The following is a 1,153,433-nucleotide window of genomic DNA, read 5'->3' on the forward strand; positions in this document are numbered from 1 at the left end:
TGTTACCGTAGCTATCCATTGTAATAGTATATTTATACATCGGGTCGATAAAAAACCCTTTATATAGTTGTATATTGATTACAAGTACTTTATGTAAAAAAATACTCATCAAAAGGAACATTGAGACCTTCAAAATAAAAATATCATAGTAATATTGACAAAAGAATAGGACAAATTTTAAATAAGAATACAGATATGACATAATAAAAAAAGGCGCAAACAGTCAAGAAACATTACTTTTCTTACATCTTTTGAAGGTGCTTAAAGAGGAAGCAAAATAAGTTTATGTCCCTTGAGATTTCACCTTGTGAGTGACTCAACTACTTCCCATTAGTACAAATAAAATTCATGGATATAAAGTAAAATTATAAAAATGTGCACAGTAAACTATGAAGGTGCGAGTAGACACTACATGACACTTTGTCACCTTGGCTGAAAACGTCAAATTGACCTCGTACAATTGAAACGTGTGCATAACAATTAAAGTTTTTCTTACCTTAATGTATCGATGTAATTGATCCATCGTACATATAAATACACGGAAATAGTAACTGCACAGTAAAAACTTCCGGAGGAAATGAAAAAATTACACTTTACGAAGATGATTCATATCGGCAGCCCATTTGAATTTGATTTTACCGCTTCTCTAAGACACGAGTTTTTTTCAACACTCACAGCTGAGGGATTTGATTCAGTACGGAAAGATAAATTCAATAATGCATGTAATTGCCATAAAAATCAAAATAAAAAATCACTGTGATAGCTAATTGGCTAAAGTTATTTAGTAAAGTTCCCAAACTTTACACGCACACTCGCTCTTGGAGTAAACATGGCGGATGAAGGGTTTCCTTATTTGACCTTCATATTTTTTCTCGCTGCCGCGCTGCTGCCACCTGTGTGGGAAGTTGACACTACTCAGTGCGTTTCGTGCAATTCGTGACACGTTTGTTTACACCAGCAGTTGGATTTGGAGCACAATAAAGGAAGGGTGTCGCTGGTGCGTGTAAGCTTTTGTTTTCATTTGTGAGTGCGAGCTTTTGGAATTTATTTGGATAGTTGGACTAAATGAGCGTTACCTGGATATCGTGTTTTGTTCGGTAATCCTAATAATTTAAAGTGTGGCTCACGACTGCTTGCGTTTGGGAGAAAATCCACTCTTGTCCTCATTGTGATAAAACTCCCGGTGACTTGTGGACCTGTCTGACCTGAAGTTGCCTGGTGGTGCGGATAGCGGTGAGTGTGCATCATCAGCGAAGAAATAAATTTACTTGTGTTGGATATCTTTAAGGTTTTAGCAGACCCTGCTGCCTGAAATTCGGGAGGTGATCGGTAGCTTGGTAAACTCACGCATGAGACTCGCCTGAAATGTTTTTTTTTAATATTTTGCATCGCTGTTGTTGGAATGCTTTTGTACTTCTCGTCCCAGCCTTGCCATGGTAATTTTTTTTATTACTTCAAATCAAATTCAACCCAGGGAGGGTGGGCAGATGAGGACTAAGCATCCTTGACAATTCGGTTGATAGTCACCTTGATGAAATGGTAGCTATGTATTTTATTAGGCATTTGTTAATCTCTCGGATTATGTGTTATATTTGCTGTATTTTCACTGTTTGTTAGCTCGTTGAATTGGAACCATTGGTCGAAAATTGGCGTGGTCGAAGGTTATCGGTAATTGGATTACTTTAGATAATATGCTTCTAGTTTTTCGCTCTTTTCAAAAATGCAAGTGAGTTGAATGGTGGAGGCTCATAATTTTTGGAAGTCCATTGCAGGATTTGAAGTAAAGATACCTTGAAATTTTCCACTTAAATATTTATGTAAAAATGATTCTATGTTTCACTGCACTGCATCAGTCTTGATCATACTGTAGTGCGGAGAAACATATTGATTCAATTTCAAATAAATACTTATTTATGTGAAAAAGTGCAAGGTATCTTTACTTCCTATTCAAAGATGCAAGTATTTGCATGATAATGCTGCACTCACCCGAGACATGGGTGATATTGTGATCTGCATGTAGCCGCGTTGGAGAGACAAAAGTTTACTGATGTCTGGTTGAGATTTTTTGTTCTGTTTCCTATGGTTTCCGTCCGTGACTCTGAGGAGTGAAAACTCGTTCCACGAATTCCCTCCCCCTGAGCCATGACATTTCAAACGCCACAATTATGCTCTTTAACGGAATCGCTTTCCGCAGTTTTTAAAGTTCCGTTTTCCTAGCGACCACCTGGTTTAGCGAGATTGCACGTAAGTGAGTTGACCGTGTTGTCGACCCACTCGTGCGTTCAAGGAAATTTTTGGATCATTGCCGCGCGATTGTCGAACAAAAACTCCGAATCCGAGAATAACTTTACGAACCTGTTATGTATTTTGCCCCCTCCTCGTGGAGATCGCCTCTTTGCCTCTCCTAGTTCACTTTCTTTCGTATTCATACGCAATCAGCTGGGTGGGCTGCGATTGCCGTTTCGAGGATGCTATGTTTAAACCTCGAAGTCATTGATATATTTCAGGGGTACCTACTTTTTCTCCTAACGGGGAAAATTAGCTGTTACATCCATTTATTTGAAATTTGGTTCCCTTTTTTCAAGCTAATGTCAATAGAATTTTTGAAGTAGTAATTACCCTATCCATTCGTAAGATGAGATGATCCTTTCACTCGTAATGTGTATCGCCTTCAGTGTATGAAGCATATCTGGAAAAATTCCGCCTTATTCTTTATGAGGACCGTTTTCTATCGTTAGTAATATTACTTGCTTTGCTGCTGCACAATACTATTTAGTATTGTGCAGCAGCCCTGGGGAGCCGTTATTGCTTCTATGTATACGACGAGAGTGATACTCATCCGATGTATAAGATTGTCGATTTGCACATATATAAACTTGCATTCTAATTATCGGTTTCATTAAATTTCACTCTTCGGCGACCCCGTCTTTTTCGGTTTGTTTACATTACTGTATCAATATAGTTTTTCCTGTGGATCCTTAACGAAAGAATATATATATATGAAGTAATGTAAATAAAATAATACAAATTAATGTTCTCCAATGTCTCCTTTAATTCGTAATGGAGAAGTTTTCCTTGCCCTGAGTCGTTCATGGTCAATTCATCGAATGGGTTCATTATTGTACTTATGTTAACACATTGACACTCATTTTGTTCTAGTTAAAACGCTATAATTTTTCGATTTTCGCTTATGACAACTCCATTATTATAGGTTTTGAAAGGAAAAAAAATATTTGGCGTTATCTTATCGGTGTTGTCAGTCACTATACCCCGTCATATGTACTGAAAACCGTGGAGGTAACTGGCTGTTAACTACTCTAACTTTAGATAGTCAACAGTCGCAAATACGATTTGCTTACCTAGATACAGTCTGTTTAATTAGCTGGTTTTATATTTCTAATTGCTAACTAGGGTGAGCTCAAAAATCCCTCGTTAAAATAAGCTTTTACTGCTGGCGAGTGACTTGGTAAGTTATTATTCTTGTTCCGCCGTTTTAATAATGTAGGAAACTAACATTTCTATAGGTGTAGTCTTATACACTCAACCTCCAACTCTCTACAGAAAAGACAATTTATATTTTTCTTTATAAGAAATATTTTGAACTACGCAAATCACGCTTTCTTTTATGTGTCCGGTGAAAATCTTTGAATTATACATTTCGCTCAAAGCATCAGGGGTCCTAAATCGGCGCCCGAATGTTATTTATGCATGTTTTCTCAAATTTTCAGCGTTTGGCATTTACTACCAAAGTGCCCATTTCTGTATCACACATCACTCGTTAAGTTCTCTGCTCATCTTGTTTTGAAGGCGTTCACTCCTCCAGACCCCAGATTTTCAGTGCCTTCAGGCTAATCAGTTTGAAGATTCAATTACATTAATCATTACTGGCAACAGAAATGAAATAGCTAAACGTTTCAACACACTTAGCACTTATATCATGCCCAGTTCCGTCTAAATTCTCAGAGGCAGTCGCCGCAGGGGAGAAATTTCGTGGGAGGAGGAGCTGGACTGGGTCATGTGTTGTGCTGAGGTTGAATATTTAGATTTTTATTGCACGTACAGTTGAATGATTGGCGTCCTACACATCCCCCGCACGCCTGTTTTAACGGATTACTGAGTAGCATATTGGTGTTGAAGAGCATTGACTTATTTATGTTTGAAGTCACTTGTTGCATGCATCAATCCGTTGTTTAGTTCTTTCCCACCATTAATGTTCGAGGTTGTCACGAGAAATGATGGAGTCGCTTCGATTGCGATGATTGATCCTCCTCACCTCCCCAACACGTTCGCTCGCCGGTGTGTTTACTGTCCGTGCGATGAAGAAACAAGTGAGTCATGTGCTTCTGCTAAGTAACCGGACCCATCTCGTCACGTGAAAATCATGCATCCGCGGAGGCTCAGAGAATGGCTGGGGAAGACCCAAACTTGGACGATTCACTCGGCAGCCTGTCTCGGCGATGTGATGTACATTCTACTGTAGACATAGAAATTTTCACGTATTGTTTCCGTAATTTATGGTGGTACCTGAATTGTCGGGTGCCTAGCTTTAATTGGATTAATTTTTTTACAAAATTTCATATCCTACCTTATGTATTTCACAAAAAAGACCTAAGTCCAATAGAAACGGTATATTTTTCTTGTTTTTTTTAAAAGGTGTATCCGTCCCAGTACCATGTAGCATCTGGTTCTAAATAGTATATTATGTTAGTATTACTCTTTTGTCATTGCCACAATTATAGCACATTTTTTCAGGTATAGTATTTTTTATGACCGTTCCGATATGAAAGGTTTTTTTATTTCAAAATGTTCCATTATCGTATGATTGAGCGAATATTACGAAGACTGCGACCAAATGTCCTTCGCATGAGGCCCTCGTGTAAAATAATGAGTATGCGAATTGTTAATAAAGGCCTGTTTGCACGATACATTAACACGTACGAGTTAATGTCTGTTTGCGTGAATGATTTTTGTGGACCGGAACGAAACATGTGCGAATGCATGAACCAAATTAGAACAGGTTCTATTTTCTGTTCATGCATTCACACAAGTTTGGTGATTACACGGTGCATTTTCGTGTTCATTCACGCGTTCATTCATTTAGACCAGTGGTTCCCAACCGGCGTGCCGCGGCACTAACATAAGAGGTGCCGTGAGATCTTTTGAGGGTGCCGCCAAAATTTCACATTACATATTTGTATCGTAATACTATTTTTTTATTTAGGCAGAATCAGTGTAAACAGTATTCTTATATCATCTAGGACTAGGTATAAGGTGTTGTTGCATGCAAACTCTCGAAATGAAACAAATAAATAAATAATAATAAAAAAGCTACGGAGATTTTAAATATCTATTTCCTTATAAGGGTGCCGGGAACTTTTGAAAGGCTTTCCAAGGGTGCCTCAAACAAGAAAAGGTTGGGAACCACTGATTTAGACTTTAAATCGTAAGGGTTAATTTACCGTTTAAATAGGCCTTAACAAGCGCCTGATAACAGAGGTACCCTAAAATCCCCCCATAAATGGTGGCGCCTTTTTGCCCACCAAAAATAAACTATCCCGTTGCTACCCCCGTTCTCTCCTTAAGCCTTAATCACACGGTCATTTCTTCCGTTCATTTAGATGGACATCTCCAGCGATGGCGGAAAGGATGACTGTCTCTTTCGAACGCTTTCCGCGATGTCTCCAGGGATAGAAATCTTATCCCTTTTTCCATCACTTGGCACGTCCCTTTTTACGTCGCTGGCATCATCCCTCAGCTAATCACTCCGCTAACAGCGATTGGAACACAACGCTCAGCTTTTCATTGAATTGCCTTTGTAAATAAGGAAAAGGACGGAAAAGGCGTTGGAAATGACCGTGAAAATTATGGGTGGAGCGATGACTATTTTGAAAGCTTAGCGCTGGAGTTATCATTCTGAGCACGAATATTTCAAAAGAGGATCCTCAATACGGCCTCGAAATGTGTTGTCGCCCACCGCACATTCAAATGAGTTTACAGAAGTCGCCACTCGCGTCGTTGACGGACAAATTGATCCGAGTTTCACAGGGAAATAAGGTATAGTTAGGGACATCAACCGAAAGTTATAAACATGATGATGTGATCTGTCAAATTCATTACTTTTCAATGCTATTCCTCGCAATAACAAACATTATCCTGCAAAACATTGGAAAAAAGTGGATCGCATTGCACTCATCCCAGCCCCGCGGACATTTTTGAAACCCGATTTAAATGCGACCGTAGATGTAACAGAAATCAGCCTTCCATGGGATGGAATGGGGCCTCCTCTATACAGTCCCCCAGGAGCGGATCCAGGATTTCTTTCTGGGGAGGGCCACAAGCAAGGCCGTATCCAGGATTTTGTTCTGGGGGGATACCTCCTAATACAAAACGAACGCAATGATATTGGGACCGTATGAAAAATATTGCATACCCAGACCCTTCAAGATATTGCATATTTTTAAGAGTCTGGGCATGCCCCCGTGCCCCCCTCCTAGATCCGCCTATGCAGTCCCCTTGATTCTGAGGTACGGAAAAAATGATGGCGTTTTTCAGGGTTTAGGCTCAGAACAGTATCATAACGCCATTGATAAAAGTTTGACGGCTTGACCAACTGAGAGCCGGTTTTCGTAAGTACGTTAATCGAATAATCATTGCCACGACACGCTACGTCTATAAATAACTGTAAACAGAAGTTTGAATTTTGTGTTTTTGTTGTTTCTATTTAGTTAATATTCGTTAAGTTTTTTCAAATCCCCCAGATTTTTTTCTCCTCCCCCTCCCCCCCCCCCCAAAGTATTCTCAATTTCGCTAATCGTGCCATACATTTCCCCTTTGTGCGCCCCTGTCAGAAACGACTTCGGTGTGTGCCTCTGGTTTTCGATCATGGGAGTTGGTCATAAACGGAAGTATCGTGGAAGGGTTTCGTGGGATACTTTCCCCGTCGTTTTCTCAGCCTTTCGTTTTCTTTCCCGAGGACAAATCTCAAATTTCTCTCGCCTTCGGAATTTTCTTACGGCTCATAATCTCTAATTTTTCTCCCACGGTTCCCTTATTTCTTCTGCGATCCCGTATACCTAATACCCGTTCACCTTGCGGCGTCTTTACCTCCACGGTAATAAGCATTTGAAATTTCCGTAGGAATGAAGTCGGGTGTAACCAATCGAATGACATGATTGTGTAGCAATAATTTTTTTTTTAATTTATGCACAAAGATTGATATAATCCTTTGCTATTTAGCATTTTTATCGTGATATCATCCTATTGTTGGTATATTAACGTAGCATGCTAACATCCTCCTTGCTGACTTCTCGAAATCATGGATGATCAGAAATTTTGAGGAAATGGGATCGAAGCCCAAATAAAGCCGATGGGGGTTGACTTTGGTGAATGTATAAGTTTTCTTGGATATTGCATTTATATTTTAACATTATATTTTTTTATTTGTATTTTTTGATACATTATTTTTTACTAAATGTTTTGTTGACTGAAATGTAGGTGAAAAGCATAGTTTGTCCCGCAAGATTTCTTTACCGGAATGATTTTCATTTGCACTAATTTTAGGTCAGAGCGTAAGGAAGAATAAACCGCCCTTATATTCCTATTTTTCACGAAGGACGGCGAAATGAAATTGCTTGAATTTCAAATCTGAGGTGTCATCAAAGCAGCTCTCATTTATGTAAAATCATAGATACAGTCTCTAGGTGAGGGATTTGTGAGGGATGAATAGAAGACTTCTTTCACTTGCGCGTGAGTTTGCCTAAATGTTCGATTATGTAATTAGTAGTTGATTTGCTATGGAAGGAAATTGGTCCTAATATCCGAACTTTTTCATGAGGCGAGTATCCGGGATTACTAGATCTCTCTAAAGATGTAGTGATCTTCTTACAGCGTGATACGCGAATTCCGTGTAACGTCACGGTCGTGAGGATAAAATCTGCTACGTTTAATCGAGGTAAACATCACCTGCAGTGCAGAAATATGTTTAAAGGCACATTATTAATTTCTTTTCACCGGTGGCGAACGCTGGTGTGCACATTTGCCCACTGGTGTGCACTTTGCGGTGGTAATTTACCGTGAAGTAACATCTGGGGAATAGAGAATCATAAATCCCGGAGAAAGAGATGCGATGATAATACTTATAACTTCTGCCAGGTTCTGCTTTGACGATAATTATCTAAGCGGTGATTACCCCTGTTACCTATAGTTGCGAACTCTCTCCATTTTAAAAAAAAACGCTTTAGGAATAAAAATCAAATTCCAAAGATATGGTATTGTGATATTCATTATTCATGTGAAAACCCCCTCGCACGGTCTTCGTACATTATTTTATGAAACGCTTTGCTTAAGTTAGGGAAAGATAGCGTATGTTATGGTAGAGATTTGTGCATACATCAATGACGTGAGTAAAAAATCCATCTTTACACCGTTGCTGTCGTTACGGAAGTAGGTAGTGTGCTCTGGGAGCTAGCGCGTACGAGCGTGTCCCTAACAATAAGTCATCGCCCTTGTCCGAAGCTAGATTCGTCCGTATTTTATTATCTCGCCAATGAATTTACTGCCTGTATTCCGTGTCCTTCTAGTTCATTTAGGGTGTTAAGAGAGTGGGTCTATAGATTGACGGACGATGTACCATGATAACTTAAATTTTCATATTCAGAAAGTGTATCTTTTTGGATAAAAATGAAAATTAACCTTGGGAGACACAAACCTTACAGGTAGAAAACTTTTCAATGCCCTACTGATAATTAAAAATCCCTAAAATACAATATTTGGGAAAGACATTTATGTTTTTATTAGCGGTGTTATTGGTAAATGACTTAGTTTTTTTGAAGAAAAATATACCGTCATAAAAATCCACCGATACGCTTTTGCTGACAACAGTATGGACGGAGAAGTGCGTTGAGGAATGAGGCTTGTAGCAGCAGCCGAATCGGCGTGGGGTGCCTTTTTGATCCGGGTGGGAGATGTATTCATTCGCATTCTCTCGCGGAAGCAGTCGTTTCTCTCGCTCGCAGACTCTCACCCCACACGCAAGTAAAATCCGCCGCTTCGCCTGTTTCCTCCCTCCCAGAATTCCCTCCGTCCTTCCCATAGTCCCACCCTTCAATTTCCTCCCCGCCGGAATCTCGTGTGTTGTAGGTACGGGAGAAGTCCGTCCCCCTCGGCTTGCCGCTGCTGGTCCAGCGAGGGAGGATGGAATGAATGCGAAGGGGGAAGAGCGCTTGTTGGATTCTGTGTGCACGTATGAAACCTTCCTCGTAACAACTTAACCCATTATAACCCTATGTTGCATCTAAAGTATCATCAAAAATGTGTACATTTTCAGATCTATTCAGGAGAGATTTTAACTACGTGTTCTTTTGTGCTGTGTGTCTTGAAATGTAATTTCTTTCAGAAGCAGCTCTGGGTTAGCTTGGGGTTAAAATGGTGTAGAAAATTCAAAACGATCACCCGTCAGTTGGTACACAACAACATAAAATAACGTTACTCCGACAAGGATAGTCATCAGTTGAGAAGAGCTCATCTATATCTTGAAATTAACGAGTAGGTTGAGGTAGTTTTGTCTATTGATTGACATCAAGTCTATCGTTAGACCTGAAAAATCGATTTCAACTTTTATTGCGCGGGTTGTCCTGTCGTTTCATAATACGATTACATGCTGCTCCTGAAGGATTCTCTTTTCTTTGCGAATAACCTATAATAATGTATCTCTGGCACCTCTTTTCCTGATGGAATGCGTAGTTCATAATTCATGGCGTCTTTAAATGGCTTTTATGCGTCTCTGAAGGTGGTAAAGGTCGTTGGGTTCTTTCATTCTCCGTAGGATAACTTTTTGAAATGTGTTATATTCATTTAATCGTGTCGAATTTTGTTCTTGAACGTTCGTTGTAGGGCATTACCAACCTTTAAGGAAATGATTGAATCCATGAATGATCACTGTCGACGCATTAATTTGTTTTAACACAATTGGTAGATAATAGGAGATTTTTTTGTATTTTTTAATACCGAGTACGTGGAAATAAAATATGTATCAACTTTTCCAACTCTTGCCCTACGTTAGTTTATCTTGGAGTATCGTTTGTGCAAATAGCCAATCCTATGCTTGATTAGAATGAAAAAAGCACGTTCCGATTGTTTTCATTGGAGTCACAGTGGAATACATCATCAGCTTAATTTATGATTTAGCGATCTCTTTTCTTATCATCTGCTTAGGAAATTGTTATCTGCTGCTTGTTTTCCTCTTTCCAATTGAAACATACCTCAATATTGGTGTTAAATCAATAAATTAATGCAGAGTTTATCATTGCGTCCCTTTTCGTTATTTTCATCTTAAGGAATTCAATTATTTTCGCCGCAGAGTTTAGCGAACTTAGGCCTGTAGGTTGCGTATTTTAAATACGTTTTCAGTTAATTTAACTTCTCGGCTACGGGTATCCAAGGTGTCGAGTAATAGGATTATTTTATTCGAAATATTAATTTTTTCCTCTGTATTTCTATGGTGTATGTCGATTGAGTGATTTTTTCGTTTTCCTATGGTTAATTTTTAATAATAATATTATGAATACAGGAAACTGTTCATTGATGTGAATCGAATGGCATGAATCGGATCATAACATGACTGAATGGAAAAGCAGCACATTAGCTCTAAAACTGCGGAGGTACGTACCGATATAGGTATTTTGATATCTTGGGATGGGGTCATTTGATCGAGGCAAACGGAATCACTAAGAAGCTAATACTTTTATCATTCATACATAATGAATTAAACTTAGCCCCTGCGCTGTAATGACGATTCTAGCTCGTCATGAACTTTCGACGACAAACCGCGCAATGACGAGTGTATCTCGTCATCGCATTTGCATAATTTTGGCACTATTTAGAGACACATTTTTATTATTTTGAAAGCTTGAAAATGTTAAAAGATACATTGTATACAATAATAATTCATATTTCATGAAACATGATGCATTAGATGGATTAAAATGATTTTATTCGAGTAGCGAAAGCTGTATTCTCCATGTTTAATGATCACATTTTATTTCACGGTTCTGCGTTTATTACAAATTACAAAATATCATTTTATTACCTACCATTTAAAAGGGAACCACAAAAAAATAAATAAAGAATAGGAGCACGATATTCGGAAAATTAATCGAATTGGTAGGGGTTAATGAGTGTTGGATTTACCATGAATAATTTTATCAGTTTTACTATTTTTTATAATTTTTCTCAGTTTTATAGTGAATTAAAACTGATAAAATATATACAACTGATATCATATGACCCTCTCCATCTATCTAACTGAGGATAACTGAAAACTTCCCGGAATGAATTTATTTTCCCGTCTCATTTTTTTGCACATTTTCCCTCTCTCTTGCATTATTTATCCGTACCGTCAAGAGACGTTATTACTTTCCCCACCCTCGCATTTTTTCCTCTCATTTGTCTGAAGGGGATGGGTAGCCGCGGTCTCCTTTTCCGCATGAATACAGCCGTTTGTCTCGGCCGGAGACCATTAGCCCCGGATCGCTTCTGCCTTCTATCCTTCCCTCCGATGGTTTAATTATTTCTCTTCGCGACGGGAAGTAGTTTGTGTACGCTGTGATCTTGTGCGTACGAGCGTGTCCCTAACAATAAGTCATCGCCCTTGTCGGAAGCTAGATTCGTCCGCATTTTATTACCTCGCTGATGTATTTAATGCCTGCAGTTCGTGTCCATTCTAGGTCAGTGAGGGAGGAAACCGATTTTTTTGGTCCCACGCTTTAGACCAATGATCGATGAGTCGCATGTTAGTGTAAGACGGCCCTCCTCAAATATGTTAAGAATACGAAGACCACGAAAATTACGAACAGCCACCCCTGGATAGGGGTAACCTACCCAGCGGGACTCGAACCCGCGACCTCTTGTGTGGCAGGCAAGGACGTTACCCACCAAGACTATCAATGTCACCACTCCGTGGTGGATTAAAACATGTATGTGCTTTCATTTTGAGACTCTCATAATCAGTATTTTGGAAAGGCCTTGTTTTTGTTGTTGATACTGGTGTTATCGGAAAGACGACTATCTAAGATTTTTGAAAAATGTAGGTACTGTCTTAAATAGATACCGCTTTGTTCCATTAAGCTTTGAGCTCGTTTTAGAATATACGCATGTGGACTTGAAATCCTGTTTTCTTTGCTGTAAACTTCGATGAATGAGCGTCATGATAATAATGGTTTCTGATGAATTTGTGCCGATTGTGCCGTGCTGGATGACATCGAAGTTTGAATAATACATTTGTCGTAATGGAAAAAATCTTTGGTGCTTTACGCTCTCTTACGAGTATTTATTTTAAATGTCCGCCTTCAATTGTTAGGTCATCATCTGAAAATCCTTTGATGGCATGACTGCGGAAACCGATCGATTGGAAGAAATAGAATAGTGCAAAGTATTAAAGCTTTTTACCGGTATGAATTTTTATTCCTTCCGTTAGGTAAAGGCTTCAAGTGTTGATTTTATGTTTTATGTGAAACAATTCAGTGGGGCAGTGGGTAGAGGCAATGATACCAGTAACACAGGGCTCAATATCTTGAATAAGTAAATCTTGGGTTTTGAAATTTTTGTTTTTTCCATTACTTACTTGGGACCAGACCTGCTTGCTGAAGTAGCACCTCTTGCAGCTCCTAAGGATTTTGACAACCCTTTCAATAGTGTCATTTCATTCCTCTCTTCAAAGTGATTCCAGGAGTGTGAATGGAAATAAATCGCGCATGAGATGGGTAGTTTTTGTTCATGCTAAGATACCTATTCAGTTCGTGTGATAACATTTATGCTCGTCTTTTAAGTAAATATTTCGATATATTGTTATGTGAATATTAAGACGTGTGTGCTTCATTTTAAGCTATTTTATCCTTTAGGAGGTAGAATTGCGACTACAAGGTACAAAAGTAATGCTTTTCGCTGTTCGGCCTTGATGACGATAGAAAAGGATTCTATCGAAACGTCGGCAGCGATGGAGATGGAGCTCACCCGGATGGAAACCCGAGAAGAATTCACCGCCATTATACGCCGGGAAAAAGTGAAATCTTACACTTTTCGCTGTGATATTAAAAACTATTTTGCTATCATTGATGACATCCATTCAGGCGATTAGGAAAATAAGGATACATTGAATGCGAACTATTCAAATCTAATATATTTAGTCAAATCTTTTTCCCAGCTATCTGAGACAACGATTGTGTCATTTCTATGTTACTGCCCTGATTTGACTTCATATACAGCGTTCATTTTTTTATAGTTAAAAAACGTTATTCAATGATGCATTCAATTTAAACCCTAACTTTGATAGTGTATGAACTTAAAACAAGATTGTTTGTCAAAATGGGCCATATATTCAAACGGTAATAAAAATTTTCACCAATGCATGTGCCAGTTCTTTCAAATTTACCAGTAATTTTTGCCTGGAAAGAATTTTTTTGCGGCAATCAGTCGGAGTACAACTAGAGATGTAGGTTTATCTCTCGTGCCGACATTACTATTACAATTTGAGCTATTTGAATCCAGGGGCGCGTGATTGTGTGTTACTGCCTATTTGAAGTTCATTCTTGCATCCCTCTGTCGATTAAGAGAGTTAGGGACAGCGCTAGAAAATGCTCCTTTAGGACATATAATTGTCAGTCTGTCATTCTTGAAGGTATCATGGTCCTGTTTTCACTATTCGAAGCTTGAAACTTGAAGCGTTAGTGCTAGTGTTTTTAAAATCATGATATTTAAGCTATTTTGTAGAAATCACTCAAAAATATCTATCACTATGTGGCATTTTCATCCTCCGTGTTCCGATTCCTCGATTTGTTTATCTTTTCGCACTTCCTCGTCGATTTTCTTTCATCCGTTACTGTCATCTTCTTCGTTGTTCGAGGCATCAGTGGCACTAATTACCACCATATCCGCACCTAGGTAGACAAAACCGACTTCCTTCTTCAGCCTTGCTTGAAAGTATTTTTTTGCCCATCTGGCCTAAAATGCATGAAGTTTTCGCTTCGGTCCCTAACCCATGTGCTTTTTTTTATTCGGCTGTCTTTTCTGATGCCGTGTTCGGGCGACCGTAAAATGTTTCGTAATCCTCAACGCCGTCTTCTTTTCTCGGAACAATCTAATTTTTTTGTCATCCCGACAACTCCTTCCCTTCATCTTCCCTTCTGCAAGCATCCATCCTCCACCCGTCTCGTTCACATCTCGAATGACTCTTTTCGGTTCGTTATTCGCCATTCGCTCATGAGGTTGACTGGAAGAGCTTAGTCCCACCCATATACACATTGGGATGATGAACTTATGGATATTTTTTCGATTTCTGCTGTAATAACTCTTCAATACTCTAAATACTTTAGTGTTATTTTCTCAAACCTTTTCTTGACAAATTGCTGAGATCCGAAGCAAGGAGGCTGATAAAAATCCGTTGCGAATCGATTCAGAATCAGGCGAATGAAAATTTAATTTTTTTGTTGTCAAGTTGAGTTTTCTGATGAAGATCATCATCGATGGTAGACTTTGCCTGTCCATTGTATAGAATAGCATACATCTATGTTATATCCCGGCCGCAAACGTTGTTGAAAAGAGTTGCCGTAAAATTAAAGCACTTATATCACGTCATTATCCTCGAATTGCTTTTGGTGGAACGGAACGTCTTGACGGTGAAAACAATTGCACGATAAACTACCTGCAATGATACCGGCATTACGCCAGCGGGGGCGTAACACCGAATCAGTGTCGTACAGCGAAGACTGTTTATCCCCTGCATCATGTTTGCGTGCAACATTCCTACTTCCCCGCCTTTATCTATGCACTAGACTCAATCTATTTTCCTTCCACTTGCATTAGCCCATGTCAAACTAGATCCTTCGCTCCCTATCGTGCGTCCAGCCCCCCTTTCCTATTATCTAACAAAACATCTTCCCCCGCCTCATCATTTTGGGAAAGGATAGCTATTCGAAGCTTCTGGGAATGCAGGGCGGGCGGGGGGCTCCGTGGACGGAGGGTAGATGACTCATTGCCAGTGGACCAGAAGAAGATAACCATCTCCAGCCCTCGCGTCCGTGCTCGAGATTTTTAATTGCAAGTGGTGGTTTGTGTGCTATATTTTCGGCATTTTGTACCATCCCCAGTCCAAAAAAACTCAACTCGCAATAAAATATCGTAGCAACGTTAATGAACTCGATCAAATGAGAGGGTCGTTATACATTAAGTGGCGGTTTTACGATTCTTGGGGTGGTGCTATCTATCTCAAAACTGAGCCGAAGGCGTGTGAGGAAAATAAGGAAATGTAAACTTTTTCGGAGTCGTACAGGTGTCGTTGCTTGCAGTTCAACGTGTCGATTTTTCACAGGAAACCAAGTTATTAGTTTATATAGGATTTGAAGAACTATTTATTTTACGGGAAGCGATAATTCACGTCGTTATAATGTTATAGGAAATGAGACAGAAGTGAAGTGTTAGAAAGAATTTTTTGCAAAGAATAAATTCAAAGGAATAAACGGGACGCGGTAGATGCTCATTTTGCGTAAGTACGCGTGAAAGTATTGGGCGCCCAAGATAATTCCGTATTAATTTGGTCGGTCAAGAATAAGAAGGTTTTCCGCTGTCGAATTAGGCCATCGATATCCTTCTTCCTATGAACCCTATCTGAAACGTTGAGTCACATGGTGTCATAAATATCAAGCCAACGAGTGAAGTATGGAGAAAAAACTTGATCTCTAGCAATTAAATAATATATTGGCGTTGATAAGGGTGTTTTTATTTGCAAGCGCGGAGAAGTTCGAGACGTACTTGTCATGACCATTGCCACTGTCGCAATTTTCGTATCGAGAATGTCTTTGGCTGGAGGAATAAACTTGCTTTTAATAAATTATCAACCTGATTGAAAATACTTAATTACGGTTTGTCGGAGTTATACATTATACTTTAATCCCAAATATGTGTTAAAAGGCCTTTACCGAAATAATGGCTGTTTTTGTTGTGCGACTTTATGTTGGTTTCTTTCGGACGAATAGCTGTTGGTCTCACGATGAGTCACCAAGCTAAAAAATATTTTGGGCCTATCTCGGGTTCACTTTTTGTTAATAGCCCTCTTTCATTTTTATGAGCTTTAAATGTCATGGGCTCGCATATTGATGCGAGGGATGAATTAAAATGTAGCTCATTCTATACACTAAAGGGCATTCTTCATGGAATCGGTGTCATATCGATTGCATTGTTTTGTTTTGACGGTGAAATTGTTTGAGTTGAAGCTCTTTAACCACCTCCCATTTTATTAGTCGTGTCAGCTCTTTTTCACCTTTGTGAAGGCTTTGTGATTAATAATTTCCGATTTTTGTCTATGACTTGACCCTAATGAGGTGAAAATATCGTAAAAACTAAATCTTATTCTTATTTTTAAGATTTTACTATTGGTCACGTACATTTTTTGTCGTAATGTTGAAGCGTTGAATAAAGAAGTGCCTTAATTTCAATACAGTCATTTCAAGATCGCGTTTTAGATCCGAGCGTTGTAGCATCCTCATCGTAGAAAGATTTTGAAGTGTGTTTTTATTCTCCATCAGGAAGTACAATTCTTTTTTCTGTTAATTATTTTTTCTCTTGGCAGTCCAGGTAAGTTATTTTGATTATCTTTTGTCGTACTTGCCTCTCCACCCATCCAAATGGTTGACTTTTAAATTACGACGTGATATCAAATCGCGTTTTTGGCCGGAGTACGTCTTATCCTTAATTTTCTTTCGAAATACTGAAACTCTTTTTTGTTAATTGTTGGCCTTTCCTTGGCTCTATGGTGTATCTGTACCTAAGGATTTGTTCGCATCATTTGACCATAAACTGGAAATATTTGTTAGATTTTGAAAGATGGATGAATGCATGTAGGAATCCAACTCAATGCACGCCTTGGAACATGGCCACACTCTTTTGGTTGGGTAATCAGAAACATATGTCCTTCTCCTGTGTGTTCTTCGCCGCTGCGTTGAAGTGGTTACTCATGTCCATGAGGAGTCACTAGGTAAACAAACTGGACTAAATATAATATTTGTCTCACTCTTTTTCTCCCTGGTGGTCACTTATTTACTTCCCATATTGCTGAACATTCTTCATGGTCAGGTGATACTTTGAACCGATATAGATATTAAACAATCGCAGAATTACATAAACAGTTTAAATTTAAAATTGAATATTCGGGTCTTATTGCATCTTTTTTTAAGTAACTCTCATCTTATGTCAACTCTCATCTCAATCTCTTCATTCTAATGAAATAATTAAGTTATTACACTCTTGTTATATTTCATCGTATGTAGAATTATCTATTACTCTCACTCTGTGATTTAATTTTCGGATTTTAATGATCGGATTTTATGGATATGCTTATTTTTAATGTAAAGTAATATCTGCCCCTTAATTTTTCCGAAAAAAATATTTCTCTTTTTAAGGAACAGCGGATTTTAGCATTAGTTAAGCTACCTATATGAAATTGCTTGTTACACCGGCAGAACTTAAAATTTATTTATTTTACGTCTTTCTGTGTTAAGAATCATCGTAATCGTTGACCATCTCTTCAACTACCGGTTTGATATTCTGAGGGATACGTGTGTTTAAAAGAAGTGCTTTAATTTTTATGTCCAGTAAGTTTTATTGCGTATTCCGTGAGTTCTTATTTATTAATTGTTTTCTATTTGAATGTATGAAGATTTTTGATCCCTAATGATAACTTTATGGAGTGTGCCCCACCACAATTACTCTGTAGCGAAAAGAAATCTCTCGTAAGCTGTTCCGGTATGCGTCTCAGCAGAAAGCATTGACAACATTTTCCTGTTTGAAGGTGGCTTCGATGACGGAGGGTGGAGCTAACCTTTTGTCGAGCTCAGCGACGTGTGAAGTTCACACATGCTCTGCTGGTGAGGGAAGGCCAATTCCTTTTCCTGGTGCGTGGTGCCTCGTTACGAGCTAGCATCTCTCGTCTGACAGACCTCGAGACGTGGACACCTATTTCAAAGAAAGAAGTGCCTTTGATTTTTACCAGAAAAGGTAGTCCCTGTAGTTGATTCTCATAGAAATTTTTTCTTACGATAAGCATTACTAGAGGCTCGAAACTATGAGTATAGGCTCCATTATTCAATCTTGACGTTACCGTAATTCCTTGTTTTAATTAATTGTTTCAGGGGAAAAGACGGAGAGCTCTTCTATCATTTATAATTAATTTTTATGTATTTTTATTGTTGATGTAGATGCGTTCCCTCGAATTGCTTTCAGATTAGTTATCTTTTTGAAAAGGAGGCGTGTGCAGTTCCTATCCGATGCATATGGTTGTGGAGTTAAAAAGGTAGGCCATCACAGTTGTACGAATGGTCTCCGTGTCATAAATTTGGCTTGGCCCTAGGTTAGGTTTTAAAGAAAAATTAAGTAAACTTTGCGTAGCACAGCATTGCAGAGTTTTCGTCTCAATGCAACTTTGACTTGGGATCAGCCAGGGCTTACATTAGTCCAACCAGTGGAAGTGTTGAAAGAAATTTACTTTTACTCATTGGCTGGCGAGCGGATGATGATAAGCAGCAGTAAAGGAAATACATGTACCATAATAATACAATACCCATTTCTAAGTTAGAATTTAACCCTTTCCCTCAATTGCGCTACCTTGGCTTCGCCCATGAATTGAGATTCTGCCCTATTTAATATCCATTTTTCGTACATTGACTTCATACGTCGCTTGGCCAATCGCTGTCTTCGGTTTACGAACCGCATCCTTACTTTCCTATAAAACTTTGTCACTTGTACGTGAATCGCCAGGGATATCATGAAATACCCTTTCCTTCGTTATCTCTTAAAAGGGTGCATTGAACCCCGTTTTTGCTAAGCCTTCTATTCATATTTGGCCGTATATGTTTACAGTTTTGATCTGACAACCTTGCCCAAACCCCTCCGAGAATCTTTTATCTGAAATGAGACTACCCTTGCTGACTCGACTGTTGTTAAGGCCTAATCACCCCTGGCGTAAATCAGGTTTCGTGCGAATGTGGACAAATGTAAATGGGGGACACAATAGGCACCAAACTTGAAGAGCATTGGAGGCATTTTAAAATTAAAGCAGAAATTATCAGCAGAAAAGCCTAGGCGAAGAGAGCATTCCACCAAAAGAAAGATCCACTTACGGCGGAAACTTAAAACATAGAAGCAAGGGAAAAGTTTATCAGAACTTACATTTGCAGTATCTTCTGTACGGAAGTGAGACATGGACAATGACAGCTGCTGAAAAATCTAGGGTAGAGGCCCCCGAAATGTGGTGCTACGGAAAAATGTTGAGAATCAAATGGATCTATCGAGTAAGTAATGAGGAAGTTATGAGAAGAGTAGGAGAGAAGAGAAGCCTCATGAAAACCTTAATAAGAAGACGGAACAACGTTATAAGCCACATCTTGAGACATGATGGTCTGATGAAGACCTCGATTGAAATTTACGGAGCAGGTAAAAAAGGATGCGAAAGAGAAGAAATACGGAGCTGTGAAAAGATCAGCTGATAGGAACATTGAGTGGAGAGCTACGTCAAACCAATCCTAGGATTGTTGATTTAGGGAAACTCTTCTCGGGATTCCCACCGGGTTAAATTATTCAAGTTAGACAACAATTCAAGCTCCGTCTCGGGGCTCATCGTACGGGATGTCGTTTTGTTTGTTTAAGAACAAAACAACAACCAAAACAAAACGACAGTCAGCAGCCCTGAGGGTGAGCTCCGAGTCGGAGCTTGAAACGTTGGCTAATATGGATAATTTAACCCGGTGGTAATCCCGATAAGAGTTTACCCATATCATTTGCTGGGAAAGAATCAAATCATACTTCACAAATATTAGGATTGTTGCAGGAATAAAAGGATCAACAACTTTGCTATTTCCATATAGTAATTTATTGACACCGACCATGGTTTCGTTACAGAGTAACATTATCAAGGTATCAATGTTACAGAGTAACATTATCACCTTGATAATGTTACTCTGTAACGAAACCATGGTCGGTGTCAATAAATTACTATGTGGAAACAGCAAAGTTGTTGATCCTTCTATTCCTGCGATTATGGATTTCCATCAAGTTACGCCTACTAGGATTAATAAGAATTTTTTACCAGTGTTGATGATGAGGAAATAATCAACTTTAAAAAGATCAAACTTATTGTAAGTATCGGCATTAGTAACGACGGGATATGTGCCTAAGACATTCATTCACTCGTTGCGTCAGTATTCGCGTCGGTATGCTGTTTGCGTTCGGGACATTCTTTTCCACTCGCCTCCTCGCCAATGCAACCACGGCTTCACTTTGGAACTCTCTTTCAATCTCTTCCCACTCCGACGAACGCACTTTTTTTATTCGTGCCCTCCGGGGGTTCCTCCTCTTCCTCTCGCTTGAGTTTGGGCCATCGACCTGACCCCTTCCTCGTCTCCCCCCTCTCCTCTTCTTTAACTCTTTCTCTTCCTTCGCCGCTCCTTGATACATTTCTGTTATTTTTTTAAGACGGTCGAAATTGGTGGTTTCGCCATTTTTTCACTTTATTCGAACGTTTATCCTCTCCCTCCTGTTTTCGATGCTTTAGTCTCGTATGTATCACTTCAATACTTTTAACCCATGAATGTATGTGCATTAAATGACTGGTACAATTTGCTTTGTAGTTGAACAACGGGATTTATAGTGTAAAAAAACCTTCGACGTATTCGTGATTTAAAAGTAGAGAAGTCACTCAGTTATGTATTGTGCTCGACGTACGGAGATTTTCCTTACCCGTGTGAATTACCAAAAAATCGTTAATGTAATTAATAGTAGCGGGCGTAACTTGGTGGAAATCCATAATCGCAGGAGTAGAAGGATCAACAACTTTGCTCAACATTACTAGTAACATTACTATGTGGAAATAGCAAAGTTTTTGATCCTTCTATTCCTGCGATTGTTAATGTAGCTTTGCTCAGCGGTTTGGTAGGGATGAGGAATTTTATTGTGCCTATAATTTTTACTTCTGTTCACTTTTTATCGTGGTTATATTCATTCTGTTCGTGCTTTATAGATACATGGTCTATAATTGGAATAAACCATTTTGGACCTGGCTTAATTAGGTTTAGCTTTATGGAATACTGATCTCGCTCAGGAAGCAGGGTGTAAAATTAGGTCACTGCGACCCGAAATTTCATTAAAAGAACTCCTTAGATGGAAGCGTAAGATAAGTTACGACGACAAATACAGTCTTCCCCATTTCTAGTAAGAGTCGGTTGAGAGGTGGAGCAGACAAGATGGATTGTTTTAAATACATAGATAAGGCATCAGAATTACAAAGATGTGTACATCGATGGGATATCGAAGTAGTTGTTGAGTGTTTTTCCTTTATTAAAAATCTCATGTCTTTCTCACTGCAGCAAAATCGACGAAATCAAATGAAAAATACATTTCCTATTTCTTCATTCATAAAAATCGTTACCTTATTTCTAGTAACTTATTTTGTTTCATTTGTGTCTATTATATGGAAACTTCTCTCCGTTATGCTCCGACCCACGCAGTAGCATAGCAACTTCTTTGAAACCGAAAACAAGGTGTGGGAAGGAATTCTTCCATTTTTTCGTCCATCATCCCGTCCCTTCAACAGGCACCCGTAATGACCATCACGGTAATTGTTGGTTCGGGGTAGGGAGAGTAGGATACCCGCACGAAGTGGGCGAAGGACTTCCATCATTTTATAAACATCCTGAACAAAAAAAAACGATCTCTTTCGTCCTCTTTTGGGTTTTCCTGCCTCACCCTCTCCAACACTCACATTCGAGGCTATGATGGGTGGCATTTCGGTCATAGTGTGGCCACCGAATATAGAACGCCCGTTTTTCTCTTACGCCTAATACCGTAACTAAAGATAATGCTGTGGAATATGTTACTAAGACTGCTTATTTGTGGTATTGACGAAGTTTTCACCACGTTCTCCAAGAAAATATATCTTCCGTAACTGGTGATGGAAAAATGCCGGTCATAATCGATTTTAATCATAATTATTATCTCAACTTTTCAATGAAAATCGAAATTTAAATCGACGGATCGATTAATTGAAAAATTCGATAGTTATTTTTTCGCAAAACTGTTTGTACAGACACGTGTTAATTATAAATTTGAAAAATACACATTTGAGATGCAGAAAAAGATCCCAAAAGATCTACTTGGAATACATGTGTGGATGTCATAGAAGTTTACAAATGCACGCATATTTACGTTCAGTTAATCAAATCGAAAGATCAATTAATCGAAAAAGTCGATAGTTGTTTCTTCGCAAATATGGTTAGTACAAAAACGTGTTTATTATACATTCGAAAAATGTTCAAAATACACATTTGAGATGCAGAAAAAAATTCCAAAAGATCTACTTAAAATACATGCGTTGTTGTCATAAAAATTTACAAATGCACGCACATTTACGTTTTGGGATCGCAGCTTAGAACCGTTCACTAAATTTTTTGGAAGGATCAACTGATTGCGATGCTTTATTGTTGACCGAGAGCGTGCTTTCCAATTTTACCGGCTTCTTTCATGAAACGACGCCGAATTACTCCAACTCTCTTGTATGTTTCACTTTTATCTTTAAGACAAACTGAACTTACTACTTTGAGGAAAATGTTGAAAGCGTTATCAACTGAGCAGTCATCGATATTTAATAATTTATAAGTATATATTGTTGATTTCCTGGATAAAGCATTTGTCGGGGGATCGGGTTGGTGTGGTGGCCAGAATGCTCGCTTCTCTCTCCGTGGACCCGGGTTCAATCCTTTGACTGAGATTGTTCAGAGACCACCCCATCCCTTTGAGTTTTTTTCCGTTGTGACTTTATGACTGATGTTTCCGAAAACTTTTAAATGTATTTCAGCTATTGCTATCATCGTAATTAAAACATGTTTCCATACCATGCGTTATATCCTTACTTAGGCCCTGACCGCTATAACTACTTATTAGCAATTCGTAAATATTTGAATTTGGCTCTGACAAGCTTATTGAGCTCTTTAATAGATTTTGTTCATTAATGCACACCTCCGTCGCAATCGTTTTTTTTTCTCTCTCAGTTCTTTTCGCCTCACTGCTTCCTTTATTAGTATCTGAACTCAATACCTTGAAGATGTCCTTTTTAAATGCTTCTGGTAACTTAGCCGCACTTCCGTAAGAATGCCTGCTGCCCCGGTCATAAGGTTTCATTCATACACTAACGGTTAATGATTTCCTTCCCTCATGCTTTATGTCTTTCACTTTTTTATTGACCTTCGTGCTAATTGATGGATCTATAATTTATACGTGCGCGGAACTGTATTTTCCCTTCGTCACGATTCAGTTTGGGTAAAACCGGCCACCTTCGCCTGCATATGTCATTTAAGCCCAAAGGATGAACGTGCGTGAATGGTTAGAAAGTAAAACAGATGTCTGCCGGCTTAGTTCTTTTACGACCTATATCTGCTGGTGAACCTAGCCTTGAGTTGAAGTATCAATGGAAAAATTTATCAGTGACAATTTTAAAACTTTATGCATCCTTGCGCGGTATTTTTGTCTCTTGTGGCCTCTTTTGCGGAAGACTTTGTCCTTAACTCATTCTGGTGATATTGACGGTAATACTGAACTTAATATGGGTGATGCTCGAAGGTGAAAATTGTAATCCTCCCCTTGGTGAGGTTTTTTTTAGTTATTTGCCAATTTTTTGTCCCCAAATTAGTGAACTCCCCGTGACGATCCGCATAACGACTGCCTATACTTTTGTTTGAGCGATTGAGTATTTAGTTATACGTACTTTCACCAACATTAGCGTTAAAATTGTATGGCCATAATGCAGGCGAAAGCGAATATTTTTCTTCGCTGTTATTGGGAATTAAATTGCTTTTAAATATGGCCCTTGTACGAAGCATGAAAACGCGCAATGTCGCATTACACACTATAAATATGCAAATGGGGTTCTTTTTTGCTGTCATAAGATTAAAACGAGTCCGCTATATCATTTTTATCGCCAAGGACATTTAAGGTAATGTCGTTCATTTTTCGTAGTTGAAAATTTCCATCTGGCACCTGACGCAGCATGTTCATCCTCTTGAAGAATGATTCAAAAATTGCGGGAATACTTTCACAAGGCCCGTTTACACGGTACATTAACCCGTACGAGTCAATGTCTGAATGTATGAACGCGAGAATGAACATGAAAATGCACCGTGTAGTCACCCAACTTATGCGAATGCATGTACAAAAAATAGAAGCTGTTCTAATTAGGTTCATGCATTCGTACATGTTCCGCTCCGGTCCACAAAAATCATTCACGCAAACAGGCATTAACTCGTACGTGCTAATGTATCGTGTAAACGCATAGGGTCGCCCCTGATATCGTTGCAATCACGAATTCTTTTTTTCGAGTAATCGTGTTGATATGGTGCGTGCTGGCTAAAAATATTAGTCTTTCTATGTATTTTTTCTGTAAAACAAGTTTGTCTTATACATTATTTTTTATCTTTTAGAGTACGCGCGCATATTAGCCTGCTACGATGTTAATCAATATAAGAGTTACCGTGGCTGCTGAAATAGGACATTCATTTTCCATTGGGGATTGTTAGGGGCTTAGTGTATGACAATATTGAATCCATCTCTTGAGTTTTTCGTCCAGCCAACGCTCGGAGTTAACGTGTCGATGTACAACGAAACCGTGGACTGGAATTATAAAATCCGTAGTAGACCTTACTACATCTACGGTGTTTCAGTGTGTACAATTTTACATCGTTCTCAGTCAATGATATACTCAAATTGAAACCTTAGAAGATTGTAAGTGTTTATGTAAGAATGAATAACTTCCACGCATCGGTGTGTTTTGAAACTATTAGTGGTTCTGTAAATTGTTTAAGGATAGGTAAATCCGGTGAAAGAAGTAAGAAAAATTATCGGAGGCATTTAATTTGAAAATATATGACTTCTCTAATGAAAAGAGTATTTCAAGTGAACCGGTAACAGAAGGGAATTGGATGACTATCTTTCACGCATAGTGGTCATAAGTATTTTTTGTCATTTTATGGTATATTCAATTAAAATAAAGATTGACGCTCGACCTCAGGAAATGGGATGAAGAAGCCCAAGATAAGAAGGAGGAACTCCTACATTACATTTGAAGGCGGAAGACATCTGGCGGTCGTTGATATTTCCACGCTTGGTAGCCATGGGGTTGCGATTAATATGTTCCGTCTTCGTGCTATTAAGTGCCCATTGAAGCATCTTTCAGTTCTGCAGTCTCATAAATTTCTGTTACCTCTCTAGCTCCGGTTATTCTTTTATGCATTTCCTGTAGTTTGGCATTTTACGATCTTTTTATTCTCTACGTCATTACAATGCCCAACGCATTTTCCTCGTGTTTTAAATTAAAGGTTTATTCTATTTGGCTCAAACGGTTGTTTTTTTGTTTTCACCCCACGTCTGAGCTCCAAGTTCTTCGTAACCGAGTTATTTTGTGATAGGGAAGCGATAATAGTCTTGAGGTCGTATACTGGTTTTCTCAAAACGAGTCATTCTGGTTCTCCTGTATTTGTGACTTATGCTTTCCTTTTTGAAAATATCCTTATCTTTTTATAAAATATCTGTGTTCAGATCCTTTTTTCAACGAAATTCAATCGTATGAAGATTTAAATTTGGCATTAATCCGTACCCCCAATCCCATCTGCATTAGAAGAGGTTAGTTCAGTCATCGCTTGCGTGATTGCATACCGTTGATGGAGTTACGAGTCGCTTATGCCGTGAAATCTGTTTTGCTGAAGTCAACTGTCGGACACAACTCCTTTTGATACCCAGTTATCTACACTTAGTAACAAAGTGTGCCTTATACGCAAATAAAGTACCTTTTATTTTTGACAAGTCTATTATATGAGTGTCCTCTTAAAGTCCTGTATCAAGTTATCTATGTAAAAATCGACCAATCATACTATATAGTGCCAGTCTTCACAATTTTCACCCCATGTTGTTCACTCTCAGGGAGATTGTTTTGCGCATCCCTTTATGAACACGCCAAACAGAATTAAAAGAGAGTCGTACACTCTGAATTCTAGCTTTCCCTAGTTTGGCGCTGTTCAATATATTGTTGGAAATTTTTCCCTGCGTTTGACTTTTCGTTTTTTTTTATCGGTAATGTTTCAAAAATCCTCGGTGGATAGTGGTTTTGTTTTTGCATTTCAATGAAAAAGGAAATCATCGGCCGCAGTGATAAGTAATCTGTGGTGTGTACTTGCTGATGGAAAATGTTTGATTTCATATTTACTCACGTATCCGTTATATCACTACCGAAGTGGGCATTGTTGTCGACGCATGTCGACGATGGCGCATTTTCTGATGAACTAAATGTTAGGCGTAACTTCGTTAGAGCATTTTATTTTTAATTGTATTATTGTAAGTATGTAATAAATATTTTTTATTGTAAATGGCTGATATCCTCACACCCCACACGCCTATTGAAGCGGCTTGCGGTTTGGTATGTAAGTGTAGATGAGAAGTAGCAGAAACGGATAATGAATGCATTTGATTTTATGTACATACTTTACTACTGCCAATAAAAAATACCCTCAACTTAAAATTTCGATTCTTTGACTACAAGCACTTTGCACATAGTGACCCATTCGCTATGTTAAAATTATGACATTTAACGGCCATGACCCGTGAGAAAGTCCCAGCTGTTGCTCTTTAATTAGTAGACCTACTTCAAATTTCCTCTGTAATCCACTTTTTCCCCCATTATGTGTTGCATGAATCCCATAATATCGCTCAGATAATTAAAATTTAAAAAATAGAGGAGTTTCTTTTGAAATTGTGATTATATTCTTTATTTTGATCGAGGAAATCAATCAAGAGGTACAGAGATATTTTTCCACAGCATGTCGCTGCGATTACATTTTATTTTTCCACACTGTGGTCCGTCCGAAACTTTTGAGTGCGGTATATGTCAGATGTCTCGAGAAAGCTTTTTTAAAATGACTGCACAGAGCTTTCGTAACCGGTCGGGCTAATCACGAAAGCGCAAAAGACGTCCCCTTTCTTGAAGATACATTATCGCTCAACCGTGCACAGATACAATAATCATCCCATTCGCCAGCTGTCATCCGAGGCAATTATTGTATGCGGCGGTGGCTAAAGGACAGAGTTGTCAAACCTTTACTTACGCGGGATAAGAAAAATGCCAGAGTCACCTTTAGTTCCTGCCAAATATATGATAATAATTTATTTACTCCCAAAATTTTGATTGTATAAACTGGCAATAGCAAAGAAGAGGGAGCTTTGGGTGGTCTCCAAGGTCATAAAACCAAAATTGAGCCTCCAACAAAAACAAAAATGTATGCAACAAAATAAATGCATTAACTATTACATAAGTATTGTTCCAATGAAATAACATCAAAATAAATTTTCTATATTTCCTTGAAAAAAGCAAGTATTTAACAAGTTTTAACTTTTTATTTTAGAATGTAATTTTATTTTCAGCGGGCTGTAGATAAATTGCCTTTGGCCCCATGTATAGAGAAATCAACATTGATATAAAGTTAAACTTGGCCTGTTTGTTACAATGAATGACTCACTACTTAAATTATGTGTACATTTATCGGATACACTCGGCTTATTGTCACTTCTGGCATAAAACAAGTTTTAGACTTCAAATAAATATAAATTCCTTAGTGGCAACAATTCGAGGTTGACGAACAACGGAAATGTGTTTGTTTATAAGAAGTTTTGGACGAAAGTATACGAATTATTTTTTTGCAAAACGAGCGCGCACTTAAATATGTGGCAGTAAGGCCTTAGCGAGGTCTTATGGCGGGGTCTAGGGTACAAACTCCACTCCCTGAAATGTTTGCGAGGATTGGTATTAGTTCGATTTGATCAACCATCTCCCACCGTTTTGAAATCCCCCCCCCCCTTTCTCCGAAACGCTTTTTCTCGCTTTGGCTCTAGTACTCCACTTCAACTTAGCATTACGAATACGAACTGGGAATACGAATTTCATGGGGATCGGGTTGGTTTGGTGGCTTCCCAACTAGTGAGCTCGGGTTCAAATCCCGGCGTTGGCAGAGAATTTTCAGAGACTGCCCGATCTCTGCTTGAATGCTGCATGGAGGGCATATCAAGCGCTACACTACATCCGTCGGATGGGACGTTAAGCCGTGGTCCCCTTGGCACCTTTCGCTAAGAGCAGGATAATACCGACACCGGGTTTCTCTCCACCCTTCCTTATCTACCCTTCCTTCATGGCGCAAATAATCTCAGCTGTCGTTCGCCTACTCCAAATACCATGCGAATTTCATTTACCCTCTGAATGTTAAAATATTCGCTATTTTTCCCTCTGTTACATATTTTGTTAAGTCAGTCTATATTTCCCTATGTGAGTAGCTATTATTGCCCTCCTATCTGCTGTTTCTCCTTTCCTTAGTATATGTTACGTCAAAACCTACGTTGCTGGGCAGTGGCATCGAGACAGCAACAACTGATCCGGGCATGTATCCGATTGCGTAAAAAATTACCGCAGCACAACTATCCTGTTTCACTGTATGTTCAAAACTAAATGCAAACATGCATCTCTGTCAGGATGCGGAATTTCTGAAAATAGCTAACATGAACCGCACACAAGAAACGCGGGGTTATAAAAAGACTGCCGCAGGGATTTGGGGGTGGGGGCAAATACTCACCAGCTGAGGGTCGGCCGGCTGGTTGTAAATGCGACTCTATCTCTGAGGTTTAGAACAGCCGGAAATAGCAGTTAGCAGTTTTATCCATCCATAGGGTAAAATGTACGGGAAACATACATAATTGTCAGTGTTTCATTCCAACCTAGTTTGCATTCTAGAATTGCTGGATGAATAGTGAAGACTTCATAACAATGGATTGAAATACACCTTTATTTATACACTTTGTAGTGACGTGAAACCTACGAGAAATGAAAAATTTGATTAAGACTGGGTAATAATCAATCAGTGTAGCAAAAACTATACTAATATCTTTGCTCGTACAGCACTTTGTATTGTACGCCGCGTCTCGGCATTCCATGTGTTCATTTTATTTCTGATGTTGGTGAACGGTCGCAGATAATTTCTTTCCTCCAAATGCTTCGCTTTAATTGTGTAAATACCTGAGAGTAAGTCGGTGTCTTCCTTCTTGTATTACTACGTACGGGCATACTCTAATTACTATATTAGTATATGACCATATTAATATTAAAAATAACGGGCATACACTAATATATTTTAATATATTATTATATGCCCGTTATTTTTAATCTGATATAATGTTACTGCAATTAACGCCTCCATTTTGTTATGAATCGACGATAAATATCACAAGACAGTAAATAAATCAGGTATTATAAATGGAAACTAATATTTAACTTCATCATTAATATATTATTTAATTTCCTATATTACAAAAGATTCACTTTCCAAATCCGTAAAGTATTGTATTACCTTTAGCCGGCAGCCAGCTCCCGACTGTGCCGCTCGATCGAAAATTCGATCTTAATTTCGGCGTCGTAGGCGGTCGCTGATCATCTCTTCGGACTTGCTAGTAATTAGGATAATGCTAATTTCCCTTGCGTATCTTATCTCTGAAGTTGTGATTCTAAATGTCTTAGCCTACGATCTCAGAACCAATATTTTGCTGTTCCTTGTGCATTAGTAGATTCGTAGATCCAATGGTAGATTAAGTTTGCCTCTATGCGTTGTTAAGGGTATACTTATGGGCGGTGGTAAATTCGGACGATTTTGCCAGAGAGTCCTCGCGTTTAGACTAAATGCGTGAGAGCTGTTGGATGATAAACTTCGTTGTTAGGTACTATTCTATTTGGAGGGCAGTTCCCGACGCCGCTCGAGCCCCAAAACAATGCTTTTAGGGGGAAGGACCCTCTACAGCATCCCTTTAATGGATTCCGCCCTATACAATCTACCGAAATGGACCATGTGACTCACCCGCCGAGCGTTGCAAATTATGGGCAGCATTTCCTCTCTCCCCCCGTCCACTCACCAAACCCCAGACCCTCTCTCGTATGTCTTTGTGACTTTCCCGGAAAACTCCGCTTCCCTTCCTTTACCCCCCTCTTCACCTCGCGTTTTGGAGAAGGGGACCGCGAAACTCGTAAACCCTTCAGTCTTACCCTAATGCAGAATGGGGGGAGACTCCAACCACAACCAGGGTCATCGCCTCACCTCTTCCACCCCTTTCACCATTTGGCGCTAACTATTCGACGCTTTGTAGCCAGCTTTAAGTAGTGCAAGAGTTTCTCTCTTTCAAAATTTTTCGGAAGCTGCCCCAAAACTTCGAATATGTAAGATTGATCCCATCTGTCGCATCTGGAAAGCATTTCGATAGATTCTTTAGCTACAAAATCTCTTTATTTGAGTGAAAAAAAAACAAGTGATGTATTATTTATTTTTTATATCGGCGAATTACGTTGTAAGATATATGAACAATTACGACTCTGTCCGTAAGTTGGTCAGGGTTGTGTTATATGGGGCATATTGTGAGAACAGCTAACCTTCTTCCCTAATAATCTTAATTGAACTACTTTTGCCCCTCGTATCGGGATTTCTTAATCTTTCCATTTCTTATCATTCAATCGAAGAGCATATGGGCATAGATGGGAGGCTTAAGGTTGTCTGAATCCTCTCTTCCCAGATAAACAACAATTTACCAGATATAGGTAACTACGCAATTAATTCACCAGTATTTAAAATGGGTAAACCCTTAATTATCTCACATTCTCATCCATCGCATCTTCCATGATTGTTTATGAGTTATGAAAATTATTAATTATGAAAATGAAATTAAATCTAAACTTGGAGCTTGTACGTGGTGGAAGGGCTCCATATTAGCAATGAAAACCCATCGTGACTTTAACATTTTATTTGAAAATTACTTCCGGTTTGAGCTGTCACGCCATTATCAAGTACATAAATAATGGTATTTATGTTCTTGATAATGGCGTAACATCCGAAACCAGTGGTAATTTTTGAAATATATTATGTGTAAATAAATTTAAATAAATTCACGATGTGTTTTCATTCCTAATATTTAAAATGTGATATTATTAATTCCCCTATGGAAGATAATTGCGAGAAAGAATGTTGAACTTCACTGAGTTCTTAAAACCTCTCTTTCCCTCCCCTCCCAAAAATTCTCTGCGCTCTAACAAGGGCGTTGGACTGCCCACAGGACTACACACATGTATACCCCCAGGGATCCACTGAAAAATTCCTTGTTATTCGAGAACGGGACTCGTTGGGGGTACCAGTTCGTAATCCATCCCTCCAACACGATTCTTGGACGGTGAGTGTTTCTTCGTTATTGAGTTTAATTTGTCGACGCGGGCAGGTTCATGATCAGACTACTGTGCGACGTAAAGGCTATAGCGGGATAAGATGGTAAAATCTGCACTAGGCTGGATTCTTATTTGGGATTATGCACTCGAAAGTAATTATTTAGAAACCCCTTCAGCGAAATTTTTAGATGCCTAGGTGGTCCCACGGTCCTTTTATCGTAAAAAACGTGTTTTTTCGAAAATCATTTTTCCTGAGCGATCCTTTGCTTTAAAAAATCTGAAAAAAATCATGAAAGTATATTTTAATGTCCACATACAGCCTGATTTTTTTCATACTTTTTGGGTCAAAATTGAGTTTATGAAAAATATTTTAATTTTTTCATGAATTTTTAGGTTATGTTAGTAATATTTGGCAAACTTTTAAAAAATCATTTTTTGTGTATTTTTTATTGTTCTTTTGAATGGCCGTGTTAGATTTGCCATTTTGACTCCGGAAAATCCTCAAAATTTGAAAAAACCCAATTTTTGGTGTTTTTCCCCATACTTTTTAGCAGATAAACTCTACCGCATGTCAATTAATAACGATTTTTTAATTATATTTTCGTTTTTTTACATGATTGGATCAGGTTTTCCGTTTGAGCTTCAAAGAAAATATAGCCCTGCGTCTTAGTGAGCTCCCTGAATACATGCTGCACGGTATACAACTGCTATGTAAAATCTCTAAAATGATAAAAGGGAAAATATTAAAAATTAAATATTAACTATGCTTAATTAGCATCATTTTATTGGATTTTGAAATTTTATCGAATTCGTATTACAATTGTGGTAGATGCCGCATACTTTAACAGCTGATCAATGCGTATTTCCGCGTTTTAAAGGGGGACTTGGAGTCTTTGTAAAGATTATTTTGTTAAGATTATTTGAATGTGTTTGGGAGGATAATACAGAACTATTGGGGAATTGATGAGATATATTGTTGTAATGGCACGCTGGGGATATTGTTTAATTACGTACGCTGGATTGTTGCGAGGAGTGTGAAGTTTCGCTGAGGGAAATGTATTGTTGACAGTCGTCACTCGAGAAATGAACTTATCGGTGTTATTATCGGTGTGCGCGAGTGTACTGAATACGGCGAGTTATAACTGTGAGTGTGCGGAAATCTTAGTGAACTGAATTTTTAAATTTTACCATTCATGGATAAAATTTATAAAATAATTATTTAGTAAATACTAATTTTTATAGTGGACCTCTTTTCAATTTTTATTAACAGTAATGACATTTTATTGTATTACAATATTACAAAATACTTAAATATGTTCAAAACCACATAAAAATAATAGCTTTAGTCTTCGTCACTGTCTTCGTTAATGACGGGGTCAGTATCTAACTTGATAAATAATTCTGAAAGAATTTTTGCTGGTCTAATAATTTTTGACTTATACCTTGCATTACTAAGGTAATAAATAACTGCGGCTATGTGAGAACATGACCCTACAGTTCTTAATCCATTGGCACAGTCACAAGCATGGCGCAAAATTCCATTATACCCCATTGAATTAGGCTTGTATTCGACATAACATTTGTAGGTCTTACTATTAATGTGTCTTGACCTAACGAAAACTTTAATGATGCTAGGTTTCATCCTAATATACTCCAAATTAATGCTATCATTTTCATCCATTAACTCAGCTAAGTAGCAAATGGCTTGACCTAACTGATAGGTCCCTGAAAAAAATATTTTGAGGTCCCTCTCAGTCATCTCTGGAAAATCTTCCACTTCTTCAGAAGTTAGTTTTACCGCAGAAGTGGGCCGCCTTGACCATCTAGCTGTATCAGCTTCTACTGCTAAAGTATTTTCGTTAGATTTAGAATCAAGCATTCTTCGAATTATTAAATCCTGCAATCCATCATCATCTTTATCACAATTTAAGCGTTTGCCAAAAGTATTATTAAGGAAACATGCAATTTTAGCGTAAGAACCCACTTTTGGTAAGAGCTTATTGTCCAATTGCTGGTGAAGGAGCTTATATTTTTTGCTAAGAATGCCGTGAATCGCCTCAACGACCCATCTAAGTTTTGTGACGAAGCGAGATTCATTGGATTCAATCGCACTTAAATTAGATCTTTTTCCTGTTAAGGCAGGCATTAGAACCTTGAATCCGAGAATTTCTAGGAAGGGTACCACATCCCTAAAACTAAAAACGTCTGTGAGGCTGAAGTTGACAATTTGTTTAAAAATAAACATATCTCATCTGCAGTTAAAAGGCTTGTGTTACTATATACCTGAACTAACTTAAGATCTTCGTGAAAAAACCGGTGTTTTATTAAATGGTCAGAGCATACTCGATTTCCACGTGGAATGAATATTTTCATGTGTCTAAAACATTGCAACCTTGCATTCAATGGGACAACAGTCAAGTTACTTTTATTTCTGCACACGCAACACACTGCATGAGAAATAAATGTTCTTTGGAGCGGCAATTCGGTAGTAGGTTGTATTTCTTCTGGTTTCTTTAATTCCACTTCAAAAACGCTCTCAGAACTCTGCGAGCTAGATATCTCCGAACTTGACTGAGAATCCATTGGCTGATTTTCTTCACTGCGTGAATGTTCTGGTTCCACAATTGTTTTACGCGTACCAAAAAATACAATTCGTCTGCATTTATCGCGAAGCTTAAACCCGATTTCAACATAGCCGAGATTCAACTGTTCTCGAACGGCTTCAACATCACCTGACGAATTAATTATCTTGATCGGAGCTGCTATTTTACTTAGATGTCTTTTGAGACAGTTGCAACATTGGTCGGTTGCATCGAAATTATCCATCTTCTTTAAATACTCTGGAAAAGTAAATATTTAAGATATACCAAAAATCATGAATATAATTACAAATCATTTCTAAAAATTGTTCATTAATAATTAATAAATATATGTATATATAAATAATTAAATCCATGATTCAGTATATATTAATTTCAAAATAATTAAATCTGATTTCATTCGCAATAGTTAAAACAAACATTTTTATTCCGAAACCCCCAAGGCATAGCAGATATACAGACAAACAACTACCGTACCGGATTTAATAATTCGAAGAATGCTTGATTCTAAATCTAACGAAAATACTTTAGCAGTAGAAGCTGAGACAGCTAGATGGTCAAGGCGGCCCACTTCTGCGGTAAAACTAACTTCTGAAGAAGTGGAAGATTTTCCAGAGATGACTGAGAGGGACCTCAAAATATTTTTTTCAGGGACCTATCAGTTAGGTCAAGCCATTTGCTACTTAGCTGAGTTAATGGATGAAAATGATAGCATTAATTTGGAGTATATTAGGATGAAACCTAGCATCATTAAAGTTTTCGTTAGGTCAAGACACATTAATAGTAAGACCTACAAATGTTATGTCGAATACAAGCCTAATTCAATGGGGTATAATGGAATTTTGCGCCATGCTTGTGACTGTGCCAATGGATTAAGAACTGTAGGGTCATGTTCTCACATAGCCGCAGTTATTTATTACCTTAGTAATGCAAGGTATAAGTCAAAAATTATTAGACCAGCAAAAATTCTTTCAGAATTATTTATCAAGTTAGATACTGACCCCGTCATTAACGAAGACAGTGACGAAGACTAAAGCTATTATTTTTATGTGGTTTTGAACATATTTAAGTATTTTGTAATATTGTAATACAATAAAATGTCATTACTGTTAATAAAAATTGAAAAGAGGTCCACTATAAAAATTAGTATTTACTAAATAATTATTTTATAAATTTTATCCATGAATGGTAAAATTTAAAAATTCAGTTCACTAAGATTTCCGCACACTCACAGTTATAACTCGCCGTATTCAGTACACTCGCGCACACCGATAATAACACCGATAAGTTCATTTCTCGAGTGACGACTGTCAACAATACATTTCCCTCAGCGAAACTTCACACTCCTCGCAACAATCCAGCGTACGTAATTAAACAATATCCCCAGCGTGCCATTACAACAATATATCTCATCAATTCCCCAATAGTTCTGTATTATCCTCCCAAACACATTCAAATAATCTTAACAAAATAATCTTTACAAAGACTCCAAGTCCCCCTTTAAAACGCGGAAATACGCATTGATCAGCTGTTAAAGTATGCGGCATCTACCACAATTGTAATACGAATTCGATAAAATTTCAAAATCCAATAAAATGATGCTAATTAAGCATAGTTAATATTTAATTTTTAATATTTTCCCTTTTATCATTTTAGAGATTTTACATAGCAGTTGTATACCGTGCAGCATGTATTCAGGGAGCTCACTAAGACGCAGGGCTATATTTTCTTTGAAGCTCAAACGGAAAACCTGATCCAATCATGTAAAAAAACGAAAATATAATTAAAAAATCGTTATTAATTGACATGCGGTAGAGTTTATCTGCTAAAAAGTATGGGGAAAAACACCAAAAATTGGGTTTTTTCAAATTTTGAGGATTTTCCGGAGTCAAAATGGCAAATCTAACACGGCCATTCAAAAGAACAATAAAAAATACACAAAAAATGATTTTTTAAAAGTTTGCCAAATATTACTAACATAACCTAAAAATTCATGAAAAAATTAAAATATTTTTCATAAACTCAATTTTGACCCAAAAAGTATGAAAAAAATCAGGCTGTATGTGGACATTAAAATATACTTTCATGATTTTTTTCAGATTTTTTAAAGCAAAGGATCGCTCAGGAAAAATGATTTTCGAAAAAACACGTTTTTTACGATAAAAGGACCGTGGGACCACCTAGGCATCTAAAAATTTCGCTGAAGGGGTTTCTAAATAATTACTTTCGAGTGCATTATCCCAAATAAGAATCCAGCCTAGTGCAGATTTTACCATCTTATCCTGCTATAGCCTTTATTCTCCTTGTTGGCCTCCCGTTCTAGATTACTGTTATCCTATTCCGACCGCTTCCCCACCTTCTTCGTCTTCAAATGCCAAGGTGTCGAGCTAATGCCTTCCTCCCCATAATTTCTCTCCGTCTCTTTCATCTCGGAAACACCCACCTATTTTCCCCTGGATAGCATTCTAATTTTCCTCCCGATATCAACACAAATTCTGACTTCACGTCATCGCCGCATACCCGGTGATATTTGATACCACGGTGACTGATTTTTACTTCTCGTGGAAACCATTGTGTGGAATTATTCGATTAAATGTTCCATGGTATCGAAGCCTTCCTTGTTTCCGAGTAAGTAAAGGCCGCTATACATGGTGAATGATCATGCGAATGATCATGCTGAATGATCACGTGATCGTTCACCGGATCATGCGAGCAAAATAGAACTGAATTCATTGAAAATATTCACTGAATGATCATGCGCACGATGGTTCATTCACGAATTTTTCCGTTATACACTGCGAATGATTTCATTCGCATGATAATTCCGTGCCCCGTGTTTAGCGGCCTAAAAGGCCGTTTTACTCGGGGTACGGAATTGCGCAGATTAGAGCTGCATTAATTTCTAAAATGGCGTGGAATTGCGCGAATGCATGAATGAAATTAGAACAGGGGCTATTTTGCCGTCTCGCATCCACGCATTCTCGCACGTGTTCTAGCAATTTACCGCTTTACACGACGCAATTTTGATTGCGCCTTCGCACGTACGTCAGATTGCGCAACTCCGTGTACCGTGTAAAACGGCCTAAAGACTCGATTGCATTAAGGCTTGTCCGCAGGGCTGTCTGATATGGTGTTCTCTGGTAGTTCGATTTATGGAGTTACAGAGCTTTATAAAGAATTTTCTTCTCTTGTTTGCAGCGTCAGAAACAGGGTTTTACCGTATTGTCATTATTCGTCTGCCTTGTTTCAGTGGTATCAGCATTTAAAATGATATTTATTGTAGATTGTGCGTAGATAATTTCGGTTTTCTTGATTTTCTCTCAGGTCAGTCATTGAATTATTTTAACTTTTCATAGTCTTATGATAGTAATTAATTATTCATTGGAGTGTGGGTACACCTACCTACCACTCCCAAGTTCCTGAAGAATAAGTACTCTACGTATCCTATGTATCCTCAGGCACTGAAGGAGGGTAGGTAGTGTACCTACACTCCAAGAAAAAATTAATTATAATATTAATTTTGGTCATGACGAAGAAATCGATTTAGTCTTATGATAGAGTTTTTTTTGTGCACAAAACTAATGTTTGGAACAACTAACGTCTTAAACCTTCGATTTTTCTTGGCGTCTGTTCGATCCACTGTGTTATATTATTTCCATATTTTCGTCCTGGGATCATCAAAGAAATTCCAATCCGGAGTAGTAATCAGTCCGCCTCGACAAGAGCGCTAAGCCTGCCTCGTCTTAGATGGGCCCATATATTTTTTCTGTCGCAGGAATCTGCAGTCCAGCTGTCGAAGCGCCCGGAAGCTTAAGTGGGTCAGTCTAAAATATAAATTCCGACTGACGCTTAGATTATGGGTTACAAAATAGTCCAAAGGCAACAATGACTGTGTGTTGTTTTCAGTTTTATTTTAAACTTTTCGGACGCTTTCGTTGCCAATATTTTACGATCTCCAAGTCGTTAAATTTCGAGAAATGTTTGAGGCTTTTCTCTAAATAGATTCCTGTCTTTAAACTCTTGATATTCTCTAATCCGTTCGATGATGTAGCTGCGAAATTAGCTGATCGGAAGAAACTTCTTATGTAGGGCATCAGTAGGGTTTCTTAGTGTGTGCTAACCGTACAGTGCCTCAATTGTTTTGTACGGTAATTCTACTCGTCTGAATCCAATTTACTTCGAAGCTGTGTGTTGAATTTCGTCTGTTTTTTGTTTTGGCCTAAACATGCTTATGCGTCATTTTGCATTTTTGGTACTGTTTAGATTAACTCATGTGCTTTTTTATTTTTTTAAGTAATGGCTATTTCGTGATTATTGAACCGTCTAGTAAGCTCCAAACAATTGTCTTGGCACGCCTTACGAAGGTTCTTCCCGTTATAGTTATTGGAAGAGAGACTTCGCATTGTATTTGCGTTCCTTATTTGGTGTCAGGATATAATTGCCACTATCTAGGACCTACGTAATCGTATTCATATGTTGAAACCATATTCTTATGTGATTTGTGTGTGAAATTTTCGCTACGAGAGGCTTATTAAAGCCTCTAATATGAAAACTTAGATGTTTCCATTATATTATTTTCCCGGTTGAAGTATTTTGCATGTTGTTGGAGCATCTTATTAATCTCAAGTAATTTGCACCGTCCTTGAACTTTATTTTTAATTCTTTTTTCTTCAAAGAGCTAATTTTTTTCTCGGGAGTTTTTGTCGTTTGATCACTCTGCGGAAGGTTCTTTAAATGGGCGCTTCATTTTATATATTTATGGACTTTTTTTGTTTACTATCACCTTTTTCGTCCCTTAAAACTATCCACAACTATATAAAACAATTCCTATGAACGCAGTAGCCAATCGATGGGTGAAACGTATTAATTTTTACTGTTGCAAATCCGCTGTCGTTCAAGGTAGGGCTAGATGGAAGTCGACAAACTAAAATAAGTGATCACATCCGTAGGTTGATCATTTTTCGTTTTGAAGGTCATTCCTACGTTTTACGTGCACCATTCCTATAATACTTCCCCCTCAGTACACGGTTTATCCACAACTCTTCTTCCTCTTTATCTCATCTAGGAGTATCATGTCCTTCTTTTTCTAATCATTCATTGTAAAAGCCTGTTTATCTTTTGTTTGAGAATATATGTTTAGCGAGAAACACCATACTTTCAAGTGTGTGAGAGATAGTAATAATTTTCAGCTGTTTGTCACAAAAAATTCATACAGAAATCGAGGAATTTTGGACAAAGGTTGTAAACTTAAAGATTAGAAACTGATTTTCCACTTATTCAAAACCATTCGTTCTACTGGCATTGATGATTAAGTTTTGTTTGATGTATTGGTCCAATCATCTTTGAAAATTGGTACTAATTAAAAGTCTATTGTAATGTAGTTAGAATTTTTGCGCTCTCCACTGAAAATGTTATGGTATCGAAATGATTACCTTATGGCGGGAACTTAATCAAAAGAAAGCGAAAGAATAAGGAGCACAGGAAAGAGCAGAATTGGCGTTTGAATACTGCTCTGCGTAGTCATCCTCTGGTCTCACCTCATCTGTTACCGATCGTGTCAATGCACTTCCGTCTAGAATGCATCCCCGTTGTGTTTGAAATAAATATGAATAAAAAAGTAATAAACTGGATAAGAAGAGACTCCCGGGGGCGTAGTGTTGGCGAAGTGGGAGAGAAACGTCCATCAATTACCTTAGGCCTTAATCTTGTCATTGAGAGGGGATACGAGACTCCTGGCTAATTCACCACACTCGGGGGTTGGGGAGGAGTTGGTGGGTTGGTTGATGGATGATCTCCTTAATGAGTAGACGAGGTGATGGGGAGTGGGGGGGAAGAAATTGGAAGAAGCCGCGGACTCCGATGCATTTCTTTCAGGATAAACTATCCGAGTCACCCGGGTGACCGGGAATTCCTTCACTGCCCTCGCCCTACGATGCGACTCGTCGGTATTCCATTGATGGAGGTGGCGCAAGGTGGTGACAGACAACAATGCTAGCTCTCATGTTCCTTGCCATACTACCCCGCAAGCCGCCTAAAAAGACGGGCACCAGGCGTGTGTCAGCACACCACATTTACACATGAAAAGCAAATCCTCAAAACAAATTACGACTAGTATTTATTAAAGTCCTTTATTGTTCGGGAAAAAAACTAATTCCCATATCTATCGGTTCGGAGAAATATATCTCTCAATTTATCGCTTCTCTCGGACCTGGAAATATAGTGGGGCTCTACCGCATTATTGAAGAAGTAAATAGTCAGGATTCCTCTGGACTGCGGCATATTCGCACTAATTAAACTCGAACCTATCGTGGGGAAGACATATAAGGAATATTTTTGACAGAGCCCTGAAGAAGTTAGAATTCATCAAGTGTATTGTGGGGAGATTTTCGGATGAGAAAGTAAAATAGAGGTGGTATTTCGCTCTCTTCCGACCACACCTTGTATTTGCAGCGGGCGTATGGGATCCGGTGCAGAAATAATCAATCCGTGAACTTAATAAAATACTAAGTAAAGCTGCGCGATTTGTTGAAACCTGCTACGGGCGCACAGAAAGCGTGTTTAACGCATTAGGTTGGGAGCCGCTAGAGACTCGAAGATAGCGCGCTTAGCTTAGATTGCTTGAACAATTGAGAATGGATATCTTTAAGAGTGACACAGAACATCATATTGGAGCCCCACTATATTTCCAGGTCTGATAGAAGCGATACATTAAGATATATATATTTTTAGAACGGATAGTCAGGGTTTCTTGATGGTCTACTGAAAGAGGCCTTCAGCATATTTCAATGTAATCTCTAGTAGTAAGAAGTAGTTATTGACTCGTAACATTTCAAAGATATCGTTTCAATTGTATCTTCTACACCGATGTCCTTCATTTTTTCTCGTACTTGGTCGATTTCTTAATCACTAAAAATAGTTACTCTTCATCAGTCATGACATTATCTCTTGCCGTCATTTGAGTAATGAAATCGGAGCTTGCTCAACAATATGAAGAACACTATTTACTATGATCGCGATTTTTTTTTAATCTTCCAGTTCTCATAAGCTCAATTTCACATGTGCTAAATGTTTTATTAATGTGTAGCCGGTTACTTCGTAGACTTAGTTGATTAATTAACTCTTACTTTTCGAAATTAAATTCTCTGCCTTATCTAGTTCTTTCGCATTCAATTTTCTCTCAAACGAACTGGAGCTAGTACGATATTGATTATCGCTCGTATTTTGATGACGCCAGCCAGATTTCCGTGTCGTAGAGTACGTATTCAAAATAGTTATGCTTCTTGTTTGGAAGGTACTTTGCGCTTGAGGCGGATGAAACCTCTATTTGATAAGCAGTAGGTACTATGAAATTAAAGCGCTCTTTTACGATACTGTATTGCTTTTCATTTCTTTGTGAGTGAAAGTGACGAGACGTGACAGTGTGCAATGAGCGGTGAAAGGAAATTCTAAGCTATCGGGGAAAAAAACGTTAGACTGTTTAATCGATGTTTGCCAGAGAGGTTCAGAAATCCACCGGACTTGCGCTGTGCGCTTGCAAAATTGATTCCCAGAGCAAATTCCTACGCCACTCATGGCTGCGTTCGATGAATAAATTAGAGTAAACAGCGATTCGTGTGAAATAGACCGCGCAAGTTTTCGTTCCAGTTTTCATGTATGAAAGTCATCGTGTGGTAGGTCGATCAGGAAATTGTTCTTTTATTCGGCTAGTTTGAACGTCAAGATTTTCTTGCCATGCAGCATTTCATGAATAAAGAGGAAGGTGGTGTATGAATGTGTTTAGATATATTTGCCAAATATTATTTAGCAATAAATTCTGCGTTAATTTTACGGGCCTAATTACGTGTTCGTCAGTAGAATGATAAAATATAGGTCATAATTTATTTAAACGAAATGTTTGCGTAAAGCTTTTGAATTAAATTTTTTATAAATTTTCATTGACATGACGGTAGTGAGTAGGTGTGGTATAGCTCGCTTTTGATCTCCCTGCAGTCCCTGGCTCTTCGATGCGTTGATTTGCAGTTTTTGATTAATTAACAATAGTGAGTAACTGTTTCAGGCTACCATCCTATTGGCTACGTATCTACGTGCTTGCGTTTTTGGTATTTTTTGTAGAATACTGGAAAGGGAAACATTGAAAACACTGTGCTTCAGCTAGCTCAAAATTTACTCGTTTAAAAGGATTCGCGGCATTTTTTTCGCGAGGAAGTAGTTGGTTAAAGCTTATGCCATCATGTTGAAATGTTTTGGATGTATAGAGGAGACTCCCGTTTTCATTTTCCTTTATCTCATGTTTGAAACTTTGACGTCATTATTTTTTCCAATCCATTTCTTTATCTCGGATCCAGGAAAACATTGACTAAGATCTGCTTTTTACGCCGTGAAATTTTTATGATGATTAATCGTGCTTGAGATGTGCAATTTGTCGCGAAAAAATACATTAGGACCGATTGAACGGTTGCTATGCGTCCTTTACATCTTCGTTGCTAGGCTTAAGGCCGCTCTACACGGTGAATGATCATGCTGAATGATCACGTGATCTTTCACGGGATCATGCGAGCAAAATGAAACATCTTCTAATTTTCACTGAATGATCATGCGCATGATCATTCGCAGGATTGCGCGGATTTTTCCGGCATACGCGCCGAATGATTTCATTCACATGACCATTCATCATGATCATTCGCATGATCATTCACAGTGTATAGCGGCCTTTAGATTTGGGATTCGGCCTTTAGATTTGTATCTGAGGATAATTTAATTGCCCTTTGAATGACAAAATTCGCTGCTTTTCGTGATTCGTGTCCGTCTCTATATTTCACTTTCTCCAGGATATGAAATCGTCGCGAATTCAAATGATCGTCCGTTTCCCTGAGTCCATCGTAATATATATCCTCTCCACCTTCCTCCTCATCCACCTATGCATCGATTTCCTTTGACGCGCGTTGAAGTGGTGGGGAACATCTCTTCAATCGATTCGACGCACTCCTGAAGACGGGGAATGCATACTTATTCCCCACTCGTCGTTCGCAGCGTCAGCGATGTCCTTGGATAATGTCAGACTGCGGTGGTTGCCCCCGCAAACACTGACAGCAGGGACAAGTTATAAGCACGCGTCATTCCGCCCACCGGAAATGGTGTCTGCCACTGTTTTTAGGGACGCTGGAATAAATTACGTGACGGATGATCGGGGTCATGATTACATATTCCTATCCTGCATGCTACCTTGCGACAGCCTAACCTGGGGTGGGTATTTAGCAGGGATGGCAAGTGAAACGAAACGAAAATATTTGTTTCGACCCGGATGGAAACGAAAATACGAGGCCTAAGATTTGATTCGTTCTCGCACGAAATGAAAATCATCAAGGATTTTAGTTTCGACCCGAGACGAAACTTTACTCCCAGGAAAGAAACTAAATTAATCGCTCCGCTGCTCATACCTAAGTTTCAATCCCAGAAGTAGAGATGTAGGGGGGATAGGAGGGAATAGTTTCGACCCATTTCATCACAGAATATAGAGAGGTTAAAATATTGAGCTTAAAAATTGAATGGCTAGTTTTCGTTCACCTTTCTCCTGTCTGTAGTAAAAATATAAGTGCCCCATGCAACTAATGGTGGTAGTCCGAACCTCTACTTCATTCAACCACACTTCGTACTCGGTTTGTGGGTCGAAACTAAACTGTTCGAATGTGAAGCACGTGGTCCCTCCGGTGCGCAACGTAATCTGTGTTTTGTTTCGTCCCAGGGTATTAGTTTAGTTTCTACACGAAGTAATTTTGACTCCGATTTTGTTTCGACCCTGATTTTAACTTCCTGGGTTTAAATCCATTTCGTTTCGTTTCTACATTTCGCTCCCGGGTGCGAAACCACGGCAATTTTACTGGTTTCGTCTTCCTTTTAGTTTCAATTGCCAACCTCTGGTATTTAGCTACTCTTCTACTGACGAGTTTGATTTATGTGAGCTACTCCTTGAATAATCGTATTTTTCCCATTAGTTAAGTTTGCGAGGGCCGGTTTTCAACTTTAAATTGCCAGTCAACGTGGTAATGATGGTCAATTTAATTTTTAAATCGCTACGAGCCAGGTGCTTAAAGTTCTCGTGCAAATAATGCTACCTCTTGTTGATGGAGAAAGGATCATCGCTAGAGAAAAACATTACTTTCCACGACTCATACGAGAGGCAATAGAAATCGCGAAAACTTCCACTTTCAACAGGGAGGACAGCTATTCGCTCTCAAACACATGGAAGAGATGCGAAAAATCCACAGAGAAGAAATCATTCGCCTTGACCGGGATTCGAACCCGGATCCCTCGATTTCCGGCTTTACTCTCCGGCTGTGGCGCCGTGCGCACGATTTGGACTGCTCGTCGCATAATATGCTCAGCAGTCCATACCACCTTGTCCGGTATAGTCCACAAATTTCCACAGGGATGAATGACGCCTCGGTAGCTTAACTGGCTAAAGCACTCGGCCGGAAATCGAGGGATCCGGGTTCGAATCCCGGTCAAGGCGAATGATTTTTTCTCTGTGGATTTTTCGCACAATTGTGCATTGCGGGTGACTCCCGTAAAAGTTATCACCGTGGCTAGTCCCGGTATACTTAAAAATACATGGAAGAGACTCTTACCCACGGACCAATCAGAACGCACCTAGCCCAAACCAAGGCCTATATAAGACGGGCAAAAAACCTGCATCCGATACTTCGTACCTGAAGACGCTAGCTGCAACGCCGGCGAAACTGTCGTCTTGAAGATGAATCGACGCGGAGGTCAACCCGGAAACCTTGCTACGCATACGAATGCTACCTCTTGTTATAATCAGTTTGATTATTGTATCATTAGACTCAGCAGTGGACAATTTATCGAAGACGGTTCAAGAATCAATTTCGACCACCACAGTTTAAGGTTGGAATGTGTGAACACACCGCTTAGAAGATGTGCTATAAGTATTAAAATTTCACTAAATGTCAGTGTAACTGTGCAAAACATAAGGGACAGACTAGACTACAGAGCCGATTACCGCCGGTGCACCGGTGAAAAATCAATGTAATTTCCGGCGTCGCAAACTTATTTCAAAGATAACTGCATAAAAACCTCAAGAAATTTTCAAAGAATGCTCTCACGCTAAGTTACTCCGCGTGACTTTGCCGAAAACCCATTTGAAACTCTACCTAAATGTAAAACTTTGTCGAAAAACAGTATCCGCCATTTTGTAACTGCACGTTAAGAATTTATCGATGATATTCTTTATGATCACGGAAAATTAAAGAAAAAACCCTGTGCCAACAGATTATGTGGTTTTTTATTCTGCAAGAATCCACCCATAACTTCCCCATCTACTTACTTTGGAAGATTTTCAGAGAAAATTGAAGACGTTTTTATGGAAATTTGTTCACGTTTGAGCCTCTTTATCTCAGTAACGGGTGGGGTCTATGTCAACTGAAGTACATATCCATATATTTCAATCATTTTTTAGTATACCTGCGAAGTTTCAAGTTTATAACTCAAAAAAAGCCATTTTGTAATTTTGTCCGGCTTTTTCCGAGTTCCGCCCACTGTGCGGTGTGTTGAAGTGGTCCGTCGCGGTACGTTGTGGCTCTTGGTCGTCATCGTCATAATTGGCAGTCCGCTGTTAATCCTCATTAGCCTCTCCCAGTGGTCGATCTAGGGGTCCTGTACGTCATCTTCAGCGAGACTGGCTGCACCTTATTGTTAGACCTAATTGTTTGACCAATGGTCTAAGGGTTGCACGCTCCACATCAGCGCTCGCAGTGACATTCAGCGGATTTTTCTAAAACTCTAAACAATGCCGATCACATCTGGCGCTGTTTCGCTTGCCTAGTGACATTTGTTTCAATATTATTACAAGTTAAAATCGGGTCATTCTTTTTGGGACACGCTGTATAATTGTTGCTGTGGTTACGTTTTTGTTGATAGCTACATCTGTCATAAAAACGACCTGTTGAAAAAATTATTTATAAGGCGGGAATGAGGAGCCCATCTCCTCATCTAAGGGGTCCATTGCCCCCCCCCCCCTTGGACGTCCAATTTACTCTAGATAGAAAGGTAATTAGGTAATTTTTGTTCGGACCCGCATTACTTCTGGGAGTTTACCCCATACTTAGCCCCCCTTAGTCCCTATCCTGGATCCGCCACTGGCCTCTTCTCCAGATAACTCTGTGTTGTACCTTCTTCATCCCCTTGTAGCCTGTCTTTTCTAAATCGTCTGTAATTTTCTTTCTTCTACGTCATTTACTCTTTTCTTCCACCATTCCTTCCAATATCTCCTTCATAAAAATAATCTCTTCTCAATATACGCATCTGTCATTTTGGCTTCCTCGTTTTGACCTTATACATCAGTCCTCTATCATTCCCCATTCTGGTTCAGTACTGCCTTTCTCACTCTCTCTACCCAACTGTTGTTCAGCAAACTTCTCCAAAACCTCATCTCAAATTCCTCATTCCGTTTTTTTTTCATGCCGCCCTTGTATCACTAACTCTTCATAATGAATGTTGGGCGAATATATTTTGCCACCCAACCCGTACCTTCATCTTGCACGCGTTATTTTTACATACATTCGAGAGGTCAACTCATCCACATTCTGCTGCTCAATATGCCCATTCGTGGCTCTGTCGGAGATTGAATGATGTAGCAGTTGTCATATGGGGTCAGTTTGTTTTCTGCCACACTTGTAATTTGGTAATTCTCCCCTTGTTGAAACATCATAAATTGCTTCTGAAATAAATAATACTTCATTTTTCATTCGTCTGGTCTCTGACTTGAATGATTTGGTTCAAAACTCAATAATAAAAGAATCTTACTATAGAATCGATGGTCTATGTATTTAATAATTATATCTAATTTCCGCCATATCTTCCAACCTAATGAATAGGGCTCTGTATCACCGCTCATGTGTATTATACTGTTTTTTTTTTAATTAATAGACCGCATTCGGAGAGCTGTTGGATCTTAAAATGAATCGTTCAGTGAGTCATTCATTCCTTGAGGAAACAACGTAGCGATGAAACAATGGAAATTAACCGTTCAGGTGAAAGTGAACCCTAGATGTAAGCTGTTACTTGCGCGCCGCCGGCGGTCACTTTTTGAGCCTCCAAACAATACTTGTATTTGGCTAAATCTGTGATGTCATCCGAAATGAAGCACAAATTCGAAAATAGAGAATAACCTAGTGACGTGGTTATGGTTAAATAGCTCTAGGTGGCTGTGGAATAACCCCTAGGACGTGGATGTTCTGAAACTGATTAGATCTGTAGAGACACCGGTACATGAGCTGTCGGGTTTTGTTAGTTCCAGGGAGTAAATGTACCTTCAAGATAGGAGAAATACAGTGTGTCCCAAAAAGAATGACCCGATTTTAAATCATCATCATTAGTCAACAATCCTAAGATTGGTTTGACGCAGCTCTCCATTTCTCTCTCCTATCCGCTAATCTCTTCATAGCTACATATTTATTCTCTTTTACATCCTTTATAACCTGACCTATATAACTCATTCGGGGCCGTCCCTTGCCCTTTTTCCCTTCCACTTGTCCTTCAACGATTGTCTTCATCCGACCATCGTGCCTCAAAATGTGGCCAACTAAGTTGTCCCTTCCTCTGCTTAATGTTTTTAGGATTATTTATTCGGAAGAAGGGCTTAACATCAACATATTGTATGCTAAATTACTCACAAAAGACAAAAGTTTATAAAAAATCCATCACAAATGTTCAATGTGTCCTCCATTGGCTGCGCGGACGACATCTAGCCGATAGCTGAATTCATCCCAAACTGAGGGTAAGGTGTTGTCTGTCACTGAAGCTACAGCAGCTGATGTTCATATTTTTTGTTCGTCAATGTCATGAGGTAAGGGAGGAACGTAAACACGCTGTTTAACATTTCCCAAAAGGAAAAAAATCGCATGGTGTTATGTCAGGGGACCTAGGAGGCCAAGAGTGTAAAGCCTGTTCTCTCGGTCCTGTACGTCATCTTCAGAGAGACTGGCTGCACCTTATTGTTAGACCTAATTGTTTGACCAATGGTCTAAGGGTTGCACGCTCCATATCAGCGCTCTTAGTGACATTCAGCGGATTTTTCTAAAACTCTAAACAATGCCGATCACATCTGGCGCTGTTTCGCTTGCCTAGTGACATTCGTTTCAATATTATTACAAGTTAAAATCGGGTCATTCTTTTTGGTACACGCTGTATAATTGTTGCTATAGTTACGTTTTTGTTGATAGCTACATCAGTCATAAAAACGACCTGTTGAAAAAATTACTTATGAGGCGGGAATGAGGAGCCTATCTCCAGTTTCTCCGGGGATATGCGTCTAGGTTTTTCATTTGATCATTCGTTTGTGAATGAGTGTTGGTGGGACGGTGACTTAACAAGAGTAGTTTAAAGTATATGTATGCTCATACTCCTCGAATATCACGATTCGAAATTGATACCAATGCGCAAATAAATGAAGACGTAATTAAATCATATCTATCCAATGTTTACATTTTTATCTCGTAAACTAAACTGTGCAAGTGACCTTAGGTGTATTTTATTTAGGTTCATCTTGTAAAGCGGCTTCAATAGTTAGCTTGAGTGATAAAGTGAGTACGTGCCAATGCGAGCAATGGCGAAAACCTCTTTGCTCCGCCTAAGTATCGCCGTATCAGTTTCATCGTATTAACTTCATACCTTTTTATACCCATTTGAGTTGAGACGAAACACATCCTTTGCCTCGACAAGCTAGTGGTGCAACCCGTTAGCAAACTCTTGTGGATGTAATGCCTTCTGCGAGATCTCTCAGGAAGCATTATTAATAGCTGTTTTTTCCCTCTTCTGCCTCCGCTCAAGAGCAATGCTTTCGAAAGCTCTCACTAGATCTCGTTAAAAGCGAAATACGACTCTCTTTCTTTCCCACCCTCCTTTGTTCTCTCCCCTGGGATGTCCTTTACGGAAAAGGCGGCGAAGTCTTCCCATCGCTCTCTCATACTACTCGCTTTTTCCGGTGTTGATGCACTTCCTTGTCTTCTTGCCGTTGCGAAGTTGGCCAATCGATTAACTCATTCATTCATCCTTAACATCCAATAGTCCATCCATTCACTCGTCGGAGCCCTGTCTTCGCCATTCCGCAGTTCGTCGATCTTCTAGTTTGCGAGCAGATCCGTTAATTGGTTAATTACTGGGATCCGATACCTATTCCGAGATCTTTCACAGTCATCGGGGATGACCGCAGATAAGCAGCGGGAAAAACCATCCATCACCGCGAGGTCGGCCATTGTCTACTTCTATGACGATCGTGATGAAAAGGTGTTCGTATTAATTATTGATAATTTTATTAACAGTGTGGTCGTGTGAATTACAACCCTTCTAAGAACGGAACTGTAATAATCCCGAATTAAAATAAGCTCTTTTTCTGTACGAGTGGTTGAAACTTACAGCTATAAGAATGACGTTATTTAACGGCTAGGTTTTTTTTAAAGCTAAACAATAATAAAAAATGTTTACGAAATATAAATTAGCAACTAATACGACTACAACGCACCTAAGCCGTTGCCAGAATTTTTTCTTGTGGTTGATCTGTGGGGGGCGGGAATTTTTTGGACGGTTTCAGCTGGTGGGTGCATACTTTAAAGTGTCCATATCAAGCATTTAAGATGGATTTGAACCCCTTTCATCCCCCAGGCTGCTATTTCCGTGCAATTAAGTAAGGACAATGATGGCGTAAATAGTATTTCTCCATTTAATATTTGTAACCTATATCGGGTACTCATAGCCCTGAGGACGATGGCCGAGTCGGGCATCGAAATGTCGGCAGTTATGAAGTTCCTGACCCGGTGACGATCGGGAGAACTTTTCGCGGATAATATTCGAGGGAGGTTTGTTTTCAACTTCCGATAGCTAAGTAAAAACACCATACAAGCGACGGGCGGGTACTGCGCAGGTAGGGCAATTGCGCGTCCTCCGTACCACACGCTCAAGTCATTTCTGACCGTAAGTTGTTAGTTCAAGGTTAGTGGCTATCTCATTAACTACACTGCCTCAAGTGATTCTCCCGCCAAGTGTGCTCTGCGGAGAGACAGCCAGTAAACTCGCCGAATAGCTTCAACATAGACCTGTCTTGATCTTTACGCCGAAAAAAGAGAATTTTTCTTTAATGCAGTGTGGCTAGAGTGTGAAACATTACGTCCATTCCCATTCATAACAAAAAAAGAGACTTGCTGACTTCTGGAAATGTTCCGATCCATAACAACGCCCGTCATCTCAGCACTCATAGAGTTTACATTACTAGTATTTATGTCAGCACTGATGCAGCCCAACTGCACCTTGAGCAATTTCAATGGAATATTTTCGATCCCCCGCCGTGCAATGCCGACCTAGTGCCAAAGGGAACTTTCATCTTTATGCTGAAATAAAGATGTGACTGTGAGGGGAGCGTTTTCAAACGGGAGATGAGCTTCAGGACAAAAGCATAATTCATTGGAAGTCACAACATTCCATGGAAAAGGTATAGTAAAGCTTGTCCACAGACACGACCAATTCCTCAATCGCCGAGGCGACTATGTCGAAAGGACACCACAAGTGTGCTTAACATTTAGCAATGAAATAATTTTTAATCAATCACTTCGTCTTCTCATCATGACCCATCGGAGGTTGAAAATAAAATGGCCCTCGTAATATGTCTAAAAAATGTAAATTTACGATTAATACGAGTACAACTCACAAAGGCCGTCGCCAGATTTGTTTTCTTTGGGTTCATATGTAGCAGGATGGTTTTACAAAGTCTGGTTACGACCAGAAGTAACGAGTACTGCCATTTAGAATTGATTAGTTTCTTTAACAGTTAAACGTCATCATGGACTACTTTAAATTACTGTAACTTCCAAATATTCTCAAGGCTATGGCTGTAGAATTTTCCTGTTAACGCTAAACAGACATTATAAAACCGGTCCTTAGTCATGGGGGATAATCGGATATTAGCAGCGGAAAAATCATCGCTTGCACATGGGCCCAAAAATCGCTGAAGCAAGTACATTTTTTGTTGGCGGACATTACGATTGACGGAGTCATGCACTTCATTGTGTTCGAAGTGGTCGTTTTTCTTACCATTCGTCATGATTTCCGTAGTATCGCCTCTACTTTTATCTCTTTTAGTAGGGAGGGACGGATAAGATGGAACTAGTTCGCTGGATACAATTTTTCCTTGGATTTTGCTATTATTGTAAGAGCTTCTTTAGTTGAAAAAACTGTATTGACCATATTGGAGCACTATTCATCCTACAATGGAATACTATTTTATGGGAAACGTCATAAATATTTTGTGATCAATGTGGTAAATGTATAAATGGATTGTAAAGTATATGTTAAATATGTAATGGAAGTGTACCCCCAGTCAAGGAAAATATTTACCCTCGGATTATCTTCATATGCCTTCTATCACTTAATTTTTCCCCTCCGATTTTATTTTTCGTCTTCTTATGTCTTATGAGTAAAAGAATAAATATAATTAATAAATATGAACCCGTAATACAAATCCGCATGTACCAACGAATTAGCTTCCTGTGTCCTCCTTAACTTAGGTCCCGTCTGCAGTTTGATGCTCAGCATGGTGGAATGCTTTTAACATGCATTTATTTATCAGAAGAAATTCTCGTCATTGAGAATCAAAACCGCACACTTTTAGATTTCTGAACGTACGCGTTGGCCACTTGAGTTTCCGTATTTCTTAGTTGTCATAGTGATCATTCGGGTAGTCTTGCTAATTTATTATTTTTCAGCGTATCTTAGTGAGTTGTGTTATTCCTCTTATTTGTAGTTTTCACCTGAATTGAAAATCCGTCACTCTTAAATGCTGGCTTCAAGTATTTTTCGAAAGCTTTATTTATGCATCGTGTTTTTTCTTTTCATCAGCTCTCATCGTAAATCGTTGCTTTGATTTTCTAATTGATACGTCGATGAAATCACGGAAGTGTATCGTCTCGTGGAAATTACGATGGGAGTTCCGTCGGCATTCTATAATCCTACAGTCTTGAATACTTCCTCGATGATTAGAGGCGAAAAATGAACATGTTATCTTATCTCAGCGGTCAATCATCTTTTTTATGCTGCAAAACAAACACAATCTTCGTTAAAATTTTCGCGGGTACTCGTCATGTTGAATAAAAACTTGGGCTATGTCGCCGCGTCAATTTTTGGGTGGCCACAACGTTTTCCGACCGATGCTGGTCGCTTTCTCAAGGGATTTTGAAGAGGTGGGAATTTAAATTCATGTACATATAAAGGTAATGGGTTAGCCAAAGTAAAAGGTTAAAAACAGAGACTCGTCAGAGAAGCCATAGAAATATTTAAAGAGGAGAATAACAATTTCAACAGGGACACCGGCCTTACAATTAGCCGTACTTAGTAACCCGTAATCAGCAAAAACAACAACCTACTCCTCAAACCTCCCGCTCCCCTTCCCCCACCACCTGACACGGATACATACCTTTATGAATTTAAATTTTCACCTCTTCAGAATCCCTTGAGAAAGCGACCAGCATCGGTCGGGAAACGTTGGGGCCACCCAAAAATTGACGCGGTGACATAGCCCAAAAGTTTTTATTCGACAAACACAACCTGTTCTCTTACCAACAAGAAACGTGTGACACTCGCGGGTGACTTCAAGCTGTACTTTCAGAAATTTTATCTGCTTGCTTCGTAAAACATACTTGATAAATAAGTTTCTGATCATGGTAGACTACGTGGAAAATTTCGTGGTAGATAAGCTTCAACACAACTTGGAGTAACTTGGCTTAATATCACCGAGACTTACAAGGGGAATATACCACCAATCACATCTCAGGCCGAATCACTTTACTTTAAAACCCGCTTACAATCTCTTACTGACTGATTCATACAAACCTTTGGGGTGACGAAATGTGATTCGACAAAAAGTCGTAGAATCGATCTCCTTTGAAATCGTCTGAAACCCTAGCAAAAATTATCGAAACACTTAAAGTTTCTATCAATTACAGTTTTGCCAACTGCGTTTATGCCTCTACTTTTTGGAGGCATCTGGTAGTCGAAAAATCGATGGCAATGAGGATTTTGAACTACGCGGAGGAGCTTGTTAATGGCACCAAAGACATTGTGGTAGCCATCAGTAACAATCAGAAAGTGTGGAAGCCAAGGACTGTTCCTATGATTCAATTTAAGTTGGCTAGATATCGCCGAAAAAACGATCCGAAAAAAACGGCTGACAAAAATTGTAAGAACTAGTAGAGCGAAAGCGAGTATCATTAATGAAATCGAGATAAGAGAAATTTCGATAGTTCCTATGACTGTGGATGATAAAACTCTCTGCCTTCGTAGTGGGTACATCTGCGAGTTATCAATGAAAACGCCGCTTTAACTTTTTATTCACCAGGAGAAAGCTCTTCGTAAGCTTTCATATATTTTTGATAACTAGGCTTTGGTATCCTTTGGCCAGCTCTTTCGTTGTACCCAGTCGTCTTCCCGCTGAGGCTCTCATTAACCAGGAAAACAGCAATGTAAATACAAAATAAAGATTATTCCCGAGTGATCAGATGATTCTCAGCGTTCCTTATAAGGCAGAAAGTCGACATGGACCCTACAATAAAATGTCATTTCGGCTCGCCAATCGAAATTCCTCGGCAATCATTCCATTTTCGTTGGTTGAGGAAACATTTCGATGCTTCAAAGTCCTTACAGTAGTCCTAATGTTTTGCACTTTTCACCCGATCACTATATAGTTAGTGCTTAACGGCATTTCCCTTGAAATCACCTTCTCTGAAACTGACTACAATAGAATAGGGTGGTTTCCTATTATTTTTTATTGCCTAAATCGAAAGATTATTACTCCTGGAGTACGTATTTCACGCTTTTAGATTTTTATATGACGTTATCTATTTTTCGCGATTGAATGAAAAGTGAAAATTTTCAAGCGCGCGAAAACGCGACGGGTAAGTATGAATGCCGGGAAAAAACTCCGCGTGACGTCGTTCTGCTTCCCGCTGCTGCAAGTGAGGTGACCTTGGGGCGAGGCTCTGCGCTGATACGACGCAGGATGCTAGCAGGTAGCTGAGTACCATGCTAGCTGGTAGCGCTTGGCTTAAATGAGGATTATTAATACCTTATCAAACGAAGAAAACTTTCCGACCTTAGCCAGTTTTAATAGGTGATTATTAAGACATGTTTTCCTGAGCTCTGTGCCTCATGCATGCATTGGTAACCTCAGACGATGTAAAACTCCTATCCTCTCGTGTAGAAACTAGGTCCCTGTGACGTCACGAGGAGTGGAATCGCGTGGGCGCCAATCTGGCCTTTTTCAAATGAGGTTAAAATTAACCCTTGCCATTCGTCTAAACTGGTATTTCTAAAACCAAATAATTTGTATATTATGAATACACTAATGGTGGGTAACGAATCGCAATGAATGCCTTTCGTTTTCTTTGATGAAGGAAACTACCGTATTATCATAATAGTATAGTTGAAGATGAAATATAGCAAACTTAGGTGGTATGCCTGGAAATGACTGAAAGGTCTTTCAGACCTTAAAGTCTTCTCAGAAAAACTCTGGCCGTGGACAAAGATGCTGACGACGAATTTTCGTCTGTGTTCCCTTTGTCACCATGGATTTATGAGATTCCAGTGAAGTAGGAAGCCGATTTTTTCCGGAAAGATTAGACGTTCCGAAGATTTGACGATTAGTAAGAAATCCTTTGTCGGTTGTCGTAAATTCATTTTATTGTGACCTGTAAGGATAGGATAGCGTGTGAAGTTCTTTTTACATTTATCTCCAAATTCATCTCGCGTCTCCTGTCGTTTCCTATATGAAACTAAAAAACTTAAATTTTTATGGCTTCTTGTCACTCGAGGTTTATGTCGAACATGAGAGGGAAACTTGTGTAATCACGGTTGAATGGAGAGGTTTGTAAATTTTTCCACCGACACAGTGGTCAGTAGCCCGCGCAGTAGATGCAATTTCGTGGTGATAATAGGAGGAAATACTCTTTTGGGCTCTTGGTAATAAAGGCGAAATTTGATTTTTTTTAATGTGACATAACTGTGGCACGTTGATCACGTTTATAAGATTCTGCATTTACGTTGCAGATATTGAAAATCACTTTCGAGGCGTTGCGAAGTTCCATGTCATCATATGGAAAATTAATACTTGGTGTTCTGTACGTTCGATAATTATTGATTCTTAAAATCATTTTCCAATTCCATGTGTAATTTCGTAGCGATTCGTTAAGAAAATCAGGTGATCAACTTTCTTTTTTTTAAGCCTTCTGGCGCTAATCCACCGTACGAGTCGCTTTTAGTGTAATTAATCCTGTTACTGGACGAGCTTTCGTCGTGTGCGATCTATCGTCAATGTTGCCGAGGGTCAAAGCGGCGCTTTAACCTGTAATTCAGCGGGTAATGACGTCCGGCATATGTTTCCGGGTCAATAAGCCGCTTGTAGGGCACGGTAATGGGATGCGAAGCGATCCTGGCTGTAGATCCCGGATGTGCTCATGTTAGTAATGCGGTGGTTTGTTCAGGTTTATGCATGTGTCGTGAATCGAGGGCTAAGGTGATATCCGGATCATATGTTACGTGACGAGTTTACGATTTTAAAGTTATTCACCGCTACTATGCTGTCTTACATATCTTGTAGGAGTTGAAGGAATAAAAACTTAGCTTTTTCCTCGTGGTGGTTTTCTTTTGTCCGACCATAGTTCTCATTCACAGCGTAGCATTTTCAAGGTGCTGAAAATGTTACGCTATAAGGAAATAGTGGTCGGACAAAATAAATCACAGCGTGGAAAAACAAAATTTTTTATTCCTTCAACTCTTTCGATAAAGGATTTCCCCCAAGTCTTTCCCGCTACTACTACTTATATTTCTTACATATTTTGAGTGATTATGAGTTTTTTCACGTGGATGATCAGGATCATAAAATCGTGTCCCAAGAGTTTTTAGCTTGTGAAATGTGCTGCTGAAAGCTTGACCCTTGGACAAATCGATATGACTCTGGGTGGAATATATTCATCGACTTTTAGATGAAGTAGAGAATTCATAATCTTTCGGGGAAGAGATTTGTTTTGACGTCACAACAGCGCTGATAATGTTGCATATTATTTTTTCGAGGTTCTTTTAAATTCTCTTGAGTTCAAACCATTCGCATGGGAGTGTTGCTTAACTTATGGCTTACCTGCTATATGCCGAAATTTGTGCAATTTTAGAACCATAATAGGGTGGTTTCCTATTATTATTTTATTGCCTAAATCGAAAGATTATTACTCCTGGAGTACGTATTTCACTCTTTTAGACTTTTAAATGACTATATCTATTTTTCGCGATTAAACGAAAAGTGAAAATTTTCAAGCACGCGAAAACGCGACGGGTAAGTATGAATGCCGGGAAAACTGCGTGTGACGTCGTTCTGGTTTTAAGCTGCCGCAAGTGAGGTGACCTTGGGGCGAGGCTCTGAGCGCTGATACGACGCAGGATGCTGGCAGGTAGCAGAGTACCATGCTACCTGGTAGCGCTTGGCTTAAATAAGGTTTTCCCTATGACGTCACGTGGAGTGGCATCGCATGAGCGCCAATCTGGCCTTTTTCAAATGAGGATAAAATTGACCCTTGCCATTCGTCTAAACCGGTATTTCTAAAACCAAATAATTTGTATATTATGAATACATTAATGGTGGGTAAGGAATCGCAATCAATGCATTTTCTTTGATGAAGGAAACTACCCTATTGTCTTTTCCTAATCTCAACTTCTACACCATTACATTATTTTAAGATTGTTGGCCCGGTAGACGCACTGTTTTCCATTTTCACGAAAATTTGAAATTGAGCTCTTATAATTGTATATACATCATTGTATAATAATATAATTGTATGTACTTCATCTTATGAATCTAATTCATTTCATGTTTTGAGCTTGCACGTGCGGAACATGACACAATAGACTTTTGACGCAGTCGTTCCAGTTACAAGCTCTTCGTGACTCCTCATGAAAAATATTTGATGCTTTGACTGACATTCCCGCCAACGCAGCTGATGTTTAATTAATCGATAATCATTTCAGTCCTAATTGATAATTTTGAATTTAAATATGAATTTAATGGAAAACATTTAAAATAATCCAAAAAGGTGCGTTCTGAAATTGCCGAGAAAGCTTAGAAACTACGCCACGCTGTAATTTACAAAATATCTGGTAATCTTTGTACGTGATCTCGTACGAATTTCGCGTATCGATGTGAGCTTTTTAAGCACCTCGATTCTTGTGGGCAGCGCTCTCGCTTAACTTATTTATTTACTCCATGTCATCGTAATCGGCTCGCTTGGATTGACGTGTCGTTGGACAATAAAATCCTACCGTTCCTCCTCGGCTCGGCGCGCTATCTTCGGAAAGTGCTCAACGCACGTTACTCACAGGGATGACGTGTTTGAGGGGGACTCTCGGATATGGCACGCTCCCCTCCTCCAGAGCGCCCTTATCTTTCCCGTTTAGTCACGGATCACGAGAGAGTTAGGAATCACCGATTTTTGATTGGACGTCTTCCATGTTAGCCCAGCTATTTTTCGCGTTTTGGTTATATTTTTAAATAATCGATCGTCATAGTCTACATCTTCATCTCCATAATACCATGCAAGCCACCTCTAGGGTGTTTGGCAGCAGGTAATCAGTCACCAACATGCAGCAATAGGAACGCAACATCCACACCGCACGGTCATAGAAATATTACGCATCATATAGGTGCATATTCATGCTCAGACAAAACTTCAAAACTTGTAAAGAGTTAATAATTCTTATAGAAAATGCAAGGTTAGAACAATGGAAGAAAAATAACAAAAATCAGTCGTCCTAGCGAGCAACTCCATTAATTTTATTAATTGAGACACCGTTGGTACCCTTAATATCCGTAAAAATTTCCAAAAAAAATGTTAAATGAAGTTCATATTTTGAGTATTAACTGTGCATTATCGTAGGACCGTGTTGACAGATTTTATACTTGTATCTTATCTGTTATAGAGTAATAAAACATTAGTAGTATCACACACAATTTTGAAACCGTGGTATGAAATTGTGTGGAATATTAATAAGGTTTTATTACTCCCATCAAGGCTAAATTCCACGACTATAGCTATAGTCTATTGAATTTCTGCGTGGTTGAAAATGTTCATCAATTCATTTCGACCTTTTCCAACTATAAGCATATTTCTGAGCATAAGGTAATAATTTTAGGTTTGTTGTGAGCTTAAACACACTTGATATTAGAAAATAATGTTAACATTTTTACCAATTTTCCATTCATGCAATAAATTTTTAGTCTTATACTTTTTTGCAGATAATTGTTTGCCAATATATCGTGGGTGTAGGAAAAACTATTAAGTCTCTAGCTTTTCACATCTAGATTTTCGTTCAATATCGAAAATATATATCGACTATCGTACAATATGTAAAGCGAATTTAATAAGTAATGATACCGTTAAAAGGTTTCATCGGGTTATTCATTCGGGTTTAATTTTTCCAGAAATATCTGCTGAAGAATGTTTTTCCATTGAATTGATGCGGACAATCTCGCCTGAGTATGTAATATAATTCCTCATTCAATGATCCTCCGTTCGGTTTCTATTTCTACCACTTTTATTAATATCCTCTTATTTCATTGAACGCTCAAAGTGTTTTGGACTTCTTTTAAATTTTGTAATGTGGCTAACATAATCTAGGTATTTCGACAGTGATTCCCGTGCTGATTTTAAATATCCATACTTTTTCAAGCCATGTGGTACTGATTTCTTGTGTGAGTCATTTTATTTTCTTTTTGGACGGTTTCATTCTTGTGTGTACTAAAATATGTCATGATTTCTTGAGTTTGCCTTTGATAATGGACACGCACTGAGAGTGGTAACGGTTTCATATCGGTTTATTGATTGTAAAATCGATCACCCAATTATAATCGACTTCGCCTTCAGATGTTTTCATCTCACATCCTTCTTCCTTCTTGACTTGTCCCAAGTGCGCACGTCATCCACGTGAGTTCCTAATCATCCATCGCCCTTTGGTCGACGGCCCTCTTATCTCTATATGTACCCTCTCCTCGTCCCCCCTACCATTTCATCCTTCCAGACCTGAACCCCTTCGTTTCCCCTCGGCCACGAGTGACTAACGACACCCTTCGCCAAGGGAAAGGAGAAATCGAGGGCCGAAGGGGTAGAACAGGGAATGAATTTGGAGAATGAATTAGAGATGGCGTCACACGAGAAGAGATTCTCTCCCGTGCGTTGTGTCAAGTGTTCTACATTGGAACATGTCGCGACACGACATGTCCTTTCGACAACCATGGTGAATGAATAATTATTTTTGTTGCTAAAACCGTTGTTACCTACGCAACCGGGGCTGAAAGTTCCTTCCTCTCGAGTAAGAGCGAATTTGGCTCAGTCTGGTGGAAATTTGTTTCATCCAGGACAACAAAAAAAATGTAAAACAAGGCTTTGAATATGACCTTACGTGCTGAAATCGTGGTCGGTTGGGTTATTGAATATTTTTTGTGGTAAGTTACCTGTGATTTTATTTTTTTACTATAGCACTAAAAATATCTCTGATCAGTACTATAGTGCTAACGCTATTGTAATAACCTTAGAAGGAGCAGTCAAAATTGAGTTTTGCAAAGCGGTGAATTACCAGAACGCATGCGAGAATGCTTGGACGTGAGATGGAAAAATAGCCCTTGCCCTAATTTCGTTCGTGAATTCGTGCCATTGTACCCTATAATGAGAAATTAATGCAGTTCTAACCTGCGTAATTACGTGCCGCATGTAAAATTGGCATAATGAACTTTTGGCCACGGGATATAACTCACTAACTCGGTGAATTAATATCTTTGACGGTTTTTCGAATAATGCGTCTATTCTCGCAGAAAAAAGGGAGAAGCTTCTTATACATCTGCTAATGTTGTGCATGGGTGCCAAAGGGTCCAAGAGGCCTCGCTCGTGTTATTCCCTGTTGTTTGCCAGGGCACGCGTGCGGTGTGAGATATTAACGAAACAGTTTATGAGCTCTCTTTTTAAACAACCTACTTAGTGGTATGACGCAATTCAAAGCTCCAAAAAGGATTTCATTTGTTTCTCAAGATAATTTAATGAAAGCGCATTTGATAATTAGTTTGAAATCTAGTATCGTGATAATGATAATGAAATAATGAAACCTTCTCGCACGCTCTTAACATAGTAATGAATTTATTTCCATAAAGTCGTATTTTGCGCCCCAGCCATGTTCTAGTTGAGTTCGTACCGAGAGGAAAGTTTATTTTAAGGTTTATTTAAAAACGTCGACTCATCTCTGCCTTTCACGCTGCAAAAATTCGTCTGTTTTTTCTTCGGCGGAAGGGTTCTTATTTGAACCCCTTGCGCAAAGAGTTCCTAGTGTACGTAATTAGCATGGGACTTCGTGTTTCCCTTTCTTTTTACTCCCACTGATGCAATATTGTTTTTGGTTACCACGCACAAGGAACTTTCTCGTTTCATGTGTGATGACGGGAAATGTACTTTAAAGGCAATTACTTACGTCGGTCTTAGTATACATGCGATGCACCGATAATTTCTTGCTGAATTCCAATTGATATTTTATTCCGATGTTGACTTTTCGGATTTAAGCTAAGGAGCGATTTTCGCCCATATGTGTAGTAGTTAGGAATACGGTGTGTTTTCGGTAAAACATACCGTATTCCTAAATGCCGTTCAAAATTTTGGTAATATTAAAATCGACTTTGAACCATGCTTGTTATCATGTTCATGAACGTAAGCATAGTTTTCCGTGAACGAAATACAAATGAATAAATATAAATAAAAGTCGCGTTATGGGAGAATGTTGGTCAAGAGTGGAAGGGGAAGGAATAGAATATGACTTTTGGATAGAATGAAAGGGAATGGCCCTAACTGAGAAATGTTGGAAGTTCCATTGGGGGACTGAGATAGACTGGGTTTAGTTTACATGCTCCAAGTAGATCTACCACACCCGGTAGAATACCTTTAATTTATTTTTACTCGTATTTTGTAATATTTCCAGCCTGCAGTGTGGACGACGGTGACATTTACATGAGTTGACGTAAGAAAAAATTCTCCTTGGCCGGGAATCGATGCACGGACCTTTGGCACTACGGGCCACTGCGCAGCACTACATTTGCCATGGGAAATCAGGAACCAGGATAGCGTAGTGTTCTGTGCAGTTCTCCGGAATGGTCCGTGGTTCGATTCCCGGTCGAAGGGAATTCTTTCTAATGGCAATTCATGTTGCCTTGTAATTTCCTAATTTACCGGCGATAAACTTTGAAGGGCAAGTGCGAAGGTTGCTGAGTCACACCTAAGGGGAAAAATCACAATTTTGCATGATCGCTCTTTGTTTTCTCGGAGTCGCAGAATGAGGCCAGATGTGTTTGTAGAAAATTTACGTCATGGAACATCTCCGTGGAAGGTTAAGGGGCACTTCACCTCTGACTTGAGCCGCATCTTTTACGAGGAGGATTATTTCTTACTCTATTCCTCGTGCTTCCGAGTAAGAAGTGTTTGCTCTCGATCGACGCGTTGACGTATCAATTACCCGTAAGGTCACGAAACGAAGACGTACGTATGTAGTCAAACGCGTGATATGCTAGTTGAGTGGTCTGCGCATTTCTGGACAGTACGAGGAAGTCCGAATTGACTCAAACAGAGGTGACCTCGTTCTATACCAGGTGACGAAGACACGGTCTTTCCGTTAAGCACAAGGCCGCGGGTTCGTAAATTGAAGTGCCTATTTAATGTCTCAACGATGTTGAATATTTGGAGTATCCTGAGCCCAATGGAGCAGGCACGAAATTTTCTGTCGAAGTCTTCTCAATTCTTCCCTTTAACTCATCCTTTGGCTCATAAATAATCGTATTGCCATGGCAAATGCAATCGACGTAATTGACCTTACTGCATTGAAGGTCAGTCTCGGCAGGAATACTACGAAATTAAATTATGACGAAAAATAAGTTAAAATACCGATGGTAAATTGTACATATCGTTATATTTCGCACGGTTGATGCAATTACGGCGCACTTTCGCGGAAATATAGTCGAAGTTCATTTTCAATAAATTATTCGGCAAAAAAAACCTTGTATTGAAGGTGAAATGGTTGTACATGGCAAAAAATTATTGATTTTTCAACGAAAAGCATTTCTTTATGGAGATGATATGGATTAATTAGCGGCTCTCATCTTTTGTATTTTTGCATTGCTTTATGAATTAATGAATTCAGCAGAAAAATCTTGACATTTTTTGAAGTTATTAAGAGGAATTCGAAATAATATTTTTTGTGTAGTCCTCTCTGCACAACTTATTGCAGACTATAAAGCTTTCTCTTTGAGTTGGGTCGTGAGCTCATATTTAAGCAAGATGTCAACGTCGAAGTAGTTGAAATTAGATTTTGTAATTAAGTAGACATTTAATATAGGTTTTAAAATTCAGGAAATGAATTGTAATGCAATATCTCTCTTCTTCCGAATACTCGAGGGTAAAGAAAAAACTGGCGTAAGGGGTGACCAGGCCAATATATCGCGACGTCATCATGCTCTAATAAAAAAAATCTTCGTTTTTTCATAGCTAGATTCAAGGAATTTTGAAAATCAATGATAAGTAGTTCACAAATTTTGTATTAATTTTTCTCGTTTTGCTAGCACTAGATATTAATGGTGTGCCTATTTTTCTTCTGATTTAGATAAAATTGTGTACGTATCCAGCCTCAACAGTCAATCCATCCGTCTTATTAATTGATTATTATTACATTTTTATTTTGGACTCTTTAATTTGCATCCAGTATTTATTATAAAATAAATCTGTTCACTTGGATTTCTAAGACAGCGGTGGGGAAACGCTCACTTGAACCGGTAAAATACCCAACACTTCCGTAGAAATACATTGATATTCGCAATAAATCGATATGGTGATGGTACGCTTGAGAAGAGCGTACCAAGACGATGCCACATTAGAGCTACAGTTTCTTCCTTCCTTGTTCAGTACTTTCAGGGAAAAGTAGGATCGCTTACCATTTGCATAATTTAACACAGATATGTCAAGGAAACTGCACTGCATCATCGCAAAGTAAAGCGTGTTTACTAATTTATGTGCTATTGATTGAAGACTAAAATTAAGCCCCGCCTGGGCTCATTACGTACTTGTCGTGAAGTATGAAAAGGCTCCTTGACTGGCATTGAGGCGTGATACTTGAAAGATACCGTGATCGCGAAGCGCATGGGTTGGTGTCGATGGTGGCGCATTGTCATATAAGTGGATGGGGGCGGGGAATACCCCAAAGTAAGCGACAAAGGACGAACAAAAGGCGTGACTCAATGTTAGCCACTCGGCTTCAATGGGGGAGCTGCATGCATAACGAGTTCGCGTGTCGTGGGGGCGTGTGAAGTCGCGCTCGGGTGCGTTTTCATGTAAATAAAGCGTTGTTCTGTTGAGTCAACAGCCACTGGCTAGACGACGACTACTTCGCGTTTTTCGCGTGCTACGTGACTGAAATAGTTTTGAAGATACTCGCAAATCGAATTGGCTTACTTGATCCGCTTCAGATGTCACCTTATCTTGGCAATGTATTTATAAACTGCGAATCGCCAAGCATTTTGAAAAAAATGATCCAATGAATGTAAGGCTTATTTTAATTTGACGTACCAATGAATTTTTATTATTGTCAATTAGGCCCTTGTGCAACCAACAATTCAATGACAGTCCTGCGATACGATGGGAATAATTATCTTCTCTTAAATAGCGAGACTGTATAAACTGAGAGTAATATTATGAAGTGATAGATTAAAAAGTTAACTTTGTTGTATCTACCATCATGCCACTATTCCACAAAGCATTCGCATTCGCAAACCATTGGTTTCATAATATTATATAGATTTATAGTCCCACTAAGAACTCCTTTCCTCATTCTATCAAAGGAAATGCGAACTATACTTTGGTTGCTATCATTTTCCATGTCTTTTTTATTTTTTATGGTCCGTCTTCCCGGAAATTCAGGAATACCCGAAGCTCCTGTATTTACCTTTTCCTGTATCGTATACTGCAACAAAACAATGTCAGTGATGCAATTCTAGAACGGGTGTTATGCAAATCTATGTTGTTTTCATTGTGAACGTTTTGTTTATTCTTTAGCTTCGCTTAAAGTTGCGCCTCATCGGTCGACATCGCTGGAAAGAGCGACATTATTCTCTATGTTATCCCTGGTTTTTCTAGGAATTAGTTCCACTTACAGCTGATTCCCTATACGTGAAGAGTTTCATAATAATAAAACACTTGAAGACTATAGGAGTTAATGATGCAATGGGTCTGCAGGCGGTTGTCTCGCCTTTATGTTGGATCTCAAAATATACGAAATTGCTCCCAAGCGGAAAGCTCTTTTCAAGCCGCTATTTAGTGCTGACTTAGTGTTAAATCCGTTGTGTCTTCACCTCTTATGAGGTATTCTATGTTTTTATGAGATATTCTATGTTTTTTATGTATATTAAAATATTAATTGTCGTTGTATAACTGGATAGTTGAGCTGGATAGCAGTTGAAGCGATACCTGGTGTGAAGTGTGTGGTGGTCGATTTCGTTACGAGAATCAAAAGCTTTTTGGAAAGTCGCATACTACAAATAAGCACATGCGGTGACCTTTACTGTAGTCACCATCAAGCGTACAGAAGTTCCAAAATTTCGTAGAGGATTACGTCCAAGCAGTCAACGCGGATACGGGAGATTTTTTTGTTTGATTTCCGGCTGTGGAAAGATTTTCTTTTCGGATAATTTTTTCAAAAGTCGCAGCTTTCCTGGTTCCCGTTTTATTTCAGTTGGAATATTTAAACCGTAAATCAACACAATGGCTTATGTTCTTACGGTTATCCTGATGTGAATTTTTAGTTTCAATTAGTGCCTTGTCTCACGTTTAAGGATTTCCCTGCTTATTTAATTCCACACGTAAATTAACACAATAGCGTTTGTCGCTACCAGTTATCCTGGTGGGAATTTCTAGTTTCAATTTGTGCCTTGTCTTACATGTAATGATTTCCCCGTAAAGTCAATTCCACACGCTAGGTTACCATTACGTGTTTTTACAGTTGCGTGTTTTTTATTGCGTGTACTTTTTGTTTTTGATTTCCAGCTCGGTATTTCCACAATGTATACTCTGTGGTATTTCAATCCGTTCCGATTTTTTCTATTTTGTAGCAATATTTCTCAGGTTAGGCGAAGATTTAGACAGCAATTTTATTAGTAACGGAATTCAGGGGCGCAGCTAGGAATTAAGGCGGGGGGGGGGTTTAGGCACAACTAATACTGAGGTGTCTGGGGGTGTGGAATACCCGCCAGGGTAAGCGGGAGGTATTTAGAAAATTTTCAAGATAAAGGGTTCAAAATGGTGAGCTTTACGGCTTTCTGAGGGATGTTTTATTAATATTTACACTATTCTGTAAGTAATATTAATCGAATTAAGTAAATGGATTAAACTTCAAAAAATGTCTGAGCTCTGGGGGTGGTTTATCCCCCAAAACCCACCCCTCGCTGCGCCACTGACGGAATTTGGATTTTAACATGAACTTTTTTCTATTAAAAAATGAGGATCATACGGATCGACCGAATTGGGAATGAGGAAGTCCTAAAAAGAGTAGGAGAGAAGGCCTCATGAAAATCGAAGCCGAAAGAAGAAGACGAAAACAACCTGATAGGTCATATCTTGAGACCTGATGAAGACAATGGTCGACAGACAAGTAGATGGCAAGAACGGAGAAGGAAGACCTCCAATAAAATATATGGATCAGGCAAAGAAGGATGTGGAAGTGAAGATATACGTAGGTGTGAAAAGATTAGCTGATAGAAGAATTGAGTGGAGAGATGCGTCATATCAATCGTGAGGTCTGTTGACCAATGATAATGAATTTTCTTTAAATCAGGAAAACAGAGTGACTTACAACATAAAATAAATGCTCGTGTAAATCATTTCATAGTAAATCTAAATAAAATTACTCTACTCGAGAGATATTCGTCTCAGTCCTGTCTTAAAGTAACGCGAATGCTCCACACTGAGTATGTGCATTCTCCTTGAAGAGCCAGAATCCTCAACAACGCCCTTCCTTCATTCCTGGAGCATCGCCTGGCATGTAATGACCTCCCACGCAACGATAAAAAAAAGTGGCAGCAGTCCATGGAAGTGGCGCGCAGTGAACACTTTTCCCATTTTGGCATATGGAATCTCGTACATCGAATTGATTAAAATCGACTATACCTCTTTCTGATGGACCTTTAATGGACAGAAGCTAACCGTTTTGCGACCTATATCGCCTTAGATTAACGACATCTATACCTTCCTGAACCATGTAAAACTCACCATTTGCAACAAAAATATTGAAGGGGATGTCTCATAAAAGTATTTTCAAACCGTATTCCTTTATTTAATTTTGGTAATTTCATTTAAATTCTATTGTTTTTTCTTTAGGGAATTTTTATTGTGCATTGCTTATGTGTCAAAAGTTCTTATCTTGTTATGCAAAAATATGCACAGTATTATGATTGTATTTCTGATGATGGTGATCCCTCCAACAGGCAATAGCCTCTGAGGTCACCGAAAGCTCCAAAGTTGGTTATTACCCATAATATTTAAATGTTAACATTGTTTAAGAAGCAATAAATATGTTATATTATATATTGCTAGAAGAATTTAGTTTAAATTTAGGGTTCTCGGAAGGAAAACCATAGATTTTGCATATGCCGTCGCTTCCGCTGTGGTTTTTGCTATCTCGACTGAAATTCGTCTGGTTGGTTAGTATCGCTAATATCACCAAGGCTGATAATTCTGCGGAAGTTGAAGTTAATGGTCACTTTTTTTATTTTAAGCTTCTTCTTTCGTCGATGACACACTTTCACTTTAAAATTTAGAAATTTATGGTCTTGTACCCAGATGATGGTTGTGTGAGACGAAACCCGTCGTACGCGTTAAATAATTTTGGAAGAGTGTTACTACCTTTCATTCCAATAAAACGAACTTCCATTATATCACGCCTTACGCGGTTGAACTTAAATTTCGATTCGGATAAAAAAACGATTCGGAATGTTAAAACTTTGAATCTCTGCCATGATCAGTGGCTTTAAAAATGTTTGATAATCGATTTTCGTATTAAAACATCCGGTATCTGCATTTTTTCTTGTGATTTAGATGATGTATTTGGACTCCAAAATTTCAATCTGAGCCAGAAAAAAAACTAATGTTTTAATACGAGGGTACAACGTGTCACTTTCCTTGGGGTAGCGTGAATACACTCGCCCTTTAGATAAACGCACTGCCTGTGCTGGTTAGTAGTACGCATTGCTGGGTGTAAAAGTTTTTGAAAACGGTTAGACCCGCGTCGTATGGCTTAAATCCTTTCGTTTTGTGGAAGTAACTCGTTCAGATGCTGAGGCATATTCCTTGTTCCTCCAACGCCTGAATTGATTTCTTTGTTGCATGTATCTCAAGCAATAATTGATTTTCGTTGAACGAATCTAGTGGGGCACCAAATCTTTCATTCGAAAATCACACATGTACAGGAAAAATTGTCACAAAAAGTCAAGGTAAAAGTTAACCGAGTGATCTCTCTTAATTTACACGTTTATCCATTTTGATTAGCATTCTATGGGGTGAGAACGATGAAATGGACGTCATTGAATACGAAGTTATCAGTATTCTTGGAATGTTTCTTTTTAATTTTGCATTAATTTTGTTGCCGCACGCCTTTATAAACGGTAATGCTTTTATTAAAGGGCACATTTTATTTTGCATCCAGCTGACAGTGAAGTCGAATCACGACCCTTTTTTTAGGGTCATTTCTTGTAGGCTGTTTCAGAAATGCTTCGTGCATCCCATCGGTGGTATTTGCTATTCATTAATACCCCCAATGCCTTTCGATTTTTTTCTCACTTTCGGTTAAAAAGGAGATTTACTGGAAATTTAATCAAAATACTATTGCCTGCTTAGCGTAATTTATTCGATCATTAGCTAATTATGTTCTGTTATAGTTTTTGTAATAGTATTCGTCAGTCAGTGACAATACTTTCCTTCCTGTGTCATTTATTTGGTTGAAGTATTTACCGATTTTGGTAGTTTTGCATGGAGCATTCTCGAAGTTCTGTGACGGTATTCCCTCCCCTTCTTCAATTCCAGGGATGCCGACTTACAAAAAAATATTGGGGGGGGGGGCCTAACCGGGGATCTTTCCCCGGGTAATTTTATTAGTAGTGAGTTTTAAGTTTTTTGAGCATTTTAGAAGAGTCTTGTGATCAACATTAGAACCCTGATAACTCGAATCTCGATATCAGGACACTGCGGGGAAAATCGACGAGCGTGACACTTTTCCTCACACCCATAACGAATTTTTGAGGGGGCTCAGTCCCCATGGAGTCGCCGCCACTGTTCAATTCATAATTAGGCCTTTACTTCTACTGTCGTTATTAGCACTGTGATATTTATGTACGAAATGCTTATTAAAGTTCGTTCTTTCGTTGGTCTCTTATATAATATTGATGCATGTGTATAATTTTCTGTAATTTTGTTATGAAATCATTCCACGAGCGTTGAAAATCAATGTTCATCTACATCTACGTACTGCTCCACAAGCCGACTCAGTGGGTGTTAGGACACCAACTCTTAAAAGGAAATGCTGTAACGAAATTACGCCTAGTTTTAATCAAAGTCCTTTATTGTTCGGAGGAAAAACGAATACACAAACCTATCCTTTCGACAAAAATCTCTCTCTTAGTTTATCGTTCCTGTCGGACCTGGATGTTAATGTGTGTGTCTTAACTCGGCGGCTTGATGTGATTTTCTTCTATCTTCCTTCACCGAAACATGCTGTTCTAGTGAGTCGCGTGTTAGAGTAGCTCAGCGTTCTCTAGCCGCTTCAAAAATAAACTCCAAGGTTACTCACCCTCTCTCCCCAATTCCCCTCGGCGAAAGGAAAGGGCTGCCTCCCCTCCACTATATACACACTTCGCACCTCGTCGTCTTTTTTTTCATTCCCCCTCCTCCTCACTGCGTCCTCTTCAGAACCCCTTTGCCAACCCTTGCATCAAGCATCTGATGAGAGGAGTATCCTCCAAGCATTTGCCACTCTTGTCCCGTGGTCGACGCACTTTCCTTTTCGTTTGGCACACTCTCGATTTAGAAGTTAATACTTTTTGGGCGCGTTTGGTAGCTATATTTGAGTTTTAAAATAAATAGTTTGATCCGTCATATTGTCATGCATCCCCTATCGTCACGCTCATACTGTATATAGATATTGGAGGGAGGATATACCATGGATAAGGAAAGGTAGCGTGCATCTATATTCTTCTCTATGTAATAAAAAATGAATTGTTATCCGTTAAAGCATTTTTTACACGGTGAATGATCATTCGAATTAAAGTCATGAACCATTCATTCATCAAATTGATGAACTGTATTGTATTTTATGTAAATGAGTATATTATAGTCCTTTGAATTGTAATGAAGTTTTCTTTAAAAACCGCATTTAACAGTGATAGGCCACAAACGGTAATGACGGAAAAATTGTTGGTAGGTACTTATTTGTTGATATAAGTATCTGTGACACATTGATTAGATAATCCATGGCGTGGTTGAACGACGGGACGAGCATCAAATGTTTGGACCTCCACAGATATTTTATAACCAAAATTAGCCAAATAGGTTTAGCCGTTTTCGAGTTTTAGCGAGAGGAACTAACTGTAATTGGTTTATATTTACATAGATACATACTAAGGTGATACGAAGTTCACCGGGTCATCTAGTAGTACAATAAATAGGTATTGATTAAATATGTCCTTCAAATAGTTATAAAAGAAAGAGTAAAAAATACTTATTTAGATTCCAGTTGATCGACTAGAATTAGCTCTCGATGGCATTTAAATCTATGTATCGGCTGTATAAATTCCGGTGCCTCATTACTAGTTTTGGTGGTACATGTGCTGAAATTAGAACGTTACAGATTCTTGAAGACTAATTTTAAAAATCAGGCCATCTATAACCATAATTACTTCGTACGATGGAATTAAATCAGAGCATCCGCACAAGGCGGCAGATAAATTAATAGCGGAGTTCATAATATTTATTTAACTCCGTATAACTAATTAAAATCATCCATAAGGAGTTTGTATTTTTATTAAAACTTAAGTGTTTCTAATGTTAAAGTTTAGGACGTTTTATAAATTTCAATTTAATCGTATAAATATTTTTGAAAACGGCATTTCATTACAATTCATGAAATGAGGAAAAAATTCATACCCGAAATAAGTCACCCACAATTTACACCAAAGAAGTATCAACTCCCATCGGTTAGTCCCGAAGGACTGCCATACTTTTTTTTCTACGTCATTCCTATCTAGCGCTCTAATCTCCGCGTGAATCACTTCTGTCCACTCATATCTCCGCTTTCTTGGCGATAAACCCATCGTGAGGCAGATAAGTCATGTTGTTGGCATGTTTATAAACGCGCGTGTCTTAAAGTCGATGTCGTAAATGAGTCGGAAATATTTGATCGATACTATTGTTGTCGCTTCTATGTTGTTCGAGAGAAAATATAGCTCCCTTAGGTATTGAGGTCTCTACCCCATGAGGGTACTCATGATTTTCGACCCTTCATCGAATTTGGTGCGTCACCTCGTTTGAGCAACTCATGATTTTGGATACTCCATCGGAAATAAGACTTCATAGTCTTGTATCTCGGAGTCGAAGTTTTAATTGAGTCGGAATCATTCTATCAACGTGATTGTTGCCGCTTCGAAGTCATTGAAAAAAAGCTCTGTTATGAATCAAAGTTATCGCCCTGTGCGAATTATCTGCGACAGCAGAACGATTCGACAAACCTCCTCGGAAAATGGGACATACTCTGTGCGGATGTTAATAATATTAATTTAAATCCATATGCCTCATTTAAATAATTAGTTTTACTTTAATCACTCGCATGACCTTTTTCTGTGATGTTTTTTTTTATAGTTTAGTCCCAAGTTCTCTTCAAGTGCCTATTTGTTTTCCACTTTTTCGCTCGTAAACCCGATGCTGCTTGATCGAATGAATAATTATTTTAATTGTAGAAGATTTTATAGTTCATATATTCGCTACGAATTTTACCTACGCCTGTGGACCATGCCGAAAGGGAATTTTTATTTACCGAAATTGGCATACTGGCTCTGTGAGTGGAGCGCGTTGGAGCACCCCAGTTTTGATATTAGGTTCATTTCAGATCCTGATGGAAATCATGCCTATTGAGCGTAATGGCCTTAATTTTTTTTGTTTCGCATGCGGCCAAGGATCGGGCCTACCCGAACAATCGGCTAAGAAAAAATAAATCTGAACGCATCTATGAAGTCCTCGAAAGGGAATGCGTCACGGATGCTTTTACCTCGAGGACACGATGGAAATACGTGTTGGAATTCCGAGGTTCCCACCCAGAGCGTGAATAAACTTGGTATAGTCCTCGGTAGGGATTCCAGCGAGCTGCTCTTGTGGCTGCGTTTTCACTTTGAGCAGCTCTAAATTTATCGTAATACTAAACACATTTGATACAGAACTGACTGACTCGGCTTCTGATCCAAGTAGTAGTTGTATTTTTGTGTGAAAAATCCACAGAGGAAAAAAATCATTCGTCTTGACCGGGATTCGAACCCGGATCCCTCGATTTCCGGGCGAGTGCTTTTGCCAGTTAAGCTTCCGAGGAGTCATTCTCCCACAAATTTCCACATGGGAGAAGAGGTCTCGGTAGCTTAATTGGCAAAAGTACTCGGCCAGAAATCGAGGGATCCGAATTCGAATCCCGGTCAAGGCGAATGATTTTCTTCTCTGTGGATTTTTCGCACAATTTTTGCATTGCGGGTGACTCCGTAAAGTTATTGCCGTGGCTGTTCCTGGTATACTTAAAGTAGAATTTTTGTTTTAAGGGTGCGTCAACATCTGAGGTCATTTTTCACAGCGCCGTACCTTATGTTAAAATTTTGTTTACGTCACATCATGAACTCGAGGAATTTCGATATTCTTGATTTTCTCAAAATAAAAGAGATAAATTCAAGCACAAAGAAAGATATATAGCGAATTGTATTCTTATGTTTTGTTTAGAATGCAAGTTATTTTCAAAAGTGTTATTATGCGGCTAAGTCGCTCAGCGTCGTCACGGAACATGCCGCTTAATCCTCCTACAAGTTCCATTCTTTCTTATTGAATCGAGTTCCTTACGGCTTTTAGTAGAGGTGAGGGGACTCCATAGATTAGGGTTGATTTTTGTTCCCCGTTCAATCCCATGGAGGGTTGGTGTTTGTTCCCACTTAGGTCCATTTATAATCTGTTTTCAATAATGTCTGTAGCGCGGCGATATATGCAGAGCTATCCACTTTTTAAAAATGTTTTGCACTATAGCATATGTATTTGCGTTTGTTAGAATGGAAAATTTATGAACTGATAGATAACATCATCACACGTATGAATTTTGGTTAATTTAGCGAGCACCTTTTTTGTAACCAACCCGATACTTCTAGATTTAGTGAATATTTAATTTCATCATAAATGATGAACTGCTGTAGAATACGTAATGCGAAATTTGCCTAACTGCCGAAAGGGGATTTTTATGTATCGAAATTGGCATGGCATATTGGCTCATTGGAGCGCGTTGAAGCACTCCAGTTTTGATGTCAGTTTCTAAAGTCTTCATTGTCAAAGTTATTTAATTTAATTTTATAATCAAGCTAAATGGGTTTGTTAAGGCATCAAAATGACAATAGCTTATTTCTCCATGAACTTTGGTTCGCTTTGCTCGTCAGCGACGCGAGTGACGACTTTTGTAAACCCATTTAAATGCGCAGTCGGTGACAACACATTTAAAGACCGACTACATGATCGTCTTTTGTAATATTCGTGAGTAAAGCTTTAGGTTTTCCTATATCCGGGGCTACGAATTCCTTGGATGAGTCAGTAAAATAATCTGAGGATGTGCCCTAGGTTCATTTCCGGGATAAAGATACACTTCCAATGACTGAGTGGTTGAAATGAAAATTTAGGATATAAGCGGCAATTTAACCGTACCTTATGCTTCACCAGTCCCCAATTTAATAACGAAAACTTTATTTCCTGTGTAATCAAGTGGAAATCCATTAGCCGCATTTAAGTACACTGGTTATTTCTGTGTTGCTTGTGCATAATGTGTTAAGTCACTCAATCATAGTTTTGAGATAATCTACATAGCACACACTGCACTAGCATCACATTAGAATCCTCTACTTATCACAAACTGCACAAATGAAAACACATGTTGTTATTAGGTTTGGACATATCACACTATGCACAAACGATTCTATATGATTCATTTGATGGTTAGGTGAGATAGTCCCATTTTTGGGGTTTTTGGACTTAACGCATTATGCACAAGCAACGCAGATTTAACTGTACGAATACTTTCAATTCTGAGGCACATCACACGTCTTTCCCCCCACCCTTTTATCTATGTTGTGGTGAGTCTGAGTCGAATCATATTTTCCGTATGTCCTTATGTCATCGTCAGGGTTTTCTCATTAGTCCGCTATTGATCTTGAAAGAATTCAGGCTTCAAGCGGTATAAAACGGAGTATATAAAAAAATTAATTACGATCATAATTTGCATTGATTTCGATGATCATTTGATATATTTCAGTGGAGCTATTAACCACGTGCGAGAAGCTGGGTCGCTCAATTTCGCTGGTTTGCTAAACTAAAAGCCTTCATTGTGAACGTGATTAAAGTTACTTTGAAAATCAGGCCAAATGGATTAGTTAATGTGTCGGTTTTTCTTGCGATTCTTTGCCTAAGTGTATTTGGTTTACTATTCTTATAAATTTTTATTTCTCCTCTATTTCGGTAGAAAAACTTGAAATCGATATTTTAGTGATTTTTACAAATCAAATATTTATAATCTAAAATATTAAAACTATCATAATTGCATTTATTTCGTTGAAAATTTAGTATATTTCAGATGAGCTATTCACAAAACACATGAAGCTAAGTCGCTAAATTTTGCGAAAGTTTGCTAAATTAAAAAAATTCATTATGAACGTGATTTTGGTTAATTTTTACTATTCTCGTTGATTTTTATTTTCCCTTTTTTTTGGTAGAAAACATTAATTCGATATTTAAGTGCCTTTTCCAAATCTCATACGGATCGGGCAAGGTCTATTGAAAACCCCGATGACGTTTTGTTTGGATCAGACGTGGTTTTGCGACAACGAATGAAATCGATCGCAATTTTCCCGAATGGATTTCCACTTTGGTCTTTTCCGAAAAGAGGCGGGCGCTTTTTGATTTCCCCTTCCCACTTTCGCGTCGACAACTCTCCCCCATCTGTTCTTCTTTTCAAGCGGTGCGCGACACAGCAAGGGCTTCATTCGTCTGTTCGGGGGAAGCCAGATAGCAACCCTTCCTTGACTAACCCGGCGCTGATGAGTGCTGCGTTAAATTATTTTTTTTCAATCACTTTTTCCCTTCTAAAAAGCGGCCGCTCGTTTGCCAAGGTCTCGTGGAAAGTAACGCATCAAACCGTACAAAATCAAAATTCTCAGTCGCTGTAGCTTCGTGTATTTCCATTTCATAAATCCGATCATGCAGGACTAGATGCGATGCAAGATATTGGTATCGAAATTCTGAGAAAAAAACTGAGAAAAAATTCATTTAAAGCTTCAAGCTATAAGAGAACTTGGAACTGACCATGGTTGTCACAATTTTTACATTTGCGAATGTTTAATTTTTCATATCTATAAAATAAAATATGGAATACTATGGAAATAGAATTAAGAAGGGGCGATGAATTTTTATACACAAATTTCCGAATTGAAACAAGAAGTAGTTTTTTGATAAGGCGAATTTTATTTGTTTGAGTGGTCAAGGTCATAGCTGATGTCTGAAACAACGTATAGCTGTAAACATGTGTATTTACTCACATGACAGAAGGTTTGATTAACCAATTTGATTCGGGTCAGGCTAGTACGGTGACCACTCTATTGGTCTCTCGGTCAGTGTCGGAGGAGCCCTGTTTGTACACTCCCTAATCTCGTTCGCCTATAGCCTATTCTCATCTTATTGTATCCAAGGGCTCGCTATTCTACTCCAAATTATACACCAGGCCATTAAAGAGCATTTTTCTTCTTGCCTCCAGCGTGCAGACGGTGAAGGTACCGTTTGTCCCCATGTTGGGTAGCCTATTCCGTCCAAAGAACTTTTATTGTTTTTCTTTATGTTGTAATTATTCCTGATCCTTTCTTCCTCATGACCCATCAAGCACCTCTTCAGTATCTTATTATTAGTTAATATAAACGTTATATCGTCGGTGTAAAGTATTAACTTTACGTAAGTATTAACTTTGTCGGCCTCGGTGGCGGCGGGGTAACGTCCTCGCCTGAAGAACAAGAGGTCGCGGGTTCGAGTCCCGCCTGGGTAGGTTTCCCCGCTGTTTAATTGTTACATTTGTTTAGTTCCCCGGTATAAAATGGCCAATAAGAGCTGTATCCGGTGATTTGAGAATTTAAAAAAAATAAAAATAAAATAAGAGGTTATTACCACAAAAAGGCAAGTTTTGGAGACTTTGCATGGCATTTCCTTTAAAATGTGATGATTTGGTTCTTTAGAAGTTTAGGAGGGGGCTTGATTTGGAGGGCGTGCACTATCAAGCTCTTAAGGAGATGGGCACGCCTGCATTAATAATATTCTTTATGCTTCATTCTACTCCTTCTTTGTTGGTTATTTTTTTCAACCAAGGATTAAATGCTTCACTCTAAGTTCCGTCAAAAATCTCTTTTTTTTTGAGTAAATATGTCAGTACACACTTACCAATGTGGAAGGAACATCTTCGAGGTGATAATCGTTGAAATGCAATCTCTGAAAATACATCTCTTCTGCCATTTCAGGTGCTGCATCCATACGTGTTGACCTTTCCAGCCGCCATTTCGACCACAGGAGTCAGGACACGGAATACTGCCTGAAAATTGGTGAGATTTTTAACATGGATTAGCAATTCGTGTCAGAAGATAAATTTATGCGCAATAGCTAGGGTATAGACAATAGTTCAGATTTTAAAAAAGTGATGAAACAGGAAAGAAACGGGGGTTTGAAATGAACGAAAGTGTGTAGTTAAATTAATAACCTCAATATTTAAATATGAGAGTTGATTTTCAGGAAATCTTTGTATCGTATTCGTTATCGATTGACTCTTACATGTGGCAAAGCTTATGGCAAAAAATAAATAAATATTTAATATAATTAGTCTCTCTTGGGAGTAAATAATAATTTTTTCTTTAAGGTGTACGATTTTTTAGGAAAATATTCGATTTTTTTTTTTAATCCTGCACTCTTCTTTAGTTTTCAGTGTCTGCGCTAAGATGAAAGGCGTTTTTGTTTGACTATTTAGAATAATTGAATGCATTTCGTATAAAACACATATGAATATGCATTCATACGTATGCATAGGAGTAGGTTGATAGACAAATGTGCGAGGGCGAAAGTGGTGTCATGTCGTTGAGGAAAAGGAATCTTAAGCCTCAAGATTGAAACATAAAAACTTACTTAAATCGAAACTTGAAGCTTTTACGTGGTGGAAGGGCTCCATATTAATAATGAAAAATACTTTGTTACTTCCACAAAATTTCTATTGGAATTGTATGAAATTGAAAATGAAGAAAGGCCATTATACATTTTGTGGAAGTAACAAAGTGTTTTTCATTATTAATATAAAAACTTACTGTTGTCTTTGAAAATTAGCGTTGAATATCGAGTTCCTGTATTATCATCTGCAAAACCTAGCTAAATTTTTATAGCGAAACTAAAACAAAACTACCTCTAAAACCAACTAAGGTTGCTTGTTACATTAGCTCATCTCTTAGAACTAGGACTGGTGCTTTCACCAAAGTTTCTTGAATTAGTATAATGAATATTCATATCATTAACTTTAAAAATTATTTTGTAATACCTACCCTAGCATTAGTAAATATTTACCACCTTATAACTCCGTTGGTTGCTAAAATGTTTGTTTAATGTAATTTATCACTTATTTATGTCATAATAATTTTACTTGTATCTCATGCGTGCGCCAAATTCTATCGTTGAACAGTTTTATTTACCCCACATTCCCTTGCCCTCACGGTTTTAGATTTTAAGCCAACTCTGATTTTTGAAGGGCATGGGCCCTCTCATCTGACGACTGTAAAACAATTCGAATGGGCACGATTCAGTTATTTTCTTTGTAACTTTCAATTTCCCAACTTTCTAAGGTATTAATTTTCAATGCGCATTCACTTCCACATTTTATTAAGTGGTCTGCTACTCCCGTCAACTTTCTGAAGTGCTGAAGCATTCGTGCAGAAAGGCATATTTAAGCTATTCATGAAAAGTAGACCAAGGATCAAGCGTTGAGATATCCCGGCTGCTTGAGCCATGAAATATGTATAACTGTACTGGCTATACACCCTTTATGATTTATTCACTCTATGTTTGCTGGTGAGCTTTCGTGAGAGCCCGGTCACTCCCGGAAGGTTTCGCTAATGGGGTAGATTTAGTACCGAGAGAGAGAGAGGAGGAGCGAACTTAGCGTTGCCAAATCTACATAGCCGCCCTAGTTTGTCACTGAAAACGTAGGCGCCGAGACAATGTACCTTACTCATTTGGAAGGTGTTGAGGATAATCCTTTCACAGGAACCCATGACAAATGTCTGTTACCACGCAGAATGAGGCATCGTTGGTGAAAGCCATACTTAAACACATACAAGTAGGACGCGTGAAGTTTGGCAACACTGCACCACGAGAAGATTCACGATGTTAACTCGACGGAGGTCTGAGAGCGACTGACTGAGGCCACGCCTACTGTCTGCTGACTGGCCAAGGGAAAGTCACGTGTCGATAAACTTTCCCTCTCCTCACCTCCACCTGATTTAGCCACACCAGCTCACCCTCAAAGATAAAATGAAGAGAGTATATTCTAAATGTCTATAATTGTGAGGTTTGAAATATTTACAGCTGCGATACTTACCATCCGTATCAATATTATGTTCCTCGTGATTGTAGACTACCATTTCAAAGTTCGCTCATTCGATTCAGTGATAAAACGCATCAAATTGAAATTATATTAATCCTTCGTTTACTTATTTCACGAAAAAATATCCTGCCATTGTTTAACTTTGCTCTGGATCCTTTGATTTTTTTTTCAATTTACTAACAATAGCTTTTTTTTCTCGTGAAAACTCCATTTTAACGTACATTACCAGCAGTCTTCTTTGGTAACGGCTTGAAGGAATCTAATACCTCTAATTTAATTTAACCGCCTCGGGAGATGTGTCAATTAACGCATCATCTATTCGACCAGATTTTTATCTTTGTTTGAGGTCATAACCTTGAAAAACTTTCTTTGTCATTATTAGCAGTATTTGTGGAAGTACTGAGAAAAAGTAATTGTGCCCAATTACAGTTACTTCGTAAAAATAAATACTCAATTACGAGTACAATTTACTGATTTTAAAAAGTAATCAGTGAAACTAAAATTAATTCTAGTAAAATTGTCCATTCTAGAGGCCTCGTGGTAACTGTCGAGGAGTGCACTAAAAATTTGGAATTGTTGAGTCATAGAAATTGCTTAAGTTGTAGTTTCACTTGCGATACATTTATACAATTATTACTGCTTTAAAAAACATGTAACTGCTTTAAAACACTATCATATTTTGTACCCATCATAAGAATGCTAAAGCATAAGGGTGGCTGAACCTCAACAAGAAAATTAAGGTACTGTAGTACTCGAAGTTATTTTTAGGCCTTGGTAAATCAGTAAAGTAATCGTCGATTACGAGCAAGTAACGATTACAACGAAAGTGACGATTATTCTTTCACTATAGGGAGTAAATTATAAGTAAAAATTACATTTGTTAAAAAGCAATCGTTACAAGTGCAAATAACAGCAAAATTGATCGTTACAAGTAATCCGATTCCTTTTGCTCGATTACTTACCAGCACGTATAATCAGTCGGAAGATATTAAAGGTCTTAAAACAATTTCATTGTATGCATGAAACAGTTGCAGCAAAACAGAACACATACGCGGCCGCGGCCCATGAAAAGCCAGCGATGCAAGTGCAAGTTGCTCAAGTTCAAGAAAACGCATTCAATGAGAATTCCTTAGGTAAATAAGAGCCGCGTTCATCCGCATATTTTAACCTTTGCAAGTATTACTTTATTTCCCGTTCTCCGTATCTTTTTTGTTTTTTAATGGCGAGCAAAGCTTACGAATTCAAGTCCTCTCCGGAATTTCCCGAGCAGCCTCTAGACGCTGTTCTCTCGTGTAAGTGGACGGGTAGGTACAGTGTGTTGACCGCCCCCATCCTCTCAGGCCCTCCCTCCCACCCACCCTTCCATTGTTTCGTCCCGTGCGCTAAATTATAGCCCTTACAAGACTTTCAGTGCAGTCTCCTGAGTGCCCGTTCTGGGGCGGGAGGCGTGAGCTCATCGCTGAATCCCAGGAAGAGGTTGAGCGTACCTAGCCTTTCTTTTATATTTCCCTGCCCGAGGTAAACTATATGGGCCACCTATCCCAAGTTTTCTCATCGTTATAGGTAGAGCGATTAAAAAAATAAGTTCTCAGCCTCCATAACGTTATCACGGAGTTGAAATTTTGTCCTTAATCTATAATCATGTGATTTTCCTTTAAAAAGGGTGTATTCACAATGTAGTAATGGGGGTTTACTTTCCTTCACGGTGTAGTTACGGGGGTTTACTTTCCTTCAACGGAAAGTGCAACGCTCCAAAAGTTATCTTAGTGTCAGGGCCTTCATCTTTGACTGGGACTCTAAACACATTTGTATCACTGCTACTTCTGGAATCCTTCAACACTACAGCAATCGTTGCACAAATTTACAATGTATGGCATACTATTGACATTTCCACCCTCCAAAAGTTATCGTAGTGACTGGCATTTCATTTTTGACGGGAACACTACAAAACTACGGTATCAGTATTACTGTTGGAATACTACAACACTACTGCATACGGTGAGTAAATATACAATAAATGGCATACGATCGAAATTTCAACGCTGTAGTAACATCTAGAAAAAATACTGGAAATGTTCGTTGGTATATTCCTTTACGTAGCTTTACATTTATTTTAAATAAGTAATAACTGTTTCCATGCGGAGATAAACGAATAATATTCGTTGCTATTACGTCATATATTTGTTTTTTTGGGTACTGCTGACGGAAATTTCCTGAGAAAATGATTGTTCCCATCAGTGAAATGTAAGGGAATTTATTTTTCATAATCTTGCAACAGCATTAATTTAAATTATTCATCATCAACATCCCAAGTGTAAGCGATGGTTTTTCCGCATCTAATCTCCGGTTAACCCCGATGACTAAGGACTGGTTTTATTATGTCTATTTACCGTTAACTGGGACATTGTACAGCCATAACCTTCATCATTATTACTGGTCAGCAATGCTAATATTGGTTTGACGGAGCTCTCCACTCAATTCTCCTATCAGCTAATTTTTTCACACATACGTATTTCTTCTCTCTCATACTTCTTTACCTGTTCCATACATTTCATTCGAGGTCATCCCATTCGTTCTTGTCATCTACTTGTCCCTCAACGATTGTCTTCATCAGGCCATCATGTCTCAAGATATGGCTTTTAAGGTTGTTCCGTCTTCTTATCAAGGTTTTCATGAGGCTTCCCTTCTCTCCTACTCTAATATTTTCTGACTCGACGAAATGGCACTGAGGGATGTTCTTGTTCGTAACATAATCTCAGCTGTCTCCATAGCTGTGTAACCTAGGTCAAATTTCGTTCTTTTTCTCGATAGAACGTGTACAAAACTTCAATTCAAGTCTGGAAAGACTAGCGACGCATACCACGCTGGCTGCAGATCGAGAATAGACCCCGTGATGCGACAATTCAGAGATATAGTGCTCGGATTTGTGGTGGAGCGTTTATTATTTCTTTCCAATTGTGGAGCGGTGGAATTTGTCCTCCGGTCTCGCCCGCGTCGACGGAACGAAGCGACAAACACGTGCCTCCCTCCGACCCTCGCGCGGATAAATATATCGACACGACAATTGGCGACACAAGTGAATAATGACCGGCGCAATTTCAAAAGGGGATCGTCCCGCAGCGGTATTGGATCTCGATCGCGGCGGGGAATCGTGAACGCCCGCTAGCCCCCACCCCCCTCTTATAAGGGTGACTGACACTGGAGGATAAGCGTGGTGAGTGGCAGGTGGTGCCCGGATTAGCAGATCGCCGATGCGGGCTGACTCCAAGTGGCGAGATATTTGCGACGGAGAGAAAGAGAGATAGGGCGAGTGTATGTGACCGTCAACTTGCCGTAATGGGGTCGTTCACTCACAGCCGAAATCGCAATTCACTGCAAGAGGTTGGTAGGTGAAAGGGTTTGTTAAGTTATGAGGAAAAAATCCTCCTTCGGCCATTCTCTCGTCGTCAAATTAAAGCAAAGTAACGCAAAATTTGCCGCCCTATTTTCTTGAGTTGGTGACGTCATTATAGTTCCGGTTCATGAACTTGGTGGGGAGTACCGTTCATTAAGGGAAAGGAATAGCTCAAAGGATTGTAAATGAGCGTAGAGAAGCGGGACGAATTCTGTAATTTGTAATTTTTGTCGTAATCATAAGTCTCTGATGCTATTTTACCACCGATATCTCTTAGAATCATACCCTTAAGTATGATTTGACTTTGTATTGAAAATAAAGAATTTCGTAATTGAAATTGCAAACGAAAGCAATTATTTTTATAATACTTTTTTAATCTTCTTGATTTGTTCGCTGATAATGGACCGTAAAAATATTTTAAGACAGAATGAAATTTTTGTAGTAAAATTTCAAAACATGAAAGTTTCATTCCCATACATTTTTAATAATGCTTTATGCAGGTAAAATTCTCGATTTTATGATAAGCGTTATAGTTTGTAACCCATGAGATCGAGGATCGTCTTTTGCTGTTTTAATCTCTCTGATATTATCTTCATACCCCAGTGGGTAACGAGGGAGGCTGGGCGGTCCGACCCACCCGAAATATAAAAGCACACTTACTTTGCATCACAAAAGAAAACTAAATATTGAAAAATCATGAATTTACAAAAGATTTCTTTGAAAAATGAAGTTTTTTCGATTATAAAAAGTGTTAAAATTAGTTTAAAGTGTTAAAACCATCTTCTTTCAATTAGTACTCTGTTTTCAAAAATTTTCTACCCTGGTTTTTGCCCCCCCCCCCCCCCCATCTACCCCCCCCCCCCGAACAAAATTCCTGGCAACGCCGCTGTCATACTCTGCGTCAAGTCCCAAATTGACTTTTAAAATTGTCTTGACAAAATTATTTTATTATTTCAATTTTTTAAACTTTATTTCGGAATTTCGCCCTTATTTTTCAATTTTTTACTCATCTTGATAATTTGCTGCACGAATTTCAAAATCGGTCCAGTGATGATGGCGTTTTTTTTAGCAGGAACCATGCCGACGTTTACAGCATTGTCTGTGTTCACCCCTGGTTTAAATGGGGATAAGATTAAGTAGTTTTGGGCTGTGCCCAATACACGAGAGTGGTAGTTATAAACGACCTTTGCTGCTAAATCAATTTTTTTTAACATTCGGTCGAGTTTCGTTGAATGTTATGGGATTTTGAGCAACGTTCGCGTCGAGTGTTATCGGGGAGTCACCTCGCGTAATTGATTGCTTAGGTAACTCACGTTCTGGGAGCGCCTATCACTGCTAGCCAACAGTGTGGCAAGGCATAATCAATGCACAGGCTATCGTAATAGTCTGCATACACTCCGCCGTGAATGGTTTTCCTTAATGATCTTTTGTCCGCCAGGTTCGCACAAGCCGCGAACGTTATTGGTCGACCGATAATCCACGATTATAGCAAACACGCCGCGTGTAGTAATTACACGCGTGTGGATTGGTGTCGCTTGGGTCGCAGCCGCCTTGCGCGTGCGATGGAATGCGAGTCACGCGGTGGACGCGTCAATTGGGATCACCGACGGCCGGGAGGCGAGATCCCCGTGGGAGTGTCGCTGTTTTCATAGCCCATGCTCACGTCATCTTGCGTAAGGAATTCCGTCGTTCTTGGTTTTTTTCCGAAATTGTAGATACACCATTCTTTACTTTAGCCTGAATCATACGATCATTTGTTTCGTCCCTCTTTAGTGATCACTCGATCGATCGCTTTTCGGGACCGGAAAAATGATCGCTCGAGTGATCATTTTTCTGAAACATGGTCCCTCCCGCCGTCGCTTCTCGCATCATTTCCGATAAAACAGCTTTATGTCGTTCTTACGATTGTCAAACGTTGCGCTGCAGTCGCTCCATACGGGCATGCGTTCTGATTGGCTAATAAGGGGTGTCATTGACGGAAAAGCGATCAGACGAGTGATGAAAAAAGTTATGTGCAGCCTCTTCATTTGGAGTGATTGCAAAAACAATTGTTCGCGACTATAATTTTCGAGTGATCGCGAATTACGCGCCACGATCATTTACGAGTGATCACTCGAAAATGAGGAAAAAAACGATCGTGTGATTTAGGCTTTAAAGAGTTGAAAATAATAAAGTGTATTTCCATCCTGTTGCTAGTTATTATTTTGATCGCCTTTACTGATAAAATGAAAATAAAAATTATACTCATTCGGGTACATATTGTGTTGGAATTTCAACCGGGTTTGAATCATCAGGTAAAGCGTATTCACGTATTATTTTAACAAACTATTTTGTAACTCTAACGGAGCGTGATTGTAGTTGTATTACCTTAATTTTCTTATTTCGTTGCCACAAATATAATTCGCATGATATATATTGTTGCAAGCAGCTGTTAAATATTTATCACCTTTCAGTTCCCTAAATGATGCACTTATTGAAGTATATTTCAGTGTATATTTTTTCCTTGGGAGTGAAAAATTTACATATTTTTCTTAATAATTAATCAAATGCAAGTTTCATTTTTTTACTGTTATCAAATGCAAGTTTAATTTTATGAAGTTAACGGCTGGAATGAAGTGGATACCTCGCTTATAGCTCCTAATTTAATTAATCTCTTAAGATGAAATTTGTCCATTATGTGAGGAAGGTCACGGGAAACAATTCTCAGTGTATTAATTTCAATAGTTCATTAGGTCTGCAGCGTCTCTAAAGTGGGATAGTCCGAAATCTGACTCCTATAGCTCTGTTTTATAGGCTGCGGATACGTATCACTCAGTGGTTTTTCATGTGTCAAGGTGACTAGAATGGAACTATGCGACCCGGGTGAGATAGGGGGACAAGCAACCTGTGTCTCAGACAATGCCATTGAAATGGATATGAAAACTGGAGTATCAATTTACGGTGTATATTTGTAAGGAAAGAACTAATCTATTTATTAGGGAGCGAATGAGTGCTTCAGATAATCGTAGATAGTAGTTTTGAATTAATTCCTTTACAAATAGGCACTTCTAAAATACAATTACCAGAGTATATTTGTCTGAATTGGGCGAAAGAAATACATTATTAGGAATATGGCGAAATCCGAGGTCGTTCCCAGAGAATATTTCTTCGGTTTGTCGTCCTGGAGGGGGATGAATATCCCTCCATAGGGGTGTAATTTACATCAATACTGTATTCACACCAGCAATCAGGAATGAATATATTTCGAACTCTCGAAGTTATTGCTTCGATTTTCGTCAAATTTGATTGCTCCCAATATTTGGTATGGATGGAAACCCTAGGAAATAAATTTGCATGAATAATATTCGGTGATGCAAGCACTTTGACACTTAATATTATTGTAAATATTATTATTAAGACTTAAATGACAAATGTGTGGAACAATTTGACGCGATCTCTCCTTTTTTCATCCGTAATTGGAGTAGTGACACAGTGACCAGCCATTTTGGCCGTACGTCCATTAGATAGAAAAAAAAGCGAGAGTAATCAGCTCTACTTAAGTCACTCGTCCAGTCTCTCCTAACGGTGACTTGTCGCGAGATTTTCCTCAGCTCCTTTTAGACGCCTTCCATAAATTACGTCAGCAGTTTAGGGATCGCGCACGAATGGAGGCGGGGGAGGAAAAATCCGAAGATTCAAGACACACGCGAGCTGTCTGCCCCCTTGCGGTGGTAGCTTTGGCCAATCGTGTGGGGTCTCTGCCAGCAGGCTTACATAATGAAGTGGCCGACAGTAGTGACACAGGACACCGCGACCGCAAGGCCTGGAAGTAGTGCAGTAGGTCCCCTCACTTTGCGCCGTGAACGCTTGTTGTGGTCGAACTATGTTGTGCGAGTCTAACAGTAATCATTATGATGGTTGGTGCATTTGATGAAATCGATGGGAATCCTAACTCTAGCTAATATTTCTCTTCTCGAAACGGAAAGAAACATTAATGCATTCCCAGGAAAAAAATTAAGTGAAGAATGATTTTTTTTTTTTAATTCTTTTTCCTGTAATACACGTAATATTAATATCTAAACCAAATCAGCACGCACGCTTTTTTCTCTGAGTATGTAGTCAAAAGCTTCGTTTACTTTTTAGTGCATTTTATTCTGTTTTTTGGAAAAAGGCGTGTTTTTCATATTTTTATTTCATTTTTATTTTCTACTTTTTAGTTGTGAATCGTGTAATCCATTAAACCAGAGCTATTAAAGAAATTTATAACTTACGCCATTTACTGAGGAAATTTAGAACTAGTTTTCCTTATGGAAATTGTAAATAAATTAGAGTACCAAATTTCAAATATATCATCGATGAATATTGTATTATTATTGGAAGTAAGAATGTGTGCCAAATTTCAGGTCGTTAAGACAATGGAAAGTGGGTAAAAAAAATCAATTACAAGATTCCAACGATGAAACAAAGAGACGTAAGTAAAGAAAAAACGTGTAAAAACAGCAAGCGTTTTCCTACCTCAGTGTATTTCTTTACCTTGGTTTTTCCGTGAATAAAAACACTAATTAATTAGGAAAATTAATCCGTATAAACGTTCAGCGCTCAACTCAATTCGAATTTATATGCTGTGCTATTTTAACGTACCCATCAATTACTTACCTTGTTCGCAATTACTTCTCAACTAAACACTCAGTGGTTGGTTTTAAGATTTTTGAACCTTATTACTCAACTCAAAACTCTTACTTAGGTTAAAATATTATGCATTAGCAACAATGTTTGCTGTTTAAATCCTTAAATTGAGAATCTTTCTTCAGACATTGTCACATCAGCCAACTTTGCAGCACAGCTTAATTCGCCTAATGGCTCTGGACTGAAGTATTTTTCTTGCAACAATTTTCCTTAAAGTTATGCAGATCAGGTAGCCTAAAATAAATTTAAAAACTTTATCAAGCCAAAGATTATGATGCGAGCTTGGAATTACTGTTTAGCATCGCGTATGACAGTTTTCCCTTTTCTAAAATATTCCTTGAAAGAATTCTCGTCTTTTTTTAAAGCTCTGCCTTGAATTTTGTTTAACTCAAGAATTCACCAAATGATTTCCAACATGCTTCTCACGGAGTTCCGTTGGGTCACGTAGATATCCGGTAGAAAAATCGATGTAAGCGGAATTCTTCTGAGAGAGAACCCATTCTACTTTCGATAAACACCGTGATAGTTAGGAACTTTTTATCTTATAAGATATAGGCAATTTGTGGGAAAAATAATTCTTCGGAGTCACGAATATATTCGGTGGACTGCTGATATCCGGCATATAAGATCCAACTGCGATTAGTCTGGATTTCGATTAGAGACCAAATATTTTCGATCGAAATAGACTGTTCAAGCGTTGAAAACTCGGAATTATACTACCTTTTTTTAGCGGTAATATAACTTATCAATATTTTTCGAAGGTTTTTAAGTATTGCTGTATCCAGCTGTAAAATAATTATCAGCTGTTTTCGTCGCATTGATTCATTTAAATTCTGTCAGCTATATAAGTTTGTACATGGTAGTCATTTTCGAAATAAGGGTAGCTGTGGGCTGTATTATTAGTATATATCAATGTCTTCTGGTGAGAGATTGTTTTTCTACTCTAATCTTCAGGATTTCAAAGAATTTTAATTGCTAACTCTGTTCGAGAGTGTATCGTTCCATAATATATTTCTGAGGTTAAGCAACATGCATTCTTGTCCTAACATATCAGTTTGGCATAATTCTTCTTTCAGGTGCTGTGGACGCTGATATTGATGCTTGTTTTCCGTTTTCTTTTAATACTTGTAATTTTGAATTATGAATAAAATAATATGATACGTAGAATCTGACTTAAATAACTCTACCGTAAAATCACTATTAGTTCTTTTTTTCCACTTCTGAATTTTTTTTCTTTTTGTCGAATAAATTAATTTACCTCATTAATTATCTAACCCAAAGAAGAAGTATGAAATATTTATAAGCTATGGCTATATCCCCCCTGGGAACCCTTGAAATAATAGTCATTCTTGTACTTTTTACTCTTGCCTTGTATTTTTCTGCCCTATTCCTTTATTCATGAAGTGAAGTTATGAGGTAAATTCTTACACTTCAAAAACGCCACGGTTAAGGGCAGGGGCGGTCTGGCCAGTTCGACTGGTCGGCGATCGCCGAGGGCCCCGAGCTTAGGAGGAAGGGGCACAACGCTCGCGTCTATTGTAAACATAAAATAAATGTGTCAGAAGAATACAGAGAGCTTGATACATTTTCTGAAAAGATAATTGGATTAGGTTATTTTAGAGGCTATTTTAGATTTCAGTGCAGTTTCAAGGAACAAATTCACTAAATAATAGAGCCATAATACATTATTAAATTTTGTAAGCTGTGCAATTCTCACATTTCATAGTATTTTTCTTACGAAATTTTTCTATTTTTACTAACTTTTGTCTTATTTTTAAGAGCCAGAATAGCGTCGGAATCCATTTCCGGGCATGCAATTTCTTAAAATTTTGCGTGGGAGGACTCCCGAAACTCCAGGTTAGGAGGGCCCCATCATGAGCCCCAGCCGAGGGCTCTCGATCACCCCACACCGCCCGTGGATAAGGGAATGCATCACTCCTCCTCGAGCGGTTTTTTTCGAGACGAATTGCTAACTTAGTACGTGTGCTATCAGCTTAAAGTTTTCAGAGCATGTAGAGTATTTAAAAAATCTCCTACTTCAAAAAAATAATACCGTAGTATTTTCCCAAATGATATGTTTTTGTATTCGAAGTTCAGGAAAGTGTTAGCTAGCGTTTTCTCTATCCACCCTGAAAATTTCGATGTGATGGGATGATTTTTACAAACGAGCAATTCGTTGCAAAAAAGTCTAAGACCGAACGGTGAAGCGGGAGTAAAAAAGGATTAGGTTTGTTGAAAGGGAAGAGTAATATGCAAATGATATAAAACTAGAGAATTGCAAGACTGAAAATGGAGAAAATGTATTTAAACAAATTACCCTGCCCAAATAATAAAGTATGAAGTTTATATCAATAACGGCAAACCCAAACATGTATTCATGTGCCTTGAACGCATATATGGAGTGATTTTTACGATCACCTGAGCATTTTCTCAGTCAGGTACAGGAATGGCGCTGCGTCCTCGTGATGAGTGAAAGTAATGCGCTTGGGTGAAGGTCATCGCCGCGGATTCCATGCCTCGGCTCCGTTCTGTCTGCTAGTTGTGGAGGACCGCTGGGATCGACTCTCTGCTTGCGGTTTGAACTATTTTTTCCTAGCGTCGTCGTCGTGAGAAGATAAGTGGCCGTCGCTGCAATAGTGGGTCAACTAGTTCCGAAGGCTACCTCAAGTTTCCCTATTTTCTCCGATGAAGAGTGAAATGTCGAACGTCGTTTCGTCGTGCGTGAGCGAGAGTGACAATTCAATCGCATGCGTATAAAAAAAACATTCGTATTCATTATTTTTTACTTCAGAGCCTTCTAATTGTCGCATTAATTACAGCAGAAGCTTTAGTGAAGTCTCTTCGTGCGTTAGCGGGAATGACAATTCAACCGTATGCATCTTTTTAAAAAAACTTTCGTATTCATTAGCTTTTACTTCAGATCCAACTAATTTTTGCATTGATTCCAACTGATGCTTCAAATTGAAGTTAAAAAGTAGTCATTCCCAAGATCAATTTGTCTGTTTAAGTGACTTTTATTCGCAGATATATATATTCTCATTCAATTCTCGATCAATGTATGTCTGTTCAAGTGACTTTTATTCGCAGATATATATATTCTCATTCTAAAGACAAAAACATTAAAAAACTTGTTCACGTTTTTCTTTGGTTTGCTGCCTTCAGCCGGCACAAATAAGTATGTCTCATTGTAATTATCTTTATCGGTGTGAACTACATTTATAACTATTCCTGGTCTGAGTGACCCAAATAGAACTTCGGATTAAAGGTTTTTCAACCTCTTCTCGTTAACTTGGGTGAATAACGCTGTGTTCTAGCTAAAACAAATCAACCGTTGTTACTCTCTTTCCTTTCCATCTACCTAAGTCCGAAATCCATGCTTTTATTACTGCTTGAGTACAAAGATACTGTTTCAACTTGAGGAGTGATAGGCTAGATCTGCACAACTCTACAACTAGATCTACCGATGGATAATAGGATTATACCAATGGATCGTGGTGATTACTAGAGTTTATATTACTACAGAAGACCCCACCATCTCCACTCCCGCGACTCCTTTGATTCCCGCGGGTCCACGTAAATAGTGGCGCTCCAAGCGCTAAAACACTTATTAATATGCGTATTAGCCCGCAAGAGATACGCCAAGCGGCGGATGTAATCTTTTATTGCTAAAAAAATTAAGCTCGTCGATAGTTGTCATGAGCTTAATTTTTAGCAATGACATGACAACTATCGACGAGCTTAATTTGTAGCAATAAACGATTAAATTCGCCAAGTTACATATCTCTTGCGGATTAGCAAGGAAAGTCCTTCAAGTATCACCACCAGATCTTAAAATTTTGCTAGGTGGTAGAAAATGGATACCCGAGGTACAGTTTTGATTTCAGCCGCCAACGCTCTATACTTTTTGAGATATTAGCTACGGAAAGTACGAGGAAAACGCCTTTTATGCAATCCGCAGCACAACAATACACAGACAGTGCTCTTCGTCCTAGCAACTGAGTATAAAGGCCGTTTTACACGGTACACGGAATTGCGCAATCTGACGTACGTGCGAAGGCGCAATCAAAATTGCGTCGTGTAAAGGCCGTTTTACACGGTACACGGAATTGCGCAGGTTAGAGCTGCATTAATTTCTAAAATGGCGTGGAATTGCGCGAATGCATGAACGAAATTAGAACAGGGGCTATTTTGCCGTCTCGCGTCCACGCATTCTCGCATGTGTTCTTGCAATTCGCCGCTTTACACGATGCAATTTTGATTGCGCCTTCGCACGTACGTCAGATTGCGCAATTCCGTGTTCCGTGTAAAACGGCCTTAAAGCGGTGAATTGCTAGAACACATGCGAGAATGCGTGGACGCGAGACGGTAAAATAGCCCATGTTCTACTTTCGTTCATGCATTCGCGCAATTCCACGCCATTTTAGAAATTAATGCAGCTCTAACCCTCGCAATTCCGTGTACCGTGTAAAACGGCCTTAAGGGGCTATTGTTGCGCTGAGAGTTGCATAAAGTTAGGAGTTGTCCTGTTAATTTCCGTCGCTAATATCTATAAGATCATAGTATTAAGCGTTGGCGGTTGCAACAAAAATTACACCCCACCATTTCCAATCACATAGAAAAATTTGAACGAGATCTGGTCGTGACACTTCACTTGCAAGACGAATATTGATAAGTATCCTAGCCACTGGATCGCCACTATTTACGTCGACCGGCGGGAATAGATGGAGTCGCGGAAGTGGAGAATCCTGTTTACAATATTGATGATCGTGGTTTTCAATCATTTAAACTTGTGTTACAAGGAGGCTCTATTAAAAGAGGCCCAAGAACGTGGCGGTTAAGGTAGTTTGAGCGAAAAATCAATCATTATAGAATTCTGAGATTTCTATCTCAATGCAAAGAAAAAGTCTTGCTCTTTCCAATGATATCATAATATACACCCCTTACCGGGCTAAATTCAGAGATATTTGTGAGTAAAGAGAAGCTGATTTACATGGCATAGATGGGAGGCATGCGCTTCGACGACAGAATTTATTTAAATAGAATTATTTCTCGTACATAGAAATCGACAAAAAACTAACTGAGTGTAGTTAACTTCATTTATGAATTTTTGGTCACATTAAATTCATAGGTCACCGGTAGTATAATTAAAATATTTGAAAAAAACTTTTCGTCGAACAGGCATTTCCTGCAGACGACCGGATGCCGAAAGATTCGGTTTGGCAACGCCGCATAAGAATTAAATGTAAGCAAATATGATCGCAGACGACAGCATACCAGAAATAAACATAAATGGAGATAATTGATTGCGTACGAGTTTAGTTTACTGATTTTCCATATTGTCGCAGTAAATTCCATGTACAAAAACTACTTCGTGGTGGACATTTGGAAGTGAATCATGAGATTCGCGATTCCTGATACTATTTGGGTTGCTGTAAACTTCGAGTGAAGAGATTTCTTATGTGTATATAAATATGATTTGGTGGAAGGATGTAACCGATTTGACGCACACTTCAGTTTTCTGCGTATTTAATTGTCAAAGTAAGATTCTCCATCCGCATTAATGAACTTGCCATCTGTGACGAAAGCGAGTGGTTCAAACCATCTTACAGGTATGAGCCGTGCGGGAAACCTATTGAACACCGTGAGCAGGTTGTTATCTTCAGGTAATTTTCATATATTTAAGCCAACGCAGTCCGAACCTTACATGAAAATGAACGGACATAATTATTAGCGAGATACGAATGTAGTCATGCGTTTACACGCAAGTTAAACAACAGCACATTACGTATACGGAAAAATGTTTTTGAATCATCTCCCCCAGGGAAATCAGAATTCATCTTACAATGCATAAAACCTACTAAACTTGTTGCCTTAACCGAAATTGAGGAACCTTTCTAAAAAATTAATGTATAACCAGCCCTCCGAAATATTAGCATTGCTTGGCATCGACTTTAAATAACTTTCCTTCCACGTAGTGCAAAATTACAAGACTTGCCCCGATGGGAAGTTCTTGCTCCAATAACTGTAGACTTTCACGTCATGAATGCTGAATTCACTACCAACAATTCAATGAATCCAATCTTTAGATAACGCATAACCGACGTATAAATTAATCTACCATTAATAGTATTATGGGGTCTCAAAGGATGTTCATCTTGCAATTTCCTTACAACAATCCCTTAGGAACAAGAACTTCACACCAAATATACTTTTGCTTACATCATTACAAAAATACTAAGTCAAAGGTAAAATATCCACCATGATCATAAAACTATTCTAAATTAAGCTTGCCATTCATCTCTATGCCTATTGTAGTGCCCCCTTACCTTTAGTTAAACTGGATACGATTTCAACGTTCTGCTTTTCATCTCAAGGCCCTATTTTGGAAATGTATGCACTTAGTTACCAATTTTGGGTGCGTAGGAAGGAAGTAGACAGAAAGTGAAATATGACTACACTCTTGGTATACATATTCATTATTATTACGTAACAAAAATTACAAAATATTTTTTAGAAAACCACTCTACATACAATGTCACATAAATTTAGCAATATACATTTCATTTTCACAAAGTGTTGGCCAAGAACATAAGATAGGATAGCCAGGGCTCACAAGATACATTAAATTGGCTACTACATACTTTGCTTCTCTCCATGAGATATTTTTCAACAATTTTATTATTCAAGCTAGCATGTGATTAATAATGAAATATGATTTTTCCTGGAGTATAGGTCATTTATACAAAAGTTAGCAGCCAACAACGTTTCGATTTATTTTCTTAAATCATCTTCAGGGCTATGTTAGAAAAATTGTGAAACAGTATAAAATACAGAGAATAAGTCTTATTAGTCTTATTCTCTGTATTTTATACTGTTTCACAATTTTTCTAACATAGCCCTGAAGATGATTTAAGAAAATAAATCGAAACGTTGGCTGCTAACTTTTGTATATATGACCTATACTCCAGGAAAAACCATATTATATATTAAATAAGGTCAAGAAACAGAAAAAAATAATATTTAATAATGAAAGATACTTTGTTTCTTCAACAGGCTAATAAAAATCTTTTTTCTATTTTATTACCGGTTTCAGCTACTACACCATTAGTATTTGATAATGATATTATAGATGAAACTGGTAATAAAATAGAAAAAAATTTAACCTGTGGAAGAAACTAAGTGTCTTTCATTATTAATATGGAGTCCTCCCACCACGTATGTGCTCCAAGTTTCAATCTAGTTTGTGATGACTGTTTCCTCAGAATTCCAGCCTAGTGGGATTTTGTCCATTAATTCAGTTACAAAAATTCTGTTCAGGGTGACACAGTACATTCTGCAGAAATGGGCAGAGGTTAATAAGACAAAGAATAATTTCTTTGCTAGTATTCAGCCCTACCTATGCCATGTGTAGACAGAAGCAAAAAAGGGCCATCCTGGCTGTCAAAAACATTGGAGTGGCAGCTCAAAAGCTATGGAGCCACATACTGCAGCAAAATTAATATCCTGCGATGAAGATTTTTTGAGTGACAGCTCTCACAGGAGGGGACCTCATCGCAGGTACAAACAAAATACTGTGTTGGTATGCTGGAATGGGAAGATTCTCAGCAGTGACCAAACCCCAGCCTCTCCACCGGAAACCCTTCACAATCACTCGCTCAACTCTGAAGGAACCTTTGTAAGGGTTTGGGGGCCTAACTAAGGCTGCTTCCGTTGAGTAAACAAACACACAACCACTCATTGTAATAACAACACACAATCACTCATAGTAATAACAACACACATCACTCACCCACACAATCACTCAAACACACAATCACTCACAAAACTTACTCCGTGGGCTAAACTCCGGGAGAAATGCTCAAAATTGAGCAATGGTAATGTCAGGGTACCATGAATTACCAATGAAATCCTTGCTACCCTTGTAACAATGGAATAGCATAATTTTCTTGCCCATCAAAGTGTGCAAAGACATTGATCAGACCTATGGACAAAATCCCACTAACAATTCAGGAGGAAATATCTAGAGTCAATCTTACCCAAAGGCGTTGATGCATTAACCAGAATAAAAGAGAATCACCCAAAAGAAATACATGGATAGATTGCCCAATGTTATATCAGGCAAACCTTAATACCCATACAGTAAACCTGAAGATACTGGTTTAAACACTGGGGAGACATCTGTCATCACAAACCAGACGATGTGGGGGGAATCTGAAAAAAGTTTTTAAAAATCTCTATTAGACTTTATGTTACAACCATTTCTACCATATACATTTAAATTATGCTACACATTAAGCATAAGATAATGCCAGTCTTACCCTTTTTATTCAAGCTTTCTCAACTCCTCTAGGTGTTCACTAATAGCCTGAATTATTCTCCTTCTGGTCGTAACTCGTGGCTTCCCATTGATACTCTCACCTAAGAGTAATCTAATTCCCTCAGTACCAGATATATTGAATATTTCCACCAGCTTCTCCAAATCAATACCAGCTGTGGCCATTTTGGAAATCATTGAGCTTGAAATAACTCTCCCTAGGGTTTGTAATGTTGCCACCTTCTGCGCCTTCCTTACAGCTTGCAATTTCCTGTTATTCAGTTCCTGTAAAGATAAAGAATTAGTAAGGAGTACTTCATTACTTATCTCAAAATGTCTTATGAGTCCATCTAGTAATTGGCAATCAATCATTGCATTATGGGTTCCACTCTTTATTCGTTGCCATTCCTCCCCTTGCAGGTATACTGATGCAAGCTCTTCAAGTTTTCTGCAACTACCCTGACTAATGAGCTTCAATGAGTCAGTAACCCCATACACACTTTTCAAAAGATCGTCGCTCAGGTCCAACTTCTGCAGCCATGATAAAATGCGAGGAGCATCAAATCGGACAATGTTGTGCCCAACTAACACCACCCTTGACTCAAAACTGGATAAGAAACTGATGAATTTCTCACCAACAACCCTTGGAGGGGTTGTTTCAACTCTCTGGTTGTATAGGAAAAGTTCTCCATTAACAACCCTTAACCCTGTCTTCTCTGCTGCAATTGGATGAAATGTTTTGCTGGGCATCATGTAATAATTAAATTCACATTGCCCACTTTTACATGCAAGCTGCACAATATCTGCAGTGGAGGCAAATCCAGTGGTCTCAATGTCCACAATTACAAATGTCACCTCATTTAGAGGTGGTGGCAATTCTCTTGTCGTCTCCTCTAATAAAGCACAGCCTAGATCAGCTTCCATAGCAGATTGGTAACATATTCCCTCTCTACTTTCATGTGATGATATCTTTTGCTTCTGCAATGATTTCAGAAACAACCTACGTCGCTTCACAGGGACTGTTACTTGCCTCCTTACTTTGGCCTTTATTTTCTCTTCCATTCTGCTGGAATAGGACTTAGTGAGACTACCAGGGGAGAGGTCCAGCTTCCTGTTTATGCCAATAACATGTTTGGGGCCTAAATTCTTCTGGCAGGCAGCAGCAGCCACTCTTATATTCAAGGCAGCAGATGAACCATAGTGGCGGTTCTTAGGAGCCCTTATTGCTACCATTTGGTTGAAAGACTCATTTGCCTGTGAAGAACCACCAGGAGCAATTTTACTAGATTCTGCTGCAAAGCTTTCCAATATCTTTTCTAGGGCTGATTTAAGGGCACGCCCTTCAAGTGGTTTCCCACGGGGCAAACTTTTGTGAGAGTAATTGTCAGTGTCCCCTTTACACCACTCTCCACACCCTTGGTGATCCCCAAAAGCATGATTGGCAATATTAATGATTGCCCTTCTTGTTCCCTCTTCATCTCCCCTGTTTTGGTCCACAGCATATGAGAAACATCTCTTCAAATATGGTATAACATTTCTGCCCAAGAGCTGCCGATGACTTGCAGAAGCTCGATATAGCCAAGAAGAGAAACGCTTCTTAGTATGGTTGATATCAGCCCATTTCTGTACAGAGTGCTGCGACTCCCTTTGTACAGCTGCCAGCGTTGAGGAGTCACCATCTCCTATGAGAGTTGTCACTCGAACACCAGCAGTCAAAAAATCTTCATTGCAGGATATTAATTTTGCTGCAGTATATGGCTCCATAGCTTTGGAGCTGCCACTCCAATTTTTTCGGCAGTCGTGATCGTTCTTGTCATGCCCCTGACTACACATTGCACAGGTAGTGGTACACACGTCAAATGCAAGAACTTTTTTGGAGCGGTATCCAATGACAGATCCATGCCCTGCAAATGCAAAAAGAAATTTTAATCGTTAATATAGAGGGACAAATAATACATAATTTATTTCTCAGAAAATATAATGAAACCAACCAGATTTACTGTCATATGACCGCCCATTGCCTCTCTTCTGCCACCCATAGTCATAAGAGGCAATGATATCTACCTCAGCCCCATCACTGCCATGCATAGGAGACTCTTCACTCAGAGTCGTGGCACTGAAATAAATTATGTAGACTGAATGAGATGCCACATATTAGCCAAAGAACTACATTCAGAATTCTGTGACTGGGTAGAATTGTTACTAAGGAATGGAAATAGTATAATGACAATGAAGGTAATCTACCACTTCACTTATGATGTTACTGATTCAACATTAGAAAGGAATATTGGTTATGTGTAAGACTTTTATACTCTATCATCCTATCTATATACAGCCCTTGTGGTGACTGACTGACTGATGGATACAAATTCCCGACCACTTCTAGAAGTACTGGAGAGCTGAAATTTGGCAGGCGTGCGGGGATTCCGAAATGATCCGGAGGAAAAATCCGAAAACCGGAAGTTTCCGCCACGTGTCGTCGCTAGGACGACAAAATGGCCGAAATCGGGCTTTTTCCGGTGACCATCTTTCGGTTTTTATTTTACTGCGCGCGAACCGTGCGTGCCACACGAGTCGTTAATGCATTTTTTGAAAGCTGATAAACGTAGGCACGTAATTAAGTAAATTTATTAGTTTCCAATTGAGAAAGTTACAGCTAAAATGGCGTCCAAAAATTGATTTTTCGAAAAAAATATCAAACTTTCCCCTCCCCTCGACTTAATTTAAGGTGTTGGATAACGAAAATGATTATTATATATGCTCATAACTTCGTCTACGAAATAGAGTTAACAATTTTCTTTCATTGTGCTTGGTTACTCAGAAAAAAATTAAAGTATTCCGAAAATCACCGAAAATTACGATTCCCAAAAGATTAACACAAGGTTTTGTCAATTTTTACCCGACTGATTTCTTTCAAACTTTGTAGTTACATACAACTATGAATTGTCTTTCAGAAATCATAAACATCTTGTAAATGATTTAATGGATTTAAACGCGAAAAAATAAAAATGGCGGGCACTACTCACTTTTTTCGGGGACTGGTTTCCTTATTTTTGTATTACTCCTGAAATATGGAGTTCATAGGGCACACTACTGTTAGATATGACAGCAAATGAATGTGACCATATGGTATCGTCATATTTAAACCCCCCGAAACCCTCTAAAAATTAAAATTTGCATATAAGTAGCCTTTTCGGGTATTTTTCGTCACGATTCCGCCACTATCCCAAGCCTTGCCACTCATCACTACGGTATTGATGTCGACGACTGATGACCCCTGGTAGGACAAACCTATAAACCCCCGGTTAACCCACATACACCCCCCTAAAAATAAAATTTTGCATATTACTCTACTTTTTGGGTACTTTTCGTGAGTATACCACCGCCCCCAACGATTCATCCCCACGGAAATTATTTGAACGGATGGTGACCACCTGGAATACACACGTAAACCCCCGGAATCCCCCTGAAATACCCCCCAAATGTAAAATGTGCCATTAAGTCTCCCATTTGGGAACTTCTCTCAAACATTACGCCGCACTTCCCGTCCCCTCTGAGCTCTAGATCCGGAATATTTGGTGAGGGCGACCCATCGTAAACCATACGGGAAAAATACCAGAAAACCCCCGATCACCTCCTGGAACATCACCAAAAAAATCCTCAATCCCAAGGCGGCGAAGCCGCCCCAGAACGAGGAACGGCGAAGCCGTTCCGAGGAGTAACTGGCGTAGGCGAGGAGGAGCTTCAGTAACCCTCGGGCGGCGAAGCCGCCCCGATGTTCAAGCGGCGCAGAAGCTGTGGACTCCCCTCAAACGAAAAACGGTGAAACAGCTCCGAAATGCCTTCGCCCTCTGGGCGGCTATGGCGACCTTAGACGAGGATCGGCGAAGCCGTTCCGAATATTAAGCGGGGAAGCCCCGGGGGGGCACACTGAACCCCTGGGCGGCGAAGCCGCCCTTCAGTGAGGAACGGCGAAGCCGTTCCGAGGAATGAGTGGGGCGCCTCCCTACCCCCTGGCCGGCGAAGCCGGCCCCAAGCTGAGGTGAGATTATTCGAACTTAAAAAGTCTTCGAGCGAACACAAATATAGACGGCGAAGCCGGAACCGGGGTTTTTAAGGGGCGGAGCCCCTTAACGAGCGCGCGGAGCGTGCGAGTTGGTTAATATAACACCAAAATACATTCTGCTACTTTGGAACTCGTTAGTCTAACAAAAGCATTAATCACCATAGTGAAACAGGTTGTAATTATAATAAATTCAAGAAAGCAATCACAATCAGGACTGCAGCATCAAGAACAACAGGGAGATGATGCCGACAAATAGGAACATTTTCTTGCAATAATGTTTAATAAGGAATTTGAAATGAAGAAGGGTTTGTGCTTGGGATATCCAGCCTTGACTTTTAAAAAATTGACAATAGGAAAAACATTCCTTTTCTGCTGTTTTCCATCCCAGCTGTTGGAGGAGTCAGTTAATGCCTTTAAGTAATCAAGAAAGTTTTTGATCCGCTAAAAGCATTGAAAGTCTTGAATGAATAAGTATTACATAGAACAATAGTTGAGACACTGAGCATGAGCATTAGAGGAAACTAACCTAGGTTTCCAGTTGAAAGTACCCAATGTTCCATACCAGTAAATTGGCTGTGCTGATTACTTTGACCTCTTTAACGAACAATGACTAAGGAATAATAAGCAGGAAGAAATTAGTTTGTCTTTAATTGCTGAAATGCTTAAGACATGGATACTATAATTGAAAATGTATGTTATATAGACTTCTAACCAAATCACCTGATAGCATATCACCATGATCAATCAAGCAGTGGCACTTGTAAGTTATGCCAGAATGTGCATGAATGCATTTTATTTAAAATTAAAGATTTACCACGATTTCATTAACCATGGTTCCTTTGTATTCAGCAGGTATGTATTTCTTTATTTATTACCCTGAGGCCTGACCCTGCATTGTTCAAAGGTTAATAACTTTATAATGGTTCAGTTCAGATCTTAGAAAGTGATCATTTTTCATCATAAGGATACTGCTTTCACACACATAACTTTTAGGAAAATCAGTGATGGTCACCTAACATGATTTTTGCACTATCTGCCTGATTTGAGATGAAAAGCCCCTCCAGTCAACAGCCACTTATTCAACTATGGCCTCATCCTTAGTAATCAATAACAAGTAATACCGAAGGACAGTGATAATAATAATGTGAAGCAAAGGTAAAATTACACTTGAACATAGTAATCATAAAAGAAGCCACTGAAGTTCCTCAATTGTAGTTCATATATTGGACGTGACCACTACTGGTAATGTTCTTGGAAGGTAATGTACATTGAAATAAAAATCACACCGCCGAAATATTCCCAAGTACTATGACAGAACCAAATGCGACCACAAGAGGCACATTTTTGAAAAATGAACATTCTATTTTGGTTTCGCTGGACTAAAAACACTAATATGAACAGCATAATCATAAATAAACTGATACGATGAAACTTACGGTGTTGAGGTCAAAGTGAGAAGCTTCTCCTCCTCCACAGCCTTCTGGCACGACTCTCGCGCCGTCTCTTCAACCGCAGGCCCCACAGATCGCTCGTACCTTTTCCAAGTGGAATTGGCGACAGGCGGAATATTTAGGGTTGCCAAAACCCTATTCATTTGCTCGTGCCCAACACCTGACACGACGCAAGCTGAAAATGGAACAAAAATATATTTTCAGCTAATCAACTTCTTCTATTCCCAAATATGAATTAAGGTATTTATTCGAGCACTTACCTATGGCGGCCTTACAATTCACTGCGTACTGAGCGTACGAGGACTTTGCACAATGCACTGCCGTAGATGTAGCAACTTTTTTCAATTGCTCACAAAAAGAGCAGCGCACCGTCCAAATGGAAGCTAATCCACGCCGCAACTCGCCTTCAATATTTGCAAAGGAAAGAGGTTTTAGGCAGGAATCGCAGTTCATCTGCTTAGCCAACAGATTTACGTCCACGATTCGCCGACCCTCCAACGTGAAACGTGGATTCGCTTCAATTTTGGGCGACGATTCCCTCTTCACCTTCGCCCGGGAAGAAGCTTTCTGCCTCTTCTCAAACTCCTTCTTCCGCACAAACCTTCCGTCTTTACTCCTGGATGGCTTCATCGTAAAAGCAGAGAAGGCTGAAATACTTGCGTATCTCACTAAAAAATTAGAGAAATACTCGACTCTCAAAAATATTTCAACACCGAAATCTCTGCACCCTTCCTACGATTCAAGCTACTTCCAACTAGTCACGTGTTTTTCTGAATTCCCGGGTTCCCAGGCTAGTTGAAAGTGTCACTGGTGTCACCAACCTAAGAAATTTCACGTTGTTGCCAAGTCGAGCGTCTCTTGGGCATATGTAATTTCTTTCGATAAAATGCTTCGAAATTGTTTTCTAATATGAGTAATCATTACATCTTTATGTTTTAACATTTACAAATTCCAGTAATCCGTACCCCAAGTCGGAGTTAAGGCAAAACTATACTAGGAAAACTTAGTAAGATATTACTAAATTTACCGTTGGTACCTTTGAAAATAAGTCAAGATTAAGTTTAAATTACGTAAAGTTCGTTCATAACTGAGAAAAATAAGTAACGCAAACGAAGATTTTCCGTATAAAATATTGTGAAATTGTGTCAAACGCCTTAATAACTGTTTATAATTGTAAATTTTATTAAAATTTAATCGCTTTTTTGACTTCGGAACTATCTCGCTCAAACTACCTTAAGCGTAATAACTGTTGGCGTTTCGCGCGCATTATATTCGGCGGCGCCTCTTAGCAGCGGTATCGCGTTCAGTGTGACTTTCGCCATTAACCGTAGTGGAAGTGGTCTTTTTTAGTTGACAATCGTCTCGCATGCGTTAATTCTGTGTTTTATATGATTTATTGGCTCAGTTATGTATTTCTGCCGTGTATTTCCTCGTGAAAAGTGGGTATCGATGACTGGTTGGGCGACTAGTGGCGATTTTAAAATCTGATTTTAATGCGCGCGGAGCGACAACAATTCTAGCGGCGGACTTTAGAATCCTCTAATTCGTGGTTTGTTAAGCCTGAATCACACTATCATTTTTTTCGTCGCGAAAAAGGATCGCTCTAGTGATCATTTTTCTGAATCACACGGTCACTGCCGCCGTCGCTTTTCGCATCATTTCCGATGTCACAGCTCGTTGTCATAGGACCGACATCACGAAAATATATAGCGGGTTTGTTTATCTATGTCGTTCCCACAATTGTCAAACGCTGCGCTGCAATCGCTCCATACGGGCATGCGTTCCGATTGGCTGATATGGGGTTTTAGTGATGGTTTTAGCGATGGAAAAAGCGACTGGACTAGTGATGAAAAATAGCGATGGGAATCCTCATCGCGATCGCGAAAAACAATTGCCGGCGACGATCAATTCGCCTAGTGATCGCGATAGTGATCACTTTCGCGACGAAAAAAATGATCGTGTGATTCAGGCTTTAAATCGATTCGCGGCACTCCTGTCTCGGTCATTGTTGCGTCACTGTCCCGCTGAGGCTTTCGCGACAGGCGATGGTTGCGCCAACCCAGGCCGTCGTCGCATCCGCGATCATCCTCCAGCAGACACATCTCGTCGCGTCTCCACTACAGTCCTGTTGTTTTTTGCCGCGTTGTCGATCCTCCGGAGCCGTCTGTTCGTGTTGCAAAGGATGCGAGATGCCGGAGGAGAAAGAAGAGATGGGGGGGATAGGCGCAGGAAAACCCCTACTGCCCTCCGCCATTCCACCCCTGTTAAACGCTGCTACCATTTCCTCCTCATAATCGTCGCACAAACTGAATTAATCGCACGTGTGCGGATGTGAAGAGGGAGCAGCGGTCTGTGGTGAGTTGAGAAAAAACAAACCATGGGTGAAGGGTTGGTAGGGAGAAAAGACAGTTATAACGTCTCGAGGAAGTATCCTTATTTGGACGCATATCGAGTGTGAGAGGATTTGCGGTAGACAGAGGTCTCCTCTTGGGAGATGTGCGGAACACTTCTTTCCGAATAGAATCGGATCTGGTCCTCACCTCACCCGCTCAAACTCTAAAATAGTATGAAACCCTAGGAAAAATTGTCGAAACATTATTTTCGATCTATAATAGTGTTGCCAACCGCCTCAATGCCTCTACTTTTTGGGGAAATTTCGGGGTAAAAAAATCGAATTTTCAATTCAGACCGATTGGAGCACTTATAATTTTGGTCAAATCAGGCAATTTCACTATTTCGTGAATTATTATCGAAACAACAGTGGGGGAGATACGGTGTAGCATCATAGTGATAAACAAAAATTGTAAGTACTGTCAGAGTGACCAGAAAGGGCTGCATGCCTTTTCCGTGTCCATTTTTTACGTTTCTCTTAACAAGGGAATAATTGATAAAAAAACATAAAAATTCCCCTTTTGTACTTCGCTTTACGTATCGCCATCTTTCAGATCCTATTTTTACCTTTTCCCCCGCGGTCTTTATTGCCCTACGCCATGTGCAACCCTTCGTCTCGTTCGACCACATATTCATTTTACCCTTCCCCAATATCCCCTCGAAAGGTAGAGGTTGTATGTGTATACTGTATGCATGTGAGTACGTGAAGGTGTATGTGAAGGCGGAATAGCTGCATTACCACTGCAACCCCTATTTTCGCCCTTCTTTCTACTCGCCGCAAACTCATTACATGACTACCTCGCTCGCCACGCGAGTCCCAGCCAAACATTCTCTCACTCTCGTCCTCTCCATGTGCTGTTCCGCCACGGATTTTTCGATCTTATCCACAATTGAGGAAATCAGTCCTATTAGTGGCTTTGGACGCTATAAATTAGGAGCAGTAGTTTCAGACTAGAGCATTTCATGAACAAGGAATTATCAATGCGCAAATAGTATAAGAATAAATGATCGGAACAGTTTTTTGACTAATGAATGCGCTTACAATTAGTTTGTTTCTTATGATATATGGTGGTGATTTTGAAAGTATATTATATTCTCTTCTCATCTTCGGATCTATTTTCATCGCCATGTCAACCTATTTTTATTGCATGAAACGAAGAGCAATTCCATGGGTAAATTAGGCCACAAGCATAAACAAATGTTTATGGAACCTTTTACGTATCGCTAGCTTTCAGGTACTATTTCTACTTTTTCCCCCTCGGCCTTTATTGTCCTAAGCTATCTGCAACCCCTTGTCTCCTTCAACCGCATACCTGTGGCAAGTCACATCTTTAGAGTTAAAACTCTTTGGAATAGATATTTATGGTAAAGTAGCGAGTGGTTCTTTTCCGTTTCTGGTCCTCAATGACTATCAGGGTTCACTTGCCTAACTAAGAGCAGTCAATGATCCTACATTTTTTCATATTATAAAAATTCTTAATTTCTTATATTTCATTTTTTTTCTTTTGGCGTAAAAAATCATAATTGAGGTGGGATAATCTCTATTGGTTAAAAAGTTCAATAAAGCAATGCGATTTTTGACAATGCAATTTTTGACGAGTGTGTCGATGTATATAATTTATATTGTCTGGCTCGATATAATATTTTCTTAAGCCTCCAGGGGCCACAAGAAATTAGCCGGCGAGCCACGGGTTGAAGAGCCTCTTAATATGTATTATGCGATCCCCACACTTAAAAAATTATTTATTTATTTATTTATTGATTTTGATAGTTTTCCCAACAACATAATATTACAGGGAAAACATAATGCTGCTAGGTAGCTATAGTAATCGTCAAACAATGTGAGTTCTTGCGTCGACTCGGCCTGACCGGGAGCATCTGGCAGGAGCGGTCGGGTTACGGTATTTCGGCCATGGTGAATTTTACACGGTGTTTCTTGCCAGAATTCAGAAGGGAGCGGTGAAGGTTCGAAACTTCATTTGTGCCGCGAGGAGAACGGGTGAGCGGAAGAAAGTGTAAACAAAGGGCAGTTAAATCTTTCTGCACGCAGCACTGTCGAAAATCGCATTCCTCAGACGTTATTCGCTTCTGTTTGTTTTTGTTTAGCTCAAAAATTATGAGCCTGTTAAACGTCGACTCACAGCAGGAACGCCACACAAGAATATGTCCTTATTCTTTCGCGGAAACGAATAGCAGTCCGTCCGTTTCGTTTTCCACGAATGAATTTTTAATTGTTGGGCAGAGAACCAAAATGGTGGAACTCGTCCATCAACCTTAATTACCACCTCCGAGGAAAGAAAAAATAGTGTGGATAAATTTGAGGGGATGATGGATTGAAGCCTCACGGGTCAATGAGGTGCTGCTTCCTTTATTTTCTAACGCCTAGCAAAGTTGATCCAGCAAAAATTGGAAGCGTCCCGTGTTCACTATAGGCACCAACAAACAGGTGCCAATTACGTATTTTTCTAATATTTTCCGTCTTCGACTTCTCCACATCACACCCTTTGAAGAAAGCGTGCATATTCTCTAAAAAGTTTTAAATAATCAGAAGCATAATCACCATGACGCTAATATTGTATGTTCCACAATTATTTAATGGTTCGACCCTGGTTTCGACGCTGTGCACTATGTCCACTGTACGCTATGACTATGACATTCTCAGGGGTAAGAAGTGTATAGTGTCGAAATCTGAGTCAGACTATTTGAAAATTTGTGCAACATATAATATTAGTGTATCTGAGACTATGTTTCCTGTTATACAGTTTCACCAAATATCGCCATCCACCCTTGAGTTGGTAAACATTCATGATATCGAGGAAATAAATCGTCGCATGGAAAAACTTACGTGGATAAATGTTTTCTTTGTAGGATTTGAAAATTAATATTTTTCAACCCAATAATGGACAGTTCGCGAAATAGGACAAAAGGGCAGGCAGCCGTTGTCAAATTTCCATATTTTTGTCATCTTTGTCTAGTGACACTTTTAAAGGCCGTTTTTTAAATATGCATGCAATAATGTGCGTAGCGGCAGAATCAGCATCTTCTCATTAACGGCGAATGCGCAAATCGATGCCTCCACTGCACAAACGCTCAACAATCGCCCACCGAATCAAATGCGTTCATCTAGAACTAATAGGTAGATGAGCGGATTTGATTCGGTCGGCGATTGTTGAGCGTCTGTGCAGTGGAAGTATCGAAATGCCTCCTAAAAGCGGGGACGAGGATCGAATTTTTGGCCATTGCCCGAGGCCTGCGGCAGCCTTCTTTTCTTCGACGGTACCGACGACGTATGTTACGGCAGAGGAGGAGGAGGTAAGCGTCGTCTCGAGGAAGTCAGAACCAAACGAACCGAGGGTTGAGGGTGGGCAACCTGCACCTCTTATAGAAAGGGGCAGACGGGATCGATGATGCAGCCCCGGAAGATGGAAAAAGGCGAGCAACCGAGGCTTTGAGATTACGGCGGGGGAGATATAAATCGGTAGGAGGGGACAAGCAGAAGCAACGACCGACTCCTTGAATGAGGGGGGTAGTCGTAAGATGGTCTGGGGGAGGAACGGATGGGGGTGTAAGGAAAATGGCAAGATTTTGGGGAGGAGGGCTGATGGAAGTAGGGGGAAGAAGAGGGAGTTGGTAACTCAGGGGTAGTATCCGAGGCGGTTAGGCAATACCGATGCAGCGATTACGTAGTGCCTCAACTGGGAGGCTGGTTTGGGATAGGTTAAGCCTGAATAACACGATCGTTTTTCCATTCCTTTCGAGGGACAGCTCCCTCGCATAACTCATCATGCAATTATTGCTTTTTGAGTAATCGGAAAACCTGTGTGGAGTGATGTTTAATCAAGCAGCATATACAACCTACTCATGTAGTTAATCGATGCTTTTTACGTGCATGTATGTTTTTACTAGCTAAAGATTAAATAGGCGGATGCTATTACACTAATTCTGAATCACACGATCATTTTTCCATCCATTTCGAGGGAAAGCTCCAGCGATCGCTTTAATGATGGCGGAAAAATACAGTTTTAACGATCGTTTTCCGCGATGGCCCGGGGATAGGATTCCCATCCCTTTTTCCATCACTTGTCACGTCCCTTTTTCCGTCGCTGAAACCATCGATGGCGCCTTCCTTCAGCCAATTAGAACGCACGGCCGCTAACAACGATTGTTACCTACGCCACGCTTGGCTTTTAAATGAATGATAGTTGTAAATGCGGAAAGTGACGGAATAAGCGATAGAAAAATGAACGTTGGGACTTGAGAATGTCCGTGTGATTCAGAAAATGATGGATCGGACGATCACTATTTTGATACCTGAAAACCTATCCCTAGAGCTATCATTCTGAGGGACGAAAAAAATCATCGTGTGATTCAGACTTTAGAGATCGCCCAAAATAAGCTTCTTGTGTTCGACTTTGACTCGTTCATGATAGGTGGACCAATTCCTTAGCCTTAATTGGACTCATCTCTCCCTTTAAACCGGTTGTATTTTGAAATTTTTATGACGTATTGCTCATTTAAAACTTACATTATCATCTTGACACTTTCGAGGTTGATAAACTAGACCTGTGCAGAAATTTGCCTGAATTTCAAACCGAAACAGTTTTTATATGAGGAAACAACGAGACAAAACTTTCAATTTTGAGATACAGGAAAATTTGACTAGCTTCTATTTTATCTACCCAGAAAATCTCATGATTATTGCATGAGTTTTGCTAATTAATATGGTAGAAACGATCGCAAGGATAAGATTAGGGAAATAGATTGCAGAACCGATAGATTTAAGATGTCATTTTTTTCTCTTACAATGAGGGACCATAATACCTGCGATAGTTTAGCACTACGATAGTTTGACTGGGACTAGGTAAAATAGGCTCTTCATTTATAGTTAATAATTTATTATATTTGTAAATACTAATTATCTGCATGCATTCTTGGAATGTTATATCCCATGCATGAATCATTTACTACTCTATATTTCGTTATTCTATTTATAACTTGTAGTTTTATTTTCACGGTAGCATGTTCATGTCCTTAGCACTCTCCTAGTTTCTGGTCTGACAGCGTGTCGTTTCCCTGTGTGCTTGGTCTGTGACCAGCAAGCGAGCGCGCTTCTAATTTAGGCTAGGATGAGTGCTACATGCTTGGTGTGGAATCACCCCTTGCCACACACCGTGGTGGTACCTCATTGGTGTAGATTATCCGCCCACCCCTTAAATATTAAATCTAGAATATACCTACCCGCTGATTGGGGGAGAAAACAAACGTACGGAAAGAGAGTTACCTCGACAGTAATTGAAATTTTTCATAACATAGGTCGGTTCCAATAAATGTGGAATATCACCCGGTGGGTTTTCTTTGCTCTCATGATTATCTTTGGTCGGAAAATTCTCCGGAGGTTTATGGAAAACAAAATGCGAAAACATACCGAGGATCAAACATTCTTGAAGTAACCAACGTAGCGCTACCTTCATTGTGTAGCAGGTTGCCCTACACTCGTAAATCTCCTTTTAAAGATAAGTGGGTAAAAAATTATGAATTTTTTATCAACTTTACGTGACTGAATATCGTGTCATTGTGGAGACGTCGGAGAAATGGTTGAGCTAAAGAATCGAGTTCAATGGACCGATGAAGAGAGTCCTCAAGAACTACTTGACGTGGTGTGAAAGAAAGGCTGGGGTATTATCAGCAGGTCAAGTTGTGTGGGTGACTCTACCGTATTGATCACAAATTTTCGAGTATCAAAAATAAAAAAAGCGATCAAATTTCCTGAATTGGCGTACTATGGGTAAAAGGCATGGCGGAGACTGAGGGACTTGAATAACACTTTGGTAAATGTTAGTGAGGAACATACGTTGACAACAGCGCAGAAATCAAATGATATTTGACGCTTTCCCGGCGAATTATGTGGGTACACCTCTCTCGGAATTCTCAGGTTCTCTGGCAGAAATTGAGTTTTCATCCCGAAAGGAGATGTACCGACCTAAAGTATGAAATAGTTTTTTTTTTAAGTAAATGAAAGGTCGTAGCACTTTTCCACAAGAATTCTTGTGGAAAAGTGCTACGACCTTTCATTTACTTAAATATGTCTAACTTCCACCAATTGAAGCCTGAATCTGTTGAACTTATGAAATAGTTGCCTAACAATCCAGGGGTCTTTGATCTAGAAATGGAGGGTAGTAAAAGTGATCCCATTTCACTTTAATGGTAACGATAGATTTGATGACTATACTTTTCATTATTGATCTCCCTGATTTTTTTTACTTTTTGAAATCGATGCGTGTCGACGCATAGTAGTTTGTAAATCGGAGGTTTTATGGTGTACACACGGCCTAAAAATTTTCTATCCGTGAACACAGGGTGATTTTAGCATCAGGACATATTTCAAACATTTTCAGGTGTGATGTCTCCAAGTTGAGATTCGTCGAATTCGTGGTATCGCACTCGTGAAGTTTTCGTGGCAAGTCCTTTCTAGATAACGCTCCAAGCCTTTGCATAAAGGTCCTTCGCAGATGAATTCTCTGCAACTTCAAACCACAGGGCCTTCAGGATGGCAGACTTGTCCCTGGCGCATTTTGCTTCGGTCATGGACCTCATTGTTGAAAAGGCATTAAAAAAAGAAACACTCGCCATGCAAGTATTAATGGGGTTTAATGTTGACCACACCCTTTTTAAGTTCTCCTTGTTTCGTGCGCTCCACTCCCATCTCTCTCGGTACGTTCATGCATGTTTGTCCTTTCAAGATATCATCTCATAGATGCGCATGTTGGATGTCTTTTCTCTCCGATGTTGCGCTCACTAAAAATAGGCGCATATTTCATGACTCGAGAATTCGTGCTTTTTTTTTTACCTCTCTCCCTCGAAGGGGTCTGCATGTGTGTGTGAGAAGGGATCTTTGAAAAGGCGGACCCGCGAGGCTTTTTTTTTCATCGTCCTCGGACGTTTGGTGCTCTTGTTTTTTGTTCTTTCCGTTGGTTGGCTGAGAGAAAACGCGTAGCCGGCAGCCGCGACGAGTCCGGCCTCTGCTTTTCATCATTTTTTTTCACGAGTCTCGGATCGAAGCGTTAAACAAATATGATTTTGCCTCTCGTTCAAACTGTTAATTTGACATGACGATCCAGAAATGTCGGTCATGTCGGGTCATTTTTGTTGCATGACCCCTCTTGTTTAGCATTACATACGGATGCGAACATTGGCCTAGCCAGGGGGTAACGAGGCGCCCGTATCCAGTTAAGGGTAGCAGAAAAATATTAACCTTTAAAACAAATTTATTCTACACCACCAATATGTTTTAGCAAAACAGCTCCCCAACGACCGAAAAATTGTGTAATTTTACGTGCCTAAATAGAATAAAATGTTATTTCAAGAGATAGAAATTTTCACATTTACTCCAGAGGGGGGTTCCAACCCCCTGATCCCACGGGTCGTTCCCCCCTGGATGCGAGATTTGGGCACGCAGGATGAGTGAAGTGTCAAAACTTGAAACTTGATAAATGTGGTTTTCAGATGTGTTTACGAAAACTGGATGAACCGATTGTAAATCGACTGAGTCCACTGTGTATTTTAGTTGAATGACCCTCCGATACAGTCGATGGTGCTGTTTTCGGTGGCGTAGGAATAAATAAATATTAAAAATAAAATATCGAAGGTATCAAGTGCAATTTTAAAAGTATGACTGATGACTTCAGGCTTAACAAAGTTAATTCCATAATTCATTTTCCTTAATTTTCAAAATAATTAGTATGCTTGTGCTCGCACAAATAAGTGAAAACCCTCGTATTTCAATGTACTGTCTCTCGCTTTTATTTATATATGAAGGATATATGATCTTTGTACAAATAGTGATTGGAAATTATATCACAATTCAACAAATGAGGCATTATCCACGAAGAGAAAGCAGCGGTTTGGTTAAATTTTGATGTAAGAAGTACTAAGAATTTTGAAGTACCATTTAAATATTGATTGGTGCGAGTGGACTCAATAACTTAAAGACACATGAATGAGGGCGGGGGGGATGTGTAAATAATTAAGCCTGAATCACACTATTATTTTTTATATCCCTCAGAATGATAGCTCAAGTGATAGGTTTTCAGCGACCAAAAGAGTGACCGCTCGTCCTATTATTTTCTCAATCTCACAATCATTCTCACCGTCCCTTTTTCCATCGCTTAATCCGTCATTTTCCATATTTACGACTGTCATTCAATTAAATGCAAAATGTGGCGTTGCAATCGCTGTTAGCGGCCTTCCGTTCTGATTGGCTGAAGGGCGGTACCAGCGATGGTTAAAGGGATGTGCCGAGTAATGGAAAAAGGGATGGGATTTCCATCCCTGAATCCATCGTGGAAAATGATGGTGTGAAAAGGTCATTTTTACGCCATCATTGGAGCGATCGCTGAAGCTGTCCCTCAGAAGGGATGGGAAAATTTATTAGGCTCTAATGAACATAATATTAAGACGTGCCGTCACCAGCTCCGTATGCAATCCAGCCATATGTTTTCACACGATGTGTGCGGCATCGCATCGATATTCGCGCTGGAACCGCCAAGTGCAGCCGGCGATGAACTCAGCGAGTGGGATGCTGTTGCTGGCACTTCCAATATCTTTACATTCACTTTCGCCTTTGGCATTGCACGTCTGGTCGTGAAAATGGTCTTACTGACAATGAGTGCGTTGTCCAAGAAAGAAATTATCGCGTAATTCTAGCTTGCGCCTGGATCACACAATCCTTTTTTTCCGTCTCTTCTTAGCGATGGCGGAAAAATGACAGTTTCACGCGATCAAATCCCATCCGTTTTCTATCACTCGGCACGTCCCTTTTTCCGTCGCTGAAACCAGAAACCAATCACAACCCGCGGTCTGTAATTAGCTATAGCTTTTATTATACAGGCTATTAGGGTAGTTTCCTTCATCAGAGAAAACGAAAGGCATTGATTACGATTCGTTGCCCACCATTAGTGTGTTCATGATATAAAAATTATATGGTTTTAAAAATCCCAGTTTACACGAATGTTAATGGTCAATTTTAACCTCGTTTGAAAAAGGCCAGATCGGCGCCCATGCGATGACACTCCAAGTGACGTCACAGGGACCTAGATGCTACACGAGTAGTCAGGAGTTTTACATCGTCTGAGAGTACCAAGGCATGCATGTGGCACAGAGCTCAGGGAAACATCTCTTAATAATCACTTATTGAAATTGCCTATGGTTAGAAAGTTTCCTTCATTTGATAGGATATTAATAATCCTTATTTAAGCCAAGCGCTACCTGCTAGCGGGGTACTCTGCTACCTGCTAGTCAGGGGCGGATCCAGGATTTCTTTTTGGGGGGGCACAAGGATACCTCGTAATACAAAAGAAACGCAATGATAATGGGGGTGTATTAAAAATCTTGCATAATTTTTAAGGGTCTGGGGGGGGGGGGCACGTGCCCCCCCTAGATCCGCCTATGCTGCTAGCAGCCTGCATTGTAGCGGCGCTCATAGCCTTGCACCAAGGTGGCCTCACACGGCGGCAGCCGGAACCAGAATGGACTTTTCCCATTCATACTTAGCCGTCGCGTTTTCGCGCGCTTGAAAATTGTCACTTCGCGAAAAATATGTCGTCATTTAATAATCTAAAAGCGTGAAATACCAGGAGTTATAATCTTTCGATTTAGACAGTAAAAAAAATAGGAAACCACCCTATTGTGCGTGAAGTTCAAATTTTTTCAAATTTTTATATAGTCCCTGGAAGTGCGCAAGAATTATTCATGAATTAATGCTCCAACCGGGAATTTCAAAATCTTTTAAATCAAATTCATTTCAATAATGAACATTTTGCCTGTTCAACGCCCATTTTCAGGCCAAAAATGATTTTTTCGTAATTTTAAATGCAGTGCCTTATTGGAATTTTTACAGCCGCATTGAAACGTGGAATATCAGACAAGAAAACAGAATCGAAATTTCTAGCACTCTTCAATCAAGTAAGATTCAAAATCACGAAGAATAGAATGCCAGGTGACGTCAGCATCTACTAATGAGGTCGAAGCAGCGTCTTGCCTTGTATTGAACAAATTTAAATTTTAAATACAATGTGTGCTAACTTACCTAATCCTCGTCCTTGTTAATATAATATTACTTTTAAGTATTGAAGTAATTTTGGGTGTTTAAAAATTCTTTTCGAACGCAGTAATCACGTAAGATTAACCTTGAATTTTGTAAAATTTGTATGGAAAACGTGGAATTAACCATGATTAAGCATCAGAGTCTTACTATTATGATAGCCTTCATTACATTTTGGGACTGAGATTAATCTAAAAATAAACTAACAGATTACATGCTCACAAAACTTAAATGATACCAGCCCAAGTTTCAATTTTCATACCCATTTCCAAAGTCATAGACTTTGCAAAAACTGAGGATATTTTGCTGCAAGTGTAATAAGGATTCAACTACAACCCCATTAGTATAAAAAAAGAAATGAGTTAGGCCTAGCTCTTGCTGTAGCTATAAGTATTACAAATTGAAGTCATTTTGGGTTTATTTTCAATATTTCCATTGTTTGCCACAAAAATGTGGTGGATATCACTTTTACGTGTAGATCGTATTTCGGATAGGAGTTTTATCTCATAAATTCATCTTTGCCTCTAAAATTTTAGTAAGAGCTTTATTGATTAGTAAGGCCTTTACTATTTAATCTGTATGTAAATGACTTGCCAGATAATCTTCCTGATGTAAAAACTATTTTGTATGCTTATGACACCAGTTTATTAATACAGGCCCAAAACTACCTTTCTTTACAAGAAAAAATAACTAGAACAACTGATAGTCTTCAAGAATGGCTTCAAGAGAATATGTTCTCTGTTAACCTAAAGAAGTCAGTTTGTATTAATTTTAATTGTCATTTTCAACCAAATGTAAAAATAATGAACTCAGATCTTTCTTTTGTAAATAATGTAAGTTTTCTTGGTGTAGTTGTTGACAAATCCATGAAATGGAGTCCACATATTGAAGGGCTAAAATCAAAGTTATCCCGTGTTGTATTCCAAATTAGATACCTGAGGGCCAGTACCTCTCTAAATATTCTAAAATGCTTGTATTTTGCTAATTTCCAGTCTCTTATTTCTTGGGGAATAGTAACCACAGCTCTGAGATCTTTACGATTCAGAAAAAATTTTTGCGAACCATGTTATGATTACCTTACAGAGAATCATGCAGAATTCACTTTAAAAATCAAAAAATATTGACTTTATCCTGTTTATACATCCTTAACATACTGGTATTTATAAAAAGAAACATAAATTTTTTGTTAAAAACAACGAGTACCATAGCTATAAAACTAGATCTAGTGATAAACTACATGTCTTAACTAGAAATACAAAACTATGCAGTGATGGTCCGTACCATAATGGAAAAAAATTGTACAACATTCTACCCCAGAGTATCAGGAATATCACATCCCTTGGGCAATTTAAAAGGAAAGTAAAAACCTTATTACTCAGTGAAGTTTTTTATAATGTTGATGAATTCTCTTTTTTTCTAAAAACCCAAAAGGAATTGTAATTTGTGAAATGTTGGAAAATTGTAAATTATTAAAAACTTGCAAATATTATCATTCATAAAACCTATTTATAAATTGTATACTATTGTATCTTATGTTTCAATTTTGCATGTTTGTATTTGCCAACGTGAAAATTTCAAATCCTGCGGAATGTGAACGTTGAATCTCTGTATTTTAAGGAGTAGATATAATATGACAAAGCCTATGTCTACATCATGTAAGACCAAGCAGGTGAATAAAATTTCTATTTCTATAAGAGGCAGTTTGCAGCTATTTGTTCTAATTACTTCATGCCGTCATTTTTTTCCTTTCTCAAAGATACCCCTCGAAAGAAGATTCGGTCTAACAAGAGGACTGGGTGGCAGATTTGAAGGGAGGAGGGTGGCTGGAAGCAGGAGCCCCTCCCGAATGGCCACTTACGGAGGTGGCAGGAGTGGAGCCACAGCTGGTCTGGGTGCCGTCGGAGAGATGTGGTTGCAGTGGTTTTCTTGCTGTGTCGACCAGTCAGCCTCACAGCAGGCATGTTGCACTTATTCAATCTAGTTAATGTATTTCACTGATAACCAGTGATTGAGTAAAATGATATATTAGATACTTATTGTTGGGTCAACGTGATGAAAATTATAAAATGACGCTGGGCAAGGTTTGCAATGGTATCTTCTGCATATCTGACAAAGGACGGTACTGTATATTCAAAGCCAGTCGCTTTGTTAAAAAATTATAAAACATAGAAAATTGCATTTTGTTTGCCAATAGCTGATAAGTAAAAGTAATCAAATTACTTGTAGAAATTACTTTGTTGGATATTTTTGTTTTATATCAGTGATCATACCTATTTTCAATCTACTCCCTGATGGCTTTTAGTGGCCCTTTTATTTAGGTAACAGTTAGTATTTTATGAAATGAACTTTTTGCCCTGTAATATTTGCATTATCTACACTATCAAAAATGAATTTCAGATCTGAAATGAGATTCCACGGACATTGGTTTCCATGAAAACGACAGTTATCCCGTAGAGAATTTATATGGAGCTTGTGAAAATTAAGTAAACCTGGAATAATGTGTACCAGGTTTCTTGTGCTCACCAATTACAGATCAGCTACTTCAGCTCCTTGCCTGTACCAGATCTGATCTGATGAGTTTAAAATATGCTTTTAATTGGGTACTGTTGTCAAATTTTTTATTAGGATAGATAAATTTAATTATGTCCAGTGTGTTCAGATATATCAAGGAAATTCTCATAAATATGGCATACATATCAAACATAGTATACATCAGTGGCGCAGCGATGGGGGATTTTGGGGGATAAAACCCCCCCCAGAGCTCACAGAATTTTTTAAGTTAAATTTATTTTACTTAATTGGATTAATATTGCTTATACAATAGTGTGAGGATTAATGAAATATCCCTCAGAAGACCGTAAAAATCACCATTTTGAACTATTTCGGAAGGCCTCCGCACCTACCACTTGCCCTGGCGGGTATGCAATACCCCCAAACCCCCCAGTATTAGTTGCACCTGAAACCCCCCCTAGCCTTAATTCCTAGCTGCGCCCCTGGTATACATTATACTGCATAAAACCATGATTTACATGACAAATTCATTTCAACACTAGGGGCATTTAATTTTTCTTCAAATTATTTTGTATTTCAATAAATGTCATGTAGGGAAAGTAGGTGCAGATGGTCATTGTCTAGTGTTGTCTCAATATGTTAGCTTTATTTTAAGTTACTTCAATAGATGAAGAAGTTCCTTCAATTGTGGTACATCATCTATTCATTGTCAAATTGTGGGTCAATCAAGTCAGTATCACATATTGTGAAAGCTCTTAATAAAAGTAAATTTATTCCTCATATTAAGGAGTTCAAATTGTCACAAAAATAGAGATCAGCCAACCTAAGTATAGAATTTTAGTTGCAACATAAATGCAACTCCCTGAGGGGATGAATCAGATATATTTGAGTTCAGTGTGTTTGTTTTTCTTATTTTCTGTGATGGTGCTGAAGTACGCTGCCAATTCTTCATGCAATTGATGAATATATATTATATTGGTTTTAGTCTCCCAAAACCCAGCTCCAACATAAAAATTTGCCTATTTAAACTAAACATAAAAGTGTATTTTACAACTTAGTCAGATAAGTTGTTCTAATTTTCTCCCAAAATCCTAACTTTAACATTTTTTTGAAAATGATTACTTGTAAGTGGCCCATCACCTTCCCTTAGGAACAATTCCGTAAAATGCATACTCTGCCTCCCCAATTAAGATCCACAGCAAACAAGAATGTGTGTGTTAAAATCACTGCTATGAGATACATAGTTGTTTTCTTATTAAAATATAGCATCACTGGAGAAGTAATGGAAATACTGGTGGTGCCAGAGGACGGCATGGGAGAATGGTTGGCAATGGTGTATCCAGATTGGACAGGTCTATGATCGGTTCTCCTACAAATTTCCAGCATACTGGGCATATAGGTGGGTATATCTAAACACTCATAAGCTCTGTAGCTTTCTCTTTGCTTTTGATTATAAGTTTAAGAATTTTACTATACATAATTATAAATGCATTTATATGAGGAAAACGTTATGTAGGCCTCTGTGACAATATTGGAGGACCTAAATGACGGTCTGAATCTGTATCCATTTATAAAATGCCACAAGCATAAACATAAAATATAAGTTAAGATATATGCATGATATTGAATTGTAAATCCTGAATATTTTAGTTAGAAAGAAATCAATAGCTTTTTGTGTTGTTAATTCATCAGTAGATACTTGTATCAGTTTCTTTTTTTTTTACTTGTTGAAAAAATTAAAGTGGAGGAAATATTATTTTTATTGGTGAAATCTGTGTCTTCCAATTAAATGTTAAAATGTTTTGCTGGCGAATCAGATAGTTTAATTCTTCTTGGTTGGTCTAAGAGAGTGATACTCAAGTTTCATCGTCAGCTAATAAAATCTTTCCATTGTACTTTTGTTTTAAGGATCTGGTGATGTACAGCTGGGAGCCTCACACTTACGGGCCATTCAAACACAAATGCAGTCTAAAGGAGGTTATGAAACAGCATACTGTACTCCAATGGGTGGCATGAGAACCATTTCTCCCTCAGCTACTGCAATTCCTATAGCTGTTGCTGCTGCAAATCATGGTGTTCAACATGTTCAGGTATGAAAAAAATCTGAAAAAGAAATAAACAGTGTGATACTTCTACACAAAGCACACCATATTGAAGCTATTGATTGGAATAAAAAAAACCACATCTTTGGATTTTATACCACATAAAATACCTAAGTGAAAAGAATAAAGTTTTAAATACATATTAGTGTTTAAATTAGTCACTTAGAAAAATAATTTTCATATAAAATATATGCCCATGATAAGTTTTAATTAGTTGTCATTATGAAGAAGGATTTGGTTCTTTCCCGGCGAATGCTGTTGATGAAATCTTCTCGGGTCATCACCCGGCTGATTTCCCGAGAAGATTTCATCAATAGTTGTCATTATCTTGATAGAAGGGACCATGAAATGATGATAGCCATATAATAGATGCAAAGCTAAATATTTATCCTAATTTCTTTTGAACGTCTTGTGAAAACCTCCTGGATATGTTTTACGTATCCCTGAATGGTGGCAGTCAGAGTAAATTGGTGAGGGGGATTAGGTTGGTTTTCAAATTATAAATTTGATCAAGGGATATTAGCTGGGATGACATAGAAAGCAGAATACTAATGTTAAATGAATAGTATTAGGCCTAACCATTGATTATTGGTGTGTTTTTTTGTTAACATAACACTCATATTCATTGAAGATCTGGTGCTTGCTTTGTGAATCTGTTCGATTAATGCTACCTGGGCTTTAAGCTGGGTTAGATGGTTCCTTGTTTGAATTTTTGAGTCCTGATACTGCCCCCGTCATCAGAAATGCAGACTTAGGATACAGGATGACAGGAGCTGTCTTTTCAGCCGTCTACTATCTGCCTTGAGAAGCCTAATGACCAGTTTACATTTGGTGGCTAATTGAACTTGAACTTCAATCTTGAGTTGAATACATGGGTTCCTATGGGTGGGTTTAATACCGTTAAATGGTTACCTGCCAGCTTAATCCATCAACTTCAAAGTTCAGCTAAATTTAATGGTTGTTGGTTTCATACTAGCACACGCACAGTGCGCAATAGGGATGTCAGATTTCATATGTCACCTCTGTTGAAAAATGAAGTACAAGAAATTGTTGAGTTTGCTGAGGGCCTCCTGATTTTGATAGATTGGCCAAATCATGAACCTTCTATCCAACTTTTCATGTGACAAATTATTCACAGCAAGGGTTATTGCAAATAATAAAACTGTTATAACCCTGATCCATATTTCGCTTCTCCTTGGGTGATCAACAATCAAAAAAGCAGGCTCAACAACTCAATTGCCTACAAGATGGCCTCCAATCTCTAAGTAAACATCAGGAAGAAGGCACAGGGAAGGTAACCAGCAACTGGCAGAAACATTCCCGTTGACAGCAATCATAAACCGCTTGGCGGAACTTGTATTTGATGTTATGATGATTGATTGTTAAAATTAATCGTTTCTTATCAAAGAATTCAATTCAAAATTCCTTATACATGCTATTTTATTTTTATATTAAGTACTATAATTAAGATTTATAACATAGGCACTTAGTGATAATTTCCATCAAATTTGCTTAATAGGAATATGGATTTATGAATTGCAATTATATTCCTTAATGATTTTTTTTAATTTCATTCCCACCTAGCACATTTTAAATAATTGAAGCAAGCTGGAAGTTACTTTGGCAAAAAATAAAATAAATAAATGTCAGGTCTTGTGGACCTCGTGTGAAGTAAATTTATTTCATACACACAATATTTAAGTTTTGGTTTTATGAATACAACCAAAATGGTTACCTACTCCTCCTTGGCTTGTCTGCACAATGGTGTAATGGATAGTGTGATCAGAAAAATAGAAAATTTTGCATACCATACTTTGTATCCTCACCAGTAATTCACTTTCATTTTTCACATTTTTTTAGTTTACAAGAAAACTCTTTATCAGCTGTCTACCTATTTTTGAGGCTTCTACCATCTTTGCCAAACATACAATATCAGCTGCTTGTGTTAAAATGAGGATATTTTATGACATTCCTATCCTGGTGTTACATGATTAACTTACTTTGTAAATGGCTGCTTACCCATTTTTTTCATAAGATACCCATATGAAAGGTATATAGGTTAAGCATCTTATTTTTTGCTGGCTGGGAACTGATTAAGACTCAAAGCTATTTTTATGTTATGGATGATGTTCTAAAGGGCATTCTGTCCCAGAGCAATACATTTACACTTAATTCTATATGTTCTATTTTATTCTTTTCAGGCGTGCTAAGTGAAATCAAAGGAAACATGTGAGTTTAGTTTGTGAGAGAAAGAGGAAGTAGCAAGACTTTTTGACTATTTTGTTGGATTATTAGTTCACCACCAAGTCCTCTTCAGAACTCTCATGGTTTGATGTTGCCTCAAGCAATACCATGCATTTTGTTTTGGTTAAGTGATATAGTTTCATCGGTGAAATGTGCTTAACCGTGAAGAAGAGCAGAGGAATTGTGATTTTTTTCTATTTATAGCCGTAATCACTTTCCAGAAAAAGTGAATTTTTTGTTCATTTTATGAAAATGTTCATGTTTGATTTTTTTAAACTGCTGTTGAGCACATGAAATACCGCATAATCTGATGTATGTATATTAAAGGTAACATTTGTTAAAGGTAATAGTGGCAGGTATTTAAACATGGTTGCTATATCAAATATCCTTCCATTGTAACCATGAAGTTTTTTGAAAGCATCGTACTGAATAGTATTTTGTGGAATTAAGGAGTGCTGTGACATACTGAAGCAATATACTTCCTTGGAATTTGCATTTAATGATGCAAAAAAAATTAATTAGAGACTGTACATGTGTAAACAATGGCCTTTGTCTCTATCCTAATTGCCTTGCTTAGCTCAAAAATCATTCTCTCTTTGGGAGCTGCTCAAATGATACTGCCTCTAACTTTAAACTTGAAAAGCATTTTGAATCAAATACACGAATGAAAACTTGAAATTGAAGTTGTAGGCAGCTCTTATGGCCTTGGATTAGCTGGGCTGCAGCCTTATTAACATTATAAATAAATGCTTAATAGTTTCATCACTCAAAGAAATTAGCACATACAATACTATGCCATAATCTTTCTATAGAACATTTTTACACATAGATAAAATTTTGAGCTTCAAATGTGTACCTCCAAAAAGACTGAACATATGTTTATACCAATTACAAATAATGAGCACATATTTCTTTAAAGAGTGCAAACATTATTTTTAGAGTATTTGGAAATGCATTTTATCGCTACTTAATAAACAGCATGACCTATTTAATGTAGCCGAAAGTTCATATTAGATTTTTGAAAGAGACAATTTTAAAGTATTTATTAAAGTGAAGCAAATCTCAAGTAATTTATAGAATTTTTGCTGCTCTGTGTACAACTTGGAATTGCATTTATTATTATGTATTCAGAGAGCCGAGTAAAAGTAAGGGAAGGATCACTAAATGTGTAGGTATTCATTAGTTGAGCATATTCGTCGAAGTTGAAGGAAGGAATGATGTGATTTTTTTATTCCGCATGATGAAATTACATTTGCTAATAGTACTGCACATATGTTCAGGTAGTCCTCAGATATAAAGGAAGAGGTTTGGAATATTCGCTTGATGCCATGCAAAACAATCAGTCTTGTTAGCTAATAATGTACTTTTGTAAGTGTTTATTGCAGGACTTGTGTAAAATATTGATAATTATGTACAAGCAAATTAGGTCTATTTATGTAATGAATGTATTGAAGTGTTGTGGGTTGTTGTGAAAGTAATACTTGTATGAGTGTGTTTGTCTCATTTGAAGAATACTTGAATAAACAGTTAATAGCAATTGAATTTATTGCAAAGTAGTTTATCAAATTCTAAATCACCAACAGTTCAATCACTTTCATCCATAAAAATTAATATTTGGTGACATTTAAGGCTTCGGATATTTTTTGGTCACGGTGGTGCAAAAAATTATTCAGACTCGTGATATCATGTTTGCAGGTGAGGAGTTAGGCTTTGCCTGCCTTTGTTATGGAGTTGCACCAAGTTAATAGTTTATTTCCAGAATCTTTAAGGATTAGAAATGTAAACATTCACATGCTATCATTGAACCATAGGCCCTCATTAGACGAGGTAGCCAGGCGACGTCGCCAGTGACAAAACTGGCTTCTCAGATTGCCATGGGTCATTGATTCTTATGGACATAATTACACGAGGGTAGCCAGCGACATAGCCACACTTTGGTGACTGACTAGCTACCGAGCCTTGTCGCCACTGGCTACCCATACTGGCAATGCTGCGTTGTAGCATACGGAGCTTATTACACCTGGTCGCCAGGCCACTCAGTCGGTACACCTCACTTGGTACTGCTCACTGTTGTGTTGTATTCTGTGCGTGTGGGTGAGCTGTTTAGTATGTCCACGCCAGTTGAGGAAATGTCTACATCTTCTGATTCAGTCGAAGGGATACGCGGGGAGAAGAAAAAAAAAAGAAGAGCCACAGAAAGACGATCAAAAGAAAAAGCATGAAGAGCTCATGAAAAAGTGCCAGAAGTTGGCCAACACAAAATTAAACACTGAAGAATTTATTAGTGAAATCGAAAAACCCCCTTGTATTGAACTGTGCTGAAGAGGAGTACCGTAACAAGCACGTTAAATTGAGTGAATGGAATGACATTTTGTGAACCGTCATATATGACTTTGAAGAACGGGAGCTGACCAAAAAGAATACCCTCAGTAAGTATTGTGAGGTTACCACTTGTAGGCCTAACTTATAACAATAGCCGATCATTGTTTATGTCTACTGAAAGCAATTTGATTGTAAATGAAAATATGGCATTTTAGGTAATATTAAATAGCTCAGTTTCAAGTAGGGTGAATTTAAGACACAGTTCCTAAACAGTATAAATAAGGAGCACCACAGTATATTGATGGAAAAAATATATTTCCATGTTGTAGGCACACATTAAAATTTGTACAACAGCTGAAAATGTGGATAAATATTTTTGAAAGTAGTATTTTCTGGGTAATACACTTATTTAACAAAACAACAATTGAAAAGTAAGGAAAAAATTGGTTTGGTTATTGCCTAAATAATTTACAGTTATAAACGTACAACTTTGAAATGAATTAATTTTAATTTTTTATGCTTGATATCATACTAAGTAAAATATTTCTCCGGTGATACTAATCATGACAACTTTAAAAATTTCCCCAAATGTTCATGTGACAAAATATCATTGCAAACACTCAGTTATAAGGTTCAATAACTGAAATTTTTAGAAGTACTACATGTATATTCAAATGAAAAAAATTATAAAATCAAGAAATTCAAATCTTTTCTCAACATCCACGTACTGTTATTGTTTACCAACTGTTACGCACTAGTGCCTTTGTTTAAATTTTCTCCATTTGCCATGATACAGCTCCTGCTTCACTGACGAAGTAATCACAGAATATGTGCCTGAGCTGTATAGCTGTTTTTGTTGGTGTTGTAGCTGTTTCTGAAAAATTCTGGCTACTAGGTTTGGTAGCCAGCGCATCGCCAGCTACTGTTGCTGGCGACGTCGCCTGGTTACCTCGTCTAATAAGGGCCATAGATGTATCAAGAAACACTTTGAACATCAATAATCTCCCAAGGTGTCATATAATTTCTTGTTAAACTGCATGTTAGTGACATTATCTTTTGATGATGATATTAAATTGGATTTTCCCGAAATCTGAAGTCTTTCTGAATTATCAGAAGAAGGCTAATTTAAAAAGAATGAAATTCTTCAATAGCTTGTCATTCAATGTAAGGTTAAAATATCAGATGCACTAGATTAATGAAGGATATAATCAACCATTAAAAAGAAGACAAAGCTCATATTAGAAAGATGGAAGAAGCAAAACCTGGGACAATCTCGCATTGTTTGAGTCCTCTTATTTCATTGGTAAATGGAACAGAGGACATTGGCTCATTATAAAAAATTCTCCTGGACCGTGAATCGAACCATGGACCTCTGGCTTTCTGAGCCACTGTGCAGACCAGTACGCTAACTAGGTTCTTTGATTCCTGTTACATTCCCAGTCCAAGGGAATTTTTCCTCAAAGCAGTGTGTCGGGCCTTTCTGTGTTGGAAACCTTTGGTTGTGGGTAAGTTCAGTGATCTGGGATCCCTTAACACGTTGCGTACGGATGGCGAGAATTCTCGTCATTTAGGCGTGTCAACCTAAACAATTTTAAAGCGTACAATAGGTATTCGTTAGTACGTTTTAAGTTGTTGTTCGTTATTCATAATGAATTAATGTATCATAACATTTGATTGGGTAAAGTTATATTCTAAGCATTAGCTTTTTAACCATGTTTAAACCAAAGGCATTACGCCCTAATAGGCACATATATCCAAATCGGCGTTCCTAGGAATTTAAATACCCTGGTATGCAACGTGTTATGGTCTCTACATCTCTTGGTCTCAATGGAAACAGTCACTTCTAGGATGTGAGGAGCAGTGGACTACTATGCTAGCACCACCAAATGCCCTTTCTCATTCCATAAAAAAAGCTAGACTACGAAACCAATTGCATTAAAATATTGTTTGAAGTAATACCCATTCCATAAATTTTTCCAATGAAGCTTAACATCAGAAGAAGATTGTTGATGGCGGCACACCACAATTAGAAATTCCAAGACCAGTATGCAGTTACAAAGAATCTGATTCATACTTAATTTCTGCATCACTCATAATGGAAAAACTCCTTGGCTTGCTGGAAGGTTTTCACTCAAAAAATTGCTTTGTTGGCTGAGACTCCTCTTCTCTACTGATGTAAGCATGTGAAGCGAAGATCATTTAATAATCTTACTTCACACTTAATAATCTTTCTAATGCCTAAGTCAAGCATGGAATACGTGCATTCATTCTTTTGCACAACTGCCTCATTTTTACTGTATGCTCATTGAATCAAGCCTGAATTCCCAGTTCCATGCAGAAGTGGAGTGGCGTAATAAAACTGTGGCCAAGAACAGAGAAGCAATTATGTAATTGTGCACAAATTTGAATAATACGTCAATCCCAGAACTTATATTTTCTTTAGTTTGATCAAGAGTTATAAAAAGTCCACTGATAACTACCTACGCTAGAGCTTCCCCGAGGGTGAACATTATCCCACGCTTCTGACATTACTGATTAAAACTCTTAATATAATAATAGCAGAAAACAAGGATGAAATGAATGTTTGAGATAGTTTATAGAGATAGGATAGTTTCCACGTAATGCTCCCAAATTGATAGAGCATATTTAATGAAACTAATAGACAGACATTTGCATATTTGATTGTATCTGAGGAGTAATATAGGAAAAAAATTAATCCCCAATTCACGATGGAGCAAAATTGGTGAAATGACTAATGAAACTGAAATGTAAGAGAGTGAAACATACGTTGGGGTCAAGCCAATCCATCAGTATAGTCTCCACTTCTCATGGTTGAAGATGTTCAGTCCACAAGTTGATAGATCTTAGCTGTGAACTGGTTGAAAGAACCACAAGCTGATGAATGAAATTTTACAAATAAATTATCAGTGAACTTGTCCCGGAAAATATGGAAAAGCATAGTAATTGATATCTAGATAACTAGGAAAATGATCATGAAAAGAGCTTAAAAGACCATCTGTTTATAGCCTTACCCTTCCATTACTTGGGATAGTCATCACTCCTCTATACTCTGCTAGTATGATTTTGCTTTCTCCAGGTTAATTCTTCATCCAAAAGCACCTCTTAATTCACTCCTGATCTCATTTTCGATTGAGATATAGCAGACTCCCGATTATCCGGCTGCAGTTTATCCGGGTTACGGATTATCCGTGCATGATTTTCACACTTGCTCAATTTTTTCCGTCATCTTTATTCTAAAAATCGGACGCAAAATCGTGGGAATTACTGCATTAATGCTAGGATACTTCGGGCTTATTATTTCCGTTAAAATCCCCTTCATGAAACGGAAGTGATCTCGCGGAAGCTGCATTCACGGGTGTACCGTGTTTCTGTTTTCCAAGCTTCGCAATGCGCGACCGCGCGACGTGATCACGGATACACGTCCCGCGGCGGTTGCAACCCGGGCAACTTGTTCGAGACGCGACACCGTGTCGTGGTGCCTGATAGTCTATTTTCCGACGTCAAGCAGTGGTTTTAAAGCATTCGTGCAAACCACTTTTCCGTATCCGTGATCACGCAGCCATGGATGTGTGGTTTTCGAAATCAGACCTTAGATGGAGCATTAATAATACGATTACAGCCATGTTTTCGCCGCTCAAAAGATCGTGGACTGGCGAAGAAAGCTCTCACTGAGTCCGCTAAGCACTCTAAAAAGCACAATAATTGCATAAATAATAATATATTGTTTGTTTTAGGTAAATTATGAACGTTGCAAGACATTTGAGTGAGCTTGGATTATCCGTGTCTTCCGATTATTCGTGCCATCTCTCCCCATCCTTAGCCCGGATTTTCAGGAGTGTATGTACATTCACTCAATACGGAGGTCCATGCATCTTTGGGTACGATTGTTTTACCAGACATTAAGAATACAGTAACACAACCACAGCAGCTCATAGCATTAGATCTGCAATACTTATCATTCTGCAAACATTGAAAACCAGATCAATTGTGCCATTAAGGATACATGCATGGGAGTAACCAGCGGGGCAGGTGACCGCCCCCCCCCCAAGAAGCAAAGTTAACTTTAGTTCAAAACGAAATTTTTTTATTGATTTTCTTTAAATCCAAGAAAAGAGATATTAGTATAAAACATGTAATTATAATTAAAAAATTCTTTTGGATCAAATAATTTAAAAAATTAATAAAGCGCTGTTAAAATTTTCTTGAAATTTTGGTTTCATTACTTTTACTGTGTTGCAACTTAAACGAACACCGCTTGCCCCCTCTAGTTTTGATCCTGGGTATGCATAGGCGGATCCAGGGGGGGGCACGTGCCCCCCCCAGACCCTCAAAAATATGCAAGATTTTTAATACGGTCCCATTATCATTGCATTCGTTTTGTATTGCGAGGTATCCTTGTGCCCCACCCAGAACAAAATCCTGGATACGGCCTTACTTGTGCCCCTCCCAGAAAAAAATCCTGGATCCGCCCCTGTGGGTATGCCCTTGGATACATGAGAAGTGATCATTGTCTATTAAGTAATGGAATCAACATACCTGGCATGATTGCTGTGAAATAATACTAATGAGATGATTGCATATTCCATATATTATTTCAACCTGACCTATGTATGGAGAATCAAGATGTATTTTTGTAGGATCTTAATGTCACATAAAAACTTTATCACACAAAAATTCCTAGGTAAGACTGCATATATATGAAGCATGCAATGAAGATGCATGCCAAGTCAAATATTTTTTATTAACTCTAGAACCAACTGAAATAAAAAGGTGGTACTTCCACCATTTAGCACATAAGATACTAACCTAATTATGGCACACTTAGCAAAGCTCGATCATTATCAATATTAATAAATGTAGCCTGTAGCACTTTTACGACCTTTCCAAGGATTCACTGTTTCCAAAAAGAAGCCATCAATTTCATACAAAGTTCTTCCACCCTGCTGCAATTTGCTCACAGAAATAACAGGATACATATTTCCATACCAGCAGTAAATGCAAGCTTCTACACAAGTCTGTCATGAAATTTAATATATATTTTAATGGAATTATGTTCAGATTGAAAGAAAATTAAAGTCAACAATAAGGGAGTATGTTATAACTAGAAAGGATGGAAATAAAAGTTAAATGGAAATAATTTTGGGCAGAGATAAGGAACGTCAGCAGACTGATTAAATTGTTGCCTAAATACCTAAATACTTTATAGCATCTTAAATACTATAATCAGCGACTGTCACATAGGTAATTATCTACACAACCATCACAACTGACCTAGGATTGTAGTGAATTACGAGGGGGGTGACCAAACCCCCTGAATTTTTCATAAAAATTGATAAGATGGTTAACCTTCATAAAGTGGCTGTCTATAGGTATGTTTTTTTCTTCATCAGCTACACAAACTATGGTTAAAATCTTTTGATGAATGCATACCTCCAAGGTGCCGTGGAAAGTAGGCAATGAAGCACCTTGTCTAACAAGGATTAGAATTGCATAGCTGATTACTACATGTAATTTGGCTGAAATATTGATAGACTAGCAAACATAAAATTCTCTTGAGCTTACCATACATGTTCCTTTTCTTTAGCAGCAAGATTTTAGGGAATGACATACATAATTATTTATAGCTACAGAATTATCATGAGTTTTGATGAATAAGATGTTCGAAACTCATTTACAGCCATCCATAATGGCTCCTACCCCAGAAATTTAGAGGAGTCTATATGGTGGAAAGGAATATAATATTTTGGTAAATATTCATTGAAAACATAAGAATATGTAATTTGAACTTAAAATATATGTACCAAAAGAAGAACTTCAATTGATGAAAATGCACCGATAATGAAAAATCTAAGGAAATTTGCTTTAATTGATGATGGCTCAATGTGTCATAGTATCAATCAGTTATAAGGAGAACCAGGTTTGATTCCCAGTCAAGTTATTTTGATTCTTTTGAGAAAATGTATTCCTTCAGTGTTTTTATCTTAATACGTGTGAACATGGCTGCATACTAAATCACATATGAAGTGATATCAACTTCAAATCTAGAGTCCTCTTTGCACATATTTTTCAATTTCCAAACACTTTATGTAACAGAAGTACCCAGCTCAGCATTTGGCACCTGCTGTCATTGTACAAACAAGTGCCAGAGCAGGTGAGCTCCCGGCACAATTTGTACGTTTAAACAAATTTTATAGAAGACATAACTTAGAATAACACTCACTCAAATTTTACTCTGGTATTATGAAGTGTGCTGATATGAATGTGATATTTCAGGCAACAAAGTGCATATTTGTTACCAAATAAGCCAAATAAAAACCATATTCGTTTCTAAATAAGCAAGAGTGAACTTGTTTCATCTCAGTGGTCAACGTTTTTCCTGAAAGTCATTAGGGAATCATACCCAATTCCTAACTGCCGCAGATAGGTAAATCAAATGTAGAACATGACCAGAAGATTTCTTACCCTACACATGCTTTAACTAACTCCAGGGATGTTACTGGTTCTATTCCTGGGAAATCCCTAATTTCACCTTGATTCTTTCCCTCACACGAGGGGCGGTTCTGGTAACTAAAGCAAGCCAGTGGTGGATTTTGGGTCAGACTTAGACACTCCCACTCCAAATTTTATCAAAAATTTTCATTCATTTAATAGTTTTTGCAACCTTGTAAAGGAATAAAGAGAAAGTTTATGTAAATGCATGCTACAAGTCCAAAACATGACCGAAGTTTGAGTAGTATTTATGTATTGTAGAGCGTAGCACTCCCTATGTAAAAATGCCTCTCTCTCAGGAGGTATACCATACTGCCCACCCTTGGGTCATGAATCCCCCCCCCAAATTTGATACTGAATTAACCCCTGAAGCAAGCTATGCAACAAATTTAAAAAATTCATAGTGGAGAAATCATTTTACTTGACAGCAATTCAAGCTCAGATTTCCTGTTATCAGGGAAGGGACACCATTATCCTCAGCAAGATGAAAGTCACATTGCGTTTTGACCATGGACATGGACTGGGAGCTAGGACAACTACAATTGCTCCAGATGGGCAATTGTAAAGTGTTTTTCCTTGCATAAGACAACAACATTATCTCAGTATAGAAATGATACATGTATTTAAAACTAAATGAACTAATGCCTAAGTTACCCATTATTAACTCAATGACCTCTTTTCTCATTTAATGCTTTCGTAAAAGATATAAATTCTGATCACAGCACCAACAGTAGAAAACTTCAGTCCATGGCTTTGCCAAAAACTGGTGAAGCGAGGAGCTAGGGAGATTTCAGGACTGTAGCTTAAAGCCAGAAATCTATATGAAGATAAATGAATATGCATCTAATACGACCATTTATCATCAAATGGAGATTTTAATACAAAATTATTCAAAACAACGATTTAAAGATATGATTGCTGCACTATTAAACGATGATAATATTCAACAAGAAGCACAGTAAATTCTTTCAAAAGTTAACTCAAGATCTAGCGGGAGATTTTCATCCTCAACATCCTTCCCTGATGGCAACCCTGACCCAAGCGATTATAATTTTTTTTTAAAGTAAACTTAGCTTTATTTCTTAAAAAATTATTAAAATATCATTAATTAATTAATATATTATTATAAAATTAATTATATCAAAAATTTCCAAATAAATTGCAATTTTCAGAACAAATTCTTTAAGTACTATTCCACTTTCAGGAAGTACAGTATGAGACCCTCTTGGAGCTTCATCACCCCCACTGAGTGATTATAGTTTCACACACTACAGTTTCAAGAGAAAAATATTATTTATAGGTAGTGCATTACATTTAATATGGCATGAGTTTGATTGAATTGATAAATGTAACTGAATTCTTCAGAAGGCATACTAAACTGTAGAACAAACCTCATCTGCTCCAACTATGGCACACTATGTCCAATACTACAATGTTCACCTATACTACTCTGTACTACAATGATCAACCATAAATATGATACTGTATGACAGTTCTGAAATGATATAATTCACACCAGTAATAACAAACATTCCTAAGCATTAGATAACATACATAGCTTTCCATGAAGCCCATTCTTAACATACACCTATTGCAACACCCCTACTACTCTTTAGAAGAATATTTATTGTAAGTAAACTATCTCCTTAATCCATTTTGTACAAAACCCGTGTTATTTCTTTTTTTTCTGTAAATTTATACATGATTATGTACCCAATTTACCTTTGAAGTATGTATCTTAATTTATAATTTGACCTGCCTTATGTTTGTAATCCATACCAACGGGGCCAAAAAAAAAAAAAATGTTATAAGTCACATGAAAATTTATTTCCGAGACAAAAATGCCCAATTCATTAAGGAAATTAGAATTTCAAACAGGAAAATTCATTTTCACATTAGGACAAGCGTATTCCTTAAGAGAAAAAAATGGAGTAAAAAGCTACACCCAAGGTTGAAATTAACCTAGCATGATCGACTGTGAATTTAATTTGGATCTAAAAATGTTTGTAGCGGAGTACCTCCTGCGAATTCAGAAAATTGTTCTTTCTTGGACATAGTAATACATGTATGCTCATTATTTTTTCATTTCACCATGCTAGTAACAAATATCACAAATACCTCTGATAGTGATAGAATATAATTTTCAACTGTGGTGTGTGTTTTTCATTTAATTTAATCTAAATTTGTATCGAGCACATACCTAAACATTCAAAGTATTCAATGAATTAAAGCACAAAAATTTCCCATAGTGAATTTCATATTGCCAACGTCAACTTAGGTTAGGCCATATATAACCTATCTGGATTCAACAGAGCATTATTGAAGTTTCTCCTGCCTATAATTTCGGAGGAAACCAAAGTATATTTAGGCCAAACCATAACAATAATTTCACTTGAAAATACTTCATATACCACAATAATGCATCCAGAGCAAAATGAAAATTTCATATTATATAGCTGCTTTGAAATGCTCCACTGTATGAAAGAAATGAAACATTAATTATGACCCCCCTCTTTAAATGCTAATAAATACCTACCTATAATATGCTCACGATAGTCTATGTTGATAAACTTTAGGCATGCTACTTTATTCCATTATTGCTATGAAGAGAAAATAGGTAATCACTCGATTAGAGGCTGCCTCATTGTCAAATGGCTTATGAATATTTTCCATGATTGCTGTACTGATTGGCAGATGGAAGCTTTGGCTGATGGAATTAAATTATTATAGGAATTTACCATACAAGTAATTTTATACTTCAAACATACTATGCAGAAATTTGCAAATTGATTCTTATTATTTCATTATCAATTCCTCCAAATTCTACTGCAGACTTGAACGCAAGAATATAGTCTTCATACCACACTAAAAATCCTGACAGAAGTACTAGCATGGATAGTTAATAAAAATGTAATGAATAATTTAATTACAAACTGGAACAAAATTTAATATGCATATCATAAACTATGTACACACACACAATATATGACCATATTATACAAAACTCTCAGATCATCCTTAGTAACAATATTTCTTAAATTCTTCTTCATCCCTCCCATACATACTACACAACACCTCTGTACAATATCACTGCTGAGGGCTGTTCTGGTCTTTCCTCATCCTATCTTAATCCCTCAATGCCAGACCCTTAGGCCACAATTTACTCCACAAACTGGACACAGCAGTGGCCAAGGAAAAGTACATCGAACAGTTAATGAATAATATGAATATATGCACATCTCCCTGCACTTCCATCATGGATGACTGATTTGAATATCATAATAGCCGATGAGCTCTTCCAGAATTATGATATCCACCTTATTTTACATTAGGATGCCCTTATGACGTAAAATTAACATCAATCCGATTTCCTCCATTAAAATTGCATGAAATGATCTCTAATTTATAGCAGTTACTTCATTTAACACATCTTGATTACTACAACTATTGGGAGTGAATAGATGGTCATGTTAGCACCAGGCCAATCATAAATTACACATCACAGACACGCCAACCGCCGTGAATTTGATGATAACCAAAACCGTGTCTAAATCTCATTTGGGAAATTCATCCTTTTAACGGAAATCTCAATAAATTTTCATGCAAAAAGGACGAGAAAAATGAAGCGCAGGGATCAGAAGAACAATAATTACATCAACGAGGATTGAAATTCCATGCAAATTCACAATTTAATGAAAATATCAATAAAATACATAATGCCAAAAGCAATCATAAGTAATTTCGATTCCAACTCAGATTCACAGCCCCAGCAAATGATAAACATTTAAATGGAAAACAGAACATATGTTTATTATTATAATGGAGAGCTTAAACTTAAGATAAAGCTCCATCAAAATATATTTTCAGGATAAAAGGAACCGTCAATGTTTACAGCATGTCAAATAGCTCATTAAATTAAAAAATATGTACGACAAGATATTATAAATAAAATGCAGAAAAATAAAGAAGACCACAAGGTGGAACTAATGATAACAGCTAAAATTTTCTCTCTAAAGCCACAAGCCACAAATGGATCAAATCGTTGTCAGGAAACAATAGGTTAACTTCTAATCCATTCAACAGAAATCACTTCACATACAGCATCTACTTCACCCATGAAACACACCTCATGCATACATCTAAACACCCTCAACTCTTGAAATGCTAAAACTACTGATAACCCTCTTTATTCCCACATATTCAGGCATACTCAAAAATTATTTCAGTAGGATGCAATCAAAAGCCCTATGCCAAATGTAAATGTTTTCTGAGATGAATACTACAACACTAGGCCCTAAGATCATGAAACATTTATCATTTTAAATGAACACTGTATATCTGAAGACTCAGCAAGAGCCAAATGTACCATCCCAAAGACTTTGTTCCACAAAAATGCATAAATTTTTACAATTATGATCTGTCAGTCACTTCAAAAGCTATGCCTTCAAATTGGCAATGGATATTGTGCATCCCCAGTGACAGCAGAACATCAGCAAAATATATCACCAACAATCAAAATCTGCTTATTAAAATCTTATCAGATTGTTTGTCCATATAAACACTGTATCACAAAATGCATAAATATTGCATCCATAGCACACTTTACAATGGATCGGATAAGATGCCTATGTTGCACAAAAAGCAGTCCTGAAGCTAATGCACTATTGAGCTACAATGTTTAACTTTGGAACAATGCAAAATATTAAGCAGAGAGCTTAGTAAACAAATGTGGCAACAAAAATACCTTGCAAGGATAGCCATTGCTAAGAGATAATTTAAATAATGTCATGAAATTTCTGATAACACATAAAATAATTCTTTAGTGCCAACAATTTATACAAAAATATTATACAACTGCTACAACCTGAACTATAATTTTCCTTCTACTAGTGATCACGGTACATTAATTACTGAAATAATACTACAAATGAGCAATAAATACTATGGGTAATTGATAAACAGGAAATAGGAAATTCTGAAAGCACATAGACAGTATATCTTAGCAACCCAGGTGAAAACGTAAGATGGCAATTCAAAGTATCTGTAGCAAATTAATAAAGAAAAAATCTATCACTTTTCTAACTAATTGTTTATCCATGCACATTGGTTTCTAAGTTTACGGTCGTATACAATGCAATCAAAAAGCTCAAGGTATGCTAGATATTCACTTACAACTTCATAAACATAATGAAATTCTTCGACCCAGCTTCTAAAGGGTTGATAGCCTTATATGACAACATTAAAACATGCAAAAAAATGAGTCAAGGGCTGAAAGAATAATAATGGCATGGAGGCAAAATTAGACTTTACCAGTAACTGCTGAAACATGACATCCACACAGATAGTGAGTAAAATAACGTGAATACATTTAATTTTTGGGTTGAAAACAATCCTTAGAAACAAACATTTCCAAAAATATAACTTTGCACACAATACAATTCCATCAGCAATACAAAATCAATGTCAACATGACAGGCAAAGAGAACTCGTTTTAAACATGTGAAACATCTTAAGCGTACATTTCAAATCTATGAGTCTTGTGTGACCTGGTGGGGGTTATTAGTAGACTAGTCTGGATAGGTTAGACAGGAAATCATAACTGACAATAATTTTACACTGCAGACTAAAAGAATCAATTGAAAGCATTTCTTGCAAGTAAAAATGACAACCAAATAGCATCACCATGTGATCATATACTTCCAAGCAAAAAAAAGGGGGGAGAGAAACAGCCCATTAGAATATCTACTGGATCCTCTGGCTCAAAAGATGAGTACATTATCAAAAGAATATCCACAGAATTCACCCTGCATCTTATACAGCCAGTGTACAGAATGGGTCTGGCCTTAAGATATAGGCAACAAACAATTATGCCTCTAATTCAGCAAACTGAATTTAAAAAAGAAATTTAAAAAAATCTTCACCAGATGTACTTTTTCTTTGAACGAAATTAGGAGATGGCAATGATACGTGAGCATCATACCAAAATAGCTCACTAAGGCCTCTAACAAATTGTTTTTATCTTCACTAAAAATTTGAAAAAAATTGAGGGTATTGTAGAGAGAACACATGTAACCCCAATATTCCATTTTCTGCAAAACTAAAAAAATATGGTATTAAGACACTGGAAACGTAAGGCTTCGACCCCTAACTATCCATAGGAATACTTAATCCAATTTTCCCATGAAAAAAATATTTGTAGAGTATAGCAAATGTATCAATATAATATTCTTCAAACATTACTTAATTGAATATTGTTATTTTGATATTTTTTCTTCCCTATGTATAGAAGAGTGGCATATGAGAATTTGATGATTAAATTTGTGCTTCATTATATGTAGGTACAGGTCATTATACACAGTAACTTTGAGAATTACTTGGACAATATTTTCTTTCTATAAGTTTTAATGAACCCTTTCCTCATTTGAACCTGAAAATGAATTTGAAGAACTCAAAATGTGAATGAATTTGAGTTCTTTCACCCTCTCGATTTCAGAAATAAAAACAGGAAGAGGCTCTTCTCGAGTAATTAAACTAAAACATGTACAAAAGATACAGAATATAAGGTCTTAAAAGCCTTAAAATACTGAAATCCCAGAAAAAAACTCCAAGGTGGGAGGAGTGAGAACCAACCGACCACCAATTGTAGAGTACATACTTGTACTTTCAATGCCGGAAAAGATATAAATATAATCCAAATGACATGGAAACATGGGAGTAATTCAGAAATAAAGAGTTTGCAACCATATTGACGAGCAAAGCCCAAGCAAAATGTGAGGGCCATATGTACACAAAATAGACATGGCTTCAATATAAATTGGTCACACTGCAATTGTCTCCAGGAATATATTTAAAAATCGATCAATCCAAGCTCTGCCTCACACCAAGAATTTAAAAATACACTGTTTATTTGAATTAACATGGACAATCTGACACTGAATGACTTTGAGATATGATTTTTGTTGACTATGATCAATACTTACTTACCACAAGATATGTGAAAAATGTACATCAAAACAAACCACTTCTACAATTCCCAGAACAGTACCATTTTTTGTGGTGGCACCTTCCTGAGATCAGATGCTTGTTCAATTTGATCCTTGCTATAAATGAGGTGCACTTACTGTGAAGAGATGTAGCTCATGAAATAATATCATAGATAATTCAATATGTCCAGTTACAAAGAGTACTCTTTCAAATGACATAGGGTAGTCAGTATAACCGGCTACAATTATTATGCTTTTCAAATTTAGTTGGGACATGGCTTCCTGGAAAGTTTACTTACTGACTCACATGTAATTCCTTTGAAGAGTTTAAAAAAACCTTAGACTCAATTCCTAATCAAAATGAAATTCTGAATTTTCAACATCTGAGGAGGAACGGATCACATCCAATGCAGCATACTTATGAAACCTCACAAGTTTGTGTCTAAGATCATGCTTTTTTTATGTGTCAGCCACTTTTTAATGAACACAGTTTTCAAGAGAAATATTTTTGGTAAAGAAAAAAAAAACTGCCACTCAGTCACCCACAACATACATAATCACAGCTGTAAATTCCCTCAAAGGAGTACTGCTTGCAGTTTCTGGCCATAAGGTCATGGCACAGCAAGGGGAGAAAGCCATTGGTTGCAAAGAGTGAGCAGTTGAAATAATCCAGTAAGAGATTTTCCATCTTCATTGAGGCCAAATCCAAATCCCGACTGGAAACTGAGAAAGCAGACAAAGACTCTTCGAACCAAGTGCTGCTCGAGTTTGGTGACCAGAGCTCTTGAGAGGCAGTGCTAATGATGGGCATGAGAGACAAGCCGGAACCCATGCCATTCTTGATCAGAGATATGCTTTGACCACCGGCAAACAACTCGGAGCATCCAGCAGTTTGATGATCAGCTGACTCGCAGGCCCAACCCTGCTCCCTCCTTGGAAATGGTGCCTCCTCACCCTCAACCCCTGCACTTGCAAGCATTTCTGACCCTATCTGCTGCGACTCAACGACTACTGCACACAAAACCCACCACCAAATCGCACAGAACAGAGTGCCTACATCGGTCCCTTCCCAGCAAGCCTCATCACCACCTCCTCCTCCAACAGTGCTGCTCCCTTCAATGCAGATGGCAGCCGAGATGCACTGCTTTAGATGAAAGAACGCACTCACAGGGGTCATGAGGGTACCCTGATCGATAAACTCCCTTCGCTGTTGTCAGAGGAGGGAACATCTTGATAACCAACTTGTAGGTTTACGCTGAGGCTCCATTGGTTTTAACTGGTAGCCTCCTTTCGTTCCTGGATTGCTGGCCTCCTGTAAAATTATCATCAGAGTAGAGCATTATAAAACCACAGGGTAGGCAAAATGCATGCACTAGGAAGATATATTTGGAAAAGTACACAAATGTTCAAAAGCAAATGGATAAGTAGAATTTTACTGAATTAATGCCAAATTAAATAAAACTGGCAAAAAATGAAGTGTTCAAAAAGAGGCAATCACGATAAAAACCTTACAGCATTAAATATGAAAACTCCACACGTAAAAAGTAACCAAGTGATCACCAAGAAATGAAAGCGTACATTTCACATGAAAAAGTATCATACTGGACTTTCAGATGGTTTGAGTGAGAGCTTTCTGGACCCAAAATTTATGAAGTCAAAAAACCAACTTGGGTTTCTAGAGTAATGGAGTACTATTAACTCAACTATCACACACTATTGTATGGTTGAGTCACATTTAATTTAGTGCATGTAGAACGTCAAATTTATGTTAGCATGCAGAATTAGCAAAAACTCCACATAGTGCATACAAATTTATTAATGTTAAAGTGAATACTATAATATCTTTTGTTGATCTTTCCACCTTTTTGTTTTTTTTTCTGCTGAGTTGTTCGTCATCAGCCACTGAACAAGGGAGTCAATCAAAATCACAAAAACACTAAAAAATTTTAACAGGGAAGACGGATACTATTTTACTAATGCTTGAAAGAGTGTTTCAGAAACCGACCATTCATGGTACACCAGCGAGAGAACCTGGTCAAGCAAAACACAACAGGAAGGAACAAGGGTGATATATACATGTGCGGCAAAAATTCCGATATCTGCACTTTGACCTGAAGACGCCTGGTGGAATACCAGTAAAACTATTGCCACCCTATGGCAAAAAATGCAGTGAAAACCCAACAGCTGGAGAGATCAACAAATCAAGAATACCATGGAAGACTACAAGGCAACTGTATCATCTTGAATAACTTTGCATTTTCCACATAAAATTTATTACTCTACGGCCATGGTTTTGATGCCAGTGCGTCATCCTTAGGTATGTACATAATACAGGTAAATGTTCACTTGTTTACAAAAAAAATGCAGTGGGGCAGGATAGGATCTATACAAGAGCAGGATTAAGTAACATTCCCCATAATATTTTTGTAAATAAATTAACACTTTTCTGTAGTATGCACCTGGAGGATGACAACATGACGTAGAAACCAGTCTTATTCAAGTACCTAATTTTCATGTGGAAAATAAAAAGCTTAAGTTCTTGAAGATGAGTTTTTAGTTCCACAAAGTGATGCTTAAAACTACGAATTATGTCAATGCAATAGGAAATAATTCAGGTATGATGTTACCAACGGGAAAATTGCACGTAACAAAAGTAGCATGTTGGTTCATCATACCAGCCAATTAGTAAAATATTTCCAATTGTTAGAGTTACTAGGTATATTCTGTGAGCTTAAAATCCTTCTCGATTACAAAATCTAACAAGGAGAAAAAGAGCATGCAGAAAAAGAAACCAGCCGGTAAAAATTAACACAGAACACACATGAAATGCATAGTTAATTAAGATCAAAACCAATTTGAACATTTATCATTACAATATCAAAACAATGGCACTTTTTTCCATTTAAACACAGTAAAATTTTCTCTGATGGCTTCTTTGGTTAGCAAAATTTCAGGAGTAATGAAGGGCAATATATAAACTGCAGACAATCATGCCAGCTCACCAAAGGATAAATCAAGCGTCATGGTCATTTGAACTTAAGCAAAGTATGTTTTAAGCCTTTCTTAGATACAGTGCAACCTTGGAAAAACGAGACCCCACGGTTCTCAAATAAACTCTTGCGATAGCAAATTGTCACTTTACTGGAGGTGGAGCAAATAAACCCATTGTCAACACTTATATAGGAACGGGGTTGGTGCGGCAACAGAGACAGTTCTATCTGATAACGTAAGCATAAATCCAGACAAAAGGCAATGTTTTTGTTGCATCACTAAATTCCCTTAACTTAATAACAAACAAGCCATTCAATTAATAAGTGACTAAATAAAAATAATGCAAAGCATTGCTTTGTCAACATTATCCCAATGCACAACCGACGAAGCCATTTTTCTATTACGTTGTGCATTTACGTGATCAATCAATTATTTTGGTATTATCTGCTGAAATTTTAAACTATTGCAGATAAAACTGTATCGCAGTTATTTAATGACTCAAATGCTCACATTGGTGTATGTTCATTGTTCCCGTACATTTCGCGGAAGTTATGTGAAATAACATATCGCATTTGTTTCTGCAGACAAAAACATTGGCAAGTGGTAAAACGATCCTGTCTTGGAAGACATTTTCTATCATCCAATGTACTGCCTTCATTATCTACACTAAAAAGCCTGCTCAGCATTCTAAATGATGTGATTAAAAATGTCAATGCTTCAAAAAAGTTCCATTTTGAGTGTTATCCCCGCAACCTCATTGAAATAATACTAAAATTGGTAATACAAAAAAAGATATTAACTTGATATTATTTCACAAAAAATATAACAAAGATATTATGCCGATGTCACTTAAGTAAAACAAAAGCAAACTGCAAGAAACTGCTACTGATACAACACGCATGGGTAAAATATGCAACAAAGAATTGAAGAAATGAATGAAGTATAAGCATCAGATTTACGTATTGTTGAAATGACACATTGCAATATTTCCACTTATAGATTTATTTTACACTACGCGTTTCGTCGTTACAGCGACATTTTCAAGTGTCGCTGTAACGACGAAACGCGTAGTGTAAAATAAATCTATAAGTGGAAATATTGCAATGTGTCATTTCAACAATATTACGAACTTCCACCACATCGTGCCTAACATCATACAAGATATCAGATTTACGGTTTACTTCATGAATTTGAGACTGAGCACTCTATGTTAACTTCATTTCTAACCGATCGCCAGCAACTACAGAGATTAGGGACTCTTGGTAAAGGTTTTCCGACAATGGAAACTCTTGCTATAATGAATCCAAATATGTACCAAAAAGAAAAAAAAAAGGACCTCGTAAAAATGATTTTTTTACATACTAATCATAGGGTCAATTGACTGGGCTTCGGCTGTCTCTCGTAATGGCGGGGGGCTCGTAATAGCCCATAGATGTTCAAACGTGGTTCCACTGTAGTTAATCGAAAAAATTTAAGAACTAATAGCTGTAAGATGAAAATAACAAAACATCTGCAAATGCAATAAATAAAAACTCAATAATTTTTTCAGTTACATTTAAGAAAGTAATTTAAGATAAAAAAAAACTGTAAAGAACAATGAAATAGAAAGGCTAAGCATAGATTAAGGATGAACAAATGGATTACAAAAGCTAAAATAAGCATTTAGTAACACAAAAGGATAATTAACCACACTAAGCCCCGACACAACAAAAAATTGTATACATAGATAGATAGCTTTAAGGAGGAAAGATTTTTTTTACCTTCTGCCATCACCAGGACCATGGATGCATAGAGAGAAGGAAATGAAAGATAGAGGTAAGGGAATAAGGAAAAATATGAAATCATTAGTGCCATTTACTTATGACATGAAATACTCATTGTTAACCACTAGGTTACTTTACCACTTCCAGTTTTTGAAAAGATAAATCATAAAGTTTTTGAAAAGATAAATCATAAAGTTTTTGAAAAGATAAAAGTTCTTATTATGAAACTTCAATTGTTAACTTTTGAAGGGACCACCTAAGAAGTACACACCTACATGAGGAACATTACTAATATGAGTTTAATTCAAGAACCTAAAAAAAACTTTGGTATAATCGGAGAAAATTTAGCAAATCAGAGGAACTGAGGTTCCACTGCATTCACTTTTTGGAAGAGCAAGGAGTTTACAAATGGATTCTACCACTTTTATTACAGAAAAAACACTAACCACATTTCCTTTCATGGCCCATCAGTTAACACAAATGCCACACAATTTTTAATGGAATGGACTCGCAGGAGTCCAAGAACAGCCCTGGTCAAAAATAAACCATCTTTCCAAAAAACCAAACTCAACCCAAAAGTGTGCCTCAGGAGAAGATAACTGAGCACCCACTCCACTGACACCTTGGTGCATTCAGCTACAGCAATAAACAAACCTTTTCAAGACAATTAGGGGCTAGTTACAGGTATAAGACCAAAAAAATATGCTTCTTCGTCTTCCTTTCATGTTTCATATGCCATGGTTTTGTATGGCTCTCAAAGTGTGTGAAGTCGCATGATAATTGGAGGAAGCAACTGAAAGCTAAGATCATTTGTGGCAGGATGGAATGGTAGAGAAGGAAGGGAGAGAGAAACTCTGAGTCAGCATTTGCCTGCTCTAAACGAAAGGTGCCAAGGGGACCAAGGCTTAATGCTCCATCTAACATATTAAGGGAGTTGAGCCTAAAACCTTTTACTTCCTGGGTGAATGATCTACCAGTTGCACTACCAGGACACTTTAATCACAGTTTAACCATGATTTCTGTGGGATTTATAGAACAGAAAACACTGTCGCCTCGGTTCACCAGAGTGGCCATTAGAAGGCACTGAGGCAGCTCACCATTTGCCAGTGGGAGGAGGAGAAGAATAAGACAAGGACACAAGAAGGAAAGCAAAGAATTACACATACACACGATAGTCAAAAAGAGACCCTTGCAGGCCACATTTTTAGCCTCTGAATTCTGGCTTTTTCCATCCACCAAGCACCATTGTCTTAGCCTATTCTGTGTTGTGTGCTCCTATCTCTTACTTCACCACCTACGAATTTATACTGTACGTTCACACTGATGATGTTGTGTAAATGGATGAAGTAGTTTAAGGGTCATATTAGCTTGTTTCACTTGGGCTCAGCATGCCCCAAAATGCGTGTTTCTGTCTCGTTTCAAGTATCATGTGCATGTGAAATTATCCAAATACAAGATAAAACACATGAATACAATAACCGAAGCAAGGAAAAAGTGGTGCCACCCACTTTATTGCAATACTTAGGATTAAAATGCACTTTCTCACAAGACAATATCATGACTAGGTCAATATAATTCTATCACCCTCCTTCAGAATAACTTAAGTCTGGTACATAAAGGAATAGTTTTATGTCCAAGAATGACAATGTAAACAGAAGAAAACAGTTGACATGCCATCAGTCATTTTTTAGCATAACATAACTAAATAACTCTCTTAACTTTAAATGCTACAATGCACCCAAAAGTAACTCACCAATTTCTTTTCCATTTTAGTTTTGATGTCACGAGCAAGAGTGAAAAATGCTTCCTCAACGTTGATTGATGCCTTGGCAGAAGTTTCCATAAATTTAATTCCATATTCTATTGCTAATTGTTCTCCTCTCTCCTTGAACACCTGTAAACAGATGCCAAAAGTTAATATGTATTACAGTATGCTAATCCTAACTATGAATATTCTCCCCTATTTTAATATGGCAGGTAACATGAATCTATGTGTCTTAATTGGTGCCCCACAAGCCACCGGTGATATTCTGAGAAAACACTGTTTTAGAAGGAAAACAATGAGAAGACATCAAGAAATGTAGTTAAATTTTTGAAACTGAAAAAGTATGAATAAATATTATTTAAAATGTAATTGTTACCGATAACTTAGTAACTGTTATAAAGTTACTCTGTATCTCTGGCTGAAAACTAGCGGCAAAGGCAAAGAAACTCTTCCAAGTCTAAACCCACACATTGCTTTGGTAAAGGATTGAATAGAATGATATTCCCTTCTATTCTGCTAACAGTTGACATTTTCAGCTGTTTTACCTTCCACTACGTTGAATCACAGAAGTCTATAGTAGCATATAAGCTACCGTATACGTCTGAATATAGTCCCCCCTATTTTTCCAAAAATGTCCGTGGTAAAAGTAAAGGGGGGACTATATTCAAAAGCATTTGTTAGATTATTTCCTCAAAATGAAGTCTCAAAATTAGGGGGGAGACTATATTCAGAGAGGGACTACATTCAGAGAAATACATTGTCAGTCTGTCTTCACCTCTGAAGGGAGAAAAACAAAAAAAAACTTCCCTTCCCACATGTAAATTACAATATGAATGTTTTTGTGATACATTTCTTTTGATAACAAATTAGGTAAGTACAAGGATTCAACAAATTACAAGAGAGAGTAAACAAGGGACTAGCTGAAAGAATAAACCCAAATCTACAATTACCAATGAGAATTCCTTAGGTACGTTTTCTCAGATCATGAGAGGGAATATCATTGACTTTCAAACTTCTTTAACCGAGTAATACTTAAATATTCCCACTTAAGTGACAACATTTTTCAATATTTTATCATTGGCAATGAATACTGTAATTAAATAAAGTCATTTCATAAAATATCACCATGTTTCAACTGAGATATTGAACAAGGACACAAAATTAAAACATGAGGACACTTTTTACAATTGATAATTATGCACTAAGATAAAGTTATGGGTAAAACAACAAAGGCTATATATATATATATACCATCAAAACTCACTTTGAACAGGTACCCCAATAGATACCATAAAATGATTTCATATGGACTAGTTATGACTTAATGAAACTGACCTGTCTCTTTTCATGTAGTTCGCATTTGTTCCCCAACAACATCTTCTCAACATCAGATGCAGCATTCTCTTCGATGTTTCTTATCCAATTCTTGATATTCTCAAATGACTTTTCATTTGTTACATCATAAACCAGCATTATGCCCATGGCACCCCTATAATATGCTGTGGTGATTGTTCTAAATCTCTCTTGACCAGCCGTGTCCCTAAACACATGAAATGATCCATTAAACATACTTGAAAAAAGTAAATATAAGCTCAGTCATGAATATTTTATCCTCAAATTTAATTTACAAAAATACACAGGACACTAAAGAAAAGCATAATGGGTGAAATTCACAACCTAAGTATGGTATGGTATTTGGAGGAGGCGACCGACAGCTGAGGTCATTTGCGCCATGAGGGAAGGGTATGGAAGGAAGGGTGGAGAGAAACCCGGCATCGGCATTAGCCTGCTCTTAACGAAAGGCGCCAAGGGGACCATGGCTTAACGTCCCATCCGACGGACGGAGTGTTGAGCTTGAAATGTCCTCCACACAACACTTAAGCAGGGATCGGCAGTCTCTGAAAATTCTCTGCCACTGCCGGGATTTGAACCCCAGCCCGCCGGGTGGGAAGCCAACACTCTAGCCACCACACCAACCCAATCCCCTTCACAACCTAACAAGGACAATAACTGTGATGTTGCAGTTGCGAGGACATACTGAACGAGACTACATTTCTTGGGTATATTCAGAGGCTGGTGTATGCTGAGGATCTGAGGGGGAACCTCTCATTGTAACTTGCACCTCATTAAACATCTACTCCTCATTTGGCTATTTCCTGCAGATACCCTGACCCACCCTAAATAAGACCTCATTGGATACATTCCAGGCCATTTCAAATACATTTAAGATCGCAGTTATGATTGAAGTAGGAGAATTGAAGGGATTATAGATTTTGCATGGAAGTAAAGGAATATTTAAAGCGCACAACAGGAAAATCAGTCTGAAGTTAGCAATTTTGACGGTAGTAAAATTAATTTTGACATACCATCATTAGCATTACAGCAACAAGCAGAATTACTTTGAAACCATCATTCTTTTAATAACAATAAGATGAGATTGAGATGTTTACATTTCATTTTTAAAAAACTATACTTCTCTTTGATGTCAATAAAACCACCAAGGGAAATTTCACTATTCAACATTGAAGAGGCCGCGAAGCACTTAGATAAACAGAAAAGGGCATAACGGGAAATTAATAGACATCAAATGATTCGACTTTCTGAAGCTTATTAACAATCAACATGTAGTGCAAATCGATGAGGATATAAGTAGAGAAGCCCTAACTACGCCTTGATTTCCAACATGTTGAACAGGAGAAAGGTAAACTCACACCATCAGAACAATCGATTCGTTAGGCTCATTGCTGGGCAAGTACGAAATACCTCAAGCCAGCCTTCGATTCGCTCTACACTTTCACTAAGGTGAACAAAACTGAAAGAAGCCGTATCCTGGCGTAAATATTTATAGATGCCACCAACTCCAAACATCATCAAAATAAGAGAGATCCATTAAAATAGCTTATTTACAGAATAGGAAGGAGTCTGCTGATTTCCATCTCATTTGATAACAATGACTTTTACCCTACCTGCTTTAAGTGATAAAGATTATAAATTAAGGGGTAATAAGACAACAGGATGGTAACTAGGAATTTCGATTAGACAAAAGTTATTGTTACATAGCGTTCAAGATATGCAATATACATTACAACAAGAATATTGACAGTCGCATTGATACACTTACCATATTTGAAGTTTAATTTTCTTCCCATCGAGGTCAATCGTCCTAATTTTAAAGTCTATCCCTGCAAAGTTTAAGAGGTCGATAAATAAATATTAACATGCAGAACAGCGAATGCACTCTACTTGACCTTTGGTTCTCTATGGCAATACTATCGCATTGCTAAAAACACTAAAGTGGCAAAATCATACTTAAGTACACAATTATTTATACAGAATACTTATGTCGTGATATCATCGCCAAATGCGTATGTAACACACATAGTCGTAAGTCACTTCTAAAGAGCCCCATGAACTCCTTAAGAACAAACTGTACTACCATGTCTCAAATTTCAGTGAAACGACTTACCAATAGTAGAAATAAATGTTGTGTTGAATGCATCTTCAGAAAATCGAAATAATACACACGTCTTACCAACACCTGAGTCACCAATTAATAATAATTTAAATAAGTAGTCATACGTCTTTGCCATCTTGGACGTTCTCCGACTTCGACAGCAAACCGGAAGTGATTCATAACGGACGTTTGATAACCTAAAACAAATGCCTAACGATAAGCGCTACCACAGACCCTGGACCCCATGATATCTGATTCACAGGGCCACGCAAAAGGCTTTCAGATAAGACCTTTCACCTTTAACTCGCACCGTCACTGCATTATCCCATTCTAATATTAATTAATGACTTGTAACTCCAGTCGCAAATTTACAATAACACAATTGGGTGAAAAATCTCAACAAATTCCTTTTTCAAGCCATTTTATTCAATATAATATACCAAGACAAATCAATTGATATCATACAGTGATTCACTTCTTGGCTGGTGATGGTGCAGCAGCTTTCTTGGTAGCCTTTTCTTTCATCGCAGCTGCAGCTTCCTTTCCTTTAATCATCTTCTCCTTCTTTGCAGCGGGGTCCTTCTTCACCTTGGGCTTCTTTCCCTTAGACAAACGGGCTGCTTTCTTCAGCTTAGCACGGGCCTCAAGCATCTTAGCTTCACGCTGAAGTTTCTCAGGGACAGGCAACTATGAAAAAGATAAAGATAATTAGCCATTGAAGTGCAAATTCACATCTTGAGAAATCAAATACCTTAATTGGCTCTTTAAAAGCGATAAGTAACACCTTTCCCGTGAAATATCTACTGGCCAGAATCAACCCAGTAACAGATACAAAAAACTCAGGGGGGGGGGGAGGGGGCACTTAAGATATTTAGAGCTATCGATTGTATCGCAATGAGAAATAATCAAGTCACATGCAAAATTTAAGAAAGTTTTATTTAAACTGATTATACGCATATTCAAGACAATGCTATCTTATGATATGAAAAAGTTACAATTGTGGTTCTGCTAATGTTCGGCAATGCGGACACCCACAATGGGAGGGGGTAGGTGCACGCGCCCTGCATGTATCTGCCACAGTTTAAGACTTGGTAGGTTGAAATTCTTTGAAGGATGGTCATAACCACAACAATGTTATTATTTCCAAGTGAAATGAGGACTAAGAAGTTCTACTTTTCATTTATCCATATGCACAATCAATCCCTAGACTAAAAAAAAACCAACCCAGATGGATACTGAAACAATTACTACCCATAACCTATTTGTCCCGCAAGCATGTCACTGCATTGACTGTTACAATGCATATAAATTATCGTTTGAACATTAGTTTGCAGTTAGAATTTTGTACCTAAGCAATGCTGGTGACTGGGAGAGCACAACAATAATTTTGAGTATCATCAACAATGATTATGATATCCTTTCAGCCTCTGTTACATACCACTGTATATATAATTAAATAATCAGAAATACAGTCCCACATGATAAGTTTCAAAGTTCTATCAGTAAAAAACCCTCTCCTGGGTACTGATGACAGAAACACCTTGTGGAGCACCATTTCACTTTAAATGTAAGTTATGAGGTGGAATTGAATCAAGTTTTGGAAAAGTTCTTGATATTAATTCCTAACAGCTGGACATCCATAACCTTCTTGATTAACTTTTTCAATTCATCCTAAGCTTTTGTGTGTGAAACTTGATTTCAATACAATTCTAGACAGATATTCTTTGGTCACTCAGTTGAATTGAAAAAAATCTTAAAACATAATACTTTTCCACTTGAAGACCGGTTGTGAAGAAAATACACCCAATGTCCTTAAAAGTGAATACTATTTTGAGGCAGAGGATTACAGGCTGAGGATTGTAAAAACAATAAACAATATCATTCTGCATTGTAACTGCATCACATAATCTTAAAATGAAACGTCAAGACCCAGTGGACATGTTTAATGCAGTGACCATCTCTGATTAGTGATCTCTGTTTTACAAAGATTTCAGATTTATAAAGCAAGTAGAAGGATGAAAATACCTACATCACGTTTATAATTCCTCATAAACATGTAATATTAAGGGAGATGATATTCAACAAAGTGTTAAATCTAATTCAAAACAATGCAAAATATTTCTTTGACTTCCCTTAATTGCACTAAACAATTTTCTTGACATCCTTCTCAGGACAAAACATGATGGGATCTATGTTGCAAATAAAGATTCAAAATTATGCATCACTAATGGTCTCATGTAATTACACCACTGCCTTAATTTCATTCATTAACAGGGGAAATATCAGAGTTAGTAAAGAACTATAACCTAACCATAATTTCAAACAATTTCAAGCTGAAGACAATCAGAGTTATAAACACACACAGGTACAAAGGTATAAGATGACAGTAAAAAAATAGTTAAGTAATAAATTAAGGAAAATTTAAGAGACCCAAAAGTAACTCATCAGGTAACAATTTCAGATCACGGAAGTTCATAACCCAATGCTCTGAATAAAAGGTGTTATCATCATCTGAGTTTATTCTCTCTGCCTGGCAACAGCAAATGATAACCAAGCAATAAAAATACACAGCTTACCCCTCTCCTCTTAGCAAGTTCAATCTCTCGCTTATGATCCCTCCTCCTAGCAGTCAGAATAGCTTGGCGTTTTAAAACAGCAGCATAAGGATTGAGGCGCAGCATTGCACGGGTATTACGCAGAGGATTAAGCTTGCGAACTCTTCTTTCAATCTTCATCCTGTAAGATCAAGGTCATGAGGAGTTAAAAATAATGATATTAATTCGAATAAAAATAGCATTTCACAGCACTAAAAGAAAAAAATGTCAAAAACAGTAACAACAAAGTTTAGATGTTACCTAATCTTTAAACAACAGGAATTAAAAAATAAGAATGACATTCCTGCAAAGTAACAGAATATAGATACTTACTTTGGTGCCCTCATGACCTTCCTGATTTCTTCTGCCTTGAGGAGGCGAGAAAGGTCAGTATTTGCCATCTTGGGCATGGGCAGATTGTATCCCTTCTTCATGGAGGAACCTTCACGCCAAGTTCCATAAATTTTATCAAGTTTGGCAAAAGCACTCTGAGTCCAAATGACAAAACGACCAACATGCCCGCCAGGTGCCAGCTTGAGAAGGTTCAACTTGTGAACTGGAACCATGTCAATACCAGGGATGTTACGGAATGCTCTCACTAAACCCTTTAAGAAATAAAAAATCAAAGACAATGATTAGCAAACATGTATGCTAAAACAACTTAAATGTTTATTGATCCTAAATAATTATAGTAAAATAATTTAAAAACTTGATGGTGCTTACCTGATTCTTATGGTAAACAATTAGGGGGCCCTTCCTTTGGATACGCCTGCGGTTCCTCATTTTTCCTTTACCAGCACGGAAGCGACGGGACTTGTACACCTAAAACGGGCATTAAAATAAGCTTAGCTAAAGATTTGCAAATTCATTAAATCAACATACTATATTTAACTACAGGAAAAACCATTATTATTTGTATTACATAAAATCAGAAAACATTCAAAGAGACCTTTGCCCGGATTTCTTAATACTAAATTGGGGCAGACCCTGCACTTGATTGTCAACATTTAACCTTGTCATTGTTAATTGTCTGGCACAACATTGGAATTGCTGAGTTCAGGCACTATGTGCCCGACAGACACAGATGTGAAAAAACATTAACTCTCAGCATGGCTTAGCTGTACACCTTTAAATTTAAAAGCACCATTATTAGTGTAGCCTGACACTTGATGTCTTACATGCTGTGCGTAGACCCCTTTACAGATAGTCATACAGCCCCGGGCCAATCGGGCAAGTTAATGTTTTAATTTTGCCATCTTTATCTAATAACGCTTTTATCTAATCCGCCACTGATCAGTCAGCATAAATGTGAAAAGTGAAAGGCTGCATAGTATGCATCAAAACAGAAAGCTACTGTAAGCATCAAGGGTCTATGCTGCCTAATGCCATGGAAAAATGAAAAATACTCGCACTCTGCCTGTCAGTTCCATTGCACCCCACGGAAGGTTAATTACATTGGAGAACCAAATAGTTCATAAACCTTCAAAAATCATGAAACCCATGTCATACACTTGGCATCTGGAAAATATTAACTAACACCTGCACCAGAAAATAGTTTCTCAAATACATTCCATTCATACCATTTAACTTCTACCGAGTACAACGACATTATAGAGGTAAAAACACTGCATTAGTCTCTGCACATTAGGTTATCACCAAAGGAATTCCTCAATATATTAGACAACAAATAACCTTAAATGAGTGATGCAGTGACACTAGAAATGAGTTCAAGACTTCATCAATGCCAATAAGGCCCTTAATATTTTGACCCAGAAGTAGACAACATGAAAAAATTGCTTTATTCATTTTTCAAATTGTCAATAATGTGTTAAACAAGGTAAATGAATCCATAGTCACTTCTGCACCATATTGTATTCTAGTTTGTATCCACCAAAGTCAGTACATTGTTTGGGAAAACGAAAGTAATACAGTAAACTCGTTAATACGAAGTTCGTGGGACCGAAAAACCGGAGGTTCATAATAACGAAGTTCATATGAACCCGGGTTCCCACTCAACCGTGAATAAGCCGCGAATTTTGTCTACCGTGAAAATCCTGGATATAGCCGCAAATTTCGCCATAAAACCTTAAAAATCTCTCAATCCTGATTGTAGAACTTCGATAGACTGATCAAGTTCGATACGTTAATCATGTTTCACGGTCAGGCACGTGCACACTTATAGTCTACGTATTTATCAGCACCCGAATATTCAAAGTGAAGTAATTGGTCAATACCACGGTCCATAGTATATGACCACACATTGACTGTTAATTTCCATTTTAATGGCAGAAGTCTGTTTTATCTCTGAGCATTTCAATTTCAATGATAGCTTAGGATGGACTTATATTGGAAAAAGGACAAATGAAATAACTTGCATTTCTAATAGACCCATAATGAACCATTTACGAAAACTATACGATTTTTAACCAAGTTCGGTCCCACACAAAATGAGGGCACATGCCATATGCTTCGAAATATGAGATTGCCATTATAATTTTACTTAAGGAAACATTTCTACGGCAAATAGGCTTTCAATTAAAGGCAATAGCTCTTAATAGATTGCGCTCACCTTGAGTTTGAGTTTATGTGAATAATAACGTGAAAGTGAAAATAATGCGTTTCAGCAGGTATTTATTTTGTCTTTAGATATTTCAAACCAAGTGCATTATAATTATATGAAATTGATTTTTTGAGTTATTATATTCTATAAACAATTTTAATATTTTCCGCGATCTCAGGAAGATTCGGTAAGGAAAATTTGGTTACTGCGCGGTAATAACAACGTGCGCAAAAAACAATCTCTCAGCGAGAATTAAAGAAGAACTTCCGGTGTCCAGGTGGAAGAAGGTCCTAAGGGCATTCGCATATTAAAGGAGGCCATGGTATTCGGCGTCGGGGCAAGAGCGCGGTTGGGCTGGGCCTTTGGTCGGCCCTGAATTTTGTAAATGATAGGTGACGTCATCACTTTTCATTGCTGCGTTTACATACACGTCACCTGTCACATACGTTAATTTTTAGTTAATATACAGCTGGTGATTTTTTTATTGTTGGCTTATTGACGGACCGTGAATTTGACAACATAGAGACCGTGAAAACCTGAAAAAACCGGGATTTTCATTATTTAGGTAGAGTGGGAACCCTACGAACGTTTCTTTTGGGAATCATCGTAAAAAGTATATTATTAAAGCGATTAAATTGCGTGTAAATATATATAAACAGGAAAATTCTTTTCAGTTTCTCGACAGAAGAATGCGGATTGACACAATCCAGGGTCGATCACTTCCCGAAAACAGTAAGTCCAAAATATGAACTAGATGCAATCCAAGACCTTGTTCCTAAGTTGATAAACCTACAGTCTGGCCGCTGAGAGTTGTTCGATGACAGGCAGAATGACTTGCTGGCCAATTTTGGACCCCATAAAAATTAACATGACAGGGTTAAATGGATGTGGTGTTGAAATGATTTCATTAAAAAAATGATCCAATGACATACTGAATGGTAGTTTCAAATAATACTGAATAGATTAAATATTTATCAGGTACCATATACATATCATTCCTACCATCAGGATATAGGCTACTATCATAAAACCCTCTTACAAACTTTTCCACAGACATGTTAGACCACTGAATAACCAATAAATAAAAATTATGATGGCTTAGATGGAAAAATTTCAATTATTCAAGAAAAATATGACCATATTTGATAAGAAATTAAGAGAGCTTCAGTAAATCATCAGGTAACCATTTCAGATCACAGAAGTTCATAACCCAATGCTCTGAATAAAAGGTGTTATCATCATCTGATTTTATGCTAAATCTAAGATTTAATGCTCTCCATCTAAAGCAAATGCAACTTTTTGTATGCCATAATAATAACTATTAAGGTGCAGAAGGTTCACGGTTCAGTAACATCATTTTCAACACAAGCAAAGGAGTAAAAAGAGAATATAAGATAAGTGATAATGATGAAAAATAATACACATGATGAATATAAACACATGAATGATCAAAAGCAATCAGCATAATATAGGTTGATTTTCAAATTAATAACAGAGAGAGACTATTTCACCACTGGGAGGAAGTCTAGTCCTCAATCTTTTAAGACTTATTTGCATATCTACCAACCTTCTCAATGTCATTCCAAGCTCTAATTCGACGCAGGAAGATGGAAGCCTGCTTCGTCTTAGTATACTCCTGAATCTTATCAGAAACAACAAGTGGAAATTCGGGTACATCCTGGATCATGTGACCTTAAAAGAAGAGAATTTACTATACCAATAGGAATGTAACTCATACAATTGAGATCAATACTATTAGCAGATGCTTCATTTATAACTTCTTATCATATATTAGTCAAAAACACAGACCAAATGAGAATAATCATGAGCATCCATCTCCATAAAAAACATTTATGGCACATGTAATGGGCTTCAGCTATTGTACTTAAAAGAGATCAAGAATTATGTATTATTTCCAAAGATTAGAGTAATGTTACAGGGCAACATGGTCTCACAAAGCAGGGTTGTCAGTTTCTCCTTTGCTATCTTCTCATTCTAAATGGGAAAACATCTGCCTTACTCTGACATTTACAATTCTATTTCCTCAAAAAAATTACACTTTTAGAGAAAAATAACAAGTAACTACATCTATACAATAAGATATGCCATCGATTGCGAAATTCAAACAAGAATTAAGTGGCACTGAAGATTTATACTAGTCCTAGCCTCCACGTGAGGTTCAGATTCCATGACCTTGAGTGACCGTCTACGATTGACAGATTAACGGACAAGATGTAAACATTTTACAAAGTCATTGACCATTGCAAGTGAATGTTCACTAATGTTCTACTTACATTAAAACTTACACAGCACACTGGTTTTTACCAACCAGTGCGGAGCAAGTACTCTGGTCTTACTGCCTCAGGCAACGCACTACACTTAATTGAAAAGAGATTAACACACATGATACCACAAGTATCACCATGGATGGAGGAATTTATTTACTTGACCCTACTATAAGTCATTATATGAATTCACATACTAACCAGCTAATAAAATATACATATAAACTAGGACTAAAAAGTACAAACTTTGGAATAAAACGCCATAATAATGATTCTCTGGCTCAAAGACAACTGTAACCTACAAAAAGGTTGATGACTTGTGTACAACCTGGCATACTACATCACTGAAGACTGATATTAACATGACGAAATGCACAAATTGCAGTACACGACAGAATATTATTAAAAATCCGCTACATGATTAAGTAATTTAACGCATACCTTTGGACATAACAAGGGCTGGGACACCAGATGCGGCAATGGCAGACACCATGGCATACCGTCTCTGGTTGATGTTAATTTTTCTATGCCATCGACGCCAAGTCTTAGTAGGAGCGAACATGCGACCTCCACGGCACATGTTTCCGAAGGCTCCCTGACCGGAACGATGAGTACCACCGCCCCTTACCCTGGGGATACGAGCGACGGCACGACCAGTACCCCACGATTCGGCACTAGTCTGATGACCTATAAAAAATACAAGTAACGTCAGCTCAAATGTGTGAAAACTATTGCTTATCGTCCCTTTCGTAGGGTGTCACACAAACATGGAAAAATTCTTCTGTAGTGTGGTGCAAACCATGCTTGCTACTACAGTAATAACAAACAAAGGGTCTCACCGCACAGTAATCTAGCACTCCACAGGATCACAATAACTATATAAGTTAATGTGAGGACAATGGTGCACTTCTTTTCGTAATTCAAACGTACTACAAGGCGTGAAAGAATAGGTTTACATACCGGCATCCTTGTTCACAGCGTAAGGTTGTCTATGGTTCTTGGCCATATTCATGTGGACGAAATTGACAACATCGGGCCTGATTGGTGCCTTGAACACCATCGGCAAGGGAATTGTAGCATCAGTAACAGCATTCTTTTCGCTGTAGACTGTTATCAGCGGTCGTGCTGCGGACAAAGACTGAGAAAAATAATAATTCGGTGAGACAATCGAGGAAACTTCCGTGAGCAAGAAAGAAAATTACTAAAATTAAGACGTATACACATTTCTAATAACACAACAGATTGCTTTGAAATATCAAAACATAATGTAAAGCATTGACAGAAGAAAATGTTGCTCGTGCGAACAAACCGTGCACGTGGTGTACGGACCATATAAGTACACACACAATTCACAATATCACCGTATTATTGATAAAATTCATATTAGAATGAAAAATAGACTATTTTACACCACCCAAAGAAACTCTAACATAGAACAACCTACCATTTTCACCTATTTTCTAAATCCTCATTAGCGGTTTCATAAGACAAACGGCGACCGCCAGCCTCAAAAGAACGTGGCAGAGGAACTGAAATCCCAGAATGCAGCACGAGGTAGCCAACATATAAAATTATATGCATTCATTATTTTTTTTAAATTTACCGTAGTACGATATGATTACTTCCAATCAAACAAAAATAATTTACAATTAAAAAAATAATTATAATTTATTAAATGCCGCAAAAGGATGGCAAATAACTAATATTATTTCGTGCAAATCTGTTAAGTTGGTTACAAAGCTGTGGATTGTGGGGTTCACAAGGGTTGCAACAGGGAATCTCGATGCTCAACTATTGAGCACATATGCTGCTGCAGCTTCTGCACAGCGTTTAAGCGAAATAAGCTCGTTTTGAAAACATTTGAAATTGCCACCCGGGATCATGGCAGGCGAAGTGTTAGTAGATGCTTTACCGTATATTGATCAAGGATATGATGAGCCAGGCGTCAGGGAGGCGGTATGTTTTATAATAATTTCAATTTTTATGTCTTACAGTATTATGTGGTACATTGTCATGGTTTTTCTCTAATCTGATGCTATCCTCAGGCCCTTGCCATGGTGGAAGAAGAAACTAGAAGGTATCGACCAACGAAGAATTATTTGGAGCACATACCCACCCTAAATCTTAGTGCTTTTGAAGTAAGTTATGTATGAAGAATTAATTAACCGCTGTTGAATAGTGTTTACGTTTGCTTACTTAATGTGATAGTTTATTATAGCGTGCCTTGATTGTGTTGTCATTGGTGTTTTTATGTAGAAGATATATTTTTTTAATGCATACTCACATGAATCAGTGTTGAAATCCGTCGCAAAGCATCTCTCTCATTAAGTTAATTGTAATTGCAGACCGAAATAATGCGAAGTGAATTCGAACGGATGCAGCAACGACAGCCTATGGACGTCTTGAGTATGAAGAGGTACGAATTGCCTCCACCGCCTGCAGGAAAATTGACTGATATTGCTGCATGGACGGAATGCGTGGATAATTCTATGGCCCAACTGGAACATCAAGCCACTAGGTATGTCGTAGGTGACTGATGTTATTATGGTTTTTGTTACTCAAAGAAAATGTAGACGACGTTACTTAAGTGTATAAAAGGAAAGTCGTTTGTGACTTTACGACTCTAACGCCCAGTTTATACCGTTCTTGGTGCCCCTTTTATGTTATCATTATTAAAAAAGCAGCTTCTTATAGAGGGTCTAAATAGTCCTAAGTAGCTGTTTTTCCCTTCAACAAAATATTGTAGATCAGGAATGGGACAGTATGGAGAACCCTTTTTACCGAAATGGTCGGAGTGTAGTTGAGAATTTTATTGCACATTATTCTCAGTTTGTTCTTGTCTCCACACATTCCACATCAGGCACTTCAGTTCCAGGTGTGGCCTTACGAATTTTGAATCTGATTTTGATTGGGCGATTGTTGGAAATGCGTCTCGCACAAACTTACTTTACAATTAGGGTAACTCCTGGGAAGATATGGGTGATTGGTTTGAAAGGGCTTCTTGATTACCTGTCCACTGAGTTATCTTCTAAGCAGCTCATCTGAGCAGTCAATGTGATTAGCAGTTGCAAGCAGGGTCAAAAATAGAAGCAAATTAACGAAAGGTTAAGTTGGTGTCATAACAATTGCCTTAAAGGCGGATAGCTGAAAGCAGGGAGGGTGCAGTATTCGTATTCTGAAAATACAAGTGATGTGGTGAGAAAACAATGCTGTAGAATGGCTGTGAAGATTTTTGTGGTCTCACACCGGGTAAGGTCCTTCATATCTATTTCCAACATTTCGATGAGCAACTTGCCCATCCTCCTCAGGGCCTCTTCGGATTCGATGGCATTGAATTTGAGGAATCCTTCTAATTCAATGCCATTCCATCTGTGCCTCTAGGTATGTATACAAGTTGCCGTGGTTTAGAGCGGTTGCCCTCTTAAGTGTCTCCTGATTGGCTGCCAGTTCCCATAGATTTTCAGGGTGTGGTCCTGTACATAGCTTATGTTGTAGCCACAGTCTCTGTTTATAGTATTGATGTGCTGTTGAATCTGAATGGGTTCTTTGACTATGCAATCCCAATATCCATGGAATTAACACAGGCACGTACGGAATGTCATTGTATTCCTGAATCCCTGAGGACGATGGCGAGTTGTTGCTCATCGAAATGTCTAAAGGCGATATGTAGGTCCTTACCCTGGATGAGACGCAAGAAATCTTCACGGCTATCGTTCACAAGTAAAATATCTAGACATTACATAATCCTGTTGAATAGTAAATATGCAACATTACTGTGACTTAAATCATTAATTATCCTAGTTTAATTACTAAACTTCACATTTTCATCATTGATTTTCGGTAACTCATGCATCTTACAGTGGCAAGACATTGTGTATTAATATTTTGGTATAGTGAATGAAATAGTGGATGTGCGACATGTTGAAGTAAAAGGTAGTTGCACTCTTCCACAACAATTATGGAAGATTTTATTGAAAATTATAAAATTATGCCCTGATATTGAAGTTGGTGCAAATTGTATAAGGCTCAAAGGTCCCTCACTTTTTCTTCTAGCTTTTCATCCGGTCTATGAAAAATTCAGTTGTTATTTTTTTAACTGCATGCCATGATTTAACCCATAGTGCGCGGGAACGTTTTTTTACGTTCTACATGCTCGGTGCGGCATTTACTCAAATTTTTTATTGCTACTAGGATATGTTGCTCTGGGGCACTTTCCCTCACCATAAGGATCACTAAGAGGCTTAACTCGACTAGAACAGCCCTCATGGCAGGGGGTGTCTTCTGCACTGGCTGGCAGCTAAAATCGTGAACTCCTGCATCCCAAAGGTTAACTTATTCTCTGGTGATTTGTGATCAGCCATGCTGATTCATATGGGCAGGGTCCTTAAGTCACTTTGCAAATGATGCCAGCAACTGCGGTTACCATTATGTGTTGGAAAATGTTACATTCTAATATGGGCAGCATATGTAGGCTTAATAATGGTCACTCCATGGTGATTGCCACTATCATTACTCAGAAAGTGTACCTTGGATCAAATCATTCTTATAGTTCTGTCACATATTTTTTTCTTACAAATTTCCCTGATGGTGATGCCTAACTTCCTCGGGAACTGCATAATTTTGTGTAGAAGCACGTAAGGATTTACTGGGTCGCTGAAGGATGGCTGTAATTCTAGCAGTGTTATCACTCATAATTGCTTGATTGCAGGATATGTAATTTAGAGCTGATGCTGGAGTATGGATGTGAAGCATGGAAGTCGTACCTGACCGTTTTAGTGAAGCTGTCTACCCAAGCTCAGAAACAACTGCAAGCAGTCAGGTAATTATAGTGAACTCCGGGTTATATGAGATAAATATGGAGAGAAAAAGGTCTAATGATCAGCAAAACTGATTTTTCACTTTCATCCTGGAGTGTTCCTTATTTTCACAAATCAGGCTATATGATATTATTTTTCACTCCGTTAGTTATTTAGATTGCTTTAAGGACTCATTGAGGTTGCATAATGAGCAGTGTCTCTATCCAATTTATGTTCCAAGCCCAGTTCTCTTTGTCAAGTGCTTTTTTTTCAGTAGTATTCAGAGTGAACATTTTCAATACCTTCATGATTTTCACTTATTCTCCCAAGTCAAAGTGACTTATGTTTCTGAAAATCTTCCATGTTCACCTTTTAGGTCAAACAAATGTTTTAACATGAGACAAACCAGCATGTGTCCTGTCCTCAGCAATACTTATAACACTAGTTCATATTGTAAGTACTGCTGAGGACCAGGATTATGATACTCCTATATAAATTCCATCCAATCTTGTTTTCGTCTTCGAAGTACTTAGTATTGTATTGGCTGAGGTAGGTTTACTTGGAGCATTTTGCCAATCTCTGCAGCATGTGTACAAATTAGAATAAAATTTCTGCAAATATTTGTGAAGCTTGAAGAAAGTCAATGGTTTTGTCTTGCATTTGTGAATGGCTGTACAGTTTGCAATGGTGGAAAATATGTGACTTTGGTGTTGGAAAATGCCATACACTCAAAGGTTTCATAAATTTTTGTTCACTCATTGTCAAGAGCAGACTGGGAAGTATTTCATAAGTACTTACATTTCGGGTTTACTCATATTTAGGCTTCAGGTAGCATTAATAAAATATCTTTGGCCAATTCCAATCAGGGTAGTTAATTTGTATTGAATTTTGGCTCAAATTTGGATTATGTCCCATATTTACCCAAATGCGGTCGTTGTTTGGAAGCTTAGTAAGTGACTTAGCTGACAGAGTATTGGCTTCCTTAAATGCCTCAATTCTCGGGAACAGTTCATTTCTATTTTTTCGTCATCGCTGCATTATGCAAATAATGGCTCATTGCCTCTTGTCCCCTACCATGCCTTAAAATTTATAGTTTCATATTCTTAGGAATATATGTACGAGGGAGGACCCAAAAATAACAGGAATTTCCAATAACTTTTTTATAAATCAATATTTTTCCACCAAATTTTCACCACCTTCAATCCTCCTTGACTACGACACAGTTATCTAATATTTTTTTCGACTGTTCAAAACAATTTATTAATTCACTTAGATCAATGTTGTTTAGGCATTTTAGCGATTTTTGTTTAACCTCATTTACAGTCCCAAAAGGTTTCCCTTTCATATCCCTTTTCAGTCTAGGAAATAAAAAGAGTCACAGGTGGCAATTTCTGGTGAGGGGGGGTTGAACAGTTGGCACCATGCCGTTTTTTGTCAAAAACCGCTTCATGCACGGCACGGTGTGGGCTGGTGCGTTGTCGTCGTGGAAGAGCCAATCACCTGTGCGCCAAAGATCCTCCCTTTTCTTCCGATATTTTCCCTTTACCTCTGCAAATTATGTACAAAGTTCGTCAATAGTTCGGCAATGATCTTCTTTAATGAGGGAGTGGATTTTCACAACATTGCCGTCCGTTCTTGATGTTGACGGGTTCCCTGAACGAGGATGGTCATCAGGTCAATTCTTGCCTTCCTCCTCGCCATCAACATTTAAACTCCTTAACCACTGTACTAATGGTAAGATTTTTCATTATACTTTCATAGAAGATCCCTTTCATCAGCTCCATCCTATTTAGAAATGTCTCCTTCATTAACACAATTCTCATTTTGCTATCCTAGCCCTGAGGTGTCTGTTTTCCTCTAAAGTGCTGTCTAAGTAAAGAACTAAGTATAAAAAGCGATACAATGATTACTTTGCTGTAAAAAAATTAGAAGATTACCTTTTTATTATTACTAATAATTTTTTTGTTGTCTAAATTAAAGTCTCTCCTAACTTTGTGAGCAGCAGACAAAATCTTTTTGCTACGTTGAGTGCTGGCATTTTCTTTTTGGCCATCAAAATTTTTTTTCAAGGAAAATTTTCATTGTTATAGGTATATTTCTCAATAGAACAAATAAGGATCAGTAATGAAGATGAAAGCAAAAGAGGCTATCCTTATGACCTTTAGCTAGCTTACGAATTACTCAATGTCAATCAAATGAAGATGATGAAGTCTAAAGAACCCTCTTTTTTTATTTTTGTCCGTATTAAATTGATACGTATATGTATTGACTTATACCTAGATTGACTAATGTTGATGAAAATGAGAATCACCCCTTCAAGTCATGTTAAACTTAACTTCGGTGGTGTAATGAGAACCTTGTTGGAGTTATGCATTGATTCAGTATATTCATACTAGCGATGAGCGGAACTGTGATATTCCAATCACTTACAGTTAGAGTTTCTTAACTGTGATTGCGATCACCGACAAGAATCACTCATGAAAGTCAGCCGTGATTTGTGGCACTGCTATTCCTGCTATTTTGTCCAATTCCAATGAATGAGGTCGCCGCAAAGGGAAGGAATAAACTTATTGAAAATAGGAAAATTAGGCAAAATGTTTTTTTGTAGGAATAGTTCTGATTCTGAGTTTATATTAAGATAATTAAGTAAATTTGATATGGTGAAGGAATTGATTAAGAGGCAATCATTAAAATCCCATTGACATTTTTTATTCAAATCATATATTATATTCAAATCATAAAAGATGAGTAAGACATCTTTTTTTATACAGAACATTGCCGCAGTTGGTAGCAGCCGAAGCTATCTTTACCGTATTCACAGTCACAGTGATTTCGAGTATTTAGAGATTGAGTCACTGGCAGTGATGGCTTCTTCTCTTCAATCACAGGTAGCGATATATCGCTCATCACTTGCTAGCCGCCTGTTCACCAAATCCACAATCACAGTGATTAGAGTCACCAGCAGGACTGCTACTTTTCAGTAACTGTGATTCAATCACAGTTAGCAATATATCGCTCATCACTAATTCATAGGCAATGAATTAAATTAAAATTTAAATCATTTATTAGATAACCCTAATAGATTATAGAAGTGAATTAGGAAAGATCTTTTTTGTTTAAATTTAAAAAGATACACTTGACAAAAATTGATATCTTTTCATATCATGGCAGGAAAAATTGGGCGCAGTTGTTCATAATATTATGAAGCATGATTACTTGTCAAACTGTCGCTTATTATTCTTGAAAGATAAGCTGTTCATTTATTTACTCTCACATTCTACTCTTCTAGGAAGCAAATTCAGGAGACCAACTGGGAACGGAAGAACATGCAGACGACGGGTGGGGAACGTTTGCGAGCCCTTGAAGCCAGCTGGGTAAGCTTGGTCTCCAAGAACTATGAGATAGAGCAGGCTTGTGCACAGATGGAAAAGGAGCTGAGCAATGCGCAGAGGAAGAAGCAAATGCAGGAGGAAGCGCTGGAGGGTGAGGGGAAGTCAGAAGAGGGTCCCACCACAATGGAGGAGGTGTGGGAGGCCGCCGAAAGGGAGGAGAGGATGAACGCAATGGATGCGGATGAAGCGGAGGAAGACGAGGATGAAGATGATGAGAGGGACGAATCTCCTGAGAGGAGGGATTCTTCACCAGATCGATCAGAGACACCTTCACCGAGGAGGGATGATGAGGATGATGACGAAGAAATAGAAGATAGAAATAGGATGGAGGAAGATGATGATTCACGCTGATTCCATTAGGTCCTTTGCATAATGAAAACCATATTAATTGCGTGTAAGTGTGAGAGAATTCCAGGGACTGAATTCAAACCTTTATTATGGCTTCAGAAGTGTTCTATCTACCTTATGTAAGGTATAGGAATCCATCTTCTCCTGGACTAAAGACTTTGTACATAGAGTGCTTTCTACGATTTTTATTGTGTCTGTATGTATGTGGATTGATGTGTGATGTGTTTCTTTCCATGCTGAATCTGATCTAAATTTGGTAAAACCAGTTTGTTTATGTTATTATGTGATGTAAAATTTTATATTATCCTTGTGAAAGAGAGTGGAGTACATAATACAGATTCAAGTTTCAGAGTAGTCATTGGTTTTTCTTTTCAGTTTGGCATGAGATGATTGCGTGGGTACAGCAGTTATACTTAAAAGCTTGGTTCTTAAAAGTGATTAATGATTTTCATTGTCAATCAGCTCTTTTGTTTCATAACTAATGAAATTAGTGTTCAAATTAGGCTATATAATGTTGCTGATTTATGCATTGAATTTCAGGATTTTTTTTCTTTACTGCTTCAATTGAGAAAATTCTTTGCTACATTTTTACCACTATCTTATGATCAGTCAAGGAATACTAGGTAATTGTCAACACAAATAATGTAGTTAGTTAGAGAGTAACCCAGCCCAAAGAGTTTTTATCATGATGATTATTTGTATCGTATTGCGGATGCAAAGTTAGTATTGACTTGAAAATACTTGTGCCATGTGTACTGCTGGAGTGTACGCAATACCATGTGAATGCTGCAGTGGCGCCGACTCCATGGGGCTTGAGGGGGCCCGAACCCCCTCAAAAATTCCTTATGGGTGTGAGGAAAAAATGTGTCAGGCTTGTAGATTTTCCTCGGAGTGTCCAGATATCGAGATTCGAGTTATCAGGGTTCCACTGTTGATCATACGACTTCTAAAATGCTTAAAAAACTTAAAACTCACTAATTATAAATTTTCCGGGGCAAGATCCCCGGTTTGGGTCATCCAATATTTTATATAAGTCTGCATCCGTGGAATGCGGAAACCCTACATTGGAGAGAAGGGCCACACTATAGAGGCCAGATGAAAAGAACACCGCAGACACTTATGATTAGGACAACCAGAAAAATCTGCCATAGCTAAGCTAGCTAGCTAGCTTGGAGTTTCACAATGACCTAATATCTGTCTAGAATTTACAAAAATACCATGTAGCCTTGATCATAGGTGGATCTAGGGGGGGCATGTTTCCCCCCCCTTAGACCCTGTCCCAAATTTTTGAAAATTCCTCAAAATTAAATGAGAAGGTTTCTGAATGAGACTGTAAGAATTGGTTCTATTGAAGAATAGGCTATTGGCTTCTAGTTTGAAATTCTATTTGCGATATACTTTGGATATTATTGTTTCCACATTGATAAGAAATGAAATGCTGTTTACGAAGCGAGAATTTGATATTTTATAACAAATCAATGGGAAGATCAATTATGACGTAACTTTCGGTTTATCCTTTATTTGTATCTATCCTATGAAGTTAGTGCAAAAAACTTTGCACTTGTGCATTAGTTTTGACAAAATTAAAGTTTTAATGCCATGGGACAAATATGTCCCTATGCACCATAAGGGAGCCAGAATTGGTATTCTTTCAAGTAAATTGACCTGCAATTGAATTAAAAAGGGTTTCTTTATTATTTTCAAAACATAAAGCGTTCCTGACAATCTCAAAACTCCTTCGAGACATTATATTGTTAATTATTGGCAATATGTGGCACTTGCATGTCAGGATCAGAGGACTAATAGTCTCTCTAACCCGGAACGACATGATAACTCATCATTAAATTCATCCCTAAATACACGCTTATCTCGTCAGCAGTAGTTTGGAAAGATGCCCACTCTTGTTTCATGAAAGTTCACTTTGTTGAACGACTAGAGTGACCAGTTCATCAAAACCACAAGCTTTTCTAACACATCCCTAGCTAAATTTTCTAATTTGAAGGGGATAGAGACCCTCAAGGTTGTGGCTGTGGTCTCCATCAAGAAGCCAGGCAATGAATGACATGCTTCTTCCTCACCTTTGAAGTGAGGTGACGTAATTCGGCAAATGTACGCATGACCAAACAATGTAATAGGTTTGGTATGAGGAGCGAGAAAAAGGGGGGCAAGATCGGTACGAAGTGAAAAGGGGCTTGAGGTTCCACTGAAGAAAAGGCACAACATATCCCTTTGGCACTGCTGACCACCCCTTCCTTCCGTTGTAAGAAATTTCCTTCCACTTCTGTGGGGTGTTCAAGGTCCTCGACTCTTATTCATCCCTTTGTTGTACATATTTTGATTCACTTCTGTGCAGACCTGGATGGGACGCAATTGCCTCTGCTGGTTGATTCTCGTCTTTTAACTGTGGTTTGGTACTAAGAGCAGCAATATGAGTGAATTCCCATTATTTCAAATGTAGTTCATACATTTCAGAATGAGTTTTGGTACTAGCACGCTTCTCAACTGCTTCGTTTCAATAATTTGCCAACTGAAACAAATGCTGATAATAGAATGCTTTTTTGCATGTATGTATTTGGGGGAGAATTTTGAGTTATCAACTCATTTGGTTTCTAGTTTTAGGGACTATTGGTCTTTTGATTCTGACATGCAAGCAGGGGTGCCGACTTACAAAAAATATTGGGGGGGGCCCAAACCGGGGACCTTGCCCCGGTAAATTTTATAAGTAGTGAATTTTAGAAGATTCATATGATCAACATTAGAACCCTGATCACTCAAATCTCGATATCTGGACACTCCGGGGAAAATCTACAAGCCTGATACATTTTTTTACTCACATCTGTAACGATTTTTGGGGGGTCTCGGGCCCCATCAGGCCCCATGGAGTCAGCGCCGCTGCATGCAACCCTATGCAAAAAAACTGTTGAATCCAACAGTAACTGCTGAATTCATCTATAACTGTTGGATTAATTAGTTACTGTTAGAGTTAACAGTTATTGTTAGTTTTAACTGTTACTGTTAGTTTTAATAGTTACTTTTATTTTTAACAGTTACTGTTAGTTTTAACAGTGGTCCCAGTTAGCTGTTGAAATTTCAACAGCTTTTTCGCTAAGGGAAGTGTCGTATATTGCCAATAATTGACAATATGATAACTAGAAGGCATTTTGAAGTCATTAGGATGGCTTTGCAATTTGAAAACAATAAAAAAAATGCTTCCCAGAAGTCTGTTACATTATGATCAAGCTTTCAAAGTTAATGTTACCTACCTATGCAGTATTTCACGAAAGCAACCACCTACATTGATGAGAGAAGCTGTGAAAATCTTCATACAAAAAAAATTACATGTTGTATCTTGCATTTTTTGACATAGTTGTTTATTGTTAGTTTTTTATGGTTAAAGTATATTTCTAAATAATAGTAGTTGAAACAATATACAAAGAAATCTTATTTTGATCGATGTTGATGGGTGCTTTGAAAAATTGAACAATTTTTTGCTATATTTGTTTAATTATTATTTTTATTAATTTGTGGACATGCCATACATTACCATATGCAAGGAGTTTTAAGATTTTAAATAATATTTAAAAAATAACTTTAGACAATATTTAGTGGCCAAATAGATATAGTAACACATCATAATCAGCACATATGTGATTTTCTTATTCGGAATTAATTTTACCCTTACCGTCCATAGGGACATATTTGTCCCAGACTATATTTCAGAAACTATTAGAGATATCACTTTCACTTAAATGTTTGTGGATTCTACGCATCAATATATTAGCCTAAAAACGTATTTTGTTATGGAATTTAATGGCTGCAATCATTATGGACCTCAAAGGGTTATAAAAATATACAAGATTTTTAATATGGTACCATTATAATTGCGTTTTTTTTGTATTACGAGATACAGTGGCACAGTGAGGGGGGTTTTGGGGGATAAACCCCCCCCCCCCCAGGGCTCAGAGAATTTTTTAAGTTTAATCCATTTTACTTGATTGGACTAATATTACTTATAGAGTACTGTAAGGATAATAAAAATATCCCTCAGAAGGCCGTAAAGCTTACCATTTTGAACCATTTATCTTAAAATTTTCTGGGGAGGGCCCCCCCCCCCCCCCCGCAACTCCCGCTTCCCCTGGTGGGTATTCCACACCCCTAACTCCCCAGTATTAGTTGTGCCTAAAACCCCCCTAGCCTCAATTCCTAGCTGCGCCCTTGACGAGATATCCTTGTGCCCCCCCCCCCCAGAAAAAAATCTTGGATATGGCCATGCTTGTGCCCACCCCCCAGAAAGAAATCCTGGATCCGACCCTGGCCTTGATTATGCCTGGTTCTAACAACAGGAAGCAAAAATCAGGAATGGTAATTCACCTTCAACTATTACTTTCTATTTTATGTAGAGGAAGCAAAAAGTATTGAAATCCATGGGAGCAAATATTAATAGAGTTGCGAATTTCCGATGATATAAGCGTCATATTAGGTGGATGTGAAAAAAAACTGGCGATAATGGACAGGAAAATATGTCTATACACGTAGTATTCATTGGCCGAAAATCAAATTTAAATTATCTAAAATATTAGTCTGCATTGGAGTGGAGAGACTTAGATTAATATAAAACCTATAATCCATTATAACTGGTGGAGATTAAGGGATTTTGTGACATGGATAGCGGAATAATCAGCTATTCATTGTTATTCAACCTATGGTTTTCCCGCCTTACGCTTTAATGGTTCAATTTTCCTCCTATAGATGTCACAGGCAACGACGGCGGGAGAAGACATCCCCTACCGAAGGCGACTCATTAATAAAAGTGCGTGTATTTTAAAATCGTGGTTGAGGAGTAGTTCGAAGGAAGGAGGCGCCGACAAAGACAATTCATCCGCGGGTCTCCTCTCAGTGGGAGGTTTAACATAAGTGTTTCGTTGTTATGTGATATCTTCTAGTCATGGAGAGCAGGGAACAAGCTTTGTGCAACTGGCCGCAGCAGCAATTAGGATACTTCGTTCCTTACCATATCATGCATGGAGTGTACTACTTCACGGGGTGAGTGATGCTATAATTTATTTAGTTCGTCCAAGTTCATAGGCGAAATTTTGATTTGGTGATGTCGAGAATCTCTGTCTTCTTTCTGTTAACTCCCTACATGTCGGATGGCGGCTGCTATTTGAATATGTTTGCATTTAGGAAATGCACATTTAAGTTGTGCTGTTGACGACGGATCCATGAAGGCCCGAAAGCATTCAAATCATGCAGCTCAAGGCAGTCTGTTTCTTTTCAGGTGGTTATTTAGGTATACTCATCATTATAGTGAACATCAACGGTGTTATCAGTTGTTGGCAGTGTACGTTGGCAATCACGATCAAGAGCATTAATGCTCTTGATCGTGATTGTCAGCGTTCGCAAAATTCATAATAACTGCTGGATTTCTGTAGTGGTCACAAACCTGCTTAATGATGTGTTGTGGTGTTGAAGACTAGATTCACGATTCACAATTTGGCGGTATCCATAGATACACCACCGCAGTGATTGTTGGGTTTGACTTTTTTTTAATGGGATATATAATCAAGTGAGAGTTGTTGGAGCTGTCGTAAGGACTTCGGGGATCTCTTCTCATGCATTATTCACGGAATATACTTGATTCAATCGTTACATTTATCGAATACTCAAGTTAGGCTACACCGAAGACATAGCGGTAAAATCTGTTTTGATCTACGTGTTTCAATATTATTGTGTGACGGTGAAAATCTATCGGTATTGTTAGTAGAGGAGGCTCTCTTTCGACACACTAGAAATAGCATTGAGTTTTTGCGGATATTCGTGTTATTTAGCTGCTAAAAAAATTTAATATTGCCGATGCGATTGTTGGAATAACGCAGCTTCATTTATTAATAGGCAACAAAGGCATAAACATTTGTGTCTGCCTTTGTTGTCTTTAATTTTTGCTATGATAACATGGCAACCTTTTTCGACCCAAGTAATGATGCTCTAAGCCGATTATCATCAGTTTTATAACGGATCCAGAAAACTTGTTGCAATTCTCGTACGCGATGCTCGTTGTCTACGGTTCTTACTATATTCCATACTTGCATACGCACCTTTGTAATTGTTGCTTTTTTCTTCTCTGATATAATGTGATATATGACTGCTCCATTGTATACGAGAAGTTGATTAAATTGGGGATAACAGATACAATTAGGTAAATAAAATATTTTTATTTTTGTTGTTGGAGTGCCCCTGTCCAGGGGCGGAATCAAATTTGGGTCCGGGGAGTATGGAAATCCCCCGGTGAAGGGGGCGTTTTTACAGTTGGGAGTACGACGCCCTACGATGAATACAGCTCAAACTTCTCTCACGTTTGGTATTTCTAGCCATGCATTTGCAAATACTTTACTCCTTTACTTCTTTACAAGAATACAAAAACTATTAAACTTAAAAAAATAAAAAATTGTTCATAAATTTTGGGGGTCATGACCCCCCCTATATCTGCCCCTGCTACCGGTCATCCACAATTTGATCAGTTTTTTAATAGTGAGGTTGCAATTCGCTAAGAAATATTTTAAGAGGAGGATATCATCACATTTTCTCATAATTGGGGTCAGAATATTATTTCTTTCTTGCGGTCTGGCATGTTGTAGCATTGAGTTTAAGATTTCGTCCTTTTCGCAGTTGATATATCAATATATGAACGCTTTGTATCTTTCCTGATTTTTTGGTGGGTAGGTGAGGGAGGAACTCCCCCCCAATTATGGAGGTGTGTTATCTCAAAATGTCCCAAGTTTGTTAGGGATTCGAGTGCTTTTCTTTTGGAACTCTGCGATCAGTGGGGGATCGAGAGGGCTATAGCTTGATATTATTCTCCCCCAATTTACATGAGATAAGATGGCAATTTTTTTCGGTTGTCGAATGCATACAGGAGAGCAGAGCCTCGAGACAACCTTAAAGATCAGGGGCGTAGTCAGGACGATGTGTTGGTGGGGCACGACCCGGGCAGTGAGGGAGGTGGAACCTTCCTCTGGGGAAAATTTGAACATTTTTCATCTCTATTAATCACATTTCATGCCATTTTTGCACTTATAAATACACAATTGATGGTTCGTCAGGAAGTTGTTTTGCTAAAACGTATTGGTGGAGTAAAATAAATTTGTTTTACAGGTTTATATTTTTCTACTAAAATTTATTCGTTTGGGGGAGGGGGCGGAGCCCTTCTGGCTGTGCCACTGCTTAAAAGTGTTGTTTTAAGCCTCTATATTCTCAAAATTTTCATAATTCCTGGACCCCTATTACTGCTGGGAGGTTATTAACCCCCCCCCCCCCCTTGTCGCTATCCTGGATCTGCCATCGCCCGCGGTATTTTGCGAATATGAAGCCCCGAAAATGCTACCGTGAGGATTTTGACATGGGCTGTGTAATGCTTCACCCCGATATCCTCCTGTTCAAAGCTTACGCACTAAGCCACCACGGACCTCTTTTGTACCTACTGTAGCCAAGTATTGATCAAATTTGGAATTCGCATATTTCGCTATATTTTATCGAAGAAAGAAATGATGGTTATCCGGTGTATAAAATTTCACGAAAGCCTTAAAATTATCATGCAGACAATCACAGGAGATTCTATTGCATTAAAATCTTGTTATTATAGAAAATTGTATGCAGAAAAATATATTGTTGCGTGTATTTTTTTACCGGCTCATGCATGTTCCACAAGCACTTCAGTGACTTCGTATGCTGTCATGTGCACGGATGCACAATTTTAAAACGTAGATTATTTAAACCAAGGGTGGCTACTGTGGAAAACCGTGGCATGTATGAAGAATCTCCAATCAAGTCGTTGAGAATATCTCTTATTGATAATGTGTTACTAGAGATGTAAGCGGACAAAGAAAATTCTATGGTGACTTTGGACCGCAATAGCTACATCAGTAAGTGTATGAATTTCATCAAGGCCAATGAGTAATTTTAATTTTAGTATACCGGGACTAACCACGGTGGATTTATAGGTCATCATGATGATTATCATCATCATCACGCATCATTCCTCCCAATGGAAAGTAACGGCTAAAGCACTCGGCAAGAAATCGAAAATTCCGGTTCGAATCCTGGTCAAGGTGAATGATTTTTTTCCCTGTGGATTTTTCGCTCAACGCCAATGACATTGTTTTATTGAAGGATGACCCAACTCAGAAATTTCAAAGTGAGCATAAAAATGCCCCGTCGAACGTCCTAGCGTTGTTGTCACAAGAGGAAAAACGGAGACTGATGGGAGACTGAATCACTAAATCCCAAAACGACGTCCCGCAAGTGTACAAACCTGACATTCCTATCCGCCCCGCGATTTCTGAAATTTCTTCTCCTGCGCACTCTTCAACCCGAGTACTAAAGTGTAAATTTGTAGAATATTCCTGTGAGTGATTTTTTCATGGTGCATTTCACCCTCGGTGTCCGTAGCGCGACTTTATCAATTATACAGTGGAATCGTAGAAATTTATAACTTCGATATTCCGATACAAAAAGAGGCGCTACCTTTTCTTTTGGGAGTTTTTCAGGGACTTCTTGCTACTGTGTAAGCTTTTTATTATACTCATATGGGAGGGTACCTAATTTGTGACTTATGTTCACGTTTAGTACCTACCTTGCATAAAAAGTATAAAAATGAATTGAAGTATCTTTGGGGTACCATCTGCACAAATCAAGTTGATCATGTTTCAAAATCCCTTTAACCTGAGATACCAATTTTTAAAATCCATTAGGAATGGCATCGAATCGACATCATGGATGTCTAATGTCTTAAGCATCTATGGAGGTTTGAAATAAGCTTATGCTCATGGCTCTACGACAATTTAGAGCACAGTGAAAGAAGTAATATGATTCAGGCCACAATTTCTTTTTTTTTTCAAAATAATAATAATAATAATTTTAATTTCTCATTACACCAATAATACGTTAAATATGTATAAACAAAGATTTGGAATTCGACACCCTTTGAGACTTTTACGTCGCTTTAGGGTTTCAAACGCACTCATGTACCAATAAATAATGCCTGATTACAAATTTTAATTTGTTCCGTGCTGAATACATTTATTTCTCTTTTTTAAACTTTCACCCTACTGCTGGAGTGAAAAAACAAATTATACAAAGCAAGCACGCAGAGAAAACATAGTGTCCAAAAATGTAAATTAAGAATACAAAGACGGGGACAAAAAAATATTATTATATAAAAACAAAATTCATATAATCGCACTTATTTTTTTCGCATGAATGTCACGGGATATTAAATTTTAGGTGAATGGACACCCATACAGTGAAGCTTCAACCATGGATGGAGTTTAGCCCTTCTCTCACCATGTTGTTGAGGGTCTCTTGGAGAGAAACAATACGCGTAGAAGTGTTTATCTTTTCTTTCCTGTTCCTTCCTTCCTCAGTCCTTTGACTTGTGGCTTTCGCCATTCACACTGTGAGAATGTGTTTATTTGAGAGTTCCCCCTAAGAAAGACAGGAAAATGTCCCCCGCCCCGGCTTCAATTTTGTAAGGATTCAATTTATTCAACTATTCTGAATATTTGGCCTTTTTTGTTAATCAAATGGGACCAGAAAATGATGCCCCATCTCTATTTTTTTTAATCCCGGACCATATGAAGAGTGATCCCTGAAAAGTTCGTCACACGTTAGTATGCTATTGTTTCTTCAATCAATTACATCCTTCCCCTCAATGGGTGATGATGTTGAATAGTTTAGAGTCGTGATTGGGTACATTGGACCCTCGCCTGATGAGCAAATATGCATCATAATTAGCATCTCTCTGCAGGTTGAAATTTCATACTGGGAGTGCTACAAGAGTTGCATATACCATTATTTTCCCGTTACAGTTTTATTAAAACTTTTAGTTTTTAAATAGTTCAAAATTTCTCTCCATAAAAACTTGAATTAATTAGTTTCATTAATTAAAATGTTTATAGAGAGAAAAGTTGTCGCTTATATGTAGACCACTATTTTCATTTAAAAAAATTAACGCTTAGAAATACTTGTACTTCTTCCCATGTAACCATTTCAATTTATTCATGAGCCAGGCAGGTATGGAAAGGTTGCTGGTTGATGAACGGAAACTGAGAAATGTTACATCATGCCTCTCGAAAATGGTTTGTCGCGATTCACTTGATTCTCTCATTCTAATTTTGTAAATATTATGTGTATCAGCTGATTATAATTAAAATACACCAGAACATGCATCTCTGTATGCAGCTTTAAATTTTTTTCCTAGCAACCTCTTTGTGAGTGATCCCTCAAAGGTTTGTCGATGGCTAATCCGTCGCTGTTTCTGTAATCGGAAATCATCCGGGAAGCAAAATCCCCCAAATATGAATATTGTCAAAATTTTTGTAAATTATTTCATCGCTTAGGCGGTCCTTCGAAATGGCACATTTCCAAAGGAAGTCTAATGATTAAAGCCTGCCGTATAGACCTTTAGTTCGGTATGGGAGAGGCCCGAAAAAACAGCTTGCTCTGATAGGTTATTGAAAAATCATTTTCAACATTGCTTTATTGACAGACTTAGACCATCTGCACCGTGAACACAGACTTAGACCATTGCAACGAGAGAAGTGACGTCATAGGAAGAGAAGGCTTTAAGGCCTGGAGACGAATATTTTGTTATTAAAAGTTTAATTATGAACTAAATTAATCTATCACTTAAAATTAACTGTGTAACATCCATATTGGTTACTTCATTTCATTATTTATTAAATTAAGTGGAGCAATTTTAATGGAAACCCCACGTTTCAATGATGAACAGCCTGGTGCGGTAGACACGATGACCAGAATTCCGGAAACCGGGAAGACCGGAAAATCTGAAGGGATATTATTTTCGTGAAAAGTATAAAAATATCAGGGAAATATCGGATTGACTCGGAAATTTTCTGCCGTGTCGATGCATGTAACAGAAACCGAGGCTAAATGTATTTTCCAGAAAGTAAATATTTCAAATTTACCTTGTGATGTCGAATTTTGTAATCCGGTTATCACTAAAAGTAGGTACAAGATTTTCTATATAAGTACCTAATAATTTTTCTTATCAGTCAAGTCTGCAAATCGTCAGCGTTAAGAGTTTGTCTTTATCGGCAAATTGCAAACTCAAATTAATCTAGGAATGTCGCATTTTTAAGCGTTCTTTCTGTTTCCGGTATATTTTTGCAATTCATAGAAACTGGAATATTTTTTCTTTTATCTTTATCCAGCCCTGACGTTTACCCTGGAAGAAAGTAAACTCCCTCAGTCTAAGCTTAAGTTGTTATCTTCCAATATCATCCCTATTAGGGGATCAAGTTGGTGTGGTACCTAGAGTATTGGATTCCCACCCTTGTTGTGGGTCTGGTTTCAATTCCTGGCGGTGAGAGAGATTTTTCAGAACCCCCGATCCCTGCTTGAGCGAGGCACTGCGAGTACAGTACTCCGTCCGACGGATGGGACGTTTAACCGTGGTCCCCTTGTCTCCTTTCGTGACCAATGCCGACGCCGAAGAGCAGATAAATGCCGACGCCGGGTTTCTCTTCAATCTTCCCTCATGGCGCCAATGGCCTTTGATGTCACCGTGTCCTCCAAATACTATGCTGATCAGTGCTATTAATAGCAAAGTCTCTCTGTAAAATGACCTACGGCCAATGCGCCAATATAGCATCATTTAAATCTAAGAAAGATTGGTGACACTCTTGCCTCTCTGACTATTTCCAAGTTTTGATTTAAGCTATAGTTTATTAATTTTCTTATAAGTATGAAAGTTTTAAAATAATTCATGAATTAAATGTTAAAAAAAAGCCTACCTAACCGCTTTTAGTAATTAACGATAAAAATGCGTTGCCTCCTCCGGAAATTAAAAAAAAATTATACCTGTAACACCCATGAATCTCAGAGAATTTTCAAATACCCAGTTACCGGTCACCTTGCTAGATGATTACTGCCACAAATTCCACTCTAATTCTTTCGTTTTTCTTTTCCCGTGCTGTCAGAGTGTTAGTTTAGGGCGTCATAGCATTGTTTTTCCAGAGGAAATATATGTTTTTTGTCGTTCACTATAAGAAAATTTTGGTGGGTTTGCTGGACGATTAAAATTCAGGATTGCTTTTTTAACTTACATATTTGGACGGAAATATACAAATATGGCACTTATTTATCCATATTCCTTTCTTTTTTTGTCCGTGCCGTTAGAGTGTTGTTTTTCCAGAGGAAACATGTTTTTTTCGTTCAATATAAGAGAATTTTGGTAGGTTTGTTGGAGGATTAAAATTAAGGATTGCCTTTTTAACTTACATAATTGGACGGATATATACAAATATGGCTCTTATTTCTCCATAATCCTTTCGTTTTTTTCTTCGTCCGTGCCTCCCGGGAGTTTCTATCGAGAAATGTGTTCGTCTCACCCCCTAGACGTGGAAGTGGTGGTGTGGGAAGGAAGAGAGTCAGGGACACACACACTTCGTTCAAGACGCCGGCGGCATCTAGACAAGGCAGCCCGCCAAGACGGACGACTTTAAATTTAGATCTCCCATCCTCCCCCACCCTCCTCCTCGTATGACCACAAATACACCCACCCCATTCCCCCAAACGTCTCCGCTTTTCTGCCCCACCGAACACTTCTCTACTCGACCCTCAACCCATTCGGTAAACACGCTAGGAAAATCCCCCACTGAGAATTCGAATTTTTTTCCGTTTTGCTTTTCTTTACGTTTCACACTTCCTACTCTGCGCTTATTCACAACCACTCCCCAGCCACTTTTCTACATTTCCCACGTTGTCATAGTGTATTTGGATTATCAAATTGAACTCCGGTGCTCAGGGACGGATCCAAGATTTCTTTCTGTGGGGGTGGGGTGGCACAAGCCAGGCCGTATCCAGGATTTTGTCTCGGGGGGGCACAAGGATACCTCGTAATACAAAACGGATGCAATAATAATGGGATCTAGGGGGGGCACGTGCCCCCGTCCCCCCCCCCCCCACCCACCCCTCCCTATATCCGCCTATGCCGGTACGCAGTCTTCTTTTCTCTTTTTGTACCTCACTATACCATCACCACTCATCCTGTAGAATTCAAATTTTTTCCGCTTTGCTTTTCTTTACGTTTCCCACTTCCGAATCTGCGTTTATTCATAACCACTCCCTCCCGCATTTCTTCACTTCCCATGATGTCATTATGTATTTGGAATATCAAACAAAACCCCGGCACTCACTCCTCTTTTTTCCTATCTTTTTCATGACTAGAATTTATTTGTTTGACCGTAGTGCTCATTTTAGCTAGGTAAATGCCTCGATAGAATATTTGATCAAGCATTGAAAAGTTTAATCGTTCAACAAAGCTACTAAAATTTGCTTATAATGAATGAGAGACAAAAATTATATTTTTCCTCTGGAAAAACTAAAATTATGCCTGGCAACATAGAAATCTCATGAAATTATCAAGTACTTAACTACTGGTCACCTTTCTAGATGAATACTAGCACTTATTCCAATCCTATTTCCCAAACAAATTTCCCAAATCCAATTCCCTAATCCCTCCTTCCCTCCCAAATATGCCAATTACTTAAAATAAGAAATATATTTAAGTATTTGGAATATCAACCGAAGCCCCAGAAATCTGTCCTCTTTTTTTCCTTATTATTTTTCCTCTCTGGAGATGAATTGTTTGACCGCAGTGATAATTTTTGCTAGGTTGATATCTCGATAGTAATTATAAATTATTAACATGTTCGTAGTTATCCTGCAAAACTACGAAAAATTTCTTATAATGAACGATTAAAAAAACATATTTACTCTGGAAAAAAACAAAAATTATGCCTAAACACCCTAGAAATTTGGGCAAATTTTCTAAAACCCAGCTACTGGTCACTTTGCTAGATGAATTGTTTGACCAGACTTCTCATTTTAGGGCAGGTAAACACCTGGGTAGTATATATTATAAGTATTTACCCTTTTAAGTAGGTTAGCATGAGGCATCATCGAATTTTGGCAAATCATTCCGCTTGTCTCCCAACCATACCTTAAACTTCCTTTTGCAATTCCCAGTGATTCGCAAAATGTTCCATATAAACCTACCTTAACCGGTAAAATACCTTTAACTATAAGTGTTGCGATGGAAGAGCGATGGATAACGAAGAGCTTACTAGGCCTTACTTGGAAACGAAGAGGGAAGTTCAACGTAGGGAACTTCAATGTCAACAAACGGGGCGATTCACAAAATGGTCCATGGAGACGAGCATGAACCGGTAGAAATTACTGCGCTAAATTATGAAATTTTTGGCTTGAAAAAAAAAATGATATACTTAAGCTTAATACTATAGCAATCCAGAATTTCTCAGTTGGAACGAAAGGAAGCGAAATAAATTGAGCAGAAAGACCTATTTCTCCTTTCCATTCTATCTTTTTGGCTGTGATGAGTTGGTAATGTGACAGTATATTCTTATGCAGGGGTGCCGACTTACAAAAAATATTGGGGGCCCAAACCGGGGATCTTGCCCCGGGAAATTTTATAAGTAGTGAGTTTTAAGTTTTTTTAAAGCATATTAGAAGAGTAATATGATCAACATTAGAACCCTGTTAACTCGAATCTCGATATCTTGACACTCCGGGGAAAATAGGCAAGTCTGACACATTTTTTCCTCACACCCATAACGAATTTTGGGGGGGGGGTGGCTGGGGCCCCCTCACGCCCCATGGAGTCGCCGCCACAGTTCTTATGCATAATAAGTAAGGCACTGTGGAAAAATATTTCCAGCAACGAGATTTTTTTACTTCGTATTTCATACACCAGAGGAATTTTTAGGGATTTCCTTGAGTAAATAAAATAGGTTTCAAATTTATTTTCCGGTAAGTTATCGCGCGTTTCAGAATTTTCATGGGTCTCTGTAAATTACGAAAACTGATGTTGTAATTTATTTGTAATTTTCGTTCAAACCTCGTTTCTTATTTTTCAAAGTAGCCCATCCTCCCGCGAAGCTGCTTGGGAGAGGGAGTGAATACGATCCGCTCCCTCTCCTCCAGAGTTGTTTTGAGAATGAAAGGGCGAGGGAGTAGAATGGGCTCAAGAGCATCTTGGATGAATCGAGCGGATGTGGTGGGTAAAAGGTTGTTGCTCTCTCGTTCCGAAAGAACCGGGTTTGAATAAAAATAATTCGTACTCACTTGGTCGTGGTCCATCTTTTGTCGAGGTTTATCAATCAGCTTTCAGTCGCGTCGACATCTGACGTTTGGAGGTGTTTAATTTCATTTTATGTCTTATTTTTCGAGAAGTGTAGCGAATAATAATGTTGCACACTTCATTCTAATCAGAAAATACAACATAGGCGTACCCAGGTTCAAAACTAGGGGCCATGGTTGTTCAAGTTTTAGGTAAGATTTAAGCATGTAAAATCAACATTTTAAGGAAACTGTAACAGCTCTTTATTAGTTTTTCATAGTATTTGCTAGAAAAAATATTATAATATTGTTTTCCTTTGACATTTGCGATTTTTGCTGCTTGGATGGGGGGGGGTGGAGGGGGGGGGGGCGCTGCCCCATCCTGCCCCTCACTGGGTAAGCCCATGAAAGACAATTTATTTAATTTTTGACTTTCCTCGAGGCATTTTTTTCAGTGTCAAATTTCGGTGATATACTTTGTCGTTATATAAAGAATATGTTTTCAGAGCAGATGCATAGCTATATGGAAGAATTCAAATTTATTGACAAACTCTGAAACCAGTTAAAATTTATTTCTATTTAATAAGATGGGATCTTTGATTCTAATTACGACTTCATTTCCGTTGAATGTCAGTTTTGCTATGTAAATATGTTTGGAATAAAACGGAAACAGTTATAGTGAACGTTTTCCTGATGGGGAAACTATGAGAGGTCCTATATCATCTCTAATGATACAAATCAGATTACGCAGATTCGCGTACGAACTGCTCGTGTGCGTACAATTTATAATTCGCGCTCAAACAAGCATGTTAAATGCCACCCATTGATAATTCGCAATTCAAAGGGTTATTTTCACGGTTTTTATCAAATTTTTTCGAAGCTCCATAATTTTCTTCTTATCATTTACTAGCTGACCCGGCGAACTTCGTACCGCCTAACATTCAATGAACTTATAGTTTAGTTGCACCATTAATAAATAAAGAGCGGCTGTATCGTTTTAATCATATTTGATTTATTATAAATTAAATGAGAAAATATTGATGGAATAAAAATTATAATCATTCAGTTGTTGGCTATTTGTGTTATTAACCGTAAAAAAATGTTTTTAGGTCTAAGTCCGTAGCGTAAACTTGGCTCGTTCACGGGGCAGGTTAACGCAACGCAAGACCGACGCTTGACTGATGCTCAAAATAGTGTAAGAAAAGCCCCTATGAAGCAGCATTCGTATCAAATGACTTTAGGCGCGCCAGTTATAGTATCTCTGTTTGGAAAAAATGCACTGCGTAAACGTGCTGCATGCGTAAACGCACCACGGTGTGCCCTACACATTCGGGTTTAATGTCTTGCATCAAGCGCAAGTTTATAATTTAGATACAAAAATAAAGGGTTGTAACAATGTTTTTAATAATAATATTCTCGAAAATTATGTTATTAACCATCGTTCATACTATTTTAAATAATCGTTTTTAACCCTTGCTTTTGTTTATGCTCGAAAATTATGTACTCATTTTCATTTCAAACCCTGATGATGCTTTATAAATAATCCGAAACGTCAGCAGAAGTGCATTTTAATGTGAAGAACTGATCTCCAAAATTCAAATTCAGTAGTAAAAATAGAGGATTGGAAAAGAAAAAATTATCGTTCATTTATGGATATTTTATTCTGTTATACAGATTGTATTGACATATTTAAAATGATAATTATGTGCGTGGTATCATTGGCCAATTCAAGCTCTTTATGTGCAATGTCGAGTTGTACCTATGGGTGTTGGCTGCTAAACCCTGCATTGTGAGAATGCCTGTTTACCGCAACTTCCTGGGATACCGCAGGCTGAGTTGTGAAGGTAATTGACCTCACCCTATTGGGTTATATAGGCGCTGTGATACTCAGGCAGAGGATACTCATAAGACTTCGGAATGATGAATATGGTCATGGTTAATGACGCATCGCCATTTGCCAAATGATAATCAATGAAGAGTTAACGTGCATAAAAATAACGCTTGCTTTTTTATAATTGTTATGACCAACGTTGCGTTTAATTTATAATGTACTTTATCCGTTTTTATGATAGTTGTCCTAATTTTTAAGATTATTTTTTGTTTTTGCCGTCTGAATTGTTTGGATAAATGAAATAATAATCATGGAATTTGATATTCATGATAAACCTCATTTAGGTAGCTTCATAGTTTGAACTAGAACAATATACGTTCTAACTCCCTTTAAACCTTCCATTTCCTACCCTGTCCACGCTTACCCAACAAGCTTATATATCAGTAATGTATTTCTTGCAGTAGCTGCTGCCAAATTCTCTAAATGGTGATATCCCTGTACTACTGAATCCGTATATCTAGCTCCTTTTCTCATGCAAAGTATCGAAATTAACAACTGTTCGTTTTACGTATTTTGGCGTACAGAGCTTCGTTATACGTAGTACCTTTTTAAATTCTGTACTATCTTTTCTTTGGGACATAATAATAGGCACATTTAGGGGGAGGCGCGGGGGCACGTGCCCCTTCCCCCAGACGCTTAAAGAATAGACAAAATTTTTAATACGGATATCATCACGTTCGTTTTGTTTTGTGCATTACGGAGCCTCAATCATTTAATTTCATATTAATAACTTTCACATTAAAATAAAGAGAATAATAATGAGAATATTTCGTACAGTAATTGCTATTTGTTGTTTTTAATCTCAAATATGAGAAGACCGTTTGTCTGTCAGACCTTGCCTGTCAGACCCTCCAGAAAAAATTCCTAGATACGGCCTTGGAAATAATTGTTGATCCGTCCCCATTATCTACATGCTAGAAACCACTCGTTATTAGTTTATTTGCTGTTTATTATGGTGCTATACTTGATACTGCTCTCAATGCTGGGCGGTATCTTAGGTTGTGCATCAGCCAGTGCTTGCACGGATACTTCAAAATTATCAGAGGCAGAACCAATGTATGGCATTGATTTGACCGCAACTTGGGCCTAAAACTAGGAGCTATTGCCAATGTTTGGTGGTGAATTGAAACAAATATTTATGATATAGCAAAAATATTCGGGAGCATAACAAACTTGAGATCAATCAGAGAAATTGTTTACTCGTGTTATGGAGAAAAACTGCATGCCCGTTGAATATTTGCTACGAAGATGTTACTCATTGGATGACAGGTTTTCTTTCAAAATGATATTTCAAGTTAATGATTTTGAAATTATCTACTTTACCTATTCTTCACTTGCACGTCAAACGGTGGTCCTCTTGGCGCCTTTTGTGAAGATCAAGGCCAATGCCAACGCCGGATTTCTCTCCATCCCTACTCATGGCGAAAATGATCTCAGATGTTTTTCCCCTCCTCCAAGTACCATTCTATACCAAACTCTTACTTCAATGCTTTTAATAGTAAAGTGTGCCTTTCATATTAAATTGTTCCGGAGCGTCATTATAGTATTATTTAAATCTAAAAAAGGTTGGGAATTTTATTATCTCTCTAACTATTTCCAAGTTTTTAATTAAGCTAGACTTAGTTAATTTTCTTCCAAATATTCAGGTCCAAAAATAATCAATGAGCTTAATAGTACAGGAAACCTAACAAACAATTTTATATAATGAACAATAAATCAATCAATATATATTATCAATAATTTTCAACTCTATATCGTTTTTAAATAGTTACACAATAGGATGCTGGAATTTATTTCGCTCTGAATGGAGGATTCTCCCTTGAATATAACTTCTACGATGAGTCCGAATCCTCTTAAGAAAGATATTGCTTTGACGAACGACGCCATTAAGGTTCGTATCCAAATTTAGAGCCCTCCAGTTAACAGCTGATTGTGCTATCCTCTGTATGGCCGTGCTAATAGACGTTGGTCGTTCATTTCCCTTTCATCCAAGCGCTTTATCTTTCCTCAGTCCGTTTTTTGCCCTTTAGGGTGGAGTGGTATTCTATCGATAAAATGACTTCTAAGTGCTCTCGGTAAAGATTAGACGTTCTTTGAGTAAGTATTTTTATATTTTTTCAGTGTACTTTCATTTGATTAAATTTAAATAGACGCAGCAATCCTATGTGAATATTTTATAACTAATGAATGACGAGGCGGAAGGTGATAGAAGGGACCTTCAAGTCTCAATCTCGCCCAAATACGGATGTATTGTGTACCTGTAATTGAGAAAGACCTAACGGTCGAAACGCGTCGCATAATTAAATAATCTTGTGAAAAATTGCCGTATCTCTTTTTCATTAAATACATTTTATTGTTTTATCGCCATCTGGAAAATTAATATAAAATATAGGGTGCTTATAATATTAGCAAATAGGTATTTCAGAGTATGGAATTACTAACGGCGAAAGGTATAATTTAAAGATGATGAGAGGTGTTCGAGTGTCCTTCATAATTTACTGTCTTGGTCCTTGTATGAATAACAATATATTCGGATATGATGTAGTAATTTCACTGACATACTATTGTAGCGATGGGAGGTAGAGAATATTTCCTATTATTCTATTTATTTCTATGAATAAATAATATAAAAATTAGTAGATTTACTAAATATTTCAAGCTTCCCATTGTTCCATTAATTATGCTCAAAGTTGAAATAATATATCTTGAGGGAAATGAAATTAGAGGATACGAAGAAACAACTGAACTCGTTTGGGTCACATTTTTTTAAATAGCTAAATTTGTTATTTATTTTATTTACTTGAAACTTTTAAGCATCTTTGTATCAATTTTTATGCATGTGTTTAAATCAATAATTTGTATTAATCATGTGTAAATCAAATATTGGTTTTCATAATTAAAATTCTGGACTCAAATTCTTTCATAATTCAAACCTTTTTGTTTTTCAGTCTGAAAATTTTCTAAAATTCTTTAAAATCTAGGTCATATTTTTTTGTGATAACCTCGGGACGAGATGCGATGTTTGTTTAGAAGTCATCTCTAATTTTTTAATATGTCCTTTTGAATAGAATTTCTCCGCGTTATTTCCTTGGTAAGGAAAGGATGATTATTTTCTCAGTATCTACATTAAGAGAAGGACTTTTTCTCACGCACTCTTTGCCTATTGTAAATAGCGTCTCTATTTCATTTTTTTCTTACCGCAAATGTTTTTTTTTCATATCGTAGCCGCTCAGTGTGTCTAGTTGTATTCGGTTTCAGAGCAGAAGGATGGTCAATGATGGGATACAAACCACTGGGTTGCGTGTTAGCGGTTTTGCATCAGTAAAATACTGGTGAAGGGGGCAGATTAACACCTTGAGTGCGGCATGACGTGATATCACGTCATGGTGCGCTATCCCCTGGTGCTGATGACGTGATATCACGTCATGTGTACCCCGAGGGTTCCGGCCCTCCGTAAGAGCTCGGTTCAGTTCTTTTATGACATTTCACCCCCCTAACAAGTTGTAAGTTGCTCAGCAGGGATCTAGGAGCGCATTTGTGGACGCCGTTTCAAGCAACCTTTCCTGGGAGGATCGGGAGAAATTTTTCCTTTTATCTTAAGGTAAGCCAATTTTCATTCATTTTCTCCCCTGTATTTTATGCTATTATTTTTATTTATTTCTATTAATGCATGAGTTTGACAAATTTTATTTGAGTTTTATTTTACAAATCAAAAGTATTTACTAACTGGAACTTACTTATGTGTGTTTATTAATTTTTTATTGTTTTAATAACGTTTAGCGAGAATATAGATTTTTTCCATCCTTCCTTTTTCTTCTTGCGAGCCTTTCATTTTTCGAACCTTTATTGTCTGATGTTAATAAGTTTTATTCAATTAATACATGCAGTACTGTGATTAGTTAAACTTTAACTTAAATTTGAAAATGCCATTACATTTTTTTATGCAACGTAACATATCTCTAACTTTTGCACCCTTCCTTTGTTTGTCAGTGCAACTCCTAAGCAGTGAGGGGATCGACAAGCGGCAATATTACGAGAGCGAAGGAAGTTATTTACGGAAAAAGTGTAAGTTATTTATAATATTTATTGTTGATATATGTATATTATGCACTTATAAACATTCTTATTATAATTGCAAATAACTGTTTGCACATTATCCCATGGATTGGCGAAAAAGTGCTTAGGAGTTACTTTATAAAAATGCTTTTATTTTCTCGATAACCGTGAAATCAATGGCTTATGGGTGCTTTCAATTCTTTGTCTCGCCATTGTGAATATTTAGTTCTTAAACATAGTTTTACATTAGTAAAGCTGTTTGTAGCATTTCAGCTTTGGCCTATTTCACCGAGAGTGTTTACTTTGATCCTGTTATTTATCGGAATTAAAAAAAAATACAATGTATTTATTGCAGATGGTACGGAAGCGAGAAGTAAAACGGAAAATGTTTCATGTTGGCAGGTAGTCAATGCCGCCTGAAAGAGGTGAAATTCTCTATTCATCAGCTTTTGTAGATGATCGGAAGTCTTCGACCTTCCATCAGGACCTGCAGCCATCGACGTCGAGGGAGGAAACCTCCGCAAGGGCACAAACATTTCCTTCTTAGCTCTCTGCCTTCTCTAGAAGAATGTACACGAAGAAGGGGGAGCTCCTGGAAGAGAGCGGGATCAGGCATTCTCTGAAGACTCCGAGCTAGAAATTAGAGAGGAGGAGGGTGGGGAGGAGGTTGAACCCTCACAGTCAGGTACTGCGTTGCCTCCTTCTACGCCAAATCCCTTTATGTCAATCACTGGCCCATCCCCTTTGTCGTATTCTTTCCTGAACCCTCTAACAATACCGTCCGTCCTTTGCGGTGGACCCTTAGTTCAGTGACCCCTCAAAATATCACTTTCATAGAAAACCCAGCTCTCACCATTCCACCCCCTTCCAAGGACCCAAGTGTTTTTGCGTCTCCTTTTCCCAGACACCCTCTTTCGTATACAGACATACTTTCTCATAATCTTCGAAAGAATAGGTTAGGAATTGGAAACAATTGACCTATGAAGAGTTTTACCTTCATAGGCCTAATATTTCACAAGGTAAGTATTCCTATTACCAATATATCCGACTTATGGAGCATTGCTATCTTGTTTGACCTGCTTTGCTTTCGGATATACATGAGTCGTGATGGATTCTTTAGCATTCTTCAAGCCCTACATTTTTCAGCGAATACCGGCCCAAACGATTCAGAGCCTGAGTATTTCCTCTAAAAAAATCCGTTCCTTTTAGATTCATTTCACTCCTCCATTGATTCCCTAATAATTCCTTCCCGAAAGCTATGCACGCTTTTTCATTTATCGTGAACCCGCCGGAAAGATTTCCCTTATAAATTCCGTCTTTCTGTCATTAGGTCCTTTATTCTTCCATCCCACATTCCTTATCCCAAGCCACTTTTACCATCAATATATCAATCTCACTTCCCTGAACTCATCCAAGAGGAAGGTGGCAGAAAGAAAAATCGATGGTGCAAGTATTGCACTATTGCGGTGCAAGCACTCTTGGGCGTAGGAAAGAGACTGCAGATATCTACATTGGCTGCTAGGTCTCCTCTACTCTGTCCCGAGCTTTTTTCTTTCTTTCATAAGAAGGCATAAATAGTATTATATATTTTTGTATCATATATTGCAATAGTATTATAGGTTGCCTTGTTTAGTTGCTTTGTTATATTGCAATAGTATTGTAGGTTGTTATATTGTTATAAAATTTGTGAGAGAGGTATTTCCTACACAGGTAAAACATACATGACTGTACGTAGTGGTATATAATATATAATTTAAAAATGGTCATCATTTCGATTGTATTGAATTTGTTTTGGGTAAATAAAATATATTTTTTTCATGTTATGTGCTCCTTTTTTCAATAGTCTAGGGATCTTACATAAATAAGAAGTAACTAGAGATTTCCTAGCGCGATGGAATTACTCTTTCCCTCGTGTAATTAGAAAGAAAACGTATCGTTGCTTTCGGTAATCGGGTAAGTAATAAGGGGCATAGATGCTTCAAATCTATTCCTAGCAATACGTATTATTGAATGGTTTACTCGAATTGATATTATTATGCACCAAATGAAAAAATATTATTGCGGTAAAAATTTACATCATTTTCAGATTTTCGCAGAATATTCGTAGTAAGAACCGCGATACGTGGCCTAAATGAAGATTACTTGTAAGATGTTTGCTTGCAAATACTATTAGTTCCAGTTTTTATGCATTAATTTCTAACTCGGTAACATCATATTGAAAAATATGTTATTGGCTTGAGTTCAGAAGATAGTAATGAGGAAGTTATAGGTTGATTATTTCTGTTTCCACATCCATTTTTATTTCGGCAACGGAGCCTATACTCCAATAACCCTAAAAGGACACGCATCAGCAAAATATTTCCCCACACCTTCCCCATCTTTTTGATGTGCCGATAGCACTTCCAAAAAGGTTATTCCTAGTTCTCACAAGTGGACCGACTAAATCTTACTATCACCCCTCGCTTCATCTCCGTACCCCCTCCAACCTTAGAACAGCCGGCAGGAGTGGTGCACGTCAAGAAACACCCTAATACACCGTCGGAAAATAATCTCGAAAGCAGAGTGCCACCCATCTCAAGCACGTGCAGTGAAGGGAATTCATAATGGTATGTGAAAACCATTTTTGTTAAATATCTGATGCTTACGGGTGGTCGTATGGGAAGAAAGGAATTGGAGCTGAAAACATGAAACGAGTGAAGGAATTTGTGACGAGAATAGTGGCTTCAGAAGAAAATGTAGAAATTATTCAATATTATCGAACCCTACCCCGATACTTAGGATTACTAGTACAAGGAATACGCCGAAATATCTTGTGCAGAATTACCATCACAATCAAACAGCTGTTCACGGCGATTCCTTGTACTTATAACTTGCATTACATCCGTCTAAGCCAAAAATTTCCCTATGGCAGTGGCAAAATACCAATGGCGATACCAGTAGAGCATAACAAATTCATTTTCCTCGTATTTTTTTGGATACATAGCGCAGAAAAAAAATTGAAAGAAAACGGTGGTGCGGGGAAAAATCCGACAGTATGCAACCCGCATTGCGTTAATATCCCGCTGTGCGGGTGACGTGATATCACGTCATAAATAAAAAAATTCATAGCTAACAAATTAGGGCCAAGAAAATTTTTTCATTATTTTTCCCAGCTCTTTTGGCACCCATGCATGCGTTTTGCATTAAAAAACGACAGCCGCACCGGGGGTCGATTTTGAGTTTTACATGGTCAGCATTGAAAGTGTTAAATAGGATTGCGTATGCTAAACAGGAAATTAACTACGCGACTGGAAGCAAGTCATACTCTAAGACGCTTAGCTTTAGGGTATCACTGTGTTAAACTAATAATGGTTCTACGGACTGAAATCATATGCGTATGTTGGCATAAAAATAGAGAAATTTGCTCGGAGTTGCTGTATAGCTAAATTATTTGTTTGTAACCTTAGCTTGTAATTCGAAAAAAAATTAATTGATTAAACTTTCCGTATACGTTACTAAATTTAACATGGTGCGAACATGAAGTGGTAATTAAGTGAAGTAATAATTACCATTAGCAGAATCGTGTTTTAGAAGTTGCTATGCTCAAAAGAGGCAAAATAAAAAATGTGATTGGGTGTACAAATTAACGCTTATTCATCATGCGCATGTCGTTAGACACCAATATATGTACTCCATGCCGACACTTATGATTTAAAGCTATTCCTAAATAGAGAGTGGATTGATTTTAGCAATGAGTTATTAGATATAGTAATAGTCAGCCTGTCAATTTTGTATGAGAACTGAGTTCTCCTCTAATTGGTGCTTACTTGAACGATAGATCATCGTATCCAATTTTGGTTTTTTTAGATAGATTTTTACCATTTTAGATAGATTGTGGATAGTTTTTTTACCATTCTTGGAGCTATAATTTTTATTGAAATAAACATCTCAGCTAGTCAAACACAACGCAACTACCTCAGGTGATAAAGTTAAATTCAATGAAAAAATCAAAACAGATAAATATTCATTTTGAATTCTCTACAGGAAATACAAAAAGATTAATATATTTGTTATTCTTCCATGAGAACATCGAAAAAAGTAAAAAAAACAATTACAACAAAAAATGGGAGTGTTTGAATAGTGAATAGTTCGCAACCGACCATGGTTTGGCTAAATTCGAAACGGAACACAAAAATGTGGGTCAAATAAAAACGAAAGGCATTGCTGAAATAGCAAGGTGAAAGGTGAAGCATTTTTTAAAACATTAAAAATTGATTTCACGCACAAGTCACAAAAATATAATTGCAGGCTTGTTAATTTTATCTGTTTTATATTAATGATATTGACTTGGCCCTTGCTTAAGCTTCTTAAATTTGTCGTATCTGTCCTCCTATTGCATACTTGTTTTTCCCATGGGATTATTTGTAATCTTTTTACTTCACAGTTCACAAGTACGCCAAGGAGATACCGGAGGCTGCTTCCATCGCCACTCTTACTCTCCGACGACGGCGGCAACCAACAGCTTGGACAAGGCGCTGACATACGCGTGAGTTTCGAATCTCTACGTCAATTGATCCCGCAAGCAAATAAAGCACTGGCTGCGTGAGCCTGTACTATCTCTCATTTACCACGGCGTGTCCTTGCTGGAGAAAAAGAGCAAAATAAAAGATTCGTCGCGGTTAGAACCTTTTTCTCGGTTGTTGTGATTGCATCGCATTCCCCTGCGCGCCGCTGAACGGGTAACAAAGCTGTAGGAAGCTGAAATTTCAGGGTGGCAACTCCTCTTAATGAAGGCTGTACGTAAAATTTTCGCTGGCTCTGTCGACTTACAAACCTGGATTTTTTATAAGTTGGTCCGGATGCTCAACTTGTTTATTCTTTTCTTTTAATGTATTAATTAAAATTTTCGTCTGAGCTTTAGGATACCGCTCATTTAACTGTTTTCAAAGCTTAATTACCACTGTATATTTGTTTTCCACTCTTTTTCAACAAAAAAGGCGTCAAGTGCATACATCATACTTGAAGTTGGGCATCCGGAGCGTGACTTAAGGTTTAAAGCTATTGTTTTACTATACCTAAGTGATCACATTTTTATCATCTGTAAAGTTGAATATTCTGTGAGAATTTTTATGGAACAGGATGGAAATTCGCGGAAGTTGTCTGCTCGACATTTGAGTGGATCGCTTGAATTTGGTAATGACTCAAAGAGAACTGTGGCGAGGTGCCTAGATTTCATTTTTATCACAAATCTAGCGCTATGATGCACCTTTAATAAGTTTTTATTGACATGGCTTACGTATTCTTGATCCGGGTTTTTTCTTCGCACAGGTAGGTATCTTGTAGGTTAACATGGAAAATGTTCTATTTTATTGGTTAATATGGGAAATGCTCTATTTTTACCCGTAATTGGGAAATATGAATGAAATACCCAAGAAAAACTGTTTTTATGGTATCTGCAAAGTGTACACAAAAAAAAGTTTTCGTTGCCATAGCTCAGTCAACTAATGAGTCGCGACTTCATGTTTATGGAAACAAAATGCTTAAAACTGTCTCCCCTACTATCTCCTGAAGCATGGGCGAAATCAGCGGGGGCCAGGAGGGGGCAGCTGCCCCCTGGAAGTGAGAACAACTTTAGTTCAAAACGGAAGTGTTGAACAAAATTTCTTTTGAAGTAAAATGACACTAGTAGAAGACATGAATAGACTTGAATAAAAATCATTATTTTTTCAAGCAAATAATTTAAAAAACTAATGAAGCGCTGTCATAAATTTCTTAAAATCTTGGTTTCATTAACCATTTCGTTGCTAAAATGTTACCACTGGAACGACCACGGCTTGCCTCCCCCGCTAGTTTTGATCGTGGGTATGCCCTTGTCCTGAAGTATTGCAGATTCCTTCATCCACCCTGTATATACGTAAAAAAAAACAAATATTCTTCCAACGAGATAACGCCCAGTAGGCGCAAATTGCAAGGCGAATCCGTCGTGAAACATAAATCGACACGTAGTGAATCCCGGAAAATGAACTGCGATTCCTAAAGCGCTCCATGGATAACTTCATCCATTCGTTCAACGATGGATGGCAGAGGAAGCAAATAGACCCACGATCCATTTTTTAAATTTTATTCCTACTTTTGATGCATACATTTTCGACGAAAATTCATTAGAATATAGAAATGAAATGAGGGGATAGATTACAGAACTTGAAAATAATCTCCTCAGTTTTTGTTCCCCGGCTCTTGAGATTAAAAATCTGAAATTATGCCCAGTGATTTCACAGATTACACGCATTTGTAAGAAACCCATGAAAAATAAAATTGAGATAAAAGATTGAATAGTAGACAACAATGGAATTTCTCTTGCGAAGGCAACTACGCGTTGAGAAAGATCAGAAATCGCGTCTCAGCCTGACAACGAGTCGTCTTATTTTAAGTTTAGCACCGCTAATAATAGTGCACTAATTATTTTAAGGTAGCTAATGATAAACGGTGGCTATCTTTATCACGCCTGTGGCAACAAGCGAAAATTTTCGGGGGTGCACTGTGGCTTGGGATGACGGAGGTGATCGAACACGTGGAGCCTTGCGATTCACACTCATTAATACGTTCGTCGTTGTCGATAACAAAACGTCACGATGCGATAAAAAGGTTTGGTTTTTCGCAGCGACGTTCCAAACATATGTCCCAATCAAACCACATCATCTACGACCACTGGCGCAAACAGTCTTAACCAGAGGTTGGTGAAGTACCACAAAAATATGGCTGGACAGAATTACCACCAATATTTGAAATTTGGTGAAAACTGAAAACAATTTTGGGTCACGTGATTTCCTCTATTTTTGTTAACATTTATTAGCATTTGTGATTGATGGAGACAGCTTTGGCTCACATATTCGGATTCGTGAGAAAAATCTCAACATTATGAGCTCCAGTATCGGGAGAAACATGCATATTTCCCATTGCATAGTCCTCCTGAAACCCCCTCTATCTTATGGCGTCATTGATCGCATGGATTCTAATGTCGCTCGACTTAGAAGTAAAGCATAACTACCCTACGATGCAGTTGTCTCTTTAACTTTTTTCTTTCACCTCAGTAATTTCCTTCCCTCACCAGTCCCCTTCGCGGTGCAAATGACCGCAGCTGCAGTCCGCCTCCACAAATAACTAACCAGGTAATGTTTTGCCGACATGTTAGCGAGCGTCTCGAGTTCCATGCATGACGAAGTGTCGTCGTTCAGATGGCTGTCGGTTTTCACAACTGTAACGAGCAGGGACTTGGCGCCGTCTTAGTGTATGCATTATGAAATATTTAAAATATCGTCTTTGTGAAAATTCACTTAGTATTGTAGTATCATGTAGTAGTGTAGTATCTCATAGTATAATTGATTTATAGATTTTCGATGAAAATTCGTAAGAATATAAAACTAAAATAAGGGCCAGATAACAGGATAATATTCTCTTCAGCTATCATTCCGCGGGGCCTGAGAATAAAAATCTGAATGTATGACTTAAGATTTTACAGAATTCACGCGTTCGTAAGAAAGCCAATACACTTTATGAATATCATGCCTTGGGATCGTGATCGTGGATTTATTTATTTATTTATCCAAAAACAGCACGAGGCCAATAACAGAAGATAGAGAACAACAAGAGAATAATTTGCTAATATTAAGCAAAACGTAACCAACAACGAGCTAAATAATATTCAACAGTATTTACAAATGAATGACAAAGAATGGTAAACTTCAGGGGGTGGTGCGAGTAATAGGGGGAAATTACGATAGAGATGGTGCAAAATGGGTGAGGGATGAAAAAAAGGATCAAAATCTGGTACGCATTTGGAAAATGAGTTCATGGAAGAACTGGATGACTGGATATATTATCTTTAAGCCAGTCCTGATGTGCTAATTCCGAAATTTTATAATTTGAATTAAAGGATTATTAGATCGGTATCTTATCCCTCGTATGAGGTAAATGTAAAATGCGAGTTTTTTTTAAGCTCGAATTTTGGTTTGCATTTGAAAATAGCGCTTTACCTCATAAATTACATAAATATGGTTTATTGAAGTTTATAGTTTTGTTTCTCTTGATAAAGATAATCTAATAAATTTCTTAATTTGGCGAAAACGTATTTCAGAGAGGAGCTTCCTCAGTATGAGAAGCCGATCACTTATTTCACGCCCGGGATAGAAATATCCGCTGCTCCATATAGCCAATGATCTCAAAAATAAGTTGCGCAATAGCTTCTTTCCGTATTTTTAAATAGGCACTGTAGTCATGTTTTTGGGATAAATCCCCATGCATCAGGTATAAGATTATGGAAGGGAAGGGACACAGGGAAGATCATAGGAAATACACGAGAAGACAAGCGGGAGTAAGGAATGTGCGATTCAAAAATCTATTATAAATTACGATCGAATGCGTTGGATTAATTTCTACCAAAATACTCATTTCGATTATATAAAGCTTATATGGGTACATAACGTGCAGCTTAGTAAATTAATCCATAAAATCATCAGTTTTAATTACAAGCGTTAAGGCTAGCCCCTGCAGCTTTTCAATTTAATTAACACATTCTGACTTCAAACATAGTTTTCTTTCTATTCGAAAAATTTGTATCGGTGTAAGTATGCCAATAGTTTTTGGCGTAACTTTTAATTATTGCCGCACCTGATTATTTTTCGTTAAAAATAGAATTAAATTCAAATAATTACATTTTTATTCATCAGTGAAATGAGCCATTCGTAATTTGCAGATTTTCAAATTCATTTTCCTTGCGTTAGCGCGCGAAGTTTTAATTTTTTTCAGAGCAGTCGGTTGAGTAGGTACAATTAGGCACTTAAATTTTTGCATATGTGTTTTAACTTCTGAAAAATATGGTGTAGGTTCGGCGTAAATCATGTTTTTTTTCGTGGTAGCTCTTTAAGTTTTCTACAAGCGTCCAAGTTGGCAACGGAATACCTCTATTACATTTCTGTGCTCTTTCATAACTTGAACCGTGGTCCCTCTAGCGGCGCGGATGGGTAATCCTGTAAGTGTACAGCGCAAATCCCTTAACTGTAGTTGTAGCTGGCTGTTCAGCTGCTTGACTATGATTCTTTGATATGTAGCTGCCTCTCTTCGCAACTTCCCATCTGGCGTCATGGCAACGCCTTGCTGATCCTTTTGCTCCGGAGAAAGAGTACACTAGAGGAGGGTGACTGTGATGCACACAACATTTTTATAGAACTGGGATTTATTTTATTTAACCGCGTCTTAGACTTAGTGTGCTAAAGAGGAATTCAAATACGATTTTGACAACTTCCCGAGCATTATTATTCGCTTCACGAAAGTCTCCAATTGGAGCCACATTTCACCAAAATATGTAGATAAAATTATTTTTATATGGTGTGATGGATTCTTATTTTTCACACTTGCAACAGCTCATACTAATTTGGAGAAGCTGACGTGAAATCAATGGAGAAATCGATTTTAATAGTGGATATTTCTTTTGCAAAAAGTGCTTAACTTACAATTAGTCGTAGTGAGTGATAATTTACAAAAAGAGCATCGTGGGAACTCTACAACAGAGTTAAATCATTGACTTCTTCACATCCGAACTTACGTATGGGGAATCATCGTAGGTACCTTGAGTTCACCTCTGCTTTAAAAGTCTCCGTTGGTATATGCTGACTGACGCGACTTCACAATTCAGGATGGGATAGAACCCCATGAGCCACTTTGGTTCCCAAATGACGAACATCCTTTTACCCGCGGCTGCATTTGATAACCACTTTTTATCCATTTCATTTTTATTTATTAATTCATCCATTCGTTTCGAAGGTCCCAGAGGCGCGGGTCGTCCCCGTGCGTCCGCAACTCCCCTTCGTCTGTCACCTCGTCCTCCGCCGTCAATTCCACCGCCTCCTCCTCGTCATCTACGAAGTCGACCTCAGCGCCACCAGCGTCGAGTCAGCAAAGCGGCAGATGCAGCAGCGCCGCCACCGCGCCCTCCGACGATGTCGTCGTCGTGGAAGACGATCCCGTCACCGAGGAGGAGGTGAGTCAAACCGTAGCCGCTAGATGGCTCTCGCGAGTGCTGCGGGAACAGAATCTGGGAGCTTGTGCCCCGCAGGCGGGAAAAAATATCGTTTCGAATGTACAACTTGTTGATACGATGCCTGATTTTTGCTTGTTTACCACGGAGTCAGTGGCGAATTGAAGTGTTCAGAATTTTCCTCCACTTGCTATATTAAGAAAAATATTTGTCTTTTTGGACCTGAAAGTTTTCATTAAGTTCTCAAGTCTGCGTATGCACTGTATATTGCGTTTACTTCGGGAAAGTCCTTTCCTTCAAAATTTGTGTCAGAATAAGCGTTTTCTCGGGGTAGGTGTAGATTGACGAGTTTAGTAAAATATTACGGTAATTTTCTGCTCGAAAAGATTTTTTCCGTGGAAAAGAAAAATTACCTCTGGGTAGGTACTTTGGACATCTGAACATTTGGATAAATATATCTTTGGTAAATTCATGATTTTTCAATATTTTTTTCTTTAATAAAGGAAAGGAATTGTGTTTTTATATTTCGGGGGGGTCCGGACTTCCCCCCTCGTTACGCCACTGCATTTGGCCCAGTCGTGTGAATTAAATGTTGGCGTCTTACATCATAATAATCGTTTCACATCTCTTATGGACAGAATTGGTTAGAGGCGTATTTTGGCGTCTCTGTGACAGAATATACTGCACCAGCATGGATTCCTGAGATGAGTTGCCGTGGAAGGGATGTGACGCGATTGCTAATCTCATCTCGGAAGGAAAGATTGCGATGAAATTTAAGTGAATAAAATCAATATAGATATATATATGCTTTCATATTTTATCTTTAATTCGCTGAAAATTAAATTTGCGCAATGCGTGGGCTGAACAATTCCAACAGCATTTGAGACTCCTTCGCTGATTTGCCGGGCCAGTGGGGCGATAAACCGTCATACCGGCGAGCCCATTGTCTCAGCCAAATCACCCAGTTTACAGAAGCTAATTGATATCGTGCTCATGCGTTTGCGTTGACTGTGATCAGGATACATAAAAATATTATCATGACTAAGAATAACATTTGTCTAAAAAAGTAAAAATTTACAATTCCATTTACCGGATGAAATTCCTTACATTTGATGCAGATTTGTTTATTTTTTAATTTTTTATAAAAACATTTTACTCCCTTTTTTTATTGGTAATTGCCATAAATGTGTCAAAATTTCGTTTTTTTAACAAATATTTTACAGCAGATATTTCCTTTTTTCCCTCCAATCAAGAAGAAAATTCATGAATCTATTGATGATCAGCATTTACACCTGGAATTGCCCACCAATTAGCGAGTTCAGCAATATTTATTGGGCTCGCATCGTTTAGTGACCGGGTTGAAGGCGTTGGCAATGGGACAGGGGTGCGTAGTGGCGTCCCCGTGCCAGCATCTGCAGAACCAGCACGGGTTCCCGAGAAGGGGGATGTCCCCGTCCGTAGTGCAGGCGTAGGAGTAAGCTGCGCAGGGATTCGAGTTAGACTCGACGTCGGACAGCGACGCGAAGAGAACGATCAGGCAAGCCAGCGAAATAGGATAGATTCCTGCAATTGAATAGGTTGCGATAAAATCAATATTAGTTTTGTTAAATACAGGTATGCAGCAAAAGAAAGGCTAAGACAAACATTAAAACAGGAAAAAAAGTTTGAAGAGGTGAAAGATTTTCGTTACCTAGGAAACCGAATTATCAACCACAGACGAAGCAAGAAGTAGCAGTATAGCACAGGTGATGAGGGCTTTCTACAGAAAGAAGAATCGTCTTACAGCTGAGAGAATAAGCATAGAAGTAAGAAAACAATTCATTAGATACTACATATGGAGCTTGTGTCTTAATAGTTCCGAGGTATGGACGTTGAAAGTAGGAGAGAAGTCAAGAGTTGAAGGATTCGTAGTGTGGTGCTACCGAAGAATGATGAAGATCAAAAGGCTCGAGTATGTAAGTAATTAGGAAGTTCTGAGAAGAGCGGGAGAAAATAGAACTCTTCTAAAAACCATTAGTTGGCCCCATTATGAGGCATTATTTTCTGATGAAAACAATTGTAGAAGGACAGGTGGTAGGGAAAAAAAGGCAAGGGATGGCCCCAAATGAGTAACATAGGACATGTTATAAGGGAAGTAAAAAGAGAAGAAATACGCCACTATGAAAAGGCTAGCGGATAGGAGAGAGGATCGGAGAGCTGCGTCAAACCAATATTAGGATTTTTGTCTGATGATAATGATGAGGTTATTTCTTAGTCCGTGGAGGAGAGGAGATGCAGTGTATGGAGAGTTTTCACTGTCTAAGCTTCATCTAGATGTCTTTTCCGTCCCGCAAAGAGCTGCGGAAACCTGGTATATATCATGAAGTCAAAATAATGAAAACATACCATATACCTCAGAGAACATCTTCTTGGGGAGGCTGATGAAAGCTGGTATGAAAAGTCCGGCGACGTTCGAGATGTGACTATGGAGAAGAATGGAGAAAGTTATATGGAAGGAGAGAAAGAGGGACGACGAAGTGGTAGAGATAGTGGGCGAAGGGTGGCAACTTCTGGAGGAGAAAAAGAGGGGAGAAAGGTGTGGAAAGTTACCCGGGATTTCCACCGGGTCAGGGTCTCCAACTACATTTCGGCCGACGTTTCGATGAACGAGTTGTCCTTCTTCATCAGGGCATGATGAAATCCCGAGTAATCTCCCACAATTCTATACGCCGGGAAAGCCTACGATTACGAAAGCCTAGAATAGAATGACAGGGAATAAGTTTTTCCTAGAATTGAAAAGGGAAGTTCAATTTAGGGAAGGGGGCGTGGTGATTCTCAAAACTCGGCAACAAGGGTGGATGGCGATATTTGGTGTAACTGTGTAGTAGCCGGCCTCGCTGGCGGCGGAGTTAAGTGATTTAATTATCTATGTATCAATGGAGAGATTTGTGACTTCCAAAGTTTATTTAGCACAAAACGACCTCTTTCGGCTAAGAAGCCATCTTCAGGTAAATTATCTAAGATAAAAATCATTTCAAAAACATGGATAATAGAGGTTTGGGAAGTTGCTATAGGATAGGGAGGGGTTTTAGGGTAAGATTTTTTATCTGAGATAATGTACCTGAAGACGGCTTGACACCCGAAACCGGTGGTTCTATGCTAAATAAACTGTGGAAGTCGCAAAGTCACTTCATTGCTATGCTGGAGTCTTTCCGACTCGTCATAGCTGCCAATTTCGATTTAAATCTATTATCTTGTGGACCAATATTTTTATGCCCCCGGGCCGCACTTTAAAATTGGCGTCTATCATGGATTTTTCGAATCGGCTAGGCTACCTATATATTTTAATTTAAAATTACAGTTAGTGTTCTTCTTTTAAGTAGTACACCTTGTCAACACATAATTTCATATTAAATAATGACATAATTTCAATTTTTAGCGCAAAATAATTGGTTACTATTAGCGATGTGGGCTGCATGAAGTTGAATCTTGAGGCAGTGTACTGGCAGCGGAATGCCCACCACTGATAAACCACTGTAGCCGAAGATATCGAAAAGCGGTGAAAGAAATAGTAAAGGCTAATAAATATTATGGAAACGTATTTAAGTTGTACTTTAATTGTCAATATAATAATTTATTACTATTTTTCCTCTATATTTGAAATATAAATTTTTATGGCAGCGAATTTCGTCTTGGAAATTTTTCTCCTAAAAAACAGCGCGTAGGATTTGGAGATAATCTTTTTCTTTATCTAATCGTGGACATTTTTCTGAAGTGTTCTTGCGGTGCTCCAGTGAACATCATTCTGTGAATGCTAGTTATGGATTCTCGCTAGGTATAGTGAGAAATTGGTGGCGGAAATGCTATATTTATTTTTTAATTGAAATGCGTTAATTTTTTTTCCTAGAATCTAGTTGACTAGATACAATGTAAACTGTATAAGTGCGAAACACAGCCGTTTACGGTGTATGGGTTATAGTAATCGAATAGTTTCCACTTCTTGTCATATGAAATCAGAAGATAATCATGAGACTGTGGAAGTGCCTTACGTATGCCAATGTCCTCTGCTACGTTCGTAAAAATATATCTTTTATGTCAGCAATCAGCACCATTATTAGAATAAAAATTCAGTGAGTTGAAGGCACCCTATAGCAATTTTTAGTCATTATGAGATGGCTTCAATGTATATCTGATATCAGAAATTCTCTGTTGAAGAATTCCTTATGGAAGAAACTGCTGTGCCTCGAATTATTTTTGGAAAAATAAATGGCGATCTCCTTGCCAACCGACTGACGTGACCTCAGACTATACCAGTCCATTTTAATAGAGTGAGCAGTTTTCGCACTCCTATTCAAACCACGAATACCTCAATCATTCCTCTAAAAGTCGGCAATAACGTGTGATATTTTACTTCATGGTTGATAGTAGAACTTTCTTTTTGTTATTGCTCTCTATGACGATTATTACAATGCGCAAATGAGTGTCTAGCATCCTCGTTTCAACCATTCTCTCTAGTGAAATTTTTCATGTTTTTTTTAAAGTAAGAAAGGAAGTTTGATAATATTTTATTAGACTAGAAAGAAACAATATTTTTCAGTGAATTATGAAATGTACGCGGCAAGAAAATTTCACCTCGGTTTGCAGTAAAATCTATTCGATATTTGTCAGTAACTCACCTCTCATCTTGACTGCGGCCTGCGTATGGATGTCTTCTGAGAAACTTTATCTTCCTATTTCCCCTTGATCCGGAATGAGTGCGATATTTTCAATCTCCTTTCCACTGATCCCTCAGTTAATAAGTTCTCTTTAATACTGAGGCTCCAACCACCTCGCTCCACGTTTTTATACGAGCGGGTAACTAGGTCCGTTGTATCTATAAGTCGGAAATGATGAAATCACTCTGAAGTGGAGAAGAAGCAGGAAATGCAGCCGTGAATTTCCGATTGAGTTGTCCCCATAAGTCACATGAATTCCTCTTCCTCTTCTTCGTCCGATAACCTTGAGAATATACGCAGTCTTATCTGGTGTTTTACGCGCGTGAGGATTCTAAACAGATGCGAAGACATCGGGAAAATAGAGCATTATTACGACATGGAAAGACTGTGGAGATAAGAGGAAAACACCTGTTTCTTACCATTTCGCATGGAGTTTACAAATAGTAAACGATATCTGCGATAGATCCCCATTGAGTGAATCAAAAGCAATACGTGTCATTCATTATAGTGTCATTATAGTGTGTTATCGTGTTATCATTATAGTGTGTAGTGATGGAAAAATCGATTTCGATTAAAATCGGATTTTAATAATAAAAAATCGAGGTAATAATTATCGATCCATGATCTTCCAGTTTCAATCCAAACTCGATTTTTCAACTTCGATCTTCACCAAATCGTTTCATCTTAGCAGCGTCACTAACGGCCTACGATAATGTCAACCGTCCCATGTGAAAGACTTCTCTTTCAGGCCGATACTATTGAAAAGGCACGCCCTCGATCATCAAGAAATCATCTCAATCAGTTGATCTTTCTTAAAATTTTAATGTAGCCGAATCGTTACAGCGGTAATACCAAGGCTTTAATGTGCGTGCATTTATAAATTTTTACCGAATCATTCAGTCATACCGACTCAGCATTTCGTATCAAATTTCTTTTTTACAACTCAAACGTGCATTTTTAGTAATTTTCGAATGAGTAATAAGCATGTTTTCTACGAACTGTATTTTTTCAAAAGAGAATCGTAGATTTTTTCGATTGATCGATCTTTCGATTCACATTTCGATTATTGTTCAAAAGTCGAGCTTTTCATTTCGATTAAAAATCGATTGCTCGAAAACTCGATTTTGACCAACATTATTCCACCTCTGAAAGTGTTTGTTCATCGCCTGCCCCTATTTGTGGTAATTTTCCTGTGTAGTCATATCGAAGAATTTGGAGGTCTCAGTCCATTTCGCATCGCATGATATAGGTTCGGGTGTGCTTCTTCTTTTAGTTTCGAGTGATATCTTCGTATTAATGAGAAAATGAAACTTTTGCAAGGAAGCAGATAAGGGAACCCCTTCTTAGATTTCTCTATAATCTGTTATTTTCTTCATCCTTTCTTGCTTGAAAAACAATTTCAAGAATATCTTAATCCTTCGTAATAAGCGAAATATTAATTGGTTATCAGCTTCAGATGAAATTCGTTCGCGATAAGAAGCGAATCTATGTTGTACTCGGAACCTTCAGTATTTCAGTCTTATCTCCATCGGAAGGCACAACCGGTTGAGAGCCGCAAACCTGCGAACGAATACCTGGATGACGTAGTGGTCTGGAAAATCTAAGATCCGCGGTTCGATTCCCGGTCTAGGGGAATATTTCCTCACAGCAATTCATGTCTCTTTCAGGTCCTGACCACTACGCTATCTAAGTAATTATGCGCAGCAGAGGGGTAATTAGGAATATGCGTTGTGGGGGGTGGATGGTATGGCCTAGGGTGGCATCCCCCCTCCCAGGTAACAGGGGTTCGGTAAAATTTTTGAAAAATGACATGCCTGGAAATACATTTTACATCATTTTTACACAAAAAATAGCTATAAGTAAATGCAGTTATCAAATATCAAAACTTGATAATAGTTTTAAATATTTTTGAAATTTCTCCGAAGCTTAGGGGGGGGGGGGATTTATGCCCTCATACCCCCCATCGTTACGTCACTGGTGCTCCCCCGCGTTCCCATCCTTGATGAACCGCGAGTGCCCAACGTCTATAATACCATGTACATGTTATAGTACTATGAGCCTCGGTACAATTTCCATGGGAATGAAACAATCTGGGTACCGTAATGGTCTGCGCAGTGGCCAGGAAAGTCGAAGATCCGTGGTTCGATTCTCGGTCCAGTTGAATTTTTTCTCAAGGCAATTCACGTGAATTTCACCGCCATTCAGGCGAACTGCCACTGAAAGATGTCGAAGACAATGGATCAAGAAGAACGTTCGAAACATTTTCCCTTGCTGTCAATTGTGAAAGTGGCTGAAAAATAAAAAGACCCTTAATTATGATGATCAAATAGAGCGGCCAAGTTAGTTATGAGGAAGTACTAAGAAGAGTAGGAGAGAAGAGAAGCCTCATGAAAACCTTGAAAAGAAGACGGAGTGATCTTATAGGCCATGTGTTTAGGCATGATTTCTTGATGAAGACAATCGTCGTAGGACAAGTAGGTGGCAAAGGTGTGAAAGAGAAGAAATACTGAAGTGTGAAAAGAGGTTAGCGGTAAGGAGAATTGATAGGAGAGCTGCGTCAAACCAATCTTAGGATTGTTGCCCTGTGACGATGATCATTTCGTATCACGATACGTCGTCTACCTTCCGAGCAATATGAGGAGAAAATCGACGGTCTTAACCCTTTCGTTAACGATCTGATGACGTCACGCTCACTTGCCACTGCTTCTGGGTGCGGATCACTGCTTCTCAGCCACTCTTTGATTTCACGTGGTTTATTTATTGTTTGCACGGTTCTGATAGATTCCTACCGAAAAAAAAACTTGAAAAGGAACGACCTTAGAACGTTCATTAATTACGTGAGGTAATTTTGCGATTTTTGGACGTTAGTGAGGTATCGTGAGATTTGACTCTTGACCTTGACCTCACCCTCTGATCTCACGTGAGATTGTTCAAAATGTGGTTTTTCAGTGTAAATACGTCCATATATTCTCCATTGCGTTGGATTTATATAAAAAAAAAAATTTGTTTAATTATTTTTAGTCAAGATTAGTTAATAATAGTATTTATGCTTACCAAGATTGTATTCTAGAATCACATTTTACACTGTTTCCTGCGGAAAAAATTGCGTATACTTGCTTGGACCCCCGTCTCCCTCCACATGAGATGAGGTGAGATTCGGCTTGACCCCCTAAACGCCTTACTTAATTAATGGATGCCCTATAAGGGAATTTTTTCTAATGACAATTCATGTATCTTTCAGTACTTTTTGCCCTGAGTGTAGAGTTAATGCGTTTGGATTCCTCTATATTTTCGTTTGCACTGTAAAAGATATTTTAAAAAAGCCGGCCGCCGTTGTGCCTGGCGTGTCTGTGGCAGGCTCCCGATGATCTTCTTGCAGCAATCCACCGCGGGTTCGGTGGGCGTCTGCTCAGTCCTCAGATTTCATGGGTGTCTGGCGATGTCACCCGCTATCACAACCGACACCGCCCATCCTTACCATCATCATCGCGGCCTCTATCTCGTTTTTTTTGCCCTTCTAACACTGGCCTGCTCACACTTCGCTCGAAGGACAGGCCCTGTTTTCCGTTCCCCTATCCACCCCCCAAACTCGCGTAATCACGGCTGTTTTATCGCTCCTTGCATTTAGTTTCGCCGTCTCCATCCTTTGTGTGAAAGGAGTCAAGAGTGCGTTTCTGCTGAAGACTCTGGAAGCTCCTGTTATCGATTCAAATGTCTGAGAGTGACTGATTCTTGTGGCAATGGCAAAATATGGTCGATTGTCTATAGGTTGACTGCAAATTTATTATTGATATTCGTTGTGATGCTTTACTATCGATAGTTCCCTACGACTCGTTTGCAGATCGTGGGATGAGATGGCACCTTGGTCTAGTTTGAATTCAGACCTGTGATAATATGTGAAAAATCGTATTAGCGAAACAAAATTTTGTTCATTGTATCTTACCACATAAAATTTTGCTTTTTTGTATCAACGAAAGAATTCTACCAGTTAAGGTAGGGTAAGTGTACTATAATGCGAATTGCCTAATCCGGTGCCCCCTCCCAAACTAACAATAAGCTTACCTTTTCCATTCACCAAAAGGTGTACACCTAATTAGTCCACCCTATTAAGTCTATGATTTTCGTCTCTCTACTCCGTTCACCTAACATTCTTCCCTCCTTTTAGCTTAGAAACTGCCAGTTACAATGCATATCAATCTTTTTCTGCTGCTTGTTGGTGTAATTGGTAGTATACCTGACCGGCAATCAGGAAATTCGGGTTCGAATCGCGGCTAAACCAACCTATTTTTTCGTGTATATATTCTTTGAACCCGAGCGCGTGATTGGGTACAAAGTTTCATGTTCAATGCAGTGCTTTGGAAAACGTCCGTCGCGGAAAAGCGACTATGAGGGTTTTTTTTCTCCGACTGTGGCTTAGTAAGGTCGACCTGCATCTCCTGTGCCACAGTGTGCACTCAGTGAGACGTCAAAACCTTGTTCAGTTAATCCAGTATGAGATTTATAAGCTGCGTTGGAGAGTCTGTTCACTTTATGTCTGCGGGTGAGCTTTCGTGAGAGCCCGGACACTCTCGGATGGCTTCGCTGATAGGGGAGGGGTAGTGCAGAGAGAGAGAGAGGAGGAGCGAACATAACGTTTCCAAATGTACATAGCCGCCCTACTTTGTCACTGAAAACGTGTGACTCACAGGTGGCCACAGGTATTTTGTCCCCGGCGCCGAGACAATATACCTACTCATTTGGAAGGCATTGGGGATTATCCTTTCACAGAAGCCCATGACGTTGTCAGCTACCGCACTGAATGAGGCACCGTTAGTGGAAGGCATACTTAAATACATAAAAGGAGAACGCGTGAGGTATGGCAACACTGCTCCACGAGCAGTTTCATGATGTTCACTCGGCGGAGGTCTGATTGTGAGAGCGACTCACTGAGGCCACGCCTACTGTTCGCTGATTGGCAAAGGCAAAGTCACATGTCGAGAAACTTTCCCTCCCCTCATCTCCACTTGCTTTGGCCACACCAGCTCACCCGCAGAGATAAAATGAACAGAGTTATAGTTGAAGCAGTGGCGTAACTAGGAATATTTGGGTGGGATGAGATGGCCTGGGGTGTCACTCCCCCAGTTGTAACCGACAGGGTCTGGGAAATTTTTTGAAAAATGATATGTCTGAATATACATTTTACATCATTTTGGCACTAAAATTTTACCTTTAAGCAGATGCAGTTATTGTATGTGAAAATTAGAAAAAGTTTTAAATAATGTTTTTTATTTCCTTGAGGCTTTGGGGAGGGGGAGGGGGATATATCCCCCACATAGTTACACCACTGACATGAGTTGAAGAGTAATATCCTCTCCCCACTTTAGTCACTACCCGCTTCATTCAAACCTTAAATACTCATGTATATCTCATCTATAAGTTTCTTTCTTTCGCCCGCAATCCACTTCGTCGTTTTTATTCTTTCCGTCCACATCATTTTCTCCATTCTCCTATCCACGCACCTCTCGAACGCCTCCAATCTTATCCCTTCTTCCTTCATTAGCGTCCAAGTTTCCGCACCGTTAAGCGCTGCACTATTGGAAAAACTCTTCACTGGTATTTTCTTTAAACTATAAAGTAAAGGTCCTCTTAGCTCTTAATGCAACGCACCTGATGTACTTTTTCTTTTTAAATGCTCCCCAATTAGTCGAAGTGCTCATCTTGCGCTATGTTGTGATCACTTGATTTTATCCTGAACCTCTCATTCCTTCCTTGTGATGTTTTACAAACAGCATGGTGTTTAATAAAAAAATTTCATTTTAATAATAACAATTCCTGACGTCTGCGAAAATCATTGTAAAAAAAGTCTCTTTTCGAACCGACTCGAAATGTCGTAACCAGTCAGGTTAATGTTTTACAGATTGACTGTCATGTGAAAAATAAATTTGAAGATAAATATTGCCACCAGCGCCGATTATTTTAAATTTGCGCTTCAAACTCTCTCTGCGTGACGAGTCGATGCTCGAGTCTTGCGAATTGCGATTTTGTGGAACGGGCCGACTCCTGCGGCCGTCACGAAACTTGTCTTGGGGAACATTTCACCGAGGCTAAGCCACTGGGACGCAGTGTAATCGCATTTCGAGTGAAGGGAGGCCCAAAAATGCACTCTTCGACCTCCCGTCCCCTTCTTCGAGCACTCACCAAGAACGAAGGCTTAACGTAAACTTTTCGCTGGCCCTGCCGACATATGCATAACCTTGGGTATTTATGCGCATCCTAAACCATTCACGTATTTTTTCTTTTAACTTCGGTTGTTATTGGATTTTTCATCTGAGCTTTAGGATACCCACTATTTTAAATGCCTTGGAATCGTCATCACTAATAATTTTCTGATGATCACTCGAAATTAAAAAGCGGCCTCGGTGGCGGCAGGGTAAAGTTCTCGCCTGTCATGCAAGACGTTGCGACGTCTTGCATGCTGATGTTGCGACTTCTTGTACGGCAGGCGACGCGTCGTGGGTCCGCCTGGGTAGGTTGCCCCTATCAGGGCATGAATTTTCGTATTCTCATATTTAATTCGTGTAGGTATATTAAATTCGTTTTGGTATACTTACTTGTTAACTTGTTTAAAAAATCGCTTTGTAAATGGCCAATGTAAACTGTTTTTGGTGAAATAGGAATATAAAAAGGTACACGCATGTGCTCTGCAGACAAACCCCAGTGCCCTCTGCCTCAAATATTGTCGTTGCTCTATAAAACTCTTAGGTAAATTATGTTACAAATTTTAATGTCTAATAAGCCAGCCCTGGGACTGAGTCATGCGAGGCCTAATTTCTGCCTTTCTGTAAGCTATATTCTATATTATTTCTACTGTATAGATACCTTTTTCTCAACTTATACGCAACCAAACTCTACAAATGAGGTGCCAAAATGCACAGAATTTATCAGAGAACATGCGACGGGATATCTTACTTCCTAAATATTGCTATTTTTTCCTAAAATTGGTTTTTAAATAACTAAAAAAAACAATAAAACAAAAACCGGTAAATATTCCTGACGGTAACGGCGCACAAACTGATACATTTGTTCATTTGCAACAATATCTCGCATTCTTAAAATAACTTTTATCAAAATGCGGCTGATTCCACATTCAAGTCTCCTGTTGATACGTAAGTATGAGTCATCATGTGCGTTTAACAGAGGATAGTGTAATTACTTCCAATGTTGTGTTTAAAGAGGTCCTCTGACCTCAATTTGTACATAATACCCTGCCTTTTTCCTACATTTTAAAATTAGAAACGCGCCTACCCCTCTGTGGACCTGCATTGAAAAGAGCGGGGGAAGCCCGCTGGGAGCGGGCGCAGCACGCTCGTTCATAATAATTTTAAATGATTCAAAATACATACTGCCTCGGCGATAAAAACAGTGGTGGACGCAAGGGTGTTTTGGGAAGTGTAACAGCCAGGGATCCGACCTCCTGGAACACGAGGAAATTCTCTGTAGCGGTAGTGAATTCGCTGCATGTGATGGAGCTTTATTCAAATTCATTTTGTTTTTTTTTTCTTCAAAATGTCCGGAGGCTAGAAAATACAAACGCCTGAAAGTATAAATATTTCGTAAAATGTATGCTATTAAAAAGTCTGTAAAATAAGGAAAAGTCAGGGAAAGTTAAAAAAAAAATTCAGCTCGATGTTGGATAGGCTACCCCGAACAACATGATTAAAATTGGGTGTGGTCTCCGACGACCCCCTTTGTGGACATCCTGGGGTTTAAAGTAGTTCTTTACGGAGATTCCGGGTGCCAATTTATGGGAATTTATTATCCCATTATGTTCCCTCGCACCCTGGGCCCTCTCTCCTTGGACTTTTAGAGCGTGAAATCTCCCCGAGGGGAGGAAATGCATGCTTTTCACCCCCCTTTCTCCTCCGCCCACCCCCCTCTGTGCTCTCGCGAGACTGCACCGAGTGGGAATGCATGTTGTATTTATGTGTGTGGGTAAATGAGGGTTGAAGCGGGGGTGCTAGAAGTGCTCCACAACGCAAAACCTTTGAGGAATGCGAGCGCGAGGAAATTCTTTTCTCGAGGACGGCGTGAGAGTCAATCCTTATTAGCAAGATAGCCCCTTCCTTCTCCTACCCACCGCTGAACTTCTGGAAGACCAAATGAACGATGTGGTTTACAATGTAGGACAGTTTGATATCTGAAGAATGATCGTAGGCTTTCCCGGCGTATAGAATTGTGGAAGGTTACACGGGATTTCCACCGGGTCAGGTTCTCCAACACCATCTCGGCCGACGTTTCGATGGGCGAGTTACGTTACTTCGATGGGCGAGATATGTATTACAGATATCAAACTGTGGAAGGTTACACGGGATCTCCACCGGGTTAGGTTCTCCAACTCCATCTCGGCCGACGCTTCGATGGGCGAGTTGTCCATCGTCTTCAGCGATGCCCTGAAGACGATGGACAACTCGCCCATCGAAGCGTCGGCCAGGATGGAGTTGGAGAACCTGACCCTGTGGAAATCCCGTGTAACCTTCCACAGTTTGATATCTGTAATACATATCCGCCCAAAAAACTTTCTGCTTGCGACTATAATTATGCGAATATATTTTGGTACCTTTCTCCTTTGGTCCTTAGTAATCCAGTGAAATTTTTTGGTGATATATGAAATTGTTTCTTCAGAATGACTGGTAGCCTTTCAGCGTGGAGAAAAATTGTCACGATATTTTCAGCATGGATAGCTGATGCCTGTAGGAGCCATAATTACCAAACAAGTTTAGAACTAAACCGCACCATTCCTAAATTATAGAAACTTTGAGCAAAGCCGCGAGTTTGCCCTGTTGCCGAATGCTTTGGACAACTCATCATAGGCGTAGGGGAAAGTGGGGCAAAACCGACCGGTTAACCATTTTTCATTTAAAACTTGATCATTCTGTTGCTAATATTCTTTTAAATGTGGTTAATAGTAACATTTATACATATAGGGTGTAGAATATTAATGTAAATGCATTTTATTATAGTGATTACATATATTTATGTTTTTTTTCAAGCATTGACAAAATGACGATTTTGCCCCATACGTGGGGCAAAACAGACACCCATTGAATTTGCATTTACAAAACCTTTACTGTACAATTTTGAAAGATTTATTTTACAAACACTCTTTTAACACGTGTGTGATATTTCTGAACATGAAATAGTAAATTAACAATATGTGAGGTTGGATATGAACTTACGTACATAAATCACAATTGACATTGTCATGTTCTTCTTCACAATTTGAACACTCCTCGTGATCCCACCCTTTGCAGTTCAAACATTGTATTCAACCCTCTTTATTCTTGGAACCGGAATACAATTCATTGCAAAATTAGCAAGCCTCCTCTTCTCATTCGTCACAATCATCCCTATCTTTAAGAGAATCCAACCTCTGTCGGACCTGTCCCACTCTCCGGTGACGGTTTTGCCCCTCGACACACAACATCAGAAATATGTCAATACAGGCGTATCCACAATCAACTGCTCGGCTACACGGGCTTAAAACACAACTAAAAACACTAAATTATCATATTAACTTACCGTAAGTCAATCAGATCGGCATTATAGCTGCCAGATCCAAAACAAACGTAATAAAAATCATTTAGAAAATTGTATTAAATTTGAAAAATTCACAGAGACTAAACGGCGGCCACTACGCAAACGAAAACAAGCTCGATCTGCTGGTAATGGCAGCCACTTCAACTAGCATAAAATGTTGCTGCTTGAAAGCAACAACTACCGGGTGATTTTAAAGGGGTCGGTTTGACCCGCCCAGTCGGTTTTGCCCCACTCTCCCCTACCCAGGAGAGGGCAGGAGGGGGCAGCTGCCCCCACGCAGAATCAAAAGTAAATTTATGTCAAAACGAAATTTGTTAACAAATTTTCTTTAAATCCAAAAAAAAGTGATATTGGTATAAAACATGTTATTAAAAAATATTTTTTCCTATTTCAAATAATTATAAAAACCAATATAGCGCTGTTATAATTTTCTTGAAATTTTGGTGTCACAACCTTCTCTGTGTTAAATCTTGAACGACCACGGCTTGCGTCCCCTAGTTTTGGTCCTGGGTACGCCCTTGCAACTCAGGACTTCGAATGCTTTGACTGCCGGGATCACGTTACCGTGGCATTCCACAGAAGATTTATTTACACTTTATCGAATTTTTTAAAGTCTTGAGCAAGACGAGGTCCCAGTTCTTCCTATTTAAGCTTAATTTATGTTGCCAATTTGGGCGAAATTTTATCTGTTTTCAAATGTGTCCGCAACGCGACAATGGGTGCAGAGTGATCATTTACTCTCAACATAAGCAATATGGTATTGTAATAGCGATAAATAGCTATCAAATTCCTAGCATTCAAATGCTAGGAATTTGATGGATCACACCATCAAGATTATTAAATTCAGTTAACAAAACCCTAATTATAAATTATTTCTCCGTTAAATTCGGATTGCTCTACCCGTCAGCGACGCGAGTGATGACTTTTGTGAACCCACTTAAATGCGCGGGGGGTTACAAAACTTTTAAGGCCGGTTTGGATTTATCATCGTAATCAGTTACGATTTGGCAACTGGCCAGGTGGTAACATGTGTACATCCGAAAAAGAAAACACAAAATATCCACAAAGTCACGTATGAACTAGACAGTGTACAAATTTTAAAAATTCAATTAAAATTTCTAAAAAAATAAGTCACTTTTTCAGCTTTTTCTTAAATGTTTTTACAATACCAGGAAAGGGCTCAAATAACTTTGTAGGCAATCTGTTCCAATCTACAATTGTTTTATTGAGGTAGGAATTTTTTAAAACATAGTTCCTCTGCGCCCGGCATTTAATTTTGAACCGATGGTCCTTCCTATCAATGAAATTAGGTTTTCCCACTTTATTGCTTACAATTAGTTAGCTCCATGCTTTATCCCCTTTGTATATTTTATGCATACCACAGAGTCGGTTTCTTTTTCTCCTACTTTCCAAAGATTCTATTCCAAGGTTTTATAATGTCTGGTTAAAATTTTGCGGAGTATGAAAACTGGACTTAACTAATACTTATGTTTGACATCTTGACTTTAACCAAACTACTTTTACCTACTGTAACTAACTAACATTCTCAGCATAGATTTTGGCCGTACCATGTTCCGTTTAACGCATAACCATGAGACATTTTGAAACCAGCCCTTAGTGACCAAAATGTAGTGTCCTCAGTTGTAATATTCATGGTCTTGAGAATTAATGCAGGTCGTTGTAGAGCAGGTGACGCAAAATGGAGAAATAAGAATTTCACGCATTTGCTTAGTTTTTTTAGCACGAGCGCATAAATCGGGGCTTTGGAAAGCTCATCTTTTCAAACGGTGCGAGGTACATTCGACAACTAAGGTCAATGACCATGGAGGCATTGAGCAAATCTTTTGAGAGGTTTCAATTATGTGAGAGGCACGATAGGCTGAAGCCCATTGCCATGAACAAGATTTAGGAGGTACACTGCCTCGTGTGTTCGCTTTTTTCTCGTTGCGAATGGGCTGGTTCTTGTGTATTTTATTGGTGATTAAGTGTCGGAGTATAGGTCTAGAAAAATTTTAAAAGAAAATTTTGGCAAACTTTTCATATTTATACACCTTAATCAGGGCATCCCCCAGGGGATTTATAAACAGTTTATCGCATTTATTTAAGTAAATTAATGGATACGAGTACATAATTTTGGAACATATAAGGCATGAAAAGTTATAACATTTTTTTACAATGATAAATTTAATAAATAACGAGAATTCAGCTGAAAAGCGATAAAAAAGAAGTGATTATAATTTTATATATTCATAATTTAAGAAACGAAATATGGAGTTATCAACGAATCAAGAACGCCACGGAAGACTATGAGACGGCCTTAACCCTTTTTCAGATGAGTTGATGACGTCACGTACTCTCATGTAAAAATTATTGCGCTATTAGTTTCTCTGTATTCTTTTTCGTCATTTAGTTATTCGAATCCGAGGCTAAAATTTTCGTTTTGAACCGACAGCAATGCCCTTTGTGTTCCGTATGGGGAATGGGAAACGCTGAAGCCGCCGCACATGATTCGTCACGAGCCATAAGGATGGCTGCAAAATAATGCTGAGCAGATGTCAACTTACTCTCGATATCAACAGTCCTCGGTCACCAACAGTACGTTCTGTTTATTGTCTTTCCCCTCCTTTCCCACTTGGCTCGCTTATGTAGTAAAGGCTTGCTTCCCTTGAGACATCTTTTTCTTTACAAGGTTTTACGTCGATTTTTCATGAGAAGTGGAAATACGGGGTTATTATTATACAACCGTCCTTCCTTCACCCTACGAAGATCACGTATTACTTTACCAAGGCCTAACATTACGCTGTATAAACGTTGTTTCTTGTTTATAGGCCCAAAAGTGTACAACTTATTACCTGATTCATGTCTGAAAGCAAAAAATAATAACGTAGTTAAGAATAATATACAATCTTGGTTGTTTAGAATGCAAAGTATAGAGGATTTTTTTCTATGATATTATACCATGTAATACATGTACGTACTTACTTCAATTCAAATGCTGCGTCTAAAATGTTTATATGTGAGCATGACCCTATGTAAATGATGGTAGCAAAATAACAGGTCGTCCTTAATGGCTACCTAAAGTTACCCCATTTTATGTAATTAATTCTATTCTGTACTTTTTATTTTTTGGAGTAATAAACAATTTATTATTATTATTCCTTTATTAATCTTCCTCCAATTTTAATTTAATCCCATCTCCTCTCTCAAACCCACATACCCGTGAAACTTCGACCAATTGGTATTTGAATTTTAGGCTGGGTCGAAAAATGATTTTTTTAAGGAATCAAATTCGCCGAAGGCGGAAAAATTGTGATTATTTCAGGGCCTCCAATCCGAACTTATTACAAAATACTTAACTTCGTAACTAGGGAGCTAAAGTTTAAAAATCATGCGATTTTCGGAAACATGCGCCTACGATGATAAAGCTGTTATAATTACGAACATTTAAGTAGCAATCAACGACGGCTATATTATTTTCATAATTATACCATTGAATCCTAGCATTTATGCAATGAAATTATGGTTGCATCATGCGTACAAATTGTCAGCAAATTTCAAGTTTAGGCAGCACTATTATCACCCAAACTTTCTTATTATAATTACGGCCATTTATTTAGTAGTCAACGATGGCCATAACTTTCATCATTATACCAATGAATCCTAACGTTTGTTTAATGAAATATAAGGTTGCATGATGCGTGCAAATCGTCTTCAAATTTCAAGTTTAGTCAACCCTAATGCAACACAAAATTTCTTGTCACTTGTGGCCTCTGACCTCACTAATAGCCATTACCATTTCCTTGAGGAAGTGACCAGCAGTCGGTCACGAAACGTAGAGGCAAAATCCGATATACCACGCGGCATACACCCGTATGTCACATTTTTTACCATCATGAGCTGCGAAATCTTTTATCTAGAAAGCCTTTTGGATTCCAAAATTTGCGTTATCAACTGTCCCCAGTCACCAACCTCGCATTCTACTTCTTGTCTCACACCTCCTGTTCCACTTTACTCGCTTTTCCATTCAGCAACCTGTCCCTTAGTTCTTCTCCTCCCTCTCAAATCCTCCCGCACAATATCCTTCCACCCTTTCGGGCATTTGCCCATCTCAGCAGCTGACAACTCCTCCCCCAACACCACCCCGCTCTTTTAACACCCCTTCCATTCTGCTGCTAACTCCCTCTCCACACCACCCATACCACACTGTTTCGGAAAGCGCGCAGGGCGTTCTAGGGGCTTCACCATCCTCTCTTCCCCTGCCCCTCACAGTTTTCTCACTCCAAAATAATAAAAAAATAAAAAAATAACTCTGCCTGGCTTCCTCCCTATCTCCGTTTTGCGTCGACTTTCAGTTAGTCCGAGTTAGTGGGCGCGGCGCGTTATATCCCTAGTGTCTGCGGTGCAGGGTGCGAAGGTGCATGAGAAATGGACTTGACGTTTCTCAATGGGTGGATGACAGTGTCTTGGCTGAACTGAACCTCGAATTCCCTGTGTTTACACCTCCCTTTAGATGACGAAAGTGGAGTGAGCTCGCCGAATTTGATTTGGCCGGAACGCGAGTGTTTTATAGATCGTTGGTGCCTTTTAGCAAGTGTGTGTTCAGTTGCAGTGTGGAGTAAAGCGGACAAGGGACTATCAAAAATCATCGTGCAAAGGGACGTGAGTCCCCGATGAAACTTTTGGTCCAGTCCCCAGTCCTATCAGGAGTTTAATATCACCACATTTCATTCCCCTTTATGTCAGGCGTAAGGATTGTTTGTCAAGGATTTGCAAGTCTGTGGAGGCCGAAATGGGTGATACCTGCCAAAACTTCATTACTTCGGGGCTTTTCAGACGGCATCCCTTCCGGAGCATTGATTGGTTTATCATCATTTCATCTCTTTCGGTCCGATAGAAAACACTAGTATGTAAATTGGTGCAGTCGTTTAAAGACGATTTGATACCTGAGCGAAATCCCTATTTCGTAAACCGCTGTCCCCAATGGCTCGCAGGTAGAATTGGAATAACTGGGGTATTCCGAGGGATTTCTTGGTGTTGATGTACCTTGAATTCTTGTGTGAGTGATTGGTGAAATTGTGAGTTATTATCATCTTTAGATTTTTCAAACCTACTTCGGTCTTCTTACTTGGATTGGTCTCGGTATGTTGCCCTTGGTAGCATTAACTGTGAAGTTGGTATACTAGAGGCTTCAATACAAGAACTAACACCGTCATTGTTACCGAGGATTTGCGGTATTGAACTCAAATCTGAACGTACTTACGTAATAACCGTTTTTTTCTTGTGTGGAAGTGAATATTGATCATTTGAAGACAATAGTTTTCTCGGAATATTACTTCGTTCGGAATAACCTCCTTGGGTCTTTTTGTTTCATCTCCTAGTTATTTGTTGTGTAACAAAGTGAATTCATCGGAGGCCATGGCGAACTCTCACCTGTCAGTGCATTCAAAATTATCAAATATATGTGTGCTCGGTTAATGAGACGAATCTTAGAATTTAGTTCCTTTTTTCCTTGGCGTGTTGGACGGTGTAAAAGGATTTTAAACATTCGAGTGTCTCGTCGTTGAGTGAGGAAGAAAGGCTGGTGTTGATTTTTTGAGAAAAAGAAGCTGGGAAGGACCAAAATCGGAAAAAAGGCTGACACTTCCCACGAGAATCTTTCTCCCTTGCCATAGGTTAGGTCTCTTCAGAAACGATTACCTCTGTGGTCGCTCCGTGGTACCTTCGCCGTCATGTGACAACTCGTGCAAGACACTTCCTGTTCCACCCTTTGAGCGATGTAAACGCTTTTAGACCTTTACTTGTTTCCTCGCATGCAGGCGCATATATATATGGATGTGGGCGTGTGAGTGTACGGACGTGATCTCCATGCAATTCTTCCGTATCGTCGCCTCGTTTCTACTCGCCCGAGTGACTGCCGTGTGAGAAAACCCTTCAGAACTGTTAGTCGATCTGGTAAAAAAAGGGTTCTCCTCTAACCCGAATATTTCGAACGCTTATGTACGGTGCGGGTGAAAGACCTTTTTTTCTCTGAAGGCACGTCAATGTGTTCATTGATACGTTCTTTTCCCGTCCCCGGAGCGAGGATTACTTGAGTCCTGCGGCAGTTTTTCGGTACTTCTCCAGGTTATTGTGGGAAGATCGTTCCTCTCATGTTTTTGAAAGAGAGGTGTGACTGAGGAAATTGAGGGGGGGGGGGGGTTCGTCTCGTCTTTTAAAAGAGGGCCTGAGGTGTGAGGGGTGCCTAAGGAAATTGGGTGTCAGAATATTCCCAAATATTTGCGAGTTTTTTTTTCTGATTTGTTCACGCTTGAACACTCTCTCGGGTCATCGAGATGAGGAAGTGGCTCAAGTGGGCGGGGGGTGGGTCGAAGGGTAGGAGGACAAGGAGGAAGCGGTTCAGGGGCGGCAGGGTTGGCAGCAACAAGAGCGGAGGGGAGAGTCAACAGGGGGAGGAGTCCAAGGAGAGGAGGCGGAGGAGAAGGGTAAGTGATCTCCGTTGATTCCTCCTCCGTTTTCAATCTATTAATTAACACGTTGCCTACAGATCACCTGAATGTTCGTTTTTTCAGAGCCGTGCGTTAAGATAATTCACTTTTTTACGATTGACTCTTTAATTTCAACTATTAAGGTATCAACTACAATTAAAAATCAACTATGAGCTAAAGGGATGCAGATTTTTCACTGTTCAAATGTGCGCCCTTGCGTACTTTCTAGTTCCAGCTCTTTCCGCTAGGGAAATGCTACTGCGCAACTTGTTCGCGCAGGGCCGGTAGCTTCTCTGAGCGCTTGTTCGCTATAAGCTCTCTCTCTTGCTCGTGCACGCCTCATCTACATGCACACGTGCTGTGCACATACGACTGTCCACATGTTACTTTTTGCTTCGTCCGGCAAACTCTTTCTGTTTAACCTTTCAAGTGAGAATTAATCAATTTTCCAGTGTACTACTTCCTTTAATTTCGCTGAAACAGGCAATTTTGCATAAGTTGTACACTTTTAGAGTGTCCGAGTGTATTTTTTGTTGAAATTTATTCATTTTTTCGAAGTTGTCACTTTCTTGCATTCGTAAAATACCAAAAATGATTACTAACACCAAGCCTGAATAAGTACCAAAAATATTTAAAAATCCGAAACAATAGCATTTTAAAGAGAAGATTGCATATGAAATTATTCAGGTTTATATACCTGACGGAGCAAAGGGGAATGCGGGATTTGAGCACTGCCGTACACAACGGGTTAAGAAAGGTGTACATAGCATGAATCGGAAACTATCTTAGGCATCATTCCATCTCGAGTGGTCGTATTTTATTTATTCTTATACCACCGACTACAGCACTTAATGCCATTTAACGTCGGGGAGTTCAACGTATTTTACATTCACACGTGTACGAACAACCAAGCCCTGTACGAGGGCAACGTACCCAAGTGGGACTCGAACAGGCGACCTCTTGCTTGGAAGGTGAGAACTTCACCCCGCCCGCCACAGAGGCCGACTCGTGTCTTTGTTGTGGAATTTTATTCAATAAATCTTCATTTATCAAATGGAAATTTTTAGGTTAAGTAGAATAGACCTTTTTCTACATTTTCCGGTGTGCACAATAAAAATATACCTCGGGAGAAATTGCGAGTCTACTGAAAATTTCAACTTTGATGTGTAGGCAAATGTTTATCATAGTCTGCTTAGTAAATCTTGCAAATTTCATGATGAAAAAGTACGTTTTTACGTGCAGTATGCTACTAAAAAGACCAGATGAGCGAGATTGATGCGCCCCATTAACTTTCTCGTCCCTAGAGAAAAAAAACTAGTTATAAACGAGTGAACACCTAAGTTGTTAAGGTAATAATACAACCGCTCATGTTATTTCTTTTTTTGACGCGATTGGGGAGTGTTTACCTCTAAAAAGCACTCACGCGGTTTTGCTAATGAATAGAGATCTTCCTATTTATCTGTAAGCATACCTACATTTTTCAAAGGTAAAGGTTTTCATTTTACAAACTAAAGGCAAAGAATTGAAAAGGTATTGATGAAAGCAGTTTTATCTTAAAAAAATAACGATTGCCACAATAATCCGCTTTGATACATCCGCAATAATCGAATACAATACATTCGCCAGTATTCGTGCAGATTTATATACAAATGTATGCGTGCACTATAACTGATTATTATATTTCGGAATACAGATTTTTCAAACACTTGATACGACCCTCAAGAAATCCCAGTACCTAATTTGTATCTCATAATATTTTTCTTAAGCTGTGATAAGTGCCCCAATTCTTCCTCGCCTTCATAGTTTTTCTCTCGACGATTGAGGAATCCCTGTAGTTGTATCTGAAATATCTAGTTCGTGGCTTGACTATGATTCTTCTGAAGAAGGTTCTTTCAAAGAACAAAGTGAATGTCATTTTATGGAGGAGTTCAGTTAATGCCCATTTTCTGTTCTGCCATCTGTGATTGAAACAATTTGGAATTTCTATTTTATGTTCTATGGGAATAGCCTTTATAAATCCGCAAGTTTACAACACTGCTTGCTTACGCGGAAAAGAAATGTAGGCATTATTTATAATTTAGAGGTCAATTTATTGTGCCGTATTCAAAAAGTCTACATCGCGACAGGAACCGAGATAAAAGAAGAAGGCCGAACTAATTTTTGGAAAATAACATACCCATTCTACGATGAAAGGTATGTATGTAAGGTAATTAAAAATTGAGTTAGATTAACCATCTTCAATCTAACAACGCATCAATCCATAAGCTAATTCGATTAAATACTTTCAGAGTTTGATTTTTGGATTTAGAGACTCCACCTAAGAAAGGAGTATTTTTAATACCTTTAGGTATGGATGGAGGGAGTGCTCAGCGGGGAGGGGATGTTGAAAAAGGTGTTAGAGGGTAGAATGTTAGGGAAACGAGGGAGGGGAAGGAAAAGAGTAGGATTTTTGGATAGGTTGAAGGGGAGTAGGCCTTATAGTGAATTGAAGAAGGCGGTAATGGAAGGAAAGGAAGGCTCCCAGATCACTTCTTTAGTACTCCATGCAAACCTACCTTAATCGGTAGAATACTCTAATAATAATAATTATTGGCAGTTTGGTTTAATTATTTTTGTTAATCGTGAACGCGCGGTGGAAACTTAACCTGCGCTTCATGTTATCTCAATTTTCTCCATCAAGTAAATGTTGGTTGAGGTGAAGTGGGACGAAGTCGCTCAATCGATCCTTTGCGAAATTTTATGAAGCGGGTTGCTTGTTCCCATTCTTTTCTACAATTTGTGAAGCTTCTTTCCCATCCCTTCTTCAACGCCGAACGTAAGATTACTCTGTGACGCTAGAAATAGTTGCCCTTGTACTAGTTTCAGTCAGTTACTCCAATTATTTTGTAGCACCTCCTTCGTGTTATGTAAACAGAGAATTTACTTGATTCTATGGCTTTTGGAACAATTGACTGTGAACGGATGAGGGAACACTTTTCGAAAAAAGATTTTTTTAATGTTCATGTATTATTTCAAATTATTAGAATATTTGACTCTTGAAAGTGAGCTTACAATCTTTTATTATATTTTAGTGCCTAAAAAATAAATTACATAATAAAAAGAGCGGATATATAGATTGGGTAAGGTAAATGACAGCTTAATTAAGCTACGATCATATTCTTGATTTGAATTGATCAATACTCAGAGCCTTAGTTTGTGGCATTCGGTGATTGAAAAAAATAATAATTAAAGAGCAAATTGTTGGGAACTATTCCTGGATGAAATGTATTAATTTTTTATATTTTTTCTCGGCTATCGCAATGTATCATATCGCAGATTCGATGAAGAGCCGATAAATGGTAAGATAAATTTGTACTTCTTAAAGACATCTTTATCGTTCATCCAAGCATTTCGTCGCAGCATTGAATTCCTTGTTTGCATAAGGAACAGTATAATTTTCTTAAGTAGTCGTGAACATTATTTGAATGCCTTCCTTTACGAAAAATTCACCTAACATTTTACGAAGGAGAATAACTGGCTAAGATGGTGATGCTGATAATGAAGCGTCCCTTCCAAGGACTATGGGTTCGATGCCTACCTCAGGACCAGTCTGCTTCAAATGAATGAATTCATGCGAAGTAAAAGTTACGAAAAAAGGCTCTTTGAGATCGAACTGCGAATTCATAGCAGGTTATCTACAATTGTGTGATGCCGATGTTTTTAGAAAGAGTCCATTTTCATGCTTAAATTGGGAAATTATAATGCTACGAGGAAATGGATTTGCGGGGTTTGCGCGGGTTATGTTATAGATTGATTTTAGGGAAAGAAAGTAATAAATTCCTAAATATATTCTTGGAAAAACTTAAATATTATAAGTACTTATTACCATGGCATTTTTAGAGTGGAAAAGTCCTCTTTGTGACTGTCTATTCACTCCCCTATAGGTCTCTCGCTTACCCATTCGGATTCCTTTTTTAATTCATAAATCCGATACATGAATTGGAAAATAGATTTTCGAGGAAAGGAAATCTCAGTGGGCGCTTCTCTCCCACTCTATCGGTCTCATCTTTTTGGTGGCTAATTGCTCGTTATGCATGCTTCCACCTTGAAATATTCAGAATACATGGAGCCCTTTCTGATCAATGCCCATTTCCCTAGTATAAAGTTTTCTCCTCAATACGCGCGTAAGTTACCCGAAAATCAGAAGATTTAATGTTTTTTCTTTACGAAAACCAAGCACTATATTCATAAGAGTCCTTAAGTTTCCATCCGTGTGATGGGGTCCATGGCTGCCGTCGTTTCGGCTGAGGATTTATCCATCGTCATTAGGGATTCTCATCAAACGCGGTATTGAAGCTGAAATCCTTCATTTGGTCCTAATTCTTCTCTATCTAGAGAAAACTCTCTGGATTATTCTAATCATAGAATTATTCTCCAATTCTTTAGGTGCATCAAATTTTAACGGTTTCCCTATTGGTATCCCACGTCTCCTTAATGGAATAGGAGAAGTGGTTGTTGAGTGAAAAAATGAAAGCATTAAATTAATTTTTAATTTACAAATTTCAATAAATAAATGGAAATTTATAAGTGGCGAGATGGCTGATTGTGTCCCCTTCTTCTTTGCAACTTATCGTTAGCCTCATCCTTGCAGTTTCGCCTCTCTCCTTAATACACCCTTCTCGCCCCCTCATTGGCTGAGGGTCTCCCTCCCCCCACCACCACCACCTCGGCACCCACCCCTACAATCCGCGTGCCTCCTCGCTCAATCCTATTTGCCGCGTTCCATCCGCCATTCCGCCGGCCCTTGTTGGGATTCAGGTCGTCACTCTTTGCAGTAGAGAGACGAAGAGGGTGGTGAGTTAGCAGAGGTACGGGACGCAGGAGAAACGGCAAAAAAAAAACCTTTCGATTCACGTCGTGTGGTGACGAATGCTTCTTCGCGTTCATTCTTTTTCTGCGCTGAAATTTTCGCGCCAAAATATTTATCCTGACCGGGCGAAGCGATTCTCTCACTCTCGTACATGTTGTGTGTGTGCTGTATTGATTTTGTATGGCGAAATTGTGCTTCTATTCAATCAATTGTTTATAATGAAGTAAAATTAAGGAGACGTCCGTTGATTAGGTGAGGTGATTTTTTTTACGATTTTGGACCCCCACCCCTCCTCACCTCCCTCTAATCTCACGTGTTATTGTTCAAATTACACATTTTCTGGGTCAATACTCAGGGGCGCCGACTTATAAAAAATATTGGGGGGGCCCATATCGGAGGTCTTACCCCGGGAAGAGGTTAAATTCAAAGTGGGTCGAAGCACCGATACTATCATGATTCACACTACTTGATTCAGTTAACCTGCTAAACCTTATAATTATTTGTTTTAACACATTGTTGAATTTATTTTAAAAGGTAACTACCGTCAAACATGGGAAATAAAAATTAACAATATATTTTTGTGATCACAGAAAGCATAATATAAATTAATTATTTCTTGATTTATTGAGGGGGCTCCGCCCCCCCAAACGAATCTTTGAGGGGGCTCGGGCCCCCTCAGGCCCCATGGAGTCGGCTCCACTGTCAATACTTGTGTCTATGCTTCATTGAGTTGGATTAAGTAAAAAGCCATTTTTTGATTTAATTTTATTTAAGATTGGTCAAGTCTAGCATTTAATATTGTCGTAACATTTTAACATTTAATATTATATAAAATCGTAATTTTACTCTGTTTCTTGCGGAAAAAATTACGTGATACTTGCTAGGACTTCCGCTCTCCTCCATGTGAGATGGGATGGGAATCCCTGTTGACCCTCTACCCCCCGTAAACGCCTCACGTAATTAATGAATGCCCCTAAAGGAATTAATTTTATGGAAATCATAGTAGTAGTAGTAGGTTTCACCTCCACTTTAAATATGCACGTACTCGTCTGTTGCAAAGGCAGGGGTGAGCTCTATCCTTACCTATTCAAAATAATTTTCGGGTTTAATAACTGGAATAAAAACGCCTTCCGATTCACATCGCGTCGTGACGAATGCTCCTTTGAGCTCAATCTTTTTCTCCGCTGTAAGTGTCGCGCCAAAATATTTATCCTGACCGACCGAAACGATTCTCTCTCTTTCATACTGTGCGCTGTAATGATTTTTATGGCGAAACTGTGCTACTGTTTTATCAAATGTTTATAATGAATTAAAATAGAAATGCAATAATTGTATAGAAATCGTAGTAACTCTTAGGTTTCCCCTCTGCCCTAAATGTGCGTGTACTCGTCTGTAGCTAAGCCTGGTGTGAGCTGTATCCTAAACTATTCAAACTATTTTTCGGGTTCAATAACTGAAGTAAGGAATGTGATGTATTGAATGGAATACGATTAGGCCTAATATTTTCCTATTGGATTACATTTTTGCTATATTGATTCAGTTTCATCTTTTAATTAAGTATTCCTTTCAATTCCTAAGGAACACATTTGTTAAGGCATAATGAATATTTTTCTTATTTATTCCTCCCCTAAGACTTCTTTCTGACACAACGATCTCGGACGGCCGGTAAAAAATCGGCAGATATTAATGTGTTAGTCCAATGCGTTAAGTGTGCCAATTTTAGTTGTATTTTAAGGTGTAACTGTTGCTGTGAATCAATAAATTAAGATTCTCAGGCATAGGAGATCCATAAAATTTGATTAGATTAGATTGAGAAGATATATGATTGGAAATTAGGATTTCTCAGGCCTGAGAATCCTAATTTATGGATTATCCTATATCTCATCAATCTATCAAAAGGAAGATTTGTAGGTACCCTAATTTTTCACTTTGGTAATTTGGTTTTTTTGATGCTCAAGTGTAATGGAAGCACCATGACATTCGTGAGGAAAATGAAAATATTTTTTTTAACCATTTATCGTATTGATTTTCTTTTAGTTATGCTTTAATCCTAAGAGCATTCACTTATGATGCACTAACGATGTATTTTGACGTTGTTTTAATTTTTGTCGTGGAAAATTGTTATAATTTGAATAGAGGTTTCTGAAACAAAAATTAAATTTCACGCAATGTATCTCTGTAACATCGATTTACAAAATATTTTGTATTTAATCTTTTGCCCATCGTCGTTTGAACACCAGTGGCGCAGCGAGGGGGAGGGCTTGGGGGAAAAAACCCTCCCCCTAGAGCTTAGAGAATATTTTTTACATAAATATTTTCGTATAAGTTTAATGAAAAGTTTTGTAACTAATACTAGGGAGTCGGATAACTCACAAAGGAAACATGAAACTATTCACGCACCCGTAAAACTCACCATTTTGAGTCATTAATCTAAAAAAAGTTGTTGAGAGGGACCCCGCACCTCCCGCTTACCCTGGCGGGTGTTCCATACCCCCAGTATTAGTTGCACCTAAAACCTCCGCTAGCCTGAATTCCTAGCTGCGCCCCTGTTGAAGACTTCTTCCGATTTTTGTCGGGTTAGTGGATTTATGATACAGTTTTAGTGCTATTTTTATACGGTTTAAGATAGCTTTCACTGCGTTGGATGGTTTTTAAAATTATTTACCAATATCTTTCCGCCGAAAACTCAATTATTCTCATTGACCTGTCGCTGTCAGTCGTTTTTGACAATCTGGCCTTATTGATGCTTCAAAGAGAATTGTAGCTGAACTAGGTAGGTAAGCAGGGAAGTCGCGGAAATCATAAATTTGGCTCACAGAGATCCAGAACTCGCTCTCGTTTCTAAATCCAGTATAAGCGGCTTCGTACATATTTCGTCACGCGAGACTAATTACTGGACTTGGTTCCCGTACATGAAACAATGAAGTAGAGCTAATCACGCAAGACATTCCTTCACGTCCCCAATAAGACCTTTAGACTTTTTCAAAATCTGAAAACTGGCATATTCGTGGAGAAAGCATGATTTAATTTTTTTGATGTTTAATACCATTAATTAGTTTCTTTTAGAGTTTAGTTCTATTTCTTCTTTTAGATTTATTAGTTCTTTTAAGAGTTTTATTAGTTTCTTTATTACTTTATTAGGTAAACATAATTGTTTCTAGTTTTTACCACAGCATAAATTGGTTTTCTCAAAAATTTCGCACTAGAGGTTATTCAGTGTTCCTCAGAGCCATTCACGGAACATTATTCTTTCAACAATTTTCATTTCTTGTAAATATTTTATGATTATAGTGACATTTATAAATTTTTATGGCCATTGGTTTTAGGGGTTACAAATAAAGTGAGTCATTGAATCAAACTTGAGTAATTTTATTGTCGAATAGAGTATGTGCACATTTTTGGGAAGTGATCTTAAAAAAGAATTTACACCTCAATTAGGCTAAATTCCGAGTCTGAGAATAGAGAGGTACTTTTTAAGCGAGATATTAATTATTAAAATTTGCAAAATTAATGATGCGCTGAAACACCAGTCGGCCATATTCTCAAGGCTGTGACGTCATTTTGTTCGACGTGTTCTCAGGCATTCCTTGTTCTTTAGGGTGAGCCCCTCTACAGCGTATACTGAGTTTGGAAAGAAGCCATGGAATGCCTTATGAACTAGATTTAAAGTGTGTACATGCCATCATCTACATCTTTTAATTCATTTGTTTCTCGGTTACGCTGACGACAAGACTCTCAACTTTTCTACCTCGAACTACCTAATCGTATTTCTTACTCCTCGGTTCTCGCATTTGCGTTCGTTTGCAGATTTATAGTGACATTAAAATTAAGAGACACTTATACAGTGATGATCCTTGAAAATAGTACGACTTAATTCGTGAAAACTAAGTCACTAATTAGTAACTAACTTAGTAACTGTACCCGTACTACTAACTAAAAAACGGAAAATTAATTTTCGATAAAAAGTGATAGTTTGGGTATTCAAAATGTTTGTAATTTAATTCCAAACACAGTGATGCTAATATTTTCCAAATCGGATGTGAAATAAGCTCATTATTACGTATCACAAGTCGGGACTACTTTTTGGAAATGCACCGCGCGCAGGGATTCCTCGCAGGGATAGTCATAACAAGACACTTGTACCTTGAAAACCAATAAACTTATGCTGTGAAGAAATATAAAATGAACCAATTATTAAATTGTGCTAACAAATGCTTCGAGAAGCATATTGAAACCGAATGAATGAAAAGTAATCGTCTGATCTAACTATCAAACATTTGATTTCCAGCCCGAGAGATTTCCGTCATTCATCCGGACCAAGTTTTCAATAACCAATTTTTAGATATACCTCACAAATGCTATTCATAAACCTCAACCAAGCAAATGTACATCTGACTGACATATCTATGTTAGCGAACTGAAAATAACTTGTAGAAACATTGAGATAATCAGAACTCTGCTTTTGAATACATTAATTCTACGAAAGAACAAATACATCGACTAAAAGTGCGTTTTTTTAAAGAAATTAAGATCAGATTACTGCTTAAACTGGACCAAAATGTAACTTCAGTTATTTGTGCTTACGTTTAAAACCTTAAATAGCCCAGAAGAAGAAGAACCCAGCTCAGTAACGGCAATGTAATAATTAACTATGGATATTCATCCAGTCACCACGGGCCTTAACTGAATATGAAAAATTATTTTTCGCGGGTCAGTAGGTTAAGTAATAATAGAATAGAAAATAGTTAAATAGATAAATTAAATTATGATCGGTATTTGAAATGACAATAATACAAATATCGATAGTTATCTACCTACCGGCACTTTTAGTTCCGTAAACCTTCGAATCGTGCTAACAAACTTTTGGCCAATTACCTACTGTAAACAATCTTACTTAATTCACTTAGGTTAGACCTAATTTCCGATGAGGTTTCCCGTCCATTTCTCTTTATTATGAATGAGACAAGACAACAAAAAAGCTCCAGTTCAACATTAAAACTTCGTGCCGAGGCATGTAGGTATAGTCCAACATAATCAGCACGGTCAATCATTGAAGCATCCACCTTCGGGATATTATTTGAAGAAACCCTCACGAAACCTGATTCCATGATAAGCACTTAAACGTATTTCCCTTTACACATATCAGATCCACCAACTTTTTCCAATGCACACGTAGTTTATTGAATCATAAACACGATCATAACACGATAAACACCTTGCACGCTGATGAGATAGACCAGAATGACGTCACATACTGAGGAGCCAATAGATGAGCGTTTTCGTCTGCCTAATATCGTTGCGAAAACAATGCATATTAAATAGTAAATATTAAACAAACTAAGCAACAATTAATGCTGTTAATCGAAAGTAATGATATTTACGATACGCTTTATCGAATAAATTGCATTTCATTCGTATTCCTCCCGAGTGCACATACTCTATTACGACCTATTGCCAATCAAAATATCGCTAATATAAATCATTGGAGTAATTTAATGTATAGAGGCGTGGAAATGCAAATGAGGGACCTCTATACAAACGGCGACGAAATTGGCTTAAAAGCTTTTAAAAAATCTTGCTTTAAACATGCCTCCGGTACTGCCAGTAAAAATCAGCAGGGATCTAGTTTATACGTTAAAATTAATTTTTTACCCCTATATCAATCGTAGCTTCGAATTAGGCTGTTTTAATGCTAAGTTTCAAAAAAGTTGATAAACATGAGAATGTTTTGTGTCACTCTGTACTCCAGTACCTGATGGTAGATACTAACAGGAAGCATCCAATTAGAGCAAATAGACATTTTAACCATCATTTTATTTACTTCATAAATGAATTAGGTTTTATATCATTTTTTACTCATTTATATTTAAGAATTAAATCAGTCCAGCTTTCGAGGCATACGTAGGAATTTTCTTCTTTATTTTTTTGTTATCTATGTTTGTTTCCTTTTCAAACCACTTTTGGAAGAATTTTTTTTCTGCAGCACTGCGAGAAGTACGTATGGGCAAATAATTCTAATCGTATGAATGAGAGCAATGTGGCGTCTACTATCCTAATTCTTTTTTTTTCCACTTTCTCATTCCATTTGGCTATTGAGAATCAATGTATTCATGCGAATTTTCATTGTGAATCCTCAAATTAAGATAGCGTAGGGGACAATAGATAAACGATTCATCAAAAATAGCAAGCTCTCATCACTAAAATTTCCTCTCTTTGTCAGCTGCAAATCGTGCATTTGTAAACCTAGTCACATCCGATTATCCTTGTTTTGGGTTTATCCATACCTAAGCATTGACGGGACTCTCATTCATTCCTAAATGGCAACATATTTACCAAGCCATTTGTTTTCAAATATATCACCCGCTAGAGCAGAGTGAAAAATTGTCAATTACTTCTGCAAAATTAATACCAACATTCATAGAAATGACTCAATGTTAAATTACAAATTGACCAACTTTTCTCTTCAACGAGGATGAAATGGTTGCGCATTTTTCTCCTGCATGATATCACGATGCTTTTATTAACAGAAACCAGAAAAATAAAAGTATTATACATTTTATTTTACGAGAATTAAGTTTCTGGAGTTGCTGGAGCTTGAGTTTTTCCCCAAACCCCCTGTAATTCTCCAGTTAACAAACTATTAGGCCTCTTGAGAAAGTTAACATCGCGAATCTTCGAAATAGAATTGGGCTGGCATCATACCTTAGCTAATAACTAGAATAATAATTTCCCTTTCAAAGTGTTTTATCAAATTACACGTTGCCGTAAGTTTTAGAGTATTAACGGAATGCTACCAAATGGCTAAGATTTCTAATGCAGTTGACTGTAGTAGCTCAAGATCGTTACTGGAAACCTTGGTGACATGTATCGAGTTTGAGATTGAATTAGAATTAACGAGTGATTTTTTTTAGATTTCATGAGCAGGAATTTGGTTTTTACACAAGTACAAGCATCACTATTAGTGCCAATTGACCGCCTCAAATTACTGAAATCATCTCTTCAAACACCGTGATTTGCGGTTTAAAAATACTGAAATTGACTCATATTTTTAATATATACTCTACATCTTGAAACGCCTGAGAAAAGACTGAAGTTCAGTTTGCTCGAGTTACTTAAACTCGAATGTAGTCTTCCCTGCTATTTATCTCCTGGAGATTTTGAACATCGTTGCTAGCCAAAAAATAATTTCATGCGTAGCTATATCCAGCCGCACATATTCCCCATCTTAATTCAATTCAATTATACGCAGTATTTTATCTAGCCACCATCTTTACTGACTCCTAATAAGTTTTGAGTAAACGGCCTAATCAAGTTCTCCTGCCTCTCGTCCGCACTCATGTTTTGAGTTGCTTGCTCAGCCCCTAGCTATGACCAATAGGGTCATTAAATATCCAAAAATTTACTCTTTTTTTAGACATACATTGTACATTTACAGATTGTATATGCATTTTTTATTATAATGTAATTAGTCTAGTTGAACGTTTGGAGAGTACACCAAACGTTGAGCACACACAGATTTTCATCTCCGCTGATTAATCTCTCTCTATAGAAAGAAGCTTTATCAGGATTGTTTCCCAATTGTAGTACTGAATATTGGCAATTAAGTCTTGATTTCGCGATAAATACACGAGACACTTTCTTGCACATAGCTCTCCGCATTCACAACCGCAACAGCTAGGGATTTGTCACTTGGAACGTTAAACATCATTTAATTTCTATCATTTCACTTAGCCTTCAGCTGCCAATATTGCTGGCTCTCTTTGCGAAAAAGTGTTCAGAACACAGTATTTGGCGGTACATTCATAAGTTGAGGGACACTAAGGCTGCCCTTGAAAGAGGCAGTTTTAAAGTGCTCGTTATTTATCCGTTGCTCACGACACTAGTCATCACTGTGGAGGTCGTCGCTGAGCTTTGTTAAGTGCGGTATTATCCACTTAATTATTTTATTTACACCTTAAAACTTATGAATTTTCATCCTCCAAAAATCGTTTTACCCTTCGGCATATCTTTTCGTTCGGTTATTCTTCTCGCTGAAGATATGCAATGAGGGATATTTCCGCGAAGTTTCTCGTGACGATGTTATTGGTCCAACGCTGCGTGTTCCCTTTCATGTAACCAACGTCAATCTCCGCATAGTCACTTGATTTGATGACTTAAGTGGTGATTGAAGACAGTACTGAACGCTCATCATCGTCCGTGAAGCATTCTTAGCGCAATTCTTCTCGGAGGTCACTGGGGACAGGAACGGTAAGGTTCATGGGGACACAGGTTCCAACAGGAGTTCTGTGAAATAAAGCACATCAAATAACTATGTTGTAGTTATTGTGGAGCATTAGTTCGAGCCTAATTTTTCCTCAATGTCTGTCACTACCTTAAAGAGAACCTTCTTCACCTCCACTTGGTATTTCAGAGGGAACTCTTTGGTTGTCTGGCACATGGATTGAAAGAACTTGTCCAAGGCCGTTCCTGTCTCTGCCCTCCCTCTCAGAAGGCTCTCGATAAGCTTCCGTTTCTCCCTGACTCTCAAATCCTTCGTCTTCAACTTCGTGATACCCTGTAAATCCAGACCTTCCCGCTTCTTCGGCCTTCTTTCCTCGCTGTAGTCCTCTTTTGCTGGGGAAGACCCTTCAAGATCCGGCGAGGGCTCTTCCATTTCCGCAACTGCCTGTGCCTCGTCCCCAAATACGGCGGAGGAGGAATCCTCAACTAATTCGAAGGAGTCTGCGTAATCCTGGCTTAATGGTTGTTTTCCCTGCTTGTCCGGCATCAGGTTCTCCAGGTAGTTCTCAGGAACTCTGTTGGACATGTAAGGGATGAGGAACTCCATTTCGGTCTGGTACAGCCAGTTTCTCGTCTGCTTCGTTACCTTCAGTCCCCGATGGCCTCTGGGAAGTCTAGGGAAGCTCTGGCGACGAAGAGCATCTCGGTAGTTGTCCCTCAACTTCTTCCATACCATCTTGGAGGCGTTACCTTAATTAAAGGCGAATTGGAAAATAGTGGATTATTGAGAGCTTGAAGGACAAATAAATTTTGAGCAAACTCATTTAGGCATATTATATTCCGCAATGATTAACTTCAATACATCTCATTACTTCGCTCAGTGATTCAACCCGAAAATTAGTTTGGATAGGTAAGGATAAAGCTCACCCCAGGCTTAGCAAGAGACGAGTTCATGCACATTTTGGGTATAGGGGAAACCTACAAGGCTACTACGATTCTTATATAATTAATACATTTATTGTTATATTTTCTTCATTGCAACTTGATTCTAAGTACCATGCAATAGTCTCAGTCAGGAAAGGCGATAGCTTGAATTTTTTTTGTGGGGGGTCTGAAGGGAGAAATTTGTTTCAGGGGGTCACCAACATTTCGGGCCACTCCCGCTCGCTACGGTCTAAGTGCCAGGACTGTAAATTATAATTTACTGATTAAAATAATTATTAATGTGCAAAGCCTAAGAAGAAATAATATATTGCAAAAATATTAGAGACGAGATGTTTATTCCTTACATACATAGAAATAATTACCGTACATTGTATTTAGAGCTTAAAAGGCAAAGTATTCTGGCACTACTGCGTTAGGTATGTGACTAGCAACGCCATGACTTATAGAACTACCTAGGTACTATCAGAGAGGAGACTCGGTACTATGCAACGGTCTCATATCTGCACATTATGAATTTGCAAGCGTAAATGAGCATTAAAATAAGGAAAATTATTAAAGGTGATTTATCCTTATTCCGTACGCCCTAAAAAAATTTTGTTGGCATTTTTAAGAGCTTAAAAAAGCCAACTCCTGGCACTACTCCCTTGATCAGTTATCTTCAGAATCTATTACACTTACTAGGTACACATTGGGAAATTGTATCCTGTGTTCTAGGTATTAATTTACAAATGAGAAATTAAATGAGGAATATGAAAGTACAAATTAAAAAGTAACCTGTTATATCAATGTCCTTCGCTGAGAAATATTTTTCTAACGTTGAATGACCGTAGGCAAAATAATAACTCTTAATAATTTGCGCGGAGATGTATGCATATATTAAATATGTATTTGTTTAAGAATAAAAGTAATGTAGGGAGGTTTTTTTCTATTGGTCCGTATATGCAGCAAATATGTCGTACGATAATTATGTCATTGCTTCCGGCAGTAAATATTTTTGCACGAATAGCTGCTAATTTTCGCTAAACTTTTCAATATAAACGCGAATAACCGTTAGCGTAGAATTTCGCGAAATCATCGATGAATTGCGTGATTTTAGATAACTTGTTGTCATTATGTGTTCGCGTGTTTATCTTCCTTCCGTATTTTTCCTAACATTTACAGCAGTAATTCTCATTTTTTCGTTTTTTTTCATGTTTCCATTAATGTGTGCTTCATCTCCCGCATTTACCATGTAGATTACTCTACTCTACTGTCAAATTGCGATAGATCTTTACTCTAATGTCTTCGAGCGTTCGCCTCTCAACCTAGCCGAGATTCGAAACCGGATTTTCCGACTGCCGGTCAGGCGTGCTAAACAATTACACCACCAAGCCATCTTCTCAGAGCGAACTACATCGGGAGATACTGGGTTCGAATCCCGGTTAACAGTAAGTCAAATATTTATTCATGGCGGACTTGATCCTTGGTGTGTATAAATGGACTTAATTAGTTTAATCATTTCGTATGAATTTTAATACTCACCGTCGTAATATCCAAAGGTCTCTGCGATGCTGTCCCAAATTTCGTTCTTCTTCGCGACATTCCTGTAATCCTCCAGATCCGTGTTCCATAGGCAAGCATTCTTCCTCACCACCTCTATGAACCGCACCGTTCTCGCGTCTCTGGTTGCTGCAATACGATACGGAAATGAGGTAAGCGTACTTCCATTTTTGAAAAGGAAAAACAAGATTCTGAAAGTATATAAATATTTTTCGTCGCTCACCCTAGTAAATCTGTCTAAATTAAATCAGTGATTTGCTCATCAAAGAATTTATTATTTCTAAAATGGTCCATATTTTGATGCTCCTATTGGGTTACATTGCAAAATTCATTCGAAGATCAGAGTAGATAAAAATTTTCAGAGAAGTTAAAAGGAAGAGTAGTTGGAGTAGTTTAGCCATACTCGAGTATTTTAGAGGAGTGAGATTAAAATGTGGTATTAAAATGGACAGTGTGTAATGGGAAATTATCGAAAACATGTAATCGGGCTCAATTACAGCGTAAAAATTTGTAATCAATTACAATTAAAAATTACTATTTGAAAAATTAATCAGTAGCATTACAATTACGATTACAATTAGAATTGAAATTAATTTTAATTTTGTTCCGGTAGATAAAGCAATCGCTCTAAATACATTCTCTAACAGGGGGTGCCAATATGCGGAATAGCATTTAAATTATTACTAAATATCATTTTTCATGGTGAAACAAAACACAGTACTATTCCACAAACTTTTATTTTAACAGTCTACTAGTTTCGACACGTCTACACCGTCATTATCAAGACTAATTTATCCAACAATAGTGTGAGGGAAGGAGGAGGGGGGAACTAAATGAGGAGGAGCATTGTTGGTTGGATTGGAGGGTCATAACACAAAGTATAAATGCTGGGGGGGGGGGAGGCAGATAGAAAGTCAGGTGGTAGTTAATGGGAAGGGGAGGAGGAAGGATTGTTAAGGAAGAAGTCAGATTTTAAAACAGTAGATAAAAAATTAGAACATTTGAATACAGTCATATCATTAAAAATTTCGTTGTTACGTGCGAGAGAGTTAATATCATTGCATGAATTAAAATAAATAAATAAATTGCATTGATTAAAATGTTTGCATTAGGCACTTAAGGCATAAAAAATAAGTTCTAACGAACTTTCACATGTGGGTGATGTGATGTCAATGAAAATGGATATCCCTTTCGATCGGCACGCGTGGAATTAAAATTTTCACATTTACTGAAATGTAACGACTGCTCGCACGAGCTCTGAAATAGGTTACAATTAAAAATTGTTTTCTTTCCATCGTTTACAAATGAAAATCACCGAAGGAGTAGTAATCGGTAGCAGTAATCCAATTACTTTTACTTCGTCACTTCGCATCACTGGAAATCGGATTTCCTTAAAATCGTAAATAAAGATAGTGAAAGAGTTCATTTTATCAGGCGAGATACCTGTCAACGTCATATTATCAATATTTTCTCTCTATCGCATTGCTCAATTCGAAAAAAATATCTTCATTGTTAAGAAACATGAATCGTAGAGCAGTGTTCTTAGTGACATTTCAAACGATGAGAGCAAGAGGAAAAGGACAGTCGCGAAACTATTGGGGGGATGAGGGAATAGAACCAACCCCCCCGCCCCCCAAAGCCTCAGAGGAATTAAAAAAAAATATTTAAAGTTATCGTCTAGATTTGGTATGTAATAATTTCATCTGCTTAAAGTTAAATTTTAAGTGCCGAAATGATGTAAAATGCATATCCTGGCGTATCATTTTTCAAATATTTTTCCACATTTCCCGTTGCCTGAGAGGGAGGGTTGGCGCCACCAGGCCTCTCCATCCCCCCTCCCCCCCAAAGCATATTCCGAGTTACGACACTGCAAAAGGAAATATAACAGAAATAGAGTTCTTCAGTTTACTGGTAGGAAACATTTATACTCGGTAAGAGAAAATTAATCATTAGGTTCACTGATAAATAATATTTGGGATACTCAGAATAAGGAAGCGGGGGAAATTTAGCGCGAAAGTGGCATATTTATTTAAAGATCTTACTCGATTAATTTAAATTTCACATTCACTGAAAAGAAATTAAAATATTTTAATTAATATAAATTGTATCACGAATGATTTAGTGCCACGAGTGGTTAACTTCCATATTAAAAGAAACACCGCAGACAGGCCAGCGATTAGCCAAAACGGAGTCATACGCAGGTGAACTGGAGGTGCCCAAATTCCATCAAAGGAATATTTTTTGCCTTTATCTCAAGTCGTTTAACCAGGATACGCAGGCTCATCTAAATTAAGTATCACTTCGTGGAAGCATGTCATTTTCATCACGATATACTATACTTGTCTGCATCATTAAGTATTCAACTGAATACAGAATTTAAAATAAATTGTGGAAAAGTTAATGATATTATCATGAATATTAAATCAATCAAGACATTGTGCATCGGATCGAACTAGTACCAGGAACCTTCTAGTTTTCTCTATTTGCCAAGAAATAGGGGTACACGATACGATATCTTATCGATCGACTGTGCATTGCCGAGTGATGGAAGGACGAGGAAGTTAAGAATAAAAAATGGCGGTAATAATATATTTAGGGGAGAACCCGGGATTTGGAGGTCCAAGGAAGAATTTTCGTTGTACTATGTGTTTTGCTTGATAAAACGCCCCTCGTTGTGCAAGGTGACAGAAATCAAGGTTGGAAATTTTCGAAATTTAAAGAAGAATGATGAAGATCGAATCGGCAAGTCTTTAGCGTAACGTAGAAGTTCTAAGAAGAATACGAGAGAAGTCTCTCGAAAACCTAGGTAAGAAGACGGAACAACTTAATGAAACGTGGTGGCGTGATGGAAACAATAGTTGAAGGACAAGTGATGGCCGAAAAGGAACTGGCAGCCTAACCTGAATGTGTGTATGCTATTTACCCGCCTGTAGCAGAGCCCGGGTTGAGCTCTACCTTCACCTATCCAGACCAACATTCAGGTTGACCCACTGAGATTGTTTGGGCGTGTGTATGAGGAAGAGAGAGAGAGTAGTTACTCCGGAAAAGTAATAAAATCCTAAGATTTAAGCGTGATGGAGTCTAATTTTTCCATATTGAAATAAATTCTTGCGGTTTTCCACGATTATAAAATTTATTATGACCAAGGTTTCAATGTGAGCGTTTCTACGCGTCACTGACTGACCGTTACACCCAGTTTTTGTTCATATATTTCCCCTTTGACTCAATACAAATCAATGAAGGAACTTTCTGGAGGATTGCTCCAAAAATAAGTTAGTGAAAGCATACACTGGCTTTGGTACAACCCTGTGACCCCTGTAGAACCGGAGATTTTAAACTTCAAAGTCGTCGTCACTGACTGACAAAAATGAAACTCCGTTTTTTGACATCGTCACGTTTCTTATGATTGCTCTGAAATTATTCATGATAAAGAAAATCCACGAAATACGTAAATTAGTTCTAGGTGTTGTCCAAACGTATGCAAACTCGTGACTTTGTGTAAGTAATGGTTTCCTCTCTTTGGTCATAAAAATGGAGAGTCACTGACTGACGGGAATTGTCACTGACTGACACATGTGATTTGACGCTTGTTAACTTTGCTTTTTCATGGAATGAGCATTGCAAAATATATAATTTGAACCCTGAAATACATATAAAAGAAACATAAGAGTGGTATAGCCAGGAGGTATGCCCAGGGGGTACGTCCAGGGGGGTCCGGACCCCCCCCCCCCCGAAATATAAAAAACACAATTATTTTCCTTGAGACAAAGTGTTAACATTAGTTTAAAAACCCCTACCTTGTACCCTGTTTTTAAAAAATTTTCCCCCTGTATCGGACCCCCCCCCCGAACGAAATTCTTGGCTACCTCATTGAAACGTAAGCACATAGTATGTATTATATCCAGTACTTTTGCTTCCAATTCTTTAGTCTCGCTTAAAATAGTGAGTACGCCTAGCACTGTGATCTATTATCTAAGGAGACATCTTAATTATATTTATAGCGACTAACTCCACATGGTGAACAAAGAGTGTATGTTGCATGGGTTAAATGCCGTGCCACTGTTATTCCAGCATTTCATTGGAGGGAGAAATGCCGTGTACAGGGATCTCTGCAAATTTTATATTCTTGCTGTTTTAATTGCACACTTGCACTGCATTTATCACAGGAGAACCCGACTTAAAAGCTTCCCAGGTCATGTTTCTGCCTTTGCCCTCAACTACATCAACACCACCCTTGCCATGATCTGTTACGATTTCATTGCCGCTCTCTATTCTTCCTTTTTAATTCCTCGCATTCCCCGCTATGCTTTTTCCTCTCACGATGCTCGCGGTGTCTTTCAGCTCCCGTCTTTGCCATCTGAATCAATCCTGACAGATGGTACAATTAAGGATTTCAGATCTTAACAATCATTCCACTCCTATGTCCCGCTTTCACAACAAACGTACCGAAGCGACGCGACGACAATGAAGGTGACGGTGACAAGCGGCATGCCGAAGGCAACAATTGGCAAAAAAAATTAAATACTCCGCTGTGTAAACAAATAATTTACTGAGAACAATAAAACTTATATGGCATTATTACTCGAGGAACATATTATGCCACAAATTTAGTGTACCAGTCGGGGCCAATGAAGCGCACACACCAAAATTTGAAACCTGAGCACTACCAAAGCTTAAAATGTCAGTCAGTGACGGCGCTCAAGAGCAAAAACGGTGAATACTAGAGAATTTTTTAATTCTGATCTTTCATCCTTGTGATGGACTTGATTAGGATACGAAACGATTTATTTCCCGCATTCTTCGTTTTCGGTCAGCGGAAAAAAATGGATGTCAATCGTCACTGACTGACACCAAAACGACGCACTGTTGCATTACATTCCTCTGCAGGAACATGTGACTTTCAAGTATTGATGAAATGGATTGGTAAGTAATAGCATAGAGTAAGTATAAACTTACTCTATGGTGATAGTCATGATTGGGGAGGATGGTTAACTGAAAATTTTCATGGAAAAATTGTATCTTCGTTGCGAAATCTTCAGTAAAAGAATGGCTCTGTAAACGGAATCATTTGCTCATATGAAACAAGAGCTCAATTCCGCGGCGCTTTCGTAAAAAATATTTGGAGTATGGGGATAAACAAGTACGGATTATTAAAATTTGAAATATTTACACCATTTCAGGACTTTGAACGGTCCATTTATCTCAAATTGAATTTTTGAACCCTGGTATGACAGTTACGTAGAAACGCTCATGTTACTACATCATCCTCAAGGTAATCATCATCATCATGGTAATCCTTGCATCAAGGTTATAAAATTCATCAATAATAAAGTCGTGACCCGTCGCTCGCACTATGCTGAATTTATTGGGATATAAATTACAATAATAAAGTTTTGATCAAGGAAAGTAATCAGTTCTATTGAAGATCTTTCCTTTTTAAAAAAACTTTCTATCTTCATAAGGGGCGAGATTAAAACTGTGTTTGACAATCAGTACACGACAACTCATAGTAAGTTATAAGAAACCGAATTTATGATCCCGACCGATACTTTCTAGGAAAAAAGCTCTTCGTCCTCAGAGAAATATTTAATATAATTTCTTAGAAACTTAGGATATCGATTTTCCACTTGTTGATTTTGTATTAGACCGAGTTCTCCTATTGATTACAACTTTATTTCAGATAATTGACTCGAATACTGAAAAATACACTTTTTCTTGTTCACACTTTTCCTTTCTTTTCCAAAACTTCAAGAATAAATCAAGTTTGGATTACAATAGAGCTATTTTATCACCACAGTGTCTCGATATCACTTACAATTAGTGATCTCGTCAAAGGTAAATGTTAAATTGAATAGTGAATAATTTTGACACGAATTTCACCATCCAAAGGGTTAATTTTTTTTATTAAAATTGGCAGCAATACGAGTAAAGCACAATTTATATAACTCTAAAAAGACGACGATCGGATATTTGCTATCTTGATCTTGATACGAATTTCTCCCATTTACTCCCATTATCGATTAAACGTATCATTGGCAATTGTGCTCGCATCGTTAACAAGATTAAAACATAGTGAAATGATTAATAATTACCTGTTCCCATGCTGCTCTCTCCTCCGAATGGTCACAGCGTGGCTAGTTACTCGTTATCCTCGTGTGTTGGTTGTACTCTCACTGCAATTCAGGCCATTCAGGTGGAATGAACGCTCTTGAGTTCTCGTTCAGTTAGCGGACCACTCCGTGTAGTATGTTCCCAGCATCCCTGATCAGAAATTGTAGATCGTGCGCTTAGTCGGAGATTTAGAATCATTTAGCAACACACCATTGACAATCTATCACAGCTATGTGGATTCCCCACAGTCAGCAACGAGTGTTAAGGCATTTAGCGGCCAAAAAGACCGCCCCGAATAGTGACTTGTTGTGAACACTCACCCTGAGCTACGACCAGAGAGGAGTACGCTACGAAGTAGTGATCGCACGTAGGGAGAAATATCACAGCTGCTGTGGTAGCGCTCACTCCCCCTGAATGCACCCTATGTTGCGACCAATTGCAGGAACTAACCGAAAATAGGTTGTGCCTGTAAAATAGAACAGAATCAATCCCATTATTGATCCAATATATTGTTTACGCAGATCCAATATGTTGTTTATTCTATCACTTGATCATGCTCAACACGTAGTGGAGTGATCGATAATTACCTGGTCCTCTCTTGTCCTGAGCTGTTTCTTCTTGAGGTGCACTGGTACCTATTGATGCAAACGGGGTCGAGATTGTCGCCAGGTGAGATGATATCCCGAATGCGGCTGCCGCTGCGACTGTTTGCGTGAGACTCGTTTGCCCCCTAATCGAACGGAGCTGACTCGCTCCTCCCCCTTTCTGTCTCCCGCCCTGCCTCAGCCCCCTCAGCCCGCGCGCGCCCGCCGACAATCAGCTCAGCCCAACGCTTGGCGAGCGAGCCTAGGAAACGGGAGCAGCCGGCGGCGCGCATCGTCTGCGAGAGGGCGAGGGGAGTAGGGGGAAAAGCGGAGAGGAGTGGTCGGTCCCTTCCCCCCTAACTCCACGCTCGATTCCTCCCTCGAAGCCAGCCAGCTCAGCGGAGACCGGTCGGAGCAGTTCGCATCCAGCACTGGGTGGGGTGGGGCAGGTGCTGTGTTATTGAGTTTCGAATGGCTGCGATGCCGATTGTCGCATTGATATCTTAATTGTCATAACATGTGCAGGTTTTAGTGTGTGCGCATTAAGAATACAATGCCACACCAAAAAATCTCACAGACATTTTATTTACCACCGCTTATGATAGTCTGGAAAATAAGAAATCTGTAAAGAGACCTTCACTTTTCCGTTCTTAGATCCATGCCGCTGGAACAATCGTGTCATGATTTTTCTCATCTTCTTACGTAAAGGCAAATCTTCGATGATTGAGCATCATAAGGAACGATATCTAATCTTAGATGTATCTGAAAGTTTTCTTAAGATGACCATTCATGGTGGTTCATAATTGTGTAAATCCATTTTTGTACCATGGAATTTATTATTTTTTATGTTATTACATATTTTACTGCACTGAATCAATTTCTTTAAATCTCTTCTGGAGGAAAATGCTTCGTACAATAAGTTACAATGAAAGCGTGTGGATATTCCACTTTACGTCCTATTCGCGACGAAAAATATGCGACCCCTTCGCGAATAAGTTGATGACGTCAGGAACATCTGCCGAGCAGGTCTTCGCTTCTCCGTTACTCCTTGCTCTTGGACATGGGCATCGCTTTGGTTTTTTGATAAAATGTTTATGAGCGGTTCTTTCCTTCAATAAAAAGCTATACCTTAACGAGTGAATGAACAGATCTCTAATGACGCCACTAATTCATGGTAAGTGGGAGGCTACCATAGCGAATTTTTTCCTAAATTTATTGGAGGGAATGGCTGAATGAGTAAGATTTTTTTCGTCGCAACTTACCTTTTTTACCTCCTTCCTAATTATTTTAATGGATTTCGATTCCGTGTCTAATTGGAAGACTCAAGTACTGAAAATTAATAAATTTATTATGATTCACGAATGTCTCTCGCTATGCATGCATCTCCTGACTATTTCTATTAATTTAAATATGTAAAAGGCGGCCAATCTTATGGAAAACCCAGAGAGTCTGGGAAATACAGTGAATTTTATTATTCCTAGAAAGCCATGGGTTGTCTGGGGAAATTACCAACAAAATCTGTAAGAATCATATTATGATTTTTCCTCGCTTTCTTTTGCTAAAGCAACACTTCAATATCTGATCATTGATACATCTAAACGTACCTATTCCTAGAATAGTCATTCAAGTGGTGGTCCATAATTGTAGGAATCCATCATTGTATAATGAATTTTAGTAATTTGCTTTTTTTGTTATTACACATTTTACTTCACTTGTTAAGTTTTTATGTCTTCTAAAGTTGAATAGTTCGTACAATACGTTACAAAAAAATCGTGTGGAAATTTCTATAATAGCCTGGAAATAAAGGGAATTTCAGGTTGATATTTGAGTGGCCACCTTGAAGTAAGATTTCGCAATTTTTTTACCTCCTTTTGCTTTCGAAGTAAATTAGTTTTATATTTACGAGCATCTTGACTCGAACGGTATTCTTTCTAATCTGGCCGTAAAGCATCCACCAGAGTGAGTATATCGTTAAGCCGAAGATTCCACCGGGGAATTAACATATATCCTATCTCCTCATTGAGCGTCAAAAGGTGATAATTTCTTACAATCAATTGCAAGAAATTGTTTCGAACCGAGTACCGTGACTTTGTGTGGTATCTAATGCATAGCTGGTATTGTTTCCCTGACATTAAAAGAATACATTTTTTCAATTATTCATCTTTATGAGGAAGAATTTGAAACTTGAATTTTAGGATACATTAGGAAAATCGGGAAATTACTAATCCCTGGGTTTAAGTTGGTATTATAATTTGTTAAACTTTGATTTTCACTTGAAGATTAAACACATCTACGGAATTTATTGCGGTTTAAAACTAAGGTCTTTCTTTCGGCAGTCTCAGCGTTTAATTTATTTCTTATTCGAGCAAGTAGTCCGTTCTGGCAAATTGTTTGTTACCTCGTTCCACGATTTGGTGAGAAGGTGAATCATAATACGAAAAAGTATTAAGGCCTGTTTACAAGTTAAATTTACAACTACGAATTAATGGCTGTTTGCGTGAATGATTTTGGAGGAACGGAACATGTACGAATGCATGAATCAAATTAGAACAGGTTCTATTTCCTGTTCATGCTTTTGCACAAGTTGGATAGTTACACGGATCATTTTGGCGTTCATTATCGCGTTCATGCCATCAGACATTAACTCGCACGTGATAATTCATCGTGTAAACAGGCCTTTAGAGTTGATATTTCTAACAGTGATGGTTCTTGAAGAAAATTTTTTAACCTTCATACGCGTTCATATCTATGTTTTGATGGATAAAATCCGTCGTATTGCTAAACAAATGAACGCATTTAACGCAGATCATGCTGCAGTATCAGAGCAGTGCCCTCAATAGGGTGGTTTCCTATTATTTTTTTATTGCTTTAATCGAAAGATTATTACTCCTGGAGTACGTATTTCACGCTTTTAGATTTTTAAATGACAACATCTATTTTTCGCGATTAAATGAAAAGTGAAAATTTTCAAGCGCGCGAAAACGAGACGCTTAAGTATGAATGTCGGGAAATATCGCCGTACGTCGTATTTCTGGTTCCCCCTCCCGCCCGGTGAGGTGACCTTGAGGCGAGGCTTAGCGCTGATACGTCGCAGGATGCTAGCGGATAGCTGAGTACCTTGCTGCATGGTAGCGCTTGGCTTAAAAAAGGTTTATTAATACCTTATCAAACGAAGAAAACTTTCCGAACTTAGCCAGTTTTAATAAGTGATTATTAAGACATGTTTCCCTGAGCTCTGCGCCTCATGCATGCATTGGTAACCTCAGACGATGTATAACTCCTATCCTCTCGTGTAGAAACTGGGTCCCTGTGACGTCATGCGGAGTGGAATCGCATGGGCGCCAATCTGGCCTTTTTCAAATGAGGATAAAATTTGACCCTTGCCATTCGTCTAAACCGGTATTTCAAAAACCAAATAATTTGTAAATTATGAATACACTCATGGTGGGTAACGAATCGCAATCAATGCCTTTCGTTTTCTTTGATGAAGGAAACTACCCTATTCCATTGTTGCATCTTTCGTCGGGGTTTTAATATTATTCAATATTTTTTCCTCGAGAATGATGGTTAGATGTCTTCACGAGTGGCTGACTGTGGGTTAAATGCTACTAAGGGAGATATGATTGATCAGGAGATACTTTTCCAATAATTTTTCATTCCTATTAGACGCTATGAAATTTTTTGAGGGATTTTAAGGGTTCAAACCAGTCTCTAATTGGGAATAGAAGGTAACATGTAAGTATTTATCTTACACTTTTATATACACTTCTAAGTATTTATCTTCCCCGCAAGACCTTGATAATGATATAACTTATCCAAACTATGATGAATGAAGATGAAGAGTGAAATTTTTTACGAACAGATTTAAATTACCCTCTCGATAACATTACTTTCAGGAATTCAGAAACAAAACAATGGAGAATACCCTTGGCCATGAAATATCTTTTGGGAAAATTTGAACTTCGATTTATCTCAAATTTAGGTCTTACAATTAGTACCAAACTAAGAGGATATGCTACCCGCAAGTCACCCTCGCCTTTTCCGATATTTCCGCTTAATAATAATTTCTTCCGATAATTATTTGCTTTAAGTCGGCGCTCGGCCGTTAAATAGTCAGGCAATCAATTAAACACCTTTGATGCCGTTGGACGAGGTGGGGTGAGGTGTTTACGTTGCGAAGCAAATTTTGCAGCTATGGTGATAGTGTCAACGTTACATAGATTCCTGCCTATCTTGAGAAAACTATAATATTTCATCAGAACGAAGCAGTTTTATCTTTAAATCTGAATTTGTAAGCAACTTTGCATGCTTACCACACTATATGACCGCTTAAACGCTGTGATGTTATTAAACGTCGGTACTGTAGACGACTGTATTTCAACTCGCTTTCCTATTAATTTTGCACATACTTTCCTAATTTCACTCTCTGATTTCATATCAATTGTTAATTATTTACCCTATAAGTTTCGTGTACTGCATTTGCGCCAGTTTTTCACCTCTTAATTGCCATGACGATGGTGCAGAAGCTTCTGTTAGCATTGATTGATTATGTAATAAAGTGTCGCGATCACACCGAAGTAAATCGCAGTTAAATAAAAGGAATTCTTAACAATAGAAGAATATTTGTTGAATTTTCAATTTTAGTTTCATCTCCTTTCATACTTCGGGAATAACAATACCTTATGCAAAATAATCGCTCAAAGAAGAGGTTCCAAGTTTCGACACTAGCGTATTTCACTGATTTTTTGGGCCATATTTTGAGTTAGTTGATAACCTTTTGAATGAGGAAGATAGAAATAAGCCTTCTGCCGTTATTGTTCCCATAAAATTGTTCCTAGAAGCAGCTCGGCGTCGCGAAACCACGATGCGTCTAGGTTCCATACCGTCCCCAGCCAAACGCTCTAATTAAAAGCCGGAACTAGTAAATTTGTCAGGGGGGGCAAATATCAGTTCGTCGTCCACCCTCCCCAATATCAACCTTTGCTTCTTCCTCCCCCTCCCCCACCATTAAAATATAATATCTCTGAAAGCTATTTTTTGAGATGCGGTAGTTGAAATTACCCACCGTTTGTATTTTATTTATAAGTTATGAAAAATACTTGATTTACGTTCATTCTTGTGGCTTTTCTTATAATGAGGAAAATAATTTGGTATTCGTGTCAGTGTAATTAAGTTGATAAAATCTGTAAAAAAAATCAAATAAAATCAAACAATAATGAATGTGGCATGTGGAAAGTTTTGAAAATATTAAGTTACTTTAAAAAAAATGAAGTTTTCATATTTTCCGCTATCTGAAATTTGACCCCAGGGGCACGTGTCCCCTCTGCCGCGCCCTAGTTCTCGGCCTGATTAAAAGAGTCAATTTGTACCGAAACTTCGCAACTACGATACAATGGACCAAAATTTCGTTCGAAATGGTCGAATCTCATCAAAATCTGTTGAGCATGGATATAAATTTTCCTTTCTTAGATTTTGAAACCCCATCCCTATAAAAGATCATAGAGAAAGGATCATGGATCGACCTACAGGACTCAAAATTATTTTGAGTTAGTTTCACGCCTTTTTTGAATGAAGAAGTTTACCCCGAAAAAGGTCGAGTTTTTCGATCCGTCCTAGCAGTGGTGCAGCGAGGGGGGGGATAAAACCCTCCCCCAGAGCTCAGAGCAATTTTTAAGTTTAATCCATTTTACTTAATTGGATTGATATTACTAATACGATAGTGTAAGGATGAATAAAATATCCCTCAGAAAGCCGTAAAACTCACCGTTTTGAACTATTTGTCTTTAAAATTCCGCAATTTATTAATCTCGTACCAATCGCTTATCCTGGTGGGTATACCGTACCCCCATACACCCGGTATTAGTTGCACCTAACCCCCCCCCCCCCCCCCCCAGCCTTAATTCCTAGCTGCACCCCTGCGTCCTAGTGCCCACTTCTTGTAATCAATCACTCAGTGATGCAATCTGGTTGTCTGTGATATCTGAGGGTAGAGCTGTACCATATCTAAACTCCAGGTGCGCAATACTTAAGGGTAGTTCAAAGAGAACACCTCATTGAAGGTTGACTTCAGTTGCCCTTCCGGTCGCTTTTAACGGGTTTTTAAAAATGTCTGCTTCGTGGCGATGAGTGCAGTGCGATTCCCTTTTTTGTTTTAGTAATTCGAAGTAAAGTATTTGAAATTTTGAGGTATAGCATTAAAAAGCTATGAATGAAATAAATCGCATCATAATGAATATACATATTGATGAATATAACAGCACTGATTATAATAATTTATTATAACATTGTTTTCCGTAATCCAACAGAAAAATACCAACATACTTCTACAACTTCTACTAGCGGTGTAGTATTTCATTCTACGAAGTACCAATTTAGTTAATTTTATGCTAGTTGATCAGTTATTTATCGCCTACCCTAAAATAGATGGCAAAAAACACTATTTCTGGCGTAAAGATAAAGCAAAAATCTCCGACTTACATTCCCATATCGTTACAAATAGTTATACAGATATTATAATACATATTGATCAAAAATGTACTCGGTAAAAATGTCAGCTAAGTTTGCGTAAAATTCTTGGAGGAGAAGTTTCAGCTAATAAAATATTTTTATGAATGCCTCATATTATTTGCGATCGAAATGCAAGAATTCCAACGCAGATTTTAGAGCATCCACACCTAGTTGTTCAGCACAAATTGCGAGGTTAATGCCTTAGGCAGTGTTGATGGGAAATGCAAGCATAACGGCTGGTGCTGACGGGAGATAACCGCATATATCAACAGTCGTTCAGGAAAATGAGAATGTAATTGGGTTACACCGTCCAGGAAAGGGTGGCGGACGAGTTGGGCACGCAAATTCACTATTCACTCTTTCGAGGAAGCAACGGTGTCATATTTTTCCTCAGGATGGCTCTCTGGCGTTCGCATTTCCGCTAATTCAGGAGCAGGGACGTTAATTGTCACGCGTGTCGAAGAAAACAGGCTCCTGGAGAGTACCGCTCGTCACGCCAAGGGAATAACAGCACGATAACAGCAAGCTTTCATTTTCCCGTGAATGAAAACCTATGCGTGTTCCGATAAATTAATAGTGCTCGGTTGAACCACGGGAATTTACCAAGAAGCAGGGAAGAGCGTGAGTGAGTGTCACGTGAGCGTTAATGCCTGAAGTGCCTGCAATGTCAGCAACCCGTTATACTAATCCATTCGCAACAGAGAATGACACAAAATAAAAATAAATTTTTATAAATAACAACGTTTTTATCGCGAACTGAAAAGAATATTTTCAATACTAACAACAAAACGCAACACTATCAGAAAACACATGGAAACTATATCAAAAATATAGAAAATATATTCTCCTCATCACATCAGAGGCTCCGTCATCCACGTTTTATTGAGGTGGGTTTTGAAAATCCAAAAATACATAATTTTATCTCCATGTCCATAGATTTTGCAAATTTACGAAACTATCCGAAGAAAAATTTTTCCACTGTTTCGTATATACGACCGTTTGGCCACAAATTGACTTTATAGAGCGCGTGGGTGGGGGACCGTAGGCAACCTAGATGGAGCGGGGAGTTACGGCGCGGGGGTATGAGCTCAGTGATGGATTCGATTTCGAATCGAAATCGGTGGAAAAATCGATGGAGAAATCGAAATCGAAATTTACATCACAAAAGATTGAGGAAATCGAGATCGAACCTTGATCTTCGAGTTTCGGTCAAAGCTCTGGGCCGATCGCCCTGCTCCCCTGATCCTCAATTTCCTGCTCACTGCGGACGGGAAAAAATTTATGCCCAATGCGTCTTTCGTCGAGAACCTAACTTATACGCAATATATGAACAATATCTGGGAAGCAATAACGGTGGTTGAATTATTTGAAATTAATACAACACATGTTTTCTTATTTTATCCTCCGCGGCTGCTTCAAACCGTTTCTACGGTTTCTACACTTTGAACTCAGTGGAAATTCCATGCATTTCTGAGAGGTGAATTACCAGGGCATTTTATCCCTAATTATCTCCCTTGAAAACTTTAAAACTTAATGTTATCATTCTAACGGAAGAGAGAGAAATAAATCTTTATATGTTTACGATACTAAGAGACCTAAAATTGTGTGTAGAGAACCGATGGTTTATTAAGGTGCTACTACACTCGGGGAAAAAAGGTTTTAAACTTCACAGACACATCTTTATTTCTTCCAGTCTCCTCATATTTATAGTTAAATTAATTTTACAATATCTCATGTTTACTACGAACATTTATAATTGTTTAACTCTCATATTATTGGTGATATTTGAGCCAGTCAAATATCATTAAAAATTCCAAGCATTAAACTTAAATTGGCTGGCACTAAAGAACAGTATCCTGTGAAATTTAATTTGGTGCATATGAAAGTTATGCTAGGAAGTTTAAGCTCAATAACCTCAAAGAAGGTGATTCATTATCACTGGCTCATTAGGGTAGACCGACTTTTAAGGTTCCTTATATCTGCAGGATACTCCACATCTAATCTACATAATGGGTACAGGGGCGCAGCCAGGAATTAAGGCTTGGGGGGGGGGTTTAGGTGCACTAATACCGAGGTGTGTGTTGGTATAAAATACCCACCAGGATAAGCGATAGGTGCGAGGTTATTAAATTGCGGAATTTTAAGATAAACGGTTCAAAATTGTGAGTTTTACGGCTTTCTGAGGGATATTTTATCAGTATTTACACTATTCTATTCTATTAGGAATATCAATCCAATTAAGTAAAATGGATTAAACTTTAAAATTTCTCTGAGCTCTGGGGGGGGGGGGGGGTTAAACCCCCAAAACCTCCCCCTCGCTGCGCCACTGAATGGGTATGCCTTAGTTCAGACTAAGTCGCGACTATCTAATTTTCCATTAAAGAAAAACATTGCTAACATAATGGAACTATGAATGAATGATAACCTTAATGGCGAAAATATCTCTCAAAGGAGGTAAAAATGTTCTTCAGCCACACTTTTGGAGAAACACGTTTTCAAACATCCAACATTGTTCAATGGTTATTGACGGAAGACCAAAGCGAACCGTTGATAAAATATTTCAATATCGACTGATTACTTATTAAAGTATTAGAACATTTGGAAGACAATTATTTTAATTCGTCAAAGAAGGCTCTACACACCTGACCTAATGGACGTATGGAGATGTGAAAATACTGGAGAATTATGTAAGACTATGAAGTGTATGAAGACTATCACTTATACTTGTTAATGTGGCCCAGTGGTTACGGTGCTGGAATACTATTTAGAAGTTTCATGTTCGATTCCCATCCGCGGTAATTTTTTGCTGTCCTCGGTGGCGGTGGGGTGGAGTCCTCGCCTGCTAAACCGTAGGGCGCGGGTTCGAATCCCGTCTGGGTAGGTGGTCCCTATCCAGGGCATGGATGTTTGTGTCATGCTTTTTTAATCCCTCGTAATAGACTTTATGTACTGTTTACGGGGAAGTTGGAAAAAAATAAAGTAATTAACAATATTTGGATTTGTAATTCCTCTTTCCGGAAGTAGAAACGTTTGCAAAAAACATCACCCACAGCAAGAGATGTAGAAAGACCATTGAAAGTTGAAAACACTGAAAAGCAAAACCGATACGTCGTCCAAAGAAACTTTATCTAAGCGTAAACTAATTTTAAAGGAGGAAGATTGTACTAATTAGTCTTTCGAAAAAAAGCGACACGTTGTGCATTTCAGTACAGGCGAAAATAATTCATTTAAACGAATGCTCCGTAAGGCTTCGTCCTTTTCTTTCTTCCAAAAATAGTGCTTTTGGAACCACACTTTTATAAGTTGTTAACATAATTAAGTGATGTTATTCTCAATTTTAATTATGAGCAGGAGGGTGATAGAAGCGCTTCGTAGCTCACGCAACTCCATGTGATGAGTTTGACAACTATTTCCAGATTCTTATCCACTTTAAGAAATTCTTTCCGTCATGAATTTTCTATCCCGCTCGATTCGATATTAAGTTAAATTACTTTATTTCCAACAATTTTTGACCATAAATGCTTACTAGAAATTGTTTAGCTATCACGTGTTAGTTACATCCTTCGATCATCGATCGAAAAGTTGATCTTCCTTTAATATATCAGCCGAGAATATTGCAAAAGAGGATCCTCAAGTAGGCCTCTAAATGTGTTGACACCCACAGCGCATTTAAATGGGTTTACAAAAGTCACCACTCGTGTCGATGACGGACAAATTGATCCGAGTTTCCCTGGGAAATAAGGTATAATTGGGGGTAATAACCGAAAGTTACACACATGATGGTATGATCTATATAATTGCTTACTTTTCAATGCTATTCCTCGCAACGACAAACATTGCACTGCGAAATATTGGATAAAAGTGGATCGCATTGCACTCATCACTGCGCCGCGGATATTTTCGGAAACTGATTAAATGCGTCCGAAGTGGAACCAGAAATCAGCCTTATTTGTGATGGATTGGGCCTCCTCTATACACCCCCCTAGAGCAGGGCCGGCCTTAGGGCGGGGATATAGCCCGGGGCCCCGCGTTCGTGAAAAAAAATTAAAATATACGATAGTTTTGAAAACGCAATTTTAACTATTACTGTATTGTTAAGTCCGTGCTAGACAAAAAATAATATTATGAAAAAGGAATAATAATGCAGTATTTTTTATTGTGCAATTGCGTTTGTCAGTACAGTACTGTGTCGTGTGAGTGATAACAACGAGTGAGAGAACTTGACATGAGTGAGAGTGGGCGCGGCTAGGTAGTATTTACATTATATTTACATTGCATATAGGATTTTACTGACTATACCAGTGACTGTGGCATCAGCTGGAAGAAGTTTTTCACGCTTGAAGCTCATCAAGACTTATTTGAGAAGTAGCATCTCACAGGAACGTCTAAGTTCCCTTGCTATGTTGTCAATTGAACATGATGTTGCAGCAAAACTTAAATTGGATGAAATTATCAATGATTTTTCCCAGAAGAAAGCGAGGAAGCAAAACTTTCTGTAATGCTGCTAAGAAACACAAACATAAACTTTTTTTTAACAATATTGATGTATACATATATTTTTTTTTAAATATGCTGCTGAACTTTTCATACAAAAGACAGGGTCAGAGACAGTGAAATGAATTTCAATCTGTGCTAAGATTATTACATTATTTCATGTTTTTATTATAACCCACTACATAAGAGTGATTAAACTTCGATGCAATGGTAAGTTTATTTTTATTAATTTATTACCATTTTGCCCTGCATATGAAATTAAAACTCTTTAATTTCATTTGCAGGTCAAAATGAAATTAAATTGCATAACTAAAACTGCATATGAAATTAAATCTTTTTTCATTTTACAGTAATTGCAAAAGGCTTACAACTAATTAACTTTCATAATATAACTTATAAAAATACGTACCTATTGAAAAAGCGCGCGTTTTATGTTTATTTTACGTTATAATTTCATGAATAAATATAATTATAAATTTTATTTGTATTATACTATTTTGAACTCAACTGCGTGATGGTATCATAACGGCGTGATTACGAAGTCTGAATTTGGGAGGGGAACACATACTTAGCCAGAGAGTGGTAAGGATTCAAAATGCTCGAGTTTGTAGATGGGGTATAGAGTTTAATATTTTAAGTGAAGGGCCCCGCACTGAAGGTTCGCCCCTAGCCCCGCACCTGCTAGGGCCGGCCCTGCCCTTGAGATCCGCCTTCGAATACCCTCGATGAGCGGAGTGGCACAGGGAAGGGAAATGTCCCTTCCCTATCCTGAACAATTGTAACAAAAGAGTGTGGTACATCCACAAATATAACAAAAGAGGAACCTCCAGGCCGCCTCCGTTTTTTGTGGGAGTGTTGTCTCTCACCGCGCATTTTAATGGGCTAACAAACATGGCCACTCACGTCAATGACGAGCAAAGAAATTCGAATTTCACGGAAAATTTTATTTATATTTTAGATTTCACAAGCGTTGGTTTCCGAGTATGGGTGCTTTTTTATTCTTAAATTAATCTTCATGTGAGAAGTATGTGGGTATTTTTCTGTTGGATTACGGGAAACAATCCTATAAGAAATTATTATAATTTGTTTCCATCGTTAGCACTTTGAAGTGGAACAGTTCACAATATTTTTATGGTAAACGATAGCAATATTGATCAAAAAACCGCTATTTGAAATTCACATGATTTGAAAATTATATTTCTGGCTAATTTGTGTTTCACTGTCGTAACCGTCGTAAACGTCACCTCTTTGTGGACCTTTTGGAATTTTATTTACGAGCAAATCCCTTTTGCATGTTAAGGTGCAAGAACCACAATAAACTGTCATATATAAATACAGAAAAAAATAAACACAATAGATATGGTTACAAATTCATTATAACAGAAATTTCAGGTAATCATAGCACACCAAGAATTGAGACAAGAATCAAAAACATTAGTCTAGCACATTCCTCTTATTTCACGTGAATGCGCAGTTTCCCCATTGAGTAATCTTAGGTAACGCCTCCATCCGAATCCGTTCAAGACGAATTCAAATATCTCGGCATCATTTCACGTCTTCGGACGCTCTGGGAAAAAAGTAATGATCTATGTTTTTTCGTCAAGCGGACGAGCGTAAATAAACCACCTTGCTCGTGACGAACCAATCAGAGGGAAGGAAAGAGGAGGGATGGCGAGACGAGACGCTGGGTACACGCGAGAGAAGCGAAGAAAAGGGGAAGTTCAAAGAAAACGAAATATAAACCAAGGACAGGTTCCCCGATTCCCCGCTGAGGTCGCCTCCGCGTAGTTGCCGAGGTTGCCGTCTAAGTCTGTGGATGTCGTGGCGGTCGCGCGAAGGCGTTCTTGTTTGGCCGCGCTGGAGGAAGGTTGCTTCGAAGAGCAATCGGCTCCTGCTGAATGCTCTTGTCCTTCCAGCAAGTCTCCCACGGAGGTTCGACGGGGAATATTCGTGACACGGATTATCAGAGAAAGAAGAGGAACGTTTGGTTTCATCAAGGTTTTATGGAACCCCTAATGACGTCGTCGTGAAGTTTCAAACGTCTTAGGTTGCCTCCTGTTGGAGTAAAGGCTCCTCTGTGTGGAAGGATAGATACCGAAGAGGTCCATGGACCAACCTACATAATTCTTACCTCGCGGTGGCTGCTTTTGTTCTCGCTAAGGAGGGGGCGTTTTTTTACTGTGTGTTTCAGTGTGTGTGTCGACTTATTACCTGAGTGCACAATATCTTCCTTCTCGAGGATTATAATAATCGAGTGGTGGCCTGCAGAATCCCTCGTGGGGGGGAGGCGTTACATACCGGAATAATTAATCTAATCGGGAGGAGTTTTGTCGCATCCACCATGTGTTATCGTGAATGAGTGGGCCATGTAGGTGGGCTGTAAGTCGTCTCCCTGTCGTCTCTTCGGCGATGTTTGGCCCGGGAAGGCCCTGTGTCGAAACCAGAGAGCGTGGACTCGCAAGCCGCTCTCCCTACGAGAGTCCTTCTAGGAAGGGCATAAACACGAGGATTAACCCCGCTTGCACAGGTCCGACGGCATGGAGCGGGATGTCGCCATGGTAAACAACGAACAGGTGAGCTAAAGTGTTCTTGATTGTCGGGTACGGCGGGATGGAGGGGTGGAAGGAGAAGAAGTGAGAGTAGACATGGTGTGGATGTCTTGGGGAGTTGAGTTCATGGAGTGATGACGGTAGTGTTACACGATGCCCGACTTTCTGAGTCAGTGTGGTACCTAACGAACTTCGCTCCTCGAATCTGCTGAGTATTCAAACTTAGCCACGCGACGGCTGACTCAGAGGAAAAACTCCTATTTAGTCTACTTCGTAGAATTACTTTCAGTTGCGGTTTTGGTGTCTCAGCACCAATAATGATTCCATAGGAAGTGGTGATGTAAATTGATTTTGCTGTAAACATAGATTACATGTAATGCCGTCTCAAGTTTTTGGGGACTTAAAACAGTAATCATAGTTTGTTTATGAATGGATTGGTAGCCTGCGTAGATGCGATGCTCTAGTTGTCAAACTAATTTTTAATGCAGAAATATCTCGCTTATATGTACTTGAATGAACCGAAAATGATTTTTCTAAAATTGTACTCATCTCCATTGTAACTTTGGAATGCGCGGCACTTTGTAGTTGTGCTCAGCATCTTTGGCGTGCATTCAGCTCTGTTTAGCGATAAGACTTTCACGCGTGTGGCAACGAATACCCTCGATTAGGTATTGCTTTAATTACGAGAGACGCGGGAAAAGTTTTCCTATCGATTTATGTTAGGAAAGGGGAAACATTTATTTCAGTTTGCGAATCAAAGGCTATTTTAGCGTTGTTGTGTTCCAGCAATATGGGAATGGGTATCAAATAATATTGTCTCCTTGATCTTTAGTCTTGGGCTATTGGGTATCCTGCAGCGCATGGATGCTTCTCTTTCGACCGCAGGCGTGTGCTAGAACCGCATTCCAGGTCTTCGTTTCTTCGGTTGACCCTAGTTTCTTTGTAAAGAAAAATAGTTAAATATTATATTTCGGTATCAAGATGCGATGCTCTCAGCTGGGGTTCGTCCTCTGGTGTCTTTGAATCTGATAGTCATGCTTCAATTAATAAATAATTATAAATGTGTAGCCCGTGTATTCGTGGAATTATGGCCGATGATATTGTAAACATTCATATCCAATGCTTGTGTCCACATGTTAAAGCGAACTCGGTGACGTTCACCATATTCAAGTGTAGCAGGCGTGCTCTATAGGATGACTCAGGAAAGCGTGTACGATGCTCGCTAAGGCATTGAGTCATTAATGGCGAATGGTAATAAGCCTTTATTGGGGCGTTAAGTGAGGTCCTCTAACTATATTATTAAAGAATGAGACGCGCGTGTAATATATATCTAAATCGAATGTTCATTCAATCGTCGAAATTATGAAAGACATTGAAATTTTTGTTTTCAGCCGTTACTAGGCGTGGCTTTTGTGCGTTGACATACCAATTGACTATTTACACTTTGTTTAATGAACGATAACAAACGGCCATTTGCACTCATGCGCCAAAAAGGGCAATTAGCGTGTATTATAGTTAAAGTAATACTCTGTGAAAGGAACGAAATGTAGCCATTCATTGTTCATCTCCTGAATAAATTTTGAATGGGAAAGTATACAATATCTATTCACGTTCGCTTTGTTATACATATATGGGCGCCGTATGAAAATGATATTCTTGTGAAAATCTTGATTTAAATGGTGTTACTCATTCATTGTTCGTGATAGAAGTTAGTGTTCCCGGGATTATAATTCATGTTTTCAACAATCCACGCTTACTAAACTCGGCTATTGACAAAAAGGCTATTGATCCGTAACACATCTAATGAAGGGGGGTTTAACTGTGTATCAAAAACAGTCAAGGAATTAGCGAAGTAACTTATACATAACGAAGACTTTATACTTTCCATTGTTGCAGGCAATAATTTACAGCGAGAAAGGATCTTTCTTTTGTGAAGTAATTGTATCCCTTATTTCCTTAATTGGAAGCCCGATGGCCACAGAAATAGCACCATGTCATTGATGAGTATAGATATTTTTCTCTTATGTTCAAAATCAGCGTTGTTTCTTCTGAACAGCAAGCGACCGAGATTATGGCAAGACGAGGCACTATGAGAAATCGCGTGGAGTGCATCCTCGTGTTGAGTATCGCTTTCTGTGCCTGCTGCAGTGGTTGATTCATTCATGTCGAGAAAAAGACCTCTCACACTCCCGAGCGTAATTATCGGATTAAAAGAAGTCAGGTTTGGTGATTGCGGGGTTGCTTCGGCCGCGGTTGAAGCCGTTTTTTCTCTCTCTCTCTCTCTCTCCTCACTACAGCTTTTCCTCTGCTTACCCTCTCCGCTACCTGCCTGCCTGAGATTGTGCACTCTGACTCCATGCCTTTCTACACTTGGGGTAATAATCGTTGCTTTCCCCCCGACTTCCTTTCAATTCCCTTCTTTGCACCCCCACCCCTAGCGACCCGCCCTGACTTTCTTAACCCCTCCCTCCCACCGCACACCTCTAAGTTGAAACAGGTTGTAGCTTGTTGGTGTGTGACTGTCGCTTCGGCTGTGGGCTACTTCTTTTATTATAACTCCCTTCCCTCTCCTTTCGGTCAGGTGGAGGTGGAGGCTAGAAAAAAAAGGTGCCTTTCTTCGACTTCCCCTCCATTCTCTGCCTCATGCCCCTCATCTCCTTTCATTCCTCCATCTCACTCCCCTCATACCTTTTCCCCTCGTGACTGTCCCTGTGCCCCGTTTACAATACCGGCGGGCATAACGCTGCGTCTGCACGGGCTTGCGGTGGAAGGTTCTTGAGGGAGAGAATGCCTTTCGTCGGTGGGTTATATCGGGTGGCGTAAGGCGACTGAGGTCATTCAAGGCGGTCGGATCGAACGTAGTGTCCTGCCAGCAAACTATTATTATTTATTATCTTTAAAGTAGCCTACCTATCAGTGGCATAACAATGAATATGCTGTGGGGGTTTTGGGGGGGATAGTGGGGGCTACCCCCCTAGGAACAAGGATTTCAGGAAAAGTTTTGAAAAATAAAATGCCTGAAAATGCATTTTACATAATTTTGGCACTTAAAATTTAACTTTTAGCAGATTCAGTTATTATATATTAAATCTAGACAAGATTTTCATATATTTTTTTGATTTCTCAGAGGATTTGGGGGGGGGGGTATATCCACTCATCCCCCCATAGTTACGCCACCGGGCTAATACGGGCTATTAAGGTAGGTTTCCATGGAGTACACCCCATTCAAACCCAATGTTGCTTCTAATTGACATCAAAACTTTGTACATTTTCAGCTCTAGTCAGGGATGATTTTAACTACGTGTTCTTTTGTGCTGTAAGGTTTAATGGTGAAATATGCAGTTGCCACAATGATTATGATTGAGTAGGAAATGTTTACTCTTTTAAAATGAGAGGTCTTGAAATTTAATTTCTCCCAGAAGCAGCTCTGGGTTAAGGCTGTTTTACACGGTACACGGAATTGCGCAATCTGACGTACGTGCGGAGGCGCAATCAAAATTGCGTCGTGTAAAGCGGTGAATTGCAAGAACGCATGCGAGAATGCGTGGATGCGAGACGTCGAAATAGCCCCTGTTCTAATTTCGTACATGCATTCGCGCAATTCCGCGCCATTTGAGAAATTAATGCAGCTCAAACCTGCGCAATTCCATGCCCCGTGTAAAACGGCCTTTAGATAGGGTTAAGGAGAATTCTGGCAGCCTCCCCTCTCTTCTTTGCTTCCCTCTACAATTCACAATAAGGCCTACTCTCTCTCATTCTATCTAAAAAATACTATAGCCTTCATTCCTCCTTCTCGTTTACCTAAAATTCTACCCTTTAACACCGTTTTCAACATCCTCTCCCCGCGTGCTTGCTCAATCCGACTTGTGTACGAAGGCTTAGTCAAAATTGCATCGTCTATAGCGGTGAAATGCTTAAACGCAAGCAAGAATGCATGGACGTGAGATGGAAAAATAGTCCTTGTTCTAATTTCGTTCGTGCATTCGCGCAGTTGCGCGCCATAATGAGAAATTAATGCAGTTCTGACCTGCGCAATTACGTGCCCCGTGTAAAACGGCCTTAAAAAGTGATCTGCGTACATAGCAGGCAAGTCTCTACTTCAAAAAAAGACGCGTGCTCCGTGTAAAACGGCCATAAGATATGCGACTCGTAATGAGAATTATTCAGCATACTCAGAACCTGACTCTACGAGCAGGCACGTAGTTTCTTAGGGGCTGGAGGATTTAATTAGAAATGGCAACAACTCAGCCTTACTCAGTGAGTGTTGATGATGATCCGAATGGTCCCATGCACATAAAATATCGCAATCTACCCACCTTTCCCCTGGGAGTCCTATCCCTCTACCCCTTTAATTTTTACATATGTTAGTGTAGCCTACTAACATATGTAAAAATTAATGCATGTTTCTTAATTCAATTATTATTTCTAACAGCATATAGTAGTATAGTTTGTTAGTATACGGGACGTTTTTTTAGACGGTGTGGTGTGCATGTGGGAGTCAAAATGCATGCTGGTGATTGATCAACCCCTGCCAAACACCCTAGAGGTGGCTCGCGGGGTATTATGTAGATGTAGATGTATAGTACCTGCGTGGCGGGCACAACGCCGTGTCTGCACAAGCGAGTAGTGGTTGAGAATGTATTTCGCCTGTGGGTTATTTCGGGTGACGCAAGGCGACTGAGGTCATTCACGTTGATACATATTCGAACGTAATTTTCTGCTGACCAGCTATGAAGCGTACTACTGGAGTTTAGACTCATTCAACACGTAGTGCACCTCAAGCTACGAACAGGCATGTAGGGTTTAATCCTACCGAAAGTGGTGGAAACTCAGCCATGGCGAGGGCTGTTAACGAAGTACATTTCCTTAGCCACCTTCTGGATTTTTGGGAGGGGGCGATTGAGCTATCATTTCTATGTTGTAAGGGTATCACACGCTGCTAGCATATTTCCAGTGCGGTCTCACTTGAGTCGTGTGCATCTCTTGTATTTACCTATCACATTTCTCGAGAATTCTTTTCACAAATACCAGTGACTCTGCATTTGTACATCTTCGCCACATATCCCAGGAGTCCGTTTTGGGAACCTTTTCTGAAATCTTATCATTTTTATGAATTTTTCAAAAATATATCTTCCGTGTATGCTGCGGGTCTGAAAAACGTGAATTGAAATGGACTAATTAAAGGCGTCAGATTCTTTGGATCAGTCATACTCTTTAATTACAATTATAACTAGTGCTGGTAAAATGTATCTTAGTCTTCTAAAAAAAGAAAACAATACTCTTCGCTTTGTCAGTGGTGCTGTACAATTCATACCAAAAATCAGTGTCTCACATCCTTAATATGTAATTATTTGTGGCCATTATCTTATCCAGTTTTTTTTATCGCCATGTAGTATTCTTGATACCGTTCTTGGTATACTGTTTAATTATTATATTTGCTGTCGATGGGCCTGACACAAAGAGGGCGTTGAATACCATAAACATCTTCTAATTCGGAATCGAATGAATCTCGTGATCACTCCTCTCCAGTTGGGCGCAGATGTCTGTTCTGAAAAGGATATAAATGGGAAATGACGGAATGAAATTTTTCTCGGAGGATATAAAATCACTTGTTTATTTATGAGCGCTTTGATCTCAAATATCGTGTTTATACTTGATTCAAGATTGGTAATTTCAAGGATGGTTTTAAAAATTAGTACTTATCTCAAATTTAAGCCACCGTATTTTGAATGATAATGCTTTTTAAAATGTTTCCAATGTATAAATAATTTCGCTTACTATAAATAATAAAATAAAATTGGTCATTGACATTAGTATTTAAATTTTCTCCCGGTTGAGGTAATTTAAATGAAGCATTTTGCGAATTACAACTTTGTGTCTCCCCACCCAAATTGGGATTCTCTCTTGAATTCGCAATATGGCCTATTCCCTTTCATTTTATCTATAAATCGAGTTATAATAATAATAATAGATGCCTTAATTCGGGCGTGGTTGATACTAATAAGACCCCTCTTCCACCTAAACCCTCTATCCCTGTTAAACCCTGTTATCTTCCTCCTCCTACCCTGGCGTCCCAATATTCTTCCATCTAATAAGGATTTCAACATAACCGCCTCGATAAATCCTCGCAAAATCAAAATCCGCTGTCTCCTTCGTATCTATTCCATAAGTTTCCTCTCCTCGCCCTATATTTGTAACACTTCGTCGTTCCTCAATGACAGTAAGACAAATAATTTGTTAGTATTTTATTTCCATTAAAAGTATCTAGCGTAGGTTTTCACTTTGGGAGATTAAAAAACCATTCTAGATTTTATGGATCCATCTTCAGGGATACTTAGAAAAAAATCCTTTAGATGTACAACACCTACATCACATAGCTTATTAAAAAAATACTTATGCGATATTAAGAGGCATAAATACCTAAGAAATTGTTGTATGGAGTAATAAGGTGGATATAAGTGTAGGAGGATTCATCCAAGCATGAAGTAGCAATAATTACGTACTCACATAACAAATTCTAAGGTAATTACCCCTCATAAAATTGTATCGATTTTGAAAAAATATAGATATGGGATTAAGATTTTGTAACCTCATATGTATCTCTCTATGTATCCCTGAATATGAAATTTTTTAACTTCCTAAACGTGCGTAAAGAATGATTTTTTAATCACCCAAAACTGACGACCTACACGCGGTATTTTGACAGATATATAATTCAAGAGGTCGGGAAGAAAGTTACTATTTTAGTGAGTACATTAGTACTATTTATTTAAGTGAGTATTATAGTCCTGAAGGAAGATAATTTCTTCCGCTCTCAAACGTTTGGCTAAGCGTAACTACAATGGATAGCTTTTATCTTAAAATTACACGAAAACACCAGTTTATTCCAATTACGGTGGTGATACACGCGAGCCTCGCATAATATAGGCAGTAGGCAGTCAATGTAGATGATCCCGCCCAACGCAGCTTTTTCTCCACGATCCCTGAATGATCCAATTCGGCTTGAGTACCCTCCCTCTTGTTCAGCTCACCGACGCTTGGCTGGGCCATCTCCATATGTTGTTAAGTCCTATATACCGGCTTTTTCCCATAAATGTCAAGTCATAAACTCCAGATTTTCACGTTTCCCAATGGGTTCCGTTTATGGAGAGCCGATATTGGAATCATTAAAATAGTTCAGACGTTTTAATTTTTATAGCAAAAAAATAAATCTTCCTCATTCAGCCATTCTCTCATACATGAAATAAAATCGGGAAAGTTACCGCCCACTTTTCAATAGTCAGTGACGTCATGAGAGGTCGAATTTATTAACTCCTTCAGGGAGAACCGCGGGGTGAGAGAAGAAATCGCTCTCAAAAGTTAAAAGAACGAATAAAGCGAGCCCGAGGTGAGGAGTATCGAATTAGCGGTGACCCACTCGGCACGAGTGCCTGACGTCATCAGCAGATCGATCGATTTTTCTCCTCGAATAGCACGAGGAGTGAGCATTGGCTCGAGAAACTGAAATATGAGTCCATTTAGTTTTCAAACTCATTGTTAGTCACAATCGGCAAGTCGATCACTTCGTTGCTCCTCAGGGAAATAAATGCAAAAAGTTGAAGTCTTCAAGGCCATTTTATGTATAGTAAGTCCCCAACATCGTTTGACTTGTATCTTGAAACCTCACGAAAACGTCAAATCATCGAATTTCCCATTTACGGCAGTGATGCACATATAGCTCGCATTATACGATCTAGAGCGGGGAAATTCGCTCAATTGCAGCCTCTCTTTTCCTCCTCCCTGGAAGAACCCATTCGGCTTCGTACCCTCCCTCGGCTCTCTCTCTCTCTGACCACTCCTTCCTGGCCCCTCACAACTCCCTCAACCGCCCCTCCAAGCACTCCTCTTCTTCTACCCTCGGGATGTCCACCATTGCCGCCTCCTCGCAGTCCGCCGGCAGCTTTGCTTGTAACTGCCTTGAGGTTGTGTGTGCTGGCAACCTGGCGCCGAAGAAGTCAGAGGGGGTGGAGGGAGGGGGGCGGTTTGGCGGGGCCTGCCGGGCTGCTAGGGAGGGGAATAAGCCTTGTGGTCATCAACCGATCTTCCGAGGCGTCGTCGTTTTCGTCAATTTTTCCTCCGGGTACCTCCCAGCCTTCTACCTAATTCCCGACGTAGGTGGTGTCTCGGAGGGCCCCCTACCTTTTTGCTAATACGTGTCGATGAATGGGCTATTCTGGGGTATTCTATCGGGTGAGTGCTCCATTTATTTAGACGTTTCTATCACCGACTCGTTGTTCATCATCAGGATTTCTGTATGCCATACGCTGGGCCGGTCCGCGTTATATTGTGGATTCGTCAAGCGTATTGTGGGAAGATTTACGGATGAAAAAGTAAAAGAAAGGTGCTATTTCGCGCTCGTTCGACCGCACCTTGAATATGCAGCGAGTGTATGGGATCCGGTGCTGAAAGACTTAATCCGCGAACTTAATAAAATACAAACGAAGGCTGCGCGGTTCGTCAAAAACTGCTACGGGCGTACAAAAAGCTTTACCCTGATATTAAGTGAATGAGGCTGGGAGCCGCTGGAGACTCGGAGGCTGCGAGCTAGGCTTAGGCTTGTTAGATTGTTTGAGCAATTGAGAATGGATATCTTTAAGAGCGACACGGAGAACATCACATTAGAGCCCCACTATATTTCCAGGTCCGACAGAAGCGATAAATTAAGAGAAATATTTTGTCGAACGGATATTCCCACGAACTGCAAAGGACTTTAATAAATGCCGGTCGTAAGTTCGTAGGAGCATTTCCTTTTTATTTATTTGCTAATGGCTGGTTTCCTAACACCCCCTGCCACACGCCTTTCAGGCGGCTTACGGGATAGTATGTAGATGTAGATATATCTTTCGTCTTCATTTAGGTGACTCCTGATGTCAGACAATACCTCTCCTGGTGAAATCTACTCGGGTTTTCCACGGTTTTTTTTGTGGGTGAGTTGCTTGTTGGCTCGATGGCTGCCTCCATCGTCCACAGGGTATGGTGAAGATGCAACCACCGAAACGTCGGCCTACAAGCTAACACACCCGGTGGAAAATCTGAGAAGATTTCTCCAGTATCATGTGCCGGGAAAGAAAAAAATCATATTTAATACCTCTCCTGTTTTCCCCAATCTTGGATTGGAAGCCTATATCCCTATTCACTTCACGTTTCCCTTTCGTAATCTGATTTCCGACATAGATGGTGTCTCGGAGGGCCCCCTACCTTACACGGATATGTGTCGATGAATGAACTGTTCTCTGGTCTTCCATTGGATGAGTTTTTCTATTTATGTTTACGTTTCTATCACCGACTCGTTGTTCATCATAAGGTTTCTGAATGCGCTGATCAGGTCGACTTAATATACGGTCATCTCGGTTTAGTGTCAGAAAATACAACTATTGTTATCCCCAATCCTCAGTTGGAAGCCTGTATCCCGGTTCAGGTCTCTTTTCGTAATCTGATTCCAGAGGCATCTTTGGTTAACCGGTTCCGATGGCGAAACGTCGATAGGAAAGCGTCGACTCACTCGGCGAAAGACCCAAGAGCAGTTCATTCAACTGTTACGCCAGGAAAGTACCGAACCATTATATGTGTCTCTCTCCTGAAGCACGAAGTTTAAATGTGTAATGCCCACCTGCGAATTCAATTGTTGGTGGTGAATGGACCATTTCCTTCGTTTTGATTTCGCAAAGGTGATCGTAAGTTATCGGGCACAGGGGACTTGTATTTCTACGTCTAATTTAAACTATTGACTAATTTGGCATACTATTTTGCTATTAGCTAATAATTTTTATTTATTCTAATCGTCAATCCCAACTATGATCATGATATGGCATATTATCCACATCCGCGTAAATATTCATCTAGCCTAATGAATATCCATGATTGGCCGAAAGAGGTGGAGTGTTGTGGAGGGTTACGTCAGCCCCACTAATTTTATCTCATAAATTATGTTCTCATAAGGGTTCTCTGCTTATACCTTGAATACTGATCCCCCTCTTGCTTGATTTTGTTATTTTTTGAGATAACTTGGTTCTTATCCACTTAATAACCTAGTTTCATCTACTATGGTATACGTTATGCTAGGCGGACGAACATTGAGTTCTGTCAGCCTTAAATATTTTATCGGCTCACCTTCGCGTATATCATGACGGAGGCTCCCATATCACATATATTTGTCGTTTTTATGCATAAACCGCGTTCCTAGTTAATGGATCAACACTAAGAATCTTATTTTTTTCACCCTGTAACTTTTGTTTTGAAATAGAGGAATACTTAATCCAATTTCGGCATCTTAATTCTCTATGTTTGAGTGAAAAATCAACTATCTTCATTTTCCCGGTGGTTTGAAGGTCCTCATTTCTTATCTAGTTGCACTATAGTAGGTATTAAAAGTGAAAAATGGATTGTCTTGAGCTTATATTCCCTTATCACTTACCTCTTTAATATGTTCCTTAGCTTATCACATAACCTTTTTCGGAACAGGCTTGCAGTTTCATAAGTGTCTTGTTAGAATATTGGATCTCTTAATTTTTATTTAACGATCTAATTAATTTGTTTTCTGAGTTATCATATTTCGTGCAGTATTTAAATTGCCCCGGAAGTTACTTATATGGGACCTGAGAGTGGAAGTTGTTAATTTTTACCCATAAATTATGATTTCATTCCTTTTGTTTTGGCGCTATATTTGGATAAAGTACTTCTTTGAAACTTTACATAATATATAGACCAGGCTATTTATGTAACTTTAAGGCAAGATACGCTTTTTTTAACCCAATACTCATTTGGCCTCGATACCCATTTCTTCTTACATTTTTTCGTGTACACTTTAACTACAATCGACTTGTCAAGTAATTTTTTTTTAAGCCGGCCGTAATAAATCTGTTTTTGACGACATTTTCACCCCCTCTTGAAGCGACGTTGGACTCGCGAACGGCAATTCTCCACTCGATCATTCCAACCTCGTATGATGCCCTTATTCACTGCTCGCGATAGTTGTTTCACGCCGATGCTGTATCTATTTCAAGTGCGAGAACTAGTGCAGTAGTCGTCATCCTTGAAAGATCTTCGTTCTTCCTTTTAACTCTGGGACGCAGTGAGACATTTTCAAAGGTCTTAGATCATCGGTTGACTGACGCTTGTGGGGTTATACCTTATGCAGCTAACTCGGTGAGGAAAAGACGCTTGCGAAGAAAGGGTATGGTTTGTATCGGGTTGTCATTGACGGTTAGTCATTCGTGAGGCGGTATTGGCGAACCTATTGATTCAGTTTCACAAAGCTTTCAAATAAGCTCCTCTCCCTTCTCATCGTCCCAATATTCCCCATCATAAAGAAACATGGGAAATCTTACTACTTATTATCGCTGAGGACTCACCGGGTCTTCATTCATAGGGACAAGATGAATTTATTCCCTCGTTTTTTGGAACTCGATATATTTGCTGTTTTTCATCAAATTTTCGCCCTATTTTACTTGTACTCTCGCAAAAACTTATATTACTACTGACCACAATCACGTAAATCTCAGCGTGTTTTGCACCTTTTCGGGTTAGTCTTCGGCATTATCAGTTGAATGGGATGCTATAGTTGTTGTATTAGGTATACATATATATATATATATTATATATATATATATTAATCCTCATTTGCTTTTCGGGTAGTATTCACGAGTCCCTATAAGATTGAAATCCGAGGACGCAAATTTATTTTTACCTGCATCATGCATTGACCTTTTAACTCTGGGACGCAGTGAGACATTTTCAAAGGTCTTAGATCATAGGGTGGTTTCCTATTATTTCCTATTATTATTTTTATTGCCTAAATCGAAAGATTGTTACTCCTGGAGTACGAATTTCACACTTTTAGATTTTTAAAGGACGATATCTATTTTTCGCGATTAAATGAAAAGTGAAAAATTTCAAGCGCGCGAAAACGCGACGCATAAGTATGAATGCCGGGAAATCTCTCCAAGTGACGTATTTCTAGTTCCCCCTACCGCCTTGTGAGGTGACCTTGGGGCGAGGCTTGAGCGCTGATACGACGCAGGCTGCTAACAGGTAGCTGAGTACCCTGCTGGCAGGTAGCGCTTGGCTTAAATAAGGACTATTATTCCCCTATCAAAGGAAGGAAAGTTTCCGAACTTAGGTATTTTTAATGTTTGGTTATTAAGAGATGTTTCCCTGAGCCCTGTGCGTCATGCATGCATTAGTAATCTCAGACGATGTAAAACTCCTACTCGTATAGAAACTAGGTCCCTGTGACGTCACGTGGAGAGGAATCGCATTGGCGCCAATCTGGCCTTTTTCAAATGAGTTTTAAATGGACCGTTGCCATTCGTTTAAACTGGGATTTCTAAAACCAAATAATTTGTATATTATGAATACACTAATGGTGGGTTAGGAATCGCAATCATTGCATTTCATGTTCTTTGATGAAGGAAATTACCTTATTTATGGTACACTCTGAGAGAAGTTTATCTGTGATGTAGTGTGCTGCTTTTGGATGTATGTAATGGATATTTCATCTGATTCAGTGGCGGTTAGCCAGAAGTAAAAGTGATCCTTTTTGCGTAATTGACGCATATCGTCATATTTACGTAAAACATAACTCAACTCAAGAGAAATTTTCCTTTTCTATACAAACCATTCGCAGAAAATATCCAAAGAGATACGAGTATTTGGACAAATTTTTTTGGCTCGTATGTATGTAAGTTTGTTGAAAGTCTTCTCAAGCAATAGTCTCAATGACAGTGAATGTATCAGTTATATCCTTTAACTTAGGCAACACCATTGTAGGTTTTCATCTTTGAAAAACGCTCAAAATAACCAGTACAAATACTAAATGTGTAAGCATCGATATGTTTATGGTTGTATGAATTTCTGCAGTTTTCTTATATCTTATGAATTATGTGTAATAATTCAAATTTACTTGGATTCCTCATATTACAGAGGCTTGCTGCTCGATCCTTTCTTACGTATTCCCCATTTTCTGAGACTGAACTCTAAAGGAAGCTTTTATTGTGCAAATTTCAATTTCTGTAGATCCCGTAGATTTCAGGTTTTCCCGTTCAAATGTGCGGTATAATTTTGTAATTCTACTAGTAAATAGTTTTCTTTTGCTCGTAGTTTGACGGGCTGATGACATGTTTGTTAATACATTAATTTTACTGGTTTGTTATCACTGTTTAAAAGGCCAAATATGTTGTGATAATAGATTTTTTGACTCCAGGCTTCCCACACAGTATGCTTCCGGCTATACCGTGATAACTTTTCCATAATAGCAACAACACCGTTTCTGCCACCGTTTTCTGCAAGGTGCCGCTTAATAAATTATATGTCGCTATGTACATTTGAATTTTTCAATTCTTCGTGATTTGTGGTAAATGTTTATCGACTTAATTTCTCTGATGTTCGCCTCCTCCAGTCGGGGGGAATATATTAAGTTTGAGTTTTCCTCCCACTTCGAATCTTTTGTTATTTCAACTTGTACGTTAGTTTCTTTTGCAGGTTTTTTGACTTACTGATGGCGTGTTCGTCAATAAATTAGTTCAGCGCGGAAGGTTATTCGGGATTTCCACCGGGTCAAGTTCTCCATCACGGCCGAAGTTTCGTTGAATAAGTCGTCCATCATCGTCGAGGCATGACGGTGGAAATTCCGAATAACCTTCCACGATACAATATTGGGAAAGCCTGCGATCATTCTTCATTAATTCACCGGGCTGTTATCGCTGTTTAAAACGGCTAGCGTCACCTCTATCTTGTATTTATTTATGTTTTGTCCCGCTATCCTTTATCGTTATCAATATCTCTGGATTACGTCGTATCGCGGAGCGGTTTCTAGATGTCTGTAGTACCGGTGCGTATAAACTCCACGCATCAGTTCTCCTTGTCAATGGTGAACGAAGAGATCTTGGAGGGAAACGGACTTGTCTCCCAGCATTAACTGACAAAACGGCGTAAAAAAAATAGACGCGCACATACGCCAGACGTCCCAGGGACGCATGGAGTGTTGTTTATGTTTATCCGCGCGGGGTGAGATGGTAACCAAGGAGGACCTCGCAGCCAAGAGCGCCACCTCTTGCGGCCGGATGGGTGGAGCGACGTTGCCGGTTGTCGTACGGGAGCTCAATGCCTTCGAAATGCCGCTCTCCTATCGTCTTATTCTTACCTCGTGCCCAGCTTGCGGAGACCGAAGGAGAAAGAAACCCTATGCCCACGGAACACCGGCGTACCCGCAGGTATTTGCACGTGAATATAAATGGACGTATGTTTTCCTTGGACGCGTGGCAGCTTTTCTTCGTAATCGATCGAAGGGGAGATTGCATTATTCCATCGTGTCGTTCAGTGGAGGATCCAGGATAGGGACAAGGGGGGGGCTAAGATTACTATTTTATCTAGTGTAAATTGAATACCCAAGTGGGGGGGATATAGCCCCTCCAAGCCTCTCTCTGGATCTACCCCTGGATTGTAATATACCAGAAGTATGTTAAATAGTCCCCAAGTTTAGAGCTTATTTGCATTTCAATTCGTTAAAGAAGGTAAATATGTAGGAAAATAAAATGAAACACTTTTGTACAAATAGGGCTATACCTATGGGGACCCCTTAGCCCCCCGTAGATCCGCCACTGGTGTCGTTCATGGGTTCTTAGCATCATCATCGGCGCTACAGTTCATGCAGGCCCCTGGCCTACTCTACTACTTCTTTTCATTTTGGGTATTGTGACCTATGATAATATTCTATCTTCCTCGTACAGGTTAATTGGTTGTGGAGACTTCTTTCACTACTTTGCCCATATTCTCATGTTCAAATCCTGGGTGAAGTATTTTCACGCTTAAAACCCATCCAAAACATAGCTACTACTCGCAGGAAGAGATGGTCCACGGATAGGAACTGGAACCTGAATTGGTGAAAAGCAAACCCTTGTGGCTTAGGCTGGGGTGAGCTTTATACTAGTTTTTGTGGTAATAATTATACCTGTTCTAATTTTTAATATTTTAGTTATATAATTGTTAGTAATGAGACATCTGCGTCTCCAAAATAAGATTATTTAGGGGAGGAATAAAAGAAGGAAACCCGGTGCTATCAATAGTCAGCCTTTAATGACTACTATGGCTTTTCGTTTTACTTTACCAAAGTGCAACTATTTCTGCAGACCTTATCGAAGTGGTTTCTAATTGAGGCGAAGTGTTTCATTATACCTTCTCTTGTTGTATCACCTTGAGGCCCGAATCAACACGAAGAATTCCTCCTTTATAGATTCATTTTTTGTTCCTCATAACAGAAGCCTGTGATTAATATCCAAATCCTAACCCCAATGCAAATTGGGAAATGTCAGTCGAGGAAATGTTTTCCTTAAATTTGATCATATTTCCGTTTGACTTCCATGTTATGACTGCATTTGTTTCTATTATATGACCACTAATCATCCGCAAGCGTCCATGGCATTATTGTGATGCCATCAGTATTATCCGTGGTATTCTTCTGTGTATTTTGGTTAGGTTGCCACTTACGTGCCAAGCGTCTTCAGATTGATTGCTTCGTGAGGCTCTTTCCTGGCTCTGGTCTGGCCGGTCTTGGCCATGATCTTGCCTCATACGTGATTCGAATGACTTGAATACCAGATTTCGTGTTCTGGTTATCAGTCTTCGCCCTTAGGGTTCGCCTGAGGTATTTTTAGTAGTCTCCTCTGCCATTCTAAACAATACCAGCGCTGTCTGGCGTCAATTCTTGTCAAATCATATTTATTGTTCGGGTGCTTGTTGGGGGAATACGGGATGTCAAAAAGCGACGATATGAAACTGTCTGACTGAGCGTACTCATTTTTATGTTTACGAAGACTGGAAGTATTGAACATGATCGCCTTTCTAATAAAGACGTGTTACCACAATTTTTCGCGTAGAATTAGTCGCATTCCAACATTAGTTACCATCAGTGTTATGCTAGGTAAAAATGTATTTGTTCAATGAAACATTTCGGTGAGTGCTGTGGGTATATTGCATAGAGAGCCCCAGGTAACCAACTAAAAGATTAATTGGATTTTCAGAAGTACATTTCAAATATAGCTTCGCATGAAGCAACGAGGAAAAATAGAATGTATTTCTGGAATATAACTACGTGGACGTGAAATCTTATTTTCCCATGTTGTACTTCATAGAGCAAGCGTAGAAATTTGGACAGTCATACTTTCGTAGCACAACTTAAAAGCCAGTTTGAAGGATTCTATATCCTGCAAAAGAAGTGGTTAATCGAATGGTGAACCACCGTGAATCTAGGTACATTCACGGCAGCATAAATGTTATCCTTTGACACGGAAAGGATATTAAGACGGTAGGGTCCGCTGTTTGCTTGCAGAGTTTAAACTTGAAGATTTTTTAAGTCTGGGGACTCAAGTAACTACTTTGAAGTTGAAAAAGATGTTGTGGCAATAAAATATTGAATTTATGTCTTCCCACACGCTTTGCTTTTAGCAATACCGCCTTAACTAATCAATATAAGTAATACCGCCGTTACTGCGAGTATTCGCTACAATATGCCGCTATCGACATACATTTGTATTTCTCAATTCCTCGTGATTTTTGATTTATCCTCTTCAGTCCTTGTGTATCGTATATGATACATGTGATTTTTTAAAGAATTTCCTGATCTAATAGTGTCTCCAAGTGCTGAGCGCCGCTTGTAACGTATTCTGTACATTCTGCGCCTGAACATCTCAGCTGTTTTGCATCCCTCTCTTGAATCTCAGGCGTGGTTGATGACGAAAGATTTCAGTTTTGGTGTTGTTCTACAATGAGTGACATTAAGTAAGGGCAGTACTATTTATTAAACTATTTTAAGACTTTTCACTGATGTTATTTCCATAACATGACCTTATATAGCATCTTTACTTTTTTCATTACTCGGCATGCATGCAATTTTTCATTTGTGCATAAAACCCTTTTCTTGTAATTGTTGCATTATTTTTTACGCATCATTCGTAATACAAGGGGTTACTATCACTACGAGTGCAATTTTTAGCATATTAATATTCTTCACTTTTATTTCAGCAGAAAAATCACTTACGAAGAAAAAAGAAAATTTTCTTCGGAAAATACACTTTCAGGGCTGAAGAGGTTACAAACAGGCTTAATTTCTTTTATTGTTCGCCTCCTCCCCTGAGTAGGGCACGTATCACACTGGGGTTTTCGCCACTTTTTAAACCTCAAAACCGCTGTTAACGAGATTACGAGGTCGCAGAACACTTTATTTCGGAGATTCGATGCGCAATTGCTTAATTTTTGACTATATATTTTCGTAATCGGGTCTTTCATTTACACCTCAAATCGAAGTGATTGAATGAAGTCGATAGAAAGTTTCAACGAAGAAGAATCTTCACAATTTAGCCATTACGTCAAAAATAAATTGAAAAAAAAACCTCGAAACTTGCTGCCCATTTTTCATGAGCTGGTGGCGTCATTGGATTTTCGGTTGTATAATCGTTCATAGAGAAAAGACAATTAATGGGTGGAATTAATCACGAGGGTAAACAACGAACCACGTGAGGGGGATAGGAATACCTGTTTGTGAGAGGTGGCGACCCGCTCGGCAGGAGTGCGTGACGTCATCAATTTTTTTTTCTAAAGGTATTAGGGCGTCGATTTTTGCCGCGAAAAGCTCGAGGAGTGGGCGAATGTTCGAAAAACGGAAAAATACGGGTCTCTTAAATTTCATACATTTATTTTGAATGCTCCTAATTTCTATTGAATCTTGAATGCTGTTGAAACGTTTCGACAAATCATTGAAGAGCTTCTTGCCTTCCGAGCGCTATCTTGGATTTGGGATTGCTATTGGCATTGGGAGGGAATCGTGTTGGAAGCCCTCATTAAATTTTATATGAAGTGAACAACCGCATGAATAAGAAGAGAAGTTCGACACCGCAAGAAGTTGATACAAATTTGTTGACTGTTGAAATCAACAATCACAAATTTGAAAAAAATGGCGATCAACCCCATTATTCAATATTTAAACCATTTCAAGTGGCCGAAGGGGAACTACCCTCAAGGCCTGGAGCATTGCTGAGTTCATTATCTCATCCTTTTCCTTTCAGCGCGTTCCCCCTCCCCTCGATGAATGACGGACCTCAGTCAGGGGGACTGGGAGGAGTTGAGTGGGTGGTTGGTCGGCGGAGGTGATCTCGGGTTTCACGAGGGGCAATGGAATGGCACATCTTGAGTGTTGGCTGCCTCGTCTGGCGGTTCACGAAATCTCCCGTCTGCGCCACCGCGTTTCAGGGAGCAGGTGCCCGTCTTCCAATTTGCGTGACGCATTCACTGATCGTTTCCGTGCGGTCGCCGATTTTCATTTGTCTGGCGACGTTTCGGATGAACTGGTTTATCTCGAGATGGTAGAGCGACGGAAGCATTGTTATCTCTAACCGTTGTGATAGTTCGTATCCATGTCGCTGTTGGCTATGTTGAGATTTGAGGGGGTAGATTATTTTATTAGGTAGAAGACAATCTACCGGTGTAGTTATTTATGTAAAAAGCTATGTATGCGTTGAAAATTTGACTCCTGTATTTGGCTAAATATTATATTTGGTTATATTCCTGGAAAAGTTGGCTCCTGTAAGGTAGGTATTATTAATACCTACCTGAACAATTACTATCGAGCAGGTTAGGAATTTAAAAAATCGATCGATACAAACTTCATCATAGCCGATATTATACCAGTGGGTTAGGTTTTAAATGGGTTGTAAAAGTCATTACCGCCTTGTCCAAAGAAATATTATATTTCTAAAGTGGGTGCCCAGCTAACTCAATGCCTTTGATGATAGAGCAAGAGGGTACTTAGACTTTTTTCAATGCTGGGCGCCAGCTGATTTTAATTAACAACGCGTAACAAAATATAACTAAATGAGCTACATTTATCCAAAAAATAATAATGATCAAACATGTTCTACGATCAATTCCTTCACATTCTTTACATCTAAACTTGTCGGAACATCTTCAACAATCCACTCTTAAACCTCCTTATTTGTCAACACGTAATCAGGGGATAAATCCTGGCCAATGCTTATATTTTTTTTGTTTTTAAAGTACTCTTTGTAAATGCTAAATTAATCGTTACAACCATCTTACGAATCGCCAAGGCTTGTCACCCTGGGGCCTGATGTCTAATAACAGACGAGATATAGCGGGGAATCCCCGTGGCTTGTTAGAAAATTTTCTTTCGTCTATTTGGTTTATCTAATTTCGCTAAATATCTCGTTTGAATCATAAAATATTCCGGAGATATTGCAGACTAAAGTTTAGTGAGGGGAGAATCTCCATAAACCCTTCTCTATGAATTTAAGCTAATTTTGCATTGTCATTTTTCTCATCGCTTTAGCAAGGACGATTGGAGAATAACCATGTGGTATTAGCCACAGTAACGGTTAAGAGGGTTAAAGTATTGAGAGATAAAAAAACGCTTTCCTTAGGTCTTAGAATTTGTATTTTCGAAATATAATTATCATCTAAATTAGCTCTATAGCCACGCAACACCAATATGGAATATTTATCTATTTTGTATTTATGAAATATAATGTGCAGAGTTTTTTAATATTACTTTTTTATTCATTTGTGCACTCATGAGATATCACTACAGTCACATGAGTTTTCTTTCGAGCTTCGTGAAAAAGCATGGGAAAATTCTATAACACCAAAAATTGTCACCATAAGTATCCTGCGGGTGTATTCAATTTAAATAGAACATTTAATAGGCTCTACTACAGGAAAGAAGTGTTTTTAAACGCGCAAAACATTTTTGGATCCGTTTTTTAACGCATTGCTTCACAGGACCTGGTTTACTTGTTTCTTAGAACTGTTTCGGAAATTCGGGCACGCAACGGAAAATATAATTGGATGAATGAAATGGGATATAGTCATAATTTACAGTTTCTTTTGATTTGATTAAAATTCAACGAACGTATCAACGACCAGGTATCGTCGTGTTATGTTTCTGAAGAGGGTTCCTGGTAGCTACGGCACGCATTTTGAATCATAATTAGGGTTGCGGGCAACGTTATCTCCCCTTAAGAATTCATTAGCTCGCGGGTCGGGTATTAGTTTTTAGTCCGTCTTAAAAATCACCCCGAATCCTGTTGTTATATTGTTCGCCTTTCTTTAGTAAACCTTGCACCCACTGGTCCTGGTATTATATTTTTGTATCACCACCCCAGTGTCATCTTTTTTTTTATTTTTTACCGATGAAACTTACCGCGATAAGCTCTTATTTAGGCTGACTGATAATGTTGATTAGGGAAGCATGCTTGGAAAAACTAGGAGTCGGTAGATGCTTATTTACGGATATTTTGCGATAGTTTGGTGAGTTTTATTATCAAGAGAGTAATCTTAATTAAATATCTTCATTTGGCTGAGGTTGACGTTGTACCTTAGTTTTTTTACGGCTTAATGTATTGTTGTGTTGATATCATTCTTTACATTTCTTTAAGCATTGAAATAGAATTTTAAAAATTGCCGTTGTCTTATGTTTGGAAATTTTTTCACCAAAAAATCTCGTAATCATGAGTTTTTGTATGTGAGTTAATTTTACTAAGTCACGTTATAAACCACAGTAGCATAGCTGTACATTTTTCATCCCTGTGAAATACTCTGGGAGGTGCAAACGCTCAGTGATTATTTCTTGAAGATTGATTTGCTTTAAAACGTTTTGCTAAAAATGACGAGGAATCGTTTGACTCCGGTTTGCTAAAGTTTTAACCCCTTCCACTTCGATAATTTTTCTGAATTCATGTGTGCTCCTATTCTCCATATATTCCTCTGTGGTTCTCCTTAAAATGATAGGTGATGAAATGATATTTTGTAATTTGTAATCAACGTAGAACCGTGAAATAAAATGTGACTATTAAACATGGAGAACACAGCTATCGCTACTCGAATTACACCATTTTAATCCTTTCAATGCATCATGTTTCATGAAATATGAATTATTTAAGTTTACTATGAATGTTTCAACATTGCTAAGCTTTCAAAATAATTAGATTGTTCCTCTAAACAGTGCTAAAATTATAAAAATCCGATGACGAGATACACTCGTCATTGCTCCGTTTGGCATCGAAAGTTCATGACGAGATAGACTCGTCATTACAGCGCAAGGGGTTAATAGAACTCAATTCTTGAGTGATCGAGAAATTCCATGTCAGCGAATGAGGCGGAAAAGTTAGCTCCGAATTTCCATTACCAGCGACCTTTACTCGACGATTGCCTAATAAATTTGGTGACAATACCATGATTTTATCTTGTACCGTTAGGAGATAATGTTATTTAATCAACCCTCAGGCCCTTTGTGTCCCCCAATCTAATCACTCCTTTCAAATAATCGTGTCTATGATTGTTTTTCAATCATATTTACTCATCCGCTCCGACTCACAATCAGACGTGCCGCATAGTTACTCCCGATGGTTCTAGGTATCAGCTGGTCGTGCTCAGGATCGCTTAATTTTAAAATTCCTGTTTCCGCACTGTAGTTTGATGAGTTGTCCATAGGAATGAGCTTTCATATCTTTTTTTACATTTTCTGAATCCTTTCTCCTTACTTTTACTCCCATTATCAGTTTATCAAAGTATTATTTTGTTAAATTTAGCCCTGTGTATTGTATCTTCCGTCCCATTCGGAAGTTTTAAGCCCACGTTCACTCTATTTCTCTCGTTTTTGTGTCAATATTCAATTCCATATTAACTTTTAAACCAATTTTTCGATCGTAGCTTTCTTTCTTGTAACTTATGAATCAGTTAAAAAATACGAAATATAGCCATAAACCAATGAAGATAAACGACCTTTGTAAATTTTTACAGAATTTTTTATTTGGTACGACGTGTTTGGACGCTAAGGCTTCATTCTTTGGTTAAATATGCCAAAAAACCAATTATGTGAAAATTTACAAGGGTTTGTTTATCTTCATTCAGCATGGATTTTCACCAAGTGAAAGCCGAATCTATCGATTTCATTGCCATAAACATTTATCTGCGTCTTTGCACGGCGATTCTACTGACGATTAACTATTGGGTTCTCCGTGTTGGATCAAAATTTATGCATGGATTTATATTTATCACAAATACATGCCCACAATTGCAGTTTTGCGTAATGTTTTTGCTATTTTTATTTTTCATAATTTTATCATCTCTGTGCTGGTGTTCGTTTTTTCATCGTTCATTTATTGCATTGATTTTCTCATCATTATTTTTTGACTAATATGAAAACAGTATAATCACTCTATGCTTCCCGCAATCTAATCAATGTCATTTTCTACGTTAAGCTGCTAGCACTCCCAGCTGCTCCCACCGGTGTAGCCGTAGGTTCTTGCGACCGGAGTCAAAGGCGTGAAAACTCATTTTTATGTGATCGCAGATAAGGGAAAATCGTATGATGTAGATGTGATGATGAATCGTTAATGACATGGTAATGTAGATTATGATATTGTAATAATAATAATGTAGATATGACGATGTATTACCTGATGATGCTGTATCAACTGCAATCGGTCGTAGAATATTGAAATAAAACACAATGCTGTGTTCATGGGCGAATATTCCTCAGAGAAAAAAGTAATTCGCCTTGACCGGGATTCGAACCCGGATAACCCGTTTTCCGGCAGTAAAACTACCGAAGTGTTATTCTCGTCTGTGGAAAAATTGTGGACTATACCGGACAAGACCGGAAATTGGGGGATCCGGGTTTGGATCCCTTTCAAGGCAAATGATTTTTTTCTCTGTGGAATTTTCGCTCATTTTTGCATAACGGGTGACTCCACAAAGTTAACACCATTGCTTGTCACACGGTATTCATAAAGTAGTTGTGTTCATATTTTAATGTGGATAAGAGAGTAGATGAGGAAGGTTGGCTTGAAGAAGGAGCGAAAAAAATTGCACGGGGCCCCTCTATCGTGGGATGTTGAAGGCAGCGACGCGAGCGCACCAACCCTGAGAAGGCCTCCTATATCGCCCAAGGAAGATGGACCGCAGCGCGTATTTCAGAACCCATCCAATTTTCGCTCCCTGCACTCCGCCGCCGCCGCTGGGATGCTGAGTAAATATTTAGTCATCGAAACTTTTAGAGAGGACTGCGGACTGGCAAAATACGGGGTTTCGTTCTCGCGGAGGTCTGTAAATGCCTCGCTGCTCACCATAAAGAAAACGAGATAAATCATAAACGATTTTAATTTCTCCTGGTGAATACTTCTGACGAATATTTCTCGGGTTCTCAGCCAGGTTAATGATTTTATATACGCCGACGTTTCGGGAGACGATTTGTCTCCCATCATCAAGGCTGTGTTACTTTATGGAAGTTCAATTTCACACTAGTCCAAGAAGATTTATGGAAGTCCAATTTCAATTGAGTGTGAAATTGGACTTCCATAAAGTAACACAGCCTTGAAGATGGGAGACAAGTCGTCTCCCGAAACGTTGGCTTGCATAAAAGCATTAACCTGGCTGAAAACCCGAGAAATATTCGTCAGAGATAAATCATATTTATCGCACTCGCTGTAGGAAAACCGATGTTGTTTTACTGCGAATCTCCATGCTCTCGTAACCAAACCTTACAGCGCTCAATTGCCTTACTCCGTCTATCTTACTTCATATGTATTTTTAAGGCTGGTCTTAACGTCTTCCGAACATATTACTCTTTAACTTATTGGGGCCTTTGACCAGGCAAGTAAGGATCGCACTTTGGGTTGGCTAATTTGTACTCATTTTAAAAAGCAGTTTGGTACCACTTTTTGCCGTCTCTGGCTCCTGGTCTGAAATTGATCTCTGTGCCTTTAAGATTTTCTATAAACCTTAGCCTTTATTTCTTACAATGCCATTCTTTATCTGAATAGGTTCTCTCTCTTTTTACAAGTTTTTTACTGTTTGATCGTGGGAACGTCTCTTCTTGTTCAAATCTTTCTTAGCTAGCGCGGAAATACTCATCATGACGTGAATTATTCGTATCCATCATTCATTATTGCTTATACGTATATTGACAAGTATCGTTGCGACTGTAGCGCCACTATTTACGGCGGGAATCGATGGAGTCGCGGGAGTGGAGAATCCTGCTTACAATATTTATGCCCGAGCTTTTTTTGCTTTATTTTTTTAATATCATGTGTGGGTCATTGCCGTCAATGGCATCGGCAGCCAAGGACAAGGGATTCGGGTTGGCCACTTTTCCCGCTTTCTCTCCCTGTTCAACTGTCCCTCTACCCTCATTTACAAGCGCATAAAAGATTCTTTTGCCCACTTCCTCGCCATCATTCCAAAACACCTCGTACTCCATTATCATTCTCCTTTTGGTTTTCTCCAGCGAAAACTTTCTCCTGTTATTCCCCGTTAGCTCTGTTTTTACCAATATGTATAGGCATATCAGCGGCCGCCTTTATGTGATGCCGTCAAGCAATGAAGATGATTTTTTGAGAATGCAACCGACTAGTATGGCCATTTGAGCGTGTACGGAGTGTGTTAAAGGAGGTCATTTTAAATTTAATGGGATAGTAGAAATTCAGCAATCATGACGACTTAATTAATATATTTTATGTATGTTTTATGCCCATATTTATGTTTGATGCCTTTTTAGTTGCCATTCATGGCTGCAATTCACCTTTTACTGTGACGGTAACTTGTAGGTTGCAGTGGCGCAGCGAGGGGGGGTTTTCGGGGATAAAACCCCCCTCCCAGAACTCAGAGAAATTTTAAAATTTAATCCATTCTACGTAATGGGATAAATAATACTTATAGAATTGTGTAAGGATTAATAAAATATCGCTCAGAAAGCCGTAAAACTCACCATTTTGAACCATTTATCTTACACATTTTCTGGGGAGGGCACCGTATTCCAAATCCCCCAATATTAGTTGCTCCTAAACCCACCCCCCTATCCTTAATTCCTTACTGCGCACTTGGTAGGCAAGGCTGGATTTAAGATGTGGGTGACCCGGGGCCTATTTTGGTGGGAGGCCTACTGTTTCAAGATTAGTAATGCAATAACAGGAAATGCAAGAAACATTATTTTCAGCCATCCGCATTTATTAACGCCAATGTTGACGACTGCATGTTAACCAAAAACAACCCAGCTTCACTTCGAATCCAAATATACATAATGGTTTTTTCTGTTTTTTTCTGATTTACCTCGTATTTGTGGAAGGATCATGCGAGGTGGATGGTCCGCTTTGATCCGGCCCTGCTTGTAGGTTAAAGACTTAAGGTAACCAACGTATTACAATTTTTCTTTTCTAACCTGCTAGGAATAGCGTTTTTTATCGGAGTCACGCATTTATGGTCATTAAATGATCGCCGTGAAATAGTTGCGGATATGTCAGATATAATTTATTACTTCCTGAATCTTTACTGCTATTTTTAGTCGCTTCAAGGAATCGAAATACCTATATTTAATACTTTAATAATGTATTTTTCACAGTGGCTCGATAACTCCTCGTAATACACCAATTCTATCATCACAACCAAGGACAACAACACTATCCTCGATGTTTCGGCCATATTGGCAAATTACATCAGCGCCGCCGTCGGTAATTTGAGGCTCAAATAATAGGCAATTTAGTTGTTTATTGTCAACGTATTCAACATTTACAAAACAGCAAACTAATGTCGAATAAATTGCAAAAATAAAAAATAAATCTATTTACTTTAGGAAAAACACAAAAAATAAAAAGCTGAACTCAAAAAGAATAAAAAGTTATCAATGGGAACAATTATTTTTGACATTACTAAGATGGTTGAAATATACATGATGGTTTATTGTACCGCCTCTGGTCGGTCAACCCGCTCGATGTCTTCTATTTTCCACTGAAATTCTTTCCCCATGGACGTGCGACTGACGTCATGTCTTTTCTCCAGCCCGTGTTCCTTTTTTTTCTCTCTCCAAGCACCCCGTTCTCTGCGAATTTTCTCGTCACTTTCCGTCGTGGCGAGACGCGACTGGCGGCGGCCAGCTGCCGTGGTTCGGTGACATAAAAAGGAGGAGTTTTTACGCGCACGAGGGTGAGATGAGTGGGAGTACGTGAGGTTCAAGGGGGCTTTGCAAAGCGGGCTCGTTTCTGTGAAGTGCCCCCCTCGCTGCCGAAAGAGTTAATTGTTCCCCTGAGAAGTCTGGGCTCTTGACGCTCCAGCAGTCACGTCGTCACAACCAGTGATCCATGTTTCTTCTTTGAATGAACTCATTAAATACTCAAACAAAGGGCGTAGACGTGTTGAAATACGGTTAAACTCGTTTGATCTGAGGTTTCCGCGGCGTTTCTTCATATGAGCCTTGGCTTCCGGGCGTTCCTCCGCGTTTAGATGTCCATAAGTGACGACAGTTTCTCCAGCCATCCTGCTGGCGTCTTCAGGGGCCGTATTCTGTAACTCCAAACCGATCGGTGCGGCACCGATTCGTCGGGTGCGACGTCACACCGACTCCCGGTAAGAAGTCGTGCGATTCTGTACGAACCCGATCGGTGCGGCACCGACGAAAGGACGGGAGATCGTCGGTAGCCGTACCGACAGCAAAAAGGTGTCGATACGGCCACCGACTTGTGGGTTTCATGAACTCCCCGATGCGCATTGTACGTTTTATTTTGTTTTTACCTCATCACCGAGTAAATAATGAGGTTTTCTGCAATGTTATCTTTTTCTGCCCCTTCGAATACGCCTCTATAATTCACTGTGTCATCATGTACATTAATTACCTTGACAGAAATATTAGATAATGGTTAATAAACATGAGGTTTGCTAACATATAATGACTTTCTCTCATTTATGTTACCACTTAAGTGAACTTTCACCCGCTTGTAATAGGCTTTATATCTCTCTATCATCATTTATTTGCTCCTTTGACATAAAAAAGGTATTTTTGATTAAATATGAGTTTTGCCGCAATGCTATCACTTTATATCACTCTGAATAGGCGACTGTTATTTCATTCAATCATCAATTTGGCGTTTCTCTCGGCATTGAAATAAGATCTTTTTATTTAAGTATGAAGTTTGCCACAACGGTATCAGTTTCTTTTATTTGTAACAGGCAACTATATTTCATTTCATCGTCAGCCATCGATTCCCTTGACGATAAAAGAAGATATTTGTTAATAAGTATGAGGTTTACCGCAATATTATCATTTTCTCTCACTTGGAATGCGCAACTTATACATATGTATTTCACCCAATCACAATTTATTTACTTCCTCGTCATTACACTTCTTTTAATTACACCCAGCTCCATATTTTTATAACAATTTCCTAACTTGTTCCTCTAATATGGCATTTACATTTGCAATTGAATCCTACGTTCACGTTCCATGGTATGTTATTTTCGTCTGCTACACGGTGCCAATGGCATAACCTTCCGTTGATAACATTTAGACGGAACTTACTTAATGACAACTATATTACCAAATCATGAATAAATAGCATTATACGGAACCAATATTTAAAAAAAGAAACTACGATCTCAAGGATAGTTTCAATAATTCATTCCAGCAACAACAATCTTCATCACATACAAACTTTATTGTGATGTTGTAATATTGTTTCCTTCGATTCTGTAAGTACAGCATTACTACCTCACATTATATAAGATTTGTTAACAACTTATCCAATATCGATTATCTTAATCTAGCAATAAGTCGTAATTTCCGCAAATAAAAAGATTGAGAATGACGACAACAAACTGTGCCCACTGTGCCAATGAGTCTTCACTTGTTTTTACCCTTCTCATTGGTGGAGACACGTTAGATGACTTCTAACTTCGGATATATTCGGATTTTCCCTGTTTGGGAAGGAGAGGGAACCGTACCGACTGGTTTGATACCGACGGCCATACTGAATCGCTGAATTTGCCGTCGTCGGTATGGAAACCGTCGTCGGTACGGAAACCGTCGTCGGTACGGAATGATGTGCTGTCGGTGGGCTGGGAAGGGAAACCGACCGGTGCAGTACCGACGAAATACAGAATACGGCCCCAGGTCAGAAGTGGGGTGTACGTCTTGTAGTGGGGTAAGTCTTGTGTAATGAAAGCCGTTACTATCCTAGGCTAATCCGAGAAGCTATATAGATAGCTAAGCACCCTGAGAACTGCAACAGAGAAGACGGCTACACATTAGCCAACACATGGAAAAGGGTCTTCCAATGACCAATCAGAGTATTTTTCTTTATATGAGTCTTGGCTTCCGGGCGTTCCTCCGCGTTTAGATGTCCATAAGTGACGACAATTTTTCTAGCCATCCTGCTGGCGTCTTCAGGTCAGAAGCCACTTCTGACCTGAAGACGCCAGCAGGATGGCTGGAGAAACTGTCGTCACTTATGAACATCTAAACGCGGAGGAACGCCCGGAAGCCAAGACTCATACGGTTAAACTCGCTTATAACGATAACGCATATGACGAAATTCCGCCTATGAGGTGAGTTCCCGGTGCCTTGGGCTTTCTTATGATCGTCGGCGTTAATTTAACATTCATTATCCACAAATTAACAATATCATAAGTTTACACTTCATCAAAAAATATGACTTACATAACTAACCATTTCTCGAAATTTTTTACTTGGGACCATCATACACCTTTATCAGGATTCGAACCACAAGCTCTCGGTTTCTTTTGCTACTTACTTTTGAGCATATAGGTCCAAATTAGGGAATGGAAAATATATCGGTGGAGTTTTGACTCAACGAAATGACACAAAATTAATGCAAGCGTATGAAATTGTTCGATATTTACTAGTAATCCTGTATTCTATATTGTGTTTCTATGTTTCTGCAGGAGTGACATTTGTAGGGTTTTTTAAATTGGAATAAATGTGGAGTGAGATAGGAATGCGAAACCTATCGGTTTGAACAATAGATTAATGCGTGAGATCATTACCATTTTTCTGTCGAAATTAGTGCGGATTAAAAATATTTTAATGCTAAGTTAGCGCTGAATTCAGTCATGAGCGCGAAAATGATTACTTAGCACTATCGTTAAAAACTGTAATTCGCATCCTACGCCAATGTAACAACTGACATTGCTGTTCACGTTCTTACAAAATCATGAAATCTTCTGAAAAACTTAGAAAGTCATAGTATTTCATTGTGTGTGGAAAATTGTGGAATGCAGTGGAGAATAACGGAAAATCTTGGAATACCATATTTGATTATAATTTAAAATGGTGATTTTTTCCTCATACACTTAGTCGTACGAATTTCTCCGATATTTAGCATCTCATACCGAACATGTCATTCCAGTGATGGTCCGTAAGTGTTGAATTTTTTTTAAATTCGTGATTTGACTAAATATTTTATATGACCTCATTTTATTCTCGTCGAAACGATTAATTGAATGTCAGTTGTAAACACGGAAAGTGACGTTATTAGCGATGGAAAAAGGGACGGTGAAAATGACCGTGTTATTCAGAAACGAGCGATCACTAATTTGGTCCCTGAAAAGCTATCGCTTGAGCTATCATTCTGAAGGACGGAAAATGTGATCGTGGGAAAAGGCGGATTTAGAGGGGATCGCAGGGTTCATGAATCCCTCAAATTTTAACAAAATTTCTTAATTTTTATTATTTTAATATGTTGTGTGCTTGTAAAGGAGTAAACGGAGTATGTATGCAAATGTAAGGCCACAAATCCCAATCGTTAAGGCCGTTTCACACGTGGCTCGGAATTGCGCTGGATAGAACGGCATATTTATTTCTTTTTACGGTGTGGAATTGCGCGAATGAATGAACCAAATTAGTTGCTATTTTGCTATCTCTCGTCCACGAACTCTCGCATGCGTTCTAGCAATTCGCCGCTTTACACGACGCAATTTTGACTGCGCCTTCATACACACGTCAGATTTTGTAAGTACGTGCCCCGTATAAAACAACCTTCCAGAGAAGTTCGAGTTGTATTTATCGTCGAGCGTTGCACTCACTACCGTAATTACGTTTTAATAATGGTAGTATAATTTTTTAGTGCGCGTAACGTTTTTTGGACCGTGTGGTGTGCATGTGGGATTCCAATTGCATGGTGCTTGCTGGTGATTGATCACCCCCTGCCAAACACCCTTGAAGTGGCTCGCAGGGTATTATGTAGATGTAGATGTAACTATCCTCTTTCCTGGGGGTATTCCACGCTCCCGGGTCCCAAGCCGTGACACCCCCCTCCAAAATTAAAGCTGAATCCGCCCCTGCTCGTGTGGTTCACGCTTTACATCAGTAGTCGAGTTCTCTATCCATTAGGCTACCACACCCCTCTCCTTCTTGAATGAATTTTATAGGAAACACATTGTTATCCCGATCTTGTTCGAGCGGCTGAGACGAGGAATCAGTTATGCTTAGTAGTGCCGTCGCGTGGTAGCCTGTTGAATGAATCTGAACCGGAGGAAGGAAAAAACAATTCGCCCTTCCCGGGTCGGCGTCGTCCCTGCACCGCCCTGGGCGGAGTCGGTCTCCGGTCGTTCCTCAAAGGGGATGGGGGAGAGAAAGGTGGGGCCGAGCAGCCTGCCCTCTCATATATATCTGTTTTTTTTTCTTTTCTATTTAATTTATAAGAGGCCGCTTTTTCCTGCCGTGGGGAGAGGTGATGGCTTCGTTGTCCCCGTGGCCTCTTATTCTTCATCTCAATCCACGGAGACGCCTCCTTCCCGCCGCCGCCTCTCCACGTGTCGTCATCCCATACATTCCCATTTAATACCTCCCAGTCCTCAACGACTCATACCCACTCCCTGACTGTCGAGGTGAATTTTCTGTTGAGATCAGCGGCGTAGCCAAGGTGGTGTTACGGGGGGTCCGGACCCCCCCCCCCCCCGAAATATAAAAACACAATTATTTTCCTTCATAAAAGAAAACAAAATATTAAAAAGTCATGAATTTACAATACATTTCTTTAACAAATCAAGTTTTTTTCAATTATGAAAAGTTTTAAAATTAGTTCTAAACTCATTACTTATTACCCAGTTTTTCAGAAATTCCCCCATCCCCTGTTTTTGGACCTCCCCCCCGAACGAAATTCCTGGCTACGCCACCGGTTGAGACTACAGTGATACAGCGAAATGGATATTGGAAATTGTTTTTGTACATGCAAAAATTACATTTTCTGATATTTGTTTATTCAGTGTGCTAAATAAATCGCTTAGTAATGTTCCACAAAAACTTTCTTTGTTCCGACCCAGGGTTTCGACTTGTATATAGTTATTTCAAGGTGTCGACTTGATTGTGACTTTTATTGTTCCGACCCAATACTTTGTCGGCTTCGTTCGGATTGTCGGAGCAATAAGTTTTTGTGGAACATTACTTAGTAATTTATTTAGCACATTAGATATGTGGTTCCACCAAGTGAAGCCTTAGCACGTGATGTATATTTGTTTATTGATTGATATTATTAGATACACGGAGACTGCGCGCTAGGATTAGATTGCTTGAGCAATTGATAATAGATGTCTTTAAGAGCGACACGTAGAATATATTCGTGTCCTATACACTATATTTCCAGGTCCGGCAGAAACGATAAATTGAGAGAAATATTTTGCCGAACGAATAGATACGGTAAATCGGGCCCCCACCCCCGAACCATAGAGGGCTTCAATAAATACTAGTCGTAATTTCGTCTGAGCATTTGCTTTTTACGTGTAAACATCTGGTTTCCTAGCACCCCCTGCCACACTCATTTTTAGGTGACATGCGGTGTAGTATGTAGATAGAGATCGGTATCTATATGCTCTAGAACCCACTTTAGACCACTCGCTAACTCACTCATGCCAATGTTTTAGGTGAACTAGACGAGATACGATAAAAAGTCATCGAATAGAACTCCTCTAAAATCGTCAAGGGAACCCTTGGAAAAAATGTCAATGCACTAAGTTTTCTATTTTTATCAAAATATTCGTTTAAAATTAGCGCATGTTCTGCTATAGCACTTAATTTTGTACGTAAATTATCAATTAAACTGTAATTAACTGATGTTCATCGTATTTCGTAGTTTCATTATGTTATGATTCTAAGTATAAATTGAGTGTTCTAGTGTAACTTGCGACCAACATTTTTCGTTGTATATGTAAAAAATAATATAAAGACTGTCATGCTCGTAGAAATTTTATTTTATTTTTTTATTTGGTAAACTTTTTTATAAGACATATTTTTTCTCCTGCTATTTTTAGAACTTTCGTGTTGCCTAGTCGGTCGATCCATTTCATCTTCGTCAATCCTCCCTTGTACTATGTTTCGAATGCTTCTTCTCTTGACTTCTGCTGTCAATGCTCTTGGCTTGCTGTTATGAAGGAACATGCTCCTATTTTCCTATTCAATTCAATAAATTAGGAAGCGATAAAAACATAATTTGTTGTAGAACTGTACGTGGAGTACCACCGAAAGACAAATTTTATCTCCCGTGTAATGAAATTTTTGAAGTCCCGGCTTGACACTTCGGCGTCAATGCCGCCGAACTTCACACTGAAAGCTGAAAAAACTCGGATAATAAGCTTACAGCGAAGGCCTTGCAAGGGCGAAGAGGCTGGCAGACATGCAGATTTATGTTAGGAGTGCCGTCGGGCGAGGCGGCCTCCGCAAAGCAGTTATAAGCAAAAGTCATTCATGTGCAAGCAGTGGCGGATTGAGGATAGGGACAAGGAGGGTCCGGGTGGGGGGCCTGGAGGATAACCTCCCAGAAGTAGAAGGGGTCAGGAGGGTTACGAAAAATTTTGAGAATTTCGAGGCTTGTAACCACACTTTAAGGTTGTCTCATTACTAATTTTCCAAAAAATTGAGATTTTAAAACAAACATTTATGTATATTTTTAGTAATTTGGATTATCGGGCTCTCCTCTCCTGTATGTATTCGATGGCTGAACAAAATTACCATTTTATCCTGTGTAAATTGTATAACCCAGGTGGGTCTATAGCCACCCCTAGTCTTTGAATCTGCCACTCTGTATCTGCCACTGTGTTCAAGAGACGGAAGGTATCGGGAAGGGAAAAGGAAGGGGATGTTTTATTTCCGAAGGAGTGGGAAGCGGCTTACCCTCTACCAGTTGGCTGTCTCAATGCTTGCTACTTCCTAATTTCCGTCAACGAAAGTTAAGCCCGCAAGGCTGCGAATGCTTTCGAGATATTTCATGCGTAATTGCAGTTGAAGATTTGTAAGCACCCCAAGTAGTCGCTTCAGAGGACTGAATAACGTTTAACTATCGATATGGGGGAAGAAAATTGATTGTGACATTCATGGGATAGATTCAGTGGTTTGCTCCTTATCTTTTGGCTACGTTAGGCTATATGTGTTAAGTATGGTGGGCTAACGTGACGCAACTGCTCGTCTCAGATGTGCTCACCAAATATTGATTATGTCATTAAATGGGACTCTCATCCCAAAATGTTGCGTTCTAATCATATGTAATCGCAAATTATACAAAATATCTGTGCAATCTTGTATAAAAAAGATGTTTACATCAGTTAAAATTCCCATGTGGTTGTACCGAATGACCCTCCCCAGAGAGTTACTATGTGTGAATATGTGTTCTTTCAAAGCACATGTTAAATATATGTGCCATCATTGGCATCAATGTGCTTTCAAAATTTTATTATGCTATCTCAAAATTCGGAGTTGGCGTCATTTCACAATATTGACGTCGTGCGCTCGTTTCATGCGACCATTCAAGGTATCTTACAAGCAAAGTTAGAGCATGCTCTAAATTCATTCTAATGATCATTCGATAATAATCAATCATCGTATTATAATTCATCATGTAAAACGATCTCGTAATTATATCGTTCTCTGTTTGGCCCAATTCGTCCCCCCTGTCATACATTTGGGCATCCCCTGGACCATAGACGTGCTCCCCCCCCCCCAGACACTTAAACAATAGACAGGATTTGTAATATGGTTATCATTGCGTTCGTTTTTTGTAAATTACGGAGCCTCAATCGTTTAAACCTTAGGCAAAAGTCAAGAAGACAGGTTTTACGCTCATTGCTTATTCGCTAGTCAGCGCTCCAAACAAAGCATCGCCCAAATGAGAAAGGGGACAAAAAAACTGTCATTATTGTTAAACATGTAATTTATAAATTTTTTCATATTGATAACTTTCACATTAAAATGAAGAATATTTCGTACAGTAATTTTTTAATGTTGTTTTTAACCTCAAATATGAGATGACCATTTGCTGACCATTGCCTGTCACACTATTTTGCCCTCTCCAGAAAAATATCCTAGATCAGCCCTTGCCCCGGCCTTTCACAAGTGTGCGATGTATCTGCACCTTCAGCGCCTTTTTTCCATCGATCAGAAATGGAAGGAATGGAGTTGGGAAAGATTTTGTGATATAAGAATGTAACATAATTCTTTGGTTATGGTGGCGGATATAAATGAACAAAAAACTAATTTCCATAGATTTTTTCTGATTCAGTCGAGAAGGGCGTGGATTTTTGAAGCTTTTATGGCATGAAAGTGAATTGTGGAATAGGAAGTTGAATACCAAGGGAGGCATGAAGGAATGTGAGGATAAGGTGGGATACGATGGGGTCATGAGAACAATGGAGCACTTCCAAAACTATGCGTGAATGCGACAACAGGTATGCTGGGTATAAGTATGGTGTTGTAGAAGAATTTGTTGAAACACAGCCAGTCCCCTAGTCTTGGCTGCTGTCTTGATGTTTTTTTGTTCTTAATAATCTCCTTATCCATCACAGATATGCCTTCTCTTTGGGTTTTCCCTTTAGTATAAAATTCGAGGAATCAAGCGAGATGGAGTGGAATTGATTCATAATGAAACAATGGCTTGCAATTTTCCACAAAAATAAATTTAATTCGACTCGAGTTTCGATGTTACTACATCATTTTCAAGGTACAACCGAGAGAGGAGATTAAGGACTTTCCATCCCATTTCTCCTGTCTCAGTTGTACCTTGAAAATGATGTAGTAACAGCGAAACTCGAGTCGAATTAAATTTATTTTTGTGGAAAATTGCAAGTCATTGTTTCATTATTTCCATTTGGTGTCGTGTTGAAATTTGAGCGCTTTTTCCGAAGCCGAAAATTAGTACAGGGTTCAAGTCCCTCCGCGCCGCACTATGTCCAGAATAAAGACACATTTTTCTCAACCATTCTGGAAAGAGAACGTCGAGAATTTATATATCGAATTATATCGATGCTATTTTTGAAGCTCTATCTTTTTTTATGAAAACTGATTCCCGTCTAACAATTTTACCTCACGAGAGCGAAGTTGAGAGCCGCTTCAAAACAATCTTCAGATTGTTGACTGATGACTACTTAAGTCGGAAGTCGTTGGGAAAGGTAAAATTGAAATTGTATAGGTACTTAGACGGTCGAAGAATTATATTTGAGCTCATTTATGTTCTGTGTAATACATTCCTTATTCGTTCCGAAAAGGCAGTATATACCTACTCCTGGTAGGTCCGTAGAACCTGTGGTTGAACATGAGGCTTGATGTCATTTACTTTTCTTTGGTTTTTAGTCGTTTCACAAACGGCTATTTTAAAAATGACGATTGTATTTTCTTCTTGAAGAAGCACTCCGATTGCATCATAATCCTGTCCGGAGTATTAATAGTTAGTTCGGAGTTCTTTAATTTCAAATTTATTACTTAGTATAAGGCATTCCCTTACACAGGCTACTAATGCTTCATTCGTAAATACCTGCATCTCACTGATTGCAGTTACATCGCCGGCGATGAAGACCAATGAGCGATTCTTTCTCTATGCTTTCTAAGTGGTTTTAAAGATTTATTGCATGGATGCAGTCAACCATGGACGGCCTAGCTTTTCACTGGTGCGTAAAATAATGCTTTCCTCATAGACGGGACTCCCTCGACCTGCCATTATATATAATTACATTTTTTATGTAGTAGAAAATTGAATCCATCGGCCAGTATTTAGTAAAATGGCTTGATTCATAGTCATCATAATCATCTCGTTGAAGAGATGTGGGCGATCGATTGGTATTCACTGAAGATAAATAATATTCCTGGACCATGAGGACAGTCCTCCATTGTTCAGATTACATATCTTATTCCTATTAAAACTAGATAAATACGTTTGTCAGTTAGTTGATTAAAACATGATGAAAATAAATGTAAATGTGTTGTCCAATCACTTGTAGTTGGGGGTAACTTGTGATCATTACAGACATTATTATAATTATCAACAAAACTGTCTATGAGGCGTTTTTCTACTTGTATAAGAATAAATAACCAGTCGAAATGAGAAATTCAAACAAAATGATTAAGAAAAGATTTATTTATGCTATCCATTCGCGGGGGACTGGTTTGGTGGTCTGCGTGTTGTCTTGGCAACTTTTAGGCTCGGGTTCGAGTTTCTTTTTGAGTTCTCCTGTTTCCTTTTCCCATTCTGCTTTGGGGGCTACCTAAAAAATTACCGTTTGTGCTTCACTTTTATAGCACGACCAATGCTTTTTGTTAAAATGGCAATGAACCGGATTTGCGTACATATTCGTGTGCACATTTGCTAGGACTCCGTTTGTGTGCGCGCAAGAAGTTAGGAAACCATCCGTTAACAAAAAAGAGAACGCTAATGCGCGTACTGAGTTCCAACTTGCATTTATTAAAGTTCTTTATTGTTGGAGGGAAAAACGGATTCCTATACCTATCCTTTCGGCAAAATATCTCTTTTAATTTGTCGTTTCTGTCCGACCTAGGAATATATTGAGGTTCTAATATATGATGTTCTCCGTGTCGATCTGAAAGATATCTATTCTAAGTTGCTCAAGCCATCTAAGCTTAGGCCCCTATTAGCCGAGGCAACCAGACGCGCAACCGGTGGCGCGTCCGGTGGAAATGGTCAGTCGCGGGGCATAGAATCAAATGAGTCCTATTAGCCGAGGCAACCAGACGCGCCACCAGACTTTCCACCGAAACCAGTCGCCTGAGCCCCGCAACCGCGCCTTCCACTTTGGGTTGCTCAGAATCGTCCCGGGGCATTGGAGTATATGTAGCCTATTAGCCGAGGCAACCAGACGCGCAACCGGTGACTGAATATTGCATGCGCGCGCATCATACTGCCCTGACCACGACGCTCCAGGCAGATTATCGACACGGTAAAATGAATTATAAAAATGATATAGTGTGTTTTCCATGTATCCAAAAGGGTCATATCAAAGATAGATGTCCAGAAAGGGGGTGTTCAATATGTAAACGAACTAATCGTTCTGAAAAGGACTGCTTTTCACGAGAAAAATGTAAAATGTGAAAGAAAACGAATCATGATGAAAAACATTGTTCTTTTTTTTAGAAATAAGGGATCGTCAAATGAAAAAAGGGTATAATATCTATATAAGGACAGAAAGCCGAGAGAAAGTTAAGTAGCATTTTTAGCTTAATCTGCGTCTTATCTTAGTAGCAAGAATACATTTGAATTTGTAATGGATAGCGGAGCGACAAAACATATGGTTAATTCCACCGAAATAGTAGAAAATTTGCGTCCAAGTAATGATAAGGTTAGGGTTGCTAAGAAAGATGCGAGTATGTTAGTCAATGGAGTAGGAAGTCTAGAAATGAATAAATGTAAACTAAAATAGGAGTATGTGTACCTGAATTATTTAAAATTTTAATGTCAGTTTCTGAAATCACAGAAAATAATGGAAATGTATTATTTACAAAGGATAGCATTAAAATATTAGTAGTTGAAATACAAATACCAAAACAAAATATTGTAATAGAAGGGAAGAAAGGTTCAAATGGATAGTTTATAGTTGATGTAAACGAAACCGAAGCCATGTTAACTCAGGTAGTTAATTTGGATGTGGAATGGCTCAGGAAAATGGGACATTTAAATTTTAAGAGCATTGAAACATTTTCATCACTATGTCATGGTTTACCTTAAGAAATTGCACGGACAAATGGCAATAAGTTTTGTTCTGCTTGCGTGAATGCTCAACGACCATATTCCAATTTAAAACTGAAAGAATGAGAGCAAATAGAATTTTGCAAATAATTCACACTGATGTTTGGGATCCATTTGAGACAGAGACTCGCGATAGTAAAAGGCACTTCGTATCATTTATAGATGATACGATACATTATCTAAAAGTAGACCAGACCGTGAATTTTCGGTTAATTTTGAGGGCAGATTCATGGAAAACCCTGTCAGAGAAAATATAGAGAATTTGAAGAGGACAGTGAGATATCTACAAGGAACACAAGGGTTGGGAATACATTTCCGCACAACAGAAATGGAAGAGCAAATAAAGCTGCAAGCATGTGCATAGTGACTCAGACTTTGCAGGAGATCTGTCTGAAAGAAAAAGTACAACAGGATATGTAATTTTGTTCGGTGGTGTGCCAATCCTGTGGTGCTCACACAAACTAAGCGTTGTGCCACTATCCTCCACTGAAGCAGAATTTATTGCAACATCTGAATGCTGTCAAGAAATAAAAAATTGCTAAGGATTTAATTGGAGAGTTGACAGGCAAACCAGTATTTGTAAATTTAAACATAGACAATCAAAGTACAATAAAAATGATGTAATCTGGTCAGATGAGTAGGAGAACAAAAACATTGAGGTGAGGTATAGATTTATAAGTTGGGAGTATTCGGAAGGATTATTTGATTTACAGTTTTGTCTCCCAGAAAATCAAGTAGCCGACATTCTTACGAAACCGTTGTTAGTTTAAAGTTTGAAACAATTTGGTGAGCTCGTCAAATGAAGATTTTGACATACGGAAGTAGTTAAAAAACTTACTTCCACTAGCACAAAGATCATCGTATAGTGTGTAATAAAGCCCTTTGGTAAGTCTAGACATCAGCATAGGATGCTTCCGAAACCTCCAGGTCCTTCGCCTTCTCTTCTTTATGAGAAGAGCTAGCAATAGTACGTCCTCACAGCACAACACCATTGCAACTACTGCTGTAGGCAGGGTAAAATTTAAAACCTTTATTGGTGGCGCCACCGGTGTCCTGGGCGGAATAAACCCGAGCAACCAGACGCGCCACCGGACGCGCCACCGGTTGCGCGTCTGGTTGCCTCGGCTAATAGGGGCCTTAGTACTTCCGGGTCCCTAGAGTCCCCCAGCCTAATACTGTTAAAAGCGGTGTAACCTTTTCTGTTCGCTCTTAGAAGTTTTTGACGAATCGCGCAGCTTTCATTTATATTTTGTTAAGATCACGGATGAAGTGACTCTACGCTGGATCCCATATGCTCTTTGTGTATTCAAGGTGTGGTCTGATGAGTGCTAAATAGCACATCTCATACACTTTTTCATCCGTAAACCATCCCAGTGGTAACCCCACCTATGGTCACAAATGAAGTATTTTAAAGAATTCATGTTTGAGTATCATAAAACCAACGATTAAGTTAACTAGTAAACTGCAATCACAACGTTTTATTTAATAATTTATAGTTTTAACCGTTAATTGTAATTTGGAGCTACATCCAGATTTAAAGCTGTTTGGTCGCATGTGTCGAACCGATCGGAAGTGGGAGTAATGTTTTGGTTGAGAGTATAACAACCCTCTAGATAGTCCCTCACTAGATACGCCCTTGCGTTGACATAACTAGTAATTAAGTTAATTGATTGTCGGTTGAAGACGTAGTGCTTCCTTCCTTAGACTCTCGAATCGAATATAGCATTTCATCATCTCTAGATTATGGTCTTAATCCGCCTCCGCAACGAGGAAGCTATGAATATAATCCATTCGATTCCTACGATTGTCTCTCGGCCTCTTCTATGTGTACCCACGCCCGTTTTGGGATTTATTATTTTAAATTATCCCCATTGTGTGGAGCTGCCACTTCTATCATCTCGCGGCCCGGTGTCCGCGTTTTCCGGTCCATATCAATTACTTTATCTCGCCGTCAATTACCTCTCTCTTATATTCTCGTACCATTATCCAGTTCTCTAACGTTCACATATTTTTGTTGCGGAGAATTTCCCTGTTGATTATTACTTTAACCTGATTTAATAATTCATCTATGTATTTAACATTCCTATACTTCAGTTGTAATTGATTATTAATGTTGAAAGAAATGAATTACCCGAGAATATACTCCTTATTTATCTAACAACACGCTTTGTATGTGACTTTTGAGTAGGGAATTCGTTTCTTTCATCTGTTTAACGACCGTAAAACGTTCGTTTTCTTAGATAATTAATGTATTTCATGTAATGGAGTAAATGTCACAAGTAGTAATCACGACCGAAGGCGCGAATATCGAGCTGTACCGGTGAGCCTTGGCTCACCCCAATCAGCCAATTTACGACAAACAATTTAACGATTTGTGCATGTGTATCGTTGTTGATGTAAAGTGTTGCTTGTCAGAAGTGGAAACTTAAAACTAGATTTTTTCGACGTTATACAATAAAGATTCAGAACAGTAGACGATACAGTTTATTTTCAGGTATTATATACACATTTATTACTAAAATATAGTGCGTTGTGAAGGAATGTGACTAAATTTAAAAGCAAAATATTTATAAGAAAAGGTTGCAGCAGTATGAGCCTGTCAAAATCGAATTTCTCATTTGTAACGCTTTCGCTCATCGCTTCGTACCTGGTTTAAATTATCCAAATTTGTGAAATTTCCGTGGGCTCAGAATGTAGCAATGTGCTAATTTATTGTCAATTTTTTGCTTTTCGGTAGTTGTTCTAAATTTTCCCGGGACATTTTGTTCTGTTTTTTAAATACCAGAGTGATCATTATCCATATGCGTGAGGGTTAAAACGATTTCAACTACACTCGTTCGCCGAAGACATTTTGAAATCGTTTGCTATCGTCGTGGCGGGGTACATGATTTCTCGCGACCAGCTCCAAGCAGACGGAGTAGCAGTGCCTCGTGTGAAACGGCTTTTTATAACGCGCTCCATGCGAGTTTTAGGAAAACATCGCTCCTCTCATCTTTTCCAGTCTTGTATTTTTTTTATATTCTCCATCTTCCCTGCTCTCTCGTCATTTCGACCCAGATATAGGGGCGGCGATCCCGTTTCCGAGACCCGACGACCGAGGTGTGGAGCAGACCTTCTCTCATACCACGACGATCTTCTCAATTTTCTCAGTCGCGCTCAACGGTAGTGGAAAATGCGATGGTTTTTAAGGAATTTTCAGGAAATTGGTTTTCCTCTATTTTTCTCCATCCACTCTGTCCCGGAAGCATTCCTTGTGGTTTTGGAGTTAGAGACGTTTCCCGTTTGGAATTTGGAGAACTATTCAATCTAAGGTCGTATATATTAGTGATTTGCATATTTTTCTTTCACTGTGGTATGAAATTTTCTTGGTTTTTATTCGCATATTTCATTCTTTTTCTCGATAAAAATTCGTACATTTCTCAACTATATGTTACCGGTAACTTAAACAGCAATATTCTATTCTTACCTCTTTCCCATTCATTTTTCTACAAGAATTACTAATTATTCTAACTAAAAGTCGTACTCAGTGTAATACGAGAAAATTCGGAGTCCTTCCTGCCTCATAATCATGGAATTTTCCAATTTGTTTTGTAAAATTAATATAATTTTCTCCCAACGAGCGTAGACACGTTTTAATAGAATATTGGTGTACTAGTACTGTTTATGTTGTTTTTTATGTTTCTTATGCATCCTACTCGGTTTTACGTTATGTATTTAACACCATTGTCGGAATAAATATCTTTTGTAGCCACAGAATATTGTGAAATTGGAAGTAGAAAATGTCAGTCTCCTAGACTGGAATCCACATCGTTAATATTTCATACGCCCTCGCCTTCTTTTCAATAGTGAATGAGTGACTGCTTACCAAATTGTGGCCGGTTATTGATGCCTTCATAGTACGTTATATATTTTTCAAGTTAATTACACTGTTATTGTCTGTTATTGAACAAAAATAATGCATTCATCGAATTTAAGAATAGGAGTTCGTATAATTTACCATTAATGGTTGATACTTTACGATACAGTTGATACGACATTAATATAGCGAGTGTATTCTCTAGGTTTCAATGAGTGAATTCTGTTGAAAGATATAATGTACTTATAAAAATTTTCTTCAAGATTGGAATAATAATCCATATTTCGGTTTTGAATGATGAGGCCGCTTGTATTCTCAAATCTATGTTCCGATAATTATGATAGGTCATTTCGGTATTTCAACCTACGACCCAATGGGAATCGCTGGTCCATGAACATCTGCAGTCGAGACTTTGTCACTCAAGAGTGGTGCCACCTGCGTGATTTTTTTTAATTTAACATAATTACTTTAAAATTGGAAATCACATCTTAGATTTTCATCTATCTTTGTCGTTGTTTTCCGTGAAAAGTTGCAAGTTAGTTAAACAATAACATGTTCTTACGTTTTGTATTTTAGCTCCATAACCCAAGTAGTATGCCCTAGTAAACTGTACCCAAGTAAAATGTTGCAGTTAAGTATTTTATTAAAAAGAAAAGACGAAATATGAACGATCATGCAGCAGTAGATGTACTTAGTAGTTGTTTGTTTCTTAATTTTTACATTTCGGGCTAATATATAGTTGTTATTTGACTGATAAGGGTGTTCCGAATTTGTGTTTCTCCTTATCTCATTACATCACTTTTGGTCATTATCTTTAAATTATGAATTTGGAAGCACCTCTTCATGAATCAATATTGCCTTGTGGGTAAACTGTTCTCGGGATTCCCACCGGGTCAATTCTTTCATAACGGCCAACGTTTCAAGCTCCGTCTCGGCGCTCATCATCAGGTCTGAATGTTGATGTATTTAATTTTTTGGTTGCTAAGTCTCATTGTTGCAGTTGACCAAGTTATCTCATAATTAAAGTTAGAGAATATTATTTATAAAAAAGGTCACACAAGGAAATAGACTGTATCATATAGGTGTAATAAATGAACTGGCACCATTCTTTTTATTTTATTATGTTTTTAATATTTTTAATTAGCTAAATTAATTGCAACAATGAGACTAAGCAACCAAAAATTTAATAAATTAACATTCAGCCGTGATGATGAGCGCCAATGGTGCGATAAAAGAACTGGTACCATTCTTTTTATTTTATTATATTTTTTAAAAATATTTTTAATTAACTAAAATTATTGCAACAATGAGATTTAGCACCAAAAATTAAATAAATCAACATTTAGCCCTGATGATTAGCGCCGAGACGGAGCTTGAGACGTTGGTCGTTATGAAAGAATTAACCCGGTGGGAATCCCGAGAACAGTTTACCCACATAATTTGCCGGGAAATCATCAAATCATATTTCACTAATATCGCTATTTATCTTTTCAATTTCTATTGTGGTCATCATTTATATCATTATTTTGTGATGTCTTTCGTGTATGAAGGTTGGAAAAGATTGTCAATCGTTGCCATCATAAATCACTGCCCGAAGGGTATCTATTGCGAGCGTCTCTTCGTGGGAGATAATTGACATGTCTATTGGGACTGTCAATCAAACCGCTTGACCATTTGCTAGAGGTCGGCAACCTGTCGATCGCGCTACTCTCTCGCATAATTCCTTTCCTCATTCATTGACCGGAGAGCACACGATGTCGACGCTTTTTGATCGTGAATGGCGGATATTACGCGTATTGATTTCATTGAAAGAGTAGGTTCCTAAACGTATCATGTCCAATTCCGGCTTTGTAATCATATGAAATAACTTGAATATGTACATGTTTTCGTGATTACAAAGAATTAGTAATTTTCAGCTATCCGGTTAGGATATTAAAATTCACTTGAAATTAACATTCCACGACAATATTTTCTTCCCGTTCTTGTTTATCATCAATTATATGTCGTTACCAAGGCGATTACTTAATTGCATACAACAAGGATGGAATTCGCTATGAAGAAAAATATTATTTGGTTTAGCCGGGATTGGAACCCGGATCTCTCGGTTGCCGGTCAGGTATGCAACTCTCTAGCTAGCACTAGTTACTAGCACAATTATTAAAAAACAGGATCTTCAAGTCTGCCTCTAAAATGGATTTGCAAAAGTCGCCACTTGCGTCGCTGACGGACAAATTGAACCGAGTTTCAAGGGGAAGTATGGTATAATTAGGGGTATTAACCAGGCAGGGATGGCAATAAAAACTAAACGAAAGCCAAAACCAATAAAATTTCAATAGTTTCGTTCCCGAGAGCGAAATGTAGAAACGAAATGGATTTAAACCCAAGGAGCTAAACTTTGGATCGAAACGAAATCGGAATCATAACTACTTCGGCTCGAAACTTGAGTAAAACTCTGGGACGAAACGAAACACAGATAATGTTTCGCACCTCAGGGACCACGTGCTTCACCTTCAAACAGCTTACTTCCGACCCACACACCGATTACGAAGTGTGGTTGAGTGAAGTAGAGGTTCGGCCTACCGCTATTAGATGCCAGGGGTTATAATTTTTTCCGCTACCAAGAGAACTGTGAATGCGAACTGGCCATTCGATTTTTAAGCTCAATGATTTAACCTCTCCACACGTATGCCAAACGTAATGGGTCGAAATTATTCACTCTTATCCTTCTCCACTCAACTTTTGGGATCTAAACTATCTATGAGCAGCCGGATTTCGATTAATTTAGTTTCGTTCCCGGGAGTAAAGTTTCGTCCCGATTCGAAATTAAACTCCTTGGTGATTTTAATTTCGTGCGGGAATGAAACTAAACCTTTTTCCTCGTATTTTCGCTTCCCTCCGGGTCGAAACGAAACATTTTCGTTTCGTTTCACTTGCCATCCCTGGTATTAACCGAGATTTGTACATATTTTGACGTGTTCTATCGTCATTACTTTAAAATGTTATTCCTCGCTATGAAAAACGTTATACTTCAAAATATTGGATAAAAAGGATCGCATTGCACTCGTCACCGCGTCGCGGACATTTTAGAAAACCTATTAAAATGCGACCGAAGTGGCATCAAAAATCAGCCTTCTATTGGATCGAATCGGGCCTCCTCTATGCAGTCCCCTTGGCTACTAGTTACACTATGCCATAACCGGCGTCATACTTGGCCGCCAATCGGGAGATTCGGGTTCGGATCTCGGCCAAGCCAAGTGATTTTTTAATGGCAAATTACATCTGTGGTAATTTTGCACTCGTGCGTGTGACTGAGTACAAAGTAACTTGTTGTATGCGGTCTTTGTGATTACTTTATTATTAAATTAAAAAGAAGAACTTTGTGCTTTCACATTAATATTTATTCACGACCATGGTTTCAACGTTAGACGTCATCATCAGGTGAACTCTGCAGAGGTAAAGGATGTGATGGACCTCTGTAGAGTAGAGAGTATGGTTTCAACGTTAGACGTCATCATCAGGTGAACTCTACAGAGGTCCATCACATCCTTTACCTCTGTAGAGTTCACCTGATGATGACGTCTAACGTTGAAACCATGGTCGTGAATAAATATTAATGTGAAATCACAAAGTTCTTCTTTTTAATTTAATTATGAATCGCTTTCACCAAGTTACGCCTCAAACAATCAATTACTTTATTAGTTAATTTAGTAGTCAAAATATTTATTTCACATTCTCTACGTCGCCTATTTTAAGTTCTCCGTATTGACAGCGTTTTCAAGCGGATGCCAGTAAACGTCTTTCGTTTTTGCAAGCTCGTCAGCATCTGCTCAAATCCCCGTGGCTTCGCCAGAAGAATTTTTTTATATCTAAGTCCTTTGAATGTAGGCTTATTCCCAGATCTGATGCTAATACGCACATGCGCTGGCGTTGCATAAGCTGTGCTGAGAGACAAGAAAAACGTATTTCGTAGGGTTATGATGTCACGGTCTGAAACGGGGTCTTGGAAAACGGAAGACCTTTAAATATGACTACACAAAGAAGTTCATACCGCCCACATCTGAAAAAAGTATGTCGCGCTAGTTTGGCGTAAGGATGTAATCATGGCGGTGATATGAAGCTCGTCTGAACAGAATAATGAGCATGCTAGTAGGATATAACAGCAACATGTCCAAAAAATTTAAATTGGAGATGTGTATAGCTTCGCGATACTCGGTACAACCTCTCCATGTTTACGAAAACAGCGTGAATAATAAAGAAATATTTTTATACTGTTTCACCATTAGAAATTCCATCTGAATTACCATTAACTTATTCGCGTAAATGAATACGTTGCGGTCCAAATGCCTTTTTGAACCTTGCTTCGATATGTTTTCTTAGAATGAAATTTGCAACGTGTGTCCTCCTGCTGGTACGCTATTTACGATCATGTATTTACTTTTTGATAGATTTTTAATGGAATTCGCTCTACTGAAATGATGGCACTTGCTCGTTTTCATTTATTTTTAATTTTTTTTAAAGGATTTGTTTAGAATGGCGTAGTCTCATCGACTTTCGAAACAATCAAACACCCATCTTTGCCTTCTTTACCTGAATTCAGCTGCTCATCTCACGAGGGCGGAATAAAAAAGGCTGGCGGTGGTGATTTTGTCCTTTAGTCAAAAATGGAACCGGCTGATTTATAATTCACTTAAGTGCCGTCATGTATGGGGAATGTCGTTTAGTGAGTCGCTAAGCCCTCAAAGATAAAGAGCGGCGTGCGATTTGCAACTCAAATGACAAGCGCTGTCCCGCGGGCTAAGGTGCCCCGCGAAATCACGTCATCGTCATTTGTGTGTGTCTTCCTGCATGTTGATGACGGTGTCGGTCACCAATTTTCGAGTCCCCCTCCATGTTCGGGACGCTTTCGGATTAATAATGAATGCATGCGACTGAGAAATGGTGCAGGTGGGCGAACGTGCGCGATATGGTGTTACCTTGCGCCGCCGTCCTGGCCGTGTATTTCTGGTACTCTGTCGCTAAGAGTTGGCTTCGGCTAACATTAGTCATCCTTAAGAAGATCGAATTATAATCGCTACGATTGTTGTACCAACTTGTAGCTAAGAGTCGCTACGATTTTTGTATCAGCTTTTGCTTTAACTAACCCCTTGCGACGAATAAACCGGGATAATCGCTCAGGTCTTCGATTGTTTGTGAAGCTTTTTTTTTGTCTTGTACGTAATTACTCGATCTCATTTGTGACAGACTGGTGTCGCTCGTTTTTCTCATCCTTCTCTTTTCCTATCACGACGCGTGTCGTTATGCTCGTGAAGCAGTGTCATTACGATCCAATCATTCGACTTTCTCCAATCCTACAGGTTTCGTCTCTTTGAATATTTTACCCTTGTCTTATGCAATCAGTTATTATCGTTAAAATAACAACAGTCTTGCAATATCGCCGCTAGTTTCCTTTGGTATTATGATTTATCCCTGCATTTTTAATTTTCTCCCTTGTTTTAAGAAATGTTTAATGATAAAAGTGTTTGGAATGTATTTTTGGATCAAGAACATTAAACGTATGATAAATTAAATGAGGCCCTAGCATCAGAGGTGGGCATTTCCATGATTTGAGTCATGTGCTTTGGTTAGTGCCAATGAATCGTTTTTTCAAATCGTTCACAATTAACCAAATGAACACTAATCTATTGGGATCAAATAAACACAATAAACCATGAGAAACAAATGAATAATGGCAATAATAATGATTACGCGCAAACCAAACGATAACATGATCTAAAATAATATCACGAGAAACTAATAGGTAGACGATTGCCCTTCATAGTGCTGTAGGCTATTTCGATAGTGAATGGAGGGGACGCCAAAAAACTCTTTGATATTGCACTTTGCAAGTGTCAACTAAAACTGTCTCATTCTATTTGTTAACCGAACGTCTATTAACTAAAGGTCTATCATTTAACCGAAAGATATCGGTCCTTAGAGGGAGTAGAAGAGAATCGAAATTTATAACACAACGCTTTTCATTACTTTAGTACCTGTTCTCGTGGAAGCTGAAAACGACTATCATTACGGAAACTGTAAACTTTCGTCGTCCATTGATTAGAGTTCGCAGGTTCGGGCGTAAGCCATCGTGCGTTGCGGGTTTCATAGTTTAATAAACCATTGCCTCGTGACCGCCTTAGAATATTATTATGTTTCAAAAACTAATATATCTGTTTGTTTGGCACTACGGGCTACATTTTGTGATACATCCTACTTACAATTTCGAAAAAAGTTATTTTATGACCGACCATGAGGGTGGTGAAACCGTGTAGCGACTTGCTATACCCTTTCAAAAGCTGTGAGCCTATGTTTTCCCTCCCTGTGGATAAAGTATGTATGACGATGTCTTACTAATTGACTGATACGGTATTTAAGGCGACTGGCACTCTTGGGCCTCAATCCCAGTTTTGTGGGTTTTGGCAAGTTGATTGCTGGTTGGTAGTTTGTTTTATTGATTATACTCGCCCATCTGCAATTGTATGAATGCTGCAAAAATTGAATTATTATGTAAGTTACTGTAATATGTTTATTTTTAGACAGTTAGGTGTTAGTTATATTATATTATTAACACCACAGTATCATATTATGCAATTATATTAATAAATAAAGAACTTGGTTCCAACTTGTAAGTAAAGCCTCCAATATCGTTGGAAATGATTAATGTAGCTGTATTAAAAATCCTCGTAGTGCGACTTACTGATCATCTGATCTGTAGGTAATCGTAAGGGCCCTGGGGAAAAAATTTGCCCCAATGCCTTAAATTTGTTAATTTATGACCCTGTCGACTTCTGCAGTGACAGCCCCACCTTCACCAATTATATCAGCCTTTGGTTTCAAAACGCTGTGTTAGATTATTTGCTGTGATAATGGTTAACCGGGTCTCTGCTTTTTTCGCCTGAGGTCAGTTTACTTATTCGCTTTCCAAAAAAACGAGGTTGGAAATTAACCGTAAGACAACATGGGAAACTTGATTTGTTCCGCCTTCTATCCTGGTGGTAGTGGTATTAGATTTGGTAAATCATTTTAGGTAGGTAGGAAAACTTCCTTTGTAGATGAATATGCTTAAAACCTGAAAAAAAGTTTCGCGAACCGTTTATCAAATACCGTTACATATATGGATCGGAACTGAACGAACAAAGTACTTGTTATTTCACGAAAATCGCAAGGAAAACAAATAGATAGGTGTATAATGACTGATAATGAAGTAATGCATTAGGCCACTAGCCGTAATTGCAGTTGAAAACGGTGATCACTAATTGATCATGGATGATATGTAAATATGCATTTTTGAACTTAAAGGAAAAAATGTTCGTGTAACAAATAGGTCACCTTCTCATGCGTATTGTAACTTAAATTCAGATTATCGTTTTACATTTTATAATTTTTATTATTGGTGGAAGGATTTGTGGCAATAAGTTGAAAATATTATCTGTGTATTTAATGTATGGTTATGTCATATATAGTTATGACACTGGTAGTTTATGGCCTAAATAGAAAAAAGTCTAAGCTGCCGGCCAAGATTTCATTACAACATATTTCGGCTTGCTGGTATCCTCTTCCCATAAGATTTTGTTCTGTGTTTTCAATAAATGTATGCGGCGAACTTTCATTCCAATGATGGACAATCGTGAACCAAAAGCCTTACAGACCACTCACAGCTGCTAACATTATGATGGAAGGAATATAATGACTACAGATCACAATATATCATCGATTACTTTGCATGATTCATGGACCGAGCACGTGTTTTTGGACAAGGGCTCCAATTGAGCACTCCACAATAACGGTCTGCCCGTACGGACGGATTTAAAGGCCAGCCAATGAATGCGCAATCGGCCGCAACAATGAAATCGAGAGAACACGCGGGCTCTCCGCGAGTTAAAAGTTCCATTTGGAAACGATTTCGCGGCGGAAGTGACGTGCCCATAAGCGTTCAGGCCCCACCCTTATTCTGTAATGGGAGCGGTGGAAGAGAAAGGCCCGCCTGATCGGCCTTGGATCGGGACGAGAGAGCTTGAGCACGCGCTTTGAGCGATTTTCTTAATTTTGCGCCTTAGCATTCTTGCTCCCTGATTCGAGCCAATATGGTACTCAATCCTACTCTGCTATTTTTTGGAACCCACTCATCAGTCATTATAAATATCAATGTATGTGTAGGAGGTAGGTCTGCGAGTGCACGATTCAATACGAATTGTTTTCATTCGTGTTATCGAGTTTGTCCGTCATAGTCGACATCGATTGTTGTTGAAAAGCGATATCGGATAACAGTGATTGCGGATATTTCTATCCTCATATTTTTAACCATTTTAAGTGCTGTTAGCCGATAAACCGGCTTCTGCTTCTCATCCGATAAGTGCCACGAGCCGAAATATCGGCCTTGAGGTTGTTAATTCTTCAAATTAATAATTGTGGAGCCACTAAAATCTTGAATAAAAATCAGGATTAATGATCCAGTTAAAAATTAACATATTGAGAGTGAGTAAAAAAACAGCACGTTTATGTTCCCAAAAAATTGACAACAGAAATTTTTTCTTGAAGATGTTACATTTAATTTACCTTTACAATACAAAAAATACCTTTGGGATTTCTCGCCGGTTCCTCTTCAAGTAGGTGGCACTAAGACGGTTAATTTATCCCTTTTGCTTGAAACTAGTGCTGACCGTAGTGCCTTTCTTATGCAACCAACATCCTTTTCTGCATGCTACCCTGCGAGCCGCCTAAATAGGCGTGTTGCAGGGGACACGATGCTACGACTTCAATTACAGCATACATGTGCTTATACATTACTCAAAAATGAGTACGTCTCTAACCTTATTTATATTTTAGTGCTAGGAATTGATACGCATTCCATTAGTTTTTTGTCAAAATGAAGTGCATTTTCTGGCATTCAAGAACAGATTTTGTAATTTCAGGTAAATATCCCCGTAAAGACCTTTGTAAAAACTGTTGATTTTATAATGGCATTTCAATTAAATAGAGCTAAGAAAGCATACCTTTGCGGTCATCAGTCGATTCATCACATTAAGACGAGCGTATTTTGAAATTTCAGGTGAAATGAAACATATTGCGTGTCTTGGTATAACTTCCTTATACGCAGTATTAGGAACTTCCTTTTCTCGTGTGGGCGTTGTAGGCCGTTACATATTAATGTGTGTGAATCACTTCAATACCGGAAGCAAAACTCGACGACGTCACAGCCTTGATGTTCCCCAAATATTACGGAACTGTTGCCAGTTCTTTTTCTATAAAAGATCTTAAACTCACGACATTCACAGCAAATATAAGTTTCTAGTTTTTCCTCATTGGCAAATTGTTTACAGTTGAATAACTTGTGTCCGAGGTATGAATTTTCAAATAACGACCCGAACGACCTTAGGTAGGTTTTTTTCTTTTCATTATGTTCTAAAAATAATCGATACCCACTGTATTTGTCTCGGCATATAATTGCGTGATTTGAGCCTTCCATCCCATCAGACACAGGAACACCACTGAGGTTTTTATGCTGATTCACCCGAGGAATAACTTCTTCTGTGGCTTTCGCGATGGTTTGATCACTGCATGACATGATGAGTCTCAGAAATTCAAGTCACCAGATTCCAGGGAGTCCTCTTGTTTGGTTGGAGGATTTTGCCGCAAGACACTCTCAACCCGATCTCCTATCCGCTTCGAGTCATCGGGCGAGGAACCCGAATTTGGCACTCAGTTCGTGGAAGTGTGGGCGAAAAGACAAAGGGGTTCATTTTCGTATGCCACCCAGGCAAACCCACTCCCCCCCCCCCCCTTCCTACACCCCACGTATTTCCGTCCAGTTAGAGAGACAATGTTTTCGTTGGAATAAAAAAAAAATTCCGAATTTTTTTTAGAGGAAGGAAATCAAAAATTCTGGGCACGTGACGACGCACGAAGAAGCGCTAAACGAAAAGGAAGTTTGAAGTTTCATATTTGATTAATTTACATATTTTTCTTTGTATAAAGAAGGGATAACGGGGGAAAAACTTCACTATCTCACAATCGGCGATTCAACACGAAGGTTAGGTTGGAGAAAACTTATTGCAAAGCAAATCTTGCACGTAAACGTGTGAACTTATGTATCACAGTAACAGTGGCGTAGCCAGGGGGGTCCGGGGGGTCCGGACCCCCCCCCCCCGCGAAATATAAAAACACAATAATTTTTCTCCATAAAAGATAACAAATATTGAAAAATCATGAATTTACAATTTTTTTTAACAAATGAAATTTTTTAGATTATATTATGAAAAGCATTAAAATTAGTTTAATACGAGTTGTTTTCATTCGAGTTATCTAGTTTCACCGTCATAGTCGACATCCATAGTTGTTGAAAAGCGATATCGGAAAGCAGTGAATGCGGACACTAAAATCTTGAATAAAATCAGGATTAATGATCCTGTTAAAAAATAATATATTGAGAGTGAATTTAAAAAAAACAGCACGATTATGTTCCTTACTTATTACCCTGTTATTAATACTTAGTACCTACCTTGTTTTTTTTAATTTTACCCCCTGATATTGGACCCCCGAACAAAATTCCTGGCTACGCCACTGCACAGCAATATCTTTTCACGGGTATACTCTTCGTTCCGACGTCCTAGCACAGTTTTACCGATGTTATCACGTTGAACGGTTCAATTCAAACCTCTAATAGATAATAGCTCACTTAGCTGGAACGCATTTCAATCGACTGCAATTGCTGATTTTTTTACAAATCGATGAATTAAAATGAAATTCTTACTCTCCTTTACTCCTAATAAGCTACGGTGGAATTTTCCATCTACGCACACTCTTTTCCGCCAGGGAATATGAATTCTTATTTTATTTGAATTTTCTTTGAAAATTCAATTCATCCTCGCTTTGAGATTTCATTACTTGCACTAACATTTATTCCTGTTCCACTCCATTTCACAACCTCAGAAAGCAGACCTTAAAGCTCTGCAGTAGGTACGTAATCTGCTCAGAATATTGCGACACGGGAAATGAAAGGAAAACTCCGATAGACACGAATTGGTAGCTATAGCAATGGAATAAAAGCTTTCGAAGTATTGGCAATGTTTATTTTCTTTCTGTTGATTTTTTTTCTCCTCCGGATCAAGCGACTGTAAAATACCTGTCGCGGAAATCGCTCGCTTGCACGTGCCACTAACTACACCTGTCTCTTATGTAGCAGATAAGAGCTTGCGAGAACGAGATGAACAGTATAAAGGATAACATTATTGACGCTCTTGAGGGAAGGTCGTTCTGTAATTCGATTTGGCTTCACTGTTTCTTTAGTAGGGTCTGAGATCCAATCGACTGCCTGAGTCGCGCCTAAGCATATAATCAATCGTTTTGGTCGTTGAAATTCGTGTAATCAGAGAGTATCCTCGGTATAATCTATCGAATCAATGGTTCGCGAGTTCACATCGTGGAATGGTGCCATGATGGAATCAAAATTATGTACAGAATATGTATAAACAGGATTATTTATAAACGGTATTTAATATAGTTTCTTTTTAACCTATCATATATATTTACTAACCGCGCACGATCCTCGCCCGCTCATCTTTTCTCACGCGCATTGCTTTGTGCCATTCCGCTTTGTTGGCAAGACCCTAGCGCTCTGCAGTAGGTACGTAATTTTTTCAGAACATTACGAGACGGGAAATTAAAACACCAAAATACATACGACTTGGTAGCTGTAGCAATAAAGTAAAATCTCTCATACATTCTCCTATTGCATTTTTGCAAAGTTGCTTGCAAACCCAACTGCTTTCATTCCTACAGATGATTTTTGAGGTTATTTTTGATTTTCGCGATGTAATTTTTCTGAAGCATCATTCTTCAAATGCATAACTTGAACTATGCTTTGTCAGTCACAACGTAAGAAAGTAATACAGAATTTTAATTCTATTATACGAATTAAGCGTTAAATTCTTTATATTTTCTTGATATTTTTCGAAATAGTATTACCATGCCGAAGAGTGTCCTTGTATATGAGGTATCTTCCTACCGTATTCTTTATATCCAATATTGTTTTACTTATTTTTATACTTATTAAAATTCTGGATTAAGCGAAGTCCTATATTCGTAATTGATTATGAAAAATAATTGGCTTTCTTTGATATACGCTTTAAACTTCCACCAAAGGGAGCCTTAATTACTTGGCATGTCGCATAAAATTGGGTTATATGTTATTGGATTAATGTATTTAATTTTCATAGAACTCGTTGTTGATTCGTATTCACAGCGGAAACGTTGTGTTTGTTATAGTTCAGTTCACTTGAGTTAGTAGCTCGGAGTAATTTGGTGCAATCTCGAAATATTTAGAATTTTTGAATGCCATTCGGCCGCTCATTCACTGGAAATGATCTTGAACGATTGAAGAACACACATCCAGGAATAAGTGGCCTTTAAATACTGTGGCTTTTATCCGTCGCTATGAATATTATCGTCTTTTAAATAGCGGTAATAAAATTCTATGCTTGTTATCATAGAGTTTCGTTTTGCGAAGTCACTTCAATTAGAGTTCATGCGTTGAGTAGATGCGACTTACTCACACCCCATTGAGCGGATGTTTTTCTCATCTAATATTCCTTATCGTAAGATAAGGCTTCAATTATGCGAGTTCGTATTTGTACATTGAACTTAGGTGATTGAATGAAGTATTCCTCCATTTGTGGTCCAAACTTATCTTGGCTCCTTCCTTGATCTCTTCCCCAAAAATGAAAAGAATTTGCGAAATATCCCTGCTTCCATTCCTCGATTCCTTGGCTAATTAAAGAAGGAGAATTCGGCCATTTTCCTCCACTGCGTCCATGGCACGTACGTTTTTTTCTTCTTTTTATTTTGCAAGAAATTCCTTCAGCTACTCTTCTAAATCTTCTGGCGAACCTAAATTCCTTAAATTACCTTCCCGCACCCATATATTGAGTTTTCTTTTCATTGAGTTCATCCATTTTGTCTTGATTTCAAACCTGCTCCTAAGTAATTTAGGGCAACCTATTTTATTTATAACTGTTGCCCACTGCCCATTCCTATTTGATAAAAAAATTATTGGTACCAAGAAATTGAGCGTATAACGTGAGGGCATTAATTGACAAGAAAGATAGGCACGAGAAAGATGTGTAACCGGATAGGCTACACTTTTAATTCCTTAAAAATTAGTAGCTTGAAGATTATTATTTGATAGTGCTTGAAGTATTTCACTTACTCAGTGATTCAAGTCAAAGGTTGATTTGGATAGGTAAGGGTAGAGCTCACCTCAGACTAAGTTACATTTGTGTGAATTATCACACATTCGGGGTATGGGGGTCACGATCTTTCCGTGGGCCACGTTGCACTCAGAGAATTTTGTTTGGGGGTATGTGAAAGCTTCAGCCGGGATTTAAAATCGGAAACCACCCCTCAGAATCCAAGCGCTCTACCCGCCAGGCTACTACTCTTCATTTATTTAACTGTAATGACACAGATTTGACTTAGGCGAGACAATTCGTGGAATCTCTTTGACGCAGGATTTTATTTATCATGTGTAAATACGGAAAGATAAGCTGATAGGATATGTGAGTAGATAAGGGTGTCAATCCAATCTAAGGACAAATTACTAATATTTACCAAAGACGATGACAAATTTCATAGAAACATTCCATGTCCATTAAGTCAAGCTATCAAGATGCGTATTATATGGACCAATGGGAAGACGCCCGTCTCCGATGCACGCGTAAGTAAAACGGTCGTATTCATCTCTCTGCACAACCGACCGCGAAAAAATAATTATTACGGAGCGAAAGTGCTTGAGATCAATCCTGAAAATGAAATGGTTGCATGACGACAATCTAATCAAATACTTATCATCCCGAAAACTAATAGTTGGGATATGTGGAAAAGGACGGAGTGGTGTCTAAAAATTTAGGAAAAGGAAGCCTAATACGGAGAAAAAAGAAGTTAAAATCGAAGATCATCGTTAAACGCAAATAAAAGCCGCTTGCAGTACCGTCACATCTCTTTACTTCATCAACCTGAAGAATCTAGCCGCAATTCCGGCGAAACTGTCGTCAACGAAGATGAACACAAGCGGTGCATGTGCCGTAAACCTCCCCGTTGAATTCTGAAATTTTGAACGAGCGAAAATGCTGATTTGACGGACGCGCCCGAAGTTCGCCAGTGCTTGGCTCAAAGGCGATTTCATGCCGCCCTTTTCTCTTTGCGGTAGTCTGTGGGATGTTGGTGGAAAGGAGTGAACCTCTCCCCTTGTAGCCGCGCGATATGGAGACTGGGCGCGCGGGGAGGAAGAGAGCGGGTCGGCGACCTCTCATCCACCTTCCCGCCGCCCAGTTACCCTCCCAATCATCCCGACCCTCCGCGGCGCACGTACTTGCACGTATTACACAGATGAAAAGGGAGAGAATAGCAAATTAGGAGTCCTCTCCTTTCATTCGTTCAAGAGCGCGTTTAATATAATAAAAGCTGTTTAGATCCAATGAATGGTCGAGTTGGTAAAGGATAACATTTGCTAAAAGTTGTAGAGACAAAAAAGAGCAGCGATTAAAAAAAAGCTCTTTTCCAGGGAAGAAATTTTTGTTGCCCTGTACAATTTAATGTTACATTTCAGTGCACTGTGACATTTTTAATCATTCATCCTGGTTTTCCATAGGTAACGTAAAAGCAGAAAAATCATTGATAAAAAATATGACTTTCGCAACAGTATATTTTTGATAAATTTAAACAAACCCCTCGTGAACTAAAGTATGCAGAAATCAAGGGGACTGCTTATAAGAGGCCCAATTCGATCTCATATAGGGCTGATTTCTGTTGGCTCTTCGGTCGCATTTTCATCGGTTAAAAAAAATGTCCGCGGTGCTGTGATGAGTGCAATGCGGTCCACTTTTTTTCCTATATTTTGCAGTACAATTTTTGTAATTGAGAGGAATAGCATTTAGCTTTTATGAGTTTGATTGATCACAACATCATGCATATAAAATTCGGTTAAAACCGCTAGTTATTCCTTATTTCTCCGTGGAACTCAGATCAATCTGTCCGTCAGCGACGCGAGTGGCGAGTTCTGTAAACCCATTGAAATGCGTGGTGGTTGACAACATATTTAGAGGCCGACTTCAGAATCCTCTTTTGTAATATTCGTGGCATAAATATTCGTTAAAGGAGGATCTCAGTTTGTTTCTTTCTATTAATATTATTTTCTCCTCATAATAAAATAAATTACGAATGTAAAAAATTAAAACAATAATTCCTTATAAGGGATTGAACGAACTACGGGCGTTAAACAGTTGAAAGAAAAATTAATTTCCCAAGACCGTACCATCCGCCCACCGTACCATTTCCGCCCATCAAAGAGTACGGTCTTGGGAAATTAATTTTTCTTTCAATAATTCCTTGATTCACAAGATGTTTCTAAACGTTCCCTATAAAACTCATTCGTCCTGATTATTTTGCGTAATATTAGGAAATTCACCCTCATTCCATTTTGAGGACCTCTTTCTTTTGGTGCCACCTATCCTTCAATGCTGCATTCCTTTAGCTCGTCTATGGTACTGAGAGTACGCGGAGCCGTGGTGCGTTAGGTACTTTCGCCTCTCTCACTAGCAACGCTCCCCTCATTTTCATATTCTACCCCCGTGAGTGCCGTGCCTCCAAATGCGCAAGAGGGTTCGCGAACGTGCTGGGCGTGACAGAAGAAGCGCCTCGCTCGTAGCTTTTATGCGCACCTAGGTATTTCTATAAAGAAGCTATGTCTCGGGCGAGTCAGCACAAAATCTTCAGTGATGTTCGTGTTGGAGGGTTGAAATCACTCCAGAATCGACATTTTAAGACCATTGATATTTTTCTTCGCCGCCGTCGCTGGTATGCAAATGAAAATATCTTAATTTTTTCGATTAAACAGAATAATTTTGAAGGGGTATTTTGTATTGTGTGTCAGAAATGAATCGCGGATTAGCATCCTGAAAGTTCATTTTCAAATCGTATGTAAGAGTTATTTTTTCTCGCTTTTATTTATTTTTGCACGAATTATTGCGATGCTTGGTACAAAGTTTGAACCTTTTGAAACCACTTATTTCTCGGAAACGGAGCTACAGGAAGAAATGGCATCGCTGCTGAGAAAAAATAAATAGAAAGGTATGATTTGCCCTTTCAGGGAAACCTTTACCGTCGATAGGTGACTTGCTAGGGCTCTTTTTGGCCCCTTCTCTCGAAATCGCGTATCGTTATTGACGATAATGTTGTTAGGATGAATCCTTTTGTTAAAAATTTCGGATTTGAGACATTCAAAGAGCTGGCTACAGAAAAAAATAAAATCCGAAGATCCAACCGTGATGGAGTAGAATTTTTTCAAATTGAATTAAACACTTGTATTATTCCACCATTATTTTAATCTTGGAAAATTGCAAGAGTTATTTCAATAGGCATCACAGAATTGTTCAAAACTGAAGTTAGTGCGACTGCAAAAAGCCCTCTAAAATTACTGGCACCCGAGAAGGCGAAAATTGGTCACGATACAAGGCGAAAATCGGCTAAACATTGCGGCCTGAAAAAAGAATTTAATAGGGTGGGAATCTTTCAAGTTTATCATTTATCGTTTGCCAGCTTATTTCAACAAATTAATGGGATAATCGCCCCAAAAACGCTTTGATATCTCTCGATCTCATCATTGTGTACAATCCGGTCGTTTTGATCTGGTACATGCATGCAATCGTTCATCAAACTCGGTAAACGCTCATTCAGGAATATGCGACTTCTTTCGTAATCGCCTTCCGACGACCGTCAGAATTTAATTGGGTCGGTGATTGCCCTGTTTCCATCTTCGTGCATCTGTTTTTATCAGAGTCTTTTATTCCATTGTGGTGGTTTGCGTGTCCTTTTTCTGGATTCGCGTGGCATATTTCTTCTCTTCGTGAAAGGCTATTCCCAGGAGTGTAAACTCTGGGTCAGAAGGACACATATCTTATCTTTTCGCTCGAGATGATGCCAAAATGGGAAATTTCGGAATTTTTAGTGGGCCTTTTCTCTGTTTCCTCAGGAAAAAGAGAATGGTTTCCCTGGGTTTTCAATATCGCCTATGACCTTTTCCATCTTAGAGTAAACCATAATGCGAGGCTGTTATCATGTTTAAAAAAAAATATTTGTGGTTCGAGGAAGAAATTTACGTGAGCACATTTAAATCGTTGGGATAAACAGTCAATTTTTTGTTATGCATACAGGATGAAGGGTGTTTGTCACGGCAGTTAAATTGTATGGAATAGAAATTCAGTCGTGAAAACGGGCTGAAAATCTAAATAAGTGTATAGGGAAGAGTCTTCGTCTATGCAGGTGGCAAAGAGTTTCTGTGTATCTGAGGATCAGCTCGTGAATGTGACTTCTAGAATTAATCTTAAGAGACTAGTATATGCCGAACAACTGCTAGCCGTTGAGAATTCCGAATAAAGTCAATTCTCTATACGCATCGACTTAGTCTAAGATGCCGCATCTGTTTCCAATTCTTCCGTAATGTTGTTTTCGTACAAAACTCAGCAAGAATCAAAAAATACCTGACAGCCTATTGTGAACAAAAATAAAGTAGGCCTACTTGACTCATTAGCTTGCGTGCCTTCTCTATAAACATAATATACAACTGTTAATACTTCTCCATAAAAATTTGCAAGTATTAATAGACGTTTGCGCTCCTTTTATATTATCCCTCAACATTGACGGAAAATTAGTAAAATTATCTCAGAAAGTGCCGTTGTTATTTTTAAGGTATTCCCCCGGTCAAGGAACGTTTTCATGAATCATTTTCGAATTATTCCGGTCTTTTCCGCTCCCATTGTGAGCCCTTCAATTTACTATAAGGCGTATTCCCTTTCATTCCATCTATAAATCTCATTCTCTTTCTCCCTTACCATGGCTGGTTTAAATCTCATTCTTAGTTTACCACATTTTTTAACGTCCTATCCAAACCGTCTATGTACTCCGTATCTCATATAAAAACTCTCTCCTCGCCCAGCATATCTAACACTTCGCCATTCTCTCTTTTACTTCTCCATAAAAATTTGCAAATATTAATTGACGTTCGCCATCTTCCTCTCTGTCCAATTTACCTTCTCCATCCTCCTCCAGACCCACTTATTTATCTCCTCTATTCTTTTCTCGTCCACCTTCCCCAGAGTTCCACGTTCATGAACGCCTCATTTGGTGGTGCAATTCTCTTTTTTATGTGATTACTGCTGTATCCGAATCCTCTAGTGTTCTGCTTAAATAGTTGAACTGCTCCACCTGGTCACGTTTGTAACCACTGAAAGAATATTTTTTTTCACGAAATAACATAACGTAGGCAATTACTTAATATTACATCGATTTAAAAATTGCCAGACCTCTTTGTATAATATAATTTATGGTTTACTTATTGGCTGTGATATTTCCATCCATCAATTTCATTTAAATTTTATAGAGACCTTGCCTTACGTCTAATTCACAGGGAAGTTTAAGGTATTCAGGGATTAAGTTTGGCTTTCTGTGGAAACTTAAGAACACACTGAGCAAAATGGGCTGGAATGCTTTCGTCGAAGAACTTAGGTGACAGCCGTGAAATTATTAAAATTTAAGTCTTCTTGATGCCCGTGGGAAATTTCTCACGTCACACTAGCCGACTCTCCTCCATCTTTTTGAATTTTCTGCCATTCATCCAGTGTTCACAGGCGATGGCATTTTTGGATTAATATCTAGTGCTCTATATTCAAAAGAAAGTTATTTCCAGCCACCGTGCTCATAATTGCTGGGAGTCAAAAATATAATTCCCATACGCTAGTCTCTTTCCGAAATGTTGGGGTTATAGTTCGTTTATTTATATCTAAGTAATATTGGATAGGTATTATATTTTTCATCTATTTTCAAGAAAATAGGATTTGACTTTTAATATAAATATTCTTAATGGCCATTTTTTTGCATTTAGCGCAACCTCTCCATAAAACTCGAATGTGGAAATTCAACATTGTAATTAATTCGCCAGTGGATATTTATACTGCTTTCTTATACCAAGCGACGCTTCGTTCACAGACATTAGAAGGCTAAGGAGACTAAATGACTTGTTTAAAGTAATGAAACACTGACTTGCAATTTTCCATAAAAATAAAATTTTACTTCGCTAAAATCTACTCATCATAATCGAGCTTAAAATTTAAGCCTACGTCCACATGTTATCGCTAAGAATTTTCCGTATGTATACTTGTAGTCAAGACCAACATTAAAATAGGGAGGCAAATACTGATAGAGGTGGATGAATTCTGTTATTTGGGAAGCAAGATAACTAGTGACGGGAGAAGCAAGAAAGAAATTATCAGCAGAATAGCCCAGGCGAAGAGAGCATTCCACCAAAAGAGAGACCTGCTTACAGCAGGAAACTTAAATATGGAAGTAAAGAAACAATTTATAAGAACCTACATCTGGAGTATGCTCCTGTACGGAAGTGAGGCATGGACAATGACCGCAGCGGAGAAAGCAAGGATAGAGGCCTTTGAAATGTGGTGCTACAGAAGAATGATGAAAATCAAATGGATCGACCGAGTTAGTAACGAGGAAGTCCTAAGAAGGGTAGGAGAGAAGAGAAGCCTCATGAAAACCTTAATAAGAAGACGGAACAACCTTATAGGCCACATCTTGAGACATGATGGCCAGATGAAGACAATCGTCGAAGGACAAGTGGAAGGCAAGAATGGAAAAGGAAAACCTCGAACAAAATATATGGAACAAGTAAAGAGAGATGTGAAAGAGAAGAAATACGTAGGTGTGAAAAGATTAGCTGATAGGAGAACTGAGTGGAGAGCTGCGTCAAACCAATCCTAGGATTGTTGACCAATGATGATGATGATGATACTTGTCTCTCTTTTATTTATTCAGCCATAGCCCAATGTTTTTTTAGTGCACGTATGTAGAATGAAATTCTTATGATCTATTAGTTGCGGTGCGATTCCAAATGTTTCCGAAAGTGAAATGGGAACTTTTACTAAAGGATCTCATTTGTCGCCAATCTCCAAATTACTTTACTTTAGGAAAGCATATCTTAACTATGGCCATGGGAGATTTTTTATTTACACGAAAACCACATTCTTATGTACACTTACCTCTTGTATGACCAAATCCTTGTAGCAATTCTGTTGTCAGGCGGTTGCCACTTTTGTATTTGTCATATGGACAATGCGCTCACGATAAATCAGTGATCAAAATCTACCTAGGTGTGTACCGCAGAATTTGACAATAGGGTAGTTTCCTTCATCAAAGAAAACGAAAGGCATTGATTGCGATCCGTTACCCACCATTAGTGTATTCATAATATACAAATTATCTGATTATAGAAATACCGGTTTAGACGAATGGCATTGGTCCATTTTTATCCTCATTTGAAAAGGGCCAGATTGGCGCCCATGCGATGCCACTCCACGTGACGTCACAGGGACCTAGTTTCTATAGGAGAAGATAGGAGTTATACATCGTCTGAGGTTACCAATGCATGCATGAGGCGCAGAGCTCAGGGAAACGTCTTAATAATCACTTATTAAAACTGGCTAAGGTCGGAAAGTTTTCTTCATTTGATAAGGTATTAATAATCCTTATTTAAGCCAAGCGCTACCAGCCAGTAGGGCACTCAGCTACCCGCTAGCAGCCTGCGTCGTATCAGCGCTAAGCCTCGCCTCAAGGTCACCTCACAGGGCGGCAGCGGGGACCAGAAATACGTCGCACGGAGAGATTTCCCGACATTCATACTTGCGCGTCGCGTTTTCGCGCGCTTGAAAATTTTCACTATTCATTTAATCGCGAAAAATAGATATTGTCATTTAAAAATCTAAATGCGTGAAATACGTACCCCAGGAGTAAATAATCTTTCGATTTAGGCAATAAAAAAATAATAGGAAACCAACCTATTGGGTAAAAAGTTATCCTTTTCATATTAAGCTTTCTGCTTTCATGGCGTATCCTTTGTATTTATCATATATTTGTTGTGATATTTGTGATTTTTCCTTAACACTATTTATCTCATATCACTGATTTCAATGTTTTTTTTTCTTTTAGGTGAGTGCAACTAGAAAATCGTGATGAAATTTAAAGTGAAAACAAACTGTGGTGAGTAATAGAATTATTTTAACGTTTCAGTCAAAGCCATTTGCCCAGTTTATTACTTCCTTCATTAGCTGTTTAGGGATACGTTGAAGATGACACCATGAATTCATAAGAAGCTTATGGATCTACCAGACGGTATTTGAAATTTCTGAAAATTATGCTAATATTAACTGTATGTACATCCAATTTCTGGGTATTTGCATCAGCTAAACCCAAGTGTTGCACAACGCGGTGCCTATGGAAGAAAGATAGAGCTCTTTTCATCTTCTACTTCATTTAATTTCTAAAGTAAACTGCAAGGGTGGCTTGCAAGGGCGAGTGTAGAGTACGTATCAATGCTTCTGAAAAATGAGACGAGCACGACGCCCGTTGGAATAGTAAGCAAATGACGCGCCGCGATGCTCACTTCTCCCGCTATCCGTATGGACTACTTTTTTTAGTGCGGAGTTTGTGCAAATCCTCATTAAAACGGGGGCTGATTTGTATTTGGGGCAGATTTGGGACGAATTGTATTTTAATATGTACGAAAATCGCCTTGTTATGGAAACCAACCACTGTATGTCCCATTCCACGTCGAAAATCTATTGTCGGAGATTTGCAACATATGTATTCATGGTGAAAAACTCACGACTTTAATGTGGTGGCTAGAAGTTTTTATATCGGCAGAATTAACAAAAGAGTGGGTGTCATTCTCCTGATTTATTTATTTAATGCAGTCCAAAAACAGCACAATGCTAATGACTTATAATGACAAAGAAAACAGTTAACAAATAGTAAGCAAAACGTAAACGACAATGAACAAAATAATATACTATAGTATTATCAAATAAAAAACAAAGAATGGTAGTATCCATATGGTGGTGCGAGGAATAGGGGGAAAATTACGATGGAGAAGGTGCATTATGGACGAGGGATGAAAAAAAAGGAGCAAAATTCGGAAATTGGCCTATTGGGGTTGCTGACTATGACTATCGTATAGTTCAGAGATACCCAAGTATTTTTCTATTTGTTTTATTATATCGCCGGCCTCGGTGGCGGCGGGATGAAGTCCTCGTCTTCCAAACCAAAGGTCGTGGATTCATGTCCCGCCAGGGTAGGTTGCCCCTATCCATGGCATGGTTGTTCGTACATGAGTAATTGTTAAATTTGTTGAACATCCCGACATGAAATGGCCAATATGTGCTGTATTCGGTAGTATGGGAATAAAATAAAACCCCGAAGTAAAGGCCAAGTTTTGCTGTTTTCGCTGGTGTGGCGATAAAGAAATAAATTGCCTTTATTTGTGAATACCTGGAATGTTTTCGTGGTGCCTCTACTGTCCGTCTACCTATTTTAATGCAGTGCCCAAAATAAATGAGAATCGTTCCCTCTCAATAAGAATAACTTCCGCTCACCCCTTTTCCTTCAAAGTACTTCCTCCCTCTCTCGCTTCCCACCTCTATTCCTTCGTTGTTTCCGTGGGCAACCATTCCTCCCTCCCTCTCCCCACCATTGTGTAAGCTCCTGTCGTTGGCTTCTTCCCACGGTCCACCCCTGTTCAAAATCCTCCACCCCTTTTTTTCTTACGACGCCACCCCCTCCCTCGGTCTCCCGTTCTTTCCCAAACCCTCCCCCCCCCCTGACCCATTATACATTCCCTCCCCATTAATGAGAGCAGCACAGGAACACATCCCCCCTACCCTCCGACTCCATTTTTTTAAGACCTTGGTCTCTGACCCTAAAATGAGTCTGGTCGCTTATCAATGGAGGAATTAATTGCGCATGGATAATAGGCGATGTTCCTTCCTTTCCTTTTTTTCTGCAAGACTGCGTAGAGCATGCGTATCAGCCTTTTGAATCGATTCTAGATACAGTCTAATCGAGTCAAGATATCGCACAACATCACGTCCCGCCGCGAGGCGAGAAAAAGTCAGAAAAAAGTATTAAAAATCAAATCAGCCAACCATAAAAATGCAAAAACTCGTACCTTGTCGGCTGCCCGAAAATCAGCCCAAGAATCGAGACGGCCGGAAAATCAACCGAATAGCAAACCTGGAAACTCTTAAGATACTACTTTTAAAAATCTAAACGATAAAACGCTGTTATTTAAGTTAAATTAAGTTATTTGCGTTTTAATCGTACTACGGTTGGCTGAAACAGCTTGAATGATAGTCAACTCTGGAATATATTCATTGATTAATTTGCATGATACGTTGATACTGTTACGTTCCTTCGTGGAATCTAAAAATGTCACTTGTCAATTCGCTAATTTTTTTAAATTGTATTCATCGGAAATAGGAAGGTTTGCATCTTATATACATTCGCATTGCTTCAAAGCCCCACTGTAATAAACGTGGTACTTAAACGCTTCCAATGATCTGCGCTAGTTGGTCGTCACCAGTCCAATGATGGAAATTTGTACAAAATCTATTTTCGAGCAATCGATTTGTTATCGAAATAAAAAGCTCGTCTTTTGAAAGATATCGAAATTTGAACCGAAAGGTCGACTAATCGAGAAAATCGACGGTTCTCTAAACTGCCGTTTGTACAGAAACATATTTATTATACATTCCAATTGCACTCAAACTACACATTTGAGACTTAGGAGAAAAAAAATCCCCAAAAATCTAATCAGTAGTAAAATTTTACAAATGCACGCACAGTAAAGCTTAGGGAACACCGTTTGGATCCATTAGTCTTCCCTAAATTTACTATGAGAGATCAATTGATACAATGCAGAAAAGTTTCTCGGGTTTTCCACCGGTTGATGTCATCCATGTCTCCCGACGTTTCGACCAGCGACTTGCTGTTCATCCTCGGGGGATCTTCCGAAGTCGCTGCTTGAAACGTCGGGAGACATGGAAGACATCAACCGGTGGAAAACCCGAGAAACTTTTATGCAACTGATACTTCGGGAAAACCTAAGACAATTAATACGATATTTTCCTGATAATCGAGGGTGTATCTTTCCAATTTTACCGGCCTAAGAGAAAAGTCTTTCACATGGGTCGGATGACGTTATCATAGACCGGCAATGACAGTGCTGAGATCAAACGAAATGGACAGTATCGAAGTTGAAAATTCGTGATTGGATAAAAACTGAAAGATTAGGGCTCGATCTCTATATCCTCAATTAGTGGCATTTAAAACTCCATTTTCGATTTTAATCGAAATCGATTTTTTTATCGCTACACCAGTCTTCTTATCTGGAATCTTTTGTTTTTAAATTCTCAATTTTGTTTTCCTGTTTAGAGGAAGGTAACAGAGGGCGGGAGCGAAGATATTTTTACCGCGCCCACCTACCTGGTTTCATTTCGCTGCCGTCTGTATCTCAGTCGCTGAGTCGTGAATTCTCAAAAAGCTACATTTTCTCTGCTTGACGTGTCCCGGTCACTGTACCGGAGCTAATGGATTGTTTTGTTCGTTAATGACCATCCATGGCCCTTGAAGCTAGTCTCACGCACGAGTGGCTTGATGATATAACAGTTTGACCTAAAATGAATTGAGTATTTTCGCCCAGTATTTTTCCACAAATGTGCTAAACATCTCTTGTTTTATTAATTTTGCCATCACTTCCAATGTAAAGTTTTACCATTTTTAAATGCTATTTGATTTTAGAGGCAGCATTTTTCGTATTGTGCTTCGTTATAGAGAAAACTTCCAATATCGTCGTACCGGAATCGTATGATTGTTTATTTTCCGAGAACCTGTGTTGGTGCATGCATTAAATATTTCCATGTATACCCTAATGATCCCGTTTCAATTCTGAAATTCTAATAGATTCGCAGTCTTCGCTTGGGTACAATTAAGAGAAAACTGTCGTTCCTATTATACCTCAGCAGACTTGAATAATGGTGTACAAAGTAAGTTTACATTGTATTCGATCCTTTTTGGCTTATATTATCTTGTGCGACACAAGTAAACAGCTAAGCATATAAATAAGAACTATATGTAATATTAATTGGGGCATATAATTATGATTTTACTCAGAACTCGGGTCATGGATGGTACTGTTTTAATTTTAAGTATTAAAAGATGCACTTGGGTAGAAATGCAAGATCTGTCACCTCTTGTCGGTTTCAAATTAGATTACATTTCGTTATGGTAGGTCCTGTGAAATCTCTATATTTTTTCCTTCGTTGTTCATTTTCAATCTGGATTCGCTTCTTCAATTTCGCTCATCTCCGAACGTTGAAGTCTCTTCAAATCTCCACGTTGCGTCTCTTTCGACTGTATTCGTTGTTGCGCGTGCCTTGAAACCAAAGGAGCTTATCTTTTCAGGGGGAAGACATCGCGACCTTGAGTGAAGTGGCAACCCTCTGAAATATCGGTGGGAAGAATTTCTAAGCCTGCAATTAAAAAACTTCCGCCACCCTGCTTCCTAATCTGTATTCATACCTCGTCTCCGTCACCAATGCGATTTTATGGGGAGTGTGACGGAAGAATTTTAAAATCGCCTCGTTCCCCGATTGTTGGCATTCTAGTGGTGTATTGATGAATGTCCGCGATTACGCTAGCAAAAGGAAAGTTAAATATATGTACAATCAAAATTCCGGTTGAAAATTTTCCTCTTTGCGTCATAGTTTTCCAGCATCACGTTTTTTCCTTGTGTACTATGGTTATTAAGGATGCCACTCACGTAGAGACAATGGGAACTAAGTTATCGTGCGTGATCTTTGGCGGGAAGTTAATATTATTTGTTTTTTTACGTTTCCATTAAGAAATACTTAGGGTAAATTGTGCGAACACAGTCTCTTCTGTAATATGCGTCGCACGAACCTCTTGTTTGGGTGAAAGGAGTAGGAGTCTCACGCTTTTTGGCGTTCATTAGCTTGTGCGACTTAAGTAAGCAGCTAAGCGTATAAATCAGAACAATATGTCATATTAATGTGGGTATGTACTTATTTTACTCAAAACTCAGGTCATTGATGGTACTGTATTTAATTTTAATAATTAAAAGATACATTTGGGAAGAAATCCAAGATCTGTTACCTCTTATTTTCAAGATCTTTAATCTTTATTTCGTAAATACAAAAAGTTGGGAAAAGGAATAATATCTATTTTGTTTGGTGCGTCTTGAATTTCTATCAGACAACCCCCGAATCACTCTAGATATCGTTGCAATTCACTAACCCTATCTATCGTATTTTCTTTTCCTAAGAGGGAGCTGGCAATTGCCTTCATGCCATTTCATTCAAATAAAAAAACTATGCAGTGACAGACACCAGGAGTTACCGCTAGTAGGTTTAATGGAGCCTGAAATGCTCGATTACGGAAGCACGTGGCGAAAAATTTAATCGAACATGGTTATTTACGTAACTTGGTGTCATGAGTGTATTAGGTGCGAAGTAGCGTTTTTATCATCTCCATGGTAATGATCGTAAATGTTATGATAGCTAATTATTCATCTACTATGAAAATTAGTAATTATATTTGGATAATTATGTCGGTGATGGAGGCGTTTTCAACGAGATCTACGGTGGTCTGAGAACCTTACTTGGGAATAAATTGACTTTATTACCGAGTGAGTCGTTGTGAGGCCCCAGGAATTGACATGCAAATGGATCTTAGTCCTATGGTAAATGGTAGAGGGATGCCGTAAAACTTTTGGTAGGTATTGGAGCGTATGGTTCGGTTAAATATTCGTTTTAATTTTGCCGGGATGCTGGCTTAATAAAGAGAGAGATTACGATATCATCAGGACCGTCAAACGATTTCGTAAGCTTGTAGTTGTCAAAATGATTTTTGGAGCTTCTCCTTCGGAAGTTTATAACATCAATAGTATTCATTTGTGTGGAAGTATTTTGTTCTGTAGATTTGTCCCCTAGATTTTATTTCAGTTTTCAATTTGCGAGGTGAAAATTAACTATGTACGCAGGATTTCTCTCCTCGTAATCTGCCATTTCGTTACAATTTTTGACGTACAATTCTCGTTACCTCCAGAGATGTAACGCAGTCAACCCTCCTGCTCGCAGGGAAGTGAACACTCCTATAATTCCGATTTTCCATGGAAATGATATATTTATGCTGGTAAGAGATGCACAATTTGAAGCCTTACCTTGTGGTACTATTCCATCAGGGAAAGGCTTTTTGAACGGTTCCAATCTTTGAGATATTGACATAGAGCGAAAAAGAATCCCGTATGCGTATTGAAAATTTTCGAAGTTATAATCCATTTATGACGTTTTAGGCGTGTATACTATTTCCATTTTTTTTATTAACAGTTTTTTTCCACCTTGATGATTATGTTTTAACATTTGCGCAGCTTTCAGCTCTAATGAACTTCGTTAGAAAGAGGGTGTGGTAACCTAGTGGATAGAGCGTTCACCTACTGAAAGAAGGGTCTCGAGTTCAAAGCTTGGATGATGCATTCTAGATACCTCTACACAATATTCTCCGTAATGCAAGATGTCCTAGGGAAAGGAACTGGCGGCCCCCTTACCTTGAATGCGTGAAATTTAGGTGCTTGTGGCATAGTTTAGGGTGAGCTCTAATCTCACTTAACCGAACCAGCCTTCTAGTTGAAACACTGATTGAGCGGGTGAAAGCTGAGAAATGTTTTTTCTTAGTTGTTATTAAAGGTTTCTACCGATTAAAGTTGGTTTCCATGGGGTGCTTAAGAAGTATTGGGGCAGTCTCTCGTCCCTCCTCGGACTCTTCTCTGTAATTCATAATTAGGGCTAATCCCCTTGATTCTATCTAAACATCCTGCTCTCCTCCATCCTCTCCCTCGTTTAACCAACATTCTACCCTCCAACACTGCTTTAAACATCCCCTCTCCGCTCAATACTCGCTCCATCCATACCTTCTGTCTCCTCCATATCTCATCTAGAAGCTGCCTCCCCTCACCCACCATGTCCAGCACTTCTTTGTTCCTCCTTCTTTCCATCCACTTTACTTTTTTCCATTCATCTCCATATACAGTGGCGTATCCAGAGAAAGGCTAAGGGGAGCTATAACCCTCCCCACATGGTTTTCCAATTTACGATAGATGAAATGTTGTTTTTTTCAGTTGTCGCATATACGATAAAAAAGATAGCCCTAAGCCCCCTATTCTGGATCCGCTGGGGTCCGCAGTCAAATAGTTACGTGAGAGAATTCAGCTCATATTATGCTTGAAATATGAAGCAGTTCGCCATTCCCGAAGGGTTCCCGCTGCTACTCGAAACGGGAGACGAAGCGGTTGTGACTCATATTCAGCGGCACGCCGTGCAGAAGATTTTCCTCGTTAAAGCCGCTCGTGCGGCGTCTGTCATCTCCCTTGCGTACGAGGCGAGGAGGCCTACCACCCCCTAACATCCTTCCCTCGCTCTTTATCTTCATTGTGTCTGGTGCGGTATATGTGACTTTGTCATTTGAACTCGCTCGGCGTCTTACTGGGCCACACACTGAATGCTGTGTAGCGAGTCGGAGCCTGCGTTGAGTGTTAATATACTTTTCTCATATCTGATCAACTTTTATTACTTACAAGAGCGCTGTACTTCCACTCGACCGGTCGTATTTCGAGTTTTTTTACGATGACTTATTTCTTTTTTAAAAAGGACACATCAGCTTTTACGTGACATCAGTGGCGGATCCAGGATACGACAAGGGGAGGCTAGGTGTAGGGCCTGAGGAATAACCTCCCACCAGTAGTGGGGGTTCGAACAAAATTAGCATTTTATCTATTGTACATTGGATGCCTTATGAGGGGCTCTAGCCCCCACCTCACTAGCCCCTCTCTGGATTCGCCAATAAGGTCATCATTCATTTTAGGGTCGAATCAAAATGAAAGTATGTTGAACATTTGAAAATTTTAAATCATCTTGCATTATTCAGGCTATTGAAATTAGACTAAATCGACATTCTTCTACTTCTCAACGATAAAAAAATTTCATCTGAACTAGCACGGAGGCACTGTGTTCAAGAAGAGGTTATGGTCGAGGTCAGAAGTAAAAAGACCAGTGGCATTGGGGGTGATAAGGCCTCTTAAGGGAGGACTCTGCCATGTCGGGGGCTCTCCATCGGTTGAGTTAGACGGTGGCTGGCTACCTTTTGGACGACTAACTCTAGCATGGTCCACAGACCATAAAGTGAAATGGATAGTTGGAGGCGTGACGTGGTGAAATTGCTTCATGTTAAATAAAAATATTTCTAAATTTCACATATGATTTGGATAACAAACAGTCTCGTCGCTGTGCGATATCTTCAGGTGCAAATACCGTCAGGTTTTTGATTTTTTAGGAACGTGCGTCTTCCTGAATTTAATCGCTGATGCCTGACATGAACCTCTCCTTTCTGAATGTGCGTAATACCCACGGAAACGGCTTAGCAAAACTTGAAAGTTGGCTAAACATTTCTTGGGATTCCCACCGGGTTAAAAACTCCTTTTCTGCCGAATTTTCGAGTATTGAAGAAAGAAAAAAGTTTAAAAGAGGCATTGGCACTTTGGTATTCACTTCCTTTGGCAAATATTCTTTTTTAATTGAGCTCCCGATTCATCATAGATTTTTACTTGGCATTTTCTTCTTAATTAAGTGTGACAAATCTGCTAATTTGCTTTGTACTTCCATTATTTACAAGTAACGATATGTTTCCGGGAAAGCACTATCAACGCACTTTTTCACTTATAAATCTTATTTATTCTTATTTTAATTTATTTTCTGTGATTACTACGATGCATGGCTAAGTTTTAATCCCCTCTGGTTAATATTATAAGTTTCTCCCATGGAGAAATATAAAATATGTTTTCAAAAATCTACTTTCACTTTGATGACAACTTACTTACCTTTTGGAAGTCTCATTTTCGCTGATGTTATTGAAATAATCCGTCCACCAGCCGTTTCAGAAATTTTGCTTACGTTGTGTTAGTGACATGTCATAAGTATCGGCAATGACCTGTGTTCTACGCTGGGGAAAACTGTCAAAAATAGAAGCTCATGTCAGCTAAATGCGGGAAACGGTCCCATCGAAATTTGCCCTCAGGGATACGTCATTAGTTTCAGCAGTATGAGGTTTCGAACTCCACTCGAATTTTGTCTCAAATGTTCTTCTCTCCGCCCTCAAACTATGATGTGTGATAACATCGTGCTTGCACACTTTGCAGATTCGCAGGTTCTGTGAGGACCTGCACATTGGGAAGCATTCTTTTATATTCATCGTAATTTTTCCTTTCGGGGCAAGTTACGTCGAACCTACGGTCTTAGGGAAACAAATTTTATGTGGAAATTACGAAGTGTAAAATTATTCCAGATGTTTTCCAATTTTTTTTAAAGTGACACCTAGAACTATCAATTTTCTCAGTTCTACGTAATAGTTACTGTAATCGATTGATGAATTTCAGCGCTCTCCTTCAGCGCTTGTTTTTTCATGTAAAATTTATTTCTCTAATACCGTGTTATGGGGAGGTTCGGATCTTCTTTGAAGCAGGGTGGAGGTGGATAGAGGCGTTCTCTGACGGTCTTTTGTAATGTAGTGAATTTTTCTGTATTATGCATCTGATAATGACCCCCTGACGTCGAAATCATGGTCTAGGGAAATAAATTTTCAATGGAGAAAGTACTAAAGTTATTCCAGACAGTGGCCCAGCGAGGGGGATTTTGGGGGATAAAACCCCGCAAAAGAGCTCAGAGAAATTTTTAAGTTTGATCTATTTTACTTAATTGGATGACTGTTACTTATACACAAGTGCAAGGATAAATAAAATATCCTTAAAAAATCCGGAAAACCCACCATTTTGAACCATTTATCTAAAACATCTTCTGGGGAAGGGCCCCCGCACCTCTCGCTTACCCTGGCGGGTATTCCATACCCCCAGGCCCCCAATATTAGCTCCGCTTAATACTCCCCTAGTCATAATTCCTGGCTGCGCCCCTGAACCAGATGCCTTCTATTTTTTTTAAGTGTCTACTGTAACTGTCAATTTTCTCAGTTTTAGGTCACCGTTTACTTAAAAATGGTTTATTATCTCCAAATAATTTAAAGTAACTTTGATCTTGAGCTTCACTCTAAAAGCTATAATCTCTTATTTTCGTGTCTTAACCGTCATTTAGGCGGACATATATACTTCTACATTTTAGCTCGAGCTCCATAGGATAATTCATTTTTTGCCAATGGCGGTTCCAGTAGCAAATCGAGGTGACATTTTTAAGCATTAATTTTAAATAACAAACTTAACCTCTAGTACGAGATATGAGATATTTTGTCACACTCACTCTCATGGCCACTTTTGTCCTAGTTGACATTTAGCCGCACCAACAACTTCCCTCCACATATTTCTGTCTGTTACTTCCTGTTATGAAGCTCCAACCTTCTCCAAATCACTTATTAGTTGGTCCAACCATCTCTATTTTGATCTTCCTCCCGGTCTTCGTCCATATGGGTTTTCTTTTTGAATCTCTTTCACCGTACTTCCGTTTTCTCTTCTCAGCACATGGCCAAACCAATCTAATTCATCTCTCCTAAATTTCACCGATAACATCACTACTCCTGTGGAGTACTCCGATCTCTGTATTGAGTTTTCTTTTCCACCTCCATTGTTCATAAGTGGGTCCATATATCTTACAGAAGTCCTAATTTTCGAATGCCACAGGAAGGGTAAATTACCCTCTTGTGGACCCTAACTTTTTTCCCGTTGTCGTTACCCTAGACCACCTCCAAAGGCTTGGTTTGGGGTGTCCAAACGCTAATCCCGGTTGAATCAAAAAACCTTTTAGATTTAAAATAAATAGTTTAAATATCGACCGGTTTCGTCGCTGTACAACTTAGTCAGGTGCAAATATAAGATACAGGTACTCCTCCTGTATCCTGAATTTGCACCTGACAATGTCGCACAGCGATGAAGCTGGTCGATATCAAAATTATTTTTGTGAAATCTGCAAGGTTTTTTTTTAGATAACGTGGAGAAATTTCACCAAATTTCACAAAAACGCCTCAAACTATCCAGTTAATTCCAGTGTTAATGCCGGGACACTTCGGTCAATGGCTTAGCGCTGTAGCCTACCTTGCCAGGCTACCATGCTCCCTAATAATTTAATGACGGTATTCATGTAATTATCTGTCGCCATAAAGGATGTAAAAGAGAATAAATATGCAGCTATGAAGAGATTAGCGGATAGGAGAGAGAAATGGAGAGCTGCGTCAAACCAATCTTAGGATTGTTGACTAATGATGATGATGATGATGGATATGTTTCTGGTGATTTCAAACCGTGGTGTTCTCTGCGTTTTCTGAGGTATTTCGTTAGTATCGCAACCAAAAACTCCCTTCAAATTTATAATCCTGTTCTTAACCAGCCAGTCGCCGATCCCTGTGTAGTACAGTCCGTGCTTACCAAAATGAAGGTCGCGGGTTCGAATTCTATATAGGTTGGTTACCCCTGACCAGGGCATGGTTGTCTGTGATCGTCCATTGTTATTTGTTGTAGTCGCCGATGTAAAGTTCTAATAGTATTGTTTGCGGTGTGAAAAATAATAAGAAGAGAATAAAAAACATTTTAAGGAACTATTATTAGCCTCGAGTGCCCCATTGACAATTTGGTGTTTTTCCATTTGATTTATTTAAGTTGTCCACTGAATTAATTGCCTTTAGGTTCTGTTGACTTGTGGGGTAGATTCCCGCCTATCCTGTGGGAGACCCGTTTCGTTGGAATCCGGGCATAAATTCTCAGTGATTTTTTGTGCTCGTGTGTGTCGCTCTAACTTTCACTCGCGTTGTTCCATGCCTCGCCACGAATCGCGCAAGTCGCCTGTTCTCTTGTTTTCTTTTTTCCGACACTCCTTCGCGGTTGCTGTAATACCTAGATTCAGTTGCTCGAGAATATTTGGAGTTGCGAGCTGACTTAGAGAAAGGGAGTTTCTCCGATTTTCTTCTGGGCCTGTCTCTTTGTGGTAGCCTAACGATTCCATCGCCTTTCGATGGTTTGAATAGGTGAACTTCTATCGTTAGTGGTGTTTAATTGCCGTTAGTTCGAAGATTGACGTGGGTATTCAGCTGACATATTTTATAAGTGTTTTGATGACGGTGTAAACGACCAAAATGTGTAAAATTAGACAGAAAATTGAGTACATTTAGATGCTAGTGATTTTTTTGTCATACATTCCAAAATCATTCAATCAATTTATGAAAAACATGGCATTATTAAAATTTACTTTCGAGAATGATTTGTATGACCAACTCTTTCGGGATCGAATATTATTGTATCGGACGAGCGAGGGTGGGGGGAACCCAACCACTCGTTAATTCTCGTGTTTTTTTTCTGCCTCGATTCTTATCCAAGCATTCCAGCGTTAAAATTTTGTGACTAAATTTTTCTCCACCCTGTATATTGCAGTCATTGTAAGAAGATACAGTTGAATTTATTATTACAATATGGCGCCTTAACCTATAGCTATTCCCTAACTTTCTGGAATTTTTAAAATATTGAAAATTTAAATAATTATCAATGGAGAATAAACTACGGTTATTGGTTTCTAATTGCTATGGGCTACTTAGAAGGTTTAGTATTATGAAAGTAATCGGTTTAAGGTTGCATTGTATGGGAAAAATTATTTCTTAACTGAAATATTCGTATTTACTTCGAAAATGCTGCCACGAAAATGAGTAATCTCGATAACTAGAGCACTGAGCATCGTCACGGAGAGTTTGCCGTGTTTTTTACTGTGTATTTTAAGCCATCGTTCCATTTCCTCGCCACCACAGTGTCAACATCATGTGTATGTGTTCTCATCTCTTTGTTTCAACATATACAGGGGGAGAGAAAAATTGTGTCTCGAAATTTTAACACGGGACGGCTGATGCCAGTAGGAACCAAAACTACCCATGATGTTTAGGTCGAAAACGCAACATTTTCGAACTACGGATACTTTGAGCCAAGCGCTCCGATTAGCTAAGACTTTGCCCTGTTCTCCGATGTTGTGGACAACTCATGACGTAGCATACTACAATTACAGCTTAACTGTAATGCTTTAAACTTAAGCTATTCAAACATAATAAAATTAAAGTAATTTATAAAAAAAATTGAAAAGATAAAAAATAAATTTTAATTAAATTCAATTGAAAAAGTTGAATTATAATTGAATTTTGACAAAAGAAACGAAATAATCCCTGAACTCCAAGAACCTCATACTTTGCCTGCATTTGCCTTTGCCGTTGTCCTGGCCATCCGGCATCAGGGCAAACTCGCGGCAAATCGGAGCGCTTGGATCAAGGTTTCTCTGGTTTAAAAATGGTGCATTCTCGACGTAAACATCATTGATAGTGGAAGTAAAAGAACAAAACTTTGTGAGGTTCACTTGTGTATTTAAATAGGCACGACCTGGGTTGCGTGACGTAGTTACATCTTCACCTGAAGGTGTAACTACGTTACGAAACCTGGGTCTAGCCCATTTAAATACACAAGTGTACCTTACGAAGTTTTATTCTTTTATTTCCAATATGGAGAGGTTTCACATAGTCAAGCCTGAAGTTATCAGCTATATCATTATAGTTTTGATTCCTACTGGCATCAACCATCCAGGGTTAAAATTTTGAGGCAATTTTTGTCCACCCTTTATAAACATAACCTCTTTTACTTTCTTCTCACATTTTCCTCTTGCTGCTTGCTAGTGATTGATCACCCCCTGCCACACACCCTAGATGTGACTCGCAGGGCATTTCGTAGGTGTAGATGAACCGAATCATCAGAATGAACGGAAATTCCCACCTCTAACCTCGGCGTCTCCCTCCTACCCCACTTCCAATTTCCAACGTCTCCTCTCCTTCGCCGCTCTTACCATTCAACCCCGTTCCCCTCCCTCACATTCCATTCTCACGGCGCGGCTCCCCTGCCAACCCGGCCCCACAGACCAGCGCGGCGCGTCCGAGTCGTAAGGAAAGGTAGCTTGTGTGTACTGCGGGGAGAGGGCGCGAGCCCGCGTCCGAGAGATATCCGCGGCGGCCTTGAGGTTTCGCCCCGCGACCGCTGGCGGCGCTGTTCCCGCTCGCTCTAGCTGGGACGAATCGGAGACGAAATTACGTGCACTGGCGCGCAAGAATGAGAATGATGACGGAGCTGGAAGGAAGGTAAAAACTAAAAATAAAAAGATATAATTAAGGGAGCAAAAAAGTTTTGAAAAGTACCTTGAAGTCCGTAACTGTGCAATTTGATGAGCGTATTGAGGCATTACAAAAACTCTCCAGTGAGTGCGGTAGTCAACTAGTGAGGCTACGGTGAAAATTTTAATCAAAGTATCGTGCTCGGTGTCATGAATATGTGAGTGCAGCAATAAATATGTGAGCATCATGTACGAAGTCCATAGTGTTAGAGTTAGGTTGCGTTGTATCCTTGCGGATTGAGCGCTTAGCTTCTGATCAAAAGGCCTTTGTTCAAATCCCGGGTGAACCAGATTTCAAAACCGAATATTTGTGGGCCCCAGGGGAAAAAACTGCCGCCATCCCATAGTCTGAGTTTGTGTTATTCACGCCTCTGTGTCTTAGTCAGAATTAGGGTCTAGCTTAACCTATCCAAATCAACCTTCTGGCTGGAACACTGAGCGAGTGAGCCCGTTGCCGTTAGCGAGAATGGGTGGTCAGTAGTATGTCGTAGCGAGCGAGGGGGCGGGGCCGAGAGGTTCGAATCCTCTACCCTCCAGACTGGGAGATATAGCCTCAGTAACCCTTTCAAATGGAGCACCCTTGAAATAAATTACTCATTTAATGTTAATCACGTCTAAAAATGTTTCTGAAAACGCTCCTAAAGTAGACTCCTTATTTCTATTCTAGATATTACCTATAGTATGAATGTATCAATAATATGTGCCTAAAGAGACGCCATCTAGCAGCCGAATCCGTAAGTAGAGGTTTAGGGGTTCCCCTAATAGCATTCAGTAGGAACTTGTTGAGATTCAGTGGCGTCAAGCAGTTTTTTTTAGATTTAATATAATTTTCATTGAATTTATCTCCACATTTTAATTCTTAGTCATATCAGATACAATCATTTTCATCTTAAGATAGATTTAGTTGTTTTAGTATTCCACCCTTAGTTAATAATAAAGTTATTACTACGAAGTCCGCGTGTCTATTTTTACGAGTTTAATTTCTTCTTTATTAAATCTTCATTTTCTTATTTTTAAATTAATATTTTGCGGTCCTCTAATGATTCTCCCCGTATCGCTCTGAAAGGCATCCGTTTTAAATCTCTCAAAAAACTATAAGTTTAGCACGAAGCCTCCGAGTCTTCAGCCCCTCCCATCAAAATGCGTGTGAAAGCTAGGCTACAACCCTGGATGGATGGTGGTATCAGGACACGGTCTTCATTACGAGCGATTCATTTCAAGTGGTTGGCTACGTGATCGAACTTTGTCGTGTTTGAAATTTTTTATTCCGACGACAAGGTGAAACCTTGTAATGAGTCATCTACATCTTTACGTAAAATTTCAATAAAAACAAGTTCCGATCGCATTGTCAACCACTCGAAATCAACCGCTCGTGACAAAAGCCAATTGTAATGTTTCTTATCCTTGTCAAGCCCAGCCCTTCAGGGCATAACTTAAGGACCTAATGCTCGATCGAATGACGAGCGTGATGGTCTTATAGTATTCTTATCCTATTAGACTTTCATTTTCTCTCGCGGTTTTCCCTGTATCCTGGGGCCAGATACTTTAAAATATGTGCAAAATGCATATTATAGAGATGCGTGCGGTCGCGCTCATCTGTTTCTCCGGACAGCGTCTCAATCATGTTCCGCCCCCTATCTTCCCTCCCCCTCGGGACCAAGATAGTCGGTTTGGACTGCATTATTAATGGGCCGGATGCAGGCATTCCCTGTGGAGCGTACATACCTCGCTCAACCCTACGGACTGTGGTGCTTAATGGCACCCCAAGTCGATCAGGTAGACTCTTACTCGGCAGGTTTTTTTTGCGTGCATAAGAGAGCTCGAGTTATTTTTTTTCACTCTGCCCTTTATCTCCAAGGTGGGATGATCCGTTATGCTAAAATGCTGGGGAATAAAATGCAATCAAAGGCCATGAAAATGCATTAAATTTTCCGAGGGGGATGTGGAGTGCCGGCATTTTTCGTTCCTCTCGCCGTTTACATTAACTCTCTGAGCAGTCCATGATTCCGTTCTTGAGAAAATGGGGATAAATACGTGGAAATCGAAAGTAATGGTCTCGGAAAATGCTTTCAGGATATCACCGTCATAATTGATTCTCATGTGGAAATTCTCCCTCTCTTGATGGGTGTCTGTATCACGCCTATTTTGTTTTTTATGGCTTGTGATGGCCAAAGACTTAATATTACATTATTGTGCAGGGTTAAAGAAGTTTTTTTGGATGGTTCAAGAGAGACATAAGTTTATGGAGGTCTCAGTACTAAATTTCGGGTCGGTCATGTGCGCATGTTGTACTTGATTGACACAATTAAAACTTATACTTCAGTATGAAGGCTAATTTTTCCTGAAGACGCCGATGTTATCATTACGTATATAATTCAATTACAATCATATCAGAATTATTTTATTTGAACGAGCTCGCAACGTTATCTGGAGCATTATCCTTATAAACTGTCTATTTATATTGTTATGTTCTTTCAAGGGCTTTCTGAAATTAAGACATATTAATTTTCTTCATTCTTCATGTTTTATCTTCAACTGGTGATTGCCCTATTTCTATTTAATTGGTCTCCGAAAGGTTTAACCCAGTTACTAATAAAAATTTCAAAAACCTACTGCGCTACTTGTTTTTCCAAGTCTGCCGCGTGAATGGCGGTGAAGTATTCATATTCTGTACCGAGGTACAGTTTCCATACAACTCATGCTAAATACAGTTGCCATACTACATACAGTCAAGGTAATAAATGATAGGCCCTTCAGGCCCATACTCTGCACAAAGGCAAATGCAGGAAAAGCATTCTAAGTCATGACTTGTCTAGAGGATCCAGCAATAGGCAAACTTGCGGCCGATCGGAGGGGTTGGCTCGAAGTTTCTGTTGTTCAAACACCGAAACATCATCGTAACTTTGGTTCCTACTGACATCAACTATCGTGGGTTAAAATTTCGTGAGATAATTCTTCATTTGTCTGAATAAGTAATAATAAAAATGGCTTCTTCAGGAAAAAGTAGCCCTCATACAGCAATATGAGATCTCTTTGTGTCAATCAAGTACGGGAATCATACATTACCGAGTCGAAATATAGTCAGAAATGGGTATTCTAACCCGGTGGGAACCCCTGGAGGTTTTTTTTTTTGCCCACATATTCGCCGGGAAAGCATCGAAAACAAAGAGGAGTGTTGCCCATCTGGCCAGAAAAGGAGTTGAAACATGTCACTTCCTATCGGGCGACGTTACCTGTTTGTGCGCGTTTCTCGTGATTGTGTGCGAGCCGAGTTGTTTTGAGTCGCCCGTCATTGTGCAGGAAGCACAGTAGAGTGAGCACAACGCTTCGGGCGAGCCCTTCTCTCTCTCCCCGCCAATTCCTCCCTCCCATCCCCTATTGATGAATTGCTTTTTCCTCGATTGCCTTTGTCGGAGGAAGAGGATGGATTCCAATCTGTCCCACGCCACCGTGTTCAGCACGCTTCCTCGCCACTGCCGTAGTCAACACCGGCGAAAATGTTCCGCTATGCCTTTTGGACCACAAATAAATATTATTGGCGGGGGAAGCTTGGCGTTGCACCTTGGGAAGGAAAATAGAAATCGCTTGTTTTGAGATGAATCCAGGTAGGTCGAGTAAAATTATTATTTTTTAAAGTTGATGGTTTTAGGCGTTGCTTTATGGAATTTATTCATATTGATTGAAAATTAAATTATGATTTTCCGCATAAAGTCGAAAAACATAGTTTAATTTTCATTCAATACTATTTTTTGTTTCACCACAGGGCGTTTTTCTAAAAAAGATCTGTTTCAAAGGTATTTGGCCGTAATAAGTACATATTATAATTAAAATCCCTGGGTATTTATGATTCAGGGTCTATATTTAATTAGGTAATTGCCAAAATTTTTAAATACCTCGGTATTTATATTTAAATTGCTTAGGATTAGAAGTGATACCACGTCGCACATTTCCACATAAAACTTTATTTCATTTGATTCAATATGTTTAATTTAACTATAGCATTATCAAGACTTCCTTGCCCAGTAAGAACGTTTATCAAGACTTGTGAGTCTCGATGATGCTGCAGTGCAGTGAAACATGTTGACTGAAGTGAAATAAAGTTTTTTTGTGGAAAATCTTGTATGATGTGTGGCATGATGTGGTGGAAGTTCTTAATATTAGTAAAATTGGACGTTGCAATATTTCCACTGAGCTTTATTTTGACACTATGCGTTTAGTTGTCACGAACAACATTATCAAATATCACACTTGATAATGTTGCTTGTAACAACGAAACGCATAGTGTCAAGATAAAGCTCAGTGGAAATATTCCAATGTTCAATTTTGCTAAAATTAAGTGGAAAAGTGCAAAGTAGTATCACTTCATATTTTATAATGGATCTCCACAAAATATCTGCTTCTTCCTTTCAATTTATAATTTGGTTATCATCGAAGTACAAATGGGACCTAAAGAATGGCTAAGAAAGGTCCATAATTAGTTACAGATGACAAGTTATCAAGGATACAAAAGGGAAGATATAATACTAATGTGATGAGGGTAGCTTTAATGAGAATTGATATGGGAGCAAGGGTCAAATGTATCTCAGGTTTATAGACCCTTGATCATGGTTATGGTGATCATTACCCTTGAAAGGACTATCCCGTCCAATTAAGTAATGTAGGTAGGAATCGCATTGGTAATTTTTTCTGATAGGCAGTTTGCACTCATGATTGGCATTTTTTCTTTAATTTCTTATCTAAAAAGTCCTTTTAAAGGCTTTTTTTCGTCTTCACTTTCGTATTTGGTCGTTGTATCATCCGAACCTTAAGGAAAAACTGATGAAGCTAAAAGCATCGTAATTACCATTATTTTGGATGCATTGTGCATACCATTTCGAGTGCATTCCATCTTGCGTCCAGTCGTAATGGATGTAGATGCAAACCCGACTCAAGGGTACATACCCGGTAAATATCTATTTATAAGCTATCTATCCTCAAGGCACTTACCTGGTTCGTGTCACCTTTGCATAATTTGTGATCATGTTTGCTAGATTTATCGTGTGCAGAATAATTTATTTAAATTGTTATTAAATATTAATGTCAAATTTATTTCATCTCACATTTGGGTGAACTACGCCTTCTTTCGTATTATCCCGTTTTTTCATTTATTGATGGTTAAAATATTCGAAATAATGTCCCAGGTATGTCTTGTCGTGGATGTTGAAAGATTCCTTCAATGTAGGCCTTAAGGTCCTGAAGTCCTGTAAGGCTACCTATGATGATAATTTCTTATATGAAAAACGTCCTTACCAAGTAAGGAGATTTTAATTAATGTGACTAGTTTAGCCGTGTGACAAAAACAATGTAATGTTTTGAACGAGAAATACTTTTTTATACATATCATTAATTTGTCAGATTTCAGGATTAATACGATTTCTTTTAATCCATTACCATCTACATCTGTAGTATTTTCTTTCTCATAATTAATTTGTCTTCAGAAAGGAGCCTAATTTTTTCATTTGTTAAATTTCATTCGATATGGAGAGAGGTTGGTAAACTTTTTGTGATTCCAAATAGTCTTCGATTGTTGCCTGTTCTGATTGTATTAATTCATTGTTACCGCAAGAACGCCATTGCTTGGATATTGCTGGGAAGGACGGTAGCTATGTATAGCAGTGTAATACGATTGTTTTGATTTTTAACCTGCTTTCAGTTGTATTTATAGCTGAAGATATGATTAACGTCCCAATGGATCCGTAAAAGTTATCAGAGGAGAGATCTCGCTTCTTGCCTTATCGCTTGTGTTCCCCCGCTATTTTCTCGTCATTTCGAAGGCGTCGGAGAATTTTTTTCCCGCGCGGGTTTATGTTGAACTTTTCATTTGGGGTGGGGGGACCCCACTTTTCCGTCGCCAATTACTGTCGACTCAACAGGTTTGAAGAGGTCCGCCACCGGAAACGCAGCGGTTGAAAAAGGAACATTCTCACCCACCTCGGTCATTTTTTATTCCCCTTACCTTTTCCTGTGATATTTCCTCCCCATACTCATTTATTTTCCTTCGGTTCTCTCCACATTCTAATGTATGCTTCGGTGTGTGATCAGCCCAGGATTTAAGGAGGCTTTTTTGCTAGAAATAGGTATATTTGCGTTCAGAAAGCGTCATGCAGATTTGAAACGAATTAGGTTGGGAGCCGCTAGAGACTCTTGAGGCTATACGCTAAGCCTTATATTGCTTCAGCAATTGAGAATGGATATCTTTAAGGACGACACGGAGAACATCATGTTAGGACCCCAGTACATTTCCAGGTCTGACAGAACGATACATTATTAGGGATAGCTATTTTGCCGAACGGATAGATATGGGAATTCGTTTTTCCCCGGCACGATAAAGGAATTTTATAAATGCTGGGCGTTATTTCGTCTGAGCATTTCCGTTTTATGTGTAAACGGCTGGTGTCTTTACACCCAGTGCCACACACCTAGTTAGGCGGCTTGCTGGGCAGTATATAACTTTACTCATTTTTTCGAAAAGCTCAAAATTTTATTTATTTGTACTTCATCGACTGAAGGCCACAAATAAATAGGCTGTCCGTGCTACCTTTCCTGGGAATTGTATTTGGAATTCCGCCTATTATGCTGCGATACTTGTCTAGGAGTTCGAAAAATATAGAGTGATTCAATAATTGGGTTGAGTTTTAATTTGTTCCTATTCTCTAAAAGTTGGATTAACTTACAAATAATGTTTCAAAAGCACCCGTTTTTTATTGTAAATATACGTGTGGCTGGACTGCCAACTAACAAAATTTATCAGGCTGGTAGCAGCAAACAATTACAACAGCAGTTTGCTAAAGATAAGAATCATAATTTTTTTCTGCAATTGTGTGTTGTTAAGTGCCAAAATATCTTGTGAATCAGAAATGGAGCTATTAATCAAAATTTTTATACAGTAAAATCTACGTAACTCAGGAGTATGGAACCATAGCACACATTAGCAATGAAAGCAACAGAAATAGAGTAATACTATGTAATATGTTCTCAGATATCAATACGTATTAACATTTATCGGATGATATATATTTTGTTTTGACGAACAAAAACGGATATATTGCCGCTTTTGAATTTTGCTGATAATAGAGAGTGACTTGATGATTTTAATTAGAGATTGAATGCCATATCTGTACAGAGAGTCCATGGTTTTGTGCTAATACTGGACACAGTAACACATGTTGAATGATTGATGGAATTTCGCGGAATGGAAAAAGGAGTGAAGAGTTGGAGGTAGCCCGGATAGGGGTAGAGTAATGGTTATATAGTACATTCATATGTGTATATAAGTGAGTAAAAAGTTTACCACACGAACGGATGTTGTACTCTCGGCTGAAGTTCGAGTTTTATAAGAAGGTAAGGGTTTAAAAGTATCAATACAATGAATCTACAGTCCTCTGCGATCAATCATATATACATGCATACTCCACTTAAGGACATAATTGTCGCCCGTGGGTTGAATTGTGCAGTGAACGTCGACTATCGGGTTCCTCTGGATGCATCGCATTATCATTTGGCTCCGAGATCTCGTTGCATGTGAAGGATCTTGAGTGGTAAGGTGCATGGACTCACCGCTGTTGTTTTCAAGGCTATCTCACTCTATCCTATAACGCCGCCTTGCAGATAGGTGTTGGGTTCTCTGCAAATACTAAGAGCTGGAGGCTCCAATTTCTCTGTTGTTGTTTGTGCTCATAAAAGGCGGAATTTTCGCTGTAGACCCTGGCGGAAATATTTTGCCAGTCGTTATCTTATGATCACGCCATAAGTAAGTGATAGTTACGACATTAACGATACCTGTACAATTAGATAATTACTATATCAAGTATGTTTTTTGCTGTGGGGTAAAAGCACGCTTTATGATCCAATGGAAATGGGTTACCTTCCACCTCAGTGATTTAATTACTACTCGTGCATTTTTATTTGTGAATATAAATTAGTTGATTCTGAGAAAAATAAACTTTATTCCAAACTATATCGCATGTATTTTTTTATTACTTTATTAGGAGAACGTGTTGGAAGTATCGAGGTAATTTCGGTACTCAACGGGTATCTATAACTTTTGGGTTCAGTTGCGTTTTAGTGTGCAGTACTCCTGGAAAAGCTCCAATTGATCACCGGAGGATTTGCAATTATTCTAATTTGGGCTTGGCTGGGGGTTGAGGAGGTATCACTTCGTTCATAACTGTACTGCATGCATTTATTTGTTTTCGTCTAATTTCGCGTCTTTTAGGTATTTGAGGAAGAAAGACATACACAACTTACGGAGACAGAAATCTTAGAGTAACTACACCGAAATTACTCACCTATGTAAATGTTAGAACTCCAAACATATTTTTAATTTCGGAATTAGAAAGAACTTGTCAGAAACTATTACTTGAAAATCAACTATAACTGATAATGCATAATTTAAACTTATTACAAGTGTGTAATTTATTTTTAATTTCTTCATAATAATAGAAAATATCAATCGTGCCAATCAATTTCCTCTTCCTTTCTATTTTTGTACATGTTAGCACCTCCTGACGAGCCATTGGCTCAGGAGGACTAATATTGTAATTACTTACATTCGTAATATAATGATACATTTTACCATGCTGTATTTAAAAAGTGAAACAGTATGGTTAATGTATGCCTACTCTGTGACAAGTCTATGACTTAAAGGCTATTTAATATGCTAAATGTGTCTATATTAACATTGATGCATCATACATGAGAGGGTGAGAAGCCAATGGGTAAAAGTGATTTTTTTCTGGACTCACAATCAGTCTGGTACAGAAATTGAAAAAAGAAATATATGAAAACTTGGTGGCTAAGGAATACGAGTGAGTCTGTGTTCTATGCTGACATCGAGTGAAAAATCAAATGCTCTACTAAATATCTAGTTGATCTAGTCTTTTTTCTTCTCCTAATTTCTGTACCTAACTCTTTTTAGAAAAAAATCACTTGTTAGTGGCTTCTCACCCCCTCATATTATGAATGTATAATTCTAAATTATATTTGTACCAGTAAATAACTTGATTATATTATACATGCATTGCATATTATACATAACTTGCATTGCATTAAGCTTTAAGAAGGTAGTGTTGGGGGACCGTGGAGATCTGCGTACGGGAGTGTTCAAGTTGAGGCTACATTATAGTTACGTTACAGTTACGTTATAGTTTGCCTAAGTAAGTGCAGTATGTAAGTCTAAGTTTAGGGGTACAGATTTGAATGTGTTCCTAATCAATGGAAAATACGCTGAGCGAATTACCGAATGAACTGATGCCGAAAACATTTGCTGGACGGGGAAAAAATAATGCGGTGGCGAATTTTCTCGGGAATAATGAGTTTTTCTTATCAGTGCTAATGACCCAGGTTGTGACCTTGGCAGTGGGTTCATGTTACATCGCGCCTATTATTCGACTCCGGCTAGACGGTCATTTGCGGAGAGGAAAAATTCACACGCCTCGAAAGGAAGGGAGACAAGGGGCTATATTCTCGTTTGTGTTTTGTGGCCTCCTGAAGGAAATGCCCGTCCAATTTATTCACTCTATTCCATTGTGCTGAATTCCATCTCTTGCTTGTGGAAAAAATTCTATCGGCCGTATTCATAGTTTCCTTAGTAAGCTACTAACGCCTAAGTAGCGTTCTAAGTAGTAGCATACTAGCAAAATGGTATTCATAGATCGTTAGTAAGGGCTACTAAGCCTAGTATGCTACTATCTTAGTAGCTGGTTCTTAGTCGCCCTCCGGCCTTGTTTAAGGGAGCTACTAAATATGGCGGACCGTTGTGGATGATCGAACTCCGGTTTTATTTGTATACTGTTATAGAGTTTTTATGCATTTGTGCCAAAATGGAATACGAGAATTCATTCTTTAAGCAAGGCAGGCAACGTATGTAGTGTAATTGTTGACAGGAATTGAAAGTTTTTCGTAGCTGCGAGGAAGCTACGACTTGCAGTGAACTTGTGCCTCTAGTGTAAGTGAACACAATTTGTACATTCAGTGCGCCCCTAAGTGAATTGATTGCATATAGTCGATGAAGTAAAGAGTGAAGCGACAAGTGAAGTGATTTGTGAGTGTATGAGCTTCGACAAAATGATTTATTTCTTTCATACTGGTTTAACCATTTCGATCAAAGGTATCTACTAGCTGTTGCGAAGGGGATATGTTTTATATTTGAAGCAGTTGTTCTTTAGGGAATCAGGAAACGCTTATAAATTTTCATTCGTTTGTACGCTTATAATTTGTGTTTGATTATATTACTTATTCTAGTCACCTTATCGTGAGCTTTCGGCAGTATTTACATTTCGCGTATTTCGTTGCGCTGTTGTTTTTGTTTTGGTTACGGTACGAGTGATAGTGGAGAGTGAGATTGGAAGTATGTTGATGTTACAATTTCTGGTTTAAAAATTTGTTTCAGCATATTTATTTCATTGTCCACGTAATGTTAATGTGAAATAACATCAACTGATTCTAAATCATTAGTGATGAGTGGGAAGTGAGATGTGAAGAATTCTTTCGAAAGTCAACGAGTGCAAATTCTTTTGGTGTGTGCAGAGTGATTGGAAAACTGATTATCATTGTTTACTAGAGTCACGTTTAAGTATTTTAAATTAAGTGTGAGTCAAGCTTTTCATTGAACCAGTTGATTCAGAATGTACGGATTATAAGTGTCATAAAGACAGCTCGTGAAATGTGAAGTGAAATGTTGTGTGCGTTGTAGTCCTATTTGTGATATGATCAGCAATAAATAAGTAAAACAAGTTACGTTAATTATGCTTTGTTTTTTTACATTAACCACCTCTAGTAAACTATATGCCGTATATTTCTGCACGCTATCAATATTTGAAATATTTAAATGTAGCGAAGCAGATTGTTGTTTCCTTGACTAACACTTTAGGAGTTGCAAACATATGTTACTAATTGCTCGCACGTAGGTGTTTGTAACGTAATAAATGTGTGTCATTTACACATTTATCTCAACGTTATTTTCTTAACGTTTCATTTCTGCATTGCAAAAGTTTTCGTTTCTACTCCGACATTGAGGTGTATTTCTGCTTTCCGAATACAGATATGTATAATACTGACGTTGCTAGTTATGTATTTCCATACTAATCACGCATACACTAATGGAAACAAATATCGGAAGTGCAAGCAATACGCAATTTATATGATCAATAAATATACGGCCGTTTGTAAAGCAATAACTGCATCTGAAACATACAAATGCTTCGGTATTACTCATAACTCTACCCTTTCCCAAAGGTATTGCATAATTTTTGTGTACAGCAATAAAAAAATATGTCTGAGATGCGATATCACATCGAATTATCCATTATGAAGTAAAAATTTCAATGCACTTCGCTGAATCAATTTCTTTTGTTTGATAGTGATACGAATTTTCCGCGCCGCGGAGGAGTCAGATGCAGTGTTGTCAAGCGTAGCCTAGCGGGTTGAACCCAAATCGCTACCGAGTATCGGCTGCCGAGCTGGCTAGTAGCATACTAAGTTAGTAGCTCTTAGTAGCTCACGTAATACAATCCATGAATACCATATCTTAGTAGGCGACTAAAAGGTCTTAGTAGCCGACTAAGTTAGTCGCCCTACTAGCGTGTTTTAGCGGAAATCTATGAATACGGCCGTATGTCTTTGTGCGAAAAAAACACGTGTCTTAAGGGCTTTTCCCAAGCAGTAAAATTTGAATTTTGACTCTGAATCATCACACGTATGACTATAAGGGACTTCGCTTTGCTGAATGGATAAGGAAATAAGTTTTCCACTTGTATGGCATTGTACTATCTATAATTGCCGGTTGCAGTCCAGTTGCAATCCATTGATATCACAGTCTAAGTACTGATGTATTTTCCATTTCCAAAATGGAATAGTATAATCGTTTAATAATTAATGCCCTTACCTCTGCGTGAGTCTCTGGATATTTATTTGGATATTCTTTCTTCTCCTTCTGATTGGTTCTTGGATCTTTCTTCATGTTCAAAACCTGTGGTTTGTCATCTCCGAGTGATCTCTTCTAGGAAAAATCCGTTTAAATCTAGTGTCCCCAATTTTTTGGAGGGGGGAGAGTTGGGATTTTTGGGCTAAGAATTTTAATAAATAATTTCAACTAATTGCTCTTATCTTGAACGAGTAATCAGAAGTTGAGTTAGGTAGTTACAGATCTTCCCTTCACTATTTTATAATCGGTTAGGGGTTTTATTCTACCAAAGTTTTCCATTTTGTATCTTTGTCGATTTACGTGATGTATGCCCATCTTGGTTTCACTGTCTCTGAGATTCTTAGTATCAATTTCACTTTCTTCCGTCATTTTCAAATATATATATTATTTTCTTAAACCATTATAACTCAATGTTGCTTCTAAGCAACATCAAAAATGTGTACATTTTCAGTTCTATTCAGGAAATAGTTAAACTACGTGTTCTTTTGTGCTATAAAATTTAATGGCGAAATATGCAGCTGCCACAATAATCATGATAAAGTAGAAAATTGCCATATTTTGAAAATGAGAAGTCTTGAAATTTAATTTCTCCCGGAAGTAGCTCTGGGTTAGAAAGGGTTAATGTGCCCTAAAACTTTACCCATATGCTTCACATGCACTGTATTTACCTTCCGTGAAAGAAGTGCTATGGACCGTATGCTACCTATGTGATTAACCCTTGGTTACGGCACCGCGGAGGAATACCACGATTTAAATTCACTTGCCAGGCATTGATATAACATAATTTTAGTGTGAGCGATAATAATTATGTACCTGCGCATCTTTTAAAGAACTGGAGGCATTGGGTAGACGGCAGTGACCCAGGCCTCTCTACGATCACTCGTTGGGCACCCTTTTCATCATTCTGTCATTCCACATGAGGAAAGAAGAATTCACCTCCATGCCTGCGGTAAATATTTGTATCTGAATCGAGAAACAGATATGCATCAAGCCCGTATTCGTGTTGGTACTGCTTTCGGCTTTTCAAATGACTGGGTCTTCCTCGACCGGCATTCCAGCCGTCCCATATTCAGGCCTTTTTTTTTAAACCACTAATCCATCCTCCCTCTTTATCTTCCCTTTACCCACCCTTTTCCTTTCTCCTGACATACCCTCCTCCCCCTCCTCTTCTTCGAAGAACTCCGTCATGACTCAACGGGAGAAAGAAGGAGTAATAGCAGCTCTTCTTAAAATTACTCCTATCATTGGCCGTTTTTTTATTCCCATGCCAGCGAAAACAGCTTTATATTGGCCTTCTTCACCGGGTTTTTTCTACAAGTTAACAATTACATCTACATACTACTCTATAAGTCGCCTCAATGGGTGTGAGGCGGGGGCTGTTAGAACACAGCCGTTTACACTTAAAAAGGAAATGCTCTTGCGCGCAATCAAAACCAAATTGTTGTGTGCACGCGACCTGGATTGATGAGTCACTATGTGAAGTGGGACTTTTTGGGGATCTCGCCAGGTTGTCAGCTAACCAGAGATTAAAAGTACTTAACTTAAGTTTTTTAACCCTTAATTACACGCTCGAAATAGCGCGTTTACTGTGTTTAGATCACTGGTGGTGCACTTTGGTATTCTATTTCCGTACTTTATCCTCTACCAAGAAACGAGAAAATGGCTTCATGGTGAACTTCATCCTTTGGTGTAGTCTGCCAAGAACATTATCGTCTGCAGTTCCTTAAGAAAAAATATTCAAAGCATTTATCAAGAAATTTGCGTATTAATATGCTTTAGTTTTGCTTATAAATGAGCAATAAAAATATTTAAAGTGCTTTTAATTATTACAAGTTATCCAAATGCGTTGAAATATCCTAAAATTTTAATGTATATTTAGGAAAACCAAAAATATCGAAGTGCGGCAAAAAAGCCGCAGTTGTGCACTGGCGCTATCCTCGCGGGCGCGTGTGCCTAAGGGTTAAATATGTTTTATTACACGTACCACAGCTTCCATAGATTCGTAATCACCAACAACTTTCAACTCACTCTCTACTGAAATGGCGACCCCCAAACAATCCCATCGCATAGCATTTATTAAAGTCCTTCATCGTTCGAGGGAAAAACGAATTCCCATATCTATCCGTTCGGCAAAATGTATTTTAATTTATCGTTTCTCTCGGGCCTGGAAATGTAGTGGTTTTTCTAATATGATGTTCTCCGTTTCGCTCTTAAAGATATCAATTCTCAATTGTTCAAGCAATCTAAGGCTAGCGCGCAGCCTCCGAGTCTCCAGCGGCTCCCAGTGTAATGCGCTAGACATCTGGGTAACGCTGTCTGTACGCCCATAGGAATTTTTGACAAATTGTGCGGCTTTCCTGTGCATTTCATTGAGTTCCATAATTAAGTATTTCCGTAACCGATCCCATATGCTTGCTGCATATGCTAAGTGTAGCCGGCTGAGTGCGAAATAGCACCTCTCCTTTACTTTCTCTTCCGAAAATCTTCCCACAATAGGCTTGTCGAATCCTAGCTTCTTCACGTCTCTTCCACAAATATTTCTTTCCTGTGTTCCTCACTATAGGTTTTTACTAAAAGTACACGAATATCCAAGCCCTGCTTGTAGGTGACTTATCCAGGTGAGACTCGATCCCGCGGCCTCTTGATTGGCAAGCAAGGACTCGTTGGCGGCGGCGGGCTGGTCTCCTATCTAACTCCACAACTTCGCGCTCGAGAGACATATCGTTCAACCCAAAAAAATATTGTTAAGATTATCGCAGGAAATGATGTAAATGCGAGGATATTGAAATTTTTTTTCATTACTTAAAAATACACGTTCGATTTCACGGAATAGTGGCCATCGTCGATATGATCGGTGATCGTTGAAGTGCTTTTTTCACACGTAGATTAAATTGGAGAAATTTTGCATTAAGGTTATTTTTAAAGGCTATTAAATTTTGAAAGATATAGCCTCAAAATTATCGAATCATTATTTGACTTTTTTGGGGTGAGATTGATTGCGTTTTATAATCAGGCGACCTTCAGTCTTTCACGCAAAACTTCTGCCATGATTTCGAAGGAATGTGGAACTAAATTGGTACGAACCCATGTTAATGCTTTAATAATAAATACTTATGCCATTATATGAAATAAATCAGTAAATTATAAAATTATTAATCAATGTGGGTGCGGATCACACCGTCAGTCGTCGTTTTTATGATGAGGTGCTTTCTACTAGAATTCTGACCTTGATACTTAAGAATGGGACCTTTAAAAGGCGGAATGCGATAAAAGGGCTGTAAGTTAAATTAATAAGCAGTACTTAGTCATGAAATGTGCAGTATAAGATGCGAATACATTATATTTGTCGACCTCGGTGGCGGTGGGGTAAAGCCCTCGCCTGCCAATCCGCAGGTCGTGGGTTCGAATCCCGCCTGGGTAGGTTGTCCCCATTCAGAGAATGGTGGTTTGTGTTGTGAGTTTTTAATCATTCGAGGTAAAGGAGGTACGTTCTGTTTACGGGAAAGCTGGAAATAAATAAGATATTAACTGTTCGTCAGTTTCCTCTCTATTTCACATGTGATGTGTATTAGTTATTCGTGGAAAAGTAGCAACTTCAAAAGTTATTAGCTCCAGAAAATTTAAAGGAATGAAAAAAAAAGTTTTTAAATTTCCACAGAATTCTTTATTGGTACGACGCGTTTCGAAGGTAGTCGTTTCGAGAATAACGCCTTAGCGTCGAAACTCGACGTACCAAATAAAATACTCTGTGGATATTTACAAAGGTTGTTCATCTTCATTCAGCATTACTTTTCACCTAGTGGAAGTCGAGTCTATCGATTTCAATTTAAAGGAAGGCGATTGCTGTGTGTTTCATTCACATTGGTCGCGTTGTAGATTTTTAAAGCACTAAGCTAACTCCGCCTTGTTATATTCACATTAAAATAGCTGAATAGAACAACACTGGACTGGAACTTTCTATCAGCAAAGCTTCTTGAACTCTTCCCAAAAAATACAAATATATAAAAATAGGACGTAGAAGGATGTTTTTATTATATAATAGCATGGTATTGCTAACCAGGGCAAAGATCTATATTGATGGCCAAATTCTAACAACACGTGTCTCAAATTCGACCTGTTTGAAACAGTTATCTTAAACAAAGTATAATTACATTTAAAAAAATACGAGCAAATATCAACACTTTGTTTGCAATGAATGCTTCTTTTTCAGTTTTATGAACTTTTGGTTTGTAATTTCAGTGCACAAGTGAAGCAAATTAATCGTTTTTTTGCTCTCGTGAAAAGTTGCTATTTTTGAGATACGTGTTGTTAGAACTTAGCCATCGATATGGTTTGTAACTTTTTAATCTATGTTACCGCCGAGCCAATTGCCCACTTGTGACATTATTGCTGTAATATTTAATAATATTAGGCACTCTGAAGCTAATTTATCGTATACAGTAAAATCTTGGTCAAGGGGTGAAGTCATTTCAGTTTCATGTAGTGTATCCTTAGTAGTCCTTAAAGAGTTTCTCAAAGGAGTTTTAAAGAAAGCAACGATAGCGATATGCTATGCTTTGATTATTTAATGAAATTTAAATGGTATAAACTGGCAATTTATGTTTCAAACAACCACTCGCCCACCGCTTTATTTCATCCAACCTTGATAATTTCCTTTGAGAATAGCTAGCAGTAGCCATTCTAGAAGGTAGTACGTGAAATAATTACTTCCGCATAGTACCCTGTAATTGACCTCAAGTATGGTTGCGAGCGCAAAGTTCTGTAGGTTTTAAATATATTTATATCTGTATAATCTTGCGATGAACGCAAAAGAACGTGGATTTCTCATAACCAATGTTTTTACTTTAATCATACATATTTATGCTATTCCATGAAATGAATTATTAAATTACATTACGGGTGAGGATCACCCCGCCAGCGATAGTTAACATAATGAGAAGCTTTTTACGAGGAACTTGATGTATGTTTAGCGTCTTATCTATTTAATCTTTACGTCAGCAACGGCCTTACTTTTTTTTCGTGATAATGATGCATTTTAAACCTACTCATCCGGTCGGTCTTCGTTATCTGTTTTATCTTCTCGAATATGAATATTAATGATTGAGGGTGTTAATCGATTTTTTTAAATTTTTAACGGAGTCGATGAATTGGCAGTTATTTTACTAAGCTCCACTTAACTCGTTTAATTTTTTTCTAAAAAGTGATGTATTGGAATATACTGAAAGATATTTGTGTACAATTCTCACTGGTATTATATCTCCGGCTGTATCGGAGTGTTTACTATCGTTCACCAGTCTAATCTAATCGCGGGCAAACTTACTTGCCTGATTGAGGGCGAAGACAATGAAATCGCTGCATAAATCCATAAAAACCGATGAACTGCGGTTAAATTTTCTCTCCGGAAATATGATAAACAGTTTTGGAAGTAGTGCAAAAGAAAATAAATTGGAAACAATGCAGTTTTGTTTCCATTAATTTTGCCCATTAAATCTCCTTTTTTACCCTAACTGTTACTTATTATTCTTGTCCATTTCGCAACAGTTGAGTCGTTTTGCTTTACATTACCTTCTGTCATCTATATACTGTAAAACCCACTTCCTACCACTGACTGACTGATTCATGCAAATTTTTCGGGTGAGCGAGATAAGTCAAAAAGACATCAAATCGACCCCTTTAAACTCGTCTGAAAACCAAGGGAAAATTGTCGAAACGATCCCTAAACGACACCAGCGAATTCGAATAAATTTTCTCTCCGGAAACATGATAAACAGTTTTGGAAGTCGTGCAAAAGGAAATAAATTGAAAACAATGCAGTTTTGTTTCCATTGATTTTGCCCATTAAATCTCCTTTTTTTACCCTAATTGTCACTTATTATTCTAGTCCATTTCGCAACAGTTGAGTCGTTTTGCTTTACATTACCTTCTGTCATCTATATACTGTAAAACCCACTTTCTACTAATGACTGACTGATTCATACAAATTTTTCGGGAGAACGAGATGAGGTATGTCAAAAAGACATACAATCGACCCCTTTAAACTCGTCTGAAAACCAAGGGAAAATTGTCGAAACGATCCCTAAACGACACCAGCGTATTCGAATTCGAATAAATTTTCTCTCCGGAAATATGATAAACAGTTTTGGAAGTCGTGCAAAAGGAAATAAATTGAAAACAATGCAGTTTTGTTTCCATTGATTTTGCCCATTAAATCTCCTTTTTTACCCTAGTTGTCACTTATTATTCTAGTCCATTTCGCAACAGTTGAGTCGTTTTGCTTTACATAACCTTCTGTCATCTATATACTGTGAAACCCACTTCCTACCACTGACTGACTGATTCATACAAATTTTTCGGGAGAACGAGATGAGGTATGTCAAAAAGACATACAATCGACCCCTTTAAACTCGTCTGAAAACCAAGGGAAAATTGTCGAAACGATCCCTAAACGACACCAGCGTATTCGAATTCGAATAAATTTTCTCTCCGGAAATATGATAAACAGTTTTGGAAGTCGTGCAAAAGGAAATAAATTGAAAACAATGCAGTTTTGTTTCCATTGATTTTGCCCATTAAATCTCCTTTTTTACCCTAATTGTCACTTATTATTCTAGTCCATTTCGCAACAGTTGAGTCGTTTTGCTTTACATAACCTTCTGTCATCTATATACTGTGAAACCCACTTCCTACCACTGACTGACTGATTCATACAAATTTTTCGGGTGAACAAGATAAGTCAAAAAGACATCAAATCGACCCCTTTAAACTCGTCTGAAAACTTTGGGAAAATTGTCGAAACGATCCCTAAACGACACCAGCGCATTCGAAAGTAATGAAAAAATTATGCCATTAAATATTTTGGATCTGATGTTTAAGTTTTTCCTACCGGAACACGAATTATTTCGGGGGTTATTCTTCCTTGTCTGCAAAAGGTATTTCTTGTAGCTAGTTGTTAGAAGTCTGTAGTAGGAACTTTTTCTGCTTAAAACTTAAGCTTCCTGAACTCAATTCATGTCGCAATTCATATATGTGGTACCACCTTAGCCTGTGACCACATCGGTAGGATTTAATGTGTTTGTTTGCAATATTTTGCAATTTATATCATCTATTAATTCAGCAACTTCAGAATTCTTCGGCATCATCGACTTGACGGGTGACTTCAACGGGTGTCGACCCCTATCGAAGATTCGAATGAGATGCATAATATGTAAGTGACCCGTACGGAAGTAATTATATGCGATCACTACTCGGTGGCTTGACCTCGCAAAGTTACTGACTCCTCTAGACTGCCAGTGTGTTGCAATCGTTTAAAAGTACAAAACATTACGTCTGCATATTTAAAGACTTAATGACCTGTGGAGCCTCGCGGATGAATGCAGTAGCATTGCATAAAAGCCATCTCTCGTGAGAAAGTCGAGTTTCTTCATGGCCTCTATGGAATTCTCTATGTAAAGCGATTCCTACCCTGCTAAAGTCCATGTTTGGCTGCATTCCGGCGTTTACCGCTAAGTTCCTCGCTCACAGCTCCCATGCTCTTAGAGGATGTGAGTGAAAGGTGCGTTTCGACCGTTCAGACAAGGATATTTTCTTCGCTCGCAAATAAATGCGTCGACTCTTGTGCGTGCGTCATCTTACCTTACTACTGCATTGCCGTTAATTCTCTGAAAATCCAGTCTCCGTCAAGATCTGAGTCGACAATTCAAAGCTGTTGGTTATTTTCGTAGGAATTTCATACCTCTTTGTCCGAGACTTGTATGGTTTTATGCAAGCTGCCACTAGTTCCCGAAAGTGCAATAGGAAAAGCGCCACATTTTTTAGATTACCGATTCCTCGATATCCGAGCGAATGTTTTTGGATATCTATGCTTATAAATAAAAAAAATATATTTTATTAAAAGATTCTCCAGAGGTCCACTAGATATATCGTTACCCACCGCTCATTCAAATGAGTTTACCAAAGCCTCCACTCGCGACCTAGCCGGTAGATCTCTACGAATATCACGGGGTAGTAAAGTATAATTAGGACGTAAACCTATGTTTGTGCTAGATTTTGTCCCTCCATTTTACATTTCTTGATTGCGCCGTAATAACTGCGTTAAAATTGACGTTATTCTTCGTTATTTTTTCGTCCTCAAACGCCACTATGATGTGTTTTTTTTATCATCCGCTCCTCTCGATTAATCTGCGGATTTGTTCTATAACCTGTCATTTTTTTCCATCTTATTTACCCTTCATATTTATATTGTTTTTGCTAAACCTTTCCTTGGCTATGGTTGGCCAAAGTGAGCAACCCGGGTAGGTTCGTTAGAAGCTCAAATTGTGTCACCTTTTATTTGAGGAAAAAGGTCTGTCTCAATCATTTCAATATAATTGGCTAATCTTCTTGGAAACACTCCTGGAAGCATTCGGAGGAGATGTTCATCCCGGAATTCGCGCAGGGCGTATTTCTGAATTCCTTATTGATGAATCTGTGTGATCTGTTTTCATTCGAGGATACCTCTGTTGACTGATATCCTTGTCAAAGTAACATGGTACCAGGCTCAGAAATGGAAGTGATTTCTTACGCTGTACGATTAAATAGACTCAGTGTAAAATCGTCTCATGGAGCCTGGTAGACAACGCGAATGTTTGTGTATTTTGCACGCGCAACCTCGATGAAATGATTTACCCTAAATATATTGTGACTGAGATGTAAGGGAGTTTTTATGCCTCTAATAATTATGGTTTTAATATTTTTCATTGAGAGCTGCTTCTTTGGAGTGGCATTCGTATTTTAGCTAATTTTCTTGTTACTTCACGAGTTCGCCGTTCAGGGTACAGTCTAAGCTTTGCAGACGGTGCCGAAATAGTAGCGCTAGATTCAGCGGTTCACATCAAACTTTAGACCATGTTTTTCTCCAAGCTCAGATTTTATGTATGTGTCACTTCGGCCATTTTACGGTGCCATCCTGGACCATGTGCATAAACGGAGTCACCCCTTTGTGTGATTAACCACATTGGTATTTTCTCCGAGCAATAACCGGGCCACTGACATCTCACAGTAAATATTTATGCACGATTTATTGATAGCTTTGCATTATCGATAGCGAGGTGGCCCAGGGAAATTTACTTACTCTCCTATCCCGAACGTGTGCTATTCACACGTATGTGGCTTAGTTTTGGCTGAACTATACCCTCACCTATCCAAACCGACTTATCGGGTTGAATCCCTGAATGAGTGAGTGGGAGGTCTCAATGTTGACCTCGGCAGCTGTAGGGCCACCTTGAGCGCTTTGTTTTGTATCGCTGCACTCCGAGATGGAATGAATGTTTGCCTCTCCTACACATCATCTGCTTACCTGTGGAGGTGTGCTTGAAACTGTTCCGAATCATTCCCATCGGTTTTCATTTCGAACGGTCGATTTCGATTTGTTTCAATGCGTTGGGAATTTGTTATGTTTGAAAATGTCACTCCGATGATGATATGAGGCCTCGTTGTGTGTCGCCGGAGTGAAAATTTTCAACCACGACGAATTCCAATCGCGTTGAAGCAGATCGGAATCAACCGTTCTGAATGAAAGGCGATCGGAATAATAGTGTGGTTTCCTTTTATTTTTTTATTGCCTAAATCGAAAGATTATTACTCCTGGAGTACGTATTTCACGCTTTTAGATTTTTAAATGACGATATCTATTTTTCGCGATTTAATTAAAAGTGAAAATTTTCAAGCGCTCGAAAACGCGACGGGTAAGTATGAATGCCGGGAAAACTGCGTGTGACGTCGTTCTGGTTTTAAGCTGCCGCAAGTGAGGTGACCTTGGGGCGAGGCTCTTAGCGCTGATACGACGCTGGATGCTAGCAGGTAGCAGTGTACCCTGCTAGCTGGTAGCGCTTGGCTTAAATAAGCATTATTAATACCTTATCAAACGAGGAAAACTTTCCGACCTTAGGCAGTTTTAATAGGTGATTATAAAGACATGTTTCCCTGAGCTCTGTGCCTCATGCATGCATTGGTAACCTCAGACAATGTAAAACTCATATCTACTCGTACAGAAAATTGGTCCCTGTGACGTCACGTGGAGTGGCATCGCATGGGCGCCAATCTGGCATTTTTGAAATGCGGTTAAACTTGACGATTGCCATTCGTCTGAACTGGGATTTCTAAAACCAAGTAATTTGTATATTATGAATACACTAATGTTGGGTAACGAATCGCAATCAATGCCTTTCGTTTTCTTTGATGAAGGAAACTACCCTATTCCGAACAGTGTAAAGGGCACTCCCTGCTTTGATGGGGGTGATGTGAAGCGAAGGGGCAACCAAACGTGCCTATGTTACAGTCGCGCATTCCGTTTTCCTCCCGAACCATAAAAGACTTAAGTAAATCCTAGTCGTAATTCGCCAGTTTTTCGTTAGTCGCCTGGCCCGGTGGAGTAGAGTCCTCGCCTGTCAAACCGCAGGTCGCGGGTTCGAATCCCGCCTGGGTTGGTGGTCCCTATCCAGGTCATGGATGTGTATGTCGTGCTTTGTTAATTACTCCGTTGTTAAGGCCTCTTTGTGCTGTTTACGAGGAAGATTGAAATAAATCAATAAAAATAATAAGTAATTTTGTCAATTTGAATAGATTTTGGGGGCTGCTTGCTTTGATAAGGTCTCCGACGTAGGAGAGGAAATATTTGGCCATTTAAAGTCTTGACTAGGGTAACCCCCAAAATCCAGTAAAATCGACAAATATTTGGACCGCGAGTTCTAGTAATTTGTGGTAATTTTGTTTGAGCATAGATTTTTATGAGTAAACGGCCGGTGACCTAACACCCACTGCAGTGGAGTAGCCAGGAATTTCGTTCGGGGGGGGGGGGGGTCATAATCAGGGGGGGAAATATTTTTAAAAAAACAGGGTACCAAGTAGAGGGTTTTAAACTGAATTTAACATATTTCATAATTAATAAAACTTCATTTGTAAAATAAATCTTTTTGCAAATTCACGATTTTGTTCAATATTTTGTTTTCTTTTATGAAGCAAAGTAGGTGTGCTTTTTATGTCAGGGTATTTTATGCTTGCTTCGCCATCTACTCCCTACCACACGCTTTTTTCGTCGGCTTGCGGGGTAGAGTGTAGATGTAGATGAAACCACGGCAGCGCCTCCGTTCCGTCGCATCACTACCTGGATTAATATCATTGCCAGTGCGGTGATTCGTAAGCTCTCGGTGTCTACCTTGGAGTGTTCCATCACCGTCCAACTCCCCCACCATTCCTCTTTGAGGCTCACCCCCACATTCCCCTCCCACCAAGTGTGGGGCACACCCCTTCCTTCCCCCACTACTCCCCTCCCACCCCCTCCTCCCCTCACCTTACCTTTCCCTTCTACGCTCCTTCCCCCTTACACCTCCCCGCACTCCCTCCGGCCGGCTCCGCTGGGAAGGACGAGGATTGGTCGTTTATTGAGCTGTGGAACGCACCCCTCTCCATTCTCCCAATGCGAGGGGGGGAGGGGGACCACTTGAGTTCCTGACATTCCTCGGGCTCAGTGGTGCGGCCGACCAGAGCTCGGAGAGGCGGGCTCTTGAGCTTCGGTATCTATTTCTCTTCTCCTGATTCTTCTCGGTCGGCCTTCCTCCGACCCGAAAGGAAGCCAGTGGCCTTGTCTTCAGGGCAAGATACCCCGACCCCCCCCTGGATTGGATCCGAGCCCTGTTTTCTACACCTCGCCCACTTCGAGTGACTCAACCGGCTCCTGTTTGTTTTGCTCCATAGGTGTGTTTTATCCTCCGAGTCGCCAAATGTCCCCTCTCAGAGGTGCAGAGAAAAAATATTCCTGCCCTGCATATAGTCTTGTGGTGTTGTGCAAATATTGTGCTTTTCCTCTCAGTCGGGGTAGTTGGTGCTCTCTTGCCGTTGTAGTGTGGGGTAAACTTTGCGCATTTCTTCATCATTCGATTTATTGGTTTTCCATTACTGTTAGTGAAATTGAATATCTGTGCATTGCTTAGTGTTGAGTACGAATCGCTTCTTTTCGATCCCTTGAATTTTTTCGGCATATATTATCCTCTCCTCGTATAGTGCAATTTAAACAGCCCTGCCATTTATCGTCATCAACGTAGGGCGTTATACCAGCTGATCGGGATGTCTCAAGACTCATTCTGCCTTGACGATTACTTGTCGTGGTCATCATTGCAAATTCGGCCACACTCACTTGCCTCTATTCCTTAACCTCCTCTTAGGGGGGTGAATGTATGTGTAAAGATTCGCTGAATTTATTTTTTTCCTGATAGAGTAGTTCATTTACACTAGAAAGCTTTTCTGCTGATGATTTTTTTCCTTTTTGTGCCTTTGAACTCATAAATTCTCAATAGCTCCGAGTATGTTCGGTTTCGTAAAGTGTTCGAATGATGCAGGTGTTTTGTTTTCCCCTCCATCAAAGTTAGTAGTTAGTGACTTAATGACATTCATCCTACCCCTGTTTACTTTTTAACAGCTAATCATGAAACTTGATTATAGCCGTTCACCTTTTTATATCGTTTGCTGTTAGCAATACCACTGGTCAGATCTTCATCCCGGGAATACGGGATACATCTCTTGGATGTGTGATCGTGGATCTTTTTCGTAATGAGAGTAATATGGTCATGTTGCGTGAGTAGATGCTTCTGCTTTTCGGACACCTCAAAGGATCACGCCTTACAGCCATTCTGGATCGTTTCAAAACTTCGTGTTGCCTCGAGAAGGCATTATTTCCTGACAACCACCGTACAGCCAGATGTTGCCTCTCGATGTAGTGTAGACGATCTTTGTTCCTCTCCCTTTCCAAACCCACCCATTGTAATGAGACGTGGTAATTAGCGTGCCTTACTAATACTCCCCCTCCCTCCCGTACTCTCGAAACCCATCGCTCATCCCTAAGCCAGACGCCCTTGCCAAGGAAGGGCGTCATCCTTGTGATACTACCCCCACCCCACCATTTCAGCTCTCCTCTCCTCCCTGCGTTTTTCTGTCGGTCTTCTCTCCCGAGGCACTTCTCAGTTTGTTGCCTCTCTGTGGTCCCAAGCGACTGCTCTGTGTTTTGTGTACGCTCCAGGAGAACATTCGTCTATAGGCTGAAAGATATATTTTTGTGAGTGGTCTGTTGCTTGCGAGTGCGAGTTTTTGAGTATCATTTGGTGAATGGCGTCAAATACATTTTGGGCGAGTGTTTCACATCGTCGAGTGCAAAGTAAGAAAATGTCGTGATTCCTGGTGGGTGACAATAGTGTTGCGATGTCGCAAAACTTCCTAGTTTTTAGTGACGTGCTAAAGGCATCAGTTCTTCCCTTGTGATCCCCAAAAACCTTAGTGCTCGCCAATTGTCCATCCATTTTGGGAGCTTCCCAACTTCTTTTATCTCATCTTGATGTGAAACAGCGGTTGGAGTTCAAAGCATCATTGTCAAGTTTTTTATTATGTCTCGACTTCAAGGATTCGGATTCTCCCGGTTTCATCGCATGTTCATTTTGTTTCGAAGAGGCGTCGGGGAGAAGGAATTCCTCGGTGCAAGAAGCCAGTGATGGAGTGGCTCAAACTTGTGAAATAAGGTGCGAGAGGTGAAGAGAACTGCGGTGGTGTTGGTGAAGGATAATCTTCTATCTTGGAGCTTCTTCCCCGAAAGAAATCATCTACCAGGTTTGGGAGTGTTTTCATCCGGTAGTCCTTCAGAGTACCTCTTGGGGAGCGGGGGAAGGTGGGGGGGGGGGGGAAATAATAAAGGAATAAAAACGAAAAGGAAACGTTTCGATCTTTCCGACCCAAGGAAGCCAGGCAGTCACGACCTTCACGAGCGATGCTTTCCTCCACTTTGACGGGTGGGGGGGAAAAAAAGCTTCAGTCTCAGGAATTTAAAATGTTCCGGAACCCACTCCCCTGGCAATCGGGAACGAGATTCTGCCTTCCCAATTTTGGATGCTCTGCCCCCCTCGTCTCGGTGTTAATTACGCATCACTTAATGTGGGTATAGCTATCTTTCGGAAACTTATAATCCTCTTGACGCCTCGCTACAAGTCACCTCACGCTGGTGTGTGGCGGACGATGGACCTAAACCGCCGAACGAACCTAAGCTACAAACTTGATGGCTTATTTACTTGTTGGAAAACTGGCATTGTAAATGAATAACTTTGTAGTATATAACCGTCTATGTGGCGAAGGGTAAAAGTCCTCACCTGCCAAGCAAGAGGTCGCGGGTTCGAGTCTCGTCTTGGTAGTTTGCCCCTATCTTGAGTACGATCGTTCCTGCACGTGTATTTGTTATTTTTTTTAAAACTCCGATAGGAAATGCCTATATATACTGCTTTCGGTGGTATGGGAATAAAAAATTCACATCGAAACCGTTTAGTGCATAATAAGGCGTCTAAAATCACAAAGTTATTATTTCATCATGATATTTTTTGCATGCATGTTTTTTGCGAAAATTTATATCAGGTATGGTCTTTTAAAGCTAGTTAATGGGTTTAAATAAATTTCATTTTTAACAGGCTCGATTTCTATTCCTGAGTTCGATCAAGTCCGTCTTGACCTGGCAAACATGTTGAGATCACCGAAGTTTGGAATTTTTAAGTGTTTTAAAACGCACTGGTCGAATCCAGTTGTTCCCACATGAAATCATCGCGTCGGTTCTCAAGAAGTAAGTTTTCTTGTGGTGATTTCAACGCCCGATGAGGAGACATGCGGTTATCATAGGTGTTTAGTATTACGTTCGTACATGGCAAATACCGGCATGATGATATGAGTGATGAATGGTGTTGATAGTGGTAATAAGTATGATTTGCTTGTGATAACCCTGCTTATGAAGTCATTATCAAGTATGTATATAAGGGTATTGACCGTAGCGGATAGAGCTAGGAGGAATGGACAGCTGATGATATTTTTAGGCATTTCCGTGCAACCTTTCTTGCATTTTTCTGTTTTCCGTGAAGCACACGTTTGATTACTGAATGGGCCATCTTCTCCTTCCTCTGTGGGAAAGCGAGTTTTAAATAACACGGAAGAATGGAGGGTGCATTGTGCACTTCGGTCAGCTGATTGTGAGATTCTTCCCTTAGATTGACTCGGACCGCCCAATCCTTAGCATGGGGAGTGTAATGCCGTAATTAATATTTTATCCTTCAGTCACTCGTTGTGCCACATAGCCCATGAAAAATAGCTGGCATGTTTTCCATAAATGTGCGTTACTCGAACCCCTGTGGCATAGTTCGGGATGAATCAATCCTCATCTACCCTAAGACAGTCGTGTAACTGAACCAACCTTGGGGCGTGCCACTGGGTGAGCAAATCCTAAACGAATGTAATGCTAAACTGTGATTTTAAGGTGATTTTAACGCTTATATGGGTATACATCGTAATTACACTTAACATTTTAGCCTTATGTTCTTGTAACTTTTTTATGCATAATTCGCCTCAGGAGTATTTTAGTCACTGGATTCACATTGTGGAAATATTACAAGTCGCGCAAAAGAAAAGTAATTGGCAATTTTCTGTATAATAAAAAATGGGTGCGATCTTGGCCCCCTTCTTATAGGCAGTGGATATGGGTACGAATATTATGTTTCGTTTTTGGTAAATTAGTGTGATAAAAAGCGGAGTTTATTATTTGTGAACGACACACTTAGTACGAATCCTAGGGGCTGAATTAATCCACATCTGCATAGTATCAATAGACGATACATGACACCCTTGATGATCTCCACCTCTATGCTGATTGGCAGCGGGTGAGAATTTCCGCCCGACGTGCACCAAGCTGCATGCTTTGGTGTTAGGTCACTATGACACGCCGCACGTTTGCTTTTTTATTGCCTTGTACCAAATATTCACCATTTATTTCGCCACGAATCTTAATGAGGCCTAGAGCTACATACATAATACACATCCCTTTCAAAGATCAGCATTTTGCAGAACCGAATGTGGCGCCCGTAGGTTTGTGGAATTAAATAATGCTATTGAATAACGACCCCTTACTCTGACAAAAAATTAAAATTAGGGTACTATTAATGGGAAAATTTCTTCTGAATCAGTTGTAGAAGTATGTAAAACTCTATTATAACTGCTTACATATATACTGTACATATTTAGATTTGTCACATAAATTTGCTCCTAATGAGTGCCGTCTCAGCAACTTCTTGTTACAAACAGCTTCGCTAGCGCGGAGAAACCGTATTTCTCCATAAGAGCCCATGTTAAATTATCCTAATTTTACCGTCAAATATCGCAAAAACAACTCTTGGGAATCTCTTTTCCTTTGGACCATTGAAAGTTCGCCTTTCAAAGAATATGTGACCAAAGTTTCATCAAATTCTTGTCACTTTTACCGAGTCGCTCTAATCAACTTAAACAACTAAATGTATGCAACCCACATCGCAACAATGCAACTTCAGTTAACTTCGTCATAGCAACGGATTATAAGGGTCTATTGTTGCGCTTCGGTATGCATGCTTTTAGACGTTTTCGTGGTACTTTCCGTCGCTAATATCTCGAAAAGTATTGGGCATTGGAGGCTGAAACGAGAACTACACCTCGCGGCTATCCATTTCCTATCACCTTGCAAAATCTTCGAGCGAGATCTCATGGTTACACTTAAGGTACTTACATTCCTTGTGAGACTTTTCCACCCCTGTCAAATGAACATGACTTAAAATGTCATTTTTTTAGTGGAACCATTCAGGGGCGCAACGAGGAATTAAGGCTAGGTAGGGTTTTAGGCGCAACCAATACTGCAGAGTCTGGGGGGCGTGGAATACCCGCCGCCAGGGTGAGCAGGAGGTGCGGGGGCCCTCCCCCAGAAAAAAATTAAGCTAGATGGTTCTAATTGGTGAGTTTTACGGCTTTCTGAGGGATATTTTATTAATACTTACACCATTCTATAAGTAATATTGATCCAATTAAGTAACAGGGATTAAATTTAAAAATTTCTCTGAATTCTGGTGAAAAAAGCCCCCCTCGCCGCGCCACTGGAACCATCTGTGGTCGCTTAATCCAGGTTTGGATGTCATTAGTTCGATATTATGTATCATTATAAAGGTAATTTTTAAAATCGTGTTGCTCAGTGGGCCATCCCAGTCCTGTTTAGATGAATCCTCTTTTACGGTTTATCTAATGAGTGATTCCGCGAATACACTCGTCCCTCCAGTTCTTCCTCACGGTCAAGAGAAAACACCGCGGAGGATCAGTCAGTTTCTGGGTTACGTTCGTGTATCCATTCTGGGGAACTGGCTCGGCACCACTTGACTCTAAAGGTTATTTGGGTTGTTTATTGATTTCCTGGTGCCGCCGGTCGAAGCATGCAAGTTCTTACCCTGGTCATAAATGCTTATCTATACGCTCCATGTCTTTTCATCTACGTCGCAGTGCTAATTTCTCCACGTTTCGCCTGATCCGTAACCTACTGGCATATAGATAAAATTAGCGAAACCTGGAAGGCGGTGTCCTGCTTGTTTATATATTTTTTTTAAATCTCAATCCATACGAAAAGTGCATTTATTATCACTCAGCAGTAACTGAGAATGATTTCGGTATCACTTATTATTATTATAGTTATAGTTTTTGGATGAAACTTGCTGTTTTTCATTTCAGGAAATAAGATTAGGAGAAAAATTCCTTATTAATGCAGCCAAAAATATGATTTTCAGAGTAGTACGAAGCGTAAAATTAAATCTATTGACTGTTTACAATGTGTTGGAAGAGAAGATGCTGGGGCAATATAAATGTTTTATACTATGCAAAGAGATAAATCGTGTTCATTGAAAGAAATCTGGTATTGCTTTTGCCGTAATGTTGTTTATTGTAACATTAGCCTTGCGTTTGTGAATTAAAATACCTCGACATTATGTTTCCGACATATTATATCACTATATGCTCTTGCCAAAACCTTTTTATAAATCTCAAATTAGGGTCATTTCTATTGCTGAGGTTCCTTCTCGTTGCGTTTGTCATGAAGTATGTAATATCGACGCGTGTGCTTGTATAATAATTTTACTATTCTAGTTTTCATAACATGTGTATGAAGCGTTGTATTCACGAATACTTTGAGTAAGTTTTGCATCCTTCTTACCGTTCTTAAAGAAGCTTTTTGGGTCCTCTTATTTCGTCTTTTATGGGGCAGTGTCGGCTTGGCATTTGTTAGAACAGCTTGATACATTTCTAATAGCTTCTTAGAAATGGTTCCTCTCTTGATATTTTTTTAGGTGCCTGGTATTATTAATGTATCATGTTCAACTCAATTGAAATCTTAATATCCCTTTGTTCAGTATAATTGATGTCTTGTTGCTGTTTATGGGAATGTGTGGTTCTCTTTTCCTGCATAGTCGGCATAAAAAGTCTAATGCGGGTATTTATATTACTACGAATATTGGTGAAAGAGTTCGTCAAGCTACGGTATCTTGAACATCAAATAGATGTAGGTTAAATTGTTTATTTCAGCGGAACTATATTATGAGTCCGCTAATCCTGGGGTTCTTGGACCCAAGAGGGTACGTCGATATAATACCCTGCGAGCCACCTCTATGGTGTTTGGCAGGGGATGATCAATCACCAGCATGCAATAGGATTCTCACATGCACACCACACGGTCCAAAAACTTTACGCATACTAAAACATTTGACTACCACATTCATGCGAATGCAAAACTTACCAACTACTCGTTAAGGTAATGTGCAAATAAAGCTAGAACACACAAAACATGCTGTCAGAAAGGGTAACTTGAGTTCGATGCGGCAATGGACGATATCTAATATATCCCGTTAGTTTAAATTTTGAGCTGTTATTTTTCACTAATTTATGGAACGTAGAGTTTAATACGTCATTTCTACCACACAAAATTTCATGTTTTTTCGCATTGGATTAAAATCACCAAAGGTCCAAGTATTCCGTGATTACCGTAGTTATTTTATTTTTTATCACTGATTACATAATGTGGTCACCATAAAATGGTCGGTGAAAAATACTTTTTGCCTTAATTTTGGTGACGCATTCCCCTGAAAGTTTACTTCTGTTTGCGTTGCCATTTTTTATAAAATGGGAGGATAGATTGGTTTCTCTCTGTCCATTCATTACAATATGTTTCATATTGTGGATTCCTTTCCGTTGGTGACAATGTATTTATCTTCCCTAAGGCGGTTGGCGTTGTGAAGAAATGGCAACCTTCCATCCATCCGTCTTCGTCGTTTAGTCTCCGCCTTAGAGAAACTCGGGCCGCGTCCCGGCTATGACTCAGGTCCGTGGTATTCGCTAGGAGGTTGGCTGGGAGGCATCGCTTTAAGGTGTGGCACAAAAATGCGATGCATTTTCTCGGGGAGGAACAATTGCTGCGACTCTGCCAACTCGTTTTCTGTATATAATGAATGGAAAATGACAGTTCTGATGAGAAGGAAATGCCGCACGCTCCACAGAGTGGTGTGTAGATGTAACTATTTGTTATGCGCATCTTGTTCTTCAAGGTTTATTTCGACAGTCGTCGATTGACGCTTACGTGAACTCGCGTATTTTATCGGATTTTGCGTTAATGAAGCGTAATGTTGATTCTGTAAGGCTTCCTCTTCCATAAATCTGACAAAACTGCTGCTGAAATTACTTCTGATAGACTGTGGAACAGCTAGATTTAGAACGTCCTTTTTACTGCGATCGATTAGAGACTTCAGCGGCAGCGTTAATTGACTGGTAGAGTAGCTTAGTAACTTACATATACCTGTTATATGTTTTACTTTAGTAGGAGATTGATTTCATAAATAGGATATAGATTGATCCCATCACTCATGTGTCATATGTTGTTCGCGTAGTAGTGCACGTTCGTGTACGTAAATTTTAGTGCTCTGGTGCATGTTGTTCTTGATGCACACCGTGCCAAACACCTCTGTAGGTGGCTTGCAGGGTAATATTTAGATGTAGACTAAATATTCATAATATGTTTGAAACCCTACGGGCTACCTCAAGCGTGATTGAAAGTAGGTGAGTTTTGTTGAGAATAAGGCGAGGATAACAATTAATTTGATAGTTTCAATGAAGTATTTAGCGTTGCTAATTTGTGAAGTTGAGCATTTATCAGATTGTAAAGAACTATGTTCTGCCATGAGCTATTTGTTTTAGTTACATTTGTAGTAAGGTTAACTTTTTTCTCTCTCTTATATATATTTCATTTCGAAAGTGGGAATTTTTCAAATTGTGTATAATCTTAGGTTTTCCCGGCGTATAAGTTGCAGAAAAGTTTCTCGGGTTTTCCACCGGTTGATGTCGTCCATGTCTCCCGACGTTTCGATCCGCGACTTGAAATCGCGTCGCGGATCGAAACGTCGGGAGACATGGACGACATCAACCGGTGGAAAACCCGAGAAACTTTTTTTCAAATTGTCATTGAAAAATTGTTATTCTCCGGTCTCCCTGACGTAATTTGTTGAAGTTTGAATTATTCTTGTAGTAATAAACCAAGTCTTGAAATTGTTCCCTAGTGGATGAATAAAATGGTGTTTTATTGATTAGGGAATTTATGGTCTTGTGTGATATGCATCACGAAAATACAAATTAGCTGGCATTGATATTATCTCAAATGTGTGCTACGAGGGGTATTTATGTAGAAAAAATACGTAAATCTTTTGTCATATTTTTTCTTGCCTCCTATTTCGTTGTCAATTTGTGACATACTATTTTTTTCTGAATTTAAATTGTTTAGGTTTACTTCTTTAACCGAAATGATTGTTAATTAAAATATTGTCTCACATATGTCATCTGTTATAAATTGCCTTATTAGTTTACCCAGGATCTTTTTCCTAGCGACACAGGTACGTGATTATGAATGCCCCTTCATGAAACTTGTCAATTATGTCGCATTGAGGCGAAGAGGAAAGATTTGGAATGTTAACGGGATGGAAGATATAGGTATCAAATACGTAGAATGGATGCACTGGGATTACGAAGCCTAGAAAAAAATATAGATGTGGGACTTATTAATAGTTAACGGAAACTCGAAATAACTGTCAGAAAATTGGCGTGCCCGCTGGGAAAATTGAGGTGGAGAATGGCCTCGAATTGCCTGTAATCGCTGTGCGTTTCATGAAGGTAGAAATACCCTACACACAATGGAGAGATTCATGGCGGACAGAGCTTCGCGTGATTGCTTTGCTTTATGTGCGGATGAGAGATCAACAGGATGGGGAACTGTTAATTAAAGACGATCTTGTATCATATGCGGCACGATGTGGTGGAAGTTTTTCTTATAAACTATATGCTTCATTTCCACATGATTTATTCGAACACGACGCTCCGTTGTTGCAACACGTTGTTATGCACGTGTCGTATTTATATGTGTGCATGTTGTCATAACAACGAAATACGTCGTGTTCTAATATATCCTGTGGAAATATTGCAATGTTTCATTTAACTAGAAATAAGCAAGATATGTTTAAAGAAAACTGGAGTCTTGTGGTGGTGATGAAGATTTCAACGTATTTCCCAATTTCCTTGTAGAAATCGTTGTCACGGGCGTTACTTCATGGAACCGACTTAAAATGTTGGAATGTAAAAAAGCCTTGTAATTCCACATAAATTTGATGTTGTACGACCTGTCGTACTTTAATTTATGTGGAATTATAAAGTTTTTAATATATCATTGTACCCTGTAGAAATTTCATCTTTAAAACTATAGTTACCTGATTTAAGTATAAGGCAGTGCCTTATTTATCTAAATTTCTTATTTGTTCTTCTTTGAGCCTTTTTTTACTTGTGTTGCACGTTTACACTTCAAGTGTAGCAATCATAATGATTTAGCCATTCGTTCGCTCCAAAAATAAGGTAGTGTTCTGTTTTTAGTAATTACATATCGGTTATTTTATCATTGCATTTGGATAGAAATTTGGAAAATATTTAACTGCGATCATTTAGTTACATGTATGTATGAATATTTAATCGATAATTATTCACATTATTTATTCATTTTTTAACTTTTATTTTTGTATAAAAGTTGTGTTGTGGGCTTTAAGAGCCATTGAATGACTTCTGGACTAACCGACTCTGACTTCAGGAGCTCGCTACAAGCCATCTCTGGCTTCTCACCCGTGCACCCGATCGTGCAAGAAATACACTCTCTCCTGCTGACCCTTTCGAGAAAGGGTTTGAATATCCATTTTCTGTGGGTACCGGGACATGAGGGGATAGCCGGGAATGAGATAGCAGACGCTATGGCCAAGGAAGCTCTGAATAACGAAGTTCTTGTCTCAACGCTGGTTCCCCACGAGGACTTACGAGCATCTCTAAGAAATGTGGTATTTGGAAAATGGAGGGAGTCATGGAGGATTCTAAATAATAACAAGCTCCGTGGCATCAAGGACATGGTAGCAGCGTGGCCCTCCTCAGCTCGTAGTAATCGGAGAGAGGAAGTAGTACTTACACGATTGAGGATAGGGCACAGCCCCCTGACCCATGCGTATAAGAGAAGGAACCTCCCCAATGTGGGGATTGTAAATGTCCATTAAGTATTAGACACATCATGCTAGATTGTGTTAAGTACCGCGAAGCGCGAAGACGAAATAATCTAGGGGGAGACCTAAAAACCCTTTTAGGAGACCACCCTACCAACTTAATCTGTACATTTCGGTTTCTCAGAGAAATAAACATTTTTAATAAAGTCTAATTATGCACACTTTCAACGAAGACATCAGATGCAGTAGATTACTTTATACATAACTTTTGTAATTAAATAGCACAGTAGTGGTGCAAAATGACCTTGCCGTCGACGCACCCTAAATCCAAATACTACTACTACTACTGGACTAACCGTAAGGCTTCTTCTCGTTTTTAGTTAGCTCTAAATATTTTGCTTTGCGGCGTCCATACATGATTGATTTTTTGAGTGTTGGTTTACAGTGGTTGCGTCTCCCTTTTGCGGTCAGTCGATGCAAGCTCTTTCCCACTTCAAATTTCCCCATTTATAGATGTTTAATTCAATATTATCGATTGTAATTATATTTTGTCTTGTATTATTTCAACGTTTGAATGGAACACCTTTTCACATATTACCAGTCATTGAAATCATATGTGAAGATCAATCAAAAGTGTTAGTGTTTTTACTATTTAGTTTTTTCGTATTATTGGCGGCAAACGTTTGCCCTGATGGATACGTCATCAGGTATTTTTCTCATAAACGTCTTGATTGAGTTAGACGTAGTTTGCCGGCATAGTTGACTGGGTGACGCATGAGTTGATAGAGCTCTCTCGTATAATTGTAAATAGTGTATTAATTTGTTTACGAAGTAATCACTTTGCGGCGTTCATACATGATTACATTTCGGGTGGTTGTTTTCAGCAGTACAGTAGGTTTCAAATCTTGGCGTTGATTGTTGAGGGTCCCTGTAAGGACGTACCCAGGGTCAAATTTAAGGGAGTGGGGCAAATCATGGTCGTTCAAGTTGTAAAATTTTAGCAAAAGGTGAATGATACCAATATTTAAGAAAATTATAGCAGCGCTTTCTAATTTTTTTAAATTATTCACTCAAAAAATACTTTAGCTACATGTCTTTTACTAATATTTTTTATGAGTTTAAAGGAAAATTGCTGAAAACTTTCTTATTTCCAGTCCTGATTTTCCTTTAAGACTTTTGCGACTTGCCTCTGGGGGGGAGGGGGCAGTACCCTTTCTTCTCCCGTTGGGTACGCCCAGGGGTCCCTGATATCTGCTTGAGCCCTTTTCGAAAGGTACCTCTTTCATTTTAGCCCCCTGTTCGTCTGATCAGACGTTCAATCTTGGGCCCTTCGACGATTTCGAGAAGTGAGTAATGCAAACGCTGTGTTTCTCTCCTTCCTTCCTGAAATAACATGGTTTGTAGGTCGCATTTCTCAAATTCAGACCTGCGTACGTATTTTCACATATTTTAAGCAAATCAAGTGCTCTTTTACAGTCTGCAAGAGGCGGGATATTTTTATTTTATCATGTATATTTGATAGATTGATGGCGTAAATTACAGCAATCGCTGTTTGCAATCTTTGTCGTCGATATAAGTCAAATAATTCCAATTCATTGAAAAAAATGCCCCGATATGTACGAATTAACCGAAACCGAAAAATTTGCATTTAAAAGTCCTATCCTCCAATACACTGAGTCAACATTTAACATAGAGGTCAAGAGAAAGAAAAAAAATAGATCCGCACTCACTGTAGTGAGTGACATACAGTGCATTTTCTCTCATATAGATCAGTTTTTTACTGCGATTAGTAGCACCACGATCAAAATTATTGAAGTTGTTTCGAATAATTCCTGGAATTCGCAAGAAAATCATCATGTTTAATCAAACAAAGCCTCAGACTAAGGTCGTGGATTCGAGACCTGGGCATCATCATAAGTTCATATATGCTATTTCATTCATTCACACGACGTCTTTCTGTATGAATACAATAGCGCCTTTTCCCCCAGATATGAGAAAATGCGTTAAAAATCACGGTATATGTAAGTTGTGTTTTATCGCCACACCTCTTGTATTTTTTTTCTGGACTATCGTCTTTCTCCTCACGTTCTCGAAGTGTCCTTGGCCTGGACACTGGATGGAGCTTCCGCGGTGGTACGGACAAGTTTCGTTCGTTTTATGGAGTGAGGGGAGGGAAGGGAAACTTAAACGTTGGCTGTTTTATTTTTTCCATGCTCGTTGCCGTCATCCGCGGCTTCTTCGAGTCCAGACCACTTGGAGCTCTTCCGACCTCTCGGCAGTGGTGGATCCAGACGTCTGCCTTTTGGGAGAGCGGTCGGGCTAGTTTTTTACTTCCCTTCCTCCTACTCTTCAAGTGAATAAGCAAAATATAACTCTGAGAACTTAATTCAAACCACTGTTGATCAGGAAAATTTAGTGTTCTCGCAAATTTCACATTCGCTTGTTTACATTGACCTCATCATCATCATTATTCAACAGTCGTAAGATTTGTTTGACGCAGCTCTCCATTCCTCTTTCCTATCCGCTAACCTTTTTATATCGATGTATTTCTTCTCTTTTACATCCTTTATAACCTGTCCTATGTAACCCATTCGGGGATGTCCCTTGCCCTTCTTCTCTTCATCAGTCCCTATGCAATTGTTTTCATAAAGTTATCCCATCTCATAATGTGGCCAATTAAGTTTTCACGTCTACTCCTTAAGGTATTTAGAAGACTTCTCTTTTCTCCCACTCTTCTCAGCACTTCCTCATTACTTACTTGGTCGATTCATTTTATATTTATCACGGATGTATTCTTTTTCTGCTCGTTAATTCTTTCTGATGATGAAAATCTAATTGAAACTCGAGGCGTGCGTAATACTTGAATGCTATTATGAGGACGCTTTCAAGGTTCTATCAAGCGGTGAAGTGGAATCCGATTTAAGATGACAATATCAACAGTGAACCATTTTTAATATCTTGGTTCTTGGAGGTAACTTAGTTTTATTTGCATTAGGTATTGCAGTATTCTTGCGGGGGCTTCCTCTTGACGGACCAATTTGTATCGCGATACATTGAAAACAATTTTTCAGGCGGTTGTTGCTGATGTAAACACATGATCCTGCCTTGATACCGGGACAAGGTGACCGTTTCAAATTGTGTTGAATTTGTTTTAATACAAACAGACTATTAGATTGTAAAACTTAAATTCACTATTATTGTTCATAATTTCCCCGATAGGATGTATATTAAGGTCCATCTCGAGGAATAAAATTGTTAGATGTAAATTATTTTCTCTGAAAATTGTCCTTTAATTCGGTAATCAATCAACAATTTTATTTAAATAAGTTATTTCAGTAAACGTTTTCTGTCGATGGAGGCTTCTGCGGAGTGGGGCAATGGGAGCATCTAGGATTCCGGGTTTTCTTCCGCGTTCCCGAATCTACGACGATGATTCGACGCGGAGGGAAACCCGGTAACCTAGCTGCGCCTACGTTTTTGTGTTGTACGTTTTTCTATTGATAAGGCTCATTCATCCGCGATAGTTGATTATTGGAATTAAGTGGTGGTAGTTTATAGTGGTTAGTGGTATCCTAGGCAGGGGCGCAGCTAGGAATTAAGGCTGGGGGGGGGGGGGGTTAGGTGAAGCTAACACCGATGTGTGTGGGGGTATGGTATACCCACCAGGGTAATCGGTAGGTTCGAGATTAATAAATTGCGGAATTTTAAAGATTAATGGTTCAAAATGGTGAATTTTACGGCTTTCTGAGGGATATTTTATTCATCCTTACACTATTCTGTTAGTAATATCAATCCAATTAAGTAAAATGGGTTAAACTTAAAAAATTCTTTGAGCTCTGGGGGGGGGTTTATCCCCCAAAACCCTCCCCATCGCTGCGCCACTGATCCTAGGAATAAAGTCCGATTGCATTCTCTGGCTGCCATCGTTTCTCTCGACGCGACTTGTTGTTCAAAACATCTCCAGCTCATTGTACGGAGATATGAGTGAGGGAAGTGTGCGAGTTGGCTTGGGATGACGATTACTGTCATTTATCCTGGAGTAAGGAATAAGAGGTCGCTTCCGGGAATGTAGATCCTTGGGTGGCGAATTTAATCTTGCGTCGCGCTACGATGTGGAAAATTGTGTGCCCTAAATAGCAAGCTTTAGCTAAAAATAATTCGGGTTAGGGTGGTGGGTTTGCACAAGGGGTTAATTTCGGATGGTGGGTGTATGCTTTAGACAGTTATCTTCCCAAAATTTTTTCGAGTTTATGTATTAACACATAACTCAATGTGTTCATCTATCGTGCCATCTCGTCTCAATTTTTTAGTGTTATCAAGGCTACGAAGTTTGCGTCTTTATGGTATAGACCACAGATCTTCAGCTTTTTTTAAAGCAAGTGACAAAACTCGGTTTCACATCGTCCGGAGGGTCACAATGCTCCACGTCACTGCGACACCACATCATTAAAATTTATTAAAAAAACATAATTTCAAAGTAGAATAAATAATATTTATTGGTTTAAAAGTTCAATCAATCAATTTGGCATGCTTCATATCGTAATGCGTTTTTAAGTTGTTTTCTTTGAAGGCAGAAACTGATTGACTTTTTTTCTCTGAAGGCTGAAACTGACTTTACGCACCAAACAGACGGATTTTTTTATTAACACTAAAGAACAATTTTTTAAAGCCTCAAGGGACCGCAAGAAATATGCCGGTGGGCCGCATGAGGCCCGGAGGCCGCGTGTTGACGACCTTTGCTGTAGACAATGTGGATAAAATCCTTTTTTTGCTCCATTGACAGATATATGAATGGAGACCTAACTGGAGTTAACAAACTGAAGCGTGAGCATTTTTGGCTGTCATTAATTTCTAATATTCCTCTTTCTCCTAATTTTTCTTTAATTTAATTTGCTTTCACGCAGCTCTCCATTCCTCTCTCCTATTCGCTAGCCTTTTCGTAGCGAAGTATATTTTCTCTTTTATATCCTTTATAACCTCTCCTATGCGACTTATTCGGGGCCGTTTCTTCGCCTTCTTCCGTACCACCTGCCATTCTACAATTATTTTCATCATGCCTCATAATGTAGCCAACTAACAATAAGTATTCCCGTCTTCTCATTAAGATTTTTAGAGAACGTCTCTTTTCTCTCTCTCGTCTTAGCTTTTCCTTATTGCTAACTCGGTCGATCCATTTTATCTTCATCATTCTTCGGTAGCACCAGATTTCGAATATTTCCACTCTTGATTTCTCTTTTGCTTTCAACGCCCAAGCCTCGCTTCCATAGAGAAACATACTCCGTATTTAGAATCTGATGAGTTGTTTCCTTCCTTCTATTCTTGTATCCTCCGCTCTAAGAATCTTTTTTTGCGGAACGCTCTCTTGGTCTGAGGTATTTTACTGGTTATTTCTTTCTTTCTTCGTCATTAGTTTGACAGCTAGAGTTATAGAAATTTTCTCTGTAAAATTGGGATCGTTCTGCCGTCAGCGTCGCGGGCAGTGACCTAAGTGAACCTATTTAAATGCGCGGTGGGAGACAGTACAACTATTCAAGACCGGATCCAGAATTTTTTCTGGGGGGGAGGGGGAGCTCAGGGGCCTGACAGGCAAACGGTCTTCTTATTTTTGAGATTAAAAAAACAACATTCTACAAATACCATGCGAAATATTCTCTTTATTTTAATGTGAAAGTTATTAATATGAAATTACATGATTAAGGTTCCGTAGTATGAAAAACGAACGTAATTATAACCATATTAAAAATCATGTCTATTTTTTTAAGCGTCTGGGGAGGACAGAGAGATAGAGCCCTTCCCCCTAAATCTGCTTGTGAAACTATTGGTCCTCTGCTTGATTCCCTTTCCTGATATTTGTGTGTGAATGCATGATTCGTAGGATAATACTAACGATTAGGGATGGTCGGATCGGATTCCTCGGATCCAAATATCCGCGGATATTGCCCTTCATCGGATACATCGGATCCAAAGTCGCGGAAGACATCGGATCTTAATCCGAATTTTTAAATAATAGCTTCAGTGAATGCAACGCCCCATAAGGATGGAAAGAGTTCCGATACTGTCTTCGAATGCGCCGTCGCATGCGATTCTTGTCCTACTCATGAACTTTTATTTAAAAGCTCTCGCAGAGGTTACGTAGGAGAATTTCAGCCGTGGAAAATAAAAAAGGCAAAATACGACTGGCACATAGGGTGACTCTTCCCAAGAGATTGAACAATCATCGGGGGAATCTCAGCGTCAGGAATTTGAAAATTCATTTGGATCCGAAAATATCCGATCCGAAAGATCCGGCTCCGAAAATCAAGGATCCGATCCGAATCCGGATCCGAAAAAAATCCTGCATCCATCCATCCCTACTAACGATAGTAAATAGAACGGAGTGGTTGACCGATGTAAGCCGCACATCCTTACCCTGGGGCATTGCCTCCTCAGCGTCTCCCGCGGTCCACAGATTTCTCCGCAGAAGCACGCCGCGCCGCTCGCTGAGGGGAGAAAGGCCGGCAGAATGCCTTCCCGCCGCACTTGCAAACGGCGGCCCCACCTTTTTGTGCTTTCTCCTCGTTTCACAATCCTTTTTAACTCTGCGACCTCGCTGAGAAAAGGCGGATACCCACTACTTCCGAACGCGCAACTTTGGAATGGGTGAAAAAAATAGTACATGGAGGGTGATCCGCGAGCCTTCTTGTGAGACGTCCGTTTATTTGTTTTTTTTTCCTTATTTGGGAGCATAGTAGCCCAGAATTCATTGCAACTATCTATGCGACTGAGAGGCAGACTCAAGTTTTTTTAAGGGTAGAGGGCAAGGGGCACACGACTTCCTGAAAATCGTCCAAAATCCAATAGGCGGAGACTAGGTTCAGGGAAATTCAGTCGCTTTCAGACCTCGCCCAATGAGAATTGGCCCTCCTACACCATCAGCGATTGCGATAGTACCAAAGATCAAGTTAAGCTTGGTTGCGAATTCATTTGAAACTCAAGGACAGCGATCTCATATGAAAATTTGGAATTACCTCAAATGAAAGAGACATCTCGCGGTCATCGCCGCGTTATAAACAATCACCATCGAAATACCAACAGTACGTTAGTGAATCAACCCTCCGTTCTGTATTTTCAACCTCTTGTAATTAGCGTGATAAGACGAGGACCAGATGACTTTATCCATCTCTTGGAGATAACCGTTGATGGTGACTGAAAGTAACTAGTTAAAATTGCGTTTTGATGCTCATTTTCAAGGAATCGGCGGTGGAAAATGGAACGGTGGGAATTACCGTGTGATTCAGAAAATTATGGGTCGAGCGATCACTCTTTTGGTCCCTGAAAACCTATCATTCTGATGGATGAAAAAAATGATCGTGTGATTAAGGATTTATGAGAGAATGTCTGAATGAGAAAGATTTTTTTAGTCGCAACTTATCTTTCCCTTCCAGCTGCCGATTTCTTTCGATTAATTGCGATTTTGGGTGTGTATTCGAACAAGTGCTATGTATTAACTTCCTGTCGACACCCATTATTTTCGCATGCGTTCCTACCCTGCGCGACCACCATCATTCGACCCTCAGAGCCCCTTGCATCTCCCGGAGGAATTCCACGTCTCCCGCCTTTCCGTCCGCCCTAAATTCCTGTGGGTAATGGATTCCATTGCCTCAGGGCCTCGGCATGGAAGGCGTGCATTTGGCACGCGCAAAGCCGTGGGATCGCAAATGGGCTGCGGGCAAGGAGGTTGTGAATATCTGTAGGCGATGTTTCCGATTTTTTTAGCGTGGTCCAAATTCTGCCATCTTGGTTTGACAATTTTTGGACTTAGTCTCCGACTGATATTTTGAGGTGGCTACGTTTTGATCTGAAAATATGCTACATCAAGTGAAAAATGTAGTACCATAGTCACTAGTATTTCGCCTGTGATTGTCAACAAATTTTTCCCATCATTCGCAATACTTCTATTAATGTATAAACTCTTGTGTCTGTTAGCCGCTTTATTGGTGGGGATATCGTTCAAAATATACGTTTGTACCGTAATATTTAGATTTCCGTGGCTATAATAAAATAAAATAACTGTATAAGTGCAGGTAAATGACTTGTTTACCCTCGTGAAATTTTGCTTTCAGCTGCACTGGTTGTAGGACATAATCATGAAGATTGATAATAATTTTTTTCCTGGTAAAATATATACCTTGAAGACTAACAATGAAGTGAGAAAAAATGGGTTTACATTGGCGTTCCATAGTTTATTTTAATGTATTAACGAGTTATGACCAAATATTTTACCAAATAGTAAGCATTGATGCTTGTGGGATTGTCAATGTTTTGGGCGTGGCTTGTCTTACCCAAGCACACCCATTCCGGCAAAAAAATCCCTGCAATTACGCATGAATTAATTAATTATTCATGAAATTTTCCTCCAACATGTAATTTCAAAATCTTTTAACTCAAATTCATTTTACATAAAATGTTGCCAGTTCAACGCCCATATTATGGCGTAAAATCTGTTTGCCGTAATTTTAGGTGCACTGGCTTAGTAGAATTTCAACAGACGCATCGAAATGTTTTATATCAGGCAAGACAACAGAGTCGAAATGTCTAGCACCTTAGACTCAAGTAAAATATAAAAACACGAAGAATAGAATTCCAGGTGATGTTAATATCTACTTTTGAGGTCGAAGCAGCATCTCGGCTGTCATTGAATAAATATAACATATAATGTGTTTACTTAATTATTCCTTTTCCTTGTAAATATTTGCATACATATAATATTACTTAGTAGTATTGTAGAGCGTGTTAAATTTTTTATCTATTGCAGTTATCACGTAAGATTAAACTGGAATTATGTAAAATTTCGGGGGAAACCGGGAATTATAAATGAAGTTTTCTGCTGTGATTGGATGGACACCCTGTACAAGGGGAGGATAGGTGGACGGCCTGAGGGGTAACCTCCCTGCAGTAGTGGGGGTCTGAAAAAATTTTCTAATTTATGTAGTGTGGGAGAGGCTATAGCAACGGCTATAGCCCCCTAAATCCTCTCTAGACCCGCCACTGTAAGCATACTGTTAACGCAAACATCAACTTCGAAGTCAAGCGGATCAATAAGTAGGGATCGGAACACAGTCCGTGCCACTAAAACATGCTGAATAAAGGCAGTGAACGTTTCTCGAGTTATGCTCCGGGTCAGGTGCTCCAAATTTCCATACAACGTTTCGGCAAGCAACTCGTCCATCGTCTTCAGTGATTCAGGAATCCAATGATTCCTGGATCAAATTTTTCCTTGGATTCCTGAATCCCTGAAGACGATTGGCGAGTTGCTTTTCGAAACGTTGGAAGGAGATAAGGCGGATCTGACCGGGTGCATAACCCGAGAGACATTCACTACCATTGTTCGCCAGGAAAGAACCAAATATTATTTGCTGAAAAAACTTCGTACATACCGTGTGGAAAAAAAGAATCCCGACAAAATGTGTGCCGCTACTATGGGCCTGCCGGTAAATCGGTTTCCAACTGGTGTCTCGTTATCTTAGGCCAAATTCGGACGAGGAAAACTCAAAAATGTTTTGCAATGCAGTTGTAGTTTTATATTTGTAATTTTATTTGATTTCGGTTGCTATTTAATGGAACGTTGGAAGAAATGTAGTCTCTGACCCGGTTGGAATCCGGGGAAAAACATAGCTACTTACATAACTCGTCGCGAAAGTATCAACTCATATTTCACGAAAAAGTCATATCGTCTTTCACTTTACACCGTGCAGCGAGAGATTCGTTTGACCGATAATGGCGGCACTAACTTTGATGGGATAAATTTTTCCCCTATTGTACTCGCATATCGAACTCTTAGTGTGTTCTACAGGACAAGTTGTTTGGCAGTAATTGAATGCGATGTCAATGTATTAGCCTGATCAGTGACCGGGTTCCCCGATATAATTTTCCACAAAGTGTTTTATCATTCTGAGGAAATACCATTTTTTCCTTTCCGTGCTCCTCCCCTCTGTGTAAAAACGACGATATGAAAAGATCAGTTTTATTTTATCATTCCCGGCCATGGTGTCGGCCGTCACCATATCGGCAAGCTCAATAAGTGCAATGAACGTCGCTCATGTCCTAACTCGCATGACCATGAGATAAGGTCCCTACGGTAACGCCATATCTGGGCTCTATGTTTACCGCCAAAATCATGATGCTGGAGTATTCTAGGCAAAATCTTGTCATATTGTCGAATTTTATCGATTTCCAGCCAAATGGTCGTTACCAAAGTGACTTGAGACGCGATCCATGCCAGTAACTTCCAACGCCAAAAATGAAGAGCTTCCGTAGGCCACTTGAGTATGGAGGTTTTATCTTGGCCAAATAAGTGACATCTCCAATTTTCCGTTGACAATTTAGAGATTAATAAGACTCAAAAGATAAAACAAACGCATATTCGAATTCTTAGTGATTTTCCGTGATTTAGCCATTCAACCTTCTGCTACTGAGTAAGCTATTTTACTTTCAAGTTGTTGGGAACCACGCTAAATTCTTTTTTCAACTGTTTTTCCGATGGTTTTTCTTTTAATACGGGTGAAATGTTAACCATTCCCAAGAGTGTTTGCTTCCGTAAATGTGGAAGTTTATGTGCTTTTGTCATACTCGCATTCGTGTCTGGATCATCCCTGTGGTGGTACCAAAACATTCTTCTGAGAAGCCGCAAACCTTCCGAAATACCGTCTGTGCGAATCATTTGTCCGACTCGCGACATTATCACTGCGCACAAGCATGGTCGCCTAGGGAACCTAGTTTGGACTTACGCGTCCACAGTGGCCATCGGACATTTTCTCAACCTCTCCCCATACTTGCCGAGCGCCTTGCTCAGCGAACTCGAAAAAGTGTTTCTGGACATAAGCGTGCCAGCTTACGAAGAGACAATCCTTTCGGGTCAATGTCGTAGGCTTTACGATGGTGATCCTGTGCGCTGTCTGACGGGGAACACAGGACCGACGGAAGAGAACATATCTCCTTGGAATATCCTCTGCCGCAAGGTCAAAAAAGGTACGGCGATCAGCGACCAAGTTGCCATCAAGCCAGTGGGAGAGCTGAAGGAAATGCGGGACCGGGGTCTCTTCGGAGACGTTCTCATGCTGCCGTTGTACATAATTCACACTCAGGCGATTTCCGTATACGGAGCTGATAGATTCCGAGAACTTTTTCGCTTCCGTCCCGAAATACTGGATTTGGCCCGGAAAACGATCCATGGCGTTCTAAGTGTTGCCGACGAGCGGGTCAAAGGTGGCGAAGTTTCTTTCGTCGGTGTCCACGTAAGAAGAACGGATTACAGCAATCATATTAAAAATGTGTTCGACAAGAATGCCACCGTCGTGAACGCCGAGTATTACCAGCGCGCCATGAGAAAGATGACTGATGAATACAATGTGGGGAAGACAGTCCTTTTCATGGTGGTAAGTGGCGATCGGAAGTGGTGCTTGGAGAATTTGGTGGACGAAAAGAATCGAGTGTTCTGGGCTGGAATGGATGGTAGCCCTTACCACAACACCTCGAAGAAAGTCGACGGTGAGACCATGAGGAACCACGATTTGGCTCTCATGGCATTGTTGAACGACAGTATTATCAGCTACGGTTCATTCGGGACGACAGGTGCCCTTTTGGCAGGTGGTCGCACGATTGCGTTCAAAGTGAATCACACAATCTCTAAGCGTAAGAGGACTCTGGAGAATGATCCTCTTGCCAATTACTTGGAGAATTGGTCTTTAATGGATTAGAGAACCTATACCTACTCAAATTTTACTGACCTGACATTCGTGGGAAATCATGTCTAGAAAGAGAACTACTAAAATCAGAACATTTGGTGAACGAAGTTAGGCTGGAAAGCTTTGCTGGTGAAAAAAATTGGCTCAGTTGTGAATGTTGCAAGTTGATCCATGCTAATGGTTTCATATACGGGCATACTTATGGCTCTTATATCCATTCTTTATGGTGTGAGTTATTGTTGTAGCAGTTTATTTACTTGCAAATAAACTCAGAGTTTAAGAACGTGTTTTTTTAATGTTGTAGTGTTGAAAACATTGAGTAGATGAAATGTGTTATGCGAAGTGCATATATTTGTGTATCAACTATTTCACCATCGGATATTCTTTCTGTTGTTATAAGTTTCCTGATTCTATTTGCGTGTGAGATACCATTTTAACCCATTTATGTCTAGTGTTCCATTTTTGGAACACCTGCTATGACTTTCTAATTTAATAACTACGACTCATTATATACAAATATGCCACGGTTTTTCTTTCTCTACCTCTTTATAAAGATATATTGCATTATGGGGCGGAAAGATTTAGTCAGTTTTGCCAACCCATCGCAGCCAGTGTGTTGAGAAATAGTGGTCTTTTTTTTCAAGGCAGTTTTTCTGTGACCATCTCTAATGTTATATTAATAACTATTTGCCATTACGTGCAAATGTTGTAAATTTTCCTTGCACGTTCAGTAATAGTTAACCTACAGTGCTTATTGAAGACATTTTTGAATCAGCGTATTTTGATTTAGTTATAAGCTTTTATTTAACGGTGTTCCATTTTTGGAACACTAGGCAAATCCACTACTATTATGCGTGCATACATGCGCACTGAAAAATTCACTTTAATTTTAAATCAAGTAAGTAATTAGGCGTGTAACAATTAATTATCTTCCCGGTTCATTGCTGCGCGCTTCTGATCATCACATTCATGGTTCTTCTGACGAGAAGTTTTACCTTTTTCTGATACCGGATGGTGATACTATTGAAAATGGCGGTGCATCGGCTTCTGCTTCGCCTCAACTTCTTATTACTCAAAGAAAAAACGTAACCAAAGTTGTGCGCAAATGAAAGAAAGCCTATCTGACTGCCCAACCAGTAGAAGGTAGAGTTTCAGAAGAACAAATCACGAAAATAAAAACCCCTACAGAATATTTAGAACTCTTTCTGGGCATTGAAGTGAACCTTGAACTGGCTGTCGGTGTTTTTCGGGAATAATTTTCCTGAGTGGTTACGTCTCTGTTCCGAGAAGAAGTATGCTTTGGGAGCAAAGACCAGATTCGCGTAATTCTCTAGTTAGTGGTGCAATGAGACGTGACCGATTTGAAACAATATTTTCAAATTTGCATTTTGCTGACAACTCTGACGTGAACCACACGGACAAGTTTTCCAAGTTGCGGCCTCTAACTGAGCGTCTGAATGACAGATGTATGAAATTTGTGCCAAATGAAATGTACTTCATCAGCTTTGATGAAGCCATGATTCCGTATTTCGGTCGTGATGGGTGCAAACAGCTCATTCGGGGTAAGCCTATTCGGTTTGGGTATAAATTCTGGTGCGACTAGGTTACATTTGCTGGTTTCAGCCTTATGAAGGAAAAAACCGAACACTCAATACTAACAATATGGTGCAAGTGCTTCAATTGTTTTGCAATTCACTGAGGCACTCACAACGCAGCATCCCGGTAAATACCATTTTGTGTTCGACAACTTGTTTACAAACATTGCACTCCTTGATAAACTTCCTTCAATGGTCCACCAAGCAACTGGCATAGCGAGAAAAGATCGCGTAGACAAACCTCCTTTGCTATCTGATGTTACTCTAAATAAAAAATATTGGGGCACATTCGATTACCGAATTGATGGGAAAGATAATATTGTTTGTAGATGAAATGATAAAAGTGTTGTAACTGTTGCATCTTCTGGTGCCGGTGTCAATCCTTTGTAACAGTCAGTCGTTATTCTCAAAAGCAGAGAGAAGAAAAAAGATACAAGTTACTCAGCCAAATTCGATCAAGGTCTATAATCAGTATATGGGAGGAGTGGGCCGAGTTGATGAAAATATTGACAAGTTTCAAGCATCAAACCGTGGAAAGAAATGGTATTCGAGCCCTCCGGTTATTCTGCTTTGAGCTGGCTTTACAAAATGCTTGGTAATTGCATAAAGACGATTATAAGCCATTGGATCTTCTTGAGTTTCGTCGCCGGTTGACCTGCCAATATATAGAGAAATACAGTAATTCTATTGAGCCTGGTGGGAAAGAGAGACCGTGAAATCATGAAATCTATGAATCGTAAACTTGACTCACGTCATGACCTCATGAATCATCGGAATGTAACGCAGGGAAAGCAAACTCGCTGTGTCCAAAGCAACAAAAATACCACTTTTCAATGTAAAAACTGAAATGTTTCCTTCCATGTTAAGTGTTAACCTGGATATCATTCTTAATAGTGAGTTAATAAAAGTCTGAATCAAATTTTTTACATGCTATCAATGAGAACGTCATAGTAGTGGATTTGCCTAGTGTTCCATTTTTGGAACACCTCGTAATTAATAATTGGCAAGAGATACATTATTTTTTCTTTCGGATATTGTTTCCATACGTATTTTTATCGACAAAATATAAAAATCAGGGTAAAATTCGCATTTTTCAAACCTTCGGCATAAATGGGTTAATTCATTAAATGAGGGTGATTAAAACTCCAAGTTTTTTAATATACTTAAATTTTCTTTGGTTGATGTCCGCAAATTAACCAAATGGGAAACTGTACTTCCCCTGTACCATAAAAATTGTTGTATTTTTTTACTCTCATCCTTTTTATTATGACTTGAAAATCTATCCGAATACAAGAAGAGTCATGTTGATTCTTTGAGTTGTTATATCTTCTTATTAAAATTGAAGTTAAAGCTAATGTGAAGGCACACTGTCTTAAGGAAATAATCTTCGGCTTCGTGTGGTACAAATGGTTGAAGTCATAGATTAATATAATTTAGTGAATGTACTCTTAAAATTATCAGTTTCGTCTTCGAAGTACACTGGGAAGGTAAAGATTAATTTACCGATGCTTATCATTTTCAAATTTGTGAAGGAAAAAGCAAGTGCTGAAATCAAAAATCTTATCGGAGGCAAAAGATTATTTTTTTCCAATTGAACTGGATCGATAACTTTTTAAGGAGTAACGTTATAATCAATAATTTGTGTCGTAATGAAGCTGTGATATCATTGTTACCTTACAATTTAATAATGCTGTTCTCCAAGTCAGGGGCGCAGCCAGGAATTAAGGCTGGGGGGGGGGGGGTTTACGTGCACTAATACCGGGGTGTGTGGTGGTATGGAATACCCACCAGGATAAGCGATAGGTGCGTGATTATTAAATTGCGGAATTTTAAGATAAAAGGTTCAAAATGGTGAGTTTTACGGCTTTCTGAGGGATATTTTATTAATCCTCATACGACTTTATTGTATTAGTAATATCAATCCAGTTAAGTAAAATGGATCAAACTTATGGGGGTGGGGGGATTTAACCCCCAACCCCCCCCCCCTCGCTGCGCCACTGCTCCAAGTAATTGGTTAGAGGATCAAGTTTCAATTCAACTTTTTTATACTTTCCTTTAAGGCCTGTGCTTGTTAAGCCTCGGTTATAATATCTTCCTTCGCTGAAACCATCGCTGCCACCGTCCTTCGACCAATGAAAACGCACAGTCGCATAAAGCGATAGCAACTGTCCGGCCTCGATATCTAGCGATTTGATCGTTGGATTATTCTTCCTCAGATAAAAAATCTAAAATCGCTAAATCTAAAATCGCTGGCACAGCAATGGTTTTCCTGGTTTCGCTAGTGGTAGGACCCGCCCGCCTTTGTGACGGTGCGAGATTCCTCGACTCATCCCTTCCTTCCCTATCCCGTCCCAGAAGGCGTCGTCGGGCTCCTATCGCGGCGGCGCCTCCTTCCTTTTTTCCTTCCTGTCCTCCCCTTTCTGTGATGCAGAGGTGATAAGCTTATAGCTTCAGACTTCGGCCCAGGAGATTAACCCCGCGACCGCCCTAGGGTTTCGATTCCACTGTCCGGCCTCGGTGGCGGCGGGGTGAAGTCCTCGCCTGCCAAACCAGAGGTCGCGGGTTCGAGTTCCGCCTTGATAGTTTTCCTATATCCAGGGCATGGTTGTCCGTGTACAAACGTTTGATTGTTAAATTAGTCGAATAGCCCGATCTAAAATGGCCAGTATGAGCTGTATTCGGTGGTTTGGGAATTAAATAAATTACGCTACGCTTGGCCTTAATTGAATGACATTTGTAAATACGGAAAGTGACGGAATCAGCGATGGGGAAAGGGATAAATGACACGGTGATTCAGAAAATGATGATCAAGTGATCATTTATTCGGTCCCTGAAAAGGTATCGCTGGAGCTATCATTATGGAGGACGGAAAAAAATCATTGAAACCGAGATCGAGTGAAGACCCGTCGCGGTCGCACCGATGTTAGAACTGATTACCTATGCAGGAGCACCACCGCCAGCGACCTTTGCAGTAAATAGTCTCAAGGAGTCTACATTTCTATGCTACATTGCTATGTCCATGAATCTATATTTACGTAATACTTCGAATAAATGGAATAGACGCTTAACTGGGGCAAATTACGCCGGCCGCTATGTGAATCCGGGATGAAGCGGAATGTGAAAACGCCTTCCTTTTAAAGCTGGCTTGTTCTTAATACATTTTTGCTTTTTCCTCGCATAAGATCCCAGGGAAAACAAATGAAACCCGAATCAGACGCAATAGATGCCATCGCCAAAAAGTCTTGAGAATTTTGCTGGCTGTATTATGAAACATGCTTCTCACACTACTTGGTGTTAATGAGCGATGATAAATACCGTCATGGGCGGATCCAGGATTTTTTTTCTGGGGGCGGGAGGCACAAGGTTCTGACAGGCAAATGATCTTCTTATACTTGAGATTAAAAGCAGGATGCAACAATTACTGTACGAAATATTCGTCCGTTTTTTAATGTGAAAGTTATTAACTCTTAATTAAATGATAGAGGCTCCGTAATGCACAGAACAAAACGAACGTAATAATAGCAGTATTCAAAATTTTAAGTGGGGCGTGCTCCCGCACCTCCCCTCCCCCCTAAATCCGCCGATGAATGTCGTCGTATGGATTAGATGCATTGAAGGTGAAATCTTGGGCTTTCAGAGTTGGGAGCGGATTATTCTGGTGTTTAACCCTGTCGATGCGATACCATATTGGGGTGAATTGACCGTTTAGTTACTTTAATGTTAGTCAACTGCGTTATGGCTATTTCTAGAACAACTTGCCCTCAATTCAGTGGGCTCCTGTCCATCATATGTGCTCAGGGAAATTGTTACCTTTAAAATTCGTTGACTGAAACCTCTGTAGAGCCGCCCGATGTAGATTTAAAAGGTCTTGAATAAAGAGATGTACTTTGTTAATCAGGGGCGGATTCAATATCAAATTTGGGGGTTGGGGAGTACAGAATACCTTTGAGAGAAAAGGGTGTTCTCCGAGTAAAATTTTTTAAATACCCTTTTTTTTGAGCAATTTGGAGACTAAAATTTTATTTTTATTCTTACCTACAAACGAAATTGAAACATTTTTGACGAAAAGGGTAAAAAACTATTATACTGATAAAAAAATTTTGATGAAATTTGGAGGGGAGGGTTATGATCGCTGTGACCCCCCTAATCTAATAATGTAATATTATTAATGGTGTTAATATTATATCATGCATTGTGTTATACGCTGATTGAGCTCAATTATTTATTTAATTGAAATAGTCGATTTTTTGTCCTCTCATGATATTTTTATCCTCAGCCAACGTCTTGGAATTTTAAATCCATCATCGAGCTGCTCTATGAAAGCAGTAAGTCCAAATATAGGTTTTGTAACCTATAAAATGTGTAAAATAAACTATAAGTTTGTACAAATTGTTTCTACATTTTAAACCTCGTGATGGGACAATTAATTTCGATAGTGGTATCTAGAAATCGAAGAACTCTTATTAGAAAGCCTACCCTCAATTTTTTAAATTCAGTTATTAAGTATATAGTTATGGCATTATGTACATTTAGATAGGCAATGTATATGTAGTCGCCAAGGGTGGATTTATGGAGGTCACAGAGGTCATGACCCTCTCCCCTCACCAGCCGTCGATTCTGTAAGGGAATGCAAATGAATTTGTTGCAAGTTGTAAGAGATTTAGCAGCTTGTTGTTCGATCTATATTGTGTTAAGATCCTTCATTTTTTTAGATGAAATGCAAATTCCTGCACCTATCCATTTGGGAATATATGTCTATATTTTATTGTTTCTGTTAGAGCTGGAAATACAGTGCGAACCTAAGGTTATATTCTCCATGTTGCTCTAAGAGGTAACTTATCTTAATAACTCAAGTGATCTATCTCCTCGCCATAACTAGAGAATTGAAATGGAAGTCCTGGCCATAATTGAAAATAAAAAAATAACGGGAAGTATGTATTGTCTCAATGGCATGCAGCATCAACCCAAATTTTCAACTTCTCACAAATCATATACACTTCCTACATGAAAATGTAAACCATTATAGAATTGAGAGATGTGTACATATTCTTTCAAAGTTATAAGCGAATGGGAAAGATCTTAAAAATGTCTTAAGGTAACTCACTCCACTTGTTTATACATCTGTTTTAGAGAAAAATTGTTTTCATTTTACATATATATCCTTACTTTTCATTTTATGTTTTTGGACATTTTGCCATTATAGAAGGATGAGTCCATACTTAGATTTATTTAATCCGAACGTCTTATTTTTATGTTTAATACATCTTTAATACCCTATTTGGGTTTACTTCATTCCAAAGATTTCCAGCATAAATAACCTCACAGGGTCGTGAAATTGTTACTCATTTGTATTTCATTTAAGCGTACTAGGCTATTTTAGTCCTTTCTCCAGCTTAAAAATATCAACATAACCTAAAAGATCCCTCTCTGCTGTCACTCCAACTCTATTTGAAAAGATTTTGCTAAATTTCAGGGTATAAATTATTGCACATTCTAATCTTTATTTTTTTCCTTCCTTTTTTTGCCAACAGGGTGACCGTGTAGGCTGGGAGTTCCACACGGTCACTCTCTCGCGCGTTCCCGGTTACGGTTTTGGGATTGCTGTCTCAGGAGGCCGGGACAACCCACACTTCGCCAACGGGGATCCAGCCATCGCCATCTCGGACGTCCTCAAGGCTGGACCTGCTGAGGGTAAACTCTTGTAAGTAAATTGCATTCGCACTGAACCTTCCTTTCATTTTACTCTTGAAGTGTTCAAGTATCTGAGATATAATTAATCCATGTTCTGAACAATCAGTGGTGAAATATATGCTATAGGCTGAGATGGAAATAAATACTCCCAAGAAAAACATAAGCTTTTGATTCAATGAAGCCCCAAACTCCTGATTGAAGGAAAAAAAATTTGGAGTACCTTAAAATTTATGTTACAACTTGCAAACATTTACTCCTTGTTGAATTCCAGCCAACAACGGGAAACAGCAATGTGCTTCGCAATTCTAGCTGAACCATTTCTCCTGGACTGCTGTCCCAATCTGCTTATTAGCCCTGCGCCCTTAGTTGGTTTATTCGCCTACATGTTTCCGATTTCAAATTTTGATTTAAATTTTTGCTCAGTTGGAAGACCCATAATTTTAGATCAATTGCTTACTTTTTAAGTAATCAAATACCAAAATGTGATATTTAAACCCTTTCATATAAAATTCCTTGAATAGTTGCTGATATGTCCGGCTGCTTGCATGAAATGACCTTGGATGCGATGCAGACCTATGACCTTCTGTCCAGCAATCAAATGGGTACTGACATGGATCTGATCTGATGAATGCCGACTTTCAATGGGGCAGAAATATTTGTTTTTTTTTTTCTTTAATTTACTCATGAATGGTTGAATGTAGTAGTTACCATCTGAGGTAACATATTTTCTCTGCTTTCTTCGGAATTTGTGCATTTAATTCCATCCTTAATCCTTTTTAAAATCCTCCTCTTACCATCTTCATTAAGTGTCCAAGAAGCAGAGGAAGGGAAGGAACTGTGGTGATGAATATTTGTGTTTGTTATCTTCAGTGATTGCTCTTGTCATTTCCAGGGTAAATGACCGCATCCTAAGTGCCAATGGAGTGTCTTTGGAAGGTGTAGACTATGGAACTGCAGTGGCTGTCCTTCGGGAGAGTGGGCAAACAGTGACGTTGTCCGTAAAAAGACGGGTGTTAATGTCGCCTCAACAGCAGGGTGGCTCAAACGCCATGCAGCAAATGCAGATGGTCCCCCCCATGCCCCACCACCATCACCAGCCGCAGCGAGGTGGACACCAATACCACGCACAGTCATCCTCTCTCCCAGCTAGCACCAGCACACACAATGGGAGCTCTCAATTGTTGCGGCAGGCCAACAGCAGCTCAGGTGGTGGGGTTATGGTCCACCAACAGCAGACTCTCAAGTTGTCTCTTGCCAAGACCAAGAAAAAAGATGGTAAACAATTTCAAATAAGTGATTAGTTCGTATAAGAAATTGTGTAATGGTTCATCATCATTAGTCAACAATCCTAAGATTGCTTTGACGCAGCTCTCCATTCCTCTCTCCTATCCGCTAGCCTTTTCATAGCAACGTATTTCTTCTCTTTTACATCCTTTATAACCTGTCCTATGTAACTCGCTTTTCTTCCCTTCCACCTGTCCTTCTACAATTGTTTTCATTAGGCCACCATGTCTCATAATGTGGCCAACTAAGTCGTCCCATCTTCTCTCTAACTTTTTCAGAAGACTTCTCTTTTCTCCCACTCCCCGTAGTACTTCCTCTGTAGTACGTTTAATGGTCAGCTTGTGGAATTTTTCCATAGTGGAAGGAAAAATAAAGAATACCGCATTGAGTCAGAAGTGAAACATAGAAATAATATTTTAACAAAAAGTTAATGTGCATTTATCAGGCTCTCTGCCTTCTACTCTCCAGCTAGCCTGTGGTTATTTCATATCTGCTGTACGAGTAGCATTTGTTAACATTGGATTAATTTCTAACAGATATAAGCGACTTGGGCTTTGAATTTAAGCATGGACATTTGCCTTTCATTCCAAGGCCTGGGGTTCAATTTATTAATTTTCAACTGAGTCCTCATACTGAAGGTAGAAGTTATTTTCATTTTTATGCCATTCAGTGGTTCAACCCAGTGGTTGGTTTTGAGGAGTGTGGTAGCCTAATTGCTATTTAGCATGACTACTTACCAAAAAGTTCCACTTCCGAATCCGGGTGAAGCTGCAGGAGAGCTAAAAAAATCCTTGAAGTGCAAGTTAACCTCCTAAACAACCTTATGATAGAATCACTGAGTGAGTAATGGAAGCATTGAGTGGCATAAGGGAAGGAACTGGTATCCCCATCCTGAATATGTGAAATTCAGCTGCCTGTTTCTTATCCTGTTTCTTAGCCTGTGGTGAGCTCTACCCTAACCTGCTTAAATTCAGGGATTCAAGTACCCAAATGTGTGTTCTTGTACTCACGTACTGGTCTAGTCACTGTAGCTCTCTGATCTCATGTCATGGTATTCAGTTATTCAAGGAGTTATTCAAGTGCAGTTGAGGACCTCAAATCCGGAATCCAGAAACCCCGATAACCAGAAATCTGGAACGTTTGAAAATTGCTCTGGGTTGTGTTTCAACTTGCCACCTCGTGGCACCACTCTCCGAGCCTTGCTCTGGGATGAGTAGGAAGTTAGCACACGCAATGAACATACCCTAGCAACCTTGGTAGGGACACGTAGGGATCTCAAATGTCAAGCAAAAGAGCCCAAATGCTTTTATAAATAAATTAATGAACAAAATATAGAAGCTGAAGACCAGAAATCCGGAAACCCTTTGCTCCCACGCTTTCTGGATTTGAGGTCCTCAACTGTATCTGGAGGAATTTGATAACAGAGAAGCATAGTAAATACTTGAAACTTATGCAGAAAAACTATTTTTTCTGGTGTGTGGTCAATATTTCTACTATTTCATTACCTTTAGAATAGTAGTAATTTTTTAAGCTATTGTCCCTGTTGTTTTTCCTAGTACCTAATGTCAGAAGCTGTTAGCTTTAAAAAAAATTGTGTTGTAAATAACTAAGTTTTTCTTTCATCATCTCAATTCTCCACAAAGTTTTGTAGCTCATGGGTGATTTTTGCATTTACTTGGCTGGGTATTTATATTTCTCCATGTACTCTAGTACTCATGTAAATATAAGATGTGTGGGAACTCGAATACCTGTATGTGAGAAATTAAATTTGGCCTTTTCCTAGGTTGAAGCAGTGGGTAAGTGCTTATTACGGCCAGTATTATATAATTTTAAGAATATTGGGACTAGCCACGGTGATACCTTTACGGAGTCACCCGCAATGCGCAATTTGTGCGAAAATTCCACAGAGAAAAAATCATTCGCCTAGACCAGAATTGGAATCCGGATTACCGGTCGAGTGCTTTAGCCAGTCAAGCTATCGAGGCGTCATTCTTCCCTGTGGAAATTTTGAGGGCTATACCGGAAAAGGTGTTCTATAACTTTGAATTCTTTACTTATTGCTGAATTAGTGTAGTCTTTGATTTTTTCATTTCTTTTGCCTCCACTTAGATTTTGGGCTGGTTCTTGGCTGTAAAATATACATCAGGGAAGTGGGGTCAGCTGCCGCAGCTGCTGTCTCAGTGGAGGATGTGGACACAATAGATGTTGAGGATGGCTCGGGTGAGGGTACCTGTGGAGGGGGAATGGGCCTGGGGAGCCCTGGGGTGGTGCCACCCTCACTCCAAGAGGGCGACGTCCTCGTCAAGATTAATGGCCACACGACGGAGGGTATGTCGCTGAAGGAGGCCCGGAAGGCGCTAGAAGGAGCCAAGGGTGAACGTGTGAGCCTGGTGGTGAAAAGGGAGGTGGCAGGCATGGCACCATCGCAAACAGGTACCCGTGCCTTTGGGGCTGGCCACCAGAGGCACTCTGAGACCTCAGCACTTGTTAAAGGTTAGACGTTACTTGATAGGTGACCACTTGGTCCTTCGAATCCAAATGTAGATGATGTGTTTAGAAGCCTTCAGCTGATGGTGTAGGATGGTTTCTTTGGGAAAGTGAATCTAATTTCATGATGGTCCACTAACTGAGAAATTTATTCATGAATTTGATGTCATAACCTGGTGACATCATTGGGTATTATGCTTTTTTTAACGTCCATAAACCTAGGCTGTAGCTAGACAAATTGTTGCAGGCGGTTGACCTCTATAAAATTCAATACCTTCGGAAAGTACAGAGAAAAATGTCTAGTAGACTTACGTATAGCTAATATACAATCTTTTTAAATAAAATTTCCATTTCCATTTAACTCCTTACGGGGAGAGTAAGAGCATTCCATTGCGTTAATCCTCCTTTTGCTAAATTTCTTACTAGTGATAAATCTAGCAACAGATTTGTTGACAATATGTAAATTGAACTAGTTTACTATGATTTAAACATTTTAAATTAAAAAATCAATATAATTATTGCACTCATAAAAGTAAACAATATGTAACATATTAAGGAGCCTATAATGTATCAACCTGCCGCACTTTTCATCTGGGATATAAGAGCTGATTGGCTTGCCACACTGATGAGTGTTTAACATGGAGACATTGCTACAGACATTGAAGAGGGAATCATCACTTCTCCGCAAACCATAAATCACATTTTATTGATGCTTAGCCCTGGCTTCTGCAGTGTATATTTGTTTGGTAGATAAACAATAGATTCAAAAATTTAAGTGTTGGAAATCATATGACAATATGTTCAACCCACCTTGATCCCACCTCTTTTCTTTTTGTGTTTGTGAGCAGAATTGCAGAGTCAACCAGGTTTTATCGACGCTTCCTCATCTGATCTCGCACACCATCACGGGCACTCTAGCCACCAGTCGGGGCCACACCACCGCTCCCCGTACCCTGCGTCACAAAATCTCTACGTTCAGCCACCAACTCGTTCCAGTGCCCACCAAACTCCATCCCAGCAACCGGCTGTGGATGACAAAGGTGGGAGCATGGGGCCTCCAGGCACAAGCTCGAGAGGAGGCCGCTCAAGGGGCCCTCTGGTGGACAGTTGGGCCCTTGGGCAACTGGATGGGAGCCGGGAGGGCATGGAAGGTGAAGTTGCTCCTCCTAGACCACCACCCCCACGGCCTGAAGGTAGGGGTGATATGCCTTTCTCCTATTTTTTACTCATTCTCCCAAATTTACCGTGATTTATGATCATGGGTTAAGTCAGACATTATTTTCAAGGGGCGATTGATTCATTGAAGATTGATCTCCCAAAAAAATTGGTGTGGGGGAGAGTTTTTATACCTTGACCCCTTATCCACTAGCCATTTCTTCAACGATCAGAATATAACCAAAATATCAATATTTGTTTATTTATTTTTCACTGTACCAACAAATAATACACCATTGACCTTTTAAAGCACTGTGGTACAGCAGTGAATTAATAAATACTTAGATATTGATGTATTGGTCATAGGTAGGCATTCTGATTGTGAAAGGAATGGCTAGTAGGGTAGGGGTCAGGCATTCAAACTCTCCCCCACCCCAATATTTTTGGGGTGAACAGTCTTCAATGAATCGCCTCTTGCAAAGAATTTCTGACTAATCATAAATCATGGCTTATTGGAAGAGTGGTAATATCCATCTAACGCAATGTAAGAAATAATCATGTTCATAATTGAATTTTAGTGGAAAATCTTAGCAGAAAGAGTTAATAAGATGTATATTCAACTCAATGGTTGGTAAGGAATCTTAGTGAATTTTTAGGAAATTAGAAAAATTAAGAAATTTAGTCTCAATGAAAATGAATAAAATTGGTGCATTCTATTTAAATGATATTATATTCTTAGTTAAATAATTACAGCAAACTATGGCTTACCATTCCTAAGCAAAAAATTATCTTTGAAGGTATGTAATTAATTTTGTGCATAAGCATATTTATTAATTACCCATATTTGCCTTCACTTAAGCAGATGACCTTGAGGAATTAATGTTATTCAACCACTATGGAATGTTCATCCGTTTGTATTACCCATATTTTTCAAGATTTTTTGGCTAAATGAATTATTTCTGTTTTCAGATTATTATAGCAGTCGTAGGCAGCTTTATGAGGATGATCCGCTGCTCCAAAGATCAAAACAGCCTGTGTAAGTATCAGACTCAATTTACCTGTGTCGTATGAATTGATGAAGTTCAAATGTATGTGTCACTGGAAGAAATTTATTGCATGAAAATAATGTTTTATTTTATTTATTTATGGGGTTAATAGAATTTGAATCATTATTTCTTGTAGCCCTGATCCACGCTTCATAACCTTCCAAAAAGAAGGTTCTGTGGGTATACGCTTGACTGGTGGCAATGAAGTTGGCATCTTTGTTACTGCAGTGCAGCCAGGCAGTCCAGCATCTCTACAAGGTCTCCAGCCTGGTGACAAAATCCTTAAGGTTAGGCATCGTGTTTCTGGAAATTCAAAAAATGTGACAATGTCAAAATAATATTGATTGTTAAAAAAAAAGAAAGTAATTGGAATTGATTGGAAAAATATCTTCTATAACTTCCTCAATCAACTGTTTACTCTTTTTTCGTGATTGAAACAAATTAATATCCTATCACTGTTTACGTGAAAAGATAGCTGACAAGAGAATTGAGTGGAGAGCTGAATCACACCTATGTTAGGGTTGTTGGTCATTGATGATGGCAATGATTATTGATTATCATTTTAGTTTTCAACTTTCCTTTATTGCCTCTGCTTTTGTCATTTAATTAGAGTTTTTATTTAATGGAATCCGAATATTAGTATGTTTAGAGTCTATACACATTTTCCATTGTTTGATTAACCATTCCTTGGATTATACTCTTTTCAATTCCCTATAGTGGCATAAGTTTTGGTAAGAATAACGGCTACTTTATGTATGTAGGTAAATGCATATTTAATTTCTTTAATTCTGGTACCTTGGGTATAATTAATGACCATCTCACCGTATATTGCCAAAACACATTTTGTTTCTCAATAGAATTGGCCTGAAGTTGCAAATAAAATATGACTGTCTCTCGCCTCCATTTGGACAGATATTTGAAACTCTACCCTGTATGTACGTCAATTGATAATCATGTTCAATATTAAGTGTTATGTATCTATTTCTATCAGGTCAATGGTATGGAGATGAAAGGGATAACAAGGGAAGAGGCAGTACTTCTTCTTTTAGGCCTCCAAGAGCAGGTGCAACTGATTGTACAATACCGAAAGGATGAGTACGACCAAGTTGTTGCCTCACAACGAGGTGACTCTTTTCATGTAAAGTAAGTTGAGACTTTCATCATTCATTTTCAAATTCATATTTTGTATTAATAATGAAGACAGCTCTTGCAGCTCTGAATAGAATCATCAATGTACATTGCATATCTTGGCATGTTGGAATACATGTATGTATCTAAAAACTCAATTAGGCAATTCTAAGAATCATGATAATGTAGATTTTAATATGTACATACATAAGTTTTAGTTATAATGAGTACAAATTCAGGGTAACTCATTTTTTTCATTCATGGATCATTTTTCTAATTTTCCCCTAAGATTTAATGCTCTCCTTCCCTTGAAATATATGTTGTTTTAATCGCAAATTTTTTTTTTTTTTTTTTTTTTTTTTCACTGTCTGGTGTAAAATGGTAGCCTGTAGAAAATTCCCGCACATTTTATTTTCTGAGCTCTCGCTTTGGTGGTGTTTATATTTAATGCCTGAGTCCCTACGTATTCATTGTTCAATAAAATATCAGCACTCACGTGGGTACGAACAAGAGGGAGAAATAAACCAAAATTCTCATGACTGCATGTAACAATTAGGTATTTTTCCTATTTCCTTGGTTGGCACTACAAACTTCTGTCCATGAGCATATGTTGGGTACTGAGATCATGTAATACATAAAATGTCATATTCATCACCTTCATTTACAGGATAGATAGGCAGGGAGATGCAATAAGACTAGATAGCCGGATAAATGTTTGTTGCTTTCTTTTTTATTCTATTTAAATTTGTAATAAATAATTATTATTTAATATTTGTTGTTATAAGTGCACTTTAAATTGGCAGTGTTGCTGTATTTGTACCTCTTTATTAAAATAAATAAATAATAAGGATGAGGCGGACATTTGCCTCAGGTGAACAAGGGACTCATGCAAGGGCCAATAGGGTAGTTTCCTTCATCAAAGAAAACGAAAAGCATTGATGGCGATTCGTTTCCCACCATTAGTGTATTCATAATATACAAATAATTTGGCTTTATAAATCCCAGTTTAGATGAATGGCAATGGTCAATTTTAGCTGCATTTGAAAAAGGCCAGATTGGCGCCCATGCGTTGCCAATCCACGTGACGTCACAGGAACCTAGTTTCTATACGAGTAGATAGCAGTTTTACATCACCTGAGATTACCAATGCATACATGAGGCACAGACTTCAGGGAAACATCTCTTAATAATCACCTATTAAAACTGCCTATGGTCGGAAAGTTTCCTTCGCTTGATAAGGTATTAATAATCCTTATTTAAGCCAAGCACCACCTGCTAACAGGGTACTCTGCTACCTGCTAGCAGCCTGCATCAGCGCTCAAAGCCTCGCCCCAAGGTCACCTCACAATGCGGCAGCGGGAACCAGACTGACGTCACTTGGACTTTTACCATCATTCCTACTTAGCCGTCGCGTTTTCGCGCGCTTGAAAATTTTCACTTTTCATTTAATCGCGAAAAATAGATATCGTCATTTAAAAATCTAAAAGCGTGAAATGGGTACTCCAGGAGTAATAATCTTTCAATTTAGGCAATAAAAAAATAGTAGGAAACCACCCAATTGTATTTCACACATTCTTGCAGGCCACTGCTGCCTAGACATTAACCACCAAATACCGTATTTACTCGTGTAAGCCGTGCCCTCGAGTATCATGGGCACCTACATTTTTGGGTCGGGTTGTGAGGAAAAACAACTTCCTAATGCTTTTTGGGTGCAGTCGAATATAGGAACTTGTGATTCATTGCTAAATCGATAAATTTACGTTTCCATGATTAATAAGGTTAAATAATGTTAGAAATGTAATTCTTGCCAAGGTTTCCTACTTTCAATGCTAAACTCTGAAGAAATAAACAATAAGAATTCTAAAATTTGGAGGATTTGTGCAAGCCACGCACCCCCATTGTTTCACTGGCATTTCCAGAAAAAAGGTGTGCGGCTCTGCGGGAAAATATGGTATATACAGAACTTTATGATTTTATCTTGTTTGGAGAGTTGTATTTTATAGCACCATATTAGTCTATGTACTTTCATCGTACATGTGTGCACTGCTGAGGATGGATATTTAGCCTGTTGCTATGATTTCAATTTTACTGCTTCTCTTTTTCCAGAACTCACTTCAATTATGATCATCCAAATAAAGGAGAATTGTGTTTTAGGAAAGGTGATGTATTTCATGTCGTTGACACCTTGCATAATGGAGTGGTTGGTGCTTGGCAGGTGTACAGGATAGGTGAGTGGAATTTTTAGTTACTAATCTAATTGGTAATGCTGTAAAATTCTTTATCAGCTACATCACAGAAAAAATAATGTTGATGAGTAAAATAAGTATACTCACTCACCCATGTTTATTTTTATGTACTATTTAATTAAAAGCTATGGAAAAATAATTTTAAACTGAAAAAACATGAGGCCATTGGCCCATAATAATATTTTTCTAAAATATTTGAGTGACCGCATAAGATCGCTTGTTTTGGATAAAACCTACTGAAGTTGAACATCATATAATGCCTATTTATTTATTTGCCAATGCTTAGTTGTGTGATGTATTTGTCCCCTGCGTAATTGATAAATTAACTTTTAAACTCACTAAGTGTTGACCACATCAATTGTCTTGACTTTCTTACATACAGTAGATACATGTATCCTCCATTTGGGTATCCAATTTACACTAGAAAAAATGGTAATTTGGATAGACCTCCACTAATGCTGAGAGGTTATCCCATTCCCTATCTTTATCCGGTGCTGATCTTAGCAGTCTCATCCAAAAAGTTGGAAAATCCCATCCATCACTGAATGTATTCAAATACTACATACTACCTCCCATGTTTTCCAATTTTCCTCTGTCAGAAAAGGTTCCAAAAGAATGCATTAAACGTTTACTTGATTATAAGGTTTATGGACTACTATCGCCGCAAAAAAGGTAGACCACTGAGCTTTAAGCAGTTACACGAAATCCTGCCGAAACTCCATAGGGTCGTGTGAAATATTGTTTTACTCATTGTTTGTTTGGCTTCAATAATGAATTTTTTAACATTGTTTAAATGTAAATGCTTAGCCTCTACGGTCAAAGGAGTGAAGAAGAACACGTGAAAAACGGCGAAACGGTCATCTGCTTCAACTTGTCACGGGAAAAATATTGTCTATTTTATAAAGAGAATGACATCTTCGCACAACAGATAGCTTTTTAAAATTAAATTTTACCGATTCTTTAATTTTTTAAGTATCCGATAGGTTGATTTTAGTTTCTGAGGTGTAGAAAAGTAAATGAATATCGAAGAAACGTATGCTGTATGAAAAAAATATTTCTAAACATTTCATGCTAAGAAATTTTTCTAATGTTCCTCTTACTAACCATGAAAACAAAAATCGCCATTTCGGTAGCGTGGATTGCCGCTGGGCGATTTTTGTTTTTGTGGTATATTTTAAGTTAGGCAAACAATAGAAAAATTTCCTTTCATGAAAAGTTTGGAAATATTTTTTTCATGTAGCATACGTAACTTTGATATTCATTTGCTTTTCTATTCTTAGGAAATTGAAATCTACCTTTCAGTCATTAAAAAAAATAAAGAATGGGTAAAATTTAATTTTAAGAAGCTATTTGTAATGCAAAGATGTCGTTCTCTCTTCAAAAAGACAATGACATGTACCAATCAAATATTTTGCCGATGACGATTTGAGAAGACGACTGTTTTGCCGTTCTCAAAGTTTTCCGCGTATTCTTCTTCACTCTTTCAACCGTAGAAGCTAAATATTTTTTTGTACAAACAATGTATGTATAATGATTTATTGTTGTAGTCAAATGAACGATGAGTAAAACGAAATATGACACGACCGTATGGATCTTCGACAAAATTTCATACAAATGCTTGAAGTTCAGCCTTTTCTAGCTTTTTGCGGCGATAGTAGATGTATTTCTGTGTGCATTTTAATCATTGGCATCTTTTATTCTTGTAGGACGCAATAACCAAGAAGTTCAAAAAGGCACCATTCCTAACAAGAGTAGAGCTGAAGAGTTGGCCACTGCACAGTTCAATGCGGCCAAGAAAGATGGAGGAGGTGGTACATCATCAGCTAATGAAGGCGGGGGAGGAAGAGTAGGGTTCTTCCGGAGGAGGAGGGGGAGTCATAGGAGATCAAAATCATTGGGAAGGGTGAGTTGATTCAATGCTTTATGACAGTGGTACACATATTTTATTGTCCTACATCAATGTGCTTACCAATTCGCAAATAAAATCTTGGTTGTATTGTGGAAAATATACTTGCAATAGAATAGTAACCTTCCCTGATCTTCATGAATGGCTTAATAATGTAGTAAATTGGTTCATTTATGTGTATTAGTCACATTGGTGATGTTGTTTTGCATTCATGCAATTTGTGTTTTTCTTTTGTTTTTGTTCGTTGAATTGTTGTTGCTATAGCCTAGAGAGACATAATTAGGCCACTTAAATTTAAAGGACAATTTAATATTTTTACTGTTTATATATTAGATGTATTTTTGACCTTGTTACTTACGAAAGAACTTATAAAAAAAATTAAGTCGATAGAAACTGTTGCAGAAATTAGTTTTATGTAATTGGTTGCAATGAGCTAGGAACACAATGCTTCCGCAGGCATCAAGCAGCTATAAAAAAATTCCATAATTTACATCAGAAAATGTTTGCTTAAGATAGCTTTCACAAAAAATGGTATCTGAGTAAATCCAGCTCTACATTTAGTGCTAACTATTCTATTTCATAATGTTTTATATTCATATTCTTATGTTTTAGGACCATTGGGATGATGTAGTTTTTGGTGAGAGCTATTCATCTGCATCACTTGCTAGTAAGTTCCCTGCCTACGAGAGAGTGTCGCTAAGGCATCCTGGTTTTGTCCGACCAGTTGTGCTCTTTGGTCCTCTCTCTGACGTCGCAAGGGACAAGATGCTGGCAGATTTCCCTGATCGCTTCACCACTCCCCGTGAGTTGTTTAATACTTTTTATTCAGAGTGGCCATTCTTCTGGAAAATTTCAGGGAAGGTCATGGAATTTTGTTGTGGTTAGAAAGGGAAATTTGCGAAGAAAAAGACTGGAAAAATCACATTGGCTCTAAAGGCCGTTTTACACTGGGCATGTCATTGCGGAGGTTAGCACTGGAAACAGTTTTGAAATTGCGAGAATGGGAGCTAGGAATTAGAACAGGGGCTATTTTGCCATCACGCATCCATGCACTCTCGTATGCATTCTAGCGATTCACCACTATGTACAACGCAATTTTGGCGGTGTCTTCGTACATACATCTGATTGTGTAATGAAGTTCCCTGTGTGAAACAGCCTTCAAAATTGATAATTGATTTTTCCTCATACTCTAAAGTTGGGGTCTCCAATTTACTAGGCCACGAGGGCCACATTCCAAGTTCCGAATCGCCCCGCGGGCCGAATAGCAAATTTGCCGATGACTGAATTATTCGATACCAACATCTTCTGAAGTATCCGGTGGCATATTTCTTATTTACGGACAGTTGAAGGCGACTTTGACATGCATTACAGCACTGCAATGCTCCTAGCGGCATCTAACAGATTTAAACGAGCAAGAATCGCTCGCTACTTGAAACGAGTGCGTGGGCCGGATGAAAGCCCTTCGCAGGCTGGATCCCTATTAACCCCCATCCGAACCTTTAAATTTGATTTAAGCTGAATGTTACTGCCAGAATGCATCATCTTTTTTTAATGCTTGTTCGCGATGTCTAAATTGAGTTTAGAGATCACTTGCCGGAAGATCATTCAGTTTAGCATGTCGATTTGATTAATTAAATGAGGTAGAATCTTATTCATAGCTGTCGATATTTGCATCGTGATCATCCAATTTAGGGCATTGTGTAACACATATTGTCATGTATGGGTTATTTCAAAGGTTATCAAAGCCTTTCGAAGACGTAGTATAAGGTTTTGAAGTATTTGACGCCAAAAAAAAGTATGTTGTAGTTTTATCGCCGTAACTCAGTCAATAATTAATGGATAAGACCACATTTTTGCTGAGCCCATCATTCTTCTAATAGAAAATGAAAGAGTGGTCATTTTATGAATGTAAGGATGGATGCAAGTCTTTTCCAAAAAAATTAATATCAAATGAACCGTGGTACATATTTATATTGTTGAGAAGTCTTCTTCAATTTTTCAAATTTTTTATGCTAGTTATTTCGTGGAAATTGATGATTCGTTTACTAATTAGAGAATAGTCAAAATGGATGACAGAGGTTACCTCACTGATTATGAAAAATTCATCACTGCTGCGGTTATAATGTAATTTGAGAAATTTTCTATTAATAATTTATAGAGCTGTCGAATGTAAGTGCTCACACCGGAACGTTGATAAAATGTTTCTAGCTTCCGTTCATTCATATTTCAATGGCTATTTAGTTTGGGCATGAAATGGTCCTTTTACAGGAAGTATCTAGCTGTGAGATGATCCCTGCTCTAAAGTATTGGTATATGTCCCAAATTTGATCATATTGTTCATAATATGTCGAAAAAAACAGGTGGTGCACTATAATGGTTAAATTTCATTTTAAATTTGAATTTACTAATTTTTCGTCAAGGCTCTTCTACATTTTACTACTCTCAATCCTATTTTTATCTCCCGTAAAGATGATTATTATGAAAATATGTAATATCCAACAGTATGAAAGATTGCTGAAATAGTTTCCAAAGCCTAGGAATTCCCTGTTGATATTGAAATGACTACCCTGTGATTTATTTTTTAAAACCTTTTTAAGTCATGTTCATGTCAAGGGATGCAATAAAATGAATGGTATGTAGTTGATTAGTAGGCTCTTCAATTTTTTAGAACTATTTTTTCATGTTTAAAATTGAATTAAAATTGTGTATATCTTCAGAGCTTGAGGCACAGCTGGCTGCTGCAGCATCTGGGAAAGGGGGAAGCCCTCATGGTGTTAACTCTTCAAGTGGTCGTTCTGGTGGCATCATTCGACTGAGTTCCATCAGGGATATTGTGGAGAGAGGAAAGCATGCTCTGTTGGATGTGACACCAGCAGCTGTTGAGAGACTGAACTATGCTCGCTTTTACCCAATTGTACTTTTCCTTCGAGCAGATTCCAAACATGTTATTAAGGAACTAAGAGCTGGTGTTTCCAAGTGAGTATTGAAGTAGTTACCTGCATTTCATATTATACTGTCCTCAGTCTTCGTCCAGTTGATCACAGAACAAATTATATCTTGGCTTTTGAAATAATTATTGTGTGCATACTAAGCTCTGAGTGCTTTTCTGTAGATCGGCAAGATGCCAAATTTAATATTTTAATGTAATGCTACCTTAGTGTGATAAATGCTTTAGCTTATAGGCAATTTAAAAGAAAACTTTGAAAACCATGCAATCCTTGATTTATTTGAAATAAACACTGAAATTGAATGTATATTAACAAAGTGATCAGCATCTTTTAAGCTACAGAACATGTTTGTTATTTCATTCATGTTTATCATAGTGTAAATGCACAGTACATTTCGGTTGTAACTTGATTCATTATATGTACCACGGTTTTACAAATGCCATATGTCCTCATCATTTCCCCTAAACAACTGTTTTATTTTCTCATATCCCAATAATGCTTTTCAGTACTTCTATTTAGTTGTATTTCATAATTTTCTACATTTTATAACTATGTATGTGGTTAGGTTACATTCTCATCCGAAAATCACCTAACCTCCAAAATATGCTAATTTATGAATACGGATGGTCATTAAAAATCATAGTATCAAATCAGTTGTAAGTGGACCAAGAGCAATAAAAAATTAACATATTAAGTAAATAGCCTTAAAACAAATTTTCTGTGCCATCATCGTGCCAAAATCTTGTCAAGATGATGGTCTCATCTTGGGCTACACCATCTTTCATGAACTTAAGTGCAAAAGGGTTATGGCTGTTTATTTTTTGCCATGAATAGCTCGATAAGTTGTCAACAGATCTATAAATGGAACAATACAGAATTCTTTACTTTTTAAAGTCGATCACAATTGGTAATAGGGTAGAACCGCATTTATGCGATCCTCTATGACATGACAACCTCAATTACAAGTGCAATTTTCAAATCCACTAGAGATTACTGTAACACATAATCAACCTCAATAGCTTGACTATTATTATTGGAACAATTTCAATAGTAGATTTTTATCCAATTGGCAAAGTAAATCAGAATCTCTATTAGTCGTTTTGAGAAGTTAACCTCGATAAGGTGACTATATTCAATAGAATATGTTATGATTGGGTTTAGTGATTCCATTGACCTTGATAATACAACTGATAGCCAGAATAACCATAATAATAAAACCCTCAAAAAAAAGAGCATCTCGATAACAAGACTGTTTCCGTAATCTCCTTGATATATATCTTATGGAGCTCCTACGGTATGAAAAATTTGACGATTGAGTCCATTATTCTGTCATTTTTGTTTAAAAAAGTATCTTTCTTGATGCATTTTGGTTTTTAATCTCTCAAGTTATTGGGCTTGCATAGCATACCAAAAATGACTCTTCCATATACGTGAGAAGAAGTAGTGGCTGTAGCAAAAAGTAGTTTGTAAATATTGTTTCCAGTGTTGCACAAACAGTGACTCTACTTGGGCTAAATGTGCCCAGGAATAGAAAGTACAAATTTGTCAGTTAAGTGATGAAAATTCACAATTTGGTCCTCTTTAGGAAAATATCTTAAAATTATGTTTGTTATTAATATCATGAGTGTATGTAATTTTTCTACCTTTATTTTGTTCATTGCATTCACTTATGGTACAACACTGTCCCCAGATACTCAGGTTACAACCAAAATTTACTGTGGATTATTACACAATTTTAATGTCATAATCTCATACCATAACTACTACTTAGTCAAAAGATAGTTCGTTAACATTAATGTGAACAGTTATCATAAATGCTTATGAAAGAAATTGAATTTATTGCTTTTTTGGTTCATACTAAGAGATATTTTATGGAATTTTTGTCGCTCAGTTGTTAGCAAAATCCTTTACTTTAAATTTTGAATTTCCATGGTATTAATTCTTTTCTCTCAAAATCAATTACAATATATATCAGCTTTAAGTCTGTTTTTAAAAATATTCAAAACATTACTCTCCCAAGAGTATGTAATAATATTTTTAAGTAGTTTCACATTTTAATTTGTTAATTTCACTGATTAGGATTGTATAATTACAGCTTGCATGTTTTAACACAACCATAATTTTGAACACTGATTTTCGTGTTAAAGTTCCTCACTCTGTACAGTATTAAAATGACATAGTTTTTCTCAATGTTTTTAGTAACTGTTATAATTTACTTAACAAATAATCATAGCCTTTTGCAATGCTTTGAGATAACAACATATGGTTTAATGTCCAATTTTGATAAAATATCTACTTTTAATTTTATAAATTGAAAAATATTCTGCATTTATTCCAACCTTACATTTTATTTTTCTTATTAAGATCTCGCCTGGACTTTTTTAAATGGTAAGTTGTCTTGGCACCTCAAAGCTATTTTCACATTAGCATTAAATTAATCTCTCAAGACGTTTAAATATTTCTTTCATTTTAATCGCATCTAATGTATGCACCAAATATATTTTTAACCTTTCCATCATTCATCATTGCTGTGATTAACTGGAGCTGGCTGTGTTTCATTTTCATTCAGTAGTTTTAAGTTTTTATAGATATTTTAGCACATCTGATTGTTTACTAAAGGTACGTGCATTGTTCCATTAAGGGATGCGGTTGCATGATACACGGTTACAGCTATAGGTGCAGATGGAATTCTGGCTATTAACTCATAGTTGTTAGTCAAGCTGTTACAAAACAGCTGACCAGGTATCACATTTGAATTATTCTACTGAATGTGGGTTCTTAACCTGATATGTATCATCCTTCATTTATCCAAGTGGGATAATCAAACTGAAATGTGAAGTACTGATTTTTATGGTAGTGGAGGGGGAAGATGAAATGAATACATAATGAAAAAAGTGAAATATATAATCATCCATGACCTTTTTTGTCGTAGGTTTAACCTTGTGCTTCCTTGCCATGCTCTCTCTGTATCCTCTACCCCAATTCCATTGAATAAATCTTTTTTTTAATGGAGATGCAGTCCATGGTAGCCTTGACAGTACTGACCAGAGAGTCCTGGGTTCAATTCCTGGGTGAAGCCTTTGGAGACTCTCAATATAAATCCCTAAAGTGCAAGGTTACCCATGGCAATTAAATGAACCACCTACACTGAATGTGTGTTATTCAAATGCCTATAGTGTACAGAGTCTAAGGTGAGCTCTACCCTCACCTTTGTGAATCAACCTTAGGGTTGAATCACTGAGTCAGTGATGGTGTTACTGTTTAATATTTTCCCATGCTATGTTAATAGTATGTACATATATTATTCCGGAAATACTTAATTTCCATACTGATGTTTTTTTTGCAAATTTAATCGTGACTTTATTTTTTCATTTTTATTGTTGGTATGTTACTGTTATTATATTTGCTTGTTTAATTGGTCAGTTTCCTTTCATAATCCTAAGATGTATGGATCTTTGAGCTATCCAAAGGAAGGCATTTTATCATCATTTTTTGCTATTTAAAATTCACAGGACTGAGTAACCTCATCATCAAAAACAACCAGTTCCTCTTATTTAGCACTTTTCATATGTTTGAGTCCCTCATATGTAGGTTACCCCTATCCAGGGCATGGGCGTTTGGTTTTGATAGCTCCCCTTTGTGTAAAGTATAATTTGCTATTTTCAGGGATGTTGGGAGGAATTCAAAAAATTAAATGTTGTAGACTGAAGGTATGGCAAAGGAAATTGCTATTCGTGTTGAAGTAGCGATAACTATTTGACTACTTACAATTAGTTATCCACTATGATAAAATTCTGCTCCCCAATGCATGCGAAAAAATGGTGGAAGTCTGTTTGCAAAGGCAATGTAGTCATATTTGAAAGGTTTTTAATAAATTTATCAAACAAAGTCGGATATTGAAATATATTTTTATAATGAAACAGCATAATTTACTCTGTACGTATGACTAGTACGACTGAGCACTGCATTTCTCATTCTAATTTTTTGCGTAAGATATCATATGTCTAAGAGAAAATGAATGCCATAAGTTATTAATTCCAATCTGCATTTCTTAAAATTTGCCCAATTCGACTTGCATGAAAAATGTGAAAGCTTGAATCTTACTTAAGTAATCAAAGCAGCTCCCAAAAGCTTCCATCCACTGAGTCTAGAATGAGATGATCTCAAAGTTTGCTAAATTTTTTAAAACTCAATATAGTATAAAATATAGTCTTATAAAATCTGGGCCTACTTTAATAACTGAGCCCACCTGGGATAAAAAGCTTGACTTACAATAAGCCCTTCAGTGACTCCAGTTATGTGTTTATTTGATCTGTTCATTGTTTTTCTTCTGATTTTTATCATGTAATATTCACCTCATTTACCTTTAAAACTCGTTTTGTCATCTTATGTATTATGGTATCAAAGAGGTTTTACCAGACTTTCTGTGAATGTCAGCTGCATCAGTCCCAGGGGTGGTCTGGGGTGATTGGGGGCCCTCGGCTAGGCCTCATGATGTGGCTCTACTTACTGAGGGATGCGGGGGTACCCCGGAAAATTTTAGGAATAGCATGCCGGGAAATGAATTTTGATGCTATATCTGGCTCTAACAAGGATATACTATATGTGAAGTAAAATATAGCAATAATGCTAAGAAAAAATACAATGAAAAGCCCTCTCTGGAACAGAATTGGCTAATCTGAGTGGTAAACATATCTAGATGACCAGCATCATGATCTTACAATAGTTTAGTATCTATCTCGTGATATCAAAATCAAAGTAAAGTAGCTGTTTTTATAATGTACGCTTTCGAGACAGTTGCAACAGGTATTGGACCATAGTTGATTATATTACTCTCAAACTAGATTAATCTAGCAACAGCAAGTGAATTTTGTAGAAGCTCCTCTCTTCAAATGTATGAGCTGATATGGGTGTAAATTTGCACTTCAGAATGAACAGTTTTGAACCCTCTAGTTCTGGTCACCTTCCATGGCCTCTATAATATTATTATTTGAGAAACCATGAGACTATGAAAAAGATAAATGAATAAAAATGGATCTACCCACCTCAGTATGCATTGCAGCTCCAATTTTTAGATTGGAAAATGTAAGTGGTCTCAATGCTATAACATTATCATCCAAACTTAATGTTCATACTCCGTATTGTTTTTTATCCTGTCAAAACAGGAATTTTTTGGTAGTGGCAGTAGGGAAAGCGAATTGACAACATTCTCAGATATTTTTCAAAACTTACAATTTTGTAATAAAAGAAATAACCTGAGAAAGTGGTGCATATGGCTTCCTCATTTTAATCGTGCCACTGATTACTCTCCAGTGGTTGACTTTTACTGTTAAATAAATGAAATTCAAGGAATGATTTTTTTCCATGTGACTTGCTATACAATTAACTCCTTAAATATACCTGTTGAATAAGATTTTTTTTGGCAAGCAGTGTGCTGTATGTAGTTTTCCATCAATCTTTTGATGTCTAGTCAGGCACTGAAATTTTAGGTAACAATGGACTACTTGACCCAGTGTAATAAAGGAATTTCTATACTTCTGCACTTCATTACTATCTCAGTCTAACCTCGTCATCCTTCATATAACTCTTTCTCATGCAACCTTTTCAAATTACATTTAACTTGTGTAAAAATTATGTACATAATTAGTCCTTTCTGCCTATGTATTGTTTTCTTATAAGTGTTAAATATTTCTCTCAGGCAGTCAAAACTTGACATTTATTGCAATCAAAATTTCAGTCCAAACAAATATTTGTATGTTTATATATTATTCCAGATAGCATAGCAGAATTATATAAAATATAGGTAGGCACAAATAAAAGCTAATCATCCGAAGAAGTTGTGAGCAACTATGGAAATTTATAAGTATGTACATGTTTTCCTTTTATTGTTGGCATTTGTGTCTATATTTTATGTTTTTGTGCAGTGCTATCTGGAACATTACTATTGCATCACCAGCAGGGATGGCAATGGAAACTAAAGAAAAGTCGAAAGCAGGAAACTTTCAATAGTTTCGTTCCCTGGAGCGAAATGTTGAAACGAAATGGATTTAAACCCGGGGAGCTAAACTCAGGGTGGAAATGAAATTGGAGTCAAAACTATTTCGGGTCGAAACTAAACTAATCCTCTGGGACGAAACAAAACACAGATAATGTGTCACACCAGTGGGACCACATGCTTCACCCTCAAACGGTTTAGTTTCGAACCACACACCATGTACAAAGTATGGTTGAATGAAGTAGAGGTTCGGCCTACCGCCATTAGGTGCATGGGGCTCTCATCTTTTGACCACAAACAGGAGAGTGGTGAACGCAAACTGGCCATTCGAGTTTTAAGCTCAATTTTTTGACCTCTCTACTCGTAATAATAATAATAATAATAATAATAATAATAATAATATTTATTTGCCCAAAGGACACATTATATCATGATACAGTCATAACACAAGTATATAGGGCACGTCAAATACAAATTCACATTAAAAAAATGTTACATTTCACATTGAAGATACTCTTTTATACTATAAAAACACTTCTCTAGTAAGTAAACGGAGACACTCTTTTTAAAAACATTAATACTTTCCTATACTTTTAATATATACAGGTAAGTTATTATACAATTTTGTACACATGAACTCAGGCCCCCTTGATACCAGAGCTAGGTTTGATTGTTTGACGTGAATATCATTACATCTCCTGGTTTCGTAGGAATGTATGCTATTATTCTTGATAAAACTACCCTTATACCTTTTTATATATATGACACTCTGATATATATATACACATGGTACAGTGAGTAATTTAAGGCTTTTAAAAAAAGGACGACAATGAGCTCGACACTTTAGTTTGCACATACTTCTCACTAATTTCTTTTGAATAGTAAACACATCATGTAGTATGCCACACGTGATGGGTCGAAACTATTCCCTCCTTTCCACATCCACTCAACTTCTGGGATCGAAACTTAACTATGTGCAGTTGAGTTAAGTTTAATTTAGTTTTGTTCCCGGGAGTAAAATTTTGCCACAGGTCGAAACTAAACTCCATGGTGATTTTAATTTTGTGCGGGAACGAAACGAAACCCATGCCTCGTATTTTCATTTCGCTCCGGGTCGAAACGAAACAATTTCGTTTCGTTTCACTTGCCATCCGTGGTCACCAGGGATAGTTTTTATCGCGAGCTATATAAAATTTATTTTCTGATATGTATATCTTTGGAATGAGTAAATTTCAAATATAGCAATTCATGTTTTGGAATTAATTTTCAGGACTGCCCACAAAAGCAGTAAAAAGCTACTCGATCAAAGCCAGAGAGTAGAGAGAGCTTGGTCTCACGTCTTCACTGCATCAGTGCCTTTGGCAACACCTTCGACAGATTCATGGTACAGGCGGGTGAGGGAAACAATTGACAGGCAGCAGGCCAGCCCACTGTGGATATCTGAAGCCAAGGTTATAGTCACCTCTCACTTCTTTTTTCATTTCAGACTGTTGCCGATACTATAATTTTTCTGTACCTATGTCCAGTTTCTTAAAGTGTGTGAAAATTGGGAATTAACTTATTGGAAGAGGTTTTTTTGAGTTTAATTTGAAACTTTTTCTTGCATGCATTGTTTTGCTGAAATAGTAGTTATAAATTTAAGTAATTGGTGATGGTGTCAAGAATATCATAGAATTGCTTTGTGGTAAAATGTATAATTTTGATGCATTTTATCAACATTTGATATTTTTAGGCCTTTTTTGCTGAGACTGCAAGGTGATTGGAAGAGAGTGTGTCAGTTTATATTATCTCCTTTTTTCAAATGGTTCAAGCTATGGAGCTATGTGACCTCTTAAAATGACAATCTATATGACTAAGGACCAACATCAATGATGGTAATTATCAGATTATAGTTAATGGAAAGACGAAATGAGAAAGCAGGCACAATTGTGCGTTTGGGAATCACATAATATGTGAGGAACTGCATAAAATGAAAAACAGCCATTAAGCGATTTAAAACAAATGCGGGGATGGTGTAAAATCGGAGCTCAAACATTACCAATTGAGATTAGCAATAACCTGGAAACAAACATTGATTTTTTTCTCAAACAAACAATGATTAGTGACTACACTAGTCATTGGTGGATGAAACGCTTATTAGTGCTTACCGTTTGAAAAATGGCAATCTTTAAAACTGACACATTCTTTTGTAATTTCAACTATTTTAAATCTCTTTTGTGCTTTCAATACTAACTAATATCACAGAGAAAGGAATGACCAGAGTGTTCACGGACAAGGACGAAAGAGTAATGTGAAATGGAGCGAGTTCCGCCACTGAAATGTAGATGGCTTACTGTCGAGTATGCCACCGAATATGCTTCTTACTGCTGCCTTGGGGCAACATAGTAGCATGCAGTGGCAATTTCTGTCTATTTTATGCTGTGATGTTCTTTGAATCAAACGCATGGTAGTTGAGGCACCAGATTCATTTGATCATTTCATGTTTTTGTTTGCTTTCAAATAGCTCCAATTCAATTCTCTGCTTGATAGTATTTATATTAAATATGTCTGGTAACAGGTGAGTGTACATGGGACATAGATTATCTTCTTGGTATACCTTGGTTGTATCCTTTTATAATTTTCCTCAAGGACATGATGACCTCCTCGAGAGAGCTATGGTGGATGCATCATCCTGGAAAAGTGCTCAAAAGTGTACTTCTCGGGCTATTTAATTGTGAAGGCTTGGGAAGAAAATTGGCATTTTTTTATGCATAACCTGCATCATTAGTGAGCATTCTCAGGAAGGTGTGAGTCATTTGCCAATTTTCTTGTACTTTCCCAAATTTGAATGACGAATGCCTATTTTTTCACCCTTCCGTAGAATCAATTTCTTTATGAAAAATAATAATTGAGTTAATTTTACAAAAAATACCCAACAAATTAAATGAAAGGAAAAAGTTATCTCTTTAGGGAGAAAGGGAGTGTCCTTCCAACATGGAAGAATTAAAGCATGAAGAATGTTCTGCAAATTGCAAATTTTATCCAAGTATCTTGTTTTCGTGAATATAAAAAGCTGCATTATGCAACAACGTCAAAAGTTCAGAAAAAGTAATTTTTTCCCACAAACATAACATAATAGCAAAAAATATTTTACCGCTTTGATTATTTACTTTTTATTCATACCTGATAAATTCAAATTATGTAGGTAGTTTATTCACACGATGTTTCATCGCATTGGTATTTATCATTTAGACTTTGGAAATAAATTTTGATATGACTTAGGTGCAAGCCCCCACGGGAAAACCCAAGTTTACTTCCTTATTCTAGAGCCATGAGCCACCTTCCATTCCCTAGCCTATGCGTCTTCAGGAATAGCTTGGGTTTTCTCAAGGTGTTTTTAGAACCTGAATGATCTTGGTAGGCCTGCAAAAGCCAAGGTATGAACTGCATGCATTCATACTATCCTGGAAAATATTACGGTGCCTCAGTATGTTGGATCCTCTACACTGGGTAAGCATCGAGAACCAGAAGCTGGTGGGGCCTCTTGGTAGAGAATGGAACTTAGACTAGCATTAGGGAAACAAAAAACCTTTTATTATTTTTCTATGCCATTGAGCACATTGGTTATTCCTTCCTCTGTTAATATGGAGAGTTTGTAATTTTTTTAGCGTATGCATTTTTAGCATGCTGTTCTGTGGCTGAATGGACAATGAATCTCATTGTCTTGTGTGGTGTCAGTTATGCTTAAAAAAATGGACAATTTTTGTGCTTCATTGAAATTATTTTTTCTGTTTTTAATAATAATAATAATTTTTGCTTGTACTATGGAGTTCTGAAAATGCTGCAATTTTGATATTTTGTTGTCAAGGTTATGTCACATTGTGTAGCCTAGAGCCTTAATCCAACGAAAAAACTAAAGCATCATTCAGTACCCCTTTGGATGCAAATGTAACTACGTACATCCTTGATGTTACCTATGGCCACTGGCCTGAACTTATAAAACCCATTTTATTACATATTTGAAATCTGTAAGTGGATAATTTTAATTTTTTGATTTTTAAATTTGAATTTCTAATGAGCTCTCTCTAGACAGGTACAATACCTAGTTATAATATGCTAATAGGCCTACAAATGGGTAGGGTTCCCAACCTTGATGGCTTATAATCTTTTTAAATTTTTAATTAGCTGTTATGTAGTTATCATGATCTTCCCTGCCTGAATCTGTTCATTTAATTGTTTTGAGTCTTTTTGAAGAGGGAGCTCTTTACTAGGTAGCTAAGTATAGTTGAGAACGACCTTTCATAGTACATAAATAGCAGATTTCTTAGAAAGAAAAGGATTTTAAAATGTAGAGACAGAAAGGGCTTTTTATTTATTTGTATCATAAAATTTTTCTATTTCTATTAGTTAGTTTAATGTTAAATTTTTTGTGCGATTGTGGAGCGAGTTATTAAAACATGTATCAATGCATTCAATTCAAGGACTTAATTGCTGTACAAAATGGCAGCAATATTAATTTCCAATTTAAATCAATCACACGTTACCATGCATAGAATATGAATATGACCTGAATGTTAGCTTGGATAAGCACTCGACATTTTCACGCTAGATCTTTCCCTGAGTCACTTTGCAATGCAAAGATTTCTTGTTGTTGTTTTCCAAGGGCTTCATCTGAGATTTGAACTGGGGACCAAATGCTCTATGTACCTGCTAGGTTACCATGGTCTTTTGTTATTTGTACATTCGTTTAACCTTAGTGATTTAAAAGTGAAAACACTCTGGAGGAGGTAATTGCATTTGAATATTTGTTATTTATATTGAATTTTGTATTACAGCTAGTTATATATTACGTCTGGAAAAGTAACTGGCATGGTTAATGCATGGGGAACCATACAGCTGTTAATGTTTTCGGAGACTTGTAGATTGCAGTTAACAAATGCCTTTTTTAATGTATTTAACTGTTAGTGGTTCTTTGTCTTTTTTCAGTGATTGATCTGTCCATTTTGGCATTCAAAGTTTACATTATTTCCTCTATTTAAGGTTTTTTGAATTTTATGCCTGTTTGGTTATGTTAGATCTTTGTAAATTGAATAAACACTATGGTACTTTCTAAGCTACTGTCTGAATGTTTTTCATGAGATTTTTAGTTTCCAATAAGCTTGTAATAATTTTAAATCGTGAATTTTCACTGCACACTCTTCAGTGAAATTTTATCAGTGTGAAATATTTGTCATTTTTTTAATTGAACACTATTTTGTGGTGCATCTCTTTAAATGGCGTCATTCTGTTGTAAGGTCCAACTTGCTTCGCCACATTAAGCATTAGAAATAAATCATGTCAGTTAAACATTTTAATGGAACTTAATTTTGATGAAAGCTTTAAGAAAAGCATCCCTTGTGATGAATGAGAAATAACTTTAGCTAGATCACCCGGGTACTCACCATGCCTAAAGTCTGCTGGTGCAGTTTTTAGATAGGTAGCTAAAACAGCATGCATCAATTCCAAGAGATGAGACTATGGTTGTGGCACAAATTCCCAAAAATATTTGCATGAAGGTAAAAAAAAATTGAATTTCCACTCCTGTTCCAAAACATTTGGGCAAATAATTTTCCTGTGGTTATTCCGAAACCTGATTTCTTTCACTCATCCCTATAATCATTAGCTGTCTCGTCACGTAATATCTGTTGATATTCAATTACAGCAGACTCCCGATTATCCGGCTGCGGTTTATCCGGGTTGCGGATTATCTGTGCATGATTTTCACCCTTGCTCAGTTTTTTCCGTGGTCTTTATTAAAAAAATAAAATCGGACGCAAAATAATCGGAATTACTGCATTAATGCTAGGATACACCGGGCTAATGATTTGCGTTAGAATCCCCTTCGTAAAACTATAGCGATTGGGAGCACCGTGTTCCTGTTTTCCAAGCCTTGCAGTGCGCTACTGCACTCTGTGATAATCTGCACTCTGGGCTAATGATTTGCGTTAGAATCCCCTTCGTAAAACTATAGCGATCGCGTGCTGGCTGAAGTCATGGGAGCACTATGTTCCTGTTTTCCAAGCCTCGCAGTGCACTACTGCACTCTGTGATCACGGGTACGCATCCCACAGCTGTTGCAATGCGGTCAACTTGTGCGAGACGCGACTACGTTGCGTAGTGCCTGACAGTGTAGTTTCCGAGGTCGAGCAGTTGTTTTGAAGCATTCATGCTAACCACTTTTCTGTATCCGTGATCACACAGCCACGGATGTGTGGTTTTCGAAACCAGGCCTTACATGGAGCATTAATAATACGAGTAAAGCCATGTTATCGCCGCTAAAAAGATCGCGAACTGGCAAAGAAAGCTCTGATTGAGTCCGGGAAGCACTCTAAAATAACAGAATAACTGCATATATAATATTATAATGTTTGTTTTAGGTAAATTATGAACATTGATGACATTTAAGTGAAAGTTTGAGTTATCCGTGTTCTCCGATTATTCGTGCCGTCTCTCCCCATCATTAGCCCGGATAATTGGGAGTGTGCATACATGTTTGGCAAATGGGCAGGAATGAAAGAGAAATTTTGGATTAATTTTTCCTCATAAAAATTTTATTGCATTAAATTTTGATGAATTGTCTACAAATTTCAAAATTCTAGCCAACTTTTTTGGTAAAAATTTCTTCGTTTATAATTGAGACACAATTTTTTAAATGATTACTCTGAGAATACAGTGTTAACAGGACGACCCACTTTATACCGCACAGGAAGTTCATTCACTGTTTTCAAAGGTATATTTTCAGTTCTGTGTTGTTTCAATGTGTATATTGTATAGTAGTATTTCTGTGCAACAGCTGAATTATTCTCTTTTGTCATTCTTTCTTTGTCTCTCCTGTCATCCTGGCCTTTCTCCTTATATGCCGACAAAAACAACCCCCCCCACTTTGCGGCCTATTTGAAATGGATAACGCTTTGTATTTTGTAAATCGCCCCTTGCTTGCTGTGCACTCTTGGCTATGCTGTTAGCCTGTTGGATTCCCGACTGACCTGATTCCTCAGTGCCAGTTCACCATTGCACCCCCTGCACCAACCAATCCCAGGTTGACACCAGAATTCCATTCTCCTCTGTATTTTCACTCACCACCGCCATACCAACCTCCTCCAGATCCATCTCCAGTGGTCATTGAGGCCCTAACCCCCATTATAACTCCTCCCACTCCTGAAAATTTATATGAAATATTGGTAGAGAACAACTACAATAGCAACAATGATGGATATTACTGTGTTCAGAATAATTGTGGATCTGGTAGCCAAATAAGACGCCCCCTGTTACCCGTGATTAGGGAAGAGTTTGTTGATTTCCTTTGAATCCAGTTCTTGTTCATCCTACTGCAAATTATTTAAGTCTTCCAACTAATATTTTGTTGAGCCATGTGACTTGTTGCTCGGTGACTTATAGTTTTTTTTTAAATACTCATCATTCAATGTTCTGATGCGAATGGCCTTATAATCACTCCTTAACTACTGAATGTGTAGTATCTAACATCAATGTGGTTTTTCAACCTCAAGTGTGACTAATGAAATATTGCTCAGTCATATTCCGATAGTCCAATTCTTTCAATAGGATTTATTTCGAGAAGACTTTACCCTGAGAAACACTGCCATTTGATTGTTTTCATAGTTTTTACAGTGTTGCCTGTACTTTTTCATATTCATAATGTTGTTGGAATCTTAAGTAGGAAGTTATAAATTTGATAAATGGAAGTCCGTATAATGTTGGACATTTTGAATGCCAAATCCTGTTAATTTTGTTCAAATCGTAATTTCTAAAATTTGATCAAATTGTGCCGTGAGATAACTTTGGTGATCTTGTTGATTAAGATTCATTCATGTATAGAGTATGTTTTAGCAGTGTTCAATTGTGTCCCCTTATTTCCTGTAATTGTGCTGAAATTAATGTTTCTCTTGATATTTTTTTAAACTAGACTTTTTCTGCCATCTGAATTATTCTGATATTCAACATACCTAATTACCCAGTAAAAATGAATGTGAATGGATTTACATATTTCAGTTTCATCATTTTTCTCATGCCTAGGTAATTGTTGATGTTTTAATTGATTTTTACATTCAAATTTACTGAGAATTTATGCTCCTGATTGTGAGAAAATGTGTGTTTTCTCCATGATAACCTGTAGTTTTGTCATTCAAAAATGACTCTCAGGGGATTGCGTATTTATCAAAGTTCCCTGGATAATTTCAGTGATGCTTACAATCCATTATTAATTTAGGTTAGGGAAAAGGCTCTCTCTAATTCTCTGCCTTGAGCAATATAGAGTTTAAAACTGAGTTGAAGATCGGCTGGAACAATAAAAAAAATTGGTTTTCAAGAAATTTTTTTCCTTTTACCTTAAGTTGGAATTGGAATTTACTGTCCTCATAATTTCAGTTAATTCATTTTTTTTTAATCAATGCCCCAGCAATTAGACCTTTTTTCACCTGGGATATTTCAACTTGTGACAGTGGCGAATTACAAGCACTAATTCATAGCTCAATGTAATTATTACAATAAAAATTTAATTAGGTACCCCCAGTTTTACCTACCTTCTTTAAATGTAGGAGAATATATTGGAATCTTTCTATAATATATGTGTGTTTCATAATTTTTTTATCTGCCTATTGATGAACCAAAAGTTTTATATAGGTACTTCATGTGACAAAATCATTTTCTTTTTTAATGAAAAAATAAACATAAAAATAGCATTGGGTTGAAGTATCTGGAAAGTGGCACACTGCTACACTTTTATTCTAAATTTTATTTTATTTGAATGTCTTTCAATGGAGAAATGAGTTCAGTTTAGTAGGTATCTCCAAAATGGAAGTGTTGGTGCTCGGGGCACTTTTGGCATCTTTAGGATTAAGTTACATGTTCAGGTGAAGGGAATTTTTGAAATCCTTTTTTAAAACTCATGCCTTTGAAAATTTTGGATTATAACTTGTATTGTGTTCACTAAAACTGAATGTCTGTTTGTCCATGGCTTTGCAGGGCATGCTTGCTTCATTTAGTGGTGAAAGAAATGTTAACTTATCGAAAAATAAAATAGAATGAGCATTTTAGCTTGCATTTTGCCTAACTCTTTAGGTTTAATTTTGTGCTGTTATGTTTAATTTGTTATAAATTATGCATTTTTCATTCCTATTTTTTGCTTTGTTTATTTTTTTGTTGAAATTCTAGAAATTAGAACTTTTTATATACACGTATGGTTTAGAGTTGGCTACTTTTCAACTGCCTTAATACAAATATAATCATTTATGGAATTCTAATTATTGTTAAATTTTCCGAATTTTAGTTGAAAGTGTGAGATTATGGCTGTTTATGTATTTTTTCATGTATTCATTAAGAAGCCAATCGAGTATGTTGTGCTTCAAATTAATCAATTTTTGTTTAACTTTGATAAATTTAACCTATTTATTTGTACTCTTTTTATATATGAAGGAAGATTCCTATTCCTACTCTTTGTATTCTAAGCATTACTTCTTCTAGTTTCAATTTTTAAAGTGGGCCTTACTCTGTTATTGGTCAGTAATTTGGCCTGTTTTATTTTTAATGCATTTTGACACTATAGCTAGGAAATCCTCTTTGCCCCACTGGCATAGAATGCCTCTATTTACAAATTGGCCATCAGCGGATACTTTGAAGCTTCTGTATCTATTTTAGACATTAGATACCTTTATAGTTTGGTATTTTATTATTTGAAGTCTAGGCATTGCTTATGAGCTTTGAACTTAAAGAGTTTTACTGACTTCACCTGTCTTGCTATAATTGAAGTTAAGCATAAAGGTTCTCAGATTGAACTAAGCATTGCCCTGAACCTCATTATTATGCATGCTTACCTTTCATTAACGCTGTGGTTCCTTTTTGTTTCTTCCTTATGTTACTCCACTTTCTCACCTCCCATGCTGTGGCACCTTTCATCACTCTACAACCTACTACCTCCCTCCACTTCTGCAATCCAATATCGGCCCCCTCTGTCACCCATGCACCCTTCTTGTACATACATTTGGTAATTAATTGTATGGATCATAATGATTTTGTTGCTATTTAATGTTTTTGACACTAAAATCCATAATTGCTGTGCACTTTCTTGCATTATTTTATTTCCCACCATTACATTCATTCATGATCTCCTTGGTTTTCCTGCAAAAAAATGCATCTTTTGCTGTATGCCCCATAATATGTGTACAAACATATCCTGCTCATTACTTTTCTACCAATCCCTATCATCTCTTTTTCTGAATTATTTAAAAATGCATTTATTTTGTTCTTCTCATCACTCTTTGTGTGTGCGTGTGTGTGTTTGCATTTTAAATTTCATCTCTTGCGTAAATGTTAACATGTCAAATTTGCACCCCGTGTAAAAAAATTGTTCCTTTCCAAAAAATAATTTTTTGTGTAATACCTCCTTCATTCACTCCTTTATTCATTCACTCCTCTGCAAACCCCACTGAAATGAATGTTTGTTGGCTTCTCTTAAATTTCAACACCTTCTACGCAATGAAACTTTTTTCACGTCCACTTCCCTCCTGCAGCCAGATGAATCCTTATCTGATGACTTCCTATTTCCCATGACCTCTCGCCTATCCTATGCCTCCTCTCCCGAGTCTGACCTTGACCTCTGCCCCGATCCCGCCTCCACTTCTTCCCCCCTCGCTCCATCCCAGCAGCAGGGCGTGCAACCTGGTGCGGCCTCGACGGGTGTAGTCCATCACGGGTTCGGTCCCCTCAGAGGCAGTGCGGCCCTCAAGAAGAGTAACAGCGACCCAAGCATAGCAACACACGAGGAAGATGAAGACACAGTCCGAGGACTCTCTGGAAATGGCATTACTAGGGATTCAGCTGCGGCAGCCGGGGAGGATGACTTGGGAGATGATGGCGATGCTCCTGGCTACAATGCCCCTCCACCCTATTCACCCTTCAAAATGGTAAGACATTTTGGTGGAAAAACTTTTGGGCTTTATTGCCACGTCAATTTTTCATCTCACCCCAACTTTTCCCAACCGATTCCCACATTGCACAAAATATCTTCTAGATGTCAAGAAAATATCTAGAACGTCTTCAGTTAATATCTAGAAAATATCTTGTAATATCTTCTAGATATTTTGTAGATATCTGAATGTCCGCTTTTCTGATATTTACAAGATATCTTTGAGAAGATATTTTCTAGACATTCATATTCAAATTCAATCCATTGGAAAGATTCAGGACAAATGAGTAAAATATAATATTTTTCGGTATAACAATAGTTTATTTTCAACTGACAGCCTACTGGTGGAGCAGGAGTTGATGGTAGGGTGCCTTCTGGGGATTCTTCCTGAATTTTGGAACCTCTCTGGCATTCAATTCTTTCTAATGCGGGCTTCCTCCTCCTAGTCCAAATTTGAAGTTACCAAAGCAGATTATAATTTCCTTTTAGATTTCTCAAAGGAGTCTGCAACATTATCAATGAATGTTGATTCAGTGTCTTGCAGTATAGGTGTTGAAGAATGTTTAATGCAAGTTTTTGCCAACGTATTTAAACACCTTCATCAGGGCTATGAATGAATGATATTTATATGAATGAGCACATAGCTGTGATACGTAAAAGCTTATGGCAATATTTGTTACGATAGTAAAAAATATTAGTTGTAAATTAATTATAAGAAGCAGAGACTAGAGTTTTGACATACCTTTTATTCCATTGCATTGGATTTGTTTATTGATGGTAAATAAGCTGAGACAGTTCATAGTTACCTGTCAATTTTGATCACACTGGACATATAGAAAAAGAGTCCCTATACTCAAAAAGACGTATGCTAGACATCTAGTAGATTTTTATAATATCCTCTAAATTGAAAAAAATTTCTAGACTTCTAGTAGATATTTAAAATATCCAAGACATGGAAGATATTTTCTAGACATCTAGAAGATCTTTAAGATATCCAAGACATTGAAGATATTTTCTAGATATCTAGAAGATATCTTGTGCTATGTGGGTTCTGGACACTTTTCTTTTACTCTCACTGTCACTGGATTGCGTAATGCGGCAGCCAAGTTTCACACATGAATGCTGTTGATGCCGTATGGTCATGAAAATGTTTAGACGACAAGAAACTGAAATGAATTCGGAAGGCAATAGCTAGGCAGTCAAAAATTGTTTTTCCTAGGATCTCTTTTCAAGTAGACTTCAAACTGAAACGAGATTATTTTAAGATGTTATTTTGTAAGAAATATACCTCCTTATTTACAAAACAATCTGTTAATCAATTAATGCTTATTTTCACATAAATGAAATAATAAATAAAGTAGCTACAGTCATGTCAGATCCATCTTTCGCCAATTTCATTTCAAAAAAGAAACGTTCTTACAAACCTCCGGTTTTATGGTGTGAACTTTGTAACTAAGAGAGTCGACTCTAGCATGCTCTCTGGATTCCAGCCTCGATTTTGATGGGATTCGTTCAGCTGGAATGGCTGGCTTGAGTCCATTGCATTCTGGCTGGCATACTACCGTCCAGCTGCCATGAGTTGTTCCATGACAGGCATAAGGGGTGTTAGTTAATTAGAGATCAAAATATACTGCCATTTTAAATGCCACGTTAGTTTGGAAATACGCTTGGGTATTCACATAAATAACTCGAGATATCAAATAAGCTTGATTCTAGCAAGAAAATGATATCCTAAAAGTTATGCCCCTCTCATCACAAGTTCTTGATTTTACATGTATAATTTGATTTTTCAGTGTATCCTTATTTTGAAACCTCCAACTGCTTAAAATCAGGATTTTACTATACTTTTTGCAGTATTTTCCTTATAAAAAGGGTAAAATTTGCAATCAAAAGCCATTACTTTCAATCATCAGAATCTGAGGTGATGTTTCTGATGGCAAAATGATGATGGTAAAATTTTAATTTTCTCACTTTTTTCATAAATTTTTGATGCAATCAAATTAAATGCTGAAAGGTAATTGCCGGCCATTTCCTCTTTAGTTTGTTACATGTGTTAAAGGCTTGATCAAATTTTTTTAAAAGGGATGCGTGATAAGAAAGAGGATACAAGATATTGAATTGGAAAATAATCATAGGATTTGTAAGACTCAGCTCTTTCATCAACTAATCTATCAATATTTTTGTATGACATCCATTATTTACCATTCCTTAACTGTCTGCCATGACTAGTTTGAGGTCTTCCTTAACCTTTCTTCCCTTCCACTTGTTTTTTTTTTTTGTCTGATTCATTATATTATGGCTGTCAGAGGTCACAATGATCTGTGACTGGGTACAGTTGTACTAACTAAATATGTCACATGTACTATGTAGGGCTGAAATTAAAATGAAGTAACTGAGGTTTCTCTTGTGTGGAGTCCATGTCCATAATAGGAAGTTGAGTTATGGGTCCAGTTTTATGTAATGTTCAGTGTGCCTCTCTTCTATATCTGTGTGATTCCTTGGTATTATTTAGTGATACATTATTTTGTTTTAAAATTTGTTTGCAGAGTCATCACCATGGTCATTCTAGTGGTCATACCAGTCAATCTGCATCTCGGAGAAGTGGACAGCAAAATCGACATGGACAAAACATGCATCAACAACATCCATCTGTTGACTGTTATGGTTCTAATCTTCGTGTCAGTGGGAATGGCAATGACTTCGTTTCTCCTCAGGTAATTTTTTCATTTTTGAAAAGAGTCATGGGTTCTAAAACCTTTTAGGTTTCTTTCAACTAAATAGTGGTTGAATGTGGCTAAATGATAAATACTGGTCTCAAACATGTCAGTTCCAATCGTTTCACTTTCTAACTCATTACATTCATGCATAGTAATAAGTTTTGCTGGTTAATCTTCAAATAAAAGATTACTTAGGTTTTGGTCTAGAATCAGTTCTTCATTGTGTTACTACATTGCGGAAAGGTAACCTCATCCAGACAAAGAAAAATCACTCAAAAACACTGGTAATTTATGAAACTTCGGATATTTTTAACAATATTTCAATACAGTCTGAATTGGTAAATTGATATTTATTTGATTGTTCAATCATAAATGAGTTCATGATAGTCTTCTTCATATTTCATTCAACATAGGTTTTGTATTGATAATACATGTTGTTTCCCATTGTCATATCGCTTTGAGCTATCTCCACTTCATCTTATAAAAGTACTTTTTCCTCAATTTTGATTCTATCTTATTGCACTAAGAGAAAGTTGAACCCTTAACTGCCAGCAGGCCGATATATTGGTCCTCTCTGATAATGTGAAAACTGCCACGGGTCGATAAATCAGCCCGACTTTTTTTATTTTGTGATTTATGCCTTTCCAACGCCTGCTGTCTCATTTATGCCAGTGTGCATCATTTCTATGGCTTAGTTTCATCTCTTATATATTAAATAAAATTAAGCCATTGCAATAGTTTAAAATCTGAAATCTAGAAAATTCTGGAAAATAGCCTTGGCAGTGTTTGCACATCCCACCCTAAATGGGCTGGCAGTTAAAAGGTTAATGGAGAATCCTAAAATGAAGCTGTTCCTCTCATATTTCACTCCATCAACTCTTCAGCAACAGAGGCATTGCTCTCCATTGCTTGCACACTCCCCACCCCACTCGCCATCTGGAGGCTCCAGTAGAAACCCTGCAGTGCCAGATCTTCCTCCTCGAGTCGATCGCACTAACAAGCCTGGGCGGTCACCATCTACTCTGCGCTCTGCCACCGAACGACTCTTCGGTGGTGGAAGCAATAGCAGAGGGGTGGGTGTAGGGGCAAGTGCAAATCAGAGCAGTGCCATTGACAATGGAGGGTTCGGTCATCAACAGCAGTACCACAGTGATGGTAACTACATGAATGCTCAAAGAGGAGTGGCAGCTGGGAGTTCCCTGGAAAGGCCGACCACCAAAGGGGTGAGGAAGCCATCGGTAAACTGAATCCTCATTTACAATTCCCTCTCACATTTTATGGCCTTGTCTGTGGATATTTTATGATCATAGGTTTGATTGAAGTCATTATCCATTATTCAGAAGTTTCTCTTCTCAATTTTGTTTTTCAATTAGGCATACTTGGGTGTTATTCTATCTTTTTTTACCTTGTACAACTCATATTTTCATCTAAAAATAATCATTCCCATTGCATTGGCTAATGTTTCAGCTTAGGCGTAGTTTAAGTATATTTACTTTAGTATTCATCAGCAGCTGGGTACTTTGGCCTAGGGATTTCTTTTAAATATTCATTTACAGTTTAATGCCATAATTGTTGAGAAATAAAACAATATTGGCTTACAAGTCTGCGGATGTGCTCCCAAATCAGAGCATAATTGACATAATTAGTGAAATTAGAATAGGAATAAGTGATGCGAATGGGTAAAGTTATTAAAGAAAGATCTGTGGTAGTAAAAAGTAGTTTACTCAAGGTAAATTATTCCATCAAATGAAGTCAATCTTTTTAATTGCATATTTTTGTCCTTAAGTTATTTTTCGATTAATAGTAATGGACATGTAAAGTTTAAATTTTTATCTTCTTGTTTTTTTTTAGCATTATTGATTCTTTCATTTCAAGTCAATGAGCAATTTATTCTGTCACTTATCTTCAATTGTGTGATACTTAATTTAGAAACTATGTGTAAAATTGCTGAAAGAATATCCTCACTATAATAGCTCTAAATAACTGTGAAAGCATCTGGCAGAGAATTTTCCTGTCCAATGAAGTGATAAAGTAGAATTTTGAGTGATCTAGAAAGTTATAAATATTTTCTGGTCATTTTTGGTTAAGGGCCATGATAGCATGTCTTCATCCTATGACTCCTTCAACCGAATTGGACCAAATGCGCATGATGATCTGAAATCCGGAAATGGAACAACAAATGGTGCTCCCTCTTCAATGGGCTCAATGCAGCGACTTCATGACCCCTACCGCTTTACAAGATCCACTGCTCAGCCTATACGAGAGGGTCAGCCCTCTAGTCCAACCACAACCAATAACATGATGGATTATAGTGGAAAGTACAGGTGGGTGTTACATGATAATATTTATTTGCTCTGTGGATCAAGTTACAAAGGTTCCACACAATATTAGGCAAGTCAGGAATAAATAAAAATAGTAAACTATGCAGAAAATGGGAAATACTGCCAAAATGGGCTAACTTGGTGGAGTGCTATAAATATTAATTTATTACTGATCAATAAAAGATGGTTGACTTGCAAGGGATGTGCCATAAAGTCATTGGCATCATAGTACCGTATAAGCGCATGTAAGAGTCTGGTGTTCACTGGTCGCAAGTCTAAGGAGAACTGAGTGGCCATCGTTTTCAGTGTGAGTCAGTCATCTGTAATCCTAGGTCAAAAATAAGCGGCAGGCAGGGGAGTTTCTCCCTAAGTGACGTATTTTTAAAATGCTCCGGTTTGCTTTTCTTGTAAGCATCGCGCCGTCACGTCGGTACCCCAGAGGTGAACATGGTAAACATCGCGCGGGGGTTTTTCGCTCCGGAGGGCACGCTAAATTTACTGCCACGAGTGGGCATCCCGCGGAATTTATACTGCATATAGTAATCGGTTGTCAAACGTAGAGAAACGCGTATTTTTAAATGACATACCCTTTCAATAGTCAATATCTGTCTTGCCGAGTAATTTCCATTACGCTGAGTACCTGATTTTCCAAAAATCATCTTCAGACGCTAATATCAGGATTATTGCAACTGAAAATTATATTGGTGTCAAAACCTGCGCTTTAAAAAATTCGAACAAGTGTGTTCATTGTTGGACTAAATTGTGGATGGAAGAAATCAGAAATGCTTATAAGTGAAGAGCGCGGAAGGAGAGGTCCAGGGGAAGGAGCGCGGTCCCTCCGTCTTCGAAGCAAGCAACGAAATACAGAGGGGAAGGAGCGCGCTCCCTCCCCTCCGTATTTCAAGCTACGAGGCTATGAGCGAAGGAGCACGGGAAGAACACGTCCGATCTTGCATGTGACGTCATTGCCTTCAAAGCGAAGGGGCGAAGGCGCAGCAAATGTGATATACGCAGTTTGCGTTGCCTTAAGTTTCCAGTCCGTCTCGTCTTGTTTGAATGCGCTTATGCTACGCTTGTTTCCTCCGAAATTGTCCTGTTTGGACTATTTTGAATATTAGTAGCCTTGTTGTAACTATAAATCTTTGTGTCAAACAATTAGAGCTTAAAAAACTTAAATTCTGTCAGATATGCGTCGTGCTAGATCTCTTTCTTTTTTTGAGCCTCGTGCGTGTCATACAATTATTGAAAGCTATCGAGATATCTTCGGGTCCAGTAGATGACTCACCTAGCATTTAGCCTCCATAAACTGGGAGATCGATCAAGGTCAGTTGGTGAGACGGGGTAGGGATGAAACACGTTTCCATTGTTCCCCTGTAACTTGAGGTTTTCCTATTTTCCTGTGGGGTCTCGGAAAGGAAAAAATAAACGGCAGAGGCATTGGCTGATGGAGGGCCGAGTGTGGTTCCGTTAAATCTACCACGTGGTTATTATCCTACGGCGCTGAGATTGTCCCGATCGTTGTCCAAGCTTTTGGGAAGGTTTATGCTATGTGCCTGTCGTGTTTTGCCTTAAAATTTTCCACGGCTGCAATTCTATTGCAATAATCCTGCAAGAACATTTTTAAAAAATTGTTCGTGAATAGGACAAGCATCGTTGAGCAACGGCATATGCGAAGAGAGGATCGGAACTCTTTCTACTCCCTCTTATGCCGCTATTACCGCCGCAGTTATCAAATTTCCTCTTTCAATTAATATTGAAAGAGGAAAATTCGATAACTGTCGAAATTCCAGGCGTATGTCTGCAACACCGCGCGATAGTATTAAGAAAATGCCGCAAAATTTTTTTCTTCAAAGCTCCGATGCTCAAAACAGGGGTGCGCCTCTTACACGTGTGCGCCTCTTACACACGCTTATACGGTAAATCGTCTTTTGAAAGTATCGCCATTCATGGATTTTATGGAAATCGGCAGATGATTATACATATAATAGGGTAGTTTCCTTCATCAAAGAAAACGAAAGGCATTGATTGCGATTCGTTACCCACCATTACTTTATTCATAATAAACAAATTATTTCGTTTTAGAAATACCGGTTTAGACGAATGGCTATGGTCCATTTTTATCCTCATTTGAAAAGGCCCATGCCACTCCACATGACGTCACAGGGACCTAGTTTCTATATGAGAAGATAGGAGTTATACATTGTCTGAGGTAACCAATGCATGCATGAGGCGCAGAGCTCAGGGAAACATGTCTTAATAATCACTTATTAAAACTGGCTAAGGTCAGAAAGTTTTCTTCATTTGATAAGGTATTAGTAATCCTTATTTAAGCCAAGCGCTACCAGCCAGCAGGGTACTCAGCTACCCGCTAGCAGCCTGCGTTGTATGAGCGCTCAACTCGCCTCAAGGTCACCTCACAGGGCGGCAGCGGGAACCAGAAATATGTCGCACGGAGAGATTTTCCGGCATTCATACTTACGCGTCGCGTTTTCGCGCTCTTAAAAATTTTCACTTTTCATTTAATCGCGAAAAATAGATATCGTCATTTAAAAATCTAAATGCATGAAATACGTACTCCAGGATGAATAATATTTCAATTTAGGCAATAAAAAAATAATAGGAAACCACCCTATTGAAGTCCCTTCATCCGCAAGCCATCTAAATATTTTGTGGTCGTGGCATAAGTCATTACAGCTTCTCGTAAAGCGGGCAAATATGTTCAATCAAATCGAATGTGATTATCAACTGATATCGTAGACTTTCAATTCATCCCCAGTAATACTGAAGATAGGGTGAATCTACCATTCGTTATCATCCACTTTATTTTTTCTGGTGATTAATTTTCCTGTTGACTTTCTCTTGTTGCAGCTGTGTATTTTTCCGTGGTGTATGAATTGTAAGTTTTCTTCACCTAAGTTAGCAAAGCACCTAATAAGGATTTCAGTCAGTAAAAATTTCTCATCTGTGTTAAATTGCAAGTATTATAACATGGGCTTTATACATCATCCATAAAGTCACTGCAGTGGTTTCCAAGGTAATGCACAGTTTTTGACTGTATAGAAAATGGGTGATTTTGAGGTTAAAAACACAGTAATAAAAGAAAGAAGACTTGTAGGTGGAACTTAAATGTAATAATAATTTTCCCCTTGTCTATTGTTTCTGTTATTTTTAATTAAGAAAAGCAAATTAACACAATTTTGCCTGGATTCCTATACTTATCCCATGAGATAACCCTTAAGGCCTATCTACTAATTATAATGTAGATTATAATTTTCTTCACGCAGGAACTACTATTTGTGTACAAAATTTCAATTTGATTGTATCAAAGCTTAAGAAATGTGTATGTAATGGGCAAATAGACTTGAGGAACGTTGACTATATTGTAGATTTGACTCACATTTCCTTTCAATTGCCATCAGGGCTCGGTGTTGATTGTATATTTACAGATGCATCATTTTCATCCCTTGGTTGTTTTACAAATTTTGCATTTTTTTTCCCCTCCACCAGCCGAGAGCACCGGTCAAAACCTGGTCCCCCCCCTCCAGCTACCAACAGCGGCAGCATACCGTACAAACCAGTCCCACCCCCAAAGCCGAAGAACTATAGACCCCCACAGCAGCCTCAGAACCACGAGAATGCATTCTGGGGTGGAGGTGGAGGAGGCAACCATCTCCCCCACCCACCTCCCCCCCCTCCTCCGTCCCACTCTCGATCCTATTCTGCTCACATACCCAACGGAGGGAGCTCACGGGATGGTGGAAGTGAGGACTTGGACTCAGGAGTCACCCCAGGGGGCAGCCTTGAGCGGAATCATGTTGGATCCAGTGGAGAGCCTCCGTATCCCCAGCCTCCCTATGGTGGGGGAACCCACTCCCACCTGCACATGCAGCAGCAGAGATCATCGCCCATGGCAAAACCCCCAAGGTACATAAATCGTCAATCTGATCAGTGTATAATCTAGAGGACTTGCCCAATGTTTGTTTGAGCAAAATTTTATCTTTTTTTTTGGGATGGGTTGGCTTGATTCTTCATTCCTCAATTATACTGAGTTCATGAGCTAATAAGTGGAATCGGTAATGAAATAATTTTGATAGAACTAGGCTTTTTTTTTATTTTGATAAAACTATGTCTGAAATCTTTTCTTGAGTGTAATTTCTGTGAGTAAAATACTTTAAATAGGGTGATGTAATGGATCCAATCAATCCCGCAATAACTTCATGTGCTTTTTTAGGCAGTTTTCATTATTTTTAAGTAAAAAGTGATGATATGTTTAAAAAATTATGCAATAAAAATGGAAAAATTAAGAACTGGAACTGAGAAACAGAACCAAGAACCAATACGTAGTAAGAACTGGAATTAGAACCAACCAAAAAGTGTAACCGTCCCATCCTTAGTCTTATGATACATATTATTGTAAATATTTGCATTACGACTATTTTTATCATTGTCATCATTAATTTTTCACATCAGAAGACTTGAACATCCAGCTGTTTGTGTGTAAAGTGTACATATTTTCAAAAATGTACTCACGTAAATGAAATTTGTGGAAGATCGTCAGTTTACACAATATTGCAGTTTTTTGTTGCTACTCTTGTTTCAAATTATTTCCTCGGCAATTTTGAATTCGGAAATTGATCGTGACTCAAGTGAAAGTATGATGATATGCATGTTAAGTTTTTATAGTTCAATGCTGTAGCTCATACCATTTTGCTGTAATTCAGGGGACAGTTTTACTACAACGTGCCTCCTCCAAGAGAATACCCTCCACCACATCCCAATCATCATCATCACCATCACCATAGCAATGGAGGTGGTCCTGGAGTGCCTGACAGCCGTGAAATTAGTGGTCTTGATCTTACTAATCGTGAGCAGAGGGGAAGTGCCTTTGAACTTTACAAGAAGCCTAATGATCCCAGACTTCTTTTTGTGGAACATGGAGCAATGAGGTGATAAATCAGTTAAAAAATAGGAGTTCATGGAGCATTCCTTGCTGACTAGCTATATTATTGTGAAATTTACCAAAAATTGTGTAATTATAAAGGGTGAAATCACGGAGTGACTGCAGGTGACAGTTGAATTGATTCTTGAAGGGAAATCATTCATCCTATGAACTAATGTCAATTATTGTTTAACTGTGACACTCTCAAGGGGAAGGCAAGTATGTGGAAGTGGGGTGGAGCAGAATATGAGGCCTAAATTATTCTTGAAGCTTGAACTCATTCTAATTCAGATTATTGAGAGGATGCTTAGGTATGTCGGTTAGTTACCACCCCTTTTGGATAGATACATGCCTTTTTCGACTCATTTTAAATGTCATCTTCTATTTCATGCTTTTTTGCATCCCTCGGCCAATTGAATATCAGTATTCATTCAGAACATTAATCCATTAAGTAAAACTGTGTATTATACTGCAGCAGGCCCACATTTAATATCATTTCCTATACACTGAAAACTGTGTCTGGCACAATGATGCTTTACAAAGCATCCAATCCCATTGGAAAAATAGTAAAAAATAATAATAAAAAACCGAACTTTGCCCAATATCTCACAATATTTTTTTATTGTCCCTTTTTCTCATGCTGAATTTGAATGATATTATTACATAGTAGTGGTGACATTAACTGGAGAAAGGTTGTAATAGTTGTATGATGTTATCACAAAATTATGTTAAATGTGGAGGCACTCTTAATATCTTTGGCACACGATAAAGTAATTTATTATGCAAATCCAGCATGAGGCAAATTAAATGGATGATATTTTATTGAATTATACTTTTGCCACTTATGGGAACCTTCACTTGGTGGTGATGTAAAATTGCAGCTACAATACCAGGTTATTCTTCATGGACTGCTTAACTAAGCTGATATAAAATTAGCCATTTACTTACTTCTTCTTTGATAAATAAATGTCTCATGCTTTACTTATTCTTCTATCAAGAACTCTGCTCCATGCTCTGAAGAAAAGCTTATTACTGGCTGCATTTTGCGCCCACCACTCTTTTTATTTTATGGCCAGATTGTTCAATTTTTTTTAAAGCCTGAATCACTCAATCATTTTTTCCATCCCTTCCGAGGGACAGCTACAGTGATTGATCCAATGATGGCAGAAAAAATTACCCTTTCATGTGATTATTTTCTGCAATAGCTCAAAGAATGGAATTGCCATTCCTTTCTCCATCACTCAGCGTGTGCCTTTTTCCGTTGCTATCACTGTCCTTCAGCCAATCATAAGACATGGCTGCTAATGGTGATGGTAACGCCACGCTTGGCTTTTAACTGAATGGCAGATGTAAATATGGAAAGTATTGGAATAATCAATGGAAAATGGGACGGTGGGAATGACCGTGCGATTCAGAAAATGATAGGTTGAGCAATCACTCTTTTGATCCCAGAAAACCTATCACTGGGGCCACAACTCTGAGGGACAGGAAAAATGACCATGTGACCCAGGCTTTAGTCAAAGTAATCAAATATACCAAAATAGCTTTCCTTGCCTATTAGGCTGTCTCTGCACAGAAAGAATCCTGTTTTTGAGTGTGGCCTGTATAGGTGTTCTTGAATTTGCACATGATTTTAATAAACGAGTATTTAGCTGTAGTCAACTAAACCTTAATAATCCAAATGTACAATTCAACCTTGGTTCACCTAGGTCTAAACATCCTGTCATCATTAACCTCTGCATGCTCTATGAATTTATTTACCCAATAATAACTATATTTTCGATTATTAATCTGATTAACTTGTAATTTAACTTTTGGAAACTTGAAGAGTGCCCTAATTCTTTTTATAAATATTTAGCTGCAATGGTGTCACTTAATGTGCAAGTGATTAGGAATTTTCATTTAACTCTAAAATAATGAGAGTTATCTCCTATAGTCTCAATTAGTAGCATGTTCATTGATCATTAGGAATAAACTAAGCAATGAATTTCATGGGTTGAAAATCTATGTAACCCGCTGAATTTTGTGTGCATATCATCCCCTGTAGGACATAAATGCTGATTGTAATTGGTGACATTTTGTACAGCTTTTGTTCTTTGCTTCTTCTTGAATTGGTTTTGCTTTTGTTACTTACGTTAATTGTATCTTTTGCCAGATCTTCCCCTTATGGGGGCTGCATTTTCGTCAAGTCATATCCATGATGCAGGATACTTTTGGAATTTTTCGATACTTTTTTATTGCAATTTTCGGAAAGACCCAATGTCCACATTTTTCCTATCGAAGTCTATCCTTGATTCTTTGTATCTGATCAGGATTCTTGTTCCTTATCAAAAATAAATATGAAATCTGAAATAGGACTTTATGCAATAATGTTTCTGTAGAAACAATGAAGAAATTGTATGGAACTCAATACCAGAGTGTACATTTTTCGTCAACTTCCAGATCAGGTGTTCAAAAATGTGTGTGAAAACTACACTGGCCAACACGAGGTCAATGCTATACCCTTGTGCCATGACTTCTCATGTCATGGGAGATTGAAAATTTGAAAATACTGATTTAGAAGTCTTTCGCAGGAAATTCATATTACCTGATATTTTCTGTTCTATGCGTTATCGGTTATTCCTTAAGGCACTTTCTTGTGTTGCAAAATCATTAAAAGTTACCCTGAGGTATAGAGAATAATACAAACATAAGTTTTTGAAACAGTCACCTGAAAATCACAGTTGGCTGAAAGGACAAGGACACAGACATGAAAGTGACTTTTAAAAAATGTGGTTGGTAAGGCTGTGCGTCAAAGTTACGAAAGTAGAGATGATGAATGAACTGTCTTGTTCATATTTTTGACACCAAATAAAGAAACAAATCAAATGAGAGAGACTCTAATAAGATGTATGATAATGACCTAGATTACTATTCAAATAAAATGGTTCTTGTAGAACTTTCTGAGTAGAGCTTCATAATTAGTCACTGAATGCTGCAACTAGAAAAACGAGTGACCATGTTTGGTTTCAAATGACTCTCAATCAAGAACAACCACCTTCCGTCATGATGCATTGACAACCAACATAGCCACTTCAGTCGTGAGCGAGTGACGGACTTCAGTCAAGAATGATTTACAATCAATATACCCACATTGGTTGTGAGTGATTGACGAGCAGCTTTGGTTGCAATTGATTGACGAACGACATCGGTTGTGAACAGCCATAAGGTTCTCTCGTTCATCAGAGTGATCTGGTTCATCAATCATTCACACAAAAGATCTCAATCGTGAGGTCACTGCCGACCAGCCCATCAATACAGTGGGCTACCTTATACAACAATGTATTTAGTCAATGAAAAAAGGACTTTTTACTCGTGTATTGAGGTTTTAATGCCAATATTTGTTTTAATTGATCTCCACAATTGACTTTGCTGAAAAAAAATGTAACAGAAGGTATAACTTTATTAGGAAAGAAATCATCATATCTGCTGTATTAGCATATTTTTACATAGGGTTGCATAGGATTTGCAGGAAAATGTGTAGCATTGTATCCACACAGAAAAAATTGACGAAATGAGGTACCCTAGTGGTTGTACTTGATGTGTGAAGTAGTTTTTCAGTATGATGAGTTCCATTATTACCTAATTAGGGGGAAATATGTTTTTATGTTTTATTTGATGGAAGGAGGATAAGTCAACTTCTACATTAACTTATTTCAAGTTAGGATGGGCTGATTTTTTAATGTGAAACTATAAAACAAGGGGTGCCATTTTTTTATTCTCTCCAAAACGTGCATATTTGATCAAAGATTGATGAAGAAAGGAAATACATAAATTTCTAATAAATTCACCTATCAAGGCGACATCAATCAGATTTTTTGTGCAGTGCTCATAACCTTTTCTGTGGTAGAAACTATGATGAAAATGATTACTTTTAGTTTGTTACTTATTAGATTTACATAAAAGAATTATTGTTATTTTCTATAAATTCAAACCGATTTGATTTTTACACATGGATTGTGCCAATTTTATTTAAATATTAATTTGTAATTGCACGTGTGTTTTATACATTTTATATTTTTTTTACATTGGTAGTCATACCTGTATTTTTTATTGTTTTTCATTTTAGGGACGTGCTGTTGTAGCTCACTTAGTGTATGTGCAATTGCTTCACAGAAACACTCCCCCTTTCTCTGAGTTGGTAGATTTTCCCCTCTTTCTGAACAATTATGTAAAATCATGTGCAATTTTTAGCAAAGTTTACTATTGTTTTTTTTTAGAGAAAAAATTATTCCGAAAGCTTTGTAAATAACGAACTTTTAATACTGATTTGACAAGAGTAGATTGTTTTACTGGATGCTCACTCTAGCATATTTGAATGCCTGTATGATTTTTCTGTAACTTCCATTTGACTCTGTTGAGAGAGTTTGCTTCTTTTTTTATTTAATCATTCTACTTAGCCTTCTTGCCCTATTTTCCACTTACCTGTCTACCTCCTTCCTTCCATTCCCTCCAGAGGACAGAATTCTGATTGGGAAACTGAAAGCGAATCCCGAGGATTGGAAGAGGAAGGTCTAAGGAAGTCTGGCAGTGGGGCCAATAGCATTGGAAACAGGGACTTATCCCCTTCTCACAGCTTTCGTGGTGGTGGTGTGAATGGTTTGAATAGTCACAGTACAACTGGAGGGAATGGTAGTGGGGATGTTCTGGCTTCGGCGGAGGGTGTATTTGGGTGTGAAGGGGGTCGTCTGGACTGTGGCAATAACCTGGGCGTGTCACTGGTGATTCCTCCTGGGGCTCTCCCGGAAGGATCCTCTCAGAGGATATACCTGAGAGTGTCACGGGGTGACGGTGGTGGTGCTAATTTGAATGGGCTAGTAAAGGAAGGGGATGAGGGTGACACAAACGTTCTACCTCCACTTGACACTGATAAAGGTAAGATCACGTCCAAAGGAAGTTACTGAAGGGATTCTAAATTTTGTAGCTGAATGCATGCGGGTCATTCATGTCTTTTAAATCAATGGATTCAGATCTTGCTTGGTGGAAGTGCTCGTTATTCATGTTGAATGGAAGGAATTTTTTTCCAAGAAAAAGACCTTATTCTTACTGACACAATGTGTTTTATTGCTATGTGGCATAATTATGTGCACTGCGCTGGTGCATCCCAGACAGCCCACTGGTAACTGTGCACCTATACTGTACGTATACCAAGTGTATACTGTTTCCTTGAGAATCTGTATGCATGTTTTGGATGCTAAGTATGCGTAAACAGTATACAGAAGCTTTCACATAAACAGCATATAAGAGGTATATATCAGCCTTTAGTGTACAAAGCACATTCTGTATACAGAAAAAGAAACATGATTTATTAATTATGTATATTTAAGGGAAATACTGGTACGTGAATGATGAGGAAGGGCATGAATAGAAAGATTTCTGTTTTTTCTAACTTAATGTTACACTGGGTTTCTAGGGACACCAATGAGGAACCTGAGAAACTGGGGAGAGGGAAGTTGCCTAGTTTTTAGATACCCAGTGTGGTATGTAGTCCTAATCTCTACCAAAATCTTCCTACTAACCTCCTTCCCCATTTATTTCCTTTTGTTTATATTCCCTGAAATGCTCCAGAGCAATGCGCTTGATGCACAACACCACATAATGCACAATGCCACAGAAAGGTGCAACACATTTTACATGTTAAAATAAAACAATGTTGTTCTAACAACAAAGTTCTTTTCATTCAACATTTATATGCTTGCTTGCTAATATTTTGGATTCTTAATTTTTTTTTCATATATGCAGTGAACCCTATCCTAAACCTTTCTATCATCACCACCTAGTAGCAAAATTTTGCTTTTAGCATGGGTGTCAACTAATGGGTGTTTGAAATTTTATTTTCTCACTAACAACTAAATGATTCATGTAAAAAATTATAACAATTTTTAAATCAGTGTGTCACTGCTGCATGTATGTACTTAAGTTTTTTTCTGTTAATGAGTTAAGATTAGACAAAACACGTGTATTAAACGTTATATCCTAGGATCATAAAGGTAGACCTTGCCTAACCTAGTCATAGATTGCTCATAATTTGTAATGAATTACATTATTGAATATCTTTGTACATTTCAAAATTATGAATTTTTAGCTTAACCCTCCAGCTGTGAGAAATGTACAAATCGATGTCTAAGTTCTAACAACACGTATCTCAAATTCGGCCGGTTTGAGACAGGTATCTTAAACAAAATGTAATAGAACTAAAAAAAAAAAATACAAGCAAAAAACAACTCTTCGTTTGCAAATGAATACTTCTTTTTCAGGTTTATGAACTTTTGGTTTTTAATTTCAGTGTACAAGTAAAAAAATAACCGTTTTTTTGCTCTCCTGAAAAGTTACTATTTTAGACATACATGTTGTTAGAACTTAGCCATCAATATGTACTTGAAAAAGTGTACTTTTGATTGCCGGAAACATGTTCAAGAATGTTTAACCATCACTTCTACCATCCTCTTCTGGGCCCTTCCTATTTTTGTGGCCCTTTGTCTTTCTTTTATGAATGAGATTATTTGCAGCCCTCATTTCTTACTCAAAATAGTCCCTCACTGGCTTGTTAAAGGTCACATTCCATTCCCTTGAGGTACCAGTCTGTCCTTCCATTAATCTCTCATTGCACTCTGGTGGCTGGATGAGAGAAGTTAGATGCATAAAAGAGTTTTAACCCTTGTGGGTAAATATCAACTAATTTCCTTCATGTTAACAGAAAATCACGGACAAACTTCTCATAATATTTGTTTCCTAGATTTTGGCTGATGAGATAATCTCATCAAATTATCCAAAACTTCACAAATGTGGTCCTTCATGGTTGGGGTCCTCCATGAAGGTCCTCGGAAAAAGAGGCAGAAGAGGATTACTTGGGTCTTTAACCTGAGCTGCTCCTCCGAGTAGAAAAAAAGGTTCTGGCCATCTTGGCAAATTTTCACACAGAATAGTGGAAGACTTTGAATTGCGCTACAGCTGAAGGGTTAGGTAAACTAAAAAAATAAATAAATCAGCAGTATCCTTGCAGCTTTGCCATTTTCTAATGCTTGTGGTTGTGATATTAATGTGAAAAAATTGGGTGCATACTGTCCATATGTTAATCAAGAAAACTAATGTTTATCTCATGTTGAGGTAATATGTAAATAATTTTTGTAGCATGAATACAAATTTACCTTTTGGCAAACAAGGAAAGAGTTTTAAATGATTGCGTTTTGTGAATGAATTAGTTTTAAAACTGTTGGGAAGGTAGTGTATCCAGTAATATTTATTCATTCAAGGTATTACCCAATAGGCAATTTCCAGTTGCACAAATTGCATTATCTATTCTGTAAAAGTGGATGGGAATTTAAAATTGGGTCGCATAGTCTCAGGATATATTTCTGATAGAACTGTAGGTAACTTAATTTTTAGGGAAAAGTTAGGGCTTGTTAATTTGCTTATATATATCTCAATTTTTACGAAGTTATCCTCTTAAAAATTTACTGTAATGATAATAATGCTGTTTTAGAACGTCCACAGGCTGAGGGGAAGCCTCCGTGCATAATTGCTAGTGATTTTTTGCCAAATAAATATGTACAACACTTATAATTTTACAAGTCATTCATCTTTAGCTCTTATAATTGTTTCATAGTTATTCAACATTCTATACAATGCTAATTAGACAATATTTTTTTTATCGTAGTATGAATATATTAGTTTTACTGATCCCTTATCAGGTGAATAACTGTTTCTTTTTGTACTTTAATTTAAATTTCGGATCTTGTAAAATGTCTCTTTTCCAAATCATAATGGTGAAACTCAGTTGAAATTGATTGACATAGTTGTTTTCATTTCTCTCCTAATTAGCAAAATGCCAAAAAAGTTTTCATTTTTGGCAGGAACTTAGTTACAAACCTCACATTAGTGGTGGATGCATTACATAGGGGTAAATAACATCTGGATACTGAAGGCACAAGGATATATTGAAGGCGCAAAGACAAGATTTTTCTTGTCCCACGACATACTTGCACCTCAGCTGGTGTAATATTTAAAAATGTATACTATGTATTAAACTATAAACTTAAATTTATGAGGATTGTATTTTTTACATCTATGCATTATTAATGCAGTGAAAATTTTTCACCTTTTGACTGCCCTCAAATGGATAAATTGAGGAATTTTGGCTTTACATCAGACCTTGAGCTTAAATTCAATCCTTGCTAATTTTCTACCTTGGGTATGCATATTTCCTTTTTATGTGCAAATGGCTAGTGTCCTAACACCCCCTGCCACATGCCTTTTAGGTGGATTTCGGGGTGGTATGTATGTGTAGATGAGGCTTAATCACCTGAATTGTCTATGAATTAATGAAAATAATTGTCTCATTTCTTTAATGGAATTTTCTTATGGCTTATTTACATGAAACCTTTTCCTATCTTGCTGATTTACCATCCTAGCTATGGTAGTAATAGGATAACATCCTAGTCTGCTAACTCTAGGGTTATAGGTTTGAATCCTGTTTGGATAGTTTTTCACCACTCCTGTTTTGTGAAGCACAAAGTTCAAAAGAGATAGTTTTCAGTGGGCATGTAGAATAAATTAATAGATGTATACGTTTCTAGAATGATGAAAATCCATAGTGGAGCCATCTCATATTGCAGATGTTGAACTAAGTCCTGATCCAAAAACCACATCAAGTACAACGTAGGTATTTATTTCTTTTCTCTTGATGTGATGATATAAATTTTTCTTCTAATCTGATGGTTTGTATGGAAAGGGATTTATTTCTGAGAAACATATGAATAAGATGTCTATATTATAAACCTAAGGCCCAGCAGCATAATTTTGTAATTTCCTGGAAATATATAACATGAGAGAGTCAAACTAAATTACCTACTTTATATTGACAGGAGAGGAGGCAACACCACTTAGGCGAGGACAAATATTAATAGAAGTAATGATTGAATGTAGACCAATTAATTTTTTATTAAAAATAACCCATGTTTGGAAAATGATAATGATCCAATACTAAATGTAGTAGTGCCCTCTGTTTAAAACATACGATACATCATATTGATTATCAACATTTTGATCCACTAAATATTCTCAAGTACAGTTTAATTTAGGTAACTGGTTTGTTGCTGTATATGCATACCTTTAATTATTCAATGACTTAAAAATATTCAGCATAAAGTTTCTCGTAACATGCTAACATATTTTTTTACATTGTGGCCTAAATCATGCTCCCACTATATTTTATCCAAATTTCATGAGGGAGGTACTGTTGATGAGGTATGTAGATTGATATTTTGCTTTCAATGGTTTTAGTGATTTTGATACAGACTTGGGTTGGGAGTATTGATTCAATAATATTTTCAAAGAACTAAATACAGAGTTATCATACTACATAGAATCAACAGTGCAATAGGGTAGTTTCCTTCATCAAAGAAAACGAAAGGCATTGATTGCGATTCGTTACCCACCATTAGTGTATTCATAATACAATAATTATTTGGTTTTTGAAGTACCGGTTTAGACGAATGGCAAGGGTCAAATTTTATCCTCATTTGAAAAAGGCCAGATTGGCGCCCATGCGATTCCACTTCGCATGACGTCACAGGGACCTAGTTTCTACACGAGAGGATAGGAGTTATACATCGTCTGAGGTTACCAATGCATGCATGAGGCACAGAGCTCAGGGAAACATGTCTTAATAATCACCTATTAAAACTGGCTAAGTTCGGAAAGTTTTATTCGTTTGATAAGGTATTAATAAACCTTTTTTAAGCCAAGCGCTACCATCCAGCAAGGTACTCAGCTATCCGCTAACATCCTGCGACGTATCAGCGCTAAGCCTCGCCTCAAGGTCACCTCACCGGGCGGGAGGGGGAACCAGAAATACGACGTACGGAGATATTTCCCGGCATTCATACTTAAGCGTCGCCTTTTCGCGCGCTTGAAAATTTTCACTTTTCATTTAATCGCGAAAAATAGATGTTGTCACTTAAAAATCTAAAAGCGTGAAAAACGTACTCCAGGAGTAATAATCTTTCGATTAAAGCAATAAAAAAATAATAGGAAACCACCCTATTCAATAATGGCTCTTTACTCCTATTGGTGGTCTTTTAGGTATAGACGTTCTATATGTTTTAAATTTGATCTTGAATTTATCACTCTAGTTCCAATCATTTTAGTTAATGATGAGTATCAGGGTGGTAGGAATATCAGGCCCAGTCAATCCACTTTTCTAGCTGGTGTAAGAATTGTAGATTGATCCAAAGTTGTCATAGAATAATGCTCATAATTCCTCTGCCGCTCGCTGATGGGAAACTGTCAAATCAGCAGTATACGTGGGCAACGTAACTTGACCCAGTTATCCATGAGATGCATTCTGGAATGTATAACTGAACATTTACTTATTAATGTTTAAATGTAGCTGTATGAATAAACTCAGGTGATTGAGGATAGCTACTATTATGCTTTAAATGGATGTTTCATAGCATAGAAGATTTATCTCTAAAGCCATTTTTTTGCTGACTTAGGTTATCATACATGGGAAGGGATATACATATTTGTTTACAGAATGAGTTCAGCCTCCCTCTTCCCAGGTTAGCTCATATTTTTTCCCAGTGGATGATTGTCTTTGACAATCAAAAAATAAGTGTTGGAGGTAACATTTCCTACTTTAATTGGCATTCAGGTGTTTCTTTTTAGGCTGGTCATCCACTGGAAGCAACAATGTGCAGCTATGCACTAAGGCACCGCAAGTATTAATAGGCAGTTATGCATGGTAGATCCTGTTGAAAGATAAAAAAAAGTAATCTTGTCCACTGCAAGCAGTTTGGAGTGAGAGGCTTCAAACATATATTTGAATAGGTACAGCGAAGGTCCCATCAAGATGGTATTTGCCGCCTGCAGCCCTTTAAAATGTTTTTTGTGGCTTTTGCACTATCTTCAGCCTTCACTGTGTGTCTGAATTTTGTGTTCTGCTGTATTGCACCCAGACTTACTCAAGCAAAGTTAGACTAGTTCTTTAGAAAAAAAATGTTTCAGGCTTGTAATTCACTGTCATCATCATATTTTTCATCTAGTTGATCTCCACAAAAAACCCTCTTTCCCAAAATTAGCCTTATCCAATAATCTCATTTATAGATATTATTCTTCTGAAAGCTTCAATATTTAGGTGATTTTCTGAAAAAATATGCTTCTTATTCATTTCTAAAATGCCCTCTGACTATGTTGAACCAACAGTTCATCTTAGACTGTGCAATGCGGTAGTTTCTTGCTGTGAAATATCTCTGCAATTTGGAGCCGCTTATCTCATAAATGTGTGTTGACACTCATGCTGTGTTAGCTTCTACCTACACATCAGTAACCTCCAGTAGACGACCAGCCTTAGGAAATATACACATAACCAATTAGCTTCTCTTCTTAATGCATCTAATCAAGATCATCCAGCACAAGAAACTCTGATGACATCTGGCCTATGGATTTGTGTGCTTGGATATCTAATTCAATGTCAGTATTATCAGTCTGTGTCAGACCATCTGCATCAGCCTAATTTAGAAATTTGGGATTTGTCTAAGTTTAAATCTATTAATAAATGTGGTTGCAGTCTCTGGCTGGACATCACCAAGGTGCAATAGTGTAGAAATGTATAACACGATTTTGATGCATTTCCTGATGCTGTGCCACCCATCAGCTCCTCTCATGTGTATCCCTATGAATTAATGTTATCCTAATTTTTCTATTCATATTGCATTGCAGTTCTTATTTCAACCGTTGAAACATTTCATGACTTCTATATCATGTTGAATAATGTATTCCTTTGGTCTTTTCAAGGTGAGACGATATTGAGTCCTTTGGTTTTCTGTGGGCCTCAAGGTCTTCGTTTCCAGAAGCCTGTGGAATTGATTTTACCACACTCTCCTGCCAATGCAGTCGGGATGGTTCCGGCTGCCTCATCACCTCCTTCATCTCCTTCCCTCCTCCATCTCTCCCTAAGGGCTAGCCAAACAAAATCAGGCAAGCCAATGGCCTGGAAAAATGTTGATTTGGGCGAAAGACTCTTGATGGCTGAAGAGAATGGGGTTATATCCCGTGGGAGTGGGCAGGTTTCAGTTCTCGTGGATCACTTTTGATGAAGTTGATCAACTGGAAGACGTTGGAAGAGTGATTCAAGTTTTATTCCCTGCATTGGAATGCCTTAGCATATTTTATATGTGACAAAGTACATTTTTTATAAGGAAGTGAGCTTGCTAAATTTTGACGAGGTCCTGAAGTTTCTATATTCATCATCCCTGGGTGTTGTGGAGGCATTGGTTGAACAGTGTGACAGAATGCCCTTATATAAAATTGCTTTATATGACAGCTGAGGCTATTAGGGTGGTTTTTAGTGATTAATAGATGATGATTCTGATCGAAATTCCTTGTGATTTTTTCAAATGCATTGCAAAATAAATTAATGCTCTATGAATTGTTTTTAACGGCCTCAAGTTCTTGAATTTCAATCGTGAAAGGTAACTTGTGAGTCCACAAATTTGAATTGCATTTCTCTTGTAATCTGCTTCTTAAAGGTTTAAAGTGACTCCCATGAGTTGATAATATATCAACATAGTGGACATCAGTCTGAATCATGTTGATGGGCAACAATAACTGGTTTTATAATTACGTGTCACTCCCTAGAGATTATCCTTTTGAGCAGAGCTGCAAATGTGTTTTTTTTAGATGGCATGTATTTGTAGAAATGTTGCCGACAAGAATTAATCTTGGCCAAAGAGACAATTATATCTTGTATCAGTGCGTATTTTGATATATGTATACCTATATTCCTTTGATCTTAAATAGGAGTGCTTAACAGCAAAATGACTATGGTTTTATGAAGTGTTGTGCTTGTTAAACAATTCTCTACAGATCAAAACATTTGACACAGAGTTTAATGGGATATTGTGTGGCAATTTGTCCTTTCAGTGATGAAAGTCAGCCTTATTGTTGAGTCTCTTTGCTGTTGGTTTGTTTTCAATGAAGGTTAATAGTGCAATGGACACATTTTTTGGTGTGATCAAAAATCTTCAGGGATCCAATTTCTCATTTGCTTTGGACCTTGTGTGAAAACGTAAACAAAACTCTGTATTTATTTTTGCCAGTTAATGTGCTGTATAGCTTTGGGAGGCTTAAAATTTCCAATATGTTAAACAAGGCACATAACCTGTAATGATAGGTGGTCTCATTCTTAATATTTTCTAGAAAACCTTTTCCAGTTGTGGGATACAAAATGCAGTAGATTTCTGAGAGATACAGCAGAAATAATTTGTATACCTTGAGTGTTCAGTAATATTAACTTAACGATACACTGCTCTGATCTCATGGTTTTGAGTGTATATAGTAAATCCTTAAATATTATATTTACTGAGGCATGATTTCGAAAAGAATATGAGGTGACAGTCTGTTGAATGTTGAGTATCTAAATGAATAATGTCTCTATCAACAATGTACAATATTTTATAAATATTTGTTGACATTTAGCTATGTATTTTTGTACAATAAAGAACATTATATGGTGCCTTAAACAGAATTGTTCCCTGTGAATTCCATGATACATTTCTCTGAATCATTGCTTTTTCGCGGATTCAGCTAGATTCCATCTTGTCTTCTTCATTAATCATAGCATGATGAAGTTAATTCGTGCATTAGCCTATGGGTACGAGCTTAATAGTTAATTCAGGGATAGTAGTTAGTTAAATGACCTTAAGCTAGGAATCGCTGGACGAAAATATCTGCGACAACGGAAAAGTACTTCGATGTTAGGCTAATTCTCCGTTGAAACTACATTTGAGAAGCCAGGAAATAGTTTGTAATATAATTAATCTTACACCTGCCGAGATCGTTAACGAAAATTAATTTACTTCGTAGTTAATCGCGCGCACATTCCGAAACTCCTTTTCTTTGAATGCGTACGTAGACGAAGATTTGGATGGAGATGTCAACGAGCGATTCCCTTCGAAGAATTTATATGCTCTAGTTTATTAAAGTCATTTTCTCGTAAAAAAAAGATTAAAGTAAGCATTTGAAATTTAAATATCTCCACCAGAAATAAAATAACGCATAATTGTAATTCCATTAGTAACTTCAATTAGTATTGCGCTTGCAACACGGCTGGAATTTGGTGGAATGCGGTCATCGGGTTCGAGGCTGTGTTAAAAAATGGCGGAAGGGTAATGGTGTAGTGGCAGAGTTGTCACGTCGCACAGGACTCGTGCACGAAGATCACGGCAAATGACTGAGGCAATAGAGAAAATTGAAGATGGAGTAATGTTTCGCATCTAATACATTAGCCGGACGAGACTTGGCATATGTATTATCGTGCTGTTCAAATATTGGTGACGCATGTGTAGTGTTGTGCTGAATGAATTTCAAACTGGAGTGAGATAGTGTGATTGCTTGAGAGTGTATGGCTGCCCTGTTCGCCAGGTCATGTGCTCAGGTAAGTGTTTTCTTCTTACTCACTGCCTTTTGCTTTACGTATGCTCCTGATTACGCAAGGCGAATTCCACCCTGGGGGCCTACTTCGGAGATAGATTAGAGCGAGGGTTATGGAAGGTGACACCGCATTTTTTTGTATTTTAGCCACTCTTATTTCATTGAAAAAGTGGCTAACCGTGTATCTCCAATGCGGAGAATTATAAACCTTATATATTTGCCGCACACCACATAGAACCACCCTTTGGTGTTGTCGATAACGGGGCGGATTCCAGTGGGTTGTGCTGGAATTCAGGTAGGTGCGCGCATTGGTGTGATTTTTTCAAGGGAAACGGCGGCGCGATGGTGGCATCTGAACTCGAGTGCACGTCTAATCATCTGCGAAAATGCAATGCTGGGCGTAAATGGTGGTTAGGCCAGGTTAGTTATGTTTGGTCGCGGCAGTTTTCCACGTCCGAAAAGGCGCGATTCGTGAGACATTCCTGCGTGCCTCGCTCCCCTCCCCGCCCCTTTCGTTCTCTTCTTGCCCGCATGTCACGGGCTGCGGGGTGTCGGAGGATAGGATGAGGGGAGGAGGAGGATGGAGGCTGGGGGAGAGTTCCTTTCGGCTAGGGGAAGGGGGAGAGAGGAGCAGGAGCGGATTATTATTGAGACGAATGAGAGGGTATGCAGGGGGAGGGAAAGTACGTCCCTATTTAGTTTGGAATATCACCCCCAGGGTCGCGCTACCACCACCTGCTGGTCTGAGGAATGTGTGTCAGTGGTGCCCTCTGGCGAAGCCCTCGCGGAACCGAAAGAAATATTGTATCCGATAGTAAATGAGGAGTAACTTTCCCCTACCTCCCACTTTTCCCTCTCCAGCCGTGAAGAATGAATGCAGTACCTACTGAGTGGATATATGAATGCATCGGTGACGTTTTATTCAGGAGACTTTCATGATCGCGCTATCACGGCCTCCCTTCAGTTTTTGAGTGGAGTCTTCCGCTGGAATGTTAGGTATTTTACCCCGGAATATTTAATTTTTCGGCGTTGGAGATTTCTATGTATCGTCCCAGCCGATTTCTATCAGGGTTCTCGTCTTCCCGGTAAGTGTCATGGGATGCCTGTTGCCTTGAACGCTCTTCCTAACAGACAGAGCCCCACTGTATTGAGGACAAGTTTTCTATCCCTTGAACAGTTATAAATAAAGGATAAACTCACGTTTAACTGTTACTTTTCCCCCTGGAAGAGTTAATACAAAGGTTATCCTCGGGCGACAGCAAAGAGGAGCTGCTGTTTCTTCCCTTGATAGTTGATACTGATTTTTATAACAAATTTCGTGTCCAGTATGCTGGACACAGGTCCAGAGAATATGTCCTGTCCCTATCCCTTTCCATTGGTGTAATCAATGTAAATCCTGGATACGCCCATGATCTTATTGTGATTCTTAGCAGCCACATGACGTTCTCCCGTGTGGGGTGAAATGGCTTTGTCTTTATTCTTGAGAAATCTTTTTCTTTAATGCACTTATTTTATATAGCACCAAGCTCCGTAGAACATTTCGATAAATTGATTCTTAGCGCTTTCTTAGGAATGCTGAGTCCTTAAGCCGTCCGAATTAACCGCCTAGCTAGTAATTTCAGGGGGGCTCTTCCGTCCAGGTGGTTGAAATTTCACATCCCATCCCTTTGTCGGATTTTATGATTAGGCCATTCAGTCTTTAAATCGTACGCTTATTAAAAATATTATTGATGTTTACGCCTTTATTTTCTGTTCCAATTTTTTACTATGTAATTATCTTTTGACAGTAAACGTTTTAACAATAATGATAATCATGTGAATGTATGCCTTGACAAAAAAAAAAACTTACTCGATTGAGATTCGAACGCATGGCTTTGCCGGCGATTACTTGGCAGCGACGCCACAGAAGCGGGTAATTATGCAAAGATATGGATGTTTTCGTGAATGATTTTTCGCGTGTATTGCGAGACATTACAAAATACGACGGAAAAACACTTGTTACAGTTACTGCTCCGCGGTTGCGAGAAGCTCTCTTCACTGCTTATCGTCTTTAATGCACTCCATTGTTGATCCTCCGCAGTGTTTCCCAATTTAGCTTCATGAAGGAGATATAATGACGAATCTCCGAAAAGTATCAGTAAGTAATGCATACTCTATCAGTCACTCGAAAAGATTCTTATTAGAAGTTGTGAATTTTCGTTTTTCAGTGATTTATAAAACCTGAAAATTTTCTCTTTTTCAAGTGACTCCTGAAACTGCCGTTATAAATCGAAGCAAATAATTTTAACAAGTCTGTTATTATCCTCGCATTATGTATAAATGGCGAGTATACTGCAGTTATATTTCCTGGAAAGAAAAACACATGCTGCGTATGTAGTAGAACCTGCATTTTACTTCTGTTAGTGTGATGGATGGATATTCAGTCATAGAAGTCTCCAAGTGATTTTAACCGTTTTTATCCAGTCGATTATTTCACTCCTATTGAAGAGCAGTGTTATTAAATACTCGAATACCATAATTTTACCAATGTCATTTTGTGTTAAGTATTTTTAAGACTGATTTATTGTTGCTGGTTGACATCAATTGAAAAATGTCGGTAATAGCTCAGTTAGTTCATGGTTTCAGTCATTGAAGTCTCGCATTGAACAAATGCCGAAAATTCGATGATTCTTAGTAGTATACTCGAAATATAATGATAAGCTTGAAAATTGTTTATTATTTACCCTCTTTTGTTCAGCTCTGAATCGTCTCATTGTTTTCCTATCTCCCAGTGGAGGAAATGAGCATTCCATCTGGGCTATTGGAATTCGAACATATTTGTTGTATGCTATTTGAGAATCCAAGCCAGATGGTGTCGAAGTAATAGATAACCGCTCTTGAAAAGAAATAGGCAACTTCCTGCGTTGATCCTGATAATTTTCTATTTTTTTCGTTAATATTATCGTTGTAACACATGCAATAATTTAAATAATTATTATCGTTGTACATACATGTATACTGGATTATGCACGTTCTAACAATTCGGAACTGTATAATCGTACGTTGCAGTCCTTCAAAATATCTTATTTCTATCTTAAAGGATTGATATTTTACTTTTTCCTAGACGTGCGGTGTTGAGAAAAAGTTTTAGATTTCGGTGTTTTGCGTCGGAGGGAAAGACGTGTGGGCAAATTTTATGGTAATGTTAAGTGATTACTTGATTCGATAGAAAGAGCCACGATGTCTAGTATTGTAGCTGAATGGAAAGAATTTCGTTGAGCTGTTTGGTGAGGCCACTCTGAATAATGTTATCGGTTGTAGAATTTCACGTTTGTAAAGCGTAGATCAAGGAATTTTTTGAGCTGGCAAATGACTAAAAGCTAGTATTATTAGAAATGTGCATACCTAAGAAGTAAGTGCTTGTGATAGTAGACGATCCCAATTGAATACGATTAAATAGCATGATAGCAGGGGAGGGGATCTTGGAAAAATAATAGTTTTTCATGTTCGTTTCGTTGTTCATGCTTGAATTGCATGTTTGCTTTTGGCATTCTCAATATGCATGACAATTTGACCGTTTTGCTTCCCATAAGTATTCCAAGTTCAGTATCAAGGCTTTGAATACCATATGCGTTTTTCTTCCGATTTTTTTAGACATCTAGGGCACGATTCCTCCTGTGCGACCTTCAATTGCTCCTCATTGGTATTTCCTCATTTTCTCCATCCGTGTGATATTTTTATTCGTTTAATTTTCGCCCACATCCTTTCCCTTTTATCCTTACTTTTTACCGGTCTTCCACTGCACCTAACTGCACCAGTTTCATTGAATAGGCCAGCCTAGTATTCCGATTTGCATTACTGAGTGGTAATTTGGTGGCATTCCTTTGATGAAAAAGAGAGGAGCGTAGTGACAGCCCGAAGGAATCCTTTTTTATTTATGTAGCGCTATCTGAAGTATAGGCTATAGTGGACAGCTCTTGTCGTTTTTTTAACATCAGTAAGTAATAAAGTATTTTTTGTCAGCTACGGCATTAAGATTCTACTCTGTCCTTTGTAAATGCTGCGTCCTGCAGTACTATGTTTTCTTTCAGATCGATGGTAGGAAGTTTGTTTTTAATCTTAGGAATGAAGTTATTGGGGCTTCACTGCCCTCGCAATTTTGTTTGTAATTTTCTGGACAGTTAGAATTTTTCTTGTGAGAAGCACGACGGTTAACTCAGAGCCGTTTGCTGCCATCCATTCTGTTGCATTTGTAATACATCTTCTATAATGATATGTGGTAAAAGTCTGTTACGACGGAAGAATGTCGAAAATGGTCCGTCGGTTTTACTCAAGCCTTGATCTTGATGAATAATACGTTAGAAACCTTTGATGGGAGTAACTTCTTATCGTTCGGACTAAACATTTATCCATACATCGGAAGTTTTTTTTATTAAACCACATGAAAGTTCTATAGGTCCCCCTATAGAGTTAAGCGTATGGTTCACGATTTTATTTCCACGTATGTCTTATTGGTTAATTATCTAACTACTTATCAACCCCCCACTTAATTGTCCATTGTATAGTGAAAGTGATTTCAACGGTAGATCACCGTCCTCTTCAATTGCCTACTCTGTGACCTTGGATTGCCTACTGCTCAGGAAACTAATTTTCGATTGTAGTTTTGAATTTACTCGTTTTCTGCTCTGCTTCTGATGCATGAGGGATGGCGTTTGTTATGGGGGTGGAAATGTACGTGAAGTTTTGCGTGACTGTGCTTTGGGAATATCCCTACTGCATTTCAAGTATATTGCATTCTTCAGTTTTCTGGTAGAACGGTTTTCAAACGCTACATTAATGGTTACTCGTGTGAGGCTGTATTTTCGGTAAAGAAAAAGGAATGCAGAAAACAGGCTTTATTAGCTACGTGGAGGCTTAATCCTCTAAAGATTTTTACACACTACTTGTATCAGTTTTATAAATCATTTTTATAAACCTCGCATTAATTTTACCGTATCCTACCTTTATTTTATTGTCTGCTATTCGTTTTATTATTTCGTTTTTAGACTATAAGTTGTGCATTCGTAAAACTGGGTAGGCGACAGACCAAATTTGATGTGCCTCGGACATGGTAACCGAAAAACAGTCGTGGGCATGAAACGTTTTTATTGGAAAAATGTATAGTTATTCACAGTAAGAATTCACTCAATTATGTAGGCAGTAAATTAATTCATAATTTGAAAAAGGTATTTTTTTAATTCACATACTTTTAAAACTAAAAAAATAATGGTCAGTTCTTTCTCGCAGGTGAAAGAATTAACTGTGATGTAAAAGGTGTCAAGTACAACTCACTTCATTTTTAACTCCTATTTAACAAGAATTAGATAATTTTTATGGAAATATATCTAAGAATACTCTTTTAATTGATCAGTATATCCTATCCATCATTTCCTTTGACAAAGAATTGCAATATTTTTACGGCCTAGCCATGTTCAAACAAATATATACGAAAGTAATTACAATCCATTATAAAAAAACAAGTGTATTTTACCAGGGTTGCATTTTTTTAATTTATTACGGAATTGCTTAAAACGAATTCCATTTCTACTAATTTCATATTTATTTGCTCCGAAGTGATCCATTGTGAGTGTTTTGCATGTGTATGCTGGTAGTTACTCATAAATTTGGAGTAATTGATTTTCAAATCTCCTTTTTGAGGGACTAAAGTTACCTGAAGTTGTGGAGAGTTGTTCGGGAAAAATTCCTTTTCTTCGGAAATTTAATGTGTCATCGTAACAGGTGACGAATTCCTCTTTAGGTCAGGACGTTCATAGTCATTCCACGTTCCACGACGGTAGTACAGTTCGTGCTTGCTTTGCTTTTGGTCTATTGACTGAATATTGTCTTCATGATATATGCTTTCTTTAAAGAGATTTTTTTCTCGGCCTGATCATTTTACAATTGTTCCCTTTTGTGACCTTGACCACTGAATCTCAAGTTGTGGGAGGCCCGAATTACTGACGATTTATTCTTTGTAAATATGGATATAAATAATCCTACAAACTTCATTCTTCTAATGAAAATTCTTTGCATCCAACTACAGTCGCCTTATCCCATTTTAATCGAAAAATCTCTTGATTTTGTTCGCCTCTGGAAGCTATTTCTCATCCTGCTGTGTTCATTCCGACAAATTATCTTATCCTTTAATGGTCTTTCATCGAACTCGAATATTCTTAGATATTTAACGTATACGTTTTTAAAAATCTGTTTCACATGTCATTATTTTGTTTTCTTGCCTAGAGACACCTACTGGCTCTTTGCACATCGTTAACATCAGTTAGTAACGGAGGATTTTCCCTCATCTACGGTATTAAGATTCTATTCTGTAATTTGTTAATGTCATTTGCCTTGCAATATTTTGTTTTCTTTCAGATTGACGGAGGAAAGTAGTTTTTAATCTTCGGAATTCGCTTATTAGATGTTCACTGTCCTCACAGCGCAATTTTGTCTGGAATTATGTAATTAAAACTGCTATGTGACGAAGTTGTCTGTATCTGATGAATATTTGAAGAAGTATCTTTATATTATCATGTTCGCAGTTCATGGTCCGCACGCATACGTTAGAATTCGTATAGACAAGTCGCCCTGCCCTTAAAGCCTACAGCGTACTTAGTACTTAAATGTTGTCGTGATGACCGTATCTCAGATCGATGTATGTTTATCTTTCATCCCAAACGCCAGCATCTGTCTTTTGGTAAAGGAATGAAGGGTCAACTCTACTAAGACTTACTACGTTCATGCTGCTCCATTATCGATTGGAATCCCGGAACTGCTCCGTACTTCACTTTCAAAGGGGATCAACCAAAAGTTGGTTCGGATGAGTGTGCTCACACATCAACGGCCTCGGAGACCGTCAAAGGGGTGTGAATTCACACATTCAGGGTTTGGAGGGAGGCCTATTCCTTCCCTGATCCTCCTCTTACTCCGGGAATTGTCGTTCGGGGCTGTCCGAAGGATTCAAGCCCTATCATCGCATCATATTTCACTTCATCGAAGGATGCTACTTCAGTTTTTAAGTGAATTTTCTGGCATTAAATAGCCAATTGGGTAGCTGCTCGACATGAAATGTTGAACTTGGCGTAATTAATCGAGTATAAATGCTATGCACCCCCTTGAAAGAATATTATATCATTTTTCCAGAACATCAGTATATTCTATGCTTTACTCCACATTTGAGTGAATAATATACAATATTGCCCTCGAAAAAAATGAAAGATGGATTCAATTCGATTGCAATTATTCACTTACAGTTACGATAGTCAACACCCATTTCTTTAACTTCTTTATTCGAGTGCCACTTATGCTTTTGCATCCATGTGTTCGAAACTATTTTTTTTCTTTCCTGATACTTACAGGACCTCCGCGATAGCGGAACCATAAAAATCCAATTATATCTCCTATTAAATTGATCTGAATCACACAATAAAACGCTTCTGATAACTTTGATTACCTTTTTATTTTAAACGCAAAATTACGTAAGATTACGCTCGGAAATTTGGCTTATTTTAAACGCGTGGACACCACAGATACGTTTTGTATTTATCGTTTTGTTTATTAGCGTTTGACCGTTTAGTTTTAAAATTTTCAATTATTTGGCGTTTCAGTTTGTTATTTTCCTAATTTTTTTTACGAAATCATTTGGGATATTTCATTTAAAAATTTAGTGACCGCATCTTTCTTCGCTTTGTTTCAGTATTTTATGGTTTCTAAAGAGTGCAATATCCTCTCTTTAAAATCAAAATTGAAAGGTTTTACTGGGTTCACAGTCGTCTTGCTGAAGGTAATTATGACTTGGTGATTTTCTCTGCGCATGTTAAATATTTATTGGTTAAGGTTTGTTTGCTAATGAAAATCAAATTACCACTTATTAGGTGACCGGAAACGTATTTTTGCTAGGTTAAAATAAGGTAGCTTCGTCATAGAAATTATAACCCATTTACTATGGCATAAATGTCATAATTCATGTATTATTTGGAAATGTAAGGTCAAATTTCAGCACATGCAAAGAACTCAGAATGGCTGTGCCACGGCAGCGATACCATTTTGGCTACGGGTACCTCTTTCACGTTGCCAAGGGAGGACGAGTTTTCGTAGTCTTAACTCATTAGAGCACTTCGTAAGCCCCAATCCAATAAATATCCTTTAACTATCGAATATTTAAAATAATTAGTGAGGAAAACTTCACACTAAAGTAGAAAGAAAGAATTTCAGATAGAAAGTTTGTCGTAGTAATAGTTAATGAATCGTATTTTGTTATTTTTTGTAAAGGTCGAGAGAGAAATGACTCAGCTAATACCAAGACTGTGGGTGTGGTCTCTAATTAATATAATTTCTTTAATCAGCATTAGTTTTCTGACGCGTACTACATTGAAACTGCATCAGTCACTGCGCACAACTTTTACCATATCTTCCTAGTGTGCTCATATCCGTCTCTGGAATCATCTTCAATACTTTTGGTGGCGACGAAAAGGCTTACATCGATTAGGAATCCATTTTCCCCTTTTCTTAAGGGAAGTGCTTTATTTTATATCATAATCCACATTAAAACTCCGAATACTGTTTGAGTAAGTGATCTTAAGGCAAAAGAATAAATTTTGGATTTTGTCTCGTTTCTTATCCTCGTATTTTTTTAAGTTATTCAACCGTTTTTATTGTTGATCATGATTATTCTTTTTCCCAGTGAATTGTTTTCATTCTTTTACCTTTCTTCATTTTAATTAGGCGTGGATTCCTGCATTAGTCTTTGTTTCCATCAACATATTGGATGTAGTTTTATCTTTTAGCCGTTTAACGTACATTACTGACATGTTTCATTTTACGAAATCTTCCAGGTTTTTCCTGCGGGATTTCCTCGAATTTATTTCTGAAGCATGTTGGGAGCACCAACCTTGACGCGACCCGTTCATTTGTTTAAGCGAACAAGTGAGTCGATCCGAAATTTTGGGACAATTTATGCTCCTATGAAAACGTTGTTTTTTTTTTACTGTTGCATTGTCTGTTTCTTTGGGATCCTTCTTTTGTCTCGGCATTGACCTCTAAAATTGTCTTTGCAGGTGCGAGAGGATCTTCCATTGGACCTGGGTCCTCATCGTCGAGAGGACCTTCGGAACAGAAACGTCGCCCGCGGTAAGTGCCTTGGGCTCGCTTGCTTGCTTGCTTGTGGGTGTGTGTCACGAACAGTGGCGTAGACAGGAATTTCGTTCTGGGGGGGTCCAAAACCAAGGGTGGAAATTAAAAAAAAAACTGGGTAATTACGAGCTGGTTTGCATCAATTTTCTCAATCAACTCTTTTCATGATCGAAAAAACTTAATTTATTAAAGAAATATTTTGAAAATTAATGATTTTTCAATATGTTTTTCTTTTATGAAGGAAAATAATTGTGTTTTTTTATATTTCGGGGGGATCCGGACCCCTGGCTACGCCACTGTTCGCGAATATTACAAAAGAGGATCCCCAAGACGGCTTCTGAATGTGTTGTCAGTTGTCACCCACCGCAAATTTAAATGTGTTTACTAAAGTCGCCACTCGCGTCGCTGGCGGACAAAGTGATCCGAGTTTCACGGGGAAATAAGGTATAGGTAGCTAACCTAACCTCACAAAGATCTCGCCCCCACACCTAATATTAATGATCCGTTACCCTTAGTCAGCGGTTGCCAACCTTTTTTCCTCCCGTACCCCTCTATATGCACATAATTAATATTTTACCCCAATAACTTGCACATTTCATTGCATAATTTCACTACGGAAGGGTGACACTTTTAGTTATAAATAATGGAATAAATGGAGACTTTGTTTTAAATATTCCATTTATTATGAATACATATTTCCTGGTTAAGACTTTATTTTTCACTATTTTAAAGTTTAGATTTTTAATTACCCAGTTATAATTTTTTTAAATTTTATTTTCATCTACTTCTAATGTAAGTATACTTACTTTATAAATTTTGAATGAAAGACTAAATATTTGGTTGGGAACCGCTGCATTAAGTCATTGTTTTGGGGGGTACGTGTGTGATGGAGAAAGGATTACTCGAAGCGCCGAAATCGCCTAACTAAATTTTACCAAGTGTCCTGAACCCCGACAGGCGCGATAGACTCTCGTCACCGTGGTTACTCTCTTCATTGGAGCCAGACCAGTGTACACGGTTCATAGTGGAAATCCTCTCAGGGACGGACCTCTTATCCACTTGTTTGTCCACTGGATTAGCCCTTTTTTCTTCCTAACTTTTGTTTTTTTTTTGTAATTTTTTTAGGTTTAGAGGTGTCTCTTTGTTGTTTGAAATTCGTTTACAATCGTTGCACAGTCGTTGTTTGAATTTTGGTTCTGTGATGGCTCTGCTATTGAAAAATAACAACATATGACACAAAAAATGATGTGCATGTTACCATAACTCCTTCCCAATCAACTCAACATGTTGCCCTGCATAACAGTCAATGGCATATCCTCGCCTATCAATAACAGATTCTTCTTGTCTCAGGGACAGAGAAGAAAATCCCCTCAAAATACGCCACTGAATTAAGGATTCACTATTCTGGGTGCTGTTTCGCCCTCGTTCGGCCACACCTTGAATATGCAGCGAGCATGTGGGATCCGGTGAAGAAAGACTTTATCCGCGAACTGAATAAAATAGAAGGGAAAGCTGCCCGATTCGTCAAAAACTGCTACGGGCATACAGAAAGCGTTACACAGATGTCAAACGAATTAGGTTGGGATCCGCTGGAGACTCGGAGGCTGCGCGCTAGGCTTAGATTGCTTGAGCAACTGAGAATGGATATCTTCGAGAACGGCACGGAGAACATGATAGTAGAACCAGAACCCCTTTACATTTCCAGGTCTGACGTAAACGATAAATTAATAAAAAACGAGCGATATTATGCCGAGCGGATTGGTATGGTAATTCGTTTTCCCCCCGCACGTTAAAAGGCTTGAATAAATGCCTGGCGTAATTTCGCTAAGGCCGCGTAATTAGGGAGCATGTCGTTGCGCAGGTTAGCACTGAAAGCATTTTTGAAATTGCGAGAATGGAAGCTCGGAATTAGAGGAGGGGCTATTTTGCCGTCTCGCATCCATGTATTCTACCATGCGCTCTAGCAATTCACCGCTTTACACGACGCAATTTTGACTGCACCTTCGTACATACGTCAGATTGCGCAATGTAAAACCCGTGTAAAACAACCTTTAGAGCATGTAGGTAAAATTGGGGAACTATAGGCGTTGCTGAATTATAGATTCACTAATCTGATCGTGTTGATAGAATTGAAGCATTTCGATTGTGGAGGTGAATTTCCGAGAATAGGACTTACCTATGCGATAAGAAGGTAAAATATGCATTCGTGAATAATCAGGCAATATGAATGAATAATATTAGCATCCTGTAAATGACTCAGAGCAATGCTCGAAAGAATTCTTGAGCGCATCGGGAGTGAATTTTCGGAAATGTCGCGACGCAAATATTCGGAACAGTACTGTTTTCCCACGGCCCATCAACATTTGGGCACTACTCCTTTACGTGCGGAATCACTGGCGGAACCAGGTGGGGAAGGGGTCACAAGGGTGAAGAAACCCTCCCCAAATTTTAGCAAACATTTTAAATTTTTATTAGTTTAATAGTTTTTGTATCCTTAAATGTCTAAAATTGTTCAATTTCATCTCTTTTTAAGAATAAAAACTAAATTTTAGGCTCCAAAAATGCGCAAAAAATGGGCATTTCAAATATTTTACACGGAAGAACGTCCCTTCCTACAGGTGGGTATTCCGCACTTCGCTGACCCAGGTCACGAAAGGTCGTCAATAGTCAACAATCCTAAGATCCTTTATAACCTGTCTTATGAAACTCATCGAAGCCGTCACTTGCCCTCCTCCCTTCCACCTGTCCTGCGATTGTTTTCATCAGGCCATCATGCCTCATAATTAATCATCATCGTGCCCAACCAAGTTGTCCCGTCTTCTCTTTGAGAAGACCTCTCTTTTCTCCCACTCTTCCTAGATATTCCCCATTACTTTCACAGTAGATCCATTTTATCTTCATCATTCTTCGACGCGAAGGTACAGCCACGAAATCCACTGTTTCCCTTGAGCTCGACAACAAGGGCGTACCCAGGATCATAACTGGGGAGGGGGGGGGGGGCAAGCCATGGTCCTGGGAGTAAGGGAGGTATGCCACGATCTTGGAGGGTGCAAGCCAAGTTGTGACATTTTATCATGGAAAAGTTGAATTAAACCAACATTTTAAGAAAATTATAACAGCACTTTATTAGTTTATGAGATTATTTCTTTGAAAAATAATTTTATTTTAGTCACATATCTTGTACTAATACATACATTTTTCGTGGGTTTGAAGAAAATTTGTTGAATACTTTCGTTTCAATTCAGTGCTGACTTGGCTCGAAGACTTTTGCGATTTTTTCTCCTGGGGGGAGGGGTGGGCAGCTTCCCCCTGCCCCTCGCTGGGTACGCCCATGCTTGACAAGGTCCTAATTTACACTTTAGACAACTACTTTCAGAAAAATCTTCGCCACGTGAAGCCGGATGACGATGAAAATTTTCGCGACTCATTTGTTTGGTCTGTTCCTCGGGCGCGGAAAAAGGGGAGATCGGCCCACATTCTCGATTTGCGATTCGAGGAGAGGAAGTGGTCACTGGGACAAGTACTTAGGAACGAACCGCCACAACTGCGGAGCACTCCGCAAAGTGAAGTGGCGCCACGGGACGCGGGGATGTGCCTTGGCCTCACTGAAATTCCTTCCCGTCATCGGTGGTGGCGCTGATAAAAAAAATAATAAAAAGCCCAGGGCCACCTTTTTTTATGGACCGGCTTCCTCTTTCCTTCCGCCACATCCCATCCGCGTGTTGGAGGAAGGGAAAAGGGAGGGGGGATGGGATGTAACTTTTTTTCCCATCCTTTCGGGTGAGGAAATTCCGTTTGCGAGCTAAGCTTCACTTGTCCTACTTTTAAACGCTTTTAAAGGCCGTTTTACTCGGGGGCACGTAATTGCGCACGGTTAGAACTGCATTAATTTCTCTTTATGGCTTAGAATGGCGCTAATGCACGAAAGAAATTAGAACAGGGGCTATTTTGCCATCTCAGGTGCATGTTTTCTCGAAGGCGTTGTAGCAATTCGCCGCTCTACACGACGCAATTTTGACTGCACCTCCGTGCATACGTCAGATAATGCAATTGCGCGTCCCGTGTAAAAGGGCCTTTGGAGAGGAGAAGAAAATGTCCTCAAAACATCTGACGCGTAAGAAAACCCAAGGCAATGCAGAGATCATTTGAATACTAATTCACTCGGGAAGTCATCTATTAGTGTCAGTACTCACAATTAGTATTGTCTGAATTTTATATTAATCTTTCGAGTTCTCTGGTGACAGCGAATAGTTACTTTCGGTTAATCCCTCAGCTATAAAACGCACATGTAAGCTTTCGCAGTTTTTAATTCCAAATTTCACTTATGTTGAGGTGGTACATTCTCGGGTTTGAAACTATAATAAAATGAATTTCGGTTATCGCGTGAGGAAGAGAAATTATTGCAATTTTCTAGTCTTTTAAGGCCGTTTTACAGGGGGCACGGAATTGCGCGAATGCATAAACGGAACTCGAATGCGGGCTATTTTGCCATCTCTCGTCCACGCATTCTTGCACGTGCTCTAGCAATTCTCCGCTTTACACGACACAATTTTTACTGCGCCTTCGTACAGACGTCAGATTGTGCAAGTACGTGCCCCGTGTAAAACGGCCTTTAGAAAGGGTTGAAGCGTATTACGTTGTGTCAGTATTTCTAGTAGTTAGGAAATGGCGATTAAGTAGACTAAAGGCCCAGCATTCTATCGGTCCTTTATCCAAGTATATAATAATGAGCTGACTGGACGGGCCTACAGTTTGGATCGTAACCAAATTATATAAAAAATTGTTGGTTATCGGGAGATGTGTCATAGATAATGGGTAAAAAGTTTGTGCCGTCATGATGCAATCGATGAATGAAAAGGTGATGTCGTATTAAATGTCGAGATTGGCGTTGGGTATTTCAGTCATCGATTCCTTCTTGCGATATATAATTCCCCCCATCGGTGTAACCAATGTAAACTAGCCCCTTGATCACCTTTCCGTACCTCTCTTTCAGAATGGCTTTTGTGACCGTGGAGTGTATTTCCATGAGATTTAAGTCTTTATATCAATTCCGGAATCTCTTCACAGGACTGTATCATTGGCAGCACCGTGGTATGAGTTTTTCACTTGCTATTAGAGATCATTATTTTCTATTGGATTTTTCGTGGATTATTAAAATTTCATTTTTTTATTAACCATCTATACTCTATTTATTGCTGGTTTCTACGTTAATGTTTATTCGCATTGATGTATTTCAGAAACTTCACAAATCGATAGTTTAATTTTTTGTAGAAGATAGATGAAGTATGATCGACGAACTCCTCTGCTCTCCTCTAGTCTGGTGACGTTAATATTATTTTCCAATTCCGTATTATGGAATCGATGTGATTTCTTAACGCCTAACTACTGCGAGAGGTTGGAGAATATGCCAGTGTTAAAAATTTTCAGTAACTCGCACACGTTGAAGGTTGATACATACACTTCACGATTTAGGGAATGTGGTTTGGTTAGGAGAAATGCTGAAGTGCTGTGTCACTCGGGTAGAAATATATTGTTGGGATTTGAGGATTGTGGAGGAGAGAACCAAGCAGTAGAATGAAATGAAAGAAAGCAAAAAACTTAAGAGTAGATGGCGATATTTTGTGGTACCGCGCGACTGGTAAAATTATAGTAGATACACGTTTGTGCGGACTACAGACCTTTATTAACCGATCCAGGTCTGTATAGGTTATGCCATTATTCTTCCCGATAATTATAAACTAATGTGAAGTGGTGTTCACTTTTCATGAAAATCCTTGAATACGCTCTTCTTTGGGGTCTAGTTCATCTCAAATGACGGCATCGTAAAAAATTAGCTTTTCTTACCATTTTTTCCTAAAAATTATATTTAAAATTTTAATTTTTTCGCATGATCTTACGGTAACTTGAATGAAGTAACTACGAAAGTTTTTCAGTTCTTTATTGCGTGATATATTTCTTTAAGAGCCTTATTTTCGTGATTTTTTGTTGAAGAATAAGTTTCATAAGTATTTTGCCAATCGTGTGTTATCTTCACCTATTAACAAGCATATTTTTTTACTGTTTTTCACTGTTCCTCTGGTCTTTGGTTCAGTGGAAACAGTGCAGTGCGGTTAAGATGCGTAATGTTCCGGTAAATTCTTCTTCAAAGTGGCAGATGCACCTGGTCTCCAAACTTAAAAGGTCTGAAGCTCAATTAAAGTTTAACATAAATTGTGCCAGTTAATCGCCATCTTCACCCGTTGATGAGGACATCGTGTTTCGCCACGTTTGTGCAATTCGTTCCGTGATAACCTTAAGAGTTTGGTTGAGTACGTGTACTAAGTCTTCGTCATGTGACTTTTTTGTAAACTTCCTGCGGAAGGGGAACAGTATATACTTGCATAATTGGCTCGTTCAGGAGAAGAGTTTTCTTGTTTTTTTCGTGTTCATCCTATTTCGATCATGTCAGGCAGTGTTTGGTTGACTCCTAATTACGAGTAGTACTTGCGCGACAGTTTCCTCGAAGGGCACTGTTTTCGTGAACTTCTTCGCGGAAAAATAAAGATTAGTGTGGTTCTATCGTGATCGAACAACTCAGGACAAATACTTTTCTCATATTTGTTAAGTTTTTTTTCATAAATGGCATACATTGACATCAATAACCGAATTACGGTACAGAATTCGTGAAAGATTCAATGGTTAAATTTTTAACCTACGCCTTTTCAGCGCTTCTGAGCACCCTTAACGCTATCTTCATGGACTTAGGGTCATTTGACTTTAGTTGCAACATTCCTTAACTCAGAAAGTAGCGTGATGAGGTGCCTGTATGTTATTATTATGAAGATTCCAATGGAAGGTCTAACTCTGATATCCTAGGTATAATATATAGGCCTATTATAGTAATGAATAACATGTTACCATGCTAGGAACTGTATGGTGGGAAGAGCATGTGAAAAAATTACAATTTTAAGGAAAAATACTATGAAAAGTACATTTTTTTACAGTATTGTCGTTAAAGATAAAATTCCCGAATATGCTCCTCTTTTTTCGTTTCGCGGTGGAACTTATTTAATATGTTTTCGTGAACTTCTTGCGGACGACTAAAGAATGGTTGCTCGCCCTGAAGACCAAAACCGACTCGGTTATCGAAACGTCGGCATCAATGGAGACTTTCACCCGGTGGATACCCCGAGCTCAACTACATGACATAATTCGCCGGGGAAATACGAGATCATACTATTTAATATGCATTACTGGTTCGTTCATAAGCAGCCTTTTTTTCGTAACTCCCTGTGTTTGCCCAAAATTCCATCCATGGCAACCGGAGAAACGTGTGGATCGAGTGGTAGGTATAGCACTTGCTTGGAAGGAGACTTCTCTTGAAGAGAAGCGGCGTGTGAGCTCTCTCTCGCGAGACAGGGAGGAAGAGAGAGGACAAAGGAGCAGGGAGAAAGGTGGACGCGAAGGAATGGATAGAGAGAGAGGAATGGAGAAGGAAGGAAGGCAGTGTAGGATGGAGAGGGGAGGTAGAGGATTGTTGTGGAGGGGAAGGAGCGAGTCACGACAGCCCACCCCAGAACGCTTTGCCCACTCGCAAGGCACTCGAAGGAATTTACAGTGTTGCCAAAGCGTACCCCTTCCTCCTCCCTCCACACACCATTACTACTACCCCCCCTCCTCCTTCATCTCTCCCTCCCCTCTCCTTTCAGTACTTATTCTCTCTCTTTCTCATTCCCCCTCCGTGTTCCCAGTATCTTTCGCTAGAGATTTCGCTTCATTTCAATGATTCGGTTCATTTGTTTATGTTCATAGCAATCAGTGACGAATCCACTGAGAGGCTATAGCCCTCCCCTTTGGGAATTCAATTTGCACTATATGAAATGGTATCTTTGTTCAGTTTTCGAATATGAAAGCGTAATGCATTATAGAAAAATGAGGTAAAATTGCCATAAATTTAAATACATTTTTGTTTTAAAAAGTAAGTAACTTTTTGGAAAATTAGTAATGAGACAACCTTATAGTGCTGTCACAAGCCTCGAAATTCTCAAAAGTTTCGTTACTCATGGACCCTCACTACTGTTGGGAGATTACTTCCCAGGCCCCTCACCTAGCCCCTTCCCTTGTCTCTATGCTGGATCCGCCAATATGATTTTTTTCTGAATGTTGAAACCTTAAATCAATTAATTTCAGAATAAAAGTATTGTCTGTGGCTCTAATTATTTAGGGTACAAATAGTACATAGATACTGCAGTGTATGGATTTTGAAGCATAATTCAATTCTTATTGAAGGACTAGGTATTGAATGAATAAGCATTGATTACCTGCCAAATGTGACCATAAGTATCCATTTTTATTTTATTCCAGTCACAGTAAAATATAATTTTTACTTCCTATTTAAATCAATTTTGATGCTTGGTGACTGAATAATTATTCACTAATTATGAAACTATATATGCCAGCGGTGATATTCTCCATGAAAAAAAAATCATTTGGATTAGCCGGGATTCGAACTCGTATCTCCCTATTGTCGTTCAGGTATGTAATCAGTTCCAAGCCAACTTTCTGTCTGAGATTCGCCTTGGAATATAGATAGCTCGGTTTGTCACTGTTAGCATGCCAGACCGGCAATTGGAAGATTTGGGTTCGAATCCCGGCTAAGCCAAGTGATTAAATTCATGGCGGATTGGCATATATGGTATCTTAATTCGAGGGGAGAGGGTGCTCCCCAATATTCGTCCATGATGATACTATCCACATTGGCAACTCTAAATATTACTAACAAATGTAGCAACACTTAGTTTAGCCTTAATACAGAGCCTTAGCGACGAGGTGTAAGCGCGTTTGTAAGGTCACTTGAGGTGTATCTGCAATATAAGTGATTTCCTCCCTTGGGGTTTGCCATTATGTATTTATTCACAATATCCCCGCGAATAACACATAAAACCGACTTTTACTATGGGGTTTCCTACTCAAAGAACATAGCATGCCCTAGGCAAGGACCGTCTACCCCGGACGGACTCGGACCCTTGACCTAAGCTTTGGGAAGCGAGGACCCATTTACCCCATTGCCACAGAGGCCAACATTTCTATCTCTTACGTGTACCCTGGCTAGCAATAAAGATCGATAATTGTACGGTGGGGGTAATGTCAAGGTGATGTTTTGTTTACTCAGTTTAAACAAATTCACCACATGATATTTTATATTTAAGTGCATACGAATAATGATATAGATGACGGAGTATCTCTGCATGCCGCGGCCATTCCCTCGCGCATTATTAACCTAACTAATTCACTTGGCATTAATTAGTTTTTCTAAATACCCTCTCGTCACCCCTAGGGTATATGGCAGGGGGTGACAATCGCCAGCATGCAAGAGGGTCACAACGTGAACATTTCACGGTCACAAAAATATTATAAAAAATACGTGGAAATCCATAAAGAGTAACAACCTAGGAGATTATTTGGTTAGAAGAGTGGAAAAATATAACATGCAATAAGTCGTTCTTGTGTGTGACGCCATTAATTTTATTAATTGAGACACCGTTGTCATACCTGATAGTACGACGAAAGTATGACATTTTAAATCTATTTCACTTTCAGTCTATTTTCTTCTCATGATCCCGTATACCATAGCACGACGGTAACCGAAGCATATTTTTCACGTCGTCTGAGAAAAACTCTTCTCTGAATTTACTGATTAAATTTAGCCTATATTTTGCCGTCAAGATTCCCATCCTTACTGGCCAAGCATATGGGAAGCGCTGCGATTTTTATCGTAACAACTCATCATGAATCTGGCAGCCCTCCGCTTTACCTACTCAATTGATTTCATTTATCAGTCCTAATTCATAAAGATCCCTCACGCTAGCAGCGTACTCCGAGTGAGGCCTTTGGAGAGTCGGGTAGCTTCTCGGTGTCACCTTTCTATGGCATTTACCGAGAATTCTTTTCAAACCCCAGTTTACTGTTGGCTTTCTCGCATACTTCGCGTATGTGTTTACCCCTAGAGAGATCCCGAGAAATGGTGGCTCCTAAATATTTTACGAACTCCGAATTTGATATTTGGATCCCGTCAGCGATGTAACTTCTTCTTCGAGAGATATCCTTTTCCCAAAAATTAATAACCATGCAATTTTCAAAATTTTACTCCAAATTCCAAGTTCAGTACTATTCATTTATGCCGGCGTGGTCCTTTTCTAATTTTCGAGCCTATATTTTGCCGTCAAGATTCCCATCCTTACTGGCCAAGAATATGGGAAACGCTGCGATTTTTATCGTAACAACTCATCATGAATCTGGCAGCCCTCCGCTTTACCTATCTATCGCAATAGTTATCAATTTCTCTATACAAACGTGTATAGTGTGCGAAGAGGCGGATTTTGCTCGTGGCCGCGGTGGTAATGTAATCAATGTGAAGTAGGAATAAAATAGGTCCTATAACACTTCCTTGACGTACACCCGAGGTACCTCTTAGGCAGTGGTGGATCCAGGATAGGGATAAGGGGGTTGCTAAGTGGGGGTAACCTCCAAGCAATAGTGGGGGTCCGAACATAAGTACTATTGCATCTAGTGTATATTGGATACACATGGGAGGAGGCTACAGGCCCCCTAGACCTCTCTGGATCTGTCACTGGATTGAAACTTACCAAAAGCGTGTAAAATAGGCCCTAAGTTTAAATAATTTGTATTTCAATTCGTTAAAGTAGTTAAATATATCGGAAAATATAACTAAATAGCTTTGTAAAGAGTAGCAACCCCCAAACATTTCGATTTTATCTATTGTGTGTTTCGACGTAATAGCTCTCTTAGTACCCCCCAGAAATCCGCCCTAAGTGTAAGCTCGATGTTGAGTAGTAATGCAGGATGTGTGTGCTGAACGCGTCCCGTATCAGTCATAGGCTCATACCCGCGAGTCGTTCATTTTTAGCGTTTCAGTCATGAACGACTCTGTACTACTGGTCTCAATCTCTCTCCCCCCTACCCTTTGCAACTCTTCCCCTCCTTTTTATAGCTCTCTCTCAGTTTGCGTCGTTCTCTCTTCCCCCACCCCTCTTCCCGAGTCACCTACACCAATTCCTCTCGTTCCCTCCTCTCCCCTCACACCTCAAGACGCACTCCCCCCTCCACTCATCTTCACTTTCCCACTCGCGTACAATAATAAATACGCAAACATATTCGGGATTCACGTGCGAGCACGGGCCCAGTCGAGGCGCGTTTGTCACCGCGCACGCACCGGCCGGTGGTAATCCTCGAAGCGCACGTGCGTCGGACCCGTGCGTTCATTCATATTCTGTTCACTCGCGGAAAGATGTGTCCCCGATATTGGTGTGGGCGGCGAGAGTCAAATGTTCCACACGAAGCGTTTCCCGCGAGCGGGCTGATTCAATCGAGATTGATTCAGGTACGGAGTATCCTGGACATCCCGAGCGATCATTCCGGAATTAATTTGGAACTATTCAAACATACTTCGGCCTGCTTACACGATAAGTCTATACGCTCGATTTAATGCCTGATTGCATGAACGAGCAGTGGCGCCGAGCCCCCTCAAATATTCGTTATGGGTGTGAGGAAAAAATGTGTCAGGCTTGTGGATTTTCCCCGGAGTGTGCAAATATCGAGATTCGAGTTAACAGGGTTCTAATGTTGATCATATGACTCTTCTAAAATGCTTGAAAAGATTAAACTCACTACTCATAAAATGTTCCGGGGCAAGATCCTCGGTTTGGGCCCCCCAATATTTTTGTAAGTCGGCATCCCTGTGAACGAGTCTAGTGAGAGTCAAAATTACCCGGTATTTAAAGTTACGGACCGAGGCAGGAAAATGTAATACGTAAAATATACCACTTTGAATCACTCTTTGTGACGTATTAAGGAGTCTGCGATAAGAAACACTGTATTAATTATATGTAAATGATTAATGGTAGTGATCCAATTTATCTTTTATTACGTATTATAACCATATTCAGCATAAATAACATCGCTAAAACATTTTAATCGAAAAAATTCTGACAATATTGAAAAAAAACATTGCACTGACTTCTAACTCCGTTACTGGAAAAGCAGAATAATAATGAAAATTACGGCTGAGCTTAGGAAAGCAAAGAAAAAATTTTCAGGCAAATATTTTTATTGCTGCGTTAGAGGTTTATCGAAATTGTTTAAATGATAGAAAGTGGGTACTTTTGATTTCGTGGATTAGCCGTCGGACAACTGCTATAGGTGGCTGTCTGTTAAGAGAAGGGTCGAGCAAAGTACATAAATACATTTTACATAATTTTAGCCCTTAAAATTTGGGTTTCATTAAAAGTTTACTGTAAACTTTTCTATATGTTAAAACGAGACAATAGTTTTGAATATTATTTTTATTTCTCTGAGGCTTTGGGGGGGATCTATCCCCCTCATCCCCCCACATAGTTACGCACCGGATCATTAGCGTGTTATTTACGAGGGGGGACCCAAAAATAACCGCACGAAATTTTAAAAAATTCAAGAATTTATTTTTTGTGTCACTAACGTTAGTCTCGTTCGAAGTACTCTCTATTAACACTGATACAACGATTTTTTCCACTGCGTGAAACACCTTAGGTACTCGTCCTTCCCGATGCCTTGCAGCATGGCCTTCGATTCTATTTTCACATCCAGAATGTCATCAAAAATTTTCCCTTTTCATCCGAGGGAACAAAAAGAAATCACTAAGCGCGAGAGCTGGTGATTAAGGTGGGTGAGTAAGCGGTGTCATACAATTTTTTTGCAAAAACGGTTTGATCAGGAGTCAACAAGCAATAAGTATGAATTTCGCCGCGTATCGTTCGGTTATTTTTGGCCCCCTCGTAGTTATTTCTACTTCTCTAGTATTAAAATTACGAAACGGATGTACAGAATATTAAAACAATTTATCGCAAATTTCGTTTGCTTTCGTTATACTGCTTTTGAGGGTGAAACACAAAATCATGGACAAAATTTCCTGAGGTTTCCCTCAGAGTAGCAGCCTCTACGTAAGCCTACTGTGCGGAAAACGATCCCTGTTAGCCAATAACCCTGAGGGAAAACCCCATAAATTTTCCTCCAACCAACCGGCTGGTAAAAACGATTATTTTCGAGAAATCGATTGGAAGCTTCTTCTTTTATTTTATTCCTAAATTTGATCATGCGATTACCTGTATTTGAAAAATATTGTTTGCCCCAATACCTTGTGCACATTTTTTTTAGTTATTTAAAGACTTTTTTAATTAGTCAAAGTCAGAGAAGAAAGTTCTCAAGTGACATGCTATATCGAATTCCAATTAATGAATGTATTTCATCGCGAATGTCCACTATTTTAAAACCCAATCTTCAAACAAATTTTTCAAGAAAATAAAACATTATGTATCCTCATTATATGGACAAAATTCTTAAAATAATATCAAACTTCAGTCGTCCCGTCCGAGGTTACGTTTAACTATTCATAAGTACTCCAAATTAAGCCTGATTAAACAATGCCTTTCTGCCGTTGTAAATATGACTATTGCTAATTATGGCTATTTACAAATTACACATGTCGTCAAGCTTTCATTTACCTATTATGTACTCAGATAAATTGTTGTAATCAGGCTAAGATCCATGGAAGACCTTTCTATCTAGTAATAATGCCGCAGTCTGATCAGAAAAAAGCATAGTTAATGTTCGCGTAATATTAAGAGTTTTTGGTTCGAATGGTATTTTGTACCGCTCTTTCTCGCGCGGAATGGCGGTTTTGCACCTTTTTGCCCCTAGCTATTATAAGCTTTATCGATTCTTTGTCTTAAAATCCGAAACCTTATTAATATCTTCATTTTTACGTACTTTTTTTATACTGGGTCACATCTCTGGTTTAAACTCCTCCTCTCCACCCCCTCCTGACCGTGAAATATTCAAAATCACATTAGTTTGTATATCGCCTATGCAATGTGAAACGTTGATTCCACCCTCAAATATCGGAGTCATATTCATTTGTATGGCATGAAAAATTAAATGTAGGTAGTCATTGTAATTATATTTAAATACTCTGTATTTGTAATTTCTTTAATTCACTCAGCTACGCAAATTACTATTTTATCTATTAATTTTCTTAATTAGCACGACAATAACGAAAATCGATCATAAAATCAAACTTGAGAAAAAAATCATTGAACTCGAGGAAAAATTACTACAAATCTTAAAATTTCCAACATTTTTACATAGTAAATTAACTAATCACAACCATTATTTTATAAGAAATTTTTATTTGGCGCCTTGGTAATAAATTTAAAAAGTGATTAAAAAACACTTTCAAGGCAGTAAATGTTTTTATTGTGGTAGTTAAACCTAATATTCATTGGATCCTAAGCACTTCAAAAAATACTTAACATGGATTTTGTGATGGTCCATTGCTGTTTGTTGAATTTCCCCAGTGTAAAAAAATCTTGGTTGTGCTTTTTCGGGGCTGTGATAATCAACACAAAAAATGGGTACTTTTCCGTGGTATAGCCGGAGTTCATTCCTTCGAAAATATCCTCATGCAGTTGCCAGACAGAATTACGGCAATAAGGAGTTGGAGTAATTTCAAATCGGAAATGGGGTTATTATACTTCTCCCCTAGTTTCATTGGTCCCTGCTCATTGCTGTAATTTTGTCCAGCAACTAATTTAGGAAATTCGCGAAGCAGTGAACTTTGGGTTACCATACCATGGAAAATCACTTATTTATTATCGCAGCTCCGAAAAAAGCCCAGTGAGGCTTTTTAAATCGGTTACATTCAACAAAAATAAATGAACAATCACAAAACCCATGCCCTGTACCAGCGTAGCGTTGATTTTGAAATGGGGGGTTTACCGGAGATTTCTGGGCCTGGGGTATGGAAAACACCCCAGGGCAAAGAGGATCCGGGGTCCTCTCATAGCGGATTCTTGATGTTGAAAACGTGATTTTCAGGACTCTAAAACAGTAATTGTGTATGAGTATTTACTTATTGAGGCCATGTTACTCATTTTTGACGCCTCTTTTAAAGGCTCAAGGGGGTTGTGACCCGAAAACCCCAACCCCCTCTCGTGGCTACGCTAGTACCCTGTTCTATGCTCACGTCTGGGACTTGTAGCCATGCATATACGTATTCCATACTCCCCGGACCCACGTCATAACCCCCCCCCCCACCAAATTTGATCGTGACCCTCGTAGCGGTCAGGTATTATCAGACGCTGGACGCGCATAAAGTGGCAAAGAATTAAACACTTTAAAACGCCTAAGAAACTAAAGTAAATAAATCAAAGTTGCCGCTTGCTATTTACTTATCCAAAACCATCGATTTCTGCGGGGTTTAAAGTTCTGCCTCAGCTTTACCAATATATCGACCATAACTTTTATTTAAGTATGTGCAATATTTAATGCGCTGAAAATGAAGCTGCTGCTTCGAAAGCTCCATTATATTTTTTATGTGTTTTTGTTTCTGTTTTAGTGACAGTAACTCGCGAGTGAACTCTTGTATTTTTTTTTTGACCGCCACTGTAATCTTATTGACTCCGTTATTTACGTCTTCGGCAATGCACTGCCGACTGCGTGACGTACTGCGGTGGGAGATCACAGCATTGCTCTCTCCTAATGCGATCGTAATAACATAATTTGGCGTGATGTTTCCAAATGCGGTTCCACATTGATCCGCGGAGGTGCGTACTGATAGCTAGGTGTTGCCCCACAGCGGCGGTTCTATGTTCGCAGTCTCATGGTTCGGTGATGTACAAGAGCTTGATTTTATTTCGAATCCCTCTGCGACCCAATGGGGAGTAACATATCGATGAACATTTATCGACAGATTCAATTCGATTTCTAATCAAATGCCTGGTTTACAAGTCATAGTTGACTGTTGTGGTAGTGTTTTAAAAACGAGATCTAACTACTCTGGGGAATTTCCCTTGGGTGCCAATACTCGACGTGATGTCAGAGGACGAAAAATTAGATACCGGTGGTGAAGAGAAAATTTCTACTCGTTCATCTCCTCTTCCTCGCGAGAATATTAAGTTGAATTTTGATTTACAATTAATCCCTTATAAGTAATAAACTGAATGCAGGCAAGCCGTAACGATTATATTTACCTTTGTAGTTTAATACCTGGTCCCACATTCAAAATATATCCATAATTATCGATTTCTACGGGGTTATTAGTTCTGTTTCAACATTGCTGATAGATCGAATCAATATCGACCACGTCCTCGATTGATTCGTAATCTCTTCTCACATCTTATTAGCTGTCCACACACAAGAGTCGAGATTAGCAGTCAATTTCGACATCTAAACAATGCTTGATTATTAGCTACCGGATATCGATCGCCAAAATCGCACATCCATAAGGATAGACACCACAGTTTGAAGGAGAACGGTACAGCAGACGACTCCTTCCAGCGAACAAAGTTAATTTTTTCAATAGTTATTTTTAAAAAATGGACTGCGCAAGTGTTCACTCAACTATATTATATCGACCATCACCTGCTACGCTACAAGTTGCTCTAAAGCACAATCTCCGTTGCTAGATTACCGGTGGATTGATATTTTTTCTGGAAACCGTACCATGCAACCATACGTGAACACAACCATAGCCGTAGGCCACAATTAGGCGAAGCAAAACGTCATCCATGCATCTGATTGCAGATTTATCGCTGTCATAAAATTTCAAATCCAAATTTTTCTCACCTCTCGCAACCCTGGAAAGCGCCATCCTAGAATTTCGATCAATGCGTCATGTTGAGAAAACTATAGTTCTTGTATGTGTTTATATGATGTGCCTCAGTTTGAAATAGTATCTATAACGCGTATCCTTGGCATTCATCTCTCCATGTCCAGTTATACGCATAAAAATTTTCCCTGTGTGTAAAAATTATGAAGCAATAAATTTAACTTTAATTTCATTAATTGCTACGGTAAACGAATATCTGTCGAAATGTCCTATCTCCTTCCTGTGTCGCAACATCAGGTGAAAAATAATCGGAAATAAAGGAATAAAACTTTGTAAGGTACACTGTTATATTAATATGGGCACGACCCGGGTTTTGTAACGTAGTTACATCTTCAGGTTACGTTACTACATTACGAAACCCGGGTCGTGCCCATATTAATATCATAGTGAACCTTACAAAGTTTTATTCCTTTATTTCCAATATGGAGAGGAGGTTTCACAAAGTAAAGCCTGAAATCATCAGTAGTATTTTTTAAAAATAATCGTTTGAAATAGCTGAGTGTTAACTGAATATGTAAATTATCCAATCGCGAAGCCCGAATTAATCGGTGTCTCCGGGTTAAAGTCCTTGCCTGTCGGACGGAAAGGTCGCGGGTTCGAGTTCCGCTTAGGTACGTCTCCTCTCTACAGGGCATGGGTTTTGTGATTGTTCATTGCTGTTTGTTGAATTTCCCCGATGTCAAACGCCTCACTGTGCTGTTTTCGTGGTTGTGATAATAAATAAAATAACAAATAGGTGATTTTCCATGGCATGGTAACCCAGAGTTCGTTGCAGGTCTTGAAGTTTTCTCGTGTTTTCCCTGGGGGTGAATTGATTGTAGGCCGACGTTTCGAAGGCTGGCACAGCCCTGCCCTGAAGTCATCGAAACGTCGGCCTATAATGAACTCACCCGGTGGAAACCCCGAGAAGACTTCACCTGCTACATACGCCGGGAAAGAACAAGATCTTATTCCAGAGTTAATTGCTTCGCGAATTTCCTCATTTATTTGTCAGAAAAATTTGCTGTAATGAGCAGGGACCAATAAATATAGTATAATTACGTTTCATGCCGTCGGAAATTCGATAAGGCCACCACAGTCCTCGGGAAGGTTCCCCGGGAAGATTCTCGGACCGCAGGCGGATGGAAACCACGTGTTTGACATGCCTTCTCTATCGTTCCCCCCTCCCTCCTTTCTCCCAACCTCGCCCACCTCCTCCTCCTCCTCTCTCCATTCGCCTATCCCACGGGCCTTACCCCCCCTTCCCTCCAGCTCGCGACCCCCTAATCCCCACGTTCCTACTCCTTCCTGAGCACATTCCTCTTTCAATCTCTTCCAGTGTTCCTCTCCGGCCTCTTTTTCCGCCTTGCTTCATCTCCAGATACACTGGGACCGGATAACACCAACGGTTTGATCATGAACATGAGAGGATACGGACGTATTGAAATTAAAGGTGGTAGCACTTTTCCGCAATAATTTATTTCTTACTACGCCTTTCGGCTCACAGAGCCATCCTGTGGTACAATACCAGCCTTGTACCAGAGGATGTGTCAGTCGTGTAGTGATGAGCAGTCTGGTTCCAGAGAATGGCTCAGTGAGCCGAAAATCGTCGTAAGAAAAGTACCGCAGAAACAAGTGACTTTGTTCGCAGTCACGCGCACGGGTGCAAAGTTAAATACACCAAAGGATGATGTTCGCCATGAAAAATTCACCCATTTTTTCATGGCGAACTTCATGCTTTGGTGTGTCTAGCGTCGTAGAAATAAATTGTTGAGGAAAAGTGCTACCACCTTTCATTTCAATAAAGCGAACTTCCACTATGTACCCCCTGAATCATTTGAACATATTCAGAATATGGGCGATAGTTTGGGCCGTTAGAAACCGCCTCAAATGTACATTGGCGGTGAAAAAAATAGACCTTCCCTTGGTTTCCTGTGATAGAACCACAGTCCCCCTCCCCTGCTGCGCGTAATGCCCTTGTCAGTGGGGAATTCAGGGGGGGTCACAGGGGTCATGACCCGCCCCAAAATTTTATAAAAAAATAATTTTTATTGGTTTAATAGTTTTTGTATCCTTTTGAAGGAGTACAGGGAGTTTATATGCAAATGCGTGGCTACTGCTTCCCAAATGTTTGGGACGCGATGTTGACTGCGACTTTGTACACACGTCAGATCATGCAATTACGAGTCCCGTGTGAAAAGGCCTTAAGAATTGTTGAACAACCTCATTGCGCTGGAGAAAGTTTAACGTTATTTGTCGGTTGCCTAGCTGCCTGTGTTACTTGTTCCCTCAAGCGTTACTCACAGTCTCCTCAATTTGGATTTCTTTCCTAAAAATTTTTCTATTTATATGAACATTTATTATCCTCCTTTCAACGCCGTAATTAGTTAACTGTGGTAATCAGGGATTTTGAAGCCACCCAAAGTTTTGGGAGGTGGAGTAAAGTGTGGCTTTTATAATAATTTTTCTCGAATTCTTAATTTCAACATCCTATAATTTGCTGTGGGGAGTTGAATCAATATGCTAAAGAAATCAGGCGGTTGTTTAAGCCTGAATCGCACGATCATTTTTGTCCATCCCTTTTGAGGGACCGCTCCATCGATCGGTCCAATGATGGCGGAAAAAATCTCTGGTTCACGCGATCATTTTCCGCGATGGCTAGAGCGATGGGATTTCCAAATCTTTTTCCATCACTCGGCTCGTCCCCATTTCCGTCGCTGAAACCATCGCTGGTACCGTCCTTCTGCCAATCACAATGCACGGCCGCTAAGAGCGACTGCAACGCTACCCTTGGATTTTAATTGAACGGCAGTTTTAAATATGGAAAGTGACGATGGGAATGACCATGTGATTCAGAAAATGATAGGTCGAGCGATCATTTCTCTTGTCCCAGAAAAGCTATCACTCAAAGGGGCGTAAAAAATGATCGTGTGATTCAGGCTTTAAAATTTTGAGGTCACTGAAGAGAACGAAGTGCATTAACTTTCAAAATCTCATCTTGAGCCCTGTAGCTTTCTCCGTTGTATATTTTTTTTCTAAAATAAGTACAATGTAGAAAATTACTTGCACTCTACCGAGGCTTTGTGATACAGAGCTTACTATGTATTACAGAACCACTCAGCCTAATGACCTCTGAAAATACATCGTGGTCAAAATATGAGTTACCATTTCGGTTTATACACGAGAGTAGTTCCAGTTCTAGTTCGCAGAGCACAATTTCAATGATGGATTATGGTTACATTTAATCACATGAATTTTGTAAAGATAATTGAAATAATTGCTCTCTACATTCCCGGAAAATGCTTTCTGAAATCATTGATAAATATTTATGTAGTCAGGTGTCCTATAGAAAATAATCCCCGCAGACACATCTTCCATCTTACTAAACTAAAAGTATGTACACTTAGTAAATTATATTTGCGATGACTGTGCATACGCAACTAAAAGCTGGAATTCCCAATTTAAGAAATAAGTTAATGTTTATGAGGGAGTATACCGATTTCAAGTCGCGGGAATATGCTTTTTAATCTCTACGCAAACATTGTACGATGTAAGCCACGTAGTGATCTATTTTACTTTTATTTCCTAATAAGTGTCTCATACTGTGGAATTATGAAATACCTTCCGTGAGGTGATATGAAATTTAATAAGAAGGTGTTTACCGAGTCGTGCAAATAAATTTTCGGTTAAATTTTAAGAGTAATTTTAATGATATACTTAGCTGTCGTTCATAAGTTCGGCTTATGGGTTTGAGATTGTGAGGTTATTCGTTATAATTAAGTATTTTTTAAGGTACAGCGCTGCCATTATGTTGTATGATATTAATTTCTGTCAGAAATATTTTTGTGCCGGTCAATAGGCTGTAGGGTCTATAACCTTCATGCGATCTCGTCTTAGTCACCTTTTTAACATTTTTCTCATATCATGGTAAACATATACTTATTTGCCAACCTTTTCGCCTATCTCGCTTAATTTGTTTGAAAAAAATAATTAAGTGCTAAAAATGCCTCCTTATGGTGCGAAAATAATATTTGTAATAAGGTATAATTCATTGAATAAATTACCAACAATTGTACGCAGGAAACGCAAAAATTTTATAGATTCAATATCATGTAAATACAAGACCAGAGTAAAATCAATTTGGTCCAGTTAAGCCTCTGTATTTGGCTTGCTTGCTGATGACTCGATACATCATTCAAATAGCATTTTTACTCATTTGTTTAGATTAAAACGCGTTAGAATATTTTTAGGTGTAAGAAACGTCTAAAGAGTTTCCATAGAGAAAATTACAGCAAATTTTGCGTTTTGCTGATGGCGAAATGCTTTTTTTTTTCCAAGCGGCATTTCTAAAACTTAGGTTGATATTTTTTTCGTCATTCGTCGTGGTGCGCTGTTAATGATAACTGTGATAGCCAGGGCTCCCGTTCAAACGTGAATAAGCCGTGAATTTCGTCATATAACCTTAAAAATCTCTCAAACTTGATATTAGAACTACAATTGTAAGAGCAAAAGAAAAATAAATATGTAAATCATGTTTCAAGGTCAGTCATGCACAGACACTGGCCGTTTTCCAATCCACGTAGTATGCACTCATTCCCTTTTTCCCTTGCACCCTGCTCCCTTACTAATGCTCTACTGGCGCCATAAAGTGTGAACGGAAATAATGCGAACTATTGACAGTAACGAAATGTGACGCGCGGAGTAGTGCTAGGACATCTGGTGGTTGATTTAAGAATCAATTTCACCTTTGTACTTATATTTTTGCAGGTGAAGAGCAAGAATTCACAATGCCAATATAATATTACGTAAAAGAGCTCACATAATAACCACAAAATTACTTAAAACTCCAGGTCAAGATTTCTGAGTTTTCCTCTGCCGCCATTTTCACGTCCACTTCTTACGAGGGCACGTCAATGAGGGAGCATCCGCGTTCCCTTGTTCACTTACCCTTCGTTCCCTTGCGCCCTCGCCGATTAGATGCACCCTTGCTATCGTCACATCCGTAAGTTGACGATCGAAAAGTGCACGAAGGGTGAATAATTGCGAATTGGAAAACGGCCACTGTCCACGCGTATATTCTAAGCGCAATTATTGGTCCGTGTGCCGTGATGACACATTGAACTTAAGCCTGTACCAAAGCTGGTAACCAAAGTGTTCATTAACCCTGGCGAAAATTCAGACACTTCTTAATTTCCCTGGCACCCTGGTCCCTCTATTTTCCCACTCACAACCTTTAGCGGGACCTGAATTTTTCAAACGACATGTGACGTCATGAGAGATTATAGCGCTTTCATTGCTGCGTTTGCATTCACGGCGCGTGTCGCGTTTGTTTTTAATTTTAAGTTATGTGCGGCCGATGATCGTTACGCGATCAACATTTCTGCCTACAATGGTTTATCTAAAAACCGTGAATTTGACGACATCTAGACCGTGAAAACCTGGAAAAAACCTAGAATGTTATATTTTAGTTGAGTGGTAACCATGATAACAATGTTTTACTGCAAGTACATTCAAGTAAATTGTGATATATTTAAACGAGAGATGAAATTAAAATTTCTGATTTTTCTATGTGACAAATTTATACTAATGACTTACAATGGAAACATGCAAAATTAAAATGATTAAAAATACAAGTTCACAATATCAAAAGCCAATGAAAAAGATGTTATGAAATCTCAGTTTGGCCATCCATGTCTCAAAAATAGTATGAGAAGCTACGCCGTTACCTAATAAAATTGCATATTGTTCCTTTATTAACTCGTAAACTTGTTGTAAGGAATTTTTTTAAATGTTTATGCCCTATAAACATGTGCAAATAAACTGTTAAATATAAACGTAACTTCGTTATTCATGTAATATTCTACACCTCGGAAATTGAAGTCTACCTTTCGTCCATTGATAAAATCTGAGAATGGTTAAAATTTAATTGTAAATAGCTATTTATAATGCGAAGATGTCGCATTATAAGTAGCTATTTTCGCTCTCTTTGTAAAAAAAACAAATGAAGTGAAATAACCAAATATTTTTCCCGTGACGAGTTGAAGAAGACGATCGTTTCGCCGTTCTCGTCGTTTTTCGTGTGTTTTCATTCAATCTTTCGACAGCAGAAGCTAAAAGTTTACGTTTAATTAATGTTTAATGATTCATTTTGTAGTCAAATGGACAATGAGTGAAACGATATACGACACGACACTATGGAGCTTTGACAGAATTTCATACAAATGCTTTAAGTTCAGCGTTCACCTTTTTTTCGCGCCCATAGTAGTTCGGTGACTGCAAATTCGAATGAGAGGTTTCATAGTAACTCAACTTATTATTATTTCATTAGTTTCTGAAATACGTAGGTGTGAAGAGATTAACTGATAAGAGAATTGAGTCGAGAGCTGCGTCAAGCCAATCTTAGGATTGCTGACCAGTAATGATGAAATCAAATTTAATAAATAATATAGAGAATTATGAGCAATAAAATGGAGAGGCCTGGGTGGTGTCACGGAGAGTAGAATATTAGTCAATGCTTGAGTCGGTAAATCAGGGCTACAGGTCGACAAATAACAGCACTTTCCCATGCATTGTGAATTGAAATCCAAACGAAAACATAATTAAAAGAGACCATATTCTTATAACGCAATGAATGGAAATTAAGTAGACGTAAACTCAAAGAAATAAACGCGACAATGAAAATTTCTGTAGATAATAAAAGAAGCTACCAATGTTGATGTGCCGATCGTATAAAAAAATGAGTCCTCATAAAACTCTAAACTCCCTCAGAAATGTCTTTCGTGCAGGGCTTGAATGGCCCTGTGCAGTTTAAATTATAACTCAAAGCAAATGAAATAATCAAGCTATTTTATAAAAATCTCAATCCTGAAATAAATTATGGCAAGCCATCATCACCCTTGATACAAAACATTCGGGTGACAAAGTTGAACGTTTATTATTAACTAGCAGGCCACCCTGCGTTGCTCGGGAACGATAGTACTAAGAAAAGTGGGAAACATGGAATTTGGATTTCATGGTCATATGGGAATTTCATGTTTTCTCTTAGAGCGTGTCAACAGGTGTGCCTACCTGGCAGGATGCCCAATCACAGAAGTTGTGTGACGTGACAAACTGTAATGAGAAAACGACACGAAGGACGCGTCGGACACAACCAGATGTAGCACTGTGAACTTCTTGAGTATGAGTTGCATCTACGTACTAACTTTGTTTGAAATCCGTAGAGCCGTATAGAAAGGCCTAGCGGACAGACAAACAGGCATCCTCTTTTATGTATTTAGATGTTTGGACTTTTTATACGAGAGAATGGACTAATGACACTGAATCGAAGATAAATGATGAAGGTTAAGAGGATTGACCGAGTTCGAGAAGAGGATAAAAGAGAAGCTTTGAAAAACAAACCGAGAAAACCCTTTTCATGGAAGACGGAGAATATTTTTATTACGTTTAAATGGAAAGCAGATTAGCAGATAGGGGAAATGATAGGAGATCCGCGTTAAATCAATTTAGGAATTCCTGAATGGTAATGATGATTAGAAAATACAAACGGTTGAATGACGTCTTCGAAAAAAGAACCACCTCCCTTCTAGCATCTAAAATCATTTCAGAAAGATACCATTTCAGAATTTTTGCTTGAAAAAGAATTTCTGGCATGGATTAACTCCGACCAACTATTGATAGTGATAAGAAGTCACCCATATAATATGTTAATTATTTTATCAATTGGAATTCTTTACGAATTCCTCAAATTCATATCCTTAAAATTTATTTCCTAAATTCCATAGTAAGCCTCTCTAGTGTTTTGATTTTTCCCTAACGATTGCTTCTTTTTCGATCATTCTAGAAACTTGCCTCGCCCCTTCCTTGAAAATCCATTACAAAAATATGACGTAGATTATTATTGAAAACAATGGAGATGACTCTTCCACGATATATGATGCTCTCAATCAAAAATTCTGAAATGATATCTTTCCGAAATTATTTTTAGATGTTCTCCAAGAAGGGAGGTGGTACTTTTTTCGAAGACGTCATTCAACCGTTTGTATTTTCTAATCATCATTACCATTCAGGAATTCCTAAATTGATTTAACGCGGATCTCCTATCAGTTCCCCTATCTGCTAATCTGCTTTCCATTTAAACGTAATATTAATATATGAAGTATATCGCCGCAGGGTACAAAAATGATGTTTGAACTGGAGAGTGTAGTTTTTCGCTTACACCAAATCTTCGGATTTTAAATAATATCTCCTAAGAGCATGCCTACTACGGGAAGATTGTATATACATTATTAGCTACTTAAGGGTATATCTACGCACTACACCGCAAGCCGCCTCAACATGCGGGTGGCGGGGGGATATTCGGACGCAGGCCGCTAATCTATAAGAAAATACCAGACACGCTTTGGGAGTGGTTTGACTGCTTGACAAGTTCGACCTAGCATTTATTAAAACCTTTATTTTTCGGGAGAAAAACGAAATCATACGCATACCCGTAAGGTCAAGTATCTCTCTGCTTTAGTCGCTTCTGTATCATCTAGAGCCACGCCCACCCCGAGAATATGATTGTCTTTTCATTCCACTTGTGTAGTTTCATCCCTATACCCTACGCCAGGAGTTAAGCCTGAATATTACGGTAATTTTTTCGTTATTTCGTCGGTACTTGGTAGATGTAGAACCAAGTGCGGTTCCTAGATAGAATATTCTCCGTGTCGCTCTGAAAGATATCTGTTCTAAATTGCTCAAACATTCTAATCCAGGCGCGCAGCCTCTTGAGTTTCTAGGGTATAATTCGGAGAAAATTAAGTAATAATTGGCTTAGATGGTCATTTATAATGTAAAGTTGAACAGATTAGGGACGAAAAATAAATTTTATTTTATTTTTTATTTTATTTATTTCACACACCACCGAAAACAGCACTGTTCGGCCTTTACATCGGGGTTGATAACATTTAACTATCACAAACATCCATGCCCTGGATAATGGTAACTTACCCAGGCGGGACTCGAACCCGCGACCTTCGGTTTGGCAGGCAAAGACTTTATCCCGCCGCCACCGAGGCCGGCAAAATAACTCAAATGAGATGAAGCATGCTGAAATATCATAGAAAAATGAAAATTAGTATTGATACCTTAAACCCTGGATAGTGTGCTGGAAAAAAATTATTTGGTAAAGATTGGATTACGTATATACAAAAAACTGTATCTTCCTGAACATCATTTACTTTATGATGAAGTAAAATAAACAATGTTTGTGTCTCAATATTCGCAGTTAACACACCTCCCAACTTGAAAGTTAAATATTTTGTTGAGTTTCTAGACAAATGCAATAGTATGGATGAGATGAAGGAATATGTCATCAGAGGAGATGTTAACATCTATATAAAAATGAAAAGACGAAATAATGTCATTCTTTAAAGAGAGTTGATGGCAGGAAAAGTATTCCAAGAGATCATTATAGAATATACCAGGGGTTATAAGAATTCTAATATTGTGTGATAAATTTGTAATTGCGTCTTAGATCATAATAAAGAAACTTCATTTTAAAAGGTATGATTGTTCTCATATGATATAAGAATATAATATGAGAATTCGAAATGCCCCATCATTCATTCCCTTAAATAAAGTAGTGATTACAATAACACGAGAAATGATTCGGTTTGAATATCCCTTCTCCCTATTTAAAATACGTGCGTATCATTTCCCAACTGCAGCGAAAGTAGCTTTGGGATACTAAAAAATCTGCGGCAGTGAATGAGATGAAAATCGTGATACCTCCGATAATAAATGAACCTCTGTGACCTTCTTCGATGCATAAAACACCTATAAATGGAAGACAAATTATTTTTAATAAAGGGATCACACCATGAGGACAAAAGGAATAACACGAAGGCTATCTATGTTTACGCAAGAGAATCATTTTCCATCACCTGCCGATTTGTTGCAGTTTAAAGGTCTGGGATCACTGCTTGAATCAATTCTCCTTCCCTATTTTTTAAATAAAGATCAACTGATTGAGATGCTTTCTTGGTATTGATGGCGTACCTTTCCAATTTTACCGCATTAGAGAAAATCTTTCACATGGGACGGATGACGTTATCATAGACTGGTAGTGACGCTGCTGAGATCAATCGAAATGATCAAGATTGAAGTTAAAATATTGATTTTTGATCGAAATTCGTAGATCCTGTCTCGATATCGATTTCCCCTATCTTTGACTATTAAAACTCGATTTTTTATTTTAATCGAAGTCGAATTTCCCATCGCTAGATATGAGGAAGAACCTCGAGAAAATTAAATATGGAATAGGATAGGTAAGAATGGGCTGCAGTAGAGCAGACCTAGGATTGCAATACTATGATAGAACCTTTGTGGATGCACACGGCGTTTTCTGTTAGATATCACCGGTTATCGAAATATTAGTTACTCTGACTAAAGATGAACACATGCGTTTGTTTATCAGTAGTCAACAACAACGGTTACGGACGTTTGCGGCAAGATTTGGCTCTTTGGATTTGGCACTCCTTGTTGAAAATGGCGCAGTCCGTTCGATTGCGGCGACTCCAATCGTTCCCAATTTGGCATTAATCTGCTCGGGAGTGGTTTATGCCATTGAACCACTTCTTTTCGTAATTTTTCGTTTATAATTTTAAGTTCATATATATTATCCTAACGTTATTATTATCAGGCTCCTGCATATTATTTCACAATTTATTTCTTGTAATAGTGAGCCGTATTACATGAACCTTGTTTGAACGTAGCAAATTTATGTCAAAAGAGGCGGAAAGCAAGAAATCAATTCATTAAAATTCATTATGGATGTAACAGTGAAATAAGGACATCGGAAAGAGAATTGCATTAGCGAAGGAGGCGTTCATGAGCAGGAAGGAGCTTTTAAGAGGATCGTTATGTAAGAGTTTAAAGAAAAGGTTAGTGAAGTGTTTGACTTGGAGTGTAGCTCTCTACGGTGCGGAAACGTGGACAGTGAGGAAAGAAGGCGAGAGAAGATTGGAGGCATTCGAGATGTGGGTATGGAGAAGAATGGAGAGGGTGAAATGGGCGGAGAGGAAAAGGAACGACGAAGTTCTAGATATGATTGGCGAGGAGAGGCAGCTTTTAGACGAGGTAAGGAGGAGACAGAATGTATGGATGGAGCGAATACTTAGCGGGGAGGGGATGTTGAAAATGGTGTTAGAGGGTAGAATGTTAGGGAAACGAGGGAGGGGAAGGAAAAGAATAGGATTTTTAGATAGATTGAAAGAGAGTAGGCCTTACAGTGAATTAAAGAAGGCAGTGCTGGAAGGAAAGGGAGGCTACCATAACACTTCTTTAGTACTCCATGGAAACATGCCTTAATCGGTAGAATACTATAATAATTATAATAGTGAAATTGCACTTACTTATCAAGGGTAAGACAGCGATTCTGTACAGAGCACTAAAAAGTAAAAAACATTTTTTAATCACACAAAGGACTTTTTTAGTTGCTCTTATTTGCAATTTTTTCCTTTTCTAAATACACTGTTCCTATTCAAATTACAAAAGTAGTTGGTATAATCGTTTCCCAAAATTTTTCATGAACCAGGTGGTGCAAGTTCAGTCAATGTATAGCAGTTTTGGAGCCCTTTATGGAACTCGTGATTGGAATGTTAAAATTCATCGAGAAATAGTGGAGCGGGGAGTTTGCCTACCAATGCGAATATTATTAATTTCACGATTAATGTGCGTACGATTGAAATAATAAGACTTATTATCGTTCTCGACCAAATCTCAAATTATATCATATGCAATCTATATCTCCGATAGTTGCCGAGGCTAATTTCCAATGTTGAACAAAGACGCATTCGGAAAATTAATTATTAGCATTGATAGCATAGCAGCAGTGCTATGGTGGAAGATGAGACAGGAAATCCTCTGTTATCATCTTCAGTGAACGGCAGACATTCGTTAAATACGCTACCGTCAAAGCTTACGGTGTCTTTGGTGAGAGATCATTTCCAGCGGAAGGCTCCAAAAATTTCCAGCTCATTCCTCCCGTATGAAGCGAAAGCAAACCTAGAAGTGTACTTTCACCTTATTTGAGTGCGATACTTACGAATACTAATTATGTAACTGCTAATTTATTATATTTTTCGCGTTTTTTATGTAATAAATAAATAGTTTTTTACCATCATCAATGGTCCAAAATCCTAAGATTGGTTTGACATAGTTCTCCACCCAATTATTTTATCACCTAACCTTTTCACACCTACGTATGTCTTCTCTTTCACAATTTCCCTAACTTGTTCCAATCGAGATCATCCTTTTCCGTTCTTGCCATCTACTTGTCCCTCGACGATCATGTCTCAAGAAATGGCCTCTGAGGTTGTTCCGTCTTCTTATCTAAGTTTTCGTGAGATTTCTTTCCTCTCCTACTCTTCTAAGGAATTCCTCATTACCTACTCGGATGATCCAATTAATCCTCTTTATTCTTCTGTCGCACCGCATTTGGGAGGACTCCATCCTTTGATGGCCTCACTTCCGCAGATAAGCATACTCCAAATGCAGGTCTGATAAACTGTTTCCTTATTTCTATGTTCAAATTTCCCTCTGTATGTAGGTCGTTCTTTTGGTGGAAATATCTCTTTGCCTGGGCTATTCTGCTGATAATATCTTTCTTCCTTCTCCCATCGTTAGTCTTCCTGCTTCCCAAATAACAGAATACATCCACCTCTTCCAGTTTTTGTTTCCCCATTTTAATGTTAGTCTTTATTTCTTCTCTTCCGCTGCATACTAATACCTTGGTATCTTTATGCTTATTTTCAGCCGGCATTTACCCATTACCCTACCCATATTAACCAGAATATTTTTCTAATCCACCTCTGTCTCTGCTATGACGGTTGTATCACAGGAAAATCTGGGCATGCTTATTGCTTTTTCACAGATATTCACTGCCCAGGCCTTTAAATTGATTTCGTTAATGGCTTTCTCGAGACAACCATTGAAAATGACTGGTTTAAAAAACATTTTTTTATATATTTATATAATAGATGCTACCGGAATGGGTTACTTCATCGGATATTGCAACGCAAAGGAATTCGACCGGTGTTAGGAAAATTCACGCTTGTTCTTATTTAGTAATTAGTAATTGTTTTGAAAGTCATAGAGGGGTGTCAGGGAAAGGAAGTAGCTTCAATTTGCTTCAAGAACACAAGCCATTTACAACGGGTCCGGCATTATATTCGGGTCGATCATAATCTTGAATAACGGTATTTACAGTCAATTAATGAATATTTTATATTTTTAGTGAAAGTGAACAATACTATTATTTTTCCGCGACTTCGTAGAGTGATTCCTACGGATAGATTTAAGTTTTTTTTAAGTGGGTAGGGGTTTTATTTTGGAGTAGTGTGCGTCACTTAACGCAATTTTGTAGGAAACGCCCGCTAACATCCTTTCCTATTCCAACCCGATAGTCTTCGTCTATTTTATCTTGTTTCGATAATTTCATCTACTGAAGGGATAGAAAGTCGTTAGTATAGTTGTAAAAGGCGTAAAGGGTGGATAATTAATTGAAATTAATAAGGAATTAAACTAAATGGTTTTTCCCTCGTGAAATATTCCCTCCTTGTATTATTTATGTTTTGATGAGATTTTGGTCTCTAATAAGAAGCTTTCGTGGCATCATGTATTTAAAACTTTAGGCGCAAAATAATCCTGGCCCTGTTTTGCCCCGCGGCTCCAAAATATCAGAAGAAAATCCGAATCCTACCTAATATTTACATTTGCCGCCAATTTGTCATAAAACCAACTTACTTTTTATTTACCGTGAATCTTGACTCTAAATTTCAGCGTACTAATCGTCTACAAGCGATTCTAATAGATATATTCCTCTAGGGTTTGATAGCACATCAAGTCATCCATTTTTGATCTCGTTTCGACAAACGACTCAACTTTCGTCATCATAATTGCTTTCCACATAGTTGGTGAATACTAATTGAAGCAACATTCTTTGTTCTATCACGTATACCTGTATGTTAATTTTTGCATTTAAGTAAATTGAGTATCGGTAGTCATTGAAATTTGACTCTTATCCATTCAACGGTTTCAATTGTTGAATAAATCATAGGCAAAAATTAAAATTTTCAATTTGTTTTTTTAATTCAGTGGTGGTTACTTTAATATCACTTAGTCTTTTGGTAGCTAAAAAAAAGATTCAGATACCTGGAATTCAGGAACAGTGTTTTTAAGAATGATTAAGTGGAGAAGGAAATGTGTCTTTCAAGTTTTGAAGACGAGCGAAAAATTTATTTTCCGCTTCGGTGTGTGCTCATAGGAAACAAATTTTAAACTCATAATCAAATTAAAATAAGCTAGCAGCCATTAGTAATGACCTATTTGTCTTATTAACGGGAAAAATTTCAATACGAATCATCTTAGAACATGATGAATTACTGTTGAAAATTATTTATTTTGGATTTCATTGAAATTACTTCAGTAGGACTCGTAGAGTAAAAGTAAAATTCAGAATACTAAAGGTTCTCATTCAATTTTTTGGTCAGTTGTTCTCTTATCACCGCCGCTACATCCTTTTCCTCTTGGAGTATTCTCATTTTCAAGGTCCACCAGCACCTGGCTATGTTTTATGGAAAATTTCAGCAGTAAGCACGAATTCATGTCCAGAATACAATCTCTACATTAGGGTGGTTTCCTATTTTTTTAAATTGCCTAAATCGAAAGATAATTACTCCTGAAGTACGCATTTCATGCTTTTAGATTTTTAAATGACAGTATCTATTTTTCGCGATTAAATGAAAAGTGAAAATTTCCAAGATCGCGAAAACGCGACGGCTAAGTATGAATGCAGGGAAAAGCCCGTGTGACGTCATTCTGGTTCCAGATGCCGCTGTGTTAGGCCACCTTGGTGCGAGGCTATGACCGCCGCCACGATACAGGCTGCTAGCAGGTAGCGCTTGGCTTAAATAAGGATTATTAATACCCTATCAAACGAAGGAAACTTCCCGACCGTAGGCAATTTTAATAGGTGATTATTAAGAAATATTTCCCTGAGCTCTGTGCCTCATGCATGCATTGGTAATCTCAGACGATGTAAAACTCCTATCTACTTGTATAGAATCTAGGTCCCTAAGACGTCACGTGGAATGGTATCACATGGGCGCCAATCTGGCCTTTTTCAAATGAGGGTAAAATTGAACATTAACAGTCGTCTAAACTGGGATTTCTGAAAACAAATAATTTTTATATTATGAATGCACTAATGGTGGGTAACGAATCTTCATCAATGCCTTTCGCTGTCTTTTATGAAGGAAATTTCCCTATTCGTCGAATAAATTATCATAGTTATGGTTCCTTGCTCATTTCTCAGCAGAAAATTAGCACTCTGAAGTTTATTTTTGTTACCATTTATTAGGGATGTGCGAGTACTCGAAAATTCGAGTTGAGTCGAGTATTTGGTACTCGACTCGAGTATTTCGAGTAACATAACGAATGTCGAGTCGAGTAGTTTCGGTTAGAGAGCTGTGGAGGTTCAGAAATCTGCCGACAGCCGGTGAAATCATATGATAATATCGTTTTTAAAGTCGATTAGTCGTTCTATAACCTTGGCTTGGGAGTTCCAGCTTGCTGTATACGTAGCAGCCAACCACTATAACACTATAGTAGTCGTCGTGGGCGCCGAATACCTTTTTGCCAGCCGCGGCGGCCGATCGTCTTCGGGCCCAGCGCGGCGGCGTATTTTGGAGTAATCCGAGGGGACCGCTGCATCATTCATACTTTCTTATGCGATATTTTTATACCAAACCCTACTTTCTTTTCTCAAACGCCAAGAGAATTCGTAAAAATTGTTAAGATTAAATGAAATAAATATGTAACTTGTATATTTTAGCGGACAATGCCGGTTTTTCTCGGTGTTTGGCGTCACAAGTGGTGCCATCTTCTAGTCTTTTATCCATCCATAAAAATCGTTTATATAATTTTAATAAAAATTCCCAAGATTCCCAAATCTTGCAATTTTGGCAAGAAAGTACTTGCCCAGCCACGCAAGTGTACAGCAAAGACAATTTTCTGCAGGCAGTAATACTGTAACATGGAAACGTAAAAGCCTGGTGCCTTAGCTTGTAGAACAACTGGATTTTCTGCATGAGAATTTGAAAGAGTAAAATATTACATGATTCATTTACGCCTATAATCTTTATTAGAATTGTGCAAATGCCTTTACTCATTGTCAGAGCTCTTTCGAGCACGTTGGATACATGCATTAATGAAATTGTCAACATATTACTAGAGGTTAATTCATTTCAATTTTGCCTATGGAACTGTTTAAGGCACATCAATTTCTATTCATCCCGAAATTCCGACACAATTACTATCATCGTTCCTCATTATATTTTCCTTTTTACATCAAGCTAAGCATTCGGAGTAGAATATTCACAAGGGAATTGGAAGAATGAGAATATATTAGATCATGCGTTCTTGCATTGTCCAGAAATTACCATTCTCGACTCGACTCGATACTCGTGAGTAGTTTTTAACTCGACTCGAGATCAAAAAGTGCTATTCGCACGTCCCTACTATTTACCATTTTGGCGTGTGTGAGAGTGCCTGATTAATGTATCGATAATCTATCCAGCGCCCGGAAGATAATGCTGTACTAAAGTGTTAGTCGTAATGGATTAAATGATCCGATACAATCCCGAAAAAACTTCTTGCAAGTTCATAAGCATTTTCCTAAAGTCATGAAGGAGGTTTCTAAAAACGTGAAAGTAAGCGTTTACCTTGCGAGCATTTTCACGGTTATGTCGGTGAAAATAATAACGTCCACGTTTGCCGCTCTCCGTTGATTAAGTTTAGTAATTCTTGATTTTGGTCATTATTATATTTTATGCTGTTAGGATAAGTTGTGGTCGGTAGTTAGAATCCAGATGGGGCCTGTTGTCCAGTCAGCAAATGCTTTTTAGGGAAAAATCGTGCAGTCGGATTTTTTTTACTTTTACTCCTGATCCTTGTGGGGTTAGCGGGGATCTGGATCCACCCTTTTTACGTTTTTCGCTAATACCTCGAATACAGTGACCACTAGGGAATCAATACTAGAATAAAAAAATTAACTTCTAAAATCAGTTACAAATAAGGTCTTCATTATGTTTACTGTACGGCTTGCAGCTTAAGATCTATAAAAGATGTAAAGTATTCCATTTTTGTATAATTGTATTCCACTCGTATATAATCTAAGTTTATATGAAAATTGTTTTTTTTTTAATTTTGGGACTTCTCTGTACGAATTTTCTCAAATTTAAAATTTGTGAATGTTCCAAGATTTGAACCTTTGATGGAAGTCGAGGAGGCTAACTACTGACCCACCTTGTAATCACTTATTATGCGAGAAATATATCTGAGGGAAAGAAGGAAAGAAAATCCCACGTAAAAGAAGTTTTTGTGGCGTATAACGTAGGGTGCAAGGAAGAAGAATATCATGGGCGTCGTGTCCAATATTTTTCCCTTGCAACGCATTTACTGTTTGGTTGATCTACAGGAAAAAGTGAAAAAATGGCATCAGCAAAAGTTAAAAACAAAAGAATGATAGAAGGGCAAAAATGAAAAATGGATGACATTCGCGTTGTCAAATTGGGCATCGCGGATCATTAACCGATTGGTATCGCTGGTAATTCGCGTCGTATCCAATATTTTGCTCTAGCAACGCATTTACTATGTGCGTGGTCGAAGGGCAATAGTGAAAAATAAAGTAATAGTAGAAGGGCAAATATGTGAAAAAAATGACATTCGCGTTGTGAAATTGGGCATCGCGGATTCTTAAAAGATGTGGTATAGCTGGTAATTTACGTATTGTCTAATATTTTGCTCTAGTAACGCATTTACTGTTTGCGTGATCTAAGGCAAACGTGAAAAACAAAAGAATGATAGATGGGCCAAATGGAAAAAAATTACATTCGAATTGTCAAATTGGGCATCGCGGGTCGTTAAACCGATTGGTATCGCCGGTAATTTACGTCACAATATCGTTTTGTACCGCTCGGAACTCGGAAAAGAGGCAGCAGCGGCTCTACTCGTATAGTAAGAGAGCTACAGAGGATGGTCAGGCAAAGGAGGGGAAGCTAAGAGGATGGGAGGATGAGGGACGTTTGGTTGTGGCGCTGGAGGAGGGGGGTAGATGTGGAGAGAGAAAGAGAGGGGAGGGGTCGAAGGAATGTGGGAGGGTTCGTTCGATCCCGAGGAGATATCGCATCGGAATGCGCACCCATTGCCCAATTGGTGGAGGGGGGAGGGGAGATGCCGGGCGTCGCTGGGAGGGGGAGAAGGAGTCTCGGAAGGCGAGGATGGGGTGGGAACCGAGCGATCTTCCTCCCACCCATCCCCTCACCTCGAAAAAACCCCTCCCCCCCCCCTCTCGCCTGCCGGTGCACCTCGGCAGCAAAACCCCCGTCTCTTAAAGGAGATTCCTCGGTGGAATGTCCTTTTTTTTTTAGTTTTCGTGGTACTCAAACAAAAAGGTGTGCCGTATTAGTGAATCGTAGCCAAATATTACGTACTTTTTCATTATTTTCTGGACCAATACTCTTGTAATATTTTTTTTCTTTACTACTAGTGCGATGACACAGTGTACTCAATCATATAATAATAAAAATAGATGCCTTCATTCGGGCGTGATCGAGACTAAGAAGTCCACTCTTCCCCCTAACCCCTTAAGTAAAAGTTAAGTGTAAGGAAAACAATTTCTACACCTTCCTCTTACCCGGTAAATTTCAATGATTACTTAATTGGAATTTTTTTTAGTTTTCGTGGTACTCAAACGAAAAGGTGTGCTGTATCAGTTGACCGTGGCCAAATATTACGTACTTATGCATTATTTTCTCCACCAATACACTTGTAATATTTTTCTCGACCGCTTGGCGAAGACGCAGTGTACTCAATCATATAAAATAAGTGTGAAGAAAAAATATCCACGCCTCTCTCTTACTCGGTAAATGTCAATGGTAGGTATCTTACGGAAACAAAATATTTAATCTCATTTGGTTTTTATAAACATGATAATTGATAAGCAATCGCCTGACGGAAATATAGTTGACTACGATCATGGGATGGTGTTCACAAAGATGAACCGTTTATCTGGTTAAATATGAAAGATAAATGGTAAAAAAAACTTTTTGAGTGATGGTAGTAATAAATAAATATATATTGCGAACTAATAAAAAGGAAATTTAACTAAATATCGTTTAGAAGACAAATTTCGCCTCGTTTATCTTCGTTTATAATTTTTATTTCGACCTATAAATACTATTACTTGTTTATTATTTTGTGCACTATTGGTTCGTGTGAAATCATTTGAGAAGTTGCAAAATTAAATTAACGCATCCCGAAATCGCAATTTCTGTTAGTGGTCGGAAATATTTTCCGCTTTTGAAGGAGGAATGATGCTTCTTCGTGGTGCTTAAACTCGTTTCTCTTTTCAATGTCCCACTACACTATCTTTTAAAGTGTATAAAAATTATTTAAATTTGAAGGAATTTGTTTTTCTATGAAAATATACGTATTCATTTTGGTGGCAATTAAGTTGGAAGTATGTTGCCCTAATCCGAAGTATTTTCTCCCCATTGCGGTGTTCTTTTATTTTTATTATTTTAATGTGCAGAAGTTGTAAGTTATGGTATTAATTAGCTTTTCTGCTTTGATTTATAATTTTGAATGATGGAAAAATTAATGTTTTTATTGCTTAGGAAAATGAAAAGTCGTTTAAAAGATGTCATTTTATCGGGTATTTGTAGTTTGATGATTGAAAAAGGGGCACAGAATTTTAATCTCTGCGTCGTACTACTTTACCCACTGTCGCAACTTCCTTCAAAGCTTGCATCAAGGCTTTTCTTATTTTCTTTTGTTAATGGATAGACAAAGATCATTTCAAATCAGTATTAAAAGAAAACGTCGGAAATGAATAACGTTCCTAATATGACAGGTTCTCTTTGAGGTTTAACTTAAAATTCGGTATTGAACGTCTGCCGAATTTATTCTATTCGAATGTCTGCCATGTTCCGCGTGTTTATTTTCACAACGTACATCCATGAAACATGCCAATTTTTAAACAAGAAAGGTTGTTAGAGAATGTGTTTAATACCGTAATTTTCGTAAAAAAAAATGTCAGTGGGAAAGACTTTCGTTGGAAGCTTGATGAAATAATTAATTGGAAGGAAAATTATGTAGAAGCAATATAGGTCGACTGTGTTAGTTTTTAAGTAGCATAAATATTACTATAAATCCGCAATAATAATGATACTAATTGTGGTCAGTGTAATTTTTCGTCGACAATATTTCCGTGTACTATTTTTAAGGATACCTTATAGGTAGCAAAAATAATTAAGTAATGTTTTCTGCTCATCATTTCTTTCAATGTATATGTATTCCTTGTGGCAAAGATGCTTTGCCAGTTTTGATGAACTAATGATCTTTTTTCTCTTTACGTCTCTGCTAGTGTTATAGCATATTTATTACTGCAGGCTTGCTTATTATTCTTTATAGAAGTTTAACGTTAGAATATTTATTATCCTCGGAGGCATGTGTCTTTTCACCTGTCATTACGTTCTGATGGATTTAAGGTAAAGCAACTATGAGTAAAGTTAATAAGATTAGCCAAAGAAAGATTTGTTTATTACTGGAAGTTTTCTCCCAATGAGAAAACAATGACAATAGTTTTAGTTTTAAGGTTTTCTCCTGACGACGTTCCCAGTAAGTGGAACGAAACGTTGAGTTAAATATTAAGCACGCAGACGTATTCCCGAAAATGAATTATAATAGTGCAATGACAATAGTGGTTTTCTTTTTTTATGAGAATACGTCACTTTTTATTCTTTATTCTGTACCCCGGTGTGATTTTGATTTATAATAGGATTATGCGACGAATCATTTTAATATGCAAGATTTACTCATCCTCTTAAGAAGGTTCTACCTAGAAACGAAAGAAATGCCTGTTCCGCACCCGATAAGTCCGATATCCATTTCCTTTTTCATTGCCGATATCCGTTAGCTTTTGTAACTCTCCTCTTGTACGTTTGATTCGTTCAGGTGAGTTTGCATGACTACTATCACCTATTATAAAGCTCTTTAGACGATTGACTGTGGGAGAACTAAGATCTGCGCGAGAAAATCGAGGTCTTATCATTTTCATGGAATTCCGAAATTTGTTCCTTTAGTTGTGCTTCATCGATTGATGTCCAAAACGAATAGGCTTTCCGTACGATATTTTCTGAGAGTTATACTTGAAAATCCGCATTTTATTCTGGTTCTTACTGCGGCACTTCTAGAATACATTCGTTGTTTTGACAACAAAACTGAAATTATGTTCGTTATGCATTAAGGATATTGAAAAAATGAAGGTAAGGCTCATCTGCGAAGTACCATTTGAGTTATTGGCAAATGCATGCAGAAATTGAAAACAAATCACGTTAGTTAAAAATCGCGTTTTATGTTATGAAAGCTAAAAATAACTGGAAAAAGTGTCAACTTAAAGTGCAAGAATTAAATCAAACACATTCTCTACGCCCGTATTGTGCTTTCAATGGATGTCGACTGTTGTGACAAAAAATTAATTTTATGACAATATTTGCGAAAAGTATTTGTTTTTTAATCGCGCAGTCGCGAACCTAATTCCTTACCTCGCTCTGCTTCGACGGAGCATTCTCAAAGAAACATTCCCCCACCTCCGTTTGGTCTTTCACTCATGTCTTGAAGGTTTTCGATGGCCAGTTTTTTACCTTGTATTATTATTTTCGAAGCTTCTTGTTGCTAAAATTTTGTCATTCTTGCATAACTCAAACATTTTCGGGGAAGTCCCTGGAAAGCCGCTAAAAAAAATTGTATTTTATCGGAGTGGGTCCTCTTCGGCCTTGATTACTTAGGCCGGATTATATGGTAATTTGGAGCGAATAGAAAATGTGAAAGGTAAAACCACGAATATTACAAAAGAGGATGCTCAAATCGGCCTCTAAATTTGTCGTCAATCACTGCGCATTTTTGGGTTTCAAAAGTCTCCAATCGCGTCGCTGACGGACAAAGTGATCCTACTTTCACCGGGAAATAAGGAAAAAATTGGTGTGTTAACCGAAATTCATATAATAAATCATGGAGTGATCTATCAAATTCATAACTTTCCAACGCTATTCCTCGCAATTACAAACATTGTAATGGAAAATATTAGAAAAATTGGATCGCATTGCAGTCATCACCGAGCCGCGGACGATTTTGAAAACCGATTAAAGTGCGACCGTAGGGGCTAAAGAAATCAGCCTTCTATGGGATTGAAATTGGGCCTCCTCTATACAGTCCCCTTGGGTAAAACTTTTTGGAATTTTGGGTCCAAAGAACTACTGACATGAGCTATGGAATCCAGCCACTACGCCTAATTGTGGAAGAAAATGCATTCCTGTTGATTTTAGTGTAGTAAAAATTGGACTTTTCATCTTGATTTTTGTGGAAATTGTTTATAAATCAGAATTTTTTATAGTCAGAATTTTTTTATACTTTAGCTCTTCAAGTGATGCAAGTAAATTAAACCGGAACATTTAAATAACAAATAGAATAAAATTAGGTTTTATGCTGGAATGCGTCCCCCTCAACATCGTGGGAATGGCATGCCTGATATTAACGTAACTTTTGCGAGATACTTTTATACTGTAAAACGAATTGAAATCACTCATCGCCAAGTGTTTCAATAAGGAAATTGGTTTGGATCGGTGAGGATCAAGTTCGCCCCATAATCAGGATACTAATGTCAGTTCGTTTCCCAGTGTTATTTCACGTTGTTATGGCTCTTTTTTTATTTTTCCATGCGGCCTCACTTATGAGCCCGGTAGTCTAGAAACAGTAACCAAATGCTCTACTCGACAGGCCACGTATTCTTGCTCGGTGTGTTTAGCTCATTCAAAAGCACGCTCCCTGCGTATTGGATCACGCGTTGGAAACGTAGGATTGAATTTAGAGACACAGGAAGGCACATTTACTCCCAAATTGTCGTCTATATACATAACGCCTGCAAAGTTTTAAATATTCGCGCAATTTCCTCATTTTTAATCCATGTAATGAGCTCATGCTTCTAAAAATTTACTAAATCTTTGTATGCGATCTTCTTGTCCGTCTCATTCGTTTATTTGCCCTTATACTGTCGCCTGTTTTAGGACTCGTGAATCCTTCCTATGTAAATATGCTCTATCCCATCACTTACTGCCAGGGGCGGTGTGGCCAGGTCGGCTGGTCGGCGATCGCCAGGGGCCCCGATCTTAGGGCCCCCCCACAACGCTCGCTTCTATCGTGAATCGTATATGGATGGTGTAATAAAAAAAGACTCCTTTTTCGTAACTCAAGTAGAGTCCTTAAAGGCCGTGGATGATAAAAAGAGTACATAACTAGATAATAGGATGGTTTGGTGTGAGAAAAAACGTATGGCCGTCAATAATTGTAAGTTAAATATTTTTGATTTCTCCGAATAAAGTATCCTCTTTTTGCAAAATTTCCGGAATAAAATATAAGTGGTGGCTATATTCGAGTAAAGGTGATTCAAGCAACCTTAACATCGCCGCCAGGATGTAAATTAGAGCATTAGTTAATGTGCATTTGTCATTTTTTCTTGGTCTCTTGAGATATTGCATTCGTAAGTGAAAGTATAAGTCGATTTTTAAACTGTATTTAGCCCGCGATCTATCGATTTCGTCAAAATTATATCACGAATACGAGATAGGTACGCGCTTTGCGCTGATGTGCATGATGTTGTTTTCATAAATAAAATCTACATCGTTTTTTTCTGGCTGCAATTTAGTTTTGAAAGCGTATGGGTTCTCCGATTTTATTATTAAATCAGTCGGTTGGATTTGAAACTATAAATCGTCACATCTTTTTGAACCAATCTCGCTCGCGAGTTCCATTCGTATTTAAATGCATTCATTCAACGACTATGGGAACAATATCTCCTTGCAGAAAAAAAGGAACTGCATGAAATTACCGATAACTCTCGCTCAATGGAAATAAGTGAATTATACTTTGGGGCTTGATAAAAGTATAATCCAATAGTTAACACCTATTATTAAGATGCAACAATAATATAGCCATTGCTGTTGTTTTCTGCATAAATCGTCGATATTTAATGCGCGGATGGATGGTATGAAAAACGTTTTTTTTTCTTTCGTCGATTTGAAATTAAACCAACCAAATAAACCAAATGATTAAATCTTCGTAAATAAATAAGTGTTAAGAATTCCATGATTTTCAAGTCTAACAATTAAGTGATAGAACAAATCTATGGACGGATATTATCTTTTCCAGTTTCAGAATTATTCATAGAAAAAGGCCTGTAAATACTCATTACACGTGCTCGATGATAAATGTAGAGGCAATATAAAATTTAAAAACTTCCAGCGAAGAAATTTAAAATTGAGGTAAGCTTATTTATATTTTGTGACTTGATACAAAAAATAAGTTTCGAGGCTTTTTGTGGTTGCTAGGCTCAAGATTTGGCCTTGGCACTTTTGATTTCAAAAAATTATGCTCCAAAAATTGGGGGTTGGGCCAATTGAAGATGAACACATATTAACAGTAGGGTAGTTTCCTTCGTCAAAGAAAACGAAAGGCATTGATTGCGATTCGTTAACCACCATTAGTGTATTCATAATATACAAATTAATTGGTTTTAGAAATGCCGGTTTAGACGAACGGCAATGGTCAACTTTAACCGCATTTGAAAAATGCCAGATTGGCGCCCATGCGATGCCACTCCCGGTGACGTCACAGGGACTTAGTTTCTGTACGAGTAGATAGGAGTTCTACATCGTCTGAGATTACCAATGCATGCATGAGGCACAGTGCCCAGGGAAACATGTCTTAATAATCACCTATTAAAACTGCCTAAGGTCGGAAATTTTTCTTCGTTTAATAAGGTATTAATAATCCTTATTTAAGCCAAGCGTTACCAGCTAGCAGGGTACTCGGCTACCTGCTAGCATCCTGCGTCGTATCAGCGTTCAAAGCCTCGCCCCAAGGTCACCTCACTTGCGGCAGCGGGAACCAGAACAACGTCACACGGAGATTTCCCGGCATCCATACTTAGCCGTCGCGTTTTCGCGCGCTTGAAATTTTTCACTTTTCATTTAATCGCGAAAAATAGATATCGTCATTTAAAAATCGAAAAGCGTGAAATACGTACTCCAGGAGTAATAATCTTTCGATTTATGCAATAAAAAAATAATAGGAAACCACCCCATATTCGGCAATCTACCCACTAATAATATCGTTTTTTCGTTATTTAATGCATTTATTATTGTTAAAGATGCTTTGTCCATGTGGTTTTATTTCTCAATTAATCGTGTTATCTTTAATTTTAAGTATCCATATCTTCATCTAAGGGCAACCATCATATACTCATCTTACCATGTTATTTTCAAAATATTGGTTAGCTTTGTCGCGATTAACACAAAATTAAGTAGTCTGTTTCATTTTGTTTGATCAGTGACATTTAGTGAGTCAGCTAGAAATTAAATTAGCCTAATCAATGTAATTTATTCTGAAACCATAGTTTTATCATTTTAACTTGAACTGGGTTCAAAAATACGGAAATTTTGTGTTCAAATAGTGCCTCCAAACATACTTACGGTAGAAATGGCCTTCTCGTTGTCTCCTGGTGTTGGTGATCTGTTCATCAAACAAAGCTATTTATTGTGGAATGGAATTGTTAACCATTTTTAGTTAGCATTTGCAATTAGTGATATCGACAGAAGGTGAATTTTAATTTCATTTAACTTAGTAAGTCATCATCACATGACCATTGTAATCGGTGCCATCATTGTAAAATGAGCAGTGCCGGAATGCCTTTCCATAACTTTTTTTAGATGTGAATTATTACCTTATGTGTTTTTTTTTAGTAATAGTTATTATTTACATTTTATTACGAATTTTTTTGTCTTGGTAACGAATGTATATATTAGAAATTTTGAGGCAACAAAATTGATAAAAGTGTTGTTATTTGACTATTATGTCTTTTGTTAACCTGTCAGGGAATGGCATTCGGGCACATTCGAGTACCATAAAATCACTGATTGAAGTTGATTTTTTTGTCTTCTTTGCCAGAAAGAACTAACTCATGAAGGACTTGGTAACGAATGTATATATTAGAAATTTTGAGGCAACAAAATTGATAAAAGTGTTGTTATTTGACTATTATGTCTTTTGTTAACCTGTCGGGGAATGGCATTTTGGCACATTCTGGCACCATAAAACCACTGATTGAACTTGATTTTTTTGTCTTCTTTGCCAGAAAGAACTAACTCATGAAGGATTTACCACTTACCGATTCATACAAATTTCTAGAGATCCCAGAAATCTGGTAGGTGTAGAAGGTTTGGTGTTTTTCTCCTTGACTGTAGTGCATTTAATGAGCTGTTACCTACTGCCAGAAAAAAATAATTGAAAAAAATTCTCATGGTCAGTGAAAAGTACTAACGGGAAGTTTGAGGTATTGCTAGTTGTTTCATGCATCCAAAACTCACACCCAATGTTAAGCATGAATATGCCTTGGAAATAATTCTGGTCACTTTGATTTCTTTGCAAAGAAAGGGAAAAATAAAAATACAGTAGAGTCCGGTTAATTGGGACATATCGGGACTTGTGCACTTTGCCCCAATTAAGCGGCTGCCCCAATTAGGGGTGCGTTCCGAATCACGCATCATGTGCATCGATGCGCATGAGGCCGTTCCGAATCACGCATTGATGCGCATCGATGCGGCCCCGGAGCGAGCATTTTTCGAGGTTTCGGAAGCATCAACTCGCATCGGCTCGCATCAGAAATTCTTGATGCAGTTGATGCGAAGGCGAAAATGGGCGCGAACTTTAAAATTTTGACTGGTGTTTTGTGTTTGCATAGGGTGTTTACACGACTATATTGTGCTTCTATTGTCGTAGGAAAGAGTTTTATGGAGTTATAGATATTAGTTTTTGAAACAATTAGTCCATATAAAGTTGAAAATGGGAAAATGTATATCCGTTGCGTTGAAGTGCAGTGCGTGTATGTAACTTGTTTACAACCGTTATTAATTTAATTGGTGGTAAAAAATGCAAAATACGATCTATAATTTCACACATTGATATGCAGGCGTGGTAGTTTTAACCGTAATTTTGCTTCTGAACACTAACTTGTGGAAATGTTCGACACTTAACGTTATATTGTGAAAAGATAAGTTGAAAAGCTACATCAGGGAGTGTTTATAGCACAGAGACTGTGGTTTATAGTATAATAGTATCTTCAAAATAAAAATATAAGACTTTGTTCGTCGGAATATTAGAATTGCTTACGATTTGTATAATCTCACTGGTCTATCATTTGAAGGCATATATGTTGCAAATAGGGTAGTTTCCTTCATCAAAGAAAACGAAAGGCATTGATTGCGATTCGTTACCCACCGTTAGTGTATTCATAATACACAAATTATTTGGTTTTTGAAATACCGATTTAGACGAATGGCAAGGGTCAAATTTTATCCTCATTTGAAAAAGGCCAGATTGGCGCCCATGCGATTCCACTCCGCATGACGTCACAGGGACCTAGTTTCTACACGAGAGGATAGGAGTTATACATCGTCTGAGGTTACCAATGCATGCATGAGGCACAGAGCTCAGGGAAACATGTCTTAATAATCACCTATTAAAACTGGCTAAGTTCGGAAAGTTTTCTTCGTTTGATAAGGTATTAATAAACCTTTTTTAAGCCATGCGCTACCATCCAGCAAGGTACTCAGCTATCCGCTAGCATCCTGCGACGTATCAGCGCTAAGCCTCGCCTCAAGGTCACCACACCGGGCGGGAGGGGGAACCAGAAATACGACGTGCGGAGATATTTCCCGGCATTCATACTTAAGCGTCGCGTTTTCGCGCGCTTGAAAATTTTCACTTTTCATTTAATCGCGAAAAATAGATGTTGTCATTTAAAAATCTAAAAGCGTGAAATACGTACGCCAGGAGTAATAATCTTTCGATTAAAGCAATAAAAAAATAATAGGAAACCACCCTATTATTGCCATTTTGCCAAACGTTTATTAGCTATTTAATGTGCGAAACTATACATTCATTGCAAGTGAATTTGCTCGGTAGGTACTAAAATTATTTTCCCCTGCTAAAGAGATTAGTTCAAGTTATGGTACCACAAGTAAAGGGACATTCAGGGTAGTGATGCCGTGATAAATAACATCATCAATTAATTTATTTATTCAAGGATCACGGATGTGTGCTTGATTTACATGTACACTGCAGTGATGTGTGCTTGAAGAACCCCATCGAGTTGATTGAGTATTCAGTGCAATTGTTTTGTACATAGCGTGTGATTTGGTAAGCCCGGATAAATACGTATTGCTGTACTGCAGTTAGTTTATAAATTGGCTCCAAATACTCTTTAATCGACGCATTGATGACGCGGCCAACTTATTTTCAGTGTCCTCCTAAATGCTATCCAACTAAAGGCACACTTCTATCAATGTTTTCAAAAGTAATGGGTTTCCAAAATGGTTCTCAGTTGAACTTGGGTATTTGTGTTAAGAAGCTGCATCATATGATATCAAACATTGAAAAGTAAACAAAAACATTGAAAATCGGAAATCGCCATAACTATAGTGATTACCGGTTTTCAATGTTTACGTTCAATTTTCAGTCATAATTACACCGTATAAAATTTTGTAAAATCAGGAGGAAATGCTAAATTCTATTTGATGAATGCCACTCTAAGTAAATGGACAATGCCCAACTATCCAATCCCCAAAATGTACTTAATTTTATTGTGATTTAGGCTTTATTATGCACTCGGAACAGTAAAATATGTACCTATGTTGAAAAATGAGACATTGACCTTGACTCATTTGGAAGCACATTTGCTACCATATTTTGTTGACATGTAATCAGCAATTATTTTTTCCTTTGGCAACAGAGTTTTTAACAAAATGATGTCCAACCTCTGTTCTTTGACCTTCCATGCACCACATCAGAACCAAGTTTTTAATGCAGTTCTTTCCAACTATTTCTTTTACAATTCTGGAGAGTACAATACCATTTTTTGCTCCAGTTGGCTAACTTACATACTCGCCTTCTATTGTATACATAGCCACTGCACAGCACTGCTTTTTGTTTTCCCAAGCCACTGCTCCATTAACTAACTTATTATCATGTATACAGTACAGGATAGTCAATCTATTTTGTCGATGGCAAAGTCAGCATTTGTGTATCCCTCCAGAAACATTCCTGACTAAGAATAAGAAATATGATAATTGATAGTTCCCTTCAAATATTTTAATATACTCTTTGCATATGCCCAGTATTGCATTGTAAAATCATCATTAAACCTTCTTAACTTTAACACTGCAAAGACAAGATGTGGCCTTGTACAAATCATAGCATACATAAGACAACCAATCAAAACTAGAAATGGAACATCAAGAAAAGTTTTTGGGTCACTGCAGGAGCTACATTCAAACCTGCTTCTATGAGACAAAGGTTGATTGCAGGTCAAGTTAGTAGATGACAAGGAGATTATGTGATCTGGTAGTTTTCGAGCCACTCCATTTTTTAAAGAAAACGTCTCTTCTGCTTCTCCTCCCTCGCTTCCAAACACTGACTCATTTTCTTGATTACTCTCAAAACTACTGTCTATATTAGTTGGAACTTTGTCATTACCCTCACAACTTGATTCAGGGATGGAGTCTTCATTACTTGATATTCAGATATTCCCCTCACTACTTGGGTACCTTTGTGAGTTCAGCACTGCCATTCTCTCCACTGTCAGGTTGAGGCTAGTAACTAATTATCCCTTATTAGCCTAGGTAGAATTAAAGAGTTACCAAGAGATATTTGGACTGGTTTGAGCTCCCCAAACATATTTACAAAGGATACTACATCACATGCTTCGATGAATCTTCCCGCAATATCAGGGTCAGTCAAAAAATACCATTTTTGACTCCTCACAATTGCTAATACTTTATGCATTTGGCATCCAGCATCTTTCATTGCTCTTTAGCCACATAAGCATAGAAAATACATCCAAATACTTTTAGATGTCTTCGATTAAATTTTCATTCAAACCATCTCTCCTCAGGTAATGCATTCCCTCCTGCTTTGGATGGTACTGTTTCGAGATATACAGCTTCTCAACAAGCTTCAATCCAATAATATTTTAGTAAATTGATGCCAGAGAGTTTGTACCTAGCTTTCTATTGGCTCAGCTAATCATTTCTGCTTGAAGATTATAAGATTTTGTAGTTCAATCTTTTATCGCACATGCCCTTAACCTCCCCTGTTATGCCTGACCCATATATTCACCCCCATAATCTGTATGCAGGCATTTCATATTGTTCCCTGTCTCATTCTCCATGCTTGCCTTAAAAATTGTATAGCATTGTAGGACTAAATGAGACTTCTTACTTTTAATAAAGAAAACAAAAACCTTTCTTGTGCAGTCATCAGTGAAGGTGAGCATACATTGTCCTCGTCCTTTTTCTATTCCATGTTCCTATCCCTTTCTTTCCTTACCCCTGAATTTACATGTATATTTTAAATAAATAATATAAATATATGTTCACCTATAATACCATCAGACCACACAATTCTGAGAGGATCAGACTTAATTTATTACATACAGCTTCTATTCTAGCGCTTATCTCGAATCATTTCTTTGCTAACTTGCCATCAACATATGCTATACAAGGCTGAAATTTATTATTAGGGGGACAATCCACACCACTGTCAACCACATTATAACCTGCATGTTACTCTGTCACAAGTCTGCTACTCTTGTGCCACAGACTTAGTAAACAGTCCTCTAATGCTTTGACTGTCAATCCTACATAACAAGTTGCATTGCTTTTACTTTCTGAATTATATTTTTTCAAATCTTGACAACATATGCCATTTTCTTCAAAACTAGTGGCTAAATCACTCCTATTACTTCCAAAGATCTGACATCAAATAAGCTGCAGCTTATTTGATGTACCCATATTCATTACACAAGACAGCTGTGTCTTTCTAACTAGCTTGCTTACAGACAGTACATTGGTTGATAAATTTGTAACATTTTGATCTGGAATATAGCACTTCACAGTGTGGGAACATGGGCACTTAGGGAGGAAAATGGGAGAGGCTGGAGGTGTTCGAGATGTGGGTAAGGAGAAAGTGAAGTGGACTGAGAGAAGAAAGAAGGTCAAAGTGCGAGACATGTTGAGTGAGGAGAGACAGCTTCTGGATAGCATTCAAAGGAGATATGGATTAGGCAAGTACTGAGCTGGGAGTGGATGTTGAAAACACTATTAGGGCATAGAATGTTGGGTAAACAAAGGAGAGAATGGGATTTTTAGATAGCATGAAAAGGCTGAAGTTGTGAATTCAGGAGGGAAGTCCATGAGGGCAAGAGGGACTTTTAGAATGCTCCATGCAAACCTACCTTAATACCAAGCGGTAGAATACTTAAATAAAAATGTCTTGCAGTTTATTTTTAAGCATTATATATGCAGTATGAAAAAGTGTTTGTGAAAATTTTATCGAGGTTTTAAGTATTTCTTCCCGATTTTTATGAAAAAAATTGGTTTCAAGTCGTATATCTTATCGGAAAGCCATAAATTGATGTCTAGCAGCAATCTACGTACTATTGATCGTAAAAATCTTCTCTTCAAAGCAATTTGACCCTTAAAACTCAATGATGGCTGAGATATACTATATACTACGCCTCCTTATTGACCGTTTTTCGAGTTAGCTGCACAAATTCCCGTCAATTCGCTCAGTTTATCACTATTTTAAGTAAATATGAGTTGCAAGTTACGGCTTGGAACTTTCGAACGACCGTAATGAATATAATTAAGTTTTAATATACGCATCAATAAACGTTTTTCCTCATCATGAGTACTATGCATATTAAATTTCGGCATATCAATCATTGTGTTATCGCTTAACCCGAACTATCTTCCAGCACTGGTGCCTGCGGGTATTTTGAACGGGGGAATACATCCCGCTCATATCGCATCAAGCCGTTCCGAATCACGCATCAGCATAAGCGCATCAATGCCTTGATGCAATTTCGGAACGGCTGCATCAAGGTCATGCGTTGATGCGCATGATGCGTGATTCGGAACGCACCCTAGGTGAACTATCCTGCATATGGGCATAAACAAACTTTGAAATGATAGAAAGAAGACTAAAGAACGTTTATAATGCAGCATAAGTTTATTAAACTATTAATTTGATTAATAAATCAGTGAGTTTAGTTAATTTATTATCATTTTTAAGAATTATAACAATTTAATTAAAAATATTTTTCACAGCCTCGGGCGATGCTGAATGAATGTCTTTAACTAAGTCCTATTAAAGAAAAGTCCTATCCTCTTGCGAATAGTTTAGCAACAAGAGCTTTCAAAATGGGGCAAGAATAGTATCATTTGTGAAAAATAAGAGTCAATCAAAGGAGGAAAATATAAAAAAGTAGTATTCTGAAAACAAAAAATTTTATTTCGTCGCGAGTATAGGGTCTATGTTGCCGACTCATGGCCCAATAAAGCGGCATGCTGTCCCAATTAAGCGGAGAATACTCTGGGATATTCCTCTAATGGGTTCTGTTCTTCAATATCTGCCCCAATTAAGCGGCTGCCCCAAGTAATCGGTGGACCCATTAAACGGAATATACTGTAACATCCAAAATGGCCAATATTTTATTTTTCATGTAATTAAGAATATCAAAGGGCCCCAGCAAGTAAAAAGTTAATGCTAGCCCCTGAGAATTTGGCTGGTGAGATGATGAGAGACCACTCCAGGACCCCATACCAATCTATATAAAAGAGGATGTCCTTTTATCTGGAAGTCATGCATTTCCATATGACTGCATGGATTTCAACCATAGTCAGTATGTTGGTGCATCTTATACTCGCAAGGCCTTTATTGCTACTTCTAGTTGTGTCCATCGTGTCCTTTGTGTCGTTTTCTCATTACCATTACAGTTTGATAAGATTGGACATCGTGCCAGGTAGGCACACCTCTCGACACACTCAAAGAGAAAATATAAAAATCCTTACATGTGATCATGAATACCGAGTACATACCAAGTTTCCCATTTTTTTTTACTTTTTATATTATTATTTTTAAACACAGTGTACTTAAAAGGGCAGTTTCCCGTTGACCTTGAATTAAAAATTAAAATTAAATAAAAATATGATTAGGTAAGTTGAGGTTAACCGTCAGAATGATGGGTCTGATACTTCTATTGTTAAAACCTTGTCAAGCCAATACAGCTTTAAATATTGGAAAATGAAATAGATTCCTTCACTCACTGTTGACCCTTACTCTTTTGCAGTTCGCCCGGTCATCGCCACCCCTGCTCCAGCACTGGCAGCATCCTCTTCTGGGATCACCTCGTCCTCCTCGCTAAGTCCTCTCGCCTCGGGTGTCATCGGCATTGTCAAAGAGGCAGTCATCTCAGGTGGGCCGGTGGCTGGAGGGGGTCTGGGGGAGGGGCGGCGTGAGGGCGCGGAATGCCGGTGCCAGAGGGTGGCGGCACGGAGGGGAGCAGGGAGGGGGGTGGGGGTCTCCGTCAATGCCCAAGAGTACCGACTGGAAGGCCTCCTATCTTCGACCACCACCACCAGCCCAGTAAGGCCTTTGCCACCTCCAAGACCAAACTTCCAGAACGGCAGTCGAGGTGGCAGGGTGATGGCCGAGGGAAGGAGGGGACCTCAGCCACGGAACCAATCCTCGCACGATGGTTGGGCCCCTCCAGCCGTGAGGCAAACCCAGAAGCAGCCCGCATTGCCCCATGGAAGGAGCAAAGCAAGGTTGAGATCAAATGGCTTTCAGTTATCCTCTTTTGAATTTGAGGTAGAGAGTGTTGCTTGCAAGATTTTATGGGATTGGTTCTGTTTCAAACTCACAATAGAGCTTGGATTGCCCACCCAAATGAAGAGGCTAGTCCAGAAAGTTAATCAGAAGAGAAAGAATTCCATCCATGAGTAGTATTAGTGGCATTAGTATTTAGTAATTGTGGCATTATGCTCTCTGGTTTCTTTTCCATGTTTACCATGCATATTTTACCTCAATTTGTTGAAAAAATTGTTGTTTGATGATGAATGAACCCTGGTAATAGTCTCACACTTATTAAATTCAAAAAAACAACTCTGGTTTTGTCAAGTCAATGTCATTTTCTAGGACAAGTAAATGAACCTCATCTTTGAGAGCCAGGTGACAAATTACAAAACATTATCCTTGAAATAATTTGAAGATGAGCCAACTTTCAAGGTGATTGCAGAAATGGTGCTGATTTCTTATTGATCTGAGATTTACAAACATCCACTTTCATATACATGTTTAATTAGCCTTGAATGCTTATGAGACTCATCAATCTTTGTTTGGGTTTTCATTAACTATAGATTGTGCATTACGGCACAAAAGCTGAGTAAAATGATGAATACGATTTTTATGTACCATTTACTTGAAATATGCTTTGACCAGAGTATGGTATACATCACATCGAAACTTTTTTTGGAAAAGGGTAAAGTCCATTGGGAAATGACAAAAACTGCTGATGTTATGGGTTTCTGAATCGAAGGTGGAAATAAAGGTGAGTTTTATTATTTCTTATTTGTGTTGATGACTTAATAATAGTAATAATATTTATTGTTCTTGGACTTAGATCCTTAAATAACAGATAATGCATTTGAATGAGCTCTTCATTCAAATATCTGCTGAATTTCATTCATCTGCTGAAATCATAATTTTCTTTCCCTTCCCACATGCAATGTTGTTTGTCAGCAAAGCTTTCTTAGTACATACATAAGGAAAAATTGCTGATATGATCACTGAGGTATAGCTACCTCATTATAGTATGTGTAAATCTCTGCAGTGAATGTATAATTGAATGTCCTTAGCAAGTTTGAATAAAATGAAAATGTGTTCTGTCTTTTAGCTCAAGTTCGGCTCCACCAAAGGACTTGCGCATCCAATCACAGACACCGAACAAGGCCTGTGCGGCTGTGCGCTGTGTTTCAATCATGGAAACACTAATGGAAGTAGGAGGAGCCACTCAGGATGAGGCTATTCAAATGGAGGGCGGGAAGGCTGGTTGGTTGGGGAGGGGTAAGGTAGCAGGTCGAGGAGGATCGGTGCCGGGCAAGGGAGAGAGGGGCGACGATGGTAGAGGAAGGAGGAAACACAATGCCAAGCTTAAGAGGCGCCGGGAAAGAGGTACCACCCCTGACTGGATACGAAGAGTTCTGGAGGTGGCAAGGAGAGGAAATGTGGATGAATTGGTGAGGGTCTATTATTATTTAAAGTTTCTATGCAGGCTCCCACTGAGGTTTTGAATGTAGGCAGTGATTCTTCCTGGCACGAATATTACAAAAGAGGATCCTCAAGTTCACCTCTAAATGTGTTGTCACCAAATGCACATATAAATAGGTTTACAAAAGTCACCACTCATGCTGCTGGTGTAGAAAGTGATCCAAGTTTCATGAGAAAATATGGTATAATCAGGGGTGTTCACCAAAATTTATGTATATGATCATGTGATTTATCAAATACATAAAAGCTCAGTGGTATTCCTCACAATTACAAAAATTACAGCCCAAATATTGGAAAAAGTGGATTGCATTGCACTCATCACCATGCTGTGGACATTTTTGAAAACCGATTAATATGCGACCAAAGTGGCAACAGAAATCAGCCTTCTATGGGATGCAATTAGGACTCCTCTATGCAGTCCCCTTGCCTCCAGGTTTCCTTCCGCATCAATCCATTCTGCGAGTCCAAAGACTGGCTTTTTTCTCTAGAAATGAATGATCACTTATTTAGATGTTATTTCATTAAAAATACTTGTGTAATATTTACTGCATTATTTTGTTGGCATACATTTTTGTTATTTGCTGATGGCTCATTTCTGGTCTTATGACTTTGGAGGCCATCTGAATCTCCATCTCCTTTCCAATTACCAGTTTTTATCATCAAAATTTTTGGAGTAAATAAATCATTGTTTTTTTCCTAGAAAATATTTCGCCAACGTTCCTGTTGGATTCCTCAGGGCCACTAAAGACCTGCAGTGGAAGGTTATAGGTCTTCAGTGGACCTTCTCCATGAAGAAGGTCTTCTCCAAGGACTGAAGACCTTCAGTAGACCTGAGGAAGCCAACTAGAACATTGGCAAAATATTTTCTAGGAAAATGGATCTATAGGGAAGGAAACCCAGGAGAATTACTGCCTACTGGGTCTATTATATTTTTGATCAAAGTTATCTATAGTTAAAATTTGATACATTATTCAGTAAGTGTTATTTTTCAGTCGCTACCATATTAAAAATGTCTAAACAGTTTCCAATGGGAGTCTGATCTAAAATTGTTCACGTCATATATGAACAGAATATAGAAATTAAGTTCCTAACAAGCAATTTGTGGTTACGAGAATTAACTGGTGCATTTGATGCATAGGTATTAGTCAAACAACATTGTTTTTTGCCTAATTGCAACATTTTCAAATTTTTGTTTACAACATAAAAACAAATGTTTATGATCGTAATGAATTATTAAGTAGGTGCAAATGACCCTGTTGTCTACACAACCCTAAAACTTTCTACTACTCTACTTAAGTAGGTAATGGTCGTATTCCAGCTAATTTTTCCACGTTCCAGATCAGTTTCCTCTTTTTTCCCAGTCATTTTCATGATTTGGGGGTGGGGATGTGGAATATCTATGCAGAATTTTCCACAGAACTCTAAAAGTTTTATAGGCAATGAATGACATCATCTCCTGTATGTAACTTTGATGTGGCAATGTTACAGATGGTAGAATCATATAGATGTATCCAACCAAAAAATTTCAATAATTAGATGTTTACCATTCTGAAAGTTCAATGCCTTTGTCTCTGATTATCATGTTTTTCCTAATTCAATGCTTCTTGGGCTTTATTTCATTCTTTTAATCAGAAAATATTTCGTTCATACGACAGTTTCACTTCCTCGTGTGTTCTAGACATGCTGAATTATGAAGAAACATCTATTAAAGTAACAAGTGCTAATTTTTCTAAAAATGTAAATTATAGCATCGTAACTTGAACTCAAATTTTTGCTCAAAACTCGTGAGTTTTAACCTAATTCAACTCATTGAAAATTTGAGGTATGCACTGCTCTAATCGTTATTATTTCTTTTCCAGAGTCATTGTTTAGGTGGTATGGACCCCACCCTGGTGCGGAACCTTTCGGACCACTCTGGAAATAATCTGCTACACATGGTGGCTGGCCGAGGTCATGTTGCTGCCCTAGCGTGGCTCTGTGGTGCTGGCTCTGATCCAACCAACTCTCAGGCAAATCCATCCGGCAGCAACTCTGTGCCTGCATGTGGGAGTCTTCTTGAAGCTGCACTCCTGGATGAAAATAGAGCAGGCCTCACGCCAATAGGAGTAGCTATAAAGGTAACTTCGGTAAAATTTTACAAGAGGTACAATCCGGATTTTGCCATCAAACCTTCACTTTCCTATTGTATTGTTGCCTCCTGAAAATCACTTTCCGGGCACATGTACGGGCTGGTCAACTAGAAAAAAATATCCCTCGAGCTGGTCCAGTTGGTAGAAGTGGGTAAAATGTGCTTTGAAATCCGGATTGTACCTCTTGTAAAGTAATACCGGTAACTTCCACTCAGGGACGCTGACTTGCAAAAAATATTGGGGGGGCCCCGGAAAATTTTATAAGTTGTGAGTTTTAAGTTTTTTAAGCATTTTAAAAGAGTCATATGATCCATTTAGAACCATAAGAACCATCATATGATCAACATTAGAACCCTGATAACTCGAATCTCGATATCTGGACACTCCATGGAAAGTCGACACGCCTGGCACATTTTTTCCTCATACCCATAACGAATTTTTGAGGGGGCTCGGGTCCCCTTATGTCCCAAGGAGTCGGCACCACTGCTTCCGCTCTCTCTCAAACTACAGCAGACTCCCGTATATCCGGGAGTGGCTTATCCGGATTCATTATCCGTGCATGAGTTCATACTCCTTGAATGTTTTCCTCGATCTTTCTAAAAAAAAAATAAAATCGGATGCAAAAGAAGTAGGATATTTGCACTTTAAAGCATGGCTACACTGGGCCTATTATTTCCATTAGAATTCCCATCATAATATGGAATTATTTTATTTACTTGCTAACAAGGAATACTTCAAGTTTACTTGGACATCTGATCTAGCATTGCAGACAACGATCAGCAGGAGTAAAAAAAAAACTGAAGAGTAATATTCAAAGATTCTTGAATGGTAAATGAATCGTAATTGAAGAAAAATGTTACCTGCGACCATTTTTTGTATATTTATTATCAAATATGCGCAATTATTGCCCTGGACTTGAATACGGTTGAATTTGGCCCAAGGGAACTGGAGATTTCGTCACACTCAGGTATGTTTGCATCTTGACTATCAAGGTCAATCTGGAGAGGAAGGGAATAGTAGAAGTAAAGGGAGCAAGGGAAGAGGAAGTAGAGATAGCATGAGTCATAGCCAGGCACTTGCTTGCGTAGACAGTTTGCCTTAAGCCCTTGTTTCCAATAACCACTGCTGGGCGATGGGGTGATCGCACGCCAGTTGAGTTTTGCTGGCTCTGTTTTCAGGTCAAAGATGTTGGTATAACATTAATCAATAACTCTGTGATGTTTCATTTCAATTTGTCACCAATTTTAACTTATGAAAATTCTTGGAAAAGCTAAAAATCAACAACATTGAATTTGCATTTAATGAGTTAACGCCATGATAACGTGTACTTGATATAAATGTGTTGAAATCTGGATCTGCGGGTGCTAAATCAGGAGATTGGGGATTGACCTCGCAAGTCATACCCCAAATCACACATTTTTCCCATTGCCAACGCACTCTTGTGTGCAGGTGAGTTGTCCTTGTTTGTCAGGCTGAGTACTTTTCACCTTACCCTCGCAGTTCATGCCTCTTTCATTAAGAAAAAAATGTGTAATGAGTCATCTGTGACCAAAATTTGCTCATTTCTTCCATTTGATGGTAAACATAGTAAGGTTTGGCTCTATCTTGGTGCTTAGAGGGATAAAGAAGAGCCCTACGCTCCATAGCTGGTGTTTTTGTTTCACCAGTTCGGCTTCATGCTTTTCCTAATGTGGGCACTGTATGGTATATTATCTTTGCCAAATTGCCAATCACCTAGATTTTTTGTTTAGAAGGCTGTATTTTAATTTGATGTGGGGATAATTAACATGTTCACTGCAGCTTTAGTCATAATAACCGAAGAATTAGTCACTTTTCTGACATCTCGTAGTATGCTGTTGGTTACAGCTGCTGCATTGGTGTGGCGTATATGAGGTGACCGACATGGCACACGTTGCTGAATGCTCATGAAAACTCAAATGAAAACGTTCCAATTATTAAAGCGAAAGGAAAAAGAATGATACTTTGGCACAATGGGTGAATTCGTCCAATAATGTGTGGCAGGGAACATTTTAATCATTTTTATTTACCTGTCTCATTTATACTCAATATTTTTTCTCTCAGAATGGACGGGTTGGAGTTGTTGAATGGCTGTTGAGGCAAGGAGAGGCAAGATTAATGCCAAATGCTGGCATGGGCAATGTCAGTGGATCTGCTAGCACTATCAGCAGAAGACTTTGGCCAGGGATGCCCGTCAGTGAGGGTCCAGGAGTGGGTGAACCTTCTCCTTTGCATTTAGCTGCAAAATATGGACAGGTTTGTACTCAAATGTTGTCTTTTTAATCCTCCCGTTTGCACATCCCAAAGTTTTCATGTTAACTTATAACCTTTTTCATCAGCAATATATGGAATCTATTTTCACTTATTCCATGTGGTTGGCTCATGTGCCCAACCAAGTCAAAGTTCACCTGAATTAAATATACTAGGCATCCAGTGAGCTGGATAATTGGGAATTTTATATGTGAATATTTAGTCCCTGGAATTACGCATGAATTATTCATGAATTTTTGCTCCAACCTGAAATTTCAAAATATTTTATTTCAAATTCATTTCACAAAAAAGTTTGTGTGTTCCACACCCATTTTTGGCCAATTTTATGTTAATGTATGCTTTGCAATGTTTTGATTAACATTTTAAATTGCACTTTATAAAAACATATATTTATGTACATGACTATTTAAATTATGACGAATGTCTTCCATGTCTATAAACTTTTTATGAAAAATTTTGCATCAATAACAAGGAGACATCGCCATAGTGATGTTCGGGATCTGAATGCCGATGTTATTTTCTGAAACAGTATAGGTAAAGTAGAAAAAAAAGTGTCACGGCTTTCTTCCACATAGACCTGGGTTCGAGAGATATTCGCATGTAAAGATTCCGCGCTCAATGACTTCCTTCGATTACTCTCCCCCCAGACAGTAAGCGGCATAGCCTAGTGGGTTAAGGCATGCAGTCGAGACTTCTGCTGTATGCGTCCGGAGTTCGAGCCCCAGTGGAGTCAAAGTCTGCTACCGCAACTTGCCTTTTCGTAACTTCTCCCTCAATAAGATTAGATCCTCTCTTGGCATTGCTACTTTAGCTGATCGCCGTATCCTCAATGACCGGAGACTCTTCTTAAATATCATCAATGGCAAATAGAGATCATCTGACCTTCTTTCTTTTTTTCCGCTTCATGTTCCTTCGCACACGACAAGGTCGAGTGGCATATTTCATTGTTTCACCCACCGCCTTTCTGTCTCCAAACGTTCTTTTCTATTCAGACTTCCTTCTTCCATTAATTCCTATGCGGAATGTGTTCCAAATTTTGATACTTTTTTCATCCCTCATCTATCTTGCACCATCACTATCGTAATTCTCCCCATATTCCTCACACCACCCGATGAAATTTACTATTCTTTGTTATTTATTTGTAAATACTGTTGAATATTTTTTGTCCATCATTGGTTACATTGCTTATTATTATTAAATTGTTTCTCCTGTTATTGTAGTCCTCTGTAATTGACCTCGTGCTGTTTTTGGGCTGGATTAAATAAATAAATAAATTACCACGCGAACTTGAGGACGTATATAACTACGCGAGAATTTCCAGGTAATGTGCTCATCCTCGCCCAAGACATTGTTCCCTCAGCCTCTTCATATATTTATAATCTCAACTTATTCTTCTCACCAAATAGACACAACCATGTATCCGCATATTCAGTTACCAACCCTAGCCAGGTACCCCGTATCGCCTGTCGTGTGCAATGACCCTGCTTCCCAACTGCCTGCTCAAGCCGTTCCAGAAGTCTTCTTTGTCTATCATTTGCACACTTCTTCACACAGTTGGGCCCCTGATACCTCATTGATGGATTAGCAAGGGTCAGCTGCGGAGGGGGGGTTGTTGGGGCGGAACTCTTTGAAGGGCGCAAGAAGGCATGTCATAAAGGAGACAGGGTAGATGGATGGACATTCTGTAGTTAGGGGCGATAAGATTCGTTTAGAAGACAATGGGTGGGCAGTGGAGAAAATGTAATGGAGGGAAAACCCGGGGCAAATGGTAATATGAATAAAGGAATGTTGAAGTCGAAAAATTCCGTTTTGAGCCTTTTTTCAGTGCTGGGAAGGGTTATTCTATTCATACGGCAATACATGGTAGCTGTTATTGGCCATCTTTTCCGCCAGTTCCAATCCAGCTCTTGATCAGTGAAGTTGAAGTGAAGCGTAGTTCAAGTATCCTGCAGCAAGTGTATTGCATTATTGAGTTTCACCTAATTAAGGCGTTGTGTTGTGAGTTTTCGGAAGCCCAATGGAGGGTACTTGAGAATTCTGTGGAGAATACTTGGTTTTGATTCATTGAAAGTTAATGGAAGTAAGAAAGAAATTTACGGAGTGATGTTTTGACATTAAAGTGTTACGTATACTTATTGAATCAACTCATTTCTATTTTAACAAATCTATTCATATATGTATATGAAACTATATTATTGAAAGTATTAAAATAAGGTTCTTTACAGCACTTACATCATTTATGTAATCTTCTCCTTAGGACCGTCTTTTGCGTTGGTTATTGAGGAGATCTGGTTTTCAGCGGAGGAAGCCATCTCAAGTGTCTGTGGTGAATCCTACACAAATGAATCGGACATTGAACCGAAGTCTGGACTCAGGTTTGAACCATGGTGGCACAGACTGGGAAGATAGAGATGAAGACAATGCCATATGGCGGGAACTGCTGCTTCATTCGCCTCTGCATAGGGTGAGAAGTTGATTGATCTTGCTTTATTTTACTTTTGCTGATTTATGCACATTCCAGTCCAGCCTAGCATTTTTGGCATTTGATGTCTTGAAAAGCATGAATGGAGGACAGATATTCAACAAGTCGGAATTTTAATTTTATCATTATTTTCTATTAATATATTAAATTAATTAATATTAAAATAGTATCATTATCCTTATGCCTAAGTTTCATGGCTCATTATTTTGTCATTCATTTATATAAATAGGGCTCTTTGATCTTTGCAGTATTAACATAATTTCTGTTCTTAAGTGATTTTTTGGGTTTTTGGCTAATTCAAAGTGAACTGTTTAACCCCCCTCTATTGTGCACTTAGCATCAGAAACTCTGTGCATTCTACTATCCTTACCAACAGCAAAAACATTTTTGTCAACCATGTCATTCATCTCTTTCCCTTTGGCACTGTCACGAAAACTTATTTGGTGAATTTGTGGAAGTGCTGGTACTTGGGTAACAATACACTCTTTGCAGTTTCTTGGCAGCATTGTTATCTTTCCTTCAAGAGCTATATTCATAAGATACCGTATATCTCCGAATATAGTCCCCCCTTTTTTTCCAAAAATGGCCGCGGAAAAGTAAGGGGGGGGGGACTATAATCGAGTGTAATCCAGTTTAGCATACTAAAGGTGACCATAAAATTATAAATAACGGCATAATGGCTAATGTTCTCGTAGTCTTTCTATTTGAGTATATTTATGAGGATTATAATCGGAGATATTATAGTAAATACTGCCACATTTTACCGGAAATTTAGACAATTTTTACCACAAATGTTGTAAAGATACGATTCTTCCGATTCAAATAGCATATCGAATATGCGTTTTCACGGAATCCATCGGGTAGCCGTTAATTTTTCTTGGAAAAGTATTGTTAGAATAATTCAATCGACAATGATCACTTAATGACGCAAAACAGTAAATAATTAAAATGAAAACTAAACACACACTATCATTACATCAATCGAACACTTGAATTGAATCAATAGTATATGTACCCGTCGCTCATTTAATAGTTACACGATTTAAATAATTGCGAAAAATAAACAGATAAAGTGATCCTTTCGTGACAATTTAGCATTTCATTGCATCCGTAGCTGCTATACGTCCGTGCGGTTCGTGTTTACAACCACTGCCTTTACCGCCTTCACAGAACAAGAATGCGCAATAGGTGATGCATTTGTTTCTGAAAAGGCGCAATAATCGACGACTTTAAACCAGAAGCGCCGGCATTATTTCATTTGATCGGAATCCAGCGACTCAGCATCGAAAGTGTGATCAATTTATTGAGGAATATATTCAATTCGCCAGGGTAAGTAGGATCGATAAATTACGTCACATAACGTTTCGCAATTATTTCAGCGATATTTTCTTCATTAAAAATAATTTTACGTTCAACAGTGAGGTGATGAATCAAGTAGAAAGATGAGGATCAATCCTGCGGCAGATTAGAGGTCATCAAAGACGGAGTTTCGATGCCAATTTAAAAATAGCCGTTGCAGAATACGCCGTAAATCATAGTATTCACAGCGCTTGCAAAGCGCTAGAACATCGCGAAGTCATTTCGGGGGTCTCGATGCGGCAGATTCTAAGAATTAGAGGAAAATATCGTCGAATTTGTGCGCAAATGCAGAGCAAAAGCTCTTTGTGTAACTTATGCAATGATTCGCGACGAGGCATTGAAAATTGATATAATATTTTTTTAGTTTTAATGTTTGTTGGAAAAAGTTTATTTCTTAATTTTATTACTTTGATATTTGTAAGTCCTGTAGTTTAATTATTTTGCTTAGCAGGCATTTGATGGCAATATTTTCATAATGTTTATAATTTATTTAACACAATTTTATTTAGATTTCCTAAATTCTTCAGGTCACGTGGATTTGTGATGACTTGATGGGTGTGTTACACTGGATCTATGGAAGTTTCAGGGCCAAACGCAACACTGTTTATGGGATTTAAGTTAAAGCTTATATATTGACATTGTTTGTAGTCATTTGGAAATCAAAAATATTAATAATTTGTGAATGTTTAAAAAATACAATAGCCTTGGATACTTAAAAAATTTTCTCATTTCTTCATTACATCTGGTTAAGGAACTATAAATTACTGATACATGCAATGGATCACAACATGTTTTAGGTATAGTTAATTTGTTGTGATGGAAAATATGTGAACAGATTTGTTCTTAATCTTCACAGAAAATAATAGTTTTTATCGAATCTAGAATCTTAACTTACTAACCACAGAAAAATTGCCTTCCTTTGCATTTTAAAATTTTTCCCAAAACTGAGGTCTCAAAATTGGGGGGGGGGACTATATTCAGAGGGGGACTATATTCGGAGATATACGGTATGTGTATCCAATCTGGCACTACAATGTAGGCAGCCTGGTACAGGAGCGCAGCTAGGAATTAAGGCAGGAGGGCTTTTGGGAACAACTAATACTGGGGGGGGAATGCAGGAGGTGAGGGTGCACTCTCTCAGAAATTTTTTAAGATAAATGCTTCAAAATTATTAAGTTTTACGGCTTTCTGAGGGTTATTTTATTAATCCTTGCACTATTCTATGAGTAATATTTATCCAATTCAGTAAAATGGATTAAATTTTAAAATTTCTCTCAGTTCTGGGGGGGGGGTTATCCCCCAAACCCCCCCCTCGCTGTGCCACTGGCCTGATTATTTGACAGGTGATGTCTCAATCATTGCAAAAGGTGCTGGTGTGTTTCAACCGCACCATTACCTCAATCAATTTAAAAAATTGCTCATGTGAGACACTACCTTTCGACCCATGTATGTCTGTTCAAATGATTCCTAGCATTATGATGCTTGTGCGGTTACTTTGACTGCAGTTGATATTTCAATTATGTACCTCTTGTGTGGAATATTTATGTTATTTTTTATCTTATTAGCATTTCCCTGCATGATATTTACCAACTTGACGAAGACATTAGTTAGTGTAATGATTGATTTTAACATTGGTCAATTATTTATTTTTTAATAGTTTCCTTCACCCGTAATGCCTGAGATGTCATTTTCAATGCAGGTTGAGCATGTAGACTGCATTATTTTTGCATTCCTATTTTTTTTTCATTGAATGCTCCAGTTGAGCAGCTTATATTTGATTTTTTTTAGTTTCATAAATTATAGCAATATACCCTTCTGGCATGATGAATTTCTAGGGGTGAGAGAACCCACTACCCTCCATTCAATTATTGTTTTACCTGCTTCATCTTTTTCATGATAATTCTAGAATATTCCCTCTGTCTCCGATTCAAATGAAGTATCAGTTGATATTAGTGATTCCTGAGAATGGTACCCAGGGCAATGAGATAAGTAGTGGAGGGAGGGAAGTTACAATGATTTGCTCATCAATTAATTGTTCATCAGTGATTTAGTTCTAAACAAAATGCATTTCTTGCAGGATATAGATTTGAAATTCAGTCAAGTGCATGGACCAGGTGTTCAAGAAACAGAGGCAACATCTGAGAAGTATGTCCCAGGAATTAATCAACGTGATCACAGAGGTCGAACACCTCTTCACCTTGCTGCCAAAGCTGGTAATACAACTACCTGCAGGATTCTTTTATCGCATGGAGCTGATATCTCACTCAAGGTATATTCATCTAAACTGGCTTTGAGACTCATTTCAGCCTTTAGTTCTGCTTATTTAACATTCATATATGCAAAAATCTATTTCCCTTTAATCCATAATGGTCTTGATTAGATGTGGTTATTTTTTTTCCTTTACAACATAAAACCAGTATGTACTTATTTAGCCATAGTTAAGTGGGTTGTGAGAAATAATTTTTTTCGTGGAATTTTTAGAAAATAACATGATCTTGGCCATATTTTGATTATATTTAACAAACTAAGGTCTGATAAAGTATTAAAGTACAATAGAACCAAGACAATTCCTCAGCTGCATCATGACCTATGAAAGGTAATACTGCGTTAGTATTTGTAAGAGGTAATTGAAGTATATATACAATTGGGTCGTTTTTTCCAACTTTTTAATGATTTGTTTCTTGAATGATTGGTAGCAAGTTAAACAAATTTGGTTTAGATGAGGTAAAAAAGCTAAACATATAATTAGTGTTTTGTGTGGTATAGGTAACTAATAGTAAAATATTAATGGTGTTCTTCTTATTTAGAGTGAGCTAGGTCGAAAAGCTAGTGGATGTGCTCTGTCTCGAGGCCATACTGCCCTGTCATCATGGTTGTCGCTTTGGGAAGCTGCTCTTAATTTGGCATCTCAGCTAGCATCGGCCACAGAAGCTCTTGCAGATGCACAAAAGCAGAACCAAGAACTCAGGGGTCACTTCAGGTGAGTAAAAACCATGTTTTGATAGTATAGTTAACCTATGTGTGTAAATAAAATACCAAGATGCAAGCATGATGGAGTGGAATTTTTCCATATTGAGATACATACTCGCAATTTTTCATGATTATTGTAAATACATCACAAAGTTTTAGTGTCCTAGTGAAGGCGATGAAAGTATGCAGTTTTTTTTATCAATGCCATTAAAATTTGAAAAATTTTAGTTGTGGTGCAAGGGGTGTGTTCCAGTTGTCTTCGAGTACTTAATGGTGTTTAATTTTCGCTAGTCTCCTTGGCAAGTTCACCATTGTAAAAAAATGGAATTTTTAGGCTTTTTCCAGTAGACGGTGGACTTCATGCTGACGACGAGGCAAATGGTCTGTGATCAAACTATGACATGAATATACTACCCAATGTCACTGACAATTTCTTCTAGTGACTAATAATGTAAGCTAAGATTAAATTCACAATTTTATTATTTTTGCTAGTTTTTGTAAATGCAGTAGAGATTAATTACTTCTAATGTGAGAGCACAGGACAACCGATCCAATCAAAATTTTGAAGCAAAATATTTGGTTAAAAATGCAGTTTTCCCATTGCAAATTCCCTCAAGATTTTATAATGAGTGATAGTGCAGTTATTTTATTTTGCCATCATTAGATAATTATCTCCTAACTTTGGGAGGGAAGAGTTTTCGTGGAGTTTTCAAACGTGGAGTAAAAAGATACATTGGTAATTTTTGTGAGTCAGCACGCGTGTTTGGCGATGGTGGAAAGCAGCCCCCAGCCAGCCCGTGATACATAAGTGAGGCGGAAACCAAACAGCAATTGCCCAACACATGTGGTTAGGACCCAGCGACAACATTAAATTTGAGGAGACGAAACTTATAATAAAGGAGTGCAGATACTCAACAAATCAGGAAAGCTATAGAAATTCAGAAAACACTGTTGAATTTAAACAGAGAGGACGGATATCTTCTTCGCAGCACCTGGGAAAGACTTATCCAAGAGACAGCCTACCAGAGAGCTTCACCCTACCAGCCCACAATATATAACAGAGGCAGAAACCACATGCCGACTCCTTCGACCTGAAGATGCTGGAGGGATAGCCAGCAAAACTGTTGTCCACTAGCCGACTGAGGTGGAAGAAAACCTGAGAACAAACCATCAGCGATCTAACCATCTCCGTGGAAACCTTCATTCTAATATATCTTCTTGCCTGCTCTCCTGGGCCCTATTTATCTTTATGGTCCAAACTTTCCTTCATGAATGGGACAGTTGGCAACCCTCCTTTCTTCCCCAAAAAAGGCCCTCCCTTACTTGTTTGCAGTCGCGTTTCATTCCCTTGAGGTCCTTGACTGTCCTTTTATGCAATCTACGGAAAATCATAGGGTTTCTCTTCCTCATAGGAAAATCTTTCCTTTCTGTGGAAACAGTAAATTATGGTTTTGCTAGTAGTGGCCCTAATGACGGTGTTGGGATTCCCTATCCTTTCCCTGGAGGTGTCGTCGGGCTCTCATCAAGAGCCTTTTCTTTCGATGTCCTTCCCCTCCCAAGGTGTGCGGGTGAAAAGCGAAGGCTTACAGACTTGGCCCTTGGGAGAGTATGTAACCTCTCGAGGCTGTCCTGGATCATCATTCCACTTGTCCTTCTATGCACTACGGTGACTGGATGAGAGAGGCAGAGGCAAAGAAGAGTTTTAACCAATCTGGGTCAATATCAACCGATTTCCCTGGCATTTAGTATCAAAATAAACCAACAATTATGGACCAATTCCATATAATATTTGTTTCGTGGATTTTGGTTGATGAAACAATTTCACCAAAATATGCCATGCTCCACTAATCTGACCCTATGTGGGTGGGGTTCTCCCTGAAGACTCTCAGGAAAATGGCTCGAAGGCGATTAACACATTCAGTGCGGAGCACGTCAATTGACGTGGTCCCGTCCAAGCCGAGATATGGAGCATGTCAATTGGCGTGCTCTGCCGGTCGGACCTTTCTCCGCCTCCGCACGTGACTAATATCCACTTTCGAGTCTTTCGATCATGTGCGTGGCCTTCAGCAAGCTTCCCCCTTTCGACTCGTGTGCGCTGTTTGTAAATAGCAGTATTTGGACGGAAGCTATGGCACAAAAACCACTCTCTACTTTTCTTTCTTATTTTATCGGCCGAGTCTGACGACGTTCGTGAAAATTGGGCCCGCATATAATGTGTTAAAAGGGTGTGTTGCCTGTTCTGTCCATTTCAGCAGAAAAAGGGATTTGGCTTCCTAGGTAGATTTTCCTGCACAGAGTTCAAAACATGCAGTATTGCTACGCATCTGGAAGGTTAATTCATTTTATAAAAACTTACTGAACTACCCAATGAGTAAAAGACCTAATTTTTTGTTTTTTTTTTCATTGAATATTCTTCATAATGCCCAGTGAGATATCTCAGATATTCCCAGTATACTTATTGATAAGTTTCTAATTTTTCAGTGATTGAAAATGACACTTCTTTATTTTACTTCTCAGGGAAGTGCTGATGGTGGGAAAAAGACTTGCAAAGGAACGAGATGAAATGTGTCGAGAATTTGGGGAAGCTGTTAGTGGCAGGGGAAGTGGTAGTGGTGCATCAGAGCACCTCCTTATAACACGGCTACACAAGGCACACTTCTCTGGTAGTCTTGCTGATATGGAGCACCGTCTTCTACTGGCAGAACAGTGGTGGCGCAAGGAGGCGAATGGAAGAGGCCGAAATTCATCAGTAACAACGCAGAATACCAGTGCTGCTAATACATCACCAAGCCAAGCAAATTATGAAAAGGAGGCACTTCATCTACTCACGTGTGTACCTTTTTAGGCATTCCTCCATTTTTTATTTTATGTTGATTATATGCTTAACCTTAAACATTAGTAGTTAAATTTAAGAGGTGGCAAAGTCAAAAGCTGTAAGTTGTTTAGATGATACTATTTTGGTCACAGTGGCTAATAATTGAGAAAAACATTCACTGAAAATTAGAAGGATATGTTTAAATAATTTTCAACGTCCTCTCCTGTCCTTTATCTCTTCATAACTACTAGTTTTCTAGTGGAATTTGCACAAAAGAGAATGTATAGATAAAAAATTTATGTAAATAAACTAAGAAAATTATTAAGAACGGTTCTTAAAAACTTTGTGTTGTATGACTATCATTGTGTGGTTTTAGTTCAGCAACTTTAGTTCGGGATTGATACAATTGATGCCTTACTGTGCTATTAATGAGGGATTAAGCAGTATTTAGAACTTGTTTGAGTTAGTCACTCATCCTTGTCAATCCATTTGATCTTCAAATTTCTTCAATAGCTCAGCATTTCAAATGTTTCCTCTATTGACTTCTTTGCTGTCACTAACATCCATGTCTCATTGCCTTAAAGATACATTCTGTAGATGTAACTTTTGAGGCTCCTTATATCTTCATTTGTATCCTCAGTGACTGTTATCATGTGCATAATTTGATTCCATACTGCAGAATAACTTTTTGTGTGAGAAAAATGCCATAAAATCTTTCTCACAAGGAAAATGTAGCCATAAGAGAGGCTTGAATTCAGCTGCTGTGTGCGAGATAGAACAGACATGGTAGTTGAAGGAAGGGATAGGAAGGGAAGTGAGTAAGCAAATTATTGGGGACTTACAAACTGAAAAACTGAAGGGCAGATAATGGAATGTTAAATAATAGCACCCTACTGTACATAATCTCATGTATTTTTTCTTGTCATTTGTCTTGATATCTTTGTTATCCAATGAGACTTTTCAAATTACCTTAAAAATCTCAAAATCAGTTATTTTCTGTGATTTGTATCACATACAATGGAAATCAGCATCGTGTGAAAGCTCAAATATTCTTGTTAGACATTACTTTGTTTTAATTGATCCTTTTTCAATCCATTGCCATGAACTAAATAAAGGTCACATGCTCTTTCTCTCATGGTCACTCTTGACTTAATAGATGTGCACTGGCCAAGGCGGAGTCGGATGCAGGGGAAGTGGTGAGGGTGGAAGGTGTTGGTGAGCTGTCATCTTCTACATCGTCTGCGTCATGTTCATCTGCCTCATCGTCATCATCATCGTCTTCATCGAGGCCATCTTCAAGGGCTACGTCCCCAAGCTCATCTTGCTCTGCTGAGGGTGGGGATGAGGAGGAGAGGAAATTGATGGCCCTGTCCCTTGATGCTGTGTATAGTGAGATTGAAGAGAGGGAAGAGACAAGAAGGAAGTCGTGTGACTTCGGCTTGTTGCTGGGCATTGGAGATGGTGCAGGGTAATGTTCTTGATAATCATCTCTCTGCAGTGCCAGTACCATAACATTAACGTTGCTTCTTGAGTATGATTATCTTGTGCTGATTCAGTATTTGACTCTTTATTTTTGAAGCATCATGGTGAATTGTTAAGGTAAATACTTTCGGTCTGCAATTATTTAATCCTATTTTATAACATAAGCTCAATTTTTTTTAATCATTTGCTATCTTCTCTGTATCAGTGGCAGATTAATGGTAGGGGGCCAATCCTCCCCACCCCTGTAATTTCTGCAAAGATTTTAATGAAGGTTATCTACAAAATTTTTATTTATCCGTCGTAACGAAGGGTGTTGAAAAGTAATTGATAAATATCTAAAAGCCGCTTGACTACGGGTACCAGAGCTCATACGCATTATTGTTGAAACGTATTGCATACCACAACATGGGGGAAAGTAATGAAATGCTCCCCCAAAACAATGACCTTTACCCACCCCTGCCCTATATGCCATTCTAATAAGAATCTGAAAAAGTGAAATTCAGGCTTTCAAGAATGGAGATGGGGACATATATTGCTATTGATCAAAAATTTAAAACTATAAATTGATCTAACATTTTACAGTAGTCTCTCGTTAATACAAACAAAGTTGATACGAAGTTCTCATTATTACAAAGCAATTAGTTGGTTCTAATCTATAGTAAAAGAAACGTTATCACAAAATTTTCGTTATTACGAAATTACGAACCTCAGTCCCGGTCCCGGTGGTTACAAAATGAACTTCATGACGAAGTTCCGCGAAAAAGCAACGGCATTTAGGTGGATATACACTTTGCTACGTTATCATCATTGATCGAAGTTTAAGTTCTCTCCTTGTACTGTGTCTGAGAGCGTCAATTTTGGTTCTTTCTTTAGTAGGAGATACTTCAACATGCACTCAACAGCATATAATAAGCCTCATTCCTGTGGAATTGTGGTGACCCACTCATTGACTCTCGTTCATTGGACATACAGTTAGTCCTCTTCTTACGCACATTGGATTTTTCGAACTTTTAGAGACGTGAACATTCAAAAAATTCAAGTGTGCCCGATATTTCAAATTTGGCGCCTTTGGAGTTTGCCGATGCGACACGACGTGGTGTAGAGGAACTCGCACTTTTGGCATAATCTGAACAAATTATCATTTAATCCAGTGTGAATTCAGGAACTGTTCAGCGTTTCGTCCATTCCTTCTTCCCGTGGACAGCGATTTTATATTTGGCTACGTTGCAAGCTAGATCAGTTCGTCACAATCGTGAGTTAATGCAAGATTGTGATGCAGTGATGCTGGATAACCACTCTCCTCGATGTCTTGTATAGGTTTATCAACTAACGAGCAAGGTCTCGGAACGCACTTTCTTCGTATATCGAGGACTTATGCATAATTTAATCGCATATATCATGCACTTGTCTCTAAAGAATATAAATGCAGGAGATTGAAGATGCAAGAAATTTTGACAATATCTTTTTTTTTTCAATGATTCCTGTAAGAAACGTTCATACGAACTTAGTTATTACGAACCTCCGGTTTTTCAGTCCCGTGAACTTCGTAATAACGAGAGTCTACTGTATAGCAAAGTTTACAATCATTATAAGTTTTTTTATCTTTGAAAAAACTTCTTATCATAACTTTTTCATTGAATTTATTGGGTTGGTGCCTAACTATCATTTTAGTGTATGGTGATTTTAATATATCATGTTTCACCTTTAGTACTGTCCAAGAAGCTGAGCTACGTCAGAGATTACATGGCCTTTCTTTGACTTCTGAGAGTGGGAATGCTTCAGTCTTGGAGGTCATTGAACCCCATGAGGAGGAAGTGAGCAGCAGTGCAAAACATCATCAGGTTTCACAGTCCAAGTCACAAGTCAATAGTCCTGCCGTTGCTGCACCCAGTGGTCGGCGAAGGGGTCGCCGTGGGAAATTAATGGGGAGGGGATCCCAAAAGTCTCAGGCATCACCTACTGTGCCGTGGGAAGTAGTTTTGCACAGGAGTGTTTCTGAGACCACAATAAACCGTGGGGTCCCCATGGAGGAAGGTGTTGGGGAAGAAGAGAGAGGGAGGGGACTCAGTGTGTCTGTTGAAGATCTACTTGGTGGTGGCGACAGTCATTCAATAGCAAGGGGAACTGGTGCTCAGCAAGAACCCATCCCAGCCTCTGCTGCAAGAGGAGGAAAGGACGGTAATTCACCCGTTGTGGTTGGAGGTGGAGCAGTGACTGCAACAGGAAGATCCAAGCACGGGAGCACGCCCAGTACTCCTGGCACGGGAGGCAATGCTGCAGAGGGCCGTACATCAACAGCATCCCATTCGTCTGCATCATCATCATCACTGTCAGCCAACTCCCGTCCGGACCTCCTCGCGGGCACCACCAACAGGGTTGCCGGGGATGACATGGCCCTATCCATGGTGTGCGACGTGCAGGATATTGGCTCAGAATCATGTGGTGAGACTGGGGTATCTGGTGGGTCAGGCATTGGGACAATTTCAATGGGTTTACTTCCAGTTCCGCATGCATCTGGGTTGAAAAAACGCAATTTCCTTCAGAAACTGTCAGCGAAGGCAAGGTGGCCCTCAACAAAGAGGAAAAAGACTGCATCACCGGTGGGTCCATCGCAACCATCACAATCTCTCACCTCAACCCCATCATCAGGTAGTGGTGGAAAGCGGTCGCAGGAGATATCCCCCGAAGACTTCAAAGAGACGTACCTCAGTCCCCGTATTACCAATGGGAGTATCGACTCACCTCCCCCCACCTGTCAGGAATCACCAAGGCTTGGCATGACCAGCTGCCCCAGTGTTGAGTGCCCAGAACCACCAGTGGAATCTGTGGTGTTGTCTGGGGGACAAGAAAGCAATGCTGGCACGCAATCCCATCCCTCACAGACAGTGCTCACTGCCCCCCCTGTGAGTCCTATTTGCGATCGGCATGGGAGTCCAGGCAGCAGCACTGGTGGCCATCGAACCAGTCAAGTGCGTGCCGAGTTGGCTAGTGTGGCTGCATCGGAGGACTCTGGAATAATGATGGTTGTGCCCCCACGGCCATCATCCTCGGCCTCCTTGCCTTCCTCGTCATCCTCCTGCTATTACTCGGCCGCAACGCGTGCGGTGGGGGCGAGGGAAGCAGCTTTGATAGGTGGCAGTGGTGCCGTTGTTGCACTCGAGGATAAGATACACCACACGAGCAGTCATCATCACAGAACGCTTGCCACCTACCACCTCAAGTGCATGGGTAGGCGGATTGGTTCGTTGGCTGCTGAGCCTTTCCTGGCGCATCCAGAGAAGGCCCTCGAGGCGTACATAGGCAGGACTCGGGTCCAGCAGCAGCAAAGGCAGAAGGGTGGCATGGAGGAAATGACTCTGCCCCACACCCCTCCGCCTCCCCGCCCTCCCCACTCTCCGGCCCCCTTACCAAACCCTCCGTGCACCACTCCAAGTGACCCCGCTCACTTGTCCCCCATCCTCTCGGAGCGAAGCGCACGTGTCGAACACTTGGAAGAGTCAGCTGCAAATATAGAAGTGGCTCCCAAGGCAGCGAAAAGGACCTCAGTTTTGAATTGTGATCCCGTTGATATCAGACCACCAGAGGTATCACTGCAAGTCCAACCGGCCAAAGTTGATGTGGAGGACAAACAGATGGTACGTAGGTCATCTATTTTTTATCTACTCTTTAATTATTAACTCTAGATGTTTTTTACCTTGTGTGTGTGTATGCATCTGTTGGGGCACTTGTATGTATTAAATACCTAATCTGTGAAATTGAGAGTGGAAAGGATGTGGTCTATCAAGGCAGGATTTTGGGAATTTTGGCAACAGTCCTTGTTATGGTAGGAGACCTTCCTTTGAAATGTCTTTCTAATTGTCAATTAATAAAATGTTTTTGGTTAACCACATCTTGCGGTTTAAATGTTTCTTCCCCTCTGCCGGGGGCATTTTTTTAAGATTCAAATGCCTGCTAAGTTCTTTACTCGTCTCCATATTGTCATCAGTGCTACAGTTATACAGAAGATGGATAAGACCAGTAAAACATGAGATGGATCAATAGGGTATTTAAATTACTTTAAGACTTATGTCTTTTCATCAGTGTTTCTGCTGTGTATAAATGAGAGGGGAAGAAACATTGACTTTTAAAACACAAGATGGGGGTCAACCCAAAATTTTTATTAATTGACAACATATGGACCGCAAAAGTTTCAGCAGCCTCTTCCTAATTGTTGCAATTATGCATTGTATAAACCTCTCTCTCTTTCCCCCACTCTCTGCTACTGTGCTGGGGAGCTCCTGCTGTTTCGTACTGCTTAGGAGAGTGAGAGTAGTTCAGGGGTGGAAGTCACCGACTGAAAATTTGATTCACTAATGTTTTTATGCCTGTAAATTTTATGACCAAGAAATTAATTGAAGGAAGAATAGGGAGTTTCGGCAATTATTTTGAGTGAGAAAAATATTGTGAATGTCTTCTTAAAAGCAATGTTCCTTGGAATCTTTCTCCCCTCTTCCTCTCCTGAGACCATAAATAACAACCCTTTCTCCCCCAATCTGCGATATTCCAACTTCCCGACACCCAAATCCCATCCTCCTTTCCCGGTGGTGTAGCAGGAGGGGTCCAGGGGGTCCTGACCCTCCCGAAATATAGAAACAATTATTTTCTTTCATAAACCCTCCAGCAGGCGCGCTGTGGCACAAAGTGCAGCATTGTGCCGCTTCGGCCTCACGTTATTAATAGTAGTTGGTCAGTGAACCAAACGCACCAATTACTCTAACAAGGTCATGAATGTACGCTTCTTAATTCGAGTTTTTCTTATTAATATCAGCGGAAAACCAAGTGTTGCACTGAGTGCCACGCATGCCCGCTAGTGTCCGCGCCTGCTGGAGGGTAAAAGAAAACAAAATATGTATTGAAAATTTGTGGATTTACAAAATATTTCTTTAACAAATGAAGTTTTTTCGATTATGATAAGTATTAAAATTAGTTCGAAACCCTCTACCTAGTACCCTGTTTTTCAAAAATTTTCTTCCCCTGTTTTGGCTCCCCCCCGATCAAAATTCTGGGCTGCACCGCTCACCTCCTGACTTAGGACTTCCACCTTCAATCTGCAACAAAGCTTACTCCCTTTCATTTTATCTTTAGATCGTATTCTCTCCCCCTCCCTGGCTTATCTAACATTCTTCCCTCTAATACTGTTCGTAGCATCCCTTATCTGCTCAATATTTGCAGCATCCAAACCTTCATTCTGTTCCTGTATCTCACCTAGAAGCTTAATGTCTTTACCGGAAATGTCTTGCACTTAATCAGTCTTCTTCCTCTTGATGCCCTTCAATTCTTCATACCTACATTTTGAACTACAGCTTTCTTGTTTTTTGGTGACAGAATTAAAACTTTGTCATGATGTCCTCGGTCCAAGACACTTTCTCATAAATCCTGCATTCTAGCTCGGTAAAACCTTCTCCTATCACCTATCCCTAAATTCTTCTGGAGCTCACTTGGAATATTGTGCTTGCCCATCTGATTCAGGCTAGGATTGGGATGTTGAAATCTGTTGAAGATATAGATAGCTATATATGTATATTAGAATGAAAAGTAATTTGTACTTGTATGCCTAAGCTGATATTGCCAGACTTTTTGTGATTGTCCTGTGGCATTCCATTACTTTGACAACGCATTGGAATTCCTTGACTGAACAGGTTTTCTAGAAGAGTGGCCAGCGTGTAAAAGCAAAAATTGCTCTGTTTTGGGGGAAAGAACAACATTTTAAGACACATTTCTTGGAAAATTTCTAATTAAAGAAGAAGAAACTATTGTCTCCTACCTATCTAATGTCAAAAACGTGTGAGTCTTGTGACTTCACTAGAACTGATTTCAATATCCAAAATCAAAACCTCTGCACAAACCATACATATGAAACAAGCCCTACATGAGAAGCAAAGACTGAAGTCTGTGATAAGAAATAACTAGCGAAAGCTAGAATGGTGACTTATTAATGAAACTTATGTATGTGGACTAAATCAATTGATGACAATTGTGTTAATGACTATTTAATAAAAGAAAAGGTTCATCTATTAAGCCCTACCTTCTGTTTAACAGTGGTGTGGGCAGTAATATCTTGAGTGCCCCAAATTTAAAATGGGTTTTTGATTGAGGCAATAGAAACCATTAAGATTCGTATGAAAATTTGTTATTCACACAATACAATGTACTACAAAACAGATATTTTTATCACATTATATCCTTTAATGATATCATAAGGATGTAACATTCCTGCTTGACCAGTCATTTGTTTTCATGTTTTAACTTAAGCTTTCATTTCTGAAATTTTCAGGGTATATTCAATAAATACCTGTATCTTATTGTAAGTTAATATTACTTCAGGGTAAAAACTGAGATAAATTTTCACATTCGAGACATACTCAAAAATAATATGGGTCTATTTTATATGCCCTGAAAATTTCTTGATGAGAGAATAAGTTTAAAACAAGTCATTGTATAATAATAATGTCGTTTTTATATTGCCAGTGAGTAGGGAGGTTTCCTTTATCAAAGGAAACAAAAGGCATTAATTGTGATTAGTTACCCACCATTAGTGTATTCATAACATACAAATTATTTGGTTTTAGAAATCCCAGTTTAGACGAATGTTAATGGTCAATTTTAACCTCGTTTGAAAAAGACCAGATTGGCGCCCATGTGATGCCACTCCACGTGACATCACAGGGACCTAGATTCTATACGAGCAGATAGGAGTTTTACATTGTCTGAGATTACCAATGCATGGATGAGTTACAGAGCTCAGGGAAACATCTCTAATCATAATCACCTATTAAAATTCCTATGGTCGGAAAGTTTCCTTCGTTTGTTAGGGTATTAATAATCCTTATTTAAGCCAAGCGCTACCTGCTAGCAGTCTGCATTGTGGCGGTGCTCATAGCCTCGCACCAAGGTGGCCTCACACAGTGGTAGTGGTAACCAGAATGACGTCACACGGGCTTTTCCCAGCATTCACATTTAGCCATGTTTTCAGGCGCTTGAAAATTTTCACTTTTCCTTAAATCGTGAAAAATAGATATCACCATTTAAAAATCTAAAAGGGTTAAATACGTACTCCTGAAGTAATAATCTTTTGATTTAGGCAATAAAAAAATAATAGGAAACCACCCTATTTAAGACTAGATAGCCCTATCTTACAATTTACTTGTTTCCGAATCACATACATCCATGCCCTGGATTGTGGTAAATCCATCCAGGCAGGATTTGAACCCGTAAACTGTTAGGTTAATTGACGTGGTACATTACCCCAGCGCCTAAAAGGCCGACAAAGCAGAAAATTAGACCGGTATTTTACGAAGAAATTAGACCAGATTAGCAGGAGTGATGTATCCTCTTCAGGTTTCTTGTGAAGTGGGGTGATGGTGATGGGAAAAATGTTTCTATCCCCTCAAGAGTTTTTTTTTGCCTGGCTATTTTACTGTGTTTAAAGCATCCTCAAATCTTCTGTTTGTTCTTGATGGAAAATTGGCAATCCACAGACTGGAGCTGTAGAAGAAAATTTGGATGGAGCATCCTCTACCACAGCAGCAAATGAGGAGGAAGGTGTTTCCACAGCAGTGGTGGTCGATCGCCCATGGTATGACCTTTCAGAAGAGGAAGAGGAGGAGGATAATAGTAACAGGGGAGGTGCAGAAGGTGGAGGTGGGAGTAGTGGGCTGTCTGGGTTGTCTGTGGTGAGGAGTTCAAGCGAGGAGGATGAAGATGGTTGGCGGAGGAGGCAAGGGGAGGAATTAGGGTGTGCTGCTACTTTGGAAGGCAGTGAGGAGGATGAGCACGAGGGAAAGAGTGCTTTATGAATCCTGGTTGTCCTTAAAGGTGAGGAATATTTTCCAGTGACAATGGCGTGATCCTTTGCGAGGAAGATATGTGAAACATTGATTCATTGTTGTCGAAGTTAGTGTCTGGTAGTAATCATAAGGCATGAGGAATAGGTAGTTGTACAGCTGCTATGCTTTTTATTCCTGTGGATGTTATTTAAAGAAGAGACGGAAAAAAAGATTGATAACGGACATGTTAGTTTTTAGCCCATTGCACTGTGTGCAGTCTGGTGAAGGGAATTTATTTCCAGGTCTTTTCTAATTTTCTCCAATAGAGAAACCAGATTAGGAGATTGCTGAGGGTAAGGAAATGTTGTGTGACAATTTGAAAATTTTATCTTTTTGGCGTTTATGAGCCAGCTGAAAATTTAATCTTCAAACTCGTCACATTGGATTAAGTAAACACATGAATTGTAGATTAATGAAATTTGGTGCGATGCATATAAATGAAAGGATTTGTTGTTTTCTTTGGAGTTGTTTGAAACTTAAGGAAGAATCTTAAACTGTAAAATATCCACAAATTACATTTGAAGAAGGTAGTTCTATGGGCAGGTACCTTTACATTGTTGTGTCGGCATTTGATATTGGAAAACACGGTGTCATAATATTTTGTTTATGTAATATTATGTTTATAGTATTTGATAATGGAACTTTGCATATGAAAGGAGAAAAAATAATTGCTGACATCGGTGCTACTGTATGCATTGTTTATGTATTTAAATTCCCTATAATATTCAAATAATGGCTCTTGTGGTATAGAATTATTCATCTTATTCGATTTACTGCTGACAAACCGTTTTAGAAAGATAGCCTCCATCAAACATTTTGTCTTGCTTGAATGTTAATTTAAACTGGAAGGTAATGCCATGAAATTTTGGTTGAAGTCAATATCTGTGCTTAATTTATAAAATTGGACTCTAATTGAGTGCCTCTTTTTAAAGCTCTAATGTTTGTTCAAGATCTTCCATGCTGTGACTTTAAAAGCTTCTATAATTTTTGTAAGTTGACAGGAAACACATGTATTTGTTACTTTACAAGATTTGAATCCTCAGGTTTTACCAAATATGAAAAAGTGCCTTTATTTGGCATATTTCATCAAATAATATGCAGTAAGTTTTCTTCAGAAGTGTGAAAAGTATAGGCACAATTTTAGTGATTATGGTGACAGTAACAATGCACATGTGGGAAGAGTTTGGTTTGGTGTTTGTTGCAAACTAACCACTGGAATTTCAAGTTTGAAATTGTAAATGTTGTGAATTACCATAAGTTTATTTTCTTTGATTCTCACATACTTACTTGACTGTCATCAATATGGCTTTGAAAGAAATTCATTTTTGTCAGCAATGTTATGTTTGTTATTATATTTACCCCATAATCTAATATTTACTTTGAGCGATTTATATTTTGGAATGAAAGAATGGGAGCCAGAGTAGGGAATACTATTTAATTTTTCAAGCCTGGTAAAGTACCAAAAATAATTTGCAGTGTTAACTGAATTTCATTGCTGATTGTCACATAACTAGTCCATTTTTCTTGTGTTTCAACCAAATGTGGTCCAGACCCCCATGACATACTTCGCCATCAATGAACCTAATTACCGACAAAAATGGAACCAATCATATCAGGCGGATATGATTACCCAATATTCAAATGTAAATATTTAATCGAGAGGCACCTTTGATAGTGCTTCTGAATTTCACCTCACTCACAACCCAAAAAAGTTTTCATCCTTGTGGATAGCACTTCTTGTATATTTTATTTCAGTGGTGTTTCAATGGACTGTAATGGTCTAGCTTTGTTTTGTACAAATTTATATCCACAAGCCATTTGTAAAGGTACAGTTTGCATTGTTTGTATGCCATGTTAGGTTTTAGGTTGTGGTTGAGAAAAGTGATCACTTTCTAGTGTTGTGTTGTGTGTGCCATGGTAAACATTATAGAGACTGCTATATAGAGAGGATGTGATAGCAGCCACATCGTATGTCCTACACCCATTGACTAAAAATGTACCTTGTTGAAGAAGCCAAGAGGAACCAAGTTTGACAGCAAATGTGTATACTCAGTGAAGAATGGGATCCAAAATACCCATTTAAAAATGTATATTTGTGTAGCTATTTATTATTTTTGTAATCTAACTAAAATATATGTCATATATATATATATGATTTTGGTTGATTATTCTAGAAGTCCAATGTGTGCATGGAAAAAATCCTAGATACCTAGTAAACTCTGCAATCCATTAATAGTACACTAGGTTTATTTTTTTGTAAAATGTGATTACGATCGAGGGAAGTTTTTTTCATGATTACTATTCCAAGCAGAGCCGCCCACAAACTGCTTGTGGCCCAGGGAAGAGTTTGGGTGTGAGGCCTTCTCTCCCGGAGAGAAATGGCATTTAAACTTGAACTAATCTAAATTATCGACCCCTAAATTCTGTGGCCGAGGGCAGTCAGCTCCATCTGCCCCCTACCTATGGGCAGCCATTAATTCAAGTAGCTTACGCAGTAAGATAAAATTCACTAGTGGGAATTAAGTATGTATTGCTAATTTTTTATGCCCATCCTCCTAGAATGATAAGTACGAGCAACAACATGTTTTAATTAAACTATTATCTGTTACTTGTAGGCATTGTTTTAAAATATATGATCAGAAACAAAAACTTTTGAAGTAACAGAGTATGTTAAGGTCATAACCGTATGTATGATAATGTCATAAATGGGACCACCCACTTCCTCAGTCAGAACCAGAGTTAGACCAAATTTGGCATACATTCTTCATTTGATTACAAAATAAAAACCCAAAAGTCTTTTTGTGATACAAGCTATGCTTTATGAAAACATTGCAATGGTTTAAAACTACAATTTTATGAAAGCATTTTTGCTTCAGGCATCATGTATCTGTAAACAAGGAAGTTAAAATATGTATAAGCAATGGCTCATTTTGAAGGGTGAATTGAGAAGTATAAGTAATGGGTTATTATGCAGCCTTTAAACAAATTATAACAAACTCAAAATATCACGCCTATTTTTATGTATCTGCCCCTTTCATAATACATATTTTTTTATATATATGTCAGTGTCAGAATGCCATACGTCCTCAAAATCACAGATTTATTTGTAGTTCATTATCCAATTGTTTCCCCAGTCCAATTTTCATTTCCTTTACATTTGTGTTTAAACCAAATGACAACTTCATTTGCCAGGGAAAGAGCTAACCCAAGTAAAAGGTATTGATGAATAACAAGATGAAATCAAATCAATTTCAAAATTACATTTAATTTAATTTTAATGATGCTACAAATTTTGAACGCCTGAAAATATTTACAGTAAGCAAAGACCATTGCTAAAATATTGATGCTTTACTTTCCACTTCACAAATCTTGCCTAACTTTGAATCCTGGCCCATATGGCTCTTCTTTCAGGGTAGTTAACCCTCCAGCAGGTTCAGCAGCAAACCTTCCATTTCTGAAAGGAAGAGCAGTTTTAAAACTACAAAATGTCTGTAGAACTACATGTACAACAATGGAGAAAAATTTAACACTATTGCGAAGAAGTACCATTCTTAATTTTTTTTCTCTAGTATGAAAAGTACAAATACAACAAAAAAATTGGGAGTGAGTACCAGGGAATAATATTTTTATGAACCCCAAATTAGTTCTGCATCTAGAGGAAAATCACAACCTGACAAAGCCATATGTAATTCTGAATACTCATAGCCCACACCAGTACCCCTATTCTGTATTTTGTTAAGATGCCATAACAAGATATTCCCATTTGCTATCTTCCTTACCAAATACTCATTTTTAATTCAGTTTTAATAGCCTTTGTCGATAAAATTGCCAGTTCGGAGCAAACATTTTTGATAACTCATTGCTAAGTTGCAAGACCTACTGTACCCTTGTTAAGGTTGAGAATGTTAATTAAAAAGGGATTCCATAGTTGCTATTGCTCTGGAAGACTTGTGCCATTTTAAATATTTCTGAGTAGGTAATTCCACCATTTAAGGAATAAATTTAAATGTTTATCAACAATTTCTAAATCTTAAGGTGGACATTATGCACAAAAGGCTATGAATGAGAGACTATAAATTCAATTTTAACAATCCTTCACAATTATTTTCATGATTTTCACTTTTTCGGCGCAAGGAATTTTTTGTGCTCAAGCGGCATGTGATGTTTCCCCAATTTTTCTCTTTGCATTATTTTATTTCCTTGTAGCAAAACGACAAATTTTTAAGATGCACATGTACTTGGATTCTGTTTATATTGCAATATGGGTTTGTGGACTCTTACAGTTTAAGCCTAGCTTCCGAATCGTTAGAGAACAGTTGAAATCCAGATAGAGCGATGTTCAGGTTGTGTTTTTTCTTACTCCACAAGGTGTTAATAGTTCAACTATTAACGAAATCAGATTCTAAAACAAGGCATGAATGGCAAGAATGAGTATACAATATCATATTGCAGCATAAATGGAAACCAAATACACGTGTGTCTTAATAATTCATCATGTTTTGACACAAAAATGAAATAATTCAAAGTAAGCCACTGTGTGAACAAACAGGAAAACATCAGACATCGCTAGTGTACAAAATATTTCCTTGCACAGAATTAAAATTTCCATGGTAAATCATGAATATAATAGTGAATGGCATGTTTCTGTAAAAGAAAAAGTAGAGGGAAATTATGAAAAAAATTACCACAAGCAGGAATTGAAAATGGAACTTCAGATTAGTATTCCTGCACCATAACCACAAGACCACATTTACAAGTATGTACTAGCATATCGTTTTGAAGGGAGTACATTTCACTCGTAAATGTTTAATTCCTTTTTATAACTATTAGATATGAATTAGAGATTTATGTTGGTTCATGGAGCTTGAGTTTGAGCAATAGAAAATTATATACATTCAATGCGTAGCTTATCTCTTGCGGGCTAATACACTAGACATATATCCTAGCAACTCCAGCACCGCTATTTATTGCGACAGGATGGTGGGAATCAATGGAACCATGGGATTGGAGATCTTGTGTAGAGTATTTATGGTTCCTGTCATAGTAAGCCAAATAGGCAGTAAATTGACTGCTAAGAAACAAAGTCGGTAAAACAAGTGTTTCCTCAAGGTTTGGGTTCTGAATAACATTTACACCATTTTATCCCATATCATCACTAAAAGTTAAAAGCCGGGAAAAAAATGAAGAAAGTTACACACCAAGTAAAAACACAAACCATCAACTGACTGTGGCTGCTTTTCAAGTGCAAATATGCATATAGAATATTAGAAATTACCTGGGACCTGGCTTCGGAGTTTTATCAGCAGCAAGGTCATCAAGAATTTCCTCCATGTCCTTACTATTCAGGTCTTCCTATAGAGAGAGAAACATAATTTTGTTAAGACCAAAATTAAATAACATCATGGGGTTGTTCAGTATTTACAAATTTGGATGACGTTACACATTTGCCCAAGTGCGCGCATTGCTTGGAAGTTCCATAAGTGACTGCCTACAGCACACAAGTAACAGCTACTTTACACAGGAATTGTTCGCGTCCATTGCATCATTGTAGCTGCCTCGAGCAATGTAAGACTTTGAACATTGAACGGTTCCTTAGAAGATCCAACTGCTTGCAAAATGCATAAATTATAATTCAGAACAACAGAATAACCATGAGACCAATAAAATAGATAAAAGCAAACTAAAAACAATTTCAAGTCGATAACAAGCTGAAAGAGGAGTAAATTTCAGATAACGAATTAATAGATGCACAAAATGGGCCAGGTTGGAGCAAAAGAAAGGTCATGAGCATGGAAGAATCATGATTAATTCTGCCCCTTTGTGGCATAATGCTTTCCCTACTCTTCATCCTCCCCAATGAGTTCTCAATATTTCAAATAACAGAGTCATATTAATCTTCTCTCATTCTGAGACACAATTTTTATTCCTCTATTCCACAAAATAACCTCAAGTATCACCTTGTATTCAATCAATTCCCAAATGGAAAAATGCATCCTCAAATGAAGTGTATTTAAAATACTATTTTGTAGTTTTTGTTTCAAATACCCAAGTCAAAGGTATTTTGTATTTTTCATTTCAAATACATTTCGAGCTGTATTTCATATTTCAAGTACTCTTTGGCCTGTATTTTGCCCAGCCTTGCTTTCTGCTGATATGCAGAAGTGGCTCAGTAGTGGATAATCAATTACTTTCCAGGAGTACAGAGACAAAAATGAGGCAGGCTTCCGATATACAACCAATATTATGTAAGATTTAACACTTTCCGGCAAACAACATGTAAAAACTCTTCTCGGGATACCACGCGGGTAAGATTATATGAGAGCGCCGACGTTTCGGGTACCGACTCGCTGCCCATTCTCACGGCTAATAAGGATATTGTTAGCACTGAGTCCAAGGTTAAATTTGAACAGTCGAGGTCGAATGGGAGAAGAAGGGAGTGATGGAAATGAAGCCACCAGGGGAAGTGGAAGCTGAACAGAATGGAGAAGAGATGGAAGAGATCACATGAGTCAAAGCCAGGTAATTGCCTACAAAAAGACAATTTGCTGGAGTATATGGAGCAGAGGGAATACTAGCAAAATGACACTATATCTTCAACAATGATCTGCGGTTGGGTGAAGAAGCTCTGAGTGAGTCCTTGAAGCAATTTAAAATAACAGACAGTGCATATAAATTTAAAATTGATTAGCATAAATTATGAACATCGTACGAAATAGAGGTGAAAGTTTGGGTTATCCGTGTTTTCTGATTATTCATGCTGCTTCTCCCAATCAAAAAATAAATAAATATGTAGTAGTAAAGAAATACTCAATAATATACAACTTACGTAATAGTTGTCATTAACTTGAAGCATCGGTGCATTTACACATGCTCCCAGACATTCAACTTCATTCAAAGTGAATTTTCCATCGGGGGTGGTTTCTCCATTCTGAATGTTCAGCTTCCTCTTGATGCACTCCATGATACCATCAGATCCTCGTAACCAGCACGGCGTAGTCGTGCATACTTGCAAGTGGTATTTTCCCACTGGTTTCCTGAAGAAAGAACACCAAGCCGGAAGAGAATGCATTATGAATAGGAATCAGAAAAGGGCAGACAAATATGCATACATATTTTGTAGTATTTTCATCCCATCAATCAATAAAGGATGTAAAAAAAATAGGGGTTTCGTATCATTTACAACTAAGCTTCTATTTATGTCACTCAAAGCTGGAAAAAACGTGGGCAGACTTAAGCAGTTTCCCAGGTCACCAAGACCATTACGGAGGGCCTAGGCTACAGTAGTACAGGTGCTTTGAAAGTATCCAATTTTTCCAATCCAATGGTGCCTTACATCACTAGCAGTGTCTAGTTACAAACAATGCCAGTCAGCAACACCAATTTTGAATTTTCTTTGACAATGACTCTACAAAATAACAGAAGGTGACAATAAGTTTCACAGATAAGATATGCATTTCTAAGATCTCAAAGATAAAAGGAAATTCATACCTAATGGGATAATCAAAAACTAAACAGGCTAGTGAAAACCTGTCAGCTGAAAATCAAAAAAAAAAGAAACACATTGGTATCCTGCAAAGGAGAGGAGGCCAGGAAGGAAGCTAGGAAAACAAAAGCTAGAAGAGATGAAAGAGTTTTGTTACCTAGGAAGCCAAATTACCAATGACGGACGAAACAAGAAAGAAATAGTCACTGGAATAGCACTGGCAAAGAAGGCTTCCTACAAAAAGAAGAATCTACTTACGGCTGAGAATACAAACATAGAAGCAATAAGCAGAAGAAGAAACAATAGGGTAGTTTCCTTCATCAAAGAAAACGAAAGGCATTGATTGCGATTCGTTGCCCACCATTAGTGTATTCATAATATACAAATTATTTGGTTTTAGAAATACCGGTTTAGACGAATGGCAATGGTAAATTTTATTCTCATTTGAAAAAGGCCAGATTGGCGCCCATGCGATGCCACTCCACGTGACGCCACAGGGACCTAATTTCTATACGAGTAGATAGGAGTTTTACACCGTCTGAGATAACCAATGCATGTATGAGGCATGGAGCTCAGGGAAACATGTCTTAATAATCACCTATTAAAACTGGCTAAGGTCGGAAAGTTTTCTTCGTTTGATAAGGTATTCACAATCCTTATTCAAGCCAAGTGCTACCAGCTAGCAGGGTACTCGGCTACCTTCTAGCATCCTGCGTCGTATCAGCGCTCAAAGCCTCACCCCAAGGTCACCTCACTTGCGGCAGCGGGAACCAGAACGACGTCACACGGAGATTTCCCGGCTTTCATACTTAGCCGTCGTGTTTTCGTGCGCTTGAAAATTTTCACTTTTCATTAAATCGCGAAAAATAGATATAGTCATTTAAAAATCTCAAAGCGTGAAATATGTACTCCAGGAGTAATAATTTTTCGATTTAGGCAATAAAAAAACAATAGGAAACCACCCTATTCATCAGATGCTGCATATGGAGCATGTTCCTCTATGTAAGTGAGGCTTGGACAATGATAGCAGCGGAGATGTCATGAGTGGAAGAATTCGAAATTTGGTGCACCGAAGAATGAAGAAGATAAAATGGATCAACTGAGTACGTAATGAGGAATTGCTAAGAAGAGAGGGAGAAAAGAGAACTCTACCTAAAACCTTAGGGAGAAGATGGGGCAACTTACATAGCTGGCCATTTTATGAGACATGATGGCCAAATGAAAACAATACATAGTAGGACAGGTGGAAGAGAAGGGCAAGGGACAGTCCAAAATGATTTACATAGGACAGATTATAAAGAATATAAAAGTGAAGAAATACATAGCTGTGAAAGCTCCTTAAGAAGTCCCAGGAGGGGAAGAGAGGTTTGGAGCCAGACAGGATTACTTCTCAGAGAAGGGAACAGCATTTATCAAGTTTGGAAACAGAAATGAGATTGGAACTTCCATCCAGGCAAAAATGATCTCAAGGCGTCTCATTTCAGATATTGGGGAGGTCATACAAAATTATTACAGGCTATTTTCAGAGATCATTTCTTTTTTGTTTCATGAGTATTCCAGGCTTATTCTATTGTCAATGATTTGAAAGGTATATAAGGGTTATTAAATAAGATTTCATTTAATTTTATCTCATTCATATCTGAGTTCCTACAAGAGTATAAATCATAAAACAACCTTGGAAGCACAGCTACAAATTTTGCATAGGTCTAATTTCTCCAGATAAAAGCATACAAAGTCTCAACTTATCTCACCAATAAGCAAATTATTATGCTGGGAATAAAATTATCTGCAATACTGCAATTGGTTTATACTTCATAGCGTGGAACTTAACAAATAATAAGGTAACACTAGTAATAATTGCAAAACAAATGAGGGCAAAAAGGCCAAACAACACCTCATAGACCTACGCAAATGCTGCAGAAAAACACTGCAATTACCTAATAAATTTTCAAAATTTTCTCCAATTGAAAAATCTCACTATCATCACAGTAAGAAGGTGATATAAGAGCTTATGGTCCTATGCAAATGCTGTAGGAAAATGCTGCCAATTAATAATGATTTAAAAAAAAAGGAAATTCTTTCACATTGTGAAATGTAACTATTCTTAAGTCTAAACAACATATTCTGAAGGAAATAAATGCTTTAAGGAGACCTGAGGCATGCTATATCATATTCAGTTACTTAGGAATAGCCTCATTTAGATGCCAACGAGCTTTGTGTTCATTTTTTTTCCTTCTTGTACATTGAGATGCTAAAATTAGCGGAAATATGAAATTTCATACAGGTAAAATAGGATTTAGTTATTTGGCTTGATAACAGTAAGGCAATAACGTATCCTGGCAGTGTCGTAGCCAGGGGGGAGGGGATCCAGGAGGTCTGGACCTCTCCCACTCCCCCGAAATATAAAAAACACAATTATTTTCCTTCATAAAAGAAAACAAAATATTGAAAAATCATGAATTTACAAATATTTCTTTCACATATTTCAAAAAATTTCCCCCCCCCCCCCCCCATCCCCCGCGAACGAAATTCCTGGCTACGCCACTGTATCCTGGGAAGTTGCCTGTTACCAGGAATCAATTTCAATCAGGAATCAGTATTAACCTTTTCTAACCCAGAGCTGCTTCTGGGAGAAATCAAATTTCAACATTTTTCACTATGAAAACTTGAAAATTTTGCTCTCAATCACCATCATTGTGGTAGCTACATATCCCGTCATTGCAGTTTACATCACAAAATAATGCGTAGTTTAGATATTTCCTAAACTGAGCCGAAAATTTACACATTTTAGGTATGATATATAAGTATGATACATATAAGGAATGATCATGAGCAATTCGCATACTGCTGTAATGTTTTGTGTGTTTTTTTCAACAAATGCACTAAGTAATCTGAAACTAAAACACACCAGCAGGGCTATTCTACTAAACGAGGCCATACGTATGGCCGGCAGTAAGTTTCTTATGGCCTGACCCGAAATTACGGCCTATACCGATTCCACTCTCGTGGGGCCATATCGTATGGCCCGGCCAAAAGTTTTAACGCCCTTTCTGCAGGCGAGTATGAGAATTATAATTGGTACTATAAGTTGGGTTCACTTTTTTGGAACGCTAGTCATTTCTGGAGAAGGAAGTTTGTTCTAATGTGGATAAAAAATTAATTTTATGTTCCTTAACTGAAATGGACTCTTATTAAAGGATAAATTTGGATTTTCTTTAAACTCTGATCTGGCGGCAGACGCTGGAGATCTTTAAAAAAGTGAAGAACGCAAATCATGGACGAGAAGAAGCAGAAGAAATTTGTACACGATTTGTACCCTACAGTATTATAATATTCGTGAATTGTACATGTAATGGATAGAGTAAGAACATGATATCCTATTGTAGTTCTAACCTCCTTTCTCTCGATGCACAAAGGTTAAGAAAACACTTAGCTGTTTCACAAAATAAAATGTGAAACAGCTACGTGTTTTCTTAACCTTTGTGCATCATGAAGGAGTTTCACCATGTTACGCCAACCACCATCGCATTTCTCCTTTCTCTCCTTCCAATGGTGTAACTATTGTCTCATGGCTGCAATAATTTGCCCTCAAAAGCCGTAGAAATCCAGCCAATGCACGAAATCTAAAGATGAAATTGAAACTTTAAGTTTCATTAATTTTATTATCAGAGACTTATGTTAAGGTAGCTTTATAAAATTAAAACATCAATATGAGACTATCATTCTTTCCTTGATTTGTGGACGACATTTGTCCTTTACGCATCGACTTACTGAAGATTGCCTTATACTGCCAAAAAATTGTGTTGCCCTATGTTTCTTAGATATCCTCCCTCATGAATCGTAATGCTACGAGAATCTTAAAATATAAAACATTTAATAGCGGATATTTCACGCTACCTACAGCTTTTTGAAACAAGTAAGAAATCTGCTAGCAAATGTAGCACAGAAAGCAAATAAAAGCCCGTTCCTCCGTTCACTTTAACAGAGCATCCTTTGAAAAAGTATTTCTAACTTTTTAACTTCAAGCGAACTTTTAGTTCATCCACTATATCTATTTACGAATTAAGTAACAACTTCTTTTGACGCGCGGAAATATTTAATGAAAATATCCATCATCGTATGCGAACGGATTACACGTATTCCGTATACTCCTTTCCCAATGAAATCGGCATCTTTATTTTATATATCTAGCCAATGCCCGTTGAATCCATATATGTGCTCCCCGCAATATTCATATATTTCTTAAAACAATCGCTATATAATCGACGACACTCCATAAAATTCTTCTATAACTCCGTAGGCGAGCAATGTTATTTCGTATGGCCCGAGTTATGACCGCCTCCTAGGCAGGCCATAGTGTTACGGCCTCTAGGCCATAGCTACCGACCGACTTATGGCCTTTCGCTCAGAGTAGAATCGCTCGAAGCCATACGTATGTCTCGAGGCCATAGTTATGGTCGATTTAGATTTATGGCCCGGCCATACGATTAGTGGAATAACCCCCCAGGTACAATACCAACAACGCATATTGCGCAGCACATCTGTTGTGAAGTGAGATCATCACAAAGTAGGGGCCAGTCCCTCCTTTAGATTAGATTCTCTAAGCCAGAAATTCCAAACAATTCCAGGGGTTGATAAAAAATATAGTACCTGCACATGCCATATTACCTGAACAGACATACGCACATTAACTCCTACAGACCAAAGGTTAATTCTCTCACCACAGAGCAATGAATGTCTCAGAAACGTCTCACTAAAGTCTAAAATACCTCAAACATCACTAATGTCTCAAAGGGGTAGTAATGAGATGTTCATGAAATAATTCTCTACGTATTTAAACGCCTTCAACTCCTTCCATACCTATTTTTTGCAGGAATTCTGAAGTTGTGATTGTAGATATCTAGACATTTAATATGAAATTATTATTTTCTTAAGGTCGTTATTCATCATAAATTGTAATAAAGATTTAAAAAAGTAGGGCAGACAATCCCTCCATAACTACATAACAAGGCCATAAACTAAGACCTCTCAGAGACCTTCCTGAGATGTATCACGAGACATCTCGGAGACCATATTTTTGAACAACGCGAAACCTCCAAGCAGTCTCACAGATGTATCCAAGACGTATTTCTGCTACGTGGGTTAATCCCTAGACAAAAAACCCCGCGATTCAGAGGGAATGATTTGTTCAGGCATTACAGAATGTCAAGGTATTTTTCTGTGACAGCAGGAAGAGTAGCTATGTAGTAGTAGCAGAATAGGAAAATAAAATATGAGGTGACTTGGCATTAACCAATTTCCTCTATTACCTATTGAACATTGTGTAGAAAGTAGCAACTTCGTAAACCCTCATTTTAGGCATATTTAGCATCTCCGCAACCGCGTGCATTGCAGAAATAGGGAGCCAACCGTGCTGTCTTTGAGCTAGATCAAGCAGAGGTATTACAGCAGCACGCTCATGTCCATCAGGATATATTGACATTATTGTTTCAGCCCTCTGTAAGTAAGGACATAAGCAAAATAAAAATTAATGTGACACACAACATAAAGAGAACGAATGATGCTAATGAGACACCTACTTTTTTATTTTCTGGAGTAAATTCAAACGGAACGTTGGCATTATTTTCTGGAGAGTCTCGGTGCTAAAATTAAAGAGTAAGATACGGGTTAACATTGTGCATCACATGGAATACGCGGTATATACTCACAAAAATACATGAAATACATACCACGAACAAATTCTCGGACAGGGCCACAGAGGAAGTCTGTAGAGGTCTACAATTACGCACCTGAAACACATTAAAGTAATAGCTAATAATTATGGGATTTAACAAAATGCAAACAAAATACGATAATAAAACTTACAATGAACGACCCAAGATTTTTTACGCTCGACAACATAGCTAAGTACTTTGTTCAACGTATACTTTACGCAGATCTTCCTCACCGCGGACAAGAGTCGCGAGAACAGACTCTTCGCATTTTCGTTCGTCACTTGTGTCAGAAAACAAACCGCAATCCCGCAATCGTGAAAGAACGCTCTTTTTAATTTTTATTGCAAAGATGTGAGCATGTAGGGTTCCTGGATGTGAGCATGCAGAATTCATTAATATGGTATTGTATATTGTGTAATGAATTAAACATGGATTTGAGAAAAGCATTAGTTTTAAGTGGTTCATTCCTGGTGGATCTGGTTAATACACTTGCAGCGGCGTTAGGATCATTCCATGTCAGTTCACCCCAAGGCCATAGATAGAATCTATGGCCTTGGGGTGAACTGGCCTTCTATCTATGGCCTTGGTTCACCCAGGCCATGGCACCCACCCACTTGGATTTTGATGAAATTTTTGTCACTAGCCACTACTACGTATTTAATTATCTATGTAAAATATTTCCTCTCTCACTCTCGTAGTTTACAAGACATAAGGGGTCGAAGTTTCAGATATTTGCGCAGAAGTGGCGGTAGTGTGATTCAAATTCCTGAGTGCAGGGCACAAGGTAAAAATTCATAGCTCAGAAACCACTTAATATATTCGAATGAAATTTTAACCCCATGTCTTTACAAGTATATAGCTTCCATAGTAAAGTCAATTATTTCTCCTGCATTTCTATGTTAGCCAAAATAATGTCAACGATTGTTAATTAACCGATTTTTTAGCTCAAAAACATACTTCATATTTTCAGAATCATCACCAAAAGGCAGAGTAAATAATTCATCCATTTTTTTTAATTTGAGGTAAATATGTGCTCCAATTTCCTGTGGAATTAAAATGGTGGTGTTTTGACTACCACCATGAGTATTTCAGGTTTTACTTTTCTTTCTGCCTCCGTGAGGGGGTTTTGGGCACAGTGTAAGATAATAATTTTAAGTGTATCCATACCTTTATGCCGATGTACTTGAAATAATGGTAAGTGAATCTAAGACCAAACATGTAGCTTTAGTGAATGTGGCTCTTGATCATATATTTTTTTAAGAACAATACTCGGCTTGTGGCAGCTGAGGGGAAAAGAGCCCTAATGACTCGGAAACAGTGAAATAATGCTCTTTTCCAGAAATTTACCTATTTTTCAAGTGTTTAGTTTATGGAAAAAATGGTATCAACATACATAAAACTCTTACTGTGCGTTAAAGGATAAATGAAAATACTAATTCATCTCAAATTATTTAAATAATACTCTTCATTCAGTCATTAGGAGTTGTAAATTTCACTTTCTCTAAATTTTCTGCCTCGTGTTTAGGTATCACTGATCCAAAAAATCGGTTAACATCATAAGCACATGCAGTGTATGATATTGTTAAGATTTGTGGAAACTTAATTGCTGGCGTTAGTTAGTCATTGGTAAAACAGAATGTGATGCTGACGTTTTCATCCGAACTTATCCTCTTTGCTCCTATGGAATTCTTAGATAGAGGCGTGAAATGGTGAAATCCATGTGTGCTAGGAATGCATTTTGCTTTGTGGAATCGGGATTCAAGCTGTTGTCGGGTTTCTGAAAGAGTTCCCTTTTTAATCAACCAGAATTTGATATTTTCAACTCTAGACTTGCGGAAGTATGTTATTTTTTCCACAAAGTTTAAGGAATCTCCTGAAAATCTCTGGAGGCTCTCTTGGGCTACCAATGATTAACTGTGCCACCAATGCCATCACAAGAGGATTTTCCTTGGCTTGTGGCAAAGAATTTCCATGACACGATTAAGGAGAAGTCCTGGTTATGGTTGCAAAGATTGAGAAAATTTTTGTAGTTCTTATACTGAACTGTGCAACCTTCACATAAGTAATTTACTTTTTTTAACTGATGTAAAATTTTCTTCAACAAACTGAGGTATTATTCTTTGGGTTTCACATACAAAAGCTACATCATACTCCAAATCATCTGACAAGATGCATAAACTGGAAATAATTAGCCATTTCGTCAGGTGATCTTGAGTATGAATCACAACAAGATGTATGGAACAATTATCACATGTCCAATGATACCCTCGTGCCTCATCTTGGACATGATACTAATATATAAGGTAGGTCGTTGCGCATCTTGTCACATATCGATACTCGTGGGTTTCGATTGTGTGACGTAGTGTGGAGAGCAAAGTCAAGCGAAGTGAAGCAAAGTGGCCGCGTTGAAAACGTATGAGAGTGTTACTCTGTGTAGTAGGAGATTTATAGTTGTGAAAACAGCGATTATTGATTCGAAATGTCTTTCTGTGCTGTTTTTGGATGCAACAACAGCCGCAGAAATGGAAATTTCAAGTTCTTTCGGTTTCCTAGAGAAAACAACACGAGGATGAAGTGGGTGAATGCATGCCGGCGAAAGGACAGTTTTAATTTAAACACGGGTAAGTAAGCGAGAGTCCTTGTTTTAATGCATTTTTTTAAGTTTTGAGTATTTGGTTGATATCCTCGATTGTAACCGCAGAAACGGACGTGTATGAGGTCGAAAATTGTTTTTGAAAAGCACGGGCATTAATGGAAAAGTGTCCTTCTTAGCCGACAATTGGCAATTACTATTCTCGCGATGGTGGGTTTAATGTGTTTTTAGTTGTTCTGTCCTCTACGACCCACATATGAAGTATTATATCTTTGAATTGGTTGTTAAATACAATTTGAAGTGAGGCATTGTGGATGGACGCTGTTAACAGTTGGAAATTTGGGCAAAAATGAAAATATATAATGTATTTCATCCCTTCAAAGTTTTTCATGTGTGATCGTCAGAGTCTGAAAACTTATGCCCAGAAATTATCATGTTTTGCTAAAGCAACATTTAGTAATGTTCTTTCGTTAATATCACTGGGCTTATTTGTATTCCAACATAGATGTAACGTAGACCTCTCATTTTGCAATACGATGATAGGAAGCCTTATATGGTGAACTACCCCGGTAAATAATGAGTATCTTAACTTCTAATGACTGCGATAGGAAGCATTTATTATAAACATCCTTCGTTACTTTTTGAAGTAATTTATATTCATATTGTGTTATTTAAAAAAATTCCCTTTTCAGCTCGAATTTGCTCGGTTCATTTTGATGAAGCATCATTCTTCAAAAGCCTTCAACAAACTCTGCTAGGCTATTCGCCAAAAAATTGTAGAAAGCTGAGGGATGATGCTACCCCGACCCTTTTGTTACCTTTCTTATCTGAGGAAAAAGGTGTGTCCTCATCAAGAAGGGAAAGGCATACCAACAGGGCCAAAAGAAAGCTGGTGGATTCTTTGTTGTTTGAGGACATCCCACAGGAGCAACCCGACTTGTAAGTATGGTGCACCCTTTTACATCGTTACTTATTTTATCTTACACCTTCTTTATCTAGGAATTAATCAAATTAAAATGATGTGGTATCATAAATTGTATTGTTCTCATATTATTTTTATGAACCTGTATTCAATTGAGAACAGTGTGGTGTATTTTCAAACTATTTTTAATCTTCGAAATTCATCATTTCAGACTCTCGGACATAGAAACATGCTTGGAGGAAAATGAAGGAGGATGTAACGAGCAGCAAAAGCAGAATGAACTCCAGCAGTTGCAACAAAAGATTGTTGAATTGGAGTCTGAAAAGGGAGAACTTATGAAAACAATTGTGGAGCTGGAAAGAAAAAATTCTGAGCTGCAAGACAAAATAAACATGCAGGAGGCAGAGAAGAAAAAAGAAGAAAAGAAAATTCACAAGATACTGTCAGGCTTGTTTTCACCTGGGCAAGTGAAGGCAATTCTTAATCCAGGTAAAAGAATTGTCTGGAGTGAAGCAGATGTCTCTGCTGCCATTTCCTTGAGGTATGTCAGTGCTAAGGCATATCGATATTTGAGAAACCACCTGAAATTTCCCTTGCCCTGTATCACTACCCTAAAATCATGGGTTGCAAGGTATGATTTCAATTGTGGACTCCAAAAGAGTGTTTTAGCTATAATGAACATAAAGAGTAGGCACTTAAGTGACCTTGAGAGACTTACTGTCATTTCATTTGACGAAATGAAAATAAGCTCTGAAATGTGTTTTGACAGGAAGTCAGAGCAGGTTGTAGGCCCCTGTGATCAGGCTCAAGTTGTAATGGTGAGAAGCCTGTTTGGTAAGTGGAAACAACCCATTTATTACGACTTTGACCAGCCAATGACAAAAAGGGTACTGTTCTCTATTGTATTGGCACTGGAACAGAATGGCTACCAAGTCGTAGCCCAAGTGAGTGATTTGGGTCCATCGAATCGTGGTCTTTGGAAAGAGTTGGGTGTAAGTATGTGTAGCACTTCTTACAAAAACCCCCATGATCCCAACAGACAGGTGTTTATATTTTCGGATGTTCCCCACTTGATTAAATTGCTCAGGAACCATTTGGTCGACAAGGGTTTCATTTTGAGCAATGGTAAAATTGTTTCTGTTAGTGTTTTGGAGAAACTTCTCTCACTGCAGGGGGAACTTAATCTTATTCCAAAAATAACTCAAGAGCATTTGCACCCCTCTCCATTTAGGAGACAAAAGGTGAAGTTGGCTACCCAGCTTCTGTCAAACACTGTTGCCTCAGCTTTGCTCTATATGGAGCACAATGGTATTTTAAATGATGTAAGTGATGCATCATGCTTCATCAAGGTTATAAATGACTTTTTTGATGTATTTAATTCATCAGTAATTTATGATAAGCATGGACCACGGCATGCATACGGGGCAGATTTGCAGCGCCAGGACAAGATTCTGGACAATGTTGAGAGATGCATCCTAGCATGCAGGGTTGTAGGCTCTAAAGGCTTGCAGCCATTTCAGCAAGGGATCATAATTAACATTAGATCCCTGAAGAATATGTTCAAATATGTCAGTGAACGCCACGGTGTTAAATACATCCTGACTACTAAGTTGAACCAGGATGGCCTGGAGTGTTTTTTCTCTTACATTAGGGGTTTAGGGAGTGCACATGACCACCCTAATGCTATTGCATTCAAGCAAAGGATTCGTGCCTATGTGATGGGGAAACATTCTGAGGCTGTGTTTACAGTGAACACCAACACCACTGATTCCTCCAAGGAGCAATGCCTCATTTCCTTAACAGAGGAGGAAGAGGGCTTATCAAAAATGCAGGATGAGGTCTGCATTACGGTAGATATATTGAAAGGACTCATTCCAGATGGTGATCTTATAGATCAGGTTGTTGATGACGAGCAGGAGTTGAATAGTGCTATTATATCCTGTGGTGATGTGGATGAGGATGCATTAAGGTATATAGCTGGGTATATTGCCTCACGATTTAAATTTAAGTATCCATGGTTGCGTGACATGACAAAAAATGTAGTCCCTGGAAATGACTGGATAGGGATGGTGTCATTGGGTGGGCTTGTACACCCAACGGAAGAGTTTTTTACAGTTCTAAAAACAGCAAATGTAAAATTTTTGAATTTTCATGGGGAGTACATTAATAGGAGTCCATATGTTTTTTCCCATGTTACAAAGAGCATAATGGCTGATATTGATGCGAAGTGGCCTGAAGAGGTCATTTCTTGTTTTGTAAGAACTAGGACTTTCATAAGGTTGAAATATTTGAATAGAATGCTGAAGGACAATGAAAGTGGTAGGGCATTGAAGAAGAAGCTGAGGAAGGTGAAGTTATAATACAGTCGGATCTGGATTTAAGGTTTTTTTAATCAATGTTTTTCTGCATGTACTGTTTATTTTTTGGGGTCCTAATTCATTCCTATCCGAGCAATGATAATATTATCCTTATTTAACGTTTCCGCATTTAAGGTTGTAAAGATTTTTCCTGCTTAAGATTTTTTGCCTGACAATGTTTTTTCACTATGATTGATTCAAATGATTGTCAAAAACTATGGATTGCTACTCAACAAGGGGGATTCTACTGTATTTTAAATGGTTTTCATTTGACTAATCTTGTAAATTTTGATTCTAATATTTGTGTGCAGTGAAGAAAATATCAAAACTGTCGGTCGGAGCAATGTGAATATTATCCTTATTTAGCGTTTTCGCATTTAAGGTTGTAAAGATTTTTCCTGCTTAAGATTTTTTGCCTGACAATGTTTTTTCACTATGATTGATTCAAATGATTGTCAAAAACTATGGATTGCTACTCAACAAGGGGGATTCTACTGTATTTTAAATGGTTTTCATTTGACTAATCTTGTAAATTTTGATTCTAATATTTGTGTGCAGTGAAGAAAATATCAAAACTGTCGGTCGGAGCAATGTGAATATTATCCTTATTTAGCGTTTTCGCATTTAAGGTTGTAAAGATTTTTCCTGCTTAAGATTTTTTGCCTGACAATGTTTTTTCACTATGATTGATTCAAATGATTGTCAAACACTATGGATTGCTACTCAAAAAGGGGGATTCTACTGTATTTTAAATGGTTTTCATTTGACTAATCTTGTAAATTTTGATTCTAATATTTGTGTGCAGTGAAGAAAATATCAAAACTGTCGGTCGGAGCAATGTGAATATTATCCTTATTTAGCGTTTTCGCATTTAAGGTTGTAAAGATTTTTCCTGCTTAAGATTTTTTGCCTTACAATGTTTTTTCACTATGATTGATTCAAATGATTGTCAAAAACTATGGATTGCTACTCAACAAGGGGGATTCTACTGTATTTTAAATGGTTTTCATTTGACTAATCTTGTAAATTTTGATTCTAATATTTGTGTGCAGTGAATAAAATATCAAAACTGTCAATCCAGTATCATTGTATTTTTGAACTCCTGAGTACAGTGGCGTAACTAGGAATATGCTTTGGGGGCATGAGGGAGCTTTGGGGGGGGAAAAGGGGGGTAAGTGGGGGCTACCCCTCCAGGAAACTGGAATTTCAGGAAAATTTTTGAAAAATTCCCCGTCTGAAAATGCATTCTACATCAATTTGGCACTTAAAATTTAACTTTTAGCAGATGCAGTTATAATATATCCAATCCAGACAAGATTTTCAAATAATTTTTTAATTTCTCTGAGGCTTTCTGGGGTATGCATCCCCTCATCCCCCCATTGTGACGCCACTGCCGAGTGTAACCTATATTATTACCTCTATTTATTTTATTAGTTGTTAGGTCTCTTAGGTGTAAGTAGGCTGACTTACCCAAGTAGCTTTTATAAAAATGTAAAACATCACTTCCTCCACATATTTTATGATGAGACATTTCAGATGAGCAGAGTACAGCATTGCAAAAATTAAGGTAAGTGCCCCAAACAGTGAATGAATATGGCATATACTTGGGTGCGGTTGACAAGGAAGATGCTGCTTCGATTGTAGGTGGATTAAGGGAGGTATGGGGGCACGTCCCCCCTGCAGATGCTTAAAATATTGACAAGATTATTAATACAGTTATTTCCTTCATTCTTTTTGTGTCACAGAGTATCTATCATCATCTGTCAACCTGTTATAGAAATTCCCTCTTACAAAAGACGTTAAACCTATGAAGCCACTATGGCCAACAGGAATTTATTACAATTATCAAAGTTGTAAAGATGATTAACTATTGAGTGGGTATTCTAGTCAGTAAAATATGATGTAGCTTCTGATTTTGTACATTTTCTTGGGATATTGTGCTGCTTCTTGGGTTTCCATTGGGTCTCGAAGTAAGGGCGAACTTGGGACCAAAGCTGAGGAGGGCAAGCCATGGTTACTATTTATTAATATTTACATTCAGAATGTTTCATTTAAATTAGTGTTACAATTAAGTATTTTACTTTCTCAAAATTCTGACTGAAAATACTTCACAGAAATACAAAAAACAAGTCATCACTGTGCATTTCTAGAAAATTGAAAGAATTTGCATATCCTTCCTCTTCCGCCATCTGCACCTAAGTAAACACATTTCTCTCAGCCTTCAGGAATTCAGTTCCTGACGAGCGCCAATGCTTTCAGAAACTGATTCAGACAGTTTTAGGAACGCAGAACAAAAAGCATGCAAATCAGTGATTTAAGGTCCATAAGGAAGAACAAACAAAGCCCAAAGGATATTGACTGTAAACGGGAATGATATTTTATTCTCCGTACAAAGGACATGACTCAAGGGCTTTCCCAGGATCAAAATTAGGTGGGGGGATACAAGCCATGGCTGCTCAAGTTGTAGGTAAGCTTTAAGTATGAACCAGGTGAATTAAATCAACATTCACGTAAACTATAACAGATCTTTATTGGTTTTTCAAATTATTTGCTTGAGAAAACATTATTTTCCTGAAAAGATATTTGCGATTTTTGCTTTTATGGGAGGGGGGGGGGGGGCTCGCTGGGTACGCCCATGTCTCGAAATAGGAAGCTTCTCTGAGATAATTCCGTACGAGTTGGTATACCTTTTGTTCTTTCCAGCTTCATTTCACCTGAACCGCCATAGAGTTTTTAGTATGTATGCGAAACGTCATGACTTAAGGTCGTATTGAACGGGGGACGTAATTGCGCAGGTTGAAACTGTAATTTCTCATTATGGCACGTAATTGCTTGAATTCACTAACGAAATTCGAGCGGGTTATTTTGCCATTTCACGTCCATGCATTCTCGCATTAGTTATAATAATTCATCGCTATAAGCAACACAATTTTGACTGCGACTTCGTACGCACGTCATATAATACGATTACGTTCCCCGTGTAAATGGCTTTTCAAGATTCTCTCAGGTTAACTTTGCTTGCGAGAGAGAAAGGTTTGCCAAGCAAATCTCGAATGCGGAGCGAAAGTTGTCTTCGTAATCTTGAGTTACTTTTAAACGCTCCGCCACGAACTGCTCTCCACGTGACGTCATGCGCAGAACGGTCTCATTTTCGTCCACGGGAACGACCTACCTGATATATTAGTACCATGATCTTGGATAGCATATGAGTAGTTCTCACTGAAGTCAAAGGGAACAACTGCTTCATTGGGTCCAAGATTTTCTTTCATTTGCTTAAGTTAGTTTGCCCGTGCCTTCATAATAAATGAATGAGGCACCAGTTTTTCCACTTTTTCAATCAAAGTTGATGGGCACTTACATGGCCTCCTTAAATACAGGCCGGAACATGGAATTTTGGCCGCGCTGTGCCGGGGTGCTATCGTGTTCGTTTGAGAGCATGGCGACTTATGCGTGAAGAGTATCCGTGTGACCAAAGAAGCATTAAATCTCTTGTTAAAAAGGCAGAAATGGAATTATTTTGTGGATATCCCGTTGGCTAAAGATATCTAATTGGCTAGGTATTAAAGGTGGCCATGACACTTATCAAATGACATGGTGAAAGGCACCAGTTGAGATCTGTCATTGGAAACCCACTGACTGTATGAAACTTCATCTCCAGGGTTGCATTCTTAAAACTTTTTCAGAAGTAAGCTTTTCAATTTTTCACGTGAAGGACACTGAGAGCAATGTCACAGCATACAGTCCCCAATATGAGTAGAACACACTAAATGACCAATTTTGCCCTGGCTTGTTTCCTCTATATTACAGGTTTGAAGCAGTGGGTTGACATAAGTGATTGAACGACAATTTGATGAATTGACAAACACACACTGAATGCCTTCCAGGAGATTCTACTAACACACACCACTTCAGATGCTGGTTGCAGAATTTAGAATAGCTAATTTTAATCCCGGGGAAGTCAAATTTTAAAGCTAAATATAATTCCCTCGAGTTAGCAAATACCGTATAAGCTTGTGTAAGAGGCGCACCCCTATTTTGAGGATCGAAGCTATAAAAAAAAAATTTGCGACATTTTTTTTATCCTATCGTGCGGTGTTGCAGACGTATGCCTGGAATTTCGACAGTTATCGAAATGTCCTCTTTCAGTACTATTTGAAAGAGGAAATTTTGATGACTGCGGCGGCATAAGAGGGAGTAGAAAGAGTTCCGATCCTCTCTTTGCATACGCCATCGCTCTACGTTGCTTGTCCTACTCACTAACGATTTTGTTTAAAAGCTCTCGCAGGAGTATTGCAATAGAAATGCAGCCGTGGAAAATTTTAAGGCAAAACACGACAGGCAAATGGCATGAGCTTTCCCAAGAGATTGAAGAACAATCGGGGCAATCTCCACTCCAATCTCCAGGATAATAACCACGTCGTAGATTTAAGGCCCCTTGCACACGCACCGATTTTGGACGGCCGGTAAAATAATGGCTGTCCACATTCCAATAGTGAACAATGGGAGAGCACTGGAGCTTGCACACGTACCGACCACACGCCGGCACCGGCAAAATGCCGGTTAGCTGCCGGCTATTGTCACTGTGGATCGCCGACGCCGGCTCAAAAACTTAGCAACGTATCGTTTGACCGGTAAAAATCCGGCGTGTGTGCAAGCATCGCTTCGCCGGTAAAATATCGGCCAATATTTTACCGGCCGTCCAAAATCGGTGTGTGTGTGCAAGGGGCCTAACGGAACTACACTCGGCTCTCCATCAGCTAATGGCTCTGCTGTTTTTTTCCTTTCCGAGACTCCACAGGAAAATATCAAGTCACAGGGGAACAATGGAAACGTGTTTCATCCCTACCCCATTCCACCAACTGACCTTTTTCGGTCTACCAGGTTCAATTCCCCGAGTTTCTGGAGGTCAAATGCTACTTGAGTCACCTTCTGAGCTCGAAGATATCTCGATATCTTTCAGAAATTGTATGACACGCACGAGGTTCTAAAAAGAATTAGACCTAACGCGACGTATATCTTACAGCATTTAAGTTTTTTGAGCTCTAATTGATTGACACAATTGTATTCAACATAGTCCAAACAGCACAATTTCAGAAGAAACAAGCGTAGCATAAGCGCATTCAAACAAGGCGAGACGGACTGGAAACTCAGGCAACGCAAACTGCGTATCACATTGCTGCGCCTTCGCCCCTTCGCTTTAAAGGCAACGACGTCACATGCAAGATCGGACGTGTTCTTCCCTTGCTCCTTCGCTCGTAGCTTTAAATACGGAGGGGAGGGAGCCCTCGACCTCTCCTTCAGCGCTCTTCACTTATAAGCATTTCCGATTTCTTCTATCCATAATTAAGTCCAACAATGAGCACACTCGTTCGAATTTTTTCAACCGCAGGTTGTGACACCAATATTACTATATGCAGTATAAATGCCGCGGGATGCCCACTCGTGGCAATAAATTTAGCGCGCGCTCCGGAGCGAATCCCCCCGCGCGATCTTTTCAATGTTCACCTCTGGGTTACCGACGTGACGGCGCGATGCTTGCAAGAAATTCAAACAGGAGCATTTTAAAAATACGCCACTAAGGGAGAAACTCCCGTGCCTGCCGCTTGATTTTGACCTAGGGTTTCAGATGACTGACTCATGCTGAAAACCAAGGCCACTCAGTTCCCCTTGAACTTGCAACCGGTGAAGGGGAGGGGGGGAAGATAAGAAGTTTGTGTAAGAGGCGCACCCCCATTTTCGGCTGCAATATCTGGGGGAAAAGGTGCGCCTCTTACACGCGCTTATACGGTAATCTCTTCAGGACATGTACATTTTTGTAGGTATGTACCAACAGAATAATTCTTTCCAGGAGTATTCTGGAGTATTTATCTCCACACAAAAATCCTCACTAATTATAGTGTTTTATTGCTGACTGCCTTTCTTTATCTCAATTCAGGTGCAGCTAATATTAAATTGTCTTTGAAAATTTCTCTTGCTTACTAGGTGTACTCACTCACATGAAACTCTTCCATTACCTTCTGCTCCATGAAGTTGGTAACAGTGTTAACAGTTGTACCTTTCCTTGATTTGTTAACTTTTTATTTGATTTTTCAAGTCTATAAACACATACATAAGTCAATACACATTTTTGAAGTCTATAAGTACAGTAAAGTCTCGTTAATACGAACGACGTTATCACGAAGTCCTCATTATTACGAAGAAAACAGCTGGTCCCGTCGGAAAGGCTTATCCAGTCTATAGTAAAAGAAACGTTGCGAATTTCGTTATTATGAATTTACGAACCTCAGTCCTGGTCCCGGCAGTTACAGAATGAACTTTTTTACGAAGTTGAAGTACGGTTAAGCAACGGCATTTAGGTGGATATACATTATGCTAAGTTTTAAATACTACGCCACGTTTAAGTTCTCCTCGTGTACTGTGCCCAATAGCGTCAATTATGGTTCTTTCTTCAGTATACACGCAACATCATATAATAAGCATCATTCCTGTGGAATCATGGTTACCCACTCATAACCGCTCGTAAATTGGTCTTGCAGTTAGTCCTCTTCCTACGCACAATGGATTTGCGTACTGTCGGAGATAAGAGCGTTCAAAAATTTCAACTTCGTATTTGGCACCTTTTGATTCGGCTGATGCGACGCTGTTTGGCGTAGAGGAACTCGCTCTATGGGTATAATCTGAACAAAGTGTCGTTGAATCTGATGTGAAGTTAAGAACTGTTCAGCGTTTCGCACGTTTTTCCTTACCGCGGTGAGCGATTTTTTTCGGCCCCGGCTGAGTCGCACATCCAGCTAGATCAGTTCGTCACAATCGTGAGTTATCGCGAATTTGTGACTCATTGTTGCATTCTGCAGGATAACCGCACTCCTCGTTGTCCAACATGCAGTGCGGCCGGCGAGAGTTGTCCAGTGAGAGCACCAAATAAGGGGCGGAAAACCCTGCGACAGCACGGTTCGCAGCAAATCGATGACTTACTGTATTAGGGAAGATAGGAACCGTCGATTGTGTTATGCCGCATTCTTCGATTGAGAAATCGAAACTTATTTTCTTGGTTTATGTAATTGCGCGTAATTTAATGGCATATATTATATGTATACTGTTTTTTTACTTCCTCTATACGAACTTCGTTATTACGAACCTTTTTCGGTCCCGTGATCTTCGTAATAATGAAGGTATACCGTAATTCTTTTAGCTGTTTTGGGACATCCTTTTCAGGAGATAACTCTATATCGAGAGCTCTATTAAATCTGCTTTTAAACTTACTGCATGCTGACTCCACTTTTCTTTTGGCATAGATTGACCCTCTGGGAGATGAAATGCCATGAAATTTTAAAGGTGAGTCCCCTATTTCTTGCAGCGTCCTATTAGTTTCATTCAAATATATTAAGTGGTTTCTTACCTATGAATTGTTACTTTGTGCCCTCCACTCTGGAATTTGAATCCCACTACCGCCACTTCTGAGCAAACATCTGAAACTTCGATCCCAAATATCTTGTAAACTACATGAGTGAGAGAGGAAATATTTTACATGGAAAAATAAATAGGTGGTGGTAACTTGTGACAAAAATGTCATCAAAATCCAAGTCGGTGGGTGCCATGGCCTGGGTGAACTGACATGGAATCGCCCTAATGCCGCTGGAAATGTATTAACGAGATCCACCACAAATGAACAATTTAAAACTAATGCCTTTCTCACATTAGGTCTAAAATGTTTTGCTTTCGCAAATGACATTCATTGATGCTAAAAAGCAAACTAAGAGAAAACAGGATGTGACCATTCAGTGCTCATATTTTTAATTAATGTTCTTGTAAGCTGCTTGAACCTCGAGGTGATGATCATAATATGCCACTATACTGTAACAAACTTGATTAAATCAAAATATTTTCTTTGCATAGACAAGGATTTTTTTAAGTGTGTACAGAAGAAAAAATAGGGATTTTCAATTTCTGTACCCAGTAAACAGCTTGGGAAGCCCAATTTATTTTACCATCATCACACAGTGAAGCATAATTTGTGGAGCATATTTTGTAACTTTTATAAAGAAGATGTTTATGTTGTGTCTTGGTGGACCCACCTAAAAGTCTAGTCCACTTTTATTTTTGCCAAATTTTCTGTAAAGACATTTAAATAAAGTTTTATTTTCATAAAATATTACAAAAATGTGTTCCACAACTGCCATATGCCTTGTCATTGCCTCAAAAACACCAAATGCAACGGCTAAGTGTGAATGCTTGGAAAAGCCTGTGTGACGTCATTCTGATTTCAGCTGCCAGTGTGTGAGGCCACCTTGGTGCAGGGCTATGAGCGCTGCTACGATGCAGGCTGCTAGCTGGTAGCGCTTGGCTAAAATAAGGATTATTAATGCCCTATCATACGAAGGAAACTTTCCAACCATAGGAATTTTAATAGCTGATTATTAAGAGATGTTTCGCTGAGCTCTGTGCCTCATGCATGCATTGGTAATCTCAGACGATGTAAAAACTCTTGACTACTCATATAGCATCTGGGTCCCTGGGACGTCACGTGGAGTGGCATCGCATGGGTGCCAATTTGGCCTTTTTCAAATGAGGTTAAAATTGGCCATTAACATAGTCTAAACTGGGATTTCTAAAACCAAATAATTTGTGTATTATGAATACACTAATGGTGGGTAACGATTCGCAATCAATGACATTCATTTTCTGTGATGAAGAAAACTGCCCTAATCCACAAAAACCATGTTTTAATCCTTAACCATTATTTCTCCTGGTGACAGGTACGTGATGGTTGTGAATCAAGGTATGACTTTTTTAGCATTGAATAGTTTTCTTCAATATCTGGGACTCCACATTTTGTATTAAATTAATAAGAAGAAAAAGTGAATATTAATTAAAGTCATGGTAAAATTTCAAATGATACCCATATTTAATATACTGTGATCAAAATTTTCATGCAACCTTAAGGACCTAATTCTGATACATTGTTTTAGCTGAGCATTTTGCATCACTATCCACATTTATTCAACAATCTGAACTCATTTGACACTTGTAGCGTGATTGAGATTACTTTGTCATTTTGGCACTTCTACTCACAGCAAATAGGTGGATCACTGTTCCAAGTTCCATTGTCTTGATACATTAAGGTAACGTTTCTCTCATGTTTTAGTGGTATCAGTTTGTCTGTAACATTGTTCCCATTGTATGAGCAAAAACAATGAACTTTGGTTTCTGATGGAACAAGAAAAGTTAGATTAATACCATTTGAAACGAAGGAGCAGATGGTATTGGCATATGATTCTGGTGCATGACATTCCTTCCTTATGTTAACATTATCACCATCTACAATGAAATATGGAATCAATAGGAAACAAATCTATTAGTCCAAAAACATTCCTTCTTTATGTTACCACTATCACCATCTACAATGAAATATGGAATCAATAGGAAACAAATCTATTAGTCCAAAAACATTATTTCCCACGTAATTTATAGATGGTCGTATACAACTACATTTTTTCCAAAAATAGCCCTCATCCCCTTAAATTTTGGAAAAATTCCTCAATACATTCTTCATAAAAATTCATTAATGTGAAAAGTTGAGTATTTTTATTTTTCAATTAAATATTTTCTTGAATTTATAATCTCTAGCTAATTGCGAATCAAAATTTACAGAGCATTGCTTTATTTGATTAGAATGAGGGAGTATTTTGGGTTACAGAAAGTTATGACTATCTAAAGGGGTAGATTAAATTTTCAAAGGAGGGGACCAAAGGTAGGTTCTGATAATTATTTACATATAATATGAGTTGTTTATAATAGGAGATAATTCATTCAGGAAAGATATGTAGCATTACGTATGGGAGACATTCATTGTTTCGGCAAAAATAATAAAAAACAAAAAAATACATTTTTATTCCTAAATTTTTAAAAATGAAACTGCATACAGCAGTGCAGTATCTCATCAGATATAAAGGGAAATTTTGGTTAAGGAACATAATGGCTTTCAGATGCAGCTCGTCTTCTATCAAAGGAAGTAGATCAGGGTAAAGTATGATTAATATTTATATTTCTGACAAACAGAGAGATTGAGAGAGGTATGTTCAGGATTCAAACGGCAAAGTCGTTTTCTGAAACTATTGGGGATACATAGAATAAGCATAACGGCTTTCCTCACTGCCCAGATTTGAGAGAAAAGCATAATTAAAGATTTGGCGAAGCGAAATAGTTTTGCCTTCTTGCTACAGATAATTTATGCCAACAATGATATTGTATTTGGTAGGATTTTAAAATTAAGAAAAAAGGTTAATTTTTATCTTTAATCCCAAATTTATGTTTAAAATAAGAATAAAGAAGAATTTTTATTGAAAATATTAATCTATCCCTTTTTAATGCATTCTTATCATGAAAATGCCACTATTTGGTTTTTAATGATGCATTGGAAGAAAATTATTTTGGGTTTGTAAATTGCAAACCAGGTATTGATGGTGACCAATTGCTGTAATCTTATTGAGAATTTATCTTACCTACAGATTCTTGATTAGTCGACTACTGAGGATCAGATTTCTCTTGAAAATCTCATTTGGAACCTTTAGAAATCACCATTTGAGCATATTCATCTGGCAGTCAATGCAGCTTGATTGTCTCATATTGTTCCTGCCTGACTTTAGGTCTCCCAAAGTACGAGGAGATGCCTTCTTGCAAAGCAATAGAGGTTCTCTGAACTGTAATGCTCCTCGTACTTTATTCTCGCCGTGGAGAATTAAGCCTCAAATCTCCCATATTATTGCCCCTCGGATGTCAGATTTGCTATTAAAAAGAGTTTTCAAAGCCGGCTGGTAAATGGTAAAATTCTCATAAATGGTATCATTAGAATTTGTTTACATTTCTGCCTCGCCTTCTTGCATTCGCGGTTGTTGAATCTCCATTGAACGGCTGCGTTATCATCCCTCCCCTTAGTGGCTGGCTAGTGTCGTAATGCACCCCCTCCACTTATCCTCTTTTCGCCGAGCACAATGCCAGCCAATGGCAACATTGCATTGGGAAGTAGGGTGAGTTGTCATTCGCCATCGGAAAGAGCTCAAGTTAAGTTGGGCGACTTACAGGGATACTTCTTTATATGTTATTCTCGCCGTGTAGATACAAGCCTCAAATCTCGCAGATTTTTGCCTCTGAAACATATCTGAGCGACCTGGCCTTGGTAAGGAAAGTAATCACCATGCAGGAATCCTGACTATCCACTATCCACCTCATTCCCCTGATGAGTTGAGTGCATACCTCCCAGGATAAAAAGCTTTATTATGCGTTGCATAATGATTTCTATTAGAACATGAAATGCGAAATACCTTGGAATCCCAAGAACTTGTATTTAACATGTGACGTCGAATTAATTTTTAAATCAATATTTTTTCTATGATTTTGCTTTAGCCCTCTATATTTTGATCAAATGTTTTCAATTTACGTTAGCATAGGAATAATTTTTGGTTTTGAAGAGTATAATAGTCACACAATATATGTTAATTATATACAGTAAAGCCTGTTTCACCGCCAATAAAAAGTACGATGAATCCATAGTTATATGTATTACCATTTTTGTTCAATTAATGGTTTGCATTTACTGTATTCCAGCGTTAATTTTTCTAAATTTTTATTCTTTACCAAAGAATGGACAACTTTACCAATTTTATTTTACCGTAAAACGTGATATAATTTAAATGATTTAGTGACCCGTATGTTTTCGATTTGAGGCCCGCCTACTTCTCGACATATTTGGGAAAGGAAAATCAGTTTCCCAGTAGTATTACTAGAGCGACTGATTTTATCTTTTGAGTCTTCCTTTTTTAACACCTGGTATGGTTTTTAATGGTGCATTGTCCGTGAATCTTCAATAGGGTAGTTTCCTTCATCAAAGAAAACGAAAGGCATTGATTGCGATTCGTTACCCACCATTAGTGTATTCATAATACACAAATTATTTGGTTTTTGAAATACCGGTTTAGACGAATGGCAAGGGTCAAATTTTATCCTCATTTGAAAAAGGCCAGATTGGCGCCCATGCGATTCCACTCCGCATGACGTCACAGGGACCTAGTTTCTACACGAGAGGATAGGAGTTATGCATCGTCTGAGGTTACCAATGCATGCATGAGGCACAGAGCTCAGGGAAACATGTCTTAATAATCACCTATTAAAACTGGCTAAGTTCGGAAAGTTTTCTTCGTTTGATAAGGTATTAATAAACCTTTTTTAAGCCAAGCGCTACCATCCAGCAGGGTACTCGGCTACCTGCTAGCAGCCTGCGTCGTATCAGTGCTAAGCCTCGCCTCAAGGTCACCTCACAGGGCGGCAGCGGGAACCAGAAATACGTCACACGGACAAATTACCCGGCATTCATACTTACGCGTCGCGTTTTCGCGCGCTTGAAAATTTTCACTTTTCATTTAATCGCGAAAAATAGATATCGTAATTTAAAAATCTAAAAGCGTGAAATACGTACTCCAGGAGTAATAACCTTTCGATTTAGGCAATAAAAAATAATAGGAAACCACCATATGAGACGTTTTATCGGCGTTGCAGTCTCCGATGTCATAAAGCCTTTTGTACTGTTATTCGTTGAGGGCGGACAAATTTCCTAATTTTTTCGAAAAATTCGCAGAATAGGCAGTTTAAAAAAAAGTTTTCCCAATACTTTGGGGAAAAAGTCCTTAAGTATTTTGTCGAAGAATTGATAAAGTCAACTTAATTGTTCGAAAAGAGTCTAGGTTCTTAGGATTTTGAGGTTTATATGAGTTTAATAAAAGGAAAAAACCGCAATTTACTATTTTTCATATCGTAAGATCGGTGAAAAATGCTAATAAGGCAACTACATGAAAAAGATAACCTTTGACGTAAATGTTTCCTTTAGCGTTTGAAAGTGAATAAACGCAACTTTTCGCATTATATTATTGCTTACACGGAGTTCTAAAAGAATCATCTTTCTGATCAATCACATGTATCACCTCGTGCGGAGGCTAATCATGAAAACTATTCCTATTAGCTGCTTCGACCTTTTACCTGCCAACTCAGTTGCGGAAAAAGGAATAGGGTTTCCACACGATTCTGAAACGGACTAGTGTCGTATGTTTAGTCAGGAGGTATGCTCGTAAACGGTATCATTAGAATTTGTTCACGTTTTTCCTCGCCTACATTCGAAGCTGTTGACTGTACATCGAACGGCTGGCTTATCGTCTCTCCCCTACACGGTTGGATAGTCGTAATGCTCCGCTTATCCTCTTTTCGCTGAGCACCACGCCAGCCAAAGGCAAACAAAGCATAGGGAAGGAGGGTGAGTAGTCATTCGCCAACAGCAGCAGCTCAAGTCAAGTTGGACAACTTACAAAGATACCTCCTTAAATGTTATTCTTGCCGTGGAGATACAAGCCTCAAATCTCGCAGATTTTTGCCTCTCAGAAGAAAAAGGGCATTTTTCGGAGCCGGCTATTAGTGCCGCATGTTATGTCAGGAGGTATGCTCGTAAATGGTATCATTAGAATTTGTTTACGTTTTTCCTCGCCTCCTTTCATGGCTGTTGACTCTCCATTGAACGGCTGGCTTACCTTTTCTCCCCTAAACGGCTGGGTAATCTTAATGCACCCCCTCTGCTTACCCTTTTTCGTTGAGAACCACGCCAGACAAAGTATTGGGAGAAGGGTGAGTATCGTCCGCCAAGAGCAACAGCTCAAGTTAAGTTGGGCAACCTTTCTGCTGCTTTCGTGGTTGTTGACTGCCCATTAATATGCCGTTCCCTACATTTTCCGAGAGAACTACCAACGATGTGCGTGCGACAGTGTATGGCGCGAAATTCAAAGTATTCGAGAGCGTACCTTAACCCATTACCACAGTCTAAAGGGCTATTAAATCATAAAGTTATTTTTGTCGAATATTTATTTAAAAAGTTATTATTCTGGCTATTAAGATTCATTTTAATTAATTTATGCAATTTTAGATTTTTTACGATCAATAGTTTAATAGTCCTTTTTAATAGCAATATTTATCCAAAATATTGGTATTAAAAAGATTATTATCAGATTTGAGATCCACCTGAATGCAAGATCTCTGATTGTTCGTGTTAATCATTATTTTTTCTGAAATTTTTCCCTGTCTATCTGGTGTACCTCAGGGCAGTCATTTTGGACGTTTTACAATTTTGTCTTTTTTTATAAATGATGTTTATAATATATTTGATGATGTCAACTTCTTGCTCTTTCTGATGAATTAAAGATTTATAAGCATATTGCTTATATACAGGATTCTCTTGTGTTACAGAAAAATATTGACCAATTAGTGCAGTGGGCTGATACAAATGATTTATCATTCAATGTACCAAAAAGTAATGTAATGACTTTTCTTTTCATTACTATTGCATGCCCTACTCTCATGAGTATACCATTAATTCCACACTATCAGGTAGACCAACCACAGTTTGTGATTATGGTGTTTGGTTTGACAGCCAACTCTCATTTAAGGTGCATCTAGCCGAACTGTCCGTGATGCTTTAAAGAATTTGAGATTCATAAAGAGAATCTGTCAAAAATTTTAAAATGTTCATGGTTTAAGGACTATTTATTTAGCTCTGGTTCGCTCAAAATTAGAATACTCTGTTGTTAGCTGGTCACCTTATTGTAATACAGACTCAATCGGGCTTGAATGTGTCCAAAATAAATTTATGAAATTTATTTAATACAAATTAGGAATATCTGACTGACAAGTCACAGTCTGATTACAATATGTACTTCATATTTCTATCCCTTTTAAATCTGAAACCCTTATCAAAAATTCTACTACGAGAACATGTTTGTACCTTAAATTTTTACTATTGTATCTACCTACATATTTTATTCATTGATGTGCAATTCTGTATAGATTTTTTAAATTTATTTTTTAATAGGTTTATTGTGTGTGTTTGCATTAGTTTCTATTGTCTATCACCTGTGAAGTTATATGTAAGAATATATGGTTAATGAGTTATCCCATAAATAAATTAAGTGAAAAGATATCTTATTACTTCCAGAATGGAAAAATATGCATATTATAAAATCCTTCAAGTCTATTTTATTTTAGTTCGATGAAGTTTATTTTGGAGATTGATATTGCTCTCCTCAAAATACAAGGAGTATGATTATGGACATACTACCACATATTCCTTGGTTCCACAGACTTCCTGAGGCTCAAAAACACTTCATCGTAATGCACCGAGTAGTTTTTTTAAAGGCTTAAAACACAGTTTTCTTCTCGGTAAATTAGACAGGAAGCTGTTTTGCTTGAAGCTGAAAGATCTCGTATTTTTTATGAAAATCCTTTTTTAGCTATTGATTTTTTTAAGGATAATCAAAAAATTAATATTGTAAGGTTCACAAGCATATTAAAAAAACACCCGATCAAGTTTATCAAGCAGAGGTTGTTTTTTGTAAATATTTTAGAGGTCGTTGATGTTGTTTTAGATACATTTGTGAACCTTACAAAGTAAAGCCTGAAGCCAGTTAGATTTTTTATTTTCTCCATTAAAAAGGCAAGTACATATATATCAATGCAGAAAGTAGAAGAGAGCAGATAATAGACATTTAAGCAACTTATAGTCAGCTATAAGGTAAGTGAATTGCATTCAAATGGCAGTATTAAAATAGAAAAATATTTAGTGTAATATATAGTACATATATGTGTACTGAATATAGCCATGAATTTACACTAATAAATTAGTGTAAATTCATGGCTATATTCAGTATGGTGTGAAGTCTTTGATATCAATTGTTTAACATGGTCATTGTCTTCATTTATTCATCTTATACATTTATACTGAACATAGCCATGAATTTACACTAATATATTAGTGTAAATTAAATGAAGACAATGACCATGTTAAACAATTGATATCAAAGACTTCACACCACATTGGTTACATTGAGCCATATATATCATTTTCAACAGATATATTTTTAGGGTCATATGAATCATAAATATCAGACTCCACCATTTCCATTACTTGTTGAGGTCTACTTGAAGAGGCCTGTCTTACTTTTAAGTTGCCCAGGGATATATTTCCAGGCTGATTCATTTTAATGATAAATGATGGTTCAACATTGGATTTTGTGATACTTTTGTCTGCTAAAGAATTTTTGGTATCCTGGGAAGTTTCTTGCTCATCAAATACTTCAGGTCCACTGTCATTTGGTTTTCTAGTACTGCCTCTCCGTTTCCAACATAATATTATTGATACAGTTATTATAATTACGGAGGCAGTGGTGCAGATTACAATGATGGAGATGGCTGCAAAGTAAATCACCATTATCAACCAACATGAAAATAGTATCTGTTCAGCTTAAATACATATGGATGATTTAATGGTAGTAAGTGTGAAATTTAGGTAATGCACTATTATTTGAATGGTCCTCAATTAAATAATTTATTCCTACAGCTAATTTCACAAATCTTAAGCTATACACACAAAATTTAAATCCTTACCAACAGCAATAAAATATCCATTAAGCTTCACAAAGGTCGACAGTGAAAAGATGAATATATATTTTTTGTAACAATCATAGAGCAAAGATTTCATCCATTTGTCACCAGCTGCCAACCCTAAAACATACAGTCAACGTGGCTCCACCACACTTTGGTCCAATAGTACACAAAATAATAGGAAATGGTTTTCTCTCACAAGGGACACTCCAAATAAATTACTATCAATTTTACTGGGAAAAATACTGCATAAGACCATTATATTTAGTTAGAATATCATACAGCAAGACTCATATTCAATCAAGTGTTTGGCAGCATATTGTCAAAAAGGTCTATGATCATAACGGAAGAAAATATGTCTATTGTAAGGCAAAGGAGTTTATGCCATGATACATGCTCAATAGTACGAGATATATTTATTCAGAGGAGTACAATACTTGTGAACTTGAAAGTAAACAGGGTCATTCACTTCACCAGAGACAGTAGAAATAATTACTCTGAAAACTGGTGTATGATGTTCATTTGGTGCCAATAGGGTAGTTTCCTTCATCAAAGAAAACGAAAGTCATTGATTGCGAGTCGTTACCCACCATTACTGTATTCATAATATACAAATCATTTCGTTTTTGAAATACCGGTTTAGACGAATGGCAATGGTTCATTTTTATCCTCATTTGAAAAGGGCCAGATTGGCGCCCATGCGATGCCACTCCACGTGACGTCACAGGGACCTAGTTTCTATACGAGAAGATAGGAGTTATACGTCGTCTGAGGTTACCAATACATGCATGAGGCGCAGAGCTCAGGGAAACATGTCTTAATAATCACTTATTAAAACTGGCTAAGGTCGGAGAGTTTTCTTCATTTGATAAGGTATTAATAATCCTTATTTAAGCCAAGCGCTACCAGCCAGCAGGGTACTCAGCTACCCGCTAGCAGCCTGCGTTGTATAAGCGCTCAACTCGCCTCAAGGTCACCTCACAAGGCGGTAGCGGGAACCAGAAATACGTCACACGGAGAGATTTCCCGACATTCATACTTACACGTCGCGTTTTCGCACGCTAGAAAATTTTCACTTCTCAATTAATCGCGAAAAATAGATATCGTCATTTTAAAATCTAAAAGCGTGAAATACATACTCCAGGAGTAATAATCTTTCGATTTAGGCAATAAAAAAATAATAGGAAACCACCCTATTGGGGGTGGTGTCGCGAGCTCACCAAGGCAGCGTACCATGCAATCTGGTACCATGCTCATTGCTCATGCAGAGGTGAGAGCATTGTTAGGAGAAGCACTGATCTGATTGATGCCACGTGGGGGTGATCAAAACTGTGCCAGAGTTGGGTGGAGATCTCACTATAACCTCATGTTTTTCCTAGCAGTAATGTGAGTGGACGAAAATTAAGAATGCAAGATTCATGCCATTGGTATGCTAAAAAGACTCTTATTATTGCCACAGTGTCCACAGCATGTCAACGCTTTCCAAATCACGTATCTGTTGCTGAATGATGCCCATTAGAACAAACAGGTGGCTTAGAGCCATAACTGGTAGCATAACTGACTGCCAATCAGGACACCTGGGATAAAATTCAGGATAAGCCAAATAACTCTTTCATGATAAATTTCATGTGGGGTGGAAGTAACTTTATACCTGTGTATGTGAACGCATTCAAAGTTATTAGTTTCATAATGCTTTAAAACATTCCTTAATAGTGCTTATGTAGTGTTTTCTATCCCACAGTCCCTTAGTCAGCACAAACTCTGTCTCCTATGCCACAGACCCTGTGTCTCTATGTAGTCTTGAGACGTCAACAGTTGTTTGGTAAACCCAGTCTAAGATTTACTTTGGAAGAGGATGGCTTGGTGGTGTAACGGGTCGCATACCTGACTGGCAATCGGGAGACTGTGTTCAATTCCCTGCTAAACCAAATGATTTTTTTCATGGCTGTAATCCTTGGTGGTAATAACTTTACACCTGTGTACATGATTGTACAAAGGTACTTATTTCCTTCTTCCATCATCCTTTAACACCAACCTACGCAACCAAAAACCTCACCTATATTCCCTTACATTTACAAAGTATAAGTCAAAACCGTTTGAGTAGTGGGTGCATTTAAAATATGGAAAGTGAGGTACGTATATCTTGGTCAACTCACCAGCGATTTCAGGAGCTGATGAGGTTTCCTCTGCAGTACATGAAAGAAATAAAAGTATGCACATTGTAAATAAGTAGGACGATTGATAGCATAATTATATTGTCGCATGTATTACTGTAAAAATGAATTATTAATTGAATGACTGATGAAAAGGACATTTGAAAGAGATTGTCATGGTAAATATTCAAGCTATTCAAAAGTAACACAATATTTGCATTTTAATGTCAGGGTACACCCAGTAACGGATACAGAAAAAACTCAAGGGGGGAGCACAAAAGATATTTTGAGGTGCCTATACTTTTATATCGTAATGAAAAATAAAGTTAGTTGTAAAGGTTGAGGATAGTTTTATTTAACCTGACAATACGCATATACGAGATAATGCTATCTTATGATATAAAAAAAGTAACAATTGTGGTCCTGCAATGTTCGACAATGCAGGCAGCCCCATAATGGGGGGGGGGTGCACACCCCCTGTGCTCCCCATATGTATCCGCCACTGGCTACACCTGTACAATTACTTCTACAAGAATTCCCTTCGTAAAATGGAATTTTTTTATTTACATGCTGACAAGGAATGTTTCAAGTCTGCTTGGAGGTCTGCTCTAGCATTGTAGATGACGATCAGCAACGAAAAAAAAAAACTCTTCATTGATTTTTGAAGATTCTTCAATGGATACCCAATCATAAATTAAGAAAAACGTTATTTACGATCTTTTATTGCATGTTGCACATCACAAAATGTGCAATTACTGCTGTGGCTTCGCATGCAGTTAAATACGGCCCAACAGAACAGGAGATTTTGTTGCACTCGGGCATGTCTGTTAGTAATTATTAACCCTGGACTCTGTTTTAATGTTGTACATATCTATATTTAAATGATTATCTTGGGAATTCCCAATAACCTAGTAATTTCAATTTTCATGTATGAATGTATTTGTTTGTAAATTTTATATTGACTTTAGCCTAGCAGATGTATGTACTGCCAATGGTGAGATAAATTTATTATTATTATGTTTATGCTGTGACTAGTCAAGGTCAAACTGGAAATGGAGTGTATAGTACATATTGGTGGTGGTTCCAGGGGAAATGGAAGTAGAGATAGTATGAGTCATAGCCAGGCACTCGTTTTTGCAGACAATGACCACTGCTGCATTATGGCGTGATCGTGTGCTAGTTGCCTTCATAGGAATTTCAGTTTTCCAAGCATCGTGGTGCGTGATCGCACTCAGAGATCATGGCCGCGTCCCGCAGCAGTTGCATCCAGGGCACCTTGTGTGAGACATGACTATGTGGCCCGGTGCCTGACAGTACAGTTTCTGACGTCGCTCAGTTGTTTTGACGCATTGGTGCAAATCACTTTTTTGAATGCGTGACCTCGCAGCCATGGGTATGTGGTTCCGGAAACCAGGTATTATATGGAGCAGTAAGAGCTCAAGTACAATCACTTTATTACGGCTATAAAGATTGCAGCCAAGAAAAGAAAGCTCTTAATGATTCCACAACGTAATTCCAAAATAACAATGTGCATTAATAATAATAGATTGTTTGATTTACCTAAATTATGAAAAATACAAGAAATTAAAGTGAAAGTCTGGATTATTCATGTTTTCCGACTATTCATGCCACCTCTTCCCATTATTAGCCCGGATAATCCGGAGTTTGCGATAATTCAATCCAAGCAAAATGTCAGATATTCCATTATTTCAGTTTAATTATTCTCATGAAAAAAAATAATGCAACAACCTATAAAAACACTAAAAACTACTTATATTATTAATGAAGAAAGATAATTCAAATATTTACATAAATAATGGAGAAAATAAAAGTAGTACAACATGGAAATCTTGGCCTGAACCAAATAGTTCATTTTGTCCTGCAAGGTGCATCCAATATAATTTCTTTAAATAGCAAACAGAGCCGAACCAAAAATTCAGAAGGTGAAGAAAGCCTAAAATTGTTAAGAGTCAAGAAATACTAACGAAGGATTTTCAAAAATAAAGAAATAGCAGAAAAACAATACAAAGTAGCAATCAATATCCCTACAACATCCAGACAACATTGTCAGTATTACCATATAACGTTAATGCAATATCCATGTTAATCCAGTCAGTGGCGGAGCGAGGGGAGGGTGTTGGGGATAAAACCCCCCCAGAGTTCAGAGAAACTTTTCAGTTTAGTCCATTTTACTCAATTTGATTAATATCCCAGACGGCACAGAATCCTCCGTATCTAATTCGTATGCAGATAGTATCCATTGACGAAAAGCGATGGAGCGGTAGTCAATGGATACTATCTGCATACGAATTAGATACGGAGGATTCTGTGCCGTCTGGGATACTCATAGAAGAGTGTAAGGATTAATAAAATATCCCTCAGAAAGCCATAAAAGTCACAATTTTGAACCATTTATCTTAAAAAAAATTTGGGGGAGGGCCCCTGCACCTCCTGCTTATCCTGGCAAGAATAATTCCCAGCTGTGCCCCTGAATCCAGTTAACATTGTATGGATATTTGTCAAATGAAAAAATGTTGCTGTGATGTCGAAAAGTGGACATGGTCCATATTACAACATCTCTTTAATATCTTCATAACATCTAATGAGTAGATATTGGTTATGCTCATTATGGTTTTTGGTATTCCCCAGTCATACAAACAAAACATTTGTGCTCTTCAATTCTATACACAACATATGTTACCGATAGATATTGTTTGGAATAACAATTTTTAAGGAAATAAGCACTACTTCTTCAATAGACTGTAAAGGTGATAAAAAAAGAACAAGTGCATTAACTTTTTCCACAATAATTTTATTCGTTAAACCTTATTGTTAGAGATGGGTCGAATAGCAGATTTCTCGAATTCGAATATCGAATTCGAATATTAAATCATTGCTCGAATATTCGAATACCTCGAATTTCGAATACCTCGAATACTAAATGATGAATTCTGGAATGTTTGACTCGGTTGCCTATGCAGCAGGCAACACAAGATTTTGGGGAGTAATTTTGATTTCCTTTAAATGATTCGAACAGGAATTTAGCTGATTAATGAATATTTTAATTTTATGGAGACAATTGGGCATATAATTAATTCAACTAACATCGCTTAACCCCCACTCCTGCTGCCAAGTGCTAGCTGACAATCTGAGGCATTTTGCAAAATACAAGCTCTTTTCCACCGGATTTTCTTCAATTATTTTCAGTCCATCTTTGGGAGTTCTCACGAGATAAGAAGATGAATTGGAATTGCTATCAGGGAGAAACCAAATATTCTGAGAAAATATCCCTTAGTCTGAGACTGTAACAATAAAGATTTATAGCACCACTCATAAATTGAAACTTGATATATGTTTTCGGAAAAAAATACCGCATCAACTTCCGAGAAGCTCTGCTGCTCATATCGAGTTTCGCCAGAATGCTAAGTCTCCGTCGTATTTTGATATTTATTTCTTTGCGTAAAATGCTTAAATAAACTCAGAAATACGTCGTGTTTGGTCTTATTCTTTTTGAAATTACGCGCACATTACTAATATTTCAATTCAATAAAGGTGTAACATCAATTGACGAAAGTCATTCTTAGACACCTTTTGTGCTAATAGATGACTCATGCAGCGGTTGACCTCCACAGAAATGGGGAACTTCGAAGCTGGTAGGAAAAAAAAGGTCAGTGGGGGAGAAAAGGGAGGGCCCGAAACACGTTTCTATTGTTCTCGTGTAACTTGGTATTTTTTCGAAGCTAAGGTCTTCGTAATATGATCCCTGCGCGAGCTGTGACCTTTTTTTTATTTCTAAGAAGAGGAAAGCCTCAGAGGGGGGCGGGCTAGCGCTGAATGGAGAGGGATACCGGATCTTGGGAAATGCGCTAATGTAAGTATCCCACGGTACTCACACAGCAGTTGACCTCCAGAAATGGGGAACTTATAAGCAGGTAGCCAGAAAAAGGTCAGTGGGTGAGAAAAGGGGGGAGGGCGTGAAACACGTTTTTATTGTTCTCGTAACTCGATATTTTTTTCGAAGCAGGGGTCCTCGTAATGCGATCCCTGTGCGAGCTGGGACCTTTTGTTTGATTTTGGAGAAGAGGAAAGCTTCAGAGTGGGTGAGGCGAGTGCTGAATGGAGGGGGATAGCGGATCGTGGGAAATGCCCTAAGGTTGCTATCCCACGGCACTGAGGTTCTCCTGGTGGGGGGAATTGGGGATTTTCGGATTTTTTCACCCGACCATTTTCGGTTCCCCTCGTAGAACTCTTTTCACCGCTAAAATCCACGAATTTGATGTACTTTGTCAACTTGCGTAAAACGGCGCTGCGAGCACTAAATGACTACAGTTCTCTACATTTTTCCAATTCAACTACCAACGACGTACGTGCGACAGTGTGTGACGCGAAATTCAAAGTATTCGAGGTATTCGCGAGACGGTACTTTTCGCATAACTATTCGAAACCTCGAATATCGAATACTTTCTATTATTCGAGGTATTCGAGTATTCGCGGATACTATTCGCACATCTCTACTTATTGTATTTAGACTTAGTCTTCTCCTCCCTTTCCTTAGTTTACTATGTATTATAACTATATCTAATTAATGACAATTAAGAATACCATGGGTATTACAACTTGGACATCTATTTAACGTTATTTTTACAACTCCTCGTGGATGCTACAAATAGGATTTCTTTGTACTGTAGTCAAAATATCCATCGCGTAATAACAACATACTTTGTATGTACGTATCAACCTTATTTAGATATTTGATGGATTTTGTCTGCTGCTTGGGAATATGTGTGATAGGCTGCTTTCCGTCCTGATACTGAGCACAATTAAACTCAACTAGCCCGTTCACACTCCCAGATAGCATGCTAAACTTGCAGCAAGCTTGCTGCAAGCTTGTCATGACAAAGTTGCAAGTTTGCAGCAAGCTTGTCATGACAAGCCTGCAAGCTTGCGGCAAGCTTGAATCAAACCTCCTAGTTACGCTTTTTCAAACTTGCAGCAAACTTGTCGCAACAAACCTGCGGCAAACTTGTCGCATCAAACCTGCAGCAAACTTGTCGTATCAAACCTGCAGCAAACTTGTCATGACAAGCCTGCAAGCTTGCGGCAAGCTTGAATCAAACCTCCTAGTTACGCTTTTTCAAACTTGCAGCAAACTTGTCGCAACAAACCTGTGGCAAACTTGTCGCATCAAACCTGCAGCAAACTTGTCACATCACACCTGCTGAAAACGTGTAGTGTCACACATGCTACATACTAGGAAAACTAGTTCCACACCTACCATTTCTGTAGTGACACTTGCTGAGGAAAAACTGCCTTAAAATTTCTGTTAAATAAAATGCTCTCCTAAATAATGATCAATTTACAACAACAAAATTGAAAATTTTCCACTCTATCAATTGTTAGTCATTTCACATGCACAGAATTTGGCTGCTAAATTTATTTAATAAAATGTGCAACAAATAAATGCCGAAGAGTTTATTTTTCTCATTAATTATGTACATGTTGAGGCAGTGGTGGACATACCATTAAGATAGATATCTAGTCATCGATAGTTAATCATTATTAATGAAGTGAGTGAAGTACTTACAAACTGAATAGGAAACATCTAAGACAGAAACACTTTTAAAAATTTATGACCCCCTAGGCCACACATGGTAATAACTAAATTACAGAAATCTTCAAAAGGTAAAAACATATTGCTCGAATTTTATCAAAACATTCACAAGTATGCTGATTGGCTTTGAGGATTTAAAATTAAAACTTCATTCTTTTGAATTGTTGTTTAGTTATGGGAGTACAAGGTTGTGCATGGAACTTACATGGTTACATACTTATAGATCGTTACTGATGAACTTATTAAGCAAAATTATTGTCTTCATCAGCCTGATCCTCGGTCTGTTTATCCTGCCAATCCCTGAAGAGAAAATAGTAATTACTCCATGTGAAATGATATATCATGTATCATTTGCTTAAATCAGGGAGGTAAATTGAGAAATTATTAACTAATATTCCAAAAAGAATAAGCAATCAGATTCAATAAATAAGATGTCCATATTGTACCCCCACATTCTCATAATGGCGGTTAATGATTCAACTTCCATGGAACATTATAGTGTATACCTATTGTAAGAGGGAATGGAAAATATGAAGAAAATGTCTGGGATGATCGAATTAATGTGGCAGGGAAATGAGAAGCGACTACTTACATTCTTATTTTCCTGACTTTAGCCTGGTTGAGCCAATTACTCAGACACCCTTTCAGCCCCACATCTGATGCATCAGGGTAGACCCTTCTGCATACACCTATGAAATTATAAAAAACATACTTAATGTTGTACGTTAAAAGTTCATTTCAACGATCAATTATTATAATAATCTTAGAATATCTTATTGGATGCACTCACGAAAAATAACAGGACACACTGAAGTGCTATAAAATGATTTCTTAACCGAATTCTTCTGAAGTTTGCCCGTAAGGGAATACAGCTCTGCTTCATAGTCATTCTAAGACGACGCAACATATTTTGTAGAAGTGTTCATTCATTTCTTCTACCAACTGCTACCAAACATTGCATCTAGAGATAAAAAAGATCAGATCAATTAAGAGTTAACAGCTTATACAAGAATAACAACAATCATGTTTATAGCCAGAAGAAAAATTCACCAAAAAAATTAACACAATTGTCATGGTTAGTATGCACATGTAGTATGTGTGCGCAAGTGCATATGAAATCACAAAAATCCAATCATACCAAAACTGTTTAATATTTCATTGGACAATAATCCATACGCACTTCAAAATTATGTTGTACTTGAGTATTGCGTGACCAAGATACAAAACATTGTACCTGGACCAAAAGATCGTATCCCGCAGGCACTATGCGAAGGCGTGTACACAGTGCCATGCTCCTGCGGAAAATCATATGTTGGCGAAACATGCCGAGGAATGGCGACAAGGATGAAGGAGCATGTGAGGGCTACCAATAAAAAACAACTGCACTTGTCAGCCATTGCAGAGCATGTTTGGAGTGAAGCCGGCCATAACATTGAATTTGAAAAAGCGAAGATAGTGGCAAAAGAGAGTCGCTACTACCCAAGGCAAATTAGGGAAGCGATTGAAATCCACAAAAGGCAAAATATTAACAGGGACAACGGCTACCCAATCAGCAACGTTTGGAAGAGAGTTCTGACCAATCAGCGCACAGGAGGAGATCGGCCAGTGCTATATAAGACGGCAAAAAATGAACACTTCTCACCTTCGACCTGAAGACGGAAGCAGGATGGCTTCCGAAACTGTAGTCAACTATAAACGACAGACGCGGCTGGAGAACCCGGAAATTAGCAGTCATCGTACTTGAGTATTTTTATAGAACTTTGAATTCCAAACACCGAGTGTCTGGCAGGCTCCAGATTTACATCGATTTTGAAACTTTCTTACAAAAACTTAATTTTTCTTTCATTAAAAAAATCATACATTGTTTGAATCAGGATGGCAGCACACAAATTATCATTATTCACTTACCAACTTTGGCTCAAATGAGGGATCTTCACTTATCCTACGGCAGAGTTTGATGAAAGCCTCATCTGCTGCCAATGGCAATCGGCTGAAATTCATCTCCTCCACAGCAGCATCCTTTCGCGTTGGGTCACATGCCAATAAAGCATCTACTTTCCTCTCCAAGTGGAAAAACCCAGGTGCCATTTCTCCCATCCACATGAGGAGCTGGCCATTCTGTAGTTTTAATTTACTGCAGCCTGTAAATATAAAATTGCTATAAATACAATAATACCAATTGATTTGCTTATATTATACTACCTTAGCACACTTGGTACTTAATCATCATAAATCCTGCCTAGATGCTTATCGAACAGGTGCTAACCATAGATTTTAATACACCACTAATTTTTCTGTCAACAAACACGAGTAATTGATTACTTTACATCACAAAAATTTTAAGGATTGCAATCTTATTGCACAGAAACAGCTTAGAAATGTGTTACTTATGCCCTTGAGTGCAACATGCCTGTTAAGAATGTACTGGCAGAATGTACGATATATACATGGGCATTTGTAAAAAAAATGAACTAAAGCACAAATCAATGCCAAAATTATAATGATCAGAGAGAGTTCAACTGATGGCTATGTTTAGAACAGCTAATTAACTGCTATTATTCTTCGACATATTCCCAATAGTTATTCATTTTCAAGAAAAATCCTTCATAAACGAGTTTACTGAGGTTGAGACTAATACTTTAACGTTATAAAGAACTGCTAACAAAGTGGATTCTACTGCGAGAACCCTGATATTTCAACTTAAACCGTCTGAATGGAGTCTTTTCACTATGCCAGCGAAAGCAAAGATCATGCTAAATTGTAATTACACTGAGAATAAAATAATGAATAATCTTAAATAATTATTGGATAGCAATTGGCGGTTCATTAATCATACATAGTATCGAATAGAAAAACATGTTCCATTTACTCACATTTACATGCTCAGCACAGCAGAGATGAGTAGATGCTGACAGAGGCAACTTCTTAAATCTCTTCGTGCCGCTAAAAGCCACTGTTTCCGAGAATTCAGTAATCTTCCAATCCCCTTTTGCCAGTTTTCACTACGAAACACGGATTATTTTCTTCTTCCATAGCATACTTCAACGTAAATTTGCTTGTAAAACAGGATTTTACTTCACAGCTAAATTCACAATCACAAGCATAAAATTGCACAAAATAACGGCAACCGTTAGGTCACGTGATACAAAAGACTGCCGCCGGGCGTTTTGGCGCGAGTTCAAAATACGATTTTTAATCCAAAATATTAAAATAAGTTCGTAATATAATGGGAAAAGTTTTTTACTTGAGTTCTTTTATGAGTATGAAGATAATTATATCAAATAACATTATATTGTTATATTACTATAATTCTCATTAAGTACACATTATTAAAATCTTACAACCAAGCCAAATAGGCTGGAAAGAGGCATGAAAAATTCAACCTTGAGATGGCAAGGAAAAGTCAAGCTTCACGTAAGCTAACATGCTATGTGTGGGTAGTAGCAGGTTTGATATGGCAAGTTTGCTGCAAGTGTGATATGGCAAGTTTGCTGCAAGTGTGATATGGCAAGTTTGCTGTAGGTTTGATATGGCAAGTTTGCTGCAGGTGTGATATGGCAAGTATGCAGCAGGAATGATATGACAAATCTGCTATGGGTGCAATATGGCATGTATTCTGCAGGTGTGATGTACAAGTCTACGGCTTGTATGTGTTCACATAACTTGTAAGCTTTATTCAAGCTTGTACATAGCTTTCATGCCAGAATAGGTTTGTCACAGCAAGTTTGCTGCAAACTTGCCACGACAAGGCTTGTCGTGACAAGCCAAGGACAAGCCTATGACAAGTTTGCTGCAAGCTTGCATGCTATCTGGGCTGCTTTTGACATAGAGGGCTCCTAGTCCACATTTGACTGAGAACTAAACAAACTGCTAGATCCCTAAATGAACTTACCAGAGGAATATTTAAAAGCAGATTCCTGATCAGATCCCGTGGATGTTAAATCAATGCCTGATGTTTGAGTAAGCATACTGGATTCCATCTGGTCTGGACTCTTCTCAGATTGTTCTGGTTTGGTTTCATTTACTGGGGAGGGTAGAGTACTTAATAAGTAACCTTGAATGTCTTTGGTATCTTTTAGGAAAACAAGTTAGTGAGAAAAGTGAAGCAAAACACCAAAAATATACGTATTATATACCTGTAAAAATTCTTTCTCCATTAGGAAATTAAAAAAGACTTAATTTTTAGTTTACTAGCCGGCCACCCAGCACTGCTAAGGAAAAATAAATAGCACCCAGAGAAGAGGAAACTTAGAACTTCGTGGTCTTTTTGACCTCTCAAAATGCTGAATAAAAATTCACTCGGAAAATAAGAAAGAACATAAGAAGAAACATGATTTGACAGAATGCACAGTTAAAAGGACAGCCAGGTTATTCGTGGCCCATTTACCTGTGAACGGTGAAGCTGCCAGAAAAGGCAATGTTAATGGAACTGGAAGCCACCATTTCAGCCGTCACCTCACACACTGCATGCACAAAGGTATACAAACATGGCAGAGTGAATGGGGATGTTACTGGAAGGCGGGAGAATAAGCAGAGGGCAGGGAATGGGTACTTGCTGGCACTGAGCACACTTGCAGGGTTCAGTAATAAAGAACGATGCAAAGGATACATCAGACACAACCGAAAGTAGCACTAAGGACTTCTAGAGCATGAAATGCACCTATGTACCACTTTGGTCTAAATGGGTGCAGCTGTATGGAAATGCATATAATGAACAGACAAACAGTCATCCTCTTTTATATATGTAGAGATAACATCCGTGGAAGTGGAAATTTGATTGACTAAAAATGTTAAGCTTTGTAAAACTGCAGGTGCAGATGGCCTAGCACCTGAAATGATGAAGTTTGGAGGAAATGCAGCGATTATATGGATGTGGAAGATAAGCAGAGGAGAGTGGAAAGTGAAAAACATCCCAAAGGGTTGGGAGCTGAATACTGTAACACCAAATTTACAAATAAGGAAGTACTACCCAGTGGCATGACTGTAGGTCCATATGTTTGCCCTCCGTTGCTTTGAAGGTGTACACTGGAACTCTTGAAACAAGACTTAGAAATGAGGTTGAGGAAAAACTAGACTTAGGATCATATATTCAAAGTATGCCAAGTCATGGACAAATACAGGGAGTCCCAGGAGGAAAATGCAATACTTCAGGAGGTGGTAGGGGAGACAATGTTAAGCATTTTTTGTCCATAACATGGGGTCGCAACTCCTTAGTTACTGAGATATGGTAACGAAAACATTTTTTTGGATGCATTATTTTGAAACTGCAAAACATTTTTTTGCAATTTCCATGAAATAGGATTTTCTTCCACATTTTATTTAATACTCTGGATTTTTAGGACATTAAATAATTTGTACAAAAATGTGAGATTATAATTGCCTGAAACATTTTTACCTTTGAGCTTGATTAAACAAGATCTTTGAGTGAGTATATCGATGGCTAAGTTCTAACAACACATATCTCAAAATTTGGCCGGTCTGAGTTAATACTGCTAATATTGTTAATAAAAAATAAAATTCAAGCGAAAAATAACTACATATTTGTTTGAAAATGTATGCTTCTTTTTCAGTTTTATATATTATTCGTTTTTAATTTCAATTAAAATTATATACAATTAAAAAAAAATAGTTTTTTTTTGCTCTTCTAAAAAGTTTCTATTTTTGTGATATGTGTTGTTAGAACTTAATCATCGGTATACAATATGATTGCGATATTTCACCCATTTTGAGATTCTCAATATGCATACTCAAAACATCTTTTTGGATATAATTAGATGAAAGTTGGCATTTTTGATACGGAATTGGCAATCTAATTGCAAATAAATAATTCCTGTAAATTGGTCTTATGTCCACAGTAGCAGCCAAAGCAAAAGAATCATTGCATAAAATCTTGAGATACAAAATATTTGTGATACAGTTTAGTTTGGATCAAGATATTGAGGCATCATACTCAGTCGAGATGCCGAAGAGATAGACCAGATTTGCCTGAAAGAAATAAGGTTGATAACGTGCACTGAAATCACATTTTTTCTCTGCTAATCGAGCAGTTACTAAAATAAAGTCCTTATCCTATAATCATAGTGATCGAAAGGGGCAGCTGTAGTGTTTCACAGGTAGTCATTTCTCCAGCTGCTCGCTCGCTTGGAATCGCATGCCCTCCACAAAGCTAACCTGTAGAATTTGGCCTTGATACCTTAAGTAAATATTTAATTTTTTCCAAAACACCCCTCCTTGTTTTGCGATTATAATAGACTAGGTACTTCCTTCTTCTTAAACATGAACTCATCATTACGGATTTCCTTGTTGAGAGTTTCCATCGTCTCTCAAGACCAATTTTTGCTCATTTTTACTTTCAGGACCACCCCAGGCTATGAAATAGATGATCATGAACATATATATTGGAGATGAGTTGGTTCTGGTTCCCGGTACCACCGATTCTTGGCTGTGGAACTGGTATTGAGAACTGGTCGCATAAAATCGGTACTTTGGAACCAGCTCAGAACGGTCGCGAGGATTTGAATTTGGCACCCAAAGCCAAAATGGTCTGCAGCGTATTTAAGGCGATTTTTTTTTTTCTTTTTTTTTTAAGAGTTGTTAGCTAACTCGTGCATTCGACTTCATCAGTTTGTCGCTCTCGCCAACATTGTCACATTTCCGTAGCCGCAGCCGCTTAGACTACTTTCAAACGAGCTGACTCATTGCCTGCCGCTGTCCACGGCGCGGCGCCGTTCTTTCAACTAACCATCGCTCTCTATGGATGTCTTCCGCGTACTTTTTGATCTTGAGTCGAGTTGAAAACTACTGGTGAGTGTCGAGTCGAGCATGGTAATTTCAGAACCGGGCAATACAATAATGCATGCTCCAACATATGTTATCTCATTTTTTCCAATCCCCTTGTGAATTTTCTATTCTGAATCCTAAGTCCAATGTAAAAAGGAAATGATAATGAGGAACATTGATGGTAATTGTGTCAAAATCGGGAAAAAACGGCACTGTCTGCCATAACCTTAAAGTTACACATTTTTCTTTGTTTCAGAAATCGTAAATATTTTTAACTATTCTCTCGACGTTTGAATAAAGAAAGTCGGGTATTGTACATAAGTTTCTCAAAAGAAAGTATGAGCGATGCAGCGGCCAACTCGGATAACTCCGAATACACCACCGGGTCAGAAGAAGGTACGCCGCCGCGGCTGACGAAAAGGTATTCACTGCCCACATTGACGACTGTAGTGGTCGACTGCTACGTGTACGATAAGCAGAAATTCTCAGGCCAAGGCATCAAAAGGGCGTATTGACTTTAAAAACGATATCATCTCATGAATTTCATGTTGCCCTCGACAGCTCGGTAACTGAAATTACTCGTCTTAACTTTAATTTTCAAGAACTCGCACATCCCGAGGCTTGGGGTCCAAAGTGCTATGCCAGTAGAAGAGTCAGGCAGGCTCAGAAACGCTTTCTATATAGGCGATTTACAGGACTTGGAAGCCTCTGAAGTTGGAACACCCATCCAAAAGGCCTCCCCTCCCTCGCTCATTTCACCTTTTGCACACATGCTTGCTGCACAGAGGTTAGGGGGAAGGTATTGCGCTAGTCCTTGAAGAAACCGATGAAAATCTTTTGGAAACATCATTGACATCTAGCCAAGAATAGCAGAAAGAAAAAAGGTGTATCATTTCCCCCCTTAAGGACAAGACCGCTGTATACTCTAGAGTATACCAGCTGGTATTACTAAAACACACAAGTTACGTAATTGTACATCTAGTGGTGATGCCATTGGTTTGTATTTCCAATTCTGTACCAACACGTGGATATCAATGCCTTCGTAGCCAAGGAGTGTTGTTTGAAATGCGATAAAATGAATGCAGAAATGAAATTTTACCTAAATAGCTCCTAATTGCTATTTGTACCATAAATCTGGAAATTGGCATGTAAATTACATTACATTAAAGAATGATATGTTTACAGTACATATCTGAATCATCGTGATGCTTATTTTTTAACCTTTTCACAGTGAGGTTTGTAGGATCTCATTAATTGGTTGAGGATAACTCAGTGAAAAATTATAATTTTTGTAAAATTTATTACAAACATTGAATATTTGTTGCACAACAACAGTAAAAATATTTCATTCTATTTTAATTAAATATTTTAAATAGGCACTTCCTTATTAATTTTGCCTAAAGCCTAAACAGTCGTGTGAGTAAACAGATTTTAAATCAATCAACTCCTCAGGGTAATGATTGCAATTTTTATTCACGAGTTACCTTGATTAAGGAACAATGGCACCAACTCCATGGGGCCTGAGGGGGCCCAAGCCGTCTTAAAAATTCTTTATGGGTGTGAGGAAAAAATGTGTCAGATTTTCCCCGGAGTGTCCAGATATCGAGATTCGATTCATCAGGGTTCTAATGTTGATCATATGACTCTTCTAAAATGCTTAAAAAAAAACTTAAAACTCACTACTAATTAAATTTCCCGGGGCAAGATCCCTGGTTTGGGCCCCCAAATATTTTTTTAAAGTCGGCATTCCTGCTAAGGAATGAAAGTTACTGTTTTATTATTTGAAGGACAGGCATGCAGGCCACATAATAACCAAGAGTTTGTCGGAGTCATAAGTAATTTTTCTACCTCTGACTACAGCTATTAGTGTGGATATTGTCTGAATCAATAGTTAAGAAGGACAGGTGGAAGGGAAGAAGGAGAAGGGATGGCTCTGAATGAGTTACAACTGGTTATAAAGGATAAAATAGGAAAGAATTACTTTGCTATGAAAAGGCTAGCGGTTAGGCGAGAGGAATGGAGAGCTGCGTCACACCAATCTTAGGACTGTCACACAATCATGATGATGAAGTGGCTAAGTAACAGCCCAACTCCATTTAAATAACTTACATGCAGCAGTTATAGTTCTCCCTAAGAGATGGCATCCGGAACACGTCGATTTTTTTGTTAAACCTAATTTATATTTTTAGCTATTTTTTTACAAACCTGCTTTTAATCAGGTCTCTATGTACATATACAGCTCTCACCTTTACAAGTTGGAGCTTTATATGACCATACTCCATCACTGCATGCTCTCGTTGCAACACCATCAAGGTAAAATCCTTCAGGGCACTCATACTGGACTTTGAGAGGAAATCCATAACTATCCTCCTTTAAAGTCATGATCGCAATTTCATTTTTATGAGGGATTCCGCATCCAATGTATGCTGGAACAAAACCAATAAAAACATGCATGTATTACAGGAGTTTATACACTGAGCCATGTTTTAAAACTTCTTACAAAATGACTTTCATTTGGACATAAAAGAAAAATCCTGGTGTAGGATTATAGTATTTTTTTAAATACATTACAGCTTCCATTATGTGCCCCAATATAGGGCCACTGTAACATGATAAAAACAACTCTCTGTACAAACAACTTTCACGTGAAGATAGAAGAAAGGAATCTGGTACTGGTAGAATTGGTTTTCAGTAAGCAGAAAAGTATACATGATGGCAAAGCCACAGTCAGCACAGCTGTTACTTATCAATAAAAATTGAGGACCCACCATGGCCATACCATGAAAAAAGTTTTGAAGGGTCCATTAGAGGTACATTCCTTTAAGGGTTCAGTCAAAGTAGGGAGAATAACCCTAAAGACTATATCTCCTTGAAAGTATCTCCATTTAAAATGATAAGAAGTCTATTGAGAATGCATTCATAAACTAAATTTCTAGGTACATTAAATATATCAGCAGTAATACGTCCTGGGAGAAGGTTATTGAAATCTTACCCAATTAGCTGCCCTACATTTGATTATAAAGATATTGTTGAGGTTTCGATGCCAATGATAACAAGATTGATATCTCTTTACCTCATAACATGGCCAATCTGACTGAAAACCATTTACTACAATTTTGATTTTCAAAGAAATAATGACACTCATAGGCAAAAATTCTGACATTTTCCGTTTTGTAAAAAAATTCACATCTGTAAACTTAGCTTTCAGAAAAAGGAAAGAGAGAAATGAGGCATTCAGATGGTGATGAGACTGGATATGAGATAACACCAGCTTTCGCACAAATGATGTCACATCAAGGTTTGCCATTTCCTTGTTTTCTCCTCACCTCTATTAAGTTTGTAATGCATCATTTCCATTATGCCTTCATATAATTTCAGGGATTCAATCACCTCAATGACTGAGAATTTTATTTCTTCTTGAATAATCTCAGAAACATTGATTTGTGTAACGAGGACATAAATTTAACAAAAAATGACTTAGGCATAGAAAAGTAACATTTTTGGGGCCAGTAGTGAAATAAGAAGCCAAATTACAACACATATAATACACATGCAGTGTTACATATGTAAGACTGAGTAAGACTCTACCATGCAATATTGCATGGTAGAGTCTTACTCAGCAGTGGCTCAAGAATGTGCCTCATGGGTGGGCCAGATTATAAAATGGGCGGGCCTTCGTTGTCATAACATCCACCTCGATTGTATTTGTCTTATTTACAGAGGCCGTTTTCCAATTCGCAACTATTCACCCTTCGTGCACTTTTCATTCGTCAACTTACGGATGTGACGACAACAGCAAGGGTGAATTCAATCGGCGAGGGTGCAAGGGAACGAAGGGTAAGTGAACAAGGGAACGCGGAAGCTCCCTCATTAACATGCCCTCGTAGGCGTGAAAATGGCGGCAATGGAAAACTCAGAAATCTTGAACTGGAGTTGTAAGTAATTTTGTGTTTATTATGTGCAATGAGAGCGTCCAATTGGTGCCAGAAAAGTCAAAATACTAAGCAGTCTAAATTACAAACATAAGCAAACCGAGAAGCAGGGTGAAATTGATTCTTAAATCAACTACAGATGTCCTAACACTACCCTGCGTTTCACATTTCGTTACTGTCAGGGGCGCCGACTTATAAAAAATATTGGGGGGGCCCATATCGGAGGTCTTTCCCCGGGAAGAGGTTAAATCCAAAGTGTGTCGCAGCACCGAAACACTACCATGATTCACACTACTTGATTCAGTTAACCTGCTTAACCTTATAATTATTTGTTTCAACACACATTGTTGAATTTATTTAAAAGGTAACTATCGTCAAACATGGGAAATAAAAATTTACAATATATTTTTGTGATTTCACAAAGCATAATATAACTTAATTATTTTCTTGAATTATTGAGGGGGCTCCGCCCCCCCAAACGAATCTTTGAGGGGGCTCGGGCCCCTCAAGCCCCATGGAGTCGGCGCCACTGGTTACTGTCAATAGTTAGCATTATTTCCGTTCACACTTTATGGCACCAGTAGAGCATTATGAGCAGGGTGCAAGGGAAAAAGGGAACGAGGGAATGAGTATATATACTACGTGGATTGGAAAATGGCAAGAGTTAATATAGACAACACAAAATTGTTCAGCAAATTAACAGAGGGATTTTCCTTATGCCTTTAACTGTATGCAATTTATTTCAGTTTCATGAAATAAATTTTAACTTTGGACTTCCATTCTGAAATTTTTCCGCCTTATTTGGGTGGAACCGGGCCCACCCTTGTCCTCCCCTAGCGCCGTCACTGAACTTACTTCTCAACCAAATTATGTACGGCTGAGATTATAAGCTGATAGGAGGTAACAATTTATTTACATACAAATAAGGGAGTAAAATAAAAATCACACACCCCAACACTTGACTTTGACTAAATTAAACAAATTATTAGTGACTATCACTAATGGTACCATTTTGTGAAAATAAAACAAACACAATCAAGGTATTGCTGTAACATGACAATTTCTAAACATAAATAAAATGTTATAGGTAGGGGAACATTTAACCTAATCTTTACTGATAATTCTTAAGCCTTGATGCCTGTTAGAGACTTGGTAAGTATCCCAGTAAATTTGTCAGGAGACATGACATGAAACTTCAACAGGCCACTCTTGATGTATTCCTTTATGAAGAGGTACTTGATGTCTATTGCCTTGGACCTCTCATCTACCTCAATCTTCTCAGCTAGTGATAGGACACAGATACTCTAGCATACATGCATGGCTGTGCACTGATTTCCCTGGCATCAACATGAGAGGTACTGTACGAGGGCTTTCCAGATGGTAACAGACATTTTGTCATGGTGCAGCAGCAGGTGGGACTAGCGCAGCTATCTCGGCGTCGAAGTGTTCGTATATTCTGTACGCAACCCACCAGAGTATCTTGCACATCGTACCTATCTTACTATGTATGCAGTGGAGCGTTAAAATGAGTGCTGCAATTGAAAATACCGTCAGTTGTCAACTGCGAGCAGTTATAAGACTTCTGTAGGCAAAAAATCACAAACCAATCAAAATTTATCACCAGATTTTCCATGTGTGCAGTCAAGGAATAATCCTATAACCATGGGCGTACCCAGCAAAAGGGGGGCAAGAGGGGGCAGCTGCCCCCCTAGAAGCAATAGTAAATTTAGTTCAAAACAAAATTTTTGAACAAATTTTCTTTAAATTCTAGAAATGTGATGGTAGTATTAAACATGTACTTAAAATAAAAATATTTTTCCAAGCAAATAATTAAAAAAAAACAATAATAATATGCAGTTATAATTTTCTTGTAATTTTGGCTTCATAACCTTTTCAGTGTTACAACTTGAACAATCACGGCTTGACCCCTCTAGTTTTGATTCTGGGTACGCCCTTGCCTATAAGTGTAATATACAGTCGTATATAATAATCGTGTATAACAACACACTATTAAGTGAACGAGTTGGATAGTGACCAAAAAGTGTGAAGAAAAAATGCTCAATACAAGGAACAAATTTTTGGTTAGCGAACAGCATGACTGAAACTCAAAACATGCCGAACAGCGGCTGACACAAGACAACCATTCATTTGTATGCTCGCTCACTTATGCCCAGCAAAGTGTTCATCGTTTTTTCTTAGCTATACATATAATATTTTGATTAAATAGCCCCTAAACATGGCTCCAAGGAAGAATTAAAGTGAAAGTGGTCAAGTAAAAAGGAGAAGAGCAACAATTGAACTGAAAAAAAGAAAACATCGTTTAACACGCAGATGGAGTGCGTGTCTCGGCTCTTGCTGTTGAGCATTTTTTGTCTAAGTTAACGATATCGACTATTTTAAAGAATAAAGAAGCAATAAAGGTAAAGTTAATGTTGCAAAAGGAGTGAATACTTCAACGAAGTAAAGGCCTCAGATTCTTGAAGAAGAGGAGAAGTTGCAACTTATTTTTAAAAATGAGAAACAGTTATGTACAAGGTGATGGCATTAGTGAGGCATTTTGTTGTGAGAAGGCACTAAAAATCTGAGACGATCTTAATTTAGGAAGGGCAGAGTAAAAGAAGAGGGATTTAAAGAGGAAGTTTTCTGATAGTGGTTGTACATGATGTACCTAATTGTTGATGTTATATCAGCCGAAGGAGCTTTGATGGAATTGTATGTAAGAGGTAGCCTGAAGGTAAGGGATCTCTGAGTCACAGATGGTGAGGTAGATGGAAAAGGGAAGAGTTCTGTGTTTTACGGGAAGGGACACGGAGGGAGAACATTGAGAGAATGTCATTACACCTGAAGTGGCCATTCATGATTTGGTGGAAAAACCTGAGATCACTACGTGTACATTGTCGCTGCAAGGAAACTATCTCAGGTTGAGAGAGAAGATCATCAGTAGTGAGATAATGGAGGGAGGGATTACAATTTTTACAATGTTAATGATGAAGTTAATCAGGCTATTAAGAGTTTTGAGATTTGTGGGACAAGCTTGTTGTGCTTCAACGTACCATGGGCAAAACCTACTTCAAAACATGCGCCACCACGTGATTTCCCTGCTCCCGCGCCTGGACGTTACCCTCACACCACTAGACCTTCCCCACCCCGACTCCTTCCCATCACACGCGTCACCACGCGTCCTAGCGGAGCGCCCTCATTGGACAGAGGGCGGCCAGGATTAGGAATATAACACGGTGCCCGAGACCGAGTACCCTCAACAGTTTTTCCAGAAAATTCCAAATTTTCATATGGCACATGTCTCAAGGCCGAAATCCGAGTTTGAAAATTCGCCCATCATGACAATGTAAAATCGAAATCGTTTATTACTCGGACTTGTTTATACATTTGAAAATTACAAGATAGCAAAAAAATCAACCAAAAAATCCTACACCTTATATTTCAAGGAATTTGTCCTACAATTATTGCAAGTTGGTCAAAAAAATTCCTAAACTTTTTCCATAAGAAAAGCATAGAAAACGTTTAAAAAATAATAAAAAATACTAAATATCAATTCATCGCAATGGCAACCATACCAAAAAATCTAGTCTATGTCCATTGAATATCATGTTCCTCAGACTTTTAAAAGTACAAAATAAAAGCAAAAAAGTTTTAGTCCCATAAGGCTCCCATGTTAATTCAAGTCGATATATCTCGAAAACTAATCGATTTTTTCAAGTTTTAAGATTTTTCCTCCCGATGAATTTATTTTTACTTTTACGTCCAATAAGCCAAATATCCACACCTACCACAGTTTGGTCTGTGAAATTTGATGAATCAGTCAGTGGTTAACCAATTTGTCATTATATATTTATTTGTAATTTGTAATAGTGAATGAAAGGAGGCGGTTTGGATGACTCTTTTGAAGAGATAGATAGGACTGGTAAGATGGAGATTGGTCGATAATTATCTATGGAAATGTTGCATTTTGATTTTAATATCAGAGTGACATTGGTCATTTTCCACTGAACAGGGAAAGCACCAGCTGAAAATGCTCTGTTGAATAGGTATCATTGAAATGGGAACGTCTAAGGTGCTGGCAGGGCAATTGAGGGATAACAGCCCAATGCCATCATGGCCAGTAGCTTTGCTTGCAGATAAGAAGGAAAGAAGACTGAGGACAAAGTAGTATTGCTTCCACATCTTTGTCCTGCTGATTATAGTTTTCCACTCATTCTTTGCCATTGGTATTTTTCTTTGCCCTTTGAAAGCAAACCAAACAGGGTGCTGTCTTACCACATGACCAATTTCTTTGCATGAGAGGTACTTTTTTTGACTACGGCTGTGTTCTCCTTTCCTATTACCTGCAAAATGGAAGCCAGTTTAATCGTCATGTCTGTTCTTGCTACCATCTAGACAGCTTTTTTTCTGATTGGATATCACCTTCTGGGCTATCATATCCTCCTTGGTTGAGAATGGTGCCACCAGCTTTGACCTCCTTTCTTCCATTAGCAGTCTTATTTTCACGTTCCTGGACCTAAGTCCATCAAGATTTCCAACAAATGATCTCAGAAAACGAGTTACACTTGGTTAATAGTAGCCCCACAAGTAGGATTGCCGCAAAACATCGGAATGTCATCACCAAAACCTGTGTTGATAGGATTCCAGCAATTTTTTTTTCAATCAATTTCACCACATGCCTCTTTAACCATGGATTATAGTTAGATCTGACGGAATTCATGAGCAACTTTGACAGTCATCTTGTCCCCAGTATCCTTACATTCAAATTTCCCACTACCTTCCATTGCTTATTGCGTTTTTAATTAATTTTACTTAAGAAGATTTCAATATACGTCTTAACAATTTTGTAATAAAATGAAGAATGTTTTATGAGAAACTTAGTTACCAAAAGAAAACGAGTACGATGCAAAGCTGATAGGCAGCAACATTTTACAAGCAAGCAATTAGGCAGTCAAATAAAAATCACACACTCCAACATGCAGTTTTCATCCCTGTTGATTAGTATTTCAAACTAACCTGATTGGCATATATACTTGGTTTCTTCCTGGCAACTTCTTGGCATCCATTTGTAATTATATTCCCTTTGCAACACAACACAGTTTTCATTTTCTGCAGCCTCACAATTTTCCTTCTCTGATTCAATGCATGATTTACTATTGTAACACACAGGTTCATCACGGGAACAATTGACAAAGTAAGTTTCACTTTCTGCTAGGTAGTCACCTGATAAGGAAAAATAATTCAATTATGCATTAACAAAGGTAATATATATACCCAAATAAATGCTACAACATTTGTCTTAGAGTTTCATTTTCAGAGATATAGTCTTTTATAACAAGACAATATGCTACATGAGGCAATGAGAATAAAATGAAACAATGCAGTAGGAACAGCTATCACCATAAGTCTAAAGACAATGAAAGAAGTGCCTTGAGAGTGATTTTGTGTAGCTGACAATGAATTTCGAGATCAATGAATGATTATGTAGAATAGAATAGAATATATTTATTATGCTTTAGGAAAAACCTATGAGAGCAAAAAATGGAAAATACAGGAAATGTTCCACATCTTAATAAAAGGCATTTTGACAAAAATAAGGCATTATGGAGATTTTTGCTAGGCTAACAAGTAGTAGATATTCATACATAAAATGTAAAATATTTAATACAGTACACTCCCGATTATCCGGTCTAATGATGGGGAGAGACGGCACGAATAATCGGAAAACACGGATAATCCAAACTTTCACTTAAATATCTTGTAATGCTTTTAGTTTACGTAAAACAAACAATATATTATTATTTATGCAGTTATTATGTTATTTCTGAGTGCTTCCCGGGCTCATTGAGAGCTTTCTTCGTCAGTTCGCGATATTTTTAGCGGCGATAACATGGTTGCACTCGTATTATCAATGCTCCATGTAAGGCCTGGTTTCGAAAACCACACAGCCGTGGCTGTGAGATCACGGATACAGATGAGTGGTTTGCACGAATGCTTCAAAACAACTGCTCGGCGTCGGAAACTACACTGTCAGGCACCTGGCCGCGTAGTTGCGTCTTTCATAAGTTGCCCGGGTTGCAACTGCTGCGCGACATGTATCCGTGATCAAGCTGCGCGGTCGCGCTCTGCGAGGCTTGGATAACAGGAACACGGTGCTCCCATGAATGCGCTAGCGCGTGATAACTTCCGTTTTACGAAGGGGATTCTAACGGAAATAATAAGTTCCGTGTATCCTAACACTAACGCCGTAATTCCGATGATTTTGCGTCCGATTTTTCTTATAAAGATCGCGGAAAAAATTGAGCGAAAGTGAAAAATCATGCACGGATAATCCGCAACCCGGATAAACCGCAGCCGGATAATCGGGAGTCTGCTGTACTAATAACACAAAAAAATAAGATTTAACTTAGACAGTAATGAAACACACACATACATATGCACATTCATGTAGAGAGTTTTGATAACATCACAACTTCAAGATGATAACTACAATGAGTTGAGGAGACTGAATTAAGCCCCAGACTTCAAATAGGAGTACAGCCTTCTTTTAAAAGACTGAAGTGATTGTGACGTCTTTATATTTGGTGGAAGAGAGTTCCAGAATCTAGACGCAGTTGGATGAAAAGATTTGAAACATATATTGATGCGGGCTTGGGGAATTTGAAGGTCAGAAACAGGGCGGGTGGAAATTCCAGTAACTTTTTTGCGGGGGATGAGTAATTCGTACAGGTATGCAGGAGTCTGTTTATGTAGGTAGATACAATAATATAAAATTGAAGGTATGAACATGTTCTCGTAGTAGAATTTTTAAATTGAGTTCAGCTTAGCCACAGGTGACTTTGAAATACCTGGATTTGGTAATCTAGGGAAAGTTGTTGCTCAGGCATAATCTGCTGTTTGGAGTGAGAAGTACTTTACTTTTCACCAATCGAAATTCACTTCCCCCCCACACATCTCATGCTACCTGTCTTTCCCTCCTTGACATCCAATGGTTTCTATGAGCTGTTCAACACGCCGCTTCTGCTGTGCCTCCACCCAGAAGATTGAGCTGAGGAAGTTTGCCGGTACGCTGTTCCCCCAACCCCTGCTTGAGGGACGAGGACTGTTCCAGAGGTTCCTGTCAACACGGCCGCTACTGGGATAATTGGACTGTTGGCACTGGCCAAGATTTTTAAGGATTTTCTCCAATTGGAAGTCAACCCCCCTCCCTGGGTGAATTTTCCCCTGCGGCCCTGCACCTTGTCTTGTTCTGCGTTCGCTCTCTTGCTCATCGGCCTTTAACGGGGTTACATTGCTCGGCCTCAGACAACGATTCTTAAGCTACTTTGGTGCTCACAGGCTGTCCATTTGTACTTAGTTATTCATATCTGATAAGGTTCATATTTGAGATTATTAGCAGTCAATGTTTATTATTGTAGTTCTTGTTATTGAATATATGTTTCGTGAAATGCTAGTTAATTGAACATAATTTTGATACAATTGCCGTCTTACTGCTTATTATTCTTGTTTTGTCGAGTGTCTTCCCTCACATGCTCAGTGACTGATGAAAGGAGTTCCCCTGTGTCTGGGCTTACGTTATGAATTGCCAAGATTCGATGACGTAACACCACAATGTAATTCATTTCTTTTGTTCTCACACTAATTGCAATGTATCAAATATAGGTACCTACCACACTTTGAAATACTTTTCAATTTTACATTTTTAAGCAGACATCCCCAATTTTGTAGCATCTGAACTTTGCCTGATTTCTTTCTACATATTTTTGAGTGAATTTGGCAAACCCCCTTCCCTTGAGTAAATTTAGCTATGGTAATATTTGACTTTTACTGACCACAAAATTATAGCTATGATGTCTGAAGCCTCAAAATTTTATGTACAAATATTCAAATGCATTTTAAATCTATTTTGCGTCTAAACAAGCTTCATTTAAAACTTTATATTGCAAATTAATTTGCAATCTAGCTCCAAAGTCACAATTAATTTTTAGATACAATAGGACACATATTGTCTCACCTGATTTCCATTGCCATTTTTCGCTGTTATTTTGTCGCTCAACGCCAATCCGGAAAAACTGAAAATCTTCACTCTCACTGGCCAAAAGATCTTGAATGGCTTTATTCCGTGGTTCAGCCAATGACCCATTAATTAATGCACAATGGTTTGCTGCATCAGAATAATTTACCCGTACCTGAAATGGAATTGATGCCTTTAACCAAATACATACATAATCAAGTAGAATACATTAAAAAAGGCTACAAAATTGCTATCATGCTTTATAAGTATCATTGGACTCGGAACCAATTTTAAAAATTCACATCACTAAAAATTGTAAACAGAGTAAAAATTTTGGAATGAATAAATGTCAAATCCATTTGCATTGAGGCGGAGAGCAGGAAATAATTCAAGGAAATTTCTGAAAACCCTGATTTTTGCCTTCTTCCACCTCCCTTCCATTAAAAATCCCTCCAGCACAACACACAATACTGTTTGCATCATCCTATACTACAAATTTCCTGTCTTTTACATTAGGTAATCCACCACCACCATTACGAAGCATGCCTCTACCCACAATATATGAGGGACGTTTTTTTCAAACTCCAATGGGCCATGAACAGAAGACGAAATGATTGATTAAAAATTATTTCATTGGTAAAACTTGAGCACGCTTGTGGTGTCCTTTCGACATAATCGCCATGGCGATTGAGGATTTGGTTGTGCCTGTGGACAAGCTTTACTGCAACTTCTTCATAAGATGTTGCCGCCAATGACTTCCAATGATTTTGCCTTTGTCTTCATCGCTTCCATCCAAGCCACATCTTCTTTTCAGCATAAAGATGGAAATCACACGGCACTAGGTCGGCATTGCACGGTGGGTGATCAAAAACGTCCCATTGGAATTGCTCAAGAAGCAGTTGGGATGCATCAGCACTAAGATGACGGGCATTGTAATGGATCAGAACACTTCCAGAAGTCAGCATGTCTCTCCTTTTGTTTTGAATGGGAATGGACGTAATGTTTCATGCTGTTTCACACTCTAGCCACTAAAAATTCTCTTTTATCGGTACGGCAGACTCCCGATTACCCAGCTGCTGTATATCCGTGTTGCGCATTATCCACGCAAGACTTTCACTCTCGCTCAATATTTTCCACGATCTTTATAAAAAAAAATAAAAGCGGACGCAAAATCATCGGAATTAATCCATTAATGCTAGGATACATCGGGCTTGTTATTTGCGTTCCGTGATCACGGATACACGTCCCACAGCAGTTTCCTGGGCAACTTGTGCGAGACGCGACTATGTGGCGTGGTGCCTGACAGAGTAGTTTTCGACGTCGAACAGTGGTTTTGAAGCATTCGTGCGAACCACTTTTCAGTATTCGTGATCACTCAGCCACAGATGAGTGGTTTTCGAAACCAGGCCTTACATAAAGCATTAATAATACGAGTACAACCATGTTATCGCCGCTAAAAAGATCGCGAACTCGCAAATAAAGCTCTCAATGAGTCCGGGAATCACTCTAAAATAACAGAATAACGGCATAATTAACCCCTTAACTGGGTAGAGCGACTATAGTCGCAAACGGACTCCGCTCCCCATGTGGGGGATATATCGCGTTGTGATGAGAAAACATTTTACACCGATAATATGGAAGTATACGTTGGAAAACAAAACCAGGGGCCAGATAAAATTGATTACAAGCCAGACTCAGTTGTAAAAAGACTGGTTCAGTATATTTATAACACTGGAAGAAATGTCACCCTTGATAACTGGTTCATGTCCTACCCGTTAGCACTTCATCTTCTAAAAAATGGTCTAACAACAGTAGGAATGATAAGAAAAAATAAGGCAGAGATTCCACCCATGTTTATCGCTAAATCGAAAGATAGAATAGTTGGAAATAGTATTTTTGGTTTTCAAAAAGAAATGACGCTAGTGTCATACAAACCTAAACCTAACAAAGATGTATTGCTCTTGTCAACAATGCATCGAGATGACATTGTGAATCCTCAAACAAATAAACCTGAAATTGTAATGTATTACAACTCCACAAAAGGTGGTGTAGATGTATCAGACCGTTTACAGTCCAATTACAGTGTCTCTCGCATATCATGCTGATGGCCGCTAACAATATTTTTTTCCTTGTTGAATATTGGCGTGATCAATGGCATTGTTATTTACAAAGCAAACTCAGGGAAATCGGTCAGTAGGAGGGAGTATTTGAATACTCTTGTTAAACATTTGACTAGAGATTACATGCTGAAAAGGGAGAAACAGCAAAATATCAAATTATCTGTGCGACTCCGGTTACGGGAAATATTGGGTTTACTTGAGAGAGGCGATAACATGAGATGCCATGCTGATGGCCGATGTGCTTACTGCCCATCTAAAAAAAATAGAAAAACAAAGATAGCATGCAATACGTGTAAAAACCTCATTAGCCGGGAGCACTGTGTTTTCAACTGCATATCATGTTCCCAAAATGCTGACGGATTTGATGACTGATTGCGAGTTGTAACTAGCAATGTTTTTCTTGTAATCAGAAAATTTTCTTTTATGTTCTCTATGTTGATATCTTAAAATGCATATGATTCTTATGTTAAACAGTTTTTCAACAGAACCTGTCAAATAAATGGTTTATATAGTGCTTATTAGTGTTTATTTAACCGTATACAACCAGTCGGTCTTTTCCCCGCCCCGCGTGCTACCGCGTCACAATAAAAGCGCGTGCTACCGCGGGTTAACAATTTCATGAATTAACATACCTTAGTTGCAGACTTAGAAGTCCATCTTGGCCCTTCGCCTGCAAAGTGATAACACCTATCCACAGTGGTAATAACCTTGGTGATGTTTTTCAAACTGTTGCACCAATCATCAGGGTGACCTATCAATAAAAATTTAACTAGTTGATATTGAGTTTCAGCTCAAATTATAATCTTGCAATACTCTTAGAGGTATAGGTAAAATTGATGACAAAGTATGTGACATTTATGATTTTTTTTTTTAAATCCAGGGGTCATTGTTTTATACAAGGTCATAACTTCGGACAAGTCATTGGCATACCTTTACAGAGTCAACCACAAGTGCACATAATGAGTGAAAATTCAACGGAGGCTAATGATTTTTCCTCTGTAGAATTATCACACATCATTGTTTAATTCATTTAGGAAGTGTTAGCTCACTCAAGTGTTGCACAGAATATGTAAGGAAAGTATTCTATTTTTTAATGATTACATGGTTTCTCCTTACCTCTCTGTTGTTCAAATTGGATCTCCTTCACTGGCCAATTCCATGTTTCTTTAACAGATGACTCCAATGTAAATTCATATTCTGATGAAACAATTACAGGCTCAGGATGAGGAAATTCAATGATGAATATATTTTTATTCGTGACCATGTGAATTCCTTGAATATCTTTTGTGGCAGTCTTCATCTTAACATCTGTGACAGATACACAAAAAAATTGGTGAAAATACTAAAATCATTTAGATTCAACGGCTACATTAAACTTAATGTGAAAGGAAAGTGTTGTGAAAATACTCCTTAACCCATCAATTCCCACAGGAGTCAAATGGCACCCAGTGCAGTGCCGAGCCAATACTCCTGCAATGCACATAATATGTCAGGGACGGATCCAGGATTCCAAGATTTCTTTCTGGGGGGGGGAGGGGGCACAAGCAAGGCTCTAGCCAGGATTTTGTTCTGGTGGGGGGGCTCAAAGATACCTCGAAATACGAAAGGAACGCAATAATAATGAGACCATATTAAAAATCTTGCATATTTTTTAAGGGTCTTGGGGGGTGGGGGGGGGGCACGCGCCCCCCCACCTAGATCTGCCTATGTAATATGTTAATTTTAGCGTACATTTTGGTGCACATACTTAGTAGAAGGTTTTCTCTATTATTCAGTCAGTTTGAATTGTGTTCATTCAGCTAGTATGTATCATATTTTAATAATAATGAAAGATATTTGATTTAAAAAAACTTTGGGCGCTGACAGGTTAAGTCACTTATGTTGCTGGATGGCACAAATTTCACCACACATTAAGGAGGGACTGTGATCTGGAATTGAACAAGACTGCCATATTTTCCCACTAAGTCTCTGGCCACCTCAGCAATGGTTGTCCTTTGAAGAGTTTCAGATTTTAGGGCTTTAATTTAACAAAAAAGATGCCAGGCTACAAGATTTCAGAGTATGCATGTTGGTACAGAAATCCAAAAAAAAGCAATGAGAACATTACAAATATTACTTACATAATGAATGATTACAAGTAAAAAATAACCCAAGATTTCATCATTACGGGTAACTCAGTTAAACAGTAAATCAGTTACAGTCACATGACGCCAAATTCCCAGTGTAAAAGCTGACATTTAAGCACAAAAGGTGATTTCTGATAACTTTTTTCTATAATTCGTATTTGTTACCATTTTTTGGTATCTACACAGCATTAGCGCAAAGATGGTATATTTTTATTTTGATCAATTGAGCAGCAAAATTTGAATATCAGAGTGGTATTTCATTTTTCTTCACTGAATAAATTTCTAGAGATACAAGGTCCCAAAGTCGCCAAAAATGCCAACTCACGTTCTAGGAGGCTACGACAAACGGACAAACAAACAGCCATATCTCAGCAAGTATTACCAAAGTAACCGTAATATTTTACCAATCATTAATTGAAACACGTATCACTGCTTGCTGAAAATTTCATTGAAATCAAAATAGTTGAGTGGGGACCACCACACCTCTTCACATAAAATGACCTAAGTACAACAATGAACAACATAATATTTGGTAAGGAACATGGTAGACTAATTGATATGGCATTTAGCTATAAATCTAAGGGTCAGCAGCTCTAGCCATCAGGTTACAATCTGGGTCCCCTACCAGGGAAGTGTTGAATTCAGATGTCTGTAGCTAGGTCTGGGTTGAGATAAGCCTTCGCCTATCCTAAACCAACCTCAGGTTGAAACACTTAGATATGACATCAGGTGGATGTGACCAAACGCTAAGGTCATATGAATCAAGATGGCAGGGGTGCAGCTAAAAATTAGGGCTAGGGGGGGTTTTAGGAGCAATTACACTTAGGGGTGAGGGGGTATTGGATACCCACCAGGGTAAGTGGGAGTTGTGGGGGCCCTCCACCAGAAAATTTTTAAGATTAACGGCACCAAAGGGCACCAGGAGAATCATGTTATAATATCCCAAAGCAAAAGTTGAGGGCTAAACTAAAGTTGCCCTCCTCACACCACTGAAGAAGAGATTGGGCTTCATCTGAAATATTTTTGCCACTGCTGAGATATTAACCCAGTCCCATGGAATAGAAAGTCAATGGCCTAGCTATCACACAAACGGATTCTACAAGTGTTGTAAGTTATTCCAAATTTCTATATGGTTATAACTCTTTTACCGGTAGATAAATTTGCCCTTGTTTGTTACACAGAAATGCTGGGGCGGATTTATTCATGGGACCAATTTTGCACAAAAATTGTGATTTAACACTTAGTATTTCCATTGTTTAAAAAATGAAATACCGTATAGGCGTGTGAAAGAGGCGCACACATGTAAGAGGCGTACCCCTATTTTGAGCATCAAAGCTATAATGTAACCGTCGCCGTTTGGCAGGTGACATTACGGGTTGAATGGACCCTTAGAGAGAGGGAGAGCTTCACCTCATGGTCAAGCAGAGGTTTATTTTTTCGTATATGTGTGAGTGTGGATTGTTCCTGTGTGCAAGCGAACGATGTGAGCATGATTCATTCCCCCCCCCCACCTTCAATTCCCGCTTTCCCGAGTCCCCAAGTTGTGAAACGAACGAAGACATCCTCTCCCCCACGGTGATATAACTCGAGAGAGCATCCATTTACGGACCCTCCCACTGCCCCCACCCCAGGTACACCACCCAGACTTTTGGGGATAAAAACCCTGCGACTTTGGCTGCCAGGAGGAGAACGATTCGGGTCACGTGGTCACAGTGGGCGTAAGATTGCCAAACTATAGGAAGAAGTCGGCCTGGTTTTTTTTAAGTGTTGCTGGCGAAATACGCAGCCGGAGGAGGTTTAGGAAGAGGGATGTGGCGTGGGTGGACAGGCTAAATTGAAGCGCGACAGGAGAAAGGAGACTGACTGGTAATTTTCCATCTTCAAAGGAAAGCCGTCCCACGCTACCCCATCAAGGAGACACGGCGGAAGGCAACGGCCCTCACCAGGAGCCGCAAAGAAAAGCAGAAACTCAGCCCTCAGCGTTGACACGACCCGGATCTGATAAGTACTACTGCCCCTGCCCCAAACCACAAAATAAGACATTTCCCTCCCCCAAGATTTAAGAAGATTCTGGACCAGTGTCATCTACGAACCCCAAAATTGTTCCCCACATTCAGTGCAGAAGAGCCGTTCCCCCACCCCCCGATCTTTACTGTGTTCCGATTCCCCCTAATCTACCCCCCCTCCCCCCCCCCAGTGTGCGAGTGTGCATGCGTGTATTAGTTTGTAAGGGCAAGGTACGTTTTTCTTGTGATTATACTGTCATTTAACTTTGTGATCAGATGGTGCAAGAGGAACTGATGAAATCAATCGGGTGAGAATTAGTTGTTTCACTTGTTTGCTCAGTTTTCTTTTGATGTTATATTCAGTCGATTCTCGCATATGCCCGCAAGGAAGCAGCAATCGGATGTATGATTATGTACTTACGATTATTTGCTGTTTTCATTAAATTTGTGTTAAACAAAGGATTTGTGGAAGGCTCTCGTTCTTTCAAGTGCACCGATCACCAAAAGGTCACTCATATGTCCCTTTCCCTTCTCGCGCACCCCGTCCCCTTTCTCTCCCAAAGAAAAAAAAATCCCTTCCCCTTTTCTTGTCCACCCCAATCTCTCCCACTCTCCCCTTGACCTGTGACGAGAGGTCACAATGAAGAAAAAAAAATTTGCAGCATTTTTTTTATCCTATTGTGCGGTGCTGCAGGCATATGCCTGGAATTTCAACAGTTATCGAAATTTACTCTTTCAATGCTAATTGAAAGAGGAATTTTTGATAACTGCGGCGGTAATAGCGGCATAAGAGGGAGTAGAAAGAGTTCTGATCCTTTCTTCGCATATATGCCATTGCTCTACGATTCTAGTCCTACTCATGAACAATTTTGCTTAAAAGCTCTCACAGAAGTATTTCAATAGAATTTCAGCTGTGGAAAATTTTAAGGCATAACACGACAGGCACATGGCATGAACCTTCCCAAGAGATTGGACAACAATCGGGGCAATCTCAGCTACGTAGGATAATAACCACATCGTAGATTTGACAAAACCACACTCAGCCCTCCATCAGCCAATGCCTCTGCCGTTTTTTTTCCCTTTCCCAGACCCCACAGGAAAATAGGAAAATATAAAGTTACAGGGGACCAATGGAAACGTTTTTCATCCCTACCCCATCTCACCAACTGACCTTTTTTGGTCTCAGGTTCAATGCTCCTAGTTTCTGGAGGCCAAATGAGTCACCTACTGAGCTTGAAGATATCTCAATATCTTTCAGCAATTGTATGACACGCACGAGGTTCTAAAAAGAATGAGACCTAATGCGACGTATATCTGACAGCATTTAACTTTTTTAAGCTCTAGTTGATTAACACAAAGATTTATAGTAGAGATGTGCGAATAGTATCCGCGAATACTCGAATACCTCGAATACTAGAAAGTATTCGTTATTCGAGACCTCGAATGGTTATGCCAAAAGGTACCGTCTCGAATACCTCGAATACTTTGAATTTCGCGTCATACACTGTCGCATGCACGTCGTTGAGACTTGACTCGGAAAAATGTAGAGAATTGTAGCCGTTAAGTGCATGCAGCGCCATTTTTGGCAAGTTGACAAATTACATCAAATTCGTGGATTAGAGCAGTGAAAAGAGTTTGACGTGGGGAACCGAAGATGATCGGGTGAAAAAATCTGAAAATCCCCGGTTTCCCCCACCAGAAGAGTCTCAGTGCCGTGGGATAGTAACTACGTAGCACAATTCCCCAAATCCGCTACCCCCTCCCTCGTGAGAACTTCCAAAGATAATTGTTGAAGAAGAAGAAGAAAATCTGGTGGAAAAGCATGTGTATTTTGCAAAACACCTCGGATTGTCCGCTAGCACTTGACAGTAAGAGCGCGGGTAAATTATAATAATAATGCTTTATTTGCCATGATAGATCAGACACATAGAAATACATGACCGATATATGGCATGTCAAAAAGAAATTTAGATACATATTGCATGGATTTGAAAAATAAATATTAAAAACACAGACAACTTTACATAATGACACAGACAACTTTACGGATGTAGCGAGCGAGCACTGAGGCGGCCAGTGGGATGGGGACCGGAAACTGACGTCACCATAGGGAATTTACATGGAGAATTGGACTTAGGCACTTATTGCTTAGCTGAGCGCAATTTACTTAATTACTGAATATCAATAGGACTAAATAGGACTGACCTTTTGGATGTGTTATCTGATGATCTTGTTTCCTATTGTATTAGTTTAGAGAAAAGTGATTCTTCAGTACATTTTGAATGTCATATTCATGCTTGGTTAAATTTTAAGTTGAAAGTTAATTGTGTGATACTTCGATCTACGCTCGAGTGTTACTTCCCAGGAGTTAATCTCGACATACAACCTTGCTGATCTTCACGATCAGTTCTCAAATACGTGTCTAAAGAAGACACATGCCTGATCACCAATGTAAGTACATACATCTAAATTAAATTTCAATTATAGAATATATAAGTGGGCTTTATCTGAGGAAAAGTTTAATTATACTCATCCATTTGTAGTCGAGCATCATTCTCGATACAACTTTTTACATAACTATCACACTGAGTTTAGATCGAAAATGAATTTTGGATCAGTTTTGAAACCCGTCGAATTTACCTACGTGGGATGGGCATTTGATATAGCTACCTGGTTTAATAATGCATTAAAAGATAGTAGTCATAGGAGGAAACAATTGTATTTGTATGGCCCATCCAATTGTGGCAAAACCTCATACATAGAGTCTTTAATAGGGCTTCATAACATGAGGTACGTTTTTTTGCCGGACGTAGGTAAATTTGCGTTCCAGGATTTTTTTCCTGGTTACCACAGGGTAGTTTTGTTTCAAGAGTTTGATTTTAAATTTCATTGTTCATCTATGTTGAAAAGGCTTTTGGAAGGGCTAATGGACTTAGGTGAGCGTACTTGAACCTGCTAAAGCAAGCTATCTGTTGAAAATAAGAAGTTGGATGAAGCCAAGTATCAGATGGGCTTACCGCTGAAATGGCGTTTGGTAGATAAGAATGTATGCATCAGACAGAAATCCATCAGTAGCAGTGTAAATGCCGAGGTGGCATGCAATCATTTTTTCGCGAGGTGGTGTGCCCTCTTAGGATATTTGAAAGAGATGTTAGTTGAATCAACTATTTGCCCAAATTGTTTCCATAAAATTAAAATATTCCATTAATCAGCTAAATTCCTGTTTGAATCCTTTAAAGGAAATCTCAATTGCTCGCCAAAATCCTGGGTTTCCTGCAGCGTAGGCAACCTAGTTAAACATTTCCGCATTCATCGTTTTTTTCGTCCCTGCTGAAAAACGATAGATCGAGGTTCCACGGTATACCTTTTTATGAATACAGTCATCAAGGGAAATAGAAGAAAAAAACGTACGTTTAATATGCTTTGCGCAATTCTGGTATTCGAGGTATTCGAAATTCGAGGTATTCGAATATTCGAGCAATGATTTAATATTATAATTCGATATTCGAGTTTGACAAATCTGCTATTCGACCCATCTCTAATTTATAGTTAAAACAAGACTACTAGTATTCAACATAGTCCAAACAGCACAATTTTCGAAGAAACAAGCGTAGCATAAGCGCATTCAAACAAGACGAGACAGACTGGAAACTTCAGGCAACACAAACTGCGTATATCACATTGCTGCGCCTTCGCCCTTCGCTTTGAAGGCAATGACGTCACATGCAAGATCGGACGTGTTCTTCCCTTGCTCCTTCGCTCATAGCCTTGTAGCTTGAAATACGGCAGGGGAGAGAGCACGCTCCTTCCCCTCGACCACTCCTTCAGCACTCTTCACTTATAAGCATTTCCGATTTCTTCTATCCACCATTTAGTCCAACATTGAACACACTCGCTCGAATTTTTTAAACCGCAGGTTTTGGCACCAATATAATTTTCAGTTGCAAAAATCCTCATATTAGTGTCTGAAGATGATTTCTGAAAAATAAGGTCCTCAGGGTAATGGAAATCGCTCGGCAAAACAGATGTTGACTATTAACCAGGTATGTCCTTCAAAACTACACGTTTTTCTACGTTTGATAAGCGATTACTGTATGCTGTATAAATGCCACGGGATGTCCACTCGTGGCAGTAAATTTTGCTCGCCCTCCGGAGTAAAAAACCCAGTTCAATCTTTTCCATGTTCATCTCTGGGGTACCGACATGACGGTGCGATGCTTACAGGAAAAACAAACAGGAGCATTTTAAAAATATGTCACAAAGGGAGAAATTCCCCTGCCTGCCGCTTGTTTTTGACCCAGAGTTTCATATAACTGACTCAGGCTAAAAACCAATGCCACTCAGTTCTCCTTGGACTTGCGACCGGTGAAGGGGATGGGGGGGGGGGAAATAAGAAGTTTGTATAAGAGGCGCACCCCCATTTTCGGCTGCAATTTCTGGGGAAAAAGGTGCGCCTCTTACACGCGCTTATACGGTACTGCAAACTTCTAACAAACAGCCTAGGCAAAGACATGTGATATTGAAATGTATTATTGTACGGTTTTTCCCTTTTCTGTATTTTAATTGTATATATATACTTATGGTAAACGCATCTCCTAATGTCTTTTGTTTTTTTATATTGCATCTTTTTTTGTATGCAAATCTTGACGTAGCCATGCATTTGTATTTTGCCAACGGTGATAAATAAATATTATTATTATTATTATTATTATTATTATTATTATAGTACCTTTAAACCTACCTTTAGCGGAACCTGAGTTAAGCGGAAACCTGTCTTATCCGGAAAATTTTGTTGGTCCTGGCGGTCACAATAGGGTTTTACGTGCATTGGTGCCCTCTCTTAAACGGAAACTGTCAAACGCGGAAACGGAATCGATTCCCGGGCGCGTTTCTTGGTTAAGCGGAATTACAAAAAAAAAATTCCATGGACAATTTTTACCGTAAGGAAATAAAATCCTAACATGCTAAAGCCCTCTCCACAGAAAATAATCCAAAGGAACCAGCTAAATGTGTCGTACGTTGACAATGTGTACGTCATTATTGACTGGCATCACGTCGCAGGAGGGACTCAGGACAATATTGCATCAACCTTGACCAAAACACTTCCGCGTCTCCCTAAACCTAGTGTTAATCCTCCTCCAGTGCCTTATGTCCCTCGTCCCTAATGTAGTGAGTTTCGTTTCACGTATACATTGTATCAAATGCTCCACAATACTCCACCCCTCTTCCCTCCCGCCACCTCCTTTCTTAACCATTCCGCCAACCCATGCCTGCACACTTACCTCCCCTCCAACTTGTAGAACCCTCTCTCTACATACGCAAGCATTTTGTGCATCCTTGCTCGCAACCGAATAATAAGAAATCATTCTCCTTCGTGCTGCCGACAAGGTAAGAATACAACGCGGAATGCTAAGAATAAAGGGAACTGCTGACTGATATCCGCCATGCCACGAAACGTACTAACGCTGAAAAATAAACTGGACTTGATCGAGTGCTTTGAACGAGAAAAGCTCTCCGTGAAGCAGATACAAGAGAAGTTTAAGTGTGGAAACACTCAAGTTTATGAAGCAATTAAGAAGAACGAAATCAAGAAAGACTTTGAAAGAGGTAGGTTCTAAGAAACATATTTCTTCTTTTCCCATGCCACAATAGTTTGCAAAACGACACACTATAAAATAATTGTTGTTACCGTCGATTATTTTAGGCCTTAGTTTACATTCAAAGAGGAAAACACCTATCTGCGAATATGAAGAAATAAACGAATTAGTTTGGGAATGGTTTGTGCGAGCAAGATCGAGGAATATTCCATTGCCAGGTCCAATGGTCCAAGAAAAGGCCAAGGAATTTGCAGTTTCTTTAAGAAAATTGGATTTTAAGGCCTCCAATGGATGGCTTGAGAGCTTCAGAGCAAGACACAATGTTGTTTGGAGCAGTGTTGTTGGCGCGTCCAATGACGTTGACATGGAAACCGTAGAGGAGTGGAAATGTATGGTTCAAGTAAAAATTAGAGACTATCAACCATGTGATATCTTCAACGGGGATGAAACCGGAATGTATTTTAGGGCTCTGCCGTCTAAAACATTGTGCGTAAAAGGAGAAAACTGCAAGGGTTTGTATGCATTTCCGAGTTCTATTTCTAGAAATTAGGGTAAAATTTCAAATAATGATGTTGTATTTACACCTTTTCTTTATTCTGTAGGTGGGAAGCACTCAAAGGAGCGTTTGACCATTTTCATTTGTGGGAATATGGCAGGGGAGCTCCTAAAGCCTCTTGTCATCGGGAAATCAGCTCGACCACGATGCTTCAAAAACGTTGAAATTGAGAAGCTAGCGGTCAAATGGAGACATAATAAAATAGCATGGAACACGGCTTCGATCATGGAAGAGTGGCTTAAAAGTTTCAATGCCGAAATGAGAAGGAAAAATAGGAAAGTCATACTTTTCCTTGACAATGCAACCTGTCACCCTAAAATTCACCTTGCGAATATGGAGCTAGCCTGGTTTCCGGCAAACACAACAAGCATCTGTCAGCCAATGGATCAGGGAGTAATTAGATCGCTGAAGGCACAATATAGGAAGTACATGATGCGATCATTATTAGCTGCTGCAGATACTGCGAATTCAGTATCGGAGGTGACAAAAAAATATCAGTGCTGGATGCCATTAATTGGATTAATTTATTAGTGAAAGATATTAAAACATCAACTGTGAAACAATGTTTCGCCAAAGCTGGAATTCTGCCAGAACTGATCCCCGAGGAAGGTAAGGAAAATAATTTACATCCTAATATATCGCCAATGTAAATGCATATTTACGCATTTACAGGAATATATATATGATCTTTGCTATTTTAGAGCCAATGGTGGATATAAGCGAATTGCAGCAAGTAATAGGCATTGACATGAATGCTGAGAGATTTGTGGATTTCGACAACGATCTTCTCACGAGCGATGAAGATGGTTCCTTAACAGCCAATAATAAAGAAGACGAAAGCTGTGACACCGACGAAGAAGTGCCCTTATTGTGTGAAGACAATAAAAAATCGTATAAAGAAATGTTGGTCTCATTAAAAGAATTAGAAGAATGCAATCTCACCAAAGGTAATACTGATTTGTATGATATCTTACATGGGGCCATTGGCAACGTAGAAAATTGTATTTCTAGAAGAAAAAAAGGAAAGACAAACAAAAATGACTGATTACTTCAAATAAACAATTTAAAAATAATGCGATGCTGTTCTTTTATTATTTCATTATAATTTCGTCTACGTGTAGAATTTGAGTCAAACCAACCTTTTAGGCAACGCATGCAATAGACGTGATATGACTTTCGCGGCCTTTTTTGAATTGTCAGACCCTGAGTTAAGCGGAATACTGTCTTATCCGGAAATAAGTGAAGGGCCCGAGAGATTCCGCTTAAAACAGGTTTCACTGTATTTGCATATACCATTAAACCCCAATTTTTTTCTATATACATATATGGCCTCTTCATGAAGAAATCACAGAATCTGTGAAATACGTAGTCCATTCCAGCCTCAAGGTTTACAATTGTAAAACTATTAGTACATATTAGATATTTATTATATTATAATTATGCATAAAATAAATGGGAGAAAATTATATGGTACACTGGCATTTAGCATGTTGTACAGTCTGCCAATGATTCTTTAACATCTTCTCAGCAGTTCTGAGTTTAAATACGAAAAAATTATCGAGTGCAATCAGTTCACCATGCCTTGGTGATTTTTACAAAATTACCAGTACACTAGGATGGGGAATAAACTTAACTAAAGATTCCTCAACATGGATAGGTTAATTTTGAGTGTGACATTTTAACTCTAAATAGGGTGGTTTCCTATTATTTTTTTACTGCCTAAATCGAAAGATTATTACTTCAGGAGTACGTATGTCATGCTTTTAGGTTTTTAAATGATGATATCTATTTTTTGCGATTAAATGAAAGGTGAAAATTTTCAATCGCGCAAAAAAGCGAAGACTAAGTATGAATACTGGGAAAAGTCTGTGTGACGTCATTCTGGTTCCAGCTGCTGTCATGGGAGACGACCTTGGTGTGAGGCTTTAAGCACTGCTGCGATGCAGGATGCTAGCAGGTGGCAGAGTACCTAGATGGTAGTGCTTGGCTTAAATAAGGATTGTTAATACCCTATCAAACGAAGGAAACTTTCTAATCTTAGGCAGTTTTAATAGGTGACACGTTTCCCTGAGCACAGGGCCTCATGTATACATTGGTAATCTCAGACGATGTAAAACTCCTATATACTCCTATAGAAACTAGGTCCCTGTGACGTCACGTGGAGTGGCATCGCATGGGTGCCAATCTGGCCTTTTTCAAATGAGGATAAAATTGACCATTGCCATTCATCTAAACCGGTATTTCTAAAACCAAATAATTTGTATATTATGAATACACTATCGGTGGGTACAAATCGCAATAAATGTCTTTCGTTTTCTTTGATGAAGGAAACTACCCTATTTACAAAAGAAAAGTTTAGCAAGAATGTGCTCCTTCAATCGATGACTGTGCACAGATTGTGAACTGCTTCATGACACCTTCTAAAACAATAAATTGCTCTAGAGTGGATAGTCTTTTTCCCATTCATTAAGGTCGTTATTTTGGTGATAAGATCTATCATTGCATTTTAGCAGCTTGAAGTGTAGCTAGTGGATCTTATTGAATCTCCTCACCATGTAGCCTATTACCTTATATCAAGACCTATGGTATCACTGCTAAGCCTGGCAGGAAATGATTTCTGAGGCAAAATCCAATTTCAAGCCATGACCCCTAAGGGTGCGATTCATAGACGGCACTTTAGGCTAAAGTATACTTTAGCCGGGCTAAAGTCTGCTTTTTCCGTTTCATAAACGCCACTTTAGAAGAAAAATGGCCGAATCGTCACTTTACCGTAAAGTGCCCAACCGGAGCTCACTTTAGGGCTAAAGTGTCCTTTACGGATAAATAAATATGGCGGCACCGGCTGTTATTGAAGTTGAAATATGAAGATATTTGGGTTACGGAAATGAATAGGAACTAATTTTTTGGTGAGAACACAGCAGCAGAGTGGCATGTTTGAAGAAATAACCAGACACGTAATATATGTCTTTTCCCTGAAAATATATCGTGTCGGTATTGATGGAGATGACCCATTTCTTATGTTTCGAAGTTAAACTATCGGTCGTGTGATAATTACAACACAGTAAGTGGTTGGACATATTGGCATAATTTATGTTGCATTTGTACACAAGCTAATTGTTAAGTACTTCTGTTATTTATGCGTTTATGTTCCATGATTTTCCTAAGATACTTGAATATGATAGCAAAATTCTGTTTACATTGGCGTCAATAGCCTTCGTACGCGAAGACTTGATTTTCATGTCGTTTGGTCAGCCAAATGCTAGCTTCTATACCTTGCATTGCATTTTAAGCGTTTTTATTCAAATTTAGCTTAATGTATGCCGTATGCCTCCATATCACGTTTAACAGGTTTCTGTGATTTTGAAACTATATTGAGTCGAGTTTCTGTTTCCTTTTTCGACTATGCATTTGAATGTTTATAATGATGATATAAGATCTCGTCATGAAAGGCAGCAAAAAAATTAAAACATACTTTCCTTCATAATCATATTATCTGCAGCAAAGCAATGTTTTCTCGAGGATGTAGGATTGTTATGAAATTTCATTTACACAGCATCACAGACTTCATTGACATTTTTTACTACAAAATTCGTGAATGGATACTCGGGTTAGGTATTCACATATGTCGAGGCATCATTTGAAGCAGACAAAGAGATATTTATTGATATAAATCCATTCTCACATTCAAAATGTTTCATTGTGTGGCCATTCATTCATTGGTTTTGATGATGTGGGTATTCTTGAATGTCCATTTCTCTAGTGTAGTATATAACGCCTTAGCTCAGCATTCTAAGAATTAAAATATTGGTAAGCAGAAAAGAATTCAGCAAACACCCATACCTCATTCAAAATATGTGTCCAACTGAGACAACCACTGATCGGTATATCTTCAAATAATTGGTACAGTTTCAAGTTAACGCGAGAGAATTTCACTATTTCACCCACCTTCAATGGAAGTACACCATCAAACTTCGCCTAGCATGTAGTCCTAACAACCGTTTGCAGTTAATCATATAAAATGTCGTGAAAATATCATCATTTGAATATTTACATCGCTGGAAACATCGAAGGGCAATGCACGAAGCTAATTAAAAGTGAGCTTTTATTCAGCTAACTCAGTCATTAACGTACAAAAAAGGTAGTGGGGAAAAGCTTTCAATGATGCAGTATTCATTTACATTCGCACATAATATGAGAAAACGAGAAAATGCAGCTTAATAAAATCTTAGCAAAATACAACACGAAAACCCAGTCGCTAGAAACAATTGTAAACAAGTACGCATTTAAAATCGTGTGTCATCTTTTTCTTCACTTTTTCGCAGCGTTCATTGCCAACACTCAAAATTTCAATGCATGATCGAGACTTTAGGAGCTAAAGTGCCACTTTATAAAGTGAGATCCTTGAAACGACTCTGCATCGAACTTTAGCTAAAGTCTCACTTTACCGTAAAGAGAGACTTTGTTAAGTGAGCAATTTCAGTGTCGTCTATGAATCGCACCCTAAGACTCCAAACGTTGTCACCCCATGGATACATCATAAGTTCGTAAAGTGAGAAAAACAAAATGACAATGCCTAATGCCTCAAATCCCTGCTATTAATGATTTAATATAGTCTTCATCTAACTGAAAGCTTAACGACATTGAGTTCGTTTAGATAGGGGATTTTCCTACTGTTCCATTTTTGAAATAACTTGTATAATGAATAGTTGGGAAGAGGTAAAAAGTATTTTCTTTCAGATAATCATAATCATAATCTTGTTTCAACATGTACTTTTGCCTACTATTTGTAAATCTCATTGTAAAATTTATAATTTTCAACCTTTTGCATAATTGGGTTTAACTCATCTCTACTAACTTACCAAAGTGGTCATAAAATCCAAAAATGATTTTGTGAACCAGATGTTCAATTTTGCAGGTAAAATTTACTTTAATTGCAAAATATTTCCTTGGGAAATGTCTTCCTTGTTTTTTAAACGCTTCCAGGGTCTCACAATAACTTTGAGTGGGACAGATGTTCACCTCCTCATTGGTACAAGTTATCAGTGTATCTGAAAGTAAAAATATATAAAAGTTCACAAAAAGGTATAATTATAAAAACAAATTTAAGTACATTACAATGTACAAAAAGGATAGCTTACAAAAGGCAGGGTTTGAATTACTCATAGAGTCAAGCCTGGGATATATAGTTTTAACAAGCAAATTCAAGTAAACAAATCCTAACTCAAAATAAGCTAAATGAAGGATTACAATGAAAGGCATACCATTTTCTCCTTGTAGAAATATACCAGAAAGAGGCCATTCATATCTTTTTACTAGAGAGATTATTTGTATTTCAAAAGTTGAAATATTTCTTCCTTCCTCAAATGGAACAATTACTTGTGGAAGTGAACTTCTGTCCCATTGAAGTTGAAAAATACTACTTTTTATACCTTTCCCATTGATAGTCATGCTGCTAATCTCTGAAAAATTGAAAAGAATATTATTCTTGTATAGAGCAAGGGATGGAAACCTTTTAAATAACTAAAAGAGAATGCCTGGCTATACACAATCACGGGTTTTCATCCATGCTCCCATTTATTGCTTTGCAATATTTCATTTTGTATCTCTCATTATCAGCTGTTTTTCTGAGTTCAAAGCATCCAAAAGCTGGAGAAGACCTATAGAATACTAAAAGGCAGAAACGTGAATAGTGGCTTTCATATAAACGAGTTCTAACATGTCCTCATGCTGAGCATAATCTCTTTTGTTCCAACGATGAAACCAAAGCAATGATAAAACATGTATGTTGGGGCACTTATGCTCCATTCATGAATGAGATAAATTCCAGTGACCTACATAATGAGGGTACATATTTTTCTTTCACATTATTATATCCCAATTTCCGACCTGGTTGTAACCCAGAAAACCCCTCCTGTGGTTACGCCATTGCAATGATTTGAGAATATGTACTAATAAATCATGAGAACATACTCAATATCACATTTTCAAGTAATTGGGTTCATCCAGCTGCACTGAGTAATCACTAATCACCCCCAACTTCTACCCTGAATTGCAGCAGATTTTCTATTTTTTCTCCATTTTGCAGTTGATGCTATTTAGAAAAATAAGAGGTTAGTTTTATAACTCGCTACGTCCATTCAAAATATGGTTACTTATGTGGTGCTACAGAAAATTTGGAGCTACCCAATGGTAGATCACTCATTTGCCAATGGGGATGATGATACATACATGAAATGGCCAACTATCTGCAACTCAGCTCACTAGTCATTATAGGAGAAAAGCAGTGGGCATGCTGCTTCGTATACTATGCATGTATGTATTCCATGAATTATACAACCCCACTAGTTCACGTCATTTCAGAGTAGATTTTGACCACTAGAGTTGAAAAAAAGGCATTGGATCCCACCCAGGTGGTACCTCACACGTGGCTACATCTGTTGCTGGCCTCAGTCTGACCAGTGGAAACAGATTCATCAGAAATCAGCAGTGCCAACCATGACGGTGGATCATGCAAGTGCCACATTCCAGTGGCACTGTACTCCAAGGGCCTCAATAATAGAATGTCTCTAGACTCTGTTCACTCAGGCCCGAATTCTTAGTCAACCCTACGTATCCGTCCCTACATAACAAGAGGCCCCTACATGCGACTCTCAGGTGACCCTACATAAGTGGTGGGGGGTAATTCCATCTTCAAGTTCTCTGAAATGATGTGGATGATGGCACAGCCCTCATTTTCCACTCTGGCTGTTTAATGAGACCTAACAATGAAACTAAGAAAAGACGTCCGATAATTTTTGGGCGTGTTGTTAGGGCAACGGCTCAAGGTAAATAAACAATCAGTGTCATCCGTCAGGACGTGGCGGTACATTAATTACCGCTACAAAAACTCTCATCTCGAGCCAAAAAAAGAATTATATTGTCTTTAAATTATTTCAAAAGCAGTCTGTACAAGATGTTGTTAAGTGCGGGGCAAATATGATCATTGACGTGAGAACTTACATTGCATCATCAAGGTTCGTTATTCGATTTTCCTTTCTGTAGTTAAGTTTATTATGTGGCAAATAGCTGTATGAAAATACATTTTCTATGGTTGAACGTAAATGATATTGATTCCTCAAAAGCGTACCAAGAGCCAAATGTGAAAAATATTAATACATATCCGCAGAAACAAGGTGATGTATACACTATGTTGTACTTATTACTCTTCAGCCAATTTTGTAATTTACTTCACATGATGGGTATAAAGTGGTAGTATGTATTATTGCTTTTCTGCTGTGTTTCTGTACATTTTAAAATGGTTCGTGTGAGCCCGTCTCCCTCAATATTCATTGTAACGTAGATTCTTTAATCGAAGTGATCAGCAGACGAAATTTGGGCCGCCACATTTTTGTAGGGTATAGGGCTGGTTCGGGTACCCTACATTAAATAGGGCCCGTTTAGTTCCAAAAACGGCCATATGCAGGGCTTGATGTGGCGTATGTAGGGCGAGATCGGTTTATGTAGGGGCTGATGACGTATCCAGGGTCGGTTGGCCCTACAGGGTCGACTAAGAATACGGACATTAATCTTTAGGTCTAAGTGAGTATGACTAATGCAAGTGGCGATGAGAAGAGGTAAAGTTTCTCGACAAGTGACTTTCCCTCTGCCAATCATAGGACAACAGGCATGACCTAGAGCTTTGGTTATTCAGTCACTCTCAGACCTCCATTGTGTTAACATTGTGAAGCTGCTAGCAGTTTTGCCAAACCTCAAGTGTTCTCTTTATTCACGGCATTATTTCCTTACCCCATACATCAGGTCTAAATGATATTCTCTGAGGAATGTTGAAGACATTGACAATGAAGCAAGCATCCAACCCTCATCAATTTTTTTTGGCAAAACATTCTGACTCGGGGAGACCACGTACCTTTCTATGTCTTTTTCAATGCCATAGCTTTTATGGTATTCAGTATGCCTAACGCTTCTTGGAATCTGCTAGGCTTACTGCAATTGAAATTAAATTAAAAGTGGGGAAAAAACCATCAAGTTGAAGACTAAAAAATATATTGCCGAATCAGAGCATTGAACCCTAGTCTGCACAATGAGAGTTGACAAAGCTAACCACTACACCACACCTTAAGGAAATTCCGCAGCTATTTTAATAATATTTACGTCATGTTTAATGTACATACCTCATGAAAATTAATTAATTACAGCTAAACTAAGGCCCATTCAATGGAACCACTATCCATTCTGAGAAGTGGTGTTATTTTTCTACAAAAGCGATGTTATTTTGCCCTGAAATCGGTGTTATTTTAACGGCAAAATAATTAATGTTGATTGAGAGCCATCCTTCCAGTGGCCCACCCATAGCCCTAAAATTAGGATATTATTGACCGGGAATAATTTAAGCAATAATATACATGGAGTATTGACTGAATTCACCCATTTTACATATTTTATCCTTCACATAAACATACATCTAGCTTACATAGAGATAAATTACTTTTAAATGTCTGTAATTTCAAATGAAATATTGCTATTGAGATCAAGTTGTCATCTTTTACATTTGTTCTCTTATCTGTTAACACAGTGCTATAGTAGGAAAGAAATCTTTCTCAGTCCATGTTTGCAGAGGGGATCCAAATTGCTTAAAGGCACTTAGACGCAAACAGTGTCTCAGATATTTTACCTCCGGGATTGCTTTAATTATATCCACTGAACCCCAGGAATTTTGCATTTGTAGTAATTTCTGTAATTCTCCCAACCCCAACATCAACTTCTCTGTCTCCATTGATTCCAAGCCATGAATTTTTTGTCTTTATGTCTGTACACGGAACTTCTTGGGGATCAAAAACTGAGATCTTTTCAAATACCTATTTTTCCACCTAGGTCTTCTACAATAAGAGAACTAAGTTTGGTTGATGCCTTTTCAGCCATCTGCATAGGTATTGACTTTACAGCAGCTGCTTTAGAGGATGTAATGTTTTGCAGATGTAATAAGTGGTTTTATCAAAAAAAAGTACTCTTATGAATATTCTCAAGGCTCATTTTTAACTTACATAACCCTTCCAAAATGGTGGAGTTCTTTGGTCCTCTCTGTATGGAGCATTTATGTTGGACATCTGTTAAGAAAGGTCTTGCAGATAATCAAACACTCTCAACACCAACCTTTTCTGATCCTTCCTAGTGGGCATTTTGCATTATCTTAGACTCTGAGGGTAGTTGGTCTCCCTCCTTTCGTGGTTCATACCAGCAGCATTGGTTCGCTGTCAACCCATGCTTTGTTTATATGAATTAGCTATATGGATGATTGTTGCTTGCATGTAAATTGCAGACTTCCAATTGAATTCCTCATTTTATTCTGAGAATTTTTGGTTGGTTTCTGAGAATTCTGAGAATTTTTGGTTGCAGCATTGGTTCGCTGTCAACCCATGCTTTGTTTATATGAATTAGCTATATGGATGATTGTTGCTTGCACGTAAATTGCAGACTTCCAATTGAATTCCTCATTTTATTCTGAGAATTGAAGAAGGCCCAAACACGCGATTGAAGGCGAACAAAAATGACAAAAAATCGTTGTGACTACAAATCTCTTAATGTTCTCTATTTTAATGCGCAATCAATGCGGAACAAAACTTATCAAATTGAATGTGCTATTCAAGAACTTGAATCCGATATTGTGATTATTGTCGAACATTGGCTAAGAGAGAATGAAATCTCTGTTCTTACACTTCAATATGTCAATCTAATATCCTACTACTGTTGCACTCAGTGTAAAGGTGGTGGTGTTTCTATATATGCAAGACCTAACTTAAGTGTTACCAGTCTGAATCAAATTCATAGTACTGATAAAACGTTTGAATGCTGTGGTGCCATTCTGAAAATCGGTAACTACAAATATGTTATCCTTGGTGTGTATCGATCACCTAGTAGCTGTGTATTTGAATTTTTTGAAGCCCTTAATGATGCTCTTACGCTGGCATCTACTCTCAATATACAGGGTATCTTATTATATGGTGATGTCAATGTTGATCTATTAAGTGTCTCCCATGATAAATGTGATTTGACAAATCTATTTCAAAGCTTTGGGCTTTCTGTGCTGAATAATGATCCCACTAGAGTTACTACTCAATCTGCTACCCTAATTGATGTTCTTGCAACTACTCTACTGCCCTCTTGCTTGTCAACTACAACTTTTAATATTGGGTTTTCTGATCATATGGCATTAACTTGCTTGGTCAATTTTCCGTCTATTGTTCTCAAAAATAAGCCTAAATTTGTTAGCAAAAGAATCTTCAACATTGCTTACAGACACACTTTCTTGCAACTAATATCTGATGAATCTTGGATGGATATTTATACAGCATCTGATGCAAATGAAAAGTTTAATCTCTTGGAATTCAAACAATGTAATGGACCTTTTAACTCTAATTTCTACTCTAAGGAAATAATGGCTGAAAGTAAATCGCTGCGAGATATTTACTACCACTGTAAATCAACCGATCCAGACCAGATGGAATCATATAATATGGCTCTAAAAAGATTTAAACTCAAGGTGGTTGAGCACAAAAGGGTAATCAATGAAAATTACATTTCTACTTCAAAAAATCGTACCAAAGCAACTTGGGAAGTTATTAAGAATAATACTAAGTCTACCTCACATTGTGTCAACAACACAACTATCAATTTCAATCATCAGTCCACATCTGATCCCGATGTTATTGCTAATTGTTTTAATGAACTCTTCTGTAATTCTCCTCGAAGCCCCACCATAAATTCTGCGGCCTTTACATCTCGCACCCCTTTTCCCTGCTCAATGTACTTACAGCCCACTGATGCACATGAAGTCATTAAGCTTGTTAACTCCTTCCCCAACAATTGGTCCTCTGGAATTGATGACATCCCTATGCCGATCATTAAAACTGTAATCCATTATATAGCAAGTCCACTAGTTGATATTATTAACACCTCTTTCCTAAGTGGTGAATTTCCCTCTCGCATGAAACTAGCCATAGTATCTCCTATCCCAAAAAAAGGCTCATCTTCAGACCCCAACAATTATAGACCAATTTCTGTCCTTACTGCTTTTTCCAAAATTTTCGAAACAGTGTTCTATTCCCGTATCATTTCTTATCTTGAATCAAAAGATATCTTACATGATTCACAGCATGGCTTCAGAAAAGCAAGATCGACAATTACTGCCGCATATCAATTGTTAAATTCCATCTATAATGCCCGAGACAAAAATTTACATTCACTTGGAGTGTTTTATGACTTGTCAAAAGCTTTTGATAGAGTCAATCATGATATTCTCTTACTTAAGCTGGCCAACATTGGAATGAGAGGAAAAACCTTGGACTGGATAAGATCATATTTAACTGGTAGAAAACAAATTGTGAAATATACGTGCCGGTCACAGTATAGTAATGATATCTCATTCTCTTCTCCTTTAGATATTAATACTGGGGTCCCCCAAGGTTCCATACTTGGCCCCCTCCTGTTTATTATTTTTGTTAATGACCTACCAAACCTGTTTCCTCAACAGGATGTTGTGTTATATGCTGATGATACTTCATGTCTGTCACATTCTAGAAATATTTCTATGCTAACAAGTAAGAAATGCAAACAGAAGCATATTAAAAATACGTCACTTAGGGAGAAACTCCCCTGCCTGCCACTTGTTTTTGACCTAGGGTTCAGATGAATGACTCATGCTGAAAACTAAGGCCTCTTAGTTCCTGATGGACTTGCGACCGATGAATGGGTATTTAACTTATACCTTCTAGCCTAATTAAGATGGGTAAAAAATATGACATCCCTTGTGTTGTTACAGCAGTTGTAATTGTATGTGCTGCAAGTGAAATTGAAACTTTAGCAATTTCTATGACTCTATTATTCCACATTTTCACGGCAATATTAGGCAGTTGCTATGTGGTTTATAGAGTGGACAATCATATAAGAAGTAATTCTACTGATTACTGTTTAAAATCAGTAATTTGTACTCATAATTAATTATTTTTTATGAAGTAGCTGCAGTTTGGCTCAGTTTATACTTTTTCTCAGTACTGTTACTCTCACCGTAAATAATCAAATATCTTCAGACAGTCACCAAACCATGCTCTCATACAGAGGAACCTCAGTTGCACCACACTCCAGATGTAAAGATAAGAAAGTCGTATGGTAGAGAGAAGTCTTGCTTCAGTCCTATTTTCCATAATTCCATAAAAAACTCAAATAACAAAAGATGTTATCCCTTTTCTAGACTTCTGAGGTTAAAAAATAAATAACAGAATAAAAACAAAAATTTACTAAAAGAAACACTATTAGTATTCTATGACACTACTTATTGTACAATCTGTTAAGATTTCTATGAAATGTATATTTCGTAAATTCGCGGACAATGCCGTTTTTTTATCAACAGAAAAAATTATCTTATGCACTTTTTTGTAGTCAAGGGTTTGTTGTTTTACTTTGTTGTGTGTCTCTTAAAAATGGTTGAGAATAAAACTCGAAGTAGATAGTGGATCCTGATTTTTTCTCCGGACTAACTGTCGAAGCTTGTGTAGTTGCACGAAGACTTTGTCCACGGGTTACCGAAATAATATTTTTTATCACAATCTTCAACGATACTCATAAATAATTTTTCTAAAAACTACAATTTAAATAAAGAAAATATAGTTTGCCTCCTTCATTCACATAAATACTGAATATTAATGTAATCTTGCACTTTTTGGTAACATAAATGTATACTACCAACCCTGAATATGTAAAACTTAAATTATTGGATTTAATTAAAGTATAAGGGCGAAGACATAATAAAATTAAATTATTCCCGTCCCATTTGGATGATTTTGGGATCATCTGGCTTTGGATATCCGTGGGACATCCGATAGATTTCCTGATTGCAAACGGACCTAGGTAGGATATAGTGGACATATAATAGATACCCTACAAATCATCATCATCACTGGTCAACAATCCTAGGATTGGTTTGACACAGCTCTCCACTCAGTTCTCCTATCAGCTAATCTTTTCACACCTACGTATTTCTTCTTTCACTTCTCTCTTTACTTGTTCCATATATTTTGTTCGAGGTCTTCCTTTTCCATTCTTGTCTTCCACTTGTCCTTCGACGATTGTCTTCATCAGGCCATCATGTCTCAAGATGTGGCCTATAAGGTTGTTCCGTCTTCTTATTAAGGTTTTCATGAGGCTTCTCTTCTCTCCTACCCTTCTTAGGACTTCCTCGTTACTAACTCGATCGATCCATTTGATTTTCATCATTCTTCTGTAGCACCACATTTCAAAGGCCTCTATCCTTGCTTTCTCCGCTGCGGTCATTGTCCATGCCTCACTTCCGTATAGGAGCATACTCCAGATGTAGGTTCTTATAAATTGTTTCTTTACTTCCATATTTAAGTTTCCCGCTGTAAGCAGGTCTCTCTTTTGGTGGAATGCTCTCTTCACCTGGGCTATTCTGCTGATAATTTCTTTCTTGCTTCTCCCGTCACTAGTTATCTTGTTTCCCAAATAACAGAATTCATCCACCTCTATCAGTTTTTGCCTCCCTATTTTAATGTTGGTCTTGACTTCTTCTCTTCTGCTGCATACTAAGATCTTGGTTTTCTTCGTGCTTATTTTCCGTTGATATCTACTCATTACCCTACCCATATTAACCAGAATATTTTTCAAATCCTTATCTGTTTCTGCTATAACGGCTATGTCATCGGCAAATCTTAGCATGCTTATTTTTTCTCCATAGATATTCACTCCCAATGCCTTTTCTTTGATTTCCCTACAAATATCCGGTGTTTTTAGGGTTGACCTTTTCCATGGTACTTCTGATATGTATTTCAGCATATAAGTAGCATCGTACAACTAAGATCAATTCACGTGTAAATTGACTGGAAATGTTAGGGCTTTTTGCATCGTACAATTAGGTAAGGAGTTCAACCGAGGGCCATACGATTAAGAGAGTACAGTGAGTCCTCGTTTAACGTCACTTACCGTTCCCGAAAAATGTGACGATAAACGAAATGACGTTAATCGAAGCATAATATCCCATAAGAAACAATGTAAAAAGTGAATATCGGCTCCTAGATCTCACAATTCCTACGCGAAAAAAATGTTAGCGTATCATATCTGGGGCATTTTTTACGGTGGGAATGCCAAACTATCGCATAAATACGAGTTCCTGTCTTCATCGACGACAATAGCTGCAGTGACGTAAATCCTTCTCCATTTTTGTATCTTCCAGCATTTGCTTTTCAGCTTCGCTATGGTGGTTGCCCGAGTGAGCGTCGCCTGGGCATCATAATCGCTGAAAAATCGTCGCAGTTACAGGAACCAAAATTATTGTGAACTCGGCAAAAAAAAATTAACGACAAAAATTCTGAGTTCTACACGGAAAAATGCCTTGAAATCACTTTTTAGGTTCCTGAAAACCATTATGTCAAGTAAAACCTTGCGCACCTACGCAAGAATTCATTTTGCAGAAATTTTTTGCTAAAACCGTCGTCGCAATTAAGAATAAACACACCGTTTTACACTTTGCTCAGACTGACTGTATTGCCGTCCACAAAACGAACAACCTGCAACGCCCGCGTCTTCGCCTTTTTTTCGCGCGAAATTTAAAAGACTTGACGTTATCGCGAAGCGTAGGTGCGATAAACGAATGACGGTCTCAAAATTTTCGTGACGCTATCGCGAAATGACGTTAAACGGGGTGACGTAGAACGAGGACTCACTGTATTCCCTAATAGTAAAACATGTATTTACTCTGACCAAACCCACTTTTGCCTAACCACTGAGGGTTGTTCAACTTATAAGTACCGATAGGCTTCTTTACAATAAGTTAGTCAAGGAGGTTAGCAGCAGAGACAGAATAAAAGAATAACACTCACCAAAGTCCCATAATAATTCCAGTCTAGTAACATAGATCACTGCTTTCCGATCAAACTTCACCTTGAGCACTATTTCCTTTGAACTAGAATTGTTATTACTACAAGATGATGAAGATTTAAAAATGTTCCATTGGTCATGATCCTTTTGATTCAAAAGCACCTTAATATTGTATCCAACATCCTTCAATGCATCCACTAATAAGGGAAGAAAAGTCCAACAACTAAATATTTTCAAAACCAAATGATTAGTATAATATTTTATGTGGTTAATTCACTTGTTTTTCTTGTATATACTTAAAGTCATATGAGCTTATAGTCAAGTAATTTGTAATGAATCTAATCATGATTAATTACTTTTTTGGGAAGACATTACTATTTAAAATAAATTATATTTGTCTTTTGGTAACTGTAACTGAGCCTAATATTTTTTTTTCTGCGATTGGACTGTAACTGGCAATATGTATGTAGGTACCTAAAAATGTTGACAAAGAAGATAAATTCAGTAGTAAAGAAAAGCAATGTAAACCAATATATATGCACATATATGCATAATTTCCCCTTTATAGTGAGCAAGTATATTAATCCTGATATGGTTCCTGCAGTTTGTAGAAATGAAAATGGTTTCAATTTTACTCTGCTATTTTGGATTCTGGATTTATAGTATGGTTTGGCAACCTGTAAAGGCTTGAAGGTCATCTGATCTAATTGGCTCAAATATACCTGCAAGCCACATTTTCAAACTAGATAAACAAATTTTGCACATACATAAATACTAGGATTTACCAAGGTATTTTCTTAGAGTAATTGTCAGTGAAATAAAGTAAGAAAGAAAACTCTCAATATGGGCTCTCATTTTGTACCCATAAAAATTTCTTAAAATTAATAACTATATGTAGGCTATATAAAATGCTTTGGGGCCCATATGCATTCTGTGGGACATGAGTTAATGGGACCCCTGATCCAGACTGTGCAATTCTGTTTAGATTTTTTAAAATTTATTTTTATTGGTTTATTGTATGTGTGTTCATTATTTTTTATTATCTATTATCTGTGAAATTATTTGTAAGACTATTGTTAATGGGTTATCCCGTAAATAAATGAAATGAAAAAACACTTACTGTTACTTTTTAAGGTGTTAGGATTCCAATGGTCCATACTAAATGGGAGTCCTTGATGTGAAAGATCTGTAGACCTGGTCCACTCTTAAACAATAGGAAGTAAATATAATTAGTTTAGGGTTAAAAATAATGATATAACAAATATTAAGCCCCATATGAACATACAAAGACTCCCTTCACACAAGGCCTTTTTGTGAAACTTCCAAATCGTTCATGTATTCAGTAACCGATGTGTCTTCCATATGAGAGTCATGCCATGGAACTGGGTTTTAACTGTAATTTGTGCAAAGAGCAAAAACTCCTCACTTTGGCAGGGGAAGAAGAAAGGCATAAAGGAGAATAGTATAAGGTCTCGTTTCTTCACACTTATTCCCTTAAGTAAACTTATACTTTTAACCCTTGAGCAGGCGTGCCTGATATTTTTACACGACCGGGTGCGAGGCATATTTTGTCCACGATATATGCATCTATATGATAAAACTCGATTTATGTTAAAATTTATCTTTATTTGTAGAAATTAGTTCAAGCGTGTACATTTATAGGTGAAATAGATATAAAGGTACACCGGTGGTACAGCTGGTACACGGCCGACCGCACGGCATAATTCATACGCCACCGGTGTAGGGTTCCTCTCGCCGATCTAAAAAACAATTGCTACAATACAGCTTAGTGCTTTAAAAACTCATGCTATGGGTAGTCAAAATGGCATTGTAAGAATACATGAGGCCATTCAAAAAAAGCAAAGCACAGGGTACATGGCAGGTCGCACAGTGTACTTTGTACTCCAAGGGTGTCGGTTCCTCTTGCCGATTTAAAAATAAATTAGCTACAATAAAATAAAAAAAACTTGGACTATGGGCAGTCAAAGTACATTGTAGGAAAACAGGAGGCCATTCTAGAATGTATGTACAATGTTGAAATCCTTGGTTTCCGAAGATTGGCGTACATACTTTATACACCGGCGTGCCCGCTCGAGGGTTAAGTATGCATCCTGGTGGAGCCAGTGATAAACTTTATGTGATTAGATAGGCAACATTATTTTGCATGAGTGTTGATGTTCCAAAGTGATGGATGGAAAGTCAAGGAAGTTAATCTCCTGCTCAGTTTCCTTTACTTCTATTTAGCCATTTAAGACTTTCTTCCTCTCATTGGTTAAACTATTATAAAGGAAGAACTTAAGATCTGATGCTTTCCCGGTGAATATACTCTAAAAAGGCTATTTGGGTTTCCAGCCGGGCGGTCTCTCTCCATTCTTCCGACGTTTTGGAACACGAGTCAAGTTCCATCCTCAGGGCTAATAGTGAGTGGATGAAGTTTGCCAGCTTATATAGTCTTCATCGGTTGGAAGGTCTAATGTGATTGATTAACATGAGTGTGGGCAGGTGTACGTACGTTGGGGAAATGGGGAAAATCATTAATGCCAGGATCAAAGAACATAAGAGGCACCTTAAGCTCTGCCAACCGGAAAAACTCAGTAGGGAAGGATTTTTTGTTACCACAGACATTCAAAGACTTAACCCAAATTTAAGTCTGAGACAATTTGATCAGTAGAAAAGTGATTTACTTGCAACAAGCCAGGACAACAACAAGAGCCAAACCATATCCATCTAATGAGATGATAAACGATTTCTAATTGCCTCAAAAGTTCTATTCGATGGATAAAATTAATACTGAATCTCTAAAACCTATGGTAGTTAACAACCATTCCTTTGACCTATGTATTCATATTTTTCCGTGTGTTTTAGGGCCGTATTCTTAGTCAACCCTGTAGGGTCAACCGACCCTGGATACGTCATCAGCCCCTACATAAACCGATCTCGCCCTACATATGCCAAATCAAGCTCTACATATGGCCGTTTTTGGAACTAAATGGGCCCTACTTGATTTAGGGTACCCGAACCAACCCTACAAAAAAATGGCGGGCAAATATCGTCTGCTGATCACTTCGATTAAAGAATCTACGTTACAATGGATATTAAGGGAGATGACCTCACGCAAGCAATACGCCCGAAAATTATCGGACGTCTTTTCTTAGTTTCATAGTTAGTTCCCATTACGCCACAAGAGTGGTAAATTGGCGCTGCGCCATCATCTACGTCATTTCAGAGACCTTAACGACGGAATCACCCCCCACCACTTATGTAGGGTCGACTGAAAAACGCATGTAGGGGCCTTTTGTTATGTAGGGACGGATATGTAGGGTCGACTAAGAATACGGCCTTTAGTGCTTCTTAGGTACTGCAAAAGTCATTTAGTCACAATTCTCTCCAACATTATCGAAAGAGAAGCGCTCTAAAGTTCGCACACCTTTCTAGCCACGCGAGCAGCCACTTCATAGACAGTAGGCTCCTCGCCTGCATTCTCAGATCTAAAAATATCGCGAACAATACAAAAATATTTAATCTCATCTCTAAAAGTTGGTAACATCGATTTGTTTAGTGCCGACAAGAAGCCAAAAAAAGGCACAAGTCACCTCACTACGCATTCGTTTTTACCTTCTACCATCTGCCTATTTATTTTATCAAAGATGATTGCCCTCCCAGGTACACACACAGGATGAATTTTGCTGTATTCTGGACATAGTAGGGGGAGAGGCGAGTGGGGAGGGGACGCAAGCGCCACTCTTCTTTCCACTGTGGTGCGTGGGGGTTGGAATATTTTCTATGCGGATGCACACTCAAATTTAGAATTTTGTGGCTTAACGGAGGCAGATACATCAAAATTCATGAAATTTTTAAAGCAAAGGACAGTTACTTGAAAAAATCAATAGGGAATGACCATAAAATATTAAATTTTTCAATTTTTGACCGTCCCCCCATAAATGAAATTTGAGCGAGGGTCAGGGGTTCACCTAGAGGTCACAAATTTTTTAGGCCTTAATTTGTATCAGTCCCACAACTTTTATTAATTGGGCCAGATGGATTTGAAAAATTGATTTTTCTGATCCACCCTACTCCACATGCTACTGTTTACTCAATGGGATGTCTATGACTTACCACTTTTCTCTCCCAAGTATTGGGTAAATTTTTCATCTTCATTTTTTGTTCCATACAATGTAAAGCATGAACTTCCAGAAGCAAATATTGGAAATAATGTCATATTTTCTCTGGTGAATGTCACAGATTGGTTGGTTGCTGTAAAGACTGCTTGCACTTCCATTGGGTCATTTAACTTTTCTGTTATGCTGTGATCTGAAAAGATAGTTCAATAAAATGATGTAAATGGTGAGGAGTTAGCACTCACAGTGATGCTTCTAAAAATTATCACTGTCTGTTCAAAGAAAATCCTTTCATAACTATGTTTGTGACATTTCAGTATTATTAATAAAACATAATACACTCTAAAAATATTACATCACAGATTGTTACAAGCCATTAAAATTAGCCAAAATACTTGAATATTAGGTACTTTGATGATGCAAAGTTTAGGCCGTACATTATGGGCGGTCATCAAACAACTTTTTTCGAAATTCAAAGTTTGACATATGTCAAAATGTAGCCTGAGGTACCAAATGAACAGAGAAAAAATTTTGTTTAAATGTTTTTTTTCAGCCGATTCTCCACCAGTCATGTCTGAAGTTGTCGAGAATGAAAATGTTGAAATATTAAGATGCAAAGAAAAAAAAACTAAAAATTTCTTAATTAATGGCATATATTTTATATTATTTTATACGGAGATGAGGAGATCCTTACCTTAGGATGGGAGAGGGGAAAAGTGTTGTTCTATATAAACGGTAGGGTCATATTAGTGCGATCATGCCCATACGAGTACACCAAATTAAAATATACGCCATTAATTAAGAAATTTTAAAAGTTTTTTACGTTTCTTTGCATTTTAATACCGGTGATTGTATAAAAAATGTGAGTATTCGATCTATGTTGCTTAACTCATCAATTTCAGACATGACTGGTGCAGAAAAAACGTGAAAAAACCATTTAAAGCACGGCATATATCGCTGAAATAAGGTAAAAAAAGAGGGAATGTGTTGCGGGTTGCATACTCTACAAATAAATGGCCCCGGCACCACCATAGGATGTCAACCTACAGGAACAAAATTTTTTCTTTGATCATTTGGTACCTTGGGCTACATTTTGACATATGTCGAACTTTGAATTTCAAAAATACCTGTTTGAATACCGGTACATTCCATCTCAGGAAATAGAATATTTAATAAAATGATGTAAATGTGATGAGGCACAAAGAAAAATACAAAAGAAAACACACCAGCAGGGTTTCGGATTCTCATTAAACCAAAAAGGAAGCCTATAATGTGGATACATGCGGTATATTTTCCTTAGCACCAACTTTTTATCCACAGTTATAATCAAGATTCAATATTAAAATTCAGATTACCGATTTCAGATATGAAACTGGAATGAAACTGAAGCTATAGGTATTATGCCATGGACATAGACCAGAAAAAAATTACCTGATCAAGTTCATTATTCCTAAAGTAGAGAAAAAGGCAATTATGTGTTGTGGGATGCTTATTACCCAAGAAATCAATCTGGAGTGGCACAGTATTATGTCACCTAATCAATATAAAATAGATTGAACGAATGTTTTACGGTAGAAAATGACCTGAGGACTAATCAAAGATATTTGCGGGAATATTATTGCAACACAAATTTCTTTTGGTATTGCTTCTACAAATCTTAAAGTAAATACTACCTCTGAATTTTAAAGGAAAAGTAAAAACAAATAATAATAATAATTCACAATGATAAAAATTTTCATGAATCTTAATTGATATAATAATACCGGCAATATTTTGTAACTTTAGCAATCATGCCTACTTTAAGGTTTACATTAGGGTTTAGGGATAATGAGTAAGGACAAAGTGACCAAAATGTATTATGCTTCGAGCTGAGATCAAACAAAAGTGGAGATTACGTTATGAGGTTGATTTCAAATTCCTGGTCAATATCTACTTTCTTCCAAAATATGTAAATTACCAATACCAGCTGTTATTTGGAGGAATTGTTCCATAAAGAAGCTACGGAGGATTAATAGAATAATAATTTCACAAAAATTATACTTTAATCATTAGTCATGATTTCTCCTAGATGACTACGTGACATGATGGTTGTGAATCATAGTACATATAACTTTTTTTAGGATTGAATAGTTATCTTCAATAAAAGATGTTTCACATTTTGTTTTAAATTAATAAGAAGAAAAAGTGAAGGTTAATCAAAGCCATGGTTAAATTTCAAATGATCCCCATATATAATATACTGGGATAAAAATTTTCGTGCTACCTAAAGGACCTAATTCTGACACATTGTTTTAGCTGAGCATTTTGCATCACCACATCCACATTTACAAAACAACATGAACTCATTTGACACTTGCAATGTGATTGAATTAATTTATCATATTGGCACTTCTACTTACAGCAAATAGGTGGATCACTGCTCCAAGTTCCATTGTCTTGACATATTAAGGTGACATTTCTCCCATTTTTTAGTGGTATCAGTTTGTCTGTAACATTGTTCCCATTGTATGAGCAAAAGCAATGAACTTTGGTTTCTGATGGAACAGGAAAAGTTAGATTAATATCATTTGAATCTAAGGAGCAGATGGTATTGGCATATGATTCTGGTGCATGACATTCCTTCTTTAAGTTACCAGTATCACCATCTACAATAAAAGATGGAATCAATAGGAAACAAATCTATTAGTCCAAAAAAATTATTTCACACATAATTAACAGATGGTCTAAAACAACTATTTTTTTCCAAAGATAGCCCTCAATCCTTAAATTTTTATCACCAGCACATAAATCATTAGACAAAAAAGAGGTCATGGGCTATCAGTTACCACATATTTACAGCTTTTTGTGCAGACAGGAAGTATGGAATATTTGATTCAAGGTATAGACTACATATCCTTTCACTGAGTTACCTACGAAGTTCAGAGGTAGTATAAGAAAATGCACACTGGGGATTTTAGTGGGGGGTTTACCAAGACTTCACCGCAATAGAGTGGTTTCCTATTATTTTTTATTGCCTAAATTGAAAGATTTTTACTCCTGGAGTATGCATTTCATGCTTTTAGATTTTTAAATGACGATATCTATTTTTCATGATTAAATGAAAAGTGAAAAATTTCAAGCGTGCGAAAATCCCATGGCTAAGTATGAATTCTGGGAAGAGGCCATGTGATGTCATTCTGGATCCCGCTGCTGCTGTGTGAGGCCATTTTGGTGCGAAGCTATGAGGGCCGCAATGATGCAGGCTGCTAGCAGGTAGCGCTTGGCTTAAATAAGGATTATTACTACCCTATCAAACGAAGGAAACTTTCCAACCAACGGCAATTTTAATAGGTGATTATTAAGAAATGTTTCCCTGAGCACTGTGCCTCATGCGTGCATTGGTAATCTCAGACAATGTAAAACTCCTATCTACTTGTACTTGGAAAGTCCAGTATAGCATCTAGGTCCCTGTGACGTCACGTGGAGTGGCATCGCATGGGTGCCAATCTGGCCTTTTTCAAATGAGATTAAAATTGACCATCAACATTCGTCTAAACTGGAATTTCTAAAACCAAATAATTCGTATATTATGAATACACTAATGGTGAGTAATAAATCGCAATCAATGCATTTAGTTTTCTTTGATGAAGGAAACTACCCTATTTGAACTGGAATACTAGGCTTGTAGGTAATTTGATCAATGTATTACCAAATTCTTTACCCTTTTATGTCCAGTATAACCTTAGCAATATCTCGCTACATCCTATCGTCAATTCACGTTCAAAATACATCTCAAAGCCTTTTACAGGGTGTCAACCTTCATCTCTGTTTGTATACGTCATTTCTGTATTCAAATTTAGCCATCAATGGACAAGTACTAAGCATATGGCAGTTACGGAACACATTTTTGTAGTATTTTATGAAAATAAAAATATATTTAAATGTCTTTACAGAAAAATTGTCAATAATTAAAGTGGAATAGACTTTTAGGTGGGTCCACCAAGACACTACGTAAACATCTCCTCTATAAAAATTACAAAATATGCTCCACAAATTATACTGCACTGTGTGATGATGGTAAAATAAATTGGGCTTTCCAAGCTGTTTACTGGGAACAGAAATTGAAAATCCCTATTTTTTCTTTAGTACACACTTAAAAAAACCCTTGTCCAAGCAAAGAAAAGATTTTGATTACATCTAACTATTACGTGTTTTAAAAGTTGTTGCAGTAAACACTGATATGTATTTTCAATATCATAAAAGTCATGATAGAAAATGAAATAAGGCTGGTAACCATATTCCTAATGAATTATTCGCAAATGTGTAAATCAAGTTTGTTACAGTATAGTGGCATATAATATGATCATCACCGCGTGGTTCAAGGAGCTTACAAGAGCATTGATTAAAAATATGAGCACAAAATGGTCACATCCTGTTTTCTCTTAGATTGCTTTTTAGCATCAATGAATGTCATTTGTGAAAGCAAAACTTTTTAGACTTAATGTAAGAAAACCATTGGTTTTAAATTTTTCAGTTGTGGTGGATCTCGTTAACACATTTGCAGTGGCAATACCCACCAATGTGTCACACCTCAGCTCCGCTAGAGGGATAGCAAATCTAGAACATAATTCTCTGCATTTTGCACTTGTCACCTTTTAGCAAAAGAAGTTAGTGCCATAAAACTTGGTGCTCCTATTCTACAGATTTAAGATAAATCTTGGCAGACTGGACAGTATCACTGTAACAAGTCGACCATCCACAACCCATCAGGGTTAACCCATCAGCTAGCTTATATTTTGCACTCATTGTATACATTCCATATGTTACACAAATCCACCCCTAGATGCTACTTCTGAATGGAGCTTGACAACAAAAGTTAGAAATTGCAATAAATATATTGCATTCATGCCATCTGGGTTCCACATCCCACGTAGCTCCATCTGATACTGGTGTTGGAGTGCGTAATATTTCTTGATGCTTTATTCATATTGATAACATATGTTGGCAATTTGGATTATCATCTTCTTTTGTTTTGAAAGTACAGCTGCCTATTGATAATGCTTTGCATTGTGCTTGGTTTTTTATGCCACTTTATATGTATGTATCCAAGTGTGACTATGTTCTTTTATGTCTTATAAATTCTGTAATGAAGAAAGATTTTATGTGTTCATTTTCTTGTGGTCTGCTCCACAAGAAATCAGTAGATAAGTGAGAATCCAATTAAGAATTGAAAAAACCGGCCTAAGTACTGCCTTGATGCGACAGACCTGAACAGTGGCTTGCCCTGTGTTCCCTTCAACCTGCTCCCTTTTGCAGGAGGTTTCCGAATGAACCTTGAACTTTATACAACAGCTAGAAGTAAGCACGCAGCAAGGGTTGCGGCTTCGGAGGCTGTGCGCTTCCACCCATAAAAATTTTATCCTCATATCGACTACCTATAATACATCTGCTATGGAAACCACTAGCCTAGGGGCATCCACCCTTTGACACGTCATTTTTCCTCATTTTTTTTCATAATTTCTGCCAATAGCAACCCACAGACATTAGAATTGTTGTATAACTTTCATCATAATGTAAGCGGCACATAAAGCTTACATATTGAAACATAAGGTTTCCTAACAAGGGCGTACCCAGGATCAAAACTAGACGGGGGCAAGCCGTGGTCGTTCAAGTTGTAATGCAGAAAAGGTTACGCAACCAAAATTTCAAAAACATTATAACAGCACTTCATTGGTTTTTAAAATTATTTGCTCGGAAAAAATATATTTATCTTGCTTACATGTTTTATACTCATATCACTTTTCTTGGATTAAAAGGAAATTTGTTAAAAAATTTCAATTTTAAATAAATTTATTTTTCTTCCAGTGGGGGCAGCTGCCGCCTGGGTACGCCTATGTTTCCTGATGTAAGCAAGTTGACAAATAACATCAGTATAGGCAACCCGCATACCTCCCACACACTCCCAAAGCAAATTTTCTGGTTATGCGCCTGGCTAAAAGAACGTGAAGTCCACCTATATAGTGACCCAACCACAGTCTGAACCAAGGAAGGGAGATCTGCATCAAACATATTAATTGATAGAAGCTCTGCATCAGACAAATCAAATGGGATTTGATGGGGAGAGCTTAATATTTGGGGAGGAAAAAAATTCACCCATAAATGAAGCAATAGTCAAATCGAATTATGTCAAATTTGGTTATAGCCACCATAGCCACCTAGGTTATACGCACCTATTTGCTCGTGATGCTAATAACATCCGCTGCATAGACGCTCAACAATGCCCACTGAATCAAATCGGCTCATCTAGTATTATAAGGTCTATCTAGATGAACGGATTTGATTCGGTGGCCGATTGTTGAGCGTATATGCAGGGCAGGTATCAAATTGCGACCAATGCGATGGGAAAACGTTAATTCAAAAAAATGATTTTAAAAATGTCAGAATTAGCTTATTTCTTTAAAAAAATTGAAAGGGATGAAGTACAACAATAAATATACCTACCTTTCTGAAGAGAAGATGAAAAAAAGGCCGTAAATAACAGCAGATCGAAAAAATACATTTCCATGGTTAAAAGCTTTGTCCACACCCGGGGAAATGCATATTAAGACTAAGAAATTCATCAATTAGGAACAAGGAAATATACATACGTATGGTGATCAGTGATATTGCTCGCGATAGCCGATGTTCAAAACCGCTTCCTTTTCCTCTTCTTCTTTCCTCATCTTCCGCCGAAATTTACCCTCGTATCTGTGATCGAGGTTGAGAAACGATTACTCATATTCAGATAACGTTCATATTCTCAGTTTCTCGCATGATTGAAAATTGTGTCGAAACTGGTCTTATTAGGAAATGTTCTGAATTTTAATTTATTGCTATCTGACAACTTATTATGATGCGAGTCCGCCCGCCAAATATTAAAAATCATGATAATTGAATCAACTTCTAAATACATGAGAGCACTATTCCAAGACATTTTGCCATAAAATCATAACATTCCTCCACAATGATATCAATTCTTTAAAGTCAGCGGATGTGTTGAATCTAGTGCGCATTAAACCATTTCCGTACCAATTTGTTTCCTGAAACAGATGGCCATAGCGGAAGGCAATGTCCCTAAAGTTCTTCACCGATCTTGGCTGAAGGCAAGCTGGCAAGCAGGTTGTAAATATTAACCAGTAAATACAGCCATACAGCTCTTGAGCCAAGGGGACTGCATACGGGCGACCCAATGCCATCTCTTAGAAAGCGCATTGCTGTAGCCACGACCCCACGACGGTCGCACTTCAATCGGCTTTCAAAAATGTCCGCGGCGCGGTGATGAGTAAAATGTCATCCACTTTTTACAAATATTTTTTAGTAAAAGTTGTGTAATTGTGAGGAATAGCATTGAAGAGTTATGAATTTTATAAATCACATCATCAATAACGTAAATTTTGAGTAATAACCCTAATTATACCTTATTTCTCCGCGAAACTCGGATCAATTTGTCTGTCAGCGACAAAAATGGCGATTTCTGTGAACCCATAAAAATGCACGGTGGTTGACAAAACGAATGAAGGCTACTTCGAATATCCTCCTTTGAAATATTCGTGGTTGCTGCCAAGAAGCATAAGATTAAAGTACGTAATATGATCGTTGTAAGAACCCTTTAAGGGTAATACCTAATAAGGTTCTTGCATGGGTTCTTTGTTGCTGCAGTCGAATTCAGTCAAGGAGGTTGGTATATTCCTTTTAATATATTAGCAGGCTCGTGCTGGACCCCTTCTTAGGGCGGTGGACGGCCATGACCAGAGGGCGCCAGCACTATGCTGGGGGAGGACTATCAGAATGATCCAGAATGAATCATATTAATATAAATTATTCCCTCGTTTACTCAATAAGGTGTTAATTATGCTGTTAAATGAGGTATCATTGAAATCAAGTTATCTGCTTAATGTTGGTATTCTTACTGTAAAAATTGTATTTTGGAAAAGGAGGGTGCCAAAGATTTCGAGGCTGGAGGGCGCACCAGGATACATCCCTGTGTCCCAGCTCGGGACTGTACATTAATAATGTACTAATCATGACGTTTTGGTTGCATTTGGTTACTTACACGAGGACAGCATTCCAATTCGTCATATACCTCAGCTTTATCACACTACTTGTATTCTTCTCGGTCTCAGGATTAGTCATTCTATAATAATTCATTTTTCCATGAATCTACATACACAATGATGAGGAAAAATGATGCAGGTAGCGCATAATATTAAAGTTACAAATGCGAGTCACCATCATTAAAACACAGACACATAAAAACAAAAACTTGCACAGGAAAAAATAAAACTCGGAGCTTTCGAAGCAGTAGCCTCTCTCTCAACCAGAGCACTAAATGGGGAGAAGAAAAGGAATGCAGCGGACAAGGGAAAGGAGAGGGACTTATGAGGGGGAGGGGTAGCATGAGATGTTCAACCCAGGGAAGCTATTGGCTTGCAGATGCCAAATGTGTGCCGATTCGATGGGTGTGGAAATTGAGGGTGAAGCCAGTAGGGGGAGAGAGGCAAAACTTACACCTTGAAACGTTAATAGGGTAGTTTCCTTCATCAAAGAAAACGAAAGGCATTGATTCCGATTCGTTACCCACCATTAGTGTATTCATAATTCACAAATTATTTGGTTTTAGAAATACCGATTCAGACGAATGGCAAGGGTCAAATTTTATCCTCATTTGAAAAAGGCCAGATTGGCGCCCATGCGATGCCACTCCACGTGACGTCAGAGGGACCTAGTTTCTACACGAAAGGATAGGAGTTATACATAGTCTGAGGTTACCAATGCTTACATGAGCCACGGAGCTCAGGGAAACATGTCTTAATAATCACCTATTAAAACTGGCTATGGTCGGAAAGTTTTCTTCGTTTGATAAGGTATTAATAAACCTTTTTTAAGCCAAGCACTACCAGCCAGCAAGGTACTCAGCTACCCGCTAGCATCCTGCATCCTATCAACGCTCAGAGCCTCGCCCAAGGTCACCTCACAAGGCGGTAGGGGGAACCAGAAATACGTCCCACGGACTTTTTCCCATCATTCCTACTTACGCGTCGCGTTTTCGCACGCTTGAAATTTTTCACTTTTCATTTAATCACGAAAAATAGATATCGTCATTTAAAAATCTAAAAACGTGAAATACGTACTCCAGGAGTAATAATCTTTCAATTTAGGCAATAAAAAAATAATAGGAAACCACCCTATATTGAAGAGGGAGTTGTGAAACAAAGAGTGTGTGGGTACTGATGCATGGGGGGATGAAGGACAGCAGGAGGCACGGTGATTATTTATGCTGAGGTTGAGGGGGTGTTGCATTGGCCTACATAGAAAGCAGGGCAGAAGTTGCAATGAAGATGGTAAATGATATTGGTGGAAGTACAGGTGGTAGAGGGAAATATCAGGAGGCATTTATGTTTGGGGAGAAAAATGGCTGAGGGTGGAGAGAATTTCTTACAGGTTTTACATCTGGGATGGTTTCACGGTGAGGGTGGGGTGGTGGTGACAGACTGCGATTTTTGAAGAGGGCAGGTGGCTTTGAAAATGGTGCTTAGATTAGGTGGTCTCTTATAGGTGATCCATGATAGTGAGCGGAGATGGGGAGCAATTTTCATCTGCATGGGGTTTATTAGAAATACATTGTTTTTTTCTTATTTTATTAATTAAAAGTTTTTTGGGGTACCCGCAGCAAAGAAGGGACGTGTGTAGTTTGGAGAGGAACTTCCGAAGGTCTTCGAGGTTATTGCAGATCATATGTCCACGGATGGAGAGAAAATAAGGAAAGTTTGGTGTGTGGTGGATGGCAACTGTTGTATTGGAGGTATTGCCGTTTGTTAATAGCTTTGATGTGAACCGATATCTTGAATCTCATATTGTTAGAAAGGTGTATATCCACATCTAAGAAAGTGATATTAGTGTTTGAGGTAGAAGAAGTGAAAGAAACAGAGGTAGAAGAGTTGAGTGAAGAGACAAAGGTGTTAAGAGAGTCGATGACATGAGACCAGAGATGAAAAATATTGTAAATGTATCTAAGCCAAAGAAGAGGTTTTGGAGGGTAATTTGTAAGGAAATTTTCTTCGAACAGGCTAAGGAAAAGATTGGCAAAAGAAGGGCTAAACCTACTTCCCACTGCACAGCCGGACACTTGCATATAGTAGTTATTATTATAAGAGAAGGCATTGTGGGTGAGAATAAAATGGGAAAGATCAAGAAGAAAGTCAGTGCTAGGGTTTTGAGGTGTGTGTTGTAGTGTAAGATAGTGGTGGAGAGCAATGAGTCCCTCAGCATGAGGGATTGAGGTATACAGTGGGGTTACACCAATGGCGGCCATGATAATGGGCTGATAGGGGGGGAGGGAAATAGAATTGAGTTTAGAAAGGAAGTCATGGGAATCTTTGATGTATGATGGAAGGGACTGAAAGAAGGGTTGGAGATAGAAATCAACAAATGCAGAGAGGTTTGGAGAGTTTCGGCTGGAAACTATGGGGTGGCCTGGGTTATTTGATTTAAGAATTTTAGGAAGGATATAGAAAGATGGCGAAGAGGTGTGAGACAGTGAAAGAAGGGAAATGTTCGACTGGCTTAGGCCCTCGGAGGGACCTTTTGTTTTTAGTAGGGCGTTCAATTCCCTGTGGACATCAGAGTTAGAGTCTGGCAAGAGAAGGGATTAGGAGGAGTCTCCTAATAGTCTATTGCACTCCACGGTATAGTTGCAAGTGTCAAGTACGACGTCTGGGGAACCTTTATCGTTTTTTTCGGAGTTTCCTGATGGCAGCAGACTCCGAGGGGGTGAGGTTAGGTGGTCGGTTTATATATACCTATATAGTCAGGCTGCATTTTTACCCTCTGATTTCTGGCTGTTTCTTTGATTAGGAAGATGACCTACCACTCCCCACCGGTGATGATCCCATACTTCTCTATCCCCTTCCACTCTTATCAATCATTCCTCCCTGAAACATCAGGGGTGTCCACATCTGCGTCTCACAGCTTGCAGTGTACTGGAGAAAGTATAGGGGGTTTGATATAACCATACTTGAGAGATGGGGGATTAATAAAGTTAAAGGGACCAAATACATTAATAAATACATCACTTGTATCAGATTAATACTGGCACTGGCAGTGATATCTTTAATGAGAATAATGCATAAAGAAAAAAGGCATGTGTAGTAATGGAAGATAATTCTGGTATCTTGAAAAATCTGCGAGCACCCTCTGACACCACCCCAAATCCAACCACAGTAATCTCTAGATGTAATTTCTCCCAGTCCTTGCTCACTTTCTTTTCTGCAAATATATCAAACAGCAACGTTGACAGCTGACACATTAACATGTATGTAATTATTTTAAGGGTTTATAATTGCTAACGTGATACAATTAACACCGTATGGACTCGACTGGATGTGATGTAAACCCATAGTCCCCTGGTGACTTTTTTTACGAGCATCCTGGGACCATTACCAAGGTTATATCCTCTTATCGCCTTCCATAGTTGAAGTAAATAACTTAATGAGGTTGGACCGCAACTGAACATTTCAAATCATCTTCAATGCAATACAGCATCTTATTTACCCCAATTGAATGCAGCAACGATGTGTTACTTTCAAGGAGGTAGAGCCAACTATTTTCAACGATTTTTTACATGTATCGTCATTTTGTTGCCATTGATAACAAAAATAGTAATAGTTTTTATTTATTCATAGTATTACCATTTTCTACAAGAACCACATTTAATAGAACATATTTGAAAACCTAGTAATTCAAAACTCAAACGCTCATCATCTAAGGAAAGATACACCTTCACCACAAAGCCAGGGCCAAATTTCTTCCTTGCCCTGTACTTCAAGACACAAAAGATACTGAAAGTGAAGTTTCCTTGTATGTATCAAAACCTGTAGGATATGAAGTAAAGATACTTTGCACTTTCCCAGATACATATACATTTAAAAATGAGTCAACATGTTTCACTGCTGATGATGATGCTGCAGTGCTGTGGAACACATTGACTCATTTATAAATAATGATTTATGTGGAAAAGAGCAAAGTATCTTTAATTCATATCCTACTATGGACTTCAACAAAGTGTGTATCACCCTCCACCATTCATTTAATCAAAATCTGGTTATACCTGTTAGCTCCTGTAATTGTAGGCAACACACAATTAAGCTCTGAATATGAAGCATAATCACAAGGATATATGTAGAAAAGGAAGGAATTGCGAGGGTAGAATGGAAAGAATACAAGAGTTTACTTTGGAAAATTTTCAGTGAAATAATTGTGCAGCCTATCTACACTAGTCTGAAAGCATGTGTGTGGCCAAATTATGACTTTTATACAAATATTAATGTTGATTATAGTTGTTATCTGGGATTTCTGTGGTTAATACAAGTTCACCTTCTGCTACTAATGTTTTGCTGCACCATTGTCCATGCACAGGAAAACTACATTATTTTTTAAAACTTCGATTTGGCTCATTCCAACAGTTGTCTTCATTCAAACAAAATTATTTTATCTCCACATCTTGTGGTTCCTGTTAATTCTTCCATAAAAGTTAAAATATCTTCTTACCAGAACACCTTTCATCAAAAAGGAGAGTTGGAAGATTGTTGCTCTTTGGGTGCAAGATCAGGTAGCTGCAGCCATTATTGCCTGGTCACCGTAAAATATTTTCACATTTTGACTACATTCATAAACATGGATTTTGGGAAAGTAATTTCATGAATTGTTTACAATTTCATTTAATTTGTTTTTGACCTCAATTATAAAATAAGGATTTCTTCAAGTGGTAAATTTGAAAATTGCCAACTATAGCCAGAAATTCATGGTTCATTTAAGGCAATTTCCAGTTCTAAAGAATAATCCATATATTTCAAGGCTTTCAAACAGCAAGTTCTTTCAATTATCATTTGTGATAGCATTTCAAAAATTGTGACTCTTTCTAACCCTTTAACAGATAAGTTGATGAATGTCATGCACTCCTACCATACTGGGTCACCACTTCTTGGCTTCTCCTCCATTCCTCTCATCATACTTGTGTGGTTCGTAACTCATCACACTCTTATGTAACTTACAGGTTATGTTATGTTTTAAAACTATGATAGCATGGGTGAAAAAAGTTTTTTTTCATCATAACTTACCTTTCCTTTCCATCAACCAAAATCCCTTTAAGACTTTTAATTTTCCATTTCCCTGATTACAGCCTAATTTTTGCAATTCCCCTCACTTTATTTTAATATAAAAGCAGTCGTTTAAGCAAAGAATAATGAGAAGCAATTCAACTAACAGAAAAAAGTTAACCCTTGGGCTGTGGGAGTTTGTGATTTTATCTACCAGCCTGTGTGAGAGATAAGCAAGAAATACTTTTCCTATCTCACCTTGATGAGCATCTTGCAGGGAGTGAACCCATATAATTTAGGGCAACGCATCCTTCTTTCTTACCAAGGAATGGGCCTACATTTGGACACTTGTAGTAGGCACATTACCAGCGTGGAACAGGTAGGAAACAATACGAAATGGGCAGTACGGTAGGAAATTCCAGGAGGCACCTTTGCCGTGAGGACTGGCCTGGGAAAGTTAACACTGGAACGATGGAGTGAGCTATTTTGGCAATGGCATGCAATGCATTAGACACCATCTCAAAGGAGAAAAGCACTCGGCCTCCCTTCCCATCTCACCAAGTATGGGTGTCCAGGTAAGAAAAGAACCTTTGAAACTTCAACTGTAGAATGTATTCTTCTCACCATGCCTGGGTGTTGAGTAAGATGAAGAACCTTGGAGACCCCTGTCCCAGAATATACACAGCCACACTCAAACACTGAAGTCACACAGTTATCTGCTTGCAAGGTGTGTATACAGAATGAAGTAGCCTATGGTATGCACATGGTTCTTCAATTTCTGTGCCTTCTCCAACAATGGTGACCCCAGTGGTGATTCATTTCGATCACAGCAATCGAACAAAGTGACTATTTTTTCTTTTACAATTGGCTGAGGCACCATGAAGGATCTTCAATGGTAGCTCATGCTCCTCAAGCAAGAAAATGAGGAACTGCAACGAGTAATTCATCTCTCTGCAGATGCAGACAATGGAGAGCATGATACACAGCATCGACATCAGGCTGTGCATACTCTACAGGCTCTCACCGAAGCTTCCACCAATCTAGTCAGTAAATCCTATAGTCTGATTAGCCCAAGCAGGAGCACAATTTGCTCTGTTGGGCATCACTCAGGATGCAACACAATACGTACAGATATGCCAACTCCCAACTTGACACCAAATGGGCTGCAAAGGTTCAGGATATTGACTCTGCCTTGATTTCTCATGGCAATTTATCATTGCCAATATGGCCATACCCATAATGGGAGCTGATTTTCTCACCCACTACCAGCTACAGCCACACTGCCATTCTAAGGATCTGATAGATGGAAAAACTTAACTGCAATTCTGAGGAGTTCCTGCATTTTCGGTTCCGATCAGCATAATGGTCTAGTGGTTATCATCACCCAACATGATTCTTCTCGATAAGTTTCCTGGACTAGCACTCCCACCCAGCATTCTGCAAGAGACTCACCATGAGACCGCCCATCACATCAGAACTATACCACCAGCGCTCAGAAGTCCATGCTGCCTTGCTTCAGTATGTCTAGCCATCACACGACAAGAGTTCATAACCAAGATCCAAAATGGAACAGCCAGCCATGGGAATCACTATAACATCTCGTCCCAAAGAAGGATAATGGTTGGAGACCTTGTGGTGATTATTGGGCCTTCAATACTTGCACAATTTCGGACCGATTGCCCATATAAAACATTCAAGAATTCGCATCAACTTGCATGGAAGCATAGTTTTTCCTTCCTCAACCTAGTGGATGCATGCGCGCAAATACATCTCCACCCATATCATGTATCAAAGACTGCTCGTGCCTTCTCCCATAAAGTAAAGAAATGCGACGCAAACTTAGACCTCACAGTAATGATCAAGTAGGAAAAAGGATTGACTAAATTGAAAATCACTGTGGTAACTTGGACTTACGGAGGGGTGAAAAGCAGTTATAAGAGGAGGGAGAGTGAGGGAAAGTTCTGCCACGTAGATTAATCATCAAGGACTGGATAAACATTGATTCTTCAACCGAGTAAAATATGGATAGAGATGTTACAAGAGGACCAGCATCAAAGGGAAGTAGAAATGCAGAAAGAACAGCCAAGATAACTTTCAAGTTTTGTAGGAGAACTGACAGGGTAGAGACTATTCCACCATACAGTCCATGTATGAAGGTGAATGTCGACCAGCAACCGACACGAGTTTGGTCTGTATGTAGGTAGCCACTGTTTACGGCATAATCTGGAGAGGTTTTCAATTACATAATATCTATTCAATAAAATTTACTTTGATCTAGGTTTCATTGCTTATGATAATCGACCTGAAGATGACAAATTAACATTGAAACCTAATTTAAATATATGAGGACAAGCCACGGTGAGAACTTTACGGAGTCACTCGCAATGCACATATTGTGCAAAAAATCCACTGACAATGAGAAATAAGCATTCGCCTTGACCAGGATTCGAACCTGGATCCCTCGATTTCCGGTCGAGTGCTTCAGCCAGTTAAGCCACCGAGGTGCCTTTCCTCTCAGTGGAAATTCGTGGACTATACCAGATGTGATGGCATGGACTGCTGAGCATATGATGCCACTAGCAGTGCAATTCGTGCACACTTTGGAACAGCCGGAGAGCAAAGCCCAAACTTTGAACAGTCAGAGGTGTGTGCTCTCGCCTAATTTAAGTATACCAGGACTAGCCACGGAGAGAACTTTAATGGGTCACCTGCAATGCATATATTGTGCTAAAAATCCACAGAGAAATAATCATTCTCCTTGACAGGGATTCGAACATGGGTCTGCTGATTTCTGATGGAGTGCTTTAGCCTCGGTAGCTTAACTGGCTAATGCACTTGACCGGAAATCAGGAGATCAGGAGAGGGCCATATTCTTAGTTGACCCTTCATATCCATCCCTACATAAAAAAAGGCCCCTACATGCGTTTCTCAGTTGACCCTACATAATTGATGGGGGTGATTCCGTCGTCAAGTTCTCTGGGATGACGTAGATGATGGCACAGCACCAATTTTCCACTCTGGTGGCATAATGAGAACTAACTATGAAACTAAGAAAAAAGTCCGGTAATTTTCACGCATATTCTTAGTGCAATGGCTCAAGGTAAATAAACAATTGGTGTTGTCCGCCAGGTTGTGTCGGTACCTTAATTATCGCTACAAATACAGTGGAACTTGGTTATTACGTTCCTCCTTAGTACGTTTTCCTCCTTAGTACGACGATTTCTCTCGGTCCCGGTACCATCAGAACAAAATACAGGCAAAAGTATTTGGTTAGTACGTTTGAAAAAATTGCGATTTCCTGGTTAGTACGCTTAATTGCTAGCCGTGACGCAACCCACAATTCGTTCTCCAGTATCTTCTTAAGGGTCGTAAAGCTCCGAATTCATGATTTAATTTATTATTACTAGCCATTAACATTCTTGCATTCATTCCACACATCTCTCTTCGCCCGTGATTTATTCAAATGCATTTCTCAATTCTTATGACGTGATAAATAATCAAACATGGCCATTTATCAGGAATCAGTCTGACTATGCAAAACTGCAGCCAATGAGAAGCCCCAATTTTCCCCACCCCGAGCTCCTCACCTTCTGTTGCCTCTAGAGTGCCCACTGCGCACAAATTTCACGAGTGGGCAATTGTTGCTATTGCACGAGTTATCATGATGAAGAAATGAGTCTTATCCAATTCCCACTTTATCTAAAGCAGTACTGCACGACGTCAATGCTACGGAGTACGTGCATATTTGACTACTGCTGCGGGAGCAGACGATGCTCTGGATCTCCACACGAAGCTTAGCTTAAAAATACTTGGTCTCGGCACGAAAGCAGACGACATTAAACAAATTTTTAAAGTAAATTTCAACTGTATAATATAAAATCTTCTTGTAATAACGTCGTATTCTAATAATCTTGCGTGTTATTATTCGATATATCGATCGATATGGCTTTATTCCAGAAGCGAATGTGTACGGCTGTTGCCTTAATTTAAGGTTAATATAATTTTATCCAATTTTTATGATGTTTAAAAACAACCCGTTGACATACTCAGGGTTGTTGTTATATTCTCCGAGTATGCTGTGACAAAAAAGAAATGACTTAGCTTTACTTGTCCTCTTTCTATAAATACATGTAGGATAAATCACGGGAGAAAGACGCCGTATTTCGTCTTCTGTCTTCGGGAAATCTATGAAACATTGTGATTTTTATTCACATGGTATTGTTTTTCAATGTAGCGCCCATTTTTTTTATTTTAAAGGTTAAAAGAGTTCAGGAAGGCGATCCTACGAGAACTACCGATAGTAATTGTTATTATAACGACTTTTCCACAGATTGCAATTACCCCGTCTCCTATTTTTTACTTTCCTCGTTAGCACGTTTTCCTGGTTAGTAGGTTCATTTTTTGTGGTCCCTTCAGAAACGTACTAAACAAGTTCCACTGTACTCTCATATTGAGCCAAAAGTAGAACCTTATTGTCTATAAATTACTTCAAAAGCGGTCTGTACAAGATAGTAATAAGTACGGAGCAAATATGATCATTGACATGGAAACTTACGTTGCATCATCATTCGCTTCCACCTTCTGTAGTTCAGTTTATTATGTGGCAAATAGTGGAATGAAAATATGTTTTCTATGGTTGAACGTAAACGATATTGGTTTCTCAAAAGTATACCAAGTGCCAAATGTGAAAAATATTATTACATATTCGTAGAAACAAGGTGAATGTATACTGCTATATTGTTCTTATTAGTTCAGTCAATTTTATAAGTTATTTAACTTGGTGGCTATAAAGCGGTAGTATTATTACCTTTCCGCTGTGTTACTGTACATTTTAAAATGGTTTGTGTGAACTCGTCTCCCTTAATATCCATTGTAACGTAGATTCTTTAATCGATGTGATCAGCAGACGATGTTTGGCTGCCATGTTTATGTAAGGTGTAGGGCTGGTTCGGGTACCCTACATCAAGGAGGGCCCATTTCGTTCCAAAAACGGCCGTATGTAGGGCTTGATGTGGCATATATAGGGCGAGATCGGTTTATGTAGGGGCTGATGACGTATCCAGGGTCGGTTGGCCCTACAGGGTCGACTAAGAATACGGGGCTGAATCCCAGTCAAGGCAAATGCAAAACGGGGGAAATGGCCATATAAAATTCTCCCACAGCTCGTCCACCTTGCAAGTAAAAATTGTCACTGTGTTGGTGTGCGGGAATGGGAGAGATTCACCGCAGGGACCAAACCCCAGCCTCTCAACTGGAATAGCCTAAAGTCACACACACAGTCACTCAGAACAAACAAAGGAGCTTGATTTGATTTACGGCCATTTGAGTATCTTCCTTTTCTACAAGGCAAATGATTATTTTTACGTGGATTTTTCGCACAATTGAAACCTAATTTAAAGTAAATTTTACTTCATGGAAAAATTACATGTTAACTCTTCCCAATTTCAAACCTACCTCCATATGATTACATTGGTTAGGCCAGGCATTTGAGGAAATATACATTCATGGAATCACTAGTACATATTTACACATCCATAAATTGATTAGATAGCAATCACGAAGCCAAATACAACCAAGCATTGCCATAAAATAAAACACAGTTTTTATAGTTGAAAAGTCATCGAGGCCTCATGAAAATTAAAAAAAAAATAGGGCCACAGATTGAAGTTTTCAAGATGATATGAATGAATTCCCATAGATTTCAAAGAGTTGAAGTCTTTATTGGGAAAACTATTTTACAGAAGAGCGTAGTTACAACACACACAATCCTAAAATCGTTGATAAAGAGAGGACAGCAAATAAATGCACTGTTGAGAATATATGGAATGAGCATATCCCTCTTCCAACATTTGTGAAACTCCTGAACCATGCCCTTCTGCACAAACAGTTTCAGTCAAAACATAAAATGTAAAAAACAATACCTTATTGAAATATGCACGACATTGAGGTTCGATGATAAACATGTCAGTCCCATAGAAGGCAATGTTCGATGCAAATGCAAATTTGAAACAATAACGTGAAAATGCTTCATTCATGTATCAGCTCACCAAAATATGCAGTTATGGACACTAACTTTTTTCCCAGAAAATTCTGCTCTATCTCCACCTGCCCACCTGGTCCAGCAAGCATAACAACCTGAAGAGTAAAATATTAATTATAAGTTGATTTGTCAGAGTTACATTAATTGATTATGATCTCTCAGTAACAGTGGTGTAGCGAGGGGGGGTTTTAAGGGGATAAAACCCCTCCCCAATAGAAATTTTTAAATTTAATCCATTTTACTTAATTGGATAAATATCACATGTAGAAAGATTAAGGATTATTAAAATATCCATCAGAAAGCCGTAAATCTCACCATTTTGAACCACTTATATTAACAATTTTATGGGGAAGGGCCCCCTTATCCTGGTGGTTATTCCATACCTCCTATAACCACCAGCATTAGTAGCACCTAAAACCCCCTCTAGCCTTAGTTCCTAGCTGCACATCTGCTCAGTAAGTCCAGAGACAGAACTCTTATCCAATTTAAGTATGTACGTAACATTTCACCCAAATGTTGATTCATTATAAATAGCCAACAACCACAATGTAGAGATGATGTTAGGAAGGGAGAGTGAGAGAGACACACACCTTTATTTTGAGGGAAAGGGTAGCTGTGACCAGTGGCACACCGAGGTTTTGGGGGATAAAACTCCCCTCAGAGCTCAGAGAAATTTTTAAGTTTAATCCATTTCACTTAATTGGATTGATATTACTAACAGTCCAATAACAGTCCAAAAACTAGGATACAGTCCAAGATGGCCGCCGGTATCCACCCACGTACTCCTAGGTCTAATATAACAGCGGTGTTTTCAGTGGTAATTCTCTCTGTTGTGGTGCTCTCAGTGTGTGTGTCGTCTTGTGTACGCAGCCCATTCCCGCATTTTTCCGAAACAAATGGATGTTCCAACAACTGTGTCAGATATGGTGATTTTTATTTCAACGCTTTCTACGCATGTGGCTTCAACTTCCGCCATCTCCAACTACGCCGGCAGCCGCTGGGCCGCCCGCCCAGACGACGACGCTCCCGTCGGGCTGCCCCGAGTAAGTCATTCTCTGTGTGGAACCTACTCGCCCTGCTTGTTCTCTTAGCCGGGGACGTTAGCCTCAACCCTGGCCCTGATCTTCAATTATATTACCAGAACGTTCGGAGTCTTCAGAACAAACTCTCCATACTTTCCTCCCACTATTCCGACCTCTGCTATTTTGACGTGATAGCCCTGTGTGAAACCTGGCTCAGCGATAGAGTGGGCGATAGTGAATTGGAATTATCACACAGTCATCAGTTATTTCGACGTGATCGGAGCTCTCGTGGTGGAGGTGTACTTTTGGCGATTAACCCCACCATCCCGGCCACTCGACGTTTCGATCTCGAAACTGAGTGTGAAATAGTGTGGGTAGAAATTCGGCTTGGTGATGGTTTTGGAATCCGGAAGAAAAAACTCTTCATTGGCTGCTTCTATCGTCCCCCATCAAGTGATGTATCAGTGTTAGAGCCTTGAGTCGGTCCTCCGCGTTCACACCCTTGGCGACCTGATTCTACTTGGGGATTTTAACCTCCCGATCACATGGAATTCTCAGACCAGCGGCATCAGTGCCGACAACAATGGCACGTTTTTTATAGATAATTTCTTAGCAGCATGGGCCTTTTCCAGTGTAACCCTTTCCCCACCAGAAATTTGGCAACCTTGGATCTCATCCTTTCCTCATTTAGTGTAAACTCTCCCACCACATGCAGGAATATTTTCAACTCCGACCACTCCTCGCTCGAGTTCTCATTGCCCATGTCCCTCCCCCACCGCACTTCTGCCCAAACTTCACCACCAGCACGGTCAGTGAAATCTTGGAAGAAGGCCGACTGGGAAGCCATCAACTACACCCTCTCCCTCCTGCCCTGGGGTCTCCTGGAGAGCGGGTCCCCGGATGACGCTATGGAAGTATTTTATGACTTTGTACACGGTGTCACCAATGACTTCGTTCCCTCCCGAAGGATATCGAAGAAGAGACCCATGTGGCTCACAGCTGAAACCTCCCGAGTTCTTCAAAACAAAAGAGCTGCTTGGAAGCTTTGGAAGTCTTTTCCCAATCCCCACACATATGCCTCACTTTCTTCCCTTCGTAGAGTGTCACGGAATCTCTCACACCGCGATTATAACAATAGCATCAAATCAATTACAGATGACATGGCATCTAATCCTAAACGATTCTAGTCATTATTAAACTCGAAACGGAAATCAACCCGAATACCAACCATCGTTAAATCAGGCCAAGAGTCTTTCTCGGGGGTTGAGCGACCTTCGGCTTTCAACAAATACTTTTCCTCAAACTTCACCCCTCCCACTCCGCAATTCGAACTTCCAACACTTTATCCGGTTTGCTCTCACTCACTTACTATGGTCTCTGTTACGCCTGAGGAGACTCTACGCCTCCTTAAATCTTTGCCTCCCAACAAAGCCACTGGAGCTGACGGCCTCGGATCACTCTTTCTGCACCTAACAGCTGATACTCTCCACATCCCCCTCTGTAAATTATTCAACCAATTCTTTTCAGCGGGATCATTTCCTTCAGCTTGGAAAACAGCACTTGTTACTCCCATTTTAAAATCCGGCAAAAAAGATGATGTAAGTAACTATCGTCCAGTGTCTATCCTCCCTATTCTTTCTATTTTATTCGAACGTGTTATTCATGACCGACTTCTAGCATTTACTATCGCTTACATCTCACCCCAGCAGCATGGCTTCCTTCCTGCTAGCTCCACTGTTACGAACCTATCTATCCTACATCAGCATATCACCGCTGCTTTCGAAGCCTCTTCTCAGCTAGACGTTTGCTACATTGACTTTGCTAAAGCCTTCGACTCCGTCAATCACACCCTTCTTATCCACAAACTGTCTTATCGCTACAATATCCACGGCTCTTTCCTATCTATACTATCGAATTTCCTAACCGACCGCACTCAGCGAGTTGTTCTTGACAGAGCGTCTTCTCCAAGCACCCCCATCCTTTCAGGCGTCCCCCAAGGCAGTGTTCTCGGACCTCTTCTCTTTTCCCTCTTCATTGACGATATTACGAGCTGTGCACTTTCTAACGCATGTGGAATTCTCCTCTTTGCAGATGACTGTAAAATATTCAAAAGAGTTTAGAATACTTCTGACTCTCAGTCTTTGCAGTCTTCCCTTCATTCCCTCGAGGCCTGGTGCCTTCGGTGGCAACTCAAAATTAATACAAGCAAATCAAAATACGAGGTGTGTAAATAAAGTAGTGAGACTGGCAACATCGCTTTCGATCTGGCAACGCTGGAGACGCGTGGCCGTGAGTAGCGTCAGGTGCACGTGTGATGCGCCTCCAGTATGAATCTGAACTCGCCACAGTCATTTGTTTGTCCGTAGCGTTGGTTTTCGTGAAACGGTTTTTTCTTGTTTGTTTTAAAAATGAGTGACCTCAAAGTTGAGCAACGGTGTGCAATCAAATTTTGCTTCAGACTTGGACACAATGCAACCGAAACTTTTGAAAAACTTCGGGAGGCCTATGGAGAACGTGTTTTATCAAGGGCACAGGTTTTTCGGTGGTTTAAGGAATTTTCAGAAGGAAGAGAGTCGATTGAAGATGAACCACGAAGCGGAAGGCCTTCAAGTGCAAACACCGATGAAAATGTCAACAGAGTACGGAATCTTGTGCGTTCAGATCGACGGTTGACAGTCAGAATGATCGGGGAACAGTTGAATTTGAATCACACCTCCGTTCATCACATTTGACCAATGAATTGGAGATGAGAAAAATTTGTGCGAAAATGGTTCCGAAAAACCTTTCCCAAGACCAAGAGGATCTCAGAAAGGGAAGGAGTCTTGACTTTTTGGGTTCAATTGAAAATGATCCCCGTTTTCTTGAACGTGTCATTACTGGTGACGAGTCATGGGTGTTTGAGTACGACCCAGAAAAGAAACGTCAGAGCATGGAGTGGCACACTGCGACTTCTCCAAGGCCCAAGAAAGCACGCATGAGCAAGTCGAAAATCAAATGCATGCTGATTTGTTTTTTTGATAGCCACGGAATCGTCCACAAAGAGTTTGTGCCACAAGACCAAACGGTTAATCAGCACTTCTACCGTGAGGTCCTTGAAAGACTTCGAAAAAGAGTCCTTCGTGTGCGACCAAACATCAAAGACAAGTGGGTGTTGCATCACGACAACGCGCCCTGTCACACTGCCATCTCAATAAACGAGTTTTTGGCCAGTAAAAACATTCCTGTTGCTCCTCAGCCTCCTTATTCACCAGACTTGAGTCCTTGTGACTTTTTCCTCTTCCCGAGATTGAAAAATCACCTCAAGGGAACTAATTTCGGGAACTACAAAACATACAAACTGCTGTAACCGACCAGCTGAAGGCCATTCCAGAATCCGAGTTCCAGCAATGCTACAATGATTGGAAGGACCGTCTCCAGCGCTGTGTGGCTTCCGAAGGGAACTATTTTGAAGGTGACAATATCACATTGTAATTATATTTGAATAGAAAATTTAAAAAAAATCAGTCTCACTACTTTTTTTACACACCTCGTACATACCCTTTTCTTTAAAACGCACCCTCAATCCTCATAAATATACTATTTTTAATGAAATTGTTCCGATAGAGTCCACCATCAATGACCTGGGTGTTACTTTCGACCCCAAACTAACTTTTCTTCCGCACCTAAATAAAATGAAAACCAAGGCCATGTCAGTCGTGGGTGTTCTTTATCAACTCACTTCTGTTACCGATCCAATCGCCATGAGATCTATTTTCACCGGTTGCGTTCTCCCAATCCTCGAGTACTGCTCCGTTATTTACTCCACTGCCAGCCCCTCCAACCTTAAAATTCTTGAACGCCCAGTTAATTTCTTTATTTCAATAGTCCGACACCGTGTACCTCACCTCCGTAATTCTTCTCGCTCTGAAGTACAGTGCAACCTCGATATAACGACACCCCACGGTGCACTAAAAAACACTCGCTATAGCGAATTGTCGCTTTACCGGAGGTGGAGCAAATAATAGCCAATATACCTGTTGCGAACAGATATACAGGAACAGGAGTGGTGCGGCGACAGATAAACATCTATCCGATAAACGTAAGCATAAATCCAGACGAAAGGCGATGTTTTTTTGCATCACTAAATTTCCTTACTCAAATAACGACTAACTATTCAAACAATTTATAAGCGCCGCACTGAAAAATCATGCAAAGCATTGTTTCGTCAATCATTATATTTATCGAACGAGAGTTTACCACATAAATTTGAGACTGAGCACTCCATTAATTTCATTTCTAACAGATCGCTAGCAGTTACAGAGATTAAGGAGTCTTGATGAAAGTCTTCCGGCGATGAAACCCTCGCTATGGCGAGAGCCAACGCCGAAAGGGTCTCGTAAAAACGAATTTTTTAACACGCTTATTATAGGGTCAATTGACGGTGCATCGGCTATCTCTCGTAATAGCGGGGGTGTCGCTATAGCCCGTACTCGCTTTAACGAGGTTCCACTGTAATGTCAGCCCTATCATTGGTCCCACTATCCTCCCGAAGGAATTTCCACGATATTTCCTTCATTTACAATGCCTTAAATGGAAAGTTCCGATCCTCAGATATGCTGCCTTTCTTTTCACTCCACATTCCCACCCGCTCCGTCTGTAATAACCACCTACTACACCAGCCTAAATTCCGTCTTTCTCTCTCTCAGAGATCACTTTTTTACAGACTCCCTACCTCCTTCAATTCCATTTCGAGTGCTCACCCTTCCCTGGATATTTCAATGCCCATAAGTTTATTCAAGAGGCAACTTCGAAAAGCCATCTACTGAATCCCTTTTTTTTCTTTTTTATATCCTTTTTATAGTTTTTTTTATAGTTTATATTTGTTAAAGCTGCAGATTTTATGTTTTGTATTCAATGTAAAGGCCATTATGGCTGTGTTTGAATAATTTAATAAATAAATAAATAACAGAATAGAGAAAGGATTAATAAAATATCCCTCAGAAAGCCATAAAACTCACCATTTTGAACCATTTATTTTAAAATTCTGCAATTTATTGATCTCGCACCAACCACTTATCCTGGTGGGTATTCCATACCCCCACACACCCCCGTATTAGTTGCACCCAAACCCCCTCCAGCCATAATTCCTCGCTAAGCCTCTGGCTGTGACATCAAGAAAACTGTGACACTGTCAAACAAACTGCCCCATACCTTCTAGTTGCTGTTGGCATTGATTTCATTGGAGTTATAGTGTATTTAGGCCTTTATTTCATAAAAGATTGGCCATAAAGGTTTGAATATGAGATTTATGACTCCATTATGGCATAGTTTGCATCATAAAATTTTGATCGGATTCCGAGACCCAACAACTTGACACTACCCTTGCTAGACAAATCATGATATAGACAACAAACACTTAAAAATGTGCCTTAAAGGTCTATAAAAATGCTAAGTACATGAAATAAAAGTTACTGGTTACATCAATTTCGATGGGAAACAAAATAATTAGGCATGAATGACTTACCTGATCAGTATTGATGTTCCTGGGGAGAAAGTATGCCACATTATCTGAAATAGCAGCTGAGAGTTGGTAGATAATAGATCCTCCAAAAGGAGAAAATATTCCTTTTTCCAAATCAAAAGATTCTGAAGCACTATATTCTGGACCCCCCCATGGAGGAGATAGGAACACAACATCTGCCTTGAGAGTAGGAGCCAACTGCAAAAAGTCACCCACAATGAAGTCTATGCGATCCTGCACTCCATAGACGGAAGCATTGTGCTTGGCCATTGCAATCTTGACTGGATCAATATCAACCGCTATCACTGAAAAATTAATGTCATCATTCAGAATGAAATATAATGGAAAAGAGATGATGGTTGAAAAGTTTTGCAATGAATTCATTAGTTACACAGAATACATCCAAAAAATGAAATCCTTAAGACAACACTTGATGGAACAATCACTGTGTGACATAAGGATAAGATGGCCACTGTCTATATTTATAAGGACAACCCTACTTATGAGAACTAACAATATATGATGTAAAGTCACTTTTTTATTTTACAGATGCCCATTGGATATTAATTATTACCTCATTACGTACCTCATTACTATAGGCAAAGATATAAAGTGAATTAAATCTTCAAATTTCTTTAATGTATAGAAAATGCAAGGAAAAATTAAAAAAAAACTAAATGTTATTTAAAACAGCATATGAAAGCTCTACATAATCAATTAGAATTGATTAGGCAGTAATCAAAATTTAGTTTTTTATTTCTCCTCTTCTTTTCATTGTGCTTTTCAAGTTTCATAGGTTTGTTCACGATAGTCACCAACTACCCCAAATAAGAACATCAATCACTATGAATAACCATTTGCATGCAATCGCAGGCATCACTACATTGGCTTCCGTCCCCATTCATACTGTCACAGTTACAAAGAGTTGCACCATAACCAATTGCCGAGAAATATTATCGATCGTAAGCATTAGAGAAACAAAATAGTTATGGAAAAACAATGGTATGAATGATATATTTCTTCATTTTTTCAGCCGTGTAAATTGCAAAAAAATGTCTCAAACATCAGTGAATTAATACAAGCAAATTGAAAAAAAACTCAGCATCAATTCCTTTCCTCATGGGGATAACACATAGGGTCATATCATTTTTTCAACAGCTCATGAAGTATTTCTACACAAAATGTAGACTTGATCAAATAAATACTACATATTTTCATAAAACAGACACACAGAAAAAAATAGCCTTTCATACATTAGATTACGTCTAAATATCTAGAGAATGCCCTTCCCACTTCCTAACATTTCAAAGGAAAAGAATGGCTTACCATGACAACAAGTAAAGGCAAATTGGATGGCATTTCCACCAGCACCACAAAAGGCATCCACAATAACATCACAACGACATCGCTCCGCTATGTGCTCTGCAACCTTCTCAGGAGTAACCGAAAACCAAGATTCTAAAAAGATAAAGTTTTGGAAAACATAAGGTAATGGATAGTATTGAGAATACATATGTACATATATGTATTGGCACATATATACCAAATAGGCTCAGGAGCATATTCTAAAAATTTCACCTCTCAAATTAGAACAATCTTTCAAATAAGCTCACAAGGAACATTCACAATGTGTCTCCTACAGTTTTGTTCAAATTTGGTTGGGTGGAAGTGTGCCCTGATAATTAACAAGCGCAATATTTCACATGCCCTCGTGGCTCAGGAGTCAAGAAATCATCCTCCTAAATTCTGTGTCCGTAATCTATTTTTTGGTGAGGGGCTCCTCATTCATGCAGCAAGGTACCTCTGCCACGAAGCCCAAATCCCGTTGGGTGCACCAGACATTGGTGACAGCCAGTCGGGACAGCGACGGACGGATGGATGGTGAGGAAAGGGATGATGACTTATGTTACAGTCTCCTTTGAATACTTCATACACAAAAATTAGAGCCATTAGTTTAAAAAGCACATAGGTCACCGAATTGCAGCTATCATGAATTGAAAGGGCATACAACTGTTGATATCATACTGCCATAATCGCATTAATTGACCTTTGTAAATGGCTAAAATGGCTACTTCCACTCATTGGGGCTAAAAATAATTTTGATCACAAGAGAAACATTGATTTCTTCCATCAATAAAATGATGCACGGGTTTTCGGTGCATCCATTGAAACCCACAGTTGGTCAAGCAATAAAAGCAAAAACTCATCGGGCATCATGGTGGAAAATATATAGCCTGGCATTGAAATAGTAGGGATCAAGATGTATTCTGCAGGAAAATTACATTAAAATGAAGAAGGAAACAGTGAAGGATTCCTCCACATTCCAGAAGCAGCCAAGATAGATAGGAGGAGACAAAAATGGTGTAGGAAAAGATGGCAATAGATTGGTGAAAATCAGAAAAGACTTCATGGGTCATTGCTATCTTTTGTCAGTGCCTGAAGGTCATCTCCTAAAAAAGCATTTTGAGGTTTAACATTCTGGCTATATGCTGGAAAAATTACAAAACCAATTCTGGAAATTTTTCATAGGTCACGGAACCTTAACTATAGCTGCGCCTTCCCTACTTTATTGCTATGAGGTATAAATTAAAGTGCAATGCTCTCCATCCATCTGATGGGACATTAAGCTGTGTCCCCTAGGCGCCTATCGACTAGACCATGCTAATCTCGACTATGGGTTTCTCTCCACCCTTCTCTCAAGATATAAATGATAGAAGACATCATTTGCATTCACAAAATACTATACAATAGGAAAATAGAGATGATAACGGAAAAATTTAACTTTGTTTCAGCAGTCCTGAAGCATACATAGTATTATCATCCCTTCCATCAGCAGAAACTTGGCCCCACACCTATGTTCGGCCTGCCCACAGGCATTTCCTCTGGGGCAATACGGTGGTTTCCTTTTATTTTTTTATTGCATAAATCGAAAGATTATTACTCCTGGAGAACGTAATTCTCAGTTTTAGATTTTTAAATGACGATATCTATTTTTCGAATTTAAATGAAAAGTGAAAATTTTCAAGCGTGGGAAAACGCGACTGGTAAGTATGAATGCTGGGAACACCCCGTGTGACGTCATACTGGTTCCCGGCGCCGCGTGTGAGGTGACCTTGGGGCGAGACTTTGAGCGCTGATACGATGCCGGCTGCTAGCAGGTAGCGCTTGGCTTAAATAAGGATTATTAATACCCTATCAAACGAAGAAAACTTTTCGACCTTAGGCAGTTTCAATAGGTGAATATTAAGACATGCTTCCCTGAGCTCTGTGCCTCATGCATACATTGGTAATCTCAGACGATGTAAAACTCCTATCTACTCGTATAGAAACTAGGTCCCTGTGACGTCACGTGGAGTGGCATCGCATGGGCGCCAATCTGGACTTTTTCAAATGCTGTTAAACTTGACCGTTGCCATTCGTCTGAACTGGGATATCCAAAACAAAATAATTTGCAAATTATGAATACACTAATGGTGGGTAACGAATCGGAATCAATGCCTTTCATTTTCTTTGATGAAGGAAACTACCCTATTGCTCCCTGGTAGTGAAAACTTTCTACAGGCCCATATATGAGAGGTCCCTTACCTAAAAATGAGTTGTGGGCATGGAACTTTGGAAGATGATTTCTCGGTTCCTAGGCTAAGAGGGCAAGTGAAATTTTGCCCTTGTTCAATTGTCATGGCACATTACCATTCTAGCACATTTGAACAAATAATTGTGAATTCAAACACTTTGTGAACGTTCTATGTCAGAAAGGAAATTTCAAGGAGGCATATGTACTCAGTGGTGCCAAACCTTCCGTGATTGACGACACTAACAAGGAGACATCGCCAAAGTGATGTTCGGGATCTGGATGCGGATATTATTATATGAAACTATATAGGTAAGGTAGAAAAAGTGTCACGACTTTCTTCCACATAGGCCCAGGTTCGAGAGATATTCACATGTAAAGATTTCGTGCAGCATGAGATCCCTTGAGTAAGCGCTCCCTCTCAATTAAGGCCGTGGAACGATTCATAAATAGATGTACAATCGGTTAATTGATGGGAGGCAGAGGTGTGCATCAGTGCACATGATGAGCACATTTCACGGAAATTCACGTGTAAGTAATTATATACGTCCTCTACTTCGCGTGGTAAGGCACAATTCGGAGTTTCGTTTAAAATCCATAAATTGATATTAAATTAAAAAATTGCGAAGTAACTAAATAAAATGAATTGGGATAAAACGTAACAGTGATTTCAAAAATTAGAAGAGAGAAAAAATATTGCCGACACCGGGACTCGAACCCAGGATACCAACTATAGGTTATGGGACTAACGCCCTAGACCACACCGTCACGGCCTTAGTTGATAGGTATCGCTTACTCAAGGTATCTCATGCTGCGCGAAATCTATACATGCGAATATCTCTCGAACGCGGGCCTACGTGGAAGAAAGCCGTGACACTTTTTCTACCTTACCTATATAGTTTAAGATAATAACATCCGCATCTAGATCCCGAACATCACTTTGGCGATGTCTCCTTGTAAGTAGCTGACACAGAAGATAATTTTTCAGTCCTGAGCAAACGAGGATTGAGGCTTGTGGAACTCCCACCTCCAAATAGCACACATTCTTATTGATGGGCACAGATGGTGGAGAAGACCCATTTTCTCCAAAATGGATTTTAGTACAAAAGTCACTATCTATGAGGCATGAAGGGAAATTATCTACACCCATACACCAAATAATACCATTTTAGAACATAATAAATATCATACTTGACGGCATATGAGACACACTTTCATTTCAACATAGCACATAAAAGAATAATGCAACAACAAAAATATCTGTGCGAAGGCGCAACACCCCAAAAACTTAAGTTAGTTCCATTTAGACATCTACCACCCAGATCATTTTTTCTATCCTGATTCCCTTCCTGTGAACGTAGAGAAAATATTTTTCCTCTCCAATAGTCATGGAAAATCTAATTCTCACTCACCCATCACAAAACACAATTATGGAACTGTGCTGCATGAAAAAAGTGACTTTGTATGCAGTAATGCACATTGGTGCAAAGTTGAATACACCAAAGGATGAAGTTCGCCATGAAAAAATATTTCACTGAGCCGGGATTCAATCCAGATCTTTGAAAAAATGGCTCGGAGGTGTAACTAGCTAACATGCCTGACCAGCAATCGGGAGATCCAGGTTCGAATCACGGCTAAGTCAAATATTTTTTCACGACGAACTTCATCCGTTGGTGCATTTAATGGAACTGTGGTTTTCATGCATGAAAACTTTAATTGAATGTAATAGAGCCAGAGGCAAACAAGCTCACCTTTGTCCAATTTTATCCCCATATCATAGCGGGAGAAGAGGTTGTATCGCCTGAGCCAATACTTCCGCAACACAGGGTTCTGCGCCACTTCTGAAGGTAACGGCCCGAGTTCAACATCCTCCCTTAAGCTGTTTTTCCGCTTCTTGCCTCCTTGCTTCTTTTTCTTTTTTCTGGCCTTCCTCGGAGGTTCGGACCCGGCCACAATGCTCAGGTCCTCTCTTCGTCCTCCCATCGCCTCTATACCATCCTCATCTTCCTTGGACAATATGTCATCCACAGCCAAAGCTTCCCCCTCGAGTTTCCCTGAGCCTACCAATCCCAAATAGTCATCCTCCTCCTCCCCCTCATCCCCCTCTTCCTCCTCGGCACCCTCCTCCACCTGCAACAGCGGCCGCTTGGATCCCGTTCCCTGTGAGGGTGATTTCTTCAACGTACCCTCTTGAGCCACTTTCTTGCGACTGCGAGCTTTGCTAACCAGCAGAGACTGAGATGCCTCCACCGGACCCATCTCTTCTTCCTCCGAACTTGAGCTGTACAGCTTTTTCGATGCGACAGGGGGAGAAGGTATGCTGATGATTGAGTTTTCACAGCTAGTTTGTGCATCTATGAGGAACTGCTTGACCTGCAGAGAAAAATATCATGAGAGATTATTCCACTGAACACGGAGGCATAAAAGAACCTTCAAGTATATATTAACCCATTAACTGCCGATGATCTCATATGAGGTCACTTAAAAATTAACATATTTCAGGCCAAAGCTTTTACATCAATTAATTTAAAGCAAAAATTATTAAAATCTCGTGTGGATATCAGAGAAATATAGCTAATAGATATAGCATGGAGGTTAGATATGTAATAATACTGAGAGATAATTATGAAATCTGTTAATTTTTAAGTGATCTCATTTGAGATTACCGGGAGGTAATGGGTTAATGGCAGATACAGCTGGTGATTGTTCTCTTGACTATCAAAATGGCTAAAGATATTTTAAAAGAAGCCAATAATGTCGATCCTCGACAAAAGCCAGGCTATACAATAGTTTTTAGGCGGAACAAATAAGTATCTATGCACATAATTTCATTTTGATTACCTTTTCCAAGGTTCCCCCTTGCTTAGGCACATGAATTGCATCAAGAGATGATCTTGGCTGGATTTTTAGATGCCTATTGGCCCCTTTGATGTTTTTCTTACAATATGACACCACTCCACCATGAATCCTATGGAGAGCAGCATCAACCTTGTTTGCCTCAGAGTGACTTTTTTTGTTTGTGTTGGCATCAAAAGTATATCCCATTAAAGAGAATGCATTTTTCACACCACTAAGGCCAGCAGGTACTTCAGTGTCGCTCTCATGGCTGTAAGTAAACATCAATGACTGCATTAATATCAACAAAAAAAATAACAGCACAATCAGTGTTCGGTTTACATCTAGACTCCAAACTCATGCTACAGGGTATGAGGAAATGATTTAAGACTGAGAAATGAAAACGAAAAGATTTTCACATGCACAGAAATTACGGATAAATTTAAGTTCAGCCCTATTAATATGAGCTAATGGGAGTAATTAGCACTGTTATATTTTTTATAAGATACCAAAAGTTATACCAGAGGTATTAAAATTAGAATGAAGACAAAATCAAATGAGGAATTATTTATGCAGGGTAATAGTAAAACAAACAATGCAAATGGATGTGGAGCAAAAAATGAAGATTCTCTTACGAGCATTATAATCTAGTGTTAAAATACCCAACCTACATACTAGGGGTGAAGAATTATATAATGACGGCTTCAAGAAGATAGTATGTAAACTGCATACCCCAGTGGAGCACAGTGTGAAAGAGAGGCAATAAAAGGAAGCTAAATTACGATGAGTAACCAAAAGAAATGATTTGAATTTCAACATATACGACATTACAACTGTTATTTCAGTTTAGGAGGCCTTCATTAGGAAATTGTCATCTATATATACAACGAAGTCTGTTTATTCATAAACCTCAAAACTAAACATTAAGGAATTATGGAGATCTTGAATTAATATTATCAAGAAATCTACACTCCAAAATGTAACATTTTGACACAAAACTCACTAAACACAAAATATCAATACATACTTTCATTATTGAACTTTCAATCAGGTTATTGGTGATAAAACATTAATCACTTCTTCAATCAGCTATTAGAAGAGATGATTGGAATAGGAAAGAGGAATATCTATAAGCATAACTTCATCCAGCATATAAAAAGTTAAGGAAGCAAAAGTTATTTTTCTAACACAAAAACTATGCATGTCTTAGCCTCTAAAAATAGATAATTAAAAAAATAGCAGAGGTTGGAAACACATGGGTCATTAGCTGCTTATGAACTCAAAAACAACACCATGCAAAAATATTGGCCATTATTAAGCTCATCCTTTAGGGAAATGATAGTGCTTACATATTGTTAAATTAGTACTTTAATGATGCATATATCATGTTGAAATGTATATTTTTACATAAACTTGTCACGTTGAATAAGTGGCTGGAAGACATAAAAAGGTTTCCATGCCTTGCAGTAAAGTGCATACTCAACTTCATAGATCCTTATGAATTAAATATGTTAGCAGAAACCACTCTGGAGTAGTAGTACATATACAGAATTTCTTTCAAAGAATGAAAATTATGTAAAAAAACATTTCTACCGATCAAAATCTGAGATTTGTAAACAGACAATATGGGCTAAGAGAGTTCTTTTTCAGGTTTAATTTTGTGGAATTCTAAAAATTTAGTAACTTAAAGGTTACACGCAAATTACCTATACATTATGTAATTTTGTGATTTATGCTACACCCCACCATGCTAAGAGCACGAAAATGATATGGATTAACCACTGACTCAATTGCAGTCAACTTGTAAATACATTGTCATTTAATTTTATGATCGTCTATGCCGCATGTTACATATTTTGCTTCAGAAGGCAGACAGTGAGGTTAAATACGAGCTGAAAGAGATGTGATCTGACTGAGGAGCAAAATGGAGACCTGCAGCAGGTAAGAGTAAATTCTTTTTGATATTATCAGCACTTCCTCTGTTGAAATTAGTTATCATTCTTTCTTATGAAACTGTATGCCATTTAACTATGTACTTAATTTTCTTCAATTATCGAATCATAAAACTTTTATGGATTAATAAATGTTGCCTTAGCCATACAACAAAAAAGTATGCAACAATACATATATCACTTAAAAAATATACTACAATAAAACATAAGGGCCTGCAATATGAACCCTCTGATCTTAAGTATGGAGCCAAAGGGAGTTCCCATAATATTCACACTTGGAAGTCCAGAAGACAGACCTATTGAAGTACAGTGCAACCTCGATATAACGACACCCCACGGTGCACTAATAAACACTCGCTATAGCGAATTGTCGCTTTACCGGAGGTGGAGCAAATAATAGCCAATATACCTGTTGCGAACAGATATACAGGAACAGGAGTGGTGCGGCGACAGATAAACATCTATCCGATAAACGTAAGCATAAATCCAGACGAAAGGCGATGTTTTTTTGCATCACTAAATTTCCTTACTCAAATAACGACTAACTATTCAAACAATTTATAAGCGCCGCACTGAATAAAAATCATGCAAAGCATTGTTTCGTCAATCATTATATTTATCGAACGACAGTTTACCACATAAATTTGAGACTGAGCACTCCATTAACTTCATTTCTAACAGATCGTTAGCAATTACAGAGGTTAAGGAGTCTTGATGAAAGTCTTCCGGCGGTGAAACCCTCGCTATGGCGAGAGCCATCACCGAAAGGGTCTCGTAAAAACGAATTTTTTAACACGCTTATTATAGGGTTAATTGACGGTGCATCGGCTATTTCTCGTAAAAGCGGGGGTGTCGCTATAGCACCTACTCGCTTTAACGAGGTTCCACTGTACATAGGTCTTTTGGGGAGAGAGCAAGGAAGTTCTCTACTTTTTGTGGCACCTGGAGGGAATTCAATACCTACTTAAGATGGAAAACCATTTTTATGATACATTTTCCAGGAATTTCAGAAGGGGCAGGTTACCCAATTGTCTCCCCTCCACCATACATTGGAGTTTATTTCTACAGCAAGATCATTAATTTCAGAGAAGAAAATTGGACTCAGGCAAAATATTTTTTTAAATTCATCAATATGAAAAAGAGGCTTTACAACTTCAAAATTAAAGAGAAACGTGAGTTTTCCCTGCAGAAAATTCAATGTTTTAAAGAATTCTATGAAGTTCTGGAGTGGTACGCAGGTACTGAACAATTTTCCAATTCAATTTTCAATTTCTCATATGCTGGGCAGAAATTAGTTGGAGAATTACAAGAAACAAAATGAGTTTCTCTACATAGCAAATAGAATCTGATTAGCCCTTGTGTAGGCTTTCGCGGTGTGGCGAAGATTCAGGGTGGAGGTTTTTGGGGTTAGCACCGCGTAGATTGGTCTCTGCAGACGACAGTTTCGCCGTCATTGCAGCAGGCTTCTTCAGGTCAATGAAGTGGAGATCCGTGGTATCGCCCGTCTATTATACACCCCGTCGGAGGCCGGTGTCTCCTCATTGGCTGGTTCAAAAGTTCTGGGTGGCTTCTCATTGGTCCGCATCTCCGCATGCCCGAGAGACAGGACAGAGCCAGGAGATGCGGACCAATGAGAAGCCACCCGGGCCTCCTGAACCAGCCAATGAGGAGACACTGGCCTCCGACGGGGTGTATAAGAGACGGGCAATCCCACGGATCTCCACTTCATTGACCTGAAGAAGTCTGCTGCAATGCCGGCAAAACTGTTGTCTACAGAGATGAATCTACCCGGTAGTAACCCCAAAAACCAGTCTGCTGAAAGAATCTGATTAGACAAGAAAAAATAAATATGTACATATTGAGCTGTAAGACCTAAACCAGTTCACTCCTCGAGCATGAAATCAATTCTTCACCTCTTATACATAAATTTTGAGAGAAGAAAATAATGGGTGAGGACTTCTGCAATGCGTTTAGTATTGTATGGTGGTGAGATGTGGGCAATATGGCAGAGATGGAAGATATGAATGAAATTTTGAAATGTGGTGTGGTCAGAGGATGCTGAAAAACCTTGGCGATGCACAAAGGGCAAGAAAAAAAAGACTTTGCTGTTCAACAAAATTATTTTAATTAAAGTATTTTTTTTCTTACCCTTTGTGCACCATGAAGGAGTTCCACCATGTTACGCCACCCACCATCGCATTTGAAAAACCTTGGATTGACAAAGCAACTAATAAATAGGCTGATGGAAGAATGAGCTATGGAAAGAGAGGCTGTTCCAATTTCTTAAGAAGAGAAGAAATATCTGGATTGGCCATAAACTTGGGTTTATGAAAGTCATCATATTTATTTCAGAAGAGGTCCCGCCAGTATCTCACCCAATATTAACCAACTGTCATCTAAAGTCTTGACTGAGTGGCTCACTTTTCAATCGCCAAATGATCTAACTCCTTGGTGAAACTATAGGCCATTTATCAATTATAACAAATCCATCTGATAAGTTTTGCAACATAGCTCTTGGTATTCGTCACTACTAAAACAAAATAATGTTTCAATATACTCCCATACAAGCAATAAAATAGAGACCCATTAATAAAATAAACCTCAGAAATAAACTGCAATGGTTAAGTTTCACCTGTTCAGTTATCATATTAATTGAAAAACAACGAGACTCATCAGTTGAAAAAGTATAGCCAAATGAACCCATCCCTTTTATTCACAAGAACAAATTTTGGAGCCGACTTAAAAATTAAGAAGTAAAGGAGTTTATTTTTGCATGATGCCTCACAATTTACATGTTTCTGAAACTGATAAATTTTCCTCTGACAAGTACATAATATTTCCATATTTTTACTGAACTTTGGCTCTGACAGACATTCACAACATTTCATTAAAGCAATCTCTAAGGAAATGTACGCCAGCCTCCTGGCTGCATCTAAGTAACACGAATGTGCTTGAATATAGTTTTGAACATTTTGTTAACAAAAAGGGTGAATTACTACTGATAAAATTAAATAATATCTAGCAGCTTGTACTGAGTAATTTTCAGCAAAATATACTTAGTTTTAAACCTGTAACCCTATAGCCTCGCCAATAATAAAGACGTTCAAAAGAAAAGGGTTTACGATAAAGTATTGAAATATTTAAAATGACTTTCATTCTTAAGAGTATAAAAATTAAGAGTTTTTTAAGCTGAAAAATTTTCAGGTACAAGGAAAAGAATAAGCCATTTGAAGCTAGAAAACATAATGGGACAAAATGATCCATTCCCATCCTTCTATGATGAGCAACACTTCCATCCTCCTAGTGTAATAAACCTGATTTCCAAACCAATTTTCCATGATTTAAGTCAGGGTTGGTAACCACACTAATGACTTTTTTGAATATGGAAAAATGAAAAAAGAAAACTGGTATCAAACCTTCTTTTAAGTGAGATGGGTCGATTGTTGGGAGGTTCTTTGCCTCCATCTCCAACATCAGTCCGTTTTGAGCCACGTCCACCGTCAGGGACCAACCCAGCAGAAGAAGAAGACCCCACCTCTACTGCACTATTGCCACCCTCACCCTGAGTACCTACATTCCCTTCCCCACCTTCATTACCATTCCCTTCACTGGGCTCTTCATCACAACCATTGGCACTAACTATTGACACACTCAAGCTTTTCAAAAGAGCCCCAACAGAATCCAAAAGTTTCCTGAAAATAAAAATTAAGAAATCGAAGTTAAATAGTCCGTAAGAAGTCCCCCATGTTTGGGCAAGTCATTGCTAAACTGCAATATAACTAATAAATGCATTAATTATGTATGCATACAACATTCATGTACATATTAGTTTTCTTGCACAGAGACTCAATATGGACAATCTATGAATATTTTTCTAAATAAGACAAATGATAAAACTGCTGAGTAAAAATACTATACTTCCTGGTGGTTTTGCAAAGACGGGGACTGACAAATGGAGCATTCTTAGGCATTTCTTGAGCCTTCTGTTAACATCTGAAGGCTTGTTGAGCATTCCAATTCATGGGCGTACCCAGCGAGGGAAGGGGGGGGGACAGCTGCCCCCCCTTGAAGCAAAAAAAGCGGAAGTCTTTAAGCAAAATCAGCACTGAATTGAAATGAAAGTATTCAACAAATTTTCTTTAATCCCACGAAATTTGATATGTAACTAAAATGAAACTATATTTTCTAATGTCACAACTTGGCTTGCCCCCCTAGACCATGGCTTGCCCCCCCCCCCCCCCCAACCCCTCTAGTTATGATCCTGGGTACACTCTTGTTCCAATTGACTTTTTATGTATTTTTCAAGAAATATCAAATGAACTACATACTCTCAAATATGTACTTAACTAGGCATTTAAAAAGCATGGAAAATGTTTTTTGGCTAATGCTCAGTAAATCCAAAGACCAAAAATAGCTCTACAGTGACATTATTTGGAGTTTTTAATCCTTGGTGGGGCAGCAGATGCAAAAACTATCAAGAGGATCAGGTTCAAGTTTCCTTTCCTTAAATCTGTTTCAAATTTTTAATAAAAATTACTTGAGATAGTCAAAAGGCATTAGTGACTGATCTATCAGAAATTACCCAATGCCTCCAATTGGATTGATGGCAGTCTCACAAAATTTCTTTGGAATTAATGAATTATAAAAACAAAAATTTTAACACGTTATTATGAAATTAATATTGATACGTAAAAATAAAAATTTCAATACGTAAGTAGTGCATTATTTTGGGAAGTGTCTCACCACCACCATTTGCACCCTGTGGATGAATTAAACACAAGCATGTGAAGTACAGCAAAATAAATAAAAATTACACATGCCTTGAATGTAATGCAGGGTGCAATAAATGAAGAAAAGAATTACATGAAATAAAAAGGAGAGTAGCGATTTCAATGAAAACTGTAACAAGCAGATAGGGTGTAACTGCACAGAGAAATTAGAGTTTGGCTCTATAACTTCAAGTTCAATTAAAAGTTCAATTTATCACTCAAGTGGTGAGGTGTGGGGCTGCTACTCAGCCTTATTCTTTGTAAGCTGGACGATGTAGAGACCACGGAAGTCCTTACAGCTGTAAACCATGAGGAAGGAACTTTACTACATGTACAATATTCTCTTCCTATTCCATACTCCGTTTCGTAAGGGGAAAGGTGATTGCCTTGTACTTATTTACATTTTTACCACCTGTAGCGAGGATGATAAAAATATCTGTATCTTCGCTAATGGACATTTTTTTTTTCCACACAACTGAAAACAGAGCTATTTGGCTTTTACATAATGGTTTTCATAACATTCAACAATTAAACGTACATGAACATCCATGCCCTGTATAGGGGCAACCTACCCAGGTCGAACTCAAACCCATTACCTTCAGTTTGGCAAACAAGGACTTTACCCCACCGCCACCGAGGTCGGCGACCATATAGGTTGCATACCTATTTTTTTCTGTGATAATCAAATTGAAAGAGTATGAAAATTGAAAGTATAGCATGGTGACAGTCTCTGAATTTACTGTTTTGGGTGTAAAACAATGTTGGCTACGTGAGTGATCAAATGCAAATTATGAAAACGTGAAAAATGGTTGAATTTACTAATATAGTGAACAATTGGAAAGACAAAAACACACCCCATCGGAGAGCGTCACCAGTGGCGAGTTGGGGGAACTAGAAAGAGATGACCACTCAGCGAGAGGAAGAGATGGGCAGCGGTGGGGCAAGTGCATGCTCTCACTCTCTTCCAAACGACAAGACACCGGAGAGGTTACAAACGAAAAGGTCAAGGTTCAAACAGATCCTGCAAATTTTCAAGCATATACCCTCAGAATGGGTCATTTTCTGACTCTTCAGCAAGCTCTTTCCTTGAGAATGTGTTGTTTGGGATGAGACCTGTATGAATGAACCCTCCTAAGATGCAAGATATGGGGGTGCAGCACTGTGAATTCGGGGCTGATAGCAGAGCTTTTGAGAGTGGTACCCCTGGTCCGGGCCTGAGTGGTTCATTTTTTTCATTTGGGACTTTATTTTGGGTTTCCAAGATTCTGATCGGGGAATTTACTTCTTATTGGGGATTCTATGTTACAACTTCAAATAAGAATAAGGCTTGATGGCAAGACATTGTCACACAATGAAAACAAGAAGGGCAAAGAAAGTAAAAGAAAGGTACCCAGCCATTTTAAGGAACTAAATAGCCTGGTTTTGCAGAAAGTTTTTCATCAAAGCAACAAATGGTAGAAGATAGGTGAAGCACATTCTGCTTTGAGGCCAACTCATGCACTAAATACCTCACCTTTGACCAGATGGCATTCTCATAGACCGGGAGCGACACCTTTTCGGAATGTCTGGTGACCAAACATCCCTGCTCTCAAGCAGACCACCCTTGCTGCTATTCTCATCATCAACATGCTGGGCACACCGGTAAGGTTCAAAAGATGAGCATGCCTCATCAGTCCCACGAGCTACACTATACACATCAGCCAATGGATTCACAGATTGGGAACTGTTCTGGCCTCCAGATGCAAAGTTTGAAGAAGTCTTGGAGCTGAGAAACTCATTGTAGTGGAAATAATATCTCTCCTCAAAATGCTGGCGCCACAATTCCTGCCAGTATGCATCCCCAGAGTCAACAGCTGGTTGACCACCAACGTCACACTCTGAACCAGTTGCACAACTCACTTCTGACATTTGCGATGGACTCTTGGCAGAAGCCCCATCCTCATCCTCATCTTGATCCACATCTTGCCCCAGTGAAGACACAGTGATCTGAGTGACGGTTGTTATCGAATCACTGGGAGAAGAGGAGGCAGATGAGAGAGAACATGCAGATGACGATGAAGATGATGCACCAGCAGAAGCAGAGCGATTGCCCAGCCTGCTAATGACTAAATCCTCCCCAGAATTTAAAAGCATAGAAGAGTTCTCACTCGCAAACCCAGGGAGCAGCTCAGAGTCTTTTGTGTCCACATCATCCACAGGACCAGCATCCTCTTGGAGACTAACAGCCTGATATTCGGCAATTTCCCTTAAACTCTCCTCCCTATCATCCTCAGCCCTAGCTGCTGACTCAGCAGCAATAGCTTGATCAGTCCCATCCTCCTCCTTTTCTACATTGCTTTCGGAAAATGAAAGGTACCCTGGGTTCACATAGTGACCATAACGCTGTAGCCAGCTTTCCCAAATGAGGCGCTCACCGTTTTGAGACCAGTAGCGCTCCCATGATTGTAACAGATCTTCACCACTGGAGTTCCCTTCTTGAAATGTATCTAAGTTCTCAGGAGGAAGTTCCACTCCATTATGACCCCAGTCACCAAGACAGCCTCCCCCTTCAGATAAATCTGCTCCACTGTCACTGCCATGGATGTCATCCTCGGCCTGCTCTTCCTCTTCGTCTTCATCCTCTTCAGGCACGGCATCTTCGTCATCAGCAAGCTCATTGTCTTCATCGTCTTCCTCTTCGTCCACCTCAAGCCCTTCCATAGCAACATCCGCCTCGACATTGTCCCGCATTTCACCATCTTCTTCTCCAACATACTCATCAGTAGAGTAATTGTTGTCTGTATGAGATGCACTACAATAACAGCTCACATTTTCATCCTGGAAGCAAGAGAGAGGGAAATATATAGGGATATGAAAGACACATAAAACGCCTAAAAGAGAGGGTAGACAAGCAGATCACACATTCAACACATTTATGATTCAAAAGCACCACTCAACATTTAAAACAAGAGAAAGATAACCTGCCGTTTTCGCGTTAGGAGAGTTATCATAGTTTAGAAGAATTTTAGTTTCATAGAAGGAAGGAGAAAATTGAGCACAGCCATTTGATAGATACATGCTTTCACTATTGGGTGAACAGATTCATTCTTGAAATATGTACGTACGTCATTTTTGCCAGATTTTGAGAGATGAGATTCGGTGGCACAGGAAAAATATTGCACGTTTTCTTTCGCCTCCGTAGGATGAAAAGCCTCCTGGAATTGACTGCCTTTCTCATCGATGGAAGATGAATTTTCACACATTCCTTCCCTAGCACTCCCAGCATCACTGAAAAACAGATACTTCGATATTACGGAAGTAAAATTAGTTAGCTACCTAACGGAATAGATGTTACTTACCGAATAAACACCCTGCTACAAAGGCAGTAAATGTTTTCCTCTAAAGGAAGTCCAGCCAAAGACAGATGTATGTGGGCTAATGGCTCCCAGAAGTGCTCACACATGTTCAGATTGTTTTAATGCACGCCTCTGTGCCCTACAACGTTATATAAACGTAAAAATATAAATATTACGTGAAATAAACACAGGTGGAAGTGGTGCTCTATTTCCTAGTTTAAGATCATAACCGACGAAACCAGTCACTTAAAATGGGAACGCATAGCATAAAATAGGCATTTAGAAGGAATTTAAACGAACAAACACACATACACCAAGATCCAATGACATAAAACTGCATTAAATTCACACAACACTGAAATTCCAACCAGGGATAAATTATAATCAGATACGCATTCACAAAAACATAAAAACTTACCTAAACTACACGAACGTTAATAACCCATTTTCTTAGGTCATTAAGTAAACAATTATAGGAAGGGAAGGATTCCAATAGGGGAAATTAAAATAATAGGACTTTCATCCTCGCAAGAGACTTCTCAGACGCACGTACGCATCACAACATTCAATTGTTTCCATTTAATTCTGCGTTTATCCGATAGGTTTACTTCAGCTGCAAGCGCGGTAGAGATGTGAAATTTTTAAACAAATTGTGAAAATAATCATGATAGTGAGCACGATTTTCCATTCCCATTGTCGTTATTGTCTGAATACCTCAATAAAAAGGCATGAAACATCGGAAGTAAGTACAGTTTTCGAGCAAATGGGACTTCGTAAATAAACGTGCGCTCGGTAAACGGCATGCTAAAGAAAAAAAATACAATGAAGAATACCATAGGCATAAGAATTTTGCAATGATTGAGGAACTTAGGTAATCGCTGTTTTTAAATTCATTTAAGGTACTCTTGTAACAATAAGTAATTTATGGCGCACCTCTACCCGATTGTGTGTAATTAAAAACCTATCAGGCTGGCCGATGTACCCTTATATTTTTTATCGGGTCTCTCCTGTTGTCCGGATGGCGAGACTGGCTCTCTTAAGACTCACTCATAACGAATTACCTTTAGTGTAACTTGACTCGCTCAGACCCATACCGATAAGCGAAATATTCTACCAATCATGCCTGATGTGGTGCATCAATTGTGAAATCGGTTTGCAGGGATTTGATCAGTGCCATATTACAATGTTATGTAACCCCCCACCTCATTGAGTTGAAAATTACACAGACACGATGGAATTTTTGATAGAACCCTTTATATATATGGTTAATAATTAAGGCTGGATGACAGGGGTTATGACCCCTTTCCTAATTTTATCAAAAATGTTTAATTTTTACTTGTTAAATAGTTTTTGTATCCTTGTGAAAGAGTACATGCAAATTCAAGTTAATACAAGTCCCAAACATGAGAGAAATTTGAGTTGCATGTATCGTGGAGAAAGGCACTCCCCAGAAAAAATTTTACAATGGAGATTGACCATCTCTCCTCTGGACACAGGTCATGTCCCCCCCAAATTTGATGCTGAATCGACCCCTGAGGCTAGGTCAGTTTATTTTTTCCCAGTTCTCAATTCCTGTTTGTTTTGGCATTGATTTTCAGTATTGAAGCAGATTATGTATCTGTTATAGCTGATGAAACCACAGATTTATTCTTGCTGTATCAAATGGAAATTTAATTTCAATATGTTCTTCCAAATGAGAAACCGAATGAACAATTCTGGGCATTTTTAAATCCTAGTGACTGCAGTGCTTTGTCTTTCTCCACAGAGAATAGAGAAATATCAAAGAAGTGTTGACTGAAGAGGCTCTGGACAAAAGAAAACTTGTTTTACAAAGTTATGATGGAGTCAGCATGATAAGTGGTCGTCACTGTGGAGTTCGAAAGCCTTGGTGAAAGAGGACTACATATCCTTTTTTGCATTATGTGCGTTGCTGCACACATAAGTTAAATTTGATTATGGCTCGAACTACAAGTCAGAACACTCCGGTGAGAAGATGAAGTGGTTGGAAAGCAAATTCCTAGTGTGTCAAATGTGAGGTGGAATTTTAAGTTGAGGTTAGTTGAAAATCTTTATGTACACAAAGAGCCATTATTGAAATTTTTGAAGAAGATTGAAAATAGCAGTAGACAAAGCCCTATTGGAAAATTCTTATAAGAAATTGGACATATTTCTTACAAGAATTTTTCTATAAGAAAATTTCTTATCAGAAATTGGACGTTTTTCTCATAAGAATTTTTCTTATAAAAAAATTCTTATAAATATCAATTACAAAATGTTATTTATATGAAATTTTCTGATGGAAATATTTATTATAAATATCATATCATCATGCTTAAAACACTTGCGCAAACTTCTGTAAAAAGCTACATGAGATTTACATCCCTCCTGATCAGGAGAGAGTACTCTCGAGAGTACAAAGTTAGCATTATACCTAATTTTTTTCAAATGTAGGTGCCTATATCTGGTACACAGCAAACCTAATGATTTCTCATGTACCTACCTAATGTAGATGTCTCTCATTGGTGTGCATCAAGCAAGGACATTCAAGTTCTGTAAAGTTCACCTGACTGGCCAGACAGTGGGAGATACCATAGAGGTCCTTCAGGTCATGGGTTATGCATAGGGTTAACGTCAGTTAAGTTAAGTAATGTTAAGGCGAGACTTATTCTATTAAACTGCTATCACAAAAACATGGCGAATGATTAACATATAAAAGCAATACCTAGCGATCTAACAAGGTCTCCATGTGAACCGTATCCTGCAACGTATGCAATCGTAGTATACATCGTGCTTATTCATGGCCCATATCGAACTTCCATTGGTTAAGTAATCTATAGACTCGAAACAGACAGATTTTATAAGTCTACAATTTTTTGTATGCTCTCAGGTCTCATAGTCTCATAAAAAGAAGCCTCCACTTCTTGGAACCATTTATGTCAAATACCATGCTGAAAACGCCAATAAATTAGCAGAACATTACTTAACAAGGAGTTATACATTATTTCCAAAAAAATCTTATAAGAATTTCTTAAATAATTATCAATTGCCAACATAAGTTATGGTGACATAAATGCCTGACAGATAAAAAAACCTGAAAGTTATGTGACCTGCGCAACATTCTTATAGAATTCTATAAGAAATGCAGAGTTCTTGAAAGAATTTCTGTAAGACATAAGAAATTTCCAATAGGGAGTAGTGCTATTGCTCAAGCAAGAAGCCTTAAGATTGAACAGCCAGTTTTTATGCTTTGGCTGGAAGTCTTCCATAGAGTAATGCCACACGTGAGTATACTCTATGATCAGCTACAGAGGAAATTAATAGGCTCAGTGTCAGCAAATGCAGCCATTAAGGATTTCGAATCTGCAGTAATGAATGTCAGGGAGAGCATTGACACTATTTGCACTAACTCAAAGACAAGACATGAAAAGAGAAGACATGAGGACATTTCCATCTCAAGATCTAGCTGCAAAAGAGGTGTGTGATGTAATAATTAGGCTAAGGAGCGATTCTCTTTCATGGGTCATCTTATGGCATCGCTCCTCTTCTCTTCCGAAAATTTCCCGAATTTCAACCGGGCATTCCCAGAAAAGTATTTGCATAGTTTGCGTGAGACATGCCCATTCATAAAACAAGCTTGTCGGCGGACTGAGCTTGAAATAATTTGCATGCACAAGGACTTCCGGAAAGTCTCAAGTGTCGTTACCCTACTAGGATTCATCGTTGACAATAACATTTTTAAAAATACAGCAAAACCACTAAACTACTGAAAATTGTGGCCACAATTCCGATGACAACCAGTGAAGCAGAGAGGTGTTTTAACCTCTCTGACCCTTAAGTGTGTTAAAACATTATTATTCTGTAGCACTATGGATGAGGACAGGCTCACTGCTTTGGCGATGTTGTCAATTGAAAAAAGCTCCTGGATGGTATCAAAGGTGTCAATGACAAGGTTATAGACAAGTTTGCTCAGAAGAAGGAAAGGAGGATGAATTTTGCCTACCGTCACTTGTAAAGGTGTGTTTAGAATAATTATTTTCATTAGCATGCTAGTATTATTTCTATTCATGCCATTTTAATGGTAGAATGTACCAGTGATATGTCTTGAAGGCTATGTATTCTACTACAACGAAATGGTCCCCATTTATAATCAATGTCGAGTGTTATATTTTTATAACTTAATTTTTAAAACCAACCAAGCCCAATGATCACTCTTATCCAGTAAGCACCCCTCTGAATCCATTTGCTCTGACTTAAATTCGGTGTCCCTCAGCAGTTGAGGGTTCCAACATAGGGAGCATAATTATGCCCTTTTTTGATGACTGCATGTGCTTCGAAAAGAAAGGGCGTGGATCTAGAATATTCTTGAAGAGGGTCACAAGCTTTTGAAGGTGCTATTGAGAACTTTTGATGATAGACCAGGCAGTTGGAGAAAAATTGGAATATTTATCTGGCTAAGTGAAAGGAAAACTCAGGGACCTTAAGGCATTGGGCCCCCTGGCAGGACCCACTCCTGCTGTAGTTTCAACCTTCTCACACATGGAGAAGAGCTGCTGTCCTCTCCATCTAGTGATTGGAAGCATAATTGTGAGTAAGACCAGAATGATGCCAATTGCCATCACACAACAAGGCAAACAGTGTCCAAACGATGTTTGCTGACTGTCCTGCTTGTAAAAAAAATCTGCAAGAGGATTTTCAGAGAATGCCTTTCCCATAGAAACTTTATGCTAATTGTACAATATTTTGCACCCAGCACATGTCCAAATACTGCCCCAACCACCAACAGTTGCGGTTCATTTATGCTATCAACTTAATTAAACCTTCAAAGCACTTGATGGTTCTTTTGAGATATCTCATACAGCATAGTTATTAGCAGCTGCAATGGTGAAAAGTTTCTGGAAGACTCAAAGAGGATGGTAGTGATTTTAGATCAGAGTAATTTACAGAAGCCACCTCCTTTCACGCATTTCATTCTTAAGGTCGGCGTACATATGTTCTTTTTACCTCTTATACTGTCTGGTTGACATATAAGTTTTGATATCCTCCTTTCCCTTATATGCTAGCCCAAGTTCCTTACATCAACAGCTCCTTCACTTCCATGCATGCCTTTGATGGTGTCTGCTTCATCCACCAACAGGCCTGAGCTGGGCCGCCGGGACACCAGGATGCATGGGCGTACCCAGCAATGGGCCAAACTAAATAAACAACTTCCGTCCACTCCACTTTCAGCCTCGTGTTGTAAGTACGTTTGGTTCTTCCTTCAGTACGCTGAAGAGGGCTACTTTGTAGCTGAAATACGTATACGTGTGTTTTCCTCGTCCCCTTGCTGATCCCCGACGACGCTCTCTTGGAGCAAAATTTTTCTCCCGGAACATTGAAGCCATCTACAGGTGAGTGAATGTGTGAGTGACTGCTGATTGAGTGCATGTGTTTCCACAGATCACTGGCTATCTTTAACAGGCCCATCCTGTGAAGATTCCCTGTTTTTTTTTTGTGGAGCGAGAATCCTTAGTGGAGGTCCCTACAGCCCCCACAAAGGATCTTGTTTTGTATGCTTGTTGTGAGTGAATGTGTGAGTGTGTGTGTTTTTGGGCTTTCCGGTTGAGAGGCTGGTGTTTGGTCCCTGCGGGGAATTTCTCCTCCCCCTTCCCGCACACCAACGCAGTAACTTTTCTGACTTGCAAGGTGGACGAGCACGGAGAATTATACGGCCGATTGAGAATTTGTTTTCTATAATTTCCAAGGCCGTAGAAGCTCAACCCCCAATTTTTTGCATTTTTTGGGGTTTAGGGGGATACAACCCCCCCACAGAGCTCAGAGAAATTTTTAAGTTTAATCCATTTTACTTAATTGGATTGATATTACTAATAGGATAGTGCAAGGATGAATAAAATATCCCTCAGAAAGCCGTAAAACTCACCATTTTAAACCATTTATCTTTAAAATTCTGCAATTTATTAATCTCGCACCTACCACTTATCCTGGTGGGTATTCCATACCCAAACCTAATGCATTAGTAGTTGCACCTAAACCCCCCAGCCTTAATTCCTAGCTGTGCCCCTGACCTGGATGTATACCGGTGTGCCCTCCGGTCTGGAAATCTTTGGCACCCTAGTTGTTCCAAAACTAACAAATTTTACAGTCAGAATACCAACATTAAGCAGTTATCTTGATTTCAATGATATCTCATTTAGCAGAATAATTAACTCCGTCTTAAGTAAACAAAACAATTTAAATTAATATAATTCATTCTGCATCATTCCAGTAGTCCTCCCCCTGCATAGGGCCGTCCATCGCCCAAGGAAGGGGTCCAGCCTGGGCATGCCATTAACCCTAACATCTCATTCTCTCTTCTTTCTTGTGCCCCTAACTGATCGTTGATCTCATCATTGCGTATTTGTACTGTCAATTAATTGGACCTTCTCCATTAACACTATCATCATCAACTGGTTTAATTCCCACTGGTAGGTATGTCCCAAACACCAAAGTTGTGCCCACCTCATACATTCTGAGGCCTCTTCTTTGGTTTCCTTATATGTATCTTCTTTTTAACCTCACTGAGTCTGTCATTTTCAGCCTTCTTCTTCCTCTTCTCTTTTCTCCTTCCACTCTTCCCTTAACTGTTATATTAGAAACCCGAGGCCTCTTCCCTCTCAAAATATACCCAATCCAATTTCCCTTTTCTTTTGTAGCTTTAATAACAGAATGGCTTAGCATCCTACCTGATGGACATAGTGTTGCAATGGAAGTGCCCTTCATGCAACACTCAAGCAGGGATAGTTCCATCTCTGAAAAGTTTCTCCCACGGCCAGGACTTGAACCCCTGTCCACAGGGTGTAAAGCCTTTATGTTGCATTTGTGAACATTTTCTCACTAATAATGGGTTTAATTTGGATGACTTTTCTTGGGTATCTCATTTCTTCAATCACCAATCTTGGTTTGTGTAGAGCTGATGAATTGCCTGAAAACTGCCGTTAATGAGCCCACTGTTTTTGAAAATTGACTTCACTGTGAACATTAAGTATTACCTACCATTCCGAAATTTCTCTAGGGTAACATACCACCCTATTGGAAATTTCTTATAAGTCTTACAGAAATTCTTATAAGAATTCTGTAAGACTTATAGGATTCTATAAGTCATACAGATTTCTTATAGGATACTATAAGTCTTACAGAAATTCTTATAAGAACTCTGCATTTCTTATAGAATTCTACAAGAATGTTGCGCGGGTCGCATAACTTTCAGGTTTTTATCCAGCAGGCGTGTCACCATAACTTATGTTGGCAATTGATAATTATTTAAGGAATTCTACATAAGATTTTTTTTGGAAATTATATATAACTCTTTGTTAAGTAATGTTCCGCTGATTTTATGGCGTTTTCAGCATGGTATTTGACATAAATGGTTCCAAGAAGCAGATGAGGCTTCTTTTCATGCGACTTGTTAGTATACATGTATACCCCTGAGAGCACACGACAATTGTAGGCTTATAACATGTCTGTTTTGTGTCTACAGATTACTTAACCGATGGAAGTTCGACATGGGCCATATGAATAACCATGATGCATACGACGATGGCATGCATTGCAGGATACGGTTCACATGGAAACCTTTTTGGTTGTTAGGTTGCTAGGGATTGCTTTTATATGTTAATCATTCACAATGCTTTTGTGATAGCAGTTTAATAAAATAAGTTGTGTGCTTCTAATAAAAAAAGGCATTGACCTCATTTGGTAAGTCTTACATAACTGGCATTCCTAAAATCATGTTACCTTAAACAGACAGTGTCGTGGAATTTTAAACTTTTCATCATTAATTTAGATAGATATATATATTTTTTTTCAGATTGTGGCGTATCTAATATAAGTGTCAGTTTTAATGAAAACAGTGTTTCAATGGACAAAGTGAGTGATTTATGTAGTCGTCTCTGAAGAGAATGAATTTGTATGAGTAAACCTAATAACATCTGCACAATTATTATTTTATGGAAAATACATCAACTATTATTCTCTATCAGTGTTTCTGGGATTCCTATTGATTTCCCTAAATCTTACACTTATTGTTAGCCATATTCTACGTAGGTATCCTTTTCTCCAAATGGCGTCAAATTCCATTTTACTTTGTCTATTTCTTGCATTATCTATCCAAATCTTCATGTAGAGGTCATTCTCTCTGGTATCTTAAATAAACATTGCTCATATGCATTTGATTTATCAATTTTTCCTTTTCCTTCCCAAATAATTTCTTGAAGCATCCCAAGTCGAACTTGAATTTTATTTCATTTGCTTCTTCAATTTTCCAGGTTAAATCATATTCCATATTGCAATTCCTGTGTCTTACATTGCGTAGTGATTGCCAAAGTCGTATTCTATTATCAGTTCATCATTCTAGGCTATCATTGGTTCCATTGATCTTAGTTTCTTTTAGCATTTGGGGACATTAACCCTATACAGAACCCATGACCTGAAGGACCTCCATGGTATCTCGCCTTGTCTGGCCAGTCAGGTGAACTTTACAGAGCTTGAATGTCCTTGCTTCATGCACACTAATGATAGACATCTACATTTGGTTCATGGGAAATCATTAAGTTTGCTGTATAGCAGATATAGGCGTCTACATTTGGATTAAATTAGGTATAAAACTAACTTTGTACTCTCAGTAGGGATGTAAATCTTATGTAGCTTTTTATATAAGTTTGCACGAGTGTTTTAAGCAAATGATATGGTGTTTATAATAAATATTTCCATCAGAAAATTTCTTATAAATAAAATTTTTTTATTGATATTTATAAGAAATTTTCTTATAGAAAAATTCTTGTGAGAAATTTTCTTATAAAAAATATGTCCAATTTCTTAGGGTAACAGAAATTCAAACCAACCATTTTTTATGCCCAATAACCAAAAGTTCAATTAGCACTGAAGACACTTTACATTGGCACGACAAAAGTTTGAAGTGATTAATCTCAGCATGAACAAAGACCATGCCCTAAAGTGGGCTAAAACCACAATTATTCTCTGCTGCTCATTATTCTATCACAGCTGCAGTAAAAGAGGCTATCAAGATCTTGTGCCATAATAACTGTAACAGAGACTCTTCAATTGGATTTATTTAAACAACGCATGATGACTTACAATGAAATGCATTAAAATATAAGAAGGGGCCAAATCAAATAATATATCCAATATATAATCCAATAGCTAGTGGGACATACTAGCTTATCAGTTAGTTCCTGAATACTTCTTTTTTTTTGCATGAAAAATGATTAGTTCGAATCAAAGAGGAATCTGACACAGCGGTTAGAATGTGCCCACAAAAAAAATCATCTGTCAAATAGTCAGCATCTTTATAAAACATCCCCTGGTATGAATTCAGAGAAAGGTTTTTGACTTTCCTACAAGAATGCTTGCTATCTGCATTCATCTTCCCCCGTACGGGCCGAGCACCATTACTGCACCACATTAGAGAATACTCAATAAAATTTGATGCAGTATTTTCTCAACGCTCAAAAATATGCTGGTCATAAATTTTCTGCTGCTTTAAATGACCTATTTTTAACTGTAATTCTTTACCTTATTTCCCTCATTATCTGAAAAACTGGTAGGTGAAACATGTAATTGGTTCTCAAATGCGGAATATGAAAAAGGAAGTGACATCTGGAGTGAACTGATGGAACCCTTAGGTTAATTAATGATAAAAGATAAGAACACTTAATGTGATTATTAAGCAATGAGTGTAAAAATATTAGTCCTATTTGTTTTCTACGTGCAGAAAGGGTGTGGATATTGAGTACTTTCAAAATATTGTCATATTCACCACTTTCCCTTACCATTCCGGCCTTAAAGGCCACAAATCTAAGAAATGTATTTTGAACCTTCTCTAGGCCTAACTCATATTTATGATAGAATGGAAACCAAATCATAGAGCAATATTCCAGAATCGGTCTAACTAGGGTGATGTATAGGAGTCTAATACAAGCCATATTATTAAAGTCTCTGGAATTGCGAAAAATGAAGCTGAGAGTTTTGTAAGCTTTTGTAATTGTAACTTCAATGTGGCTGTTAAAGTTAAATCAGAGTCAAATATTACTCCCAGGTCAAGTTTCTGGTTCACTCTAACAAGGTCTTGTCCAGACATAGAGTAATCGACAAGAACCGGAATCTTAGATTTACAAAAGGTTAGTACATTACATTTACTAATATTTAAATGCAAGGCATTCATTTTACACCATTCGGAAATATTTGTCTGACATCTTTGAAGTACAAGAGCATCTGCATAAGAGTCTGTAGTGTGAAACAACTTTATGTCATCAGCATACATAAGATAATTAACAGGTTTAATTACAGTTCCAATATCATTAATAAAAATTAGAAATAGAATTGGTCCTAAATGTGACCCCTGGGGGACACCAGATACAGCTTTGAAGGAAAAAGAAGTGACGCCATTGATTTTTACCATTAGTTTTCTGTTTGCCAAGTAACTGCTAAACCAGGATAGTAAGTTTCCACTTATGCCATAAGCATTTAGCTTTGCTAGGAGTATTGTGTGGCATACCTTGTCAAAAGCTTTGGTAAAATCACAATAAATAGTGTCTACTTGATGGTGTTCATACGCTGAGGCAGTGACAAAGTGCTGAAAAGTTAGTAGGTTGGTGACGGTAGATAAACCACTCCTAAACCCATGTTGCTCTTCGACAAGAATATTTTCAGTAAGTGGGGTGAGTCTATTTGTCACTAAACTTTCAAGTACCTTTGCAAAAACAGATTGGATAACAATAGGTCTGTAGTTATTCACTTCATTTTTATTGCCACTCTTGTGCACAGGAATTATGTAAGAGGTTTTTAGGAAATCAGGAAAAATGCCATTCTGTAAGGATTTGTTGAAAATTATGTAAAGGGGGAACACTAAGGCTTCACAACAGTTTTTGATAAGCAGTGGAGGTAAGTTGTCAGGACCAGAACTCTTTGATACATCTAGTTTTCTCAATATGTATAGAATTTCATCGACAGTGACATTCACAGTTGAAATATTAATATTATGACTAAAATTAAACTCGGGAGGGGAATTACTCTCGATAGGTGAGTAGACCTCAGAAAAGTACTTTGCGAATAGATTTGCGATATCACCATGATTATCACACTTAATGCTATTGTAGGACATTGTTGATGGGATGTTTTTTGTATTTCGGAGATTATTTACATGCGACCAGAAATGTTTAGTATTCACTAATATATTATCCTGCACAGTGTTTAAATAGGAAACATAACTGGATTTTGAAAGAATTTTACATTTTTTACGAATATCTGAGAACTTTTGGTAATCTACAAGGTTCCCAGAGGCTTTATAAATTCTGTGAAGGATTTTCTTTTGATAGATTAATTGCTTTAGGGTCGGTGTAAACCATTTGGGATAACTACTGTTACAACATAATATGACAGGAGTAAATAATTCTATAGCTTGATACATTATTGAATAAAAGGAGTTCACTGCCTCATTACAATCTGATTTACATAATACCATAGGCCAGTTTACTTCATTGAGGTAGTTATTTAAGCCAAGGAAGTCACAGTTTTTATAGTCAAGAATAAGCTCATTTTTTTTTACTATGTCTACTTTCTTTGGTACAATCATCACAAGTTCAATGGGCGGATGATGAGAGTCACATCTTGTTAAAGGGTCATCAACCATAACACATGAAACATTAGCCGAATTAGAAAATACAAGGTCAAGTAATCTGTCGTTTTTATTTTTTATAGTATTAATTTGTGCTAGACCCAGGAAAGAATACCTAGTTGTCAACAATAATTTTTAATTTTGGTGGAAATTCACAGTTAATGGGAACTACCTCGTTTTCAAATGGAATATTACAATCTATAAAAGGTAAATTGTAGTCTCCCAATATTAAAATTTCATCAAATTCTTTAGTTAGAATGTTTTCCACAACAATGCAATGACTATCATAAAATTCAGCTGGAGAATTAGGTGGAAAATATACAGATCCAAATAAAAATTTTAAACCAGCAGAAGAAAAACTGACAAACACATGTTCTACATTATAGTCTGACAAAATTAGTTCATGACAATTAAGCGAAGATTTTACTGCAATTAAAACGCCGCCACCACGTCTTTTACTTGAATGTGTGGAGTCGCGATCTCTTCTAAATACGTTATAGTTTGGCCAATTGAGTTCAGATGTTAACACGTCACTCGTTAACCAGGTTTCGGTTAGCACTAAAACATCATAATTGGAAATACTTACGGCTAAGCTGAGTTCCGTAAGTTTTGTTTTGATACCCCTGCATAATCAAGATAGCCTGCATAGAAGCAAGAAAGAAATTATCAGCAGAATAGCCCAGGCGAAGAGAGCATTCCACCAAAAGAGAGACCTGCTTACAGCGGGAAACTTAAATATGGAAGTAAAGAAACAATTTAATAAGAACCTACATCTGGAGTATGCTCCTATACGGAAGTGAGGCATGGACAATGACCGCAGCGGAGAAAGCAAGAATAGAGGCCTTTGAAATGTGGTGCTACAGAAGAATGATGAAAATCAAATGGATCGACCGAGTTAGTAACAAGGAAGTCCTAAGAAGGGTAGGAGAGAAGAGAAGCCTCATGAAAACCTTAATAAGAAGACGGAACAACCTTATAGGCCACATCTTGAGACACGATGGCCTGATGAAGACAATCGTCGAAGGACAAGTGGAAGGCAAGAATGGAAAAGGAAGACCTCGAACAAAATATATGGAACAAGTAAAGAGAGATGTGAAAGAGAAGAAATACGTTGGTGTGAAAAGATTAGCTGATAGGAGAACTGAGTGGAGAGCTGCGTCAAACCAATCCTAGGATTGTTGACCAGTGATGATGATGAAAATAAAGGTGTCAGATAAAAAAGAACCTCATGCATTTTAGAAAGGATAATTCGAAAAGGTTATTCTAGAGTTTTTTTTTCTAGATTTCAGTGCAGTTTCAAGGAACAATTTCAGCAAATAGATACTAGAACCATAAGGTATTAAATTTTGTAAGCTGTGAAATTCTCACTTTTCATAGTATTTTTTCTTATGAAATTGCTATTTTAAAAAATAACATTTATCTATTTTTCAATAGTCAGAATAGCATCAAAATCCATTTCCAAAAATTTTCCGGGGGTTGACCCCTGAATCCCTCTGGTAAGGGAGTCCCCATCTTGAGTTCCAGCCTGGGGCCCTCAATCACCCCAGACTCAGCTTATCTCTTCACTCTTACATAATTCTTCTGCTTTATATACTTCATCACCCTCTCCATGTACCACATCTGGGGCCCACCACTGCCCTTTTTCCCTTCCATCTGACCTTCAACGATAATTATCTTGAGACCATTGTCTCTCACCATGTGGCCTATTAAATTGCCTGTCTTATACCCAGTGGCGGCTGGTGGTAATTTATCTAGGGTGTGCATTAGGGCAGATATAGGATGATTTAATTATATTATGATAATACTAATCCATGAGCATCATGTTTCGTCGTAATATAATACATAGCAAGCAAAACATATCACTGGTATATTCTACCCTTACAATTGCATGAACAGAAATAATATTAGCATGCATGAAAATAATTATTCTAAACACACCTTTACAAGTGACGGTAGGTGAAATTCATTCTCCTTTCCTTACACCCTATGAGGAAGTAGTGTAGAAAACAGCCATACAGATGACTCTGTAGACGGACTAGGATCCTGGGCGCAGGTAGTGTAGGTGGTGGCTACACCACTACACTACCTGCAAGTCACTCACCAAAAATATGTGCGTGCGCACTCGCATCGTTTTGAGTCTGCTCCCATCACCCATTTGAACTGTACATACCCCCCCGCTTACTTCGTCCCGCCAGAGCACCCTCAAGCAATCGCACAGACCGAAAATGCACCCGGCGCGATGCCACGGGATCGCACACTTGTAGAGCGGTGAATTCGAAAAGGAGATAGCTGTAGCGTTCGGAGCTTCACGTTTCTTGCATATGCAGACAGGATTTTTATCCTTCTCGTTGCAAAGGAATAGTTTTCTTTTATAATTCATTCATCTTTGGGTGTGTTCTTGCTAACATGCGTATACGCACGCGCCACCACTGCTTATACCCAAGGTATCCAAAAGACTTATCCCTTTTCTTTCATAGAAACTTTCACATTATGTACTTACCTGACATTATGCAATCTATGCTTTTGATCAACATCATAATAACTGCAACAGTAGCACAACATTTTGAAAGCTTTCAACCTTGATTTCTACACTGCTATCACTGTCCAGTCCTTACCAGAGGTGGATACATGTAAATATCTTGTAACTCTTAAAGACAGTTGAAAGATTCTTTTGTTTAATTAGCTGAATTATAATGGCAATGAGGTTTTAGCTGATCCCTTTTTATGCGTATTCTTGATCAATACTAATTTTTGCTTTGTTGGAATGCTGTCTTCTTTGTAAATAGTTTATACTATTATTATTCTTGACGTGCCTTATATTGTGTACAAACCTTGTAACTCAATCGCTGGGCAAAGAAATATATTATTATTATTATTATTACTACAGAAAACACTCAAGTGGGGCACAAAAGATATCTTGAGCTACCTTTACTTCTCTTTTAATAAAAAAAATAATCAAGTCACAAAGAAATTTTTATTGAAAGGCATTGGCATACCCAGCAAGGGGCAGGAGGGTGGGGGCAGCTGCCCCCCCTAGAAGCAAAAGTCTTAAAGCAAAATCAGTTCTGAATTGAAACGAAAGTATTCAACAAATTTTCTTTAAACCCACGAAAAATGATATGTAACTAAAATAAAACTATTTTTTCAAGGAAATAATCTCATAAACTAATAAAGCGCTATTATAATTTTCTTAAAATGTTGGTTTCATTCACCTTTTCCATGATAAAATGTCACAACTTGGCTTGACCCCCCCCCCTAGTTAAGATCCTGGGTACGCCCTTGTTGAAAGGGATTATACACATATACAAGACTATGCCATCTTATGTTATAAACAAGTTACAATTGTGGTTCTGCATTGTTGGGCAATGCGGGCGGCCCCACAAGGGGAGGGGGGTTCTGTGCCCCAAATGCATCCGCCACTGTGCCTCGCCTCGGATGATGGATATGATGTAAAATTCATACGAAAAAGGGGAGCCAATTTAAAAATTTTCTTCCCTCAACAAGAAGAAATTAGTTTCATAGAGAAAAAAGATATTGTTCTGAAACTGAAATCTCCAATTTTGTTTAAAGGTACTGGATGAATAAAATCCTTGTTTACATTCACTACTGCTACCATAAATTGTATGAATATGATCAGACATAACTACAGTATCTATTATTTATGTATTTTGCATCAATCACTTATATTTTATTGCTATTTTTGCTCATTTACATTAGTGTCCATCCCTCCCAGAATGAGGGAGGACTGGGACAAATGTCACATGTTCAGAAAATGCTAAGTTCCACAGTGCTCATCAATTCTAATTTATCGAAGAACTTTCTGTGGGATTCAGAGGGGTAAAGGAAACTAGGAATTGCAAAAAGAAAACTGATTTAAGCCAGTAATATTTTCACAAAAATTGTATTCCAAAATGTGCCCCAGTCCTCCATAGTCTCCCCTAAGCGGGAAAGCAATCATGAAAACATGTGTGCTGAGGCATAAAATATTAGTGAACTCAATGATTAATCATTGAAAATATAATGGGGTAGCCTACGTTGAGTTTCATGTGGAGGACAAAGTGGCATCATGTGGGGTAACCAATATTGGGTCATTATGGGCTTTCATTGGTGCATTGGCAGATTTGCCATTATCAAGAGATAACAGATCCCCTTAACTGTTCTAAGTGTATGCAGAGGAAATTGTGTGAGAGCCTTGGGATAAGTAAGAGGTAGGAGCTAAAGTTAAGTAGATTGATGTTTACTAAATCAGTCAGGTCCATGCATGACCAGGCTTTGATTAGCCAGTTGGTGAAAGGATTACAGGTATTGGTTGATGCGTTAAGTAATCAATGTAATATATATGGCATGAGGACTAATTAATAGAAAACTTTTGTTTTTGGTACTTCAAAGCAATGCAAGCCAGGGATGTGAGGATAAAGATAAAAGTAGGAGGTTACACATTTGAGCACGTGGATGTTCAACTACTAGGGTAACTTACTGGAGAAAAAAGGTCACAGCAGTGAGGAAATCAGGAAGAGAATTGCATTAGCAAAGGAGGAGTTTGTGAATGGGAAAGAGCTGATTAGAGGATTGTCATGTAGAAGTTTTAAGAAAAGCCCTGTGAAAAGTATGATCTGGAGTGTACGTTGACGGTGCAGAAACATGGACAATTAGGAAGGACAATGAGAAAAGAAAAGATTAATAGCGTGCACAAAGCGGGTGCAGAGGAGAATGGAGATGGTGAAGTATACAGAAAGGAAGAGGAACAACAAAGTGATATACATGATGGTCATGGAAAGAAAGTTTATATGTTAAAATGGAGACAGGGTTTGCATGCAGCAATTACAGAGTGGCAAGGAATTGCTGAAAACTGCATTGGAGGGAAGAATTTTTGCTGAGTGGAGGGGAGGAAGAAATTTGAATTTACTGATTGAATGAAAGGAAGGAGGAGTTATTGAGAACTGAAGAGGGAACTCCATAATGGGAGGGAGAATGGACAGAATAATTTGTAAATGTTCCTTATAAACCTACCTTTACTGGTAAGATACTTCAATTAAAATTCTTCTGACCTATCCCTGCTGAAACTGTATCCTCTCGATTGACAACAGCACAGTCAATACCTTCACTTGATGAATTCATTAGCAGTGCCAGATTTTTGAATGAACTTGATCAAAGTGAGATTTCCCTGATTGCCAAGATGAACAGCTGAGAGTGCACTGAAAATAACCAATATAAAAAAATACCACTCCTTGATTGATAAATTAGGGAATTAAATGTCATACATAATTTAAAGTTACTGTAGAATCTTCCCAAATGGAGACTCATAACTTCATATAAGTACACTAAGTTTCATCCAAATTTCCGACATGAACTCTCAATTGCAAGAGCGTCTTGCCATTAATACCAATAGTCAAAAGCAGTAAAACGCTATTTGGTGGGTACATAATAAAATGGACTTAGTGGCAGTTCTAGGAAATTATCCATGGGGCTATAGAGCAGTCCATGTGGTATGGTATGCCCCAAGGAAACAGAGCGTCCGGGAAAAATATGGACTTCGCTTCGGCACATTATAATGATAATGTTAAATAAACCAAATAGTCAAAATCGTCAAACCTTCAAAAATGCACATCTTCTGGAAGCCATTATACCTGGTGCAAGATGAGACCCAATGAGGGGAGCCATAACCCCCTTTAGTGGTGGATCCAGGACAAGGATAAAGGGGAGAGGGAGCCAGGAGGGGGTCTGGGGGGTAATCTCCCCACAGTAGCTGGGGTCGAACTAAATTACTATTTTATCTAGTACAAATTTGATACCCAAGGGGGAGGGGCTATAGCCCCCCTAGCCCCTCTCTTGATCCGTCACTGTCTCTCTCCGTCCCCCTTGCTACCGCCATTGGAAGTACTACAAAAAACACTGAGTGAAGTGTTAGACACCATTATTTATTGAACATAGTTTACATTGATGGTTCCTATTATCTAAAAAGCAACCAAAATTTTAACTTTCCACTGATGAAACATTGATTACATCAATTTTTGAAAAATTTACCAGATAAAATCATACTGTATAAATACGTACATTGATCTGTTTCTGAATTCCAAAGTTTGAAAAATTATCTGAATCGATAAAATTTAAAATGAAAGGCAAGGTTAACAATTTTGCTTCATTGATTAACTGCCTCCAAAATCCAGAAATTACTCCATGGATATAAATAAAATTTGAGAGACAAATTCCCATTTTTCAGTTATAAGTGATGATATGCCCAATCAATCCATTGATGAGAAATTGGACATTATGAAAGCAAAACAAAACTATGAAAAAGGTATCAGTCTGAGTGTGTAGATATTACACAAATATATGCGAAGAAGAAATATCTTCCAATTACAGAAATAGGTTTAGTCCGATTGAAATCAGAAGCATACATGTAAGACACATGAAAAATGGATATGAAGGGATCTTCTTTAAAAATTACTTACATACAAGTCAAACGCACACCTATAGGATATATAGATTTCCTGAGAGCAGTTATTGCAAATTAACATGGTCAACAACAAGATGATTAAGTCTATACAAGTATTTTGGTAAAGCCAAAAATACTTTGTACCAACAATAATACAGTTCTGGGGTCATCCTGAGGATATTTTCATAATAGCTTTGGGATAATAAATAGGCCATAAAACATATGTGTATATTCGGTGATTGTAACAGTGACTATGAACAAACAGTAGTAACAATTGTATGAGGTAACTGAGTCCAAAAACCATTGATGCTGAGGATATACCACATGAATACATGGGAACACCTATCCCATACTCAATCACTTAACAACTATTTATAATATTTCATCAATGGCTTAACTGGATTTGAATATAGTGTCTGAGATGGATAAATATTCAGTCTTAAAATTGAGGAAGGTAAAGTTGGCACATTACATACAGGCATACACATTACATCAGTAAAAATATTTCGAGCAAACATGGCTATTACATGCCTCGTAATGGATTCATTATAGCATGTTCTGAAAGTCAGACTTAGCACACAAGAAAAATTACATCACAATGGCGTCACCTGCCATATATTGATAACCTGACTTCCATGAACACTAGCAACAAAAAATTACCAATGACATTTAAAAAATAATGATTTCTTTCACAATTTTATGAAAATAATTGTGTATAAAATAAAAATAATTCAAATGGTCAACTGACACATTCACAACATTACTTTAAAAAAAGTGAGTTAAAGTGCAATACACTCTTTCAGGGAGATTGTTCAACAATCATTAACAAAAACTTTTTGTACAGAAAACTAGTTAAATTAAGACATGCCTACTAATGAACCAGATATGTACTCTCAGAACTAATGTCTGTGATACATTTTTGGTAAAATAAAAAGGTAAACAAATAAATAACTTACATAACTTAGATTATCACTAGATATTAAATATTATCATCACAAAATTGATGACATTCAGCCACCCTTTGAATATAAGCATATAAAAACATGCAATAATCACAAAATATGACACAGCAAGCAGAGGAAACTTAGATAAATGATTTTTTTAAATTAGGTGAAAAAGCTTCCCAAAAATATAAGAATATTATTCAAATACTATTGGGAACTATTCAATCATGCTTTTAAAGCTAATGAAGACCATTCTTTTTAATACTTCCTGACTAAAGCCTTGATTGGTTGTTATTCTTTAGGCGCGAAAATCCTTTGAGTTCTAAGAATTTAATATTAGAATTCTTGCAAGTACAGAAGCAATTCCATATTGATTCATTACCTTTTCTAAAGTTGAAAATATCACCTATCACAGGTGGTAAACTGAGGTATGTCATGAGAACCTGAGAAACAACATTTGATGGCAGTCGATGAATAAATAAGAATATTTGTTGTCTTAGTTGATTACAATATTTTAAAAATATTTGATGAACTTTTTACAAAAATTTTTACTTTACTTGTACCATGGTAAAGCAGTTAATTTTCTAGCTCCTAATCGCTTGAATGTCACCCCCATATTTTTTGTAATTTTTAACAGATTTTTCATGCTTACTGATAGCAAGCAATTTAAACTTCACATACTCAAAGTGACACAGACACACATCATACAAAACATGCTGAATATTTCTAGCGACTACCACTTACATATTATATCAGATTATTTTGTTACATTTCTTTGATTCAACAATCTTGGATAAGAACATTTTTGGCACATCTTTGAGGTAAAAAATGAGGATCATACCATCCCTTGATTGAGAAATCACTTAATCAATGCCAGGGCATTAATTGCCACATATATAAACATTAAATAACGAAAATATGAATACAACAAAATTATCCTGAGGTGCTGAATTACAGGAACATGGAACAATTAAATTTTTGAGTCAACTACAGACAATTAACTGAGCAAATCTCACAGAACAAGTGACTACAAAAAAAATAAATAATCACACTGCAAAAGCCTAAAACTGATTCTGAAATATTTATATTTACAGAATTGTAAGGTCTCTTTTGCCATTAGCTATAAAAAATTTGGCACATTTCTATACATTAGAGGTAATAAGTTGAGCTTCTTGAAAATAGTAGGTGGAATACCACAGTATTTAATCAATAAATTAATAAATAAGGAACTATCAATACGGTATCCTTTCAAAAAACTTATCCAAAGCATGTTGGCTGACATAGGTTACACACATTACCCGAAATTCCCATAATCCAAAAATGGATCTTAGGATTATATGAAAAGTTTCACAGTTTGGCATCATTTAATGTTAATACTTAGACTACACAACCACAAATAGCAACTATATAAGATAAGAAGAGCTTTGGAAGAATGAGAATATTGAGCAAAGATAGAGTGGAAGTAACACTTGACACCTTTGATTTCTTAGGATTGACTATTTTAAATAACTCCTTAGTAAAATTTCATTCACAACTGAAACATGCTTCACCAGAAATAGTTATGAAAACTCTTTGAAATATATTTTTTCTGAGGAACAAAAACCCTTTGGTGCACACATATATTAGGTATAATTCAACTTCTGTACAAATATACGAGTACACCAGTTGTTCCTGATGTGAAAATATATATGTATGTATAGACTAGATTTCTGATTTTGGCACTATGGTTGTAGTAAATAATTAAGGTACTTAGTAAGAGGTATTTGAACTACAGTCTTGTTATAGAAGGATCAATATGGTACATTCCCTGATTTAATTCTACCCAAGTTTTAAGGGGCCAACTGCCCCCCTTCACAAAGTGGGTGACATTCAACAACATGTACCCTTCTCCTCCTTTAGAAAAAAACTCTATAAATTAGCATGATTTGGGTATACTTTGAACTCTTGAAACTTTACTTTATGAGGCTTAAAAAAAACTTCACCTCAAACTCATCATAGACGATGAGAATAACTAACGTACACTGTAGGAAGGACACGAGAATGTGATGCAACAAGTTTTGCCCTTCCCACAAGACTGAGACCAGCAGCACCTTGGTTGACAAGTATGATCAATTGCCAATAAAGAGTAGATGCAGATGATTATGGACGGAGGAAGCAACTTAACAAACCCCAAAATGGGCTGTTCAAGAGAGGTATATCATATCTGTTGTATCCTTTAAAATTAAAAAAAATATGGATTATCTACAAACATTTTCTTTCAATCTGTTCATAGCCATTGCTTGGAAATATACCAAGCAAACTCTCGACTGTAAAAGAAAGCACTTTGTATAATAAATGTAACTTGCAACTGTTTCAGGAGGTAGAATAGACTCATGTATATGTTTACCCGTGGAGCCTATTGCTACCAAAATAGCATTCTTATTGAATCGGTCAAGGTGACTGACTGATATAATAACATGGACAGACAGGATATTGTTTGGGGATGAGGATAGGGGGTTTCTTGACTGCACATTTCGGGCAAGTCCTTCCTTCTGTAACAAAAAAAGGACCCTGTCCCTCAAGGGAACTTGTGGGACGGAAGGGAATGCAGCAGGTGGTGGTGGGGAGAGTGTGGGGTGTTCCAGCAAGTGGAAAATCAGTCTCGGATCGGAGCGATGGAGGCGGGGGCCTGAGCAGTGATCGAAGTAGCAGGGGTGGTCGTGGAAGAGGATGCTGACCCTGTTGTTGAGGGAGGAGGAGACGGTGGAGCAGAAGCACCACTCATCATGACAGGGGGCGGAGCCACGGCCTGGTGGAAATGAGTGCGCTGGTGGTCTCGCAGGTGATGGCGGTGCTTGAACTTCTTTGCGCACCACACGCACTCGAACCGTGGGCCCACGCCGCACTCAAGACGCAGGTGGCGCATGAGGTTGCACTTGTGCGTGTACAGTCGACCACAGCGGTGGCAGACAAATGGCGGTCCTGGCAGCAGAGGCAATGGACCAAAAGGCAGAGTGCCTGCTGGGAACCTTGGCAGGACCCGGCGATCTTTGGGTACCAAGCTTTTAAGCAGGGCACTTCGACCTGATTTTCAAACGAAGAAGAAAAAATAAAGAGAAATTTTAATACAACTTATTCTGTCACAAACGAATGCATGCAGTGGTAATCTAGTATTCCACGATTATTGCATTTCAAATACAGTAAGACTAATATCATACATATTACCATAATCAAAATAAATAAATAAAGATTTCAAGAAGACTTGTTTATCATGCATTTCTACTTGATTTAAACTTCCCAATTACAATGGACTGATATGGTGGAACGTAATTTTTAAAAGAATACTGACCAAACTTTTTATCATTCTGTAACTAATAGCTATTCTATCTAAGCTATTCATTACAGCAAAAAAAACTTGAAGTTTTTCTTTTCAATAACTTTATTTGGAAACAATGTTTTCCATGAAGGCAAATGGGGGACAGGGTATATTATTATTTTCTATAACAAAAATTATAATATGAAATGTTAAAATTACAGCAAGAAAAATAATTTGACGGCCCTAGTTAAATTTACAACTTTTATTCCCAATCAGACAACCTAAATACCAGAACTTAAATTACGAAATCGCATTGCAAAACTTAATAATAAAAAAAATAATTACCAATGCAAGTATTTAAAATAACTCTTGAGAGGATAGTCGATGAAAATGCACAATGATGAGAAAACCAATTGACGGCAAAACAGCCAGAATGATTTTCAACAGATTTACTGGTAAAGAATTGAAAATCAATCTTACAGATTTGATTACAGTTAATACATTCTAAACAATATTTCTTTATAAATAAATTTTATTATAATTTCAAAAAATTTTTTTGCGTCTATTGCACCTAATTCTCGCAGTCAACTTTGGATTATTGACGCAGAAAGATATAACTACTCAAAAACTCATGCCCCTTTGGAGCAAAGACAAGAGGTATGACCTATGGTAATTCATTTAGTAGTTCTCTTTTAATGACCTAACATTCTCCTGACCCATAAATTGTACTTTATATTAACTTAGACAATATAAAGTGATCAATTATTGAGGAAACGTCAACTGTTTCGAAACGGCAACAAATTCCCGATTAACCAAGAATGTGTCTAATTTTTCCAAGTTCAAAATAGGCGGTGAATGCACGCGGCAACCAAAAATTTTAAAATAATTTTTCTTTATTCCCCCGACCGGTCCTACCCTCTGGCGACAGGATGGCAGAAGCATTCCGTCGCCGGACAAAAATTGAGAGAGAGAGAGAGAGTCGCGCACAGACTTGCGGCCGCGAAAAAAAGATGAAAATGTGGGAAAAATCGTAACTTGGATGAGGCACTCAAAATCGGACCATTGTACGCCAGCGCCAACGGCGAGGTGTATAACTACCACCAACCGCCCTACGCGCTCGGGTTATTGGGAGGGGGTGTCTGGCCTCTCCGTGTGTGCGCCTCGTTTATTTTTCTTTCTCTTCCCCTCTACCCTTCTCTATCTCTCTCTCCCGTCTCGCCTGCATCGTTTCGCTTCTCTCCGCTGTTCCTCTCTTTCCTACTTCCCCACTATTGATTTTCGTAGAGGCTGGGAAGCATTTACTTTGTCTTCTCGTTTTATCCCAACCTTCCCCGCCGACACCCTGAGTTTCTACCCTTCCCCCACACACGCTCTTTCCCTCGTCTTCTTCCCCTTCCCCCCTACGAATAAAGCGACCCCTTCCTAGCCCGCTACCCCCTCCCTCTGTCTCATTCTCTTGCTCTATTTCTCTCCTCTCGTTTCTACAACCCTTTTCCCTCTACCGCTCTCCTCCTCACCTCCTCTTCATGCAAACCGTTTCCCACTCCCACATCGAATGTCACCACAGAGACGGCCCAGGTGAATAATATACGAGGCAGAAAGTAACTGAAATGAGTGCATGCTATCATGATACCTATAACGATAAAAATTTTAAGTAACTTTTATTTTCGCCCGTCATATTTTCAAAAACTTAGCTATTAATTGAGGGGATGAGGAGCCAAGGGGTACAAGTGATTTTTTTTCCAAACAGAGTTAGATAAATAAAGTGAAAGAAGAAATATACAAAAAAACTTGGTGGCCAATAGATACGAGTGAGTCTCTGTTCTTTGCTGGCATCGAGTGGAAAATCAAATGCACAAGTAAATGCCTAGTAGATCTCATTTATTTTCTTTGCCTAATTTCTGTACCTAACGATGCTTCGAAAAAATCACTTGTACCCCTTGACTTCTCACCCCCTCAACTGTAATCCACTCAGTGGCGTACATAAGAGGGGTATTGCGATTACTGAGGGGATTACCGAGGGGTCCCCCGGAGATAAGAAAATTTTTGACGAAAACATGTTAATCACGTCAATCATTAAAATACGACATAATCACGTCACCATAGACGACGGCCCAGCTGAATTAATACCCGAAGCAGCATGTAACTGACGTAAGTAAAAGCTACCGAGTTACCGGTAACGATAACAATTTAAAGTAATTTTTACTTTCGTTCGTCATATTTTCAAAAATGTTACTGTAAATTTTAATCCAATCAGAGGCGTATATTAGAAGGGTCCCCCCAGATATAAGAAAATTTTTCATATTTATGGGAGACCTCTCAATAATCACGTAACCAGAGACACGGCCCTGGTGCTTTAATATCTGAGGCAGCAAGTAACTGACGCGAGAAAAAGTTACCAAGTTACCGGTAACGGTAGCAATGTTAAATAATTTTTACTTTCATTCATAATATTTTCAAAAATTTAACTATTAATTTAATCCCGTCCGGGGCGTATATAAGAGGGGTCCCGCAGAAATAAGAAATTTTTTAAATGTTTAACTGTCAACCACCAGCGCTTACCGCTATCGTAGTACATCTTTCAAATCCACATGCTACTGCTAGCGTATTTTCAATTTTTTAATACCAGCTTTATTTCCAAGATAAAAATCATGGGGTGGCCATATTTTACATTACTTAAAATAACCTAACAAAGACGACTGAAAAATATTCGTGTTTTTTTACAAACTTCCGGATAAGTACACATAGTGCGATTCTCATGACGAAATATGTAGTCGAGAAATCAGGTGAAAATGTACACCGAAAATTCGGAATGAAGTTGGAAATATTATTTCTGTAACTGAGTGTCCACGGGTGCGCACTCAATCGGAAAAACCGGGAATATCCTTGGTAACCGGAAAAAGTTTTGCTCTGCAATCTTAATAAGAAAGAAAAATAGACAAAACAGTTTTTACTGAAATTTTTACATTTCTGCATCTAAGTTTATTTCGTTAACCCTCGGCCTCCACCTGCTCAATACTTACGTAAACTCCACCTGGGGTCTTTTTTGACCCCATACCGTAAATTTATAAACAAATAGGTATTTTTCAGGATATTTTGAATTATACAGTTTTAAATCATAATAAAGACATAAATAAGTAATTTAATTGCTTTATCAAGTAATATTAACACTATGAACTGCAATAATATTTATCCTAGAAAACGCAACAAATTATTTTTCATCCAGAAAATTTCTCCTATAATTTTCCGTTACAGTCCAAGACAAAAAAAAATATTTTTATAAAATTATGTATTGAAATAGTAACTTATCTATCTTACAATCCTTCACATTTTCTGCAGGATATAATGATATTTGCATGATCATTACAAACAAAGACTCCACATTTTTCACACCTCCGATTAATTTTCCTACCGGATTATCTCAGACAAAATGAACAGCGTCCACGTTTTTTTCTACGTAGTTGCAAATCCCTTCTACGCTGCAGTGGAATAAATGGTCAAATCCTGCAGAGGTAACTGCTTCCCTAATTACTTGCATTCGTGTCCGAGGATTTTTCAATGGTCTTTTTATCTCTGATTCTACTAGCTCCTTTGCCAATTCAATAAGGAATTTTCTCCTTGCTCCCTTTCCCGTTTCCCCGTTGAACCTCTTTGAATTTAAAACAAAATCAATAATTGCTGCAATATCAATAAAATAAAAATAGAGCAAGAGGTCATATTCTTGTCCTACGCTTTACTGAGTAATGTCTTGCCATTAGATCTAGTGTCGACGCCGGATTTTGTATGATAATAAAATAAAATTACTTTTAATGTTTACCGCGACTAATATCAAATGACCGGCGTTGAGTTGAAAGTAGACTAACTGCCTTTCTTGGCTTTGGGATATATAAAACCATTAGCATATTCTTTGCATAAGAAAAAGTACTTGAATGCTCTTCTCAATGCTTGTCGGGTAACATCACCCTCGGAATTCCTATGCGATTTGATCTTAGTGTACCTACAAGTCTTAATTTCCTTTTTAGGAGTTCCTGTCCCAGTTCATTGCTTGTGAAGAAATTATCCGTAGTTATATTACTTCTACTGCCTGCAAGTGGCAAACCAAATCTAGCACTATGCGTTTACCTTGATTCACTTCCCGGGTTCATTCAATTTTTCCATTGTATATTTGTGCATTTACAATATACTTAGTTTCAAGTCAACAGCTGCCCATACTTTTATTCCATATTCCACGGCTTTGATGGCATGCACACTTTGAATATAAACCTACCTCTAAATTTGCACAAATGCTCATCAACTGTAATGTTTGAGGATGGTTTGTACGAGAAAATGCAGCCCTCCTTAAACATTTCAAACACAGTTCTTATTGCCTCCACTTTATTTTTTGATATCTCTTGCCTAGCCGCACGAGTCTCATTATCAAATCGGAGACACCTAATAATATCTTGAAACTGGTGACGAGACTTTGTAGCTCTAAATATTGGTAAGGCATTGTCTGCAGACTAAAACTCAGGTAGCGGCTTTCCTTGTCCTTTCTGAACACCAGACATAATCAGAAGACCAAGGAAAGAATTTAGCTCTATGATATCCAAATCCACCCATTTAGATAGCTGAAAGTAACATATTCATATTTTTATTAATTTTTTGTATTTCATTTGAAAAATATCAATGAAATATAATGGGAAAATATCAATCAAAATGAAAATATATACATATTCACTACAACGTTTTGAAGGTACAATTTTTTACAGATCCCACAAAATCGCTTGCGATATGAACTATGCACCTACAGAGCTGAAACGAAAATAAGGCCTGTTCTCCTTGACAGAGAGTTGTGTTAAAGACAGCGGTGGCTAGTTTGAAAATGAGGAGGAAGGGGAAATCCTGTGAGAAAGTAAAGGTGATGAATCACCGTCACAGTTTAGGCGAATTGTCCCATAGAGTATTTTCTTTTCCTTCTCTCAATGCACCCACTGATGACAAAGGGTTATGATGCTCTAAGAGGCCAAATAGTGCCTTAGACATAGGCGTTAAATGCTTTCGACGTAGGCGTTACATGCTGTTATTATTTCATGAGTGAAAATGCTAAGTCTTTGACATGGAATAATATGAGGATAATGCATCAACATGATACCCTCCGAGAGAACTCAGGCAGGCGGTGACTATTTTCACTCAATCTTCACTGGGCCCACGTTACAATATCTGTGATACTTTATATTCAAAATATAGCTCTAAACGGAGGAAAAGATATTGGATTCTATAAAAATCTTCAGCAGGAAAGACGGGAACCAGCTACCCAACTCATGGAAAATAGTATACGTTGAGTAAAACATACTCACCCCCTGCCTAAAACCTTAGAGGTGGCTAGGAGTTTATCATGTAGATTTAGATGTTGAACAGGATGCTCCAACAAAATACAGAAAAAAATTATAGGGAAAAAGGAAAACACGAGGAAGGATTGACCGATGAGATGAGCCCAGCCTTAAACGAATGATACAAAAGACGATCTCTACCTCCACTCTGCACTTCAGTGACCTAAAGATGCTAGCTGCAATGCCGGCGAAACTGTTGTATATGAAGAAAGACACGCAGTGTATAACCCGGAAACTTTGCATCTGAATCTTCATACCACCATGAAAATCTACGTAAGGATTATGTACCTTTCAACACGTTTTATCAATTATATTTCCATAGATATACGCTTCAAATTTTAATACCTACACAGTCTACACCTGGGGTCAAATTTTACCCCACCCAGGAAAAAAATTCCCATCCATGAATAACACAAAATTTTAATTTCAAAATATTATGAATTTAAAGACAAAACATGAGGGAAGGCATATCTGTAACATGGAAAGCTTATCTGAATTGAGTCAAAAATTGCAGGAATTTTATCAACCCTGGGGTCAAAAAAGACCCCAGGTGGAGTCGGAGGGTTAAAGGTCTTAAGAATAGAACGCATTGTTCAACTACCATCAAATCGTCCATTTCGCTTAACATACTGTTGGAACCCATGAATTTACTCAGAGTATAACGCAACTCACCCTGAAGTTATACTGCTTGCAATGCACACTGCTGAGCATCCTGAAATTATACTTCCCGCAGCTCATACTGAAGTTGTAACAACCATCTACGTTAATTGAAGTAATCGCGTCGTTTTTACCGAAGCATAACATTTAACCTATAAATACCTATAAATTTCCAGGTAAACTGGTATAAATATTTACTCCATTTTTTCGGGGATTTAACAGCAATTCTCCCAATACAGCACAGAAAACGTACAAAAACTCCACTACATCAACACACTAGTCCACCAGTCGTCTCATCAGGTGTATGGTAGGGGTTGTTCCAGCCTTTACCCTGTAAGCGAAATTAAGGTGTGCGCTTAGTCTTATACTGTCCGCAAGAAAAACAAATTCCTAAACCTATCCATACGGGAAGTATCTCCCGTATTTCATCGTTTCTACTGGATATGAAAAGGTTCTCAAAGCGAAAAAATCGATCAAAAATTAAAATTTCACGATAAATTATGAAATTATACTTCCCTAACTGCTTGACCACCTTTTTCCTCGTAATCGTTAAACTTTTATGAATATAACTTTCATCGGTAACCTAATCTTCGCTTCCAGCAAGCAATCGTTACTATCCCTCAATCCCAATGCCAAAATTCTTAACCCAATTACTGTGGAGGCGTTAATGTTATTCACAATAACTGTTACACCTCTTCGCCGGGAATATAATGCAATATTACATTCCTTTTTTTAGATTCTAAACAGAGACAAAATAACAGCTTTAAATGAAATTACAAGAGATTCTCGCGTTTCAACACATCTAGGGACATTTTATAAATTTCTTATTGGAATGTCACTAGACTCCTCGATTAAAATTGTAACCGTTATACGTAACTGATGAAAAATTTTACTGAAACATATTGAAAGCAAGCCCAGCGAAACTTTTTATCGGCACGCTAACCAACTCTGCAATTGCGAGGTAACATCTGGGGACCTAAAATTGTTATGAGAAGTGACTAGATACCATGACTAAAATCGTAACCGTTACTTGATCACCGATAGCAAATTTTACTGAAAGTAAGGCCAGCTACACTTTTTATCGGCACGCTACCCAACTCTGCAAACGAGGAGAGGGAAACGGCGAGACCCGGATGATGGAAAGAGATGGGAGAGCTCCAGGTCGGGAGATATGCGAGAGGGAATAAAAAGGTCGATAACTCAAAACGGCGGAATGGGAAGAGAGGAAGGGGAAAATAATAATAATAATAATATCCAAGCGGGAAGGGAGAGGAGGAAGGGAGTAAGGGGGGGGGGAGTAGATGGGGAAGGCAATAACTCAAGCTTATGAAAGAAATGCTCGTGGAGGAGGGGTTTTTAAGGGCTCGAAAGGACAGGAGCAGGCAAGATAAGAAGCTGGCGGGGGAGGCGAAGGTGGTGGAGGGTTAGGAGTGGGAAAAAGGGTGCCGCTTACTTCTTCCCTCATTACCCTGTCAGGGTGCAGGTCCACAGATGTCAAAATACATAATATGGTAGTTTGCTTCATCAAAGAAAACGAAAGGCATTGATTGCGATTCGTTACCCACCATTAGTGTATTCATAATATAAAAATTATTTGTTTTCAGAAATCCCAGTTTAGACGACTGTTAATGTTCAATTTTACCCTCATTTGAAAAAGGCCAGATTGGCGCCCATGTGATACCATTCCACGTGACGTCTTAGGGACCTAGATTCTATACAAGTAGATAGGAGTTTTACATCGTCTGAGATTACCAATGCATGCATGAGGCACAGAGCTCAGGGAAATATTTCTTAATAATCACCTATTAAAATTGCCTATGGTGGGATAGTTTCCTTCGTTTGATAGGGTATTAATAATCCTTGTTTAAGCCAAGCGCTACCTGCTAGCAGGATACTTTGCGCTACCGCCATGATCGGCAGCAAGCAGCCGTAGCGGCGTTCATAGCCTCGCACCCAGGTGGCCTCACACAGCAGCAGCCAGACGTCACACGGGCTTTTCCCAGCATTCATACTTAAAATTAGCCGTCGCGTTTTCGCGCGCTTGAAAATTTTCACTTTTCATTCAATCGAGAAAAATAGATATCGTCATTTAAAAATCTAAAAGCGTGAAATACGTACTCCAGAAGTAATAATCTTTCGATTTAGGCAATTAAAAAAATAGGAAACCACCGTATTAAATTAGCAAAAAAAGAAACACTCCTATACTTGCACAATTTATTTCAGGATGATCAGCCGTGTGCATGGCGAGTAATATAACTTCAGGGAGAGTTTCCTTATACCCGGTGTAAATGCATGGGTTCCAAGAATAAGTAAAGCAAACTGCACGGTTGAAGGGTGATTGGACAATCTTCTCCATTACAAGGCTTATGACTAAATAAACTTGGAGGCAGAATCTGATAAATCTAAAATACATTGTGGAAGTAATGAAGTGTTTTTCATTGCTAATATGGAGCCCTTCCACCACGTACAAGCTTGTTGTTTTTATATACACAATTCAAGCTTAATTCGAGGCTAATGCGGCCAAAAATATACAAATTTCCAGGCTATATTATCGCGGTTTTTATAGACTTTTTATAAGTTGTAACCGACGATTCCAGGCTCAACTGTGCGGAACTTTTCTATTATGGAAAATGAAAGAATAAAACTTTGTTAGATTCACTGATACATATGAAAAAGCACGACCAGGGTTTCACCTGGCGATGTAACTATGTCATGAAACCCGGGTCATGCTTTTTCAAATTTATCTATTGGTGATCCTAGAAAGCTTATTCTTTGAGTTTTCATAAGTGTAGAGAGTAGAAAAGAGAAAGAGTACAGAGAAGAGAAGCTTCATGAAAACCTTGACAAGAAGGCGGAACAACCTTATAGGTCATATCTCATATCTTGAGACATGATGGTCTGAAGAAGACAATCGTCGAGGGACAAGAAGATGGCAAGAACGGAAAAGGAAGACTTCGAATGAAATATATGGAAAAGGCAAAGACGGATGTGAAAGAGTAGAAATACGTGGGTATGAAAAGATTAGCTGAGAAAGAATTGAGCGGAGAGCTGCGTCAAACCAATCTCAGGATTGTTGACCAGTGATGATAATGAGAGTTCCGAACAGGACCACGGAGAAATGAATCAGATAAGAGAACAAGCGGCAAACGTGCGAAAAGAAATACTTAGTAAAGTATAATGCAAAAGCTACATTTGGCGCAATATGACAAAACAATTTTATTTGGCCGGTGAGTTGAAAAACTATAGAAAGTTATTCGAGTCATTTGAACTTTCCTTAGACCAGACTTTGAACAGGCAATAACGAAACTCTAAAAAATAATGTACTAGTTGGCCTATTGGACTGGAATTAAAATTTACACTACTTCCGAAAATTCAGCCTTTCAAAAAGTTAAATCACATGAGCGAATTTCATTTTGTGTCGGAGTACAAAACGAATACACAATACAAGGTGACCCAATAATATGGAAAGTTATGTGACTAACCATGTCACGCATTTATATAATATTGCTTGATGTATTGTAAAAAAGGCGCATGTATTATTTTTTATAATAATACATGATATGAATTAAATCAGAAAATGTCAGTTATTATACAACAACATAAGCAATGGCAAGTATTTATTTACGGAAGGCAGTCAGGTTCTTGTACCTTTGAGGTTGCCTAAAGCTAAGAATTGTTTTTTCTTAATTAATGCAAACAGTTATGGAGTAGATATACATTATTATTATTGATTCCACACCCTAAAATTTAATATACTACCATAATTATAGTCACTTTTATAAAATATTTCCCTATAATGTTCATTTTACAGGCTGTATTAATAGAAAATTCGTACGAACACAGTCTGAAAAGCACCAGCGCGGCGCAACAAGTAAAATCCCCAGGCATCCAAACATCAACACCCCTTGCATACGTATTTACGGAGGGGATCGTCCAGCTAGAAAGGGCTGGCAAGCTGGCTTCACGCGAACATGAAAAAATAAACCAAACAGCGGAGTGAAACGCCAGCTCATCAGTCGAGGGGAGAGGAATCGGGTCATGAAAACTAAAAAAAAGGATAAAGAGTGTTGCAGTAAAGACAATTACATGGGTTGCTTCAGGAGGAGTCTGTAATGCTTCAGGAGGTGATATAGGACACAACTTAAAGCATTTTCGGTCCATAAACATGGGATCAAATCTCCTAAGTTACTAAGATATGGCAACGCACACTTTTTGATGCACTTTGCAGTTACCATGAACACGGTTTTTCATGGCTACCAAGCATTTTCGGCATTTTATTTTATACTCACGATTTTTAAGGACATAAAATAATTAAGGCTGGACGAAAATATGTCAATCTTTAGAAATGGAGGCTCATGGTACTAGATGTCATAGATTTAGAAATATTACAAACTATTATTTGAAACTCAAAGATTTGAGAATGACAGAGTGCAAAGTGAAATTTTTCTAAGCCTGCCGCGTGAACGGCGGTGAAATACACCAGAATTGCCATGTCAAAAAATTCCCCTGGACCGGGAATCGAACCACGGGCCTTTGACCTAAAATCTAGGCCCATGAGCCTCGGTACAATTGCCGTGGGAGGCTCATGGTACTAGATGGAAGGTCAAAGGTCCGGTCCAGGGATATTTTTTTCTCATAGCATTTCATGAATATCACCTGTACAGTTTCATAGTATAACGCAGTCATTCAGATGCCGAACATCATTCACGCGATGTCTCCTAGTGAGCAAGGAGATAAGTCCGAAAAGAAAGATGACAACGAGGAAAGGGTTGGAGGGATGTCTGAAGGACAAGACATGGAGGGAGGGATTGGCAGGTGTTTGTACGGGCGGAGGTGGGCCGAAGAGGGGAGGGGGAGGTAAGGGGAGGCTGCGGCCTCCGAGAGGTAGGTCGCGGCTACCTCAACATCCTCCGCCCACCCTCCCACTCCCACGGGAGCATAAAAAAATGAAACGTTTAAAAAACTTACTCACTCTCACGTAAGCAGCGCTCATTTCACTATTTTCCGTTTCACACGGGGCACGTCATTGCGCAATCTGACGCATGTACGAAGGCGCAATCAAAATTGCGAGCTGTAAAGAGGTGAATTGCTAGAATACATACGTGAATGCGAGACGTTAAAATAGCTTCTACTCTAATTCCGAGATCGCATTCTCGTAATTTCAACATTTTTTTCCGATAGATGTCGCAGTAGTAACAATCGGAAGAAGCTGAGCGACGATATTTGTTAGTTATACGGTATTACTCGAACTAATGGTATCGCAGCAAAAAACTGTTTACACGAAACAGAACTGAACGTCAACAACGTTGCGCGCTGAACATCGTTTGTTCTTCGTTCTAACAAGTAACTCGCTACTCAACAAACGACGAAATTTCGTAAATGAATGCTTGATTGCGAGTACCGTGTAAAGCGGTAAAGCATTCGTCTGCGCTAGGGGCGGATCCAGGAATTCTTTCTGAGGGGGCTCAAGGGTCAGACAGGCAAACGATCATCTCATACTTGAGACTAAAAAGAAGATACAATCATTACTGTACGAAATATTCTCTTTAGTTTAAGATGAAAGTTATTTATATGAAATTAAATGGTTGGTGCACCGTAATACACAAAAAACGAACGTAATGATAACCGTATAAATATTTGTAATATTTTAAGCGTCTGAGGGGGGGAGGGCACGTGCCTCCGTGTCTATCCCCTAGCTTCGCCTATGGTCTGCGCTATAACTATTGCACGCAAGATTGAGAAATGAAAGCAAAGCTAACCTGCGCACTTGACGTGCCCCGTGTATAACGGCCTTCACGTCTTTCACACGCAAAATATTTCTCTAGACGATAATTGCTTAGGCTCCTTGCACACACTCCGATTTTGGACGGCCAGTAAAAAACCGGCCGATACCCAAAGAGCAGACGATGTCCATCGGATTTTAAATAAGGTTGATGCATACAAAACACATTGTTATTGCACGATAGATATTTTGACAACGTTACATAAATATCCTCAACGAGATGTAAAAATAACGTCGCACAGATATCTAAGACGCAATACCTGTGATATTAAAAAATGTTACTCAAAACAATATCCATTGGTAGCATATGTTTATATGTTTTGTATAGAATTGAAGAGTACAAATGATATGTCTGATGTAATAAGGATCTCCTTGTTCACTGTTGGACCTCCCGGAAACGTTGTTCGGCGGGTCCTTGGGATATTTGAAAGATATCCATGCAACATTAACTGGATTAACATGGATATTGAACGGAATTCATATTTTAACGCCGATAATATTGTCTGGATGTTACTGGAATATTAATTGCTGCCGGGGTATTTTATCGTTGGAGCGCTGCTTGCACATACGCCGGATTTAGAACGGTCAAACGATCACTTGCTTGGTTTAGCACGGTCAGTGTGCAAGCTTCCCGGGCTTCCAATTGTTCACAATTATTCAATATTTGGACGGCCGATATTTTTCAGGAAAAAATTAACATTTCACGCGATCATTTTCCGCGATGGCTGCAGGGATGAAATCCCATTTTTCCATCACTCGGCACGCCCCTTTTTCCGTCGCTGAATAATACATCTATACGTATTGTAAATTATACGTAACATCTCAACTTAAGGTATACCAACAAATTCCATCAATTCCAGTACTTAATATTAGTTAATGGCATATGGATGGCTAAGTTCTAACAACTCGTATCTCAAAAATAGCAATTTTTCAGGAGAGCTAAATAACGATTAATTTCTTTTACTGTCACACTGAAATTAAAAACCAAAAGTTCATAAAACTGAAAACGAAGCATTAATCTGCAAACAAAGAGTTGGTTTTTGCTTGTATTTTATTTTTTAATGTTATTACACTTTGTTTAAGATACCTATCTCAAACCGGCCGAATTTGAGATACGTGTTGTTAGAACTAAGCCATCGATATGTAGGGTGAAATACAAAAAATATAACGAATGTCAATAAATATGTTTAAAATAAGGATTTATCATGTTACAGCACGGCGAGGAACAGCAAAAACTAGGAAACTGCGTAGTTTCACTATCAAAGGATTTAATATTTTTTTTGCAAATGGATGGAAGATTTTTTTACGAGGATAAAACTATAATATGACCTCCTATTTACAGGCATTTTCGAACATCGATTAATAATAAACCAACACATTCTTATGAATAGATTATAAGTTAATTAATTCTTTTGAAATAAAATTATGATTTGATAGTCTCGTTAAATTGAATTTGATTTTCGTACCTGTACTCAAATGTGATAATAAAACTCACAAGCGGGCATCTTGAAGTATTGTTTCAAGTGGGTCGTAATGAAACATCATATTAAAACGCTCTTAGGAGATCAAAGATTGTGAAATCGATCCCCCAAAAATTTATTTCGTTTTCACATTTTTGGACACCAATATTTCCAACTCATACTCCTCTTCATCAGTTTTTTTTCATTTATTTTCATCACAACTTCAACTAAAAACAGAAAAAACAGCACCGATGCAACAAGTAAAAACCCCAGGCATCAAACATCACCACTTCTCTACGTATTTACAGGAGGGAGCGTGCAGCCAGCCAAGTCCGACAAGCCGGCTGCGAGGAGAGACAATAAGACAAACAAAATGGAGTGGGAAATCCTTCCTCGTCGGGAATGGTGGGGAAAAAGTTGAGAGGGCACAAGGATCGGTGAACGGGGAAGGATACAACACACGGATAATACAATCATTTAAAAAAAGCGTGGGAGATTCACACAAGTCATTCATTGAAGTTCACGTCGCAGTGACTCTACGCCCATCCAAAAGAATGAGCAAAATGTTTCATCCTCCTGTACCATATGTTTTCGTTCCGATTTTTGTTCCATCAGTCCAATTCACCTTTGTTGCTGTGCACATAAATGAGTGTCATTTCTCAGCATCCACAATAGCCACACAATATCACTGATCTATAATGTTTGTTGTCAAATTATTCACACGCAATCAAACACCAAAAAAGGAAATCAAACAAAGAGGACGTTGCAGACGAAAAGGTGGAGGGCGACACAACATTTTGAGTAAAAACGATGAAAAAATGTCAGTTTTATGGGCGGAAAACCTATCTGCATAGTATTTATTTGATATTAACACACGCTACACATTGAAAATGTCAGGTGCCAAAGTCTATAAGCCTATAGTTAAGGACGGTTGAGTTTCAATCATTCTCTTCAGATTCGGTGAAAATGGAGAGTCATTGTTCACGGGTTGCGAAACATAGATATACACATAATAGAAGCATAAATACTAATCCCTCATTGAAGACTGAAAATCACTTATTGATCAGACAGCGGGAGTAGGCCTGATAGCGTCTCCACTAAAACCGTGTTTCACTCTATTTTAATTAGTTTAGGAAGTGAATTCAATTGTAAGGAACTGAGTTTTCATCAGTTAGGCAACACTCGATGGATATGAATGAGATTTTTTGCTGCTTGCTTTGGAGTTTATTTTGGTTTCCCCAGGGAAAATCCAGTTTCATTGCCGCAAATTCTGTGACATGAGAAGCTCGCGTCAATTTTAACAACTAAATTTAAACTTTTATAGGTATAAAAACCCTACCTAACCAACATATCACATTCAGGATAGCTCCAAACGATCAAACCACGGACAGTTACGAGCGTAGAAGAGACCCAGAACCGTCGATTGCAGATCGAAAAGAATTTACCAACCCAAGGAATCGATTCCCCGAAGAAATATGTCATCACAAATATTTTTCCGGTTCATAAGTGCGAGGGGACCACGATTAACTGACGATTAGAGAGAGATTTGTTTCTACTTAAGGAGAGAATTACAGCATCCCATTGCAGCCAGCGACCATCAAATTAAACGGAAATTATTATATAATTTGCCGGAGGTACCAAAAGTGTGCCAACTCTTTTAATCCTAATTTGCAACAGATCCATGGTTCGAAAATTAATCTTGTCAGGGAGGGAGGGAGAAGTTTGAGTTTAAAGTTTACGTTTTCGAGGAGAGAGACAATGAACCCGTGAAAACTAGTAAAGTTCAACTGTAAACGAAGGACGACGGATAACTCGAGGAAAAATGCTAGTGTTCTCTCATCGAACGTGGTATTGCTACAAACTTGTGATTGCATCATAGCAAAACTGTATCATATTACTGACCGTATAGTTTTAATTAAAAAATAGATAAGACACAATTCTTTAAAATTTCTTCACGAATCACAAACAAAAAGCATTTTTGTACAAGGGACAATCTCATCTGTACTGGGAAGTAAAGTAAATTAATAAAATAAACAAATTCGTTTTTTTCTTCCTGAAACTTCTGGACACAGTTGAAAAATGCACCCTTTCATATCAGGATCAATGTTTTTAAAAGAATTTGGAATGCTCTTCGTGCGCATGTTTTGTACTGACTGATTGTGCTCATAAAATAGAAAGTAACTGAATATCAACAGCTACTGCCCGTTAGCTTGTTATTTCCGGTACGGCATTTACAGTATCTGAATTGTTATAATTCGGAGGAAGATGTATTTGACTTATAAATATTATTTACCCGAATCGAAAGAAGTGTCTTAGAGTGATTCTTAACCTGCCTAATTTTTTACTATTTAGAATAATCAATAGGTGAACAGTAATTCTCTTCACAGGCAGGGAAGCGATGGTAGAGATTGATTGCAGTGTTTAAAATATTCCTTAGCTGATGCTATCGTCCATAATCCTCACCAGGAAAACAGGGACGAATTAAAAAATCTACAATTTAAATAATTCTCATGCTCGGATAGAACAATTCAATTGTTATTATCTTTCACGGATGCCAAACTTATGCGATTATCTCTTCCTCTTCACTCATGAACATAAACACACTTTATATCCATCGTGCATTTTTCCCGCATGCGTTTTTATGGGGTAGGTCATCCATAAAATAAACGATATTCTTGACTTTCCTTTTAAATTTCAAGCGATCCAAATAGAAAGAATCCTTCATTAGGTATCTTAAATAAAGCACCATTTCTGAAAAATAAGAAACTAATTTCCGCATAAAAGCGTTTCTTCTTCAAGAAAGTTAAAAGTCGAAATACTTATTTCTTTAATTCGAAAGAATATTATTTGAATCAGAAAAAATCAAATTATCAGAGGTAAGATAAACATATTTATGAGCCGGACTGGCTATAGATTAAAAAGAGCCACGGCAGTCAGATCTTGGGCTTTATAAAAGAAAATATTTACATAAATATATTCCCTGTAAAAGCAACTATTTAGAACATTCAATTTCCTAACTGAAAGGAGAAGGAGCGTAGGGGAAATGAACCGTAAAACCAAAATATCTCGTCAATAATGCAAGATATTTACCTGGAATACGTTTGAGGGGAAACCTCCGCTTAGTTTATTAATAGATTCTTCCATTCGCACTTAAGTCTCGATTTAAATGCATATTTACAAGTTTGCTAAGTAGTCATCGATAAGATAAATAAGCCAAGAGACAAATTAAACGTTTAGTTAGTCATAACTTATTTTTTTACCTTTAAGTTACACGACAACATACTCATAAGGACGGAATACTTTTTAACATTGCCCTTTCCTCACTTTTCCATACGGTAAATTTCGGAGAACGCTGGGGTTCGAACCTAGAAGCTCAACGTGGGAAGCTACAGTATTATAACGAGAGATGGAAGGAAGCTACTAATCAACTTTGTGCCAACGAAAATCGAAGGAACGAAAGGAATATATTGTATGGATTTTATTCTCACGTTTCAGGATGTTTTCAAGTATAAAGGGGAATATAAATTATTCTTTTTGAAATCTATTTCCAGCGTTAGCTTATTTCAATGGTCGACAAGGTTCCCAAAATATAAGAAGAAACGATGTGAACAAAATATATATTAATAATTTTTCTCCAAGTATTTACATAAAAATCAAACAACTAAACTGATTTTTGACATTTTAAAGTGTTGCAACAAATTTAACAAGGGTACCTCCGCAATCTACCTCACAAAAGTTAACTGTTTCCATCAACGCTATTTCCATTTGCAAAATGTTCCTAATGGGAAGTAGTGAAGCCAACCTATTTAAAATAAATGGAAAAGAATAGAATCAGAAATAGATCACAGAATTTTACCACTTACTTTAACAAAAAAATAATTATTTTTTACATTTCTTTTCACATTTTTCGATCAAATGTAGCTCGAATTAGATAAGAAATACTTTTCTTCAAGTTTTTCATAACTGATCACCAAGACGATCATCCAAAGCTCAATTTGCAACAAATTGAGGAAGGATAATATTTTGAAGACACACTGGATAGACGACATCCATTTCTACGTGAGTTTTGATAACACCATAGGCGGCCGTAGGCTCTCCTGATATTACGAATCGGAATCTACTTGATTTATCATAAATTTGATTTACCTCCTCCGGTACCAAAGTGCTCCTACCAACAAACCCTACACCATTGACGTCGAGGGCATGAGACTCTTGAAGTGGACGGGCGTTTTCGTCATAATACGTACAATTTTATAGTATTTTTATATTATGGATCAGTAAGCCGTACCATATCGAGCTCAATTTGCATCAAATTGAGATATAAAGAGTATACTATGTAGACGCACAGGGTTACACTAAAGTGAAAGTCACGATAATCCGGGCTGGAATCTACCACACGACGTGTCCATTCGCATATTCGGATAGAAATCTACACAGTTCTCAATCCTTCTCTTAACCCCCTCAGCCCTGACGTAGTGTATACAATATATCGACATTTGAATTTTTTCACCGCTTGGCTGAGTGAAATGTCGTTTTTGCAACTAGTTCAGTGCGTCCTGGAAAATGACAGCATCAAACAGAAGCATGATTCACAGACATAGCCATTGATGTTTGTTTACGTCTAATTAACCAGAATGACGTAGATGTGTCCCGGGACTGAGGGGGTTTATTTCCTCCAACACTTCATATGTTACGAATAGGAATCGACAAAGTCCTCAATTCTTCTCTTAATTTCCTCCGACACCTAGGCAAATTCCAGCCATCCTAGCACCGCCCAACGAGGTGTCCATTCAGATATTACGAATAGGAATCTACTAAGTCCTCAATCCTTCTCTTAATTTCCTCCGACATAGGCAAATTCCAGCCGCTCTAGCACCGCGCCACACCCGCAAGGCGTTTTTAAGAGAAGGTCTGTCGGTCTTTCTAGAGGGATGCGGGATCGGGGATATCCCGAAACGGCGTGTCCTTTTCTAAGGGTATGATGGATGATCGTCCCCTCCGCTTCCACTCCCGCCACCTCCCCCTTCCGCCCGATGCGAGGCCATGTGATTCTTCAGGCTGAAGTTGTAGTTGAAGCGACGATCGCATAGGTGACAACGGAATTTCGGTTCGACCCCGCACTGATATCTCAGGTGCCTCTGCAGCGAAGTCTTGTGGCGGTAGAGGTTTCTGCAGATGGGACACCGGAACTGCCCCCTTAGAGATTCCTCCTGGCCGGGGAATGGTATAAGAGCGGCGGCGGCGGACTCGGCCGCCAGCCGGATTGGCCTGACATCCGAGAGATGGCGCGAGGGTTGTCGTTCCATCATCCCCGGCATGGCGGCGGGTAGCGCAGACGATGCCAGCTCGTGCTTCCAGGGCGCGATCATGCCGGGGTAGGCGTCGGCTGCGGGAAGAGAAATAATCAGAAGAGATTGGGGGAAGGCGACGTCTAAGAACGTTATAGAAAAATTAGAACGTTTTGTTTTTTGCGAGGAGGGGCCGGAACGATCACATAGTTCCTTGAAAAATCGAAGGGGCGTTTTCAAGAGAGAAAAAAAAAGGATTGATTGGAAGAAAGCGAGCGAAAGAGGAGAAAAATACGTAGATTTTTAGTTTAGAAAAACTATAAATGTTTCATTTTTAAGGAGGTTCCACCGTTCCAATAGTTCCAACATAATTTTTTCTCCAAATATTGCGACACTTTCATCTCCTCAATCAGGTAACGTTTACCAATTCCCTGCGCATCCAAAAATATGTTTGCCTTCATGGATAATTTTCCTAGCTTCCAGGCCAAAAGGACGAAAAACAAAATTCAAACTTCATTCGTTTCCCAATATCAATTTTAGGCAAAAAATTGATATCTCCAAGAAACTCGCGCTTTCGCGAGACCAACTGAAGGAGACCAAAATAAAAGTGCTCCATCAATTAATGTTTCCAGTAGGAAATAATTGCGGAAGTTTTTTTTAATAAAAACACAAGAATTAGGCGAAAAAGCGACCATTGATCAGCGATCATTGCGACTGGGCCCTGTAAAAATTAAATGCACCAAACGCCTAAATCGTGAAAATTTCGACGAATTTATTCCAGTAATATATTAGCGGCCATCGGCCACTATGAAAAGGAAAAACATTTCAAAAAAAAAAAAAAAAAACGAAATGTACACTGCATCAGGTGCCCATGTATTTACCCATTTGGTCGGCGAGGGAACCTCCTTAAATAAATGACGAGGAACACTTTCAAAATAGATGGGGCGAAAGATATATGTTTATATAAATAGAACTGTAACCCACGTTAGGTAAGACAAAGTTTAAAGACGAAGCATAAAAAAACATGAAAGAAACAACAAACACTCACACGAATAAATTGAATCCCACCTTCCTCGGAGTCATGAACAAGAGCCAACAAGTGTCACCGAAAATTTAGTCGTGTGAGTGTTTTTGGGGTCTTTCATTGTCTTTTACACTTTCTCACCCAACCTGGGTTATATTTGTGTTAAATACCTCATCGAGGAATTTCAAGAGGTATTAATATAAATATATATGTAAGCAAACGAAATTATAATTAAATGTATATCCATAAATATATACATTACATACATGTACAGTAATATGTAGAAGAAAAAACATGTCATACGCCTCGCGAACGGTAATACGAGTGGGTAGAAAATGTGGGGGAATAGGACATATAAACCAACCACACGCAAACACACAGGCACACATCGGATCCAGTCGGGTATAAAAGGTTATGAGTGTGAGGGAATGGGGAGAAGAGGGGAGGGGAAGACGAGATGGGGCAAGGAGAGGAAGGGGGGAGCTTTGAGAGTCTCAAAAGAAGTAGGGAGGGAAGAAGGCGGAGAGAAGGACTACTTGTTCGGCGTTTGCCTTGGGGAAGGACGGGCCGACTGCATCGCAAACCGGACGGAACGTATAAAATGGTGTGGGGGGTAGGGCTTCGTGGAGGAGGAGGGATGGCTGGAAGCCGATGTGAGGGGCCGAGAGTAGGGTAAAAGGAGAGGAAGGCAGTGGGGCTACACAACTGTCGGCGCAGATATTATGTGCACACGAGTTTGGAAACGAACAACAGCATAACGGAAAAGGAAACACAGACACTAATATTTTATGTGCCGCAAATTTTTTCATGGCCTGACCCAGGTTTGACACTATACAAAACGTTTTCTCTAAAGTAAATCGATATCTTTTTTTTTCCTTTTCTTGAACTCAATTGTTTAATGTTGATTAACGTCTAGGAGTAGAGGTCTAACTTAGGTCGAAATCTTTACATGCGACTATATCTCGAACCTCGGTCTATGTGGAAGAAAGCCGTGACACTTTTTTTACCTTAAATATATAGTTTCACAAAATAAAATCGGCATTGAAAATCCCGAACATAACTCTCGCGATGTCTCCTTGTAAGAATTATATGCAAAGTTATTTCTCAACGTTTCGATATTTTTTTAAATCTTCCTCAGGGCCGAAACGTGCCATATAATTTTGCATATCATTCTTAGACCTATACTCGAAGATATTAATTAACATTCTCAAAGGTGTATAGTGTCGAAACCTCGGTCAGACCATTAAAAATATGTGGAACAAACAATATTAGTGTTTACGTGATTTTGTTTCCTGTTACACAGTTCCACCAAATATCGTCATCCAACCTTCAGTTGGTAACGAAAAGGGAAACGAAAAATAATTGCATCGCAATTCTCCTTGTTCGTTTGATAAACTAAATTGCCACTCTAAAAATGCAATTAAACACAGTGGTTGAAACGAAAAAAATACCCGTTTTCGAGAGCGTTCGAGCGAAGCACAGAATTTGCTAGCCTGCAACTCGGTGAAAAGTGATTTTATTTCAACCCAACTTTAGTACTAGCTTGATACACATATTTGTTTTAAATTTGGAAAGTTTCATTCATATGCCATAAACGAAAAAAGAGTCGTAATCAAATTTCTTAAATTGAGGGAAAACAGAACAAACGCGTGGTAGACTTTGTATTTTTTGGCACCGTTGTAATCCGTATCCTCCCAGCGAAGATATTAGTTTAAATATTACTGAAATTACATACAATCAAATGATGGTCCGATATACCGAACCATATAATATAAGTTAGAAAACTATTTTTAAAGCATAATTTAAGTTTTAAACAAATCAAAATCGAACAAGGAAAGTAACGATGCAGACAGTTTCTGTGTGTCCAACCCCGTTATTTATTACCTTTCCGTTTCCAGACTGAAGTGCACAGAATTTTTGCGCCGACTTCAGTCCCACGAGTAGGAGCCACGGGAGAGAAGTGGCAGGGGTTGCGAGACGGTATGAGGGCGTGAGGGGAAGTTAAGATGAGGGTCGAAGGAGATCATGGGATTGGATGGAGGAAGTATGAGTGTGTGTGAAAAGAGAAGATGAAGGAATGAGGGTAAAAAAGGATGAGACGGGAAAGAAGTAGTGCTGGGATTCTCTTTGAGGTAGGTAGGGGGATTGAAGGCGAGGGAAGGGTGGTCGGTCACGTTAGGAAAAAAAAGTTGAAGGCGGTGAGGCGGCCACGGTGTGTAGCAGAAGCAAATTGCCCGTGCGAAGAATAAAGAGGTTGGCAGACAGACAGAGAGAGAGAGAATATAAATATATAAAAAAAGAAAATAAGCGTAAAGCAACTACCACACATGGTATAAGCGAAGGGCGCATTGAAAAGAATAGAATGCGAAGAATAGGTAAACACTGATTTTTTTCCCTCGTCAATAATTCAAACACACACACATATGCATAGCTTCTTTTTCCTCATTTTTAGACCACACTTTGTCACGTCCTTTTCGCCCAGTGCACCATAGTTTGGGTGTTTCTTTCTAGGCGGATGAAGAGGGTAGAGAGGAAGGCGAAAGAATGAAGGATGTGAGTGAAAATAAAATCGATGAGAAAAATGCGAAATGGCGTTAAGAGCGACACCACCAATAAAGGTAATGATAGAGAAAACCGAATTACTCGATGAAGCCAATCTGTACCAAAATTCATGGAGATAGAGTCAGAGCAATTTGAAATTGACACGTTCTAATTCACGGATCACCCTTTCAATTTCAATTACTGTTTAGCTATTACTAGTTTTCCGCTGACCAATAATATTCTAATTCTCACTCAATTCAATACTTCAGATCGGAAATTTTGGATGAGACTATTTGCATCGCTTACGCCAGGACGAGATCGGAATCTATTCCGAGGCTATACACGTTAATAGCTTTAATAAATATTTTGAAAAACCTTTATCTTTAATATACGCACCTCTCATTTAGGAGCTTTGATCGATATTTGGTAAAAGATCGTGAGTTAGAATGAATGAATTAAGAAAATAAAATGGATGGACCGAGTAAGTAATGAGGAAGTGAAGTGCTAAGAAGAGTGGGAGAAAAGAGAAGTCTCCTAAAAACATAGGAGACAGGACAAATTAGTTGCCCACATTATGAGGTATTATGAAAAAAAATCGCACAAGGATAGGTGGAAGGTAAGAAGGGCAATACACCGCCCCGATTAAGTTACATTGGACAGGTTATAAAGGATGTGAAAGAGAAGAAATACGTCACTATGAAAAGGCCAGAGAATAGGGTAGCGGCATGGAGAGCTGCATCAAAACAATCTTAGGATTGTAATATTTCTAACCCTGCCGCGTGAACGGCGGCGAAATATACAAGAATTGCCACGAGAAAAAATTCCCCTGGACCGGGAATGGAACCACGGACCTTTGGCTTTCCGGGCCAATGCGCAGACCACTATAATTGCCATGGGAATTAAAGAATCTGGATATCGGGGGGCCACCTGCATTTTCGAACATTTCAGAACCACAGTTGTAAGTTTTTTATATCATAAGATACCATTATCTTGTATAATTGTAAAATCAGCTTGAATGAAACTTTTTTCAAACTTTGCTTGCGACTTATTTTTCATTCCGATAAGGGTAAAGGTAGCTCAAGAAATATTTTATGCCCCGACCCACTTGAGTTTTTTCCCTATCCGCTACTGGGACATAGGAAGGCCAGATGGGCGGAAACGGTTGGGGAAGGGAGAGGGCAAGAAAGGATGGGAATGGAGGAGAGAAAAGGATAGAAGAGGAAGTAGATGGGATAGCTAGAGTGGAGCGGATGGCCAGGAGGGAGAAGAAAAGGGGGACAGACTGGGAGGAGGAGGTGGGGTTGGAGGCGTTTGAGGGGAGGAAGGAAGAGGAAATTGAAGCTGAGGATGTGGACGAGGAAAATGAGAAGAAAGATGACGCGTATCTAAGAGAGGTGGGGGGGGAGTCGTAGAGAAAGAGTAGTGGAATGGGGGCACGAGGAGACAAAGCTGTTGGCTCACCACCCGGCTGTGAGAGCAAGGCGGGAAGAGAATGGACGCATTAAAGATAAAAGAGGGGTCGGTAATATGTTCCGTTCTCCACTACGTCGAGGAAACCATGGATTGTCGATGAGAACAGTGGCTACGGAGAGCACGAAAGTTAAGGCAATCACACACCTTTTAAAAGAAAGAGCCGTTATCAACTTAATTAAATTGAGGCAAATCAGAACTGACGCGTAACAGATTTTTGTTTTTAGCAACACTGTATCCTCACAGCGAAGATGTAAGCGTAAAAATGACTGAAATTAGGCTACAATCAAATGATGTGTTGCCGAGTCATGAGTTACCATTGTTGATGCTTCACTTGAACGCACTCAAAATTACTTAAATTAATCGTTTCACCGAGATAAATACTTTTATTTAGAAAACTATTTTTAAAGTATACATTTCGTTTTAAAGAAATCAAAATCAAGAAATGAAACTGATAATGCATACTGTTTCTCTGTGTCACTTTGCGTTCGGTGATCGATAGCGTTTTGATCACTAATGCGCTGGTCGCGTAAAGATCACCAAATAAAAATTCATAGACCTAAGACATTACCCTCCATGATTATTACGTATAACCCCGCATCAGTAACACCATAGAGTAAGTATATACTTTCTCTATATTCGTATATTATAATTGTGATCGCCCAACCTCAGTGTCAAATATCCGAAAATGTTCACCGAAGTAACAATCGTTACTACCGAACCAGTTGTTCCCCATAGACTAGAAAAGGAATGACACCATTATCAACCTTTTGGAATAGGCTTTGTTGGGTAACTTCTTCAGGATTCGCTAAGTTACTATTCCTACAGTATCCATCGACAATATAAGGAGTGGAGAAAAGAAAAAACTTAATTTGATAAATTATTTCCTTAGTAAAACCATCCTAATCGGAGACAACAGAATCATGGAAGCACGTCGCAAGCAGGGCATTCAGATTCCCGAACATCGCTTAGCAAGGGTAAACGTGGCTACTATATAGAATTGCTGTGCAGATAATAATGCAAATTTACTAGTGGGTAAGGCCTATCTCCTACAATGCAAAAAATCACGGTATGAGGCGGCACCAAAATCGAATACCTTTAGCTGCGGTCCAGACTCTATAAGGTTTAATTCACTGAAATGAATGAACTCATCAAAGAGTACATGTGAGAACAACAGAAGAGAATTTAATCTATTGCCCGGTTATCGAGTCTTAATAAAAGGATACCAAACTCCAAAGTGCGTTTTCGGATTGAAAATTACCTTGATAAGAAATATTCGCATTGGAGGATGATGAGTGATGTCAACCTAAGCTTCCATTCACCGATGCTGTGCCAATATATTAAGTCATTTTCGCATAAAACGTCTTATATCGACATACGAGAGAGATTTAAAGTAGTTACGTACGGAGATGGCTGGCATGTCTATAAAAATGGATGCGAAATTAAATAGATATCTCAAATGGTCAAACTCTTGACGGCGGGGAGATGTAATAACAAAAATAAAAAGTTCATCAGAGAGGATAGAAAGTAAGCCATTGCTACACTCGATAAAATAAAATATTACTAAGAAAATATGTGAGTAAAACGAGGAAAAATGAAGGCAAAATGAAAGTTCATACATTAATAGAAGCCTAGCGAGGTAAGACGCCGCGTAGTAACGAAAGATTTTCTTGCATCCATCTTTGCTGGCGTTGCTTTTGCATCGGAGACTGGGCGTTCAGAATCAAATTTGAGGGGAAATTTGGAAAAACTTCACGGATAAACTGAAATTTGAATTGATTCTTGATGAAATATCTCATGCTATAGCACAACCTTAGCTTAATCGGCCTTAAGACTGTGGCGGAAAAACTCTTTTTCCCCTTAGTTCGTCTGCAAGCGGGATGAGAGCGATACAAGTCCTATGTATTACCTAATCAGCATATAATGGCTTCTTCTCTACACAGCATTCACGAAATACTGAGGAGCTAAATCCGTCCATTATGAAAGTGACACAATATGGGGAGCAGTCAATGGTGACTCTTGCGGGTGCGTATCCTGACCGAGGATATAAAGGAGAGAACTCGAGGAATGCATGTTTTATTCACTACGCAGCGAGCGATACCTTAGTATTTTCCGTCGATCGCCGAAATCATGAAGGTACATCGTTCGTAACCTGGAAGGTCGGCGCACACTTTCCGCCTTCATACCTTCAAAATGCACGTATCACAGAAATGTACACAATCCCATCAGTTGCCGCAAATGACACAATTCTGCTTCTGTACTACTCGTTCGGACTTCTCTGTCAAGAATAATTCTTGGACGACAACAAGCACACAGTGGTTCTATGAAAATTAGTTTGGGATAGTTCAAAAGAAAGTTTTTGGAAAGGAATGACCTAAAGGAAGGACACAAAATAGCGCTGAACACAAACCTTAACCGATTTTAAGAGCCATAACAACTTCTGTGGCAAGCCCAATCTCATAATATCCACGAAAGTAGCAATTAAACAGCGACAACAGAATAAAAAGCCTGCCGTAGTCTGAATTGGGTAGATGTAAGCCGGAGGAAGAGCGAGTGTGCACCGACCTTGTTCGGTTCCTGAATAAAACGCTATGCTTTCAGAAGTTTGATATACCATGCACTGTCAGCAGATGGAAAGATTCCAGGCAACTGACCCATCCTCAATCAGTTATCACCAAACTGGGGAAAGCTCAGCACCATAAAACATGAAAAAAAAGCATCACAGAAGGGAGCATGCAAGCTAGCAAGCAGCAGTAGCTGAGGTAGGTTAAAGGTCTTAAGCATGTGGCTTCGTAAACTACTCAAATTAACTGAGGGTTTCTTAGGACTGAAATTTCATTTCCACCTCTCTAGTCACAGGCTCAACTTTGTGGAAATTCATTTCAATAAATAAAAACGAACAAACTTTGTATTATAAATTGGTGGATTAATACTAAGTTAGTTCGTTTTTAGTTATTTCATTTCCACCCTAGAATCATAAACACATATTCTAGATAAGGCCATAAATATTTTACTGGCGCCTATTCGTTCTAAGATCATCCGTTGAAGATCCACGTCTCTTGAGATAACTGGTTCACTTTTTTATGAACTAGCCCAAGTGAAATCTTCGTGTTGATGCACTTAAGGAAAAAGGCTTCATGATTTTTCTTTCGTGAAGTAATAGGCGCTTTCCCGATTATCCCAACTATCCCATTGAAGGTGAAATTGCATGCGCTATCCCGCTGTCTACTGAACACTTTCTGCTCTTTTAGCCTTCGCCGATTTCACTTCCTTTCAACACTTTCTAACGCTGCAAACGACGAATAGGAAAATGAAATACCCTATCAACGCGCACAGAATTGAACTTCATTCCGAAGCCTTTAGAAAATAATGGACTTTGGAAAGGAGAGCCAATAAGAAAACCGTCAAATTCCTACTGGAAAACATTTCCGTAAGACTGCAAATCAACCTTCATAGACGGTGAAAAATATAAAGATCATCTGACACACGTGACAATTAACCCAATGCAATATTTAAAACCTATTGAAAAGTATCATGAAAACATTTCCAACATAATATTTAGTCGTTTAACATATTTATTTTACGAATTCTGGGATAATTATTGAGATTAAAGCAAATGACTCGGAGTTTTACCTTCTGGCATTCTTCGATGATGATAATGGATGACTTTCTGTAGTAATTTTCCGCTCTTTAACGTTAATTAAAGAGTGATAAATTACTAAGGAACCTTTTTTTCATCAATTATTTAGATGATGAGATTATTGAAATGACACATTGCAATATTTCCACTTAAAGATTTATTTTACACTACGCGTTTCGTCGTTACAACGACATTTTCAAGTGTGAAAAAAGTCTTAAAGATTTTCCTTATATACCTTGGTGCTTGAAGGGGGGGGGGGGAGTAAGATGGAGAACGGGGTTTGGGTACTATCTATAAGTGGAAATATTGCAATGTGTCATTTCAATAATATTACGAACTTCCACCACATCGTGCCTAACATTATACAAGATAGATGATGAGAACTGTAACTGTTGTAACTTGAGTCAGCGTCACAAACAATTGAGCTTTTGGTTTGCCACCTGTTTGAGGACGAAGAATGTTGTCACGGGCAAGCATCCGAATTTCTATTAGATCACGTTAAAACCATGATTTATCGGCAAATGAGATTTTTCACCACTGTTACATACGAAGCGCTGACATGGGAAAGGTAGTAAGTCACTAAATGCGAATTTTACAGGAGACGAAAGAAAGAGGTTTGCCAACACTGTGAAGCTTATATTAGTGTACAAATTTCGTCAATGGTAGCAACTGATGTATTGTACCAATTGACTTTCTACCTTGTCTCAACCACTGTCATGTGCATGTACTACTTTCTCCATGAATAAACGAAATTTCGATTTTTTTCTGACTTACTACCTTTCAAATGTCAACGTTTCATTTAATAAAACCTTCATATATCAATTTGTCGGCGACTCGTTTAAGTTTTACCTGCAATACCCGAATAAAAATCTGAAAATTCAAATAGCAAAAAAACAATGTGCCTCTCACGAATGCCCCTCTCGATGGAGGATACAGATATCGAAAGGATACGTAATCCATTCTTTAAAGGGGATTTGCCACCTAATAAATGCACATGGAACTCATGTACCGATTCTACATACCAAGATCCCGTGAGTCATAGCCACAACTTAAACGGTGGAGAAAATAAACGAAACAAATTATTAGGGCCGAATGTCAGATTCGCCATTCGAGCAGGGACTGACCGTATTCATTATTTAACCCCTTCCTAGGGACTTGCCCTTCCAAGGCCGGGGAAAAATGGCGAGGTTGATGGTTCCAATTCCGCAAAAATGGAAGTCTCCCTCTACCTCCTCCCCGTATCTCGACAACAAGGTCGATCCAGAACTCACTTGTATATCCTACCTCAATCCCCCAACATAAGCCAAAACTCTCTCCAACACCTAGCATCAATGTAGCGCAATGTGACATCCCATGGAAGATGATTCGATCCACAATGCGCCATTAAAAAATTGTCGACTAAGACTGCGTTTGAAAATGAAGAGAGCTTTTATTCGTTTATTTTTTTTTAATATGTCACCGACCTCTTTACAAATTTGTGACAAAAAATGACGGCCTCACCCATTACGACGATAAATTGTTGACGTCACGAGCTCAAGCCGAGCGAGTCACCGCTTTTTAACTATTCGTCGGCATTATTGCAAGAGCCTCGTGTCTAGTGATGGAAAAATCGATTTCTAACACTCAAAGATCGAGGATGTTGCCATAATATTCGAGTTACGATCTAAACTCGATATCTTAATTTTTAAGAACGGTATATTTTTTTCGATTAATTGATCTTTTTGCTGAAAATTCTATTTCTGTTTAAATTTCGAGCTTTTCGTTTAGATTAAAAATCGACTTCGACCGATAATTTTCTATCACTACTCCTGTCATAACACTCTTGTCAGCAATTCTTCCCTCAGTAAAAATTTCCCCCTGGAGTGGTACATTAGCTAAAACTCGAATGACGTCACCAACTCATGAACAGTGAGGGGCAACTTTCGCGTCTCCTTATTTAAAAAATTATGTGATTGCTATAATGGCGACGATTTTTTCGTAGTAACTTATCTTTCTATAACTCTAACTTTCTGTAACTTATCCAGTGAGCCCTTCCTAGAGAGTCTTGTGAGTATTGTCCTAGAGGAATCCAGTGGAATCCACGAATTCATAGTTTAGAAACGAAGTTGGAATTTGTGAAGCAGCAGTTTTTGGTGCTCCATGGATATTTTATAGATATCTAACAATAAGTAACTGTGCAATATTGTATTAAATGGATATTGTGTGGATATTATCTGCTGATTGGGTATCGACTAACAACATGATGCAGAGGTAGTAATTTTGGGTTCGGAAACTTGGGCCTTGGGGAAGGATCAGAATATGCTGGAGCATGGATGAAACTGAGAATTTGAGATGGCAGGATACGAGACCAGATGTGAGCCTCAAGATACGGAGTACGAGCAGACGGAATGGACGGATAAGATAAAGTGAAGAGGGACGGTGTACTTAGTGACGAGAGGATGTTGAAATCCGTGATAAAGCAAAGACTGTTGAGCAAGCTGGAATGCCGAGAAAGAGATAATGGATAAGATAAAGAGAGGCAGGCCACATGTGAAGCCAAAGAAAGAAACCGAATCGGAGACTATAGGCATGGAGCAATGAATTAAATTATACGCGCGCCATGGCCTAATTGAGAAGGCCTTAACTCGTAGTTTATACTTGATAATATTTCATGGCACAAAATCAACGACTAAAAACATCGGAGGAAGATCACTCACTCGTTCAGCGATGTTTGTTTGGATAGGTGAGGGTACAGTTCGCCCTGGACTAAGCCATGAGTGTGTGAATTTCACCCATTTATAGGTGCAGGTAGTGCCTTTTTCCCGCGCCACGTAGTACTTTGAAAAATGGCAGAACAAGGTAGCCACAAAAACTACCCCGCAAATTAATTTTTTCCAAAAACTTCGAAAGCTGTTTTACCGACAATCCCTTTACCGTAATTATAATTCCATCCATTCTCTACACTTAAGAATATGTTTAATTCTGTGGGAAGGTAGAATGGAAAATGGTCCAAATGCTATACAACGTGAAATGTGAATGAAGTGGATGGTATGAGAATAAGAAGGTGTGATTGACGCGTCATCTCCGCCTTACTGTAAATCGTATTTGGCAAGTCATACAACGATCTTTCCCTTACGGCCGAGGTACCAAGGAGCTTTGGAAGAAGTCTACAGATTTGGGACCAGTGTTTAGAACGAAAGAAAGAAATAGGAACATAGAATGTGGGTCGTGAGCAATAAAATAAAGTTTGACAGCATGCGTATCAACCTTCTTTTACTAGAAATCGTAAGAAATAAATATTACTCCCTTATTAACTTAACACGAGGAACATAGCGATTTCAATAGGGTGGTTTACTATTTTTTTAAATTGCATAAATCGTAAGATTATTACTCCTGGAGTACGTATTTCACGCTTTTAGATTTTTAAATGACGATATCTAATTTTCTCGATTGAATGAAAAGTGAAAAATTTCAAGCGCGCGAACACGCGACGGTTATGTATAAATGCTGGGAAAAGCCCGTGTCATTCTGGTTCCAGCTGGCGCCGTGTGAGGCCACCTTGGTGCGAGGCTATGATCGCCGATATGATACAGGCTGCTAGCAGGTGGCGCTTGGCTTAAATAAGGATTATTATTAATACCCTATCAAACGAAGGAAACTATCCGACCATAGGCAATTTTAATAGGTGAATAAGAAATATTTCCCTGAGCTCTGTGCCTCATGCATGCATTGGTAATCCCAGACGATGTAAAACTCCTATCTACTTGTATAGAATCTAGATCCCTGTGTGATCCCACGTGGAATGGCATCGCATTGGCGCCAATCTGGCCTTTTTCAAATGAGGTTAAAATTGACCATTAACATTCGCCTAAACTGGGATTTCTATAACCAAATAATTTGTATATTATGAATACACTGCAGTGGGTAACAAATAGCAATCAATGCCTTTCGTTTTCTTTGATGAAGGAAACTACCCTATTCTTAGACTGACACGTCTTGCGTGGGTCTGGGAAAATGTTTGTTTCAATTGAAGGTTGTTCTAAGTCGTAATAAAAGGAAAGGTGGTAGGTAAGTGAGGAAAGGAGGGATGAGAACTGGGTTCATGGAAAGCATCACAAGGAGTACGCTTTATTGTGATTCACAGTCTGGTTCAATGCGGAATTTGGGAAAGGACGAGGCGATTCGAAAATTATTATTATCATGTCACATTATATTATTAAATGTAACAAGTGGGCAATTGACCAAATGGTAGCATAAATTAAACTTGGGCGAACAATATACGTATTTTATCTTGTTAACAATGCCCTAAAATTAAATGATAAAAAATCCTTCAACTTATTTTTAATTATATTTTTATTTTTTTGAGAATGATTCGAGAAGCTTTGCTGGTAGATCGTTCTCGTCAAATATTGTTCCATTAGGTATGAACTTTTCCATGTAAACTTACCTAAACCGGTAGAATAACTATAAACAACCATATCATAAAAATTATTCATATCTGAACGGCCAGAACAAGGCATAAAAAAATCATAATTTGACTTTTTTTGACCCCAAAGCAGAGGCGAATTCAGTGGAGGTCACAAGGGTCATGACCCCCCTCCAAATTTTATCAAACATTTTCCATTTTTATAAGTTTATTAGTTTTTAATCCTTAAATGGCTAAACATTTTCTATTTGTTGTTAAGAATAAAAATGAAATTTTAGGCTCCAAAACGCGTAAAAAATGGGTATTTGAAAAATTTTTACCAAACGCCTCCATCTCCAGGAGGATATTCCATATTTCCCGGGTCCTAATCATGAACCCCCCCATAATTTGATGCTGATTCCGCCCCTAATCTTTCCAGTAACTATTGTTCTATTTTGGTACGAAAATTTTCTATGCAAACTTGCCTAAATCGGTAGAATAACAATTAACAACCAAAAATATAAAAATTATTCATACCTGAACGGCCAGAACAAGTCATACCCAAAATATCATCCTTAAGATAGCTAATTAACTTTTTCCTTTTACTCCAATGGCTTTTTTCCGAGAACCCTACCAACAGCACAAGTGGCAGCTCATAAGATAGGTTAGCTGATGCACGGACTAAATCTTTAAGAGCCACTTTCTCCATTTCCCGATATAAAACTACTTCTCCCAACCAAACCACCTACGCCGAACTTCTTCCACTCCAACGTCCGCGGGGGTGAGGGGGTGTTTACTCCCTTCCCAGTGCAGGTGGGGGAAGAGGAACGGAAGGATTAAGAGAGGTCGAACGTGATCGAGAGAAATGTTGGGATAAAATAGATCTGTACTCACTACAGTGAGTGAAATATAGCGCAATTTCTCTGGTACAAATCAGTTTTTTTTACTGCGATTAGTAAATCAAACTGCGATTAGTTTATTACACTGCGATAGGTATAATGCTACAATAAACAGAAACGTGAAATACGAAGGAAATTCTAAATCAGTTTTTTAACATCAATCATTACATTATACAGCTGATAGTAAAGAAAACTAAAAACAAGACTCGTGACCTCTTCTGCGAACTTATACCTAACACCACTATCAAAATCACTAAAGTTATTTCGCAAAATTCGTGAAAATCGCAATTAATCATAATGTCTAATCAAACAAAGCCTCAAACTATGGTTATGGATTCGAGATCTGGGCATCATCATATGCTTTTGAAACGGCTTTCCATACCGGACGTGGAAGCACCATCTAAATCATGTTCCATTGCACGATGCTGTGTAAATTGACGTGAAAGTGAGGACAGATATAAAACCAACCGAATGAAATGGCGCCTTTTTTCCCAAATGGGGTGGAACCCACCTTTGGGGAAAATGTGAACATTTTCATCTCCATAAATCACATTTTACACTATTTTAGCACTTAAACTTCCTAGTATCGGAGGAGAAAAAACAATTATTTTTCAGCTAAAATTAATCGGTTTGAGGGGGGGCACGCGTACCCTGTGCCCCCTCCTGGCTACGCCACTGGTATATGCCATTAAAAAAAAACAAAAATTCATTGACACCGATACAAAAATATACTCCTTTAAGTCCCAACACCATTTCGTTCCCAGCATTACCATTCATTTCATTCTCATTACGATGTATTTTCGCGGAGCAGAGCCACGCAATCTTTCCTTGGACATCGCACATCGAAGACGATAGATCGCGCCACAGGGTCATAAGGGGTTGTGGCTGATCGTTCCGCAAGTGAAAGGAGAAGGGCGGGCCAAAGGGTGCGGAAGATGGAAATGGGGTTGAAAGAGAGATAAAGATAAGCGCATGGGCTGGGGGGTTGGAGAAGATGGAGCATCGGAAGCTACACGGTCGGGAAACGATGGGCGAACGCGGCTTGACTGGGGTGAGGTTATGGCTCAGAAGAGGGTGGGCCCAAGAAGTCGACCGTGGCTCAGGGGTTGCCACTGGGGTTATAGTTATCAACTTCGGGGGTTATGGGCCCCCCATAGGACCCACAGCCTGCGACTGAGCGACTCAAATCTTCAGGGATATCCCAAAGTTCTCATTTATCATCATCATCATCATCATCAAAGGAACTCTAAAAAATTACTGGAAAGGCCTTGGCCAGTCTCGACTTGTCCAGACTCAACAGAAGGCTGAGTCTACCATCGTCTTCAGGGGAAAAATGTGGAGCCAAATTCTAGCCCTGAAGATGATGCTAGACTCAGCCTTCGAAACGTTGAGACAAATTACCCAAAACCACACTCGGTGGGATACCCGAGAATTACTCCTTCAAACTATACGCCGGGAAAAACTCAAGATCTACCACTCCTATTTTCTGAGTTGGACTAGGCTTACCTGCGAAGTAGACTACTCGAAATTACCGAGCTACACATTAGGTATCTCTCTGTATAAAACACCGGATTACTGTCAGGACCGGAGAAGTGAAGTGCCGGATTATAGAGGAAGTGTACTGCCGACGCGGCTTCATGAGTATGGGAGTAATATCGGCGAAGGGAAAGAAAACGGCTCGAGGAGAGAAAGGGAATAAAAAGACTTCGCAGGAGAGGAGATAGATGGCGAGTGTGAGATAGGGCGAATGTGATAGGTGGGCGTCCTAGAAGGAGATGCCTTTCCTAGCACGGGGAAGATGGAGAGGAGCATTATAGGGGATAGAATGGGGGAGGGGGGTGGGTCAGGAGGAAATTACGATATATATCGACTAAGACGTCCACCCTTTCGATCCACGCCCGCGGAGTATGACGAAAGTACTGCTCGAAAAGGCATAGCAGATTGTGGGAGGCGATACAGTGACAGAAATATCGACTTCTACGCCCAATCCTTCGATCTACGCTCAACACGGCAACGCACGATGAACTGTTCGCCGCGTTCAGAGGTGAAGGCCCACGTCCACGATAACAGCGTATATGTCAGATATAGTTCGGTACTGGTGTCGAGTGCTGAATCCTACGGAATGAAGGAATGTTCTAAAATATCCTAGGCTTTCCCGGCGAATGGTAAATTAATAAAATTGATTGAATTGATAAAATCTTCTCGGGTTTTGCACCGGGTAAGCCTGCTTAAAGACAAAGTTCCCATTTGCGCGAGTCTTAGCCCTGATGATGATGATGGAGTTTCTCATCGAAACGTTGACCTTAAACAGCCTTTCCCGGTGTATATTCTAACAGCGTAGGAAATCCTACAAACATTTGCTTTCACGAGCCTGCCCTTTTCTACCTTTAAGTCGGTTGAAAGTTAACATCTTATGAGATAATATCACTGCAGCTTGATCGGTATTTTTTCGCGACCTATTAGTCGTAGGGAAATCATTTTGAAAATTTCAAGGCATATAAAATATCAACAGTTGCCTCTATGTAAATTAGAAGATTTCAGAATAGCATTTTCTAAAGCGTGATATTTTTATGTATCACGCCGTCGCGAATCTACCTCCTCAATTAAGGTAGCTAGTAGAGGGAGTAAGGAATTCGTAGGGAATGCAAAGCCTTACTCACATGATTATTTTTTCCATTCCTTCGGGGGGATGTAAGCGATCGCTGGACTTATCCCTCGAAAGGGATGGAAAAAATAATCATGAGTCAGGCTTCACATTCCCTACGAATACCTTGCTCCCTCAACTAACATTCTTAATGAGGTATATTTCGCGAAGGTGTGATACATAAAAATATTACGTTTTAGAAAATGCTGATCAGGAATATTCTAATCTACATAGGGGCAACTACTGACATTTTATAAGCCTGGAAAATTTCAAGATGATTTCCCAAGTTTTAAACGACGAATACGGAAAAACTGATCGTGTGACTCAGGCTTAACGGAGCTGTAAGAGGAGGAGAGAAGGTGGGTTGAGGGGGAAAGCAATGGGGAGAGAGGCAGGCGACGGATGGATGGAAGAGAAAGCCGGAAGAAGATGGTTGGGAAATGGGAACGATGTGAGTCAGATATATTCGTTCGAGGAAAAAAGGACGGGGAAAGGAATGGGAGAGGGAGATAGAAAGGGATACAAAGAGGCTCGCAGGGTGAAAGGAAAGCTCGGGGAGTAGCCTTAATCCTTTTTTTATATATTTTTCCTTCAACCGTCTCACTCTCTTCTCTCTTAAATGGGCGGCCAGGAAGGGTTGAAGGAGGATTATAAAAAAACAACGAAACCCCAAGGAGACCATGATAGGCGTATATTAAGGAGAAATGATAAAATCCCGCTAATTTCAACTTAAAACATCTTGCGAAACGGTTATGTGATGGTTATCATGCCTATACCTGGAGGGGGAAATTGTGCGCCATAAGAATTTCGCGAAAGGTATGTTCAAATTTTACAAAATTAAAGGATGATTATAAAAAAATGACGAAACACCAAGGAGCCCATGATAGGCGTATATCAAGGGGAAATGATAAAATCCTGCTATTCCCAACCTAAAACATCTTGCGAAACGGTTATGCTGATGGTTATAATGCCTAAGGCTCGAGGGTAACATTATGCGCAATAAGAATTTCGCGAAAGGTAGTCAAATTTTTAACAAAATTTAATGGGTCGATTCTATGAAGTTTGCCGAAACCAGTTTTTCCAACGTGAGATTTATAGACGGCTAAATTTTTTTCATCACTAGAATATATAGGAAGGAGTTTGAAGAAATTCACTGTCAAATACGCGGGGTGTACCGCAACAACAAATGCGTGGCAATGGTTTCTTCATAAAAAAATCTATAACCCTGAAAATACAATACGGAAAATTGCTGTCTACATGCAACTCTAGCCTCGACGCACCTGTGCAATGAGATACATACATGTCTTCAATTCAATTTCAGCATTGATTTGCCAATAATTCAAAAATTAGTACGGTGACGTGGTTCTTAAGCTGTAACGGCATTTAAATGAGTTTTTTTTGTCAAAATGACAGTTTTATTACAAGAGTGATGAACGTTTTTCTTATGCTTTTACAAGTAAAACAAAACGAGATTGTGTGAAAATGACGCTACTCAAATGGAATTTTCATAAATCTTCTCTCGTAAAGCCTATTTTTTCGTCGGTCAGTCGTTGGAACAATTAGGAGAACATATTTTGCAATTTATATTAATATGATAGACAATTCGTTATCAGTGATGAAATATAAACTACAAATGGTAATTTCCACACTCTAATATAAAACTCCACCACCGACCATGATTTCGACATTCCATGTCATTTTCAGGGTGACGCAACCAACACTTTCTCATGTGTTTATACCCCGAGCCAAGTTAGGAGGAGGGGGTATAGGCAAGTGGCGTGTGGGGAGTAGGAAGGAGAAAATTTGAATGAAGAAATGGATGGAGGTCAATGACATAAAACAGACAACAAAGTGGGGTGTGGGTGAAGGTCAAGGTTTTTTCTTCATAGGGAGGCTTAACATTAACAAAGGTGAGTTAGTACAGAATAAAACATCATTACAAAGTGCAACAGGGCTATTAATAATTTCAAATTTCATGGATACATCGCATTTCCATCAATTCAAGCCTGAAGCGATTTAATAGATTTAGGAATTCTGCTCGGGTTTTACACCATGTTAATTCAGTCGAATTGGCAGACGTTTCGGAAAACGACTAGCCGAAATTCGAAATAAGTATAGTAATCACAGTTATTCGTTTGCCGAGACGTCGGCCAATATGACTGAATTATCCTGGAGTAGAACCCGAGAAAAATTCCAGAATATTATTCACCAAGAAAAATAAAAATAGTTTTTGATTCTATAGATACTTCGTTTCTCGAAAGAGGCTCCTCCTTTAAAGGCGATTGACACCAGGGAATGAAGTAGGATGCGAAGAAAGAAGAACGGACTGATAGGCAGTCGCAAAACTGAGATCTTCACACGGACGGGGTGAGTCTCCTGAACGACCAGACGCAAAAGATAATACGGCGCCAAGAGAAGCTTTTGCGCAAGCTATGAGAAGAGGTGGTATGGGAGCAGAAGGGAAGAAGGAATTGGAAGGAGCGGAACGAAAGATGCTGAAGGAAGATAGGACTGCAAGATGAGGTATGGAAGAGGAGAACGTCTTCTTGGCAGCGAGGTTGAGGAGGAGGGGGACCTGTTCTGTTTGGAGGGGACGGTGGGATGGGGACAGGATTGAATCTGCAGGGGAGCCAATCAGATAAAGATATAAAATAGCGGAGTTTTCCAGAGTGGATTTCCATATTTTCCCGGCTACTGAAGTAAATTCCGTACTGTAAATTGCGATATCGAATTAGCCTGAAATGCCCAAAAACCATTGGGATTAAATTTTTACCTCAGTTAACCCAATAAACGGTTGGAATATGTAATTTAAAGGTGTCATTTATCAAAACCGCGATTTATCGCAAGTCGCACAACATAACATGAGGCTGCCAACCAGATGCATTGTGGGAAGTCTAATTTACGGGTGTTTATCATTATGTGGATCTCACAGGACAAAATATAGATTTTAGGTAATTTCTTGAGAATCAGAAAATTGCTTCGTTTCTACAGGTATTTTTTTTAAAGATAAATAAAGTATCCGTTCTTACTTACAGCACTATGGCCCAGTCATTCGAGGTAATTCTCGGGGTTTCCCGATTTTTCGGGGAGGTAGGCCACCCAGTCTCTAGTATTTCACGGAATACTTTCCAAGAAACTTTTCATTCACAGTGTTCCCGGTTAGAACAAAAGACTGACCACTCTTTCGATGACTTTTCCCGGATATTTTCACCACATTAAAATTCCAGTATATTTTCCCTAGGGATTGGCCACCCTGCAATTTATGATTACTTCAAGAAGAAGGGAAGGCTTCGCAACCTTATATAAATTACACCAACATTTTCTGCTTCAAAATAGCTTCCTGCAGCTTATGATTCTCGAGTGTTCCCGGTTAGAACGAAAGGGTGACCACCCTCCCGATGGCTTTTCCCTGATATTTTCAAACACATTACAATTCCAGTGCGTTTTCCAGAGAGGTTGGCCACCACACAATTAATGAAAAATCAAGAGGGTGACCAGCTTTTCGATGACTTTTCCCGGATATAATGTCCGTATAATGGTAATTTGCTACCGCGATTTCAGTAAATTTGTTCTCCGTAATTTTCAAGAAGAATTTGATAATATGCCATGGGCAGACTTCATGTCCACCAATTCTGTAGATACCAAGGTATCAACCCTTATGATTAATTTAAATCAATTATTAGATATTCATGCCCCACTAAAAAGATTAACTCCGAAACGAAACCAACTTCCATGGATAACCCCGGAAATAAAAAATATTATCAATAAAAGGGACATAATTCGCCGCAGTTACACAAGGAGTAAATCTAAAAAACTTTTTCTGGAAGTATAAAAAACTGAGAAATGAATTAATTAATGAATTAGTTAATCAATTCAAAATGAAAATATTTGTTTATTAACTCGAAAAATATGATTGTAATTAAAATACGGTAATATATTTGTCATTGATACTGTTAAATTGTATTTTCACTTTTTCTATGTTGTTCACTGCAGAGACTTAACTGTAAAATTTGATATGTTCCATAGGACAAGGTCCTAGAACAATAAATTTATTATTATTATTATTATTATTTAAGTTAGATCTAAGGTTTCCGCGGCGTTTCTCCACACGACTCCCAGCTTTCGGGCGTTACTCCGCGTTGAGTTGTCACCTACGGACAACACAACGCGGAGGAACGCCCGAGAGCCGAGACTCATAAATTGAATTTGAATTTAATACTCCAAGCTTGAATGTACACTTTTTTTTTACAGGACAACACAAATGGAGCTTTAGGTAGCTTCGATGGTTAAAAAAACCAGCATGGGAGCTACCATCTTAAAAATTAATTTCACGGCAGACCAGAAACAAAAAGAAAGTATATATAATTTTTTGAAACATTATCACTATGAAACATTTTTGTGACAATAACTTACAATAAGCAAATTAATTTCTTTTTCCTCCTTTCACAAAAATATAAAAATAATATATAATAATATGTATATTATTCACAAACATCAAAAAGATCATCCATATCACCATGGGACAACCACCAATCTTTAATCAATGTATGTATTTTCCCGGTGAACAATGACAATGAAGACTTCTCGGGTCTCACACCGGTCAAGGTCCAGGAATCCATTGGATACTTGATCCAATAGATTGGTGTTACTGGTTGGGCCTATCCATTGGATCAGGAATCTAATAGTCTAACCCATTGGTGATTTGAATTAGTTGATCGTCCTTAGGGATTCCAAAAATATGGACCAGTGGCACATCGAAACGTCGGAAGGAGATATGCAGGACCTAACACGGTGTGAGACCCGTGAAATCTCCACTGCTTTTCCCGGGATACTTTCAGCCAAATTAAAATTCCACCGCGTTTTCCCGAGAGGTTGCCCGCCCTGTCAGTGCGGTGAAAATGCATTATTAGGGAAAACGTACGCAGTTCGTTAAGGAAATACTCAAAAATTAATGAGAGAGATTGACAATATAATCTTGAAATATATCCATAGGTATCGTTAAGTATTCTTAACATTTCAAATCAAGCTGGACCCCGATATTCTATCAAGTTGGTCAAATCTTCACTGCCTTCCCGAAGACTTTCGATTCCCACATTAAAACTCCATTGCGCTTTCCCGAGAGGTTGCCCGCCCTGTCCGCGTGGTGTGAGGAGGACGGGGAGAGAGAGGAAGGACTGACTCCATGGGCGACTTGAAGAAGGCGCAGGTAGGGAGAGGAGAGGAGAGAGAAACCATTGCAGAGGGAAGTAGGAAGGGGACTGGAGGAATGAGGAGAGCAGATGGGAGGCAAGATATGAGGGATGTACGACCCGGGAGAAGAAAGGGAGGATGGGAGCTAGATGGGAAATAAAGGAATAAACTAAACGAGGCGGGAGAGGAGCAGAGAGGGGGAGAATGAATTTACGGTCTACGAGGGATGGGAAGGAAGGGTATGGGGAAGGTGTACACGGAGATGAGGGTGGCAGGGGATGTGAGTGGGAATAGTATTACAAGAAGCAAGGCTGGGCAGTATTTCAAATACAAGCATTTTATAATACATATACAGGTACTTTAAAATACATGTTTAAAATGGTACAGGTACTTTAAAATACGTTTTGGGGGTAGGGGCTCAAGCCGAATCTCATCAAATCTCACGAAGGGGAGAGGGAGATCCTGGCAAGTATCACGTGATATTTTCCGCAAGAAACAGTGTAAAATTGCGATATTAGTAACCTAAAATACTAGTCTTACGGCAATCTCATTTGTGACGGAATTACCTTTAGAGAAACTGTGCAATAGGATATTTCGATAAAATAGAAAAAAAAAATGCAAAAATTCTCACTGTGTATGATCAAAAAACATTTATGAAGGTGATGTTCATATACGGACACAAAATTAATGATCGAAATACCTTCCAAATATGCCCAAAATTAACTTTGACGGAATTACTGCCAGGCCAACCTCCCAAGTGTAATGATTTCAAGCATATTCAAAACTGTGTGAATAGAAGAATAAATTGAAAACTTTTAATAACGCTTTGAATAATGTTTCAAATACTGATTTCATAAAATTCAATCATTTAGCTGTTGATTTATCAAGATAAAATATTTCCAGCCTAAATTTTAACTTGTGAGAATAAGTAGACATTTTCATGGAAATGTAAGTACCTAATCTTACATAAAAATAATTAAACAATCAATAACAAATCCAGAGCAATGAAGGATAGATTAACGTATTTACACAGAAAATTCGCATTTTGAACAATCTCACGTGAGATTTTAGGGAGGGGGTCGAGCCAAATCTCACAGAGGGGAGAGGGGTCAAAAATCGCCAAACACACCTCACGTAATAAATGGACGCCCCCTAATTTGTGATAGGTACTTCAAATACAGATTTTAGGAATTTTCCCATTCTAAAATAATAAATAAATTTGTAAAATATTTTATAAGTAGCTCTGATAACACTTCTGTAACATAATGCTTCAGAGATTACTTCGATTTCGTAGAGAATAGTTTTGTTCATGAATAAACTTTTTTCGGGTTTCCGCTCGGGTGAGATATTCTAACAGCGCCGACGTTTCGGGTTCCGACTCATCCATTCTCAAGTCTAACAAGATTTTCTTCATGTTTGTGACTATCCATAACGTGACAAGGCAGATTATATATTTTTTTAAGATCTCTTAGTTTCCATACCAATTTATTTTGTATTTTAAAGGCGTTTAAAATAATATTTTGAAGTTTTTTTTTACAATTACCCGAGTCAAAGTTATTTTGTATTTTGCATTTCAATATAATTAGAGCAGTATTTTGCATTTCAAATACTTCTCGGCCTCCATTTTTCCAAGCCCTGACGGGATGAAATGGTGGGGGAAGTATAGGGAGAGAAGAGAGAGGGAATATAATAGTATTATAAGATGAAGGGAAGGAGGGGAGGTTAAAAAAGGAAGGGGGTGAAAACAAATGAAGGAGGGAGCGAAAAAAAGATATAAATGCAAAGAGAAGGAGTAGCTGGAGAAATGACTCGTGGAATGAATTTAAGAGAAGCGAGGGGTTTGGTGGAAATGAGTCGAGGATGATATCGAGGTGGAAAACGGGGGAGAAAAATGATGAAATAGCTGATACGACTCTCGAAGACTAATGCTTATTTATAGGGCAATATATTCTATCAAAATGTGCCTACTCACACTTGATTGAGTTGGTGGCAATGACCTCTGGGTTGAATGCTATATATAGTTAATAATTAACAATAGTTTACAATAACATTTAGTACCATGAACCTCAGTAAAATTGCCACGGGAATTCAGGAACCTGAATATCGTAGTGGTCTTGGCAGTGGCTCGGAAAGCCAAAGGTCCTTAATTCGATTCCCGGTCAAGGAGAATGTACTTCTCATGGCAATAAACGCATTAACTATTGTTTTCTTCAAGAAAATGTCGTATAAACTAGTATAAATTACAGTAAACACGATCGCCTACAAATTTTAGCATGAATTAGTACATCACAGAAACTTCGCGACACTGGTCTGAGAAACATAGGAGTGCATGCAGGAATTGCAGTCAAGTTACCTTAAGACCGAATTACTACTAATGACGACGGGTTTATACCACACGTCCTGTAACTTTGCGTTTCATCTCTTAGCAGCATTCGGCATATATCCTGATAAAAACTTAGAGCTGGCTGTAGCACAATACAGACAGCTCCTCCCTCCACATCGGACTAAGTAAAATAGGCTCAGGATGTTTAGCTAATAACTTACAATGATTTTAAAGGGTAACTGCATGGATTTCTTGATTTGCAATAACTCATGCAGGAATCACTTACTACGCCAACTTTTCGTTTTTGTGTAAGTAACTAGTAGTTTTATTTGCATGGTACCATGTTCGTGTCCTTAGCACTCTCCTAGTTTCTGGTCTAATCGTGTGACGTTGTCCTGTGTCCCGCAAGCGAGTGCGTTTCGGATTAAGGCTAGGATTAATGCCTGATGTGGTATCACCCCGTGCCACACACCCTGGTGGTGACTTGCACGGCACCCCCTAAATGTAATGTATTAATATTGAGGTCAAGAGGCTGTTAAATAATACTGCAAGTTAACGAAAATCTATGATAAATGAATTTCGAAGGCGTGAAATAAAAAAAATTGTTTGAAAATATTAATTTGCCCAAAAAACCATGAGCAAGGGCTCCACAGGATATTATAAAATATGATTTCTTAAATGGAATAACTAACTGATCAGTACTTTCCGACATCATACCCTAATATGTGCCTGCAGTTCTAGTGATGAAATCATAGCAGTTCATATTTCAAGATCCCATTTTATATCAGTGTGAATTAGAATAGTAGAATTCATTATCATTAATATCCCGAGAGAGAAATTCAATATCAAAGGAGAACACAGTTTGCACATCTTTCTCATAATAAGGGGACAACAGAGTAGATGCAAAATAGCGTTCAGGAATTAAAGGAAGGAGCTTGGTTTTAGAATTTTCCTTATTGAATTTCCATTATGCATAACAAGCTTAAGATACATGGGAACAACAAATAAAACCCAACCTTTGGGCAAACTCACTCCATCATTATTTTGGCCGAGGGGCACGGAACAAAGCCGAGCACGGACGAGGAAGTGCTGAGCGATGCATTCAACGAATCTCACCGAGAATGACTTTATGATCATTGACGAAGTCGACGACGATGATGATGATGAAAATTTCCGGGGACCTGCAGACGGGGGTTCCTGGAAACCCCTGGCTTTTTAGTCTCTGGATGCACGCGCGCATGCATCGAAAAGGGGCTCACCCGCCTTATCCTTCCCCCCCCCCACCGTCCCGAAAAGTATTATGCACTGAGGCTGCTGCCTCCACTGCAACCCTGGGCATACGGGGAGAGAGAAACGACTTGAGCCGATGGAGGTTGGCGTGTCCTTTTTCTTTTTATTCGAAAGCGGGAAGACGTAGGTGGGAAGAAGGAGGTGAAAGAGGACGTTGGGACGAGGGAGAAACAAGAGTGAGGGGTCTTGCGGTGAGGAGGGGGTGGAGGAGAAGGCGGGGGGGAGGAAAGGTGAGTAGGAAGAACTGGTGCGGATGGAAGCTATGAAGGAGAAGGTGGATATATAGGAGAATGAGAAGATGCAGGACAAGGAATCGACGAAGAATTTGAAAGAGAAGGAAAGGAAGGAAGTGGATAAGTAAAGAGATGAAGTAGGAAGGTGCGTAGGAAGAGCCCGTAAAGGCGTGGCGGACGGAAGAAATTTGATATTTAGGAGAAAGAGGAGGAGGAGGAATAGATGCAGGAGAAGCTGAAAGTGAAGGAGGGGAAAGAGAAAGAAAAGTACGTGAATAAGTACAGAGGTGCAGGAGAAAAGTGAGTGGGAAGAGCCAGCGAAGGTATGAAGAAGGTGAAGTAAGTGAAGGAAGATCGGAGGTGTAGGAGAGGCAAGAAGGGTAGGAGGAGAAAGACACTTCAGAGGAAGAAGATACGTAGGAAGGTGTAAGAATAAGGATAAAAGGTGGATGGGGGAATAGAGGTGTAGGAGGAAGGTAAGAGTAGGAAGAAGAGGAGGTATACGAGTATATGTACGAGAAGGTGGAGGAAATGATGTAGGAAAATGAAAGGTCTAGGATATGGTGCACGAGAAAGAGATGCAAAGGTGTGGGAAGAGAAGGAGAATGAGTTGTAGAAGCTCTGGGTGCAGGCGAAACAGGAGAAAGAAGTCGAGGGGAAGCAAAACCTATAGGCAGAGGAGTAGGAAAAGGAGAGGGTGTGGGAGAAGAAGGGGTAGAAAAAGAATAACGTGTAGGAGGAGGCGAAAGGGGAAGTATAGGTGTAGGTGGTATAGGAGGGAGGGAAGAGTAGCTTTCCTGGGGCACAGAGAGAGAGGCAAAGAAAGAGAGAGAGATGAGGGCACAGTCGGAGTAGAGCATTAAGAGGAAATAGGTATAACGTGCGCTAAGATTCTGCACACAGTTTCTGGGTCAAACTTCTTTCGCGGAATCTTCTTTTTTTATCCTTATATTGCGGAGTCCCGACGCGGGCAAAATGCAGCCCAGGATAAGGAAGAGAAAAGAGGAAGGAGTGGGAGGGATGGAGAGAGACGCGGGGAGAGGATAAGAGGAATGGAGGGAGAATGGGGCAGACGGCGGGGGTGGGGCGGCTTGCAAAGGCGGGGGCGGTGGAAGAGGAAGGGGAGGGCGGGGGCAGAGCGGGAGTCAGTCGAGACGAGAAGAGGAAGGGGGCCGGATCGGAGACTGTGGAAGGGGGTACTCCGAGGACTAGGGATGAAAGGAGGGTGAAAATTGGGCCCGGGAGGCGAAGATCGGGCGCAAGAGGGCGAAATTAGGGCCCAATCTTGAGGGGGTGGAAATAATTTCAATATCGCGGAGCGATTTCGCTCATACTGAATTTTCAGGCTATTTTTGCATTTTTCCTGAATGTTTGACGATAGTTATTCCACCGAATATTTATCAATTTGATAGATATAATGAAAAATAGTAAAAGATATAGAAAAAATTACGTTGAAACGAATTACGTAATTTCACATCATAAAAATGAACCTAAACTGCTACTGGAAGGAGAGCAAAATCTTGAGGGGGTGAAAATAATTTCGGTGTCACGGAGCGGATTTCCCTCATACTGAACTTTCAGGCTATTTATGAATTTGATCAAGAATATTTGACGGTAACTATTTCAATGAAGGAGAAAAGTGAGTTGAAGAGCCAGTGAAGGTGTGGAGGATGGAAGGTATGAAGGAGAAGGTAGACATTTAGGAGAAAGAGAAGATGCAGGAGGAGGAAGAGATGAAGGAGAAGTTGAAAGTGTAGGAGGGGAAAGAGAAGAAGGAAAAACAAGAGCAGAGATGCAGGAGGAGAAGTAAGTGAAGGAGGATCGGAGGTGTAAGGGTAGCAGGAGAAAGACACTTCAGAGACTATGTGGGACGAAAAACATATAATGTGAAACAAATAGTAGAAATTACGTTGAAACAAATGAAGCAATTTCATACTGCAAAAATAAACCTTAAAATGAGAGACATGTTAGGTATAGGATATTTAAAAAGCGGAAGTGAACTAATTCGTCAGAGGATGAGTTCGCTCGGAACTAAAAAAAAGATATGACATTATGCGTGCCGCATGGTATCAAAAACACGGCGAAGATTGGGCGCGAAAGGGCGACAATTAAGGATCAATCTTGGGGTTGAGAAATGTAAATGTCTTTCAGAAAGAGTTGGCAGCTTGCTGCCCATAAAAAAAAGGGATGCGACATTATTGTAAAAAAAAGGGATGCGACATTATTGTAAAAAAAAGAAAAAGAAACGAAATCGTAACGCATGAATTGGAAATTTTGACATCTCACCAGGCGATATTTTAATTTACTGGTTCAGAGACTGGTTCTATGACATCGCGGGAGAAGTGCCGCGTATAATGTAAAACCGAATAAACACTCCATCTCATCGTGCATTATGTAAACAAAATAACCTTGCAATGAAAAAGGCATAACACATCGAGATTAATAATGACGGATTTTCGCACACCGCCGCTGGACAGGAGTGTTAAAGAGACATAAACGAGAGAGACAGTCTTTATAATACACGACTAGAGATATTCAATTCAACTAGACAGCTGATGCGCAGAATATTGAAATATCTTCAGATACTTAAACTCGGTACTGGAATTCTACAACTCCCGCCACAACTGGATATGGAACCCAGACTCTCTGCTTGGAAATACGCAGAACCAGAGTTGGGAACACGTCTGACTGTTGGGAGGGGAGATACACGACCCCAAGATGAAACTCAAAGAAGGAGAGGGAACTGTCTCAGGGCGATATTCGGAGCAGGAGACAACCACGGCGAAAACGAAATAGGGTCATAAGAACAATGCTACGGTTAAATAAAAGACAGATGTGCAGAGTTGGTTCAGCGAAAAGAGAGGAAAAGAAACCTCAATTAATTTCCGGAACGAAATTGCAAAACATCAGGCACTCCTTTACGCTCCGCGTCATGGTGGCAGCAGAGGAGGATGAGGAGGAAAATAAAAGGGAGAAAAGAGGAATTACAATGCACACAAACCGCTGAGATATTAAAAAAACAAAAGGAAAAAAAAATTGAAAGCGAATGGACACGTGAAGAAGGGGAGGAATGAGCTTTTGTTTGCGGGAGAGATATTGAGACCATAAATTACTCTCTTACATTTAACCCACAGTCGTCAAAAAAAAAGAATGAGAGAGTGCGAGCTGCAAAACGAGAAAACACGAAACCGAAATGAAGAGAAAAAATAATAATCGCAAAAATAACGACGCAGGAAAGGGAGTGGGGCCGAGAGAAATGTAAATGGAGGAAGAAACGCTGGGTGAAGGAGGGAGAATGAATAATATTGGCGACGGGAAGGTACTGATGAACCGAGTCACGTGACCCGGTCTTCAAAACGATTAATTTGTGATACGTTCTCGTAAGTGGATGAGAAGATCAAACGCGATGGGGATGAACGATATGATAGAAACACAATCGAAGGTTTGATGGAACGCTAGTTACCACAGTACACGGACCACAAGCCGGATTTAGGGGACTGACTTTTTTTTTGAGCAAAGAGACTATAAGTCATTTCTCTGCCCAAAAATAAGGCATTCCAGGACGACGATAGTTAACCGGTACCAATACAATGCAAATCCTTCTTTAGGTAATATGCTACACAAAAGCAAAACCTTAAAATACCAAAGTAAAATGAATACTTTTTTATTATACCACAGTATTTGCAGCAAAACACGAAGTACCTAAAAGCGAATTGCCGCAGCACAAACCAACTTATGCGGTGATTCAACAATCAGATTGGTTTGGATGCGCGAGGGTAGACCTCACCCAAGACTAAGTCACAGGCGTTTTAATTTCACTAACTGAGGGGGGATAATTTAATTGCCTGGACCATCACGCACTTCGAGTATTCTGCCAGACTGTGTTCGAAGTCTTTACCTGGAATTTGAATCCAGGAGCCTTCGACCAGCAGCCAAGCGGACTACCTACAAGGCTACCGTGCTCATCCAGAGGGGCAATCTGGAATATTGATAGATATCAATTTTCACTGCCTCGTGAAAGAATTTTAGAGCTTTTTCGCCAGGCTTAGAGCACTCTTCTGATTAAAACTATGATGAGTGCCGCATGCCTGGTGTGGAAGCACCCCGTGCCACATACCCTGGTGGTGGCTTTCACGGTGCCTCGTAGATGTAGAAGTCTAGAGCCAGGTTCAAACCTAAGGAGGTCACCTTTGGCAGGAGCAAGAATGCTCACTGCCCTTTAGCATCCAACGATTTGATCGGTGGACTTTTCTTATTTATAGGAAAATCCACCAAAATCGTCGGCACATTACTGACTGATGCCAGGTTTCGCTAGTAGTGGGCCCTGGTTGCTTCTATAGCGGCGAAGGGTACACCCCGTCCCTCCCTTCCAACCCTAATCTTATCCCAGAGGCGTCGTCGGGCTCCTATCGCGGCAGCGCCTCTTTCCTTCCTTTCCAAACTCCTCCCCGAGAGCGCGGGCGTATAAGTCTATGACTTGGTTCCCGGCCGGTGCGTTGTAACCCTCAGAGGAACCCCCTTGGGTCCTGATCTCATGTCCTTTAGCATCCTTCTACCGTCACCCCTGACCACGGTTTTTGGTCTACTGATATTGTTCACGCATAGGTGAATCACATTATCGACATCAATGTACAGCTTTCATTGAAACATGTCACGATGCATGCCGCAGGGATCTTTCACGGTTAGCTATAGGGATCACATAAGAACCACTCCTCCGAGTGAATGATCATTAAAGAACCGCTACGAATGACTGGGCTCATCACCATTCCGTCTGGAGCCAGGACGGATGATAAGTTTGAATTTCCGAGCAAGGAAGGCTTCCGCAAACAGATCCGAAAAATATCGACCAACTCCATTCACAAGAGAAGGTGGGGAAATTACGAGCGAAGCGAAGACAAAGAATCGAAAGAGTGATTGAAAGAGTATCTACACATTAGGGCAGTCGCAGTAGTAATGAAAGGGTAATTATCATACGGAGTAAAATTTAGATTTTGCGGAGAATACAGGCATACGGAAACAATTAATCAAGTGCCAAAAATGTATAAGGGATGGAAATCCCATCCCTTTTTACATCACTCGGTACGTCTCTTTTTCCGTCGCTGGCACCTTCTCCTCCTTCTATCCTTCGGCCAATCAGAACACACGGCCACGAACGGAAGCGATTCTAACGCCACGCTTGGCTTTCAATGGTATTTAATTTGAAGGAGGTGACCGACAGCGTAGGTCATTTGCGTCACGAGGGAATGGTGGAGAGAAACCCGGCGTCAGCATTAGCCTGCTCTTAACGAAAGGCACTAAGGGGACCACTGATTAACGTCCCATTCGACGGACGGAGTGTTGCGCTTGATATATACGCCGCATAGCATTCAAGCAGAGATCGGGCAGTCCCTGAAAATTCTCTACCACCGCCAGGATTTGAACCCCAGCCCACAGGATGGGAAGCCAACACTCTAGCCACCACACTAACCCGATCCCCTTTGCTTTCAATCGAATGACAATTGTAAAACACGGAAAGTGACGGAATAAGAGACGGAAAAAGGGACGGTAGGAATGACCATGTGTTTCGGAAAATGATGGCTCACTCTTTCGGTCCCCGAAAACCTATCGCTGGAGCTATAATTCTGAGGACGAAAAAAAAACAAGATCGTATGATTCGGGCTTTGGAACGACGGAACGTAATAGGGACCGGGGAGAGGATACAAAGGGAAGACAAGAAGCAAGTAGAGATGATAAGAGGAGGTCTCAGTGTGGTGGGTGGGAGTACTACTAGGGCAGACGGAGGAAGGGGCGGAGGAGACGTGGAACAGTTTAGCAGGGGGAAGAGGAGGAGGGAGAAGGAAGAAAAAAAGACGGGAGAGAGAGAGAGGAAGGAAGAGAGGGGAAGAAAATCAATACCCCGGGAGATAGGACGGTAAAAGGGGGACGGAAAATAGGGGGAAGGATTTTTAGGAATATGGGGGAGAGGCGGGAGAGGAGGAGGATAAAAAAATAACCTCATCAGATGATATTAAAAAAATGGACGGGGGAAGGGAGGGGAGAGGGCTCTGAAATACGCCACCAAAGAACGGACCTCTACGACGACCATGTCATATTATACTCAGTGCTGTAGTTGGGAACAAAATTTAGGTGGTACTCACCAAAAATTGCCAACAGCTGAACATATATTATATATCCGGCCGCGATTATAATATCAATAACTCCAATTCTTATATTAGTTCCAAGCTGTGCCACGAGATAACTCTGAACAACTAAATAATCTTTTCCGATTTTTCTTTTTGAAATCCATTGGACAGTTTACAGTAGGGCTATTTTTTACAGATTTAAAAAGGTAATAACCGGTACGCTTATAACGAGTTTGGATTTTAGGGGACAAGCCGTACTTGCCCAACTACAGCACTGATCATGTTCACTTTTGCGAAACTGATAACGGCTCATTTTTATTGTAAAATGTACAAGTTTGAAACAAACATTACATCTACCAAAGACGCACATGTATCATTGGCTCAAAATTTGGTCACAATTTAATGACAAGTTTCCGAGTAGTGCCTTGCATAATATGCGGCATGATTTGGATGGAGTTCTTTAGCTACTTTTAAAAAGCTAAAATTAGATAAAAGTAAGCATGAAAGTGATTATAAAACAAGAGTTGAGATAGAGCAATTTGGAGTTACTCTTGCACCGCAGTAATTGACAATATTAGCAAATCAAAAGGCAAAAAAATAAACAAAAATTGCGTTTAAATTAAACTTCATTTCACGTAAAATATTTTTGAGAGCATCATTTCTCACGAAAAGAAGACGTCATACATTTCATCCGAAGACTAAACTACTCCACTTACGACTGTTTTTTTCTACCTCATATCATCTAACAATAAAAACACCCACTCCTCCGAGGTACGAGCGTATATGAAGACGGTATGAGCAACACGAATGCCAGAAGAGCAAAGAAGCACTTCTCCCACTGACTAAGGGACGAGTAGAATTTTTTTACCGCCAAAATAAAGAAAAAAAAACATCGACAAAATGTAAAAACGTTGCACGTGGTCGTAGAGAATACGAATCTTTCTCCCAAACGCACTTCTTTGCGGACGTAAATTAAGAATCGAGCGAAATGGCCTGAGAATATGAGAATGAGACTTTCCCAAGGAGAACGGATATGCGGGCGGCGTGGAAGGAGGTGCGTGGACACGGCTGGGAAGTGTGGGCGAACGGAGAATAATACAAGGGAACGGACCGACATAGGAGGAGGATGAGGACTAAAGAAAATTAATTAAGGAAAGAGATAAGGAGGAAAGGGGACAATGAGGAGGCAAGAAAAGCTAGCGGGAAAGAGGGGAGGCGAGGGAAGGGGTGAGAGGGAGAGAGACGGGGAGGTGTATAATGTAACGGAAGGAAATGAGTAGCGCTGACCCGATAGCAGCTACTGCGATACAATACGATACCGATATCACGTAAATTTCCGAATAAAGTCAACTTTTTCCAGAGAGATATTGTGGAACACCATATCGAAATGTCATAGATATCGTTTCACAGCTTTCACCGCTCATAACACCTGTTTCACGTGTTGTGAGCTGTTAAGTAAAATTAGTGGTCAGTACGATATCTTTGTCTATCATTACTAGTCAATTTCCGAACTTAGGTCACACCAGGTTTTAAAATGATAACAATAATACGGCAACAAAAAAAACTATAATTTCTCGTCAGGTAAGCAATCACAGTTCGAGGATATGATTCTCAATTATACTCTACACACTGGGAAATAGAGTTGCAGAAACGAATCTGAAAGAATGAAAAGAACGCATGAAGAAATGGGAGGCTAAAAAAGCCAATAGTATATGATTGAGGGCGGAAATGAACTGAGAGAAACGTCCTCAATTTTTTTTTGGCAAGAAAACGGTGCCGGAAAATTGAATATAGCATTTTAAAACGACAAGAAAGAAAGCATAGCGGAAGGGACTGGAGAAAGCCAGGAGGTGAAGGAGAAAAAATATATGGGGAGATAAGTTCAAAGAGAAATGAATTCGTGGGATGGCGATCGAATATCTTAATCAGCACGAGTTGTAAAGGAAAAAATCCAAGGCATATATTTCGAAGAAAAGGAGGATAATTCACAAAAAATGACACGCAGGAAATCACAGAGAAACGACCCATAGAAAGCAGTCCGGCGAGAGAGGATGATTGGAAGGAAGAATTGAACAGATGCTCGGAAAAAGCTATAAATCAAATGAAATTGAACAATCGGTAAAGAAAATTCAGAGAGAATGAACAAATAACACTCATAGAACGAAATTATGTGATGCATGATGGAGAGGCAGAGTGAAAGCAGAAGTATGAAAGAAAATACTTTTTCAAAACGTAATCATGGGAAGCTGTTCAGCAAAAACAGATTTATTAGAAGTAATAACAACGCAGCACCTCACTCTGAATGGACCATATGGAAAGAACATCCTGTCAAAAAGATACATATGTAGTTTGACAAGATACGGGCTAGGAAAGTCTAAGAGAATTCATGACATTAGAAACGACGGTGACCCAACAGCTTAAAAGAAAATACTAGAATACGATATTAATCATGCAGATCGAATACAACGGATTTTATTGCCATTTTAATGAAATGTGAAAAAAAAGTTGAGGGAAATCATTTTGCAGGAGATGGCCACAGTGAAGCAGCATGGTTGACGCGTTTAGCATATATTCCCGATTTCAAAATAAATTATCAGTTTCTCTAGGGTATTTGAGTGATAAACACGCTGAATATTTTCCTTAATTTTATTAAAAATCAATGCTCGGGAATAATTCATCGCTCTTCATTTACGGCGCAAATTTAATTAATATTCGACAGACGAAATGCAATTAGCTAATAAAAAAATAATCAATTTATTCAACACCCCACAGTTTCAAGCTCAATTTGCGAAAAATGTGAGTTAGGACACACTTCAATCGGAGGAAAATTATTTTTCTCGTTTTCGATGCAGATTTAAAATTTTAATGAAATGACAAGCAAGTTTACAACTGTAGAAGTACGATTCGGACGATGAGTATATAGCGGGAAGAATATGAGAAAGGAGAGCAGTAAACGAAAATATTCTGCAAGGAGGTCAAGGGGAGAGAGAACCAGACAATGGAGGAAACGATGAGAGCCTACGAGAAATGAACAGGGCGGAAGACAATGGAATTGGCGAAGAAAGCGGGGCTAACAAGAGAAAACAACCGTTTGACGAGAGAGAATCGTTTTTTTATTTCAGAGACAAACAAACAGTATTTTGAGGCTACACAAGAAAGAAACGGTCACATCCAGAACATGGGAATTAAATAAAGAGAATTGAAACGAAACACGTAATGATGTCACTATATACAGCATGTATAATAGTGATTGGTCATATGTTCTCAAGTGATAGCCTCTCATCTGGAAGACCTTGGTTCAAGATTGAGATATATTCGCTAGAATAACATTACAGCAGAATTACTCGAATAATCCTATTTTTAGGGATGACAAACGAAATCCTTCTCGAGTCGCCTTCCGTACGTATGACTTGGTGTTATTTTTGGGATTATTCTTCCAATTTTTCTCTCAATTTTTTTTCCCAAGCTCTGTTGTCTCATCATAAGGCCTACAAACCGCGTTTTTCTTAAGTATACGATGCTGTAACTCTTTCCTTCTCCTAATCTACTTTAATTTGTTGCGAACTAAACTCGGCCTTTTTTTTGTTTCACTCCGTAGTTACGCCAACTTAAGTAGTGAAGATAAGCCCTAAAGTCACAAATATTTCACAGGATTTCCCCCTGATCATATCTCCTACATTTCTTCGGGATCCCACATGAAAATCTCCTCCATTTTCATCAACATGAGTATTCGGTAGAAACGAAAACATGCTGGAACAAAACACCAATGATTAGAAAAAAGTGGAAACAATGAGGAAAGTTTAGAAAGTGGTTTGAAACCGAAACGAAGGGGACAAAGAAAAACACGGAAGTTCCTCGGGAATGGGAGGATCTATACCGTTAATCGACAAAACGAACCCAGGGGTCTGGGAGGAGGACGAAGAAGGACCGCAAGCTGAATGTGGAGGAGAGATGGGTGGGCTAAAAGTAGTGGGATGCGAGGCAAAGGTGGGGAAGGGAAGATGGAAGAAGCTGAGATAGATAGGTAGACAGATAGGGGAGAGCCTGGGACGTAGGGGTGGAATTTTGGAGGGGGAAAGATGGATTGCTCCAAGGAGAGAGGGTGTGGGCGTGTAGGAGGGGGAAGGGTAGGGGAGAGCTCTCCTGGAAGAGAAGTAGGGGTGGGAAGAGGGGAGAGAAAAGGAGGATGATGAGGTAGAACAATACAAAAACCCTGCGAGAGATAAAAGCAGGGCAATGGAAGGCAAAGAGGAGGGAAAAATACCCCTTCGAACCGCACGACCCGACCACCCCTCTTCTGCCAAGGCTCTCATCTCCAAAGGGAACGGGGAAGGAGGGCAAGTTGTCGTATCCTGGGCCGGGATGGAATGGAGAAAAAAAATATCAGGGGAAGTGCAGCGGGGAGGGTGAACTTGGGAAGGGGTGGGGGAGGCATTTATATGAAATGGGAAGGGGGAGGGGTAGATGAGTGCAAGATGGATGAAGAGGCGGAAGAATACACGAGGAAAGTATACGCCGTGCGGATTGGTGCGGCTGCTTAAACTACCGGGTCTCTCCGGCTGGAGGTCCCGGGCTCATGACCCGGGACGGACGACCCAAATTCCCAAAGAGGAAAACTTGGTATAATATGAAGCGACATCATGGGATCCGTAGCGTAAGGTATGCATAACTGATATCCTTGAGAGCAGGTTTCCAATATTTAAACTGAACACACTTCGCGTTTAAAATAACAGAGTCATCATTATCGATACCTGATTATAAAACTGTGATCTGAAACGAGTATTGTAACCATATTGCTAAACATTGCTTCAACTATATTAAACGATTTAATTTTTGCGGAATAAACTACTTAATTGAAAGCATCTCATAAGTACACGGGTGAATAAATAGTTCCTTTTTTTAAACGCAAAATTCTCTCCAACTTTGGGACTATGCAAAATCCAGCAAGAAAAGAATAAAAAGTAAAGATGGATACAGAAATTCCGGCACATCTTACAGATGGAAAACTACTGAAACTATTTAAAACAGCACTACAATTAAGTGCAACCGTTAAAAGCTCCTCAGACTCAACGCTGCATCTGTTGCACAAATATATTTCATCTTATCAGAATCACATAGTCATTAGTTAAATAAGTGCTTCTCCAGAATTATTTTTAAAAATCGCTCAAATTTGCGAAGCAAAATGATCATTGCAACAAACAACACTGCGCATTCCACCCTTCGGGACTGAAATAATTCGTCGATATGGCAACCTGAGCGAACAGTTAGTTTTTCCCCTGACAAGCTCCTCCTCTTCATAACGTCATACGGACGACTTAAGCGATGGCGGATAATTTATGATAGGAATGGTTCGAGGAAAGGTGGAATTTTTCATTCGTTTTGACTCAGCGCACTCTCTGGCGACCCTCCTTCGACATAGTCGGGCGCATTCGCGAACGTGGGAGGAGGGAGGGTTAGTCTAGGCGAACTCCAGGGTCTAGGCGAGACTAGGGCGCCTAGGAAACGGCAGAGGAGGAGGAGCAGGGAAAGGTGGGAGATAATCAGCCGGTGCCTCCCGACCCTCTCAATCTTACCTCCATCTCATCTCTCTCCTCCCCTGACTAGGCACTCCCATTGCTGCCGTTCCCTGGCGTCTAGACAAGCGGGAACTAGGGTGGGGAGGCATAGGTGCGGAGATGGAATATGGGGAAGCCGCTGGAAAGGAGGATCGTTGCTCCTCCTCCTTGCCTCCTTTGCGAGATTATGAGAGAGAGAGAGAGCACTCTACCGCCCCCGCCCGGTACGTAAAGAAGACACGGGATTACACACTAGAAGCTGCAGCGGCGCTAGTGTAGAGATTGCAAAATTGAAGCGGTGGCCCTGCCCGTCATGAATGGTACAACTACTTTGAGGCGCATTGAACAATGATGCATTTCCATTCGATAGGGCATAATCATGAGTAAATTCATTCTATACATTAACACGTTGCGTATGAATCACGAAAACCTTAGTTTTTCTTGAGCCATGCTTTAGGGAGGATAACGAGAATTTTCGTTTTAACTGTTGATTACTTTCATTTAACATTTTAAAGCATATCGGAACTAGTCACATTAACAATGAAAAACATGTCGTTAACTCCACAATTTATTTCAAATTACTACCGGTTTCGGCGATTACGCCATTATCAAGTACTAACCACGGTGTGACTTTTACGGAGTCACCGGCAATTCAAAAATTATGAGAAAATTCCACCGAGAACAAAATTGTCTTTTTTTCCTTTGTGGAATTTTCACACGCACTTTTATTTCGCCAATTAAAATTAATTGCTAATGCTTTGTTCATATGGGCAACAATCATTACTAATGAAAATTTGCATAAGTTGTACACTCTTGGAATGTCTGCATATATTTCATGTTTTTAAATAATATAATGTTTTCGAAGTAGCTACTTTCACCTATTGGCATCACACAAACAAGGATTACTAACATTACATCTCAGTAAGTACAAAATATTCCACTGAAATTATTGAAAAATTAGAAGCAGTGGCACTAAAACCATAAGGAAGAAAAAGCCACAAGACACTCACAAACCTGATCACATTATTCGAAAAAAAAAAAAAAAAAAAGCAAATTTCTCTCGCCAACTTATTGCATTTTCCCGAGGATCGATAAGGATGGATGGGGGTAGAGCTCACCCCAGACTAAGCCGCAGACGTGTGTGCACTAATACATGGCGGTGCCATTCCCTAGGACACCTCTCGCTTTCCGGTTGCTTGATGCGAGGGTTCGAAGGCTCATCGGGGTGTATGCACCCGTTAGCCTCCGGTCAGAAGCAAAGCGCTGAACACACTAGGCTACCACGCTCGCCTCTAAAAAGGGCGGAAATCAGTCGCGTTGACTGTATTGGGGCAACCCCACTGTCTCAACGTCTGTTCACGTTGACCTCCGCGGCTAGACGACTCAAGAGAGAAGAAAAGGGGGCCAACGTACGAGGGGGAGTGGAGGGTCGGGTCGGAGTTCAACATCTCCTCGCGTGGGCGGTGGTCAGGGTCGCCCCGCCGCCGGCTGAGGAGTGGTCAGTTACGTGGACGCAGCGTTGGTTCGAGGGTGCTGGGATACAAGGCAGGCAAACGGACGAAAGAGAATCCACACGGAGTCTGCTGGTAGAGGGGCTTCCTCGGGGATCGAGGCCGTCTTCCTATTGCTTTTTAGCTTCAATGAGTATGATATCAAGCAGATATCTCCCATATCAATAAATTTCTTACCCAAGCCAACATACCTTTTGAAATTATAAACATAAATGAGTGTTTAATGTAATAATAAATAGTTATATAAAAGTAAATAATAAAAAAAGTAATATAATAGGTTACAAATGTTTGTACTTAAAAAAATTTCATTCAGAGATTTGATTGCAATTTCACATTCAGATGGATAAAATTATTCAGGTTCTGACTCATTCGTTCAATTTTCATTCAAATGCCAACTTTCCTGGATTGTTGAGTTTATATCACCTATTTCATTTCATATCATTTGCACCACTGATGTGTAATGGCGAATGGATATAAACCCAGCGTCGAAATTAGCTATCCTTAAACTAAACTTAAAAGGGGACCACGAATTAACACCTTATACGACGGACCGCGTACTATATCGAGAGTATACCGTCAAGTAAGACTCTGGATTCCATTGAAGAATCAACGACACCGATAGGATTTGGGCTTCACTCTTCACGTTGGGAACTCGAGTCGCAACTGAAAACCTACACATATCGACGACGCACCAGAGCTCGACAATTATAACAATTGTCGACGAATTAATGTTTTCATTAAACTTAAATGGTGGAAGTAATAGTTGCCGGATATGGTTAGGTATATCACCACCATAGACGTGCCAATAATTGCAACAGCTAAATATAAAATATATATAAATAATGACAACATTTTAACAAAAATCGAGTGTTATCATATTAATGCATATATCGTGGACAAAGAGGGAATGGAAGGGAGGATTACGGAATTTTTCTTAAACACTCCATGGAAATCTACCTTAATCGGTAGATTACTTTAATAATTATAACAATCGTGGACAGATTACGCCATGCGTCTGGTCGTGTAAAAATATCAGGGTTAATACCCGATGCAGGACTTTTTCATATGAAATTAAGAGTAAAAAACATTTGTAATATGTCAGAATACTCGACTATTTCAGTGAAATATCTCCACGTGAGGCTTCTACGTGGCCACCGAAGAGACTTAGCGATGACAAATATAATGACACAAGCAGAAAGATAATGCGACTCACATAAGATAAGAAAAAATTGATGTTTCTGTCCTTTCTATCGATGAGTGGAGAGGAGAGAATGATTCTGCAACCCAGAATCATTATTGGCAGGAGATGAGATAAGGGAGATTGAAATCGACCAATTCACTTACAGAAAAAAATCACAAAAAAGAGATGTACTACGGTCGCTCATAAGGCTCACTACACTGCACTAGCGCTGAAGAGAACAAAATCTATTCATAAGCCTAAGAGAAATTTTGTACCATGCTCTTTGTATGGCTTCATATGAAAAGAAATATTTTATGCGTTCTGCAAGTTTCCAGTTCCACGAAAAGGCATGAACACAAAAAAGTAGGTGGAATATAAAGAACATGGAAATATGTCGAGTAAGCAAACCATTGATAGTAATAAGATCCGAGAAAATAACATATTTGTCTGATATTCAATACATTCCATGCCAAATGGTGGAGCAACTATATTATGACATATCCCAATAAATTTGTATGATCATTAGTTATAACTTTTATCATACATACTCAGGTTTTGCCAGTCACGGCATCACCTGGAGGTCTTGAAAATGGTTCAACTTGCTAAAACTCTGTTATAGACAATCATTATTAATAAAAATTCATAAGAATGGTTTGACTCTATTCGCTAGCCTTTTCTTAGCGACGTATTTCTTTTATTTTTCATCCTTTACAATTTATGTAACTCACTCGGGACCGTCCCTTGCACTTCTTCCCTCCCACCTGTCCTCTTCGGTTGTTTTCATGGTATATACGGTGAAAAATATAAATGTAGAACATAAAATGGTATTGAATTATTTCAACACGAGATATATTTAGTAAATCACGCATATATTTTTATAAATGCAAATCGAAAACACGGAACGGGATTTTAAAAATATTCCTCCATTGCACGCAACGTTCCCAAACAGCACTGGAGAAAGAGTACTGGACGGAAAAAATAAAACGATGGTTTATAGCCGAAAGGAGTGTGGAAGAGAATATTGCAGCATGCAGTGCAGCCAACATTGCGGACGCGAAGATTGGAAAGGGGAGTGGTGTGAGGGGGGAGGGAAATGGAATGGAAGGAGAGATATGGAGGAGAAGGCGGAGTGAGGTGGGTGGGAGGGGGGGGGGCGGGGGAGGAAAACCTCATCTATCGAGCATTGCACCCTCTTCCCCAGGTCTCTCCTCCTTCGCAGGGCACCCGTCTCTTCGTGCCCAGCTGCATCTTTTGCACCCGCACACCTCTCGACGGATCTTTACTTCGCCCCGACTTCCACCCCCCGCCCCCTTTCGCCGGCACAACCTCCCGCACATACCACGGCATCATTCAAATGAAATACCTAAAAAAAGGACACTAGCTACAATCAGCAACTAACACTCTTTTAAGGAAAGAATGAGCACAGATGATCGAATCTTCTCGGGTTCGGCACCGGGTAAAGCTTTTTAAGGAAATTTCGATGAGAAACTCCCTCATCATCAGGGTTAAGTCTGGCTAGGCGGAGAAATGATAATATGTTAGTCTTAGCTCTGATGAATGAGTTGGGTTGTCTATTGTTCTCTATCCGACTGGTTAGTCTTAGCTTTGACGGCGATGAGGGAGTTTTTCCCATCGAAACGTTCGCCTTAAACAGCCTTACCTGTGCTACACCCGAAAAAATATTATTAATCGTATTCGCCGGGAAAGCCTACGATCTTTTATAATGAGCACATATTCTTATTTGTTGCTTGTTTTTTCCTTAATGAAGCAATATCACTAACTTTGTTTGAAAAGAGTGAACAGCATCAGGAATATCTGATGAAATACAAAGTTCACGTCGTTAAAAAATGCATTGTTGCAAGATATCAATATCATCGTAGGTATTTTAACGGTTAAGTTAGGTTTTCATGGTAAATTTAGATATTTACCAGGGCCTGTTCCCCTTACGGAGCTGAATTTCATTTTTCAGAAACGTTTTGGACATAACGCCAATTATTCTTCAATCCAGTATTCTTTCCTCTGTTAAGGTTTTCAGCATCCCTTCTTCCGTAAGTACACGCTACAATCATACCTTGTGCTTCCTTTTTCCCTCGAGAAGACTTCTTTAGATGACAAATCATCGAGATGACCCAGTCTTGAGACCAGACAGAGGCAGATATGTCTCGGAGGATAATAGACAATTGACCCGTGAGCTACGATTTATGTTTCATTCTATACCTCACATATTATCGTTAGGGGTTACTTGGTTTGGATTACATGACCATGATCTATCAAGCGATATTTATTTTTTATGATTATTTATTATAAACCCACTTATTTCTCTTGATATAGACATGGATACAATTTCACCCCTCAGAAAGTATTTCCTTAATTAAATGAAGATTTATGAATGCTCATCGAATTAGAAAATGAAAAGCACTTCATTGAGGTTCAAAATAAATGAGATTCTCTAGTTGAAGTATTATTTCTCAACACACAGCATGAAAATTTTACATAGCTGTTAGAAGGATGGAACTCATTACGGAAATTTGTCAGTTGCTTATCGTGTTCTAATTGGTCATTATCCGTACCCTTTTGCTCGGGTAATCGCTATTACTCTCGAATGCGTTTTTTTTATAAATGCGTTGTTTCACCATGCTCTAAATTTTCGACAGCAGTCTTAGACGGAGTGAAGTTGAAGCGACAAGTTACATGCTCAAGGTACACACATGTCCCAAGCAAATGCAAACGTGGCATCAGATACGATCGGAGCGCCGTTAATTAGAAACTGTTCCTGGAGACTAGACAAAGAGTGGAAGCACTATTAATGGCGATGAGGCAAAGATACAGCTGGCGCGCAGCGACTTGGCAAGGCATTTCTCCACTTCCCTTTGGCACGTGGTCCATTGAAAGGTTTTCTGGAGTCAATTCGCTCTGGCATTTAACCCGCAGGATCAAGGAAATGCACCAAAATTCGTAACAGATACCCCTGTAGGCTGAAGACGTCAGAGTCACAACTGCAATAAGAATTCCATTTCAATAGAGTGCTAGAATTTTCGCCGGAGAGATGAAGTTTACCGACAGCCATACCAGACTCCAAGCAAGCCATTCTTAAAATGTTTTCTCGTGTCCCACAGCGTTTAATATTCATTTGCATATTAAGGCATTAAGTTGAAGGTAAACTTAACCAACAACTGGACGCAATGGATAAGTGAAGATTAGGGTTAATTTTTACACACATAGATTTAGAATTAATAATAAAAAAAGCCACGTGGACATTGATTTCTCGATCTAATTTTAGTGCATCTTTTCCAATTCGTCGGGCACATCTTAATAGTAGGCGCTGATTATTAGTGGTTGGCGACAAAATAAAATCACATATTTTATTGGCCAACACAGGTACCCCAAGGCTACCGGAGAGCATTACATAGAAATGACAGGACAAAAAAACATGAAGTGACCTCCAATCTCCTCAATATTCAATAACGTCGTACGCAGATTTCAGGCTTCGTAACTGACACTGCAAAGGCCTGAAAGGCAATAAAGAGCCAAGCTTACGCCAAAGTCAGTTAGAAGACAATTTATCAATTTAACTATCATTAGAAATTGTTTTGAACCAAAATCGTCGAAAATTGAGAAGCGAAATGCGACTATTGAACACCCTTAGGTTGGCGGGAAGTTATAGCGATGTTCCGTGAACCATGGAGGTTACTCAGTCGACACCAATCGCTAAGTTAACACTACAGAGACTTTTAAGTAATCTTCTAAAGCCAATTGTTGACGACAGATAACTCTAATCTTCGGTCAACGGAAGATAACACTCAAGTGGAGCGACGATTTGGAGGGAATGTGGTTGCTATCCACCAATGGCACACATCAAAACTATACTACAGAAATGATACTTTATACGGTTGGAAAGTTGTAAGTAGGCTACACAAATAGATAAAAATGACTATATACACCAAAAAGGAAGTCCTTTGAAGACGCTATCAATGAAAACAATTTGACACTTTCACACATTTTTCTGCGAAGTATTACTGATATGATGAACGATTAGTAATTTCACTTCTAATGGAGAGGGTACTTTTTTGCGGTGCGATTAGTTGCAACATTATGGAATAGACCTTGGGATCCATTAAATGATTTATCGGGTATTAAACATCTGATCGTTACACTGAAGCAATGAAGGGAGTACTATCAAAAAATAAATTGAATAGCAAACGTACTAAAGTTTTCCCCAACGCTTCTGTCCTTCTTTTGATTTTTCCTTCCTACGACTTCTACTTTGATGAATCCACTACGATGCCAGTATTCACATCGATCAATCCATCATAAGGCTAATTCAAAATCTTTCTATTCAACATAGAAATTCCTATGGACCAAAAAAATGGCGACGACAATATTAATCTTAACGCAAAGGTACAAAGATTTTTCCTTTACGCTACCATTCTTACGTACATATGGAATCGTTTCAGGCTTGACGTGGTGGTAATGCGATATGTCGATGATAAAAATATAAACAACTAATGGTAACTTCCACACTTTAATGCATTATTCCACTACCGACCATGGTTTGAACACTCTTATGTCATTTTCAAGGCAAAAAAGTTGAAATAGAGTGAAATGACAAAGAGGGTCGAAACCATGGTCGGCAGTGTAGTAATTTATTAAACTGTAAAAATCACCATTTGTTGCTTATATTTATTATGGATCCATTTTAATGATTTTTCCTTTCTTCGGCTATCTCCCTATGAATGTATCAATCAATAAATCCTCTAACTACGTCGATCAATCGCCGACATCATTAAAAACTCCCTTCATTTATCAAGACTATATCTGGCAATCGATTGACATAAATATACATGCAAAAACACGTTCCAGGACAATATTCTCCAGAAAATACAAACCTGGATCTTATGCGTATAACTGTGGCTTCTCACGACTACTACATATAGGTGGAGATTCAGCATCAGAAGTTAACTATTTTGGTGTTAGTGCTGTCAAGTTAAAAGGCTGTTTTACAAGGGGCACGGAAATGCGCACGTTAGAACTGCATTAATTTCTAAAATGAAATTAGAACGGGCTATTTTGCCATCTCACGTCCACGCATTCTCGCACGTGTTCTAGCAATTCACCACTTTACACGACGCAAGTTTGACTGCGCCTTCGTACACACGTCAGATTGTGCAAGTACGTGCTCCGTGTAAAACGGCCTTAAGAGTAAAATTCGTAAATTATAGACTTCATGTTGATTTGGTGACTGTTTATTTAATCTACCAAATTATTTTAGTATTGTTTGATATGATTTTTACTTATATTAACTATTTAATGCTTGTTTAGCTCAGCTTTTTTATTTTCTTGTGTCCTTCCTTAAGTTAATGGATATATTCGTATTTTGCATTTATTAAATTTTTCTTAAATTAATATGTTGTTTTGCAATTCCTTGATATGTTGACAATAAATGAATTATTTAGTTAACTAATGGAGATAGATTTTTGCAGGGTGTGGCAAGGGTTGTCTGCAGTCTAGGAAAAAAATAACGATCCAAAAATTCCCCTTTCTTCCATCCAGACACATCCCTCACTTTACCTCGTTCCCCTCCCACCGACACCAACGGGGTTGATAAATAGGTGGCATAAGGAGGGGAACGGGAAAGAATGGCGCAGCTCCGGAGAAAGACCATTTGAGAGCACCTTGAGAAATGGTGAGGAGCGTTTCTCGGATGGTGGAAAAGGAAAGAGAATCGGAGATATATATATATATATGAAAGAGAAGGATATTATTCCACCATATTCCTTCACCCTATTCCAACTCCTGCCCTCTTCCTCCGGTCTCATATCCCTCCGCTCAAACACTATCAGTTAAATTTGTTCATTCGGGGTAAACTGTAGGACTAAATAATGTTTAAAAATGTTCGTTAATAACAACAAAATATAAGCTGTAAAATACGCGAAAGCCATTTTTATATCTTCATTTATTTTTGCAACTTATTGTGGAAGATAATTGTAGTAGTACTTAGTAGTTTTCCCTAGTTTTACAAAGTAGTTTTCTTCGTAGTTTTACGAAGTTTATGAAGTTGACAAAACGGCTAATTTTACGGTGTACGAAGTCATTTATTGCACTTGCGTGTCTACACTTTTGACTTTGTCATAAAACAAAAAAATAAAGATTACAAATAAAATTTTCTTTAAACTGATGAATTATTCATTATTTAAGCATGCACATAAGACCAGGTATAAATTAGCAAAGTGCAGCGGCTCATCATTTTGATGCCTACATGTAGTACATGTAGGCATCTCCATTCTGCACAGATCCATTCCACCCACAACAGTGGCGGATCCAGAGAGGGTCACGAGTAGGAGTGGTCAGAGCTTCCCCGTGGGGTATGTAATTTACACTTGATAACATGGTAATTTTGTTCGATTGCCGATTATGTACAGGAAAGGAGACCCTCCAGAGGGAGGAGAGATATATGTTTGTTATAAAAACTTAATTATTTGGAAAATTAGTTCTTAAAGTGTTGTTACCAGCCTCGAAATTATCAAAATTTTCGCATACTCCCGGGCTCTCGCTACTGCTGGGAGGTTACCTAGAATCAGAACGGAAGCAGAAGCTACTGTAACGGCACGCCTGGGATTTCATTGAATGACAGTTGCACAGATCCATTCCACCCACAACAGTGGCGGATCCAGAGAGGGTCACGAGTAGGAGTGGTCAGAGCTTCCCCGTGGGGTATGTAATTTACACTTGATAACATGGTAATTTTGTTCGATTGCCGATTATGTACAGGAAAGGAGACCCTCCAGAGGGAGGAGAGATATATGTTTGTTATAAAAACTTAATTATTTGGAAAATTAGTTCTTAAAGTGTTGTTACCAGCCTCGAAATTATCAAAATTTTCGCATACTCCCGGGCTCTCGCTACTGCTGGGAGGTTACCTAGAATCAGAACGGAAGCAGAAGCTACTGTAACGGCACGCCTGGGATTTCATTGAATGACAGTTGCACGGAAGCGACGGAATTAGCGATGGAAAAGGGGGCGGTGGGAATAATCGTGAGATTCAGAAAATGATGGGCCGAACGATCACTCTTTTGGTCCCTATCGCTGGAGATGTCATTCAGAGGGATGGAAAAAATGATCGTGTGATTCAGACATAAATCTAGCAAGTAGCCTCCGACTCTACATATTCATAACTTACTCACCACAAAAAAGGCTTGAAAAAATGAAATAATCGTAAGAATAGCCGGAATTGAAGAAAAAACCTGGCAGACGCAAAGTGAAGGCTGGCAATTGCATGATTCAGATGAGGATTGAAGTTCCCGGTGAGATCCAAGCAAGTTCCCAAGAAGACCCTCGATTCGCTACCCCTCCCACTTCTTCTCATTCCTCCTCCTCCCTCTCCATCCTCTTTCATCATCCAACCCATTTCCACCCATCCCTTGCCCCTTCCTTCAATGCACCCGCACGGCCTCCAACTCCGCTATTCCTTCCCTTTTGTTCTCTCCTTGGTGAGCTTTGCAGGAGGAACTCGTCATCATCATCATCATCATCTACACTGCTTACCCCACTCCCGTAGCCCCAGACACCGTTGCCACCTCTCCGCAAAAAGGCCTCGTTTTCACTCATTTCCTCCTCTCTGTATTTCGTTCGTTTATTCGCTTCTCCCCCACTTGCTTATTCTCTTCCCTACTTATTCACTCCCGCGAAAGGCACCTTCACACAGTGGCGTAGCCAGGGGGCCGGGGTTCCGGACCCCCCCCCCCTCCCCGAAACATAAAACACAATTATTTTCCTTCATAATAGAAAACAAAATATTGAAGAAATCATGAATTTAACAAATTTTTTTAACACATGAAGTTCTTCGATTATGAAAAGTGTTAAAATTTGTTTAGGCCCTCAACTTAGCACCCTGTTTTTTTTTAACCCTTTTTCCCCCTGGTTTTGGACTCTGCCCCCCCCCTCCCTCCGAACAAAATTCCTGGCTACGCCACTGCCTTCACACCCACAAAAAGGCAAATTCATAAAAAATAAGTGTAAGAATTAACTACTCAATTAAGTAAACACTGCAATAAAGTATTTAATTATAATTAAATATTTTATTACAGGAAATAGATCGATACATTTAAGAAGTATTTTTTCCGCGTACAATAAGGGACCAGAATACCAGCGATAGTTTAGTTTGACTCGGAATAGGTAAAAAAGTAGCTCTAGGATAGCTAGACACGGATTCGGTAAAATAGGCTCAGCATGTATGATTGATATCTTTACTCTCGCCATTTGATTTAATGCTTGGCCAAGCTCGTTTACATTATCTCACATTCCTCATTCAAAAGAAGTCAGAAAGGTAACTTAACCGATATTCACCACAGCTACCCCTGATGTTTGGCATATTTTTTACCTCGCGGTACATTACTCGCGAGGGATACCCAGATCAAACCAGATGATGACATGAACCGGTGTGAAAATATGTGAGACCAAATTCTCAAACGATCCACGGGTTAAGGCATTGCTCCTGTCACACTCCACGCCCATTAAACCATTACCCAACGCCCATAACCAGATATTCAAGTCCCCACTCTGAAGCGACGACGAGTTATATACTTGGCGGCAAGAGTAAATAAAACAAAATGATAGGGGAAGCAAAAGGAAAATTTCATCAATAATCCCTTCCCCTCTTTCCTGAAGAGCAAATGAGAAGACACAATTTCTTACACCTAGAACTGAGCGATATTGAAAATTCAATATCAGAATAGGAATATTTAATAATACCTATAATAAGCGTTAACTACCACTAATTAGGAACGTGAATATCTTCTTAGTGGGGCCTATTTAATATCACGATATAATACATTGTGATATATCACTCGATAAAATCGCCTACGGATACAAGAATATTTTATCAGGGAGGCAATTATTTATCGGGTAACATACATGAGACCCGATAATTTCATTCTAGCTATCGGGCGATATGTCACGATATTATTATCCTGCGCGATACTTGGATGTTTACTATCGGGCGATATATAACACTTTTTATTGTAAAACCATACATTGCCAACGGTAGAAACTCGATGTTGGATTCCCGATATATTATATTTAAATATCGAATTCAAGATATATATAAATATCGTGATATTTTCCGGTATATATCGCCCAGGCAATTTCAAACGTCCTTCCACTACTTCCAGTACACAACGAGCAGCATCTTTCAGTGTTAAGTTTTATATTACGCGTCACCCCAGAGGAGGAGAAGAAATGAGGAAGAATTTCTGGGGAGCGCTGCAAAGCCTTCCCCTCAAAACCCCCTCTTCTCCATACCTTCTCACGCATACCCTCCTCCCCACCCGCGCTCTTATGAGATTGTCGTCTCCTTCATATCCCAACGCCACGCCGACGGTGTGTTCAGCTACGTCGCTGCTGCATTCTTGCCTTCGCCGGTCTGGCCTTCTCCCATCCGTGCCTTCTTCCCTCCCCGCCCGCGATTCCACTCTAGCCCAGACGCGGTAAGGCAAACCAGGTACGTACTGGGTAGGAGAGGCAGTCGGGAGGAATACGCATAGCAGCCATCCCATCAACTAACTCTCCCACCACCGCAGTACAGATCTGAGAGGTTACATCCACGCCGCAGGTGCCAAAAAAATCGATCATTTTTAATTAACTCCCTGAATGATTGATTGGATACTCAAATGATTAGTTCAAATCATTACCTCAGTATCTAATCACTAAATATGTGAGTAGCCGAATGATTATACCAGTACTAAGAGGATTAAAAAGAGAATTGAATGATTACATCATTAATGTGGAATGAATACGCAGGAAAATATCAGGGCCACGGTGGCGGCGGGGTACAGTTTTCGCCTACCATATAAGAGGTCGCGGGTTCTAGTCCTGCCTGTGTAGGTTGTCCCTATCCAGGGCACGGTTATTCGTGCACGTGTAATTGTTTAATTTGCTGAACACCCCGATGTAAAATACGCTATATGTGTTGAATTCGGTGGTATGGGAATAAATGAAATAAAAAGCAACCGGGTACTCGGATTTCGCAGTGAATAGGAGACGCTGAAATGGATATACCGGCAAGTACCCGCAAACCTCAATGCATGCATGAGACTGGAACCCGGTTTCTATGGAATTCGTCAGGGTATTCATAAGAATCATTTGGGAACTAATTGAATCATTTAAGTACTCATTTTTCATTCGAGTACTCAAATGATAACGAGCTATTACTTTTGGTACAACCAAACCGTGGAGGCACTATGTTCCCACTCCTGTCAGCAACCGAGCTCGTACCGGTGAGCGGATTGCATAGCTTTCGGATAGCGATGGTCTCAGCCATCACCACTTGTAGCCCAGAAAACCTCACACTGAAACACCATGTGCAGAAAGGGTTCACGGGTTCTCCACCGGATAACTAGCTATAAGTCTCACGACGTTTTGAAGAACGACTTTTTCGTCATCCACAGGAGAACTTCTGAATGATACGTAGGGAGACCTGGGGGTCTATTCTCTAACTCGAAGCGCGGTAGCTTTCTGGTGGAAAGATGCTTAATTAAGCTACTTGCTCCCACTTGTATTCTCTAACGCTGAAGCTCCGGCGAAGGAGCTAGCAGAAGCTACCGGTAGCTTATTAGGCTCCTAACCTTATTCTCTAAGGGCTGTGAAGCTACTTCCGTAGCTTCAAACTAGCTACCACGGTAGCTTCGCGAAGCGCGCCCTCGGGTCCCCGCGCTTCAGCTATCTACCATCAAAATACATAGGAAATTCATATGAACCGCCGTGAACCAAGTGGCGCATGTCGCTAATCTTTTGTTCTATCCCAGCAGTATTTTCCTTGGCACGGCTAGCGATGGAGTGGTGAAGAAGAACAGTGTTGACTATTTTTGTTGTTTTCCGTAATTATTTTCTTTAATGAGGTCGGAAATGCTGCGTAAATTGTTTGAAGCCTTCAATTAATGTATTCTTAACAAAGTATTGGGCATGAGTGACAAATTTTGTGACTAAACATGTATGTTTCGGAGTGAACTATCGATCGCGTTAACTAGTTGATTTGATTATTTGGACAAGAAAAATGCTGCTTTTAATCATTTTATTTCACTGAAATCTTATTTTGCATGAAGTCAACTAGTGAGAAGACAAAACTCGGGTACAGTAGTGATTATTATTGAAGTTGCGAGAGATAGTGTGTTGTAGTGACGGTACAAATTGTTGCGTGGAAATCATTACTAATGCCAATGTATCCACTGCACAGAGATGGATGTCTTATTTTTGCAAGTGTCTATATATTTGGGAAAAACTTTAGCGTGCTTTCTCAGCAACGATCTTTGTTGTGAAGTGATTGTGTGAAGAGAGTTTAGTGTTACATATACGCAGACCGTGGAGAGGTAGATATTATTGTGTTATAATGCTATGTAAGGTGTTTCATCATAGTTATTAATAAATTTCTTGCTCTTCCAATGAATAAATGTGTTCATGATTTCATTCTGCTTTCATTTGTGTGTCTTTGGCCGTATATACGCATTTAATTTCAGTGCCGGTAGTTAAGGTTTTGTATTTGCTTTGAATTTTGAAAAAGTGTAGCCATCGATATTCCATAAGACCACGGAGGAAGTCATCACAGAAACAATAATATTATATGACTAATGTTGAGAGAAGGAACTACGTAGGTTAGTTTTTCGTAATGATGGTCAAGTTATAATGAATCGCCCTCGCTTGCAATACTGCAAGGTTGGCGGTTGGAATGTAATACTGATTCATAAAACCATTTAAATATTACTTTTGTCGTCGTGGGAACGGCACGACAGTAGAGTTTTGTATAAATATCGTTTGAAGCTTATTGTGATCCTAAAATGATTGCTTAGGCCAATCTGAGCGAAATGACGTAACTTTCAAACATAATTATCTCCACCTTCCCATAAACTTTGTTGAAGATATTCCCGAAATAATATATACTTATCGTATACACATGTAATTGCGATATTCTTTCGCAGTGCAAGAAGGAACAATCTCTGCACAGGAAAAGTTGGTCATCAAAATTTTTGTATCAAACATGTAGAAGCATGAGGAGCGATGAGTGAAACGTTCTCGGGAATTATAACGACTATGTCATTGCATTGGTTTTATGTGTTTGTAGTTTACTAACATTTTGTCTTCACTATATTTACATGACCTACTGGTTATGATTATCATTCGTGACATAAACTGCTATATCGATCGAAACTATATTGAATTGATATAAATGCCGCATAGCCTGATATAATTATTTCCACGTATTTCTATAATAATGAAAACTAAAGGCACTCAGCATTTCGTAATTTACAAAGTACATTAATTTCCACTTCAGAAAAGGTCAGCCGAGAACGACTAATTATGATTTTCCCGCAGGCAACAAAATGAAACGAGCGATTTCATTGGCTCTAACAATAAAAACTGAGTTCGCACGAAATATTTCTCATACCCCATATCCGGTCCGAGAAAGCTACCAGAAATTCTCGGTCTGAATTAGCTACTCCCCAGTTAGGGAATAAGGTTGGTAGCCAATTCTGGTAGCAAGTTCGAAGCTACCATAACGGGAGCTTCGAGTTAGAGAATAGACCCCCTGGAGCATATTATCAGTTGGAGAACCCGAGAATCCATTCTGCACCTGATACACTGGGGAAATCTAACATCAGATCTTACATTTGGAACACCTTGGCTTCGTTATCCACGCGCCAAGCATAATGCGAAATTTTTGCATGGTATATTTGCTTTTAATAGTGGCTCGCGGCTAGAATGTGGTTGAGTCGTTTGACAATATTGTACATTCTAAAATACGGTCTTGGTGGCGTCGGGGTAAAGTCCTGCCAAACAAGAGGTCACGGTTTCGAGACCCGCCTTGCTAAGTTTCTCCTATCCGGGGCATGGTTGTTCGTGCGCGTGCAAATGTTATCTTGCTGAAAACTCCGAAGTGAAAGGCCAATGTTTGCTGTTTTCGGTAGTGTGGGAATAAATAATAAAATATATAAATTGTCCTTTGGCCAGAGGCGTAGCGAGGGGGAGGGCTGGGGGGTACGGACCCCCCCGAAATGTAAAATATATCTACTTTGCTTTATAAATGAAAATAAAATACTGAAAAATCACAAATTTACAAAAGATTTATTTGAAAAATAAAGTTTTTTCGATTACTAAAAGTGTTAAAATTAGTTAAAAACCCTCTAATTACTACTCTTTTTTTAAATTTCCCCCTTGGTTTTGTATCCCCCCGAACAAATTCCTGGCAACCCCACTGCCTTGGCCCTTAGCTATTTGTTCGCTGTCATACCCCCTCTTTGCCGTGACTCTAGCCTCCCTCCCAGCACGGGAAAAGACAGTAGAAAAGACTGCGCGACTCAAAGTTAATACCGTATATTCTCATGTACCACGCGTCCTCGTGCAAGACTCGCACCGAGTTGAAACCATGGTCGGAAGTTGAGTTTTGAATTAAAGTGTGGAAATTACCATTAGTAGTTTTATCAAGGCTTCATGTAGTCAGTGGCGGATACAGATGGGGGGCGCAGGACCCCCCTTGCGGGCCCGCTCATATTGCCAAACATTGCAGAACCACAATTATAACTTTTTTATACCATAACTTAGCATTGCCTTGTATATGTATGTCATAAATTTAATTAAAATTTTGATTATTTTTAATTAGGATTTCAATCAAACTTGATTATTTTTTATTAGGATAAAATTAAAGGTAACTCAAGATATCTTTTGCGCTCCCCTCGAGTTTTTTCTGTATCCGCTACTGCATGTAGTGTTCATTCCTTGGACGGGAGATCGGTTCTCTGCGATCTGGCTATAACACCAACTCCTTCGTCCTTCCTTCGACTCCGGTCCCGTCTCTCCGCCGTGTATTCATATATTTTCCGCGCGGAGTCTCGGCGATTAGCGGAGCAAACTCCCCTTTTGAGAGAGAGGGGACAGCGTTGCAGGAGCAAGGCGGGGGAGTTGATATTATATGAAACGAGGACGGCATGAAGGGTAGATTCCGATTCGAGGAAGGGAAGAGACGGAGAGAGGCATATCGGGCGATGCACGAGAGAAGGCACGCGAGGAATGACGAGGTTTCGGGAGGTAAGCCTGTTGATGATGAATTCTCCTCCGTTTGAGAATTGGATCTAAATCATTTGATCTCGCCTGGATTATAATAATATTATAATACATAGTACTCGCCTAATAAGAAAATTGCACTCGGTAGCGTTCACTAGCGACGCTAAATAATTCATAGATTATAATAATATTATAGTAAATAGTACTCGCCTAATAAGAAAATTGCACTCGGTAACGTCCACTTGCGATGCTATATGATTAATAGATGATAATAATGCTATAGTAAATAGTACTCGCTTAATAAGAAAACTGCACACAGTAATGTTCACTTGCGATACTAAATAAGAAGAGACCGGGTTCAGTAGTACACATAACATCTAAAATTGTTAACTAAGTGAAGAAACCCTGGTTCCAGCTTCATTCTAACTCCTCTAGATAATTACTGATGGCTCCTGGTTTAACTAAGTATATTAAACATTTACACATTAAAAAATAAGATTGGACTAGGTTCAGTGGTACACATAGCATCTAAAGTTGTTGACTCTGTTAAAAGACCCGGGTTCCAGCTAATTCAATCTCCCCTAGATCATTACTGATGATTCCTGGTTTATTCCTGGTCATATTCTGTAATATTCACTTGCGATTTTAAATGAGAAAGGATCGGGTTTAGTGGTACACATAACATCTAATGTTGTTAACTATGTAACGAAACCCAGGTCGTGACCATTAAAAATTAGGGTACGTTACAAACTGTGATCCTTTAAAAATTCACCAGTTTCGACGGGCGACTTGCTCTTATTTCTGATAGTCAAGTAATTATACGACGGAAAGAAATAAAAATACTGGCATCATCATACAATTACTCAATTTAATTCTCTCACAACCGGTTTCGACGTCATTAGATCAATGCCAAGCATTTCTCAACAAGCAAAAAAACAAGATATCAATTGATACTGTTGTGAGGACGTCGTTCCCTCTTCTGCAAGAATTAAAAATAAGCGATTTGAAAAAATGCCACTTTCATTTAAATATTAAACATATCACTACATATACTAAGCTCCGCATGAAGTGCAAATATAATCACGCCAAATAGATTACTTACCCTAATCATCAGGGCGCCCTTCTAGATAGATTGAGCGGAAAAGTAATAAAAATATTCAAGCTAGGAATAAACCTTATCAAAAACATATTATGTATTATGTCAAAGGAGTAAAACGGTATAATTCTCAAAAATAGAGATATTCAACATTAAAGTGGATTCATGCTTCGCGAGATTCCCACTAGGTGATCTGTTCTCTCAGAGCCGACGTATCAACGGCTAACTCTGCCATCATCCTCCCGGCGTTGAGAGCTGGGTCAAGATTTGCCCGCATTTATATATCTTCCGGACGTGCGTAGGGTCATTTCTGATTGGCTGACGTCGATCTCCGCGGTCAAGTCTTGACCCAGCACTCAACGCTCCGAGGAAGATGGCAGAGTTAGCCATTGAAACGTTGGCCCTGATAGAACAGGTCACCTGGAGGGAATCCAGCGAAGCATTCATCCAGATCGCTTGCTAGGAAAGCGCCAAGTCTTAAACGTTCAACATTAGTATTTAAACGGTTGGTACCACTCTCAGAAAACTGACAACCATGGTCGACGAAAAAAGTAAAGGACATGAAAGGCAAGCATGCGAGGAGAGGCTATGATGACGACGAGGTCAAAAGGAAACCAATAAGAAGGGAAACCTGTAGTAAGGAAGGGAAGAGCAACACGCAATGAACATTCTTTCCGTCGGGAGGAGGTAATGGCGAAGCTGGAGGGCACGTCCTTCGTCACAAGCAGGCCGGAGCAATTATAATGACCACAATACAGAGACGATATAAACCCCAGTGCACATACGAGGTAGAAAATAAGCTTAGCTTCTGCGCTGACATGATTAATATAACTTTCAATTAACGTAACCGCTTTAACTCCATAGTGCTGGGCTGCATAGTACTGTATAGATTATATCATGAACGACAATTAGCGCGCTTCCATTATTTTACTGTAGGTAATACCCCACATTTCATAAGGTTGAAGTGAAATTTAGATTGCAGTATAGCGTGTCCAACAAAGAAAAAAATCAACGGTTGAAGGGCAGCGTGATATTTTTAAATATCAAGTACAGAATACTTCCATTTCACCAAATCTGCCTGAAAAATTTCGTCAAACATCTCAGAAAAGAGCCACTGAGAAATATTAAACCAGAGATTTGAACGCCTAATTAACAATTGGTATGAGGAAAAAAGACGACAGCTTAACAATAATTCACAGAAATTGTTCAATATTCTCCGATTGAATGATATACGTGGAGTTTTCGTAGGATTTAAACCACTTCCCCTTATTTCGATTAATAAGGCATTTCATTTCACCTATTAGACACAGAATCGAAAGCTCAGCAGCAAGAAATTAATTTTGAACAAATGACGCTTATGGTAACACCTATCCGGACACATGCTAACAACTATATTCTGCAACAATAAATTAGCAACGTGCATATGATCCTACCCTGAAATGAAATCAGTTGATGTAATGATAAGGCCAAATCTATAATACCACGGCAGGGCCCCATGACTGAGTGGAAACTAAGGTTCAAACGAATCAATAGATTTTTTTAAACAATTACTATATAAAGCATACCTGCAATGCACTAATAGCGAGTGTAAAGAAATAACACTAAGTATGTATCACACAAGTTCCAAAATTCTCTTTTTGAACCTAAATACTTGGCGAGGAACACTGTCAAGGATGCGCGAACGAATCAGGGGGAAGTGTAGCATTCTTTAGAGCAACTGAATGCGCATTAAAATGCACGATAGGAGGCTACAGCACGGCCTATGGGGAAAATGCATCAAGACGTCACCTTCGATCGATCTCGAAGCGAACGCAGCAAAAAAGAGGCTGACATCGTCCGCGAAGGACTTGTTTACGTCGGTTGCTGTCTCCCCTTCTCTCTCCGCGCAATCCAAGAGGAATATCACTAACACGAAGAGGGACGTGAAAGAGAGAGGCGAGGACGACGTGCATATAATAAGCGTTGGAAGGGAGGGGGAGAATAGGGGAAGGTGCGAGAAGAGAATGGCGGGAATCGTGAAGGACGAGTGTGGAGAGAGACGGATGGGATGGGAAATGGAGGGATATAACAAGATGATGCATCTCGACTCGTCGCTCTCAAGGCACTGAAAGATAAAAGAAGCTCACATCGGTATTACCAAAGGGAGTGCATGGAGGAGGCCCAATTCCATCCCAAATAAGGCTGATTTCTGTTGCCACTTCGGTTGCATTTTAATTGGTTTTCAAAAATGTCGGCGGCACGGTGATGTTGATGATCATTTCCATTCCATGACTCCTCTTCCGCTGTCTGTGCCAATTTCTTTCTGCATAACAGAGGTTAAATTCTATAAATGTGGGCGCGAAACATTATTAATTAGGTGCGCAGTTTGAAAAGAGGAGACGAGAGAGTAGTTGAAAGCGAACCTTTTGACCAATCCATTTGATGAAAACATTGAACAAATGCCATTCCGATTATTCTCGGAGATATTTATATTTTTTCATCAAACTAGAGTTCTTTATAGAATTTCGGAGTAAGTAGAGGGAGTATGACCCAGAGAGGGACGCACTGTCTGCGCTAACTTCATAGTGAGTATCTAAAACGGAAGTAAAATCCCAAGGGGACTCCATGGAGGAAGCCCAATACCATCTAATAGAAGGCTGATTTCTGTTGCCACTTCGGTCGCATTTTCAACGGTTTTCAAAAATGTCCGCGGCGCGGCTATGACCGCAATGCGTTCCGATTTTTTCCAATATTTTGCATAATATAATTTGTAATTGCGAGGAATAGCATATAAAAGTCATGAATTATGATAGAATTCATCAAGTGTCTGAATTTTAACATTTTAGTAATTCTCAAACCTGCTCCGATATTCAATGAATTACCTGATGTCACCCAATCCTAAAATAAAATAAACAACGATTTTAATTTTCCTGGTGAATAATATTCAGGAATTCTACTCGGGAGCTATACCAGGTTAAACGATCAATTCGTTTCAATGTGAATTTGGACATTCAGACAGTAACACGCCTTGAGAATGATAGACAAGTCGTTTTCCGAAACGTCGACCTATACTTTATTTTATTATTTTATATATTTGTATACGACTGAATTAACCTGGCGAGGAGCCCGAGAAGAATTCCTGAATAAAATAAATACTTACTAAGACGCCATTAGCAGTAATTAAAACTGAATAGAGGGACAAATAATGCCGCATAAGTTGACGCTCAAGGAAATAAAGCAAATGGCAGGGGATACAGAAGAAGGAAGGAAAAAAAAAGACATGGAAGACGCGATAAAGCAAGAAGGTGGATTATTTCCATATTGCAGACCTCGCTCCGTAAAACGCTGCGCGAGGTGAGTAGTGGTATATATAGGGGAATGAAGATGCTCCGTTTTCAGCATCGCCATCGAAAAACCACCACGCTGCAAGAGTGGAAAAAACTGAGTCCGTTTTCAGCAGTCGGTGTTAATTTTCTCGTGTAAATGAAAACACCTTGTTCTTCTATCCGTTCTTCTTCGCTGTGAAAGCAAGGCTGAGCCGAGTCGAGTAAAAAAGAAAAAGGGGGAGGAAAAAGTTGTTTATTTTCATTTTGGAAGCGAAGGATTTCTTTAAACATTCTCTTATCCCAGAGCCTTACCTCGACGACAAAATAAAAAAAGAGCTGCTGAGTGTGCACCTCCAGAAATGTAAAACTGCATTCATTATTTGTAGATCTGGCGGCTTCAAAACCAGGGAGATGATGCACGGGTACATCATTCATACGGCGAAATGGACTAACAGTGTGCTTTGGGGTGAAAGTAAATTTACCAGGAATTTTTATCCTGCCAGTAACAGTTAGACTACATAGATTAGACCATGAATTCAAGGGCCCACCGAAAGATAGACAAAGGAATGTAGATTTCTAGATTTATACAACAATAAAAGTTCGAACTAGTCCATACGCAAAACTTAGCTTCAAACCGACCAAAAATAAATTTACAATCAATGTTACTAATGAATGAAAAAAACATGGACGGCAATGAGAAATATCGAAATACCATTAAATTTGCCCAGGCTAAGTAATTTATAAGAGATCAAGGGTCTTCTTTGATTTAAGTAAAAATAGTACGCTTACTGGAGAAGTGATATTTCACGGTACTCCGACAAAAACCTTACCAAGCAGATTCTAGGACAGATGAAAGAGGGTACCACGGGAACGGACAGAACTAGAACTCAAATATACGCAAATTATGATATGGCACTTTTAAATCACTAAAATCGATATTTCTCTAGAGGAATTTAACTTTAGATTTACATTAATGTTGATACATTTGCAGCAAGAGAGTGACATTTTTGTGAATGGAATTCAACGTCTAAGCAGGCCATTCATCAGAGCTAACGATGCATATCGCAGGAGCGAAAAGCAATTGATAGTACCATTTAGTACAGTGTTTTTTGAGGTCTCCCAAAATCACACCAAATCATTAGGTACTCACCCACAGACGCAGGCTACCACTCAGACTATGTAATTGAGCTATTTTGGTGGCATACTGTATCTCAGTAGGTTTTATCGAAAACAAAAAAAAACAATATTGACCACGAGACAGCTGAAACAACCCCATTATTTACAGATCGGATTTATAATATGCTAGGTGAGACTTCAATAAGACTTTCAAAACAGTGTTTTGTATGGACTCGTGACAGGAACTATTCATTAGATGCACGTGAATGAAAAAAAACATTAATTTATTTCCAGGAAAATCAATACTTCCCTCGCGGAAAACAAATTATCAAACATAGCCCGTATACAACAAACAAACAGAAGATAGACGGTGTGATAACCTTGATCATATTTCACAAGTAAATTCACTTCTGTAAACCACTTCCACCCACACTTTCTTCATTGTCACCGTTGAAGTCAATTTTATCCAAGTGCACAAACATTTTCGTATTGAATCGATGGCTATGAGATCCATAAAGTTAAGAAACTCATGGTTGAACGCTGGAAACAGGAAATATCAGTTTTTTAAACTTACTTCCCCGGAGTAATTGCCACGGTAATTTGCTGTATTATTTTGTACAGTGTCCCTTTTGTGCTTCCCTGAAAATCCATGACAACGCAACTATTGCATGACGTTTCCCTAACATGTTATCAATTGCACGAAATGTGAATTTTCACTCGTAATTAAAACTCCTCATTTTGAAGATGATAACGCCTCGAACAGTTGACGGTATCTTAAAAACTTCAGGATCTATCACATCCAGAAGAAATGAAAGGATTCATTAAATCCATAACGTTAATCATATTTCCTACATGTTTCACAGCGCACTTTTAAGAGAATCATAACCTTATCGAATAGAAATAAATTGCCAAAGCAGTCCGACATAAAATTATACAATACAGTATTCGTAAAAAAAACAGATCCTCATTCAGAAAAGGAAATTCGAGCGAAAACTCATTTGGCGAAGGTTGCAATCTGTAATCAAGCGCAGGAACATACCATAGAACATCATCAGACGAGGGATAAGAAAGTTAAGTTATGCTGCAATTTACTCCTCCCTTAAGCACATTTCCGCTCGTCAAACATTAAGGAAGTACCCATGAAACACGGAAGTATGATACGGAAATACAAAGTTATGACCCAAAAAAACTTAGATGAAATAACATAAGCTCACCATCTAAACCAAGATTTCACAAATTCAAATCCATCACATAATGTAAAAATGAATTCTCATTTTCTCAAAATACTGACTATGAGACGAAACATAAATATATATTAAGATCACAATTAAATATAAATGACTGATCAGCACCCTCACGTATCCTCTTAACATATCATACATAATGCAATTTCTCGCTCACCTACTAGAGGCTATCACAATCCTAGATTGGGAAGCACAAAAATATCATGATCACCCCAAAATATATAGCAATAATGAAACAAATTGAAATCTGATAAATAAGATGCTTATCGGATAATTAGCTAATCATATTACAGGTTGAACTCGTGTCCCCTTGAAATTCTCCACAATTATTAAAAATCTACTAAGTATGCTGAATTATTTCGGGATTGCAAGTTTCATGACGACGAAAAGCGCTAGGAACATTTTTATCAAGAAAAATTAAATAGGCAGTGGAACGCAACACTCAACCTATGGCTATACCCACAGGGCGATAGAGACTGCGCGATAAAAATAGTCACCAAATTCAGTCTTATAAGATTACAGGCCACAGCCGAACATTTGAAATGTATCCCCATATCTTCCAACGAAGAACTTCCACCCAAAAATGGCCGATTCAGACAGCGGCCAGCTTTGATACCTACGAGTAACACCAAGATACACTCATTCCGAAGAAATAATTTTAGCTTTTCAAGCGGATAGCTTGAATTAGTTTTCGAGAATTAAATCAGGTCACAGTCTCAACATTGAACCACGCTTCATTGAAATACTTACCAAACATCTTCAAGGCTGAGAGAAGACGTTACCTCAGAACTGAGGATACTGGAAACGTATTTCAATGATACTCCTTCAGCAGGCTCCGGCTGAGGTAACATCTTACCACAGCCTTGAGGATGTTGGTGAAATATTCCCGAGGGACGTAGGCTGATATGGAGATTCCGACTCGGTGTAAAGCCGGAGAAAAATCTACTATACACTCATTCCGGCGTACTTGGCGTCACGGATACCAGAGGCGACCCCATTAACTACTCTTTTCCGTCTTCTTTTGCCGTCGCCTACGGCGGAGCCATATTCTGGAGAGACGTGTCGTGCCTCCAAGCTCCAGGAACATTGGAACAGAGTCGCGCCTTCCCGGAAAGCACCTTCCTCACGTGGACGGGTCCAGTCGAAGCCTCCAACCACTTGGTCACGGCCTTTCCTCCGGCTTGACGCTACCAGACGTCATCTTCTGGTGCACCACCCACATGTGGGCGGCCAGGTTGAAGTTGTGGGTGAACCTCCGGCTGCAGATGGGGCACCTGAAGCGCGGCTGCACTCCGCACTCGTACCTCCGATGCCTGACCAACGTGCTGCGACAGGAGTAACCACGACCGCAGTCCGTGCAAACGGCTAAACCTGACGCGTCCGGGGATTGGGGGACCAGGGAGGAGGAGTTGCGGTGCTGCTGCGGAGGGATGGCGGTGCTCGCCGCCGAGGGCCACGAGGATCGCGCGTGGGGGTGGACGGAAAGGTGCGGCGGTTGGAGGCGCGGGCGTTGGGAGTGGTGGTGCGGGAGGGGGCTGCGGGAGGAGGATGGGGGAGAGGCGCCCAGGGGATAGGCGCGAAGGTAGAGTGCGGCCCTCGCGCCCGGCTCAGCTTCCGAGGCCAGCATCCTGCCGCCGGCGACGTCCAACTGAGGCAGCGAGAGGACTGCAAGAGAGCGGCGGAGTGTGAGGCAAAGAGGCGCTCTCTCTTGAGTCTCTGTATCTACACAGCATGTACAAAATATATCAAGTTTCGAGACTGATTGGGAAGCCAAAAGAAACATCAAACAAGAAGGCGAGGTGAGGCGGAACATGCTCTGAATTTTAATGTTTCCCCGAGTGAGAGCAAAAGTGAATACGCAGGTATTTACCATGGGGAAGTCCCTTCATACCGTCTAACATTTCGTTGGGGCATTTTCGGAAATGGTCGTGGAAAAGTATTTAAACGAATCAAAGGCCAATATGGATACCGTGACTTGGTGTAAAACCCGAGACGAATTTACTGAACACTCATTCCGGTGTACTTGGAGTCTGTAGTGTACTAGGCTACTGCACTAAGAAGATTATCCAGCTATAACATTATTATTGTAGCGTAAAACTAGTTTCAACGTCTTCACATTATCTTAAGATACTGTACCGGCGTTGAAACTAGTTGTTCAAACATCAATAAAGAGGACATTAATCAGATAGTTTTCCGTTGGTACACACATGGAGGCTTCCACCACTTAATCGATGTAGGGCCACGATCGCGAATCAGATTTGACGGCTAGTACAATTGTCGCAAAATTTATTCATTGCCAACACCTTATGAATCCTTCTAAATCGAAGAATTCCACGAAATTTAAAAAAATAAAAATTTGAGCAAAACCGGCTCTTATTTCGAACCTCCTTTGAAACCTTTATTACCATAAAAAATTGATGCTATAAGAAATTAGGTCAAAAATGTATTCTGAAAACGCAATAATAAAACATGAGAGATTTTGCAAAAAATACCGCGTGAGAATGTAAGTAGAGAGTGAGGATGACCCAAGCACAAAATTCAAGTTAAGCGTTAGATATTTTCTTAAATTCGATTAAGGAAATATTTGGAAAAAATCTGTTTCGATGGCAATCCAGAAAAGCCTACTTCGGGCTGCTGCAGTCTTTGGAAAAATCAGTCTCAAAACATGTATTTAGTACATACTGAGTAAATAAAATTGACAAAATCAACTGAGCCTAATGATTAGCAAGACTCCTCAGATGGAGGAGGAGTAGAAAGAAGGCTTTGGTGAGGTAGGGATAGACAAAATTCAGACTAACCTCTATTTTTACAATGTAGCTCAGGCAACGAAAACAATTGAGATAAGAGAAAGAAACACAATTAAACCATTGCTTACCCATATTAAACACTACCCAGCGTGCCAAACAGGTTATTCATTCATGAGTTTTTGTTGGATAGGTTTGGTTGGGAAGGCTTGTTCGGGGTTAAAGACAGAACGTATTCATTCACGAGCATGGATGCAGCCGAGATCTGGCACATAAGTGTTCCACATCAGCGATTTATCTAAGTACCTGAAGCAATAGGCTTAAATGCAGGGTTAAGGGAAAACTATTCGAGTACAGAAATTAAAAGCGAAAGAGAGAAGTTCCGGTACTGCACATACTAGACATCTCTACATATTAACTATTCTCAGAGCGTAGCCATAATGTTGCTGAAGTGTCTCAGGTTGAAAGAAAAGATTTAACAAGGAAAGAAGAATTTCAAAGGTTTGATGTCATTGACGACCGCATTTGCCAAACATATTCCTAATTACAGAAAATAAATTTCAGTAAAGCCACAATGAAAGTGAGTGGTAATGATATCGCAAAGAATATCTTAGATGGCAAAGAAATTCCAATTATGAACTGAGATTGATTTTGCCTTGACCCTAAAGAGACAGTGGCAAGAACCACAGGTAAAAAAATCGAAAGAATTTTCTTAGACTTAGAAGATAGATAAATATAGTACGTTAGTGACCCTGCCACAATAGCACTGACAACGCACTACCGTATCGAGCAGGAGGAAACGATTAAGGAAGAATAATTTTTGATGGAGGAGAAGACTAAGAGAAAATTGAATGTGCGGAAGGACGTCCAAGGGCATTCCTTTCTTCTTATAAAGCAACAAACGCTCTATAAAATTCAGTAGCAATGGGCAAAAGACGCAACCGGTTGAACAGATTCTCCACCTGCAGCTACTACAAGCGTAAAATAAAGTAACGAACGAAGAGCCTACGGATCTGGAAAATTTGGCAATGGGTAACATTCAAGTGTAATAGTTAAGTGACGCTATGAAAAATAAATCTATTCCTTTCGATCCACTACCTTAAAGAGACTGCATCCACAGTCAGTCACCATTTTCAACCAACTCCTCGGGTACTTTCTGGCAATTTCCTTACAAACATTCCACAATGCCTTCAATATCTAGATTACATTCCGTACAGTACCTCTGAAACACGAAATAATTAGCTCCTTAGAACGGACCAGACTTAACTCCCAGTTCCAGCACGAAATAACAACAGGGGTATCAATGATGGTATACACACTCAGCAAGCGGTTATAATAATTTAAATAATAGATACCCTAAAGGTCTAGTTACACGGTACATTAACACGTACAAGTTAATGGGCGAGTGCATGAAATATTTTGGTAGACCGGAACGGAACATACACGAATGCATGAACTAAATTAGAATAGGCTCTATTTTCTGTTCATGTGTTCGCACAAGTTGGGTGGTTACACGGTGCATATTCGTGTTCATTCACGCGTTCATACATTTAGACAGTAACTCGTACGTGTAAAAGTATCGCATAACCAGGCCTTAAAGGCTATGTACGGAAAAAACGAATGTGGCCGAGCACTAGATGAATTTCTTTAGATCGTCACAGTCACCCAACTCAAACATCACGGAAATGGGCTCATCCTCGCTACTATTTCTTTCCCTCATCGTATAATATATGTGAAAGCACGACGGAGTTTTCATCCCAGAAGTCGTGGGAGACGTAGTCGAGGGTATATGGGGCACGTTGCATGGATCCCTCCCAGCAGAAAAGAGGAGACCCTAACCGAGATGAAACCCGTCCACGATGGCTGGAACGGCCCCAGCCGCCTCCCCCAATTCATGCAGGATCATGCGGGAAGATGGAGAAGGATGGGCGCTATTCGCAAGAGAGAGAGGAAGGCCATCCTCTCCTAGGACGACGGATCGATACTACCCGGAAACTACGTAACGGAAAAGGAGGTGGAAGTTTCTACCCCAGACCTATTCGGGAAAATGATGATCAATCGCCTATTTCGGGGCGGGAAGAAGGTTCAACGGAGTACGTTCCGAGGGCGCATATATACGGCATTCCCTCCTACCGACGTCTTTTCCCCCTTTCATCCCCATCCTTTTATCAAACACGAAGATTTATTCCTAGACGAACTGGAAGTAAAAGGCTCCTCGGTCCCAAGGAAACTTCCGAAAGCACAAAAACAACATGGCGCCGCTTTATTAGATTGAAGGGTACAGAATACGGGGAATACTGCCTAAGGTTAACCATGAAAGATCAGGGTTTTCCGACAAAGAGGACTCATTTCAGGATATCCACCAAGTTTCACGGTTGATTGGCTGATTAGTATCGACCTTTTCAAGGCTTAATACTACCTCATTTTCGATAAATTAATCCAGTGGACGTATTCAAGAGACTGGTCTATACCGTCGCGTCTTTACACTCGTGTCAATATAACCCTAGGACAAAAGCAAAGATTTTATCGCAAGCGTACGAGAATACAATATCGAATTCTCAGAAAAAATTGGCAGCCCTAATAGGAGATATGCAAAATGAGTGTTGTAATAGCATTATCGACAAGCTCACGAACGTCGGCCATGAATACGGAACCAATGATATTCCTGGAATATTACACCTGCAGTCGAGGCGTCAAAACACCTTTTTTTTAAAGATGTCATCATGAAAGTATAAATTCGAAACAACCCGAATGAATGGTGGCTCTATCAAACGAGAAAAATAAGAGCTGCTACAAACCATGTTATGCTCTTATATACCCACATTGTTTCAACACCTAGCATGCCAAATACCAAGGCTGCAACTAATGCGGACCCGCTATAACGGACACTAATGTATGAAATTCTAAAAACCAATCAGCAAAACGGAACTTTTTATTCACTGGTTGGGTCACTGGCGGCGTAACATCAGGGATTACGAAAATTTTTAAAATAATTTCATCACACCCGGTAAATTAATAAACAACAATACCTAGAAGTACAACTCTTAATAGGATTTCAAGATTGATAAAAAATCTTGATATCACCAAGCAAAGGAAATTAACTATTATAGTCAGAGAATAGATAAATCAAAGAATTAAACAGCAAGGGAGAATGACGAGAAATTTTCCAACTAAATGGTAGCATTTAAAGCATTAGAAGTGGTAACTCAAGCAAAATTACACTTCAATTAATTCAAAACGGATCGTAACAACATCATAGGTTATTGAAAGAAAAAACATGTTTAGTTTATACAAACATTTGTATTTCAATAACTTCACATTTTTATAAACAAAATAGTAACAACTTTCGAACAGTTTCGATAAGATATAGAGACAGAACAATGTGATCTATATAGTGAAGATATAAAAAAACATACACACATTCAACAAGTAAGCGACAACAAAGTGTAGTGTACAAACTCATACATGCAACAATTTTCTTTTATATATCCATGAGTAAGTTCATCAACGAAAAAACCGCTTGTGTCCAATAAATCAATGACTGATGATAAGTTTTAATTCCAATCGTGTATTTTATTTTGGGCAGAATAGTAAGTAAGTTGCGAAAAACATTTTTTTCAAGAGATTGTTATCGCATGCTTTTCGATGCACGATTCTCTTGAAATTGGACAGAAAAATCTAAACTAACCCGTAAAAAGAAAGACCGATTTCGTAACATGGTGACCGCACAGAGAATTGAAGGATAAGAAATCATCACGCGACCCCGAGAAGAAGCATACTTCCCAAATCCGTACGGCGCGAAATACCGTTCAGATATTAAGTATGCCTTTTTCCGATAGCATGAATCGACAGAAGAACTAAACGCCTTCGAATGGCTAGTACCATCCATTAGTAACTGTTTCTCTCAGAAGTTCTATGTAATAATTGCTCCAACAACTCAAGGGGACGGCCAGTCCTCAAAGGAAAACTACAAAGTGAAACACTTTCATTCAAATCGTAATTGGAGAAGAATGAATCCTCAAAACTTGAAACAGATATACTGCTCAAGTCGCACGAACGGTCATGCCGGCGGCGATAGTGAAAACATTGCGGAGCCAATGTCTCGCCAGCCACTCTATTAAGTCGCCTCCGAAAAACAAGTGGACTCAAACAAAACGAGAAAAAAAAAACAAAATAGACGAAAGGAAAGCTCCTGGGATATGGCCGAGGGACAGAGGTGCCGACAACACTCACAGCCACCGAAAAAAATGCGAAGACAAAAACAAAATGATCAAAACATCGGCGACTTGACCACAAAACTCGATGAGAAAATAAAAACTCAAGTTCGAAGGCACAGTGCAAACATACCCGCGAAAAGTGTAAATGGGGAAAACGATTCCTATCTCACTTCCTCCATGCCTTCATTTGATTTTCACTCCATCTCACACACACACACAGACCATTTAACCTCAATTGTGGAAATAAAACTTGCCCTGATCTCGCAAGGTAACCAAGTAAAAAAAAATAGAGTTAAAAAATTCCGTCTCCTTAGCCACTTCAGGTTATGAGATTAGACTAGTAATTCTTTTACACAGATATATATCACGCAACACAAATAACAAAAGTATTAAGCACAGAATAAGGGTTGTTTTGGTAGTGAACAGGAAGCATTCTCGAGAATCTCATCTGGAATCATCTATTTCATACCTATTTTCAAACGCAAATAAATATCGCTAACAATTAAATATACCCTTACTCAGTGCAGACAATATATTCGGTTAGATGAGATAGTGTCATATTATGTGAAGTACAAGGCATTCCACTAAATTATCAATACATTTTTCGTTTAGAAATATAATTATTATTTTTTTGCGTGGAAAATAACTTAGTTCAAATGATTCCTCACAGTGCTTAACTAGCCCACAAACTGCCCCATTACTTATCCCGTCCTTACACCCAGGTAGTGTCACGCCTTTATCGTGCGCGCTGATTTAGACACATTGATGCACAGCCCGCTGTTGACATAAAACGAGATTTTGGCAAACATTTATTTCTTTATTTTTATAAATACCTTTCAATTCTTCAAAGGATTAATCCTCCTTCTAATGCCAATTCAATAAATCCAATAGAACTTACGTCTGATAAAAACTAAACTTCATAGGCACATCACCGCTCTATTTGAGCGATTAGCAAATGAATATCGCAATTGAAGTAGTTGAAAAATAGGACTAGAGCCTGCTCAAATTGGTGGACTCACACAATATGACTACTTCTTATTATTATATTTTAAAACTCATTGTTGTCTATAGAGTTCATTTGAAATGAATTCTCAGCATTTCAACTCAAATTGAGTTGGCGCAATGAATAGTATTGCAGTTCCTTACCTCAGTATATTTTTCAAAAAAAAAAGGAGAAAAGTACGCATGAAATCGGGTTAACTAAATATCATCATTCAACTGATAATTGAATTGTTTAACAGCTTCCAAAATCACAATAACTCACTTTTTTAACATGATAATGTATATACTAGATGATAGATAGCGATTTCTTAAATGAAAACTCAAAACATCGATTCCATAATTTTTATTCAACTCCCACTCCAACTTCCCCATCACGCCCTCGAATTAGCTAATACCACGATTGAATTTTCCAAAACATAAGTACTTCAACTTAACCTTTTAACCTCAACGGATGCCATTCACGATGGCAACGCGTTTATTTTGTCTAAAATGACAAACACGAAAAATAGTTGTTTTGCATCGCGCAGTCGCGGACCCACCACCACCCTAAGGGCCGCCACGAGATGGAGAGTCCGTTGGGGAAGGAAGAGTGGCGAGATAAACACCGCGTACGTTTCATCTCCGGGACCCTCCACACACTTCCTCCTTCGCGCGACGCCCCTTGCACTCACACACCGAAATAAAAAGACGCTTCTCCCCTAACCTACCTGCACACACAAACCCTTAACCTCCCCCAGACCAACTGAGAACGTCCCCTCCCCTTCCCGACACGCCGCACGACACAAAAACTACCGTCTACGCGTCGAGAGAGACACTCCACCTCCTCCTCATCCACTCAAGTATCATCTTTGTTGCTATCAAAGGGGCCCCTCCCTTCTTTACACCTGAAAACACCCCTCTCTCGGGCAGGTTCAGGACGAGACGCGAAAAAAGGGAGTGTGAGCGGGAGTTCGTGGCTGTAAGAGATGAGGGAGACGTTTTCGAGTAGGCTTCCAGGAGCGGATAGGGAGGAAGGGCTGAAAGGGGGCTTCGCGGAGAAACTTGTGGAACGAGCAAGGAAGGAAGTAGGGTGCCGGCGAAGACAGATATTAGCCTCTCATCACGATTTCACTGGTTCAGCATCGAATTGCGTTCATGCTAGGAGAGATGTGTCAACCTGTGTGAGTCTGATGTGCTGGATGTAATCTATGCGTTACATCCAGCCTTTCAACGGAGTCGTTCATACATAAATTGTCAAACCACACAAAATACAATTTTTCTACCGCAGATATACCAATCTAGGTACTCGAAAGGGAATCCAACGATAGCGGGTAACCTGCGTCGTCTAGATGGATTTTTAAACATAAATGACACGGTAGGTCCGAAGATTTTCGAGGCGAACACCCGAACACAACGAACGCGGTGAAAACCCGAATGGAATGGAAAGATCATAAATGACACGGTACTTGTAATTCTCCAACTGAATGAATACCTCGCAACTGAAGCAGCTGCGTAAAATCAAGAAATTACGCCCAATGCTGGGAGAGATGTGCCAATCTATATTAAATCAAACTTTTCCTAGGAGTCGCTCACTCAAAAATGGTCAGAGCACACAAAATAAAAGTTTTCGTCTGACGAGGGATATCAACCTTAGCACTCGAAGGACAATCCAAAGGTCGTGGGTTAACAGTTCCGCCTTGATATATATTTAAACTGCCCAAAGGCACCCTTTGCACAATCCCAGTCCCACGTTTCTGCAGTTCCCAGTAAGAAATGCAACATGTATAAGTGGATGCATCATACTACTCACTCCATGGCGCTTTAGCTTCAACTTCAGACGCAACCTTTTTATATTTCTTTTCCAAGTCTCCCGGAGACGACTGTACCAGCTAAATTCATGTGTTTGGACGATGAACGGTAAATATCCTACTGAATAAATATCACACAACAGACGCAAGCTGAATTAAATCAAGAAATTGCCATTGCACAGCCAAAAACATTATGGATTGATAAGCCACGAATCCAGTAACCAAAAATATCCCACAATCACGAAGAGTCACGAGAGATCGATTTCGCATTACGCTTTTTCAGGCAGGTACATCGAAGTCGTCCTCGCATCGCGACATCGTGGTGCGGGATCAACAAAACGGTGGGAGGGAAAGGGGGAGGGGGGCAGGAGACAAAAGAGCATCGCGAGCCGCCGAAAGGCATTGGGGTAGGTAGGGTAAGGGGAAGGAGAGGGCCACTTGGCGAGGAGCTGCGTGGAAAGGGGAGGGGGAGAAAATCTGCGTGGGAGAGAGAGAGAGAGGAGGATGAAGTGGGAGGACTTGAAGAAGAGAAAAAAGATAAAAGAAAGAGGTGGGAAACACTCGGGGACGAAAAAAAAGGAAAAAAAAAATTCCGGTTCGTGAGGGGGGAAAGAGAGGCTTAATCGTGGAGGGATTGCGACTGCATGATTCCTGAAGGACGAAAGAGGATATGGAGGACGAGGAGAAAAGAAGGAGAAAAGGGAAAATATTAAACATCAAAGGAGGAGAGACAAATGTGAACCTAGTAACATTTCCAAAAGCAGAGCTCTAAAAATAAAATAAGAAATATTAAAAAACACGCTTTTTCCAACAATGGTAGAAAACGCTCAAAAATTAAAAAAAAAACAATAGGCTTTTCTCATTCGGAGAATAAGACGTGAAGGCTGATTAGGTGAATTAGAAATGAGTGTATAAGAGCCTGATTGGTGAGTAAGGATTGGTATGCAATATTCTTGTAGGACGAATGGGAGGATGAGGAGAACGAGAGCGACTAATTTGGAAGAAGTTTTTGAGGAAAATTAATAAAAAGATCAAAATAACATTTTTTAAATTTGATTTTTAACCCACTTCCAATAGTCGGATTGATTGGAAATTTTGCACACTTGCTTGCTTCCGATGACAATACAATCTCCACTAATAATACGTTTAAATGTTTATTCCATTGTGATGTAATTAATTAACTAAATTTCCACATGGATAAATAGTTATAAATTTATCCATAAATGCTGTTCATGATAATATTTTGGCACAACTCTCTTAAACAGTCCTTCACTGAATACATGTTTCACGTCTGAAAAGTTGAAAATAAAAATTAAAAAAAAAGGATTAAAAAACAATTTTTCCAACAACGGCATCAAATACACTAAAAAGTCAAATGATACGCATACACACGCAGCATGTAATATGAAGAAAAAACGATTTTTCCAGAAGAAAGGGGCAGATTCTTACTGGACAGGTGCAGAAAATGCAATCTTTGAAATGACGCGGTTATAAACGAAATTTAAGATTAAAAATATACGTGGGGAAATCAAAAAAACTGAACCTCTAGAGAGACGGTAATTTAGGGATACTGGGATAGGAAGAGGACTGCAGGAGGAAGAGCGACCACGGTTGAGCGATGAAAACACCCTTCATTCAGATATTTCTCCGCATTTTCCAACGTCGACAAAGAAAGGAGGAATGGGAGGACGTGAGAAGACGAGACGCGATCGCTAAGCTGGCTGACACACGTGAACGACACAAAGGGATGCGAACACGGGGAAGGAGAGGACGTTCAATTTTTGAGGATGCCTTCCTTCTTCCTCGGCAACAAACAGCGAACCAACACCGTGGAGAATAATCGAAAATACTAATTAGCGAGTTACTGGTAAAGATTACAATTTAGGAGGTGAGAATCCAAGTGGTACAAGCGATTTCGTTTCTTAACATAGTTTGGTACAGAAATTGATAGAAGAAATGTACAAAAACTTGCGGCCAAGGGATGCAACTGTTCTATGCTGACATTGGGCGGAAAATCAAATTCACTTCTAAATATCTAGTTGAAATCGCTTGTTTTCTTTACCTAATTTCTGTATCTAACTCTACTTAGACAAAAACATCACTTGTACTCCTTTGGCTTTTCACCCCCTTAATTGAAAGTGATATCTAATTCCTATTGTAAAATTTACAAAATCATAACTAATACTTGTAATTCACCCGTTTTATTAAGTTATCGTAACTTTCCTCTACTACTGTGACAAAAATCTTACACCAAAATACGTCTGCGTTCGAGTATTTTAAACTTCCTGTGGCCTCTCTAAAAATGAAGGGTTGACGCTGTAGCTTAAAAATCAGTACGGCAGAGATTCTGTTGCCTTCGACTACATCAGGAAATTTTCATTGAGTTTAAAGAAAGAAATAACTGTAACTTTAATTATAACAGTAACTAATTCCTTTTTGAGATCGTAATCGGTTCTCGAGAGTGATTACAATGTATAAAAATTAACTTCAATTAAGCCTTAATTAAATAAACCTCTTAGGACATTTTTAATAAGTCTTTGAAAAGTAACGATAACTAAGATTGTCATCGCAACTTGTTCCTCTTCAGAATATAAATTGGTCCACATAACTGATTGCGAATTTTACGAAGTCACTGTAACTTATCCCGGTTGTTCTATCTTGGTGCTTTACCTATGGCTGAGCACACGGGAGTATGGAGCGAAAGGGAGGTGAAAAGGATCGTGGGAAAGAAGCAGGAAGGGAATCCACAGCGGAAGCGAAAAGGGAGCAGGGGGAAACACCCCCTTGCAAGGGCTTTTTAGGGAAACCTCTGCGAGTAGGGTGTGTGGCGGAAGACTTTTTTTCTCGTTTTTATAAGGGTCAGGGTACCTTAAAGAGGAAATCGAGATAGAGGAGAGACGACTGAGACTTTGGGGCAAAAACCCACATCTCAACGTAAATAAAAAATCCTGAAGGACAGCGACGGAATTACGTTCCATTGGCAATGCCACATATGCAGCTCAACTTTAGGTATGAAAACCATAATCCTAACTTATAAGTGCCGAAGCCCATTTGATAATTCATTCTTTTTAAACTGTGACTTGCATTGACAATATACTTTGACTTACATAGTGCACCTTTCAAGACAGGAAAATTAGGGTTTTACAATTATGATCGGAGATCATCTGATGTGAAATGTAAGAATTTAACTGAGGAATATTCTCAGAAAAATCTAAAAATTCAAATACTGTTTCCACGAAAACGAAAGTTTTAAACCTATTTTAAGACATTCAAAAATCAGGAACTCATTCGCTCTGACAGGCAACAGAATCCACAACTAGATATTTCTCAACGGTGAAATAGCCACTTATTGAAGATTAGAAGATTTAGCCATTGCACGGGGTGGATCAGCTGACCACAGTTTACCGTAGACTTGATTACGTATTATGACTTCAAAATGCAGTAATTTGAAACAAATAGCATTATTCCTATTCAGATTTTTTCATATTTACTTCGAAAAAACTAGCTAGAAAGTGATTGAGAGTTCCTGCTGTTACTCAAGGCATTTTCGAGGACAATAATTTCGTGCATGCTGAAAACGTGACGACGTAATCCGCGTGATTCATGACACGAATAATCAACATATTGTAACTTGTGTTGATGGGTAACGATGAATACTTTCCATTTACGTTTTGATGGAAAACGAAAGAAATCAGAAATGAAAAGAGAGGAAGATTTAGCCAGTGCACGGGGTTGATCAGCTGACCACAGTTTACCGTACGACCGTGCCTCGACCCGTACCTCCATCCGAGAGGAGGCTCACCTGTTGGCTACTCCCCCCCCCCGATTCCCCCACCGCTCCGAGTTCCATCCGAAAAAAGGAGTCAGACGAGTTTTTAAAGAGCGATGGAGAGAAAGAGATTGGCGAATGGGACAAGGACGGGGTCGTGATGGACACGAAGGAGGCCTTACATCGATGCAAATGAAGGAATAAAGACCGCGAAAATGGAGAAACTTATGAGAATATATGATGTGCGATTTTGCAAAACTAAACGAAATATGCATCACCCGGGTTCGCCAAATTTTTGGATAAAATTATGCGATTGATTAAAAAAAAATCGATGATTAAAGAGAATGTGGGATCGACAACTTCGTTAAATTGGAAACAATGATGCTACTAATAAAAAATCACTCCGTCCCTTTCCAAGAGACTTTCTTACTTAACCGAAATACCCCATTGTACACTTCATTACGCAAATCTTCACAAAAGCAATACTTTAATACAGTACGGCCACATAATGTTTTCTACATAAAAGGCGTTGATGTAATATTGTCACAATACCGCAAAATAAGAACTTTTCGGAAAATTTGTATGAAATTAAGCCATTTCTTGCCATCAAAATTATACATCGAATTCATTACCATTGTAAAGTATTTTTGGCTTTTTTGGAAGGTAATCTAAATTTTGATGTTTCCCATCAATGACTAAACGCCTCTCCCCCAGAGTAGAGTTAAAACTAAGCCCTGGCGTAATCCCAGGATATCAACCCTAAATAAGGACAAGGAACCATCCCACAAATCCCTTCCCAGCAATTAAGAGGACTAGAAACTCCTCGCGGTCAGGTCAACCTCACTACAGCTTGCTGCACATAATTTGCGACATTTGCCCCGAGAATGTCCTCGCGAAGAATTCCCAGCAAGATGATCACGCCGAGAGGGTCTAAGGATAGTAAGGAAACTGCGAGTCTGAGAAAGGGAAGCAAAACGTGAGGTGGAGGAAGAGAGGCCCAGAAGTGTGTCTCTCACGGGTTTACTGAGAAGGGGTGCGAGGATTTCAGGGGAGAAGGAAGGAAACCTTCCATTCTTCCCTGCTCCAAAAGGGGCAGGCAGGGTACGAGGAAAGGAAGGGTGGGTGGCAGGGAGTGTGGGTGAGGAGGAAGTAAGCCCCTCGTACCACCTTCCCCTCTTCCCGCCAGCCCCTCCAGACCCACGCAGTCAGCCAGCCAGCCATCCTCCCGACAGACCCCCAAGACTTCACCCCGATAGACCTCGAAATGCCGTGGGGTAGGTCTTTACCGCATTCCCCTTACCGCCTCCCCACCCACCCGTCTCGAGGGAGGCATATACGAGTGTTCGTTCGGGTGGAGCCACGAAGGAAGAAGGAACACGCCGCTGAAGAGCAAAAGAAGGGGTGTGGGGGAAAGGTTTGGTGTTCAGCTGAGTGAGGGGAAGGCGGGAGAGGATGGAGAACATCGAGGCTGGGATGTGTTGAGTCGGATGGAGACGGAACAGGGGGTTTGACGAGGTGCGGTAAAGTAGCAGGGAAGGAAAAATAAGGTCATAATGGGGAAAACATTTATAATCAAGCATGATCCGATTATGTTTGCCGATCGATCCGGTGCATTTACGCTGCTGATCGCTTTGAAAACTGGCTTCACACATGCCAGACTTTAGGGTTCTTTCCCAGTATTTGGGTATTTATATTGTTAAGTCAATCAGGGATAATCCGATGATTTTTGTCGATTAATCTGAAGAAGAATAACATGAATTCACGCTGCTGATTGCATCGAATTGAAATATTGCGCAGACGATGCAAAGAGTTCGGTTAAAATGTACACTTCCGCGATTTGGTGTTACATATTCCAGTATTTGGGTTATTTTGCTGTGAAGTCACTTCAGCCGGTAGACGGAAACTATAATGTTACCGAAAAATAAAGTCACCACTCTTGAAAAAACGACGCGGGAGTGGACCCGAGAGCATTGCTTGCACTGAGAGAGGTTTACTTTTACGAAGCGTGGCAAAATCACAAAAGAAATGCAAACTAAATATAAATGCAATCATGACCCGTGCACCAGAAGAATGAGACAACAAGCTATTGAAAGATTCTGTTGCGACATAACACCAGCAGAACGTATCTCATTCCGCCGAGGAATCGCGAGAGGAAGTTGAATTCCACGCCTTCCCCAGGATTTCTTCCCTGAGAGCGTGGTGCTGGTGGTATTGGGGACAAATAGGGGGGACTCGAGAGGTTTGGAGAACGATATAGTGGAAGGCGGGGGTTATGTGTTGCGTCGGCTAAGGAGACGAGACTGGGGTTCTCGAGTGAGCAGAAGAGACGCAAAAAAAGGAAAAATAAAAACAATATTAAAGAGTGAAAAATCGAGCTGAAAACCACACACACACACACACAACCTACGCAGGGAAACAATGAAGAAGGGGAAGCAACAGACTGAACAAGAAAATGAACGAGGGTCAGTAGGACGTCGAGACGTCAAGGGGGATGTCTTCACCCTTTCAGCCTCTCACCCCTATACTCACACACACATAAACCTCTTGGGAAAAAAACTCCACCATTCTTTTTTCTCTCCTTTTCAGGAAAAACTTCTCGTACCCATTTTTTTTTCTCTCCTTCCACAAGGAAACGAGGGATGGCGGGTAATGCACTCCTTTTTTTCATCCTTAATCTCGTGTCACCCTTAATTAGCATTCAGCAAAGGTGCCTATCTGCGGAGATCGCCTGGAGGCTGCCCAAGTTTTCCCCCAGCAAGCAAACCAACCCTCACTTTCTCTCCCCGTACAGCAGGGTGAGAAGAGATATGATTGCGAAGAAAATCATTTATTTTTCACCTGGTCCGGGTCCCTGAGCATCAAACAACACTTGTCCCCTTTCAACCACGATAAAAATTTCAACATTCCTCACACATGCTTAAAAATACACACGAATACTAATATTTTCCTCTCTCAACAACACGGGAGAAGATTAATCGATGGCTATAAAGTCGACGTTGACTGAATCAAGTACATCTCGACATGTACTGCGAACCTTCAGGTCAACATAAAACCCGAGACCTTCGTCATCTGAGTGTTATGTCATGAGGGAACCATTAATCTGGCAGCATTGAAGCTTCTGTATTTCCACATCACTAAATTCCACGCTTCGATTTAAATATAGGAAACTCTGTCACATCACGATCGACCCCCCGGCCCGCGAGGCTATTCGCCGTTCTCGACGGAGTCAAGTTCATCTCGACCTGTCTCGCTAACCGCTAGGTCAATATATAGCATGGGACCTTTTCTTTCAGAGCTCCATGTCATGTGGAGACCATGAGTCCGGAAGCTCCTAAGCCTCTGTCCCTCCATATCACTACATTTCGGCTAAATCCTAGGAATCTTTATCGTGTCCCGTTCAAACTCCACCCCGACCCGCGTGGTTCTTCTCGAAGTGCGCCATCATCTTGTAATAGTAGGCGAACCGCTTGCTGCAAACCTGGCATTGGAACATTGGCACGATCCCGCACTCGTACCTAAGGTGCCGGATCAAGGACTTTTGGCACGAGTACTTCCGGTGGCACTTGTGGCACGAAGGGGGGAGATCCAGTGGCGGGGGCGGAGGAGGCAGGAGGGGTGGCGGCGGCGGCACCATCTGCGAGCACCTGGGGGCCACGTAACCCAGGGTCTCCAAGGGGTCGACGACGAATTCCCTTCCCTCGGAGGTCGTCGACGCCGCGTGCGGGCGTCGGAGGCTGTGCCGGCCGATCGCTTCCGGTGGAGGCGGCGGGATTGGGTTAGAAGAAGATGAAGACGCGGGCAGCGAGTGTAGCAGTGATGTGTCCTGGACCGATGGCAGCAACGCTGCGGCGTCAAGCAAGTCGGCTGGCGGCAAGAAGACGGCTGAAACAGACCGGGGGATGGGGCAGAGGTCAAAGGACCCGCATAGACAAAAAAACGGCTCCCGTGCCGACTCAACAGAAACAACGTGATACGGAGAGAAAAAGAGGGAAGAGTAAGATAAACTGGGATCATGAGAAGGCCAAGGAACTCTTGATAATGTGCTGAATTGCGCCACTCGGGTCGCTATTTTGGCGGCTTTCCACTCGGGAGCGCCCAGGTTTGAGCCCCAGAAGTGGAAGGCATATGGGTGTAGAGACGGTTCAAGAATTTTCTTGAGGGGGTTGCTGGCTGGAAGCTTTGAGGGTGGGGTCAGTTGGAATACTCAACAATAAGAATATACCTCAGGAAAAATAGACATAAGGGGGGTGGGAATACCCGCTGGCTGGATCCGCCCCTCAAAAGGCCCGATCCCAAATCAAATTTGGACCAAAGGCACAAAGACAAACGATAAACTCGAAAAAATGCCTGATGATTTACGAAAAACTTAATTAATGACTTTTAAGTGTGCCTACATTTACTGGACTTATTTGATATAACAAAAAACACAATCAGAAGCTTGAAAACTAATCAGGTCACATATAATGAATTCATAGTGGGCTTAGTACTAAATATCAGAGGTTGTAAATCCTGCACTGAGTTGCACGCAGGAGGAAACGACCGCTTTATAACCATTCATAACCATCATTGTCTTTAACGATCGTCACTAGAAATACCAAAGGCATAACACCATGAGGAGAAAAATTTAGCACAAAGAAGTGAAAATAAATTGAAATTATGCGTGAATTTCAATGAAAATCCAATATTATAAAAAGAAGAAATGGTTCTTTTCAATGAAAATTTACCAGGCACTAGAGGCCAGATTTTAATTATTTTATTGCAATCTTTAGCCAAATCACTCATTTCGAAATAAAATCTAGTACCTAAAATTAAGTGAAGTTAAAATGTAGAAAAGAAGGATCAACTTCAAAGGAGCCATTAGCTCATTATCTTTGATTTTGCGAATACAACGCAAGATTTCTCCAATCCTGCCAATCCTAAAACAGCTGATTCAAATTAATTGGCCTTTACAGAGAAAATTGATTTTAAAACCTTCCAACCACACCGAAAGCTAATTTTAAGGTCTGCAAATGATGGATCGAGGGCCAAGGCGTCTGCGTCTGGGCGATATATTTCCATACAAGAGAGAAATAAGAAGGAAATGAAATCAATTTGTGTTCATTTGATTAGAGTATCGAAACCACGACCTTAAACTTGAGGGGTCAATGAGCCTTTCTTTACCTTACTCGCGTTTCCTGATGATCAAGGAAGTTACGGCAGATTAGGAGGTAACCAGACGTGGTAGAGGGTAGACAAGGGTAAATTTTCGGCGGGGAGGGGGGGTCTACGACCGTAACTGTAGGCGAAAATGATGCACGAGATGAGCAGAAAGGGTAGATAAAGATACACAAACTACGACGCAACCCAGTCAACGAAGTGAACACAGGGAGAAGGGGAACTGATCAGGAATAGGACGGCTTTATCCACAGTACCTACTGGCGCACGTGAAGGGAGCAAATACGAGTTTTTTTGGAGAGGCGGGGGAAGAAAAGGGACCATAAGGGAACTAGTGAGGGGTAATATTCATAGAGACACTCCTGAATCCTTAAAACTCGTGTTGGGCGGGCTGGAGGAAAAAGGGAGGGAGGGGTAGCTATTGGATGGAACCCTGAAGGAAAAGGGTATAGCCCTATCCACGATCTATGGAATAACCTTTCCCATATTCATGGAGAATCATTAGGAAGAGGAGAGGGGAGGATAGAGGGGAGGGGAGGAAAGTGGGGAGGGAGGAAGAGAACTTAAGGCTGGCTGGGATGGATCCCTCTCACCCCCACTCTCTCTCATTCTCTCTCTCTCTCTCTTGCCGTTCTGGGGCCAAAAGTGGTCGATACTTCGCGGAAGGTGGAGGAGAGACTGACGAAGGGGGAAGTAGAGAGAGAGAGAGAAAGAGGGAGAGAGAGAGTCCCAAAGAAGAGTTGAATAACCCCGCTTACCCCAGCCTCACCCACAGAGGAGACTGTATTATGCCGGCGAAACGAACTTCTCAAAACGAGAAACTAAAATACGAGATTAATAACCCACCTGCTAAAATCGAATAAAGGAGGATTTATTTGAATACATGTGATGAATATTATTAAAAAAAAGAAATAATAAATAAGTACCAATAGATGTTTCGTAGATTTTTTTCTAGGATTTATACGCCCATGTGCTAGTGTATAAGGATTGAGTGAATACAGATATTCATAGGAGTAATTGAACCGTCTGATTGAGTGCAGAAATTAACTATTAGATGGACCAGCCTACTAGAAGTGCGGTTTTATCAGAAGTAACTTATCGACACATTATGATAGGCAATCTATAACGTAGTCAAGAATATTTTTCCCGAAGTCTGTCATGATTAAGACACAAAATATCGTAAGAATTTCAAACGAGCAATTTAAAAAATTAATCCAACTAATTCCAGTCATATACATACATATGGGAAAAAGGTACCTTGTCGACTGAGAACGCTTCCTTGAGATGATATTATGGATTTCCAAGAATTTTACAAGAATTCCACAAACTTACCACAGATTTCACATTATTTTAATATCTTTGTCTAAAAAGTCTAATAAGAAAGCTTAAGGGATATGGTTAATTGGGAAATTTTAAGAGAAAAAAGTCATTAACGTCAACTTACTGGAATCATTTCTAGATATTTGGGATTGAGAGGTTGAAAGAGAAAAGATTTGACACAAATAAAAACTGAGCAATGCACCATCCATGAATGACTATGCATGATGAACTACTTCGAGCAGTTACTACATTACATATTACAATCCGATGAAAAATACGCACGATACAACATTAAAATGTCAATTTTTCACATAGACCACTCTGGCAACTCACGCATTTTTTTTCAATACCTGTAGGCATATTCCATCAAAATTCCAATTAGATGAGTTAATGGCGTGAAAGAAATAAAATTTCATAACTCGATAGCGGCAGGCATCTTCACATGAAGCCATGGAAATTTTAAATTTGCTAATATCAGGGCAACGATGGACCAGCCTTTATTAAATGTATCTTCATTTTCAGGTCTGACAATTTTCCTGCAATTATTAGACCGATAACAAGTCATACGAGTAAGCGTGGATACCTAGTGAATAGCGAATACGGATTAACAGTTGGCAAGCAACGGGGAGATAATCGAGCTAGGTATAAACGAAGATCGCATCCGGAAATGAGATTCATTGAATATATGGTGAACTAAATTCTTCAACGAAAGGAACTTCAAACAGAAAAAAATCAATTTCTGATGGATGAAGAACTGCATTAGCCCATGAACATGAGATTATGGTATATATAAGGAGGGGATTTATACTTGTTCCAAGGAGAAGTAAAGGCTTATATACAAAGCACGGAGCGAACCAACAATCCCGAACGTCATCATTCATTTTCAAAGAAGAAGGAATACACTTAAAGCTCATATCCTCAGGAACATACATCTGTACAGAAAACTTCCACAAATCCAGAATTAAATCCCAGGACAATGGAAGTGGGACATCATTGCTGAATCTACTATATACACTGAACCAACTCTGGACTGAATCACTAATATACCCTTAAATAAGCGAGTTAACGTAATAAAATCATGTCAAGTTACGAAATGAGGAAGAAAAAGCAAAGAAAGATGATGGAGGAGATGTACATCGAAAGCTTATACAAATCCAGGTTTCAATCCTGGGACAAATGAAGTGGGAAACCAAAGCAGAATCTACCACACACACTGGGTCAACTCTATACTGAATCACTGATAAAACCTTACGTAAGAGAGTATACGTGTGAAAATCATCGGTAAGGTTGGGAATGAGGAAGAAAAAGCAGAGAAAGATGATAGAGGAGAAGTACATATAAAGCTTACATAAATCCAGGCAACAATCCGGGACAATCGAAGTGGTAAAACAATGCTGAATCTACTTTATACACCGGACCAACTCACTTATAAAACACTAAGTAAGAGAGCATACGTAAGAAAATTGTGGAGAAGGTAGGGCTTGAGGAAATAAAGCAAAGAAAGATGATGGAGAAGATGTACATTGAAAACTTCTACAAATCCAGGTTTCAACCATGGGAAAAAAGAAGTGGGTAACCAACGCTGAATCTACTACATACACTGGACCTACTCTAGACTGTATCACTATTAAAAGCTTACATAAGAGAGTATACGTAAGAAAATACTGGATAAGGAAGGGAATGTGGAAGAAAAAGCAGAGAAAGATGATGGAGGAAGAATAAAAATTGTCTGCGACTTAACTACATTAATAATTTTGACGTAATGGCCGCGAAGCGGGGATTGGGGGGTAGAGGGAGCGGGAGTATTATGTGGGGAGACGAGGTAGGGGAGCAGAGTGCAGGGGCATGATGGAGAACTGAGGATGGTGGGGGTGTAGGCGGGAGAAGAAGGCCCCTCGCATTCGTCCCAGGGACGTTGGAAAAAGATGGGAGGGAGAGAAGAGAAATGGGTGAAAAGTAGCGCAAATCTGTCTTCCTTTTCCGCGACCATCACCCGTTCCACGATCTCCGCCATCGCGCACACCCTCTCTCCCGCAAAATTAAAACCAACCTCTCCTACTTCCCTCACCTTCTAACTCCTACGCACCCTTAAGGGTGCACACAATCTAGTAATAAAAAGTAGCAGCAGATTACCAAAACTGTTCCACAGCGTAACTGATGAAAAGGCATCACTTCCGCATGATCGGTATGATTGACTCAAAGAGTTTTTGGGATTTCCACCGGGTCAGGTTCTCCATGGCGGCCGACGTTTCGATGCACGAAAGTCGTCTAAGGGCATGTCCCGATGACGATGGATGACTCGTGCATCGAAATGCCGGCCGTGATGAAGACCCTGACCCGGTGAAAATCCCGAGTAACCTTCCACGATTCCATTCGCCGGGAAAGCCTGTGATCATTCTTCATTACTGCCGACGTTTTGATGCACGACTCGTGGCCCATGATAAGACTCATAGCCCTGAGGACGATGGCCGAGTCGGGCAACGAAAGTAGTAAGTGTAGTAAGGAAGAATAGCATCAAATTATCAAAATATCCCACAGCGAAACTGATGAGAACGCATCACTTCCGTATCACCGGTATGATTTACTAAAGAGTTCTCGAGATCGCCACCGGGTCAGGAACTGCATTGCGGCCGAAGTTTTGATGTACCACTCTTAGCCCCACGATGAGACCCATAGCACTGAGGAAGATGGCCTAGCCGGACATCGAAACGTTGCCAGTAATGCAGTTCCTTGAAAAGTTCTACTCCACATCCTTGACTTGAAACATAAAAGATGATGGCGCAAGTAATACCCAAGGAAATGAAGACAAAATGTGACCGATCGAGCGTGAGCGTCGAGTCCTCTATACGCCGGAGCTGAGGTAATTAAATATTATATTAACCCACAACTAAATGATGAATCTGCGTAGTCGTGATATAATTAATTTCAGTGTATATCTGGAATAAAAACAGTCGTTTTGAAGTAATATTTAAAAAACATGGCGCTGAGGTAGGCTAAATTCGCCGGAAAAAGTGTCAATTTAAAAATATAAGGATGGAATCCTCCACTTCCTTATTTTTACCATTTTCGTCAACAGATGCAGTCTATGACGGTAAAACATTTTTAAACATAATACATGGGAAAAGTATTTGTTTTGGCTCGCGCTGTCGCAAACCTATCTCACTAAAAAACGATTCATACACCACCACGCAACATACCAAACATTTGTATTTATACTTTTTAAATGGCTGGAAAAATGTGTCAACATGAAAAAATAAGGATGGAATCACCCACATACTCATTTCTCTATTAAATATCATTCTAGTTTAGCGCCAATAGATGCCGTCTATATGGCAAAACATATTAAAACATAGGTAATATATGGGGAAATTATTTGTTTTGACTCGCGCAGTCGCAAACCTACCTCCTTAAAAAACGATTCACACCCCACCACGCAACCATTCCACCCCCGGGGACCGCGTATTCCTTCCTGGCGGCCCCCGACTCCCCGCCCACACACCTGGGGAACGGCTTAGTTCTCCGATAACCACCCCCACCACGACCCAGCAACACCCTTCGAAAAATCCCGCTACCTCCAATGTGATGCACTCTTCCCACACGCCCGTCACACGCCTTTGCCCCTTCCTCTCCAGCGTATTCATAATTTTTATTCATTCCACTCCTTCCCAGAATTTGTTTTCGTTTCCGGAGACGGATCGTCTTATGAACGCAAATCCTCCCGGAGGGGTCGGGAAAAGAGTGGGTGAGCTTATTGGAGGAAGAAAGAAGGACGATAGGTAAGAACAGAGTAGGACTGAAAGATGATTCCAGCAATGGAGGAGGAAGCTTCTTCTCGAATACAAGGCGCGGAAAACATGCAGAAATTGGGCGGAGCTCGAGAGATATGTGTAGCACGCAGAAGAAACCAATAGTGCCACATACGGACTTGCCTTCTCAGCGCTTACTCCGGCGTTTAGCAACAATTTAACATGATGGATCGTAAGTAGCAAAGAAGAGAGTATACTTGAGAAAATCATCCATAAAGGAGTGCCGAAAGATGATTCCGGCAAAGAAGAAGGAAGCTTCTTCTCAAATACAAGGCGGGGAGAAACATGTAGATATGAGGGATATCGGGCGAAGCTCGAGAGAAAAGTGCAGCACGCTGAAGAAACCAATGGTTCCACATTCGAGTTTGCCCTCTCAGCGTGTACTCTGGTGCTTAGCAATAGTTTAACATGATGGATCGATAGCAGTGCGCGAAGAAAAGAGAGTATACATAAGAAAACCATCAATAAGGAAGGGAATAAGGAAGAAGAAGCAGATAAAGATGATAAAGGAAGAATAAAAACTGTCTACGACTGAACTACATTAATTATATTTAAACGTAAAGGCAGCGACGACTCATATCCTTCAATCAAAGTGAAGTGAGGATTACACAATTAAATTAAGGACACGCTATGATATTTTAAATGTAAATATGTACGTGTATAACGGATTATTACATCATTTCGCGACCATACCCTCGCATTATAACATGTCGCGACCATTCACACCTCGGGCACAATTAATTTTAAATATTAAGATTAAGATACCTATTTATTTTTTCTCTATTTTCCTCATTCCGGCGCCTCTCGGTCCCCGCAGAACTTAATGATGCATTCTGATGGATAATTGAGGGTAAAGACATACGAAGAAAAAGCGCACTTATCGAGCACAATAACCAAGATCCATTTGAGAAAACTATGGACGAATCCTCCATGTCTTTTGCCCAAATATTTTCCCATGCCCTCCCCGCCTCCAACGTCATGCTCTGTGCAGTCGAGTGCCAAGAAGTTATGCCCCACCTATATCCTCCGAGGAGGAACGACGGGAGAGAGGTGTCCTTCTTGAGAGGGAGGCAAGGAGGAAGATAAATAGCGGAGGCGGGAGCGAAGGAGGAGGTTGCGGGGGCGGTAAGAGAGAGAGAGGCAGACGCGAGGAGGAGGAGGCAACTAAAGGGACGGGAGAGAGAAGGGAGAGACGTCTTATTGATTAGTACGGGCCGCGACGGCGAGAGCGCGCCACTGCGGCCTCAGCGGGTAAGGAGCGCAGCGAAGGAGGAGGAAAAAGATGACGAAGAAGGGTGGAGGAGGAGCCATGGGCGGTATCTATGGGATGGAAACGCGGGGGTTGGGTCAAAATGGAGGATGATCATAAATTTTATTGGAGATGGTCCACCGGTTGAGGCAGGATTTGATACACAAGGAGAAACGTTGCCACCATGAGGTTCTCCAAAGACAAAGCGCCCAATTCCTCCAAGTTATATGAAGGGGTGAGAAGCCAAGGGGTACAAGTGATTTTTTTTAACAGAGTTAGTTACAGAAATTTATGAAATAAATATACAAAAACCTGTAGGCCATCGTTTGTTTTCTTTACTTAATTTCTGTACCAAACTCTGCTTAGAAAAAATAATCATTTGTACCCCTTGGATTCCCACCCCTTCATATCATGGATGGAAGAACCAAAAGCCATAATGATTGGTTTGAACGAACATATAAACTTCGTTCTTAATGAAATATAAATAGCTATTTAAGCGTGTAGGAGTTACCGTTGGGAGATTGTACTAAGAAGGCCTGAAGACAACCAGTATTATAATTTAAAGGATTTAGAATATCAAACAGAAAAAAAATTCCGCCCTAAATTCAGTTTTAAAAGGGGGCTAATTACCATCCGTAAAACTCAGAAAAACTGTTAACAAAAGGCTGACGCTCACTGGGGTACATTAATACACAAAAATATAGTATCTACAAAATTTTTTAGCTCAATCGAAACAAATTTAAGCCAATTTTGTACCGATTTTCAAATTCATTAAACTAAGAAAACTAAAAAAAAAAAAAAAAAAAAAAAAAAAAAAAAAAAGACCATGTAACCACTTACTTATGTACCATAACCTCATGATACACAAGTAAATTTAAAAAAATAGCATGGAATAAGAAAATACAGTAGACTTCGTCGAATGGTTAAATATACGACCATATATATGAATGAGATTGCGTGATTTGTAGCATAACAGGTAATCGGGAGATCCTGGCTCAAAACCCGGTCGTACGAAAATTATTTCATTGAAGCGAATTTTTCCCATGGTGATTATATAAATCATGACAAATGGGAAGGATCACAGCAATATGAAAATGCCCTAATTATGTTTGAAAACTCTCCATAACCTCCTCTCTAGCGATAAAGGGAGCCCGGATCCGCCCAGGAGACAAGGGGGGGGGGGGGATAGATAGGAAGCAAAGGCAAGGAGGAAGGCGTGCGCCCGCGCGTGTTCTAGCGATCGGTGTGGGTGGGGGAGGGATGATTCGCTTTTAAGACCGCCGCGGGAGCAAGGGTGTGGGAAAATCGTCTCGGGGTTACGGTAGGGAAGGGAAGGGGTGGGCCAAGAAGACAGAATACACACGTACGAGCGGGGATGCAGTTTTGAAGATCATGGCGTAGGAGCCGACGTGAGCGAGACAGTGGGACACGGTCGAGAATAATGAAATTAAACGCAGATACGGACCCCTGTTTACTTTGCCAATCAGGAGCGGTCTGGGGTGATTGGGGGCCCTCCTTACCGGAGGATTCGGGGATCTTCTAGTGGTAGAATTGAGTTTTCGGGTGCGTCGACGGCTAGGTCATTGTGCATCACTGCTCAGTCGTTTGATTTAACTCTTTCATTCAAAGGGTTGTTTATGCGTAAATTATTTGCATAAAATAAGTAGGAACTTTTATATTTTTCTAAACATACCTTTTCGGGGGTCTTCTCCAGGAAAATTTTAGGAAATTCGGGGATCGGGTTGGTTTGATGGCTAGAGAGTTGGTTTTGCACCCAGAGGGGGTTCAAATCCCGACGGCGGGAGAGAATTTTCGGAGACTTGATTTCAGATCCCTGCTTGAATGCTCTGTGGAGTACATTTCAACCGCAACACTACGTCCGTCGGATGGGACGTTAAGCCGTGGTCCCTTCGGCGCCTTTCGTTAAGAGTAGGCTAATGCCGACGCCGGGTTTCTCTCCACCCTTCATTACCTACCCTTCCCTCATGGCGCAAATGACCTAAGCTGTCGGTCGCCTCCTCCAAATACCATACCATACGTAAATGGTACTGACCTGGCCCTATACACATGCCTTCCTACAATAAATAGGGGAGGAAAGTAACAGCCATGCTAATCTGATTTTGGAAGGGAAGTCTTCGACAATCCAAACTGCAAGAAAAGCGAGAATCATTGGAATGGGGTGGCAGCAGCTGTAAGCGCATATTTCACTGCGATACCGGCTAAACTTTTGACACAACATCCAAGTTCTGGAATTGGCAGAAGAGGCATTTCGGTAAAGTAAAAGTTGTAAAATTAAGCTGTAAAAAAAGCTGTACGTGCAAATTTCACTGCGATACCGGCTCATTTTTGACACAACAACTTTTGATACAACATCAACACAAGTTCTGGCAGAGGCAGAAGAGGCATTTCGGTAAAACAAAGGTTGTACAATTATGTGGGACTCTTCACTATCGGGAGGTGATTGGCAACTGAGGTCATTAGGCTTACTGAGGACATGTGAAAGGATGGCATAGGACGACTGGAGAATGCCGAATAGATGACGAGACAATGATGGTTGCCTAGGCGTTCGTGATTGGGCGCAGGAAGGGAAATGCGATGGGAAACCAACATTTTGGAACTTCAACTTAGGGGCTGCATGGGAAGATAGCCCCTACACTAGCCTATAAGAGGAATGGCAGGTCTTCTCCACGCGTAGGGGAACCGCGCACTACATTTAACGGCTTAGTACCTAATGGTAATAACTATTCTGCTTAGTAATATTACACGTCCCGGTTATATGTCGTTGCTCATTCCGCGGATCTCAACACAAATGACCCCCGACTTTTGATTAGAGATATTTACTCTCGTGAAAGGCTTCAAACCTTGACTTGAACCATGTGCTGGTAACGTCCATTTAAAAAGCAGCAATGACTTAAACTCGAAGTGATGCCAATCATCCCAACTACATCTTGCTGTATATATTTTTAGAAGAGCAACGGAAAACAGTTAATATACAAATATTTTCCTGAAGTCATGCGGCGTTTACAGTCGAGTAATGCTTTAACATTATTCCCATATACCGTGACCCTAGTTACTGCTGAACGAAGCTCCAGCTTGGAACCTCACCGAATACTCTGGGATCGCCGCATTACTGCTCTTAACAACTGCGACCATAGTCGATGTTGAACGACAACACCGTCGAAAACATGACACACATTTGACTTCGCAACCACTTCCTTCTAGCTGCTAAGAACGAAGGAGGAAAGACGTGAAGGAGGAGGAGGAGGAGTTAGGTGGTCATGGTGTAGGAGTCTTCCGAGGTGCCCGGAAAACGGTGGGGGAGGAGAGAAGCGAGGGGAGGGGAAAACCTTGGGAAGGATGAGGAGGATATTGGAGGGGGAGCAGAGGTGGGATGAGGGGAGGAAGCGGGAGATGCGAGGAGGGTGATATGGTGAGAAGAGGCGTTTGAAGGAGAAGGGAAATAGAGAGAGAGGACATCAACGGCGAAAGGAGGACACGGGGCGGATGGGAATGCACTGGTGTGGTGGGTGATATGGAGGGGAGGGGGACAGGGTGGGGGCGGGGGTTAAGGGGGCACACCACTACCTCGGCGGAAAGCGTAACGCTCGAAAAGTAATAAAGCAGAGAATGATAATCCATTTTAGCAGGAAAACTCTATGCAACTCTGGCTTTATAATATAAAATACATAATACACTATCGCATATACTGAGTTTCGTAATTATTTGGGGTTGAAAACTCTATGCAACACTGGATAAATAATACACAATAGCATATTTTGAGTTTCGTCGTTTCGTTTTTACTTTTCTATGAAAATTACGTGCACACGGATTTATAATAGAAAATATATAATACAAAATCACACATGTTGAGATTCGTCTTTGTGACGCCTAATACACAATCGCATCTGAGTTTAGCGATTATTTAGGTACGAAAACTCTGTGCAACACTGGATATATAATACGGATTCGCATATTTTGAGTGTCGTCTTTATGAAAATAATAATGACATGACATATAATGCAAAATGCATATTTTGAGTTTCGTCATTTCGTCTTTATTATTGCATCAACATTCAGTGCAACATTGGATTTCGTTTAATATAAAGAATTCATTACAAAGTCGCATATTTTCAGTTTCGTCTTCAAAGTCGCGTAAAGAATTTAAAAAAATCCCAAAATTGGTAAGAGTTCTAAAAAATGTAGCCTTTGATTTATAAGTGAAATAATTTATTCCATTTCAAATATTTTTGATTTGAAAACAAAATAGTGCAATTTTAGTGCCGGGGTTGAGTAACAACTTGAGAAATCGTGATGGTCTGCATCGACGCTTTTTGCCAAGGTAAAGAGTAATTGGCTCGAGAAATGAAACATTTTTATGAAATTTTAAGATATACTCTCCTGGTTAATCAACGGACGGCCACAGAAAATAAGCTTTCTGAACTATATTTGCTGGGAATTGCATTTCAAAAGTCACCTTTCTATACACGCTATTACAGCGATGCTTTTTCGCACTTGACTTGCCAATCACGTGCACGAACAACAGGTCAACCTATCCTTGTAGGACTCGAAACCACGACCTCTTGTTTGGCAGGCAAGGACTTTATCCCGCCGCCACAGAGGCAAATTATATTCTTATGCATTATTATACATCTTTTAAAATTAATTCTCATAAATTCATTGCCCAAAAAAAAAAAAAACAAACAGCGAGCCTTACACGAGGGTGCGTGGTACATGAAAATATACGTTATTTAGTATGATACGCCGCACGATTCGGTGGAAGCTCTTAATATTAGTTAAATGAGACATTGCAATATTTCCACAGGATTTATTAAACATTACGCATTTCTTTGTTACAATTAAATTATCAAGTGCACACAAAACGCGTCGTATTAAAATAATATCATGTTGAAATATTGCAATATCTCATTAAACTAATATACGGTGTTTAATTTGAATAGCGCAGCCGCTAGCCTACCTCATTCTAAGCGGGGGAGGTGTTGTAGGAGGCAGCTTGGAAACGGTACACACACACATAGACATATTCAGAGGGAGAGAGAGAGAGACGAGGCTCTGAGAAAAGAAACGAGAGGGAGATAAGGTGGAGGAGGATGAGGTAGGAAGAGAAAGCAAGACAAAGGAGGTGAACGGGTTCGAGGAAGGTTGGGTGGAGAATGTTAAGGGGGTGGGGGACGCGGGGTGGTGGATGGGAGAGTGGGATGAGGGAGCGAACGTGGGCGGGGGAATGGGGCGAATAATTCACACTCAGGCGGCTTGGAAGGGAAGGGGGTGTGAGGGGCAACGGGCTCGGAGGAGGAGGTACCGCGTATGACGTTGCGATGCATCGTCCCGAGATGGAACGGGAGATATCGCAAAGCGATACCAATCGCCGTGGGCCGCGAGAAAAGAAAACACAAAAGGTAGCACATGAAGTCTTCACACGCCACCACCGGGTCATGATTTCGGCTACCTACGTTTCAGAGGCTACTTCTACCATTTGTTCCAGGATGTCGACGCCCGAATATGATGGCAGAATTGAAACGAGATGTCATTGGGCCAGGGTTACAACTTCGGCTACTTCTGCTATTGGTTCAACGATTGTGACACCTGAATATGATGCCAGAGTCAGCCACAGAAACGATAGGAGATGTCTTTCCAGTATTTCCACCGGATCAAACTTAGCCTGACCAAGTGGAAAGTCTAAAGCCTGACTAAAAGTACACGTGGAGTCATCAAGAACATCATACGCCACTTTGATATCAGATACTTCACAGAAAAATATGTCTTCTCATACCGACATGCACAAGTATCCAAGATATACAGTGCTTTCTCGAGTGATCACCTAAGAATGGCGTAGCGGGCTGTGCGCGAGGGATGAAACGTGACGTGACGCAGGTAGATTTAGCTATGTAATCCGATTCAATTTACGACGAGAATCGAAGCGATATGGTATTTTAAATATCGATCTTCGATCAAATGTTGATACGCAAGCTACCCGAATCGAATGATTTTTGCCAAAAGCAGCGGGGAGCATCTTAAGGTCCCAGAAATTCATATCGAGATGCGATTTCGAAACCGGAATATCACCTCGAAGGAGGAGGAAAAAGGAGGTTATGGGAAGATATAAGAGGGATGGGAAGCGAGAGAGATGGAGGAGAAATAATATGAAGGCGGGGGCAGGAGATGCTTCGCAAGGGAATGGAGGGAGGACTTAACAATTGCTCCGAAGCCGGGTACAACATTAAGGAGGAATGGAACGACTTGAAGGGAGAAGAGTGGGGAGTCTAGGAGGCGAAGTGCCTCGTGGAATAAGTGGGAGGGGGCTGTATATAGGTGTAGCGGGGGGAGGAAAGGGGGGAGACAGACGGGGGTGGGGAACGGAGGGAAAATGAGGACGAGGGAGATAAAGAAACTCACAAAAGAAGCGAGATGTTGCGGAGGGGAGAGGGGGAGAGGTTAGGGTGGGGGTGGAGCTGAGAAGACAGCAGGGCGATGGGGTGGGCAAGGAGGGGAAGGAGAGACTGTACTAAGGCGAGGGAAGAGGGGAGGAGGGGTTGGTACAAAAGGAGGAAAGCTGGAGAGATAAGAAACGACTGTTTGAGAGGGGAAGAAGGAGAGAGCCGAGAGATGAAGAAAACGGAGCCCGTGAGGAGCAAGATATTGATCTTTGCGACGTAATTTATTTCATTACAACGCAAAAAAAAAAACTTTTTGAGCCGCTTCTTCTCCCCCTGCCGCTTATACTCCATCTTCCTTCCAAGCTTTTTCTCCTCCCTCTCACCCCACTACCCTCCCCACTGACAAACCCTATATTCGTTAACATTTCAACCCTTTTCCTTATTCCTCCCCCTCTTCGCTCGCCCTCCCACGCTTCCCCTCATAAAGCTTCTATCCTAACATCTAATTCTTCTCATTCTTCCGATTTCCAGCCGCCCGTTTCATTTATTTCACCACTGCCTGCACCATATCAGCGCTCCGAACCCTCTTTTCATCCCTCCTACTAACGGGGGGTGAAAAAAAAAAAAAAAATACTTATTCCATTTCGCTCCCATCGCTACGTTTCTAATATAATTTAATTCTTCGTACTCCTCGAGGAAAAAAAACCTCTTCCACTTCCCTTCTCAAATTCCGATCTTTTCCTCCATATAATTTCCTCTCCTCCTAATATATACCTTTTCACTCGTTCCCCTCGTGCCAATCCAACCTCCCCCTATCTTCTCTTCTTCTAACAACCCCCATCCCTAGTGGAAAATAATAAAACCTTTTCCATCTCCCTTTCATCTCTTCCATTTTCGTCTCCCTACCTTGATTCGCCGCTCCAAACTCGTTCGTCGACCCATTCCCGCGTTGGAGTGAAGAATAAGCCACCCCTCATACTCCACTCAAAGGAGTTCACCCCAGGCTTCTTTTAAATTCTAATTCCTAATTCATCTTTCCCTTCTATAAGACGTATTCGGGATTCTGCCACACCCTCGTCTTAAGCTTTTTTTTCTTGGCGGGGTGGTCATTTCCAAAAATCAAGGGTTATTCATAAGTTACGAGGATGAAAAAAAAAACGCTTTTTCTGACGAGATCGCAAGGACGGTAAAGATTGAATGCTTTTTCTTTGGAATGGAAGTCTTCAAAATTTTAATATTTTTACTTCGACTCATTTTGCTTCAATGAATAAACTTCGGCACTCGAATGAAAGACGTGGAACTTACTGTATTTCTCAGGATCCCAAAGAAAGCCACAGCAAAACTATTTGGTATATAATCACAACTTCCCCAACACAGCGTTGAATTTTACATCAACACCAAACTCCACTCAAAGAAAGGAGCCATAGACTTATTAGCGAAAGGGCTAGATCTTGAATGACACGCTGGGAATGGGATGTACAAGTATCGAAAATAACAAAATAATAAATTGTCTCGATTAGGCCGGGGCTGTAACCATAGGGTCCCCACGTTCAGCTAGCCCATAAGATATACATCTACATCCACACATTACCCCGCCGCCTAAATAGACGTGTGGCGACGGGTGTCAGGACACCACCCGCTAACAAATAAAAAGAGAATGCTCTATCGAAGTTCCTCCTTGCGTTTATTAAAGTCCTTTATTGTTCAGGGGAAAAACTAATTCCCTTACCTATATAAAAGGGTTTAAAGAAAAGGTTAGTGAACAGTATGACCTGGAGTGTAGCTCTTTACAATGCGGAAACGCGGACACTAAGGAAGGACGGGAGAAGACTGGAGGCGTTTGAGAAGTGGGTGTGGCGAAGAATAGAGAAGATAAAGTGGAGGGAGATGATGAGGAAAGAAGAAGTGCTGGACATGGTGGAGAAAAGAGGCAAATTTTAGATGAGACAGGAAGGAGACAGACATTATGGATGGAGGTGTAATACTTGGCGATGAGGGGATGTTGAATACAGTGTTAAGAGTGTAGAATGTTTGGTAAACGAGGGAGAGGAACGAAAAGAATAGGATTTTTTAGATAGAACGAAAGGGGGTAGGCCTAATTGTGACTTGGAGAGGGATGTAAATGAAGTAACGGGAGGCTGCCATAATGCTCTAAATTACTCTGTAGAAAACTACCTTAGTCGGTAGAATAATTTAATAAAAATATATATTCGCGTAAAAGGATAAGAAAAATAAAATATAAATAATAAAACAGCCATTTGAATTTGACAGCTGATACAATTTTTCCTGAAATATTTGTAAATCGCCATGACTTTCCACGTTTCCCAGAAGAGTGACCACCATGCCACTCCCGCCTGGCTTTCATATCCCTTCTCTTTGGACATCCACTCGCGATCACAGCTCCCATCCTTCACGGCTTCCCGTGTCGCGCTTCGCAGCGTTTTCTCTTCGCATCTCGAGCCCACAATTTCTATTCTAATTCCCACGAAGCTCGTTCACCTCTCCTGTGCTCCTCACTCTCTCTCTCTCTCTCTCTGCGTCGCCAACACACAGGGAAACAAATTACACATGCACGGAGGGAGGGAGGAGTGCCGCCCGCAGCCGAGGAGTAAGGAAGTGAAAGACGAGAAAGGCGCGGAGGGATTGGGGAACGGAAAAATACACTCCCGACGAGCGTGCGTTAATTGACCGATTCTTTTTTTACGTTATTTTTTTTTCTCTTCCGTCATTTGCCGCTCAATTCCACCCACAAAGAGGGGCGACGACCCTTTCAAAAGAGTCGGTAATGAGATTTTCACTTTCTTTACCGTGATGAACGAATTTTTTCGCAAAATATATTGCCAACAACGTGGTTTGTCTCTCAAACGGTCGACAATCGGTTGACTGCAGTCTTCTGCTTTTCATAATTCGATACCGCAAGCGGAATCTTTTATTTTCTTTCCTACACATTCTTGCTTATTTGGCTTGGGGGTGGTCCTCAGACCGCCCTTCATAAATCAGTGTTGACTGCAGCCATCTACTTATCCTAATTCGATACCGCAACCTAATTTTTTAATTTTCTTTCCTACACATTCCCGTTTCTTTGGTTCCGGGAGTAGTTCTTAGACCACCGCTCACTGGTTCGTTCACCCTAATCTTATAGACCACCTTCTAATACATCCCAAATCTCATTAGAGGCTTTGTGTAGATTTATACTAATAGATAAAACGTAGTAGCGAATCACACGTCGATACAACGTCTTGCGATGCCATTTTTCCATGATTTCTTATGTAACTATTTTAAGTTATGCTCATTTAGTGAGTGTTATATTTGCCAAGCCAGGATGTGCATCCACGATCAGTGAAGCATTGCGAACCTCTTAAGAGACACTATCAGAGATTTGTCGTTCTTCATATGGAACATTGCCCTCTCACTAGTGAAAGTCAACGCAGGCAATAAGAAGGAAACACACCGGGCGGTTGGAGCGGGTAATTAAGCGGGAAAGGAATCCTGAAGGCCGCGATAAAAGCGCAGAACGTTAGGATAGCGGTAATGAACGAGGAAAAAGATTGGCATGCTCGAGATGAAATGAGGTGGGGATTGTGGCGGCTGCAACGTGTAGCAGGTTGTACAGGACATCGTGACGGAGGTGGCACCGATTATATATCGCCAGAGTTGGAGTGGACAGACGCCGGGAAATAGATGTTCTGAGATCAGCGAGTAGGACCTCTTACATAAGCGGCTGAATTGACAAAAGACGACTGAATAAGGTGGAATAAAAATCTAACCTGACGCATTAAGATGCCGGAGAAAACTAGTGCAAAGAAATTGACGAGCGCAAAAAGTTGATCACGTAAGAAAATTAGATTGAAGAACGCTTAAAACTACGTTTTGATCGGAGTACAAGTATTAGAATGATACCACTACGCTACCTCACACAACCCACACAAGAATTTCAACATTATTCACTATGCTTTTCGAGAGAAATGGTGGAAAATCATCCAAAAAACAAGATATGTTCTGTCATACAATAATAAAAAGGACAATGCATACATTAAATTTCAACCTCGATAATTTTTATAAATATTCCCCACTGCAATTTAGAAAAGATAAATTAAAATAATGGCATTAATTATACGCATTATTCTTACAAAGGAAGGGTAAGGAAACACAGTTACATCATAGAAAGATAAAGGAAGAAGTTAGACAACAGTCATTCTTGATCATTCTCGACGATAACAAAAACTACGAAAAAAAATAAAAATCGGTAACAGCGGAATTCGTGACGGAAATCTTTCCATAAAAACGATAGACACGAGGAGTTTAATGGGCCAAGGGAGCTACCAGATAACGACCACCGAGGACCTATTGCCACCCGCTTTCCTTTTTGGGTTTGAAAATACAAGACGAAGACAACTCCCAGCAATCCATTCATCTCGGATCACTTAATCGTCCATGCAACTGGTGGATTATGAAATTTCCCCAAAAATATTCCAATACTCGGCTACTTTGTTCACTGCAACTAAACCAAAGGATAAAGCTTTATTTAGAGAATGAATAGGGGATTATTTCATGGACAGAAGATTAGTCCATCTACCTATAATGAATGAGGTTCGTCCATTGAAAGTCGACAGTTTGATCACAATCGATTCAGGCGAGATAAGAGGGAGTTCGATATAATGAAATGGAAGGTAGATGAATTTTTCCAAAATAATTGCCACAGTAATTATTGTGGAAAAATGCAACTACCTTTCATTTCGACAGTGCGAGGCTGGTTACTTGAAGAGGAGAAGTAAGATCTAATTGTAAGTTAATTAGCTCCAATCGGCACTACTAAATTGCCAAGTAAATGAAGGGGGCAATTAAAGATATGACAAATAAGCGACATACATCAAGAAGGCTATCGTGCCACAAGACAAATTTTCGATCCTTCCCTTCTAGTGGCTAAGTCCATCCACGATAGGATACTAACCCATTCTAGTCGGCTCCAACTCGGCTACGTAATACTGGATACTCGAGCGGACGTGGATCTTTGCATTCGGCAAGATAGCGGCCATCGCGGTCTCTAGAAACCCTTCCTCCGTGCCCCCTCCTATCCCGTGGGCCGGAAACACGAGATAAGGGAAGACTCGGAGAGAAAAAAGTGACGAGGACAAACATAAAGCCTTCGTTAAGAGAGGAAAGAGATAAAAATGAGGAGAGGGGGTGCGGGAGGACGGGGGAGGAAATGATAAAAGACGCGAAGGGGAGAGATAAAGATATATGGAGGAGATACGGGGGGCCTCAGGAAAAATAGCGGCTCGCGATTGAGCGGCTGGGGGAGAATGAGATAAAGCAGCATCGCAGCGGCATCCCAAAAAACAGGGCGTCCACCATTGGGTCATCGAAAAAATCTCCAGGAGACCAGAGTATATTTAACGTTCAGCATCGAAGACTCTTCAGTGTTTTCCAGGTGTAAAAAGCTGATGTTCCTTCACACTATAATCCACTTAGGTGCCCATGAAACGTGAAAATATTGCACATGAACGTGAAAATATTACACAATATTACATCGTATTTAAATCAAGTTGTTTCATGTTCTCGCATTGACTAGTCTTCGTAGAGTTTTTGGAAAATTTCTCACATTAATATATGTCAGTAAAACCACTAACAGAGAAATGAAACTGCTAATATTGCTCGAACTTATACAACTTCTCCGATTTACGTAATTGTTTTGTCACTTTTTTCTTGTAGGTTAAACGAAAAAATTTAGAGAATGCTCGATCGAAGGGGCATTTTTACTAGTCTTCGTAGAGTTTTTGGAAAATTTCTCACATTAATATATGTCAGTAAAACCACTAACAGAGAAATTTAACTGGTAATATTGCTCGAACTTATAAAACTTCTCCGAATTATGTAATTGTTTTGTCATTTTTTTCTTGTAGGTTAATCGAAAAATTTAGGGAATGCTCGATCGAAAGGGCATTTTTAGAGCTTTCAGAAAAGTATGTAAGTTTGCGCGAATAAAGTACCTTAATTTCAAGTAATACCAAAGAATAATCAACGGGCGACAAACAGCAGTTTTCGTTCTTGTGTTGAGCATAGGCAAGCTATCAGCTCAAGTTTGATTTAATCGATGCCACGACATTATCGGTGAAAATAAGTCTGATGGACGATGACATAACGAGAAGAGATAGCAAAGCATGAAGATAATTTCAAAGAACGTGCCTATCCATGCATCAAAAACTTCAGCCTACAGAAAACTGAAAAAACGGAGAATGAAAACGGCACAGTCACATAAGTAAATGGCATCACAATCAGGTTAATTGGGTGTGGTATTTATGGAACGTGAAAGCATGGTGGGTAGAGCCAACTTAAGGGTGCATGGCGATATTTGGTGGAACTGTGTAATAGAAAACACAATCACAAATACCCTAATATTGTATGTTCCACAAATTTTTAAAGGCCTGACTCACGTTTCGGCTCTATACGCTATGTCATTATCAAAGGTTAAAATATACATTTTGCTAGCATATTTATACAGTTTTGAAAGGTAAAGCTGAGCAGACCGCGCTATACATTTCAGTAAAGTTAAGATATGCCATCAAATACCACATTGGAAAAAGTAGAGACTTGGAAAAATTTTAACGACTGAGTCATGATATCCATTGATGAATAAGATTTGTAAGAGAATTTTCAGAGAACCGAGAGTCACTACGCGCAGTAGTTACTGAGGGGAGTCTGTCGGGCCATCTCGATTATTACTTGCGATAACTGTTATTTTCGGGCAAGAGCTTACCTTCCACATCCCCACTCCCCCATTTTATTGTCAGTTGGTAGCTGTTAGCCAACCGATAGTTGATAGCCAACCGAAAAACGTGTTTCGGAGATTATAAATATTTTTTTGGAATGAATAACTTAAACTTTGTCTTTCACACAATTAAAAAAATTAATTCACGACCATGATTCACCCCTCTAGGGTTTAGTATGTATACACCTCTAGTATTTAAGATGGTGTAACAATGTATTCCTCACCTTAAGATGACGTTAACAGTCGAAACCATGGTCGTGATTTAATAAAAAAAATTGTTGGAGATACCATGTTTAAGTTATCCATCTATAATATTCATCAAATTCTACAAAGTATCGCCGGAAACACCAACTTTATTCTTAACTTACATGCCATTCGGATTTTCATTTTAATTTAAAGTTTGAATTGTATTTTTACGTCTTCACAAGTTCTAGGGGAAGCGATGACTTCATTCATTTACCAACGATGCAATCTACAGCACACCAACCCTCGCTCAATACGCGGATGAGCCCTTCGCGTGGCCGCTGTGTATACGCACAAAATGAAAAAAAAGTGGCACGCGAGTGTTTGCATAATATTTCAGACGTTTATTCAAGGAAGAAGAACCACAGCTGGTGCTTCCTAAAGTCCAATCGTTCTCTTTTCTGATCCTCTCAGACGGGAAAATACTTCACAGACACAACCATCCGATTTTTCTCCTCCCCATGCCATGATGGTCATCGGGGAATGAAATAACTCTACGTGAAAAAGGGTTTCTACGGTTTTGTGCCGGCAGGGAACAAACATTTATCGTGAAATATGGGAAAAACATTTCCCTTGGGTGAATTATCAGAAAGATATATACATCGTGATCAGTGCGATTACCAACGTGTATAAAAAATAAATATTTATATTATAATCACTAGGAATACATACTCATCTCCCAACGCAGCAGTAAACAACCAATGCAGATAAAAACACTATAAATATCACAGAATTGCGTTGGTTAATAACGAACATGAGGCATAGGAAAAAGTCATGGAAGGATTGATACATCGAAAGTCGATACCACTTTTTTAAAAAGGGATTCTTCTAATGCAATGAGGCAGGAAAAACCACAGCATGCGGCACTGCGGCGTTCATGAGGGAGAATTTCATCCATGGAAATCAGATACAAACAACGATTCTATGTCGAAAGTTAAGAACAGTTATACAGAACAAGAATGAAAGGTTTCTAGTTTCATGCATTTGATAGATCACATAATTATATACATAAATTTCGGTTAGAACGGCTAATTATTCCTTATTTACCCGTGAAACTCGGATCAATTTGTTCGTCAGCGACGCGAGTGGCGACTTTGTAAACCTATTTAAATGCGCGGTGGTTAACATCACATTTAGAGGCCAACTTTAGATTCCTCTTTTGAAATATTCGTGGACAACACATTTAGAGGCCAACATGAGGATCCTCTTTTGTAATATTCGTGATATTTCCATTCCTAACAGACGCTGAAATACGAAAAATAAACGGATCTCGCCATTCCCTCGCTACTTGTGACAATTGCCTGAGTGGGGTTGCTCACCCCAGACGCTTGAGGCAGGAGAGGCGCCAAAACTTCTCACCCGATTCCCGACCCACCTGAATCCCGACAGTTCTGCCACCTTGCCGGCCTTGAGGGGGAGACGAAAACCCCCTTCCGACGCCCCCTCGTACGCCGCCGACGTACGCGCCGCCACACTTCCTCCTTCCGTCGCAACCCCACCCCCTTACCCTGCGTCGGCGTCGCCGCCTCCGCGAAATGGCGGGCCACGCTCGATGAGGCGTCGGTGGGAGGGGGAGGCGGGGGAGGGATGCCTTGGGGGCAGGGGAGGGGGTGGTAGTGGTGGTGTTGCACCTAGTCTGGGGAGTGGGGTGCGCGTATATAGAGGGATTCGCGGAGGGAGCGTCAGTGTTGCCAATTTGGTGACTCTCGAGGGTGTTAGGGACTCGTGACGTCGCGCTAGGCAATTGTGTTGGTCTATTTGGGATCGTAACAACCGCCAACCCCACGTTTCCGAGATATCACACTATTTGCAGAAAAAAACATATTTTTCACCGAGCCAAGTCGAAATATTTATATAAGTACGGAAAAACCGTAAGAAGAAGACGGGACAACTTAATCAGCCAAGTCACGAGGATGACAGTCGAAGTACTAGTGGACTCCAAGGAAGACAACGAAAGAATGAGATACATAGGAAAAGCTATCAAGGATGTTAATGATACGTTCTACTACACTCCCAATTGTTGTCTTGATCATGAGTCACTGTGACAGCGAACTGCCAACTACTCCGTGTGCTGATCATACAAATCAAAGATTTTTGAGTTATGACTCCGCTAAGTATGGCTTTATAACCAGTACAAAATGCCACAAAGGTAACACATTTTTTATACTTCCGGTGAATCCAAATTCAACGATGAAATATTTCCCGAAAAATAACAGTTTCTGTTATTTTTCGGGAAACAGTGTAGCTAAGTGATGGCAATTGCAGTCAAGATGGCTAGAGTACAACAGAGATGACCTAAAGATACCTAAAACCCATTTGATTTGGGGTAACTTTCGTAATTACACAGATGACACCAAGGTTTAAGTAAAACCAGCGAGACTACTGGCTATAATTCAATAGAATAGTAATTTCCACCTTACTGAGGAAGGATGGATAACAAATTCGTAATGATACTAGTGGAATGATTGATATGACCAATAATTTTAAATTCAATAATTACTCGATCAATCAATTGTTCCTACAATAAATCCTTTTTGTTTTGTGATTTTTTCAGCTACACTTGTTATTTCATGAGCACGACCTCTATCCCCCCAAGGATAACTGGGTAAACTACTCCCGCAATTCCGAAAAATTGTGGAAACACTTTCGAGCCGCTCTCTTTCAAAAAAGATTCTACTGAAACGCGGAATAAAATGAAACCTAAACAAAACAAATACGCATCACATTAAAGAGCCAAACATTTCAACGCGTCGCGTTGAGCGACGCAGTCTACACTCGTTTACATTTTCCAAACCCTTAATCGAACCCTGATAGATCTGCAGAGCGAAATAATGCACGGATCGCTCAGGGCATCCTCCGGCAGACGAGAAATTTTCGGGGAAACCGGAAACAAAGCTCATGCACCGCATGTCCCCTTCCACATTCATCCCGCAGACGTGGGGGAACACGCTCCGTGATTCACGATGGGCGCGACAAGTCTTTTTTTTCTCTACTATTTTTTTCTCCCCTTGTAGAGTGAACAAGGGAGAGAGAGAGACCAGTGCCGAAAAATTTGTTTTGGCAACGCCGCCTCCGGTCCTTCCCCGTCCCAACCCCTGCCCCCCTTTATAGCGTGCGTGAGGCAGGGCCCGATAGCAAAGGGAAAGGGGGGGTGACGGAGGGAGAGAGGGGAGGGGTTGACTGGAAGGCGTCTGCGAAAGAGCGGCGTCGGCTCAACACACAAGGAAGGGGTCAGGGCAGTCAAAACAACCGAGACCTTTCCCTTACTCAAGCATTCTCCACGCTCTTTTAAAAAGAATAACTTCCACCAACGCACTGGCTAAGAGATAGAGATGATTATCAAACCCTATCGCTTAAGATGCAATTTTCACATCGGACGAAAGAAGTTTTCGACCATTAACTTTTAACCGAGCCATTCCACAAATACATTAAAAATGATAAGTTTTTTATACACAGTTCTAATGAACAGTTATTAAATAAAATCCGAAAATATAAGCGTGATGGAGTGGAATTTATCCATATTGAAATAAACACTTGCATTTTTCCAAGAGTTCTGCTTTCATTTTCTTCGCTAAACAACAAGCGGTGACTGTTAATAAAAAACGGGTAAAATCAATCACGTCATATTTCTATTGACAGAAAAGTACGTTGAAATTATTCTCTCAAATTATTTTTCATTAAGTCCAATAAGTCTTAGTTAACAGGTTGAATCCATTTTATCATGAAGATTTAGTAACACACGGTCCCGAAAACTAGAGGCATATTTCATATGAACTGAAGCACATAACCATTCCGCTGGTAATCTACAAGGCAGTAAGGGAGAGATATAAAATCGTATCCCACTAGGACAAAACTCCTCGAAATTCAAGCAGATAAAAGCACATACGCAAGTATATATATTGTACTGTTTAAGGAGCCTAAAACGCAGTTGGAAGATCTGTTTTTCAATACCAGAACAATATGTCCATGGGAAATACCGACATTAACAGGCAAAAAAGTTATTTAGACACGCCAAGCACGAGACACCGCGAAATTCCTGATATGTAAGAGGTTCAGGCATGGACTTATGGCCATCACTGCCCCTGAAGGCCCGCAACCCAAATAGCGTCCCCCTATACCCCTCCCAACCGGACGGAGAGAGGGGAGCAGACGTGGCCCCCGTCCGCCGCAGACAGACAGACGCCCCATGGCGTGTGTGTTCCCTGAAAGGACGCACGGAAGGGGGCTGGCTGCTTCAGCCAGATAGAGGGGGTGGAGACGGACGGACAGGATTGGGGGAACCACTTTTCGGGGGTGCGATGCAGGGGGGAATGATGCTGCTGGACCGGGAATTGCAACGAATTGGAAAGGGCGGCGATGCGAGTGCATTACACGGGGTTAAACGCATAGTAATGAAAAAGAATTTTTACTCAATCATGTCGCTGTTTCACAGATTACTAGCCTAAAGACATAACCAAAAATGTTTTCAGCAAGCATATTATTTTTACCGACAAAGATATTGAAAGATAGTCTAAATTTATATTTAAAAAAGATGCAACAACGATGTAGTAAGCTTATCATTCTGTAAGATATATGTGTTCCGCCTTGCGTCACGAAGGTCTTTGGTCTCTATTTCCTGCCTTTTGGGAATGTATTGATTCTCTCTCATTCATTTCGTACGATGAATTACCCTCAAATCTTCCAACGCCATAACTGCAGATCTACAATCGAGTCGTTATTGGAAACGTTTCCAGATTTGAGTTTAAACCATGAGGAGGGAGCAAAAATTACATAAGTAAGGCCGGTAAAAATTGCCACTTTTATTACATTGTTCGCATAAATTGCATCTTAACCAGGATCAGCATTTTGGTACCCCAACAAACTCTTTTCTCCTTTGCCCGTCCACGAACTCAGAATCGCGTGTAAATACTGCCGACAATTCCAATGAAAATAATATCTTTCCGCAACATTAATTACCTTCGATAAAGCTATTAATCCCACAACGGGAGAACGGCAGGAACCATAAGAAATATCTCTCAACGAGATGGTTTCAAAATCAGATTAAAGAGACTAATCAACTCGTGACTTCCACCAACTATTGTCTCTTTCCATCAACGAAAGTTGCCGACGGAAATAGCTGAATCTGAAATACGTAACATCGCGAACATCGAGAATCGAATTCCTAGCGTGGCAGCATCGCACGGAAGCGACTCCGGCATGCGTTTCACTCAACCTTGAGAGAGAGAGATATGGGAGGGTGGGGGGAAGAGGGGTCGACGCAGCCCAAAAATCCTCCCGCGCAAACGTCGAATGTGACGCCGAGACCAACGTCGCTCCTGGCGGGTTCCCCATTGGCGGCGGCGGCGGGCAGAGCAAGAGGGTGTTCCGGAGGGAGGTAGGGGAGACACGGAAGGAGAGGGTGGAACCCTGGGGGGGTAGGGGAGGACGTGTATGGAGGGGGTACGCACTTGATGCACGGGCCTGAGAGGGTGGCGGGTTGAGGAAGGGGTAAAAAGGGTCGTTTAACCCCTCCGTCCTCAACCCCAAAAAATCGATACGTTTGGGCGATCGTAACCGTCAGATGAAGGACCACCGCACCGCCGCGACCACCTGAATGTTGCTACTCGCTCCCCCTCGTCTCCTCAAGTTTTTTTTTCTTCAATCATTGATCGAGAATCGATTGACCAAACGCCAAGTGTTGTCGTACTACGTGACAGCGTGGTGCGCCACGCGGTCTCCCCACCTCTGGGGGATCGTGAGGAGAATGGACATTGGAATCACGCAGGTTCGGCTGCCTTGGTGTATTTAAATATGGCTACATTTGCCCGAAAACAAAACGACAGCGGGGAATTCCGGGAACTTGAGCGTTGCCACATAAGCACTTACCAATGCTGAAAACAACACTACTTTAACTAAACAACTTACAAATTATAAATTTAGTTATGAAACAATTATTTTAATAATAATAATAACAACAATAATTTAGTTATTTAGCGTTTATAGAATTATTCAGTCAATTTTTTAATCTCGCGTAGCAACTAGGCTATCAAGCCACCTAACTTTAGACAAGCATATCGCTAGTTTAAAGCACTTATTTCGCTTCTATTATTTAACATGACAATAAATGTGAACTTGATATGAAAATAGAAAAAAAACATTAAAGATGACCAAAATATGGAAAAATCCTGACGACAAAATTCCGACCCATAAAACATCAACCAAAACCACGTAGCTAAGAACTGGTCAATTATTTTCCATATTTATCACGCTATCAGCAGTGAAAAATATTCTCATGTAACCATGGCAATTATTTAATAACTAATAAAAATTAAATCTCTTACAATAGGAATATTTCAGGCAAAAATCGTCCACAATATACTATACTCGTCCGTATTTTCTGCGATAAAATCCAGACGGCACCCCCTTATGGGCTACTAGAAAACTAGAACCTCAGATGAAAATAACAGTCAATCAAAGAAATGTCATTCCTCTACAGACTTTCTCCACGGACGAGAACATTTTGCCGATAATATCCACTCAAAAGACGGAACACAAAACATCTTCCTCATTTCCTTCGCATTATTCTTGCCCGGGAGCAATTTATTAAGCCATCGATTTCCTGACAGGATGAAGAGCAACGGCTTGATTAATGATAAAGAACAACTCCCAAAAACTATTTAAAAAAACAGACTGAGGAGGACCTCGGAAGCTTAAGAGCATCTGTGCCTCAACTGCATGATTTACAGCATGGCTATAGGGTGGACAAGTTGCTTCATTTGCGAGAGGCAAGAGTAAGGAATGGGGATTTCCAAGGATAGGACATAAAGAGGGCCGAGAATATAAAAATAGAGAAATTGGATGGGCACCTACGAATCATTCTCAGATGCACAGAGTAAACAAGATGGAATTGGTCTGAGGGCATGGCAGATGAAAATATACAGTACAACCAAAGGAATAGAACGATAGGGCAGAAAAAAAGTGTGCATTGAATGATTAACGTTTTGTCCGTCGATGTATAGAGAATAGCACGAGAGAAGGAAGAAGTCTTTATTAACCTTCACGATAAGCTTCTCTTACTTAAGTTTTATCGACCATATTGGAGAACTGAACCGGTTGGTAAATGCTTAAATCATGAACTTGAAATACACGATAAAAATAGTTTTAATTATTTGGAAATCTACACCTCTTTATGTAATTTCTGATATAGCATTTTTCACATTTTCTGCTCGTTACTCGTAAAATTATTTTCTGAAAGAAGCAAAGCTTCCTTGCTTTAAGTACTTATCACTTTAAAAATTTACCGGGAACCTATCGCCAGAACAAGGTACACTTGAATATACAGGCACCATATTATATTTTATGTTTCGAAAATTTTCTCGGTAAGAAAAATCACCTGTGGTATTAACCACCACCACGAAAACCTTGCAAGAAAAGAATACCACAGGAACGAATAAGGAAACTGGAAATTTTAGAATCATAGTCATCCCCTATTTCAATTAATTGATGAGTTCCATCCAGTCCTGCGGTACATTCCGCAAACGATTTTTTGAATACTGTTCCTCGTTTCTAGACAAGGTGAAATTAGCAGCGACAACATGAAGGGAGTAAGAAGTTTGCAAGTAGATTGGAAAAAAGAAAAGGGATTGAGAAGGAGTTAGGGAGGTCGACAATGATGCTTGAGGGGAAGAGAGCCTCTGAAAATAGCAAGAGAGTGGGGGGAGGGGTAAGGGTGGCAACACCTACCCTGCCGCCAAAGAGTCTCCGAGAGATAAGGACTTAAAGAGGGCGTAAGAGACAGAAGGAAAACTAAATGTGTTCAGGGGACGGAGGGAATAAGAGGAGGACCCTTCTCAGGGCACTTACGTAAATTTTTTTTAACCTCAGATGAGGACCGAGGTCTTTCATAATTTTTTTAATGGGGGAAAATATTCTCATCCCTCCCTTCCCTCTTCCAACCCGGAATATTTGGCGAAGAGATCTACAGGAGGAGAATAGAGATGGTAGGTTCCTGAACAGACGTTTTCCTACGACGCCCTTCACTCACCACGAGGCTACTCACAGGGAGAGGGCAATAGATAGGGGGTATGAAAAAGATAGACGTCACACTTGGGATACCATAGCTTTCAAATGGGATAATAGAGTAGGAAATGGCTACAGAGAGTGATAATATATGACGAAATGAGATAACATGTGACACGACGAAGCTCGATGCGGTAGATTATACCATGCGATATTCGGTAACAACAGTAAATGAAGCGATCGCTGGTGCTTTTTCCACTATTTATTCGCCACATAGTGCCATTGCCAGTGTATATAATGTGCTAAAACCATCGGAGTGCCGAAAACATGGAAAGTGTAAAAGCGAACGATTTATGGTTATCATTCGCTGCCACAAGGTTAATCCTAATATCCTTTCATCGCATGCCGAGTAGCCGCAAGGTCTTTTACTACGTATATTATCTGTTAGGAAAATTGAGCGGAGAGCTTCGTTAACTCTAAAGAATTTTGATTACTTGCCAAACTGCCAGACACAGTGATATACTATTTGATACCATACCGTGCCAGACGGACGATTCACGCAGAAGTGCGATACTGAGGCAGAACATCGAAACAGTGCGAATCCCTTCCCACTATCCTCTCACTCTCCAATACCGCGATGAGATATTAAAATGGGAATATCGCTCGTCTCCGCCACTCATTCCACATCACCAAACCCTCGTCAATTCCCACCCTCATCCTTCAAGCCAATTCCGCCCCGACATCCCTCAATCCCAGAGCCAAAGCCATTCTCCCACTCACAACCCCACTCCACCCCACCGACCCTGAGAAGCCGATCCTCTTTCACGATGGGCTACAAATCAAAACAACGCCATTTTCTTCCCTCCAGGGCCCAACCCGAAAGCTCTTCGCACCCACCACCCATCTATACCCCTTCGCACACCCCCGCTCACACGCACCCATACAAAGAGGAGGGAGGAGAGAACCCCGAAAATCCAGCCCCCCAATCGATTTAGCTCTCTAACTTTTTCGAAGGAGTTGCCGCCGCATTGGAAATCAATGTTTCCGTCCCGGACACTGAACTCGGGATTAAACATGCATAACGGAGTGGAGGAAGGGTGGTCTCTCGCTTGTCGGGAAAGGCAAGAGACGCGCGCCGAAGGAGAGGACGAAGCGGCCGGGGGTGGCAATTTGGACGGTTGCGTACTTGGGAAGACGCGAAGGACGAACTGGGGGGCTAGTGAACGCTAATACCCGTGATCTCCACCCGCAGAGAATTGGCACATCTTCCGACTCATCAATGAATGACCGTCCTCGTCCAATCCCCAAGATTAATGAACGATCTCAGGTTCCTTCAAGATTTTATAAAACAAGTGCCGTAAAATGTTTCGATAACAATATGACGTCAGCAGTAAGACGAAGTGTCCACAGTGTATTTCGCGTATATCCTGCGCTTCTAACGAAATTCCGATGAATTGTCTTCTTCCAAACGTGCATCAAACTAATCTGGTGATTGTCACCAGATTGGTTTGAAGCACAACCAAGGTAATTGTAACTGATTAAAAACGAAGCAGTAGGTAACACACATTACATCGTGGTACACAATGCATAGAGAATCTTTCGAGAAGCAGTTTTCTGCGATATTATGGAAGAGGAATTCCCTGATATTTCCAAATGTAGTATGAAGCGTAAAGAGTAGTGACAACTATGAGTACAAATACAAACTGCGAGGGTATTAATATTAATTTTACTTTTTATAACTATTTTTAAATTTATGAAACGTAGATAAAATGGACGGAAATATATCTTTCCGTACGGATGAAGCATGGTTGTTGTATTACTTTCCTACTCTCATATTATGAGTATGACTACCAGTGACCTATCACGGACATAGTTTCAACAAAATCTAGGTATATAGCTTCATACCCTACGATACGTACATTAAACAGTGTATCGGCGGAATAGTTAAAACGATGGAAAGTCGTGTAGTATTTTTTTGACACGAGAAGGCAACGGAAAAGCGGAGCTCACTTTTTGCTCTTCCCCTACTTCCCTAACAATCTCATTACAATTCATAAACGTTTCGAAAGTCTTAAAAAGTCAATTTCGGCTCCATAAAACTTGATTAAAGTTTTTAATCGCATGATAGATTGAATAGAATTCATGAATGAAAATAATCATAGGAGAGTTCGTAGAATTTCATCACTCGTTTCCATGAGTAAGGCTTCGAAATAGTACGATAGATTCGGTATTCCCCGTGGGTCTATCATTTCTCGAAATGGGTATTCGGAAATCATGCAATTGGTGGCGCGTCAAGGTCAATTATGGACATGACATGCTCTGCTGAATTAGGGATTACACGTAAATCGTGTCGGGTCCACCAAGGCCGGGAGTGCACCTAGTGTGAGTCTATTAAGGCCGTTTTACACGGTACACGGAATTGCGCAGTCTGACGTACGTGTGAAGGCGCAATCAAAATTGCGTCGTGTAAAGCGGTGAATTGCTAGAACACATGCCAGAATGCGTGGATGCGAGACGGCAAAATAGCCCCTGTTCTAATTTCGTTCATGCATTCGCGCAATTCCACGCCATTGTAGAAATTAATGCAGCTCTAACCCTGCGCAATTCCGTTTACCGTGTAAAACGGCCTTTTAAATATCGCATGACTCCCAGTTGACCTGTCTTTTTACGCGAAGTATTGCTGGTTTAAAAAACATGCAATCATCTCGAAAATTTCAGATCATAAAAAGTAGACCCCTCTCAGCATTAGCTTGTATCTCAAATATGAAAAATTAACCTCAGAATTTTCTTGAAGGAAAATTTGTATACTTCAGAATTTGAGATACGGGTAATTGCTGACAAGCGTTAACCATATAATTTAAACATCTCAAGATAATAGCATAAATAAATAAAACATTCGACAAGGAAAAAGCAAAAATACGAATTGTACAGCGTGAATGATGCGCCTTCTTGAAGCGAGAACACAAAATTAGAGACTCAACAATGTCGAGTTCAACACCCTCCCACTAAGAAGCAGAAAAGAATTAAGCTAACCAATAATTGAGCACCGCAGGGCAATAGAAAGAATAACGTATACTTTGTAAACTCCGCGACGTTACGGGCAGTAACTCACTTACCTAACAACGAAGAAAGGAAGCTTCCAGCACACAATAACAATAATAATAACCTATATTCCCTACATAAACTATGTCGTCAGGGGAGTCACACAAGGGGCCTCGTTGGACTAATAGAAGTCGCGGTGCAATAGAAGAATCATGAAGATCAAATGGATAGATCGGGTAGGTAACGTTCAAAGAACAGTAGGGGATGAGTCTTTCGAAGACTTTAGGTAGAAGACGGGACAATATAATTGGGCACATCACAAGACACGATGGTCTTACGAAAATTATCATTGAAGGACAGGTGGAAGGGAAAAACGGCAGATGAGATACATAGGGCAGGTGATGAAGGCCGTAAAGCAAAATAATTAACCCATTAATCCCCAGCGTTGCGTAAAACGCAACATTATTGAATCCTAACTCTCAGAGCAAGTTTCTACTTCAGAATATTTTTTCTTCGATTCACTGACTTTTTTTAAGTGTCTCTAGTTCTAATTTTGTCATTTTCACCAACATTTTCTTTATAAAATTGTATTTTTTTTATGACTGATGGCGTTTGGCATTAAAATTGGTGCGCACACACGAGATACCGTAGGAAAAATGACGTACCCCAGCATGTCCGTTAAGGCAGAATGGGGAATTTCCTTCAAAGGAATACTGATCACTCCCGGCGAAGATGTCGAGTGTGCAAATCAAGACAAAAAATAAAAGATGTAACTTGAGTTTTCAAAATTACTTTTTTTGTATTTATTTACCGGAGTTTTCCCAGCGTTGCGTCTGCGCAGCATTATGAAAATCATATAATATGATGAAAATATTTTTATTCCAAAAATTCATATTAATTAGACCAAAATAAATTGGAAAATACGAAACAATCGAAGTTAAAAGCCCTGAATACAGTCTGGTGAATAATGGGTTAAGTAGGCGTTAAAAGAGTAGCCGATAGGAGAACTGAGTAGAGAGCTGGGTCAAACCGATCTTAGGATTGATGACTCTAGATGATGAGAAAAAGTTCAAGAGACGAACAATAGGGTAGTTTCCTTCATCAAAGAAAACGAAAGGCATTGATTGCGATTCGTTACCTACCATTAGTGTATTCATAATACAATAATTATTTGGTTTTTGAAATACCGGTTTAGACGAATGGCAAGGGTCAAATTTTATCCTCATTTGAAAAAGGCCAGATTGGCGCCCATGCGATTCCACTCCGCATGACGTCACAGGGACCTAGTTTCTACACGAGAGGATAGGAGTTATACATCGTCTGAGGTTACCAATGCATGAATGAGGCACAGAGCTCAGGGAAACATGTCTTAATAATCACCTATTAAAACTGGCTAAGTTCGGAAAGTTTTCTTCGTTTGATAAGATATTAATAAACCTTTTTTAAGCCAAGCGCTACCATCCAGCAAGGTACTCAGCTATCCGCTAGCATCCTGCGACGTATCAACGCTAAGCCTCGCCTGAAGGTCACCTCACCGGGCGGGAGGGGGAACCAGAAATACGACGTACGGAGATATTTCCCGGCATTCATACTTAAGCGTCGAGTTTTCGCGCGCTTGAAAATTTTCACTTTTCATTTAATCGCGAAAAATAGATGTTGTCATTTAAAAATCTAAAAGCGTGAAATACGTACTCCAGGAAAAATAATCTTTCGATTAAAGCAATAAAAAAATAATAGGAAACCACCCTTTTGAGAAGGGAGGGAAAACAAACGTAATTACAGTTTCATTGGTGCTAATGAAAATGACTGTGACAAGGCAATAGTGACGGTATCAGGTTATCTAGAAGCCAGAAAAATTTTCAACGAAGGAAGCTTCCGCCAGAGAAAAACTCAAGCAACCATTTCGGCATTAGGGAGGACTGAATGACCAATCAATCACCTATAACGAATTTGGAACGAACGATAATGGCCACACATACTGTGATACTCGTCAGGATGAAAAGAATTGAGGAGATGCCTTATCTAATCGGAAAGGGAGGAAAAAAAAAACAATCACTTGCTCAAGGTTTTTTTTTCGTACAATACGGAATCGGAGATAGTTTATCCGCCCGTCAAAAAACAAATAGTATCGGACGCCGCTTCTGTATTCCCTAGAGTGAATTGGATTGTCCCGTTTCAGTGAAGGGAGAGGGAAGATGAAAAAAACCCACAGAGTAGGAGACGCAGAAGATCTTTCCACGGCGGTGGTTGCGGCACGAGATGGCGTGCCACGAATAACTGCGCATATTTACCGCGTGCGCTGAAGCGACCGACACGAGGCGACCTAATGCCTACACGAGTTTTCGGCTTCTGCCGCTAGCCCCTCTTCCCACACGCAGCTGTCCTCGATGCTCACGGCACCGCGTCCGAGGGAATACGAGGAAGACCAAGGGAGAGAGGGAGATTGGTGAAGGAGTCCGTGAAAGGAGGCCTTCAAGTCTTTTCCTTCCTTACAAAGAGAAAAGAGAGTCGGTTGGAGAAAGGGTGAGGTTGTTCTCTGGTGGAAGGAGAGAAAACTTCATTCGCCTTTCTTTTCGTCGCGGAGAAAAACCAACCCCACCAAGGCAAGACTTTAGAAAGCACCGATGATAGGGTGAGAGGAGGAAATGTGGGGTATTCCGAGAAAATATTAACTTCCCTCCCCCGTCTTTTTTTTCCCTCAGGCCAAATGGACAAGGTGCTCCATCAACTGATCTGAGTAAGATGTACACTCATACATGAGAGATTAAGTGGACCGGTAAAATTATAGGCGGTGACTATACCACAGAAATAACATAATGATCAACGAGGACGTAACATAACGATGAACGAACGAACAAATCAACATTTTAAGGAAACTGTAACAGCTCTTTATCAGTTTTAAAAATTATTTGTTTGAAAAAATATTATTTTTCTTAAAGACATAGGCGATTTTTGCTTCTGGGGGGGGGGGGGGGGGGGGTGGGGGCAGCTGCCCCCTTCTTCCCCTCGCTGGGTAAACCCATGAGTACACATATACAATCATCATCATGTACTTACAATCGAGCAATTGAAACAAGTGTACTAAGCTTTTATGATAAAATGTGTGGGCAATACGATATATTTGTTGATCATTAGATATGTTGTTCCACTACAACTCCCCGCAAAAAGTTGACTTTAAGAGAAAACACGCTGCTTTAAAAGGTCCAGGTGATATACAAACTAAATACAAATCAAACAAAAAAATCAGAGCCGAAAGTATACAATGAACATTTAATGAAGGGGAACTATTCATATTGGTCATTAATTAGGGAATAATTGTAAGATGATATTAGTTTGGTTAGGGAACTTATACAATCACGGGAAACGCATTGAACGCTTCACGATACATGTAAGGTAGAGTAGGTAGATTAAATAAGATAAAAGGTACTATGAAATTTACTACCCAAAATGAGGAATAGGCTCTTTATCCATCATTACGGTGTTCCCATTTATTTAATCATTTTGACGGAATTCTTTGCTGCCTTGTAATAAATACTTGAATGAGTAGGATAGTAATACGGTGCGTTAACGTTTCAGGAAAATGCTTCCATTAATTAAACAATGATATTGTAAAACAATTCTCCGAAAGGAATGCCATTAAGGTGATTGATTTCCGAAAAACCCAAACGTGATCATAGGTGATTCGTACATTAAAACACCAATTCCTTTTGAACAGATTGCGTGAAAATGAATGACTTTCCGCCCAATAAATACCAATTCCAATACATTCTTTGACTGCGTTTCATATTTAATTTTCGGAACGGCGCCGATTTCGAGAGATTATCTTCATAAAAAACAAGACTTAATCGAGTAATTGACATGAGGATACGTACAACAGGACGGGATTTCATTCGGCCAACCTACCGTCAATAACACGTCTAACGGAGTAGTTCATTACAAAAAAAGAAGGATTTCATGAACGGCACTCGCTAAAGCTACCGCGGAATCAGCATGTGACCGTAATTATGAAGGGAAAGTGAGTTATTTCTGCTTTCGATTCACATACACCATTTGTTATGATGTCTTCTTGAACACATAACGGAGATGGGAACAAAACAAAACCCACGCGGATTTATTGAATAATTTAATAGAAAAGAAAAAAAATAATTCCAAACACTATTATATTTGTCTAGCACGGTATCAGTCCATCCACATCCCACATTTTAACGGAGATAAGGGATATAAATTAAGGTATCTTTGATAGAAGCCTTCTGAAGTCGAAAGAATATCGGAAAAGTGCGTTAATTCACTTTCTTTGTTCTTTCAAACATCTACTCACAAATAATGGAACCGTTAACCCAATATGATGAAAGGTAACAGCACTGAAAAAAAACGCAAAGAAAAAGGCCTAAAAGTGGAAAGCTAGCTTAAAATACTGGAGAACTTTACAGAATCATCAAATTAGAAAAATTTTAGAATATCTTTTTTTCTGCTCCAAGCCACAGAACAAGAAACACCAGAGGGGAAAGCAATCGAAAAGGAAAAAAATGCTCCGTTACGAATTACAAGAGGTAGACTGCCTGACATTATTTTGACACCCAAGGCCTTCAGGATTAAAGAGCAAGCTAATATCTATCTGAATAGTTTACTTGTCTAGGGATCTAAAAGACCAAGTATTTTCAGGCTAATAAAAGAAGATCATACCATGCCTTCAACCACAAAACCAAGCTAGCTCATGGATCAAAAGCTGATCGGGCCCACTGACGCGAAGACCTACACATGCCATTGCAGATAAAGTACGTGGGTCACAGAAGAAAACATGAAATAATGATATTAAATTAAACGTAATGATATCGAATCAAAAACAGTACATCATTGTTTTTCTACAACCGATAAATAGGTTGAACACAGCACTCCACTCAATTCTCCGATTATATAAACCTTCATTTTTATGAATATCTTTAACTTTACATCTATCAGCGCTTGTTCTATATATATAATAACCAATCGAGGCCTTCCTTCGCTGTTCTTCCCACCCACTGGTCCATCTACGATTATCTAAATCACCTCTCATGATGTGGAAGATTAAGTTGTCCCGTCTTCTTCATAGGTCTTTCAGAAGACATCTTTTTCCCCCACTCTTCTCAGGACTTCCTTATTACCAACTCGGTCGATCCAATTGATCTTCATCATTCTTCTGTTATCTTTAGTCAACAATCTTGAGATTGCTTTGACGGAGAGGTCCACACAATTCTTCCATCGACTAATCTTTCCATATATAGGCTTTTAATCTCCTTACAGTATTCTCCATTGATTGTTTTATATATTTCAACACCACAACCTCTTTTTCCTTTCTTCCCGACCACTTGTCCTTCGACGATTGTCTCCATCAGGCCGTCGCCTCTCATGATGTAGCAGATTAGCTTGTCCCGTCTTCTTCTTGGGGTATGCAAAAGACTTCTCTTTTCTCCAACTCTTCTAAGGACTTCCTTATTACTCCCTCGCTTGATCCATTTGGTCTTCATCATTCTTCAGGGGCACCACATCTCTTGCGCTTCAACCCTTGACTTCTCCGCTGCTGACATCGCCCTCGCCTCACAGCCTAGATGCAAATTTTCCTCCCTAACTTCTAGTTTCGTATCCTCACTTGTACGTGTGTTCTTTGTTTTATAGAAAATCCTCTTATATCTGGGGTATTTATTTCTCATTTCCTCCATTAATAGTTACGAATCAAAACAGCATTAAAATGAGCAACGTTTATGGTGTTAGGTATCATAATCCTTTGTAGCAAAAAAAATATTGAAAACCTACGCGTAACTTCATCTGAAAATCGACTTTGAGGAACCGTACCATCCTGAGTTGACTCATTGGGTATCATTTAGCTCCCGAAGCACTCTAAACTTAAAAAAAAAAAAAAAATAATAATACCGCCATAATTGTGGCTAAGGACGGAAGGAGAGGGAAGGGAATACGAAAGAGGAAACAACTTTTTTTAGCGACGTAAACGAAAACTTCCGTTTTCTCCCCTATTTCACCACCACTGTCGACTTGGCCACGAAAAAAAGTCACGGAAAAAAAAGATTAACGCAAGAGGGTGAGGCTGAGATAAAGACAGTAAGGTGGAACGAGGGAGGGAGAGGGTAAAATAATGGGAAGCGAGCATTCCACAACATTTCCCTCACAAAATACCTCCTTTCCCCACCACACAGCTTTCTTTCCCCTTCCAAAAGACCCGCAACACAGTTCCACACACACACTCGACGGCGGACGACGCCAAACCGAAATGATAATAAAAAAAGGAAAAAAAAGGAGAGAAAATGTAGCCTCTCTTCTTTTCCTTCCCCACCACGGAAAAACCGGCAATTTTCACCACTTCCGCCTTTATTTTTCCATCCTCGCGAGTTGCGCTCTAACCCTTTCACCACTTGACTCGCTCGCACACACACAACCAGAGGCCCTTGCAATCGCGGAAACCTCTTCCTCTCTCTAAAAAAACCTCGCGCTCCTCGTCTTTCTGTCCGTCTCCCCACCGAGCTTAAAATTTCTCGCCTGCATTTACGCTCGTTCTCACACCCTACGACACCTAACTTCGAAGCGTTTATCGTGTTTATCATTGGCGGTCGTTAAATTCAAGTGTCGCCAGTGCTTGGACAACGCGCGTAACAATGACATTGAAAAGCTCATAACTATAATACTTTGAACTAGCTTGTATTTGTTTTGTTGTTTAAATATTTCAAAAAATACAAGATATAAGAAAAAAAAGAGAAACGAAAAGGAAAATCAATGGATAAGTTATTAGAAAAATCGCGAAAATATTTTACTCCTACCATGCATCAAAGTATTAAAATCAATGTTTCCATTTATTGTTTATTTTTCTGCTGACACAAGCAACCCACTAACCATTGTACACAAACAGATGCGAACATTAATTATTTAATTGTTAACTGGCTGGTTTTGGTAAACATGGTTTACTCTTACAGCGGAAAGCGCCTGCGGCGCGACTAATAATGTGAGTAGCCGAAAATTGGTTCAAAAAGGAAATTATTATTAGAACTCTGGTCCCGTGAAATAATGCCAGGAAAACAAAAATTAATATTGGTGACATCTGATGTCTATGACACCTTCAAAATCAAATATTCTAAATCCTAAATGTAAGTATTTTCAGAAATAAAAAGGTAGCCAAAAATATTAATTTGATATGGGCACAAAAATATCCCAATACGGTTCGTTCTCACGCCAAAGCAAGGAAATATGGCAGAGGAATACGGAAATTCACCCGATAACGTAGGAAGATCTGAAGTAAATGCCCATCTTCGAGTTGACTTAACCTAATGAAGTTGATTCGATACCTAAAACGAGGCCCTTCAACTCTCCATGGGTTCATTATAAAAAAGTACCACATTTTTCGAAGTACTAAAGACATTAACGTGAAGTACTTTACCACCTTCTACAAGGACCTCAATTAAATATACCTCTGCCATGGCCACATAAATATAAAAGAATAATGGGGAAACAAATCCTTAATTAATCAATCAACCATCAAAATAAGTAAGAACACTTCTGCGTTGACCCACGTCTTGTGGCTTGAAAGTCGACGTTTCTTTCATAAGTTTCATTAATTGACAACATACGGATCGCAAAAGTTTTAATAACTTCATCAAGCAAGAACACACTTAAGATGAAAGAAGAATGAAACCTCCGACGCCAAACGCTTATCACGATGCGATGCGTGCATCGCGAATCGACATCCGAAAACATCGTGAAACCCTACTCACGATGCCGCTGCTCGGAAAAATAAGAAGCGAGATAAAAAAACTGAAGAGCGGAAAAAAAGAAAATGGAGCATCGCCTCTCATTCACACAATGCACGGTTCCCCGTTGTTCTCAACCCCTTTCATTTCCCCCAACAGCTTCTCCGCCTCACACCCCTTTAACGCTTTTAACCTCACTCCATCTCAACACACACACACATACAAACCCATTCCACCGAACACTCGAAAAACTTGACCGTGATTCCCAGAGGCACGGGATGAGAGAGAGAGAGAGAGAGCGAGATTTGTGTGAGTGGAGGACGAAATTCACCGCAATCGAACTCCATTCATTTGTAGCTTCGATAATATAAAAAAACTCAAACCTATCGCGAAGGGAACAAGGGCGAAGCATCTGCGAAACCATATGATAGGGATCAAGCGGACAATAAGACGAAATCCTGGAAAATTTGAAAAAGGATTTATCACTCTTCAGTTCAGTCATAGTAGAGCAACTACAGATTAGTCCCTAAACTAAAAATATCCGGTACCAAAAACTGACAGACCATGATTGAGACAAAATGAACCTATGGGATGAAAAATATACAAGGGCACACAAAATATTTTCTAAATATTGTCTTATTTTCCGAAACATACATCATAATTGCCTTGACATATTCCCAGTAGCCAACTTGAAGAAAAATTTTAACATTTCTAAACTTGAGCAATATCTGGAGTCAAAATAATAAGTATACCTACATTCTAATTAACATTTCATGACTCCACTTGACCACAGATGTGCGTAACAATGGATAAAGCGAAAAATACGTTGGGAAACCTATTAGAAGTCGAAGTAGGATGGGTATTCAAGGCCAAGAACGGTATTGAGAACGACAAAAAGATGTCAAAAACTAAAGGGTCTACAACTTTCATAAACAGTGAGAAAAAAACATCAATCAATTTTCTATTAAAAACAATCTGGTGTCATGGATATGATGAAAGGGAGCAAGCTTCATTGCAAAATTAATCTTTGCTGTGAGGAAGGGCTGAGACCAAGACTATTAGCAGTACGTTCCATTAAAATCAATCACATGATTGACTAGTAAATTTTTTGGAGTTACCCGTGTTTAGACGTTAAAATAAAGCTGAAATTTCTTCACCCTTGCCAGATTCTTTGTTGCAGTGCTTTTCTATATTGGACTGCGAACTGGACACGCCACTCGGGAATCGGAGAGTGACTTCGATAGTTCGTGGTGGAAATACAGGGGGCAAGGATGGAGGTTGGCCAAGGAGAGATGTTGTAGAGATGGTAAGAGGGGAATCCTTACCCGGCCGATTCTCAAATTACAACTGGCGCCATCTGCTGCCGAAAACGCTCTTGAGAGCTTAATTTATGTGGGAACTCTTCCGGCTCATCGTAGGGAAATGTGGCCACCGCATCAATTCGTAACGGGAAGTCGCGTGGACAAACTCGTGGCTACGTGGGCGGCCAGATGAGCACTAACGCAAGTAACAAATCCCTTCAAACTCGAAGGGTAGGTATCCTTAAGCCACCAAGACTTTCGCAATGCGTTTTTACCTTACTGTCCTCCCATCCATCACAATAAAATTTTATATTTCCTTCAATCTATTTTTTAAGCTCGATTTTTTATATGAGTCTTATTTTCCGAAACATCTTTTACAATTACCTTGATATGTTCCAAGTATCGTCCTGAAAAAGCATTTCTAAACTTGAGCCATATCTGGAGAAAATTAGTACTTATATACACTAATTAACATTTCATCGCGCTACGTGAAAATTAACTCCAAAGTTTTAATTAATCTGAATTCTTTAACTACCAGATTTACCATTTCAAATTATTACATTTCGCTAATTTGTCTTTTCCTGGTATCCTCTTAAGGGACCAAACAAGAAATTGCTAGTAAAATCATATTCCAACGACACTAATCAGCTGTAGAATACACTAATTCACATGAATACTGAGGATTAATCCCCTTAAATGTAATGATAAATTCGTAAATGCAAAAAAAGGAGGCAAAAGTGGTTAAAGTCAACGTAAACGAACCGATAAATTTCCCACACACAAATATTCTCGAAACCATTCAACTTAGATTGTTTACCATCCAAGTTACTTGCCAAATGCTTTCCTATGAGATGAAAATCAGTGCAAATGGATACAGCGGGCCACATAGCAGCTGGGACTGACAAACGAACGGGAACAGCAGGCACAATCCAATGCCGATACAACCTTTCTATCATCATGGATTGCTTCCTTGATAAAACCCTTTCACTGATTCACGACCGGTCTAACTTCAATGAATGGCCCTCCATACGGGCGTTAACTACTACCGTGTAAGCATTAAGGTTTTCACTAATTAACAGCATAATGAATAAGTAACTTCCTGTGCTCAAAGAAAATTTACTTTTCTTTACGACAAGGTGTATTCACACAAATTCGTCACAAATTCGCGACGAAAGAATGATTCAAATTGCATAATTTCAACGCAACATTAGATAGGAATAAAGAGGTGGGTAAATACAATAACTACAATGAGTTAAATAATTATGATTACAACAAAGTGGTAGGATAAGGATCTTAGATACAAAACGACGAACAATTAATTTGTATCCAAAATAAGTCACTCCGCAACTCTTTAAAGGAAATGGTGCGGAAGTAAAAACGGCAAAACTTTAAAGAAGTCCGGTAAAAAATGAGTAAAATGTCAATGGAGAAAATAATAATAAAAATGAATAACCACAATGATTGAGTAAATCAAGATATCTAAATAGCGGCGTAAAAGCAATACAATATGAAGATAAATCACGTGACTTCGCTATACTCTGAACTGGAATGAGTCCAAATATCTAAATACCAAACTAGAGATCTCGCCAATTTTTGCAAGAAAAAATCCCAAATTTCATTTTTACGCGTTAGTGAATAATACATGCAGGCGATAAAATACGCAAATTGAGCTCCTGTACTTTCTACTTTCAGAAACATATCGGTAGTGAATTATACAGAGAGTTGAATGGTCGCCATAGAATAGAATAAATATTCAAGATGAGCGTAAACTGTCTTCCTAAAAATGACGGAAGAGGTATAAAAAAGCCGGAATAAGAGAGAAGTGATTGCTATCCGCCTATTTGGTTTCTGCGCACCTGTTAAGAGGAAAGGGACGATAGAAAGTTCCGACTCGTTCCAAGCAAGAGGGTACTTTCATAAACCTTTCCCTCACTAGCGAATAGTCGAATCACCTTCACATTAATTCGCCATCCAATCCAGCGCGTGAACAATCGATAAAGAGAGAAATCTGGGTATTTGAAATAATTAAATAAGGGGAACTAACGTTGAATACAAGCTTCTTTTTATTCTTCAGATCGTAATTTTGATTAAGTTTTTGATTCATTTTCATCATGATAAGCAAACTACAATCTGACTTTAAAAGGATATAGTGTGGGAATAATAATAACCATTTCGAGTTAATTTCGATACATGATAATAAAATGGGCAGTCAAAAACACCTACGCTGCTTAGAAAATTGGATTAAAACTTAGCATCAATGAGCTATCCACAGGAAAAAGAAGGAAATACTTCTTTCTAGAACCATCAAAATAGCAGAACACAAATCACAAACAAAAACTGAATGTGAATAGCATCATGGACCGGTAAAGAAGTAAAAAAGCGATTCGACCAAACATATACTACAGTCAAAATTGCCAAATTCGATTAACACTACCTCACTACTGCATCAATCTTAAAGACACGGAGGATAATAAGGAATGGATTTAAGCAGCTGACTCACCGTAGTAATGCAAAAGAGGGTACAACTTAGAACAGGACCTGAGGAAACCAACAGTCATCCACGCTACACCGAAAGATGAGAGGGATAAGCTCAAAAGTACATAATGAAAACACGTAGAGAACAAACAAGCGCCAAAAACCTATTAAAAAACAGTCCGATATCCCCCTTTTTTGCATTGTATCAAATCGAGCTTTAAAAGACCCAGTTAAAACGAAGGAAAAAAGTAGAGCAGGATAGAAAAAATACCAGAAGGGAGATACCGCTAAAAAAACGAAGTGGGGGCATCGGGGGAGGAAAATGGGTGGGTCGGGGAGAGGGGGAGAAGGGGTTCGCGGTGGCGAGTGAGTGAATGGGGGTAAGAAAGAGAGAGGAAAAGAGCAAAACGAAACTATTTTCTGTGCGGGATTCCTTTTTTGGCGGCAAGGGAAAAATGGAGAGAGAGAGAATCGCATACCGAGGCGACAGTCTTTCAAACCCTTCCTACGAGCATCTGTATACGGGTCATCGCATCAGACACACCATTTCCTCCGAAAAAGGGATCTCTCCTTTTTCGGGATTCTCTGGCATGGGGTAGGACGAAAGAGCGGGGGAGTCAGGATGACAAAAGGAGGATAGAGGAAAAAGTGTTCTCGTGAGATGCAGTGATGGAGGTCGGGAGAGGAAAAGACTAGTCAACGGGCTCAGTCAACTAATGGAAAATAGAGAATATACGGCATTCATTCTATCACCAAAAATAGAGGTAATATCGGACTGAATATTCACTGACTCATTCTAAACTGTGTGGTATTCCATTTTAAGGTTTTTCGTATAGTTAACTGTTAATTTGACCACTTTTATACATAAACAGACCCGGATTTCGATGAGTAACCATCATCACCAGGCGTTAGTTATCATTTATCAACAAACCAAAAAACAACAACGGACTATTTTTTTGGATTTTGCTCGTTTGTTTTCTATGTGTTTTCGTTAATTTTGAGCGTATCCCACTCATCTTTTGGTATAGCATGGATGGCTGAGGTTGCCTAAGGTCCCACTCTATGTGACACCTTTTATTTTGCATTACGACATTGATTCGGCTGCTTATGTGGATCCATTTTCATCTTCCGTATCTTTGAGATTGCCACACCAGATTGTAGTGAGGTAGCGCATATTAAATAAGGCAATTTTTACATCATTGAGGGAATAAAGCCAAACAAAAAGCAACTAAACCCTCGCTGTCGCTCATAAAGAGAAAAGTACATACCTAAAATAGTTTATGGCACCTTTAAGACGCATAAACTCACGTAGGTTTCATTCGAACGTTCATTCATCGACCATTTATTGCGCTTTTGAACTCAACGAAGTGACCGACGTTTCGTGTACTACTTTTGAGTGCGGTACCATGTACTATGAGCCACATAAAATGACAAAAAAAGAAATTAGCGATTTATCACAAACTTCCATCAATATACAGCCTAGTAATGCCAACTAGCAAAACACGCTCGTGAATCTAACGGCTATTCCATTTTTTATAAGAATAATGTAGCTTCCCTGGGAGCTTAGCTGGCGAATAAGATGTAATCTCACAACTTTTAAGTAATTATTTACTTAATAAAACAAAAGTTAATGATACACCATAACTATGCATAAATAATACTTAAGTAAGTTTAAAAAATATCTTCTTTACTAGTATATGATTGACCCGTTCCATCATATCGACCAGGGTATCTTAACATACGTTCCTCCGATTCATAAAACAACACTATGTATAAATGATACTGTAGTAAGGGCAAAATAATACCTTCATCACAAGTAGCTGATTGAACTGTTCCATCATATCGGACTGAGTACCTTAGTATAAGTTCCCCGAGAATTTTCTCTTGTTTCTAAAAACTAATGGAAAATACAGAATATACGGCGAGGGGCGAGTAGGATGAGGAGAGAATTGAAGAAGACTCGGTGAGATCGTAACGGGAAGAATGGCGACTAGGAACGCAAAGCATAACAGGATGCTAGGGGGGGATAGCGCCGTGGAGTGAGAGGAATGAGGAAAGAGGGAGGGAAGAACACTTCCGCAACAGGAAGGGCCGGGACAGGAGGAGAAGGAAGGAGGAGGATTGGAGCTGCTGGGGATACCAGGGGGAGCCGGAAGGGAAGGCAAACCACCAGATAATGCAATCAGAAAAAGGGTGCCGTTTCCGGAGAGGGAAAAGCATGGGGAGAGAGGGAGGAGGAGGACAGGTTGGGGTGGTGAGGGAATGGAAGTCGTGGAGAGAGAAAGGAGGCATCATTGGGAAGTGCGGAAAAAGGGAAGGTTACCGACACCTTCCACTTAAAGTTTGAAAAAAATAACTCCCGAGTGAACTCCCAGTTCTCTCCTTCCAATCTTTTCCCCTCTTCATCAATCTCGTCGGGGGGAAATAATGGTTTCTCTTTCGCTCGGAGATGGATTCGAAAACGGGACAATGATATAGCTTTCGGTCCGAATACAATTCCGAGCGAAAATGATGATGGCCTCTTTAACTAGTTCCAATCGCTAAACTTGTTGTAATTAGCTCAAATCGCTCTGTTTGAGTTTGCCCTTATGACCAACGAAACTCTACGACATGGGCACTAAAATCATTTTAAGGTAAATCTTGATTTCCTAAACGTTAGGGGAGCCATATTTTTAAGCAATTTTTGTGGACAACCCTGGCAATACATTATCGGACTGATTTTTTAGTGCATTAAATCCTACTCAATTCATTACTTTCGAAGACAAATTCAACAAACACTAAACTGTCGAATTTTGAATTAATAAATCAGGCTCTTTCCTTCGACTAATAGCCAAAACATTTTCACGCTCTCAAGGAAATAAATTGTGAGAATGATTCTGAGGAAACATAGCGACCTTTGTAATGCACAAAGTGAAACAATGAGACTAAAATCGTGAGTGGAAAAGTAGAAATAAAATTTGGGGGATATAAGAAACTATCGAAAATAGATGATCGCCCACCGATTAGAATAATAACAAGAAATGAATTGAATAGAACAAGGGTTTGCAGATCATTAAAAAAAATGCAGCAACTGGAAAAAAACGAGACGGTTCAGCGTTCGTCTGTCCCCGCAAGCTAAAACCCCGGTAACCTTTCCCCTTTAAGCCAAAAGATCAGCAGCTTGCCCACGACAAAAAATATCTACACCCTTTCATGAAAAACTACGCCGTGGCTACAATAAATACAAGATTTTCACGCAGTTCCATTTCGGTCTGTGTACAAATGGTACAAGCACTCTAAATAGGGGGTTATGGTTTGTGTTCAGGCCAGGCCTGATGATACCACGAAGTATTTTTGTTTATACCGGTAGATAATGGAACAGTTCCACCGCATTGACCTAGTGCCGTAACATGTTTTACGTTCCCCATTTGTCCCAATCTGATCTTATTTTTCTCAGTAGTCAAACACAAAGAGGTCCTCACTGTAGAGGACACATAAATTCAGCATGACGAGATGACCAATTTCCTCTAACCTTTACATCTACATGCTACCCCGCAAGCCGCCTCAACAGGAGTGTGGTGGAGGCTATTAGGACACCAGCCGTTTGCAAATTAAACAGAAATTCTCTAAAGAAATAACGCCTAGCACTTATTAAAGTCTTTCAACATGCGGGGAAAAAACGAAATCCTTTATTTAGCCGTTCGGCAATATATCTATCTTAATTTATCATTTTTTGTCGGACCTGGAAATGAAATCTACATCTACATAATACCCCGCAAACCGCCTAAAAGGCGTGTGGCAGGGGGTGTTAGGACTCCAGCCGTATACAGATAAAAAATGAAGTGCTCTAACGAAGTTGGGACTAGCGTTTATTAAAGTCCTTTATGGTTCGGGGGAATAACGAATTCCCATATCTATCCATTCGGCAAAACCTCTCGATTAATTTATCGCTTCTATCGGACCTGGAAATATAGTGTGGCTCTAATATTATGTTCTCCGTGTCGCTCTTAAGGATATCCATTCTCAATTGTTCAAACAATCTAAACCTAGCGCGCAGCCTCCGAGTAAATGGGGTTCTAATATGATACTCCCCGTGTCGCTTTTAAAGAAATCTATTTTAGAGTATTACCATTTACGATCTAGGCCAGAGGTCTCCAAATTTATGACCTGCGGGCCACATCCGGCCCGCCAAACAAATACTTGCGTGTTGGTTACAATAAGCTCATTTAATCTGGAACCTGATTTTAATGAAATTTTGGACTAAAAACAAGTGTCATTCATCACACTAACTTGGTTGCATAAAACTAAAGGCTAAAACTAAAACTATTTAGTTTCCTCTGATTTTTTCAAACAAGATATTTTATAATTATTCCATGTTTACTTTCTAATTTCTGATGAAATAAAATCACTGGCACTGATTTATTTTTTTATTCCTTCGACCCGCATAAATGTGGAAATATATAAAGTGGTCATTACATTGAAAAGTTTGGAGACGAATCTCCCTCTCCTGCGATTCTAGTAATTCAGGAGGAGTTTGCAGAAAAAAACGGAAAATTTCGCGGGAAAGGCCGTAGAAAGGAAATAGAAACGGATTTCACGCCGGGATATCGGCGCGTGGGGGAGGGAAAACACCGCGAACTGTAATGATGGGGAGAGGAGCAGGTAGGGGGCATAGGGTGGAGGATGAGACAAGTGCTAGAGGGGGAGGGAATAAACGCGATTCCGTGACGAGGCAACATCGATTCATTTACTTTCACCATGCACTCCCGCGTAAAGTGATGTGGTAGTGTGTGTGTGTGTGTGTGAGAGAGAGAGGGAGAGAGATGCGGGGGGAAATAGGGTTGGCAATACGAATGCGCTCCGAGAAAGGCTGCCAATGAGGTCTTCTCTCCCCAACAACAACACCAACTCCTTCGGAAACGGACTCCGGAAAAATAAAAAGAAAATCAGCGCGGACTGGGGCGAATCTTTCCCTCACTCACGGCCACCGGTCCTGAAAACAATCAATGCAACGGCCGGACAACGACGCATTGGCGGATGAAATCGACTGTCCAAATCGTGTCGACGATCCCTTTAAGAAACTCGCTTCATATGTACGCTTCCCACGCATAAGTGAACACTTTAAAAGTTGAGGACTATAAAAATCAAGGGACTTTCAGTTTATTCTGGCTTCAAAACAAATAACAATTCGCTATTGGAAAACGAGCGTGAAATAAATTAGTAGTAAGTGCTTCGATGAAAATTTTTATACCGTATGTTCAGCGTTTTCATTGAGCCCAATTAATGTTATATTGAAGAGTGTCACCGGGAAATGTATGGAAGAAAATTTTCACGCGTGGCTTAAGTCGCGGCGGAGGTATCACTTTTGACGAAATTGGTCCTAAATATGTAATACTTGATAAAAAATAATCAGCGGTATTTTTATGGAGTTGTGATGTTCACCAACTATCTAACTATTAACTACTATCAATTTAACATCTCAATGGGTATTCAAAATTGTCCAAGCACTTTGTTACCCGACCTTTTTTTTTAACGCATTGGAAGATTTAATATTTACTTGTATGGGAAAATTTGTTTTAATTCCGCATTGTCTGATTGGAAGTCGGGCTTTTACTACCAGTGAGACCAAAAGAGGCGGAATAAAATCTTTCACACTGTTAAAAAGACTAGGTGGGTGGTCCGCTAAGTTCAATGAAACATACACGTGACAAATAACTCACAAACGTTTCTAGGGGTGGTTCTAGCGTGCTCTCCAACTTAAGAAATTCATCATTATTCTTTTTTTCTGAATGATGAAATCGAACATCGTAGTAAAGTTGCTAACTAAATTCTCATGTCATTCAATCGAAACATCACTCTCTTTGCTCACTCCTCAGAAAAGCTACTTTTCCTAATCCGAATAGGACGAGCAGGAAATATAAAACTCCACTTTTTACTGCTTCTACCAAATGCATTTAAATCATCCGTAGCCCTCCATTTACAAAGAACTTTTTTCCCTTAGTGTATGAAATCATTTCAGGCTTGACGTGCTGGAAAGGCGATGTATCCATGATAAAATATAAACAACAAATGGTAATTTCCACACTAGAATTTTCTTAACAATGACATAAAGTGTCGAAACCACGGTCGGTAGTGGAGTTATATATTAAAGTGTGGAAATTAACATTTGTAGTCTAAATTTTATCACGGATTTCCCGTACTGTACTTGAACTATGGAGATGGCAAATTTCTGTTCGCTGATGCGAATCACCCTTTCTCTCCTTCTCTTAACTCGCTCAAAACACGCATTGAATGGGTACACGTGGGCCGAAGGAATGACCGACTGACTGCAAGCCGTGAACGTTCCCTTTAAAAAAATCACATCATCCCCTTCACTCCCTTGACTTTTCGCGAGTAGGACAAGGGATCGATCCACGTGAATAAAAAAGAAAAAAAAAAAACTCGTCACACAACTGCGGGAATTAAGGGCAAGTGATGGTCAATCCAGGAGAAAGGGATACAGGGTGGAAGGTGGAAAAAAAACCACCGAGGAAATGGAACAAAAGGCAGCAAAGGGTGAGAGAGATTTTTCCCCATGGGACCACCGCACAAGTTTCCGATTTCTCCTCGCCTATTGTTGCTTTTAACGACCGTTTAAGCATGGGAAATAAATATGACTAACAAAAGACGGGGCTTACCGACTACATAATTGAGGTAAAACACGTGACATGGCTCAATTACTAGAAAACAATGCGAATCGTCTTAACCGAAGACCCAAGACCGTCTTATTGACTGAGAATTATGATTCAAGGATTACCATGCACCGCAAACCAAATTACACGGGGATTAGATCAGATTTTAATGATTACTCGTTCAACTATAGCGTAAAATGGAAAAAAAATCAAAGAAATTACCTACCCAGTAATCTAAAAAGTCCTTAAATACTCAAAGTACCTACATCAATATTTCGGCACAAGCTAGAGAAAAATACGATGTTAATTAGATTAGTCCGAATGTATTACCATTCCTATTAAATTGTGTAGAGATGAGGAATAACTAACTCTCTACATTGATTTAGATTAATGAGATTCACGCTGAGATAAAAGGAGCGAAGGGTCAAGCTTCGAAAACTTTATACTGACGAATTCGTATTCACGAATCTTCATCGGCTCCCAAAAGCAGGAAAATATCCAAGGGAATATCACTCCAACGCGATAGCAAAACAATCATACGCTTAAAAATATTCTTTCCGACTCCACTTTGGAGTTACATCCATCTACACATTGGTCTACGAGGAAAAAATATGGATATTTCCAACCTTCCAGCATCAACACCTTCTATCGCTTGTCACTGAAAGAGGAAAGTCCAGAATCGGAAAGAGATGCTTTAAAAAGCGTCAAAAGGCTATGGGTACAGGATCCGAAAAAGGGGGCAAAAAAAAAGAGAACGATTCGATGAAACCGACTTTAAGAGGGACCCTCCTTCCCCGTGAGATCACGGAGAAAGGTGCTTCCGAGGGAAAAATCCGGAGAGGAAGAGGAGATGGGAGAAAGGCGTCCTCGCATAGGATTCATCTCGCGAGGGAAAATAATGGGCCCCTCTGACCACCTCGGACGTCATGCACCCGTCACGCATGGCGTGTCTTCTCCGTCCCTTTTACGAACTACCTCCCACTCATACTCCTCGCAACCTTTCCCTTCCGAACGAGGAGAACGATCCACCTTTCTCCATCGCCGCTGAAGAACACGACGCGCGGAAGCCCGCGACCAAGGAGACTGCATAGAGGAGGCCCAATTCCATCCCATTGTACGCTGATTTCTGTTGCCACTTCGATCGCATTTTCATTAAAAAATGTCCGCAACGCGGTGAGGAGTGCAATGCGATCCACTTCGTTCCCAATATTTTGCAGCATGTTTGCTAATGCGAGAAATAGCAAATAAATTTTATAAAATCATCATGAATGTCAATTCCGATTGACACCCCTAATTATACTTAATTTCCCGTGAACATTGCATTAATTAGCCCATAAGCGACGCGAGTGGCGACTTCTGTAAACCCATTTAAATGCGCGGTGGGCGACAACAATTTAAGAGGCCGACTTGAGGATCCTCTATTGTAATATTCGTGCCCGCGACTTTAAGGGGGGACACAACCTAAGCGGAAAGCGCAACGCTCGATAATGAGTAAATAATAATGGGGCTGGGGTGGGGCTCAATTTCCCCATTATAACAACGACTAATAGATAATAACACAGATTAATCCTCTTGTTTTGTACGAAAACACTATGAGTTCGCATATGGCGTATTGCGTATTTTTATTAATACACTATTTATTGCCGTTTTCATACAGAGATAAGCCAATACTTGCAGTCAATGTGTGATATCTTCCTTACGTCAGCAGTTTCATAATTGAAAAACGAAAAAAAAAAATTCTCCGCTTTCCTTGAAACTATCTCAGTATGCTCTTCTTAATATAACTAATCAAACGTCGGCACTAAAATAAGCTTTTCAAGCTATATTTCTGGAAATTGCATTCATAAATCCACATTTTCAAACAGATTTTTGTGGCGTTACTTGTGAATAGCAAAAGTTTTTGATTACAGCAAGAATATAATATACTATATCCTCTATATTATGTCTACATGCATTATATGCTGTTAAGTCAAAAAGGAATAATCTTCGTCATACCTTCGAATTATGTTGAAAATAAAACCTTGGCTCCTAACCAGAGCAAATTTTGAGTCATTATCAGATGAACATCGCAACTGAAGTAAAACCCAGATATTCACCTATTAGTGACGCCACGGTCTGCTCTAGGAAAAGTTATAAGTTAAAGATATAAGGAGTGAATTACCTACATTATTTGCATCCTAATTTTGCTTTTTTTTTTAACTCGATGGATGTCACCTACGAGGGAAATAATGCGCTATTATAATGAAATAATATAACAAATAATAATAATAAAAACGGATGGATATTGTCACGTATCCAATAATATGCGCGAAGAGTGTTTGTTTTAAATCGGGCAGTCGCGAACAGAGAGAGGGAGGAAGCGCTATCCATCCTTTTTGCCTTGATTTCTCCTTGCATTCGACCTATTTTGAAACACCTGCGCTGGCGTGGAATGTCAGGCGAGCGAGCGGTGCTCGTAGAAGGCCGGAAGAGAGTGGCAATGCTGGGCGGCGCGGATGGGAAAAGGCCGGACTGCAAGGGGCGTCCCAACAAAACGAAACAAGGTCCGCGGGAACGAATATCTGGGGAGAGAATCGCTTCCAACTCTCTCTCACCTGTCCGCCTCCCTCTCCCACACCCATCGCCGACAATCCGCACCCATCTTCCCCGCATCCATCCCAAGGGCTTTAAGAGCGGAGAGGGACGGGACCTTCTACTATCTTTAAGTGCAAATGGAGCGTATCCATAACATCGACCAACTTTCGAGCGATCCCGCTCATTTTTCCAACCGCGCAGAAGGCAATGACATGCACAAAAGTTAAGAAGTTTCATCAATAGATACATCACAACGAAGAATGAAAAAAATAATAATCATGTTCCTATGGTTTATAATTTCATCACGAAGATCCCATGAAAATATTAGTAACAATGTCGTCTTTATTACAAGCGAATTCAGGACTAGTTAGTCCTCTCTTACAATTTACTTGTTACACAGACAACCATGCCCTGAAATACAAGGCCCTCACAAGATAATCACAGACATCCATGCCCTGGATGGCGATAAATCCACCCAGGCGGGACTCGAAACTGCGACCTCTTAAGATGACAGTCGTGGACGTTACCCCGGCGACACCCAGGCCGGCAATTGATCTAAATTGATATTGATACCATCGAAGTAATTGTAGCAACGCAATAAATTGAAATAACGACGTTTGGATATGAAAGAGAGAGTGCTGACGCGCAAAGAAAAACGCGGCGCAGATACGTTCCTGAGCGGCGCAATTGCATAATATCTAATGATTTAACAGTATTTTCTCAATTTTCACAACAAAAAATGACGAAATATCAATAATTTTATCTTGAGAAAAGCCAGCAATGGGCATCGTTCGTCAATATTCTACTTAAGTTCTAACGCAAAATGTTCTTTGAGTTTCCATCTTATGCTGTTGACAGTGGAAAGCATTCCTTAAGGCACGATATTACCTGAGCTCAACTTTCACAATAAGTCATCAAGTACAATACAGCCTGACTAATTATATAACACGGCACCGCTGTTCACATTCTTTACCACTCAGTCCCTACGCATTAAAACATAAACTAATTGATAATTAAACGTGATTGGGAGGACAAAAAATGGATGTTACATATATGATAAATTTCCACAAAAGGAATAAGGACGATCGGTTTGATTCGATAAACACTTGGGACAGAATTCCAACCAAACATTATAACCAACGTCTACAGCATTTTTAAATACATAATAGGAAATTTAAACCAGTATTTGGTAATTTTACTCATAAGCAACTTAACCAGAAACTTCACATAGAAAGAGCGACAGAAAAAATCCGTGAGAAAGTACTTTCTACCATCACAACGAAAATTATGAAAAAAAAACTAAAGGACTCCAAGCTTTGGACGAGGAAAACATAAAGACTTCAAAGATAAACGACGATAAACAACTTATCGCCATTTTAAGGCGAAGACAAGTCATTCTAAACATTCGTAACTAAAGTGACGGATGGAAGCGACACTCGGAAGCGTGCTGCTTCGAGATAAAGGAAATTAGTACTTCCGTCAAAACCAGAATTCTTTCCGTTCCGAGAGGAAGAATAAAAAAGAATGCCTTAAAAATGCCTCCTTTTTCCTCCTCCAACTCCCACCACAGTCTCATCTCCCTTCACTTTGAAAAGCCTCGGGAATAGCAGCAGTTTTCCGCCGCCAGCTCTCGAACGTGCGTGGAGAAAGCGAGATATAAAATGGATGATGAGGACGGCCTATATCCCAACGCGGAGAAGGAAAAAAAATCCCGATTTTTTTCCTCTTCATTAAAGCACCACACGCACATGCACACACAAAGCGACGGCAATCAAAGCCTTGTTTCCAAAACAGGAGACCCGTTACCTGGGAAACACCGTAGGGTGTGGGAGCGAAGTGAATCATCCCCCCCTCAAGGGAAACCATTAATCTCTTGGAGCTGTTGATGCTAGCAGATGGGAACATTCTTTTTTTCGTAGCTATGAAAACGGTAGCAACGGAAGAAGAACTCTCGAAGCTGTTAACTCATAATAAGTTCGAGGAATTATTAAAAGTGAGAAGGCTCATCATCATAAGGCAACAATCCTAAAATTTATTTGGCGCAACTCTCTTTTATCCGCTAGCCTTTTCATAGTGACGTATTTCTTCTCTTTTACATCCTTTATAACCTGTCCCATGTAACTCATTCGGGGACGTCTCTTGCCCTTCTTCCATTCCACCTGTCCTTCCATTATTGTTTTCATCAGGCCATCATGTCTCATAACGGGGCCAGCTATGTTGTCCCGTATCCTCCATAAGGTTTTAAGGAGACTTCGCTTTTCTCCTGCTCTTCCCAGCATTTCCTCATTACTTAATCAGTCGACCCATTTCATCATTCTTTGTTAGCACCACGTTTCGAATGCTTCCACTTTTGACTCATCAGCACCTGTCGACGTCCAAGCCTCGCTTCCATATGGAAACACGCTCCATATGTATCATCTATTTAATAGTTTCCTCACTTCTATATTTGTATTTTCAGCTGTAAGTACATTTTTCTTTTTATATGAAGCCCTCATCGCCTGTGCTATTCTACTGACTTAATCTTTCTTGCTTCGTCCATCGTTGGAAATTCGACTTCAAATGACTTCGTATTTAAAAACGGCAAGAAAAACGTCTCTAGGTCATTTACCTCATCTTACACTGAGACGGCAATATTCTGGCATCGTTACAAAACGGACAAAAAAATAAACATCTCAGTTAACTTGGAGGACCGTTGCAGATGTCCCAAGGATTCCGATACCGCCACGGGCAAGGACGACGGCGAAACCCACACTTCCCGGTTCATTCAACAACAAACGGTTCGAAGAAAACACTTTCAGACTCAAGCTCGTTCAGACGAGCAGTGGAGGACGCCAAGGATCACATGATCCAATTAAAATACACTAGCTAAAAAAGACTCGGAAGACTAAGAAAAAAAATCATCAGCTTCAATACGTAGGAACATTCTTATGCAATTAACACCTTGCAAGCAGCAGCTAGCTAACACAAATACGATATCTTTGAGCGTGCAATAATGACGAAAAAAAATGCATTGACCTATCGATTCATTCACCCGGAAAGATAAGGTAATAAATGCAGTTGAATCTGCAAAATTCATCACCGAAAACGTAATTTATTAATTTCAACGAAAGTATGAAGACCGTAACTTCATTTAGGCATGGCTTCATTTACGATTCACGTAAACCACATTTGAATGATTTATTTTTACCAAAATTAGGCATTTAGAACAAAGAACAGAAACACGTAATATTTTCTCTCCTGTTGCTTTACGTGAACAATAAAATCTTCATACCACAGACCGAAATGATCAGAGAAATATGAAATGTACCCAGAATATATGGATGGCTAACGTGGAGAATAAGGCTAATTTTACAGGTATTATTACATTCTTTTACTCTACGACGCATACAACCAATTATTTGCAAACAATTGAGGCACTTATGAGAGCTATGAACATAAATAAAGCTCAGATAACATCCTAAAAAATACCTCAAATGTGTGCAGAAATATTTATATAAATGATATTATTGGTGTTCAATCTTCAAGCCCGATTTATTAGTTATCCTGAATTACTCAAGCATATTGTAAAAATAAAAGATTAGCCAAATCTTCCCTTGGACCATCTTTAGACACTTCCTATTCTCTCACCATCAAGAACTCCTCCGATATAAATTTTATGAAAAAAACATCAAGAAAATTCTCCATTTTTCGCATCACAGTGCCACCCTACAGCTAAGCAAGGAAATCGGCGAGGATCTCGAAGGCGCCAGAGAAGCCGCCCAACCAACTTGTGGAAGCGGAGGAGAGAAAGGCGGTGGAAGAGAAACGGCCACTTTGACACGGGAAAAGACACGAAAAATTCCACTTCGCGTGAGTACTTTCCTGATGTGATGCACGGGATTGGGGGAACGGAGGAGGGGGAGGCGGAAAAAAGAGAGGCCAAAGGCAACCATGCGAAACGACTTCGTTCCCTCAGCCTTTCCATTCCCTCATACCTCAACGCCAATCCTCCTCCCACAATGCCTCGCGAGAGTAGGTGAAAAGCGAGGACAGCGTTTGATGAAAGGCTGGAGGATTGTTATTCTTAAGAGGGAGGTCAGCGATGTGGTTCAAGGGATTCATTAAGGACAGATGTCCCAGAGACATCACAAAACGGTAAATGTGAACGATTACTGGGCGTAGCTAGGCTTCCGGGTTGTCCTCCGCGTCGATTCATCTTCGTGACGACCAATTCGCCAGCGTTGCTCCAGGCGTCTTAAGGTTTGGAGTTTCAAACCTGATGACGCTTATATAACGCCTACTACACCTCTCTGCGGAAGCTTCACGTGAACAATTACTGATGGGGATCTGGTTGGCGTGTCGTGTTTAGTGCTTACTTACCACCCCGATGGTCTAAGAACAAATACCGGTGGTGGTGGAGATTTTTCGCGAAAATCCCCATTACCACTTGGATGCTGGAAGGAATAGTATACCGTATATTGAGGAGTAATGAATTGTGGGCCCCATGGCGCGTCGAAGTTGGGAGTTTGCATCACATAATTTTTTTCCAACCAGTTTCCCAGCAAGTCAGTAAATGTTTTATAGAACCAACTTCCCCTGACGATCCCAGCCTAAAATTAGGTAGACAGCTAAAAAGGAAATCCGAAGAACCACATTTCCCTGACTAAGATGTTACAAGCCTACAGAGGAAATTCTGTGGGGTAATAAACTCTTACGTTCCTCGAAATTTATTAAGGAAAACCACTCTTAATTAATTTACAAATAGTTTACGGAGACGACACTCAGAGAGGCAAAAATATCACCAAGAACTGTGACATGCAATAACATGTGTCACACATCAACAATTCATTTCTAGTTAAGGGGCACAAAACAACCAGATCTAAGACAACTAACGAGGAAAATCATACAAACAGGAGCATATTTTCTTCCGGTCTTTGAGTAAATAGAACGGAAAACTGTAATCTTAATGCAGAGTGGATGATAAATAAGTAATAACATTATGATTGCGAACATTAGGGCTGACCGTAGCGGAAGTAAACTAGCAGCAAGATGTAGTCTGCCGTCGCAGAAGACTTACGACAAATAAAGTGCAATAATTACATAATGCAAAGGAACTGGAAGATAGTATTTTGATTACAGCAAACAGAAGAGTGAAATAATGTAGCTTAATAATGAAAAATTAATTTCTTTTGACCAAATAATTTGAAATATTTGAGATTTTGCTCAGTTTAACTTCCAACACTATAAATTGAAATTATATCCTAGGATAAAGGTTGAAAAATATTCTAGTTTTATCTTAAATCATTAGATAGGTTTCATTGGCACGTTGCTACCAAAAAACATATGCTGAAGAATGAAGTAGTAAGCTAAAAAGTTGAATGATTCATGACAGTAGGTTCTAAGTTACATAATAAGCCAAGATGAAGACCCAATTTCACGGCATACAAAAAGTATTTAAGAGGAAGAGAAATATAAATACGGGAAGGACGCAGAATAATGTTTCGATAAATCAGTGACTCCCTCTTTTGCGATACGACAGCCGCAGTGAAAAATTTCTATACTCCATCCACACTATTCCCATTATTTTTTCCCACATTCCAACCCTACACATGAAGTGTGGCAGTAAATTAAATGAATACGTACTAAATGTAAAAGAGTCTACAACTTCCCAACTCTTCCAGTCACGTCAATTGCCCTGAAGACGAAAACCGACTAGGATTTCGAAATGTCGGCATCAATGTAGACTTTCACCCGATGGACAGCCCGAGTTCAACCACAAGACATCATTCGCCGGGAAACGACCAGATCATACTTCTTCCAAGATTTCTTTGGACGCGTAAGTGAAAGACGAGGAGAGCAGTTGACGAAAGGCTTTGAGGAGGTATAACCAGGCTAGAGAGATGCTAGAGGAAGGGGTTTATAAAAGGCAGAGAAACGGGGGATGGGGGAGGCTCCGCGCGCGGTGCGACCGAGGCGAGCCTCACAGAGAGGCGGCGGGGGCGGGAACCGTAGAAGTGAGCGGAGGATCGCCACAGAGAGAGAGGGAGAAGGGAAGAGAGTATACCGTTAGGCCAGGTGCTCACGAAAGCGGGCCAAAGAAGCGTGCATACGCCAGAGATGAAAGGAGATTCGTTGAAGGAGAAGGGAAGGCATTATAAAAGCCTCGCAACAACAGTTCGGGTGCCCTTATTTCTTTTCCTTTCGTCTTCCAACCCTTCAGATATCCTCCGAGCGACTTGCTGTCGACGGCTCCTCCCCCTATCAAGGCAGTATCGCACGAACGTCGCGCGGGATGTGCCCCTCGGAAGGGACTGCCTTCCCGAAGAAGAGACGGGACGACCTCGAGGCGACGTAAATAAACAAAGACGGACACGACGAGGGGAAGGTGGCCGCCCGGCCGTTTGCTAGGTCAGTAACCCACTTCGGAAGACCGCATCGGCGCGTTGGGGTTCGGGAGGACGATCGGGGGGGATATTTATAATTGGCATCACCCTTGACCTCCGCCCACCACGCAACGGCTTGGCGGGACGCTCGCGCGAGAGTGAGCAATGCGAATTTCTTTTTTTCATTCGAACGAAAGGATAACGATTCCAACGAACGAATTCAACTATGTCTGGCGAGATTTGGTGGAGCAGTACGCTAATATTACGTGGTACGAAATCACTAAAATAGAAACATCACGTATTTCAGTAATTTAGAGCCATTATCACGAACTAACGATAGCTGGGATCGGACCTGATAATGTTGGTGTTGATAGATCTCAATTTTCTATTAAATTAAATTGTGTACATTCATAACAGGTATGCTTTACTGATTGATACAACCAATTGCGAATTTCTAGGTTTCAAACGGACGATTTCTAGATGAAGACATAAACAATAACTAAAATTTACGCCAAAAAAGCAACGTCGACAGCTATCATGAAAGCAACGAATTTAAAAAATTTAACCTCAAACTTAAAAAATGTATTCCAAAATAAATTACACTAACTACCTGTAGCAGAAAATAAGCCACGAATTTTTACACATATTTTACACTGAATTTGCAAGAGGCAAACAGGCTACTTGTTAATCTAATTGTAAGATTGTTAGGGTGTTTGGTTGAAGGCGTCTTCCAGTGTGGCACGACACATCTTTATGGTAATGAACTTAATTTCCAGGTCAAATACGCTGTGAAATAAGATAGAAAAATAGGGTACCTAACAGATATGTGACAAAAGGCACTGCTAAGATAGAGGAATTAGTTTCTTCTGCGGTAAATACAAAACCGTAATTAAACATTATAATATTTTAAAACATTCCCAACGCCAACTAGCATTTAACAACGAATCAGAAAACGCCTGATCCTCTAACACACCTATTAAAGTGGTACGAGGGTTAACAAGTAGACGTACAATTCTAAGCATTGCAAAATATAAGCCTCTTCCCATACTGATAGACATTTCATTCCATGATTATGAGTACTAAAAATCAGTGTTGTGATGCACACAATTACAAGACAATTGCGGTGATAGTAAGCATCGTTGATTTGGTGACGCTGGAAGGATAGCTATGACTCTGGACATAACGAAAGTGACTATGAATTTGGTCATCGAATTGCTTCGAGCGAGAATGGGCAAAACGAGAAAGTCAAGGCTGAAAGTGGCGGAAGATACTTATAGCGGAAGGATTAGAAAGTTCAAGAAAAAGAGAGCATGAAGCGATGCAGGACAGACGCTGAAACAGAGACGGCAGTCCAAGAAAGGGCAGAGCAAAGGAAATGAATTGAAAAGGAAATATGACCCTGGTATCTCTTTCCCTCACATATACCCTAAGAAGACAGAACAGACAAGTGAATATGCAAAAAATCGATGAAATCTCGGTTTCGGTATCCGATTCAATCTTATCAACATCAAGACGAGCCGAAAATATGGTTACTAATGCAGAAGAAGTAACAAAATATCCTGATCCACCATTACAATTCTGAGGTCTAAAATAATATCATTTATCTGTATTTTAATAGCATAGTCAGAGACAAATATAATAGCGCGCTTCAAAAGAAGTGAACAAACCTAAATCGGTCAACCCAGTTGGTAAGTATTTAGACATGTGGACCTTGAGAAGGAAAACGGAAGGTGAGGAATGCATTGGGCAAAAATACCACATTTAAACGTGGAGATTGAGCATAGATTAGGAAAACAACTTTAATTCTCGAGTGAAAATCATGTAGATTAAGCCACACGGTAAAAAATAAAAATGTTACTATCAATAAAGTTGATATGGCCTTTCGAATGCGCGAAATAAGAAATGGAAACATACATGATTACTAAATTTGCAACTTTTTTTACTTGCAAAGAAAATAGTGAAAAAATAAACAGCAAAAACTCGACCTCAAAATATTTCACAGGAAATGTTTATATCGGCGTCTCCCCAGCTTCAAATGTCATCTATTTCAAAATGCATACTTTCATGCATGAGGTATCGGATATTATAGAACGATTTTAAGTTCTGAAGCAGTTCCAAGTCGGATATCTACGGCGCGGCTTGCCCTTTCCATCACCATCATGCATAAGCGTTTCTAGGGGAAAATCTCTCAACAGCACGCACATAACATGCAAAGTAAACGCGCGGCAAAAATCTAGAAAGTAGGAACGAGAGGAAAAAATCCACCAAACCTCTAAAACTATGAAGCAATTAAATTTTCCTTTATCCGTGACATTTAAGTGGATCTGTCACAGTCAGTCGACATGTTGGCAGTTGGTTGAGCCTTCGAACCCATCTAAGGGCAATGAAAGGAGTCTGCAAAGGATAGAATACCGAAGTAACTAATCGTCCGTAACGTCATACTGGATTAGTAACCCGATTCGAACACAGACACAAACGTTTTATTAAGAGGTTACTACGAGGAGAGTCGCCACCATACATTTGGGCGCAATGCCAAAGATTTAATCCTTCACGAAAGGGAGAACGGGTTTTATTAAGGAGCGATGACTCCGATCAATATGACCGGTGACGTAACAACATCTGTAATTCTTGACACACTATTTCTTTCACTGCCATTTACCTCGCGAGAAAAGACTTCTATTTACACAGACTAATTATAGAGGATTATTTTTCAAAACAATTGATATACCTATTCGGAGTGGTGAAATATTAAGTAACTAGTATTAACTTTCATCAACCTTCGGCTTCACACTTGATATACGTTCTGAAGTATAGATACAGGGATATACAAAACCAAGAAACTTATGATAAGGGCTTTACTCATCACTTATCCGGATTTTTCTGTTTCATGGAATTACTATCAATATCTTTAATACAATAATATTTTGCTAAAATAAGTCGTTCATATGAAATTAAACTTCGCCTAATATGTACTGTTTTATCAGCGAACATACCTCCGCGCTTAGCTAAATGAGGGGACCCACTTCACTAATAAGTACACATGACAAATATAATTGCGTGAATATATAAAAAGACACAACAGCAGTTTCAATGATTAACGATAATGCCATTTGCATAAAAATTGAGCACCATTTCCAGATCGTGTTAGAAAAGTTTCTTTTTCAGTAAAGGCTTTTGCAAGCTTGTGTTCTTTGAAGGGTCGAGTTTGAAAGCAAACAAATGAGGAAGTTCACCTTGATACACAGAGTGCAGAAAACTAGAGAAAACCTAAGAAACGCATAAGAATACTTTTTAACCAACCATATTCACAAGGATTATGATGATTTACACTGAGTTACCATGAGTTCTGATATATAAGTATTTTAATGTGCAATCCCACTTTCACATTCTCCACTCAGAGAATGAAATAAATATTAATTTGACAAATGGAACCATACCAAATATGCAAGAAAAAATATAGATAGCCTGTGAAGATTCATGATTTTTTTCAAAAACGATACATGTACAAACTTCACTTCAAAATTTTCAGAAGTGATAAGCAGAACAAGAACTTTTGAAGTATGATTGGAAACAAACATCATATAAACAATACAAAAAATAACAACATCTCTAACCTCCGTTTTCAGGTTAACAGTAGCACGCTTAAAAAGGTACAGTTTAGTTACAAAATCATCCTTATTGTCCAATTATTAGGTAGAAATACTGGCCTTATGCGAATTTCCGCCTGCAAGACATACCAGCAACTGCATGATGAAAGGGTGGGCCGTTCTTTCATTATGCACCTAGAGAGGTACCATCAATCCAGCAGACTATAAACATCATGTCGATGTAAAGTGATACGACGACACCTACAATATAGACTAATGTGATCCGTATTCTGGACGGACATTAAGGGAAATGCTCGAACGATCCCAAAGCATTTAAATCTGGCGCTTCCCGGGGGATTACATCAATGAATTCTTCCAAGGATTAATTCGACGGACACAATGTCCATCTCTACCACGGAACTCTTGGTATAGCTCGAAACCTCGTGTCGGTTCCTGAACTCCTGACTCGCCAGAAATTTTGAAATACTACTGGACACTAACTGGACCAATGAAAACTACACAGAGTGTAAAAAAACCCATTTTATAGAGCGAGTGGTATACAATTGATGCTAAAGTACAGGCATTTTAGTGCTTGATCAGGGAGACAAACTATGCAACGAACTGCTAAAAAAAGAATGCTCTTGATTGACTACCTTGCAGGACGAAATAAGAACTTACTGATCATTATATAATGTGCCGACTGGTAAACATTCACAAGCCGTACGGGCAAAATTTGAGACACTCGAACCATCCCAAGGGACATATCAGGAATAAGTTTGGTTGAAAGCCCCTTCACCTTCAATGGCATTGACCAGCAGCAGTGGGGTTTGATACGAGAGTGTAGTTATGAGACCGTCAAATCCTGGAAAATAAATTTCAGCAAAACGCATTCCTAACAATGCAATATCCTAACCTAACTCAGCAAACCGACAATTTTTTTTTGCGCAAGGGCCTGAATCTTGTAATCGAACTCAATCGGCATAGCCACCTCAATCAGGGCATTGACACCGTGGGCACGAGGTAATAGTGCGGGTGCATGGGGAGAAGAGTGACAAGTGACAAGCCCTATTACCGTAGACGTGAAAACGTGACATCCTCTTGGGTGCATCATCATCTCCCCGGGTACTACGGCGGCGGGTGCCGGTACCTAGGACCCGCTGGGCCGACGGGCACGGCCTCCTCGGCCCGCTCCCTTGCTATCCCGTGCACTCCGATCAGGTGTGAGACTAGGGCGTATCTCCGCCGGAACCTCAACTCGCACGGCAGTTGCGGGCACGCGAACCGCGGTTCCGTGCCGCAGTCGTCTCGGCGGTGGCGCAGGAGCGTCCTCCGCCTGAGGTAGCGCCGCCCGCAGCGATCGCATCGGAAGTCGCCTACACCGCCGGCGGGGCGAGCGAATTGGACGTGGTGGTGATGGAGGTCCTCCGGAGCCGCCGCGACGGTTGGGGGCGCCGGCGAAGACGCAGACATTGGAGGTGGCGGCTGGGGGAACGCGGCGGGGCCGGCGACCAAGGCGAGGTGCGGCGGCGGGGGCTGGAGCAGGCCCGGTGGGAGGAAGTTGGTGACGTCCAGTGGGTCCCAGCCACAGTCGTCCTCCTCCCACTCCTCGCCGCAGACCACTCCTGTGCGGGGCCCAAAGAGGAGAACGGGGTTGAGTTGTGTAAGGGGGGGGGGGGGGCTGATTGAACGGACCCCGCGACTTGCTTTTCCGATATAGTGGGGGCACCTGGTGATCATGGGCAGGATACGCGATCGTGAGGAGGCATAGCGATCTAAGAGGGCTTAGCGATCGTTGCGGGGGCTCCATGTTCATTGTTTCAATTGCCGCGGCATTGTAATGATTAGCACGGAGGGGAATGGGACACAAGGAAATAACAAAAACTCAATGTAAGTAAAAATAAAATGACTAATCGAGAATACGAGAATCGATCGAATATAGCGAGGTAAAGGGGTGCCGGGAAGAATAAAAATACAATATGCATATAAATATAAGGAAAGAAAAAGTACTCAAAATTAAACCTACCGCCTACTGAATTGCAGTTGGCCGGCGACGGATGTAACCGCCTTCCACTGAGGCTTTCTCAGGGTCCAAAAGCAGTGTAGCCACACCAACAGCAGGGGAAGCAGGAACACCTCCAGAGTCGACCAGTGCTACATCATCATTGCATAAGGGGATTGGGGACAAGGGACCTAGCTTTTCAAGGTCGTCGTCTCCTGTCTTCACATCGGTAGCAAATTAATGAGATGGCTTGAAACAGAAATGGACGCGGAAGTATGCAAAGCATACACACAATAGTAATAGCGGTAAGCGAAACCAAATTATTAATATTAACGAAGGAATATTATCAATAAAATATGAGGAAACGTTACACAGTCGGGGTTAAAATTTCTTCCAAGAAATATCTCGTACCTGACACGATTCCATAATTAACTATACAGGATAAAGATAAGAAGCACAATAGAATTGTAGCTCTGAACTTCAATTTTATGTAACCACATCGACGACAGTCTAACATAACTCTCATGAATGAAAAATCCCCTACAAAGACCTTCCGATGTAATCAAGGGTGAGGTTTAAAAATGCTTCATTAAGTCTTGCGCATTCACTACCCTAACGTATCACAGGTAAATAATTTTAATAAAAACCATTATCACGAATAACCATAGGGTTTCGCGGTCGCACAAGACCGTTTCTGCCACAATCAAGCTTGGAACAGAAAACTATTCAACAGAATAAGGATCGGGACAATCTTGGAACAATCAATGGAAGAATAGTTATACTCCAAAAGAGAAGCGTGATAGTAAAAGCAATTTATTTTCTCGCTCATAATCCTTATCTTTGCCACCGACGTAATCAATTAAAAGAAAATAATACAGAAGACCTCAAGCATCAAAGACAACAGGACGAGGCAAAACCACTTCATATAGCCTAACTATCCCTTACCTGCAGACAACTAACGAAAACATAAAAACAAAAAGCATTTGAAAGAATGCCACACGATAATGATCACCTCTTTCCAGTGAGGCAGTAGTAGTCAATCGGCGCCCTCGGGGCAAAATATAGCTTATCTTCTTAGAAATTGCATCTATATGCAATACAATCAATTCTTTACAATTGTAAATAAATGAAAGCTTATTAGAATAAATGTTCAACAAATATTTATGCAACATAGCAGTCGTTGGCATGATATGTTCAACTTAACAACTTACGCAACGAAAATGCTTTACATACGCGTCATCAATAACCAATAGGCTGTGCCAGTCAAGAAATGAGACTGATCCTTCTCTCAATGGAAAGTCTCACGGTTTCGCAATTATTAAAAGCGTGAGAAGTTCACAAGCTAGAAGAACAAAAATTCTCTACTTAAAAAAAAAGAAAGAATTCCTGAAGACGACTGAAATATTGATGATGATACTGAAATACTGATTAACCCCTCACACATTAGTGAAACTCACTGATGTGTGAGGGGTTAGAGTTATGTTGCTCGCAGATCTCGCTGACCGCCATTCGATTTTAATATGGCCTTCCACACATACAAAAGTCTACGACTAACATGAATGAAAAAGAAACTGGATTCAGAGCAACTAACTGTGATGACAGAATTTTTAAAGCTGATGATTAAAATTTATTTTGGTAATGAGCTTTTTCAAAATTTATATCTTTAGAGCAAGACAGTTAATTCATCGAAAACGAAGAAACGGAAATAGGAAAAATATGCAACCATTTTACCAAAACGCTAGTGGACGATAGAGTGAGGAATCACAATTGAAAATAAATCAGTTCTTGGGGAGAAACATGAGTAAATCTGCATAACAGAACAATCAATGAAATCATATTTTGAAGAATCTTTATTGTCATCTATCTATAAATATAATTTCCTACATATAAATTCGAATATACAACTTTTTTTCGCTAAAACGTTAGCATGTTTTTCCAAAGTAATACGTATACAATTTTCTCAGAAAGACTCATTTCAACAACACCCACTGCCTTGTTGGTTCACAGATTTCTCACAGCTGTTCAATGAACGCGAATAAAACAAATAAAACTGACGGGGTGCATCAATCAAAAGTCAAGAGAAAAGATTTGCACTATAACGAATTAAGGGGGAAGGTAAAAAAAGATTTAAAAACATTCAAAAACTTGGGGGATTGAACGGAAGACAAGACAAAATTCCCATCGATTTATATCTATATATCACATCACTCTTTTTCCATCTCCTTCACTTCAGCACCAATTATTTCAACACTAAGAAAATAATTCACAACTTCCTTAGTTTCGTCCGCAAGTGACATATTATCGGGTAAAATTGCATCAAACAATAAATTAGTTATATATATTTATATAAACTCCAAAACTACCACTTCCAAAAAAGCGGATTTAGACAAATTCTGACCAGAGGGATCAATTTAGCCCGAAGACTCCTACCAGAATATAAATGTTGGTTTGATCGCAGAGCATTCATCACTACAATGGTAAGCATAAAAACGGTTAAAATAGCTCAGCCAACTAGGAACTTCAAAAATAGCAAATTATTGACGACTATTAATCTCACTAACAACACGATCTATTCCAGCCAGAACGATATGATGACTATCTAGCCGAAGGCTACAATCAGCATCAGCGTGCCAAAATACATAAAAATCTATAACTATTTATTTTTCATTCCTGATTTAAGTTGAGGCAAATTATTTGAGGTACTCATAAGTATACCTTTTCCACTGATCACATACTCTCTACATTCTCTTTAAGAAGCACACAAGTGTACATCAAGACGCGTGCTTCTTAGGCCAGCTACTCAAAAACTGCACCCATTCGTGCACCGCTTAACTGAAAAGGCGTTGGTGTACAATGTTGTCGCGTTGCCGGTTTCATATATACCTGAAATAATGTTGTACTAGGAGTGAGGCGGAAGAATATTTCTTCACACCGGGTTTATAATAAAAATCACTGAGTAATTACCTGTTTAGAAGTGAAAAGTCCTGCATAGAGTAGCAAAACTAACTTCACAATATTTCTAAAAACTATAGCTCATAACTCTCCGTGCACACAAAAAACGTGTTGTATTCATATAATTTTCTTTTAAAACCTACGGTGATTTGTCTCGAGTGTTTTGTCTTTGAAATCGGCTGTGAAAAAAGCCTTGGTAATGGTATCAGAAATTCCCCCAATATCAACCATATTGTGAGAGCTGCTTTTCATGATGATGGTGATGAATATGCACTTATAAACTCCTAAAAGGATTTTCTCATTTCTTAACTACGCTGATAAGTTCCGCTGTCGAATCGCTTGGCTCTTAAATATGCAACCCTTGTACTAATTCCCCTGTTCCGTGCTACAGGAGGAATTTAATAAAAAAAAGTCACAAGGAAAAAAGAAACTATTTGGGAGGGGTTTCTTCACTCTAACTCCCCGATCGTCAACCCATCTCAATTCCTCTGGTGCGTCCTCATATGAAGTAGAAGATTGTGCTTGTGTTTCGACTTCTTGTGGCAGATGGGGCACTCAAACTTTGGTTCCACCCCGCACTCAAATCTCAGGTGACGACTAAGGCTGTGTGGCCGGACGTAGGAGTTGCCGCACCGGGTACAGGTGAATCCGCCAGCCACCATCGAGGCTCGCTGGTGGTGGTGTTGTTGGGGCGACTGTTGTTGGTGAGGTACGGTGGTCCCCCCCCCGCGTTCCCCCTTCGAGACCAAGTGGAGTTGTTGGGCCAGGAGGAGGTGCTCCGAGGGGTATAGAGCCCCCCCTGGGGACGAGACCGGCCCTGGGGGAGCCAAACCGCGGGGGGAAGATTCTGCAAGTAGAAGAAAATGAACGGAGGAGGTGCCACATGGCCACGGTCCACAAAATCCCGTTTTTCTCTTATTCAAAACTACTCTCCACAAATTTCCCAGCCTACGCTCCCCGAATCAAGCGAAACGATTAAAAATATATAAATTAATTGTAAACCCTTCCTTAATTTTCAAGTCCCACCCAAAACATTTTAATTCCACCCAACACCATTAAAAATCATTTGCCCTTCCCTCAATCTGACCTTCCTCCAGCAATTTTGTGAGCCTCTGCTGCTCTACACATTCAATTCATTCTTTTCTCTTACGACTATTGCTTCACCATTCGATTTGACAGCCAATTGCCTCCACCTTATTGAGCTTTCAATTTGCTTCTTTAAAGGTTGTACATAGACACCTATAATTTTTCAAGGTGAGCAGAGTCTCCATAAATAAGCTAAGCTAGTGCACTGAATGTCAAATATGCAGAGGCAGGTAGGTTCTTGGTCTCAAAACTAAAGGTTTGGTCCGAGGAAAAATTTAACTGTGATAGCTATGGAGTCGTCTCGTTCAGATATGAGTCCTAGAATCGGAAATAACCAAGAGGGTAAAAAATATACACATATATATGTAAACGATGTTTGTGATTAGAAGGGATTCCTTGCGATTGATTTCCAAAAATTGATGACGAGAACTTCGTGTATATGATTGTAGGAGTTGATAAATGGATTTAGCATGTGTCACTCATTCTCCCCAGTGTAAAGTCAATCTTTGAGGAAAAAGTGATGAAGAAATGAATGCTCATCCTCTTGAGAAGTGTAGATATTATACTTAGAAAACGTATCTATGAAATATCTACTCATCGTATTATTTACTGATGGTCATCGTTGAAGTAAGCGCCTAGACATGCCACCATATTCAGAAACACACATGGATAGAAAAAAGGGAAACACAAGCCTCAGCCAAAACCAAATGCTAACAACCATATCTTCCAAGAAATATTTATTTCACGATTTGCTCGATGACTTAATCGATAAGAAAACAAAGATGGCATGCAGCGGCAAATGAAACACCTAATACACCATTGGCAACATTTATTAATCGCCTTCAGAAAGATTTTCGAGAAATATTTACACACATTTCTGAGGTTTCACTGCAATGTTCTGAGTCTATAGACAGATAGTCTCATATGGAGTCCAGCACATACACCGTCAAACTAACGGTTCTCAAAGCGATCACTTAAATAGCCTCCTTTTCCACTACAACTATCCCTACTTCACCGACAATACACCACTGACTTACATAACTACCCATGACAATACATCACGATAACCGACTTCCATTCTCATATCTATATACTGCTTCCTCTCTTTCAAGAAAATTCTTATTCAAAGCGGTAGTGCTCCTCCGAACTTCCCATTGTTCTCTTTCTGCAGGTGTCGGCGGGCATGGATGATCATGTTGTACCGCTGTTTGAACTTGAGAGGGCACATGGAGCATTGAAATTTCGGCTCCACTCCGCACTCGTAGCGGTTGTGTCTGCCCAAGGAGCTGTAGTGCTTGAAGGTCCGTCCGCAACGGCCGCAGTGGAAAAAGTTCGCCCGGGTCGTGTTGGAAGTTGTGGCGGGATGTTGGTGGTGCAATGGTGGAGGAGGGATGAAGTCTTGGGTCGGTATGGTGGGTGGTGGTGGCATGGGAGTTGTCAGGATGGACCGCCCGGCACTCGACCACCCCACCACCACTGCACCATCCGCTCCTCCACCCACACCGACGTACGCTTCTGAAACGAAGGGAATATCGCAGCCTTTTAAGTGACCATTGAGGCGGTCCATGACACTTGCTACCACAAAATGGTCTATACACTTCTCTCATCTTTTTTTGTGAGGAGGAGGAGGTTATCTTTTGCCTTGTGAACCGTGGACGGGAAAGTACTACGAATGTTTTTTCCTTCCTTTAAATGAAATTAAATAACGTAAGAAAAGTACGGTATTCTGCCTGGAGCTTGAAACATGCAACATCTTATACAGGGACTTGACGGCCAAAAACTAGCTTTACAACCAAGATTCAGGGGAGAAATCGACACCATCTTAGCAACTCGAGCGAGTTCGACCCAGGATAAGAGAAACTACCTCAAAACATAAAATATGTTCCCGAACCAAATAAGGATATTACTTATCAACAGTCATAGGAATGAGGATGCAAGATTGGCAATGAACTACCATTTATTCTCAATTAGCTTTTTGATCTGTATATACATACATATCCTTTACTAGAAACACATTCAAAAGAAATACAAATTAATCGCCGAACGTAAAAATATTCATAAAAATTATCACTTTGAAGTACATTAAAAAATCGACTCAATGCAGTAACCAGCATAATATTCTTCAGACACAACAAAACACATATTCATCACTTAACACTCCGTACGAAAAAATTGCATAGGAGAGCTTTTAAACGTATCACTAACTTCAAATAATAGGGTATAAGGAATGCATTTCGACGAACTTTGCCGAGTAATGGAGAACGCTAGCGACGCACACAATAATCAGCACTTAGTTTGAGGAGTTCAAAATACATATTATAACACTTGAATATTTTTGCAGCCAACAGATGAGGGCTGACAGGAGGTAGAGACAGGACACCTTAACCCAGGGCCCAACGAGGATTTTTTGTGTGTTGACAGTTACGGAGGTAGCGCCAGTGAGGGAGGTAGAATAGAGAGCTTCAGTGGTAACAATCACCACTATTTCTTGTACGTTAAATAGAGGCACGTGATATTTTAGACTCTGTGTATGCCTAGACTACTAAAAACTTGTGAAATATAGCATTAAATCACCCCGGTATCAAAATAACACCATTCAAAATATTACAAATATATTTTAACACTGCTTGAGGAACCTTTCAACGAATAATCAAATATGATCCAAAACTCATAACTTGCCTCCTCATTTAACTACTTGTAGGAGAATAGGTGGAGCATAACTCCGCCTTGCCATTGCTCACTTGCGCAAGGTAAGCGAAGATAATTAAGTCGTTGCTTTCCTACCTACAGAAGTGGAGTGCAGGAGGGCTGTGAATCAGAGTTATGACAGCTACGTGTATGCACTTTGAATACCTTCCCATTGAAATGCCGTCGACTGTTTGACTACAACATCACGAAGCCTCTTTTTTTATCCTTCCAGTTCACTCCCCAAAACAACGAAATCTTGCATATGTTACATGGCACGGGGCTTTCATCTTCATTTCCCCATCCATCAATGGGCAAACTTGACATGCCGGACGACGTGGGACTTATGCTTCGACCTGTAAGAGCATAGGACGCACTGAAAGCGAGGTTCTTTTCCGCATTCCCACCTTAAGTGCCTGTTAAGAGAGGACCTCAGTTGATATTTTTTCTCGCACCGAGGACACGCGAACAATGCATGATGGGTGCTGGGCGCAGAAGGGGCGGCGCCCGGAGTCACAGCACCAGAAGAAGCCTCAGATCCTTCGGCTCCCGTCGCCGACTGCCGCAGAGAACCTTCTTGACTTCCTGATGGTCCTCCGGGATATTTTTTCGGTGCAGCCTGGCTGGGGGTGTTTTTCGCGGGCCTCTTAGACCTGGATGCTTTAGATGCGGCCTGTACGGGATCTGGGGGACGAAATAGATGTCTCAATCCAGCGGCTGTGGTTTCTGACGACCCAGTGGATTCAGATGCCCACCAGTCCAACCAACCCTTTTCATCCGCCTCAAATTCCTCTATTTCTCCCAACATGTCCTCCTCCTTCACTTTCTCTATAACGGCACGCATTCCAGCCTCCACTACATCATCGACATTTTCACCTTCGTCATCTTCGCCCCCGTTGTCTTCCACCTCCTCCACATCCTCTTCCAGGCGTATGGCATCTGCAATGAGCAAGCAGCAAGAACAAGCGACGATACAATATACGTCAGCACCTCGTGCCTTCCACATGCATACACAAAATAGTTGAAATCTGCCTCCTGTCACTCAATACGTTTCCAATACCAAATTTTCAGTTCTAACTTTCCTCGTCCGAAGAAGGCACAATGATCAATTACCAAGGCCTTCCTTAACTAATATTAGTACAAAAAATATGTTCTTAACCCAATGCATTCCTCAAATTTGCAACTTAAGGCGCTGAAAAGTATGTCTTCCGTAGCTAATGCTGTTCGCCACATATTACAAAAATAAAAAAGGGGCCACTGGACACGGAATAGGCCCTTCCCTACATTTAACTACATACCTATGCATCTACATCATAAAAATCACAGGCAATCTGGTTAATACGACATTTGAAAAGCATCATCACTATAAAAATGTACAATGGACGGATTCCTTAAATGTTCTTCACTGACCGTGTCTGGGTAACATTTACAGTGTATAATGTAATACGAAATGTAAAGGAATGTAAACTACGAGATTTAAAAATCTCCGGTGTCATAGCAATATATCTCAGTCATCAAGCCGCCGCCACAGCTACATTATCATGACAAAAAAATCAAGGGCATGTGGAATTTCAGCCCTTAAAGGCAGCTAGTTCGGGATCAAGGAGCCGAAAAGAGAGAAGCCATTCGAAGATCTTTGTAGCACCATCAGCATAGCGCCCATGGAAGACAAGGAGATGAGGCAACTATACATATGCTAAGATGCTTTATTTTCATGTACTCTTCGAATATGTCGCACCACATGAATTCTGTGCTTCGACCTCTGAGGACAATATGGGCACTGAAATTGCGGTTCTTTCCCGCATTCCCATCGCACATGACGCTGCAGCGAGTCCTTTCTCTGGTAAGCCTTTCCGCATACTGCACATGAATGTCTTCTGGGAGCTTGGCCAAAAGATGAAGATTCTTTCGAGGTTGCGGAAGATAAAGGGAATAATGGGGCGGTGTAAACTCCGCCAATCTTGCCCTGATCCTCCTCATCCTCTGTGACTTCTTCTACCAGCTCGGCTAAGTCAGTCTCAGGAACTACCATCCCTTGTCTAGGGTGCAAGAGTTGGAGATGCATGCGATCCAGAAGCTCCCCGGCCAAATCTTTCTTTTTCTTTATCTTGGATTTGGGTCGCTTACGCCCAGACGCCGTGTAGTAGTATGCCGAATCCCCATCAGCGATTTCAGGATGCGGAGTAGTATGCACCAATGACGAGGGAGACGAAGACCTCTCAGCTTTGACCTTAACACCACCACCAGCACTGCTGTCAGAACCGGAACGTTCACACCAGATGGACTGCGGTTTAGCATTACCATCTCCCCAACGCGCCGATCTTCCCACTACTCTCCCTGCCTCTCCATCCTCGTCTGCAATGACAACAGGGAAAATAGAGGAAAAAATCTCTACGACAAGGTTTTTTTCCGAGGAAGTCTCTGGAGAACATATATGAAGACAACGACTGAGAAGCGAAATCTTCAGAACAGGAAAGTTGAAGAAGATTTTAGGGAATGCTAATGTTGATGAGATTCCCCAACCTTTCCAAGGCATAATGAGGCTGATAGAAAGCATTAAAGATTTATTGCGACACCAGTCGCTTAGCATTCCACTTATGTGAGGCCCCAAAGGTTTCGGAAAAGGGTTTAAGTAAGAGGCAAGATCTCAGAAGAGCGTGCAGTGCGGAGGAATACAACTAAATCAACCCGATTCCCACTACGAGGATTAGGAATAAATCTACTTAAGATAGTGCAATTTATAGCTCGTTACTAGTTAAAAATAGGTAAGGAAGACGCAAGGAAGAAAGGAAAGGACTGCCACCGTAACCCCATGCGCTTCGAGTTAATAAAAAAGAAAACTGAAAATCATCACTTTCGCACTGTGCCAGTAGATGGTAGCATACAAAAAATATTCTCCAGAACACTTTCAACACCAATGCTTGACCAGTCTTCAACGAAGCGCAGAAATTGGATGCTCAAAGTGAATTGCTGAAATTCTGGATACCAAACATATTTGAACTCAATTTTATGAAAATTGAGCAGCCGAAGGAAAATTGACAAGGTTGAGGATAGGAGTTAATTATAACTGACATTAATATAAATTCACTTCTTTATTCAGAAACAGCCCGTCACATACACATGCTTGGCAAACAGAATCACTTTCACTTCCAAACATGGAAAAAAAACAACTGGAGCTTCTTTACCAAATACCGTCCTGATTCTTTTACAATAATTAGCAGTCTTAAGGTTGAGGAATATTATTACGCTTAGAGCTCTAACAAAATGGAATGTTTGAAATAGACTTCGTTGTAAAATGTCTAGTATAATGAGATAATATGGAAGGCCATGTCACTTGTAAGATTCTCCGACGAATACAAAAATAAGGGCCAATCTTTGGACTTGGGTAACAATGATTTGATGAACATGGAATTTCCCGATAATGGCAATAAGACTTAGCAAAGACAAAAAATGGTATTGCTTTGAAATATGAAGGTTAACTTTCTACTTTTTAAATGAAAGTCTCGTTTAAGTAGCTAATTTATTTTGAGACCTAGATAAATTGAGTAACACTATACGCAAAAATGATGTGCTTACGGTTACGCGGTATGCTCATAAGAAAATAATATTATCAATAATGAATAAATAATATAAACTAATGTGGCATTGCGACGAGAAAAAAAAAAACCGCTGAAAAAACTTGCCACTGTTTTGAAATGCGTCACATCTTTTGACATTTACGACCAGACAATAACGACAATCCAAACTGAATGAACGATGGATACAAAATCAGAATACATAAATCTGTACTATTGGAGTTCAGCCTAAGGAGACAAAGATGCTATATGTCCTTAAGAATTCAACACGACAACGAGTTCAACGGGATTAATGATTATTGGAAAATCATGACGATGAATTAAGTTCACATAGTGATAAATACGCACTCCGCAGGCCAAATACTATCCAATTGGCCACATAATTACGAAAAAAAGGCAGTTCCCGTCTGATAGGTACGCATAAGATCACAGATTCAATCGAGAGAAAAAAACATTAGATAAAGTTAACAAGAGTGACTTTAAGTGAATCAATGCCAAAAAGCGAGCGAGTCATTACATCTTAAGGCTGGCGCGGAGAGTCTCCGTTTCAGAGGAGTAAAGTGTCCTTGTGCAACCTCCTTATGTGCCGTATTTGGTGAGCCTTTCGCTTCGAACGCTGGGGACAGAAAGGACACTGAAACTGCGGCTCCTTGCCGCACTCCCACTGCAAATGCCTGCGCAATGAGTCCTTCCGCTTGTACGTCCTCCCACACTGTTCACACGAGTAGAGACCGTCGATACCCCGAGGAGGAATCCAGGCAAGAGCGGACGCGACCGACGTGCCCGCGTCTCCCTTAGCCCTACTCTTCCTCTGCCTACTCCTCGTCGCAGGCACGGTAGGTTTTCTTCTACCCGGGAGTACTTCGTCTCTGGGCTCGACCACCGAGGTCTCTTCGCCCAGAACGCCACCTACGACGCCTCCAAAGACACCGACCTCCTCATCCACCTCCTCCGCTTCGTCCCCTTCCTCGTCCACCCAGTCGGGTTCCTCCTCCTCCTCCACATCGTCCGCCCCAAACTCCTCCCCCATGCCTCCACCCTCAACTCCCTCGTCCGGCAGGGACATCGTCACGTTGGCGTCACGCAGGGCTGACGACCAGTCCTGACGTCGCCAGGGACCCTTCAACGACATCGCCGCAGCGTCTGCAATGACAACCAGAACAGGAGATGGTCCTCCGTTAGAGGTCCTAGCCTTCCCTCGCAGGAGTCCCCATTTCTTTCCACCACCATCCAATCATTCTCCCAGTCCCATTTCAAGATGTATTCCTGCCTCGGGGGGAATGATAAGATACTGTTGACTTTACGACACTAGCTTGGACAATCTACGACTAGCGCTATTTAAACGGGAAAGGCATATCGGAAAAAATGCCATCCATAACACGATGTCGTTCCACAAAGGCGTGGCAATAGCCGGCAGAGGACTAGCGTGCTATCCAAACTTTCGCTCACAATGTAAACAACGGCTGATAAAAAATTATAGAAAGAAAATGTATCCTATAGCGGTTACGGGAAACTTCGAGATGAACAGCAAACGTACCCAGGTAAAATTAAAAATGCACGAATACCGAATAGATTATTTACCGAATATTGCGTGAAATACTCGACTGAAAACTTTCCAATCCTAATTACATCGTAAATAACACGAAGACGTGATAATTACGACACAAAAGCATTAGCTCCAGTATAACAGTTGAACTTCCAACTGACACAACACAAAAAGCAAATTATACACATTTTTGATTGAGGTAGTGATTTAAGACGCAGGTATGGTCAAACAAATTAAATAATTCTTTGGTATTCGCTAGACAAGGCAAAGCCATAAATAGTCGCTCGACACCAGCTCATCAGCGTCCTAAAATAGATAAATCCATTGAAGGATGCGCGGAAACAAAGTGTCTTTTGAGGTTTCCCTTCTGTGCAGCACGGTATCTGCAAATGGGGCACTGGAACTGAGGCTCTATGCCGCATTCCATCCTCAAATGATTCGTTAACGACGTCTTCCACTTATACCGTTTCCCGCAAGCGGCACACTGGAAAATACGACCATCCGAAGTCTTCACCCTGAAGCCGTCCATAAGGGCGACGTTGGACCAAGTTGAAGACGATGGCGACAGCTCGTTGGGTTGCCACGGTGCCGGTGGAGGTTCCGGGATCGGTAGAGCTAGAGAGGGTGCGAAGAGTGGGTACTGTTGGGGGAGCTCCTCAGACCTTTCCCCGACCGACATGACAGCCGTAACCTCTGCAAAGAAAGCAGAGGTCTAATGTTGTTAGCGCCCCCTTCTACGCGCTGGTTTTGTTTACATCCGTACCACCACAAAAAAAAGCTGAGGATCGAAATAACGAGTCTATAAATCTGGCAAGCTGAGACTTCGAAAGACTTGATCGGTTACCCAACCATTTTAAGACGGACCTACAAACCTCAATACTCATTATCATCATGTACACACGAACTATGGGTGCTTCAAATAATTGACAGTATTCCCTCATGAGAAGAGTAGCCGAACAGCATCTGAGTAATTACCTTAATCTGTACAATAGAACAAACGATATTTCTTTGATGCATTACTCCAGAAAAAAACTATTATTTACTTCCTACCTGTACCTAGGAAACTAATCACGGATTTCGTCTTCAGGGATTAGTACGATTATCTACACTAGTATTTATAATTGTTCACAGGGTTAATCACTACCGAAGGCAGGTGAGAATATTGAAAAAATAACACTGCAATCAGAGAGATTAACTTAAGCTATGGTATGGATATTCAAGTACCGTAGACATAAACGGTACCGCACCCGCTTCCATTCCCACTACGGCAACCCCTGCAACAGCAGCCCTCCCGCCGGGCATCAAACCAATAGCGGGAGGGTAGAAATCTCAGTGAGACCTCCTCAAATGCCGAATGAGAGAAAATTTACGCTTAGCACTGTATTTACATAGAGGGCAATGAAAGAGAGCCTCTTTGCCACACTCAAGCCTAAGATGTCGCATTAAGTTGTCGTGTCGCCCATACGTAGTTTTGCAGGTCGGGCAAGTGAACCTTACACTGCCTTTGTTTCTTGATGCTCTTGAGCTACCTCGCGGTGAGCTGTCTCCGCATCCGATACTAACGTGTCTCTCCCTTTTGGACGTTAGTGGATGGTTTGGCAGAAGAGGGGGCGGATGTGGAATGCCAACAGTGGGAACATTTGAGGTCGATAAAGCAGATTCCGCGTTTTGGTTAGCGACCATTAACGCTGGTACGGCTCCTACATGAGACACCCTCCCTGTCGAGGAAAATTTTGAAATATTATCCTCAACGTTGAGAATTTGAAGAAATGATGAATCATCGTGTGTGGTAGTGTTGTATTGCAAGTAAGAATCGGCTTGTTGCTGAAGTCCATCGGTTCGGCCCGAACCACCCTGTATTTTCCTTTGATCGTCGATTGGAAGAACCCTTTGTGGGGCTTGAGACAAGGGAGCAGTCTCAGGAGATGTACAATGGGAGACTCCAGCCAAGTTGACAGCCATGGATGGACTCACTTGGACACAGAACATGGCAGCGTCTGTAAGAGACACGAGGAATAACAAAGTTGAGGAACCCTATCTCCCGGGCTATGAGGAGCCATTTTCTGAGGGGAAGTCTTGACACCTAAACAGTACATCGACGGCATATGCTGTCGTTTTTAATATAAAATAACGATAAGGCTCCTAATGAGAAACTCAACTGCCTCACAGACTAGATAGTATCAAAGAAGACACAAATATTCGAAAATGCAGCGAACTCATCTTAGTAGATGCTTTTGTTCTATTGGATGCATGCATATGTCGATACACCTTCAAATTTCAACCACTACATCAGTGAAGCGATGCTTAACTGAGCTAACTGAAAAGAAAGCTATTTCTGGAATCAATATTTAAATCAAAATACGAAAAAGCCAAAAATATCTATTCACTCCAAAAGAAAAAAAGCACCCTACTTCTGAAATACGGTAAAAGAAGATCAAAGTCGAAAGCAAGAAAATTAGAAGTGGCCTAGTCTCCTTATTTTAGAAAACTATAAGGACGCGTACGGTCTGTCACTAATCCATGCATTATCTACATAAGAAATCTACTAGAATTGTTGTTAGATATACATGTGCATGATTAATTAAACCCCTAACATAATGTAACACGGTATTGTTTAAGTCAATGTGTGGCAAATTACACGCTTATTAGAGCGACCGCTGGAGATTCATCGTCAAATGAGTAAGGTATCTTAAGCCGCAATGAAAGGAAAACGCGATAATTAGAAATGACACTTCACGAAGAAATTCATTTTCAAGTTTTATTTCTTGGATGGATGACACCAACATAGGATATGAGAACTATGAGGCTGATCAAGCCATTAAAAATACACATCTCTCCATGACAATGGAAAAGGTGACAACTTACAATCACATGAATAGCTCCATTAACCATTTTATCCAATTCAAAGAAGAGAACTAATAACAGACATTCAGTCAGAGAAAAACTCATAACATTAGAAGAACGAAACAATGCAATGCGCATACGCGAGTAAACTACAACAAATTACAGGTTTTGAATTAACATCCAGTCTAGCGCAATACTTTAAAGAGAAGACGATGGTAGAACCACAATCAGACATGTTACACTCTGCACGCAGTGAGATAAAAAAATAATTGGGGATATCCCAGCAAAGTAAGTGCCTGTTTGTGATAACAAAACAGTGATGAGATCACATCTATCGTTCATTTACGAGCAGCAAAAAATCTAAATCGTTATCTAATTGGACGTTAATTACCCCTCTATAGTAAAAGACTTCTCACCGTTGAAGTACTATCACTGGAAGTTCAAAAAAGAAAAATTAGAGGGCTCGTCGATTGACTAGAACTGAAACATAGCAGCGTTTGTACATGCATTTCATCTTCATAACTGGGTAGGCGATACCAAGTTTCAGGTATTACGGAGTTTAGTGAACGTACTTTACTACAGGACAACATTTTGCCATGCTGTAGCGATGGTGGAGGCATCGCATGGATCATTCATTATATTTATCAAGAGCGACAAAAGACTTCTCAAAGTGGTAATTACTCTTTGGCTGAACAAGAACTGGTCCGTACATCTGCATCAGTCACGCTTGGGCACTCAAGGCCAAGAATACTTTAAGTTGTTACTTATGAAGATAGGTAACTGGTTTAAAGAAGAATCATTACCATATCTGTATCGCGGTAAAAATGTGTTCGGTCTTCCTTTCCTTAGCCTTGTTTAACAGTTTTTTTTTTTGGATTTTCATCAGGAGCAAATGCCTGAATTTGTTTATCCTGCCATCTACTACCCTGGGAGACTCAGGAATTATGATTAATGCATGAGAAAAACACGTCACGGGTACAAAGCGCTCTTAGGTCTAATCTAAAGATAAAATATAGCACAATAACGATTCCAGCTATATTTTAACGTTTTCGTATTCATCGGCCAGAGAAGAAGTCAATTTCCTCTTTCCTCAAGAGTTGGAGCAGTAGCTCATAAAGGAGTACTCTTCTTCCTATGAGCACGACGACATTCACAATACTGATAAAATAGCAAAAATGCTCACATAGGAAATTAAATCCGAGCGCAATCATCGCTTTTGTAAGACAACGCAATCCCAACTTGTATACATGAAACCGTGCGCCAAATAAACGCGGAAAACTAAATCACGAGGGGCTTGCTTTACTAAAAAGGGTAATGATGAGTTCCGATGAATTTGAGGACTTTGATTCATGAAATTATGTTGAGTTAGATTCAAACTATATATTGCAACGAAAGCAGATTTCACCCGTGATAGAAAATGTCTCCACGGTCGTTGGAATTGTAATTGGCATAAACCGAGAACCGTAAACGCAAAAGTAACCCCTGCCATGATATGAAAAACTGACTTTCAACACAAGTTACACGCACACATGGAAAGTCATACATCCCGCTCAAATCAAAGAATTTTCTTAATCCTTGGTGGAGTGAAATTCCCAAGATCTTTTAGCCAACCCAGGGAAACAATCGTTATCACTAGTATCTACATGATACCACTGCCAACCTTAAAAGAAGAGAGAAACTCAAAAACGTTCAAGGAAAACGAAAGTTATTACAATACACCTGCGCCACCCAACTGCGGCGCCACGATACTACACGGGGAATATGAGAAAGTGCTTGTTCGTAAGACTACACTCAATGAAAAAGAATGCATATCAGATATGGACGGCAAAAATAATACTTTTAGCAGTCCCTCCTAGTTGTTTCCTGAGATAAATTGCGAGGGTGCCCACTCGTGCAAGCGAATGAGCTACTTAATGAACATGTTTCTCCTATTTACTATTCAAATTGTCTTGCTTGGCATACATTTCGATATAAATAATTTACAATTAGATTCAGAGTAATTACCTTCAAGAGCCCCAAAAGAAATTAAGTCGCTCGTTTTTACCAAGGGAATATAGGTAATCCGTAACGTCCACCGAGGGAAAGAGTTAGCACTCTAAGGCTCCGCAACAAGAGCGGAGAAAACTCATTTGGTACAAGACACCATGGGGTGAGTACATAGTTTATTCACCATTTCCGACTCAATCACTGAGCTCAAAACACCAAGAATAAATTATATAAATAAACGCTTAGGATGCCGTAGGTACATGTGTCGATTAACGTTGAAACGTCTTTCAGAACTATAAGGACACAAAGGACATCTAACGAGCCGCCTCCCTCGTCCTGAAATTAAACTTGAGTTGATGTTTGACAGTAATTCTTCATTAGTACAATTAGACTGCGTCTCCAGCTGGTCCGCAGAGGCAATAACACGAGAGCTGTTCGAAGACGCCAACGGTTGATTGGATAAATATGACTCTTCACTATCTACACAAGAAAGGCCACCACTATACCAGCCCAACTCTAGACCTTCTGGAGGCCTGACATGCTCCCTCGCGACCCCAAAAGCTGGGCGGGTATCATGGACCATGGGGACACTCTTCCGGTCTTCAGCTGTCGTCAGCGCCGCGGTAATGACGCACGAGTCTGAAACGATAACGGATCCCCTGGTTACTACAATCCTCCTCTTCTTCATGCTCCCTGCTGCCTTCGCTCTTCTCAAAACTAAACAGTTTCATGATATGAAATTCGACTCTCGTACGAAGACAAAATGCAAGATAACACAGGGGAAAGGTTCCATTCTGTGACAATCAGGACTGTATTTGATGAACTGATACTTCCATTAACAGCGAAAACTTAAAAACGTAAATTGGATAACAAGCCAGAAGGAATTGATATTAAAATTGAAATACAAGATGAATAATTTACGACTGGTATGACACTAAGCGCAACAAATAATTAAATGCCGGGCATGTGAGACTTTTCAGGGTCTCAAACCTGGTGACAGCACAAATTAATTTTTGAAGGACGATTCACGTACATAGTAACTATTTTTAACTATCATTCTCATATAATGAAGACGCAACTTTCACCCTCTCATTTACAATTGAAGTGAAGCAGTTTTCTATAAAAATGGCACACTGCGAAACCGATGGCATAGACACAGAATTAATATGCAAAAATAATCCAGAATAGACATTTATATTGATGCGTATCGAAATAAACCACAATTGAATAACGAAATGAGATTTTTTGCAATTACCTCGTCCGAAGTAAGGGCTAAATTTTTATTCGCCCGCACAAGGAAAAAAATAAAACAACGGCGGTATACCGCTGACGTGTTCGCAGAGACAAACTGAGTTCATAGTCAATGAAAAATTAAATCCAAGGGCGATATTATGCTTTGTGCAATGACGGTGAATTTGAGCAACGAGTGGTGCATAGAAATATGAAATACCCTTCACATCAGGGAGTCCATGGCATTTAAGGTAATTGCTCAGAGAATAACCAACAAAAAACAAATCAAGTAAAAATTCCGAAATAACGACCATTCACATTCATATCCATAAACTTTCCTCCTGATGACTCGACGGATACAGATAACTATGCGTCAGATCAACTTACAAGGAACGCCTAAAACAATAGTAATTGCTTAAATTTAAACAACTGCCATTAATCGCCGAAAAGTTACTAGCCACGGAAATTGACGGTATCAAGAAGTCATTGGAGAATAGGAACATGAAACGGAAAAAGAATGAACAATTTACGAGTAAAAGATTAAAAAGAATTGACAAAAAACGGCGAAAACCTTATACAAAGAATCACTCTTAAAATGACTTAATGGTACGCTGGTATTTCAACACGTCAATGAGGTCGAAGTACCTGAACCAGTGCCTGTTATAACCTAAAGTGAGTCGAAATGAGCGGAAGATTACCATCAATATCGTTAAAAAATACAAATGCACAATCTTAGAGGAAATGGAGACCTCCATTTAACATTTCAATAGGTCGTAAAAGAATAACTTCCACGCACCACAATTTTTCCTGGAGGAATTCTTACACTTGCAAAAACTCATGCGGCGTAACTGTACTACCAAGATGCTCGTCTAATGATGTATTAACCAACAATATGTCAGGGATATTAAAAAAAACGTAGGCAACTTCATCATTAAATATTCCACACGCTCCGAGGTCTAAAAATCCTATAAATAAAGCGATAATTTTACCCTCACGAAAGCGATAAGTTTGTGTCTATTTCGTGGAAGTGCAGGTGGCATGAGGCCCTCGAACACGAACCCTATAGAAAAATCATCACTTCGCTTACACTAAAATTCGAAAAAAAATTGAAAATAGGACTAGCACGGGGAACACAATAAACTGACTTCATGCGAGGAAAAATTTCTTCTCAAATGCTTTGTAGTAGACGAGAAAATATATATCAATCCTAGAATACGGATGAATTGACTTGCACTGTAGTGAAACCCCAGGAATTTCAACGAAAAGAACGTCTCTATTCAATCAGTACAAATACGGTTAATGTATGAGTACAACGTCAAACGTCTTTCCCATGGAAATTCATTATAAATACACCACTAAATACCATAATGCACCACACAGACTGAATATTCAAAGAAAAAAGTCTGAAAGATTACAAGAGAACTACATGTCTTCAACCACGATTTAATCACCACAACCCTATAAAATAGATAAAACCCCTACGCAAGGGAATTCAAAACAGAATATTATTAATGCTGCTATAACCTCGACAATTGATTACGATAATCGGTAGAACTGATACTCTAAATAAATGACACTTGCCTGAATTGCAATAGTTTTATTTCACGTAGGAATACAGAAAAAAACACAAAGAACGTACATAAACTTTCATATTTTCACCATGATTTCTTTGGGGAACTATTTTCTACCATAAAAGTGATGAACGAGGAGACAAAACATTATCAATCAACAATACAGGAACCTGAATGAATACATATAAATATAACGCAAATAAGTTAGCGCTCCATACACAAGCGTTATTAACAAAATGGAACACAAACACAGCAATGAGGCAGACTAGAATGAACCGGTATGAATTTAGCAGATATTTAGGTATTTAACGGATACGGGAGGGAGAAATGAAATAACATTCTGACGTCATTTTCAAGATACCACAAATACCCTGCCTACTGACTCCCTCACGCTTATAAATAATAGTGTGTTTGAGTTGCAGAGGCCAAAAAAGTGATTATCTGTCTTTCTTCACAGAGAAAGGATTACATTTCTATGGATACAGAAACGATTGACCGTTGAAAACAACGAAAACAGTGGCTTTGCTAGTCTAGAGGGCAAAACACGCAGAGTGAACAACCTAAATTACCTAGATTATGCTACCCTCATTGAAACTAAGAAGATGTACAAGACCTTCTACCTTCACCTCCCGATCCTCGGATGTATACTTCTTATATGTCGTGCAAGATTGGACGCCCGAAAACTACGGGCAGGGCAGAACGGGCATGCAAACGATGCTTCCTTGCCACACTCAAACCTCTTATGGCGCAGCAATGAGGATTTTTGCATATAGGAACGGCCGCATAAGTCACAGAGCCAATAACCATCATGTTGTCGCTTTGAAGATGCCCCAATCTGGTCCCGAGTCCTAAGACACAATTCAACCATCTTTGTATCACTACTGTCCACAGCAGTACACGACACTGTCTTCGGTAAAAGTAAACTATCATCCAAATTGCACGGCAAGAGATACTGACTACCATAACCTGATGGTTCATTGAATTCCACATTAGTTTCAGACTTAAATTCCTTCATATCGGGAGGGAAGAACTCTCCGCCTAGCCTGATCGGCATCGAAGTCAGGCCTGTAAAAGCAAGAAAATGAATGGCAGGTGAGAAGGCCGGCCAATTTACCAACTATGCCAACTTATTATCCATCTATTAACGTGCAAATCTGGAATAAGTTCTCTGAAATTCCTAATGTCGAACTTCGGGCATGAAATCGATCAAATACGTGTTTTCGCAATTTTTCCGGCATTCAGGTACTAAATCCCCGGGTACAATTCTCGAGGATATTATACCACCCGAGAAATAGCTCTGCCTTCAACCCATCGCCACTCGATTATGTGCACGAGCGACCCTTATCACACAGGTGTCCACACGATCGCATCTACTTCAGATGAACCTAAGCGTTCTTCCGACGTCTTGTGAATGAACTCCAGACGACTGGTATGCCGGAGAGAAACTAGACAGCGACATCATATCAATCCATTACCCACTCTTATCCTAAGGTAAGTGTTCCACGCATATAGAAGAATAGAAAGTGTTCGTACCGCGACGATCCATAAAAATAACTCAAGATAATCTCAACGATTCATTGATACTCCAATTTGTAAATTTGCCAACGCCACGAACGGATCCACGTCTGGATGCCTGGTTCGCATGTGAACTCGGAGGTTCGACAGGTGCTTGGTGCGCTTGTGGCACTGAGGGCATTGAAATTGCGGCTCCTTTCCACACTCGAGCCTCACGTGTCTTGTAAGGTTGGAAACCCAGGCATAAGCTTTGCCGCAGGCGTCGCAAACGTAACGACCCCTGACAGCCCTTTGGGTGTGTCCGGGGCTGTGGCTCTCGGATCCCAAGCCATCAGCCGCGTACCACCCACCGTCACTGCCACCACCACTAGCAAGCCAATCCCCTACTCCCCCCAAGGTCTCCCCCTCATATTGCACCGACTCTCCGCACCTTACATCGCGGCAACCACTTCGGGACAGACCGACGTGGGTCCGGCCTGGAAAAAGACACAGAACAGCAAACCGTTACCAATTACACCGCGCTGCTGTTCTGTAAACAAACGCATGGCTGCAGCCATGGGATAATACTTGGGGAACACATTGGCTGACCAGGGGTGTTAAAAAAAAGTCTATGCTAGATAGGGAATACGCAAAAGCCCCATCCAAGACTGAATATGAAAGTTCTTTTCATTCTCCGTGAAAAAATCGGGGGTGTATGTATAACGAAGGAATGTTGGTGTTTGGGAGATGAGTAAAAGAAAACATCAAATTGCAAGGAATTTATTGCAGCAAAATTTGTTTACAATAGATTAATTCACAAGAGAAGATACCAAAAGAATTTCTCTGAGTCAACAATGATTAAGAAGTTGAACTTTAAAGCCAGGTGTAACTTCTTAGCGAAGTAGAAATAACATTAGTCAACAAATAATAAAAAATTTCGGACAGGGAAGGAGGTGGACATTGGAAATATAACAGGAACGAACAATTTTACACGCAAACCTACGCTTGCACGGATTTTATGTTAAAGAATTACAAAGGCTAATAATTGGGCGACCCAGCCGCGTGCACTTTGCGATGTGCAAACATAATCTGCGAAATAAAAGACTAGAAGAGTGCGATAAAAATCAAAGAAAGACTTTCCCATTGGGCTCACCAAAAACATCTCAATGCACGGAATTTGAAGAAAAAAGAAAATACACCAGGAAGAACAGCAAATGCTAACGCCCTATCAACTTTCTCTAATAAACAACTATGTATTTAAATAAAACAGCGATCAACAGCACCCGATAAGTAGCAACAGGAAAACTTAAAGACGAGAATAACCACAAACCTACGTAACAAATCCAAATCCGAATGAAAGGTTACGTATGCCTAATGACCTCAGAAAGAAGTGAATCCACGATACAAATCGTGAAAATTCCGCAAGCCCGCTCAGCTTGCATGAAAGTCCTTATAAGTCACAAGGAGATTTAAGTGACATTCCTCATAACAACAAACCCTGGGAAGAATATCCCCCCCATATATTACTTAGTAATAAAAACGGTGCAGCAAAGCACTTTGATTGTGCAGGTCAACAACTGTGAGGAATGGAGGACGACGAAGACGGGGGAGAACCCAAATCTCCCTCCTGCTTCTCCACGTCTAACAAAGCGGACATGGCGGCTCCCGCCGCGGCCGCCTCGGAACGGTGAATGAGGGCGTGCTGCCGGAAGGTGTCCGGCCTGGAGATTCGCTTCAAACAGATGGGGCATTCGAACCGACGTCCGGCGCCTCCGCACTCGTACCTCAGGTGCCGGTTGAGGGTGGAACGGGTCTTGTACGGACGGCCGCATCGGGGGCACGGGTGCAGGCGCGGGGAGGACGGTGACGACGGATCCGCCCCCGCGTCCCTGTCGACAGCGCCGGAGGAAGGCCCAGGGATCACGGGGGATAGAGTCATGGACGGGGGCAGAGCGGGGACACCAGGACGGACGGGCAAATGCGGGGCCGAGGTGAGGGAGGGCAAAGGGTACGAAGGCATGGACTGCGGGTGTGGCTGCGGAGAGAGGCAGGCTCTCGAGGATCGGTAGACACCGCGGCTGTACGAGGATAAAGTCGGAACGGCTGCTAATGGGGAAGGTGGCGAAGGGGAGGACCTCCCCACTTGAGTGGTCCAATCCAGGTACACTGTGGTCGTCTCCGCCGCTCCGCCTGCAAAGAGGCCAGAGAGGGGGCAACTCTGAATAAAGGCGACTGGGAAGAAAGGCACTCTCACGAGGCACTTTCGTCATGACACTCTGGATTGAACCACTCGGGCACGGCATAAAAAGATCGCGAATAATAATCCAAAAAATCGGAGACATTCTTAAAACGGACAGGATGACACGGCGAGGGCTCCCATAACCCGTAAAACGATCCATGAGCTCTCAATTTCCAACACCAACTATTCAAACAAAAGTAGAAGATATTAGATCGCCAAATAGTGTCAATAGGAAACAATCGTCTCCCGTGTTTTCAGTAGATGACCTTTATTAACCTAAAATCGGCACGACCGAATGAAGGATGAGGATTTTAACAAAGGAAGTCAGTCCATGGTCAAAAAACAAGTGCATATTCAAAGCTTGTCGAAACTGTCAGTCTATGAAAATTGAAGTCACGCACATTTTAAAATATTTCAGCCTAATTAATAATAAGAAATCTCGTCTAATACCATAGTTAGGAAGTGTACCATTCACCTCTACGAAAGACCGACCAAGAAAAAACTACATCCTAGGGTAGGATAATATCAAAGACCAAACCCAACACCCCAGCATCCTACTTGAACTCTAAATGAAAAAGATACACATATGCTAAATCCACAACTTACAGAGATATGGGATAGGTTAAAAGGGTAAAATCAGAACTCATGATCCGAAGGGCACACGGGAGTCTGGAGTATACCTTGAATAGGTCTGCAACGCTAGGATGAGCAGGCATACCGCCTAATCCAGACCTCCCAACTTTCAATCGCCCCCGCCCGCGACTCAAAATGCCACAATCACGACAGTGTATGACGAAATCAATCGGCAAGCATGAACTAATGCGCGAGGTAATAATATTAGTTATTGAAATGGGAAAACACATTGAGGTAATTGAATACTATAAAACTACCAAATGAGTACTCTTGAAAGATGTTTCCAGGCTAAATTAATGAAATATCACGCGAGGGTTACTCAATACTGGTTTTCAAAAGGACGGTGAGGCTAAGTAAACAATAGCAAATAGTTACCTAATATGAATAAAAATTTGGAATGAAGATCAAACACGAGGAAATACTGAGATTACCCAGTACGCGAACACCAAGAATCTTTGGAGTCATCAATATATGTTTATGGGGATGCTAATTTTCGTGAGAATAATTATTGGGAAAGGTAGGAGGGAAAATACAATCAGGGAGGGAATCGTGTAGTTTTACTCAATGATACATCACAAGTAGGTTTTTGATAAACATTTATTATCGTTGTCAACAACAAGAGCAATAATAATGTTAATAACAAGACATCCAAAACAGTACCCTTGACGGGGACAGAGGAACACAGAGAACATGGAGATGAAATTTTATCACACTTATTGGTAAAGATTATCAACCACATCAGCCCTCAGGTCCATTTTTATTCAACATAATAATGACACGGAAATGGTTTAAGGGCTAACCGTATTAGTATTAAAAAGAGTAATCAGCCCAAGTAATAAATATAAATACCCTGCACAATAACCTACCTACGATGAATAGAATAAGATTGATAAAACCTTAAGATATCCGAAAAAGGAAAAAATATTCAATAGTATGATGACAATATAAATACATATATACATATCACATTAATCCAATAATGTAATATAAAGAAAAAAATAATTATACTTCCACCTACACTCTTTTAAGATTGAGCGTTTTTAACCAGTAAGGCTTCTCATCAAATGGTTCCATTTATACCAATGTAATCACAACCCAATTATAGAGTGAAAATACAAACATGAATACCCGATTAGTCTGAGCTTTTCATAACAATATCCTAAACATTTATAAAATCACAGTAAGTCGCCTTTGGCTTAAACATAGCACAGCTAGTAAAGGTTAAAAATCGGGGAAAAATAATTCGTTTCTCAATTGGCAACTTCCCTTCCTGCTGTACGCCAGGAATTGACTCAATCCAAAGGATGCTAAACATCTGGGAAAGCCCATACTCTCTCATCAGTTGAATTGAGGCGCATCACTCAAAATCTCTGACAGAAAGACCCTGCAGAGGGACAGGTAACATCTACTGGCAAAAATGGATCTGCACGCTGCATTATAGCTTTAAAAATATATAGGATCAAAAAACACACCCTTACCCCAATCAACATCAAAACTCAGGGCAACGGTTATATTGACCTATAATATATATAAAGTTTAGGTTTTAACATGACTAGTTTTAAGGGCAAACAGGTCGCAATATTTTTATAACAAGGAGATCAAAATGATCGCAAATTTAAAACACGTACTCCCATATACCATTTTCTTTAAAATGCTTTCAAATGACGAGGGAGAGAAAAATTCCACGATATTGCCAAGGACAACGTCAGTATAGGATTTAAAAAATTGAGGCAAGAAGGGCAATCATTTCCTTAATACTACGTACAAGAATTCGCCTCGGAGAGAAAAAATGAGCAATAAGAGGAAGATTTCTGATATACGATATATAACCATTTTGCTTTAAAGAGAGGACTTTGCATTTAAATATTTCCTTTAAAAAACTTTTTCCTTCAATTTATGTCTTTATTCTCTCTAGTGAGAAGGGGACAACAACAAGAGTGGAGTGCGGAGTGAAGCGACGACGCCCTACTTCCCAGAGAACAAGGATCCGACTACTTCTGCGGGGAGCTCGACGACCGCCGACGCGGCCTCCTCCACTGCCCGCGAGGCCGCAGAGGTCGGGGAGGGAACGAGGTGGTGGCGATGGTGTTGGTGGTGATGGTGACCGGCCTTGCGCTGGTGCGCGCGCAACACGTCTCGACGGGAGAAGCGGCGCAGACAGACTGGGCACGCGAACTGCTTCGCGACGCCGCACTCGTAGCGAAGGTGACGCTCCAGAGTGTAGCTGACTGAGTACCTTCGGTCGCACCGTGGACACGCGTAAGACTTGGAGGTGGGGGGAGAGGTGGACGAGGAGGAGGTGGTGTTCGTGGTGGCGGCAGAGGCTGTGGCGTGGGAGGTGGTGACGTAGGACGGGGGCAGGGGCGGGAACAGTCCCCCTGGGTGGTGGTGGTGACCGGTCAGGTGTCTGTGTGGGTTGTGGTGGTGAGGGGCGGGGAACAGGTGGTGCGGGAGGGGCGCGTTGGGCGCCTCTTCCTCCTCGTCAGGCGGGAGAAGGGCCACGACCACCCTCCTCCTCACTTGCTTCCCGCCGGGTGTCGGGCGCTGGGGTCCCAGGGGGTGGTGCCGCGGGGACACCGCCCAGGTGGGTGAGGGAGCGAGGGAATGGTGGTGTAGTTGGTGGTGCGGCGAGGGGTACGTGGGGGACGCCGGAGGGTGCGGGGAGGAGTGGGTCGCCACGACGCTGGAGGTGTAAGGGACGAGCGAGGTCGTCGTGGATGCGGAGGAAGTTGTTGGAGGTGTTGGGGAGGGTGCGAGGGCGGTCCGCGGGAACGGAAACCACTGCTCCTCTGGAACAACAAGAAGCAGGAGAGAAAAAAAAGGGAGAGAAGAGGAGGATCGTTACAATCTAGTCCACGCCTGCCTACTTTCAAATATGTATTTGCTTGCGACCTTAAAAAGTCTTTTGTTATTATAATAAAAAATTGCCATAAAAACAATTGAAATTGGAGATAAGAGAGAGGAGAGAAAAATGGGTAGCATATTTTTATATCATAACGTAATCCTTGTATGCAGGGAAGGAAGGGAAAGTACTCGAGAAGCTCAATCTTAAATCCCTACCCCCAGGGATGCGTCTGCCCCTACACAAAAACCCGTATTTTAGCACCAAAAATTACTCGATGTCCCCCTCTCTCTCTCTTTACTGTTTTAGTCCACAAAACCATTCCCCTCATTCGGCTCCCCTGTACAAACTTACTGGCTCGTGTGCTAAAACCGCTATTTTGATCACTGTGGCACTCCTACATTAAAAATACGTAAAAATGGAAGGCCCCCTCCAATCTCGATCGTGCAACGATTAAAATTCTCCTTACACCGTCCAAAAAACATTTAACATTTTTCAAAGTAAATACACTGACATTATATAAATTCACATGGAATTTAATCCCTGAAACAACAACTGTATACCAAAAAACAACGAAAAAAGGAACTGACGATAGGTCAGTGATAATTGGACTGGAATAAAAAACTCTTCACATGAGAGAGAAATCTTGTTCGGGCAAACCCTTCCATCATCCCGAGCACATAGCGCATGGGGGTCATGACGACGGATGATCCGAAAAGGGAAAAAATTTCGCGAAATCCCTTGAAAATCAAGTCCCAACGGTGGAAAAGTGGGAAATGCGTGAGAACGGACCCAAGTCGAAGCGATACACACTGATCCTGTCCCTCCAAACAATCCATGAACCGGGGAGAAAGGCGTGGACTCACTGAATGGTGTGCGTCGGGGGGCGAGGAGGCGGCAAGGGGTGCCTCCTGTATGGCAGGGGAGCGGGAGGGCCGAAGTGACCCGCCTTCTTTTGATGCGCGCTCAACACGTAACGGCGCCTGAACGTCTTGGGGCAGGCGGGGCACGCGAACTGCTTGGCGACGCCACACTCGTAGCGGAGGTGCCGCTCCAGCGTATAGTTTACCGAGTACTGGCGCGCGCAACGTGGGCACGACAATTTGCCAGGGGAGGCACCGGTGGCACCGACAAACCCGCGCCCGATGGTGCTGCCTACTTCATCGTCCACGACCACCATTATTTCACCGTCTTCGTCCTCAACGCCCCCGCGCCTCCGGCCTACAATCGGCCTACGAACGCATGCGACAACACTACTGCCACCTCCTCCGCCCCCCTCATCCTCCACTGAGAGAAAGCTTTGCAACTCTTCCTCCTCCTCCGTCTCCTCCCCCACCGGATAGGAGAGCGTGCAGGGTGGCTGCGGGAACGGATACCCACTACTCCACGGCTCTGCAACAACACAACAAGGAGAGGGAAGAGTGCGTTAGGACCTCCAATGGACGAGTCCACGACACAACGGTCACTGGGGATTTCAAATGGGAAAGCGGCCTACCTACTTAGCCAGAATGAATGACATCCACCCAAAAGTACCGAGAGCTCGCGCCAAAAAGGGGTATATAAAACAATATATATCCATAAAAAAAGAAAGGCTCGTACACAAATACTTCTTTTAGGCTTCATAAAAAAGCACTCAAATATTGAAGGCTATGAATTAATGAAGAATACTAACAAAAATGGGGAAATCTAAAGGCGGATTCTCATCAATAACAAATGGCTCAACAAGGAGAAAAAATATCCTCAAACATGAAAGTAATGGGGAAAGTTAAATTTAATGTCATCAAAAAGCAATAAAAATTCAAAATTTAGAAAAAGCTATGTGCATGTATAATCAACCAGCTGAGTACTTGTGAACGAGCCTCTACGCTTTTGAAAACACCAACGATCACACCAAAATTATTTTGATGGTATTTTAACGAATAAGAGGTTAAGTAATGAAAGAGAAAAAACACACAAGGCAACATATTAAAAGTTGATAAGATTTAAAATGGGAAGAACACTGAAAGGGTTTTAGTAGAAATCACATGTCATAAAACAACGACAAACTTAACGTCAAGAGCCCAAAACCTAAAGTGCATACATGATACAGTAATGCCGAGACAGGGTGAGGACAACAATAACAAGATTCAAGCGCGGAATTCTTTTTGAACTGGAAACTTACCAACAAGGAATAATTTCTATAATGAGGGTAGCGTTCGAAATGATTATTCCCGCAATATATAATATTTGATATTACTCAACTAGCCAAAAAGATGAACAAAACCACAAGACCGAATCGCTAAGTACGAGACAGAGAAGAGCTATATCTTCGTCACATCTCCTAACAAAGCTGTTGACAACCTCGAACACCAAATGAATGTGATGATCTCGTTAACTTTAAGATGGTCAAACTTAATGAGGCACCTATACCGATGGGATCTGATCCACTATGTATGAGTCACTCTAAGAAGCACTGAGAATCGTCTGATATTGTCACTTGTCATAAGGAATCAACCACGTGAGGACTCTTTGTACGTCCCGAACGGGTTGCGGTCATTGACGTCAGCCCGGTAGGTAGCTATAAAACAGGCAGCGCTCCGTATCTCCGACTGGCGGAGTCGAGGCAGATAATTTTACAGCAGTATTGATTTTGGTATTACATGATCTATCACCAACAGAATGTAGTAGTGAATAGTATAGCAGCAGTGGTAGTGTGACAAGTTTTAGTAAAAAGTAGTAGAAGCAGTAGGCATAAAAGATCGATTTTTTCCTGGTTCCCTGTTTCCTTGAAGCAACATGCTTACAAAATAGCTCAAAGAAGGTCAACCAACACAAGAATATACATAAATAGAGAAAAGTCTACCCTACGATACATTCTACAGACAACTGCAAAATACTACACTACGTTTCTCTCAAGTATGGCGCATTTTCTAGGTTAGCCAGTCTCTCTACCAAAGGGTAAATGATAATGACGGCCCATTCCATTTGCAACGTATTAATGATACACACACTGAGAATGGAAAATAATTCTTGGCTATGTTAAGAAAATACGCCATGCACTGAACAGCTTACATCAAATTTACGTTTATACACAGCAGGGCACTGGGTGCATATATTATACAAAATATTTCTACCAAAATCACCACTTCTGGTCTTTCCAATTGATCAATGATGCAATAATTGGAGCAATCATGGGAAAACATGATATTTGACATAAATTTGAAATAAATTTGATATCCAACTCTCCCAATAAAGCCACAACGCGATTCCCTCGGATCCTTCGCGCTCTCTCTCTCTCAGTCTCTCTCACCTTTTGTCCGAATAATTCCAATCCTTTTCCGACTCCTCCTCTCCCGTCTACCTTGGCTACAAAAAAACACTACCTACGGAAAATTCAGATATTCTTACGACAGAAAAATACGTTAACGGGAGGCTTTTGTCATGGGCGCAAAGGGCAAACGAGGTAGGTCGTCGGGGCTGTCGAAGGGAGGTACACCTAAGGAAGCGAAGACGGACAGGAGGCGTTAAGATTCTTCAGGCCGAGGAAGAAGAGCAAGAACACCGATGGGGAACGGGGAGCAAGAGGGATGGGGATATAATATAGGAGACCAGAAAGTGGGGGAGGGAGGAGAATAGGATAAAACTCTACGAAGCCTTAAAAAAAAAAAAAAACGACAGATGCGGGCCGAAGAATGGCCACGAGAAGGAAAAAAATTAAGAAAGTCGAGAGGAGAGGGATGTAGAGATGGGATCTGTAAAGCAATGAGGATTGAAAAAAAGGAGAAGTGGGGGGAAATGAGGACATTTGGAAAGGAGGCACACATAAAGAGACGTGGACAAGGAAAGAAAGAAAAGGCGAGGCCAAGACCGTGGTCGAGAGTGTGAGGGCCTGGTGGGGGGGGGGGTCGGGGGAGGATAACAAAAGTGGAGCGGAGGGGAAGGAAGAAGCAAGGTGGCGGAGAGGACGAGTGGGACGATATAAGAGGAGGCATAAAGGGGAGGAGCAAATACGCCATGAGGGAAGAGAGCAGAGGCCAAGCGAAGGAGGTCGAGCGACGGAAGAGAGAGATGGAGGCGGCGAGATATAACGGAAAAGCGGGTGTTGTGAACCTCCTCGGAAAATGCATATCGGTACCACACAGAGACTTAAAGAGGGTACCCCACAACAAATTTTCGTCACTAACGCATGTTAGCTATCTGTTAACTCGGTCATACCACGGAGAATAGGAACAATTTTGAACATTTCGTCCGCTTTATGGCCAATATGGAGAAATTTTCCCAATGCAGTAGTTACCTATTTCATAAAGAATAACCTTTTCCAATAAGGTCTAATAATTTACCTTACTATTTTTCCCCAATTTTTAATTATTTCGTTGAATACATATACCAACCTACGGTTCAACGGTGCTTTGCCAGCAAAAAAAACGTAAACGTTATGTTTAGAAACTTAAAACGTATCCAACTTCAAAACATTCGGAACTATGAAAAAAATTGAACATGACCATCCCAACTTACAGAAATGTTAAGTAATCTACCACCAATATTCCTATTTCATACAGACAGAAATACTATTTGTACTGCAAAATATTTAAAGAAATTCGATTTAATTAGTGAAAAATCGGACGGTACATTCAGATATTTGACGTCGGCCACTGACGTTAAAGTTACATTGAAAGTTAGTTTGATGATAAAGATCAGATTTAAAAGAGCCTTTCGATAAAATAAATCACCTAACATGATAGTATAACTCAATTAACATCAACAAAATGACCGCAGAGGAGCACTTAATATCACCGATCACACCGGAAGTTAGCTGCCAATATTATAATTAGCTAACAGTGAATTCAACACGGGGTGGCTTTAGCCTTAGACACCTAATGAAGTGACAAAACAGGTCATTTGCGGTGGAAACGAGAACAGAGAGAGAGTGAGGTAGAACAACATGACCTTTCCTATATGAGAGGGCGTATCTCATCAATGATAATAAAATCTGAATTTTTCTCTTAGGGGGGGAAGGGGGGGTGTGCAGCGATGTAGATATTTCTCGAATAACGACACAACATTTTAGGAAAAATGTGATGGGCAGACCACGCAGCAAGTAGAGTAACACCGTGGAAATGATAAGATCCCTTGTATTTTAGGGCAACGATTACACTATCTTAAACGCATCAAATAGTTTGTGTGCAACTTGCGGCAACCATTAATGATGGCGAGAACGAGTCGAAAATATGAGATCCGAGTGAAATAGGAATCGTTGAACGAAGATAATTTGAACGCATATAAACCAAGGTGACACCGTCGCGCCAAACGACAAATTTTATATCGGGATACAGAAGCCAGGTGAGGCAGGCAACGAAGGGGAGGGAGCAGCAGCGACTGTGATACCGGCTGCATGAGGTGAGACGGGGAGGGATCAAAATACAAGAGGGATGGGCGGACAAAAAGGAGAAGGGAGAATTAGATTTTGGAGAGAGGGTACGAGTTAAAAACCTTAACAAGAGGGAAAACGGAAGGCGAAGCATGGTAACGATAGGTTAGCGGGTGTCAAGGAGGTAGAAACAGCGGGGACGGATTGGAACTACGACTGACACAAGGACGGGGAAAATACCATCCGGAGACCGATTGCAAGAGGGAGAGAAATAGGAGAATTGAGGGGGCTAGAGTTTCAAGCGGGGTGCAGACAGAGAGGGAGGGGAGGGAGCGAATCGCAAGGCGGGCGAGGGGCATTGAGGAAAAAACATCCACGAGTGGGGGGAATGAATAGGGACCAAGGGTAGGATAGATGGTAACGAGGGGTTACGGGTTGAGGGGAGGATGGAAATAAAATGCAGAGCAAAGAGGGGGGATTTTAAGTGAGGAGGGGGGCACACACGGAAGGGGTCGAAAGAAACAAGCATCGGGAGGCGGGGAGGGAAAGAAAAAAAAACGAAGAGATGTTATGAAGGGAGGGAGGTAGAGAGAGAGGAAAGCAGTCAGCAGGGCTGCCATAGGTGAAGGGAAATTCAGGACGCAGCGGCAGCACGATGAAGAGAAAGGAGGGAACGGAGGCAGGCCGATTTGAAAGGGTGGACAGATGAGGTCGAGAGAGGAGAAACGGGCGGAAATGGGGAAGGCGAAGGGAGGAGGGAAGGTTGCGTGAGGAGACCCCGGGGGAAGGAAACTGTCTATGTTGAGTCGCCGATGAAAAAGATACGAAAATATTCGATATAGGAAAATTACGAAACGTGGTGTTCTCTGCGGAAAAAAATATCGCCTGAGCCAACAATAACTTAAATTTCGGCCACCTATGAGAAATTTCAAAATGATATTTACACGAATTCCAAGGATCGTAAAACAAATGTGGAGGAACGGCAAAACCTCTGGGTTACCACGTACAGGCACGTAATTGGCTCCAAATTCCATTGAGTTGACCAACCGCAAGAATAAAATCGTTCTAAGAAGAATAGCATCATGTTGACATATGCACGCAAGCGAAAGGCGGACAGGCAGTGGGGAACAGTCGATTCCGGGTTATGAAGGCGGTATATGTCTCAGGGCGCGATATAATAAAAACACCTAAAACTACAAAATATTAAATTTAAACGGTCTAATGCCTGAAGAAAATACTTTCCCATAATTCATTTCAGATCGGTCGGGGAGTGACCTAATATTTCACCTCAAGCTAATCTGTAACTAACAACATTTAAGCAATGAATTTGATTGTGCCGAAAAACGTCTCTAAAGCACAGAAAAAGCCGGCTAATAATATTCTTTCTCGAATTGCAAGAAATATATTGAGATAAATCTATTGTCTTCGAAAACGTTCGAAAAGCCTACCGTGCCCGACTAGGAAATTGCTCTTCTAAGATTTGCAAACCCGCGAGAGCGATAGAGAACGCATCGGGCAAGAGTGGTAATAAATGAGTGACGGGCTCGGAAATGGCCCGTCAGAAGACCGAAAAACAAGCTATCCAGCCGCCAGCTCCTTGACAACGTAACGGGCAATAAAACGCGTCGCGTCAGATTCAGGGAACACACGCAGGAGAGCGAGGTGGTGGGTCTGCAGAAGGGAATTACGGAAGCCACCGACGCACGAAGAGGGGTAGGCAGGCGGAAAAATTTCGCGGACATAAAATACCGACCGGCCAGCGCACTCAGAACCTTTGATACCACCCCACTGACACCCGTGCATCACCTAGTGATGTTTGCATTTCATGCGCACGAGCAGAATTTTTCGCTATTCTTACACAAAGACGAGAAAGGGGAACGTGCGAGGACGCCTTCTCCTCATCATCCTGTGTTTTCCTAGCTTCCACAGACTGTGCCAAGGAACGGGAGTGTGAGATAAGGAGACAGGGAGGAGACCCAGACGAGAGGAGGACATAGATGCAAACATGGCCGCCGCAGCGACGTCTAGAGAGACCTTGGGTGGGGATGGGATAGGGCAGAACGGCGTAGCGGGGCGGCGAAGAGAGAAGCAAGGGGGAGAAGAGATTGCAGCGGCCGGGGAGAGGGAAAGAACGATGATGGTGGACAGATTAAAGTGGAGGAGGAGGGATGCAGAAACGGAAGAGAGAGAGGGCAGCTAGCAGCACACAAGGGGGTTTTTGGAAGAGGAGGAGAGCCAAGGGGGAGAGGTACGGAGGGGAGATAGGCCAGCCAGCCTCCCTTCTCCAGCGGTTATTGATTCTCCACAGCTTTTATCGATTCCCTCTCTCTCCCTACCCAGCCCCAAGCTAGTGTAGCACACACAGGCGGGTCGGGAACAGCCCGCCCGCCGCCGAGCCGGCTGGCGGGGGCGTATAGTGGAGGGACAGAGAGGGGTGGCGAGGGGTACAGCCGCGGCCGGGGCGGGCCACCACCCCAATTCTAACCCTCCCCCCACTTCATGTTTCCCAGGCAGGCGGACCCCCTCACACCCCCCGTCAAGCCCGCCAAACCACCATGTCTGCCGATGGGGCCTGCCGTATCCCCCCACCACTTCGGAGTCAGATAAAAAAAGGAGAAAACGAGGAATCCCCCAACACATGAGTCCGCGATAGACTCATCAAAAAAAGGCCTTAACGGCTACGCGGGACAACAAACTGCGAGATCGATTATTTCGCGGACAGGGAATGAGCAAGCAGAAATGCACCCGTGCGTACACACAATCTCGAAAAAACGAACTATTAGCCAAAAGGAAGAGCGTCAACAAAGAAAAAAGCACCTTCCGCGGTCAGAGAAAAGTGCATACAAATAAGCCTGCAAGGTACCTCAAGGTAACGAATGAGGATAAAAACAAAGGATGTTAGAATTGCTCAAGAGGCCATTTTGATGGAAGAATAACTTTTTAGATTGATTCCAACCGGGAAAAAACTAATAGCTAATGCGTGGAAATAATAATAGTACTGTAAAACGCCCGCAAGGACCCAAAAATTCGTATCATAACCGCCTAACAACGTCCAAGCTTGAGCACTCCGCTGGGAAAGGGAAGAGAGGGTAACGAACTCCAAAAATAACGCAGCGGGAATGACGGAACCCGTAACACGGCATATAGCTTTCATGTGAAGCCTCGTAGAGAGAGAGTGAGAGAAAGAGAGAAACGACATAAGACTATGAAAACGGAAATCACCGAAACAAGCCGTAAAACAATATTAGAAGCGCTGCATAATCGCTTTATGATTTAAACTCATACTTGGATAACGACTAGGAATGAAAGAGTATAAAGGGGAAAAGAAATGGGGACAAAGTGCTTTTTCTCAACTCAGCACTCCACAGGGATGAAACCTAGGAACTGAAAAGATACGAGCTTTAATTGGAGAGTAAACGACATGAGTCAGGGAGAAAGGAACGAGGAACAATCACCTTTCCTAGAAGACAATCTTCACCCCGAGGAATGAGTTCGGCCTGCGTTTACGTGGCCAACATTTTCTCTAAAGGGGTCCCTGACTTCCTGGTAACATCCTACCCGGCGATAAGAGGAAAGACGTGGGTTGTGCGAAGCGCGAAAGAGGCGAAAAATCGGGGCGAGGGAAAGGAAGGTTAGGCTCGCGGAACTGGGAAACTTGGGGGCAAGGAAAGGCAGGGGCATAAGAATAAGGCAGTGTATAGAAACCGAGGAAAGAGGAATGTAGGTAAAGGATGTGGTTATAAAGAGAACAGGAGCCATTAAAAATCGAAATCCTCGATGAGAAGCCGAAGCACGAACCGGAACACCTTATAAGCAGCCTAACGACGAATTTAAGCGGGATATGCAGAGGAAGCAGGGATAAAGCCAGAGTGGCCAGAAAATATTCCGAACCGAAATTCTCTCGCCTAAATACGGGAAAAGGACGGAATATAACACGAGCGGGTCATGTTCGCGATTCCTCCAAGCGATAAAAAGCTCGCAAAGGCGGCGAGACGCCCGAAAATAATTCCTCCTGCGGAAAATCGATTACATTTAAAATAAATTGGAGGAGAGGCGAACGATGGAGGCCGTATGCCACTACGGGAGAAAACGAAAGATGGCAAGGGCCAAAAAATCTCCCCCGCTTCGCGAATTACGGTGGGAGTTCAAACGGGAACGAAGCTAGACTCTTACGAAGAGAGGCTGCGAAGGTTTTCCTAGACGTGATGCGACTGGGCGGGGAGGGTGAGATTAAGATTGAGGGGAAAGAGAAAACAAGTGGTCGTTTGTTGACAGCTTCGAACCCCGCCTTGAGTTCGGAAAAACAAGACGCTAGTGGATGGCTATTAGCTTCTTCCTCCTCCAGCCACCACCTCCCATTACACGAGCCGGCTTTATCGATTCGCGGTCCTCTAGTAGCAGAGGCAAGAGAGTGCGAGAGAGAGAGAGCGAGACGACGTTCGTATAGTGCTAGAGGGGACAAGAGATACATGACCAGGCACGGGGAGCAAATGCAGGCAAAAACAAATTGTGCCGCTATCACTAGCGCAGGTATCAAACACTTATGACGGTGAGACCTGACGATTAGGTACTATGGCAGGGGGAAATAAAATGGGGATGACAAAATTTTCCTTTTCATATGGGACGAAAGAATTTTAGCAAGAGAGAAGATGCGCTCATGACTAACAAGAACAAATGTAATAACCAGCCTATTCCGCGTAAACTCGACCGGGACGCTAAAAATATTAGCGCACCAACATTGGGGCGATAATAAAAAATGGAAAAAAGAAAAATAACAGAATACCGAGCAGTATATAAAACGGGGATTGTGATCGGTGATGCGACTGGTGATTACGTGAGTTCGGATGACGTATGACCTGGAGGAGGGCAACGATGAAATAATGGAGGGACGACGACGCATTGTAAATGAGTGGGAGGGAATGATGTTGATGATGAGGGAGGCCCTACTGGGTAGTGGGAGGGCAACTCGACAATTATAATCCATGAAGACGTGAAACGATGATCTTGAAGGAGAGGAGGCGTTCTGTGACAGGGCGTCGACGGCGAACGGGAACGTCAGCGTCAAATTCCGGACGTGAGAGAGAGAGAGGGAGGGAGACGAGTTCGACATGGACACGAAAAAAATATATAAACCATGGCGGGCGACGCTTTTCTTTTATTTTTTTGAGAGCTGACCATTGATGGAATTATAAACATTTAAGTAAAAAACAAAATCGGCACTAGTAAATAGATTTAAAAAATTGCATTGTGCCTCAAAGAATGAAAGGGAGAAAAAAAAATTGTGAAAAAAGTGGGAGTTACCAAGAGATGAGAGGGAAAAAATGGGGAGAGTTAATGACAAGAAAAATGAAAAAGAGAAGAAATACATTGAGCTAGTTGAGATACCGTAACCCCCTTTGGTGACAATATGATTATAAATGACTAAAATTTCCAACATGACACAGATGACAAACAGAAAAAGAGGAAACAGACAAAAATGCAGCTCCAAAATAGATGTATCCACATTGGCAGGGAGATTTGGAAAACGCAATATACACACCCGATTTCATTCACATACAAGAAAAAAAGAATCACGTACCCTGCAGTGCTGTGCTGAACCATAGGACACATGTATAGCATTCTTTCGCAAGCACACATTTACAAAGACATAAACCAAATGAGAGAAAAAGGAAGTTAAATGATCTTTTGATCATATTTTCTCAGTGAGAGAAAGATGGTAGGTTATTATGCAGTCATTTCAGATCACAAGATAAAAGAAAGTTTCATTAAAATATAAGACAGCTCCAACGACTTGCTCCATTTTCCATAGGCATGTTCATGTGGTGAAGAGAGAGGAGAAATTTGTTACGACTCAAGGATCACAGCAAGAGAAAGGGAAGCAGTGGTGAGGCCAACTTGAAGAGGTGATGCATAGAGGTGGGGACTATAGGTAGGATGAGGGCTTCAGGTGAAAGGTGACAGGCACCAGCATTGAAATTGACATAGAAAATGGAGAATGTTATTTCCATTACTTTTTACTCAGCCTCAAAAAAATGAATTTTAAAAGAAACATTATTTAGGGTACAGCATTTTTCTCTCAGTGAACAGGAATTTAATATTACCAAAACTTTGGTTACAAATATATTTAGAATTAATGATTACAAGTAATGAATATTAGAAGTAAACAGTTACATTAATGCATATCATAAAGATTGATATCATTATCATTGATTGATTGCTCTATATACATCAATGAAAAACGCCTTTATTCATAGCAATAATTTCAGTAGAGCCTTCATAAAAAATTATCTTTTCATTAACTCAAAAAATATATTGGACAGATATATTAAAGGGTTGAGTGGAAAATGGACAAGAATTGTGCCTAACTGAAGGAATCGAAAATACAATGTGTCCTTTGCTTCTCAAAAGTAGTACAATAAGAGAGGTTTAAAAAAACTGGCAAGGAAAATTCTTACCTTGGCTCTCACGCTGAGCAGCAGATTCCTGAGATGGAATGAAGATATCATCCCCTGACCGGTCAGGCATCATATGCCATGGTGCAAAGCCTGCAATTGGGGGCAGAAAAATTTCCATTTTTTACACAAACCCCAGACTCAAAGGCAGTAAAGTGAATTAAATATTTTTACTGAAGTAACCATTTATTTAAATGATATTCAAGGGGAAAACATTCACTGGCAGAAACATAAATATTAACATAAATAACCACACAGATGAGACACGGCAGTGAGGGGTGGGATGATATTACAGTGAGAATAAAAACTGCTGACCTTTGGAACTGTATATAAAGGCTGAACTTCAATAACAATGCACAAAAAAATCCCTCTTGCAAAATTGTCCGTCACGCTGCTCGCTATTTATTCAGTATCAAGTGTACAACCAGCACGATTAAATAAATAATCCAAAACTTGATTTCTAACAACATCAGTTCAAATGAAAAGAAAAATCATCATTGACGTCACTTGCGAAGGGCAATGTTCATCTTCTTCAAGTAAAATTGCAAAGTAGACCTTTTGATCCCAAAATCTGCAGATGCCCTAGTGACACTAGTACCCTGCTTCAGCACCGCTTCAAGTGCACCCCGGACGACCTGAACAGAGTACTTGCGGAACATCACATCCTCAGAGAGAGAGGCCAGCAGGCCCTCAAATGCTCCATCTGACACAGCATCCCGTGGGAGTTGCACGTTGGGTATCTCGGGGAAAGTGGTACTATAGGAATGGTGGATATGGGAGGGCGGGGCAAACCCAAGGTTACAGTCATCCGAGAGCTGACGGTGGTGATGATGCTGCTGGAGCTGACGAGGAGGCGGAGGGGGGTATGGATGTGAAGGTGGTATTGAGACTAACGGTGGCACTTCAAATGGGGCTGACAGATCGTGTCGCTGAATGAATGAATACAGCTCCCCCAAGTGCCCTGGAAAGAGAAACCTACCTTCAGACGTGAGAAGATTTTCAAACCCTATACAAAACATTGCCAAAAGATTCAGGTAGGTCTCTTTCCAGGGGGTACAGACAAATAATAGGAACCCTGCCCAAATATTAAGTACCTCTTATCTGCCGTGCCTCAGTCAAGGAAGTCAAAATATGAAACCTTAAAAATTACCCAAGGGTTTTGTGAACCCATACTTACCAGATCCTTGCCCGGACACCTCGGCTCCGTGAGAGGGTCCTGCCTTCTGGTCTAGCCCATCATCTCTGCTGCCTTCCATGTCCATCACATCCTCGTCAAGTGCAACTACGTTGTCCATGCTGTCTTCATCTGCTTCACCATCATCATCATCCTCTTCCCTGTATTCTGACTTTGGTTCCAATAAAGGAGTTCGTGAGTGTGATTGCAACGATGTCCCAGGCTCGGATTTAGTTTGCTTAGACGATGCAGGTCCCTGCACTCCATCTTCTTGTCCTCCATCCAACTTGCTTCCGGCAACTCCTTCGTCATCTCCACCATCTCCATCACCTGGTGTCGTCCTTGAACCTGAGTTTACGGGGGTGATGGTGGCGGGGATATTTGGCACCGAGAGAGTTGAGGCAGAGGAAGAGGCCTGCTCTGACCCACCACCAACCTCTCCCTCGTGTGCCCCTCCGCCAGCCACACCTTCTCCAGACCTACGCCGAATTCTTTTCCTTTTTCTGGACACGGGGGAAATGCTTCCTTCTCTGGGGCCATGTTGAAGGGGACTATTTGTGGCATATTCACCAGCGCCCATGGACCTGTTATCAAGTGATAGATTCCCAGAGAGCGCTGGGCCAAGTACCGGAGGAAGAGGGGGGGATAGCTGAGGCACTGATTTCCTGTCTGGCCTTCTGTCACCTCCATCAGCAAGGCCTTTTATTTTAAGGGACTCGGCAGTTTTAATTAAAGCAGAAAGTTGTTCCTGAGACACATTCACTTCCCCACGATACATATAGTCTATTAATGCTTTTAATTCTTGAAAAGTAACATCTTTTAGTATAATTATGGGATGTTTTTCTAAGTGATGGCACAATAATTCCTGAAAAATAATGCATAAAATGTGTCTTGACTACGGTCTTGCTCAAACATTTACATATGTTGAAATTTTCAATAACAAATATGACACAAGGAGGATATTGATAAGGGCAACAACACATTTGGTGAGATAATATCACTCCGAAATACATTTTAATACAAATTAAATAAATATATTTATAATGAGAGATACAAATCAATGGAATCTAAAACCTAAGCCCAAATCCTCCACAAGCTTTCACTTTTGAACAGAAGGGAAAAGTATTTCATAATTTCATACCTGAAAATACTGACTGCATGCTGATAAAACTACTTTGTGAGCTTTTAAATACTGTCCTTCAGCTGCCAACGTTACGTCTACTAATGTCTCACTTTCGAGAAGCGTGTCAAAAACAGAGATCAAGGTACTTTGATGATTGTTCCATCGCAAACAAAATTGTTGTTCTGATCCCATAATGTCATAAACCTGCAAACAAATGAACATATGCTTTGTAACCCACAATGTACCAATCGCACCAAGATGCTCTTAAAATGGATCCATTTCATGAAGGTCATGAATGAAAAGGAGAAAATAATACAAACCGATAGCACTGTTTCGCACATACACTGTTAAAAAAGTGTTAAAATACCACAAAACACCTCACTTTCACTAACTTAAGACGCAATCACATTAAAAACATTAATTCGATTGGGTGAGTCGGGTATCAAAAAGTACATTTGGCATGGTGGCAACCGCCATGTTAAGAATAATTAGCCACACAACCGGTGTATGGGCGTCATTTAGATTTAGCCCTCACAGTACCATTGGATAACGATTAACTATTGACAAATATAGCACCACAGAATTAAAAACAACAACAATCAATAATATAAAACAGAGGCGAACACTGGCGCAAGCAATGCAATAACTTAAAAAGACATTTGTCGGAGCATCATGGAACTTAAAAGCTATTCGCACAACCTTTTCACTCATCCATATTTAACTTAGTATTTCTTCCAAATCACAATAACTAACATATTATATTAACGAAGGAGATCAAAAACAAGCTTATGCTTACCAACTGCGGCAATAATATTCTTCGAACAACCTTTATATTTCTTGAAAATTCCGATTCCCGCTCAATCACTTCACACTACTCTAACGTTGGTTTCTTTCACACAATGGCCGACCCTTGGAATGGCGTCGATACGTAACGATTTAAAAGGTGGAATTACATGACGCTGAAAAACGGAAAATTCACCCAGCGCCACAGCTTCAGAAGCTCCGTTCCCGTTCGTGATTGGTCGGTCCGCTCAGGGTAGTACCACCATTTAGCTCAGTGGAATGAGAAAAGGTGCAAAGGAGAACGCTGAAAGAGAGAGCTGATAGGAAGAAGAAGTAGGTCTAACAAAATAGGCTCAAATCGTCAATTCTGACTTTACTGGAGTGCTGTTCACTACTCGGACTATCCGTAGCCTCGGCTTGGATTACGTGAGAAGGGAGTTTCTGCAACAACCTTGGGATATGGCGATATATCGTTTTATATGGTGAAAACCTATCACAGGAAGAAGGAAACTTATCAGATTAGTGCTGTGGACGGCCTGGGACGTATACTATATTGCTAGGATGAAGTGCTTCCCTGCAAATGTGCCCACGATAAAGCGACCTTTGAGGTGAGCATTTGCTCCCGACAGTTTATATTCAGTCGACGATTGTGTAAAAATGCGATTGTGAGTGCCTTCACGTTTGTTAAAGTCATTTCTCTATGACTTGTCAGTAACCATGTTGTATTTTAATTAAAAATCGGTGGAAGTTAATGGCTTTGGAAAAGGTTTCAATGATAATGTGCGGTTGTCATCCTTGTAGTTGTTGTCGAAGTTGTTCTTTGGGTTAAGTTTATTTTTCCGGCGGATCAAGTGCGCGCATTCATTTCGCGTTTTCCGATTTATAAACATCCAATGGCATCAGTTGCGTTCTGTACTGCTCGCTGTAAACTTATGTACTTGTTTTTGCCCCTCAGTGCTCCTATGTATGTGATATAGGATACGGTAGATTGTTTAAGACTCCTAAAGGATTTGCTTGATGTTTTTCTCCGACGAAATCCGCGGGTGCGTGCTGATTCCGTCCGCTATTGTTTACCTTAACCCGATCGCTGCAGCCGTTGCAAGGTTCTTACTTAAGCTTTTCTCTTAACACAGTACTCGTCCGGGCACAAACATGGCAAGCCAACACTACTGTTTGCGGTGGAATAACTACCAGTCTAATATGACTTCGGTGTTCCATCAACTACTCCAAGATGAAGCATTCGTTGACGTGACTTTGGCGTGCAACGAGGCATCATTAAAAGCTCATAAGGTAAACGCGCGTTAATTAGTGCAAAGGATTGTGCAGTATGAATTGTTATTAATTTATGTGTCACGTTAATGAATTTGTAGTTGAGTTAGACACGAAAGGTTCTTGATCTACGTCTTTCAACCGAACATTTCCCAACTTTTTCAGGTGGTTCTGTCAGCTTGCTCCCCATTTTTTCAAAAACTGCTCTTGGAAAATCCCTGTAAACATCCTGTTATCATCATGCCTCAAGATGTCTGCTATAGTGATCTTAAATTCATCATAGAGTTTGTGTATAAAGGTGAAATTGATGTGTCTCAAGCGGAGCTGCAGTCCCTGTTGAAGACAGCTGATCAGCTGAAAATTAAAGGCCTTTGTGAAGTTTCTGACAAGAATGCTGGAGGCTCCGACGGTGTCACTTCTCTGCCGATTTCTCGCCGTTCCTTCACCAAGCTACGATTATCTGGATATAAACGACGATGTGTTGATCAGGTAAGCCATCATTTTCTTTTGTGATCACTTAACCGATTTTGTTGCTGTGTCCTTCGATTATTTAACATTTTGGCATTGCTTCATGCTATCCTGGTCACTGTCATTTTCCTCTGTAGTGAGTGTTACAACCTAAAAATATTTTTGCACATTACGTTCTTAGGTAGTTCATGTTCGTGTAAGAACTTCGTTACTGTAGATGGACATATCCATTTCTTGTTTATTTATGTCGAGTAGATCGCTTTTTGATTAGGCTTGACGTTAGGGCGGCCTATTCATATTTGAGTTATGGCTATGATATTTACATTTATGTATTTGCCTTTAAGAAATACATTAGTTGAAGCTTGCTGACTTCCTGTCTCCCTTTCCAATTTCATCGATCCGTTATTTGAAGGACTTGTCGAACCTTGTTTTCGAAAACATTTCAGACTGCCAACACTACTTTTGGCCTTTACTTTTCCGTTTTATCAATTTTTTTAGTAAGAACTCAATTCAGAGCACGCATTTGAATGATTCTGATCGCGGACTCATGGCATCTCAAGTGTTTTTTTAGGGACGGCCTGGTATATTTGTTAGCATTTCTTTTGGAGAAGGTGTGTAATTAATGTAAATGATGTTATAATTTTTTTTCTTCTGTTAAGACTAAATGATGCGACGTTTTGTTAATTTTTCGACAAGTTTTTAATAAGCTTCTTCTTTCTTTGAATTCTCGCTCTCCTTTAGAATAATGCCTCATTTTGGCCAATAATTCCGAGGAATTTGCCGTGGCTTATGTTCAAACTGATATTCTCTTGGTGATTTCGGGTGAATAAATATTTCAATTGCATCTCGTTTGAATGCCGTTTTAGTTGCGTTTGGTTATTTTTGAATAAGTTCAGCTTTGGTGTTTGTTGCTGCGCTTAGCTTAAGCTCTTAAGCGGAAGGTATTAGCTACGCATAGCCTAACATGGGAAATTTCGTGCGAGCACTTCTTAACGTCACTTTATGTTTGGGTCGTTAACTGTTGATTCTTTGGCACCTCTCCCACGAAGAGCGTCTCGGTGCATTGTAAAATGATAATTTCTCTCTAATTCATCTCGATGATATGCGCATCCCTCCGAAAGTGCTTAATTAGGATAATAATTTTACCATTCTTATACATGCCTTGTTTACGGAAGTATCTACGCGTATTGTATGACTTTGGTTTTAGATCCCGGACATAGCTCCATTTATAGTAGTAATTTTTGTGAATGCGGCGAGAACTTCAAATTTGTGTCTTACATTGAATGTCAATCCCGCCCTACGCAGCGTTGGGCTGAGGGATATTTCGTCGTTATGCACTGTGGCCCTTATCCATAGATAGTTTGCGTTAGCCTTTCGGATGCTAGTCAGTGGAGAAATTAAGGAAGTGTAAGTGCCAGATCACCTAATAGATATATCAGGTTTATTGGCGACTGCGTTTTTTCAGTGCGGCCCAGGATTTGTATCACAAATATTATCTAGATATCTATGTCGACTGTTTTGGTAAGAAGATACACTTAATTAGGAATATTTACTTGAGCGAAACTGATCTGGTTATACTGGACTTGCAGGTTTGGCCTACCACTACAGCGTTTAGTTGGTTTCTGGCTGAAGTCATAGCACTCCCTGCCATGCGTCTGTCATTTTTATTTATGTAATAACCTTTCCCCATGTGATGGGCCACAGTTATATGTAGGCAAGTGTTGTCGAGTTTCCCAGGGTTAACGTTACTGTGTATATGTGTATATCATGAAATAATAATAATGTGTGTCAGGAGATGATGTGCGGAGAAAGATATTGCCTGGTAATTAACAAGACGAGTACCTACTTTCCTCAGAAACCGCCTGCTAGTTTCATTTCTTCGGTACCTTCTGACCTAATGTTTTTCTCGCGATAGCATGTCTCTTTGCCTGATCATTTTGTAGTTCAATTTTGTGTGTGACATCTGGGTAGTAATGGCTTGATTTAATCTTATCAGGTTTATGTGGAGTTGTTCTTTCAGCAAGAGAGAATACATTCGCATTAATTTATTTTCTCCGGGGTTTCTAAATTTCAATTTAAGTATCGTACTTGTCATCCCTACCAATAGCGCAGCAAGGGGGGAGTTCCAGACCCCATACCAGAATATACAAACAATTACTTTGCATCATCATGAAGGAAAACAAAATATTGAAAAATCATGAACTTCCAAAGGATTTCCCGGGCAAATGCAGTTATGCTCGATTATGAAAATTGTTAAAATCAGTTTAATACCTTTTACTTAGTATTTTTTTTTCCAAAAATTTCCCACTGATCTCCTCCCCCCCGAACGAATTCCCTGGCTACGCAACTAATTGTTACCCTATAATTGTTGATTTCATTTTTTAGAATTTAAATCAGTTTCGGAAGAATCACATATCCGCGACAGCGTGAAGGGACTGAATGGAGGGCGTTTCAAGTATAGCATACCGTCCGTCGTAATGGACGTTGGACCGTGGTCTCTTTGGCTACTCTTTATTAGAAGGCCAACTCTGACGCCAGTTACTGTGCCCTTTATCGCATTTGTTTCATTGTAGTCCAATTCACGTGCCAGATAGGCGTGGTAGGGTAGGTGGCCGCTGTCTAAGATACACCACCAGAATGGCTGAAATAACATAAGGAAAAGCATACTACAGAAACCACCTTTACTGAAACATACTGGAGACAGCCAGTAGGCTGGGACTAGTGGCCAAAATAAACCAGAAACTCCGGCTAGGCGAGGAGGGAGGGATGGGGGGAAACCTGGCGTTGGCCTGCTCGTTTCCAAAGGGACCACGTCTTAACGTTCCGCACCACGGTTCGGCTGTTCGGTACCACCGGGGTTCGGTAGCCCTGCGAAATTCTCGTCACCGCTAGGATGTGAAGTCGGGTGGTCCGGATGAAAAGCCAGAAAAAGAAATGTGGCGATATACTTGCCACCTACCCCATTTATGCATCGAGTAGGTGAGCTTAACCCTGGATAGGGTGAACATCAGCGAGGTTCTCTATCATTGTGTCCTGGCTACACACGAATACTCTCTGAAAGAGTTGTTTTGATCCGCTTGCCCGCGTGAACCTGTAGTATGATGAGGAAGGACCCTCTTTCTCATAAGAATTTGTTTGGGAAATACAGTTATGTAGGGTGATCAAGGCTTCGGTCGTGTGTAGGGGGATGTAAGGAGCCATGTTGCGCCATCCAGATAAGTTTAGGGACGAGAATTTGGGGAAATAGGAAATGTAAACATGGGCGTACCCAGCGAGGGGCAGCTGCCCCCGCCCCCCCCCCCCCCCCCCCCGGGAAGCAAAAATCGCAAATGACTTGGTTTATCCTGGGTACGCCCTGGAATGTAAATAAAATAATTTTCAAAAATAATTTTCAAAAATAATTTTTTGGACTGCATTATGCCGTCATCATATTGATGGGGGAAGAGCAAGGCCTTGGGCAGGGAATTGTTCGTCGAAGGTACATTTGCAGGGGACGACGAACGTGGAGGCGCCTCCGGGGTGCATTGCAATGCGTTACCTCCACTGCGCAAACGCTCAAAAATCGTCCACCTTATTAAATTCGCTCATCTAGTAGCCCTAGTAGTACTAGATGAGCGGATTTGATTCGGTGGGCGATTGCTGAGCGTTTTTGCTGTGGGGGTATCGAATGGGTACCGACGGTCGCACATTTCCGTCTCTGAAAGACTACTTTTCATGTGGCCGAAAAAGCCAATAGTTTTTTTTACTACACGCGGAAAGATGTACACCGGCCATAAAACCACTGGTCACGGAAATATAGGATAGGGGTGTGTCCATTTTTTTAATTGCCTAAATCAAAAGACTGTTACTCCTGGAGTGCGTATATTACGCTTTTAGATTTTTAAATGACGATATCTATTTTTCGCTAATAAATGAAATGAAAAGAGAAAATTTTCAAGCGCGCAAAAACGCGACGGCTAAATATGAATGCTGGGGAAAGCCCGTGTGACGTCATTCTGGTTCCTGCCGCCGTGTGAGGCCACCTTGGTGCGAGGCTATGAGCGCCACTACGATTCATGTTGCTAGCAGGTAGCAGAGTACCTTGCTAGCAGGTAGCGCTTGACTTAATTAAGGATTATTAATACCCTATCAAACGAAGGAAACTCCCGACTACTCTTATAGCATCTAGGTCCCTGTGACGTCACGTGGAGTGGCATCGCATGGGCGCCAATCTGGCCTTTTTCAAATGAGGTTAAAATAGACCATTAACATTCGTCTAAACTGGGATTACTAAAACCAAATCATTTTTATATCATGAATACACTAATGGTGGGTAACGAATCGCAATCAATGGCTTTCGTTTTATTTGATGAAGTAAACTACCCTATTGATTCCCCTCTGTATCTACTTCTGCATAATATCCATTAAGCCGCCTAAAATGGCGTGTGGCAGGGCGTGTAAGGACACCAGCCGTTTAAATTATACATTTCCTCCTCCCGTCATGTGGTGCTTATACGTGATATATGGGAGTTTTATTTTTCAGGTGCGTAGAGCCATCTTCACGGATCACCACCGCCAACACCACCACGGCGGGATGGGCATGGGGATGCGTAGGCGGTCGCTGGACGCGGAGCGGGGCCACGGCGCGGCCGGCCTCCCTCCGCCGGGAGGCCCTCCGGGCGCCCCCGGCCCGGCCGGCGACTACGGCAAGGGGGCGGACCCTGGGCAGAACCAGCAGCACGTCCCCGTGCCGTCCAACGGAGCCGCGGGCCCAGCCGGTGGCGGCGAGAGCGGTCCGGAGGGTTCCCAGGGAGAGGGTGGCAAGGCTGGCGGCGAAGGTGGCGACGGCGCGCCGGTCGGAGAGGGTAGCGCGAGCACCGGGTCCCAAGGGGGCGGGGAAGGCGGCGAGATACCGCGCCATCCAGGCGAGAAGCAGGAGCCTGGAGTGGTTGTGAAGGAAGGCCACGAGATGGGGCCAGGGGAGAGGGGAGGAGCCCCCGGTGGCCCTCAAGGGCCGGGCCAGCCTGGAGGACGGATGGAGGAGCTGGAGATATACCCATGCTCGCCTGCTGACAGGATGCCAGGACCAAGGCCAGGTGTGTATTCTTCTTGGAGTCATCTCTGGGGTTATGTTATGTATTAATAATTTTTTAAAGTATTAACTGTTGACCTTATGAGTTACATAGTCCTATCCTCGTATATCTTTCGGGCCTTCACATGCATCCAAGCCTTTGGTATTTAGACGTACAATCTGCAGAATTTGAATCTGCAGCAGTGGTGTAGCGAGGGAGGTAGTCCAGGGGGTCTGGACCATCTCCGAAATATAAAATCACACTTACTTTGCATCACAAAAGAAAACCAAATATTGAAAAATCATGAATTTACAAAAGATTTCTTTGAAAATGAAGATTTTTTTTGGTTATGAAAGGTGCTAAAATTATTTTAACACCACCTGCTAAGAACCCTGTTTTTCAAAAATTTTTCCTCTTGGTTTTCGCCCCCCCCCCCTTGAACAAAATTCCTGGCTACGCCACTGATCTATGACCTGTTGAATGATTGGCAAAGAAGTTGCTCTGCCACTGCTGAGATCTGCAATGGCATACACATTAGGGTGGTGCGAAAAAACTCAAGTTCCAAATTTCGTGTCGTAATAGTGCGGAAAAGTTGCGATACGTTAGTACAAGAAGAACAAAAAAAGAATTATTAAAATCGGACGTCATCTTCCGATCCCGCAAAGCACCTGAAAAAATGACAAAAATGAAAAAAATTGTTTTTTTTTTCGTTGTAAAAAAATTAATTAAATTAATATCTTTTAACGCTGTAGCAAAAAATGATTACAAATAGCATAGGTTATTATTTATATATGCATATTTATGGCTTTTAACTGTTATTACCGATCGCACAAGATCATTGAAAATGTATAAATTTTGCAATTTAGCCGGTTTTTCAGAGTTGTGTCATAATAACTTAAGGTAATATTTTAGTCTAAAATACATGTTTGATTATGCAGCTCTTCCTTTGTTTATATATGATTTAATAATATTTAAACAACCCAGAACTCACCGCGGAGAGGTGGCTGCACTTTGAGTTCTACCCACACCCTCCATTCATCCAACCAATGAGGGTTACTGCTTCTACGATATTTAAATTTTTTGTCCTTCTTTTAAATTTTAACTTTTGAAAACTACTTTGTACTACGATTTAGTGGTAAGGTCTGGCATAATGGACCTTGATTTGAATTAGCCCTAATAAATCCATCACTGGATCGATAGCCACAAAGCTTAAGGAATGCCTCCGTTACCAATTTCACACACGGCTCCATTACTTGCATTTGATATGGGAAGTTATAATGTCCCAATCTTGTTTATCGCCAGATTCAATGAAAGAAGCTATATTTTCATTAGTAATTATTCTCATAGGAAGAGGTGGAGTAGATAGTTTGACTACATTCCAGTCAATCAATTCTATATGGTCAGTTATTTAGAAGTTCGTGGTAGGAGTAATGAAGTTTACGATAGGTTTGCCTTTTGGTTAAGTCTGTCTGGCTTTAAATACTCTTTTTAGCCCTAGCTCTCTAATGTGCCTTCTGTAATCAAAAACCATCGCCATTAATACATTCTCTTCGTGACCAAAGTTAGAGTTCCGTTCAATAACAGGGAAAACTACTTTCTTTTAATATCCAGGTATGTATCGAGAGGTTTCCTTTGCTCTGTTCACACGGGCCATCTAGCATGTGAAAATGGTCCAGTATCCCGGTTTGCTAAGTCATTTGGAAAGTCGCCACTTGTGATTGCTTGACTGATGTCAATAAGGTATCTTTGGTCCTTGCTCAAAATTTATCTATCACCTTGTAGAATTTCACATTCAATTGTTTGGAAATGCAGTTTGGAAGCTTTCCATAACCATTCATATTAGTCCAATTGGCCCAATAAATGATTTTTGGCCACTTGTTTCACCATCTAAATACTGAAAAATATGACAAAAGTAATTCAATGAAATGAAGTAACCCAACTGCCCACTGCAGCGGGTGTCATTGGTGCTTTACGAGCTTTCTAATAGTGCAACCTTTCCATCTAATGTTGTTGCTCGTGCCATCACAGCAAACTAACTCTAAGACTCTAATGATACTCCTTGATCAGAGAGATAAGATAGTATGGAGACCACTATATATTTAGCAAACCCGGAGCTTGCAGAAACATAACTCAAATACACAAAATCCGGTTCTATTATCAGAGAATGGTGTTCCGCTATAACTGTCCGACAGTACTCCTTCGATTTAATCATTTCTATGGCTATGGTTTGTCTACCCTTCCGTCAAAGTATAACCGTGTAGCTCAACTAAATCAAGATGGATTTGCTGTAAATCGCTTATAATATTTTTCTTTTCCCTTTTAATTCTACATCGGCCAATGAACTTAGAAGTATATTCTTCAGTTATAACTCCAATGTCTACAAGTGCACTTGATGCTATAGCAGCAGCTGTACGGTGAGACACCCTTATCATCGTATTGATCACAATGAAAAGTTGTACTTTGGAATTTTACCCTCATTTGCCATTATGATTTATATATTTTTGGATGTACTAGGCATGTAATCTTCCTAGTCAACAAATTTCTCCTTGATTGTTGAACTTTGCGTTGCGTCATTTAAAACCTCAACATCTTCACTTTCGGTTTCAATAGGGTTAACATGCTGACTTTTTAAAGTGTAATTTTGCCTTTCAATTCTAGTGTTCAGTTTTATTGTCATTTTTGATCTAAAGAGCTAATTAAAACTTCTCAAAAATTATCCTCAAGTAATTATTACAAAACTCTGAAAAATAGGCGAAATTGCAAAATTTATACATTTTTAATGATCTTGTGTGATCGGTAATAACAGTTAAAAGCCATAAATATGCATATATAAATAATAACCTATGCTATTTGTAATCATTTTTTGCTACAGCGTTAAATGATATTAATTTAATTTAATTTTTTTACAACGAAAAAAAAACATTTTTTTCATTTTTGTCATTTTTTCAGGTGCTTTGCGGGATCGGAAGATGACGTCCGATTTTAATAATTCTTTTTTTGTTCTTCTTGTATTAACGCATCGCAACTTTTCCGCACTATTACGACTCGAAATTTGGAACTTGAGTTTTTTCGCACCACCCTAATACACATTGATGCACCTGGTGTCAGGATGTGCCCCAATAACCTTTCATATATACTTCATATAGTGAATACTTAAACTGTAGCCTAAACTCCCCATGAAAAAACTATTTTATGCCTGTGGTAGGGGAAGTAATTCCCAGAATGTGTTAATGTATCCACCGCTCTACCTGGAACAATGTCCCTCTCTAACCATGTCACCTATCAGCAGGATTGCACCCACCTTGCCTGTAGGGAAATTCTTAGGTTATCAGGTATCACAGATTTTGTAAGACTTTTTACAAATGGCTTAGCTCTTTAATAATTGAGCTCATTACTCTAGGTCCCCATTCACATTTATTGGCATCTTTTTAATTTTTCTTGTGAACCATGGACAGTGTTATGAACTATTGGTCTTTGAAATAACATCGTAATCACAATTATTATTTTTTTGAAAATGCAGTCATTGTGGCTGTCCTTCCTCCATGTACCTCTCTTCCATTAAAACCCAATAATATGTGATTACAATCTCTCTTCTCTTAGTTTGGGCACCAATTGGTTAATTGAAGTGCAACAGTTCAGGAAATAGGATATGTTCACATGCTTCGCTGAGTTTGGTAATTCAGTTCACATAGTAGTTTTTAAGTGTCCATTAAAACTATGTAGATGATATTTCTTAACATCTTTAGCCTATGCATAGGCAGATGTAGGGGGGGAGGGGGGGGAGACACAGGGGCATCTGCCCCCCTAAATGCTTTAAAAGTAGAGAAGATTTTTAATACGGTTATCATAACATTCGTTTTTGTTTAGTATATTACGGAGCCTCAATCATTTAATTTTATTACCTTTAATACTAAAATAAAGAGAATATTTTGCGTAGTTATTATTGTATATTGTTGCTAATCTCAAGTATAAGGATAATGTTTGCCTGTCAGGCTCTTGTACCCCCCCCCCCCCCCCCCCCCAGAAAAAAATTCTGGATCCGGCGTTCAGTCTATGTTTCAAATATTTTGGTGAACTATTCAATGAGATTCAGACAACCATGAAGTTTAACTCATAACTTCAGGCTTGTTTTTGTATTAATAAATATAAGATGCATGTAAGATCAGTCACCTGAAGATGTAACTATGTTACGAAACCCGGGTCGTGCCCATATTAATATAATAGTGAACCTTACTAAGTTTTAGTCCTTTATTTCCAACCATGAAGTTGTTCATTTTTGTGGATGTCAGCTAGGTTTATCTCAGAGGTGTTATTTTTCTTTTTATTAGTATACTTTCTCTTCATTTTCTCTGTTGTTGTCTTGAGAGTACATGTTTTGCCAATTCATAAGGCCGTTTTACACGGGGCACGGAATTGCGCAGGTTAGAGCTGCATTCATTTCTAAAATGGCATGGAATTGCGCAGGTGCTTTAACAAAATTAGAGCAGGGGCTGTTTTGCCGTCTTGCATCCATGCATTGTCGCATTTGTTCCGGCAATTCACCGCTTTACACGATGCAATTTTTGATTGCGCCTTCGCACGTACGTCAGATTGTGCAATTCCGTGTACTGTGTAAAACGGCCTTTACTCTATGGTGAGCATTTGCTTTCTCAAAAGAAATGTTCAATTTTTTAATACTGCCAGCTCTCCCTAGGAGAGTCTTATGTATTTTACTTAATATTTTACAGAATGAATTCCGTCACCATAATGTTGTTCCAATATATTCTCCATTAAATGTTGTTTGTTTGTTTAGCCAGCATTTTATTTATGGTCGATATTGTTTTTTTTATGCAGAGCATCCCAATTACCCTCGAAGGCACAGTGATGAAGTGAAGGTGAAATTGGAATTAAGGGCAATTGAACCGGATGCTGTAATTGACATTGACAGTCATATGTCTGAAAGGGTGAGTGAAATTATGTCCTTGTCTAGGAAAATAAGTCATGTTTTAATAGTTGTTTTTTGATATTGTTATTAGATGACAGTTGGGCCTTAGCAAAGTCGAGATTGAAGGTTTTAATCCTTCCTCAAAGTATTTGGGAGGTAGTATTGTGTTATCCTCTTTAAATGAACCCCCCCCCCCATCCACCACACCCCCCGAAATTCATTCCTCCTCTAAAGACTCTCACTCCCTCCCATTCTTCTCAAAAAGTTGCCACTCTTTTATGAGGGCTCATAATTAAACCGTGTATCACCTTGTATGGTCGATAAAAGTAATTTTTAAATACTGCTGCATGTTTGGATTATTTATACTGTGAACATGACAAAGCTTCCATCTAACTATTCATCTCAGATCCCCACTATTACACTGTTTTTAACACCAAACTTGTTCATGATTACTCGTTTTACAGTAAAGTAGGTCTTGTTTTTCACTTATTTAAGAGCTATTGGTTTCATTGTTATGTGTGTATTCATGTTTGGATCTGGCTATGGTGAAGAGTTATTTAAGTCACTTTGCCAGATTTCATGACTTGAAATTTATTTTTTCTTATTATTTAATTTTTTTTTCGGTTTACCGTTGGCAATTGACTGAGCAAGTGTCATGTTTCCATCAGTTTTTTAAGTTAAAATTTTATTAAATGTAGTGTAGTAAAGTCGACTCTGGAAAAATGGTTTGCTTCCGTAGTTCACTATGGTTTGGGAGTATATTACTACCGATATGTTTAGGATCAATTTTGACCCCACTATATACTACTTTCTCATCTTTAATGGCCTTGTCCACGATTATTTTTTTTGTTGACACCGGTGGAGTTTGAAAAATTTCTCCGTTCTTTGATCTGTAGCCTGCTTCTTGAATTGTACTTTGAGTAATATTGGCAGAATTTACCCTTTACATCCTTATGTGCTCCTGTCTCTTTCATCATCACTGCTGCTGGCTACACCTTTCCCCTTCTGATTTTCGATAGAGCTGTTCATTCATGGCCTTCATATGCAAAAAAAATGAAGAGCTTGATATATCAGTGCATATATTTTACTCATTCAGAGTTATTTTTGCTGTACTACTATTTTCATGATAAACATCCAAGTTTTTGATTTGTATTCAACATAAAATGATACTTATATGACATTATACCATCGACTTTGAGCCAACCATGAGTTCAAGAACTAAAGGCCACATGAGGTTTACGTGAAAGTTAGGTTAAAAGTTTTATCACCATATTATTTTTGCCAAAGATCTGTTGCGTGGAGTGCTAAAGTTTTTTTTTGTTTAATTTTTAGATTCCCTATTAATTGAGTGATTAGTTCATGCTCAGGGTCCATTTTTCATTTAATTTTTTAGTTCAAAATGCAGTAGGAATGTAGATGTGTGTACAAACATTGAACTTCTTGATGAATTATTTCAATTGCTTAATCGTTTAAGAAAGAATAATTATTGTGTAAGGTTAAATTATGCCGCATGTATTTGATTTGCAATAGCAATAGAACAATCACTTTTTAATTTTCAAAATCCACTGATGGGTAAAGAATAATGAACTTCCTAGAATTTCGCTTTCAGCCTTCTTATTAAGATGAAGTAAATTTTGCCAGTTTATTAGTCAGTGAATCAACTCTGCTTCCTGTATAAATGTCTGCGCTTTTGTTAAAAATTTAAAACATACTCTTGTCTCTAATTCATGCAGTTTTAAAAATCATCTCATAATTTCACAAAAAAAGTTCAGATCCCATCAAGCTGTATTTGTCTGTATTCTGGCCTTATAGATAGGGTGCTCAAGTAATATGGTGTTATTTATTTATCCTTCCATGTGAGTTCAACAAAGCACTCATCCTGTCATCCAATTTCAAATTTAATTTATTCTGTGGCCATTGAGACAAAAAGTAACAGGTTACTGGATACAGAAGTTAGGGAACTTTTTAGCAGGTGACCATGTAATTTGAAATTAGACCTGTTCGGTTGATTGTTTAAACTGCATATTATATTCTCATGCTGTCAACGACCTGATGTAAATATTTTAGGCTTCCTACACCTATTTTTGTGATATCATCAAGGCTGTCATGCAAGGTTGAAATTTGTTAAATTAGACATAGCAATTGAATTTATTTTTGCAGGACACCTTTTATTGTTATTACAGCATTTTCACGTATGTTTTCATCAAAACAATAAATGCAGCATCGTTTCTAAAAGTCTGTGTGTATCTCTACTCCACTCGCCAGTTGAATGAAAAGAGCAAATTTCTTGAAAAAACCACGAACAGTTGGCATGCAATGCTTAAGAATTTTGGCCCATGCTGAAAACTATTGTAGCTGAGGGCAGCTGGCAATGGAGCTAGAGTTCCTGGTGTAACGCCACCTTTGCTAATATCGCTCTTTTATTTCATATATCTTTTTAACGCCACACAATCTCTCCTTTTCTTACAGTCAACAACCACTACCACCAACATCCCCGTAGCAACAATTTTATCAATAACATCAAGTAAATAAACACAAATATAGCAACAATTTTATTAATAACATCAAGTAAATAAACACAAATATGACGGCGTTACACTGGAGTCAAGTAGAAAACCATCTATGCTCCCACAGTCATCGGAGAGCTAAAAAAATGTGTAAAATAAACTGCATTAATTAATTTGAATTCCAACTTGAATTGAACTAATCCTCAACTATGGAGAATGATTTTCACCGTATCTGCGGTGTCATTATGATATAGCAGAAAAAAGGCAAACTTAAAATGTTACTGTGAAAAGGAGGGAGATCTGTCATCGGGGCTAGAAGCCCAGAAGGTAGAACTCCAATGGGTGCAAGTGTGGACACAAGGTTCCTCAGTTTCAAATCCCTTCCTATGTGGTCAATAGCCTTTCTATGTGATGCCAGTCACTCAACCTCCATCACAACCCGTCCTTATTGGCTCTCCTCTACAAAAAGCTCTGCCAGCAAATGCCAAAGTTGTTGTGTGTTTGTGTGCTCCCCTGGAATGGCATTCAGCATCATATAATTTCAGTTAGGCATCAATGCCAATACTGTACCTTCATTTTCTATATAAATATCAACCTCAATTTGTTGCACTTTTTAGTTCTCCCACCTGTTTTTCCCCTGCTGGCAAGTGTATATATACGTGTGTCAATATTCACGGTGAACATATTCTCTCAGGTGAACTAAGGGTCTTGTCTCCTGCTAAGTAGTCAATAGTCCTGCTTATACTTTTGTCCTACTATAGTCCTACTACACTTATACTTTATATTTGCTCTGGTGGTGCTCATATTTACCTTTTACAATTTATTCCACTCATTCATCTACGTCAGAAAATTTCTGAACTCTGTCTCTGAAACTGCCCTTGATAGTATTAAATATGCTTCTTAATATTATTTTAATAGATTCACTTAACTTAAAAAGTGTGATATACTTTTTAACTGTGTAAAAACCTTTCATGAAAAGGAAATTTCATTAACAATCACTAATTCTGCTCTCCACTATATTTCTGTTTCGGTCTCACCTTGGCCCTTGAAGTCATATAATTGTAATTTTGATTGCCACTAGAGGGTTACTTTTTGCAAACTTTTGGCTGATATCATCCAATAGCGAAGCTTAAAGGAAACAGCGTGGTCTGCAATATAATCTTCTAAGTCAAAGGTTGATCCTTGGAAAATTCAATCGCCCTACCTTGCATCGCTGTTGCTTCACACAATCATACAACTATCAGAGTTCACACTCAACCTTGGAAACCTTGTAACCATGAATAAGCCATGAATTTTGTATGCCGTGAAAAAACCTGGAAAACGCTGTGAATTTTGTCGTAAAACCTTGAGAATCTCTCAATCTTGATTTTACGATCCTAGAACTACGATTGACAGATTAAAAGAGAAATGAATATTTCAATCATATTTCAAGGTCAGTCACTCGCTGACATGGCCACGGATTTACCTGCACACATATATTCGAAGCGCAATTATTGGTCCGTGTGCCATGATGACACATTGACCTATAGCCTGTACCAAACCCGGAATACTGGTAACCAAAGTGTTCATTAACACTTACAAAATTTCAGACTCTTCTCAACTTCCCTGGCGGCCTGGTCACTCTATTTTCCCGCTCACAACCTTTTGCCAGAGCTGAATTTTGCAAACGATATGTGACGTCAAGAGAGATAGCACTTTGATTGCTACGTTTGCATTCACGGTGTCTGTCGCACTTGTTAAATTTTTAGTTAACGTGAGCCAATGATTGTTACGTGATCAATATTTCTGCCGAAAATGGTTTATCTACAAACCGAGAATTTGAAGGCATTTAGACTGTGAAAACCTGGAAAAAACTGTGAATTTTATAAATGCGATGGTGTTTGGCGTAACATGGTGAATTTTATAATTTAGATTGATCCGGAACCCTGACTATGTAATCCATCATTAAGGTCTGTGCAATGTCGTTGGCCATTTTGAAGTACATATGTAATTTGATATGACGTTGAGGTACTAGAGACAGTGTTAAGGCCAGCTTTCTTTTTTCTCAATTAAATATGCACCCTAGGAACTGGTTTGGAAACTGATTCCATGATATCAAAATTTGGAATAAGAATATCTCCCTCTGATAGAAAACTGTCCTGCACACCAAATTTTTTCACCTGCACACCACTTTTTAAAATCAAGAAATGTCAAAATTGTGGCTATGTTCTTACTGGAAATTCCACTAACCTTACGTAGCTTTTCGATCAAGGATTTAAAAGAGCGTTTAAAGCCTTCATGGTTCGGCATGGAAAAACATAACTTCTGCCTCAATTGAAAAATGCAGTATACATCATTAGTGGGCTCTGAAATGGGAGGTTTTTAGGGTTTCACTGAAGAAGATGTGTGTTAAGCTTCAATTATTTTTGCTTTTAAACTGAGGACTCATTGTCTTGGTGCATGACGATGACATACCGTATTTCTCAGACTATAGTCCCCTTCTGATTATAGTTCCCCCTTAATTTTGATGCTTTAGTTTTGGGAAAAAAAATTATAAAATGCATAGGAATATAGCCCCCCCTTTACTTTTAACACAGGCATTTTTGAAAAAAAGGGGGAACTATAATTAGATATATACACGGTAATTCCAGTGTGTGCATGTTTGATTGATGAGACAATTCTGGAAGAACAGTGGTACAGTCCAAAGAAGAGAATGAGGAGGAAGACAATGGAAGTAGTGAGCAAATGCTGCCTGAAGTAGAAAAAGCTTTTGATAACATCGTTGAAATGATAAATTGCCTTTAAATACAAAGAGATCATAATTTCCCTCTGCATTTGCATAATATAAAAACTTTAGTGACAGAGAAACTCTTATCAACTGTTGCCCCCAAAGAAAATGTCAGGTTATTTTTTTAGTTAATCCTATGAAAACAGATTTCAGGCTTATGCCTTAAACCAGGGGTCTCCAAACTACGGCCCTCGGGCCGGATCTGGCCTGCGGAGGGCTTTCATCCGGCCCGCGCTCTCGTTTCAAGTAGCGCGCAATTCTCGCTCGTTTAACTCTGTGAGACGCCGCTAGGAGCATTGCAGCGTTGTACTGCACGTCGAAGTCGCCTTCTACTGTTCGGAAATAAGAAATACGCCACCGGATTCTTCAGTAGACGTTGGTATCGAATACTTCAATCATCAGCAAATTTCCTATCCAGCCCGCGGGACGATTCGGAACTTGGAATTTGGCCCTCGTGGCCTAGTAAATTGGAGACCCCTGCCTTAAACTATAAAATATTATTTTAAGCCTCGAACTAATTTAGCTTTTAAACTGATCATTTTAATGCCTTAATATCATTTTATAGTTTAAATAAAAGACATAAATATCGAAATTGCATAATGCTAATAAATTGAAATGGAACTTAGTTTTAGTGTTTTTACTTTATTTCCCAAGTGTCCTGTTGAAGAGTGGGTAGAAACTCTTCCCCCCGAGCCCTGGGTTTATTCCTGATTTTACTGTGCAGGAAATGTAAGCAGTAAGGATATTTATTGATGTAAATGTTGGAGTTTAGAGGCTATTAATGGGTGGATGCATACTGTTTGGATTGTCTTTACATCCAAACAGTATGTGTGTACGCAGAGAGATTCTTTGAGGTCCATAAGGTTTATCCTTTTATCGCTTGTAGGATGGAGGACAATCGTTCTGGTATAGTTTTTATTTTTTGATAAAATTGGACTAGGGAATGATGGAAGAAAGAATAGAACATACCAGTGTCACCCTTTTTAGCATTCTTTGTATAATGGAATATGTACCTTTACATGGTTATCTAGCTACTTGGAAGCAGAAAATATTTACATGCCCAAGAATGAAATACTTCACCAGTAATAACCGAGTGATCATGGTGGCTTTCAAGGATAGAGGACAAATAAGGTAGTGTTAGGGCTTTGTTAAGGATCCATTGTTTTTTCTACACTCCGCATCATAATTGAAAGAAGCAATCTCATAAAGTATATAGTTTAGTATTGAAAGGGATTTGGTTGTGTGGTGAGATTTTCATCGTGCTACTTTTTCCAATCACATAATAGTTAGACATTTTACAGCGCATAAATTGTCATTGGCTTGTGAGTTATACATGCACTTACCATGTAAAATATAGGAGGAGTCAGCTTCCTCCCTTGTCAACAAAAATAAGCATTTTGGGAATCCATGATTCCCTTTTAATTGCTTAAGTAAGATAATCTTGATTTTATAATTTTTGACATGCACTATGACAACCAAACTTTTATTCTATTTATGACATGCTTTTTTAAGGATTGTTTCATGAATACTAGTGCTCAAGTAGTATATTTTAATGATTACTTTTAATTTTTATTGAGAATAGGGTAGTTTCCTTCATCAAAGAAAACAAAAGGTATTGATGGCGATTCGTTACCCACCATTAGTGTATTCATAATACACAAATTATTTGGTTTTTGAAATACCGGTTTAGACGAATGGCAAGGGTCAAATTTTATCCTCATTTGAAAAAGGCCAGATTGGCGCCCATGCGATTCCACTCCACGTGACGTCACAGGGACCTAGTTTCTACACGAGAGGATAGGAGTTATGCATCGTCAGAGGCTACCAATGCATGCATGAGGCACAGAGCTCAGGGAAACATGTCTTAATAATCACCTATTAAAACTGGCTAAGGTCGGAAAGTTTTCTTCGCTTGATAAGGTATTAATAAACCTTTTTTAAGCCATGCGCTACCAGACAGGAAGGTACTCAGCTACCCGTTAGCATCCTGCGTCCTATCAGCGGTCAGAGCCTCGATCAAGGTCACCTACCAGGCGGGAGGGGGAACCAGAAATGCGTCGCACGGACTTTTTCCCTTCATTCCTACTTACGCGTCGCGTTTTCACGCGCTTGAAATTTTTCACTTTTCATTTGATCGCGAAAAATAGATATTGTCATTTAAAAATCTAAAAGCGTGAAATACGTACTCCAGGAGTAATAATCTTTCGATTTAGGCAATAAAAAAATAATAGGAAACCACCCTATTATTGAAATTAGTAAAGCAAGTTATGTACTTTGAGCTTGAAACCAACCAAAAAGTTTTCGGGAACGTGCATGCAAATGAGTGGGCGCATCACTCTTCATGTAGTTGGGAGAGAACCACTCCAATATTTATCCATCAAAGTCTCCACACTACTTAATTTTTTGTCATTATTAATCAAATGTTAATGGTTACATAAATCCATGTAGTGGTGGAGGGCATTATATGAATCAGATCAAGAGTCCTCTCATACTATGAATATTACGTCACATTACAAATGACTTCACTAACTTTCACAAGGAGTCAGGAAGTTGAAATTAGACACATACTTGAGTAACATTGTCACCACCTTAACTCTCTGCCTTCTAAAGCTTAAATTCTTAAATCTGGGCTCCCCCTAATACCAAAGATAAAGTGATCTTGGCCATCTCTTTCATAAGCCCTTGTTTAAGTGTGAATTCTCTTTTGGGTCAGAGTATGGAATACCAAATCTGGCTCTGCAACTCCTGTTTCTTTATTAATGTAGAAAGGAAATAGATAAAAATGCTTTAATCACTTTTTTAATCATTCCAATGGGCGTACAAGAGGAAAAAAGTTGCTGTTTAGTTGATTTCCAACCATTGTCATTGTTGCATTGAAGAATCTGCACATTGAGCCACTCAGAAAGGAGATAATTTTCTTTAGTCATTTTTTGTGCACTCTGATGCATGAATGTCAGTTCAAAACATTAGGTACTATATTAATTTCTCTCCGGTGCTTGAGTGAATGGTTCCTTCAATGTTATAGAGTTAGGATGCTTAGGATTAGTAAAGAGCTATGATGGAAAACAAACTTTTCACAATTGATGGCCTTTGTTGGAGGAGATGAAGGTTTTTTCTACTTCCTCCAGTTCCTGTAAATATTTAGTTTGTTAGAATCTTTATTATCAAACTTTTGATGTGTTCTTTTCAGTACTGCCTTGTAATGTCAGGATGCCTTTACTCTGGCATACTGTGAAGGCTGTAATACACTATCCCACTTCTAGTTTCATATGATGATTTCTTGGAGGGTGTGTTGGTATTAACCTTTCGTCAGGTGCAATATTGGAACTGTTGAGTTCAGGCACAATGTGCGTGACAGGCACAGTTATGAAAAAAACGTTATTAACTCTTAGCATGGCTCAGTGATACACCTTTTAAGTTTAAAGCACCATTATTAGTATATTCGAACACTTACACCTAATATGGGTGTTTTCCCTTTTTGTGCGAATACTGGGCATTCTTGCCCACCTGAAGGGGCTGTACTTTATTGTTAATTTTTTGCATTGTTTTTAATTCATCATATCGTGTCTTTACTTTGAGAATAACATTAAATTTTCTTTGCAGAATGTTGATGATGAGCATACAATGATGATTACCCCAGAACTGCTTGGTCTTATTCCATCTTCATCTGGACACTCAGGTAAGGACCTAAGTCATGCTGTTGACAGCAGGATTGTAATGAATTACTAAGTGCTTACTGAATCTACTTTAATCTGCATTTATTATATTCATTCCTATCATTATTTAGTTCATTGTCATATCATTCATCATGCTTTAACATTATGTCATCCAATCATTTTTCATCCCTAACCAACTTTGCACGTGCATCCAAGTATCACTGAAGAGTATATCTGTAAATGCCTTAATTTTGTCAGTGAGTGAATGAATTAAGTGATTGTACGGTGGAAGTATATTAATATGTTGGCACTTTTTAATATGCTTCAAACCCTCCGACAGCATGAAATGGCTGATCCCAAATTATGCTTCATTGCACGAACTCTCATAGTGATAATCCTAATATGTTTGTTTGCTCTCACATGGAATCTCAAGCTAAGGCATCGATGCTGTAGATGTATGGATCATAGATTATCTTCATAAATTGTATAGTCTTTTTAAGAGCACCTAATGTTTTTGTGAGTGGGTAGCTGATTTCTTCTGCAACTGCACACCAATGGTTTTTTTTTTTGTTTCAGTCAGCTAATTGTTGATTTTATTGCTTGTATGGAATAGATAGGGCACTTGAGATCGTCATCTTGCCAGTGATGTACAACTTAGTGATCATGCCTTAGGGTATGGATTTAAATTGACTCACCATTGTCTTCAGAGGCAGGGTCTTGCTCTCATTTATGTCTCTAATTAGCTATCTCTTTAGATAAATCTTTAGAAGTTTAGTGTTCAAGTGCTGTCTTTAAGTCTGAACTTGGGAACTTTGTTAACCCACTTTGTGTCTCTTTTCACGTCTACAAATCATCAGAATTTTTTTTGATCTTTAGTTGTTTGCAAATCATTACAAATTTTCCTGTTTTTGAACCAAACAATTTGGAATTTATCAAATGTTTCTAGTAAGAGTTTCCCATTGTGGACAGCAGACCAGTGACCAGGGCTTTTGACCCTGTTTAAGCATAGCTGCAGCTGTAGTAAAATGGCCTCAATAGATATACACTATCGTCTCAAAAAATGTAAGAGGGCACATGTTAGTGAGCATGTTTTTATGATGAAATAAGTTTACAACTCAATTAAATTCAAAATTCAAAATGAGTATTTTCAGTTAATCTTATGTTTGTGCAAACTTGTCCATGATTTTATTTTTTGCCCCTTAGGTTAGGAAATAGGATAAGCAGTTTGAAAAAATAGGTATTTTTGGAACAATTTCAGTGCACAAGACCGGCACTTGGTGCACTACTTACATTTGACTGGGCCCTGAGGGTAATGATTATCTTCGTCAGATAATCTATGACCATCCAACTCTTCACACTCAAAATCTTGACTATCAGGTTCTTTCATTTCATCTTTCACCAGGCCATGAAAGATTTTTGAGAAAGTCAAAAGCTTATTTCTAGCATAACCAACGCCTTACCTTTGCCTGATCAGCGCCAGTCTTCTATGCAGTACAATCCAACTATTGCCATTCAGAAAAATTCTTAGTATCCTTAGAAAGGTATTTAGTTTAAGGTGCATCACTGCCTATGCTGGCTCTTGTAGTATGGTTCTAAAAATCACCATGCAACCAAAAAAAAGTAGGTTAAATGTTGTGGAAAAGTATGATCGATCTAGTCAGCCATCATTGCTCATGAGACACTCATTTAAATTTAAAATGTTAGCTGACACCTTTAATCTCATCTTTGTGTCCAAATGGCGATTTTCACAGGGAGAATAATGATTTCCCCTGTTTTGGGCCACGTCCCACATCTTCTAACTTCCTCTGCCTATGCTGTTTGCTCTTTTATGCTCTAGACTTGAAGCCCCACCTAGTCTGACTCATTTTTGAATCTGAATTCATTTTGGCACAGGCACACACTCTGTCATTGAGGTCAAAGCCTAGTAGTTTAACAGCCGAGAGCCTTAAGCTGCAAAACATGCATTCGGAAAGGGAATGTCTCGCTTCCAATGATGTTTGAAGGGGGCAGTGCACTGGTTGGCATCATGTTCCCCGCTTGAATTTTGTAATTGTTCAAACCATAGAGTTGAAACCTGAAAACTAAGTTGAAACGTTTGGAGGTAATGCCTCCATCCCAGATTTATCATGTTAATTGATCGATGTTAGAGTGTTGGCAATGGGAGGAGATAGGGAGACCATATCCACCGTGGAGGTCTCTTGTGTTCTTTTATTTTACAGATCATATATTTGGAGATTTCAAGGAAAATGACAGTCTTTGCTTTCTTTGGTGGGAAGTCATCTTCACATATTCTGTTTAAGTTGATTATTGCTATTATAACCCCCATTATATAACGCTGGCTGCCTATAATCACCATCCTCAAATTGGGGACTATATATAAGGAAAGGCAGATAAATGAACACCATAAATTGGTGTAGGCCTGGAGTGTAGGGGTCTTAGTGAAATGAAAATCACAAAATTTGAACTCATGGAGTGAATAATTAAATTGTATTAATGGTGGTATGGTGGTAAGAATCACTTTTGGACTTGTTGCACAAAAATTATCCGAAAGAAACATTTTCAGTCTTCAAATAAAGATGTCCTTGTGTAAACACCCATAGTTCCCTGATAACTTATACCAGTATTTTATACCAGATGAAAGCTATAAAAATCTATCTGTGTTTACCTACCGGAGTTTAGTATTAGACCTCTAGGTCTGAAAAAGTAGACTTCCTAAGATTCATTATTATTTTGCGCCTGTTTTCTAATCCATTAATCAAAGTGAATCTGGCATGAGTCTTAGAATATTTAGGCCACTTAATGGTTGGTATTCACTTTCTTGTTGCTCATTTAGGAGTCATGTGTCATATCATCTTGTATTGAAGATTTTTGGAGTGAATGATGCATTTTGGATGTATATATGTTTATTTTTTGTAATTATTTTACATTTACTTTTAGCCTGTTTTTACCACCAGTAGTAGTTTCATCATGTTGCATTAATATGAAAATTACTCTTTTGCTTACAAAACTGATCGTTAGTTAGGATCTGTTGAATTGTTTTTATCTCTTAGGGCATTTATTATGTTTTTGCCATAATGGCTGTTGCTTAAGTGAAATCAACTTAGATAAATATGCCTTTTTGTAATTTACTATTTTAATGCTTATTCTTTCAAACACTATGCAGAAAAAATAAGAGAGCTTAAATTGCTGTATTTTATAATCTACAAATTATAATGGGTACAATTACTATTGCAAATTTATCACTAAGCATTTTATCCTAAATTATGTTCCAAAACAAATGACAACATATAACTCAATGGAATATGAAAAAAAGGGAACATCTCATCAACGCACTTCATGTGAATGGCTACGGAAAAGATATGGTCCTAAAAAAGAACTTATGGAGTGACACCAGAAAGAAAAGAAATGTGCCGAATATTCACCACTAGAGAAACCTTCAGCGAACGCTGCCATTCTTTATGTGGCAGGAACCACAGAGGGAATTGCTAGAATCCTGGTCAAACACAATGTAAAAACGAGGTTCACTTGGTGTGGGAAAACATGGTGTAGCTACGAGAAGCCTAAGGTCATTTGCAGTAAAAGCCGTTACTACCCAAGGATAATCTGAGAGGCAATGGAAATATCAAAGCAGCGTGAAAGTTACAACAGAGAAGATGGCTATGTTTTAACTTATGCTGAGAAAAGGGCCTTCAGAACCAAGTATGTACCAATCAGAGTCCAGCTTTAAACATAGGATTTACCCAACTCCCATGCAAGATGGCCAATTTCAACACATCCACACTTCTGATCTGAAGATACCAGCAGGATGGCTGGAGAAAATGTTGTTTCTTTTTGACAAGACTATGAAGAGGATTGCCCAAAAGCCATTACCAGTGTGGAAACTTCAGATCCAATTTTTGAGGCTTGATGAAGATGACCTTGCTCAAAATATTCCATATTAATAAAAAAATATTCATGAATATTATCTCTTCCACAGGTCATGTGTGAAAGTTATTCTTTATTTTCTGTAAACTAAGCTGGATTATTTTTTACTAGCATACAACATTGCATGGGATACATGCAAGGGAGTCGAAAAAGACCAAGAGTTTCAAATATTGACTTTCCTGGTGTTGTAATTGGCATTCCCCATATAGCTTTTTTATAAAGAGAAAGCTGTTGTGGTTTCCCTAGTATTTTCTCAAAAAATAATCCGTATCTATGTGGGAGTGGAAATTAGCATGGTACACCATATTTAGTGTGGTAATGTGTGTAGTTGGTCTTACAAGGAAAGTCCCTCAAGTGTCACCACCAGTTCTCTTTCAAATTTTGCAAGGTGATAGGAAATGGATACCAATGACATGTAGTTTTGGTTTCAACTGCCAACTCTGATTACTTTTGGAAATATGAGCGACGGAAAGCAAAAGACAACTCCTAAACGCATGCAACCTGCTTCGCAACCACAGACCCTAACACACTGTCGAGATGACAGAGAGCACTTACAGTGTTGTTGTGCTGTGGGTTGGATACATTTTTTGTTGCTGCATTTTCCTGATAGTTTCCATAGCTATTATCTTAAAGTACTAAGCGTTTACGACTGAAACAAAAATTACTGGGTATCCATTTTCTATATCTTAGCTAAATTTGCACAAGATCTGGTGGTAACACTTGAGGGACTTCCCTTGTTAGTTTTCCAGCCATGTTGATACCAGTTGCAGACCTCCTACAACACCTGATTCACAAATAGAAGATGGAGAAAATAATTTCTTTGTGCAACTCCACTGAAGAGATTATGGGATTTCTCATCAACATGATAGGTGATTAGAAATCAACATTTGATGAACCACAGTATTTATTTCGATGAAATAACTTCAAAATTACAAATAATACTACAAAAAATATCATGGGCTATACTTTTCGTTATTTGAATTTAGCTCATAGTGTCCTGCTGATCAGAAGTAAATGAATTGAATAAATGGTATACCTTGCCCTTGTTACCTTAAAAGGCTCAATTCAAGATTTTTATAAGCTCAAGGTTTCATTGATATCTCTTTCATTTGAGCACCTATTTTTCCTTTATGGATTTGGGGTAAATGGCACCAGCAGCTCTCTTCTTTCAAGATGGAATGATGCATTTTTTTTGCTGGTTCCATTGAAAATTTTCAGTTGGACCCGCAAAGGGTATTCATTCATAATGGAATGGTTCCACCTCATCTCTCATGAAAGAACCAGTTCCACTCTTCTTCACATTGTCTTCCTCGGCACTCATCATTCCCACATATCAGAGATTTTTTAGGAATCAATTTAAAGAGGCAACAGACACAAAGAGGTTTATTAGTAGCTCAATCTATTGACCATTAAAAAATAGACCCTTTTCCTAATTTTCTTTCAAAGTAAGATAAATGCCTTATCAAAGGGAAATATGCATTAATATTCTCCCAGAATTAGAAATTCAGGCTTGTCCCTGATGTCCAACAGAATTTGGACGTTCTCTCAAACCCTAAACTACAATTTATTATACGTATGTGGTAGATGGAAGGGAATGTAAGTCAGGACACAAAAATGTTCTCATTTAGCCATTTTCTCACCGTAAAAAAAATATAAATTGTTAGTTGCGGAATAGGTACTTTTCGTCAGTTGGTGACATCATTTGAGTTTCAGTTCAGTAATTTGATCAGGGAGAACCGTTCGCTGAGGAAATTAATTGCTTGCAAGAGTGTGTACTATAATGAACCACATGAGGCTGGCGGGAGAAGGAAGGGAGAATGATTTTCTATTAATGTCATAGGTTCCATTTTTTGTAATCTAACTTTCTTTAGTTGTGTTTTATGTCCAATCTTCTTTGTGAAATGTATTGCATGCTGCTGATTGAGTGCATTAAAGATTTTCTGCACGTCTTTTCTTTCAGTTATGTTGGCATGTGTATATGTGCTTAATGCATGAGGAATCTAATGGCATGTTTATTGATTATGCTTTGTAGTATTTACCTTCATGAAATGTAGCCATTTTTAACTCTCCCTACTTATATGTGATTTTCTTGATTTGTAGTTGTTTGAAGTTCCATTAGTTTTCTGATGTAAATAGTGAAATGATAATTTCCAACTGATGATCACTCTTTGATTTCTTCTCAAGAAGCTCTTTTGTTTGTTTGATCATGAATCATTCAATTCAAACTTGGTGAATGCATATGTCACAAAATATCTAACATTCTCAAATTTTGTATAGAAAAGGGATTAAGTGCTCTAATTGGTATTGAATTGTAAATACAAGCTTTGTACAAAATACAAACATTTCTCTCTCTTTTCTAGTACTAATACTGTGTTGCCTTTATCAGACCTCTGATTTTTAGAGGATTACCTCACACTTTGCATTCACCTTCTCATTAATCCATTGTCAGTTTTTTTGGTGGCAAGAATTTTTCCTCTTCCTTTTGTTTTTGAGAAAAGGGGAAAAGAGCCAAGTGTTCATCATCCAGTGTGTTATGCCCTTTCAATATCTACCCTCATGTGACTTGTATAAATATGAAACTTATCTCATGACTTCCACTATCTCATGTTACATCAGTGGCTTTGCTCTTAGATGGCAGTGAGGTATCGGGAGCCCCGGGAGGAGCGAGTGGAGGAGCTGGTAGCGGAGGTGGGGCAGGAGGCGGGATGGCTTCGGGTGGGGGCGGTGGTGGGGGCGGAGGGGGTGGGGGCGCCGGAGGGGGAGGCGGAGGGGGTGGAGGAGGGGGTGGTGGTGGCGGAGGGGGTGGGGGAAAGTGTGGCCCCGGAGGAGCGAAGAACTGGAACCATGAAGACATGGAAATGGCTCTCGACGCCCTGAGGTCCCATGCCATGAGTCTCACCCGAGCCTCTGCCACTTTTGGGATCCCATCCACCACACTCTGGCAGCGAGCACACCGTCTCGGCATTGACACACCCAAGAAGGATGGTGGTGGACCGCCGGGAGGCAAATCATGGTCTGAGGATGACTTGACAACTGCCCTGGATGAACTCAGAGCCGGCCGTATTTCTGCTAACCGTGCTGCTAAGGTTAGAGCAAAATCTTCTATATTATTTCTACTGTATAGATACCTTTTTCTCAACTTATACGCAACTGAACTCTACAAATGAGGTACCAAAATGCACAGAATAATCAGAGAAAATGCGATGGCATATCTTACTTCCTAAATATTGCTATTGTTTCCTAAAATTGGTTTTTTAATAATTAAAAAAAACAAAACAAAAAACTGGTAAATATTCCTGACGTTAACGGTGCACAAACTGATACATTTGTTCATTTGCAACAATATCTCGCATTCTTTAAATAACTTTTATCGAAATGCGGCTGATTCCACATTCAAGTCTCCTGTTGATACGTAAGTATGAGTCATCATGTGCGTTTAACAGAGGATAGTGTAATTACTTCCAATGTTGTGTTTAAAGAGGTCCTCTGACCTCAATTTGCACATGAACATTCCAATTAAATTTGTACGTAGGACCCTGCCTTTTTTTTCTACATTTTAAAATTAGAAACACGCCTATACCTCCGTGGACCTGCATTGAAAAGAGCGGGGGAAGCCCACTGGGAGCGGGCGCAGCGCACTCGTATATCCTAAATCCTCTTCTTCTTGAATGAAGATAAACAGCCTTTGCAAAGTTTCACAGAATTTTTTATTTGGTATGGTCTGTTTCAAAGCTAAGGCATCATTTTTTAATTCTCCCCTTCATCTCCGTTGCCTGAAGAGTCAAAAAGTTAAGTAATGAATTATTTTATTTCTTAAGTTTTTCCCTAAGTTTGAATCCTTAATTTGTGAATGTTGACTTCATGTAAGATGTTTTTTCTTATTTGATACTGCACTTAAAAACAGAATAAACCAACTTAAGTCGGGCTCTTGATACTTTTATGAAGATATCTTTTTATTGTGAAGGAGAAGAATATTTTTCTGCAGGAATTTCCAGAAACAGTTTTGTACATACAAAGTTTGAACAGTTGTTTTGTACATTTTGTTTTCTATATTGAGTTGAGTATTCTCTTGATTCAAGATTATAATTATTTTATGCTTAGCATTGTAGTAGGGTCTGTGCTAACTGGAAACATTACATGATTAACTTTCTAGCCCTTGGTGAAGTATCTTTTTTGGCAATCATTGCAAAGCATGCTGCAGAGGAAAATCTTCAATAATTTTGTTCTATCTCCTCAAGTTGCTCTCCAGTATATTACTTACTAGTATGGGAATTTTAATTTTGTTAAAAATTAAATCCTCATGATATATTTCAGTATGTAGTGGCTAATTGCTGTCAAATCTTCATTTGAGAGTTCATCAGTTGGATTAATTTGATACATTGACATTGAATATTCTTTGAGTAGTTTTGATTTTTTCCCTCATAGTCCAACCCTTTGAATTTATTTTTACTGTTATTCCCTTATACATTTTTTTGCTTCAAATTTTGTCTCACAATCCTCTGATGATTCTATTAAATTCCTTAGGTTTACCGCATCCCAAGCAGCACTCTGTATAAGATCGCAAGGAAGGAAGGAATCAAGCTGTCTGCCCCATTCAATGCAACACCCACCACCTGGTCATCGGAGGACCTTAACAGGGCACTCGAAGCTATTCGACAGGGGACTTCAGTGCAGAGGGCATCTTCAGAGCATGGAATCCCCAGTGGCACACTTTATGGTAGGTGCAAAAGGGAAGGAATTGAACTGTCCAAGAGCAACCCTGTCCCGTGGTCCGAAGATGACATGAACGAAGCACTCGAAGCTGTCCGTGTTGGCGAGATGAGCATCAACCAAGCCGCAATCCACTACAACCTGCCATATTCCTCACTGTACGGCCGATTCAAGAGGATCCGATTCGAAGCAGAGGGTGGTGGTGTGGAAAGTGGCTCTGCGCAAGGCCCTGCTGGTCCTGGGAGTGGGAGTAGCATCATGCTGACGACCAGCGGAGGAGGGCATGAAGGTATTGACTTTGAGATGTACAGTAGCTGAGAGTGAGCATCTATGAGGGACCAAGCCGGGGAGAGCCGGTATGGAGAGGGCTGCCAACCCCTCCTCCCCGTCCCTTACAGCACGAGATCCTCCTGCAGACGTAAGAGGTATCCGTGGGTATATTCCTTGCCCAAACCGTGAAACCTGCCTGCCTAGAATCCCTAAAATAATTCACTTTCCATGGCAGTGTGTTTTCCCACAGAAGACAAGAGTTCTGATAATTGCCTTGTGGTGTATAAGTTGTGGCAATCAGGATAGTGTGTGGGAGGCTAGGGGAATAATTGACATTGATTGTGTGCTGTGGAAGCCGTGCCACATTCTTTGGATTTAAAAAAAACCATTAAGGATGGTTTTCTCCTTTGAAGTGTGGCATATGATGTTTCCCGCCTGTCCCCAAATAACCAAAGTAATAGCGTGATATTTTGAACATAGTCATATTATATATACGCATAAATATTCATATAAATATATCACATTGTTTTTTATTTAAATTATTATTAACATGTACATTCGTAAGCCTAAAAATGCATTCTGGTCACATTTAGTAAATTATCTTTCATTATTTGATCAGAACATGAAAATTAATACATATTGATCGAAGAACTGCACATTCATGAAAAGAAGCTGTCTTGAGAATGTCTTATCATAATATATAAACCAAATGATAGCTGAAAAGTGCATCAAAAGGCTCTGACATTCAGTGTCTGTCTCTTACGTAGGATGGCTGTAAAGGTACTGTGATCACACGAAATCTGACCTGTGAACAATTGGTATTGTCATCATCACTATAAGAAATTTACTATGTATTAGGATACATAGAAATATGTCTAAATGTGCTTGTACTTTGTTGGAAAGTACCAGTTTTCCATGATGTTTGATGACATTTTTGTCAGGTTAGTTATTCGCAAAATTTTATTATACTGTAAATAAGTCTGTCCTGTAATGAGATCTGTAACTCTTTGATACTAAGATGTCATGTGGTCATAATGTTGATGTCTATAGGTGATAAAAATTATTGTATCAAGCTGCTTTCTGCCTCTCTTAAAATGAATGCAGTTCCATATTTTGCTTTTCTGTGGATGTGCTTCTTCTACCATTTTACCATTGGCGTACAGTGGAATTGTTTATATCACTCCAGTACCATTTTTATAAATTTATTATGTTATTTTATAAAGGTTTAATTCTACAGGACAGGCACAAAATATGTGGCCACATAAGTACAAAGATGGCAAAGCATTTTTTTTGCATTTTAGGTATTAATGTATAAATTTGTATTACCAAGGGTACACATTTTTCTGCATTTTGTTTAGAGGATAGGCAAGCCATGTTATTAAAATCATCCCAGGATCACTAATTTGATGACAAAAGATGGAACTGCACCTTGTACTACACAGGATACTGTTCGCTGTTTTCAAACCATCTTTACTATTTAACACTGCTCACACACTCATTCCCTCTGTAGCCACTAATGTAGATGATACTGCACCAAAATTTTATACTGTTAAACAAAATAAAAATTTGTTTACATTTCTACTGACAGAAAAAGAGAGATGGGTGTGTGTAGCCAATGGTAAAATCATCACAATGTTGTGTATCAAAATAAGTGTAAGGGGAGCAGTTAGTATAACAATATCCTTTTACTTTTGTCCTTGTTCCCTCCTCTATCTTAAGGACGCATCTATTATTGTGTATAACATCTTTGGAGGGTTTTGTCCACTTTAGTTCTACATAGGCATCATCCCAAGAGAATGAGCATGTCATTGACATGGCTACCAAAACTCGTTGTTTAGGACAGCTTAAATCTTGTAATTGTATGCCAGATATTTTGCAACTACCCATGCATAGTTGGCTTATGTTTCAATTTTTGAGTTCTCTCTTACTTTGCCGCTGGTGTATCCTCTTGACATGGATGTCCCTTCATTATTGTCCATAGTTCGTGTATCTCCTGCAATAGTTATACTTGTGAATTCAACTGCATTTACTACCAAGAAGAGTATTCAGTGTCATTTGTGAAATTAGTAGCTATATCCACTGTTAGATGGGGAGTTGAAACAGCTAATGGTTCAGCGATGTGGGAAAAGTTTTTCATCAGAGTGAGTGATTTATTACTATAAAAATTGCCATTTCCGTTTCTTGCATTTCATTGCCTTTTCAAAGAAAAAAATATATATTTACACATAGATATATAAATGGACTGATAATTTGATATAATCATGAGGCTTGTTAATTTATATGACATATCATATTTTTTATTCATAGAAGAATTTGAATTATTGCAGGATCCACGAGGGTTCTAAGGTGTTTTGACGAAAGACATGGTTTTTATTTGTTGGTGTATATAAAAACTTATTTTAGCATATTTTTATTGATATAAATTTTTTCACTACTTTTTAAAATTTATCTAGCTTGCATTATTGTCTCAGAGGTTATATAGATATAGTATATAAGTTGTCTTACTAATGAATCATTGTGAAGGTGTAAAGGTGAGAGAAAATTCCATCCGAGAGAGATATTGGACCATGAGAATATGTTTTATAATGGGTAGGCATACTGGATGGATAGAATCACATAACCCTTCCTATATGTCTGAAAGTTCCAGTTAGAAGCTTGACCTTCCATCTCTGGTCTATGTTTATTTATTTTCTGTAATACCTACCAATACAACTTATATGAGTAGACAGTATTTTATTATTAAGGCACATTGTTTTTTGAGGAATGTGTGAATGACTAATACTAAGTGGGCCATGATTTTAGGGTTAGCATAATGGCAGAGGTAAATAAAAGATTGGTATCGTTTTATGATATGTAAATCAAATGTACACACAATTGTTCAGCAATACTTTTGAATGCTGGAAATTGCTACCACACTAATATGGCTGACATTGTCTGTTTAAGAAGACTGTTCTAAAAATATTCATAATTAGTGATGATGAGGCCAAACGTTTTAAAAAAAGTGTGTTACCTTTTTGAGGGAGATTTGGGAGAACATGTAAAAAGTGTATAGTAAGTTATGAGAATGTGTCTGGACAAGAAAGAAATCATATTGGAATGTATTTAAGCAAAAGATATATTTTGTAAGAAAAAAAGAAATGACTAGACTTTTGTGATTGTACCTGGGTGTAAGATGAAAGAGGTGCATGGTTCATTCTTGAGTAGTTGTCATGACAATCCATCCGTTACAATATCAGTGAGTCAGTACATGATAAAGTTGCTGTTACAGTTCCTACTGAAATGAAAAAACGATGTGTCTCTCTATGGCATGGCGATGATTTTTCCTTTTGTTTTTAAAAGGCATCAAATTAAAATATAGGTTGAAGCAAGGTTGAGTGGCTTTATTGTATGATGCCTCTTTAACGTCCTGGTATTTTTAAACGATCCAACTTGAAGTGTAAGCAAAATATATGAGAAAAGCAAGACATTTTACACCTAGCCAAAATGTGCATGATGAAATGAATAGCTTTGTATAAATAACTTCATTTGTGTCTTTGTTTATGTTTGGTGAAGGATGGAAGGATGATTTGGCATGCAAAGTATAATGATAATGGGTATCTTTTTAAACTATTTTCCAAAAAATTTATTTGGACTATAGGGATTCTGTAGTGGGTGACACTAAAATTTACAGACGATAGTGATTGGAATCATGCATTATAATAGCATCATATATGTGAATGGCTGTAAATGATTATTAAGAGAAGAAATATCCTAGGTTTGACAAGAAATTGTGCATTTTCTTTAATTCACCCACTTACCCTACATCACCATACCTTCAAATGTTCCAGAATTCCAGTGATTTCAAAGTACTGTCTTATATGAGTTATTGTATTCTTTATTTCCCCTATTTAATCAAATAAAACAACTTTATCAAAATATATTTATACCCTGAACTGTATTTTTATGAATTTGATTATTCTTGGTGCTTCAAAAATATTTTTTTTCTATACTGCAAATACTTCTGCCATTGCTTTCAGAAATGAGGGTAATGCTTACCCACTCTTAAAAAAAGCAACTCCTGTTGCTATGAGTCTAAGTTTGTGGATGAGGCCTTGGACCAATATCTTTTGTGTTTTTGATGGGATATATTATATCAGCATTAGTGGGTCTATCCTATAATTGCCGACTTACCAAAGTTCACATTTCCCTAATTAAGTCAAAAGCACTAATTTAGCTCATGATTTATTAAAAGGTATCCCTTAATGGTGCCTGTTGGAAACCAAAGTATGGCTAAAATACAGTAGAGCTGTCATTATTCCTCATTATGGACAGGAATCTTATAACAGATTATTAAAATGGGTATGGTAGAACCCCACTTAACATCAATAATCTATTCTGGAGGATCAATCTTGAAGTGAATTCCATGTTGTGTGGAATCAGTATTGCAGTTGAAGAAAGAGCATCGGTGCCAATCTATACAATGTTCATGACAGAGCCGATGCATGTATTGTTAAGAATATTATTGTATGAAAATATACTGTCCAAATTAGAAATTCGAAAAAGCAAATGCGGAATTATTTCAGACTGCATCAAATCCGCTGTATCTCCAACCATTGATAAAGCCATCTTTTTTACTCCTGACTGCAATGATCTGTTCATAGTGTTCATTTTAAACTTACCTGTATAATTATACCAATATATCTGACTACATCCCCATTCAATATGGAATGCAGATTGTTGATTGTCCTTGAGTTCTTGCATTTTTATGCAACCTTCTCATTTTTAAATTCATGTGTTTCATAGCAACAAAACCATCTTGTGTTTCTCCTCTATATCATCATTTTCCTCATCATTGGTCAAAAATATTGAATTTGCTTTGATGCAGCTGTTGACTCTCCCATCAGCCAATCTTTATTCATTCATGAGCACTTTTTCTCTTTGACCTCAATCAGTTGTTTTATAAATCTCGTATCGTGCTCTTTACTGTTGATTCTTGGCAATTGTCCTCACCAACTCAGATAAACTGTGAAATAGTCATTTCCCATTCCTCCTTAAATATTTATTTTTAATAAATATGGTTTTTTCATGTCGTTTGTCCATCTGCTCCTCATCTCTTTCATTTTTCTGCATTTTCCCTTGCATGGTTGGCAATGGCCTAGCCACATTGACATACTTTTCTCGTAAGATCACTGAAGTCAAGCAATGTTGGGCTCGGTCTAAGATCAAATTGGTGGCCAGTCTTACCTTGACCACAGTGCTCTTGTTGGCTATATGCAAGCGGTAGCCAGGTTAAAAAAACAAGGGGTCGGCCGAATGGACCAAGAATGGTCTTAGTGCTCGGGCATTTTACAAAGGCAACCAAGCATACTCTCTACCCCTTACATTGATCTTCCAACTTCTGGCAGTTAATGTTTGCAGTGGGTCAGTTATATGTACCTCTTTGGATCAGGAGCGGTTTCAGTATCAAATTTAGGGGGGTCTTGACCTATGTTTGGGGAGTATGGACAGTGGCGTAGCCAAGGGAGGATCCGGGGGTCCGTCCTCCCCCAAAATTATAAAAACAATTTTTTCATAAAAGAAAACAAAATATTGAAAAATAATGAATTTACAAAACATTTCTTTTACAAATGAAGTTTTTACCATTATGTCTTAAAATTAGTTCAAAACCCCCAACCTAGTTCCCTTTTTTTTAATTTTCCCCCTGGTTTTGGACACCCTGAATGAAATTCCTGGCTACGCCACTGAGTATGGAATAGCCCCTTGGGGAGAGGGGTGTTTGTACAGTAGGGAGTGCAATACTCTATAATAAATACAACTAAGACTTATCTAACTTTTGCGACTTGTTGCAATGCATTTGCTTATATGTACACCCCCTTTACTCCTTTTTCAGGGATACCAAAACTGTTTAATTAGTAGAAATTATTAATTTTTGATAAAATTTGGGGGACACCCCTGTGACTCCCCCTAAATCCACCTGTGGTTTGGATAGTTGATCTGATGCATATTATATGGGAAAAGGAGTAAGGCGTAAAGAAGATTTTCGGAATTGACTCATTTCCATTTGTGTAGTTTTCACTTAGCTATTCATGGATTGATTTGGGAGGAGGAAGGGAATAAAAGAGGTACATGGAGGTTTTGGGACACAAGTCTATTCATTAATCTCAGTTGGTCAGCCACCTCAGAACTACATTAGGAGAAGCGCTGTTGTTGGAGAGGAATGACAAAAGAGTAGACCGGTTGGTAATGGTCACTGTTTTGGGGGAGGGGGTGGTTCTTTAATTTTTTCAGTGCCTAAATGGTAGGCAATACCTTTCAGCCACTCTCAGCTTTAATTCTTCTGTATCAAATATCGTGGACAAGTACCTTTTATGCATATATTTATCAGGTATATTTAAACATAGTTAATTAAGCAAGTGAAGAAAAAACTTTAATTGTAGAGCCACCTTACAAAATTACCTCTTTTCCAAGTTTCTTGGCCACCCCCCTGACAGATTGTCTGCCCCTGACAGTTGAGAGCATGACCACCCTGGCAATTCAAACTATGTTGTGGCTCATATTAAATTTCGTTGAATGCTGGAAAATCAATGTGTTGAATAGTTTGCAGAACATGAAAGGATTTTTTCATAGATATTTACCCCTTCGTGTGTAGTGGAGATTAGTGGTGCTCCCATTTAAATTTGTCTATCATCAGTGTTATTCACGTTTTTCGCTTTCTATGTCCTGTTATATTTAGAGTGGTACTCACTTGCTGGGTCATTATACTTTGTTTGGGTGTGGTTGCCTTGATTGCCTCCAGTAATTTATCCACATCTCTGTATTTCCTTCAGAATTCCCCTAATTTCATTTTTCTTTCATCTCTAACCCCTAGACTGAGGGAACGTTTTTAAACATTTTGCTTTATGGGATTGCTGAGAAGAGTTAAGCTGCATTAGCGATCTCTACAGTGAGGGAAAGTGCACTTGGACTCTACCTGAGTAGCAGTAAAAATTTTGGGAAACTGAAGAAAGAAGTAGAGCAATGGTCAAACGTTTAAAAACCTTTTTCTGCAATCAGAATACAAAACGTATAAAAATGCTCCTGCATTTTAAGAGTTAATGACACATCATACTTCAAAAACATGCATTGAAACTTTTCAAGAATGTGGACAATAGCATCCTCATCAATATTCTTAGAAGTCTTCAGAATTCTGAATTGTCTTCTGTTTTAGTAGTTATATTTGACTTTTCCTGCTTTAAGTTCTGAGCTAACTTGGTGTCCTATGATTTTAACTGCTTCATTTCCTTGGACTCTCAGTTAGTGAAGAGTTTTGTCATGTGAGCAACATCATAGATGTTAAATTAGCTCTGGTCTTCCTTTTCTTCTCAATGAAATTCTTTGGACGGTCATGATAAGGTAGTCATTAGTTCTGAGATGTTTGGTTTTGGTCTGCCATGGATGGCTACACCGAAGAGATAATAATAATGTCATCTTTATTACAAGCGAATTTAGGATTAGATTGTTCTTTCTTTCTAATTACTTGTTTGAAAATTACATACATATATTCCCAGGATGGAGGTAAATCCACCAAGGTGGGAATCGAACCCTCAACCTCTAGTTTGGCAGTAGGGAATGTTACCGCGGTGCCATCGAGGCTGGCTTAGTATGGTTTCTTATTACATATTACTTTTGATATATATTCAAGAAGATTCAGGATTTATCATTATTAGATTCAGGGAAGTCATAATCAGTGCTGAAACTGACACCCACACTAAAATAATGCACTTGGGCACTTAGTGTTTGGCCTCCATACTGATTAATAGCTCTGAATTTCATATCTGCTATCTATTAAAATTCTTATTAACCCTAAGAGTGCGGTAATATTTATTTGCAGCATTTACCCAAATTTTTATTGCTACCTGGATATCTTGCACTTGAGCACTTTCCCTCACCATAAGGATCGGTAAGGGGGTTTACTCTACCAGACCGTCCCTCGTAGCAGAGGGTGCCTCCTGCACAGGGGGTCTCTTCTGCGCTGGCTGGCAGCTAAAGTTGTGATCTCCTGCAGCCCAAGGGGTACTGGCCATGAGAAAAATTTCACCTTGATTGTGAATCAAACATGTCTTTTGTGTATTCTGGACAAGTAAGCTGACCACCATGATGTTCATGATCCGTTGATATGAAAATAAATTCGAGATTTGATAGTAATTTTATGTGAAATTTTGTGAAGAGAATTTCTGTTTCCTGAAATTTAATTGCCAGCTCTTCTTAGTATTGCTTAGAATTGATACCTCCACTCCACAAACGCTCAATAATCGCCCACCAAATCAAATCCGCTCTTATAGTAGCCCTTTTAGAAAAAGGAGGAGTGGTTTTTGTTTCAGGCACCTCGATACATTAGCGACGGAAAGTAACAGGGAAACACCTAAACTTATGCAACCCGCGGCAAAAATATACACAGTTGCTAGGACGAAGAGCGCTGACGGTATATCGTCGTGCTTTGGGTTGCTTAAATTTAGATGCTTCCCCATAGGCGGATCTAGGGATAAAGACGGCCCCCCCCCCCCCCAGGCCCTTAAAAATATGCAAGTTTTTTAAATATGGTCCCATTATTATTGCGTTCGTTTTGTATTACGAGGTATCGTTGTGCTCCCCCCAGAACAAAGTCCTGGATACGGTCTTGCTTGTTCCCCCTCCTCCCCCGGAAAGAAATCCTGGATCTGCCCCTGTGCTTCCCTGATACTTTCTCTCGCTAATATCTCGAAAATTATTGAGCGTTGGCCGCTGTGACAAAAAGTCCACCTCATGGGTATTTTCTTTCCTATCACCTAGTAGAAATTTGAGGTACTTCCCTTGTAAGACCTCAGGCCTCCACGAGAAATTTGGGGACTTCGGGCGATCTCTCCTCGATTTAAATGACTTTGCCAGACCCTGCTGGATCCCATTGGAGTGGGGGCAAGGCCATAGCTAGAAAAATTTAGAGGGAGAGTATTCATTTTGAGGGGATGCACCTATCCATATATCTCCCCAATATTTCGTGGAGAGGAGGAGAAGGAGAGTATGAACCCCTTGTCCCCCCTCAAACCCTCCCCCTCTCTAAGGCCTTGTATTCGGGGATTCATTCATATGTAGGGGATCATCATCACTGGTCAGCAATCCTAAGATTGGTTAGATTCACCTCTACACTCAATTTTTCTATCAGCTCATCTTTTCCCACCTATGTATTTCTTCTGTTTCACATTCTTCTTTACCTGTTCCATATATTTCTATTGAGGTCTTCCTTTTCTGTTCTTGCCACCTACTTGACCCTCGATGATTGCCGTCATCAGGCCATTATCCGCATAAGACACTGCCTCCAAAAGGCGTCTTTAAGCTTTAGGGTACCTTTCAGGTGCCTATAGCAGACACTAATGCCTTACGCCTTTTTCAAGATGCTTTAAAGGTGCCTTTCAGTTACCTTTAGCTGGCACATTTACCAATTATCCTGAGAACTCACGGCAAACGGCAGACGTATAAAATCTGTCTATTTCGAGTCCAAAAGTTCGATGCAGTCTACGCATACTTTGATTGCGTAGATTGCATAACTTACAGGATGAATGTTATCAAGGAAACCTTAATTGGTTGCTAGGGATTGCTATTATCCCTGAGAGCACTCGAAAAATGACAGACTTGTGAAATTTGCCTATTTCGAGTCTACGTGTGACTTAACCGATGGAAGTTCAATGTTGACCATGAATATACACGACGTATACAACGAATGCGTACTATCGTTTTCAAAAGTATGTAGACACCCACGAGCCCCACTTAACTGATTTGGTAGGGTCGGTAAAAACTTGGAAGGTTGGCACATGAGGTAGCCTGCATCTCTCACCAGTACGCCAGCAATAGCCAACGAGGACGGACTCGGGGGCAACCGGGCTAGCGAGACAGGATTCAAACTACTGGCTCAAATGCCCTAGTGGGTAGAATGCAATGAGGAAACTTACATCCACGCACAGGTTGGGTTGTAGGATTGTTTTCATTTGGGCTCCGTGGCGAGGATTTCCTCTCTTCAGATTCATATTTGGACTCACCGTGAACACGGAATGCGTATGTGGCTCCGTAGTGAGTAGGATTAATTTACGCGCATTTGTTGCACTGAAGTTATGGGGGTGAGATTCTAATCTGAGCAAATTGTAATATTTTTTTTCATTTTGTGAATGATCAATGAATCAAAAGTCAAAAAAATCAATTGATAACATAAACATAATAGATGTAAGTAGTTGACTCAAGAAAAAAATTAACACCGAATTTTTTAGCAACCAATTTTTAAAAATTAATCACTCAATCTGCCTTAAAGCATTCATTTCTGAGCAGATTTATTCAAAGAGTGGAAATAAGCAGGGGAATTGGCAGAGGTTTTATTTTATCCTTGCTACTGTCAAATATCCGTTGGTAAAAATCTCTATTAATATAATCGACAATACTCAATAAGTAGCCAGATACACTAGTCAAATCTGATAAATAGAACTGGAAATCAAAATTATAGCCCTAAATCATGATGTTTGCAACTCAATCGATAACACTGATCAACCAAGAAATAATTTTTTCTGTTCTAGCCATGCTTTTGGCTGATCCCTTGGTATTTTTCGGGCTGATTCCGAATCTGGGGGCAGATGTTTTATATCATGTTAAGTTTTTTTTACGATAACTGATTCGGGCATTCAAGTCAGTTTAAGTAAATAAATTGTGAATTAAAATAATGTGAAAAATGGGCACTTACTCGGAATTTTCTCCCACATTTAGTTTCTGATGAATCCCTTTTCAGTGTCCACCAGTAATCATATAACAAGTTGCTGGACTTTTCTTGGTGCCGTTTGTGCATCAGTAAAATATTGTGGTGGAAACACTTATCGTGTTGATCACTAACGGCGCCAAGGTTTGTAGGAAAAACGTCCAGGTGTGTGCCGATGAAGTGATTTGTTTTGAATAAGTAAAGCAGCCCATTTTTTGTGCAATTTTATTACATTAACCACCAGATCGCGATATTATTTAGCCATTCTATTTCCTAGTAAACCTTCAACTGCATTTTTGAATGCCTCCTACGCGCTGTTTTTGTTGAACTCTCGCTGTCAAAATTCCTAATCCTTCAGTGCTTCTTTAAAAAACCTGTGGCCAATAAAAAAATCCTTTTTTCTGTTTTTCACTGATTTAATTTGTTTCAAATAAGTAAAACCTGCACCATTTTTGCAGATATCTTTTATACAATTTTTAAAAAGCCCTAATTTAATACTTAGACGTGGCAAAATGACATTTTTTGGATCGTAAAAAAGTTGAAAAAGGACATTTTTGAATTCAGGAACGAGTGCTTACGTTATAGCCAATCTTTTTATCAAGTAATGATTTTTTCTGTCTCTGCCTTCCCAATCGCAGAAGAAGCAATAATATTTCGTGTAGTCAAACTGTAAGCCTAGTAAAAATGCAGCTCCTTTTAATTTTTCACAAATTTGGCGTAGTGAAAAATTTACTGCATGTTCTGATAAGATTCTTTCATGTCAGTTCCATGACCTAATGCTTTCGAGGGGAGTTCAATTCCATTATTTTAAAAAACAGCCATTAAACAGACGTGAAAAGAATCAATGGATAAACCCTAATCATCTGTATTGTATTCAAAACTAAGAGTATCAATTTTAGTAAGTTTCAGAGAGAGCATCATTGCAAAAGTTAAGATTGTTTTCATGAGAAAAAATGATTTAAATTCGTCATTGAGGGATCGATTCATAGACATTTTTGTATTTAGATCCAGCACATACCAACCCTTCAATTGTGATCTTGAAATTTCACTGTGCTTTTTAGACAAATTTAATTTGCGCAATAGATCACTTAAATCCTCTTGCGTCATAAAATGAGGTCTATCAGATATATTGGGCCAGAGAATTGGGTCTTTCGAGTTTTCGAATCCATCATTCTCACATACTTCTTACATATTCTGAATATTCGCTATTATTAAAATTTTGTGTGGTTCCAGCACTGGTAAATTTTTCAAGACTCTAGGTTGTTTGGATATTTCACTGTGTGTTTTGACTTCGGCGTTATTCCTTTATTTTCTGTTTCACAAAAATAGTAGTCAGAAATATGATCCTTAGCTTCCCGCCGAATCATGAAGACGGAAAAATTCACATGACGTTTTCAATCAGTCCAACCAGTGAGAAGCCTTTCACTCCTGCCACATATCACAGAAGGCTCCGATCCTGTATCCAGGTCACCCAACGCACAGTCAAAATAAAGTCTAAAATACTGTCTCAAAAAGTTAATGTTCCGCCTTTGAGCCTTGAAATTTATTTCACCGCACACGTAAAAAAAAGTCATCGTGGTAGTTCACGCACTTTTTAGGCCCATTCGCCCTTTTAAAAATGGCTGCCAAAAAAAAGAATGGCTTGTAAAAATTTTTCAAATGGTGTTTTCTGATTGTCTACTTGTAGAGAACCAATGATAAAAAAATCAGGATAATTAGAAATGTTGACCAACATTGCCTCGGTGATTTGAAATGGATTGACCCCACGATGAAAGCTAAGACACCACAACGATTACAATGTAATAAGCTGACATTTCCTGCGAGCAACAAGATTCTCAAACCGTCTGCAGATGAAAAACACACGTCTTTACGTTCCGACAGTCACATACTTTTTTGCAGTGGAAGCTGATTATGATTTTCATCGAAAAAAACGATAGGTTATTGTAAGTTTAATTATATGTTTTGTTGGGATAGGAAGGCATGCCATCGTAGGACAACATGTTATGACAGGAAATTTTTATTTTTACTTGTTCGTGCTATTATAATATATAAATGAAAGAAATTGCTACTTTTGTAAAAGCAAAAACATACATTCAGCTGTGGTAATGAAACTAGGCATGATGGAAATAATCTAAGCCCAGATTCCGAATCAGCACAAAAATACGTCTAGGATCATCCAACGACCTGGAGACGTCGCGACGTCTCCAGAACAAAATCTTTGTTCAACAGTGTGGGAAGTTATGTAATTAAAAGGACCAACGCTTTGCTTCCAATGGGAGTGCGAACTACAAATATCTCCAAGGATTAAGTGGAAGTAAATTGGTACATGAAATCTTTCACCCTAAATAATCGGACGAAGGATCGGTCTGGGGTGATTGTGTGACCTCGGCTGGTGCCCATGATTCGGGGGTTCTCCAACGGAAGATTTTAGGAAATCGCATGCCCAGAAATAGATTTTGGCGCTATTCTGGCTCTTAAAAGTTCGATTAAAGTTAATAAAAGGTACCGATTTCATAAATAACAATACTAAGAAAAATGAGAATTTCATAGATTAAAAATTTAGTTAGGTATGATGGTTCTATTATCTATTTAGTGTATTTGTACCTTTAAACCGCACTGAAATCTAAAAACCCTCCAAGATAACTTTCAAACAACCCTTTCAAAAAGCATAAGGTTCTCTTTTATCTTCTAAAACCTTCATTTAATTAATTCTTTTCACAAACTTTGTAAGCTGATTATGCTTTAAATAAAGCAAATAACCAGAGCTTAGAATTTTATAACTGATATAAATAATTTGGTTAAAGTAATCTGAGCGTTTTTATTACACCTTTCACATACACTTCGAGATAGACGCGAGCGTTTTGGGGGCCCTATAACGTCGGAGGCCTTGGAGATAGCCGACCAAACAACCTGACCAGATCGCACCGATCGGACAACAATAAATAATTATATATTTATGACCGACTGGATATCATCCATTTCCTCAAGGGATATTTGACAGTAGCAAGGATAAAATAAAACCTTTGCCACTTCCCCTGCTTATTTCCATTGTTTGAATAAATCTTCTCAGAAATGAATGCGTTAACGCAGATTGAGTCATTAATTTTTTTAAATTAGTCGCTAAAAAAATTCGGTGTTAATTTTTTTCTTGAATCAACTACATCTATTATGTTTATGTGAAAAAAATATTACAATTTGCTCAGATTAGAATCCCCCCCCCCCCCATAACTTCAGTGCAACAAATGCGCGTAAATTAATCCTACTCACTACGGAGCCACATACGCATTCCGTGTTCACGGTGAGTCCAAATATGAATCTGAAGAGAGAAAATCCTCGCCGCGGAGCCCAAATGAAAACAATCCTACAACCCAACCTGTGCGTGGACGTGAGTTTCCTCAGTGCATTTTATCCGCTAGGGCACTTGGGCCTGTAGTTTGACTCCTGTCTCGCTAGCCCGGTCGCCCCCGCGTCAGTCCTCGTCGGCTATTGCTGGCGTACTGGTGAGAGATGCAGGCTACCTCATGTGCCAACCTTCCAAGTTTTTACCGACCCTACTACATCAGTAAACTAGGGCTCGTGGGTGTCTACATACTTTTGAAAACGATAGTACGTTGCATACCTTGCAGGATAAGGTTGTCATGGAAACCTTATTTGGTTGTTAGGGATTGTTACTATGGGAAGACATTTTCGTCAGCCGTAATGTGCTTCAGCGTGTGACCTGCGAGTTTGTCCTGTGCTTTTTCCGCATTGTTCGGCTACCTCAAAATGGAGTCTCATCGAAAAGTAAGTTCAAGTTGTTTAATTGCACTTACAAGGGGAGACCACAAAACTTGCTCCACCTTTTTAAATGCCGTATTTTTTATGGCCTTTGGAATGGTGAACACATCCCTGAACTAGTAGTGGTTCCGTTGAATGGGCCTTAGTTTGGCTGTAATTAATTAATTTTCATGCGGTACTTTTCACAAACCGCGTATAGTTCCATAATATCGTACCATCCTGCAGATGGGTCAGGTGGGGTAGTGGTTAGCGTTCACGGCTACCATCCGGGGTACCCGGATTCGTGGCTTCGTGATGGCAGTATCTTTTGTTGTCTTCATTGTGATCATATGGCATCAACTTTTTCATTAATTTTAATTGCGACAAGCATAGACATGAGGCTATTTTTTTATCATCTTAATGGCGTTTAGGTATTTAAGCAGTGTCATTTTCAATGCGGATAAGTGAGGGCTCCACTTTCTACTCTCCTCAAAAACATACCGAAAGGTTAACGGGGGGCTAAAAGTTGCTTTTTTTTTTTCGAAGAAATGACATTTATTTGGTGGGCATCTTGTTATTATATTGGAAGGGCTACGGAAGATTTTGGGAAGCGGTGAGCACAAGACACATTTGGTGTAATTGTTGCTTTTAACCCTCTAGCAGGTGCGACTGTTATTTCTACACAACCGGGCGAATGGCGTACTTTGCCCATGTTATATACATATATGATAACACTCGATTATTTAAAACATTAATCTTTATTTGTAGAAATTACTAAAATCTTGTACATTTATAGGCAATACAGATATAAATGTACACAGGTGGTACACGGCCGGTCGCGTGGCGTAATTTATATGCCACGTGTGACGGGTTCCTCTTGCTGATCTAAAACAATTAGCTACAATACCTCGAACTTTGAAAACTCGCACCATAGACAGTCAAAGTACATTGTAGGAATACACAAGACCATTCTAGCCCTGAATGTACGTACGATGTTGAAATCCTTGGTTTTCGAAGATTGACGTATTTTATACACCACCACGCCCGGTCCATGGTCATCAACTTTTATTTCATCCTATTTGCTAATGGAAATTATATTTCGGAACGGTTCTTTTAGCACATAGGTACTGTGTAAGTAAACTCCCTTTGGAGTAAAGTGATTACAAGTGTTCGAGAAATAAGGCATTTTATGATAGTTTTGTGTTCTTATTAATTATGTCTGTACGCATGTTGTTGATCGCCGCGAGCCTTTAATGGCATGTGCTCTCGCAAGAGTCGTTTTCATTTTTAATGTGGAAGTTGATTAGTATTAGCAATTAAAAATTAACATTTTGGTGCACACCAACCCTTGCTAGTGTAGTCCTCGTATCTCTGTGTTTGAAATGACACTTGCTTAAATACCTAAATGCCATTATGATGATAAAAAAATAGCCTCATGTCTATGCTTGTCGCAATTAAAATTAATGAAAAAGTTGACGCCGTATGATCACAATAAAGACAACAAAATATACAGCCATCACAAAAGTCTCGAACCCGGGTCCCCCGGATGGTACCCATAAATGCTAACCACTACCCCACCTGACCCATCTGCAGGATGGTGCGATATCATGGAACTATACGCGGCTTGTGAAAAGTACCGCATGAAAATTAACTAATTACAACCAAACTAAGGCCCATTCAACGGAACCACTACTAATCCAGGGATGTGTTCACCATTCCAAAGGCCATAAAAAATACGGCATTGAAAAAGGCGGAGCAAGTTTCGTGGTCTCCCCTTGTTAGTGGTATTTTGAATATTGTACGAAGTTTGAGAACATTTCATTAATGCAATTAGAATCATTGTTTTCCACATTAAATTCCTAATTCCTATTTATATTACACACAATTTTGCTCGAAGTGAATTTATATTTAAAGGTTTAAGGTTTAAAGGTTTAAATTTATATTTAAATGGTTTACAGGTTTTTAAGTACAGTATCGTCCACTTCATTGAAGGCAATAGGGTAGTTTCCTTCATCAAAGAAAACGAAATGCATTGATTGCTATTCGTTACCCACAATTAGTGTTTTCATAATTTACAAATTATTTGGTTTTAGGAATACCAGTTTAATCGAATGGCTATGGACAATTTTAACCTCATTTGAAAAAGGCCAGATTGGCGCCCATGCGATGACACTCCACGTGACGTCACATGGACCTAGTTTCTACATGAGAGGATAGGAGTTTTAAATCGTCTGAGATTACCAATGCATGCATAAGTCACAGAGCTCAGGGAAACATCTCTTAATAATCACTTATTAAAATTGTCTATGGCCGGAAAGTTTCCTTCGTTTGATAAGGTAGTAATAATCCATATTTAAGCCAAGCGCTACCTGGTAGCAGGGTACTCTGCTACCTGTTAGCAGCCTGCGTCGTATCAGCGCTCAAGCCTCGCCTCAAGGTCACCTCACAGGGCGGCAGCGGGAACCAGAAATACGTCACACGGACTTTTCCCCATCATTCCTACTTAGCCGTCGCGTTTTCGCGCGCTTGAAAATTTTCAATTTTCGTTTAATCGCGAAAAATAGATATCGTCATTCGAAAATCTAAGAGCGTGAAATGCGTACTCTAGGAGTAATATTTCGATTTAGGCAATAAAAAAATAATAGGAAACCACCCTATTCTGTTGAGGCTGTACTTACCAAGTGGGTGCAGGGTGCTGCAAGACTTCAATGAGTGGGAATCATTCCTTTAGAATGAGAACAATTCATTTTGGCTGGCTAATGCAAGGCTTAAAATATTATTTGCATTTCGGACGATTCCGTTGGTCCTGGAATTGCAAAAGGCTCAGCCTGTAATAAGGCATTTCTGGGACCTGACGGCATACATCTACGCCTTGGGTGTTGAAATGCCCACCCAGGTGGGATTTGAACCCTTAATCCTAAGATTAGCAGGCGAAGACTTTACTCCGCCGCCACTGAGGTAGGCTTGGAACATAATGCGACTTGTTACCACAAAGAAGCATCTGAAATTTTAATCTGGACTGAAATTCACGATTACTTTTCAGTAAAATTAATGGAGAGGAATTAGGATGAAACTCCAAATAAAATTAACTTTTACATTGAGGAAACGTAAAATACAAAAGATTTACTTATTCGAAGTCACATTACAATTAATTACAACATATTTTTCTAAATGTGCTCCTATAAACTGATGCCAAGAGCCAGTCTGGATATTTCGATATAATGAAAATTACCTCTCAACCTCACACGAGGTGATAGCCGATTGGCTCGTCGGAGGAGGATATTGCTGTGGGTTACGGTTATTTGGGAACGATGTACTAGTCAAATCGATGGTTTTCAAGTTTACTTTGTGGAATTCAGACACAGTATTACAAAAAATACTTACAAGGAAAGTCCCTCAAGTGTCACCACCAGATCTCGTTCGAATTTTGCTAGATGGTTAGAGAATGGATACCCATAAAGTGTAGTTTTTAGTGCCGCCAACGCTCAGTACTTTTCGATATATTTGCGACTGAAATTACCAGGAAAACGCCTGAATTTACGCAGCCCACAGTACAAGAACATGCGGTAGTTGCCCTTAGCAACTGTGAATAGAGGTTATTGTTTTGCTGCGGGTTGCATGCATTAAGGAGTTTTCCTGATACTTTCCGTCTCTAATATCTCGAAAGTATTGAGCGTTGACGTCTGAAACAAAAAAGCACCTCAGAGGGATCCATTTTCGATCACCTAACAAAATTTGAACGAGATCTGGTGGTGAAACGTGAGTTTCCTTGTTAGTTGATTCCATCAATTTATTTTAACTCAATCAGTTTAAACCTTCATAGGTTATCTTTCTGAGTATTTTCAAGTGAATATAAATTTGTGGAATCAACTAACAATAAGTAATTATTTTAAAACTATGCATTAGTGACTGAAAGTTGTGTTGCACCGGGTAGTGTGAATGAGGGGTACAAGAATGGGATGAGGCCCATGATGAAGTTTAAGAGCCTGACGCTTACACCACAACTTCATTAAAATGTTCATTTAGAAGTAAAATAAATTTACAGTTGAGAGTTCTTTTCAGTTCCTTATTTCGGAGCTCTTTTTTCAGAGATCGGTCTGAAAGAAAAACGGAGAACTATGGGACGAATGAACAAATACAAATAAATTTTGTGGACGCGAATATTAAAAATCTGGGACGGTAATCGATTCTTGCAATTCTAGATCTTCCTTTCGGCAATATGAGCATAAAAAGGTGCAAAGTATTGGAATTGGCATTCAAATGCAGTTACAACTTGATTTTTTACATTGCAAATAGCCCTGAATGGATTTTTATCTTCGTAAAATTTGTTTCCCTAATGAGAAATATTAAAACTTTTTGGTAATATATATCTCTGCAGAAATGAAAGTTGATATTGATTAATCTTTAGTATTGCAGCCGTATAGTTTCCTCATCATATCTTCAACTTAACCAATGCATTACCATCCTGGGTTTCTCTGTATAATGTCTTAAATTCTTGAGGCATGGATTTTCCCAAATCACTTGGTACATCTAAAAGGCTGCTATCCACAGTTCAAATTTTCTCTGTAGCAATTGCAGGGACTAGTTCTCTTACTTCCAGCGATGAGATGATTGATGATAGTGCATCTGATAAATGTAGGATATGTGTTGGCATTGAGATCCAACTCTGCAGCTTTGGACTCGAGAATTTAGGTAGTTTGCTTCTTCATCCAGATACTCTGTTCCTCATAGAAAGCCTACTCATGCACCATGATGGCTTACTTTTTTATAGACAGAGTTGACGTGCATTATTTTAGATGAGCGAAATCGCTTACAACTGTGTACCTATAAGTGGGTGAAAAAGACGTTATGACTGATGTATCTGAGGCACTCATTATTCCTGTCACATACCTCACGTATTTCAATAATTTTATCTACTGAGTATAATGCAGTATATGGCCATGTTTCCCATAATATCAGTACTGGATGTGAAGGCAGAGCAGCTTTGGGAAGAATCTCTTGAAACTTAGCGGTACCGAGTGGTGTCTTTAAAAACAAGTTTTTGGCAATTCTAACCATCATATATACGCATCACTTGAAATTACTATGCTAGTTTTTCTGCTCCTTATATAATAATTCTTTGAGTGATATTCCTTCATGCATGGTAAATGACATTATTTCAGCGTTGATATATTAAAAAAGAAACTGAAATAACAGACTATCGCCGCAACAAAGAGAAGTTTAGTGACTTAGGAAAAAAATTGCTTTTTAGGCCCTTAAATAGGCGATATCAGCAGAATAAAGCATAAACAGGTAAAATGCGCATTTTCAGGCAGTAACAAATTGCCTTAATTTCGCCATAAATAATCCTTAAATGATCTTATAAATTATTATGTATATTAAAATTCTTTATAAATTTGTTTTCTTTGGTAAAAAAAATAGGCATTTTAGGCGATGCCCTCAGCTTAGTTATTGAATAATGAATTAGAACTGATAAATGCTTTTTTGCTTGTTTTATCTTTCTTTTCTTTTTCTTTCGGGACACGGCATTGCCTTACAAAATATCCCCGTTTTTTATACAGTGATGGCATACTTTTTGAAATCTCGATTTTAACGATTATTTTCTTCGCGTTTGTTTTCATTACATACACTGATATCCCCTGGTTCGCGATTACATTTATTTTGGTTCCTCGGGCATTTCGTATCTGCCTTAAATACCGAGTTCCTTATGAATATTTTGGCCCAGCTTTTAAATTTATGTCCTCCCGCCGCCTATCTCGCTATAAAGTTTACAATTGTTCTCTTGTCTTCCGCGATAGATTCTCATGCGGTGCTGAAGAGTTAATTATCAGCTGGCAATAATATCTTCTTTATTGCTACCTTACTAAAAATGCAACAGAAAAACGTCGTTTCATCAGTGTTTTTTTGTAGAATTTTTAGTTTGTGAATTATTGATCAAAGTTTAGTATATTCGTCATCATATTAGCACTCTTAAACTGAAGTTGTAGAACTTTTGCAATAGGTTACATTTTTTTTCTCTGTGCCACATTTGAATATTTTCGTAATGGTTTTAAACATAGAGTTGGCAGTAATGAATAACTTGTTATGCACCATTATCTTTTTGTAAGTAGTCTTAACAAATTACTTCTGTGACTTAGCGTCCATCATCTTCCGGAGACGTAAGCAGGCATATCTTTTTGGTCTTTAAATTTTCCAGACGATGAATTCATCAACCACGTCCAGTAAATGGCTCGACTGCTCATCTTATTTTATATTGACGCGTCATCCTCAAGTTCTTAAACAACTGGATCTTTAAGAACTTGATGACGAATATACCCATAAGTTAATTAAAAAAATATAAACCTCGCCCTCAAATTTTATGTACGCACATTTGACTCTGTCCATTGATGTCTCTATGTTTTTTCATGTGGTAGAGACAAATGGTGCGATTTAGAGTGGGGATGTGCGGTACAATGGTACAGGGACGGATTCAGCATCAAATTTGGGGGGGGGGGGATCATGACCTAGGAGAGTTATTCCTCAAGCTATTCGGAGCATTAGGAAAGAGGAACGAAGGAAATCAGTGTCAAAAGCATAATATTTTACATTGTAAGAAATCCTGGTCTGTATTTGGGAATTCCATGTTTATGTTACATTATTATTTCCTCGTTATTTAATCGTATTATTAAGTCTACTAGGCATCTTATGATGAGGCTTAAAAAAATAAATTCATTGATTCCAATCAAATTCTTGCTCATTAATTTTGGCAGTCATTATTCCAATATTAGTCGTGTTTTAAGGTCTGCGTTGCCACTCATGCAAAAAAAGCTTGATAGATTGAATTTTATGGGAAATAAACCACCGAGGACGTCAGTGAAAATGTTAAACTTGTGTTGAATATTTTTCCATTGCTCTTGGTGATATCCGCAATGAAAATTTTGCATGCAATTTGTACACTATGTGCACTGGATTTCCCGTGTACAATTGTGTACAAATTGTATAAAGAATGTGTAATAATTCGACTTTACACAATTTGTGAATAGTGTACACCTTTTCTATAATGTATAAAACTGTGTAAATTTCAAACAATGTGCACAAATTGTGTAGAGCCTAATTTGTGTACAATGTACACATTTTGTATACAATATGTATAGAGTTGTACGCGGGAAACCATGTGCACAATGTGTACAAATTGTATACAAAATTTTCATTGGGGCTGGGTCCGGGGAGTATGGAATACCGTTAAAAACAAATTTCTCTTTCGACAAATCAATTTTCTCTTACGTTTGGGACCTGTAGCCGTGCATTTGCATATAAACTCCCCGTGGTCTTTCACAAGGCTATCAAAACTATTAAACCGATAAAAAATTAAAATGTTTGATAAAATGTGGGGTTAGGGGGTCATGACCCCTGTGACCCTCCCCCTGAATCCGCCACTGCAATGATAGCTGTACTTACCTTATCATCTTACCTTTATGACTGTGCACTTTCTCCTTTCTTATTTATTCGAGAATGATCCACGTGGCCGTGAGAAAAATGAGGATGGGAAAGAAATAAATGAAACACGGCACCTCACACATTCTTCAAGTGATGTATATTGACTCATGGACTCAATACATTATATACATATAATTGAAAACATAACGTATCCAAATACTACCCTGTATTTTATTAGCTTGTAACCAACACGTATTTATGATATGTTATAAACGAACATATAAACGAGTAATTATCCAATAATACCCTGTTTGAATCAAAAGTAAAAAAAACAAACTTGAAATAATTTTAAAACATCTTTTTGCTTGCTCTTGTTAATGTTTACAGGTTGTAGTTTAAACCAAGTGAAGTACAATAACACCACTTCATAGTGCGCCGATTTGTGATATCAACATTACGGCTTTTTCTATTTTATAATAATAAAATATCGTAGGACAAAAAACTTTGACTAGTTCACATTTATATAAGAAGGAACGCTCACAACACTTTTATTAATTATTTTTTTCTTAATAAGATGCAGTAAATTGCATGTATGTTCTTCATTCATTCTTTAAATTTATATATATATATATGCATCCGTGTATTACAATGTTTATCCAATTGCGATTATTGACATTTTTTGTTTGGAAACCAGTTGAATATCACTATACACACTCACGTTCATTTCCGGAAAACGGAAACACATGCCAAATTACTCGCATATCTTGGACAACACTTGTAAGACTAGAGAAACCGATGGCATTGAAACTAAATGCATGGCCTCCAAAAATATTTTTGGTAATGGGAATTGTGGTAGGAATTGTGGTTTTGGGATAAAATTAATGAATTTTAGAAAAAGGAAAGTATAATAAGTTAAGGTACCTGTATTAGTTTAAAATAAAACTACGCTGTTTTTTTAAGCAAGAAGAGAGTGGTATGCGAGGGGTATATGACCAATTTAGTAATTAAGTTTTACATTTACTTTTTCGCAATCTACCGTGGCCAAAGTAGCTGGGTAGCAGGATTTCAAAATGCTTTGGTAATGGGCTCACGTTTTTCGAGTTTTGGAAAATAAGATCTTTATATGCGACTTGGAATGGGTGCTTTATCAAGCAAATTTATTTAAATTAAGTGAAAACATTTCGATTACCTTCACCTGTGCACGAGGCGCGTTAATGCTTATTTTCTTCGATCAGTAAGGTTAATTCCGGCACTGCGTAGTATACGGAGATTAGAATTCTTCTGGAACAGAGCACACAATGTTGCCAAACTCAAAAAGTCAATAGTTCTTATATTTTTATGGAAGAATTATCGACATGCCTTCGCTGCGGAGCGTATTAATGAAAAGATGAGTATGCATTTAATAAATAACCACTTTCAACGTCTCGCAACTAGAAATACTTACCTTATTCATAACGAAAATAATAATTGGATGAAGAAATTTAAGCATCGTTCGGAAAAATTAGGCGACTCTGAGAAAGTACATACTTGATTGCCCTCTTTCATGTCAATTGAAATAATTATGACTTTTTCCCAAAGATAATGACTGTTGAGATTCTTAAAGGCTTACTCAATCCATCTCAAGTTAATGGTATCTCGTAAAATGATGTGGTAATTTACACTGTTGTCTCGGAGTCTTCCGTGGCGTACAGAATTTGTGGATTTCTGGCGAAACTGTCGTCACCTCTGACAACGAAACGCGGCGATAACCCGGAAAATGGAGAAATACACAAATGGTAATTTACACGTTCGCAAACAGCAATGCCCCCTAAGAGACCTCTACGAGGTATGTATTTGGTGGCCCTCTGTCTTGCCACCTGAAATAAGTATAAAAGTAATGACTGCTGAGATTCTTGAAGGTTTACTCAATCCATCTGAAATTAATGGCGTCTCCTAAATTGTTGAGCTAATTTACACGAGCGGAGATCGCAAGACCCCTTGAAAAGTCCGAGGACGTACTTGGTTGCCCTCTTTCGTGTCAATCGTTCCTGGTGCTCTTCTGGACCACTTAGCGCCACCCCTGCCTTGCCTATCGCACACAGATGAATAATCCGCAGAAGGGATTAATCCTCTCCAGCCCACTCTGCCGAGCATCGGTGGCGAATCAAACGGGCAGTGAAGAGGGCGGTGTAGGTTTGGTCGGTTTACCCCCTACCCTAAACCCCCTCTGGTCCCAATTTTTCCCCCGAAATCTGGGGTTATTCGGTGGCCCTGTCGGTAATGCCTTTGCTTTCGGTTTGCGGGGATGGGTCATTCCCCGGAGGCGAACCGCCAAGCACCGACGGCGATTGATACAATTTCACCTCCTCTCCGGATCTCGACGAGCTGTAAACAGCGCGAGAGGAGGAGGAGGAGGGGCTGAGAATGTTTCCCCGTTTACGGGCGTTATCTGTGGCGAGCGCGGAAGGGTGTGTGAACGTGGATCGGCGAAGGAGCGGGTGGTTGTTTTGAAGTGGACGGTGCAAGAGGTACCGGCGGACGGACGAGATACAAGCGTGCACACGCAAGCGAAAAAGGGGTTGAGAATTTGTGGTGCTATTTGGGGGGGTCGCCATGGTGATCGGGCACTGTGTCCTTGCTTGGTTAAATGAAGGGGGCTGAGCAGTAGGATGAGGCCAATGAATGGACCGTTACCTCCTGCCATACGCCCCTGAGGTGGAGTTCATGGTGCCTACCGTGTAGGAGTGGGATGAGAGGTTGGCCCATATGGTTTCACCGCTGGAATGCTCTATCATTTAGGGTTAAAGTGACATTGTAGTGTGTTCGACGCCATTTTTGACCAAACCATTGATGCATCATTGACTCATAATTTTTAATCTCGATTTTGATGCTAAATGGGCCGGAGGGCGGCCAATATTTGAGATCATTTACGCCGTGGATTGATAGGCGAACTCCTGGAGAGGATATCTAAGGGAAGCAAAGGATATGAATGGCACACCAAGCCTCAGCATCAGCGTGCTCCTTGTTCAATTCGTATTTGGTCAATCCGATATGGAGCATATCCCATGAAAGTGCGTGGGTATTCCGATTCAACTGAATTGCCTCCATTAATGCATGTGACAAAATGCAGAATTTTTTCTCCACGAAGTCGATACGCGAACCTCTTTCCGTGCGTTGCAAAATGGTAGTTAATTTTCGCGCTTGGCATTAGATTATAAATACTGGGATACTCGATTAGTTAAAGGAGATTAATTGGCTCATCATAGACTATATTAAATAAAAATCATGAGCTTGTCTTCCGTAGGTTCTGTGGAACCCAGGCTTGATCTTCATAGAGCATAATAGTAGCCTTGAAAACCTAAAATGTATCATTTGAAATTAAACTTCAACAATGAATAAAATATTATTGTTCATGAAATGTTACCACTCGCGATGTTTACATTGAAATCCATTTTTAGATTACTTATTTTAATTTTGATTGCAAAATATAACGGGGAAACTAAATAAATTTTTGAATAATTTCCACCCGAAAAAAATCCACAACACGCTAAAAATTGAAACTCTATAAAGTAGAATTTAGATTTTAATTGGTTATCTAGTACAGTGGATACTAGATGTGCCAGCGCTAATTATGTATCAGTAAACGCTGAAAATTCAGTCAAAATCATCATTTAATTCAATCTTTTGACAATGAGATCTATTGGGGAGCAATATTACGTGGAGAATCTTCCTCCGTGTACTCAAAACCTACGCTCATTCAAAGGGAAGAGGTAACTCGGGGAAAGGACTCGAGAAAAATTGATGCATTTAAGAGCGAAGAGTAGTTGAGAGAATAATAGCTGTATGAGAGCCAGTCCGAGTGGTTATTGAGAGGGGGAAAACGATATGGCATGATTTTTTCGGTGGGGGTCACGCCGAAAAACTGGGAGGGGCATTTTGATCCTCATCCTCAGAGCGGCACGGTTTCGGGGGCGGAGAGTGAAGAGCAAGGAGACGGGTATGGTTCGCATCCAAACAGGGCACAAGTGCAGTGATGGGGGATATATGTGTGTGTAAATATGAACGAATTGTTTGGTTTGCTTTTGTGGGGGTCGATGTTGGTAGAGTAGCGTTGGTCTTTCGGAATGTTATGGTGATAGGCTTCACAATTTTCGATTTTAATTATGCTGCAGGGTTAATCTTATGATGACGAAGGATTGAAGCGATGAAGCCATTAATTTTATGTGTTTGTGGCAAAAATTTTGCCCTTATATAGCTTATAAAATATTTAATTCCGTTCATCAAATAGCTGTGTTTCAAAATGAATCAATTTTAACATTTTAAACTACAATGATGCATTCCGTAAGAGGAACGCGCTCGAAAGTAGCTCTCGTTCTGTTCGTGTTTTTTTCGTACATGCAAATATTGATTTTTCCTTCGTTAGACATTTTCTATATATTCTATAAGCTTAATTTTCGGGTCTTCAATACATTACGGAGAGCCTCCTAAACTAGCAATGATTCTTTGGAAAAGTGGACTTGAAATCAATCGATGGTTTCATATTTATGGTGGAGTGATTGGCGTTCCTCTATTTTTATTTTGACCCATCCAGCTTCAACGCATAGTGTTGTTATTACCTAGCTAATTGTTCAGCGAGTAATTTGAGGAAGTAATAGCTCCCCTATTCCCCGTATCCGGTGAAAAATGTACACCATCCCCATGCTTATTTTTTGTTCCATTAATAATGGCAGTGGAGTGCTGAAATCGTTCGGGTTAGAACAAAAGCTATGGTATACTCCGAAATATTCAATCAAGTTGTCTAATATAGACAAATTTGAGTGAGTATCGGATGCGAAATTTATTTTTAATCAGCCATGAATTTTCACAAAGTTGTATACGAAAGTGTATATTCAGTACACGGGAAGGATAAATATTATGTCAAGAAATTGTTACCATTTATAGGTGATGCCAATGGGAACAAAAATTACTAACGATGTTTAGGTCGAAAAAGAAACATTTTTTAACTGCGGCAACTTTGCAGCAAGCGCTGCGATTGGCAGTGGGTTAGCCCTGTTGCCGTTGCCTTGGACGATATCCGGCAGGCAAACCATTCGCAGTCGTGAATTGTCCAGAGAATCCGGCAACAGGGCAAACTCGTGGACAATCGGAGCGCTTGGCTCAAAGTCTCAAGGTAGTTTAAAAATTAAAAATGCGTTTTCGACCGAAATATCATTAGGAGTTTTGGTTCCTACTGGCTGCTTTCCAGGATTTAGAATTTCGTGACACAATTTTTATCCACCCCGTATCTCACGTATTTGTTTCAAGGAGCTCTCGAATTTTATCAATGGCTCCATTGTCGGAAACCTATTACGGGGCGAATTGGTTCGTGGATTGAGTTGGGAGACACTGAGAGTCGAAGCGTCGCGTTGTGGAGGAAGGTGATTTTCTCGAAGCGTCGCCTGGATCGGGGATGTTCATGCGTGCCGGGGCGACGTGAATCAGAGAGTGGGGAGGTAGATCTGTGAGGTTTGGCCGGGTGGGATGAGCTGGTTATTTTTTTTCCCTGCGGACACCCAACCCCTTTTGCGGCCATTGAGTGGATCGGTGATGGATCGGGCGTGAGATTGCAGCGGGTGCGGCAGGGAGGATTTACTGGGGCCATTTACAGCGGCGGCGGTTGGTTGAGGGGCGGGTGGAAAGGAAGGATGGCCAGTGCGATACTAGCGACGAGTTGCGGAAGAGGAAATGTGAGGAAAAGAGAAAGTTACTCATTCTCCTAGCCCAGATTCTTCAGGTTTGGTATCATTGGTGGATCCAGAGAGGGGCTACGGGGGGCTATCGAGATAAAAGCATCATGCATTCTTTGGACATTCCTCAGAAGGTTATGGTATATGCCCCTTAAATGTAAATATTTCTGTCGTGATAATTATTGGAATCAACGTGGAAAAAGAATTAATTTTTAAAGGACGACCATAATTTTGATTGGCAAACCCCACCAGGTTATCCAATTTACACATGATAAATTGGTAATGGACCTTTTATAATATGGAATAAAAAATCGTAATGCATTATGGTAACTTACCTTGAGGTAAAATTACCAAAAATGTACGTAATAGTTTGGTTTTAAAATTTATTTCTTTGGAATATTAGTAATGAGAAAACCTTTAAGTGTTGTTAAAAGACTCGAAATTCTCTAAAATTTTCGAAGCCCTTCAGGCCCTTACTATTGCTAGGAGATGTCCCTATACTGGATCCACGTCTTAATGGTATGGTATTTGGAGGAGGTGACCAGGAAGTGAGGTCATTTGCGCCATGGAGGAAGAGTATGGAAGGAAGGGTGGAGAGAAACCCGGTGTTGGCATTAGCCTGCTCTAAACGAAAGGGATCAAAGGGACCACGGCTTCACGTTGCATCCGACGGACGGAGTGTTGCGCTTGATATGTCCTCCACACAACACTCGAGCAAGGATTGGGTAGTCTCTAAAAATTCTCTGCCGGGATTTGAACCCGAACCTACGGGTTGGGAAGCTAACACTCCATCCACCACACCAAAACGAATGAAAGGACGTGAGAATTAGTAGAAATTCCTCATGTTATTCCTCTATCCACGATTCCTCATATGTGATCAGTTTCTTCACTCAATGTGTTAATATAAAGGCATATAATTGGAGACAAGAATTAACATTATCTTCTTCAAACTTGACTTGAAATCTTATTATATGCAGGGTAGGCGGTTTTCTTTTGTTTCCCGAACTCGAACGTGAAAGAATTCGACCTGACCTGGTCTAAACTATTTATAATGTTGATCCCAATTTTCTGAAGTTGAATTCTGAATTGATGGATGCTTAGAAGTTATCGATTTGGAAAAAATAGAATTCTGAGAAAGAGAGAGCCGATGACAGAAAGTTAGCATGGAGGAAAAAAACGTATAGATTGTCGAGAAGTTGAAAAGGCAAGAATGATTAGAAAAATGGCTCTTTACGGCTGTAATTGGACCCAAATTGGTAAGTGTATTATATATTTCCCAGTTCAATTGAAATCCTTTAAAATGTATCAGAAAAAGATAAACCAAGTCCTTAATCATTTCGCAAAATTATTATCCCTCAATCTATTTGATTTTGTACCATAATAGATCAAATTTTTTGAGTAGTCCTTGTCGATATCTCTTCGAATAAAGTGGTTAACTGCCCGAGAAATTTATAAAGCAAATTTCTTATGTATTCTACGTATTATCCTTTGTATTCACGTTTTCTCGATTATGGAATGAACTCTAAAAACAAAGCGGTAGGATTTGTAGTTGTGGAGTACTGAGTAAAATTACATTTTTCTTCATCATTGTTTTACTTTGCGATTAAAATTATCAGCTTTAGTCATTATTCCGTAATTCATTGGATTTTACCTGATTAGAACGAAGGCGTGACCTTTTTCTCACATGGATGAACATTTCAATGGTTTGGATTGGGAGCAATAAAAAAAAATGCGAGGCTCACGCTCGCAAGGGCTGGGATCAGTCTAAGAGCCGCGCACTGGTACGTTGAAGTTGAGCGATGATCAAGTGGTTTTTGCTTTATGTGACCCCATAAAATTCTTTGAAATGCAGTTAAAGTAAAATTGGGTCGATATTTGATTTTCAGCACATTAGTTCATATGATGGTGGTGATTGGAAGAAATGCCTTTCACGCTGACACCATTTTACTGAAAGAAGATTTCGAAGAGAAGGGATGAGTTGGTACCTTGGAAGTAGATGATAATTAAATATAAAAAACACTGAGTGAATTTTAATTATAGCCGGAGTATAAATATCAATTTGTTTCTATCTCTGCCGCAATTGGAATCGAAGTGGAACAAGAGTTTAAAATAATGACAATGAATTTGATTGGCAAATAAATCTTGTATTAAACTGGAGGGCTACTCGAGATAAACGCTTCATGCGTTCCTTTGCCATTCCTTATAAGGTTAAGGTATGCCCTATGAAACATAAATATTTCTGTGGTGATAATGAATGAAATCGAAGTGGAGAAAAGAGTTAGTTTTTCGGAGTTTAGCAATAACTTTGTTTCAATTTCTGTCGTGGTAATTATTGAAATCTAACTGGAAAAAGAGTTAGTTTTAAGAGAACGACCATGAATTTGATAGGCGAATAAGTCTTAAATTAAAATTTAGGCCGATTTGAGAGAAAGACTTCGTGCGTTATTTGGACATTCTTCATGAGGTTAGGGCATGCTCCATTAAATGTCAATATTTCTAAACGAATAGGAGTTATCGACCGATTTATGTATCCCAAAACGCGTGGTACTCTAAATATCGCACTCTTCATTCCTCTCCTCCCCATTCTCTCGCCACCTTTACAAAAAATGAAATCTCCGATGTGCAACGCTGAGAATTTTTAATATCGAACCACGTGGTAAACCTCGTGTGGCAGAAATATCTTTTTTTCCACCATGCGTAACCAATAAAGAATTCCTTATATCGCTCCGAGACAATACACCCAATAACAGGAAACCAATGAATCGAAAGGATTCAAAGAAAATAGATGAATCTTCTTGCTGGTGACGTCGAAATGTAAATAGAATCGGTGTGGATTTTCTGAATAAGTGCGAAATTCTCCCTAACATTTCGCGGTCGTAACGTGTGTTACTAAAAGAAATTGCGTCTGTGGAACTTTGAAATCCCTTTTCTTAAGAAATAGGTCAGATATTGTCAATGCATTTTTATTCCTTTACATCTTATGATGACTTATATAATCTATTTATCCAACCTTTCTTTATATTTCACCCATTTTCATGGGTTCCATGTCGGTATTTCCGATTATATCCGTCTTATTTATTCCTCCCTCGATCCCAACTGCTTTCGTTCTTTATTTCGAACAAGGACATGAAATGTCTATTGTTTTGAATTTCGATATGGTTTGCTCTGGGACGTTTGGAAATTTTTGAACTGAGTAGTACGCGGAATGACAGATGAATTCAAGGACAAAAATTATTTCCTTTTTGCATGGGTAAAATAGTTATTGTTTCCACTTGCTTGCGTTATCTAGCCATGGATACCGCAAGCAGTGAACGAGCCTGAAAGTTTTTCTGCCGTATTATTATCTCATTTTCCAAATTGCTTTGAAAGAAGAGAATTTTAAAGATTGGATCTAGAAGGTAGCTGTCGTAGAGTTAAGTTGCAATTAGTGAGTAGATCTAGTGCTTTCTTCAAATCCGTGGCGTTTTTGTAAGAGCGCTTTGAAAATTTTATTTTTTTATTATTTAGCATTAGGTTTATCAGAAGGGTCGAGGATTTATCGATGAAAATAGGCCATAGTCCGATCTTTGGTTGGCATAGTTCGGGCAGAGTACAAAATGTATCTTTTATTTAAAATAGATATTTCAAGAAGTTCCTCGATGAGGTGTATAACACGAAAATATCCCAGGTTGGACGCACACAGTAAAAGACACAATTAAAGATAAAAAGACTCACAAAACTAAATAAATTTTCGGTGGCACCCACCACCTTCCTCAGAGTTAGGATGGAGACTGATGGTAAAGGCTGAAGGTAGGCTGAGGGAGGGGGAATATTGGGGAGGTAGGGTCCAGGGGGGGAAAAAGAGTTTAAGACAATTAAAAGGATTATCTGTTAACATTGAAGCCGAGAGGATGAAATGCTGTAAACAGCCAAATGGAAAAATATATTCATACATAAAATTTATCGGGGGCCTTTTTCCAACTCTACTACTCCTTTTCCTCGAGTCCTCTCAGATTTATCGAATAGTTCCACTGGGTTTATTCTGCTTTCCTTAGAGCCCAGATGTATTTCCCACTCCCATTACTTTCTCTCAACACATTCCATTGCGTTCTTATCGCTCTTTCGTCTCGCGCTTAGATACCGCCTTCTCCGTCGCCAGGGCAACCGGATTGGAGGGAACTGAACGTGAAAGAAATAAAAAAATGAAGGAACGGAGCAATTTTGATATTACGCTGGTGTTGTTCGCAATGGTGGAAGGCGAGAGGCGATTTGTCCTCCAAGACGAGGAATGCCTTTCACGTAAGCGACGAGGTCGTGCACTGGAGAACTTTGTGTGCCTCTGTGGAATCAAAAACTTCAACCGCTTCACCGCGTTCGGTTATGGGATTCGGTCGTTCACCCCCTCAAGCGAGGCAAGTATGCCGTATTAGCTCGGCCATTAAAACGGAAGGTGTGATATCAGTCAGCGCGTGGAAAACGAGGACAATTCGACGGAAAGCGTCGATAAAGCTGGATTGTTCGTAATGCGCAGTGAGAAGGCGCGATCAATCCGTGAAAGAATTCGAGGGAGTTTGTTTTACTCATGACGCATCGTTGGTTACGATGATAATTTATTCTACTTGAATGTGGAATTAATTCTATTTTAACAGCTTATCAATGAAGAAAATATGAGTAAGATAATTAGAGGCAACTACCAGTTGTTCGCAATGCGAAATCTTGTCATTATTAATGCGTTTGTTTTGTATAAAGGATAAAAATATGATCTGGTGTCATTTATTAAGAATTCCGAAGAAATATACATTAAATAAACCTTATAAGAAAATAAACCTTAGTGTGTATAAGAAATAAGTGTAATGTATAAGAAATGAAAAATTAGTGTTCTTTGTTGATAAATACACTATTGTTTACTGCACTTTTATGGAGTAACAACCAAACTTATCAAAAAATTAATAAAAATTATACTCTCCATATGAATTTATTTTAAAGATGTAATTTAATAAAAATACCCTGCGCTGCACGTTCAGATGCTGGACATTTTAAAACACCTTCAGCATCTTCATGATGCTTAAGTTTCAAAACCTAGGGTCGAAGCAAGCGATTGAAATTAGTAAAAACATTTCGTCTGAGTGGAAAAATGTTGACTGTAGCTGTTATTCGTCTTTTCTATGGCTATTGTTTAATCAAAAGCCGAAAGAGAATGAAAAATATTTCCATATCTGACAACTCCGCGCCGAAGGCGAGGAATTCATCTCTTTCCGGCGCATTGCATTTTCACCATGGACGTCTTGTTTAAAAGAGAAAGAAAAGAGTGAGGATTACTTGTGTTAATGATTCTGAAAAATCATGCCAAAATGAATAGTTTTGATTTTTATTTTCTCTGTAAATATCGTGATGAGACGGTAAGAGAGAGAAAATATATATCTTACAAGAATAGCCATAGAAGAGAAAAACTGCTGTATTGTCGTTGGTAAACGCGATTCGTATGTCGTGGTGAGTGGATCTACCCCTCCCATATCGGTGTATCGGAATGCAATACTTTCATTTTTAAAGCAGCGCTTTTTTAGCCTATTTGTGCTCTAGAGAGTTCAGGGACAGAAGGAAAGTTAACGTTAGCTTCCAAGGAAGAAAAATTCTCCTATCGTTACTTCGTGGCCTTTTTTTTTGAATAATTTTAATTTTAGTTGCCCTGTGTAAAAAACACACGAGAAATTGTTTACATTATTTCCCACCGGAGCTGACATGTAACAAAGTCTTTAAGGCTTATATGGCAGTTAATCTCAAAGGAAAGACGTTGGCCATATGAAAGGCCTTGAAACATATTGGTGTAAGTCATAAATCAATTTTTTTTCAATAATTACATAATAATTTGCAAAGAATTTGGGACTGTGCTGAGAGTTCCCACTTTGTGCTGCTGCTATCTGGCGGTCTCGAGTGTAAATATCACTTGCGCCATTGTATTTCTAGGTAGATATTTTGGAGTCGGTTGCCATGGATATCTCAAAATCAACAAAAATTGGCTAACGCCTATATGTTTTTCAGTCCTCCAAATCAATTACAGTTAGAAGCTTTTTTTATTTGTTTACTTTCATCCATTCTATTATGCTTTCTGCACTTGTCGTATTAAATCAAACGAGCCTCCTCCACACTTCCCAGTCAAAACCATGGTTGGAGGTAACGCTGAAGGACGCAGCTTCTCCGCTTGCCCTCCTCACAAACCGAAAATTTTGAATAAAAAAACTGTTATTTTTTTCCCATGCCAAGGCTCTTCCGTCCCCGCACTTCTCCTCCGCCGGCGAGAAAAATTTGAGACGAAAAAATGATAATAACGATGCGAATAGTGAAGGGGTCGGGGCGTGAAAAATATTCTCTCCCGCATCCCTACCTACACCGACCCACGTCCTTCCAACCCCCGGATCGGAGTACATTTTCATCCCCGACACCTTCTCCGCCTTTTCTCCCTATCCAACACCCACTTTGCTTCCCCAGAGGGAGGGGGTGAGAAAAAACAGGCGGAAAAATAAAGGTGTGGGTCTAATTTCTTCACCCAAACGTCTATCACCCCTATCAAACCTTCCCCACCCCTACTCTATCCCTGTATGCAGGGTGGAGAAAAATTATATCGCGAAATTTCAGCCCTGGGAAGCTGATGCCAGTAGATACCAATATTACCAATGATATTTTGGACCAAAACACACCATTTTTAAGCTACGGAAATTTTGAGCCAAGCGCTCCGATTGGCCGCGTGTGCTCACTGTTGCCGGATGCCCAGGATACATCGCGATCTCCGGCAGGCAAATCATTCGGAGTCATGAGTTGTCCAAAGCATCTGGCAACAGGGCAAACTCGTGGCCAATCGGAACGCTTGGCTAAAAGTTTCTGTAGTTTAAAATACTACGTTTTCGACCTATACATTATTAGTAATTTTGGTTCCCACTGGCATCAGCTATCTAGGGTTGAAATTTCGTGACATAATGTTTCTTCAACCTGTATATCCCAATTTTATGTCTCAAGTGTCCGCCAGGCTCTCCGTGTCCCTATTTTGAGAATACCAGACCGCGCCTTAAAGGGGGGTTAAGGTTTACGTGGGAGTTTATCTTAAAGGAAAGCCTTAGGGCATATCAATCGAGGGGGTGAGAAGCCAAGGGGAACAAGTGATATTCTTTTTTAAAAGACTTAGGTTCAGAAATTAATAAAAGAAATATAGAAAACTTGTTGGCCAAGGGATACGAGTGAGTCTCTCTTCTGTGCTGAAATCGAGTGGAAAATAAAATGCACTTCTAAGTATCTAGTTGATCTTGTTTGTTTTCTCCAAGTAGTACAAGCGAGTTTGTAAACAGTGTTAGGTACAGAATTGATAAAAGAAATATTCAAAAACTTGTTAGCCAAGGGATACGAGTGAGTCTCTCTTCTGTGCTGAAATCGAGGGGAAAATAAAATGCACTACTAAGTATCTAGTTGATCTTGTTTGTTTTCTCCAAGTAGTACAAGCGAGTTTGTAAAGAGAGTTAGGTACAGAATTGGTAAAAGAAATATTCAAAAACTTGTTAGCCAAGGGATACGAGTGAGTCTCTCTTCTGTGCTGAAATCGAGTGGAAAATAGAATGCACTACTAAGTATCTAGTTGATCTTGTTTGTTTTCTCCAAGTAGTACAAGCGAGTTTGTAAAGAGAGTTAGGTACAGAATTGGTAAAAGAAATATTCAAAAACTTGTTAGCCAAGGGATATAAGTGAGCGAATGTTCTGTGATGACATCTAGCGGAAAATAATATGCACTGATAAATATTCGGTTGATTTCGTTTGTTTCCTTTACGTAATTTCTGTTCCTAACTCTGCTTAGAAAAAAATAACTTGTCCCCTTTGGCTTCTCACTCCCTGAATTATTGTTAGAGCCTCTCCCCATATCCATGTAAAAATCCCAATTTTTGTCTCTCACTCTCTTTCCACGCCCTTTGGGGACCCCTCTCTTTCCATATCTGTCGCGCCTTCGGGGAAAATCGTCCGGCCACACTTTCCCCACCCTTTTAGTCGTCTCCCCTCCTTCTTCTCCACGACCCTCCCCTCTCTCTCCCTCCCTGGACATATTCCTTCCTCTTCTCAGGGTTTGAACCCCTTTAACTCTTGCCCTTTTCTCCTCTCTCACTCCTTGCCCCCCTCCCCTTCGTTGCACCCTCAACGGTGGCGTGTGGAGGTTGGGCATTATTTTTTTCCTCCCGAGTGGGGGGGGGGGGGGGGTTGGCTTGCGCGCCATCTCTCGTCGGGGGAGGAGGGATGCTCCGATGAGAAAAAGAGCGAAACGTTGCTGGAGGGGGAGGTGTTGGCGGGAGAGAGGGTGTTTGAGGAAGACGGAGGTGTTGGTAAGGGGTGACTCGCGGGCACTTGGCGGATATGGAGTCGCAGGGGTTAAGGGGTTGCCGGGAAGGTGTGAGGAGATAAGCAGGGGCGTGGAGAGGTTAGTTTCGTGAAGGTGGATCGAAGAGGGGTGGACGGAACGCAAGGAGGGTAAGGGGATGATTAAATGTCTTATAGGACTAGGAAGGGGACCAAGACCAGGCATATATTCACTTTTCATGGTACAATAAGTCCTCTCCAGATGCGTTCCGAGACCTTGCTCGTAAGCTGAAAAACCTAAGCAAGGCAACGAAAAGTATCGTTATCCTGCGGAACGCAACGCTTCATCACAGTATGCGTTTACTCACGGGCGGCGCGCCGTGACGAATCTAGCTGCGCATGCGACGCGATTTGAGCCGAAAATTTTTCCTTTCCGCGGGGAGGAAGAGCGGGGGAAACGCTGAACAGGTCCTGACTTCTCAACGGTTTCATTGATACTTCGTTTCGATTCTTCTCAGAAAGCGAGATCCTCTACGTCACACCGCGTCGGTCAGCCTTAAAGGCGCCAAATTTGATATTTCAAGTTTTTGAATGTTCGTATCTCTGAAAGTTCGTAAGTAGAGGACTTAGAGTATATCCATAGTGACCAATCAACAGGCTGCCTCCTTAGAGTTTCTAGATTCGTTGGATTCATATTTTATACTTCGATCGTTTTAGTGGTTACTTGAGTCATGACATTGCATAGAGGTTAATTGGGAATTGGAATATGAGAAGGGATTGGGGCTCATTTAGGAGTTCTGTGTTTGGGTTTTTCGGGAATCGCGTAGTCCTATAGATTCATTCAGAGTTTATTATTTGTTTTATCGAACGAAGGTTTGAAGGCATTGCAGGTGCGGACAAGTTAGGGGGTGGCTAGTGTTTCGAGGTGTTAGTATCAATGTGGAGTGAAATGGATGCAAGCCAGTTTACGAGGAATGATCGAGGGGTGACTTGGTATTGCAGAAAGGTTTCCGCCATGTTTTGACTTTGAAGTGCGAGGTTGTATCACCAAACCGTGCGATGCCATGTGACCCGCTGCAAATGTGATGGCCAATGTGATTACACCGGGAAAATTAATGAATTACTTACACAACTCGAGTGTAATGCCAAGGTTCTTTACATCGGTGAGACAAGTTTTCATGTGATGCGAAAACACCCAGCATAACCATACTATCCTCGCACCAGTTCCCACTGCGTTGAATTACTTCAAGCGATTCATTTTAAAAGTGTGCTAAGTTTTCATCGAGGGAAGCTCTATTATATTCGGTCATTAGAATTATCTTGATGCTACGCACGAGTTCATTTAAGCTTGATTAGTCTGTTATTATGGGGTAAATTATGGCAGAAATAAGGGCACGTTACACCATAGGTATGTACTGCTATACCGATGTGGGCACTTAAACACCTAAGTAGCCTAACTTAAACGCTAACAAGTGGCCTATTGATATCCATTTAAGCATGTTAATCGTGGCATCGTTGTCATTCAGTCCGAGCGCTGTGTGCATAAACATCGCGGAGCAGGGGCAGTGGAATTTCGCGTCGAGGAAGTGGGAAAAATTTCGTGGAGGTAAGCGTGAGGCTGAGAGAGATGTCTGGTAGGCGGTTGACCGTGTGAGGGGCGGTATTTATGCGTCGCGAAGGGAGGAGGTGAGAAAACTCGGTAGCAGGAGAAAGAGAGTGACGTCTGCGAAGGGGCGGGGTGCTTGTGGTAGACTTTTATGCCCATACTGCGCGTGGGGGCGGCGGAGAAGAGCGTGCCTTTGGATCCATTTACTCCAGCACGGTCCCGTTAAATAAAAAAAAAAAAACGTCATCCGCGCACATTTTCACGCATACTATATAAATGCGTATTTATGTACACGCCTGAGTCCTATTGTAGTGCTCATATAACCCTCATACCCACCTTACTACCCCCTATTCTCTCTCTCCCCCCCTCATCCCCACTCTTGAAAAAAAAGAGATACGCTCTCCGTACACCCTTCCTCATTTACCCTCCCTCCTTCCTCGTAAACCCCCCCTCCACCCCGATCCTCTCCACGCTTTTACCTCCCCTCTTCCTCTTTTTTCGAGCCTCTCATTCTGTCTCTCTCTGTTATGGATGCTTCATTCTCATTTTCACACCCTTTCCGACCGAATATTCCCCCCCTCCTCCACCTCCCCTCTTTTCCCCTCCTCCCTCTCCCGGTCTACCTCCCCCAAAGCAGCACTCCTCATCTTTCTTCCCCCCCCCCCAACGACTGTTTTTTTTTACCCCCGCCACATCCGCAAATCCATAGCGTATGAAGAAAAAAGAAATGAATAAGCGAAACTCATCCCTCCATCCCTCCTCCTCATCTCTCTAACATCCGCACAATTTTTTTCGTGAACAAAGCTCGTCTTCTGGTCGCTAGTTAAGGACCCACGTGCACGAAATTGCGTATCAGTTATTATATACTTGCTTATGCGCACGGAAATGTGGTAGTGAGATGTGTACTCATATAATGCAAGTTCAGAAAAACGGCGTGCGGCATAACATTGTGCGTATTGAGTGCTTATGAGTCATAGGGTTGTTTGAGAGGATTAGGTGGCATATGGAAACAGGAAAATGGATTTTTATTCGAAAACGCCTTTGATTTTCCGTTTTCCAGGAAGCCTTCAACACATGTTTATTTTATTAAATAAGAGCTACTTCTGGTGGTTCTTATTCATCGTAGGCAATACGTTTTGCCTTTGCCGAAATATGATAATACATAGTTAGCGCGCGCTTTGAAATTACAGGTTCATTTCTCATTGATTATTGAAAATTGGAAGGTGACATTATTAATCACTCTGTTTGCATGACTGTAGATCTAATGATCGTCCAATAAATATATGTTTTCAACATTTATTCATCATTTCCGTGATATCTCGAGAACAGTGTTCAGAGTATTATTGTTGATTGATCGCGTTACCTGTATTCTAACGTGCGGTAAGGAAGCCCAACTCTCCTTGTTCAGGTTAGAAGTTATGCCATTATAGTCGTGCGAATTTTAGCATAGTCATTTTATTCCTGATCTTCTTTAATTCTGTATTCTAACGTGCAGTAAGGAAGCCCAAATCTCCCTGTTCAGGTTAGAAGTTATGCCATTATAGTCGTGCGAATTTTAGCATAGTCATTTTATTCCTGATCTTCTCTAATACTGCGTTTGCTTTTCTTGTTATGAAAAATTTTCAAAGGATTCTCGAAAATATTCATTCAAATTATTCATGCGCTATTAAAGGAAAAGTCTAAGTTGCCAATTGTTCACTATGTTTCATTTTACCAGATTTACGTTCAACTGTCATATTAACACCGTTCCTCATACTCTTGCATATATAATGCAATATATTAATATCTCAGGGTGCCAGGTGTAACGCATGATTTCATGGATAAAAACATCCTAAATTTGTGATGTGAAGTGTTTTTTTCTATAATTAGGCTGTAACGTATAGTTCTTTTTCGTCCTTACTCTTCCTCATTTCCTTACATTTTTATGTCCTTCAGCTCACTTCTTTACTAAATGTCTCTTCCTCACCAATTCTTTCCTCTCACAGTAAGTTATTTCCGTTGCATAAATGCATTATCGTGAAATCCTTTTTCGGGCTCGAGCTAAGAGGTATACGGATGTAAGTAGGGGTGGTTTACTCGGGATACTGGGAACGCATTTTTACCTTCCTCTCTCGCCTTCTCATGAAAGAAGGGGTGGTGAGAAAATATTAGTCGTAAAAAAAATCTTTCGGGAAAAAAATCTGAATCTAAAGGGGTAGAGTCTACAGAGTGAAGTTTTAGGGAGGTTTTGGTAAAGCAAAAAACGCACGTGTGGGAAGTAAAAAAAAAAAATAAAAGAAAAATAAGTGTAGAAACTTTTGCCTTCCGCGCGCCAGTGTTGCTCGCATTTGTGGGTTTTCTCGCGCATCTAAGGAAGCAATCCCGACGTGTGTGCGTACATACAACGCAGTGCAATTGGGAAAATGTAGTGAGGACACGGAGACGGATTTTTTTATTTTATTCCCACCGAAGGGGGGGACTCGTGACACGTCGATAACATTCTGATGAAGAGGCAGTGCGACGGGGCGAGGAAGGGGAGCGCAGCAAAGGAATCTCCAGACATTCCTGCGACGTTCGATCGATCTATTCGTGCTGTTTAAAAATTTCCTTCGCTCCGTAGTTGGCCATCACGAAACAATAGAGGTGACATGGATGAGGAAGAGGGGAGAGAGGCAGCTATTCTGTTTGGACATCATTTTTCGTTCGTTCGCGTGCTTTACGAAACCTTCGTTCTGGCGTATTGCTCGGAAATCATTGAGCCTCGAGGATGACGGAATGCCGACGAATATCTATACGAATCCCGACAAAAATTAGCCTGAGAGGCTGTGATGCCTTATCTTCAATGTCTCGGTATGGTTTACAGCACATCCATCTAAATAAGATTACTTGAAAATTTAGATTATCTCCCTAAGATGGTATATGTTAATACCTTAAGCAATGTGAATCCGCATAGTGATTGCATATAATTACACTCTATGATGGCACGTTAGATGTTCATAACACCTCACTGACTGATGCTATTTTTTTACCCTAAGGGGGCGTATCGTTCCCACTCAACCGGTCATATTTTGCTTTTCTTTGCGACGAATTAAATAAATAAGTTCGAAAATTACTCGTCTGAAACTTGTGATATCGTTTTGAAAATTTCAAGGTATATAGAGTAGAAATTTGTCAACATTTACCTATTCTTCATTTATAGAAAAATTAACCTCATTGAGAAAATCCGGAGGTAAAATTCCAAAATTTGAGATACAGGCACATGCTTGCAATGATATACTCTATATTCAATAGAATATTCAGGACAGAAGTGAGAGTTTTAAACGAATAATTCGTCGAGAATAAAAACTGATCGAGCGGTCTCCGTTACAATGTTAGCGTTGAAACAGTAATCGAATACATAAAGATATTTTCAGACTTCTACATTTTATTGAGGATTCCTATCTCATACGGGGTAACAGGGTACTAAGTAGAGGGTTTCAAAATTATTTTTACATTTTTCAAAATCGAAAAAAAATCAAAGAAATATTTAGTAAATTCATTCTTTTTCAATATTTTGTTTTCTTTTATGATGAAGAAAAGTAATTGTGATTTTATATTTCGGGGGGTGGGGAGGGGTCAGGAACCCCGGTAAACCCCCTCGCTTCGCCAATGAGTATGACCTAGAGAATCGGTCTATGCCAAATTCATTGTGTGTACCTACTACGGAGGAAAAATCTATATATGTGGGGGCGAAACATTAGTTCTTAAATAGCACAGCTTGAAAAGTGGAGGCGAGAAAGGAGGGTCTATTTTGTTCCGGGCGCCAGGCAATGTGGAGAGGGATACAGGAATATGTTAAAGGGGTAACGAACGGTAGTGGAAACAGAGTGGGAAGGTGTTATAAGGGAGGGGAGGAAATAAAACTTATGGTTTGACGAGGCGTGCGTGAATTATGTCTCGGGTCGCGGGGCTACTATGAGAAGAGACGAAGGGTTAAAAAAAAAGACGTATGAAGAAAGAGAAAAAAGGGTGGGGATGGAGACAGAGAGAGAAAGAGAGAGAGAGAGAGGAATGACCTAAGAAGCAATTATGGGCGGAATTATTTCGATTTTTTTGTATAGAGCAAGATCCAGAGAAGTGGGAGACGAAAAGAAATAAAAAATTTACACCAGAGCTTATGACGGGGGAGGAACTCACACACACACACACGTGCTGGGTGACGCGTATCGGTTTCTTTTCCCCCCATTCCTCCATTTATTCTTTCCCTTTTGAGCTTTTCACTATTCTTCTCCACTCGTTTATCCTCATACGAAGTGCGCCAAATTCCATCAACTCGTAACTCCGTGCAAACCCTCATGCCGCTCGTTTGGAATGGGAGATATGCTTTCTGTAGGCCTCCTCCTCATAGTTCTCATTGAGAAAAGGGATGATGAAATAACATCTAGGATACATTCAAGCTATTAAAGGTGTACCTTAAAGGAAGAACATTGTTGTTATAATTTGTATTTCAGGATAATTTTCTTTTACGAAGATCTCTGTGTGAAATGAAAAAAATGCAAAGAGATTTTTTTAAAGATTCAAATAAATGAGGCTCTGTAAAAAATATTCGTTTCAGATAACGCATGAAGTCTATAATACCAGGCGAGAGGCATTTTTTTTGCATCAACACATCCGTGGTATACAGCATTCAAAACAAAATTTTGGATTCATGTGAGTAAGGTAGAAAGTATATATTCCCCTCGTGTTTAATTTCGTCGATGAAAATCTTAATGGTTCAATTTCACCTCTGAGTAGCTTACATGTGAATTCAATCCAAGCAATTAGTTTCTTCAAAAGAGTTCACATTATCGTGTTCAATAAAATATATCACGAAATAATCTCGTAACTTGATTTAATGGTCCTTCTAAGAAGCCTGAAAAAATAGGGCTAAGACTACTGCGAGAGATTAAACGGACTTCTCTTCATATTTTTTGAAAGGGAAATATTGAATTGAAAAGAAGTTAGAGGGAGTGGTGAAAGGTTAAAGAAGCTGTCTTTTCATGAATAACAAGAAGAAGAGTGGCTCTAATTAGATGATCCCACGACGAGGAAATTAACTATTGATGAATAGAAGTAAAAATCAAACTTAGCGATGGTCTTCTATTTATGAAATATCTTTACGATCCGGGTTCCATAGCATAATGACGTTATCTAGTCGTGGCCAGCTCAATTAAACCTGGGTCGTGAATAAATTTCTCAAACAGTCCACCATCACAAACTTTGATTTTTATTTCCATTCCGGAGAGGTCATGAGGAGTTAAAACTGAAGATAATTCCAATGTTGATGAATAGAAGTCGGATGTTTACGATTCCCATTCAGGGAAATTAAAATAAAAGAGTGGACGTAAGAGAGGCCCGTGGTTAGCTGCAATTTATAGATTTAGAAACGCTTTTCCTGAGATTAATCGGGACTTCAACTCACAGGAGCAAGCAGCGGGCGAAAAATTAAATATGTCGAGAGCATCACATACTATTTGAGTAATAATGTTTACGTTGATGTGCCATTGTTGGTCTTACACGGGAAGGAATGCCCGCGGAAAAAAGATGCGCCATTTTGGTTTGAATGTTTACGCCGATGTATCATCGTTGGACTTGCATGAGAAGGAATGCCCGCTGAAGGAGATGCGCCATTTTGGTTCGAGACTTCTTTTTTTTGCCGTTTCTCTCCCTTCATGTTGAAAAAACAGCGCGAACTGTCACGCATGTGTTCCCGGCGGTTTTGAGTGTGTGCGCAATTATACGGGGCGACAGTATCGCGGCGTATTTTTTTTTGTTTTACTCCACAAAACCTCATGACCTTTGTATTCTTCGGTGGCTTATTTTACTTCACCGTTTTTTTCATTCCTCGGACGGCGCTCATTATTTTTTTTACTTTTGGTTGATGGTTATGAATTACATTCGTAGATAAGTTTTCCTGTCATCCCAAAGTGACAAATTGGTAGGCCGTTTTATTTTTTCGTTCGGGAATGCTTGTAGAATGAGATAGCTTACTTATCACGACGTTATGTGTAAAATTATAGCTCTATTTCGCTGGGGGTTGGCAGCTTGTGATGACGATATTTGACTTAATCTTACTTATCAAAGCATAGATATTACACAAGCAAAGATATTAAGCGAAACAGACGCGTTTAATTAGGTTGATTTTTCTGTTCTTATATTCCTACTGAAATATCATGGATAAGAATGGGGTAAGCCTAGGAGTTATCGTCTTTTTTTAGTGCTCTTAGTTAAATTGAATAGTTTTATAAGTAAACGGCGTGATAAAAATGAAATGGTAAATTTCAAATTGTTTTTGTTGCGTAAAAATGCGAATTTAGCCTACATAATGAAGTAAATGATGTCAAACCTATTACAGCAATTGTTTGCCTTGCGAACCTCGACCAGTTGTTGACAACATTCATATGCTCTGCTCTGGTGGAAGTAGTTTATAAGATTGAAAGAACACGAGGCACCTATATTCTACATTTTTCTTAAATGGCATGTAATTTTAAAGGGTAGCTCGAAGAAATAGAAATCAATTCGGAGTTGCATTGGATTTATTTCTGTGCAGTCCTTCACGGTTCACATGGTACCACAACCACGAAAATTAGACCTTATTTAAAGACGTAATTTCAATAAAAGGTAAGTGTTTCGTCAAAATCGCTAAATCAAGAAGTATTTTGACTGGAGGAACATTAGAAAGGCCTGTAGTGGCTTTGCTCGAAATAACCCATTCCAAGATCTGTCGCATTTATTTCTGGGAAAAAAAAGTTATTCTTTAGCGTAATGCATCTTAAGTGGCCCATGTTTTTTCAACGACAAGCAATCAACTGGTTATTAACATCGTATACTTTGTTAGATATGCATTTTTGAGAAAACTGTAAAGCAAGTGATATATTGCTCTTCATATCCTGAGAACGAGAGAGAACTATTTTGGCACCGGTAATGCGTGATGTTTTATACACAAATAAAATGAAAAATAAAATATGCTGAACTCGTTGACGGCAGGGTAATTTGAAATTCGTAGTAGCCAATGATTTCCATTTAATGGCAGCAAAATGATTACAGACTTCATTGAATTCAATAAGGGACGCTTTAAACGGGCCTAATAAATATTTTAAAACAGAATTTTTCACAGTGGAAGAGATCCGAATATTTAATTGAAACAAATATATACTTTGCAGTTACACAAATTTACTAAACACCGTAACAAACACCATCTTTTCACTTACATATTACGAGCGTTGTGGTAATTGCTCTCTATTGTACTTATTTTTCTTTTTACATCTCACGGATATATATGAACATATTTAAAAATGTCAACAATATCTTCATTTTATTTTCATTTACGTATATTAGCAATCACTTGCGACATGGAAGAGGATCCGAGCGACAAAATGTTTTTGAGTCGGACCATCGACCGTGTTGCGGGGGCAATTAGAGTACAGTGAGTACATCGGGATTATTTACAGAACAGAAATTCTTGCATCCATGCGGAAAAGTAGTAGTAGCTACAAGTGCGAAATTATCTCTGAGGTATAGCTTTTGATATGAAGTAATTTGGACTGATTCGACCATAGAAAAGCTTATACAGTCAATTTATAGAATTTCGACTATTATCAAATCCATCTGTAAATAAATAAATATTCTCGATTAGAGATATAATAATAGGAATATATTACATTATTTAAGTGTGGTTATCTAGCCTTTTCGGGCGCGCGTTAATGATTAAAAAAGTATGCCAAAAAGTTCAAATAGAGGTTACGCCTAAAGGCGTAAATGGAATTAATATTCTGCGGAAGGAATTGGTCTGTTATCTCAGAGATAACCTCCAGGGAATATTTAGATTTTTGCATCGCTAGCCTCTGTACTCACTGTAACAGCATCCTTTTGGAAACAAACGAGCCAAACATCACGTTTACGAAAATTTTCATCTGACACAGATTTCTAAGCTTACGCCATGCAAAAAATTACAGTACATTAGTATGTATTTAAAAATGACAGATAGAGACACTTTCTGAATGTACAGCAAACTCCCGCCTTTAAAATGTTATATAAGTATGTATATATCAAACCTGTATTTTCATCGTGCATTTTTTCAGAACATTTATTAATTTACATAGTAATAATATTCCCTCCTAAAAATGAGGGAAGTAATATACTGTTCATATTGAATTTATGGAGCCACTTTTCGTTTCAAATGTGTACAAAGTACGAAAACATTTCATGTTTTCACAATTTGGGGAAGAGATACGGCAGTAGTTTGTTATTTTTTAAAAAGAAGAATGTAGTCATTTAAAACTTGGTCTCTTATCACTTTCGTTTTATACGTGGAGATGGTTTTTAGCATTTTGAAAAACATAATGAGATTGCTAAGAAACATCTTCCATGCATTTTTATTGTGGCGTCTTCTCAACATGTGCGTTGACACTGAAGGCCGTATCAAAGGACCATCCTTCAATCATTAGTCCATTGGGTGAGGGGTCACTAACTATAATAATTATGAGATTACCATTTTTTTTACACATATTATTTTTACAAAATCGGCCGGATGGATAGGAAAAAACCGAGGATAAGGCGTCGAAGCACCTTCGCGGGTTCAATTTTTAGTTTTTTTTGTTTTCTTCCTAGGGGTCTCAAAAAGAAAAGCGGGGTCAACTCTCACCAGCACAAACCTTGATTCAATCACGTGAACGATCTCCTGAACTGCAGTCGCTGGCAGAGGGTGTCCTTTCGAGGTTTTCCGTTCATTGATGGTAGTCCGTTTCATTCCCTCCTTTTATAGTAATTTCTTATCTCCCGGCGCTGTCTTCACGGCAAGGAGCTGAGGAAGGTATCACTCGGGGTTATCAACGGGCGGATTTTGGTGCTTTTCCCTCAAAACACTAGGGAAACACTGGAGGACAGACACAAAACTTTAGTACACTCTCACTGTCACTCATTCACTCATGCGGAGTCGAAGTCATTTTAGGGGGTCTCTTTTGGGGAGGGTAAACATTTGAGCTCATGGAAAAGTGATTTACGAAATATTTGGCGTGTCACTTGAACGTACATGTATAATGATTACCGCAAACTCTATTTTTTCCACTGAAAGGGTGCCGAAAATACGTTATTGCTCTTGTAACATGCGTAGTATAGTAGAACCTGGCATTATCTTTGGCTGAATTCTGATGCGAATCGTTTTATGCTGATTGCATGATCGTCCTCGGCATGCAGATTAGTGGTCCATGATTCATTTGCACTAAATTGCCAGGTCGGATGAGGTTAATTTTTCTTGCGCTTATTGTCACCTGTATCATTTCGACTAGTTCATTCGGCAGCTGCATCTCTCTCGGTATAAGCTGCGAAAATGTATTTGATACTGGCGAGTCCATTTCCCGAAAGGCCACAGGGACTGTGGGTTAGGAAAACAGATAAATGTTTACATCACCTTTCCCTGAGCTCTGCTAGAAAAATCATACCAAATCGCTAAAAATGCAAGGTTTCTAATTTGTAAAGAGTTTACAAATTGCGGGCAGCGTTCAAAAAAATCTTTCGGAGATATTTCACTCTTTTCGTCCTCTTAAATATTTATTCTTCGGAGACGTAGGGACTAGTTGAGGCTAAAAATGCCATTTGAAGGTAACAAAGTTAACGAGGAGATAGAAAAAGATGCGATCACTACTAATATGTACAAAAAGACACTTTCCGTGCACTTGCATTGTTTTGCAATTTTGGTGTCAAAAACCTCTCCGACAAGTCTTTCCTTTTCCCCTTTTTTTGCGCTCTTGGTAACTTTGGCTTTATTCGTCAAAAGTGATAATTTTCGCGGAGGATGATTTCTTTTTACTTTATAAACCTAATCCTCAGCGCCTATCCCTCTCTTTTCGTTTCTTGGCGTCCATTTCGTACTTTCACATTGAGAATATCATTCATCGCTTCCTTATTTTTCACTTATAATACAGCGTAATATCCTAATCACACGCTCAGTTTCTGTATGTATCGCCGATGATCGTGACGTTACTTGCATCACGGGGAGGATTCTGGTATTTAATTTTTTGCCCTAGCTTAAAATGTTCCTACGATACTGCCACATTTCGCTTTACTTTTTCCCAAAAGATTTGATAGAAACATTTGACCGCGCAAATGAGCACTTTCTGTTCTATTAAAAATTTACTTTCAATTACACATACTGAGATCTCGAAGCGGGCAAGGATTTTCTTCAATCTATGGATTGTGGAAAATCCTTTGGGAGGGAATTGAATTTGAATCGGCTGGTCGAATAATTTCCAGGTCTCGGGCTTCACATGGTCGAATATAATTTGAACTTTATATACATTATATTGGCAATATTAAGATTGACTAATTGCAGCCTTCACATATAGACTCAATTACCCACTAATGATCACACACATTTGAGTTCACCTATCGCTGGTAATTTATATCACGGCGGTCAAGCAGAAATGTACTGCGGGGATCTACTCTGGTGTCCTTCCAATGACCGGGCCAGAAAACTGGACTGTCAATAATTTTAAGGCATCCCGATACCAATTAGCAGTCACACGATATCAAAACAACTACTAGTTTACCTCGAAGAAAATTATTCAGGACGTCTTGTTCGCTTGTGAGCGCGCTTTAAGTTTTTTTTTTGACTCGGGGGTCCTTGGGGGATATTCACGGTAGAAATCAATGAGGCGGAGAACTTTTGGAAAACCATTGGTGTTCACGCTGCACTGTAGCCGGGAGAGATAGGATAGCATCGACATTTCATCCTTCTTTGGCCCGAATACGAAAGTCCTCCGAATAGACCGTAATTTCAAGTGAGAAACTTTGAAAGATGTCCACAGTCGGAGGGAGCAGCCTTAACTTATGACCTGCTGAATGCATGCCATCGTAATTATTTGATGTGTGGCAAAAACCGAACGTTCCCGCGTTCGACGTTGAAATAGATTGATGAATTCACTGAGCGGAAACCGCTGAAGTGGAAAGTTGAAGAGTTTGGTTATTCACCGTAGGCATTCGAGGCGTCGCGTTTGACGTATTCACGTTCGCAGCTCTATGCATCGAAAGAAAATGAATGGTTCTTCTTCAAGGCGTCCTGCGCCTTATTTTCGGCCTGCGTGCTCACGGAATACCCCTCGCAACTATTGTCTCTCGAAGCTCAGGCTGATTTCCCAAGAAGCTGAACTCGAAGCGGAACACCAGTAGTCTCTCCCATTATCCCTCATATTTTCGCTCTTCTACCGCCTCACGCTACCCCATGCGACCCCGCCGCTTGCGGAACCCTGCCCCCGTCAGATGGGTCCGTAGTTGCTGAGCTGCGCGCCATCGCACGACCCCACCCCTGCCGTTCCTGCCCTACCGGCGACCCCGCCCATCTCGCTGCCCTCCGTCAGTCCGGAGGGCGTCGGAGGCTGCGGGAGCATCCCTTGGTGGTGACGAACCAGGGGCGTAGCCAGGGGCGGGTCGCCGTTCTGCTGTCATACGTGACTCAGCGGAGCAGCCACGCCTTTTTGCTGCACGACGCTACCTACGTGGCTCGATTGCACGCTCGCCGCTACCCCTGCAACGGGCACAGCCGGGGACGCCACGGAACTGTACCCGCAGATGGACTGCTGGCCTTTCAGTCCCGTCAGCGGCCTCTGCGGTTGCTGCTGTTGTTTAGACATGCAGGCGTGACTGTGGATGTGACCAGAAGAAGGGTAGTGGTGCGATGGGGCCTGATGACCGGCCAGCAGACTTCCGCCTCCTCCCCCGACCAGGTGACTTTGGCTGTAGTAGCCTCCTCTGCCCCTGCCGCCCCTACCAGTAGAGCCGACGCCACCACCGACACCTCCGGGACCCCCTGGGCCGCCTCCCCTTCCGCCCGTTATACGGTGCCAAAACCACCTCCAGGAGTCCAGCGTCTTGCCGGACCAAATCCAAACTCCAGACGTTATACCGACAGCCAGGGCCATGAAGTACTTGAGCATGAGAACAGAGTAGAGTGGTCTCGTGGGATGCTGATGGTAGTGTTGACCTCCAGTACCACCCTCGCATGGACATGCTGTCTGTCTCATCCATTCTGGACGCATGGAAGCCTCGTAGAAGTGGCAGCCGATAACTACCGTGGCTGGGACTGTGTAAAGGACACTGAAGACTCCTATCCTGATCATCAGCTTCTCAAGTTTGTCCGCCCTGCCCTGATTGTTGTGGTGTAGTATGGAGGACGGTGGGGGAGGCGGAGGTGGCGGTGGCTGAGGAGCCTGGAGCTGCTGAGAGTGCTGGTGATACTGCTGTTGCCTCTTGAGTACGCTCCTGATCCGGAAGAGGGACACGAAGCCGGCCAGTAGGAAGGACGTCCCTATAAGAAGATAAGCCAGCAGCGGGGCTAGGACGAAAACTCGTAGGTTCCCACCGTTGAGTCCTCCGACGTAGCAGATGCCGGCGACAGGGTCTGAGTCGACTGCGTTGGACGCGAGTGCCGCGGCTGCCTTTCCAGCTGGGATGAGCCAGGCGGCCAAGTGGAAGTACGGCGCCAGAGATGCAATGGCCTCGTTGCCCCACTTGAGTCCGGCCGCGAGGAACCATGTCAGCGCCAAAACAACCCACCTGAAACAAAGAGAAAAATATTGATGCGTTAAATTACGAAATCTTATGAATAAAGAAGAGCAGTAAAATTGACCGGCATGCTGCACAAAATCGGAGTTTTGGGGGGACAAGGGGGAGCCTGGTCCACCAAACTTAAATGGTAATTTGTGCGAAAAAAGTACGAAGCCTGTATAAATACCAAACTATTTTAGTCTTAGATAGTATTTTAAATGCTGTTTTCAAAGACTAATTCAAACAAATTTTTTAGGGGAGGGCCCCGGGGAACTATGCTATGAAATATCCCCCGTTTCACGGGGGATATTTCATAGCATCTAAGCCTCCGGAAGGATTGCTGCCCTCCCCCCCCCCCCCAACATAAAAATCAAAACCCCGCCCATTGTGCTACAATCGGGTCTCTTCACAAGTATATTCTATTGAACGAAATTATCATCAATTTTTGAATCCCTTTGTGGACAAGACCTCTCATAGAAGAAAATTGCTTGTATTTCGCTATCTAATGCATTCATATTTTATCACGTTTCAGGTTAAAGTTGAATTTGAATATAAGCGGGGTAAAATTGGATAACTAAAAGCATAATTTTATAAATCGATTAGTAATGCCTGTTATTGGATTTGTTAAAAAATATGTCCTCCAAAAACCCAAATTTCCTTTTCAAGGTAAGCCATCTGATTAGTTTCATGCTAACAGTCAGAATTAATGCCATGAAAGAAAACGCAAGTGACGACGATCAAACAATAACGTTATCATTAGAGTAATTGAGCGTTTATTTGCAAATGCTAATGCTAGGGAGACGATGAATTGACAAACGATGATGATGATGTCATTAATGACCGATAATTTCGATGAAAATAATGTCGTTTTTCCTTCTCTCAACTCTAAGAAAAATTCTGATTTTCAAGTACTTCCTTCAGCTACCTCAGCCGAATAAGAACTACGATAAATACGTATTATTTGGTTATGACATTCTCTTATAGCACCTTATAGAAGAACTCGGAGCTCTCCGCGAAATCTTGGGCTTGAATCAGTCAAACGGTAATCACACGGAATGAAACTCGATGCGCGGACTCTGAACGAAAGAGTACTAAATTATCGCATGCGAGCGACATGAATAATTGCATGGTTTGTCGCCGAGCCGGTAATGCTATAACGGAATCCCTGATTTTGACCAATGTAATATCGCTCACTATCGGACTTCCTTTGGTTGCATTTTCTGCCCCGTTTCAGCTTCCAGGGTTTGTGTGTGGAGTGGGACACGCCGGGTCACGCGAGCACTGGCGTGATACGGGATATTCGGGTCGGATGCCGACCAGCAAACGGGGAGAACGCCATTTCGTGGAACGCATAACGAGTCTCGGTGCCTTATCTCTAGCATCTGATTTTGATGAATGGGTCGCGATTACAGGGCCAGCATTATTTCGGAGAGAAAGTCAACAACTATCCCCGCAAACAGTCATGAGTGGAATTAATCTTCTATCTATTCGGGATTTATTTCTGGAAGAAACTGCTCGTGATCCAGTATTGAAGATTCCCATTCACGGTGGAGAATATTTGTGCGATTGGTATTTTCTTTGCTATTCATATGAAGCTTTGCAGTAGCTCTTGACATAGTTATTATACCGCTGAAGGAAAATATGCTATTAAAAGACTTAACTGTGATAAAATACTGTTACCTAGTGACACGTAATAAAATGCAACAAATTATACTTCTTAGATGCAAATGCTCAAAGACACAGGGTCTTCAACGAAAATGTTCCAGATGAAGACGTGCAACGTCGAAACATAGGTTTTTACAGTATTGAATTTATGTGGAATTATAAAGTTATTTGCGTTTGATAATGTTAAGTCGATTCCATGTTGTCACGCAAGAAACAACGAATTATATAAAGTGATACGTAGCGTAGAAGGCACTTTATAATGAAAATACCCGTCTCGAACTAGCATTCTGATGCTATATAGATTATTCAATCATCCTTGGCCTGTATTCCAAATCGGTCAGCCAAAATTTAAATTCACTCATACTTGTATTCATAATTGATTATAGTACAGCGCTAAAACATGGCAAAAAATACTACTACTAGGGTATGGGAATGTGAGACTATGGCATGATATGGGGGATATTGACTGCTTGGTTATAAAAACTTACGGCGGTATAAATATACCATTTTACATCGTTATGATAAAATCAATTGTGCCAATTTAGGATACGACACCTTATATACTCCAAGAATAAAATTATTGTCTTTGTGAAATTACTTGTCGATTACTGAATTATAAGATTCGCAAAAATAGTGACATGAGTGACTCTCTGATTCCAATTCATTCACTCGCATTCAGATGTGCTACCAGTCTGAAATTAGCTTTGAAAACAGATGACTTGGTCGTGTAACTGTTGGCATGCCTGACCGGCAATCGGAAGATCCGGGTTTGAATTCCGTCTAAACCATATGATTTTTTCATGGCGAATTTCATCCTTCGAGTATATAAGCTATCGTAATCCTAAACTGGACAAATTTTGTGGTGGCTAGAGTATTGTGTTGTTTCAGGCGTCACTTAATGGAATCTACTTAACATAATGAAAAGTAAAGAAAACTTTGTTATTCCACATTAATATATAATTAATAATTCTTAATATTTATGTGGAATTGCAAAGAAAAGTAAAGAAAACTTTGTAATTTAACATTAATATATGATTAATAATACATAATCTTCACGGGGAATTACGAAGTTTTTTTTTTTACTTTTCATTATGCTAGAGTATTTGCTTTCCACCCCGTAGGCTCGAGGTCAAATCCCGGTGGTGGCAGAGAATTTTCAGAGACGGCCCGATTCCTGCTTGAATATCATGTAGAGGATATTACAAGCGCAAAACTCCGTCCGTCGGATGGGACATTAAGCCGTGGTCCCCTTGGCGTCTTTAGTTGAGAGTCGGCTAATGCCGACGCCAGGTTTCTCTCCATACCCTTCCCTCATGGCACAAATGACCTCAGCTCACGGTCGCCTCTTCCAAATACCATAGCTTAATCATAGCGGGATTATGACTTCAATGACTGCCGTGGAGCGAATTAAATTGAAAATTATAAATTTGATGCGAATATCAAAGTTTTGAACCATCTGGATGCCCATTGGAGGAGGCTCATTAGGCGGACCAATAAGAGAGCGGCAGCCACAACTGGCGGGACTGACCCCCTATATAAGGAGGACGAAAATCGTGGACCGGCATCATCTTCGACCTGAAGACGCTGGCAGCAGTGCCAACGAAACTGTGGTCATCACCAACAAACCGACGCGGTTGCACCGGAAACATGGAGAAATTGGAACCTGAACACCGCGGAAATCTACGTAGTCACATTTTGAACCATAGTTTTTATAAAACTATTTTGTTTAACTGGATAGAATAAAAGGTAATCATTTTTTGAGGATACTAGCTACAAATTCTCCTCGCTTATGCAGGGGATTTATGAATTTTTAAAGGAGAAATGTGGGTCTCCTGCCGTGACTCTATGGTTCAAACCAAATAATCATTGCGATTTAAAAATATTACTTTCACGTTTCTCATACACCTTTAAAAAAATTCGTAAACTTAATTGACAACCATTCATTTTTTTAAGTCAAAGTTAGGCTACATAGCACATTTATTATTTTCTACGTTTACTTTTCAGTTTTATCCCACTTTTTTTCCTCAGTTCGAGTTGAGTGCAGCTCCGTTTGCTTTTAATCAAGGAACGCATTCTGACTTCAGTTTCTAATTAGATACTTAGGAGGTGATACAATCTAAGATGAAGTGCCTAGATTATATATCCATCATGGCTCATCACTAAGTTTTGATGAATCACTGTTTTTTTAAACGGCCTCTATGTTGGAGTTAAAATCTAAAGATTTTTTACTCGTGGATAAGCTTCGCCGCAATAACTTTAAAATGCTCCGATTGTTAGATGCAATCTCCCAGAAATAAAGCGTGGATTGGCCAATTTTTGTTCGCAAAAAGTGGTAGAGGACAATTATAATAGCATGATTGTTAACTTTTCACGAAAGTGGTATTGTGGATAGTGGTGGAAACTTCGATTTGCTGCGGAAAATGCTCATTAACGCCTAACTTCAAATCATTCGCTTTATTAGCAAATTCATAGGTATCAGAAACATGAATAGCCGCTTATTTCGAGACGATTTCGTAAAGGTGTGTGTAAGCGGCTTACGACATTTGAGAGCATAGGTTTGGATGCAAGATTCCGAGTTAAAATATTGGACTTCTTTACTTGACCGTGTAAATAAGGCTCACTCACTGCATCGTAAAATGCAGCGAGAGAGCCCAATTTCCGATTACACTAAATTTGTGTCACCTTAAAAGCATTCAGTTAGTGTTGTCTCGTGGAAGACCACACGCCTGTTCTAAACGCACGTTGGATACGGCACGTATTGCACGTATTCCTATATTTATTCTATTATCCACCATAGTCTCTCTGTTTTTTCAACGGGAATCAAAGATTCACTCGTGTTGCTATATCCGCGTATCTCCTGATTAGGTAATCGAAATTATTTAATCATTAAATTAAATATTGAAAATTGATAAATTCAAAGAAATTCCGAATGAGTATTTTTGTTCAAGCAGTTTGATACGAATGTTGAATCCTCCTCACAGCAATCGAAATGTGTATTATACAGCAGTGTTTAACCCATCGTCAGCCTTGACATTTATAGGTCTTCTCATATCTTTCTATCCTTTATTATGGACCGAAATAGAAAAATAGATTCGATTGAATTCAGTAGAACAAAATTCAAGAAGTCTGGCGGAGACATTTATACAAATGTAAAATAACGAATGCGGAGTTTGGCGTGTGTTCAATCTACAGAATTATATTGTACTGCGAAAAGATGGTTGGGAAGGCTGCGCAATACCAAGAGATGTCGTTGCGTTCCGCAGATATTAGCATTGTGCATGTTTGGCGCATATAGATTTCTCTTCTCTAACAGACCTTAAATAAATTTGACGAAATTGAAAATCGAGAGAAATATGTTAATATATTTTTTGTTTGAATTTAATTGAGAAAAGGACGGTTTTGAGTATTTGAGTCAAGTTTTACGTAAATTGTCGAATTCACTTTGTAGATACGATGTTTATTACCATAAGTCATGCATTTTTGATAAATTTTTATTCACGCGTTCTTGCTTGACCTCTCTAAGTTCTTCTGCGGAATGGACTTAAAAATATTTATTCCCGGATATTTTGGTTGTTTTCGTCGTATGCTTATGGTACTTTACCCGTCAAAGTGAGATATCAGTAGCTGGCGTGACTCGTAAAACGTAGCCATCGATTGGCTTAGAAAGATGACTGTGATTGGTGGTCTCACTTACGATATCTCTTATTTATGCTGGTCTTTGCATGCGCTTTGCGAAGCAGAAGTACTTATTGTCAGCGGAAAGTAATTCGAAATAAATTTATATTTATTTATATTCGCACCACTGAACGTAAATGCGTGTTTCAGGCAAATGAAAGGGAAGTGAAACTCGAATAGTCGGAATTGAAAATATGATCATAGAGAGTTTTTCCAGGCTTAATAAGGTTGAATCCTAACATAATAGTCTATGAAATGTAACAGACTATTTTCCATACATACATAAATTCACTTTATGACCGATTTAAATACATTTTGCTTCATATACATAACTGTACCAGTCGTGAAGTAAAATATTGGGGTATTTGTGGACAATTTCCAGTAACTTTCAATTTACTCTTACCTTAAATATTACGTCGATGAGTTATTTTTTATAAAATGATAACAGATTTTTGAGAAGCGTTATACGCCGTATATGGCAGTAATGCCTCTCTGAAGTGTCCATATGCTCCGTCCATTCAATCTGTATTTGTTTTGCAAAAATAAGGGTTTATTTTATTGTTTCCTCATTTTAGTGACTTTTTTATTATTGTTGTCTGTTTTTATGCTAGTTATTTCTACTTGGCTGTAAATGTCTGTTAAATTGGTGAAACTGAGTCTTAATTTCTCTAGTCCGCAATATGTAATTAAAATACTCAAACGAAGCCATTTGCTGTGGAAAGTCTGATATTTTATTTCTCTTATTCTCAAAACTAAAATTTTGGAATGAATAGTTTCTATTTTCACCCATCAATTAAACCAACGTACGTAAGATTAAATGCCTATTTTTACTTGCAGGGGCAGAAAACTTATTATCTCATTGCTCAGAAGGGTTCACTATGAACCAAGAAAATATGCATAGGGAAACGGCATTAACGTTAACATCAATGATTGCTCTGCTGATAACTTTACTGGAAGAATCTAGAGCTGTAAAAGCTCCTAATTTCTGCGCGTTTTTTAAACTATCTGATCTAAGTTTGATGTTTTGCCAGAATAACTCAAACATTACTATTGTATGTAATTAACTCATTGGTTAGATGTATGCCAGGCTTTAAATATTATTCGAGAAATGGTAATACATCTGTTATCACCTTAACAGTTGATGATGCGTTAATAAACGTATAATTTACATTTAATGACTATGAATGGAGGACATTAATTTTTAGCTGAAGTTTTTAAGTAGTGATTTATAGTTTTCCTTTATTTAGAGGCTTCTAATTAGATTATTCCTTACACAAATATTCTCATTACCGTCTTAAAATAGAAGACCCTAATTTGTGAAGTGATAAACCAATCCTTCTTTCAAATTAAAACTTTTTGTCCTCCCTGTGTTTGTCATTATTTCGTAATGCTTACGAAGGGGGAATTGAAATCGTACTGTTTGAAATCTACCTATCGCTCGGGAAATTCAATTAGTTCTCCTGTATATTTTAGAAATTATTGTTTTGTGACAGGGAAATACTATGGAGAAGGTTTTCATTTGGTATTGGAAAAATGCTGTTGCATTAATGAAAAAGCCACTAAAAATTTATGACTGATAAATTATTCAAATAAGATTTTAACCCTTAGATTCAGAACCCTCCGCACAAACATTTGTTTTGAAATTTGAGACCGGTAAATGTTATTCATTTTCGCAAGGATATGTTTTTGTGTTTGAGAGAAATAAACTCAGTAATTTCCCATCCCAATTATTACATGAACAACACGAACATGTTCGGTGCTGCTTTAAATGACACTTGAATAAAAGTGTCTCGTAGTAGGACAATGATAATTCGATAATAACCTAAAATATTAATGGATCTCAAATTTTCATTTAGGTTAAATATTCTCTTACTCAGATCATGTTCTTTTTACTATTTATAAAAGCTCTGGAAAATATAACGGGCAATATTTTTATCCTGTAAAAAAAAATACAACAGAAATCATCCCTTTTCAAGAGAAATGATTTATTCCAGTTCAGGAATTCACTTTCTGTTCCGCTTTCACAAAATTATTTTTAGGATTGATCTCAACGCCGGACGTTCCATCGACTCTCTCAATATTTTCCGGTATGAATGCCGTCCTATGCCCAGTTTCCTTCTTTACTTTCCCACCTCTTATTATTCCTTGCGCCTCGATAAAATCGAGAGGTTCGTCGAAAGTTTCATTACTCATTCAACTCTTGGGAGACAAATCAATTTTGAGTGGAATACAAATGTAGTCAAATCGAGCGAAATACCTTTGCTACGAATGGTTGACAATGGTACACGTGCGCTGCATGTGCTATAGAATTTATGGAAGACCATTTCGATCAAGTTCTTATACTCAATATATAACCAAATCTGTACCGATGTACCCTCACGAGTAGTCCCCGTCCGGAGATCCGAATGGGGGGATTAGTTTACCTCCGGAATATTTTATTCGAGAGAATGCCTTCTTAAAATATTGGGTAGAGTAGCTGTGACTCCTAATAATAATAAGGTGGTTTCCCCTTGCCTTCCATATCGCAGTGCTACAGCTATTAAAGTAAATGTTACCACGCCTGCAGTGAAATGAGTGTCGCAGAACTGATCACTCCACTTTCACACAAATAAAGAAGAGATGCAGCTCTCTTTTCTGGGTGATGGGAAGCATAATTGTTTGTGATATCCCGTCGCCCAGTAACAACATCTTCACAAGGTTTAATTATCATTTAGACGGCCTATCTTATTCAGGGATAGACCCATCTCTCCTTGCAATCCGGCGTTTTCAATCCACGTCTTATTTTTCGAGTAGCTAACTCTCTTATATCGCAGCTAGCCTCTATATCTACAACCTCCATATAATATAACCTACTATAACCTCTATATATAGGGAAATAAACTCAGTAATTTCTCTTCCCAATTATTACATGAACAACACGAACATGTTCGGTGCTGCTTAAATGACACTTGACAAGTGTCTCGTATCGTGTCCACCATCCGTAAACTAGCGGATGCCCTCGGTAGATTTAACCATAGCGCTGAACGGAATATAGGCTAGTTGTCGCCAGCACTTTATTTAAAAATCAAAACCGAAAAAGATACATATGGAAATAACAAGAAAACGTGACATTTATAATAGACTATATTTTGGTGTAACAGAGATATAGAAACTAAGCTAGGCTAAGGCTACCCCGGGGCAGATATAAGACCACAAGTTAGCGATGATGAAATGCCACTTGAAATTCAAGAAACTCTGAAGAACGTAGGGTAGATAGAAAAATTGAAGAAGTTTCAACATCAGCTAGAATTTCAACAAGCAGTAGAGAGTATAATGTAAGAAGACGTTATCGAGAACTAAATGGAAGATATCTGAAAAGGCATTAAAAGTGGACTACAATAGGCCGAAAAAGAAGTTCTAGGGAGAAGAAGAGCCCTCGAGATAAGCTCTTGGATCACAGATGAAGTCTTAGAAAGAGGAAATTATAAGAATGAAAAACTAGAAAAGAGCAACTTAACTAAAAGAAAGTAAGGACCAAAGTAACTTACAATGCATTTGCATCTATAGAAATGTTTATGAAGAACATCTGCGAAGATGTGCACGATTGAATCACGCGTGGAAAAGTAGAAGCGGCCTATAGCGTAAAGAGGAGCCACTTCAAGGGGAAGAACACGTGATACAATACCATCAAGAGAAAGAACAGAGATTTCATTGGAAGTTAAGACAAGAAAGGAGTGCCTAGAAGAGCTATATCACGAAAAAAATTGCTTTACGTTGAGCAGGCGATTAAAGATGTAAAGCAGAAGACTAATGCAAGTGATAAATAATTGACCTATCGAGAATTGAGTGGAGAGCTACGGTAAACTAATCTCACGATTTATGATTTGATGATGATTTGAATCAAAGATCATTGACGCAGTACCACTTCAATTCGTGAATGGCTATTTCGTAACTGACATTTCGTAAACGGACAGCTCTTAACCACGGCATCTCGTAACTGCGGCAATCGGTAACCAGACGATTCGTAACTGACTATTTCGTAAACGCGACAGTTGGTGTAAAGACGTTCCGTAACCGGAAGTAATGAAATCAACTCATGGAGGGTACGTAGCTAAAGCTAAAGTAGCTAAAACCTTGTCTGGAATGTTTATTTGTGAAGGTTTTAATTCACTGAAGCCGAGTATTCACTTATTATTGCTTAATCTTTGACAAATACTATTATACTGAACAATTTAAGTTAGAAAAAGTTATAATATGTTAAAACAGCTGTTTTGTAAACGCGTCAGTTGGTATAAAGACGTTCCGTAACCGGAAGTGATGAAATCCTCAATGAAACCCATTGACGCTAGAAATAAAATATTTTTTCAGTCTATACTAATATCCGTCAACGGATAATATGTCCGGTATATAATGTATTATCGACCATTTACACTTGGAGTAATGCATTTTAAAAAGTAATTTCCAACTTAATCTGAACCGTAGTAATATAACCCTGAGTTCAAACCGCGTGGTGACAAAGAGAGCCAGGCTACATTTAAATCCGTGAACTGAGGATAGTAGGAAGAGTGGATTCTTTAAAATGATTCCTTACGTTATTCCCAACGCCAACGCCCGTATTTATTTCTGCAGTCCAAAAAGACATACTATTTTTAGTCCTCAACCAGCTTGAGAATAAATTTTGGAATATAAGAAGCATTGGGTTTTGAACCATTGCATCTGCGGAATCCTCAACGGTATCTCTAATTAATGCACAATTTTTACTTGCAGTCACTTCGATAATCAAAATGATGTGTCCTATGCAAAGCATGGGCGGTAAAATGTGAGACGATGTCAGTGATAATTTATGATAGATTTACCGGTTGTAGACTGAATAGTTACTTATTCCACCACATACTTAATACATCAATCTCATCGTTTAGTTATGGTGTGTGGGAAGCCAAGACAGCTATTTAGAAAATGGCTTTCGGATGCGGATGATTAATCTTCGCTAAGAAAGTGTGATTCACTCAAAGATTGCCCTATCCCATTTGACCCATATTTAGTTCGTCTCGTAGCCTCAACGGTCGTCAAAAATACAGTTTTAGTGTAACGGTTGACTGAACGATATTATATGGTGACAATTGGACAAACTGAAAAGTTACATCCTTCACACGATTCCTTATTATTCCCAACACGAACGCCTAGACTTATTTTTCAGTCCAAAAAGGCATACTATTTTTAGAACTCAAACAGCTTGAGAATAAATTTTGGAATACAAGACGAATTTGGTCTAGAACCATTGAATCTGCGGAAACCGCAACGGTATCTCTAATTAATGAGCAATTATTTACTTGCAGTCACTTCCCTAAATAAGGAACTGATACACTCATGGATACACGCATGGCCAAAAATTGTTTTGTATGAATTAAAGAAAAATGCCCTTGACTTGGGGAACTTAATCCATGATTAACATTCAAATCGTTACAAAAACGTTTTGACGCCTTGCTCGTCAGCTTTAGCTTAAGTTTTCTACCCTCGAAAAATATATGTTTGAACATGAGATAAGTTTCCTAAGCGTTAAATTTTTCGTTGCGATAACAAATTCTTACGTGATATGTCTTCTGTAGACTTTCAAGCCAACGAGTCTTAATAACTTAATCCACGGAAATAATATCTTGTGCTCAAATTTTAGGTGAGCTAACAAATGAATATATGATTGACATGTGCCAGGTCTTCAAAGATTCAATCAATTCTTATTGAACCTTTAGATTGTTCACTTGCATGACTCACTTCTTTATTGATCGGAGATGAATGAGAGAGGAAAAAAACGGGGATTAAATTTCTTTTTAATTTTTTACAGTCAGTATCTTTAATTCATACTAGAAGTTATGATATCTTTAATTTATATATCTGTAAATGCTTTGGTTATGTTAAAAAAGTACGCAAATGCATTCGGGAAAATGCTGCCTGCAATTAGAGACGATGACCTTTTCGATACCAAAAACCCGTCCAGTACGAGGCAAATAACATTATTAAACCCAAAATGTTATCGAGATAAAATCAAGAGGCCAAAATGCGCTGTTTGGGAGGGAATTAAGCGTTGGGAGGGAATCCAGCGTTTTCCGTTTTCCAATTCTTTCATTTCTAACCTTTCGGATTCCTGTGGATTGGAAAAATGTTGCTTGATATATTATAAATAACGCCTACGATCAATCATATAAGAGCTAATGGTGAATGCTACAAGCGTTAAGCCTATGTTTAAGCTACTGTCTATGTTTAGGCACGACGCGAGATGATTTTGTGACTGTTTATTAATTACACCCAGCATCCAACGTTTTCCGGACTCATCGCGTCACTTACTTTATATCATATATTCATTTTGACCATGTGGTTCGTTAATTTTCATCATCATCATCACTGGTCAACAACCCCTGATAGGTGTGACGCCGCTCTCCACTCAATTCTCCTTTCAGCTAATCTTTTCACACATACGTATTTCTTCTCTTTCACATCCTACTTTACCTGTTCCATAAATTTTATTTTATTATTTATATTATTATGTTACTGTGGTGGTTACCCTTGCCTTCCACATCGCAGTATTAGAGCTGCTAAAGTGAATGTTACCGCACCCGTAGTGAAATGTATGCCGCTGTACCGACCAAGATCCACTTAAAACATATTGAGAATAGAGTGGTGAGAGGTATAATTGTTGGAAGCCTCCATTCACCAAGTCATGGCATCTTCAAAGGTTTCGGTATCATTTAAATGGCCTATATTAGGGTTTATGTTCCGTTCAATATTTTTTCGGTTAGGAGCCATGTCAAAAATGGATTCGTTATCATTTTTATTCCGTTTTGTTGTGCATAAAGCTATCATAGAAAGTAATATCATAACAAGCATTCGTGGAAGTCAAAGAAAAAATATAAAGGTTTTCATGCGGAAATTAACCATTTTGGAATGAAATAAATGGCGTACTTTTCTGGTGAATTTTACTATTCTCCGAAGAACGATCCATAAAATGCCTATTCATACTTATGAGTTCATCCCATCCTGAAGGGGTCTTACCCTCTCATTTGGGGTAAATACACAGAATTAAGCCAAATACTTAACAGAAAAAAGCTAAGCATCCCGCCCTTGAAAAATAATTGATTCGAGGAGTGCACTGTTCTTGGAATTGACTTTCGCTTATCATTCAACTTAAACATATAAATGGACCCGGAAAAAGTCCGCACGAATTAGCAAAGGGAAGTAAATGTGTTTCATGTAAGAAACAGAAATCAAATTGCTGTAGCATGTGATGTATGCTGAGATAGAATGAAAATTTTTATTACCTGCAAGCTGTACACATAAGACTCCTCTTCATACTGGCCCTCAGTATATAAGTGTCTTACATATTTTGTCAGGATTTGCATAGCAGAGTTCATGGTTGTTTCTAAGTCGCCAAATTTCTCCGATACATGCCGAACGAATAGCTATTTTTTTGCATAAGTTTATAAAATATCCCATTGAGGTCAATGATCTATTATTTATTTCGAGGTACCATTCATCAGTCTTAATTTTACGAGGAGGAATCTTAAATTTAATATTGTGACCAGAAAATTGCCATTTTATTGAATTTCTATTATACTATCCAGTGTTATAAATTTTTAATTCCATCATTCAATGTCAACTTGCGACACTTTATCGTGATCTCGATTTATTGGCGTTTATTTTATCATAAAGAATAAAAAACGCCGGAGAGTGTGCAAAATCTTGCATATTGTGCATTTTCATTTGCCTACCTACTTTGAGATCGAACATCCATCCATCGCCATGGCAGAGTGGAACCAGGATAGCATATACTACCTCTTCTGAATCTACGTTACACCGCTTTCGGAATTCAGAATCATTGGTAGAATTTCAGTTTGCGTATTGATCTTTTACTCGACTCTTGTCACATTTAGATTTTTTCTCGTGGTTAATTGAAAAACCGTACTCTAATACTTGTGTAGTGAATTTTTGCTGGCTTCATTTAATGGAATGACCGCAAAGCTTCAGTGAAAAACGTACATACACGTGATAAATGTAAATTTAATGTAGAAGTCCGGAAAAATGAAGCTCTCATACGAAAGTCTGTCAGTAGTCTACTTTATAATTTGATGAAATTGGTTATGCATGGGTCATGATTCCTTATCGCTGTTTTTGAAGGCTTTAAATAATTTTTTACTGCAACTTTTTAAAAGCTATTCGAGCCTAGTGACGGATTAACAGTGATGAGTGTCGCCATCCATGTAACTACCAAATTCTGACTGTTCTTACGTCGAATAACTTGAATATGGGCAAGCGAATATTAGCCTTATTGCGGGGGAGTAGAATCAAATCTCTGCATTGAATATAGATTTTTAAAACTTAAAATTATTTCTGCTAAAATAACCCAAGAAAGGACCACCGATTCTCGGTTGGTAACCTTGAAAAACCAGAGGAAGTTACCAATCTAGATAGCTAACTCGAATAATTTTTTCCTCGCCTTCCTCAAGGGTTGACTAGCATTCGAAGGTGCTTTTTTTCAGGCGCCAGTGGGACCCAGCTCTTCGTTTTTACTGGGGCATACCATAAAATCCCACCACACACCTCATCCGTACGTGCAAGTCATTCTGTATAACCACTCTGAGCCGTGGCGCATACTGACAGCCTACTTACGACCCTACGAGATCCGGCCTCCCACGCAAGGGCAAGGCTAGAGGCGAGCGAAGGAGAAAAAAACGAGTGGGGATGCCCGCTGCCGCTTTCGGGAGCTGTCAGACAACGTAAACAAGGCACAGTCCAAAAACCGCCTCCAGCCTTCCTCCCTAAAAGCGGGTGGTTGGTTGAACTCACTTAAGGTGGCGTTGGTTGACGTCTACGGAAAGATTTCTAACGCGTCTTCGATTTCTTTTTTTTTCTCTCTGTTTTCCCCATAGATCTTTTATACAGTAGATGGCGCTTTCCCCTAGCCCCTTACGGCCGGAGCGCGTAGCCAACATACCGCCCCCCCTTTCGCTCTCGGAGTCACGTGGTTCGGGTCAAAATGAATGGCGGCGTTTGAATTCTCTGTCGTGAATATCGTTCCCGCTTCGGCAAAAGACATATTACTTTTACTTACAGCGCTAGAGAAGTACGTGCCTATTTTGCTATTTATTTTTATTTACGTTTTGCTGTATTATATGTGAACCTGATAGCAAAATAGAGTTCATTTCAATTCAGTTTTAGGAAGAACTATAGTAAAACTGAATTAATTTCCCTAATTACGCGCAACTGAGGCAGCCTTCAGGAATACATGTTTGGTTTCGTTTGTGTCCTTTACAGAGTAACACCTGCATCCAAAGGCTCCGTTTTTATACGTAAATAAAGTAAGAAATTGCACAAAGGTAGATTACATGGTTTGAGAAAAATGTATACACAACCATAGGCTATGAATTTCAACCACCAATCCAGTACATTAATAAGTAATCTTTCACAAATGATAGGTACTATCTTTTTTTCAATAATACGTCATTAATAGAATGTCATCGTTAAAGGAAAGACACTTCCAATGTTGCATGACTTTCAAAGCCAGAGAAGAACATTAGGAGCTGCAACCAGCTGATTATTCCTCCTATCTGGTAATTATCTCTCGTTGCTCGGGGCAAATTGATGAAAATATATTTTAAGATTCCTCAGAATGTTAATTAACAAAAGTACCCACAATAGTCAGTGTTGTAGCCAGCATTGATTTTATGAAATTTTATACGTGAACATCTCTCGTACGTAATTCAGTTCGCATAAAATGATTAAATATCCTTCAACATGTACTAGTAATAAATCCTTGTTTATTAAAGAAACCTTTAACAATATACGTCCGCTGGAGGTGTGATGAAAACATCGCAGATAAGAAAGATGTATTGCCGACAATGGAAAACACGGTTTGAATACAAAAGTGAAGCTCAATTTTCACTCCATCAAAGAAGACTATGAATTTTACATTCTAAATGACCACAGTGTATATGTCCATATATTTGGTAGAACATAGGGGAACCCGGTGCGGAACAGGGTGGCGGGGCGGAACGGGGTAGGCGATTTTTAATTGCGAAATAAAGCAGGAGTAAATATAACTAGTCAAAATTGTTGTTTTAAACATATAAGCAACACCAATCTGGGCTAGATATAGATATTCCCGCTTGCGCAGCACCTTTTTTCGCGTTTAAAAAAACCGCTTACCTCGTTCCCCCCCGTGTTCTCCCATACATCAATTTCATAGAATTCCAAAATGAGGATAGAGAGCATCCATCAAACAGAATCTACGAGAAAAAAAGGGTTTAGAAATAACATAATAGTAATTAGAAACCATACAGTCTAAACGAGATTCAGTTGGCATAAGGCAATAGAAAAAAGAGAAACCTGAAGAACTGATTGAGGACTCAGCCTCGGCTCACACTCAAATAGGCATAATGTAGCCCAAAAATAGTGTTTACAGTTACATGCATGTAATTGGAAGCCATACAGATTCCGTAAAATACATTTCGTTCAGATAGCCGAGTGAGTTGAAAATAGATTGAAAATAAATCTTACTTGTTCTCAATCTTGATTGATTAATTAGGTGTTCGAATATTATTTCACGAACTAAGTTATTTGTCTGATTTTCTTCAAAATCTTGCTCCAGAATATGGTCCCTTAAATTTAGAAATAGGGAAGTAATAGCTGTGAATACTTCCATCGTCTATACAAGGAAAATATCCTTGTTCCGTAACTTGCCGGATGCCTGAGCTACCCTAAATGCTTTTATTTTCTTATTAAATAGCGCATGCATTGCATTACACGTATCGTTACTCAGTAATAAATATATCCATGGCTAACACGGCTTTAATTTTAACAGGGAAAAACTTAGCAGTGAAAAGAAAGACAAATTCCTTTAAGGAATCTCTCATCGCAACCGAAGGCACTACGCGTATTCACCATAACGCTGACCCGAGTCACGTGATACACGACCACGCTTATGTTGACCACGCTTGCGTGACGTCATGCGCCATCTACCTATATGAAAGATCTATGGTTTTCCCACCTTCCCCTCACATCTTGCTACGCGTTCATTTCCCGGTCTCTGCCCACTCGGTGAAATTTTTCCGTCTGGCCTTACAGAGGCTCGTCTTAATATCCATTCGCCTTGCTGTGGTTTTCATTACGTTTATGAATAATATAATACGAACAATTCGTTGTCTCTGGAATGACTTCACTTCGTTTTAAATGCAAATGTACCACATGGTGACGTGCAACGTCGAAATCTTGGTCGAACAGTATTAAATTTACGTGGAATTACAAAGTTTTTTTTTTACATTTCACCACATAATTTGAAGCCTGAATTCGTTTACTTGTAAACTGTCACTGTTGGCAGTCTTAATACATTTGAATGCTATTTATGCGGAGTTTTGGTTGTTGAATATTTGCACCGATTTTCTGAAGTTCCGCTCGATAAATATAGGCTTGATCAAGAAACAAAAGGCATGAGTTATGTCTAATTGGAGGGTTTTATACCATTTTGGATCATTTGTATAAATTGTAAACTTCATTACGTTGCTTTAACTTGGCTCTGTTTGTCGCTTTAGTGACTACTGAGTAATGTGTGCGAGTCAAAGTTGTCAGGATAGGGACATTGGAAGTGAGATCTTTGGGGATTTGGGGAAATGGGAGAATCTGAAGGCGGTGATGGACAAACTGGAGTAAGACATCTTAGGAGTGAGCGAAATTAAGTGAACAGGAAGGGGACGACTTTAGGAGAAACGGAAATTTAGTTCTTTACTCCGGAGATCATTCTGAAGGAAGGATATTGTAATCATATTGGTATTTCTACGGTTAAGTAACCCTAATCAAGACAGAATAGAGATTAGAGCATATTTTAACCATTCTCCTGCCTTACGAGCGCCATTACCGTGGATGGATGAAGTACTACCAATATGAAGCGTCGTGTAACAATGCTAAGATGGTATTCATGACAAAATTTTAATCCAAGAGCGTAAGGCTGGAGGCAATGAAACTGTACGAGAAAATATTTGTGCGTGGAGTGGCAGTCAACGAATGAGAAATATGAAAAATTAGAACGGCTGCGCAGAAAAGAATGCATTCGAAATCTGGTGGCGGATATTGAAGATAAAATTGATGGATAGGGTAGGAAATAAGGTGGAATATCGAAGAGTAAGTGAATAACAAAATAGTTGATAATAATTCGCCAAAGAACTGAGTGAACAGGCTATGATGCAAGGCATAGTGATTACGTTCGATATTACAGAGGGAAAACTATAAGAAAAAGCTCCCTCGAGGAAGGCCGAGAAACAAGTACTTGGGGCCGATCGAGATTTATTTATTTATTTCAATTACCTCTGAAAACTGCAAACTGACGCCTTTACATCGAGGGATTTCAATAACTGCCAAAGACACATTATCACCCATACCCTGGATAGGTACCCAGGTGGGACTTGAACCCGCGACCTACGGTTTGGCAGGCGAGGACTTTGCCCCACCGCCAACGAGGCCAGCTGAAGGATGGACTTAAAGAGCATTAAGGAAATAAAGGAACTGAATCGTGTAAGAGAGAAATGGCGGGCTATAGTTTAAAAAAAAAATAGGATTGCAGTACTACGAATGAATATCACTTGATGAAAACGTAGTTGTTGAATCTAGTTTACTGTAAAATATATACCATTGGAAAACATGGCAGAAGACGGAAATACCTTATAGGCCTGATAAAGACCATCGCGGAGAACAAGTAGATGGCAGGAACGGAAAAGGGGGACCTCGAATGAAATATATGGAACAAGTGAAGAAGGATGTGAAAGAGAAGAGATACGTAGGTGTGAAAAGATTAGCTGATAGGAGAATTGATTGGAGAGCTGCGTCAAACCAATCTTAGGATTGTTGACCAGTGATGATGATTGAAAACTTTCACATTTGTTCCTCTGATCCTTCATTACGGAGATATTTTGATCCTGAACTGTTTCCATATACAGTATGGAGAAAAATTATACCACGAAATTTTAACCTTGTATGGCTGATGCCAATAGGAACCATTATTATCAATGATGTCTTAGTCGAAAACGCAACATTTTTAAGCTATAGAAACTTTCAGCCAAGCGCTCCAATTTTCCTCTAGTTTGCCTTGCTGTCGGATGACTTGGATCTCCTCACTTTTTTCCCTACCTTTTATTCCCGCTTCTTGAGTTTTGGTAATCAATTAACGATTCAGTTTTCCATGGTGACCAGTGGTGTCCGGCACCAGTTAACAAAAGACATAACGGTCAAATGACACTTTCATCAATTTTGCCGCCTATTATTTCTACATTCGCAACCAAAACAAAAAAATAGTAAGCAAATGCAAAGAATGAAATGTAATAAAAAACACAGAGAGTAATATTTCACTGTTAGAGAAAGTTAAAGTGCGTTCCGGCGCTGCTTATTTTTCCATGACGTCACTGATCGTGACATTGTTGTTATTATTATTAAAGTATTCCACAGATTAAGGTAGGTTTCCATAGAGTATAATTAAGAAGAATTCCGGGAGCCTCTCCTTCCATTATTTATTTTCCTCTTCAATTCACAATAATACCAATTCTCTTTCATTCTATCTAAAAATCATATTATTTTCCTTCCTCTCTTTCGTTTACTCAACATTCTACCCTCTAAGACTGTTTTCAACATCCCCTCCCCGTTAAATACTCGCTCCATCCATACCTTCTGTCTCCTCCCGATCTCATCTAAAAGCTGCTTTTCCTCACCCACCATGTCCATCACTTCGTCATTCCTCCTCCTCTCCGTCCACTTCACCTTCTCCATTCTCCACCACACCCACATCTCGAATGCCTCCAGTCTTTTCTCGCCCTCCTTCCGAAATGTCCACGTTTCTGCACCGTAAAGCGCTACACTCCAGATCAGACTCTTCACTAACCTTTTCTTTAAATTCTTGCGAAGCGAACCTCTCAGAACATCCTTCCTGTTCATAAAAGCCTCACATTATGCTATTTTGTTTACTTGTCTTAACGCGGTACATGCCGGCGAACCGTACGCGCTCCCTTTCCAGGACGTAGCAGATAATGGCACCACCCTCGTTAGCGGCAGTCAAAACATGAACCACGGCCTGTGTTTTTGCGTTGAAAGTAGAAGATAGGCAGTAACGGTGCCTGTGCATGAGGGAAAGAGAGAGGACGCGGAAGAAAACACGACGGGGGATGATGGCGATTGATGGCGCTACGTCTATTTTTTCGTCTCCTTTTGGGAGAGGGGATAAGGATGGGAGGAGGATCGTTTATGGTCGGTGAGTTTAACGCCTGATTTGTTCCGCCTCAACGGTCTCCATTAATTCCTTTTACGCATACGGCATTACACACACACACACGGCTCAGACGGATTCGGATGGTTAGCTGCCTGGCCAGACCATTCCAACCGGTTGGGGAACGCCATGATCTGACGAATTGATTTTCGCGTTTGTCGTCCTTCCCAATATCCCTTCCCCCCCTACTATTCTTTCGGCTTTCCGGTTGAAATGGCGGCCTCAAATTGCTGCGTGTATCTGAGCTTCTGGAATTCCCTCGCGTTTGATCCAATCGATCAAGAAACACAAAGTGAAATGAATTAGCATGAAATATTAAGAAGGAAGAGGATGAGGTCGTTATTTATTTCTAACGTCAATGAATGCGGTGATCGGTGGGTTATAAAAGAAATTCAACGCTTTAACTTTTACGTGTATCTAATCTTCTAAGTGGACGCTAGATTTAACGTTAATTTGAACTAATTGCGACCTCATTGCATTAGTCTGTCAAAATTATTAGTGTAGGACACGATTCCGGGCCTGAAGCCAATTGGGATCACAGCCTTTTTTTTCTTATTTATCACATTTTAATGATGGTCATACATCGTTATTTTGTGGACAGTATTTTTGATGTGGCTGAGAAAGCTATGCTTTTAAATGCATGGGATCATATGAATATGTGCGTTTATTTGTAAGGCAGCCAAAATATTTCCAAGTTACCATACCAGGTTTCCTGTTTTGAAAGTAAAATTTTCAAAGTAAATTCATCTTGTTTTGTATTTCAGCGCTATAAATTATTCCATGCAAAATTCTTTGCCAACCCATCTAAAAAGACAAATGCTCAGAAAAGCTCAATATCACAGAAACCACTGCGTTTAAAAAATACAATGTGGTATCAAGCAGTAAAAAATAATTTTAATGCTATTAGGGATGGGTATATTAATGAGAATCATACATTAACTAATTAAATTAAATTTATTCTAACATTTACCCGTGATGTCAGTTCGTAAACTCCCTTTATTTGGTATGCCAGTTTCGGTACGGTATGAAAATATGTATAGTTTCCATCTTAAAGTATATTTTTGGTAAGTTCCAGCAACTTTTCACATTGGCATTTTTTATCGTTGCAGTCTCGGACATTTCTTCAATTGGTTTTAAGACGGTCTTAATGAGATGGAATGCGGTTAGGTTTAGTAGTGCGAGTATAGTGAGAAGTCTAAGATATCATGGAATGCAGCTTTGCACCAGTGTACCACAGTAAAGTCTATGGTCAATGCCAAACTTGGTGGCAATAGTGTTCTGGAACTTATACCGCCAAAATTCATCAGGATATGTGATAATCTTACTTTGCCTGAGTAGTATATCTTTTAAGAATATTCTACATTTTTTTTCGCTAAAAACATGTGGGTTTTAATTTATGATGTGTTTAAATCTTCTAATGTCTACAACCCTATCTAATCTTTTAAAAGGACGCTCGATGCAAGGTTAATTGTTGCTAATTACGACCTCATTGTATTGGTCTATAAATTATATTAGTGTACCTACGTGACAATATGATGAAATGGAACAAGAGTGTAACGAAATGGAGAAGGAATTGGCCACTAACATTTTAAACGCCTACTCCTGCCGTTCATATATAAATCTCACATTTTGTGCATTAAAAATATTTTTCCATCCATTATTTCCTCTGGTTATCGAAGAAAACTATATGTTTGGCCAAGTAAAAGCGCGATGCGTCGCGAAACTATTTGTAACACCAAGGACGAGAAGTTGTTTCCAAGAGATGTGCGTCAAAGAATAAGGAAAGCAGCCTGTGGCAAAGCATGTAGCCATCATCGCTTTCACAAACACCATTAGCCTAGTGAAAAACACTTTCAGGTATAAGTCTGATGTCCATCGTTAGTCGTGATGCCTAAATTAGGCTACGGGAAACGATCAATATCGCTATGCAATTGCTTAATCCCATGATAATGGGGTATTTTTTATTATTAAGAACCTTCTAATGACCTGAAGAGTAAGTAATTTTTTTGTTTAAGCAAAAGAAACTGGTGTATACACCTTTAAGAAACTCTACCTCTCTGCTTCCTGTAAAACTATCTGGCAGAATCCCAAAATTTTCATCATTCCTGACCGTGACTTTGTCAAGTAATATGTACTGTTCTTCTCGTTTACTAATTTCATCCTAAAATTATACTTCATTTAATGAGGGACCTAATTACTTTATTATCAATTGTCAATTACTTATTTTAGAAAACAAGGGAATAGAAACACGTTGCCCTCTCTTTAGTGTCATTTACCTTTCGACGACTTAGAACTCTAAGAATACAAGGGAAATGCTCTGTAAAGCTATGTGACTTTTGAACCATAGAATAGATTCGTATGAGCAACCTTTTATATAACCATTTATAAAAATTTCGTCAATATATTATCATTTAATCACGACATTTTATGGTTGCTTTTTAAGACCTGTTCTGTCCTCTCCAGTTAATTAGGTATTAGTTCTCACCAGTGATTTTCGGCATCATATAGGAAGAAAATTTAAATGCTTCAAAGGCATTACCGATGATTGAAATACCTAATTCATGCATTTTTATGTAAGAATACTGATATTAACTTATTGGAAAAAGGTTCTTGTACGTCGAGGAAAGAGTAAAATTTAGGCATGCTACTAGAGGCTAGCATTATTTATAAACTGTCAATCGAGCCATTCACTCAATTCTTAAGACAACTGTAGTGGTAATTGCGGTTTTTATTTAACATATGTTTACTTAGGCACTACAATTGCACTTAGAGAAGAATTTTCCTCACTCCCGAATTTTATAGGATTTTACGTTAAAGGCGCGATTTTTAGTTTCCGCACAATAATACTTAAGTAATGCCTGAAGTCATGAATAACTGTTAGTCGCGATTTTCTTTGCTCTTTGACGGTGAAGTATCGACCCTAAGAGCGTTGTATAATTTTCTGGGCATTGTTTGTGATAACTGTTTTATTGAGGAAAAAATCATATTCACCCTAACTTTCCTGTTTATCCAAAAATAAGCCCATCACTCCAAGAGCAGAAGTTCATCGAAGTGCATGTTCTTATCTAATTTATTGGTATATGATGGATGATGCATCAATGGATTGAAATTATTAGTTTTCAATTGAAACTAAAAGAAAATAGGGTTATGGGATCATGCATTCAGCGATTAAAGCTCAATGATGGTAAATCACGTAATCACTAACTCAAATAGGCTATGCACCTAATCTTCTTAGAGTAAAAGAATTATTTTAAAGCTGTCTCGCGATTATGCTCCTAACTATTAATGGGGCACCGTGTATGCGTTTTAAAATTTAAAATAGCAAATATTTTAGTTCATTAACTAAAGCTGTAAAAATAACTTGGACTCTGATGAACACAAAAAATTGCTTAAAACTGGTTGAGTAAGACTAATTCAATTTTTTCGCCAATATACTTGTTTAACGCGCTATTGTTAACCTAAAACTGGCTGCCAGGGAAGTTAAATAAGACCGAATGGACTTGCTCGCGATTTCTCGAACTTGACTGTATTCTTGACTGTTAATAAAGCTTTAGCTCTTCGTCTTGCACGAGTAAGTTAAACGTATATCACTCGATGACTACATGAATATTAACTAAATGAAAATGCATTTAAAAAATAATGAACTGTATTTCATTACGTACTTTTCATCCATAGCCGCTCGATAATTACTTGTGAAGCTCTTCAGCATAAACATGAATGTTGGATCTTTACCTTTTCTTTGGCAATTAAATTAGTGAAGTGCAAATATTCAATAAAAAATCGTAAATATGATTTGATGCTCTCCCTGCGAATGATGTGGGTAAACTCTTCTCGGGATACCAACCGGGTTAATTTTTCCACAACGTCCAACGTTTCAAGCTCCGACTCGTGGATCATTCTCAGGGCTTAAAAAAAATTTAAAAATTGCCCTGAGGATGAGCTCCGAGTCGGAGCTTGAAACGTAGGCAATTATGGAAAAATTAACCCGGCGGGAATACCGAGAAGAGTTTACCCACAAAAAAATCGTACTTTCCATAAATAAACAAAATATCACTACTGTTTCCATGTAGGCTTCCGCGGAGATTTTGAAATATTGTACAGAAAAATGGATAAACGCGGAAGAAAACCCGGAAGAATCACTACCTACAAAATGTTCCTTGGCGAAGCATACTCGTATTTTATGTAATTACTCGTGTAGTTCTATTTTATGCGGATAATCTTTCGTGATACTACTAATTGACTTTGCTCGCTCTGATACTCTAGGAATAAAATAAGCGGTAAGTCTAACGGCCGTTTTACACGAGGCACGGAATTTCGCAGATTAGAGCTGCATTAATTTCTAAAATGGCGTGGAATTGCGCGAATGCATGAACGAAATTAGAACAGGGGCAATTTTGCCGTCTCGCATCCACGCATTTTCGCATGTGTTCTAGCAATTCACCGCTTTACACGACGCAATTTTGATTGCACCTTCGCACATACGTCAGATTGCGCAATTCCGTGTACCGTGTAAAACGGCCTTAATATCCCCTGCGAAAGCAAGTCGAGTTACTCAAACCTCGCATCACCGGGAACCAACACTGGCTCAGAGAGACGAGGCAACGAAATGCTGGTTCCGACAGGGGAGTTGACGAAACCGTTGTCTACCAAGGCAAAATACGAGGACAGTTACCCGCTATCCTGCAGAGATCGACAGAACTTGACGTCTCGAACAGACTTGTGTATTTGTAGACAATGAAGGCCGTTTTACACGGGGCATGTACTTGCACAATCTGACGTATGCACGAAGGCGCAGTCAAAATTGCGTCGTGTAAAGCGGTGAATTGCTAGAACACAAGCGAGAATTCGTCGACGTGAGGTGGCAAAATAACCCCTGTTCTAATTTCCTTCATGCATTCGCGCAATTCCACGCTATTTTTGAAATTAATGAAGTTCTAACCTGTGCAATTCCGTGCCCCGTGTAAAACGGCCTTAATATCAGCCAATTCAGGCGTGATATAGTGGAAGTGCGATATATTGAAATAAAAGGTAGTTGCACTATTCCACACCAGCTTCTCGTACCAGATGATGACTCCTTGAGCCGAAACGCGCCGTGCGCTTTAAATAATTGTGGAAAGGAGCAACAAACTTTTATTTCATTTTCTAGACCATGTTAATTACATTACATATTACTAATTTTATTTCAACTCGATTGATTCCAAAATACATGTGATTAGAGTATTTCTGTACTAGCAAAATTTTACTCCGGAATATTAAAAAAACTACAGAGGAATTTAGTGAAAATAAGAATTTATTAAAGTAATCACGTTTTAATTTTGGTTCTTGCGGACACCATTTTATCAGACCCCTGTCTTTCCGATGATCACATAATAACCTATGAACATCCCAGCCTTTCAAAGTGACTGAAAACGGAAGATGCTCAGCCACCTAAATTATGGCAGGTATTATGTTTTTACCCTGGGGTGTAACCTTAAAAAAAAGTCCGATCGAACAATAATCGACGTTCAAATCGTTAGATAGTGTTCCGTGGCGGAAATCCTTATACTTCCCGCTAAGATATTCAACATCCCTTCTACGTGATCAAGGCAATACATTAATAGCCATTAATTGGGAAATCGAATCTGTTCATTTACTTTTTAGATAAGCCTTATCATACGTTAACAAAAGGGAACGACATCCGTATAACGATTGCTACAGTAGCAGCGATGTGGTTGCCTGCTCATACTCATAGAATTCAAATTCTGACATCACAGTGACACCATGGCAACGCGAAAACCAATATTTAATTTGGTTTTCACGTAGCCAAGAGAAATACAATACTGCGTTAGTTACGACACGACAGGATTTATTAGCGCTCGTTACTCCCAATTTGCACTTGAGAATACTTATTAATTATGAGGATGAAGGTTGAAAAAAATCATTAACTGTGAGAAATTTTCGATGAATTCTTTTAGTAGTAGGCGTGGTTAATGAATATTAACCAAATTAGAATGAATACAAAATTAATTAACAGTATTTAATTCTCTATCCCTGCACCCATAACCGCTCGATAATCACTTGTGAAATTCTTCTGCATAAAAATGAATACTGATTTCATACCTTTTACTTTGTCTACTAAATTTGCGTAATAAAAATACTTGACAAAAACCGCGTAGCGTAAAAAAAAACAAAATAAACATTTGTTCCGTTGGCGAAGCATTTTTTAGGTAATTACTCGCGATTCATTCCATTTTATGCGGATAATCTCCCGCGATTAGACTAATTGAATTAGCTTGCTCTGATACGCTAGGTGTAAAATAAGCAGTAGGTTCGGGAACCTGAGCCATACGCGAAAGCGAAAAGGGATTACGCCCAATTGACGACTTTGAGAGCGTCATTTTAAAGGGAGTTGAGATAGGTCATGGATGAATCAATTGACTCATCCACCCGCATTTCCCATGACCGCGACTGCGTTGTTTGCCAGCGTACGCTTTCAGCAAAGCAGATTTACTTAATTTACAAATCTCACTCACTTCCATCGTTTATTGGGCAGTTTATAAACGTTTCTCATGTTCGGAAAGATAAATAAACTTAGGTGATTGTCACTTTCGGCCGGTTTCGTTGTAATGTTATCATAAATATCAAATGATCGGTCTAAGTTTCACGTCTGTTTGAATTAATTGGTATTATAATACGGCTATTAATGGACACAGTCATTCTTACTCATTCTCATCATCGTTAGCTCTCTCTTTCAAGTTTGCATCGCTTTACCAAACGTCTTGAAAAAATATAGTCTTCATAAACTTATTTTTTATAGAGATCGTAATTATATCCGTCCAATATTCGAGTAGCACTAATATTTTAATCAAACGATCGGCACAAGTATTCAGTCAATTTAAATATATTTCATGTTATGAACATATTTTCTTACGTTAGGCATAGTTGCCCTAATGAATGGTAGTATATATCATTTTGAAAACACATTTTAAGGAGCCTTCCGTCGTGCTCGGCTACTGCTACCGAGGTTTATATGCATCTTATTTTTTTAACCCTCGGAGAAGATTTTTTAAAACTGATAAATTTTGATTTTGTGCAAGGTTTTTAAGAATTTTCAGTGCTATGTTAGAGCAGATTCGTGTTTTCTATGGCTTCATCCTGTGGCTTGATCCTTGATGTATCGCATTTCTAATTTTCTGAAATCGACCATACATCGTGGTAAGTGAAAGGGCCTTCAGCGATTCCATAACTACCCTGATCCCTTTCTAGTAGCCTAAATATACGTGCGGAATTTGCATCAAGAATTTAGTTATTTTAATTTTTACACTCACAATTATCTTGATTTGCGTTTTAATTATGTCCTATCTATTTAGGTATTTTTTGTGGAGTATTACGAAAAAGTAATGTAATCCTTGGGAGTTGATCCTACCCATGCTATATTCGTTTCCCTCCAAATGGCAGAGATAGGCATCATTCATGAAGTAAATACTTTGATTATGTAAAGTCCATACTGCAAACCAACCTTCGGGTTGAATCCCTTTCTGAAGAATTAAGCTAGCTAATTACTTGTAGTGAATTCTTACCCACTAATCCTCATTTATTCTTGCATTGATATAAGCAAGAAACGCGGCAAAGAGACGGCTGGTATGCATTTTCATGAATAATAAATGCTGAATTTACATGGAGTATATAAGAGAAATAGAGAGCAATAACAAGACCTATGTAAAAAATAATTCCTTTTCAGTAGAAAGGCATATCACCCTCATTATAACCGTAGGACAGAATGGAAAGAGTTCCGGTTAGAGTCAGATTCGATTTACATACGTTGAAAGGAGCAGAAATAGTTAAATGATAGTTTTGGAAGATTACCTCAAGTACAGTTGATTAATTTTAAATGCTCATAGTTAATTACTTTAAAAAGAAATTTTTTTTATATTGCTTTCTATCTCACACTTAGTTATGTATATCAGATACCTCATTGTATTCTTTTAGATCATGAATGTATTCGATTGGTTTGGATGGCTAAACGAGTCCTTGCTTTAAGTTAAGCATTTTTTTTCAGATGAAAAATTATGATAGCCAAAATAATTAGTGAAACCTTTTCATCGCATGAAGGTAATGCCCGTGAATTGAAGCACGGGGAGCGTGTTTTACTCATTTGTACTACACGGGGAAAGTTCTTGCTTGAATGAATTTTGAGACGGAATTATGTAAAGTTTAAGGGAAATGCGTTCCAATGTGAGTTAGAACAGGTGGAGGAAAATTTGTTTGATACGACTAATCAAATAGAAGATACCATACCGAATTTAGGGATGGAATAATACTAAGTTACAGAGAAACGCGTCATGATTTTGTTAAAAGAGGTGGAGGTAAAGTTGAAATTGTTTAAGGCTTGACATGGTAGAAATACGATATATTCATGATAAAATTAGAACTATAAATGGTAATTTACCAATCACCTCATTTAATTACCTTAAAGATGACATTGATTGTCGGAACCATGGTCGGTTGTTAAGTTCATGTCAAAGTGTGGTAATTATCATTTGTAGTTTATATTTTATCACTGAGATATATTTAAAAAAAAACTCACCAAATAGAGGATGCCATCCCGAAGAAGTACACGAGCAGAAAGACGGCTGTGCAGGCTCCCGGTCCGGAGGCATGGTGCCTCAGGATCAACTCGGCACCAGGCGCCGGCGTCGCCCCCATCGCCGTGCTACCCATTACATCCTCGCACGCTATTTCGTCGTGTCCCAGGAGGGCCCTCACCAGATATCCCACCCCGACGAGGAAGTAACAGGCCGAGAGGAACACTATGGGTCTCTCGGGATAGCGGAACCTCTCGGCGTCGATCAGGAACGTCGAGACAGTTGCCAGCGTGGACACGCAGCAAACACCGGCCCAGAGGGCCAGCCAAGCCGAGGCGAACTTCCTCTCCGCGTTGGACGCGAAAGCCACGTCGCAGGGAAAGGCGCAGTTGGGAACGCCGGCCACGGTGACGCTCTTGTTGTACCACGGGGAGTCCCGGGGGAGCGAGACTAACGGTGGCCGGCAGGCACAGGCGCAATCGCCGGGACCGCCTCTCCCCGGTGGCGCCCCGGCTCCCGGCAGGACCCCGCCGCCGACGGCACCGCCTCCGACCGTCCCGCGGTTCGCGTTCTCCGCCTGCTCCCGGCACGCTTTTCCTGCCTTGCCCGGCTTGCACCGCACCGGGCCGGTCCTCCTTGTGGGCGCCGCAGGTCGGTACGGCGGCGGCGTGGGCGGTTGCGATCCCGCCGCGTCCGTCCTGTTGCTCTGCTCCATGCAGAGGTTCTCCGGGTCCCCGTAAGGCGGGAGCCGCTCGCAGGCCATCCTCTCCGGCCACATGAAGCCGTACTGCTGCATCAAGGGGGCGCAGCCGGCCCTGGCCCTCTCGCAGACGCTCCTGCAAGCCGGAAGGGGCTTGTGGTAGTCCTCTATGCAGATGGGAGCGTACATGGAGCAGAGGAAGAACTTGAGGTCGAGGGAGCAGCGTATCTCGACCAGGGGCCAAAACTGGTGGACCTCCAAACCGGCCTCTTCCTGCGTGTCGTGATTCAGCTCGTTGGGCATGGCGGTGAGGTTGTAGCCAATGCCCCTGCACATGGGTATAGTGATCTCCTCGCATCTAGGGTTCGAGCTGGACGACGAGGAGGAGATGGCCGGGGTGAGTGATCCGATGGCGGCGCCGGGGGACGCGACCTGTGCGACCCCCGATGTCCCGCTGGGGGAAGCCGGGACGACCCCGCCCCCGCCCACCGGCGGTCCCTCGGCCGAAGACCCGGGGCCTCCGTCCACCTCCGGAGAGGATGGCGGCACGGACCCCGCTGTCGCCATGGCGATGAGAAGAAGTGTCCACGCACACCATAGAGAATCGCTCTTTCTTTGGCTCGCCATAGCTATCGCACGGAAAATATTCTGTATGAAATAAAGGCCAAGTACCTCCTAGAAACGAAGTAAACAAACACCTCCAAATGGTCGCTTTCGTTTACTTATTCTTGGAAATGCTCGTCGGAGTATCACGAGGGGGGAAATGTTTTTTGTGCTCTTATATTATAAATCAATCACTTTTTGTAGCAGTTTCTAATTAGGGCGTGGGCCTTCAATTACCCCACTATCACTTGATACTCTTCGGGTTATCCTCCGATGATCCCTACTGTCTTTCCACTGTCTGAAGACGTTCATCTTATTAATCCGGGACGATTAGCGGTCCTTAAGCTTTGGGTCGTTTTCGAATCGCACAATCGATTCCGCTTCATTGGAGACCCCGGCTGGGGGAGCGGACCAGGCGACACTTTGATCCGACGGATCGTTTAATTGTTCCACAGATACGTTTACACATCTTTCGAAAATCAAGAATTTTCGTCCGATATGCTGCCTGACGGAATAAGAAGAACTGCCGTAGGGGACGTGATAAGTTCTACGCGCTCAAAATGAAAACTTATTTTTGTTGAAGGATGTGTTGTAGTCTGTATCTTATTGTGACTGTGGCGATTATTTATCGTCACCCGAAAAACACTTCATTAATATCCACCACGCGGAACACGGCAATTTTAAACGTGAGGTGAAGGTTTTACACCTCTCATTTGCGGGATATTCCGCTCCGAAATGAAGAGATTTAATGAGCGAATAATCTGACTCCGAAGAACACAAGACTAATCACTTCGCGGAGATAGACAGTTTTTTCTTTGCACAGTTCACTCGGATAACCCGCGTAAATAAAAAGGCGTGAATCTGACAGCGGCCAAGGTTTAGCGAAGCAGTATTTCGCTGCTTATGATGGTGTTGTCAGTCACACAGTTTTCTCCCTGTTGGATGACTATCGTGACCAACCCAGATGGTATCACTCTCAAATTCTCAATACCGCAGACCACACTAGTGTTCACGGACGTGCTGGATCACTCGCGGAAAACCTAGCGACGCTGTCCACTGTCGCCGGCAGTTCTCTGTGTATACAGAGACGAAAGGTTTGATGGCTGTTGAGAACACGTAGTATAAGTGATCACTCAAAATATTCGTCGGGAAATTCCAGCGTTGTAAACGAACGAAAGCTTGAAGTAAGAGGTAGACCGAGTCCTAGGAATATGGGGCGAGAAAGGCTTCGAAAGACGAAGATGAGGACAGAGCAGGCGTCTCCACGGTGAGAGCCCGATGACAGCTGGCCAGCGACTGACGAATTGTTGTCGGAGCAGGGAAGACTGGAGTGTTGTGCGTTTGGGCGAAGCCGGGGTGTGTGGAGGGGGGTGACAAGGAGGGGAAGAGGAGTAAGGGGACGGAAGGAGTGTGTGTTTTGTCGGAGGGGGGAGGAGAAGACTGCGCTTTGAGGGCGGAGGAGGGGATGGCTGTCCCAGTGGTATGAGGTGGTCGATGTGACAGCGGACTTATGGGGGAGGGAAGGAACCGCGCCTGTATATATATATATATGTATGGAGGGGAACTCGTCCCTCTCCACCTATAGATCCCCTCTCTCTTTCCCACCCTCTCAGTGCGTCTGAGCCTAGTGTGTACGTCGTCAGGGGGTGTGGAGAGAGAGAGAGAGAGAAAAAAAGGTGATGGGAGGGGCACGTTTTGGGAGGGGGCGTTTGAGGACCTCGTATGTGTGCACTCTATCGGGGGGTTGGGTTGGTGTGAGGATTAGGCAGGGTTCAGGATGAGGGATACCAGGGGTGTGTGAATCCCAAAAGTTTGGCTTCCTATATATATATATGTAGGCTTACGTTTATATATATTTACGTATATATCCACTCCCTTCTCTCGCTATTCCGATAGACCACTTTTTAATGCCTTAACCCTTTCCCACCTATGCGTTTGATACCCAATCAATTTCCCTACTTTCCACCGTGTCGCCTTCTACTCTCATTCATCCAATCTCTTCTCTTTTTCTTATCTATTTTCCTCTTCACACTTATCCACCTTCCTTGATCCCTAAATCATAAAAATTATCCCGGCCTTCCTTTTTTTAACCCTTTCTCGCGTTTTCTACCATCTCTTTTCACCCGTCTTATTTCTATGCCGCTTTGTCTGGCCTTTGCTCTTCCCTCCTCTCTTTGGACCTGTTTCTCTCCTCCCTTCTTTCCTCCTCCAACTCTCCACTCTTTCCTTTGCTCCCTCCGTTGCGAAGCAGAGGATTTAAAAAGAACGCGAGAGAGGGAATATATTTTTTTTTCGGAGAGTGAGGAAAAAAAGAACGCCACACGCGTTTGGCCCACTCCAGGGAGCCTGAGCTGTCAACCAATGACGGAGCTCTCTCAACCAACCCCCCTCTCTTTCTCTCACACGGAGGTGATTCTGCAGCCCCCGTCCAATGAACACCACGTCCTCTTTCGCCTCCTACCCTTCCCTCAACTTTTTCTTGAGTATGCGGTAATGCGTATGTATATTTCTCGCGATCGTCCCGTGACCAATGCCTCTATCTGGTACCCTGAAAATCCTCGCACACCAACGTATATATATCTCTCCCAATCTCTCTGGTCCCTTCTTTTTTATCTCTAGTTCCAATCACTCCCTTCTATTCCTGCTCGCTGGTCCTTCACGTGGGCAGGGTCGCTAGAGATGGCTGGACTCTTGCGTACGGGCACTTGTCCTGTCGGCGTCCTCTCTGTCCCGCAGGCCGTTTGTCGTACCTTGTCCACCTCGGTCCCCGTGGTACACCAGTCCTCTTTTTCTTCCTCTTCGGAGAAGGAAGACAGGGTGAAGGATGATGTTGAGATGACAGCTGTTGGTTCGCTGACTAGCTCGGGTGGATTTGGCAGAGGGAATGTTGATGCCTCCTGTGAAAGGAAATGGATAAACGTAAGATTTAAGAATTCTGGCGTATCTTATATATCTCAATTAAATTAGGTGATAGTTCTCGAAAATAATCAGAGAACTGCATGAAATAAGGGACTTTGTACGCAATAACGCGCACGGGTGTAAATTTATAAACACCATGGGTATAGTTCGCCATGAAAAAATATTTTATATAAATAAAAAATATAAAACATATCCTAAAATAATAGTACTCTAGTTGCTACTATTTGCTAATATCCCGGTTAAGCCAAATATATTTTCATGCCGAACTTTATCAATGGTGTTTATGCAATATAAATAATCATTTATTGTAACTCCATGTACGGTAGTAATTATAGCGTCGATCACATTCACATTCAACCATATGATTGACCAGAAAATGTGATTTTTTACGTGAATTCCACACCCAATGTTTCAATTTACTTCCAGTCATTCATGAGGGCTGGGCCATTGTACTGACATTATGCTGATGGGGTAATAGGCCGTATTCACATAAGGAAACAATATTTCGTGAAAAATATTCTCGACAGCAGAAAAGATCATTTGTATCACTGCTGCCGATGTGAATGGAAGGCTTTGAGAATAATTATTTTCATTTTCAAATCGATTACACGATTGCATCGTCTGGATAACGGTTCATTTTTATAGCTCTGGATTCGAAAAAATCGTGCAGAGCCGCAAAGTCAGAGATTGTAGTCCTTTAGAAAACGTTTACTGTTCTATATCGATAATGTATTTCTGAAAATGTTGCATTTCATTAGAAAAATCATGAATATAAAGCAACCCCAAAATATTTATCCCGTAATAAGTTGAAATCATATCAACATATTATGGCATGGACCACTGTTCGATGTAATTGTCAATAGTATTGGAATTGCTAAACACAAGTTAATAGATAATTAAGTAGTATTAATGGATGGAACATAAAACATAAAAAAAATATTATTTCATGAATTCTATGGCAATCAGTTGAGTTATTTTTGACTGTAGTAATTACTAAATCATACTTGTTGCTATAAGGAGAGTAGCCAGTAAATAGTTGTTCGATACGCTTATTTTTTCCGTGCATGAGAAATTTTACATGGATATACACGGTGTTTCAGGAGCAATTAAGCTCAAGCAGGAATGATTCATAAATCTCAAAATGTGTGTGCAATCACACATTTTGAGATTTATGGCGGGTTTTTGAGATTGCAGGCGGGTATTGTTGATACTCACTCGAAGCTCTCGTTTAATTAATATCAAAGTTTAATTGTTTCAGACAATTATAATCGCACATTTTCGTCCAACCTTAATAATTTAATGCCATTAAATAAAATGTCGGAAAGACTTGATACCCCGGACAAACAGTTTCCATGGTAACTGCGGAATGCGTCCAAAAATGTTTGAATTGCCATGGCTCAGTAACAAAGGAGTTGCGACCCCATGTTTATGGAAAAAATTGTTTAAAATTGTCACCCCTACCAACTTATGAAGTATTTCAGATTCATCCTGAAAAACCCGGTATACGTGTTATCGGGGGGATATTTCGCGGTGGGAGTACAAGTATTCCCTTTTTTTATTCATTACTACATCCGCGCATGCACGCTCTCCCTTGAGATCGCGAGAGCACAGACTCTTTGTGCGAACTCTCTAACACCAATAATGCTGCTGAAACAACTGTGGTGGTGCGATGCTTTCTTTCGGCGGGGATAATTGGTAGGGTGAAGACCCCCGCGCTTCGCCGTGGTGTAATTGGTGTGGCGGTTTGGAGAGGTGTGCTTGGATGTGAGGGGAGTTTGCGCGTCTTGTGTGTGTTTCTCTCCCTCCATTCAACTCGGCCATTGCGACGAGCCGCGTTGCGATAGGATAAAGGGAGCGATGCCCCCTATATAAGCGAGATGTACGCTATTCGTCCGTCTTTTTTTTCGAGTTGTCGTGGCTTTAAAAAAGAAGTTATTATTATTGTAATTCATTTTATTGCTGGGTGTAAAGAAGTAGATGATGAGAGAACGATATTCCTGTCGTATTTGTTAAGTTTTTTCGTGAATTTGAGAACTGGAAAAAGGTGGAGTTGTCGTGACTTTTTAAAAGTTATTATTATTATTTTTATTGCTTGGTATAGAGGAGTAGAGGAAGGCAGAAATGCTTGTGTCGTATTTATTACATCTTTTTTCGTGAATATGAGAACTGCAAAAAATGGAGTTGTCGCGACTTTTTTAAAGTTGTTGTTATTAATTTTACTGCTAGGTTTAGAATAGAAGAGAAAGAGAGAGATGCTTGTGTCGTTTTATTACGTTTTTCGTGAATTTGAGAACTGCAAAAAATGGAGTTGTCGTGACTTTTTAGAGTTATTGTTATTTCTATTTTAGCTAGGTTTAGAATAGAAGAGGAAAAGAGAGATGCTTGCGTCGTATTTGTTGCATTTTTTGGTGAATTTTAGAACCAGAAAAAAGTGGAGTTGTCATGAATTAAAAAAAAATGTTATTATTTTTCATTTTATTGTTGGGTGTAAAGAAGAAGAAGAGAGAGATATTTCTTTCGTATTTATGGCTACATTTTTTCGTGAGAACTGTATAAAAAAGTTTTCACGCTTTCTCGCCGCACTGAAGAGGCACTCAAATATATGTAATGAGACGAAAAATGGGAGGAATTTCACACCTTGCGCCTTGAAGGTGGGGTTTTGGCAATGATTTTGGGAGGGGAGGTGGTCGGTGATTGTCCCATTCACTTGACTGCTGCCTTAACGTGGTACAGCTCGAACGTGAAACCTCGTTGCGAGCCTGATTCGTTCCTCGTTTGTGTTTTAATATTTATTTTCTCTCCTCTCTCCCCCTTAAGATTCCCGGAGATTCTGCTTCACGGAACGTTTTCAATGCGTTTTCCTCCCTTTCAATTCGGCATTAGCACGCCACCATTCGCCTAAATAAAAAAAAGGGTTCCAGTTTCGGGTATTCGACTACCTACGTGCATGTATGCGCTACTGTGTCGATTCGCTACACGCCCGTTTTGGGACCGTTCTTTTGATTTTAATTAACTCTACTCGGATTCCTTTCATCTTTTATGTAACGTACCTCTCGTCTTTGGCGAGAAAGAAAAATTTTCGGTGCGTCAAGCATCCTTGGCTGGTTCTGATGTTGCGAACAAGGCTCGAGTAAGTAACGGTTCCATTTCTCGAGTTTGGTGACTTGAATGCCAGAAAGCTAAGATCCTCTGCATTTGCCACCGCGGAGATTTTTCATTCTCCGCGAAAGCTTTGAATTTCAAAGAAATACCTCCTTTCTCGCAGTGTGCGAATTGGTTTTCTTAGTTTTATTTACTTCTCTCGTCTTATTCCAACGCTTTGATTTTTGTATTTTTTGATTTACTTTGTGTCGTGAGTTAATCATTAATCAATTTCAAGCTTTTTTGTCAGCCGAGTTACAAATTTTTCAAAGGTCATATTTTTTGGAATGATTGTTAACAGTTCATGATGTTGTTTGATCAGTTATATCAGGCGCATTGCCCGTCCACCCTAATTAGTGTCCTTTCAACCCTGACTATTTATTCCTTTTATTTTGTAGAAGTTTTCATTACGTCAGTCATCAGTCGCTTCATGAATTATTTTCTAAATAAAAATCATAAAAATCCAATTAACATAGTAATTTTGATGGATTTATTTTATGTTTTTTGGACGAGTCTAAGTTTTAGTTTAGTTTGGACACTAAAAAGTCTAAGTTTAGACTCTTTGAATTATATGTCATTTTCAAGGAGTGCTCAAATCATGATTATAGTGCTGCCACTATGATCGTTAGTGGGGCTTTACGTTAAAGACAGGATATTACCATTCGATGTTCATATTTAATCATAGATATATCACGTTTCCACCACATTAAGGCTGAAACGACTTCATACTTTAATGGTAATGCATATCATTGTTATTGAAAGAAGCACATGCAATTTTCCACGGCTATAAAGTTTTACTCCCGACCAAGGTTTCAATGTTACTACATCATCTTCAAGGTGCAAAAAAGTTTCCTACTTTGAAGATGATGTAGTAAAATCGAAACCTTGGTCGGGAGTAAAATTTTATAATCGTGGAAAATTGCATATGTTTCTTTCAATATGGAAAAATTCCACTTCATCACACTTTGTTCTTCTGACTTCAGTCATATATGAGAGGGTGAGAAGCCAAGGGGTACAAGCGATTTTTTTCTCAACAGAGTTAGGTAAAGTTAATTGCTAGAAGAAATACACAGAAATTGGTTGCCAAGGGATGTGAGTGAGTCTCAGTTCTATGCTGACATAGAATGGAAAATCAGATGCACTATATCAAATATCTAATTCATCTCGTTTGTTTTCTCTACCTAATTTCTGTACTTAACTGTGTATAGAAAATAGAAATCACTTGTACCCATTGGCTTCCAAACCACTCACATATTATCACAGAAAGGTCTTTTTCTGTCATTCCGCATAAGCTTCGTTTATACCACACCTACAGTGATAAATGAGGTATCATTTTAAACGTTGAATCACCGGCTTCTAACAAAAATAAAATATAAAATCTCACTATTTACACATCGACTCAACTTAAAAGTTTCAGTTTTTCCATTTCGATTACTCGCTCGATATATTTACGGGATATACCCCACACATTTTTTAATTCTAAACTTCAAAAAACGGGTTAAAAAACCCATTAAATCCATAAGTAAACCAAAGAAACGTAACATATGCAGACAAAAATAAAATCTACGTGAAAGTGCGAAATTTTCGTCCTGGTTACCTACCTAGTCATTATTAATTGAGAAGATAAATGGATTCAGATTTAACTATACAAATTCACTCTTCTACCAACCGAGTGGGATTCATTCCCGAAATAAACTTCGGTGCAGGTGGGTGTGAATTTTCCTGGGGAACTTTTGGGTCTTCGAACTTCTCCTTTTACCTATTTTTTTACGCAGGGAGTGAAGGAAGAGTGGGCGACGAGCTTATTTTCCCCCTGCTCCCTCGTTCGCCCTCCCTCGACAACTCTCATTTAAAAAAGGTGACGAGGATAAGAGGGTGGTGGTTAAAAAGGTGCTAAGAAGTGGGCGGGGATAAGGTGGAGAAGCGGCAGGGAAAGAAGTGGGGAGGTTTTTTTTTTCACCCGGTCGGTGGACATGGAGGGTGGAAAGTACGGCGATAGTGTGGCTGCGAAGTGAGTGAGTCGTGGTTCGGATACTCTAAGCAGGTCGCCGTGACGGAGTTTGCACGTGAGGCTCCGAGTCCAAGTCTTGTTTCTTTTGGTTTAAATGCACGGACGCAATTTATCAAAGTCATTGAAATCTATCATGCTTAGTGTGTAAGCTGCGAGGGTCCATTGAAGCGGTGTGTTTATTGAGCTATTTATTTTTTCCTTTCGAACTAATCGAATTTTCCTTCCTCACTTGAGAGCCTATGATTAATTACTATTGAAAATGATTAAGTTCTCAAAAGTCATATAGGTAGAAACTGTAATCTGCCTTGGACAAACTGGGTCTTTGATGAGCACGCATAATCTCTTGGCTAGTTTCGGGGTACTTACAATGACGGATTCATATGGGCGGCGCGCGCCCCTTGTGACTCTTTTATAGCATTAGATGACATTATCTTGTACATGTTTGAAATTAGTTTGAATAAAAATTTCTTAAACTTTGAATGCGACTTGATTATTTTTTTTATTACGATAAAATTAAAGGTACTTAGCTCAAAATGTTTTTTGCGCCCCCCTCCCCTTTTGAGTTTTGCCTGTATCCTCCACTGGGCACTTATCCCTGTGAATGAATCCGTTTTTGCGTCCCTCCACACCATTCTTTAAATGAATATAATGTAGTAAAAAGGGCTTCCAACCTCCTCCTATGCAATTCACGCTTCAGTGAATAAGTACACCTGAGTCATGACATAACGGTTTTAGTTGGGGTTAGGGATGTGAATAGGGTTTAGGTCACACTTAGTGTACCGGTGTTTAAGATTTTTAGGAGGTTAGTAGTCCCAGAGATGACTTAACAGAGGTTTATTGGTGGCAGCAAAATGATTTTAAAGAATTGGACAGTACATATTTCAGATATGTTAAAATGAGCGTTATTTTCACATATTTTACGCTTACGCTACGAGGGGTATTTAACAGAGCTGCGACCCTTAAGGCCGTTTTACACGGTACACGGAATTGCGCAATCTGACGTACTACGTGCGAAGGCGCAATTAAAATTGCGTCGTGTAAAGCGGTGAATTGCTAGAACACATGCGAGAATACGTGCATGCGAGACGGCAAAATAGCCCATGTTCTAATTTCGTTCATGCTTTCGCGAAATTCCACGCCATTTTAGAAATAAATGCAGCTCTAACCTGCGCAATTCCGTGCCCCGTGTAAAACGGCCTTTAGAGGCTTTCCGGACATCGGCCACTGGAGGTCGGTCCCATTGCAGTGAGCGGCTCCCCCGGTCTAAAGCCTTTTCGGTATGGTTTCCTTTAATTTCCTTGCGAAGGCGTCGGACCGAGGGCATTTTTGTATTAACCGTGGCCAGTCGAGCTGAAAATGGTCGTGGGGATTATGGAGGAAGCCGTCATTCAATTGAGATGTGCTCCCGTGGGCTGGGAAATCCTCAGAATGAGGGAGACCAGGATTGTATCGACATGTCCAAGTAAAAGTATTTGGTCCAATAACCAAAGTAGTATACTCTCAGGGGCAGTTTAAGCGGCAAGGAAAGTATGCGGCTGCGTAGTGCGCCAAGCAAAAAGGGAACCTAAGCGCTCAGTCCAATGTTCAGTACTAATCAAACAAGGAGACTAAAGGTTGAGGGTTGATTTACTTCACAACATTAATGTATAACTAAGGATATTTCGTAAATTGGACACCCATACCCTCTATACTCGGGTTATTGTTATTCCCAATGACATTCAATATGTAAGAGCAAGCTGATGTTTAAGTTCTGACTCTTATTCCTAAAGTATTTGCATTTATTTTAAAATGTACTCAGAGGGAATCCCTAATACCTCTCAGGTTATTTTTGAAGGGAGGGGGGTATTTTGCAAGCACTAGATAAATGTCTGGAACCGGCCCCCTGTACTCTGGGATTCGAATGATCTTCGGGAAACTGATTGAGATAATTAATAATTTTGCTGTATTTTTTAAGCAATTATTACGTAGTTTATTTTCACCGTGGGTGGCAATTGATAAATTGATACATGGACTGATCCATAGAATTTGTGTCTATCTCTTCACTTGTTTAGTTTAAGTTTGTGAATTATCCAATACGAACTTCATGTGATATTTATTCAATTTTGCGACGTACGTGATCAATAGTTAATGTTTGAAAATAACTAATATGCCTACTAATATGCCAGGAAAATACTTAATCTTCACAGTAGTCATTCCTTCGGATCACTAGCTGAGCTATGAGACTAAATGATGCCATGAACTTTCAGGTCGCTTATGATCTACCATAGAGTAATTAATAAGAATATACTTACTCTATGGATCTACCTACATGATGATATGAAGAATTTCCTAAATTCAGGAAAAGTGAAAAAAAATGTTTACTTCCAAAGTCTTTGTGTCAGGGGAACTACCATGAACGATTTTACGTTCATGCGAAAGAACCCTGAGGTCATTTCAATATATCAGGAACAAAATTTTTTTACGAGGATGGCAGTAATGAATAGTAAGTTAGATCAGATTGGCATAATGCTTGTTAACGCTTCCGCCAGTTTTTACTACGAAGGGTCAAATCACACCAATTGTACCATGAAGATTGTAAAGTAAACGAGAGCATGTGTCTATCATTCTGAAAGCTTCAGAATATTCCGTTCAAAACTTTTTAGGTCTATTTTAGGTTTTTTACTGAAGAATCCAGGTCAATTAATGTTGCAATTTGGAAATAGCATATTTTCCACATTCACAGCAATATTTGACGCGTGAAGAACTTGACTAATAAGGTTATTGTAAAGTTTTGTTCGATGTAACGCTTCACTTAAAGCCTTCTCAATGCAAAACAGGAGAATATTCCAAGTAGGCTCCCTAGACTCAAAGCCCGTATCCAAGCAGATGGCAAGCAACGAATCTGGATGCAAAAAAATTAGCATTTCCAGGAAATGCAAATTAGGGGGTGTCCAACGTGGGGAAATGCCATCTGTGAATCGGAAAAGTGAGGATAGAACAATGGGATGAAGTAATGAATTCTGCACAATGTTTTCGTGCAGAGAAGGATAAGCGTACAGAAAAATGGAGGGGAGATTTGTCGCTTAGGAGAAATCCAATTTGACTACAGACTAAATGTATCAAAGTCATTGAAACCTATCATGTTTATTGTTTAAGCTGTGAGAGTCCATTGAATTGGTTGATTTATCAAGCTATTTAATGTTATCTTTCGAAGTATCGAAGTTCTCCTTCCTCACTCGAGAGTCTAGGATTAATTACTATTGCAAGCAATTGAGAACTCGAAATAAATGAGTGTAAAAACAGTGATCGGTTTTCGACCAACTGGGCCTGTGACCACAGTTCTTACATTTATATGTTTTGAGTACTTAATTATTTTCAATTGTAATAAATCACAGGTTCTTAAATGAAGAAGGAAAACTTCGATCGGTTCGAAAGGAAAAAAATAAATAGCTCAATAAATAAAACGATTTTTGGCAAGGGAGGACTTTACCCTGCCGCCACCGAGGCCGGCAAGAGAACTAATAAGGGGAAATATACTAATTCGTTGCCTAATAAAAATAGTTTTAATATGCAAATTTGGGGGAGGAGAAAGGTGAGGCGTACACTAACTGATTGCAAGTTTTGAAATCCAAGTTGGAAAGAAGTAATCGAGGGCGTGTATTTGGGCAAAAGAATCTTTTGTCGGCCTCGGCGGCGGCGGGGTGAAGTCCTCGCCAGCCATACAGGAGGTCACGGGTTCGAGTTCCGCTTGGATAGGTGGTTCCTTTTCAGGGCATGGTTGTTCTGGAATGTGGAATTGTTGAATTAATGAATAAACCCCGAAGTAAAATGCAATTATGTGATGTTTTCGGTGGTATGGGAATAAAAAAAATATTAAGGGATTAAACGTGAAAAAACTAATAATAAAATAAACTAATATACTTCGTTGCCAAATAAAAATAGTTTTTACATGCAAATGAGAGGGGGGGTTAAGAGGGGAAAGAAAGGTCTACGGGAAGGGAGAGAGACAGCGGCCGATGGAGGATTGAGCTGGCGAAAGTGCGGTGGGGCAAGGGAAACCGGAAGGGACCCGTCAGCGCGGTTACTCTTTCTTTTCCGACTCCCGAGCTCCCAGCCGGTGTCCTCGGACACTGCGCCCTCCCTCCCCGACATCACTCCTGCACCCTTTCCCCACGACTCGACCTGCCCCTTCCCACCCGCCTCAAAATAAATAAAACCCCGCACCTTCCCCTTTTCGCTAATGCGAATGATGTTGCTGGATTGTTGGGTGGAGTAGAGTGATGGAGGGAGGTGGTCAGTGGGCGTGCCAGCTGAGCATTCTCGTAACGGATGATACCACAACTACTGCCCCTCGACCTCACCGCAGTCGACAAACGAAATTAAAAAAAAGAGCCTACCACGGGAAAAGATTAGTGAGACTGTTAGTAAAACGCTTTCCGAGTTCGGATGGGTCTTCATTTAAGTCTTCGTGGAAGTAGAAGTGTTTGGAATTAAACCAATTTTGGCAGTATGGATGACGAGATGTTAGCTTATGATAAATAAAAACACTAAAATTTATGCAGCGCATGGGCACATTATCATCGGGCATACGGGCATATGTTCTACGGGCTTGAATATTTTGGACTGGGACGTGCAACTTTGAAACATGAGTGCAGTGTGACAACTCCCATTTGAGACGGTCCCATCGGATAGATGATATTATTTTTCGATTTGTTTATCAGTGAACAATTTAATGTTTAAGTTCTCTCCATAGTTTTCGGGTTAGCTGCGTCAAGAGTTATTTTCAATTTAGACTATTTTCTGGATATCGAGTATCTTACTGTGACTGGTGGTGAATCCAGGAAAAAATAAAATTACTTCATCCCAGGTCTTGACGACGACTATCAAAACTATTTTGCCAGTGTATCATAAATGTTAGTGTTTTTCATCAGTGTTGTCATTGAATGAACACTTGCTGCCATTGAATAAAGATCAAATGATATACAGGCATTATCATCACATACTACAGCTCATTTCTCACTTTGCATAATGGGTATAAGGAGACAATCATGGAATTGATATAACATATCTTATAGCTTAATTGTGATGAGTAGTTTTTTTTTAACTCTGGGTTGCCAGTTATACGATACTATGAATATTTTCAAATAATCTACGACGTAAAGTAATCAAAGCTATCTTTTATGCCGACTGCATGCTAATCGCGGGTTGTACCGCTCTTTGCTCCACCAGTGCTAGTTCTCCAAATGTCCATCACCCTTGATGACGACTGAATATTGAATTCAGATCAAATGACATACAGACATTAACGACACGAATTTTAGTTCAGCACTCACTTTACATAAAAGGTTTAGGGAAAAAATCATGCAATTCATATAACAAACCGTTTTGCTTTAGTGTGATGAATAGTTTTTTTTTAAATTTGTTTTGGGGTTGCGAGTTATATGTACAATGGATATTTTCTAATATCCTACGACGTTAAGCAATCAAAGCTATTTTTTGCCGTAATTTTATTAAATAACATACTGGCATTATCAACACAAATGTTAGTTCAGTGCTCACTTTACATAATCTGATTGAGGAGAAAATCATGGAATTGATATAACAAACCTTTTAGCTTTTGTGTGATGCATAGTTTTTTAAAAGTTCGATAGTGAGGAAAAGGATAGTGATATTTGCGCTTTGTTAAGGGGCGAAGTGTCGCTTATTTTACATGTAAACTGCACTTGCCCAAGAGCCCGGAGTGATGGGGGAAGGATTGTGAACGATGGAAGGGTGACGTAGGAAAAGGACACCCGTCGTACTCCACCGCGCCCATTTGCATGCGGACAATGCGAGGCGATCGCTTGGGGCCCGCTCGGCAATCAGTATCGGCGAACGGGTGCTCGCACAATCGGGCTCAGGAAGAATGGCTCCGTCTTTTGTTTATTTTTTGTCGTCCTGCCTCAAAGCCCCGTGCTTGGACATAGGATTACTGTCTCCGTAAAGTCTCTTGGGCTGATTCCCAAGGGTCAATCCTACCCTACGGCGCTCTCCCTTTCAATGCATGGAATGAGTGAAGCTCCTCAAATTATATCGCTCGCGCAGTAAGTGTGACACGGCAATCGGCCGGTCGGGGTAGGTTGGGTGGCTCTCGATTGTTGGGAGGTCATTCGGTGGATGGTTATTTGGGGGGGAGGGCGAACAAAGTATGAGGTTATTTGCGCTGACACATATCAATGATGAGGTGCCTGAGGGAATGGGAAAAGGATGAATGAGAGTTCGCCTCTGGCATCGTCATCCCCTCCTTGTTTTATGTCCCGTCCCATGAACGAAGAGCTACCCTTATGGCATCGCACTTGTTCCCGTATTCTGAATACAATTTAGGAATCATACATATTTTTGTTTTAGTCCGCGGATACTAGGTATTATAGAGTAGTATGTGTAATATTTAGGAGCCTGCCGCGTGAATAGCTGAGAAATATACATGACTTGCGATGGGAAACAATTCCCCTGGATCGGGAATCGAATTGGTGTTGGGCCACTGCTCAGACCTCTAATCTATCCAGGTTACTGACTTCCTAAATGAGGACCTTAGAACCCAAGCTGAATGAGTGCAATTTTTTTGGAGATAGTTTCAGATAATAGTTGGTGGGGTGCACAATATTTCTGTAGCAAAGAGATACGTGTACGTCACTGAATCTATATGTATAATATATATGCTTATCAGTGATTCACTTGTATCCCTTTGCAACAAAATTATTGTGCACCCCACCTAGCATTATCTGTAATTATCTCCAAATATAAAAAAATGCACTTATCCCCCTTGGCTTCTACGCCCCTGTATCAATGAATTCGGTACAATTTCTATGGGAATTGAGTAACTTGGATAGCGTAGTGGTCTTCGTATTAGTCCGGAAAGTTAGTTTCGTGCTTCGATTCCCGGTGAGGGGAATTTTTCTCATGGCAATTCATGTATACTATGGAGTAGCATCGTTTCTTGCGTATTGACTTTGCTTTGCGTTTGTAATCCAATTTGGTTTAATTGAAGATTTTGTGGAATTTTAAAAATTTACCTGTACACTTAGCTGTCATTTATGGGCTGGTATTACCTTATAAATTACTTTGATGTTTTCTCTTTTAATGCAAAGTGCCCTTGAAACTTAAAGCATCAAAAAAATTTATTTCTGTGGGATATGTTCACCCTTATCTACTACGATCTCCCGATTTTTATACGGAATTTCGGTGCCGATTCAAAATTATCCACAAAAGTTGTACTCTTATCTTGACCTTAGTTTACGTGCAATAAGCGAAATGCTTTGCTAAGGCAAAGGTCGTGCGAATATTGTAAATTTATGGTAGGGGGTCAGTTCGTTTTCCTAGGCCATCTCGATTAGCGAGAATTTTTGGGGGGTATCAATAGGATTCCCCAGGAATGTAAATGGGACCTTTACGCTTTCAGTCCACCCACTGCGCTACCAAGCTCCCCATCTCAGCTCGAACTACACACAGTGGCTCGCATTCAGCCGCACTGAACGCTCAACTTTGCTCACTGAGCAAGTGAGCGCTCTGACGTCATGGGACTGAGCAGAGTGACGTCAAGGCACGGAGCAGTTGCCGTTGTAGATAGTGTAGAAATCATAAATATTATTGAAATTTAAATTCACCAGTAGTTATTGAAAAAATTATTAAACTTATTTTATCGAAAAATGAATTGTCAGAGGATAAATGCCCGTGGGATAGTGGTTTCCTCAGCAGATGTATCGAGGGTACAACTAAATCTACATGTTACCTCACAAGTCACCTCAATAGGTGTGTGGCGGGGGGTGTTAGGACACCAGCCGTTTACATATAAAAAGGAAATGCTCTAACGAAGTTCCGCCAAGCATATTGAAGCAAGCAAGCATGAAGTCCTTTATTGTTCGGGGGAAAACGAATTCCCATACCAATCCGTTAGACAAAATATCTCTCTAAATTGATTGCTTCTGTCGGAAATATCAACCCTATGGTAGGAATACCTCGCTCACTACGGAGTATAAGCGGAGTATGAGTGAAAAACAAGTGAGAGTCATGCTGCATACTGTCGCATCCGGTACGCTTCCACCGAGTGATCATGACGTCATGGACAACTAATCACGGAACAAATGCACCCAACCACAGCACCAACAATTATAATGTATACATCTGACTCCTATGACTGGTGTATCCTTCCCAGTAGTCCCCACTCGAAGAACCGATTGTGGCACTATTTGACCCCCGGAATATTTTACTAGGAATGATGCCATCCGTTCATGCTGAACGCAAGGCTGCTTCTTCTAGGGAAGGTAGTGTGGTGGTTTCCCGTTGCCTTCCACATTGTAGTACTCCGACTAATTCCGTGAACTTCAGTCTCGCCCGAGGATGTTCAACGTTTGCAGAGAAGAGCAGCCAGGTACGTTAAAAGCCATTACGATAGTATTATTAGTGTTCTGACCACTTAGAATAGCTCTGACGGCAATCACTTTCAGACCGTAGATTGAAAGTAAACTTAACCTAATATGTAAATTCAAGAGCAGTTTATCTTCCAAGGAAGTTAGCCATATCTTAAGGACGCCTACTCACTGCAGTATATCATATCATAAAAATAAAATACGAGAGATAGAATGTTGAGCAGATATATTTAAAATATCGCTTTTCCTCGATCGGTAGGAGACTATAAAGGAAGCGTTAGGACATAAAAATAGGTTATTTGACTGGTAATGAAGCTTACTAACTTACGTATTCCTTAATGCATATTTCTGAATTTTCCTAGTATTTCGAACAGTATGCTTTTCATGTTCTAGCTTCATTGGCAGACTACCATTAGGATATGGTAGCTTATGTGTGATATTTAGAGTACATGACGCGTAGTGCATGTTAGTGGAAGTAAATATTAATTCTCTGGTGCATGTTGGTGATGGTTCATCCCCTGCCAAACACCTCTGAAGGTGGCTTGCAGGGTAAATGTAGTAACGACAATAAATACCAAACCGATCCTCTGGATCTTCGCCATTATGGTCTTCTAGTGAATCTGCTTCTTTTCACCACTGCTGTTAGTGTGGTCGGATTTAAGAGATAGGTCATATTTCATTGATTTTGACCAAACAATGTGAATATCAATGACTCATCCTACATCGCCTCCATTATTTTTATTGTCCTTTAGGTGCGGGCGGAGTCTATGGTGAAGAATGGCTGTAACGTGGAGTTAACGTCTTTCCCTCCCTACTTTCTGATTTCAGGAGCCCCCTGAATCTGTGAGGATTCCGTTTCGGATGTCTTCCATGAATTGCAAGTTGTGGACAAGCGAGGTGTGAAAGGGGCATCGAAGAATTGGACATCGCCTTACCTTCCCTCCCGAGGCTCTGAGTCAGATGGCAGGTGGCGGTGAGTAGTGAGTCCGCTCGCTGTTTTGCTTTTCTTTGGTTTCTCTCTCTCCAGAGTTTGATGAGGCCACAGTTTTAAACGCACCAGAAAGGGGCAGAACGAAACTCTTTCCCTCAGAGGACGAATCATTCGGTCTTCGAATACGTATTGGTTCTTATCTAACGATCTGATCGTTGGATCATTCTTCCTCATAGAATGATCCTCCAAGATCGTTAGAATATTAATGGCTCTGCCTGGTTTCGCTTATAGTAGGGCCCTACTCGCTTCTATAGCGTTGAGGTGTTTTCCCCATCCCGTTCCTTCCGCTCTTATCCTTTCCCAGAGGCGTCGTCGGGCTCCTATCGCGGCGGCGCCTCTTTCCTTTTTCCTTCTTCTCCAGCCCCTCCCCGGGTGATCGGGCGTATAAGTCACGGGCTTGGTTCCCGGCCCCGGTGCGTTGTATCCCTGAAGGGTTCGCCCTGAACCCTCATACTCTTTGGTTCTATACGCATGTAGAGAGAAATCTCTTGACAATTCTTCTTTGTAGAATAATCGACCATTTCTCTACTTATAGCAAATTCAGAAGATGAAGTAAAGACCCTTTGCACTTTTCCACATATATATTTATCCAAAACGAGTCAACATGAGAGACTTGGAGTCCTGATACAACAAGGAACATGTTTACTCATTTTAAAATGAAATTATATGTAGGAAAGTGCAAAGTATCTTTACTTCATATGCTACAATGGACTTCCACAAAGTATCAGTCTCCACCATTCATTTCATTTATAGCAAATTCGTTTTCGCTGGAGCGGGAGCTTACGTCTTCCAGGCTTTGATGAGGCCACAGTTAATAATTAACGCTCCAAAAAGAGGCGAAACGTAACTCTTTCCCTGAGAGGCGCCGAATTATTCAGTCTTGGAATAGGCATTGATTCAAAAGTACAACAAAAAGGCAAAGTACAAAAAGAAGAATCTCATGAGATTCTTCTTTATATTATAATCTACCAATTTTCCAAGTTTAGAAAATTCATTTTCTCTAGCTTAACATTCGTTTTCTCTAGCATAATTGAAAATATAGTGATTCCTATTTTATCTATGCAGATGATCCCAATTTTGCATTTTTAATCTTCTGCATATTTTTCCACCTTTTCCATGCAAAAAAAAGTTTTTCCAAAATATGTCACAGTTGTATTGTTAAATTTGTTGCGTGGCTGATGCCCAGGTATTGTCTCGGGGAGATAAAATATGTAATGTGGTGCAGTTATTTAGGTTTCCCATCTCTGGGTATTCATTGTATTTCATTAGCTTCTAATATGCGTAAAGTATATTGTACGTATCGTCGATGAAGTTTGCCATACATCGGCTAGTTACACAGCAATACCTTGACATCAGTGAAATCTTGCGCATTTTCTGGTAATCCAGGTCTGGAAATTATATCCAATTCCATGTTTAGCCCTGTCTCCAATTGGCAATCTCGAATATTTTGTTATGGAACTGGGTGATCGTGTAATAGATAAGTCATGGCTGTGTTGTTAATGCTTACGGTAACACTGATCATGGTTCTAATTCCAAATCAGTGCTCACTCGTGTGTTATTTTAAACTCGTTAATCTATGCAAAATACGCCGGAACCTTGATAGCAAGGCAAATAAAATTGCTTCCTGCTTGTACTTGTTATCTTGTCCTACTTCCTCTCTGGCATGAAGAGGATTTGTAAATTAGATACGCTGGAATTGTCTTTCTCATAGTCAAAAGTTTCCGGTGGAGCTAGAACCAATATGATAATTCTGTTCTTGATGTTACCATGTTTAATAGTCATCTCTTCCATAAAATATTTTTCTTATTTGATGTAGGGCTGCCTTTTCCACAAAATGAATCTCTCGATAGGTTAAGGGGAAGTCTGTGACCATCATTTTGGATAGAAATGAGATAAATTTTAAACATAGCTGAGGGAGACGCTGAATAAATTATTTTCTGGAAATGAAAGGCCTTTGAATTTAAGGTGATAAGATGTTGTTTGCCTCTCGGTAAAATGTATTAAAAGAATTTTTGTTGACTGCACAAACGCTTTCGTAAGCTGTGTTAAAAATCTTTCCCTGCGATAATGATAAAAGAGGGATCGGGTTGGTGTGGTGGCTAGAGCGTTGGCTTCCCACCCGGCGGGCTCGGTTTCAAATCCCGACGGTGGAAGAGAATTTTCAGAGACTTCCCGATCCCTGCTGGAATGTTGTGTGTAGGACATTTCAAGCGCAACACTCCGTCCCTTTGGCGCCATTCGTAAAGAGCAGGCTAATGCCGACCCGGGGTTTTTCTCCACGCATCCTTCCATACCCTTCCCTCATGGCGCAAATGACCTCAGCTGTCGGTCGCCTCCTCCAAATACCGTACCATACGCTAATGATAAAATCATACTACGCCACTTTGTACATACTTTCCCTGCATGAAGTTGAAACGTTTTTCATCGTCTCGAAATGCAGAGTAGAGGTCAAAATTATATTTTAATAATAAGTTTTCAGCGAGAAAAAATTTGGTGCATTATTTTTTTCTCCGCATGGTGTGATTTGACAATCAGCTCGATATTAAGCGCTGTTTGTGGCATAAAAATATGCATCGTCGAATTTACTGAAGTCAAATACTGCAACGGTGAATCTATAATTTTCTCTAAGTCTCCGCTGGGACCCAAAAATAGCTGAAATTAATCGAACTATTGGATACAGAGGATTGGTTCGATTTAAGCCAACCACAAATCAAAATCGCCCATAACATGTTTGAAAATTTGGGATAACTCCTAGCCGAGCTTAATGGTGCAATGCGGACTAAAATCCTGTGGTAAGGGAATCGAAATATCACCGAACTATCAGGGGAGGATTCAGAATTAAATTTGGGGGGGGGGGTTATAATGTGGGTCCGGGTAGTATGGAATACCCCCCGGGAGAGTGGGGGGTTTTTACAGTAGGAAGTGCTTCACTCCACGATGTATGCAACTCAAACTTCTCTCACGTTTGGGACTTGTAAACATACGCTACCTTGACAAGGTAAAAACTAATAAAATAATAAAAATAAAAGAATAAAATTTTTAAGGCTCACAATTGTATTAGAAAATGCACGACTCAGGTTTTTATAAGATGGTTACATCGTCAGGTGTATCTATCATGTACGTACCTCCTTTTATATCAAGTCCGGATTTGATATGAGTGGGTGAGAAGCCAAGGGGTACAAGTGATTTCTCTTTTCTAAACAGATTTAGGTACAGAAATTAGGTATACATAACAAACGAGATCAATTAGATGCTTAGTAGTGCATTTGATTTTCCACTCGATGTCAGCACAGAACAGAGACTCACTCGGATCCCTTGAAAACCAGGTTTTTGTGTATTTCTTCCAACAATTTACTTCACCTAACTCTGTTGAGAATAAAATCACTTGTACCCCTTGGCTTCTTACCCCCTCATATAAAAGGAGATCCTTGAATGATCGATGCACCTGATGTTGTAACCAGTGGCGGATCTTTGGGGGCTATAGCCCCCCCTTAGATATCCAATCTACACTAGTTAGAATGGTAAATTTTTTCCGACCCCCACTTAGCCCCCTTGTCCCTATCCTGGATCCGCCACTGGTTGTAACCATATTATGAAACCTGGGTCTTGCTTTTTCAAATTTATTGGTAAACCTTATAAAGTTAATTCTTTTATTTTCAATAATGGTAAGGTTTCACAAAGTTAAGCCTCAATGTAAAAAGTTAAAGTAATAAAAATTAATAATTTTTGATAAAATTTGGGGGAGGGGGTAATTTTGCATTCCCATCATGACTCCTGTGACTCCTCCACCCCCTAAATCCGCTGGTACAACCCATCCGCATTGCCTAATTCCGAGGTCTTAAGCGAGTCAACACGTTACAATGGTCCTCCATTTTGCTCCGCAGCGTAACGAGGTGTTCAACGTTTCGGCGGCGGCGCCCTGACTGGGTGCCCCACGGCTCATAGTCTCGTGTTTTCCCCCTCTCCACTGAACTCCCTGATCTTTCGAATCCGCCACGTTTATCGTGTGCCTTCCGCGGGCGCCCCCACGAAAAGACTCGAAGGCGCTGTGACGAAGCAAATGAACCGCGAGGCTTGACAATCGAGTGAGATAAGGAGGAAGGGGTTTCGCGAGAGCTAAGGACAGGGGAGGCAGCGCCAGCAGGGCCGGCGGAGGCGAGTCTTTTGCAGCAAAGGCAAACGCGAAGGGGAGGGATTTTGCATTGTAAATTGCGCATTTTCTTCGCTTGATCACCCAGAGGGTGGAGGAGAAAAAAAACGTGTTACCACGGGTAAAACCTTTTCAGCGTCGCGAAGGGATGAGGATGGATTTTAATGATCGCGGCGACGTCGCGAAACCGCTTTAGTTGTCCGCTCTTCTCCCCAGACGTTACGCTTTGTTCTACTCTAGGCTAGGGATGAGTCGATTCTCTTCCGCCGATTCTCGGTCACGGAATCGGGATCGACTAAAGTCTATTCCGTCTTTATCTATTCCAGGAAGATAGATATTTTTGAAATGAACCATAAGTTTGGGCTATAAAGGCCGCCACGCACCTGAGCCATAGTGTATTGTACATTATTAAGTTAGAAAGATGTGTCCAAAACAGTTAAAGTGGCGATCTGCTTTTTCGTGGGTCTTGCTTTTTCAAATATTTTAGTATACCTTATAAAGTTAATTCTTTTATTTTCCATAATGGCAAGGGTTCACAAAGTTAAGCCTCAATTTAAAAAGTTAAACTAATAAAAATTAAAAATTTGTGATACAATTGGGGGGAAGGGGGTAATTTTGTATTCCCATAATGACTCCTGTGCCCCTTCCTCCCCCTAAATCCGCAGCGTAACGAGGTCTTTGTTTATATTATTTCATTAAATCTGAGGACATATCACTATAATATAGGGCTGAGTCGATTCTCGATTCCGCCGATTCTTGGTCAAGGAATCGGGATCGACTGAAGTCGATTTCGTTTCCTTCGATTACAGAAAGATAAATATTTTTAAAACGAACTATAAGCTTTTCCTGCGGGGGGTTTTTTCGCTGAAGAATATTATTTCCTTATCATAATGTTTTTTTTCCAACAAACAGAAATATTTTTTACACAAAATTTCTACACATACTTGTTTATTTTGATTGACATTTCACTAATTGTAATTGTATATTTTTCTATTAAAAATTTTATTTACCTTTATAAATGTGTTTAAATTGACGCTAACGATGGGTTAGGTGGAAGAGGGGAATGTCTCAACCTCGCCCGAAGAAAGGCATCTATCATTAGTATTATCAGCTTGGAGTATGTAAAAAGGCCGCCACAGACCTGAACCATCGTGCACTGTACATTAATAGGTTTAAAATGTATGTCTGAAACATTTAAAGTGCTCATTATTTTATTAAAGCTGAGGATATATTACTGTAATACTAAGTCGATATTTTTAATATATTTACTTTTTGGGCCACTTAATTGTCTTTGTTTTTTGATTTCATTAATTTTAAAAATTTGAATGACAGCTAAGATATAGACAAATTAATGTCCCAAATTTAAGTAAGTATGAACGAGAATCGATGGAATCGGAATCGGGAATCTATTTGAAAGAATCGGGATTGAAATACGAATCGGAAAAAGTTGAATTTGCTCCTCTCTACTGTAGCCCCTTCGTTTCAGGCGTTTGCGCGTTATATATGCACATTCTCCTTAATATAAGCTCACAGGCGCGTGTGTTAAGGGTAATTCTGCAAACAATCGACCAGTTTATGCATGTTCCTGAGAATGTTGAGCCGTTCTATTTCTCCCTGACTGTAGATCCTCTATGTCTCTCCATTATCCTCACTCAATTCCGTTCCCTGGCTCTGCGTACCTCCTATCACCTTTTATTTCATCTACAAACCTTATTCCCAATAACCATCCACTCTTTTATCTGAGCATCCTTCCTTCTACTCCTGGCTTCGGTGTACCGGTTCCCTTCATTATCTCCACCAGCAATATACTCCGTCTTCTTATCTCTTCTCAAGTTTATTCTCCGCGACGACTGCTTATGTGCTTCTATACAAGCAAGAGAGGTTGTGAAGGAATTGGCTTTTGTATCCTTCCCATTGGTCCTCATGTTACGCCGGAAAAATTTTAGACGGTTCGAAGCTTGTACACACAGTAGCATGTATTTTTAAAGATTCTAAAATTTTTAAGCGCAGAAATTTACATTCCGCTTTATTTAAATTAGTTTGAAAATTATCTGGACCTACCTATCACTCCTTTGGTTCCTCTTAATGATAAGTTTCCTGGGCTACACGAATTTTCTCGTAATCTGGCTCTCCCGGTTTGGTTTCTATGGTGATAACAGTAGTTTCACTGGAAGTACTGCAGGAGACATATCGATGATGGCTTGTCTTTGATCTGAGGGTGCTGACAGTACAATCCCAGGAAGATTTTCGTTCCAACATTTATACTGCACGTTTCTGCGAGTAAAATGTTTTTATGAAATTCACTTTTTTCACCGTTTGTTCCTTAATATTTTTAACAATCATTTTGTTTCTACTCTGCGCCAACGATAATTTGATTCCATTCGTCAATTCTTTTACGTAGGCACATATTAACTCTAGGACTCAGTCGAATTGAGATGTATGGAAAAGGGGAAGGATTGTATGATGGAGGAGATGTACTTACAATCAGTCTTTTGCACGAACTTGGTCTCGCCTTCAAGATTAAGTAAGAAAGAGTGATCGGTGCGATGCTTTCTCTAAAGATCCACCCTTGTCCACCTTTACCTTTGCATTTTCTTCCCCATCTTTGCTTCATAAATGAGAAGGTAGGGGACAGTTTTTTTGCGTGTGGGCTCGTTAAGCGACCTGTATATACGCACAGTTAAAGCCGGCACCTTTCCCCTTTTCTTAAGGAGTCCCATGCTGCTCCATTTCTTGGTCCCCTCCTTTTGTGCAGGGGTTCCTTCTGCGACGCCTTTTTCTTTCAGCGGAAACTTTAGGATGCGCGCCTTACAAACGCGAGGGCGTCTCATTAACTCTTCCCTCTTCCTTCCTGAATTCCGTGCAAAAACTTCAAAACCGAACCCAAAACCTCGTTCTTAACCCAAGGGTCGGGACCGCTTGTAATACCCGTTTTTTTATCTTTCTTCCTTCAAAGCTTTTCTTGCCTTTTCACCAAATCTAAGGTCATGCGTCTTTCTGAATCTCTTTGACTTTCTCACACACTGCCATTTTTATGAAGCCATTGTCAAGACATCCCAGGGTTCATCCTTACCTTTTCACCCCTTCGCTACCTTTAATTGTGTCTTGTTGTGATTTTCCCTCGACTCCTTCTTACTCTGCTCCGTCTGCTATATTTAATACCTCTCCACGAAGTAACTTTACTGATTGTGGGTCTTGTTTCAGTATTTCCGCACCTTGCCTTGGGGTTCTTTTCTTCATTAAATGTGTCGTATTGTGTCAGACGTCAATGAATGTAAGTTTCTGTTTGAGGTTTACTTTACCTTTGTAAGATTCAACAGAGGTGCTATTGTCACCGTGATATCTTTTGAGACAAGTGCTAGATCGACAGAACGAATTATTTCATGCGCGTGCTAGGTATTTTCCTGGGTGATAGAAATGAATGCATATTTGACGGGAGGCATTCAGAAGGTATGGAGCTACACGCAGATCTTGTCTAATATTTGGCCAATTTTCAATCTCTAATTATTCTATATTCACCCCTAAAAATACTGGATGATACATGGAGGCACTAATTTGTAGCAAATAGCAATTTTAAGTACAGTTGATTTCAACAATATTCGCACGCATAATGGTAATAAAACGTGCAAGGTATTCCTGCATGGTGTGCATAACATTTTCATGTAGTCTATATTACACGTGTAAAATGTAAACACAAATCGTTTAACTGGACTCTGAGATTTCGCTGTTCGCGAAAATTCAGAAAATGTAGATTATTACATGTTATAGATGAGAAGTATGATGCAGTAGCATAGCGTCACCCGATTAGAGGGTATATCGGGATGGCTTAGTTAGGGAGGTAGTTTATCCGAATTCGAGTGTCGGCTTGCATTATATATGACTATTTTAGCCTCGTGTTTAAATTTTGAATTCCATATAAATACAGAGGAAAGATGCGGTATGGCCTTGCTTTTTTCAAGTGTGTGTGATTTAATTGTGAGATGATTAATATATTTTACCATGCAATGTTTGTTGAATGATTCGTTGACCGAATCTTGGGTAATTGAGACACTTAAATTACGATCATTATCTGGAGCCACTGATTTGGTTCATTTCGCTAATTTCTTGCTTTTATTTTTATTTTTCAACATGTAGCTTGAAGGACTCCACGCCGTACTTTTGAAAATCTCCGCAATAACTTTTTTGACAGAGTAAAATCATCGTTTACCGTGTCTTGCGCAGGAGACCAGGGCAAAAAGGCAATAGTCCGAAAAAAGAGACCTCGTTGGTGAAGTGTTGTCCAATCTTGGGAACTCGCAGTTGACAAATGACTATCTTCCTTTTCCTCGGCGAGCTTGGAACGGTTTTATGGAATGGAACCGTCATGGAAAACTTTTCCTCCGTGGAATTATTCGACGCTCTCTTTCGGGGATTTTCCGTTTTTTCTTGTCCGGCATTTTATTTCTTATAGAAGGATATGTGTATCGTGCCTGGGAGAATTTTTGAAATAACGAACGTGGATGTAGACAAGACCTTGGATTGGATTGCTCAGCATTGTTTTGTCTCTTTTTAGCTCGTAGACACCGTGATACAGCGCAAAACTATTTCAACTTCATTGTTGGAAGAGGCGTGTTTTTTTAAACACGAAAGTATGATGAAGAGAGGTGCATGAGTGCACTTCAAAGTTTGAAAGTTCGGGTTCACTGCTTTGAATGAATGTTCTTAAAGCGTTTAAGTTTCCATTTACGGGCAAAATGTGTTTAATTCCTGCCTCATAGTTTAAATTTTGCCATTTTTATCTTGATTGTTAAACTGGGACGGTATTAATATTCATAATGTTAATTTCGATTAGAAATTGTATATATACTTAATTTAAAACTTAGGAAGGTTGATAATTATCATTACTCGATAAATATCTTCAACTTTCTTTATAGACACTCAAATGGATCTATAACATATTTACATTATAAGTATTTTATTTGCAAGCATTTTCCATATCTAAGAATAAAAGTGAAGTATGGGTTTCAACATTAGCCTCGGATTTTAGTTATTGCGCAGAAGAAGAGAGGAATTACGTATTTGCAAAGCACTCGTGTGTGTTTACGCTGAGGTTGAATCGGGTAGAAAGTAACGGGAATCCCAAAATATCCAAAAGGTCGTCAGCAATGAGAAGCCGAAGTCCGTTTCTATACTTGGGCGAATCCGAGTGAGCAGATCGCTTATCGCAGCTGACAATTTCTTATCCGTGAGGTCGTTGGGAACTGTAAGTGGTCGGTTGCGTTGGTGGAGTCTAGTGTGAAAAGCGGTCACCGTGAATAATACCGTGCGGTCACTCCCTCGAGTAGCCCATTTTGCCGATGGACAAGTGTGTCGAGTTGCAGGACAGTATGCGGAAATAGAATGAAGTGGTCACCTTTGTGGGGCCAGTGTATGGTCGAGTCGTATTAGGAAACGTTCCCATATTGTTGCGTCAAGCGCTGCCACACTGCTCGTAATAAAATTTTCCGGTTGCACTACGGATGGGGTCATTATCTCATTTCTATTCTTCGCTTAGACACCCAGAAATGGCAAGGTGCCAGAATCATCAGTCGTAATGCTCTCGTGATTTACTCAGCAACAAATGCCATTTACGCTGCATTGCAACACCACATCTTAGATAGTCTCGCACAACGCTAGAATCCCTTACAACACCTTGAATGTCGCCTGAGTGGAATTCTACGTGCAGCTGAACTGAAAGACAATGCTTGTAAGTTAAAATATGGTCATTTCCTTTGGTGGCACGGTATTTCGAGAAAGTGACCATTAGATGTGGTCATAATCGCCATGTGGGAAGTGTGGTGAGAAACTTCGTCACTATATTTCCAGGTCCGCCAGTGGCGATGAACTAAAAGAGAGATATTTTGCCGAACGTATAGATATGAGAATTCGTTTTTCCCCCGAACCATAAAGAACTATAATAAATAATAGCCGTAATTTTGTGTAAGCATTTGCTTTTTATATGTAAACAGCTGGTGTCCTACCCTGCTGCACGCCTTTTTAGGCGGCTTGCGGGGTAGTTTGTAGATGTAAATGTAGAAAAAGGACTACTTACAATAAATGCTGAGCGTTATTTTGATGGAGCATTTGCTTTCCATATGTAAATGACCGGTGTCTTAACAGCCCCTGCCACACGCCTTTTTAGGCGGATTGCGGGGTAGTTTGTAGATGTAGATGTAAATGTAGAAATGGATTACCTTTAATAAAAGCTGAGCGTTATTTTGTTGGAGCATTTACTTTTTATGTATGAATGACCGGTGTCTTAACAGCCCCTACCACACTCCTTTTTAGCCGGCTTGCGGCATAGTATGTAGATGAATTCATTCACTCTCTCCACGGTGGTTGGATTCAGAACGAACCCGGGAACCGGTGTTGAGGGAACGGCACGGGAGCTACGCGAGTCGTAGCTAGGTTGGGAGTGGGGTGGTCTGAGTATAGGGGGTGCGTGCAGTTGCGAGCTTAAGAGAGGAGGGGGGATATAGGGGTCGGAGAAGAGGACTCGGTGACAAATGGTGCCATTGTGACCCCTCCCCCCCAAAAACCTCCCCGCAACCCCCCCTAAACCTCCAACCTTTCCCATCCACCCCTACCCATCCTACCTCGCACAGGCCAACCCAACTGCTAAGGACGCTTCTCAGTCTGAGGGATAGCCGGTAGCAACGGGGATAGAATGTTGATTAAGCCGGAGCGAAAGGGTGTTTTGCGGGGAGAGTTGGGTTCGGTGGAGGAAAGGGTTGCTGCCCTGGATGGTGGAACCGTACCAGTGGCGGAGAGTGTTGTTAGCCTGTGTGGGTGGGATAGGGTGAGCACGGAGGGTTTTCCGGAGGCTGGGGAGATTTGGTGGGGGTTGCTCATTGTAGGGGTGAGGCGGAAGGGTTGAAGTGCAGGAGGGCCGGGAGAGGGTGATGCTAGATTTGGAAACGGTGAGTCTCGGGTCGGGGCTTCCCATGTGTGGGTAGGGATTCGGCGAGAGAATTTGGTCAGAGGTAGGATTGGGAGAGGATGGAATCTTCAGAGAGTCGTGTGGGTGGTGTACGCCGGGTACTGGGCGGAGAAGAAAGGCAAACTTTTGGATAATGAGAGCATTAGTCTTTGGGGACTACCGTTTTCTCTTTGGTCGCCTGGGTGGTGTAATATAACTTTTCACGACTTGCAATAAAAAAATAACTTGTGTGCATTCTTGAGGAGATTAGTTTTATAAATACTGACGACGTCCTTGGCCATCTCTATTCAATTTCTGTTAAGTCTTACTGGGGTCGCTTTTATTTATTCCCACACCACCGAAAACAGCAATTTTTTGGCCTTTTACAGCGGGGTTTTTAATTTTTTCCATGGCTATCCCAAGGAGTTAAGAGGGGTACGTAGACTGTAGCACTTCTCAGGAAATTTTGTCAGTTATCAACATGCTTAGTCATTGACATTATTGGAACGCCTTTAAAGGCCTGTTTACACGGTACATTAACACGTACGGGTTAATGTCTAAATGTATGAACGCGAGAATGAACGCCAAAATGCACCGTCTAACCACCCAACTTGTGCAAATGCATGCATAGAAAATAGAAACTGTCCTAATTTGGTTCATGGATTCGTACATGATCAGTTCCGGTCCACAAAAATCATTCTCGCAAACGCACATTAACTCGTACGTCCTAATGTATCGTTTAAACAGTCCTTAAGACTACTGAGGGGATATGGAACTGAAATGGAAATCAGGCGCCGTTTTGTGTAGTTGAAGAATTTTGCTTTCCCCATTTTTTCCTCCTCAATGGTGAAGTAATAATTTATTTTTCAAGTATTGTAAGGAGGAAATATACGCGTTTCTTATATGGAAATATGGAGGAAATAATAGTAATCTATCGATATTAATTCCTGTATTTTAGGTTGTGTTGGAATCCATGCTGAGTACAAAACCTTTTAAATCAGTAGCGATATAACTTTTCCCTACTCATTTACTATCTATCAGCCAAAAATGATTTTTTTTTCAAAATGGAATTCTCTTAATTATGTGATGACAAAATATCTGATATAAAGCTCTTGGTTTGGAGGAAAAAAGTTAACCGCCTTCTCTAGATTAAACTTAAATGAAGCCGTGAATAAAACACTTTTTTTGTCCAATATTTCCCCTTAGAAATTTGGGAGTCGTCCATCTGCCAGAGTTATTTTAAGCCTTCATGGATGTGTATGATCCTTAAAGGTAGATAGTGACCTATTAAGAGGCCAAAAGTGGCAAATTTCGTCAGAAGTTTTTAAAACCATCAAGTGGCTCCATCAAGCGAGTTCTTAATAACCCACATCATTCCCGCTTGTACGCTGTAATCGTCACTTTGGTTTAAGTAGTGTATGTCTGACATGAAATACAACGCCACGGGGAAAAGGTGCTCTCAGGTAACTGGCTGCGGGCATTTCCCTACCAGTCAAGACTAAGCTTTAACTTTCGTTTTTGAGCGACTTTCATTGTTTTAAGTAGATTGGTTTCCATTAGGGTCAACCATGCTTTTCATTTGATAATGTTTTGATTGCGGGTTGGAATTTGCCTATGTGAAAGAGAACACAAATTATGTTACAACACCGTTTCTTCCCGTCTAAAACAAACCCATCTTAGCGTGGTTAGTAGACCTACTTTATCAAAATAATAGAATGGAAACATCGACATTGTCGTCCCTGACATCGCTTGTAAAAATAAACCCAATTGTGTGAACATTTTAAACTTTGAGAATGGAAAATGAACGTAACATGAAGTGTTGCGTTAGTGTGGTATATGGAATACGTTAGCGTAGCATGAGAGCTGGTTGCGGAACACCAGAAAAGTTTGTGTAGAGGTTTTAAAATGATGCGATGCGATGAAGATAGATCTCTCAAGTGCTCTAAATGGCTCGTTCAGAGAGCAAATGTTTGGAAGGAAATAAGGGATCTCGGAATAGGATAATGAAGTCAGTAGATATTACAAAGATGGATAATTAATGGGTATCCTTGTAGAGTTGTGCTTCAGGATTGAGTTATAATTTTCGAGCGAAGCCGTGATGTGAATTTGAAGACCTTAAATGACATGATATTGACATGGATTCGCTCGGAAATTAAACCGAAATCCTAGACCGGAACCCGATTAAGACACAAAAATTATTTACGCATGTGGTTGATAAGAATATTAAAAGTGTTATGAAAGCTAGTTGCACTTTTTTTAAAAAACCATCCACAATTCTAGCATAGAATTTCATGCCATACTCTACCTGATTTGTCAATGAAATTCTGTGAAGCTAATAATTGTGGAAAAGTGCAATTACCTTTTATTTTAATATGCAGAACTTCCATTTCATCTATCTTGAATCGATTGAATTTTTCGTTATAAAGAGCAATGTCAAGGTACGTTTACACTATGTAGCATGTTATATAAAGCAAGTTACTTATAACATGTTTTACGAAAAAGTTACGAATTCGTGTAACATATTTCATGTAACATTGTATTTTAAAACAAAATATCGTGTAGTACAACAAGTTTTTGGGTTCCCTTTTCGTGTGTAAAAAAAAAAAACTTGTAACAAGAATACATGGCTTGCAGAAATGCGAGACTTAAACGTGACTTGAGGAGCGATAAATTGTTCAGTAAGATCTCGGCTCAGCCGGATTATCGAAAAAGCAGGATTATTGGAAACGTACAGGAAACAAACACGGTGCCCAAAGAGCTTTTTATGGTATAATTTTGCAATTTAATACATATAGTGACGCCAAATCTCCCTTATGCTCAGGGCTTCTGTGACTTGAGGTAGGTTACCAAATTAAAAATAACGATATGGTCGATAAACGCAGTATAAACCCTGGGCACCACTATGACTCTGCGAAGAGCATTTATTTTACCGATTCAGCGGATAACGTAAACAAAATTTCGTGCAAATCATGTACTGACAAACATCTACATACATAATAATAAAACAAATACTTAATCTGCATTGAAAAATCTTTTTATTTAAAACTGACGAAATTGTAGTAGCCGAATTAAGGTCACCAGCCCTGAACGCCGGATTACCGCAAGGCAGGATTACAGAAATAGTACTGTAATAAGAGGAGGCAATGCTTTGCAGCCGTGAAAGAGCAGTTGGGATAGATAACAAGGCTTTCCATGACAGCCTTAACCGGTTGATTACTTTGATCGATACCTCCTGACTTTAATCCGCGCCTCAGGCCATGTGCTCTCGTATTGGTTCCACTTGGCCATCCCTCTGCCGGGAAACTATTGAGTCTCGGGCGCAATAATGGAGCCGTGGCCGTCACGTCCGATTGGTTTCGTCTTCTGTCGCGTCACTGGACGACACCGCCTGTTCCAATATAATAAATTTGCGACCCCGAGGGAGGCCGACGGCGGTTTGGCAACCTCGAGCCCGAGCTGTAGGGAAATGGCTGCGTGGAGGAGGGATCATGGTATAAGGTGGCTATAGAGGAGGATGTATCGCGAAGGGGAATATGAAAGGAAGCAAGGTTGGGCGGGAATTTTGCGTTTGTGTGCGTGTCAGACGCGATCGAATCGGTGGAAGACGACGACGGCGGCCACGTGGCGAAGTGTGAAAACTGGCGGGTAAGAAAGAGGTGGGCGGTTTGGGGTATGTGTTGCTGGAGTTTGAACAGGAAGCCGGTGATGGGACGGTGGGTTGATAGATTGGTGGTGGGAGGTTATTGTGGGCGTGAGCGCTAAGTAAGGTATCCCCGAGTATGTAGCGTGCAAGGAGGTCGGTGAAGGACGTAATGTTGGAATCTAAAGAGTGTGAGAAGTAAGAAATACTTTACCGGCCAGCCTCGGTAGGGACGAGGTCGCGGGTTCGAGATGTTGAGGTGGAAACATGTTTGATAACAACCGGTTTTATGCACTGTTCCTCCGACGATGTATGTGTGAGAAGGTGGACATACATGAGATCATGTAGCTCTCGAGGAAAGACTGCATTCCCATGGCATAATCTCATGAAAGCCGAACTGATCAATAAAACAGCCATGTAATGCACAGAAAGAGGAGGTACTGGCTTAAAAAATCAAAATATTTGCGATAGCCAATGATATTTCAAAATATCTATTGATATTTATCGGGAGAGAGCAGTTGGTTGGAAATGAAAGTAATTGCTTAGTTCTTATTCCTCGTCACATAATATAGGAAATCGATTTTTATGATTCGGTGTAATTGGTGTCGACTTGACACTGGAACATTCATTATTGATAGCCACAAGTCCGGTACTTGGATCGGATTCCATTCTAGCTCTCATCAGGAAGTTTGCACCACCACTCTCCATCTCATTCATAAAGCCAGTACTCTTCCTTTCCCCGCCTCAATCTATCAAGGCCGAGGCGTACCCTTGCCCTTAATCCAACTCTGCCTGCCTCTGGCTTCCTCCTTATCTAGTCCAGCAGTTTGAAATCCTCATCCTCTACCCCCTGCGCTTCAATCTTTGCTTTTATCTCCGTCCATTTCCCTTCGGTATCCTCATCCAGCCTACATCTCGAGTGGCTGAAAGTCTAATTCCTTAATTAATCCCTTACCATCTCCTCAGATACTCAAGTTTTTGCACTGTTCAATGCCACACACTCTGGTCCATTTTTGCCAATAACATGCCATCCATCCTAAATTGATTCTACATTTAGACCTTTTTTGGCGCTGTTATAGCGCCCTTGATTTATGTTTGTTTTCCTTAGAATTTCACTTCCCAAGTCTCAACTTCTCCAATTTCTGCCCAAATTCGTATATACTGACTGGGCTTCCCTTAACTTATCGTAAAATATTGGTCTAAATAAATTGTTCTCAATTGGTCTGATTGGTTATGTAATAACTTTTTGTTGCTCCTGTGTCCTGTACATGTTCGGTGTGAATTTACTCTCTAGTAAATAAGATGCACTTGTTTATGTAGTAAGATTGACGTTTCAAATTTCCATCATGGCCGATTTTTAGATTTATAAGCATAAAAGGGCTATTAATTTAAGATATTCGCTCAAAATTAGATCTCAGTTTGTCATTTGGGATTCCGATGAGTCTTTTTTGCTGGGTTATATTCACTTTTAATGGAAATTTAAGTTGATTTTTTATTTTTTTAAATTTACTTATTAATTTCTATTTTTAATCCATCATGCCACATCCCACAAAGTGAACTAGCAAACAATTGGATATGCTTATGAATTAGTGGCTCAGCTACACATCGCTGCCGTGTATTTCCTTGTGAAACTTGGGTATAAATGACTGCTAGCGCCGCGAGTGGCGATTTTGAAATACGATTTTAATGCGCGCGGAACGACTACAATAGGGTAGTTTCCTTCATCAAAGAAAACGAAAGTCATTGATTGCGATTCGTTACCCACCATTACTGTATTCATAATATACAAATTATTTCGTTTCAGAAATACCGGTTCAGACGAATGGCAATGGTCCATTTTTATCCTCATTTGAAAAGGGCCAGATTGGCGCCCATGCGATACCACTCCACGTGACGTCACAGGGACCTAGTTTCTATACGAGAAGATAGGAGTTATACGTCGTCTGAGGTTACCAATGCATGCATGAGGCGCAGAGCTCAGGGAAACATGTCTTAATAATCACTTATTAAAACTGGCTAAGGTCGGAAAGTTTTCTTCATTTTATAAGGTATTAATAATCCTTATTTAAGCCAAGCGCTACCAGCCAGCAGGGTACTCAGCTACCCGCTAGCAGCCTGCGTCGTATCAGCACTCACCTCGCCTCAAGGTCACCACACAAGGCGGCAGCGGGAACCAGAAATAAGTCTCACGGAGAGATTTCCCGACATTCATACTTACGCGTCGCGTTTTCGCGCGCTAGAAAATTTTCACTTTTCATTTAATCGCGAAAAATAGATGTCGTCATTTAAAAATCTAAAAGCGTGAAATACGTACTCCAGGAGTAATAATCTTTCGATTTAGTCAGTAAAAAAATAATAGGAAACCACCCTATTCTAGCGGCACACCTGAGAATCCTCTAATGTAATATTCGAAAAGAAATACTGATCAATAAGGCTCGGTAAATTAACAAAAAGGAAGGGATTGCAATTTTGACACACCTTTTTGCAATGTTTATTAATGGTAATTAAGCTAATATAATTCATTATTTTCAAAAACTTCAATCCATTCAACATTATTTCAAATAAATTCAAAGGGAGAATATATCTCGACGGAGTAGGAAATGCGATACGGTAGGAGGGGGAGAAATTGTGTGTGGGGAGGGGGGGGTGGCCGAACTAAAGGGGGAGATAAAGAGAAAGAGTTGATGGGGAAGTTGATTCGGTTTACGTGACTGCAGATCGTCCATCTCATATTTTTTAAGGATTTTTTCCCGGCTTTCCCCATCCTACCTCTCCTCAAATCTTCGCTGTTATTCGCCGTTGACTCATTTTTGTTTTAGCAACACCTTCTGCCTTTCTCTCAAGCGGTTGGATGAATAACTTTTCAGTGGGAAGAATTAATTATTTTCTACACCACGTGGTGAGGCCATTCATGGATTGTTTTGATGAAGTATTTAGGGGGAGGTGGGAGAAGTCGTAGGTCTGAAGTCGTAGTTATAAACACGCGAACTCTCCCGTCATCCGTGGGAAGGAGAGAAGAATGACAAACTCGTCGTCCATTTACTTGGTTTGCTGGGATAGAGAAATAAGTGTTGTGTTCCCAAAGGTAGAGCCTTTTGGCTTACATTGAGAGGGTTATAGCGAGAAGGATTAAAAGAAATGGTACAAAATTCCATGGCATTTCCAAAATCAAATATTGGGCAACAATAGTTGTAATAATAGATCAGAAATAGACAATTGTTTTTTGTTTGTTATTAAAATAAAATTTGATGCGTTCCCGGCGAATAATGTGGAGTACTGTGATGTTCGTCGACAGTGTGTCGTTTTATTTCGAATATAAAGTTGGAAGTTGGATATACGAATCCTAGGATATGTTTGGTTCATCTTTGTAAACATAAATGCATGCTCATATTTTTTTCGCTGGCTTAAAAAATAAATAAATAGAAGTCTAATGAAGGTAAAAACGCCTTTGTAGTATTTCACACAATTTTATTTTACGTAATGGTTTGGGCACTTACTGAGCCATTAAAAAAGACAAAAAAATGTAATTAATATTTTTTGAAAATTTCAAAGATTTTAGTTCTCCAATGGTGAAATTTCACGAAAGAGAGCCAGAAACTGTTGAACTGATGACTTTGAGTTTGTCAACTTAACGGTTTTTCCCAGATGTACCTTTTGATAAATCACATTCTCCCATCGCTGAAAAGCATTTTTTTCTACCCACAATGCGCAGAATTGAAGTTTTCCAACAGTGGTGATACGTGTAAAAATGAAACCGCTAGCGTTCATGGTGCTGTTATTACATCATTATATTTTTACTAATTTTAGGAGTAATACAAGTAATGCGCAGCTTAGCTGATTTGACACTCAACCCAGGGGTTTGCAATTTTCGAAGCAGTAAAAGTATACCCAACGATACGTGGGGTATTCATTGTATCTTGGGCGTCTAGTTATAGGTAGATACGTCTCTTCGAGTTCCGTAAAGATCGAAATCAGCCTTTATATTAACATTTGATTTAGGCAGGAATCTTTAGAAACTTGCCTCGTTTTTATTTGTGTAATTTGTTGAAATGAGACGCATTTTTTTCAGAATTATAAGTCACGTCAGGTAAAAATTTTAATGAATACCTTCTATTGTTATCTGACGTTGAGATCAATCTGGTAATATTGTAGGGCTATATTGAGCTTGGATACATATCTCACTGTTCAATCCAATCTTTTAAATTTTGTCCTACATACGAATATGGAGAAGGCACTAAAAGTTCAACCCAGTTTGATGACTCCATGATGTACCGCCCATGAACAAGATTGTTTGTTGTTTTGATAAATTCCTCAAGTTTTTACACTGTGGCAAAAAATAAAAAAAATCGGGAAAATATTATCTTCAGTATTCATCTACACTGCTCTCATAAATTAGTTACTGCTTGAAGGGAGCGGCTTGGAGATAATCAGATATCGCTTAATATCTGTGATTTTGTCCCCATAGGTAAAAGCAGCTGCGTGGACAAAGAAACGGGCGCGATATTATTTTTCTGCTTGAAGTTTGAATGTTAGTTGTTTGTAGATCATGTTGGCATTCTGTTGGTCTCAAATATCCAATTTCAATAGACTTATTTTTTGTTGTAATCAAGAGGACTACATAGAGGAGGCCCAATTTCATCCCATAGAAGGCTGATTTCTGTTGCCACTTCCGTCACATTTTAATCGGTCTTCAAAAATGTCCGCGGGGCGGTGATGAGTGCAATACGATCCACGATTCCCCAATATTTTACAGTATAATATTTGTAATTGCTTGGAATAGATTGAACAGTAATGAGTTTAACAGATCATTTCATCATGCGCAAACATTTCGCTAAATGCCCCTAATTATACCTTTTTCCCCGTGAACTACGGATCAATTTGTCCGTCATCGACGCGAGTGGCGACTTTTGTAAACCCATTTAAATGCGCGGTCTTTTATAACGCATTTACAGGACGACTTGAGGATCCTCTTTTGTAATATAAGTGGTTGAAATATAAAATTGGGGACAGCAAAAAAAAACAACAGCATTCTGTGCATGAAGAGTTGATACTAGACGTTGTTTGCTGTCTAATTGGCAACTTAATTGCCTCTGAATTTAATTACTAGGACTCTGATATTCTAGATTTATTCATTTTCTCCCCTATCATACTTACTAGGTATTTATTTCCATATTTTATTTTCATGGAGAACCAACTTTTCTGCAATTTTGTGCCATTGTTCCCAATGCCTTAAACGTTAGCCTCTTCTCCGTAGCCCTAGGATTTTTCCATTGTACGCGTGAAAATTTCGAAAATCTATTTTTTAAATTATTAATTTCAATCGGCTCATCTAATTAATTGCGAGAGAGATATTTAATCCTTTTAGAATGACTTTTAGCTCAAAAAGCAAACTAACTGCTTCATTACCATTTTCTCACGATGTATGATATGACATTTTAAAATAATTATGAATTGCGAAGGATCTCAGGTTTTCCATGCGATTAGATGGTAGGAAGAGTGAATTTCTCATCAGTTTCAAGGAATGATTTAAGACTCATTCTTGATTTCATTGCTGCTTTCAATACCCTTAGAGTTGCACACACCCCACAACGTAGAGGCGGAGTTGTAATCAGCTAAGGGCATCACTGAAACCCCTAAATTCTCCATTATTATTGATTATATCAAATACATTTTAATATATTATGATGATATCCCATCTCTCCTTATGGCTCTTCTCCTTCTCGAGTGTCAAATTTAATATTATGTTTAATGCAATTAATCAAATTTAAAATGGAAATAATCAACATGAAAAAAACAAGCTCTATCGTCTGTCATCTTCCCCGCAAGGAACTATCGGAGAGGGAAAGGTGGGGGATCACGTGACCTGGACGTTATTCATTTTAATATTGGTCGTTTGCAAGGCAGCGGGAAATCGCACTTGTTTATATGTCGATACCTCCACTGCATTAACGCTCAACTATCTCCCACCGAATCAAATCCGCTCATCTAGTACTATAAGGACTATCTAGATGAGCGGATTTGATTCGGTGGGCGATTGTTGAGCGTTTGTGCAGTGGACGTATCGATGTACTCCTAGGTAGTGAGTGACTCATTGTTGACTGTACGCGCGTGCTTTTTTAATGGCAGTGAACCCGTGGTAACCGCATGTGGTGGCAGCCGTGGCAATGACATAGTTGAGTCTCGGGGAAGGTTACGACTAGTGACATCAGATTGAATATTAAACGGAAGAAGAGAATAGTGTGAGCAGTTATGAAAACTATGAGCGGAGAACGTGGGGTAGGGTAAGGGGGTATTCGTGAGAGGTTCGGGAGGGGGGGAGGGGGTAGAATTCCTGGAGAATCTTGGACTCGATGGCGGCAATGGCTTCCACTCCTGCTTCGTGAAAACGGGGGTTCACGCATCGCGATGTGCCATTGGGGGGTCCAAAAACCCTCGCATCCGTCGCCTTGGCAGATACGCTTTTGTTCTTTCGTCAGGCTCCGCCTCCATTCCCCACCCCTCCCAATCTGCGGGCCCCACTCCGGCTCCACCTCACGCCCCTCCCCCCTCCTACCTTCAACCCCTACCTCAACGACACCCTACACAAGGCTTACCCCCCATCCTTACGTCTCGGTCCTTCTGCTCTTTGAGGATGAAAAAAATAAAATGAAAACCAAGTTCTCACACGCACGGCCGTGACTTGGGCAACTCCATCACGCCTACTTCCCAGTTGGTTGGTGCATTTGGGCTGGGGAGGGTTTGTTAGGTACGTTTCGTCAATACCCTTCTTTAGCTTCGCTACTACCATCTCAACCCTCCTCTCATCTTTTGCCCCTCATCGTTTTCAACCCCTAATCCTTCCATCCCCCCACGATATTCAAACCCTCCCTACTTTATATTCTGCCATCGAAGAAAAAAAAACAGCTCCCATAATAACTTAGTCTCGGGATGAATCGTTCATTCTCTTTTCCTCACAGTCGTCAAACGCTCCTGTGAATATTTCATTCGATAATATGATTGCCACGTGAGGGCGTAGCTGCAAAAATCCCATTCGTACTACTCTTCAATCAAATATTTAGTTTTTTTAGGCTGCGAGACAGGTAGTCAAAGTATGCAAGAGCTCCGAGACTGATTGTTATGACTGAAGAGAGCCATAATATTTTTTGGATAATGCCCACCGCTATACGCTGCGGCGATTGTTTAGTTGGTAAGGGAAAAGAAGGGTCTTGTGAGAATTGTGGAACTGGTGGTGGAAAACACGAGTATTACAAAAGATGATCCTCAAGTATGCCTCTAAAGGTGTTGTCAACCACCGCGCATTTCATTGGGTTTACAAAAGTCGCCACTCGCGTCGCTGACGGACAAATTGATCCGAGTTTCATGGAGAAATGAAGTATAATTAGTTGTTTTAACCGAAATTTACAAACATAATGATGTGATTCATCAAATGCATAACTTTTAAATGATATTCCTTGCAATTGCAAACATTATAATACAATATATAGGAAAAAATTGGATCGTATTCCATGTATCACCGCGCCGCGGACGTTTTTGAAAACCGATTAAAATGCGACCGAAGTGGCAACAGAAATCAGCCTTCTATGGGGTGGAATTGGGCCTCCTCTATGCTGTCCTCTAGGTGAAATACTGGAGTTTTGTTTTACCATCACAAAAAAACATCTACTTATATTTTTCTCGTCATTCGTCTTTTACCTCATCAGCTGACTAGCTGGCCTCTGCAGGCGTATACTGTTTCGACTGCATTAACTTACTGGCCTTGCCAAAAGTCGAACTTGCCAATTGTAATCGATTAAGAACTCATGAAAGTCCTTAATTTGATAGTAAACGTTAAAATGGCACCTTACTACGGTTTTTTGTGGACGTTTTAGTCGTTCATCTAAAATGATCTGAGTTTTGTCAAGTCATATTTGTAAATATGCTTCCAAATGCTAAAGAGGGGTTGTTTCCGTAAACTGCATCACTTTATTCACTGAGAGTATTTCGGAAAATTTGTCCTTAAACTTATGATAGTGTTTGCGGTGGATGAAAATATTTTATTATCTCCATCTTCTTACAGATGATGTGTCAACATTTAGTTGTCAGATATCTTATAATCTAGTAGTTTAGCCATGAAAAAGAGAAGTATATAATGGTAACATATGAGAATTCCAAGGAAGAAAAATGACAAGATATGCAATTAAATTTGCGCAAAACTATTCAAGGGAACCCAATTTCGCTAGTAACCTATGATTCCAGTATAATTATTGATTATCGATAAACAGTATAATTATTGATTAAGCTCATTGCCCTGAGTTTAAGATGCGTCTGGTTGGGAACATATTGTGAAAATTGGGGAAATCATTGTATCTCACCCTCTTTCGGAACGCGTCGCGTCGTGTAGAAATAAAATGGACATGATTGCTATATAAAATGTGTACACCGGCATATCTGTTCGCATAAATAAAAGCGATAAGCGACTTCGCTTAAATTTGGTGTCGTTACGGAATGAAGCGATATCTTTCCCCGTGCTGATTTATTCTTTCAATAAAATGTCTATCGGACGGTTGAGCTGTTTCCGAGATAAAATTTGAATTCCAGATTTTCAGCCTTGAAAGAATTTTATGAGACATTGCAATAATATTTTAGGTGAGCATTTTCGCTTAAGAAAATTTTCTCACAAGCGAAGGCGCAATTTTAAATATTGGATAGGTTTCCTCACGTATAAGTTAAGAGACACGATGTTCTGATGAGTAAAGAGTTCAACCATCGAAGGAAAAGATAACGGGAAACATGTCATGGAAATGCCACGTATGAGGCAATAAAAAATTCATTGTTATGATAAATAATATGTTATAATAAGTGGAAGGGAAGAAGGGCAAGGGACGGCCCCGAGTGAGTTACATAGGACAGGTTATAAAGGATGTATAAGAGAAGAAATACGTCGCTATGAAAAGGTTAGCGGATAGGAGAGAGAAATGAAGAGTTGGGTCAAACCAATCTTAGGATTGTTGACTTATGATGATGATGATGATAAATACCTACTCATACTTGATAAGATGATAGGAGAGTGAGTAAAGGGCAATTTTAGGATTAGTTAAATAAAACATTGCAATATTTCCTCTGAATTTATTTGGGCACGACGCGTTTAATTTTTACAACAACATTCTCAAAACAACGAAACGCTTCGTGCTAAAAGTCAGTCGAAATATTGCAAATGTTTCATTGAACTAACGTTAATAACTTCCACCACATCGTGCCACATGTCATAAAATTTTATTGCATTGTTGCAACGCAGCATTGTTCATCAATAATGATGATTAATGTTTGTATTATGCCATGACAGAATTCCTCCGTGTGTGTTGATGTCTTTTCTGTAAACAGTATGTCCCAGAGTGTCATCTTCTTTACTATTTACGCGGACGTCTAGGAATGGGGACTTCCTTTTTCGTCCATTTTCTATAGCGAATTGTATGTGGTGCCCAATGTTTCTTAGATTATCAAGAAATTCTTGGTAATTCCCTCCAGCCGCCAACTTCTCCCGCGTTCCCCCGCTGGGGAGAAGAAATACCGAGTATTGTCACATCAAGACGCGGGTAACGCAAAAAAAAATCTTTTCAATTTTAATGTGGATTGCTCATCGTTATTCCTCAGCGGAAAAATGTGTTAGTTTTCATTAATTAGCATGAAAAATAAACACTCAAATACTGTTCTGAGGCAGTCTTTCCCACCTTAAAATACTACTCATACACAATTTTCTTACTTCGTGGCAAAACAGCCCATTTTCTGTTTATGAATAACATGTTAAATAATACTCATATAGGCTGTATTAGTGGGGTCAATGATTCACTGGCATTGTCAATCCTATCAGAAAGGCTATTCCGGTTCCCTGAGCCGATGAATCCATAACTGCGGACGCGCGTTTCGTGACATTTCGAAGGCCCAAGGTACTGCTCAAAAGGCTACAAGTCAGCTCGTGGACTCCACCAAAACAGTGACACGTTTAATGGACACGCTTAGTCAGGTACAAACAGACTTTTTCGATTTAATTTTTATCTTAAATGAAAATTCTAATCGTATACTCAATTTTCCCACTCCTATCCCTCGATTCATGCAGTGTTCTGTCAGCTCTTTGTACTTTATTTACTAAGTAAATGATATGAGAACTTATGAAATTTTAGGGTCTGAAAATCAAACATTTCAAAGTTTAAAGTTTAACCCTACGCTTGACCTTTAAGCTTGCTAAAGATTGGTTATCATCCGCAGTAGCTCAATTTTGAGGAAGATCTTCTGAGGGCTAAGTGAAATGGCGTAATTCAATTAAGGCTAGCTTCGAAATAATTATAGAGCTAGAAAATTAATTAAAGGTGCCTCTTGCATCGTATTTTGAAAGTTGATGAAATAAAAGTTTTCTTCACATGCATAACTAGTTTTATTTCCTGAATTTTGTATTCTTAACGATTAGCTTTAAGTTATGTGAGTCGAGGTTTGGGAAGTACACACATTATATTTTGGCTCACATTGCTTGTGAATCAGGTTGACTATTATTTAACTTTCTGTTTTTAAGCCATGTCATAGTTTTATTATCAAGGCGTTTTTAATCCATGGGTATTAAAATATGATTAATATACCTACTTTATTCTTCACTTCACAGTTAAGCCGATACAGCCAGCACTGGAAACACCTATATCTTAGTTTTCCCCATCCCTGTCTTCACAGACTAAAATTGAAGGCTAACTCAGTGAGATGGTTCCAAAATTGATTAATAAACTGGAGTTTTATTAAGTTAATTTCCTTACTCAGTTGAAAATAATAATTTTCTCGGTAATGATAACTTCATTTATTATTTATTTTTAAATAAGAATCACCCTCTACCGCTCTTAAGATCACCATTTCGGTGGACATTTCCCGGTAAATTCCGGCCCCATTTTGTTTTAGTGCCATATGCTAGTAGTTTGCGAACTGCCATTATTTGGTATAATTTAAATATAGTTAATTTTTCGTTCCCTTGTTTGACGCTCTTTGAGTTTCCTCGCTTATGTTCGTAAACATATTGAGTTCATTAAGATTTACTCGGTGAAAATTATTTGCAGTATGGGTATCAGGTCTATATTTCTTTATTAATGACGATCTGTTCCTTATTTTCATTACTGGAAGAGTTACTGAATATCATTTTGGAGACAAGTCGAGGACTCTTTTATTATTTATATTACCAAGGTTTGATAGGACGATAAAGTATCCGAAGTCCATCGTAAATCCATTTAAAGCTTTTTTTAGGACTTCTCAGGATTTGAATTTACTCCATCCATGTGCCTGCACAGTATTTAATTTTCTACGTCCAGCATAATTTCGCCGGAAAACATTTTTTAAAAGTAATAGAAGAGAGAATACAACAAATAATTTTCTCCCAAATATTCCTACCTTTCATTTGCTTGCTTGCTTGCATTTGATTGATGTTGACAGCGTTTAGGTTAAAAGCTCAACCTTATGGTTCCAGGGAATTTCAGAGTAGAGTTATTTCTCACATTTTTTAATACTTCAGTTAGTATTTAACTCCTTAGAATCCGGTGAGGTAAACACTCTAGAACGTGAGCCGGGTCATAAAATACAATTAATGCATGGAAGGAGCGGGTACTTTAAAACAAAAATCAAAATAATTCTGATAGCCAAAGATGATTTCTAATATCTATTGATATTTATCGGGAGAGACAAGTTGCTTGGAATTGCAAGTAATGGCTCAGTCATCATTCCTCGTCATATATTGTAGAAAAGACATTTTTGTGATTCGATGGAAGTGAAATCGGCTAGAAACTGGAACACTAATTAATTATTGATAGCCACAACTGCGGTATTACGATCGGATTCGACTCTAGCGTCAAATATGCACCACCAAGCTCCATCTCATTCGTAAAATCTTTACTCTTCCTTTCCCCACCTCAGTCTAGCATTCTAAGTATTTTACTACTCACAAATTTTGATGTATGAGGATGTATTGAGAAAGAACGTTGCCTTAGCTGAGGCGATAATTATTTGAGTCACATTGACTGACATCTGGAGTTGTTCGTTATTAAAGAAACTCAGTTTTGAATTCATTATCATCATCACTGGTCAACAATCCTAAAATTGGTTCGACGCAGTTCTCCACTCAATTCTTCTATCAGCTCATCTTTTCACACCAACGCATTTTTTTTCTCTCTTTCAAATCTATCTTTCCCTATTCCATACCTGAAACGCTAACTGCATAAAGGCATCATGTCCAAGTTAGACGATTTTTCTTTTTTTTTCTTTAAGTTGTTGCTAGGTGAAAGACTCAACGTTTCCTACTGAAAGGAAACATGTCAGATCAGTGTTATAAACATGAAATGTTTCCTTTTGGTTGGAAACGCTGAGTCTTGCACCTAACAACTTAAAGAAAAAAAAAGAAAATTGGCCAACTTGGACAAGTCTTTCTTGTCTTTCTGCAGTTAGCGATTCATATTTCATTCGAGGTCTTCCTCTTCCGTTCGTGAAATCTACTTGTCCCTCCAAGATTGTCTTTATCAGGCCATCATGTCTGAAGATGTGGCCTATAAGGTTGATGTTCCGTCTTCTAATTAATGTTTTCATGAGGCTCGTTTTCTCTCCTATTTTCATTAGGACTTCCCCATTACTTAATCCATTTATTCATTTGATCTTCATCACTCTTCTGTAGACCCACATTTCGAAGGCCTCTGCCCTAGATCTATCCCCGGCCGTTATTGCCCATGCCTCACTTGCGTAGAGAAGCTTACTCCAAATGTAAGGTTTGATAGATTGTTACGCACCACAAACTGTTAACTCTTCCCGTTAACCGTCCATTTCCCTTCGGCATAGTCATATAAATCATCTCCAGTGGCTGAACCCCTTAATCAATTCCTTGTCATTTCTTCAGATACCAATGTTTTTGCATTGTTCAATATTCTTTTCCCCGCCTAAGCCCAACTATTTTAGTATTCACAAATTTTGGAAATAGAGGCACTAAGTGTACTGCTGGAATCACCGAGGTTGTTCGTTATCAAAGAGACTGCGTATTTTAATACTTAGAAACTGGTGAAATATACACCTGAGAATGTAAGCCCGGGTATGGAATAGAAATGAATACTTAATGGATGGAAGGAACAGGTGCTTGCAAAAAAAATCGAAATATTTCTGTTAGCCAAAGTTGATTTTTAATATCTATTGATATTTATCGGGAGAGACAAATTGCTTGGAATTGCAGGTAATGGCTCCGTTCTTATTCATCGTCATATATTGTAGAAAAAACATTTTTGTGATTCGATGAAAGTGGCATAAACTAAAAACTGGAACATTAATTATTGATAGAAAAACGTCGGTACTAGGGTCGGATTAAACTCTAGCTATCAGCTGGAACCTTACTTTCCCCGTCTTAGTCCACCTATTTTAGAATTCACAAATTTTGGAACTAGAGTTACGAAGTGTAATGAGAAAGAAAGTTACCCTATAGCTGAAGCGATCATTATTTGAGTCACATTTGCTGGCATCGCCGGAGTTGATCGTTATCAAAGAGACTGAGTTACGACGCATGCCTCTCATTAAGACTGATTTCAATGGCTTTAACCGCCCCCAGAAACGCGTATCATGTCGTTTGCGCTCAAAGCCACGCCCCCTCCGGCCATCGAGGATCCGCGTTCGCTTCTCCACTCAGAATCCACGTCGTCACAAACTCACTAAGTTCCCATGCCCGAAATCGAAAAAAAAAGAAAACCATGGCTGCCCTCCATCAAAGCAGCATCATGCACTTTCAGCCTATGTCACGGGCGTCCACCGCCCGCGCCAATACACGCCCCAAAAGGTGGTGCATCCTCATTACGCACATGCAAGGTTTTTTTAAAAGTTTTTTTCTTTCTCGTAAGATTTTTTCTACATCACTCTACCTCCCACCCAAAGTTTTTGTTCTATTTTTTATTGCCACATCCGCCCACTTCCTTTTTTTTACGACTCAAACCACCTCATACCCTTCCCCAACGCCCGTGGGCTCTCCATAAACCCGCCATCCCTTTTCTGAATTATGCCCCAACTCTGCATTTCTTTCCTCTCTTTCTGTCCGAAAAAAAATAATATAAATGCCAGTTTCCCCCCCACCCCCTCGAGAGCCGCAAGGCAGGCGGTAGGGAACGTATCTCGCACGCGTGTGCGCGAATTGCGTGAGTTTTGCGACACGGCTACCGTGTTTCATTTTTTTCTTCTCTCTCTCTACTCGCATCCTCTCCACGTCTTTACCTCCTCCTCTACCTCCCCTCACCCTCGCTCTCGTTTCTCACACCGCGCATGCGTCGTCGCGAGATGCGAGCGTGACCAAACGCGAAGTTGCTTGCCAAAACGGTGCATTTTTATTCGCGGCCATGTTTGTGTGCATTGGTGACGGGGGGAGGAGTTCGTATGTGTGGGAGAATAAGGCTGGATTATGATGGGCCGAAATAAAAAAAAGGTGGGCTGTGCTTTGGGAATGCGTAGGGAAATATATGTAGGGTTGAAGGAGGTTTTTTTTTGAAGGGTTGGAGGAGATAGGTGGGAGTGGTGAGGCACTTTTTATTAATTTTATGTCTTTAATTTTTTTTCGGCGAGCACTTCGGGTTGGGGTTGGTTAGGAAGGACACGGGCCCGGATTTTTGGTCGAAATTATGGCGCGGGCATCGCTTACGATGGAAATATTGGAGTCGTAAAAAAATTGACGTCATAAAAGCGGTCCACCACGTTAAGGAGTGGCTAAGGGTTTAGTGCAGGCGAGAGATTGGCTCACATTCAAGTTGCCTTTATTTTGATGCACTATTTCTTTTTGTGAAAATGCATATTAGTCGATTTGAATGGTAATTTTCAGGGGAAAATGCTTGCTGGATGACGAGGTTTAAAAATTAGGGGCTACTATCTCAGCAGATAACCAGAATGAAGGTTTTTTCCTTTATGGAGCATGTATCAAATCAGGATCTGGAATAAACTTCTGAGAACTTTGCAGTGGCTTTATAAAATATGGAGATTTCCGTGTTATAGTCAGTGACCAGTAAAGTGAAGCTAATGGAATATTCTACTCACAATCAGTAGGTAATATTTAATATCTCGACAACTGTGTAGTATATGTTGTCTCCTGCTTTTATCTTCTTATTCCAGTTTTCTAATAGGTTGATCCTAACTATTAGAAAACTGGAAGACAATTCTATTTATTTATTCATTTTATCAAAAATACACATTTCTAACGATTCATGGTGAAAATTATTCACTAAGTTTGTATTTGACCACCTTTTTACTCTTCGCTGTCCATCTAGGTATCATGTTCATCGCAAATAAGAGTGTTTACCACCGCTTTTGTTTATATTTGTTTTTTACACAGCCTTTTTAGTGTTGCAAGGTGTCGAATAATCTTCCCAGTTTTCCAACAGAGCCATAATAATTCCCACGTTGAATAGTTCAATCGTGGGAAAAGCGTGCTTTTACAGTAATTAACGAATATCTCAGCCGTTCTCGACATTGATGAGAGGATGTGAGGTCTAGTAATAATGAATTATGGAACTGGTGGTACTAAATGGTCATAGCACATCGGCTATTATAATGTTCTGAATATTCTCTGTGACTCATTGAATCATGCTCAAATTGTAATTAAGAATGCGATACAAGTTTACCATCTTGCGGTGGAATTTTTATTTAAAAATCATCATCATGCTCGTTATGTTTGTGATTTGAGGTTGAACCTTATAACTTCGAATCACTGGCTCAATATAACGAATCTTAAAGATAACTGGTTTCTCATCATCCCCCGGTATTTATGTACTCCTATTTAGCTCTGAAATAAATTTTTATGTGGCTTGTGGGATAGCAGCCGTAGAATATTTTTTTGAAAACGTTCTCGTGGTGAAATACCATTTCCCTTACACACTGGTTCGTGGGTTCTACTTGAAATTTTAGTTTGGTGTGCTAGAATTTAAACCATATGAAATGCAATTTCCTGCAATTTCTACTAATGGTGGTTCATGTAAAATTAAGCATGGCACCAATGGCTGAGTTGAATTCCAATGGTTTGGGTGGCAGAAGTCTTCTATGAAATATTGAATCCTAAGCGTAAAAGAAAGAAGCGCTACCTTTTATTCAAGCTTAAATTGATAATTATCTGCTGTTGGTACGCGTCACACTAGTCGCTGTTTGGGGTCTACCTCGGAATGGAAAATTGCTAGTGAAATAAGAGTACCTGACTTGTTGAGAGAGAGAGAGAGAGCACTTCATTGATATTTTAGCCATTGTTTATTCGTCGAAAAAATCAAAAAGTTTTGAAAATTGGGGGAGACGCAAGTCTTCAAGAAGTTTCCAACTGTACTCAAGTTTGGCACACTACGCGAGAGTCAAGATTTATCGTAAATTTTATATCGTTAGTTTCACGATCGTACGTGAATCGTTGTTTACACCCGATGTGGCAAAAAGAGAATATTGATCCTAGCATTTTTTCAGTCTGTAGGCATCCCTTAAGATTTTGAGTTTAAAATTTTCAGCTTAAGTTTTAGATTTTTTAGTTTTTTTTTTAGTTTTTTAGGAGCCACAAACAACAACGGTTTTGTTGTTGTTTGTGGCTCTTCAATACTAAGGAATTGTAAATTTTCTATTGCTTAAAATTTGAATGCGAAAATCGAGCTCATGCAATGCTAAAATATCCTTTTTCATGAAGTTCTTCATTTTCGGTTTCTACCGCGTCGGATGATGTGGCGAAGACAAACAATATCGTGTGCACTATTGCCAGCGTCTTCAGGAAGACGAAAACAAAACTCAATGTGGTAAGCAAAAATGAAGAAGTTCTCTTCGTTCTCATATATTTTTTTAAAATTCAAAGTCAAAGCATTCCGATTTTCCGTTGAAGATTGTGTCTGATTTCATGTTCGTCCCCATAGGTACTCCATAGGTATGGAAATTAAAAACCAACATTTTAAAGAATATTTTCAAAATTGGCTTGATTTTGAAGGGTAATGAAATTGAAAAAGTAGGTGCAAGGGAATGGTTTCTTTTTTGTTATGTTTAATTTACAGAACCTACTCCCTAATGGAACCTTGAGAGTCAGATTGGAGCGTCAAGGATTGATGGTTACAGAAGGATATTCTACAATATGGCGGTGGCCTCATGATCAACCGGCTATGGTGTCTGACTGGCTACACTTGGGAATGAAAATAATGATATAGATCATAGAGATTGAAAGCATTGAGTACAAATGCAAATTCGGGAATTACGGAATATTTAGTTGGCAGTATATGTTAAGGACAGTGTGAAATGGTTTTCATGGGATACAGATGGGATGGACGAATACAAATGTAATTATTACTAATGAGTATCGCAAATTCTGGAAAACGACAAATGTAAAAAAATCAAGGCTATTACTTCGGAATATTTAAATGACTATTTGAAGGCTATTACCTACCAACAAAAATGATAACAGGTCTTCTCTTTGAGACTGAAGTATTTCTCATCAATATTTTATTAACTTTTACTTCAATTCGTCTAATTCACCTGAAATATGAGTTCTTAAAAAGGATATTTTCAGTAAAATACTACCTTTTCAGTATAAATGAAATACATGGAATTAAATATTCCATTTTGGGTTATTTTGGCCTGATGGCAAGAGTCGTGTGGTAAGGACTTATCAACCAAATTAATTCGGAGCAAAGTTGTTTTCGCCAAACGAGAGTCGTAAAAACTTTTATAGCTCTCCCTCAGCGCTCAGGGGAATGCAAAAAGGACATTAAACGTCTTCTCACGTGGAACATAAATCAGCCGGTTCTATCGGCTCCCGGCACGGCAGATGCAGTGATAGTAGCTTGATAAGACTTTATCATTCTCCCATCACTCACGTGCCTCCCGGAAACAAATGACAAAACACCGCGAGGGTTAAGCCCACCTGGTTCGTAAATAAAAGCATGAAGAAAAACTAGTGAGCAGAGTGAAGTGGGAAGGTCACGTGACCGTGAACTAGCCATCGAGACTTTGAGTACGAACAGTACATTCAAGTCCGACCGCGCACTGAATTCTTGGCTCCCTGAGATCGGCGAATATGATATGGTGCGATAAAAGCCTTCGCCAGTCAATATGATGGGGGCTAATGGTCCTAGTGAGTGGTAAGCCCACAGGTTTCGTATATAAAAGCAAAGAGAGAGCATAGAGGATTTCCAATTCCATCCCATAGACGGCTGATTTGTGTTGCCACTTCGGTCGCACTTAAATCGGTTTTCTAAAATGTCCGCGGCGCGGTGATGAGTGCAATGCCATCCACTTTTTACCAATATTTTGCACTATACTGTTTGTCTTTGCGAGGAATAGCGTTGAAAAGTTATTTTAATAATTTGATAAATAATATCATCATGAACGTGAATTTTGGTTGACACCCCTGATTAAACCTTATTTCCACGTGAAAATCGGATTACTTTGTCCGTCAGCGACGCGATTGGCGACTTTTGTTAACTTAATTAAATGCGCGGTGGGTGACAACGCATTTAGAGGCCGACTTGATGCTCCTCTTTGGTAATATTCGTGTGTAAATGTATGAAGAAAAACTAGTGGGCAGAGTGAATCAGGTAGATCACGTGACCGTGAACTAAACATCGAGACTTTGTGAACGACCAGTGCATTCAATAATTCTGAGTTCTTGTTTCTCTTAGATCGGCGAAAATGATATGAAGCGATAATAGCCTCCGGCAGTCAATACGATCTGGGCTAGTGGTCCTAATGAGCTTTAAGCCCACAGGGTTCGTGTATGGAAGTATGAAGAAAAACTTGTGGGCAGAATTAAACAGAAAGGTCACATGACAGTGAACTAATCATCGAGACTTAGTGAAAGAGCAGTGCATTCAATACCGTTCGTGTTCCTCAGTACCGAGTTTTTGTCTCCACGAGATCGGCGAATATGATATGGAGCGATAAAAGCTTCGGCAGTCAATACGATCGGAGCTGGTGGTCCTGGTGTGCGGCGGTTTGAATGAGGTCGTAAAGACGGGGAAGAACCCCGTCCTCCTGTTCGCGATCAATCGGTGAGATAGGCGAAAAATCCATTGTGAAACCATAACCTCTTACTTAAAACTTTTACGAGGGTTTGCGGGGGGCGACCTCTTCTGGCTAAATGCTTTCGCCGGTCTTCGTTATTGCGATAATCGGGACACAACTCATGAAACTTCCCATCCCCATCCGTTATTTTATTACCCACCCAACTCTCGATGCTTTCACCGCTGCCATTCACTATCCCTTTCTATTTCCCTGGCTGACTTACTTCCGTTCCCTCGCGCGACCCCACTCTTCCCCAACAAGCTGTACCCTTGTCCATCAGACCCTAAACTTCAGGCCCCGAAAACTCTCTCTAGCAGGGGTGGTTTAGGCCAAGCGTGGGATGGGAGAGGAACTCGCCAATTGACCGCCGCTCAACGTCAGGGAGAGTGGGTGCAGCGGAGGGTGACTTTTCATCGCTGGCTGCTCGCAGGAAGACAAAAAGGGTTGGTTCCTCGTAGGAATATGGGCTAATGCGTTGGGATCAGAACTCTGTTTAACATTGGTTTCCATTCCAATCTTTTAAGTGGTATCACATAAATGGTTCACGAGTTCTATTTGTGGCATGGTGACATGATAGAGTCCAAAATAAAATTTGTCATATTCCACTCAGTATTTGGGCATTTTCACGAAAATGTCAACTTTTCCTCTCAAATTAAAATTAAGGCTTTATCTTGATAAATTAACAATTAAATGGTTGAATTTTATGAAATCAGTATTTTAATTGTTCCATGAAACTTAGTTACTCATTTGGTGATCGTTGAATTCAAGATGGGTGCCAGATACGTTGAACTATTTCATCATAGGTTACGTAGTGATATTAATCAACAAACAAGGTACGTAGTTTTCTATTGTATTGTGGATCTTGTGTAGTATAGCTTTGTAAACGTGTTGAAAGAAATATCAACTTAAATATGCATTGTATAAAGATTTTAAAATGGGGATTTAAGTGCGCATGCAAAAATGGTAATTCCGTCACAAAATATCCAATTGTTTTTATTTTATCACTATTTTACAACATAGAGATTTTATTTTCTTTCTGGAAAGGTCGGTTATGACAACCTTCAAGGCCTTAAAATTAGATTCTCTCAAAAATGATAAATCGAGGCCATATAGCAGCGTGACGGCATTACCTAAAATAAGGTAATGTGTGTTTTTAATAAGCATTCACTTGAGATTGAGTTGAATAAGTTGCATAGTCGCCTACCTCTGAGCTAACATTTTAGGTTATATAATTAACTTTGTAACTAGGTTATGTTAGGCAAAGAGATGAATTATTTGTGGGTGAGCTAGAAAAAATATTTTAAGTACTGCTTAAATTTGCATTTTTCTGTATTTTTAATTGCTTAAAAATTACCTACGCTTACGGAACATATGCATGGGTACAAATACAATATCTACGAACCCAGGTTCAAACCAAACCAAAACCCAAGTAATACTGTCCAAATTCAATGCATTCAAATTTAACATCTCCATATAGTAGTAAGCAAAATCTTGGAAAAGCTTTAAGTAGAAAAAAATTGTCTTCCAAAAAGTCCGCGTAAAATCAAGAGTGTTTTGTCTCTTTTAAGGAAATGTTTTTTTTAAGAGAGTACCGATAACCTCGTTTACTTACTTTTTCTTATAGTTCATTTACACTGTCCTTATCAATGTGTCGTTATTTATTAAAAAAAAATATTTTCATAAAACCGAAAACAGCTCATGTTGGCCATTACATCGGGAGTTTCCAACAAGATAACATTTACGCGTGCACGAACAAACCGTTCTTTTAGAGTGAGAAGCATCCTAATGTTGATACGCTTGGTGGATTCGTATAACACAAATGCGTAGACTGATAGGCAACATTGCTCTTGCTCTAAAGTAAATTAGGGAAACAGCCACATATCCTACCGGAAACCACAGCTAACATTTAGTACTTCTTCGCCAAGGGTTTTGGTGGACGATTTATTCATTGGGATGGGGTAAGTTGTAAAGCGAGTGCGAGGACTCAAGCGAAGAGAGTCGGCAGACCTCCCCCAAGCGACAGGCGACCGTGCCAGCGATACGGGGGCGGAGAATACGACAAGGTGCGTCCAAGGTGCGTGACTGACAGGCTTCTAAATGGACTTCTTTAACTCGCCCCCCTCCTTCCGCCACGGCAGAGCACGCGTCCGCTCCCCAACCCCTCTGGCGGCGGCGTTTAGTTCCATTAGGAAAACCCTCCCGTCCACTGCGAGCACCCAAGTTTACCTTGTTCCCTATTAGGGGCTATAAAATATTCGTAATTTTTGTGTGAGAACAAGAGATTAGATGGTGGGTGGTGTAACACCGTGTCCAATCCTGTTCATTTAAGGTAACACATAATGTATCGAATGGCTTTTTATTGCAGGATTCCCCTGACCACTCATTACTTCGACAACCGGCAGTTTAGTTCACGACACCTGTCCCCTAATACCTCTATGGCCCCAATAAAACGCTTAGCTGAGCTAGGTATTCATTACATCGGGAAGCATACCCTTTAGAGTGAAGATCAATCTGTGTTCGTTTACTTATCTGATAGATAATTTATGAACACTTGTCTATGAATGTAATTATTCAATTTAAGCTATTTTGGTGAGTAATCTGAATCGGTTCATCGTATTCGATCTTCAGAATATGTACATGAAGTCGTGGATCCATTCTTATTAAGTATTTTGTCCTTTTTTTCTTTTTTGAAAATTATCTTGTTCCCTATTTAGAGGGAGGGCTATAGAATACTATAAATTGGTGTAACACCGTGTTCACTCCTATCCGTTTCCGGCCACACATGATGTATCGGGTGGCTTTTTATTACATGATTCCCCTGAACACTCATTACTTCCACAACCGACAGTTGAGCTCACGATACGGCTACCCTAATACCCCAATAAAACGCTTAAATTAACTAGGTATTTATTCTATAGGCAAGCAAACCCTTTTGAGTGAAGTTGAATATCGGTGTTCGTTTACTTATCTGATGTATAATTTATGAACGCTTGACCTTGAATGTAAATATTAAATTGGATTTACCTTGGTAAATAATCTGAATCAGTTGATCAGAATCCTTTAAGACGCTAGTGGATTGTTATTATCTTTACTATATTCAATTTTGCATCTCTTATGTCTCCGCTATTTACGGTCTTCACCTGTAAAAATGCACATCTTCAAAAATTTAATTAAGAACTCGAATTCAGTCATTAATGGATAATCTCGTACTGAGTGAGGAGAGGATATAAACTAAAAATATTCTTATGCATTAAGGTCTCTTTTGATGCAATGCTTTTTTTGAGATAGGACTGATAAACTCATTTCCTTACCTTTTTTGCCACTTCAAATACACTGCAATGTTAACAATAAAATGTTTGCAATCGCTAGAGATAGTAGTGAACAGTTATGAATTCGATAGATCAGATCATCACGAATATAAATTTCGAATAACACCCAATATTATAACTAACTTTTCCATGAAATTCGGATCTTTACAACTATGAAGGATTTCGTCCACATTTTCTCTTTTGAGCTGTGTAAGAGGAATGGCGATTGGGAGATCTTATGAGTACACCTTTATGGGACAACTCTAAATAAACCGAGGCACTATATACTTTGTCTTGTGATGAAATTAAAGCATATAGATATATTTACATGCTGCATATAATCCCTGTGTGTACTTAGAATATAAAGAAATGTTGTTGAATGATGACAGGGGCGGATCCAGGATATTTTTCTGGGGGGAGGGGGGGCACAAGGGTCTGACAGGTTTTCTCATATTTGAGAGCAAAAACAAATTACAACAATTACTGTAGAAAATATTCTTTTTATTGTGATATGAAAGTTATTAAAACAAGGGGGGCACGCTTCCGTGCCCCCCTCCTAAACCCGCCTATTCTGTTAGCTGTTCGCTCAGATAATGTAAGTTTTTGATTGATGTCTGAAAAAAGGGATATAAACCAATTGGCTAATACTGGAATGCATTGGATTCGGCAAAATCTTTACCTTCCAGCAATCGGAAAAATATTTTTTCCATTTAAAGTTAAACTTTAGGTATCCATTTTCAACGCATCTCAATTATTTAGCCACATACACAATAGTGCGTAGATAACTATTATGACTTTTTAAAGTTTTTTTTGCGAAAACACATCAATACGCAGATTTATCCCTATGATTTGTAACAAGAATTGAGGTATTGGCAATCCAGTCGTGTCCGTGCCGGTGGAGGGATTTACTGGGTATTCAGAGCGGCAACAAGTTGGGAAGGCCATTTCCTAGTGGCGATTAAGAAGGTAAGCAATAACGATAGAGTTAGAGCATGGATATAGTGCAATATCCACTCATTTGTTATTTATGAGCAAAAAAAAAACCCTTGGTGAGATTGTGTTTTTAACGAGAATAGAACCTGGCAAGTGTTAGGGTCGAGCAAACGAATATATTTGGCAAAGGAAGCTAATGTTTGGTATTTTATATAATATAATGAAGTACTCCTATTTAAGTTTCCAACAACTCAAATCAGGGGCGCTGCTAGGAATTAAGGCTAGGGGGGTTTCAGGCGCAACTAATACTGGGAGGTCTGGGGGTATGGCATACCCGCAAGGGTAAGCGGGAGGTACGGGGGCCTTCAGCCAGAAAAAACGTAAGATACATGATTCAAAATGCTGAGTTTTACGCCCTTCAGAGGGATATTTTCTTAATCCTCACACCAGTGGCGGCTGGTGAACTTTTATTTCGGGGGTTCAACCGGGAGGTGCGGGTAGTCTACCTTCCAACCATAGAGGGAGAATCCCAGGAAAATTTTATATTTTTAGAGCTTAAAAAACTATTTTAAAGCTATTTTGATCCCAATTTGGTTGCTTTGAAAAATATTTAGTCATTTGAAAATGAGTATCTACAATTATATTTTTATGCAATTAATTTAGTTTACTATGGATTGTTGTTTTATAAAAGTTGTACTATGGAAAAGGAAAAATAAAGAATGATATTATTTTATTTAAGTTTTTGTGAATTCACTAGCAGCCTACAAATGCTTGCATATTGAAATATTTTATACTTAGTTTTTAATTGTAATAGAACCCCAGCATATTTAATTTGATGTACACACGATTTAGGCAATTGCAAATTCACAAACACCTATATGAGGCAGGCCTCATACCTCGTGTGAACCTCGGGAACGATCGGCTATTCTCGGGGACCCGCCATTCGGACACGTTCGGTTACTCTCGGGAGAAGTCGGTTGTCGCTGCACTGTCTTTGCAGCTCCGAGACCATGTTATTCCGCCGCAAGCCCCCCTCCCTCCGCCAACCCCGCGTCTAAGTCAGGAGGTTCATCCTTCCTACTGAACTCAGCACAGCAGTCGACAATTCTAGAGCTCACGCGCGGTAACTTCAGCCCTGTTTCAACAATTTTAAAACGTATTTAATGAAAATTTCCAAGATAAATCTTACAATTCCGTTTCCGTTTAGTTAAATGTCAAAGCAGCAATTTATTTTGGGGGTTCACTGAACCAGTGAACCTATAGCACGAGCCGCCTCTGCCTCACACTATTCTATAAGCAAAATTAATCCAATTAAGTAAAATAGATTTAACTTAAAAATTTCTCTGAGCTCTGGGGGGTGGGGGGAGTGTTTATCCCCCAAAATCCTCCCCTCGCTGCGCCACTGACTCAAATAGTCTTAATATATTTATTTAAGCCTCAAAATATTTATTTTTATCCCTTGTCACCAAATCACTGCTTCAAGCAATCAGATATGCTTGTAATAATTTCGATCTTATCGGTGATATAGCTTCACCATAATTTTACAGTGTACTGTCAAGAATCTTCAAAAAGTGAACGAATACTTGTAAACTATTAAGTAAAAAAAAGATATAGAAAATTAATAAAATAGAAATGTCTTGCTCTAAAATATTTGTCTCTTATGAGAGTACATTATTCACTTGAGGAAACATCGGTGGCTGGCCACTGATATTATTTTATAGTTTTTTTGCGAATCGTACTATATAAAATTTCAATGAAATATGGTAAATTAGCATGGGTCCCTGTAATTTTAGTATGGCTGGCAATTGAATGGGAAACTTTTTGATTCGTTCAAATACGGATGATTTTACATTATGAATCGAGATATTGTGTAAAAGCTTAGTGTTTTATGAATAATATTTCAACTACCAATCTAAAGTATTTATCATTAGTAGCAAGGCAAAGGCGTGTTAGAATGGTTAAGTGGAGATTGGTTATAATACATTCTTCCCCTAAGATCGCGGGCGTTCTCTGGAGAAATATATTGACGGCGTATTCAACGAATGGGCTTAGTAATCGAAGTTCGACGTGAACAAGTCAAAGGTTTTGGCAGAAATTCATTTGACTCGTAGTGAATTAATACGCGTAAATACACGCAATATTTGTTTGTGATTGATTTCAGCCATAATTTGAAGCTCGTGTTCGATTTCAGAAATAATTTTAAGTCGTGTATTACAGTAATAAAAAAATAAAACCATGCGCAGTGTATTTACTAAATTTAAAAGTATTTATTAGCCATTTCGCAGGAGCTATAAGGTAAAAATAAGCATTCATGTTAGAAATATACTGGAAATAGAGGCATACTAATACTATTGTATTGAATTCTGTCACCAAAGATTTATGCCTTAAGATGAAATATTATTTAGGTTTAAATATTACTAAAGTTTTATTTTTTATTGTATATATTAACTATACGATGCTGATATTCCGAGGAAATGTAAATTACGTGTAAAGTTGTCATTTTAGATGAACGTAACGGTGTTCCAAACTTGTGGAGTTGGGATAAAAGCTCGGCTGTTAGCTTTGCCTGTCTTCACAATTAGATATAGGATATGATGAAGGTGCAGTATTCTCGTACTATCTATAAATGGAATGCTATATCCTTCCTCCTAGTTATAAAAAGCGGTTATTTTTCGTGGGTATCCCTGTGTTCCATGAAGTAAATTATGCGGTTTCGTCCCTGAAGCGGGAAACATTTGTCTTCAAGGACCGCGTCGCTGCGTTGACAGGTGACGACGCGTCAACCGTCGCGGCGCTTGGACTTGCGACGCTGGGTCCTGAAATTTATACGCTCGCGATGTTCTGCTCAAAAATGTGAGGAAACACGTCCAGTCCTGTATATACCTCATTCCGTATATGCTGTTTCGCAAGTGATAAAGTTCCATGTAGAATTTTAGTTTTTCTCGGCGTATAGTTTGAAGGAATAATTCTCGGGTTTCCCACCGGGTGTGGAGGCGAATTATACCCCTCAGGAAGATGACATACGCAGCCTCCAGAACGTTGGAACCAATTGAAACAAAACCACACCCAGATAGAGACCCGTAAATTATTCCTTCAACATAAAGTTCTCTTTCTCTAATTGCCCTTTTTCATGCAGCAGTATTTCATTACTGTATGAAAAAGGCCTTAGTAATGGTAATAACTGTGGAAAATTAACTATTAATAACGTATTTCATTACTTAAGGACGCGATTTAAAAAAAATGTTTTTTCCCTGGTTGTTCTCTTGTGACTCCATATTTCGTCCATGATGTAAGTTTCAGACTGTATTAGCTCCTGTTCTCAAGAGAGGCTAATTTGAAGTCCAAAAGCCCTTCGAGTACGAGGGTATATGGTTATTTATTGAGAATTGTCGATACTACGTAATTATACTCAACGGATATTGTACCGTACTTAGCTGTAAAGATACGAAGATACAAACTTTTGCTTGTTTCCTCTCAGTGAATTAATCTGTTTGGTAGAAATGTGTTGATTTAGATAGAGCTATCATTTTAATAAATTTATCCGAATAAAAATTCAGTATTAACTACTTTTTTTGTCATATATATATAGATTGTGTTGATGTTCAGAATGCACCATTTACAAAATGAAAAGAGTTTGACTGCTTCGGAGTTGAACCCTCCTAGAACATCTCCGCATCTATCGCGCATAGGATAAACATACTCAACTAGGAGTCTCGTCCCTGTGAAATATAATAGATGTGTCCAAATTTGAATCTAAAGAGAGGAAAAACCTCGACACGGAGGCCGAAAAAAAATACTCCGACGGCCCAACCTGTGCGTGGACGTGAGTTTCCTCAGTACATTCCTTCCTCTCGGGCTTTCTGGGGCTATTTCTAATTCCAGGGCTAGGCTAGGACTTAGTGCCTCTGGAGCTTGACTCCCATTTCGCTAGCCCGGTCGCATCCGCGTCCATCCTTGTCGGCTCTTGGTGGCGTAAAAGCGAAGGATTCAAGTTGCCATATGAACCAAATTTCCAAGTTTTCACCAATCCGGCCCCATCAGTAAATTATGACTCGTGGGTGTCTACGTATTCTTGAATACGATTGTATGTATTCTCCGTGAGATGAGGTCCGAAATTAAGGCCTGGGTGTCAATTTTTTTACAACGCCCCTGAAAACAGCACATATTGACCTTTCAAATGTGTGATTTAACAATAAAAAATGTGCAATGTAAAATACATTCATAACTGGATTAGAGTTGACCAAATCGGATGTGGCTCGAACCCTCGACCTTCGGTTTGGCAAACGAGGATTTTCAACCGCCATCCTTGAGACTGACGTTTTCTTGGCTGGGTCTATTTCCACTTATCTTCCATCACCAAAAGTAACGCACTATAAATATTGGCCCTTACATACTGTTGCAAGTGAATCCAGATGTCGCTATCCACTCAAAGTAACCAACTAATCAGTCTTCGCGGTTTTAATTCATAAGGCTGCCTTAAAAATACAAGTAGCTAATACTACTAAGGCCTGAGTTTCAATCATTTTTCAAATAATTATTGTCTCCCTGTTTGTTTCACTCCACACGGTAGCAATACTATATCTACTGGGCATATTATTCACGTGATTGCTTTTGAGGTAGGATACAGGAATTTTATTTTATTTTTTGCCATTGCTGCTGTGGTATTTTATTGTACTGCTATTCCTCAAAAGGTCAACAAAAGGCCCATTGGCATTCCTCTTTTAACACACTCAATGCAGATGCCTTGAATTCAAGGCATCCCGCGCAAGCCGTAGACGCGGATATCTAGAATTCAAGTCATCGGTCCCCTCATGTTTCTTAGCACGCCATCTGTCTCCGAGTCTTCTGCTAGACCCTGCAATTGTACCCAACGTCTTAGTGCCTTTCGCAGTTATACGAAACGTGTCGTTTGCTAGAAACAGAATATTTGCATCCACACTGCATATGATATTATTACAAAAAATATTTCCGCGTGAGGGGTGTGATTTGATATTTTTTTTCAGTATTGAGTGTGTTAAAGTATTTCTAACTTTGGAGTATATTTTTTGATAGAATTTCAATTGTGTAGTGGCCAAAGTGCTTTCTAAGCTTTTTCATTTTTTTATAGAAAGTTTTACCATTTTTTTCTGTACCCGCCTACCTTCTTGCTGTTACGAATCGGATCTCTCCAGAATTCTTTCTCTATCTGCCTTTCTCTCCATCCATCTTTACTTCTCTCTTTATCGGCTCTTGTCCCACCCGCTTCCGTGATGATAATGATGAGCCTTCCGTTGTCTTCGGCACTCGTCTTTCCATCCTTATGTTCTCTCCGATCGCAAACTGTTGCAAAAAAAGCAAAGGGAAGGATCAGAAAAAAACCTCCCACTGTCATTCCCGTACAATCTCCGCTCTTCTTTCATCATCATTCTTCCTTCTTTTTTGGTTGAGTAGTTCTCTTTATTTTTTTTGCTTGCGCACGATCGAACATCTTTAACCGTAAACCTGTCTCCCAATCCTGTGTAATCAATCTCAACCTCTAAAAAAACCACCCTTATACAGGGCAGAGCCCCAGCCTTTGGAATCAAGTTAGGTCTTAATCGCTCTTTTCTCGAAAAAAAATCTGGAATTACCCTTTGATTTTGACATTTGACGTTCGCTTGATTTGGAAAAACCCTCATCAATTTTTTAAGTATTGTGAATGATGACGTAGTATTTCTGAAAAACATTTATGGTTTTTGCATGATGCTTGCTTTTCACTGCTTAACTTCATCCAGTAGCTTGTTTTGGTGGATTCTATACCATTGTATTGGAAATGTTGATGGACGCATCCATAGAATGGTGCAGTAGGAGCAGATATATATCTGTATTCTCCTCCACGTTGATTCATCTCCGTTAGGACAGTTTAGCCGGCATTGCAGCGGGCGTCTTCATGTTTGAAGTGTCGGATTCAACGCTGGCGAAACTGTCGCGACATGTCGTCATGAAGATAAATCGACGCGAGGGCAACCCGGATACCTAGTTGCGCCTACCAATATATCGGCTTTAATTGGATTAATTTCTCCCGTAATCTAATTTCAACACCTACTCATTCACAAGTGACAGTTGAATCTATGATTACGCTAACGTTAGCTCAAAATCTGAAGTATTGAGGAGAATATGCTAAATCGTTTGGGAGGTTAATACTAAACTCCTTCTTTTACTCTCGTCTAGTATTCATCAGGGCATTTTCAACTGATTTCAAATTTTAAATTCCCTGCAATATTTCGGCAATTAAAAGGTGATATACATTTGGCATCGGATTATATCGTCTGGGCATTTAAACCTTAGACCAAAGGGAAGCACAATGGTGCATGAGCCCTTTCGGTTGAGGCAGAGTAGGATGAGTATCTCCAAGAGATTTTCATGATGAAAACAATAGTATAAGTAATAGTAGCGGGCGTGACTTGTTGGTAGTCCTTTATCGTTGGAGTTGAAGGAATAAAAACTGCTTTTTCAACATTTTGACTTATTTCGTACAACCATGTTTCGTTATAGCGTAATATATTAATTTTGAAATTGTTACTTTGTAACGAAACCATGGCCGGACAAAATAAATTACCATGTGGAAAAGAACAAAGTTTTTACTCTCTCGTAGTCTTCCGTGACGTTCAGAATTCGTGGATCTCTATAAACCAGAAATATTTCGTGTTTTCCCGGCGAATAGACTTAGAGACGAGTTCTCGGAATCGACACCGTCCTCAGGGCTGTGAGGACGATGACCGAAACGTCGACAGTAATGCAGTTCCTGACCCGGTGGCGATCCCGAGAACTCTTCACAAACTCTATAAACCATTTCCCGGGTTTTCGGCGCGTTTTGTTGCCAGAGGTGACGACAGTTTCACCAGAATTTCACCAGGCGTCTCTAGGTCGAAGTCGCCTGAAGACGCCAGGTAGAATCCTGGCGAAACTGTCGTCACCTCTGACAAAAAAAACGCGGCGAAAACACGGGAAATGGAGAGATCCACGAATAGGGTAGTTTCCTTCAACTCCTACGAAACAGTAACACGTTTTAGTGTTTTTATTTCAGCTGTGAAACGAAAAATGAATCGTTTCTGCGCCGTTTTGAAAATAAATGACAAAGACCTAATGAAGGTCTTAATTCTTCACCGATTGGCTGAATTTTCATCCGTCAAATAATATAATTCAGTGGCATTACTTTAGAAACCTCAACAGATAAGTTCTTTATTCATCTTTATAAATTTTCTAACAACTGTATATGAAAAACAATTTTACTTCACATAGAATCGAAAAGGTATCGATAATTTTTATGCATCAGATGGTTTTCCATGGTAGATGAAAGTTTGTTTTGCTATCTTTTATTTTTGATGGACCAATATGTTCATTCTCTCACTTTTTCACAACAGAAAGGATGCATGCCAGCTTTCCATTTTCCTAAAAGGTATTTCCTTTTTCTCTACCTTATATAGTTTTAAATTTAATTTAAAAGACCAAATTTTCAGCGTCTCATATTATACTTTTAAATAAAATGTCATATGGTGTCAACAGTTGATTATGGAATGTGAACCGTTTAAGATTAAAACGAAAAATAGGTATTTATTTCGTTCATTTTTCAGTCAGAATAGCGGCGTAACTGTAATATCTATTCGTAGAACATCATTTTTCATTTTAATATTTACTTTATGAAGTATTTTACATTGAATACCATCACGTCATGATTTGGAGAAGAATAATCCAGTGTCGTCCGAGTAAATCTCTTTATTTTTCCATAGATCGTTGAAGGCCCCGTTATCTCTCCAAGTAATCCAAGAAAAGGTGTGTTGGTGGAGATGCTGGTGGTTGCCGTTGTGGGGGATAGGTGTATTTTCCAATCATCGTGGAGTGGGCCATTAGTTGGCTACGCCTTGCCTACCTCCACGGTCGCTTACCACTCCCTTTCCGCGTTTTATGCTCGGGAAGGCGTGTAAATGGGATGGAATGGGGATACGTGGGGTCGGGAAAAAGTGGGAGATCCCGATTGGATGAAAGAGAGACGAAGAGATGGATAGCATCATGGAGGAAAGCACAGAGAGGAAGATAGGGATGAGTATAAGGTAGTTAGTCCGCCGCGGCGCCGCGAGTTTACAATGGTTAATATATAAGTTAAAAGAGGTTAATGGGCATGTAAAATGTTTTTAAGAGTGAGTTTTATTCGCGTCGCTTGAGAATTTACATTGGTGGAGAGAAATATATTCCTTTTAGGTGCCGCGAAAATACGCCGTTAATTTATAATGTAGGAGAAATAGCTTCATTTTTGTGTCGCATAGTGCTAGCGAGACAGATTCCTCAAAAGCTCTCAATAGCATGCCAAACTTTTAGATGAATTGATGGATTTTCACAGACAAAAGGTCAGTAGGTCCTTATTGAAGTACACAATATAAATTTTTTCTTGGGTCGGTGATCCACAAAATTGAATAGCGGAGAGAAAATTTGTCTATCTCATTAACAATATACCCCCATGGATGATGGCAGTAATTCCAAATTGTTCCTTTCTTTGACAAGCAAGGCTCGTTTCTTTAGTGACGGGGCGCGAGAGATGAATTCGCATATAAATGTGATGCTTCTGGCTGACGTAGTTGGTGAAGCAGGGGAAGGAGGAGGCGATGGAAAATTCATGCGTGCAGGGTAGGATTAGGAGGGATTGCATAAGAAGCAACGTAGAGAGATGGGGAGGTAGCAGATAGGAAGGAATAGGACAGAATGATGGACTGGCAAGAAAGATGAAGAGAACCGGAGATACTATGTCTATGAAAGATGGGAAGTAAATATTTTATTTTGCTGGGGTCATTATATATTTCATTTATATTTAAAATCTCGAATTACGCAATGTGGTAAGAGTTGACGCCTTCAACGTAAAATTTTGCCATCTTGTAAGGAAAATTGAATCATAAAGCACTCCTGAATGTAACTGCCTATATATACTCGTCCACGTCAATTTCCATCTCAGAGGCAATGGCGGTAAAACTATGAGGGAACGGATATGAATCCAATATTTACCTTTCGATTGAGTTAATACAAAAACAGAAACTTTAAGTTTCAGTAAGCTTACCTGTAAAGAACTAGTAGTGGTATAGAGTTCAAAGTCACTTATGTTTCAGTGTAGGGATTGCTATCTCATTATTTTTTTACAGCTTAAAAGTTGTCCGAAACTCACCTTTTTATCCTGTTACTGCAAGATCTCAACGTAGAACCCTGGAAACAAAAAAATGTCCGAATTAATGTGAGAAAAATCAAGAGTTATTTCCTGCAACATTTACGGGTTAAATATGGAGGGATTTATGTGAGAATAATCAATGCCCTCTTCAGGCCCATGTGAAATCATATGGAAACAATGCGCGAAAATCATTAGATACTCATTAAAAAAATAAAGCTTGCTAAACATGACATTTCCTATATTTTATCCGAGGCTTACAAGCTAGAACAGGTGAGTATGCATTGAATCACAACACAATGAAATGGTAGAGAATAAGTATTACTAATTTTCACGTATGTTTCACTCTGCCTTAGGTGACTTGATGTGCGATTAGAGAGTTTGTTAATACTGTTGTCCCAATTGTTAAAAAAACGCGACTCGCTCCTTAAATGTAATCAATTTGTCCGCATGGACAGTACCTTTAGTGTGATAGAAAAATGAAATTTCTTGGTTGAGCACTGCAGGGCCACAGCTAAGAATTAAGTCTGAGGGGTTTTAGGCGCAACTTATACTGAGGGGTCTCGGGGGTATGCAACACCCGCCAGGGTAACGTGCGGGGGCCCTCTCCCAGAAAATATTTTAGGTGAATGGTTCAAAATGGCGAGTTTTACGGCTGTATGAATAGTTCAATGTTTTGTTTGTAAGTCATCCGTCCCCCTAATATTTGTTACAAAATTTATCACATTAAAATATGTTTATAAAAAAAATTTCTTTGAGCTCTCGGGAGGGGGGGTTTATTCCCAAAACCCCCCTTGCTACGCCACTGGAGCACTGTGATTATATGCTGTTTAGCCTCAAATGTTGATAAAGATGATTACGCAGCTCACTCGTCTGCGGTTTTACTCCTAAAAATCTCCCAGTAAGCGATGATGTCATGCATTCTTAGTTTGAGATTTAAATATTTATGAATGATATTTGAGACTCTCTCTCTCTCTAGCTGTTTTCCTCTCTGATCTTCACTCTTTATTTCCAAAATCCCCTAATCTCCAAGCCCATCTATATATCCTTTCTTCATCTACCTATCCCATCTGTCTCTTTGTCATAACAGACAGGTTTTCATTTTTAGCCATGTATAAATCCTATTCATTCGTCCTCATGCTCTGGAAGTCATTTAATGAAGATTCTAAAATGAAGCTCTTATTTAATATTTAATTTTTAAAATTAATATTCTTGAATATACATTACATACATACGAGTTACGTAAATTTGGTGATAATAGGCGAGCAAAATTCATAGAATACTCAGGAATTCTTCACAAACGTCACCAAAATCATTGTTGCAAAACAGTGAAAATTAAGGAACGGATCTTGATTCGAATTCTAAGTCGAATGTAAAAACAAGATGCCATTAACATTGACAACATGGAACTTTCAGGAGCGACTTCCGGAATCAGTGAAAGCTTCCGTAAGTTCACTTGCAGTCTCATTAACAACAGCAATGTCTTTCGTGAGTAACTTGCATTAGGTCAGTTTCATTCACATAAAATTATGGTGAAATATCTTTGAAACTACCGGCGTACCAAGTGCAGAAATGTTTCTCGGGTTTTCCATCGGGGAATTTGATCCATGTCTTCCGGTATTTCGAAAAGAAGTTACCCTGAGATGAAAGGCAGGTCGCTTTTCGAAACGTCGCACAGTGGGCTAAAATCGAAAAAAGCTGTCCAAAACCTCAAAAACGATTTTTTTGAGCTTGGAAGTTGAAACTTCGCGTACATATTTTAAAATAAATTATGCATAATTTGCCAGATTATTTCTTTCCTATGCCTTCATGTTAACAATATATTTGAGGTCAAAGTTGAACAAATTTAGCGGAAAACGACCACCCTCGATTTTTTCTGAAAATTGCTAACTATCCTTGTGCAGTGGTTTCATGAATAATTTCATTGACAAAAGTGTTATGCCATCTTCATTAACACTTATTTTTCTTTCATTTGGAGGGTTTTCAAAGACTTTGTTTCATTATTAACCATAGATATAAAACAAAATGTCGGAGTCTGTTTCAGCCAATTTTTTTACATAAACGTAAGGAAAATGTAGGTACTTCCGCCGACTTCCGCCAAGTAACTTATTCCACGTCATTGTATGAAGCTTCTACATTGTGAATCTAAAGTAAAGTCCTGCACCAACTTGTCGGTGGACGCGTCGGGGGACATGAAGCATTTGTGGTATTCCATTATAAGTTTTCTTGGATATTACACATTTACTTATACCACTTCTTTTTTACAGAGTGCGACCCGAGTTTCGATGAAATATCATCATCTTCAGGCGCAAATTATGATAATTAGATCAATTTGCACTTGAAGATGATGATAATTCATCAAAACCCGGGTCGCGCTCTGTAAAAAAATAAGTGGTATAAGTAATTGTGTAATATCCAAGAAAAAATTAACTCGAGAAACCTTTCTGCACTAAGATGATCGTGCTTCGTTTTTTATCACTGGATCTTCTTACTTCTCATCCTCCTCCCGGCATCTCATTCAGGAATTCTTTACGAGCGTCACCAAAAACGTGGTAGAAAAGTAATAAAAATTAAGGAACGGATCCTGATTCCGCAGAATCGATTGCAAAACCAGGACGGTTGCTTTTAACATTGACAACGAGAAAAGAAAACTTTCCGATGTGACGTTAATTCTTAATGCTGGCCTGATAATCGAACTTCCCTGACGTATAGGATGATGGGTAGAGAGGGGTTTTTCTCTTGTGAACTGGCTTCTTCAGGGAAGGTGCTCTGGGGCCCCTAAGGCTCCTTCCTTTCTCCCGCTATAAGGTCTTCTTCCCTCCTCAGCCCGTCCAGAATAGAATATTGATGAGATAGCAGCGCAAGCTAAGGAGGAGACTGGAAATTAAGCGGGAAGGGATAATGCGGTGAGAGTGAAAGAAACGACAAGGGAAGAGTGTAGCTGGCCAAGAGGTGTGCGATGTCGACACCGAAAAATAGTCCACGCCGAGGCGCTGGGAATGAATTCGCGAATACCTCAGAATGTACAACTTAGACTGGAAGGCGATACTTGGTGGAACTTGGTGACAGGAAACATAATGAAGACACACTTTTGTATGTTCCACAGGAGTTTTAATTACCAACCTAGGTTTCGACAGTACACTATGTCATTATCAGTACACTATGTCAAAGACCTTGATAATGACATAGTGTACTGTCGAAACCTGGGTCGGTAATTAAAACTCCTGTGGAACATACAAAAGTGTGTCTTCATTATGTTGCCTCAGAATGTACACAGTACTAGGATGCAGTGGTGCGGCGAGGGGGGGATTTGGGGGATAAAACCCCCCAGAGCTCAGAGAAATTATTAAATGTAATCCATTTTAAGTTGATGCGTAGTTTTCCGCGGCGTTGTCTAGGTGATGTCTCCATGCTTCTGGGTTTCACCGCGTGGATTTTTCTTTGCGACGACAGTTTCTCCGGTATTCCAAACGGCGTCTTCAGGTCGATTTTAATTAATTGGATTGATATTACTAATACAATAGTGTAAGGATAAATGAAATATCCCTAAGAAAGCCGTAAAACTCACCATTTTGAACCATTTATCTTAAAATTCCGCAATTTATTAATCTCGCACCTACCGCTTATCCTGGTGGGTATTCAATATCCCCACACACACCCGTATTGGTTGCACCTAAACCCCCCCCCCCCCCCAGCCTTAATTCCTAGCTGCGCCCCTGCTAGGATGCATCCCTGATGATGATTCTGTGAAATCACCTTCATTCCTGGTACATTCAATCGCGCAACTAGCAAATGCTTAATTCTCAGAATTGGGTAAAACGCAATACTTCTAACAGTAGAAGGTCGCGCTATCGCTTGATCAGTCTCGAAATGTACTAATGCGGAAAAGTATTGTATTCCTGGAAAACTGTCGAGCGGACGTAAAAATGGACGAATTTTGGTCCTTAAGGTCTGTAAAATTCTGCGTTACCTCTGAAAATGCTGTTATTTTATAAATTAGGAAAATAAAATGTTATTGCATTTATGCTCTTTGAGCGACCTCAAAATGGTAAACAATCGAGCTGAAATTTTTAGGATAACCATTCTGCTCCCCATAGCATATTTTAATAGGTAGAAATAAAAATAATCCTAGAAAAATGAAAATATAAGCAACATCTTATTTTACATACAAAACTCCAATTGATTCTGAAGGAGAAAACTCCAGGTTTCAAAAACTCTGGGTATTAGGTCGTGCCTGAGATGCGTTTGCAAAGTCCAGTGACCTACCAAAACCAGCCAGTTTACAAATCCATTGAATTTTTTGCCCACATGTTTACATTAGCGGAGTAAAATGCTGTTTCTGCGGAAAAAAACTCAAATCTAACGTTGATGAAATCTTCTCGGGAAATCAGCCGGGTGATTTCCCGAGAAGATTTCATCAACAGCATTCGCCGGGAAAGAACCAAATCCTTCTTCAAATCTAACGATTTGGCAATTTTATTCAATTATAAAATGGCAGATATGCATTAATTTTTTATTTATTCCAACTTTTTAGTATATTTTTGATACCAAACTGGCATTTATTTTGTATTATTTTTATATTCTTTGTTATTATATGAATTCGCAGTCGCGATGGTCATCAACCGTTATACTTTTTTCCTTTTTACTTCAGGATCAAAACATAACAATTATTAGTAGCTAACCTAAGAGTAGAAGAGGGTTTACACATTAGAAAGACTAATGAAATAGTGAATTGCTGAGGCAGTGTATATGTTGTTGGTACACTTAGGTCTTAGTGCAATTATATGTCAGACATTCAATGCTCAATTCATAATTCTTTATTCTTGCCATTTAATTTCCAATCGTTGGCGACCAATGCGAGTCGTAGGGCCATTGCGATGGGTGCCGGCGAGCTCCCCACGTCGCAAAAAATACGCCCCGACGCGTCGCGATAAAACGCCGCCGCGATCGAGTTTTTACTGTCGGCGCTCACGTCTAAGCCGCTCTCCGAATACTGAGGGATATTACAGTTCTAAACATCTGATATGCCACATTAAACTAACTGGGAGTATTCGTTTTCTAATTATGATACGGATTTATCTAATTACTAAATATTATCTACATCTACAAAATACCCCGCGAGCCACCTCTAGGATATTTGGCAGGTGGTGATCAATCATCCGCATGCAGCATGCAATTGGACTCCCACATGCACACCACACAGTCTAAAAACATCTCGTATATTAAAAAATTATACTACCACATGCTATTAGAAATAATAATGAAATTAAAAATATGCATTAAGCTTTACATAAGTTAGTAGGCTACACTACAAGTCATATGATCTATTTATGAGTTCTATCGCTGCCGTTATTATCTCTTATTGATCGTGGAAAAAAAGGCATTCTGAATATGTCTGTTTTACAGTCTCTCTCTCTCATTTTATTTATATGATCTGATCTCTCGTAGTATGCTGGCGTCCGTAAGATATGGCTAACTTCGTTAAATAAGACACTGCTCTAGATAAATTCAAAAGGTTTAGTCTATTTTTCAACCTACGGTCTGACAGAGATTCCATCCGAGTTTATCTGAGAGGTCAGTTACACTAACAATACTATCGTAACGACCTTTCACATTCCTCGCAGCTCTTCTTTGCACGCGTTCTAACTCTATTATTAAGCCTTTTTCATGAGGGTCCCAAACACTGGCAGCGTATTCTAAATAGGGTCTAACGAGGGAAAAGTAGCTAAATTCACTCACCTCGTCGTCGCACTTTCCTCGTCCTTTTATGCGTGATTTAAATGAATTTGTGACACCAGAATCTAGAATTCCATAAATTTTGGTCCAATCTCTCGTAGTCGATACAATTGTAATTCATATATGCTATATTTATATAACGCTATAGCGTTGGTTTTAGGTCAAATCAAGACTTCCTTTTGGTAACAGGAATTTTTTTCACTCAGAATCAGTTGGAGTTTGCATATGCATTCCTAGTGTCATCGAATAATAGCGTGATCTGTTTGTGTTAGAAGTTGAGCGTTTTCTTACCAATTCTGAGAATTGCGCATTTTCTAGTTGCGGGATTGAATATCCCAGGAATGAAGGAGATGTCAGAGAAATGCTATTGGAAAAAACCCAGCGTCAGGTTTGGGGTCGTATTCAACGAAGGTTGACAGTATACCCGCATTAAAATGTTGCATAAGCGTAGCGGTCGTAAAATTTCACTTTTAAAACTATTTACAGTCCAGGCAAATAAGAGCTGCCTTCTATGGAGGAGGGTCTTAGCTTGGTCATCCTAAATCTACACCACACTTTTCATTTGATTGCTATACTCGTTCTACACACTACGAGTGAAAATTTTCTTGTAGTGAAAGAATACCTATTCTTTTTTAGTTCGGGATTTAAATATTTATGAATGATAATACAGGATCTTTCTCCAGTTGTTTTCCTATCGGATTTACTCATTTTTTTCAAAATCCCATATTCTTCGAGCCCATTAATCTATCCTATCCTTTTCTTATTTACTAACCACAGTTTTTCATATTTAGTCATGTCTAGAACTTCTTCATTCCTCCTCATTTCCTGGAATTCATTCTTTAAAAATTCTTTAATTTAACTCATGATTAATTTTTATATTTGCATTTTTTCGTATTCAACTATTCTTGAAGATTCCTCTCTCGCCATAGAAGGTCAGTCACGTAATTATGGTGAAAGTTGACGAGAAAAATGCACAGAATACTCAGGAATATTTGACTAACATCACCGAAAACCTGAATTGCAAATTTGTGAAAATTTGGCCACGGATCCTGATTCTGCGAGTCAATGCAAAACCAAGATGGTTACTGTAAACATTGGCAGCCTGGAACTTCCTGGAGCGACTTACGGATTGGAAACTTCCGCAAGTCCACTTGCAGTCGCGTTTGAACCAGCAATGTTTATTGCGAATAACTTGCAGAAGGTCAGTTTCACTGCCGGTATTACCGCCGGCTAACAATTAGACAATGTAAGAAGGCCATTAAAATACTCCCGCTACCAAGTGAGTGTCATCTGTGACATGAGGCATGGACATGATGTCATGCATTAACATTATGCATTGGCATGATACCCGATGACAGCAGCGGAAAAAGCAAGGATAGAAGCCTTCCAAATGTGGTACTACAGAAAAATGATGAGGATCAAATGGATCGACAGAGGGAATCATGAGGAAGTCCTACGGAGAAGAGAAAACTAAGAAGAAAACCTTAATAAAAAGATGGAACAACCTTATAAGCCATATTTTGATACATGATGGTCTGAAGAAGACAATCGTCGAGAGACAAGTGGATAGTAAGAACGGAAAGGGAAGACCATGAACAAAATATCTGGAACAGGTAAAGAAGGATGTGAATGAGAAGAGCTATGTAGGTGTGTAAAGATTGGCTGGTCGGAGAATTGAGTAGAGAGTTCGTCAAACCAATCTTAGGATTGTTGACCAGTTGTGATGACGATGATGAAGTCGTAAATCGATAGCGATGAACTAAGACGATTTCAGCAAATGCGACTCAAATAATGAACGCCTCAACTGAGGTGACTTTCTTTCTCGTGTGAATACTAAGACTGAGGTGGAGAAAGGAAGACAATAGGCTTTACGAATGAGATCAAGACAGGTGCTCCGAATTTAGAGCTGAGAGATAGAATTGAATCCGATCCCAGTACCGGCTATGTATAATTAATGTTCCATTTTCTAGTCGATACAACTTCCACCGAATCACAAAAATGGCTACCCTATAATATGCGATGAGGATTAAGAACTGAGCCATTACTTGCAATTCCAATTAAGGAAGAAAATGATGATGTTTTGTTTTTTATCACTTGGCCTTCTTACCTCTCATACTCCTCTCGTCCTCCTTTCTCTCCTTTCCGTCAACTTTCCCCATCTTATTTCACCCCGATTTTCCCCAAGGATGGTTACGAGGATCTGATCCCCAAGATTCCACGGTAGGCGTTCATTCTTGGCTCTCCTCTCCCCCAGGGTTGTATGGGATATTCGATTTTTTATATTTTATTGTCTTATCGTCGCACACCCAAGCCTACGCTTAGAGTTCGGTATTCTACCTTCCCATATGCTGCATCAGTCCACCTGCTGGTTCTTAGTGATATTCCGACCTCCTACCTCTGCAAACTTTGATCAATCATGCCTCTAAACTGGTGAAATCCTTTTCTATGCCTGGAAATCTGGTTCTATGGTCATGAAAACTCTTGGGCATATTGTAAAATCCAATTAGTGGACTTCAGATGCTGATTCAATAAATTCAAATCCAAAAGTTATAGAGAAGAAATAAAATCAAAATAAAAGTGTTTAGAAGACCGAAACTCATGTTGTTAATGTATAATATGCTTTCAAATGAAACATGTTAGCTCATGGTTTCACAAAGTGGTGAAAATGGGTGGGTCGGATGGGAAATGTATTTTTTAGTTTGCGATTTTTGCACTTTATTACCACATTTAATTTGTTAGCATGTTAAAACCATACTCGGTGCATGGTAATAATTTGGCCTCACTGTGCTATCCATTCCATGAAAATAATGAAGGCTATTGCTTTTTTCTCTAAAGGATATGGTTTGTCAAATTCGTTCATAGCTAAATTCAGACCCTCTTCCTTGCTGCCAGGTTACGTGATATCATAGTATTAAAGTGACTATATTTTTTAATACTTACATGTTTTTGCCCCTTCTTGGATTCACGCTCTTATTATTTATCACCGTTACTTTCTCTTTCTACTTGCTCATACTTCTATGGAATTATTATTGCATAAAATATAATATTCTGAATTACACTGTAGTGCAACAGAGTTTACTCTCATTAACACAGGCGACGTTATTCAGAGAGTTCAACGCTGAAAAGCTTATTTATGCGATTTATCCATCGCATTTAATAATTAAAAATTGATTGGCAATGCTGGTGCCGGCGAAAAGTTTTTGAAATGTGTGGGAACATGCGTTCAGTTTGATACGGACCGGGTTTGAATCGCTGTTCATGCATATTTTTCCAAGCTATAACTCATCTGCGAAAGCAGTTCGCTGTAATGGAGGCACCGACTCCACTAGTCGCCATTCCTTTAATTTGAAGGTGATTTTGATTTTAGGTACTCATGTATTTAAGTTGGAATTGGGATTGTTGAGACTATGCTTATTTGCCTAACAACTACGATTTTTGCAACCCATTAATTCTTAATTCTATATATTTTTTATGTGGTCTCCTCAGGTTTTAACCGAAAATGCCAGGTGAATCATTTTAACTTTTTATGGTAAAATGATACATAATGTAAAGCTTCGGTTGAATGATTCGTTGTCAAATACGTTAATGCACCTTTTGAAATATTTGTCAAATTTTAGTACTTCTTCCTTGTCCTTCCTGATTTAGCTGTGGAATTACTAGTATGGTAGCAGATATTGAGAGATTTAATTCAGTGATGAGACATTTTGGTCTTAATCCATATTGAAACTTTTTTCCATGAACTGAGATAATCAACAATGGTTTTATGCAGTACTTTCCGACGAAGTTAGACTTCTTACGAACTCCAACATACTACGATAGAACATATCATAAAAATAAAATAAGATGTATACGTTATGGAAGATATAAATTAAGAATGTCTTTTTTCCCGCGTTCGATAATAGACTATGACGGTAGCGTTAGGACTTAAAAATAGGTTAGTTGACTGTTATGTATCTTATTGTCTAATGTATTCTATAATGCATGGTTCTGAATTTTCCTAGTATTAGTAACAGCATGTTTAGGATGTTCCAGTTTCATAGGCAGATTACCTTCATTGTTAGGATATAGATTAATCCCATAACTTGTAGTGCATTTGTCGCGTGGTTCATGTTTATGGAAGTAAATTTAAATCCTCTAGTGCATGTTGGTGAAGGATTCTCTGCTGCATTTTATATTGACACCTGCCAGAATTTAGTCCTGGAACGCAGGGCTCAGATGAAGACGAACATATTGCTCAAGAGCAACACGAACCGACGCCTTCCTCTGGATCGATACGCTCGATTCGATGTCTTAGAGAGTTTATCCCTCCTATCGAATCGCTCGTCTCGAAAGCCCCAACTCCTCACCCCATATCACATGCACCGCCTCACAACCAGCCATTCCTCCACCTCTCCACCCACCATCTCCTGCACACACTACTTCCAATTCATTCCCCTCCTCCTAATACATCTCTCTCTCACTGCGCCTATCGCCTACCACGAAGAGTGTCTCCCCGCTTCCCCCTCTTCTAAAAAAACCGTCTCCTTTTCACTTACGCTCTTTTTCCCTCATAAAATATGCATGAAGGAGAGGGACTAGTGCTTTGGGTTTATTCAAGGAATATGTGGACGGAGGTGGGCTGAATGCTTAGGGAAGCGCGTGTGGGATATAAGCGTGGGGTTTTTAGGGAGAAGATTGGAAAAAAGAGAGGGCGTTAAAGGAGAGGAGAAATGGGAAGGATGAAACGGGGTTGGAGGAATAGCGAAGAACAAGGGGAAGAGGTCATAAGAACGAGACGACAGCGAAGAGGATATTGTGAAGGAAAAGAGAAGGATATCGAAGTGAAATGGGCTGAGAAAGGGGAGTAGGATGCTCTCCATTTTGGCGCCTAGAACTGTAACGGTATTCCTTTGATGGACAGTAAAACAGCACTGTATAATGTCGCATGAGAGTTTCGACAGAAGGTTCGTGGTTCGATTCTCGGTCAAGGTGAAAATTTTCCAAGTGTTTTCGGCCATCATTCCATCTCCACGCAACCAATGTGTGTCATCGCCATTTGCTTGTATTCCTGTCTCTCCAAAATACACCTGGTCGTTAGGACCCCAGTAATGCTACGAAGAAAGGTTAGAAATTTATGTATTCATTGCTGTCCACGCTCACAGATACCATGGTTTACAATTAAATAAAACCTAATGAATACTTCATATTAAGAATTTCTAAGTACTCGTACGTATTTATTTTTATTACGCATTTGCATTTTTGTACCCCTAATAAATTGGGCAAAGGTAGGAAAAGTTTATGGCCAACAAAATACAGATAAAAATAATAGGATGGAAATTATCTCTCGAATACATTGCTCAAGGTATGACGTCATTTATCCCAATATGTGCTGTAATATAATAGCATAGCTGAAGGCAATGTGATAAGTCAATGTGATTTTGTTAGTTTCTGTAATGTCATTGTATTTTGCCCAATTCATGTTTTGTTAAAAGTTTCACTATAAATTGGCGACACGGCTTAAAGTGAAAAAATATTTAAATTAAATAAAAAGTAAGAAAATAGTGTATTTCTGTAATTTTATGGCATTTGGTGATGGCATGAACGATCTAGGCCAGCGGTTCCCAACCTTTTTTTCTTCCTTATACATATATAATAACTAATATTGTACCCCCAAAAATGCAACGCTCACATTTTATTACATAATTTCACTACGGATAGGTGACACTTTTAGTTATAAATAATTGCACTAATATAAATTTGTTTTAAACACCCCATATACTATGTATACATATATTCTGGTTATGAGATACAAACTTGTAGTTCCTGGCGTCCGCCATTGCCGATTAATTTTCGGCGTACCCCTGACTAGCTCGTCGCGTACCCCCATGGGGTAGGCACACTGCCAGTTGGGAACCGCTTTTCTACGCGATGCAGAAATCGATTTTTTTCACCCAAATCGTATCGAAATAGGTTAAGCGCCAGGTGTATGATGGGCAGTTTAAGAGGCTAAGGGAGAAAAAAGGGCGATGGGGGGAAATGGAAGCGTTTTTCAGAGCGGTTTGCTTGTCGGGCCGTTTTTATAGGGATGGTTATAGGGGTTGAGTGGGAAAGGGGGAAGAAGATACCTATGGAAACGGAAGAGAGAATCTCACTTCCTGTGAAACGGAACGGGGGAGGTTTTCCCTTCTCGCCCGGGTGATAGGAGGTTAAAGTTCGGGTAGTCGAAGTTGATTGATTGGCCAATTCGAATTAACTATGTTCCCACTTTTTCGGCCGCACTGAAGATTTAAGGCTTAAGACTTTTATACAGGCATGCAGGTTTAAGAAACTTGGCGTAAGTTTTAAAGCCTTAGTAGAGAACCAGGTGCGGGAAATCGACTGAAGATATAGTTAAAGAAGTGCTAAAAATCCGCGTTAGTATTGGTAAATAGAATATATAAAAATCTGCATATACGCCTTATTGTATTCGATTAATTTGTCTTTTCATAAAATTTATTATAAACTGCATGGAAATCAAAGATCCAGAAATATAGTCATCATAGAAATATTGCAAATACATCATTATTTTACAGTTAATAATAATTGAAAGAAATTAATTAGATTTTTTTGTGGCATTGACAGTATCAGTGAATAATGTAAGTGCTGCTTGAAAAATGTAGCTCAGAATAGTAAATTCTTACTGTTTATAGCGGACTCATGGTTCAACATCTCTTAAAATTGGCATAGTTCTTTAGGGGTTCGTTCATATGCCTTGTATACCGAAGAAAAAGTTACTTTTAGGAATTGAAAATCAGAAGGAATAAAGGAGTTTACATTCATAAGAGGTGTATATCGATGTCATACCAAATCAATGGGATAATAATATGAAAAAGGCGGCAAATGGTGTTGTAATCCTGGCAGTTTAATCAAAGTGCAACGCGGTTCTGTTTCTATTAATTATTTTGCTAGTTCTGCTTCGTGGATAGCCTTCTCTTGGGTAATGTAATGCTTTCAACTCCTTCTACTTTTAAATGCGTGTAAGAGTGAAATGGATGTATTTCTAATATGATAGAAGTGGTAAAAATATTTGGCTCTAGAGTTGTGTGCTAATGTTTTTGTAGAAGCTGTGAATATGCTGGCATATGGGGGTGTAAGTGAAAGTAATGTTAAGTAAATGTTCAGGTAGAATTTTGATTTACGGATGTGTTTCCAATCCGCAATAATTGTTAAGTGAATAAAAAAGCTAGGAATTTTAAGTACATATTTTTGTTCTTTCCGGTAAAAACTTTATCACACTCTTATACGCCATTTTTAGGCCTTTTTCCAAATATTGTCTACTTGCGAATATTGCTCAGCAAATTCCACTTACATCCCGAAAGCTAAGCAACTTACTCGCAATGATGGTACTTTAAACAATGATAAATTCTCGGCAAATATTAGTGAATGAATGGCAAATGATATTTATGGAGAAGATTGATAGTGCCAAGGGTATGAATTGTTGTTGGCGAAAAAGAGCACTTTTTATAAGGAATCCCTTTTATTTATTTTTATGTAATCTTCCAAACTATCCTATTCCCACTTTTTGCTGTTCCTTGAAGTTTAGTGAGTGATTCAAAATTTATGGAGCCATGTTTTTTCATCATTCTTCGATCAGTACGAAAGTGTCTGGTGGCTTGCGGATGGATATGGGAAGCTTAAAAAAAATGGAGCTCGTGAATTCAGTCTACGGTGAACTTAAACGGAATCTTATTCTATTAACCGCAAGGATCCGCTTTTAACGGAAATAAGGCATAAATGGTATGACTACTTTCAGGCATACTTATAAGGCCTTACAGAGCATTCCCTTCCCCACGGCGTGATATTAAATATTGAAGTGAATGTGGTAGCCTTGAAGGTACGTCAAGGTGCGCGTCAGGTGGTGTTTTTTCATGATACCTTCACTCTCCTCCTTATTGCAATATTAATATTCATGGATTCCTGAACAAGGCATGCCACGAATAGGTTAAAAAAATTCTTATCTGTGTAGAAATGTTATCAGGAACTTCGACAAAGGAGCTTTCATGTGAACAGATTTTTTTACCAAGATACTGTGATAGTATTATTTTCAAATTAGCCAGCAGAATATGAGTAAACCGCAACATATGTAATACACACTATTACAGAGTTTTTTAACTGTATAATTTGGAATTTTACCATTCTATAGATGTAAAGGGATATTGCATATTCTATAAGTATTTTTGCAAAACTACTAATCTTTTTTTAACATAAAATCAAAATTTTTCGTATGCTGAGATAAGTGTCATGATGACGGTCTGCGTAAAAATGTGGATTATCAATTGCCAACTCCACATAATAAGCCATATTGAGTCTATTTGCTGTGGCTGTCATTCTTTGATGAACGACTTTAGAAAATATTATGAAATTTTCATGAGAATTACATATGCTTACTAAGTTTCTTGGAAAAACTCTCTAAGGATAAATTTAGTGAAAATTAGCATTTCGGTGACTAATTATGCTAGGAAAAAGTTCATTCAACTTTCTTTCTCATTTAGAAACCCGCCACCTATCAGGATTCACCAGGGTGGCTTAGGTTGTACTTTTATGATTTAAAGAAAACAGACAAGCAAACAGTCGGCACTTGAAAATCGGAACCTAAGAGGGTTGATATTGGTGACGTGTGGTTGTATGCTATGCGGGGGTAGGATATTGAAAATGGATGGTATAGTGCGGCTGGAGTGAGATCTGGAGCGAGTTGTTAGAAAGAGATGATGGGTAATGCGCATTCTATTGCCCAAGTTCCCTTCTTTCTTCCTCTCGGAGCTCATTAACTTGCCTTTATTAACTCCTTTGCTGGATCGTTTTCCGCCACAAACATGGACGTTGCGTTTGTCATCAGATTAAACTCCCCTATTTGACTGTGCGGTAGAATCATGCGAGTTGGGGCATCTGAAACCGAAGTCTAACATTACCTATCCTTTCTGATTGCTGTCGGAACTTTTGAATTTGCCAGCAAAACCCTCGCAGCCTAACAAAGCACACATCCCATATGGTATGGTTCATATGCTTGCTTGGGGATTAGGGTTACGTGGTAGCCTGGCGTTGTTACCTTGAGATCGAAGGCTTTTGTATCGAAAGCCGGTATGGTTTTCGCCTTACATTTTTCAAAGACCTTTGCGACTGCCATTCCCTCGTTCATTCTGAATTCGACTTCCAATGGGATCGAGGTTACCCATATGCCAACGCGTCTCGCCGCCGACGCGTCGCGACGCCAAAGCTCCTCATTGGTGAAACTTACGCCGCGCCGTGCCGCTGCTCGATGCTGCCATTAATAAAATGGCGTCCGCTCAGAACTTTCAGGCTAATGTAACGTTCCCTCGTTATTGATAATCAGTTGTAAAAGTCAAAGCAATATTTGCGACATTAGATTGAGCAAAATATAAAACATTGGTAATTTTTCAGTTAGTATTAATTTAGTCGTAATTCTAATGTTTCTGTATTAAATTCACCACAAAATTTAGACGCAAACGTGTGTTTTTGACAGTTCGAGCATTTACTGACGGCTTCAATCGTGGCAATAACACTTATTTTGGATGGATCACGTCAAAAATATTGATTTAGGTCTAAAAAGAGCGTCTTCCTTTAAACTTTGTTTTTCCTAAATGCTCAATTTATCTGATTTGTGCATTTGGAGGAATAAAATCACGCATTTTTTGATAAATGAGATATCACCAGCAATAAAAAAATCATTGCGCTATCATGCGATTCTCACCGCGCCTAAAGAAAACATATGGACGCCTTAGCCGACGATTCTTGCTACAGGCGCACAGGTGTTTAGATACCTGTCTTAAGGAATATAAAACTTCCTGAAACGTTTTTACAGAACCTTGATATGTTCACTACCTCTTCAATTCACCCCTCTTTCCGTACAGCAATTCTAGACCTCGCGGTCTTGGGCTTACCTCGGTTGGAGTATAACTTATGATCGCTTTCGTGTGAAATATTAGGAGTTGATTTTTCTCCTTTCAGTAGTGTTCAAACAATAAGTTAAATAAATAAATTTTAATAATACAACTGCATAATAAGTGACTTTATAAATTCGTGAATTATTTCAAGAGTGAATTATCCCCAGACGTTAAAATTTTGAATCCTTCAATCGAAAAAAGTTAACCTCAAGAGTTTCAGATAAAATGTTCACTGAGGAAAAAAAATAACGAGGCGAAGAACACATTCCAACGTTCGTGGCAAAGAACGCGTTGTTTTTTAAACAGAGGTCTTTTCAAGAATACTATTCCTTCTCTCTGCTCTGATTTTTAGTCTTCCGTAAAAAGACTAGTAAAATAAAGAATAAGCATACTTATTTCGATTTCAAATTTCATCCTGACTAAAGAATGTGGAGACATGACGTTTTCACACGATACAACTGTTAAATATTAATTAATTCAATTAAAAATGCGGCTCTTTTTGCTCGTCATATGGCTTTATGTTGGACACTTCCTGCGTTGGACACGTGGATTGAACAGGTGGACGATTGATATTACGCTTATCTCATCGGCCGAAAAATTCTTGCGATGTTCAAGCACATAAGAAACACTTTAGAAATTATAATTTCACACGCCGTCAACAAAGGTAGTTATGTTAAATCATCTTCTTAGCTCTCGAAAACGGACATGACGTTAACGCCCTTTGGGGGATGATTCTGAACGATCCCAGCATTCCTGTTTCCGTTTACACGAGCATGAAGTGGGCGAAGGGGTTCGAATAAAATTTCATGGTATCATTGTTGCTTCACCTCCGCCATGGACGTCTTTATGCTCCGCCCATCTTGTCGCGACTCCGCTGCGTGGGCGACCTAGGTAAATAAACGAGGAGAGTTTTCTAGCAGCTGGCTTTGAGCTTCGAAGAGAATAGATGGAGTGGGACTTCAGGCGACCGAAGCGTGGTGGATGTTGAGTGAGTGGGGTTTGGAGTTATCGGAAGGCGGTGACGGATCCTTCTATCTCCAACTTTGTCTTTTCCTTCATTACTCGAAAGGTGGTGTCGGCAGTGGCGGATGCAGGATAGGAAGAAGAGGGGTGTAACCTCCCAGCAGTAGTGGGGGTCCGAAAAATAATTACCATTCTATCTAGGGTAAATTGGATATCCAAGGGGCGCTATAGCTCTCTATGGGCCTGCCACTGGGTTGTGACATACTAAAACCGTGTAACATAGGCTATAATTTTTTAGGTAATTCGTATTTCAATTCGTTAAAGTAGGTAAATATATCGAAAAATAAATAACTTAATACTTTTGTTCAATGTAGCAACCTACAAACATTTCCATTTATCTAGCGTGTGCTTCGACTCCATGGGGGGGGCCTTACGACTCAATGTAGCTCCCCCTCCAATAGATCCGCCACTCATGGGCGTACCCAGCGAGGGGTAGAACCCCCCAGAAGCAAAAGTCTTTGAGAAAAATAAATACTGAATTGAAACGAAAGTATTCAACAATTTTTCTTTATACCCACGAAAAATGATGTGTATTAGTGTATGATATGTAACTAAAATAAAACTATTTTTTCAAGGAAATAGTCTCATAAACTAATAAAGCGCGGTCATGATTTTCTTAAAATGTTGGTTTCATTCACCTCTTCCATGCTAAAATGTCACAACTTGGCTTAGCCTTCCCTAGACCATGGCTTGCCTCCCTCTAGTTATGATCCTGGGTACCCTCCTGCCGCCACTTTTTTGTGTGTGTCGGCGGTTGGATTTCTGGACTCAGTGGATATTTGGGCTTTTGAAGGCTGTTGTATCAAAAAAACCTTGTAGATTTCATATAAAATAGGTAGATATATGTGAAATCAACAAGGTTTTTTGATTCAACATGAAACAATGTCACCAAGTCACGCGTCAAACTATCCATTTATTAAGCTTTTAATTGCTTCCTTCAGTTTTTCAGCCTTAAATTGGCATTTTATTATGAATTAATTTTAGCCACTGCCCACATCTGACAAAAGCTTTGGCGATGTTGATGTGATTTATCGAAAGTCGTTGACAGACCCGTGTCTATCCAACTTTGCCTTCTCCTTCATCACTCAAAAGTTAGTGTCGGTGGTTGGATTTCTCGACCGAGTGGGTATTTGTGCTTTTGAAGGCTTTTACTGTGATGAAGAAATATTTAGTGCTTTCTCGGCAAATAGACCTCGTGAAGAGTTATAGGGATCGCCACTGGGCCAGGAACTGCATTACTGCCGACGTTTAGATGTCCGACTCGGCCATCGTCCTCTGGGCTGTGAGTCTCATGTGCCTCCAGTCGGACATCGGAACGTCGCGTCGCGTCGGCAGTAATGCAGTTTCTGATCCGGTGGCGATCCCGAGAACTATTTACGATGTTACTATGATGTTTCCCTAGCGACGAAAGACTTTCTATTTGAGAGGAGTGAGTTTTTGAGAGATCCTAGCTATGCAGTTCGAGCTAGCCACTTACTTTTAATCGATTTCTTTGGTTTCTGAAGATTAAAATAGTATTTTATTATTGATACATTTTAGTCTCTGGCAATATCTGACTAAAGCTTTTGCGATGGTGATGTAAGTAGGGTCAAGAGTTATCGAAGGACGCAGACAGTTCCGTATCGCTTCAACTTTGCCTTTCACTTCATCACTTGCTCTATAGTGCGAGTGGGTTTATTCATCGAGTTTACGGATGTCAGATTCACTAAAATTTATTCTACGACTTTCCGAATGACTTTATTTGTTGCAGTATTTTTTTTAGACAAGCTAACTGCACTACTGCTCTGATTAAAAAAATCATCCAGTTACACCTGGTACATATTTACTGGTTACAATTCACTCTCTAAAACTCACTACGGTAATGCGTATTAAGAATGTTTAGTAGATAATTACACCTAGAGCAGAAACACATTTCCCTTAAGAATAAACCTGTTACTTACTGAACGCTATGAAATTGCTTAGTAATACAATTTATTGAGTGGTATACATTCTCAGTTAGATAATGTATCAATATTCTTTCTCATACTCCATCATTTCGTTCATTAAAGGACGCGTATAAGCATGCTGATAAGATTTTAGAGCCCATGTATATGAGAGCACACACTCAATCACAAAAAAATAAAGTAGTAGCTCGCTAGGTAACGAGCGTGGGAGATGGATGACATGTACATACACGCGTAGTAGGTACACCTAATCAGGACGCGCGGAGGCGAGCCGCATTTGTTTTTTCCCTTCGTTCGTGGGAGGATTGTCGGAGGAGACCCAGCGATTATGAGAGAAAAAACATAGCAAGATCAGATTCTGCTTGTCTCTCCAAGCCAAGGACGGGGTGGGGAGGAGAAAGATATATTTGTTAATTGAAGAAACCCTACCACATCTCGGGGGCAAGTGCCTCGCATTTCTTTTTCCTCGTCGGAGGAGTGGCGATCATTATTATTTTTTTTTCAATTTTTGATCGATTGAAGTGTGCTTGCAAATGGACGGACGTGAGAGACGAGAAAGAGCGTGTCTCGGCCGGAATTTAATTAATTGGTTGCGTCAGAGAACGCGAATTGAAAAGAGTCGAAAAGGCTGGTGACATCTGAACGTGTGAGTGAATTGAAGGGCTATAGGCGAGCGAACGTTTGCGCCGCTAGGGAAATTACAAGTTTTTCTTTTTATAGGTCTCGGAATCATTTTTTATTTTATTTACATTCTTTTATTTATTTTTTTGTTAACATTTGTTCTCAAGATGTCAGTTTGATGCGATAGTACATGTTGGTGAATCTGGTTAAAGCTAAAAATCGCCTACGCCTACAAATTAAAAAAATAGCAGATCTATCGGTGTTGATTTTGCGTGAGATCATTGAATCACCTCGGCAACTAATAAAAGCTAGACATCTCTTTTTATCGGGAACTCGTATCCGACTCGACAAAGTGATGGAGATGAATTTAAATGCTAGATAAAAGGAGACAAAAAGCAAATTTTAGTGGCATTTCTTGTATATATAGATTCAGATAAAAGGAGAAAAACATTTTATTGGCATTTCTTGCAGAGTTGGAAATCTGCATTAAACCTATATCATAGCAGCTTACCTGGCGTTGTCAAATGAAACATATCAATCCTTTTAAGGAACCGAAGTAGTGATACACCCTCTCGTTTGAAATTATACATTTTGTGAAAATAATAATATTTCGTCATTGTTAATAAAAATTGCGTAAGGAAGTGAGGTATGTCATTAAAATCAACGATTAAGAAAACTATTGATTTATACCGTAAAATAAGCGTTGGTCTATCAGCAGTTAGTTTTCTGAGGTAGATAATGAAATATTACGGTACATAGGTTTTCCAATTCATATCACGAATTACTTCCACTCTAAAGGCATTTCGTTTGAATATTATGCATGTTTTTAATAAATGTTTGCAAAGGACAGTTATTGTACCATCATCGCCCAATCTTGCATGGAATAATAAGGAAATGTTCACGTACTTGTGGTCTTTATCTTTAATACCGCAATGATAAAGTAATTCGTGGAACCGCTTTCCTTACTGAGATAAATTCTGAGCTTTCCTCCGGCGGTAGTTTTAGTGGTCATCGGAAGGTATCGACATCTGTGGAGTTCTCGCTACAACCGAAAAATAAAATCCGAAGGATTGTGAGTCGTGACGGATGTGAATGACGAAGCCAGCCATTCCATCCTTTAACAACAGATTACATTGATTTTCATTACACGCTCAAATCCTCTCCTATATCCTTCTTTATCTCCACTTCCCCTTTCTCCACTTTATCTGTCTCTCCCTCTACTATTTCCCATTTCGTTCTTCTTTATCCTTCCCAACACTATATATCCCCATTTCAAAATACTCTCCTCTTTCCGGAGGGAATCTCATAGTTTCCAATCACGGGCTTAAAGCCGTGAGCTTCATGTGGTTGGGATTACGTTCCCATTGAAATACTCCCTCCATCCGCGTTCCTTTTTCCGATGCGATATTTTTATCCTCTCCCTTTCCTCTAGCGTTTTATCGTCTCGTTTCTTCAAAGACCAGTTCAGAGCCCACGCCCTGAAATTCGGAGCAGAAAAAAAGTGCTTGAAAGAGGCGTGTGTGGTGCTTTTTTTTTTTGGCTTGAAATGAAATACATTTTAGATGATAGATGCGGATATGTGAGTGCTACGCTTCTAGGTTGTAAAAATGTTTTTAAGGGTGCGATCATGTATCACGGGTTACAAACGCGTTGTATCATGAATGACGACGGAAGTTTGACCGGTAATCTCGCCAGTAACTTCATGTTAGAAGTATCTTCTACAGCATCATCTTCTACCTGAAGATGCTGGCGGGATGACCGGCAAAACCCATCATGAGACAACAATCAAAGCGGTGGGAGCCCAGAAAACATGATCGCATCAATTACTTATCGCGGCAGCCTTCGCGAGAACATATTTCAGAAGGTTTTGGATGGACGTGGATTTTTATCCCGGAGTCTCCTCACTAAGTAATCAACTCACTCTTTTTAAAACTTTATTCAGAAACGCAACCACATTTATACAATTCGTTTATCTTTTTTTTTCGTTATCGTATGGGGATTAGTCATCTGCTGGTATTGGGAGTTAAACAATTTCTGAAATAAAAATCGAAGTAACTTCTTCTGTTTCCCTACCTACATGCTGCATAAGCGATAATTATTATTCAAGTTTTACAATAAGGCGCATGCATAGATTTTTTACAACGCAGATGATCGTATTTATTCATGGGATAGCGCGTGTCGTTGCGAGCGGTAACCCCTTTAAAGGTGAGAATGTGGTGGCGAGTATACCAGTTAAATCAGTAGAAAAATGTTAAAAACATTTTTCTAATTATTTTGGGTAGCAGACAGTGTGTAATTATATTAGGTAGCATAGGATTGCGAGCTACGGGATGGCATTTCCGAATCATTCTTTGCCGCATTTTTGGAGGAATAAGTAGGGCGGCCATAAATATTTTGACCTAAAATGTTTAAGTCTTAGTACCAATTTGTAAAAACATCTTAGTACCAATTTGTAAAATTTGTAAACAACGGGTTTGTAAAATCAAACCTAAGATAATTATTATTTTTATTATTATTTTATTTTCTTTCCGTCTTTGACAAACTAAACTCGTAATACCGTATTGTATCACTCTTCCTGTAATGAACTGTTTTTATAAAAACATAATTCCCATAATTTTTGCACGAAACCGGGACATAGCGGAGGATACCGACGGGACGCCCTCACAAGCGGTCTAAACTGGGACTGTCCCCCCCAAACTGAGACTTTAGGAATGAGTGTTGCAGGCCACTTAGGGAATGAGTGACGCAGAGTCTCTGACGTTGGCATCACCACGAAATCGCAATTTCCCCGAATCCACTGATATTGCCTCCTCTGACAAGGTCGTGAAATGAAGCCATTGTTCCTCGAGATACCCACTTTCTCAGTCAATGGCTTTTGGACACTCATTCTTTTAATCCGTCCCCTATTTCATTTTTTCTTCAGAGACGTGGATGTTATCATAGCATTTCTCTTTCCAATAAGCATTTTGAAAAAAAAACGGTTGGGCGAGATATTATTCTTTCATACAATGATCATGTAGTTTGACAACGTTTGCAAAAATCGTTTAGAGGAGCATTGAAAAAAATGCAAGACTTCCAAGTGGCGAGGAAAGGATTCGCTCGTGAGGAAAATGTAGCGTTGAGTATAAATAAGAGAAGGAATGAAAATCATGATTCCTATAAAGCTGATAAAATTCTAGAATATTCATGAGGGAAAAACCTAAAAAAGAACACTTTTTTGGAACAAAAATAAAATGGATACTTATTCAAGATATTCCATTTAATAACCCTCAACATTATAATGGTTTTCAAGCAATATTAACTATTTTAAGATACTCTATGGAAATTATGAATTCTAATACGAGAATAGTTACTGAAGAATGTTATCTGGCCTACTTGTTTGGAAGGATATAATTTTTCTTCTAATTCGCTTAATTTTCGTTGTGTAAGGACGAAAGAAATTATTTCGACTGCCATTGTTGAAATTACTAATTGCATTGTTGACTTCAGAGGAATACGTGATTGCAATTCATTGGTAACTGCTTGTAGCTTTTAGGGAAGAGTAAGCTTTAATATATCTCCAAATATTGATGAGAATGTAGCCTTAAACATGAAGGCAACTTAATATCTAATTATATGACGTAGATCGTTCCTTACAGAACTTTATTTGGAGTGCCCTATCATGTGTTTACCTATATGTAATGCATGGACCATCGAAGAAGGAGATACTTTGGGTAGAATTCAGTTAATCGCTAATGTCTTCGAGCAGAATTTTGAAAATATTTTGTGGAAATCATTTTACATGGAAGAATATCCTTATATGTATATCTTAGGAATATACATAGTATCTGGTTTCGATGTAGTGAGTGATACTGTAGAAGTGCTCGGCCGCAGGATAGATTGCCCAAATATTGTCTAAGCTTTTTGAGGTACTTTCAGCTGATCCTAATATGTTCAATATTTAAAAGGTGAATCTTCTAGGAGAAATGTTTTGTTTGCATGCCTCTTTCCACCATTATCTTGTTGTAGGGAGCTTCATGCCAATCAGAATACCATGATTACATTTGAATTTTGATGGAAATGAAAAAAGACCCATATTTTCACCGTATAAAATTTTTTCTTGTTGTTATGAAGGTTATTTTTGCTGCGAATGTCGAATACCGTTCTCCTCTCATATTCCGCCATCTGTTATCGCTAGGTTGAGGACAACCTTCTACCGGCGCATAGAAGATATTTCGTGTTTATGGTTTATTTTGAGTAAGAAGTACAGTATATAAATATTTCCTTGCATGAAAAAATTGGTAATATTTTTTACATATAACATAGGTAACAATGATATTAATTATTTTTCTGCTCCTCGGAAATTGAAGTCTGCCTTTCGGCCATTTAAAAAATCAAAGAATAGGTAAAATTTGATTTTAAAAATCTATTTGTAATGTGAAGATGTCTTTCTATCTATAAAAAATGAAATGAAGTGCACCAATCAAATATTTTGCCCGTCACGAGAGGAAGAAGACGACCGTTTCGCCGTCCTCATCGTTTATCACGTGTTCTTCTTCACTCTTTCGACCGTAGAAGCTAAACGTTAATGCGTAAACTATTTTTAATGATTTATTGTCATAGTCGAATAAACAATGAGTAAAAAGATATATGACTCGACCCTAAGGAGCTTCGGCAGGATTTCATACTAATACTTCAAGTTCAGCGTTCTACTCTTTTTGCGCCGACAGTAATTACGATATTCCCTTCACCTATTTTCCTCGAGGTGAAATGTTAATTGATCTTCTACAAATTTCTCACATTCTTTATATTTCTCATATTTCTGCTCGGGAGGGAATTAACGAGGGAACGATAGAAGAATGTGAGAGCATAATCATGGCTCGCATTCCCACATGGGTAGGACAATTTCCTCAGAGGAATATTCGTATCCACACTCCAAAGTAAACACAGGACTGCTCCCTTTCCCGTGCTGCACCTATGTTCGCTGTGGTACCGTGAAGGGCACAAAGGCAAACAGTTGGGCACTATTTGGAGATTGCGATGTGATTGGCGCAGGGTCACGAGTCGCCTTGTGCCAAGCTACGTGAGTTGACCATCCTCCCATCAAGACCTAAAAATCAGTGGACCGTGAAGCATGCTTGAAGTCTACTTGGTTCATACAACCTGTTTCTCTATATCCGTGATGAATATCGGTTTGCCAACACGTAGACTTCCTGTGAGAAAACAGTAGGTATTTTTCTGATTTGATTCCAATGTAATTTATTCTATTTCTATTATTATTTTATAATAATCAATGGCCTGCTTGCATGGAGGGAGGTGGTTTCTTATCCGCTTCATTCTCGCCCCATGAACGCATGCAAGGGCGAAAAAGATAATTTTACCTGTCATTTGGAAATTAACAACTGCTTACTTAACATCGGAGGAGTACGTGATTGCAATTCATTGGTAACTGATTGAGGCATTGTAGATACTTCGAATAAGTTGATTTTAAATCCATTTTCGCCCACCACTCTATTGATAAAACTGCCGTAATTGGGAAATAAAAGCGACTCTGGAGATAATAGTAGCAGCATAATACTAAAATTCACTATAAATCTCGGTCTCTTAGCAAATAATCATGATGAGTATGTTTTTACTATATAAACTGCCATATATGTATGTTTTACAATTAGCATGGGTGCCATCCAATTTTGTCCTTCGCCCTATTGATCAAACTGCCGTAATACAAAGAAGTAGATGTAGCTGAAGAAAATGGAATGCAACCCGGAAACGTAGAATATACTTACAAGCGACCCGAAACTTTTTCTTTAGGGCTTCATAAGATTTTATTGCAAAGAGTTTTTTGAGGTAAGGGAGTAGAGCCTCATTTATCCTCTAACTTAGCATTTTTGTGAAGCCCATAGCTTATGGGGATTATAAATAATTATTAAGAGCTATTACTCTCAATAAAGTCTTGTATCTTAAGTAAAACCTCGTTTATTTGATCGAAATCGATAAATTTTCAAGAAAATTGTGAATTTCACCGGTTTCAATATTGATATGTATTTAATATTATTTGATTTTTGAAACCACCTTTGTAAAATAGTTCTAAAAACTAGGTGGAAAGTGTAATCATAATAATATTCCATGGGGAAATCAATCACCTAGCTAAACTTAACCTATAGCCTGGAAACTTAACTTAAACTTAGAGTCAAGCAAAATATAATTTGCCGTTTTATACTCTTCTCAGTATCTTGTTCTTTGAGAAAATGTATTTAGGCAATCAGATTTTATCGTGGTTTGCCTGTTTGTTGCCTGCTTCGAACCGTAAACTTTGGAAATAAAAGAAACTCTGGCGATAATAGGACTAAACACCATTACTATATACATCTCAATCTCTTTTCAAAATAGCATGGCGGGCATGTTTTTACTATATCATCTTCATGCTGATTCTAAAGCGTAAAGAAGTGTTGAAAGCACCCCTTGATGGTCGTAAGTTCGTAAATAAGGGTTTTTCACTGAAGTTCATTTCAATATAGAATATTCATGATGCAAAATGCTTCCACCTAGGCTATGATTGAAACTCGTCTATTGTGAAGGAAATGGTAAATCTTTGGCCTAAACCTCTCATGCTGTTTACAAATATTGCTTGGATACTTATTAGTCATCTCTAATCTGAAAGTTAATTCATGATAGGAAAAATCGTTGAAAATTATCCCGTTATGAGGCAGTTTTTATATGGATAGCCTAAATTGAAAAAAAAAATTTGATGCTTACCTAAGAGCTCGTGCAGGTACCTTCTTGCCTCTCCAGTAATCTAATGACGTAGAAGGTTTTGGCCTGGAAAGAAAAAACAAAGTGAATGTTAAGTATTAAACATTATGAATTATCTCAAAAATGTTTTTTCTAAGTGTTACTTTGGGCAATATAATTTCATTTCTTTCCTTTCTTCCTGAATGTTTTTTTTACATTGTATGTGGAGTGCAAAAATACCAAATTGAGGTTACAAATGACTTACACGCTTTGTAAACAATTCCATTTATAATTCAGCTGAAATCAAGCGTTTCTTTCTTAATTGAATTGTTTCACTTACATGAGCTAATTAAGTTCTTATTCTAAATATATACTTATTCTTTCACAATTTTAATTAATGTGAATTGGTGAAATTTAAATTAATTTCTCTCGCTGTTTTTTCGGCGTCAGTTTTATATTAAGTTGCTCAGTAGTCTCTCTTGGTATTCATGGTTTATATAAGTTCTTTTATCGTTCATTTTTCTTTAGTTTTTCGCAGGTTTCATTATCTTTGCCGCTCCCAGAGAAACTACTTATTGTTCTTTCGAAAAAATAAAGTGTAAACTAGCGCATCCCCAATGTTAGACATTGATATCTCTTCTCTTTTAAGGCCCATTGCCTTCCAAATAAAGTGACTCATGTACCGCGCTCGCTTTATCGGTGGCCCCAGGCCTCATACACATGCGGTAGATGGTGGAGGCAACACGTCCGTTTGCAAGAATGTTTTCAGTGTACCAGTGCACGCCTGGTTTTGTTACATAAGTCTCAGGGCGAATTTCTCCATCCAAAAAAATTCCCAACAATCATCGATACTACAAATTCTATTTACTTTCTGAATCGATTATATCTTCTTTCGGAATAGTAAAGTTTGGAAATTCCCACAAAAAATTGTACTTATTTGCTTTTGTCTAAATGACCATATTTTTCCTAGAAGATGTATCATTTATGATGCGAATTGCGTGAAACCCAATGATGCAGTTATATATCCAATTTTATCGGTTATATGCCTTAATTCGGTGCCTCCGTAGGTCCTTGGAGGCAGAAATCCGCAACACATATTCGCATTTTTTCCTATTGCTACAGTTGATAAATCTATGGGAAATTGTTTGTCAGTCGGTGCCTTAAGGGTCATGGCAACAAATTATCGAGGCGAATGAAAGAGGTGGGAAATTCCTTTGATCCTGCTGTAGCTTGTTCTGAACACCGAAGAAACGTGAGTAACAGTGAACTTTGCATACCAGTTCCGGTTCATCTAGTAATTAACACATGCATACGCTAACAGTGATTGATTGAATAAAAAATTCCGTTCACTTCTAGATTGGGCTTCTGGGGCGTGAGTATATGTGAAATTTGCAAGCTATTTCCGGTTCACCTCGAAATAACCCGATGCATACTGCCAAAAATGATGGAATGAAACATTCCGTTCACTTCTAGATTGGGCCTCTAGAGCGTTGCTCCAATGAGTCGAAAGATTTCCGATTCCACGACCTATTCCGACTTATGAGCCTACCTATTTTGTTGGACACGTTATTACTGTTTAGTCATATAATCAATGAAGATCGGATATATTATAGTGGCGTAAAAAATCATTTCAGGCTTGATTTTGTGGAATGTTGCTATATCCATGATAAAAACACAAATGGTAAATTCCACACTATTTAATTTGACACTTAACGACGGACCATGGTTTCAACCGATCATGGATTCATGGTCGTTAAGTGTTAAATTAAATAGTGTGAAATCTGCCATTTGTGTTTTTTTAAATCATATTATAGAGGTATTGAGATTTCAATGCCAAATTTCATCATACCTTATGTAGCATTTATCATAGGGTCATTCCATGTCAATTCAACACACCTCTCAACCCGACCATGTCAGATTTCTTTCAAATTTGGTGTATTTAATGGTACTGGTAAGTGATGGAAAGATACCAATTTGTAGAGGTAAATGTTGATTATGACAAAAGTTACAGGTCCGCAAATGTTGTGAATTTGTCGAAATTTCAGCGTGTCTCTCTAAAGGTAAATGGCTATAACTCCGGTGCTGTTCAAGGTAGAAAAATTAAACTTATGTTTTTGGAAAGTTAATATGTAGGGCTTTACCTTGATATACAACATGGCCTATTTATAATAATTTCGATACTCGAGGTCATTGACTTTGACCTTTGACCTTGAATATCTCAAAACACCCCACTTCCATTTTTTAAACAAAAATATATGTTATTGCTCATACATTTTACTACATGCATACAAAATATCAAGATGGCACACTTAAGGCATCATGCCCAAAAAATTATTTGTCTACAGGACTACACAAGCAAAATGCAAAAAGTATCACTTAAATATGCTATGTAGCTTTTACAAAATATATGGTCATCCTAACGGAAAAAATGTTGACAAATTTGTTCTTTTGTATAAGTTTTTAAAAATTATGGCAAATCTGGAAAACGATTTTAACTAATTGGGAGACTGCCATTTCATTAGTCGTCAGGTTTTGCGGGAGAGTAGGTATAACCATAGCGTAAGTATATACACTTACTCTATGGTATAACGATTCGCTGTGAGTGAAACGTGGCACCCTGAAGTGCAGACCCCGAGGCTTCGGCTCCTTCCGCTGATTCGTCGCCACAGCATCCTCTCCTTCTGTGCGCGACAAAGAGCCACGAATTTCAATTATTGCAAAACCGCTAACGCTTTTCCCAGTTCGTTCGTCGTCATGTGCTGTCACTGAGAGCGGGGCTAACGGATGATGGATGGGAGGGAGGGTGGTGGATCAATGCCTCGTAGAAAACAGGAAGGGGTCCTTTGAAAAAAGAAGGATTGATGGAAGCTTCGGAAAGAGCAACGCGTTAATGCGAGGGGTTTAGGGGCCTCACCTTTTCGACCCAACCCTCATTCGTCATCAGTGGGAGAGTCTGGTTGGAGGTAGAGATGTGAGGATGTTTCCCGCTGTTATATGTAAAACATGTGTACCACATGAAACCACTTACTTCATGGTTATATTAATGGGGAGAATAATGTTGTTTCATGTCATACATCTGTACCACAATGAACTAATTCAGTAGCGTAACTAGGGATATACTTTGGGGGTGGGGGGGATGGGATGGCCTGGGCGGGCGACGGCGGAGAGGTAAACTAAGATAATTATTGCAATATTCACTGGAGCTATTGCTAGGAAGAGACGGAAAAAATGATTTTGTGATTGAGTCTTTAGCGCTCCATTGGTGTCTTAAATTGTCGGCTGTCATACGGATCGGGAGGATTTAAGAATAAGATCATCTTTTTACTGCCATCCTTGGAGCGATCGCTGGGGCTGTCCTTCGTAAGGGATGGGACACATGAACGTGTGATTCAGACTTAGGAGGGCTGGGATGTAAAATGTCGTATAAGTGAGAAGAATTTTGGGTGAGAGTCGAGCGTGGAGGGATGTGGAGAACCATAGATGGCATTTATCACCACACGCAGTGGAGAATTTGGTTCTCCACTGCGTGTGGTGATAAATGCCATCTATGGTTACATGGTGAAAAATCCGGAAAAATGGAGATGACGTATGATAAGCTTTCTTCCGGTGGTCATTCAGGCACATTGGACTTGCTCTGAAGACGCGGATCTATTCCAAGACAGAGATAACTTTGATTATCTGATGTTTTCAATGGATTATATGTAGCCTAAACATGATGTAATGGATAGAGTATACCGACTGTGACAGTGTATATCGTTGTGTGTATGTATATATTTTGTAACTGTTGAGTTTTCCTTTCAAAGAAATTGCTGGGCGAATATTAAAATAATAAACTAATGAAGTCTGAAGACGCGTAGATCAGAAATTGAGGATCTATTTCAAGATAGAGACAACTATTGTTATCTGATGATTTCGATGAGGGATAATTGGTTGGTTACCGTGGCTTTAACTGTGGATATTCATGTGCATATGTATATATTTTGTAGTTGTTGAGTTTTCCTTTTAATGATACTGGTGAGACTACACGAATTCCATGCGTTCTATCGGTTGCTTCATAAGAAAATTTAATATTTTTAAAGTATGGATATCACACCTCCTTGGTAGGGTAGACAATATTGATGAAACCCAGAAAATGGAGAGAACGTATGATCCGTTTTCTTCTGGTTGTCGTTCAGGTACATTTGATTCAATCAGAGGTCTGCTTGGATCAGAAATCGAGGTCTGTTTCAAGATAGAGACAACTTTGGTTATCAGATGCTTTCGATGGGACCTGAATGTATTTCTTGGCATTTTATAATAACTGAATCCAAAATAATTGGTAGATTATAGCGACTGTCACTAGGTATATCCATGCTCATATGTGTTGTTGCTGTTGAGTTTTCCTTTTAATGATACTATTGGGTGAATATCAAAATAATTAATTAATACAGTCACGTGCTGAAGAACCCGGAAATGTGGAGAAGACACATGGTTATTTTTATCCAAGGGTGCCATTCAGGTGTTTGACGACACGCAGATTGGCAAGGCGACGGTTTCGTCGGGTAAATGGAGTGGAGTGATTGCAGGTAGGGGCGCGGGGAAGATGGGATAGGGATGGGAGATTGAGGTGGGCACATGGGAGCGGGTCGGTCGTCCTGAGGAGGACCGTGTCGGGGGTTTTTAGCTGTTAAAGGACGGGCGAGAGGTAAAGAGGAAGGGGAGGAGTAGGAGCATGGACAGGGCGGGAGAGATCGTAATAGGATTTGAACTGAATGGTACGGATCTGGAAAGGATTACGACTTGGTCCACGTATGCTCTCTGGAAAGGAGTAGTAGTAGTAGATTGTGTAAGGGATGAGGCGAAGAGGCAGACTAAGGAACATGAAGAGAGAGAGAGAGAAGGAGAGAGAGAGGACCGAGATGCAGGATTGGAGGACACGTGTTGGTGGATTTTGTGGGGGGGCCGCAAGGTGTGGGTTTCAGTGGTGTGGAGGTCGACTTAGAAGCCTGCGGGGAGTGTGTAAGAGTTTTTGGAAGAGATTGCGAACGGAAAATGGCCGGAGGAAGAGGAGACGGGCCAGGTCGGTGTAGGAGAGGAGATGTCTGTGTGGGATAAGGGAAAGAAAGGAGATCCCCATAGGGAGAGGATGAGACGGATGCTTTGATTGGGTGCAATCGGGCTCCTCGCCGAGAGATTATCCCATCCCATGGTCGTGTAAGGCTTCGTCTCTTCGGTTCGAGGTGCGGCCAACTCTCTACCCAGCAACACAACTACCTACTTCGTGTCCAAGGAAGCATCTCTACCGCGGATTCACCGACGGTCATCGGAGTTCCCTTCATGTTTAATGGGTTGTGTGACGCGTGATGATTTGATTTTGATGGATAATCGTAGCGTAATAGTAAGGCTGGTTGGTGGTACTTCTGTTTCTGTCAGTCTTCCCTTGGCGTGCAGCCAAAAAAACACGTATCGGCTGCTATTAGAAAAGCACTGCTATATATTGGTGAATTGCTAACTGTCACATTATACCCACTCTATTTAAATGTAAATGCAGCGTTATGTCTTTTAAAGACTATCTTACTATTTCTAAAATGCAGATGCTACCACACTGCATTCATAATGGCCATCGGAGTTCCCTTCATATTTAATGGGTTGTGTGACGCGTGATGACTTGATTTTAGTGGATAATCTTAGCCGTATAGAAAGGCTATGTAATGTCTTGTTCTTACCCAGGGAACAATGGCAATGAAGATTTCTCGGTTGCTACGCCGGGTAAGGCTCTTCATATCTCCTTCCAACGTTTCGACAAGCAACTTGTCCATCGTATTGAGGGACTCAGGAATCCAATGATTGGATTGGGTTCCTGAATCCCTTAAGATGATGGGCGAGTTGCTTGTCGACACGTTGGACGGAGATATGGAGGACCTTACCCGATGCAAGAAATGAGAAATCTTCACGGTTATAGTAAGGTTGGTTGGTGGTACATCTAATTCCGTCAGTCCGCCCCTGACGAGTAGCAAAAAATCGCGGATGGGCTGCTATTAGGAAAACACCGCTATATATTCGTGACTTGCTTACTCTCACATTATACCCACTCTATTCGAATGTAAAAAAAACTCCGAAAAAGGATGACACCAGACCCAAACGCTGTATAAAGGCCGCTTTACACGGTGAAAGATCATTCGAAAGATCTTTCGAAAGATCATTCGAATGATCATTCGCAAGAAATTCATTCGCCGGTACCGCTATACACGGTGAAAGATTTCCGTGAATGATTTCGGTGAAAGTTCTGCGCAGAAACGATGCACACTGGTGCGACTATCGATAGTGTATTTCGATCCTAACGATATTTCCGACCGTTTCTCACGATTTGTTTTGGAGCTCGCAGACGATGGAACGCTTTGTTTACATGCGCGCTTCAGTATACTTTGGTATTGCTTTGACTTTCGGTGGGGTATGGCGCACTAAGTAATGAGGCGAATTAGAACGGTACGTATTGACAGCGGAAAACCACTTTAATAAAGCGTGCGTTTTGTAATCCTGTAACGAAGTACATAATTGGTTGTTTTCGCTGCAGAGCAAAGATGATTATGCTTCAAGATAAAGTGCTCTGTAACATGATCATAAGGGAAATTAATCTTCAAATGGCTGCCCCAGGTCTTTTCTCTTCCGATTCATTAAATTATAAAGTAAGTGAAAAGATTATTTGGGGAAAATCTGCACATGGCTACTCGTTCAGAAAAATCCTATCTTATGGAGTCCAGACCCGTATTGACGCCGCGGCGTCCAGGTCCATAATAAAAGAACATAATAAGCATAAAGCAAAAGCTCCTCAAGGTTGAAGGCCGGTCAACCATGAGTTTTTATGTTTGGGGTCCCTTCGGGTACACAGCCTTCACAATGCAGTCGAGCAAAGATCACTTCTGTGCAAGAGAAGAAAGGTAACGGGAAGAGAAAAAAGGAAGCGACCTGTTCTATTTTCGAAAGAGTGCGCTTCAGCATCCTCATACTTTCTACAATGAAGTTGCCTCAGTGTCATCTCATTGCTTGCTATCGAAGCAGGCGAAGAAAGTGGACTGTGATATTCATGGGCTAACTTATAGGCTTTGCCCCTTGAATTATAGGCAACCCCGTAAGATTGTGACTTCCTAGGTGGGCCAATGTGATGTCACGGCTCGTTTTGGCTGGAATGTGTTCACCGAATAAACAGATATTTTGTCATTAATTGGGAGTCTCACCCCAAACTTTAGCGGTCAAATCATTAAATACAGTTTGGTAATTGTAAATCAAACAAAATATAGACGCAATCGAGGAGAAAAACGACGATTTTGAACTTAAAAAATCCGGAATGTTCTTTCCAAAATACTCTATTTTGAGGAATGATGTTTGTGAATTTACTTTCTTTCAAAGTAAATATTAATGATTTAAGCTATCGCATGAGTTAATATGCTTCCAAAGTTTATATATATGATCTTAAAATTCCGAGGTGGTGCTAATGGCAACATGGACGCCATGCGCTCATATCATTCACGGAATCATTCAAGCAAATTAGGACATGCTCGAAATTTCTTTCGGGTGAGTTCCTTGAATGATTAGAGATAGGCAATATTGTGATCCCATAGGTGAGCCAAGATAACGTAGCGGCTCGTGTTGGCTGGAATGTGTTCACCGAATAAACAGATATTGTGTGATTAATTGGGACTCTGACCCGAAACTTTAGCGCTCAAATCATGAACTATAGTTTAATAATTGTAAATTAAACAAAATATAGACGCAATCGAGGAGAAAAACGACGTTTTTATTCATCAACTGTCCGAAATGTTATTTCCAAATTACTGACTTTAGATAGTTGATGTTTGTGAATTTATGTCCTCTCAAAGTACATATTAATTATTTGAGCTATTTCGTGGGTTACTATGCTTCCAAAGTTTTTATATAAAATATTAAAATTCCGAGGTGGATGCCAATGGCAAGATGGACGCCGTGCGCTCATATCATTCACGGAAATCATTCAAGCAAATTAGAACAGGCCTGAAATTTCATTCGAATGATCATTCACGCTGGAAATTTCCAGGAAATTTCCGTTATACACGGTGAATGATGGATCATTCGAATGATCTTTCGAAAGATCTTTCGAATGATCTTTCACCGTGTAAAGCGGCCTTAAAACTGTGCGCGTTCGTCATTTTTTTTACAGACTATCTTACTATTTTAATATACTCAAGCTACTAGACTACATAAACTGTCGAACCGGAAGATTGATATCATTACTTTTGTGTACAATAAGGGACCTTAATACTCGCGATAGTTTAGCTATACGATACCTTGACTCGGAATAGGTAAAATAGGCTCTAAATGTATAGTTAATAATTATATTTTTCACTACTAGCTATCTACATGTAACTCTTGGCAGGTAATTACTCATTCATGAATCACTACCCTAACGTTTCGTTTTTTATTGCTATGTTATAGTTTTTTTTGCATGGTAGCATGCTCGTGTCCTTAGCGCTCCTAGTTTCTCATCTGACCGCGTATCGTCGTACCCTGTTGCGTACCGTACCGTCGTACGCATTATTTGCAGAATATTTTTGGAACCAAAATCCTATGAGTAAATAAGAACACAGGCCAACCCCTTCCCAGCCAAAAAAAAGCTGCACGAAATTATCGCTTACAACCAGCACAATCATGCGTACACCCTGCCGGTGGCTGGTACGGCTCCTCGTAAATGTAGATGTTACCCTCTACATGAATTACTAGATGGTAGATGGGGTAACACCTCCTGCGCTAGAGGAAAGTGATCCTCCTACTCTGAGTCCCAAACCTCAGTCAGATGTCACTGTAGGGTTGAATCCCCTCTATCCGTCTGTTTTTCTCTACTCGCTACTCTATCCACTGATAGTAGATAAAAGTTTTCTCTTTCTGTTAGTTATGAACTGAAGATGAAGATTATTTTCAAGGCTACAAATCCCCAATTTTTTTCGTAAATTTAATACGACGAGATTAAAAGTATCAAAGTTAAAATTACAGCATATTTTTGCCTAGTGATTCCCAGGCTATTTGAAGTAACTAACTTCCGCTTGGAGTAGAAGGGACTTGTTTGTTGTAGACTTCTTAACATATTCAGAAATAAGGGCTTCCTTTCCGCGGTACTATGCAAGCCACCACTAAAGTGTGTGGTACGGGTTGATTCCACACCAGGCATGCAGCACTCATCCTAGCCTTAATCAGAAAATATTAAATTTTCTCTTTCATCTTTCACTCGTCGTTATGAATTGAAGGCGGAGATTTTTATCATCGTAAAAATTCCAATTTTTTATAATATATAAGACGGCGAGATTAGAAGAATCACAGTTTAAATTACGGCACATTTATTTACCTAGAATTTCGCAAACTGTTAAAATTAACCAAATTCCGTTAACAAGTTCCCATTTGTTTTTAAAATATATAAGATGATGAGATTAAAAGAATCACAGTTTTAAATTACGGCTTATTTTTTTACATAGAATTTCCCAAACTGTTAAAAGTAACCAAATTCCTTTTGAAGTGGAATGGTCTTGATTGTTGTAGACTTCTTAAAATATGCAGAAATCAAGGATTCCTTTCCGTGGGGCTTCAAGAATTCTCTAGTCGGGACTGACTAGGTACTTAAATGCCTTTAACGAGTCAGTAAACAGACGGGAAGTGGGGTATTTGGCGGGCCCGCCGACGACCTGTTTCGAATGCAAATTCTCTCAGCCATGGCTTTGGGGCGCAACGGGTTGGAGACCATACGAATGCGCTCATTGTGGGCCCGCGGCCAAAAAGGTCATTTTCGCCGTCTCGTTTGGCTAAGTACGCACGCATTTAATGAGTTTCTCGGTCACTTTGATGTTATTTTGCATCTTTTTCTTCATCCCGCTCGTACCCTCATTTTTTGGCCCTCACTCACTCTATTCTCTTTCCCTGCGGTTTTGATGTGGGTCCCTAATACTCGTTTGATGAAAATTTTTTTTCCCCTAATGACATCTTTTCATCCCTTTAGATTTATTTTCAAGTTGAAATCAAGTATGACCTAGACTATCATATAATATTCGTAGATATCTCAAGAGATTTTCTCCGGCTTGTAAAATAAAAAGTTAGACTTAAAAAATGATATTCAGCATTCATTTTAAGTTTGTTTTCCTCTAAGAAAAATCCATGAAAGAATAGCGACTTATCAAGAAGTTTTTTGAGACTTACAGGCCAGGAAAAAATATGATAGAAGTGAAGGAGTTATATTTTAGGCCTTGCGATAAATGACATCTATTTACATGCTTGTGTCATTGAACTGGAGAAAAATAAAAATGGGTAACTTCATGTTGGATACGTCAGTTGCAAATATTAAATGTTTAAAATTTTCTAAGTCAAAGTGCTCGGCAATCATTTAAATATTTTATCATTGAAATAGCGACGAGAATCATTAATTCGGAGAATCTTCCGAGTATAAGGGTATCTATAACTTTTCCTTGATTGTAGTCTCATTTATCACCCATCATCTGCACACAAAAAAGACGTAAAAAAACTCGGAATTGAGGGTATATCATACAATATTAGGACTGAAGAAATTATATTGGCCTCTCACTACTCTCAATGGCTATAAAAAGGACTTCCAGTAATAAGGTTAGGCAAAAAACAACTTTGCTTTTCTACAAGTACACTTATATTGCCGTCAATTAGTTTCGATACACTGTATCATTCTCAAGGCTAGTGGTACAGGAGACTTTCTAACTTGGTTTTTGTGGTGGTTATGGTCAAGGGGGGATGAGGTCGGTGCTGAACCGGGAAGCGTTGTGGGCAGATAGGAAGATGTTCGCGATGGTTTGCGAGATGTTTAATCCAAAACTTACGAAGTTAGTTTGTGTGTCCTACGTTGCCAAATAATCTAGAATAAACGCAAGAAACCAATAATGTTTTAACATTAGGATCATAATGGTGACATATTTTTGTAGTTGGTCCCGAAATATTGACAATCTTGTATTTCAAGTATAATACCTATTTACCGAGTGAATTGTCTGCAAAAATTAGAAATTCGCCTAAAGAGTTGAAGGTATAGAATAGAATAGCACTCTCGTATCTGAATTACCCAATTTCTCGCTGAAATATCGTTTGCAGAGGTATATAAACATATAATTTATAAATACTGATGTACAATTCACTAAATTATGCTTTTGTTGTAGGGGTTAAAATTTTTGTTTCTAAAATGATCATATTTAGGGAATGCACCATCTGCTGAACTCTAGTGCCACTGTATCAGGGTATTTTCCGATAAAGTTAGCCATATCTTACGAATGCCAACATACTACGGTAGATCAAACCATGAAAATAAAAAAGAAAGAGAGATTTTAGTACAGATACATTCAGAATGTCGTATTTACCACGATCAATAAGAGACTATAACGGCAGCGTTAGAACTCGCAAATAGATTAGATGACTTGTAGTGTAGCCTACTAGCTTAATGAATGTTTCTGAATTTTATTATTGTTATTTAATAGCTAATTTTTTGTGGTTTATTGGCATTGGCTTTTGAATGAATGTGGGAGAATAGTTTTTTATTTCGCGTAACGTTCTTTGGACCGTGTGGTGTGCATGTGGGAATCCTATTGCATGGTGGTGATTGATTACCCCCTGCCAAACACCCTCGAGGTGGCTCGCAGGATATTATGCAGATGCATCAATTTTTTCAATTTTAAAGGATCTTCGTTTGAGATTTGGGCGTCTCTCTACTTGGTGCAGTGGGAGTGCAGATCTCAAAGCGAGACGCAGGTGTGTGAATGGGATAGATAGGCCTCCGAGAAAGGAAAGGCATAGCTGGTTGAATGCGGTTGAGTTGAGAAGGTAGACAGAATAACGTGCCAAGGGGGATAGAGCGAGATTTCATGTCCCCTTCCTTGTTTTCTTGTCCCCTCCCGTCAGACCTTACAAAGGCCTAAGGAAAAAAAAGCGGAGACAGTCCAACGAGGGTAATCTCGGCGAAGTGGATAGTTTAGATTAAGCGGTTTTTGCCTAACGAAATAATCACACGACATCCCCCAATAAAACTTGGGTATTAATCCAGACGGAGTGTGTTTCAATTGCCCCCATGATCGCCTTCCTTGATTAAGGTCCGCAAATGGATTACTACTCTGGTTTGCGGAGGAACGTTTTGGTGGACTAACACAGGCGCAGATATTTGCGGATAGGGATTACCTAAACGGTTTCTTGCTATGGTTTGACTATCAGGTTCTTGGAGTTTACTGGCCTTCCTTGACAAAAAATCGAAGCAAGAGAAATGAAATTAACCATTCGTTTTGCGGAAGTAATTGAAGAGGATCGAGATACACAGGAATGATGAGGATCAAATGGATCGACCGATTTACTAATTAGGAAGTGCTAAGAAGAGTATCTACATTATACCCCGCGAGCCGCCTAAAAGGCGTGTGGCAGGGGGTGTTAGGACACCAGCCATTTACAACTGAAAAAAATGAAGTGCTCTATAGAGGTTGGGACTAGCGTTTATTAAAGTCCTTTGTGGTTCGGAGGAAAAACGAATTCCCATATCTATCCGTTCGGCAAAACATCTCTCGTAATTGATCGCTTCTATCGGACCTGGAAATATAGTATGGCTCTAATATTATGTTCACTGTGTCGCTCTAGTAGGAGAGAAGAGAAGCCTCGTGAAAACCTTAATAAGTAAACGGAACAACCTTATAGACCACATCTGGAGACATGATGGCCTGATGAAGACAATCGTCGAAGGACAAGTGGATGGCAAGAACGGAAAAGGAAGACCTCGAACAAAATATTTAGAGCAAGTAAAGAAGGATGTGAAAGAGAAGAGATACGTAGGTGTGAAAAGATTAGCTGATAGGAGAACTGAGTGGAGAGCTGCGTCAAACCAATCCTAGGATTGTTGACCAATGATGATGAACTGAAGAATTGAAGAAAAAAAGGTTCCGCGTAATATTTTTAGCAGGGAAAAAATACTTGTTTTGAATCGAATGAGTTGAATCGTCACGTTTATCAGGTATCCATTGCTCCCAACTGGGGGAGAGAAAGTCGAGTTATGAGGGAGCAATTATGCTCACGTTAATGCCAGTACCATTTATTGCGATGTATTCATCGAAGTAAGCTATTCACTATCATCATGAAATCAACAAGCACTAGTCTAATGACCGCATTCTGAAAAAAACAAGGTTAATTATTTTAGGAGGTAAAAAATGTAGAGGCGATTGAAATGGTTAAAAAAATGGCAATAGAAAGTATAATATGCTGTGTATTTCCCTCAGGGCTTCAAAATGAGGAGCTTGAGGCGAATTATTTTACTACCAGCAATCGTCTTTTGAGCTGTCCTGACAGTGGTGTCTACACAGGCGTCGAAACGTCAGCACGTAGTTGGACCATTTCAATACGGCTCCCTTTATTTCTCAAACTCTAATACAACGACGATCCAAAGAAATTACTGCACGAGCTCATTGAACTCATTATGTCTCTCATCCAATTAGCGTTATTCCGTTCAATGTTCCAAGTATAAACTAAGCGATAAGGAAGGAACTGTATCCTCATCACTGCGAAGTCAGGTTAGTGGTCTCGGAAAGGCCAAAGCTGCAGTGCCGCCCTAGGTCCCTTGCTGCAGAAAATAATACATATTGTTGCTCAAAACCAAAATTACACTTTATAAATCTATGATAAAACCACTCCTCAGCTACGCATCACCTGTGTGGCTGATGGTTTTAAAGACGTATCTAATTAAGATCCAGAAAACCTAGAACATCATCATCCGCAAATTAGCAGCAACCAGTGGCACAGCGATGAGGGGTTTTGTGGGATAATCCCCCCCCCCCCCAGAGCTCAGAAATTTTTAAAAGTTCAATCTATTTTACTTAATTGCATTAATATTACTTATATAATAGTGTAAGGATTCATAAAATATCCTTCATAAAGCTGTAAAACTCACTATTTATCCTAAAATTTTTCTGTGGAGGGCCCCCGCACCTCCCGCTTACCCTGGCGGGTATGCCATACCCCCAGACACCCCACTAATAGTTGCACCTAAAACCCCTCCCAGCCTTAATTCCTATCTGCGCCCCTGGCAGCAGCTAGGTTCTTAAGAAATAAGGATACCGAAAAGTCCAACTCATCACGCCAATTCTTCAAGAACTTAAAGCTAATCTAAACGCATTCAGAAGTTCGCTCCCACGAACTGAAAATTGTAAAATCATCAATTTCTGGAACTACCAACCAAACCCTAGAGCTAAGCACAGAACATCTAATTTCGCCTTCCTCCCGAATCATATCCTTTTCCCCTAAATTTTAATCTACCTGCAATACTGTTAACTGAGACAATACAATACCTGAAATCTATGCTACAGAAACCCACTGGAGACAGCTTAAACGGTTGGGACTAGTGAAACAAAAAATAAACCAGATATTCCGGCGAGGCGAGGCGGCGTAGGGTGCTAAATATGCTCGCGTGTTCGTGAGCGTGCAACTTTTTCGGCAGTGATGATTGCGATCGCACGGAGAGCCAGAGTTGGGCAGGGATGTTTTACGAGGAGGAGTTAATTTCTCGTCATACTCCGCTCCCTTAAAGAGCTCGAGCGACGGAAAAAATTCAGCGGATGGGAGGGGGATAAAGATGGCGTCGTATTTGGGGGCGCGTCGCTAAGCGGCTGTCAAAACATTCACTCTTTGCTCCACCGGTGATGGTGGGGGAAGGTTGGTTCGTGCGTTGGTTGTGAGTGAAAGAGGAAGTACCATCTCTCCCTCAACTTTTTCGTTAATTGCCGCGTTCGCTTTCTGACGGTGGTCCAAGATAATGATTATTTTTCGTGCAAAGGAAGTAAACGAGTTTGATACTGTTTTCTTCTGTTTTCTACTTTTTCTACTGTTACCTTCTATCATTTCCGGATGCCAATGACACAAGATCTAAACGTGATTTTGAATCAGGAAACTGTAAAGGCAGTGAATAATTCAGCTTAATCTCGCAATTAAATGGTATGTGAGTAATTGGTGTAGTACTTTTAGGAGTTACATGTTATTTATGCAAGTATATGATACGAGGGAGACATTATGGCTATTAACATATATTAACTTATTATAACCGAATGTTGCATCTAAGTAACATCAAAAAATGTATATATATTCAGGTTTATTCAGGAAATAATTAAACTACGTGTTCTTTTGTGCTGTAATGATGCTGTAATGGTGAAATGTTTAGTTTCCACAATGATTATGATTGAGTGTAAAATATTCACTTTTTTCAAGTGAAAGGTCTTGAAATTTAATTTCTCCCACAAGCAGCTCTGTTTTAGTGAGGGTTAATGGTGGTGGGAAAATAGGATGGGAATAGTGCATCTCTAACACAGTATAGTTTTCTTCTCGGTTTTATAAAGTTACATGTTCATATTCAGTATGACCTATAGGCTCTTTTGGCATCAATTTCATGGATGTTAATAGGCTAATGCCGGCTTTAATCTTATCTCTAATCTCTAATTCTGCGACTGCCACTACTATCACTATGATGTAAATAATGATATGAATTAAATGAGTTCATTTCATTCTTGTTGCTGTATCGATACCTTTAATGTACAGAATCGTATCCATCATCCCGGATAAAAATATTTTGAGCGCATGATCGAAACTATAAAAAAATAAGCGCATGTATAATGTGAATGTTCTGTCACCAACATTCACCCTAATCTAACCCAAGTTCCATCGGTAAAATGAATACAATCATATTCACGGAACTTTCCCAGGGAGCGACCATGAAGCTATTCTATCAGTTGACATTGGAGTTTTCTCACCAAAAGTTTTGGGAAAGAGAAGGGATATCAATGTAGCAGTTGTTGCCAGGAGCCAGAGGAACTGAGGGAGGACTGTTTCCGAAATGAAAACATGGGCGGAATGGAAGCGGCCTCTGACCTTGTCGGAAGTTTAGCCAAGGAATGCAGATTACTTTAGCAGATCAAGACGGGCTATTTCTCGCCCAGAATAAGAGATGTTTCTCATGTGAAAAGCGGATGGTGTTTTCCTTCCACCGAAGAAAACCAAGATATAAAGAGTGAAGAAGCTAGTATCCAGTCATCCCTGTATTTAGAGCACGATTTTTCGGACTAGTCATCTCCCCCAATTTCGAATTAGAAATTTCTGCTGACGACGCGGAGTTGAGATTTGTTAGAGAATCAACTTCACTCCATAACCTTTGAGGCTGAAATTATCTCTTTGACTCTTTACAATCCGTACTCTTTATCCTCTCATTTTATAGTCAGTAGTATTGTATTCATTAATTACCTTCTCTTAAAACTCGGTTTATTCGTACGAAAATTATATGCTTGCTAAAATTGGCAGCAATGTTCCCATCCTCGCTTTTAAGGGATTGCTTATATTTTAATGTACTCGTTCACCGCTTTGTCTATTTGCAGTGTTATCTTCTGTCTTTGATCTACTTAGACTCGTTTGCCGAGATGAACTGTTTCTTTTGGGCTATCGATAATTTTATTTTTCTCCGTGGAATTACAAGTGAGAATTCCGTGATTTGAAGTTGTTTCATTTCAAAATTTTGTTGAGCAAATAAAACGGCCTGATTCCTTTCTGATTTTCTTTCAGTGGTCCGTCGCCTTGGAGTGAGAAATGAACCACATATTTTATGAATTTTGCACCGAGATATCTAATCTTCTTCATTTTTTATCTCATAAAAATTATATGCAAGATAATTATGATATAGATATTTAGTACGATTTTTATCAATCTAGTCTCCCAGGTATCGTGTATTTTCATAAAGCCTTCGTGGTCCGATCTTGAACGATACTTGGTAATTCAACGAATAATTTGGTTGTTCTTTTCCTTTTCCAAACGATATATCCGAATCGTTTTACTTAGGTTAAAATTTGATCCGGTTGATTGAATTCCTGTTCGGGAATGATGAGGCTAGAGACAATGAACATTTCATTGTTTCAAGAAGGAAAGGCTGGCGTAGATGTCGTTGCTCTTTCTGTTTTGAAAAAGGAAACAAAAGCAGCGAATTCTTATGGAGTATTCGTGGCGGTGAATATGGCGCGAGCCAACGGGAAGTTATGGAAGCTTTAACGCATAGACCGAGGCGAGGAATAAAGGGAAAAAATTGAGGTTGCTTTTGAGAAAGAGGACGGGGGAGTAAAAGGAGAGGAACAGGAGGCGGAGGAGGAGAGAAGGACGTGACAAGCAGAAGAACAGGTATGATAGGGCGGGAAAGAGGTGAAAAAGAAAGGACAGCCAGCAGACGTGAAGAGCGGAGCCCCGACGCGTTAGGAAACATTCCCATTACTAATGCATTCGGAGCGCGTCCGTCGAAACACTGTCGTTTTGGGGCGAGCTACCTCAACCGAGTGGGCCTCTTCAGCCGGGACAAACATTTTTTACCCATTTTTCTCTTTTCGAAGCCTGGAACCTCGCGAGTTATCACTGCTTCCTACCAGATTCTACATAATCATTTAGATATTAGAGGTGTTAAAAAGGTAGTTGATAAAAGGTGGTTTCGTCCAAATCAATTTTAGCTAAACGCCATTCTTTCAAATGCCCGCATGATTAACCAGTCATCCGTGATTTATACTTTGAACTCGGGAAAAATTTTGCATGGACAAAAGCTCATGCACGGGTTTTGTGTTGGGTAATTTCTAGGCAAAATATTGAAGACTGAAAATACTTCAAGGAATTAGAGTATGGTTTGACAAACATTAATAGCACTTTCATAATAATAATAAAAATCGACTTTTGATCTATGAGAAAGTCCGCGTCATGCCAGCCGGCAGATTATGAGCATAATGAATAAATTGCTTCATGAGATATCGAAAATATATAAAATGGTATTCGCAAAAATTATTTCAAATGCTTGGAAGTTGCCTCCACATCCCAAAGTGCTGCATATATCTTGGCACGACAACCTACTCTTATGGTATCAACAATGGGTTCTAAGAGACGGTGGAAACTTCCACAAATTTTTGATATTTACCTATATTATTTCCACAAAGCCTTTCCATCTCTCAAAGTAATTGGCTAAGCTTTCGTATTGCCAACTTCAGAATATTTTGATTCTAAAAAATATTAAACCTTGCTCGATGACCTTCAGTACTTGCATTCCAGAATAACTTCTGTGACGGGGTACTATTCCTCAAGCTTTGCCCATTCCTTTCATCCAAGTTTATTTACGTTTCCCTCCAACCTCCACATAAATATCTCCAATAAATGAAATCAACTGAAGAGTCTTTTCGTCGAAATTTTCTTTTTACTAGGAGAAAATACTTGTAATTATCTCCGAAGGAATAGATGACAATTTATCAATATAGTCTATCAATTTTTTATTTCTATGGCTATGCCATTATTATTTTAGTCGGCTGTAATGCTGGAAATATTTGCAAAAGGATTGTTATTACTTAAGAAATGTTGAAAAGTGTCTGCTCTATATAGCCTAAAATTTTAAAGATACGGTAGAATAAGTTTAATGCGGATATGACGTCAAAAAGAATGACTTGTCAAACGGGAGTGATGATTCCTTAAGTGAATCGACCAGAGAAGATGGGAATGGAGTTTTTGGCGTGAGTCAATAGGGTGGTTTCCTTTTATTTTTTTATTGCCTAAATCCAAAGATTTTTACTCCTGGAGTACATATTTCACGCTTTTAGATTTTTAAATGACGATATCTATTTTTCGGGATTAAATAAAAAGTGAAAATATTCAAGGGCGCGAAAACAAGACGGCTAATTATGAATACTGGGAAAAGCCCGTGTGATGTCTGGCTGCTGCTGTGTGAGGCCACCTGGGTGCGAGGCTATGAACGCCGCTACGATGCAGGCTGCTTGCTGACGAGCATGTCGGTAGCGTAAACTACCTTGCAAGCAGGTAGCGCTTAGCTTAAATAAGGATCATTAATGCCCTATCAAACGAAGAAAACTTTCCGACCATAGGCAATTTTAATAGATGATAATTAAGAAATGTTTCCCAGAGCTCTGTGACCCATGCATACGTTGGTAATCTCAGACGATGTAAAACTCCTATCTACTCGTATAGAATCTAGGTCCCTGTGACGTCACGTGAAGTGGCATCTCATGGGCGGAAATCTGGCCTTCATCAAATGAGGTCAAAATTGACCATTAAAATTCGTCTAAACTGGAGTTCATAGAACCGAATAATTTGTATATTATGAATACACTAATGGTGGGTAAGAATCGCAATCAATGCCTTTCGTTTTCTTTAATGAAGGAAACTACCCTATTCCGTGCCCGTCTAAAACGGCCTTTACAGTCGATTCTCCTGCAAAACTCTCCGTTTTTCTATATCTCTTAGCCCTCCCTATTCGCTTATCTTCACAACTGTTCCTTTAAGGCATCCTACTCCCCTCTCCCCCTGCCACTCCACTACCCCCTGACACTTTTGACAATATTACTCCCCTTTTCTTTTCCTCCCCGCCACCCTTGCTTTCTCTCGTCACCTCTCATGACCTACGTCACTTGTGTCAACTTCCCGCTTTCATCCTTTCCCGGTCCCATTCGCTCGGCCGGGATGCGTTATTATTCTTTCTTTTTTTTCTCCAGGCTTCCCGTCCTCTACGAGACATTCGTCCATGGGCGGAAAAATGCGCTTAAGAGTCTTTAACACTGGCTTTAGGAAAGGAGATTTTGAAAACGCGTCACTCGTGTTGGCGGTCAAAAGAGTCTCCTTGCCTCTCAATCTATCCGGTGGCGCTGAAAAATTTGTCCAAGGAAAATGTATTTATGTTTATTTTTCCGGAGAGGCTTCCGTCTTCGTCTTCATGGGGTCGAGTGTTCTGGTGAGGACGATGTGGAAAGGGATGGGAGTGGTAAGATGAGGTTGTCTATGGAAACACGAATTCGAACGGAAGTCGAGTTGCTTTTTTTTTCTTGCCTCATATGTGGCAAGTACTCATACCTTGGGCTTGATTACGATGCCATATTCTGAGGGGGATCGGGCTTTTGTGGTGGCTGGAGTGTTGGATTCCAACCCTGTGGGCTCGCGTTCAAATCCCGGCGGTGGCAGAATGTGGATGATAACTCCTCTGAGAGTTCCTACAATAGGTTGGTTTCATTTGTCTTTTTTATTACCTCAATCGAAAGATTATTACTCCTGGAGTACGTATTTCAAGCTTTCAGATTTTTAAATGACGATTTATATTTTTCGCGATTAAATGAAAAGTGAAAATTTTCAAGCGCGCGAAAACGTGACGGCTAAGTATGAATGCTGGGAAAAGCCCGTGTGACGTCTTTCTGGTTCCGGCTGCCACTGTGTGAGGCCGCATTGGTGCGAGGCTATGAGTACCGATACGGTTATACTGGCTGCTAGCAGGTAGCAGAGTACCCTGCCAGCAGGTAGCGCTTAACTTAAATAAGGATTATCAATACGCTATCAAACGAAGGAAACTTTCCGACCATAGGCAGTTTTAATAGGTGATTATTAAGACATGTTTCCCTGAGCTCTGTGCCACATCCATGCATTGGTAATCTAAGACGATGTAAAACTCCTATCCTCTCGTGTAGAAACTAGGTCCATGTGACGTCACGCGGAGTGTCATCGCATGGCCGCCAATCTGGTCTTTTTTAAAATGAGGTCAAAATTGACCATTAACGTTAATCTAAACTGGGATTTCAAAAACCAAAAAATTTGTATATTATGAATACACTAATGGTGAGTAACGAATCGCCATCAATGTCTTTCGTTTTCATTAATGAAACTACCCTATTGATATGCTCTCTATTAGACGATTAGAGTGACTGAGATATTTCTTTTATTATTTAAGAATTACTGTATTACCCGCATCGTATGTCCTCGTGTATGCCTTTAATAAAATAACTGATTCTCTTTACAATGGCAGCCTATATATCGTTCTCTTCTCAAGCCGACGATTGTAGTAAAGAGTCTTTATCGAATGATTTCAAACCTCTCATTTTCTATTTTTATTTCAAGTCCAGTAGTCTTTTGTTTGCGTACTGTACGCTCTTTTTTTGAATCTTTACTTGAAATTTACATGGCCTTGGCAAATTTTCCTAAGTCTTGGACATTCAGTAGGGTATTATGGAATTTTAATATTGACGAAAAGGAAAACGAGTTATGAAACTTTTTCTTCTGAGCAACGCGATGGTTGGCGTAGTTAAAAAGGTTATAAATTTATTAATAAGACGTTAATGCGCTGATGTACACTTTTTATTAAGCGTAGAATTGTTAGTGGGAGGCTTTGAGTTGATCGCGTGATTTTAAGTGTACTGGGTTGGAAGAAAGTCCACGGCGCACATGCTTTTTAGGGTTCCGATTCAATACGAGAACGGTAGACGCACGGTACACGGTTAGCAAGCAATCTGTAACAGAAAATAAGGGAATTCGAGAAAAGAATTCAAATACGAATTCATAAATGCGGAATATCTCTTTCTTTCCGTTTTGAGGGAAAGGAAGGAGAAGTGGCTTTTCTTCTTCGGTGGGAAATAAAGAAAAAAGCCTCACCACCGAAAAAACCTTCGCCCTTTTGTTGTTCCATCTCCCCATTTCCTTCCACTCATTCCTTGACTCTTTTGGGGGGAAGGGTGGAAAGTTTGTCCAACTCAACTCCTCATCCCTACAAAACCTTATGTCTTCGCTACTTATTTTCTTATTGGACCCCATCGAATTCCTGCAAAGCGAGTGTCAACCTTCTCGGTTCCCATGACAACTGCCCTTGTCGCCGCTCCTCCATCTGGTCTCCCTCCCCAAAGAAACCAACCCTCCTCTTCTTTTCCATCCCCCAACTCTTGGCCCTTCCTTCTCCTTTCCCATCTCCAACCAAAACACTTGCACTGGCCGCCTATCTCCATAGCATCTTTCCCTTCCCGTCTCGAAGGGAGGCAGCGGGCCTTGGGAGAAACTCTTCTCTGGAGGAATGGATGGGAATCATTTCATGGTCGAGGAATGAGGTGGAAGCCAGATAGCGCGGGTGTAGGGTGTGTTTTATTTATTTTTCTTATATTTTTGAAGAGTCACTCACCTACCTACCTTCAGGATATTTCATGGGGAAAGACGGATGCAGGGGTAGAATCCAGTCTCGTCCTCTGTTTGAGTAGTTGAACCGGAAAGAAAAATCTTAGACGAAACCGGAAAGACAAAATCTACTTGTTTTACGCTCGGATAGTTATCTCTAGAATGATTTATAGGTGGGTATTATTAACAAGAGATTTGATTGCGTTCTTTTTTTATTTACAGTCAGAAATATGCAGTGAATACTAGATTTTTGTATTATTTAAAGGATTTAACTCTAATTCCCTTTCATTTCGCTGCCGTTTTACATTTTCCGATTTTCCTTGATAAACATGGGATGCGTTCATATATGAACTAAGGAGGGATATGTCCTTCCAGTCCAAGATGTCTGCACCTTTCTACCGTCTTATCTATCATGGTATAGTATAGCCCACATTTTTCTCATTGGATTCGCCGATTGCCTATTTTTTAGCTTACTGCCTGCCTCTAATCCATCTGCACTTACATACCTCCCCGCAAACCACCTCAATATGTGTATGGCGGGGGTGTTAGGACACCTGCCGTTTACAAATAAAGAGGAAAAGCTCTTACAAAATTACGCCTAGCATTTATTAATGTCTTTTATCATGCGAGACAAAACAATTTCCTATACCTATCCGTTCGGCGTTAGATGTCTCTTAATTTACCGTTTATTTCGGACCTAGAAATGTAGTGGGGCTCTAATATGACGATCTCCGTGTCGCTCTTAAAGATCCATTCTCAATTGCTCAAGCAATCTAAGTCTAACGCGCAGCCTCAGAGTCTCTATCGCCTCCCAACCTAATTTTTCAACATCTGTTAAACGCTTTATGTAATACGTGGGAAATATTATTGCGAACGTTTTTTCGATTTATTGTCAAAAATTTTCACACAACTCTGCATTTTCGTGAATTATAAAGGATTTTCAGTAATTCACTTAAATTTTACTTTCGTTTTACAATTTGTTTCAAAAACATGGGCTGCGTTTATAGAGATTAGCGTGGTTTAAGTTTCCTCAACATGAGTATTTTGTGAAGATTATTTTTAGTTTTAGCCATGATTTTATGTGATATGTCGACATGCTTCAGGATTAATGAGATTCCTGTTTGAAGCTAAAGAGAACACGAGATTCCACGGATAAAGACACGGCCTATCTTTCAGTTCTCTTATCCATTCATGGGCGTACCCCCCTAGAAGCGAAAATAACTTCATCTCAAAACGAAAGTTTCTAAATTTCTCTAATGAAGAAATAAGGTATTAGTATAAGAAATGGAACTAAAATAAAAATCATTATTTTTTCAAGCAAATAATTTTATAAACTGATAAAGAGCTGTCATAATTTTCTTATAATTTTGGTTTCATCCACTTTTTCTGGGCTAAACAACTGTTACAACCTGAACGACCACGGCTTGCCCCTATCCTAGTTTTGGTCCTGGGTACGCCCTTGTATCTATTAATGCCTCATTATTACCTCAGTTTTCACATTGGATTCGCCGATTGCCTATTTCTTAGCTTACACCTCCCTCTTTTTTGTTGATCTTCTCTTCCTCAACTGGACTTTCACTCGAGCTCAGTTTGTATTGTTGTTTTCTTTACATCCATCCCGATTTTTTCGCACTCTTGAAAGGTAGGAATTTTTATTGATTACAATATAAATGACGCTATTGTCAATAGCTTTTTTGAATGGTGAAGACAGAAGTTATAGCATAATATTATCATGGCACTGTAGCTTGCAGGTGGTAGAGTATCCAAGTTTTTATTATTAACGAACCACCAACTGTTAAGGCCGTTTTATACGCAGCACGTCCTTGCGCTGGTTAGCACGGCATTCATTTCTCAGTCTTGCGTGCAATAACTATTGCTCAGAGGAATGCGTCTCCGCTTTACGCGGTAATCGTAATCGAACATTCATTAACGAAATTTCGTCATATGTCGAGTGCGCGAGTAGCGAGTTACTTGTTAGAACAAAAAACAGAAGAAATTCAATACGCAACGTTGTTACCATACTGGTCTGTTTCGTGTAAACAGTTCTGGTAATTCTAGTAATTCCGTATAGCTAACACATATCGTCACTGAGCTTCTTCCGATTGTTACTACTGCGACATCTATCGTAAAAAATGTTGAAATTGTGAGAATGCGAGCTCGGAATTAGAGCAGGGGCTATTTTGCCGTCTTGCACCCACGCATTCTCGCATTTATTCTATCAATTCACCGTTTTACATGACGCAATTTTGATTGCACCTTCGTACATGCGTCAGATATTGCGCAATGACGTGCCCAATGACAAACGGTCATTATATGTACCAGGTAGATCGGTTCGTTCTATTATGCTATACCCGCATTGACCTTCGCTATATCGTACAGCAATATCCCATGAATCATGAAAGCTAAGCTACTAATAGTTTTATTTTGGTTTTTATTTTATTATCCCGAGACTGGCAAGTAGCCGAGGCTACTAGTGGGAGATACTTTTATGTGTTGCGCATAGAAGTAATTAAAATTTTCTGGGGAGTTATCAAGAAACGTGGCGTTAGTCCAAGAGAGCCAAAAGTGCATTGCAGTAAACTGGCGCCCCTGTCATACTCGTGGTGTAAGATAGGCTTGGTTTCCTGCCAAAACGAGGGAATCCAGGATATTATAGCAGTTTATTTGTTTTATCACGTCGCAACCTTATATGCGTCGTCCGAGCGCAATAGATTTCTGCGAGTCTTTTTTTCTGGACTGTTGAATTTGGAATGAACAAGTGGTGAATCAAGAAATTTAGTTAACTTCTCTGCATATGTAAATTTCAGCTTGGTGTTGAAATCCATGAATACTAAGTACAAATATCCCATACATTTTGAGTGAATTATGTCGTTTATACGAATTGCATTAGGTCTTTCTATCAATGGGAGCTTGATAATAAAAAAATTGATTTATTATGGGAATCTTTGCACGGTTGGTTGTAATTATTATATTTTTTAAAAATAAGTTGGAATTTGTCGTTTAGCTGTGAATCGCTTTCTTCTTAGGGTCATTAGCTGCATTTTGTTAGAAAATTTTTATTGATAAAATAATTTCGAAATTTAGAACTTGGAAAAGTGCAATTGGTTAAAGGAAGCGAGTTTAACGGATTTATTAGCGCTCGTGCCCGAAAGATCTGTGGGTAGCATGTCTATGAAAAAATGGAGAGCAGAAATTTACGATGAAAGCTAACGTAAGTGTAACCTTGATTAATACCGAAGCAGTGAAATTTTTCGAATACATTTGAATATATATTCTATGGATACTTATAATTCATCGGTGAGATGGTATGAACAATATTCGCAAAGTTTCCCTTCTGCCATCCATTTTATGAAAAGTATAGTGTTTAGTTTTAATAAAAGCAACTTGCGAGAGAGAGGGGGAAGTATGATAAAGTTAATTAACTAAATTAGCGCTTTGTCACATACTTGTAAAGGATAAATTTTCTTCAAGCAAGAATGCAATTTATGTAAAAGAGCAAAATTATTTGAATTGCTCCAGTTTGAAGGCTTGATCGGTCTATTTTCAATCTTTTTACAACTCTATCAAAAGCAGGGAATATAGAAAATCGTGGTATAGTTTGTTCCATAACAGTAATCAATCATCAGAATGATTGAATTTAAGCGAATTTCTCCCCTATTTGGTTTATTTATTTAATGCAGTCTAAATCATCACAAAGTCAATTAAAAAGGACTTACAATAACAGAGAAAACTATTAACAAAGAAAAATGGACAGATTAATATTAACTCATTATAACCCAATATTGCTTCAAAGCAACAAAAAATAATATACATTTTCAGCTATATTCAGGAAAGATTTAAACTGCGTGTTCTTATGTGTTATAAATTTTATTGGCGAAATATGTAACTGCTACGACAATTATGATTGAGTAGAAAATGTAAACATTTTAATAATACATTTTAAAATTGAAGAGTATTGAAATTCAGTTTCTCACAGAAGCAGATCTGGGTTGGAAAGGGTTAAAAAGTATTATAAAAAACTTAGAATAGCGGTTTGATCTCTGCATTTCTCCAGGGTTTTCTTCCGCGTCAGATTGTTGGTTGACAACAGTTACAGACAACAAACCTACGCTCTAACATTAGAATAGCGGTATTCATAGGGTTGTGCGAGGAGTGGGAGGAAAATTACGACGGAGACGGTGCAAGATAAATAAGGGATAGAAATAAGGTTCAACATTAGGAACACATATTAAATAGGAGTTAAAGAAAGAAGGAAGTCTGAATAGAAAAGAACATTCAGCGACAGAAAGGCGGGGATTGAAACAATGAAATAGGTCATTCGACCTCGTCACGTGCGAAGGAACACGAAGAGGGAAAAGAAAAAGACGTCTAGATGATCTATACTTGCCATTAATAATATTTATGTGGAGTCGTAAGCGGATTTAGGGGATGGGCATGGTGGCACGTGCCCCCCTTCCGGACGCTTAAAAAATAGGCAATATTTTTAATAAGGTTATCATTACGTTAATTTAATTTTGCGTAGTACCGAGCCTCATTAATTTAATTTCACATTGATAAATTTCATATCAAAATAAAGAGAATGTTCCGCAAAATAATTGTTGTATTTTGTTTTCAATATCAAATACGAGAAGACCGTCAGACCCTTCTGCCCCCCAGAAAAAATCCTTTGTGTAGAGTCTCCTTTCTTTTATAGAAGAAGAAATTTCGCGCAGTCTCCAGAGCAAACAAGTCGCACTAATCACATCGACAGCTTAAGGCAATGGTAATTTACCATCTCTTGGCGCAGCAAAACGAGAAATGAAGACGCTGAACGCTTCCAGGCTAGGTTAGGAGGAAAAAAAGGATAGACGTCCGAGGAAAGGAAGGATCTGAAGCGAAGGAAGGAGATAAGTGGGGAGAAGGAAGGATCCTTGAGATTGGAGATGTCAAGGAGGTGCCTGGGAGGATGTGCTAAGAGGGAAGCTGACGAGGAGGAGGGCGGGGATTACCACGAAGGATGAGATGTGGGAAAACAGAAGGGACCCAGATAAGACGAACCATCACTCTCCCATTCCCGGCCACTCACTTCTCTCACTTGGTGGAGCCCCCTTGGACATCCTAGTCTCGTACGCCTTATTCGAGAATCCAGGAAAGTGAGACGCCAACTATCTGCAGAGTTCGGAATTACAGCTCCGAAGTTACCAAGCAATTACTTTAAGGTGCGTTTACACTGTGTAAAAGGGGCGGATCCAGGGTTTCTTTTTTTGGGGAGGGGGGGCACAAGCATGGCCGTATCCAGGATATTGTTCTGGGTGGGCACAAGGATACCTCTTAATACAAAATGAACGCAATGATAATGGGACCGTATTAAAAATCTTGCATATTTTTTAAGGGTTTGGGGGAGGGGGCATTTGCCCCCTTCCCCCCGTAGATCCGTCTATGCTGTGTAACAAGTTATATAAACATGTTATATGTAACAAGTCACTTGTAAAATTTGTTTTTTATAATATTGGTTTTATAACAAGAGTCCAGCGGAGCTAAATATGCACAAATAACTTGCTACAGATTCAGTCGCTTCGCTAAAAGTTTCGTCCATTTTCATCCTCGCATCATGCTTTTTGTTTCTGTTCTTGTAATCTTCTGCCAAGGGATCCCACAGCGGCCGTTGCTCTCTGTAAGACTCGATGAGCCGAAAAACTTCTGCCTGCTGCCACTCGACCATTGTAGACTTTATTTCAAAGCGTTATGGCACTCACTAAACATCTCAACACCACACGGAAACTAAACCTCCTTCAAACCAGTAAAAATCTCACTTGACATTTTCTTCTTTATTTTTCGCAGTTTTTTATTGCTATTTTTTTGTTACTCCTTGGTATCGAAATACCTCCTTAAAACCAGTAAAAATCTCACTTGACATTTTCTACTTTTTTTTCGCAGTGGCTCGACGATTCCTCTTATTACACGAATGATATTATCAAAACACTATCGATTCGTCGGCCATATTATTATTATTAAATATTGCTGCAAGTAGGTTATTGCCTAGTGGCAGCATTTTTACACACATGAATAACAAATCTACCTATCTAATAGCAAGTAAGAAACAGAAAAGATACCTATAGAAAAAAGTACATTAATGCTTATATCATACAAATAAAAATTGAACATTGACCCAAAGAACTGAATTTCAAACACTCCATAAAATACATCAATTATAAAATCATACTACTACCAAATAATCATTGACCCAATTAACCAAATTTCAAACATTCCCTAATAAACCACTATGTAATTAGCCAATAAATGATGAACAGTTATTCCTGAAAGTTTTCGCTATATACACTAAGATTTGAGGCTCGAGTAGCTTCGGATTGGAATCTCTGTGACGGTCACCCACTTCCCTCCCCTTTGCTCACCACTGTCCCCCTGCCTCGCACGCGATGACTTGTGCGTTTTCGTAATGAGGGGGAGGGTTTCACTCAGAAGTTGAAGAAGGTGGTGGCGAAAGACCGAAGAGATGAGAGTGTTGTTTCAGAGGTGACTGCGCCCGTTGATACATATGGTATGTCGACGTGGATAGAGGACAAGTGAGCTACGACTGACGACGCTATTTTAGTGAAGCATGCTTGTCTGTACTCACTTTTCTAAGAATTGAGTTTTTTTACCTTCTTGATCTCTATGTTTACTTCAAGACACTAAATTTATATTTATAAGAATGTTACGTTGACTTAAAGCTTAACATTCTTTTAAGTTAAAATGATTATTTTTATATTATGTAACTTTAGGGAAAGAAAGTGCTTTTCGTAAGTACACTTATGACCAGCGTTTGAAAAATGCTGATTTTGAGATAGAAACGCTTATTTTTCCACTTAAAAAATTTCGTAGAAGAAAAATCGCAGGAAATTCCCAGATTGTCTTATCTCGTCTGCCTCCTCGCGTATACCGTTGAGCCGAATGTGTAGTGATTGATGTGGTGGGTACTGGGATTCCATCTTGATGGTTTGAGTTCAAGTTCCGGCGCGCCAGTCACCTTTCTTAGAGAGCAGGCCAATGAGTTTGGCCACGTGTTTTCTTTCCCTTACATCTTTGCATCTGCCCTCTCTCAGACAAAAGATCAAAGCTGCATACATTCAATCAGATGACCGGGAAACTAATTTTCTTTATTAATAGGAACAAGGGTTCAATTTTTTGTAGTGCATGTGAAACTGGTTTGGGAAGGCCCAACCACATATTTTCATGAATAACGTTATACAATGGCGACGAATGAATTAATATTCTATATCATATATTCAGATGTTCTTTGAAACATACTTGCATATAATATCTGAGATAACTTCATTGTGTTACCTTTGAAATTTTTTAAATATTACTTCAAGGCCTTGTTATAAATTCATTCCCATGAATATCGCAAAGAACCTAATTGCATAGTGGCGCAAAGGAAGCGTTCTGGGCCCATATCACAGAGGTCCGTGGATCGAAACCACGCTCTGCTATGATTCATTTCGCCAGCCTCAGTGGCGGCGGGGTAAAGCTTGCCAAGCCGTAGGTCGCGGGTTCGAGTGGTTATGTTCCTCCTATCCAGGGAATCTGTTTTCTGTGGTTTGGCAATAAGTAAAAAAATTAAAAATTAAATTGCCAATTATTCCGATTAAATGGACCATTATCCCAGATTTACTTTTCTAAGGGAATTGCATTGCATGAGAAAGTATTAAACCTGTCATATTCAGCCTCACTGTATGTCTCATTGTAAGACAGATCGGAGGGAGTTGGAAATCCGCTTGGTTTGAAGGTGAGCAAGAAGAGACAGAAACGTACTCACATCTGATATTTGAAATAACTAAACTGTATTACCTAGGAGCGATGGTCTGGTCGACTGGGCGGCAAACGCCGAAGGCCCCGAGCTTAGGGGTCTGCCACAATTCTCGCGTCTATCATGAAGCGTATATGAAAGTTGTAGTAAAGAAAGACACGGATTACTTGAATCGAAGATTTTTTTCGCAATTATAATATTCTACGTTTTCATTAGTTGCATTATTTACAACATACTCAGTGTAAACATTAAATAGAAAATAATTTAAAAAAGGTGTCAGAAAATAGATAATGGAACCATAATATATTTTATGAAGTGGTAAATTCTCTCTTTTCATTTAGTACCTACTAAAAGTACTAAATGAAAAGAGAAAAATAGTACTTTTTCCTACAAATTTTCCCATTTTTATTAACTTTTATCCAGCTTTTAAGAGCCGGAATAGCGTCAAAATTTATTTCCGGACATGCTATTTCCTTAACTTTTCCGGATTAAGGAAGACCCCATCATGAGCCCCAGCCGAGGGCCATCAGTCACCCCAGACTGCCCCTGGTATTACCTTTTGCCAAACACCTTCTTTCTATTATTTGTTCATGGCCATGCTGTAAATTCATTCATAAGCCTGCAAGGCACCTAATTGCCATTTGTGACGGCTAACTGGACCATCCTCCCAGATTTACTGTCCTCAGGGCATTTTGTTGAATGAGAAAATATTAATTAAGAAACCTGTCCCATTCAGCCTCTCCGTATGTCTTATTGGAAGACAGATCGGGGGGAGTTGTATCTTGGACTTGGGGTGAAGGTGGGCAGGGGGAGAGGCGAGGTGGTTGCTGAGAAGTGAAGGACGTAAAGGTGCGACTGGCTCCCTACCCTCTCCTCACGAGTCTCGAGGAACCAGGTGTGACTGGGGGAGGGAAGATTGTGGTGAAGTGTTGTCAAAAGGAGGAAGAGGGGGGAGAGCGAGCCGTGATTAAGCAAAAGTCGCAAGGGTGGGCGAATCTCTGAACCTTGTTTGACTGCTAGTTGGTACGTGGCCATTATTTGTTCAATTCTGTGATTCCAACCGTTGATGTTGGATGTTTACGAAGAATCGAATCACGCAAGTTCTTTATACTTCGATATATCGTGTTACGATACCATGTGACGCAAGTCCATTCGGGGTGGGAAAATATTGAGGCAGTGAAATGAGCGGTATGATGCTTACGCAATCGTGTGATTAAAATGGAATTCATTATCAACTTTTATTTTTGATGGAGTGCCCAATATATATTACCGTATTATCCACTAGTTTTTTATGTGTATACTTTTATTTAAAAAATAATTATAAAATAATATGTGACTCTAATCCTATACAATGATGTATTCACCCTCTTCATTGTGGTGATGTGTTGATTTTAATTTTTAAGAACCACCAAATCTCTTTAACGAAACTGAATTCTAAATACATGTGCCGGGTTTCCCGTTCATTGTTGGGTGGATCGCTTGTATCGTTTGGATCGTGGCTATTGAATTCGTCATCCATGAGGGAGTGAAATAAACAAAATTATGTTGAAAATATTTTCGAGATTTATTGGCTAAGCAGGACTTTTTGCTTTAAATGGTATGAAAAGAATATAATATTAGTACGCCAAAACTCATTGTCTGGAAATATGGCCTCAGTGGGTGAGAACGTCTTTGAGGATGATTTGAACTGACATTCTGAAAGCGGTGCTGGTTTTAAGAATCATTCCCATCTTGTGGCCAACAGTGAATGAATCTGAGACAACTAGCCAAGTCATTCGGGGTTGGAGGAATAAACTTTATTTGAAGATGTCGGTCAACACTGGTTCCTACGAATTTCCGTTTGCCTTTTCCCTCTTCACGCTTTTATTTCTAAATTATAAGAGGGTAGGAAAATATCTCCTCTCGAAGATATACATTCTCATGTTGAGCGCGCGACATTTTATCCGGCATGATAAAACAAACAAAGAAGGATCCGATGGTCATTTGTTTATGCTCATCTTCTGGAGTTGTAGATGCCAGAGTTGATTTAAGAAACAGAAGAGATAACTTCCACCTGATATTTACTTAGATTTTTTTAAGTGAAAGTTTTGTTGATTCATATGATAGAGCGGTACTGCCTTTGAAAAATCAGCATGGATTACTTATAGGGATTTATACTGGGTACCAAACAGTATTTCGACACCTAAACGAAGTGATAGTGGCTATCTGAACTTGGTAATGAGAGGGAGGCTTGTACTCATAAGTTAAAGGGGGGTGGCGAAGTACTAAAGAGATGGGAATGTTGTTTCAGCGGTGACTGCGCCCGTTGATACATATGGCATGTCGACGTGGATAGAGGACAAGTGGGCTACGACTGACGACGCTATATTAGTGAAGCATGCTCGCCTGCACTAACATTTCTAAGAATTTAGTTTTTTCCCTTTCTTGATCTCTACGTTTACTTCAAGACACTGAATTAACATTTGTATCTAATATTAAGGTATAGATATGCCAATTCTGCATCGGAGATGTTCTTAAATTTTATTTATTTCCCATTACGTTATTCGAGATTTTCGCTGAATGAGCATTTTTAGCAGCAGTGTCTTTAAAATGTCAGAATTCTTGAAAAATGAGAATGAAATTATTTGCAACAATTGTGCCTCCTAATGAGTTTACGTAAAAGTGCGTAGACAACTTACTCAATGATTGTCTTTTGTTTTGCGTTTGGGATGTTTGCCATTCAAATTAAATGATATTTCTTACTTTCGTATGTTCTCTTCTTCTTTAGTGAATACCTCACGGCGAAGTAGAAATCGTATTTTCGCTTTTTATTTCCAGAAAATCTTGTTATAGCAGCTTATTTTACGAAAAAAGAGTTGTCAGGGTTATTGTGAATATATTGTTCTCCAGGGGATTAATGGCGTTAATTCGGATTAATTAACCAAGCGAACCGTTGCGTAAATGGGCACGTGATCCGTTTCCGCAAGAATTAATTCCATCGTTGGGATTCAAGTTTCGTCCTTACATAGCCTTATTGCGGTTGATAAATGGGATTTTTTTCCTTGGCTCTTATTATATCGTTATCGGCTTAATACCGTCTGTGGCTCTTTACATGAATATAGGTCGATGTGGCATTTTGAGATCAAATATTTGATAAAACCATGTGGTATAAATTAAGTTATATTCTGGACTCGGTTTCGTCATTATTTACATTATACTTCTGCTCAGGCAAGTTGGCAAGTGAAAAAATCGAAAGAGTTCTCCAATTGTGAATTGAGCTGCCTACAAATGAAGGTTTTCATTTCTTCTAAAAAGTATTTCTGGTGATTCCAAATACATTTTATAAATGTTCCTAGATCTAAAAGCTATCTATTATATTAACCAATACACATTTGGTTCAGCTATCTATCAGAGAGTATCTTTTTGAGGGTGTACCGAGTTTATTTTTGACGGAGGAATTGTCGATTTTTTCTGTTATAAGGGATCCAATTTTTGAAATTTTGGAATTACTTTGCTAAAGTAATATCATTTTTAAATGATAAGCATTAGGAAATAAAGGTTTATTTTATAATGTCATATCTACTAGGATGGAAAAGCATCCCTTTCTGTAAGAATTTGAATCTATATTGCAGTATTGCGGCTATTAACTTTTCCTCTTTTATATATCGATGTGCATTTTTTTAGCTTTTCCGTCGAAGTTTGGTTTAGTTTTAGCGAGTAAAGATATCTATATCAAATGATTAACACCATTAAATGTAATTAAAGCAATTGGTGAAATGATAGCTATAAGGGAAGTGACAGTTCTGTTGGCATTGGAGAAGATTGGGGAGTGTACCTATTATAATGCTAGTTTATCTCTTAGCAATAGGAATTAGTCCAAACTGTCCAAGTATACTTCAGAACGGTCATGGATGAGTTTTTTCAAAAATAAAATCAGACAAACTAAGCGTGATGGGTTGGATTTTTTCATATTTAAAGAAACACATACAATTTTCCTTGATTGTAAACTATTATTCCGATCTAAGTTTCAATGTTCTCCAAATCCAACCAATGCTTTCAATCCAATTTTCGTGGTCAAACCATTTTTTGCCTTGAAGATGTAGTAGCATCGAAGCCTACGTCGCAATAAAAGTTTATAATCCTGAAAAATAGTTAGTGTTTCTTCCAATTTTTTCAAAAACGCCTCGCGAGTTTACCTTCATCTGTGGTATTCGAATTTTTTGGCAAAAATTCTTGTTCTTTTACGAAATTTGGCCCTAACTCAAATTTGTCGTGCGGAAAGTGATAAATTCGGCTCTTTGCCCATAGAAGCGGAAAGGCATACCTCTTGTTTTTATTCCTTTACCTTTTCTCTCCCTCTGCACGACGTCTTTACTTCCTAACTAATTGCGTTGAGGCACCCGAAGAAAAATGATTTCAGGGTCATTACCGTAAAAAGCAGGCGAAACGATAATGACTGTTATTAAGTGTTTATGAATAAGAGGGAAGGCTTCCTGTCTTCTTTTTTGTCTGTCGTCAGTAACTAGAAAGGATGCTCTTATCCTGTCATGCCCCGTGTTTTAGCCTCGTGACTTTGTAAAAATGGCCGCCAGTCAAGTGAATTTTTGCAAGGACTTTTTTTTAGGGCCAAAACTCTTTGCTTTTAAAAAATAATTTTAGCCGTTACACACCACTCCATATCATTAAATCATATATTTTATGCACCCGTAGTTTCTGTAAGATAAAATCCTGCATTTGTATGATATTTGTTTCAATGTAATCACATTTTTCATTATTTTTCCGTATCACATTGTTTTTTATTAACTCACAATCACTTTCTTGTTGTTAGAATGGAATGTAATGGTTTTTCAATCACTTTAAAAATATCATTTAATATCATGGACCTTAAGCCCTCAACGCTTCATAAATAAAGCTCTTTCGTTTCTTAGTAGGCGTGTTAACCTATCGCGAATCAAATGACAATCTTAATGCTGTTCTGTCATTCATAAATGGTGACTATCAAGTTCATTATTCGAATGGTTCAGAACCGGTTTACTTTTTTTAAACCATCAATTTTTTTAACGAATAAAGATTTCTATATAAAATAATTATCATCATTAGCAATTAGTGAAATGATGGCTATTAGCATAGTGAGAGCTCTGTAGACTATGACGAAGATGGGGGAGTGTATTATAATGTTAGTTGATCTTTGAGCTGTTGGTATTAGTACAATCTACCCAAGAAAATTTCACAAAAATGAAAATATTTCGAGACGGCGAAGGAACCGTATTTAAACGGTCATCTTTGCCACCTTGCATCCTATGGTGATTTCTGCTTGGAAAACTCTTCCTAAATTAGCATTCCGATGGCATATGAGCTTAAAATTATCTGCTGTTATATGTGATGTCTTATCGCTGAGGGGACATAAAACATAGGAAATTTACAATATAATTTTTTGAAGAGTCAAATTCTTCATGGTTTGAAAAGACGTGAACTATTCCCCGCTGAAAAAATGTAGTATTATTTTCATTTCGCGATAAAACCGTTGTTTTATATAACAATTTATTTTTACTTTTGTACTACTATTTTCATTTAACCTTATTTATCGATGCATCCGAAGGGAATTGCGCCACTCTTCATCACATTTAGGGATTCGGTAGAATAAATACTGTACATCTTGCGATTATACAACGCAGTCCCCTGCAGCATCCGGAATGTAACGATGGATAAGAGGAACCAATGTCCGTAGTTGTGTCCGGGGAGGGTTTGACGATCGTGAGGAGAAATGTATGGAGGAAGATATTCGCACGTGACAATTTTGGCGATGGAAACAGTACAGGGGACGAGGATTCTTCAAGCCGCCGATCCATACGTTGGCGTTATCGTCGCCTCGTCGGAAGAGGGGGAAGATATACGTGCCGATTCATATCAAGAAACGATGCGTATCATATTACGACGAATTATACTATAAAATCGCACCATATTATATCAACAATACGTAACGAATTCATATCATATTTTCATACCGTGTTGTGATGAAGGAGAAGGCGTATTCAGTAATCACATATCAGGAATTACCACGAGAAATCAATCTTATTTTATGTTTTTCTTTGCAACATATTTGATGAAGTTCTTCCCGGATTTGATGGGTGGGTTTGGTGGGTCGGTTGGTCGGTCGGTTTGGCAAAGTGTTTAACGGTAATCCCTTAGGTTCAGGGTCAGATCCCGGTAGAAGTGGTGAATTTTCAGAGTTAACTATGCGCATATTGGGCTCACCTGTATCAAAATATCCGAAAATATACAGGGCTTCTGCAGTTTAGTTTTGAACAATGGCGCGATATATTTGACTCAAAAATCTTGACGCTGACGCTGACGCTGTATTGGTAACTGCATTGCAGTTATGTTTCCGATGTTCAGCCGTTGCTGGTAATCGTCGTTTTGGCGTTATTTTTTAAGTTGGCGGTTTTGTGTTAAGTGGCTTTTATGAGATTATTGCATCGGGTGTGTAAGTGCTGTTTTAGATCTTTGGTGTTTGAAGTGTGGATTGTCTGTGTAGTTCCATAGAGGAGTCAGTAGGTCGTTTTGTGTTTTTTGGAGTGATTGTTCGAATGATTTTGCTATGTCGTTTAGGTATTGTGTCATTGTTTTAATTTTTAGGTTATCGTGTATGTAAGAATTTCGAACGAACCAGGGAGCTCCCGTGATTGTTCTTAGTGTTTTGTTTTGTGTTACTGTGAGTTTATGTGAATGTGTTTTGGCTATGGATCCCCACGCTGGATAGCCATATGTGAGTATCGGCCTGATCATGGCCGTGTAGAGTATTTTCTTGGTGTGTAGACCCAGGTGGGGACTTTTGAGGAGTGGGAATATGGCTGCAGACGCACTCTTTGCCTTTTGCACTGCTGCTTTGGTGTTTGCGCTCCATGTCAGCTTTTCATCCAGGATAACGCCCAGAAATTTGGTTGTGTTGCTGCGTGGAATACGGCTGTTGCCGTAATAAATCGGGGTTGATAGTGATCGTTTGGTCTTTTTGGCGAACTGCATCACTTGGCTTTTTGCCGGGTTGAGCTTCAGTTTCCAGGTTGACATCCAGTCTTCGATGTCGTCGAGGTGTTCCTGGATCCGGTCCGCGGCCGTGTCTGGGTCGAACGATTTGGATATTATGGCAAGGTCGTCAGCATAGAGGAAGGTTTCTGTATTCGGATGGGAGGGAATGTCATTGATGTAGATGTTAAAGAGGAATGGGGAAAGGATGGAGCCTTGTGGGACTCCGGAGGAGATTGGTTGTTTCCCATCCTCCTTCTTCCTCTTCCTCTCTTTCCTTCTATCTTCCCTTCTATTATTCTCCGTTCCAAACAATTCCTTCTTAATATATGCCCTAACCAACTTGCCTTCCTCTTATGAATCATATGTATTAATTTTCTTTCCTCGCCTATTCTTCTTAGAACTTCCTCATTCTTCACTCTGTCAGTCCACTTCACTTTCAACATTCGTCTCCATACCCACATTTCAAAACTTTCTAAATATCTCTCCTCCTTCTTTTTAACAGTCCATGATTCACATCCGTACAACACTACACTCCACACAAAACATTTCATAAACCTCTTCCTCATCTCTATTGGAATTCTTTTTGCTGTTAACAATGCTTTTACCTTTCCATACGCTCCTTTACCTATTGATATCCTTCTTCTTATTTCCTCAGTACAACTTCCATTCCATCTTACCAGACTTCCCAAATATTGGAAAGTCTGTACTTGCTGTATGATATTTCCTTCTAAGGATATACAAGCACAACCTTCTTTTCTGCTGATTCTCATCACCTTGGTTTTATTTATGTTTAAGTTCATTCCAAATTCCCTCCCCACATCCATTATATCATCCATCACTTGTTGTAAATCTTCTTCACTTTCTGCCAGCACTGCCTGATCATCTGCATATTTAATTGTTTTTATTCTTTCTCCTCCTATTACAACTCCTCTAGCTTTTTCTAAAGCTTTCTCCATCATTTTTTCTGCATAAACATTGAAGAGCTCTGGAGAAAGGCAGCACCCTTGCCTCACTCCTCTTCCTATGCCAATTTCTTCTGTTTCATCATCTCCAATTTTTATAACTACTACCTGCCTACAATACATCTCCTTTATTAATCTCCTATCTTTCCAATCAATGCCAATGTCTTTCAAAATTTTCAATAACACATTCCAATTAACCTTATCAAATGCCTTTTCCCAATCAATAAAGCAAATGTACAAATCTCTATTCACTTCCATCATTCTTTCTCCTATCATCCTCAAGCATCCTATTGCATCACGAGTCCCTTTACCCTTTCTAAATCCAAATTGATCTTCTCCCATATTTTCTTTAATTCTTCCTTCGATTCTTTTTAATATAATCCTTGTAATTACTTTGGTAACATGGCATATAAGACTAATTGTCCTATAGTCTTTACATTCTTTGGCATTACATTTCTTTGGTATTGGTATTAGAATAGTTTTAAGTAGATCATCAGGCCAGCTCCCGGTATCATATATCCTATTGATTAAATTTGTTAATCGACTCATTGCACTGTTAACTAGGTTCTTTAATGCTTCTGATGGTATTCTATCGCATCCCATTGCTTTCCTTTCCTTGAGATCCTTGATTGCCTTTTCCACTTCTCTTCTCTTCTCAGTTCTACTTTTATCATGATATATCATCCGATAAATAACCGATATCATGGTATATAATCCAATATATCTTGATATTTGTATCCGGCCCGATAATGCTATTGTTATCGTCTCGATATTAGCTACCGTAATTGTCAGGAAAAGGTTGTAAAAAATGATTTAAAATTATTCGAATACAAATAAGCTCCTACTATACATTATGAGGTAAAGTATTGATGTAGACTAACACCTTTTATATAATGATTTATTTTATTCATAGTTGACATGTGTAACCAGGGTGACGGTGAATCACAGCTAGGCGGCACGGAAGTACCAACGCGGGCTCTATTTTTAGAGTACCAAATGCCTTATAGAACGCTAAATTTCTGGTAGGTTACATATTTTACGAGATGATGCTCCCCATCGTTCTAAACTTACAATTCGCCACTATTTTTAATCTAAATATTATACGTCCTGGCATTAAAAATGCATGTAGTATGCAAAGGTTGTATGCTGCTATGTAAATACGCACGATGCATAAAACCACACTGAAAAGTTTGAATGCTACGAAGGTGCAGAACTGAATTTATTTTAGCCAAATTAAGTCCAATGAGTTCGAAATTCTTTTGAATCGCCACCTTCATTCGAAGATTTTATTTCATCCCAAAATCGGCCCATAAAATACATTGGTTTTTTTGTCTGAGGTGCATCCTTTTGCCGTTGGGGGAGAAAAAGTAAAAAAGACAAAAAATAGCGAGAAAAGCGCGTGAGGACGGAGGAGAAAAATAAAATTTTCGATCACCACCGTGTCGTCCCAAGAGTAAAATTCTTTTTTCTTTAATCTCCCCATGGAAAAAGGAACATAAAAAAAGGCTTCGTACCCATCCTTTGTCCCGCACATTTTTAAGCTTCCTTCCTGCGAAGATAGAAAAAGGGGCGGTAGAGGATAGGACACCCCGTTTTCATCCCTCCCGCTCCCTTTATGCTTTATCTTCCACTCTCCTTTTTCCATGCCATTGCTTTATCTCTGTAGACCTCCCAATGTCCTTCAAATCTCGTATTCCCTCAGTTACACCTGTACGAATTGTCATATTTCTCTCCTTTTTTCTTTCCTAGTTTTTTTTCACTCTCGTGACCTATTTTCGTTTTCACCCTACACTTTCGTGGGTACAAGCGCTAAGCGTGTTCAATATATATTTCTTTCGAGGTCTTCCTTTTCCGTCCTTACTATCTTATTGCCCCTCGCCGATTATCTTTATCAGTCTATGATGGCGGTACATTTTTTTGCAGAGTTTGACCAACTTTAACTATGTTTATGCTGTGAGTGGTATTAATATAAAGGCAACAGACGAAGTGAAGTACCTAGGATTTACGATAACCTCGAACCTATCGTGGGGAACACATGTAAGAAATATTTGCGGCATAGCCCTGAAGAAATTAGGATTCGTCAAGCGTATTGTGGAAAGATTTTCGGATGAGAAAAAAAAAGAAAGGTGCTATTTCTCACTCGTCCGACCGCACCTTGAATATGCAGCGAGCGTATGGGATCCGGTACAGAAAGACTTAATTCGCGAACTGAAGAAAATACAAAGGATGGATGCACGGTTCGTTAAAAACCGCTACGGGCGTACAGACATCGTTACTCAGATGCTAATCGAATTAGGCTGGGAGTCGCTGGAGACTCGGAGGCAGCGCGCTAGGCTTAGATTGCTTGAGCAACTAAGAATGGGTATGTTTAAGAGCGACACGGAGAACATAATATTAGCGCCGCACTATATTTCCAGGTCCGACAGAAGAGATAAATTACGAGCGATGTTTTGCCGAACGGATGGATATGGGAATTCGTTTTCCCCCGAGCCATAAGAGATTTCAATATATGCTAGTCGTAATTTCCTTAGAGCGCTTCCTTTTTATTTGTAAAAGTCTGGTGTCCTAACAACCCCTGCCACACGCATTTTAGGCGGCTTGCGGGGTATAATGTAGACGTAGATGAATATGTCGATTAGGCTGTTACGTTTCCTTGTCAAGGTTTTTACGAGGCTTCTCATTTATCTTACTCTTCCTAGGACTTCCTCATTACAAACTCGGTCGATCCATTCGATTTTCATCATTCTTCCACAGCACCACATTTCGAAGGCCTCTAGCCTGGGTTTCTCCACGGCTGTCATGGATCACGGCTGTCACGGCTCCATGCACAAATTTGATGTTAATTTGTGTTATATTTCTGTTTTTATCTAATAATTTTCGTAAATATTCGTGGTTATGAAAGGCTATTTACGGGTGAGATTTGCTCAAAATAATCGTGTTATTTGTGCCTAACACAGCGAAGTATTTATGCTGGATAAATCGAAATTAGGACGTGAGGAATCAGGTAAAAATCTAATTAATCCTATTATTTCCCACATATCTTTGTCCTTCTCGCCCTTTCTCAGATGAAAGGGTTTCGATTTATATAAAACCAATGGATACAATTCTAGGCTGTAACCGTGGATATGAGGTACGGAGATTTGTTTCTTCAGCAAAACACAAGTGATTTTTGGAAATGGCTTCCTGGTTAATCGAAGTGATAATATTCTTGGTTTTCATTTTTTCGGCAGTATCGTTTGAAAGGGTTTTAACCCCCTTCCCATCCAATGTCCACTATTTATTCTACCGAGAGGGAATATTGTTATTATGTTATAGCAGAGAGGGAAATTGACAGTAGCTAATTTTGTCTCATTTTCATTTCCAATTTTCTTAGCATCTAGAAGACTACAGTATTGACAAATAGATGCATGTGTTCAAGTATGTCTTTCCTGGACCCTTTTATATTCTGTCGCTGAAAATCGTTGACTTCCTTTCCCCATTTTCACGAAATTCTCTTTCAGAACCTTTCTGATCGATCTATATCCAACCACCTCTAACCCTTCCCGGAAAACTCATATTTTTTCGTCCCTGTCCTTTGCTCATTCGTCTTCTCTTTCATGTCCTTCTCAACTGATTGCTTCCTTCCTTCCGTCTTATTCCTTCTTTTTTATCCCTCTCTCAACCCCTCTCCTTCATCCTCCTCCGAGTCCTCTGCCTCCCTTTGTAATCCCTTTTGTGGGCGGTTTCGTCGGAGGAATCCCTTTTTCGAGGACGTTCCTCCGTCCACTTTCTGCGTCCAACTTCGGTTCGTATTTGTTCAGCAGAATCAGGAGTTGGGCCACCTTCTATGAAGAAACGGAATTCTCTGAGCCTCCTTCAGTTCCTTTCCAAAGATATCTCTCCTTAGGCTACAGGAACTTCACTTTCGTGTCCATAAGCCCCGACAGTCTTCACATTGCAACGAACATTTTTGATTAATTGCTTTGTGAAAGACTTGGTTGGTGAAATGGATAGTTTTAAGCGTTATTCGTGAAACTGCTTCCTGTTCAATTAAAAAACCTTGTAGAGTACACATACGTAATTTTATTCGACCAGTATCGTCGCTGTGTGACATCTTCGGGGACCTGTCAGTCACCTGACGATGTCGCAGGGTGACAAAATTGGTCGATTACGATAATGCATGCGAAATATACAAGGTTTTTGATTCAACATTTAGGGCGGTTTTTGCGAAGAAAATGGCTAAAGTGTTTGGCGTATTATCACTTTCTTAGAAGAGGTTGTTAGTTTTGAGGAAATGCTAATGGACCGTGTGAAATTATATTTTATATCATATTTCACTTACTATAAATTGGTCAGTGAGAAATAAAAATTAGTTGATTCAGTAATTAGCTTGAAAATAATAACTTCCTATTTCTTACAAGCTCGCCGACCTCTAGCGGGATACCTCACTTATATGAAACAATATGTGTAAGCAAACTTAAATTTATCTATAGACAAAAGTAACTAAACCATTGAAAGACATTTTCTACTATCCTGTCGGAGCCCAGATTTGAAACAAACATGCCGAACAATTGGCATATTTTGAAGGGCTGGTGTGTCTTAAATACGTCTAAAAATATTCACTGCTCAATCAACCAATACCAGTGCGTTGCATAACATCAACTCAATGGAAAACTTCGTTGGATCGCTGATGCAAGCTCTTTGATTCGGTAAAAATCACTCTCAATACAATGAATGGTTATTTTGTGAACGCCTGTAAGTTTAATTTTAGGTGCTGTTACTCTCGGAAAACCAGCAGTTCTGAGCAAAAGAAATTTAATTTCACCTGGGTTTTTTTCTTTGTGTGCAATATGTTATCTACGAATCTCTTTCCACTTGACAAACCATAGGCCACGACTGCAAGCACGTTACATACACGAAGTGTGAAATTCACCTTGAAAAAATATTTAGCTTAGCCGGGATTCGAACTCGGATCTCCGGATTATGTTAGTTCAGTTATGCTCAGTCAGTTATGCTAGCCAATTACACCAAGCCTAGATGTTGAAGGATTTGAGTGAGCCGAAATCCGAGGGAGGTCCGGGCTCGATTCATAGCTAAGCCAAATGATTTTTTCATGGCGAATCTCATCCTTGTTATATATATGACTTCGCACCCGTGCGCGTGACTGCATAAATAGTCACTTGTATGAAAGACAACTCATAGACGACACACCAAGTTCACAGAAAGACGACTCATGGTTTACCATGTAGATGTAAGAAATCCATTACGGTGTTAGTGGAGGGGTATAAACTGTAGATATGAGCGCCATCCTATCAGCGCACAAAGGAGAGATTTTACTGTATTCGGGGCGTGGGAGAGGGAGAGGCGAGCGGGTAGGGAACGGTAGCGGCCTGCCGCTCTTCTATCCGAGACGCTGTGTGAATGTTGGAATATTTTCTTCGCGAACGCGCAATCAAATTTCGCATTGCGTGGCTTAACGGTGGAAGATACCTCAAAATGCTCAAAATTTTTGCTCTAAAAGCAAAGGTTCACCAAGAGGTCTCACATGCTTCAGGCCTCATTTTTGATCAGTCCCACAACTTTCATTGTGTCAGATGGATTTGAAAAAAATAAAAGATTTTTCCGATCCTCCCTAGTATTCAGGGTGGAGAAAATTTTTGCCACGAAATTTTAGCCTTGGATAACCTAGGTCGAAAACGCACCATTTTTAAATTACTGTCGCATTTCGATTGGCAAAGAGTTTTTTCTCTGTTGCCAGATGCTCTGGGCCACTCAACACTTCGAATACTTTGCCTACATTTGACCTTATCCAGGGTTAAAATTTCGTGACTCAATTTTTCTCCACCCATTACAGTCACGCTGAACCTAAAAAACAATGACAGCAGTAAAATATAAGCACAAAATGATAAGTTCTGAAACTATAAACAGCACAGTGTTTACGTACAAGTTGTCATGCCTCAAGTACACACTGCGTATTAATCTCTTTGATTGGATTCCCAGCCTGGGTTTTAATACACGAATGCAGTGGCGTAACTATGGGGGGATAGATCCCCCCAAAGCCTCAGATAAATGAAAATATTATTTGAAAATATTGTCCAGTTTATAACAACTACATTTGCTTAAAGATCAATTTTTAGTGCAAAATTAATGTAAAATGTATTTCCTGGCATGTCATTTTTCAAAACTTTTACCAGATTTTGCTTGGGGGGAGAGGGCGCCATCTTATCCCTCCCAACGCATATTCCTAGTTACGCCACTACACGTATGTAATATCTTCCTTCGTATCCAATCATCCACGACGTATCAACTGGCTTCCTCCTCCTTTCTCCTTCTGGTCTCCGCGCCCAAAGACCTCTAGCCTCGTCCACTTCCACAGATTCCTTTTTCTGCTGCCCTTCCGTCCGTCCGCCCGTAGGTGGTAATCGGCTTACGCACGAACAATTTGGAACTGAGTAGATCGTCGTCTCTCGGTCCTCGCCCTTGCCCAGGTTTCCCACACTCCTCCCGCTCTCGCAGCCATAGTGTCCCCAAGGACTCTTTTATCCTTCCTTTTCTTTTTTCTCCGAGTCTCTCCCATTTTACTCCTTCCAATCTCATACAACCCCCGCACGGGTACGCTTCTTCCGGTCCCGTTGCCTCTTAGTAGCGATGCATTCACTCTTCGACGCGCGCGAATGGATGGACTCCTATTACGAGGCGAGTAAAGTTTAGAATAAGCGCGTGGAAAGGTCTAGGAGAAGTCTCTTTCTCGTCACCTCGTTTGAAATAGGTTTTCTAGCTGGAATGGCAAGTGAAACGAAACGAAAATGTTTCTTTTCAACCCGGAGCGAAACGCTTTTAAAGTTGCGAAATGTCGACGAAAAATAGCAAATTTCTCAATGATGAAAATTAGATGTTTGGCGTATGAAATATGCTAACAACTTCAAATGGGGCAGCTGAATCAATGTGTCAAAGGATATGTACCGACTCAGATTCCAAATTTTAATTAGTAGTTTTGTCTTCATTAGATTGTGTTCCTCCGTTGGAGAATTATTAACAAATTTTCTTTGCGAAGCTCTTGCCATCAGAATTCGTATCTGAAATATGTACATATGGGCTAAAATTGGTTGGTTTCATTGCAGCTAGGAAAATTGATCGAAAAACCCTGCTGTAAAAATGTACTCTCAATTCCACGATAGCTTGAATTAAATGAAGCGAACGTAATTGCATGCTCGGGCTTGATACCACGGCCAATAATAATTAATAAAAAGCGATTATATAATTTCCATTGCTGCAAATATTTTTCTAACATAGTGTGCAGTAGATATTAGGTGACAGCGTTTTTCTTGAGGATACACACATTATTATTTTTATGGTAAAACAATATAACAAATAGAAACTGGAATATGACACCCTATCATATATTCCAGAGACGACTCGTAGTGAACTCTGAAGATGTAAGAATTCCATTACGGTGCCAGTGGAGGGATATATAATCACGCTAAACATGAAAGCGGAAAAAAATGCTTTCGTAGTGAAATACAAGTAAAAGATGAAGAATTCCTCCACTGTAATTGAATAAAGTATTATTATTTAAGTTATTATTGTTAAGGAAAGGAGGAATATCTAGTCACGCTGAACATTAAACAGGAAAAAACAATGCCTTTGTAGTGAAATGTAAGTAAAAAATGATGAGTTCCAGAACATGAGATGGCATTAAATAAAATATTACTTTAATTCATCTATTATCCGTCCTTGGATCTTACTAAAAGGCACAGATACCTCGTTGCTAGGCGACGGTGCGTTATGCTTGTCGTCAGATCCAGAAGAGGAAGCTTGTCTTTTTCTCGCGGCGTGTGAAGCGAACAATGGGACTTCGAATAAATATCGTGCTTGGCCTTGGAATGCGATGAAAAAGCCAGCACACAGACGCTCGCATATAAACCCGTTTTGACAAGGGACAGGTGTCAAACACTAATCCAACCCAAAACAGCGAAAAATTTTGGCCAATATCTTCCTCGGTTGATAAGTTAATGGGCCGAACAATGGCCCGTTATGAGGGATGCATTATGTCCTCGGTCCCATTATTCCTGCTTTCCGCTCTCCGTTTACCCTGGGGCCTGTATCTAGGGCCCCCATTCTCCCCTTTCCTTTCCCCATCCACCGCGGTGCCTTCGCTCAGCTAGCTGCGAAGAGGGAAGGACGGCAAGTTTTCCAAAGGGAACGGTGGAAGGGACGTTGTAGTGGGAATTTTATCGCCTACGGTGTCGAAGAGTTGAAAGGAAAAGTCCTGAAGGGACATCAGGGACTGGTGGTGGAGAGGGCTTCCTGAAAATATTTTGGAAAAGACAAAGGGGAGGGTCTTCTTGAAGATGTGAATGGCCTTAAGAAGTCTATCAGCGATATGACTCGTGTTTAAAGCAGGGTTGCCAAGTGAAACGATACGAAAATGTTTCGTTTCGACACGGAGCGAAACGAAAATACGAGGCCTGGGTTTAGTTTCGTTCGCGCACGAAATTAAAATCACCAAGGAGTTAAGTTTCGACCTAGGAGCGAAATTAAATTAATGGAAACTCCACTGCTCATGGTTAAGCTTCGATACCCGAAGTTGAGTGGAGGGGGATAAGAGAAAATAGTTTCGACCCATTACGTTTGACATATGTGTAGAGAGGTTAAAACATTGAGCTTGAAAATCTAATGGCTATTTTGCGTTCAACGTTCTCATTTTAGTGGTAAAATTATTAATGCCTCTTGCATCTAATGGCGGTAGGCCGAACCTCTACTTCATTCAACCATACTTCGCACTCGGTGTGTGGGTCGAAACTAAACTGTTCGAAGGTGAAGAACGTGGTCTCTCTGGTGCGAAACATCATCTTTGTTTCCTTTCGTACCAGAGTTTTAGTTTAGTTTCAACCCGAAGTAGTTTTGACTCCGATTTCGTTTCGACCCTGGGTTTAGCTCCCCGGGTTTAATTTTTTTCGCTTCGTTTCTACATTTCGCTTCCGGGAACGAAACTATTGAAATTTTACTGGTTTTGACATTCGTTTCGTTTCACATGCCAACCCTGGTTTAAAGGAATAGAGTCCAGAATATGGAGGAGGGGAGGAGTAATGAGGCAACTTTATGAAGCAAGGGTTTGTGGGATATGCTGGTACAGGAAGACCTGTAAATTAATTCGATTTACCATGTATAGATTCCCACACCAATGATGAGTGGCGCGGTGTGATTCCACTACGATATTACTGAAGAGCTTAATTTTAAACAAGAACGTCTATTGAGTGTGTGTAATGTTTATCTTTAGCCTCAAGAAAGATGACCATATTTCCCTCAATTTTCCAAGCTTACATGGCTAAAGACCGAAATCAGAAGAATATGTTTGCTTGGTTCATGTATGCAATGTTTTTTTTTCAAAATCAGCAAGCCGGTTATCTGAAGCAATTTTCCTCCTTGGGAAAATAATAGCTAATGTTACCACCCGAATGAATCGTGGTTAATTGATTCTTTCTCTGCTCAGAACTACTTCTTACCAGAAAACCTACTATGTTTTCGGGGTTATGTTGTGGAATAGTATTCCTACAGACATAATAAAATCCAGTTCAGTATTTGATTTGAAGTTTTATTGTATACATTCAGCCAAGAAGGGTCTTCATTCAATAATTACGCTAAGTCTCATTGAAGGATAATTGTTATTGTTCATAATAGTACAGCTGCTTTGAGAATATATGTGTTATCGAGCTCAAATATTTATGATTATTTGTATGCTCTTACTGGACGAAGACATTCATGGACAAATAATTTTTATTTTATTCTATGAGCCATCAGCAATCATCCTGATAAGTTCTTTAATTAATAGCTCCTCTCATTCATTATAGAGGAGCCCTTTTTTCGCTGACGCTAGGCTAAAAGAAAGCCCACCAGCTTTTAAGGTGGTATATGCAGGTGTAGCACCTTTAATTTTAGGAGAAAGAAGAAGCCGAGATCTATTTAAGATGGAAAAAGCAAGTTCCTAGGGAGAGTTCCGAAAGATCGCACCATATCCATGAGGTTATGAAGATATGACATGATAATGGGGACGAAATTCCAAAGAAAGACGTGAAAAACTAAAAGGAGGGGCTGAGGAGTAGAGAATAAATTTTTACCCCATAACTCGTTCATCCAGTTCCGATTCCCGTGAGACTTGGCGTTTCACAAACGTTCGGAAAACGTCTTAAAACTCGTCGCCTGAGTCGAACAACAGCGCTCCTTTATTTCCAAGATTTTAAGCGCATCTCCATTTTTCATTATTTTTTTCCTCCTATTTAAAAATCTTTTCGTTTTCGAATATTTATTTTTCCGCCGCATTCAAGAACTGGAGGTACCCCGAGATCAAGAAAAAGGAAATAATGATATGTTGGTATTCCGCTCAGCGGAGGTGGGTTGGCTGTGCACTGGCAGGTTGGTGGTGGCAAGAAAAGGGTTGGTTAAAGATTTGGTTGCCATGGTGGACGTATGGAAGGGGGCTGCTGCATTGTTGTGCGCAACTTTTCTCGCTTCCATTGTCCCTGCTGCGTGGTATTTCTTTTCCTTTTCATCGCTCGTTATTACATATCTCGATCCCCTTTCATCTTTTCCTCTCGCACGTGCTTTTACCCCATCTTTATCCCTTACGATCCTTCACTCGTCTCCTTGCCATTACTTCAACTCGAGAGCACCGAGTAATTTCGGGTTTTCTTCTCTCCTTCTTTCTTACTCGTTTCGGATTTCGTTTCATTTTGCCGTCTCAGACGGATTTGAGATTTATTTTTCTTTATTTTTTTTCTCTTGTCTCACTCTTTCGCGAGAAATTATTTTCTTTTCTTTGCTTTCGCCTTCCATTAGAGCCACCGAGAGTCTTCGATAGATTTCCTCATTCGTGCAATACATTTGGTGCGTATATTTGGGCACGATAGAGTGAAGGTATGCATTGAAGAACTATTCATTTCAGTGTAAAATGTTTTTCAGGAATGAAGTAGAAGGAGGGATTACTATACATCCATATACATTTATTCTATGCACAAAATTACAAACCTCACAAATATGACTGCAGTACGTAATAGCACTTCATAAGTTTAGCTCATATTTATGGTCAGATGAGCGCAACGACATTATTCTTGCAATTTTCACGATGAGTACATTGATTGGATTTCATAGTTTATTGTTACCATGGATTGGGACATATATTATATAAAATTAATGCTAAGCAAGGAATATTATGGAGACTACCATTGCATCTTCTAGTCAATACGAACTGAGTGTCGTATAATTGTATAAGAATTGGGTAAATTTTATTAATTCGTTTCACCCACAATTAGGAAAATACTTCATAAGTTTCATTAGCATAAATCAAGACAAACTGGTACTGTGAGGAAATGTAGAGAAAATATTCGGCGAGATTTTTTTTCGAGAAATTTTCTGTGCGTGTCATTCACCACTTAACCAACTTTTTTGATGTGACAAAACTTTTAAGAATCGGAGAACGAAGAACATTAAGAGAAATGTAATAAATGGGAAGATTTTTGACGAATCAAGAGAAATCTTTGTAAATGAGTGACTTTTAAAGCCAGGTACTCGTACGCAACACAGTCAGGGACTACAGAAAATCTTGAACAGTAAAATGAAAGGAGTGCGTGAAAGGGATTATCTACGGTTGATAAAAAAATGGAAAATCATGCTCCGGGAGTAAATTCTATATATATATATATATATATATGCCACGAAAACTAAGAAGTTCAGGAGCACTGTGAAATAAGTTTTCATGTCTCCAGGTTATCGATGAAGTAATGATGGGCTCTAATCGTAATAAAAGAACATTATATACTTTTGGAGCCAAAGAAATCTAAAATTAATGTGCTCTAATCATTTTACACTATAATTTAAAATAAATTCAGTAAAAGGAATATAGACAGCTCGTGACGCGTGGGCAAGACAAAAATGAACGCTTGACAGTGGAGGGTATTGTTTCACCGAAGTCTTTTGTATGAACGATCCGAGATGTCCGTTAAAATAGCCGTGAGGGTATGCACAAACCAAGGTTGGCATTTTGTTCGTAATATTCCATGTATTTTTAACACCTGAGATGACAATTTTTCCCAAGGGCTTTCGAAAAATGTGCGAGGACCTGTCAAAATGTTTAGCGTTCTTCACGGAGAAAATTGGACGGAAAAAGCATCACCTGAATCAATAGTACCGCTCCACTACTCAAAGTTTGACGGACGGTTATCTATAGAATTTACATATCGTTCAATAATAAAAATTCGGCTATCCTGAAATCACTGACTGTAGGTTTCGCAAAATTTCGCTTTAGGCTACCTCATTTCCAATAATACTACTTGTTTAAGAAGTTTATTTTAAGTATATTAGTTTAGTAGTTGTCTATGAAATTAGCAAAGCAAAAAGCAAAGCTGGCTTCCATTTACTATCATGACATTGCTTTGCTAATTTCATAGACAACTACTAAACTAATATACTTAAAATAAACTTCTTAAACAAGTACTATTAATAGAAATGAGGTAGCCTAAAGCGAAATTTTGCGGAACCTATAGTTTATGATTTTCCTACAAGCAGATTGACTATGTGGCGCATGTAGTTTGGTACCCTATTGAGATCACCTTTTCCTGGATTATGTTGAAGTGTATATTAATAATTCCATTTAGAAATAGAGAAAGATATTTTAAGAATTCTCACTGGAGAATAACTCAGAGAATTATTACCAAATATTACTGTTGTGTCTACAGCAATCACGTTTTCAATAAAATGCCTGAAACTTGCGAAGTATTTAGAACGGTACTTCAAATCACACAGCTATGATTGCAACACATTTGATGGTTGTTAATATGTTGCTAACATTAATTTGTACGCCCTAGTCATTGATGGGCATGGCTTTAGCAGTTTCAAAATTTGAGGGAATAAAATAATAGGAACCCTTGTTTCACTTCTTCAAAGGCCAATGAGCTGAGTGAATGGGTTACTTTTATCGTTCTTTTCATACCTTCCTTCTCGTTGTCTCAAAACTGAGGCTGTAAATAAAATGACCTTTTCCCCAATATCATAAAAGAATTGTAACTATGTGGAACTCGGCGGCGCAAATATATAATGGGCGGAGTTGAATACCTACCATTTAAATTTTCCACTCAAGGAGTTACGAAACTGTGGCTAAAAAGTTTGCAACTTCAATTTTCAAGGTTCGTGCTTGAAATTTTCAATTGTGTTTATTGCTCCCACGCACTTTTCATAACGAGAGAACAAGGTAGACGATGAAACGCTCGAAGAATATTTCTTTCCTTTCCGGCTCAAAGGCGTGTCCTTGCTTTGTTCGACGAAGCCTATGAATACCGTCATTGTTTCCTGCTTACTAATGAGCGTGTTTTTAATAATTGTGCGAGTGAAAGGGAGAACCGAGCTCCTTCCAAGATTTCGAGCCTACCTATGTATTTCGTATTTACGTTCACTTTCGTGTTTTCTTGGCGAATTGCGTTGGTTTCGGGAGTGAATGTTCCCTTGGGTCCGCAATGATTACCTTATGTTTTCCACCTTCATTTTTTCGCGTTCCTTGATTCCACGAAATTACAGAAGAGGATCCTCTAATGGGCCTCTAAATATGTTGTATCACTCACCGTGAATTTAAATTGGTTTACAGAAGTCGCAACTCGCGTCGCTGACGGACAAATTGATCCGAGCTTCACGTGGAAATAAGGTATAATTAGGGGTGTCAACCGAAATTTATATTCATGATGATGTGATTTATCGAATTCACAACTCTTCAATGCTATTCCTCGCAATTGCAAGCATTAAACTGCAAAAATATTGAAAAAAAAATTGGATCACATTGCACTCATCACCGCGCCGCGGACATTTTTGCAAGCCGATTAAGATCCGACCGAAGTGGCATCAGAAATCAGCCTTCTGTGGGATGCAATTGGTCCTTCCATATGGGATACCCTTCCTTAATTCGCTTGTTTTGAGATTTCCCCCCATACGAGCATGCATTCGAAGATTTGACGCTTGTCTAAGGCAAAATATTGGTCCCAGCATCTATACTTGAGGGTTCATGAGGAACTTGCCCTGGATCACTAGCGTCCTCATCTCACGAGAGAGGTGAACGAAATGTTTTTGAATAGGGAAAAGATTACTTTAGTTCTCTTAACGCCGTAAACAAGCGACCCTATAATATTCTGTTTTATGTTCCACCATCAATTAAATGTCTTTTCCAATGTATATACTTTTCGACCATAGAATGGAGATTGATTAAGTTAAAAAATGTGCCTAAAACTCACCCGCTTAATCGGTGATTTTGATTTAAAAAATTATTTAATGTGACTTTGATGTGACTGTTTCCTTACATTGCTATCGACAGATCGGGAATACTACGACCGTGAAAATAAGATTAATAATGTTATTGTGTAAAAACCTCTTTTCCATTCTTCAAACTACTTCGCCCGGCTAACGCTTGCTCATGTTGCAAATGAGCTTGATTTGTAACAGTGACCCTGAGGAATTTGATGTAAGGTAGGCAAAGCGTTAATGCGAAATATGACGGGCGGTATCTACCGACAGGCCACACATTTAAGAAGGGTCTGGCTCATACTGTGGCTCGGGAGCAGTGAGGAGAGGATGGGTGAGGGGTTGATAAGAAGTTGAGACAGGAGAGAAAGTGTTCAGTATTTGCTTTGACTCACAATTGGGTTGTCAGTACGATAGAGCCTTCGGAAGAACACGTTGCAAACATTTTCAAACACATTCTATTCCTCGCTTTGTCTGAGACGCTTTTGTTTCTCCCTTTTCTCCTAGTAAATTGTCACTCATAATTTTCCCTTCACGGAGGTAACTGGAATTTTCTGTGTGGGGAAAGAAGAATAAATTATACTGGGAATTATGCTGTCGCGTGCTCAGTTTATCACTCGCTTAGATGGTCGTAAACTTCTGTATATGTTTAGAGACAGGTTTATTAAAGAACTAGATAAAAGTTTAAGACATTTAGTGGACAAGAAAGATTTTTAGATACTTGGAAGGTGCTTGATAGATGCTTCCGTATGCGATGGAATAGGATGGAGTTAACTTTCATAGCTTCCATAGCCTTTGTTTTATTTTGAATATAATTCGATGTAATTCTTAGTGGTTTTGATAATTTGACTCTTTTGCTGGGATAATTAAAGCATCCAGCAAAATAATTTACCTTAGGCAAATTGAGGTAAAAGCCTTTAAAAAGCCAACCTCTAGCTCTTTGCTTATTTACATGATCATCAATCAAAATTTTATAATGTTTTATCATTGAAAATGTATGCGTAATGTGTATCCGTTGCATGACGGTGAACATCTTGTTACCTTTGAGCATTCTATTGCTATTGCGACAAATTATGGGAGAATTATTTTATTATTTACATGAAAAATGGTGAATGCGGAATTTCTTTATCCGCTAAATTCAATGTGAAGCATTCTCGTTGTAACCTGTGTAATGGAAGTGTAATGAATTTTTTGATATGCCGGCTACAATAACGATATCGTATTTCCGTAATAAAAATAAAAAAACTTTCTTACATTCAAATCAAGTGATGTGGTGCATTAAAATTGATGAATCGTGAGAGATATGCAGTGGAAAACGTGTTAAGCATTACAAAAAATGAAACAGTGTGAAAATACGCCAGAGAGAGAGAGGAAGATTTTTGAAAATTTACCTGGCAATATGTTGGAGATATGACAATGGTTGTGGGAATTCAATAGCGTATGAAGAGCCTTCCGAGTTAAGTGTGCGTAATCGCGTGTCCGTGGATTTTGTTTTTAACCTCTCATCTCATAGGAAGGTATAGAAGTTTACAAATCTAGCAACACCTGAAAACAATGGGAGGGTTCTAGTGGACATCGTCAGTATTCTTGAGGATTTTTATAGCATTTCAAAACCTTTGGATAAAATGGCCGAATGATGGCATTAAAACGTCTGGTAGTCTTTCGCAAAAGCTAAAAAAATTCACGTTGCTAATGGGTTTATACTCAAGGTAGTCACCCGATTGGAATAAAAGAAAACAATCGTGACCTATAGTTCCTGGCTTTTGAGGATTAAGTGATTAAAGAGAAAAAAATGACTGAAAACCCTTTCGCGGGGTGAAATCATTAAATATGCTGTGCGCTACCTATACTTGCGCTCCTAGGACAGTTTTTTTAAGGTTTCCTCATCGGACATCGAAACCATTACTATATTTAAGTCACATATTGTCAAAAATACTCAAAATTAAGAAATTTCATCAAAGATATCGGTTTATTTCGCATTAATTTTCATTATAAATCCATGATGAAATATGGGAGATTTGAATTGAAGGGTGAGTGTTTGAGATATTAGAGCTTTTAATGAATTTAATGTATCCGACAGTAGAATAACATCATTTTCAGATTAAAAGTCAAATTACTAATTTACCTCACCTTCATAGCTAATACTAAAAGCTACGTATTTTAAACGGAGCCATTCGGCTTCACTAAAATTTTTAAGAGAGATCAACTGATTGAGATGCTTTCACATTTTCAATTTTACCTACCTTACATGGAAGTCTTTTATTCGGGACGGATGACATTCGTGGCCAGTGGTGACGCTGCTGAGAACAAACGAAATGGTCAAGATCGAAATTTCAAAATCGAGCTTGTATCGAAAATCTTCCATTTCCTCGATTTTCGGCCATTATTGCCTCGTTTAGATTACGTTTGTCCGAGCGATCGTCCTAACGATTGTTGGCCGAAATAGTGCCTCATTCAGATTGCGATTGTTACAGCAATCGTTGGAATTATCTTGCATTCACACAACGTTGGTTAAAATCTGTGCTGCCCTCTAGTGCTGACATCTAAAGTGAACGACAAATTGACGGTTAGCAAAGCTGCTGATGTATGCAGGGTCAAGATATTACTGTGTTCAGCGAGTATTTAACGAATAATTTTTCTTCCGCCCTTATTCATCCTTGCTTGGACAAATCCATGAATAAAAAGTAGAGCGAAGGGAGCTTCATACTTCGCTCTATTTTTTTCATAACTTTGTCCAAGCAAGGAAGAATATGGGCGATAGAAAAATTATTCGTTAAATACACGTTTAACACAGTAATATCTTGACCCTGCACACCTCAACAGTTTTCAGAACCGTCAATTTCTCATTCACTTAAGATATCAGCTCTAGAAGGCAGCGTACGATTTAACCGTCGTTGTATGAATGTACTATAGTTCCAACTATTGCTGGAACAATCGTTGTCTGAACGAGGCATTAAACTCGATTTTCGATTTTAATCGAAATTGATTTTTCCATCACTATTAATCTTCGCCCCTGCCTCGTGGGGGGAGTTGGTTACGACGGAGGAGCGACTTATTTTTCATCTTCAAAAATAAAAAATAAAATGAAACAAATACGTAGATATTTTTTTCTGGCGCTGACTCCTCGAAAAAGTTGAAAGGGAGTGCATGACTTCGGAATCAGGTTGGTTTGAAAGGAGGGCGGGTTAGAGGACATGTCATTAACGTGTCTCCCTTTTCTTGTCGAGGAGGAAAAGGTGACGAACTCGGAAGTGGCACCTCCCTCCATCTCCGCGTGCATTCTTCCAAAACCTTGTCTCCGTGCTTGACGCTCTAGTTTTTTGGGCGCGCACTTCATTTCTTTACTGCATTCTCTCCCGCAAACTCATCCCTCCCATCATCTAAACCTTCTCGAGACACATTTGTGAGGTTAATTATTCACGTTGAAGCCACATCCCGAGTTTTGCCGCAAGCATTCGGGATGGAGGGACGAAAAAGTTTTGTTTCGCAAACCAAAGAGGACACACCACTTCCTCATCGTAAATGTGTAAATAATATTATAATATATAAAAGTCATTTCTTTAAAAAACAACTTTTTTTCTCGGGAAAAAAATTCAAGAAAATTGGATGCAAACGCATTTGTTTCTATGATTTTCTACCATTCTCCTTCCTCTTTATGATCGCAGCGCGTTCATCGGATTTTGGTGGCCATTTTATTAACTAATCTCCGTATTTACTTCTAAATTCTGAATTAAAATCGAGATAATGTTCTCATCATAATAAAATTGTTAAAATATTGGGTTGTCATGTGGTTCTGAGTTATCCTGTAAATTTCAGTATGTTAGCTAATAGGAAAGTGGGTTAAAATTGAGTTACAAGATTTAACGTAGACCAGAACACAAACAAAAAAGCTACTAAAAGCATTGTTAAAAACTATCATGACTAGCAAGGCCTTTCATCATATTTTCACCGGTTCATACTTTGATTATATTCTTCTTCATTAATCGTAGACATGTATATGCAGGTGATTGTTAGGTGGAAATACGTACTTTTATGTATTAGAGCAAAGTCGTATATTTAACTTCATCATCTGTATTTTTGCTTCTCTGTACAATACCTAAGTACTTGTAAGGTTAATTATTTACGTTGAAGCCACATACCGAGTTTGCCGCAAGCATTCGGGATGGGGCGACGAAAAGATTTTGTTTCACAAACTCGAGAGGTTGCACTACTCCATCTCACCTAGTCATAACTTCTTACTTCGCCACGAATTACTCGTTTAAAACTTACGTTATATTCTTGAAAACTTCTGAGTGTATTAAGTAGGGTCTTATCAACATATTCCTGCATCTCAAATTATAAATAATTACATATGAGAAAATACTGGGGTAGATGTTTCAAATTTCAGTTCCAGACAAATGTTGGAAAGGGTCTACTCTAGTATACCCTGTCACTTTTAATGTGGTAGTGTAAATATACAACCAGTCATTTGCTGCGAAAGAAGAGCCGTAGGAGATAAATAAAGATAAGATCAAATTTGGGGTTTTAATATCTAAATGAACGGGAGTTTTAGCATTGGTTTAGCATCGCTGACCATTATTGTATTCCAGAATGATTACCGTGTGGTACAGATGGTGCACTTAGAAAGTTAAACGGAATTATATGAAGTAAATAAGTATTAAGTCATAATCTTTTGGTTTTTATTCAACAAATTCTAGTAACTACGCATGATCGAGTTTCACCTAGAGTAACTTTTATAATAAGCAGGGGTGCGAGTATACAACCCGAAATCGACACTTTTGATGACTTTTGATTATGCAAGATTATTCTCCTGCCGCCTGATGGTCCATTTCTGAAGAGGAGTAATGTGAAAATAATTACTTACTTTCATTGTAAGATGTAGAGTTGACCGAATCACGATTTTAGCGTGAATTCCGTTGTTCATAAATTACATAATATCGCTGAGGGATAAACATAGCTCTTTTTACGATTCCTGGACCGTGAATGAAAGTAAAAGACCGCATAGCAAGGTATTGGGAAGGAATGGTAACCAGAGGCTTGCTTTCATTGGAAAATATAGCGTTGCATGAATCATGGTATCCACGTGAATTCCGTAGTTCGTAAATTACATAATTTAGGAGAAAAAGACTCCATCGCTGGGCGATAAACATACCTCTTTTTACGATTCCTGGACTGTGGATGAAAATATAAAAAAATAAACGCATAACGAGGTACGGGGAAGGACAATGAGTGCTAGGTAGGGTTGTAGGTATTATATACTGTGTTAGGAAGGGTGTGCGAAGTTGCGTGAAAGGAACATGAGATGAGAAGGGTGGAGTGAAGTAGGAGTACCTCGGGGTGGGGTATCGAATAGAAAAGAGTAGGCAGGGATATCCAGGGAGGAGCACACGCTGAGAACAAGGTGGGTAGTTCGGTAAAAAAATAAATCCGTGCGCTTCCGCCGCGAACAAACAGAATCCATAATCACATCCTCTTTTTAGGTTCCACGCCCACTAGAGGGTCCACTATATAGTCCCCTCCACTCCCCACTAACCCCCTCTGGCAGCCAGACGTCGAACTCCCCTCACACCCACTGATCACCACTGCTGTGCCATCCCTTCATTTCGGAGCCACGATCCGTCGTTCACTACAGAAAAAAGATAAATCTCTCTCGCGACACCCAGCCGACATCTCATCTGAGGTCTACTAGTCGCCAGCGTTGCCAAACTTACGAACCAGCCCTGCGAACGCGACCTGAAGAGAAAGCCAAGTCGATTGGTAAAGAGGGGACTCCATGCAATCAATAAATATGCACAAAAGATGAAGTTCGCCATGAAAAAAATATTTGTCGTTACCGGGATTCGAACCCGGATTTTCCGATTGTCGGTCAGGCGTGTTAGTTCATTACGCCCCTGATGATGAATTTCGCCTACAAAGGTGGTCTACAACGGTTTCCTTCTTGGCTAATTTGTATCGTTTCTTTATTTCGATCCTTGTAACTGTCATTGCGGCATAGTATCTACTTATATTTGAGTTTCATTGCGGGAAGTACCAGCGGATACATCTTCCGTGTTCTATCAGTCGTTTTTGTTCTCTGTGACGTCAGGGTATAAAAAACGACACGAAGCTGGTTAGAAGAACTTGGTTACATATTCTACCCTTGAACACGATGGCGGAATTAGCCGTTGAAACGCTGGGGCCATGCATCTAAAGCAATATACCCGAAACCCAAGAACAAAGACCATACGATGGGAGAAACTAAACTTCTACGGGACTAGTCAGGGCTATGCGCACAGTACTCCGTGCTGAATTCTTTCCGATTGAACCCACGTTGGCTTAAAAAAATGTGAGCGGGAATGAGTACATTTCAGAGGCGTAACTAGGAATATGTTTTGGGGGGGATGAGGGAGCATTGAGAGGGAGGATAAGGAGGGTTAGTGGGGCCTCCCAGGAAACAGGGAGAAAAACGTGTCCGCATTTTAAATCATTTTGACACTTGAAATTTAACTTTAAGCAGATTCAGTTATTATACGAGATATATCAAATCCAGACAAGATTTTTAAATAATTTTTTGATTTCTCTGAGGCTTTGGGAGGGGGGGGGGGATACATCCCCTTTCCTCCACCCGTAGTTACACCAATGGTGTATTTATTCGCGTAAACATAGAATATTTCTTGCGGTATGAACAGATGTAAATTGAATATGTATGAGGCTATAAAGACAGCGCTGGGACTTAGAATAGGTTAGCTGAATGACACTGTAGCTAACTAGCTTATGTATTCCTTAATGTACGTTTCTGAATTACCCTCGCATTTCAAACAGCATGCTTTGCATATTTTAGCTTCATAGGCAGATTTCGTTCATAAATAGGATATAGATTAAGCCGATAGCTTATGAGTCATATCGATGGCTAAGTTCCTACAACACGTATCTCAAAAATAGCAACCTTTCAGTAGAGGAAAAAAAAACGATTTATTTTTTTAATTGCATTTATATACAATTAAAAAAAATTAATTTTTTAAATTGAAATTAAAAACCAAAAATACATAAAACTGAAAATAAAGCATACATTTGCCAACAAAGAGGTGTTTTTTTCTTGAATTTTATTTTTTATTAACAGTATTAGCAGTATTAACTCAGGCTGGCCAAATTTTGAGGCACGTGTTGTTAGATCTTAGCCATCGATGTACATATATGTAGCATACATGTTGAGTTGTCTTTGTTCGGGGAGGTAAAAGTTAATCCTCTGGTGCATGTTGGTGATGGCTCACCCCCTGCCAAACACCTCCGTAGATGGCTTGCAGAGTAATATGTAGATGTATGCCTCGTGCTATGGTATATTTTACGCTCCTCTCCTCCTTTCGTTTCGGCAGCGATGGTTTCGGCTGAGTGCTTCCCTGTGTTGACTCACCATTTGCCGCCTCATTAGGGCGCATTTGTCCCCACGCTCCCTCTCCCGCTACCTGAGGTGTAAATCTTGTTTTCGTGCCGCGAGATGCGAGGGAGTGGATACGGTGGCGCCTCGTTTGGTGTCATTTGGATTCGTGGCCCCAGAACTTAAGCTCTCAATATTCTCATGCATTGTCTTCTCGGAGATTGTACTAATAATTTGCTCACGCCCCCTTGTTTCCATTTAAATTTTCGTTCTTTCCGGCTCGAGGTCTTTCGGATAAAGCTAATTTTATTTCTTTGCATAAAGTCTCTTTTCATTAAGGCTCCTGGTCATCATCAATATTTTAACGATCCTAAGATTTATTTAAATTGAAATGTAGTTGCAATTTTCCACAGTAATTTAATGCGTACGACGCGTTTCAGCTCATCATCTGGTACAAGAAATTGTGGCACATAAAACATCACATTTAGGCATTTGAGGAAGGAATGAGGGAGGATTTGAAAAGTATGAGGAAGGGGTAGGAAACAACAATCGTGGATGGACAGGTGGGTCAGAAGGAGGGTAAGGGACTGCTCCAAATGAGTTGCACAGGACAGGTTATAAAAGATAAATAAGAGAAGAAAAACGGAGTTTATAACATAATTTACTAATTATAATATGCAGAATAATATGTTTTGGGACTACCTTTTATTTCAATACTAGCTGACCCGGCGAACTTCGTACCGCCTAACATACAATGAACTTGTAGTTTAGTTGCACCATTTATAAATAAAGAGCGGCTGTATCGTTTTAATCATAGGTATTTGATTTATTATAAATTAAATGAGAAAATATTGATAAAATAAAAATTATACGCATTCAGTTGTTGGCTATTTGTGTTATTAACCGTAAAAAACTGTTTTTAGGTCTAAGTCCGTAGCGTAAACTTGGCTCGTTCACGGGACAGGTTAACGCTACGCTAGAACGAACGCTTGACTGATGCTCAAAATAGTGTAAGAAAAGCCCCAATGAAGCAGCATTCGTATCAAATGACTTTAGGCGCGCCAGTTATAGTATCTCTGTTTGGAAAAAATGCACTGCGTAAACGTGCTGCATGCGTAAACGCACCACGGTGTGCCCTACACATTCGGGTTTAATGTCTTGCGTCAATAGCCTTCTGATTAACAACAGTTTTTGTTTTATTAACAGGCGCAAGATAAAGCGAATGAAGCTAAATAAAAATAGCGAAGCGAAGCAGGGACGCAGCGAGGGGGTTTTTGGGGGTTAAAACTCCCCCAAAAGCTCAGAGAATCTTTTTATAAAACATTTGGTTATTAATATTAAGGGGACGGATGAGTCACAAAATATTTAACTGTTCACACAGCCGCAAAACCTACCATTTTGAATCTTTTATCCTAAAAAATGTTTGGGGAGGGCCCCCACACCTCTCGCTTACCTTGGCGAGTTTTCTATACCCTACAGACCCGCCAGTATTAGCTGCGCCTATCCTTAATTCCTAACTGCACCCTTGAAGCGAAGGAAGAAATACAGCGGATGGCTTACCGACTCGTAAACATACCACATATTATTTACCATGAGAAAATCATGGGTTTTCACCGACACATGAGAACAAATATCACAAAAACTGAAATACTGACCATGCGATTAGTTAATCGTTATCACGAATGCAACAGGAATTGGAAATTGAATACGTTTAAGCTCAAAAGGGCATATAAGTTGGGATCATGGAATCTTCGGATTGAGAACTTCCTCATCTTTGAATTTTCCTTTGAGTATAGTGGCGTGAATCACTTTCATTATCAGTTTTTTTAAATAACCAAACACGTTCCGTTGGATAGTTTTGGTTGGTTTAGGTTTCGTAAGATCATGAACACAGAGCCTACCTTTAGCTGTAAATCGTGCTGTGGTAAGCCAGGTGCGTCCAAGGACTTTAAATATTCAGATAGATAGTTGGTGACTTCGTCTTCGTTTATTAGAAAGTTAAAAGATTTGAATTCATGCAGAGTACACGGACATTACTGATAATCAACAATTGCTTGGAGATTTGTTTACTCACACGGTAGTTATGTGTTTGTTGACAACTCAATTCGAGCTGAGTTTACCTCTAATATAATTATTTTAATACTATTTTAATATTACTTTAATATTTTTAACATGTTTGAACATTATTTTTTTTAAATATTGTTAAAAATATCAGTCAATACATTAGTAAAAACGAAAAAAAAATCTTATTATTTTGACCGTCTTAACAATCAACTCCTAAAAACATATCTCTAAGATACAGTTGAATTTTTTTTGTGAACTTTTCCTATTTTTTAATGTCCTATATGTTATCCGGGGCTGAGACGAATCCAAAGAGCGTAATGTCACTAAAATCGGTGCAGCCGTTCTCGAGTTATAAGTGTTCTAACTAACACGATTTTCGACTTTCTTTTATATATATAGATGTCGAACTTCCACCGTATCAATCCTGAATAACCTTGAATCTGTTAAACTTAATCCTAAGAATGAAATCAATTGATTTTGGCGTGACTTGGTGGAACGATGGGATATTCATTGTGTAGAAAAAAACGCAGTACTATTCCACAAACTTTTTATTTGCTTTAGACTAGTTTCGACGGCTATAGTGTCGCTATTTCCTTTTAGGTTTTTTGCTTCACCATGAATTAATCCTAAGATTGGTTTGACGCAGCTCTCCATTGCTCTCTCCTATCTGCTATGCTTTTCATTGCGACGTATTTCTTTTCTTTTACACCCTTAATAACCCGTCCTATGTAACTCATTCAGGGCCATTCCTTGCCCTTCTTCCCTGACACCTGTTCTCTAACAATTCTTTCCATCAGGCTATCACGTCGTATAATGTGGCCAACTACCTGCCTGCTTCTCCTACCCTTCATAGCACTTCCTCCTTACTTACACGGTCAATCTATTTTATCTTCATCATTCTTCGGTAGCATCACATTTCGAATACTTCCACTCTTGACTTCTCTGCTGCTATCAACGTCCAAGACGCCTGGATTTCCTCAGAAAAATAACATAGATTTACGTACAGCCATCCCCCATATTGAGCGCGATTTTGGATTGCTCCTACTAATAGTACCCCCTGTAAAGGAGCTGGATTTTCTACATCATATTTATTACGTCCTAAGATGAAATTTAAAACCTTATACCGGTGGTAATAGGATAACGAATTGATTTTTATGTGCAAAGACGTTACGAGGTAGGCGGTACTTCCATGAATTTAAAAAGTATAAATTGGCTACAACATAAGCGCAAAGAGGACGTTGTATTTTGCTGCGAATCGCTGAAAAAATTCGTGCCTATCGGTAATCTCTCAATAATTTTGACATACTGTTAAAATGATTATGATTTGAAAACTCATAAATACTCCTCCTTCTATAGTAGTACATTCGGTCATTGCTTCCTAATTAAAACCATAGCCCTAAAAAACAAAATTTCTTATTGTGATGAGCTGGCATTACCTATTCGTTTTTTTATGTCCAGGGCATTTTTTTCCTCCGTCTTTGACGTGAATGCGGTAACTATCATGCCCAGCAGGAAGGCACCACTCGCTAGGATTATATCTTTCGCGGGGTATTTTCGTACTATTTATTCACTAGTTATCTGGAAATTGAATGAGGGGACAGTGAATAAGTGAATAGGGTGTACGTGAGGGCAAAAATAGGGAGTAGGTATTTGCATTCTAGAAACCCATTCGGCCCGCTATGTTAATCCGGGGGACCGATGAGAGGAACCAAACGTGAGTCACGCCATAATGCCTACGCACCAGCGGGTGATTAGGTAACCGCTGAACACGGAAACACCCAGCCCACATTGTCGATGGTTAAGGAATAAATACTCGCCCTTTCCAGAGTCTCTTTGTCGGAGTTGTGTTGCCAGTAGCATGTGTTTGCTCTTCCGGTTCTGGATAATTAACCAGTATCCCTCTCCTGAATTCCGAACGAGTTAATATTCACTAAAACCACTTGAGTAATGCTGATAGTGCGAAAAGAATATGAAAATATTTTATATTGCATAGATTCAAATAGATTGTGTGCTGGTACGGAAAAAATACTGATTTCCTGAAAATTAATTGGATACTTATATTTGATAAAATTTATTACAAGTATATTAGCTGCGCGCGTCCGTGCTGCCTGTCCTGCAGGATACATTATTTTTATATGTTAATTTGCTTTGAATCGATGTCATGGCATTTATGTATTACTATCGATTTTCTAAGTATATTGAATTCAACGGTGGAATCATGGATTTTTGAGACTTCTCCATTTATATCGTCATCAGATTAAAAAATATCCTCGGCCGATTTATGAAAGTGGTTCTCTCAAGGGCTAGAAAAATGTGGTTATCACGTGTGCAACGACGTTAAAACATCCTGCTCTAATTTGTTCTTCCCAAAAGATCAGAAAATGTTCCCTTTGTTTGCGACAATATGGAAAGCTGTAGGATATTCTATCCCTATGGTGTTTCAACATCCCAGGTGGATTGCTTTCATTGGCTTCTCTTCCTTGGCCGAATTGTTTATGTCATATAAACGGCGGTCTTCTTTTCTGGGTCGGAAATAGCAAAAGTGCAAAGAAAGGAAACGAGATTTTCACCCATTAATTTGTATTAATTATATCCTCCCCACCGTCTAAATCATCACAAAATACACAATGCTGATTTGCCGCTGACGCCACTTAAACTTGTTGTCTAGTTGTGAGCGTAGCTACAGAAAACTAACTAATTTCAGCTCTTGTTGAGGCAAAAATAAATATCATGCATAAAATGGCGAAGTAAACGGAAAATCAAATATGAATCGGCATTCAACATCCTCATATTTATTTATTTATTTATTTCACACACCACCGAAAACAGCACTGTTCGGCCTTTACATCGGGGTTGATAACATTTGAACAATTAAAACATCCATGGCTTCATTATTCTTTTATTAATATGAATTTATTTATGGTAGAGCCCTAGAGAAGCTAGTATCCGTCAAGAGTGTTGTGAGAACATTTTCGGATGAAAAAGTAATAGAGAATACCCTTTTTCCCACTCGACCGGCCACACTTTGAATATGCTGCTGACATTGGGATTCCGTGCAGAGAAATTTAATCCGTGAACTCGGTAAAATACAAAGGGAAGCTGCGCGATTCGTCCAAAACTGCTGCTGGCGTACAGAATGCGTTACACACATGTAAAACGAATAAGGGAGACGCTAGAGACTCGGAGGGCTTGCTTTGCTTGAGCTTGAGCAATTGAGATTAGATATCATTAAGAGCGACACGGAGAACATTATATTCGAACCCCACAATATTTCCAGACCTCAAAGATACGATAAATTAAGGGAGGTACATATTTCCCCGAACGGATAGGTATGGGAATTATTTTTTCTCCGGAACAATAAATTCTATGCGTTATATCGTTATCATATCCTCATAATTTGTAAACGGCCTATGTCCTAACAACAACCCCTGCCACACGTTTATTGAGGCAGCTTGCGGGGTAGTATGTAGATTCCTTTTTTCCTCTTTGTCACGAGAGTATTCACTGTTCAATGCATCACGCGCCGAATTAGATGCTATCAAAATCAGCGATGGATATTCACTCTGGAAATAAAAAAGTTTCATTCAAAACTGCTAACAACCGATGATGATAAATGCGAAATAGGCATCTACTCGAATATTTTTCAGTCAATTAATTATCCGGGAATTTGGTGTGGTCAAGATCGAAAAAAAATCTCTCGTTTAAACTGAACGCTTTAATATTTGATCGTGTATTTTATAATTTGAAGTTGTCGACAGGGTTATAAATCGCTTATATTTTTACTAGTAGGTATTAACATGAGCGCCCATTTGTGGTTAATGTGATTATATCAAAAGTTTGAACCACATATTTAGGGATATAGTTATGAGGCTCGACTTTAATTTTAATATCTTGTTTATTATTTCATCTGTCGATGAAGCTAATAATGTGTACATGTGTTTAAAAAAATTAGCTAAATATAATAAAAGAATTTTAAGTAAATTTAGTTTAACTCGGCCAAATATAATTTGTTTTTCGCTAATAGTCTTTCCTTTTACCGTCAGAATGATAGGCAATTTCAAATTAAGTAATCATCCACCGTTAGTTAATTATTTTTTCTAAATCTTCTCCAGCTCGGCTTTGTATTTAATCATATACTCTGCAGGAAATTCTCAACATTAGGGATTTTTACCGGTTAAAGAAAAGGTAATGTAAAGATAATAAAATGTAGATTTGATGGCCTGTGGTAACTCATTGATTTCAATTATTACTGTGTGTCGATAGGTGAGCTTAAATTACCTTAATTTGGAAATCACTGATCGTTTTCGCATTGTCACTTTGCAAAAGGACCCATTCCGAGTTTAGGCGGGTGCAGAAATCAAGCAATGAACTAATTTTTGCGTGAAACTAATGGCAAAGCTTTATTTTCATAATGGAAGTTAAGATGAAATAAATGCCTGCCTAGAGTCAAATAAAGGAATCATTTACATTGCTTGTGAAATAGTTATTTTAATGGTAATGCTACTGATTCATTGGTTAAAACGACTGGTTTGAAAGATAAAAAAATTGATGTTATATCTAGTTGTCATATAAATGAGACAGTAACATTGAGAAAGTTTTAAGAATGATAACACAAAAACACGTATACATAATGCGCCTAAGTTTTCAGCACGTTAAATTTCTTTTACCTTTACAATATATTTAGGTAAGAGTAGAAAATCTTGTAGCAAATATATTAAAGCCATAAAAAATATGATAATTATCAATTGTTTTTCGCAATTTAGTTCAAAGAGTGTTGTTAACAAAAGTTTTTCACTTGCCTTAGTTTCTTATAATTGTTTCCCCTAAAGTATGTGTTTTTCAGGAAATCTTACACTTGCCTTAACATTGGCGATCGATACGTCTTGGGAGCTAAATTGTATCAAGTTGGACTTTCTCATTATGAAGATAGAGCAAAGTAGATAAGCGTGCTCAGGTTTTATAAAGATGCTCTTCGTTGAATGTTATCCACACGAAGCGTGTGCAGTTATTCGAAATAATACGAATGCAATTCTCTCTCCAATGATGTAATACTAAATTGTCACCAGCTATTCGGTGGATAGGCGTGGGTTGATTCATTTGCGTTTGCATGTAAACTATGTGGGCGGACCAGTTTAAAGGGGAAATTGTATGTAATCTTTAGGAAGCCTCAATGCTAAAAATTATATTGAAAACATTTCAGCCCACTGACATACTGTATTCGGTCCACAATATTCTTACAATTCCAATCAGTGGCGTATATAGGAATTTCGTTTGGGGGGGGGGGATTCAAAACCAGGGGGGAAATCTTTTGAAAAACACGGTACTAAGTAGATGATTTTAAGCTAATTTTAACACTTTTAATGATCGAAAAAGATTCATTTGTTGAAGAAATATTTTGTAAATTCATGATTTTTCAATATTTTTTCCTTTTACGAAGGAAAAAGATTGTATTTTTATATTTTGGGGGGGTCCGGATCCCTCCGTGGTTACACCACTGATTACAATCTATGTAAAGACAAATAGATCGCTGGTAAATTTAAATAAATAGTAGTGCGGTAAAAGTAGATATGCATTGTTTAATTACTTGGAATACTACACAACTGAAATACATCCTAATTGATCTTGGCATTTTTGTGGCAACCATTTGGGTTTTGGAAGTTATTTACTTGCATTGTGATTTTCCTTGAAATTTGGGCTGAAATTTTCAGTTTTCTTTGTCGTGGTCTCGGCTACGATTTATAAATATTATCATTTGTTGATATGGAATTTGAATGAGAAGATGCAATGCGAAATATAGTTTCTGCGTGTAAGTCAGGCGTTGCGTACTTCTACTAAATCGTGAAAAAAGAGGCGATTATTGTTTTCGGAGAATATGTACGTGTGGAATCTTTCGTGTTCCTATAAAGGAAATATATTTTTAGGAGAATAGATGACGCAAATACACTGTCCGTCGGAGGAAAGTGATAACTCGGTAACCTTTTGCGGACGAATTCGGATCAACGTGATTGAAAACTAGCGGCATTGCCTTTCATGAGTTAAGGGCGAAGGATAAGGCCACAGTAGGTCAATTAACTATCGCTCAACTTCCATTATGTCCAGTTTAGGAGCCATATGAGACTTGCAACTACTTGGAGAGAGCCAACTTATTACAAATAGGTTGCTCGTGTACGCGCTTTTTCTTCTGCTTTCGTTAGAAACCCATGCGTTACTTCCACTATGTTTTTCTGATGCAAGGAATAGCATGTGAAATCATTAGGAAGATCTATGGGTCCAAAATAACTTTCCAAATATGAGACATGGAACAAATTTTCATGAAAATGTGGGAAGGTGAAAAAATTTTGTGGTAAGAATTTCTGGCCAAACGGAATTATATTCCCCTATTCGTTATCAATAACCCTTCATGCATTGACTAATCGTAAGGACTAGCCAAAAGCAATTAATGATCACTGTCGTATATTATCAACTTCTCCGCTCAGTATCGCATATAAAATGCGCTTAAGTTCCTCTCAATAAAAAGGGTTGTGATTGTATTCTCCTTTCATATGACTGATGTAGAGTTGTGAAGAAGTGAATATCCAATAGGAATGGTAAATGGTATTTATGGTAGGAATGGGGAATGGTAATTATTTTATTAGCCCGCAGCGTAGGTTTAAAATGATTAAACAAAGTAAGTATAAATACAGAAAATAGTACAAGTTTAAGAGATTTTTCTGATCAAGTTTTTGAGGATTGCGGAAGTTGCGACATTCTCATTATACTGTTTAACTTCTCGATAGATATTATTACTTTGCTACTTAGTTTTCATCGAATATCATTTACCGAATATAATTCCCGATGGCAATAATTCCATTTTTGCTTCTATAATTATAAATTTCTCTATCTATAACTTGGGGTCTCCGATGACGAAAGAAAGCATTTGTGTTTTGAAGAAATAGCTCGCGTGTAAACTGCAATTAGATTTTATCGTATTGAGAAGATCTTTACACGAAAATTGTGCGTTTTTATTTTGTGACTCTATCTTCCGTTGCTATGTGAACTCCCTGTCTTATCATTTAGTCTTGGATTTAACATGAACTCATATACCTCTTCACTTCTGCCTTGACACTCTGAAGCCGTTCACACTTTCTTCGGAGTTAGTGGCCACTTCTGAAACCTTGGACAGTCAAGGTGACTCCTCAAGTGTTAACTATTAGTGCGACTGTTGACAGTCTCCTTTCATGTCTCTCATTGAAGTATCCTCTTCCTCTGCTGTAAAGTAAATGGAAATGAACTCTTCAACGGTGTGGCGCGAAAGATTCCAAGTGGATAACAGCACCTCTTGGCCAGCAGGATGGCACTGCCCGCGGATTTAACGGAAATTTGCTGCATGTAAAAGCGGCGAGGGAAATAGCTTAAGGTTGGCCAAGAACAGTGGCAAACGCTTGGGAGGGTAAAATTCTTGTGAAAGTTCTTCATTTATAACTCTTTATTCAGAAAACCCTCCGGATTGTGTAATTTTCGCTACATATTGGGTGGGATTCAGTGGAGATTAGATTTTCCTGCCCCGGCCACGAATTGCGGTTTAGGAGATAAGGAGTACGGAAGGGACTTTTAATGATGGTATGCATATGCACATAAAATTGGAGGATATGTAATTTTAATGTGTGCAACTCCTTTCAATCAGTCAGTAACAATAAAGGAAAGTAAATTTTTTCTTCCCTTTCATGAGGATTCAGAATGTTTTATTGGATTTTTAGGAATATACAAGTGCCAAAACTATGAGTATGTTCATGTTTCAAAACAAAGAGCATGGCAAATTTTTCCCCTCTCAGATTCTTTTTTTTAATCAATAAAATCCTTTAATATCATATTTATTAGCTCGCTTTCACATGTCTCCTACGGTAAAGGTGTTTTATTGCGGTCTTTAAACTCTTACTGAATAGATTACTACTTTTTTATTGCATGGATAAAGGTCGGGTTGCGTATGCTTTTACATCGACGTATGGGGTTAGATTTTAGAACAGTGTTTAGACGGAAGATGGTACTTTCTAGTCCCAATATCGCCCAATAAAGACGAATTATAATTATTATTATATGCTCGGTAAGCTGCCACAATAAACTTGTGGAAGAGTTCGTAAGAAAACCTACCGTTAACCTGTAATAGAATGCAAAAAAATTTAATTTAAAATAAATTTAGTTGTACATGAATTGTAAGAGATGTGACTGCCTTAAATGGATCTGGAATTTATTAAATTAGTTTATTGTTTGAAGGAACATTATTCTTGGGTGAAATATTTCTCTTCTGATGGTTTCATCATGATTAATATTTTATTGATTGATTTCCATGCCAAAGAAAAAAGTTCTCTATGGCCCTTCACATCAAGGTTATTAACATGTTAACAATTCAACGTGCACAAATAACCATGCCCTGGACAGGGGTAACTTATCCAGGCGTGACTCGAACCCGCGACTTCCTGTTTGGCGTGCGAGGACATTACCCCGCCGCCACCGCAATATATTCGTTTAAGCCGAGCCTGGAAATATTGCACGATTCTAAGATTATGTTCTCCGTGTCGCTCTGAAGTACCTCCGTCCTTTATTTGCTCAAGCAATCTAAACCTAGTTATATATGATCTGGGATGTGCCACTACCTGCCTTACGCTCCATACTGGCGGCGGTTTCCAGGGCATTGTGCGCAGACGTTGATGCAATGGGAGTGGAGAGAGAAGTGGCTGAATGAGGAACAAGGCAAGTTTCGCGAGTTTGCTTGCGTTGGTCGCTCGCTGTGTACGCTTCATGAACTGTGGCCAGGGTTGGGTTTTCGAGGCGAAGTCCGTGGGAGGTTATGACGGGTGTTATATGCGGGAAGCCGAGGAGGTGAAGTAGACCGCCTGCGCATTGTTGTGTTAGGACAACCCGGAGAGAGGGTTGGGGGGGGAGGGTGGGGGTTGAGTACTCCTCCCTCTTCTCGTCCATACAGAGCCGCTTGGTGGGTGACCGGAATTATTTGTCCTACCCAGAGAGCGTCCGAACTCCTATATGCATTCTTCTCCCTCGAGGGGAAATTTTGGCCGTGTTTGCGTTGAACTCCAGCGAATTTTCTACTTTTATGTTTTTCTTTCCGCCACAGCTAAGGGTTGGCCGCAGGTGGGAGTATTTTTTTTTAAAGTCTCGAGTCATTATTTACGTTTATTCGTTTAAAAAATTACGAGACTTCGTTTCTCTTTATTTGCGTGGGATTTCATCATGGACCTTTGTTATTCAAAATGAGATATTATGGTCCTTAGTGAATGCAATTGATGCTAATGATCGTATTTCCTTTTTCCCTTCTCATATATATTTTGTCAAGTATCAAGTTATTGAGCTACACGTAGCAGAGCGTAGTGATCTACGCAGAAAGAGTCCGTATTCGAAGTCCGTCGTTTGAATCCCGGTCCAGTGGAATTTTTTCTTATGGAATTTAATGCATAAATCACCACCGTTCACGCGGAAGGATTCGGAATATTATACATCTAGTTCTATGCTTTATTTAAATGACCTACCCCATACTTGTTAAACAATGCGTTAAGATTAAATCGCTTGTAATTTTCGGCGATTGCTACAAGCGCTTGTATGAATTAAAAATATGTTGATGGGTAATGCTGTAATTATTTAACATTTAAGCTGTTGATAAAAGATGCAATACAATTTTCCACTCCGATTAGTGCACGTGGAAGGAAATAACGGGAGGGGAAGGAGTGAAATTCTTAGAACAATTGATGGAGGACATGAATAAGCACACTTACAGAGGCTTTGAAAGACTAACTGGCAGGATGATTAGGTTTAGAGCTGCGTTACTCCAATCTTCCAATTGATGATCAGTGATAATTGCTCAAAAGACTTTTAGCACAATATTCTTATTCCAGCATCGCATCTAAAACTTTCACATCTAAGTGATGGGTATTCCGTTGGGGTCATTATTATTTAATGTCGCCACGGTAAAGAATGTATCTAAATGAATGTAAAGCTTATTATCGTATATCGATTTATGGTGTCAGTAATTACACCTGCAAACTTTTATGCGTGTTCTACCTGATATTACGGTAAACTTCTTTCCGAAATTAAAACAATAAGGCAAAATGTTGCCACGAGGATACATATTCCATCAAAATAAATTTTAAATTAAATATCTAAAAATTGATGATAAAATGTAAAAGATTATTGTCACCACAGATTAATTATTTTCATTCATGGCTATGTAATTGTTGATGATGCTGAAAACGCAAGTAGGAGCTGACATGGTGTTTAGAGTATGGATTCACTGGGTTGAAATTTTCAAATAAAGTAAGGCACAAAAGGAATGGAAGTTATATTCTGTATAAAGAATCATGTTAAAAACTTGTTATCGTTGTCGAATTCGATTTAGTTTAATGTGAGCACCGTAAAAATTTACAGTAGGTATAAAGATTTTAATTCAAAACCGATTCATATTTGTCCTACTGTGTTTTCGACGCGGAGCAATACATATCGATATCCAATGGGCCATAAATTTTTAACGCACCAAGTTATATGCATTCTACACAAGGCAATTTTTTCTATGCGAGTACTAGAGTATGTATATGTAAAAAACAAAATCTAGAGGTGTGAGTTAGGTATGTCACGTAATTTATCATTAACTCGTATGTCAATTGTGGAAGAGACGATCATGCTAATGCTCCTCTGATGAGTATAATGAGACCAATATAACACCGTAATTTAAAGCTAACAGGAGCCTTAAATAGCTGACAGGTATATGGCGTACGCTCTACATGGAGCCAACATTGCACAGCCAGTGGTTACCGAGGAAGCGAGGGCCTGTAACAAGACAGGAACTTTTACGCCTTTTTTTACTTCCGGGACGGCCCACCTGAGGGCGGCCGACCGACAGTAATAAAAAAGGTCAGACACGCCTTCGATCACGGGTCTCCGTAGTTTCCCTGTTGAATAATTGAATGGTATAGATCGCATCGAATTCGTGGGGTGGTGTGATATCCGTGCACACCAGCAATGCATTCCAGTTTGTGGATCAATTTTTTCATCTCATTTTGGTCATCTCATTTCTCACGGTAGTTTAAGGACTTCAATATGATGTATTTTAACCACAGAAAGTTTACTCCTCCAATATATTAGCATTAGAACTTCTTTTACATCCTATGATCACTAAAAATCGTAATTTCAATCGAAATAAAATTTTAAAACAATATTTTTATGCAGTTCTCCCTTTTTCCGTTTTTTATCGCTTCTTTGAATGTGGGTTCAATTTCTGTCATGGATTTTATAACAAAATAAACAAAATAAAATTTTGAAAATAAATATGCCCGCAACGTAAATATTAAAATGTCTAAAAATAAAATGGAATAAAAATTATAAGTGAGCGAAAAATTACGAAATGGTATTAATTATGGTATGAAATAATGATCTTTTTCATAGATTAACAAATTTTCCTACTGTTTGCGATTTTTCATGCTTAGAACTAACGTTTAATTCAGGAAAGTATGGCTGAGAAAGATGTCAGTTGAAGTAAATTTGTTTCACACCGATATTCCGATATGATATTATGCGAAGATATCATGGCGTCTTTCCAGTAGCTACCCACTACATTTTTAGGCGATTATTCATGATTAAATGTTACAGTATTTATGAATCAATCTTGTCTCAATTGATCCTGGTAGTTTAACCTCCCCGGTAAAGAAAAGTTGGGCCGAAAATGAGAACGAAATTATAAATTATTATATTTACATTAACGAATATGTTTTCCTTTTTTCGTATCCACGCTTTTTATTGATTTTCTTTATATCCAGAAGCAACCAGAGAGCCAGAATCATCCCAGATGGCATCCCAGATGGCATACTCTGAATTTTAAATGCAACATGGCTCACGTTGTTTTCATTCGAACGACGCAAACATTTGTGGAGTTCTGATCTCATTTCTTGTATGAAACTTTTACCTGACATATTTTTTGTAGAATATTATATCCCACCGATAGAGATAGCAATGCGTTGTAGAGCCAAATGGAAATGTCTGCGCTCATTGCATGCGAACTTGAAGTGATGGAATAGGTACCTTTTAAATTCTCATGACTTAGCTCAAAAGTATTCTCGCCTCTGGTAAATATATTTATCGTACGAGCAGTTTCGGTTCTTCGAAGAATCTCCAGCAATGGGTACCAGCTGTGGAGATGACTCGGGGGGACGTGCCCCCCCAGGTGCTTAACAATAGACAAGATTTTTAATACGGTTATCATTACACTCGTTTTGTGTATTACGGAGCATCAATTACATAAAGCTTGAGTCAAAAAGGCAGATTTGCCGGTCATTGGACAATTGCTGGACAGCGCTCTAAAACGCATCGCCCAAGTGAGAAAGTGATTCGAGAACTGTC

At 39.0% G+C, this 1,153,433-nt stretch overlaps 19 protein-coding genes and 2 long non-coding RNA genes across 41 annotated transcripts; 6 read left to right on the plus strand and 15 right to left on the minus strand.

Moving 5' to 3' along the window:
* Positions 1 to 934: 934 nt before the first annotated feature.
* LOC124163263 (CDC42 small effector protein homolog) lies at positions 935 to 120,752 on the plus strand. Its single transcript, XM_046540046.1, has 6 exons — positions 935 to 1,233; positions 75,854 to 75,934; positions 114,110 to 114,310; positions 116,131 to 116,263; positions 116,773 to 116,954; positions 119,168 to 120,752. The coding sequence occupies exons 3-6, from the start codon at positions 114,200 to 114,202 to the stop codon at positions 119,174 to 119,176; spliced, it is 435 nt and encodes a 144-aa protein (XP_046396002.1). The 5' UTR covers positions 935 to 1,233; positions 75,854 to 75,934; positions 114,110 to 114,199; the 3' UTR covers positions 119,177 to 120,752.
* On the minus strand, positions 93,563 to 100,610 carry LOC124163262. Its single transcript, XM_046540045.1, has 5 exons — positions 100,124 to 100,610; positions 99,849 to 100,038; positions 96,338 to 96,462; positions 94,351 to 96,250; positions 93,563 to 94,243 (listed from the first exon to the last, which is right to left on the minus strand). Exons 1-4 carry the CDS (start codon positions 100,491 to 100,493, stop codon positions 94,356 to 94,358), a joined length of 2,580 nt encoding a protein of 859 aa, XP_046396001.1. The 5' UTR covers positions 100,494 to 100,610; the 3' UTR covers positions 93,563 to 94,243; positions 94,351 to 94,355.
* A 10,960-nt stretch (positions 120,753 to 131,712) lies between the features above and the next one.
* LOC124163398 (ras-related protein Rab-8B) lies at positions 131,713 to 145,179 on the minus strand. Of its 2 annotated transcripts, XM_046540281.1 has the most exons (6): positions 145,011 to 145,179; positions 144,666 to 144,726; positions 142,880 to 143,084; positions 141,533 to 141,673; positions 139,777 to 139,779; positions 131,713 to 136,337 (listed from the first exon to the last, which is right to left on the minus strand). In XM_046540281.1, exons 1-6 carry the CDS (start codon positions 145,132 to 145,134, stop codon positions 136,239 to 136,241), a joined length of 633 nt encoding a protein of 210 aa, XP_046396237.1. In that variant the 5' UTR covers positions 145,135 to 145,179; the 3' UTR covers positions 131,713 to 136,238. The 2 variants fall into 2 exon arrangements, with proteins under 2 accessions (XP_046396237.1, XP_046396238.1); XM_046540282.1 differs by lacking the exon at positions 139,777 to 139,779.
* A 223-nt stretch (positions 145,180 to 145,402) lies between these two features.
* LOC124163396 (60S ribosomal protein L4) lies at positions 145,403 to 153,989 on the minus strand. The gene is made up of 8 exons (XM_046540279.1): positions 153,882 to 153,989; positions 153,398 to 153,575; positions 152,879 to 153,124; positions 151,720 to 151,844; positions 148,316 to 148,414; positions 147,926 to 148,197; positions 147,575 to 147,734; positions 145,403 to 145,685 (listed from the first exon to the last, which is right to left on the minus strand). The coding sequence occupies exons 1-8, from the start codon at positions 153,882 to 153,884 to the stop codon at positions 145,470 to 145,472; spliced, it is 1,299 nt and encodes a 432-aa protein (XP_046396235.1). The 5' UTR covers positions 153,885 to 153,989; the 3' UTR covers positions 145,403 to 145,469.
* Positions 153,990 to 154,234: 245 nt separating this feature from the next.
* Positions 154,235 to 161,327, plus strand: LOC124163397 (pre-mRNA-splicing factor SPF27). The gene is made up of 5 exons (XM_046540280.1): positions 154,235 to 154,393; positions 154,483 to 154,575; positions 154,783 to 154,955; positions 157,146 to 157,256; positions 160,523 to 161,327. Exons 1-5 carry the CDS (start codon positions 154,319 to 154,321, stop codon positions 160,974 to 160,976), a joined length of 906 nt encoding a protein of 301 aa, XP_046396236.1. The 5' UTR covers positions 154,235 to 154,318; the 3' UTR covers positions 160,977 to 161,327.
* Positions 161,328 to 165,816: 4,489 nt separating this feature from the next.
* Positions 165,817 to 433,565, plus strand: LOC124163414 (tight junction protein ZO-1). Of its 11 annotated transcripts, XM_046540312.1 has the most exons (24): positions 165,817 to 166,016; positions 186,500 to 186,601; positions 191,875 to 192,091; positions 378,733 to 378,902; positions 379,785 to 380,167; positions 382,286 to 382,669; positions 383,512 to 383,856; positions 384,788 to 384,854; positions 385,001 to 385,151; positions 385,856 to 386,007; positions 388,099 to 388,220; positions 389,945 to 390,141; positions 390,757 to 390,946; positions 392,862 to 393,120; positions 395,457 to 395,480; positions 400,358 to 400,538; positions 409,632 to 410,024; positions 412,573 to 412,740; positions 413,628 to 413,981; positions 414,832 to 415,067; positions 418,572 to 418,988; positions 419,786 to 420,010; positions 424,499 to 424,917; positions 431,839 to 433,565. In XM_046540312.1, exons 1-24 carry the CDS (start codon positions 165,919 to 165,921, stop codon positions 432,135 to 432,137), a joined length of 5,553 nt encoding a protein of 1,850 aa, XP_046396268.1. In that variant the 5' UTR covers positions 165,817 to 165,918; the 3' UTR covers positions 432,138 to 433,565. The 11 variants fall into 11 exon arrangements, with proteins under 11 accessions (XP_046396268.1, XP_046396271.1, XP_046396265.1 ...); XM_046540315.1 differs by lacking the exons at positions 165,817 to 166,016; positions 186,500 to 186,601; positions 191,875 to 192,091 and adding an exon at positions 247,933 to 248,665; XM_046540309.1 differs by lacking the exons at positions 165,817 to 166,016; positions 186,500 to 186,601; positions 191,875 to 192,091 and adding an exon at positions 370,313 to 371,297 and having other exon boundaries at positions 414,955 to 415,067.
* LOC124163416 lies at positions 192,892 to 197,101 on the minus strand. Its single transcript, XR_006865768.1, has 2 exons — positions 196,744 to 197,101; positions 192,892 to 193,651 (listed from the first exon to the last, which is right to left on the minus strand). It is a non-coding gene; the product is annotated as an uncharacterized LOC124163416 (long non-coding RNA).
* LOC124163415 lies at positions 223,142 to 235,230 on the minus strand. Its single transcript, XM_046540317.1, has 5 exons — positions 235,095 to 235,230; positions 234,828 to 234,973; positions 234,489 to 234,657; positions 228,379 to 228,525; positions 223,142 to 226,662 (listed from the first exon to the last, which is right to left on the minus strand). The coding sequence occupies exons 3-5, from the start codon at positions 234,496 to 234,498 to the stop codon at positions 226,025 to 226,027; spliced, it is 795 nt and encodes a 264-aa protein (XP_046396273.1). The 5' UTR covers positions 234,499 to 234,657; positions 234,828 to 234,973; positions 235,095 to 235,230; the 3' UTR covers positions 223,142 to 226,024.
* Positions 433,566 to 434,200: 635 nt separating the features above from the next.
* LOC124164520 lies at positions 434,201 to 521,163 on the plus strand. The gene is made up of 13 exons (XM_046541870.1): positions 434,201 to 434,479; positions 443,547 to 443,619; positions 493,644 to 494,121; positions 495,249 to 495,591; positions 497,482 to 497,739; positions 499,834 to 500,025; positions 502,298 to 502,504; positions 505,959 to 506,150; positions 506,689 to 506,861; positions 509,369 to 509,680; positions 510,823 to 511,134; positions 512,857 to 514,783; positions 518,666 to 521,163. Exons 1-13 carry the CDS (start codon positions 434,447 to 434,449, stop codon positions 518,981 to 518,983), a joined length of 4,818 nt encoding a protein of 1,605 aa, XP_046397826.1. The 5' UTR covers positions 434,201 to 434,446; the 3' UTR covers positions 518,984 to 521,163.
* A 1,095-nt stretch (positions 521,164 to 522,258) lies between these two features.
* Positions 522,259 to 532,507, minus strand: LOC124164521 (NADH dehydrogenase [ubiquinone] flavoprotein 2, mitochondrial). The gene is made up of 7 exons (XM_046541872.1): positions 532,362 to 532,507; positions 532,226 to 532,285; positions 532,076 to 532,138; positions 531,806 to 531,993; positions 525,840 to 526,047; positions 524,289 to 524,365; positions 522,259 to 522,467 (listed from the first exon to the last, which is right to left on the minus strand). The coding sequence occupies exons 1-7, from the start codon at positions 532,395 to 532,397 to the stop codon at positions 522,374 to 522,376; spliced, it is 726 nt and encodes a 241-aa protein (XP_046397828.1). The 5' UTR covers positions 532,398 to 532,507; the 3' UTR covers positions 522,259 to 522,373.
* A 21,060-nt stretch (positions 532,508 to 553,567) lies between these two features.
* LOC124163884 lies at positions 553,568 to 619,020 on the minus strand. Of its 3 annotated transcripts, XM_046540991.1 has the most exons (15): positions 618,929 to 619,020; positions 614,848 to 615,093; positions 612,447 to 612,641; positions 609,451 to 609,534; positions 608,333 to 608,527; positions 598,709 to 598,906; positions 598,307 to 598,495; positions 584,279 to 584,470; positions 583,795 to 583,913; positions 581,043 to 581,217; positions 578,045 to 578,251; positions 571,343 to 571,522; positions 566,209 to 566,340; positions 556,709 to 556,738; positions 553,568 to 554,360 (listed from the first exon to the last, which is right to left on the minus strand). In XM_046540991.1, the coding sequence occupies exons 1-15, from the start codon at positions 618,990 to 618,992 to the stop codon at positions 553,990 to 553,992; spliced, it is 2,577 nt and encodes an 858-aa protein (XP_046396947.1). In that variant the 5' UTR covers positions 618,993 to 619,020; the 3' UTR covers positions 553,568 to 553,989. The 3 variants fall into 3 exon arrangements, with proteins under 3 accessions (XP_046396947.1, XP_046396949.1, XP_046396948.1); XM_046540993.1 differs by lacking the exon at positions 608,333 to 608,527; XM_046540992.1 differs by lacking the exon at positions 566,209 to 566,340.
* On the minus strand, positions 563,179 to 565,757 carry LOC124163885. Its single transcript, XR_006865862.1, has 3 exons — positions 565,190 to 565,757; positions 564,225 to 564,457; positions 563,179 to 563,277 (listed from the first exon to the last, which is right to left on the minus strand). It is a non-coding gene; the product is annotated as an uncharacterized LOC124163885 (long non-coding RNA).
* Positions 619,021 to 631,259: 12,239 nt separating the features above from the next.
* Positions 631,260 to 655,153, minus strand: LOC124163495 (trimethylguanosine synthase). Of its 2 annotated transcripts, XM_046540440.1 has the most exons (10): positions 655,003 to 655,153; positions 654,588 to 654,723; positions 654,354 to 654,516; positions 652,763 to 654,066; positions 649,897 to 650,172; positions 644,535 to 644,799; positions 643,445 to 644,066; positions 639,449 to 639,580; positions 638,126 to 638,427; positions 631,260 to 631,695 (listed from the first exon to the last, which is right to left on the minus strand). In XM_046540440.1, the coding sequence occupies exons 2-10, from the start codon at positions 654,689 to 654,691 to the stop codon at positions 631,588 to 631,590; spliced, it is 3,276 nt and encodes a 1,091-aa protein (XP_046396396.1). In that variant the 5' UTR covers positions 654,692 to 654,723; positions 655,003 to 655,153; the 3' UTR covers positions 631,260 to 631,587. The 2 variants fall into 2 exon arrangements, with proteins under 2 accessions (XP_046396396.1, XP_046396397.1); XM_046540441.1 differs by lacking the exon at positions 649,897 to 650,172.
* A 40,012-nt stretch (positions 655,154 to 695,165) lies between these two features.
* Positions 695,166 to 695,564, minus strand: LOC124164416 (zinc finger and BTB domain-containing protein 8A.1-A-like). The gene has a single exon (XM_046541740.1). It carries the CDS (start codon positions 695,562 to 695,564, stop codon positions 695,166 to 695,168), a length of 399 nt encoding a protein of 132 aa, XP_046397696.1.
* A 59,757-nt stretch (positions 695,565 to 755,321) lies between these two features.
* LOC124163422 (zinc finger protein 787-like) lies at positions 755,322 to 837,645 on the minus strand. The gene is made up of 2 exons (XM_046540330.1): positions 837,542 to 837,645; positions 755,322 to 757,961 (listed from the first exon to the last, which is right to left on the minus strand). The coding sequence occupies exons 1-2, from the start codon at positions 837,561 to 837,563 to the stop codon at positions 757,459 to 757,461; spliced, it is 525 nt and encodes a 174-aa protein (XP_046396286.1). The 5' UTR covers positions 837,564 to 837,645; the 3' UTR covers positions 755,322 to 757,458.
* Positions 837,422 to 880,172, minus strand: LOC124163418 (longitudinals lacking protein, isoforms A/B/D/L). 7 transcript variants are annotated; one of them, XM_046540326.1, is made up of 5 exons: positions 880,044 to 880,172; positions 879,266 to 879,451; positions 878,128 to 878,989; positions 876,954 to 877,043; positions 837,422 to 838,091 (listed from the first exon to the last, which is right to left on the minus strand). In XM_046540326.1, exons 2-5 carry the CDS (start codon positions 879,437 to 879,439, stop codon positions 837,595 to 837,597), a joined length of 1,623 nt encoding a protein of 540 aa, XP_046396282.1. In that variant the 5' UTR covers positions 879,440 to 879,451; positions 880,044 to 880,172; the 3' UTR covers positions 837,422 to 837,594. The 7 variants fall into 7 exon arrangements, with proteins under 7 accessions (XP_046396282.1, XP_046396279.1, XP_046396278.1 ...); XM_046540323.1 differs by lacking the exon at positions 837,422 to 838,091 and adding an exon at positions 846,888 to 847,546; XM_046540322.1 differs by lacking the exon at positions 837,422 to 838,091 and adding an exon at positions 851,028 to 852,309.
* On the minus strand, positions 844,446 to 846,201 carry LOC124163420 (zinc finger protein 467-like). Its single transcript, XM_046540328.1, has one exon. The coding sequence runs from the start codon at positions 846,195 to 846,197 to the stop codon at positions 845,499 to 845,501; it is 699 nt and encodes a 232-aa protein (XP_046396284.1). The 5' UTR covers positions 846,198 to 846,201; the 3' UTR covers positions 844,446 to 845,498.
* Positions 848,269 to 855,726, minus strand: LOC124163421 (longitudinals lacking protein, isoforms N/O/W/X/Y-like). Its single transcript, XM_046540329.1, has 2 exons — positions 855,649 to 855,726; positions 848,269 to 849,909 (listed from the first exon to the last, which is right to left on the minus strand). The coding sequence occupies exon 2, from the start codon at positions 849,896 to 849,898 to the stop codon at positions 849,314 to 849,316; it is 585 nt and encodes a 194-aa protein (XP_046396285.1). The 5' UTR covers positions 849,899 to 849,909; positions 855,649 to 855,726; the 3' UTR covers positions 848,269 to 849,313.
* Positions 861,129 to 865,161, plus strand: LOC124164417 (translation initiation factor IF-2-like). Its single transcript, XM_046541742.1, has 3 exons — positions 861,129 to 861,502; positions 864,225 to 864,427; positions 864,752 to 865,161. The coding sequence occupies exons 1-3, from the start codon at positions 861,129 to 861,131 to the stop codon at positions 865,159 to 865,161; spliced, it is 987 nt and encodes a 328-aa protein (XP_046397698.1).
* A 118-nt stretch (positions 880,173 to 880,290) lies between the features above and the next one.
* LOC124164418 (broad-complex core protein isoforms 1/2/3/4/5) lies at positions 880,291 to 913,495 on the plus strand. Its single transcript, XM_046541743.1, has 9 exons — positions 880,291 to 880,638; positions 881,164 to 881,320; positions 881,465 to 881,788; positions 886,290 to 886,842; positions 891,652 to 891,761; positions 900,620 to 900,695; positions 907,213 to 907,338; positions 907,396 to 907,682; positions 909,121 to 913,495. Exons 1-9 carry the CDS (start codon positions 880,592 to 880,594, stop codon positions 909,622 to 909,624), a joined length of 2,184 nt encoding a protein of 727 aa, XP_046397699.1. The 5' UTR covers positions 880,291 to 880,591; the 3' UTR covers positions 909,625 to 913,495.
* A 43,454-nt stretch (positions 913,496 to 956,949) lies between these two features.
* Positions 956,950 to 990,593, minus strand: LOC124164254 (frizzled-8). Its single transcript, XM_046541495.1, has 2 exons — positions 987,808 to 990,593; positions 956,950 to 959,641 (listed from the first exon to the last, which is right to left on the minus strand). The coding sequence occupies exons 1-2, from the start codon at positions 989,130 to 989,132 to the stop codon at positions 958,531 to 958,533; spliced, it is 2,436 nt and encodes an 811-aa protein (XP_046397451.1). The 5' UTR covers positions 989,133 to 990,593; the 3' UTR covers positions 956,950 to 958,530.
* Positions 990,594 to 1,153,433: the final 162,840 nt, after the last annotated feature.

Source organism: Ischnura elegans, chromosome 8 (assembly GCF_921293095.1).
Source record: "Ischnura elegans chromosome 8, ioIscEleg1.1, whole genome shotgun sequence".
Taxonomy (NCBI): domain Eukaryota; kingdom Metazoa; phylum Arthropoda; class Insecta; order Odonata; family Coenagrionidae; genus Ischnura; species Ischnura elegans.

Coding starts and splice junctions, on each gene's coding strand:
- LOC124163884 (XM_046540991.1), bottom strand. CDS start 618,992: ATGGAAATGTATTTTTTCGATCTGCTGTTATTTACGGCCTTTTTTTCA. Junction 598,496..598,708: donor ATTTCTACAAGGAGAAAATG/GTATGCCTTTCA, acceptor TTTTACTTTCAG/ATACACTGATAACTTGTACC. Junction 581,218..583,794: donor CTTCTAAGTCTGCAACTAAG/GTATGTTAATTC, acceptor ATTCCATTTCAG/GTACGGGTAAATTATTCTGA.
- LOC124163415 (XM_046540317.1), bottom strand. Junction 226,663..228,378: donor GACCTTTGGATATTACGACG/GTGAGTATTAAA, acceptor CCTTTAATTAAG/GTAACGCCTCCAAGATGGTA.
- LOC124164417 (XM_046541742.1), top strand. CDS start 861,129: ATGAGGGCGTGCTGCCGGAAGGTGTCCGGCCTGGAGATTCGCTTCAAA. Junction 861,503..864,224: donor AGGCAGGCTCTCGAGGATCG/GTAGACACCGCG, acceptor TATTCTCTCTAG/TGAGAAGGGGACAACAACAA. Junction 864,428..864,751: donor TGGTGACCGGCCTTGCGCTG/GTGCGCGCGCAA, acceptor GGCGGGGAACAG/GTGGTGCGGGAGGGGCGCGT.
- LOC124163414 (XM_046540304.1), top strand. CDS start 370,428: ATGTTAACCATTCCCAAGAGTGTTTGCTTCCGTAAATGTGGAAGTTTA. Junction 385,152..385,855: donor CTGGTGACAAAATCCTTAAG/GTTAGGCATCGT, acceptor TATTTCTATCAG/GTCAATGGTATGGAGATGAA. Junction 412,741..413,627: donor ATGACTTCGTTTCTCCTCAG/GTAATTTTTTCA, acceptor TCAACTCTTCAG/CAACAGAGGCATTGCTCTCC.
- LOC124163397 (XM_046540280.1), top strand. CDS start 154,319: ATGGCAGGCGAAGTGTTAGTAGATGCTTTACCGTATATTGATCAAGGA. Junction 154,394..154,482: donor AGCCAGGCGTCAGGGAGGCG/GTATGTTTTATA, acceptor TGCTATCCTCAG/GCCCTTGCCATGGTGGAAGA. Junction 157,257..160,522: donor AAACAACTGCAAGCAGTCAG/GTAATTATAGTG, acceptor CTACTCTTCTAG/GAAGCAAATTCAGGAGACCA.
- LOC124164418 (XM_046541743.1), top strand. CDS start 880,592: ATGAAGTGCTTCCCTGCAAATGTGCCCACGATAAAGCGACCTTTGAG. Junction 886,843..891,651: donor GATGCCAGGACCAAGGCCAG/GTGTGTATTCTT, acceptor TTTTTTATGCAG/AGCATCCCAATTACCCTCGA. Junction 891,762..900,619: donor ACAGTCATATGTCTGAAAGG/GTGAGTGAAATT, acceptor TTTTCTTTGCAG/AATGTTGATGATGAGCATAC.
- LOC124163418 (XM_046540321.1), bottom strand. CDS start 879,439: ATGGGATCAGAACAACAATTTTGTTTGCGATGGAACAATCATCAAAGT. Junction 877,044..878,127: donor GGTGTCCGGGCAAGGATCTG/GTAAGTATGGGT, acceptor CCCCAATTGCAG/GCTTTGCACCATGGCATATG. Junction 865,099..876,953: donor TGCTCAGCGTGAGAGCCAAG/GTAAGAATTTTC, acceptor TTGTTGTTCCAG/AGGAGCAGTGGTTTCCGTTC.
- LOC124163398 (XM_046540281.1), bottom strand. CDS start 145,134: ATGGCAAAGACGTATGACTACTTATTTAAATTATTATTAATTGGTGAC. Junction 144,727..145,010: donor AACATTTATTTCTACTATTG/GTAAGTCGTTTC, acceptor TAAACTTTGCAG/GGATAGACTTTAAAATTAGG. Junction 141,674..142,879: donor AACTACATGAAAAGAGACAG/GTCAGTTTCATT, acceptor ATCTGTTTACAG/GTGTTCAAGGAGAGAGGAGA.
- LOC124163422 (XM_046540330.1), bottom strand. CDS start 837,563: ATGTCACGTTTTCACGTCTACG. Junction 757,962..837,541: donor GTCACGTTTTCACGTCTACG/GTAATAGGGCTT, acceptor GCTCTCTTGCAG/TCCTCTCGCTGCCTCAGTTG.
- LOC124164254 (XM_046541495.1), bottom strand. CDS start 989,132: ATGGCGAGCCAAAGAAAGAGCGATTCTCTATGGTGTGCGTGGACACTT. Junction 959,642..987,807: donor GGGATGGCATCCTCTATTTG/GTGAGTTTTTTT, acceptor TCTTTGTTTCAG/GTGGGTTGTTTTGGCGCTGA.
- LOC124164416 (XM_046541740.1), bottom strand. CDS start 695,564: ATGATCGCGCCCTGGAAGCACGAGCTGGCATCGTCTGCGCTACCCGCC.
- LOC124164520 (XM_046541870.1), top strand. CDS start 434,447: ATGGCTGCCCTGTTCGCCAGGTCATGTGCTCAG. Junction 497,740..499,833: donor CAATAGGAGTAGCTATAAAG/GTAACTTCGGTA, acceptor TTTTTCTCTCAG/AATGGACGGGTTGGAGTTGT. Junction 506,862..509,368: donor GAACTCAGGGGTCACTTCAG/GTGAGTAAAAAC, acceptor TTTACTTCTCAG/GGAAGTGCTGATGGTGGGAA.
- LOC124163495 (XM_046540440.1), bottom strand. CDS start 654,691: ATGTGTGAGCACTTCTGGGAGCCATTAGCCCACATACATCTGTCTTTG. Junction 650,173..652,762: donor AGAATGCCATCTGGTCAAAG/GTGAGGTATTTA, acceptor TTTTATTTTCAG/GAAACTTTTGGATTCTGTTG. Junction 644,067..644,534: donor AAGGGGGAACCTTGGAAAAG/GTAATCAAAATG, acceptor TTTTCTCTGCAG/GTCAAGCAGTTCCTCATAGA.
- LOC124163396 (XM_046540279.1), bottom strand. Junction 153,125..153,397: donor CGCTGTGAACAAGGATGCCG/GTATGTAAACCT, acceptor TATTTTTTATAG/GTCATCAGACTAGTGCCGAA. Junction 147,735..147,925: donor AAGGTCATGAGGGCACCAAA/GTAAGTATCTAT, acceptor TTGATCTTACAG/GATGAAGATTGAAAGAAGAG.
- LOC124164521 (XM_046541872.1), bottom strand. CDS start 532,397: ATGTTGTCGAGCGTAAAAAATCTTGGGTCGTTCATT. Junction 532,139..532,225: donor TGTCCGAGAATTTGTTCGTG/GTATGTATTTCA, acceptor CTTTAATTTTAG/CACCGAGACTCTCCAGAAAA. Junction 524,366..525,839: donor AAGTTAATGACAACTATTAC/GTAAGTTGTATA, acceptor CTCTCTCTATAG/GAAGACCTGAATAGTAAGGA.
- LOC124163262 (XM_046540045.1), bottom strand. CDS start 100,493: ATGAAGCCATCCAGGAGTAAAGACGGAAGGTTTGTGCGGAAGAAGGAG. Junction 100,039..100,123: donor GAATTGTAAGGCCGCCATAG/GTAAGTGCTCGA, acceptor TTCCATTTTCAG/CTTGCGTCGTGTCAGGTGTT. Junction 96,251..96,337: donor GTCATATGACAGTAAATCTG/GTTGGTTTCATT, acceptor TTGCATTTGCAG/GGCATGGATCTGTCATTGGA.
- LOC124163263 (XM_046540046.1), top strand. CDS start 114,200: ATGGCCACTTACGGAGGTGGCAGGAGTGGAGCCACAGCTGGTCTGGGT. Junction 114,311..116,130: donor ACCAGTCAGCCTCACAGCAG/GCATGTTGCACT, acceptor ATTAAAATATAG/CATCACTGGAGAAGTAATGG. Junction 116,264..116,772: donor CCAGCATACTGGGCATATAG/GTGGGTATATCT, acceptor TTTTGTTTTAAG/GATCTGGTGATGTACAGCTG.
- LOC124163420 (XM_046540328.1), bottom strand. CDS start 846,197: ATGTGGAAGGCACGAGGTGCTGACGTATATTGTATCGTCGCTTGTTCT.
- LOC124163421 (XM_046540329.1), bottom strand. CDS start 849,898: ATGTCGTTGAAGGGTCCCTGGCGACGTCAGGACTGGTCGTCAGCCCTG.